Genomic DNA, 1,153,433 nt, shown 5'->3' with positions numbered 1-1,153,433 from the left:
TCTTATGAAGTTTAAAACTGATGATATGACATGGGAGACACTGGCACAGGATTGCCCAGCATGGTGTGCCTTTATCAGAAAAAAGGTGCTGTGCTCTGTGAGCAAAACAGAATTAAATGAGCTCATAACAAACACAAGATGCTTGAAGTTAGAGAATCCACCCCAAATGTTCACATGAACTATTTATGTCCAACCTGTGACAGATTATTCCTAACTTGTATTGGTCTGATCAATCACATTTAGACATACTAGCTTGACTGTGATGGTGTAGTCAGTTTGGTTCTCTTTGAGAACAAAGGACAACCAGCCAACCAACCAAGTAGAAATTGTCCTTATTCATAGCATGCTTGTATCTGAGGCAGAGCCCTAAATTGCAGTTTTGTACCTGGATCTATTAACATAATATGTGCCCTCAAAACAACTCTTTAAGTCAAGTCATTTAGCCAGAATATTGAGTATTGGAAACCAGTTAGGGAGAAGCTCATCTGTAGTTACTGTGACAATTAGAGGAGTCTAGATATACAACAGAAAAGAGTTGGAAAGGAGCTTTTTGTCTTTGTCTCTATTTCTCTCTTAAAAGACCTAATTAGGATCATACAAGTGTCCAAGATCAAATTCTAATTCAGATCTTATTGACTCCAGATGCAGTTTTGCTTTTTTATTTGAATTTCCCTCACCTATCTTCCTCTGAATAAAAAGTTTCATACAGAAAGTCATTCTAGAATTATTTTGAAGGAAAAGAGGGATTAAAAAAAAAAAACAAGATGAAAATAAAATGCATTATGGGGATAGGGGAAACTCAAAGCAAAGTCATAGTGATAAGAACATAAGAAAGTATATATAATTGCAATAAGACTCATGGGCAACTAAGTGCCCACTAACAATAGACATTTAAAGGCTTATTGACTCACTGAATGTTCCCTCATTTTCCTAGTTTGCATTCAATGAAGTGTCAGGAATATATGGGCCATATCATCCCATCTTTCTTCTTTTTTTTTCCAAATTTAACATATGACCTAGTTATAGGATTCTTTCTTTTCCTTCCTTCCAATATTTATCTTACCAATATTTTTAACAACTTGAAGAGTGGGAGCAGGAGAATAGATCATTTCCACTGTATTTGCTATGTAAAAGCAGATTCTCATTAAGAAAAATGTATATTAAATAGACTGTGGTACTTGGTTCAAATAGAATGTCATATCATGTGCAATAATGAAATGAATAATTTTATTTTATTTATTTTTATTTTTGAAATGAATAATTTTAGAAGGGAAAGTGAGAACACTTTATACACAGGTATAGAGATACAAAGAGAAGTAGGAGAAAAATTAATAAAATAATAGCATCATAGAGAAAAGTAACTCTAAAAGGATATTAGAACTCTTATCTTTGCAATAATAAACCAGGAGTCTAAAAGGTTGAAGATGAAACACTTAACATACCTTCTAATGGAGAAATAGTGAACTTAAAATGCAAAAGAGGCAGAGGTTCACGTTGATAGTAAACAATTTATTCTTTAGATTTGTTTTACTTTATGGGGAAGAATTAGTAAGAGGAGCAAATAAATAATAAAATAAGTTTTACTTGAAAAAGAAAGAAAAAATCAGATCAGAAAGCAAAGGGAGGGGGTATATCATAAATGAGACACATTCTGGAATAGAAGTGTCCTGCAGAAAATAGTCTGATTTGCTAAATTAGATAAACACACAGGAAAAAAGGTATGGGAACATGAAGGTCTTTGAGACAGGTGACTAACTTGATGTCAATGTTATACCATAAGTAGAGAGTGCTAAGAACCAACAACAAGGTTGTAGCTTGGTAAGTGGAAAGAAAGGGACATATATAATAGAGTGAATGGAGATAGAACTGGCAACAGATTTGATATGTCGTAAAAATTATAGAGAAAAATCCAAGATAAACTCAAGATTGCAAATTTGACTGAGAAACAAAAGTGACTGAGAGGCTTATGATGACCTGGACAATAATAGATTTTGAAAGAGAGGAGTGTTTAAGGCAAATGATGATGAATTTTGTTTTGAACATTTGAAGTTTGAGATGTCTGTAAGATATTCAGTTCTAGGTAGGCAGGGGATAGTATGTGATGTGAAACTAGAGCTAAGAAACAGGTTTTTATACCTCAAAAATGCCTGAATGAAAACAAATATATATATATATTCAATTTTTAGTTCTCAAGTGACATCTATTGGTACGTTCTTTGAAAATTAACTTGGGAAGACCAGAGGAATAAGAAAATCCTATGATATGAGGGATATGATATATATCATGTTCTAGTAAGGGTTTGCAAAAGCCTAGATAACCTTATTACTAATAGGAAAATCAAATGAAAAACAAAAAAATTCAAAGCATGACTATATGATTGCCTTATGGGTATCCAGTGATGTTTGCCAATGAGAAAAATGTTTTCCATAGCATGGAATCCCTCTTCCTATTCACTTAGTGACTTTTTTTTCTTCCTGATTGAGCTTAAGGACCGCCTCCATAAGTCTTCCTTGAACAAAAGAAAAATTATATTATTATTATTAAGAAATTGAAAGAACATACAAGAGATGGTATGGTATGGAAAACAGACAAATCAAATGAAAATGGTAAGTCCTAGACTATCCCCAACTAAAATGGAACTTTATCACCTTAAATTTTTCTAAAAGCTTCTGAATTTTTGCTTTGTTCTTACAAAATTTTGTATTATGTCAGACTAATACATATACATGTACATAGAGTTTGAGTGATTTTAGGTCTGAATGTTAAAGAAATAAAAAGTCAGAAATGAAAGGACAAGAGACCAAGAAGTCCAAAGCTAAGTCAACTCTAGTGAAGCTAGCTAGCTATCTTATATAACTAGCTATTATTATAACTAGATATAGACTAGCTATATCTAGGAAAACAATATAAGGACTTGGCACCAGAATGGAAAAAAAAATTAACAATGACCAAGGCATTAGAAAGATCTAAGGTGAATATTCCTTAATGAAAGACACAAGTTTAACTAGGGTCACTCTTTACATTTTAAATAAAATGTCATCAAATAAAAATGAAGTCACTGAGACACATGCATTCATTGGAAACTTAGGAGATGAAAATCAGTTTCTAACTGCATCAGGTTTTACCAAAGTACCTGATAAAACAGAAGGAATTTGTTAGATGTTTGTTGAACTGAATCAGAAACACGAGATTTTTTCCTCCAAATGTAGACATTTTCTTTCTTTAATAACCTAATTATAATTGAAAATATTTTTGTTTGTTGAAACACACATAACAACAACAACAACAACAACAATAATAATAATAACAAAAACAAATAAAACTTTGGTCATTCTTTCCCAGATTATGAATATTTCTTTAAAAAAAGATTTTGGCTATTAACTTCCTGATCTATATATGAGTTTTGCACATTGACATAACAACGTAGTCTATTATTTTTTGTTTGGAAACCCATTATTTTAGAACTAAAATGCTTACAAATTCAAAAACACATATGCTTGTTTTGTTCAAATAATTGTATGTGTTTGTTGCTAACAAAAAACATTCTGCATGCACAGGCTTGATGTAGGTGAAGAAAACAATATAAACATCTGTTGTTTTTTGTTTTGTTTTGTTTTGTTTTTTGCAAAATTAATGCTCAGTACCAAATGTTAACTATATCCGTATATACTTTTGAATTACAATAATGGCTCATCTTTGCTGATTTGGTTAAATATTTGTTTGTTAGCTTTAGTAAATGATTTTTTCTAATATGCATAGTTAATCTAAAATTTCTAAATATATCAGTTCTTTAAAATTGTCATACATTTCTTAAAAATAAATCCAAAATATGTACTTGATATGAAAAAAATAACAGTTAAACTTTTTAACAAGGAAGAATTTCTTTTTTTCCCTTTTGTCCAATTCATGTCCAACTCTTCAAAACCTGATTTGGGGTTCTCTTGTAAAAAATATTGGAGTATTTTTCCATTTTCTTCTTCAGCTCATTTTCACAATGATGAAACTCTGGCAAATAAGATCAATTCATTTTCTGAGTATATGAGTAGTATATGTATATAGTATATGAGGCCAGATTTGTACTCAAGAATATGTCTTCCTGACTTTGGCCTAACATTCTATTCACTGTGCCATCAACCTGCCCTCATGTTATTTTTTTACTTAGGAAATACAATAATTGAGTGGCTAATATTTTAAGAAGTGTTTTGAAATAATATGCATTCATTCAAATTGAATTTGAAACTCATGTTTCTATTTGTTTATTTCACCTTAATTTTCCTTTTTGTAGTCTATAAACCAGGCAGGAAATTTTGCTTAACCAATCAAGCAATTAATAAACTTTTTTTTTAATTCCCACAATGCAACAAGCACTGTTTAAATTGTTAGAGATATAAAGGAATTTTGAATCATTAATAAAAATAGCAAATATGAAAAATTACCTAAACTATCTTTAAAATAAATTTGTCAGGTAAGATAATACATGAGCATGTACATTTTAAAATATGTTCAGATTAAATATAAAGTAATTGAATTGTGGGAAATCAGAAGGAAGAAACCAACAAAAACTGAGCAAATAAAGTCAAGTCAAAACTAAACTAAACTAAACTGGGAATTAGGGGACCTATAGTTTAACCTTACTTAATTCTGCCATTAATGATGTGATCTTTATGAAACTTCTTATCTCAGTCCTCTTTTAGCTGTTATTGCTTTAATAAATTGTCTCTTGTCTCTCAAGACACAGCCGATACTATTTTCTGTGAAGTCCTTTGTAGTTGATTATTCTTGATATTTTCACACTTCTTCCTTAAAGAAAACTATCATTGTATGTGTGGATAAGATTTCTAAAGACTATTTGTCTTTGATTTCTTTCATTTTTGAAGCCTACACTATCTTTTCCAATCCAGATGTTGTTAGTCTATGCTTTTCTGATCTGTTATTTTAAATTTTAAGTTATTTTTTTTCATTGTATTGTTGACTCTTATAGAACCTGAGGTCAGTTAGGATTCTAAAAGTTCAACAAGTTCTACAATTTCATTTATAGATAAGGAAACTAGCAACTGGGTAAATCAAATTACTTCTCCAAATTCCTTTTCTCACAGGTAATAACTGACAAAGCTAAGATTTCAGTTTAGGTTTTAGTCTAATTTTATCTTATTTTCAATGTACTTCCTTGCCTCCCAGGCAACTGAACAGCAAACAAACTATTATCAAAGTACTTTTCCACTAACTGCTAATCCATGAAAGACTCAGACATTCTTAAAGAAATGATATTGATGTTTGGAAAAATAATACAGTTTTTTTCTTTTTAACTATATAAGACTGTCATTTCGTACTTCATCAATCCATGAAAAGAGTACTTATTACTAAGAGTAGTTCTGCCACCAAAGTAGCTTATGCTCCAACATGGATTGTTGCTATTTCTGCACTGCTATGAGTAAAAATAATAAACTCCTACAAAATTAGCTAAATTGATTCTGAGACATTAGTTATAATATCTGTCACCAGGACAATAAATAAAATCTTCATAACATAAAGAAAAAGGCTTTTACCTTCAAAGACATCTCAGAATGACCCATTATGATAAAAGTTTCAAAAGAAATAATATAGTTTAAATACTTGAAAAACTTTAAAGTATTATATCCATTATTATTATTATGGCACAGTGGGGAAGAATTTGCACTTAGCTTTAGAAAGAACTGAATTAAATCTGTTTTCACTTTTTTTTGACTATTGTGAACCTGAGCAAGTGGTTTATTCTAAGCCTCAGTGTTTCTATCTGTAAAACTGGGATTATTACAGGCCCTACCTTATAGGAATGCTTGCAGGATCACATATGAATCAAATAAAATATGTAACATGATTTATAAATTTTAAAGTTATATAGAAACGTTAGCTGTTATTATTTAAAGATATGGACTTTGTCTAGATTTCTAAATCTAACTAAATCATGATAAAAATCCACTTTAGCTTTAGAAATGTCAATATGTAGAAATACACAAATGTACATATGTGTAAATGTACACATATGTGTAATCATCATTACATATGTATTTATATACCCAAACTTGTGTTTTCATTTTTATATGCAAAATTTTAACCATATGTTGAAACATTAACACATATTTGATATCAACTATGGATTTTGATTATTAATATTGTTAGTACCAGTGATGAAATAATGAAAGGAAGTCACTGATATACACTTCTAAGAGTGTTATGTTATTGTTTTTTGGGCGATTACAAATGGTAAGATTAAAAGATTTTTCTTACAAAGCAATACTCTAGCAATTGAGTGCTATTGTTTCAAAATAAATTAAAACAAAACAATGATGCTCAATCATCTCTCAATGATATTTTTAAGGACTTAAATACACAAAAAAACCTCCACTTTTTCTTCAGAATTGTGGTTCTAAATAAAGCAATATTCAGAGTTGTAATTTAGCCCACTAGATTGTCATCCTTTATGTTGTGAAGTCATTTGTGTCTCCTTCAATGTCTTCCCTAAGCTTCACTGCTGATACTGTATTTAATACAGAACTTTTGCAATCAAATTACTTCAACAATTGCAATATCCATTTCTGTGAGAAGGTGTAAATGGAGTGTATAAGATTAGAATTGGGACTAGATTTAAAATTTCATTGGAATTAAGAAACTATATGCTGATGGGGAAAGTTCATATTTCAATGCTGACACATCTTTAGCAATATATTTTGACTGAGGCATGTAAGAGTTTAAATGATATACCCAAGGTCATATAATAAATATTCTCCTGAAGAACTTGAAATCAAGTCTTACTGGTTGTGAGATTGCTCTCTATTCATTATACCATATTGTCTCTCCATATAATTAATTAATAACCCAGTAATAAAGGTTCTATATAATCAAAATAAAATTTTTGATGTAATTATATATTTACATACACACATTTATACATGCATGCATATGCATTACATCTCTCTATAACAACATGTATATGTATGTATTATGCATATTTTGTGTACATGCAAATGCCAAACTATACTGCCTGGCACATAATAGATACTTAATACATTTTTTTGTGAAATTATTGATTGATCCAAAATAAAAATATGCTTAATATGCTCAAATGCATCTGTGATCTCAGCAAAAGAATTCCTTCCAATGATATAAACTAAAGTAACAAACAAATAGAAATGGGGATGAGAAGCCCTAAAATAAAAAGAAGGATCCTGTAGGTTGCATATTGATTTAGTTATAAAATATGTTATCTATTTTATTATATTTTGTAGCATATATATTTAACTGACCACATTTTTGACAGCCCTGATATAGATCACTACTCATTCACTCCTGTTTATCCTATATAACTTTTGTCCAAGTTTGCCTAGAGTCATAATATGGAATCTAACCAGAGACCTTTATTTTCTCCCAATAACAAGAGAATTATACTAACTGTTCTCTTATATTATGTTGCCCCTGGGCAGCCTCCTCTTTCCTGTCACACAGTTGCTTCATGGCACCTTTTTCTCCTAGTCTTTTTTTAAGTCCCTGTTTGGTTGTATCAGCTCACATTCATCCTGTGTTTTCTCCATTGCCCTTTATGTGATATTCATCTTTAGTTATTTGGAGGGAATGATATTCCATTTCACATTGCTATATACTAATACAAGTAAAATGTTAAAAATAAACTTTTTCTGTCATGGGAAATGGGGATTTTAATGGGAGCTTTTTAATTTCTGAAATACAGTTGGCTGTCCTTTTCTTTTTCAGCTCTGAGCCTAGTTTATTCTCCTTCCATACCATTTTCTCCATATGTATCTATGATACATGTGTATACTTATGTATGTGCATATAAAGAAAATATTTCCCAACATTCTAGAAAGAGAGAGAGAGAGAGAGAGAGAGAGAAAGAAGAAAGAAAGAAAGAAAAAAAGAAAGAAAGAAAGAAAGAAAGAAAGAAAGAAAGAAAGAAAGAAAGAGGGAGGGAGGAAGGAAGTGGAGAAAGAAAGAGATAAAGAAAGAAAGAAAGAAAGAAAAGGAAGGAAGGAAGGAAAAAAGGAAGGAAGAAGGAAGGAAGGAAGAGAAGGAGGGAGGGAGGGAGGAAGGAAGTAAGAAAGAAAGAAAGAGAGAAAGAGAGAGAGGGGGAGGGAGGGAAGGAGAGGAAAAAAGAAAGAAAGAAAAAAGAAAGGAAGGAAGAAAGAAAGGAAGGAAGGAAGAGAAGGAAGGAATGGAGAAAGAAAGAAAGAAAGAATGAAAGAGAAGGAAGGAAGAAAGAAAGGAAGGAAGGAAGGAGAGAGAGAGAGGAAAGGAACAGAGAAGGAGGGAGGGAGGGAGAGAGAAAAGGAAAGGAAGAAAAAAAGATAGATACTTCTTGTCAAGAATAGTACCATCCTTCTGTCACCTGGGTTCACAATTTCAATGGGTTTGACTCTTCACTTCACTCACCCTACTTATCCAGGCAGATGCTAAATTTTGCCATTATCAACTTCTCCCTAAAGATTCCTTATATATTTATATTTCCATTCACTTAATCATTACCCTAGCTTAGGACTTCATGCAGTCTTAAAATTGATCTATTAGAATAGAATCATGATTCATATTTCTGCCTTATGCATAATTCTACCCACTTCAATCTCTCTTAGATGCAGTTGTCAAAGTGATTTTCCTAAAGCATATGTCTATGTTGTTTCTTTACTCAATAAACTTTATAGGTTCCCTATTACTTATAGGATCAAATAAAAACTTATTCTGTTTCACTTTTGTCTTCATATCTTGGGGCCAATTACTTTGCCTGGAACACTGAAGGCACTGATAAATACTTATTTCATTAAGGAATTCATGTTGACATAATTTAGCTTATGCTTAAATACCTAATCAATAACTTACATCACTTTCCAAACATAGATATTCTTATTCCTTGTAGGAACACCAAAAATTCATGCTAGGTAGCATCTTGAGATTGACATCACCTCAAACTGATAACTACCCTTGAAATATTTAGGCTAAGCTTCAAAATCTAACACTTGAGTAACATGTTCTTCTGTCTTTAATGAGAGATATAAATCAAATTGTCTCTGCCATTAATGGGTATTTCAAGTATGAATCTGATTTGCATAAATCTGAACATGCTCTTTCTGTTGTCCATTATCTACATAAGAAGATAAAATCAGTAGGCTAGATGGACTCATGGCTTGATTTAGTAAATGAGAAAAGCTAAACAGCATATTTGAGCCAGATTTGAGCTCCAAAATGGACACCAAGGCAAAGATATTTGTCAAGTTATAGTTCATCATTCTTGGGACTTCATGCATTCAAAAACTACCTTCACAATATGAATCATGATATAGGGTGTTCTACATGTGAATATGGGGACATAGAGGGAAAAATAGAATAATTATTTATTCCGCATCTGATATGTGCCAAACACTGTGTTAAGAACTTTACAAATATTACACTTGTAATTTGTAATTTACATTTGTAAAATTACATTACATATTTAAAACATGGGTGAAAAGAACATGAACATGTTGTGGCTTATTCCTTTTTTATTTATTTTTTATTCCTGTTAATTTCTTATTACATGATTTTTATAAAATATTAAATAGTTTAATGACTTTCACTACTTTTGTGAAATGTCCTTCAATTAATAATAAAATACTTTACTTATCTGTGGAAGAAATTTGAAAGAATCAATGGCTTTTTAATATTGATTTTATTAAAATATTTCTGAAATAAGCTTTAAAATATTTTAGGAGGAAAAAGTAAGAATTTATTTGCAAAGTAATAGGCAATTTAATTTTATATCTCTGTAAGTGATATAAAATGTAAGATTTACCTTTTGCTTATACATGAGCAAAACTAAGTATGAGGAGGGAAATTATTACAGAGATATATACTTTAGAAATTGGACTCAATTGACAGATATGATATGGTATCATATGATTTTGGCAATTCTCAATAAATATTTGTTAAGAGCAATGCCAAAGACAGGAAATTTTAACATAAAATGAAGATAATATAATTTTTTAATTTATATACAACAGAGTGAGGATCATTCAAAATTCTTAGATTCAATTTATCCCAGAAGGAAGTAGACAAAGGAAGAAAAAATTCATGTATAAGACTTCATTTTAAATGTATAAGTTTGGTCAAAGACTAAGGGGGGAGAGCCAAGATGGCAAAGAGTAGACACTTTCTATCTAAACTTTTTGAGCTTCCCTCAAATCAACAGAAGCTTAAACTTCTGAACTGTTTTTGAAGTGACAAAATTCAAATATCAAGGAGCCACAATCAGATTCACCCAGTACCTAATAGCTTCCATCTTAAAGGATCAAAGAGCGTGGAATCTAATATTCTGAAAGACAAAGGAACTTGAATTGCAGGCTAGAATCAAATATCCAGCTAAATTGAGTATTATCTTTCAGAGAAGAAGATGAACATTCAATGATACAAGTGAATTTCATTTATTTCTGAAGAAAAGATCAGAGCTGAATAAAAAATTTGACCTCCAAATATAGAACTCAAGAGAAGCATAAAAAGGAAAGAACTCTTGAGAACTATAACTCTTTTATGGGTATGCTTAGAGAGTGTGGATATAATTTCATTTTAATGTGATAATATGAAAAAGAAAGTAGAAGTGGAAAGGGGATTGTATTGGGAAAAGAGGAAAATGGAGGTAAAATGAGGGAAATTACATCTCATGAAGAGGCAAAGAAGACCTATTATAATTAAGGGAGGGAAATGAACATTGTGTGAATCTTACTTTCATCAGATTTGACTCAAAGAGAAAAAATATAGACTTAATTTTTTTTTTCACAGAGAAACTTGTCTTACCCTTATAAGGGAAGTAGGAAGGGAAAAGGGAAAGGAAAGGGGGAGGTTAATAGATGGGAAAACAGAAGTGGTAGGGGAAGTTATAAGAAAGGGGGAAGGGCTATAAAGAAGAAGGGCTGATGGGAGATGGTGGTCAGAAGTAAAATACTTGGGAGGAGGGAAAGAGAAAAAAGAAAGAGAAAAAGTTAACTTGGGTTAAATAACATGGTGGCTTGAATTGATATTGCTTCATTATCTATGTACCCTTTAGTAAGACATAGTTTTCTTCCTTATCTATTTTAATTAGATCTAATTTTTCTTTTGCTTGATCTAAGATCAGGATGGCTACCCCTGCTTTTTTTTTTTTTTTTTACTTCACTTGAAGCATAATAGATTCTGCTCCAGCCTTTTATCTTTATTCTGTATGTATCACCCTGTTTTAAATGTGTTTCTTGTAAACAACATCTTGTAGGATTCTGACTTTTAATCCAGTTTGCCATCCCCTTCTTTTTTATGAGAGAGTTCATCCCATTAAAAGTTCACAATTAAAATGACTAAATCTATATGTCCTGACAGGATAATACAACCTGATTTATCAGGATTTACACCAGGAATGCATGGCTGGTTCAATATTAGAAAAACTATTAGCATAATTGACTATATCAATAACCAAACAAACAAAATTACACGATTATCTCAATAGAGGCAGAAAAACCATTTGATAAAATTCAACACCCCTTACTATTAAAAACACTAAAGAATAGGAATAAATGGAGTTTTCTTTAAAATGATCAACAGCATCTATTTAAAACTATTTTCAAGCATCATATGTAATGGGGACAAACTAGAACCATCCCCAATAAGATTGGGGGTGAAACAAGGTTGCCCACTATCACCATTAGTATTTGATATTATATTAGAAATGCTAGCTTTGGTAATAAGAGAAAAAAAAGAGATTGAAGGAATTACAATAGATGATGAGGAAACCAGATTATCACTCTTTGTAGATGATATGATGGTATAGTTAGAGAATCCTAGAAAATCAACTAAAATTACTAGAAACAATTCACAACTTTAGCAAAGTTGCAGGATACAAAAAAATTCACATAAATCAACATCTTTATAAATTACCAACAAAGTACAGCAACAAGAGACACAAAGAGAAATTCCATTTAATATTAGTGTTGATAATATAAATATTTGGGGGTCTATCTGCCAAAGCAAAGTCAGGAACTATATGAACACAACTACAAAATGCTTTCCACACAAATAAAGTCAGATCTAATCAATTGGAAAAATGCCAAGTGCTCTTGGATGGGTTGAGTGAATATAATAAAAATGACAATACTACCTAAATTAATCTATTTAGTACCATACCAATAAAACTCCCAAGTAATTATGTTATAGATCTAGAAAAAATAATCACAAAGTTCATCTGAAAGAACAAAAGGTCAATAATTTCAAGGGAATTAAAGAAAAAATGCAAATAACTGAGTTTTGTTTAAAATAATTACCTCTCCTTTCACAAATTTAGCAGTTATAATTTTTTTTTTGTTACTTTGAACTTGGCAAATATCAGGAAATGAGAATTTATATATATATATGAAAAAGAACAGAAAAAAATTGATTGTACATTATACCATAAATCTCCATTAAAAACAGCTTGTTTTTTTTCTAGATATAAAATACATTTAGCACAGTAGCAGCAAAAATGTCCTTTTGTTTGTGTTTCTCTGGGAACTTCCACTTTCAAAAAATACTTAATGTTCATATCATTATTATTTTTTCACTTTAATTCACTATCCCAATACTTTTTTTAAAAAAAAATTCATGTTCTCTAATGAATATAGTCAAGAAAAACACATACATCAGCTATTTCTGAAAATGTATGTCTCATTCTTAACCTCTAGAACATCAGCTCTTTGGAAGGGCATTGACCCAGTCTTTCTAAGTAATTTTCCTTCTCAGTTATGGTTTTTGCACAAATCATTCTTCTAGTTCTGCTCATCTTACTCTTCATCAATTCATAAAAGTGTATCTCCCCATTTTATGGAAGGGATTAGTTTCTTTGCTTATTATATACAAATATAATAATATTTCATTATATACATTTTTTCTAGTAAATTTACTTATAATATGCATTGTGTTATGAAGCATGTTGGGAGAGGAAATCAGAAAAAGAATCAAAAGGGAAAAACCATGGGAGCATTAAAAAAAAAAAACAACAGAAAAAAGAAAGTGAACATAATATGTACTGATCTACATTCAGTCTCCTTAGTTCTTTTTCTACATGCAGATGTCATTTTCTAAGTCTATTGGGATTAAATACTGAACCATTGAAAAGATCCAAGTTTTTTATAATTGATCATCATACATTCTTGCTGTTATTGTGTACAATGTATTCTTGGTTCTGCTTATTTCATTCAGTATCAGTTCATATAAAACTTTACAGGCCTTTCTAAAATCATGTTGTTCATAATTTTTATAGAACAATAATACTCCATTACCTTAATATACCACAACTTGTTCAGCTATGCCCCAGTTGATGGGCATGTACTCATTTTGCAATTCTTTGCTAACACAAAAAAGCTGCTACAAACATTTTTACATGTGTTGGTCCTTTTCCTTTCTTTATGATTTCCTTGGGATACAGTAGTGGCATTGCTGGTGCAACTTGTATGCACAGTTTGATAGCCCTTTGGGAATAATTCCAAATTGCTCTCCAGTCATTATATAATTTTATTACCATAGTTTGCTCATCAATCATCTGATAGTCACTAGTTTTCAGCTGTTGGTTATAGCTAAAAGTGTTGCTTTAAGCTTCTTTATACACACACACATACACATATCCTTTCCCTCTTTGCTATACAAATTCAGCTAATTATGGTATCATTAGAACAACAATATGTATACTTAAAGAGATTTTGGTGACATAATTCTAAATTACCTTCCAGAATAGCTATAAAAGTTCACAACTCTATCAATATTGTTTTGAGTATGACTATTCTCCTGTGTTTCTCCAATAATCATCATTAAAACTAATTATAATCTTTGGCGATTTAAAGCACCACCATATATTTGGAAAACTCTAGAAGATAGTAATGTTTAACAGCCTACCAAAATAAGTCAGTCAAATCTAGAATATTTCAGATATTTAATTCTCCAATTTCATAAACATAATATCTCCAAATAGTCAAATATTGAAAGAAGAGATTAAGGCTTCAAAAGTCAAATTATATTAACCCTGAAACTACATAAAACACTATAATCAAAATAATACATTCCTGATTTTCCTCAAGATGCTTTCAGTTTCCACATGATCAGTCTGCATAAAGAGAGTTAACATAAATAAGAAACCTAACACTCATTTCTTCTTTATAGATAGGTGAGAATGGTGTAAAGTTGTAGGGCAAAAAAAAGGCAGAAAGGTAATATCAGAAGAAATAAGGAGTAGAGACAGCAAAGTCATTCACGCACAAATATGGACACCTTGGACATGAAAACTGATTTGTCATGCCATTCTTCTAGAGCACTATTTGTCCCACCTAAAATCCTGTTCAATTGATACACTTTCATTGCTCTGCCAAATTCTATGTATCTGAATGATATCTGTTTCGAAAAATAGACATTACCATTGTAGAGTTTTTCATATAAATCTATATTTCCAGCACTGAGATTGAACTTCATATAACTTGCGACAGCACTACCATATTATTCCTTGACTTAGAGTGAAAACTATTCGTGTTTTTGATATGTTATGTTTTTACAGGCTAACTTTCTATAGAAATAATTCCATTCATCTTGGTACACAGGATACCAGCATTTGTTGTGAGATGAGTAAACCTGAAGGATAAATTTTGGTCCATAGAGGCAAACATGATGGTTCTCATCTTTACCACTGGGAAAATGTGACACTCTATCATACCAATTAGTTGAATCTATGCAAATACCTGAGAACATTATATTTCAGAAGTTGGATGACTATATTTCACAAACTTCCAAAAGAGAGAATTATAATCACAGTGTCAATTAGCATTGGGCCAGTGCTATTTTTTTTTTTTGGCCCTTTAAGTAAAAAAATAGCCCAGCTGAAGATTTTGTTTTATAAATGGACTACTATTGGTGTTGAAGAATGAGTAAGAACTTTTGGGGTGTACTATGGTATGCTGAAGGACAATATAGAGTTTAGTGATAATACATAAGCATTAGTATTCACAAGGTATCCTGGAGAATAGTTTTCCAATTAAAAACATGTTTCATAATCCAAATGACAGTGAACCTAATTAAAAGGCATTTTTGTTTTAACAGCAACAGTATCAGAAAAAAATAAAATATTTGGAGAATTCCGTATCAATAGTATCTTCATTCACTTGTATTTTTCTCACACACACACACACACACACAAAAACAACTCAACCAGAATCTCTAGTTTTTACTCTCTGTACAAATCCAGAATTAACAAATAAGCTTTATTTTTTTTAAGTAGAATGAGGAGATTCTATGTGGCTTCTACACTGTCCTTAATAAATGCTCACAGAATCATCTCTTGAGAACAGGCAGTTTTTTAAAATTTTTCTTTGTATCACCAACATAACACAATGATTGGCACATAGTTGGCATTAAAGAAATAGAGTGGTTTGCTCAAGATCCCACAATAAGTAAACAAGTCAGTAATTGAATACAAGAGTTCATAAACTTTCTCATAGAAATGTGTCTTTTTTATTTGTCTTTTTTATTGATTTCAATACAAGGGAACTAAAAGCTATTCAGGAAAATTATCTGGAAATTTTAGTGGACTGCACTCTCACTATGAGTCAGCAATATGATTCAGCAGCCAAAAAGCTAAAGCAATCTTGGGCTGCTTTAAAAGGGATCTGGCTTCCAGGAACAAGTCAGTGGGTATTCTGCCCTAAGGAAACACCATTAAGAACCTTGTGTTTCTGCTTAGGACACCAAAGTTTAAAAAGAACATTGTTTAGATGGAAAGAGTACAGGGAAAATGAAGAACTAGAAATTCATGTAAAGTGGAGATTAATTGAAGGAAATGGAATCTTTACGTTGGAGAAGACACAATGGAGAACGTAACAACTGTCTTCAAGTATTTGAAAAGCTATTATAGGCAAGAAGAATGTAGGCTTATTTCATTTGACCTCAGAAGGCAGAATTTAGGCTTGATATAAAGACAAACTGCATAAGCATTAGAGGTATTTAAAAGTAGAATTGGCTGTCTAGAGAAATGATGTCTCAGACTGTCCCACTTCAAGTACAGTTTAACAAGTACTTGCCAGGTACTTTTATAAAGGTGATTCCTTTCATATTTAAACATCAGACTAAGTGTCTACTAAGGTGTCAGGTAACTCTCAAAGTTGGTGATTTTGATTCTATTATTGAATTATGTCTACACACAAAGTGAAAGAGTAAGAGAAGATTTCAACCATTTAAGTCTTTTGGCTCTTTTCCTTTCAATGGTTTGCTTCATTTAGCCTAAGGTTTGTATTAATTGCTTCAGTTCTCACTTTATATATGTAGAAAAAGCAATGATCATTTTACTCTAAGTCTTTGTGTTCTGCCAAATTTTACAATAGCTACCTATTCTATCATTCTGTGCTTTAATTACCAGAAAAATGCTTTCACAATAATTAATACAACTATAATTTGAATAATTCCTTTAATTCTCTTAGAGTGACTAGTGATAAAAACTGCAGTGCAAGAGAAAGGACATTAGAATTAAATCTGAAAAACCTATTTTCCAGTCATAGTTTTTACATTTATCATATTTGCTCTGGTGATTTTGATGGTCTTTGCCTAATTTTTCTCATCTGAAAAGACAGAAATAACTATATTTTACTAGTTCATAAAAGCTGAAATTTATATAGTTTATATAGTGTTTTAAGGTTCACAAATTACAATGGTTCATCTCATTTAATCTTCCAAACCATCACATAGAATGATGTTTAAAAATATATAATTATCTCTATTATACAGGTGAGGGAAATGGAGAACAATAAAGTTAAATGATTTGCCCAAGATCACATGGCTACTAAGTGGAGAGAATGTGATTCAAACCTAGATTTTCCTAATCCCAAATCCAATATTCTTCCTACTATAGGCTGACTTCTTTTAGGAATATTTTATATAAAATATCTTAATAAAAATCAATATTCATATCCAAATTAAATTGGCACAAAGTAGGTATCTTTGAGCTCAATTAATTCTTGAAGAAATTCTATTGTCAAATATATATCTATATTTTTTTAGATATATAAATATAGATTTGTATATATGGCCCAGAAAGTACTATGAACATCAATAAAATCACTTTAAAATGTTATTATGAAAGAATGAGTAATTTATATTTTTGAGTCATAATAATGGTAAACTCAGTTGAAAAATCTCTCTCAATCAAGCATGTTATTTAAAGCCAAATTTATGAACTTTAAACCTTTAGGTTACTTAATCATTTTTAAATGTAGTATTGTTACTATGATTTTGATGAGTTTTAGAATCACATCAAAGCCAGCAGATGTATTTAGAAAAGAGAAAGTTGAATTTACATAAATTTTATGTACTAATGTACTTTTAAATTTCACTGGCTTCTCTTTTATTTTCCATTTTTGTCAGCATTTTCTCAGCACTGTATAAAAATATATATCTGGGCACAGATGTTTCAACTGTGCAGAAATCCTAATATTTAAATAAACAGATGGTGTGCAGCAGTTGGAATAGATGTGATCATTTACAATATGTATAACTAGCTTATCTGTAAACTACCATTACTCAGCAGCACACATACTTTATTCTAAAGAAAAAAAAATAGTTTTCAAAATTAGTAGTTTTCTTATAAATACAGGAGACCTTTCACATTTAGAGAATACATTATGGAGCTCAACATAAATATGAAAATACCTGAATATCATATTTCACTAATAGTAAAGGAGAAGGAATACAGTGTATGTATGTGGGGGGGCTCATATGCACGTTTATATATATGTTTTTTGTTTTTTTAAGGAGGTGAAAAAAACACCAAGGAAACTAGTGGAATGAAATGAGTATTCCTGTTTTCTTTTTCCATTTCTTTCTTCTACACTAGTTTTCCCAGAGTGATGTGGAAAGAATGTCATGATACCATAGCATTTAGAACCAGAAGGTACCTTATGGATGACATAGTCCAATCCCTCCTTCCACTTTCCATTTTACAGATGAGGAAACTAAAGTTCAGGGATGTTAAGAGACTTATTAACTGCCAAATAGGTAGCAAATAGTAGAGATAGTGTTGAAACATTTAAATATTGAAGCAATAATTTGGACAGAGGAAAGAAAGAGCACATTAGGGAAAGAAGAAAATTGAAGGGACTTTAGGTTAAAAAGTGAAGATGAAGTAAAAGTTTTGGGGATGGGGTAAAGGAAGAGATGGAAAGGATAGAAATTTTAATAAGAGGAAACCTTCAAAACCACAAAGACACTGAATTCCTGAAGTAACTGAAAAAGTTAATATATTAAGGGAAGAGGGACGTGAATTAGATGATAAAGCCAGAAGAGGTGAATCTAAAGAAGAGAGAAAAGTTTTTTTTTTATATACATTTACTATTATGTATTTAATATACATTTACTACTATATATATATATTACTTAATATACATATACTATGTAAATATCAGTGAATAATAAGGAATAAACCAACTTTTTTTTTCTTCTTTAGAGGTTTGTTATTGAGTAGTTTTTCAGTCATGACTTACTATTCCTAATTCCATTGAGGGTTTTCTTGGTAAAAAAAAAAAAATACAATAATAATAATGATGTGGTTTGCCATTTCCTCTCCAACTCATTTTACAGATGAGAAAACTGAGGTGAACAGTGCTAAATGACTTGCCTAGTTCACACAGTAAGTGTATGATGTCACATTTGAACTTCTGTCTTCCAGACTCAGTCCTTGAGCTTCATCAGCTGTACCACATATCTGCTCATGCACATAAAACAATGGAACCAATTCAGACAGGGTGGTAATATTTGAGGAATCTACTGGATAAAGCTAAGATTCTGATCTAGCAGAAGAAAAGAAATATTGTAAGAGGAAAACATAGAAGTGAACTCATTAGTACCTGAACTGGTTCCAGAGTGCACAATATAAAAGGGCAAAGGATGGTGAAAATTGTAAGAGAAAATTTATTTATGGCTTACCTGGAATTCAAACACTTATAAGCATTAACAAAGCAAAGCATGTTTTTACCTCCACAAACAGTGATTAAAAAAATGAGTGGACTTGCAGTCATGTGGGTTAGAGCCACTATCAGAAATGTCCTATATATAGGACCCTAAATAAGTTACATCCTCTCTGAACCTCAGTCTTCTCAAATATAAAATAATAATGGAGTTTATAATAGCTAAATGGAAGATTTCTTTGTCTAGAAAATATAGAAATTTGAGATATTGTTGCCATTTAGGGCCAAATATACAACTCCTTGAGATAAATCTCTGTTACTTGAAAAGGTGAAGGAGGCTTAGAATCCAAGATGACTAATTTGTCAGGATATTCATAGGGTGACATTTGGGCTTTGATTTTATAGTATAGTCTTCAAAACACACAGAAGTTGTCAGTTTTTATCTCCTATCTACCTAACAATTGGTTCTAGGCAAATGTTCTATTTCAGGCTATACACAATGCTATTCTATGTCTTCTGGTTCTGATTCATACCAGACAAACCAAAGTGTCTTATGAGAAATGGTGACAGAAAATGGGTCAGATATTAATGATAGTCATCAGGACTCAATTATGAAGTCCTCTAATTCAAGAAAAAGTAGAGGATTTTTTCCCCTTTCTCTAGTGTGTGTGTCCCTTAATCTCCCATTTGTCTGGAAAAGGTAGATAAAACTTAATAGGGAAAAATCCATTTTGAAATAATTTAAAAACTTTAATATCAATTTCTAATTGTAGAAATAGAAAGACTTTTTTCTTAAAAAAGCATAGTGGGATTCAGCCTTTATTTCTTATTGAAATACTGGTGAAAACACTGGACTTGAAGTCAAGCAGATCTGGGTTCAAATATCTCTTTAGAAACTTCTATTGCAAAATTAGATAAGTAATTTATTTTATTAAATATTTCTTCAATTATGTTTTTATACTTATTGGTCTTCAAGGAGGAATGAAAAAATTGCAAAGTGACACTCAGATTCTATTTTGATATCTCTGAGAAGGGACAAGTTAACAGCTAGGAATAAGCTGGCAAGAAATTATAGAATTTTTGATTACTAAAATTGAAAGGCATCGTAAAGGCCAACTATTCCAATCCCTATCTGAATGAATTCCTGTTGTCCCTGGCAGGTGATCATATAGTGTCTAATGAAAGAATTCCAATGACAAACCATCACATAAATCAGGTTATTTATTTTTGAAAGGCTTTATTGTGGTTTGCCATTTCCTTTCCAGTGGATCAAGGCAACCAGAAGTTTTCCTGAAATCTTATCTGCTCATCATTTTTTATTGCACAATAGTATTTCATAGTATTCTTATAACATAACTTGCTTAGGGCAAATGTCTACGTCCAGATTTGAACTCAGGTCTATCCTAACTCTAAAGCTCAGCTCTCTATCTATTGAGTTAGGTACCCTCTAGTTTCTTGTACAATTCCTTAAATAATATGTTTTTTAATCATTTCCCTATTTTATCTTCCTCTTTGCCTAAATCATTGGGGAATACTAGTAAATGTTTAACTATGGGTTCTTCAAACAACATGTATTCAAATTTAACCTGACTTATTAATATTTTCTTAATAATTTCTTAAATTGACTTAAGGCAGGGGGGTTCCAAGATGGCAGAGAACAGATATGGCTTTCTGTGACCTCCTCCAAACTTTTCTCAAACCTCTAGTAGTAGATTAAGCCTCTAAACTGGTTATGTACAATGAATTTCCAGAAGAAGGTACTGTGAAAGAGCTTCAGCAAAGGTCTGCTTCAATTAGGCAGGGGAGAGACTGTTGAGCTCAGACTCCATATAACTGGGCAGGAAGCCAGGGTGAATGCTGCAATCACACACTGTGAGGCTCTTAGATTACTCTGTTTTGGTTGCAAACAGGTAGTTTATTAGATTTGCTATGGAACACCTAGAAGCCAATAAAAAAGGCAAATTGAGGTGTGGAGGAACATAGGACTGGCCATACTTAACCTGCCCCAGGGCAAAATAAAGCAGCTATTACCCCTTTGCCTTAAGAGCAGACCTCAACCTTAAAAAATGAGTAAAAAAGCAAAAAAGAACTGTGACCATAGACAACTTTTATGGTGAAAGAAAAGAACAGACCTCAAACCCTGATATCCTAAAGGTAAGCCAGCTCCAGATGAAGCCTCAAAGGTTTATATGAGTTGGTCCCCATTTCATAAGGCTCTCTTGGAAGAATTCAAAAAAATTCTTACAAGAGAGTTAGAAGAAAAATGGGAAAAGATAATAAGAGTGTATGGAAAAGGAAAATCAAAAATTATTTGGAGAAAACTCCTTAAAAACATACTTGAAATGGAAAAAATATATAACTTCTTACAAAATAGATATGATAAAGAAACCAATTTATTGGGGAAAAAAATGGAAAATGGAAAAATAGCAATGAGCAAAACACTCCATTCAATTGGCCAAATGCAAAAGGACATCAAAAAGCTAACTGAAGAAAATAATTCATTATAATTGAACAAATGGAAGTGAATAAATCAATGAAACTTCAAGAATCAATCAAACAAAACAAAATAAAACAAAACAAAAAGAAAGAAAGAAAGAAAGAAAAGAAAAGAAAATGTAAAATACCTTATTGGAAAATCAATTGGTATGAAAAATAGTTGTAGAAGAGCTAATGTAAGGATTATTAAACTTCCTTTGAAAACCATAATTTAAAAAAATCTTTCAGGAAATGATCAAGGAAAACTGTCCTGATGCCTAGGACCAGAAGGTAAAATAGCCATTAAAAGAATTAACTAATCACCTCCTGAAAGAGACCCAAAATGAAAACTCCAAAGAACATTGTAGCCAAATTTCAGAATTATCAAGTCAAGGAGAAAATATTGCAAGTAGCCAGAAGAAAATAATTGAAATATCAAGGAGCTACAATCAGGATTACCCAGGACCTAGCAAATTCCCTTTTAAAAGACTAAAGGGCATAGAATCTAATATTTCAAAAGGCAAAGGAACTCGAATTATACCCAAAAATCAATTATCCAGCAAAATTGAACATTTTCTTTCAGGGGAAAAGATGGATGTTCAATGAAACAGATGAATTTTATCTATTTCTGAGGAGAAGACTAGAACTGAATAGAAAATTTGATCTTCAAATACAGAACGCAAGAGAAGCATAAAAAAGTAAAAAGGAAAGGAAAAATAACTTTTCTTTAAAAGTTAAAAAGCTGGCAAGGAAGAGACAAATTGGCTGAAAGAAGATAAGCCTTTTTCAGAGCTATCACCATGACCCTCAAACTAACAGTAAATCCAGCCTCTGAACTGGTTTTGGACTGACAGAAACCATAAATACTGGGAGTGTAACAAATAACTAGCAGAAGATAATTTTGATGATCTCCAGAAAAGGTCTGTTTCTGTTGGCCACAAAGGGAGCTGGGCCAAACACAAGCAGGCTGAGTACAGATACCAAGTGCAGAGCACACAGTCCCAGGGTGGTGCAGACTCAGCATGCTGGAGAATGTACTGGAAGAAAGCTAACCCAGTATTGGCTACTCTGCCCTGGTTTCAAGATAGAAGATCAGCAGACTAGTTATGACATTCATCACAAATACAAAAGGGAAATAGTTAACCCCAAAATGCCAGAATTTCATGGTATCTGGCATGCCCACCCAGCATTGAAAGTCAGTTAGCACTATCTTAGCAGGCCACTGTTGCTTGTATAGAAAGCTTGGAGAATTCCCCCCTTACCTTAAAAAAGTAAGCAAAAAAGCAAAAAGAACTTTGACCATAGATAGTTTTTTTGTTTGTTTGTTTGTTTGTTTGTTTGTTTTTTGTGGTGAAAGAGAAGAACAGACTTCAAACCCTGAGGTCACTAAAAGAAGATCATCTCCAGATGAAGCCCCAAAGGGTGATATAAATTGATCCTATCTCACAAAAATTTCTTGGAAGAAATTAAAAAGGATCTTAAAAGAGAGATAGAAGAAAAATGGGGAAAGGAAATGAAGGAAACACAGAAGTTATTGGAAGAAAACTCCTTACAAAATAGATTTAGTGAAATGGAAAAAAAACAACTTCCTGAAAAGCAGAATTTGTGAAATGGAAAAAAAAATCCATAGAACAAAACAACTCATTTTAAAATTCAATTGGCCAGATATAAAAATAATTTTAAAAGGTAAATAAAGAAAATAATTCATTAAAGATCAGAACTACATATCCAACATATAAAGGACTGCTTGCTCCCCTATCTAGGGGAGGGGGTGGAGGGAGGGAGGGAAAAAAAAATCGGAACAGAAACGAGTGTTAATATAAAGTAATTATTAAATAAAAATAATAAAAAAAAAAACTGAAAAAAAAAAAAGATCAGAACTGAAAAAATGGAAATGAATGAATCAATGAGATATACCTATTTGGAAAAGCAACTGACCTGGAAAATAGATCTAAAAAGTTACAATCTAAGAATTATTGGACTTCCTGAAAGCCATGATGAAAAAAAAAAAGAATCTTGACATTATCTTTAAGGAAATAATAAAAGAAAATTGCCTTTATATCCTAGAATCAGAAAATAAAATTACCATTAAAAGAATTCACTGATCACTTCTGAAAGGTACCACAAAATGAAAACTCTAAGAAATATCGTGGCTAAATTTCAGAGCCATCAGATCAAGAAAAAAATATTGTAAACAGCCAGAATGAAATAATTCACATACCAAAGAGCTACAATAAGGATTACTCAGGACGTAGTAGCTTCCACCTTAAAGGATCAAAGGACTTGCAATCTGATATTCCTAAATTCAAAGGAACTTGAAATGCAGCCAAGAATGAACTATACAGCTGAACTGAGCATTTTCTTTCAGGGAAGATGGATATTCAATGATACAGGTGAACTTCATCTATTTCTGATGAAAAGACCAGAGCAGAACAAAAAAATTTGACCTCCAAATAAAGAACTCAGGAGAAGCATAAAAAGCTAAAAAGGAAAGAACTCTTGAGAACTATATCTCTGTTATGGATGTACATAGAGAATTCAAAAATAATTTGATCTTATATATAATATAATGATATAAATATACAAATATAATATATATTTATTCTATAATATAATTATTAATATAACATAATATACTATAAATATAAAATATAATGTAACATAAAATATGAATACAATCATCATAAATCAAATATAAATTTATAATAAAAATAATATGAAATATATTATGATATAACAATATAATAACAATGCAATATAAATATTATATAAATGTAATGCAATATGATATAACTAATATATATGTAAAGGAATATTAATATTGTAATAAAAATAATATAAAATATAATATAAATTATATGTAGTATAAATAATTGATAATATAATATAAACACAATATAAAAAAAGAAACTAGAGATAGAAAGGGCATTATACTGGAAAAAATGGAAAAATGGAGGTAAAATTAAGTAAATTATGTTTCATGAAGAAGAAAAAAAACTATTATAATTGAGGGAAAGAAGGGAAGGGGATGAACATTGTGTGAATCTTACACTCATCAGATTTGGCACAAAAAGAGAATATTAGACATATTTTGTTTCACAGAGAAACTTGTCTTACCTTTTAGGGAAGTAGAAGGGGATAGGGGAAAAAAAATGGAGGCTGATAGAAAGGAAAGTAGAAATGGCAGGGGAAAGGTATAATAAAGGGGGAGGGCTGCTTGAGGGAAGTGGTGGTCAGAAGCAAATAATGGTGAGGAAGGGAAGGAGGAGAGGAAAGAGACATAATTTGGGCTAAATAAAATGGGAGAAATACAGAATTAGTCATTTTAACTGTGAATTTAAATGGAGTAAACTCCCTCATAAAATGAAAATAGATAAAAGATTATAAATCTTATAAATTATAATCTCATAAAAATTAAAGTATTAAAAGTCAGAATCCTACAATATGTTGTTTACATGAAATACATTTAAAGCTGAGTGATACATACAGAGTAAAGGTTAAAAAGCTGGAGGAGAATCTATTATGTTTCAAGTGAAGTTAAAAAAGCTTAGATAGTAATCCTGATCTCAGTTTAGGCAAAAGCAAAATTAGATCTAATTAAAAGAAATAAGAGAGGTAACTATATCTTGCTAAAAGATACCATAGATATTTCCAGCCAAGATGGCGGAGAGGATGTACACAGCTGCATAAGCTCCGCATTTTCTCTCAGAATGCATTTCGTGACAAGCCTCTGAATTAATGCTTGACTGAAAAAAAAAAAAACAAAACAAAACCACAAATAGTTACCAAGAGAAGACATCCTTGAAATTCGCCAGGAAAGGTCTGTATTGGGAGATATCAACCTTGCACTCTCAGAATTAGATAAATCAAACCACAAAATAAATAAGAAAGACGTCAAAGAGGTAAATAGGATACTAGAAAAGTTAGATATGATAGATCTCTGGAGAAAATGAAATGGAGACAGAAAGGAGTTCACTTTCTTTTCAGCAGTTCATGGAACCTATACAAAAATTGACCATATGTTAGGACATAAAAACCTCAAACTCAAATGCAGTAAGGCAGAAATAGTAAATGTATCCTTTTCAGACCACAATACAATGAAAATTACACTCAACAAAAAGCCAGGGAAAAGTAGACCAAAAAATAATTGGAAACTAAATAATCTCATACTAAAGAATGATTGGGTGAAACAGCAAATCATACACATAATTAATAACTTCACCCAAGAAAATGACAATAATGAGATGCCATACCAAAATGTGTGGGATGAGCCAAAGCAGTAATAAGGGGAAATTTCATATTTCTAGAGATCTATTTGCATAAAATAGAGAAAGAGAAGGTTAATGAACTGGGCTTGCAACTAAAAATGCTAGCAAAGGAACAAATTAAAAACCCCTAGTCAAATACTAACCTTGAAATTCTAAAAATGAAAGGAGAGATCAATAAAATTGAAAGTAAAAAAAAAAAAAAAACTATTGAATTAATTACTAAAACTAAGAGTTGGTTCCATGAAAAAAAAAAAATAGACAAACCCTTAGTAAATCTGATTTAAAAAAAGGAAAGAGTAAAATCAAATTGTTAGTCTTAAAAATGAAAAGGGAGAACTTGCCACTAATGAAGAGGAAATTAGAGCAATAAGTAGGAGTTATTTTGGCCAACTTTATGCCAATAAATTCAACAACTTAAATGAAATGGAAGAATAACTTCAAAAATATAGCTTGCCCAGATTAACAGAGGAAGAAGTAAATGAACTAAACACTCTCATTTTAGAAAAAGAAACAGAACAAGCTATTAATCAAATCCCTAAGAAAAAAATCCCCAGGCCCAGAACAATTAACTCCAATGCTATATAAATCATTTGAAAAAATAGGGATTGAAGGAGCCCTACCAAATTCCTTTTTCAACACAGACATGGTACTGATACCTAAATCAGGTAGTTTGAAAACAGAGAAAGAAAATTATACATCAATCTCCCTAATGAATATTGATGCTAAAATCTTAAATAAAATACTAGCAAAAAGATTACAGGAAATCATCCCCAGGATAATACACTATGACCAAGCAGGATTTATACCAGGAATGCAGGGCTGGTTCGATATTAGGAAAACTATTAGCAAAATTGACTCTCTATAACCAAACTAACAAAAATTCTATGATTATATCAATAGATGTTGAAAAAGCACTTGATAAAATCCAACATTCATTTTTTAATTAAAAACAGTAGAGAGCATGAGAATAAATGAACTTTTCCTTAAAATGATCAAAAGTATCCATTTTAAACCACCAGCAAGAATTATATGTAATGGGGCAAAGTAGAACCATTCCTAATAAGATCAAGGGGTGAAACAAGATTGCCTGCTATCACCATTAGTATTCAATATTATATTAAAAATGTTAGTTTTGGAAATGAGAAGAATGAGAGATTAAAGGAATTACAGTAAGTAATGAGGAAACCAGATTATTACTCTTTACAGATTTATGATGATATAGGTAGAGAAGCCTAGAGAATCAATTTTAAAATGACTACAAACAATCCACAACTTTAGCAAAGTTACAGAACATAAAATAAATCCACAGAAATTGTAATGTTTAGGCTAACTTTCTGGAGGTTCTCTAGAAGGGCCTTGGTCTCAACAGTATAGACACCAAGAGAATAGTCAAGAATAGAGTGTAGATTCTTTATTCTGGCCCAGTCTTCATCTTAATGCAGGAGGCAGGAGAGCTACCAGGAGAATGTCTATCTTCTAGTCCTTCTTAGCCCTTATATACCTTATTGTAATTACATCGTTACAGCATACTGATTATGTGTGAACTAGAGAAACATTATATCATCATACTAAGTACTAAGTATATATGTGAAGTAGAGAACCATTATTTCATCAATTCCACTGAGTTAACACCTTATTTCAAGTATACTTGTCCAGAGTTCCAGTTTTCTACAAGAAATTATTATCACTTTTTAATATAAATAACAAACCCCAGCAGCAAGAGATAGAAAGAGAAATTTAATTTAAAATAACTGTTGATAATATAAAATATTTGGGAGTCTACCTGCCAAGGCAAAGTCAGGAATTATATGAACACAACTACAAGTACTTTCTACACAAATAAAGTCAGATCTAAACAATTAGAAAAATATCAAATGCTCTTGGGCAGTCCATGGGAATATAATACAAATGACTATACTATTTAAATTAATCTACTTATTTAGTGCCATGCCAATCAAACTCCCAAGAAATTATTTTAGATCTAGAAAAAATAATACCAAAGTTTGTATAGAAGAAAAGGTCAAGAATTTCAAGGAAATTAATGAAAAAAATGCAAATGAATGTGGCCTTGCTGTAACAGATCTAAAAGTATATTATAAAGCAGAAGTCATCAAAACATTTGGTACTGGCTGAGAAATAAAGTAGTCAATTAGTGGAATAGGTTGTGTTTACAAGACAAAATAGTCAACGATTACAGTAATCTTGTGTTTGGAAAACCCAAAGATTCCAATTTTAGGGATAAGAATTCAGTATTTGAAAAAAAAATCTGTTGGAAAAATTGGAAACAAGCATGGCAAAAACTAAGCATTGACCCACAATTGACACTGTAGACCAAGATAACGTTTAAATGGGTACATGATTTAGACATAAAGAGTGATGTGATAAACAAATTAGAAGAACATAGAATTGTTTACTTCTCAGATTTGTGAAGGAGGAAGGAATTTGTAACCAATGAAGAACTAGAGATCATTGTTGATGATGAAATAAATAATTTTGATTATATTAAGTTAAAAAGATTTTGAACACAAAAAAACTAATGCAGACAAGATCAGAAAGGAAGCAATAAACTGGGAAAACATTTTTACATTCAAGTGTTCTGATAAAGGCCTCATTTCTAAAGTTTATAGAGAATTGACTCATATAAGAATTTAAGCCATTTTCCAATTGATAAATGATCAAAGGATATGAACAGACAATTTTTAGATTAAGAAATTGAAATCATTTTTAGTCATATGAAAAACTGCTCTTAATCATTATTGATCAGAGAAATGCAAATTCATATATAAGTGTATTGAATAGTATTTTTAAAAATCCTTTAAAAAAATTTCCCCAAATTACATATCAAGACAACTTTTACCATGCATTTTTATAAGTCTTTGATTTTCATAATTCTTTCCTCTATTGCCCCCCTTCTTAAAATGTTGGGTAATTTGATTAAAATTTTATATCTATACATATATCTATACATATATATATATATATATATATATATATATATATATATATATATATGCTATCATGAAAACATACTTCCATGTTAATCAGATATGAAAGAAGAAACATATTGAAAGGAAAAATAAAAAACATTAACAAGAAGAAAATAATTGAATAGAGTATGATTTATTCTGCATTCAGAGTCTATTAGTTCTTTAACTGAATATGTTTATAATTTCCCTTCGTGAGTCCATTGTACTTCTACTACTGAGAAGAGTTGAGTCATTATAGTTGATCATGGCACACTGGTTGATAAGTAATTGATACACTATTTTACTCATTTCACTTTGCACCAATTTGTACAAATCTAAGTTTTTTTTTTTTTTTTTTTTCTGAAATCTGCTAGGTCATCATTTCTCATTACACAATTTTATTGCATTGCATTCATATTTTCCAACTTGTTCTGCCATTACCCAATTGATGGTCATTCTCTTGATTTCCAATATTTTCTCATTACAATGAGGGTTGCTATAAATATTTTTGCACATGTAGTTCTTTTTAATATAATTTAGAGAATTCTTTCTATACATGTAGATGGCTTTGATATCTTCATCAGAAAAATTGCCTGTTCATATACTTTGAAAATTTATCAAATGGGGAACAAAATTTGATTCAGTTCTCTATATATGTAAAAAAATAAGGAGAAGCTTGTCCTTATTTTTCGCTTATATAAAGAACTGAATCAAATAGTTTTTGATCCACTCTGATATCCTCTTCCATTTTATGAGAGAGTTCATCCCATTTACATTTGCAATTATGATTAACAACTGTGTATTTCCCTATATTGTATCTTTCTTACTGTTTGCCCTTTCTCCCCCTTCAAGCCTTACCTCTGCAACATTTTGCTGCTCTCTTTCATCTCCTGGAGTCTGTCCTCTCTTTTATCAGTCCTCTCCTTTACATAACTTCCTCCCCTTTTATTTTCCTATTGGATAACATAGATTTCTATAATCACTTGACTGTGTATATTATTCCTTCTTTGATCCAATATTGTGGAAAGTAAAATTCAAGAGATACCATTGCTCAGCCTTCCATCTTCCCACCTTCATTGAAAAGTGTTTCAACAGAAAAGATACCAGACAGTGAGAACTTCTCTAGAACTTAACTGCCAAACATTCAAACTTTATCTCAGAGAGCATAACTCTAATATGCTGTCCATGTAGTTTGCATGCCAAATATAGGAACTTCTGACATCAGTGGACTAATCAGTCATGCTTAAATCTTATATGCCCTGACTTCAACATTGTGATGTCATTGGTCTTCTTTGAAAAAAAGGAAAGAACAAGATGTACAAAAACAAAAGTCTGAGTCTCTTTAAAGCTCAGTTGTTAGGAATCAGGTTACAATGATGGTGATTGTCTATTAAAAAAGATTTACCTTAAATTCTAACTTAAGACTATTCCCTGATATACTGTATCATAATTTTGCAATGTAGCTCTAAGGTTATCAAAAGTTTTGAGTTTATCTCTGACTTTGTTCTGCAACTTTTAAAAAAGTATGTTAAGAAGAGAGAAATTGTGTTGTATTATCAAAGGACATTTTGTGTGTGTGTGTGTGTGTGTGTGTGTGTGTGTGTGTGTGTGTGTTTAATGGGGGTTTTCTGTATGGGGAAAAAGATGTATTAGGTTAAGAAGAGTTGAGAACTGCTCTCCTACCACAAGTTTCAAAAAAGTATGAGAGAATATTTACTTTCTTCACAAAAATCTCCAGGGCTAGATGCATTTACATTGAATTCTACCAAACATTTAAATTACTACTAATTCCAAATTTATAGAAACTTTTTGAAAAATAGGGAAAGAAAGACTTTTACCAAATTTCTTTTATGGCACAGACATATTACTGATATCTAAACAAGATAGGATGAAAACAGAGAAAGAAAACCATAGACCAATTTCCCTAATGAATATTGAAGTCAAAATCTTAAATAAAATATTAGCAATGAGATTAAAGAAAGTAAAAAATATACCATGTCTAAGTAAGATTTATACCAGGAATGCAGGGCTGGTTCAATATTAGGAAAACTATTAGCAAAATTGACTCTCTATAACCAAACTAACAAAAATTCTATGATTATATCAATAGATGTTGAAAAAGCACTTGATAAAATCCAACATTCATTTTTTTATTAAAAACAGTAGAGAGCATGAGAATAAATGAACTTTTCCTTAAAATGATCAAAAGTATCCATTTTAAACCACCAGCAAGAATTATATGTAATGGGGCAAAGTAGAACCATTCCTAATAAGATCAAGGGGTGAAACAAGATTGCCTGCTATCACCATTAGTATTCAATATTATATTAAAAATGTTAGTTTTGGAAATGAGAAGAATGAGAGATTAAAGGAATTACAGTAAGTAATGAGGAAACCAGATTATTACTCTTTACAGATTTATGATGATATAGGTAGAGAAGCCTAGAGAATCAATTTTAAAATGACTACAAACAATCCACAACTTTAGCAAAGTTACAGAACATAAAATAAATCCACAGAAATTGTAATGTTTAGGCTAACTTTCTGGAAGTTCTCTAGAAGGGCCTTGGTCTCAACAGTATAGACACCAAGAGAATAGTCAAGAATAGAGTGTAGATTTTTTATTCTGGCGCAGTCTTCATCTTAATGCAGGAGGCAGGAGAGCTACCAGGAGAATGTCTTTCTTCTAGTCCTTCTTAGCCCTTATATACCTTATTGTAATTACATCGTTACAGCATACTGATTACGTGTGAACTAGAGAAACATTATATCATCATACTAAGTACTAAGTATATATGTGAAGTAGAGAACCATTATCTCATCAATTCCACTGAGTTAACACCTTATTTCAAGTATACTTGTCCAGAGTTCCAGTTCTCTACAAGAAATTATTATCATTTTTAATATAAATAACAAACCCCAGCAGCAAGAGATAGAAAGAGAAGTTTAATTTAAAATAACTGTTGATAATATAAAATATTTGGGAGTCTACCTGCCAAGGCAAAGTCAGGAATTATATGAACACAACTACAAATACTTTCTACACAAATAAAGTCAGATCTAAACAATTAGAAAAATATCAAATGCTCTTGGGCAGTCCATGGGAATATAATACAAATGACTATACTATTTAAATTAATCTATTTATTTAGTGCCATGCCAATCAAACTCCCAAGAAATTATTTTAGATCTAGAAAAAATAATACCAAAGTTTGTATAGAAGAAAAGGTCAAGAATTTCAAGGAAATTAATGAAAAAATGCAAATGAATGTGGCCTTGCTGTAACAGATCTAAAAGTATATTATAAAGCAGAAGTCATCAAAACCATTTGGTACTGGCTCAGAAATAAAGTAGTCAATTAGTGGAATAGGTTGTGTTTACAAGACAAAATAGTCAACGATTACAGTAATCTTGTGTTTGGAAAACCCAAAGATTCCAATTTTAGGGATAAGAATTCAGTATTTGAAAAAAAAAATCTGTTGGAAAAATTGGAAACAAGCATGGCAAAAACTAAGCATTGACCCACAATTGACACTGTAGACCAAGATAACGTTTAAATGGGTACATGATGTAGGCATAAAGAGTGATGTGATAAACAAATTAGAAGAACATAGAATTGTTTACTTCTCAGATTTGTGAAGGAGGAAGGAATTTGTAACCAATGAAGAACTAGAGATCATTGTTGATGATGAAATAAATAATTTTGATTATATTAAGTTAAAAAGATTTTGAACACAAAAAAACTAATGCAGACAAGATCAGAAAGGAAGCAATAAACTGGGAAAACATTTTTACATTCAAGTGTTCTGATAAAGGCCTCATTTCTAAAGTTTATAGAGAATTAACTCATATAAGAATTTAAGCCATTTTCCAATTGATAAATGATCAAAGGATATGAACAGACAATTTTTAGATGAAGAAATTGAAATCATTTTTAGTCATATGAAAAACTGCTCTTAATCATTATTGATCAGAGAAATGCAAATTCATATATAAGTGTATTGAATAGTATTTTAAAAAATCCTTTAAAAAAATTTCCCCAAATTACATATCAAGACAACTTTTACCATGCATTTTTATAAGTCTTTGATTTTCATAATTCTTTCCTCTATTGCCCCCCTTCTTAAAATGTTGGGTAATTTGATTAAAATTTTATATCTATACATATATCTATATCTATATCTATATCTATATCTATATATCTATATCTATATCTATATATATGCTATCATGAAAACATACTTCCATGTTAATCAGATATGAAAGAAGAAACATATTGAAAGGAAAAATAAAAAACATTAACAAGAAGAAAATAATTGAATAGAGTATGATTTATTCTGCATTCAGAGTCTATTAGTTCTTTAACTGAATATGTTTATAATTTCCCTTCATGAGTCCATTGTACTTCTACTACTGAGAAGAGTTGAGTCATTATAGTTGATCATGGCACACTGGTTGATAAGTAATTGATACACTATTTTACTCATTTCACTTTGCACCAATTTGTACAAATCTAAGTTTTTTTTTTTTTTTTTTTTTCTGAAATCTGCTAGGTCATCATTTCTCATTACACAATTTTATTGCATTGCATTCATATTTTCCAACTTGTTCTGCCATTACCCAATTGATGGTCATTCTCTTGATTTCCAATATTTTCTCATTACAATGAGGGTTGCTATAAGTATTTTTGCACATGTAGTTCTTTTTAATATAATTTAGAGAATTCTTTCTATACATGTAGATGGCTTTGATATCTTCATCAGAAAAATTGCCTGTTCATATACTTTGAAAATTTATCAAATGGGGAACAAAATTTGATTCAGTTCTCTATATATGTAAAAAAATAAGGAGAAGCTTGTCCTTATTTTTCGCTTATATAAAGAACTGAATCAAATAGTTTTTGATCCACTCTGATATCCTCTTCCATTTTATGAGAGAGTTCATCCCATTTACATTTGCAATTATGATTAACAACTGTGTATTTCCCTATATTGTATCTTTCTTACTGTTTGCCCTTTCTCCCCCTTCAAGCCTTACCTCTGCAACATTTTGCTGCTCTCTTTCATCTCCTGGAGTCTGTCCTCTCTTTTATCAGTCCTCTCCTTTACATAACTTCCTCCCCTTTTATTTTCCTATTGGATAACATAGATTTCTATAATCACTTGACTGTGTATATTATTCCTTCTTTGATCCAATATTGTGGAAAGTAAAATTCAAGAGATACCATTGCTCAGCCTTCCATCTTCCCACCTTCATTGAAAAGTGTTTCAACAGAAAAGATACCAGACAGTGAGAACTTCTCTAGAACTTAACTGCCAAACATTCAAACTTTATCTCAGAGAGCATAACTCTAATATGCTGTCCATGTAGTTTGCATGCCAAATATAGGAACTTCTGACATCAGTGGACTAATCAGTCATGCTTAAATTTTATATGCCCTGACTTCAACATTGTGATGTCATTGGTCTTCTTTGAAAAAAAGGAAAGAACAAGATGTACAAAAACAAAAGTCTGAGTCTCTTTAAAGCTCAGTTGTTAGGAATCAGGTTACAATGATGGTGATTGTCTATTAAAAAAGATTTACCTTAAATTCTAACTTAAGACTATTCCCTGATATACTGTATCATAATTTTGCAATGTAGCTCTAAGGTTATCAAAAGTTTTGAGTTTATCTCTGACTTTGTTCTGCAACTTTTAAAAAAGTATGTTAAGAAGAGAGAAATTGTGTTGTATTATCAAAGGACATTTTGTGTGTGTGTGTGTGTGTGTGTGTGTGTGTGTGTGTGTGTGTGTTTAATGGGGGTTTTCTGTATGGGGAAAAAGATGTATTAGGTTAAGAAGAGTTGAGAACTGCTCTCCTACCACAAGTTTCAAAAAAGTATGAGAGAATATTTACTTTCTTCATCAGGAGAAAGGAAGTAGGATCTTCTTGAAATTCATAATTAGTTACACTCATTGTTGAATATTGGAACATTGTTGAAACATTCTAGAGAATAGAGAAGCAGTAGAACAGAAAAGATTTTGAAAACCAAAATTGAAATTTTACAAAATAGTTCCTCACCCAAAAGAAGCAAAACCTGACTAAAAACAGTTTCCTGAAAGAAAAATTAAAACTATTTGAAGCTTGATTTGGTCAAGCACTTTTGTCATAAAAATTTAAAAAAAATACCCAAATAAATAACTAAATGAACTTAACACATAATGATAATGACTAAACTTCTGCTAAGAAAAGGTGTGAGTGAATTAATGCTCCCCTCAAAGCACACACACATATACGCACACACAAAAACAATCAATCTTTGCAAAGAGAATGGAATATATATATCCTAATAGGCTTCAATGATCCTTTAGCTATTTTTCTTTGTTTTTTTTCTTTTATATATTTGTATATGTATGAAATGTATATGGAAATCTAAATATGCTAAAAAGAAATGAGATGGCAATAATATTTTAAGGAGAAAAGAACTTATATGTTAATAAAGCATCAGTTAGAGGATGTTTAATGTGTTAAGGTATGTTGGTGTATGCAATGGTTTTGTTGTATTTGTTATTATTATTATTAAATTCTCTTGATAAGTTTTCATCAACTGAATTCTTATAATCACATTATATTACAAGTGTTTGAATTTAATATATTATTCCCCCTATTATGGTATGCCAGAGTTATCACTTCTTGTCTATGTAAATGATAACCAATTAGTAATAATTAATAACTTATGGTTCCATTACACAAGATCACTCACTAAACACAAATTCATTTGATGAGTGATTGTAAGGTAACTTCTCTCTAACAATGGAAGGTATCTTTTAGATATTCCAGCTTCACTAATGGAATCTAATACATGATGAGGACATTGCTGCTTTCAGTCTAAAGTTGGGTCATTTCTTTCAACATTCTCATTTTGTCCATTTCTTGGAATAGGTGACAGGACTATGGAATCACATGGTAAATTGATTTCACTATGAAACCACCTAATGGTGCCACCTAGTGACTGAATCAATTCTGATTAGTAATCCATCATCACCAAAGCTTGTGAAATTAAGTATTAATGAGGTCATTTCAAATCTTCTAATATGAATGCTATTCTATAGTGCTCAAGAAGACAGAAAACAACTGTTCTAATATTTTGAGTAACATGTTCAATTCTTGTTTCTACAATTTAAAAAAAAACACTAACAAATACAATGCCATGAATTAAAAGTACTTGGAAAAAAAAGAGAATGTTGACTAACCAAATCTATGAAATACTTAGGAGGGCAGTTGTCATTAGAGAAATTCCATTAGAGAAATACACCTTCATTTGAGGACACCAATTGCATTTTTGTGTTTCATCTCAATGATTTATTCTGGGAGATATAAGTAACATACTATCTGACAAAAATGATTCAAAAAGAATAAACTGGTTTGCAATAAGGAAGAGCTTACAAGATGAGATTTAAAAGAAAGAAATATTTAAACATTTACTTTGTTCTAAAATACCAGTTTTATTAAAACTATAGAAAGGATACACATATGCAAAATTTAACTTTTAAAAAAAATTAGCAAAATCAATAAAATTTAAACTGATAAAAAGTGGAAAATAAATTAACAAAATAAGGATAAATAAGAATTCACAATAAATACAGAAATTAAAATCTTAAGTCACCCAATCTCAGAAAGTGATATTTACCAACCCTAAAGGAATGAAGTTACTTAAATGACTCTCTGATTTCATTTAATATTGAAAATAATAATCCAGGCATAACTTAGGGGCTCTCTGTTAGCATCCAATGTGTCTAATCAAATCCAAGAATTGGCAAAGCTTGTTGCTGACATTATTGTATTAGCAAAAAATTGTAGCTTACTAGATGATGCTTCTCATGATCTTATTGATTGGATATATCACCATACTATGCCAATACCCTTATGATTGCCTCATATTTTATTATTGATCACCTTTTATTGTAGATATTGCTTTTACCTTGTGTCTTTCAATGCTTTCTCTCTCTCTCTTATCACAGTCTCTTGCAGGACTGGTAGCCAAGTGGCACCCCTTTCATAGAAAACAAAAAGGGGGAGATGCTAGAGAACCTAGCAACAAGAATGCTAGGGAACAGAATAACAACAGTCTGCATTAGTCTTGAGACCCTTCATCATGTACCTTGCACATAATGCCCCGTTTGTATAGGCAACAAGTCTGTGCAAAGACAAGTCTTGTGAAAACTTGACCTTTGTGGTCTTTGGCTGGTTGGATCTCAATCAGCTCACTCTTGGCAATGGATGTTAAGGGCTCGAGTGTATGTTCTGCCTCACTGACATGCACTCACTGACATCGAGCATGCACCATCTCGAGATAGCCCCCACCATCTCAGAAGTTGGACTCCTGGATACACAAGCTAAACACTTATTTATTGTTGGGGCACATTGGCAAGGGAGATGAGAGGGGTATAAGTATAGTCCAGAAGAGGGAGAGAAAGTTAGGAGAAATAAGATGATATAACCAAGCAATAAAGCTTCTCTAACTGCATAAGGGTGTCAGACTGCTCTGTCATATCCGGAGATGTCCAAAGGTTGTGGAAGCAATGATAATTGGGTAAGTGCTCAGACACCAGCTGGTGTCAGCAGGTCTGCATTAGCTGAGGACCCCAACAAGTGCCCATCCAATGGGACTTCTGTCCATTCACTCCATAACATAGACATAAACAATGATATAGTTTCCATCACTTTTTCTTTACATAAAAAAAATTTAGAAATATTTTTCTAAATGTGTAAATTTTAAAAATATCTTTATGTTAAATCTATGATTATTGGATTTCTTATAATTACAGGTTCATTCTCTTCCTATACAATTATCGATTTAACCTTCTAACATATACTGAATATTCCTCCTATATAAACATATCCCATGGTGAATTATGGTACCTCTACTATACTTATTTGCAAATAGTTTTTGTTCCAAAATATTTGTATCTTTTTAAATTTTTCTTTATTATTCTATCACTTTCATCTTCAAATGCATTTTAAAACTTTTTTTTTTATGTGCTTCCTTCATATTGATTTTATCCATCACTAATTTTCTTTGTTTTATGAAATGATGTGTATAGAGATCTTCCTTCCATTGTCCTCCTTGAAAATATTTTATGAAGTAGTTTATGTTCTAAAAATTATATTGGCAGTGCTTGTAATATTTAAGTGTTTTTTCATTAAAGAACTTTTTTGTAAACTGTAACAGCCCTTTGTTCTGATAATTGATTTATAATGCTATTATGTATATATGCATGAAATTATTATAATAAATGTAGTTTGTGTAAATGTCCTTACTATTATTGCTTATGGATTTTTCTATATAAAAAGTTTTTATTGGTTGCTTTAGTTTCCTAACACATTTCTGCCTAATTTCTTCTTTTTTTTCAAAATTTGTACTAATTTTGATCTTTTTTCTCCAATAATTTGGAAGACCAATTGGTTTCAAACAATGAACAAAGAGTAACTCCCCAAACAGATAAAAGTTCTTTCCTTTAAGATTAAATAAAATGTTTCATTTGTGTGTGAGTGATAATTTATTTTTTCACTGAATGCCATGCCTAATGATTCTTTTGAAAAGAGTTTTTGTAATATATAGGTATGCAGCTTCTATTAGTCTAAAAGGCTTTGGACTCCAACTTTTTATTCATGATCCTTGTTTTCTGATGTGTGTTTTACTATCCTAGCAATTTTCAACCTTTTGCTTACATCACTGAGTGTCAGCACATTTATTAATTTAATTTGTAAAGTTATCAAAAATTTCAAAAATTCCCCTAATTCTTGATCATCTACAAGAGACATAGGTACAGATTATTTTCATGTTGGTCATTACTACTAATACTTTTCAGGAACACAGCACTTAGCACATGGTTTATTAGGTATTTATCAAGTGATTAATTGATAAGCATCATAATACTCCAAAGGCTACATGAAATGTCATTTCTTTTTATTTTGGAGTACATGACAAATACAACTTCTTTATTTCCCTAAAAAGGACCTATGAATTATCTTTCCATTTAGCTATATTTTTCTTTTTTTCCCTTTTCTTTCATTTGCAGTGAGAATGCCAGTATTGATTTGATTCAATTCCTTCAGTTCTATGTGATGTCTACAGTACCAGTGACTAAGTTAAAGGGTATTTATAGTTTGTTATATATATAATATATATATGTTTAATCAGTACCAGTGACTAAGTTAAAGGGTATTTATAGTTTGAGATATATATATATATATATATATATATATCTCAAACTATAAATACAAATACTTGTAAATAAAAAGCTATTAAACATATATATATGTTTAATAGCTTTTTATTTACAAGTTATATGTATGGGTAATTTTACAGCATTGACAATTGCCAAACCTCTTGTTCAAATTTTCCCCCTCCTTTCCCTCATCCCCTCCCCTAGATGGCAGGATGACCAGTAGATGTTAAATATATTAAAGTATAAATTAAATACAAAATAAGTATACATGACCAAACCGTTATTTTGCTGTACAAAAAGAATCAGACTCTGAAATATTGTACAGTTAGCCTATGAAAGAAATCCAAAATGCAGGCAGGCAAAAATATAGGGATTGGGAATTCAATGTAATGGTTCTTAGTCATCTCCCAGAGTTCTTTCGCTGGGTGTAGCTGGTTTACTTCATTACTGCTCCATTGGAAATGATTTGGTTCACCTCATTGCTGAAGATGGCCAGGTCCATCAGAATTGATCATCATATAGTATTGTTGTTGAAGTATATAATGATCTCCTGGCCCTGCTCGTTTCACTCAGCATCAGTTCATGTAAGTCTCTCCAGCCTTTCTGAAATCATCCTATTGGTCATTTCTTACTGAACAATAATATTCCATAACATTCATATACCACAATTTATTCAGTCATTCTCCAATTGATGGGCACCTACTCAGTTTCAAGTTTCTGACCACTACAAACAGGGCTGCCACAAACATTCTTGCACATATAGGTCCCTGTCCCTTCTTTATGATCTCTTTGGGATATAAGCCCAGTAGTAACACTGCTGGATCAAAGGGTCTGCACAGTTTGATAATTTTTTGAGCATAGTTCCAAATTGCTCTCCAGAATGGCTGGATGTATTCACAATTCCACCAACAATGTATCAGTGTCCCTGTTTTCCCACATCCCCTCCAACATTCTGCATTATCTTTCCCTGTCATTCTAGCCAGTCTGACAGGTGTGTAATGGTATCTCAGAGTTGTCTTAATTTGCATTTCTCTGATTAATAATGATTTGGAGCATCTTTTCATATGGCTAGAAATAGTTTCAATTTCTTCATCTGAGAATTGTCTCTTCATATCCTTTGACCATTTATCAATTAAGAATGGCTTGATTTCTTATAAATTAGAGTCAATTCTCTATATATTTTAGAAATGAGTCCTTTATCAGAACCTTTGACTGTAAAAATGTTTTCCCTGTTTATTGCTTCCCTTCCAATCTTGTCTGCATTAGTTTTGTTTGTACAAAAACTTTTCAATTTAATTTAATCAAAATTTTCTATTTTGTGATCAGTAATGATCTCTAGTTCTTCTTTGGTCATGAATTCCTTCTTCTTCCACAGATCTGAGAGGTAAACTATCCTGTATTCCTCTAATTTATTTATAATCTCATTCTTTATGCCTACCTAAGTCATGAACCCATTTTGACCTTATCTTGGTGTACAGTGTTAAGTGTGGGCCTATGCCTAGTTTCTGCCATACTAGTTTCCAATTTTCCCAGCAATTTTTGTCAAACAGTGAGCTCTTATACCAAAATCTGGGGTCTCTGGGTTTGTCAAACACTAGAATGTTAAGGTTATTGATTGTTTTGTCCTTTGAGCCTAACTTATTCCACTGATCAACTAATCTATTTCTTAGCCAAGTGTATTAATAGTTTAAAATTCATTCTTTACAATTTCTAACCCCTTCTCTGTTAATCTGAAATTTTCTCTTCAGAAATGTTTTTTTTTTTTTGGGGGGGGGGAGCAGCTATTGAGATTGAAAACATTTTTTGTGTGTTTTTGTTTCACAGACTACCATCGTCAATTAATCATCAAATGGCCTGCCTACTGACATTTAACCTGTCTACAATATACTAGGTTAGTATTTGAGAAAATATATTTGTGATAGTGATTATCTTTGAAGTCTTTTCAACAGAATACAACTTACAGCTTCCATTCTACTGCCATTGCAGTATCAATAATTAGTAAAATACACATAATCAAATTCATTTTAAGAGACAATTATTATTCTGTTATCTAAGGCAGAAAAGACAGAGGGAAAAATGTAGATCAATATTTCTAGCAGAGAAAAAATAAATATTCTAGCACACTGTCACAAAAATTTTATCATAAATAAAATTTGGACATAAAGAATTGTTCAACATTGGGAAACACATTACAAATAATCATTTAAAAAGAAACCCACTCAAGGGAGAATAGGGACATCATGATTCAGTAGAAAGAGCATTGAATTTGGAGTTAAAATGACCTAGAATCAAATCCTAGTTCTGGTCTTTCTAAACTTGAAAAAGTCATAAAACAGATAGGGTTTATATAATGCTTTAACATGTATAAAGTAATTTAGATATGTTATTTCATTTGATCTCACAATGACTGGAGATTTGATGTGAAGTAGATGCTTTGGTATCTACCATTTTACTGATAAGAACATTAAGGCTGAAAGAGGTTAAATGATTTACACATATTATATACTTAATAAGTGTCTAAGGAAGAATTTGAACTCCAAACTTTTTAATTCCAAGTCCAGCGTTCTTTTTACTTTGTCATCTTTGTCATCTAGATTTTAATTTTCCTATATTTAAAATGGGGCAGTTGGACCAGATGGCCTATGAAGTTTCTTCTGTCTCTAGTTATGATGCTGAAATAGTATCTCCTTTTTTGCCCTATCCTATATTGATTATGTATCTTCTGGAATAACGTGTCTAACTTATGTTATCTCTTCTTAGAAATTATATTGTTAAACTGAAGAGCATATAGTGGTGAGTGTAGTGAAAATATTCAATATGAGAAAGATGATGAGGAGACTTGAGATTATTCACTAAAATGATTGGGTAAAGGAACTGGATCACTTAGCTTGGGGATGGGAATAGTTGGAACATTCACAAAAGAATACATTTTCAAGGAAGTGAAGGGCTGTCATTTGTAAGACTGATTATGATTCTGTATGATATTAACAGAAGGAATAGCATCAAAGATGGAAGTTACCAGGAGATACAATTCAGCTGATCATTACAGAAATTTCCAGATAATTTGAATTATGTCCACAATTAAATAGATTTATTTCTTTTCTTTTTTGGGGGGGAAGGAGGGAGTGTATTGCATCTTCTGAGACCATAGATATTCATGTATCACCTTTACAAACACACTTTCTAATGATGTTAAAAATAGGATTCATGCCTAGCATGTAGTGGGTATTTCATAAATGCTAATTGGCTAAATTAGCTAGGGGTTTATACTAGATAACTTCTGAGATTTTTATCCCCTTCTAATTTTAAGTATTAATATATTTGATAAATAAAGAAAAATGTATAATTGTATTCTTCATCAGCAATTGTATCTGCTTAATAGTCAAAAGTTTCATATGAATTTAGACAAAGGAACCTAAATCCCATTTTTCTTTCATCTAAAATGAACTTAAAATCCAGGATCTCATCCAATTTTAAACACTGATCATTGTAGGATTGTAGGAGTGTAGGTAAAGGATAACAGGAAAGATATATAAAGAAGAAAAGTTAATCATAACTGACAGAGAGCATAAGTGAATTGGTGATAACATTTTCCAAAAAGATCTCACAAAGTATCTATATAGGTGGCCAACTATAAGCATTCTAGAAATGAACATGCTGATTGGGGCCATTATATATTCATATTTTTTTCAATGCAGTTAATTCTGTCTTCACTATTGCTTTGAGAATGTTCATCTCTTTGTTCATATCTTATCAACTTTTTATTCTTTTCCCCTAAATGAATGTTTCATATTTCTTCCCTTCACCTAAAACTCCAGCAGTTCTTTTGATACATTCCCATTTCATGAAATTCTTTTGAAGTATAGATCACATGTAAATCTCTTCACTGCTTTCATGGAATTCACAGAAAGTCTGAAAAGAACACAGTGGCTATTTCTAAGTCTCTTCATTTTCCATGGTTCCTTTAATAATTATAAATTATAATTGTAATAATTCATTTATGGCTGCTCAAATTTCATTGAATCCCTGTCTCTAAGCTTTTCCATTTTATCCATACAATGCAAGATTAACCAAGCATGGGAGATTAGACATAGAAAAATACTTTATAGATCAGGTGGTTGAACCCATTTGCATAATATATGAGGAAAATGGTGTTCAGATAAATTAATTTGATTAAATTATAAGGTAGTTTTGGAAAGTAACCTTTTAGAAGATTACTACAACATATTTCATATATTCAATACAATACATTGAAAAACTGTTAAAGACCTATGGACTCTCTGGAATAGGTTAGAAGAGATGAGTCAATTAGATTTGCTAGATTTCTTACATTTTACATGACAGAACATGTTCAATGACATGAGAATCATAGGGGATATAGCATTTCAATATTTACTTTTATTCAGATTCATCTGAGGATTTTAGTAATTAAATATTTAATTAACATATCTTAACTCTCAGGTGTTTTCAGGGAATCATGAATAAGATACAATGTTTAGAAAAGATATAATCACTATTCTCAAAACAAATCAAAATCTACCTGTTATATATATTTATATATATAGATATATGTATATATAAACATCACATCCAACAAATATTCCATTAAATTAGGACTCATGTACTATACTATACAACATGATTGCTATGAGCACCAGAAAGTTGCAAACCAAAGGGCTATTTGAGGTCTGAAAAGACATGAAGAACATTTCTAAGAAGATTATATTTCAGTTACCAAAAGGGAGGGAAGAAATTCAGCTGTGAGAGAGAATATAGGTCTGGGTAAATTATTGAATGTCAAGAATGAGTAAGAAAGAAAAGTAAAAAAAAAATCCATGGTTTCAAACAAAATAAATATAGACATATTCTATTGTTCTGTCTAAAATGACACTTTTTGGTTGTCTTTATTGCAAGAGTTAATATCTATTATGAATTATAATCAGATTTTTATAATTGAAACCATCATATCTGTGTCACCCAAGATTCAGAGTACAGATAGGGAATTATGTAATGCCATTTTAGTCAACGTGAAAAGTCCAAGTTTACTGACAAGAGTGTGAGATTCAGAATGTTTCTTCCAATCATCTGGTTATAATATAAGGAATCAATAATTCTTCTACAAGTGCAACAAATTTGCTAAAGTGAAAGTACTTCATTTCTATTCCCACAATTACAATAAAAATAATACTGATGATATTATTTTATTATAATTTAATGTTCAATATTTTTGCTTTTTTTTATTTGATCCTTACAGCAGTCTAAGAAAGTAGTGTTATTACCCCATTTTACAAATGAGAAAACTGAGAAAGAGAAAGATACACATCATGTGACTTTCCCATGGTAACAGTAAGAGTTTAAGGAAGGCTTTGAACTCAGGTTTTCCTGATCCAAGTGCAACACTTTATATGTAATATCACTAATGGAAGTATGGATATTATCAAACCAAATTTTGCTCTTTAAAGGTTTAACGGGAGGAGAGGGAAACCCTGATGAGTAGAAATCAGTATTGGTACTGTCATTTCCAGAATAAAGTGAATGAGTGATATTCCTTAGAAGAGTCATGATCTTATATAATAAAAGTTCTTTAGAAAATTTTGGAGTATATACCAACATTCTGTAACTGGTTCCAGCCAGATAATGACCTGATAAGAAGATTTTGCTGATTGTCTGCCTGCCTCAGAATTGAGATGCATTAAAATGACACTGCCCCACACTGTTAGTTTTGACATGATTCCTTCCTAATTGCCTGAATTTTGGTGAGAGAAGAAACAGTGGTATAAAGGGAAAGACCTCAAATCCTTCCCATCTGAGAGCAACTTGAGGATTATAAATTCAGGTTTCAGTTATTTTCCTTCATATTTGTTATTTTTTATCCAATAACGCAGCCATGAAAAGTGTTTTCTATGAGTAAAGCTCAGTCTGAGTTTTGCAGACAGGCACTTATGCCCTTAAAAGTGAAGAGTGACCTTCAAGATACCAGATTATGCTGGAATGGGAATTTATGTTGAGTAGCTTTAGAGAAAAAAATAACCCTACTGCTCACAGGGAGATGGTGCCAGGTTTTAACAGGAAGAGTGAGGTGAGAGCAATTATTACAATGGATTGTGTCACTTAAGGAAGAGAGAAAGCTAAAGAGAAGTTAGATGACAGAGTTGTAGTACAATATTAACTCTTTGTGTAAGTGTATGAGTGTTTTTCATTCCTTTTCAGTTTATGTGTCCTTTTGAGTTCCTATAAATTCATACTGCAGGGCATATAAAATAATGTTAGCTCATAGTAATTTTTACAACTACAAGATAATGTTATGTTAAATTTTAATTGTTCTTTGGAATTGGAATCAGAAAACCTGAATTTAAACACCAATTATGTTAATATTCAAATGATCCTGGGTATTTTTCTTACTCCCTCTGGATTGCATTTTTAACACTATGGAATATTTGACAAATGGAAATTGTGTTGCTTATTATATTCATGACTTGGGATGCAGTGGATGACCTTGGCATCTTCAGTGTCTGAGTAAGCTCTAATTCTAAGAGTTCCATCGCACCTGCGATGACCATTGGAAGAAGTTGTTCTTGTTCAAAGAACATTCTTTCTTCTTGGAAGAAGTATCCAAATGCTTAAACTAGACATCCTTCTAATTTACCAACAGGTTTGAGACCTGTGGATTATCGCCAACCTGATTTAGCCATCTGCTGAGACTATTTCACTGAGATGTGGCCACTGTATATGCTTCAGATTTGAGGAGCCACAGGTAAGAGTTGGGTAGAGATGGATACCAAAGGTGAATGAGCAGCCCTCAAAGGGGCTTAGTAAACCCCACACCTCCAGTGTTAATCCTCCTTGAGCACCTGAAACACCCCTGTTGCTTGTGGCCCAGTAATCTGGTCACCTGTACTTAGGGAAGGCATTCCAAGGTAAGAAATAATTATATGCTTTGTAGAAAGAAAAGAACACATTGAACAGAAGTAGCAGTTGTATGACTAGATCTAAGAATGCAGTGGAATCGCAGTTTCAGTTCCTTGTCCAATTTGAAGCCTTTAGAAGAATAGCTAGAGCAGAAATTCCAGATTAAAGAGGAAGATGAAGTTCGGTTAGTCTGAATCAACAGAGGTTTCTAGTTGATTGACATTGGCTGACCCAAGCAGTTAGTCTTTTTAACTTCCAATTAAAGGCAAGTCCAAAAATATGTTGGTTAGGCCCAAATCCCACCCATTTTGAGAGCACTGAAAGCTTACAGTTTCCTATAATGAAATGATCCTGAGATCCTGGAATAGCACAACACTTTTTTTTAGTTTCATGTTGTTTTGTTTTCAATTTCCTAAATGATTCTTTTCATTTCTCAGGGTGTTGATGTGTGACCAGCTGCAAAATGTAGCATGAACTTTGCTCTTACAACTCTTTTTTTTAAGTTGTTTTAAACAAATAAACAAATAAAAACAAAACAAAAACAAAAGAACAAATGTATAAACTTGGAAATCAGGATGTAGGCTAAAAAATTAACAAACAGACAAAACAAAATCCCATTGTAAAAGATGTTATGGTTACTAGAATCTTGGAGACACAAACCAGAAATAGAGAATGACCTCTTCTATGCTGGCTTTCATTTTTCATTGGTGAGGTTTTTCCTTATGTTTCATGTTGGGGCATGACTAGGAGCCAGTCAAGTCCAATTTCTCTCCAGACCATGTTTTTAGTCTCATTTTATATGTCTTTACCCACGGGATGCAAGTTCCTCAAAGACAAGGAATATCAATCTTTATGCTTGTATATGCAACCCTTTTATTTAGCATAGTTCTCACACAAAATTGTAAATGATTTTTAAAAAATTTATCTGCCTCTCTTAGTTTTCCTTAAATAAAAAAAAAGACAAACCATTTATGCTGGAGACAGGGATTCTACCAGAAGTTATTGAACATAGAAAGAGATACTTATTTTTCACACAAAGATATTCCAATATATGGAGTACCAGAGGGTGTGTGTGTGTGTGTGTGTGTGTGTGTGTGTGTGTGTGTGTCAAAGAATATGAGAGTGACCAAGGGGCCTCCTTCACTCTGTTGGTGACTGAGAAAGAAGGAGAGCATTGTCTTTCATTCAGAACCCATTATGAAACTTGTGTACAATACTAATAAGTAGTACAACCAAACTTCACCAAGATCATTCATATCTCCTTTTGACAGACAATATCAAATGCCTTGATTAGATTGATGAACATTGTTTATAGACATCTTTTCTGTTCCTGGCATTTATCCTGAAATTGTTGGCTAGCAAAAATAATGGTGACCATTCAGACATTCTTTCTGAAATGACTTTGACTCTCAAAGAGGTGACAATCTTCCAGAAGAAAGATCAGTGATTAAAAAAAGATTCTAATAAAAGTCTTGGCAGCCAAGTTTAGAGAGAGTTCTTCTTATAATTATCTTGGGACAGAATGCTTCCTTTTCCTTTATAGAGAAGTACAATGGAGACATCTTTAATTCCCAGGGAGTGACATCCCATTGCCATATAATCAAAAAAACATTCAGCCATCTTTTGTATGAGCCCCTGCATTGTATATCTATACTGGCATGGAATTAGTACTTGGCACTTTATCACTCAAGAGAAATTTGAAGCCACTCAGTACCTTTTTTCAATTGGAGGTTCAGCTAAAGAGGAGCTGATTACAACTTAAGTCATATGGTCTTCAGCACTGATTGAAGACAGTCTGTTAAGAACATCCAGAAGTATTCAGGATCATGTCTTTGTCACAGTGTGTTTCCATCAGTGATGAGTAGTTGAGATGAGGCAGAGGTCCATGGTTCAGATAAAGTCATCAAGGCATCATACAAGCATGTTGGATTAGTGCTGTCATCTCTCTAGGAATGGTACCTAATGGCTGAGTAATTATAATCCAATGTTTAAGGGAGATGATTGATAAAAGAGTTGGAGAAATATCTATTAATAGTCAACATTTTTGCACATTTATTATTTTTCTCATTTTTATGTTGGTTATAGATCTAATTTGAATAAGTCAATGATTGCATAAAAAGAGCTGAATTCATAACCATTCTCACATTAATAAGGAAACATTCCTATAGATTAAAATAGTCAATTTAATGGATTTGGAAGGGTAATTTTGTTTGCTTCAGACCATAATTGTAGACATCTGAATTTCTTCTTAAAGAAAATATGTTTTTATATCTAACATATATAGGACTGCTTGCCATCTAGGGGAGGGGGTGGAGGAAGGGAGGGGAAAAATCGAAACAGAAGCAAGTGCAAGGGATAATGTTGTAAAAAAAATTACTCTGCCATGGATTCTGTCAATATAAAGTTATTATTAAATAAAATAAAATTTAAAAAAAGAAAATATGTTTTTAATACATTCATTTTAATACACTCCTTTATGAATCATGTTGGGAGAAAAAAAAACAGAGCAAAAGAGAAAAACTGTGGGACAGAAAAAAAAACAGTGATTAAAAAAAGATTCTAATAAAAGTCTTGGCAGCCAAGTTTAGAGAGAGTTCTTCTTATAATTATCTTGGGACAGAATGCTTCCTTTTCCTTTATAGAGAAGTACAATGGAGACATCTTTAATTCCCAGGGAGTGACATCCCATTGCCATATAATCAAAAAAACATTCAGCCATCTTTTGTATGAGCCCCTGCATTGTATATCTATACTGGCATGGAATTAGTACTTGGCACTTTATCACTCAAGAGAAATTTGAAGCCACTCAGTACCTTTTTTCAATTGGAGGTTCAGCTAAAGAGGAGCTGATTACAACTTAAGTCATATGGTCTTCAGCACTGATTGAAGACAGTCTGTTAAGAACATCCAGAAGTATTCAGGATCATGTCTTTGTCACAGTGTGTTTCCATCAGTGATGAGTAGTTGAGATGAGGCAGAGGTCCATGGTTCAGATAAAGTCATCAAGGCATCATACAAGCATGTTGGATTAGTGCTGTCATCTCTCTAGGAATGGTACCTAATGGCTGAGTAATTATAATCCAATGTTTAAGGGAGATGATTGATAAAAGAATTGGAGAAATATCTATTAATAGTCAACATTTTTGCACATTTATTATTTTTCTCATTTTTATGTTGGTTATAGATCTAATTTGAATAAGTCAATGATTGCATAAAAAGAGCTGAATTCATAACCATTCTCACATTAATAAGGAAACATTCCTATAGATTAAAATAGTCAATTTAATGGATTTGGAAGGGTAATTTTGTTTGCTTCAGACCATAATTGTAGACATCTGAATTTCTTCTTAAAGAAAATATGTTTTTATATCTAACATATATAGGACTGCTTGCCATCTAGGGGAGGGGGTGGAGGAAGGGAGGGGAAAAATCGAAACAGAAGCAAGTGCAAGGGATAATGTTGTAAAAAAAATTACTCTGCCATGGATTCTGTCAATATAAAGTTATTATTAAATAAAATAAAATTTAAAAAAAGAAAATATGTTTTTAATACATTCATTTTAATACACTCCTTTATGAATCATGTTGGGAGAAAAAAAAACAGAGCAAAAGAGAAAAACTGTGGGACAGAAAAAAAAACAGAAAAAAAAGTGAATATAGCATGTGTTGATTACAGTCTTTATAATTCTTTTTCTGGATGCAGATAGCTTTTTCTGTCCAAAGTCTATTGGGATTACTTTGGATCATTGAACTACTGAGAAGAGCCAAGTCTTTCACAGTTGATCATCACATATTTTTGCTGTTATTGTATACAATGTATTTCTGGTTCTGCTTGTTTCATTCAGCATCAATTCATATTAATATTTCCAGGCTTTTCTAAAATCAGCTTGTTCATCATTTTTATAGAATATTAATATGTCATTACCTTTGTATACTACAACTTATTCAGCCATTCCCCAATTGATGGGCATCTACTGATTTTACAATTCTTTACTACCCCAAAAAGAATTGCTTCAAACATTTTTACACATGTGAATTCTTGTCCTTTCTTTAAGATTTTCTAAAAAAAAAAATTTCCTTAGAATACAGATCCAGTAGTAGTTGGGTCAAAGGATAGGTATTCAGTATGATAACCCAAAGGGCTATCAGAAACTTGTCATATTATTTTCCAGTTTTCCCAGCAAATTTTAACAAATAATGAGTTCCTATTCCAGAAGCTGGAATTTGGGGGTTTAGAAAATATTTGATTGCTATAAGCCTTGATTATTATGTGCTATTTTCTAATTTGTTCCACTGATTCACTACTCAATTTCTTAGCCAGTACCAAGTGGTTTTGATGACTGCTGCTTTATAATATAGTTTTAGATTTGGTATTGCTAAGCCACCATGCTTTGTATTTCTTTTTCAATATTTGATTTTTTTCTAGTTCTGTAAAACAATTTTTGGCAGTTAGATTGATATGGAACCAATTTAGGCAGAATTGCCATTTTTATTATATTAGCTCAATCTATCCTGGAGTAATTGATATTTTTCCAGTTGTTTGGATCTCATTTTATTTGTATTAGAAGTATTTTGTAATTGTGTTCATATAATTCTTCAGTTTGTGTTGGCAGGTAGACACTCTCCTCCTCCCCCCGACCCAGCATTTTATTTTGTCTCCAGTAATTTTAAATGGAAGTTTTCTTTCTATCTCTTGCTGATGTGCTATGTTAGTACTATGTAGAAATGGTGATAATTTTTGTGGGTTTATTTTATATCCTACAACTTTGCTAAAACTGTGAATTGTTTTCAATAGGTTTTTGGATTTTTTTTAAAAGATTCTCTAGATATATCATCATATCATCTGCAAAGAGTGATAGTTTTATTTCCTTATTGGCTTTCTAATTCTTTTAATTTATTTTTTCTTTTATTTTTAATTGCTGAAGCCAACATTTCTAGTACAATGTTGAATAATAGTGGTGGTTATGGGCAGCTTTATTTCACCCCTTATCTTATAGGGATTGTATCCAGTTTTCTTCATAATAAATAATGCTTCCTATTGGTTTTAGATACATATTGCTTATTATTTTAAGGAATAAATCTCTTTATTCCTATGCTCTATAGTGTTATTAATAGGAATGGGGCTGTATTTGATCAAAAGCTTTTTCTACATCTATTGAGATTATCATATGATTTCTCTTGGTTTTGATATTGATATGATCAATTACGGTAATACTTTTCCTGATACTGAACCAGCCCTACAATTCTTCTACAAATCACACTTGGTCATAATCCATTTTTCTCATGACAAGTTGTTGTAATCTCTTTGATCATGTTTTACTTAAAATTTTTGCATCAATATCCATTAGATAGCTTGGTGTGTAGTTCTCTCTTTTGGTTCTTTTGAGTTTAGGTTATTAATACTATATTTGTGTCATAGAAGGAATTTGGCCAGACTCCTTTACCTATTTTTCCAATCAATTTATATAGTGTTGAAATTAATTATTCTGCAAATGTTTGGTAGAATTCACTTGTAAATTCATCTGGCTCTGGAGATTTTTTCTTAGGGAGTTCACTAATGGCTTGTTCAATTATCTTTTCTTTTTTATTTATTAAAGCTTTTTATTTTCAATACATATGCATATGTAGTGTTCGGGCTAGCTTTCTGGAGGGCCTTAGGACCAGCCTTGGTTTCAGCAGAATAATCACTACAAGAATAGTATAGAATAAAGCCCAAAATCTTTATTGTCTCCTTTAGCCTCCCAGTCTGAACCAGTCTGCTCCACAGTCTCAGACAGTCTTGACTCACAGTCTGACCGTCTGACCCAGTCTCTTCCAGCAGTCTGTCAATCTACCAGTCTCCCCCATAGTGCAGAAGGCAGGAGAACCACCACGAGAATGGTGAAAGATAGAATGTCTATGGCTGACTTTGTTCTCAGTTTAAATATCCTACTACAATTACATCATTACAGCATACTGAATATGTGTGAACTAGAGAACTATTACATCACTATGCTAAGTACTAAGTATAGCATAGTGATGTAATAGTTCTCTAATACTAAGTACTAAGTATAGGTAAACTAGATAACCATTGTCTCATCAATTCCTCTCAGTTAACACCTTGTTTCAAGTATACTTCTTTCAAGTATACTTCTCCAGAATTCTGGCTCTCTCATAGATAATTTTCAAAGTTAATCCTTGCAAAACCTTGTGTTGCAAAAATTTCCCCTGCCTTCCTTTAGTCCTGACCCCTAGATGACAAATAATTCAACATATTTTAAATGTGCAATTTTTCTTTACATATATCCAAAATTATCATGCTGCACAAGAAAAATCAGATCAAAAAGGAAAAATAATGAGAACAAAAGCAAAATGCAAGTACCTAATAACAACAAAAGTGAAAATACTGTGTTGTGATCCAGACTCACTCCTCACAGTTCTCTCTCTGGGTACAGATGGCTCTCTTCATCACAAGACCATTGGAACTGGCCTAAATCACCTGATTATTAAAAAAAAACAAAAAAAACAAAAAAACAACCTACACCCATCAGACTTGAACATCGAATAATCTTCCTGTGTTCTACTGGGTCTACTCACTTTACTTAGTATCAGTTTGTATAACTATCCTGAAATCATCCTGATGATTATTTCTTATAGAACAAAAATATTCCATAACATTCATATATCATAACTTATTCAGCCATTTTCTAACTGATGGGCATCCTTCAATTTATTTTTCTAAAATGGAAAATTTAAGTAATTTATTTCCTCTTCTGTTATTCTGGGAAAATTATGTTTTTATAAATATTGATCCATTTTGTTTGTTTGTCATATTTACTGCCATAGAGTTGGGCAATATAGCTTCTAACTATTGCTTTAATTTCTTTTTCATTAGTGGTAGGTTCAGCCTTTTCATTTGTGATGATGGTGATTTTTTTTTTTATTTTTCTAATCAAATTAACTTATCTATTTTGTTGATTTTTTTTCATAAGACCAATTCTTAGTTTTATTAGTTCAAAAGTTTTCTTAGTTTCAATTTTATTAGTCTCTCCTTTGAGTTTTAGAATTTCTAATTTGGTGTTTAATTGGCAGTTTTTGGTTTATTTTATTTCTAGCTTTTAATTACATGCTGAATTGTAAGCAACTTATTGTACTACTGCTTTTTTAATCTTGTTATTCAATTCTATTTTATGGAAGTTTATCTCATTCACCATTCATCTTCACATTCACCGTCTGTATTTCCTTCCATCCTATTTTCTCCCCTGTAGATACTTTTGTTCTCTCAGTACATCTTTACTTAATAGTGTTTATTTAATCCACTCCATCCACTACCATATTGCTTATCACCCTTTCTCCCTTTCTCTTATTTTCCCCTAGTATTTCTGCCCTCCCTTCTATACTGCCCCCTCCCTTTTCTTTTCTCTTTCTCCTCCTACTTCCTTATAGGATTAGAAAAAAATTCTATATTGCACTGAATGATTAAATTATTTCCTCTTGGAGCCAAAACTGATTAAATTCACCTTCAGACACTATCATTTTCTTCCCTTCTTTCCCTAGAATTGTAATACGTAATTTTGCTTTTTCATGTGATCTAATTTGTTCCATTATATTTCCCCTTCCCTTTTTTTCCAGAAAAATTCTTTTTCCATCTCTCTGTCTTTTTTCTTTGATATCATCATACCTGAGTCAATTCAGAACCATACTCTCCATCCATGTGATGCCCCCTTCTGTCTGTTTGAGTGACAAATAAATACAGTTCTCAACAATTATAAATATTGTTTTCCCATCTAGGGATGTAAGCTGTTTAACCTTTAAATAATATATATTTTTTCCTTTTTACCTTTCTATACTTTTCTTGAGTCCTGTGTTTCTTGATTAAGTTTTATGTTTAGTTCTGGGTTTTTTCAATAGGAATGATTGAAAGTATCTTATTTTATTGAAGATCTTTCACCTCTCTAGAAAGGTGATGCTAAGTCTTGTTTAGTGGTAAATTCTTGGTTATAACACTCTGTCGTTTGCTTTCTGGAATATGGTATTTCAGGCCCTCTTATCCTTTATTGTAGAATCTGCCAGATCCTGGGTAACCCTGACTGTTGTCCCTTGATATCTGAATTGCTTTTGTCTGGCAGCTTGCAGTAGTTTTACTTGAAACTGTGATTCTGAATTTTCACAACAATGTTGCTTGGGATTTTTCTTGTGGGATCTCTTTCTAAAGGTGATCCATGGAATATTTCAATGAGTATTTCTCTGTTTCTGGTGTATTGAGGCAGTTTTCTTTAATGATCTCTCAAAAAATGCTATCCAGGCTCTTTTTTGGTCATGGTCTTCAGGTAGGACAACAATTTTTAAATTGTCTCTTCTGGATCTATTTTCCAGGTCTGCTGTCTTTCCAATGAGGTATTTCACATTTTCTTCCTTTTTTAAAATTCTTTTTAGCTTGTTTCACTGATTCTTGCTGTCTTATAAAGTCATTAGTTTCTATTTACCCCCTTCTAGTTTTTAATATGTAATTTTCTTCAGTTAATTTTTGTATGTCTTTTTCCATTTGGTTGATTCTACTTTTGAAGATGTTTCTTTCCTCAGTGGATTTTTTTTTTGTTTGTTTGTTTTTGACCAAGTGTATTTTTAAAAGAATTGTTTTCTTTAGTCAAATTTTTTCCCCTTCCTTATCCAAGTCATTGACTCTCTCTTGCATAGCTCTCATTTTTTTCTCATTTTTTTCCTCTATCTCTCTGACTTGCCTTTTAATGTTTTTTTTTTTTTTTTTTTTTTATGAGCTCACACAAATGATGCCCCATTGAATGCAGACTTAGTATTGGCCTTAACCCATCTGCAGTTCAGAAGACAAGATCTCAGGTAATATATCAGCCAAGTAACAAGGATAATAGGCATGTGTCAAAATGTCCAAATGTCCTGTATTTCCCTCATATCTTTCACCCTTCTCCCATGAATACTGTATTGTATCAAAGTCACCAACTATCAAAGCATATGCTGATTAACTTCAAAGAATCTTGAAAAACTTCATTCTTTTGTGTATTTCATCCTATGCAATAGATGATCTGAAAGCTGCAATTATCTACCTAATACTCTGTGTGTATTCATCAAGTATATTAAAATATTAGATGTCCAAAGAGCTCACTTATGTGTTTTTCTTGTCTGTCTTCATGCCACGAAACTAAGTCTGCTAAATTCTTTGTCTCTTAAAGAATCTATGTGCCAATTTTTCATTGACTTGCAATTTTAGGTCACAGGACCTTATTTAGAGAAGGAATGCAAATATGATTAGAGCATTTCCTTTAAAATATTATAATTATTTTTATTGAAATTAACTTGCATAATTAAAATTGGATTAAGGTTTTAATACAAACTTCTTATATATATGGGACAATATGTAATCCTGTATATATTTATGTATGTATATATACACACAATCATACAGACACACACACACGCGTGTCTATGTTTATATGTCTACAAAACATGGATATTTATCTATACATGTATGCATGTGTGTGTATTCTATGGCTTTGAAAAATTATGAAAATCCTTTTTTCTTTTTTTTTTTTAGGGATCAGTGATTCCTGAAAAAAATTCATTCTGAGAACCAATTATCATTTTCAATGATGTTGATAAACATCTAGCAATGCCCATAAGATTAATAATTATCTCATTATTAATTCTATGATAACTATAGCATGGAAGTACAAAAAATATGCTAGATTTAATCTTAAAGAATCCAAGCTTAATTTGGGCAAATCACTTCATCTGTTTGGTTTTCACTTTTCTCAAGAGTAAAATGAAAAGATCGTTCTAGATGACTTTGGAAACTTTACATTTTAAATGACTCTTGAAATTTTCAACTTTGCCTTCTCATGATTCTGTGATCATAAATCTAACTCATTTCTACAAATGATAATCTTGTCATTGGGGGAGAATAGTTTAATTCATGCAGTGTCAATGTTTCCATGTAGAATTCTGGAATAAATAAGCTAATTGGTTGCTTCAGTTTGATATGGTTATGCCAATTTAGGCAGATTTCAAAATTCACGAAATAATATAGAAAAACTGAGCAGTTTATCTCAGTGTGGTTCAGAACTCCCAAACACAAGCTGTGTACCAGCCTCAATCTTTCCCAGCAGAAGGAATTACCAGTGTGCATCATTATACTTAACTGCTTCTCCTTAATAAAGTGTAAAATTCTAAAATACAGGGCCAACTTAATTTTTATTTTTGTATGATCAGTGCCTAGGTCAATGTCTAATACTTAACCCCTTAATAAAGTTTTCTTATATGAATGAATAAGCATCATTACATTCAAGCTGATATTATAGTTTGATCATAATGTACTTATAGAAAGAGAAAGTTCAAGGGTAAAAATGAATTGCTCCTCATATCCAGAAACAGCTTATAAAAATCATATGAAGACACAAGAGAAAACTCAAGGACTACATATAAAACACTTTCACCCCCTCCACATGATCCCTCTACTAACCTTCTACCCAAAATTAACACTTGTTAATTTTCTGTTAATTAAAGAACTCTGTTCATAAAGTCCATGCCATTAAATAATATTTGGCCCAAAACTCCACCAAATCATTCATTTAATAGGACATTTTTCTTTGGAGGTCAGAAAAGATGGCTTCCAAAATCCTTTTCAATTGAAACCTACAGCCTTATGATCTTCTGAAGTGAAGGCCTAACACTTCTTATTATCCCCTCCCAAAATATGGATATTTTGCCTTACTTCTTATTTTTTTCCAATTGTGAAAAATTTGGAGGAGCCTTCTGCTCTCCATCCCTTCTTATCTTTTTCATGATCTTTGAGACTCAATTCTTAATAATAGTTATAATATATATTTTAATCTCAAAGTCTGAAATTTAGTGATATATATTTTTGTACAATCTCCTTATCCCAATCTTTATCTTTTTTTTTTAATTTAAAAGAGAAAAGGAATTTGGAGATTCCCAAAGAAGGAGAAAATTGATGAAAAATATTAAACCCATTTTATTACAGGATGTTTGTTAATAATTTATGGGGTCATGATCAAAGAGAAGAGAAGAGAACAGGGAAAGAAAAAAGAAATAAATCTATCTTAGTATAAATATCACCTGAAAGATAAGGATCTCTGAGGAGAGAGGAAATATAGGGTCCTTGATTAAATATGACAATCCTCAGTTTTATCAGGAGAAGGAAGAAAATCCAGAAAAAAGGTGCCCTATTGACAAAGAGCTCAGTATATAATAACCTATTGATCACACAGTCAAGTGAAATGGACAGAAGTTGATTAGGAAGGGACAAGAATTCCCCGTGGTATTTTTAAATGAGTTTCCATCCTTGATGTCATAGACTGAGAGGTGCTTATAAACAAAATGCTAGAAATTTCTAGTTTGAAAGTTAGTCTAGAAAGTTAGTCCACATATGGAAAGAGTCTAGAATTGGCATACCAACCAAGAAGAGGAGGTATGTGTAGCATAGAAATAATCTATTGGAGATATCCTTTGCCCAGGAAATCAGAGTTTTTTGAGTAACTACAAACCCCCCATGTCCACAAATACCTTAGTTTCTTTGTACTATCTGCAGCTCCTTTATCTCTGTCTTCAAAGGGGCCACTAACAGCATGAATCACTCAAGAGTCACAAATACCTGTTCAGGGTAAAGACAGGCCAATGGTAAATTGCCTAATTACCTAATTAGGCAAATCACCTAAAATCTATATGTAAAAAAAAAAAAAAAAAAAACTACTTAGTTTTTTTTAACAAAATGTGGAAAACTACAATCTTTACTATTCATGCTCTATAGCACTTTCCTTGAGAAAAAGTTTTCACCCATAATCTTTTTATATATATATATATATAATTGATTACTATTAATACTGATTTAGCAAGGTCAGTCTAAAGGAAGCCAAGTCCATTCCTATGACTATAATAAGAGTATAAATTGAGAAGCATTAACCTTAAAAGTACTCCTGAGATATCATTGTTTTCATAGTGGAGTTTGTAATTTTGCCTCAGAGCAGCACTTAATTTACTCTCTCCAACAATTTAAATAGCCTTTAATTTCCATTAAGTCCAGCAAATCCATAAAATAAAATTTAAATAGGTAAGCTGCTTTCCAAAGTGTGAATTGTTAGTTTAGCACTCTCAAGATATTTGACTATGAAATTAAATAAAAAGTGTTTCCACCCATGACATTCATTTCAGTTTAGGGTGGAGAGGGCACCATCCAAGTTAACTGTCCTTTACAGAGTATTTAAAAGAAAACCTTTGGACTTTTCATACTTACTTTCTGAGAAATAATTTAAAAAATTGTTTAAAATCCAAGGATATGATTAAAAGGATTTCTTTTCCAAAAAGTCAAGTTTATTTTGTAAATAAAAATAGTAAGATTCTATAAATTGGGTATGTCTCACATAAGTCCTACTAACTGCTTGTACTAAACAAAAGTCAATAGCTGGCACCTCCTTGATCTATAATGTCCTGTTTCCTTGTCCTGAATTCTGCCAGGCACCAGAATGTCTAATCTCCGAGTCCTTCCCACACTCCTTCCAATAGGCCTTTGCCTCATTTTGCAATGCCTTTAGGAATGATGTTCCCCACATGCTACTTAAGAAAATTCTTGGTATTGCCCCTATTCATCCCCATGGGCCTCAACACGGAACCATGGTAACTAGTATAAGAAAAACCCTGGGATGCCTCTATCTAGTAACAAACATAGCATTTTCTTTGATTTGTATACATTTGATGTTTTTAAAAATGGCTGCATCCCTAAAGAAAACTTCTCATATACAGCTTTGATTGCTTACAAAGCTTCCCTTTATAAATTATTTTCTTGTTTAGTCTCAATCTACTAAGGAAAAAAAAAATCAAACCCATGATATTGAGGAAGTTACAGAGCCTTTTATGTAATAAACAATGTAATTCATTTTTAAATATTAGATTTTGCATAACATTTGTGTAGGAAACTGAGATGTCAAGATAGTTTCATACCAAGCTTTCTGCCTAAAGCAATGGGGATTTGAAACAACAACCATCAAAACAAGGGTTTATAACAGAAATTAACATTGAATTGTAACAATGAAAATTTCATTGGCATTGTGAAAGAACATGAATTAAATATAATAACTGTAAATTGTCAAGTTTTAATCCATGTGAGTGTCTTTAAAATGATATTTTATTATCATTTTAAAGCAATAATGCACTATCTACATTCTGTTTTGCAATATTTAAAGTATAAGTGGATAAACTAAATTTCACTGAGCTTTCTGAAAATTCTAATTGTGTGATGGGATCATGTTCATATTGGTGACTCCATTCTACCCTTTTTATTTTCAACTTTATCTTTTTGCAGATAGATGATTTATTTAAACAACAATAGAACCAAGAACATTATCATTCTGAAGATAGAGAATAAATGGTAAGCTTGAAAACTTTAGTATAATACTCAACAAAATTTACCTTTTCTTAAATAGCCTAACAACTCCTGATTCACATTCCAATAAATGAAGATCTGAGAACAATTTTGTTTTATTTTTTCTTCATCTTTTTTTTTTAATACCAATTAAAACACATCAGTTGGGAATTTGCTTAGTTGATTGTTGTCTTTCATTCACAAAGAGCACCAAAATGATCTCACTATTTTTGATTCAGATTACAGTGTGTCCAATTGTGGTTGATTAGACCAATATGCACTCAGAATGCTTTATCATAGATTGTACACAAATAATGAGCTACTTAATCCTGCTTTGTTCACAGAGAAGAGCATATAAGAACACACCATGCTGGATGGTCCTATGACATTGTCTCCCCTGTCACATAACCAATTCCAAAATTCTTGAGAGACCTTGAGAATGTCCTTATATAACTTTTTCTGACCACCTAAGTGCTTGCTCTGTGTGAGTTTTCCATAAAACAATCTTTTAGACAAGTATATATTTGGCATTCAAACAATGTAGCCAGCCCAACAAAGTTTCACTCTCAGCAATAGAGTTGGAATGCTTGGCAGTTCAGTTAAAGAAAGGATCTCAGTATCTGGTATTTTAGCCTGCCAGGTCTTCCAAAGAAAATTCAAATGCAAGTGATTCAGTTTCCTGTCATGATGCTGGGTATACTATTCAGGTTTCACAGACATACAACAATAAAGTCAGCACAATGGTTTGTAGACCTTTGATTTGATAGTCAGTCTAATACATCTCCTCTCTCATACTTTCATTTGGAGCCTCTCAAACACTGATCTTCCTCTGGCAATCCATATGTCAACCTCATTATCAATGTATACATCCCTAGAAAATATGCTGCCAAAGTAAATGAACTTGTCCACAGTATACAAAACTTCTCTATTTGTTGTAAGCAATGATTACACATATGAATAGTGTGGTGCTGATTGATGGAGCGTAAAATAAACTTTCTTGTTAATTGTTAGCCAAAATTAGCAACTAGCACAGAATCAGTCCAAACTTTGTTTCATCTCATCCTCAAAGGCTGCATTGAATGCACAATCTCTACAAACAAACAAAACATGCACCAACACTCCCTCTGCTTACTTTTGACTTGCAGCCTTTCAAGTTGAAGAATTTAGCATCAGTGTGTTAGCTGACCTTGATGCCACATTTGTCCTTATTGAAGGCTTTTGACAACAGAGTTGAAATTATCAAGCTAAAAAGCACAGACACAAGGACACAGCCTTGTTTTACTCCATCTGTGACTGGGAAAGCAGGAGGGCATCGTCCATTATCCAGAGTCCAAGCAAGCCTCTTGTCATGAAATTGACATACAATACTGATGAAATTTTCTGGGCAACCAAATTTGACATAATTTTCCACATGGTCTCATAACTTAACAGTATCAAAGGACTTGATCAGACCTACAAACTTTGTATACAGACCTTTGTTCTATATCTGTCATTTCTCCTGGAGTCATAAGGCAGCAAAAAGCATAACAATTACTCCTTGGTTCTTTCTGATGCTACACTGGCTCTCAGGTAGATGACCATCTTCCTGGTGAAGGATCAGCTTATTAAGGAAGACTTTGGCAAGAATCTTGTCAGTTTTGACTAAGAAAGTAACTCTTGTGATTGTCCCAGAACAATCTATTCCCATTTTTCTTTATAGAGATGAACAACAGAAGTATCCTTGAACGTCTTCAGGAGAACCTCTTCTTGCCATATAATCAGGAAAATTTCAGTCAGGTTTTGTATGAGCAATGAATCCTTCTCCTTGTAAATTTCAGCTGGAATAGAATCATCATCACATGCTTTGTTACATGAAAGGAAACTAATGGTATTCAAAACCTTTTTTGTTCATTTTTTCCAGTTAGGGAGAAATTGATTTCAACTGGAGGTAAATGGTCAATGGCTTCATCATTGTTGACATTCTGTTGAGTCTGCTGAAAACATTATGGATGTGCTCAGTCCATTTCTCTAGCATCATATCCTTATCACTAATCAATGTGGCTCAATCAGCACCAAGTAGTTAAGATGCATCATAGGTCTTTGGCCCATAAATAACCTCAGGGCATCATAAAAGTGCTTTGGATTGTCACTCTCAGCACACAACTGAATTTCATCTGCTTTCTTACTAAGCCAAAAATCCTGCATCTCTCTAAGCTTCACTTATGCTTTACTTTTGATGGAGTTAAATGCTGCTTTCTTAGAGTTGGATAAGCTATCCTGCTGGCACACCTTGTGGAGTTCTTCTCTTTTTACTTAGCAACTTCTGATTTTCCCCATCATTTTTATCGACCTAGTTGATGTTTATGAGTGTACTGACCCAGAGAAGAAAATGCAGTTATATATACCAAATCTCTGAAAGCTGTCTACTTTTTTTCTACTCTAGTTGCCAACTGTGTGTTGACTCAACTTTCCCTTCAAATTAGCAATAAAATATTCCTGCTCAGAGAAGCACTTAAATCTGTTGATATTATTTTTTTCTGATATTCATTTTATCTTGGAGTCAATATTTTTAAAATGTGAATATTTAGCTTGGAGACAATAAGTCTATGATCAATCCGGCACTCTGTGTCACCATTTGACACTCTCACATTATATCTGCTCTTATAATCATATAGTCTTTTAAATACCTAAGTTTGCTACAAGGGTGCATCCACAAAGTTTTATTGCATTTAGGGAAACAGGAAATACTTTTGGTGTTATGGTCATGAGATGAACTAGTCTTCAATAGTAAGGACCGTTGCTGTTAGTAATTCTAAATCTATTTCTTCCAAACACTGCCTGCCATATTTAGTTGTATGAGCCTACTCTAGTATTAAAGTCACTAGAATTATAAGTTTGTCCTCTTTTTGTACATTGATAATAAGTGTGTCTAGGTCTTCATAAAATTTTTCTTTAACTTCATCAGGTTCATCATGGTAAGAACATAGGTACTGATGATAGCTATATGGCATTGCAAGTAGCAATTGTATGTCATAAGTCTGTCACTGACTCTTTTTGATAGGCGTACAAGCTTGATGACATTAGTTTTGATTTCAAAATCTACACCAACTTCACAGAACTCATCATGCTTGTAGTCACTACAGAAACACTTTTAATCCAGCTCTGCCTTCATTAAGGCCATTAGGACTGCCCTTCCTTTGCCAGTCTTTTTTCACTCAGGGCTGCCATTTGGATGCAATACTTATAGAGTTCTTTATAATAAGAGTGATTTGTTCATCTTTCAGGTCTATTGGATTCTGGATTTTCTATAAGTGTGTGCACATTCCATGTACCAATGGTGAGTAGAATTATCTTTGCTGAAATTTGCATACTTTTTAATGTATTTCAACCTGAAAATGAGATTTCTGCTGCAGTAATCAAACCAGACAAGGTGGGTAAAGCAGACAACTTTTAGAGCTCCTTTTCTAGTCCTTTTCTCACACCAGAAAGTGAGCAACACAATCCCTAAATAAAAGGTTGCTCAGTGTCCCAAGAGGCTGCCAAATTCCACTGCTGCTTCTAATGAGAGGATGACACTATGGCCCAGGATGGTTGTGTGCAGCACTGTGAATATAGTTCACTTTGTATCTATACCTGCTGCTTCATCACTTGCCTATCTCCATAGGACTTTTGAGATAAGTAGAAATGGTAAAAAGACATGAGTGATGCCTTTTGATTCATATGTAAATTGGATTTAAGTGAGGCAACATGAAATCATCAGCTTCACTTTCTCTTTCAGTGTCATCATGGTCCAGTGGGAGGACTGAGTCAAGACAACTAGTGATAACTTGAGAAGCAACAGATAATCTTAGAATCTGTTATGTCTAACCAAGGTCTCAGCACCTGTTTCAGCTACCTTCACAACTGTTGGAACAAATTGTTCTTCTTTACTCATTGCTTCGTGGAAAATCTTCACATCCTTGAGCTTTCCTATCTTACTCATCAATTGGCTTGAGACCTTTAAGTTATCCTCAAAATTCACCATCCACCAAAATTGTGTGGATGATATGAAAGCTAGAGATTCTTATAGATGTTAGTGGGCAGTTAGGTGGATCAGGTAGATGCTGAAGGTGAAAACTAGTTCTGAAAAGAACTTTCTCAGTGGTCTCATATCAAAGGTAATAGTCTTCTCTAAATACACCAGTTATGTGACAACAAACCTAAAGATGATTCTGTAGACTTCACAGATCTACAAAGAAGTATCATTGGGATTCAGGAAGATTGGGTTTCTTGTTTGGTTTGTTTTTCTTTTTTAATTCCCATGAGACCTATTATATAGAAAGGCAGAGCAATTTATGGATTTTTTGGAAAGTTCAAATCCACAAATGAAGAATATTTCAATACTAAAAGAAATGATAAAAATTCTTGAAAGATAAATTCTAGGATTTTGTGAAAGTTATCATCCTTCTCTATATGTTGCTAAGTAATGTAGATTCCTGGTGTAGTCCCATTTTGATGGGTACACTTTTACTATCATATCTACCTACCCATCCAAATTCTCCTCCTGTTTCAAAGCTTAGTTTATATCTTTCCTATTAAACTAGACTTGACCACCCCAGATAGAAACTAGTTATCTTGAATCCTCAAATCATTTGCCATGAGTTTCATTTATCTGCCATGTATTAAAAGAGATCATCATCCTAAATTTCATGAGACAGATCACACTAGGCCCACCATATTTATAGATGACAAGGAAAGAAAATGTCACAGAGGCAAATTGTCTAATTTGTATATTTACTGAGTTCTAGATTAAAAGCTAATTAGTCAGCTTTTTGGAATCTCTTATTGAAAACCCATGAATCATCAACTCTTCTATATCTGCAGCCAATTAAGGGATGCTTTCTCATCATACCACACAAAGCTCTCAATTACTGATAGCCAGAAATATGCCCCCAAAGATACATATAATAGATTGGAATAAAGTAGTGTGCAGTCAGTCACTTGTGCAGAATCAGTTTGAATATCCCCATGTTTAAAACCTTAAATTTTATATATAGCCAGCCTATAGAACATTATGTGCCAGGAATAATCTTGTTCACAAGCACTAATTCCATCTCTTTATAATATTGTAAATAGGAGAAGAGTAGCATTTATCCCATTTCCTCATGATCATGTTCAACAAAAGGAGTACAGGATATTTAAGGACCCCTTTTCAGTGCTTTAGAAACATTTGGTTTCTACCTTTCACCCAAGTCTCACCCTGGTTTCAAGAAGTTGTAGCATGTGCAGTGGCTACACTCTGATAAAACAATCTGAACAGATGGGCTAAATTGAGTTGAAGGTAACTCACAGGCCTGAAGCCCCTCACTGACTTAGTAGTGTCTCTCCTAAATATGTGAAAGTTTTCCCCAGTGGAATGAGTGGATTTATTACAATGATCATAAAGGTGATCAAAAAAAGCACTGTGGTATGCCTTGGTCAGACATTGAAGACACCAAGGTCATCCACTGCATCCCAGATCATTTCCTGTCATCTTGATTTTTATCTTGTCATTGGACTTTGATGACTCTGGAAAGGAGTGAGGTTAACAAATTTGTGCACTACGCCTTACTCAAATCCAATTCAAGCATGTCAAAATATCATCACCCTGTGATGTCACTGGTCTTCTTGGAAAACAAAGAACAAAACAAAAAATGGCCAACAAGCAGCATACTTTTATTCTTATATGGAAGTTGTTTTCTTCTTTCTAAAATCCAGAGACATTTTGAAATCCATATCATTGCTTTGGAACTCTATCAAAATAATTTTACCTTTCTTTTTCTTGTGTTTGCCTTATTGACCAGGTGAAGGTCAAAACTAAGATTTTAAGAAAGAAAATTTCTATATATGCTCCAAAAAAGGGCATTTGGGGCAGTATTCTCATCTGAATAATTATCAAACAGAGAAGTTAGTTATAATTAAAGCAATCATGTTGTTTAATTTTGAGATTATTGCTCTGGCCTCATGGTCATTTCAGTCCACCATATTTTCTTCTTTCTCTGATGTCTAACAAAACTATTTTCTAAAATAAATACTTTAGTTGTTGAATAGGAATATAAGACATTTCATGATTAATTGTTTAATTTGTGTTGTCTTTTATCTTTCCAGATAGAGGGTGAAAGCCTGAAAGTGTGATCTATATCTTATCTAACAGCATCTAGCATAGTGATAAGCTTCTAACAGAAAGTCAACAAATATGTATTTGACTCAAAACTTCTAATTTAATTGTTTTTAATCAAATGATTTGTAAAAGAGGACAGTATATCCCGTAGATGGTAAAATAATGTGCCCAATCTGTAATTTTGAAGGTTGCTTGGTAATCAACAAAATTAACTGATTTGTATGGGAGAATAATACTAATTGATTTTTCCTCAATATTGAACATGAGAAGTTTCCAAATTAATCATAGGACCCTTTCATCTTCATAGCTAATTTCATTTTGTATTGTGTTCTATTTTCTTTGAAATACCTACATAATTTGAACCTCATTTTTAAGGTATAACAAGTGAGAAGAGAATGGAATGGAGGGGGAAAAAGAAGGTTAAAGAGGAAAAATGATCAAGAAAAAGAAAAAGAGAGAAAGAAAGACTGCTGAGATGAGCTGGGCAAGATCAGGGTTGGTGGTTTAAGAGAAAGTTTAAAAGAAATTATACATAGGGGGAAATTTTTTCCAAAGTAAAATTAGTTTGGAATGTTAAGCACTGTAGCCCAGAAGAAAAGAAGGGAACAGAACTCTGACACACTTATTTAAAAAGGAAGAAATTAAAGTCAAGATTTTAATCAGGCACATTTTATATGCACAAACCCCAGCCTACAAATCAGAGCCAGAATGGGGGAAGAGAGAGAGAGAGAGAGAGAGAGAGAGAGAGAGAGAGAGAGAGAGAGAAAGAAAGACAGAGACAGAAATAGAAACAAAAAGAAAGACACAAATGAATTCCACCAAACATATAAAGAACAATTAATCATAATACTATGCCAACTATTTGGAAATATAGAAGAAGAAGAAATATAGATGAATAAATATTTGGAAATATGCCAAATTCCTTCTATGATAAAAATTATGAGACTGATATCTAAACCAAAAAGAGCCAAAACAGAGAAAGAAAATTATAGACCAATCTCCTAATGAATACTGACATAAAAATTTTAAACAAAATATTAGCAAAGAGGTTATAGCAATTTATTAGCAGGATAATACAGTATGGACAAATGGGATTTATACAGGGAATAGGTTTGCTTCAATATCAGGAAAAGTATTACTATAATTCAACCATGTCAATAACAAAACTGGAAGAAATCATATGATAATCTCAATAAATGCAGAAAAAGCTTTGACAAAATATAGCACCCATTAATATTACAAAACACTAGAGAGCATAGGGATAAAGGAGATTTTCCTTAAAATAATAAGCAGTATCAATCTAAAACCAACAGCAAGCATTATTGTAATGTAAAGAAGCTGGATGCATTCTCAATAAGATCATGGGTGAAATAATGATGCACATTTATCACCACTATTATTCAACATTACACAAGAAATGTTGGCTTTAGCAATAAGAAAAGAAAAAGAAATTAGATGAATTAGAATAGGCAATAAGCAGATAAAACTATCACTCTTTGAAGATGATATACTTAGAGAATCATAGAAAATCATCCAAAAACCTACTTGAAATGGTTCACAGCTTTAGCAAAGTTGCATGATATAAAGTAAATAGATAAATCTTTAGATTTCTTTACATTACTGACAAAGACCATTAGCAAGATATCACAAGAGAAATTCCATTTAAAATGACTGTAGACAAATTAAAATACTTGGGTTGGGGAGGGGAGTCTACCTGCCAAGGCAAACCCAAGAACTTAGTGAACATAACTAAAAACACTTTTAATACATATGCAGTCGAATGTAAACAATTGGAAAAATATCAATTGCTCATGAGTAGGCCAAGCAAATATAATAAAAATGACAATTCTGCCTAAAATTCAGTGCCGTAACAATCAAACAGGTAAAAATTATTTATAGAATTAGGAACAATAAATAATAAAATTCATCTGGAAAAACAAAATGTCAAGGATATCAAGGGAATTAATGAAAAAATATAATGGGGTGCAAATAGTTTAGAAGAAACACAACACACAATAATCAAGTCCTGTTAACAATCTAATATTTGATAAATCCCCAAACTCCAGCTTCTAGAATAAGAACTCATTATCCAGCTAAAATTCCTGGGAAAAATACAAATTAATATATCAGAAAGTTGGCATAGACCTCCATCTCACTTCCCATACTAAAATAAAGTCAAAATGTATAAATTATTTGGGCATAAAGAATGATACCATAAACAAATTAGGAGAACAAGGTATAATTTACCTATCATGTCTTTGGAGAAGGGAGGAATTTATGGACAAAGAAAAAATAGAGAATGTTATGAAAGACAAAACAGACAACTTTGATTACATTAATTTTAAAAGGTTCTGCGCCAACAAAACCAACAGAACCAAGATTAAAAGGGGTGTACAAAACTGAGAAAAAAAATTACATGCAGTATTTCTGATAAAGATCTCATTTCTAAAATATGTAAAGAACTGTGTCAAATGTATAAGAACACAATTCATTCCCCAATTGATAACTAGGTAAAAGATATGAACTGACAATTTTCACATGATAAAATTAAAAACTTTTATTATTATATGAAAAATGCTCTAAATCACTATTGACTAGAGAAATGCAAATGGAAACAACTCTGAGGTACCACCTCACACTCTCAGATTGGTGAAGATGACAGGAAAAGATAATGATAAATGTTGGAGAGAATGTGGAAAAACTGTGACACTAATGCATTGTTGGTGGAGTTGTGAAATGATACAACCATTCTGGAAACAATTTGGAACTATATCCAAGGGGCTATAAAACTGTGCATACCCTTCAGCCCAACAGCACTACTACTGGATCTATATCCCAAAGACATCATAAAGAAAGGAAAAGAATCCACATATGCAAAATGTTTGTAACAGATCTTTTTGTGGTAGCAAATAATTGGAAAATGAGTATATGCTCATCAATTGGGGAATGGCTGAACAAGTTCTGGTATTTGAAGATAATAGAATATTATTGTTCTGTAAAAAGTGATAAGCAAGGTGATTTTTAAAATGCCAGGAAATATTTACATGAACTGATGCTGAACAAAAGATTGATACATTGATACATTGTACACAATAACAACAAGAATGGGCAATGATCAACTATAAAAGACTTGGTTCTTCCCAGTGGATGAGTAATCCAAAACAGCCCCAATAGACATTGGACAGAAAATGAGATCTGCATCCAGAAAAAGAACAAAAACAAATCAATACCTGCTATATTTACTTATTTTTTCTGTTTTTTTTTTAATCTCTCCCATGGTTTTCCTCTTTTGCTCTGATTTTTCTCTCCCTACATGATTCAAAAAGCAATGTGTATTAAAAGTAAATAAATAAATTTTATCATATCTGAGATCCTCAAAAAAAGAAAATATCCAGAATTGAGAGACTGGAAAGTCTTGTTCATGAAAGAGATAGGAGGCTAGGGGAGCTGGTTCAAAATTGCATGTATAGATATAATGAGTAAGAATGTTGGAATGATGGGGATAAATGGACAAAATATAGAAGATTTTGAATGTAAAAAATAGATTTTCTATTTTATCCTTGTATTCATAGATAATTACTGCAGTTTATTGAGTGGGGGAATCAAATGGTTAGACTTGGATTTTAACGAAGATCATTTTGACAATTGGATAAAGGAGGATAAGTATGTGAGAAGACTGATGATGAGGAAACATCCAGCAAGGCAGACAAAGCATAAGGTAATGAGGAGCTAGCAAAAGAGTACTTACAGTTTTCAATAAGGGAAGGGAGCTTATGTGAAAAATGTTACAAAGTAAAATCAATAAGACTAGATAATAGAGGAGGAGGAGTATACCGGAAGAGGATTCAAGAACTCCTTACAACTCTTACTTTGTAATCCAGGGAATGCCTGGGATCATGGTGGTACTTTCAATTCTAATAAGAAAATTCAAAAGGTAGTGTTTATTAAGGTGGAATGAAATTGAATGAAGTTGAATCCTAAGTAATGAGTTCAATCATCCAGATTATAATATCTACAGAATATCCAATATGAGATATATAATCCTCATTTGGAAGTATGAAACTAGAGAACAGCCTAAATTGAGCCCAAATAATCAAATTTGAGAATCATCAGCATAGAGGTAATTTAATCCATGTAAAGTGAAGAGACCAACAAGTGAATTAGTATAGAGGGAATAAAGAAAAAAAAGATGAGTAGAGAAATCTGTGGATATCTAACTTTATGAGAGTAGAAGATATAGTAGATGAAGTAAATGAAAATACAATAAAGCGTAAAAAATGTCAAACCAGTAAGAAGAGAACCAGAAGGAAATAGTGTAAAAACACCTAGAGAGAGAATCAAAGAAAAGAGTGTGATCAATAATGTCAAATACTATAGAGAAATCAAGAAGTGTGATATTATATTTGGTAATTAAGAAGTCATTAGTAACTTTGGAGAAAATAATTTCAGGTGATGAGATAAAAAGCCAGATTATAAAGAGTAAAGACTAGAGTGAGAAAAACAAAGGAGATACCTGATTGTACATGACTGTTTCAGGGAGTTTATCCATGAAAGACAAAATAGATATAAGACAATACTTAGCAGGGATGGAAGGATTGGGTTAATCAAGGTAGTCAATAAACACTTATTAAATAGTTAAACAGTCCCAGATATTCTACTACAAAGAAAGGCAAAAGACCTTGCCTGTCCTTGCAAAGCACATAATCCAAGAGAAACAATATTCAAACAACTATGTATATAGAAAATATGTACAACATCAATAGGGATAAAAAGTGCTAGAATTGAGAGGACTTGGGGAAAGCTTATTTTAGAAGGAAAGATGTACCTCAAATAAGAAATTTTGAAAATGTGTGAGAAAGAAATATTTGCAGCCTATAAGGAAGCCTCACTAGATAGGGAGAAAGTATAATTTAGTGAGAAAATGAGAATGATAAAGGAGTCAATCCCCTAGAAAACAGGATTAGAATGAGATCACTTGTTTATGTATAAAGGTTTCTTGTGGCAAGAAGGGCCACTTTTTCATATGAAATAGAAATAGTAGCAAATAATATCTGGGTAATGTAAGATGGGGGGGGAAGGGAAAAGTGAGCTCTTGGTAAATGTTTTCATTTGTTTAGCAAAAATACAAGGAAAGTTTCTTGACTAGAAGGATGGGGTTGGAGAGAGAATCATGGCAGGTTTAAGGAAGAATGAAACCATTTTAAGAGCTAGCCACTTTGGTCAGTAGAATAGAGACTAAGAAATCCAGTTGAGTTTATATAACATAAATGTAGTGGACTCAGTCAATAATTTGATGTCAAGAATGAATCATTGGCTATTGATCAAATTACATTTTGGACAGGGTTTCCTGAAAATGGTTGTTTTGAAAAAAAAAAGTTATATACATACATAAATAAAAAGTAACCTACTTATCAGACCTTTTAGTTCTCTCTTTATAACTCTAATCATTGTATTTTTCATTATTTTCGTATTTATCAAGTCTTCCTTAATAGTTTGTTATTTGTGTTTATTTTTGTCTTGTTCCTATTACTGGCTATTGAAGTCAATCACTGTTACTGCTTTGTTTTCTTGTTGTTTTGTTTGGTTTTGAAGTTTTGTTTTTTTTTTTTTCCCCCTAAATTATTTTGTTGTTGTTTACTTTTTTAAAAGAGCGCATATTATGTGGACCACAATATTGGTGCTGGCTTTAGTGTGAACAGTCAGATTTAGCCCATTGCTTCTCAAAATTCCTCACCTTGTTTTCTTTGACAGACAGAATTTCATATGTATTCCCATTCTCAAATAGATATGTTGTTAATCAAGTTTAAGTTACTATTGTTTTGACATGCTTAAGTGTTTATATTGAATAGTATAAATACTTTTGCTTTTATTTGTTTTTCTTTGTTAATGTTTCACTTCTGCTCCAACTTAGCACTAGGTCCAGCTGAACTGATTTGGGTTTTTATTCTAATTTACTGTAATTAACAATAAATAATTTTCCAGCTATTTTTATTGTTCTTTATTTAAGCTTTGAAGTATTTTTGAACCATATATTTGTGTGCTTGTTTATAAATTTATATATACGGATATACATATATACATATTCATTTTAATACAAGATTGTTCTTAAAAAATGTGGTAGTTTACAGAATTTTATGATGATATATCTGGGCAAATTAAATTTAAGATATAGCATAGATGACATCCTTTGAATGAAATTGATTGAATGTCTCTTGTTTTCAATAACTTGGTATGCTTTCTTTTTTAAAACATGAAAATAACTGTATTTTTACATTTTTAAGAGTCCAGTAAATCAAGATTTTGTAAATTCTATGCACTATTTCTGTCACCTTTGATATGAAGTTATCCTTTTTTCTAGTTTTACTTATTTTTCAATTTATTTTACTAATTATTTTAGCAGTTCTGACATCTCTCCAAGAAGAATTCTACAATATTCCTCAATCAATTTGTATTTTATGCATATGATATATCAATAATTACAATTTGTTGATCGATATTATTATCTTGGCTTGTTCCTTTAAAAATTATTTTAAACAAATGTCTTTTTTTTTCTGGTAGCAACAGAAATTTATTTCTTATTAGTAATGATGATGTTAGACTTATTAGTAATGATGATGAATCTCATTATACACCCAGCTTTGTTTCAGGAAATATTATTGATGACAATTCATTATTTTGGGTCTTCCATCCCCCTTTTTAAATATCTTCTCTTCCATTTATTTAAATTTATTATATTTTCTCACTGTTAGAATTTTGTTTTGTTTTTAAATATGTGCTCTTTGATCACTCTATTTCTTACAAGTGTTTTTCTTTTAAGGTTTTTAAAAACATTTTTCTTTTATGATGCATATATTTCTAGTATTTTTATCTCATTTGATATATGTGCAGGATATTGTGTAGTTTTTTTTTTCTTTTTTAGAAATTATAATTTTATATGTTTCCCACAAGTCCTACATTTTGGAAGATTTTCTAACAATGATTAGAATAAAACAGTTCCTTTTTAAAACAGAAAATCAAACAAAGCAAAAGAATGCATTCCCTCATCATTATAGATAAAGAAGATATTCCTTTATCCAAAGTGTATGACTGTGCTTATTGAGGAGGCACTCTTTTTGTTCTTTGTCTTACCCTTATTTAATTTTATTTTACTGAACAAAATAAAACATTTATATAATGTTTGAAGTAAACAATGTTTCAAACTGTCACTTTTTTAATAAAGCAACACAAATGAAATTAACATGTTTTTAGTTAAAAACAATTCAAAAAATTTAGAGGTATGATTATGGCAAATAAATAGGAGGACAAAAGAGAAAGAAGTAGATGACACAACATGATGATGATGTCTACACAAACATTTCTTCTGGATCAGTGGTTAACAATCTTTTTTTAAGAATTATACTTACATTTAATTGCTTTTATTTGTTTTACTGTGCATTGTTTTGCATGAATTTAAAATATTATTCTTCATACAGGACTTTTGGCCTGATCGTGTCGGGGTCTATGACACAAAAGTTTAAGCATGCCTATTCAAATGTAATATATTTGTCCTGATTCAAAAAGAGGAAAAGGATATGTCTGAAGACAAACAAACATTTATAAAGACTGAGGTAAGCACAGAGCTGTATCCACATTATTATTTCATCCTGGGGGTGAGACAAGAGGAAGCAAGACATATGCAGAAAATAAATGGGGCATATAATCCAACCTTGAATAGCTTGTCTGCATATAGTATGCAGTCTGATCCTTATGCATGAAGGTGTTTATAGAAAAGGTGACCATGGGTAAAGGATTAATAATGACTAAATTCTAACTCTGGTTACAAATCCACATAACAATAAAAGCTGATAGATAATTCTATGCGAAGACATGAGAATGGGAAATATCTGGGTAGAAAATAGGTCACATCTAAATCTAGGGGAAAAACCCTTTCATTTCAAGCTTATTATGGCTTTAATTGGGTACCTTTTCTTAAATATTAGGTAAATATATGAATTTAATTTGCAAACTTTTTCAGTTTAATTTTTTTCTTTAGATACACTGAATGTTTCTTATGAGCTTATTGAGTCATTGGCAGATATAATGAGTCGAGTACTTTGAAGGAAGAAACTGATTCCTGTTGGATCAATGTTTATGATTGCTTTATACTGCTATACTGGCAAACTGTGAGGGATACAAATATATGACCATTTATTTGCCAGGTTTTCACAGTTTAGGAACTCTGAGGTGACAGCTTGTTTAACACAAGTCCATCTCCTAAATTCCCCTAGGCAAGATGGTCTTTCATCATCATCATTAACCACTCTTGCCAATTAGGTGAGTGTCCAGAAAGTGTTTAAATGAAAATCTGTCCAATTTTTACCCATGACAGAGTTAAGAAAAGATAATTTGAGGTTAGGCCAGGATTAAGCTCTTGACGTGTATCTAGTTTCAAGATTTATCTTGTGATCACACCTGGGCTTTAAAATGTGATATAGTAAATGGAAATGGCATGTTTGTCACAGATCAAATACTAATCTTCCAACTAAAAAGCTTTCTATTTTTTCATTGTACAGTTGGTTTAGAAGACTTGACCGAGACCAATTGGTGTGGTTTTTATTGGCTGAGGAAATTATTCCCAAGGCAAAGGGCATTTAATACCACAGCTATTTTTTGTTAAATTTTCATTATGAACTTCAGAGTTAGAAATTCACTACATGTAAATTAAAATCCTCTAGTAAATTGTTTTTACTAGTCTTCTAGATCTTTTTCTAATAAATTCATAAGTATAGTAATTTAGGGATTTGTATATTTATATATTGAAACACAGAGATAGAGACAGAGAGAGACAAAGAGACTGATAAATTTCAGAAAGGAAGAGACAAATGTTTCAAAGAAGGAAGAGACGGATATATAATTATAGTAATGAGGATAATATTTAGGAAATGTAAGGAAAAAAATCCAGCTACATTATACAAAGGTACATGTTTGCCCTTGGTTACTTGTTTCTTGGTTACCTTCTTGTTGCTATATTTGACACAGAAACCACAGATTCTCATTTCACATCTTCCCACACTCATTGCCAGCTTAAAAAATGAATTAGTTTATAAAAGATGACTCTTTGGCCAGAGGGGTAGAAATTCAAGGAGAAATGTAGACAATGTAAAAACAAATATATATATATCCATAAAATATATATTTTAAGTGAATTGGTGGGAACTCTGCTAGAAGATGATCTAAGCATTCAGCTTCTTTAGAATGAGGTGAATTACTTGCTGAGAGGTTTCAGCAGAAGGATATGTACTATACTTTTTCATATAGTTTTCATTAGCTGCTAGATTATTTTTGATTCTCAGCTCAAAATATTATAATTTATGCTTGCTTTATAATATTGTATTACTAAAATGGAGTATGTTACATATATAGTATTATAGAGATTATGAACATCTGTAATAATTTTGTTCTGTGTTTCACAAAGACAGATTTGAGATGGCTATAGAGTACAGTAGATAGAATGTTGGAATCTTTAAGTTTAAACCCTACTTCAGATATTTTTTGGCTGTGTGACCAAATTCCTTAAACATGAAGTTTCTGTTTCCTCATCTGTAAGATGGATATAATAAAACATATCTCATAGGATTGTTGTATTGAACAAAGATCTACACACCTGAAATATTTTTTAAACTATAAAATGCTATATAAATGCTTGTTATTTTTTTTATTTTTATCTCTCATCTCCAAATTCAGATTTTATTGTGGCTAACTAGATATTTCTGTTATAAGTTTTAAATAATTATTTTCCAAATGAAGATGTCATAAGAAAAAAAATATTGTCAAATATTTTTATATCATATGATATTGGTACTTTCAAAAATTCACAAAACATGACTTTAATAGATATGGCATAAAAATTGAAATTCTTCTTTCTGTTGTCTTGCCCTAGACTACCTCAAGAACTTTATCTCCCATTACTCCCCAATATTTTTCATGTTACAGAGTTATCAATTAGGTAGCTAGGGAGGGAGGGAGGAAGGAAAAAAAGGAAGGAAAGGAGAGAGGGAGGGAGAAAAAAAGCACCTACTCAAATAACATTTTAGATCAAAAGACATATAAAAGTATTTCCAAAATGAAATAGCCAACTATTACAAGCACATGGTAAATGGTTATTACTGATATAAATCAATAAGAAGATGATTTGAATGTAAATACATTTACATTGGTGAATTGTATCATTTCTTTTAAATACAGAACCCCATTCAAAAGCAATACAATAAAAAGAAGGGGGGAAAAAGATCAAACAGAAGTTTCTATGACTCATTAGAAACAATTCTTCCTTTAAGCACATTTATCAGATTTGAGAACAGTTCATGAACTTCTAATGAATTGACAGATTTTAGCTCATAAATAAGGACAATTTTTATGAAATATATTTTCTTTGAATAGCCTTCCCCACTATAGTGTACCCCATTGTCAGCTTTTGACCTCTGGGCTTACATAAATCACAGCCTATCTCTATGCTACTCATTACTGTAAGCTCCCCCCTATTACCCTTAGATGCCTCAGGGTTATTTTAAAATACAGTTGGATAATAGCTCGTTTTTGTTTTTCTCATATGTGGGAAAAAGACTACCCATATCCAATAGAAGCTCTCAGGTAAGAATAGCTTCATCATGTACTAGATGGCCTTTATTCTACCCCATGGAAAATGTAGAAAATACATAAAAGATTCACAGTAACTCATAAACTATCAAAGCAATTATTTTCCCTTTTTGGTCTTCCAGATTTATAGCACCATTTTGTGGTTTGGATTCTTCTTAGAAAAAATGAATTCGGTTTTCTTGGATATGTGAGCTTTCTGATTTTTATGCCTTTACCTACTGAAAAGCATACAAATTTTGTTTTTTTGATACTAACATTAGATTCCTTCAGAATAAAAACATATTCAGAATTGAAAAATTGGAACACACACAGAGGTGAGGAGGGAAGGAGAAAGGGAGAGAGAAGTGAAATTCCCTTTCCTAATAACTCATAGAAAATATAAGAAGCAAAGTCTGGTTCTTTAATTCCTATGTTTTGGCTCTAAGTCCTTGTTTTTTTAGCTGCAGGATTATTCATAAATTTGATCATTTTCTCTTTCCAAATGCATGATTCTGTCCAACAACTTTCTATTCATAAAAGGAAGAATTCCAGAACTTTCAAACTTAGGGACCCTAAGAGGCAGCCCTGAGATTGAAGCAACCCACTCAACACACAACTAATCAATCACAGTCATCCACATGAAGTTGAGAATGGTGAAATGACATGCCTACACCTTTTATTATGAAATGAGATAAAGTTCAAGTACACAATTCTATAAACTCATCAAATCAAAAAAGGAAATTTACTTGATAAACTCCTTAAATCAGCAATGTAAATACTAAATTATCAACCTAATAGGACAGAAAAAAACTTAATGAGTCCCATTTCCTTTATACCCACTAGGTACTTTGCCTTTTCCCTTAAATATCTTTTTCTTTTAAAATTTTCTTTGTGTTTATTTATTACTGAGGGAAAGATGCTTTTTCAAGTATATCTCTGTAAATATTCATATACTTCAATACTCTATCCCCAAAGATCTGCAAAAGTATAAGAATTTGTTTGATTTGCCTTGCTTTTTGTCTTGGTCATCTCAGATAAAACTGATTCGACTAAGTGCTTAAACTTCTCTCTCTGGAAGTGCTTTTCCAATCCCATTTTAGATCAATGTTGCATCAGGGATTAATAAAATACTCCTTGAAATTACTTTGAATTGATTGTGTGTTGGTTTACATTTACATATATACATATATAATCTGCTGTCTTTCCCATTGGAATATAAGTTACTTGAGGGCAGACACTTTCACTTTTGTCTTTATATTCTGAGTGATAAGCAAATATAAATATATTAGGAATTTAATACATGTTTGTTAGTTGATTGAGTGATAAGAACATTTGGCGGTTTTCCATATATACTCAGTGTTAACAGGTTCTTTTACACATGACCCAAGAAGCTTCCCGTTTTTCTTGTTTCACCTATAATGAAGCATGAAATGTCAGCAGAGTTTCTGAAATAATAAATAAAAAACTGAAACAAATCACAGAGATCCTCTTGTCTCACTCCTTCATTTGTACAGATGATGAAAGTGAAGTCCAAAAAGGTGAGATGGATTGCCCAAGATCATACAGGCACTCAGTGGCAAAGTTACAATTTGTACCATTCTGTTTTGACCTTGAAATCCACCTAACTAGGCAATGCTAATAAATCATATTTCTATAATATATTAAGGCATATTAAGGCATCTAAAACACTTTGAGTAGAGCAGTCTATTAAGTTATGTAACATAAGTAATATTAATTCCATTTTAAAGAATAGGAGACAGATTCACAGAGATTAGATGCCTTTTCTATGGCCATATTGCAAATATAAATAATAGTAGGTACTCCCATAGCTTTATAAAGCTGGTTACATTCATTATTTTATTTATTCCTTATAAGGATCTTATTAGTGATATTACATATATTTTCCATTTTATAAATATCACATATATCTTAAAGAACCTCAATTACATGTAAACTACAGTCAACTCAAACTTGCTCTTAAGAGCCAATTATTAAATATTGAATATAAGAATTTACACTTTGGAACTCAGAAAACACTAAAAATTTAGGCATGATTTACTATTTTTGTTGATTTCTACATTTAAGAAGGTGGGGGGAGTGGAATCAAGTTGGCCCAGTAAAGGCAGGAACTTGCCGACGCTCCCCAAACTGCTCTGGATTCTTTTAAATAAATTTAAATAAGCAATTTAGAGTATCAGGACACCCCAAAAGATGGAACAGAACATTTTCTAGCCATAGGCAACAGAAACTCAACAGAAAAAGTCTGTGAGAATCCAGCCTTCAGTCCAGATGCAGAACATGCTGGTGTAACTCTGGACCTAGCCCCAGGTCAGCTTGGACTGATCTCAATCAACAGTAGAACTGATGGCTTCTAGACCTCTGAAACCAGAGACACTAAACAGGACCTGGAAGATCATCAGAAAAGAGCTGTGAAACCAGAGTGAAACCCCAGTGGACAAACCCAGAGCAGCCCCTCTCTGGCCCCAGCTCCAGCCCTGACCCCAGCGTCAGCCATGAGAGACCTCTAAATCAACAGTAGAGCTGGAGGGTTCTGGACCTCTTAGCCCAGGACACCAGGGAGGTTTTCTAAGTGGAGAAGGTCTGTGGCAAGGAGGTGGGAGGCTGGTGTGCAGTCCCAGTGCAACAGGATTCAGCAGAGCCCCAGGCCCAGCCAGCACAGTAGAACTTACAGCTACAGTGGAGTGGGGACACACCTAAAAGCTCCAGGGCAGAAGAGTGCTTGTGGTCAAATTCCTAGAAGGATTTCTGAAAACAGTTGCACAAAACCCCTAAAGCTTGAGACAATGCACCCTCCACCCTAGAAACAAAAGCCAATTTTAACAATTAAAAGCAGAGTAATAGACTAGGAAAATAAGCATACAGCAAAAAAAGTTTTTGATCATTGAAAGTTATGATGACGAGGAGGCTCAAACACATGCTCAGAAGATGATAACAAAGTCAAAGTTCCTACATCCAAAACCTCCAAGAAAAGTAAGAATTAGGCCACTGAAGAGCTCAAAAAGGGATTTTGAAAATCAAGTAAGAGAGATAGAAGGAAAAAAATTAAGAAGTTGCTGCAGAAAATGCTAATAGTGTAGATAAAACTAAGTATATTCTCTGTCAAAATTTTATTTTTTTGTTAAACATTTATTGGCACATCCATATCTGTTCCCCTATATTTTAGTAAGTATTAGAGGCAAGATGTGAGCTTTAGTGTTGATCTAATTAGAACATTCATTTATAATATGCTCTCATGCTAAATACTTGTATAATCATAATCCCATTTGGTACAACATGCTTTTCATATCACAAACTTGGCATAATAAAAGTAGTATTTAATTTGCCAGCAGTGGACATAGATTTAAATCCTGTCTCTGCTGATTATAATTGGTGTTATCTTAGGTAATTAATTAATCAACCTTTATTAAGTGTTCACTATGTGCTGAAAACTTTGATAGGCACTGAGAATATAAACACAAAACCATCAATTGGCTGACAAACACAAGATTGATAATTCACAGATTGTATAGTGTAGCAAATAGAGATCCATATATGTATGTATATATTTGTATGTGTGAATGTACATACATATGTATGTGTAGATAGATAAGGTAGAAATATTTATGTGGGCATGTATGTATATACATACAACATATATAATATAACCATACATTTATACAAACATATATACACATATGCACAAATATATACATATATTGTATATAGTATATAACCATATTTATGTGAGTGTGTATGTGTTCATCCATCTGCCTTCAGAGACAGAAAAGAAGAAGGAGAATATCTCTTAAATAAGGGACAAACAGGAAAAAGACAGAGATAAGAAATGAAGGCCCTTCTGTAAATTTGCATGAACGCTAAGTCAGTTCATATATCTGAGCCACAGTTTCCTCATTTTTATATGACAGTTGGATGAGATAATTTCCCCTTTAGTTTTAATTCTATGATTCTCAATTATGTTCTTTTGTTTTCTGCATTTTTTTATTGGATTTAAATCATTACCATTGTAGAATACATTCCCTTTCATTGAAATATTAATTCATATTTTAAATACTTAAATTAGAAAGTGAAAATATCTCTCCCCTTCCAACCCCTTCTCCTCCCCCCCAAAAAATGTTCCCTTCCTCATCTAAACTTTAAGCAATGACAATGCTGGTTATAACACATCAACAATATGAAATATGTATGCATAGTATTCAGGTACCACATAAACACCTCCATAAATAAATCAAAAGTTTTAAAGTGACCTGCATAATAAATAGAGTGCTTATAAATGTATAGTCATTTTGCAGGTACAGAGATACCTCTGATGTTTGACCATCTGGCATTTTGGAAAGGAAATGTCCTTGAGGCAGCTGAGCATGTGAAATGCTAAAAAGTTTCCTTCCAACTGTTGGTGGAAAGAATATGTTGAGGAAAACTACACCTTTTATGATGAGACTTCTTAAGAAGCTTATTTTCTTTGTGCCTGGGGTCCATTTTACCTTTCCAGAAAGCAATACCTTCATGAACAAATTAAGTGATAGCTGAAACCATTTATCTTTATCTTATTGGACTATATCTTCAAGGAGCTTTAGGCCACATTTTCCTATTCACTGAGGTGAATACTCTCGATGGGGAAGGAGGTGAAGAGTGACAAACATAGCGCCTTTGGATGACTCTAACAGATATATGAGAGCTGAATTTGGGGAGTATTCAAATGCTACTGTCTCCTGAATTCAAGAGATTATTCAGAGAGTACATTCAAATGATAACTGTTTATAAAGTTGTTTATGTAGTCTCAGAATATATGACCAACAGAAAATTCAAATATCACAAATTTTTCTAGGACTGGATTAGATGTTGCATTTAGTAAAACAGAGTAGAGAATGCTAGAGAATAAGCATTGGATTCAGAGTCCTAACACTACACACATGGTCTGGGGCAAGCCATTTAATCTTCCTGAGACTATAAAATATAATTTTCTTGGTAATATTTATTACATATGTATAATATTTGTTGGGACATGAATCAAATGCAATAATTCATGTAAAACACATTAGAACCCCTATAGATTTATGTAATGATGAACTGTTTTATTAGGCCTTCTACAATTCAATAATGAGAAACCAATGAGCAAATAATCATATGTTGATATTTTTAGTCAGTCACTCAGTGAGCTTTTTATTAGACACTATGTACCTGTGTTGCCATACTAAGGATTGAAGACACAAAGAAAAGCCCAAAAGAGTAATTAATCGATTAATTAAATTTTGTTTTCTCATGGAGCTCATAGTCATTCCTTATTGTATATCTACTATATCATTATTATTTTAATGACAATATGTTACTGACATTTATGAATCTTGATGATGTCTAAATACTGTGCTTGCAATTGATAAGTTCTCATATGAATTATTCTTTAAAAATATCACTAATCTAATGTCACCTATGCCTTTATGAATCATTTTTTCAATGGTAATTTGAAATAAACTTTCCATGAGCTTTCTTCCTATTGAGAATAGCTTCTTATTTTTCATCCTACTGTTCTCTGCTATATGAAACAATACACATTTTTTGAATCAGATGGCTCATTGAATCAGATGGCTAAGGCTTGCTTGATTTGCAATTCCATAGAAGTATAAAATGTAAGCCATTATTGATGTTTTTTACATGTCGACCTAAAATAAAGAGACCATCAAAGTCACTACAAAGGTTATTGATGAAGGTAAGGAAATTGCAATATGTAACACCAAAAGTTGTGGAGTGCCCAGTAGGAAAAGGATCAGGGTTTAAATAGGTTTCAATGCAGAAGAGTACTCAGGAGGAGTGACAATAGTGTCATTAAGTTATTTTATAAAGTATTCAAAAGCTGATGAAGCTTGGGAATGATAACAACTAGTTAGAATAATGGATTCCAATGCTGTAATCTGTCATTTCCAGAGAAGTCTCAAGACCAGCTTCAATTAGTTTGAAAGATTTTGATCAAGGGATCAGAATCCAGCAGCCCTTTTGATGGCATTTAACAAATACTACTTTAGCAAAATATATTACTTTACTTTTTTCAATTATTATTATTATTATTTATTTTTATTAAGTGAGTTGAGAAAATTATTATTAAATACATTTTTTAAATGTCTTAGTGTATTGCCTATAATAAAAATGAGAAATCAATAAAAAAAGTATGATAGTAATCTCAAATATTAACTGAACAAAAGAAAAAAAACTTCAGAGCATGGGGTTACTAGGAAGGATTGATGAAAGAAATAGACAAAAATTGTATAAGATGAAAACAGAAGCTGTAATCTTTAGACAGAGTAACTATATGACTAAAATTATGTATCCATAAAAGTACCAAAGAGATGTTAGTGTCCATAAAATTTGTATCTTACATATGCCCAAACATCATGTCCGAGATACTATTTTTAAGAAAATCTTTACCATCAGCAAGAGATAGAAAAAGAAATCCCATTTAAGATTATTGTAGAGAAAATACCTGCCAAGACAAACCCAAGAACTACCGTGTTTCCCCGATAATAAGACACTGTCATTATTTTTTTGGACAGAAAAACACCAGAGGGCTTATTTTCAGGGGAGGGCTTATTTTAATGAACATTGACAGCAATTTTAATAAACAGGTAAATGTGAACAAAAAAAAGTACCTTTATTCAATAATGGTCATGTCATCTTCTTCAACAACATTGTCATAAGTGTCCATACCCTGAATTCCATCCTGGATGTCTTGCGCCTCTATTTCCTTCAGAAGAAGTGGACCCAATCTATCATGTCCAGCAATATAGCTCTCTTTAAATGAACATGTCTTGTCCAGGTAACCTGCTCGTAGTGCCTTGGCAACACAGCTGTCAGGAATTTTATCCCATGACTTCTTCACCCAAGTCACGACTTCTTGCAGACAGGGCTTCACAAAGTTTCCACGCTGATTTCTTTCCATTCTATTTTCAATGTAGTCATTGACTTCCATGCGCAAATGGTCCTTGAATGGCTTGTTTATTACAATATCAAGGGTCTGGAGATAGGCAGTCATTCCTGCAGGAATCATTACTTGATCTATTCTTCTCTCTGCAAGGAAGTTCTTCATTTCTTTAGCATAGTGAGTGCTGGCTGAGTTCTTCTTTTATCCTCCATCATGCCCCCTGAGTTCTTCTTTTAATCCTCCATCATGCCCCTTTTATCCTCCATCATGCCCCCTGAGTTCTTCTTTTATCCTCCATCATGCCCCCTCACTCCCACTTACATATCGGGTTTTTATGTTGTCCTGCCTCAGCTCTCCTTCACGGCACTGCTCTCAATGGCGCCAGCAAGCAAATCACTGGGGAAGAACAGGATGACGTGCTCACTGCTGCAGCTCTGATTGGATGCAGCTCGGAGTGCAGCGTGCATTTCACCCGGGGGGGGAAGGAAGGGGGGAGAGGGGACAGTGTACATAGAGGGTACCATAATGTAGTGTGTAGCACAGGGGAGCACCTTCACTACAGTAGCAATCTCAATAAGGCTTATTTTCAGGGGAGGGCTTATTTTAGAGGAATCTTACACAGTAAGGGGAGGACTTATTTTCAGGATAGGTCTTATTATCGGGGAAACACGGTAACTGTACAAGAACAATTGCAAAACACTTCTCACACAAATAAAATCAGATCTAAAAAGTTATAAAAATATCAATTGTTAATGGCTAAACAAAGCTAATATAATAAAAATGATCATTCTGCCTAAATTGGTCTACTTGTTAAGTGTCATACAAATCAAACTGCCAAAATATTATTTTATAGAACTAAAAACAAAATAATAACAAAATTCATCTGGAAGAACAAAAGGTCAAGAATACAAAGGGAATTATTAAAAAAAATTATATACATATATACTGTTCTACAGTATCAAACCTAAAACTCTCTTATAAAGTGTTGTGTGAGTCAGAAACCATTAATAAAACAACTGGAGAGATCTCTAGAAGCAAAGCAAAGTTTATTATACGTTCTCGAGAATGGGCATCCCACCCATTGAGCAGACAATCTAAGGGAGGAAGCACCATAGCGGGCAGGGTCAATGCTTTTAATCCTTAACACAAATTCCTCTCCCACCACTGATCCTCATCCTTATTGGCTGAGGATCTTACATTCTAAACGCAGGAACTATACAAGAAATTGAACTTGACCAATAAGTACATAGGTGCCCATATTTGGCTGAAATAGGGAGGATAACAAGAAGGGGACTTAAGTATGCCCTTAGGGGGATAACAGGGAGGGAATAGCAGGGAGGAGGCTTTAAGTATGTCCTTGACTTAATACTTAAAGTCCTTCAGGCCTACTCAAATTTTGAAATAGATGAAGCCTTACTCGATTTTCACAACTCTCTTGAAAGATCTCACTTTACCTTGTTCAGTGGCAATCATCAAAACTATTTGGTACTGCTAAGAAATAGTATAGTGGATCAGTGGAATAGATTAGATATACATAACACAATTATCAAGGCCTATAGCAATCTAGTATTTGATAAGCCCCCAAACTCGAACTTCTGGAATAAGAACTCATACTTTGACAAAAATTGCTGGGAAAACCAGAACAAACATCAGAAATTCAGCAGACCTACATCTCACACCCCATACCAAAATAAGATCAAAATGTGCACATGATTTTGACATAAAGGATTAGGAAAACAAGGGATTATTTACCTATCAGATGTTTAGAAAAGGGAGGAATTTTTAACCAAAGAAGAACTAGAGAACATTATGAAAGACAAAATACACAACTTTGATTACATTAAATTTAAAAGGTTTTGCACTAACAAAACCAACAGAAGCAAGATTAAAAGGGAAGTACAAAGCCAGGAAAATATCTTTACAGCCAATATTTCTGATAAAGGTCTCATTTATAAAATATATAAACAACTATGTCAAATTTCTAAGTATACAAGTTATCAAATTTATAAGAATACAAGTTATTCTTCAGTTACTAAATGGTCAAAGGATATGAACAAACAAGTTTCAGATGACAGAATTAAAGCCATTTATAGTTATATAAAAAATGTTCTAAATCACTATTGATTAGAGAAATGCAAATTAAAACAATTCTGAGGTACCACCTTGTACCTCTTAGATTGGCTAAAGTGACAGGAAAAGATAATGATAAATGTTAAAGGGGGACTGTGACACTGATGCATTGTTGGTGGAATTGTGAAATGATTTAACCATTCTGGAGAGCAATCTGGAACTATGTACAAAGGGCTATTAAACTGTGCCTACCCTTTGACCCAACAGTGTCATTACTGGGTCTCCATTCCAAAGAGATCATAAAAGAGGGAAAAGGACCCACATGAACAAAAAGATTTGTAATAGCTCTTTTTGTAGGAGCAAAGCATTGGAAAAGGAGTGGATTCCTATCACTTGGGGAATGCCTGAACAAGCTGTGGTTGTATGAAGGTAATGGAATATTACTGTCCTATAAAAAATGATGAAAATGTTGTTTATACAAAGGCCTGGAAATATTTACATGAACTGATACTGAGTAAAACAACAGAAGCAGGAATACACTGTACACATTCAGTACAAGAATGTGCAATGATATACTATGAAAAACTTAGTTATTCTCACTGGTTCAGTGATTGAAAGCAATCCCAAAAAGCTTTCGACAGAAAATGACATATGCATCCAGAAAAAAAAAAAAAAATGGAAGGAGAGTTAATGTAATCAAGGCATGCTATGTTCACTTCTTTTTTCTGTTTCTTTTTTTCCTCTTCCATGGCTTTTTTCCCCCTTTTGTTCTGATTTTTCTCTCCCAACATGATTCATAAAGCAATGTATATTAAAAAGAGATAAGCTTATTACAATAAAAAAAGAAAGAAATTCTTTATTCTGGCATAAATGGTTGATTTCATTATTAGTGAAATAATCACTTTTATTCTTTGCACAGTTTGTTCCAATTCTTGTGTTTTCTAGTAGCCGATCCAAACAGTCTCTGAATAAATTAACCATCATTAAAACAATCATCCAAGGGGTATTACTTAAGTAACTGCTATCTGCCAGGCACTGAACTAAGTGCTAGGGTTATAAGTGAAGGGAGTGGCAGGGACTGTCCATTGTCCCAAGCTCACTCTAATGGAAGAAACAATATTCAAACAACTACAAATAAAGTGCTGAAATTAAGGGGAATTAAGAAAATCTTCTTAGAGAAGATGGGAATTTAGCTGAGATTGAAAGATGCTGGAGACATCAAGGGACCAGAGAGAGAATTTTAACTATGGGGGATAGTTAATGAAAATGCTCAGTCAGAAGTTGGAGTGTAAGAAACAAGGAACCCAGTATTACTGGGTCAAAGAGTAAGTGAGATGAAGTATGGTTGAGGAATGGAGTGGAATAAGGTTAAAAAACTAGAAAATGGAAGTGGCAAGGTTGGCTTTAAGAGTCAAACAGAGAATTTTATATTTGATCCATAGGACAAAATGTGTATTCTAATTTCTGAAGATTATTGACATAGTCAAACCTTTGTTTTTGTAAGACTAATTTGATACGTGAGTCTCAGGGAATAGAATGGAATAAAGAGAAATCTGAGGCAAGGAAGTCAATCATCAGGCTATTTAAACATTTTAAATATGAGTTGATGAGCTCTTGCACCAATATGGTGGCACTATCAAAGTAGAAGAGAGAATATATAGAAAAGATAAAAATAAAAATGATAGTATCATTTCCTTCAAAGAGCTTACATTCTACTCAATAAACACCTACAGAATAGCTCTAAGCTTATTTCAGGAAAGAAATTATCAACTATTAGGAGAAATAATCCTTGTGCAAACAAAGATCTTCAGAATAAAAAAGGAAATGGAAAAGGAAAGTGACATTAAAATAAGAGAAGTAACATCCAACTCACACAGATAGAGAGGGTCAGATGTGAGAGGGGTAGCCAGGTTTTCAGAGAACAAAGCAAATGTTCTTTTTAATGCAGCACTGGTAAAATACTAGTTGAAGTGAAACAACTATAAACAGCAGCATCTAACTTAAAAACACAATAGAAACAAAGTTACTTCAAAATATTCTTTTTTGAATTAATGATTAAAGGGAGCCTTTATTTCTTTTTGCTTTTAATTTATTAATTGTCTTATTTTTTTCATCTCATACATTCTATATTAACTTTTAAAAAAATATACATTTCTTTATGAATTATGGTAGGAGAGAAAAATCAGATCAAAATGGGAAAACTATGAGAAAAAATAAAGCAGAAAAAAAGAAGTGAACCTAGTATGTGTTGATTTACATTCAATAGCCATAGTTCTTTTTTCTGGATGCAGATGACGTTTTCTATCCAAAGTTTATTGGGATTGCCTTGGATCACTGAAACACTGAGAAGAATAGCTCTTCATCACATAATTTTGCTGTTACTCTGTATAGCGCATTTCTGGCTTTGCTTGTTTTGCTCAACATCAGTTCATGTAAATCTTTCCAGATCATTCTAAAATCAGCTTGTTCATCACTTTTTATAAAACAATAATATATCACCTTCATATAACACAGCTTATTCAGCCATTTCCCAACTGATGGACATCCAATCATTTTCCAATTCTTTGGTACCACAAAAAGAGGCATTACAAACATTTTTGCACATGTGGGTTTCCTTGGGATACATAATCAATAGTAGTAGCAAGGCTGGATCACAGAGTATGCACACTTTTATAGCTCTTTGGACATCATTCCAAATTGCTCTCCAGAATGGGGAATCATTTCACAACTCCAACAACACTGCATTAGTTTCCCAGTTCACTCACATCCCTTCCAACATCTATCATTATCTTTTCCTGTCATTTTAGCCAATCTGAGAGGGATGAAGTGGTACCTCAGAGTTGTTTTCATTTGCATTTCTTTAATCAATAGTGATCTAGAATATTTATATGATTATAGATGGCTTTAATTTCATAATCTGAATATTGTTCATATCATTTGACTGTTTATCAACTGGGAATGACTTGTATTCTTACAAATTTGACACAGTTCTTTATATATTTTAGAAATGAAACTTTTATCAGAAACAGTGGCTGCAAATTTTTTCCCCATCTTTGTACTTCCCTTTTAATCTTGTTTCTGTTGGTTTTGTTGGTGCAAAAACTTTTAAATTTAACATAATCAAAATTGTGCACTTTGCATTTCATAATTTTCCCTAGTTCTTTGGCAAAAAGTTCCTCCCTTCTTCAAAGCTTTGATAGGTAAACTATCCCTTGTCCTAATTTGCTTATGGTATCAACCTTTATGCCCAAATCATGTACCATTTTAACTTTATTTTGGGGTGTGAGTTGTAAGTCTATGCTGAGTTTCTGACATTATTTTTCCAGTTTTCCCAGCATTTTTTGTGAAATAATGAGTTCTTATCCAAGAGGCTAGAGGTTGGGGGTTTACAAATACTAAATTGCTATAATCATTGATTATTGTGTCATGTGTATGCAATGTATTCCACTGATCCAACACTCTGTTTCTTAGCCAGTACCAAATGATTTTGATGACTACTGCTTTATAATAGAGTTTTAGATCTGGTACTGCTAGACCACGATTCTTGGCATTTTTTTTTTTTTTTATCCCTTGATATCCTTGATCTTTTGTCTTCCAGATGAATTTTGCTGTTATGTTTTCTAGCTCTATAAAATAATTATTTGGCAGTTTCATTGATTTAAAACTGAAAAAGCATTTCAATCTAGGTAGAATTGTCATTTTTATTATATTAGCCCATGAGTAATTGATATTTTTCCAGATATTTAGATATCACTTTATTTGATGAGAAGCATTTTGTAACCACAGTATAACTTCTGAGTTTGCCTTAACAAGTAGACACCTAAATATTTTATTTTGACCACAGTTATTTTAAATGAAAGTTTTCTTTCTATTTCTTGGTGCAGCTCTGCCTGGTTTCAGTATCTAGAACAAGATGATCCATTCCAAAAAAAAAAAAAAAAAAACAATCACTTCTTATCTAAATACCATGCTGCTGTCTCAAGCCCAGGAAATCATTTTTGCCAGTCTTCCCTCCCTCTAATTAAAGGACTAGAAGGTAGAGAACTGAACTTCTAAAATTCTCTCTTTTTTTTAAAGTTCTTACATGTCTAAACTCCATTGAGCAAGATGCTCCCATGCAGTGAACACCTATCATGTCTTCTCTCCTTTTATGTTTTTTTTTTTTTTTTTTTTTTTTTTTGCTGAGGCAATTGAGGTTAAATAACTTGTCCAGGATCAAACAGCCAGGAAATATTAAGTTTCTGAGAGCAGATTTAAACTCATTCCTCCTGACTTCAGGGCTAGTGCTCTATCCACTGTGCCACCTAGCTGCCCCTGTCTTTTTCTTAATTTTATCTTCAGAGCTTAGTTTAGAGCACATCTAGGTAATAGGTACTTAATAAATCTTTTTTTGATTGAATTGAGTTGTACTAATCAGAAATAAAGACAATGATTTTTAATGAGGTTATTCTATAAACTATGATCCTGAAGTGCATGCTATTTATCATGGGAAAATCATCATTTATTATATGGTTTCAATATATAACATTCTTGTGTGGTTGCTATTGCTGTTTAGTCATGTCTGATTCTTCATGACTCCATTTAGGGTTTGCTTTTTAAAAAAATATTCTTTTTACATTTTTTTAAATTTAAATTTTTTTAATAGTTTAATATACATTACTTCATTAATCACATTGGGAGAGAAAAATCAGGGCAAAAGGGAAAAACATGGGAGAGATTAAACAGAAAAAAGAAGTGAGCATAGCATGTGTTGATTTACATTCAGTCTCTTTAGTTCTTTTTCTGGATGCAGATGGCATTTTCTGTCCAAAGGCTTTTGAGAATGCTTTGGATCACTGAACAACTGAGAAGAATCATGTCTTTCATAGTTGATCATCACATATTCTTGCTGTTATTACATATAATATATTTCTGATTCTACTTGTTTCGCATCAGTTCATGTAAATCTTTCCAGGCCTTTCTAAAATTATATGGTTTACCAATACCTTCATATACCACAACTTTTTTAGCCATTCTCCAACTGATGGGCATCTATTCATTTTCTAATTCTTTGCTATCACAAAAAGAGCTGCTACAAACAATATTGCACATATAGGTCCTTTCCCTTACTTTATGATTTCTTTTGGATATAGACCCAGTAATGCCACTGACTGGGTCAAATGGTATACACAGATTTATTGCCATGTGGGCATAGTTACAAATTGCTTTTCAAAATGGTTGGATCATTTCACAACTATACCAACAATGCATTAGTGTCCAAATTTTCCCACATCCAATCCAATATTTATCATTATCTTTTCCTGTCATCTTAGCCAGTCTGAGAGGTGTGAGGTGGTACCTCAGAGTTACAGTTGAAGTTTTCTTTCTTTTTTTCTTTTTTTCCCCTTTTTATTGAAGCTTTTTATTTTCAAAACATATGCAAGGATAATGTTTTACCACTGATCCTTGGAAAACCTTTTTTTTTTTTTTTTTTCCATTTTTTCCCTCTGCACCCCCCCCCATCCCATCCCCAGATGGCAAGTAATTCTATATATGTTTAACATGGTAAATATATATGTAAATCCAATATAGAAATATACATTTATACAATTAACTTGCTGCTGAAGAAAAGTAAGATCAAAAAGGAAAAAAATGAGAAAGAAAATAAAATTCAAGGAAACAAAAACAAAAGAAGTGAAAATGCTATGTTGTTGTAATATCCAGGCTACCTTTCTGGACGATCTCTGGATGGGCCTATTTTGTCCTGTGAACCTAATCTATTCCACTGACTACTCTATTTCTTAATCAATATCAAATAATTTTGATGACTGATGCTTTATAATATAGTTTTAGGTATGGCACAGCTAGGTCATCTTCATTGGCATTTTTTTTTCCCATTAATTCCCTTCAAATTCTTGACCTTTCCTCCTCCCAGATGAACTTTGTTATTATTTTTTCTAGATCTATAAAATAATTTCTTGGGAGTTTGATTGGTATGGCCCTAAATAAGAAGATCAATTTAGAAAGTATTGTTATTTTTATTATATTTGCTCGGCTTACCCATCAGCACTTGATATTTTTCCAACTGATTAGATCTGACTTTATTTGTGTGGAAAGGGTTTTTAGTTATGTTCATATAATTTTTGACTTTCTTTTGGCAGATAGATTCTCAAATATTTTATACTAATGACTTTTATTTTAAATGGAATTTCTCTTTATATTACTTGCTGCTGGACTTTGTGTGTGATGTATAAAAATGATGATGGTGTATATGGATTTATTTTATACCCTGAAACTTTGCTAAAGTTGTAGATTATTTCTAATAGTTTTTTAGTTAATTCTCTAGAGTTCTCTAAGAATAACATTATATCATCTAATTATTTTGTTTTCCTAATTACCTACTCTAATTCTGTTAATTTCATTTTCTTCTCCTATTGCCAAAGCTAACATTTCTAATACAATATTGAATAGTAATGGTGATAGTGGGCAACTTTGTTTCACTCATCTTTTTTAGTTTATTTTTAGTTTGTCCCCATTTCATATGATGATATGTCAATATCGGGACCACAAATAGCAACAGATTAGGCAAGAAACATGGTTTGGATGAAATAAAGTTTATTGAATTCAAAAGCAGAGAAGTTTCACATGACAAGGTAAAGACTCTCTGACTAAAAAGTACACAACATTTATATAGATTTCAGTGAATGGGAACAGGATAAGAGACAAGACAAAAGTTCATTAGTCATGGTCTCTGTGGCTGGAGCTCAAATCTGATATGGTACAATAATTCTTTTATACAACTTCCCGGTTAAAAGTTTCTGTCAGTATGTAGTGTTGAATAACTAAACTTTATCAGAGTTACCAGGCTAGATAGGTTTTTGGGTTACTTGAATTGAAAGTACAGATGGGAGAGTATAGATATTTAAACAAAAGGAATACTTCAAAATGAAGTAGCTCTGCACTCACATTAGACATTAAATATGTGGCCATCCTAATTAATCATTCCTCTGAAAAAATCCTTTCCCAGCCAGGCTATAATCATTCTCTCTTAATGTTTGATGAGATAAAAGTCTTACATCTTTAGGCTATAATCATTCCTTCTTAATGTTTGATGGGATAAAGATCTATCCATTTTAGACATCATTAGAATATCAGTAACCTCTCCAATACCTCCCTCCATTATGTCATCCTAGGTGCCTCCCGCCAGTAGGTCATCTCCATCCAGGTACCTCCTCCATTATGTCATTGTTTTTGTTATCATATAAAAGAGTCTTGTATCTGATATTCAGGACTGGATACTTGGAGAGGAGAGTCTGATCCAATCAACTGATTTACTCTCCAATAAATTAATAATCAAATTGTTCTCTAATCTCTATCCTGTCTCAGTTTCTCCGGCATTACAAGATCATTTTAATCTTAGTGGCTCTCTTTTGAGATTTTCTCCAATTTGCCCTGTATGTATCTTGTTCGAACACAATCCTTTACATGTTTTCTTCTCTATTAAATTGTAAGGTGCTTGGAAATAGCTTGGAATAGAATCTTCTATGTTAAGCATATTGCTGACACATAATAAGTCCTTAATAAATATTTGTTGATTGACTTGATCTAAGCTAAAAAAAAGTACATTCTGCTTAGGTTCAAGAGGATCATCTTGGTGTATGTGTATATATATATATATATATAAAGTATCATAATTTATGAAGTTATGATACTTCATATATATATATATGAAGTATCATAACTTCATAAATTATGATACTTAATATATCATAAATTATGATATATTAAGAGAATACCAAGTTCTTTTGTGGGAGAACATGATGGTTCAATTTATGAAACAATCATGCAAGAGATATTCATCACAGGTCACCAAGGTTGCCATTTATTGCATTATATGGCTTACAGGCTTAACTTAATTTGACTTAAGCAGGACAGAATCATATATAATTAAACAACCGTGTTTCTGGATTGGGAGACTTGTAAAGTCTTAGAGAGGAAGAGTAAGGATGGCATCCTAGGAGTAATAGAAGGAATTAGGGAGAAATTTGGAATAGTTAGGGAGAAGGCAGGGAAGCGCTGAGGAGGAGCCAAGTGAAGTCTACCAGTCCCAAGACTTATCTTAAGGCATATTAATCAAGACAGTCTCTGGAGTTGGTCCATTTATATATAGCAATGGAAAAAGGATGGTGGATTAAATTTACTGATAAGGTTCTACATCATAGCTACAAAGAGTGAAAAGTTCTAGGGGGGAAATGTGATGTGGATAATGTAGCAAATGGTAGGAGTTCAATCATGTGAAGAATTCACAATGGCCATTTTCTTCAGCAAAAGGTAGGTTTCTTTAGGAGAAGAGGTTACCAAAGAAATACAGTAGACATCAGGAGTGGTAAACATGAAATATATTTGGGAGAGCACATAGCAAGGAAAAAAGATTTTAATAATTAATGATGGAAAAGAATAGTTCCTTAGTGGAACTCACAATTAGCCAGGAGAAAAGAAACTTTGGAATTTTCATGATGTTGGAGTATGCCTTTGTCTTATAATATTCTAAAGTAGTTAGTTATAGGAAGAAGAAAGATATCATAAAGTATGGTGGATGTTGAAAGAGACACCACATAGCATGAGGGAGAGGTTAGGGGAAAGATATCATTATAGGGTGACCTAAAGGGGACTCAGCAAAAATGGTGTGGGCCATAGGCAGATTTATAGAGGAAATTTAACCTCAGAAACATGGATGAGGTCATGATTTTTTTTTTTTTTAGAAGAGAAAAAAAGCTAAAGAGTTGATACCTGAGGCAATTAGGGAAAAGGCACTGATAGATAGCAGTTTAGTTTCATGGTCCCACACTCTGGGGAAGTCTTCTAGCCTGAAATGCAAATTATATCAAACCCTGAGACTCCTTCCCTCTGTAGAGGTCTCACTTCACCATGTCCTGTCAGAATTCCAAGTCATGTCCCTACAAAATCTACTTATGGGCATATCCCATGGCTGCTGTCCTCCTTTGAGTCAGTCTGCCATGGCATTCTGCCTCACAGTGTGTTTCCCCTTCTACTTCCCTCATGCCAAATGATATCTCTCCCAATTTCACTATGCTTCTCCACCCCACTTCTCCTCATTATAGCTAGCTAACTAGCTCTTTTGGGATGCTATATCCTTTTAAAGAAGTTGTCTTTCATATGTCTCTATAATATTCCTTCATTTTTTCTGTAACCTATTCCCCTAAAAAAGTTTACCTTTTGCCAAAGAGAATGGCCAATGTAAATTCATCACATGACCAAACCTCAACTTTTGGTGCTTACTATAATCTGGTGTCTACATCACCCACATCATGTTGGTCCTCAAAACGCACCAGCTGGACTGTAATTTCTTGGCTGGACACAGCAGGATGAGACTGCCCAAGATCCCTAGACAGGGTGAACTTCAGGTGTTTAACATAACTTGGATTTCTGACTGGAAGACCTCCTGAGATGGTGGAAGGGAAAAATTCCATCAATGCTCCAGTCTCTCTCTGCCAACATTACCCAGTTACTGAGGGCCTCATCAGTCTTTTTTGAGGGGACAGTTAGATGGCACAGTTGAAAGAGTACCAATCTAAAAGTCAGGAAGACTTATCTTCCTGAATTTAAATCAGGTTGTAGCCATTTATTAGCTTTCAACTCTAGGCAATTCACTTACCCCTGTCTGCCTCAGCACCTACTCTGTAAAGTGAATTGGAGAATGAAATAATAACAACTCCAAATCATTCCAGTATTTTTGCCAAGAAAACTCCAAATGGGATCATAAGAGTTAGGTACAGCTGAAACAATTCAATAACAACAGCACTTTTCTATGGGATGAGGCAATTGGAAGTCCTGATAATTGTTCACAGTTTCAGATTTAGTGGTAGAAAGACTTGAGTTCAAGTCCTGTTCAGTTAAATTTTATGAACCTGTTTCCTCATTTGTAAAAGTGAGACAGCAATAGTTCCTAGCTCAAGGTGTTGTGGTGATCAAATGAGACACTAATGTAAAATACTATATCAATGTATACAACTTTTGTGAAAAGAAAAATTTTCTTTCTGTACAATGGAATATCTATTTTTCAGTAAACTACCTTTCATCTTATTATGCTTATTGTCAACTAGACATAAATGCACTTAATAGAGATCACCAGGCAACATCTTCTCTAACCAGCAAAATAGCTAACACTTTTAGAGCACTTTGAGCTTTCCAAAGCACTTTACACATATTATTTCCTTTGAACTTTACTAGCTAGAGTTGAATGACATTCTAGAAAGGTCACCTCATGATTTTTTTTTTTTTTTTCTCTTCCAAGTTAAGGCATTGTTTAGTTCTGGGAAAACAAAGCTTTTTCCAAAGTCCTCTAAAAGGACTTAAAAGTAACAAAACCCATGTGTAGTTTGCTGCACATGCACCAACTGAACTAGTCCACCTGAGGTAATTGATGAAGTCCTCCCAGAAGTGACTATATTTCCTTCAATTATTCAAATGGAGAAGCTATAAAATTAAGAGGATGTCAGATCATAGAGGAGAAATTTAAATAGGCACACATCATTAAAAGAACAAAGAAAAGCAGAGAATAACCACCAACCTCTAAATACCCTCAGAAGTTAATTTAAGAAATGCCCTAGGACACTAAGTTAATATAGATTCTACTTGATGCTGTGGAGCACCAAGTTATGAATCTTTTCACTGAATTGTTTCTACAAAATGATCACCAGAAATGAAGAAAATAAGTGGGAGAGCTCATTATAGAGTTCACAAAAATTCATTCTCATGTCATTTTAACATCAATAGATGTGACTAATCCTTTATTGATCAAAACCATAACTGACTAAAGCTAGCAGGAACTTAAGCTGCTTTCTTTGTTCCACTTATTTTGAACAATGAGTCATCAGGCAAAAATAGGTACAATGTTGTAGTCATCTAGCAAAGTGAACTTTTAAATATGTATTGAAACAATTTAAAAATCAACCTTTCAAAAATTCTGTCAAACTTGCTATTTGGTGTCACAAGAGAAGTGGGGAGACAACTTTTTTATTTGAAATCCAAGAGGATACAAAAAATCTTGTATCTGTAACTATTTATATTCTTGTTTGATCATATGCATACAAACTTATGTTTCTGTGTAATTTATTAAATTTTATACTAGAATCTACTCAAAAGCAAAGTGCTTAGAGCAAAGTTTCCAGGATTCTTAGCACAGAGTCTCTATGTGGAGAATTGATGGAAAGACAAGAATCACTGACAATGAGACGACTTGAACTGTTTATAATCTGTACTGGTACATGTAGTAGCCTTGTTGACTAGATCAAAGATTCATTTAAGTTGATGTTAATGTTCTAAAGATTAATGTTTCAAAAGTTAGTACTGATGAAGGTAGAATCCCATATTTTAGTTCATAAGATGTCAGGAAGTGGAATTATTGGGAGAAAATCTAAATTTTACAGCCTAAACTGTTCCCTGACGCAGACAGGAAGGAACATTGAATACCTTGACCTTTTTAATTTAATTGGGTCTTTCTGTTCTTTAAGTAGGTCCTTACAGTGCCACACCCTTGGTTGAAGTCTCTGGTAGGATTCTTAGCTCATTTTTTTGCTTTGACAAAACCATCATAAATCCACCATTACTATATTCAATCAAAAAGCTAAGATATGATGCCATCTCTGAGGGGAGATTTCTCCTATAGAAGGACTTTTTTAAAAAAAGGATTACTTTGAACAACCTTTTGAGATATTGATTTGTATATCTTTAGACAAGTCTGAGACCTGATCATCTATGTATTCCATCTAGCTCCTCTTAAATCCCCACCTTTGAGCTCCTTGCCACTTCATCTCCTTCTTGATGCCTCTCTCTGAGTTTCCACCTGATTTCCCTGAGAAATCCTCGGTGTTGTTTTGCCCCTCTAAAAAGATCTAGTTATGAGGAAGAGCTTTGCTAAGTTTTTTCAGGATTAAGCCTACAATGAGATTACTTTCTTTCTCTCTTTATAGTGCTTTCCCTCTAATGGCATCTACTTACTACATATAATTTGTTAGTCTGCTAAATTCCTCTATGGATTTAATCTGCTAAAAAATGGATTTTTTGCCAAAGAGAATGACATTGTGGATTTGTCACATGTTTATTTCAAACTAGAAATTGCTTGGCTGATGTCTTCATGTATAAGATAATTCAAAACCTCTCAGAATTTTCTCATATTTTCCTCTATATATTCTACATTCTAATGAAATGATTGTTCACTATCCTACAATGTGTTTCTCCCTTTCCTGTCCACATGACTTTATTTATAGGGCCCATTATATTATTAATGAATTCTCAAGATTCTCTCACACCTACTCAACATTGACTGCTAAAATTAATTCCATAGTTGAAAACTAAATGTAAGCATATACATAATAGGGCTTCCTCACTCCTCTCCACTCTCAAGAATGCATATATGTGTTGTGCCACAGTTCCCTTTTGATGTCCTGACCTAGTTTCCCTAATTGTCCTATTTAATTACTCTGCCCAGGTTATAACCTTTCCCTCTTAATATTTGATGAGATAAAGGTCTACCTCAGTTACTCTGCCCCAAAACTCCAGGCTATAATCATTCCCTCTTAAATGGTTGATGAGATAAAAGTTTTATATCTTTAGGTTATAGACATTTCTTCTTAATGTTTGACAGAATAAAGGTCTATCCATTTTAGACATCATTAGAATATCAGTAACTTCTCCAGTACTTCCCTCCATTGTGTCATCCTAGGTGCCTCCCCCCATTAAGTTATCCCCATCCAGGTACCTCCCCCATTATGTCATTGTTCTTGTTATCCTATAAAAAAGCTTACTGTCTGATACTTAGTGCTGGATTCTGTGAGATGATAGTCTCGTCCAGCCCTGGGACCACATGGATCCATTTGGTCCCAGTATATCTCTCCATTTAATAAATTATTAAATTGCTCTCTAATCTCTGTCTTGCTCAATTTCTCCAGCATTACATAAGTTCAAAATATTATTATTTATCTCAGTAACTACATCAATCTCTTTTTGAATAAATTATTTAACTTTGATTCTATATCCTGCTAGCTCTTTCCCCTTGTAGTCAAAGTATCTTATTCCTGCACATTGTAGTTCTAGGTACCCATCTTATTTTGCCATCCATCTCCTTCATCCCCATTCCATGGCAATCCCATCTGTGCCTATAAGAATACATCTCCCAGGGGCTTCTTCAGGAGATTTCTATTGGCTGACAATATACCTTCTGATCACTAGGACTACATTTTGTGGTTTACCTATTTACCAGAAACTCTCAATTGGATATCATCTTGCCCTACCTGATAACATATGAGTAGGCATTACTAAGGGAAAAATATTCTAGATAACAACACTTTTGACCTGATCAAGATACCTAATTCAAATGTTACTTTCTTTTTAAGATCTTTCCTGATTATACCTATTGTACTACATAGTCAGAGCAAGTAATAACCACTCTGTTTTGCATTTGGGAGTGTTCTTTAATGATTATGATACATATTTCAATTTTTATAGTAATTAATATAGCTATTAATCCTGCTTGATTTTAAACTCCTTTAGGGAAGGCTATGTGTTCATAATTTGTTCATAAGTTTATACATTTAAGCCTGAAAGTCACTTTGACCTCATCTTGTTGAGCATCCTTATATTGTAGATGAGAAACTTAGGATGAAAGAATGGCATATTATTATTTTTATTACTACTGATAAAAATGACAATAATTCAGCATCATGGCTTCTACATTTCTCCTAAAGTTAAGGTATTTTATTCCAGAATAATTAACTTCTAGGTTCCTCAGCAATGACATCTATACCTGAATTCCTGTTGTTTGTTTCTTCTCCTTCTTCTCTTCTTTATCCTTCTTCTTCTCTTTCTCCTTCTCTTTTTTCTCCTCCTCCTCTGCCTTTTCCTCCTCCTCCCTTTTCCTCCTTCTTCCTCCTCTTTCTTCTTCTTCTTCCTCTTTTCTTCTTCATCTTCTTTTCTTCTTCTTCTTCTTTGTCTTCCTTTCCTTAGTCTTTTCTTCTTCTTCTTTCTTCATTTATATAGTGATTTAAGCTTTACAAAGGGCAATACCATTATATTATTTTGCCCTCCAGCTACTTAGGAGCTAGGAGCTATTACATTCTGCATTTTATAAATGAGGAAACTCAAGCAGATTAAAGAAAAAAAATCAATGATTTGCTCATGGTTACATAGCCTATAAGAACATTTGGATTTAAGTCCAGGTCTTCTTAACTCCATTTCCAACATTTTCTCTATTGACTGAGATAATTAGCTATCCAAGATCAAACATATGAAAAAGTAGGAATGGAATATGAATTCAGGTCTTCTAGCTTTGTATTGCATGTTCTTTTCCAATTTGTTTTGGCATCTCTCATAACTATATTGGAGGCACTCAGAGTATTATCTTCTTAATACTAGATACTTTAAAATATATTAATTAAATGCATGGGGTAAACCTCAAATAAATGGCAATAAAAAGCTTCTATCTAGAACAGGAGCATTTTCTATTTATGCAAAACATTTAAAGTCATTTTCCTCCTTTCCTATGAAATAACTAAAAATCAATACTTGATCCGGACTTGTTCTTATGACAGAAGGATGTGAGAGGAGAGAATTATTATTCAAAGCAACATGGGAATTTTTTTCTCAACTCTACAAAAATCTTTCTTTTCTTTTTTTCTTTTTTTTGAAAATGACACAGTGAGAAAAACAGCAAAGGTCTACAAAAGAAAATAAAACAACACAAAAGAGAACATTGTCATGTGCCCAGCAGAACATCAGGAAGGATTCAAAATATATAACAATTAATTACTAAATCAAAAAAGTATATGTATTATTAGAAGACATTATATTCATGTATGTCATTTTTTTTCTTTACTTGCTTATAAATTGTTTGTTGGTTTCCTGCATTTATTTTATTCTTTCTTCCCCTTCTTATCCCTTCCACCATCCTCAAGCAAGCCATGTTTAAGAAAAGATATGTTTATTATATAAATGTATAATGTATAAACATATACATTCACACATTCACAATAAACACATATTGCACATATACATACATATCTTTCTTATCCCTGCTAACTCTTTAATTAAATTCTGCTTCCTAACTTGCCTTCCTATTACTTATCCTCTCCCCTCCCAAGGACTTTTCTCTTCTTTTTCCCTTTCCTTTTGCTTCCCCATCTGCCCATCCCTCTCCCTTATTTTTTAAAATAAATTTTGGAGGGTACTATATCCTTTATGGAATATATGTAGTGTTGAATACATTCCCAGTCTGAGTAGGTTTTCAGAACTATGATCCCTCCTGCCTCCTATAATGACTTTTTGTGTATTCTTCCTCTGCAACACGTTCGTATGACATTATTACTATTTTTACTTTAACTCTACCCCAATCTTTCCTTTGAGCTGCCCTATTGTTAATGCCAATCTTAAACACATGCTGTATATTTCCCATGTTTAAAAAAAAAACATAAAAAAATTTGTTCATGGCAAATTCCTTGAAATTGCTCTTTTTTATTTACTTTTATATGTTAAGTTTTGTGTTAAGTTTGGGTTTGGTTGATAGAAAATCCTGCAACTTTGCAAGTTCATTGAAGGTCTATTTTTTCTCATTCAAAATTATATATAAATTTGCTAGCTATGATAATTTTGGCCACAGGTCTAGTTCTTTTGGTTGTCAGTAGATATGATTCCAGAACCCACAGTCTTTTATTGTAGTTGCTGCTAAGTCTTGTACAATTTTAATTGTAGCTCCAGAACATTTGAATTGCTTTTATCTTGTTTGTTGCAAAATGTTCTCTTTGATCTGGGATTTCAAAATTTGGCAATAATACTTCTGTTTTCCACAAAGGATCTCTTTGAGGTAGTAATCAGTGAATTTTTTCTATTTTTATTTTCCCCTCATATTTTATCACTCCAGGACAATTTTCTTGGATTATTTTCTGCATTATTGTGTCAAAGTTCTCTTTTTGTTCACAATTTTCTGGCAATAAAATTATTCTTATATTTTATCTTTTCAATCTGTTCTCCAGATCTGTCATTTTTCTTATAAGATATATCATATTCTGTTCTATTTTTTCATTCTTTATAATTTGTTTTGTTATTTCTTGATCTCTCTCACCTTCACTGTCTTCCCCTTACCCAATTGTAATTGTCAAAGAGTTATTTGGATCTTTGAGACTCTGTACCTTTTTTCCTAGTTAGTTAAATTTTTTTCACAATCTTCTTGTTTTTCTTGGATTTTTTTTTTTTTTTTTTTTTTTTTAGTTTTTCCTAAATATCTTGCATTTAATTTAAATTTTTTTTTGAGTTCTTTTATAAATTCTCTCTGGGCAAGCGCAATTTCAAATTATGCTTTGGAGTAGAAGCTTTTTTTTTTCTTTTTTCTTTTCTTTTTTTTTTTTTTTAACTATCCTCATTTGGAGATAAACCCCAGTCTTCCTTGTTCACATAACATTTCAGTGGTGGGGTAGGAATTTTTTTTTTTTAAATAACAATAATAGCTTTTTATTTTTCAAAATACATGCAAAGATAGTTTTCAACATTCACCCATGCAAAACTTTGTGTTCCATTTTTCCTCTACTTTTTCCTCCCAATCCAGACAGCAAGTAATCTACTGTAGATTAAATAAAGAACGTGCTTACTAAAAGATACTTGGATATGTTTTATGGTCTTTTGTGATGAATGTACATGGTGACATGATTGATGAAACAAGAGATTTTTAAAATTCAGCTTTGTAGATCACATAGATTACAGCTGGTATATGACAATTCAAATATGAGCACCCTAATTTATTCGTTTGTTTTTTATTAGATAGAATTAGTTCATTGCAAAAGCAATACATTTCTTCCATCTTCCAAATAAGACTATTTTTTTGAATGATCTAAAATACTGACAAATCTTTTTTTTTTTTTTACTTTCAAATTAGATTTGTTTTTATTTTCAAAAAGGTATTTATTTTTAATGCACTTTGCTTTATGAATCATGTTGGGAGAGAAAAAAAATCACAACAAAAGGAAAAACAATGGGAAAGAAAGAAAAAGAAAAAAGAAGTGAACATTGCATGTGTTGATTTACATTGAATCTCCATAGTTTTTGTTTTGTTTTGTTTTGGTTTTGGTTTTTTGGTTGCAGATGGTATTTCCTGTCAAAAGTCTATTGGGAGTGCTATTTGGATCACTGAACTGCTGAAAAGTAGCAAGTCTTTCATAGTTGACCATTGTATATTGCTGTGTGCAATGTATTCCTGGATCTGCTTATTTTGCTTAACATCATCAATTCATGCAAATCTTTCCATGCCTTTTTATAGTCAACTTGTTCATCATTTGTGACAACTGTGCTAGCACCCCAGATACCTCAGAATCAGCCGGAGTCAGGATAAGCAAAAGTCCTTAGTCTTTATTCTTGGTCTTAGATGCAGGATTGAACAGGATGGAAGCAGAATCTACTCAACAGCCTTCTCCTTCGTCTACTGCCAAGAGTGACCCTGGCTAGTCTTACTCCACCCCTTGTCCCTCCTACAATCCTCTATACACCAATCATTGAGCCAGCGCATATAATGGAAAGGACCATTTTCCAAGCATATGCCCATAGAGTATAGTCCAATTGATAGTTAGCCTCAAGTGCTCGGCAGTCCTGACCTCAGTGCATCGACTCAATAGTTTCAGCCCTCTACAATAATTTATTATAGAATGATAATGATCCATTATCTTCATATACACAATTTGTTTTTACATTCCCCAATTGTGGGATATCTACTCATTCCACTTCTTCCCACAAAAATAGTTGCTGCAAACATTTTTTCATATGTAAGTGCTTTTCCCTCCTTTAAGATTTCCTTGAGATAATAGACCCAGTAGTGACATTGCAGGGTCAAAATATACACACAATTTGATAGCCCTTTGGACATAGTTCCAGATTGTTCTCCAGAATATTGAATAATTTTACAACTCCACCCACAATACATTAGGGTCCCAGTTTTCTCACAACCTCTCCAACATTTATCATTATCTTTTCCTGTCATCTTATCCAATCTTAAAGTTATGAGGGGGTAACTCAAAGTTGTTTTAATTTGCATTTCTCTAATCAATAATGATTTAGAGTATTTTTCATATAATTATAGATGGCTGTAATTTCATCATCTGAAGCTTGTTTAATCATATCCTTTGACCCATTTATCAATTGGGGAATGATTTGTATTCTTATAAATTTGACACAGTTTTTATACATTTTAGAAGTGAGACCTTTGTCATAAACACTAGTTGTAAAGATTTTTTTTTTAATCTTTGTACTTCCCTTTTATTCTTCTTTTGGTTGGTTTGTGTTTCTGCAAAATCTTTTTTAAATTTAATGTAATCAAAGTTGTCCATTTTGCCTTTCATAATGTTCTCTAATTCTGCTTTGGTCATAATTTCCTTCTTTCTCCATATATCTGAATGATAAATTATCCTTTGGTCCCCTAATTTGTTTTTGGTATTATTATTTATGTCCAAACCATGTCTTTATTTTGTCCTTATTTTGGTATGAGGTGTGAGATGTAAGGCGATGCTGAGTTTATGAAATATTATTTTCCAGTTTTCCCAATAATTTTTGACAAGTAGTGAATTCTTATTACAGAAGTTGGAATTGAGTGTTTATCAAATACTAGACTACTATAGATCTTTTTTATTGTGTTGTGTATATCTAAACTATTCCACTGATTCACTACTCTATTTCTTAGCCAATACCAAATAATTTTGATGACTGTTGATTTCTTTTATATCTTCATCTTCTTCCAGTACAATCCTTTTTTTTATTGTATATCACCACATCAGAGTTCATTCACAACACATCCTCTATCTATGTGATGCCCCCTCTGTCTGCCCCCAAAACTGACACAAAAAGTTACAGATATTGTTTTCTCATCTAGGGATATAAACAGTTTAACTTTTACATACTATATATTTTCTCCTTGTTTCCCATTCTATGCTTCTCTTGAGTCCTGTGTTTGTAGATTAAACTTTATGTTTAGTTAGGGTTTTTTTTTTTTTTTTTTTCCATAGAAATGATTGAAAGTCTCTTACTTCATTGAAGATCCATCACTTCCCCTGAAAGATGATGCTCAGTCACACTGGGTAGTTAATTCTTTGTTGTAAAGCTAGTTCCTATGCCTTCCATAGAATGATATTCTTGGCCCTCTTACTTACCCTTTATTGTAGAAGCTTGCAGTTCTTGAGTAATCCTGACTGTTTCACTTTTGATATTTGAATTGTTCTTCTCTGGCAGTTTTCAGGAATTTTTCCTTGAGGTTATAGTGTTGGAGTTTTGCAACAATATGTTTTCCTTATAAGATATCTTTCCAAAAGTGATTGGTTTATTCTTTCAATGACTATGTCCCCCTCTGCTTCTAGAATATCAGGGGAGTTTTTCTTTATTCTCTTGAAGAATTTATCCAGGCTCTTTTTTTGGTCATGAGCTTCAGGGAGACTAATAATTTTTAAATTGGCTCTTCTGGGCCTATTTTACAGGTAGGTTGTTTTTCCAATGAGGTATGTCACATTTTCTTCCTTTTTTTCCCGTTCTTTTAGCTTGTTTGATTGATTCTTCATGTCTCAGAGTCATTAGCTTTCATTTGTTTCATTTTAGTTTTTAATGTGTGATTTTTTTCAGTTAGCTTTTCCATCTCTTTTTCCACTTTGCTAATTCTAATATTGAAGTTGTTTCTTCAGTTAATTTTTTTTTTTTTTTTGCATTTTGTTAATTGTACTTTTTAAGGATTTGCCTTCCTTTTCCAAGCTATAGACGCTCTCTTTTCTCATTTCTTTTCTCATTTTTTTTTCTTTTACATTTCTTATTTTCCTTTTAAATTCTTTTATGAACACTTTCAAGAAGCCTCTTTGGGCTTAAGACCTGCTCTTGTCTGAGTTAAGTGTTTTGATCTTCCCTGTCAGCAAAGTACTTTTCTATGGTCAATGTTCTTTTCTGTTTCTTGCTCATTTTCTTTCTTTTTATTTTGATATTTACTCTTTTGTTACATTTATGGTTGAATTTTGGTCCTGTGGTAAAGGGCCTCCTGTTGCAAGTTTCCTGTGCAGCTCTAAACCTTGGCTTTAAGCTAAGGGCCTCATATGTTTTAAGGTGAGGCTTTGCTTGCTCTTTCCATGAAACAGTCTGGTTTCCCAGAGTTTATCTTCTGAGATGGGACTAGAGACTAGAGAGCCCCACTAATCTGCCCTCTACTGAGCCAGGACTGAGGGTTTCAGTTGCTGAATTACTGTAATTAAGACCCTCTCAGTGACTTTCCCAGAGTGTGTCTAAGTTGAACTGAGCATCCTTTTCATTCCAGTGATATTGACCTTTCTTTCTTTCTTTCTTTTTTTTTTTTTAATAACTTTTTATTGATAAAACCCATGCCAGGGTAATTTTTTACAGCATTATCCCTTGCACTCACTTCTGTTCCGATTTTTCCCCTCCTTCCCTCCCCCAGATGGCAAGCAGTCCTTTACATGTTGAATAGGTTACAGTATATCCTAGATACAATATATGTGTGCAGAACCAAACAGTTTTCTTGTTGCACAGGGAGAATTGGATTCAGAAGGTATAAATAATCCAGGAAGAAAAACAAAAATGCAAGCAGTTTATATTCATTTCCCAGTGTTCTTTCTTTGGGTGTAGCTGCTTCTGTCCATCCTTGATCACTTGAAACTGAACCTAGCTCTCTTTATCGAAGTAATCCACTTCCATCAGAATACATCCTCAAACAGTACCGTTCTTGAGGTATATAATGATCTCCTGGTTCTGCTCATTACACTTAGCATCAGTTCATGTAAGTCTCGCCAGTCCTCTCTGTATTCATCCTGCTGGTCATTCCTTACAGAACAATAATATTCCATAACATTCATATACCACAATTTATTCAACCATTCTCCAATTGATGGGATATCCATTCATTTTCCAGTTTCTAGCCACTACAAACAGGGCTGCCACAAACATTTTGGCACATACAGGTCCCTTTCCCTTCTTTAGTATCTATTTGGGGTATAAGCCCAGTAGAAACACTGCTGGATCAAAGGGTATGCACAGTTTGGATATTGACCTTTCTTGAAGTTTTTCTAATCTACTTTGAACTGGAGAGTGGTTTCATTCTATCAGACTCTATTCAGAGACATAGTTTCATTCATTTTTGAAGGAAACTGGCAGAGCTTGAATAGCTTCCTGGCTTCACTTTATCATTTTGGCTCCACCCCTGAAATCTCTGATAAATCATCTTAATTGTACTATAGGTATTATGATCAAAGATGACAATTATTCTCAGTTCCTGATTGTTATATGTGAAACAAAGAACTGGATTATTTCTATTTCTAGATATAGAATAGCTATATTTTAAAATTTTGTTTTGTTTTGTTTTGATTTGTTTTTTGTTGGTATTTCTTTTCTGGTATTCTCATCATCTCACATATACACATTTTCCTCTTACATGAACATCAAAAGATAAGAAAAAAGTGAATAGCTCTAGCAATAATTTTTCAGTTGCTAAGCTCTTATGAATGAGTCCCTTCTTCAAAAATTGTGGCAAAGAGAATACATACACCAATACAAAGCAGTAAGAGGAGAATACATATACTGATACAGAGAAGTAAAAAATATATTTAGAGAGCAAACATGCTTTCTTAAAGTATGAGTTATACTCTGATGGCTTTTTTTTTACATGAGTTACCTTAAAGAGAACTTCTCCACTTCACTATGTAGCATGAATAATAATCCATCTAGTCAATTCAATTCAACACACATCTATTATCTACATTGTGCAAGGCATTGTGTTAGACACTAGCCATATGAATAAAAACAGGAAAATAGTTCCTCTTCTCAAAAAAAATTATATTTAAGGTCCATTTTTCTCTACTACCATTTTTCATCTTCATCTTCAGTATCTCATTTCCTGTTGATTCCTTTACTTGGCATAGCATAAAACATTATAGCTAGAAAGAACCATCATTTAGAAAGTTGGCAGGATTTGGTGTTCTAAGGAACCAAACAAAAGCAAAAGAAAAAGACAGTCATCACTCTTAAATCTTTATAATGGGAATGTGGTTGTGATTATTCTGGCCTAATCTTACATTGTTTACATTTAGGAATGAACATCTCTTTTAATCACCCTTATTCTGTAAAGAATTTTTGGGAACAAACAATAGAGAAAGGGAGTATGTATTTATTATTTGCTTACTACATGTGTGAAACTTACTTAAGTTTCTTAAGTTACGTAAACTCTTCCTCAGTTCCTAAATGACACATCTGCAGGGTTGTTTAAATATCAAATTAAATATTTGTAAAAGACTTATCAAAGTGGCTGGCACATGTTAAGTGCTTTATATATGCTTAATACTTTCATTCTTCCACCTATATTGCCTCAGTCTCTGGTGGGGAGGAGAATTATGTTTATAGTTTAACTCAGTTTTTACATAGCAATTTTCCTATCAAGTTCATATATAAAACTCCAAATCTCTAATCGTTTCTTTTTGGCTATATATCCAGGCCATGCTCCTCAAGGTACTGATGGTGGCTAGCTAACGTCAGAGCTGGCTGATACATATTGTTTGGGTTCTGGGACTCCTTATCGATATCCCCTTAGCTCAAAGATTCCACTTCATTCACTTAGGATGAAAAAAAGAAAGTATGTAAAAGCAAAATGGCAGATCCATTTTTTAGGTGCCTTATGGCCTGGGGAATAGTTGGAGAGAAGACATCATACTCTTTCACTTACAGACTCTGGGTGAAAGAGTTACCTCACTCCCTTACATGTAAATGATTCACATCCTTTTGAAGACACAGTTCTGACTACATAGTCATGAAAATGACTGGAAAAGGGCTTTTTTAAGCCTTATGATAGGCTATATTGAAGCAATTCTACATGTTCTGATCTGTACAATTCTCCTAGAAGCAACTGCCTAGAAATTTCCATATGGTTCACCCTATTTTAGCAATTCCAAGGATTTGACATATTCACCAGATTCTCATTGCATATAGATGAAGAAACAAAGGTCCAAAAAAGTTAATTGACTTGCCTTTTACAATGACCCTTTAGTAGTAGGTTTTCAAGAAAATGGCAGGGGAGAAAGAAAAGCAGGAAAGAAATAAGGAAGGAAAGAAAGGAAAGAAGGAAGAAAAGAGGAAGAAAAGAGGGAAGGAGGAAGAGAAAAAGGAAAGAAGGGAAGAACAGAAGGAGGAAGGGAGGAAGGAAGAAAAGAAGGAGGGGAAGAAGAAAGGAGGGAAAGGAGAAAGGAGAAAAGGAAGGAAGAAGGGAAGGAAAGAAGGAAGGAAGAAAAGAGGGAAGGAAGAAAAGAAGGAAGGAAGGAACAAAGGAAGGAAAAAAAGGAGGAAGGGGAAAAAGAGAGGAAGGAAACAAATACAAAACTGAATTGAATGATATTACTTCCCAGAGTCTCCAGACAGGAAACATGCTGGCTTTGTCCTATTGCTTTATATGTTTAACCATTCTTACAATTAGTGAGATCCTTCAGATTATATTGCAATGCACATGTTGTTGTTGTTGTTTTCACTTAACAAACAAAACCTTTAATACATAAGAATCCATATTTATAATTTTTTTTGGGTGTCTGTGTGTGTGTGTGTGTGTGTGTGTGTGTGTCGGGGAGAGGAAATTAGGACATTATTTTTATTTAAAATAAACAGGAAATTTTCTCAGCAAATCCAAATAAACAGAATAATCAATAAACATTTCTTAAGTATTAATCATGCTCCAGGCAGGTCCTTATGTGCCTGTCACTGAGAATACAAATACAAGCAGAAAGAAAAACGCTCCTTGACTTCAAAGAGCGTATATTCCAAAAGGAAAGACAATGTATTAAAGGAAGAGGGTGGGCACGGAAGAGAAAGTCTGCAGGACAGCCTAGAGAAGAATAAGGTATAGTTGACTTGGATATTCTCCAAAGACTATGGGAAGAAACATCCAGTCAGAGAGACCTTAGCAACTGAACGAATTTTCAATATGTGAAGTCCATAGCTGCTGGGAAGTTTCAGAATGAAGTGGTTTCTGTGGTAATAGATTCCAGAATACAACCTAAAGAAAAATGAAGAATGAATGCAGACTGCTGATTTTTACACCTAGTAAAATCATAACTATATCTTGATTGAGAAAATAATAACAACCTGAAAAAATAATAACAATTTTACTTTTGAATAAACTTGTTTTAAATAGCAAATAACCTTGTATTTCCAATGATTATATTTTTATGCATTTGTTAAATCTTTTGCAGCAATGTTCCTATGGGGTTTTCCTTGTGGAGTCTCTTTCCAAAAGTGATAGATGGATTTTTTAAATGAATATTTTCCTCTCTGTTGCTAGAATAATAGAGCAGTTTTCCTTAATGATCTCTTGAAGATTGATATCCAGGCTCTTTCTTTGATTATGGCTTCAGGTAGCCCAATACTTTTTAAACTGTCTTTTCTGGATCTATTTTTCAGGTCTGCTGTTTTTTCAATGAATATTTCACATATTCTTTCATTTCCTTATTCTTTTTAGTTTGTGTCATTGATTCTTGGTGTCTCACAAAGTCATTAGCTTCCATTTGCCATGTTCTTGTTTTTAATGTGTGATTTTCTTCAGTAATCTTCTGTATCTTTTTCTCCATTTGGTTTAATCGACTAAGAAATAGTTTTCATCATTTTTCCCCCTTCTTTTTCCAAACTGTTCACTCTCTCATGCATACATTTCATTTCTTTTCTCATTTTTGTTTTTTTAATCTCTCTCATTTGCTTTAATCTTTTATGAGCATTTCCAAGAAGCCACTTTGAACTTGAGACCAATTTATCTCACTCTGGGATTTTCTCTGTGGATATTCTGTCCTCCTCTTAGTTTGTATTTTGGCCTGCCCTGTCATTATAGTAGCTTTCTATGCCCAAGATTCTTTTCTGTTTCTTGCTCATTTACTTTCCTTGTCTTTGGGTATTTCCTCTTTTTTTTTTTTTTTTTAACTTTTAAAGTGTAGCTCTGCCCCTAGGGTAAAGATGGCTCTGTCCCAAGTTTCCTGTGTAGTTCTGACTCTTCACATTGAGCAAAGGGACCCTTTGTGTTTACAGAGGGGGTAGCTTTGCCTGATCATTTGGTGATAATGGTGCAATCTTTTTGCTGATATTTTATTTAAGATTTTTGTACCAATGTTCATTAAGGAAATTGGTCTGTAATTTTCTTTCTCTATTTTGATCTTACTTGGCTTAGATATCTGTGCCATATCTGTGTCATAAAAAGAATTTTGTAGGACTCCTTTCCCTGTTTTTCTAGTAGTTTGCATAGAATTGGAATACATTATTCTTTGAATATTTGGTACAATTCACTGGTAAATCCATCTGGCCCTGGAAATTTTTATTTAGGAATATGATTAATAGCTTGTTCAATTTCTTTTTCTAAAATGGGACTATTTAAGTAACTTATTTCCTTCTATGTTAATCTGGCCAATATATAGTTTTGTAAGTATTCATCCATTTCACCTATATTATCAGATTTATTGGCATACTGTTGGGCAAAATAGTTCCTCACTATTGATCTAATTTCTTCTTCATGGGTAGAAAATTCACCTTTTTCATTTTTGATACTAACAATTTGATTTTCTTCTTTCCTTTTCCTATACAAATTAATTACATATCTATTTTATTGTTTTTTTTTTCATAAAATCGAATGTTAGTTTTGATTATTAGTTCAATAGTTTATTACTTTCAATTTTATTGTTCTCCCCTTTTATTTTCAGAATTTCAAAATTGCTATTGAAATGAGGGTTTTTAATGTGTTCTTTTTCTAGCTTTTTTCATTGCTTGCCCAATTCATTGATCTTGTCTTTCTCTGCTTTATGCAAATAAGCATCTAGAGATATAAAACTTCCCTCAAAAACTTCTATGGTTGTTTCTCATAAATATTGATATGTTGTCTCATTATTGTCATTCTCTTAAATGATTATCAGTTGTTTCTCTGATTTTTTGTTTCACCCACTAATTCTTTAGAATTAGATTATTTAGTTTCCAATTAACTTTTTGTCTATTTTTCCTGGCCCTTTATTATACATAATTTTTATTACATCATGATTTGATACATTTACTATCTCTGCCTTTCTGTATTGGATTGTAAGGCTGTTATGCCCTAATACATGGCTAATTTTTGTTTAGGTTCCAAATACTACCAAGAGGAAAAAGTGTATTCCTTTCTGTCTCCATTCATTTTTCTTCAAAAGTATATTGTATAATATTTCTCTAAAATTCTATTTACCACTAATTTCTTTTTCAATTGCCAAATTAATTTCATTTCATTTTATGGTTCAATTAATATAATTCTAATAGAGTGAGGTTGAAATATCTCACTTGTATAATTTTGCTGTACATTTCTTTTTGCAGTTCTCTTAATTTCTCTTATAGTAATTTGGATGCTATTTACTTGGTGCATGTATGTTTATTATTAATATTACTTCATTATTTATGGCATTCTTTAGCAAATTGTAGATTCCTGCCTTATCTCTTTTAATTAGATCTATTTTTGCTTTTGCTTGACCTGAGATCAGGGACTCCTGATTTTTTTACTTCTGATGAAACACAATAGATTCTACTCCAACCTTTTACCTTTACTCTGTATGTAGCATTCTGCTTTAAATGTGCTTCTTATAAACAACATATTGTAGGATTCTGGCTTTTAATCCCATTTCTATTTATTTTCATTTTATGGGAGAATTCATCCCATTCATATTCACAGTTAAAATAGATAACTATTTCCTGCAATTTTGTTTCTCAAAAGTTATATTTTTCTCTTTCCTTTCTCCCTTTTCCTCCTCCCCATTGTTTTGATTATGATCACCACCTCCCTCAAACAGCCATCCTTTTTTACAGATCCTTTCCCTTTGTTGTCCCTTTCCCCTTTTACTTCTTGTCTCCTTTCTATTAAACCTCTCCCTTTTCTTTCCCCTGTTCCTTCTTACTTCCCTATAGGGTGAGACAAGATTCTCTATGAAACCAAACATTTTTTGATATTCTCTCTTTGAGCCAAATCAAATGAAATTAAGGTTCACACAATGTTCATCTTCGTTTATTCTTTCCTTCAATTGTACTAGGTCTTTTTTGCCTCTTCATATTATGTAATTTTCCCCTTTATACATACCCTTCCTTTTTTCAATACAATTCCTTTCTACCCCTAATTTCTTTCTTATATCTTTGCAATAAAGTCAAATTATACCTACACTCCTTAAGTTTGCCCCTAATAAAGATACAGTTCTCAAGAATTAAACATATCGTCTTCTCATATAGGGATGTAAACTTTTTAAACTTTGTTTTAATTTTTTTTTTCTTTCCTGTTTATCTCTTCATGCTTTGCTTTGATTTCTGTGTTTGAAGATCTAATTTTCTATTCAGCTCTGGTCTTTTTTCAAAAATAAATGAAATTCACCTATTTTATTGAATGTCTATTTTTTCCTCTGAAACATAAAATTCCTTTATCCTTTGAAAAATGATATTTCAGGCCTTTCATTCCTTTAAAGTGGACACTGTTATGTTCTGGCTAATCCTGATTGTAGCTCCTTGATATTTGAATTGTTTCTTTCTAGCTACTGAACTTTTTTAAAGTAAAATATTAGGTTTTATATTTATTACTGTTAAATTATATACTTTTAAAATTCAGGCCAGTTCTAGTCTAATAAGTAATTCTTTCAATTCCAAGTATATATCAAGTATATGTCTCAATTTTGTGTTATCTCTAAGGAGAATTATATTTATGATTTTATTCAATATATTGATTTAAAAATATTGCTTAGCATTTGTTTGGAGATCTCTTTTAAGTCAGTACCCAATATAAACAATAATTCTGAATCCAGTCAGTCAGTCTGTTCTGCATATTATCTTCTAATTGTGTGAGAGAATTCATCAAAAAAAATTTTATATAAAATGTATCAAAGTTTTTGTCCTAATTTAGAGTCCTTGTTTAATATATATACATAAATTAATTAATTAAATTAATCTGGTTTGACCTGCTCATAGTGAAGACAATCAGCCCTTATATTCACTGTTTTGCTTTTTTTCCCCTACATGTTTACTACTGTTTATATTTAACATTGTGGTCACAAATTCAAGGATTTTGCCAAAATTAAAGTTGAGTTTCCCATACTGAAGCTTTTAGATTTTTTTATGCTTCCCTTTTGAAAAGTAGGATATTGTCCTGATTTTAATATTAAAATATCTTTTCTGTTCTTCTTGATCTTTTAATTATATCACTTGCAGTGACATCCATAATATTTGACAGTTATTTTAGTACCTAAAGCTATAGTCCAGGAGAAATAATCTCATTGAAGGGAAACTGAGTTCCCTTACTATCTTTTCACTTTAAGTATCAACTCCTTACCTATTATCTACATTTTCCTAAAATTATTATTTTTATAAAAAAAAAGTCAGAATCAAATTCGCAGTTGGGTACTCCTTATCACTGCTAAAGGGAAATGTTCTAGAACCCTGTTGGTATTCTCAGAATCCAATATAGTTTTGTCTATCATTTTGCCTTATAAATTGGTATAACGGAGGTTGAATAAGGAAGACATCACATTTCAAAAAGAATCATTTCAGTAGAATACAGTGCAGAGATAGGGCATAATGGCAGCTAAGTTTCAAGGTTTCATCATATCATTCTCAGGGCTACATTTGATGCTAATAGCTTTTTAAATAAATGTACTTCTAAAACAAAGGGAAAGAATGAAATAGAGATATCAATGAAGGCAGAATTAAAATCCAACCTAATACAATAAAAAAATTTCATCCTCTGAAATCCTGAAATGCAAGTTCCGGAGTCTTTTTTTATATGATGAGTCTGTGTTCTGAAATTGTGGGAAGTACCTACAAAAACAAAAACATTATCTAGTTCTTTGTACACAGTACACAGAAGAATTGGACAAGGAAAGAGTAGAATTTTGTTCTCTCATATGTGTGTCAATTACTCTTAATTTTAATATAATTTTATGGAAATTGATGTAATTGCTACTATATTTGAACTTAACTGTGGAACAATGGATAGAGCAATGCTAGACCCAAAAAGAAAGCAATATGAACAATAGATGAAGGATAGCCTATGAATTACATGCCAGGTTTGATATTTTGGGTCATAAATTTAGAGTGCAAATGAACTTTGATTTCAGATCTCATTTGACAGAGGAGGAAACTTAACTCCAGAGAAATAAACGTACTTTTCCAAGGTCATAGAGAGAATATCAAAGGTGGAATTTAGGGACAGCACCTCTGAATCTCAAGCCAACTTTCCACTGTATTGTAGCAAAAAATCAGATATATAGGGAAAAAGAAAGCAATCAATAATTAATGTTCTATAGCTAACTATTTTAGGGTGTTGATTGTAGACAAAACTACTGTATTACCACTCTACCACATTATCATTCTATTTATCTGTAGCACTGGGCTTAATTATTTATCTTCCTATTTTTCCCAATATAGCTCTTTTATTAATTTTTTTTTTCCTTAGACTTCTTTACAAGATTTAGTTTCTATTGAGATTTTGCATTTTTATGCTTTTAAGAAAAATCTCAAAAAGATTGGAACCAAGGACCTTACTTTCACTGAAGAAATCTCTGGTGACCAGGAAACTAGGTGAGTATTTTAATAGAAAAAGGGAACTTACTTTGTTAAGAGCTAAACTAATAACCTTTTCTGGCTGAAATGAGGCAGATGTTAGGAAAAGATTCTCCTCCATCTCCAGCCCCATGTTGGGCGCCAAATGTGATGACTATGTTAGCACCCTGGATATTTTAGAATCAGCCAGAGTCAGGATAAGCAATCTTTGTTCTTTTTTGAAGCCAGAGGAGAGAGTGTGGACACAGAAATATCCTCTTTCTTCTCCCACTCCAAGCCACCTTGCTTGTCCTACTTCACCCTCTAAATCCTGCTTCAATCTCTCTATACCTAACAGATCAAACCTGCACACAGTAGTGGGTAGAGCCATTCTTTCTCCAAGCACATGCTAATAGAGTATTGTCCAATTAGTAATTAGCCTCATGTGCTCAGACCTCAGTGCATCAGCTCAGTTTCAGCCCATTACAGAGTGGAAACAAAAAAGAGAATCCATCAAATGAGGCATGGCTAAAAATATTAATTTTAATATAATTTAAAATTGTTTAAATAAATTATTGTAGATAAATAAAGCAGAATATTTGTTGTTGTTCAGTTGTTCAATCACATCTGATTCTTCATGACTCATAAAGCATAATATATAAGTCCTTCTATCCTTCACTATGTCCCAAGATTTGTCTAAGTTCAATTTGCACTGCTTATATATCCCCAGTCCTTTCTTCTTTTGATTTCAAACTGTCCCAACATTTTAGGATCTTTCCCAATGAGTCCTGTCTTCACGAAGTATTGACTGATTTGACTTCTTTGCTGTTCAGGATAGTCTCAAGTCTTCTTCAGCATTACACTTTCAAAGTGTGGATTTTGCCTCAGATTTCATCATAGTCCATCTCTCACAGCTATACATTACACCTGGGAAAAACAACAAACAAAAATAGTTCTGATTATACAGACCTTTGTCAGCAAAATGTTGTCTCTACTTTTTGGTATGTAGTTTATATTTGTCATAGTTTTTCTTCCAAAGAACAAGCATTTATTTTAAAAAATTCATGGCTGCAGTCTCCATCTGCTGTGATCTTTAAGCCCAAGAATATGAAATCTGACCCTTTTTTCATTTCTTCTCCCTCTATTTGTCAGGAAGTGATGGGACTAATTGTCAATGCTTGTTTATTTTGTTTGTTTGTTTTTAATGTCAAACTTCAAGTCAGATTTTACACTCTTTTCTTTCACCATCATGAAGAAGCTTCTTAATTCCTCACTTGTTCCCATCACTATACAAATTATAAAAGTGACAGATTTAAAGAAGGCTACAAACAAATAAAACAAAACAAAACAACAACAACAACAACAAAAATGAGCAAGGTGGCTCGAAGTAAGAGAAGAAAGAGGAGACTCCTATGTCCACACTCTCTCCTCTGGCTTCGAAAAAGAATAATTGCATAGAGAAGTGAACAAAACATAACAAAAATGCAATGATTGAAATGATGTAAAAGAAAACATAGCTGAGAAGACATGTAAGATTAATCCAGGCATTTCATTGCTAAGCATCCATTGCAAAAATAAATTGAAAAAATGGTGTTTCTTGCTTTCTTTTTACAATTAAAAATAAAATATTGTTCATTCAACTTTGGGCACACCAATGAGATTTAAGGATTGAATATATTTCACTAATCATTTTATGATAAAAATGTTTATGTTTTATTTTGTTTTGTCATCAAAATCAGAGGGAAAATGGGATAATGGTACTTCTCTTTTGAAAACACACTATTTTATATGCCCTATGGAAACTTTTTAGTTCTAGAAAGTTCAATGCATCAATAAGAGCAAAAAAGAATGAAGTGTAATGAGTGCAAGCACAAGGACTGACTCAGAAAAAGTGCCATTTCAGTTGTGCCTAACAGTCATAAATTTTTCATGAGTTTAGCTGGTACATGTTATTTATTTATTTAGTTTTTGCAAAAGTAACCTGGAAAAAGATAGTACATTATTTATTCCCTTATTGGATTCTTCTTTTTTTTTTTTCTTTTTTGGGTCAGACTTGTGATTTCATCTCTGTGGTGTTCTCCCTGTGTAGAATTTCTTAACATAGTTACAGATCAGCAACTAGTCTGTAACTTGTAGAGTTTATGTTTTTTATAAAATTAAAAAAAAATCTAGATTTATTGGCTATCTCTCACGTACCTCTTTCACAACTATACATATTCCAATACTGACATATACATATAGGAACATATGAAGTATCTCTAATTTCATCAACAAAAAGAAGCACTCCCCATGTGAGGACTACCTCCATCAAGTCAGATGATTTTTACTCTTCAATGACTAATTACACAAATCCTAAGGAGATGTCAGATATATATGCAGATTAATTAATTTGCTCAGAGTCACACAGATAATAGTGTAGGATACTGAATCTGACAGAATGTTAGGCTCATGGATCAAAAGCTAAAAGAGATCTTAGAGGCTATCTAGTCCTATTCTCACATTTTGTGGAAAAATCAACTGATAATCAACAATTTTTTACGAAAGTCCCACAGGTAATAAGCATCAGAAGCAGAATTTGAGCCCAGGTTCTCTGACCAGACTTTCTTGATTTTAAGTCCAAATCTTTATTCACAGCATCAATGATTGCATTTGAATTTTCAACAAGGGTAAACTGGAAAATGTTTAACAACAGACTCTGGAAGTGGCAAAGGGAAAATTTCATAGGACCCTTTTAAGTATCATTTTCATTATTGACATTTTCCATTATTTTCTTAGATATATGCAATTGACAAAATAATAAGGCCCTGGCTTGTAACACTTACTGATTCCTAACATATAATATTCACACTGAAAATTTAAACATCCAATCTGAAGAATTGATCTGATATACACATATGCATATATATTTATATATAATATATATGTATTATATATAGATATATACGTGTGTGTGTATATTATAATATGTATGTAGGCATATAATATATTAAAATCCCTTTAAAGTATCACAGTATTATATTATGTTGTATATAACATTATATTTACATTAAAATAAGGAAACATCTATTTATTAAATACTTAAAATATACCATTAAATTGTAAACTCTTTAATTAGATTAATGATCCTTGAGGAAAAGACTGCCTCTTTTTCATATCATTATAAATTTTTAATATCGTAGAAAGGTATATTGTTATTACTGTCTCCATTTCATAATTGAAGAAATTGAAGCAAATATGTTCAATGACTTGTCCAGGATCACATAGACAGTGGTAAGTATCTGAGGCCAGTCTTGAACTCAGGTTATTACTGACTCTAGGGCCAACCTTAATATATTTTTCTAAACTGGAAAAAAGTTTTTGTTTATTTGTTTTCTGAGTTTGATTTAGATTTAGAAAAAATAAGCCCATGATTCTTCAAAGAATTTGTTTTTCACATTATTGGACAGATATATACTGAAACAACTGATTATAAAGTATATCATACTTTATATTTGTGTTTTTAAAACAAAGGCAAAATATCTTAACATATTAATGTGAAAACTTTTAATAATAAATATTATCATGGTAGAAAATTTAATATTTTAATTTGCATTTTTCATACATCAAAATATATTTCATTTCTTAAGTCCTTTTTAAATGACTTAACCATTTTAAGTTAATCACATTGAGCAAGTGATTTCAACTGTCTGGAACTCTTATTTTATTTGATTTGATAAATCCTCTTCTAGTTCTTAAAAAATGATCAACTACATTGATACATTAGCTTTTTCTTCAAGATATTAAAAATATCACTTTATATTCTTTTATCTGGAAATGTATGATTGAGAAAGAAGTTGAACTTTCTACTACTAGGCACAATCTTACTGATTGTGCACACAATAAAGACTGTGAGACTGAGATGCAACAAAATGTATTCTGCTTTATTGCCACTTGTATTACTTTTGGCCTAAAATTAACCCCAAGAAAACAGAGATTCTCCATTAGCCAGCACTGCACCATTTATACACAGTATCATTGGTTACAACAAAAGAAGAAATTTTGAATGCTGTGTATAAGTTTACTTACCATGGAAGTTTATACTTTCTAAGAATGTACACATAGATGATAAGGCTAATATAAATATTGCTAGAGCTAGCTGATTGCTTAGGAAGCCCTGAAGGAACCTATGGGAGAGAAGAGGTATTAGACTTCCTACCATACTTAAACTCTATCTATTGTGTAGACCTTATAGGGCTTTGGTACTGACCTCATTGTTGATTGCCTAAGAAACCTGCACAATCTACTGACCCATAAAATTGAACCATTCTATTTGAATTGTCTTAGGTAGATCCTGAAGATCACCTGGCAAGATAAGATACTAGACAGTGATGTCCTTTCTTGAATTGAATTACCAAGTATTTAATCTCTACTGCTTAGGGTGACTCTGATGGGCTGACCATGTTGTTTGAATACCAAACACATATTAGCCTAAAAGACTATTTTACAGAGAAATCACATGGTGATCAGAAGAAATGATACAAAATATTATTGAGGTCTCTCTAAAGAACCTTGGTATCATCACCTGTGAGACATGGGAGAAAATGGTACAGAATCATCTTAGCATGGTGTACCCTCATCAAAGAGGTTCTCTGTGCTTCATGAGTAAAGAAGAATTGTGTTAGCTCAAAACCAACCAAACACACTACAATAACCATAAAAACATGACAAGAAAAAATTTAGATTGATGTCCTTCCCAGATGGTTATGTGAAGTATATGTATCTGACTTGTAATAGAGCCTTCTGAGCTCTTATTGGTATGATCAACTACAGCAGAACACTGTACATAGTCCATAAAATTGTGACACCATTTTGGTCCTTTTTAAACAAAAAACAAACAGCAATACTCATCTGTTCATGTGAAAATTCCTTAAGTTTGAAGCTTTAGATTCCATAAAAATTAATTACTTCCCTACATTATCAGTACTTCTCCAAAATTTTATATTTCAGGATTACTAATAATTAGATATATCTTATTAAAACAGTCCTTTAGGCAAAAAATGTAAAAACCTAACACTATATCATGAAAAAAAAAAGAGCTAGTAAAAATTTAAGGTATCCAGAGTCTAAATAATTTAAAGACCATAATTACAGAATCAGAGCTGGAAATAGTCTAAACCATAATCATATTTTCCCTTATTTTTACATAGGCAGAAAATGCGTGTTCAGAATAATTTTAAGCTTTTGAAGCTCAGGTCACATGTAGCCTCTTACATGTTTCTTTTCCTGATCACCCCTGATGCTAGTTTTCTCTTCATCCCCTCCAAAACTATAATTTATACTTGTTTTCACATAATTTGTGTATTCTTATATCTGTTTATGTGATTTCTTTTTAAAGTGTATAAACTCTTTGAACACAAGAATTGTTTGATTTTTGTCTCCATATTGTTATTTTCTAGAAGAGTGCTTAGCACAAAGTAGGTACTTACTTAATAAATGCTTCTTGAAAGATTGAGCCATTGCCCCAAATCACACAATGAATAGTGAATAAATCTTGAATAAAGTCATAAAGTATGTCCTAGAAGAAGCAATATAGCACAGAACAAGGAATGAAAAGAGACTAGAACAAGGAAGAATGAGAACAATGAGAATAAAATAGAAGCTCTTATTTATCAATTTTTTTCTTGCATTCTCAGCACTAAATAGAGGAAGCATTAATCTCAATAGATATTTGTTGAATGATTTGCCTAGAGTAGGGACATCAATACCCAAGGAAAGTCAGTGCAAGTCTGTGGATGGAATTGTGACAGGAAGGAGTTGAAGGACATGCGCAGAGCAAAAACTGGAGAAAGAGAGTGCATCAAAATAGGCAACCATTCAAAGTCTCAAATCACACATATAAGAAATGATTATTCAAGCCAACAGATCAAAAGTCAGAGCTAGGTAGAATAGCAAGCAGATAGAGTTAAATTTGGAGTTGGGAACATTTCAATCTGTATCTTTCTTAAAATATATACTAGAGATGTGACTCCTGTTAAGTACTCTGGTTAGGTCATTATACCTCTCTCAAACTCTGTTTCTTCAAACATAAAAGGGGGTTAATAATATGCCATATATATAATTGAGTGTGTGTGTGTGTGTGTGTGTGAATAGAGACAGAGAAAGAGTGAGAGAGAAGAAAGGAAAGGAAAGGTGTTGGAATCCTTACTAACTGCTAACTAATTAGAGTTGATCTAATCTTACAAGAAGATGTTTTGGCCAGAACCTGAAACAAGGTACTAAGTAGAACTAATCAAGACAAGGCTTGTGTTCCCACCTTTACTCATTGGAGTCCACAAATATGCCAGCTTCACAAAGTAGACTTTCTACTTTCAGGGAGTCCACACCTCCCTTAAAGCTCATTGGGCCAGAGAGCACTATGGGAGAAAACCCATAATCCCATTCTCTCAGAAGAGGCAGATAAAAGGCCAGCGATGAGGGATCTATGGCAGAATACATTTTTTCCTCTTGGCTGGCTGATCGCACTGGACTCGAGAGGAACGACTCTGGTGCAGAGAACACTTTGACGGATTTCAGTGGAGCTACGCCAGAAGCCCTCTCTCCATGGCAAGTTGGTGACTGGGCTCCCCAGAAGGAGATAAGAGAGACCTTCCATCTCTGTCTTGGTTGGAGGCAGAAGAAAGCAGAGGCAGAGGCTGAAGGACAGAACCTCTGGATTTGGAGACATCCGAAGGGCTCCAAGCCTCTAAACCGGCTTTGCCTTGAGAAGAACAGGAACTCCAACATTTGAACTCTAACAGAAAGGAAAGGAAAGGTGTTGGAATCCTTACTAACTGCTAACTAATTAGAGTTGATCTAATCTTACAAGAAGATGTTTTGGCCAGAACCTGAAACAAGGTACTAAGTAGAACTAATCAAGACAAGGCTTGTGTTCCCACCTTTACTCATTGGAGTCCACAAATATGCCAGCTTCACAAAGTAGACTTTCTACTTTCAGGGAGTCCACACCTCCCTTAAAGCTCATTGGGCCAGAGAGCACTATGGGAGAAAACCCATAATCCCATTCTCTCAGAAGAGGCAGATAAAAGGCCAGCGATGAGGGATCTATGGCAGAATACATTTTTTCCTCTTGGCTGGCTGATCGCACTGGACTCGAGAGGAACGACTCTGGTGCAGAGAACACTTTGACGGATTTCAGTGGAGCTACGCCAGAAGCCCTCTCTCCATGGCAAGTTGCCCAAAAAATTATCAAAATGTGCATATCCTTTGATCCAGCAGTGTTTCTATTGGGCTTATATCCCAAAGAAATACTAAAGAAGGGAAAGGGACCTGTATGTGCCAAAATGTTTGTAGCAGCCCTGTTTGTAGTGGCTAGAAACTGGAAAATGAATGGATGCCCATCAATTGGAGAATGGCTGGGTAAATTGTGGTATATGAATGTTATGGAATATTATTGTTCTGTAAGAAATGACCAGCAGGATGAATACAGAGAGGCTTGGAGAGACCTACATGAACTGATGCTAAGTGAAATGAGCAGAACCAGGAGATCATTATACACTTCGACAACGATATTGTATGAGGACATATTTTGATGGAAGTGGATTTCTTTGACAAAGAGACCTGAGTTTCAATTGATAAATGACGGACAAAAGCAGCTACACCCAAAGAAAGAACACTGGGAAACGAATGTGAACTATCTGCATTTTTGTTTTTCTTCCCGATTATTTATACCTTCTGAATCCAATTCTCCCTGTGCAACAAGAGAACTGTTCGGTTCTGCAAACATATATTGTATCTAGGATATACTGCAACATATCCAAAATATAAAGGACTGCTTGCCATCTAGGGGAGGGGGTGGAGGGAGGGAGGGGAAAAAAAAATCGGAACAGAAATGAGTGTAAATATAATGTAATTATTAAATAAAAAAATTTAAAATAAAAAAAAAAGAAACTATATAGGTATGGAACTATATTATATTTGAACAAGCAATACATTGTGTTTGCCCTTTGGGAACTTGCTAAGTGAACATAAAAATACAATAGAACTTACACAGAAGAAAACATATTAACAGGAAAACCACTAATACATGTTAGAATAGTCTTAATTGGGAAAGTTAGGATTTTTTCCTACTAAATAAACATTCTATTAAATAAACATTTCTACAAAATAAACATTTAAAAAAAACAACAAAAAAAAACATATCCAACATATAAAGGACTGCTTGCCATCTAGGGGAGGGGGTGGAGGGAGGGAGGGGAAAAAAAAATCGGAACAGAAACGAGTGTCAATATAAAGTAATTATTAAATAAAAAATTAAAAAAAAAAGACTCTTTTACAGAGAAATCACATGGTGATCAGAAGAAATGATACAAAATATTATTGAGGTCTCTCTAAAGAACCTTGGTATCATCACCTGTGAGACATGGGAGAAAATGGTACAGAATCATCTTAGCATGGTGTACCCTCATCAAAGAGGTTCTCTGTGCTTCATGAGTAATGAAGAATTGTGTTAGCTCAAAACCAACCAAACACACTACAATAACCATAAAAACATGACAAGAAAAAATTTAGATTGATGTCCTTCCCAGATGGTTATGTGAACTATATGTATCTGACTTGTAATAGAGCCTTCTGAGCTCTTATTGGTATGATCAACTACAGCAGAACATAAAATTGTGACACCATTTTGGTCCTTTTTAAACAAAAAACAAACAGCAATACTCATCTGTTCATGTGAAAATTCCTTAAGTTTGAAGCTTTAGATTCCATAAAAATTAATTACTTCCCTACATTATCAGTACTTCTCCAAAATTTTATATTTCAGGATTACTAATAATTAGATATATCTTATTAAAACAGTCCTTTAGGCAAAAAATGTAAAAACCTAACATTATATCATGAAAAAAAAAAGAGCTAGTAAAAATTTAAGGTATCCAGAGTCTAAATAATTTAAAGACCATAATTACAGAATCAGAGCTGGAAATAGTCTAAACCATAATCATATTTTCCCTTATTTTTACATAGGCCGAAAATGCGTGTTCAGAATAATTTTAAGCTTTTGAAGCTCAGGTCACATGTAGCCTCTTACATGTTTCTTTTCCTGATCACCCCTGATGCTAGTTTTCTCTTCATCCCCTCCAAAACTATAATTTATACTTGTTTTCACATAATTTGTGTATTCTTATATCTGTTCATGTGATTTCTTTTTAAAGTGTATAAACTCTTTGAACACAAGAATTGTTTGATTTTTGCCTCCATGTTGTTATTTTCTAGAAGAGTGCTTAGCACAAAGTAGGTACTTACTTAATAAATGCTTCTTGAAAGATTGAGCCATTGCCCCAAATCACACAATGAATAGTGAATGAATCTTGAATAAAGTCATAAAGTATGTCCTAGAAGAAGCAATATAGCACAGAACAAGGAATGAAAAGAGACTAGAACAAGGAAGAATGAGAACAATGAGAATAAAATAGAAGCTCTAATTTATCAATTTTTTTTCTTGCATTCTCAGCACTAAATAGAGGAAGCATTAATCTCAATAGATATTTGTTGAATGATTTGCCTAGAGTAGGGACATCAATACCCAAGGAAAGTCAGTGCAAGTCTGTGGATGGAATTGTGACAGGAAGGAGTTGAAGGACATGCGCAGAGCAAAAATTGGAGAAAGAGAGTGCATCAAAATAGGCAACCATTCAAAGTCTCAAATCACACATATAAGAAATGATTATTCAAGCCAACAGATCAAAAGTCAGAGCTAGGTAGAATAGCAAGCAGATAGAGTTAAATTTGGAGTTGGGAACATTTCAATCTGTATCTTTCTTAAAATATATACTAGAGATGTGACTCCTGTTAAGTACTCTGGTTAGGTCATTATACCTCTCTCAAACTCTGTTTCTTCAAACATAAAAGGGGATTAATAATATGCCATATATATAATTGAGTGTGTGTGTGTGTGTGTGTGTGTGTGTGTGTGTGTGTGTGAATAGAGACAGAGAAAGAGTGAGAGAGAAGAAAGGAAAGGAAAGGTGTTGGAATCCTTACTAACTGCTAACTAATTAGAGTTGATCTAATCTTACAAGAAGATGTTTTGGCCAGAACCTGAAACAAGGTACTAAGTAGAACTAATCAAGACAAGGCTTGTGTTCCCACCTTTACTCATTGGAGTCCACAAGTATGCCAGCTTCACAAAGTAGACTTTCTACTTTCAGGGAGTCCACACCTCCCTTAAAGCTCATTGGGCCAGAGAGCACTATGGGAGAAAACCCATAATCCCATTCTCTCAGAAGAGGCAGATAAAAGGCCAGCGATGAGGGATCTATGGCAGAATACATTTTTTCCTCTTGGCTGGCTGATCGCACTGGACTCGAGAGGAACGACTCTGGTGCAGAGAACACTTTGACGGATTTCAGTGGAGCTACGCCAGAAGCCCTCTCTCCATGGCAAGTTGGTGACTGGGCTCCCCAGAAGGAGATAAGAGAGACCTTCCATCTCTGTCTTGGTTGGAGGCAGAAGAAAGCAGAGGCAGAGGCTGAAGGACAGAACCTCTGGATTTGGAGACATCCGAAGGGCTCCAAGCCTCTAAACCGGCTTTGCCTTGAGAAGAACAGGAACTCCAACATTTGAACTCTAACAGAAAGGAAAGGAAGAAAGGAAGGAAGGAAAGAAAGGAAGGAAGGAAAGAAAGAAGGAAGGAAGGAAGGAAGAAAGAAGGAAAGAAAGAAGGAAAGAAGGAAGCAAGGAAGGAAGGAAAGAAGGAAAGAAAGAATAGCTTGTGGCAAGCATTAAAATGTGACTGTAAGCATATAGGGAATATAGAAAAATGAAATACTTGCTATTATTGTTGCCAAGGAAAGTAGTAGAAAAGTTGGGCAGATAATCAGATTCCAGGCAATCTGCATTAACCATATGATTAAGTAAAGTAATGGCTGTAACTGAGGCCTGAGGTGCTGTTGCTTCTTCACTGGTTCAATGAAGTAGAATCAAAGAGGTAGTGTCTGAACATTAACCTGCAGGCTTCCAAGCTCAGTCTTTTCCTTGGCACTCAATGAAAAAAAAATATTCTGGAAAAGAACAGCAGAAATGTAACATCCAATAGTCCTCCAGCAATGAAGCTACCAATCCCATCACTAAAAGGGGTCAGGCTTAGAACTCCATTCTCATAGGATCATGACTAGAGCTATAAAGAGGAGGCCTGAAGCAAGAGACTTAAAGTCAGTGGAGTGCTTCATTGGCTAAAACAGAAAACATTATAGTGATGATACAGGCCACAGTAAGTACAGATTCCAGGTATGACAATAGCTTTGAGATACTGCATTCTGAGTAAACAGACTTACAGAAATAGGGTTGTTCCTTTTTAGGAGCCAAAGAACAAGTGACCATGTTCTTATCTTTTCTAGAAAATGTTGTTGCAGAGACATTAAAGAAAGATTTCAATATCAGGATAAGGAATTTGTATTTTATTTTATTAGTAATAAAGAGTCATAAGAGGTTTGTTTTTATTTTTTGTTTCTTTGTTTTTAATCATGGAATTGATATAGTTAAACCTTTGTATTAGGGAATTAATTTGACAAATCTGAAGAACAGATACATAATTGAATAGTCTAGAAGCAAAGAATGCAGTGAATCAAGTTTAGAGGTGCAAGGATAGGAGTCAACCTAATCTAGATATTTTCCTCTACCCAATTAAAGTGTACAGATACAAAGGCAATTATTAATTAATCATATTAATTAAATTATACAAAATTTATATAGTTGCAATATCAACATATTAACATATTATGTGCACATATATTTTATGTGTATACATCTATCTAATCTATGTTTATTCCTCCCTTCCCAACTTCACTCACTTTTCTTGTCAGATGCTTTTTAGAAGTAGATTTATTAATCATTAAAAAAGTACTTGAGATAATTGAGAGTGTTGTAAGAGATAAGGTCCAGATAAGGAGAATTAGGAAATATGCAAACTTGAGAGGCAGTGAAGAAGAATTAGCATCAAAGCCGAATGAGAACTGGTCAAAAATGATATCGGAAAATAAGGAAATTCAGTATTACTACCTACATATTTTGGCATTTGCGATCTCTTTGTTCATTAAGTCTTACTTTTCCAAAGATCTGCTGGGTTCTTAATATATACTTGCTGAAAAGGAATAAAATGATGATTTAATATTTGTTGCTGAAGCGAGCACTGGCTTGAAATCTTACCTCTGACTTTAGCTGTGCAACCTTGGAGAAAATTCACTAAATCTTGTTGGGTAGCACGTTCCTCATTCGTGGACTAAATGGACATTGTGATTCCTTCTAGCTGGAGATCTACTACCTAATAATTTTATTCATGATCAGTTTTTAATTACTGGCTCCCTTGTTTATTAGTTTTAAACTCTAAGGCTCAGTTTCCATCCTTTGTAAAATGGAGCATATACCACCTGTTTCACAAGATTGTTGTGAAGATTAAATGCTAGAGAATGTGTGTAACACTTTACAGACCATAAAATGCTACATAAATGTCACCTAATGTTATTATAGTAAGTATATTTCTATATTTTTATTACTAGCTAAACCATCTGGATGGCCTTCAAAGTTGTATGAAGTAGAAGGCATTTCTCATTATTGAACAGGAAAGCACCCAAAGGAATAAGAAAAATGTGCTAATATTTTAATCCATAGCAAAATCTTAGTCAAATGTTGAAGAAGACTGCTATGACAACTAACATCTCTGAGTAATTCTAATATTAATAACATTAAAAAAAATAATACACAGTATCATTAACAAAATAAAGGTTTCTCAAATTCATGTCTAATGACATTGAAAAATATAATCAAGTAAGAAACACAAAATGGACTTAGCCAAAAAAAAAAAAGACTGAACCAGAATGTTAAAAAAAGAACTGAACCAGGGTATAATTACATTTAAAAAATCTATAATCAATCTCTTTAGTCTTTAAAAAAAAAGCAAATCAAATTCAAATTAGAAATTCAATCACTGCAAATGAAAAAAAAAATCAGTGATAGGTAGTCACTTCAGACAAAACACTGATTCTATGTAGACAGACTTTTACTGAAAAGTTTTTGTGTATTAAAATGCCTAATAGCACCATAAGTCTTCCTAGCAGCTATTAATCAGTAAGTCCATTTCTTTCTAACTTCCTCGTAACTTTACCAGCAACACTGTCTTCCCAGTTACCCATACTTGCAACTTCTTTCATTATTTAATACTACTGAATATTTCTTTCTTTTTTTTTTACTCTGACATCTGTTTTTTTCTCTTTTTGATAACTAATTTAGTTTAATTGATTTCATTAGTTATTCTATATATTTTATTATATGGAATTAAAAAAGAATAAACAATTTTTTTTTCTCCCTAGGTAATTTTTCACAGTCTTTTCCAGAGTGCCTGAGGAGTCCATGACACAGATGAGATTAAGAGCAAGGGTTTATACACATATCTTCTTACCTTCCTTTCCATTCTGATAACCACAGTTTGGCAAAGGACTTGCTGTCAAGTCAGGTCAAGAGAGGTCTAGTCAACAAGCATTTATTACATATTATGCATTGTCGCAAAGAGTTCATTCTATTGGTGAAGTCAATAAACAAACAACAGTCTACTTTTAAAATGAATCTCAACTATTACAGAAAATATACAATGTAAATAGGAAGTATTCTCAGAGGAATTATCTGGTGGGACCAGGGAAAGACTCTTGATATAGGTAGGATTTCAATTGTTTTTAAGATCTCATTGGTAAATTGAAAATAATAACAAATTCTACCACAATGGACTATTAACATTAAAAAAAGATAATACATATTATCATTGCAACAAGAGTTCAGTAGATCATTTTTTATTATAGCTTTTTATTTACAAGATATGTGCATGGATAATTTTTCAGCATTGACAATTGCAAAACCTTTTGTTCCAATTTTTCCCCTCCTTTCCCCCATCCCCTCTCCCAGATGGCAGGTAAACCAATACATGTTAAATATGTTAAAGTATATGTTAAATACAATGATACATATATGTCCATGCAATTATTTTGCTGCACAAGAAGAATCAGACTTTGAAATAATGTACAATTAACCTTTGAAGGAAGTAAAAAATGCAAACGGACAAAAATAGAGGGATTGGGAATTCTATGTACTCATCTCCCAGAGCACTTTTCACTACCTGGTTCTATTCATTACTGCACTATTGGAACTGATTTGTTTCATCTCATTGTTGAAGAGGGCCACTTCCATCAGAATTGATTATCATATAGTATTGTTGTTGAAATATATAATGATCTCCTGGTCCTGCTCATTTCATTCAGCATCAGTTCATGTAAATCTCTCCAGGCCTTTTTGAAATCGTCCTGCTAGTCAATTCTTACAGAATAATAATATTCCATAATATTCATATACCACAATTCAGCCATTCTTCAATTGATGGGCATCCACAGTAAATCATATTTTAATTGGCAGAGATACTTTGGATGATGCTAACTCACATTGTCATTAATATATACAGAGAATTGTGGGGAAAAAAATCACAGAATAATAGGAATATTATTCTATTATTAATGTGTTTTTTTTTTAGAATTGTGATACCAGATTTCTTTGTATATAACCATGGTTGTTTATAGAATGAAGGTAAAAATAGCAATAATTAATCATCAAAATTACAATCCATTGAGAGACAGTGCAATATAAAGGATACATCATTAAAAATAATAATATAGTTCTTTGTTTTTGTTTTTGCTTTTCCCAACCCCTATGACTTGTTGCTGTTTAATCATGCCTTTTTCTTCATGATCTCATGTACCATAAAATACTAATGTTGTCCATGGTGTTTTTCTTGGCAAAGATTTCTTTCTCCAGCTGATTTTTACAGATGAGATAAACAGAGTTAAGTGACTTGCGCAATGTCACACACACACACACACACACACACACACACACACACACGTATAATTGAGACTCAATTTGGATTTGCATCTTCCTGACTCCAGGCCAGCTGGTTTATCCACTGTGCCACCTAGTTCCCCATAACAAATATGAGGTCTTTTATCAACCTGCTACTAAGTTGAAAATGATAAAAGGTCATAGGATGACAAATCTTCAGCCATATAGAAACTCAGACACCATATTGTCTTACCTTCTAATTTTACAGATGAGGATACTGAGAATCACAGAACTTGAATAAGGTCTCCAAGGTCACACAATTAATAAGAGCAAGTCCAGGTTAGGTTCCCACCTATTGCTTAAACATATTATTGGGTATCATGAAGACAAAAATAAACTAGTTTGTAATGACTTTCAAATTCCAACTAATGGATGTATAATGAGTAGCAAACTAAAATATATTGTATAACACTTTCAACTTAAAGGCCATTGTACTGACATGATCTCTCGTCAGTTATACAACTTTTTGGAGGCAGCTGGTACAACTATTATTATCATGCTCATTTTATAGAAGAAGATTTTGAGGCCCAGAGAGATCAATTGACTTGCCTAAGAATAGATGCCTAGTAAATGTTAAAAATAAAATTTAAAATCAAATCTTGTCTGCAAATCCAATACCTTATGCTGCATGCAATGTTTCTTCCCTGAAAGTGTCCAAAGCAGGCATTTCTTAACCTGGGGTCTGTAATTAATAACCCCTTGGAGTTCTGAAATAAATTTCAGAAAATCCATGAACTTGAATGTGAAAAAAATAAATTATCTTTCTTTTCACTAACCTCTAAGTATAATGAGTGTTTCACATGATTTTTTAAGATATTTCTGAGTGGCCCATAAACTTCACTTTTCAAAGGAGTCTAATAAAACAATAAAGGTAAGAATCCCTGATATAAAAGCATGATTTCTAAAATGCTATGTTGCCTACATGTTCAAGATATCACACTTTTAGTTCAAAATGTTAAATGACTAATGTTGGAATCCTTACTAGCTGCTAACTAATTAGAGTTGATCTAATCTTACAAGAAGATTTTGGCCAGAACCTGAAACAAGGTACTAAGTAGAACTAATTAATACAAGGCTTGTGTTCACATCTTTACTCATTGGAGTTCACAAGTATGCCAGCTTCATAAAGTAAACTTTCTAACTTCAAGGGAGTCCACACCTCCCTTAAAGCTCTTTGGGCCAGAGAGCACTATGGGAGAAAACCCATAATCCCATTCTCTCAGAAGATTCACATATAAGGCGAGACAGCCATTCCAGAACACATTTTTTTCCACTTGGCTGGCTGGTCGCAGAGAAGAGCTTTCAGAGGATAAAGCTACGAGTGAGAGTTCAGTGGACAACCAGATTCATCTTCATCTCAGACCACTGTAGTTGGTGGCTGGGCTCCCCAGAAGGAGACAAGAGAGACATTCCATCTCTGTGTTGGTTGGAGGCTGAAGAAAGCAGAGGCAGAGGCTGAAGGACAGAACCTTATGATTTGGAGATATTCAGAGGGCTCTAAGCCTCTAAGCCCTGTGTTTTGAGAAGAACAAGAACGCCAACATTTGAACTCTAACATTTTGGCGCCCAAGCGTGGGAACCAAGGACCCTACTTTCACTGAAGAAGTCTCCAGTGACCAGGAACTGAGTGAGTACAACCTTTTTTGGCTGAAATGGGACAGATCCTAGGTAAAGATTCTCCATCCCCCACCCCAACCCCCCCAACCCCAGCCCCACCCAGGAGTGGTGCTATAGAAAGCCTGCTTAAGCTGATAGAAGATCAAGGGCTACTTGTAACTTGGGGACAGGCAGCTAGACTTCTGGCTACATTAAAACGCACCTCCCCTTGGTTCTTAGAGGAAAAGCCCTCCGAATATCTCCAAATCCAAAAGTTCTGTCCTTCAGCCTCTGCCTCTGCTTTCTTCAGCCTCCAACCAACACAGAGATGGAATGTCTCTCTTGTCTCCTTCTGGGGAGCCCAGCCACCAACTACAGTGGTGTGAGATGAAGATGAATCTGGTTGTCCACTGAACTCTCACTCGTAGCTTTATCCTCTGAAAGCTCTTCTCTGCCACCAGCCAGCCAAGTGGAAAAAATGTATTCTGGAATGGCTGTCTCGCCTTATATATGAATCTTCTGAGAGAATGGGATTATGGGTTTTCTCCCATAGTGCTCTCTGGCCCAAAGAGCTTTAAGGGAGGTGTGGACTCCCTTGAAGTTAGAAAGTTTACTTTATGAAGCTGGCATACTTGTGAACTCCAATGAGTAAAGGTGTGAACACAAGCCTTGTATTAATTAGTTCTACTTAGTACCTTGTTTCAGGTTCTGGCCAAAATCTTCTTGTAAGATTAGATCAACTCTAACTAGTTAGCAGTTAGTAAGGATTCCAACAGACTAATACTAAATTCTGCCTAATATTGAAGTTGGACAGGACAATCTGACAAATATTCATCCTGTCCTAGAATAAAGAATTAATTCAAACATGGGAGACAGGATCAGAAAAAGAGTTTGCAATTTCTTAAGTCTACAATTAGCAGCTAGAAAGATATACAGTGGAAACAGATGGAAAATAGCTGTCTCAATCTAAACTTTTAATAACTTTATTTTTTTCCTTTTATGGATGAAAATTTTCTGTGTAATTAGGTCCAAAATAAAGACCATACCCACAATTTTATTTTTTTCTTTCTTTAGAATTTTAGCATTTCAAAACATTTTAAAGAGAGAGGCCTAATATATAAGTACCCAATACCTTTATATTATAACAATGGAATTGACAGATTGTTTTGAAATAAATAGGAAACACCTGTGGCCTTAGAAAGTATATTGAATTCGGAATTAATAGACTGGGATGCAAAGCACTTGGAAACCAGCCTAGAAATTGGCAAATGTATAAAAAAGAAGCAAATCAGGTCTTGTGTCATAGTTTTGTTGATCAACTACCTTAAGAAAATAATACTAATATTAGCTATTAGTGTCTGTGACCACAATTTTCCACCTTGATTAAAAAGAGGAGAAAGTAATATCCCTACCCCATGTCAAATAATTGATATAAGGGGCAAATGAAAGGAGAAAATGTAAATTTTTCTGGTTATTCATTTTTATTATTGATGATTGTGTGATGTTGATAATAATGATTAAGGTAGAAAATGATAGCATTTAGAACAGATGGAAAAACTCTGATTTGTAAAGATTTATGTTTTTTTGCTAATGCCTAAGTTTTCTAAAAATTATTGAGTTACCTAGAAAAGAAGGAAATGTCATTTTTTTACATTTTTAAAAAATGTGTCCCTAAAAAGATTAATGGGATTGAAACAAAAATGTTCTATATTTTTAGGTGGTTTCTCTGCAGGAAATCAAGTCATCCATTGAAGTCATTGTAGCCTGAAGAAAATTTCAAGTATTAATAATTTAGAATAAAGCCTAGTCTTTGAGGAACTGCAAAAGTCAAACTGAAAGTTAATGGAAAAATTATTTGGATCATAATTAGAATTAGTCAGAAAGAAAAAAAAATACATATTATAATAGAGTAAGCTGGCAAAAATTGCTTTAATTAATAAGTGTAGAGATGAAAGAAAAGGATACTCAAATAAAAGGTTTCAAGTTAATCAATGGGCCTATGTTACTGAATATAATTCTATGAATCAATTATTCTTTAAAATGAATTAATATAGAATGAAAGATGCCTGATGAGTCACACCTGGAATACTTTTAAATTTGGCAGGAGGCCAATGGTTCATAGAATATCTCTTGATTCCTAAAGACTGGAAAGAGGCCTAAGGAGTCTGCACTTTATTTTGATGTATTACACAATAGTATTCATCAATTTATCAGCTTAACACCAAAATCTAATGCGTATATGTATGAATAAAAATGATCATTATTTTAAAACAAGTTTAAATCATGATTCTGTTGCTTGTTACCTTTCAAATAATTTATCTTCCATAGACTTTAGTTATTTCCTTTGTAAAATAAAGGAGTAAGACTATATGACCTCTGGTATTGCTTCAATCTCTAGATCAATCTTGTGATCCCATTAGGTAATAAGAAATAGGGGTACTTGATATTAAGTTCTCTTAAAATATTCAAACATGACATAATGTTTTGAAATAAATAGGAAACACCTGTGGCCTTAGAAAGTATATTGAATTCGGAATTAATAGACTGGGATGCAAAGCACTTGGAAACCAGCCTAGAAATTGGCAAATGTATAAAAAAGAAGCAAATCAGGTCTTGTGTCATAGTTTTGTTGATCAACTACCTTAAGAAAATAATATTAATATTAGCTATTAGTGTCTGTGACCACGATTTTCCACCTTGATTAAAAAGAGGAGAAAGTAATATCCCTACCCCATGTCAAATAATTGATATAAGGGGCAAATGAAAGGAGAAAATGTAAATTTTTCTGGTTATTCATTTTTATTATTGATGATTGTGTGATGTTGATAATAATGATTAAGGTAGAAAATGATAGCATTTAGAACAGATGGAAAAACTCTGATTTGTAAAGATTTAGGTTTTTTTGCTAATGCCTAAGTTTTCTAAAAATTATTGAGTTACCTAGAAAAGAAGGAAATGTCATTTTTTTACATTTTTAAAAAATGTGTCCCTAAAAAGATTAATGGGATTGAAACAAAAATGTTCTATATTTTTAGGTGGTTTCTCTGCAGGAAATCAAGTCATCCATTGAAGTCATTGTAGCCTGAAGAAAATTTCAAGTATTAATAATTTAGAATAAGGCCTAGTCTTTGAGGAACTGCAAAAGTCAAACTGAAAGTTAATGGAAAAATTATTTGGATCATAATTAGAATTAGTCAGAAAGAAAAAAAAATACATATTATAATAGAGTAAGCTGGCAAAAATTGCTTTAATTAATAAGTGTAGAGATGAAAGAAAAGGATACTCAAATAAAAGGTTTCAAGTTAATCAATGGGCCTATGTTACTGAATATAATTCTATGAATCAATTATTCTTTAAAATGAATTAATATAGAATGAAAGATGCCTGATGAGTCACACCTGGAATACTTTTAAATTTGGCAGGAGGCCAATGGTTCATAGAATATCTCTTGATTCCTAAAGACTGGAAAGAGGCCTAAGGAGTCTGCACTTTATTTTGATGTATTACACAATAGTATTCATCAATTTATCAGCTTAACACCAAAATCTAATGCGTATATGTATGAATAAAAATGATCATTATTTTAAAACAAGTTTAAATCATGATTCTGTTGCTTGTTACCTTTCAAATAATTTATCTTCCATAGACTTTAGTTATTTCCTTTGTAAAATAAAGGAGTAAGACTATATGACCTCTGGTATTGCTTCAATCTCTAGATCAATCTTGTGATCCCATTAGGTAATAAGAAATAGGGGTACTTGATATTAAGTTCTCTTAAAATATTCAAACATGACATAATGTTTTTAGTGTTGGGTTCAGTATAAGAAAGGATTTCATTCAAATTTCACCTTTAGCACTGATTAACTGCGCAATCAAGCAGAAATTACTTAACCTTTCTCTGAGCTAGTTTCCTTATCTGTATAATGGAGATAATAATCAATTCATCAATATTCAACCTATATTTACTTGGGTGTACAGGTGCCAGAGACTGCATTAGTAGAACAAATAAAAATGGTACAGTCCCTGTATTCAAGAAGTGCTTCTCTTCCAAGGATATCATTAGATTAAAATAAAATCAAGTACATAAAGTGCCTTGAAAACTTAAAATTACCATATAAATATCTGTTAATATTTTTGGAGAAAAGGTTTTCTCAAGTGATAAGATTCTTTGAAGCACTTTAGAAATTTCATCTGTTACTTAGTGATATATGAATTTAACCAGGTCCTTTTTCTTTAATATTCATCATCCTCAAAAGATTTATAGACAGTGTTGGTTTAAAATTTCCCAAAAAGCTTTACATAAACGAATGAATAATTATACAAGCCTAAAAATTAAGTGAGGCAAATAGGTCAGAGAGAGGAAATACTTTAATCATGTTCACACAGCTAGAATCAGATATGGTACTGAATCTCAGATCTCACCAGTATCTAAACCAATCTTACTTGTTTATCTATTCCCATTGTTGTTATAATCTAAAACCTCTGTCTATCTTCCTTTAAAAAGGGTAAGGCCACAACTCCTCCACATTTACTACTGATAACCCAATTCAGTTATTGACTAAGATAGGCAATCTAGTATAAACTAGCCCTACTGTAGTCCTCTTAACTTCTTAGTGTTGTCACATATTCCTTTTCATTCTTCTGATCAAATAAAATATTTTACTTCTCACTATTTCTAGCCTTACTTTGACCTTTGATTCTACTGTCTCATAATCCTTCAGGACCTCACTATAGTCATCAATCTCCCAATCATTGATATTCAATAGCTCTCTTGTCAATATCTTTTTCATATTTCCTGTGATTGTTCTTGGGCCTCCAAAATTCTTAAAGATTCCTTCTTTTTTTTTTTTTTTAAACTATCTATATAGGGATACATCTTCTTTCTATGCTTCAATGATTAATTTCCTAAAAAAGTTACCTATATATACATTGAAGTCAATTTTCTCCTTGTTTTACTCTGTCATGTAGCTTTTGCAAATAAACTTGTGCAAGACAACTCTTTAAATGAATATCTAAAAAGTCAAAATGACCTTTTAAAATTTATATTTAATGGCCTTTTAATATGTTTAATTAAGAAAAATATCTCCTCTCCCTCTTATTTATTTCACTGGTAAAAGAAAAAGAAAAAAAGTTATAACAAATATTGCATAGTCAAGCAAAATAATTGCTGCAGTGACTATTTAAAATGAATTTATTACCAAGCATATTTATTGTTTATTAATTATTTTTAATATTTATTTTTATTTTTTTAAATTTGTTTTATTAAATATTTTCCAGTTACATGTAAAACATTTAACACTCAATTTTTAAAATGTGAGTTTTAAATTCTCCCTAACTTCTTCCTGCCTCTTTTTTTTCTTTGAGAAGGAAAACCCTTTGATGTCTATTTATACATTTGAAGTCATGCAAAATATATTTTCATATCAATCATATTACTAAAAATGACAAACAAAATAAAACAGTAACAATAAGAAAATTAGAAAAAACATTAATGCTTCACTATATATAGAGAGAGAATTCATAAGTTCTCTCCCTGGAGGTAAAGAACATCTTTTATCATGCACTCTTTGGAATAGTTTTTGATTATTGTTTTGATTATGTTAGCTAAGTCTTTCACAGTTGTTTATCCTTACAATATTGCTTACAATATGATTAGAGGATCTAGAGGAAAGAAAAGTCTTAAAGTCACATATAGATATTAAGTGTCCCCAGCTCAGCCTTTTTAGGGTTACAGAGATAGAAATCAAGATTGTGCACACTGAATTGCCAAATTTGGGGGGCTGTGTTTTTACTATAAGATTTCTATCTGAGAAACTTCTAACTGAAACTTGTATCCAAAAGATAAAGACATTCTACATTTACTAACTTTCTAGGACATAAGCAATTTCAGTGAAATTGATCCTTTGATTTTGTCCAAAAAAAAAAAAATTTGCCCAGCATCCAAATGAGAAAAGTATGTTAGACTTGGAAATAAAGGTCATCTGGTAAATTGATACTGAAGAATCCTTTAGGTAGCATCCCTGATAAGTACACTTGTATTTAAATGTTGCTAATGAAGAAGAGCTCAACACATCTCAGGACAGCCTATTCCTGTCTTGGCTAGCTAGGTGTATTAGAAAATTTTCAAAAAGGCCAGAGTTTAACTACATCTCAGATACTTACTAGCTGGGTAACCCTGAGCAAGCCACTTAACCCTTTTTACTTCAATATCCTCATTTGTAAAATTGAGCTGGTGAAGTTAATTGTAAGCCATTCCAGTATCTTTGCCAAGAAAACTTCAAAAGAGGTCATAAAGAATCAGACATAACTGAATAACAGTAACATAAGGTGTAGTGAAAAAACTCAATATTTTCACCCAAGATCTAGTTCCCACTACAATGCTAGCTAGCTCTTTGACATTGGAGAAATCATTGAATTCTTTAGTACTTCTGTTCTTTTATCTGTAGGAAAAAAAAAAAAAACAGAATGCACCAATGAAAAAAGCCTGAGATAAGAATAAAAATTGAAAGTCATTATAAATGTAATAAGTAAAGAAGAAGTAGAACATAAAAAAAAATAAGAAAAACAATACTATATTATGGTCACATAGAAATGTCAGTTTTTTTTTTTTTTTTTTTTTAAATCAGGGAAGAAGAATACATGTGGAGCTTGGTGACATCCAGGCTTTGACTATCTCTGTGTATACCTGATAGGGTGTAAAAGTAGACTAAAGAAAAATAAATTAGACTGTTTCAAATAGTATCAACATAAATGTTGAAGACTACAGGGGTCCTCAAACTACAGCCCGCAGGCCAGATGTGGCAGCTGAGGACGTTTATTCCCCTCACTCAGGGCTATGAAGTTTCTTTATTTAAAGGCCCCCAAAACAAAAGTTTTGTTTTTTACTATAGTACAGCCCTCCAACAGTCTGAGGAACAGTGAACTGGCCCCCTATTTTAAAAGTTTGAGGACCCCTGCTAAGGGAATAAATTTTGAGAGGAGGAAGAAAATAATGCATATATAAAACTTTTATGAGGTAGAATAAAGCGGGGGTCAATAGACAATAATCAACATGGTTTATATAGTATGAAAAATTATGTAGGATGAAATGGAAATGAAGAAATTTTGCTGATTGCAGATAGTCAGTGAAAGTCTCTTTAAATTCCCCTTATGTTGTAATTAGTGTTTACTCTCTTTTTCTGCTTGATATTTTTCTCTTTTGCCTTTTTAATAAAAAGACCCCCCCTTTCCAGGTTCTTCATATTATTCATTCATGTCAGTCTTAATTGAATTACAGTATTCTATTACATCATTATACCACAATGAATTTAATCATTCCATTGTTGTTGTACATTTATAAATTTCCTGGGTTTTCAATTCATTTTATAGCTATGTAAAATACTTCTAAGAAAATCCTTGAACATATAATACTTTTTTGTTATTATTTCTGCTAATATTTTCAGATTATATTGCTAACAATGGAATCCTGGGACTAAGTCTTTTAAATGACATTCTTTCAATTATTTTTTTAAATATCATGACTTAAGACAGACTTCTTTTGAAATGAGAACTTCTTTGTATTAATTTTTCTCTTGAAGAGCTGACAACTTTCTGTGATTTCACTGGGACCATAGGAAATGCTAATTTCTAAAGGTTTATCCAATTGAAGGTAAGCCAGAGAACCAGATTTTCTCATAAGGCCAAAATCAGAAGGACACTTTCTTCTCTAGAATTCCTTCTATTCTATTGATGAATATCTCATGTGATTCATTATATCTAGAAGCCATCACCAACCATTCCTGACTATCTTGCCATCTTCACTGTGCATGTATCTTAGTCCCATGTTTTCAATCCTGAAACCTTAATCAAATTACTATTTGGTTAATTTGCCATTGGTACTGATAAGTTTCATTAAATCCACTTCTCTATGACTTCATTTACTATTCCATTTACTATTCAATAGTACTATTGGAAGTACTATTACTTTCAAACAAACAAAAAAATAGCACTTTTTGATCATAAATTCCTTATATACTTTGTCACTGCCATTATAATATAAAATCCTTAGGTTAAAGACAGCCTATGTTCTTATGTATATTCTTAGCATTTACCAGAGTGGTTAGCACAAGATCAAAATTCAGCAAATTGTTTTGATTGATTTTATTCATTTGTTTAGAATACAAAAGATCCATTTCTTTCAGAACTTCATGAAATCTGGAGTTCTGTTTCCAGAAGCATCAACAAAATAACCCTAAAGAGAAAATCACCCATCTCATCTATTTTTTCTGTCAAACTTGAATACCAGCTTTTTGCTTAATTCAGTACTGGATATCATGTATTTAAGCACATTGCCCCAAATAACTAAAATACACTCATTTTTCATTTTCACATTTCAGGATATTTATCTCCCTTCGTGGCTCAAAACTCTTGCTAATTTTTTTCATTTGAACTTCCTTGTTCTATGCAACAAAACCTTATCCTCTAGTGACAGTTTTCATTCTTTTCAAATATATTATTTAAGAATTTTGTGCCCATCATTCTCTTCTTTTCATCATACTTATTCTATCATATCCCTTTTCAATAGAATGTAAATGTTTTGAGTGAAGCGATTATTATTATTGTTAGTCATTAAATGTCTAGTGCCTTGGACATAGAAGATATTTAATAAAGGTTTGTTTAATTGAATTGTCATGATCTGGCTCCCCTAAATATCAACAATGTCCCTTTTCAAAGGTAACAGGGCAGTTTTTTTAATAACTTCCTGAAATATGATGTCTAGGTTATTTTTTAATCCTAGCTTTTTTCTTTAACTTTCTAGGAATTCTTGCTGGGATTTTGTCTTTGATACTTTAGTTGTATTTGTTTTTAACTTTGTTGTCTACATCTGCGTTTTGATTTTGGCTATCCTTGTCACCATTTTTCCTTCCATGACATGTCTTCATAAATATTATTTATTTTATTTTATTTTATTTTTAGGTATTTTTAAGTGTTGTTGCTCTCTCTATTTCTTTCTCTCTCTCTCTCTTGTGAAGTATGGGCTAACTCCCCGGAGGGCTTTGGGTTCAGCCAGAGTCAGGATAAATCAAAGTCCTTGGTCTTTAGGGGATGAAGAGAAGGAGGCAGTCAAGCCGCCATGAGGCTTGCCAAAGATCTCTCCTGGATTTTGGAGTACTGAGTCACCAGCCTCTCTCCTCCTGCCACCAAGTGCTTCTGACTCTCTCTCTCTCTCTCTCCCTCCAATCCTTGCCTATGATTATCTCACTACCAAACATTCAGCAAGCACCAATGGTGAGGAGAGCCATTATCCAAATATATGCGTAATAGAGCCACTGCCTCACATCAAATAGGCAGCCTTAAGTGCTCTCATGTTTGATTCAGAGTTTCAGTCCTCTATACTCTCTCTCTCTCTCTCTCTCTCTCTCTCTCGATGTACAGGTGTTTAAGAAAGTCTATTACTTCTGGTGTGAGGACTGTCAGGTCATTTTTAAAGTTGTTTTCTATTTCTGGTGTCCATCTATATCCCAAATATCACATGCCTACAAGAAGCTATAGCATGTGCATTGACAACATTCCAGAAAACTGTTTCAGTTGATGTGAATAAACCAGGTTGAAAGTAAGAGAAAGGTTTCAACTCAGTCAGTGAGTTGTTACTTCTTTTTTGGAGGGGAGATTGTTGACTCCATATATGTAAAGACTTTTCTTATAGAATAGGTAAATGAGAACAATTTGTTCCAAAGGCCATAAGGATAGCTGAAACAGGCATGGTGCAGCTCTCAGAGCTTGGTTAGACATCAAGGATGGTCATCCACTGCATCCTGAGCCATCACCATCCACTTCATTTTTGTCTTACCACTGAACTCTAATAACTATGGAAAAGAAAGTACAGTTCTGCATAATTTAAAACTAATTTGTGTTTGAGTCAAATGTACTGACAGTTGCAGCATTTTTACCCATTTCGAAGACCCAGGATATATGGGCACATAAGTAATCATCAGGTATTATTGGGAACTCTAGTCAGAACCTTATATCCAGGCAGTTTAGGCAAGTGGGATGTCTTCTTACTAGATTGAAGTATTAGTGGAATTTAGCACCCTTCTGAGTGTCTAAGAAGTCTTTCTTAAAAGACTGTGACCATCTGCACCTAAGAGAGAACAGTGGGAACTGAATGTAGACCACAACACAGTATTTTCACTCTTTTGTTATTGTTTTCTGGTATTTTGTTTTCTTTCTCATTTTTTTTTCTTTTTTGATCTGACTTTTCTTGTGCAGCATGGTCTTTGTGGAAGTATGTAAAGAAGAATTGCACATGTAACATGTTTAACATATTGGATCACTTGCCATCTAGGTAAGGGATTAGGAAGAAGGAACAGAAAAATATTAGATCACAGGATTTTGGAAGGGTGAATGTTGAAAATTATCCATGTATATATTATGAAAATTATGAAAAAGCTTTAATTAAAAAAACCCTGTGCTTTTCACCTCCTGGCATAAGGAAGGAGAAAAAAGGTGATTTAAAAACATTTGCTTCAAAAATTGGAAATTGAGTGGATGCCCATCAACTTGAATGGCTGAATAAATTGTGGTATATGATTATGGAAGAATATTATTATTCTATGGGAAATTATCAGAAAAATCTGCAAAGTCCTTCATGAACTCAAGCAAAGTGAAATGCACTGTGTATAATAACAATATTGTAGGATGATCAGCATTGAATGATTTTGTTATTCTCGGCAATATAACTGATCCATGACTACTCTCAAGGACTTATGATAAAAAATGTTGTCCAAACCCAAAGAAAAAACTGATTGTGTCTAAAAGGAGTGCAAATGGAAGCATACTTTAAAAAAAATTTAAATATCATTTTTCTTGAGGGATTTGTTTTGGGGGGAGGGTGAAGATCCATGTTTTCTTTCATAATGTTTTGTATAACTTCACATGTGCCTTCTTAATAGAATATGGCAGGAGTAAGTAAGAGAATCTGGAACTCAAAGTTTTAAAAACAAATATTAAAAATCTTTTCAATATATCTGATGCAAATAAAAATATAAAATCTATCTCATTCCAAGTGGCTGATATCACAAATCAAGCTAGCCTTGGAATCAGGAATAACCTATTTTATAAAATACAACAAACAAACAAACAAGACAAAACAAAACAAACAAACAAAAAAAACTATTTACTTTACTTAACCTGACTTTGGCTTACTTACTATTGCAGATAAAAATCTTATTCTATGGTCAAAACACAGACACACACACACACACACACACACACACACAGAGAGAGAGAGAGAGAGAGAGAGAGAGAGAGAGAGAGAGAAATATATATATATATAGAGAGAGAGAAAAATATAGAGAGAAAGTCAGAGACAGACAGAGATAGACAGACACACAGAGAGAGAATCAAAGAGATAGAGACAGAGACCGAGAGATAGACAAAGAAAGAAAGAGAGACAGAGACAGAGAGAGACAAAGACAGAGACAGAGAGCAAGAGAGACAAAGACAGACAGTAACAGAGGCAGACAGAGACAATCAAATACAGACAAAGTAAAACAGAAAGACAGAGGGACAGAGACAGAGAAACAGAGAGGCAGAGAGAGAAAAAAGAAGGGATGGAAATAGAGAAATCATAATCTACAAACCAAAATTTTTAACTGAGTCGGAGGGAAAGTTGAGCCATCACAGTTTTTTATAACTGTGAAGCAAAAAAGAAGTGAGCAGCTTTTAAAAGTTTAGCATTTAGAGCCCACATTGACTCACAGCATTCACAAGCATCAAAGTTAAGTTGGTAGAAATGACGGAAAATTTCAGAAACTGATAAACAAAACAAAACAAAAAACTCAGAACTCTACAGAGTTTAATAACAAGATAGTTCATCCATCTCTAAGAAGACAACATTTAACTCCATCAAAAGTAAAGTCCAAACAAACTTTAGAGAGATGCAGGATTCACAGCTCAATAAGAACAATAAATGCACTTTTATGCTGCAGGTAACAATCTAAAGATAAGCTTTTTAAATTGAGGGTAACATCATTAATGGATTCATGTAACTGAATGTGGGGGTCATTACTATGACTTATAATCAGTAAATGTTATCAGTAAATATCATATATATATATATATAATAGGTACACAAATCAAACATATATATTTATATATGTATGTTGTGGAAAATTTCTGAAATAAAAAGAGATCACAAGTGGAAAAAGTTTAAGAAGATTTGAATTAAGACAGCTTTATGATGTCCTGAAGATTATTTATGAGCCAAAGATTTATGATACATCTCAACCACTCATGCTGATTGAATGTCATAGATAAATAATAAAGCTATGATCCTGGGAAGAGAGACTGAACACATCCATAATCTTCTCTATAGATGGTACTTAACCAATGTTGAATTGACCATATACCTCAGGTTAAGGTCCATCCTTCTCTAGTTGAACTTTTAACTGAAGAAAGGCTTTGAATACCATTAAACTCTTCTATGGCAAAAAGCCTGGTGCTAATTTTATACCAACTGAGACTTATAAGACAGTTGTCCACTCATAAAAAAACTGACAGAAATCTTCTGGATCATATGAGAAGAGGAATTTATCACCTACATATTTAAGAGAAATATCTCTCTAAAGGAGGAGGAAACAGGTAGTCTTGTGACAATCACAGAAGGGTCTTTTTTTCTTTCTTTCTGTCACCTACCTTTGGATGTCTCTGGAACATAGTAGGCTATATATAATGCTATGTATAAATGCTAGCTGACTAACTATTCTCCTCTAGAAAGTATTGAGTAAAAGTCTAGTGATTTCCATTGATGCCATTCTATTAGTCTTTTATTACTTCTTTCAATTAAAGACACAAATGGAAACACACTCTACACAAGCTCTGTAGAGTATAGCTCTCTCCTAAAGGAGAAAGCTTTAATAGCTTAAGAGTCCTAGAAAACCCTCCTCTAAAAAGCTGGATTTAAATTGAGTTTTGAGAAACTAGAACCTGGAGTTAAGGTGGCCAAGCATTTCAGATTTTGGTGGATAGCTAGTCCAAACATGCAGTAGCTAGGTAGTCTGGTGAGTTGAGTGCTATGCCTGAAGTCAGGAAAACTCACCTATATGAGTTCAAATCTGGCTTACTTACTTACTGCATGTATAACCCTCTTTGCCTCCATTTCCTCATATATAAAATGACTTGGAAAAGAAAATGACAAGCCACTCCAGAATCTTCACTAAGAAAATCCCAAATGGGTAGTCACAAGATTACCTATTTCCTTTTTCCTTTAAACACCTAGGGGATAAACTCTTCTTGTCATATGACCCAGAAGATTTCTATCAATTTTTGTATGAGTGGACCACTGCCTCGTAAATCTCAGCTGGAATAGAATTAGCACCAGGCTTTTTTGCCATAGAAGATTTTAATGATATTCAAAACCTCTTCTTCAGTTGAAAGTTCAATGAGAGAAGAATTATCTTAACCTATGGTATACTGCCATGAATGAAAAGAAACCAGAATATTAGCAAAAGTTCAGAGACAGAGAAAACACGGGAGATGGATTCGAGTTCAAAGGATATGAAAATGTCCAATGTTACTAGAATGTTGAATTCATGGCAGAGTATAAGAAACTTGGACAGATGGCAAATGACCAAATCATTGAGTACTTTGCATGCCAATTGATCTATAAGGATATTCACGGTAGCCCTTGTCTTATCCCTGTGATGACTCCAATTCATCAATCTACCATGCCTTTTGTACTTTCTGTTACTTGACAACTCCCAGATCTTTCATTTCCATATCACACCCTCTCTCCTCATCTGCTTGTTATCTTTCTTCCATCTTTACCACTCTACTGAAATTGCTTCCTTAAAAAGTCATGAAGAATCAATTAATTAAAATTATGAATTATTATTTTAATTAAACAAAATTAAAATTAAGAATTAGTCAATTAGAATTATCTCTGAAGTTAGAGTTGACAGAACCTTAGAGAAGTTTGTTATATATCATGACCACTTAATTTTAAAGATGAGAAAATTGAAGTCTCAATAATTTTTCTTTTTCAAAATCTCATTCTCTTTCACTTTTGTGGTAATTTATACTCTAATAACTCTTTGTGAATACTATTCATTCCTCGGCTTCAAAAATATCAAATTTTTAGGTCTTCTAATTCTTTAATTGCTCATTTTCTGTGTCCATTGCTAGATTCCACTCTACTATGTCATTCCTTAAAGTATATTTCTCTTTAAGTTAGTTTAGTTTAGTTCAGATACCTTCTAATTAAAGAGTCCAACAAATATTATTAAACACTCAAAAGCTTTCCAGGTCCCTATATCAATTAATATCTTTCCCCTCTCAAGAGAAAATTCCAAATATATTGAACATAGCTTGAATAAAATGTACATATAAGTGCATGTGTGTGTATGTGTAACATATGGCAACTTGGGCTATGTGCAAAGCTCTGTTATAGCTAGACAATATGAGTATAAACATGAAAAATGATAAATATTCTTCCTCTATTAAAGCTTAATTCATATGCCACTTCTACAAGGACATCAACCATAAATCCCCCAATTAATAAAACATTTTTCACCTTGAACTTTATTTGTTTTACCAGCACATTTTACATATTATTCACGGATAGTTTCATATTTTCCAGCAAGGTCCTGACTCAAAATTAAGGCATGAAAGTAGACTGATTAGCAAATTCTCTTTTGACTGGAAAATTACCTGCCAATCCCAGTCCTAAAATCTTTGAATATGGACTTAGGTACAAACTGAATGTCTGCAATTGGAAATTAGCCTATTTGAATTCAAAGACTTGTCACTGAGCTGGCTAGTGAGATCAAATGATGTTATAGTATAGTATAAGCTACCCCCTTGAAGGGGTTTATCTATGTTCACAGTATCACTCATCTTTGAATTTTGAAATGAGTACTTGCAAGTTAACTTCTTTTTCTAGACTCCATGTTCTTTCATTGAAAATAATGTTTCTTGTCTAACCAACATTTATTTCAGGAGTTAGCAAATCACTCTTCACAATAGTACTAAATTAGTAATACACACACATACACACACACACACACATATGTACATTATATGTATGAGATATATATTATGTACATATACATCATGTACATACATGCATTAAATATATGTGTGTATATAGATATACATGTAGAATTAAATGAAATCAAAATCTAGAAAACTCAAACCTAAATTTTAATTTGTATATAAGAAAAAAACATATATATGGTAGTAATGACTCATTACATTCAATATAGTTCATAAAAAACATAACATTTAGAAATTTAAGTGAATTCTCCAACAAGTTATAGAAAAATGAATAATAATAGTTTTCATTAATGTTATGACACTTCAATTTTTACCCTTATAGTTCTTCCTTATGGCATTATCTCAGTGGACCCTCTTTTATTATCTCTACTTTGCATATGAGGAAATCTAATGTCAGAGGATTTGATTGAAGTATCCAGGACCATATTAATAATGGGTATATGAAGAGAAATTTTAATTCAAGTCTTCTTTTTAACAGATTTGGAATTGTGTAATACCTTGATACAATCTTGAATAGTCATCTAGTCTATTCCCTTATCTTCAGAAATATAAATGATACTTTTATAGAGAATATCTGCATATGTATATATGCATGCATGCATGTATGTGTGTATATTTTTTGCTTGAAAAGTCTATATTAAAAAACCGAAATACTATAGATATTTATGGAACACATGTCAAGATCTCCCTTTTGAAAATTTATCATAAACAAAGAATTGCTGAATCAAATAACATTTTAAGTTGCATTATTTATCCTGTTCTGTGCATGAACTAAAAAAATGCCCATAAAAACAAACAAACAAAAACATTCCTCTTAACGAGCATTCTTATAAGGTAAATGATGAAAAGGAAATTTTATACTCTTTCCAATATATATGCTAGGACATTGTAATGTAATATGCAAAGACAACAGTGTGTTGCTTACATGAAACTTACGTTTTTCTTTTTGTTAAGCAGAGAACTGTAGCAATACTGGCAAGATATGGCAGGAATATAGACTTGTAAAAAGGTTAAATATATAACTAAATTATTATAAAATGTAATTAACATGTAATTTTAGTTATAATTCCTCATTATGAATGATCACATTAGTGATTTTCAATAAAATTGAGTTTATCTAAATGGATTACTTACATCTGTGGATGCATCAGTATTGGGTTTGTGAATATTTATCTCCTACTGTATATTAATTGTATAGGATATAATGTATTTGTGTCCTACTGGGAAATTAATATTCCTGAGTTTCTTTAAAATCTTTCTAAATTTGTTGAAGGCATTTGTAAGTAATTCACAGTTAATAGGGCCCGTGAGACAGCTCCAGAAATTTTGACCTAAAACTAATCAGAATTCACACTTTGATCTATTTAAAAATACCTGACATATATTGACTTATTATCTAAAGTCAGTGTAAAGATCTAATTTCTTTCTTCAGTCTGAAATGAATTGATATTTTCTGAGTTAAAATTAAAATGATTTTATTTCCATTACTTGATGTTTTTGCCTGATACTGTTTATTTTCTAAATCTCACCATACAATTACTCTATTAAAAACATTTTTAATATCTTTTTAAAAAATCTTCTTTTCAAAATCTTTTATTTTCTTAAGGCCGCCTAAATTTTTTTAAAAGAATTTCTTCTTTTCTATTATTCTTTGATATATATATATATATATATGTATATATGCATGCATGCATGCATGTGTGTATATTTTTTGCTTGAAAAGTCTATGTTAAAAAACCGAAATACTATAGATATTTATGGAACACATGTCAAGATCTCCCTTTTGAAAATTTATCATAAACAAAGAATTGCTGAATCAAATAACATTTTAAGTTGTATTATTTATCCTGTTCTGTGCATGAACTAAAAAAATGCCCATAAAAACAAACAAACAAAAACATTCCTCTTAACGAGCATTCTTATAAGGTAAATGATGAAAAGGAAATTTTATACTCTTTCCAATATATATGCTAGGACATTGTAATGTAATATGCAAAGACAACAGTGTGTTGCTTACATGAAACTTACATTTTTCTTTTTGTTAAGCAGAGAACTGTAGCAATACTGACAAGATATGGCAGGAATATAGACTTGTAAAAAGGTTAAATATATAACTAAATTATTGTAAAATGTAATTAACATGTAATTTTAGTTGTAATTCCTCATTATGAATGATCACATTAGTGATTTTCAATAAAATTGAGTTTATCTAAATGGATTACTTACATCTGTGGATGCATCAGTATTGGGTTTGTGAATATTTATCTCCTACTGTATATTAATTGCATAGGATATAATGTATTTGTGTCCTACTGGGAAATTAATATTCCTGAGTTTCTTTAAAATCTTTCTAAATTTGTTGAAGGCATTTGTAAGTAATTCACAGTTAATAGGGCCCGTGAGACAGCTCCAGAAATTTTGACCTAAAACTAATCAGAATTCACACTTTGATCTATTTAAAAATACCTGACATATATTGACTTATTATCTAAAGTCAGTGTAAAGATCTAATTTCTTTCTTCAGTCTGAAATGAATTGATATTTTCTGAGTTAAAATTAAAATGATTTTATTTCCATTACTTGATGTTTTTGCCTGATACTGTTTATTTTCTAAATCTCACTATACAATTACTCTATTAAAAACATTTTTAATATCTTTTTAAAAAATCTTCTTTTCAAAATCTTTTATTTTCTTAAGGCCGCCTAAATTTTTTTAAAAGAATTTCTTCTTTTCTATTATTCTTTGATATATATATATATATATATGTATATATATATATATATATATATATATATATACACACATACATATATATGTATATGTATATTATATATTTATATATGTATGTATATTATATATATGCATAATCTTAAGAATTTGGAAATGTATTTGAATTTTTAAAAGGTATTTTCCCCCTGCTTTTACATAAGTTCAGAATGTTTTAAATAGATTTTTTTATTCCCTTTTATTATTAGTCTACTTTGTATATAATACAAATATATACAAATATTTTGTATGTAATACAAAATAATAAATTATTATTTAGTCTGTATTATAATGGTGAGATAATAATTTTGGACAAGGAAAATTTTTGATGTGATTTAATTTTGCCAGATCAAGAGTTGTGTGTATGTCTTTACTACTGAAACTAAAGAAACTTCTACTGCATATTTTTTAAAAAGCCTTTTACTTATAAACTAAAGATGATATTATATTCCTTTATTCCCTGCTGCTAAGCAGACCGAGGATAATAGATTCCTTGAATTTAGGCATTGTTATCTACAATGTGGTTAAAGCCCTCTAATATCTCCTCCAATAAATTGAGTCCCAGTTGTCCCAGATAGGGAAGGTTAACCAGCCTGTTTCAGAAGAAGCAAACTGTTGCAGATCACAAAAACAGAGGAGTTTAAATCTTCTGTTGCAATAAATATTGGGATCTGGTCTTTGTGTGGCTGCTGCAATTATAATTTGGATGTAAGAAGAGTTTGAAAAAATATTTATAAGGCTTATTAAATGCTAATTAATTTAATAATTTTACTTTTTTCTATTTAATTTTCTATTTAAAAGGTTATAATTTCCAAGAAATATGCTCAATTTAACAATTTAATTGAGAAACAAATATTATGAGTGTTCAGCAGAAAGACCTTCACATCCAAAAGAAAGGAAATTCAAGTAAAAAAGGCTATTCTACACCCACCAGAAAATTCAAGAGGAAATGAGACAATGTCTTTTTAGAACCATGGTGCTCAGAGTGCAAGCCAGGGTATCCTATAATGCAAATATGAAATTTATCTGAAATGAAGGGGAAAAATGGATATTCAAAAATAAAAAGCTTTGAAAAAAATCTAGAAAGAAAACTAGATTTAAAGAGGTTATCAACTTCCTGAAAATTCTAGATAATAGAAGTTCTGAAAAGATGAGCAAATGCAACAGTAAACATCAACAGACTGACTTCCAGATAACTAGTAAAACTTTTTCTTTAAATACACACAAGGAGAGAGAGTTGAATGAAAGTGAATGTCCAAAGGAGGTATGTAGTGTTCTGGTAGGTTTTCTGGAGGTCTCTGGATCAGCCTTCATTTCAGCAGAATAATCACCACAAGAACAGCCAGTCCAAATTCTTTATTTTCTTCTTTACAGTCTAGTTTTCTTGCCTGGGGCCCAGGCTAGCTTCCTTCAGAATGTGTCTTGGTTTCTGTGGGGTAGGCAGGAGGACCACCATGACAGTCTCTATGTCTTGAGGTCTGTCTCAGTCCATGAGCTTGTGCTCCTGCCTCCAGCCACTGTCTTCCCCCTGTCCATTCCAGTCCCCTTCTGAGTCTGTCCTTGGCTCTGAGACCTTATGCTCCAGCCTCTAGCCACCACAAAGGTAAGAGATGAAATGAATTTCTCTGGCTGAGTTTATCTCAGCTTATATGTAGTACACTGAGTATAAACCAACCATTATATTATGAGGGAACCATTATTTGTTGTAAGATTAAATCAATAATACTGAATTAGAGAACTATTAATCACCATACTAAACTAGATAACAATTGTCTCATCAATTCCACTGAGTTAGCACCTTGTAAGAATGCTTGTTTCATTTTTGCAGTCAAAGGTTCTGATAAAGGCATCATATCCAAAATATATAGAGAATTAACTCTAATTTATTTTTTAAAAAAGCCATTCTTCAATTGATAAATGGTCAAAGGATATGAACAGACAATTCTCAGACGAAGAAATTAAAACTATTTCTAGCCATATGAAAAGATGCTCCAAGTCATTATCAATCAGAGAAATGCAAATTAAGACAACTTTGAGATACCACTACACATCTGTCAGACTGGCTAGAATCACAGGGAAAGATAATGCAGAATGTTGGAGGGGATGTGGGAAAACAGGGACACTAATACATTGTTGGTGGAATTGTGAATACTTCCAGCCATTCTGGAGAGAAATTTGGAATTATGCTCAAAAAGTTATGAAACTAGGCATACTCTTTGTTCCAGCAGTGTTTCTACTGGGCTTATATCCCAAAGAGAACTTAAAGAAGGGAAAGAGACCTGTATGTGCAAGAATGTTTGTGGCAGCCCTGTTTGTAGTGGCTAGAAGCTGGAAAATTAATGGATGCCCATCAATTGGAGAATGGCTGAATAAATTGTGGTATATGAATATTATGGAATATCATTGTTCGTTAAGAAATGACCAACAGGATGGTTTCAGAAAGGCCTGGAGAGACTTACACAAACTGATGCTGAGCGAAATGAGCAGGACCAGGAGATCATTATATACTTCAACAACAATACTATATGATGATCAATTCTGATGGACCTGGCCATCTTCAGCAATGAGATGAATCAAATCAGTTCTAATGGAGCAGTAATGAACTGAACCAGCTTCACCCAGTGAAAGAACTCTGGGAGATGACTAAGAACTATTACATTGAATCCCAATCCCTATATTTTTGTCTGCCTGCATTTTTGATTCCTTCACAGGCTAACTGTACAATATTTCAGAGTCTGATTCTTTTTGTACAGCAAAATAACGGTTTGGTCATGTATACTTATTTTGTATCTAATTTATACTTTAATATATTCATCTACTGGTCATCTTGCCATCTGGGGAGGGAATGGGGGGAAGGAGGGGAAAAATTGGAACAAAAGGTTTGGCAATTTTCAATCCTGTAAAATTATCCATCCATATAAATTGTAAATAAAAAGCTATTAAATTTTTCAAAAAAAGAATCCTTGTTTCAAGTACAGAGTTCTGGCCTATAACAGAAGTAGAGACAAGTCTGGAACATAATGGACATAAACTGGTGATGAGTCTTTTCTGATTTCTGATTTCTTTTTTTTTTTTGTAAGGGACTATATATATATTCTCAAGTGAGAATATATAAAAGGAGCTAAGGAATCAAGGGAAAAGAGGTGAGTATATAATCTGCATCAAATTGAGGGACAGCAATGAGAGAAAAGAGACCCTCTGTGTTCTCAAGCAGATAAAATGTACAATGCAGTGGGTTTTGAGGGATGAAGAAAGGTTTAAAAGGGTTAAAAAATTAGAGTTTCTTTCTTGTTGGAAAAGAATTTCAAATTTTACACAATAATATATGTGTAGAGAGCAAGAAAGATGAAGATATTATGTTAGGCCTGTAGGATTTGGTACTTATGATAATTAAAATTACTACTCATCCTACCTCAGGGACAGAGGGTGGATGATGGTGGTTGGAGATCTTGGTGACAATAGATAAATCCTGGGGTGAGTGGGAGGGCATGGATTCAGGGGAGAGATTTTGGGCCATGTGAAAATGAAGGCAATCAGATGGTATGTATGAATAAGTGTCAGTCTACATATACAGAGATGTAATAGTGATGGGGTAGTATAGAGCAGTATCCTCTGTTATCCAAGTAATTAATATTGTTTAAGATATGAAGCATGGTTTAGGAAAAGTAAATCTATAGGGCAATCTAAATACAGAAATGAAAAACACTCCCTAGAAGGGAGAACCAAAGATGGAAATTTCAGAAGAGGAATACAAAGAACAGAGTAGATAATTACAAAGATAGTGAATCCCAAAATGAGTTGTACATTAGATATAAAGAAAATGACTAATAAAGACTAAGAGAAAAATCCCTTCTGTAAAGTCTAATATTGGCATAACAATGGACCCCAAGAAAACACAGGTTCTCCATTGGCCAGCACCACACCATCCAACCATGGAACCATTGGTTACAGTAAATGGAGAAATATAGAATGCTGTGGCGACTTCTGGTTAAGATGGCAGAGAGGAGGCTCACAGTTGCATAAGCTCCGCGCTTTCTCTCACTATCCACTTCATTACAAGCCTCTGAATCAATGCTTGACTGAAAAAAACCCACAAATAGTTACCAAGAGAAGCCATCCTTGAGATCCGGCAAGAAAGGTCTGTCTTTACTGGAGGGCTGGGGCGGTTTTAGATCGGGCGCAGGCTGAGGGCAGCGGCAGTGAGAGCACGGAGCAGAGCTGAGAGGGGGTGGGGAGTGATCGTAGCCGTCTCTGCGGGGAGAGCTTCGCTACAGGTTTGGAACCTGCAGCAAGTCAGCAGCCCAGCAGAGAAGCTAAAAACACCGGGGCTGAAGAACACAACCGCAAACAGCTGGAGTCTCTCAGGACCTGGCTGCCCTCCCCTCCTTCCCCCCCCCCCCCCCCCACAGTGACTCAGCACGCTTTGGGATCTCAGAGCGCAGGCGCAGCACAGTCCTGCTAGTGCCTCACTGCTGCCACCTGCAGTCTGTAGAGGAAGCTCGATAACACACCCAGCCCCCCCCCAAAGAAAGACTCCAGTTTTTTCTGTTTTTCTTTGGTAGTTTGTCTCTGATTAATAGACAGAATGAGCAAGAAGCTGAAGAGAACTTTAACCCTTGACAGCTTCTATACAGATAGAGAGCAGACTCTAAATCCTGAGGAGACTAAAAACAGGCAGTCCCCAGGTGATTCCCCAAAGGAGGAGATCGTCTGCTCTTCAGCACAGATGAACCTCATAGAAGTGATTAAAAAGGCTCTCACAAGGGAGCTAGAAGAAAAATGGGAAAAGAGTCTGGAGAAAGTTAAAGAGAGAGTGGATAAAGAAGTAAAATCCTTGAAAAATAGGATTAGTGAACTGGAAACAGAAAACAGCTCTCTAAAAAACAAAATTGGCGAAATGGAAAAAAATTCCACAGAACAAAAGAACTCAATTGGACAATTAGAAAAAGATTTTAAAAAAGTGAGTGAAGAGAATACTTCACTGAAAATCAGAATTGAACAAGTGGAATTGAATGACTCGAGGAGACAAGAAGAATCAGTCAAGCAAATCCAAAAAAATCAAACAATGGAGAAAAATGTGAAATACCTTCTGGGGAAGACAACAGACCTGGAAAACAGATCCAGGAGAGACAATCTGAGAATCATTGGACTCCCAGAAAAACATGATGAAAAAAAGAGCCTGGACACCGTCTTCCAGGAAATTATCAAAGAGAACTGCCCAGAAGTCATAGGAACAGAGGAAAAAATAAACATTGAAAGGATTCATCGATCACCCACTGAAAGGGATCCTAAAATCAAAACACCAAGGAATATAGTGGCCAAATGCCAGAACCCTCAGGTGAAAGAAAAAATATTGCAAGCGGCTAGAAAAACCCAATTCAAGTATCAAGGAGCCACAATAAGGATCACCCAGGATCTGGCAGCATCCACATTAAAAGATCGAAGGGCCTGGAATATGATATTCCGAAAGGCTAAGGAACTTGGTATGCAACCAAAAATAACTTACCCAGCGAGAATGAGCATCTTTTTCCAGGGAAGAAGATGGACATTCAACGAAGTAAGCGAATTTCATCTATTTCTGATGAAAAAACCAGAACTTAACAAAAAGTTTGATCTACAAATATAGAACTCAAGAGAAATCTAAAAAGGTAAAGATTAATCTTGGGAACTATATTTTGACTATATAGATGTATAAAGAATACATGTATACCTTGTTCTAGAAATTGATGTGGAAAGGACATTGTACCAGAAAAAGGGTAAAGTGGGGATAGTACATCTCATGAAGAGGCATAGGAAACCTATTATATCTGAGAGAAAGAATGGAGGGGGATGAATATAGTGGGTATCTTACTGCCTTCAGAATTGGCTTTAAGTGAAAAATCTTAAGACATATTCAATCTAAGGTGAAACTTCTCCCATCTCATTGAAAAGTGAGAAGGGAAAAGTGGAAAGGGAAGGAATAAGCTAAGCGGAAGGGAATACGGGAACTGGGAGGGAAAGGGGTAAGATAGGGGGAGGAACTCTAAGGCGGGGGGAGGGACACTAAAAAGGGAGGGCTGTGAGAAGCAAGGGGTGCTCACAAGCTTAATACTTGGAAGGGGGGGAAAGGGAAAGAAGGGAGGAAAGCATAAACCGGGGTTAACAAGATGGCAAGTAATACAGAATTGGTCATTCTAACCATAAACGTGAACGGGGTAAACTCCCCCATAAAGAGGAAGCGGTTAGCAGAATGGATTAAAAGCCAGAATCCTACAATATGTTGTTTACAGGAAACACACCTGAAGCGGGGAGATACATGCAGGTTAAAGGTAAAAGGTTGGAGCAAAATCTACTATGCTTCAGGTGAAGTCAAAAAAGCAGGGGTAGCCATCCTGATCTCAGATCAAGCTAAAGCAAAAATTGACCTAATTAAAAGAGATAAGGAAGGACACTATATCTTGCTAAAGGGTAGCATGGATAATGAAGCACTATCTATATTAAACATATATGCACCAAGTGGAGTAGCATCTAAATTCTTAAAAGAGAAACTAAGAGAGCTGCAAGAAGAAATAGACAGTAAAACTATAATAGTGGGAGATCTTAACATTGCACTCTCAGAATTAGATAAATCAAACCAGAAAATAAATAAGAAAGAAGTCAAAGAGGTAAACAGAATACTAGAAAAGCTAGATATGATAGATCTCTGGAGAAAATGTAATGGAGACAGAAAGGAATACACTTTCTTTTCAGCAGTTCATGGAACCTACACAAAAATTGACCATATATTAGGACATAAAAACCTCAAACTCAAATGTAGTAAGGCAGAAATAGTAAATGCATCCTTTTCAGACCACGATGCAATGAAAATTACATTCAACAAAAAACCAGGGGAAGTAGACCAAAAAATAATTGGAAACTAAATAATCTCATACTAAAGAATGATTGGGTAAAACAGCAAATCATAGACATAATTAATAACTTCACCCAAGAAAACGATAATAATGAGACATCATACCAAAATGTATGGGATGCAGCCAAAGCGGTAATAAGGGGAAATTTCATATCTCTAGAGGCCTATTTGTATAAAATAGAGAAAGAGAAGGTCAATGAATTGGGTTTGCAATTAAAAATGCTAGAAAAGGAACAAATTAAAAACCCCCAGTCAAACACTAAACTTGAAATTCTAAAAGTAAAAGGTGAGATCAATAAAATTGAAAGTAAAAAAACTATTGAATTGATTAATAAAACTAAGAGTTGGTTCTATGAAAAAACCAACAAAATAGACAAACCCTTAGTAAATCTGATTAAAAAAAGGAAAGAGGAAAATCAAATTGTTAGTCTTAAAAATGAAAAGGGAGAACTCACCACTAACGAAGAGGAAATTAGAGCAATAATTAGGAGTTACTTTGCCCAACTTTATGCCAATAAATTCGACAACTTAAATGAAATAGAAAAATACCTCCAAAAATACAGCTTGCCCAAACTAACAGAGGAAGAAGTAAATATCCTAAACAGTCCCATCTCAGAAAAAGAAATAGAACAAACTATCAATCAGCTCCCTAAGAAAAAATCCCCAGGACCAGATGGATTTACATGTGAATTCTACCAAACATTTAAAGAACAATTAACTCCAATGTTATATAAACTATTTGAAAAAATAGGGATTGAAGGAGTCCTACCAAACTCCTTTTATGACACAGATATGGTACTGATACCTAAACCAGGTAGGCTGAAAACAGAGAAAGAAAATTATAGACCAATCTCCCTAATGAATATTGATGCTAAAATCTTAAATAGAATATTAGCAAAAAGATTACAGAAAATTGTCACCAGGATAATACACTATGACCAAGTAGGATTTATACCAGGAATGCAGGGCTGGTTCAATATTAGGAAAACTATTAGCATAATTGACTATATCAATAACCAAACAAACAAAAACCACATGATCATCTCAATAGATGCAGAAAAAGCATTTGATAAAATCCAACATCCATTCCTAATAAAAACACTTGAGAGCATAGGAATAAATGGACTTTTCCTTAAAATAGTCAGGAGCATATATTTAAAACCATCAGTAAGCATCATATGCAATGGGGAAAAACTGGAACCTTTCCCAGTAAGATCTGGAGTGAAGCAAGGTTGCCCACTATCACCATTATTATTTAATATCGTATTAGAAACACTAGCCTCGGCAATAAGAGTCGAGAAAGATATAAAAGGAATTAGAGTAGGCAATGAGGAAACCAAACTATCACTCTTTGCAGATGATATGATGGTATACCTAGAGAACCCCAGAGATTCTACCAAAAAGCTATTGGAAATAATTCATAATTTTAGCAAAGTAGCTGGCTACAAAATAAATCCCCATAAATCCTCAGCATTTTTATACATCACCAACAAAACCCAACAGCAAGAGATACAAAGAGAAATTCCATTCAGAATAACTGTTGATACCATAAAATATTTGGGAATCTATCTACCAAAGGAAAGTCAGGAATTATATGAGCAAAATTATAAAAAAGTCTCCACACAAATAAAGTCAGACTTAAATAATTGGAAAAATATTAAGTGCTCTTGGATCGGCCGAGCGAACATAATAAAGATGACAATACTCCCTAAACTAATCTATTTATTTAGTGCTATACCAATCAGACTTCCAAGAAAATATTTTATTGATCTAGAAAAAATAACAACAAAATTCATATGGAACAATAAAAAGTCGAGAATCTCAAGGGAATTAATGAAAAAAAAATCAAATGAAGGTGGCCTAGCTGTACCTGATCTAAAATTATATTATAAAGCAGCAGTCACCAGAACCATTTGGTATTGGCTAAGAAATAGATTAGTGGATCAGTGGAAAAGGCTAGGCTCACAAGACAGAATAGTCAATTATAGCAATCTAGTGTTTGACAAACCCAAAGCCCCTAACTTCTGGGAAAAGAATTCATTATTTGATAAAAACTGCTGGGATAATTGGAAATTAGTATGGCAGAAATTAGGCATGGACCCACACTTAACACCATATACCAAGATAAGATCAAAATGGGTCTATGACCTAGGCATAAAGAACGAGATTATAAATAAATTAGAGGAACATAGAATAGTTTATCTCTCAGACTTGTGGAGGAGAAAGAAATTTGTGACCAAAGATGAATTAGAGACCATTACTGATCACAGAATAGAAAATTTCGATTACATCAAATTAAAAAGCCTTTGTACAAATAAAACTAATGCAAACAAGATTAGAAGGGAAGCAACAAATTGGGAAAACATTTTCACAGTTAAAGGTTCTGATAAAGGCCTCATTTCCAAAATATATAGAGAACTGACTCAAATTTATAAGAAATCAAGCCATTCTCCAATTGATAAATGGTCAAAGGATATGAACAGACAATTTTCAGAGGATGAGATTGAAACTATTACCACTCATATGAAAGAGTGTTCCAAATCATTATTGATCAGAGAAATGCAAATTAAGACAACTCTGAGATACCACTACACACCTGTCAGATTGGCTAAGATGACAGGAAAAAATAATGATGAATGTTGGAGGGGATGTGGGAAAACTGGGACACTAATGCATTGTTGGTGGAGTTGTGAACGAATCCAACCATTCTGGAGAGCAATCTGGAATTATGCCCAAAAAATTATCAAAATGTGCATATCCTTTGATCCAGCAGTGTTTCTATTGGGCTTATATCCCAAAGAAATACTAAAGAAGGGAAAGGGACCTGTATGTGCCAAAATGTTTGTAGCAGCCCTGTTTGTAGTGGCTAGAAACTGGAAAATGAATGGATGCCCATCAATTGGAGAATGGCTGGGTAAATTGTGGTATATGAATGTTATGGAATATTATTGTTCTGTAAGAAATGACCAGCAGGATGAATACAGAGAGGCTTGGAGAGACCTACATGAACTGATGCTAAGTGAAATGAGCAGAACCAGGAGATCATTATACACTTCGACAACGATATTGTATGAGGACATATTTTGATGGAAGTGGATTTCTTTGACAAAGAGACCTGAGTTTCAATTGATAAATGACGGACAAAAGCAGCTACACCCAAAGAAAGAACACTGGGAAACGAATGTGAACTATCTGCATTTTTGTTTTTCTTCCCGGATTATTTATACCTTCCGAATCCAATTCTCCCTACGCAACAAGAGAACTGTTCGGTTCTGCAAACATATATTGTATCTAGGATATACTGCAACATATCCAACATATAAAGGACTGCTTGCCATCTAGGGGAGGGGGTGGAGGGAGGGAGGGGAAAAAAAATCGGAACAGAAATGAGTGTCAATATAATGTAATTATTAAATAAAAAATTAAAAAAAAAATATAGAATGCTGTGGATAAGTTCACTTATGTTGGTAGTATACTACCAGACATATATGTTAGACATAGATAATGAGGTTGATGAACACATTGCCAGACCTAACTCTGGCAACTGGAAAGCTCCAAAGAAAATTGTGGGAGCAAAGAAGTATTAGGTTTCCCATCAAACAAGTACTACAGAATCATTGTGCTGACCTTATTGTTGTGTTCTTGTGAAACCTGGAAAATCTACAAGTGTCACGCTAGTAAATTGAATTACTTCCATTTGAATTGTTTTAGGAAGATTCTGAAGATCACTTGACAAGATCAAGTACAAGACACTGAGTTCCAAGCATTAAAACTGGATTGTAGAGAGGGTAATTATGATGGGCTGGCCACATGGTTCAAATGTCAAATGCAAAATTAAAGATTTATATACGGAAAATTCACACAAGTGACTCATGGAGGTCAGAAGAAGTTATACAAGGTCTTTCTGAAGAACTTTGGAATTGATTGTGTGACACCATAGATATTGACAAATAACACATTGCTCTTGAGCAAAACAGAATTTCAGTAGATCAAAAGATTATATAATTTGTAAATTTAGAAACATTCCCACTCCAAATGTTAATTTGAACTATATGTGCCAAATTTGTTGTAGAGCCTTCCAAATTTGTATTAGTTTGATCATTCACAGTTGGACACAGTATATCTTCACTCCAAACTAGTGATGTCATTTTTCTTCTACAATGACAAAGATGTCATTCTTCTACAAGAATGAAAAATAACAATCAACTCAATAAACGGAAATTTATTTTTATTTTTATTTTTTGCTGAGGCAATTGAGGTTAAGTGATTTGCTCAGGGTCACACAGCTAGGAAATGTTTAGTATCTGAGGTCAGATTTGAACTCAGGTCCTCCTGACTTCAAGACTGATTCTCTATCCACTGACAAAAAAGAAAGAAAGAAAAAAGAATATAACTATTTGAAGGGGTGGAGAGAAAAAGATCTATTTGAATGAGAAGGGAAGGAGGGGAGAGATAATTACATAACCAGATAAAAACAGAGTGGAAAAATGAATTAATAATCCAATCTTCAAAAGAAAAAAAGTAACAAACACAAAGGGAAGATCAGCTATGAGTAGATGGTATCCACTTGGAATACACTATATTTTAAAAGAATAATCTAAAAGAAATAAAAGGAAATAGTACTGCATTTATAACAGAAGAGAAGAAAAAATTAAAAACAAATGAAGGAAAATGTAATCTTAACTCTAAAACTTTAAATATGAATGGATTAAAGACTAATAATGAAAAAGTTATCTCGAGAGACAGAGCTGATAACCTCTGGTTATAGATTCAAGTGTACTTTTTAAACTTTAATCTTCCTCTTTTTTTTTTATGTTTCTTTTGCAATATGGCCAAAATAGAAGTAAGTTTTGTATGACTTCACATATATAAATAAATATTAAATTGCATGCCTTCTCAAGAAGGAGGATGAAAGAGAAACAATTTATAGTTCAAAATTCTTTAAAATTAATGGTAAAATGTTTATATGCAATTAAGACATAGTTAATAAAATAAAATATATTTTAAAATGTGATTGGGTTAAAACACAAAAGAAATAGAAGAATAGAGAACTTAAATTACAAACTCTAAAAAGAAATTAGGTGCAGGTATAAAGAAATTAACAAAAGGAAGAAGGAAAAAAAAAAACTCCTGGCCTTGATGTAATTAATAATTCTGTGAAGTTTTAAAAGAAAAATGTTTCACAATTATTCATAAAAATTGAGAAAGAAATCATTCTTTTAAAAAAAAATTTTAATAGCTTTTTATTTACAATTTATATGGATGGGTAATTTTACAGGATTGAAAATTGTTCCTCTCCAGCCTATGGATCCCTTACCTCCAGGCACAGTACGCTTGACCATTTCACCTCCTTGTATGTACAAAACAGTGTCCATCCACACACTGATGTGGGAAACTGGGGAATGTGTAGATAATATCCCAGTCACTAAAGATGCTCCAAGTCATTATTAATCAGAGAAATGCCAATTAAGACAACTCTGAGATAACACTACACACCTTGGCTTATACCCCAAAGAGATCTTAAAGAAGGGAAAGGGACCTGTATGTACAAGAATGTTTGTGGCAGCCCTCTTTGTACTGGCCAGAAACTGGAAACTGAGTGGATGCCCATCAATTGGAGCATAGCTGAATAAATTGTGGTATATGAATGTTATGGAATATTATTGTTTTGTAAGAAATGACCAGCAGGATGATTTCAGAAAGGTCTGGAAAGACTTATACGAACTGATGCTGAGTAAAATGAGCAGGGCCAGGAGATCATTATATACCTCAACAACAATACTATATAATGATCAATTCTGATGGACCTTGCCATCTTCAGCAATGAGATGAACCAAATCAGTTCCAATGGAGCAGTAATGAACTGAAACAGCTTCGCCCAGCGAAAGAACTCTGGGAGATGACTAAGAACCATTACATTGAATTCCCAATCCCTATATTTTTCCCTGCCAGCGTTTTGCATTTCCTTCACAGGTATAATATTTCATAATCTGATTCTTTTTGTACAGCAAAATAACGGTTTCGTCATGTATACTTATTGTGTATCTGATTTATACTTTAGTATATTTAACATCTACTGGTCATCCTGCTATCTAGGGGAGGGGGTGGATGTGATACCATTTGATGCATATTTATTTAATATTGATATTACTTCATTATCTTTGTACCTTTAGCAAGATAGAGTTTCCTTCCCTTTCTCTTTTAATTAGATTTCACTTGATCTGAGATGAGGATACTACCACTGCCTTTTTTTCTTTTTCACTTAAAGCATAATAATTTCTACTCCAGTCCTTTGCCTTCACTTGGTATGCATCATTCTGCTTTAAATGTATTTCTTGTAAACAACATATTATAGGGTTCTGTCTTTTAATCCAGTCTGCTATCTGCTTCTGTCTTATGGAAGAGTTCATCCCATTCACATTCACAGTTAAAATAATTAATTTTGTATTTGCTGCCATCTTATTTACTCTAAGTTATGCTAATCTGTTTCCCTTTCTCCTTCTTTCCTCCCAAGTATTTTGCTTTTGATCACCACCTCCCTTCAACAGCCTCCCCCTTTAGAGTATCTCCACTTTCTTATACCTTTCCCTAACTACTTCTATTTTCCCTTCTATTAGCCTTCTCCTTTCTTTTCCCCTTCCCCCCACCCCCCACTTTCCTATAAGGTGAAAAAAGTTTCTCTGTGAAACCAAATATGTCTGATATTCTCTCTTTGAGCAAATCTGATGGCAGTAAGATTCACACAATGCCCACCCCCTTCCCTTCTTTCTCTCAATTATAACAGATCTTCTTTGCCTCTTTGAACAATGTAATTTCCCTTAATTTACCTCCTCTTCCCTCTTTTTCCAAAACAATCCCTTCTCCACTCCTAGTTTCTTTTTCTTATTATCATAATAAAATCAAATCATACCCGCACTCTCTAAGTAAACCCATAAGAGAAATATAGTTCTGAAGAGTTCTTTCTTTTTTAAAAAAATTATGCTGCTTTTGAATTCTGTGTTTGGAGATCATTTTTTTTTTTTTGGTACAGCTGTAACCTTTTTATCAGAAATAGATGAAATTCACCTTTCCTTTGAACGTCCATTCTCTTTCCTCAAATATCATTCTCATTTTAGCTGGATAGATTGTTGTTGGCTATAATACAAGTTCCTTTGCCTTTCAGAATGTCAGATTCTAAGCCTTGGATTCTTCAAGGTGGAAGCTGCTAGGTTCTCTGTAATCCTAATTGTGGCTCCTTGATATTTAAATTTGTTTCTTTCTGACAGCTTGCAATATTTTTTCCTTGGCCTGATAGTTCTGAAATTTAGCCACATTATTCCTTGGAGTTTTCATTTTAGGTTCTTTTTCAGGAGGTGATTGGTGAATTCTTTCAACTGTTATTTTTACCTTTCAATTCTAGGACATCAGGGCAATTTTATTTTATGATTCTCTATAAGATAATGTCTAGGTTCTTTTTTTTATCATGGCTTTCAGGAAGTCCAATAATTCTTAGATTGTCTTTCCTAGATCTATTTTTCATGTCAGTTTTTTCCCTAGGAGTTATTTCATATTTTCTTGTATTTTTTTTCATTTCTTTGGTTTTATTTGACTGATTCTTGAAGTCTTATTGAGTCATTCACTTCCATTTATTCAATTTTTAGTGTATTATTTTCTTCAGTTACCTTTTTAGCTCCTTTTGCATGGCCAATTGAATTGTTGTGTTAATTGTATTTTTTTTTTTTTACATTTTACAAATTCTGTTTTTCACAAGTTGTTATCTTTTTCATATCTATTTTGTACAGAGTTATATGCTCTTCCTGTTTCATCAAATCTATTTTGTAGGGAATTATATGCTTTTCCCATTTCATCAAATATTTAAAAAGTTTACTTCAGATAATTTCTCTTTTTTTCCTTTTCCGTACCTCTTGCAAAAATCTTATTTCTTTTCCCCATTTTTCTTCTAGCTCTCTTTTAAGATCCTATTTTAATCTTCCAAGAAAGCCTTGTGAAATTGGGACCAGATCATATCTGCTTTTGGGACTTCATCTGGAGTTGATTAGCCTTTAGGAACCTCAGGGTTTGAGGTCTGTTCTCTCTCTTCATGAATGTTGTTTATGGTCAGATTTCCTTTTGCTTTTTTGTTCATTTTTTAAAGGTTATTATCTGTTCTTAAGGCAAAGGAGAGACAGCTGCTTTAGTTTATCCTGGGGCTGGTGTTTCGACTGACTTCCAGTGCTAGGTAATTGTGGCCAAGTGCTGTTTTCTTCTGGGGTTCAGCAGCTTACAATTTGCCTTTTGTATGTGCTTTTGGGTGTTTCACAGCAAACCTGCTAACATCTGCTTCTGACCAGGAAAAACTGACATAAGAGGCTCACAGAAAATTTCCAGGTATGTTGAAGCTACAATGTTCTGGCTCAAGGTCCCTGTGCAGTGATCTGTGCTTGGCAGACTGTTCCCCTACACATGTGAAATATACTTTTTTTGAAGTTCTTCCAAGGTATCTTTTTTTGAGAAGGTGTTGTACTCCAAATATTTGTGGGTTCTTTGACTCCAAAACTAGTTTAAAGGCTTAATCTACTGTGGGTTTGAGAGCAGATTAGAGGAGGTCACAGAAAAATAGTGTCTGCTCTCCATCATCTTAGCTCTGTTCCCTCCCCATCCAGTGTAATTTTTCCTTCTCATTCACACATATCTTATCAGCTGAAAATTATTGAAATATTTTGTGTGTCTCACAATGTACTCATCTTTTCTCTTATCCAGTCACTGCTTTCTAATATACTGAGGTCAACAAGTATTTATAAGCAACTCTTTTTCCAGGAATTGTACTAAGCTTTTTGAATACAAAGAATAAATAATCCCTCTCTCATAGAGTTTAGAATCCAGTGGATCTCATCATTTCTTTCACAGATGGTTGCATGTGATAAACAGCTATCTGGTTATGGATGGGTTAAATGACTTTACCAAGCTCATAGAAGTAACTTATGAAAGAAAGGGTAGTTAAACTCACATTTCCTAACTCCAAACATAATGTTAAACAATAATTTCAGGAGGCAGCTCAAATCAGCTTAAGACAATCAATCATTGAATTTTCATTGTGAGCATTTGGGTCTCAGAAATCAACAAATGCTATAAATCAATTCGTTATTTGTTGTTTTGTTGATTATTTAGACTTAAAAGAGAAATGGAAAAAAGTCATAATGATGAAGATTAAACTTGAAAGTTTGTCATATATATGTTTTATGTAGAAACTGTTATAAAATATCATTAGCATAACTTTCACTTTAAATCCATCATGTTACATTGCCTCAAATTGGGGATGATATAGGAAACAATAGAAGATATGAATCTGAAATTGTACTGTAAAATTCATATCCTTGTAATATGTTTTATAGCATTTGAGAGTTAATAATAAGCTAATTTACTTCATTATAATATCGTGGAGAATGTGTTTGAAGTACTTTAAAATCTTCCTTGTAATTTTAACTATTATCCTTCTTAACATCTAATCTTAACTAATAAAAAAATCAGACTAGTTCAATTGATAATTTTATTTATAATTTTTCTGGAAGAAATATTGCAACTTTTGTTATTTTATTTCACTAAATATGCATGAAATGAGGACATTATTGTTAAGAAAACATGCACAATGAATCATTTATTTAATATTTCACATATTCTATACTAAAATAATCTGCTGTTATTGTCCTTCTCTGTTTCTCTCCATGCCTGCTCAGATCATTTTCTTTTCTTATCATACTTGTCATTGGTAACATATTATGTTACCAATAACATAACAATAAAATAACAAATTAATAATTTGTTAAGATTAATTCATCTTTGATAATATACTGTAACTTACTTTCATTTACCAGAATCCTGTCTTGAATTGTTTCTTGAGACAATTATGCTTAGGCATTTTATATTATATATCATTTGTTAAGACTGATTCATCACCCCACCATGTAACTAATATTAATTTAATCAACTTTATTTAGACAAGGAATGAAAAAATCTCATTTTCACAATTAGTTTAGTAAACTGCTACTTGTCCCTATACACAAAATTAACAAGCTTTCTTAATCACAAAACCATGTTATTGATAAGAGGGGAGGAGGGATAGATTGCAGTTTGGGCCATGTAGTAATTGATGGATCTCTAAGTACCTTCTTTTCACTCAGTCCATATGAACTCACTTTATAATAATTATGAGATAAAAGGCCAGAGACCTGAGCTCTAGACTTTAGAAAAGGATAGACATTCTATTAAAAGGTCATTCCAACATCTGGTACTTCAGTCTCATGGGCAAACAAAGATTTATTAAGCATACATAATTTTCTTCATACCAATATATTGCAGTTTTCACACATGTAAATCTATATGAAACCAAAATAGAGCCAGAAAAAATATTTTCCTAGAAAATATTTATGAAAATATTTTTCAAGAGCCTGTTTTGACTAAAGAAGAGTTTCAGATTGATGAAAACTCTCAACATGAGAAAGAGATGGAAAAGTAAAAAAGATATAAATATATAATTTCACACACACACACATATACATATATGTGTGTGTGTGTATTCATACATACATGTGAACAACCATAGAGGGTTTCTCAAAGTGGATGGAAGCAATAGTCATTTAAAAAATACATTTCACAATATCATAGAAACCAGTTTCTATTACAGTTAAAGCCATCTATTTCAAATACACATGACTTTTCTATGACAGTGTTAGCAAATGATCATCCCATCAAATATAGGAATGCAAGACACAAATGTGTGTGGTTGAATGAAGATCTTTAGAGCGAGAGGGAAGAGGGAACTAGTAATAACTTCCCTCCCCCCCCCCAAAAAAAAAAAACTGAAGGAGAAGGTAGAGACAGAGACAGAAATAGAGAGTGACACACAGAGAGAAAGAGACAGAAAAGAGAAGAGAGACAGAGACAAAGAGGGACAAAAGTTTTATTGAAGCACTTGGAGAAAACTGACAAGGAGAACTATTTTGAATCTAATATTTAAAATTTTAGATTTAATACAGTGGAGCCAAGTTGGTGGTAACAGTGCACATTTCTCACTCCCCTTCTCTACAACCCTCAGAATAATTAGCAAATCCAGCCTCTGAATTAGCTCTGCACCTGGAGAACCCACAAATATTGGGAGTGCAACATATTATGCGCAGAAGATTATTTCAAAAATTTCCAGAAAAGGTCTGTTTCAATTGGAAACGGGAAGGAGACAGGCAGTGCAAGCAGTTGAATACAAAAGCTAGCACACATAGCTCAGAATCCTGGTATGGTGCAGACTCCAAGGCTGTGTGAACTGTTTGGGGCAGTCTCCATGTGGCAGAGAATCTAGGGGGAGGAATCTACAGCAGTGTTGGCCACTCTGCCTGGTTGCAAACCAGTAGATCAGCAAAGAAGTTATAAAACATCCAACACAAACACACACACACAAAAATCAATAGTAAACTCCAAAAAGCCAAAATCTCACAGGACCTGGTCATGCTTACTGAACACCAGGAATGAATCAGCACTGACCTAGTACAGTCACAGCTACTTATACAGGAAGTCCCTGCTTGTAGAGAAAGCTTGAAAAACCTCCCCTGCCCTAAAAGCAGAAACATTTTTTTTAAATGTGTAAAAAAGTAAAGAGGACTCTGATGATAGACAGCTTTTATGGTGAAAGAGAAAAACAGATTTCAGATCCTGAGGAGATGAAGGATTTAGTCTCCAAATGAAGCCCCCAAAGATGATACAATATTGTCCCCATCAAAAAAGACTCTCCTAGAAGAATTTTTTTTTTTAAGTATTTCAAAAAAGAGCTAGAGGAAAAATGGGGAAAGGAAATGAAAACTTTGCAACAGAGTTTGGAAAAGTCACATACCTCATTAAAACATAGGTTTGATAAAGTGGAAAAAGAAAGCAACTCCCATAAAAACAGAATTTTTGAAACAGAAAAAGAAAATAACTACATAAAAACAAATTTTGTGAAATAGAAAGAAAATAACTCCTTAAAAAACAGAATTTGTGAAATGGAAAAAAGAATCATAGAACAAAACAACTCATTTAAAATTAAATTGGACAAATACAAAAGGAAGTAAAAGTAAATAAAGAAAATAATTCACTAAAATTCAGAACTGAACAAACAGAAATGAATGTCTCTTTGAGACAACAAGAATTAGTCAAGCAAAGCCAAAAAGAAAAAAAGAAAAAATAGAAAGAAAATAGAAAATACCCAATTGGGAAAACAACTGACCTGAAAAATAGATCCAGGAGAGACAATCTAAGGATTATTGGACTCCCTGAAAAAAAGAGCCTAGACACTCTCAAGAAATTATCAAAGAGAACTGCCTGTGTATCATAAAATTAGAAGGTAAAATGAAAATTGTAAGAATTTACCGACCACCCCCTGAAAGAGACCCCAAAATAAAAACCTGAAGGAATATCAGTGCTAAATTTCAGAATTATTGGACCAAGGAAAAAGTATTGCAAGCAAGCAGAAAGAAACAATTCGAATACTGAGGAGCCACAATAAGTATTACTCAGGACCTAGCAGCGATCACTCTAAAGGATCAAAGGATATGGAATCTGATATTCTGAAAAGTGTAGAAAGTTGAAATACAGCCAAGAATAAATTACCCTGCTAAACTGAACATTTTCTTTCAGGGAAGAAGATGGACATTGAATGAAACTTGTGAATTATATTTATTTTTAATGAAAAGACCAGATCAAAATAAAAAAAATTGACCTCCAAAGAGAGAACTCAAGACAAGGATAAAAAGTAAAAAAATAAAAACAAACACAAAAACTCTTAAGAACCATATTTCTGTTATGGGTATACATAAAGAGTACACGTATAATCTGATTTTACTCTAGATGTAAAGGTGATTGTAACAGAAAAAAAAGGGGAAAGTTGAGTAAAATTAGGGAAATTACATCTCAGGAAGAGGCAAAGAAAACCTATTATAATTTAGGGAAAGAAGGGAGAGTGGCAAATAGTGTGTGAATCTTACTCTCATCAGATTTGGCTCAAAGAAAGAATATTAGATATGTTTGGTTGAACCAAGCAACATATCTCACCTTTTATAGAAAAGTGGAAGGGGAAAGGGGTAAAGGGAAGTGGTAGGCTAAATAGAAGGCAAAACAGAAATAATAGGGGCAAGGTATAAGAAAGGGGGAAGGACTCCAAAGGGAGACGATTGCTTGAGGAAAGTAGTACCCATAAGTGAACTACAGGGGAGGAGGATAAGGGGAAAAGGAAAGAGAAAAGTATAATTTGGGGATAATAAGATGGCAGGAAATAGAGAATTAGTAGTTTTAACTGTAAATGTGAATGGGGTGAACTCTGCCATAAAGTGGAGGTGGATAGCAGACTAGATAAAAAGCCAGAATCCTACAATATGTTGTTTATAGGAAACACTTTTAAAGCAGAGTGATACATACAGAATAAAGGTAAAAGGCTGGAGCAAAATCTATTATTCTTCAGAATGAGAAAAAAAAAAAAAACAGGAGTAGCCATCGTGATCTCAGATCAAGCAAAGGTAAAAATTAATCTAATTAAAAGAGATAAGGAAGGAAACTATATCTTGCTAAAGGATATATGAAGCACAGATAATGAAGCAATATCAATATTAAACATATGCAGCAAGTGGTATGACATCTAAATTCCTAAAAGAGAAGTTAAGAAGTTAAGAGAAGTAAGAAGAGATAGACAGCAAAACTTTAGTAGTGGAAGATCTCAACCTTATTCTCTCAGAACTAGATAAATCAAACCACAAAATAAATAAGAAAGCAGTTAATTAGGTAAATAGAATACTAGAAAAACAAGATAGATCTTTGGAGAAAATAAAATGGATACAGAAAGGAGTACACTTTCTTCTCGGCAATTCATGGAATCTATACAAAAATTGACAATATATTAGGATATAAAGACCTCCAAATCAATTGCAGAAAGGCAGAAATAGTAAATACATTTTTTTCAGATCATAATGCAATAAAAACTACATTCAGTAAAATGCCAGGACTAAATAGACCAAAAAGTATTGGGAAATTAAATAAGTTGATCCTAAAGAATGAATGAGTGGTCTCCCAGTTAAGATGGTGGAGAGGAGACACATAGCTGTGTAGCTCCGCGTTTTCTCTCACTATCCATTTCATTACAAGCCTCTGAATTAATGCTTGACTGAAAAAACCCACAAATAGTTACCAAGAGAAGCCATCCTTGAGATTCACCAAGAAAGGTCTGTTTTTACTGGAGGGCTGGGACAGTTTTAGATCGGGCGCAGGCGGGCGGGCAGTGGCAGTGAGAGCACGGGAGCAGACTGGAGAGGGGGTGGGGAGGGATCTCAGCCGTCTCTGTGGGGAGAGCTTCGCTACAGGATTAGATACTTTGCTCTGGCAGCAAGTCAGCAGCCCAGCAGAGAAGCTAAAAACACCGGGAGTGAAGAATACAACCCCAAACAGCTGGAGTCTTTCGGGACCTGGCCACCCTCTCCCCCTACCTCCCCCCACCCCCCCACAGTGACTCAGCACGCTATGGGATTTCAGAGCGCAGGCATAGCACAGTAGGGCTAGTGCCTCACTGCTGTCCCCCGCAGTCTGTAGAGGAAGCTCGGTAACACCACCCAGCCCCTCCCCCAAAGAAAGACTCCAGTTTTTTTCTTTTTTTCTTTGCTAGTTTGTCTTTGATTATTAGACAGAATGAGCAAGAAACTGAAGAGGACTTTAACCCTTGACAGCTTCTATACAGATAGAGAGCAGACTCTAAATCCTGAGAAGACTAAAAACAGAGTCTCCAGATGAATCCCCAAAGGAGGAGATCATCTGTTCCTTAGCACAGATGAACCTCATGGAGGAAATTAAAAAGGCTCTCACAAGGGAGCTAGAAGAAAAATGGGAAAAGGAGAGGGAGGCTTGGCAAAAGAGCCTGGAGAAGTCAGTTAAAGAGAGAGTGGATAAAGAAATAAAATCCTTGAAAAATAGGATTGGTGAACTGGAAACAGAAAATAGCTCTCTAAAAAACAAAATTGGCGAAATGGAAAGAAATTCCACAGAACAAAAGAACTAAATGGGACAATTAAAAAAAGATTTTAAAAGAGTGAGTGAAGAAAATACTTCACTGAAAATCAGAATTGAACAATTGGAATTGAATGACTTGAGGAGACAAGAAGAATCAGTCAAGCAAATCCAAAAAAATCAAATAATGGAAAAGAATGTGAAATACCTTCTGGGGAAGACAACAGACCTGGAAAACAGATCCAGGAGAGACAATCTGAGAATCATTGTACTCCCAGAAAAGCATGATGAAAAAAAGAGCCTGGACACTATATTCCAGGAAATTATCAAAGAGAACTGCCCAGAAGTCATAGGAACAAAGGATAAAATAGACATTGAAAGAATTCATCGATCACCCACTGAAAGAGATCCTAAAATCAAACACCAAGGAATATAGTGGCCAAATGCCAGAACCCTCAGACGAAGGAAAAAATATTGCAAGCGGCTAGAAAAACCCAATTCAAGTATCAAGGAGCCACAATAAGGATCACCCTGGATCTGGCAGCATCCACACTAAAAGATCGAAGGGCCTGGAATATTATATTCTGAAAGGCTAAGGAACTTGGTATGCAACCAAAAATAACTTACCCAGCTAGAATGAGCATCTTTTTCCAGGGAAGAAGATGGACATTCAACGAAGTAAGCGAATTTCACCTATTTTTGATGAAAAAGCCAGAACTTAACAAAAAATTTGATCTACAAATATAGAACTCAAGAGAAATCTAAAAAAGGTAAAGATTAATGTTGGGAACTATATTTCGGCTATAAAGATGTATAAAGAATACATGTATACCTTGTTCTAAAAACTGATGTGGAAAGGACATTGTACCAGAAAAAGGGTAAAGTGGGGGTAGTACATCTCATGAAGAGGCATAGGAAACCTATTATATCTGAGAGAAAGAATGGAGAGGGATGAATATAGTGGGTATCTTACTGCCTTCAGAAGTGGCTTTAAGAGAAAAATTTTAGACATATTCAATCTATGGTAAAACTTTTCCCACCTCATTGAAAAGTGAGAAGGGAAAAGTGAAAAGGGAAAGAATAAGCTAAGCGGAAGGGAATATGGAAACTGGGAGGGAAAGGGGTAAGATAGGGGGAGGAACTCTAAGGCGGGGGGAGGGATACTAAAAAGGGAGGGCTGTGAGAAGCAAGTGGTGCTCACAAGCTTAATACTGGGAAGGGGGGGAAAGGGGAAAGAAGGGAGAAAAGCATAAACCGGGGTTAACAAGATGGCAAGTAATACAGAATTGGTCACTCTAACCATAAATGTGAACGGGGTAAACTCCCCCATAAAGAGGAAGCGGTTAGCAGAATGGATTAAAAGCCAGAATCCTACAATATGTTGTTTACAGGAAACACACCTGAAGCAGGGAGATACATGCAGGTTAAAGGTAAAAGGTTGGAGCAAAATCTACTATGCTTCAGGTGAAATCAAAAAAGCAGGGGTAGCCATCCTGATCTCAGATCAAGCTAAAGCAAAAATTGATCTAATTAAAAGAGATAAGGAAGGGCACTATATCTTGCTAAAGGGTAGCATGGATAATGAAGCACTATCTATATTAAACATATATGCACCAAGTGGTGTAGCATCTAAATTCTTAAAAGAGAAATTAACAGAGCTGCAAGAAGAAATAGACAGTAAAACTATAATAGTGGGAGATCTTAACCTTGCACTCTCAGAATTAGATAAATCAAACCACAAAATAAATAAGAAAGAAGTCAAAGAGGTAAATAGAATACTAGAAAAGTAGATATGATAGATCTCTGGAGAAAATGTAATGGAGACAGAAAGGAATACACTTTCTTTTCAGCAGTTCATGGAACTTATACAAAAATTGACCATATATTAGGACATAAAAACCTCAAACTCAAATGCAGTAAGGCAGAAATAGTAAATGCATCCTTTTCAGACCATGATGCAATGAAAATTACATTCAACAAAAAGCCAGGGGGAAGTAGACCAAAAAATAATTGGAAACTAAATAATCTCACACTAAAGAATGATTGGGTGAAACAGCAAATCATAGACATAATTAATAACTTCACCCAAGAAAACGATAATAATGAGACATCATACCAAAATGTATGTGATGCAGCCAAAGCGGTAATAAGGGGAAATTTCATATCTCTAGAGGCCTATTTGTATAAAATAGAGAAAGAGAAGGTCAATGAATTGGGCTTTCAACTAAAAATGCTAGAAAAGGAACAAATTAAAAACCCCCAGTCAAACACTAAACTTGAAATTCTAAAAATAAAAGGAGAGATCAATAAAATTGAAAGTTAAAAAAAAAAAACTATTGAATTAATTAATTAATAAAACTAAGAGTTGGTTCTATGAAAAAACCAACAAAATAGACAAACCCTTAGTAAATCTGATTAAAAAAAGGAAAGAGGAAAATCAAATTGTTAGCCTTAAAAATGAAAAGGGAGAACTTGCCACTAACGAAGAGGAAATTAGAGTAATAATTAGGAGTTACTTTGCCCAACTTTATGCCAATAAATTCGACAACTTAAATGAAATAGAAAAATACCTCCAAAAATATAGCTTGCCCAAACTAACAGAGGAAGAAGTAAATATCCTAAACAGTCCCATCTCAGAAAAAGAAATAGAACAAACTATCAATCAACTCCCTAAGAAAAAATCCCCAGGACCAGATGTGTTGGAATCCTTACTAACTCCTAACTAATTAGAGTTGATCTAATCTTACAAGAAGATTTTGGCCAAAAACTGAAACAAGGTACTAAGTAGAATTAATTAATACAAGGCTTGTGTTCACACCTTTACTCATTGGAGTTCACAAGTATGCCAGCTTCACAAAGTAAACTTTCTAACTTCAAGGGAGTTCACACCTCCCTTAAAGCTCTTTGGGCCAGAGAGCACTATGGGAGAAAACCCATAATCCCATTCTCTCAGAAGAGTCAGATATAAGGCCAGTGATGAGAGATCTATTCCAGAATACATTTTTCCTCTTGGCTGGCTGGTCGCAGAGGAGAGTTCAGCTGGACTCGAGAGGAGCGACTCTGGTGCAGAGAGCACTTTGACAGATTTCAGCGGAATTACGCCAGAAGCCCTCTTTCCGAGGCAAGGCAGAATATATTCCACTTGGCTGGCTGGTGGCAGAAGAAGAGTTTTCAGAGGATAAAGCTACGAGTGGAGAGTTCAGTGAACAACCAGATTCATCTTCATCTCACATCACTGTAGCTGGTGGCTAGGCCCCTGCACGCCCCCCACTGAGACCAAGCTGATCTGAAAGACTCACCAGAAAGCTAGCCGAGCCCCAAGTGAAGGAGACAAGAGATTCATTCCATCTGTGTGTTGGTCGGAGGCTGAAGAAAGCAGAGGCAGAGGCTGAAGGACAGAACCTTTGGATTTGGAGACATCCGGAGGGCTCTAAGCTAAACCGGCTGTGTTTTGAGAAGAACAAGAACTCCAACATTTGAACTCATAACACAGAGGAATTTTCATGTGAATTCTACCAAACATTTAAACAACAATTAATTCCAATGCTAAATAAACTATTTGAAAAAATAGGGATTGAAGGAGTCCTACCAAACTCCTTTTATGACACAGACATGGTACTGATATCTAAACCAGGTAGGCTGAAAACAGAGAAAGAAAATTATAGACCAATTTCCCTAATGAATATTGATGCTAAAATCTTAAATAAAATATTAGCAAAAAGATTACAGAAAATCATCCCCAGGATAATACACCATGACCAAGTAAGATTTATACCAGGAATGCAGGGCTGGTTCAATATTAGGAAAACTATTAGCGTAATTGACTATATCAATAACCAACCAAACAAAAAACATATGATCATCTCAATAGATGCAGAAAAAGCATTTGATGAAAATCCAACATCCATTCCTAATACAAACACTTGAGAGCATAGGAATAAATGGACTTTTCCTTAAAATAGTCAGGAGCAGATATTTAAAACCATCAGTAAGCATCATATGCAATGGGGAAAAACTGGAACCTTTCCCAGTAAGATCTGGAGTGAAGCAAGGTTGCCCACTATCACCATTATTATTTAATATCGTATTAGAAACACTAGCCTCGGCAATAAGAGTCAAGAAAGAGATTAAAGGAATTAGAGTAGGCAATGAGGAAACCAAACTATCACTCTTTGCAGATGATATGATGGTATACCTAGAGAACCCCAGAGATTCTACTAAAAAGCTATTAGAAATAATTCATAATTTTAGCAAAGTAGCTGGATACAAAATAAATCCCTATAAATCCTCAGTATTTTTATACATCACCAACAAAACCCAACAGCAAGAGATGCAAAGAGAAATTCCATTCAGAATAACTGTTGATACCATAAAATATTTGGGAATCTATCTACCAAAGGAAAGTCAGGAATTATATGAGCAAAATTATAAAAAAAGTCTCCACACAAATAAAGTCAGACTTAAATAATTGGAAAAATATTAAGTGCTCTTGGATTGGCTGAGCGAACATAATAAAGATGACAATACTCCCTAAACTAATCTATTTATTTAGTGCTATACCAATCAGACTTCCAAGAAAATATTTTAATGATCTAGAAAAAATAACACAAAGAGAAATTCCATTCAGAATAACTGTTTATACCATAAAATATTTGGGATTTGGGACTACCAAAGGAAAGTCAGGAATTATATGAGCAAAATTATAAAAAAAGTCTCCACACAAATAAAGTCAGACTTAAATAATTGGAAAAATATTAAGTGCTCTTGGATTGGCTGAGCGAACATAATAAAGATGACAATACTCCCTAAACTAATCTATTTATTTAGTGCTATACCAATCAGACTTCCAAGAAAATATTTTATTGATCTAGAAAAAATAACAACAAAATTCATATGGAACAATAAAAAATCGAGAATCTCAAGGGAATTAATGAAAAAAAAATCAAATGAAGATGGCCTAGCTGTACCTGATCTAAAATTATATTATAAAGCAGCAGTCACCAAAACCATTTGGTATTGGCTAAGAAATAGATTAGTGGATCAGTGGAAAAGGCTAGGTTCACAAGACAGAATAGTCAATTATAGCAATCTAGTGTTTGACAAACCCAAAGCCCCTAACTTCTGGGAAAAGAATTCATTATTTGATAAAAACTGCTGGGATAATTGGAAATTAGTATGGCAGAAATTAGGCATGGACCCACACTTAACACCATATACCAAGATAAGATCAAAATGGGTCAATGACCTAGGCATAAAGAACGAGATTATAAATAAATTAGAGGAACATAGAATAGTTTATCTCTCAGACTTGTGGAGGAGAAAGAAATTTGTGACCAAAGATGAACTAGAGACCATTACTGATCACAAAATAGAAAATTTTGATTACATCAAATTAAAAAGCCTTTGTACAAATAAAACTAATGCAAACAAGATTAGAAGGGAAGCAACAAACTGGAAAACATTTTCACAGTTAAAGGTTCTGATAAAGGCCTCATTTCCAAAATATATAGAGAACTGACTCAAATTTATAAGAAATCAAGCCATTCTCCAATTGATAAATGGTCAAAGGATATGAACAGACAATTTTCAGAGGATGAAATTGAAACTATTACCACTCATATGAAAGAGTGTTCCAAATCATTATTGATCAGAGAAATGCAAATTAAGACAACTCTGAGATACCACTACACACCTGTCTGATTGGCTAAAATGACAGGAAAAAATAATGATGAATGTTGGAGGGGATGCAGGAAAACTGGGACACTGATGCATTGTTGGTGGAGTTGTGAACGAATCCAACCATTCTGGAGAGCAATCTGGAATTATGCCCAAAAAGTTATCAAATTGTGCATACCCTTTGATCCAGCAGTGTTTCTATTGGGCTTATATCCCAAAGAAATACTAAAGAAGGGAAAGGGACTTGTATGTGCCAAAATGTTTTAGCAGCCCTGTTTGTAGTGGCTAGAAACTGGAAAATGAATGGATGCCCATCAATTGGAGAATGGCTGGGTAAATTGTGGTATATGAATGTTATGGAATATTATTGTTCTGTAAGAAATGACCAGCAGGATGAATACAGAGAGGACTGGCGAGACTTACATGAATTGATGCTAAGTGAAATGAGCAGAACCAGGAGATCATTATACACTTCGACAATGATATTGTATGAGGACATATTTTGATGGAAGTGGATTTCTTTGACAAAGAAACCTAACTGAGTTTCAATTGATAAATGATGGACAGAAGCAGATACACCCAAAGAAAGAACACTGGGAAACGAATATGAACTATCTGCATTTTTGTTTTTCTTCCCGGGTTATTTATACCTTCTGAATCCAATTCTCCTTGTGCAACAAGAGAACTGTTCAGTTCTGCAAACATATATTGTATCTAGGATATACTGCAACATATCTAACATATATAGGACTGCTTGCCATCTAGGGGAGGGGGTGGAGGGAGGAAGGGGAAAAATCGGAACAGAAATGAGTGCAAGGGATAAAGTTGTAAAAAAATTACCCTGGCATGGATTCTGTCAATATAAAGTAATTATTAAATAAAAATTAAAAAAAAAAAGAATCAATGAGTGAAGCAGCAAATCATAGATACAATCAATAATTTCATCCAAGAGAATGATAATAATGAGACAACATACCAAAATTTGTGGGATGCAGCCAAAGTGGTAATAAGGGAAATTTTTTATCTTTAGATGTTTACTTACATAAAATAGAGAAAGAGAAGATCAATGAATTGGGAATGCAACTAAAAAAGCTAGAAAAAATACAAATTAAAAACCCTAATTAAATACCAAACTTGAAATTCAAAAAAATTAAAGGAGTGATGAATAAAATTGAAACTAAAAACAAAACCTATTGAATTAATAAATAAAATTGAGTTGATTTTATGAAAAAACCAACAAAATAGATAAATCTTCAGTTAATTTGATTAGAAAAAAGAAAATCAAATTGTTAGAATCAAAAATGAAAAGGGAGAACTATCCACAAATGAAGAGGAAATTAGAGCAATTAGTAGGAATTACTTTGCCCAATTTTATGCCAATAAATTTGAGAACCTAAGTGAAATGGAGAAATACCTATAAAAATATAGATTTCCCAGACATAAGAGGAAATAAATTCCTTAAATAATCCCATTTTAGAAATATAACTAGAACAAGCTATTAATCAAGTCTCTAAGAAAAAATTCCCAGGGACCAGTTGGATTTACATGTGAATTCTAGGAAAACATTTAAAGAACAATTAACTCCAATACTATATAAACTATTTGAAAAAATAGGGAATGAAGAACTCCTATCAAATTCCTTATATGACATAGATATGTTGCTGATACCTGAACCAGGTAAGATGAAAACAGAGAAAGAAAACTATAGACCAATCTCCCTAATGAATATTGATGCAAAAATCTTAAAGAAAATATTAGCAAAGGGATTACAGAAAATCATCCCCAGGATAATACACCAAAATAAAGTAGGATTTAGGGCTGGTTCCAAATTGGGAAAACTATTAGAATTATTGGCTATGTTAATCACCAAATTAACAAAAAACATGATTATCTCAATAGATGCAAGAAAAGCATTTGATAAAATCCAACACCTATTAGTAATTAAAAGCACTAGAAAGTATAGAAATAATGGACTTTTCCTTAAAACAGTCAGTACCATCTATTCAAAGGCATCAGCAAACATTATATGTAATAGAGAGACACTAGAATCATTCCTAATAAGATTAAGGGTGAAAAAAGGTTGTCCACTATTACCATTACTATTCAATATTGTATTGGAAACGCTAGCTTTGCAAATTAGAGAAGAAAAAGAGATTAAAGGAATTAGAATAGGTAATGAAGAAATCAAATTACCACTCTGCAGATGATATGATGGGATACTTAGAGAACCCCAGAGAATCAACTAAAATCTATTAGAAATAATTCACAACTTTAGCAAAGTTGCAGTATACAAAATAAATCCACACAAATCATCAGCATTCTTATACATCACTAATAAAATGCAATAGCAAAGAGATATCAAAGCGAAATTCCATTTAAAATAACTGTTGATAATATAAAATATTTGGGAATTTATCTGCCAAGGAAAAGTCAGTAACTACATAAACAAAACTACAAATCACTTTCCACACAAATAAAGTCAGATCTAAGAAACTGGAAAAGTGCTCTTGGATAGGTCGAGCAAATATAATAAAGATGGCAATACTATCTAAACTTATAATTATTTAATGTTATACCAATTTCACTCCCAAGAAACTTTTACTGACCTAGAAAAAATAACAAGAAAATTCACCTGGAAGAACAAAAGATCAAGAAATTCAAAGGAATTAATGAAGAGAAAAGCAAATAAAGGTGGCCTAGATGTACCAGATATAAAACTATATTATAAAGCAGTGGTCATCAAAACCATTTGGTACTGGCTAAAAAATAGAGAAGTTGATCAGTGGAACAGGTTAGATTCACAGAACAAAATAGTCAATGACTATAACAATCTAGTAATTGACAAAACCAAAGACCCCAGCTTGGAATAAGAATTCAGTTATTTGTGGTAGGAAAATTGGAAACTAATATGGTAGAAAGTAGCCATAGATCCAAGATAACCAAGATATACCAAGATAAGTTTGAAGTGGGATCATGATCTAGACAAAAAGAATGATATTATAAACAAATTAGAAGAACATAGGATAGTTTACCTCTCAGATCTGTGGAGGAGGAAGGAATTTGTTATCAAAGAAGAACTAGAGATCATTATTAATCACAAAATACATAATTTTGATTATATTAAGTTAAAAAGTTTTTGTACAAACAAAATTAATGCAGACAAGATTATAAGGCAAGAAATAAACTGGAAAGGCATTTTAATATCCAAAGAATCTTATAAAGGTCTCATTTCTAAAATATATAGAGAATTGACTCAAATTTATAATTGTTTAAACCATTGACTCAAATTTGTAATTGTTTAAACCATTCTCCAATTAATAAATGGTCAAAAGATATGAACAGACAATTTTCAGATGAAGAAATTGAAACTATTTTTAGCCTCATGAAAAGGTGCTTCAAAGCACTATAAATCAGAGAAAAGCAAATTAAAACAACTCTGAGATACCACTACACTCCTGTCAAATTGGCTAAGATGACAGGAAAAGATAATCATGAATGTTGGAGGGAATGTAGGAAAACCTGGACACTGATACATTGTTGGTGGAATTGTGAATGAATCCAACCATTATGGGGAGCAGTTTGGAATTATACTCAAAAAGTTATCAAATTGTCATACCCATTGATCCAGCAGTGTTTCTACTAGGATTATATCCCAACTAGATCTTAAAGGAGGGAAAGAGACCCACATGTTCAGAGATGTTTGTGGCAGGCATTTTTGTAGTAGCAAGGGATTGAAAACTGAGTAGATGCCCATCAATTGGAGAATGGCTGAATAAAATATTCATATGCATGCTATTATTCTTTAAGAAATGACCAGCACAAGTGAAATGAGCAGAACCAGGAGATCATTATACACCTCGACAACGATATTGTATGAGGACATATTTTGATGGAAGTGGATTTCTTTGACAAAGAGACCTGAGTTTCAATTGATAAATGACGGACAAAAGCAGCTACACCCAAAGAAAGAACACTGGGAAACGAATGTAAACTATCTGCATTTTTGTTTTTCTTCCCGGATTATTTATACCTTCTGAATCCAATTCTCCCTACGCAACAAGAGAACTGTTCGGTTCTGCAAACATATATTGTATCTAGGATATACTGCAACATATCCAACATATAAAGGACTGCTTGCCATCTAGGGGAGGGGGTGGAGGGAGGGAGGGGGAAAAAAATCGGAACAGAAACGAGTGTCAATATAATGTAATTATTAAATAAAAAAAAAATAAAAAAAATAAAAAAAAATAAAATAAAAATAAATTCCTCAAAAAAAAAAAGAAAAAGAAATGACCAGCAGGATGATTTCAGAGAGGCTTGTAGAGACCTACATGAACTGATGCTAAGTGAATTGAACAGAACCAGGAGATCATAATGTACGGCAACAAGAAGACTGCAATGATGAATTCTGATTGACATGGCTCTCTTCAACATTGAGATGATTCAAACCAATTCCACTTGTGCAATGAAGAGAGCCATCTTCTCCCAGAGACAGAACTATGGGAACAGAGTGTGAAACTCAACATACTGTCTTTGTTGTTATTTGCTTGCATTTTGTTTTCTTTCTCAGTTTTTCTTTTTCTTCCTTCTTGAGCTGATTTTTCTTGTGCATCAAGATAATTATAAATATGTATACATATATTGGATCTAACATGTATTTCAATTTTTTTTTCATGTATTGGACTACTGCTATAGCTGTCCAAAACTCTGGAAAGGTATATTTGAATTAACGACAGCAGGGTGCCTATAGTTAAGCATTTACTCGGTGTGATTGATGGGATAAAGATTCTCTAGTTACATAATGTGATGTAATGATGTGAAGAAGTAGAGGGGAATGTAAATGCTGATAAGTCTCTCCTAGCTGTAAATGCTCAGTTGCTGTAGTGATATAATCATACTGAAGTATTTAAGGGCTGAGAGCACTAGGATCAGAGAGTCTTAGACATAGACACAGAGACGATGCCAGACTCCAGACTCCATCTTTGAACAGCCTCATGGTGGCTCTCCTGCCTTCATCACTTCTCCACCTAAAGGCCAAGGCCCATTCAGAGTACCTTCAGAAAGCTAGTTCGGACATTACAACCTGCCAGCTAGGGGAGGGGATGGCAGGAAGGAGGAGAAAATTTTGATCAAAAGGTTTTACAAAGGTCAATGTTGGAAAAATTACCCATGCATATACTTTGTAAATAAAAAAAAGCTTTAATAAAGTATTTAAATTTTTATGTACATTTTACAACAAGATTTGACTAATTGAGATGCAGTTTTAAAAATAATGATTTTAAATTCTCTACTTTGTATGTGAAAATATTGCTTCAGAATGTTTTAAAGGAAAACAACAGAAAAAGAAGAAAATTCACAATCTCACAGTGCAGTCTACTTTTGGATAGTTCTAACTATCTGGAACATTTAGTTGGCATCAAGCCCCTATTTTGTTGTTGAAATGTCACTAATGCTGCTTTTGGGGCCAAAGAATTGCCCTATATTTGACAAAACTGTCTTTCAAGTATTTTATCCCTAATTATTTTATTTTATTTTCTAGATAAAGCTTCTAAAATTCCTTCAACTGATTCTTGTGAGACAAGTTGCCAAATTTCTTGAGTATCAGATTTAGAGTTAAAAGATTGAAGTTCATATGTTGACTGCCTTTTGCTATCGTCATAACTCGGGATTCCTCATTTGAAACTTCATGAACTAAGATTCCTCATTTATAAACTGAGGGGTTTATAAATTCACACTAAATCTATGTTATCATAGTTTGTGAATTAACATCTATTTCTTTAAAAATAAAAAATGTTTCAGAGGTCTTGGTATCATTATCATTCACTACAATGTGTAAAAAATAATAGACTATGGCTTGGCAATGAGTTCTGTGAAACTGTCAGTGTGATTTTCAATGCCTTATGGTGTAGTTCATCCATGTCTGCTGACTTCAACTTATGAGGCATGACCTTCATTCTCTAAAAAATCTTCAGAAATTTTTTCACTACATAAAATCTATTAAAAATCTAATCTCCTCAGCCTGGCATTTAAATCTCCTTCAAAATCTGACTCTTACTAACCTTTTCAGTATTATCTCAATAGGTGAAAATCATTATATTTCCTTTCACAAACTCTCCACTCTCCATTTCAGATAAACTAGAAGAATGGCTTTTCAATGAAATTAACTCCAACAACTGCCTCTGAATTTGCAGAACATACTTCCTGAAGTCTGATAAAAAAAACTAGTTCAGCATTCTACATTTTAGTATCCTCAATTGGAACTCCTCTAACTCCTTCCTAGTTAACATTTTCTCTCTTAATTCCTGTTAAATATATATATATATATATATATTATATATATATATATATATATATATATATATATGTATATATATATATACATATATATATATATATATATATTATATATATATATATATATATATATATATATGTAAATGATTGATTGAATGAAAAAGCTTTACTAAACACTTACAGTGTGCCAAGCTTTATACTAAAATCTGGGAATATAAGTGAAAAAGTAAATGCAATATCTGCCCTTAGTGGCTCTATATTGTAACTGAGAGAAAATGCACATAAAGAGGAGTGGTAAAGTTCTCAAGATGATGAGTATTGACATAAAGAAAGGAAGAAAGTGAATAAGCATTTATTAAGTTTCTACTATGGACTAAACATTGTTTCAAATGCTTGAAAAGTATTATCTAACCTAATTTTTAATAACAACCTGTTAGAGTTCAAATGTTGGAGTTCTTATTCTTCTCAAAGCACAGCTGGTTTAGAGGCTTGGAGCCCTTCGGATGTCTCCAAATCCAAAGGTTCTGTCCTTTAGCCTCTGCCTCTGCTTTCTTCAGCCTCCAACCAACACAGAGATGGAATGTCTCTCTTGTCTCCTTCTGGGGAGCCCAGCCACCAACTACAGTGGTATGAGGTGAAGATGAATCTGGTTGTCCACTGAACTCTCCACTCGTAGCTGTATCCTCTGAAAACCCTTCATCTCCCACCAGAGTTGCTTCTCTCGAGTCCAACTGAACTCTCTTCTGCGACCAGCCAGCCAAGAGGAAAAAATGTCTTCTGGAATGGCTGTCTCGCCTTATATGTGAATCTTCTGAGAGAATGGGATTATGGGTTTTCTCCCATAGTGCTCTCTGGCCCAAAGAGCTTTAAGGGAAGTGTGGACTCCTTTGAAGTTAGAAAGTGTACTTTGTGAAGCTAGCATACTTGTGGACTCCAATGAGTAAAGGTGTGAACACAAGCCTTGTATTAATTAGTTCTACTTAGTACCTTCTTTCAGGTTCTGGCCAAAATCTTCTTGTAAGATTAGATCAACTCTAATTAGTTAGCAGTTAGTAAGGATTCCAACAACAACCCTGAACTATTTCAATATCCAACTGCTCAGTGTATAATAATAGTTTTAAAATACCATTATTATTAATATTAAAATAATAACTAATATTTTATGTTGATTAGTATATGCCAGATACTTTATTAAGCACTTCACAAATTAATTATGTTTCAGATGAAATAATAAAAGCAGGAATAGAATTCTGATTTCAGATAATGCAAAAGTAAAAATATATCTTATTAAAGGAAATAATGAATGAAAGTATATCTTGAAAAAGGGTGCTATAAGTAATGAAGTAATAGCTATACTAAATGTATATTTACCTAGTGGTAGAGCAGGCAAATTCCTAGAGAAGATTTTAAGCCAGTTACAGGAAAAAATAGATGGCAAAACTTTTCTAGTAGGGGATTTCAATCTTCTCTGAGAATCAGACAAATCTAATGATAAAGTAAAAAGAGGTTAATGGAATCTTAGAAAATCTAGTTATGGTTTATAGATCTCTGCAGAAAACTGAATAGGGATAGAAAAGAATGCACTTTTTTCTTGGCAGGATACGACACCTACACAAACACTGACCATGTATTAGATCATAAAATCTTACAATCAAATGCAAAAAAAGGCAGAAATAATGTTTCCTTTTCATGCCACAATGAAAAAAAATTAATACTCAATAAAGAACCAGAGAAAGATAGAATTTAAAAAATTGGAATATAAATAATCTAATTCTAAAGAATTGATTTGGTAAAATAATCACAGAAACAATCCATAATTTCATGCAAGAAAAATGACATTAATGAGACAACATACCAAAATTCATGGGATACAACCAAAGTGGTTGTTCAGGAAAAATTTTTTTTAATCTCCAAATAGCTACATAAATAAAATACAGAAAGAGAAGATTAATGAGTTAGACGTGTGACTAAAAAAAGTTAGAAAAAAAGAATGAATGAAAAACTCCCAATTAAACATCAAATTTGAAAATTTGAAACCCAAATGATAGGTTAATAAACTATAAACTAAACAAAAATATTGAATTGATAAATAAAACTAAAAGTTGGCTTAATGAAAACACTAACAACAGACAAACCTTGGGTTAATCTAATCAGAAAAAGAAAAGAAAAAATCACCAATATCAAAAATTAAAGGGGTTAATTTAGCACCAATGAAAAAGAAATTAAAGCAGTAATTACGAACTAATTCTATGCCAGCAAGTCTGACAATCTAACTGAAATAGAAGAATATTTACAAAAATAAACTAACAGAAGAGGAAACAAAATACTTAAATTGTCCCATTTTAGACAAAGAAATAGATCAAGTTATTAATGAATTCCCCAAAAACCCCAAGGGGCAGATGAATTGACAAGTGGGTTCTACCATACATTTAAATAACATGTAAATTACATGGAAAAATTAGAAAAGAAAAAGTACAGACAAATTTCTTTTATGAAACAGATATGGCACTGCTACTTAAATCAGGAAGACCCAAAACAGAGAAAGAAAATTACAGACCAAGCTACCTAATGAATATTTATGCAAAAAATTAAATAAAATATTAGCAGAGATTACAGCAACTTATCCACAGTATACTACACTATGACTAATTAGGATTTTTATGAGGAATATAAGGCTGGTCCAATATCAGAAAAAACTATTACCACAATTGACCATATCAATTATAAAACCAACAGAAATCATATATTATCAATAGATGCAGAAAAAGCTGTTGGTAAAAATACAGCACTCATTCCTATTAAAAACACTAGAGAATATAGGGATAAAGGGATCTTTCCTTAAAATAATAACCAATATCTAACTACAATCAAAAGCAAGATCTCTCTCTAAGGGAGAAAAGCAGGAAGCATTCCCAATAAAATCAGGGTTGAAACAAGGATGCCCCCTATCCAATTATTATTTAAAATTGTACTAGAAATGATGGCTTCAGCAATAAGAAAAGAAAAAGAAATTAAAGGAATTAGAATAGGCAATGAGTAAACAAAACTATAACTCTGCAGTTGATATGATGATATACTTAGGGAGAATCATAAACAACCTAGTAGAAGCAATTCACAGCTTTGGCAAAGTTGCAGAATATAAAGTAAACCCACACAAATCAATAGCATTTCAATGTATTTTTGACAAAGTCCATCAGCAAGAGATAAGAGAAATTTAATTTAAAATCATTATAGAAAAAAAAAAATACTTAGGGGTCTTCCTGCCAGGATAAACCCAAGAACTATATGTACAAAATTACAAAAAACTTCTTTCAGAAATAAAATGAGATCTAAACAATTAGAAATTATCTATTATTCATGGCTAGGCTAGCAAAATAAAAATGACAATTATGTTCAAATAGTTCTACTTGTTCAACTCCATAGCATTCAAACTGCCAAATAATTATTTTATAGAATTAGAAAACAATACAAAATTCATTTAAAGGGAAGAAAAGATCAAGAATATTAAAGGAATTAATAAAAAACAAAATATAAAAGATGGTGGTCTAGCAATAGCAAACCTAAAACTATTTTAAAGCAGCATTCATGAAAACCATTTGATATGTGCTAAGAATTAGAGTTGTGGGTCAGTGGAATAGATTAGATGGACACAACACAATAATAAAATCCTATAGCAATTTAGTATTTGATAACCTCCCCCCCCCACCACCACCACCACCTCACACTTCTGGAATAAGAACTCACTATTTGACAAAAATTGCTGAGTAAACTAAAAAAAAAAAAATATGTCAGAAACTCGGCATAAACTTACAGCTCACATCCCATACCAAAATAAGGTGAAATGGACACATGATTGGGGCATAAAGAATGACACCATAAACAAATTAGGAAAGCAAGTAATAATTTACATATGAGATCTTTGGAGAAGGGAGAAATTTATGACCAAAGAATAAATAGAGAAAATTATGAAAGACAAAATGAGCAACTCTGATAACATTAAATTAATTTTTTTCACCCCAACAAAACCAACAGAAACAAGATTAAAAAGTAACTACAAAGCTGGGGAAAATCTTTACAAGCAGTGTTTCTGCTAAAGGTCTCATTTCTAAAATATATAAAGAATTCTGTAAAATGTATAAGAATATAATTCATTCCTCAGTTGATAAATGTCAAAGGATATGAACAGACAAATTTCAGATGACAAAATTAAAGCCATTTATAGTTATAAGAAAAAATGTTCTGAATCACTATTGATTAGAGGTATGCAAACTAAACAACTCTGAGTTACCACCTCACACTTCTCAGATTAGCTAACATCACAGGAAAAGAACATTATAAAAGTTGGAGGGATGTGGAAAAACTGGGACACCACTGCATTGTTGGTGGAGTTGCGAAATAATCCCACTGTTCTGAAGAGCAATCTGAGGCTATGCCCAAAGATGGTATCCCAAGGAAATCATAAAGGAGGTAAAAGGATCCACATGTGCAAAAATGTTTGTAGCAATTCTTTTGGTGGTAGCAAAGACCTGAAAAATTAGTAAATTCATCAATTTAGTAATGGCTGAAGAAGTTATGGGCATGAAAGTAATGGAATGTTATTGTTCTATAAAAATGATGAAAAAGTTGATTATAAAAAGCCCTGAAAAGATTTACATGAACTGATACTTAGCAAAAGAAGCAGAAACAGAAATACTTTGTACACAATAAAAGCAAGAATATCTAATGATTAGTTATGAAAGGCTTCTTTTTTTCAGTGGTGCAGTGATCCAAAGCATTACCAATGTACTATGTACAGAAAATACTATCTACATCCAGGAAAAACAAAACAAAACAAAACAAAATAACAACAACAAAAACAAAAAAAAAAAAAATTAAGGAGGCTAAATGTAAATCAACATATGCTATGTTCATTTCTTTTTCTGTTTTTTACTTCTCCCATGGTTTTTCCATTCTGCTCTGAATTTTCTCTTCCAACATGATGCATAAAGTAATATGTATTAAAAATAAATAAGATTACTACAATAAAAAAGAAAGATCAATCTCACTGAGGTGAAAGGAGTTTTTAGCACAGTTCAAATGGAGTCAGGAGAAGCCAGTAAGAGAGTCTTTTTATAATGAAATTTTTTTTTATTTTCAAAATATATGCCTTGGTGATTTTTGACATTCCCTGCTATAAAACCCTGTGTTCTTTTTTTTTTTTTCTTTCCTTTCCCACCTCTTCCCCCCAGGTTGGCAAGTGATCCAGTATATGTTGAACATGTTCAATTCCTATAAACATATTTCCATAACTGTCGTGCTGTTCCAGAAAAATCAGATCAAAAAAGAAAAAAAAATGAAAGCAAACAATAATAAAAAGAGTGGAAATATTATGTTGTGGTCCACATTCAGCTCCCACTATCTCTCTCTTATGGTGTCCATAAGAACTGATCATCACATAATCTTGCTGTTTCTGTATATAATGATTTTCTGGTTCTTCTCATTTCACTTGCTTCTTTATGTAAGTTTCTCCAGGCTTCTCTGAAATCATCCTGCTGATCAATTATTATAGAACAATAATATGCTATAACATTCATATGCCATAACTTATTTAGTCATTCAACAATGATGGTCATCCACTTAATTTCCAGTTTCTTTCCATTACAAAAATGGCTGCCAAAAACATTTTAGGATATTTGGGTGCCTTTCCTTCCTTTATGATTTCTTTAGGATATAAGCCCAGTAGAAACACTGCTGGATGAAAGGGTATGCACAGTTTGATAATTTTTTGGACAAATTACTTTCCAGGATGGTTGGTTCAGTTCACAATTCCACCAACAATGTATTAGTGACCCAGTTTTCCCACATCCCCTCCAACATAGGTCATTACCTTTTCCTATCATCTTAGCCAATCTGAGAGGTTTGTAGTGGTATCCCAGAGTTGTCTTAATTTGTATTTCTCTGATCAATAATAATTTAGAGCACCTTTTTCATATTACTAGAAATGGCTTCAATTCTTTCACCTGAAAATTGTCTGTTCATATCCTTTGCATATTTATCAATTGAATTCTTATAAATTTGAGTCAGTTCTCTATTATTTTCTAGCTTTGTGAATTAATTTCTTAGGGGTTTGATTAGTATGACAGTGAACAAGTAGATTAATTTAGGTAATATTGTCTTTTTTATTTTATTAGCTCAACCTAAGTACAAGCATTTGATATTTTTTTCCCAAGAGATTAGATCCAACTTTATTTGTGTGGACAGTATTTTGTAAGTGTGTTCATATAGATCTTGATTTTTCCTTGGCAGGTAGATTCCCAAATATTTTATATTATCTAAATCTATTTTAATTTTCCTTTGTATCTCTTGCTGCTGGATTTTGTTGTTAATATATAAACATGCTGATGATCTATGTGAATTTATTTTGTATCCTGGAACTTTGCAAAATTTGTGAATTGTTCATAGTAGTTTTTTCCTTGATTCTCTAGGGTTCTCTAAGTATAACATCATATCTTCTACAAAGAGTGATAATTTGGTTTCCTCCTTACATATTCTATTTCCTTTCATTGCCTTTTCTTCTCTAACTGCCAAAGCTAACATTTCTAACATAATGTTGAAAAGTAATGGTGATAGTAGGCAACCTTGTTTCATCCCTGATCCACAGGGAATGGTTCTAGTTTATTTTCATTACATCTGATTATTGCTGATGATTTAAATATGTGCTACCAATCATTTTAAGAAAAACACCATTGATTTCTATACTCTCCGATGTTTTTAATAGGAATGAGTGTTAGTTGCAAATGCTTTTTTTTTGCATCTATTGAGATAATCATATGATTTTTGTTAGTTTGGCTATTGAAATAATAAATTATGCTAATAGTTTTCTTAATGTTGCACCAGTCCTGCTTTTCTGGTATAAATGCTACTTGATCATGGTGTATTATCCTGGGGATAACTTGCTGTAATCTCTTTGATAATGCTTTATTTAAAAGTTTTGCATCAATAATCATTAGGGAAAGTGGTTTATAATTTTCTTTAACTGTTCTGATGCAACCTGATTTGGATAGCAGCACCATATCTGTGTCATAATTTTTTTTTTTATAGAATTCCTTATTTCCCTAATTTTTTTCCCAAACAATTTGCATAGTATCAGAATCAATTGTTCTTTAAATGTTTGGTGGAATTCACATGTGAATCCATCTGGCACTGTAGATTTTTTCAAAAGGAGTTGATTAATACTTTGTTCAATTTCTTTTTCTAACTTTTTCAAATTTCTATTTATCTCCTGAATTTCTTTCTTATTTTGTTGTTCAATTTATCTAATTCTGAGAAAGCATGGTTGAAATCCCCCATTAGTATAGTTTTACTGTCTATTTTTCCTAGAAGCTCCCTTAACTTCTTCTCTAGGAATTTGAAAGCTATACCACTTGGCAATATATGTTTAGTATTGATATTACTTCATTATTTTTGTACCTTTTGCAAGATATAGTTTGCTTCTTTATCTCTTTTTATTAGATCTATTTTTGCTTTTGCTTTATCTGACATCAGAATCCCTTTTTTTTTTTAACTTCATCTGAAGCATTATAGATTCTGCTTCGGTTCTTTACCTTTACTCTGTATGTATCACTCTGCTTTAAATTTGTTTCTTGTAAACAACATATTGTAGGATTCTGGCTTTTAATGCACTCTGTTATCCATTTCTGTTTTATGGGAGAGTTCATCTCATTCACATTTACAGTTAAAATGACTAATTCTGTTTTCCCTGCCATCTTATTTACCTCAAATTATGCTTTTCTCTTTCCTTGCCTCCTTTCCCTCTATGCCAAGTATTTTGTTTCTGACCACTACTTCTCGCAAACACTCTAACCTCTTTACAACTTCCCTCCCTCCCTCCCCCCACCCCCACCCCACTTTTTATATCTTTCCTCTACTACTGCTATTTTCCCTTTTATTACTCTCTCCTTTTCCTTTTCTTTATTCCCCTCCCACTTCCCTATAGGGTCAAAGAAGTTTCTCTGTGAAGCGAAATATATCTGATATTCTCTCTTTGAGTCAAATCTGATGAAAGTAAGATTCACACAATGTTCATCCCCCTCACTTAATTATAATAGGTCATCTTTGTGATATCATGAGAGGTAATTGCCCTCATTCATGTCCATTTTCCTCTTTCTCCAGTACAATTCCCTTTTCACCTCTAGTTTCTCTTTTATGTGATCAGAGTAAAATCCAATTATACCTGCACTCTCTAGTTATATCCATAACAGAGATATAGTTGTCAAGAGTTCTCTCCTTTTTACCTTTTTATGCTTCTCTTGAGTTCTATATTTAAAGATTAAATTTTTTATTCAGCTCTGCTTTTTTCATCAGAAATAAATAAAATTCACCTGTATCATTAAATGTCCATCTTCTTCCCTGAAAGGTAAGTCTCAGTTTTGCTGGTTAGTTGATTTTTGGATGCAATTTAAGCTCCTTTGCCTTTCAGAATATCAGATTCTAGGCCCTTCAAATTCAAATTCAAATGGAAGCTGCTAGGTCTTGGATAATCCTGATTGTGACTTCTTGATATTCAAAGTGTTTCCTTCTGGCTGCTTACAATATTTTTTCCCTTGATCTGATAATTCTGAAATTTAGCTGCAATATTCCTTGGAGTTTTCATTTTGGTATCTTTTTCAGGAGATGATAGGTGAATTCTTTCAATAGGTATTTTACTTTCTGGTTCAAGGGCCTCAGGGCAGTATTCCTTGATAATTTCCTTAAAGATGATATCTAAGCTCTTTTTTTAATCATGGTTTTCAGTATATCCAAAAATCTTTATACTGTCTCTCTTATATCTATTTTCTAGATCAGTTGTTTTTTTTTTTAATTTGATATTTTACATTTTCTTCTATTTTGTCTTTTGTCTTTTTTTGGTTTTGTTTGACTGATTCTTGATGCCTCATTGTGTCATTCATTTCCATTTATTTAAATTTTTAATGAACTATATATTTTTTAGTTATCTTTGTTAGTTTCTTTTTTATTTGGCATATAGAAATTTTAAATGAGGTGTTTTGTTCAATGGATTTTTTTCCCCATTTCATAAATTCTGTTTTTCAAGGAATTGCTTTCTTTTTCAATTTTGTCATATCTATTTTGTAAGAATTATATGCTTTTCCCACTTCACTAAGTCTATTTTAGGGAGCTTTCTTCAGATAATTTCTGTTTTTCCTTTTCCACACCTTCTTGCAAAGTTCTCCTTTCCTTTTCCCATTTTTCTTCGAACTCTCTTTTAGACACTTTTTGAATCCTTCAAAGAGAAAGTTGATAAGTAGGGACCAATTCATATTTCCCCCTCAAGCTTCATCTGGAGATGATCTACTTTTAATGTCCTCAGGGTTTGAAATCTATTCTTCTGTTTCTCCATAAAAATTATGATCAGCGTTCTTTTTTTTCTTTTATTTTCAAAAAGTTGAGGTGTGCTTTTAGAGCAAAGGGGTGATTGTCCAAGTTTCCTCTATAGGTGACAGAGGTTGTGTGGTGTCAGTGCTGACTAACTTCCATGTGCTATGTGGATGTGGCCAGTTCCTATTATTCTGGGGTTCATGGTTTCACTATCTTCTGTATTTGTGTTGGATTTCTTACAGCTAATCTGCTGATATACTGGCTTGCATGCAAAACACTGCTGTAGATTCCTCTTTTTGATTCCCAAGCACACAGGATGCCACACTACCATGAGTCTGCACTGTACCTGTACCTGGCCCCTGACTCCGTGCCTGATTGAAACAGGCATTTTCTAAAGTTCTTCCAAAATATCTTATGCTTAAAATTTGTTATACTCCAAATATTTTGGGGTTCTGTCACTCCAAAATCAGTTCAGAGGTTTGATTTGGTTTTGATCTGAGGGATATAGGGGAGAGTTCAGATAAAGATGTGTGTTCTTCTGCACCATATTGACTCCATCCCAAGAACGTCTTAACCACAGTATATCAGTGATTGAGATCATCAGTTCTGACTCAGTGTATAATCATACCAGTCATAATTCAGAAGGCAAACTCTGGGAAACAAGACTGCTTCCTGGTACAAGTAAAACTACTGCATGTTGTGAGCAAAGCATCAAACACAAGCTCAAAACTAAGGCTCAAAACTGTAGGGCAAGCTTGGAACAATAACTGATTTACTCCAGGATCAGAGCTCATCAATAGAAGTAAAGTAAAAAAAAAAAAAAAAGGAAGTACTAAAGAGAAGGTAAGAAAATGGTCAAGAAACAGAAAAGAACCTTAACCAGAGAAAGCTGCTTTGATGAAAGGGAAGAAAGACCAAAACACCAACTCAAATATGGACAAAATGCCCATAGAAGAAATCTCAAAGAGTTAACTGAGCTTAAAGATGCTTGTTGGAATTGTTTAGAAAAGATTTTAAAAGGCAAATAAGACAGGAAGAATAAAAAATAAAAACAGAAATAAGAGATATGCAAGAGAGTCAACAGTTTGGAAAATAAAAGGAAAAAATTGACTGAAGAAAACAACTTTAAAAAAAAATACACTTGCCCAAATGCAAAAACAATTTACAGAAGAAATCAATTCCTTAAAAAAACAGAATATGCCAAATGAAAAAAAAAATCCATTGAATTAAACACTTTGAAAAAAAATTAATCAAATGGGAAAAAGAGATACAAAAGTTTACTGAAAACAAAATTACACATTAAAACATAGAACTGGGCAAATGAAAGCTAGTAACACTATGAAACATCAAAAATCAGTCAAATAAAGTAAAAAGAATGAATAATAGAAGGAGATGTGAAATACCTCATCCAGCAAACCTGGAAAAGAGATACAGGAGAGACAATTTAAATACTAGTGGTCTACGTGAAGGACATGACTCCAAAAAAGAGCCAAAATAGCTTTCTTCAAGAGATTATTGAGGGAAATTGCCCAGATATACTAGAACCAGAAGGAGAAATTGAAAGAATCCATCAAGCATCTTCCAGGAAGAAAACCCAAAGAAACATTGTTGCAAAACTTCATAACTATATTCTCAAGGTAAAAATAATGCAAGCTGCAAGACAAAAACAATTCAAGTGTCAAAGAACAATAGTCATGATTATCCAGGATTTAGCAGCATCTAAAATAAAGGATTGGAGGTCCTGAAATACCATATCTTGGAAGACATACTACCTGAGGATAAAATAAAGAATTAAATACCCAATGAAAGTGAGCATCAACTTTCTTTTTTTTTTTTTAACATCTCATTTAAAACTTTATTTTTTTCCCTAATTACACATAAAAACCAATTTTGATATTCTTTTTTATTTTTTTTTTCTGATTGATATAGCACTAGATAAATAAATTAGTTTAGGTAGTGTTGTCATCTTTATTATATTCGCTCAGCCTATCCAAGAGCATTTAATATTTTTCCAATTGGTTAGATCTGACTTTCATGGGAGGAGATGGAACTTCAATGAAACAAAAAACTTTCAATAATTTCTATTGAAAAAAGTAAAATTAACAGAAAATTTGATTTTTCAAACAAAGGACTCGAGAGAAGCAAAGAAAGATAAATGGGGATATATATATATATATATTTGTACTACTGGGAGCCACCTGACAATGGCTGCTGGAGGTCCAACCCAGATCTTCAGAATGGATCTCTTCATGTTGAGAGGATGATTCAAGGAGACTGAGGCTGTTGCATTGTCTGATCTCTCTCCTCTTCTCTCTGCCTCCAATTTACTTCCTTCCCAGTCCACAAACAACATCTGTCTCAGTAAAAGCTGCCCCAGCAACTCCCTCAAGTGTCATAATCCACAACTGCAGAATCTCTCAAAGAATTGACCTGACCTGGAGAAGAGGACAGGGCAAGTATAATGGGACAAATTAGATCACATGAAGAGGCATAAAAGATCTATCACAAAATAGGAAAGTAAGGGAGGGGGATCAGCATAATCTGATGTTTAATCTGTTTTGGCTCAAAGAGGAAATAACTTAATCACTCAATTGGATATAGTAATTTATCTCACTCTAAAAAGAAGTAGAAGGAGAAAGGGGAATGAAAAGGGAGGGGCTGGATAGAAGGGACAAAAGGTTATAGAAGGTAAGAAATGTAGCGGGCAGGATGGGTAAGAAACAAAACACTAGGGGGCAGCATTAACCCTGAAGTCAGGAGGACCTGAGTTCAAATCTGGTCTCAGATATTTAACACTTCCTAGTTGTGTGACCCTGAGCAAGTTACTTAACCCCAAATGCCTCAGGGGAAAAAAAAAACACTATTAAGGAGGGACAGGGTAGAAAGAGAGAACAAAAGTATATACAGAGGAGAAAATAGGATAGAAGGAAATACGGAGCTGATAATCATAACTGAATATGAAATTGAAGCTAGTAGGAAAATGGTTCAAAAACCAGAATCATACAATATGTTGTTGACAAGAAACACGTTTGAAACAAGGAGATACGGGAGCAGAGCCAAGATGGCAGAAAAGACACACACAACTCTCTATGCTCTCTCATACCCTCATGACCAATTATTAAATTCAACCTCAAAAATAGCGCTTGACTGGTAAAATCCACGAAGACTAGAAGTACAACAACTTACCAGACAAAGATAATCTGGAATTTCATCAGAAAAGGTTTGTTCTTAGGGGCCAGGGAGAAGATCAGAGCAAGCAAGGAGAAAACTAGAGGCTATCATATCGTGCAGACTAAGCAGAAGTGGTCTCTGTGGTTAGAAAAATTACTGATATGACACTGGCATAGACTGATTAATCTACCCTGCTTGCAAAACAGTAGATCAACAGAGAAATCAAAGCCACTCTAAAAAATGCCAGAACCTAACAGGATCTGGCTTTACCCATTCAAAACCAGAAGTGATTCAGCACAGATCACAGCACAACTGTGCGGCCCCAACCTGCAGTACGGGACTTTTCCTTGGGGCAGTTATGAACCTGCACGGCAAGGGGGCACAGCCTGGAGCAGCCTCTTATCAGCACAGTGGGAGAGATGGCCTGGGGCAATACAAATGCCTTAGGGAGACTTGCTTCTGGGGCAGAGACACTTCCAGTCTATGCAGGGCCATTCGCTGGTCAGCTGCTAATATCCACAGCCCCAGTGGGGGCTTGGGCCTGGGATAGTGACATTTTCACTGCTTAGTCTCTAGCCTTAGGGCAGTTGCTAAACCACACAGTGGAGTTCTCCCCTGGGTGCTGAATCACTTCCCATTGGGAGGAGATGGATTTTATCTAAGAGCACTCCCATACCTTGCTGCTTGCAGCCTGTTTATGCCTTTCCCTGCTTTGCAGAGGAAGCTGGTAACCCTCTTGCTCTGAAGGGAGACCCTAAAGGCTTTTAAAAATGAGTAAAAAAAAAAATCAAAGGGACAATCTATAGCTTCTATACAAAAAAAGAGCAGGTTTGCAACCCCAAGGACACTAATAGCAAACAGTCTTCAGACAATACCCCAAAGGGGAATGTTACCTGGCCCCCTGTGCATAACACTCTCCTAGAAGAGACCATTAAAAGTCTCAAAAGAGAGTTAGAAGAAAAATGAAGACAGGAAAGAGAAGCTTTGCAAGAAAGTAACAACTTCCTGAAATATGAATTCAAAAAATGAAAAGGTAAAAAATTCCCAGGAAATGCAGGTAAACAGAATTTGTGAATTGAAAAAGGTAAAAAAAAAAAAAATCCCAGGAAAGTAGGATTTGTGAATTGGAAAAAGAAAATAATTCACTAAAAAAAAAAATTAGTGAAATGGAAAAAAATTCCATAAAGCAAAACAACTCATTTAAAACCTCAATTGGACATAAACAAAAAGCTAATGAAGAAAATAACTCATTATAAATTAGAACTGAACAAATAGAAATCAATGATTCATTGAAACATCAAGAATCAGTCAAGCAAGATCAAAAAAGCATGAAAAATTAGAGAAAAGCATCAAATATCTAATTGGAAAAACAACAGGCCTGGAAAACAGATCTAAGAGAGATAATCTGAGGATTATTGGACTTTCTGAAAATTATGACAAAAAAAGAGCCTAGATACTATTTTACAGGAAATCATCAAAGAGAACTGTCCAGATGTTATAGAATCAGAATAAAAGAGGCATTGAAAAAATTCATCGAACACCTTCTGAAAAAGACCCTAAAATAAAAACTCCAAGGAATATTGTGGCCAAATTTCAGAACTATCAGATTAAGGAAAAAATATTACAAGCATCCAGGAAAAAAAAAAACCAAACAAATAATGAGGTGCCACAATAAGGATCACCCAAGATCTGGCTGCCTCCATATTAAAGGATTGAAGGGTTCTGAAAGGCAAAAGAACTTGGAATGCAGCCAAGAATAAACTACCCAACCAATCTGAGCATTTTCTTCCAAGGAAGAAGATGTACATTTAATGAAACAGATGAATTCCATTTGTTTCTAAGGAAAAAACTAGAACTAAACAAAAATTTTGATCTCCAACCATATTACTCAAGAGAAGCAGAAAAGGTAAAAGGCACTCTTGAGAATTGTATTTCTATTGTGGATATACAAAAAGACTACATGTATAATTTGATTTTACTGATAAAATATAAAAAAAGGAAGTAGAAATGGAAAGGGGATAGTGTCAGAAAAGGGGGAAAGGGAAGATAAAAAGAGGGAAACTACATCCCACAAAGAAGCAAAGGAAACATCATATCTGAGGGAACTTAGAGAAGGGGAAGAACATTGTATGAATCTTACTCTCATCAGAGTTGGCTCAAAGAGAAAATAATTGGCATACTTGTTTTACAGAAAATCTTCTCTCACCTCATTAAAAAGGGGGAGAGGAAAAGAGAAAAGGAAAAGAGTAATAAGGGAAGGGTACAAGAAAAGGGAAGAGATTCAAAGGGCAGAGAGAGGGATCTTAAAGAGGGTGAGCAGCGTGATACAAGTGAGGCACATAAGTTTAAAATTGGGAAGGAGAATTAAGGGGGGCAAGAAAAAGAAAATCATAATCTGGGGGTAATAAGATGGTAGGAAATAGAGAATTAGTAATTGTAACCGTAAATATGAATGGGATGAACTCTCCCATAAAGCTGAGGCAGATAGCAGACTGGATAAAAAGTCAGAACTCTACAATGTGTTGTTTACAGGAAACACATTTAAAGCAGGGAGATATAAACAGAGTAAAGGTAAAAGGCTGGAGGAGAATCTATTATACTTCAGGTAAAGTCAAAAAAGCAGGAGTAGCCATCCTTATCTCAGATCAAGCAAAAGCAAAAATTGATCTAATTAAAAGAGATAAGGAAGGAAACTATATCTTGCTAAAGGATAGCATAGGCAATGAATCAATATCAATACTAAACATATATGCACCAAGTGGTATAGCATCTAATTTCCTAAAGGAGAAGTTTAGAGAGTTGCAAGAAGAAATAGACAGCAAAACTGTTATACTGGGAGATCTCAAACTTGCACTCTCACAATTAGATACTTCAAACCACAAAATAAATAAGAAAGAAATTAAAGAGGTAAATATAATATTAGAAAAATTAGGCATGATAGATCTTTGGAGAAAACTGAATGGGACATAAAGGGATATACTTTCTTCTCAGAAGTTTATGGAATTTATACAAAAATTCACCATATATTAGGACATAAAGACCTCAAAATGAAAGGCAGGAAGGCAGAAATAGTAAATGCTTTCTTTTCAGATCATGATGCAATATACACTACATTCAACAAAAAGTTAAGGGTAAATAGACCAAAAACTAAATATTCTCATCTTAAAGAATGATTGGGTGAAACAGCAAATTATAGACACAATTAATAATTTTACTCAAGATAATGACAATGATGAGACATTATACCAAAATTTGTGGAATGCAGCCAAAGTAGTAATAAGGGGAAATTTTATATTCTTAAAGGCTTACTTGAATAAAATAGAGAAAGAAAAAATCAATGAATTAGGCTTGCAACTTAAAAAGCTAGAAAAAGACCAAATTAACCCCCCCAATCAAATACTAAACTTGAAATTCTAAAATTAAAAGGAGAAAATAATGATATTGAAAGTAAAAAAAAAAAAAACTATTGAATTAATAAATAAAACTAAGAGTTGGTTTTATGATAAAACCAATAAAATGATAAGCCTTTGTAAATCTGATTAGAAAAAAGAGAGAGGAAAATCAAATTAGTAGTCTTAAAAATGAAAAGGGAGAACTTTCCACCAATGAAGAGGAAATTAGAGAAATAATAAGGAGTTACTTTGCTCAACTTTATGCCAATAAATTTGATAACCTAAGTGAAATGGATTACTATCTCCAAAAATATAGGCTTCCCAGATTAACAGAGGAGGAAGTAAATTGCTTGAATAGTCCCATTTAAGAAAAAGAAATAGAATTCCTTAAGAAAAAATCCCCAGGACCAGATGGATTTATATGTGAATTCTACCAAACATTTAAAGAACAATTAGCCCCATTGCTGTATAAACTATTTGAAAAAATAGGGAATGAAGGAGACTTACCAAATTCCTTTTATGACACAGACATGGTACTGATATCTAAACCAGAAAACAGAGAAAGAAAATTATAGACCAATCTCCCTAGTGAATATTGATGCTAAATTCTTAAATAAGATATTAGCAAAAAGACTACAGAAAATCATCCCCAGGATAATACATTATGATCAAATATGACTTATACCAGGAATGCAGAGCTGGTCCAATATTAGGAAAATTATCAGTATAATTGGCCATATTGATAACCAAATTAACAAAAACCATATGATTATCTCAATAGATGCAGAAAAAGCATTTGATAAAATCCAACATCCATTCCTATTAAAAACACTTGAGAGTATAGGAATAAATAGACTTTTCCTTAAAATAATCAGTAGCATCTATTTAAAACCAGCAGTAAGCATCATATGTAATGGGGACAAACTGCAACCATTCCCAATAAGAACAGGAGTGAAACAAGGTTGCCCACTATTACCATTACTATTCAATATTTTATTAGAAATGCTAGCTTTGGCAATAAGAGTTGAGAAAGAAATTAAAGGAATTAGAGTAGATAATGAAAAAACCAAATTATCACTCTTTGCTGATGATATAATGCTATACTTAGAGAACTCTAGAGATTCTACTAAAAAGTTATTAGAAATAAACACAACTTTAGCAAAATTGCAGGATACAAAATAAACCCACATAAATCATCAGCATTCTTATATATCACCAACAAAATCCAACAGTCAAAGTTACAAAGAGAAATTCCATTTAAAGTAAATACTGATAGTATAAAATACTTAGGGATCTATCTTCCAAGGGAAAATCAGAAACTTTATGAGCAAAACTTAAAAATTCTTTCCACAGAAATTGTCTGATCTAACCAATTGGAAAAATATTAAATCTCTTGGATAGGGTGAGCAAATATAATAAAGATGACAATACTACCTAAACTAATTTATTTGTTTAGTGTTATACCAATCAGACTAGCAGGAGAATTTCAGAAAGGCCTGAAGAGACTTACAGGAACTGATGTGGAATGAAATGAGCAGGACCAGGAGATCATTATATACTTCAACAACAATACTATATGATGATGAATTCTGATGGACCTGGTCATCTTCAGCAATGAGATGAACCAAATTAGTTCCAATGGAGTAGTAATGAACTGAACCAGCTATACCTAGTGAAAGAATTCTGGGAGATGACTAAGAACCATTACATAGAATTCCCAATCCATATATTTTTGTCAGCCTGCATTTTTTATTTCTTTCACAGGCTAATTGTACACTATTTCAGAGTCCTATTCTTTTTGTACAGCAAAATAACGGTTTGGACAGGTATATTTATTTTGTATTCAATTTATACTTTAGCGTATTTAACATGTATTGGTCATCCTGCCATCTAGGGGAGGGGGTGGGGGGAAGAAGGGGAAAAATTGGAACAAAAGGTTTGGCAATTGTCAATGATATAAAATTACCCATGAATATAACTTGTAAATAAAAAGCTATTAAAAAAAAAAACAAGGAGATACATATTGAGTATGTAAAGGATGGAATTGAATTATTATGCTTCAGCTCAAACAAACAAACAAACAAAGCAGAGTTAGCAATTCTAGCCTCAGAAAAAGCAAAAATAAAAATAGATCTAATTTAAAAAAAAAAGGAAGAAGCTACATCTGATTAAGGGGCACTGTAATATTAAATGTATATGCACCAACTGCTTCAGCATTCAAAGTCTTAGAGAAGATATTAAACTTGTTACAGGAAGAAATAGTTAGTAAAACTATATTATGGGGGACCTTAACCTTTTCTGCTTAGAATCAGACAAATCTAAGAAATTAGGGGGGGTTAATAAAATCCTAGAAAACTTAAATATGTTAGATGTCTTGAGAAAATTGAATAGGGACAGAAATAAATTCACCTTTTTCTCAAAAATACATAAATCCTATACAAAGATTGACCTTGTATTAGTGCATCACAAACAAATGCAGAAAGGCAGAAATGCTGAATGCTTCCATTTCACATCATGATGCAATAAAAATTGTATTCAATAAAAAGCGGGGAAAGATAGGCAAAAATAAATGGAAATTACATAATCTAATTTTAAATATGTGTTGGCCAAACCATATCACAGAAATAATTCATAATTTCAATGATAATAATGTGACAGCATGACAAAACCTATGGGATTCAGCCAAAGAAGTTCTTAAAGGAAATTTTATATCTATTAATAGTTTCATGAATAAAGTAGAGAAAGAGTTGATCAAAAAGTTGTAAAAAAAAAAACAGGAAAAAAAAACAAATTAAAAAACTGAATTAAATACCAATTTAATACCACTACTAATTCTGAAACCCAAAGGACAAATTAATAAAATTGTAACTAAGAACTATGGAACTAATTAAGAAAGCTAAGAGTTTATTTTATGAAAAAATCCAACAAAATAGATAAAACTGTTCAATTTGATTAGAAAAAAAGGGAATGGAAAAGAAATTATCAGCATCAAAAATGAAAAGGGTGAATTTCCCACCAATGAAAAAGAAATTAAAGAATAATTAGAAGCAATTTTGCCCAATTGTATGCCACCAAGTCTTGACAATCTAATCAAAATGAAAGATTATTTACACAAATATAAATTGATCAGATTAACAAAAGAGGAAAAATCACTTAAATAATCTCATTTTATAAAAAGAAATTGAATAAATCATCAATGCACTCCCTAAAAAAAAACAAAAAACAAACAACAACAACAAAAAAAAAACAGTCTGTAGGGCCAGATGGATTTACAAATGAATTCTACCAAATAATTAAAGAATAATCATTTCAGTATATGTAAACTATTTAGGAAAATAGGGAAAGAAGGAGTTCTATGAAATTCCTTCTATGACACAAATATGGCATTGGTACCTCAACAAGGAAGATCCACAACAGAAAAAGAAAATTACAGAGAAATCTTCCTTATTAATACTGATGTAAAAATTTAAGTAAAATATTAGCAAAAAAGATTTCACCAACTTAATAATAAACTACAGCAAAGTGGGATTTACACCGGGAGTGCAGGGCTGGTTCAGTATCAGGAAAACTATTTCTACAATTAACCGTATCAATTACAAAACAAAAGAAATCATACAATAATCTCAGTAGATACAGCACCTATTCTATCAAAAACAGTAGTGAGTGTAGGGTAAAGGGAGCTTCCTTTTAAGCATCATTTATATAAAATCATCAGCAAGCATGATTTGTAATGGAGAGGAACTGGACACATTTCTTATCTATCAGGGGTATAACAAGAATGGGCTTTATCACCACTATTATTTCATATTGTATTAGAAATATTGGGGTTAGAAATAAGAACAGAAAAAAGAAAGTAAAGGAATGGAATAGGCAATGAGAAAATAAAACTATCACTCTTTGTAGATAATGTGATGATCTGCTTAGAGAATTTTACAAAATCATCCAAAAATCTACTCAAAACAATTCACAGCCTTAGCAAATTTGTAGGATATAATATAAACACACACAAATCATAAGTATTTCTATATATTACTGACAAAGCCCATCAGCAAGAGATAGAAAGAGAAATTCCATTTAAAATAACTACACAAAAATAAAATATTTGGGTGTTTAGCTGCCAACACAAACCCAGGAATTATATGAATACAATCACACATGAAACAATAATCAATGACTAAAGTAATCTAATATTTTATAAACCCCCAAATTCCAGCTTCTCAGTAGCACTCAGCATTTCACAAAAATTTCTGGGATATTCAAAAATAATAGGTGAGAAATTCAGCATAGTTTCATATCTCACACCACATACCAAAATAAATTCAAAATGTATACACAATTTAGGCATAACAGGTGATCTAAAATGTATAAATATCTGTTTCAAATTTATCAAAATACAAGTTATTTCCCAGCAAAAGTATATGAACAGATAATTTTCATTTGAAGAAATTAAAACCATCTATAGTCATGTGAAAAAATGTGCTAAATCACTATTGGTTAGAGAAATGCAAATTAAAAAAACTCTGATATCACTTCACACACCTCAAATTGGATAAGATGACAGGAAAATGTAATGATAAATTTTGGAGAAGATGTGGGGAAACTGGGACACTAATGCATTGCTGAAGTTGTGAAATGATCCAACCATTCTGGAGAGCAATTTGAAACTTTGTCCAAAGGTGTTATTATACTGTTGGACATTCAAAGCCCTTTACAACGTTTCCTTGTCCTACTTTTCCAGACTTCTCACATTTTACATATCCTTAAATATTAATTTATCTATCCAACAACACCAGTGTCTTTGTTCTTCTAAGCACAAGACAAATTCTATTATGGGAAATTTCTCTGCTGTTGAAATGCCTAGACTGCTCTCCCTCCCTTTCTTCTCCTACTGACTTCCCTGACTTCCTTTAAGTACAAGAAAAATTCCCACTCTCTGCAGAAAACATTTCCCATTCCTGACTAATATAAGTTCTTTCCTATTATTTCATATTTTTGCTATATATAACTTGTGTATATTAGTTTGCTTTTCTTGACTCTGCCTGGATTGTGTGCTCTTTAAAAGAAAGGTCTTTTATCTTTATCTTTCCAGTGCTTAAGACAGTCCTTGACACAAAATAAATATTTAATAAATTATTTTTAACTAACTGACATGAAAAGTAGGTTCTAGTTTTATAATCCCCATTTTACATTTTAAGAAACTGAAGCAGAAGACAGTAGTTAATTTACTTGCTCAAAGACATGTCATTAGTGTCTAAAGATAGATTTGAATGGGGCAGCTAGATGGTACAGGGGATAGAACACTAGTCCTGAAGTCAGGAAGACCTGAGTTCAAATCTGATCTCTCAGACACTTAACACTTCCTAGTTGTGTGACCCTGGGCAAGTCACTTAACCCCAATTATCACGGCAAAAAAAAAAAATAGAAAAGATAAATTTTAACCCAGTTATTAACAGAGTATATTGACATAGCTTTAAGTTAAAAAGGGCAATATTGACTTAAATATGTTTCCAAAATTCAGAAAAAAGGGAAGGTAGGAGAATAAAATAACAAGGATTCTATGAAAAAGTGACTGCCAGATTGACCAGGGAATAAAAATGTACAACTAGGAACTAGTTTAGATATAATAGGCCATAGAAGTACTTATTAAAGTAGTCCATGGATGGAATTCTGGAGATGAAAGGGTTAAATGATTTAAAGTATGGAATCTAGTCCTAGAGGTAAGGCAGTTGTTGAGAAGAAGGAGGAGATGAATGAGGAGCCTAGGACTCATTCTATAATAGCTGAGGTCTACAAAGGAGGGCCTCACACAAAAACTTACAGAAATTTTATATGACAAAGTATATATGGCAAGAAGAGTTTATCCACAGGAGTTCAAGGATGCCTCCACTGTCCATCTTCATAAAAGAAAAAAAAAAAAACTTGTCTAATGGCAATCACAGAGGCCTCTCTTATTCATAGTTGTTAAAATTCTTGCCAGAGTACTTCATAATAGGCTTATCTTTCACCTGGAAGATGGTCATCTACCTAAAAGCCAATGTGACTTAAGAAAAGGGCAATGAATGGATGATGTGGTGTTTTCTGCCTGACAACAATAGGACAAATGCCAAGAGCAGGACAAAGTTCTGTACACAATGTTCATCAATCTGACCATGCCCTTTGATATTGTCAGTCATTCGGATTTATGAGAAATCATGGCAAAATGTAGTTGCACAGAGAAGTTTATCAGTATGAATTTTCTTAGGAAGACTCTGAAGATCACTGATGAAATTGAATACTGAACATTGAGTTCTTTCTGGAAATGAATTGTCAGGCATCCAAACTCCATTTCAGAGACTGCAATACTGATGAGCTAGCTAATTTATTCAAATGTCAAACGCATGTTTGCCTAAAAGTCTATTATGTAGAAAAGCCACACAAAGCAACTATTCACATGGAGATCAGAAGAAGCAATACAAGAACTTTTCAAGGTTTCTCTAAAGAATTGTGAAAATTATTGCCAAACATGGAAGATACTGGCATGGGACTGACCAGCATGCTGTGCCTACATCAAAGAAGGTGCTTTATTAGTAAAGTAGATTTGCAATAGTCAAAAGAAACATGAAATGTATAAATTTAGAGTCTTCTCAAATCCAAATATTTATATGGATTATCTGAGCTGGATTTGTATGTAATAGATTCTCTTGATCTTGTATTAATCTTATCAGCTCCAGTTGAATAAATGTACCTTGACCCCAACAGAAGTGGTTTCATTTTAATCCTTTTTGAACATAGAACACATCAACCAAGCTACCATATCAAATGATATGGCTGACACTCTTTAATCCAAGACATAATGACCTGTCTGAACTTTCTTCCTCCCACCTATCCTACTCTTTTTATTCTCTTTTTAAAGGTTTTTAATAGAGATTTCGGCAGGTAGGTTGCTTAGTAGATAGAGATCTAATTAGGAATCAGGAAGATCTGAGTTTAAATCTAATTTCAGGCACTTAATAGCTGTGTGACCCTGGACAAGTCATCTAACCTCTTTGCCTTAATCCCTTGGAGAAGGAAATGACAAACCAATTTATTATATTCACCAAGAAAATCCCATGCATATTATGGTCCATGGAGTCTTATAGAGTCAGACATAACTGGATGATCAAGAACAATAAAATGGAAATTCATGCCTCATAACTCTTTCATGAGCTTTATTCTTGTCTTTTTATATTACAAACTACAATAAATTAAAATATTATTGCTATGCAGATTTCTCAGATCTCTATCCTACAATCTCATCTCACTCCTGGAAGTTTGTCATGGATCTCTAACTGCTTATCAAATATTTGGAGTTGAATGTCCTAAAGTCTTCCAAACATGGCTTTTCAAAATTGAAACCCCCAAATTTTCCCTCTGAGTCACAACTTCTGAACTTCTCCATTGCTGTTGAGTATGCAACCATTCTTCCAGTAACTAAGACTTTCATCTTCAAAATTATCTTTCACTCTTTCCTCTTCCTCAATCCACATGCCAATCTGTTGCTAACCCTCATTGCTTCTCTCCTTAACATATATTGTGCATCTGTTTCCTTATTTACAATCATGTGCCCCTGAGCTTGCTCAAGCTCTCATCTCTTCAACAAAGGCTTTTGGAATAACCTTCTTTGTGTTTTAAATTGCTCTTCAGATTGAGAGGGACTTCCGGTTAAGATGGCGGAGAGGAGGCTCACAGTTGCATAAGCTCCGCACTTTCTCTCACTATCCACTTCATTACAAGCCTCTGAATCAATGCTTGACTGAAAAAAACCCACAAATAGTTACCAAGAGAAGCCATCCTTGAGATCCGCTAAGAAAGGTCTGTCTTTACTGGAGGGCTGGGGCGGTTTTAGATCGGGCGCAGGCGGCGGGCAGCGGCAGTGAGGGCACGGGAGCAGACTGGAGAGGGGGTGGAGAGTGATCGCAGCTGTCTCTGCGGGGAGAGCTTCGCTACAGGTTTGGAACCTGCAGCAAGTCAACAGCCCAGCAGAGAAGCTAAAAACACCGGGGCTGAAGAATACAACCGCAAACAGCTGGAGTCTCTCAGGACCTGGCCGCCCCCCCCTTCCCCCCCCTCAGTGACTCAGCACGCTCTGGGATCTCAGAGCGCAGGCGCAGCACAGTCCTGCTAGTGCCTCACTGCTGCCCCCTGCAGTCTGTAGAGGAAGCTCGATAACACACCCAGCCCCCCCCCAAAGAAAGACTCCAGTTTTTTCTGTTTTTCTTTGCTAGTTTGTCTCTGATTAATAGACAGAATGAGCAAGAAGCTGAAGAGGACTTTAACCCTTGACAGCTTCTATACAGATAGAGAGCAGACTCTAAATCCTGAGGAGACTAAAAACAGACAGTCCCCAGGTGATTCCCCAAAGGAGGAGAGCGTCTGTTCCTCAGCACAGATGAACCTCATAGAAGTGATTAAAAAGGCTCTCACAAGGGAGCTAGAAGAAAAGTGGGAAAAGAGCCTGGAGAAGTCAGTTAAAGAGAGAGTGGATAAAGAAGTAAAATCCTTGAAAAATAGGATTAGTGAACTGGAAACAGAAAACAGCTCTCTAAAAAACAAAATTGGCGAAATGGAAAAAAATTCCACAGAACAAAAGAACTCAATTGGACAATTAGAGAAAGATTTTAAAAAAGTGAGTGAAGAGAATACTTCACTGAAAATCAGAATTGAACAAGTGGAATTGAATGACTCGAGGAGACAAGAAGAATCAGTCAAGCAAATCCAAAAAAATCAAACAATGGAGAAAAATGTGAAATACCTTCTGGGGAAGACAACAGACCTGGAAAACAGATCCAGGAGAGACAATCTGAGAATCATTGGACTCCCAGAAAAACATGATGAAAAAAAGAGCCTGGACATTGTCTTCCAGGAAATTATCAAAGAGAACTGCCCAGAAGTCATAGGAACAGAGGAAAAAATAAACATTGAAAGGATTCATCGATCACCCACTGAAAGGGATCCTAAAATCAAAACACCAAGGAATATAGTGGCCAAATGCCAGAACCCTCAGATGAAAGAAAAAATATTGCAAGCGGCTAGAAAAACCCAATTCAAGTATCAAGGAGCCACGATAAGGATCACCCAGGATCTGGCAGCATCCACATTAAAAGATCGAAGGGCCTGGAATATGATATTCCGAAAGGCTAAGGAACTTGGTATGCAACCAAAAATAACTTACCCAGCGAGAATGAGCATCTTTTTCCAGGGAAGAAGATGGACATTCAACGAAGTAAGCGAATTTCATCTATTTCTGATGAAAAAACCAGAACTTAACAAAAAGTTTGATCTACAAATATAGAACTCAAGAGAAATCTAAAAAGGTAAAGATTAATCTTGGGAACTATATTTTGACTATATAGATGTATAAAGAATACATGTATACCTTGTTCTAGAAATTGATGTGGAAAGGACACTGTACCAGAAAAAGGGTAAAGTGGGGGTACTACATCACATGAAGAGGCATAGGAAACCTATTATATCTGAGAGAAAGAATGGAGGGGGATGAATATAGTGGGTATCTTACTGCCTTCAGAATTGGCTTTAAGTGAAAAATCTTAAGACATATTCAATCTATGGTGAAACTTCTCCCATCTCATTGAAAAGTGAGAAGGGAAAAGTGGAAAGGGAAGGAATAAGCTAAGCGGAAGGGAATACGGGAACTGGGAGGGAAAGGGGTAAGATAGGGGGAGGAACTCTAAGGCGGGGGGAGGGACACTAAAAAGGGAGGGCTGTGAGAAGCAAGGGGTGCTCACAAGCTTAATACTTGGAAGGGGGGAAAGGGGAAAGAAGGGAGGAAAGCATAAATCGGGGTTAACAAGATGGCAAGTAATACAGAATTGGTCATTCTAACCATAAATGTGAACGGGGTAAACTCCCCCATAAAGAGGAAGCGGTTAGCAGAATGGATTAAAAGCCAGAATCCTACAATATGTTGTTTACAGGAAACACACCTGAAGCGGGGAGATACATGCAGGTTAAAGGTAAAAGGTTGGAGCAAAATTTACTATGCTTCAGGTGAAGTCAAAAAAGCAGGGGTAGCCATCCTGATCTCAGATCAAGCTAAAGCAAAAATTGACCTAATTAAAAGAGATAAGGAAGGACACTACATCTTGCTAAAGGGTAGCATGGATAATGAAGCACTATCTATATTAAACATATATGCACCAAGTGGGGTAGCATCTAAATTCTTAAAAGAGAAACTAAGAGAGCTGCAAGAAGAAATAGACAGTAAAACTATAATAGTGGGAGATCTTAACCTTGCACTCTCAGAATTAGATAAATCAAACCAGAAAATAAATAAGAAAGAAGTCAAAGAGGTAAACAGAATACTAGAAAAGCTAGATATGATAGATCTCTGGAGAAAATGTAATGGAGACAGAAAGGAATACACTTTCTTCTCAGCAGTTCATGGAACCTATACAAAAATTGACCATATATTAGGGCATAAAAACCTCAAACTCAAATGCAGTAAGGCAGAAATAGTAAATGCATCCTTTTCAGACCACGATGCAATGAAAATTACATTCAACAAAAAACCAGGAGGAAGTAGACCAAAAAATAATTGGAAACTAAATAATCTCATACTAAAGAATGATTGGGTAAAACAGCAAATCATAGACATAATTAATAACTTCACCCAAGAAAACGATAATAATGAGACATCATACCAAAATGTATGGGATGCAGCCAAAGCGGTAATAAGGGGAAATTTCATATCTCTAGAGGCCTATTTGTATAAAATAGAGAAAGAGAAGGTCAATGAATTGGGTTTGCAATTAAAAAGGCTAGAAAAGGAACAAATTAAAAACCCCCAGTCAAACACTAAACTTGAAATTCTAAAAGTAAAAGGTGAGATCAATAAAATTGAAAGTAAAAAAACTATTGAATTGATTAATAAAACTAAGAGTTGGTTCTATGAAAAAACCAACAAAATAGACAAACCCTTAGTAAATCTGATTAAAAAAAGGAAAGAGGAAAATCAAATTGTTAGTCTTAAAAATGAAAAGGGAGAACTCACCACTAACGAAGAGGAAATTAGAGCAATAATTAGGAGTTACTTTGCCCAACTTTATGCCAATAAATTCGACAACTTAAATGAAATAGAAAAATACCTCCAAAAATACAGCTTGCCCAAACTAACAGAGGAAGAAGTAAATATCCTAAACAGTCCCATCTCAGAAAAAGAAATAGAACAAACTATCAATCAACTCCCTAAGAAAAAATCCCCAGGACCAGATGGATTTACATGTGAATTCTACCAAACATTTAAAGAACAATTAACTCCAATGTTATATAAACTATTTGAAAAAATAGGGATTGAAGGAGTCCTACCAAACTCCTTTTATGACACAGATATGGTACTGATACCTAAACCAGGTAGGCTGAAAACAGAGAAAGAAAATTATAGACCAATCTCCCTAATGAATATTGATGCTAAAATCTTAAATAAAATATTAGCAAAAAGATTACAGAAAATTGTCACCAGGATAATACACTATGACCAAGTAGGATTTATACCAGGAATGCAGGGCTGGTTCAATATTAGGAAAACTATTAGCATAATTGACTATATCAATAACCAAACAAACAAAAACCACATGATCATCTCAATAGATGCAGAAAAAGCATTTGATAAAATCCAACATCCATTCCTAATAAAAACACTTGAGAGCATAGGAATAAATGGACTTTTCCTTAAAATAGTCAGGAGCATATATTTAAAACCATCAGTAAGCATCATATGCAATGGGGAAAAACTGGAACCTTTCCCAGTAAGATCTGGAGTGAAGCAAGGTTGCCCACTATCACCATTATTATTTAATATCGTATTAGAAACACTAGCCTCGGCAATAAGAGTCGAGAAAGATATAAAAGGAATTAGAGTAGGCAATGAGGAAACCAAACTATCACTCTTTGCAGATGATATGATGGTATACCTAGAGAACCCCAGAGATTCTACCAAAAAGCTATTGGAAATAATTCATAATTTTAGCAAAGTAGCTGGCTACAAAATAAATCCCCATAAATCCTCAGCATTTTTATACATCACCAACAAAACCCAACAGCAAGAGATACAAAGAGAAATTCCATTCAGAATAACTGTTGATACCATAAAATATTTGGGAATCTATCTACCAAAGGAAAGTCAGGAATTATATGAGCAAAATTATAAAAAAGTCTCCACACAAATAAAGTCAGACTTAAATAATTGGAAAAATATTAAGTGCTCTTGGATTGGCCGAGCGAACATAATAAAGATGACAATACTCCCTAAACTAATCTATTTATTTAGTGCTATACCAATCAGACTTCCAAGAAAATATTTTATTGATCTAGAAAAAATAACAACAAAATTCATATGGAACAATAAAAAGTCGAGAATCTCAAGGGAACTAATGAAAAAAAAATCAAATGAAGGTGGCCTAGCTGTACCTGATCTAAAATTATATTATAAAGCAGCAGTCACCAAAACCATTTGGTATTGGCTAAGAAATAGATTAGTGGATCAGTGGAAAAGGCTAGGCTCACAAGACAGAATAGTCAATTATAGCAATCTAGTGTTTGACAAACCCAAAGCCCCTAACTTCTGGGAAAAGAATTCATTATTTGATAAAAACTGCTGGGATAATTGGAAATTAGTATGGCAGAAATTAGGCATGGACCCACACTTAACACCATATACCAAGATAAGATCAAAATGGGTCTATGACCTAGGCATAAAGAACGAGATTATAAATAAATTAGAGGAACATAGAATAGTTTATCTCTCAGACTTGTGGAGGAGAAAGAAATTTGTGACCAAAGATGAACTAGAGACCATTACTGATCACAGAATAGAAAATTTCGATTACATCAAATTAAAAAGCCTTTGTACAAATAAAACTAATGCAAACAAGATTAGAAGGGAAGCAACAAACTGGGAAAACATTTTCACAGTTAAAGGTTCTGATAAAGGCCTCATTTCCAAAATATATAGAGAACTGACTCAAATTTATAAGAAATCAAGCCATTCTCCAATTGATAAATGGTCAAAGGATATGAACAGACAATTTTCAGAGGATGAGATTGAAACTATTACCACTCATATGAAAGAGTGTTCCAAATCATTATTGATCAGAGAAATGCAAATTAAGACAACTCTGAGATATCACTACACACCTGTCAGATTGGCTAAGATGACAGGAAAAAATAATGATGAATGTTGGAGGGGATGCGGGAAAACTGGGACACTAATGCATTGTTGGTGGAGTTGTGAACGAATCCAACCATTCTGGAGAGCAATCTGGAATTATGCCCAAAAAATTATCAAAATGTGCATATCCTTTGATCCAGCAGTGTTTCTATTGGGTTTATATCCCAAAGAAATACTAAAGAAGGGAAAGGGACCTGTATGTGCCAAAATGTTTGTAGCAGCCCTGTTTGTAGTGGCTAGAAACTGGAAAATGAATGGATGCCCATCAATTGGAGAATGGCTGGGTAAATTGTGGTATATGAATGTTATGGAATATTATTGTTCTGTAAGAAATGACCAGCAGGATGAATACAGAGAGGCTTGGAGAGACCTACATGAACTGATGCTAAGTGAAATGAGCAGAACCAGGAGATCATTATACACTTCGACAACGATATTGTATGAGGACATATTTTGATGGAAGTGGATTTCTTTGACAAAGAGACCTGAGTTTCAATTGATAAATGATGGACAAAAGCAGCTACACCCAAAGAAAGAACACTGGGAAACGAATGTGAACTATCTGCATTTTTGTTTTTCTTCCCGGATTATTTATACCTTCTGAATCCAATTCTCCCTACGCAACAAGAGAACTGTTCGGTTCTGCAAACATATATTGTATCTAGGATATACTGCAACATATCCAACATATAAAGGACTGCTTGCCATCTAGGGGAGGGGGTGGAGGGAGGGAGGGGAAAAAAAAATCGGAACAGAAATGAGTGTCAATATAATGTAATTATTAAATAAAAAATTAAAAAAAAAAAATAAATTGCTCTTCACTCCAATTTATCTTCCACAGAACTATTTAACTGATTTTGTTAAAGTTCAGGTGTGACTATACTCTATAAATTTCACTGGCAGCCTGTTAGTTCAAGAATCAAATACATGCAACCTAAGCCAAAAGTTCTTTCGTGTGGGACTCTAATCATTGTTGAAGATCAATGCCTTACTCCTATATATGGGAGAAAGGATGGAGTTTGTAAAAGTAGCAGAAAAGAAAAATCAATTTTCTTCAGTCTCTTTTTGCTTCCAGTATTAAGAAAAAAAGATTCTCAGTATTCTAATGTCTCTTTAAGGTTACTAAAGGAGAAAATCTGGGATGGAATTGACATATATAATGTAATCATATTCCTGTCTCCAGACTGATACACTAGACTTTGAAACATTTTTCCTTTTGGGTGAAATCAGAAACTTTCTCTCTTCCTTGAGCTATTATCACAATTCCAGAAAGAAAGTTCCTTTAAGGTATCATGTACCATACATATTATTGTATGCACAATTTTCTCTGATTTCTGTTTTGTTATTATCTGGGATAGGTAATTTTCTTTGCTTTTGGCTAGGCTTGTTCCCTGTGGAACTTGAATGTGGTATAAAAAAGTTATGCCTTAGATATAAAATTTGTCATCCTCTTTTCAAATTAAGAAATATTGATCAGGAGCTTATTTTGAATTTCAAAATCCTTTGCCCAGTTAATAATATCTTAAAGAGGAGATAGATATAATTCTAATTTGGTACCCCACATATCTGAAGAGAGCAGAGTGGCCAAACTTTTGGTTCCCCTTCCCTTTTTCTCTTTATGGCAATAATCAAAGCCTTGTTTTGAGCAGGTGGGAATAAAAGGCACTAGAAATACAAACACACACACACACACACACACACACACATATAAAATTTCTTCTTCACAATTTTGACTGGAGACCTTTTGAGAAAATTTTCAATATGAAATTATTTGAAACTGTAAATGTTATACTAATAATAATAGCAACAACAATAACAATAGAATATTATCATATAATATGTTTATAAGTTACAAGTTATATAGAATGAAAATGTTTCAAAAAACTTTCTAGCAAATTAGATCAAAATCATGTGAGAAAAGGATTAACTACATATTGTTCTAATATAAAGAGAGTGGGATGATATTAGAAAACTTTTCTTCTATAAATCTCCAATGTAAAATTTTATAGGAGATTAAATATATAAGAAAAATGGTAGGATAAGAATCATTCCATCTTCATGCCATTTAAAATATAGAAAAGAAGATGACATTGACAATATTTCACATTTGTATAGAATGCTAAAGTTTGCAATGATATTTACTCACAAAAACCTTGAGAGGTAGGTATTAAAAGTTCCATCCCATATATTCTGCTGGGCACTTGACAGTTTCCCCCCTTTTTCTCTTTTTTCTAATTTTGTATTTAAGTTTTTAATAAATTTTTAAGTTTTACTAACTCCACTTAATAGAAGAGAAAAAAATGAGGTGAAAAAGGTTAATTTACTTTCAGAGATAATACAGATATGAAAGTTTTAAAGTATGCAAGGTATCCTGGAAAGATTCATGTTCCATTCTTCTGTATTTCCTCTGTCCTAAAACAGGAACTATTTCAATCACTTTTGCCTCTTGTGATTAGCATAATAACTATCCCCTTGAACAAGTTCTTATGATCTATTGACTTCATTGAAAAAGAAAGAAAATGATGATATGCCAATAGAATGGAGTAGGGGAAAAAAGAATAATAAAAGCTGTAGAATTGATAGGAAAGCATAAAATAAACATGATCTGGGCATCTTTGTGTATAGTCAGTAATAAATTATGAGAATAAGGGCAGAAGACATCTTTCCCTTGAGAATTTCAAGGGAAAGAAAGTTATCTTTTATATTTCTTTTTGTATTGTTCTAGATATAGCTATTCTATTACATATCTATATTTTTATGTATCCTAATATATACTTATATTTTATTGAATGTTTATCATTTTTTACAATTTTAAAATAATCAATTCCAAATGCTTATGTAAAATTTTATTTGATTTTATAAATTATATCCATTAATCATAAAATCCCAAAGTTGGAAAGAGCTTAGAAATCCCCTATATGACACATTTGATGAAGTCACTAGAGTAGTCCTCTGTAAGTTGGAGAATCATGATTAATAAGAGTAGCTGGCATATTTATAATCCTTAAATATTTGCAAAGTTTTTAAAATTTGTTGACTCATTTTGATTCTCATAAAGGCCCATGGAAGTAAGTGCTATTATTAACTCCAGTTAACAGATGATGATACAGATGATATAATAGATAACACTGATAAAGTGCTCTATTAAGTGCCAGACACTAAGCTAAGCACTTTATCTCATTTGATCCTTCTAACAGCCCTGGAAGGAAGGTGCCCTTATTGACTCCAATTTAAATGAGGAAACTTGTCTTGTTCAAGTGAGTCTTTCCAGCTTGTCTCCTCTAAAAGATTGCTCCTTCCGTCAACCCTACTCTCATTTATACCTACAAATATATCAATGTTTCTTCTATCCTGAAAAAACAAACTTTAACTTGATCCCTATATTCCTGATAATGATATTATATATCTGCCCTTTATACCTAAATTCCTTGTGTATAGTAAATGTCTTTAGTTTTTCTCCTCTAAGTTTCTTCTTAGTCCTTAAAATCTGGGCTTCGAATTTTGTCATTTCAATGAAACCACTCTCACCAAAGTTACAAATTATGTATTAGTTGCCAAATCAAATTGAGTTTTTTTTTAATTCTTTTTGCCCCTGACCATTATGCAGCCTTTGAAACTGTTGATTACTCTTTCCTCCTTGATATTCTCTTCTTTATAGATATTCAGGGTATTATTTTCATGATTTCTTTCTACCTATCTTATTGATATTCTTTATTTCATTTACTGTGTTTTCTTACAGATCAGATGATTTTCCTACCACTGATTTTTCTTGGTGTTCTACTCTGGAGCCTCTTTTGTTCTACCTTTATATTTCTTCACTTGATGAAATATTTAGCACAATGCCTTGTATATCAAGGATACTTAATAAATATTTGTGGTTTTTAATACTGATTGGTTGATGATAATTTCAATAGCTCCCATGAATTTAATTATCATCTCTCTTTTGATCTTCTGAAATCTATGTATCCTAGCCCAAACTAACTGCTGACCTCCAGTCTTACATCTCTAAATACTTTCTCAGGTATCTATGTTCAGTGTCAGGTAGAGATATTAAATTCATTATGTTATAAATGGGACTCATGTGCCTTTTCCCTAAATCCTGCCTCTTCCTGACTTTCCTATTACTGTAAAGGACAACATTTTCTTCCCAATCCCTCAGGCTCATAACCTCACTATCTGATTTCTCACTATCTGCATCTAATCTATTGGCAAAGTGTCTGAGGTTGAGTTTGAATGCAGGTCCTCTTTACTATAAGACCAGGGATCTGTGTATCATATCATCTAACTTCCCCAACTATGCTTATTTATATTTTTCCTTATATCTTCTTTCTTTTCCTTTAATAGGAGTTTTGTAAAAATATTTCCTTTTCTTGTAATTAATAAAGGGAGGAGCATACAAACTCTATAGTTATCTCTATATTTCTCCTTTTTTGGACTAAGCTCCAGGCTAACCTGAGGTTTAGAGTTGTATGTAACTTTGATCATCTCCTAAGACAACCATCCTAACAACAGCCTAATATTACAAAGCTATGGGCACTCTGACCAGAACTTTCTATAACAGAAGAAAATATTATTAAATAATGTTCTAATGAAAAGACAGAAATAATTATTACATGTGATCTTTACAAAATATTTACATTCTTTATAACAGTAGAATTATTACAGATTATTGGTGCTATTTATATAAATTACAACTGAGGCAAGCTCAATTCTATTTTTTGGATATCTATTACCTCTCCCTTTCTTTCCTTGTTATAAAGCTCATACCTGTCATCATGCTATTTATACTTCTTGGAGAATAATACAATTATTATTTTAATAAGATAGTGCAGGATATATCTCATGGAACATTTTCTAGTTCTTTTCCAACCAAATATCTTGCTAACTCAGTAATGTTAATTAAATGATAAGCTACAATAGCTAGATGTTGATGATAAAATATTAACCTAAATGAAGCACAAATAATAGTTTTTAGGATGACTTAACCATGAATGGAAAGGCTGTCTTGCCAATAAGAATCTGCTTAAACCCATTTCAGAATATTATAAAATAAATCTATTTTTAAAGACCTCCAAAACAGGAGAGATTTCACCTACCTCAGCTACTTGTTCAAGATTTCACAACTCTCATTGTCAGGAATTTATTTCTCTTATCTAACCTAAATCTTTCATATTACTATTTAAGTACATTACTTCAAGTTTTTTTTTTCTTTTTTCCTAGTAGAAATTGAGACTAGCTGAGATAGGAGAGAATTTTGATTGAGAAGAATTAAATGCTGTATCCTAGGGTTATTATCTCTCAGAGAAGAAGTTTCTAAAGATGAAAGATAAAAGGATAATTTGAGTAACTTAAACACAATGAATGCCAATAGCATATGGTGCTTCTCCAAGAGGACTTTGAGAATTAAATGAAGAAATGGTAAAGATAATGATAAAAATGCTACAGTAATGCTACAATGCTACAAAAATGCTCTAAAAACAATTGAAAATAATTGTATGCATCTTGGCACTATATATTCTTAAATTTCTTTTTTAATATCGTTGGGCTTAACTTTTCATTGGAATAACTGAAATTATTCAGGAAATGAGTATTATAATTCTCACTGAAATTAATAAAAGTTATGGAGTGAGTATGACTTTTTTCAAATCAGAGGCATAGTTAACAATGGGAATATGAAGTTATAAAAATACAAGGCTGAGTTTTCCTGAAGGTTTTACAAAACAAGATATGATACCTCCAAATATTCCTTTAATTTTGGTGTTTCTTGATGTTTTGATCAATAGCTCTATGTCTCTATGAACTTTAGCTATTTCAAGGTTGGAGAGATTCTTAAGGACAGTTTCCTCTAGCATTACTATCACTGACTGTTGCAAAGATCAATCTCTGTGGTTGATGAAAGGATACTCAACATCTTCTTGGTTAATGAGCCTGTGATAACCAGAATCTGTTGAGAACCAGCACTCTAAGGATTTTCCTAGGCATAAGCCAATGGAAAAACTAATGAGGTGAATCCCACTAAATAAGCACACAGTTTTGTAAAGAATTTGATGGAGACATTTCAGCAAGTAGAATATCACAGAAAATACTTGTCAGTACAATAAAGAAATGTTTCAAAAATAACTCATTAATAAGACTAGACCCTACTAAAGAGGCATTAAAAATATAAGGTATGCAATTATTTCTGGAGAAAAAATATGTCAGGATAACTGTCCTGGACAATTAGGACATATCTTTTCACAAGGTAAACGGGTCTGCCAACTCTACCAAAAAATATACAGTGAAGTAGAAAGAAAAGACACTTGTACCTTCTCTGCCCGGAAAAGAGTAACATTCTAGCACAGAAATTGGAGATGAGACATACATAGGTATGTAATAAAGGTGAGAGTTAAAATCTGAATTTAAACACTTTCTAGCTGGGTCACCTTGAGTAAATTACTTAATCATTGCTTGTTTAAGCTTCCCCAATAAGAAAATGAGGATAATAGCATGAGTTTTTGTGAGTTGCAAGTGAGATAATATTTGTAAAGTATTTAGCACAGCTTCTGCCACTTAGTAGGTGCTATATAAATACTTATTTTCCTCTCTTTCCCCTTACCAAAAGTGAGGAAAATTGAGTATTTATCTTTGAATTCCATCTTCCAGAGAAGAAGAGAGAAGTCCAAATGGAATCAAATTTTTGGTTTTCTGATTTTTAAACAAATAGAATAGAGTGAGGGAAACTGAAGCATCCAAGGCTCCTCTGATCAAAGAAAAGTGGAAGAGAAAGAAAAAAAAATAAGCCTCTATGTGTAAGTCACTTACTATAGAAGAAAAGAGAAGACAGGTACAGAGAATTCAGAAGACCTGTATCATTAAACTTCACCCACTATATCTCTTCTAATCATGTCAGGTCACATGATTCTAGCCAGAATCTTTCTTACCTTTGCTTCAGATATTCCTTCCAAAAGATTAGATGCAAAATCTTATCCTTTGTGACCTAACATCCCCTAATTCTAAAGTGAGAAAAAAATTCTTCCAGGTGAGTTATTTTTTAATCAAAGGGTTTCTACCCTTTCAAAAAATAATTGTGTGTGTGAAAATCAGATAGCCCTTAATTATAACTGAAAAAAAAATTAATAAAAAACCTATCTCCTATATCCAGTAAACATGACCATTAGTGGTGAATTTTCTGGCTTGTGTTGATTTTGTGAAGAGCAAGATATTGTTATGTACTTGATTCCAAGCAACTAAAAGTTAAATAGACATGAAAAGTTAATTATAGGGGCAGCTAGATAATGCAGGACAGAGTTCAAGCCCTGATGTCAGAAGGACTGGCATTCATATTCTACCTTGGACATTTAATATTTATGAGAGAGACAGAGAAAGGGGGGGGGCAGGTAATTGAGATTATGATCTTTCCAAGAATGGTCCTTTAGATAGGTTCCTAAATTACTTTCTCACATGAAATTGGTATATTGATTGTATAGATCATCATTATAGAAGCATCATGGATAAGTAGGCAACATCCTATCACTAGAATCCCTAGAAAGCAACTAATTGACTAATGCTATGGTTATAGGCTAATTACAAATTTTCATTTTGAGATTTTCTCAATTTACCAGATTTTACACATACACACACAGACACACACATACATATGTATATGTGTATATGTATGTATGTATGTGTGTATATATATATGTATATATATATGTATATATATATATACATATATATATACACAATATATATGAATATACATATTTGGATTTCTTTATACACACATACATACACATACATATATACGCCTGTTTATATGTGCATACTCACATGCTATATATGTATATACATCTGTCTTTCTATTTAAATTTTGTATGTACACAATAATTTACATATTTCCTTAATTAAATATGAGCTTCTTGAGGGGAGGAACTATGCTTTTGACATTTATTTTCTATGCCTAAGTATTCCTTAGTGCCCAGCACATAAGTATTTGTTAATTTGACTTTGCTTGATTACCAAAAGGAAAAAAAAATGTTGAGAAATAGCTTGGGGTAATAGAAAAAGAATCGATTTTACAATTGTGATGACCTAGGTTTGATTCATGTCTCAGGCACTTATTAGCTTGAGATTATCCATCTCAAGTCATTCTCAACCTTACTCAAAGGTAAATGAATAACAACGTGTAATAATAGCATCTGTCTCCCAAAGTGGTTCTAAGGATCACATGAGATAATTGCTAAAAAGTACTTTATACAATGCAGAAATTCTGCATGCATGTTCCATGTTGTTATTTTAATTACATTTTTTCTTACTAATATCATTACTACTATGGTCTAAGTACCATAGAAGTTAACTGTATTGCAAAAAAATTCCTTAAACTTAAATTCAGTAAAGACATTAAAAATTAAAGAAGGAAGAAAAAATATAATTTTTCAAAGATTTTACAGGTTAAGTAACATCAGTTTATGAGGCTGGTAGCATTCTAAATCAGTTACTTTTGACATGACTTTGAGGTTAAAATGTTGATTTAAAAAAGCTTTCTTTACATTTAATTGTAATATATAATAAAAACCCTAAAATTTGTTTATATTACAAACTAGCTTCATGACCTGTTTCTTCCATTGAATTGTTTAATATATAACCAGGCAGTTTTTAACCTAAAATAAATTTGAATGTTTGACTGTTATGATTTTCATTCTTCTTCCATAAAGCCTAAATAAAAAGATAGATATAACTTGCCCTTGCGAAGTAATTTCTACTCCTTGACATTCTAAGACTTCCTATAAGGTAAATTAATTTCAGATATTATAACTAGGAAAAGGTCATTTACTCTTTAGTGTTGGGTCCCTAAATATCATGAATTTTATAGCTCAATATTGTAGAATTTGTCTTTGAAAACATTACAACTTCATGTTTAGATTCAGGATATTTGAGGATGAAATTCAGTTCTGCTTGTCTTTTGGCTAATATAACCTTGAACAAGTCATATAATTTTATTGGTTTTCAGTCTCTTGATCTATACGAAAAGGTTCGTAAAACATAATCAATCAGAAGAAATAATTTCAAATTGTTAATTCTGTGAAAACTGTCCCAACTGGTTAATATTAGAGAAATACAATTAAGTCAAAAACAACAAAATATCTCCAAATTTCTGAGGTTTTACCTCGGACCTAGCAAATTACCTTATGATAAAAATGAAAATTAAAAGTTGAATTTATAACAAATAAAGAAGAAACAAAGGAAATATTAATAGCTGTTTTGTCCAAATACATGGCAATAATTAATACAGACTAATAGAATAAGAAATAGAAGAGTTACAAATAAATAATCCAATATATCTTTTAAAATTGAACTACCATGAATAAATTCCCAAATTAAACACACACACACACACACACACACACACACACCACAAGAACTTATGAAGAAATAGATTTAAATAAAAACAAATTGAAGAAAAATCAAAAGAATTTTTTTCAACTTATTTAAAAAAATAGGAAATAGAGTTCAATCCAAATTGGAAAGGAGAAAAAAAGAAATGTAGATGACTTGCTATTCATCAAACTCCTGTAAACAGACATAAAAAATGAGCCAGATCTAATCCTGATAGGGAAATCCTGAAAAAGTTAGAGCAAATCCTTTTGTCTGGTCAGCATAGAGAAAGACTGATAGTTGTACTATTGTGTCAATGTGCCAATACCCCACCTTTGAGCACTCAAGAATCCAAGAAGAGGTTACACACAGAGAAGATCCCAAACCCATACTGGATCCATAAAGGGTGATAATATAAGCAAATTAGGAGACTAAGGGATGGTTTACTTATCAATTTTTTGGAGTACGGAGGAATTTATGGTCAAAGAACTAGAGAACATTATGAAATGCAAAATGGACCCTACTTTGACCCATACCAAGGATACTGATATGGGAAAAAATACTTAATGGGAGCTTTGCCACCTATTACTCAGTTCTCACTACTCTATTACATCAGGTTCAGATTGAGAAAGAGATCTGCACACAGAGGTTGCCTTCCCTTTAGAGAGACTGAATTGTGTACCAAGAAAGGAGAAAGTATAGTAGGAAGGAGCAGCATTTTGGTTCAGACATCAGAATCAGAAAAGGATCTCAGAGCATCTAGCATCGATTGCAGAAGAATAACAGGTAAAAATCCCAGACCAAAGAAAAGAATACATTTCTGTAAATCTGAAGCAACAGGACTTGTTAAGTAGCTGATAGATACTGAGTCCAGAAACATTCTATTGTTGCCCTGACTGAAATCCCAGTCATGAACTTGACAAGCTCAAAACATGGAAGCAACAATTTTCCCCTGAATTATGACACTTTAGAAGCAATGAAAGCTTGTATGTCCTCAGTCTGCCCTTGATATCCTAGAGAAAAACAATAACACTAAATACTTCTTAAAAAAACAGAAATAGGACCAGTTTCCACTTTCCCTCAAAAAGTGTCAATAGCTTGACCATAACATCAAGTGAAAAATCATAAATTCATGAAAAATGAGCAAACAACAAAAGAAGTCCATCATAATGAGCATTTATGAGCTAAAGACACAAATGTATGAGAATGATTCCAAAATATCTGTAGGCAATGCCTCAGAGAAAAAAAACAGATTATACATAATTCAACTAGAAATCCTGGAAGAGATGAAGCAAAACCTTAAAAAAATTAAGCAAATGAAGTGAGAGTATTTGAGAGAAAAATTTAAAAGTAAGGACAATTTTGGAAGAAAGCACATTAGAAAATGTATCAATAATTTATTTTTCATGATAAAGAATGTATTTAAAAATGAATAGCAACCATTACAAATAAGCAATAACATAGAGGCTTTTCCAAGGAGATTCTGAATGAATCAAAAATAAATCACTTATAATTTATATAGTGTTAGAAATACTAGCTATAAGAATGACAAGCCAAAGAATTAGAGGGAACAAGCATAGAAAAATCTGAAAAAATATATTTTTTACAGATGTTATAATAGTTATTTATAAAAACCAAAAGCCAAACTATCATTGAATTGAAAAAAATAAAATTCCAGCAAAGTTTTTTAACATATGGAATGAATCTACTTGAATTAGGCTTTTTATATTACCAAAAAATATATATTCTAGCAGGAAAAAAATAGAAATAAAAAAGATATTCCAATTATAAGAAGTAATGGAAGTATAAAACATTTGGGCAACAATTTATTGAGATATATACAAGAATGGCATGAATACTGAAAAAATTAATTTTTATTGCATCTTTATCTGAAAAGGAAACATTTACTATTTCTGGTTTTCTGCATTTAAGTGTTAGGTTTTTATGCCCTAATATGTGCTCAGTTTTTGTGTAGGTGTCATGTACTGCTGATGGACTTGGCTATTTTCAAGAATGTGAGAGTTATCTGCATCCAGAAAGAAGACTGTGGGGACTGACTGTGGATTCCAACATAATATTTTCACCTTTTTGTTGTTTATTTGATTTTTTAATTTCTTTCTCTTTTTTTCCTTTTTGTTCTGATTTTTCTTGTGCAGCATGATAAATGTTCAAATATGTATATAAGAATGGAAAATGTTTAACATATATTGTATCACTTGCTATCAAGGGGAAGCGGATGGGTAGAAGAGGATTGAAAAACATGGAATTCAGGTTTTTGCAAGGGTGGATGGCGAATGCTAAAAACTATCTTTGCACATATTTTGAAAATAATAGCTATTATTAAGAAAAAAAATTTGTACAGCAAAATAACGGTTTGGTTGTATATACTTATTGTGTATCTAATTTATACTTTAATATATTTAACATCTACTGGTCATCCTGCCATCCAGGGGAGAGGGTGGGGGGAAGGAAGGGAAGAATTGGAACAAAAGTTTGGCAATTGTCAATGCTGTAAAATTACCCATACATATAACTTGTAAATAAAAGGCTATTTAAAAAATAAATAAATTAGGTTCACTTGAAAAAAAAAGAAATAAAAATTTTACAAAAAGCAATTGTTTTCCTTTTCCAAGTTCTCGACCTTCTTTTGCATTGTTTTAGCTTCTTTTCTCAATTTTCTTCTACCTCTCTTATTTGTCTTATGAGAGCTCCAAGAATCCTCTTTGGTCTTGAGGACAATTCATATCATATTCTATGATTTCCCATGTGGACATACTGTACTTGTCTGAGTTTGTTTTGGTCTTCCCTATCACTGTAATAACTTTCTTTTCATTTTCTTGCTCACTTCTTTCTTTCTTATTAGTTTTTTTTTTTTTTAATAACTTTTTGTTGACAGAACCCATGCCTGGGTAATTTTTTTACAACATTATCCCTTGCACTCACTTCTGTTCTGACTTTTCCCCTTCCTCCCTTCACTTCCTCCCCGATATGGCAAGCAGTCCTATACATGTTGAATATGTCACCGTATAACCGAACAGTTTTCTTGTTGCACAGTAATAATTGGATTCAGAAGGTAAAAAATAACCCAGGAAGAAAAACAATAATGCAAACAGTTTACATTCATTTCCCAGTGTTCTTTCTTTGGGTGTAGCTGCTTCTGTCCATCCTTGATCAATTGAAATTGAGTTAGATCTTCTCTTTGTCGAAGAAATCCACTTCCTGGATCTCTTCGATAAAGAAAGCCTTAATTGATCAAAGATGGACAGAAGCAGTTACACCCAGAGAAAGAACACTGGGAAATGAATATAAACTGCTTGAATTTTTGTTTTTCTTCCAGGGTTATTTATACCTTCTGAATTCAATTCTCCCTGTGCAACAAGAAAACTGTTCGGTTCTGCACACATATATTGTATCTAGGATATACCGCAATCCATTCAATATGTAAAGGACTGCTTGCCATCTGGGGGAGGGAGTGGAAGGAGGGAGGGGAAAAATCGGAACAGAAGTGAATGCAAGGGATAATGCTGTAAAAAATTACCCTGGCATACATTCTATCAATAAAAAGTTATTAAAAAAAAAAAGAAATCCACTTCCATCAGAATACATCATCATACAGTATCATTGTTGAAATGTATAATGATCTCCTGGTTCTGTTCATTTCATTTAGCATCAATTCATGTAAGTCTCTCCAATCCTCTATGTATTCATCCTGCTGGTCATTTCTTACAGAACAATAATATTCCATAACGTTCATATACCACAATTTACTCAACCATTGTCCAATTGATGGGCACCCATTCATTTTCCATTTTCTAGCCACTACAAACAGGGCTGCCACAAACATTTTGGCACATACAGGTCCCTTTCCCTTCTTTAATAACTCTTTGGGATATAAGCCCAGTAGCAGCACTGCTGGATCAAGGGGTATGCACAATTTGATAACTTTTTGAGCATAGTTCCAAATTGCTCTCCAGAATGGCTGGATGTATTCACAATTCCACCAACAATGTATCAGTGTCCCTGTTTTCCCACATCCCCTCCAACATTCCACATTACCTTTCCCTGTCATTCTAGCCAATCTGACAGGTGTGTAGTGGTATCTCAGAGTTATCTTAATTTGAATTTCTCTGATTAATAATGACTTGGAGCATCTTTTCATATGGCTAGAAATAGTTTCAATTTCTTTGTCTGAGAATTGTCTGTTCATATCCTTTGACCATTTATCAATTGGAGAATGGCTGCTTGTTTTCTTTCTTGCTTGCTCACTTTCTTTCTTGGTTGCTCTCTTTCTTTCTTTCTTTTTTTTTCCTTCCTATACAAAAGCTTTTTTTTTCCTGCTCTGAGTCTTGGATTTGAGTCCATGGGCCCCTTGAGATTAGTGTCTTGCTCACAGCAGGAGGTGGTCATACTTCTTCTGTTCAGAAAACAACATGCTTACCTGGACTGGCAACCTTCTGTGCTAGTTCTGAAAGCTGTCCCACTTGACCTGCTCTGCAATTGAACTAGGATGAAAGTTTCCAATTGCTGATCTTTTGTGATTAAGACCCTCTCACTGGCTTTTCTGAAAACTGTATGAACACAATTTTCACACTTTTCAAATATCAAGCTGACCTTTCTTGAAGTCTTTCTGATCTACTTGAGCTGGAGAGTAGTTTCATTCTGTCAAACTCTATTCAGAGATGGGGTTTCATGTGGATTTTGAAGGATGCTTAGAAAGCTTATGTAACATCCTGTCTTCACTCCACCATCTTGGTTCTGCTCCCCCAACTCTTTTCACTCCTTTTTGCTAGAAAAAATTTTATGTAACCTTGGGAACACAAGTATATAAAATCAAACATTTACTGATAAGATATCATAATTTCATGACTTGTATTCAGTTACATGAGCAAAATATAAGTTTGTGACCAACAGCGTAAGATGCTTTGCTAAAGAGAACTAGGAAAAAATAATAAAATTTAATCAGAGCAACAAAATGTCAAGCTTCTCAAATGAAATAATAATAATAAGCATTTTGGCAAAAAAGAGAATTTATTAGTATTTGGCTTTAAACTACACTATGAATTAGTAATCCTCACTATTATATGACATTAGAAAACAAAGAGGTCACTGAGTAGAATAAACTGAATACATAATATAGAGAAGAAAATAAGTAGTATTTTATTTTTCTGATAAAGTCAAACATTACCTCTTTGGGAGTAAAATTCACTATTTGACAAAAACTTTTGGAAAAAAATAGAAAACAATCCCCTGGCAAATAGGTATAGATTAACATCTCACACTATATACCAACACACACACACACACACACACACACACACACACACGTACTTGCAGAAACAAAACATGTATTCTTAAAATTAGAAGCAAAGCACATAAAGGAAAGGAAATTTTTTGCGCTAAATTTTTCTGACAAAAATCTTATTTCCAAAAAATATGGAGAATCGATTCAAATTGACAAGAATAAGAAACATTTCTCAGTTGATAAATATTCAAAGGATATGAATACATTCTTTTCAGAGTATTTCATGTACATATACCTTTTGTAATTTATCACCTTTAGTTCTGCATTAGAGATCTTTGTGTTTTTTTAAAAGATATATTTTATTTTTTATGATTTTATTTCCTAGGAAATGGGTGTCATGCTGAGAGCACAACTTCATTAACTCACAAAATAGTTTACCTAAATAAGTGAGTGATGAGTATGTGCAGTAAATGAGTTTATTGATTACCTGAAATGGCAGATATAGCAGTCTCAGTTTGTACAACTACCAAAAATAAAATCCTTGAGTCTTGTGGTTCCCTAAAAACAAAGGATGTAGTAAACTGTGAAACCCTATGTTGAGCTGTATGAATAGTTATTCAATTTCCTTGTTTATACACTTTTCTACATGGTAGTCATTAGTATGTCTTGGCTCATATATTTTTAGTGAGTTTTTGAGGATTTATTCAATTATTTAGTTAAGAAGAATAATGTCCAGGACACAATCTTCACCAAGGACAACTAGTGTGATCCTTAATACAAAAGTAATGGAAATAAATAGAAAATGTATAAAAGCTAAATGTTACCAAACATTTAAAGAACAAGTATTTCCAATACTATGTAAGTTATTTAGGAAAAAAATAAGTAAAAAATGAGTCCTGCCAAATTCCTTCTGTGACAGAAATATGGTACTAATACCTAAACCAGGAAGAGCCAAAACATTGAAAGAAAATTAGAGTTCAATCTTCTTAATGAATATTGCTGTAAAAATTTTAATTAAAATATTAGCAAAGAAATTACAGCAAATTATCAGTAGGATATTCCACTATGACCAAGTGAGATTTATACCAGGAATGCATGGTTAGTTCAATAAAAGGAAAACTATTACCATAATCAACCATATCAATAGCAAAACTAACAGAAATCATGTGGTAATCTCAATAGATACAGGCAAATCTTTTGACAAAATATAGCACCCATTCCTATTAAAAACAATAGAGAACATAGGTCTAGAAGGAGCTTTCCTTAAAATAATAAGCAGTATCTAATTAAAACAAACAGTAAGCATTATTTGTATTGGAGAGAAGCTAGACACATTCCCAATAAGATCAGGGGCAAAACAAGGATGCCCATTATCACCACTATTATTCAACATTTCAATAAAAATGTTGGCTTAGCAATTAGAAAAGAATATGTGTATATATATATATATATATATATATTTAGAATAGGCAGTGAGCAAATAAAACTATTACTCTTTGCAGATGATATGATGATATAGGTAGAGAATCCTAGAAAATCATCCCAAAACCTACTGGAAACAATTCACAACTTTAGAAAAGTTGTAGTATATAAAATAAACTCCCCCAAATCATCAGCATTTCTATATATTACTGACAAAGCCCATCAACAAGAGATAGAAAGAGAAATTCCATTTAATAAATATTATTCAGGAATCTGTCAGGATAAACCTAAGAACTATATGAACACATTTACAAAACATTCCTTACACAAAACAAGTGGGAAAATATCAATTGTTCATGGTTAGGCCAAGTTAATATAATAAAAATGACTATTTTGCTTAAATTGGTCTACTTGTTCAGTGTCATACCAATGAAATTACCAAAAAAAATTTTATAAAACTAGAAAAAATAATAACAAAATTCATCTGGAAAACAAAAGGTCAAGAATATCAAGGAAATTAATGAAAAAAATACAAGGGTTGGTGACAGCATTATCAAATCTAAAACTATATTATAAAGCAGCGGTTATCAAAACCATTTGGTACTAGCTAAGAAATAGAGTGGTGGATCAACAGAATAGACTAGACACATATAACACAATAATCAGTGCCTATAAAAATCTTGTATTTGATAAATCCCCAAACTCTAGCTTCTGGAATAAGAACTCTCTACTTGACAAAAATTGCTGGAAAAACTGGAAAATATGTCAGAAACTTGGTATAGATCTACAACTCATACCCCATACCAAAATAAGGTCAAAATGGGTACATGATTTGGGCATAAAGGATAATAGCATAAATAATTTAAGAGAGCAAGGAATAAGTTATCTATCAGATTTTTGGAGAAGAGAGGAAATTAAGAACAAAGTAGAACTAGAGAATATTATGAAAGACAAAATGGACAACTTTTATTGCATTAAATTAAAAAAAAAGTTTTTGCACCAACAGAACCAACAGAAGCATGATGAACAAGGAAGTACAAAGCTAGGAAAAAAGTCTTTACAGCCAATGTTTATGAAAAAAGTCTCATTTCTGGGGCAGCTAGGTGATTCAGTGAATAGAGCACCAGCCCTGACGTTAGGAGGAGCTGAGTTCAAATATGACCTCAGACACTTAACACTTCCTAGCTGTGTGACCTTGGGCAAGTCACTTAACCCCAATTGCCTCAGAGAAAAAAGTCTCATTTCTAAAATATATAACTATTTTTCAAATTTATAAGACTACAAGCCATTTGCCAATTGATAAATGGTCAGAGCATATAAACATAATTTTCAGATGAAGAAATTAAAACCATCTGTAGTTATATGAAAAAAATGCTCTGAATCACTATTGATTTAGAGATATGCAAAACAACTCTGAGGTACCATGTCAAACATCTCAGATTGACTAAGATGACAGGAAAATATAATGATAAATGTTGGAGGGGATGTGGGAAAACTGATGCACTACAGCATGCACTGTACCTCCAGGGTACTATTTTTAAAAATAAATTTTATATAGTCACAGGTCATCCCTCATTCTCTGGATATCTCCAATCTCTGCCTCTCACTGAAACACTTGTTCCATTAGTAGATTCCACTACTGTAGTGACCACGTATTTAAAATCAGCCGGAGTCAGGAATTCAGGTTAAGGGAAAAATCTTCAATATTTATTGAAGTGAAGAGGTGAATAAAGATTGCGATAGCAAATATAGGCAAGAAAGATTGCGATAGCAATATGGGCAGTTGCAACAGGAAGCCAGCTAACAGAGAGAGATGTGAGCTGAGCCAACCGTGGCAATGGCAATCCCAAAAGTCTCTCCTTCCCCTTCCTTTTCCACTCCCCTACTTCCACCCACCAAAATTGTCATTTCCTGTACAACACATCAGGACTTTCACAAAGAGTGGGCAGGGGCCATTCTTTCTCCAAGCTTATATATTAATAGAGTATGGTCCAATTACTATTTAGCCTCATGTGCTTGGGACCTCAGTGCATCAACTCAAGCCTCAGCCCATTACACACTATTATCCAGATGGAGTGGGCTTCAGATATACACATATGCCTACCTTCCCAGCACAGAAACACACACACACACACACACACACACACACACACACACACACACTGAAACTTCTAAATATCACATTCTTCTCTGGCCATAAAAAGCACTAGAAAAAAATAATGAAACTGTTAAGACATCTAGAAAATCTTTTCCTATGTACTTTTGCCTAAAGAAATAAAAGGGAATTTTGGGGAAGGAATAATGAAAGTCTATTTGAAGTAAGTGCTTAAATTTTCATGTTTACACCCCTGAAAAATCAGACTCTGTTTACACAACAGCCAAAAATAAAAGTTGTTGAGCCTTATGATTCCCTAAAAACAGTGGATATAGTTAATGAGAAACCCTATATTGAGTTATATGGATATAGACAATTTCCTTGTTTAGGCTCTTTTTTATACTATACTCATTAGTATGTGTCACATATTTTTGTGAGTTTTTTTTTTTTTTTTTTTTTTTTTTTTTTTTTTTTTAGTTTTGGAAAGAATTTTACTAGGTCACTTTTACAGCTTTTTATTTACAAAACATATGCATGGGTAATTTATCAACACTGACCCTTGCAAAACCTTCTGTTCCAACTTTCCCTTTTTCCACCCACCCCCTCCCCTACATGGCAGATAGTCCAATACATGTTAAATATGTTAAAATATATGTTAAATCCAATATACATATACATATTTGTACAGTTATCTCATTGCACAAGAAAAATCAGATCTAGAAAGAAAGAAAAACTTGAGAAGGAAAACAAAAATGCAAGGGAACAATAACAGAAAGAGTGTAAATGTTATATTGTGGTCAACATTCATTTCCCATAGTTCTCTCTATGGGTGTAGCTGATTCTCTTCATTAATGAATAATTGGAACTGGCTTGAATCATCTCATTGTTGAAGAGAGTACATCCATTACAGTTGATCATCTTATAATCTTGTTGTTGCCATGTATAATAATCTGGTTCTTTGCATTTCACTCAGCATCAATTCATATAAATCTCTCCAGACCTCTCTGAAATCATCCTCCTGGTCATTTCTGACAGAACACTAATATTCCATTCATAAACCATATTTTATTCAGCCATTCACCAATAATGGATATCCATTCAATTTCCAGTTTCTAGCAACTACAAAAAAGCCCTCACACAAAGATTTTTGCACATGTGGGTCCCTTTCCCTTCTTTAAGATCTCTTTGGGATATAAGCCCAGTAGTTAACACTGCTGGATCAAAGGGTGTGCACAGTTTGACAACTTTTTTAGCATAGTTACAAACTGCTCTCCAGAATGGTTGGATTCATTCATAATTCCACCAACAATGTATCAGTGTATCAGTGTCACAGTTTTCCCACATCCCCTCCAACATTTGTCATTATCTTTTCCTGTCATCTTAGACAATCTGAGAGGTATTTAGTGGTATCTCAGAGTTGTCTTAATTTGTATTTCCCTGAGTAATAATGATTTGGAGCACCTTTTCATATAACTAGAAAAAGTTTCAATTCCATTATCTGAAAATTGTTCATATCCTTTGACTATTTATCAATTGGAGAATGGCTTGATTTTTTATACATTAGAGTCAAGTTTCTATATATTTTGGAAATGAGACCTTTAACAGAACCTTTGAATGTAAAAACATTTTCCAAGTTTACTGCTTCCCTTCTAATCTTGTCTGATTTAGTTTTGCTTGTACAAAAACTTTTTGACTTACTATAACCAAAATTTTCTATTTTGTGATCAATAATGATCTCTGGTTCTTTGGCAACAAATCCCTTCCTCCTCCACAGGTCTGAGAGATAAACTATCCTAATATTTTATGTATCTAATTTATTTACAATCTCATTCTTTATATTTAGATCATGGACCCATTTTGCCCTTATCTTTGGTGTACTGTATTAAGTGTGGGTCAATCCTAGTTTCTCCCATACTAATTTCCAATTTTCCCAATAGTTTTTTGTCAAACAGTGAATTCTTATCTCAAAAGCTAGGACCTTTGGGTGTGTAAAACAAGAGATTGCTATAGTTGTTGACTATTTTGTCCTGTGAACCTAAGCTATTCCAATGAGGAACTAGTCTATTTCTTAGCCAGTAGCATATGATTTTGATGATCACTGTTTTATAATATACTTTTAGATCTGGTACAGCTAGGCCACCTTCATCTGATTTTTTTTTCATTAGTTCCCTTGAAAGTCTTGACCCTTTGTTCTTCCAGATAAATTTTGTTATCATTTTTTCTAGGTCAGTAAGATATTTTTATGGGAGTTTGATTGGTATAGCACTAAATAAATAGATTAGTTTAACTAGTGTTGTCATCTTTATTATATTTGCTCAAACTATCCACAAGCACTTTTCATTTTTAAGACTAACAATTTGATTTTCCTCTTTCCTTTTTCTAATCAAATTTACCAAAGTTTTATCTATTTTATTTTTTTCATAAAACCAACTCTTAGTTTTATTTATTATTCAATAGATTTTTACTTCCAATCTTATTAATCTTTTCTTTTTAGAATTTCAAGTTTAGTATTTGATTGGGGATTTTTAATTTGCTCTTTTTCTAGGTGTTTTTAGTTGCAAGCTCGATTCAATTATCTTCACTTTCTCTATTTTATGCAAGTAGAGGTGTAAAAATTTCTCCTTACTCCTGCTTTGGCTGCATCCCACAAATTTGGTATATTGTCTCATTATTGTCATTCTCTTGGATGAAATTATTTATTGTGTCTATGATTTGCTGTTTCACTCACTCATTCTTTAGGATGAGATTATTTAGTTTCCAATTACTTTTTGATCTATTTAGCCCTGGCATTTTAATGAATGTACTTTTATTGCATTGTGATCTCAAAAGAATGCATTTACTGTATCTGTCTTTCTGCAATTGGTTTTGATTTTTTTATGTCCTAATACAGGGGTCCTCAAACTTTTAAAATAGGGAGCCAGTTCACTGTCCCTCAGACTGTTAGAGGGCTGGATTATAGTAAAAACAAAAACTATGAACAAATTTCTATGGATGCTGCATATATCTTATTTTGAAGTGAAGAAACAAAATGGGAACAAATACAATATTTAAAATGAAATAAAGTTAAATCAACAAACTTACCAGTATTTCAATGGGAACAATGGGCCTGCTTTTGGCTAATGAGATGATCAATGTCTGGTTCCATATTTGTCACTGATAATCGTAACAAGTGATGCAAGTGTGCATCTGTTAGTCTTGATCTGGTTGGAGATTTCAAATGTTTCATTCTAGAAAAAGTATGTTCACAGACATAAGTGCTGCCAAAGATGGTTGCCATTTTGAGTGCATGGTTCCTGAGATGAGAATATGTTTCAGAGGGGAGAGATGCATAGAGATTATGAAGGCTGCTTGACTTGAATGCATCTTTCAGAGAGTCACAATTCTGCAGTTCAGCCAGTTCCATTTGGTAAATTGCATCCACATTTTCAATGTCAGTAGAAAATGGGTTATGGAAAAGCTGTATGTCCTATTCATGGAGATGAAGCTCTTTAAATCAAAATTGGAACTCCTTTTGCAATTTTTCCAATGAATACATACATGTTTTGTTTGGGAATGCAATCAGTGGTTTTTCCGCTAACAGATTTTGAGTTGTGGGGAGATGGCAGAAGTTTTCCTGCTTCACTTGTTTGATGAGGAGGCCTAATTTTCCTTCAAATGTTTTGACATGTGATTGCATATCACAGATGAGCTTCCCCTTTACTTGAAGTTGCATATTGAAATTGTTGAGTAGCTCTGTTACATCTGTCAGAAAGGCAAGGTGCCATTTCAATTCTGCATCACGGAGCTCTGGTACTTCTTTGTTTTTTGAAAGCAGAAAAGTTGTAATCTGTGGAAATGTCATAGAAACATTTCAAAACTCTCCCTTGCCTCAGCCAATGGACTTCTGTGTGATATAGAACATCTTCATACTCAACATTTAGCTCAGACAGAAATTCCTGAAATTGTATGTGATTTAGTACATTAGCTGTAATGAAGTTAACACAGATACCACAATTTTCATAAGAGTCCCACTTCAGTGATTTACACAGCACTTGTTGGTAGATGAGACAGTGTATGGCTATTGGATGAGAATGGTTATGTTTGTCCATCTCTTGGTTAATGCAAGCAATTACTCCTTTCTTAGACCCCACCATGCTAGGAGCACCATCAGTTGTCATGCTGGCTAGCTTAGACCCATCCAGCTCCAAACCATTCATAGTTTGGCAAACCTTTTCATAGATATCCTCTCCTGTCGTTCCTTTGATGCTTTGCAGTGCAGCAAGCTCTTCTATGACTTCAAAATAATGATTCATCCCACGAATAAAAATTAGAAGTTGTGCAGAATCACAAACATCATTGCTTTCATCTATGCCAAGGAAAAATATGAATTTTTTTAATGGAGTTTTACAAATGCTGATGCAAATTGTCTCCCATTTCTTCAATTCTCCATGTACTTGTAGGTCCTGAAAGACTCACTTTACTAAATAAATCAGACTTCTCTGGACACATCTCTTTGGCAACAGAAAGAAGGCATACTTTAACAAATTTTCCTTCCACGAATGATCTGCCAGTGTGTGCTATTAGCTTGGCAATTTGAAAACTTGCTCACAGTGATGAAATATTTAGCTGCTTCTGCTTCACAAAAGTATTTTGCTGAGTTGTCAATGTATTTTTCAGTTTTAATATTTTATCTTTTCTCACTTCTCCAACCAAACAATCATATTTATCTTTGTGTTGAGTTTCATAATGTCAACGCAAATTATATTCTTTGAACACAGATACTATATTCTGACATATCAGACAAAGAGCTCTTTCCTTGTACTGCATGAAAAAGTAATCATAAGTCCACTGTTCTTTGAATATCCTACATTCTGAGTCAATTTTTTTTTAAATCTTGACATCATTATATCTTGGGATTCCAAATTGCTATTAGTAAAATACTAATTTAAATTAGTATTTAAATAGTAATTTTAAATTAAATTTAAATTAGTAAAATACTAATACAGCACTACAAAAACAATATACCAGCAATAACTTTGCCCACACAGAGACATACAGACTGTAATGTCCAACTTCCTCCAAGCTGCCTCTGCACTGTGATGCTTCCGTTTCCCACATTCTCTCTCCCATTCTTCACGTTCCCGCTTCTGACCTTCACTGCTGTAGTGAATTCCCTCTGCAGTGGCCGTGACATGTGCAGCATGCACTGCACATCCCCCGTGCCTGTCTGTTATGGTGGCTGCCATTACTGTACAAGAACACGGGCTGTCAGTTCTCCGTCTTCTGCATCTCTCTCCCTTCCCCACAACACACAGCCCGGCCTGGGAACTCACCCCACCTCGGTATCACCTCACACTCTGTCTCCACCACCTCAGCCCAGTGCCGGAAGTGTGCATTGCTAACGCGAGTTTAGGTAGAACATCACTTCCGGTCTGATTTTGCTATAACCCAGTGGGCCACATAAATGTCCTCACAGGGCCACATCTGGCCCACGGGCCGTAGTTTGAGGACCCCTGTCCTAATATATGGTCAATTTTTGTATAGGTTCCACGAACTGCTGAGAAGAAAGTGTAATCCTTCCTGTCTCCATTCAGGTTTCTCCAAGGATTTGTCATAAAACTTTTATAATATTCTATTTACCTCTTTAACTTCTTATTTATTTTGTGGTTTGACATATCTAGTTCTGAGAGTGCAAGGTTGAGCTCTCCCACTATTATAATTTTGCTGTCTATTTCTTCTTGCAGCTTTCTTAACGTCTCTTTTAGAAATTTAGATGCTTTACCACTTGGTGCATATATGTTTATTACTGATATTGCTTCATTATCTATGGTACCCTTTAGCAAGATATAATTTCCTTCCTTATCTCTTAATTAGATCAGTTTTTGCTTTTGCTTGATCTGAGTCAGGATGCCAACCCCTTCTTTTTTTTACTTCACTTGAAGCATAATAGATTCTGCTCCAGGCCTTTCTCCTTTACTCTGTATGTATCACCCTGCTTTAAATGTGTTTCCTATAAACAACATATTATAGGATTCTGCCTTTTTATTCAGTCTGTTATCTGCCTCCACTTTATGGGAGAATTCACCTTATTCACATTTACAGTTAAAACTACTAATTCTCTTGCATGTGTTTAACATATATTGGATTATTTGCTGTCTAGGGGAGGAGGTGGGGGGAAAGGAGAGAGAATAAACTTGGAACACAAGATTTTGTAAAAGTGAATGTTGAAAACTTATCTTTTATATTTTTACTTTATATTTTAAAAATTAAAAAAAAACCTATTAGCCACAATATTCCTTGGAGTTTAAATTTTGGGGTCTCTTTTAGTAGGTGTTCAGTGAATTATTTCAATGGCTTTTTACCTTCTGATTCTATGACATCCAGGCAGTTCTCTTTGATGATTCCCTCAGAAATGGTATCTAGGCTTTTTTTTTAATCATGGTTTTCAGGAAGTCCAATAACCCTTAAATTGTCTCTCCTAGATCTATTTTCCAGATCAATTGTTTTCCCAAGTTGGGAATTTACATATTTTTAATTTTTTTTAATTTTTTTTATTTTGCTTTACTGATTCTTGATGTCTCATTGAAACATTCATTTCCATTTATTCAGTTCAGATATTTTTTTTATTTACTTTTTTTTAGTTCTTCTTATATTTGTCCAATTGAATTTTCAACTGAGTTGTTTTGTTCTATGATTTTTTTTTCATTTCACCACTTCTTTTTTTTTAAGGAATTATTTTCTTTTTCCATTTCACAAATTCTTTTTTTTTTCCTGGGAGCTATTTTCCTTTTCCATTTCACAAATTCTGTTTTGTTTTTCTTTTCAGGGAATTGTTTTCTTTTTCCATTTTGACTACTCTATTTATTTAGGAGTTACATGTTTCCATTTCACTAAGTCTATTTTGTAGTGAATTGTCTTTGGGTAATTTCTGTGCTTTCTTTTCCAAATTCTCTTGTAAATTTCTCATTTTTTTCCATACTTTTCTTCCAGCTCTCTTTTAAGATCTTTTATAATTTCTTCTAGGAGAGTGTTGTGAGATGGGGACCAATTTATATCTTTCTTTGGAGTTTCATCTGGAAATGATTGTCTATTAGTCTCCTCAGGGTTTGAAATCTGTTCTTCTCTTTCACCATAAAAACTATCTATGGTCAGAGCTATTTTTGCTTTTTTATGCTTTTTTTTCAATTGAGATCTGCTTTTATAACAAGGGAAGTTGTCCAAGCTTTCTCTACAAGTGGCAACTACTGCACTTAGTCCGTGCTGACTCATTTCCGGTTCTGGGTGGGTGGGGCCAGGTATTATGAAATTCTTGTGTTTCAGAGTTTACTGTTTACCTTTTGTGTTTGTATTGCATGTTTTATAACTTCTCTGCTGTTCTACTGGCTTGTATACAGGGCAGAGTAGCCAAGTCAGCTGTAGGTTCCTTCCCAGAGGTTCTCTGACATGGAGCACCCCCATCACCCCTGATCTGCACAGCCTGCACTAGTGTCTGTGTTTGGCCTGCTTGTGCTTGGCCATTTCCCTCTGTGCCTGATTGAAACAGACCTTTTCTGGCAATCTTTGAAATTATCTTCTGCTGGTAATGTGTTACACTCTCAATATTTGTGGATTCTGCCAGTCCAGAATTAATTCAAGGCTGGATTTGAAAATTAGTATGAGGGTTGTTGGAGATAGTCAAAAAGAATAGTGTGTTTTCTCCACCATCTTGGCTCCACCCACCCCTCACCCACCCCCACACACACTGCACCCTGCACTGCAATCTTAAATGACTATTAATCAATTGCACTCTTCTAATAATCCTGTAAACATTTATTACACACCTACTTTGTTCAGGCATGGTGCTAAACAACAGAGTTAATGAGAAAAGTTCTTGCCTGGGTAAAATACATACAAAAGAAAACTGGAAAGAGAAAAACACTATGGGGTACCCAGAGAGGACATCTTGTTCCATGGAATTTAAACAGCTTGCAAAGTGGAATAAGATGAGAATCACTTCCTTCACTTCATAAAGTAAATCACTGGGTCAGTTTTATTATTCTACTCTCCAGTCCTCCAATCAGAGGGGAGAAGTGTTTAAGGGAGATGTTGTCAATCAAAACTTGAGATATCAGCATAGTGATGAGATTAAAAGTGATGAATTTATCCTAGGAAGAGTATTTCCCTGGAGTTTGAAGCAAGCAGATCAACATATACAAAATGAATTGTTACCTCAACTATTTTTCATTTGCTTTGTGTACATTTTGTAGTTACAAGCTATTACCCCCATTTTTACACATGTCTGTTTTCTCCCATTCCCTCCCTAGAAGTTATAAGCTCTTTAAGGGTTAAGACTGTTTTTTTTTCCTTTTTTGTTGTTGCTGTCATTGTATCCCTAACAGCATTATTAGCATTTGTAAGATACTACCTGATGCACTGATAGAAAAGTTTAAGGAATGGCAACAAATCCATTTCTATTTAAATATAGAACACAAATATGAAATGCAAGCAGTGAAAAATTTTATGTTATTATATATCTATATTTAGATATAGATATAGATATATAGAGAGAGGATGTGCATTGTATATGAAGGGATAATATATTTTTTAAAATGATGAAATTAAAGGATGAGAGAGGAATGTACTGGGAAAAAGGGAAAGGGAGAAGTGGAATGGTGCAAATTACCTGCCATAAAAAAGAGACAAGAAAAAGCTTTTACAATGAAAGGGAGTGAGAGGAGAGGAAGAGTGAGATCAACATTGGCTCAAATGAGAAATAACACACATAATCAAAAGGGGTATAGAACTTTGTCTTTCCTACAGGAAATTAGTAGAGGAATGGGATGTGGGAATGGAGGAAAGTGATAAAAGAGAGGACATATTGGGGTAGGGGGTAGGATAGCAAAACACTTCTGAGGAAAGACAGGGTGAAACAAGAGAAAACAATAAATGGAGGGAAATGCATTTAACAATAGTAATTATAAAGAAAGTTTTAAAGCAAGTTTCTCTGATGGAATGATATTGTTTTCTGGGAAATGATGAGCCAGATACTCCCAGAAAAAAAAAAAAAACCTGGAAAATCATCCATAAACAGAGTGAAATATATTGTATACAAAGTAATAGCTAAGTTCTGGGATGACCAACTGTAAATGACATTGTTATTCTCAGTGGTACATAAATCTACAGGTACTGAAGGACTTATTGATGAAAAATCCTATCCATACTCAGAGAAGGAACTGATTGTCTCTGAATAGAAGCATTCTTTATTTTTCCCCATATCTCTGTCTTTATTTTTAACATTTTTTCTTGAGGGTTTTTATTTTCATTAGGGTTGAAAATCTATGCTTTCTTTCACAACTTGACTTTTATGGAAATGTTTTCCTAATTGACATTATCTGTTTTCTTGATTGAGTTTAAGGATAAGGAAAAGAATCTAGAACTCAAAAATCTTTTAAAAATGTAAAAAAAAATTGTCTTGAAATTAGCTGGGGAAAATATCAAACTAACTAATTAATTAAAAATATTGACCTTGAGGAAAATCATGTGTTGTGTAACAGTGAAGATTTGTGGTAAAAATTCTATTAACATGTCTTTAAACTTAATTGCTTAAAAAAAAAAAACTTGAGGATATTAGATCTGAACAGTATCACAAAGATAATTGTTTATTTTTATTATTATTTCATTATTTTAAGAAAACAAAAAAAAATTGTTAAAAGAAAATAGTACCCCATCAAAGATGAAGTGAGGAACAAAAGAAATAATATTTGCTAGTATGGCAGAAATTAAGCATGGATCCACACTTAACACTGTATACCAAGATAAGATCAAAATGAGTCCATGATTTAGGCATAAAGAACAAGATTATAAATAAATTAGAGGAACATAGGATAGTTTACCTCTCAGACTTGTGGAGGAGGAAGAAATTTGTGATCAAAGGTGAACTAGAGATCATTATTGATCACAAAATAGAAAAATTTGATTATGTCAAACTAAAAAGCCTTTGTATAAACAAAACTAATGCAAACAAGATTAGAAGGAAAGAAACAAACTGAGAAAACATTTTCACAGTTAAAAGTTCTGATAAAGGCCTCATTTCCAAAAACATAGAGAACTGACTCTAATTTATAAGAAATCAAGCCATTCTCCAATTGATAAATGGTCAAAGAATATGAACAATTTTCAGATGATGGAATTGAAACTATTTCCACTTGCATGAAAGAGTGTTATCACTATTGATTAATGAAATGCAAATTAAGACAACTCTGAGATACCAATACACACCTATTAGATTGGCTAAGATGACAGGGAAAGGTAATGAGGAATGTTGGAGGGGATGTGGGAAAACAGGGACATTAACACATTGTTGGTGGAATTGTGAATACATCCAACCATTCTGGAGAACAATTTGGAACTATACTCAAAAAGTTATCAAACTGTGTATACCCTTTGATCCAGCAATGTTTCTATTGGGCTTATACCCAAAGAGATACTAAAGAAGGGAAAGGGACCTGTATTTGCCAAAATGTTTGTGATAGCCCTGTTTGTAGTGGTTAGAAAGTGGAAAATGAATGGATGCCCATCAATTGGAGAATGGTTGAGTAAATTGTGGTATATGAACGTTATGGAATATTATTGTTCTGTAAGAAATGACCAGCAGGATGAATACAGGGAGGACTGGAGAGACTTACATGAATTGATGCTAAGTGAAATGAGCAGAACCAGGAGATCATTATACACTTCAGCAACGATACTGTATGACGATGTATTCTGATGGAAGTGGATTTCTTCAACAAAGAGAAGATCTAACTCAGTTTCAATTGATCTAGGATGGACAGAAGCAGCTACACCCAAAGAAAGAACACTGGGAAATGAATGTAAACTGCTTGCATTTTTGTTTTTCTTCCCAGGTTATTTATACCTTCTGAATCCAATTCTCCCTGTGCAACAAGAGAACTTTTCGGTTCTGCACACATATATTGTATCTAGGATATACTGTGATGTAGTTAACATGCATAGGACTGCTTGCCATCTGGGGGAGGGTGTGGAGGGAGGGAGGGGAAAAGTCAGAATAGAAGTGAGTGCAAGGGATAATGTTGTAAAAAATTACCCAGGCATGGGTTCTGTCAATAAAAAGTTATAATTATTAAAAAAAATAATAATATTTGCAAAGCACTTGCCACACTGGCACATAATAGATGCCTCCATTTTATTTCTAGTGTATTTTCCTTTTTTGTCTCTATCCAATTTTCTCCAAAGTAAACCTCCTTAAATTCTTTCTAATTTATTTTTTGGTTCGATTTATCTAGTTCTGAGAGAGCAAGGTTGAGATCCCCTACTAATATAATTTAGCAGAATATTTCTTCATAAATCTCTCTTAACTTTTCTAGGAATTTGGATGCTATACCACTTTGTGCAAATACTTTAGTAATAGTATTTCTTCATTATCCATGGTACCCTTTAATAAAATATAATTTTTTTCCTTATCTCTTTTAATTAGATCTGTTTGCTTTTACTTGATCTGACATCAGGATTGCTATACATGCTTTTCTTATTTCCCCTGAAGCATAACAGATACTGCTTCAGCCCTTTACCTTCACTTTGTATATATAATTCTGCTTTAAATGTGTTTCTTGTAAACAACATATTGTAGGATTCAGGCTTTTAAATCAGTCTACTATTTGCTTCCCTTTTATGGCAGAGTTCATCACATTCACATTCACAGTTAAAATAACTAATTCTCTATTTCCTGTCATCTTATTTATCCTGTTATGCTTTTCTCTTTCCTTTCCTCATTCTTTCCTCTCCAGTATTTTGCTTCTGATGATTACCTCCCTCAAACCTCCAGCCCTCTTTATAGCTGTTCCGCCTTTTTCACACCTTTCCTCTAATATTTCTGTTTTTCCTTTTATTAATCTTTTCCTTTCTTTTCCCCTTTCCCATACACTTCTCTATAAGGTGAAATGAGTTTCTCTGTTGAACCAAATATGTCTGATATTCTCTCTTAGAACCAAATCTAATGGTAGTAAGATTAACACACAATGCTCATTCCCCTCCCTTTTTCCCCTCAATTGTAATAGACCTCCTTTGCCTTTTTTGTACAATTTAACTTCCCTCATTTTACCTCCTTTTCCTCTCTTTTCCCAGTACAATCTCCTTTTCCCCTCTATTTTTTTTTTATTTTATCATAATAAAATCAAATTAAATACACTCTCTTTAAATATACCCACAACAGAAAGATAGTTCTCAAGAGTTCTTTCCTTTTTACTTTTTTATGCTTCTTGAGTTCTGTATTTGGAGATCAAATTTTCATTCAGTTCTGGTCTTTTCAATAGAAATAGATGAAATTCAACTATATCTTTTTATTATTATATCTTTTTATTTACAAAACATGTGCATGGGTAATTTTTCAACATTGATCCTTGCAAAACTGTTTCAACTTTTCCCTTCTTTCCCCCCACTGCCTCCCCTACATGGCAGATAGTCCAATACATTATAAATGTGTTAAAGTATATTTTAATCCAATATAAATATACATACTTATATAGTTACCTCATTGCACAAGAAAAAATCAGATCTAGAAAGAAAGAAAAAAACTTCAGAAGGAAAACAAAAATGCAAGGAAACAATAACAGAAAGAGTGTAAATGTTATATTATGGTCCACATTCATTTCCCATAGTTCTCTCTATGGGTATAGCTGATTATCTTCATTAATGAATAATTGGAACTGGCTTGAATCATCTCATTGTTGAAGAGAGTACATCCATTAGAATTGATCATCTTATAATCTTGTTGTTGACATGTATAATGATCTCCTGGTTCTTCTCATTTCACTTAACACAATTCATGTAAGTCTCTCCAGAACTCTCTGAAATCATCCTTCTGGTCATTTCTTACAGAACAGTAATATTCAATAACATTCATATACCACAATTTATTTAGCCATTCTCCAATTGATGGGCATCTACTCAGTTTCCATTTTCTAGCCACTACAAAAAGGGCTGCCACAAACATTTTTGCGGGGGACTTCTGGGGCGGAGCCAAGATGGCGGAGAAGGCAGACACGACTCTCTAAGCTCCTCTCATTCCCCTCATAACCAACTATTTAATCCAGCCTCAAAATAGCTCTTCACTGCTTAAATTCATGAAGATTAGAAGCACTACAATTTACCAGCCAAAGTCAATCTGGAAGATCGCCAGGAAAGGTTTGTCCTGAGGGGCCAGGAACAGACTAGCACAGGTAGTGAGAGGCTAGTGTCCTGAGCAGACCAGGGGCAGGGTGATCTCTGTGGCTAGAGAACTTATAGAGATGACTCTGCTATAGGCTAACTGCTCTGACTTGACTACAAAGCAGTAAACTGGCAGAGAAATTAAAGCCTAAAACAGAGGGTACTCTACACAATGACAGAACCTAACAAGATCTGGCTGTAACCCCTCAAACCTGGAAGTGACGCAGGCAGACTTTAATGCAGTCCTACAGCCACATCCCGCAGTTCCAGGCTTTTGCGGGGGCAGTTACTAATCTACACAGCAGGAGGGCACAGCCTGGGTAGTCTCTAACTCGAAGAGTGTGGGGCTCAGCCCGGGGCAATAGAACCTCCTCAGCTAACTGTGCTTCCTGGGCAAACACTTCTGGTTCCTGCAAATCCATTCACTGCTCTGTTGCTAACACCCACAGCCCCAGGACAGGCTTTTGGGATTGTGAAGTGAAAATTGGGAATTGGGAAGTGAAACTCTCACTGCTCAGTGTCTAGCCACAGGGCAGTTGTTATCTCACACAGCCGGGGTTCTTTGCAGGGCACTTTCCCAACCCAGCCCTGCAGGCCTGAGTTACTCCCGGGTGGAGAACTCTTTCCCAGAGCATTCCAGTACCTCTCTGCTTTTTGTAGCTGGCTAGCAGGACAGTTACCGATCCATACACCTTTCACTGCTCTACAGAGGAAGCTGGTAAACTCCTGGCTCTGAAGGCAGACCTTACAGGCTTTAACAAAATGAGTAAAAAAATCAAAAGAATGATTGATAGTTTTTATACAGAAAGAGAACAACTTTTCAACCCTGAAGAGACTAATAGCAGACAGTCTCCAGACAATTGTTGGTCTCCAATACAAAAGGCTCTCCCAGAAGAGACTAATAAAAACCTTAAAAGAGAACTAGAAGAAAAATGGGGAAAGGAAAGAGAAGCTATGCAAGCGAGCAACAACTTCCTAAAATGTGAAAAGATTAAAAAGATAAAAAACTCCCAATTAATCAATCAAATTAACAAATTAATAATTAATTTATTTAATTTATTAATTAATAATCAAATTAACAAAAACCATATGATCATCTCAATAGATGCAGAAAAAGCATTTGATAAAATCCAACATCCATTCCTATTAAAAACTCTTAAGAGTATAGGAATAAATGGACTTTTCCTTAAAATAATCAGTAGCATCTATTTAAAACCAGCAGTAAGCATCATATGTAATGGGGACAAATTGCAACCATTCCCAATAAGATCAGGAGTAAAACAAGGTTGCCCACTATCACCGTTACTACTTAATATTGTATTAGAAATGCTAGCTTTGGCAATAAGAATTGAGAAAGAGATTAAAGGAATACGAATAGGCAATGAGAAAACCAAATTATCACTCTTTGCTGATGATATGATGGTATACTTAGAGAACCCCAGAGACTCTACTAAAAAATTATTAGAAACAATCCACACTTTCAGCAAAGTTGCAGGATACAAAATAAACCCACATAAGTCATCAGCATTCTTATGTATCACTAACAAAAACCAACAGTTAGAGTTACAAAGAGAAATTCCATTTAAAGTAACTACTGATTGTATAAAATATTTAGGAATCTATCTGCAAAGGGAAAATCAGAAATTTTATGAGCAAAATGACAAAACACTTTCCACACTAATTAAATCTGATCTAATCAACTGGAAAAATATTAAATGCTCTTGGATTGAGCGAGCAAATATAATCAAGATGACAATACTATCTAAACTAATCTGTTTATTTAGCGCTATACCAATCAGACTCCCAAATAACTACTTTGATGACCTAGAAAAAATAACAATAAAGTTCATATGGAAAAACAAAAGGTCAAGAATTTCAAGGGAATTAATGAAAAAAAATATCAAAAGGAAGGTTGCCTAGCTGTACTAGATCTAAAATTATATTATAAAGCAGCAATTACTAAAACCATCTGGTATTGGCTAAGAAATAGACTAGTTGATCAATGGAATAGGTTAGGTTCAAAGGACAAAACAGCCAATAACTTTAATAATATAGTGTCTGACAAACCCAAAGACCCTAGTTTTTGGGATAAGAATGCATTATTTGACAAAAATTGCTGGGACAATTGGAAATTAGTATGGCAGAAACTGGGCATTGACCCACACTTAACACTGAACACCAAGATAAGGTCAAAATGGGTTCATATCCTAGGCATAAAGAATGAGATTATAAATAACTTGGAAGAACAGAGGATAGTTTACCTCTCAGACATGTGGAAGAGGGAGGGATTTATGACCAAAGAAGAAGAAAATTTTGATTATAACAAATTGAAAAGTTTTTGTACAAACAAAACAAATGCAGACAAGATTAGAAGGGAAACAATAAACTGGGAAAACATTTTTACAGTCAAAGGTTCTGATAAAGGTCTCATTTCCAAAATATAAAGAGAATTGACTCTAATTTATAAGAAATCAAACCATTCTCCAATTGATAAATGGTCAAAGGATATGAACAGACAATTCTCAGATAAAGAAATTGAAACTATTTATAGACACATGAAAATATGCTCCAAATCATTATTAATCAGAGAAATGCAAATTAAGACAACTCTGAGATACCACTACACACCTGTCAGATTGGCTAGAGTGACAGGGAAAGATAACGCAGAATGTTGGAGGGGATGTGGGAAAACAGGGACACTTGATACACTGTTGGTGGAATTGTGAACACATCCAGCCATTCTGGAGAGCAATTTGGAACTATGTTCAAAAAGTTATCAAACTGTACATACCCTTTGATGCAGCAGTGTTTCTACTGGGCTTATACCCCAAAGAGATACTAAAGAAGAGAAAGGGACCTGTATGTGCCAAAATGTTTGTGGCAGCCCTGTTTGTAGTGGCTAGAAAATGGAAAATGAATGGGTGCCCATCAATTGGAGAATGGTTGAGTAAATTGTGGTGTATGAATGTTATGGAATATTATTGTTCTGTAATGAATGACCAGCAGGATGAATACAGAGAGGACTGGCGAGACTTACATGAACTGATGCTAAGTGAAATGAGCAGAACCAGGAGATCATTATATACCTCAACAATGATACTGTTTGAGGATGTATTCTGATGGAAGTGGATCTCTTCGATAAAGAGAGCTAATTCAGTTTCAATTGATCAAGGACGGTCAGAAACAGCTACTCCCAAAGAAAGAACACTGGGAAATGAATATAAACTGCTTGCATTTTTGTAATTCTTCCCAGGTTATTTATACCTTCTGAATCCAATTCTCCCTGTGCAATAAGAAAACTGTTTGGTTCTGCACACATATATTTTATCTCGGATATACTGTAACCTATTCAACATGTAAAGGACTGCTTGCCATCTGGGGGAGGGGGTGGAGAGAGGGAGGGGGAAAAATTGGAACAGAAGTGAGTACAAAGGATAATGCTGTAAAAAATTACCCTGGCAGGGTTCTGTCAATAAAAAGTTATTAAGAAAAAAACATTTTTTGCATATGCAGGATACTTTTTTCAACTATATCATTGAATGCCCATCTTCTTCCCTGAAAGATAATGCTCATTTTTGCTGGATAGCTTATTCTGGCTGCACTCCAAGTTCCTTTGCCTTTCAGAATATCAGATTCCAGGCCCTTTGGTCCTTTAAAGTAGAAGCTGCTATATCAGTAATCCTCACTGTGGCTCCTTGTTATTTAAATTGTTTCTGGCTACTTGTAATACCTTTTTCTTGTTGTGATAATTCTGAAATTTATTCATTATATTCCTTGGAATTTTAATTTTTGGGTCTCTTTCAAGAGATGATTCAGTGGCTATTTTATCTTCTGATTCTGAGACATAAAGGCAGTTTTTCTTAATGATTTCCTGTAAGATAATATCTACATTCTTTTTTTCATCATGGCTTTCAGGAAGTCCAATAATTCTTAGATTTTCTCTCCTAGATCCATTTTCCAGGTCAATTGTTTTTCCTAGGAGGTATTTCATATTTTCTTCTATTTTTTTTTCATTTTGTTTGTTTGACTGATTCTTGAAGTGTTATTGAGTCATTCACTTCCATTTTTTCAATTCTAATTTTTATTGTATTATTTTCTTCAGTTACCTTTTTTGGCTCCTTTTGTATTTGGCCAATTGAATTGTTTTGTTCATTGAATTTTTTCCATTTCACAAATTTTGTTTTCCAATGAATTAGTATCTTTTTCTTTTTTATTTTGTGAGGAGTTATATACTTTTTTCCATTTCATCAAATTTATTTTGTATGGAGTTATATGCTTTTCCCATTCCTTCTTGCAAATATTTCATTCCCTTTTCCCAGTTTTCTTCTCTCTTTTAAGATCCTTTATCAAATCTTTCAAGAAAGCCTTGTGAAATGGGAATCACTTTATATTTCCCTATGTACTTTAGCTGGAGTTGATTTGCCTTTAGGAACCTCAGGATTTGAGATTTGTTCTTCCCTCTATCTCTTCATAAAACCTGTCTATGGTGAGAGTTCTTTTTGTTTTATTGCTCATTTTTTAGGGCTTGAGGTATGATCTTGACAAAAAGGAGTAACAGTTTCTTTACTTTGCCCTGGGGCAGTTCTGCTAATTGACTTCTGATGCTGGGTAATGGCTGCTAAGTCCTGAGTTTTTGCAAGGCTCAGTGGTTTACAAGTTTCCTTTTAAAGTGAATCTGTCAAACCACCTGGTTTCAAGCAGTACAGATTAGCCTAAGAGGCTCACAGAAGATTCCCCTAACTCCTTTGTCCTGGTCTCCCTGTGCTGCAGTTTGGGTCTCGGCAAACTGTCTCCCTGACCATTTGAAAAAAACCTGTTCTGAAGTTCTTCCAAGGTGTCATTTTCTGAAAATGTGTTGTACTCCAAATATTTGTGAGTTTTTTTTTACTCCAAAAGCAGTTTAGAGGCTTAATCTACTGTTAGTTTGAAAGAAGGTGAGAGAAAGTCACAGAAAGTTGTGTTTGCTCTCTGCCATCTTGACTCTGCTGACAAGATAATTTTTCTAGCCTTTACTCTATTATCCAATATACTAGATAGCTCTTCCAGTTTTTGTCATCTTTAAATTTAATAAGAATAACACCCACACATTAATCCAAAGCACTGATAAAAATATTAAACAGCAATATATGAAGTACTACTTTTCAAGGTGGCATTGTCACTTTTTGGCTTCAATAGCTACACAAATATTGAAGCTATGTTATATAACTGTGGTAGTTTCTTATTTATTTATATCTTTCCATCTTGTCAAAAGTTTAGCATGACTCCAAGCCTGGCAGTATGCCACTTAGCAATCCTTGTTAAATTTATAAGGGCAGTAAATATCTCAGTTATAAGAAGTGGTTAAAGAGCAGAAGACAGGCTTCACTAAAAAATGCCTATCTAATCTTAACTTCCTTTGCTACAGGAATAATATAAAGATAGATCTGCAAATAATGTTTATATAATCTATCTTGATTTGTCATGTATGACTTCTTGGCAAGATACCGGGGTGATTTATCACTTTTTTCATCATCTCATTTTACAGATGAAGAAACTGAGATAAAAACGGTTAAGTGATTTTCACAAGGTGATGCAGTTAGTAAGTGTCTATAACTGGATTTCAACTTTGATCTTCCTAACTCCAGGCTCAGCACTTCCATCTACTATGTCACCTAGCTTCCCCATTTCCCTCAAAGAATGTGCTATTCCCAAATTCTCTATTTTTGAAGAAACTTTGAAGGACCCTTTAATGTTAGTATATTTCCTCTGAGATAATATTCAATCTAATACACATCCATACCCACATATTACCACATGTTATATAGTATTTATTTTATTCTTATGTATATGTGTATATATACATAGATATACATATATGTATATATACACATATACATATTATTTATATATAATATTTATATCCTTGTTGTCTTGCTTGCTTGCTTATCTACTCTATTTAGAGAAGTAAAATTAGAGGAGATATTGTAGCTGCTTTGGTATTCTGGCAAACTGGCTCAAATTTTGTATTATTATGACCTCCATTCTGATTGAATAATTTAATATCTGGGTTAGTGAATATTTCTTTGGCTGTTCTGATTATTTCAGATTTAAACAACTTGAAAAGCTTTGCAGATCTCTGACTGAAAGAGAACTGCTGTTCACATTAGGAGCTACCACTTTCTAAATGCCCTTTTAAGGGTGATGGCCAATTAAAGAACTTATGAGTGCTATGTTCTAGCAGTCAGCTGAATATGAATTGGATAAAATCTAGCTCATTTCAACCTTTTAATGAAGAGATAAAAACAGAAACAATTTAAATAAATTACTGTATTTTGTTACACAAAATATTTCTCTGTTTGTAAAAGGAGAGAAAAAGGTTTTCTTCTTCTACTGTACAATAACATATTTAAGCTGATCCATGTCCTAATTGTAAAAATTAGAATTCTTTAAACAATAGCTGATTTCAATGCTTTACATGTCTAGGCTATAACAGAATTGTGGAAAACCTTTCGTTAGATACTATTTGTCAGAAAGTTCTTTAGGATGTGTATCTACTTCATCATATCAAGTTTTTTTTTTGTTTGTTTGTTTGTTTTTGCTGAGGCAATTGTTAAGCATTAAGTGACTTGTCCAGGGTCACATAGCCAGGAAGTGTTAAGTGTCTGAGGCCAGATTTGAACTCAGGTCCTCCTGACTTCAGGACCTGTGCTCTATCCACCATACCAACTAGCTACTCCTAAATCATTGGGGATTTTCTTTTGGATAGTTAGCTTCTAAATTTTATTTTTCTTACAAGAAATATCATTTAGAGTGTGAACCACTACATAGAATTCCTAATCCCTTTATTTTTGTCCACCTGCATTTTTTATATCCTTCACAGGTTAATTGTACACTATTTCAAAGTCTGTCTTATGCAGCAAAATAATTGTATGGACATGTATACATATATTGTATTTAACATATTTTAACATATTTAAGTATACCTGCCATCTGGGGAAGGGGATGAGGGGAAGGAGGGGAAAAATTGGAACAAAAGGTTTTGCAACTGTCAATGCTGAAAAATTACCCATGCATGTATCTTGTAAATAAAAAACTATAATAAAAAAAGGGGGGGGGGGGAAGAAATATCATTTAAAAGTGAAACTAACTGAAAGATTAGTAAAAAAAAAAATTGGTGATGAAAGTAAGGCAACACAGCAGAAAAGGTTTAACAGTAATTATCCTGAAATAAATAGTTTTGGTTATAAATATGTTAGAGGATGGGATAGTATGTAGAGCTAGCTTTGTAACGAAGCATTTAAGTGAAAAACAAACTGGAACTGTTAGTCTTAACCTTGTGTCTTACTGTTGAATGCTGTCAACTTAACTCTTATGTAATATTTTTGGCCACTCAAAATTTTCTGTAAATACAAAACAAAACAAAACAAAACCTAACATGTAATGGGCTGAAAACTCTGAGCAGATGCAATGAGGTCAGAGCACTTAAAGCCAATTACCAATTGGACAATACTCTATCAATATATGCTTGGAGAAAGAATGGCCCTACCCACTATGCTGCAGGCTTTATCTGTTGTATAGGAGATAGGTTGGAGGAGTTGGTGAGGGGGGTGAGAAAACCAGAGTCACTGGTGGCCAGATTCAATTGCTCTCACTTCCTATCTCCATTCTGTTCATCTCCACAAAGAATAAAGACTAAGGACTTTTGCTTATCCTGACTCTGGCTGATTCTAAAGTATCCAGTGTGCTAATGCGGTCATCACATTTAGCGCCCATTGTGGAACCAAGGACCCTACTTTCACTGAAGAAGTCTCTGGTGACCAGGAAATTCGGTGAGTATTTTAATAGACAAATAGGGAACTTACTTTATTAAGGGCTAACCTAGTAACCTTTTCTGGCTGAAATGGGGCAGATGTTAGGAAAAGATTCTCCTCCATCCCCACCCCCACCCCTACCCCCACCCTTCAGGGCCCTATAAAAAACATGCTTAATTTGATCAAGGGACAAGGCATGCTTATAACTTGGAGCAGATCGCTAAACTCTTGGGTACATTAGAACTCACATCCCCTTGGTTCTTAGAGGAAGAACAAATCTCGCCAGACAATTGGAAATTGGTGGGACAGCAACTCTCTGAGTACTACAATGAAAAGGATCCTCATTCAATTTCCATTGAAGCATTCTATGTATAAAAGATAATACAGTTAGCCTTAAAGAATCCTGCAAGTTATAGAAAAAAGAAAAGTTCTAGGAATAGCAAGATGAAGAAGTGTGAGGAAAATGAGGAACACAATGAACAGATTAATGACCATATCCCCACAGGGCATGGAGATTAATATGAGGTTCAAAGGTGTGGTGACTTTACATCTCACAAGGAAGTTTCAACCTATGGAGCCTATGGAGCAGATAAATGACCCTCCTCCATCAACTCCACCTTCCAGGATGGAGGGAGGAGGAGTAGTGGGAGGGGCAGTGATGCCACTAACACCTCCCCCTCAGCAATCACCCTCTGCTATGAGTAGATTGTAAAAGGCAGTACTTAAGGCCACTGGGGAAGGGAAGGATATAACTGAGTTAAGACTACAAATTTATCCTGTGATTCAACAGTTTAACTCTTCAGGTCAAGAAAGTAGAAGATACACACTTCTTTTGATATAGAAATCCTCAAAGACCTGAAAAGAGGCTTGCACTTTTTATTGGGCTACATCATCTTATGTTAAGATGTTATTACAGAATTTGGCTTATGAAGTCTTAACCCCTAGTGATTAGAAATCTATAGCAATGGTATGCTTAGAAACTGGACAAAACTTGTTGTGGCTTTCTGAATATAGTGAGCTCTGTAGGATACAAGCCCAACAAAATAGTCAAAGTGGAGTTCCTACTTCAATTATCTGTGACCAACTAACAGGTGTAGGTTCTTATGCAGACATGCATACAGATTAAATTACTCCAAAGCAGCATATGCGCAAATTGCTCCTGCTGCTATCAAAGCATGGGCTTCCCTCCATAATAAAAATGACAAGGGTGGAGCATTCACAAAGATAACACAAGGGCCAAATGAACCCTTTGCTGATTTTGTGATACCCCCTAGAGAAGTGAAATCTGTTCCTCTCCACCTATAGATCCCTTGCCTGCAGGAGCAGTAGGCTTGACCATTTCACCTTCTGAGTGTACTTACAAAACAGCATCCATCCATAGACTGATGTGGGAAACTGGGGAATGTGTAGATAATATCCCAGTCACTAATACAGGGAGACAATGTGTGACTTATCACCCAGAAGAAGTAGTAGCATCAGGTTTACTGATACAGACTCCTAATAAGCAATCTGGTGATAGTCGCCCAGATTCTGACTCCAAGCAACAAAATCCAGGAATATACCGGACAGCAGCTATGACAGCAGACCAATATATGCTCACTATCTATATAAATGGTATACCATTAGAAGGACTGGTAGACACAGCTGCAGATTGTACAGTCATTAGAGGTACCAGCTGGCCCAGTCACTGGCCAAAGTTTAAAGCAGATACCTACATGTCTGGTGTAGAAGGATCAATAGCAGCTGAAGTTAGGGCTGCCCCTATGAGGTGAACTTTTGAAGGCAAAAGGGGAGTTTTTATTCCTTTTATAGTTGAAAAAATCCCCATCAATCTGTGGGGAAGAGACATTTTACAACAATTAGGGTTAAAAATGAGTACTTGGTTTTTTTCACTTTCACTTTTCACTTTCACTTGTTCCTATCCAATGGATAGGATCCAATGGAAAACTGATACACCAGTGTGGATAGAACAGTGGCCCTTAGATAGCAATAAAATTCAGGCTTTATTAGATATAGTACAAGAGCAACTTGACCAAAGACACTTACAACCTTCTCTAAGTCCTTGGGATTCCCCAGTATTTGTTGTAAAAATGGGAGATGACTAAGTACTATTACATTGAATTCCCAATCCCTATATTTTTGCCTGCCTGCATTTTGGATTCCCTTCACAGGCTAATGAAGCAATATTTCAGAGTCTGATTCTTTTTGTACAGCAAAATAATGGTTTGGTAATATATAATTATTGTGTATCTAATTTATACTTTAATATATTTAACATCTACTGGTCATCCTGCCATCTATGGGTGGGGGTGGGAGGAAGGAAAGGGAAAATTGAAACAAAAGGTTTGGCAATTGTCAATGCTGTAAAATTACCCATGCATATAACTTGTAAATTAAAAGTTATTTTAAAAAAGAGTCACTCAAAAAGCTTTGGAAATATCAGTTTTTGCTACACAACAGGCACCCACAGCCGTCCTTCATCAAGCAGATAGTGAATAGAGTGGATGAACCTCCTAGGGCAACCAAAACAAATCCTTACTCCTTAGCCAGTACTTGTGGCTAGAATTTTATTAAAGGCCATTAAGTGAGCAGTACAATCATCTGGGAAAGACCTGACAAGATATACACATTTTATACTAATTCACAAATTAATGTGTGCTGTGAAACCATCCCAGAATGGCAAATTTTATTAGCCATGGCTCCAAATTTTACATACAGGTCTCCATTAAAGATAACCAGACTATTACATAATTGGTGATGGATTCTTGAAGAAAAGGTTTCTAAAGTTCCTCTTAAAGGACCAACTATCTTTACAGATGCATCCAAACATAATATTTGCACTGTATAATCTCATGACTTAACTATAAAGAGAGCAATCAGAACTGCTTTTAAGTCCACTCAGCAGAATGAATTGTATGCAATCATGCTAGCTCTTACTTATCATCCAGGAGATATATATATAATATATGATCCAGCCTATTCAGTAGATGTGGTACAAAGAATTGTCACAGCCCAAACAAAATTTGTAGCCTCTAATATATATCATCTCTTCAAGAAACTTCAAGAGTAAGTGAGAAAGCATCCAGGTAAGAGTTGTATTTTGCATGTCCACTCTCATAGTGGACTTCCAGGTCCTATTTTTGATGGTAATTCAAAGGCAAAGAGCCTTTTAACTATGTTGGTCAATACTCCTTTATTTGAAGAAGCTGGGAATCTCATTCTAAATATCATCAGCCTGCTCGAGCTTTACATTTATAAGTTGGGATAAGAAGAAGTTCACCTCCACAAAGAACAAAGATCAAGGACTTTCACTTATCCTGACTCTGGCTGATTCTAAAGTATCCAGTGTGCTAATGCAGTTATCACACAACACAATGGACTAAATCTTCTTCATCATAAAGTCAAATTTTATAACTTAAAGTATACTATAACCATTTAACCACCAAATCATCTTTCATGAAATACATTTAACATAACAATCACTGCAACTTTTGGGTGATACTTCATAGACATCTTGCCCTGAGCTGGATTTTTCTTTTTTTGGTGTGTGTGTGTGTGTGTGTGTAAACATGGACAACTTCTCCATATTTGCTACATTATTCAATCATATCATTCTTTTATTAAATTAATTTCTGTGAAATTAAACTTCCTCTTCAGTATTTTTCATTTGGGACATAGACTAAAGAGCATTTTCTACATAGTACCTTTCCTGGTTCCTTAAATGATAATTCCCTTTGTTACTAACTACATTTTACTTCTTTTCCTCTTATTTATTCTATATATGTAGACATGTATGATTATACATACAAGAATATATGTTCATTTATCCATATGCACACACACGTATATATGTCGATAAATATATTCTGTGTGACCGAATTTGTATGTGGATGGATTTATGTAAGTATGAATAAGTGAACATTTTTCTCTTTTAAAAGACAATAAGGTTATAATAATACAATAAGGTTTTTTTATATTATATTATATATTTTATATTTATATTATAGGAAACAAATTGTATTTAACAGATATTTCTTCATTGTTTGGTACATGAATAATACCATGTATTACTCAACAAATTATGGAGACAGAGGTTTACATTTGCTGACCTCTTCTTCAAATTGAAAATTAGTTATTACATTCATGTACCAGTCACTTTTTGTCATTGCATTGTTTCATAATGTTATTTTATTGCTCATTTCCTTTAGAATTTTAACTTCTAAAGTATAGCATTCACTTTTTGACATGAGCTCATAAAAAGTCTTTCTTTGTTCTATCTTATTCTTATTAATTTTTTTCTTTATATTGATATAATACTCTATCACATTCATGAAATAAATGTGTTTAGTCATTACACTGCTGATGAATATTGAATAGTCTCTAGTACTTTGTTATTAAAAAAATCTGCCATAATGTTTTTGGTATATATTGGATCTTTCTGTCTTTAATTTGCTTTCAGTATATGCTTAGAAGCAGATCTCTAGCTGAAAATTTACATGTATTTTTGTTATTTTCTTAACATAATTTCAAATTACTTTCTAGAATAAGTGGACCAAATCACAATTCCAAGAAAAGTGTAATAGTGTGACTGTATTCTCACAGCCATACCAACACTTACTTTTCCCATTTTTGTCACTGTTATCATTTTGTAGGTTGGAAATTAAATTTCAAATGGATTTTATTTGAATCTTCATTTTTATGGATATTGAATACTATTTCATATGTTTTTAATATTATACATTTTTAAACTTTCACAAATCCTTTGACTTCTTATTCATTGTGGAATGGAAGATAGTGGTGTATAAGTGTGTGTGTGTGTGTGTATTATATATGTAATATATTCATATTACATATGTATATATGTATATGTATACATATATACATATTACATAGTAAATTCTCTAATTATCTTAGTAATTAGACTCTTATCAGATACATTTGATATTTTTTCTCAATTTACAACATTTCTTCTTAGCTGTGTTTATTTTGTCTGTGCAATGGATTTTCAAAGTTATCAAAATTACCTATGTTAACTTGTGATCACTTCTATCCTATATTTGATAGAATTTTTCCTCTAATTATATAAGTATATTGATATGGATATGTAACATACACACACACACACACACACACATTTATATATATATATCTGTGTATGGATGACAGGTATATATCTGTGTATGGATGACAGGTATTCATGATATGCACATGCAATGATTATATTTGTATGTGTGCATATACATGTTATATACAATTATATTAATTTATATGTCTGTATGTGATGTTGTGATCTTTAGTGTTTGTATTGAATATCTATTTTTATTTAATTATTCTTTGTGGTTTCACTTGTTTGTTTTTACCTATTTTTTTTCAAATTGTTTTCCCATTTTGTCTATATTGTTAAAATGAGAATTATATCCCAAATAGTATGTGCTTTTAAAAAATAAAGAATTATTGACTTCAATTATTTTTATATTCTCATGCAGTTTGTTTTAATCATTTACTTATGCATCTTATTAAAACCATATCATAGAATTTTGATGATTAGTACTTTATGTTATAAATTGAGTTCTGATAGCATTGTGTTTCCTTTATTTTTATTTTATAAATGTTTCCTGTGAGTTTCTATACCTTTTATAACTTCAGTGATTACTTTTCTTATGGGATTTTAGTCCCTGGAAACTTTTCTATAATTTGAAATCTGATCTGTTCAATTTGAACATAAATGTCAAGAAATTCCCTGCCACGACTCCCTTTGGACTTCTGAAACCTTTCAATCTGCCTCCCAGGTGAACCCTCTCATGACTCAATTCCCCAATTGGAAGGATGACTGCTAAGAGTAGGGATTTGCCTTGTTTTTTTCCATTTTTATCAAAAGAACTTAATACAATATCTAACACATAATGAATGCTTAAGGAAAATTTTTTTCTTCCATTCATTCTTAATTCAACTTTCAGAGTTTACCATTCTTTACCTCTTTCATTTTGTTTGTCACAGTAGTATGTAATGAGCCTCATGACCACACTATTTCTATTTTTGTCTCTGTTAATCTTTATCCAAATTCTATTTACTTTGCTTTATTATTCTGGCTATGGGATTTGTTCTTAATAGGTGATGTTAATTTATGGCCTTTAATCTTTCTTATTCCTTTTGAATATGTGATGAGCTTTAAGAATCATGTCCAGGTCTTGGTTCTTAACATATAAGATTTCAGGAATGCCATGGAGGTAAGATTTTCCTCATTTTGTGACTTTTTTAGTTATTATGATGTTGCTTTTTGCTCTGAGAATTTGTATATGAACATACTTATATTTGTATATGAAGGAATGAGTTTTATTCCTGGTTCTTCTCCCACCACTAGAATCAAACATTTATTTATAAAGAGTGGGACAGTCAAATAGGCATATTTGAGAAAGGCAAGAATATCAGAAAGGCTTCCCAGGAGATATAACAAGGGATCTTATTCTTTAAGGGTGATAAAGATTTTAAAAGATGAATCTGAGAAAGGAGCAATCTATTTCAAAATGTGTATTTTGTATTTTGAACAGAAAAACTGTTTCTATTGTTAGATATAAGAAGTCTTTGATAGAATATACTCAGATAAATATATAAAATCAAACCGGGATAAATATTCATCATAATTTATTAGATCATGGCACAGTGATCACATTAGAACCCACTTCTACATCCCTTTTACCACAGAGAACTATAAGAGAACAAAAATGTTATCCAAGGAATTTTGCTCTTTAGTAGAGAGAATCAAAACATTCTTACCATTGTCCAAATTGCAAATCCAAACTTTTAGCAATAAGAAAAGGTGCCCATCCAAACCTAAACTCTTCTGGATATATTTTCTCTCAGCTTTATGTTCATCTTCTCCTGTTTCCATATGGGAAGGCAAACTTCTTTGTGATTTAGCAGCAAGCCTGACACATGGTATATATGTGGAGTTTCAAAGCTGTTTCCAAATTCCATATCTGTTCTTGGGCATGGGAATCTCTTCTGCAATTAGCCTCAAATAAGACAGAATTCACTGGTGTTGACTTATATGTCTTTATGCAAGTCATTTATTAAGTTTATGAGTAGAAAAAACCAAAGTATTAATTTTATAGTATCACATTCCTTGTGACCAACAATATCCTTGGCTATGGTTTTTAAACCAGCTAAGAAACAACCTAGGTATATTTACATTAAACTACATTTTTTTCATTTACCAACAAAACTATCATGAGTATCTTTGTCAAATATGTTGATAATTTGCTATGCCAATACATCTGTCAAAATATAATTATCTAATGTTTCTGTGATTTATTTTATAATATCCAGGAAAGCAGAGAAGTCGTCTAATTAAAATACTATCCCAACAGCATAGTGGCTGTTATATAATAGAACAGGTGTTTTTTTTTTTAACATTTTTGTCTTTGATAGTCTGATGAAGCTTATGGGTCCTTTCTCAGAATAATTATAATAAATGAATAACATAAAGCAAAGTTGTTTTTTTTTTAAATAAAACTTCATATTAAAAAAGTTATTTAAAGCTTTTGGATCTCAAGTTAAACATTCCTATAATAGGCACTTAATTAATATTCATTAACTTCATTGTATTTTCTCTGTGACCTATAAAATTACCACATTTTAAAGCCTTTCAAATGTTTTTATATCTTTCAGGAATTAGCAAACTATGCTTATCTTACAGGAATTTTATAGGATGATTGATCATCTGGACCAATTTTTAACCCATGTTTAAAAGGATAGATAAGGTTGTATAAGAATGCGATGCTATACCCCATGAAAGAATAGTAAAGAGACTGCATGACTGGACTCATTTGATGGGGGATTAAGCAACCAGCAGCTAAGCATAAGAAAAGTAGTACAACTCTTTTATGTGTCATATCATTTTTTTAATATAGCATCAAAAAGGAAGCAAGAAAGTTAACTGAAATAATCACTCAAAATATTAATAAATCCAATGGGATTAGCCTTGAGTTTTCATCCCCAGAAATAATGAATCAAACCTCTTCTCTTTGAAGTTCTTGGCAGGTCAAAAACTCTTTTTACAATGAAAAAGATATGGGGCCATATTACTGAATGCCTTTGATACTCTGCCTCAAAAAATTTGTCCTTGTGGATGACATGAAACACTACATGGAATCAGTAAGTTAGAATCCTATCCTTACACACACACACACACACACACACACACACACACACACACACATAAAGTTCAAGAAGAATTTTTTGAAATGGAGAGATGTTAAAGAGGATAACATTTTAAAAAGTTAGTGGTATTCTTTCTACCTATAAAAAAGAAAACATCAAAAAGAGGTGAGAAAGTGATGAGAATGGTTTCAATGTACTTCAGAAGACATCACTTGTAATTGTCTGTCATAACAAATCAATATATGAGATAAATTAAAGGTCATTTAACTTTATTAACCACCAAAACAGTTATCAAATTATCAAGAGAGTTTCATGAAATCTAGATAATTTTTAATATAGTGAAATTGCCTCTGATATCTTTATGATAAAATATGTTTATTAGACTATGTGGTGGAAAAGAATGAAAGAAAGATAGAATTATGGACTGGAAGTGGAAGAAAATATTATTCAAATTATCTTTTGAGCAGAGTATATTAGTGTATAATAATGGAAATATGGTCCTCTGATCCTTTGTCTTCTTACTCAGAAAGTAGTATTTGCGAAATAACTCCCAATTCTATTCTTGGTATCCTGGTAAGTTGAAATCACCCAAAAATTAGTCTTTTCCAATATACAAGGCCTTCTATCAGGGTCAGAATAACCTTGGTCCTTTTCTTTCCTCCCAACCCTCCTTGGTCCTTTTCTGAGAAATAGTCTACATGCTGTGATTTTTCATACAACAATAGTCTCTCAAATAGTATTCCATTGTGAGTTATATGATCTTCTACAGGTCACGGGATATCTGACCCTCCAGTAATTTTTGGTTCTTAAAATTATTCCCCAAAATATAGTGTAGTGAAAAGAATATCATATCAGGAGTTGAGAAGCCTGGTTTAGAATACTATGTAACCATGTCTGTTACAAAGTGAGCTTTAAGTGATCTTTGTCAAGTACTTTTTTCTCTATAAACCATAGTTTCTTTACAACATGAAACAATTGGACTAATAGCACTTTTTCTAACTTCTCTATTACTGTGGAGAATTCCATCATCTTTTCAATCATTCATACTCAAAACCTATGTTTTGCCTCAGTCTTGATCATCCACCCAACCTTATCCAATTTATTGTCAAGGTCAGTCAATTTTACTCAATTTTATTTATTATCTCTGGCACATGTGCTCCCTATTCTCTTTCATTACCCACCAAAATGCAGATTCTCATGTCACATCAGATCTATTGAAAAAACTTACTAGTTCCACTCCTTGTCCTAAGTTTTTCCATCATTCATTCATCTGTCAAAATGACCTTCTTAAAGAGTAGGGCTGATTATGGATCCTCTCTAGTCAATAAACAATAATGGTTCCCTATTTCCTCTGGTATCAAATATAGCATCTTCTGTTTAGTATTCAAAGCATTTTATAATTTGTTCCTTTCTAATTTGCTTTTAACTTATACTTCTCCAATCCAAGCATTATAAAATCTAATGACACTGGTCTTAAATGTTCCTTCCACAAGACAGTCCAACTTCTGCCACCAGAAATTCATTGACTGTCCCCTTGCCTGAAATCCTCTCCTTTCATCAACATTTCCTGACTTCCTAGGCTTTCTTCAAGTTCTTGCTAAAATCCTACCTTTTATAAAAAATCCAGTGTCTTTCTTATGTTAATCGTTTGTAATTTATTCTTTATATTGTTGTTTGCACATCATTATTTTTTATAATGACCTCCCCATTAGTCTTTGAGCCCTCTAAGATATGGATTATCTTTTGCCTATCTTTTTAATCCTGTTTATTTAGCACAACGATTAGGATATAGGAGGAACTTAATAAATATGAATTGACTGAGTGACTAACTGAATATGTTCCTTTTCATTTTTATAGTTGTAGTTCCATGATTCATAAGAAAACTTTTCCTCTTTCAGAAAAGAAACTATTACAATGGATAGAGTTCTTGGATTGGAGTTAAGAATTCAAATCCATCCCTGAACACTAGACACTAGTCATTCTAGGCAAATCATTTATATTTTTGCCTCATTTGTCTCAACTATAAAATGGGGATAATAATATGATTTCAATCATCAAATTAGGGCACATAGTAGGGCATGATTTAATTATTAACTATTATTATCATCATTGTTATTATTTCCTTTGAAGATATTTGTCTTCTTTTCTAAACTTATTCTATGTCAATGAGTAAAATTTCAAATTTTGAAAATTATGAGTATACCACATTTAATCCTGAAGCAGGCAGATACAGAATTTTTTATTGGATAATATTTTCCCCCATTTCATCCATATATAAACTTCAATGAACAAACGCAGAGACAATATGTTCCTAATATACTCTATGAAAACAGCAAATCTTGTGGCCATTAAATCAAAAGTTACCACAACTTCTTTGTTATTAGTGACAAGTGTTATATACTTTCTTATTTTTCATTCTTTACATCCATTAGATCTTGCAAGTAATGATAAATTCCAATTACAAGGCCCTTTATTCATAATTCCCATGCTCATTAAGTAACGTGCTTGTTTAATAAAATGTATGCTATAAATTTTCCTTCCTTTCAAAAACATTATAAATAAATTAACAACCATTTACCTGGCTACATAACAAATTATACTCTACAACAGAGAAACCACATACATTCAAGGATTTAAGAAGTACTATGGAGAAATGAGAAGGGATAACCATAGTCTAGAAATGAACATATTCTGGTATTCAAGTTACATGCTTACTTTAGCAAAATCTGAGTAATTTTAATCTTTTTTTTTATTTGTTTTCCTTTGGTAGAGATTTTTTTAATTACAAATTTGTAAACTATGCCTATTTCAGAATTCATGGTTTATCATCATATGTGAGTAATCCTAATATTTTAACAGTATTCCCAATGAAACACCAAATCTGAAGGACTTATCAAACTCAAATTGCATTTTGTACAAGCCAAGTGATAGCATATATCCATGTGATGGATTGTTGTCTGAGAAGACTAACTGTCTCAAATGTAACTCATCATCATAGGGTTGGAACCAAAACAAAGAATTTCTGAAGACAGAATAACTCACAAACCCATATATGATGACTTGAAAAGGCTCACAGTACTTTTTGATGTAGACAGTGCCCACACAGAAAAAGTATTACTCATCATTTTGGTGTGGAAGTAAGATATGCATGCATTTCCTTTTTTAAAAAAATAGCTTTTTATTTACAAGATATATGCATGGGTAATTTTTCAGCATTGACAGTTGCAAAACCTTTTGTTCCAACTTTTCCCCTCCTTCCCTCTATCCCCAATCCCAGATGGCAGGTTGACCAATACATGTTAAATATGTTAAAGTATAAGTTAAATACAATATATGCATACATATCCTAACAGTTATTTTGCTGTATAAAAAGAATTGAAATAGTGTACAATTAGCCTGTGAAGGAAATAAAAAATGCAAGCAGAAAAAAAAATAGAGGGATTGGGAATTCTATGTAGTGGTTCATAGTCATCTGCCAGAGTTCTTTTGCTGGGTGTAGCTGGTTCAATTACTGCTCTATTGGAACTGATTTGGTTCATCTCATTGTTGGAGATGGCCACGTCCATCAGAATTGATCATCATGTAGTATTGTTGTTGAAGTATATAATGATCTCCTGGTTCTGCTCATTTCACTCAGCATCAGTTCACGTAAGTCCCTCCAGGCCTTTCTGAAATCATCCTGCTGGTCATTTCTTACAGAACAATAATATTATATAATATTAATATACCACAATTTATTCAGCCATTCTCCAATTGATGGACATCCACTTAGTTTCCAGTTTCTGGTCACTACAAAGAGGGCTGCCACAAACATTCTTGCACATACAGGTCGCTTTCTCTTCTTCAAGATCTCTTTGGGATATAAGCTCAGTAGTAACACTGCTGGATCAAAGGGGATATGCATGGATTTGCTAAATGATTTAAACTCTTTCACCACCATATAACTTCCTATCAAAAGAAAAAAGAGAAAATAAAGAAAAGAAGAGTAATAAAAGAGACGGATAATCTCATAGGGTAATCAAGTAGAAAAGCTATAACAAAAATTGTATATATATATAACATAAATTATGTTTTAAGAAGCTGAATGTTAGAGAAAAATTTACCTAGAAAGCAGGGAGATCAGTAAACATGTTTAAAAGTAGGATTATAAATGAATATTTCATAGACATTTTGAACCTCATATGGCCAATGTTTATGTAAATTTCTTTGATAGGAGGAAGGTTATTTGAGAGCAAGTTTAGTTTCATTTTTGTCTTTCTATTTCCACCATGTATTATATTATACACACAATATGCACACAATATAGGTGCCTATTATATTATAAGCATCTAATCAAAGTTTACTTAGTGATTGATACAAATTTATTGACTGATCTAAATTAGCCAAGTCATTTCATAAAAACCTTTGTTTGAGAATAGCAACATTGTGAGGATGGCAATTCCTTCACAAACCCCATACCATGAAATGTAATAAAGTTTGAATTTTCCTCCTGCTCTATCTCACTGTCCACTACCTCCTAACAGATGTACTCACCTGAATCACCCCAAGATCTGCTTACATATACCTGTACAAATTAATTTACACCAGGAATCTGAACTCTTACTATATCTTTGTCAATTATGAATAATAATACTAAAGAAAATTTATAAAATTTTGAAAGTATTTTTCCTACATATTATTGTCATCTGTCTAATATTTTCTTCATGACAAGCTTTTAATAAATCCTATTCTTTTTTATATTATTCTCACGGAACATTATGATTAGATACAAAAAACCAGTATAATTTGCAATAAGTCAATAATGATTTTTAAAAATTATTTTTCAATTCAGTTCAGAAAGCATTTATCAGGTGAATATTGTGCACCTGTCAGACTTTGTACAGGGAATACAAATAAGAAAATGAGAAAATCTTTGCCCTCAAGAAACATAAACTAGAATAGAATAATATTAAAAAAAAAAAAAGAAACTGAAAGGAGGGATAGAGGATTATCATGATTGCCTACTTCTGTGGCATGTAATTTCCTGAAGTCAGATCTAAGAAGAGCAACTGAGGCTAAACTGGAGTTACCAGGAAGTTTGTGAGTCTTCTGCAATGGATGCCTTTAGGAAGATTTTAGTATTTCTTCTTCCAGTGTTCCAATCAGAGAGACAAAGAACTGAATGTGAGCAGAGAAAGTATAGTATTCGAAGTCTGAGTCATTCTTCTTGCAGACAAAATTTTAGGTAGTTTATATATCCTGAATGGGAAAGACATATTGTTTCAGGTGAAACCAATTGGAAAAACTGATGGAAACAAAGGCATAATTTATTTTAACTAAAGTATAAATCAAAAATATACAAGTGTCTTTACAGGGGATAAACACAACAAAAATCAGTCACAGTGGTGTTAAGTTTTAACCAGAAATTGTCTATGTGTACCATGTTTTAATATACAATATCTCTTGTATGTGAAATATATGGATTCACAGTCCTCTGAGCTACATCAATATTAAATTGATTTTTCTCTACTGTATTTATGAAAGTTATCATGTCTAATATATTAACAATTAACAAAAAGAAAAAAAAATATCTTGCATGTTCCAAGTTGACAAAGAAATTAAAAACTCCTTTTGCTGCTGATATCCAGAGCTTTAATTGATGATTAGTTATTATTGTGATAATAAGTCACAATCAAGCTGTTTCTAGCCAATCTTAACAAATATATTCCCCTTCACATATTCTATGTTCTAGCCAAAATGGCAGTTCTTAATAGTGTATATCCAATCTCCTGACTTCATTCCATTGTACAAGCTACCTTCTTCTTTGAAATGCATATTTACCTTACTATCAACTTTTCTAAACTTTTATTTCTTTCAAGACTCTGTAGAGTGTAATAGTCCCATGGTCTTGAACATCTAGAAAATTTAAGGGCTAGGTGATGATTCTGGACCATGAGACCAGTCAGAACTGTCCTTGATAGCACTATTTTCTTGTCCTTGAGTCATATCAGTATAAAATTTCACAAGACATTGAAAGTAACACAAATATACAGTATTTATAATAATTGTAGCAATAGTCATTGCAGTAGTAGTAGTTGTAATGGTAATAGTAGGCAGCATCAGTAGGTTGTAGTAATGGTAGTGGTGGTGGTGGCAATTAAAGTGGAAATAGTAATGATCATTATTATTATTATTTATATTTAATACCTGCATGACCCTTAAAGGAATTTATTACTGCTCTTATTATCTCTACTTTACAAGTAAAGAAATTAAGGCTGGGCAAAGTTGTCACTTTTTTAAGGTAACATAGCTAGTAATTTTGGAAAGCATAGTTACAAAATCAAACTTTTTCTTACTCTAAGTCCTCCAAGTTTAAATCTAGTCACTAATCACTTGTTATAATATGTTCTAAGCAGATGATCCCATAGTTATCTTTAAAAGAGTTCTAATACAACCATATACCTTAATAAAATTGGGCAACAGTCAGAAATGAATAAATGATTTTTTGTATAGTATCAGTACTCTTGCAGTATTAACAGAAGTTTTCTTTAGAACCACTTTATTTAGTTATAGTATTAGCATCCAGAATTAAATGGCAATCAAACTACACTTTTTAAAGCCTTATTTTTCTAAATCAATTTTGTCAGTTGAAATTATATGAAACATCAGATAGAGCCTGAGGATATAGGAGATTACAAAGTAAACTTATTTATTCAATAGTTTCTCTCAGTTGTGTTAAAGATATTATGGGAATTGAAAAAAAAAGGAAAATTAGAAAAAGAGCTACAAAATGAACAACTTCTTATAATAGAAGCCAGTGAGTAGTTTAGGATGAATACCATATTAAAAAATAATGAGGTGTCTTCTAATGATGTGCTTATCACTTTTACTGTCAATCTACAAATTCTTCATCTGCTCAAAAAAGTTAATCTATAATAGATATTAAAAATTAGACTCTATTAATACTTTTAGTTGGATCAATTAAAAGATCATTACACATGGAAAATAAATGCAAATTTGGCCTCAAAGATTTACTAGTTGTGTGACTCTGGTCAAGTTATTGAACTTTAGTTTGCTTAAAGTTCACAATTTGTCACCTTTGTCTTAAGAGCAGATCTCAATCCTTAAAAATGAGCAAAAAAGTAAAAAGAACTCTCACAATAGACAACTTTTTTATGGAGAGAGAGAATAGACCTCAACCTGAGTCTCCCTGACTCAGTTTCCCTGAGTTTCCCAAAGGCAAATCAACTCCAGTTGAAATGCCAAAGGGAGAGATAAACAGGTTGCCATTTCACAAGACCTTGGAAGATCTCAAAAAAAATATTAAAAGAGAGTCCAAATAAAAATTGGGAAAGGAAAGAATATATTTGCAAGAGGGTATAGAAAAGAAGAAATATCACTAGAGAGAAAGAACTATGAGTAGAAGGAAAGAGAATAACCTCACAGTAGGCTTGGTCCTGAAAAAAATTTAGCAAAGATCTTCATCACAAGCATATCTTTTATAGGGAAAATGTAGCTTTGGAGGTCTCTCAGGGAAACCAGGGAAGTAAAGATAGGAACTCAAAGAGAGAGATCCAGGAGCCAGATGAAATGCATCTGGCAGACTTAGTCCCAGACTTGTCTAAGGTTATGCTAATCAATATCTCAAAAGTTGTTAAAAGACACAGAGTTTGGGGTATAGAAAATGGAAGTTCATCATTCTTACAATCATTCTCTACAAACACAATAGTCTGGGAATTGGTTATAACTTATAACAGCCAGATGAGCTTCTTTCTGACAGGAAAAAAAAATTTCTGAAACTATTTCCTGCTTTGAATGGGTATAGAGCTGGTAGAAGATTGACCAAAGCTGAGAAGAAAACAAACCTTCTATGTCAGAAATGCTGAGGAGTTGCATCAAAGATGTTGAGGTACTAGCATAAACTCTAGAAGAATCCATCTTTGAAAATGTCACTTTAGTCAGGACAAAATTCACAAGTATCTCTAAAGGAGAGAAGCATGGGAAACCCCACAGAGAAGTAGTTTACCCTAAAATATACCCAAATGATTTTAGGAGTGTCTGAAACTTTTATAATGTTTTTTCCTCTGCTGCTTTTCTGCTGCCTTAGGTTTTAAACCTGCAGGTTTTAATTATGTTAATGGACTTACTTAAAACACAATAGGCCAAATAGCTGAGAAGAGACAAGAGACAGATATACTCAGAGAGAGGAGAAGGGAGGGAGGGAGAGAAATAGGCAGAGACAGAGACAGAGAGGCAGAAACAGAGGCAGAAAAGGGGAAGGAAAGAGAGAAAGAAAGGGGGAGAGAGAGAGAAAGAGGGAGGGGGAGAAAGAGAAAGAGGGAGGGGGAGAGAGAGAGAGAAAGAGAGAGAGAGAGAGAGAGACAGAGAGACAGAGAGACAGAGACAGAGAGACAGAGAGACAGACAGAGACAGAGAGAAAGAGAGAGAGGGAGGACAGAAACACAGAGAGACAGAGAGACAGAGAAACAGGGAGACAGAGAGAAACAGACAGAGAGATGAAACAAAAAAAAATACAAAGAAATTGAGAGCAGGAAAACAAACACACATGTTTTAAAACTTAAATGGCTAGATGTTGAAAGAGTTCTATTTTTTCAATGTTTGGGGACTGAAAACACCCCAGAAAACTAAAAGCACAATCCTATATTCAACTGACTTTGCACACTCCTATTCCATTCTCAAAGTCAATGCTCACAGATCCAGCATCAGAAAATTGGGTTCCACCAGAAATGGCAAAACAACTTGATTCAGGGAGTTCTCCAAATAAGTTGGATCCCACAGTCTCCAGTTATGCTAAGTGACTGGTGAGTCTTATAGAAAACAAAGCACAAAAACATAACTAAACAAACAAACAAAAATGTGACAATTGGGAATTCACCAAGGACTCTGTTGTAGTAAGGAATGAAACTTCAAATGTCAGGGGATAGGCTGGGTTCTGAATCACATCCCACCTTAGATTAATATGACAAAAAGAAATAATGTTGGGATGTGCATTTCTTGCTTTTGGCAAAGAGAAAAACATGGGTATTGAACACCAAATGATGAGATAGGGGTAGCAACTCTTAATTAGAAATAAACATATGATCAATTGTTTCCCAAAAGATAGGTTTATTTAAAAGAAGACAATATAAACAAAATAAGAGATAAGATAGACACCAGGAGTGGCAAAGAAGAAATAGAGTTGATAGGACATATAGTTGGTAAGTTCCCAAAGGGAACTAACAATAGAAATGAAATATTCTGTGAGATGGAGTAAGACATTGACTGGCAGCTTAGATCCATAGAGGAGTCTGGCAGACAAGTCAGAGTTAGCTAGTAAAAGAAGGACACTATTAGAGGGAAAGCACTATGAGGAGGAAGAGAGAGAATAATCTCATAGTGGGTTTAGTTTTTAAAAGAACTTAGCCACAAGCACTGTTTTTCAATAAAAATAATTATAAGATCATAAATTAAATTTTAAGGTACCTTGGAAACAATCTAGTTCAATAACCTCTTTAAATTTGTATATCAGGAAAGTAAGACCCAGGGAAATAAAATTATTTTTCTAGGAATCATCTAAAGCAAAAGTCCCTGTATATACTTATATAGAAAGTTACAGTAGTGCTATATCTACTACTGTGGCACTGAATTTTATGCTTTGGACTTAGTTTCAGTTATACTTCTGAATCATTTGATCTCTCTCATTAAAAAGTGGGTATAATGATAAATGAACAACATATTTCCTAGAGTTATTATGAATAAAGTAATTCAAGATTGAAATTTTCCTAATAAATATGAATTACTATTATTTTGAGAGTTAATGTTAACACCATTAGGAAGGCAATGAAAAAAATGTTATGGGAGCAAGAAGATATAAAGTCCTGTCCATAACCTTAATGAGACTATCAACATCTGACTCACTCTGGGTTTTTTTTTTTTAAAGACAATTTAAGGGAGACTTCTGGATATCTATTCCAAAAATGAAACAATGGTTGATAAACTGATTGTCTTCACAGAAGATAGAAAGCCAATGAAATGAGACTTCTTAATTAAAGTTTTTTTCCCCCTCCATATAAGTATTATACTTCCTAATTAGTTCTTCTCTGAATCTTTATCTTTTCTCCTATGTTTTGTTCGATGGGTCTATCTCAAGGAACATTTTAGTTATGCTATAGTAGCTTTTTCTTACAAGGTTAATGATAGTTGTGTTCTTGACAATACCTTTCCTATTCTCTAAAGCATACCTTTACTAAATATCATAGGACCCTGGGAGTAACATAAATGTTAATGATTTTCACTCCCCAAACCTCCAATAATTGAAAGTGTCTCCCTTCATCAACTCCTAGAAGTATACAAAGTATGATAGCTATTAAACTTCATCTGAAAGACCGCAACCAATGACAAAACATGTGTAAGGTATGGTTGTTTATCTTGTGATGCAGTAAGAGGACAACTTTGTATAGATGACCAGTGTGGCTCACAGTACCACAGACTAAGACAACACTGTCATGGATTACCTTGGGTTTGTTTCACAGATAAAATACATTGATCTTCCTTGATCATGTTAATTTTTAATATCTATCTCAAAACTGTTTTTCAATAAATCTTATTATGCTTAATTTTTTTATTCCAATTGAGAACCATGATTTCAGTGCCTGATGAATGATATAACATTTTTCTTACACAAACATATTCCTTAATGTGTGTTCAACCATGTACATTATATAGACATATGTGAATCTCCATATGATCCTTGGAAATATGTGTTCCCTGCAAGTGTTCCCTTCTCCATTTAGAATATAGTAGCCAAAAAGAGGTTGTGCCATTGAATAGATAGGGCAATCATCTCTTTGCTTATTTTGTTAGGTTATCTTTCTTTTGCTTTGATATAATGTGCTCTCTCTTAAAGGCTTATGATGGATCTATATAGGAGCCCTAACTGAATGTGTAACTGAAAACATTTTTAAATTTTAGTTTTTTTTTTTTTACTCTGATCAACTTTTACTTTTTACTCCTATACAAGAAGTAAATATGAGATTACCTTTAATTTAAAAAAAATCTTTATAATGAGATTGTTCCAAAGACTCACCACAGGCAGGATCTCTCAAAAATTGTCCATCCTGAAAAAGTCAGAAACTATCAAAATACTTTAACTTTGCATGGCATCTATAGAACTTAAAATTAATATGCTATTTAATTTTGTCCTCAGAATAACTCTGTAAAGTATATTGTACAAATTTTCCATTTTATAGATGAACAAAGTGAGGCTTAAATAAGCATTATATAAAAGTAAGGGCAGATAATATGATAGCATGAGGATGGAAAATTTTTTTTCTTTATTCAAGAGCAGTTTAATGTCCAGTTATTTTAGTGTTGTTTTTCTAATATTGTAGAAGCTGCTGGCTACTGCCAAACTCTGAAAAAAGTGAAATGAGAATATCCCTGATGTTTTATACCCAGCTCCAAGTATTACATAGACTTGGAAGATTCAGTTCCTGTAAAGGGCTGAAAACTCTGAAAAGGTGTGCTTGAATCAGACAGCAGAACACTTAAGGCTAATTACTTATTCAATGTGAGATAATGCCTCTATATACATATACTTAGATGATATGGTGATGTGACAGCTCTCCTCATCACTGGTGCTTGCTGAATGTTTAGTGATGAGGTAATCATAGGCAAGGATTGGAGGTCAGAGTCACTTGGCTACAAGATGAGGAGGAGAGAGGCTGGAGACTCCGGACTCCAGAATCCAGGATACATCTTTGGCAAGCTATGTGGCAGCTTGCCTGCCTCCTTCACTTCTCCCCCTAAAGACAAAGAACTTTGATTTATCCTGACTCTGACTGACTCTGAGGCCCTCCAGGGACCTATCCCAGACATTATATTTGGCTCCCCCACATGGACTAAGGACCTGCGTGAAACTTAATCGTAATTTCAATGAAGAAGTCCCTGTGACCAGGAAATAAAGTATGAAAATAGACAAGCAGGAAACTTTGTTAAGGGCTGAAATGGTGCAGATACTAGGAAAAGAACTTCCCCCACCACCACACCCACTCCTAAAGAACTCTATAGAAAGCATACTTAGGTTAATAAAGAAACAAGATTTGCTTGTAACTTGGGAGCAGATTGGGGGACTCAAAAAAATTAGAATGCATGTCCCCTTGGTTCTTCAAGGAAGAAGAAATAAAGGCAGATATTTGGAAAATAGTAGGAGACCAACTAAGTGAATATTACAATGATAATGGTCCTGATTCAGTTTCTAAGGAAACATTCTATATGTACAACTTAATACAATTGGCCTTAAAGAATCCCACAAGTTCTAGAAAAAAAGAAAAGTTTTAAGGAGAACAGCCAGACAAGGAAGCATTAGAAGAAAGCGGAAAAGGGGAGGGTAATGAAAAAATCAATGAAAGACATGGGGAGTTGAGTTAAATGAAGGGTGTAGTGCTTCTCACTCTCACAACCCAGTTTTACCTCCACTTAAACCTGAACAGGCTCTTGACCCTCCCCCATCAACTTCATCTTCCTGGGTGGAGGGAGGAGGAGTAGTGGGAAGGGCAGGGATACCATCGGCATCCCCCCCCCCCAGAAACTACCCCCCACCCATGACCCTATTGCAAAAGGCACTATTTAAAGCTAAAGAAGAAGGCAGAATTCAGCTGATTTGAGAATAGAAATGTATCCTGTGCTTGAACAGCTTATCTCTTCAGGCCAAGAAAAAAGAAGATACACTCTTTTTAAACTAAAAAATTTCAAAGATCTTAAAAAGGCTTGCATACTTTATGGATCTATATCATCTTAGATTAAGATGTTATTACAGAATTTGGCTTATGAAATTTTAACGCCTGGTGATTGGACATGTTTAGCAAGGACATGTTTAGAATCTGGACAAAACTTGTGGCTTTCTGAATATAGTAAACTCTGTAGGATACAAGCCCAGTGAAATAGACAACCTGGAGTTGGAGTTAATACACCAATCACCTGTGACCAACTAACAGGTATAGTCCTTATGCAGACACTTCAGCACAGATTAATATGAACAAATTGCTTCTGCTGCTATCAAAGAATGGGGCACCCTTCAGGAAGGCAAGATAGAGGAGAAACCTTCACGAAAATAGAGCAAAGTTGAAATGAACCCTTTGCTGAATTTGTGAACTGTCATATAAACTATTGGTGAAAATTTAGCAACAGAAATTATGATAAGACAACTTGCTAACAGAAATGTGAATGAGGTTTTTAGAATAATTATATTAGGACTACACAAAAATAATCCTTTAGAGAAGATTGTAAGAAGTGGTGCACAAATACCTTTTATACCCAGGCTATGATGCAGACTTCCCAAGATCTGAACATGGGAAGACAGGGTCCCTTTTGGCAAGGGACTTCCAGAAAGACTTGTCAATGCTTCCAATGTGGTAAAGTAGGACATCTGAAAGCTCAATGTTGGCATAGAGACAGAGTGAGAAAACAAGATCCCAAACCAGATGTCTAAAATGCAACAGAGGCTTCCATTGGGCATCAAAATGTAGATTGATTCAGGGAAATGGGATGAAGTTCCCAACCCCAGGGCCCAAGGCAAAATATACTTAGGGCATGATGGCAGCTGATGATACACCCAGAGAGTCTTTAGAAGTTCAGTACTCAGACGTGAGCAATCAGCCAAGAAGCAATTTGATGGGAGAAAGGGATTATATAATCAACCAGCCAGGAAGCAACCTGATGGGAGAAAAGAGATTACAACTGGGGAGAATACAGTTGTATGCATCTGGGACTACTGAGATATATATCCACTGGAGAGGTGTAATCTGTTCCTCTCTACCTTATAGATCCTTTGCCTCCAGATACAGTAGGCTTGACCATTTCACCTCCTGAGAGTACTTACAAAACAATGCTCATCCAAACAGATGTAGGAAACTGGGAAATGTGTAGATAATATTCCAGTCACTAATAGAGGGAGACTATGTGTGACTTATCAATCAGGAGACGTAGTAGAATCAGGTTTACTGATACAGACTACTAATAGGCAATCTGATGATAGTTGTCCAGATTCTAACTCCCAGCAACAGACTTCAGGAATATTCTGGACAACAACTGTTACAGCTGATCAACCTATGCTCACTATATAAATGGCATACCATTCAAAGGATTGGTAGACACAGCTGCAAATTGTACAGTCATTAGAGGTGCCAGCTGGCCCAATCACCTGCTAAAGATTAAGGCAGACATTTGTATGTCTGGCATAAGAAGATCAATAGTAGCTGAAGTTAGTGCTACACCTATGAGATGGACATTAGAAGGTGAAACAGGAGTTATTACTACTTTTATACTTGAAAAAATCCCCATCAATCTGTGGAGAAGAGACATTTTAAAACAGTTAGGATTACAAATGGGTACTTTGTTTTTTTAGGCAGGGGTGCTATTGAAGGCCTGCCAACACTCTCATTTGTTCCTCTTCAGTGGAAAACTGATACAACAGTGTAAATAGAATGGTGACCCTTAGCTAGTGATAAAATGCAGGCCTTATTAGATATTGTACAGGAGGAACTTGACCAAGGACACTTACAATCTTCTCCAAGTCCTTGGAATTCCCCAGTATTTGTTGTAAGAAAGAAATCTGGAAAATGGAGGATGTTGACTGATTTAAGAAAAGTAAATGAACAGATGGAAACTATGGGAACTCTTCAGCCTGGAATTCCATCTCTTACTCAATTGCCTAGAGAATGGCCTCTTTGGGTTACAGACATTAAGGATTGTTTCTATTCTATCCCTCTAGATAAGGAGGATATGAAAAGATTTGCCTTTTCAGTGCTCTGGAGAGATGAAATCTGTTCCTTTCTACTTAGCTGAGCCTTATAAAAGATATGAATGGACAGTTTTGCCATAGGGAATGACAAATAGCCCTACTATGTGCCAAATGTATGTTGCTCCTGCTTTTACTCCAGTAAGAAAAGCATTTCCAAAAGTAATGTTATTACATTACATTACATTGGATGCTATATTGAGATGCACACCTGAGGAGCAAATGTAAAAAGCATGTTTACAAAAGACCATAAAACACTAAGGAACTACAAATTGCATATAGCTCTAGAAAAAAAAATTCAAAGATGTGCTCCTTTTCAATATTTAGGATATGAAGTACACCCTAAGATGCTTATAGTACAAAAACTTTCCTTAAGAATAGAGAAGCTAAACACCTTAAATGACTTTCAGAAATTGATTGGAGATATCCAATGCATGCAGTCAATGTTAGGCTTGACCACCTATCAATTACACCCATTATATGACATTTTTAAGGGGAGACAGTACTTTAAACTCACCATGCCAGCTTACAAAAGAAGCTCAAGAGGCTTTGAGAGAAGTTGAACTGGCTTTATCCAATGTGGTTGAAAGAATCACTCAAAAACCCTTGGAAATATCAGTTTTTGCTACAAAAGAAGCACCCATTGCAGTTCTTCATCAAGGAGACAGTGTTATAGAGTGGTTAAAAACTTCCAGCACAACTAGAACAAAGCTTTATTCCTTACCCAGTGCTTATGGCTAGCATTTTATTAAAGGCCATAAAGCGAGCAATACAACTATCTGGGCAAAGACTTGACATGATATGCACCATTTATACCAATGCACAAATTAATGTATACTGTGAAACCATTCAAAAGTGGCAAATTTTATTGGCTACAGCTCCAAATTTTACACACGGGTCTCCATTCAAGATAACCTGACTATTACATAATTGGCAATGTATTCTTGAAGAAAAGGTTTCTAAAGGACCAGCTATCTTTACAGAGTCATGCAAACATAACGTTTGTGTTCCATACACTTGTGAGTTAACTACAAAAAGAGTAGTCAGAAGTTGTTTTCAGTACACTCAGCAAAATGAATTGTATGTAGTCATTTTAGATCTTATTATCCAGGAGATATAAACATAATATATAATTCAGTCTATTCAGTAGGTGTGGTACAAAGAATTGCCACAGCCCAAATAAAATTTGTAGCTTCTAATATATATCAGCTCTTTAAGGAACTTCAAGAGCAAGTGAGAAAGCATCCAGGTAAGATTTATATCTTGCATGTCCACTCTCATAGTGGACTTCCAGGTCCTATTTTTAATGATAATTCAAAGGCAGATAGCCTGCAATCCCTGTTAGCCAATACTCCTTTATTTCAGGCAGCTGGAGAATCTCGTTCTAAATATCATCAGGCTGCTTGAGCTTTACATTTGCAATTTGAGATAACAAAAGAGGAAGCTAGGAGCATAGTAAAAGCCCATACAGCTTGCCTTCCTTTCCATGCTCCTACACTCCCTTCAGGGAAGAAACCTCATGATTTGAGACCTAATAAAATTTGGCAAATGGGTGTGACCCATTATAAATCTTTTGGTCATCTGTCTTTTATGCATGTTGTATTAGACACCTTTTCAGGATTTGCTTTTTCAATACCAGCAGCAAAAGAGACAGTCCTAGTGGTGACTGAATTATATAAGGATATAAGCTTTTGCAATTATGAGTGTGCCCCAAGCAATAAAAACAGATAATGGACCTACATATCCTTCTAAACATTTTGTACACTTTTGTGCACAGTTTAAGATTTTACACACCACTAACATAACTTTTAATCTTAAAGGACAGGCAATAGTAGAGAGGAGAAACAGAGACATCAAGACACTCCTTCAAAAACAAAAGAAAGGGGGAGCCACAAGTAACCCTAGAGAACTTATAAATTTAGCTCTTTATATTATTAATTTTTTGATTTTTGATAAAGATGCACTGGCTCTGGCAGACAGGTTTAATAACTCAGCAAAAGAGCACTCCACTATCTTTAGATAATTGCCAAATGATGTGGAGAGATCCAGAAAGTGATGAATGGAAGGGACCAGATAAATTAACTGCTTGGGGGAGAGGGTTTGCTTGTATCTCTACAGATGGAGAAGAAATCAGATGTGTGTCAATGAGCCGTATTTACCTTTTCCATTGGAGAGAGATGGAACAGACCCTTGAAACAAAGGAGAAGACACAAAAAACATTGGGTGGTTCCATCGCTGATTGGGCCCACCACTAAAAGAGCATGGCAGTTATGGCAATTGACTCATGGACATCAAAAATTGTTAATGAGACTGATGCAGGACTTCCAAACCCTCAGTTATCATTGGAATCCCTGAGACATGATAAGATTGTTGTAGGACTTGAAAACCCTCAGGAATCATTAGATTCCCTGACACATAAAGTAATAGACAATAGACTGGTTTTAGACTATATCTTGGCTGCTGAAGGAGACATGTGTGATTGTTATTTATATACACTCTTTCTAAGACTTATGGACATTTTTTACAATAACATGTCAATTCATATTTTTTGTTATATCTTTTTTTATATTTTGTTATATAAAAAAAAATTTCTTATATGGTATATTTGCATGTACAATTCATGATTGTTACACTACATTAAGCCTGCACTGCTTGTGAGGAGAGTCATCACTACTTGCCTGTGCTTGTGTAATACCTCCCATGTGGATGGGTTGTATATACTTGTTTCTAGTAAGACCCTTCAGCCCAGAAACCCCACTAACAAACATCTCCCTTTTGCTGTTATCACTTCCTTTCCTTAGAAGTCAGGGAGGATGTGATCACCTGTGTTCTAAAACAAGAGAAAGCTGGAGATGGAGAGGGCTGAAACTCTTGTTTGTGCTTGAATCAACAGCAGAGCACTTAAGGCTAAATACCTATTCAATGTGAGATAATGGATATATATATATATATATTTAGATGTGATGGCTCTCCTTACCATTGGTGCTTGCTGATGTTTGGTGGGGAGGTAATCATAGGCAAGGGTTGGAGGTCTGAGGAAGAGAAGTCAGGGTCACTTGCTTACAGAATGAGGAGGAGAGAGGCTGGAGACTTTGGACTCAAGAATCCAAGATACCTCTTTGGCAAATTGCGTGGCAGCTTGCCTTCCTTCTTCCCTTCTCCTCTAAAGACTAAGGACTTTGATTGATCCTTACTCTGACTGATCCTGAAGCCCTCCAGGGAGCTAGCCCAAACATTATAAGTTCCCTATCCAAGATCTCAATTTCTATCCTTCAGCCATTCCAATCTCTCCAATGAGCTCTGCATGAGGTGTAGTAATCCCCAAAATCCCAGAGAAACATCTAAAGAGGAACTAATGAAAGTAACACAAATGGCTTCTATTCTATGGGGAGTTCTTTAGGGATGCTCAAGCAAATATTGATGGAGCAGATGATGAGCGATTACAACATACAAAAATATATGGGACCACTTCTTACTGTCTAAGTTCCCTGAGGAAGTCACAAATGACAATCTGTACAGAAATCACTGGCACAGTACAATAACATACATAAGCTTGAAACTAGAACAATATCAAATAAAATATTCCAAGCATTGTAGTAGAGTTAATCAGGGAACCCTTTATTTGCTGGACAGATGCTACTTCATGCATCTGAAAGCATAATATGCTCTGCCCTTGTACTTAGAGAAATTCAATTTATTTAAATAATACAGCACTTGTCCAGTTCCATAGAAAATGCCTCAGCCTAATATAGCAATAATTTTCTTAATTAGTGTTGCTATAGCAAAACATGTTATGAGAATATTCCAAGTTAACAACAAATATAATAAATAAATAACAATAAAATTTTTTTAAGAAAGAAAGAGATGAATTAAGGAAATGTTAATATATTAAAGATATAGCATAAGAAAGTCATTTACTAAGAGTAAGGCATAAAGTGCTCCATTTCTATGTAATGGCAGGAGATGAAGAATAAAATTTCCAACAAATAGGGGAGATACCTGGGGTTAATTTATAGGAAGTTGTGAATGAGAATTTTAGAAAATGAAAAGTCATGGATGGGTTTACAACCTGTATTATGTGTACCCACATGGAAGAGATCACAGAACCATCAGCTATAGTATTGTTCAGTTTGAAGCAGAATCCATTTTAAAGACAATCCAATACAATTTTCTTTGTAGAGAAGCAGTAATGAGGGATAATTTTATATCTTTTGACACATACTTGCATAAAATAGAGAAAGCAAATATCAATGAATTGGGTAAAAAAACTAGGGAAAAAAACAAATTAAAAACTCCCAATCAAATACCAAATTTGAAATTCCAAAAATACGAGAGATTAATAAAATTGAAAATAAAAACTATTGAATTAATAAATAAAACTCAGAGTTGGTCTTATGAAAAAAAAAAGATAAACCTTTAGTTAATTTGATCAGAAAAAGAAAACAGAAAATTCAATTTGTTTCTCTCAAAAATGAAAAAGGAGTACTTTCCATCAAGAAAGAGGAAATTAGAGCAATCATTAGGCGTTACTTTGCCCAACTTTATGTCAATAAGCTTAATAACATAAGCAAAGAATATCTACAAAAATATGGATTGCCCAGATTAAAAGAAGAGAAAATAAATTACTTAAGTATTCCCATTTTAGAACAAGAAATAGAACAAGCTATTAATCAACTCCCTAAGAAAAAATCTTCAAGTCCAGATGGATTTAAATGTGAATTCTATCAAATATTTAAAGAACAATTCACTCCAATACTATAAAAAATATTTGAAAAAAATAGAGAAAGAAGGACTCCTATTAAATTCCTTTTATGACAAAGACATGGCACTGATACCTAAAGCTGGTAGGATGAAAACAGAGAAAGAAAATTATAGACCAATTTCTCTAATGAGTGTTGATGCAAAATCTTAAATAAAACATTAGTAAAAAGATTACAGAAAGTCATTCCCAGAATAATGCACCATGACCAAGAACTATTTATACCAGGCAGGCAGGGCTGGTTCAATATCAGCAAAACTATTAGCATAACTGACTATATCAATAACCAAACTAATAAAAAAACATATGGTTATCTCAATAGATGCAGGAAAAGCATTTGATAAAATCCAATACTTGTTCCTATTAAAACTACAGGAATAAATGAAGTTTTCCTTAAAATGATCAGTAGCATTAATTTAAAACCATCATCAAGTACCATATGTAATGAGGATAAATTAGAACTAATCCCAATAAGATAAGGGTGAAACAAGTTTGCCTACTACCACCATTACTATTTCATATTGTATTAGAAATGTTAGCTTTGGTAAAAATAGAAGAAAAAGATATTAAAGGAATTAGAGTAGGTAATGAGCAAACCAAATTATCACTCTTTGCAGACAATATGATGCTATACTTAGAGAACCCTAAAGAATCAACTAAAAACTACAAGAAAAAATCCACAAATTTAACAAAGTTGCAGGATAAAATAAATCCACAAAAATCATAAGCATTCTTATGTTTCACCAACAAAGTCCAGCAGCACGAGATACAAAGGGAAATTCCATTTAAAAATTACTGTGGATAATATAAAATATTTGGGAGTCTACCTGTCAATCTAAAGTCAGGAAATATATGAACACAACTACAAAAGACTTTCAACAAAAAGTCAGATCTAAACAGAAAAATATGAAGTGCTCTTAGGTCGAGCGAATATAATTAAAATGACAATACTACCTAAATTAATCTAAATTATTTAGTGTTATACCAACCAAACATCCAAGAAATAATTTTACAGATCTAGAAATAATAATAACAACATTCATCTGGAAGAACAAAAGGTCAAGAATTTTTTTTTTTATTAAAGCTTTTTATTTACAAAACATAAGCTGACCCTTGCAAAGCCTTATGTTCCAAATTAACCTTTCCTTCCCCCCACCCCCTGCAAATAATCCAATACAGGTTAAATATGTTAAAATATATGTTGAATCCTATATATATATATATATATATGTATATATATATATATATATATATATATATATATATATATATATATATATATATATATATGCATTTATCTGGCTGTACAAGAAAAATCTAATAAAAAAAAAAACCTGTGAAAGAAAACAAAATACAAGCAAACAATGACAGAAAGAGTTAGAATGCTATGTTGTGTTCCACACTCAGTTCCTATGGTCCTGTCTTTAGGTGTAGATGGCTCTCTTTAGCACTGAACAATTGGAATTGGTTTGAACCATCTCATTGTTGAAGAGAGCCATGTCCATTAGAATTGATCATGGTATATTGTTGTAGTGTATAATGATATCCTGGTTTGGCTCGTTTCACTTAGCATCAGTTCATGTAAGTCTCTCCAGGCCTCTCTGAAATCATCCTGCTGGTTGTTTCTTACAGAATAATATTCCATAACATTCTTATACTATAACGTATCCAGCCATTCTATAATTGATGTGCATGCATTCAGTTTCAAGTTTCTTGCCACTACAAAAGGGGCTGCCACAAACATTTTTGCACATGGGTGTTCCTTTCTCTCCCTTAACATCTTTCGGATATAGGCCCAGTAGAATCACTACTGGATCAAAAAGGATGTACAATTAGATAACTTTTTTTAGCAGAATTCAGATTGCTCTCAACAATGGTTGAATCCGTTCACAGTTCCACCCACAATATTATTACAAATAGTTTCAGTTTCTACATCTGAAAATTGTTGTTCATATCCTTTAAGCATTTATCAAGAAAAGAATGGCATGAATTCTTATAAATTTGAGTCAATTCTCTATATATTTTAGAATTGAGGCCTTTATCAGATCCTTTGGATGTAAAAATGTTTCCCAGTTTAGAACTTCCCTTTTATTTTGTCTGAATTAGTTTTTTTTTTTTTTTTTTTTTTGCAAAAAACTTTTTAACTTAATATGATCAAAATTATCTATTTTGTGATCAATAATGATCACTAATTCTTCTTTGGTCACAAATTACTTCCTCCTCCATAAATCTGAGAGGTAAATTATATTATGTTCTTCTAATTTATTCATAATATCAATCTTTATGTCTAGATCATGAACCCATTTCAACCTTATCTTAGTATACAGTTATGTGTGGGTCAGTGCTTAGTTTCTGCCTTATTAGTTTCCAATTTTCCCAGCACTTTTGTCAAATAGTGAATTCTTATCTCAAAAACTGGGATCTTTGGGTTTGTCAAATGATAGATTGCTATAGTCATTGACTATTTTGTCCTGTGAACCTAACCTATTCCATTTATCAACTCATCTATTTCTTAGGCAATACAAAATGACTTCAATGACCATTGCTGTATAATATAATTTTAGATCTGATGCAGCTAGGTCACCTTCATTTGTTTTATTTTATTAATTCCCTTGAAATTCTTGACCTTTTGTTCTACTAGATGAATTTTGTTGGTGTTAAGTCTAGATCAGTAACAAAGATTCTACTTTTTTTTTGTTATACCTTTTTATTGACAAATTATATCCATGGGTAATTTTACAGCACTGACAATTGCCAAACCTTTTGTTTCAATATTTCCCTACATTCCCTCCCATCCCTTCCCCCAGATAGCAGGTTGATAAATACATGTTAAATGTTAAAGTATAAATTAAATACAATATAAGTATACATGTCCTAATGGTTATTTTGCTCTACAAAAAGAATGGAACTTTGAAATAGTGTACAATTAGCTTGTGAAGGAAATCAAAAATGCAGGCAGACAAAAATATATGGATTAGGAATTCTATGTAATGGTTCATAGTCATCTCCAAGAGTTCTTTCACTGGGTGTAGCTGGTTCAATTCATTACTGCTTTATTGGAACTGATTTGGTACATCTCATTGCTGGAGATGGCCATGTCCATCAGAATTGATCAACATATAGTATTGTTGTTGAAGAATATAATGATCTCCTGGTCCTGCTCATTTCACTCAGCATCAGTTCATGTAAGTCTCTCCAGGACTTTCTGAAATCATCCTGCTGGTCATTTCTTACCAAAAAATAATATTCCATAATATTCATATGCCACAATTTATTCAGACATTCTCCAATTGATGGGCATCCACTCAGTTTCCAGTTTCTGGGGACTACAAAGATGGCTGCCACAAACATTCTTGCACATACAGGTCCCTTTCCCTACTTTAAGATTTCTTTGGGATATAAGCCCAGTAGAAACACAACTGGATCAAAGGGTATGTACAGTTTGATAACTTTTTGAGCATAGTTCCAAATTGCTCTCCAGAATGGCTGGGTGTATTCACAAGTCCACCAACAATGTGTTAGTGTCCCTGTTTTCCCACATCCCCTCCAGCATTCCACATTATCTTTCCCTAAAATTCTAGCCAATCTGACAGGTATGTAGTGATATCTCAGAGTTGTCTTAATTTGCATTTCTCTGATTAATAATGTCTTGGAGCATCTTTTCCTATGGCTAAAAATAGTTTCCATTTCTTTGTCTGAGAATTATCTGTTCATATCCTTTGATCCTTTTTCAATTGGAGGATGGCTTGATTTCTTATAAAGTCAATTCTCTATATATTTTGGAAATGAGGCCTTTATCAGAACCTTTGACTGTAAAAATGCTTTCCCAGTTTATTGCTTCCCTTCTAATCTTGTCTGCATTAGTTTTGTTTGTACAAAAACTTTTCAATTTGATATAATCAAAATTTTCTATTTTGTGATCAATAATGATCTCTAGTTCTTCTTTGGTCATAAATTCCTTCCTCTTCCACAGGTCTGAGTGGTACACTATCCTATGCTCTTCCAATTTATTTATATTCTCATTCTTTATGCCTAGGTCATGAACCCATTTTGACTTTATCTTGGTGTACACTGTTAAGTGTGGGTCGATGCCTAGTTTCTGCCATATTAGTTTTCAATTTTCCCGGCAATTTTTGTCAAACAATAAGTTTTTATCCCAAAAGCTGGGGTCTCTGGGTTTGTCAAATACTAGATTGCTATAGTTATTGACTGTTTTGTCCTTTGAACCTAACCTGTTGCACTGATCAACTAATCTATTCCTAAGCCAATACCAAATGGTTTTGGTGACTGTTGCTTTATAATATAATTTTAGATCTGGTACAGCTAGGACATCTTCATTTGATTTTTTTCCCCTTAATTCCCTTGAAATTCAATTCTTGACCTTTTGTTTTTCCATATGAACTTTGTTATTATTTTTTCTAGGTCATTAAAATAGTTTTTTTGGAATTCTGATTGGTATAGCACTAAGTAAGTAGATTAGTTTAGGTAGTATTTCCATCTTTATTTTATTTGCTCACCCAATACAAGAGGATTTAATATTTTTCCAGTTGTTTAGACTTAATTAGTGTGGAAAGTGTTTTGTAGTTTTGCTCATAATGTTTCTGATTTTCCCTTGGCAGATGGATTCTTAAATATTTTATATTATCAGTAGTTACTTTAAATGGAATTTCTCTTTATAACTCTGACTGTTCGATTTTGTTAGTGATATATATGAATGCTGATGACTTATGTGGGTTTATTTTGTAACCTGCAACTTTACTAAAGGTATGGATTATTTCTAATAACTTTTTAGTAGAATCTCTGGGGTCTCTAAGTATACCATGATATCATCAGCAAAGAGTGATAATTTGGTTTCCTCATTGCCTACTCTAATTCCTTTCATCTCTTTCTCAACTCTTATTGCAAACAACTGCATTTCTAATACAATATTGAATAGTAATGCTGATATTGGGCAACCTTGTTTCACTCCTGATCTTATTGGGAATAATTTCAGTTTGTCCGATTACATATGATACTTACTTTAAATATATGCTCCTGACTATTTTAAGGAAAAGTTCATTTATTCCTATACACTCAAGTGTTTTTTAATAGGAATGGATGCTGGATTTTAACAAATGCTTTTTCTGCATCTATTGAGGTGATCGTATGGTTTTTGCTAATTTGGTTATTAATATGGCCAATTATACTGAGAGTTTTCCTAATATGGAATCAACCCTGCATTCCTGGTATAAATACTGTGTGATTGTGGTGTATTATGCTGGGAATGATTTTCTGTAGTCTCTTTGCTAATATATTATTTAAGATTTTAGCATCAATATTCATTAGGGAGATTGGTCTATAATTTTCTTTCTCTGTTTTCAGCCTACCTGGTTTAGGTATCAGTATCATGTCTGTGTCACAAAAGGAATTTGGTAGGACTTCTTCATTCCCTATTTTTTTCAAACACTTTCTATAGAATTGGAGCTAATTGTTCTTTAAATATTTGATAGAATTCACATGCAAATACATCTGGTCCTGGGGATTTTTATTTTTTTATTTTTTAGGGAGTTGATTAATAGTTTGTTCTATTTCTTTTTCTGAAATGGGAGTATTTAAGCAATTTACTTCCTCCTCTGTTAATCTGGGAAGCCTATATTTTTGGAAATAGTCATCCATTTCACTTAGGTTATCAATTCTTTGGCATAAAGTTGGGCAAAGTAACTCCTTATTATGTCTTTAATTTCCTCTTCATTGGTGGAAAGTTCTCCCTTTTCATTTGGAAGACTACTAATTTGATTTTCCTCTCTCCTTTTTCTATTCAGATTTACTAAAGATTTATCAATTTTATTGTTTTTTTCCTAAAACCACCTCTTAGTTTTATTTATAAGTTCCATACTTTTTTACTTTCAATATTATTAATTTCTCCTTTTAATTTTAGAATTTCAAGTTTAGTAATTGATTGGGGGTTTTTAATTTGATCTTTTCCTACCTTTTATAGTTGCAAGCCTAATTCATTGATCTTCTCTTTCTCTATTTTATTCAAGTAAGCCTCTAAGGATATAAAATTTCTCCTTATTACCACTTTGGCTGCATCCCACAAATTTTGGTATGATGCTTCATTGTTGTCATTATCTTGAATGAAATTATTAATTGTGTGTATAATTTGCTCTTTTATCCAATCATTCTTTAAGATGAGATTATTTAGTTTCTAATTACTTTTTGTTCTATTTACCCCTAACTTTTTGCTGAATGTACTTTTTATTGCATCGTGATCTGAAAAGAAAGCATTTAGTATTTCTGCCTTCCTTCCTTTCATTTTGAGATCTTTATGTCCTAATATGTGACCAATTTTTGTGTGGGTTTCATGATCTGTTGAGAAGAAAGTATACTCCTTTCTGTCATCATTCAGTTTTCTCCAAAGATCTATCATACCTAATTTTTCTAATATTCTATTTACCTCTTTAATTTGCTTCTTATTTGTTTTGTGATTTGATTTATCTAAATCTGAGAGTGCAAGATTGAAATCTCCCACTATTATAGTTTTGCTATCTATTTCTTCTTGCAACTCTCTTAACTTCTCCTTTAGGAAATTAGATGCTATACCACTTGGTGCATATATGTTTAGTATTGATATTGCTTTATTGTCTATAGTACCCTTTGGCAAGATATAGTTTCCTTCCTTATCTCTTTTAATTAGATAAAATTTTGCTTTTGCTTGATCTGAGATAAGGATGGCTACCCCTGCTTTTTTGACTTCACCTGAAGCATAATAGATTCTGCTCCAGCCTTTTAACTTTACTCTGTATGCATCTCCCTGTTTTAAATGTGTCTCCTGTAAACAACATATTGTAGGGTTCTGACTTTTGTTCCAGTCTGCTAGATGCCTCTGTTTTATGGGAGAGTTCATCCCATTCACATTTCTGGTTAAAATTACTAATTATGTATTTCTTGCCATCATAATATCCCCAGATTGTGCTTTTCTTTTTTTTGTCCACCTTCCCCCCCTTCCCTGGTATTAAACTTATGGGTCCCGCTTGTATCATGCTGCTCATGAGCATGCCCTCTTTAGGATCCTTCCCTCCTCCCTTTGAATCCCTTTCCCTTTCTTGTACACTTCTCTTATTACTATTTTTCCTTTTTCCTTTTCCTCTCCCACTTTTTAATGAGGCAAGAGAAGATTCTCTGTAAAATAAATATGTCAATTATTTTCTCTTTGAGCCAACTCTGATGAGAGTAAGATTCACACAATGTTCCTCCCCCTCTCTAAGTTCCCTCAAATATGATAGGTTTCCTTTGCCTCATTGTGGGGTGTAGTTTCCCTCTTTTTATCTCCCCTTTTCCCTTTTTCTGGCACTATCCCCTTTCCATTTCTACTTCCTTTTTTTATGTTATATCAGTAAAATCAAATTATACATGTAATTTTTATGTATATCCACAACAGTACTACAGTTCTCAAGAGTTCGTTTTATTTATTTATTTATTTTTGCTTCTCTTGAGTCCTATGGTTGGAGATACATTTTTTTATTTAGATCTGATTTTTTTTTTTTTTAGAAACAAATGGAATTCCTCTGTTTCATTAAATTCCATCTTCTTCCATGGGGAAAAAATGCTCAGCTTAGCTAGGTAGTTTATTCTTGGCTGCGTTCCAAGTTATTCTGCCTTTTGGAATATCAGATTTCAGGCCCTTTGATCCTTTAATGTTGAGGCAGCCAGATCTTGAGTGACCTTATAGTGGCACCTCGGTATTTGAATTGATGTTTTCCTGGCTGCTTGTAATATTTTTTCTTTAGTCTGATAGTTCTGAAATTTGACCACAATAATCCTTGGAGTTTTTATTTTAGGGTTTTTTTCAGAAGGTGTTTGATGAATTCTTTCAATGCATATTTTACCTTCTTGTTCTTTTACTTTGGGCAGTTCTCTTTGATGATTTCCAGTAAAATAGTATCTAGGTTTTTTTTTTTTTTCATCATAATTTTCGGGAAGTCCAATGATCCTCAGGTTATCTTTCCTAGATCTATTTTCCAGGTCTGTTGTTTTTCCAAGTAAATATTTGACGTTTTTTCCTAATCTTTCATTTTTTTTGGTTTTGCTTGACTGATTCTTGATTCTCAGTGAATCAGTCATGTCTATTTGTTCACTTTTGATTTTTTGATTTTTATTGAGTTATTTTCTTCATTAGCTTTTTTTTTTTTTTTTACTTCTTTTTGTATATGTCCAATTGAGGTTTTAAATGAGTTGTTTTGCTCTTTGGAAGTTTTTTCCATTTCACTAAATTTTTTTTAGTGAGTTATTTTCTTTTTACAATTCATAAATCCTACTTTCTTGGGAATTCTTTACCTTTTTCAATTCATAAATTTTGTTTTCCTGCACTTCTTGGAAGTTTTTTACCTTTTCCAATTCACATTTCAGCAAGTTGTTTTTCTCTTGCATAGCTTCTCTTTCTTTTCCCCATTTTTCCTCTAGCTCTCTTTTAAGATTTTTAATAGTCTCTTCTAGGAGAGCCTTTTGTGTTGGGGACCAACAATTGTCTGGAAACTGTTTGCTATTAGTCTCCTCAGAGTTGAAAAGCTGCTCTCTTTCTCCAGAGAAGCTATAGATCATCTTTTTGATTTTTTTTACTCATTTTGTTAAAGCCTGTAAGGTCTGCCTTCAGGGCCAGGAGGTTACCAGCTTCCTCTGCAGATCAAGGATAGGTATATGGATGGGTAGTGTCATGCCCACCTGCTATAAAGAGCAGCAAGGTATGAGAATGCTCTGGGAAAGAGTTCCCCCTAGAAGTAGCTCAGGGCCGCTCTGCAAAACTTTGAAAGTGCCTTGCAATGAACCCTGCTGTGCAAGTTAAGAACTGTCCTGGAGCTAGAAGCTGGGCAGTGAGAGTGCCACTACCCCAGGCCAAAACCTGCCCTGTGGGTATTAGCAGCTGACCAATGAACAGTCCTGCAGGGACTGGAAGTGTCACAGGCTGAATTTAATAGTTGGTCACGAGGGCATGAGAGGAGCTTAGAAAACCACATGTGCCTTCTCTGCCATCTGTGTCGATCTGATTTTATTTGAATAAAAAGTGTTTTGTACTTTTGCTCATATAATTCCTGACTTTCCTTTGGCAGGTAGATTCCCAAATATTTTATTCTAACAATAGTTATTTCAAATGGAATTTCTGTTTGTATCTCTTGCTTTTGAGTTTTGTTAGTAATGTATAAAAAGGCTGATGATTCAGGTGGATTTATTTTGTATCCTGCAAATTTATTAATATTGTGAATTATTTCTAATAGTTTTTAGTTGATTCTCTAGGGTTCTTAAGTATAACATCATATGATCTACAGAGTGATACTCGGGTTTCCTCATTACCTACTTTAATTCCTTTAATCTTGTTTTCTTCTCACCAAAGCTAACATTTCTAGTACAATATTGAATAGTAATGGTGATAGTGGTCAATCTTCTTTTACCCCTGATCTTTCAGGAATGGTTCCAATTTATGCCCATTACATATGGTGCTTGCTGATAGTTTTAAATAGATGCTATGGAGTATTTTAAAGAAAAGTCTATTTATTCTTATACTTTCTAGGATTTTTAATAGGAATGGGTGTTGGATTTTATCAAATGCTTTTTTCTGTATCTCTTGAGATAATCATATTTTTTGTTAATTCAGTTAGTAATAAAGTCAATTATGCCAACAGCTGTCCTAATATGGGGCCAGCCCTGAATTCCTGGTAGAAATCCTACATGGTGATGGTGTATTATCCTGGGGATGAGTTTCTGTAATTTCTTTTCTAATATTTTATTTTAGATTTTTGCATCAATATTCATTAGAGAGATTGTTTTATAATTTTATTTCTCTGTTTTCATCCTACCTGGTTTAGGTATCAGTATCATGTCTGTATCATGAAAGGAATAAGGTAGGAGTCTTTCCTTCCTTATTTTTTCAAAAAGTTTATTGGAATTAATTGTTCTTTAAATGTTTGGTAGAATTCACACATAAATCCATCTGGTCCTGAAGATTTTTTCTTAGTTAGTTGATTAATAGCTTGTTCTATTCCTTTTTTCTAAAATAGGACTATTTAAGTAATTTATTTCCTCTTCTGTTAATCTGTGCAATCTATATTTTTGTAGGTATTCCTCCATTTAATTTAGATTATAAAATTTATTGGAATAAAGTTGGCCAAACTAACTCCTAATTATTGTTCTAATTTCCTTTTCATTGGTAGAAAGTTCTCTCATTTCATTTTTGAGACTAACAATTTGATTTTCCTCTTTCCTTTTTCTAATCAAATCAACTAAAGGCTGTAATGGGCTGAAGCTGAGCAGATGCACTGAGGTTCAGTCTGAGCATTTATGGCTAATTACTAATTGGACTCTACTCTATTAACATATGCTTGGAAAAAGAATGGCCCTGCTCACTCTCTGGGCAAGTTTGATGTGTTTTATAAGAGATTAGGTGGAGGTGTTGGTGGGGAGAGTGAGAAAGCCAGAGTCACTCCTGGCCGGATTCGTGTTGTGATTGCTCTCACTTCATATTGCCATTTCCGTTCATCTCCACAAAGAATAAAGATCAAGGACTTCTGCTTATCCTGACTCTGGCTGATTTTAAAATACCCTGGGGTGCTAAACGTGGTCATCACAAAGGCTTATCTATTTTTTTTTTCATAAAACCAACTCTTAGTCTTATTTATTAAATTATTATTATTATATTTTAAACTTTCAATTTAATTAATCTCTCCTTTTATTTTTAGAATTTCAAGTTTGGAATTTGATTGGGGGTTTTTAATTTGTTCTAACTTTTTTAGTTGCAAGCCCAATTCATTGATCTTCTCTTTCTCTATTTTACCTAAGAAAGCATTTAAAGATGTAAAATATTTCCTTATTACTGCTTTGGCTGCATCCCACAAATTTTGGTATGTTGTTTCATTATTGTCATTCTCTTGGATGAAATTATTGATTGTGTCTATGATTTGCTGTTTCACACATTCAATTTAGTATGAGATTATTTAGTTTCCAATTATTTTTTGGCCTATTTTCCCCTGGCTTTTTATTGAAAACAATTTTTATTGTATCATGATCTTAAAAATGCACTTAATATTTCTGCCTCTCTGCATTTGATTTTGAGATCTTTATGTCCTAATATGTGATCATTGTTTGTATAGGTTTCATGAACTGCTGATAAAGTGTACTCCTTTCTGTCGCCATTCAATTTTCTCCAAAGATCGATCATATCTAGCTTTTCTAGTATTCTATTTACCTCTTTAACTTCTTTCTTATTTATTTTGTGGTTTGATTTATCTAATTCTGAGAGAGCAAAGTTGAGATCTCCTGCTTTTATAGTTTTGTTGTCCATTTCTTCTTGCAGCTCTCTTAACTTGTCTTTTAGGAATTTAGATGTTACACCACTTGGTGCATATATGTTTAATATTGATGTTGCTTTGTTACTTATGGTACCCTTTAGCAAGATAGTTTCCTTATCTCTTTTAATTAGATCAATTTTTGCTTTTGCTTGATTTGAGATCAGGATGACTAACCCCTGCTTAGTTTTTTTTTTTTGTTTTTTTTGTTACCTTACCTGAAGCATAATAGATTCTGCTCCATCCTTTTATCTTTACTCTGGATATATTGCTCTGCTTTAAATGAGTTTCTTGTAGGATTCTGGCTTTTAATCTAGTCTTCTATTTGCTTATACTTTATGGGAGAGTTCACCCCATTCACATTTACTATTAAAACTATTAAATCTCTATTTCCTGCCATCTTATTAACCCCAAATTATGTTTTTCTCTTTTCTTTTCCCCTTTCCTCCCCAGTATTTTGCTTGTGAACACTACTTATCTTAAGCACTCCACCCCCTTTAGAGCCCCTCCATCTTCCTAATTTCTTTCCCCTAATATTTCTGTTTTCCCTTCTATTTATCCTACCTCTTCCCTTTTCCCTTTTCCCCTCCCAGTTTTACATAAGGTGAGAGAAGTTTCTCAGTGAAACCAAATATGTATAATATTCTTTATTTGAGCCAAATCTGAATAGAGTAAGATTCATGCATTGTTCATCATTGTCCCTTCTTTCCCTCAGTTATAATAGGTTTTCTTTGCCTCTTCCTGAGATGTAATTTCCTGCATTTTACCTCCACTTTCACCTTTTTTTTTCTGATACAATCCCCATTCCACCTCTAGTTTCTTTTTTATAATAGTAAAATCAAATTATACATTCACTCTATATATATATATATATATATATATACCCATAACAGAAATCCAGTTCTCAAGAGTTCTTTTCTTTTTACCTTTCCATGCTTCTCTTCAGTTTTATAGTTAGAGGTCATTTTTTTTTTTTTGTGTAAGGCTCCAGTCTTTGCATCAGAAATAAATGGAATTTACCAGTTTCATTGAATGTCCATCTTATTCCCTGAAAGAAACTGTTCACTTTAGCAGGGTAATTTATTCTTGGCTGTATTTCATTCTTTCACATTTTGGAATATCAAATTCCAGGCCCTTTATAGTGGAAACTGCTAGATCCTAGGTAATCTTTATTGTGGCTCCTTCGTATTTGAATTGTTTCTTTCTGGCTCCTATTAATATTTTTTTCTTTGCTCAAATAATCAATTCTTCTCTTTTACTATAAAAACTGTCTATGGTCAAAGCTCTCTTTGCTTTTGTACTCATTTCATAAAATGTTAAGGTCTATTTTTAGGGCAGGGGAAGGCAAGCTTCCTTTACAAGCAGCAGGTTTTCTCTACAAGCAGTAGCAGCTGTGCTGCGCCAGTGCTGACTTTTTCTTCATTCTTGGATGGGTTTGGCCAGGTCCCATGTGATTCTGGCATTTTGGGGTTTACAATTTACCTTTTCTGTTTGTTTTGAATGTTTTATGACTTCTTTACTGATCTACTGGCTTGCAACCAGGGCACAGTAGCCAGCACTGCTGTAGATTCTTCCCCTGAAGATTCTCTGCCAAATGGAACTCCCACTACCCTGTGAAACTCCCACTCCAAGACTCTGTGCTGTGCTTGCTGATTGAAACAGACCCTTTCTGGTGATCTTTGAACTTATATTCTTCTCGTAATTTGTTTCTCTCCCAATATTCATGGATTCTGCCAGTTCAGAACTAATTCAGAAGCTGGATTTGCTAATTAGCCTGAAGACTGTAGGAAAATGTCAGAAAAAAAAAGTGTGTCCTATCCACCATCTTGGCTTGCCCCTGGAAGTCTTCATGGTCAAAAATTTCAAGGGAATTAATGAAAAGAAGTACAAATGAAGGTCGCCTAACTGTATCAGATCTAACACTATATTATAAAGCAGCAATTATCAAAACCATTTGGTACTGGCTAAGAAATAGAGTAAGTGATTAACAGAATACATTAAGTTTACAGGATAACATAGTCAATGACCATTGTAGTTTAGTGTTTGAAAAACCCAAAGACCCCAACTTTTGGGATAAGAACTAATTATTTGACAAAAACAGCTTGGAAAATTGGAAACTAGTATGGTAGAAACTAGCATTGACCCACACTTAACACCATATATCAAAATAAGGTAAAAATTAGTTCATTGTTCTAGACATAAAAATGATATTATAAACAAATTAGAAGAACATAGGAAGGAATTTGTGACTAAAGAACTGGAGATAATTATGGATCACAAAACAGATAATTTTGAGCATATTAAGTTAAAAAGTTTTTGTACAAACAAAATTAATACAGGCAAGATTAGAAAGGAAGCTATAAACTGGGAAAACTTTTTTACATTCAAAGGTTCTCATAAAGATTTAATTTATAAAATATCCAGAGAATTGACTCAAATTTATAGGAAGTCAAGTCATTGTCTAGTTGATAAATGGTCAAAGGATGTGAACACACAATTTCCAGATGAAGAAATTGAAAACATTTCTATTTATATGAAAAGGTGCTCTAAATCATTATTAATAGGAAAAATGAAAATTAAAACAACTCTGAGATACCACTACACACTTCTCTAATTAGCTAAGATGATAGGAAAAGATAATGATGACTGTTGGAGGCATATGGGAAAACTGGGGCACTAATACATTGTTGGTGGAATTGTGAATAGATCCAACTGTTCTGGAAAACAGTTTTTAACTATGCCCAAAGAGTTATCAAATTGTGCATACCCTTTCATCCAGCAGAGTTTCTAGTATGCTTATGTCCCAAAGAAATTTTAAAGGAGGAAACAGGACATACATGTGCAAAAATGTTTGTGGCAGCCCTTTTGTATTGTCAAGGAACTAGAAACTGAGTGGATGCCCATCAATTGAAGAATGGCTGAGTAAGTTATGGTTTATGAATATTATAGAATATTACTTTCTATAAAAAGTGATCATCAGGATGATTTCAGAGAGGCCTGAAGACACTTACAATTAACTGATACTAAGTGAAATAAGCAGAATTGGGAGATTTTTATACATGGCAACAAGATTATGTGATAATTAATTCTAATGGATGTATCTATCTTCAAGAATGAGATGATTCAGATCAATTCCAATGATGTTGTGATGAAAAGACTCATCTGCATCCAGAGAGAAGACTATGGGAACTGAGTATGGTTCACAATATTATTGCTCTTTTTGTTGTTGTTTGCTTGCATCTTATTTTCTTTCTCATTTTTTCTTGTCTGATTTGACTTTTTTTGTTCAGCAAGATAATTGTATAAATAGGTAGACATATTTTAGATTTAACATATACTTTGGCCATGTTTAACAAATATTAGACTAATTGTCATCTAGGAGAGGGATGTGGGAAGAGGGGGAAACTGGAACACAAGGTTTTGCAAGGATTAATGATGAAGAATTATCCATACCTATGTATTGAAAAATAATAAAAAGGCTTTAATTAAAAAAAAAAAGAAGACAAAAGGAATAGTAGGCTGTTGTGATTTGTAGATCAAGCCAGTGAGAATGGGAACTAGGAAAATAAACAAGAGGCAGTGTGACCAGTGTATACATTTGAATTTTTTTTCCATTAAACATATAGGTAGAATTCCATTGCTTTCATGAAACCTTCCCTCATTCACCTAGCTATTGTCTTATAAATCTTGTATAACTTCTTATTCATACTATCTGTATTTCTGTTTATTTATTTTATGATTAGATAGAGGTATATCAACTGGGGTAATACTTTTGCAGGCATAGTTATGCCACAAATATGTGGCACTTTCTTTGCCACCTAAAAGCTTAGCAAGCTCCAAGGGCCATTGAGATAGGAAGTGTCAGAAGTGGGATTTGAATACAAGTATAAGGGATATATACAGTATATATGGGATAAGAATTCACTATTTGACAAAAGCTGCTGGAAAATTAGAAATTAGTATGGCAGAAACTAGGCATAGACCCGCACATAACACCATATATACCAAGATAAGATCAAAATGGGGCATAAAGGACAAGATTATAAACAAATTAGAAGAACATAAGATAGTTTACCTCTAAGACTTGTGGAGGAGGAAGGAATTTGTGACCAAAGAAGAACTAGAGATCATTATTGATTACAAAATATAAAATTTTGATTAAAAAGCTTTTGTACAAACAAAATTAATGCAGACAAGATTAGAAGGGAAGCAATAAACTGGGAAAACATTTTTACACTTAAAGGTTTTGATAAAGGCCTTATTTCCAAAATATATAGAGAACTGACTCTAATTTATAGGAAATCAAGCCATTCTCCAGTTGATAAATGATCAAAGAATATGAACAAACAATTTTCTGATAATGAAATTGAAACTATTTTTACTCATATGAAAGGGTATTTCAAATCATTATTGATTAGAAAAATGCAAATTAAGACAATTCTGAGATACCACTATACACCTGCCAGATTGGCTAAGATGACAGGAAAAGATAATGATGAATGTGGGAGGGGATGCGGGAAAACTAGGACACTGATGCATTGTTGGTGGATCTAACCATTCTGGAGAGCAATTTGGAACTATGCTTAAAAAGTTATCAAAGTATGCATACCCTTTGAACCAGCAGTATTATTACTGGGCTTATATCTCAAAGAGATATTAAAGAAGGGAAAGGGACCTGTATATCCAAAATGTTTGTGGCAGTCCTTTTCATAGTGGCTAGAAACTGGAAATTGAATGGATGCCCATAAATTGGAGATTGGCTGAGTAAATTATGGTATATGAATGTTATTGGATCTTATTTTTCTGTAAGAAATGACCAGCAGGATGAATATAGAGAGACTTGCAGAAACTTACATGAACTGATGCTAAGTGAAAAGTGCAGAACAAGGAGATCATTATACACTTCAACAATAATACTATATGAGGATCAATTCTGATGGAAGTGGCTATCTTCAGCAATGAGAGGATGCAATTCAGTTCCAATTGATCAGTGATGAACAGAACTAGCTATACCCCCAGCCAAAGAACCCTGGGAAGCAAGTGTGGACTGCTTGCATTTTTGTTTTTCTTTCCAGATTATTTTTACCTTTCTAAATCTGATTTTTCTTGTACAACAAGAGAACTATATAAATATGTACACATATACTGTATTTAAGATATACTTTAGCATGTTTAATATGTCTGAGGTTGCCTGCCATCTAGGGAAAGAGGTGGAGGGAAGTAAGGGAAAAGTTGGAAGAAAAGTGTTTGCTTGAAAAATTACCCATGCATATGTTCTGTCAATAAAAAGATATAATAATTAAAAAAAAGAAAGCCCACAGTCTTGGATTGATACAATCACTAATTAAGGGCAAAGGTTTTGATCTAGAAGGAACTTAGAAACAATTTAGTTTAATCTTATTGTTCTACAGTGAAGCACATTGATGCCCTATTCTTTTTTGCATCATCTATGAAAACTACTAATACTTCTTGATTATTTAAAAGCATTAAGAATAAGATTTCAAAAGAAAAACAACTACACTGAATTTAATATCAAAATATTAATGACCCCCCACTCAGTTTACAAATTTCAGTTTCAGAAGATTCGTAGTTTAATCAGAATAGTAAAAGAATTCCTTGCCATAGAAGGATGCTTTGAGGACCAAAGGAATTTTAATGTTGAGAAGAGATGACATAATAGTATTCAAATACTGAATAATATTTTAAGTATTTGAAAAATTGTGATATTAAAGGAAGATTACTTTTGTTATTCTCATCCCACATTGTGAAACTTAGACCATCAAATAAAAATGGCAAAGATATAAATTTCTAATGGATATAAGGAAAAAACTCAAAGCTGTAATGTTCTCTGTTTTGGTTTTCTTGGGGTCTCTGGAGCAGCCTTAGTTCCAGTTCAGTAATCTCCACACAGGTAGCCAGGTGTTAAAGTCCAAATCCTTTACTGTCTCCTTCAAAGTCTTGTCTCTTTTCCTGGGGCCTGGTTAGCTTTCTTAGAGGCCTATCTCTCTCCTTGGTTCCAAGAACTTGAGCTCCTGCCTTTCTTCTCTGGCTTCTGAATCTCCCCAAATCCAAAGGTTTGTGCTTCAGCCTCCAGCCACCACAAAGAAATGATTCTGTATCAGTTTCCAAGAACTTCTAATGGGCTTGTCTTTTCTGTCCCTGAATGCTTCTAGCTTATATGCTCCACACTGAGTATACACTAATCGCTATATCACTATGAAACCATTATTTGTTGTAGGATTAAATCAATGCTAAACTAGATTTTACCATTGTCTCCAAAGCAATCAGAACTACCCCAAAATGGAAAATGCTGGTTTTGGAGAATAGTGAATGAATAATAATCTTATTTTCCGTGTCTCTAGTATGTGTGTTTCCTGAAAGAGCAGAGCTACTAGATTTTTTTTATACTGCGGCATGTATTGAATAAGAGACAGGTACTGAGCATACTGATATTTCTAGTGTTCTTAAGAAAGAGTTGTTGACTTCTCCATGGAAACTTAAGTGTTGGGGATGCAAAGAAAGAATAGACTGCTATAATTTTGGTAAAAGAGAAAAGTCATATCGGTGGTTCCAAGCAAATGACAATTTTTCTGATATTCAAACTGAAAAAGCTGGGTTTAAACTTGATGGCTTTTGGTCCCTTCTAGTTATCAGTCTATGATAACATTAATTAGTAGTTAGTTTGATACATCTGACACATGCAAAATCTTCTGTCTCTGTCTCAGGACACATTATTAGATCTTCAAGGTAATGGTAGATGGACACTTTTCAAGTATCATTAAGATTTTCCTTCAAATATAGATTAGACAAGATATTCCCTAAGGTATTTTCTAGGTATGAGATTCTAATTCTGATGCTTTCTAAGTTAGATAATGTTCTTCACATTAGCTCAGTGTAGTAGGAGTCCACTTTCAAAACCAGGAAACTATTAGTCCATTATTATATAGAACTCAAGCTCATTCCAACTGAGTGTCCCTGATGTTAGTTTGGTTACTCACTTACTTTATTAATCACTCATTTCTTACAACTTCTTTCATTTTCCTTTTCTTTTCTTAGAATGTCACATCTCAGGTATAGGTTGAATGCTTATTAAAAGATCAGGATGTAATGAGTCCATCCAGTCTTCTCCTTTAGCTATACTTTCAACTTAAAATTACCTTTCTTGCAAACACAGAACCAGCTCTTCCCACCCTAGTTCAGCTACAAGTTAGCACAACCCTACTCTGATTTGTTCCTTAATAATGTAGAAAAAAGGAAGAAACTGGATTATGCCCAGTTTGAGCCACTGAATACATGAAAACATATGCCAGTGAAGATTTCACTTTCACTAGGAGTAATTAAAATTGTTACTCTAAAAAATAGCCTAAGAAATTAGGAAACTCAAAATGAATAGTACCAGATTGTAAAGCAAAAATTTTATTAGAGGATAGGGAAAGGAGAAAAGTGAGAATTAATTATTAAACACCCAAACTTAATATAATATTCAAGAAATTATTAAACCTATAATGATAAATTAAAGTTTGCAAATTTCAAGACCCTTTGCTAGCCTTTCTAATTTTCCTCAAATCCCAAGGGCTTTTTAGCTGACCAAAGCAGAACAACAATAACTCATCATAGTACAAAGAACTCATCATCAAATCCTTAAAAATGGCCATCATCAGTAATCTTTATAGGCAGATTATAAATGAGTCTAGAGAGATTATTACTAGTTTGATAAGGATATTAATAAATAGAAACCTCATATCAACCAAAAGCATCTAAAGATTTTAAAAAGACAACATGGTTTGATTTTTTTTCCACTTCTTTGCCAAGGAACAACAATGTCTGGTTTATTTTTATCTATATGATTTTATATCTGTAAGGAACTTCTAAGGAAGAAAGTGTTAGAAAGGTATCATTGTAATAATAACTGATATTTAAATAGTGCTTCAAACTTTACAAAGCACTTTGCATTAAAAAAACCTCATTCTATCATTACAGAAATTATCTAAAGTATTGTGAATCAATATCAACTTCTTTGCAATTATGAGGCAAGGGAGAAAGTCTGGTAGGAAAAAAATGGAGTTGTTCTTTTTTATGAAATTTAAAGTTGATATAAATACTGGACCCAGATTACACAGTAATTTGAGAGCCACTGCTTCAATATTACTCTGCAATTTAGTCAGACTCCAAAAGCAATAAACAAGAAGAGATGAAATTTGCTGTTGTTTTAAATACATCAAATAAAATGAAATGTAGGTAAATAATATCACATTATCCATAATATTAGGTAGTTTTATTTAACTGATTTTTTTTCCAGATTTGCTTTGTTGGGGTAAAATGTTGTTAAGTATCTATATGGGAAAAATGTGTGATTTTTCAAAAAACTTGGTTCCATAATTTTCATCCTATAAGTAGAGATTCTACTCAGGTGCTCAATCTTATCTATCATAAAAGGAATTTTGATATCCATTTATTATATTGGCCACTTTGTCACCCAATGGCCCATCTTCTCCCAGCGGTTTACCACACTGATGCTGAATTTATGCACATGTCCTATTGTCTTGGCAAACTCTAGCTCAAGAAATATAATATCAGCCTGCTGAATATAGAAGTTGCTGATGTGTATAGATGTATAGATATTTTTTGGGGAAAATGGACTTCAGCAAGTAAGTTAGAAATAATATTAGATTGTCAGACTAAAAGTCTAAGTTATAGTATGGAGTATAAATAATTAGTTATGTGACATTGGTTAAATCTTCTAATATTTATGGGGCCTTAGATCCTTCCATCATACCCTTTGATCCAGCAATTTCTACTAGGGCTTATATCCCAAAGAAGTCTTAAAGGAGGGAAAGCAACCCACACGTGCAAAAGTGTTTGTGGCAGCCCTTTTTTTTTTTTTTTTGTAGTGGCAAGAAACTGGAAATTGAATGGATGCCCATCTGTTGGGAAATGGCTGAATAAATTATGGTATATGAATGTTATGGAATATTATTGTTATATAAAAAAAGATCAGCAGGATGATTTCAGAGAAGTATGGTGAGACTTCCATGAACTGATGTTAAGTGAAATGAGCAGAATCAGAAGATCATTGTATAGAACAATAAGATTATATGATGATCAATTCTGATAGATGTGGCTCTTTTCAACAACGAGATGATTTAGGCCAGTTCCAATGATCTTGTGATGAAAAGAGTCAATTGAACTCAGAGAGAGAGCTGTGGGAACTGAGTATGGTTCACCCTCATAGCATTTTCACTCTTTTTATTGTCACATACATTTTGTGTTCTTTCTCTTTTTTTTTCCAGTTTGATTTGATTTTGTGTGTGTGTGTGTGCAGCAAGATAATAGTATAAATATGTATCATTTATTGGATTTAACATATATTTCTACCATGTTTAAAATATATTGGACTACTTGCCGTCTAGGAGAGGGGGTAGAGAAAGGGGCAGGGGAAATTGGAATACAATGTTCTGCAAGGGTTAATGTTGAAGAATTATCCATGCATATGTTTTGAAAAATAAGAAGCTTTAATTAAAAAAAAAGATCTTACTAGCTTTAAAATTAAGGAAATATATACTAATAAGAAAAAAGATATACTAAATGGGAAAGATATACTAAGACATAAATAGAATCCACGAAATATCTAAAAATGCTAAGATACTAATTTACATTTTTAAAAAGCAACAGAGATGTCAATTCAAATATTGCCTTAAGGCATATTAAATCTTAAGATAATAGCCTGCTTTAGGTATTCATGCAGAGTTCAATTAGAGAAAAAATCAAATTGTCATGATATTAATAGAAATAAGTATATCAATGAATTGTGAACACTGTGTGCAATTAAACTACCACAAGTTATAATATTCACACATACACACACAGACACACACAGGCAGACACACACATACTCACACACATACATCAATATGTACACTTACCTGGAAGAGGTGATTCCATGATCACAAAGATGATTTCCCCAAGGCAAGGCTTATCCATTGTACTCTGGATGGGCTGACTCTTGCCATTTCCCCAAATGCAGGAAACTTGACTGCATAATTTGATATAAATATAATATAAATTATATGCATAACATCCATGTAAATCAAAATGTATAGGTATATATGTATATGTATATATGTATACATATATATATATATATATGCACAATATCTTTATGTAATTTTTCCTGTTTTAAGAAACATACAACAAAGAAGAAAAAGGATATAAAATTATGTTTTTGGTGGAGCTATCAACTGATTAAACCATTCTGGAAATATATTTGTAATTATGTTAAAATATGATCAAAATATTAATACCCATTAACTCAGAGCCTTTACTATTAAATATATGATGCAGGAATGTCAATAATAAAAAAAGAAAAGTTTCATAATTTTAGGAAGGAAAAAGAAAAAAAAAGAAGGAAAGAAGGAAGGACAGAAGGAAGAATGAGAAAAATAAAAGGCTATACCATTTGAATTTTATCCTTTACAAAAGAGGATATTAGAAAAATTTGGGTAGTGTACAGTGAAAAGAAAATTCATGAAAGATAGATTTTTAATGTTTAATATTATCATTACTGTCAAAAAATAATCAATTCAAAATAACCTCCTTTTAAAAAAAATATAGAAGACACAGTTAGAGGGAGAAACACTCATACTGACAGCTTAAATCTATTCATGCATTGCAAAACTTGATTGAATAAGGAACATTACAAATGCTTCAGGAGATGCTCTTGGCAGAGTAAGCCAAGATCTACCTTAACTTTAAATATCCTGAATAAGACAAATTATTCTATTATCAAAAATATACAATGAGAACAAAAAGAAAGAAAAAGAAAATGAAATAAATGTGTCCAACTCTAAAAGGAGATATGGGGTAGAGAGGAAAAGGGAAGTATGAAAAATAATAAACTAAATGTAATGTACCATTAAGGGGAAAAAAAGGGAAACATTTCTTCCTAGGAATACAACAAGGTCAGATCTCTAAGGAGAGACAGAGCTAAGATATCAGATTAAAGGCAGCAATCCCACCAAACCATCCCAATATTCCCTTCTAAACAACTTGAAAAGAATGTCTCATTGAATTTTGCTGTGACAGAGGAAAAGGATCAAAGTGAGATTTTCTTTGAACTCAAGATAATATATAGATTGGCAGAAGGAATCTGTTTCAAAACAGTGAGTATCAGAGCAATGGAAGCAGCACCAGGTATTGAAGGTGCCTGTGAGAGCAATAGCCTTGGTTTTAGGAGACCTCAGGCAAAGATAATAAGGAAGCTGGATAAGTGATTAGAAAGAACAGACAAGAAATCCTTTGCTGGCACAAGATGTAGCTGGTACTGATTGGTAATTCTATTGCCCTTGTGCAATGCAATTCCGGATTGCAGTTCCAGGGTAGAAAAAAGAACCTGTGGTCAGTCAGAAGGGAACAAGGGCCCTGGTCAAGGTTCTAAAGGAAAGAAAATCATTAGCATTTATGGATATAGCAGAATAGGCAACCTTGTCACAATTCCAGGATTGAAAAGACATAAACATCTATAGATATAGAAGATCAGATATACTGCCTAGTTAGAGACAAGAGCCAAAAGATCAATGAAAACACTGCTAAAAATCTGACTATATTGGAAGCATGGAAAAATGTCCATACTTTCAGAACCACCTCTGAAAATAGCAACACAAAAATAGTCTCAAGGTTGGGGCAATGTCTTTCCATACTCAGGTAAGCAGAGACCAATTTTAAAATAAAGTTCTAAGTCAAAAATAAGATGTAAAAGTAAGTTTTTTTCACACACACACACACACACACACACACACACACACACACACACACAAAACCTGATCATTAGAATCTATTATGGTGACATGTCAAATCTAGACAAACTCAAAAGACAATAATTTAAAAACATCTACAATCAAAGCCTCAAAGAAAATGGCTAATTAAACCAAAGACTAACAAGAATTCTTGGAATACTAAAAACTATGGCTGTGAGTGACTAAAGTTGAAAAAAATGTTATGCTCAAAAATTATAAAAAGAAAATTTAAAACATGATAAAAGAAGGAAAATAGCACTTTAAAAAACTTGATTGGCCTAATAGTATAAAAATCATAGAAATTCACTAAAGAAAATACCTTAGTAAAAAGAATAGGCCACAGAGAAAAGAAGCATCTTGGACTAGTAGGATCTATCCATGAAATAAAACACCCAGAAACAATAAAAATCAATTCAAAACATTAAAAAACAGTTTTTAACAATCTATTTTTTAAAAAAATTTGACTTTTAAATTTGCTCTTTCTCTATTTCAATTTTGCTCCCTATGATGACAAACAATTTGATATAGGTTATGAATGTTCAATTATGTAAAATATAATTCTATATTAGTAATATTGTGAAAGAAGAAATAGACCAAAATTTTAATATAAGAGAAATAAATTGAAAAATAGTCTACTTCAATTTGCCTTCAAACTGCATAAGTTATTTCTCTGGATGTGTGTGTGTGTGTGTGTGTGTGTGTGTGTGTGTGTGTGTGTGTGTCTGTGTGTATCATGAGTAAGTTAGGATTGTCTTGGATCACTGTAATTGTGAGAAGAAAACTAAATCATTCACAGTTGATTATTGTACACCATTGCTGTTACTCTGTCCAGTGTTTATCTGTTTCTGCTTGCTTCACATTTCATCAGTTCATGTAAGTCTTGCCTATTCATCATATTTTTGTATGACAAAAGTGTTCCATGCTTTCAAAAATGTTTGGATCAGTTCACATTTCAACCAACAATATATTCATATCTCAATTTTCTTTACAATCCTTTCAACATTTATCTTTTTTTTTTCTGTCATTAACAAATTTGAGTTGTGGTGACTAAGAGTTCTTTTAATTTGATTTTCCACAATCAATGGTAATTAGAGCATTTTGTCATGTAGATAGATTTGATTGCTTCATCTGAAAACTGCCTGTTCATATCCTTTGACCATTTTTCATTTGATAAAAGACACAAGTTGGAAGTTCCAGGTGTAGAGCCAAGATGGAGGAAGGAAGGTGGAAAGCTGCTTGAGCTCTCCCAATTTCCCTCAAAAGCACAAGAAACCAAGTCTCTGAAAAGAATCTGACAGAATGAAATCATTCTCCAGCTCAAGATAGATTGGAAGGATTTCAAGAAAGGTCAGTCTTACTAAGATGAAAAGGATATTTAGCCCAAATCAAACAGTATCTGACAAAACTATTGAGAAGGTTTTAAACATTATAGATCAGCAATTGAAACCCTCAGTCCCAACTACATAGTATAGCAGACTAGTGAAGCAGCCTCTACATCCAGCAGAGAAGGCAAATTCTGGGAAAACTGACTGTTTCCTGGAAATAATAGGTAAAGCTACCCACTATGATGACCAAGATACAAAAAACAAGGGATTCTTGTGCTCCAAATCAAGACTCAAAACTGCATGGGAAGCTTGAGACAGATCTACTTTATCTCAGGAGCAGAGGACAGCCACAAAAGTCACAAAAGAGAAAAAGAAAGAAAATGAGCAAGAAACAAAGAAGAAGCAAGTATAGACAGCTACTATGGTCACAGGAAAGTTCAAAATACCACTTAAGATGAGAGTAAAATGCTCTCAGTATTAGGATTCTTACAAGGTGCCAAGAAATGTGGAATTGATGAGATAATGATTCTCTAATTTACATGCACTTACTACTTACTATAATTCCACAAGATTCAACCTTTAAGAGAGCATATATAAGGAGAAGCTCTCAGAGCCCAAGAACAGAAGCCCACTAGAAGCTTTGAGCCTCAGCCAAGATTCAGTCGAGGAGATTCACAAGCCAGAGAAGGCATCTTAAGCTCTCAGAACCAAGGAGAGAAATAAGCCTCTATTAAAGCTAACTGGACCCCAGGAAAAGAGACAAGACTTTGAAATAGAAAATAAAGGATTTTGACTTTAATTCCTAGCTGTATTTGGGGTGATTACTCTGAACTGAAATGAAGGCTGCTTCCCAGAGAACATTATATTTTAGAGAATAATATTACATTTTGGTGCCCAACCTGGGGCAGATATGATCCTGATTTCAGTGGAAAAGTCTTCTTGACCCAGAAATTAGGGTGAGTACAACAAGGAAAGTTTGTTAAGGGCTAAAATAGTATTTTGTCTAAAATGGGACAGATGTTTAGAAAACAGCCTTCTTTTCCTCTTCAAGGAAAATGTGTAGAAAGCTTGGTCAGACTGATAAAAATCAAGGTTTAATCGTAACTTGGCAGCAGATCATTGATCTTCTAAAAACTGTACAGTACATATCTCCTTGGTTCTCTAAGGAAAAAGAATTGGATCCAAACCAGTGGAAACTAGTAGGAGAGCAACTATGTCAATTCTACAATAAAATGGACCTGACTCAATTTCCAAAGACACACTTAATGCATATAATTTAATACAACTAGTTTTCAGAAATTATATAAATGTTAGAATAAGGAAAAAGAAGAAAGAGTGGGGGAAGGGGAGTGTCAACTAAACTAGGTGAAAAGGATGAAGAATAAGATAAGAATGGAGTTAAGTATAATTTTTAGTGTGAAGCTTCACAGCAGAAGAAAATAGGTCATTTCCCATACCCTGACCTATCTCCCTCAATTAACCCTTCATTGGTGGAGGGAGAAGGAGGAGGGGGAGAGGCAGTGACACATTAAGCATCTCCTATGAAGCAGCCTATGATGAGATAAAAAGAAAGGTTAAGGCTAAGAGAGAACAACAGGATATATCTGATTTAAAAATAAATGCATTCCCTGTGATTGACGAGCTTGACTCTTCAAAAAAGGAGAAGATACACTCCTTTTGATTTGGAAAAAATCAAGGATTTGAAAAAAAAGGTTGCACTCTTTATGGGGCTACATTGTCTTATATTAAGATGTTACTAGATAGTTTGGCTTATGAAATCCTAACCCCCTAGTGATTGGAAATCCATAGCAAGGACATGTTTAGAACCTGGACAAAACTTGTTGTGCCTATCAGAGTCTCATGAATTATGTAGGATTCAAGCCCAATAAAATAAGCAAACTAGAGTTAACATGCAAATCACCTTTGACAAACTAACAAGTGAAGGTTAGTATACAGAGAATTCAGCACAGATTAATTACCCCATAACAGCTTATGAACAAATTGCTACTGCTGCAACAAAAGCTTGGGGTTCCCTTCCAGGGAAAGATCGAGGGGAAGCCTTCACAAAAATAGAGCAAGATTCCAATGAACCCTTTGCGGATTTTGTAGGACATTTGCAAACAGCTTTCACAAGAACTATTGGAGAAAATGCAGCTACAAGAATAATGATCAGAATTCTGGCTAAGGAAAATGCTAATGAGGTTTGCAAAATAATTATATGAGGACTATACAAAGATACTCCTTTAGAGGAGATCATAAGACACTGTGGCACAGTAGACACAAATGCTTATTATACCTAGGCTATTATGAACATGGGAAGAGAGGGTCCCTCTTGGCAAGGGACTTCTAGAGAAACTCATTGATATTTTCAGCGAGGAAAAATTGGTCATATCAGAAATGACCACTTTTTTTTTTACAGTGAGCCCACTGTAAGTACAGAGAGAGAGTAAGAAGACAGGATGAGAGAAGACCTAAACCCCTATGTCCAAAATGCCACAAGGGCTTCCACTGGACCTCAGAATGTAGGTTGACCCTGGAAATGAGAGACAGGATCCAGCCCCAAGATATACAAAAGATAGATGGGGCATGATGGTAGCTGAGTTTACACCCAGAGAGTCTTTAGAAGGTCAGGACTTTGATGTGATCTATCAGCCAAAAAGCAATCAGATGGCAGAACGGGATTACATGATCAGTTATCCAAAAAGCAATCAGATGGCAGAAAGGGATTACAATTGAAGAGAATACAGGCTTTTTAACCCAACAGACGGGCAGTGTCTGGTGGGAGCAGCTCCAATGTAAATTGCCAGGTGATGAGGTGGTAAATAAAAGGGAATTAGATAGGTTAACTGCCTGTGAGAGAGGGTTTGCTTGTATTTCTACAGATAGAGAAGGAATTAGATGGGCACCAATGAGTCGTATTTGCCTTGTCCATCAGAAAGAGACAGAAAAAGGGAGAAACCTTGAAACAAAGGAGAAGACCTAAGAACAAAATCTGCAGGAATCATTAGATTCCCTAATACAAGATAAGACTGTTGTAGGACTTGAAACCAGCAGGAATCAGTGGATTCCTTGAGATGAAAAATTATTGATGAGACTATTGCAGGACTTCAAAACTTGCAGGAATTATTAGATTCCTGGCACATGAAGTAATGGAAAATAGATTCCTTTTGGACTATTTCTAGGACTTAGGGACATGTATAAATCCTCATTTTGATTCATGTTATTAGTTACATCACTACTAGCCTGTGTTACTATGTGCTTATGTAACTTATGTAATTATGTGTAATACCTCCCATATTGATGGATTTATGTATGCCTATTTTAAGGCTAAGCCCCTTCAGAAACCTGTTAATATGATTTGATTTCCCATTTCCTTTGGTGCTTTCATCTCCCTTCCTGAGCAGTCAGGGTGGGCGTGCTCACTTCTTTTTATGGTATTTTCACTCCTTTTTTGAGCAGTCAGGGAAAGCATGATCACCATCTTTTTTGGGGTTCTCATCTCCTTGAGAAGTCAGGGAGGTCATGACCACCTATGTTGTAAGTCAAAAGAAAGCAGGAAAAAAAGGAAATACAAACAGAAAAAGAAAGAAAATGAGCAAGAAACAAAGACGAAACTTGAGTATAGACAGCTACTATGGTCACAAGAAAGTTCAAAATACTACCTAAGATGAGAGTAAAATGTCCCCAGAGGAAATGTCAAAGAGTGATATGAATTGGTCTCAAGCCCAAAGAGGCTTCCTGGAAGAGGTTATAAAAGATTTTAAAAGACAAATAAGAAAGGTAGAAGAAAAAATGTGAGAAAATAAATAAGAGATATGCAAGAGAAAGTCAATCTTTGGAAAAATAAAGCAATTCCTTAAAAAATACAATAGGTCTATTTTTTTTTTAATTCCAGTAAAGAAAACAACACTTTGAAAAGAAAATTAATCAAATAGAATAAGAGATACAAAAGATAACTAAAGAAAATCACAAATCATAAACTAGAGAGGGGCAAATGGAAGCTATTATGAAATATCAAGAAACAGTCAAACAAACTAAAAAAAAATGAAAAACTGGAAGAAAATGTAAAATTCCTCATTGGAAAAACAGTCCACTTGAAAAATAGATCCAGGAAAGACTTAAAAATTATTGGTTTACTTGAAGGTCATGACCAAAAACAGATCTTCAAGAAATATACAAGGGATATTTCCCTGATATATTGGACTCAAAGGAGGAATAGTTATTGAAAAAATCCATCAATCACCTTCAGAAAGAGATCTCACAAGGAAACACCCAGGGATTATTGTTCTAAAACTCCAGAACTAAATCTTAAGGAAAAAAAAATACTGCAAGCTTGCAAACAAAAACAATTCAAATATCAAGCAGGAAAAGTCTAGGTTCTGGCCTTTATAATTAAAGATAAAAGGGCATGGAATATGATATTCTGAAAGGAAAAGGACCTGGTATTACAACCAGTTTTTTTTTTTTTTTAAATTAGGAATGGGTGTTAGATTTTATCAAATGCTTTTTCTGTGTCTATTGAGATAATCATGTTTTTTTGTTAATTTGGTTACAGAGATAGTCAATTATGCTAATACTTTTCCTAATATTGAACCTCCTCAGCATTGCTGGTATAAATCCTATTTGGTCATGGTGTATTATCCTGGGGATGACTTTCTGTAATCTCTTTTCTAATATTTTATTCTAATATTTATTTATTTATTTAATATTTTTGCATCAATATTCAGTAGAGAAATTGGTCTATAATTTTCTTTCTCTATTTTCATCCTACCTTATTTAGATATCAGTACTATGTCTGTGTCATAAAAGAAATTTGGCAGGTGTTTGTATTTTCCTATTTTTTCACATTGTTTACATAGTATTGGAGTTCATAATTCTTTAAATGTTTGGAAAATTTTATATGTAAATCCATCTGATCCTGGAGATTTATTCTTAGGGAGTTGATTATTTCTTTTTCTAAAATGGGACTATGTAGGTCATTTATTTACTCTTCTGTTAATCTGGGCAATCTATATTTTTGTAGGTGTTCCTCCATTTCACTTACACTATCAAATTCATTTGCATAAAGTTAGGCAAAATAACTCCTAATTATTATTTTAATTTCCTCTTCATTGGTGAAAAGTTTTCCCTTTTAATTTTAATGAATAAGAATTTGATTTTCCTCTTTCCTCTTTCTAATCAAATTTACTAAAGGTTTATCTACTTTGTTGATTTTTTTCATAAAACTACCTCTTGGTTTTATTTATTAATTCAATAGCATTCTTTAATTTAAATTTCATTAATCTCTCCTTTTTCTTTTAGAATTTTAAGTTTGATATTTGGGGTTTTTAATTTGTCCTTTTTCTAGCTTTTTTAGTTGCAAGAAAAATTCATTTTACTTCTCTTTCTCTATTTTATGCAAGTAAGCATCTAGAAATAAAAAATTTTCCCTTATTACCACTTTAGCTGCATCCCACAAATTTTGGTATGTTGTCTTATTTTGTGGGTTCAGTTGTTGATTGTATCTGTGATTTGTTGTTTCACCCATTTAGTTTTTAGGATGAGAGTATTTAGTTTCCTATTACTTTTTCATCTATTCCCCCTCCCCCCCTCCCCCTGCCTTTTATTTGATATAATTTTTCTTGCAACATGATCTGAAAGAAATGCATTTACTATTTCTACCTTTCTGCATTTAAGTTTGAGGTCTTTATGTACTAATATATAATTAATTTTTGTATAGGTTTGATGAACTGCCAAGAAGAAAGCATACTCCTGTGAAGTCCGGGTTAGCTCCCTGGAGACTTAAGAATCAGCAGAAGTCAAGACAAGCAAAAGTCCTTGGTCTTTAGGGGGAGAAGGAAATGGGATCAACGAAAACTGCCACATGCTCTCCACCAACCAACCTCCCTTTTCCTCTTCCTCCTTCAAAGTGACTCTGGCTTGTCTTACTCCATCCCCTAATCCCTCCTATGATTATCTGTATACACCAAAAGATCGAACCAGCACAGAATGGTGAAAAGGGCCATTTTTTTCCAAGCATATGCTAATAGAGTATTGTCCTATAAGTAGCTTTAAGTGCTCCATTGTCTGATTCCAGTGCACCTATTCAAAGTTTCAGCTCTTTACATCTCCCACTTTCTTTTGTTTTAGAACATAGGTGGCCATACCATCCCTGAATTCTCAGGGAAGTGAGAACCCCAAAAAGGAGGTGATCACACCCTCCCTGACTTCTCGGAAGAGAGAGGAAAAACATCAAAGGGAAGTGGGGAGTCAAGCCAGCTATTGTTAGCGGGTTTCTGGGCTTACTAGAAACAGGTATGCACAAACCCATCAGCATGGGAGGTATTACACAAGCAATAAAGCACAGGCTATTAGTGATGGCTCTCCCCACAGCTGGTGCAGGCTCAATGTGGTGTAACAAATATGAATTGTACATGCAAGTAATGATATAACAAACAATATAAATTAACATGGTATTGTAAAAGTTTTCCAGAAGTCCTAGAAGGAGGGTATGGAAACAACAATCACACATATGCCTCCTTTAGCAGCCAAGAGATAGTCCAAAGCCATTCTATTGTCCATTGTTTCATGTGTCAGGGAATCCAATGATCCCTGCAAGTTTTTGAAGTCCTGCAACAATCATTTCATGTGTTAGGGAATCCAATGATTCCTGCAAATTTTGAAGCCCTGCAACAGTCTTATCATTTATCAGAAAATCCAATGATGCTTGAGGGTTTTCAGATCCTACAACAGTCTTATCATGTCTCAGAGAATCCAATGATTCCTAAGGGTTTTCAAGTCCTACAACAGTCTTATCATTTCTCAGGAAATCCAATGATTCCTGAGCATTTTCAATAACTACAACAATCTTCTCATGTTTCAGGGATTCCAATAATTCCTGAGGGTTTTTAAATCCAACAGTTTTTGATGCCCATGAGTCAAAGGCCAAAGAGCATGGCTCTTTCAGTGGTGGACACAGTGATGGAACCGCCCAATCTTTCTTGGATCTTCTCCTTTGTTTCAAGGATCTGCTCCATCTCTCTCCACTGGACAAGGCGAATACAGCTTATTAGCACCCATCTGATTTTTTCTCCTTCTGTAGAAATACAAGCAAACCCTCTCCCCCAAGCAGTTAAACTAGCTGGTCTCTTCCATTTATTACTTTCTGGGTCTCTCCACATCACCTGGTGATTATCTAAAGATAGTGGAGCTCCTAGCACTGGACACTGCCCTTCCAGTGGGTTATAAAACCTGTCCGCCAGAACCAGTGCATCTTTGTCAAAAATCAATAAGTTAATAGTATAAAGAGCTAAATCTAGAAGTTCTCTAGGGTTATTTGAGGCTTCCTCTTTCTTTTGTTTTTGGAGGAGCATCTTAATGTCTGTTTTTCCTCTCTATAATTGCCTGTCCTTGAGGATTAAAGGGTATGCCAGTAGTGTGTAAAAGCTTATACTGTGCACAAAAGTGTGCAAAATGTTTAATAGACCTATTATGTGTTTTTATTGCTTGTGGCCCACCCATAATTTCAAATGCTTCTGTATAAGGAATTCAGTGACCACTCAGGCTGTCTCTTTTGCTGCTAATATTGCAAAAGTGAATCCTGAAAAGGTGTCTACCATAACATGGATAAAAGACAGACGACCAAAAGATTTATAATGGGTCACATCCATTTGCCAAATTTCATTGGGTCTCAAACCACAAGGGTTCTTCCCTGGAGAGGGTAGGAGCATGGAAAGGAAGGCAAGCTGTACAGGCTTTTACTATGCTCCTAGCTTCCTCTCTTGTTATTCCAAATTCTAAATGTAAATCTCAAGCAGCCTGATGATATTTAGAATGAGATTCTTGAGCTTCCTGAAATAAAGGAGTATTGGCCAACATTGTTTAGAAGGCTATCTGCCTTTAAATTACTATCAAAAGTAGGACCTGGAAGTCCACAGTGAGAAAGGAAATGCAAGATATAAATCTTACCTTAATGCTTTCTCACTTGCTCTTGAAGTATAAAGTGCTGATAGATATTAGAGGCTACAAATTTTATCTGGGCTGTGGCAATTCTTTGTACTACACCTACTGAATAGGCCAAATCAGATATTATCTTTATATCTCCTGGATAATAAATAAGAGCTAGAATGATTGCTAACAATTCATTCTGCTGAGTGGACTGAAAAGTTCTGACTACTCTTTTTATAGTTACATCACAAGAGTATACAACACAAATATTATGTTTGGATGCATTTGTAAAGATAGTTAGTCCTTTAAGAGGGAGTTTAGAAACCTTTTCTTCTAGAATCTATGACCAATTATGTAATAGTCTGGTTATCTTTAATGGAGACCTGTGTGTAAAATTTGGATCTGTGGTTAATAAAATTTGCCACTCTGGGATGGTTTCGCACATACATTAATTTGTACATTAGTATAAAAGGTGTATATCTTGTCAGGTCTTATTCCGATAATTGTACTGCTCTCACCTCTCCAGCCGATATATATCTCAGTAGTCCCAGATGCATACAACTCTATACTCCCCAGTTGTAATCCCTTTTCTCCCATCAGGTTGCTTCCTGGCTGATTGGTCATATCTAGGTATTGAACTTCTAAAGGCTTTCTGGGTGTAGTGTTGGCTGCCATCATGCCCCAAGTATTTTTTGTCTTGGGCCCTGGGGCTGTTTCCCTGAATCAGTCGGCATTCTGATGCCTAATGGAAGCCTCTGATGTATTTTGGACATGAGGTTTTGGGTCTTGTTCTCCCAAACCTGTTTTCTCACTCTGTCTCTATGCCAACATTGGGTTTTCAGATGCCCTACTTTACCACATTGAAAGCATTGATGAGTCTCTCTGAAAGTCCCTTGCCAAAAGGGATCCTGTCTTCCCATGTTCAGATCTTGGGAAGTCTGCATCATAGCCTGCCTATAAAAGGTATTTGTGCCCACTGTGGCACTGCGTTTTATGATTTCCTCTAAAGGAGCATCCTTGTGTAGTCCTAGTATAATTTTTCTACAAACCGCAGTAACATTTTCTTTAGCAAGTTGCCTTATCATAAATTCTGCTGCTGAATTTTTACCATAGTTTGTATGACAACTGTCTGCAAATGTCCTACAAAAATAGCAAAGGGTTCATTTGGCCCTTGTGCTATTTTTGTGAAGGCCTCTTCCTTGTCCTGTTTATCTGGAATTAAAAAAAAAAAAAACATGCTTTGATAGCAGCAGAAGCAATTTGCTCACATGCTGCTATGAGGTAATTAATCTGTACTGAAATGTCTGCATAAGAACCTACACCTTTTAGTTGGTCATAGGTGACTGGAATATTAACTCCACTTTGACTATTTCATTGGGCTTGTATCCTACAGAGCTCAGTATATTCAGAAAGCCACAACAAGTTTTGTCCAGGTTCTAAGCATGTCCTTGCTATATATTTTCAGTCACTAGGGGTTGAGACTTCATAAGCCAAATTCTGTAATAACATCTTAACATAAGATATTGTAGCCCCATAAAGAGTGCAAGCCTTTTCAGGTCTTTGAGGATTTCTAGATCAAAAGGAGTGTATCTTTTACTTTCTTGACTTGAAGAGTTAAACTGTTGAATCACAGGATACATTTCTATTCTCAAATCAGCTGTATTCTGCTCTTCTGTGACTTTATATACTGCCTTTTGCAATCTAGTCATAGGAGAGGGTGATTGCTGAGAGGGAGGTGCTGGTGATATCACTGCCTCTCCCAGTCCTCCTCCTCTCTCCATTCCAGAAGATGAAGTTGATGGGGGTATGTCAATGATCTACTTTTGTGTAGGGGGAGGCTGAAGCTGGACTGTGAGAGTGAGAATCACCAGCCCTTCAAGTTCACATAACTCCTCATGCCTTCTGCCGATATTGCCATTAATTTGTCCTTTGCCTTCCTCTTTTTCCTCACATTTCCTCATCTGGCTATTCTTAAAACTTTTCTTTCTTTTTATAACTTACAAGATTCTTTAAGGCCAATTGTATATATAGAATGTTTCCTTAGAAATTGAATCAGGACCTTTATCATTGTAGTATTCACATAGTTGATCTTCTACTAATTTCCAATTATCTGCCTCTATATCTTCTTCCATTAAGAACCAAGGGGATGTGTATTCTAATGTATCCAAGAGTCCACATATCTGCTCCCAAGTTACAAGTAAACCTTGTCTCTTGATCAACTTAAGTATGCTTTCTATAGTGCTCTCTTGGTGTGGGGGTGGGGGTGGAGTTGGGGGTTGGGGAGAATTTTTTCCTAATATCTGTGCCATTTCAGTTAGAAAAGGTTACTAGTTTAGCCCTTAACAAAGTAATTTCCCTGTTTGTCTATTAAATACTCACCCTATTTCCTGGTCACCAGGGACTTCTTCAGTGAAATTAAGTCCTTGGTTCACATGTTGGATGCCAAAATGTGAAGTCTGGATTAGCTCTCTAGAGGCATCAGAATCAGCTGGAGTCAGGATAAGCAAAAGTTCTTGATCTTTAGGGGGAGAACTGAGGGGAATGGACAAAACTGCCACATGCTCTCCACCAACCAACCTCCTTTCTCCTCTTCCTCCTCTAAAGTGATTCTGGCTTGTCTTACCCCACCTCCTATGATTATCTGTATATACCAAAAGATCGAGCCAGCACAGAATAGTGAGAAGGGCCATTTTTCCAAGCATATGTTAATAGAGTATTGTCCAATAGGTAATTAATGTTAAGTGTTTGGTTTTCTGATTCCAGTGTACCCTTTACATACTCTTTTCTGTGACCATTCATTTTTCTCCAAAGATCTATCATATCTAACTTTTCTAGTATTTTATTTACCTTCTTAACTTCTATCTTATTTATTTTGTGGTTCAATTTATCTAGTTCTGAGAGAGCAAGGTTGAGATCTCCCATCATTATAGTTTTGCTGTCTATTTCTTCTTGTAGCTTTCTTAACTGCTCCTTTAGGAATTTAGATGCTATACTACATGGTGCATATATGTTTAGTATTAATATTGCTTACTTACCTAGGATACTCTTTAGCAAGATATAGTTTCCTTCCTTTACTCTTTTAATTAGATTTTTTTTTATTTTGCTTGATCTGAGATCAGGATGGCTACCCTTATTATTTTTTTTTATTTCACCTAATGCATAATAGATTCTGCTTCTGTGTTTTACCTTTACTCCATATGTACCACTTTTCTTTGAATGTGTTTCTTGTAAACAACATATTGTAGTGTTCTAGCTTTTAATCAGTCTGCTATCTGCTTCCACTTCATGAAAGAGTTCACCCCATTCACATTTATAGTTAAAACTACTAATTCTGTATTTTCTGCCATTTTATTTACCCTAAATTATACTTTTCTTTTTCTTTTTCCCCTTTTCCCCCTCCCTAGTAATTTAGTTATGAGCACTACTTGCCTCAAGTAATCCTTCTTCTATAGAACACTTCTGCTTTCTTATACCTTTCCCCTACTGTTTCTGTTTTCCCTTGTATTAGTCTACTCATTCCCTTTCCCCCTTTCCTCTCCCACTTTCCTATAAGGTGAGAAAAGTTTCTCTGTGAAACCAAATATGTCTAATATTCTTTCTTTGAGCTAAATCCTATGAAAGTATGATTCACACAATGTTCATACCCCTTGCTTCTTTCCCTCAATTATAAAAGTTTTTCTTTCCCTTTCCACGAGATTTAATTTCTCTCATTTTACCTCCTCTTTCCGCTTTTTCTGGTACAATTCTCTTTTCACCTCTAGTTTCTTTTATATATTTTAAAAGTAAAACCAAATTACTAATGCACTTTCTATGCATATCCATAAGAGAGATACAAGTCTCAATAGTCCTTTTCTTTTTATCTTTTTATGCTTCTCTTGAGTTCTATATTTGAAAATCAATTTTTTTCAGATCTGTTTTTTTTTTCATCAAATCACCTGTTTTGTTGAATGTCCATCTTCTCTGAAAGAAGTTTAGCAAAGTTATTTATTCTTGGCTGCATTTCAAGTTCCTTTGCCTTTCAGGAATATCAGATTCCAAGTCCTTTGATCCTTTAAGGTGAAAATGCTAAGTCCTGGGTAATACTTATTATGGCTCCTCAGTATTTAATTTTTTTCTTCCTGGCTGCTTGCAATATTTTTTCCTTAATCTGATAGTACTGAAATTTAGTCACAATATTCCTTGGAGTTTTACTTCTGCAAGTCTCTTTCATGGGGTGTTTGGTGAATTATTTCAATAACTTTCTGATTCTAGAATATAAAGACAGTTCTCTTTGATTATTTTCTGAAAAATAATTTCTAGTCTCTTTTTTTCATCATCATCCAGGAAGTCCAATAATCCTTAGATTGCCTCTCCTACATCTATTTTCCAGATCAGTTGTTTTCCCAAATAAGTATCTTACATTTTCTTTTCTTTTTTCTTTTCTTTTCTTTCTTTCTTTCTTTTTTTTTTGGTTTTACTTGAGTGATTCTTAATGTCTCATTGAGTCATTCATTTCCATTTGTTCAGTTCTGAATTTTAATAATTTTTTTCATTTACTTTTTTTAGTTGTTTTTATATTTGTCCAATTGAATTTTTAAATGAGTTGTTTTGTTCTATGGGTTTTTTCCCCACACTGTTTTTCAAGGAGTCTTTTTTTCCCCATTTTGTCAAATCTATTTTTAAAGGAATAATATATATATTTTCCATTTCACTAAATCTATTTTGTAATGAATTTTTTTCAGAAAATTTGTTTCCTTTCCCAAACCCTCTTGCAAAGTTCTCACTTTCTTTTCCCATTTTTCTTCTAGCTCTCTTTTAAGATCCTTTTTCATGATATATGGACTTTGGCCAAGATGGCAGAGAGGATGCATACATCTACTTAAGCTGTGTGTTTTCTCTCAGAATAATTTATTTCATGACAAGCCTCAGAATTAGTGCTTGACTGAAAAAAAAAAAAAAAACAACAAATAATTACCAAGAGAAGATATCCTCAAAATTCGCCAGAAAAGGTCTGTTTTTGCTCACAGGTGGGGACGGTCAGATCTGGTGTAGACTGAAATCAGGCAGCAGCAGCACCGCAGACAGAGTAAGGCAGGCAGCTCACAGCTGAGCACACTGGAGGTGGATGGGGTGTGATCTCAGCCATTTCTGTGGAGAGAGCTTTAACACAGTGTTGGCTACTTTGACCTGGCAGCGAGCCAGTAGACATGCAGAGAAGCTAAAAACACAGGGGGTGAAGACTATAACCCTGAAAAGCTAGGGTCTCTTGAACATGGTCACACCCACTCAAGTGTCTCAGCCAGCTTTCAGAGTCTTAGAACACAAACTCAGTGCAGCCATTGCTGTCCTGCTAGTGCCTCAGTGCTGCCCCTGCAGTCTCTAGAGGAAGCTCAGTAATATCATCCAGCCCCCTCCCCCACCAAAAAGCAGACCATTTGGTTTTCTTCTTAGTTTGTTTTCTTTGACCCTTCTTTGACAAAAGGAGCGAAAAATTAAAGCACACTCTAACTATTGATAGCTTCTATATGGATATAGAGGAGACTTTAAACTCTGAGGAGACTAAAAACAGACTGTCTCCAGATGAATTCCCAAAGGGAGATATGATCTGGTCCTCAACACACAAGACTCTCATAGAAGAAATTTAAAAGGCTCTCACAAGAGAGCTAGAAGAAAAATGGGGAAAGGAAAGGGAAGCTTGGCAAGAGAGTCTGGATTAGTCATCCCACTCATTTAAAGATAGAGTGGATAAAGAAATCAAATCATTGAAAAACAGAATTAGTGAGTTGGAAAAAGAAAATAGCTCTCTAAAAAATAAAATTGGCAAAGTGGAAAAAATTCCATAGAACAAAACAACTCACTTAAAAACTCATTTGGACAATTAGAAAAAGATATAAAAAAAATGAGTGAACAAAATACTTCATTAAAAATCAGAATTGAACAAATGGAATTGAATGACTCGAGAAGATACCAAGAATCAGTCAAGCAAAACCAAAAAAAAAAAAAAAAAAAAAAAGAAAAAGAAAAAAAGAAAAAGAAAAAGAAAAAAAGTCAAATATCTTCTGAAAACAACAGACCTGGAAAATAGATCTAGGAGAGGCAATCTGAGAACTATTGGACTCCCTGAAAAATATGATGGAAAAAAAAAAAAGATCCTGGACACCATTTTCCAGGAAATCATCTAAGAGAACTGTCCAGAAGTTTATAGAAACAGAGGGTAAAATAGAAATTGAAAGAATTCATCACCTACTGAAAGGGACTAGATCAAAACATCAAGAAATATAGTGGCCAAATTCCAGAACCCTCAGACGAAGGAAAAAAATACTGCAAGCTGCTAGAAAAAATCAATTCAAATATAGAGGAGCCACAATAAGGAATACCCAGGATTTAGCAGCATCCAAACTAAAGAATAGATGGACCTGGTATCCTGAAAGGCTAAGGAACTTGATATGCAGTCAAAAATCACTTACCCAACCAAAATGACCATCATTTTCCAGGGTAGAAGATGGACATTCAACAAAATAAGTGAATTTCATCTATTTTTTATGAAAAAGCCAGAACTAAACAAAAAGTTTGATCTACAAATATAGAACTCAAGAGAAACCTAAAAAGGTAAAAATAAATCTTGGGAACTATATTTCTGCTATAAAGATATATAAAGAACACATGTATACTTTGTGCTAGAAACTAGAGATGGAAAGGGAATTGTATCCAGAAAAGAGTAAAGCGGGGGTACTACATCTCATGAAGAGGCAAAGGAAACCTATTATATCTGAGAGAAAGAATGGAGGGTGATAAACATAGTGTGTATCTTATTACCATCTAAATCGGCTTAAAGATAAAAATATTAGACATGTTCCATTTATGGTGAAACTTCTCTCACCTCATTGAAAAGTGGGAGGGGAAAAGTGAAAAGGGAAGGAGTAAGCTAAGTGGAAAGGAATACAGAAATTGTGAGGAAAGGAGCTAAGATAGGGGGAAGAACTCTAAGATGGGGGAGGAATACTAAAAAGGGAAGCTGTGAGAAGCAAGTGGTGCTCATAAGTTTAATACTGGGGAGGGGGATAAGAAGGAAAGAAAGGAGAAAAGCATAAGCAGGGGTTAACAAGATGCAAGTAATACAGAATTGGTAATTTGAAGCATAAATGTGAATGGGGTAATCTTCCCCATAAAGAGGAAGCAGTTAGCAGAATGAATTAAAAGTCATAATCCTACAATATGTTGTTTACAGGAAACACACTTGAAGCAGATCAGTGCATACAAAGTAAAGGTAAAAGGTTGAAGGAGAACCTACTATGCTTCAGGTAAAGTCAAAAAGACAGGGGTAGCCATTCTGATCTCAGATCAAGCAAAAGCAAAAATTGATCTAATTAAAAGAGATAAGGAAGGGCACTATATCTTGCTTAAGGGTAGCACAGATAATGAAGCAATATCAACATTAAAATATATGTACCAAGTGGTGTAGCATCTAAATTCTTAAAAGAGAAATTAAGAGAGCTGCAAGAAGAAGTAGATGGCGAAACTATAATAGTGGGAGATCTCAACCTTGCACTCAGAATTAGATACTTTTAATCTTAATATAATCAAAATTATCTCTTTTGTGATCAATAATGATTTCCAGTTCTTTGGTTGCAAATTCCTTCTCCCTCCACAGATCTGAGAAATAAATTATACTATGTTCTCCTAATCTGATTATAATATCACTGTTTATGTCTAGATCATGAAACCATTTTTTACCTTATCTTGGTATATGGTGTTGGGTATGGATCAATGCTTTGTTTCTGCCATACTAATTTCCAATTGTCCAAGCATTTTTTGTCAAATAGTGAGTTTTTATCATAAAAGCTGGGATTTCAGGTTTCTAAAACATTAGATTACTATGGTCATTGACTATTTTGTCTTGTGAGTTTAACCGGTTCCACTGATCCACTTCTCTATTTCTTAAGTAGTACCAAGTGATTTTGATGAATAATGCTTTATAGTATAATTTTATAATTGGCACAGCTAAGCTATATTCATTTGCATTTTTACACCAATTCCCTTGAAATTCTTGATCTTTTGTTCTTCCATATGAACTTTATTATTATTTTTTTCTAGATCTATAAAATTATTTCTTGGGAGCTTAATTGGTATGATATCAAATAAGTAGATTAATTTAGGAAGTATTGCCTTTTTTTTTTTTTTATATTCGCTCAACCTACCCAAAAGTACTTGATATTTTTCTAATTGTTTATATCTGACAATATTTGTGTGGAAAGTGTTATGTAATTATGTTCATATAGTTCCTGACTTGCCTTGGCAGGTAGACTCCCAAATATTTTATATTATTGACAGTTATTTTAAATGGAATTTCTCTTTGTATCTCTTGCTGGTGGATTTTGTTGTTAAAATATAAAAATGCTGATGATTTCTCAGGATTTATTTTGTATCCTGCAACTTTGCTAAAGTTATAGATTGTTTCTAGCATATTTTTAGTTGATTCTTTAGGGTTCTTTAAGTATAACAACATATCATCTGCAAAGAGTGCTAATTGGTTTTTGCGTTACCTACTCTAACTCCTTTAATCTCTTTTTCTTCTCTTATTGACAAAGCTGACATTTCTAATACAATATTGAATAGTAATGGTGGTAGTAGGAACCTTGTTTCATCCCAGATTGTCTTAGGAAAGGTTCTTGTTTGTCCCCATTATATATGATGCTTGCTTTTGGTTTTTAATAGATACTACTGATCATTTTAAGGAAAATTCTATGTATTCCTATACTCTCAAGTGTTTGAAATAGGAATGAATGTTGGATTTTATCAAATGCTTTTTCTGAATCTATTGAGATAATCATGTTTTTTATTAATTTGGTTATTGATATAGTCAATTATACTAATAATTTTTCTAATTTTGAACCAGCCTTACATTCCTGATATAAATTCTTCTTGATCATGGTGTATTATCCTGGGAATGACTTCTTATAATATCTTTGATAATATTTTATTAAAGAGTTTTGCTTCAATATTTTTGAGGGAAATTGGTCTATAATTTTCTTTCTCTGTTTTCCTCCAACCTGGTTTAGATATCAGTGTCATATCTGCATCATAAAATAAATTCAGTAGAAGTGCTTCATTCCCTAGTTTTTTTTTAGTATTAGACTTAATTGTTTTTTAAATTTTTGGTGTAATTCACATGTAAATCCATCTGTCCCTAGAATTTTTTTCCTTGGGTAATTGAGTAATAGCTTGTTCTATTTTTTTTTCTATTTTGGGACTTTTCAAGTAATATATTTCCTCTTCTGTTATTCTTAGCAATGTATATTTTTGTGGATATTCCTTCATTTCACATAGATTATGAAATGTGTTGACATAAAGTTGTGCTAAATAATTCTTAAATTTTGCTCTAATCTCCTCTTCATTGGTGTAAAGTTTTCCCTTTTCATATATGAGAATAACAACATGATTTTATTCTTTTCTTTTTTTAATCAAATTGACTAAAGCTTTATCTATTTTGTCTCTTTTTTAAATAAAATTGACACAACTTTGTTGATAAATTCAATAATTTTCTTACTTTCAATTTTATTAATCTCCCTTGTTATTTTTAGAATTTCACATGTGTTATTTAATTGAGGTTTTTTAATTTGTTCTTTTTTCTAGCTTTTTAAATTGCAAGTCTAATTCATTTAACATCTCTTTCTCCATTCTATGCAAGTAAGCATCTAGAGATATAAATTTTTCCCAAATTTCCATGTTGGCTGCATTCCACAAATTTTGGTATGTTGTCTCATTATTGTCATTTTCTTGCATAAAATTATTGATTATGTTTATGGTTTGTTGTTTCACTGAGTAATTATGATTAGATTGTTTAGTTTCCAATTAATGTTTGTATATATTCCCCTGGACTTTTATTGAATGTAATTTTATTGCATCCTGAGCTAGAAATAATGCATTTCCTCTTTCTGCTTTTCTGCATTTGATTTTAAGATATTTATGCTCGAATATATGGTCAATTTTTCTATAAGTTCCATGAACCGCCAAGAAAAAAAAGTGTACTTCTTTCTGTCTCCATTCAATTTTCTCCAAAGATCTATTATACCTAATTTTTCTAAAATTCTATTTATCTCCTTATCTTCTTTCTTTTTTTTTTATTTTGTAGTTTGATTTATCTAGTTCTGAGACAGCAAGGTTGACATCCCTGACTATTATACTTTTGCTGTCTACTTCTTTTTGCAACTCTTATAAAGTCTCCTTTAGGAATTTAGATGCTATACCACTTGATGCATATATGTTTAGTATTGATATTACTTTATTATCTGTGGTACCCTTTAGCAAGACACAATTTCCTTCCTCATCTCCTTTAATTAGAGCAATTTTTTTTTGCTTTTGTTTGATCTAAGATCAAGATTGCTATTCCTGCTTTTTTTTATGTCACCTGAAGCATAATAGATTCTGCTCTAGCCTTTTATCTGTACTCTGAATGTATCACTCTGCTATGAATGTGTTTCTTATAAACAACATAATGTAGGATTCTGACTTTTAATTCAATGTGCTATCTGCTTCTGTTTTATGGGAGAGTCACACCATTCACATTCACAATTAAAATGACTGATTCTGTATTTCCCACCATATTATTTACCCCAAATTATGTTTTTTTCTTTCCTTTTCCCCTTTTCCCTCCACCCCAGTATTTTAATTATGAGCACCACTTACCTCAAGCAGCCTTCCTCCTTTAGATCCCATTTCCCTTTCTTATACCTTTTCCCTACTACTTCTTTTTTCCCTTCTATCAGTCTTCCTCTTTTCTTTTCCCTTCCCCTTCTCACTTTCTTGTAAGATGAGAAAAGTTTTTCCATGAAAACAAATTGTCTAATATTCTCTCTTTGAGCTGAATATTATGAGAATAAGATTCACACAATGTTCATCTTTCTCTCTTCTTTCCCTCAATTATTATAGGTCTTCTTTGCCTCTTCATATATTGTAATTTCCTTCATTTTGCCTCCATTTTCCTTTTTCCTCTTTTTTTCCAGTACATTTCCCATTCCACCTCCACTTTCTTTTTTATATTATACCTAAACTATCTATGTATAACCATAGCAGAGATGTATTTCTCAAGAATTCTTTCCTTTTTACCCTTTTATCCATTTCTTGAGTTCTATATTTGGAGGTGAAATTTTTTGCTCAGCTCTGGTCTTTTCATCAGAAATAAATGAAATTCATCTACATCATTGAATATTCTTCTTTCCTGAAAGATAATGCTTAATTTTGCTGGGTAGTTGATTCTTGGCTGCAATTCAAGTTTTTTCCCTTTCAGAATATCAGATTCCAGGCCTTTCTATCCTTTAATGTGGAAGCTGCTAGATCCTGGGTAATCCTGTTTGTGACTCCTCAGTATTTGATTGTTTCTGGCTGCTTGCAATATTTTACCTTGATTTGATAATTCTAAAATTTAGCTATTATATTTCTTGGAATTTTGATTTTAAGGTCTCTTTCTGGAGCTGACTGGTGAATTCTTTCAATGGCTATTTTACCTTCTGATTCCCCGGACATCAGGGAAGCTATACTTAATGATTTCCTGAAAGATAATGTCTAGGATATTTTCTTCATCATGATTTTCAGGAAATCCAATAATCCTTAGAATGTCTCTCCTAGATCTATTTTCCAGGTCAGTTGTTTTTCCAATGAGGTATTTTACATTTTATTTTATTTTTTCATTTTTTAAAAATTTTGCTTGACTTATCTTGATGTCTCATTGAGTCATTTATTTCCATTGGTTCAGTTCCAATTTTTAGTGAATTATTTTCTTCAATTATCTTTTGTAATTGTTTTTATATTTGGCCAATTAAAATTTTGATTGAGTTTTGTTCAGTGGATTTTTTCCCCATTTCACAATTTCTGATTTTAAAGAAGTTATTTTCTTTTTCCATTTCACACATTCTGTTTTTCAGGGAGTTAATTTCTTTTTTCCAATTTGTCAAATCTGTTTTTAAAGGGTTATATATATATTTTTCCATTTCACTAAATCTATTTTGTAAGGAATTTTCTTCAGATAATTTCTGTTTCCTCTTCTAAACCCATTTGCAAAGTTTTCATTTCCTATCCCCATTTTTCTTCAAACTCTTTTAGGATTTTAAAATTCTTACAAGATAGTCTTGTGAGATGGGGACCAATTTATATAACCCTTTGCATGATCATTTTCTGGGGACAATCTGTTTTTAGTGACCTCAGGGTTTGAAATCTGTTTTTTCTTTCTCCATAGGAACTATCTAAGATTAGAGTTCTTTTGCATTTTTGCTCATTAAAAGAAAAAAAAATAAGTTGACATCTGCTTTTAGAGCAAAGAGTAGATTGTCCAAGCTTCCTCTACAGGTGACAGTGGCTGAGTTGGGTCAGTGCTGACCAATTTCTCATGCTGGGTGGGCATGGCCAGGCTCTGTGAAATTGTGGTGTTTAGGGGCTCACTATTTGTCTTTTGTATTTGTGTTGTATGTATTATAACTAGTCTGTTGACCTACTGGCTTGCAACCAGAGGAGAATAGCCAACACTGCTGTAGATTCCTTCTGGTAGATTCTCTGGCATACAGAGCTCACACCACTCTGGGACTGTGTGCTGCCTGCAGTTGGTCTAACCCCTCTGTGCCCAATTGAAACAGATATTTGGTGAAAATCTTAGAGATTGTCTTCTACTGGGAATTTGTTACACCCCCCAATATTTGGGGGGTTACACCCCAATATTTGGGGGTTCTGTCACTTCAAAACCAGTACAGTAGCTGGATTTGCTGTTAGTTGGAGGGACATGGAGAGAGCTCAGAAAAATGTGTGTCTCCTCTCCACCATTTTGGCTTCATCCCTTTCTTTCCTTTTCTTTTGGTATTTCCTCTTATTTTACTTTTATGCTTGAGCTCTGATCCTAAGGCAAAGAGGGTACTATACCAACCTTTCTGTGCAGCTCTGAGTCTTGGCTTCAAGCATAAGAGCCTCTTGTGTTTGCAGAAGTTAGCTTTACCTGCTCTATTCAGAAAACAGCCTTTTTTTCCCTAAGAGTTTGTCTTCTGAGATGTAACTAAAGGCTGACCCAGTGACCTGATCCTCTACTGAACAAAGAATGAGTGCCTTAGTTGCTGATTTACTATGATTGAAGACCCTCTGACCAGCTTTCCCAGAGCTTACTTGAGCACCATTTTCACCCCAGTGAGACTGAACTGTCTTGAAGTTTTTTTCAGTATATCTTGAGCTAGAGACTGCTTTTATTCCCTAAGACTCTGTTCAAAGGCTTGGTTTCATGTGATTGTTCAGAACATGTGATTTTTGAAAGAAACTGAGAGATTTACAGCAGCTTTATGCCTTTACTATCTTGGCTCTACCTTTGGAACTCTCTTTTAAGATCCTTTTTGAGTTCTTCCAAGAGAACTATAGAATATGGAAACCAACTCAGATCACCCTTTGAGGCTTCATCTGGAGACATTTTGCCTTCAATGTTTTCAGAGATTGAGGTCTGAAATTATCTATATTCATAGATCTTTTTTGCTTTTTTTTAAACATAGGTGTCTGCTCTTAGGGCTAAGGGGAAATTGTCCCAAGCTTTCTCTGTGGGGAAAGCTTGGGGTTACATTAGCTTCATATTGCCCTTGGGCTGGTGCTGCCAGATTTCATCCTCTTCTGTGTGGGTATGAACAAGTCCTGTATTATTCTGGGTTTCAGCAGCTCACTATTTGCTTTCTGCAATTGCATTGGATGTCTCATAGCTAGTATGTTGATCCACTGGCTTCTGAATCACGACAGAGTAACCAAATGCTACTGTTTGACTAAGAGTCTCCTGGCATATTCCCTCAGTGCACAGAGACCACTCCACCCTGAGTCTCTGCACTGTATCTGCATTGGGTCATAAACCTTTGTGCCACATTAATACAGAACTTTCCTGAGATTCTTCCAAAATATCTTCTACTGGAATTTTTTTACACTCCAAATATTTATGTGTTCTGTCACATTAGAACCAGTTCAAAGGGTTGATATGGTGTTGATGTGAGGGAAACCAGCAGGAGGTCAGACAAAGACTTATCAATTTTATAGGATATTATATCTGCCCCCTCATGTTATCAATATTGAAATGTCTTTTTATTGTAAAGTTATATATATATATAACTTTACAATATATACAATATACTATATATATATATATGTATATATATATATACACACATACACACACACACACACCACAAGCCACACATATGCATACATATACATATATATATACTGCATCATTTTGGCAAGAATTTAATTTTCAATGTTTGAATTCATAATTATTAATTATTTTGGCCTATATTTATTTGTTTGTTTGTTTGTTTGTTTGTTTATTACTGTAGCTTTCCCTAGTTTAAACTGTAGAATTAGATTTGTTTCAAAAAAGAAGTATTGGTAGTGGTGAATTTTTCAACTTGAAAAGGCAACAAGCCAAAACTAAAATGGAGGAAATATTGGTTCAAGATTTTTTATTTACAGATCACTGTATACTCAATGCAACCTCTGAGGATGAAATACAACAAAGTATAGATCAATTCTCTGCTACTTGTGCTAATTTTAGCCTATCAACTAATAGCAAGAAAACACAGGCACTCCATTAACTAGCACCATACTATGCATATGTAAAACTATCAGTTACAGCAAATGGTGAAGTTTTAAATGTTGTGGATAAGTTCACCTACTTTGGCAGATACTTTCCAGTGATGTCTACACTGATAATAATGTTGACACATGTCAAAGTTAGCTTAGTGTTTGAGAGGCTTTGAAAGCAAGTATGATAGAGGACAAGTATTATACTGACTGAAGGTTTACAAGGCAATTGTGTTGACCTCATTGTTGTAAGCCTGTAAAACCTGGAGAGTATACCATTGCCATGCCAAGAAACTGAATTGCATCCATTTGAATTGTCTTTAACAAATTCTGTAGATTACTGGCAGGATAAAATAACACATACTGCAGTCCTTTCTCAAACTGAACTGCCAAGCATCTCTACTACAAAGAGCCCAATGCCATTGGACTGGCCAGATTCTTCAAATGCCAAATGTACACTTGCAAAATAATTATTTTTTGTACAACTCACATAGGGAAAACATTCAAAGAATTCATAAAAAGCTATACAAGGAAACTCTCAAGGTCTCTCTTAAGAACTTTAGAACTCATTAAATGCCATGGGAAACACCCAAGTTTCTGAAATAGAACTCAGGAACACCCAAGTATGGCATGCTCTTATCAGAGAAGGTCCTGTGTTCTATGAGAACAGCAGATTTAAATTACCTCAGAAAGAATGTGAGATGCACAAAGTTAGAGAAGCCAACCCAAATGTACAGAAAGACTATTTGTGTCTGATCTGCTGATGTGATCAGTCACAGCTAAATACTCTGTAACTTGATTCTCATATAGGGATGTTATTTTGGTTCTCTTTGAGAATGAAGGACAACAGCTAATCAACCAACACTGCCTCAAATGCAATAAGCGCTCTCCCTATCCATTTTGGGATATTTCAAAAGTGCGCCCAAGTTTCAAATTCCTTTGAGTCCCTGGTCAAGTCACAGTAGACAATAATTTTGAGCTAATCTCAGATAACTGTCCCAGTTTGATCTGCTCTAACCAGGATGGAAAACAATTCTTCTAGATAGTTATGGAAATGGTAACAGAAATTTTAGTTGGATCTCTAGATGCTTATTTGCATAAAATATAGAAAGAGAATATCAATGAATTGGGCTTGCAACTAAAAAACTAGAAAAAGAGCAAATTAAAACCTCCAATCAAATACCAAACTTGAAATTCTAAAAATAAGAGGAAAGATTAATAAAATTGAAAGTAAAAAAAAAAAAAACTATCATATTAATAAATAAAACTGAGTTGGTTTTATGAAAACTCCAACAAAATAGATAAAACTTTAGATAATTTGATTAGAAAAAGGAAAGAGGAAAATCAAATTGTTAGTCTTAAAAATTAATAGGGAGAACTTTCCACAAATAAAGAGGAAATTAGAACAATAATTAAGAGTTACTTTGTCCAATGTTATGCCAATAAATTTGATAACCTGAGTGAAATGGAGTAATATCTACAATAATATAAATTGCCAAGATTGACAAAGAAGGAAGTAAATTGCTTAAATAGTTTTATTTCAGAAAAAAGAAATAGAACAACCTATTAATCAACTAAATCTCTAAGAAAAAATCTCCAGGACCAAATGGGTCTACCAAAAGTATTAGAAAAGTTAGCTTTAGCAATAAGAGATGAAAAAGAGATTAAAGAAATTAGAGTAAGTAATGAGGAAACAAAATTATCATTCTATGCAGATGATATAATGGTATACTTAGAGAACCCCAGAGAATCACTAAAAAGCTATTAGAAATAATCCACAACATTAGCAAAGTTGCAGGATACAAAATAAATCATCAGCATTTTTATACATCACTAACAAAATCCATTAACAAGAGACACAAAGAAATTCCATTTAAAATAACTGTCCATAGTGTAAAATATTTAAGAATCTTATCTGCTAAGGGAAAGTTAGGAACTCTATGAGCAAAACTACAAAACACTTTCCACACAACTAAAGTCAGATCTAAACAACTGGAAAAGTATCAAATGATCTTGGATAGGTTAAATGAATATAATAAAAAGGACAACGCTACCTAAACTAATCTATTTATTTAGTATTATACCAATCAAACTCCCAAGAAACTATTTTACAGACCTAGAAAAAAAGAGCAAAATTCATCTGGAAGAAGAAAAGGTCGACAATTTCAAAGGAACTAATGGGGGAAAAAAATCAAATGAAAGTGCCTAGCTGTACCAAATCTAAAACTATATTATAAAGCAGAGATCATCAAAACTATTTGCTACTGGCTAAGAAATAGACTGCTTGATCAGTGGAATAAGCTAGGTTCACAGGACAACATAGTTGATAACTATAGCACTCTAGTGTTTGAGAAACCCAGTGACCCAGCTTTTGGGATAGGAATTCACTTTTTGACAAAAGCTGATGGGAAAATTGGAAACTAATATGGCTGAAACTAGGCATTGACCCACACAATACCGTACACCAAGATAAGGCCAAAATGGGTTCATGATCTATATATAAAGAATGAGATTATAAATAAATTAGAAAAACATCAGATAGTTTACCTCTCAGACCTGTGGAGGAGGAAGAAATTTGTGATCAAAGAAGAACTAGAAATCATTATTGATCACAAAATAGAAAATTTTGATTACATTACATTAAAGTTTTTTTAAAAAACAAAACTTATGTAGGTAAAGTTTTTTAAAAAAACAAAACTTATGCAGACAAGATTAGAAGGAAAGCAATAAACTGCAAAAACATTTTTATATTCAATAGTTCTGATAATGGCCTCATTTCCAAAATATATAGAGAACTGACTCAAATTAATAAGAAACCAAGCCATTCTCTAATTCATAAATGGTCAAAGGATAAAAACAGACAATTTTCAGATGAAGAATTGAAACTATTTTTACTCATATGAAAAGGTGCTCCAAATCACTATTTATCAGAGAAATGCAAATTAAGACAATTTTGAGATAACACTATACAATTCTCAGATTGGCTAGGATGACAAGAAAAGATGAATGCTGGAGGGCATGTGGGAACATGGATATATTGTTGGTATAACTGTGAATAAAACCAACAATTCTGAAGAGCAATTTGGAATTATGCTCAAAAAGTGATCAAACTGTGCATACCCTTTGATCCAGCAGTGTTTCTACTGGGCTTATATCCCAAAGAGATCTTTTTTTTTTTTCCCCCCCACGGTGGCCTTTTTTTTTTAAATTTTATTTAATAATAACTTTGTATTGACAGAATTCATGCCAGGATAATTTTTGTACAACATTATCCCTTGCAATCGCTTATGTTTCATTTTTTTCCCCTCCCTCCCTCCACCCCCGCCCAAGATGGCAAGCAGTCCTATATATGTTAAATATGTTGCAGTATATCCTAGATACAATACATATTTGCAGAACCGAACAGTTCTCCCGCTGCACAGGGAGAATTGGATTCAGAAGGTAAAAATAACTCGGGAAGAAAATCAAAAATGCAAATAGTTCACATTCATTTCCCAGTATTCCTTCTTTGGGTGTAACTGTTTCTGTCCATCATTTATCCATTGAAACTCAGTTAAGTCTCTTTGTCATAGAAATCCACTTCCATCAGAATACATCCTCATACAATATCGTTGTCGAAGTGTATAATGATCTCCTGGTTCTGCTCATCTCACTTAGCATCAGTCCATGTAGGTCTCTCCAAGCCTCTCTGTATTCATCCTGCTGGTCATTCCTTACAGAGCAATAATATTCCATAACATTCATATACCACAATTTACCCAGCCATTCTCCAATTGATGGGCATCCATTCATTTTCCAGTTTCTAGCCACTACAAACAGGGCTGCTACAAACATTTTGGCACATACAGGTCCCTTTCCCTTTTTTAGTATCTCTTTGGGGTATAAGCCCAATAGAAACACTGCTGGATCAAAGGGTATGCACAGTTTGATAACTTTTTGGGCATAATTCCAGATTGCTCTCCAGAATGGCTGGATTCGTTCACAACTCCACCAACAATGCATCAGTGTCCCCGTTTTCCCGCATCCCCTCCAACATTCATCATTATTTTTTCCTGTCATCTTAGCCAATCTGACAGGTGTGTAGTGATATCTCAGAGTTGTCTTAATTTGCATTTCTCTGATCAATAGTGATTTGGAACACTCTTTCATGTGAGTGGTAATAGTTTCAATTTCTTCATCTGAAAATTATCTGTTCATATCCTTTGACCATTTATCAATTGGAGAATGGCTTGATTTCTTATAAATTTGAGTCAGTTCTCTATATATTTTGGAAATGAGGCCTTTATCAGAACCTTTAACTGTAAAGATGTTTTCCCAGTTTGTTGCTTCCCTACTAATCTTGTTTGCATTCGTTCTGTTTGTACAAAGGCTTTTTAATTTGATATAATCAAAATTTTCTATTTTGTGATCGATAATGGTCTCTAGTTCATCTTTGGTCACAAATTTCTTTCTCCTCCACAAGTCTGAGAGATAAACTATCCTATGTTCCTCTAATTTATTTATAATCTCGTTCTCTAAGCCTAGGTCATGGACCCATTTTGATCTTATCTTGGTATGTGATGTTAAGTGTGGGTCCTTGCCTAATTTCTGCCATACTAATTTCCAGTTATCCCAGCAGTTTTTATCAAATAATGAAATCTTATCCCAAAAGTTAGAATCTTTGGGTTTGTCAAACACTAGATTGCTATAGTTGACTATTCTGTCTTGTGAACCTAACCTTTTCCACTGATCAACTAATCTATTTCTTAGCCAATACCAAATGGTTTTGGTGACTGCTGCTTTATAATATAATTTTAGATCAGGTACAGCTAGACCACCTTCATTTGATTTTTTTTTTCATTAATTCCCTTGAGATTCTCGACTTTTTATTGTTCCATATGAATTTTGTTATTTTTTCTAGATCATTAAAATATTTTCTTGGAAGTCTGATTGGTATAGCACTAAATAAATAGATTAGTTTAGGGAGTATTGTCATCTTTATTATATTCGCTCGGCCTATCCAAGAGCACTTAATATTTTTCCAATTATTTAAGTCTGACTTTATTTGTGTGGAAGCTTTTTTGTAATTTTGCTCAAATAATTCCTGACTTTCCTTTGGTAGGTAGATTCCCAAATATTTTATGCTATCAACAGTTATTTTGAATGGAATTTCTCTTTGTATCTCTTGCTCTTGGATTTTGTTGGTGGTGTCCAAAGAGATCTTAAAAGAGGAAAGGGACCCACATATGCAAAAAAAAAAAAAAATGTTTGTAGCAGCCCTTTTTATAGTGGCAAGAAACTGGAATTCTCAATTGGAGAATTGCTGAATAAATTATGATATACGGATGTCATGAAATATTATGATCAGCAGAATGATTTCAAATAGGCCTGGAGAGAATTACATGAACTGATGCTCATTGAAACAAGCAGAACCTGGAGATCATTGTACATAGCAACAAATGACTATATGATGATCAATTTTGATGGACATGGCTCTCTTCTACAATGAGATGATTCAAACCAGTTCCACTTGTTCAGTAATGAAGAGAGCCATCTAAAAACAGGGAAAGGAGTGTGGGAACTGAATATGGACTACAATATAGCATTTTCAGTCTTTCTGTTGTTTGCTTGTATTTTTGTTTTCCTTTCAGGTTTGTTTGTTTGTTTGTTTTTCTTCATAGATCTAACTTTTCTTGTGCAGCAAGATAACTCTATGGATATGTATACATAATTTAGATTTAACATATTTAAACATGTATTGGAATTAACATGGTCTGGGGAAGGAGGAGAAAATTTGGAAGAGAAGATTTTGCAAGGGTCAGTGTTGAAAAATTACCTATGCATATGTTTTGTAAATAAAAAGCTATAATTTAAAAATAAATAAATAAATATTAAAAAAATTAAAAAATAAAAAATAAATTTTGTTTCATTTTAGGAGTTTTTTATTACCATTATTCCTCTGATCTCTCTCTCTCTCCCCCCTCCCTCCCTCTTTTTTTCTCTCTCTTTTTCTTAATGAACCATCCCAAATAAAAAGCATTATTTAAAAAAAAAATTTAAAAAAACAAATTGATCAATATATCAAAGTCTGTAAATATATAAAATTAATAATACCTATGGAATCCTACATTTACAAAGTGTGAAGTGGAGGTGTCTTCTTAAATTTGTTATTTGGAGCAATTCTTATTTATATTTATATTATATTATATTTATATAATTATATTATATTCATTTTGTAATGCAATTTGTTTTAGTTATTGTGGATTTTATTTTAGTTCTCCTTAACTCTTCAGTATATCACATTCTTCAATGTATCCATGCATTTTTCATAATAATTATTTATTCATATAGTAGTTTCATATTGTGCCATTATCCAATGAATAGGCATCAGTTAATTTTTTTGATATTATAAAAATATATAAATATATATTATATATAAGCTTTCTTATTATTATTTATCTTTATTAAATAATAAAATTTAATTTTATTAAAAATTATTTTTGCAATTTTACCCTTTAAAATTCTCTCTAATTCTTGATCCTGAGAGTTGTTTGGTTCAAATGTTCTCTTCACTAATGCAAATAGTGACCTTTTAATGACCTTATCAATGGTCTTCCGGAGTTTCTGTGGCCAAAATCTTATCATCTTTCTTCAGTCTGGTGAAGAATCACTCTAAATTTAGTTATTCTGAAATTTGTTGTACTTCTACACAGGTATATACTATTTTTGATGAATCTATGAAAAAGAATGAAAGTATTTCCTTCATGGTCCCTTTTATTATATTGGAAGTCTATTTTGTCTATATATATATATATGTATATGTATGTATACATATACATATATATATATATAAACACTTCAATAATGTGAATGTTTCAAATAAAAAACATTTTGAAATAGTTATTTTTTTTTATTATCATATTCAGGAAATTCAATAAGCCTTTTAAAAGTATTACTATTCATTTTGGAGAGATATATTTCTGTAAAGTGAAACTGAAAAAAAAAATCATGCTATACTGAGCCAAACTGAGAGAATAAGAGATACTTTTTATTCTCTTGACATCCCGAGTATGCCAAGAATATAATGGTAATACCTATCTTTTAGAAGCTATCTTCAAATGAAAAGGCCAAAGAGAAATGGATGTTGGCAGCATAATGCTTAAGGTTCTTTATATTGTCTCGTCTCTTTTGCAGATAATTGTGTTTAGTTTAAAATGATTTTGTGCAGTTCTAATGCTGCTTTTAAAACTATTTTTCAAAAGATGATTTTGCTATTTGTACCAGGGATAAAATATCTTTGCATGTGATTTATTTTACTAGGTTGATCATGTTATGATCATTCTGCCCATTTAATTTTTTTCCATCATGTCATGGCAATTATTTAAGGTAGTGAATATAAAATATGTATACATATGTACATACATATAATATAGCTAATATATTATTCACATATACTTATACTCTTGCAATATAAAAAGATCACTTTGTAATGCAAAAAAAAAAAAAAAAGAGGCATCAAGTTGAAATCCACTGCATCATTTTGGGTGGGCAAAAGAGTGAGCTCAAAAAGCCTATGAAAAATTAAATCTAAGTGTAGATATGTACTTCTTAGGTAGCCTCCATGGTGCACTGATAAACATTAAAATGTAGCAAAATATACAGAATATCTATTTACTTATGGAAATAGATCTTATGAAATGCCAACCGGGTGACTTTCAGTAACATAAAAATTCATAGTGGTTGGGGATTAAATGCCTGTTTTCTCAGATAGACACTTCATATAGCAAATATAGAAGAGGTACCGTTGTTTCCAAAAGTTTTATTATGAATAGAAGAGGAAATTTACAAACTAGATCCTAAAATGTATTCTCCAAATGGTTTATTCAATGATATCTTTCATCTAAACTTTCTCAAGTAATTTGTCCATAAGAGGAACTTTGAAAATATTGGTTAAATGAAATTTAGCCAAGCCTATTCCTGATCACAATGAAATTGATTGGTATGCAATTATAACTGAATTTTTTTCAAAGGAGATATGCGATATTGATAATTTCAACTTTTTACCAATTTTTGTTTTCCTTTTGAGAACATTCCTGCAGTTGCCCCAATATTACTTTGCATGAATCACTGAGAGGACTTTGGAAATGTATATGGATTAAGAATAGGTGGGACCTGAAGTTCAGAATAATATCAGAGTTTGTATATCTAGGGTACTTACAAATGAGAATAAAAAAACTCATAAAACATGTACCTTGCCTAAGAAAGGTACTGGTTGGTACCCATATCTCAAAACTTCTGTCACAGAGTGAAGTAAATATGTGAGTTTCAAGTAATAGATTATGAGTATTATGATTTTAAAACACTTTGCTTTCTTTCCAATTAGTCATACTATGACTCAAACCTTAATTCATTAAATAAATGAGATGTATGTAATTTAACCTTTTCTTCAAGATAAAATAAATATACAGATAGAGAGATAATTGCAATATGTGTGTACATAAAGAGCTGAAGTCTATTTCATAAATAACTATAATATTTTCCATGGTGTGGGTCATTTCATTGCTGTAGATATAGTTTACACAGACCCAGGTTGTAACACATCTTTGTTTTAGTAGAAGTTCTTCAGGAACTCTTATAAAAATTCATCACAAAACTGAAGAAGGAAGCTCAGAGACCATCAGTCCAATACTTCATGAAGAAATCTTCACTATAACATATCCAACAAGTGATTACCCAGACTCACATTGAACACTTACAAGAAAGGTGAATTAATCATCTCTTAAATTAAGTCATTTTAGTTGTGGACAAGTCCTGTTTATTAAAATCACCTTGTAGAAATTCTGGTTTTTGAGTTGAAATTAGGCTGTAACATTGTATACAAAGGACTTATCTCAAGCTTATCTGAAGCATTTTCATCTTGAAAGGTGCCAAAACTTAGGTTTACTGGCATAATATGTGAGAAATATAGACTATTCCAGGTCACAATTAGGCATCACAGTAATACTTTTAAAGGGAATCTGAACAATATAAAGGAAAAATCATAAATTATTGATAGTGGAAAGTATTTTATTTGCTTAAAACAAGAAGAGATGCCTTCATTAGAACCTTGAACACATAAAAGTGTTAAATGTGCCTCCTTAGTATAAGATAAAATGCAAGCATATTTGTGAATTATAAATCTAAATTTTAAGTTAGATGTATGCATTTTAGCAATTAACATTTAGAATTCGCACAATGTTTTTTTCTTTCCATTTTTTTTCTATTTTGTGAATAATTATCCAGGACATAATTAAGAATAACCTGTGTCAAACATAGAGGATTATTGACAAAATTATAATCATATAAATAAAAACTGAAATTAGAGACAACTATATTGTTTTGCCAAATGCACATATTGCTAAAAGTGTCTACCTTAACTATTCAATATATCATAATTCATATTTGAGTCCCTGTCTTTTATATTGAGAGGTATACATACTGATAATACTTATTCAATTATGAGCAAATAGTATAAAATTTTTATTTATGTGTTTTCATACAACTCTGGTTATATTGTAAAACCACAGCAAATCATTGTGTAATACTATTATTGTTTTTAGGATTTGAAAAACAATATACAAGTAGGTGAAAATACCAAGCTGTGAGCTCACATTTTTTAGGGTTTCAGAAATAATTTTAATATTATCATAATGACAGAGGAAGGAACAACTATCATACTTGTTTTCGTCCTTTAAATGTGTCAAAGAAAAATTGTTACAATTTTTGAAATTTTTCTGTCAATTCCCTAATGAAAGTTAAACGTCTCTTCAGTATCAAAGAATGTAAAATGATATAGCATGCAATCAAAGGAGTCAGTTTGTTATTCATGTCCAAATGATATCTATTTACTTTCCTACCTATGATATGGTATATAAGTGTATGTATTTCTCTATTTTTCCTTCTATTACTGCCCATATCTTCTATTCTCTATGTTTAGATTTGTGGAAAGTTATCTTTCGGAGGGGCAGAGCCAAGATGGCAGAGAAGGCACAAGCGACTTTCTAAGCTCTCTGATACCCTCATGACCAACATTAAATTTAGCCTCAAAAATAGCACTTGACTGGTAAAACCCACGAAAACTAGAAGTACAACAACTCACCAGCCAAAGATAAACTAGAATTTCGTCAGAAAAGGTTTGTCCTGAGGGGCTGGGGAGATCAGGGCAAGCAGGGAGAGAACTAGAGGCTAACATATTGTACAGATGTGTGGGGGTGGTCTCTGTGGTTAGAAAATTACAGAGATGACACTGGCATAGACTGATTGCTCTGAAAAACAGTAGATCAGCAGAGAAATCAAAGCCACTCTTAAAAATGCCAGAAACTAACAGGATCTGGCTTTACCCACCCAAAACCGGAAGTAACTCAGTATAGATCACAGCACAACTGTGTAGCCCGAACCTGCAGTACAGGGCTTTTCCTTGGGGCAGTTACAAACCTGCACAGCAGTGGGGAACAGCCCAGGGCAGCCTCTAATCTGCACAGTACAGGGCTTGGCCTGGGGCAATAGAATTGCCACAGCCCTATTTGCTTTGGGACAGAGACACTTCTGGTCTGAGCAGGACTATTCAGTGGTCAGCTGCTAATACCCACAGCCCCATTGGGGGCTTTGGTCTTAGGTAGTAACACTTTCACTGCTTAGTCTCTAGCCTTAGGGCAGTCACTAAGCCACACAGCTGGGTTCTCCACTAGGCACTTCCATAGATCGGCTGTGCTGAATCATTTCGCATTGGGGAGGGGGGGACTTTTGCCCAGAGCACTCCCACACCTCCCTGCCTGAAGCCTGTTTACATCTTTCCCTGCTTTGCAGAGAAAGCTGGTACCCCTCTTGCACTGAAAGCAGACCCTAAAGGCTTTTAAAAATGAGTTAAAAAATCAAAAGGACTATTAATAGCTTCTACACAGAAATACAGCAGGTTTGCAACCCAGAGGAGATTAATAGTAAACAGTCCCCAGACAATACCCCAAAGGGGAATGTTACCTGGCTCTCTTTATATAACTCTCTCCTAGAAGAGACCATTAAAAGTCTCAAAAGAGAATTAGAAGAAAAATGGGGAAAGGAAAGAGAAGCTTTGCAAGAAAATAACAACTTCTTGAAATATGAATTGGAAAAGGTAAAAATTCCCAGCAAGTGCTGGGAAACAGAATTTGTGAATTGGAAAAGGTAAAAAAAAACTCAGGAAAGTAAGATCTGTGAATTGGAAAAGATAAAGAATTTGCAAGAAAGTAGGATTTGTGAATTGGAAAAAATGAAGAATTTGCAAGAAAGTAGGATTTGTGAATTGGAAAAAGGAAATAATTCACTAAAAAAAATTAGTGAAATGGAAAAAAATTCCATAGAGCAAAACAAGTCATTTAAAAACTCAATTTGACATATACAAAAAGAAGTGAAAAAAGCTAAAAAAGAAAATAACTCATTAAAAATCAGAACTGAATAGATAGAAACCAATGATTCATTGAGACAGCAAGAATCAGTCTAGCAAAACCAAAAAAAATGATAAATTGGAAAAAAAAACATGAAATATCTACTTAGAAAAACTACAGCTCTGGAAAATAGATCTACGAGAGATAATGTGAGAATTATTGGACTTTCTGAAAATTATGATGAAAAAGAGAGCCTACATACTATTTTACACGAAATCATCAAAGAAAACTGTCCAGAGGTAACAGAATCAGAAGGTAAAATAGGCATCGAAAGAATTCATCAAACATCTTTTGAAAAAGACCCTAAAATAAAAACTTCAGGGTATATTGTGGCCAAATTTCAGAACTATCAGATTAAGGGGAAAAAAATATTACAAGCATTCAGAAAAAAAAATTCAAATACCAAGGTGCCACAATAAGGATCACGCAAGATCTGGCTGTCTCCACATTAAAGGATCGAAGAGCCTGAACGTGTTATTCCAAAAGGCAAAAGAACTTGGAATGCAGCCAAGAATAAACTACCCAGCCAAGCTGAGCATTTTCTTCCAATGAAGAAGATGGACATTTAATGAAACAGATGAATTCCATTTGTTTCTAAGGAAAAAAAAAAGCAGAACTAAACAAAAAATTTCATCTCTAACCATAGGGCTCAAGAGAAGCAGAAAAGGTAAAAGGAACTCTTGAGAATTGTATTTCTGTTGTGGATATACAAAAAAATGACATGTATAATTTAATTTTACTGATATAACATAAAAAAGGGAAGTAGAAATGGAATGGGGATAGTGTCAGAAAAGGGGAGAAAGTGGGATAAAAAGAGGGAAACTACATCCCACGAAGAGGCAAAGAAAACTTATCATATCTGAGGGAATTTAGAGAGGGGGAGGAATACTGTGTGAATCTAATTCTCATCAGAGTTGGCTTAAAGAGAAAATAATTGACATAATTGTTTTACATAAAATCTTCTCTCACCTCAATTGAAAGGGAGAAAGGAAAAGAGAAAAGGAAAAGACTAATAAGGAAAGGGTACAAGAAAGGCAAGAGATTCAAAGGGAGGAGGCAGGGATTCTAAAGAGGGTGAGCAGTGTGATACAAGTGGGACACATAAGTTTAAAACTGGGAAAGAGAGCTAGGGGGGGAAAGTAAAAAAGTAAAAAAAAAAAAAAAGAAAAAAAAACATAATCTGGGGATAATAAGATGGCAGGAAATACAGAATTAGTCATTTTAACCATAAATGTGAATGGGGTGAACTCTCCCATAAAGAGGAAGAGGATAGCAGACTGGATCAAAAGTCAGAATCCTACAATGTGTTGTTTAAAGGAGACACATTTAAAGCAGGGAGATACATACGGAGTAAAGGTAAAAGGCTGGAGCAAAATCTATTATGCTTCAAGTGAAGTCAAAAAAGCAGGGGTAGCCATCCTTATCTCAGATCAAGCAAAATCAAAAACTGATCTAATCAAAAGAGATAAGGAAGGAAACTATGCCTTGCTAAATGATAGCATAGATAACAAAACAATATCAATACTAAACATATGTGCACCAAATGGTATAGAATCTAACTTCATAAAGCAAAAATTAAGAGAGTTGCAAGAAGAAATAGACAGCAAAAATGTAATAGTGGGAGATCTCAACCTTGCACTCTCAGAATTAGACAAATCAAATAAGAAAGAAATTAAAGAGGTAAAAAGAATATTAGAAAAATTAGATATGATAGATCTTTGGAGAAAACTGAATGGAGAAAGAAAGGAATATACTTTCTTCTCAGCAGTTCATGGAATGTATACAAAAATTGACCATATATTAGGACATAAAGACCTCAAAATGAAATTCAGGAAGCCAGAAATATTAAATGCTTTGTTTTAAGATCACGATGCAATAAAAACTACATTCAACAAAAAGTTAGGTGTAAATAGACCAAAAACTAATTGGAAACTAAATAGTCTCATCTTAAAGAATGCTTGGGTGAAACAGCAAATTATAGATACAATTAATAATTTCACTCAAGATAATGACAATGATGAGACATCATACCAAAATTTGTGGGATGCAGCCAAAGTGATAATAAGAGGAAATTTTATATCCTTACAGACTTACTTGAATAAAATAGAGAAAAAGAAGATCAATGAATTGGGCTTGCAACTTAAAAAGCTAGAAAAAGACCAAATTAAAAGCCCCCAATCAAATACTAAATTTGAAATTCTAAAATTAAAAAAAGAAAATAATAATATTGAAAGTAAAAAAAAAATTGAACTAATAAATAAAACTAAGAGTTGGTTTTATGGAAAAACCAATAAAATAGATAAGCCTTTGGTAAATCTGATTAGAAAAAGGAGAGAGGAAAATCAAATTAGTAGTCTTAAAAATGAAAAGGGAGAACTTCCCAGCAATGAAGAAGAAATTAGAGAAATAATAATGAGTTATTTTGCCCAACTTTATGCCAATAAATTTGATGAAATGGATGATTACCTCCAAAATTCTTGACCTTTTGTTTTTCCAGATTAACAGAGGAGGAAGTAAATTACTTGAACAGTCCCATTTCAGAAAAAGAAATAGAACAAGCTATTAATTAATCCCCTAAATAAAAAACCCCAGGACAAGATGGATTTACATGTGAATTCTACCAAACATTTAAAGAACAATTAGCCCCAATGCTGTAAAAACTATTTGAAAAAATAGGGAATGAAGGAGTCCTACCAAATTCCTTTTATGACATGGACATGGTACTGACAACTTAACCAGGTAGGTTGAAAACAGAGAAAGAAAATTATAGACCAATCTCCCTAAGGAATATTGATGCTAAATTCTTAAACAAGATATTAGCAAAAAGACTGCAGAAAATCAACCCCAGGATAATACACCATGATCAAGTAGAATTTATACCAGGAATGCAGAGCTGGTTCAATATTAGGAAAACTATCAGTATAATTGGCCATATTAATAACCAAATTAACAAAACACATATGATCATCTCAATAGATGTAGAAAACACATTTGATAAAATCCAACATCCATTCCTATTAAAAACACTTAAGAGTATAGGAATAAATGGACTTCTCCTTAAAATAATCAGTAGCATCTATTTAAAACCAGCAGTAAGCATCATGTGTAATGGGAACAAACTTCAACCATTCCCAATAAGATCAGGAGTGAAACAAGGTTGCCTACTATCATCATTACTATTCAATATTTTATTAGAAATGCTGGCTGTGGCAATAAGAGTTGAGAAAGAGACTAAAGGAATTAGAGTAGGTAATGAGGAAACCAAATCATCACTCTTTGCCTGATAATATGATAGTAAACTTAGAAAACCCCAGAGATTCTACTAAAAAGTTATTAGAAATAATCCACACCTTTAGCAAAGTTGCAGGATACAAAATAAACCCACATAAGTCATCAGCATTCTTATAGATCACTAACAAAATCCAACAGTCAGAGTTACAAAGAGAAATTCCATTTAAAGTAACTACTGATAGTATAAAACACTTAGAATTCTATCTGCTAAGAGAAAATCAGAAACTTTATGAGCACAACTACAAAACTATTTCCACACAAACTAAGTCTGATCTAACCAATTGGAAAAATATTAAATGCTCTTGGATAAGGTGAGCAAATATAATAAAGATGATAATACTACGTAAAATAATCTACTTATTTAGCGCTATACCAATCAGATTCCCAAAAAACTATTTTAATGACCTAGGAAAAATAACAACAAAGTTCATATGCAAAAGCAAAAGGTCAAGAATTTCAAGGGAATTAATGAAAAAAAAATCAAATGAAGGTGGCCTAGCTGTACCAAATCTAAAATTATATTATATAAAGCAGCAGTTACCAAAACCATTTGGTATTGGCTAAGAAATAGATTAGGTGATCAGTGGAATAGGTTAGGTTCAAAGGACAAAACAGTCAATAACTTTAATATTCTAGTGTTTGACAAATCTAAAAACCTCAGCTTTTGGGATAAAAGCTCACTGTTTGACAAAAATTCCTGGGAAAATTGGAAATCAGTATGGCAGAAACTAGGCATGGACCCACACTTAACACCATACACCAAGATAAGGTCAAAATGGGTTCATGATGTAGGCATAAAGAATGAGATTATTAATAAATTAGAGTAACACAGGATAGTTTACCTCTCAGACCTGTGGAAGAGGAAGGAATTTATGACCAAAGAAGAACTAGAGGTCATAACTGATCACAAAATAGAAAATTTTGATTATATCAAATTGAAAATTTTTGTACAAACAAAACTAATGCAGACAAGATTGGAAGGGAAGCAATAAACTGGGAAAATATTTTTACAGTCAAGGGTTCTGATAAAGGCCTCATTTCCAAAATAGAGAATTGATTGTAATTTATAAGAAATCAAGCCATTCTCCAATAGATAAATGGTCAAAGGATAAGAACAGACAATTCTCAGATGAAGAAATTGAAACTATTTCTAGCCATATGAAAAGATGCCCCAAGTCATTATTAATCAGAGAAATGCAAATTAAGACAACTCTGAGATACCACTACATACCTGTCAGATTGGCTAGAATGACAGGGAAAGATAATGTGGAATGTTGGAGGGGATGTGGGAAAACAGAGACACTAACACATTGTTGGTGGAATTGTGAACACATCCAAATATTCTGGAGAGCAATTTGGAACTATGCTCAAAAAGTTATCAAACTCTGCATACCCTTTGATCCAGCAGTCTTATTACTGGGCTTATATCCCAAAGAGATCATAAAGAAGGGAAAAGGACCTGTATGTGCACGAATGTTTGTGGCATCCCTTTTTGAAGTGGCCAGAAACTGGAAACTGAGTAGATGCCCATCAATTGGAGCATGGCTGAATGAATTGTGGTATATGAATATTATGGAATATTATTGTTCTGTAAGAAATGACCAGCAGGATGATTTCAGAAAGGCCTTGAGAGACTTACATGAACTGTGTGAAACAAGCAGGGCCAGGAGATCATTATATACTTCAACAACAATACTATATGATGATCAATTCTGATGGCCCTGGCCATCCTCAGCAATGAAATGAACCAAATCAGTTCCAATGGAGCAGTAATGAACTGAACCAGCTACACCCAGTGAAAGAACTCTTGGAGATGACTAAGAACGATTACAATGAATTCCCAATCCCCATATTTTTGCCTGCCTGCATTTTTGATTTCCTTCACAGGCTAATTGTATAATATTTCAGAGTTTGATTCTTTTTGTACAGCAAAATAATGGTTTGGACATGTATACTTATTTTGTATTTAATTTATACTTCAACATATTTAACATATATTGGTCATCTTGCCATCTAGGGGAGAAGGGGGGGGGAAGGAGGGGAAAAAATGGAATAAAAGATTTGGCAATTGACAATGCTGTAAAATTACCTATGCATATAACTTGTAAATAAAAAGGAAAATTTCAAGGAAAAAAAAAAGTCAATCAGTTTATAACATCATTCACCATATCTGTAATTTCCTATCCCACCTTAGCTACTAGTGTTCCATTATTAGAAAATGTCCCAAGCTATGAAATTAATTATCTCATTTGTGGAACAGCAAGGATACCAATGTTATTGGATAAAAGAGTAAGTGGTTGAAAGGAAGGTATAAGAAGACCAGAAAGTGATCATGATAAGTTTTGAAGAGATTTGAATACCAAATAGAAAATTTTGTATTTTATCCTGGATATGTGATGAAGACAATAGAGTTAACTTTGTGTGTGTGTGTGTGTGTGTGTGTGTGTGTGTGTGTATGTGTGTGTGAAAGAGAGAGACAAAAAGACTCCAAAAATAGATAAACTTCTTTAATAAAAATTACTTTGGTTGATGAATGAATGCAGGATGAATCTGAGTGGGGAGATATTTGACACAAGTAGATCCACCATCAGGCTATTGAAATAACACAAACAAAATTGTGAGCTGTTTAAGGCCTGAAGTAGGGTGACAGCAGTATATGAAGGGAAAAGAGGACATATTTGGAAGATGATGCAGAAGAAGCATTAAAAGATTTTGCCAATAGACTGGATATTTCAGTTGAGACAGTGAATAGTTAACGATGACACTTAGGTGTCTGAGTGAACCTGGGTGACCAGGAGAATGGTGTTGCCCTCAACAGTAATAGTGTAACTAGGGGTCAGGAAGGATTTTAGGAGAAAACTAATTAATTCAGTTTTCAACATGTTGAGTTCTAAAATGTCCATTATACTTCCAGTGTAAGCTATCTGAAAAACAGTTGGGGAGACATCAGCAGAGGTGTTAGGATTGGGCAGGTGAATTTGATCTGCAGATCAGCACAGGAATGGTAATTAAATCCATAGTAGTAGTCAGTAGAAAGCCTTAAAATATATTAGTAATAATATTCAATATTGAAATGGATCTGTAGTCTCACCTATTTGGAAATTTCCTTGAAACATGAATATCAAATTTCATACATTCTTGCTCATCTTTGGACACTCACCCATTTCTTTCCATAAATTAGTAACAATGAGTCATCTTCAACTATACATTGCTCAAGATATTGTAGTCCTTTCCTGATTTTCTGTGCCATAACATTTTTATTATGACAAAATCAAGGGTAGTTAATAGGAAAAAGTTTTTTTTTTTAATCCTGTATCTCTTAATTTAGTGTATAACTTAAGAGTAATAGTCATGAATCAAACAAATTAGGCCCCAAATATGCAATTATATGAAATATCATAAAATGCTAAAAATTAGTGAGAGGAAAAATACATGTTATTAAAACTTCTTTGTCCTATTAGCTTCCTTTGATTGTATAATATCAAAAGGACTCTGGATTGACTCATAGTGATGAGTAAATCAAGAAATCAAGGGGCATAAATAAGGCCAAATCTAAAACAAGTTTGTCAATGTTATTTCACCAACCCCTTCAGTATTGTTCCACTTTTCTCAGAGTAGATAACACTTAGCCAAGTGGGCATGTGGATCCCTCAGGGCAGAGACAATAGCGTATATAATAATAATGAAACCAAAGTAGATATTTAGGCAAATTTCCACCATTACTTCTTCCCAGAATCCACAACCAGAGAATAAATATTTGAGAAAAAAATTAAAGGATAGATTATCATAACATTATCTTAAAAACAACAATAACAACAACCACCACCACCTATTTCTGAACTTCCCAATTTCATTTGGAGATTACCCAAGAAAAAAAGACAAGTCAACAGATGACGTAGTAGAAAGGAATCTTGATCTTATAGGTATCTCAAGGCAGAAGAATCTGAATTAGTGAAAGTTCTAAGAAAAGGTTAGAGTCTTCTTCTACCTTCTCCCGATATCTATAATATATATCTATAGACAGTATAGTATAATCTGTAATTTCATAAACCAAAAAATTAAATTCAGCTTCACCATCAAAGAAATCAAGTATTAACTAGAAATAGATATAAATGTAAAATTAAACAGAGTCCAATTCCCTCTTTGAAGACAGGAATTTTCCCCAGAGATCACTTTAAATTGTAACCAAACTCCTAACTTTTTGTTTAATATAAATTTCCAAAGACAAACATAATGGAATCATAATGGATAAAATTATAATCCTTAATAGTCTTTATTTTTTAATTTTTTTAATTTTAATTTTATTTAATAATAACTTTGTATTGACAGAATCCATGCCAGGGTAATTTTTTACAACATTATCCCTTGCACTCGCTTATGTTTCGATTTTTCCCCTCCCTCCCTCCACCCGCCCCAAGATGGCAAGCAGTCCTATATATGTTAAATATGTTGCAGTATATCTTAGATACAATACATATTTGCAGAACCGAACAGTCCTCCCGCTGCACAGGGAGAATTGGATTCAGAAGGTAAAAATAACTCAGGAAGAAAATCAAAAATGCAAATACTTCACATTCGTTTCCCAGTGTTCCTTCTTTGGGTGTAGCTGTTTCTGTCCATCATTTATCCATTGAAACTCAGGTCTCTTTGTCATAGAAATCCACTTCCATCAGAATACATCCTCATACAATATCGTTGTCGAAGTGTATAATGATCTCCTGGTTCTGATCATCTCACTTAGCATCAGTCCATGTAGGTCTCTCCAAGCCTCTCTGTATTCATCCTGCTGGTCATTCCTTACAGAGCAATAATATTCCATAACATTCATATGCCATAATTTACCCAGCCATTCTCCAATTGATGGGCATCCATTCAATTTCCAGTTTCTAGCCACTACAAACAGGGCTGCTACAAACATTTTGGCACATACAGGTCCCTTTCCCTTTTTTAGTATCTCTTTGGGGTATAAGCCCAATAGAAACACTGCTGGATCAAAGGGTATGCACATTTTGATAACTTTTTGGGCATAATTCTAGATTGCTCTCCAGAATGGTTGGGTTCATTCACAACTCCACCAACAATGCATCAGTGTCCCCGTTTTCCCGCATCCCCTCCAACATTCATCATTATTTTTTCCTGTCATCTTAGCCAATCTGACAGGTGTGTAGTGATATCTCAGAGTTGTCTTAATTTGCATTTCTCTGATCAATAGTGATTTGGAACACTCTTTCATGTGAGTGGTAATAGTTTCAATTTCATCATCTGAAAATTGTCTGTTCATATCCTTTGACCATTTATCAATTGGAGAATGGCTTTATTTCTTATAAATTTGAGTCAGTTCTCTATATATTTTGGAAATGAGGCCTTTATCAGAACCTTTAACTGTAAAGATGTTTTCCCAGTTTGTTGCTTCCCTACTAATCTTGTTTGCATTTGTTCTGTTTGTACAAAGGCTTTTTAATTTGATATAATCAAAATTTTCTATTTTGTGATCAGTAATGGTCTTTAGTTCATCTTTGGTCACAAATTTCTTTTTCCTCCACAAGTCTGAGAGATAAACTATCCTATGTTCCTCTAATTTATTTATAATCTCATTCTTTATGCCTAGGTCATGACCCATTTTGATCTTATCTTGGTATATGGTGTTAAGTATGGGTCCTTGCCTAATTTCTGCCATACTAATTTCCAGTTATCCCAGCAGTTTTTATCAAATAATGAATTCTTATCCCAAAAGTTAGAATCTTTGGGTTTGTCAAACATTAGATTGCTATAGTTGACTATTCTGTCTTGTGAACCTCACCTTTTCCACTGATCAACTAATCTATTTCTTAGCCAATACCAAATGGTTTTGGTGACTGCTGCTTTATAATATAATTTTAGATCAGGTACAGCTAAACCATCTTCATTTGATTTTTTTTTTCATTAATTCCCTTGAGATTCTCGACTTTTTATTATTCCATATGAATTTTGCTGTTATTTTTTCTAGATCATTAAAATATTTTCTTGGAAGTCTGATTGGTATAGCACTAAATAAATAGATTAGTTTAGGGAGTATTGTCATCTTTATTATATTCGCTTGGCCTATCCAAGAGCACTTAATATTTTTCCAATTATTTAAGTCGGACTTTATTTGTGTGGAAGCTTTTTTGTAATTTTGCTCAAATAATTCCTGACTTTCCTTTGGTAGGTAGATTCCCAAATATTTTATGCTATCAACAGTTATTTTGAATGGAATTTCTCTTTGTATCTCTTGCTCTTGGATTTTGTTGGTGGTGTATAAAAAAGCTGAGGATTTATGGGGATTTATTTTGTATCTCCTTAATAGTCTTTAAATAACCTAATAATTACAATGCAGTTTTACACATGGTTTTAACATTTGTCTCAAATATACTTTTTTTTATCTCACTTAAAATTATTTAATGATAAGCACCAAATATATATTGCAATGTCCAGTAAACATTCTAATGCATAGCAGGTAATAGATATTTAATTGCATATTATTATGTATTAGAGTTATCTGTATACATGGCTTATCCTAATAAAATGGAAGATCCATGACAACAGAATCATTATCTTAATAAATTCTCTATTTTTCCACATGTGATTGACTGCCTGAATAAGAGATGAATGAATGAGTGAATTAGTGAATAAATGAATGGATTAACACTTATTAAGGGTCAGGCATTGTGCTATTACAGTAGGGGAACAAATGCAAAATAAAAAAACAAAACAGCATTTGCCCTGAAGGATGTTATGTTCCTTTTTTAAAAAATCTTTTTAAAGATGAATATAATTCAATTAATTTTTGCATCTAATAATTTTATTTATTTTTATTACACATTACTCTATGAATTGTGTTGGGAGAAAAAAAAACAGAGCAAAGAGAGAAAACCATGGGAGAGATAAAGAAAAAAAAAGTGAACATTGATGTATTTATTCTGTCCTGGTTGCAAGCAGGTGATTTGACAAATTTGCTGCAAAAGCAAATTGTAAACATTGAAACCCAGGAGAATTCAGCACTGAGCTACCATTATCCAGCAGTAGAAGTCAATCAACAGAACTCCCCCAGGGCAAAATAAAGGAGCTGTTGCTGCTTTTCTTTGAGAGCAGGCCTCAAGCCTCAAATAAGTGAGCAAAAACAAGCAAAAAAGATTTCTTACCATGGACAGCTTTTATGGAGAGAGAGAGAAGAACAGACATCAAATCCTTAAGTTCCTAAAAGCAAATCAACTCCACATGAAATTGCAAAGGGAGATATGATCTGGTCCCCATTTCACAAAGCTTTCTTGGGAGATTTCATAAAGGATCTTAAAAAGGAGTTGGAAGAAAAAAATGGAAAGGGAAATGAGATCTTTGCAAGAAAGAATGGAAAAAGCATTTAATTTCCTACAAAATAAATTTGATAAACTGGAAAAAGCATATAACTTCTTACAAAATAGATATAAAAAAGATGCCAACTAAAGGAAAAACAAAATTTGTGAAATGGAAAAAAAAAAAAAAAGATGGAATGAACAAAACAATTTAATTGGCCACAGACAAAAGAAGCAAAAAAAAAAAAAAAAAAAAAAAAGGTAATTGAAGAAAATAATACACTAAAAATTAGAACTGAACAAATGGAAGTATCTGACTCAAGATTTCAAGAATCAGGCAAACAAAAAAAAATTAAAAATAGAAGAAAATATGAAAAACCTCACAGGAAAATTGACTTAGGAGAGACAATCTAAGAATTAGTGTGCTTCCTCAAAGCCATGACTAAAAAAAAAAAAAACCCTGGATATTATCTTACACAAAATCATAAAGAAAAACTGCCATGATAGCTTAGAATCAGAAGGTAAAATAGCAATTGACAGAATTCACTGATTACCTTCTGAATGAGACCACAAAAGTAAAACCCCAAGCAATATCATGACTATATTTCAGAACATTCATACCAAGGAAAAGATATTGCAAGCAGCCAGAGGAAAAAAAAAATAATGGGGAGCCATTATTGGGATTACCCAGGATATAAACGATTTCACTTTAAAGGATCAAAGGGCCTGGAATCTGATATTCCAAAAGGAAAAATTATATTACAGCCAAGAATAAGCTATCCAGGGGGTGGAGCAATGATGTTGGGGAGGACATACTTTCTTTCTGACCTTCTCCTACAACTCTCAGACTAATTAGCAAATCTAGCCTCTGAATTGGCTCTGTACCAGCTGTATCTATTGATATTGAGAGTGCAACAAATTGCAAGCAGAAGATAATTTTGAAGGTTGCCAGAAAAGGTCTGTTTCAATTGCAAGTAGGATGGAGGCACCCAAGTGCAAGCAGGCTGAGTACAGACTCCAGTACAGACAGCTCAGAGTCCCAGAAGGTGAGGATTTCACAGGGTGGTGCCAACTTGGCATGGCAGAAAATCTATGGGGAGGAATCTACAGCAGTGTTGGCCACTCTGCCCTGGTTGCAAGACAGTAGATCAACAGAGAAGTTAGAAAACATCCAACACAAACATAAAAGGTAAATAGTGAAACCTAAAACATCAGAATCTCAGTGATTCAGCACTGATCCAGCATAGTCCATGATACTTATAAAGGAAGCTGATACTTGTAGAGAAAGCTTAGAAAACCTCCATGCCCTAAAAGCAGACTTTAACTTTTTTTTTCAAAAATGAATAAAAAAGTAAAAAGAACACTGACCATAGTGTATATGGTGAAAGAAAAGAACAGATTTCAAACCCTAAGGAAATTAAAAGTAGATTGTCTTTAGATTAAGCTCCAAAAGGTGATATAACCTGATCCTCACCACACAAGGCTCTCTTAGAAGAAATTTAAAAGGATATTAAAAGACAGCTAGAATAAAAATGGGGAAAGGACATGAAAACTTTGCAAGAGGGTTTGAAAAAGGCACATAACTTTTTAAAAGATAGATCTGATAGCTACACCCAAAGAAAGAACAGTGGGAAATGAATGTAAACTATTTGCATTTTTGTTTTTCTTCTTGGGTTATTTTTACCTTCTGAATCCAATTCTCCCTGTTCAACAAGAGAACTGTTCAGTTCTGCAAACATATATTGTATCTAGGATATACTGCAACATATTTAACATATATAGGACTGCTTGCCATTTAGGGGAGGGGATGGAGGAAGGGAGGGGAAAAAAATCAGAACAGAAGCGAGTGCAAGGGATAATGTTGTAAAAAAAATTACCCTGGCATGGGTTCTGTCAATAAAAAGTTATTATAAAATAAAAAAAGATAGATCTGATAAAATAGAAGAAGAAAACAACTCTCAGAAAAACAGAATTTGTGAAACAGAAAATAACTCCTTAAAAAATAGAAGTTGTGAAATGGAAAAAAAAAGAATTCCATAGAACAAAACAATTCATTTAAAAATTCAATTGGACAAATAGAAAATGAAGTAAAAAAGTGAATGAAGAAAATAATTCACTAAAATTCACAACTAAACAAATGGAAATGAATTATTCAATGAGAAAACAAGAATCAGTCAAGCAAAACAAAAAAAAATGAAAAAAATTAGAAAAAAGTAGAAAACGTCTAATTGGGAAAATAACTGACCTGGAAAATAGATCTAGGATAGACAGTCTAAGGTTTATTGGACTCCCTGAAAAACACAATGAAAAAATGAGCCTAGACATTATTTTTCAAGAAATCATCAAAGAGAACTGTCCAGATGTCATAGAATCAGAAGATGAAATAACCATTGAAAGAGTTCACCAAACACCTCTTGAAAGGCACCCCAAAATTAAAACTCCAAGGAGTATCATGGCTAAATTTCAGGACTATTGGAAGAAGGAAAAAATATCACAAGCAGTCAGAAAGAAATAATTCAAATACTGAGGAGCCACAATAAGGATTACTCAGGACCTAGCAGGTTCTACTTTAAAGGATCAAAGGGCCTAGAATCTGATGCTCCAAAAGGTGAAGAAACTTGGAATAAAACCAAGAATAAGTTACCCAACTAACTGAGCATTTTCTTTCAGGGAAAAAGATAGACAGTCAATGAAACTGATGAATTACATTTATTCTTGATGAAAAGACCAGAGCCAAACAAAAAGTTTGACCTCTAAATCTAGAACTCAAGAGAATCTTTTAAAAAAAAGTAAAAAAAAAAAAAAAAAAAACAACAACAACAACAAAAAAAAAAAACACTTGAGAACTGTATTTCTGTTATGGGTATACATGGGGAGTTCATTTATAATCTGATTTAACTGCAATATAGAAAAAAAATAAACAGAAATGGAAATGGATTGTATCAGAAAGAAAGGGGAAAGTGCAGGAAAAATGAGGGAAATTACATCTCATGAAGAAGCAAAGAGAAGGGAGGATGATGAATATTGTGTGAACCTTACTCTCATCAGATTTGGCTCAAAAAAAGATTTAATATATTTGGTTTCACCAAGAAACTGCTCTCACCTTACAGAAAAGGAGGAGGAGAAAAGGAAAAAGAGAAGGAGTAGGCTAAATATAATGCAAAACAGAAATTGTAGGGGAAAGTTATAAAAAAGGGGAGGAAGGCCTCTAAAGTGGGAAGACTGCTTGAGGCAAGTAGTGCTCATAAGCAAAATACTGGGGGAGGCAAGGGAAATGGGATAAGGAATGAGAAAATATAATTTGGGATTAATAAAATGGCAGGAAATACAGAATTAGTAGTTTTAACTGTAAATGTGAATGAGGTGAACTCTCCCATAAAATGGAATTAGAAAGCATACTGGATTAAAAGCCAGAACCTTACATTATGTTGTTTACAAAAAACACATTTAAGCAGAGTGATACATATAAAGTAAAAGTAAAAGGCTGGAGCAGAATCTATTATGATTCAGGTGAACTAAAAAAAGGAGGGTTAGCCATCCTGATCCCAGATCAGACAAAAGCAAAAACTGACCTAATTAAGCAAGATAAGGAAAGGCATTATATCTTGCTAAAGGGTACCATAGATAATGAAGCAATATCAATATTAAACAGATATGCACCAAGTAGTGTAGCATCTAAATTCCTAAAGGAGAAGTTAAGAGAGTTGCAAGAAGAAATAGACAACAAAACTATAACAGTGGGAGATCTCAACCTTGCTCTCGCAGAACTAGATAAATCAAACCACAAAATAAATAAGAAAGAAGTTAAAGAAATAAATAGAATACTAGAAAAGTTAGATATGATAGATCTTTGGAGAAAATTGAATGGTGACAGAAAAAAGTAAACTTTTTTCTCAAAAGTTCATGGACCATGTACAAAAATGAACTATATATTAGGACATAAAGACCACAAAATCAAATGCAGAAAGGCAGAAATTGTAAATGCATTTTCCCCCAATCATAATAAATAAAAATTACATTCAATAAAAGGCCAGAGATAAATGACCAAAAAGTAATTGGAAACTAAAATCTAACACCCAGTCCTATAATAAACATTGGAGAGTATAGGAATAAATGGAATTTTCCTTAAAACAGTTAGTAGCATCTATTTAAAACCATCAGCAAGTATTATATATAATGGGGATAAACTGGAACCATTCCCAATAAGATCAGGGTAAAACAAGGTTGCCCACTATCACCATTACTATTCAATATTGTATTAGAAAAGCTAGATTTGGCAATAAGAGAAGAAAAAGAGATTAAGAATTAGAGTAGGTAATGAGGAAACCAAATTAACACTCTTTCAGATGAAATGATGGTATGCTTAGAGAATCCCAAGCTAATATTTAAAATAATTATACAGTATAAGGTTTAATATTTCTTTGGTGTAGGAAATGATGATTGGGAATTAAAAAATAAGGAAAGACTTGGATTTATAAAAGACGTTATCTACCTTCAGAGAAAAAGAGGAGAAATAAGCATAGTATAGTTTTACATTGATTGCTTATGAATATATATGTGTATAATTATATATATATATATATATTTGGATGTATATGTATAAAGTAGACAAGAAAAGAACAAACAAACAAACAAACCAAAAAAAACCTATCCAGAAGCAAATCTGGACAGTTTTAAACACAATGTATAATATTTATCTATAAACTTCCTTGAAATAGAATTTTATTGCTTTATATTTTAATCCTCTTTTTTGAAAATGTTTTTTTCTTTCCTATTTTTATTTAAGTTTAAAATAAATAAATGAATATGTTTTAAAATAGTCTTCCAAAAGGAAGAAAAAGGTCACTGTTTTTTTTTTTTTAACATGTTTCATCTTTTAAAATGTACTGTGGTGACATTCTAATCTATCAGTTACTATCAACATAAGAATTAATTTGTCATAGGATTAGATAGTAGATTGCATTTAGCCAAGGAAAATTTTCTGAAGTATAAATTAATATTGTGACATTGTTCCTTTACTACCCACTTCCAAATCCCCCATAACACTAATATAATTACCAATATCATAAAATCATAGGAATGATCCTGGAAGAGATTTGAGAAATCATCTAGTCTAACCTCCTCATTTTACTATTGAAAAAATTTAGACTTAAAAGGGTTATGTGATTTGGCTGTCATTATGCAGTTAATAAGGGACTGAGCTAAGATAAGAATTTAGGTCCTGTTGCTTCAAATTCCCCTGATTATAGCATATTACTTCCACATTTATATTTTAAACTATTATTATTTTATTTTAGTGATATGAATAATATTCTCAAAATCACAAATTTATACCTACATCAAGCAGACTCCCTAATCAACTACATTGCTTGGCACTAAGAAAACCATATTTTAATTTGGAGTGAAACTTTATGTACCCTTTCCTTCTAACAGGATAAAGGAGTACCAAAAATGCATGGAAGAAGTAGGGAATAAGAAAAAAAATTGTTTATTTCAAATTTTGCCTATGCAATTTAGCAACAAGTAAAGAATGAAAAACAAACAAAAAAAGAAATGATGATGGATTGCATCCTGAAACTGATAAAAATTATAATGATATTTGAGGTACCTTTGACAATTTAAGGTCTACCAAGTATCTTGTATCATAATTCCCTTGTATTTATAATTCCATTCTCATGTCAACCCAGTGAAGCAGGTAAATAAGTATTGTTATTCTCTTTACATAGGAAAAATTGTGGTTCAGAAATATTAAATGTCCTTCCTAAGTATCAAAAACAAAGTCATTAAAGTAATATAATAGATATCTATGTGATACATTTAAGTTGACAAAAATCTTCATAGACATTATTTCATTTGAAGCCAGGTATGCAAGTTCACTATTCTTCCTGCTTCATAACTCTGTTCTCCACCAAGAAGGCAGGTTCTAAGACCAGGACAAACAAAACATTATGCAATTTATAAAGGAAAGAAGCAGTAGCTTAGTTTTTCAATGGAAAATGTTTTTAAATAGTGTTATTGTTTTCAGAATAGATAAAACCAGCTTTGTAATTTCAGAGCAAATTATGATTATCTTTGCCTAATTGTTCTCATGCCATTTTAAATAAATCTTTTAAAATGCTTTCTAAAATTATTCATTTTTAGTGTAATTGATATTGCTTCCACAGTGCCAAATGTTTCTTTGTTTATAAAGCCCTATTGATTTCAAAGGTCATTATGCAGAGAAGAAAGATATATATCTACAGAACTTGTAGAATTAAGCTCCTCACTATTATTTTTCATATTTAAGCTGTGTTTGCACAATGTCAAAATAGTTGGTTGAAAAAGTGAAAAAGTTGGGCAATGAACCAGGTTTATGCTTTAGTAATCACAAATAATTTAGTAGCTTTTCTCTCTCTTTTTTCAATAGGATTATTGTTTTACTGGAAAGAATATTTCAAAGAATTATTTTTAATATTATGTAGATCTATTCTAGTTTGATGGATTAGGAACTGGTGTCAAAAGAATGAGGAAAAATATTGTAATCATTCAAAAAAACACTATCATCATTTTTAAAGAAAGATAAAAAAGTAAATAGTTTGATTTCATTTTTCACTTTTGAAACCCTTTTTTAAACTAGTTCCTAAATATCCTCCATTTTTATATGAATTATAAACTATTTCATATGATTTCATGATTAATTCAAGAGTAATAGCAAGACATTATGGTACATCTTAAGTAATTTCAATGACTCATTATTCATTGAATCATAGATTCAAAAATTAGTGACATTTTTGTCTCCTTCATTTCATTTTTTCTCTCTACCAGCACACATTTGTTCTAGTTTTACTGATTTGATTCCCAGAAAATTTCTTGTTGACTTTTTCCTTCTCATTCTTACTGAATTAAAGAATTATGGAGATGCATAGTTTGAAGTAATCTTACAGTTTACTTAGGTCAATTAATATCTATTCAATATCTTATATTTTAAAAAATTCAAAAACAGTCTTTCAGACTCCACTAACAAGAAGGAAACTCATCCGTCTTTGAAGGCATTTCATTCTCTATGTGTATCAAAAATGATAGCTTTTTTTTTTTTTTTTACCTTGAGCCAAAATCTACCTTTTGACATGTTTGATTCATTATTAAACATTCCCTTTGGACTCAAGCAAGATAAATTTTCTCTCTCTTCTCTTAAAAATCATCAAAGATTTAATGATGATTATGATATTCCCCCCCCTAAACCTGGCTAAACGTCTCCAGTTGTTTCAATTAATGCTGGTATGACATAAACTCAAGATCTTTCAGAATTTTGACTGTCAAGTGGATAGTGTTGGGTTAGTAATATCTTTCCTAATTGTCAGCACCCTTAATGGAAAAATAAACCTGACTTGTACTAACCAAACAAAGCAAAGTACAGTAGAGTCACTATTTCTCTCCAGATCCCCAGGTCTATAAAATCTGATTTTTTAGAGATGGATCACTTTTAAATTAACAAGTCATAGCTGATATTGAGTTTATTATCAACTGATGTTCCAATACCTTTTGCAGATAAATAAATGTTGATTTATTCTCCTAATTTGTGAAGCTGAGTTTTTTTTAAAAAACGTGTAGGATTTTTGTGGCTGTTTAGTCATTTCATTCATGTTCAATTCTTCATGATTCTGGATTAATTTATCATTTCCTTCTCCAGTGTATTTTATAGGTAAATAAACTGAAGCCACTAGGAATGTGTAATTTTCTCAGTCTGTGTCTGAAATTAGATTTGAACTCAAATCTGCTTCCTAACTCCAGACCTAGTCTCTCACTATTCATACTTACTTGTCCTTTGTAGGACTTATCCTTATTCAATATGTCACAAGAATCAGATGAACTTTTATTTTGCTATCTAGATATAGTGAGATCTTTTTTTTTAATCATCCAAGATATTAATTATGCTTCTTAGCTTTGGGTCATCTGAGTATTTGATGAACAGGCAATATATATTTTATCCACATAATTTATTAAGATGTTGAAAAACACAGTATCAGTGACAGTTCCCTGGTGCCCTCCTGGGGACATCTTCTGGAAGTTTCACTAAGAATTTATATCAATGCATTAATGATTACTCTTTGTATCTTATCATTCCCAAATCTTCCTAACTTCATTCTTGAGTAGCCTCTATCTGTACAACTTGTCTGTATGAATTTTTTTTGGCAACTATTTCAAATGTTTTCTTGAAATTGAAATAAATAAATTCTACAGAATTATTCTATTTTATCTAGCCTGTCCTATTAAACCTACTCCTTTCAGTGATACAGGTATTGGAATCCTCAATATTTTCTCACAAAATCTTAGAGTTGAATATAATTTTGGAAGAAATATATTGAACTGAGAAAGAATTATTTCTAAATAATCTTCAAAATTAATCTCTTTTTTTCAGGAAGTTTTGTTCACATCTTTTCTTAATTTCTTCTTGGTAGCTTTTATTTTGTGTTTAATATCTCTGCATTGTTTATTTCCTTTGATCTGATAACCTATTGATCTGATATATTTTCACTCTTATATTTTCTTATGAATTTCTTATTACATTTCTCATATGCAAGCCATTAATCAATATTCTACTGTCTAGCTGACTATCATTCCACTATTGCATTATTCTTTGGGTTGTTTATAATTAGATTCCTCTGGAGTCATGAGTTTCAGCCACATGACCCCATTAGAAGAATCATGCAACTAACTAATGCAGTGCATAGTGCTGATCTTGAAGACAGGGAGGCCTGAGTTTAAATTCAACTTCTGACACTTCTGATCTTGGACAAGTCACTTAATCTTTGTTTGCATCACTTTTCTCAACTCTATATAAAGATAATAATAGCAACAATCTCCCAAGATTTTTGTGAGGATCAAAAGAGATCATAATTTTAAGGGGTCTAGCACAGTGATGACATATAGTAAGCACTGTATAAATGAATTGTGATGTTGATGATGATGGCGATGATGATGGTGATTGTGGTGGTGATGGTGTCAGACTATGGTGAGACAGCAATTTAAAGTACCTATCATATTAAGTGATTTATAATTCTTATTAAAACAAAAAGTGTAGCCTATATCAAATAGATTGCTATCTTAGGGAAGGGGAGGAGAGAAAGGAGGGAAAAAAAAAGAAATCAAAATCTTATAAAAGTAAATGTTTATAAACTAATAAATACATTTTAAAAATCAAAACAAATAAAAACTAAGTAATTGATTTTCCCAATAGAAAAAAGACATATATATTGATCTTCCATTCAATTCTAGATCCAGGTTTTTCTTTGACTTTTATGATTTATATAAAGGATAAAGACTAGACATGTGATTTTACTAGTATTCAAATTAGTTCCTTCTTTGTAATTGATAATCTTAAAAGAATTGCCTTTAACACTGAGAGTTTAAGTTATTGTCAAGTGTTACAGTGTTAGTGTTTATCAGACATGGAATTTGAACCCAGATCTTTCTTGGTTAGACTGTCTCTTCAGTACTTAGATAGTTTTAGGTTAGAATTATATGTCATAGTCTAGGAAATATGCATTTTAGTCACTTTATTTTTCCAGTGAATAATTTTTTATATTTGTTTATATTTACTCTCAACTGAGAAGAATTTTTTTTATTATAGCTTTTTATTTACAAGATATATGCATGGGCAATTTTTCAGCATTGACAATTGCAAAACTTTTTGTTCCAACTTTTCCCCTCCTTCCTCTGACCCCTTGACCCCACCCCTTCCCCCAGATGGTAGGTTGATTAATACATATTAAATATGTTAAAGTATAAATTAAACACTATATATATACACTTCCAAACAGTTATTTTGCTGTACAAAAAGAATGGAACTTTGAAAAAGTGTAGTATTAGCCTGCGAAGGAAATCAAAAATGCAGGCGGACAAAAATATATGGATTAGGAATTCTATGTAATGGTTCATAGTCATCAACTAGAGTTCTTTCACTGGGTGTAGCTGATTCAATTTATTACTGCTTGATTCGAACTGATTTGGTTCATCTCATTGTTGAAGATGGCCACGTCCATCAGAAATGATCATCATATAGTATTGTTGTTGAAGTATATAATGATCTCCTAGTCCTGCTCATTTCACTCAGCATCAGTTCATCTAAGTCTCTCCAGGACTTTTGGAAATCATTCTGCTGGTCATTTCTTACAGAAAAATAATATTCCATAATATTAATATACCACAATTTATTCAGCCATTCTCCAATTGAAGGGCATCCACTCAGTTTCCAGTTTCTGGTCACTACAAAGAGGGCTGCCACAAACATTCTCGCACATACTCTTTCCCTTCTTTAAAATCTCTTTGGGATATAAGCCCAGAAATAACACTGCTGAATCAAAGGGTATGCACAGTTTGATAACTTTTTGAGAAGAGTTCCAAATTGCTCTCCAGAATGTCTGGATGTATTCACAATTCCACCAATAATGTAAAAAGTCCAGAATTGATGCAAGTATAAGTAAAACTTTTGGCTGTGAGTAGCGATTTGGGTGGAACTTTATCATTATTGCAATGGTTATAATAAATTTGGAGTTCAAAGGATCTTTAGATATCATTCAGCCCCAAAATCAAGAGATATTGTCACACAGCAGCAGAATCAGGATTTGATTTGACTATAAGTAATGGAGTACATAAGAGCTAGAAGATATATTGTATATGCTCTAGTACAACCCTCCTCGTTTCTTAAAAAAACAAAAAAAACAAAAAAAAAAAAAAAACAAAACAAAACAAAAAAAAAAAAAAAACTGAGACCCAAAGAAATTATTTCTCCAACACAGCAAAGATAGCAAATGGAAGAGTTAAAATTTAAAGCCAAGCCCTATGACTTCAAAAGTAATTTGCTTCCCATACTATCATGATATTAAGAATTTCCACATTCTATATTTATTATTTTAAGCTCTCTGCACCAACATATATTTTCCTGCCAAGCTATAACTATTTTAAACTAGGGGTTAGATTGTTGAAAGTACTTCCAATGATATAGGACTTTGTGGCAATATGTATTCTTCATATTATTAAGCATTATACATTTTATACATTTTAAATCAAAGTACAATGAAAAATTATTGGACTTGAAATCATATAAACTAGGATCAAATCATAGGTATGCTGAAGTCATTTGCTTTTGTTTTTGTTTTTGTTTTTTTTTTTTTTGCTGAGGCATTTGGGGTTAAGTGACTTGCCCAGAGTCACATAGCTTGGAAGTGCTAAATGTCTGAGAAGAAATTTGAACTCAGGTCCTCCTGACTTCAGGGCTGGTGCTTTATCCACTGAGCCATCTAACTGCCCATGAAGTTATCTCTTAACATCTCAAGAAAACTGTTAATTTCAGGGTATGAGCATTTTAGGTTCAGAAATGAGGAAGGGTTGTAGATCATGGCTTGATTTCTTGTATTAATTATTGTCTAGACTAAAAGAATAATGATGAAAATATGAATAATTTAACTTAATTGTTAAAATATGCTGTGCTTGCAATTTATTAAGCATTTACCAGCAAACCACATCCTGGTATACTTTCAGGTACCAAGTTTTGTCAATTTTAGCATCGCTTGAATTCATTCACCTTTTTCCACTTGCACAGCCTCCTTCCTCCTTCAAATATACATTGTCTTTCTCCTGACCTATTGCAATATCCTCTTTCTGCTTCAAATATCTTTTCTAATCCATCCTTCAGAGATCTGTTCAATCAATATTCCTTAAGTATAGAACTCACTGTATAACTCCCCTATTAATACAATCAAGTGGCCTGCTAAAATATTATTTCACCAGTGTATCATTCTTTTAAATTTCTGTTTCTATTAAACTTTGGTGTATATATATATATATATTTTTAATAATTCAGTAGTACATTATAACATGTGTTAGGAAAACTATGGTACAGTACTACTAGTTTCCAAGCCAATCATGATCACTACTGCTTCTCCAACCTTTTCCAACTTGCTCCGAAATGAGTATCTCTCTTCATATTTCCAGCTTTCTAGCTCCTTTTTGGGTATTGTATTTCCAAATAAGAATGTAAGCTATTTTAGGGCAAGGGTTTTCTTTCTTTTTGCTTGTGTTTGTTTCCTCAATGTTTGCGCATAGTGCCTGGAACATAAAAAGTATTAAATAAAGGCTCTCTTTATCTATCTGTCACATGCCTTGCTAGCATCTATATATCTAACATACTTATCTATTTATCTAATCTTTTATCAGCTTATTCTTTGATGTTGTATGGTCACCAACTCTCCACTGAGAGACATGACCGCAGAATCTCAGGACTTTGAAAGTTATCTCCATAGCTACAGCTATTTGATGTTTATGTTTATTATCGGTATAGAGGAGACAGTGTTAGAGCATAAAAGTCTTCACATAAAAGTTCTCAGCAGGTTTAGATGCTTGCAGGTAAAATGAGATGAATTTTTATTTTGTTTTATTGTTTGAAAGGGTGCATGATATCAAAAGTTAATTTGACTATATGCTTATTCACATACAACTATAGAAATAAATATAAGTATTTTATTTTCCTCCTCATTCTAAGAAGGGAAATTAATAATTATGTTACAGTGCAGAATAGAAAGCAGAATGGCCTGGGTTCAAGTTTCCACTCTGTGACTAAAGTAGTACATGTCCCTGATTACTTAACTGGCTGATAAAATCATATACTTCCCAACTTATTTTATTAAATTATTCAAGTGAAAATGTAAAAGTCATAAAATTTCAATAAAACATGACTAAGTACACAGATAGGGACAATATATTCATGTTCTTTGAACATGAAAATTTCACACAGTATATGCTTATGATATACCTATCCTCTGAAAATAAATTGTATGTATACATATATTACATTTAATACGATCTTAGAGGGGAAAATATTTACTAGATGTTACATATTTATGAATGTGTATGATCCTGCACACACAATGCATACATGTATGTACATTCATCTAAATATATATTTCTGTATGTTTGTGGTTAACTAGGTGGTATGGTAGATAGAGCATTATCCTTGGAGTCAACAGGACTTGGGTTTCAGATAATTACTAGCTACATGACTCTGAGCAACTCATTTAACCTATATGGCCTTCAAAAAAAAAATTTAAAGAATATTTTCAAAATTATTGTTTGATACATGTCAAGTAGAATGAAGGAGAGAGATAGAAAAAGAGAGACAGAGAATAAAAGACAGAGAGAGAAAGAGACAGAGAGAGACAAACAGAAAAAGAGAGCAAAGTTTTACTTTGTTGAAATTTCATTTTTTTCTTACTGATGAATTGCTGCATTAGAAATACAAACAATAAAATTTACAAATGTAAAGCTTATGAAAAAAGCAAATATAGTACAATGCTAAATAAAATATAAGCAGACTAACTTTCATGAAAATTACATGTGCAAAACTGGACAAAGTTTCCACAGTAGTACAATTATTATTTTTTTTCTTTTTAAGTTAATATTTTATTTTCCTCAATTATATTTTAAAAAACAATTTTTAACATTCATTTTAAAAGTTTGAATTTGTTTTCTCTTTGTGAATGTTAACATCTTTAGACTGACTGTGGATCTCCTAAACCAGATTTGCTAATATAGTTCTCAAACTTTTGTTCTTAGTACCTTCATACTATTTTTTAAATTATAACTTTTTATTGACAGAACATATTCCTGGGTAATTTTTTACATTATCCCTTGCATTCACTACTGTTCTGACCTTTCTCTTCCCTCTCTTCACTCTCTCCCCTAGATAGTAAGTAGTATTATACATGATAAATATGTTATAGTATATCCTAGATACAACATATGTGTTCAAAACCGAACAGTTTGCTTGTTGCACAAGAAGAATTGGATTCAGAAGGTAAAAATAACCTGAGAAGAAAAGCAAAACTGCAAACAGTTTAAACTCATTTCCTAGTGTTCCTTCTCTGGGTATAGCTAATTCTGTCTATCACTGATCAATTGGAACTAAATTAGATGTTTTCTTTGTCGAAGGTATACACTTCCATCAGAATACATCCTCATACAGTATGATTGCTGAAGTGTATAATGATCTCCTGGTTCTGCTCATTTCACTCAGCATCAGTTGATGTCTTTCCAAGCCTCTCTGCTTTCATCTTGCTGGTCATTTCTTACAGAACAATAATATTCCATAACATTCAAATTCATCCAACCATTCTCCAATTGATAGGCATCCGTTCATTTTCCGGTTTCTAGCCACTACAAAAAGGGCTGCCACAAACATTTTGGCACATACAGGTCCCTTATCCTTCTTTAGTATCTCTTTGAGATCTAAGCCCAGTAGTAGCACTGTATACACAGTTTCATAACTTTTTGGGTATAATTCCAGATTGCTCTCCAGAATGGTTGGATTTGTTCACAACTCTACCAACAATGCATCAGTGTCCCAGTTTTTCCACATCCCCTCCAACATTCATCATTATTTTTTCCTGTCATCTTTGCCAATCTCACAGGTGTGCAGTGGTATCTCAGAGTTGTCTTAATTTGCATTTCTCTGATCAATAGTGATTTGGAACACTTTCATAAGAATGCAAATAGTTTCAACTTCATCACCTGAAAATTGTTTATTCGTATCCTTTGCCATTTACCAAATGGAGAATGGCTTGATTTCTTATAAATTAGAGCTAATTCTCTATATATTTTGAAGATGAGGCCTCTATCAGAACCTTTAAGTGTAAAAATGTTTTCCCAGTTTGTTGCTTCCCTTCTAATCTTGTTTGCATTAGTTTTGTTTGTACAAAGGCTTTTTTAATTTGATATAATCAAAATTTTCTATTTTGTGATCAGTAATGATCTCTAGTTAATCTTTGGTCACAAATTCCTTCCTCCTCCACAGGTCTGAGAGACAATTTATTTATAATCTCATTCTTTATGCCTAAATCATGACTTCATTTTGATCTTATCTTGGTGTATGGTGTTAAGTGTGGGTCCATGCCTCATTTCTGCCATTTTCCAGTTTTTCCAGCAGTTTTTGTCAAATAATGAATTCTTATTCCAAAAGTTGGGATCTTTGGGTTTGTCAAACACTAGATTGCTATAGTTATCAATCATTTTGTCTTGTGAACCTAACCTTTTCCACTGATCAACTAATCTATTTCTTAGCCAATACCAAATGGTTTTGGTGACTGCTGCTTTATAATATAATTTTAGATCAGCTACAGCTAGGCCACCTTCATTTGATTTTTTTTTTCATTAATTCCCCTGAGATTCTCCACTTTTTATTGTTCCATATGAATTTTGTTGTTATTTTTTCTAGATCATTAAAATATTTTCTTGGAAGTCTGATTGGTATAGCACTAAATAAATAGATTAGTTTAGGGAGTATTGTCATCTTTATTATATTCACTCGGCTTATCCAGGAGCAATTATTTAAGTCTGACTTTATTTGTGTGGAGACTTTTTGTAATTTTGCTCATATAATTCCTGACTTTCCGTTGGTAGATAGATTGCCAAATATTTTATACTATCAACAGTTATTCGGAATGGAATTTCTCTTTGTATCTCTTGCTGTTGGGTTTTGTTGGTGATATATAAAAATACTGAGGATTTCTGGGGATTTATTTTCTATCCAGCTACTTTGCTAAAATTATGAATTATTTCTAATAGCTTTTTAGTAGAATCTCTGGGGTTCTCTAGGTATACCATCATATCATCTGCAAAGAGTGATAGTTTGATTTCCTCATTGCCTACTCTAATTCCTTTAATCCCTTTCTCGACTCATTGCTGAGGCTAGTGTTTCTAATAAGATATTAAATAATAATGGTGATAGTGGGCAACCTTGCTTCACTCCAGATCTTACTGGGAAAGGTTCCAGTTTTTCCCCATTGCATATGATGCTTACTGATGGTTTTAAGTATATGCTCCTGACTATTTTAAGGAAAAGTCCATTTATTCCTATGCTCTCAAGTGTTTTTATTAGGAATGGATATTGGATTTTATCAAATGCTTTTTCTGCATCTATTGAGATGATCATATGGTTTTTGTTTGGTTGGTTATTGATATAGTCAATTATGCTAATAGTTTTCCTAATACTGAACCAGCCCTGCATTCCTGATATAAATCCTACTTGGTCATAGTGTATTATCCTGGGGATGATTTTCTGTAATCTTTTTGCTAATATTTTATTTAAGATTTTAGCATCAATATTCATTAGGGAGATTGGTCTATAATTTTCTTTCTCTGTTTTCAGCCTACCTGGTTTAGGTATCAGTATCATGTCTGTGTCGGAAAACGAGATTGGTTGGACTCCTTCAATCCCTATTTTTTCAAATAGTTTATTTAGCATTGGAGTTAATTGTTCTTTAAATGTTTGGTAGAATTCACATGTAAATCCATCTGGTCCTGGGGATTTTTTCTTCGGGAGCTGATTGATAGTTTGTTCTATTTCTTTTTCTGAGATGGGACTGTTTAGGATATTTACTTCTTCCTCTGTTAGTTTGGGCAAGCTATATTTTTGGAGGTATTTTTCTATTTCATTTAAGTTGTCGAATTTATTGGCATAAAGTTGGGCAAAGTAACTCCTAATTATTGCTCTAATTTCCTCTTCCTTAGTGGTGAGTTCTCCCTTTTCATTTTTAAGACTAACAATTTGATTTTCCTCTTTCCTTTTTTTAAACAGATTTACTAAGGGTTTGTCTATTTTGTTGGTTTTTTCATAGAACCAACTCTTAGTTTTATTAATTAATTCAATAGCTTTTTTACTTTCAATTTTATTGATCTCTCCTTTTATTTTTAGAATTTCAAGTTTAGTGTTTGACTGGAGGTTTTTAATTTGTTCCTTTTCTAGCATTTTTAGTTGCAAGCCCAATTCATTGACCTTCTCTTTCTCTATTTTATACAAATAGGCCTCTAGAGATATGAAATTTCCCCTTATTACCACTTTGGCTGCATCCCATACATTTTGGTATGATGTCTCATTATTATCATTTTCTTAGGTGAAGTTATTAATTATGTCTATGATTTGCTGTTTCACCCAATCATTCTTTAGTATGAGATTATTTAGTTTCCAATTATTTTTTGGTCTACTTTCCCCTGGCTTTTTGTTGAATGTAATTTTCATTGCATCGTGGTCTGAAAAGGATGCATTTACTATTTCTGCCTTACTTCACTTGAGTTTGAGGTTTTTATGTCCTAATATATGGTCAGTTTTTGTATAGATTCCATGAACTGCTGAAAAGAAAGTGTACTCCTTTCTGTCTCCATTTTCTCCAGAGAGCTATCATATCTAACTTTTCTAGTATTCTATTTACCTCTTTGACTTCTTTCTTATTTATTTTGTGGTTTGATTTATCTAATTCTGAGAGTGCAAGGTTGAGATCTCCCACTATTATAGGTTTGCTGTCTATTTCTTCTTGCAGCTCTCTTAATTTCTCTTTTAAGAATTTAGATGCTACACCACTTGGTGCATATATGTTTAATATAGATAGTGCTTCATTATCCATGCTACCCTTTAGCAAGAGATAGTGCCCTTCCTTATCTCTTTTAATTAGATCAATTTTTCCTTTAGCTTGATCTGAGATCAGGATGGCTACCCCTGCTTTTTTGACTTCACCTGAAGCATAGTAGATTTTGCTCCAACCTTTTACCTTTAACCTGCATGTATCTCCCCGCTTCAGGTGTGTTTCCTGTAAACAACATATTGTAGGATTCTGGTTTTTAATCCATTCTGCTAACTGCTTCCTCTTTATGGGGGAGTTTATCCCGTTGAGCAATTCTGTATTACTTGCCATCTTGTTAATCCCGGTTAATGCTTTTCTCCCTTCTTTCCCCTTACCCCCCTTCCCAGTATTAAGCTTGTGATCACCACTTGCTTCTCACAACCCTCCCTTTTTAGTATCCCTCCCCCTGCCTTAGATTTCCTCCCCCTATCTTACCCTTTTCCCTCCCAGTTTCCATATTCCCTTCCACTTAGCTTATTCCTTCTCTTTTCACTTTTCCCTTCTCACTTTTCAATGAGGTGGGAGAAGTTTCACCATAGATTGAATGTGCCTAAAATTTTTCTCTTAAAGCCAATTCTGAAGGCAGTAAGATACCCACTATATTCATCCCCCTCCATTCTTTCTCTCAAATATAATAGGTCTCCTTTGCCTCTTCATGAGATGTAGTACCCCCACTTTACCCCTTTTCTGGTACAATGTCCTTTCCACATCAGTTTCTAGAACAAGGTATACATGTATTCTTTATACATCTTTATAGCCAAAATATAGTTCCCAAGATTAATCTTTACTTTTTTAGATTTCTCTTGAGTTCTATATTTGTAGATCAAACTTTTTGTTAAGTTCTTGCTTTTTCATCAAAAGTGGGTGAAATTCGCTTACTTCGTTGAATGTCCATCTTCTTCCCTGGAAAAAGATGCTCATTCTCACTGGGTAAGTTATTTTTGGTTGCATACCAAGTTCCTTAGCCTTTTGGAATATCATATTCCAGGCCCTTGATCCTTTAGTGTGGATGCTGCTAGATCTTGGGTGATCCTTATTGTGGCTCCTTGATACTTGAATTGGGTTTTTCTAGCCGCTTGGAGTATTTTTCCTTCGTCTGAAGGTTCTGGCATTTGGCCACTATATTTCCTGGTGTTTTGATTTTAGGATCCCTTTAGTAGGTGATCGATGAATTCTTTCAATGTCTATTTTACCCTCTGTTTCTATGACTTCTGGGCAGTTCTCTTTGATAATTTCCTGGAAAATAGTGTCCAGGCTCTTTTTTTTTATCATGCTTTTCTGGGAGTCCAATAATTCTCAGATTGTCTCTCCTGGATCTGTTTTCCAGGTCTGTTGTCTTCCCCAGAAGGTATTTCACATTCTTTTCCATTGTTTGATTTTTTTGGATTTGCTTGACAGATTCTTCTTGTCTCCTCGAGTCATTCAATTCCAATTGTTCAATTCTGATTTTCAGTGAAGTATTTTCTTCACTCACTTTTTAAAAATCTTTTTCTAATTGTCCAATTGAATTCTTTTGTTCTGTGGAATTTTTTTCTATTTCACCAATTTTGTTTTTTAGAGAGGTGTTTTCTGATTCCAGTTCACTAATCCTATTTTTCAAGGATTTTATTTCTTTATCCAGTCTCTCTTTAAATGAGTGGGATGACTTCTCCAGGCTCTTTTGCCAAACCTCCCTCTCCTTTTCCCATTTTTCTTCTAGCTCTCTTGTGAGAGCCTTTTTAATTTCCTCCATGAGATTCATCTGTGCTGAGGAACAGATGATCTCCTCCTTTGGGGATTCACCTGGAGACAGTCTGTTTTTAGTCTCCTCAGGGTTTAGAGTCTGCTCTCTATCTGTATAGAAGCTGTCAAGGGTTAAAGTCCTCTTCAATTTTTTGCTCATTTTGTCAAAGAATCAAAGACAAACTCACAAAGAAAAAAAGAAAAAAAAAAAACAAAACAAAAACCTAAATAGAGACTGCTTTCTTTGAGAGAGGGACTGGGTGGTGTTACCAAGCTTCCTCTACAGACTGCGGGGGCAGCAGTGAGGCATTAGCAGGACTGTGCTGCGCCTGTGCTCTGAGACTCCGAGAGTTTGCTGAGACACTGTGGGGGAGTGGTGGCCTGGTCCAGAGATACTCCAGTTGTTTAAGGTTGTATTCTTCACCCCCCACCCCGCCCCGGTGTTTTTAGCTTCTCTGCTGGGCTGCTGACTTACTGCCAGGGCAAAGTATCCAATCCTGTAGCAAAGCTCTCCCCGCAGAGATGGCTGCGATCACACCCCACCCCTTCTCCAGTCTGCTTTCATGCTCTCACTGTCGCTATCCTCAGTCTGCGCCCAATCTAAAACTGTCCCCACCCTCCTTTCCTGGCAAATCTCAAGGATGGCTTCTCTTGGTAACTATTTGTAGGTTTTTTTCAGTCAAGCATTAATTCAGAGGCTTTTAATGAAATGGATAGTGAGAGAAAACGTGGAGCTACACAGCTATGTGCCTCCTCTCCGCCATCTTGGCCGGCGAGTAGCAGAATCCTCCAATTCTGATTTTCAATGAAGTGTTTTCTTTACTCACTTTTTTATATCTTTTTCTAATTGTCCAATTAAGTTTTTAAGTGAGTTATTTTGTTCTATGGAATTTTTTTCCATTTCACCAATTTTATTTTTTAGAGAGCTATTTTCTTTTTCCAGTTTACTAATTTTGTTTTCAAGTATTTGATTTCTTTATCCACTCTGTCTTTAAATGAGTGGGATGACTTATCCAGACTCTCTTGCCAAACTTCCCTTTTCTTTTCCCATTTTTCTTCTAGCTCTCTTGTGAGAGTCTTTTTATTTTCTTCTATGAGAGTCTTATGTGTTGAGGACCAGTTCATATCCCCCTTTGGGGATTCATCTGGAGACAGTCTGTTTTTAGTCTCATTCAGGGTTTAAAGTCTCCTCTCTATCCATATAGAAGCTATCAATGGTTAAAGTCCATTTAAATTTTTTTGCTCATTTTGTCAGAGAAGAATCAAAGAAGACAAACTAACAACAACAACAACAAAATGCAGTTTGCTTTCTTTTTTTTTTTTGGTGGGGGGGGTCCTGGATGGTATTACTGAGATTCCTCTACAGACTGTGGGGGGATGGAGGGGAGCAGCAGCAAGGCACTGGTTAGAACAGCAATGGCTGCACTGCCTTTGCGCTCTGAGACTCTGAGAATGTGCTGAGATACTGTGGGTGGGTGTGGCCAGATCTGAAAGATGCTAGCTTTTTGGGGCTATAGTTTTTACCCCCTGTGTTTTTAGTTTCTCTTTTTGTCTGCTGGCTTGCTGCCAGGGCAAAGTAGCCAATACTGTAGTAAAGCTCTCCCCACAGAGATGGCTGAGATCACACCCCAACCCCTTCCAGTCTGTTCAGTGTGAACTGCCTGCCTTTCTCTCACTGCTGCTGCTTGCCCTCAGCCTGTGCCCAGTCTAACCATTGCCACCCTCGAGCAAAAACAGACCTTTTCTGCCGAATTTCAAGGATGTCTTCTGTTGGTGATTATTTGTGGGGTCTTTTTTCAGTCAAGCACTAATTCTGGGGCTTGTCTTGAAATAAATTCTGAGAGAAAACATAGAGATTAAGTAGATGTGTGCATCCTCCCTGCCATCTTGGCCTGAAGTAGACTATTATTATTTTTTAAAAGGGGCAATATATTCCAGGGGAATAGAGTTATTATGCAAACCAGAAGACTTAGATTCTATTCTTGTCTCTCCTAAGTTGTACAGCCTCTTGATCTTTAGCTGAGTCTCATATTCTTCATTTGTAAAATAAACCTAATACAGCTTCTGCTCTTTCTCTCTCATTGCATTAAAGTTTTATAGGAACCTCCATGACTTTTAGCACTTAATTAAACCTCCTTGACGATAGGTTTCTTCATCTATTAAGTGAATGAATTGGATTCCATGGCTTTTAAAGTCTCCTCCAACCTTAGAGCTATGATCACATGTAATAGAAAGGATTTCCCAAATAAATAATGGGCTACATGAATAATGACAAAATGATTGATAGGAAATACCTTAAATACATCCCAAATATTTGTACTTTATTAATGCAATTATTTCATGCTTTAATAGATGATTTAAGAAGATATTTTATCCAATCAAAATAATCACTTGATAATCAACATTCAGGTAACAATCTATATTGAAATATGTACATCTGAATATATGTGTGTGCCACCAAACATGAAAATTTGGTAATTATCAGCTGTATCTAAAGTGAATACTCCCTTCAACAATGTAAGTAGTCACTAGACTGACATAGCAAATAATGCTATAGATCTTCTAGAGACACAAAAAGATAAAATAACTTGACCAACATTAATAGATGTCAGAAGCTAGAGTTGAATCCAGCTCTACCTGACTTTGAACCCAGTAATCTAACCATTATATACCATAGTATGTCAAAATGTTGTTTAGTATATACATGCTTACAAAACATTTTTGATAATTTTTTGACTTTTCCACCATATTTCACCAATGGTATCTCCCCTTTTCAGTTTTCATTTGTGTGTTGTCTTTCTTCCCTATGGCTGTAAGAATTGTCTTTTTTTATATTTATACCCTCAACACATAAAAAAATTCCTGACACATAGTATGTGCTATGTGTGTGTGTGTGTGTGTGTGTGTGTGTGTGTGTGTGTGTGTGTAATCAGCAATAAGAAAAAGGCAGAACTGTGGTAAGTAGGCAGAAAATCTGTAAAGATAGGGATTACTATAGGGTTACTATAAAATGAGGATATAAATAATATATGATACCAGATTGTGAAGAATCTTGATGATCAATCAATGGAGTTTCAACTCTACTTTTCAGGCAACAAGTGGTCACTGATTTCAGTGGTCACTGAGTTAAAGAGCAATAAGAATAAATCAATTTGGTATAGAAAGTATAGGAAGATAGCCTAGAACACCCTGTGGATAATGTTTTTGGAGAATGGATTGGACTAGATGACCATGTCAGTGTATCCCAACTCTACTGTAGCTGTAAATTCTAATGTACTTGTACTCCTCTTCATCCTGGGTTTGCCACCCTGGACAGCAACCTTAATCTGAGAATAGGCAAAGAAACAGAATCCTCTAGCTGTGTGACCCTGGGCAAGTTAGTTAACTCCAATTGCTTCAGGAAAAAAAAGAAAGAAAAAGAAAAAAGAAAAAGAATACTGCCTTAGGGCTAGAAAAGAGATCTCCTGTAATCTTCTGACTAGTTGTTCAACCCTCTTACAGTCTGTGGGGTGAAATTTTCAGAAGCAGCTACAGTCATTAACACTGCTAATTCAGTTGCTCTCAAGACCTGACTCTGGTTTTCTGGAGCCTGGAATATGCTGGTATGGTCTGTATTCATTTGTGCTCCAATGTCACCCAAATGTGACAGACCATTCCTTTATACCTTCTAAATCGTTTTGGGCTGGTAAATTGTTTCAATCTATTTTTTGGGGGGGTTCTACCACTCTAGAATTAGTTTAGAGTCATTTTAAGGGTATTTTGAGAAGTTTGGGGTAGATCTCAGATAAATTACTAACTCTACTCCTCTACTCTGCCATCTTGGTTGTATCTTGTTTCTTGTATAATTCTAAGCTAACTTAATTTGTATCCCTTATACCGTATGTATGTACATCTTTACATATGCTATCTGTACATTGAAATACATATATCTATGTATTTATATATGTGTTATTTAGTATATACATGCTTACAAAACATTTTTGATAATTCTTTGACTTTTCCATCATATTTCACCAATAGTATCTCCCCTTTTCAGTTTTCATTCGTGTGTTGTCTTTCTTCCCTATGGTTGTCAGAATTGTCTTTTTTTATATTTATATGTAAATAATTGTATATGTGTGTATATGTGTAAATAATTATAGGAACATAGATGATAGATAGATTTTAGAGGCATTAACATATAGAGACCAAGGTGGATAATCTCATAATGTAATGTGGGTAATAAATCTTTCCCATGCATTTAATTTTTCATGGGTAAATGGTTAGGCCAAATGCTTCCAACTTATTATAGTTCTATCCAAAAACTCACTTTAATGTTTCAGAGCTTAGAGTTATCATCACAGTGTCAGCCACAGATAGAAGCATATGTATATCCCATTCTTTTAAAGAAAATTATGTTTTTTTTTTTGTCTCAAACCTAAATTTGCTTCTTTACAACTTCTATCTGTTGTTAGTCATGTCATTTCCTTGTTTGAATATGGCCTTCAATTAGGTGTTTGCTCAAAAATTGTCCACATATATATCTCTAAAAGTTAGTAAACATTGTTGGATCAACTTCTACCAATCATGCCATTGTAAAGATATAATATGCTATAGACTACCCTTTGAGAAAATTTGACTGTTCTCTATTAATTCTCTGAGAATACCTAACTGCCTGTATCTTTGGACCTAATTTTCATAATAATTTAATAAATATGTGCAAACCAACATAGATCCATACATGCTACTCACTTAGTTTTTTCACTTAGATTCCCTTAGATTATTTGCTAAGTCTTAGATCAAATGGAAACTTAGATAGCCTCATATACTTTTGTTATCTTTCCTTCCTTCAGATACATTGTGAACTGATCAATCTTTTGTTCTCTTTGGAAAGATATGTGCTTTATATTAATTTAACTCGAATTAAATTGGTACAATTGATATTATTGTCCTTTCTAGTGTTTATTAGTAATAGTCATTAACAATAACTCATTTAATCAGAAAAGGGTTAAGCAAAAAAGAGAGTTCCACCAAATTTCTTTTACAACATAAATATGATATTGATGCCTTACCAGGAAGAGAAAAATCAAGAAAATTACAAACTGATTTCTCTAATGAACAATATGAGATTTCCCCCAGGAATGCATGATATAAATGGATGAATAGAATGATAGAATGATTTCTCTACTAAAAACTATTTATTCAGTGTCATATCGGTCAGACTACCAAACATATTTCATAAAGTTACAAAAAAGTCCCACTTCATCTGGGAAAATAAAAAAGTCAAAAGAATCAATGAAAAACAAAAATGAATGAAGGTAACTTAGTTGTACCAGATCTCAAACTGAATTATAAAACAGTATTCATTAAAATAATCAAATATTGGCTAAGAAATAGAGTGGTGGGTAAGTGGAACAAATTTGGCACATGATACACAGTAGTGAAAGACCACAGTAATCTACTGTTTGACAAACATAGAGATCCAAGATTTGGGGGTAAAATGTGTCCACATTTGACAATTTTTTTTAGGAAAACCAAAAAGTAGCTGAGAGAAATTAGGTATAGATCCAAATCTCATACTGTATATGTTCAAAATTGATACATAATTTAGCCATAAAGGGTGATTTCATAAACAAATTAAGGAAATAATAGGGGAGAATTAATGACCAAACAAGAGATTAAAGCAGTATAGACTGTAAATTAAATACTTTTGATTATATAAAATTTAAAAGGTTTTGCACAAACAAAACATGCAGTCAGGATTAGGAAGAAAACAAGAAACTGGAGAAAAATACATCAGGTTTTTCTGACAAAGGCCTCATTTTTCAAAAATATAGACAACTGAATCAAATGTAATGTCATTTCCCAATTGATAAATGTTCAAATGATATAAATAGTTTTCAAAAGAAAAAAAAATTAAAACTATTCATAGTCATATAAAATGTTTTAAATCACTATTGATTAGAGAAATGCAAATTAAAACATAACTCAGGAAATATCTCCTAGCCTGCAGATTGTCTGATGTGAAAGAAAAGGAAAATGATAAATGTTGGAGAGGATATAGGTAAATTGAAAAATGAATGTGCTACTAATGGAGTTGTGATCTCATCCAAAACTAATTCAAACAATTTGGATATATATACCCAAAGGGTAATAAAATTGCATATACTATTTGATCCAGCAATACTACCCCAAAGAGATCAAAAGAAAAGGACTTATATTTACAAATACACATATAGACGTACACATGTATATAAATTTCACATATATGCACTCTTTTTTATGGTGATAAAGAATTTCAAGTTAAGGGATGCCAATCAATTGGGGAATGGCTGGATTTGTGGTATGTGATTATGATCAATATCTGTTGTGCTATAAGAATGATAACAAAGATGGTTTCAGAAAAACCTCTGAATACTTACATGTACTGATGCTGAGTAAAATGAGCAGATCCAGAACATTGTATACAGTACCAATAATATTGTTATAATGATCAATTGTTAATGACAGCTATTCTCAGAAATTGAATAATATGAGACATTTCAAAGGACATAAGAAAAAAGATGCTATATATCTCCAAAGAAAGAACTGGTGGAGTCTGAATGCAGATTGAAGCATATTACTTTAATAAAAACTTTATTATTCTTGTTTTATTGAAATGCGAAGCAGTCTACATTTTCTTTTGCAACATGACTAATATAGATATGTTTTACATGACTGCACATATATAATCTATATCAAATCACTTGCTTCTCCAGGAGAAAGGGAAAGAATTTGAAACTCACATTTTTAAATGAATGTTAAAAATTGATGTCTAGATTTAATTGATAAAAAAATTTTAAAAAGTTTAGATATAAAAAATTAACAGGTCAGGGTTGAGTCGATTCATTGGCATCATATAATTTTTCATTACATTTTTTTTCTATTTTTTTAAATTAATTTTGATCTTTGTGCTAACAAATGTTATCTAACACTATTCAAGTCACAGTTTAGGACAGATTCCTAATCATCAAAATAACATTTCCTTTGTGCTAAAATAAAACCATTTAAATTTTTATGATGTTATTTGATTGTTATCCTAATTAGTGTCTGTGTACTCTCTTCTCTGAGATAATAATTATGGGAGACATCCAGGGGTATGTTAGTAAATAATTAACAATTGCCTCAATAAAAAACAAAATATATGTACCACTTTTTAAATTTAATCTGCATTATTAATATTTCCTCCATCATTTTCTCAAGTCTAAACAACCAACAAAATAATAAATGAAACCCTTATTTTTAGCATTTGCTGGCTTTTGAGGAGTAAAGGCTCACACTAAGAATTTACCAATCGCATCTCCAGAGTTCCTGAGAACTGGAACTAGAACATCTTTGACATCTTCTATTGAAATGATCATGGAGGTTACAAAAGTTAACAATGAAGCCAAGAGAGAGTTGAGAAGAAAAGAAGAAGGTCAGGGATAGAGCCATTAAAATAATGACATTAATTTGTGAGTAAAAGGATAAGACACTAAGAAAGAAATCATGAAAGACAAGTACTTAGAGAGTTTCTGAAGGATTACATATTCCAACTCTGAATCAAAGCTATCCAAAAATCCCTACATATGAACAATATTGCTTCAGAATTATAATTTCAGAAATATTATTAATGCACATGTATTTAGAATTGTAAATTACTTTTAAAAACCTTCAAACAAGCCCTAAAAATTAAAAAGTACAAATATTATTATTCCAATTTTCACAAGAAAAGAGAAACTGGCCCAAATCACAGGTCTAATAAATAATTGAGGAAGGACTCAGATGAACATCTCCTGACTCTAAATTTAGATCTCTCTCCACTATTTTTCTATCATTTTACCAAAGTTCTAGATGCCAAGTCAAGATTCAAGCTATACTAAGAAGAGATATATTTTTGTTTTCAGACAGAGAAATATAAAAAAATAGATATAGATCACATTTATATAGATAGCACTTTAAAGGTTGCGCTGTGCTGAAAACCTCCTGAAAAAATTCCCAAAATGCAAATTAATTGGACTACCATAGCCAAATTTTAGAGTTCCCAAGTCAAGAAGAAAATACCACAAGAAGTCAGAAACAATTTAATTAGCTGGACTCACAGCTAATCACACTAGGATCACACAAGATTTAATAATTTCCATATTAGAGGAATGCAGGGCTTAGAATATATTACCAAAGGCAAAGGTATTAGGATTATAACTTAAAATAAACTACCTAGAAAAATGAACTGAAATCTTTCAGAGAAAAAAAAAAGATATTTAATGAAATAGGGAACTTTTAAGCTTTCCTGATAAAAAGAATAGAGATGAAGAGAAAATTTGTCATTAAAGCACAAAATGCAAAGTAAGCATAAAAAGTTGATTTTTTTTTCTTTTTTTGCTTCAGCTGAAGTTAAAAAGGAAGGTATAGCACTCGTGATCTCAGAACAAAAGTAAAAATGGATCTAATTCAAAGAAACAATCAGGGAAATTATATTTTACTACAAAAGTATCATTACTTTTAAAATGAAGTATATTTTATTTTTAATTATAGCAAGTCTCTCTAATAAAGACCTGATATCTCAAATATAGAGGGAACTGAGTCAAATTTATAAAAATAACAGCCATTCCCTAATTGACACATGGTCAAAAGATATGAATAGGTGGTTGTTAGAAAAAGAAATCAAAGCTATCTGGTCCTATGGGGAAAATTACTCTACACCAGTATTTATTAGAGAAATGTAGATTTTGAAAATTCTGAGATGGAATTTCATATCTATCAGAAATGCTAGAGGGCATGAAGGAAAAAAGTAGGTACACTAGTGAAATATTGGTAGAATTGAAAACTGGTTCAACAATTCTGGAGCACAATTTGGAATTTTCCCAAAGGACTATAAAACTTCATATCTTTTGAACAGAAATATCACTATTATTCTTTAGTCATTTCTGATTCTTTGTGGCATTATGAACCATATTGTCCATGGGGTTTTCTTAGCAAAGATACTGGAGTGGTCTACTATTTCCTTCCCCAGTGAATTAAGGCAAACAGGGGAACCCCCTCCTGGCATTCTAGTCTCTATCTTGCCAATTTTTTCATCTTTTAAGTTTTATTTGACTGATTATTAATGTCTCATTGAGTCATTCACTTCCATTTGTTTAATTCTAACTTTCTTCCCTAGAAAAGAGTGTAAAATATCTCACTGCAAAAAAAAAAAAAAAAAAAAAAAAACCTGACCAGGAAAATAGATCTAAGAGAGACAATTTAAGAATTATTGAACTACCTAAAAACTATGATGAAAAAACTAGATAACATTTTGCAAGAAGTCACCAAGGACAGTTGCCCAGATGCCCTAGAACCAGAGGATAAAATAGCCATTGAAAGAAGCCTACGATCACCTCTTCAAAGAAACCCTAAAATGAAAACTTCAAGTGATATTGCAGTTCAATTTCAAAATTATCAGATCAAGGAGAAAATACTGCAAATAGCCAGAAAGAAACAATTCAAATATCAAGAAGCCACAATCAGGATTGCCTAGCACCTAGCATCTTCTACTTTAAAGGACTGAAATGGCTGGGAATATAATATTCAAAGGGCAAAAGTATTTGGACTGCAGCCAAGAATCAACTATCCCAATTAAGCATTATCTTTCAGATGAACATTGAGTGAAACAGGGAAAATTCATTTATTTTTAATAAAAAGAACAGAGTTGAACAGAAAATTTGATCTTCAAATACAGAACTCAAGAGAAGCATAAAGAGGTTTAAAAAAAGGAAGAAAAATTATTTTTGAAGGTTAAAAAGTTTATATCCCTATGTGGGAAGATAGTATGTTTAACTCTTGAGAACAATATCTTTGTTAGTGTATATTTAGAGAGTGTAGATATAATTTGACTTCATTTTAATGATATTAAAAAAAAAAAAAAACTAGGGATAGAAAACGGATTGTACTGGAGAAAGAGGGAAGCAGAGTGAAAATGGGATAAATTACATCACAGGAAGAGGCAAAAAGGATCCATTACAATTGAAGGAAAGAAGGGAGAGGGATGATTGTGTGGTCATCAATCTCATTGAATTTGGCTCAAAGAAAAAATATCAAACCTTTTTTTATTTTTCATAGAGAACCACACTATAGGGAAGTAGGAGGGAAAAAGGGAAAGAAAATAAGGATGTTAATACAAGGAAGAACAGAAGTAGAAGAGGAAATTAATAAGAAAGAGGAAGGAGCTGTATGTATAAGGAGAAGGCAATTTGAAGGGGAGGGGCGGCGTTAGAAACAAAACATTGGGGAAAAGAGAAGAGGGAAAAAGGTATAACTTGGGGAAAACAAGATATCAGAAAATACATAGTAAATTTAACTGTGAATATGAATGGGCTGAATATGATGAGGTTTAGAGTGGTCTAGATTCCTGGTGGTCTAGAGGTTAGTGGCTATAAGAGAGTTATTAAGGGCCCATTAAATGGGCCACAAGTTTTAGGAGTGAAAGAATTCACTCATTCCTGAATATTAATTGCAAAAAGAAAGTTTATTGTTAAATTGAAATCGGTTTAACCAAAGACTGACTTCTATAGTGACAGATCTATGGAAAATAGAATTTTGCACTGAGAATGAACTCCTCAGTAGACAGAAAGTCCTGGCAGCTGAGTGAGCCACTGAGGTCCATCTGCAAAGACTTTAGTTGATGGAAACTTATTATACTGGGTGTCTTGGTGGGGTTGGGAAGCTGGAGCAGATAAGAATCAGTGGGGGCTGGGACAAACCCTTATCTCCTACTGGAATTCAAAGGGATGCTTTTTGACCAGGATTTGTGAATCAAAGGCTCTGGCATACAGGAAAGACACCATATCTGGCAAGGATATGCTTTAGCCAGAAGGGGCTGGGAATCTGAAAGGAATCACAGAACAATAGGACATACAGTTTCTTAAAGGGACCACAACCCACTTCAAATTTACTCATAAAAAGGTACCAGATAGTTGACTAAATTAAAATGTAGAATTTTCCAATATGTTGTTTACAAGAAACACATTCAAAGCAGAGTAATCCATACAGACTAAAGGTAAAAGGCTGGAGCAGAAAATAAAGTGCTTCAGCTGAAGTTAAAAAAAAACAAACAACAACAACAACAACAACAAACAAACAAACAAAAAAAAAAAAACAAAAAACAGGGGTAATGATCCTGATCTCAGATGAAGCAAAAGCAAAAATAAATCTATGAAAAGAAATAAGGAAGAAAACTACATTTTGCTAAAGGGTACCATAGATAATAAAATAATATCAATACTGAACATATCCATCCAAATTCTACGAAGAGAAGTTAAGAGAGCTTCAAGAAGAAATATCTAGCAAAACTATAATACTGGGGTATCTCAACCTTGTTCTATCAGAATTAGATAAATCAAACCACAAAATAAATAAGAAGTAAAGGTGACAAACAGAATTTTAGAAAAGTTAGGGGACATTTGGACAATTGGAGAAAATTGAATGGGGACAGAAAGGTATATATTAGGGCATAAAAACCTCAAAATCAAATGTAGAAAGGCAGAAATAATAATTTTTTTTCAGATCATGATGAAATGAAAATCATATGTAATAAAGGATCAGGGAAAAATAAATCAAAATGAATTAGAAATTAAATAATCAAATCCTAAAAATGAGCAGGTGAAACAACAAATCATAGAACAATTGATAATTTCATCCAAGAGAATGACAATAATGAGACAACATACCAAAATTTATGATATGCAGCTACAGCTGTTCTTAGGGGAAGTTTTATATCTATAGATACTTGCTAACATAAAATTGAAAAAGAAAAAATTAGGCATGCAAACTAAAAAAGCCAAACAAAGAACAAATCTAAAACCCACCATTAAATACTAAATTTGAAATTCTAAAAATAAAAGGGGAGATTAATAGAATTGAAAGTTAAAAAAAAAAAAAAAAAAAAACTATTGAACTTTTTTTTTTTCCTGAGGCATTTGGACTTAAGTAATTTGCTCATTGTGTTAAGTCTGAGACCAGATTTAAATTCAGGTCCTCCTGAGTACTTTATGCATTGCACCACCTAGCTGCCCTTAATAGTCCCATTTTAGAAAACTTACTAATCAGCTCTCAAAGAAGAAATCTCCAGGGCCAAATAGACTTACAGGTGAATTCTACCAAACATTTAAAGAACAATTACTTCCAATAGTACGCAAAATAATTGGATAAATAGGGAAAGAAGTCCAACCAAATTTCTTCTATGATGCAGATATAGTACTGATATCCAAAACAGGTAGGATCAAAACAAAGAAACAAAATTATAGATCAATTACCCCAATGCATATTGCTGCAAAAAATCTTGATAAAATATTGGTAATGAGATTAGAGCAAGTTATCACCAGGAGAATACACCATGACCAAATAGGATATATACCAGTAATGTAGGGCTGATTCAATATTAGGCAAATCATAACTGACTATATCAATAACAAATCATATAATTATCTTAATAAATGAAGAAAAAGCATTTGAAAAATTCATATTAAATTCATATTAAAAACACTAGAGAACATAAGAATAAATGGAGTTTTCCTTAAATTGATCAGTAGCATTAATTTAAAACCATCAACAAGCATCAAAGGTAATGGGGATAAACTGGAGCCATTCTCAAAGAGATCAGGGGGTAAAACAAAATTGCTCACTATCACTATTATTATTCAATATTATACTAGAAATGTTAGTTTCAACAATAAGAGAAGAAAAAATAAGGTAATTAGACTAGGTAATGAGGAAATCAAATTATCACTCTTTATAGATGATATGATGAGATACTTAGAGAATGCTAGAGAATTAACTAAAAAGCTACTAGAAGTTGCAGGATACAAAATAAATCTACATAAATCATCAGCATTTCTATGTGACCAACAAATTCCAAAAGCAAGAGATATAAGAGAAATTCCATTTGAAAATGCCTGTAGATAATTTAAAATATTTGAGAATCTACCTGCCAAGACAAAATCAAGGAACTATATGAACACAATTACAAAATGCTTTTTATGCAAATAAAATCAAATCTAAATAATTGTAAAACTACCAAGTGCTCATGGAGTGGCCAAACTAATATAATTAAAATGACAACTTTACTTAAATTAATCTATTTATTCAGTGCCACACCAGTACACCTGCCAAGAAGTGACTTTATAGAGATAAAAAAATATAATAACAAAGTTCATCTGGAAGAAAAAAAGTTCAAGGATTTCAAGGGAATTAATGGGAAAAAATGAAAAGGAAGATTGCCTAGTTATCAAAACCATTTTGGTACAGGCTGAAAAACAGATCTGAGAAATAGAACTTAGTATTTGACAAAAATTGTTGGAAAAATTGAAAAAAATCATATGGTAAAAACTAGGCACTAATCAACCTCTAATACCTTATAACAATACAAGGTCAAAATGAGTTCATGATTTAGACATGAAGAGTGATATTATAAACAAATTAGAAGAACAAAGGAGAGCTTACCTCTCAGATTTGTGGAGAAGGAAGGAATGTGTGGCCAAAGAAGAACTTGAGTACATTATTGAATGCAAAATAAATAATTTTGATTTTATTAAATTAAAAATGTTTTTGTACAAACAAAACCACTGCAGACAAAATTAGAAAGAAAGCAATAAACTGGGGAAAGACTTTAACAATAAAGGGTTATGACAAGGACCTCATTTCTAAAATATACAGATAATTGATTCAAATTTATAAGAATTCAAGCCATTCTTCAATTGATAGAAGTGAAAGAATTTGAACAGACAGTTTTTAGATAAAGAAATTGGAACCATTTCTATTTATATGAAAAAAATGCTCTAAATCATATTGATCAGAAAAATATAAATTAAGACAACTCTGAGGTATTACTACATACCTCTACGATTGGCTAGGATGACAGGAAAAGATACTGATAAAGGTTGGAGGTAATGTGAGAAAACTGGAAAACTAATACATTAGTAGTAGAGTTGTGAAATGATCCAACTGTTATGGAGAGCAATATAGAACTATGTCCAAAGGGCTATCAAACTGTGCATACCCTTTGATCCAGCAGTGTCTTTACTGGAACTGTATCCCAAAGAGATCATAAAAAAAGGGGAAAAGATGCATAGGTGCAAAAATATTTGTGGCAATCCTTTTTGTAGTGCCAAGGAACTGAAAACTGAGTGGATGCCCTTCAATTGTAGAATGACTGAATACCTTATGTTATATGAATCTCATAAAATATCATTTTTATAAAATAAATGATCATCAGGATGATTTCAAAAAGGCCTGGAGAGACTTACATCAACTGATGATAAATTAAGTGAGTAAAACGAAAAAGAACATTGTACATAGCAACAGCAAGACTATGCGATGATCAATTCTGATGGACATGGCTCTTTTCAACATTGAGGTGATTCAGGCCAGTTCCAAAAGATTTCTGATGGAGAGAGTCATCTGCATCCAGAAAGAGGACTCTGGGGACTGAATGTGGAACACAACATAGTATTTTTATATTTTTTTGTTGTTGATTTGCTTTCGGTTTTCTTCTCATTTTTTTTTTCTTTTTGATCTGATTTTTCTTGTGCAACATGGTAATTATAGAAACTTGTATAGAAAAATTGCACAAGTTTAACCTATAATGGATTACTTCCTTCTAAGGGAGGGAGTGAGGAGAAAGGAGGAAACAAATTTGAAATACAAAGTTTTGCAAGGGTTATGTAATACAATGATCAATTCTGTTGCATATGACTCTTTTTCAACAATGAGATGATTCAGGACAGTTCCAAAGGTTTTGTGATGAAGAGAGCCATCTGTACCCAGAGGGAGGACTGTGGATATTAAGGGTGGATCAAAACATACTATTTTCATTCTTTCTATTGTTGTTTGCTTGAATTTTGTTTTCTTTCTCATTTTTCCCTATTTTATCTGATTTTTGTTGTACAGAATAATAATTGTAGAAATATATATATATATATATATATATATATATATATATATAATATATATATATATATATATATATATGGAAGAATTGCACATATTTAATACATATTGGATTATTTGTCATCTAGGGAAGGAGGTTAGGGAATAGAAGGGAAAAAATAGGAACACAAAATTTTGCAAGGCCAAATGTTGAAAATTATTTGTGCATATGTTTGAAAATTTATGCATATGTTTTGAAAATAAAAAGCTTTAATAAAAAATCAAGTAATACATTTGGAAAATTAGCAAACAACAGAAAAAATTCTGACTATAGAAAATTATGATGACAAGTAAAATCAAAACACACACTCAGAAAAAAATCACAAAGTCACATTCTACATTCAGAGCACCCAGGAAAAAAATATGAATTCTTTCCAAGACATGAAAGAACACAAAAATGATTTTGAAAATCAAATAAGGAGATATAGAAGAAAATTGGAAAGAGAAATGAGAGTAATGCAAGAAAACATGAAAAATCAATAGCTTTGTAAAGGAGACATCAACAACCAAAAGAAAATAAAGAAACTTATACTTTAAAAAACAGACTAGGCCAAGTGGTAAAGCAGATGCAAAAAGTCAATGAGAAAGAGGATGCCTTAAAAAGCAGAATGGGTCAAATGAAAAAGGAGGCATTGAAGGGAAAAAAACTCCCTAAAAAGTATAATTGGTCAAAAGGAAAGAAGGTACAATTCACTGAAGAAAATAATTCCTTAAAATTTAGAATAGAAAAAATGGAAGCTGATGACTTTATTAAATCCAGAAACAATAAAGGAAAACTAAAAGAATAAAAAACAGATGCAGCTAGATGGCACAGTTGATAGAGCAGTGACCCTGAAGTCAGGAGAAGCTGAGTTCAAATTTGACCTTAGACACAATACTTCCCAACTTGTATGATCTTCGGCAAGTCACTTAACCCCAATTGCTTTAGCAAAAATAAAATTAAAAAAAAAAGACAATTTGAAATATTTCATTGAAAGAACATCTGACCTAGAAAATAAATCCAGAAGAGATAATTTAAAAATGATTGGATTATCTGAAAGCCATGATAAAAACATATATATATATACACAAACATATCATATCATCTTTCAAGTATTATCAAGGAAAACAGCCACCATAATATTCCATCAGATAATAAAGGTGAAATAGAAATTGAAAGAATCCACTGATCATCTTTTGAAAGAGATCCAAAAATAAATATTCTCAGGAATACTATAGCTATATTCCAGAGCTCCCAGATCAAGGAAAAAATATTACAGCAACTAGAAGGAAACAATTTAAGTATGTCATGGAAGTACAGTCAGGATAACACAAAATTTAGCAGCTTCTTCATTAAAGGATTGAAGTGCTTGAGATATGATGTTCTGGAAGGCAAAGACCTAGAATTACAAGCAAGAATCACCAACTAGCAAAAAACTGAGAATAATCATTCATGGGGATATGCAATGAAATAAAGGACTTTCAAGCATTCTTGATGAAAAGACCAGAGTTGAATAGAAATTTTAACTTTCAAATATAAGACTCAAGAGAAGCACAAAATGGTCAATAGATAAGGGAAATCATAAAGGAATTAGTAAGGTTAAACAAAATTAAAATGCAAATTAAAACAATTCTGAATTACTATCTTATGCCAATTATATTGGCTAATAGGACAGAAAAGGAAAATGAGAAGTTGTGGAGGTATTGTGTGAAAAATGAGACATTGATGCTTTGTTGGTAGGGTTGTGAACTGATTCACCCATTTGGGAAAACAATTTGAAACTATGCCCAAAGGGCTATAAAATCATGCATAGCCTTTGATCTAGCAATACAACTACTAGGGCTTTTCCCAGAAGAGATAAAAAACAAAAAAGAAAAGGACCTGTATATACAAAAATATTTAATGCAGCAAAGTTTGGAACTATGGAAATTCAGTTTAATGACTACAAGGTAAAATTAACAATGGAATAAAATGATACAATAAAACAAACGTGTTTAATGATGCTAATGCTCCTTATTTTTTCTCTGCCACTCTTGCATTTGTTTGATATACATTTTCTTTATGACTTTACCATTTCTTCATTTTGGTTAATAATGTTTTTATTGAATTCTGAAGGATTTTGTCTCCATATAGATAATGCAATATAGTAGGATGAGTTTACAGGTAATGATCTTTCACATCTACTATTTTATTGTTTTAACATAACAAGTGAATTACATTCACTTATTTCATTTGTAGCTAAAAACTAAAAATAACAAAAAATATTTGTGACTTCACCATTAATGAAACTAACAACTAAATCAAGGCAGAGAGGGAATGAATACCTGATAAGATTTTTAAAGGTACAAATTAGAAATATGATCCCATTTATCAAATTATTTCTTGGTGAATATCAGGGTTGCTAGACTGTCACAGTTATTATTATGTCCTTTAAATATTATATTAAAATGTTTTTTATGAGGGGCAGCTAGGTGGCATAGTAGATAGAGCACCAGCCCTGACTTCAGGAGGACCCGAGTTCAAATGTGACCTCAGACACTTAATACTTCCTAGCTCGATGACCCTAGGCAAGTCACTTAATCCCAATTGCCTCAGGGGAAAAAAAAACTTTTTAATGAAAGCCTAGTTGCTTTTATTTTACTTTTAAATTAAAAATATAAAGGGTTTATTAGAAACAAAAGATATATAGAGAGTTAAATCAAAAATCTCTCACTATTACAGGTTAAGTTTTTCCTTTTCTTTTTTTCTCACATGTAAAAAGAAGTTGAGTTTCACATTCTCTCCTTTCTCTCCCCAACCCCTTTTTAAAAAGGGAAGAAATTTGCTATATATTATACCTATGTAGTCATGAAAAACATATTTCCATTTTAGCTATGTTGCAAAAGTAAACAGACGAAAAGAGAAAAATAAAGATTTACAAGTATGATGTGATCCATCTGCATTCAGATTCTATCAGTTCTTTCTCTGGAGGTAATTAGCATTTTTTCATTATAAATCCTTAGGAATTCTCTTGAATCATTGTATAAATAGCAGTCATTTAGAGATGATCGACATAAAATATTATGTTACTGTGTATGATGTTCTGTTGGTTCTGTTTACTTCACTTTGCATCAGTTCATTTTTCTTATTAGGTTTTTTTATGAAAATGTCCTGATCATTATTTCTTAGGAAACAACAGTATTCATCAAAGTCACATATCACAAGTTTATAGATTAAATATTGAAGTTCAAGTGGATTCAATTTCTTACAGGTGTAGAGCAAGGTTGGAAAATGAAGCTATTTCTGGTTTAGGGATAAAGAGAAAGATTTTTTTAATCAGATTTTTTTTTTTATCTCTTTAGCTGCAAATGCAGATGAGAATGTCTGCATGTATGTTTATTTGGTGGTGAAGGTGGTGGTGGTGGTAGAGTCTTTTGTAGTTATATAGGTGTTCTAAGTTATTAACATTTAAATTAGTACTCTAAAACTAAATATAAACAAAATACTTTGTTATATGCTTACTATATATGCTTACTAACAAACCACTACTTAATCTATAGGTCTTCATTGAAAAAATAATATTCACAATAAACCATAAATGACTTGCTGCATTTTAAAATTATGAATAACTTGCAGCCCTTGCTGCATTGTAAACAACACAATCATTGCACTTTAGTGTTTACTCTGTAAAGATATATTCTTTTTCTTAAAATAAAAAAAAAATCCTATCTACTTTTAAAATTGATCTAAGAAGTTGTTCTTCACATTATGCTCATTTTCTTTACTCAAATTGTTGTGCTACTATTTCTGAATGCTGATGAGACAAAAAAATTGGAATCACATTAGACAGGTTTTGGAAGGGGTAAAATACCTGCATTGCCCACTATTGTTTTGTTTTTAGGTCTACTGGTGGCTTAGAGTACACCATCTAGAACTTTCAATTTTGAATATTAATCTATTTTAAACTAAATTGAAGAACTCTTGACAATATGTCATCATCATGATTGACTTAAGGATCCTTGCCAAGTCATTTTCATCTTTGAACTATATGCAAAAGATCAATAGACTGGAGTGTGCCAGAAAGAAAAGGAGAGGGGAAGAGTGGAACAGACAGATAGACAAATACAGAAATAGACAGACAGAAGGACACAGAAACAGACAAAGAAAGCAAGAGAAAAACAGACAAAATAGGCATAGAGAAAAATAAAGACAGAGACAAGAGAGACAGACATTGACAGAGACAGTGATAAGGAAGAAAGAGAGAGAGAGAGAGAGAGAGAGAGAGAGAGAGAGAGAGAGAGAGAGAGAGAGAGAGAAACTTAAAGGGAAAGGCAAGGAGGAAGGAAGGAAGGAAGCAAGGAAGGAGGAAAGATGGAATTTTGCTGAGATGTATGTGTAGGCTATACTCATAACCCCTTATTTAAACTTTTTCTATAAGGTCATGAGATAAAATTATAATTTGTATTATTTCACTATTTCTATTATCAGTAACATAGAAAACATTTACTGGTATTTCCCATTACTTTCTTTCAATTGTATATTTCCCCACACAATTCTAGATATCAATTTGTCACCCTTGGGAGATAGCATTCATCCAGAAACCCTTTTTCCTAGTTGGTGTTAACATATTTCTAGAATAACTTCTGAGATCTTCTCAGCAGAGTAGAATCTTTAGCATGATAGACAGAGTGTGAGCCAGCAGTTAGCACATAGGACGAAATGTCACCACTCCTAGGGTTTTCTTCTCAGCCCTGTTGGTGAACCTTGTATGTGACACTATATCTCACCATGCCTTAATTTTCCCATCTGTAAAATATGAAGAATTCATCGTTAACTGTTCTGACAGCAGGGGTGTTAGGTAAAGGGGGAAATTGTGAAGTACTTATCATTCTAGAAATTATTTAGAAAGTCTAATGATTTCTGGAAAATCTTAATGACATTTTCATTGAAGATACAGGCAGCAACATTTAAAGAAAGCATATAGATAAATAGATAACGGAGAAACAATGCTGTATCAGAAAACCTCTTCCTGAGTTTGGCCTCAGTTTGTCACTAATTGTGTGACCCTAGGCAAGTCACCTAGCCCTGCTTGCTTCAGTTACTTCATCTGTAAAGTGATTTGGAGAAGGAAACAGCAAACTACTCCAATATCTTTTCCAAGAAAACCCCAAATGATTTTATGAAGACACAATCAAAACCGAAAAACCAGTCAACAACAATAAATGTAATCTCACTTTTAAAATATAAATAAAGAGACTCTTAACTGTTTTTGTACACCTTTGGCAATCTGCTGAAGCCTATTAAATATTTCTCATACTTCATATAAGCCTACTCTCATAATTGAAGGAAATGCCACATTTCAGTTAGAAGTTAACACAAATAAAGATATATATATATATATTTCTCATCCAACTTCTCAGACCTCCTGAAATTTATCCTTGGACACCTTTGGATTCCTGGATTACAGGTAAATAAGAGAGGCTAGGGGAGGGGTTTTGCTGTTACTTAGAATAGCTTTAATTTTTGTGGCAAGCTAATGTTTTCCCTCTTACCATTTGGTCTATAAATATAAGTTTTAAAATGTGAAATTTAAAAAACAAGAGAAAAAATTCAGGAGCTCATTTTCTTTTTATTAAGCTCTTCAGTAATATGACTGACCTCTCCATCTCATGGTGAAGACGACTCTCTGGAACTTTTTCATTAGGTTTAAGTACCTGTTTGAATTTTACTTTTTTTTTTTTTTGACCTCAAGAACAGCAACCCACGTTTACACCTGCTGAAATCCCTTACTCTCTGCTGAGGTTCCTTAGTACCTAATGACGTTTTCAGTGTTGATTCTCTCTATCTCATTCGGTCCCAACCTTGTGATCCTGGTAAATCTGCATACGCCGACAGTAAAATAGAATATTGATGGCAAGAAACAAATTTCACTACCAATAATCCCTGAAGGTGTCTGAATGTATTTAATGAGGTCATTTAGTAGTATCCTGCTTCTGCTGCTGCTACAGCTGCCTGAAATGGGGGTGGGAGAGAGAGCAAGGAAGAGCCATCTCTGCCCCAAATATGTATGGTTATTGCACATAAACTGCACAAACACAAACACATTCACAGGCATGGAAATTTACACTTTCTTCTTTTTCTAGAAATAATCTCTCTCTCTCTCTCTCTCTCTCTCTCTCTCTCTCTCTCTCTCTCTCTCTCTCTCTCTCTCTCTTTCTCTCTCTCTCTCTCTCTCCCCTCTTACTCTCCTTCCCTCTCTCCCCGTCTCTCTCTCCCTCTCTCCACCCCTTCCACCCTCCTTGTCTGCATCACACAATACAAATACTGGAAAGGCACAATACCTACCCTATTACCCGCAATATCGAATCAAGCACGCTCTTTCTACACATATACACAGACCTCTTTGTATCATGCCGTTATAATATACACAGTGTGCATCTCTTGCAGAACAGAAATCCCTCCAGACTCTATCCCCTATTACCCTCTTAGCAATCAACCTCATACAGAGCCCAGGCACACGAGCTGTTGGGAGTCTCAGAAAGTATGGGACAGGAACACAACGATTGAGGACAATGTCCGTGATCCACAAACTCCACAAGAACGACCCCTCCTTTGCTATACACCTTCGGTAATTCCCAAGCACATGCTTCATCATTCGAATCGCGGCAGAAGCTAATGCATTTACCTATTCCAGGCAAAGGAACTGCAGTTCTCTTCACCTTCCCCTAGTAGATAAGAATTCCCATAAAGGTCTATCGCTCCCTAGCCTACTGTAAGGTGTAGCCTCATTGTTGGGAAAGTGGCGGGTGGCTTTCAGAAGCATATTTAGGCACTGACATAGTAGAGCAAAAATTCCACTCCCAGGGACGATGCTACCCTACAGTATTAAGGGGGAAGGAAAGAAAATGGGGTTCCACTTAGAAATAGAATTGAATCGATGGTCTCGCAGGATCCAGTAGATGGCGCAAGAGCTCTTCCCTTTCAGGGCGTTAACCCTTAGGTCTGAGCTATGAAGCAGCTGAATGTAGATGCATAGATGCATACATTTTTCGTTTTGAAAGAATTTCCCTTAATTTACATATTTGAGAGTACTTCAGAATTGATACAAATGAGATGGCTCTCTCTTACTATCTCAAATTATTCTTTATTTGAAGCACACTATAGGGGATAAAAAATAACGTGAAGGGGCAAGTATTTGAGAAAATGACTTTTTCCCCCCCTGCCCATCCTGTAATGAAATTGGGCCACATATAAGAATATGGATGTATGGGTAAACATACACCTACCTAATGCATACAAGGCTTTGTTCAAAGGCAGTCTTTTGTAATCTCTATTTCTAATCAATTCAAAGAATAATGAATGCAAGCAGTCTTCCTTAAATATACTGCCAGTGGAATAGTGGCATAGGCTATATTAACGATGGGGGCATCGAAATATAGAAATAGACATAGAGGACCCTATGTATCTTGGGGACAATTTCTCAAAGATCAAACTCATCCCTCTAATAAAGTATCTCTTTAATCCTTTCTAGCATTAGCTTCTAGATTTTCTATCAGGCTGCAATAGAAATCGCATTATTTCTTGGGCTGTTTTTACAGACAGAATTGATCTTCTCTGGAAGAAAAAAAAAACAAGCCCCTTAATATCAAATATTGTTTGGAGTTTATTAGAGAGCGTCGCTGGTCTTCAAGATGCTCTCTGTTGGTTTCTGGCAGTTGCTATAACAAGTGAGAATTGTGGTAGATTTGGGTTGAGGGGAAAAATGCATAAGAAAAGACAAAATCCAGAGTAGCTGAGACTCTGTGCCCCCGTTGGAGAGATGGTTGAGTCCTCGTCAAGGTTGCTGTGGTATCCCAGAAACACCATTCACTCTGAGCTGTGACCGCGCACCAACAACAGCAACAACTCTACTGCGCCTGGCCAAGGAATAGGAATTAGGAGCTCACGAATAATATGAAAGGGATCTGCAAAGGGGAAATCCGTGCAAAGGAATCAAAATCGGGGGACTTTGGGAAAAGAGGATGTATTAAATGCGGCCGACTTGACTTCATTCTGGTGAAGAAAATGGGGATTAAAAGTGGATTTACGTTTTGGAACCTCGTCTTTTTATTGATGATTTCATGTGTGAAAGGTAGGTTTGATTTCAGGGGTCTCCTCTTTTGATCTGAGGTGTTCTGAGTTGTCGCCTGGAAATAGGTCTGCATATTACTTTGCCGTTCGGACTAATAATGATGATGATAATAATGGTGATACTAACAATAAAAATAATAAAGAACGGGTTGATTCACGGCTCTATTCTCAGATAGGAAATGCATTTGCTTGCCAGGCTTGGCGTTCAATGCAGTGATTGAGCCCGAGCTCAATAAATATTCTTGCAGTATGCTCAAACGAATACGTGAGTTGATTCGTATAGCTTCTAACTAGTGGATATTCAAGCAGAATTCGACTGCAAGACTTTTTTTAGGGAGGAAGATACCTTTTTTTTTTTTTTTTTTTTCCTAGTCATATAGGTGGATATTCTAACCCTGGTAGAATATTGGTACTAAAGACACTACTGTAATTCCTGTAACCCGTTCAGTGGGGAAAGTTAGGGGAGGTGCACTGTATGTACACTATATGTTCTAAAAGGCTTTAGGGAGCTATGACTCACAACTCAGGAAGATTTCTCCTAGTGGGAGAGGTAGGTAGGTAGATAGGAAGATAGGTAGGTAGGTAGGTAGGTAGATAGATAGATAGATAGATAGATGTATTTGCATGCATCTGTGCATTCTTATATATGTGTGTGTCTATGGATGAATGGAAGGGTGTAGAAAAGCTGCACTGGGACCTTGCACAAGGGTTGGGCAAAGATAAATCTTTTAAAAGCATGAAATGCCTTGGAGTGCAGAGATCGATCCTTTGACAAAGAATAAAGGTAAAAAGTCATTATCTAAAGACCAAAATAAATAAATGAAAGACCTCCAGAAAGTCTCCTGTTCAGACAGGTAGAAGTGAATGTCACATGTACATTGGGGAGGTGGAAATGTAAAATGTCATGTAAAGCAGCAGGGATGCAGGGAGCATTGGGGAGCATGGGAAAGGGATTTCCATGAAACAGGCAGGAGAGGAAAAGAGCCCAAAAGCCTCATTCTACAACTTCACACGCACCCTGCTGTCTATTAATTGCTGTAAGAAATACTCTTGAGGTGTTTATGACTAATGATGAATTTTGGATAGATTGACTCCTCCTCCTCCTCCTCCTCTCTCTTCTCCTCCTCATCCGTATCCTCCTCTTCCTCCTCCTCCTTTCTTCCTCCTCCTTCACGGGGCAGCTCGAATAGATACTTTTGATCTCAGGTTTTGTATATGTTGATGGGGGGGGGGGGGGAGTGTTGGACCCAGTTTTAAATCTCGGTTTTTGCATAGGCACACAGAGGTTGTCAACACAAACTGCATGTTTCTTCCGTTTTAAAAGGGGTGACTCTCTGAACTGCAATCTGGCTCCGTCTTTATGAAACAGTTTATTGTACAGCTTGCAGCTGGTTGTCTTCACACAGAAAGCAGTGCATTTGCATTCCGTGGAAATAATAATTCATTTTTCAAGGGACTGGGAGGGATACGTTGAGATATTTTATCTTGACATTATGTTCAATAGATAATACAATTAGTTTTTTTTTTTAACATCCTTAATGCAACGGAGCTTTTTCTGTCCGTATGTGCAAGCAAAATGTTAATTCTCAGCTTGCATTAAAGCATATTTTGTCAAGAATCTTTCTTTCAGATCCAAACCAAAACAAAGAGAACAGCCTCATCTCTTTAGAAGTCTACTTTTCTACATAAAACATGTTTCTAGTTGTACCGGACCGTGTCACAGTTATCTGCTCGACGTATTAAATCTTAGTATTAATGTGCAGTTTGCCTGCCACAAGACTACTTTAATAGATGGCTCAGAAGCTCCTTAGGAGACGGGTGTTTTCTAAGTAGGAGTCGCGTGGAGGCAGCATCCTATAGAATTAAAGAACTAGAGTGCCTCTCCTTGGGAAAAGATGACCACGGGTTAACTGCAAGTTTTGTGGTACCTGTTGAGTGAAAAACATTTTGGGGGCGGAAGAATGGGGAGGTGGGGCGGGGGAGTATCGGAGCGGGAAGCGCAGGCAAGCCTGACAGGATACCAAGCTGCGCTGACTGCAATTATAGTATTGTAACCCGCACTTACCGTATGTTCTGAATGAGGCGCGCCAGAAAATTGAATGGAGTGTTAATTTGCTGTAAATGACATGAACAATCTGACCCTTCCTGACTCTAGACATTTTATGGATTTTTTTTTTTTGAGGGGTGGAGTGGTTTGTTTAGACGAGATAAGCTCCAGTCTATTTTCATTAAAAACATTCCATTCCATTCTTGAAGGGGCTTGGATTGTGTAGAGTTACTCTGTCCTTTGCTCCCTTCTATAAAGGATGTTCTACTGTTCACGGAAGGTATTTTTTAAGTGCTCTGTTTTCGGTAATAGAGATCACTTTCAAGGCCACTTGAAGTTTTACCTGCCTCGAAAATAGTCCTCGGATTTATACATTTATTTATTTTTCTTTTTAAGGAAGTGTCTGTGTGCTCCAGTTCCTTTTCCTTAGTGACAAACTCTTAAGGTACTTTCAAGGCCCTGATTTTTTTTTTTTTTTTTAAGGCCCTGATGATTTTTTCTGCTTTCTTTGGGGGGGCATCGTTTTCAAGGATTTCCCTTGCTAGTCTCGAAACCTAGAATATCAGATTGGATTGAGCCTTACTTTTCCTCTCTCTGTCTCTGTCTCTCTCTCTCTCTCTCTCTCTCTCTCTCTCTCTCTCTCTCTCTCTCTCTCTTTCTGTGTGTGTGTGTGTGTGTGTGTGTGTGTGTGTTAATTCAGCTAGACCATTTCCATTTGGCCTTAGGCCTGTAGATAGGCTATTGAAGACACTCTTATCGTCCCTGGATATTTTCATGTATAATAAGCTTCTAAGATCTAAAAACCCTCCTAAGAGCTGAAAGAAAATTACCTGACATTTGAAAAACAAGCTTCCCAGTAATTTCTTAGCTACACAATTTTATATTCTCAAATGTACATTACACAGCTATTTCAGAGACATGCAAAACACCATCACCTGCAAGATAGAATTGTGATCAATATCAATCCTACTGGGGAAAGAGTAAAATGAGCAGACACTAAGATAAAGTCTATCTCTTATAAGAGTGAACATAGAATAAAATGAATAGAATAAATAGATATACATAGATTCTACATGTATGTACAAGTATTTGTATGATTTTAATAGGTTTATGATGTGTTTTACTGAACTGCCAACCAGGTCTTACTTCTTGAACAGTTAATCAGGGGACTGAAGGAAGGGGTGGGGGGGAAATCATGGGAGAAGGAGGAGATATTTGGACTCAGCAAACCCTTTGAGCCACTGCTGCCCAAGGAGGCTGCAGCATATCTGTCTCATCTAGAAAAGAGCTGTGCTTCTATCTTAGAGGTACCACTACCTACATTAGGTCTCTCACTCTCTCTCCCTCTCCTTTCCTCTCCTCTCCTCTCCTCTCCTTTCCTCTCCTTTCCTCTCCTTTTCTCTCCTCTCTCTCTCTCTCTCTCTCTCTCTCTCTCTCTCTCTCTCTCTCTCTCTCTCTCTCTCTCTCTCTCTCTCTCTCTCTCTCTTTCTATATATATATATATATATATATATATATATATATATGTATGTATGTATGTATGTATGCATATACATACATACAAAAGGCTTGCTTTCCCACGCTCCTTCCCTTGGGATATGAACGAAAAGAAAGTGTCGCCGAGCTGGGAAAGATACAAACAATCCGAGTATAGTGGGAGGTGAGAAGAAAAGAAAAAATGTCTCCCTCCTTTCCCGTCTTAGCTCCATTTCCCCAGCTGAGTGGCTGGTTAGTGCACACGCCCCAGGCTTCGCTGAGTCGGAGGGTGTCTCTGTTGCTCAGACCATGCTGCCTGAAGTATGCACACTGCTCTCTTGAACTGCAAGGCTATGACATTCTTGGGAACCCAGGCCACCAGCAGCGAGGGACCTACCACAACTAGTCACTCCATCTCCTAACTCTCCAACCTCTCCTTATCAAATCGGAAAGGGAGAGGTAGGGGGGAGGGGGCATCTCTGAAGTGCTCGAAGCCACTGCAGTCATTAGCACATCTTTACAAATCACAACAGTTATCTCTTCCCAGGGAGTTCCTCTTGGGGCTGGTGGTGTGGCCGCGTGCTCTCAGAGACCCAGGCTTGCACGTGCACGCACACTGGCGCACCACGACTTCTAGTCAAATTGGTGAATAGAAAGATTTCGATTTTTGAGTACAAGGTCCCAAGTTCGAATTCTTCCCCTGCTGGTCTCCACGCATGATCTTGTACAAGTTACCTAACCCCTTAAATTTCATTTTTCCATTTTATATAACGACAGCTTAAATAAAATGTCTTTGAGATCTTTTCCATTTCTAGATATGTGATTGATAGAACGAACTGAAGCGTGGGTTTAGAGCTAAAAAGTGCTTTAGAAGGAATTTAGTCTTAATAGCCTCATTTTATAGATGAAGAAATTGAAACTCAGAAAGATTGACTAGCCTGTCCTTGATCATATAATAAGGAGATGTTAGAGGTAGGAGTGGAACTCACTATCCCTGATTCCGTGTACAATCTGTGCACTTCTTTACGACACATCACTGGAGGTAAAGGGGAACAGAAAAAAAAAATGTATTCACAAAGAAGCATGAATGTATACACTTATTCACACACACATGTGCATGCTTAAAATTGATATTCCGATTTGGACACTAACATGGGTCTGTGCTAACATGGTCATTATATGTTGGAAACCAGGATTCGTCTTCATTGTTCCTCCAGCTTAAAAAATATATATGTTTTGCATAATTAAAAATAAATCTCTCCTAGGACATATATTCATTTATTCACAAAGCATCTCTGTCTGAACTTTAATCGATTGACTCTAGGGTTAAACTGATGGAGGACACCGCCTCTGCTGATGTCTCTGTAGGGGAGCGGAGGTTAGGATGAATTGACACTGAAGAGCCTCTGAAAGAAGCAAGTGTGTGCATGTGTGCGCCCCTGAGGCGGAAGCGGTTAGGCGGGTAACAGTAGGTTAATGTTTCTCCGAAGTCCAGATGGTCACTGTTACTGTTGCCGCCGCTGCCACAGTATCTAGTGAAGGCTTTTAGAAAGAGAAGGACCGTCCTCAGAACTCCCATCATCTTCTCACCCAGACAACCTCCCCCCCCCCCCCATGTATACCGTTATAACCACGGGATGCTCTGGAACTTTGAAAACGTATCTAGGAAGTGAGGGAGAGAACAGGAAACTAGGGGAAAGGAGTGAGACAGAAGCCTTGGACCACCTCTTTCAACTCATTTTGTCAAAATGGGAAAGTAGAATGTCCCTATTGAATATATTAGGATCCTTCTGGGAAGGATGAGGAGAAAATCAAACATCAGAGTGTGTTCTAAAGCTCCTGGAGAGGGCCTCTCCAGGCGAGTAGCAGCTGCTGTCTGAAAGTGATACCCTCACTGGGATTGCAGCGAGTTACAGAATAATAACAAAGTACAACTATTCAAATTTAATAATTTGATAATAACAACAATAATTACATCCTCTCCTCCTTCTTATTATTAGAGATGAGATTTTTTCTTCTATAAGAGTAATGTTTCCTTGGAGGGGAGGGATATTTTTGTGGTTGGCAGGTCTTTCAAAGTAGCAAGTTATGAAAATAAGTTCGTGGAAAAGTTGATCCTTACTAACTAGTGGCTGATACTCCCAGTGCTAGTGCTTTAGCAGTGGGACAGGTGGAGATTTCTGTCTATTAATCTACTATTATAAATGGACTTTTTTAGAACTCATTTTCCTGAAATTATGAATTCCTTAACGAAATTAACAGCAACCTTTGCAAAAATACCTGAACAGAAATGTTGGATAGTAATTTCAGTATCTTATCATTATACTTTCGATAATGAGAACCAAAAAAACTCAAGTATTAAGAAGATGGGAAAGAGCAATGTTTTGGGGAATCAATAAATCAAGATTCCCATGCATGTATGTGTATATGTATGCATAGCTCAAGCTCAATATACACATAAAAATATATCACACACATACATACATATGTCCCCCATGTGTCAATAAAGTTGTTGTTTTGTTTTACCAAACTGCCTGTGGGTTTGCAGTATGTTTGCATTTTCACAGTTGTGCTCATTAGTCCAGAATTGAACATTTTCTCTTTTACACAAAATGAGTGTAATTGTGTTGGTAGATACTTTCAAATATCAGAAGTGGCTTGCTTGGCTGATTGTTCATTGGCCTCTCCATAAAGGAAAACAGAGATATCTGATTTATGTTGTTTCTTTCCCCAAAAATCCTTTATAAAGAAGGTAAGGATATTTGTCAATACTCTTGGCAAGGCACATGTTCTTTTGAAAATTCATTATATTATTGACAAGAAAGTGTCCCCATTCTTTATTTTCAAGCATACATATGCAATAGATGAAAATGTCTGGCCTAGCAATGAAATTAAAGCATCAGACAATGTCATATATCATTTAAATTATATTATTTTTTTCTCTGTGTACAATGTTTTTTGATGACCTGAGGCCAGAGATTTTACTAATTAATTGTATTATATGATTGTTATTCTCTACTTTTATCTAAAACTTTATTAGGTAACCACTAATAATGGATAGTATACTAAATCTCTATCTTTGTGGATTAAATTGGAATAACATATTTTACACACATGGCCTTATGAATATCTTCTTAACATTTGAAGGAACATTCAAGATCATGTAGTCCACCCAGAGCATGTGAAAGATAAAGGAAATAGGACTCAGGAAATGTTTATCTTGGAGTGATATTGATAAATGATAGTGTTCAAGGAAAGAAAACAAGGAGTTTGAAAAGTTCTGGCTTTGCTCCAGATAATGATGACTTAAAAGGAACTATGTTATTTAATTTGGAGAAGAGGAAGCTTAGAAGTTAAAGGATAGCTGTCTTCAAATATAAAAATGACTATCATATGGAAAGATTAATCTTATTTAATTTGCTTAGTCCCAGAGGATAGAACTAGTAATACTAAGTAGAAGTTTCATAGAAGCAAATTTAGGCTTGATGCCAAGGACAATTCATTAATGCTTGATGCTATCCATAATTAAAAAAGACTTCCTTTGACAGATAGTATCTCCCTGCTGCCACTCCCTCATATGTCTTTAAGAAGAAACTAGTTGAGCATTTGTTGAGGGAATTGTAGAGAGATTCTTATTTAGATATTAGCTGGAATACATGATCTCTGAGGTCCTTTGCATCTCTGTCATTTTGTAAGTGAATTCTCCAATGCCAGAGAAATACTTTAAATCCCAGCAGTTCTGGGTTCACCAAAGAGTAATTCTAATTTTCAGTCTACTGAGACTTTCCTATCCCTCTAGAACCTACTGAACTTTACTCTAGGTCCAAACTTCTTTCAATTATATCACATTAACTTTACCAACAGATTTTTAAAAAATACTAGTATGAAAAATTCCAGTTACAAAAGTGGTATATTGAATAATATTCATAATCACCTTTATATAAACTGTCTAACAATATTTGTTTATTCAATAAAAATGGAAAATAATAATTTCATTTATTTACTAAGGCAAGAATGACTAAGAAAAAAGATTTTTAATGAAATTGTGAAATGTTTAATTCTCTGAAGTCTATTATAAAAATAAGCTACTGCTGATCTCCAGTGAATAAAAATCTCTTTCTTTGATTCCTTATTTTTTCATGTAGGCAATATCATTATAATATTGAGATTTCCTATAAAACATTATAAGGATCATATTAGAGAACTGAGATAATTCAGTTAAATATATTTTGTGGTTTTATGCTTCCTTTTCAATTATATGTTAGTTTATGCATATTTTATTCATACATATTTTCCAGTTAAATTCTAAGAAATTTTATGTCATTTGTTCTTTCTAGTTCAGTGTTATTTTTAATTGTAATAATGAGTCTACTGGAAAAATATAAATTTTATATACCTTCTATAAAAATTTTTCCATGGGCTCCACAGTCTCATAATATTCTCATCATATAATATCATAAGAATGCAGTAACACATTAAAGGGGAGATAATAGTTCAACAAAATACGTTGCTTTAAGATTAAATTCAATTTCAATTAAGCATTAATGCTTTTTAGAATCCCTGTAAGACATTTCATTGAAGGTTTCAAAGTGAACATAGAATAATGTATTTAATGGAAAGGAATTGTAGTATTTTACAATATAATAAAATGCTTGCCAATATACTAAAATATCTTTCTCACTACTGGGTGAATTTGAAATGAGACAATTATTTTAGAACATAAACTCTTGGAGGTCAGAAGCATGTTGTCTTTTATTATATTCTGGTGGAAGTGGGGTATTTATTTGGGGAAAAAAAACATTCAAGTTTTCAACACTATAAAATCAACAAAAGACAAGTACTCAATATTTGAATTTTGCCATTAAAAATAATGCCCCTGTGCATGGGAAACTACAACTGAATATTGATTTTGCAAGACTATTTGTGTAGTCACATGACAGGGATTAGCCTTGAAGTCAAGAAGGCAATGGATTTAGGTCTTTTGAAGACACTTGCTAGTCTTCATTTGTGGAAGGTAACTCCTGAGAGTTACCTATACTTATGAAATCAGAGCACTAGATTATATAGATTTGCTTAATCATATGAATATATATTTATATGTATAAACATGTTTTTCTATTCCTACATGCATGTAATTGATAGATCAGTGATACAATGGTGATTGATATCTTTTACATTATATATTATTTCATATTAAGAATGAAATCCTTATCCACTAATTTTTTTTTTCACATATAAAAATCAGATGCCTATCAAAGTTCAAGTTCCCTCTGATATTTATTTAACAGAATTAATGGGGAGAAGAAGCAGCACTAGAAGTCTTCTGTAACACAGAAAGAAAGGAAGAAAGAAAATTTTAAATTGCCACTAATTTTTAAAATGAAATACACAGAAGAAAAAAGAGTAAAAGCCAAAAGTCATCATAGTCACATAAGAAAGCTTTATTTTGAATTTATTTAATACTTTAAAAGGAAAGCACATCATAAGTAAGAGGGATTAAAAGTTCCTTCACAATGAAATTTTTTTTTAGTCCTACTTTACATATGAGAATGATCATTTTATTTGTCTGTTAATTTAAAAAATAAAATCACCAAAATTAGAATAATATAAATTTAAACTTGGATGACACCCAAATATCCTTAACCCTGGTTATTTTACTTAATACTCTGAAAATATTGACTGGAAAACTGGTATAGAATTTGTTCAGCACAAATCAGAATCTCAAAGGATGGACCCTTATAGAACGGTCATAATCTGCATTTGAGAAGAAAATATCCATATAGACCATAGTTATAGAGATGGACAGATGATATTACAGAACTACTGCAGTATCAAGAATGCTATCTCTCTAAGAAATGTTTACCAGAAAACCAACTTAATTTCCAAAATGACCCAATAGCTGCATATCTATTTTTAGTGAGTATACAATTTCATAAGATTTCAGGAAAAGATAGTCAATACCATAAGAAATCTGAATCTATAATAAGGAAAGGTTTTACTAACCACAATTTTTTCTACCATGGAATCTATATATCATAGATCATATGTGAAATTGCACACATGTCCAATAGAAGAATTAATAAGTCCTACTCAAAATTAAATACAGACTTACATATGCACAATACATTTATATCAATTGAAAGCTGAAGTATATAAAATTTGCAAAAGATTTATTAATAATACAAATACTAAATTAATGGAATAAGCAGAATACAATAGAATGCCAGTTAAAAAGTAGTTTGTGACATTTAGTCTTTTCTTCTTTGGGAGAAAAAAGGGGAAAAAAATGTTGACCTAGTTTCCAGCAGACAAGAATTTGATATTTTACTTAGATGAGGTCAGAGCTAATTGCCTTAATGATATTTAATAGCTTTTTTTTTTTTACAGTTTGGACAAATATAGATATTTATTTTTTGTATGTGTATCTTCAATTATATAGTTTACTGAATGTAACTTGTACCATTTTCATATCTAGACAAAAAGAACTATCTTTCTACTTTCTTAGACTAGTGACATTTTTAATGGCATCAAAGAACCATCATTTCTTAAAAGATTATTCAGCACTATTCCCTAATTTGGGGATAATTAGGTAGCACAATAGATCAAGTGCTTGGCATGGAGACAGAAAGGCCTGAGTTCATGTCCATCCTCATTGAATTGCTAGCTGTGTTATTTTAGGCAAATCTCTTAAATCTGTTTGTCTCAGTTTCCTCAGCTGTAAAATATTCCGGGAAAGGAAACAGCAAAACATTGCAGTGTCTTTTTTAAGAAAACCTTGCAAGGGGTCATGAAGAGTTAGACACAACTGAAACCAACTAGCCAAGAATACCAATAGTTTTATTATGAGGCAAGAGTTGTTTTATTTTTTTTTTCTGCTATGGGTGGTACCATAGCTTCTTTCTTTATGATCTTTGGAGTACATGCCTAACAGAGTTAACACTGGGTTAAAGAGTACAAATAATTAATTAAGGGTATTGTTCCAAATTGCAAAAACTACCACTTAATTAGAAAGAGAATTATTTTCTTTAGAATTCTTAGGCACTTGATGAAAAAAAAATTTCAAAAAGAGGAAAGTTTTAAATTGAAAATAGTGAAAAATTTATCCAGGATTTTCAGTTATTTAATATATAATAGATTATCTAATCTAATGATCTACAAATAAAAAAAAAAAAAAAACCTCATCCCTAGGAATTTTAAATGAATTCCCCAAAGCCTCATAGAGGATACAAAACAAAGCTGTGATTTTGAACTCAGGTCATATCTCTTTAAATACAGTGAGGTTCCTCCTCATCCACCACAGTTCCATGATTCTTCAAATACCCTGTAATATAGATATCATCACATTTATAAATATCACCAATTGGCATGAAAAAACTGAGACTCAGATATGACAAGTGAGTTTCCCACAATCCCTTAGATGGTAAATCTCAAAATTATGTTCTCGAATCTAGTTCTCTCTTTATTACAACTTCAACACTCATAGAATTTTTTGAATTGGAACTGTCTAAAAATAGAGTACTCTGTAATCATTCTAAGGCCATGAGTAGCCACTGAGGCAACAGGCTATAATATTTCCAGAACTAGTGCACTGAATTGGTGTTCACACTTGACTGAAATATATATAAAATACTTTCTGTATTTTGCTGTAACAAATAGACTAATAAAAATGATAGAATATTGAATTCATCCATAGGGCATTCACTTCATGATTATGTCCTACAAGTTCCTGATGGATAGAATTCACATTGTTATCTTTGTATTTCTAGTACCAACAGTGTGCCTGGTTTATAGTTGATGTCTGATAAATGCTTGTTAAATTTAAGTGAATTGAATTTTTGCTTAAGTAGAAAGTCTTTATGAGTTGATGGGGTTATAACCAATTATTTATCTCCTGGTCAACCTTCTAGTTCTAAAATGAAATGAGTGACTACATGACCAATAGATACATAATCCATGTTCAAGGCTTTTTCTTTTTAGCAATGACCTGCCATTAGGATGTTTTTTTATGAACCCACAACCACTTCCACACCGTAAAGAAACAAAAAAATAAGATTTTAATAGTGGGTCCAGTTTGTGAAATTGCAATTGTAATAGCAGCATAAATTATATACCTATATATAAGATTTTTAAGCACTTAGAATAGTGCCAAATACATAATAAATAATTAATATCTCTTGCCATCATAAACATACATATATAAGCATATATATATGCCTTTTACTTTACACACACACACATACACACACATATTTCTATGCATTTATTGTTTCTGTACTTATATCTGCATTACTAGTATTTAGCACAGATACTGGCACATAGAAAATATTTAATAAATAGTTTTATATTCATTTATATATATATATATGTAAGTATATGTATATTTGAAAGAATGAATGAATTAATTCATTTACATATTTATGATGGAACTATGGTTTCACTGAGGAAATGAAATCATTAGGGAAAAAATGCAACATCTTAACCAATTCAAATTTTCAGCTGTTTTGTAATTATATATTTTTAGAAATTTGATAGGAGCATTAAGAATTTATTTGCCTTTCAGTTTCATGCAACTGGCAGGATAGAATTTGACTTTCATGATTGTTTTGCTTTGACAATGACAATAATAAATGTATTTATTTACCTTAAAATTATTTAAATAAATAAGTATTTAATTATTTATTAATATTTAATAAAATAAATATTAAATACTATTTACTTATTAATTACTAGTTAATTACTTAATTATTAATTAGATTATTAAGTATTTAAATACTTATTTAAATTTAATTTAATTTAATTTAAATAAGTATTTAAAAACTTAAAATAAAAGTTCTTTTTCATATGTTTTAATTATTTTATATTCATTAGTGTAGATATGCTTAGGCTGGAGCATAATTTAAAATAATTTCAAAGAGACAGAGTGAGCCACCTATTCAAGGTTCTACAAGTAGTGAATGTGCACAGAATATTTAAGAAAAACTTCTCCCTAACTTTTAGATCACTGTTTTTTTCATTCTAAATACTAAAAAATATGCCTTCCATTCATAGTAACCTGTGGGGCTATTTGTTGTTTGATTTTCGTGAGTAGAAGGCACTTTGGTTACCCCATCACATGGAGGACCCAGATTGTTGAATTGCATAATTTTGGAATTAGCAAAAGAATGAGTTCCTCTCCTCCACCTCCTTTAATTAATGAATGAGGAAATAAAAACTCAGAAGTTAAATGACTTCTCCAAGATTATGGACATACGGGACTTTAATACTACATACTAAGTCTCAACATTGTCATATACACATGTCATATATATTCCTTGTTTATATCATTTTCAATGTTCCTCCTGCTACATGCTGGCTATTTTGATAGTTGTATCATAAAATCACAGATTTTTTACATTTTCCTAATATCCCCTAACACTTAGAATCTGATGTACCATAGGTTATGTCACGTGTTTATATTTATTTTTAAAAATTATTATCAATGGATTTGAAAAAGATAATAATCAATATGTATTAATATATAATATATATATATGCAATTTCTATATTATAATTTAATACAAAATCTTTATTTTAAATATAAAAAAATTGAATCCCAAAGATCTGGACAATGACAGAATCAACTCTTTTGACTTTTATACATATGCATTACTTTTTAAAGGATTGTACTGCTCTGTAATTATTTCATATTTTATTGCTTTATGTGTACAGTATCTTAGAGAAGACTCATAAAAATACAGCTGGCAATTTGCATATCATTTTATTGCATTTACAGTACTTTATGAACAATATTGGATTTCATCCTATATGAATAAACAACTGAGGAATACTAATATATCAAGGAATTCTGCTTTGTATACAGTAGAAACTTCTATCAACCTATTACTAAGATAAATCAATAACAATTTACTTCAGTCTCAGCCTTAGTCATATAGCTTATAATTTTCAGATGTGCAAATTGAATCCAAATCTTCCTTAATTAAAATCCATCCCTCTGTCTATTATGTATTATGTTGCTTTTTTTAAAACCAAAATTTTGCAGAGAAGGAAATTGATGATCAAATAGAGTTGTAAGTTAGGCAAAGTAACACGAAAAGAATCTCAATTGGAACTCACACATAATTCTATTTTCCCCATGTTTCTTGCTATTTCTATTGTATCATAGCCTTCTATCATTTTATATACATAAACCCACCATGATCAAAAGTGTTTTGTATATGTGATGGGTATTAAATTGAATAGATTGTATATAAGTGATGTGGGGGAAAATTCATGGGAGAAAGGGACAAATACTAGGTTTAAAGGAGATACAAATATATTAAAATAATCAAAAGGAAACTGCATCTCATAGTCTAAAGAGTTAATTGTAAAAATAAAGCACTGAATTATATATATATATATATATATAAACACATGGGTATTAAAAAAAGGTTAAAAAAAACAAAAACAAATTTTTCCTAAATATTCTAAAAATAGCCATCACATGTTTGTGAAAAAGGTGAGAAAATTCATTTTAATATCAAGTTTTTAATTACACTTTCTGAGCCTCCTGTTTAGAAAATCACTGCCAATGGAAAATCATGCAGCTATACATAATAAATTACATATATGTGTGTATATATGTGCATCATACATATACAGGTATATATATAGATACATATATGCATATGTATATATCCATATATATAACTCACATTGCAGATGCTTTCCTGTAAACACACTTTCTTTTTTTAAATTTTATTTGTTTGTTTGTTTATTATCATTTTTAACATACATGCTTTATCAATTATGTTGGGTGAGAAAAAGCAGAACAAAAGAGAAAAAAGTCCTTAGGAAAGATAAACAAACAAACAAAAAAAAAAAAAAACATAAAAAAAGAGTGATCATAGCATGTGTTGATTTACATTCAATCTCCTTAGTTCTTTTTCTGGATACAGGTAGTCTCTGAACATATTTTCAAGAAATATTCTTTTTAAGTCCCCCTTTAGTGACTGTGCAAGAAAATCTTTCCATTACCAAAATACTATTTCATGTGGGGTTCAATTGATGTCACTTAATCTATAAAACATAGATGAAGCAAAGAATCATTTTCATTTTTCCAATGATAACTTAAGTCATTGATAAAGATAATGTTCCATAATCATTTCTACAATTCCTTTTTCCAGAATTTTAACAAATATTTTAGAAAGACTCAAATACTCAGATTGAACTGTGAGGATATTTTTTCTAGCCATGCAATAACAAACCATATATATTTGAGCACTCTATGCCTTTGATCCATGCTTTCCCATAAGTTCATCACAAAGGTTCCATCCTACAAGGTAGATGCATTCCTTCCCCACTCCTACCCTGCAACTTCATGAAAAGACAAGTAGAAAAAAAATTCAAGATATTCACTACATATTCCTTGTTCTTAACCTATTATCATTCTATCTTCATTCATTAGCATATTTTTCCCTGATACTAAACTGTACTTCACTTCTTTCTTTGAAGCTCCCTTGTTTTTTTGTACATTATAAGCTGCTCACACCTCCTTCTCCATGAAATACATTTTTAATTCTTTAAGACTGTGACTTGAAAACATGAGTACTAAAAAATACTGTTATTAAAAAGATAGTGGTATTTTCTGTGGAAATTTAGGAGTCTTAAAACTCTGCAGATTTCCAAAGGCAATCTCAACTGTCCTTTTCCTGGGCCCAAATAATTGTCCAATTGTAGTACTGTTCAAAATATGTGTGTTTTCATACAGCAGCAACAACAAAAGCAATCAGGTGGCTAAAGAATGCTCTTTTTTGCAGATTTAGACATATGAGTAGACTCTCAATATATATTGGAAAAATATGTAGAAAATGGCAAAAAAGAATGAATAACATATTTTTTAAAAACCATATAAAAAGAATCAGAGAGAAGTTGGTTCAGTTTTTTTTTTCTATTTAATTAGACTTCTACAAATAGAAAAAAAAACAAATATAACAAAACTATCATTCAGAAATAAATTGGAAAGCTAGGAAGAAATTTTTTCTCAATATGTAAAATTTGTCCATCTTTATCTTTCCCAATTTCTTCATTGATTTCACTAAGAATCTAATGTATGTTGCTTTATTTTGGAGGGGTTCATTAAGTTCTTAATATAACTTTTTAGTATAGATAAGCTGATATTAGCATGTAAACTACAAATTGAATTTGACTTTTTATGTTTTTTAAAATAATGATCATCACTGTTGCAATATCAATCAGCTGACCAAATGTGTCCGTTTCTTGTTATTTTTGGTAGATAATAGCACCAGTTTATTCACTCCTTTATTTATGTCACTGAGAGGAACTTGGGAACCATCCTTCCACTTTGCACATGGAATTAATAAGACTTGATTACCCAGTGGAATATCAAGTTGTTGGCCAATGGATAGTTACATGATGTTTATTGCACCAACTTCTAATTTATATGTTGTGGAGGCACCAAAAATTTTTTTCTTATTAACTTCTTCCCCTTTCCTCCTCTTTTCCACAGCCATTGGAAAAGCAAAAGGGGATAACGCAGAACTGAGGATCAATTTGTATTTGATCTTGTTGTAATAATCAAACTATGCTTCCTCAAGTTTCCAGCCTGCTGGTGATTATCTTTTCTGCCCTTATATCTGATGGTCTTTGCAATGCAGAATCTGCCCAATACCACAAATACACATAAAGTTTTTTTTTTTTTTCCAGCTTGGTAGATCCTGCCAGACCTTGTTGGTATATTCTTCAGGACACTTCCATAACTTAAAGAGGCAATAGAACAGCATTTTTTTTTTTTTTTGGTGGAGGAAAACAATCTTCCAACTTTTGCAATTTATTTTTGATAGATTTGCTATATTTGTTTTTTTTTTCTATTTGTAGAACTCTAATATTTAATAATCCTTTTACCACCCCCCCAAAAAAAACCTTTAGAACCAATTGCTCTCTGATTCTGTTTATATAGTCTTTAAAAAAAAGAAGGTATTCATTCTTATCTGCCACTTTCTACTTATTTTTTCATTGGGGGATTTTCAGTTGCCTTCTATTACCATTTTACATGAACGTCAGCACATTATTAATCCTTAGTATATTTACTGATTGGCATTTTAATTATCAGAAGATTCCTTAAAGTCAATGATAGGGACATTTCATTTTTAACCTTAAAGGATACCCATCTTGGAAAATATGGAAAAAAAAGTTTTAAATTTTTCTATTTATGCTACAATACTACTTTATTTTACATTTTATTTACCTCTAAATCAAGTTATGTGTTACAAGACTTCAAAACAGTCATTTGAGTCAATGATTTTTAAAAAATGGATATTAATCAAAAGACAGATTTAATTAATCTTCCTTTGGTGTGACAAGCATAGTCAAGAAGATTACAAAGTAATTTCCCTTGGATAGATAAATAAATAGTATGATATTATTTGAAATTAATAGTTCTAAACAACAGGTGATTTTGAGAAATTACATCAGAGGATCTATGATTTCATCATTGTAGATATTCTCTCCCATAATTCAGATCATAACCTTCACATAACTGTCCATACTACATGAGTTTTTACCATATTCATCTATAAATATGCCAATGTAGATCTTCCCATCATGCTTCTTTTAGAAGTTTTCAAAACTGTATTGACTACACAACAAACATATTTGTTGTTTTTTCTTATCATAAATAAGATTTATTTGACAAGTAATCCTACTTGTCTGTTCTTTGTTGTAGCCTATATCACTCCTGTCATGTGAATATTACTCAACTTCAGTTCTTTAGACATAGTATCTTATGTCACCTAGTTATAATCCAATATGGATAATTATTGATAGTAAAATGGACTTTGGATTCCAGGAAGAGTTTAAGGAATTTAAGGTCATTTTTTTCTTTAAAATATCTAAAAATAGGTTTTCATACAGAAACATGTTCTATAGAACATTACCAAGCCTTTTTTTTTTCCTTAGTGGTAAACTTTTTTTTTTTTTTTTTACAAACATTCCCTAATTAATGTTGTACATTCATTTATGGCCAATGATGTCCATTTGTGAAATAAGTAATTATATTTAGAAATACAGCATGTAAACATTAAACAGGGTGATAAAATTGATAGCAAACACCTTGGCTTTATTAGCCCTTTACTTTAAATAACTAAACTAAGAAGTCCCAGTCAATATTTGCAATAACATTTCAATGTTTGAAAGTGGTTACTTTACACTCATATGGTGTGACTTTATTTCTTTGACTAGAGAATTTCTAAATAATTATTTTTTTTGAATTGAGAAATCCTAGGAGTTTAAGGTTTCATTGATCTCTAAATCAAAAGAGCTGAACTGATTTAAATATTTTGTGTAAACAAATTTGCATTCAGGCTGTTAAGCTCTGTGCCAAATTCTAGCTTTATATATTTTTGAAATGATAGGGATACTAAATCTCATGAAATAGAGATTTACAGGGCAGCTAGGTAGAGCAGTAGATAGAATGTCAGGGCTCTAATCAGGAAAACTAATTTTTGTGCATCCAAATTGGATTTAGACACTTATTAGTTATGTGATTCTGAGAGTTACTTAATCCTGTTTGCTTCAGTTCCTCATCAGGAAAAATGAGTTAGAGAAGGAACTACTCCAGTATCTTGTCAAGAAAATCCCAAATGGGATCATGAAGCATTAGAGATGATGGAATCACAAAATTGTGGAATAACAAAAAGTTGTCTAATTCCGTATCTTTCTTAGTCTCTATCATTAGCCACCCTGAACATCTCAAGTGTTTGTCTCATATTTTAAAATAAATTGTTATAGAAATCTCAAAAAATCAATTTAGTATGGAATTAATAAATTTTAAATTACTATAATGTCTTGTCAGAGAACATTAACTCTTTTTGATTCTCTGATTGTTAGTTCCAAGATAATGATTTTCCCAGAATATAAGATCTTAGAAATATAGAGTTGAAATTGAAATTGAAAATGTTCAATGACTCCAAGTTAATAATTTAATTTCACATGTATATTTCATATAGTTTGTTGAAAAACCAATATAGGTAAAGAGGCTTGGTTTCCTTTTTATGAAAAACTCTGAGGTCCTTCATAGAATAAGATGATGGCGTACAATTTCTCAATTATTTTACCTTAAACTAACTGTCAATTAGCTCACAATTTAAGCATTTTCACTGATATCTACTTGTGGTGATCCTTTTCTTCTCAAAAAGCAGCCAGGTGATAAAAGTTCAGATCTTTTATTATTTCCAATATAGCCCGGTTAGCTTAGAGGCCTATCTCTCTGCTTGGTTCCAAGAGCTCTCTCCGAATGTCTTTAAATCCAAAGGTCTGGTCCTTCAGCCTCCAGCCAGCTCCAGTCTTCATGTCATTCCGGTGAAATCTCGACTCGTAGTGTCTTCCTCTCTCAAGAACACTTCTGCCACCAGCCAGCCAAGTGGAAAATATTCTGCCTTGCCTTGGAGAGAGGGCTTCTGGCGTAACTCTACTGAAATCTGACCGAGAGCTTCTGTCTGTTTCTTTTATCCAAGAGGGAGGAATTGTGGGATACGAGAGAGAGGGATTATGGGTTTTCTCCCATAGTGCTCTCTGGCCCAACGAGCTTCAAGGGAGGTGTGAACTCATTGAACTTAGTTCTACTTAGTACCTTGTTTCAGGTTCTGCCCAAAACATCTTCTTGTAAGATTAGATCAACTCTAATTAGTTAGCAGTTAGTAAGGATTCCAACATCTCCCCTTTCTTTTGTTTTAAAACATAGGGGGTTTCTGAAGGGGTACACATAAATCCATCAATATGGGCCAGAACTTTGTAACAGATATACATGGTATACATAAATCCATCAATATGGGAGGCATTATACATAATTTACAAAAGCACACAGCAATATAACACAGGCTAGTGGTAATGTAACAAATAACATGAATCAACATGAAAATTTAACTACTGCAAAAGTCTCATCAACAATCTTTCATCTCAAGAAATCCAATGATTCTTGCAATTGCTTAAAATACATAAGCACATAGTAATATAACACAGGCTAGTAGTAATGTAACAACATAAATCGACCTGAAAATTTACAAATGTCCATAAGTCCTAGAAATAGTCGATAAGGAATCCATTGTCCATTAGTTCATGCACCAGGAATCTAATAATTCCTGTAAGCTCTGAAGTACTGCAAAAAGTCTCATCAACAATTTTTCATCTCAGGGAATCCAGTGATTCTTGCTGGTTTTTCAGGAACTGAAAGCTGAAGATTTTAAAGTTCTTTTGACAGTCTCATTGTTAGCTTTTCCACCTGTGGAAATATAAGCAGATCCTCTTCCCCAAGCAACAGTTAATCTAATTCCCTTCTATTTACCAAATTTGGGATTTCTCCTCATCATCTGGTAATTACATTGGAGCTGTTTGCATTGGATATTGTCTTGTTGCCTTAAAAGGCCTGTATTCTTCCCAACTGTAATCCTGATTGCTTTTCTGTTGGTTGATGACATCAGAGTTCTGAATTTCTAAAGTCTCTCTGGGTGTAACCTCAGCTGCTATCATGCCCCACCTGTCCTTTGATTGATACTTTGGAGCTGGGTCCTGCCTCTCATTCCTCTGGGTCAATATACATTTAGAGGCCCAGTGAAAGCCTTGATTACATTTTGGACATGGAGTTTTGGGTTTTCTCTCACCCTGTCTTCTCGCTCTATCTCCATTTCTACATTGAGCTCTCAAATGTCCAATTTTTCTGCACTGAAAACATCGACGAGTTTCTCTAGAATTCCTCTGCCAAGAAGGACCTTGTCTTTCCATGTTCATCATAGTCTGGGCATAATAAGCATTCGTGTCCACTGTGGCACAGCGTCTTATGATTTCCTCTAAAGGAGCATCTTTGTCTAGCCCCCGTATAATTGTTTTGCAAACCTCATTGGCATTTTCCTTAGCCAAATGTTTAGTCATTATTTCTGTTGCTGCATTGTCTCCAATGGTTCTTATTACAGCTGTTTGTAAACGTCCCACAAAATCTGCAAAAGGTTCATTGGGACCTTGCTCTATTTTTGTGAAAGCATTATTTCCATCTTTCTGTCCAGGGAGAGAATTCCAAGCTTTTATTGCAGCCTTAGAAATTTGCTCATATACTGTTATGGGATAATAAATCTGTTCTGAACTCTCTGCATACTGACCTTCACCAGCTAGTTGGTCAAAAGTGATTTGTACAACAGCTCCTTTTTGCCTATTGTGTCCAAATTAAAAGGAGTGTATTTTCTCTCTTTTTGACCTGAGGAGTTGAGCTCTTCAATCACAGGATATGCATTTATAAAATCAGATATATCTTCTCCTTCATTTTTTGCCTTAATTAATGCTTTTTCTAATCTCGTCAAATTCTGCTTTACAGGAGAAGCTGACTGTGTTTCTGTCTCTCTCCCTCCCCCTTGTTCCACCCATGAAGGGTTAATTGCGGGGGGAGGGTCATGAGATGTAGAATCACCTAATTCCTCCTGCTGTGAAGTATCATACTCAGAATTGTAATTAACTCCATTCTCATCTGATTCGTCCTCCTTTTCACCTAGTAAAGTTGGCAATTCTTCCTCCTGTACTTTCCTTTTCATCATTCTATCACTTAAATAACTTCTTATAGCCAATTGTATTACATTATATGTATTAATTATTGAGTTAGGCCCATTTTTATCATAGAATTGACAAAGATCCTCTCCAACCAATTTCCATTCATTTAGATCTAATTCCTTATCAAGAGAGAAACAAGGACATATGTCCTTTACAGTTTGTAAAAATTCAGTGATTTGCTGTAAACTTATAATTAAACCTTGGCTTTCCATAACTTTGACAATGCTCTCTAAACATTTTCCTTGAACAGAAACAGGCTGTTTTCTAAATATCTGTCCCATCTTAGCTGAAATTCTACTTTAACTCTCCTAACAAAATTTCTTTGTTGCACTCACCCTAATTTCTGGGTTGAAGTCTTTTCCACTGGATCAGGATCAGAGCCTTTTCCACTTGAATCAGGATCGGAGCTTTTCCACTGAAATCCACTGAGGGGTCTGTTTGTCCCACGTTCAGGGCGCCAAAATGTTGTGAGCTTTTTCTTCTCAAAACACTGCCAGGTGATGAAAGTTCAGATCTTTTATTATTTCCAATATAGCCCGGTTAGCTTAGAGGCCTATCTCTCTGCTTGGTTCCAAGAGCTCTCTCCGAATGTCTTTAAATCCAAAGGTCTGGTCCTTCAGCCTCCAGCCAGCTCCAGTCTTCATGTCATTCCGGTGAAATCTCGACTCGTAGTGTCTTCCTCTCCCAGAACACTTCTGCCACCAGCCAGCCAAGTGGAAAATATTCTGCCTTGCCTTGGAGAGAGGGCTTCTGGCGTAACTCTACTGAAATCTGACCGAGAGCTTCTGTCTGTTTCTTTTATCCAAGAGGGAGGAATTGTGGGATACGAGAGAGAGGGATTATGGGTTTTCTCCCATAGTGCTCTCTGGCCCAACGAGCTTCAAGGGAGGTGTGAACTCATTGAACTTAGTTCTACTTAGTACCTTGTTTCAGGTTCTGCCCAAAACATCTTCTTGTAAGATTAGATCAACTCTAATTAGTTAGCAGTTAGTAAGGATTCCAACATCTACTAGTTATCTACTATTTACACATTAATAGAGAATTAATTTAATATGAGGGTTCTGGACCTATTGTGAATATTGTGACACTGATAAAAAAAGAGATCTAAAACTTTTTTTTTATAAAAATAGCCAGTGATTTTGTGAGACAGTCATCCATCCTAAAGTACCAGTTATGTTTATGTAATGGAAAAATAATATGTTGAAAGTGAATTGTTTAATGAACTATTCAGATGTGTTTCATATCATGTAGATATAGTTATATTCAATGACTATTATTTAGACACAGATCTTCATATTTCAATATTTTGAAAAATGTGATTTTATCAGTGTGGATATGCAAGATTGACAAACATGGAAGTCACTCCACATTCAATAGGAATGTCTATATATTGTTGTGCATGCTTCCCTCCAAAAAGAAAAAAAAAAAATACGTACTCTTCAAGCTGATTAGCTATTTAGAATTTAACTAGGCTATTCCTTGTGTGATATTACATCTTTAGAATTATATTCAAAGACTTTCTAGCTTGATACAATCCTTTAAAGCTACAGTTACATTTTCATAAATCATACTATTCCACAAAAAGACTATGAAGTAGGAAATAAAGTATCAGAATAAGGTTAAAAGCATCTAATAATTCTATATCTTATATTCATTCAATATGAAAATGATACAGGGTTCCCTCTGCTTCTTTCCAGTATAAGTTATCACTTTTATGGTCTGCTTTAATGTGATTTTTCCCTTGTAATTTTCAAATTAAAATGTTTATTGACTTCCATCTGTTCAATCAACTGTTATTAACCAGTTTACCTAGTATTAATGGAGTTCCCACATGAATTTCTGCAATGGTCCTTGTACAGTTATATAATAGTTTGTGATCAGCAAATTATGCTTTATACCTATCACTTTTAATGTTATTTCCTTTCTTGGAACTTTCTCACCCTCCAATGTCTTTCACAATCAAATTCAAAGTTCTGCTCCTTAATTTTATGGCAACCATGAAAATAAGCCTTGACTTATTTAATCAATGTTCATAAAAATACAAAAAAGGTTATGTGACAAAATGAAAAATGGACAGCCAGACAACCTATTCTTTTGGCCTCTCATATTTCTGATTTTCATAAAAAACTTGTGATCCTACAGGAGTACTATTTTTCTATACAGCAAATGTCAGTGTTCTCTTAAATTAGTGATATAAGAAGATATAGGAGGTAAGAATATTCAAAAAGAAGAAAAAGTTAACACCAAGTTCATGCAAATTTTGTTAAATAAGAGTCTAGTAGATCAACATATTTTTGCAAGAATTATTTTTAAGACATGCATCCATTTTGTACTTTTGCATTTTCATTACTTTGTCACTTGCTATTACTTATAGACTTAAGGAAACCCTACTGTCAATATATTTTTAATCCCACTTCTGCCTGTGTGCTTTTCACCATGCTTTCAATCAAAAATCTAGGACAGAGTACAGTGGGATTATCACCATATCACATGGGATACTATTAGTCTTTTAATTCAGGAAAAGTCATTTTTTAAAAAAAATTAGATACATAATTTTTTACTTAATTTGTAACTCCATTAAATTTCATAAAATTTCTCTCATCATTTACATTTGTCTTTAATTTAATATCCTAGAGGTAAAAAGCCACAAAATATGGCTAGAAGTATAAAAAGATAGATAGATAGATAAATGGCACAGTGTATTGATTTCCAGAACTGGAGTCAGAGAATTCAAATCTAGCTTCAGATACTTACCAGGGCATGGTTTCAAGTCACTTAAACCTCCTTGCTTCAGTTTTCTTATCTCTAGAATCAGCTGGAGAAGGAAATGGCAAACCACTCCAAAATTTTTACCAACAAAACCCCAAATGAGGTCACAAAGAGTTCATGACTGAACAACAATTATACCCACACAAGCACACACCACACACACACACACACACACACACACACACACACACACAATCTTTCTGAATAGTTTGTAGAAAACATTTTGGGGGAATAGGGATCTGGTATGTGATTGGATCGTATCAAATACTTGTTAATATTAAAAATCATGATCAAAATTATTTTGATGTTTAAGATATATTTGAAGGAAAGTCCTCAAATCTGTTTATATTTTTCCTATTTTTTCCAAACTTTATAATTTGAATCTTGCTTTTCTAATGCATTTTCTAATCTCTCTCTCTCTCTCTCTCTCTCTCTCTCTCTCTCTCTCTCTCTCTCTCTCTTTCTCTCTCTCTCTCTCTCTCTCTCTCTCTCTCTCTCTCTCTCTCTCTAAATTCCAGATTGTTTGGATGATAAAATCAGCCCCCTGTGATTGATCTTGTGAATGGGTTTTAAATTTAACTATTTTAGAATTTCTCAATAATTTTTGGATTCTAATCATTAAGAAGTTTTCCCCCCAAAACCTAAACTTGTTTCTTTGTATTTTTCATATATTACTTATGGTTTGCCCTTCTGAGATAAAAAAGAAATTCAAATAACAATCCTTCAATATTTGAAAATAGCTCTCATGTCCCTTTCTAGTATCTTCTCCATTCTAGTTAGCAAAGTCCTTCAAAGTCCCAATTACTTTCTTCTGGATATTCTCCTTCATATTAGTGTTCTTTCTGGAATTGTGGCATATAAAATTGAACAGAGTATGGGTTCTGGCTAGAGTATAGAAGTGCTATCCCCTTTTTATTCCTGAAAATTGTGCCACTTAATTCAGGTCAAGATCACATTAGTTTTGTTGTTGTTGTTGTTGTTGTTGTTGTTTGTTTGCTTGTTTGTTATCACAGAATTTTTTTTTTTTGGTTATCACAGAATGATGACTCATTCTGAATATATAGTTTCCCAAGACTTCCAGAAATTGGCTTTTTTGTTTTTCTTTTTTGTTTTCAGAACGTGAGTGCTTATTATATTCTGTTATTTGGAAGACAACATTTATCCTTATTTAATTTCATAACAATAATAACTAATATGCAACTGTGATATGCAAAACATTTTAGAAATATTGTTTCATTTTATCCTCACAACAACTCTTGGAATCAAATGACATTATTATCCCCATTTTGCACATGAGGAAAATAAGACAAGCAGAGTTTAAGTGATTTTCCTAGCCTCACACAACTATTAAACAGATGAAGCTGGATTTGAATATAGGCTTTCCTGAAGTCAAATCCAGCGCTCTATTGCTATACCACATAACTGCCAATTTTATGTCCTCTTATTCAGCTCACTATTCTATGCTGTCAATTTTTTTCCTAACACTTTTATCCATTGTAACCATTCAAAGCTTGTATCATCAGCAAATGTGATCAGCATGTTGTTTATACTTCTATCCCAGTCAATGCTAAAAATATTAAACAGCATAGAATCAAATACAAATTCCTTGGACACTCCACTAAGGACTTCCTGCCATGATAACAGTGAATGATTAACCACTATATTTTGAATCTTACATATTAAATTATTTCTCAAAATAGATTTTGTCATAAATTATTGGAATCTGCAGAATCATAGCATTTTAGACTTGGAAAGGAGGTCAGTCCAAACCATACTTTTAAAGGAACCCCCCTCCAATATACTTACCTCTTTTGTCACCATCATATTTTGCTTGGAATCCTTCCATCAAGAGGAACTAAATTTTTTCAAGATAGTTCTATAGAAATTTTGAATAAGTCTAACTTGAGTTAGTATTTACATCCAGAAACTGCAGGTGTAATGAAGGATATATGAAACAAAGGAACACATCTAAAAGAGTTTTATCATAGAATGGCTAAAGAACATCATTCCATAAGAACAATTAGCCCCACTGCTATATAAACTATTTGAAAAAATAGAGAATGAAGGACTCCTACCAAATTCCTTTTATGACACAGACATGGTACTGATACCTAAACGAGGTAGGTTGAAAATAGAGAAAGAAAATTATAGACTAATCTCCCTAATGAATATTAATGCTAAAATCTTAAATAAGATATTAGCAAAAAGACTACAGAAAATCATCCCCAGGCTAATACACCATGATCAAATAGGATTTATACCAGGAATGCAGAGATGGTTCAATATTAGGAAAACTATCAATATAATTGGCCATATTAAAAACCAAATTACCAAAAAACATGATCATTTCAAAGATGCAGTAAAAGCATTTGATAAAATCCAACATCCAGTCCTATTAAAAACACTTAAAAATATAGGAATAAATGGACTTATCCTTAAAACAAATCAGTAGCATTTATTTAAAACCATCAGTAAGCATCATAGTAATGGAGATAAACTGCAACCATTCCCATTAAGGAGTGAAACAAAGTTGCCCACTATCACCATTATTATTCAATATTGTATTAGAAATGCTAACTTTGGCAATAAGAGCTGAGAAAGAGATTAAAGGAATTAGAGTAGGTAATGAGGAAACCAAACTATCACTCTTTGCTGATGATATGATGGTATACTTAGAGAACTACAGAGATTCTACTAAAAAGCTATTAGAAATAATCCACACCTTTAGCAAAGTTGCAGGATACAAAATAAACCCACATAAATCATCAGCATTCTTATATATCACTCACAAAATCCAACAGTCAGAGTTACAAAGAGAAATTCCATTTAAAGTAACTACTGACAGTAAAAAATATTTAGGAATCTATCTGCCAAAGGAAAATCAGAAATAGGTTAGGTTCAAAAGACAAAACAGTCAATAACTTTAATAATCTAGTGTTTGACAAACCCAAGACCCCAGCTTTTGGGATAAAAACTCACTGTTTGACAAAAATTGCTGGGAAAATTGGAAATTATTATGGCAGAAATTAGGCATAGTTTCTTATGCCTATTTAACACCATACACCAAGATAAGGTCAAAATGGGTTCATGACCTAAGCATAAAGAATGAGATTACAAAAAAATTGGAAAAGCATAAGATAGTTTAACTCTCAGACCTGTGGAAGAGGAAGAATTTATGACCAAAGAAGAATTAGAGATCATTATCGATCACAAAATAAAAAATTTGATTATATCAAATTGAAAAGTTTTTGTACAAACAAAACTAAGGCAGATAAGATTAGAAGGGAAGCAATAAACTGGGAAAACATTTTTACAGTCAAAGGTTCTGATAAAGGCCTCATTTCCAAAATATATAGAAAATTGACTCTAATTTATAAGAAATCAAGCCTTTCTTCAATTGATAAATGGTCAAAGGATATGAACAGACAATTCTCAGATGAAGAATTTGAAACTATTTCTAGCCATATGAAAAGATGCTCCAAGTCATTATTAATCTGAGAAATGCAAATTAAGACAACTCTGAGATACCACTACATACCTGTTAGATTGGCTAGAATGACAGGGAAAGGTAATGTGGAACATTGGAGGGGATGTGGGAAAACAGGGACACTAATATATTGTTGGTAGAATTGTGAATACATCCAGCCATTATGGAAAGCAATTTGGAACTATGCTCAAAAAGTTATCAAACTGTGCATACCTTTTGATCCAGCAGTGTTACTACTGGGCTTATATCCCAAAGAGAACTTAAAGAAGGGAAAGGGACCTGTACGTGCCAAAATGTTTGTGGCAGCCCTGCTTGTAGTGGCTAGAAGCTGGAAAATGAATGGATGCCCATCAATTGGAGAATGGTTGAGTAAATTGTGGTATATGAACGTTATGGAATATTATTATTCTGTAAGGAATGACAATAAGATGATTTCAGAAAGTCCTGGAGAGACTTACATGAACTGATGCTGAGTGAAATGAACAGGACCAGGAGATCATTATATTTTTCAACAACAGTACTATATGATGATCATCTTCAACAATGAGATGAACCAAATCAGTTCCAATAGAGCAGTAATGAACTGAACCAGTTACACCCAAGGAAAGAACTCTGGGAGATGACTATGGACCACTACATAGAATTCCCAATCCCTCTATTGTTGTGAGCTTTTTCTTCTTCAAAATACAGCCAGGTGATCAAAGATCAGATCTTTTATTATGTCCAATATAGCCCGGTTAGCTTAGAGGCCTATCTCTCTGCTTGGTTCCAAGAGCTCTCTCCGAATGTCGCCAAATCCAAAGGTCTGGTCCTTCAGCCTCTGCCTCTGCTTTCTTCTGCCTCCAGCCAGCTCCAGTCTTCATGTCATTCCAGTGAAATCTCGACTTGTAGCGTCTTCCTCTCTAGAACTCCTTCGACTGGCCCATTGGCCTATTTATGCTCCTTCCAGAGAGAGGGATTATGGGTAGTTCTACTTAGTACCTTGTTTCAGGTTCTGCCCAAAACATCTTCTTGTAAGATTAGATCAACTCTAATTACTTAGCAGTTAGTAAGGATTCCAACATCTCCCCCTTTCTTTTGTTTTAAAACATAGGGGGTTTCTGAGGGGGTACACATAAATCCATCAATATGGGCCAGAACTTTGTAACAGATATACATGGTATACATAAATCCATCAATATGGGAGGCAGTATACATAATTTACAAAAGCATACAGCAATATAACACAGGCTAGTAGTAATGTAACAAATAACATGAATCAACATGAAAATTTAACTACTGCAAAAGTCTCATCAACAATCTTTCATCTCAAGAAATCCAATGATTCTTGCAATTGCTTAAAATACATAAGCACATAGTAATATAACACAGGCTAGTAGTAATGTAACAACATAAATCGACCTGAAAATTTACAAATGTCCATAAGTCCTAGAAATAGTCCATAAGGAATCCATTGTCCATTAGTTCATGTGCCAGGAATCTAATAATTCCTGTAAGCTCTGAAGTACTGCAAAAAGTCTCATCAACAATTTTTCATCTTAAGGAACCCAATGATTCTTGCTGGTTTTTCAGGAACTGAAATAGTTTCATCTTGTGTTAGGAAATTCAAAGATTTCTGAAGATTTTAAGAGTCCTTTTGACAGTCTCATTGTCAGCCATCTGATTCTTTCTTCATCAGTGGAAATATAAGCAGATCCTCTTCCCAAGCAGTTAATCTAATTCCCTTCTATTTACCAAATTTGGCATTTCTCCTCATCATCTGGTAATTACATTGGAGCTGTTTGCATTGGATATTGTCTTGTTGTCTTAAAAGGCCTGTATTCTTCCCAACTGTAATCCTGATTGCTTTTCTGTTGGTTGATGACATCAGAGTTCTGAATTTCTAAAGTCTCTCTGGGTGTAACCTCAGCTGCTATCATGCCCCACCTGTCCTTTGATTGATACTTTAGAGCTGGCCCTGCCTCTCATTCCTCTGGGTCAATATACATTTAGAGGCCCAGTGAAAGCCTCCGTTACATTTTGGACATGGGGTTTTGGGTTTTCTCTCACCCTGTCTTCTCACTCTATCTCCATATCTACAATGAGCTCTCAAATGTCCAATTTTTCCGCACTGAAAACATCGACGAGTTTCTCTAGAATTCCTCTGCCAAGAAGGACCTTGTCTTTCCATGTTCATCATAGTTTGGGCATAATAAGCATTTATGTCCACTGTGGCACAGCGTCTAATGATTTCTTCTAAAGGAGCATTTTTGTCTAGCCCCCATATAATTCTCTTGCAAATCTCATTGGCATTTTCCTTAGCCAAATGTCTAGTCATTATTTCTGTTGCTGCATTGTCTCCAATGGTTCTTATTACAGCTGTTTGTAAACGTCCCACAAAATCTGCAAAAGGTTCATTGGGACCTTGCTCTATTTTTGTGAAAGCATTATTTCCATCTTTCTGTCCAGGGAGAGAATTCCAAGCTTTTATTGCAGCCTTAGAAATTTGCTCATATACTGTTATGGGATAATAAATCTGTTCTGAGCTCTCTGCATACTGACCTTCACCAGCTAGTTGGTCAAAAGCAACTTGTACAATAGCTCCTGTTTGCCTATTGTGTTGGGCTTGAATCCTACATAATTCATGAAACTCCGAAAGCCACAATAAATTTTGTCCCGGTTCTAGACAAGTTTCCACTATGGATTTCCAGTCATTCGGGGTTAGGATTTCATAAGACAAATTATCTAGTAACATCTTCACATAAGATGATGTAGCCCCATAAAGAGTGCAACCCTTTTTCAAATCTTTAATTTTTCCCAAATTAAAAGCAGTGTATTTTCTCTCTTTTTGACCTGAGGAGTTGAGCTCTTCAATCACAGGATATGCATTTATAAAATCAGATATATCTTCTTCTTCATTTTTTGCCTTAATTAACGCTTTTTCTAATCTTGTTAAATTCTGCTTTACAGGAGAAGCTGACTGTGTTTCTGTCTCTCTCCCTCCCCCTTGTTCCACCCATGAAGGGTTAATTGCGGAGGGAGGGTCATGAGATGTGGAATCACCTAATTCCTCCTGCTGTGAAGTATCATACTCAGAATTGTAATTAACTCCATTCTCATCTGATTCATCCTCCTTTTCACCTAGTAAAGTTGGCATTTCTTCCTCCTGTACTTTCCTTTTCATCATTCTATCACTTAAATAACTTCTTATAGCCAATTGTATTACATTATATGTATTAATTATTGAGTTAGGCCCATTTTTATCATAGAATTGACAAAGATCCTCTCCAACCAATTTCCATTCATTTAGATCTAATTCCTTATCAAGAGAGAAACAAGGGCATATGTCCTTTATAGTTTGTAAAAGTTCAGTGATTTGCTGTAAACTTATAATTAAACCTTGGCTTTCCATAACTTTGACAATACTCTCTAAACATTTTCCTTGAACAGAAACAGGCTGTTTTCTAAATATCTGTCCCATCTTAGCTGAAATTCTACTTTAACTCTTCTAACAAAATTTCTTTGTTGTACTCACTCTAATTTTTGGGTCAAGAAGACTTTTCCACTGGATCAGGATCAGAGGCTTTTCCACTTGAATCAGGATCGGAGCTTTTCCACTTGAATCAGGATCGGAGCTTTTCCACTGAAATCCACTGAGGGGGGTCTGTTTGTCCCACGTTCAGGGCGCCAAAATGTTGTGAGCTTTTTCTTCTTCAAAATACAGCCAGGTGATCAAAGATCAGATCTTTTATTATGTCCAATATAGCCCGGTTAGCTTAGAGGCCTATCTCTCTGCTTGGTTCCAAGAGCTCTCTCCGAATGTCGCCAAATCCAAAGGTCTGGTCCTTCAGCCTCTGCCTCTGCTTTCTTCTGCCTCCAGCCAGCTCCAGTCTTCATGTCATTCCAGTGAAATCTCGATTTGTAGCGTCTTCCTCTCTAGAACTCCTTCGACTGGCCCATTGGCCTATTTATGCTCCTTCCAGAGAGAGGGATTATGGGTAGTTCTACTTAGTACCTTGTTTCAGGTTCTGCCCAAAACATCTTCTTGTAAGATTAGATCAACTCTAATTACTTAGCAGTTAGTAAGGATTCCAACACTCTATTTTTGACTGCCTGCATTTTTTATTTCCTTCATAGGCTAATTGTACAGTATTTCAAAGTCCGACTTTTTTTATAAAGCAAAATAACTGTTTGGACATGTGTATATATATATGTGTGTGTATATATATATATATATTATGTAACTTATACTTTAACATATTTAACATGTATTGGTCAACCTGCCATCTGGGGGAAGGGATAAAGGGAAGGAGGGAAAAAAATTGGAACAAAAGGATTTGCAACTGTCAATGCTGAAAAATTACCTATACATATATGTGTAAATAAAAAGCTATTTAAAATATATATATCATTCCATGGAGAAAAAAAAATAAAAACTATTTAGATGAGAAAGGGTCTTCAGCCAATGTGCAAATTGGAATTGTTGAAAAAGGCAAACTCTAATACAGAAAGTTAGGATAAATATAATTTTTGTAATAGATTCTTTCTATTCTTGAGCCTGGCAATAGATAATACTATTAATTATATATGTGTGTGTGTGTGTGTGTGTGTACATGCATATATATTATATATATGTGTGTGTGTGTGTGTATACTTCATTGAGTTGATTTTACTCAAATACACACACATGTATAACATTTGAATATGTGAAGATATATTTGGCATTGCAAATGAAGATGAGCCACTTTAGTTAACTGATCCACTGTATTTTATGTCTACTGAACACAGTACAAAAACTAAATAGAAAGTAGATAGCAATATCTAAATTTGTAAGACAAGTTCTTAGGGTTTTTGCCTAGGATACAAATAATTGGAATACAATAGCATAAGGAGCTCTCATATCTCATTTGTGCATGAAAACATAGTGTTTAAATTGTAATTCCCTATAAAAGATGCATCTCATGTTGACACAAGTTTACATATGAACAACTGAATTTCAAAACTGTTTGTTTGGGGATGATAATTTACATTCCAAAAGGAATATACTTTGTAAGACAGTCCAATTTACCATTTTCTAAATAAAATTTTTAATAATAATATCAAACATTTATATACTTGCAAAGCTCTTTACAAATATTATCTCATTTTATCCTTATAACAATCCCAGGTATTAAGTTCTTTTATTCTCTACATTATATGGTTAAAAAAAGAGGTAGAAAGAAGCCAAATGTTTTGCACAGAATAGGAAACTGAGAATAAATTTGAACTAAAGTCTTCCTTAATGTAAATACAGAGCTTTCCACTGTGTCTCTTAGGTGCTTTTAGGTAACTGGAGTTAAATTTATTATTTATTACTGTTTCATAAAGTGACATAAAATGAATAAGCAGACACAGCATGGCATAATTCAGCTCTTCTGTGGACTGACTTCAAATAAGGAAGACCAAAACTCAATTGTGTTCTTCTTAGACATGATCTATCCATGTCATTGTGAGCAAGTCACTTAGTTTCTATTGGTCTCAGTTTCCAAATCTATAAAATGGAGATAAAAGTACTCCCTATTTCACAAGATCTCTGGGAGGATCAAATTTTATAGATAGATAAATATTTGTATATGTATGTTTGTAATATATACACATACATATTTAAGTAAACATGTATGCATGCCTTTGCTAGTTTTAAAAAAATTATATAAATGATAGAAATTACAATTATTATGTAGCAACATAACAACTTTCACATATAATAATGTCCAAGTTCCATCGGATCCTGTGTCTTTTATCTGTAAACCAACTAAACTAAGCATGGAAAAATTTAGAACTTTTTTGACTTGAGTGATGACTTTTGTTTTACACCACGATTCTTAAGGAAGAACAAAGTTATAGAGGAGATGTGGTAACATCAAAGGAGGGTATTGATCCTTGACATATTTATTTGGTTATAGATAATAAAGTGTTGTGATCTAGTTCAGATGGATCTGAATCAGTCCCTGTTCGGGCGCCAAAATGTTGGTGAGCTTTTTCTTCTCAAAACACAGCCAGGTGATAAAAGTTCAGATCTTTTATTATCTCTAGTATAGCCCAGTTAGCTTAGAGGCCTATCTCTCTGCTTGGTTCCAAGAGCTCTCTCCGAATGTCTTTAAATCCAAAGGTCTGGTCCTACAGCCTCTGCATCTGCTTTCTTCAGCCTCCAGCCAGCTCCAGTCTTCATGTCATTCCAGTGAAATCTCGACTTGTAGCATCTTCACTCTCTAGCTCTCTCCAACTGGCCCATTGGCCTATTTATGCTCCTTCCAGAGAGAGGGATTATGGGTAGTTCTACTTAGTACCTTGTTTCAGGTTCTGCCCAAAACATCTTTTTGTAAGATTAGATCAACTCTAACTACTTAGCAGTTAGTAAGGATTCCAACATCTCCCCCTTTCTTTTGTTTTAAAACATAGGGGGTTCCTGAGGGGGTACACATAAATCCATCAATATGGGCCAGAACTTTGTAACAGATATACATGGTATACATAAATCCATCAATATGGGAGGCATTATACATAATTTACAAAAGCACACAGCAATATAACACAGGCTAGTGGTAATGTAACAAATAACATGAATCAACATGAAAATTTAACTACTGCAAAAGTCTCATCAACAATCTTTCATCTCAAGAAATCCAATGATTCTTGCAATTGCTTAAAATACATAAGCACATAGTAATATAACACAGGCTAGTAGTAATGTAACAACATAAATCGACCTGAAAATTTACAAATGTCCATAAGTCCTAGAAATAGTCCATAAGGAATCCATTGTTCATTAGTTCATGCGCCAGGAATCTAATAATTCCTGTAAGCTCTGAAGTACTGCAAAAAGTCTCATCAACAATTTTTCATCTCAGGGAACCCAATGATTCTTGCTGTTTTTTCAAGAAGTAAAACAGTTTCATCTTGTGTTAGGAAATCCAATGATTCCTGAAGCTTTTAAAAATCTTTTTAGGAAATTCAAAGATTTCTGAAGATTTTAAGAGTCCTTTTGACAGTCTCATTGTCAGCCATCTGATTCTTTCTTCATCAGTGGAAATATAAGCAGATCCTCTTCTCCAAGCAGTTAATCTAATTCCCTTCTATTTACCAAATTTGGGATTTCTCCTAATCATCTGGTAATTACATTGGAGCTGTTTGCATTGGATATTGTCTTGTTGTCTTAAAAGGCCTGTATTCTTCCCAACTGTAATCCTGATTGCTTTTCTGTTGGTTGATGACATCAGAGTTCTGAATTTCTAAAGTCTCTCTGGGTGTAACCTCAGCTGCTATCATGCCCCACCTGTCCTTTGATTGATACTTTAGAGCTGGGCCCTGCCTCTCATTCCTCTGGGTCAATATACATTTAGAGGCCCAATGAAAACCTCGGTTACATTTTGGACATGGGGTTTTGGGTTTTCTCTCACCCTGTCTTCTCACTCTATCTCCATTTCTACATTGGGCTCTCAAATGTCCAACTTTTCCGCAATGAAAACATCGACGAGTTTCTCTAGAATTCCTCTGCCAAGAAGGACCTTGTCTTTCCATGTTCATCATAGTCTGGGCATAATAAGCATTTGTGCCCACTGTGGCACAGCGTCTAATGATCTCCTCTAAAGAAGCATTTTTGTCTAGCCCCCATATAATTCTCTTGCAAACCTCATTGGCATTTTCCTTAGCCAAATGTCTAGTCATTATTTCTGTGGCAGCATTATCTCCAATGGTTCTTATTACAGCTGTTTGTAAACGTCCCATAAAATCTGCAAAAGGTTCATTGGGACCTTGCTCTATTTTTGTGAAAACATTATTTCCATCTTTCTGTCCAGGGAGAGAATTCCAAGCTTTTATTGCAGCCTTAGAAATTTGCTCATACACTGTTGTGGGATAATAAATCTGTTCTGAACTCTCTACATACTGACCTTCACCAGCTAGTTGGTCAAAAGCAACTTGTACAATAGCTCCTGTTTGCCTATTGCGTTGGGCTTGAATCCTACATAATTCATGAAACTGCGAAAGCCACAATAAATTTTGTCCCGGTTCTAGACAAGTTTTCGTTATGGATTTCCAGTCATTCGGGGTTAGGATTTCATAAGATAAATTATCCAGTAACATCTTCACATAAGATGATGTAGCCCCATAAAGAGTGCAACCCTTTTTCAAATCTTTAATTTTTTCCAAATTAAAAGGAGTGTATCTTCTCCCTTTCTGACCTGAGGAGTGGAGCTCTTCAATCACAGGATATGCATTTATAAAATCAGATATATCTTCTCCTTCATTTTTTGCCTTAATTAATGCTTTTTCTAATCTTGTTAAATTCTGCTTTATAGGAGAAGCTGACTGTGTTTCTGTCTCTCTCCCTCCCCCTTGTTCCACCCATGAAGGGTTCATTGTGGGGGGAGGGTCATGAGATGTGGAATCACCTAATTCCTCCTGCTGTGAAGTATCATACTCAGAATTGTAATTAACTCCATTCTCATCTGATTCGTCCTCCTTTTCACCTAGTAAAGGTGGCATTTCTTCCTCCTGTACTTTCCTTTTCATCATTCTATCACTTAAATAACTTCTTATAGCCAATTGTATTACATTATATGTATTAATTATTGAGTTAGGCCCATTTTTATCATAGAATTGACAAAGATCCTCTCCAACCAATTTCCATTCATTTAGATCTAATTCCTTATCAAGAGAGAAACAAGGACATATGTCCTTTACAGTTTGTAAAAGTTCAGTGATTTGCTGTAAACTTATAATTAAACCTTGGCTTTCCATAACTTTGATAATGCTCTCTAAACATTTTCCTTGAACAGAAACAGGCTGTTTTCTAAATATCTGTCCCATCTTTAACTCTTCTAACAAAATTTCTTTGTTGCACTCACCCTAATTTCTGGGTTGAAGTCTTTTCCACTGGATCAGGATCAGAGGCTTTTCCACTTGAATCAGGATCGGAGCTTTTCCACTGAAATCCACTGAGGGGTCTGTTAACCCCACGTTGGGCGCCAAAATGTTGTGATCTAGTTCAGATGGATCTGAATCAGTCCCTGTTCGGGCGCCAAAATGTTGGTGAGCTTTTTCTTCTCAAAACACAGCCAGGTGATAAAAGTTCAGATCTTTTATTATCTCTAGTATAGCCCAGTTAGCTTAGAGGCCTATCTCTCTGCTTGGTTCCAAGAGCTCTCTCCGAATGTCTTTAAATCCAAAGGTCTGGTCCTACAGCCTCTGCATCTGCTTTCTTCAGCCTCCAGCCAGCTCCAGTCTTCATGTCATTCCAGTGAAATCTCGACTTGTAGCATCTTCACTCTCTAGCTCTCTCCAACTGGCCCATTGGCCTATTTATGCTCCTTCCAGAGAGAGGGATTATGGGTAGTTCTACTTAGTACCTTGTTTCAGGTTCTGCCCAAAACATCTTTTTGTAAGATTAGATCAACTCTAACTACTTAGCAGTTAGTAAGGATTCCAACAATAAAGCATGATCTTCAGGGTCAATATGAGCTTAGTATAACTTATATATTAAGGTTTTATTTTGCTTCAGTTTGATTTATTTTTATTCTTTGGAATAGTATCCAATTTCTGTATTTTTTAGGAGAAAGGAGATTTGTGGTAAGGATAGTTTGTTTTTCTTTAACTCTGCAGAGATCTGGGAATCTAGCCTCTATCAATGAGATTGAAAAGGCAAGTCATTTCTTATGGGAATAAAATACAAGAATAGACTATAAGAAGAAATTTCAGATACCTCTACCACTCTTTCCTTCTCTACTCTTCTTCCCCCTTCCCCTCCTCACATTACTTTCTTCCTCTTCTGTCTCCAGATCCCTATCTCCTTCTTCTTTCTCCTTATCTTTTTCCATTTCTTTCACTTTCTTCCTCTTCTGTCTCCAGATCCCTATCTCCTTCTTCTTTCTCCTTATCTTTTTCCATTTCTTTCACTTTCTTCCTCTTTTTTTTATGCTCTCATTTGTCTCTTTCTTTCTGATTCTCTTATCTTCTCTCTTCTTCTTTTTCTGCTTTTTTCTCTCTCTATGTCTGCTTCCATCTCTGTCTCTATCTCTTTCTGACTCTGTTTCTGTCTGTCTCTTTGTCTCTCTCCATTTCTCTTTCTCTTACTCCCCTCTCCTGATCCTCATTATAAATTGTTACTCTTTCTTCTCCTCAATATATCATCTGATTCTTTTTGGGACAGTCTATGTTATTTCCCCCACTTCCTTCTTCCCAGTTCTACAGAAGAGCAATGGCATCAGGTTAATGCCTAGAAAGAGATGTTCTCTGATGTTATATTAGATCTCATACTCATACATGTACTCATTGAAATTACTTTTTGATGTAATCTTTTTTCAGGCAACAGGAATATCAAGAACATAACTAAGTTTTAAGTATGCTGGATCTATGCTTTAGATAGGAACTTTTAGATCTGTCTTTTTCCCCACTTTCACTCAGTATCTATTCATTTCTCAAACATTTGCAATCTGTTTTCCAAACTTAAAATATTATTGACTGCTCCAAAAAGTTCCTAATTGTCAAATGCAATTTTAATGCTTATCTTTCTCTGAATTATTTCTCTTTGATGAGTTTTCCTTCATTTTATAGCCTGTCCTCTTTTCATATATAAAACAATTTCCTGGTTCCCCTTCTAACTCTGTTGCTACCATACCCGGTCTTCTTCTTTGGCTCTTTTTTCTGCTTCTGAAAAATAAGCATTCTTCAAAATTCCATTATTGGCCTTTTCACTTAAATTAATTCAGGGTAACAGTCCGAAGAGACTTTGGAAGGCATTTAGTTCATTTTGTAATGAAACAGAAATCCACTCTGCACCCTCAGTAACTGGTCACCTTACCTTTGTTAGAAGACTTCTAAGCGGGGAATGAAATAGTAGGTGGTGCAGTGTATGAAGTTTTTTTCCTACAGCCTAATTTTTCAGCCACATTTCATTATTATTTTTAATATAGCCCAATCAAGCTCCATTATTCATTATTTTATTACCATACAGTATCTCTGCTTTTGCTGGCTCTATACCTCAAATATTATGCCCTGTCCATATTTTCATCTGTCAAAATCCTGTCAGTCTTTCAAGTTTGAGGTCAAATGATACCTCCCTCAAGAAGCTAATGTAGTTTTCCAAACTGCAAATAAATTCTCCCTTCACTAAATATTCATGGCAATTTCTTGGCACATTCTTAGAATTTATCAGATTTTACTTTGCATTATGCTAATTTCCATACATATCTTATCTTCACTTCTGAGAATCCTTAGCTTCCTTCAAAACTCAGCTCATACCGGCTTCCTGTGTCCTTTCCTGATTGCCCCAGCTGATGAGATACCTTGTACCTCAAGTATATAGATATATAAACTTCTAGTTATATAAATATTTGCAGCATTTTCACACATTTTGTATGAGAGGCACGTGTAATATTTATATTTAATCAGTCAGACAACAACTAATTATTTAAATACCTACTATATGCCAGAAACATAGTAGTGGTAAGCACTGGGGATATAAGGAAGGCAAAAGACAGTCTCTGCTCTCAGAGTTCACAGCCTAATGAGAAAACAACAGGAAAAAAAGTAGGTACAAACAAGACACACTGAGGTTAAATTGGAGGTAATCTCAGAGGAAAGGCACTAAGATTCGGGAGGACTAGAAAAGGCAGAAAATGGCACTTTAGCTACCACTTGAAGAAAGTTTTAGGTGCATGAGAGACTGCCAGTGAAAATGCAAGGAGTCAGGAGATGGAGTAAGAGAAACAAGGAAGTCAGGGTCATTACATTTCAGAATACGGTATTAGGAGAGGCCACTTGACATGAGATATAAAGAACTAGTTAAGAAGACCTGGGTTCAAATATCATCTTTGTCACATCCTAGCTTCCCTAAGAATTTTATTGTCTCCAATCAACATGATAAGATAATAAATTCTACAGAAAACTCTTTTCTACTTTGGTAAAGTGAGATCTTACCATTTGCTACCCATACCAATTAAATCACAGGTATTTAAAAAAAAATTTTTTAATTGTTTTGTTTAGGGTTAGTATCCATTGTGTGTGGGCTTCCCAAGCCCTTTTCAAGGCTACTCATCCATTTTTAGTGTCCATCTAACACCCAGTTCCTACCTGTGACTTCAAGAATAGTGGATACACTCCAATACAACCATCTTGACAATGACTTAACTAGGCTGAAGGTACCTAACAGGCTTCAAAGCCTTCAGTGATCTGAAGGATATGAAGCATGTGAAGACAGCCCAAAGGGTAGATGTAAACAATTTGTTCCAATTACCATAAGGGAGGCTGGAACAGGTCCTGTAGATTGTTTAGATTTTGGCCAGTCTACTTGACATTCTTCCTGCCATGAACTTTGATGACTCCAGAATTTGTACAACTCTGTCTCACTTAAATTCTCTTAAATACAAAATTAAATCCAAAGTGCAATCAAGATACCACCTAATTATGTCATTGGTCCTCTCAAGAATGAACAAAACATTTACATATTTTATACAAGACGTTTGTTTTCTTTAGGGAATATAAGTTCTTTAAAGGCAGGAACTGTTTTATTTAGTATTTGGGTCTGAACCCCTAACATAGTCAAGCCTTTGTTGGTGTTGTTGTTGTTGAGTCATTTCAATAATGTCCATCTATCTGTGACCCCATTAGGAGTTTTCTTGGAAAAGATACTGGAATGGTATGTAATTTCTTCTCCAGCTCATTTTATAGATGAAAAACTCAGTATTAAATGACTTTCCCAGGGTTATAGTGTTAGTGAGTATCCGAGATTATTTGAACTCATGTTCTGACTTTAAGTTTGGTACCTCTATCCATTGTACCACTAAGCATTAGTGGATTCTTAATAGAAGCTTATTGATCTTTCCTACTAGAATCCAAGTTTTTTTTTATAGCAAGGTCTTTACCTGGTTTATCTTTGTAATCTACAGAATTTAGTAAATTGTCTTTCAAACAAAAGGTATTCAATAAATGTATTTTGAATAGATTTTAATTTGAATGGCACAAGGTAGGGTAGAGATATGGACTGTGATGTACACAAGAGGAGATCTCTTTAAAAATTCTTTTTAATTGTCTTGCTGTTTGAATAGTACCAAAAATGTACAAATGGGAGGTCTCTATCCTCAAATGCTCAAGAAGTCCTGCTTTGAATAAGAAGAATAAAATTAGTAGGCCTTTGAATTATAGTTCTTTTCCATCTCTCCCACTCCTGGAGTCAAGCCTATTATAATTTGCTGCCTAAAGCTACTAAGGTTTGCATTTTGTTTCTAATTAGTGTAGTGAAGTGAATTTTTAAAGGTACCCATGGCCTCAACTACTATTGTTACCTTCTATACAGAAATCAGCAGGTAGAAAATTGGTGTGATTTTTCCCCTTTTGCTCCTTTTGCCTCTTTTGCTTATTGGCCTTATTTCTGGTCTCCAAAATGCCAGACAGGAAAGAGGCATAGGGGTGGTAAGTTTATTTTATCTTTTTTAAACGCAGAATCCCTCTGCATTGCACATTTACTATATATGTATATATATATTTGTAATAATAATAATAAATCATTACAACATGAACATTTTACAATAGTCTAGTCATATAGCTAAAAATTTGAATCTTGTTCATTTGATCTTTCTGCCCCTCACATATTCTGTGTTGGCTTACTTCTTGGTTAGATGGGATTAAGAGTGCAAAAACAACAATAACAGCAACAAGAAGTAACTAATGTTTACACCTGCAATCACTTTGCTCATATGTATCCCATATTATCATAGTATCAGCATAGACAAGCAATTCCTGAAGTCCAAAACAATAACAACAAAACAAAAACCAAACAAACAAAAACCTCCTCATAGTCTTTGGCATTTTCTATCAGTTAATTGAGCTGTTTTTTTTTTTTTTTTTAATTTTTTTTTAGAATTTGGGAATTTGACAATTACAGCTGCCAACCATCTAACTTAGAATTAGATAGGATATCTTTTGTTATTGAAACCTATGTTGTGTTATTTTAACTGGCACTTGGATATGATAGTTAGAGAAAATGTATAGCATAGATCCATTGCAATTTGCACCAATACCAGGAACAGGATTCAAGAGTATTTTTTTTTAAATTAAGGTTCTAAAGTGATAATATTTACACCATGTAGTCAAATATTGGAAACAGACAGAAATGCTAGACATTCTTGAGCAGTGTCTTATGTATGGGAAACTTGTATTCCACCACTGAAGAAAATAAGGAAAGCAACAATTTACCAGAATAACATCTACTGTAAATTGATGGTAAAGGACTTATTATCTTTAAGCACTAGTAGTTTAATGAAAAATGCTTTTAAATGAGATCTTTTTTAAAAATTTATTTTAATAATAACCTAGTTAGGTCAAAATAAAAATAATATTTCAGTAATTTTTTATTCCCTTTTGTTTCATATTATAATGCTGGAGAAACTGAAGCAAGATAGAGATTAGAGAATTAAAATATTTTATTTGAAAGGGAGAGATTTACTGGGACCAAATGGATTTATCGTTTGGTCCCAGGGCTGAATGAGACTATCATCTCCAAAAATGCAGCAGTGTGAGTTCTCAAAGACATATATACAGGTAGCTCAGATACGGGGGTAGACAGAGGCAGCGGTGGAGTCAGAGTGCTAAGAACTGGAACAGGATTCTGACATAATGGGGGCAGGCACAAGAGATGGGAAGAGACATTTGATAAAATGATATCTGATAATATGATAGATTGGGATGAGGAGAGGCATTCTGATATTCTAAAATATAAGATGTTTTATTCTTATCAAATATTCTGATGATTAAAAGGGTTTTGCAGGATTGAGCAGAACAATTAGAAACTGAGGCAGAACAATTCAGGGAGACTTAGGCAAGACAATTTAAGGAAACTGAGTCAGGACAATTAGGGAAATTGAGTCAGGACATTAAAAGAGAACTGTGGCACAACATTATGGGATAAGATAAAATTGCAAATATCCCATCAATGGAAAATGGTTGGAAAAATATAAAGCTCTGAGGAAAAATCTTACTATGTTACTTTGAAGAAGTTAAAATAATAAGTATTTTAAGAAAAAAATAAGAATAAGAAGTAATCCAGTACTGGAGATGAGCAAATGTATCTATTTCTGAAAAAAAAAAAAAAAGAGTAAGATCTTCATGTTTCAGGGCAGAACATTGATAATGAATACTGATAAAATTCTTGGTTAGATATATTATTTTGATTTATAAGAAAGGGAAGTAGCACTCAGTAAGAACCATCATTCATTTTATAGGTTGTACCACTAGCCCATCCATTCTGGGGTTCTCTGGAGGTAGAAATAAGAGTCTAGAACTTTCATTATTCAAATCCTTCCTCATTACCTCAGAATTTTGTACTTAATATATCAAGATCCAGTCTTTCACTCCTTTATGATCAATCATCTAATCTAATCTCAGTGGGCTGATTTGGTATCAGACCTTGACCATACCCAACTTCTTGATTAATGGTTAGGTAGAGAGGAGGCTACTCTAACCCTACTTTAGACCTTTTGCAGTCTCCAGTTTGGCTATATATCTGGTGTTTCTTTCCTCTAGAGAAAGATCAATTTAGATAACATGTTGTCCCTTACTTTGTGTGAGCTATTTCTAGCTATGAATATATTCTGAAAGAACTTGCTTATTTCACCTGCTTTTCACCTACATGATTATTGATATATCCTAGGCATCTCACAAGAAATTGCTTAGACATACCTGATCTCTTTCATCAGGATGTCTTAAGTTCACACAGGGGTCTACAATTCCCAGCAGCCACACCTACTCCCAAAATTGAGGAATGTAAAAAGCAATGACTGAGAGAATAAATCCAGGGTCCCAAAAGGAGAAACTCCCTCTTTCCATAACTCATTTCTCTACCGTGACAAGGGCCTTGTTTTCAACCACCCCCATCCTCATAAGCAGAACCAGTAAAAGCAGGGATGGAAAATCATTTTTCATTTTCTGTTTTGCAAGCTTAGTCAATCAGCAATATGTTATAATTTTTAATTTACACATGAATTTCAGGAAACCACTTAGCAATATCTCTCATGCTAATCTTGTAGACAAGATAGATATGAATTAGCTCATAGTTTAGCTTGATGAATTTAGAACTGAGCGAATGACCTGGCCAAAAGAATAATCATTAATGGGCTAATGCCAATTCAAAACAAGAGCAACTTGGCCTTGTGCCTTTCAATATTCAGTCAGTGATTTAGATAAAGGTATAAATGGCATGTTTATCATACTTTAACATGAACTGAATCTTAAAGGGATAGTTAACATGGCCAAAGAAAATAGTATCGCCTTGAAAGATGAGCAAAATCAAATAAGATACAGCATCATAAGGATCAATGTCAAGTTCACAAGTAAAGATAGGAAAATAATTCAATAACCAATCATCTGAAACATTTGAGTATTTTACAGAACTGCAAATTTAAAAATTTCACTACTTTTTATTTTTAAAAGATTTGACTAATTTTATAGTGGCATACATAGTTTCAGATTGCAAAGTGTTCTTTTTCAATGGAAGCCTTTAACAGAAGCTAGATGGCTATTTGCAGTGTATTTTGTATGGGAATTTTTTTTCATCTGAATTAAATCAAATGATCACGAAGATACTGCCAACTCTTAGATTTTAGCTTGGGTTGTTGTTTGTTGTTGTTGTTTTGATTTTAATTGTGTACTTGAAAAGAAATTATAAAAGAACTTTTAGGGATTACTTATAAGCATTAGGGGGAAGTTTGTTTAGCTTATTTTAGACAAATTTATTAACTATTTAATGATGGAGATAATAAATATGTATATAAAGTTAATGAATTTTGGTTTTTAGAGTGAATTATTTTATGTATTTAAAATTTATTATCATAACTAGTGTTTATTTTATCTTTTTATGATTGGTAAAATATTATAAACTATGTTTGTATAACATAGCATTTAGGAATTTTCATTCATTGATGCAATACTTAAAGACTACATTTGTTAAAAATTTCCCTTTAAAAAGCATAAAGAGAAAAGTTTGAATTCTTTTCTAAGGCCCTGGAAGAGTATTTTTAAAACTACAACTCTAGAACTCAAAAATTGCTATTTCTTCATATTATTGATCTTTCAAACATCAATTACCATTAGTAAATTAAAATGTTGGTTTGCCATTGTATGCTCTCTAATAAACTATACACAAACTTGCTCCAGGGAATACATTTAATAAGCATGAAAAGTCTTTTCTAGCCTACTAAGACAGAGAGAGTCATAATAACTCATTATTCTTTCTGTCTTGTATTTATTGTTTAATGCCTAGTAATTAAGGCAGCATTAGAACTTTTTTCTATTTCCTCTACTGTTTAACATTGCTCTCATTTTTATGGAACTGAGATATAGATATGTTGCCATATTCTCTTCCCAGATTTACCATGTTTAATATAGATGTTTATGATGGTGGCATCAATGCAGTAAACTTTTCTAGTCATTTTCAGATATCTACATATTTATCAGTTTGGTACCTATTTTCTCAGTATTCCTAGATCATTTAGCAGTGCTCTCTCTGATCAGTTCTCTCTCTTTAAGAATTCAGACTTAGGCCTTGATTAATTTTGAAAATTAAAAAGCCCACAAACAAAATGAACAACTGTCCAAACAGACAAAAAAGAACAATAATCAAGATTAAGAATGATATTCAAAGAGCAATTTTTTTTTCACATGCAGGTCTTTCAAGGATAAATACAGTATGATGCAATGGAAAGACATACTCATGAGGACTTGAATTCAAATTCTATCTCTGACCATCAGTAGTTGTATGACTTTGGGCAATTTTATTTCCATTTATGACACTCAATTTCAAAATAGGGGTAATAGCACCTCTTTCATGTGATTGTTGCTATTTATAAACACTTACAAAGAATTCAATAGCATATTATTAAAAATAGAAAATATGCTCAACATCCCTAGAACAAGTCTATATGATGTTGGTTTTTTGATTTTTTTTTTTTTTAGAATCAGAAGCATTTGGGAGCTAAGGAAAGAATAAAAGCTAAAACTGTGTGGATTTTGAAATATCAGCCTTACCCTAAAGGCTGAATGTATTAAGTTTGCCTTAGAAAAGGAATAGAAAATTTAGCCCTAACTAGGTTCTACTTGGCAAGAGGATTTCTTTTCAACAAATTAGGAAGCCAAAAGAACATGACCCAGTCATTCTTTATCAAAAGAATGTAGGAGGTTTGAAATTGGCAACAGGAACAATAAACTTCAGTGTTAGGGACAAAATTTAAAAAAAAAAAAAAAGACAGTCATACATCAAGTGCTGAAAGCACATCTGGAGATTCTAATGTGGTTTTTGGATAGCTTTTAAAAACTGTTTTTGCTTTGAATTGTTACTTTTTTTCAAAGCATTCAATGTCAGTGGAGTATTTTCTTACTATAAAACAATGGGATGGGATAGAACAATTTCAGAATATTCAGAGCTATTTCAAAATATTATCTTTTTAGATGATTACATGGAAACTCTCATTGCACTCATTTCTAAAAGTAAAAATAAAGAAATAAGGATATTTTGATGTAGATTCTGGTAATTTAAAACTGACTGTTTTATTTAAATATATTGGAATGCATTCTTGAAATTTAAAATGGAAAGATTAGAAAAATAATTGTAGCAATGCATTTAAGCATGAGGTTAAATATATTCTGTGTAATTATTCTCACCCAAATACATGGAAATTTTGTATCATCCTGAAGAGCTAGCCAAAATGTAGAGGGAAAGGCAAACCTTTGCCCCCACAGTTTTGATATGAAATCTGAAAATAAAAATCTTGTATTTCCCTTAGATGTTTTGCACAAACCAATTATCGTCAAGAAAATTAGCATTTAACCAATTATAGGCAAATTAAGAAGCAAAGATTATAAGAAGATAATAACAATGGTTTTAAAGCATTTAGGAAATATCTGCTATATTCAGACAAAAATGAATCAGTATTTGCCCTCATGGTCTTTATATTCCAATGTTTTTCTTCTATATTTTTAAAGTAAACTTTAAGATTTTGTGTAGACATTAGAATCATGGAATTCTTGTAAAATCCTGGAATATTGGAGCTAGATTATGTTTTACAAATCACTTAACCCATTAGCTACACATTATAAGGAAGAGGAAATCAAGACCAAAAGATATAAATAATGTGCCTAAAATTAAAGTTAGTGACAGACACAACACTAAAATCCAAATATCCTGAGATCCAAACCAAGATTCTTCCTCATATCCTATGGACTAACTGAAATGATCCAAACATCTTGAATTGAACCAAGTATAGAAAAGGGATGTAGAGTCATGTGGAACTCTATAAGAAATAAGATGAGGTTTCTTTTTATTTTCTTTTTGTTGTTGTTGTTGTTGTTGTTTGTTTGTTTTCAAATGGCTTGGGTCTTATGGTAATTTTAGCTTCTGAAGAAAAGGAGAACATTAGCTGCTAGCTTCAAGGGACAAATCTAGGGAAAATATTAAGAGGCAGAAAGGGGGAACTAAAGTAAATTATTGAGAATATTTGAGAAAAATATCAGAGGAGGCAGAATTGTAGATAGTGAATATTTAAAAAAAACATATATTGGGATGGGGAGCATCATCTCATGCAGCTCTCCATCTATAATAAGGCTTCCATGTAGCTACATCCAGGAAATGCAAAGCCCATTATTATTTCCACAGAATTTTTGTTAATAATACTCATGGAAAAAATGGAAAAGAGGTTTTTAAGCACATTCCTACATTTCATTGAAGCATAGAATAGTGACTTTACTTGTATTTCTGGGAATTTTAATATTTCTTGAAAATAATAGAGAGTAGTACATCAAATGAATATTTTAAAGCAATAATATTGACATGGCTGATGAAGATACCAGATGATGGTAGGCACCAAAAATTGGGGTTAAGTCATGTGATGAATTCACAATGACCATTCTCTTTGATAAAATGTAGATTTATTTACTGCAACAGGTTATAGACAAAGTGAAAGGATATAGTAGACACCAGGAATGCTAAAAATGTAATAAAATGGGAGAACATATAAACTCAGTGGAATTCATAATTACCCGGCAGAAAGGGAACACCCCATGAGTTTGGGTAATGACATAAGCTGTCAAACTAAATCCTGAAATATATTTAGCACCCTAAAAGAGTTATCTATAAGGAGGTAAAGTGAGGTTGAGAAGCATAGTGGAGTTAGGAGAGATGTGGCATGGGGGAGGGGTAAGAAAAAAGACACCAACCAAAAAGAGCACAGTTAATGTCGCATGGCCATAAGTAGATTTTATAGGGAAAATCTATTCTCAGAGACATAATTGGGATTTCTGATAGGACTTGGAAAAGTGAGCCTGCCCAAGACCCCTTCAGAGGGTGGTCCTCAGTGATTTGATATTTATATGAGACTCTCCTTCTTAATGAAAATTGATTACTCAATGATCCATAACTATAAGATGTGGTGGATAGGGTTGGAGTTGACAAGACCTTGGCAGAGGAAAGATCTTTGTTTTCTGAGTTCCAATTTCTAAAAGCTGTGTTTCTGTATTATCATCAAGGAGAAGTCCCTGAAAAGAGTGAAAAATTATGTAAAGAGGTGAACAGCTTCTCTATCTCAGCTTCTTCTGAGAATTTTTCACTTCCTTCTGGAACTTCTTTCTAAAGACAATCTGTAACCCAGAAAATAAGATCTCTCTTCTTCTATATCTTATCATTTTTACTCTTGGTATCAGCATAGAACACTGAACAATTTTTCCAATTATAAGGCAAATCTCATATAAATAGGATTTAAACATTTCTTCAATATTATATGTACATATAGATTAACTTAATTATTCACTTTTTACAGGTTTTATTATTTCATCATAACTTTATTGCTCTATTATGATAAATGTATAAAACTGTAAGCCTCATGAGGAAAGGGCATACTTTTTATCTAAAGATTCTGTTTTCTCCAGCCCCATAACAGTTTGATGAACAAGTTTATTTACATTTATGTCTTCCTAACTCCAGAATTGGTCCTTTATCTACTGAACCATTTCCCTGTCCCTCATTTTCAGAAAAGTCTACCACAGAATTGTGAGTGTAAATAGCCAATAAAATATTGGATTTTACACTGTGGAGTTGCCATTCAAATTTTTATATAAAAACCAGAGAAGTTACAGTTAAAGATTCTGATAAAGGTCTCATTTCCAAAATATATAGAGAATTGACTCTAATTTATAAGAAATCAAACCATTCTCCAATTGATAAATGGTCAAAGGATATGGACAGACAATTCTCAGATGAAGAAATTAAAACTATTTATAGCCATATGAAAATATGCTCCAAATCATTATTAATCAGAGAAATGCAAATTAAGACAACTCTGAGATACCACTACACACCTGTCAGATTGGCTAGAGTGACAGGGAAAGATAATGTGGAATGTTGGAAGGGATGTGGGAAAACAGGGACACTGCTACATTGTTGGTGAAATTGTGAACACATCCAGCCATTCTGGAGAGCAATTTGGAACTATACTCAAAAAGTTATCAAACTGTGCATACCCTTTGACCCAGCAGTATTTCTACTGGGCTTATACCCCAAAGAGATACTAAAGAAGGGAAAGGGACCTGTATCTGCCAAAATGTTTGTGGCAGCCCTGTTTGTAGTGGCTAGAAGCTGGAAAATGAATGGATGCCCATCAATTGGAGAATTGTTGGGTAAATTGTGGTATATGAATGTTATGGAATATTATTGTTCTGTAAGGAACGACCAGCAGGATGAATACAGAGAGGACTGGCGAGACTTACATGAACTGATGCTAAGTGAAATAAGCAGAACCAGGAGATCATTATATACCTCAACAATGATACTGTATGAAGATATTTTCTGATGGAAGTGGATCTCTTCGATAAAGAGAGCTAATTCAGTTTCAATTGATCAAGGATGGACAGAAGCAGCTACACCCAAAGAAAGAACACTGGGAAATGAATATAAACTGCTTGCATTTTTGTTTTTCTTCCCGGGTTATTTATGCCTTCTGAATCCAATTCTCCCTGTGCAACAAAAGAACTGTTTGGTTCTGCACACATATATTGTATCTAGGATATACTGTAACCTATTTAAATGTAAAGGACTGTTTGCTATCTGGCAGAGGAGGTGGAGGGAGAGAGGGGAAAAATCGGAAGAGAAGTGAGTACAAGGGATAATGTTGTAAAAAATTACCCTGGCATGGGTTCTGTCAATAAAAAGTTATTTAAAAAAAAAAAAAGGATGCATAGTCTTGAGGTGTTCAATATTTCAAAACTCTCTAATAGTAAAAGCAACCTGAAAATATTTTTGCACTATATTTCACAAGGTCATATCAGTGAACATGTTGATTCCTTTTGACATGTTTTAAACAAAGTAGATACCTTGTTTATAGTAAAACTAATGTATTAAAAATAGTGTATTAAAACATCAAAGGATTCTTATATTACCCAGAAACATAAAATAGTTAATAAAAATATGAATTCTTAGATGCTGCACTGAGTTCTCTAATTCTTTGGCCAATAATATGGCAATTTATGTAAAAAAAGATAAAAACTGATCTAAAACTGTCACTTTTATAATATTCAATGACAATTTATTAAATTTATTATAAGTAAAAATGCACTAACAAAAATTTGCTATTTAAAGGAAATATGTTATTGTACTTTTCACATTCCTTAATATGTTCCAGTGCAATTTAATTTCAAGTTCCAAGCAATTTTATGATGGCCACTAAGAAATCTACAAAAGTCCTGTTGGATTACTACTTAAAATGGTGACTTCTAAAACACTTAAAATCATTTAGCACAAATAGATCCAAAAGCAATCCGCTACTAATTTAATAACTTTTTGCCTCTTTTGTGGAAGATGAACTTAACACAAAATTCAAAAGCAGAATTCCAGATTGACAAAACCATAATTCTAATGTTTCTATTTGAGTATGACATGCTCATTTCATTGAAAATTAAAGATTACAAATATCTTCAGTGAAATCCAAAACTTTGATAGGATAACTACTCATAAATAAAAAAGAAATTGAATCAAAAGACATATTGCCTCAAATATTAACATTCAACTAATTCATCCATTATTTTGTATATTAAGACAAGTATTGCATTTAGACAATGGATTGAGCCAATAACTAGTTGGAGGATATTGATTTGAATCATATAGAAAATGTATATTTTATTTTCAATGATGTCAAATGTCTTGGTGGTGTTAACTACTCTTTCCTCAATATTTATTTTGAGATCTGTAGAACATATATACTTATGTCTTTATAAACCACAAAAAGATAAAGATAATAGTTGTAATACATTGGCTTCAATATATTACATGGTAATTTATGCATAAAAATTGGTATAGAAGGAAGCATGGAGATCAACATGAGTTAATCATGAAGTAATACTAGGGATAATAGATAGTCCAAATGTTGTAATAGTATTCATAAAATATTAAAAAGGAATATAGACATCTACTTTTTAACTGAGTAGATATTTTTGGATGTGTGTGTGTGTGTGTGTGTGTATCTATAAACAGGACACAATTACATAAGATTAGAAAGCAGAGTCAAAATTTACATTGTATCATTCCCACAATATGAGTAATCATATTGACAAAATCACAGATCCACCAAAGGACCTATTTTGTAAAAGAATGAATCATAGAGTTTCAAAATTAGAAGATATCAAAGGCAATTTAATCTAATCCATTCTTTTTTAGGAATCTGCTTTGTAACATATTCAGTAAATGATTTACTAGACTCTGCTAATCCAATTCTAGTGATGGGAAAGTCAACTACTTTCTAAGCTACCTAACATTGCATTTGGATACCTTTAAGTGTTAGGCATTTTCTCCTAATTTTTGAATTTTTGATATTCATTTTTCCATATTTATAAAATTAATCAGTCTGCCCAATAATTTCCATTGATTATTAAATAATGGTGCATTCATTAAATATATATTTATGATTATTAATGGTAGACATTCTGCACAGCAAACTTACTGTTCTTAGTTCTTATATTGTGCAATCTTGATTTGTAATAATTTAATTCAAATATTTTGATTTAATATCTATTACTATCTCACATTTAAATTGGATTTTATGGTTTAAAAATAACTTTCCTCAAATTATTTTGTGAAATACCTAGTATTACTTTTATCTTGCTTTTATAAATGAAGAAATTGATGTTCTTAAAGGTTAAATGAGTTCCATATTCTTGAAGTGAGTAAAGTGTCTGGTACCATATCCCTCTCATCTATCAACTAAATTTCACTTCACTGCCTTTCTATTAATGAAGAGCTGCTCATAAATATTAACGGCATAGTAGAAATAACACTAAATTTGGAGCTGGATAACCCATATTCTTCACTCTTTCTATAATTTCTGTTTTGGAAATCTTCTTCATTAGTTTCAACTATCATCTATACATAGATAAATTCCAAATCTATTAGTAAAGTAACATGTTCCAGTGAAACAAAAATTGGATAGTTGACACAAAGGCACATCTTCGTTTATTACGTGGAATTTTGTAATTATTGTATCACAATATATGCCTGGGGTAAGATAGTCAAAATTATCTTTTAGATCAATTTTCTGAAACATATTCAACTGAGTGTAGAAGAGAGAAACACTTGGAAGATCTTAGAGAATTTAAAACTCTGGGATACCATCCCTTTAAGAAGAGACATTGGTACTGCATAATGCTATACAGATCTATGAGGATAAAGTAGGTTCTGGAGAAAGACTTTAGTTAGGCTTCAGGTAGGTGGAAGGAAGAGGGAGCAACCCATCTGGTAGATCCTCATGTTAAGTAATTAGCTTAACTAACTAAAAGACTAGAAAACCATGAAACAATCATTGTTTTCATTCAATGTGGGGAATGTGATTAAAATTTCAGAGAAAAATGTCCATGGTTGATATTTGTTAAAAATTTGACATCTATTAAGCATTTTATATTAAAGTTAAATAAATATAACATTGATTCATATTTCATTTCTATAAATTCATATCTCTGAGTTTTCTTTTTGAGAGAATTATTTCAAATTTTGAATAAATCCTATGAGGAAACAGTCAATTTGTATAGGAAATCATGTGGAATAAAATGGTATTTCTCTGTAAAACTGAAAGCTCATTAAAACCCAAAACACTTTAAAAATAATCATTTTAACTGTGTTTTTGTCTTAAGGAATCCATTTACTAAGGAAGGATAGCTAGAAACAACACAGTGGCAGAGGTTAATTTCAGATCCATTTATAAATAAAGGAAAATTAGATAATCTTTGGGTAAATATAGTTCTAAATGAGAGCAATTTTCTCTTGTGGTTGGAAGGGTAGAAGTGTACTTTAATCAACCAAGCTTCATTGACTACTGGCTATATAAAAGCCATAGTTGTTTCTTTACAGTTAACTTCCTTTGGATGATTTATTCTACACTGTTTCTTACATGACATGGAGATTATGATTGTTAACTATTTCATGATTTTTATTCATATTCAAATCAATTGTCATTAAAAGAAAAGTAATTGTCTCCTCAATTGATTGTAGTGCAATTGTTTGAATTAAACAGAGTTCAGTCACAGCTAAGATATTCAGGCTCAAAATCTTAATATTGTTTGTCATTCCTCCATCTCCCTAGTCAAACCATATTTACTTAGTAACCAAATCCTCTTAATTCTTTTTTTATTTCTTTATTTTTTTTATAAATACATGGAATTTTATAATTATTGTATCACAATATATGCCTGGGGCAAAATAGTTTTTGTAATGTTGTATATCATGTGAAAGATTTTAAGGTGAACAAGTTAGCAAATCAAATTAATGATAAGTAAGAATTGATATGAGGAGGAAACTGATAACTCCATGGAAGCATATTTAAATATTTTAAATTTCTTTAATTTTTGTTTTAAATGAATTACTCATTTACCCCAAGCTTTCATTGTTTAGTGAGGCATTTGTACCCTGGTAAAACCTTATAAAAGAGTCTGGTGCTGAAGAAACATATTATGTTATTCTTTATTGATATAAATTTATTTATTATCATCCATAGAATACTAAATAGCAGTAAGAACTACTAGATTGATAGGTGTGATTATAATCTATAAATATCCTTCATAATTTTCTTTCTTTTTCTTTTGTATTTTGCTTTTGCTTTCCCCCCCTCCTTCTTCCCATTCTACATACTCTAAAAGATTTGATCTTTTGGTTTTCTTTTTTTATGCTCATTTTCCAGGAAAATATACCAACTCACATATTTCAACAAATTACTTTTATGCTAATGATTTCAAAATTTCTCTCCTCAAAATTCTCCCAAGTTCCAGTTTTACATCTCTAAATTCTTAATATTTTCCAGATTGATATCCCATTATTACTTCAAATTAAGTATATCTCTGTCAAACTGAAGAGTAAATTTTATGCCAAAATTGTATCATTTTCTTTCCCATTTTAGTTCTTATTTATTTATTTATTCATTCATTCATTTATCTATTTATTTATTATTTATTTTCTTATTTTTACTTATTTGTCTTTATTTTATAAATAATAAATATTTAAATATTTATTATTTATTTGTTTAGTTTTTTATTTTTAGTTAATTTCAGTTAGTTTTTAGCTAGTTTTTTTTATTTTTAGCTTTTTTATAGCTTATTTTAGTTTTATCATTTATTTATTTTTATAAATAATAAATATTTAAATATTTGTTATTTAGTTAGTTTAGTTAGTTAGACTTTAGTAACCCCCCCCTTTATTCCTTTGTTTTCCTGACTATACAATATCCACTCAGTTACAAATTCCTAACAACTATTTTTAAAATTATTTGAAATCTAAATAATGACTTTACCAATATTCAACTAACATTTGAATATACACCAAATTTTTAAATTCCCTAAAATCACCCTTTCGTTTTAATAATTCTTATCACATGAAACCTGAGCCTTTTCCTATTTAAAAAAAAAAAAACTATAACTTTACACTTTTTACTTGGTACATATTCACAGTCTTCTGATTAATATAGCTGATCATAGTCCCTTATTTCTCCATTCTATTCCACATATGACCTTATGTGGAATTTATCTTCCTTAATATGACCCTGAGAGCATAGAGTAATAAAGTAGATAATAGAACAACTAGGACTTCATTCCTGCCTCAAACACTTACCAGCTATGAACCTGAGCAAATCAAGTGAACTCCAAGACTCTGTTCCATTGTCATAAACAATCCTATAATAATTATTATTATTCTAAAATTATTAATATATAATACTATAATAATTATTATTACAAAAATCAAGAGTATTAAAAAAAACCTTTCCAACAACGAAAGCAATCAAAAGAACAATGTCCTATCTTAGGAAAGATTTCAATGAAGTTCACATACCTGTTGAGCATATTATATACTAGATAGTTCAGAGACCCTTTCTAATTATGAGACTAGTAGTTCTATGATTTTATTCTTCAAAATATTTTTCTAGCTTTCCATTGCCTACCAGATGTTTTCTAAATTTTTCTTCTACTTTTTACCAAGAAGGACCTTCCCCTCCAGTACAGATAACCTCTTTACTGTTCCCTAAATAAACCTCAGTTGTTTTCACATTGGCCTTTTCCTTCTGACTGGAACATTCTTTCCACTTTTGTCTTTCTCTCCAAAATCTTCATCACTTAGTTTAAGCTCTACTTTTTTCCTTAAAACTTCTTGGATTCCTGTGATTTCCAAAGATCTTTTCTCCCTCTGAATTCTTATGGCATTTTTTTTTTTTTTTTTTTTACTGTAAACTCACTATATAAAGCTATCTGTTTTGTATTTGGCATTTCAAATTTCTTATTATACTTATCCAAATTAGTCTGTTCCTGGAAGTAGTGACTTTTTCTGTACTTGAGGTCTTTAAACAAAAGATTATTGACCGTTCTCAGGTATATTATACAAATGATAACTTTTCAAGAATGAGCTGGAATTGGTGGCATCTATTGTTCTTTCCTATTTTGATATTTCATGATTCAGATGTTTAGCTTTTCATGTGTGCATTCCTAACCTTTCTAAATCAAATGATTGATATTCTTCTTTGTAGGTTCCACTTTGCAAAAATTCAAGATTATATGCATAGTTGTCATTCAATTAATATTTGTAGAATAAATTAAGCTGCTGACACTCTTCAAATGATCACTAATATAAAAACTCTGTATGATATAGATCACATTATGCTTCTAATTTTCATTGTGAATAACTATAGCAGATGCCAAAAATGATAACTGATACTTTTTATTTGTGTCTGATAGAGGTTACATTCCATTGCACAATCTTCAAAAAACAAAACTTACCTCTCTATTTCTCTTAAACATTGGAAGAAGATTTCAATGAAGAATAGCTATTAACAGGTAAAGAGAAATAAAAGGCAGCTAGATAGCCCAGTGGATACTGCACAGGGGTTGGAATTAGGAAGATCTGAGTTTAAATCCAGCCTCAGACATTTACTAGATGTATACTCCTGGGTAAATCTCTTTACCCTTGATTTCATTAAGGAAGTGGCAAATGACTCCAGTATCTTTGCCAAGAAAACCCTATGAACATTATTGGTATACTACTTGTACATGGGGTCATGAAGGGTTAGGCACAACTGAATGATTAGACAACAAAGAGACAAAAAAGATGAAAAATCTAATTGATAAACACTTATCTTAAATAAGTTAGTTACAAGAATTTTAGCCTAGGGTATCTCCATTTGTTTGCATTGAAATTTGCACTATATAAATATATATATATATATATAATATATATATATATATATATAGTTTGTTTTGTTTACTGGTCAATTTCTGGTCAAGATATCATAATATTTTGAACTTATTTCTAAGTATTAATTACAGCTTAAGTTTTCTTTATTTAACAAGCTGGTTAGTTTCTTGAGGATAAAGATTGCACCATATACTTTTTTGTTATCCTTGAAATCATGTTGCACCATTCTACACAAATAGTAACTTCAGTAAATACTTATAGGATGACAAAATTTAGGGTATAAATTATCTAATCTGGATGCCTCACTTTACTAAGTTAACTAAATGCTAGAGAGTTTGTGTAACTTATCCAAGAAGGAAAAATCTGTTAATATCTGATTGGAACGCAGATCATTTGACTCCAAACTTAATAGATTTCAGGGAAAAAATAAAATAAAAAGTCTTTAAGTGAGTCTCCTGGAGTTAAAAAGGTAGGAAGTGTCAAATTCAGGAACCAGAATTAGGCCTTCTGAATCCAATTTAAATTACCTCTCATTTGCTGATTTGTAGTACCAGAATAAATTTCTAATTTATTAGGTGTTATGGTCTTTATACCATACTAGATGCAAGAGCAGTATCAAAAGTTTTATTTTATCCTCAATAAATAATGGAAAGGAGATTTTCTAATAGATAGTGCAGTAGACTTGGTATTAAGAAGACCTGATTTCAAATCTTACTTCTGCTGTTTGTTACCTATCTGACTCTGGACAAATAACTTAACCTCTCTGTGTCTATAAAATAATTGGGTTGGTCTTGATGGCTTTGAAGGTCTCCTCCAGATCTAAACCTATATCCTTTGGTCCTAAAGAATAAAGATGAGGTTGGAATTAGGGAGTGAAGATTGTGTGTTTTTCTGACATTTGTAAAACATCAAATAGGTACTTATAAATACATATTTATATGTATTATAAAGCACTTGGTGCTTTATATATACATATACATATATATAAAACTATTATTATTATTAATAGGCTTTGCTCTGGTTAGGATTAACCCCTCTTTGGAAGAATTAGATTGATTCTCATTTTCTGTTTTGTTTTCCCCATTTTTTCATTACAATCATATGTGCCTTAAAATGATATGATTTCTATAATTCCATGTGCATATTGAATTATTCTTCTGCTATACTCTTCTATCTATGACACATACTCATATTGTATGACACATACAAACTCAAATTAGTTTAACAAAAGATTTTCCTGTCCAGAAGCTCATACTTTCATAGTGGGTAGATTTGCAGGCCCATAAAATTGTTGTATAAAAGAAACCTGGATATAATAGTTTCTTATTTCTTATAATATTTCTTATAATTCTTTTCTTTTCTTATTTATTTCTTATTTCTTATAAGAATTTATATTTCTTATAATTTCTTATAACATTAAACTTCAGAATTCTCAAAATTGTGACAGTTACTTAGGATCTTATTTAGCATGACAATATCTTGTCAGAATGCATAGGAGAAAACATATAATGATTCAGTAACTCTTTTGAATGATCATCCATATTAATAATCACTCTTAAAAATGTCTAATCTTAACTACCATGTTCAGAGTCTTAAAAACATGTCATATGGATGAAAAGAAGAGAAAAAATAAAATCTCACCAAAGAACATGACTTGAAAAATAGAAAAACACAAACACATTTTTCAATGAGATTTTCATTTACCTTATGCTATTTGAAAGATTTTAGCATACAGATAATTTTGGCAGATATATCTGATGGTAGATGCTTAACTCCATTGAGTCAATAATGCCAATAGGACATAAAATTCTGAGATTGTTTAAAAAAATAAAAATTAAAACAAAGGACTACCTCAATAAAATAAACAAATCAAGACATCATACATTTATTGAACATTTACTGTGTGCCAAGCACTTTTGCAAACACTAGGGATAAAAATAAAAATTAAAAAAAAAAAAAACAGTCCCTCTGCTCAATGAATTCATGGTCGAATGGGAAAAACAAAATGCAAATTACTACAAACCAACCTGTTATGTACAGGATAAATTGAAACCAATCTCAGAGGGAAGATTGATATTAAAGAAGACCTGTGATAGCTCTTGGAAGAAAGGAGTCTCTAGATAAAAACTCATTGAAGTCAGAAAGCACAAATAATGATGGAGAGGGATCTAGCCATGGGAGACAGCCAGCAAAGATATTCAGTCAGGTGATAGAATGTTATTTGGAGGAATAACAAGGAATAACATCTTTGGATGGCAGAATACTCAGAGAAGTACAAATATAAAAATACTGTAAAGGTGGAAAGGGGCCTGGTTATAAAGGGCCAAGCAGAGGATTTTATATTTCATCTTGGTTGTAAGAAGGAGTCAATCAGATTTATTGAGGGAGTGATGGGAAGAGGAAACAAAGTCAGACCTGGGCTGTAGGATGACTATTTTGACAGATAAGTGAATGATAAACTAGAGGGAATCCAACTAACAGGCTATTGCAGTGATGCGGGCCTCTACAAAAGTAGGAATGTTAGAAGAGAGAAGAGAACATAGACGACATGTTACAGAGATAGAAATGAAAAAAAACTTTACAAATGATTAGATATAAGGCAGTTATAGATTTAAGAGCTGAGGATGACCTTGTGACATTGAGAAGATCACTGGGAAGATAGTGGTAGTCTAGGAATTAAGAAGAAAGTTAGATGGGAAAGGAGGATTTAAGGGGGAAATATGAGATCAGTTTTAAGGCATATCCAAACTTAAGGCATTTATAAGATATTCAATTTGAAGTGACCAATAAGCACTAGTTTTGCAATGCTAAATGGATCAGGGCTATATAGTTTGAGAATCTTATACATAAAGATAGTATTTGAATACATGGGAGCTGTTGAGATCACCAATAAATGCAATATTTGGTAATAATAGGATGATATGTTTTTGAACTTTGGAATATTTTTGTTTGTTTGTTTTTAGGATCAGATTTTATGATATCTGAGATTTCTTCAAATGCCACAATCTAGGCAAAAGGTTCAATCTTGAACGTCATTATTTAGAGGAAAGAAATATGAAGAAATATGCCATTGTGTGACAAAGTATAAAATTAGAAAGGAGAGAACACTATTGCAACAATACAAGAAAACTCTCCAATTGGAATTGTATATTGCTGCCTACAAAGATAGTGCTCTATCCATGTAAATGTCCCACACTTGCAATTTTTGGCATCCTTGTTTTTTTTTTTCCTCTCTTGGTGGGACACCCAGAAGTCTTCTTTATTTCTTTCATTTCATTATTTGATAATCCCATTTTAATATGAAATAATGTTAGTTAACTCATTACCTCTTCCAAAGTTATTTACATAATGATATTTTTCTGAGTTAAGATATCATAGAATCACATTTCTTCTCTGCCTTACCCTTCATAATTCTTTTCCTTCCTGATTCCCTGGGCCATGGATAAACTGGGAATAGACCCAAATGCAGTTTTTGAAGAGTCTAAGCTCTATAAGGTTTTTTTTTTTCATCCTGTAATGATATCAGGGCCTGAAATTACTCCCATTTCAGAACATATTCATCTTTCATGTTCACCCTTCCTCTTTTCTCCATCACTTCTGGCTTTTAGCCTTTCCTTGATCCTAGCACATGCCCCTGATTTCTAACTGTTCCATCTTGATTTTACCCTTCCCTTTGTTATCCATTTCTAAACCTCTGGGTTCATTTCAATCTTACTTGTTCCCTGCCCTCTTCACTTCTAATTCAATATTGCTAGACATTGATGATACAGAGCCCAATTTCAGGGTATTATCTTCCTTCTTGCTAATGTTATCATCCCCCCTTTATCTATCTTACATTTAATGTGGCTATAGTATATCTCTGCACTCAATTTCCACTGGATCTTTGAGATTCTTGGTGTTTAGAACAATTCTTCTGGGTATGAGCTCACCATACCTAGTCTTCTGGTTGCTAAATACCATTAATATGCTAACTGACTATGTTAATCTTGAGTTTAAAATGATCAAGGAGAACTAAAGATACAGAACATTGTAATGTTCTGACCCCCAAGATACTGAATGGAATCTGATTGACTCTCACTGCTTCAACTATCACTTCTACATAGATGATGTCTATGCTCAGCCTTTGTCTCTCTCTGAATTCAGACTCACATCTATAATGGCCTATGTGATAACTGTAACTGTCCAACTAGCACCTCAACTTTAAAATGAGCAAGATAAAATTTAACCTCATTTTCAAAAAAAAAAAAATTACCATACTTTATAACTTTACTATTTCTTTCAGTGATGGGTGCCACATTTTTTCTAAATTGTAGCTACTATTTTTCCCCCTCTTTTCTTAAAAGTATAGACTCCAAAAGGTGACTCAGTAAATAAAATTTTGAAACTGGAGTCAAGAACACCTTAGTTCAAATTCTGTATCAAATAAGTTGCTAGCTGACTTTCAACATATCATTTAACCTCTACTTCATCTGTAAATTAAAATAGTACCAACCTTCCAGGATTGTTATAAGGAAAAATAATTTGAGATAAAATTTCTAAATGTCTCTACAAACCTTAATATACTATTTTAATACTTGTCATAAGGGTTGGCTATTGCTCTTCATTATGAATAAGTCCAAAATGACATTACTATGTTGGAGTCAAGTTACAATGTGTCTAACTGTGAGTTGATATTTGCATTATAAATTCAGAATGCTCTGCCACAGATTAAGCACAAAGAGTCCATGTGAACATTTAGGGTAAATTCTCCAATTTTGCATATTTCCCATTTCTTCTGAACTACTTCAGATTTCTTTTGTTCATAGAGCACAGCACCTTCTTTGATAAAAGAATAGTCCTGTGCCACTGTCTTCCATGTCCTACAATCAATTCTAAAGTTCTTAGGAAAGAACTTGAGTTTTCTTGTATTACTTTTCTTCAGCCTATCTTCCTCACTATATATCTATGTATATGTTATACATATGTATGTCTTATACATATGTGTATTATACATATTTGTGCATATATACATACACATATACAAATATATGTTTAGTTGTTTGGTTATTTTTTTAACTTAACTACCTGGTTGTATAACTGTTCAGAGAAAAAATATAGCCTGACTGTTAATACAGTAGTATGTAAAAAATCAGTGTTAATGACTAGTTAGGCACAGGAAGAAACTCAAATAAAAAGAGAATTAGACTCGATGTCAGAAGATCTTGATTCTGCAAGGTAGCGAGCATGTTGTGGTTGAAAGGATGTTAGACTTGGAACTATGGTTCAATGAAATGAAACTCATTTGCCTTCAACTACTGAGATTTATTAGTTGTATGACTACGGTCAAGACTTCTGATCTCCATGAACTTCAGGCTCTTCGTTTTTAAAAATGTAGAAAAATAAGCTTACAGCATCTACCACATAGGATTGCTCATATGAGATAATGTCTGCAAACAGTTTTGGGAACATTAAAACCCATATAACTAACAGCTATCAAAATATGTTTACAGGGAAAATATATTTACAATGGTTCATGTTATTGAAGAATTTTTAAAAATGAAACTGTAAAAATAGATTTTAAAAGTCATGTTAAATGGAGATATTTACATAAATTGTTTGCCTTTTATGTTTGCTTAGCACATAGAGTAAAAAAATGCAAGCATAAATCAGAATTTTAAAATAACAATACTCAAAAATATTTTCATATCTATTTAATCTTTTCATTTCTTGCTTACATAATTCAGGCTTCTGTTCCTAGCTTAAAGAAATAGAAAAATAAACTACTTTGTAATATGCCATGTCATATTTAATACTCTTGGACAAAAATGAGATTTTCAGAAGAAAAATGTAGTTTATGAGATAACTATTTGAATACTTTGAGCTAATCCAAATTTTAATGTATGAATTATAGTCATTTAAAATTTGCCAGTATTTTGTAATCTGTACCTTTCTTGCACTAAGTTTAATCTTTGAAAATATTTTTCTGCATCTAGTTTTCTTACCCTTATTTATAAAAAAAACTCTCAAAAATATAAAAAACACTTATGTATGATTGTATCACAAGTAATTCCTTAACCATGCACACAAATCTACATGCACAATATTAACTGCTCTGTTTCTCATGATTATAAAGAAGCCAGTATGGTTCTTTGTACCATTCAGGACTAAAATCTATTTCAAGCCACAAATGTTCATAGAAAAATTGTCATGATTGGCAAGATAGACATTTTATCATTATAATATTTTAAAAAGAGCTGTCTACTTTGACTTCACTACTTCTGAATTTAAAAACAGCTGTTGCTGGATGTTTCTGAGAAAGAATGGGAAGAATTCATACAGTTAATGTGAAAATTGCCTTCCCTTTAGAACTTCATAGCCATAGGAAGCAATCATGTTTTGTTAAGGCTCTTCCTTTTGTACTAGCTTTGGAAAAAATGGAGGTGGGAAGAAGACAAGAGATGATCCCCTACTTCTCAGCTTGGGGCCATTGACAGGTTTCCTATATTTAGCTGGCTATTTTTCTGGACTCTTTATAATTTTGCTTGAAGTGATATACCCAGAGGATCCTGTTATTCTACTCAAGAAGCCCAAATAAGAGGGGAATAGAGAAGAGAAAACAGGATTTCAAAATCATATAAAATATCAGATTATTCAGGAAAAATTCACCATCTCCAAATGCATATTCTTTATGATGCTAGGGATCATTTCCTTTCATGAAATGGAGCCTAAAGAATTAGTCACATTTTGGTTTAATTATTCATTATTTTTGCATTATAGAGCATTAGTTTTTCATTAGTAAAAACACAAAATCTAACATGAAGCCTCAATAAAAAGCAATACAAAAAAATGGACACAGCTGTGGGTTTATTAAATCCAATTCAGTCCTTATTTAGTCAGAACTCCCACTGATTCTAAAGATAGTTTTGCCTGAGTAAGGACTGACAAATTGGTCTTTATATTCAGAGGGTGCAATTGTATTTAATGCTTGGATAGTTATTCTATTCTGTCTTGAAAGTCAATAGTGCACCTGGTTTATAACTTAATTTTGAGAACAAAAATATGTTAGTGTTTTTTAAGGTAAGTGATAAAAAAAGAATTACCAAAATAATGGTCTCTATTTTATAGGAAATGATCCATTCTGGCATAGCTTTTTTCTTTTCTAATGAACACTTCAGTGGTATAAAAAAATCTTAGTATTAATAGATAATAGCTTTTTTTCTTCCATTGTGATTTACTTATATATTATATCCATTATGTTTGTATATACACTGTCCTTTCAATTTTGTAGGGTAGAAATATCATATTCAGAAAAACTACATTGTGGTGAGCCTAAGCAAGCTTCAAATCATTTTCTTCTCCCTCCTCCAGCTTTTATTTATCTGACCACTAGTAAGCATTTATTAAGAATTTGTTTTTTGTTATTTGTATTTAAGAAAATGTAATCAAATGCATTTTAGATGTAAAAATAGTCCCTTGAAATTCCTAAGTAATTCACACTTAAAAAAAAAAAATGTCTGCACTTTTTATTTCATCCCTGAAAGTAACTCGCTCCATGGAAATTTCTTCCACTGAAACAGACCAAAACTGATTTGAAACTTACCATAGGAACATACATTTAGAAACTCTCAAAAGAGAAAACCTAGTGATATTTGAAGCATTCTATCTCCTCTCTCATTTTACAGATGAAGAAATAGAAGCAAAGAAGTATGAAGTGATTTTCCCAGTGAGTGTCAGAAGCACTATTTAAACTTAGGTTTTCCTGAATCCAAATCTTGCTTCTGATTCACTATGCCTCACTTATGCTAATAAAGAATTCCTTGGGAATACAAAGAAATTAAATGACCTGTTTACGGACTTACTTCTGTGTTTTAGGTGCAGGTCTTGAACTTTTATGAGATAAGCTCTCTATCTACTATATTTAATTATGTGTGATTATATGTTATACTTGGTTTATTTGTTTTTAGAACTGTCTATCCTTTTATCTAATATTTATTCTCCACTGTTATGCATTTCCATCTATATTGTATCATCCAGGTATTATATCTTTAATAATTTTAGATTCTCATCATTACACCTACCATTTTGCCTTCCACTTAGGAAGCATTAAAATGTTACTGAATGATCATGAGTCAGATTCTCCAGTGCATCAATGACTCCCTAGGAAAAATTAAATTCTTTACTGAACTCAGCTTACTCTAAAACTAATGAGAGGCTATGGTTTTGATATATTTAATTGCTGTTGCTTACTCTATCAGGAATATTTATTATGCCAGATTTCCAAGAAAACAACATCATTTTAGTATAGTAGTTTCATGGCATGTCCATCTACATTTTAGCATCTATACCTCTCTCACACTTTAGAGGCTGGCCTAATCTATCCAACTTGCTTGAACAGAGATCGTTGATATAATGTTACACTCTAATTCTCTCAGGGTTTTTAGAATAGTTCTGTATGAGTGGGTATATTCACCTTAATTAGTACTTTAGATTCTAAGTCCCTACATATTTCCATTTACAGAAGTCATTCATTCACTATGATGTTGCTTTTAAATCATAGAGGATAATAAGAAAAAAAGAAAAATAACACCCTGGGTATCTATATATTAAAACAAATGTAGGAATAATAAAGTAGACTGAAATACATTCATATACCTAAGTCATATTCTTACACTAATATGCTTGAAATCTGTGTGATGGAATGGATACGCACTGATTTACTAGTACATTTAATAGTAGAGTAAAAAAAAAAGAGATCAAAATAATTCACAATTCTGGAATTATAAATTTAAGTACCACCTTTTGGTCTTGGAATTATCCATAAGAGTTCCTTAATTAAGGCAGTTTCTGTGTTGAGCAAATGATATGGCTCCTAAACTCATACTGTATTTTCTATTACCTTGGGATAGTACAAAATCTTAATCAAACTTGTTGATCTTGATGACTTTTCTGATGCTCTGCTTATAAAGTGTTTTACTACTTAATTACACTCCTCAACAACAATTGCAGTTTCCCTAATATAGTTTCAAATTTAACTGATGTAGTTATTAAATGGATTTTTAACCCCTTTTTCTGGATTTAGAATTGGAATCTTCTCTGAAAATTATCCTATCATAGTTTTTGGATAATCACATTTTGAGGTTCTTTGATCAGTTAAATTATATTTGTTTCATAACATAGAATGGTATTGATGTCACTATTTCATCATGCTATAATTATTGGAACATTTTAAATGAGCAACAGTCTTAGAATTGTAAAAAAAAAATAATAGTTCCTCTTAAGAACCCAGATAATTCTTATAATTCCCCCCCAAAATCAATTGTATAAAGCAGATTAAATGTAGCAGTAAACTAATACTTGTGAAATGTAAATACTTTACAGAAATAATACTTTACACCTAGGGAAAGCTAAGTTAGAGTGCTGAGTTTTAAGTCAAGAAGAATTATCACGAGTTTAAATCCAACGTCATACATTTACTAGCTGCATGAGCCTGGCAAGTAATTTAAATCTATTTGAAGAATCTATCAATTCCTTATCTGTAAAATGGTTTGGAGAAGGAAATGAAAAATCACTCCAGTATTTTTTTCCAAGAAAACACAAAATAGTAACACAAAGAATTGAAACAACAAATAACAATCTTTCATTGGAGAAAAGGAACAAGAATTGGACAATAGTCAAATTGATATTTTCTGAACTTTATGACAGAAATTGCAAAGAAGTTTTTGCTAATTTTGCCTTAAGTCAGAAAATAAAACTCAGGCAAAATAATTCAATTGATTTTCCTTTAACTAATAAAGAGTCAACAAATTCTAGTCATATTCTGAGGAATCAGCAGTGATATTTAAAGTTAAATATGTGAGGCCTTCTCTCTCTTGGTGTAATTTCCTCCAAAATTATCAGATGCTACACATTTTAGTGAACCAGGTTTAAGTTGCTTTTAGAAAAGCATATTACTAAGGTGATATAGTAAGAACAAATGTTTACCCAAAAGTTTGTTCATTTAATGATTTTACATATGTAATCTGTGATTTCATTCATGTTGCCTTAGCAATCTTTCATCAAGATTAATTTATTTTAATTATACTTAATATATGTTACTTATATTCTTATAATTGCCTCTGTGTGTCTTACCCACAAAACAGACTTTGGGGAACTTTCTTTTCTGCAAGATATTGGACCCACTGTCTTGGCTGACCTATCTTGATCTCAGTGGTAGAACTCATTCACTCTATATATTACTTGGCATATATGTTCCTCTAAATACCTTCTTTGATTTCTATTTTCTTTTAGCTTGGATAAATAGGTTTATTTGCTAAAAGAAAAAAAAGAGAATTTTCTAAAATAATCTCTCTTCGGAAAGGGTCTACTATTGATTCTATGATGTTCAATAGTTTTAGTAATGATTTGGATTAAGAAAGAGATGGAATATTTATCAACTGTGCAGTTGACACAAAACTAAGAAGGATACTTGCATAACAGTAAATATTCCAAAAGATCTCAAGAGACTAAAATCATGGGCCATAGAAAATGGAAGGAATAGAATAGAGAAAAGTTTTACACTTATTATGTAATAAATAATTACATGGTATATATAAATATATCTATTATGTTATAATTACATAAGTATATAATAATAAGAATATAATATTCAAGAAATAGATTTCACAATTTCAAGATGGGAGTAATATGCCCAGACAACAGTTCATTAGAAAAAAAGACTTGGTTTTTTTAGGGGAATACAAGCTCACTATGAGTAGAACATGTAAATAAATTTTACAAAATTATTAATGTGATAGTAGATCACATTAAGTAAGGCATCATTTCCAAGGATATGAAACTCTGTTTCATTCTGTCTTCATTACTTCATATTTTGAATACTATATTCTATTCAGGGTATCACATTTTAAGCAAAGAATAAAAAAAAAAGATGAAAGCCTTTAAAGGATGTCAACTAGAAGTGTCAAAAATATTTAAAGAAATTTAGCATATTTATCCTAGAATGAAGTATGCTTTATATACTTTTCCCAGTAGAGAATTTATGATAGCTTTATCCATGTGTTTGAAGAATATTCTTTAGGGAGAAGGTTAGACTTGTTCTGCTTGCCCCCAGAGAACAGAACTGAGAGCAATGGGTGAAAATTTGGAAAGGCAGATTTACCTTGAAGAAAAAAAAAAAAACTTCTTAATGATTAGAACTGTGAAAGGGGGCAATGCATTGGGACAGCTTTGTCAAATGTGAAACTCAAATGGAAATGGGAGCCACTAAATTTTACAGAAGGTTCCCTGACAGCTGCATGTTGACTTTGAATATCACATGTTAAAATTATATTGTGTTCCATTTTATTTTTATTTTATTATAGATTTTTCAACTGCATTTTAATTTAGTTCTGGTGTCTCTTAGGAGTGCTTTAGCCTCTTATTTGACACCTCTACATTTAGGAGATGTTGGACCATGTGTCCCAATCTCTTCATTTTACAAATGTGGAAATAGATGCCAAATATAACTGAATAGCATTTGTGGTGAGCTTTTTCTTCTCCTCTTCCCCAAGCAGTTATCAAATGTTGGAGTTTGTTCTCAGAGCACAGCCGGTTTAGAGGCTTAGAGCCCTTCGGATGTCTCCAAATCCAAAGGTTCTGTCCTTCAGCCTCTGCCTCTGCTTTCTTCTGCCTCCAACAGAGATGGAAGATCTCTCTTATCTCCTTCTGGGGAGCCCAGCCACACTTGCCGCGGAGAGAGGGCTTCTGGCGTAGCTCCACTGAAATCCCAAAAGTGTTCTCTGCAGCAGAGTCGTTTCTCTCGAGTCTAGCGCGATCAGCCAGCCAAGAGGAAAAAATGTGTATTCTGCCATAGATTCTTCATAGCTGGCTTTTTATCTGCCTCTTCTGAGAGAATGGGATTATGGGTTTTCTCCCATAGTGCTCTCTGGCCCAATGACTTTAAGGGAGGTGTGAACTCTCTTGAAGTTAGAAAGTGTACTTTGTGAAGCTAGCATACTTGTGGAGTCCAATGAGTAAAGGTGGGAACACAAACCTTGTCTTGATTAGTTCTACTTAGTACCTTGTTTCAGGTTCTGGCCAAAACAACTTCTTGTAAGATTAGATCAACTCTAATTACTTAGCAGTTAGTAAGGATTCCAACAAGCATTCTTAAAGTCTCACAGGTAGATAGCCATTAGTTAAATATACTAGTGATTTGTTGTTATTATTCAAACATTTTTCAGTCATATTCGACTCTTCAAGATCCCATTTAGGGTTTTCTTGTCAAAGATACTGGAGTGGCTTGACATTCATATTAGAGAAACAAATTCTGAAAACATAACTTGAACTAGATGGATTACTTCTCTAAGTTTGTGTTATTATAATATTTTCTTATTATATTTAGGTTTCCATTATTTCTGCTTTTTTTGTTAACTATATAATCCTTATTTTTCAACATGGCAATTGCAAACAACCTGTACAATACCTTTATTCATTAATGCAGATTATGTTTACCTGGCTTCCAGGAAGCAATTAAAGTACTTCAATATCCTGCGAGTATCAATATTTCCATTTGCTCTTCATTGCCTTGTAGTACAAAATCTAAAATCTTTAGTGCTTTATAAAATTTGGATTCCTCCTTTCTTCCTAATCACATAATCTATTATTTCCCTACATTTGTCATCTACTATACTTAAACTAGAATAATCACTGCCCCAAAATGAAAGTTGTGCATTCTTACCTTTGTTGAGTCCACTCTCTTTCTAGTTTTTCATCCTTCATTTCTAAGCTACATTTTCACCTTTTCCATAAAGTTTCTCTGACCACTCTAACTGGATATTATTTCCTCTAATAAAAAAACCTATAAAAACTCAAAAGCCTTAGAGTTGGGATTTCTGATTTCTAATCCTGGATTTTTCCCTAATTAAATGTATAACCTTGTAATCTGTATCTCCTAGTCTTCAATTTTTATCTCTAAAATAAGGAATCTACATTAAATCATATTTAAGATCCTTTTTTGGTCCTAAAATTTTGTATTTTTAAAATTGTTTAAGTTTGCCTAGTACCTTACTCTGCAAGTTATAAGAACCCCATTTAGAGCTAAATAGGTCTTTTGATACTGATTATTGAAATTCTATAAATATTCTAAAAATACCTACTCAGTATAGCTAATTCTTTTATTTTTCACCTAGGTAAACCATTAAAAGAAGAGAAGAAATATTAGTAAGCATCCTATAGACAGGTAGAATAAATGAAATCCTATTTAAAGCAAAAATTTAAATAAGCTTAAGCCAAAACCTTTTGAGACATCCTAAATTTGTTTCTCCTGTTTCTTTTATTTATTTATTTATTTTTTACTATCAATTGCTGTTTACTTTGATCTAGGGTATTAAACAAGTAAACCCTTCTTTTCCTATTTAAAGATTTGGTAGTTATCAAATTCCTTGGTAGTTCTCTGCTTAACTTATTCCTCAAATGACTGGTACCTTCCTTTGTTGTCATTAACGGTATTTTTTTTTTTTAATGAAAAACCTTTCCTGAGAAAAAAAGATAGACCCTAGATTTCCTCCTCCATCTGATTAGACTCAGAAGTACAAAGTGTTCCTGAATTTTTTCCCATACTTTCCCCTGCAGAAAGAATCAAAGTTTTTTTGGCTGCTCTCAGTGTGATTTCTCTGAACTGCACTTTTAGAAATTGTTCTTACAATAAGATGCAGGAACCTTCCTTGCTGTTTCCATGATAGTATTTTCCCTGGTCATTGAGAGAGAAGTAGGGGTTTTCTGCTTTCTCTTCTATGTCCTCTAGCTCTCTGTTATATGATCTATAATTTCCTTCTTGTTCTGGAAAGTTATATTCATTTTAAAAAGCAAGGGAGCCCAAGGACTCAATAGCTTTACATTTTTTCTTAGTCTGGCCTTTTGTTGAAAGCTTGCTTGTTATTTTTTGAAAGATGTCAAGTTTTTTTTGCACAAGCTAAATCTAAATTGGAACATACCTAAAGTATGTACTTAGTAAATGGTCTATAGCAAGTGTTTAATAAATTCTTTTTGGTAATATTGGTTACGCGGTATTTTCGATACAATCCTTGTGCTATTCCTCTGGGCTTAATCATTTACTGACAAGTCACATATCAACTAGCATCCTTTAGTATATGCACGCTGAATAGAGTTTTTAGAATGAGGAAGATTGGTGTTCAAATCCAAAAATTAAGGCTAATAAACTGTGTGGCTCTGGACAAGTCAGTCACTCGATTTCTATTTTTACTACTGTCAGTTTCCTGGGATTTATCTACTAAGGGATAGGTTGTAATCTGACATGGTAATTTGTAATCTGACTTCTAAATTCCCAAATACAAAACAGATAATAAATTATTGTCACAAAGAAGGAAGAAAGCATAGCTACAATATTATAATTAATGAAAAGATATAATAAATAAAGTGACACATGTGTTGAAGACGATTCCTCTGGTTAAATTCATAAAGTTAGGACTGAGAGAATCATAAAATCACACAATATGTAGAACTGAAAGGAACCTTAAATGGCTTTAGTCCAATCAATAACACCAATTGAATCCATACTATATAGCACCTAAAAACTTGCTTTGCTATAGGAAGGAAGTAATTCAGAGATGTAGATGAAAAGTTAAGAAAGAATACCAGAAGTTATTTTAGTCTGTGGAAAGGGATTGGGGTAATGAGAAAAACATCAGCCCAACAATCACACATAAAGTGATTACTTCAGCTAAATTTATAATTGCTATGACTTTCCTTTTTTTTCCACATCTAATTAATACTGATCATAAATAATAAGAGAATGTGTTCAGTTTTGGGTGCATTTGTACATTGTCAGCAAAAGTCTTCTACAGTTTTAATTTTAAGTTAATGTTTTATCTTATTGAATATTTTTGATTCATTCAAAATTATCAGCTTAAGAAATCCATGTGTTCATTGGGATTGTACAAATGAGACTTTTAATCAAAGAGACAGTCTAAATATTGACCTATATGATTTTGTCTAGAAAGCAAAGAAGCTACAAAAAAGTAATGATTAATAAACTGCCTTTTTAAATAACATATCAGCTTCCATGTGTAGTTTCAAAACTTTGAATTATAGGAAAACTAAAACATAATCTACATTTTCCTCTGTTTCTGTTCAGTCTTAATTTCAACATTTCCTTTGCATTGCTCTATAATTTACATATAGCGTCAATTCATGACTTTGTTAGTAAGATAATTTTTCTTCTTCTGAGTTACAATTAAATTCTAATTATATCTCTTCACACTACTACCATCATGTCTATTAATTTTCTTTGATGTTCTGTCTCACTACTTTTTAGGTTTGTTTTATTTCATGCTTGTCTGTTCAAAAACTCTTGCCAAATAGGATAAAGAGATTACAGTACCCACTACTGTGATACAAGTTGCTTTTTCTGACTCAAATTATCATTGTATATATCTTTGAGTTCATTCCTTAGTTGTCCCAGTGGAAAATGATGACCTCATAGGTGTGATCAACACTATTTTGTCACTTTTTTTTACAAAGTATTTTTCCTCATTCTCTTATTTACTTTGAAAATTAGAGAAAATGTAGTATGCTCATTATTAGGACAGTTAGGGAACGAGTTGCTGGGTGTTACGGGGAGCCAGCTGCTAGTGATTGCTGGGACTCTAATTCTGACCAGCAAAATAGATCCCTTCATGTGAGAGGAGGATAACAATATAAGGAGACTGAGAGACAGTTACATTCTCTGACCTCTCTTCTTTTTCCTCCTGCCTCTGATTTATTTCATTCCCAATCCACAAATAACATCTACATCAGTAAAGACTGCTTTGCAATTCCTTCAGGTGTGTTATAATTCACAGCTGTGGGGGCTTTTCAGAGAATCAACCTGCCCCTTCACACTTAGGCATGATCCTTAACAATGTACCATTGTGAGCCATATTTAGATCCATATGAAAAAAAAAATGCTATATAATACATAGCACACATATACAAAAACACACACATACCATCCATGAGGATATTTTGAACAGTAAATATAAGCATGTATCTTCTTGGAATGTAGCAGAGAGAGAAAAATTGCCCTTCACTCATGTTATCTTATAATCTAAGTCCCTAGCATTAATAGAATGAAAGAGAGATGTATTACCCACACATAAATTGTTTTGATGTAGCTAGAATATTTTTTAAAATGCCCAAAGCTTAAAGGGGTGGAAGATCTGTTTTTATTGTGAAACCAACCAAGTAACAGATCTAAGTATAAAAATAATTCAGTACATATCACAGTGACTCACCCATAAAATTCTTATTCACCTGAAATTGTTCTTGCTCTCAAAAAGTTTACACTCTTTAAAGATTTGCAGACATAGAATATATTCAATTTAAAGTAGAAGGTTTCAATTTAAAGAGAGGTATGATCTTCAGGCCAAATGTGATCTCTCTTAAAAGGAGTTTCAGCTTTGGGCTTATACAAATTCAGTCGATTCTGTAGTAGCCTGACAACAAAATGGAGAAAATTGTCCTACAGTTGGGCTTTCGCCTCCATCAAGAGTAACTTTGATAAATATTTGCAACAAAATTTAGAGTATGACACTTTTTATGCTTTTCCTAACATGTGGTTAATAGGACCATATTTTAAAAAGTAAAATTAAATGAGTATTCTGTATACAATATGGATATCAGGCAAAGTATGCTGGTTTATGTCCTCCATCAGGGAAAATATTTAGAAAACAAAAAATACATAAGTGTGCATTTTAAGACAGCAACTTAAAATAACCTGCCATACTCATAATCTTCTTAGAGGTAAAAATGACTATGTGGAATGACAGGACACAAATTTCACTCATATTAATTATTCAAATAACTCAAAAAGTCTTGCTTTCCTGGCCAGTTAGGATATAGCATAGTCTTCCTGCTGCAGAATTAACTGGAAGTGGTGATTTTCTCTGAAAAGTAGTACTGTTGTGGAAATAATCTCCTACTGAGCAGCTAACACCTGACTCAAAAACTCTTGAATTCTCATTATCTCCAGAAATGAAAACGTCTGTTTTTCAGGATCTATTTGTTGCTAACTTGTACTTGGGGAAGAAAACAGGGAGCATAAATCATATAAAGAGGGACCTGATTGACCTGAAAAAGTTCATGTTCTTATTGTCATGTGCTTATAGTTGCCATCACCTTTAGGAATAGAGGAGGTACAGAAACTTTCCCAAAACATACACATTCATAATTTGCTGAAAAGTCCAAAAGATAGAAAGTAGTGCAAGACTACCAAAAGTTAGATTTTTTTTTACCTTCTTTTCCTCTGGGAGCCTTCAATGGGCTTCCTGATTCTGTTGCCAATTGAGTATAAAAAGGAGAGAAAAATAAAGAAAAATTGTGGTAAAAACATGTAGGCTTTTAATAAGTTTATTCTATAATATAATTTCATTCTAATCAATATTTTTTCAGCAAGTCACCTACTTGGGCACTTATTTTGCCTCTGATGCTGACAAAATGTGAGAAAATTATTTAAATTCCTTGGTCCTCAAATTGTTCAGGGGTTGTACTACATGATCTCTGAAGTCCATTCCTATTCTAGATCCATGATGGTATGATATGCCTGATGACTATGTTCTCCCTTTGCCTCCATAAGAGAAACAGCTAAAGTGGGGGCACCATTTTAAATTTCCTTCATTTAGTAACTTTCTGATAAGTTTTCCTAATTTTCATATGAAGCCACATGATCTTTTTTTTCTAGTCAGAAGCCTGAGAAAGTTAAATATCACTATAACTTTCTATTTCAAAATAGCTTTAAGTGATTTTATTTTGGAGAGGTCTAAATGAAATAGGCCTAGATCATAAGCCATGTTCTCTTACTTTACATTCATTCTTTATATTAATATAAAAATGTGTACATTTTCCTAGTTTGATATTTTAAGGAAGACTTTTTTAGTCTTCTACTCATTATTATTCTAGTTTATGCCTCATTCTCTCATCCCAAACCAGGTAGAATAAGGAACAATGGGTATACATCATCATGAGACACATTTTATTTTAAGATCAGGAAAAAAACAAACTTCTTAACAATTAAAGCTGTCTACAAATGAATGAACCACTTTAAGAGTTAGAGGTTTTCACATCAGTAGAGATCTTTAAGCATAAACTGAATAGCCATTTGACAGGAACGTTAGACTGAGATTCTTTTCATATATGAGCTACGTTAGATAGCCATTGTATGCATGAAAGTGTCAACTTGTATGTTTTCATCATTGATATGATAATTCGACTTTGATATCTCCTGAATGAACTAAAAAAATCAATCCATAAAATTTCAATTTTTATCCTCAATCATTCAATTATTTTCATAAAAGAACATGATATTCATTTCTCATTGGATTATTTTTCCTGTCCTCCCCCCATTTATTTCTCACATTCACCTCATTTGGTTCTGGTCTACTAACATTACTATGTACATTCTAGCTTTTGATAGCTTGAGGATCTAATTGTGGAAATTATTCACAAATGTACAAATTAGAAAATAATAGAGTAGTATGAAATCATAATTTTGAAAACATAATTTTTTCAAGACTTTGGCAGGGCAAATTGTTTTTTGAAGACCAAAGAAGAAAAATTGGTTGTTTTGGTTTTTAATTATAGGGACTTTTTAAAACAGGATTTTGTAAAGGTACAATTTGATGTGGAGAATAAGCATGTAAATTTAACTTGTCAATTTCCACACTGTTTTGGAATTGGAAAGAATAAAATTACTTAATAACTACTACTATTTGGGGGACTATGGAGTGAAAGATTCATTTTCCTTATTTATAAAATGAAGAGTTTGAATTAAGTGGTCTCTAAATAAGAGCTTACTAAATCCATGATCCTGTAATTTGGTGTAATGCTTCATTCTTTGAAAGTTCAGGATGGCATAATGGAAAAAGTTCACTACTTGAAATTAGAAACTGTGGATTTGATGATTAGCTTTGATTTTCATGACATTGTTTTTCCTTCCATTTGATTGTTCCATCTCATCTCCTGTACACAAATCTCTTACATGGATGTAATCCAGGATTTTGCCCTATGTAAATCTCTGTCTTTATCATTTCATAATTTTTTCTCTTCTTTTTTCCAATCTCTCTTCTTCTATATCTGTCTCTCTCTACTTCTCTCTTTCTATCTCTTTCTCTGCCTGTCTGTTTCTTTCTCCTTTTCTCCCTCTATCTCTTTTCTTTCTGTGTATCTTTTCTATACCTGTGATCTCATTAGCTCTCATGAGTTAGCTTATTATCTTTATGTAGAAAATTCCCAAATCTTCATATCTAGAGCTTATATACTCATCTCTCTCCAGACATCGAGTTCTGCATCACCAATTCCCTATTAGACATCTCCATCTAGATGCTCTGTAGACATCTCAAACTCCACATATTCAATACAAGACTTGTTACCTTTGTAAAGCTATCCCTCCTTCTAATTTTCCTATTTCTAGGAGTACTTTGAGATTTAGGTGAAACAATAGATACAAAGCACTTTGCAAATCATAAAGTGGTATAAATATCAATTATTAGTATTTGTCTATAGTTACTAAACTTCTTGTCTGGTCTTCATATCATTTTCTAAACTTTTTATTGATATTTCTATTATATTCAAGCATGTTTATAGAACAATACAGGCATGGACTGATAAATGTTTAACAACTAGTGGGAGGTTATGAATATTCAAAAACTTTTAATTTGTATTATTAATATTTTATTTTTGAGGTGTGTGATAGTGTAATGGATGTAGTCTGGATCTGGATTTAGGAAGACCAACATTTCTAGCTGTATGACTCTTGACAAGTTATTTAGTCTCTTTTTGCCTCAGTTTCCTCAACTCAAAATGAAGATAATAGTAACACGTACTTCACGTGTTGTGAAAAGCAAATGAGATATTTTTTATGAGAAAAAATGTACCTAGCATAGTGCTACACATAAGAGATGCAATATAAATGTTTATTGCCCTATTTCCTTTCTGAAAGTTAAACTAAAAAAACCCTACTAAAACATTTTGATGTATAAACTTGTCAGTTTCAGAGATGCAAATATTCAATGACACTGAAAATTAAACAACTAGTCTTCAAACCAGTTAGCACTGACTTTAGTACACTCTTGCTTATCCCTTGATATTGTAGCTATTTGGATATAAAACTTTAACTTTATTTGCTAGAGTCTTCTCATATCTGTTTGTTTTATTTTCTATTTTGTTGATTTTATATCCACAACATCTTTGGCATCTGTCCCTCTTCTCTCTTAACATACTCTCACCCCCCTAGTTCAGAACCTCACCACCTATTTTGGGTTATTGCTATAATTTCTTAATTAGACTTTTTGTCTCTTATTTTTCCTTTATTTGAATCCATGCTACATACAACTACCAAACTGAAATTTGTAAAACTCAGGTCCTACCATGCAATTTTCATTTCCTTCCTAAAGAAAGTTTAGAGACTTCTTATTGCTTCTAGAAGAAAATACAGACATTTTTGTTTGTCTTCACCATTTATTTCCAGGCTAATTTTGATATTTTGTGTTCTAGCTAAATGGAACTATTTGGCTTTAGATGAAGCTTACCTTTCTTCACCTGTGACTCCACAGTCTCTTCTCTGTGCTTAGCATGCTTCTTCCCACTCATTTCCATTGCTCAGAATCCTGAAATCCTTTTGAGATTTAGCTCAAATGACATTTCCACCTTGTAGGCTTTCCTGATCCCTCCAATTGTAAATACTTTTCCTTCTTCCTCACCTGCAATTGCTTTATAAATATCATGCATTTACTATGTGGTATACAAGTTCCATCTCCCAGTGGGATGTAAGCTTAAGTGTAAACAGTGTTACTTTTTGTTTTTTGTGTTTCCAGAGTATAACATTGTGCTTGGAAGGTACATAATCAATAGTTGCTAAGTGAATAATGTGATAAAGATGAGAAAAGGGTAGAGTGCTAAATTTAGTACACTGCTATTTTTACCAATACAGTTATAATAGTCCAAGTGAAAAATCCTGACAGCCTAAAACTAAGGTGACCATCATGTGACTGGAGAGAATATATTCAAGATGAATTGTGGTAATGATATTAATTGCTCCTAATCTATATCTATCCATATAATATATATAAACATGTATGTATATATGTGTCTATATATGCATGTATGTATTATGTATATATTCCTATAAATGGCAAAATTGTTCTCAGTATAAAAGAGTGGCAAAAATTTGAATTGGCATTATATGCCACTTTAGCCAAAATAAAAACATAAGGAAATACAAAGATACATACATACATACACACATTTATATATATATATATATACCTAAAAATATCAATTGCTAGAGGAAAATGTAGGGATCAGATTGTTGGCATTTTTATTTCCTTGCTGCTTGGTTGAAGTTAATGTTGTCATGGAGTTTAGGCCTTAGACATTTCTGACTTCAGGTAGATTTGTGCATAAATCTGTTTAATATGCTTTTATTTGTCCTCCAGAACACAGCATACAGTAGGCACTTAATAAAATATGTATTGATGGAATAATTTCTCTGTTCATCAGTTTTTTTTTTCAATTCAAAATGGAAAATTAAATGGAACAAACTCTAAAATTATATTATTTTGGTCATTTGCAAATAAGGGATATTTCCAGTTCCTAATTCAAAGATGTTATAGTGAAAAAATATCATGCATCTTAATTCATTATATGTTTCCACTGAAGTTCAGTTGTTCATTCATGCTGACACTTTGACTCAGTGGACCATACCATTTATGGGGTTTTCTTAACAAGGATATTGGAATAATTTACCATTTCCTTAGCCATTGGTTCAAGACAAACAGAAATAAAGTGATTTGCTAACGTCACACAGGTATTATCTGAGGCCAGATTTGAACTTAGTTTTTCTTGACTATGCCCACAATTCTGAGTCATCTAGCTTCCTTAAGTCATTATATACCTATACATTATTAGGCAACTAAATGCACTAGAGAGAGGGAGAGAGGAAGGGAGCTGCATTGCCTGAAAGGAACTGGCCAGTTAGATTTCCAGTGAGATAGCTATTACTTCTCACAGCTTGTTATTTGTCCTTTGTTATTGAGGAGAACCTGACATCAGAAAGGTGATAGATACCATGACTTGCAAGGGAATTGAATTTAAGTGAGTGGTGATTGCACAAAGTTACCAGCTTCACTATTCAATCCACAGACATCTGGGTCCAGTGGAAAGATGTAGATCACCATAACTACAAATGGTCCCTGATGTCAGTAGACGAGTTAATTTTGTATTCACTATTCCAGTTAGCTGAACTCCAAGGTTCCAATGCTGAGTGGATTAATGGTTATAGCAATTTGAAAATTAGTTAATGAATGGGAGAACTAAGATTAGAACAGGAATCATAATTAGGTTTTCTGATTCTTAATTCAATTTCCTTTCCTCAATGCTTAGATACTACATACCTACTTAGCTGGTTCTGGCATCCCTTTCCTGTGAGATTACTTCCTATTTATATGTATTTAGTCATTTGCATTTTGCCTCTGCCATTAGAATGTGTACTTTTTGAATACAGGCATCATATTTTTTGTTTTGTTTTTATTCTCAGATTTCATCACAGTGCCTGCCATACAATAAGAGCTGAATAAATAATTTTTATTGTTGTTGATGATGATGGTGGACATACTGTAACTATAATCTGCCATGATGGCAACCAAGGTGGTAGTGTTTAATCCTTCCAGCAGAGCCAATTATTACCTTTCTTTGTTTTTTTCTCATTTTGTGTGATTCTTTTGTGTGATCCATATCTTTAAATTATCCATAGAGAATTCAATTCATCAGTAGCCTTCTTATTTTTCTTTTAATAACTTTGAAGTAGCAATGTAGCACTTAAGTTATCTCTTTATTTTTTCCCATTCTCCTGGTAAGAACAATGAACTATCTTTCTCAGTTATACTTATTCTTAATAATGGCTTTGATAACAGTCCTCTATCAAAAACCAATGTTGGTAACAAACTGCAGCCTAATTACTGCCAACAAACATTTTCCAACTGTTCTTTGGATTGCATGTGATTTTTATTTTTTTCTAAATCCTGAGAGTACATGATTCACAAGTTCATAAAATTACCAGGAGAATATTAGTGTTTAAAAGATGCACTTTTGCAACTGTGAGTAGTTTGAAAATACCCCAATATCACAAGATATTCCCCTTTCAGACAGGTATTGGGATATTCGCAAAATAGTTTTGAAACATTGTGTGTTTTTGAAATATATAATAGGTTGATCTCAAACTACTCATGGTTGCAAAAGTGCATCAATTTTGAAATATTTGTTGACCAAATAATATATAGCATGGGAATCATAATCAGCCAACAAGGCTGGGAGGCAGCGTGTAAGAAAGCAAAAAGATGGGAGAGTGCCATTTATGTGATAGCAAGAAGGCTAATATAAGAAGTATAATGATATAGTTCTTGCCCTCGAAGGGGATTGTGACTTGAGACATCACAAGTTTAAGAGTATGAGGAGTGAATAATAAGTCATATGTATATAGTGAATTGAAGTTCATACTGTTTTTCACAATAGCCACTTTGAAATAGATGATGGAAAATCACTATTTTATAATAAGGAAAACTGAAGTTTAAAAGGGTAGATTGCTTTTCCAATGTCACATTACTCAGAAGTGTCAGAACAGGGTTTCTGTGTCAGATTATCATGGAATTTAGAGGATTTGTTTGTTTCATTTTTAAAGAATCATACAGACCAATTGTGCATAAAGCAATAAACCTTTATTATGATATGCTTCAAATTACCTAAGAGAAAGCATAAAATCTAAAAAGAGCCACTTAGCATGCCCACATCTCTGACAATAGTATAAAGGAATAATTATCAAAACTATTTAACAATCATTAAAATAAAAGCCAAAAAGTCAGTGGAGCATACAGAAAAAGCAAACCTAGAGGCAAAGGAACACAATAGACCAATTCTGAAAAACCCAAAGGATACACGATACTTGGGGAAGGATTCCCTTTTGGATAAGAAGCACTAAAAACAAGTCCAGAAAGTTTCACAGAAATTAGATTTAGCTCTACAACTATACCCCAGATTATAATAAACTCCAAATTTATAAATGAATTAAATGATAAAAATCTCTCAATAGACAAACTTGAGAAAAGTAAGATGGCATGTTTCAGAATTATTATTTGAAGATAAATCCATAAGTAAAGAGGAAATCATTAAAATTTTTAAAAAATCAATTACATACATTTTAAGTGTTTTAAGTGCTTTCACAAGAGCAAAAGATACACAACCAGAGGGAAATATATTGTGATATATTGGGAAATATATATATATTGGGAAAATATATATGGGAAAAAATGTTTGCATTTAACATCTCTGAATAAAATCTAATATTTAAGATTAATGAGTAATAATCTCAAGTATATGACCAAACATAATTCACTAATCAATAACTGGTTAAATAATATGTAAAAATAATTTTCAAAAGAAAAAATGAGATCTATCAGCAAATATATGTAAAAATTCTTCAAATCCTTCATAATTAGAAACAGTAATAATTAAAATTACTTCTGGAAAGAACATATTTTATATCCCGAGCCACCTTTTGTTAAGGATGATAAAAATTTTTCACTATTCCCAAGCCACCTTTTGTTAAGGATGATAAAAAATTTTCACTATTTTCACTATTAGATAATATATATGAAGTTATGGGATTTTATAATTGCTAGAGTCATGAACTGGTTCACTCATTCTGTAAAATAATTAGGAAAATAGGAGAAAAACTATTCTACCACATAACCTTTTAGTTATTCTTCTACTGGTAATAACCCCCCCCAAAAAAAAATCAATGATATTATAATTCCTACTTTGGGTAGGGATACTTGATATCCCTTTAGGATATTTCTTTAGGTGGTGGCAATTGAACTCAGAATTTACTAGATTATACTGTGGAAACTTATTACTAAACCTATAGAATGTAAGCCTCTTAGTGTAGTCTCCTATTAATAATCAGTCAATAGACATAATTAGTTTTTAGAAAAGTAATTTCCTTACAAAGCATAGAAAGTACTGTGGCTACAAAATATTTCTCCCATAATTCTGCTTTATATTTGTCCACAAAGGCCATGGAAAGAGTGAGAGACAAATTTAAATGATAATGACATATATATGTAGTAAATATATGTGAACAAGATAACTCATAACACTGGGACTACAGGGCTTCATTTTTTTTAATCTTTATAGAATTTTCATGCATTTATTGCTTTTATACAGAAATTCAACTTATAGGGAGGTTGGTTTATTTATGCTTCTAGATTCTACTTGTATCTTCAGTTCAATTATCAGCATTCAAGGCTAATACTTAATTAAGTCTATAGCCATAGTTCTCTTTTCTGATGCCAAAATACGAGCTTTTTGGAGCTATTTCTAATGTTAAATGGTCCTTTTTTTGTCTGGGTCTGCCTACTTCTGTTCATGTCTACCCCTTACTGGATCAAATGTCTACTATTGAATAGCTCCATTTCAATGTCATATGGATGATTGGAGGAATGAGAAAGAATCAGTCAACAAATAAATATTAAGTATCTATTAAGTTCCAGACATTGAATTTCTACCTTCCTCATAAGCAGTTCTTTCTCAGAGCCATATTATTCCTTTATAATTGTCACAAATGAAGAAACTAGATGTATGGTTAACAACTGAGCCTTTGAAGAGTTCTTGGAACATGTTTTTTGCTTTTGTTTTTGTTTTTTCTTTTCTATTTTTGCTCTTGATACCCAGGGACAGATCTTTCTAAAAAAATCATTGTGTATTAATACATTGTTAATCTCATTAACACCTCTTACCTCTGTTACCTTCTTTACCTTCACTAATTTTATCAACTATTGGGAATAGAGAAGCAAAGAATAAAATCCCCTATCCTCCCTTACAAAATAAATAAGAAGGCACATGCACCAAATTATACATATTTTTGAAGAAACATACAATGTGTATGTCCATTGATTGGAGAATGACTAGACAAAGCATGATATGTAAATGGAATAATGTATATGAGAAAGAAAGAAAAACTGTAAGACTTGGATGAATTGATGTAAAATAGAGAAAACATAGAACTATAAACACATTAACTATAATCATTTCAATTATAGACAGAAACCCTCATCCAATATAAAAATGATCAGTAGTAATATCTATCTATATCTATTTATCTATCTATCTGTACACATATATATGTAAAATGATATATAATTGAAAACAGCGATGCATTTCCTCTTTGGAGGAGGCGGGGGGAAACAGAGAAACATATAGGCAGAAACAGGCACAGACACAGAGACAGACAGAGACAGAAACAGAGAGACAGGGAGAGAATGTTAGTGCTTACCATGTGAAAAGACCCATGTTAAGGCATTAGATTACAGGTGATAAACATTAAATAATAATCCCATTATTTTGTTTTGATTAACTGTTTCTTTTTATTGCAATGGAAGTTTTGCAGGGAGAAGAAGTTACTGTGATATAACTATCATGGAGGCAGGAGGTGGCAAGCTTCACCAAAACAAATTGAAAAGGGAGAATAATATGACATAGGACTAATTAAAAAGCAGATTTGAATATGCCAACAAAAGTATAATTGAATTTAGTAAAATCAGAAAAGACCTGGAAAGTAAAAAATGGTGAATTAGGAGCAATGAAAAGATTTGTCATTACTAACTCAATGTTTGTGACTGAAGTGTACAAAGTACTTTTATATATACATCTTCCTTTTTTTTCCCCCTGAGGCAACTGGGTTAAATAACTTGCCCAGGGTCACACAGCAAGGAAGTGTTAAATGTCTGAGGTCAGATTTGAACTGAGGTCCTCCTGACTTCAGGGCTGTGCTCTATCCACTGAGTCACCTAGTTTCCCTCTCCTATTTCTTAAATAGAAGAAATTTAGTTAACTACTGATGCTCATTGGCATCTCCTAATTAGTTGCCTTTCATTCTAAATGTGCAGAAATGAAAGGAATTATAAATTGAACAACTGCTCAGTTTTCCTTATTCAAATTAGTTACTATTCCTTAAAGTTGTGTACTCATTTTTATATTCATAGTTTTCAGTGGTAATTGGATTTTAGAAGAAACTTGAGCTTTGAAAGTCCTTTAGTAGAAGCCTTTCTTTTGTGTGAGATTTATGGAGGATCATTCTACAATAGGTGTTCCTGGTCTCTATTCTAAATACATGTAAGTATCTTTATACATACCTACAAAGATGCTTATGAGAATTCTTGGGGATGGTAGAATGATTATAGCATATAATTCCAGATTTTCTTAGAATTACAATGTCCCTTTTTTACATATCATATACCTCACCCCTTTTATTTTGCAAGTGAAAAATCAATCTTTCAGAAATTAAATGTTTTATCAAAGATCAGATAACTGTATAAAGGGTAGAATCAGTATAAGGAGCAGGGGAGTGCTAGTATCACCTCAAACTGGTTTTTGAAATATGATTATGAAATTTTCCATGTGAACATTTATCCATCAAAAATTACAAATGCTAAAAATTAGAGTTTGAATTGTTGCTTTGTCAATTATTTGTATTTTTAAAAGTAGAGGCATGAAATTTTAAAAATGCAGATTAAATTTAAAAGTGTGACATGAGTAATTTTTTTTCAGATGGGGAGCAAGTTGTTAAACATTTGCAAGGATACTCCTGAGAAGATATCACTTCTTCATAGAATCTTTTCTTATAAAGTTTCATGATTGTGTCTCTCATTAATATTTTGTGACAAAACTATCATTCCAAAGTTGGAATTTCATTTACCAAGTTCACATTTGGTAATTGATTTTAAAATTTAAATATTGTATCAGTATAGCATTCTTAACCATAAATCATTCGTGATCAAAGAATATCATTTATTTTTCAACTTAGGAATGTTTACTCAGATCAACCATACAGTTTACTCTATTCACCATAAGGTCTTACTCTTTCCCAATTCAGTTTGTATCCTTTGAGCCAAAGGAAATTTTCCTGTGAATTTATTATTTAGCTGTTTTCCCTTTGCTGATACATAAATAACTCTGTTCATTCTGACCTGGGAAAAGTATATTATTTCCTCAAAACTGTTAAAAATAGAATTTGGGGAATCTTCTTTTAATAATATTCTTTAAGGCTCCTCTAGTGATGACCTGAATTACAGATTTTTAAAAAAAAAAACCATCCATTCACGTATGAGTTAAACATACAAAATGTCAGTTAAGTACATCCAATGACTCATTTTAATATGCTGGGAATTGTGGCTCCATTTTTCAATAGAAGGCCTTTGAGTGCCAATATTAGTCTGAACACTGCACAAAGAACTATGAAAAAAGATGTCTCTGACAATAGGCCTTTTTAAGAAAAGCAAATGTACTAGATAAAAATCAACAAGAGTTTATTGAATGCCTACTATATGCATCATACTTTGCACCAAAGAAATATAAGACATGATGCCTACTGTCAGGATTTTATAACATAGATTTAAGAGGGAAGTCAAATACTCATGAAAAAAAGAATATCCAAGACAATTTAAAATATAACCACATTAAAGACTGCTATTATTAAATGTTAAAATATGTGGTTACTAACATTAAAAGGAAAATCAGGTACCTAAGAGATCAATGTGGAATAGCTAGTATCAGCAGACAAGACAAACTCCTGAGAATATATTGAAAGAGGATTAGGATGTAATAGTAATAGTAAGAAGAAGAGAACAAGGAGGAAGAGTACAAAGAAGAGCAACAAAAACAAAAACAATAGTAAATATTTTATATATTGCTTTAAAATTTACAAAGAGATTTATAAATATCTCCTTAGATGCTTAAAACAGCCCTGATGAATAGGTGGTATAATTATCCCAATTTTACAAATGGCAGAAGTAATGTAGGCAGAGGTTAAATGTCTTTCTCTGAATTACATATTTAATATGTAACTGAAGCTGTATTTGAACTCAGATCTTTCTGACTCTAGGTCTAGTATTCTATCCACTGTGCCACTTAAATGCCAGGTAGGCATTAATGAGATTTAAGTTACTTGATGATGTGGATTCTTTTTATTCATTTCCTTTATAGTTTCAGAACATTTTATACATAACAGGTATTTAATAAAGGCTTATTGAAGTTAATGACTTCAATGGAGAAAGGAAAGTGAAGTTAAAGAGACTTTTTAAGTGTTTGCTATATACTAAGTACTGTGCTAAGGATTTTACAATTATCATCTTATTTGATTCTCACAATAACTCTGGGAGGTAGACACTATACTTTAGGACCAATTTTCTATCTATTTCACCAATTAGTTGTTACTTCTTGTTGAATTTAGCCATCCCATAAATCAGCTGAACTTTGGAGGAGGGCACCATAGTAGTATCAAACACAAGGAATAGGGCAAGCAGTGATATGGAAGCATATTGGTGATACCCAAGGTATATTGGGTTCACATGGTAAAGAAATTTCAAATATTATTTAGTGGAGACAAGTATTGTAAAGTTAACAGAAGTCCCTGTCCCATCTTCTGATATCATATAATTTCCCCTACTCTCCTGTGAGTAAGATCAATATCTGTAAACATACACATGTACACTTGAAAATATAGATACAGTCACACTCACAGATTGTGCCAATTATCTAAATAGATGGTTGAGTTTAAAAAATTCGGGCCAGAATTTTTCATTTCTATGCAAATTAGTCAAGGGCATAGATGTACTTTTTTGCAGTAAGGCAAAATAAATTGAAGCAGTGTTTTCCAAAATGTTTTCTCAAATGCCAACATTTCTGCACCAATAATTTTCAGATCAGTGTGTGTGTGGGGGGAAGCAGTGTGTATGCTTAAATGCCAAAGTCACTAGGCAATATTTGAATGAAAGGGATCCAGAATATTAAATTATCAGTATTCTTTTTTCTCCTATCTGGCCAATGTCAGTAGAATGGGAAACTCATAAATCATTTATTGTAGAGCTGGACTACTTCGACAGCTAAGGAGTCAAATTCTTATGGCATTCCTGAATAAAAACACTGGGATATATTTCTGTGGAGAACAGATTATTTTAGAGGGTACTTGTTTTTTTATTTTTTTTTTATTTTCCCTTTTCTAAAAAGTACAGAGAAATGGAAATTATTCACCATTTTCCTATCAATTTAATTCAGGAGACATTTAAAGTCTTCTCTTACTGGCACTAGGCCTTCTTACTGCTTTCTATAGTGTCTTAACAATGTCATCTTCAATGTTGAAAGAATCCCTTTCTGTTCTGTTTCCTGCCATGTAAGATCCTTGAGGGACAGACTGTCTAGTTTGCTTGCATTTGTATCCTCCCAGAATATCTGTCAAAAAAATTCTTATTAAATGCTTTATCTAAATATCAATTAGATATTTTCACTTGCGTGAAAGGCCCTTCACCAGGCAGGGGATGTTGCCATTTTCTTTGTTGTTTAGTCATTCCAGTCATGTTCTACTCTTTGTGAACTCATTTGGAATTTTCTTGGGAAAGATACAGGAGTGGTTTGTCAGTTAGACATAATATGTCTGAATCTCTATTTTGGGTCTTGAGAAATGTCACAAAAATCATCACTTTTTAAAAATTTTATTTTTATTTATTTTTTGCTGAGGCAATTGGGGTTAAGTGATTTGCCCAGGGTCACACAGCCAGGAAGTGTTAAATGTCTGAGGCCAGATTTGGATTCAGGTTCTCCTGACTTCAGGGTTGTTGCTCTATCTATTTTACCAACTGACTGCCCCAAGAATCATCACTAGTTGTATTAGCTTTTCCTTTTTGAATCTCACAATTCTCATCTCTAAAACAGACTGATGGCCTCAAGATACTATTTCACTCTAAATCTCAGATCTTATGAGTGTATCACATATGAATTTGTTTATATCATGAGTCTTCAAGTAGTCTAAAATGTGAAATTTTGGATTTCTGTAAAAACTGTCTTTTTGCTTGTTTCTTCCAGTGTAGGATATTAATTGAATTTCTTTAGAAAAGTTTAATGACAAGTTCCATTTAGAATCTTCAAGAAATAAAAGGTTCAAGTCACAATGATTAGAATATTAGTATGCATACTATATAATATATACTCACATACTAATAGTATACATATTACATAATACCTATTCACATATAGGTATATTTACTAATCATTGCTCATTAGAAAAACGGTATCATCATATCAGAATAGCTATTTTTGAAATGCATTTGTCACTTCGGATTTCTGTCAATAACAGTTTTCTTCTGAGTATATTTAAAACTGATTTCCGCAAGAAAAAAAAATTCTCTTGTGTATGACTTTTTTATTGTTGATGAAAAATTGATAATTATATAACACTTTAAAGTTTGCAAAGCTCTTTCCACTAATTGCCTTGTTTGAGCCACACAATGCTACAGATATTATCCCTTTTTTCCAGGTGGAAAAACTGAATGTCAGATAAGTTAAATGATATGCTTGAGGTAGAGGAAAGATGAGGTTTATCTAACTCTTAGTAGTTTGCCTTCATTTCCACTAAGTGATAATGCTTTGACAACTAATTAAAAATTTTTTTAATGTAAGAAATATTTCTTTCAACTTCTTATTTTCTTAAATAAAAGTAAGATAATATATATAAAGCACTTGGAAAACCTTAGATTGCCATATAAATCCTAAGTGACGATGGTAATGGTACTAGGGGAAGAGAGGATATAATTCTTAACTCACAATGTCATTGTATTAAACTTTTTCTCCCAAAGATCTTCATGGTGGCAGAGTTTAAAATTTGTAAATGAACAACAGCTTTGACTCTGGTTACAGAATTTCCCATCTGCTCCATTAGTGAGCCTGGCCCTATTGTCAGATCTTGAACATTTTGATTTCTGACCGCAGAATGATAATTTCACAATTTTTATATCTATATACAATTAAGTAGATAATTGAAAACCAAGAAAATGAGAAACATAGTCCTATGTTTCAATAATAAATGAATTGTTTTTAAAATTGATTTGTGTAATGTGTAGAAAGATACATACTTACAGATGTATATTAGCAAGTGTTTAATATAACATGTTATGAAAATTTGCATTTCTCATAAACAATGCTTGATGTTTCATTGCAAAAAAAAATTCTCATTATATTCTATTAAACTTTCTTTTTTGATGCATATGCATACTTTTACATGCATAAACATACTATATGTATGTATGTATGCATGTATATGGAGGAATACTTAACTTGTTATACTTCAGTCCAAATGTAGGCACTTTGTCACAGAATCATAATCATCAGAGCTCAAAGTAACCTTTGATATCATAGTACCATTGATATAGGTTTGGAAGGGCACTAGAGGTTATTTAATTTATTATGGAAAAAAAACTGTCCTGAAGAGATTATTCTTTTCAGATTTCTATAGTATAGCTTCTTTTTTAAGGCTATCTTCTAAAAGCTCAATATTTATCTTGTATACACTATTTCTTGCAGCTTTAATTTCCTCCATTAATAGGTAAGTTCCTTATGGGAGCGGGTTATTTTTACATTCTTTTGGTATCCCCAACTCCTTAGCACTAAAGATGGAACATAGTGACTGCTTAATTGTAAGTGCATGTTGACTAATTGATTGCTCAAGGTGAAAGAGTAGTATGAGAGATGTATTTGGACTAAATATGGTTTAATCATTAGAGCAGTGATTCTCAAAGTTATGGACTCCAGTAATAATACTGTGAGATTATTTGTCTATTGAAGTACTCTTCTATTTTCTAACTACATATCATTTGTTATGTCCATATGTTACAATCCAATCAATATATCATGACAGATTGAATGAAGAAATACATATGAGACTTTACCTGTCTTCTGTTAAGTTAGACATTATCAAATTTGCAAAAATATAAAAAATAATTCTCATAAAAGTTTTGTTGTTTTGGAAAATGAAGTTATTTGTTATAAAATTGTGTTTGTATTAAAATGTGAAAGGTTTATTTTAGTCATATTTTCATCTTATACTTGGCAATTACTACAAAGAATGGCTTGATTCATTGTTTTGTTGATTTTTGACTTAATGAATAAATGGATTTTTTTAACTAGTTTCTTAAAATCCATAAACTGCTGTTTCCTCTTCTGCTAAACAAGGGGAGAGGAAGAGTTAAACTAGATGTTTCCTTGCAGTTATAGGGTCCTCTGCTCTCTGAATACAGATGAAAGGTCAGATTTTAGCACCAAAAACTTTTAGCATATCAGAGCTGAAAGGGTTGACTAACACTTCTGTTCAAGTTCAATTCTAGTTCCTAATGGTGTGGCCTAAGATAGATCATTTCATTTTTCTGGGTTTTAGCTGTGTAAAATGAAGTGTTTCAACTAGATCAGCCTTCTTCATTTGCAAACCTTTTTTTCTCCTAATAAATTTTTGTGTGATTCTAGGTAGATAGGCATATAAAATAGGTATGTAGATAAAACATTTACTGGTAATAAATCATAATTTCACAACTCCCATGTTAAGTTACAAGACCCAATATGGGGTCATGAATCACAGTTTAAGAAACTGAAAACCAGATGTTCCTTAAGAATTTTTCAAATCCAGAACAATAAGCCATATCTGAAACATCATTCCCTACTAGATCATCCCCAGTGACCACCACTTTTTATTTTCTCAAACTGACCCTGCTAGATAGAGATTGGACTCAGATAAGATTCTAGATGTAAATGTCTTTTTAGTCATGAGGCACATTACTAATATTAATATTAACTTTGGTTCCAGGGACAACATTATGATAGGATTTTACTGCAATAATACTTTCTTTGTGATAGAATAAGCAGAGAAGTGACTTGAAGGCAATATTAACAGAGCTGCATAAGAAAAAAACATACTTAAACCAGAAGAAATTCCTTTAAAGATAATTGTAAATATGTGAAAATGACTTTTCTAGAACCATATTACCACCTGCTAACTAGAATACAACTTAGTCAGTCTTTTAGGAATTTTTAGAATATCCAATTAAGTATAAAATGAATCATTCAATTAAGCATCTAGCATTTATTAAGTGACTACCATGTACAATGTATGTGTGTATGCTTTCTTCTTCAGAGTCATCTGGGTCCAGTGGTAAGATATAGATCAATATAACAGGAGATGACCCTGTATGAGAAAGGAGACCTTGTTCTTTTTAAGCCAAGGTCTTTAATAGGTCTCAGTTTGACTAAGGCCATAGCCATTCAGTGATTAAGAAGTATCTCCTCTTTCACCAAGTCCAAAAAAACCTAAATGAATGAATGAAGGAATGAATGAATCTGGCATGGGAAGACCCTCAGAATTTCTATCCAAAGTCAATCTGAGTCAATAAGGCCCAAACAATGCATGTATATTTGTATACATATAGGTTAAACATATACCATGCACATATTCACATGCATAACTTTAATGTATATATTTTGCATATGCCTAAAATATGTGTATTTCTATGCATATGTGTACACATAAGTAGCATATATATGTATAATTATCACATACACATACATACCTTGTGATTGAGGCAAAAGAAAAGGATCTAACTTGTTCTAGTAAGTGTTCTCCACACACACACACACACACACACACACACACACACACACAGAGTCTATATATGAGATCTTATCCTATTTTCCCATGTGCTATATGAGACATTTTAGCTTAGAATTTTTTTTCTTTTCCCACAATTCTTAGCAAAATAATCTAGACATTATAATTTTTTTCAAATGATCTCAGTGGATAATTTTTAGGCACTTTTAAAATTGTATAGTTCAATGCATGAAATTTTTTAAAATTCATAATTTCTGATTCTCCATTAAAAATGTTCTTTCCTTATTTTAGGATCTTGTTTTTATTAAACTGAAAATCAAATTTATTGTGTACCATTGTTTAATAATTATAGTAGCCTGAAACCTAGACATAATTTCTCACGGTTATACAATACCATGCTTTGTAACAATTATGCCATTAGATTTCCAGTGCACATAATTACTTCTAATACCATAGTATTCTGTGAGGAATTTATTCAAGGTCTCATGCAGAAACTAATTACCCCTTGTTGCTATGATGGGATACTGACTGGAACATTTATAAGAATGTGAATTGCTTTTCAAATGCTTCCACAGAAAAGTCCTCCCCAGTGTCCTCAAAGAGGTGATCCTGAGTTCTTAAAGGTTATGTTCAGGCATTTTTCTCAAACTGGAAATATTTTAGATAATGTTATCTCAATAAATTGTGCCATAAGGATCTTAGACAGTGTCTGCATCTTTTATCTCATTTTTCTGAATGAAGATTCTTAATCACAGAAAATGAAATAGCTTGTCCAAAGTCACATAAGATAATGAATATCAAAGCTAAGCTTTGAATTTACATCTTCTGATTAAAAATATAAAAAGCTTTTCTTTACATCATGCTTACTCAATTCACTTAGTTTTTTTTTCTTTTCTCATAATTCTTAGCAGAGCAATCTACAAACCAATTCTTGTTCTACTACATTGTATAGCAGTGTGTAGATACACACATAATTATTCATATAAATATGTATATGCACATAGACACATCACAATACAGATATGTTCAATTGTTATATATATATATGCACATACACATATATATATAAAATGATATGTAGTTATTTACATATCTCTCAACTAATTTATAGCAATAGATAAGATAATTAGTGCTATATAAGTTAATATCATATAAATCCTGATTGATTAATAAAAAGAAAGAGAGACTGTTTTGTAATGTATAAAGTTTGGAATCATTTTAATTAAACTTCATCTTTTCTTACAAATACCAGTTATTCAATTTGTGGCATAGATCATCCATTTTCATTGCTTATCTGATATATCTATAAATACATATATTATATTATATAAAATTATTATATTGTTATATATCATATCATATTATATTATATATCAAATAGGGATTACCTGTGTGGGAAAAACCTCCAATCCATTAAATGAATCCCTTTGTAGTGAAATTATAGGAGGAATAGACACAATTCTTATAAAATTGATTGAATATGTATTGATTGCTATCTACATAATTGAAAAGAACTTCCAAATTAATGAGATCATAAATCTATATGCATATCTTAGTATTTGAGTATGTATAAACATATGCACACTTTTAATGTATAAATGGATCGATGCAATATACTTCATGTCCAATTACATCTTGTTATTTAGATAATATTATATTTTTCATTTACTTTTTCATTTCCCATAGCATGAGTGATTGGAACATTCTATTTTTTACAATGCTATAGATTTTAATTATGGTGTGAACAAATCATTTAGAGAACCTTTACATCAATATGGAATCATAAAATTACATTCTGCAAAGATCATCTTAACATATATAAGAATATTCTAAATGAACATATATTTTCCCAATTTACACCTTAATATTGATTTCAGTATTTAATAAGATCAAGCACTTATATCCTTATTTACATATGCCATTATCTTGGATAATTTCATACAATGAAGACATTTTGTGTGAGAATAGTCTTCAAAATTGCATATATTTGCCTGAGAAAATTTCATTAAAATTATAAACACTAGAAAGTAGTACTTTTATCAGATTAATGACCATAAATATGTGGTCTGCTATGGAAAACAATTATCAAAGACATTCTATTCCCTTCTCATGTTTTCATTATTGACATCCTCAAAGCAAGTATAAAAAATTTTCAAAGATTCTTACAGAATTTGTTAAGTTTATTATTTTGGAGTATTTGAGATTTAGCGAAATCAGACTCTAAGTACCTGTAAGATTGTTTCTTTTTTATGTACCTAGGTCCAGTCACACTTTTCGACATCATTGTTTTAAAGTGTGGGTTGTCACTATTTCACATGATATATTAAGTGCTTAGGTACATAAGTTACTTTACATCATGAATTAGCTATGCTAAATAAGAGGTTCAACTATCACTGCTGATAAAAAATAATAGGCATTTTAAAATGATCTCATGATATTATGGAAAACGAAATTACTAGTCTGTAATGTTCAGCAAATTACACTGTATTCCAAACAGCATTACTCAAAGCAACTTTATAAAGTTTGGCTAATGATCAACTTATCTGAAAGAAAGGCATGCTGAAAAAACTTACCAGGAATAGAATGTTTTATGCCAATGGGATTACAGGGGAAAGAGATGCATCAGAAACATATTTAGTTTGATTATGCTGAAAAATATACCACTCTGAGCAGGCTAGTAAACTTGTATAGTAGGATATAGAGTGTTAAAGGGCATGTAACCCTTTCCAATTAGCTTTAAATACATAAGTAAATATGTACAGAAGTACAAAAATATAAATACAAAACTCAAAAGGGCCAGATTATTATTATCATAGTTAATTAATTTATAAGCACTTATTAATTAAGCACATTCTAGGAATTAAGCAAGGCACTGAGATTAAAGACAAAATTAAACTATTCCTACCCTCAAGAAAAGTATGTTTTATTGGAAGAATACTGCATATGAATTTAAAAGCATATACAGTATAAATACCAAATAAATACAAGGTAGTTTGTAAGGAAGGGGATGCTTAGAGATTGCAGGTACTTAACCTGCCCATGATAACATAAGAGATTATTTGTGTTAGCAGGAGATAATGCAGGGGAAATGATCACTGCAAGAGCATGGAGAAAATTGATAATATTGTTGCATGTGACCTAAGAGCAAGAAGGTTAGTTGGGTTGGACTGTGGGGTATGGGAAAGGAAAGGTAGGTTAGTACCAGATTGGGAAGAGCTTTCTAAATAAAACAGGAGAGCTTAATTTAATCACAGAGGAAATCGAGAGCCACCAGAACTAATTGAGTAGGGGAGCAATTTTGTCACACTTCTGCTTAAGGAATATCACTTTGGCAGCTGTGTGGGGAATGGATTGAAGTGAAGAGAGGTTTGAGATAGGAAGATCAATTAAGAGCTTATTCAATTGTCCAATAAAGATGTGATAAGAGCCTGAACTAATGTAGTGGTCATGTGAGTAGAGAGAGAAGCATGGATATGATAGATGTCATGGAGACAGAATTTATAAAATCTGACAACTGAGTAAATATGCAGAGTAAGAGAGAGAGGAATTGATATGGCAAATTTGAAAGACGCTAAGATATTGGAACTCAACAAAAACATAAAAGAGTTTGGGAAAGAGGTGAAATGAGAGTTAAATATAATGAATTCTATCAGATAATCACCTTGTAATAAAGTGCAATGGTATAATGCTATCATTATAATTGGAACAATTCACAAAGGTCATACCTATAGCTATTTGCATTTAAGAAGAAAAACATTCCCCACTTGTACCTAGTTCATACTTTACTTGTTTGCAATAAATATAATACTCTGGTGGGAATAATCAAACAAATCTTCTATTTTGAGTCAGAAAAGACTTTGCTTCAAGCCTTGGATCTGAAGTATGCTAATTTTGTGACAGAGCAACTAGGTGATACAGGGAATAGAGTGCTTAGCCTGGAGGCAAGAAGGCCTGAATTCAAATTTGGCCTCAGACACTTATTAATTATATGACCCTGAGCAAGTCACTTAATAATCTTTACCTCAGTTTCCTCATGTATCAAATGAAGTGAAGGAAAAAAAAAAAAGATTAAACTATTCCAGTATCTTTGTCAAGAAAACCCCAAAGGGGATCAGGAAGTCAGATATAACTGAAAATAACTAAATTACAACAAAAATTCTCTGACACTAAGCTAGTTCCTTAGACTCATTGAAAATCGGTTTTCTTTTTTTTTAATAAAATGATAATAAAAACACTCTCATTACTTGCTTTTAATTTAGTCTATTAAACATTTCATAAATCTTTAAAGTCCTATGCAAATGTGATGTTTAAAAATCATATTATGATTCCTTTTATAGGATTTCTATATTTCTGGTCTCCATCATTGTCAGAAAAGTTGTCAATATTTTTTCTGATTCATTCATATTTTTAAAAGGTATAGTAGAGGTTAACATAAATGTTCTTCTTGATATTAAAAATAGTGGTTTTGATGACAGGTTAAAAACAACAATAACATCATGTCACAGGCATCTTGATTATCTGTATTTGATTTGTTTTGATCATGCTTTATTTTATATCATATGATTAATTTTTAAGTATCTTAAATATTTTGAAATAAGATTCAAGAAAGAAGCCTTTAATGTAGCCTCAAAATCAAATTGAGATAGAAATCTGTGCTTGCATATCTTTGCTTCCCATTGTGTAGACATAAAGATTACTGAATCAGTGTTTATTTTAACTTCTCTTGCAGTATTTATTGTCTTTTTAATGATAATTTGGAAAGTCTCATATTGTCCCATTCAAGAGAACATAAAAACAGCCTTGTCTTTCTAAAGACCTTAAAAAAATACAATCCCACTAATTTTTTTAAATAGTTGTTTTCAATTAGAACTTTATAGTTTTAATAGAATCTAGTGAGAAAATAAATAAAAGATTTTCTGTACCTGATTCCTCCATATATTAGCAAAATTTGATATTCATTTGTAACAGTCTTGATTTTTTTAACTTTGATACAGTAAGCTTCCATTTTACTTCCATTTTGACTTATTTTCATAAATATGTACACAGTAAAGAGGCGTAGGAAGAATTACAGAATATAAAGAAAAGACTGTGTGCTTGAAGACAGCTGCATCTCCAAATGCATTCACAGCTTATGCATTCATGCTGTAATTATTTTCCATGGTGCTTTAGTAGTTCATGATAAACAGGTATCTTATTTGATTACTAAATATGTCAGTAGCTAATATCAATTTGTACTAAAAATAACAGTGGAAATGGAAGTTGTTGAAGCTAAAATTAGTGAAGAGAGCAATTCAAATGTCTGAAGATGCATTTTTTTTCTGTTGAATATACATGGCACAAATTTATAAAATTCTAATTATGGAAACATTATGTTGGAAGGCAAGGCATTGCTCTTCATTGAAATTTTAATGCCCAGAAAGATAATACTAATTCTATCCAGGAAAAGTTTGGCACCCTCTTGAAAAATATGTTGCAATCCATTGTCAGTGCCATTTCAGTTTCTAACATTTCTCCTGACCCTTTTCTTTCTTTATGACAAGACTTCAACCTATTTTACTGCACAGGTTATACCCAAAAGGGTTTTCATGCTTTTTGCATTTTATTATGGAGCAAGCATTATGAATTAGAAATAATATCATTCTTCAAGGTTAAATTTATCTTCCTTTCCTGGACAACAGTAGTAATAAATAATCTTTTTCATAGAATGTAATACCCAAGAAACAAAATCTGTAATGGTATGTGAGATCTAAGACAGCTAGTTAGTGTTCCAAAATCTACACAGGTACATAAGCATTTGCTGAATCCTTTGTGCTTCTTTTCATTGCCTATCCCCTAACATACAAATTAAATTTGAGATCAATACTTCGCTAAATATTATGCAAAACATTTTTGATATAGAATTTTTGTTTACCATTTGGCCAAAATGGTCCCTTAGTATGTTTTATTTTTTAATTTTGAATATATTTGTTGATATCTTGATTAATATCTTATGTAAATTTTTGCTTCATCTATATTTCCCTGTTTCCTTTACCTTCCCATCTCTCAGAAAGCCAAACTATATAACAAGGCATATTTCTAAAAAGGAAGAAAAAAAAAGACCACAAATCTGATCAACCCATAGAAAAAAATGCACTGGGTTATAATCATGGACCTTGATCTCTGAAAAGAAATGGTAGAAAGTTACTTTTAATATTTTTTTCAAGTATATAGGTGCACAGTGAATAGAATGTGACACCTGAAATGAGGAAATGTTGCATGTAAATATGGTCATTTATTTGTTGGTAACTCTATGCAAATTGCTTAACATCTACTTATCTTACTTTCCTCTACTGCAAAATGGAATATTAGTATTTATGTTCCAGAGTTGTGAGAATAAAATGAGATAATATTTTTATGGAATGTATAGTGCGTGGTACATAATAGGTGCTTTATATATGCTTTTTCCTTTCTCCTTCCTCATATCATAGAAAAGTATGATAAAATCTATGAATGTCTAATTAGTGTAATATTTTAAAAGTAAAATAGAGGTCTACAAAAAAGTTATATTGAAATACAGTTGTCATTTTTTTAAAAAAAATATAGAGCACACATTAAGAAGTTTTCTTCAAGTATATCTTTTTTCTATGGGAATCACTTAACCTCTCCATATCTTACTTTATTCATCTGTAAAATAGGAATTATAATACCTATGCTGACTACTTGATAGAGTTATTATGAGAGTCAAATTAGTAATTGTGACAATGATTTGTCAGTTATAAAGTCCTGCACAATTATGAGTTGTTTATGATAAAATGAAAAGGATTATTAGTGTGATCTAAGTAGACAGAACTTCATATCAGAGAACAATTCATATATCTGAAAATGCCTATTTTTAATAAATATTAGGAGTCCATCTTATTTGCTGAAGTTCTTCTGTTCTTATTCCAGATATCACAATTTTATGAGAAATCTTTTTCTATCAATAATTTCTTTGATAATACTTTTTTCTAATCCTTTTTTTGGTTTATTTTTTATTTGTTGTATATTATAGCTTATTAAGTTGGGAAGGGGGATGGAATGAAAAGAGTATGTTCTTATTTGAAATTAGGAAACCAATAGAATGCTGACTAAATCATAGATTTATTTCCTTATGGTTGAATTATTTCAAATCTTTATTAACTTCTTTGAAAGAAATGAAATCTTTGATGTTGCTTCTTTATTTGAAAATGGAAGAGACAGCTATTTACTACAGAAAAATAAGGAATTTGTCATTTCAGGCTTTGCTTCTAACTTTCACACAAATTATATTTAATAATGTTATGCCTTCACATGTCAGTATTCTTGTCACATTAAATACATATGTATCTACACATATATATATTCCCTATTTGCTAAATCATATTATAGAATAAGTTTTGAAAAATATCTTTAATTGTTATTTAGAATTGAATTCTAATAAATTACAGTGTTTATTTTCCCATATATCTTATCATTTTTTTAAAGATGGCTTAACTAAATTTTTAATTTACCCATGAAAATTATATGCTAATTCAACCAGTCAGCAAAAATTTATTAAAGCCCTGCTCTATGGTAGGAAACATGCTAGGTGCTAAGGATGCAAAATTTTAAAATGAAATAGTCTTTGCCTTCAAGAAGACTGCATTCAATTGGGAAAGATGGTAGTAGCAGTAGTAGTAGTAGTAGTAGTAGTAGTAGTAGCAGCAGCAGCAGCAGCAGCAGTAGTAGCAGTAGTAGTAGTAACAGTAGTAGTAGAAATAGTAGTAGTAAAGAAGTAGTAGTAGTAGTAATAGTTGCCATCATCATCTTTGTTGTCATTGTCTAGCCACAGTTGTAGTTGTAGTCATAATAGTTAGCATTTATATAACACTTACTATGAGCCAGGAATTGCACTATATTAAGTACTTTCTGATTATCTCATTTTATTCTCACAACAACCCCGGAAGGTAAATGTTAGTATTATGCCCATTTTACAAATGAAAAATTGAGGCAAACATAGCTTCAAATGACTTGCCCAGGATCACATAGCTGTTAAGCATTTGAGGACAGATTTGTATTTATATATCCAAGTAACATTTCCCTCTGTGATATGAAATTTATCTTTGATGCAACATGTATATTCACTTAATTCTGTCCTCTGGCATCAAACAAATCAAAGCTAATCTTGCTTTCAAACTAGAACCCTTTAAATTCTTCAAGCTAGCTATTATGGGTGCCTCCCTACAACACTCATAAGTATCTTCTCTTCTCCAGACTAAAATCCCTAGTTTCTTCAACGCAACCTCAAATATAACTTCCTAGTTTTTTGACTATGGGCAATTAATTTTATTTTTTATTTTAATATTATTTCATTTTTCCAAATATATGTAAAGTTTCGACATTTATCTTTGCAAAATCTTGTGTTCCAAATTTTCCTTCCTTCTCACCAAAGACTGCAAGCAACCTGGTGTAGGTTAAACATGAGCAATTCTTCTAAACATATTCCCATATTCATCATGGTGTGCAAAAAAAAAAAAAAAAATCAGATCAAAAGGGGGAAAAACAAGCAAACAAACTACAATAACAAAAAAGTGAAAATACTGTGCTTTGATGCCTATTGAGTCTTCATAGTTCTCTCTTTGGATATGACGGGCACTTTTCATCACAAACAAAAAAATCAGCTCCTACTTTCAAGGAGTTCACAGTCTAAGGGGTGGTGAGGGAGCATATACAGTTGAAATAAGAGATTATAATTCAAACCACAAAGAGTTAAGAAGAAAGTGAGAGTAAGGAAGAGGAGACACTGATTTTAGATGGCCTTCTTAAGTTTTGTCAACTATTCTTTATATATGTTCAGTATTATCTCTACAGATATATTAACGTCTTCATACGGGTATTTCCCCATGCGAGATTCATCATAAAGTTATTAGTATTTCTTTATGGGAAATGATATTAATATAATATTATTTTATGAATGTTTATGGAAATGTTTATAGAAATTGTTTATGAACTTGTTTTATTATATGCTTGTTTTTAATTTCCTGATGAAAAATATAAATGCTCAATATGTTCAGGTATTTTATGTAAATAAAATATGTATTTCAAGTTTATGTCTGATTCAGAAAGCAATTTTTAGAATATTTGAAATTGATTAATTAGTAGCCAAAAAATAATAAAAATACTTTTCACCTCCAGTTATTATAAACAGGCAATTTGACAGTGCAATGGAGTGTGATGAACCCTACATTTGGAATAGAAATCTGAGTTCTATCTAGTCTAAATCTTGTCACCAATCACCTGTGTAGCATTAGTTGAATCACTTATTTTCATTGTGCCTCAATTTTCTCATCAATAAAATTTTCATTGGATTATTAAGAGTACTTAGGTGGGACACATAAACTTTGTATTTTGTATATTTACTATATTTTGCTGATTTTATTGCAAGGTATTAGTTTCCTTTATAATCTACATGTCTTGCTTTATGTAGTTAAAATATTATTCTGATACATCCATCATCTTCACCAGACTGTCAAAACCAAAGGTTAAACACCTTTGGACTCAATTGCTATTTAATATTTTCCCATAGAAAACTTAATTCTCAGATTTTATCAATATTTCAACTATAGCTCATTTTAATATTAACAATGAAGAACCTAAAGAACTTTAACATCATATCATAGCATTACAGAATTTGTGAAATATAAAAAACTTCAGAAGCTGTCTTCTCCAGTCTATTCACAGAAGGAATATTGACATATAAAACTCTATGAACTGCTGCTTCTCTGCTTCAAGACTGAGTAAATCCTTTCTTAGTAAAAAGTGTCATTAAACTTATTGTCACACACACATACACACACTCACACACACACAGAGCCAGAATATTCTATAGCGTATGTGTACAATCTTTTTTTCTTTTAAGAATTTTCATTCATTCATTTGTAGCACTAAAGAACTGGCCTCCAAAATATCCTTTCCATATTCTAGGTAATTGGAGATATGCTGGAGCTGGCTCATGAGACACAATTATTAAATTTCCAGTAGGATAATTTGCACCTCAAAAATTGACAGTTGATTCTCTAGATTTAAGAATCTGTCAGAAAAAAATGAATAATATATATTGGATATTTACACATGCATACATATGTGTGTGTACACACACACATCTATACATATATCATGCATACATTTTTTCTTAAAGTGATAGTTGCTAAACATTTATTAGAATACTCTTGCCTATTAGTCTAAATCTAGTCAATCAGTCAATCAACAAGTTTGTATTAAACACTTATTTTATGCTGGGATTTTTGCTAAGCACTGGGAATGCAAATACTATGGCCCATGAAATCATATGACTATACTTACTTTTTTTATCACCTAGATGACACAATTCAGTTAATGCTATTTAATTTATTATATATTTATTAATTATTTAAGTTAGTTAATTAATTTCATTTATTTGTGATTAAATGTTAATAATTTGTTAAGTTATTTAATGAAAAAGAATTGAAAATAGCAATCAAACATCCCCTTCCACATATCTGGTGCTTTTTGCATCTTGACAAAAATGCAAATTTCACTAGTGGGCAGAGTGGCCAGTGTATGAGGTAAAATCATGCATGAGATGATAAAAATATAAAGAACTGTGACCAAAGTGCACATCTAGAAGAGTATGCATATTTCTGATGCTATGGATCTGGCAATTTTTTTCTGGTTATGACATTATGGCACTCTCTCTTGTGTCATTGTGGCTCTATTCCCTGCTAGACTATACTGTTTGTTGAGCCTGTACCAATAATGTCCCACTGTATTACTGTGCTCTCCCAGAGAGTTTTCAATTTCTATTGTGCTATTCCTTTCCTCTTCCTGGTCCTCTCCAAAGTCCAGCAGGTACATCACTTTGTTAATTTTGTGCTCTTGACACAAACCCAGGTTAAGATGAAATCTTTTATTAACATTGTAGTAGGGCTAAGATCACAGTCTGTCATCTCAGACAACTTTCTAACTCATGTTTAGAAATCTTCTTTGTCTTCCCATGAAAATGAAATTGAGTCAGAACAAGGGGTAATTTAAAAAGGCAGAATTATTCTTTACCCACTTGACCTTAATCTGTTCTTTATCAAAGGTTTTTGTAATGAAAATCCCTTTAGTTATCAAAAGGCTTGTTGTCTACTTGCATATTTTCCATTATTAAATATTATAAAATAAAGCTTAATGCCTGCTTATATGCATATTATTAAAAATAATGTATACTTATTAGAAATATGTGCAAGTCAGAATAACTAATTTTGCTTTTTAACTAAAAAAAGCAATCCACTCCCAACCCATAAAATACTTTTACTTAATCGTATATAGTGTCTATGTGATGTTTCCTTTAGCTCTTAATGTTTATTTTACTTTGAAAGTCAAATTAGCTTACATTTATATAACAGTTCATCTGGGAAAACAAAAAGATTTGAGTGGACTGCAAACTCGAAGTGATTCAACAGTATGTTACTGCCAAAAGGTTACTGAGACTGTTTGATGTACTTAGGAGAGGTGCATATGGAGAAAATCTGTCCAATTTTAGGCACAATTATTTAGAAAAGTCATTGAAAAATGGGAAAGCAAAAAGAGAAGGAAAAACAATGAGGATCAAGAGCACAGTATTTGTATCTATAAGCTTTAATGTAAGGAATTAGTGATGTTTTGCTTGGAGAAGAGAAATCTGAGTTACAAAGGAGTTGCCCTCAAGTATTTGAATCAGTGACATGTGGAAGAAGATTTAGGCTTATTCGAATGTCCTCCAGGATTGGAATAAAATTTGTATACACACACACACACACACACACACACACACACACACACACAGAGTAAAGTTTGGCTTGATATTAGGATAGAAAAGGTAACCATTAAAACTGTGCAAACATGAAATAGGTTGCTTCAAGAGATAGTGGTTTCCCTTTCCATTGCTGGATGGATACTCCTTTGGTTTGTCCTAATTCTATGGTTTTAAGTTACAGCCTCCAAATTTCCTTTCAACTCTGAAAATTCTGAGCTTCTAAAATTTCAATAGCTTATGCCTTCAGATGATATTCTAATGTTTATAGAAAAAACCCCCTTTCTAATATCATAGATTTGTCATTATTAAACTTTTTACTACAAAACTTGCATTATTTAGAAATTACATCTTTCACACTGCTCTCTTGTTCCCATCTCTTTGCCATTTAGGAAATCATTTTAGTTTGTCTGTAAATGGAAATGTAATACCATTGGTGTCAAGTGAAAGGAAATTCTGCTGAAATAATTTGACAACTCTCTTGAACTAAAATTTTTATTTTGATTAAAAAAAAAACATTGAGGGAAGTTGGTATTTTATATATGGAAGACAGTGAATATCTCTATAACTGAGAAAGCTAACTGCCTCGAAAAGGCCTAAGGGGAGAAAATGAGGAGTTTTCTTCTTAGTTTTGTGTATTTGGTTTTTTAATATTTTTGGTAATGTTTTTCTTATTCAGATTGAAACAAGTTTTTAAGAGTATCTCTTTTTGGCTTCATTTCTTATTGAGCAAAGTGTTTTGTTTAGGAGCAACTGACATTAAAGGCAACATTCCAGTACAAAAGTGTTGTCTGTGGAAAAATGAAAGGGGCTTCATTTGATATTTCATAAACAACTCCAAGAAATAACTGGGCTATCAACACGTTTGGTACAATCATGAAGATAAATAACTTTTAAAATAAGGTATTGGTTTTTTGCAAGGTTTTTGTTTGAAAGCCTTTACTGAAGAACCAGATGAGATTTTCATAGGCCTGTATTTCTTTGTTTCTTTTGCTTGATTCCCTATATCAAGTCCTGGTAGTTTAGCTCACGATATTTCTGATTTGAACAATCCTAAGAAGATCAGATGGACCTAGAAATTCATTTCAATTTTAAATTTAAACAGAAACCTTTCCATTGCTGCAAATATTCATCCTTTCTGCATCATTCCACAATTGAAAGTTGTATTATTTTTTCAAAAAAAAATTTCATTCATTTTTTTTCAGGTGAACAAATACATGCGTGGGATGGGAAACTCCTAAATTTCATTGAAGAGAACTGGAAATCTCAATTCCCATTTAATTTACATGCTATTTATCCAAGTTCTCCAATGTACAAAGTCATAATTTAAAAATATATATATATATTTGAATATGATGACTTTTTGGTATGTATCCTGTAAAATCACCCTATTATCCTTTACCTTAAGACATTGGAAATATATGTGTATGCTTCCAACTAATTTTGAATCGAGTAACAATTATTTTGAATATCATGGGGGAAAAAGCATTAGAATACATTATACCACATAAGAACAAAAGGATAGGAAATTGAAAATCTAAATTGTCTATTACATTTCATATTTGTACTTTTACATCTACCAAAGGAGTATAACAAGATTTGACATCTTCCTGACAACAGTAATGCTGAAAGGATAATATAAAATAACTATGTGAAGCTGATTACTAAGAGTTGATTACTAATTACTAATAAAATGGAATTTTAACAATGATATTTTTAATTTATTCATATAGTTAAAATCTTAGGGTTACAAATGACTTCAAGAGTTCTACAGGACAGGTATAATACAATCCTGTTAATCTGAAAAATAAGGATATCTAAGCAAAAGGAGATTAAATCATTTAAGTATTTCAAACAACTACTTAGATACTTAGACTGGAAAGTGAAACTAGAAGTTATAGTTTACTTCCAGGATAGAGTATTAATCATTCTAGCTGATATACTGCCTCTGAAAAAGGAAGTTCTAAATTAATATTTTTGTATCACTGACTTTAAATATGTTAAGATGTTCATAGCCTTATTACATACCTATTTAAGTAAAATCATATAATCTTAGATTTAGATCTAGTGAGGAATTTAGAGGTGATTGAGCTTATCATTTTATAGATGGAAAACTTTTTCTGTTAAATAAGCATTTATTGTTTGTTTGTTTGTTTTTTTATTATGATAGACCATTGTGATAAGAGTTCATACAAGTCTTTCCAGGCTTTTTGGAAATTTGCCTGTTCATCATTTCATTTTGTTAAATGATGTTTTGGGGGTTTTTTCTTAGTTATATGTCAAGAAAAATTTTAGCAGTCACTTTTACAAGATTTTTACTTTTAAATTTTTCTCCCTCCATTCCCTCCCCTCTTCCAAAGATGGTAGGCAATTAGATGTAGTTTATACATGTCCTATCATATAAAACAAGTTTCCTTATTAGTCACAGTTGTGAAAGAAGAAACAGATCAAACGGTCCCCTCTTCTGTTAGTCTCCTTCCCCCTTCTAGTTGCTACCATCCCCATTTGTGTTAAGATCTTTGCAAATTTCTCATTTGATCCTTTCAAAACTCCATGAGGAAGATGCTATCATTATTTCCATTTATAAATGAGGCATCTGAGACAGACAGATAAATCAGCTTGCCCAAGTTTACACAACTAGTTAATGTCAGCTACCTAGTCAGATCTGAACTCAGATCTTTCTGACTCCAAGTCCAGAGTTCTATCCCTTATGATACTAATCGACTCTTATATGAAACTTATTATGTCTACTAGTTATTTCACTTGGTCTAAAGGTATACACATATTAATAATTTTTTCTGCCTACTTCCAATTTGTTTTTTTTTCAAAATGTTTTAATTCACATCTCTACCAATAATGTTTTAATGTATCTGTTTCCTTATAGCCCCTTCAAGCATTTTTTTTTAAATTTTAAATCAACTTTGCCAATCTGGGTAGAGAGGGGGTAACCTAAATTGGATGATCAGAATTGCATAAATTTTCATTTCTCTAATTATTAATGATATGGATAAATATGGATAAGGATAAATGTGAGATATATAAATTTAGAGACCTCTCCCTCCCACATGTCATATAGATTATCTGTGCCCTATCTATTCTAAAGCTGTCTGAGCTTGTATTAATATGATCAGACATTATGATATCATTTTGACCCTCTTTAAGCATGAAGGACAAACAATTATTTGGAGCATTTTTTCCCCAAAATGACTAATGATAGCTTGAATTTGTTCCTTAGAAAACTGCCTTTTGATATCCTTTAACTACTGATCAATTGGGAAATAGATCTTCTTATTATTAATTTGAATCACATGAGTTTATATGTTTATTTGTGTATGTATATGTGATATAATAAATATAAACTCATCTATTATTTATCTATCAATATCTGTAATATATATGTGGATTTATCTATTATCCATCCATCTATTCCTCTATCTATCTGTCTATCTATCTACTTATCCATCTAATATCTTGAAAATGGGAACCTTATCAGAGCAACTTGTTTCAAAGGTTCCCCTCCTCTTCTGTTTTAGTAAGATTTCACTATTTCTATAACGTCCTACAAGACAATAGTTTCAAAGTTGGAGAGACCTTAGAGTTTTGTTTCTTAGTCTTATAAATTTTACTCTTTTCTAGAAAAGAGATAAAAAGTAATATTTTAAAATTCAATAATCTACATTTTTCTGTATTGATTAAAAGAAAACAATACAATCTTATTTGCATTTAACCATTGAATTGAGTTATTCATTCTAAATTGAGAATTGCTTAATTAAATCAATCTTCCAAAAAATCTCCCCTGATTAGTTTATTTTCAAAATAACCATGAATAAGTTGTTTTTAAGATACTTCCATATCTCTGTAGGTATAATTAATTACCAACTCCAGTGTTTCTTCTGATTTTGCTATTGGGTTACACTACACTAAAGGTACTATTGTCCAATTTAATTAAGAATATCTCACACACACACACACACACGAGAGAGAGAGAGAGAGAGAGAGAGAGAGAGACAGAGACAGAGAGAAAGAGAGAGAGAGAAAGAGATACAGAGACACACAGAGAGAGAATTTGCATTCCAAACTACAACCATTAAATTGAAAAGTGCTCAAGGATTTCCTTATACAAAATACTTATGATCTTTACCATTCATCCATGGGGCAGGTTGATTTCTTTAGAACCATTTTTTAAGAGAGGCTGAAAGATGAAGAAATGGTGATAAATTGAGGAAACCTGCCTCATTTCCCTCCCACTTCTGGTTAGTCAGGAAAAATAAAATAAAATGTATTTGGCCAAGTTATCTATCATAGTTGGCCCCCTACACACACACACACACACACACACACACACACACACACACACACACACAATGGAGAGAGGATAAGGGAGGGAGGGAAATGGGAAAAGAGACAGACAGACACACACAGAGGGGAGAGAGAGAGATAGAGATAGAGAGAGAGAGAGAGAGATGATGATGATGATGATGATGATCATGATCATGATCATGATGATCATGATAATGATATCAAGGTTAAAATGGAAGTGCTTTATGCCATTACTGGGTCTGTATCCCAAGAAAATCATGAAGGAGAGAAAAAGGTCCACATGTACAAAAATGCTTGTAGCAGCTCTATTTGTGGTAGCAAAGAATTGGAAAAGGAGTAGATGCCTCTCAGTTGGAGAATGACTAAACAAGTTGTGCTACATGAAAGCAATAGAATATTATTGTTATTTAAATAATGATGAACAAGCTGATTATAAAAAAGCCTTGAAAGATTTGTATGAACTGATGCTGAGCAAAACAAGCAAAATCAGGAATACATGTACACAATAATAGTAACAATGTGCAATGATTAACTATGAAAGGCTTGGTTCTTCTCAGTGGTTTAGTGATCCAAAGCAATCCCAATAGACTTTTTTGGGCAGAAAATGTCATCTGCATCCAGAAAAAAAAATTAAGGATACTGAATGTAAATCAATACTTGCTATGTTCACTCTTTTTTCTGTTTTTTAATCTCTCCTATTTGCTCTGATTTTTCTCTCTCAACATGAATCATAAAGCAATGTGTACAAAAATAAATAAACAGTACAATTAAAAAATAAAAATAAAATTAAAAAATGGAAGTACTTTAGATAAGCTTCATTGAACAAGTATTCATTAAGTATCTTCTATTGTCAGGAACTCTGCTAGGTTCTGGGGCATACAGAGAGTAAACAAGAAAAAAACAACCCTTATCTTTTAAAAGCTTATATCATATTGGCTACGGGCAGGGATGATAATATGGACACACATGTTTAAAAAAACATAGACAAGATAAATACAAGTTGATTATGTATAACTATATACATATGCACAGATATATTCATATAGTAAATAAAAATATTTTTTGGAGGAGACACTAAAATGAAGGAAGAAGAAGACTGATGAAGCTGGACAGGTTTAAGCAATCCAACAGATCATTAAGTTTTTGCAGTGTGCATATATCCTATAAATCAGGGCTTGATTTATTGTTTTGCTGATTGTCTAGACTTTAAAAAGTAATAGAGAAAATATTAATAATGCAGATTAAATTTAAAAGTGTGTTGTTCTTATGCCCTCTGCCCCAAGGCAGTTATTAAACATTTACCAGCACACCAGTAAATAGCTAAATGGAAAATCTCAAGTCATTCTATCCATAAAGGATGACTATAACTTGAAATCCTCTGCTTTCTCTTCTTACTCCCCTGATATTCATTGAAGGAAAAAAATAGACTCCAGGGAGCAGATGGGTCATAAGGACAATTGAGATACTCCCTAATGAATAGAAGACTTGACATTTCTCAGCTGGACAGTGTAGATAATAAGATCTGAAATTCTGTAATTAAAAGTTTCTCTCCTCCAAAATATATCTCTTTCTAGGTTTGCACTAAGTCTCATTATTTTTACCTTTAGAAATCCATTCCTATGTGTTATATTCTCCAGGTGTCCACTTTTAAAATGCAAGTATCTCTGAGGGAGAGCAAATAGGTTAAACCATTAATACTTAATGGTGAGTAGGCTGATCAGGGATTAACAAATTAGTGGTCTGGAAAGTCCCTAAAGAGATCAGATGCATAAAACTTAATTTTGATTGGGAGCCTGGAAACTCTCAATTTGAGAGTACAAAAAGAAGACAATACAAATTCGTATTTCATAATCCTGTCTAGGGCAAGTCTAAATTAGCTAAATCAGACCAAAAATTAGTTTGAACTTTTTCAATTGTTGAAAAAAAATATAATCCCCATGGGTTTCAGTAAAACAACAAAAACATTTAAGGTATGTCTTGATGGTGTCAGGTTTGTCATAGCTTGCCCATGATAAACATGAAGACTTTTTAATGAACATTTAGATTTATTTAGAAGATTCTTTATAGCATATTAATTTAAAAACATTGCATCATTCAAAAAAGTATTTTAATCACTTTCTGATTAAATAACTTACCAAGTTTTTTCTTTTTTTGTAATTATTTTTTAGACTTTTCACATTTCATAAATTTAACATTTAAAAAGTATCAGCTAATAAGATAAAGAATATAGACTTGTCCTATGATTTCGTTGTTATAGGGAATTTCTACCAATGTGAGGTGGTACCTTCTCTATAATTTATAGATTGAGAAAAATGCCTAGAACATAGAGATGTTTTGCCTGGGCCCAAGCCATTTATCTAAATAAGAACTTGAATTCAGATTTTCTTGGCTCCAAGATCATTTTTCTATCTATTTTTCATCATAGTCTTAATAAACTAATAGAGGAAAAAATATAAAAGTAATGTTTATGGCATATATATATATATATATATATAAACAATTGGTAAAAAATGAATAATCACTAATACTTTGCTGCATTGTCTTTCTAAAACTACTTAGCCATGTCTCTGTAATGATTTGAAAACTACTATTCTGGAGAAGATATCTTGATAAGCAAAAATCATTGTGCATCTTAACAAAATTTGAAATCCTTGTTGAATGTTATCCTTAGGAACAAGATAGAGAAAGATTTATTGGACAATTAGATATACTGGTTAAATGACTTAGCCTAAATATTAACTATTAATGAATTGAAATTAATCATTCAACAAATATTTAGAAGGATCTGCTATTTCTCAGACACTCTACAAGGTACTAGTGATACACAGGGGAAAAAGAAAATGAAAATTCTTGTTTTTAGGGAATTTCCAATCTATATGGAGAGATAGGAACAGATAAAATGACTGCAGACTATTTTCTGGAGATTTTTCAGATTACAATGCAATAAAAAATATATTTAATAAGAGACCATGGAAATAGATTTAAAATAACTAGAGATTAAAAAACTTAATCTTAAAAAATGAGTAGGCTAAAGAAGAATCATAGAAATAATCAATACTTTCATTAGAGAGAATGACAATAATGAGACAACATACCAAACCTATGGGATGCAGCAAAATAACCCTAGATACAAGGTACATAAAGAATGTATTTCCAGGAAGCCAATACAAAGACACAGACAAGAGAGTTTCAACTTATACTGAATAACTGTTTTGTTTTCACTATAGAATATAGAAAAGTAAATAATATATTTTAAGTCTTGAAACACAGGTAGTGATCAGTATTTCATTTAGCCCTATTTAATTTTTTTCTCAACTACTTGAACTTATAGGCATATGTGGCTCAACTAAATTTGTAGATTACAGAGGCTGAGAGGAAGGAGGAAAAAAATAGGCATTTATTTAGTTCTGTCTATGAACTCAAACACTCTACAAATGCTGGTTCATTTGATTTTCTCAGAAATCAATGGAGGTAAATGCTAAGGTGTCTCAGGAGATAAAATGTTGGGCCTATAGTCAGGAAGATCTAAGTTCAAATCTGGCCTCAGAGACTTGCTAGTGGTATGACTCTGGACCAGTCACTTAGTATCTCTTTGTTTTAATCGCTCAGAGAAAGAAATGGCAAACAATTCCACTCTCTTTGCCAAGAAATCCATGGACAGTATTGATTGCTTTGGGCTATGGTGTCACAGAATGAAATGTGACCGAACAACAACAAAGATCTATATGGGACAAAATATTAGACTTCATTGAAGAAAATTTTCTAAGATGAATATAAAAAAATCTTAATTTTGATTTCAAAGATTCACCCTAACAATTTAAATGATGGTGGAGATATGAATGGATATTAGTTCCTTTGAATAGGATTCAGTGGTTTTGGCTAATAGCAAATTTAATGAGTCAACAATGTGATTTGGAAGACAAAGTAAATGATCTCTTAATCTTCACTGTGAAAGTTGTGTAATGTCCAGAAGTAGAGACATTGAGAAGTAGAAAATAATGCTGTTCTCTGATCTGGTCTGACCATACATAGTAGCTTCTCATTAGAAGATTTAGAATAAAAGTAAGATTAGTAGTAAGATGTGGATATCTTAGAGAAGATTTCACCCACATGGGACTGGATAGGAGAGAAAAACAAAACAAAACAAAACAAAAAAAAGAATAAACTATTTTTATAGCTATTTCAAGTTTGCAAAGCATTTGACATCCAAATTCACTCCTTAAGGCATTCTTTGATGTCCCCTTATATCCTTCTGTGCCCTGAGGTACATACAGAAAAAGAAAACTTTTCTAGAGTTGATTTAGTTATTATGCAATCCACCACCAATTTAGAGGTAAATAGATTAAAGCCCAGAGAGATTTATACAAGTAGGTGGCACAATGGAGAGTGTTGGATTCAGTCTCAGGAAGATCTAAATTCAAATACTGATTCAGATATTTACTTAATTAAATTATCCAGGATGAGATACTTAACCACTCTGTGATTTGGTTTTCTCATCTGTAAAATGGAGATAATAATAGGACCTTTCTCATAAGAGAATTGTGAGGATGGAATAAGAAAACATATACCAAGAAAGGAATTTGGAAACATTAAAGCACTTTATCAGGACTAACCTAATGTACCAAGGCAACAAAAAGGTTTTGGTAGTTAAGCTTTCATTGTTATTGCTGATAGATACTATCTACAATGAACTTCTGATTCTGTTCACTTCACTTTGAATCAGTTCATTTAAGTCCCATTTTTTTTCCCTAAAGCCAAACCCCTTATCATTTCTCATAGTGCACAATAATACTACATTATAATCATATGCTGTAACTTATTCATTTTTTTTATGACTTTAGATAAAGGTCCAAATGATTTTCCAGAATAGTTAGATTAGTTTACAACTCTACCAGCATTTCACTAATGCACCTCTCTTTCCTCATCCAGCATTCCTGACAGGTGTGACCTGATAGCTCAGACTTATTTTAATTTATGTCTCTCAATTCAGTAATGATTTATAGCAATTGATATCACTATATATAGCTTTGATTTCTTCTTCCATGCTGTTCATATGCTTTTACCATTTATTAATTAGATAATGACTCTTATTTTTATAACTTTGGTTCAATTTCATTTTTTTTTTTTTAGAAATGAGGTCTTTGTCAGAGAAATTTAAAAAAAACTGATATCATTTCATTATCTATGGTATCTTTTAGCAAAATGTATTTTCTATTATTTTCTCTCTTAATTAACTTCATTTTGCTTTTGATTTGTTTAAGATCATGATTGTTACCCAAAATTTCTTAATCCAATTAAAACAATAGATTCTAAGCCAACCCCTTATTATAAATGCATGTATTGCTCTTTCAAGTCTTTGTCTATTGTAAATAATGTATTCTTGAATTCTAGTTTCTTATCTATTCTGCTATCTGCTTCCACTTTATGGGTGAACCCATCCCATTCACATTTATAGTTATGGTTACTAATAGTATTTTCCTTTATCTCATTTTCTTCTGTTTATTCTTGTTTCTCTGTTTTTATCCTGTCCCTCTTTAAAAGTATATTTTGCTTTTTAACATTGCAATACTTCATCCACTTTTTAAAAATTATTCCCTCTCTCCCCTTTTTAAATTATTTCCCTCCTATTTTACTTTTGGGTAAGATAGATTTCTATACTTAACTAAGTGTATACACACACACACACACACACACACACACACACACACATGAAATAATTTTCCTCATTCTACCTCTCCCTTTCCCTTTCTCCCAGTGATTCCCTCTTTCTCACCTCTTCATCTTTTAAAGATAACTCCAAAATAATTGACTCATATCCATGCCCTCTATTAATGCTGACTCCTTCTAATTGTCCTATTAATGATGAAGTTCTTGGGGATTTTATGTAGTCTCTTCTCATGAAGGTATATTATGTGTGTATATAAAATTTTGGTGGGGGTATTATGATTTCATCAATTCTTTCCTTTTACAGATTTTATGTATATATGTATATATGACTATGTATACTATATACATATACATATATATGTATATATGTATGTATATGAAAGTTAAAGATATATCCGTGTATTTTTGTGTGGATGGTGTTTCTAAAAAGGCAGGTGGGAGCCAGTCCATAAGAATTTGGATCAAAATTCCATTTCTAAAGAATATGGGCTATGCCATTCAAGACAAATCATTTAGCATCTCAGTGCCCCAGGCAATAACTCTGGAAGCCTATAGGCTTAAAGATGAACTGCATTGGTAATGGGACTATACTTACCAGGAATCTCTATTATCAGCAAAATCATAATTCTAGTTCCATCTTATGACATGCATAATATGTGCAAAAATCCACACACATAGTCTTAACTGGATTATTATAAATTATTTGGTCATAAGAATTCTCAAAAAGCTTTTACTCTGTCACACAGGAATTGAAATCTAAATCAGTGGAGGATGAATCCACAATGAAATTATGTCATTATAATATTGCAATAAATAATTTTTAGAAATGTGATATATGAAAATAAAGCATTTTGTTGGTGAATTACTCACCTATTGCATATACAACTTAAAGCATATTTATATTTCATTGCCTCCAAAATATAAGCTTCATCAGCTCTTTCTTCTTCCAAGGAATCAATAGAGGAAAAGATTTTGGAGAGTAAGCTAGAGTGAAAATTACCAGCAGGTGTTATGTATGTTTGAAGGCATTGGATATAGTAATACCATCTGTTCCTGTCTAATCCCCGCCAATATCTTTTTCTCCACTGTTATGAAAAGATTGGAGGATTTGATATAATTTCAAAGTAACTATTATAAGTATTAGCTAATTTTGATGGAGATGAAATGAAAATGCTAATTTTAAATAATTAAAAATATATGTCTGTATATATTACCTTGGGAATAAGTTTTTCATAGTATGTAATTCTAAATGTTTCATTTTATTTTTAACTATTGGATATTTGCTTCCCTATATTTGGAAGGTAGTCTGCAAAAGTATAGTTTTGGTATTCATAATTGAGTGCCAGTATTTAGGAAATAGTAGTTATGGGAATTAAGACTGGGGTTCTCTCTATTGGTTAGATGGCTATTTCTATTGTATTAAAGTATCCATTGTGTGAATAAAAATGGAATTTATATGGTTATATTCATTTAAAATTTTATGCCTACCTATAGAGGTATCTGTATTAGACAGTTTAGTTTAGCTACTCAGAATAGCCCTTAAAATCAGTATATGAAATCACTATATATGTATATATAAAATCCAGGTCTTGCTTTGTATAGGGGAGAAAGTTTTTTTTGCTACCAAAAAATCTGTAATAGGAGATGGTTTCTTTTATTATGTGAATCTCCATTATTCTGTGAAGTCACTTAATCCATTAATATAAAATTCTTCATCTATAAAATAGAGGGGATAATACTTGTACTACCAATTTCAAAGGATTGTTCTCAGGAATTAGCCTTGTGAGTTATAAAGAAATTGTAAGTGTTATATGTTAGTATAGGTAGATATAATCTATGATTTTCATCCAGCTAATTTTAAAGAACCACTTTAGAAATGAATACAAGTTCCTGAGAAACTAGTTGAAAATCATGTAAGAAATATTGGAGAAACACATCATAGACATGTCACTTGCAATGCATAGTAATCCAAGAATCCTAAAGAAGAAGTATTATAAAGGATAGACTCAAAGAACTGTATGTCTGAAAAAGAAGATTGACTGATCATGTGGTGAGGAGAAGGAATAAACCTAGAACCCACATGTTCCATAGAATATCTATGATGGTGATGATGGCCCTAGCATATCAGATGGATTCTTTGGAAGGAAACAAAAAAGTGAAGCATTTATCAACTTCTTGCTCTGTGCAAAACAATGTGCTAAATTCTGGGAACACAAAAAATGGAGGAAAATAAAATATAGAAGATTCATGCTACAAATTAGAAGGAAGAGTCCTATGGTCCTTAGTTACAGTGGCAAAGCAGGTATCATTTATTTTTCTTTAATGTTATTTCCATGAATAAAATCATAATATTTTCTAATGTTGAATCATTTAACCAATGTCTTTGTAAGAACTTTCTTTTCTGGTTGTTCAGTAACTCTGGCTATAATATCTACAGAAGAAATTGAGAATCTATATCTACAGAGGTGTTGTTTCCCCAGAGGATGTCTGAGAGCACTGAAAGGGAAGCATTGATATATATAAGGCTTTTGGTTTCAATATTCTGGGTAGTCTCCATTAAGCTCTGAGGGAAGATAGCGGGTAGGAAGTAATGACAGATTGAGGTGTCTGACACATACTGCCTCCTTGCTCTCCCTCAGGTTGCCTTGCTGCTTCAACAAGGCAGGCTTGCCTGCTTTGTGTGTGGTCATTGACTGACAATTGCTGGAACTGGCTGGCCTCATCTCTATAGAAATTATTTCCCCCAGATGATGGCTGTGAGAGCTAGGCTAGAAGAAGAAATGATGGTCTGGGGGTATTTCCATTCCTATGGCTACTATGTCCATTTGCTCTTTTATGACAGTGAATTAACATTTATTGTGGGTAGTGATGAGCATGATATCCCCCTGCCCTCTACTATTGAACAGGATGGGTAGGCAGGGATGAATTGCAACCTGAGCCATTGACTATAACATTAAAAAGAACATAAAGCTCTTAGAAATTTGGAGTACTGATTGTGCCTCTTCCAAAAGTAGTGATAGTATCAAAAAAGTCTTGGGCGGGGGAGTTGGGGGGGGCAGTTAGAGAAATGAAATACCCACAGCTAAAACATTTCAGAGGTAATTGTAGGGCATGAAATCAATAACATCAAGATTCAATGTTTTCCTCTAAAACACTATACTACTTTTTCTATACAACATACATAAACTTACAAATACACATATTCATGCACTTACTCAACCATCATCTCCCACAAACACACATGCATATGTGCATGTACTCTCACAGATTTAGTCAGTCACTGGAGGCACTGAGATATTAACCAGTTTGATGATGATAGTAGAGTCAGTATATGACGAGGCAGGAATTAAAATCAAGTCTTCCTTACTCTGAAGTTTGTTCTTTATGATGCCACCCATCACTATATATCATTATTATTATTATTTAGCTTAATTCTATAGAAACTTTACATAGCATGTTTCAGGTGTGTTTGGGCAAAAAAGAGAAATAATGGAAGATAACATTTCTTAATAAATCTATAGATAACACCATTTGGAATTTAAAAATATTTCAGCAAAATAATGTCCATCACTAGAATTTGTATGGTTAAGTGATTATGAATTCTTCTCTCTCTCGTTGCTAATTAATGCCTTTTCCTTTGAAATTATTTTTTATATCCCAAGGTACTTTCGTTGTTTTCTCACTGATGAACAAGTGTGAGTTCCTCAAAAGTGGGATTTTTGTATTTCTTTATATCTCTGGATTTTACCACAGCCCCTGGCATATATGAAATATTTAATATAAAATGTTGTACCTAGTAACTGAGTTAAGTATAACATTCAGGTAACTTTTATAGAGAAAATAATTGTTTTATTTTTATAAAGTTATGTTTTTGAACAAATGACCTGAGGGTCTCAGGGGTTTTACCAGTTTTTCCTCTCACACCTCCCGCCACAGTAAATTGATTCTTATTTGACAGAATTTACTGAATCAGCCTTCTGTTTTGTATGTTTTTGCTCCAGTTATATAAGATAGAAAGGCAATTTGTCAACATAACAAATAACTCTCTCTCTCTCTCACACACACACACACATACATACACACACACATATATACACACATACACATATATGTATGTACCTATATACATATATATTTATACATGCACACACACACACACACACACACACACACACACACACACACACATTTGTGTTGCACTGGACCTAAATGGTAGAAAGTAAAACCCAAGAGATCTTGTTTTAGAAGAAGTTACAAAATATCATCAGGCAATATACTAGAGTAATGCCTATGAGGCAACACAAATGATATTGTGTCAAGTTTGTAAACTCCATGTATAAAGCATTCATATTTTGTCCTTTGAGAAAAAATTGTTTTTAAGAAGAGGAGAGCTTCAGAATTCACAGGGGAGTCATCTACAACTCTACAGGCTCATCAGATGCAAGGATGAGCAAACTTGTATTTTAAAATAAAGAGGAAACAACAACTTTTTACCTCAGTACTGAATGTTACAGTGATTTTATAAAATATGCTATTAAGCCAAGGGTACTCCATAGAAAATAGTTTTATCTTTTTAAAATTTTCAGATTTTTTAATGAAACAAAACACAAAAGACAATTTTAAAATTTTCTAGATCAATGTAGAATAAAGCTGTTTCTGATCTGTCATGATATTAGGATTTTAGAATATAGTGAATTTTAATGTATAGTCTACTTCAATGAGGAATATGACCAAAATAAGACACAGAGACATGTTCTGAAGAGGTAGGATATTACTTTCAAAATCAAATACTTTATCATGAAAGGATACCACTTATAATAGTTTAAGTTATCTGAGTAGGTAATGAATTGATGGGTTCATGGCATTTCCTAAAATATATTATTTTGGTAGCAAGTTCTATAAATTTTTTTCTGTAGATATGAACTATTTTCTATGTATTTTGTGTGAAGGATTTTGTGGAATCCCAAGTTTATATAATATGACCAAAGCATCCTGGAATGTTTATTTTTGGAGTGTTATTCCTACATTCCAGTTCCGACTAATCTCAAAACAAAAAGGAACCATAAGTCAAATTTCAAGGTATTTAAGTCAGAATTTTGTTTTTGTTGAGTAATCTTCATGACCCCATTTTGGGCTTTTCTTAACAAAGACATTAAAGTGGTTTGTTTTTCCCTAGCTCGTTTCATAGATATGGAACTGAAGCATATAGTTAAGTGACTTGCCAAGAGTTACCCAGCTAGTAAGTGTTTGAAGCTAGTTTTGACCTCCAAAAATATCAGATTTTTGACTTTCTGATTCTAAGGTAAGTGTACTACGCACTGTACCACTTAGCTACCCCCTAACTAAAACAGAAAAACATATAAAGAATATAATCTTTATGACACACACATCGTCCCCATTTACAAATGAGTATCACTTAACAGAAACTCATTACACAGTAACTAATAGCATAGCACCTTCTTCATAAGAAAGCCCCTGGAAACTCATTGCCTGAAGCAAGGAAGAGGTTTAGACTTCAGTGTTATTTGTCTTGCATGACTTTTTTCTGATTGAGTCTACAAGGTCCCATATCCTAATAATTGACAATGACTATGACCTTGCTACATCACCACTTTTTCCCCAAAGCTCCTTGATTAAGCAAGTACTTACTGTAGCCATCTTGCCTATTCACTCATAAAAAGGAGTAGAAACTCTTCATCCTTCTGTCCCCACTACACTTTAACTCTGTTGCAGTTATTTGCTGATGTTCTATGACTATTTCTGGGGCCTTTAAAACTGCAACTTCAAAAAATGCCATTGGTCTTGTAGGAGATTGCCTTTACCACATTTCAGTTTAATTTTTAGCCTTTCACTTCAGCCTGTCACTTCACAAAAGAATGACTAATGAGGCATCTGTAATACCCCTCATTCAATTGTCCTTTGCAATCAAGGGTCCCCAGCCTTTACTCCTAGCTAAGTCAGGGTGACTGAATTCCATTTCCTTCTTCCTCATCTCAGATACAGACAATATTCCTTATAAATTGCCAGAACTTCCTCTTACATGCTTCTACAGTTGGGTTTTACAATCCTTTCCTTTTACAATTCTGACCATGCACTAACTCATACAAATCACTTTGCTTTTTGACATTAGAAGTCAAAAAGCACTGGAAAGAGAATTTCAAAAGCTAATATTCTCTCTATTATTGTCCTGGTGTATCTCCACATGAACCTAAAATTTGTATTACTAATCACAATTAGAACACATTGTTATTAAAAGAGGATATACTCATTTTGATGTATTTTAAGCCATTTTTTAAATCATTGGACCATTTGGAGGCTATGCCTATTTTTAGTTTTTTGTTGTTACTCAGTGGTTTCAGTCATGTTTGAATCTTATATGGCCTCATTTGAAATTTTCTTGGCAAAGTTTTTAGAATCATTTGTCACTTCTTTCTCCAACTCATTTTACAAATAAGGAAATTGAAGGGTAGAATGACTTGCCTAGGGTAATATAGCTAGTAAATGTCTGAGGTCAGATTTGAACCAAGATCTTCCTGATTCTTCCACTGTACCACTTTGCGATTCTAAATCTTTATACAATTAGTCCATTCATCTTTATATAATTCCAAATCATTTTCCAATTACATCAAAAATGCAATAATGTATGTATCCATAGTTCCTCAACCCTTCCAATATTGGCTATTCTCAATTTTAGTTACTATTGTCAATATGCTAGGTATGGTGAAACCTCAGAATTACTGTGATTTAAATTTATTTAAATATTAGTCATTTGAAGCACTTTTCTGTATGATCATTAAGAGTTTGCAAGTCTTTTGATAACTTTTAAAAAATATCCTTGAAAGGCTTACCTATTGGGGTCTTGCATTTTGGTCTTGTATATTTTTATTGTTGTTTCTCTCCCTCTCCCATTCTCCCTTCCTCTCTTCCTACCCCCTCTCTGTTTTTCTGCCTCTGTTTCTCTATTTTTGTTTCTCTCTCTCTCTCTCTCTCTCTCNTCTCTCTCTCTCTCTCTCTCTCTCTCTCTCTTTCTCTCTCTCTCTCCCCCCTGCCTCTAAGTAGAGGTATTTGATAGAAAAAAAAAAAACTTTCATAATCAAATGTTTTTCCTTTTCCTAATTGTATTAGTTTTGTTTATTCAGAAGCTTTCAATTTTATAGTAAAAACCCAAATAGTTGGGATCTATTTGAATAATCAAATAAACTGTACAACTATAGATCTACTTCAGTATCTTCTGAGAATGACTTTAATATGATCTACTTGATCAGATAATCTAGACATTGTCATTTTTGAATTCTTAATAGTAAGTACTTTCATTTATTTCATTTTAAAATTTTTTTTCTTTCACCTTCAGTCTCTCTTAACTAAGCCCTTGTATTCTACTTATAAACATGCGTAGCCAGCCAAATTTTAAAGTATAAAGAAATAAACATTCCCTAACCCTTTATGGAATTAAACTATGTGTACAACTGGACATATTCTAACCCCTAACAATTAGCAGCAGTGTTTTCTAGGAAGGTAGCCATTTGTGCTGACATAATCTAGTGACTATTTTAAAATCTTGTTTAAAATCAGGCAGCCTATAAGAGAAGGTGGTTGCATGATGACATAATAAGAGGACTGAGACAATGCTAGCCCATCTCCATTTAAAAGCATGCACCTCTCAGAATCTTCTTACTATTATTATAAAAGTTGTCTATAAAAACAGTGAGCAGTTTGAAGTTGTTCTCCAGTGGCACACAACAGGATTTTACCCGAGTACTACAATAAACTTATTTTTTTCTTATTTTCCTGAAGTCCTAACCAAAAAAAAAAAAAAAAAAAAAATTAACAGTAGCCATAAGAAAGTCTCTTAAAATCTCTAATTCTCATATCTCATATTTATAAAAACATATTAATAGTACCTATATTTCCTTCCTTATGTTTTTTGGAAACTCAAGATGACAGAGTTCTTTGGACACTTTAAAGTAATAAACACATATATGGATGTGTGTATATGTGTATGTATTTATGTGTACATATGTGTGCATATTAGTATTAATTATTATTTTAACCAAGCATCTAAATTCACTCTTTCTTTTGTCCTTCATGTCATATCTTGCCTGATAAAGAAGTCCCATTTTGGAGGATCCACTTCCCAGTCATCCACTGTCTCTTTAAAATGTTAAATAATAGAATTTCACAGCACCTACTTAGAAACAATAAGATAATGGTAATTCTAGAAAATGGAAAGAATTATGAATCACCAAATGTGAATTCAATGATTGTTACCCATTTGTTTATATCTTCAAGCACAACAAAATAATTGTTACCTAAGAGAAAAGGATTTATATAGTAATACAGTATAGATTTATATAGTAATACAGTAATAGTATATAGTAAGAAAGTAAATATTATTTAATAATAAAAATATAGTAATATAGTAATACAGAACAGCCTATAACTGAAAAAGAATCTCTTCTATAGTGAATGAAAACTTCTAGTGGAGGGGAACTACCTCTAGAAATAACCCTATCCCTGTCAGGATATCTCAGATTGTCAGGATGTTTTTCCTTTATATCAAACATAATTTTTTGTTTCCTGTTTATAACTTCCTCTTTTGTTTTCTAGGCCCAAAATAAACAAACAAAAACAAATCCAATTTTCTTAAAGAAAAATCTTTCCATACTTTAACATGTTTAACATGTATGAGACTGCCTGACATCTAAGGGACAGGGTGGAGGGAAGGAAGGGAAAAGTTGGAACAGAAGTGATTGTAAGGGTCAATGTTGAAAAATTACCCATGCATATGTTCTGTCAATAAAAAGCTATAATAAAAAAAGAAAAATCTTTCAATTACTTGCAAATGGCTATCATGTTCCAACTGACTTATCTCTAGTACAAAACACTTCTAATTCATTCAAGTAATTTACAAATGGTACAAAGTCAAGAAACGTCACTTTGTTAATTTTTCTTCTCCAAAGGCTCTCTGCTTTATCAGTGACTGTCTTAAAATGTGATGTGTTAAATTGGACCAAGTACTCTAAATATGATCTGATTAGGATAGACTATACTAAGACAATTAATTTATAGCTACCTTAAAATTTTGTCTCCTATTCCCACTAGAATTTACACTCTGGTTCTTTGGACCCTGGGGTTGAGAGGTAAAATTTTATCTTATATTCCCTCAAATCAGTCAACTGTACCATTTTCCAGATATCTCTGAACCATGCTGAAACACAGATACTTCATATCTCTCCCTTTTAAACTCTATGTGTCCCAAATGAGTTGTTCCCCATTCCCTGTCTCCTCCTCCATTAGAACATAAATTCTTTAAGGAAAAGCACTGTCTTGTTTGTTATTCCTTGTGCCCTCAGAACTTAGTATAATTCTTGGAACATATTTAATAAGTGATTTTTGATCCATATATTTCTTATTCCTGTGATCTCTGCCTTTCTTAATGAATACGATTCTATTAGCTCAACCTCTTACACTCTAGCTTCCTTCCTATCCTTCCCACTTAAATAGTCCCTTCAGAAATCGTGAATGACCTTCTCATATCCAAGTCTATTGACTTTTAGTCAGTTCTCATCCTCCTTGACTACTCTGTCACTGCTGACATTATTAAATGCACCATTCTTTGGTATCCAAGGGAGAAAATCTCCTTTCAATTGAGACAACACATTCTCATGATTCACCTCATACTCCAATAACTGATCCTTCTTAATCCCATCTACTGGACTTAAGCTTTCCAAGTTCCAATTTCTTCCAGTGTCTAACTGAAGCTTTTAATACATGCTTATGGGAATTTAATTTCTCTAAAGCCACTTACTCTAAGGCTAAGCTAAAATAGTTGCTTAAATTTAAATGCTCTGTCCACAAGCTTATTTTCCTTATCACTTCCAATTCGATGATCTGCTTCACAGTAGACTACTAACAACTGCAAGAATTACCTGGTTGGAAGGTATACCAAAGAACAAAAACACAAACAAAGGCTACTTTGTTAACTAATCTATGGTAGTATCAGATTTTTTCATCACTTAGGTAACATCAGTCTTGAGACCAGAAGTGATCTCAGTGAAGCAATTGATAATATCTTTAATGTTTTACACACATAATCACAGACACACACACACATATTTCAATTGATGTGAAAATACTAGCACTGAGACCCTGTTAATTCTTATTATCAATGTCATTTGACATATTGAAACTGAAAAGATAGATAGAAAAGTCCTATGCAACCTTGCCATTTACCCACTTTGGTCTTCAGTTCCTGATCTGTAAAATGAGTGGTGGGATGAATGCTTTCTATCTCTAAACTTATCATTTTTTGATTCCTTCATTTCCGCCATGACTTGCATCCAGGGTGATTTCTTTTAACTCTTTGTTAACAATTCAGATAATAGTAATAAGGCATAGTAATAATAATGGTAATAATGGTGGCAACAGGAAGAGGAAGAAGAAGTGAAGGAAGAAGAGGAAAAGGAGCAAGAGGGAGAGGAGGACAATAACAAGAAGAAATTAATTATCATCATCAACATCATAATAGCTTGTATTTATATAGTACTATATGACAGACACTGTTTAACCACTTTAAAATATATTATCTTATTTTATCCTCACAACAAACTTGGAAGGTATTATTAGCCTCATTTTATAATTGGGCATATTGAAGCAGACAGAAATTAAGTTACTTGTCCAAAGTCATGCAGCTGGTAGTGTCTCTCTGACCCCAAGTCTAGAGTTCTATCCATTATGCCAATAGCTGCTCTTTTGTACTATATGTATTGATTGCTATTGACACCATATTCATTAATCAGATCAAGAATTAGCATAAACAAAACAAAACAAAGCACTTTTTAATTTAAATTATACATTCCTGAGACAAAAGTCAACAATTAACATTTTACCACACCATCTTTTCACAACCCCATAGGTACTTTCTCACTTTTTTCCCAGAAAGAAAAACAAATAGCAGTTGGTGGAAGCTACAGACTTGAAGATTTTGACTCAATGGAAGAAAAACTTAAAAATGAGAACTACCCAATCAATGAATTAGTTGCCCTAGGAAGTAGAGAGTTTCCCCTCATATATTTTCTTTAATCAAAGCCTGAATACCTATTAGGCATACTGTAGTATATTTTCTTTGTCTGGTAACAGAACTGCATGGCCACTATAGTCCCTCCCAATTCTAAAGTTTGATAGGAGTAAAGAAAACAAAATAAAGCCATACTCAACACTTCTAGATTAACTCCTTCACTAAAAATGCATAAGAGAATTATCTTTTTGTTTGTAAGGTTTCTTATTGTTTTGGATGGACATATCTTTCTGTTTTGCAATAATTACATTATAAATTATTCAAAGTCAGACTAGGAACAAGGTTGTAGTAAAAAGAGCACACATTTCAGGATAAAACAAACAAAAAAACCCCACTAATATTCCTGGCTCCTTCATTAACTCTCTGTGATATCTTGCTCAAGTCATATCTTCTCTGGAACAGCTTCTTCCTTGTTAAATGAAGTTGGATTAAATGTTCTCTAAGATGTCATCCAGCTCTACGAGCCTATGTCTGTGAATTATTCTATATTTTTCACTCCAGAAATTAATACAATGTCATGTGCATGATATACATAATAAATATTAGTTCTTAATGATGGTGATTAAGGATGTACATTTGTCCTGTTTGAATTATATATGTTCTTAAATATCTAATACATTTCCTCATTTAACTCTTATGAAGAATTATATAAAATAAATCTTTATATATGGCATAAAATATTATTTCTCACGATAGATATTATTCACACGATAGTGTTTTAAAAAATAAAAAGACTTCCTTTCCATGGTTTCTGAGATATGGAAGCTCAAAAAAAATATTTCTTCTGTATATTTGTACAGATCTTGACTGAGGAGAGCTTATAGTCCCAAAAGGAATGTGTGTGTGCATATTTAATCTGCACTGATTCATATACTGTGCTAATAGGAATAAGATAAAAGGTTAATTAGTACTCCCAATGAAATTCAATCGCACAGAATGAGTGTCTCATGAATCAAGAACTTTCCAACTGTATTGCTAAGATGTGCACTAGAGCTGCAAAATTGCTCAAATTTCATTAATGTGGGCTTCTTCTATTTAAAATTTAGAGCCACAGGAGCATAATAGCATTAATCTTCAATACAGCACCTACATTTTAGTGCTTTTATTTTTGGCTGGCATAAGCACATGGATGCAATTATACAAGCACAGCAAAACTATAGTTTTGCAGTAAACAAACTTCAGGTACCTTGGCCATCATGGTCACTGGAAACTGGGACTCTGAAAATGGGGTAAAATGCCTCATGAAAATCACTTAATAGAGTTCTTGTTTCAGAGAAATCATGGGAATACTCATATATGTATATCTGTGTAATGGAACTAATAAAATCATCATCCATGATGACTGATACTCTACTAAGGGTACAGATATGTAGGATAACTGGGGCCCAGAAATAGATATGAGATATATATAAAACCTTGTAATTGGAGTGGGGATTATTTTTATGTAGGGCCTGGATATTGTCAAATTGTATAATGTCCCCAATGACATGATATAATAATGACACTTTAAATATTATGTAGCATAAAGAGATCAGAAAAAATTGCTCAATCTATTTAATATTCTATGCTCATATCTATGTAAAAATTGAAATATGGGCAGAAGGAATGAAGGGAGTATGTGGACAACTTAGCACTGTGTGTGACATATAAGTACTTACTAGATGTTTATTGACTGTCTCCAGGACTCTCTGAAATCATCCTGCTGATCATTTCTTATAGAACAATAATATACCATTCATTCATATACCATAACTTATTCAGCCATTGTCCAACTGATGGTCATCCACTCAGTTTCCAGTTTCTTGCCACTACAAAAAGGGCTACCACAAACATTTTTGCACATATCATTTATTTTCAGTCTCTCCATATCTCTGGCTGCTTTCATACTGCATGTAAATATGTATACCCTATTCTTAAAAAAAAAATTAACTTAATCTTTCCATCCCTGAAAACTGTCTAAATTTCTTTTGTTCTTTGTGGCTAAACTTGAAAAACTCATCTACAATAGTTGCCTTTATCTTCTCTTCTCTCACTCTCTTTACACTATGGCTTTCAATTTTATCATTCCACCAAAACTGCTCTCAAACATTACCAATGACCTCTTAGTTGGCAAATCCAAAGATTTTTTTTCTCAATCATCCTTTTTCCTATCCTTGGTGTAGACTCTGTATAACCTCTTCTACTCTGAAATTCCTCTCTAGGTTTTTAGGAGACTACTCTTTCCTGACTGACTATCCATTTGTCTACTCTTTTTCAGTCACCTTTGTTGGATATTCATCCAGATCATGATCTCTAATTGGAGGACTACCAATGTTCTAGGTCTTTCAATCTTTTCTTCTATATAAATGTACTTAGTGACTTCATCAATTCCTAAGGATTCAATTATTGTCTCAATATTGATGATTTTCAAGTTTAGCTGTCTTATACTGATTTCTTTTTTGATCTCTAATCTTGCATCTCCAATTTTAATTGGGGGACCATTAGACATCTTAAACAAAATATGTCCAAAATAGAACTCTTTCTTTCTCCCTAAACCTTCTCCCCTCTTAGCTTCTGTATTATTGTTGAGTAATACAATAATATGATCCCTTTAAAAAAATCAATCCCTAGATACAAGTAAAGCTTTACAGTAATTTATTAGTATGGCTTATTAGTAAGGTCTGAGATTAAAATTGAAATTTTCATCTATTCTAGTCATTGATGTTAATAGAGTTTCCCTGGTTGGAAACATTTTGAACTCTACCTATGCAAGCAGTTCAGGTTTCAGAATAGATGCCTGGAACAGTGCTGGTTCAGCTTCAGTAATAACCTTTGAAATTTGCATTAGTTTCTAACCAGAAAAAAAAATCCTAGGCTAAACAAAGAAATACTAAAGAACTCTCTGGAGCATCTGTCCACATAGATGTGACTAGAAGAGCATATATTGATATACATGTTAAAGCCTTCCTCAAGTTCTCTCCTGTGAAAACTGCCTAATCCTTATGCAAATATCTATGCCCAAATACAAAGACAGAACAAAATTGAGCATGCTTTGAAATGATCAGTTAGACATGAAGATTTGCTTGATAGAAGTAGTATTTAATGAACTCAGAATCCTACTTTTAGTTCACATAAGTTATATTCATCTGTGTAGTTCTTGGTAATTTATACAATGGTATAGTTATAATGTATGTGCTATAAATGTTCAGTTGTTATTTCTATTTTTTTCATAAAAATATATTTGAAATCAGACTTTACTGTTGTCAAAGAAAGTTGAACATCTGTCTGTCTATCGCAAATCCAAAGATTTGCTTTCAAGACCACTATTAAGAGGAAAAGTAGATTTCTGCCTTTTTAGCAAAAGAAACCCTCAGATAGACTGACCTTGCAGTCAAAGTCTTGGTTGAAGTCCTACCCCTAGAAAGATATATGCTATGTGAAGAGAGAGGCAAATCATTTAACCTCTGAAAGTTCCACGTCACTCTCTAGTAACAACCTTTGTAACAACTTTCAAATATGTTCCCTTTTCTTCTGATATTGCAACCACACTGTACAAAAACTGTTTAACTTAATATAATCAAAATTACCTATTTTGCAATCAATAATGATTTCTAGTTCTTTGGTCACAAATTCCTTCCTCCTCCACAGATCTGAGAGGTAAACTATCCTGTGTTCTTCTCATTTATTTATAATATTCTTTATGCCAAGATCGTGAACCCATTTTGACCTTATATTTGTATATATATGCTAGGTGTGGGTCTATGCCTACTTTCTGTCATACTAGTTTCTAATTTTCCCAGAAGTTTTTGTCAAATAGTGAATTCTTATCCTAAAAGCTGGGGTCTTTGGGTCTATCAAATATCAGATTTTTATAGTCATTGACTATTTTGTTCTGGAAACCTAACTTATTCCACCGATCAACTTTTTTATTTCTTAGCCAGTACCAAATGGTTTTGATGACTGCCGCTTTATTATAAATTTTAGATTTGGTACAGCTGGGCCACCTTCATTTGTTTTTCTTTTCATTAATTTCTTTGAATTTCTTGACCTTTTGTTCTTCCAGATGAATTTTGTTGTTGTTTTTTTTTTTTTCTACATCAGTAAGATAGGTTTTTTTTGGAAGTTTGGTATAGCACTAAATAAATAGATTAGTTTAAGTAGTATTGTCATCTTTATTATATTCATTCGACCTATCCAAGAAGACTTGATATTTTTCCAAGTGCTTAGATCTGACTTTATTTGTGTGGAAAGTGTTTTGTGGTTTTGTTCATATAGCTCCTGACACTTACTTGGCAGATAGATTCCTCAATATTTTATCCTTTCGACACTTATTTTAAAATGAATTTATATTTATATCTCTTCTGTTGGATTTTGTTAGTGATGTATAAGAATAATTTATGTATAATGCATGTAGTGATGTATAAGCTGATGATGTATGTGGATTTATTTTGTATCCTGCAACTTTGCTAAAGTTTTGCATTACTTCTACTAGTTTTCAAGTTGATTCTCTAAGTTTCTTTAAATATACCATCATATCATCTGCAAAGAGTGATAAATTGGTTTCCTCATTTCTTACTCTAATTCTCTTAAACACTCTTGATACTAAAGCAGTAAACTCAGGGGTTATAATAATGATAAGAGTTTTAAAAATATACATATAATGGTACCAGAGGCAAAGCTAAAATGCAGCTGTTTATAGAAAACCACAAAGCTCTTATTCTTTCCTCTTCCTACCATACCCCTAGTTTTGAATTCATTAGCTTACAGGTTATATTGTAGAATGTATGATCGGTATGAAATATATAAGATCAGTTTACAATAATTGAAGGGATAATTATACTTGGATTAGCCAGTAAAGAATAAGAATTAGCATGCTAAAAATTTAATTAGAAATTAATAGGGAAATATTGAGTTTTGCAGTGCACCTCAAGGCCAGTAGATGGAGCTTTTCAGCTTTTACTCCTGTTATTAAAGTTGTTATCTTAAAGGTATAAGAATTCTAAAAAGAGTATCTTATCCAAGTAATGTTGATCCTTACCTCCTCTATCTATATATATTTAGAATCCTGCCCCTTGTATCTTCCTACTCTTACTTTGGATAAATAAGTAGCTGCCATCGATTGTCTCCCTCACTTCTGCAATGGTGAGGTAGGAAAAAAAAAAATTAAAGACATTTTATCATTCTTGATGTACATTGTGTACTCAGATGTCAGATGTCAGTGAAAATGTTAAAAGAAAGTTCATCATTTTGTTAAACGTTTTTTGATATCAGATAAATTGGTACAAAACTTTTGCTAGGAGATACTCCTAATTTTATAGCAGAGAAATCTTTCCTTTTAAATTCACATATACAAAGTTTCATTATTTGTCCCCTGTGTCCTCTATTTTCATATGTCTGTTAATATTCTTGATTTTTAAATTCTTATTCTATATTTATGCTTTAAATTATCAAACACCATTAAAAGTTCTAGGCCATGTGTTAGAAACTAAAATCTGCCAGTTGGAAAATAAACTGGGGGAAAAAAGAAATGTTTTTTGTAGTTTTCAGAAGTAGGGCCTTAAAGGGACCTAAGAATTCAAGGAATCAAAGGTGAGGAAAAAGAGAAGGTTAGTGAAGGAGACCATCTGTATAATTACAAGTGGGAAATAGAGCATCTTATAAGAGGAACAAGTAGACTTTGGCTAGGACACCGAGTATAAAAGTACATTCTGAGATGTCTGAACTATTTTCACATACAATATGTATAAAAAACTGTAATTGATTTTGGCTCTTTCTACAAAGATTTTACTATTCCCCTCAAGGAATTTTCAAATGGGTTGTATTTATGGAGAAATGTAAATTAAGCCAGAATATTTCAGATTTCATAAAATATTATATCTGGAAGGAATCTGAGATTATATTGTTAAATAAGCTCATTTTACAGATAGTATAGTATCAGTATAGTACCAGTATAGCAGACAAATATTTTATTGCTACATGTTGGTTACATACTCTATGAAAAATACATAGAATGACAAGGCTGAATATCTCATGTGATGAGAAGACATAACTGACTTGGTTTATACTAGGTGGGGCAGAATGAAGGGGCTATTCCTTATTGAAAAAAAAAATAATAAAGGAATTGTTTCCTCAAATGTGTTGTAAAAGAATGTATAAACTAATGTAAACTATACTTTGATTGACTCTTCTAGGCCATATTTTCTGGGCTATATTGATCCAAGGATTTCTGGGGAAAAAATTGGGTTTTAATGATTTAAAAATCATTAAATATTCATTATTATAATTAATAATTCATTATTAATAAATAAATATGTATAGATTTATTTTGGATCAGATGTTAATTATTGATAAAGGAAATTCTAGTTAATGAATCTCTTACTAATTCTGATTTGAATTTGCACTGCAATTTATTGTCTTGAAGAATTGTGTGGAACATCAAAAAATCAGGTGACTTTCTCAGGGTCAAACTGGATAAGTAAGCATCAGAATTGGAACTTGAATCCAAATGCCAGTAAATTAAAGATGGAATGCAGGTAATGTTCTCTGAACAGTCCAAAATAATGGTAGCAATATTTTCATAATTAAAGGCTCTCTATATATCTATATCTATATCTAAAGACTATAGCTAATTTAAGCTATAGCATTTATAACTTTGGTTCGGAATGTAGAAAATGTCCATAGATAGAATGAAAATAGAACATTGGATTTGAATTCAGATTCTATTTTAGGAACTTATTAGCTATGTGACCCTGGGCAAGTCATTTACTCTCTCACAGCTTCAGTTTCCTCATCTAAAAAATGAGAATAATAATATTTTCACTATTCATCTGATAAGGTTATGAGTAGATGGGAAATGTGAACCATTTTTTTTTTTTTGTTAAGCAATTGTCACTTATTTAAAAATAGTTGAGTAAAGAATTCTACATACTAAAATCATGATGAAATAAGTCAGACAAGGTAATGATGACTCTGAAATTCTCTTTTTATACAAATAGTAACATGGAGACACCCTGATGTATCAAAAATTATGTGTACCAATAGGGCATAATCTCTGCCAAGTACTACTAAGCTGGAAAAGTTTCAAGTAAGACCTGGTGACAGATTGTATGTCTGTCGACTGAGAATAAGCCCTGCTAAATTCAGAGAGGCCTCATCAGCACAAGGTTGGCCATTAGGAAATTGTGTGTGTGTGTGTGTGTGTGTGTGTGTGTGTGTGTGTGTGTGTGTTTGTGTGTGTGTGTGTGTACGCGCACGGGCGCATTTGGTGAAAATCATTGCAATCTGTATCAGTTATGAAAATACCTATCTTTGCTTTGGAAGCAGAAGAATGTTTATTCTCCTTAAAATCCACCTTAATGTGTTAAATTTATGTTTGAATTCAGCTCTATTTTGTTAAGGATTAATTTTGTGACATATAATAAGAATTTTTTTAAATTTCACATTTATACATCATTTTGTAGGTTACAAAGAACTTCCCTACTCCTAATTATTTGACATGGATAGTATATAATTTGTCAGGCGTAGAAATTGGGGGTGAGAGAACTTGTGATTTTCTCAGCATATGGAGCTCCTGGCATAGGATTTTCTCTATCAATGTACATTGATTCTCTTCCATTTATAATCTAGGGAGCAACAAACTGGGAAAACATCTTCACAGTTAAAGGTTCTGATAAAGGCCTCATTTCCAAAATATATAGAGAATTGACTCTAATTTATAAGAAATCAAGCCATTCTCCAGTTGATAAATGGTCAAAGAATATGAACAGACAATTTTCAGATGATTAAATTGAAACTATTTTCACTCATATGAAAGAGTGTTGCAAATCACTGTTGATCAGAGAAATGCAAATGAAGACTAACTCTGAGATACTACTACAAAACTGTCAGATTGGCTAAGATGACAGGAAAAAATAATGATGAATGTTGGATGGGATGCGGGAAAACTGGAACACTGATGGATTGTTGGTGGAGTTGTGAACGAATCCAACCATTCTGGAAAGCAATCTGGAATTATGCCCAAAAAGTTATCAAACTGTGCATACCCTTTGATCCAACAGTGCTACTACTGGGCTTATACCCCAAAGAGATACTAAAGAAAGGAAAGGGACCTGTATGTGCCAAAATGTTTGTGGCAGCCCTGTTTGTAGTGGCTAGAAACTGGAAAATGAATGGATGCTCATTAATTGTCCAATGGTTGGGTAAATTGTGGTATATGAAGGTTGTGGAATATTATTGTTCTGTAAGAAATGACCAGCAGGATGAATACAGAGAGAACTGGAGAGACTTACATGAACTGATGCTATGATGATCATTATTTACTTTAATAACAATATTGTATGAAGATGTATTCTGATGGAAGTGGATTTCTTTGACAAAGAGAAGATCTAATTCAGGTCCAATTGATCAATGATGGACAGAAGCAGCTACACCCAAAGAAAGAACACTGGGAAATGAATGTAAACTGTTTACATTTTTGTTTTTCTTCCCGGGTTATTTTTACCTTCTGAATCCAATTCTTCCTGTGCAGCAAGAAAACTGTTCAGTTCTGCACAATATATTGTATCTAGGATATACTGTGACACATTTAACGTGTATAGGATTGCTTGCCGTCTGGGGGAGGGGGTAAAGGGAGGGAGGGGAATATCAGAACAGAAGTGAGTGCAAGGGATAATGTTGTAAAAAAATTACCCTGGAATGGGTTCTGTCAATAAAAAGTTATAATTATTTTTTTAAAAAATTATAATCTAGGGGATCTAGATAACTAGAACACCAAGAGGTTACATTATTTGCTCTGAGTCATTCAGCCAGTTGTATCAGGAATGAAAGACTTGAGTGCAGATTGCACATCACTCAGAAGGTAGTGAACTCTAATGCCATTTATAGACAAAGAAATTTAGAGAATTTAAGATTGGAAAAACTTAAAATGACATGATCAAGATCACAACATTAAATGCAGGAGCCAGATTTAGAAACTAAGACTTCTAACTCCAAGACAAATCTATAGAAATAAAAATATATTTTAAAATACATTACATTGCTTCACCAACTTTTACCTAAACTCTTCTTGAATGTTATAAGACTATTTTCCCCAGGAGTAGAGTAGAAATTTTGGTAAAAACTTATGTAGGGCAAGTGATTACAAGAACAACTTTCTACAAATACCTTTTACCCTAATATATGCAAACAAGCTGCTAAGCTTCATTCATTAACCCTAGGATCAATTTGAAAGACAAAGGATAACACACTTTTGATTATGAACCAGTACTGAGATGATTAAACAAAAGAGAAATATGTATTTATCCGGACTTTCCTATTTTTGCAAAGGATGACACTATCCCAGTGATCCCATCCAGTTATTGACTTAAAGGGATGACTATTTGCTCCCTCTCAGCCCCCAAATACAATCATTAGCTAATGTTGATCTATTTATCCATATTCTTCACATCCATTCCATCCTCATATAACTACTACCTTTATTCAGGCACTAATCATATGTCATCTGAACTATAGAAATAACTTCCCTACCTCGCTTCCCCTTCTTCATTCCATTCTCCATACAACTGCCACTCAGATATTTATAAAGCAAAAGTTTCACCATGTCACACATCTACTCAGTAAACTCCAGTGACCATGTATTGTACCTGGGATATTATACAAAAGCATTGATTGTTTCCATCCACCTTTCAAAGACATTATTCTCTTTCTTACATTACAATCCATCCAAACTGACATTATTACTGTTTCTCACATGCAATGTTCTATTTTTGGCATCCATGCTTTTACAAAAACTGTCCCTCTGTGCTTGGATTATGTTCCCTCCTCACCTTTACCTTGTAAAATAGATAATTCATATTTACATATCATCCCTTACATGAAACTTTTCCTAAGGACTTTAAGAATTGGTATCTTTTAAAAATTTGCATTGCATGTACTTTGCATTTATATATATATATTTAGTATCTATTAATAAGTGTACAAAGTATGTACACTTGTCTCAATATACACATTTGTGTGTCACCCACTCCAATACAAACACTTAAATGCAAAGTACAAATTCCTTAAGGAACTATCTATTTTTTCTTAATATTTCCAGTATCACCCCAATTTCTGGCACATAACAAATTGATTAATTGAGGATAAGAAAAAGACAAATCTAGCCACCATATATTTCATGAGTAGAAATCCACATGTGAAAGATTCAAATATAAGCTTTCTAGTATTCCCTCCTTTGGAAAACACTATTATGCAAATGATTCCTCACTGAAGATGGAAAGGAGCCAGGTCAAAAATAATCTCTGTCAACATCCCAGTACATTCTTATGTGAGGGGCAGCTCCCATACAAGAATGGCTGATGCTTTAATAGGGAAGAAAGCTCACAAATACAATGATCATGATCTAGCACAAGGGAATATCTCTGCCATTGTGGAACAAGGCTGTGGGTGTTACGAATCATTGTTGCATAGAATCCCAGAGTCTTAGCCTTGGAAGGGACTTGAGAGGCTGAATCCAAACATATCTGAATTGGAACCATTTTTCACAAAATCTCAGAACTGGAAGATACCACCGAGTCCATCTGGTCCAAAATGTGTCAGATTGAGAATCCCCTGCACAATGAACAATGAAGGTTTATTGTACTTTTGCTCGAAAATTTCCAATTAGGACAAAGTCACACTTAAAGTACTATAGTCCACATGTATTTTATTTTATTTTATCTTCTTTTCATTTTTTTTTAACAGAGGATGATAATAGTGGCAGTGGTGAGGCTTCTAATCTCCATGTAAGAAAAGTTATCCTTTTGCATAGTTCTAATTTCTAGGAGGTTTATGAAGACCATTTTTTCCATGTAAATTCTAGTCTTTGCTCCTAATGATATCCCCTAGAGTTAAGAATAAGATAAAAGATTCATATTTAGAGGGATAAGAAGTCATAAAAATCATCTTGTCCAACCTCCTTCATATTATAGAAGATGAAAATAAGATTCAGAGAAGTCACATAATTTCATAGGTAATAAAAATAGCAATTATATTTCATTTTAAGGTTGATAAAGTACTTATAAGTATTATTTCATGTAATCCAGACAACAATCCTGGGAGGTCAGCACTATTATTTTGCAGATGAGGAAAGTGAGATAGATAGGTTAAGTGTCCCACAGCTAATATCACAACAAATTCGGTTGTCCTGATTCCAAGTCCAGCCCTCTATTCTCTGTGCCATATAGTTGTCCAACAGAGAGTAAGTGGTATAGTCATTAATTCACTTTGATTGTTACCCATTCTTTTGGTACCCTGTATTCCTATATATTCCCTCTGCTTCCCTTCCTTTTCTTTCCTTTCCCTTCCCTTCTCTTCCCTTCCCTCCACTTCCCTTCTGCTTCCTCTTCCCTTCCCTTCTCTTCCGATTCCCCTTCCCTTCCATTCCCTTCTCCTTCACTTCCCTTTCTTTCTTCCTTTTTTTTTTCCCTCTGTAAACTTCTCTTTTGTTTTGAAATCCTTGTGTACAACTGGATATAGTGATGAAAACAGCACCTTTGCCTTTATGTGTCTTTCCCTCCTCTAACCTTTGCAATCTTTAGAAATGCTTTGTAAATTCCTTTCTGAGTTTCATTTGTGATCATGTGAGTCACCACAATTGGTAATAGTCATTTGGTTGACAAGTTATTTTGGGAAGAGATCTTCTGTCACAAATTAAATATATGCTGTTCACAAATAGCTAGGTCATATCATTCAGCAGGGAATTACTAACTAGAATCATACTACTTCATTTGACCCCACTGGATAATCTTTCCCCTGATAGTCTGTGTAGATCTACATAATTATTCATGACAGAACAAGCAACCAGCAGCTTTCTCTTAACAATATACTAGGGTTTTTGTTTGTTTTTGTTGTTGTTATTTGTTTGTTTTTTGGGGGGAATAATTCTATATCTTTTCACTCTAATTTTCTATGTATCATTTGTCTGTGTTATATTCTTCTAATTTCCAACTTCCTGTTATGTCAAACTTTTTCAGTACTCTCTTATCTCCCTTTTATATTTTGTATTCTGAATGAATCCCTTCTTGTTTTTTTTTTTTTTTAATAAAGATTCTCAACTGACCCAGATAAACAGAAGAATGAAGATGAAATTTTCAAGTTTCTTTATCTTCTCATCTTGGAAAGAGACCAGCATGTACTGTTATTATAGATAACAAATACACAAACATTACTCACTCTCCAGGGGTGACTAGGAAATCTGTTTTCCATATTGAATGGAAATAAAATTCTCAGTCCCTAACTATTCTTGCTAATTGCTTCCCTGCTGTGGCAAACTGTAGGAGTTTTCAACTATGGAATTGAGAGTTTCTCATCTCTTTAGAAATGTGTATTATTATCTTTTTTTTCCAACTTTTCTTTCTGTCCTAGTAGTCTCCTGCTCCTTCTCCTTTATGTCAGCGTAGCAAAGCATATAATGGTACTTAGAGTTCATGTGTTTCTTTTTCCTTAGGGAAAAAAAATAAACTTATGGGGTCATTCAAAAATACTTTAAGACTCTATTTGAGAAAACTCCTGACATCTAGGCCCAAATTGAAGCTCTATGTCTTATGTTAACTTCATATACATATGTTTAATTCAAACAAAGATTTTTCTCCTAACTCCTCCCTTCTCACTCCACTACAAAGGGAGGGGAGGGAATATTAAACAAAAAAGTAACAATAATGAAAGAAGAAAGAAAGAAGGAAAGAAGGAAGGAAGGAAAGAAAGAAAGAAAAAAAGAAAGAAAGAAAGAAAGAAAGAAAAAAGAAAGAAAGAAAGAAAGAAAGAAAGAAAGAAAGAAAGAAAGAAAGAAAGAAAGAAAGAAAGAAAGAAAGAAGAAAGAAAGAAGAAAGAAAGAAAAAAAAAGAAAGAAAGAAAAAAAGAAAGAAAAGTAACAGAAAGAAAGAGAAAAAGAAAGAAAATAGAGAAAGAAAGAAAAAAGAAAGAAAGAAAAAAGAAAGAAAGAAAGAAAGAAAGAAAGAAAGAAAGAAAGAAACAAAGAAACAAAGAAAGAAAGAAAAAGAAACAAAGAAAGGAGGAAGGAAGGAAGGAAAGAAGGAAGGAAAAAAAAGAAAAGAAAGAAACATCTGTTAGAAACTATGTAATCAAGTAAAACAGAAATCTACATTGGCCATCTTGGACAGGTTTCATTAATGGGAAGATTTTGATTGCCTCTGGCCAAAATCTATCTCTCTTTAGCAACCATCTATTGCTTTCATTCTGTCTTCTATAGTTAAGAAAAGGGAGGCGGGGGGGAGACCAAAAAAACATGTTTAGAGGAAGAAAGTTGTTCTGTATTTGCTTCTCAAGTATTTGAAAGATCATCATATAGAATAGGTTTTTAACTTAGTATTTTCATAATTTTTAAGGTATGGCAATGTCTACTTCCTTTAAGTGATCATTGTATGTCCCAATTTCCAATCTTCTAATGCTTCTCATTTTATTGCTTTGGTTATAAACCAGCATGTTCATCATTTTCCTAATATATGGCATCCAGAACTTAAAAAAAAATACTCCAAAGGAAGGCTAACCATGGGATATACTTTAATACCAATTAGGTGATACAGTGGATAGAGTGCTATACCTGGAAACAGGAAGACCTGTGTTGAAATGAAGCTCAGACAATTACTAACTGTGTTACCATGAAAAAGTCACTAAACTATCTGCCTCAGTATCCTTGTCTACAAATTGAGAATACTAATGGAACATATGTCTCAGAGTTCTTATGAGAATAAAACAAAATATTCACAAAGTAGTTTGCAAATCTTAAAGAGCTGTAGAGATATATTTATCATCACTAATATTATGAAGCTACATTTAACTATATTCAAAATTCATGTTTGTTTTTATCATTGCAAGAAATTATCAGATTATTTTTATATATTCTACTAAAACTCTCATATCACTTCTTTTGAACTTTTATTAAAAACTTCTTCCCTAAACATTTTTACAGTTAAAGATTCTGATAAAGGCCTCATTTCCAAAATATATAGAGAATTGAGTCTAATTTATAAAATATCAAACCATTCTCCAATTGATAAATGGTCAAAGGATATGAACAGACAATTTTCAGATGATGAAATTGAAACTATTTCCACTCATATGAAAGTGTTCCAAAACACTATTGATCAGAGAAATGCAAATTAAGACAACTTTGAGATACCACTACACACCTGTCAGATTGGCTAAGATGACAAGAAAAAATAATGATAAATGTTGGAGAGAATGGGGGGAAAACTGGGACAGTGATGCATTGTTGGTGGAGTTGTGAACGAATCCAACCATTCTGGAGAGCAATCTGGAATTATGCCCAAAGAGTTATCAAACTGTGCATACCCTTTGATCCAGCAGTGTTACTTCTGGGCTTATACCCCAAAGAGATACTAAAGAAGGGAAAGGGACCTGTATGTGCCAATGTTTGTGGCAGACCTGTTTGTAGTGGCTAGAAACTGGAAAATGAATGGATGCCCATCAATTGGAGAATGGCTGGGTAAATTGTGGTATATGAACGTTGTGGAATCTTATTGTTCTGTAAGAAATGACCAGCAGGATGAATACAGAGAGAACTGGAGAGACTTACATGAACTGATGCTAAGTGAAATGAGCAGAACCAGGAGATCATTATTTACTTTAATAACAATATTGTATGAAGATGTATTCTGATGGTAGTGGATTTCTTTGACAAAGAGAAGATCTAATTCAGTTCCAATTGATCAATGATGGACAGAAGCAGCTACACCCAAAGAAAGAACACTGGGAAATGAATGTAAACTATTTGCATTTTTGTTTTTCTTCCCGGGTTATTTTTACCTTCTGAATCCATTCTCCTTGTGCAACAAGAGAACTGTTTGGTTCTGCACCCATATATTGTATCTAAGATATACAACATATTTAACATGTAAAGGACTGCTTGCCATCTCGGGGAGGGGGTGGAGGGAGGGAATGGAAAAGTAAAAACAGAAGTGAGTGCAAGGAATAGTGTAAAAAATTACCCGGCATATATTCTGTCAATAAAAAGTCACAATTAAAAAAAATAACTTCTTCTCTAATCTATATTCATGAAGCTAATTTTAATATATTTATCTCATTGTTTCATTTTATTAAATTTTAGTTTTGTCATTCTACTCTATAAAAATCTTTTCCATTGTGACTCTTACATCCAACAGGTTTCATTTGCCTTCCCAAATTTGATTATCATGCTATCTGTGGCTTAATTCCAATAACTGATGAACATACTAACTAGCCCAAGGTCAAATATAATTCTTCAGAGCAATCTAATACAGTATTCAGTCCAAAATGACATCATCTCCATAATAATCTTCAAAATCATTCCTACAAATTTTTCTTAGGTCAACTCATTCTGCTATTTTATAATTCATGTCTTTCTGCAAACATAATGTTCAAAGATACCACGAGAAACTTTGTCAATTGTGTAACTAGAGTCCAGGAATGTGTCATGTCTAAGGCATTTCTTGTTGCATGAATCTAGTAACCAGTTTTAAAAAGAAAATGAGAAAAGTTTAGGTTGATTAACTTTAAGAAGTGATATACTACAGTGGAAAGAGCATTAACTTTCATTTTAGAGGACATGGGTTCCATTCTTGGCTCTACAAATTCCAATTGTATGCTAAACTTCTCTGAGTTTCTGTTCTAATCAGCAAGATGATGATTTGGTCAGCTGAGCATCAAGGGCCTTTGCCTCCTCTAAAACTATGATGCTAATTTTTTTCAAGATTTACAATGAAGTACTTATTTCTTCTTACTTACTTGTTGAAAAGTTGCATGACATAATAATGGATAGAGAACCAGAATCTGAGTAAGAAAAGATGTAAAATAATATACATATATTTGTGTGTGTGTGTGTGTGTGTTAACAAACTATAAAGGTAATATTGATACTCTATTATTGTTTTATTGTGTTGTTGCTATATCATTCCCTTACCAATTAAGTTCTTTTATTTCAAAATTTTCAAAAGTCATCCTTCATAGGAAAGAATGAGAATCATTTTAGCTAAATCACTTTCATATAAATACATTGTTTATTTTGGGGAAAAAACAATCTTATATGCACAACACTCATTCATTGGAACAGTGTGATATCATAAAAAGAACAATGGATTTGGAGTTAGAGGAACTGGATTATATCCTCCATGTGTGATCTTTGGTAAGTTACTCAATATCCATGAAATTGGGTTTCTTCATTAGTAAAGTGAGGGACTTGGAGGTCCTACAAGATCATTTCCAGTTTGTTTATTAACTTTATTTTCTCTTTCCTCCTTTATATTTTAATTACATTGCTCTTTCCATATATTGTTCAATGATTTTTCATTAAGTTAAGCAGAAAATTCACACTTGTGGAAAGGATGGTCCTAAGATAGTTGTGACTTTGCATTTATTTAAGTAACATCTTTAAAAATAGAATGGTGGCTTAAGTTGAAGAAAAAAATGTTTTACTGGAATGCCATGCTAAAAAGAAAGGAGATGACAAAAGAAAGCCAAAAGGGGAAAGAAATAACTGGAAAAATGGTTTACTAATAGATAAACTAGGCCAGTGATGCAAGCAGACAAAAAACCTGAAAAATAATGAAAAAAAAAGATGAATTAAATTTTGAAGGATAGACTCTTTTTAGTTGCTTTTCTTCTTTTTTTTTTTAAGAGAAAAGCATAGTTCTCAAAATCGCAGGTTATTTTTAGAGAGAAACATTGCATGACTATAAAAAAAAAGTTTTCCAGAGTGTGCAAACCTGATAAGAAAACCTATCTACAGGCTTAATTCACTATGTAATTATCAACATAAGGTTATTTTGTGGAAGTGATGAAGAAAGCAAAAATATTTTATGAGAATGAAATAGTAACAATCATTAATTAAATAATGATATATATAATTATATACTTTTAAAATACTTATATACAGCCATATAAAATAAATGCATAAAGTCATCTTGAAGGTCCTATAACATATAAAGGCATTGTAAGGTGAAAAACTGAAGCAGAATAACTAGGTTTTTCAAGGTTGCCTGTAAATGCTTTTCAAATGTTATCAAATGAATACAAATTATAAATTAGTTTTATGAAGTAGAGGACTGATGAGAAAAGATTTTCTCTCTCCTCTAACATACAAACACACACAAATACACATTTGCTTTATTGAACAAATAGACCATTTTTTTAAAATAGTGAAAATTCAATGTACTCCTGGTTCTGCTTGTTTCACTCAGCATCGGTTTGTGTAAATCTTTCCAGGCCTTTCTAAAATCAGCTTGTTCATTTTTTTATACAGCAATAATATTCCATTATCTTCATATGCCTTATATTCACAACTAACAATTCATATACATTAAACATAACAATATATTTGGGCGCTTTTTGAAAAGTTCGATCTCCAGGATCAGATGCAGATTTTTTGTTATATAGATAAAATCACCTATATTTCTTCCAAATCTGATCATAGATACCCAAGATATACTCTTGTTTTCACCAAGCAAACATTTATTGAAAAACTATGATATTCAAGGTATACAGCTCCACTGAAAAATAAAATGTGCCAAATCTATAAGACATGTACATTATATATGAACAAAGTCAAAGGAAATCAGAGAAAATTGAGATAATTTCTGTTTATAATGTATTGTTGGTGGAGTTGTGAAATGATTCAACCATTCTGGAGAGCAATATGAAACTATGTCCAAAGGAATATCAAACTGTGAATATCTTTTGATCTAGCAATGCCATTTGGTGGGTCTGTATCCCAAGAAAATCATGAAGAAGGGAAAAGGACCCACCTGTGCAAAAATATTGTAGCAGCTCTTTTTGTGGTAGTAAAGAATTGAAATATGAGTAGATGACCATCAGTCAGAAAATCGCTAATTAAGTTGTGAATATAAGGCATATGAAGATAATGGAATATTATTGCTGTATAAAAAAATGAACAAGCTGATTTTAGAAAGGCCTGGAAAGATTTACACAAACCGATGCTGAGTGAAACAAGCAGAACCAGGAGTACATTTTACACAATAACAGCAAGAATGTGCAATGATCAACTATTAAAGACTTGGTTCTTCTCAGTGGTTCAGTGATCCAAAGCAATCCCAATAGACTTTGGACAGAAAATGCCATCTGTATTCAGAAAAAAAACAACAAACTATGGGGGTTGAATGCAAATCAACACGTGCTATGTTCACTTCTTTTTGCTGTTTTTTTTCTCTCTTTTTGTTCTTTCTTTTCTCTTCCAACATGATTCATAAAGCAATGTGTATTAAAAATAAATAAAATTTTAAAAATCTTTTAAAAAGGTAATTTTAGAGAACAAGCAAAACAAAACAAGGAAGACTTTATAGACCAGGTAAATTTGCCTTCGATTTTGAACTATTTCACCTAAATTTCTTGATGTACGTGTCTGTGTGTGTGTGTATGTGCGTGTGTGTGTGTGTATACATATGTAAAACCATTCTATAAATTGATTTATCAGTTTTTTCTCTGCTTAGGGTTATCATCTTCCTTCATGTCCTTTGTAATTAATCAAGGATAAATACATCACATTTTAATTGTTCCACATAGAAGCTATTTTTCATGCATTTAACCATTTTCACTCATTTGTAATTTTCTCTTTTTTGAAGTATCATAACCAAAATTGGATACATTAAACTAGTAATCTTCTGACTAACACAAAGTTTAGTTCTATTCAATAAATATTAAGTTCTTACCATGGGCAAGAAATAGACCTAGATAGAAGGGATTTGAAGATAAAAATGACACTGTCACTATTCTTGATGGACTGTCATAGGGTGTCCCCAAAGACTTAGTGTTGTTTGTAAGCTTTAATAAATTGTATACTCATCTTAGATTGGCTCCACATATACATAAATAGGCACATAAGAAAGCCTACAGTGTAGGGACTAGAACATTTGAACTTGGATTTAAGAAAACCCGAATCCTTATCTTGATTTACACACTTAAAATTGCTGTAAGCCTAACTTGTCACTTATTCTCTTATTCTCATTTTATTCACCTGTGAAATGCTGATAATAATATTGATTACCTCTCAATATTAGTCTCAACTAGTCTCAAAGCCTCAAAAAATAAAATATAGTAAATTGATGCTACAGTGAATAAACTCAGTCTATAAGTATTTATTTAGCAACTATTATGTACTAGTCAGTATTCTAAGTTCTAAGGAAACAAATAACTAAAGAAAAAAGCAAGATTGTTCCTTTTCTCAAGGATATCACAGTCAAATGGGAGAAATAGCATGTAAATAACCACGCACAGATAAATTATTTATATAAATTTGAGATAATCAACATAGGGAAGCCACTAGCATTTTGGGGGACTGCAAAGCTGGGCTTTTAATTGGGACTTGAAGAAAGCCAGGAAAACCAAGGGCTAAAGTATGAGGGATCTGGAATGAAAATGTCTAGAGATTGAATGTTTTATTTGAGTAATACTAGGAGACTACTTGGTTCATCAGGTACATAGGGATAAGGATTTTGAATATCAAATATAGAATTTTACATTTAATCTGAAAGCAGTAGGAAGTCACTGAAACTTATTGAATGGGTATAGGTATGAAATAACATGGTCAAACTTGAGCTTTAATAATTTGATGGGATAGTAGAGGATTTATTGAACAGGGAGAGACTTGACAAAGAACTGAAATTAGGAATATTTGATTCAAAAAACTGCCTCATACATTAATGGTTGTGTGACCATAGAAAAGTCTCTTAATCTCTCTCAGCTCTTCTTTTCTTTCTTCATTTTTTTTCCGGTGGTGTTAAGAGACGTGGCCAGATTCACATAGCTAGGAAATGTCTGAGACAGGATTTGAACTCAGATCTTTCTAACTCCAGAGCTGATGATCTACCCACTATTCCACCTAGCTGACCCTCTTAACCTCTCTCAAAATATTTCTTAATCTGCAAAATTAAAGGTAATTATAGCAATTATCTCACTGGATTGTTGTGAAGATCAAAAGCCATAACAGGTAAAAAGTTTCACAAATCTCAATTTTCTATATGCTTAGCTATTATTATTATTAATAATCTAAGGTTGATGTGTTATAGTTAAAATTAAAAAAAAAAAATCTGCTAGCAGTAAATTGAAGAGCATATTGCCTGGGAAAATACTTGCCTGCTTGCTTACTTTATTGATTGATAAAGCAATTGATAAAGCAAAAAAATAAAATAAAATTTGTGGGACAATTTGAATTGAGAGTTTTACTATCAGTTTGAGGAATTGGATAAAGCATCAATCTTGAAAGAGAAAGTAACAGCTAGAATTTTAAGAGGGATTTAATTGGGAAAATAAGAAATGTGCATGTGAACATCAGAATTCAGAGATGACTTTTTCAGGGGAAGTTAGGTAGCTATAGTTTGAGATGAGGAATTAGCCAGAAGCTCAGTTTGATTGGGAAGAAGTATTTCACAAAATATGTATGAAATAAGTCTAGACAATTAGCTTGGAACCATACTAAAAAAAAAAAAAAAAAAAGACGTTTTTTAAACGTCATTTAAAGGAATGTAGATTTTGTCCTGTAGGCCAAAAACAAAAACAAACGGAACTTTATATTTTCCAAAGAGTAATGTGCTTGAATCTGAAGATTTGGCTTTCAAATCTGAATCTGCTACTTATTACCTGTGTAATTATGATTAAGTAACTGAAATTGAACTTCATTTTCCTCATCTATAAAAGTTCCAGATAAACATTACTAATAATAATAGTAACAAAATAATGACTTTTATGTAATATTTACCATATCCCATCTATTGTGCTAAGTACAATAATATACATACCTATACATACATATATTTATATGTGTTTATGTATGTGTGTTTTTGTCTTTGTATGTAATTTGAACCAAATAAAAACCCTGGGAGGCAGGTAATTCATTATTATTATTATCTCCATTTTATAGATAAGAAAAGTGAGGCCAATAGAAGTTAAATGAGCTAGTAAATGTTTACAGTTAAATTTGAACTCATAATTAAGGTTGAAATTTCCTGACTCTAGGTCCAATAGTCTATACACAACTCTACCTTACTACCAATTATCTGAAATAATCTGTAAGGTCTAAAATGTTCTTAAAGCTCTTTTAAGATCTGAATCAACAAGGAGCCCTTGAAGATTTTAGTCAAAATGATTTAGTTAAACCTCATAAACAAAAATTTTTCAGTAATCTGAATATGCTCCCCTAGCAACTTTTAGCATTGTATTGACTTTAAAAATTTTGACATTTTACAAAATTACATCAGTGTTTTATATTTACTTTGTGGCCTATGATGACCTTTAATTTTTTTTTCTGACTTTGTATACACAATATTTACTGAGAGAAATCCTTCCCACCAATAGAGCTTCTTTCACTTGTCCAGTAACTTTTTTAAAATCAGTGATACCATTCTAATAACAAAAGATATGTGAAAGAGAAGATAAAGAAAATCAAAATACAACTATAAAAACTACAGGTAAGAGGTATCATTGAGAAATTATTTTCCTTTCCTTTACTGCAAGAGATCTCTGAGACAAAGAGTTTAGAAAGTTTTAAAGAACAACTAGAAATTAAATAAATGTATTGTCTACAGTTGCAGTAGCTGCTATAAAAATTCTATAGACAATGAAGCCTTTAATATGTTGCATAGTCTGCTCTTCACAGGAAAAAAACAAAGTCTCTTGCTAGGGATATTATTTCACAATTAGACACCTTAAAGATGGTAATTTATGTGTCCCTTCAGGTTAATATGCTATTTGCCAGAATTAGAAATAAGTATGACAGACTAGATAAAAGATAAGGATTAAAAAATAGTAGTGAGAGAAGATGAGAATAGTGTTTAGCAAGGCCAAGAATATTATTTCCCAGATGTATGTGTTTGCCATGGATTCATTAACTAAATGGTCTTTTTAAATGGCAAATTTAAGATCCTTTTTAAGGCGTAAATAGTGGATGTAGTGCTAAATTTAGAACCAGAAAGACTTTAGTTCTGTTTTATTTGTTGTGTGATCTATCCTAAGTCCTTTAGCTTCCATGAGTCTCTTTTTCCTTCTTTAAAGGTGTAGATTAATAATAATGGTAAATAATACTAATATAGTATGTAGCTCATAGAGTTATAAAATAACAATGGAACAATATGTATCAAGGACTTTGCCAATTGTCTTCTTTTGTATTTGTAATGCAGTGCCTGGTACATTGTAAGTATTATTAAAAACTAAGTTTATTAAACAAAAACTTGTTACTTTGTAGCTTATTATTATTATTATTATTATTATTATTATTGCTTTGGAATCTTCAGAGTATTTCTTAAACCTATCTTTTTAAAAACTTTTTCATTGTAAAATTTCAATGACTTTTTGTGTGCTAAGATTAGTTTTAAAGAATTTTTTCAAATTGGTCACTTGGTATTTGTAATTAAGAGATCAAGATTTGTACCCATTCTATTGGTTTTATTTTTTAAAAATTGTTTAATATGAAAATGATTGTTTATTATTACTACTATTATTACTACTTTCCCTTCATTTTCTTGCAAGCAATAGAACAAGAGAACAAGGATAGGCACTGAGTTTATGAGAAGACTGTAGGGAACTATTTGTCTTCCTTAATTCCCTTTATCTGGAAAGGTTTTTACTCTTCTTCTGTCTCTTTTGGTAAATAGTCTCAGCTTTATAACTTCCCCTTTACTTAAGGTTTTCTTTTTCTTTGTATTTTTTTTTCTTTAAAATATCTTTGATTTTTTGTACAGAGCTGTCTCTCTCTTGCAAAGTTCAATCCTTTGCTTGGGGGCCTTGCTTAATTGTAAAATATAACTTTTCTATATTTTTCATCCTTTCTTCAAATGTTCTCTCTCTTAAAAAAAAAAAAAAAGACATGTTGTTTGGTTTCCATGAAAGTCCATATCTTGACAATAATGCTCAAATATCTATTTTTGTAGACACCCTCATGCCTATGGGTTACAGCTGGACTGTCACCATCATTAAATTCCAATACCCCTGCCATTCTGTGAAAATGATTCAATGACATCTTATCTTTTGCCTCCCTTTATTCCTTTGATACTACATGACTCATTGAATTCCTCTTCTAAATGGTAATGTTATCTTCACTGTCACTCACTCTATTCTTTTCTAAACAGCCTTGGGAAGGAAACTTGTATGTGAAATATCTTATGAATTTTCCCAGTGTTGCTTTGTCCACTGTATCATAATAGGATTGATTTTGCACCTTTGGGTTCCTTTCAATAGTAGCATAATTCATTCCCTAACCTATAAATTCCAAATAGGAACCTTTATTGGAAGAAAAACTCATGAAGGTATGGGTTTAGAGAATTTTTTTCTGTTTACTGTTAGAACTTTGTTAAGATTCTGACTGTAGCCATAAAGGGGAAGGTAGAGTAAAATCCTATTTTTGCCACTACACTGAAAAAACAAGTATTTTTTAAAGTAAAGTTGGAAACTAGATCTATGAAATCCTTTTAGTTGTTTTTGTAGATATAGGAATCTTGTCTTTCCCCTTTTCAGGTAAATGCTTGAAAAGATTTAATGATAACAATGACAAAAATAAGGAATGATCAAGTAATAAGATATGGCAGGAAGCACATATCTTTAGAGGGTTATTAGGCTATTTTAGATATTATAAGACATGGCACTGAAAGGTGATTGAATTAAGATGCCCCAAAATACAGTAATCTGCAGAAGAATGCTGCCTTGAATATCTTTATTCTGTCATGAAATAGAAATGATTAAAAAAAAAAAAAACAAGTTAAATGTCACAAGCTACAAACTCTTAATATTCTTCCCTCTGGAACTACAAGACTAATGTTAACAGAGAGAAAAGACTCCATTAGTGTCCAGAGCATGGCAGGGCAAAAATTTGTCAAGAAAACAGTATTCATAGTTTCATTTTATTTAGCACTTATATTTAGAAAATGTTTAATGATGATTTATTTGCATATGTGTTCTCTCAATTTTCATACAGTGATTGTAGTTCACAGAGAGAAATCCTGACTGATTTTGAGTGGTATCATCATTAGAAGAAACTAGTTCAAAAGGCAGGATATAGTTAGAAGCTAGCAATAATATTGTTGTGCTCTGAACTTTACTATTTCTTTTTTCCTGGAACCTCTTTATGTGCAGTCACTCATTGAAAATATAAACTGCTTATCATTTAGGGTCCAGCTTCTGACACAATTGATAGAAGTGCAATTTTTATAAGTCCTTTATAGATAACTTATAGTTAGTGCCCCTGTATATAGCTTGATTTGGTCTCCTCAAAAGGGCTTTCAATTTTCTGATAGCATTCAGACTAACAAGATTTTTGATGTAAAATAATTTAACATTAGAGTAAATGCAGAATATGCATGTATGTACATATACACACACACACATATATATACACAATATAGGTATATGTGTGAATAATACACTTATGTATACACAAACATTTATGGTTAAAGACAGTAGAAAAGAGGAAAACAAGTATTATGTTTGCACTGTGCTTTACAAATAATATTTCATTTAATCCTCATAACAACCCTAGTAGTAGATGCTATTATTATCACCCCATTTTTTCAGAAAAAAGTCACAAAGCATTTAAGTGATTTGTCCAGAGTCATACGACTGTATATATTTGCCACTGGAGTTGAACTCAAGTTTTCTGATTATCCCCGTTCTCTACTGTATTACATAGCAAGATTGTTAAGAAAATTTTACCTTCTTTTAGTAGAAAATCATGTGGTCCTTTCAATTCTTAATATATATATATATATATATATTTGCCTTGGAGTTTAGGATCATTTTATTTCGATTCCTTCCTAATTGGAACTTAAATCCATTAAAGATTTTATTTTTCTCCCTGGACATGCAAAGGTCACACAATTCACAGTATTATCAAAGCATGAGGTCCAAGATTTCTCTTCTACATCATGCCTCTGTATTACATTGTTCCTTGTTTCCTTTGGTCCCTGGGTGTTATTTTTTGCCTGTATTCCCATCCCTCCCCATTTTGCAATTATCCTCATCAAGACTGTGTTTCTTGCTTATTGTTCTCATCTATATTCCATCTATCAAGTTTCTGTGCCATATAGCCTATGAGTCTCCCCATCCTCCCACTGTGATGCATTGTTGCCTCCATTCTCTAATCCTGTAATACTGCAGGATTTCATTACTCTATTTCTCTCACTATCCTAGTTCCATTTGGCATCATATACTTCCTATTTATGTAGCTACATTGATATGAACTTCATATAATTTATGTCTCTTCTATGAAGTTCATGGCTCTCTTCTCAAGAAAGAAGCAAATCTCTTCTTGTGCCTTTTTTGGGGGAGGGGGAGGTGAGAAAGAAGGCTTCTCCATTAAAAATGAATGAGATAAGGACAGCTAGGTGGTGCAATAGATAGAGCACCAGTCCTGAAGTCAAGAGGACCTGAGTTCAAATCTGATCTCAAAAACTTAATATTTCCTAGCTGTGTGACCCTGGGCATGTCACTTAACCCCAACTGCTTCAGAAAAAATTAATGGGATAAGCTTTGGCAATGGCAGTGTCATAGCCAATAAGGTTTAACCAAGGTTTGAGATCCCATTCAACTAATTATTAATTGAAAAATGAATGGGGTAAAAAGGAGTCTATTTAAATGGTGTTTTATCTTTTTTGATCAGAGCAACCTTAAGAAATAAATATGTCAGACATATTTTTCCCCTATTTTTATAGATGAGAAAATGAAACAGTCAGGAAGTGTTAGAATCAAGTATTAAGTCAAGGTCTCTTCTTATTCTGGTGTTTGTCACATATTTCACATGGCCACAGTTCAGCAAAGAAACTCAATTCAATGAATGTGTATTGTATTTATTTATATTTCAGATGTAGAAGATGTAAAGAAAAACTAATAATTAAAATGCAAAAGTAGAACCCATGTTCTAAGAGCATTTGGAGTCAGAAAAATTTGGTTAAATCCTCTTTGTTATGCATACAATTTTTATGACCATGGACAGTCACTTAAAATCTGTGAAATTCACATCTGAGTAATAATAATAATAATATAATACTGATAATAATATCCATAGAACCTATTTCATAAGGTTACTATAAGGATAAAAATATGTGTAGCAATTTTGGGAAACAAAATACTACATAAATATCAGCTATTTTTGTCATTACTATGGTATGAGATCCAATAAAGAAAAAGGTCACTGCTAATTGATGGTATTACAACATACTTCATTGATGAGGAAGTATATAAGCTGAGTCTTGAAACATGAATTGGATTTTAGGAGGGAGAAATAGGGAGAAAATATTTCAGGAGCAGAAAAAGGAAACTACAAAAGGTGAAAGACAACATGTTTTTGAAGAACAATGAGAAGTTATGTTGGTTGAATCAGAATTTGTGATGGGAGAGAAGAATAAGATGTGAAAAAGTATAATGCAGGGTTTTAAAGGTCTACATAAGGCACTTACAATTTTTCTAATAGGTTACATGAAAATGTTCCAGGGTTTTGAGAAGAGTGACTAACATCTTATTTGTGTTTGTTCAATCATTTAATTTTCTGTTTTTTGGTAATCCATTTGGGGTTTTCTTGCCAAAGATACTGGAATAGTTTGTAATCTCCGTCTCCAGTGGATTAGGCAAACAGAAATTTTTTTTCTTTTTATTTATTTATTTATTTTTAAAAATAACTTTTTATTGACAGAACCCATGCCAGGGTAATTTTTTACAGCATTATCCCTTGCACTCACTTCTGTTCCGATTTTTCCCCTCCCTTCCTCTACCCCCTTCCCCAGATGGCAAGAAGTCCTTTACATGTTAAATAGGTTACAGTAGACCCTAGATACAATATATGTGTGTAGAACCGAATAGTTTTCTTGTTGCACAGGGAGAATTGGATTCAGAAGGTATAAATAACCCGGGAAGAAAAACAAAAATGCAAGCAGTTTATATTCATTTCCCAGTGTTCTTTCTTTGGGTATAGCTGCTTCTGTCCATCATTTATCAATTGAAACAGAGTTAGGTCTCTTTGTCAAAGAAATCCACTTCCATCAGAATACATCCTCATACAGTATCGTTGTTGAAGTGTATAATGATCTCCTGGTTCTGCTCATTTCACTTAGCATCAGTTCATGTAAGTCTCTCCAAGCCTCCCTGTATTCATCCTGCTGGTCATTTCTTACAGAACAATAATATTCCACAACATTCATATACCACAATTTACCCAGCCATTCTCCAAATGATGGGCATCCATTCATTTTTCAGTTTCTAGCCACTACAAACAGGTCTGCCACAAACATTTTGGCACATACAGGTCCCTTCCCCTTCTTTAGTATCTCTTTGGGGTATAAGTCCAGAAGTAACACTGCTGGATCAAAGGATATGCACAGTTTGATAACTTTTTGAGCATAGTTCCAAATTGCTCTCCCAAATGGCTGGATGTGTTCACAATTCCACCAACAATGTATCAGTGTCCCTGTTTTCCCACATCCCCTCCAACATTCCGCATTATCTTTCCCTGTCACTCTAGCTAATCTGACAGGTGTGTAGTGGTATCTCAGAGTTGTCTTAATTTGCATTTCTCTGATTAACAATGATTTGGAGCATATTTTCATATGACTATAAATAGTTTCAATTTCTTTGTCTGAGAATTGTCTGTTCATATCCTTTGATCATTTATCATAGGCTAACAGAAATTAAATTACTTGCACAGGGGCATCACATAGCTACTTAATGTTTGAACCTAAATTAGAATTTAGGTCTTCCTTATTCTAAATCCCAAACTCTTATTACTGAGCTACCTAGAAGTCTAAGATTCCTATATAAAAAGAAGAGTCCTATGTCATCTGTGGAACAAATGGCATATTGTAGTGAGCAATATAAGGTTCTACAAAGAATAAGAGCCAATTTGTGTTCTGCTTATTTACTTATTTGTTTGTTTATAATATTTGATTTAATTAATTATTTCTCAATTACATTAAGAAAACATTTTGTCATTAATTTTTTTCCCAAATTCTCTCCTTCCATACCATTCTCCCCGAAACCTTGCAATCAGTATACTACTTAAAGAAAAATGGGAGCTTTGCTTAAGTAAAAATGATGATGATGATGATAGTGGTAATAATAACTTCTATGGTGCTTTATGATTTGCAAAGAAAAATTACACATGTTATAAGGAGCAAAGGAATGACTAAAAATCAGTGTTTGCTCTCTAATCTTTTACAAATTAGTTCTCCTCTCTTTTAAATGTTGTACTATATAAATGTCATAATAATCCTTAATATTGCAGAAATAAAAAAGGGGAAGAGTTCGATAATTTAAAAAAAAACCTAAATTATGGAAGAGGATACTGGAAATTTTTATGAAAACAAATATAAGAAAGAAGAAATGCCTTTTGATTTTTATGGAGAGAGCTTTTTTTGTTTTAAATAAGGACTAATCCATTTGAAAATATCAGGAAGAAAGTATACAAAGAACTCAAAGAGGCAGTTGGTGGTGCAGTGGATAGAGCACCAGCCCTAAAATTAGGAGTTCCTGAGTTCAAATCTAATCTCAGACACTTAACATTTCCTAGCTATATGACCCTGGCCAAGTCACTTAACCCCAATTGCCTCAGTGGGGAAAAAATAACTCAAAGACATTTAAAAAGAAAATTTTCAGTACTTGTCCAACAACCCATCTTGAGGTTTTTCTGGTTATTTCCTTTCCTTTCCCCTGAAGTAAAAAAAAAAAAAAAAAAAAAAAAAGAGGTACTTTGTAGGTTATAGGAAAAAAGCTTATTTACATGGGGAAAAGCAACAAAGGGGTTGAGTGCTGAAGAATGGAATTTCCTGTGTAAAGAACAGCAAGAAGGTCACACTATACCTAGATCATAGAGAATCTGGAAGAGAAGGAAGTGAAACCAAAATGGAAAGATGGAAAATGGCCAGCTTGTGAAAAGTTTTAAAAGTCATGATTGTTATATTTGATGCTAGAGATAATATGACAGAAGAAAGAGAAATTAGGGAAGGAAAAAAGAATACACATGTATGAGGTATCTACTATGAATCATGAACTGGTTCATAGTAGCTCATTAACAACAGTAACAATAATAATAACTTACATTTGTATAGTACTATGTTCCATTCACTGTACTAAGTAAATTACAAATATTTTAATTATAAAATATTAATTAAGAACTATTTTAATGAAGATCATTTGACCTTCATAGCAACTCTGTGAGGTAGGTACTGCTACTATTCTTATTTTATAGTTGGGAAAAGTGAGAGAAACAGCAATTAACTTACTTGCCAAGGGTCATTCAGTAAGTGAGACCAAATTTGAATGTAGATCTTTCTGACTCTAGACCAATATACTATAAACTGTCTTACTTATCTGCTTGCAGCTTCTAGTTGAAATATCAGAGAAGACTTCAGACAGAAGTTACATGTAAGTTAAACACTGAAGTTAATAGTTAAATCAATGTCTTCTGGAGGTAAGGTGAAGGACCTTTCCAGATACAGCTCAGGGAAAAACATAGCCAGTAGGTAAGAAAGCAATAGAGAACAATGAAAAATCTAATTTTTCTAAAGAACAGAGTCCATGACAGGAAGAAATGGAAGAAAAAGCAAAGAAAGTAGGTTTAGACATTTAGAAGTAAGCCTTTTAATTAGATTCTCTGCTTCAAGCCTCTCCTCATTCTAATCAATCCTCCACATAGTTACATCAGGTTTTCCTAAAATCGCAGGTCTAACACTGTCACCTTTCTATTCAATAAACTTTAAAGGCATCCTGCTTGACCTCCAAGATCTGATATAAACTCTTATGTTTTACATTTAAAGTTCTCTATAACCAGTCACTTTGTACCTATCCAGTCTTGTTACATGAATATTAGCCTCTTCCACATTCTACAATCTAGTCACACTGGCTATCTTATGGTTCCTTACACATGATATTCCATTTTCCTTTTCTGTGACTCTGCACTGGCTGAATTTTTTTTTTTTTTTGTAATGATCTCTTTCTTCACTTCTTCCTCTCACAATCTCTGGCTTGTTTCAAAAGTCAATTCAAGCAACACTTTTTTCAAGAGGCTATTAGCAGTGTTCCAACCTTGCAGTTCTTTCCCTTTTACAGCTACCTTCCCTCTCCTTTGTCTGTATCTTGAATACACTTATTTATATACTGGTTGCCTCTCCTTTAAAGATAAACTCTTTGGTGATAATTACTATTTTTCTCCTTTTTTGACTTTTTTTCTATAACCCTAACACCTAGGATGGTGCCCAACAAATAGTAAACAGTTAATAAAAGCTTGTTTTCAGGTGATTATATTTCTATTTGGGATGTTAATGAGTCTAAAACATAACCAAATGCATTTTAAAATTCAGACAGAATTTTCATTCAGAAAATAAAAAGTCTACTTTGAACAATTATAGCTGAACAATTTGAACAATTATAAATTATAGATTTAAAGTAAATTGGTTAAGGAAGTATTTATTAACCATCTACATATGACAACTGGCAAGTTCTGTGGTTGGTAAACAAAGAGATAACTTTTGAATGAGGAAGACTAAGGGTCAAATCATGCCTATGACTTACTGCTGTCTGTTTGACTATGGATAAGTCACTTAGTGCTCTCAAAAAATTTATACATTGTTGAATATTGGCCAGTTTGTATTGGAAATGGGAGTTGATTTATTTAAAGTTATTAACACCAATGAAACCACAAATTAAAAAAAGAAACAAACTACATCATCTCTTCCCCATACAATGAAGGAAATGTACTAAGTACTAGAAACTCAAAGGCAAAAATAAGTCCCTTTCACCAGGGTATTTTCAGAACACACTTTTAATTTCAATAATTAAATAATTTAAAACTTCCTTCATATTAGTACACTTATCACTGACACAGACTGGAATCTTTTTTATAACCCAAAACATTTGAGAACCCTATAGATAAAAAAAAAAAAAAAAAAATTCATCACCTGTACACAACCTCGTAATGAGTGTGAACTTCACTGGTCTAGTCATCAAGTGACAGGCACATATAGTCTGTTATTCAACCCCAATCAATGTCTTTCCAGAGTTTTCTAGACCCTGAGCTACATTGATATAACTTTTGAGAATTGACTACCCTCTCCATGTTAAAAGAAAATATTAAAGTAAGAATAGAATATACTTTTGGTAGAAAAACTTTCTGAATGTTCTTCAGGTAAAGACATTTTTTTTTTCCTGCAACATAAAATGCTTCTGACTGTTTACAATTACTACTAATGTCTTATTACTAATTCAATATACTTCTGGTCTTTTTATAATTGAGTTTAAATTATGATAATAATTCATATTATTTCAGGAGGGAGGGGATACATATTTATATAATGCCTCCTGTGTGCCAAGCACAGTGCTAAGTCCTTTAAATTTTCTCATTTCATCTTCATGACAACACTGAAAGGTAGCTCCTATTATTATCCCCATCTCATAGAGAAAATTGGAGAAAACTGGATATGTGACTTGCCCAAGATCACAGTTTTTAAGTTTCCGGAAGAAATATTTGAATTCAGGGCTTTCTGAATAAATGCGTGAAAGAATTTGAATTTAAAAACATGTATTCAGCACTTGGCAGCTAGGTGGTGCAGTGGTATAGTGTTGGTCCTGGAGTAAAATTCCTTTTTCCTAATTTCAAATGTGTCCTCAGACATTTATTATGTGACCCTTAGCAAATCACTTAACCCTGTTTACCTCATTTCCTGTAAAATTAGCTAGAAAAGAGATGACAAAGCATTACAACATTTTTATCAAGAAAACTCCAAATTGAATCACAATAAGTGAAACATGATAAATATAACTGAATAACAACAAAATTCAGCACTCAATGCTTGAAAGGATCGGCATGACTTACTAAATATAGAGTTGACCTTGAAGCCAAGAAGAGCTAAATTCAAGCTCTGCCTTTGACACAAACTGAATTTGTGACCGTAGGCAATTAATTTAACTTCTTACTGATATAAAATACTTTCTTAGACTTTATTTATCAAGAATTTTCCTGAAAGTAGAATGTGATACAGTTCAGACAAGTGATATTACTTCTGTTTTACAAATGATAGGATTAAAAAATGACTGATTTGCCCATGGTCGATTGACATGTAAAAAATGGTGCCAGCCTTCAAGTTTGCTGCTCATTCAAAGGTAAACCCTGCACTTCTCTGAAATTATATATCCATCCATGCAAAAGAAAATGTTCTGTAAAAAGTACCTGGTATAAATTTATATATGTTTAAGAACATATGATCAACTTCAAAGATTCTCCAATAACGATATGAAAAGTTGTTGATGTTTATAGAGCATGACAAAGTATACATATTAACTATCAAAATGATGCTGGAAAAATGATATTATTCAAAAAAAGAAGCATAGCTGAAATTAAGCCTACCCAACTGGGCTTATTACACTCACATTGGTAAATTTACCTCTAGATTTATACCATGCATTCACCTACTTAAGAAGATTTTGTTGAATTGAATCAAATCAAACAATATGATACAGGGCAAATAACACTGAACTTGGTATCAGAGGACATGGGTTCAAATTTTTTCTCTGACATTACTACCTTTATGACTTTGAAAGTCACTTAATTTCTCTGGACTTCAGTTTACTTATCTACATAATAAAGATACTATACTGTATTACTCCTAAAGTTCCTTCCAAATCTGTATAGATGACCATATGATCTCAGTAAATTTAAGTGAATTTCTCTTTTTTCTCCTCCTGACATAGTATACTATCTCATCAGACTTTTATGTATCCACTGATCATTGAACTACCAATTTTGCTCTGCATACAGGCAACATTGGAATACAAATCAACACATGGTATAAAAACCTAGATGACTTAAAAATAATAAAGAAATACTTATGTGGCAAAATATTATAGATGAGTTTTATTGTATATTTAAAACTCTCTGCCTTGGAGAATTCTGCATACCCTCCAAATCTCTTATTTTTTTCAATGCCCTTTCAGACACAGCTCAATTTCTCCAAAAGCATTTTGGATAATTTTCATTGGCCTAGGATGCTATAAGTGAAACCATAATATAAACAAATAAACATGAGTCAGAGGAGCTTATCACAAAGATCATAAGAAAAATAACATGGAAATATTAAAGAATTAATGTTAACTTTAAATTGGTAGAAATTATAAATATGGGACATATTTATACACATTAATAAATAAAAAGACTCAGAATTTTCAGCAAGATCTAAAATGATTGCTTTTATAATACTTTAAGATAAGAACATTTTTAACTCTTAAAAAAAAATGGCACTGGCATTTTTTTCTTTTTTTATCCATTAGAAATCTACAATCTCCTTAGTGTAGTGTTTGCTTATTTTGCATCTCCTAATCTTAGAAAATTTCTTGATAATGAAGCTATGAATAAACTCAGGTTTGCCTAACTATTATGTCTCAAAGACAAAACTTCAATTCAGACCTTCCTGTTAACAGAGTAATTATGCCATTATGCCAAGATGTTTTACCTATTGAGTTACCTGAGATTCAATCCTAAGATCCATTCTCTACTCAGAAAATATGTCTCATTATTAGAAATAACTAACTTAGAATTTAGCAAGTCATCAAACATAAGGATATTAAGAATATGAAAATTACAGATATCGAAAATGATAGCTTTTACAAGTAGATTTAAAAAGCAGTTAAATATTTTATAAAGGATCTTAAGTTTTCATTGTAAAATTATATTTAGTTTAGCTTTAGTACAAAATTTTGTATTCCAATTGAAAATTGTATAAAGGTTACTAATAAAGATTCTTAATTATCTCCTCAATCAACTATTCAACAAATATTTATTGAGTATTCACTGTGTGCAGAGCCCTATGTAATTGCCATGGGGATAAAGAGAAAAAAAATGGGATTTTTGAGCTATTAAATGCTTGTGAACATTGAAACAATTAAGTATGAGTTATATCCTTTCAAAAAACAAGCAGTTACAACTTATATTGGGGAAAAACATTTAAAATGTATGTGGGGCTACTAGGAAAATTGAAAGAGATGTTTAGATAATCAGTTGTAAATCAATTGATGCAATTGGTGTGTGAAATTTAATGGGGGAAGAAGGGTTGTACTTCTGTTAAAAGTCAAATTACAGTGTTTGCAACCGTGGCTGATCAGAACAATATGAGGTCAGAATGCTATACCACAGATCAGCTACAAATTGTCCATTTGAAGATTTGGGATGTATTCTCTAACTGTATTTCTTCTGAGCTACTTCATTCTATTTTGTTCACACAGTACCGCACCTTTCTATTGAGGGCATGACATGCTTGGTAGTCCTGTGTCAGTGTCTCCCATGTTACGCAATCAATTCCAAGTTCATAAAAAAGATTTTATGAGTGTCCTTATATCACTTTTTCTGAACACCTTATGAGTGCTTGCTCTCACGCCAGATGATCTTCAGAATCTTCCTAAGACAATTCAAATGGAAGTGATTCAGTTTCCTGGCATGTAACTGGTATATTGTCCAGTTTCACAGGCATATAACAATGAAGTCACCACATTGGGTCTGTAGACCTTCAGTTTAGCAGGGAGCCTAATACCTCCTCTATCACACTTTCTTTTGGAGCCTTCCACACACTGAGCTAGCCCTGGCAATGAGTGTGAACCACTTTTATCAATGTGTACATTTCTAAAATGTATACTGCCAAGCTTGGTAAGTGACGTTATCCACAGTATTCAGAATTTCTCCATTTGCTGTAACTAATAGTTCCACATATGGATGGGGACTGATGGAGGGTACCTATGTATTCTTGGTGTTAATTATTAATCCAAAATTAGCACAAGCAGCAGAGAATCAGTCCATCATTTGTTGGAGACTGCATTGAGTATACAATCATTGCAAACAAAAAAACATGCACCAACATTTTCTCCATTTTAGTCTTAGCTTGTAATCTTTTCAAAATGAAGAATTTCCCATGTGATGGTAGTTGACCTTGATGCAATGTTCTTCCTCATTGAAGGCATTTGAAAACATGTCTGAAAACATCATTCTGAGAACAAGCACACAGCCTTGTTTCAACTCCATTGGTGACTGGGAAAGAGTAAGAACACGGTCCATTATCCAGAATCTGGGAAAGCATGCTATTGTGAAATTGACATACAATATTGATGAACTTTTCTAGGCAACCATATTTTAACAATTTTTCATCGGCTCTTGTGACTGGCAGTATCAAAGACCTTGGTTATATCTACAAATGTTGTGTGCAGATCTCTGTTCTATTCTGGTATTTCTCCTGGAGTTGTTGGAGCAGCAAACACTATATTGACTTTTTCCCAGCCATTTTTGAAGCCACATTGACTCTCAGGTAAATGGCTATTTTCCAAGGGAAAGATGAGCTGGTTAAGAAAGACTGTCAAGAATCTTGCCAGTAATGACTAAGAGAGGAATCCCACCCTCCTGCCCCTGCCCCATGATCATCACAGCACAATCTTTTTCCTTTACCTTTATTAACATGGACAGTGGAAGTATCCTTGAATTTATGGGGAATAACCTTCTTTTGTCAGATAGCCGAGAAAATTTCAATCAGCTTTTGTGTGAGCAACGGATTGCTCACCTTGTAAATACCAGCTGGAATAGAATCAGCACTAGGTACTTTTCTACATTAAGGAGTTTAATGGCATTCAAAACCTTTTCTTCAGTTGGAATTTCAGTTAGGAAGGGCTCTCAACCTGAGATAAATAGTCAACGGCTTCATCATTAACTGATGATGGTCTGTTAAGAACACTATGAAAGAAGTCAGCACATCTCTCTAGGATTATGCCCTCATCACTAATCAATGTGGAGCCATCAGTGCTGAGTAACTGAGATGCAACATAGGTCTTTGACCTATAAATAGTTTTCAGGGCAACATAAAAATACTTAAGATTGTTTTCAATTTCAGCATAAAATTGAATTTCATCTGCCTTTTTACTGAACCAAGAATCTTACTTCTCTCCAAGCTTCACTTGTATTTTATTTTTGATGGAATTAAAAGCTGCCTGCTTAGAAATGGATGCAGTATCCTGCTGATAAACTCTTTGGAGTTCTCATTTCTTCATTTAGCAGCTGCTGAATTTCCCCATTATTTTTCTCAAACCAGTCTTGAAATCTGCAAGTGTTCTGACCCAGATGAGCAAATACATTACTGTATACCAAGTCTCTGAAAGCTGCCCACTTCTTTTAAGTTCCATTGTTGTTAACTATATTTTAGCTTAAACTTTCCCTCCAACTTAGCTACAAAGTATTCCAGTGCAGAGAAGTGCTCTAACCTGTTGACATTAATTCTTCTGGCTCATTTTGTTTTAGGGCTGCTGCTTTTGTTAAATGTGAATATTTAATTTGGAGAGGTTAAGTCTGTGATCAGTCCAGCACTCTGTCTACACATAACATTCATCACTTTCACACACTGACTCTTCTCCTTATAATCACATGATCTATTAAATGTCAATGTTTACTGGAAGGGTGCATACACAAAGTTTTGTTGCCTTTAGGTAAATGGAAGACAATATTGATGAAATAAGTTTATGAGATGCATAACTCTTCTGTAGCAAGTGACAGTTGGTTATTTCCAACTCCATTCCTCCCAGGGACTTCCTGATATGACTGGTAATCTGAGCTACACTAGCATTAAAGTCATCCAGAATTATAAGCTTATCCTCTTTTGGCACATTGTGTCTCCAGGTCTTCATAAAATCTTTCTTTGACCTCATTAGAGTTTATCATGCTGGGAACATAAGTCCTGATATTGGTAGTGTGCTATTTTCAGACAACTGGCAATTGCATTGTCATGAATATGTCATTTGTTTCTTTCAGTTGCCATATAAGCTTGTTGACTAGATTAGTTTTGTTTTTTTTTAATTATTACTTTTTCCAGGCAATTGTGGTTAAGTGACTTGCCTAGGATCATACAGGTAATAAATTCTATGTATCTGATCCTGGATTTGAATTCAGATCCTCCTGATTCCAGGACCATTTCTCTATCCACTATGATATCCAGCTGCTTCTGACTAGATTAATTTTGATTACAAAACCTATACCAGCTTCATGGCATTCTTTTTCCTGAGGACACTCCTCATGTATCCAGTTTCAACATCAGTAAACTGGCCTTCATTTGCCAGCCTTGTTTCCTTCAGGACTTCTCTTTGGATGAAATATCTACTAAGTTCTCTCACAATGAGAGCTGTTCATCTTTCAGGTCTACAGGATTTTGTGTTGTTTATAAATGTGAACAAATTCCATGTTCCAATGATAGAGAAACATTTTTGTAGAAGTTTTGTAATTGTGTGTGTGTATATATTTTTCAGCCACAAGTTAGAATCCCCTCTTGCAGTAATCATACCAAGATTGGATAAGTGGATGGTTTTTAGGACACCTTTCCTAGCCTCTTTATCACATCAGGAGGTGAGCAATGCAGTTTTCAAAAGGTTACTCATACATTCAGGGAACTGCTGAATCCCATTGTTCCTTACAATGAAAAGACAACCATATGATCTGGACTGCTTGTATGCAAGGTTGTGACTATAGCTTCTAGTGTATCCACATTTGTTGCTTCATTACTTGTCTGTCATCACAGAACTTTGAAAGAAGTAAGAATGGTAAAGTAAAATGGGTGATGTCTTTTGATTCATGTATAAATTGGATTTATGTGAGGCAGAGTTGTGCAAAGTTGTTGGTCTTACTCTTGCAGAGTTGTCACAGTCCTTTGGCAGGACAGCAGCAATACTACTAGTGATAGCTTGAGACAGTGAATGATATTGACATCTTCAATGTCTAAACAAACCCTACTCTTCCCACAACACCTATTTCAGCTACTTTCACAGTATCTGAAACAAATTGTTCTAATCTACCCATTCTACCAGGAAAAGTCTTCACATGCTTGGAGTAGATATTCTCCTGACTCACCAACCAGTTTGAGACTCCTTAGTTTCCTCCAACATGGTTTCATCCATCTGCCAAAACAATTTATTGGATTGTGGATGCTACAGCTTCTTGGAACCACAGGTGACGATGAGGTGGACCAAGTGGACACTAACGGTGGAAATTAACCTTGAAAAGGGCTTGACAGCCCTCATCCTAGAAGTACTAGTCTTACCTGGAACATATCTTACAATATAAATATAAAGGTCAATATATAGAAAAAAAATTCTACTGGAAGGGGAAAATGAAACAGAGAAGGGCATGAAAACTTTTCAGACCTTCAGTTTTCTAATCTATAAAGTCCATAAAATATTCAATTCATAGAATTCTTGGGGGGAGACATATTTGTTACCGTTAACGTGCCATATAAATATAAGCTCACAAGATCTTAATCTTAGAGGTGAAAAGAATCTTTGAAGCTATCTAGTTCAACTCCCTCAGTTATGGAAGTTAGAGGGCGGCACCAAGGTCCCACAGGTACTAAAATATAGAAATCCTTAAAATGTGGGTCTTCTGACTCCAAATGTAGCATTCTTTCCACCATATCACCTATCAATTGCCTATGTATTTTTAGATTTACATATGTATTTGACAAGTATGTATATACTTGCATATTTGTAATCTATTACAATATAAAATTATATATCCAAAAATAATTATATACATTCTTACATATATTTGAGTGTTCAGTAACCATTTTTATTTTTCATTATGTTCAATGTTTTTAAGAAAATGTCTCAGAGGTTCAATAGGAATAAAAGAACAAAAACCAACTATCATCTTTAATTTGAAGGCTTCCAGTAGCCATCTAGCCCTCCCTGCAATGTTTAGAAATTCAATCAATTTGGATTTATACACTTTATTTTAATATTTATTTATTTACAAATAAATTTTATTTATTTATATTTATATAAATATTATAATTTACTTATTTTTCATATTTGTATGAAATAAATTTCTATTTATATAAAATATAAATTTTATATATATATTATATAATATATTTATATTATTTATATAAATTAGATGATTTATATCAATTGTAGAAAATGATTATTTTGATAGAAATATTTCTATTATTCTCATGTTTATAAAGAGACCAAAAGTTATTCATTTAATCTGTGATATATAACAATTCCCCACCTCAGTTGGGGTATCTCAGTTCTTTTACCATGACTGACAAATGCTCCAGTATGAAAAACAGTGTCTTCCTGGATTTGAAATGCCTTTTTTTTTTTTAATATTCAAGATTCTAGGATATTAAAGTTTATAACTACATGTTTGTTTTTGCTTTTGTTTCTCTCAAGTAGCATCATAAAAGTGAGAAGGAAAGTTGCAGAAATTCCCAATTATAAAATTTTCTTTCCTGTTTGGATTAATTAATTTTTTTTTACTAGTATAAAGAATATACAATTAGAAAGCTCCTTCACCAGTGACATATGCTCTTTAATTAAATCTTAGAGATCTGCCTGTAGCACAGCAGATCTTTTACTTATAATAATTAACATTTTGATATATACATCACACCAAAACCATAGAGTTATAAGATTTAGAGTTACAAAGAACATTAGAAATGATCTGGCCTAACCCTCAAATTTTACAGAAGAAACTAAAAACAATTGAGGTGAAATAATTTGCCTTGAGGTAGTTTCCAAAAGTAATTCCTTTGATTTCTAAGTACATTTTTTTCCCATTTCACAAGTATGTATCTTAAGAAATGCTCGATTTTTCTTCAATGATTCAAAGCATCTGTGATTTCCCTCTACCAAACAGATTGCAATATCTTGATGTCTTAGATTGAGGTCATTCTATATAAGATATGCAAAAGGATATTCTGTTGTAGACAATTAACTCTATTTTAAAATCTGTTAACATGCTGATTGGAAATGAAAGAGCATATTCGGGACTAGGGTTAATAAAAGGGGTATGGGAACAGCTAGAACTCTTCAGCTGTGTTTGGCACTAAAATATTTGAAAACAGCTGTCAGATTAATATTCTTATTTCAATGATGCTTGGTGTAGTGAATAGAGTGTTATACTTTAAGTCAGAAAAACTTGGGTCCAAATATTTTCTGTGACATTTGCTAGTTGTTTTGCCATGGGCCAGATATGAGTCCTCTCTGAAACTCAGGCAATTCTCTAAGCCTGTAAATTACAAATGGGATATGTTTTTTTGAGGATGGAGAAGTATCTCATACTACAAAAACCAGAGTTCCTTGGCTTATTATATGTGTAGTCACAGAGTTAAATATTATCTAGAAGACAATAGACAAAGATTATATAATTAACATCATGCTTGTCATTATATACTTTTGAAGATTACTCAAATAAATAATATCTTGCTCTGAACAGACTTAATTTTATATTTCTAGTATTTAGCAAAAGTTCTATAGACATATGGTATGCATACATATATATGCATATTCTACATATATATATGTATGTATATGTATCTATAGAGAGAGACACACACCATATGTCAGTGCTACACATTATAAGGTTAAATTAAATTAAATTAAATATTGTCTAGAAGACAACAGCAAACTATTACATAATAAATACGATCTTGGTTAGTATGTATGTGCATGTATAAAAAATATATGTACATATATAGATATATATGGAGAGAGTCACAGTTTTAAACATTTTCTAGAGATAATAGCAAAATATTACAGAGATAATAGAATGTTTATCAGTATCTACTTGAGGGAATTTAATGAAACATATAATATGCTAGTATGCACAGAAATAATTTTCTATTTCTGGTATTTAGCAGACAGTGCTCCATGTTCACGATCTTTGTTTTTGTGTGTACATTCACATATAGATTTACATATAGACACATATATATGTTTGTGTATACTTTTATTCCAAAAGATCTAATGAATTATAAGAATCTATACTAGATGGAATGCCAAAGAAAGAGTATATATGTTATAGCTTAAAGATTTTTACCATTTGTTAAGGAAAAACATTGTGAATTTAAAATTTTGTAAAAGTAATAGAAACCAACATATCTTCAAGTGTTATGTAGTGTATTATGGAAAGAGTAATGGATTAGAAATCTTTAGTGGTATAGTTATGGTTGCAGTTTTTTTTTTCTCATTTTATTCTTCCACTTTCACGATTTTTTTTCTTCATTTTTGTTTTCCCATATTATTTAACTGAGTCACTTTTTCATAGTTTTCTTTCTTTTAATCAGTTTCTTTAATATGTTTTCTATTTGATGTTTTATTTCCCTTTTCCTTTTTTCCCCAAGAAGTGAAGGGAGAATGTATTGCTCCTTAATGTAATTTTGTCCAATTGTAGCTGTTCTGACTACATGAAGTGAAACTAGGTTGAGTCATAATTACTTATAGTCATTTTACCCTTAATTGTTTCCTGACAATAGATTGATATTCATCCTATACAAAATAGCACACCTGAAGTCCACAAGATATAATCAGGTACAATTTGCATTCATGTCAATGCTATGTGTCAAATGAAAATTATTGTCTTAATGAAAGGCAAATATATCACCCTGGAAAAACATCATGTTTAATTATATGACCCTGAAAAAATATCATTATATTAGATCAATATCTCAAGATGGAAAACATGTCTAATACTATAAATATTTATTTATGATTCCATTAAAATCCTTCTCTAATGCTTCATGGTGCTGTGGAGGTGACCCTGAGTTCTCAAAGGACGTGCCAGTAACACAAAATTTTTCAAGTCCAGAAAAGCTGGTAAAACTTTGAGTTATGAGTTCAATAATGAATTGAGTGTTTATTTATGGTCCAACCTTGTTAAGCTCAGTGAGGCTTATAAAGTTGGCTTTCAGGTAATATTTTTGCTTTGTTTTGTTTTGTCAGCAAATAATAATAATAATAAAACATATTAAGATATGGGTTTGGGACACTGACATTTGAACTAATGGAGGATGTTTGAATATAATGAAACTAATCATTTCAAAAATATTTCTTAAGAATACACAATGTGTTCGAGAGAATACAAAGTCAAAAGTGCCTATCATCTGAGTGCTGCTGAGGAAGACCAAGATCCTGGCTCCTTTGGTGTCCATCATAGACCCTCCAGGTCCTTCCATCCTAATTAGGTCATGTCTCTATTCCTATGGCCACTATATTTCATTGTCATTTTAAAAATAATTTTTATTTTCTTTCTTTTGGATTTCATTTATTTTCTTCCTGCATTCAAAGGAGGCAGTAGGATTCCAGATCAAGTATAGGAAGATATTTCCTAGAATATTGACTGCAGTAAATTTTGAGATCCCAACCTTAGGCAATCAGGGTTTTGTTTTTGTTTTTTTCTGTCAGATTATCTAGCTTTTCTTTACAAGTTTTCTAATGGTCACAATCATATCTTCTCATCACTAAGATACTTAATCTTCTCAATAGATATTTCTCCCTCTTCTGGACAAATCCATATTGCGCTCCCAGTAATGTTGCTTTTGTGGGAAGGCAGGCTGAGGTTTTTGTTTTGGCTTGTTGCTTTTTTTTGCCCTGATATTCATTTAAAGTTCTGTTCTTCCACAACCACCAATTCCACTCAATTTTAGATTTGGTCACGGTCTTATACTTGGTCTTCACCTTGAATCTCATTAGACTGTGAAGGAAGTCAAGGTAAACTTGCTTTAAAGACTGTCATGTGAAGTAAAATGCTGTCAAACAGTTTGCAATCTCTCTGGGGGAGGCAACTTCTTTGCATGTAGGCACACAAAAAAATTGATTTAAGATTATTAAAATAGGAGGATTCTAGTAGTCTAAGGGGATCAGCAAAGGTCTCACTCATATATATAGTGGATCCTGAGTTGAATTTCTTTATAATACAGAGATTCTAGAGTCAGATGAGTAAAATGCTTTGCTTACTAGAAAGCACAATATAAATGGTAGCTAGCTAGTTATGTAGAAATGAAGGGAGAAGAAATCTTAGACATGAGGAACAGTCAGTGCAAAGGAATGGGAATGGGAAATGAAACAGTAAAGAGGCCAGTTTGGCAGGACTAAACTGCCAAAGGGGAGTAATGTGAAATAAGTCTAAATAGGCATATATAATGAGGCTAAGTGGTGCTATGTTACATTGGGAAATCACTTAATCTTTTTTTGCCTCAATTTCCTCATTTATAAAATGATCTGGAAAAGGAAGGGGCAAACCATCTAGTGTCCTTGCCAATAAAATCAGAAATGAGGTCACAAAGAGTCAGAAATGATTGAATAGCAACAACAATAATAGTCAGATTTATACAAGAAATTTAAAATTCAAGACCTAAAATCATAAATCATAGTAAAGTAATATATTCTGGTTAAAGTCTGAAGAAACCATGCTATCTAAAAAATTAGTATCTAGTACATTGTTATATGTTTCAATTTCAATAATATTATGTCTTGTATGTTACTGAGGAAATAATACTCTGTCTTATTACACTTAATTATCTGATTCAATATTTATGTTATTAAGTGGATGATTAGATTTAGTTAATTTAGAAATTATTTCACTTAAATAGTATTGGCTTGATTTCATGACATTTTTATTTTAATAGTTTAATTATCATGTGTGCTTATGTTCTGATTCTTTCAACAGACTTGTCTTTATTATCTACTTGCATTTTTTTTCTTAGAATCAATGTTTCAAAGAAATGAAATTAGAAATCAACAAATGTCTATTCTCTTAATTTTGCCAATACAAATTTCTGTTGGAAAGATTCCTAAAGATACTTGACTGACCAAATATAATTTGCTTGATTGGTACTATTTCTTCTGTCATCTAATAATTTTCCATTTCAATAATTGCATCTTGTTATGGAATTGGAACTATTATTCCTAAATAAATTAATGTCTTTCTTTGTGTTGATACTTCTGTAAGTTCTTAATCTTATATCTGTGGCTGATTGTAGTAAAGAATATATTAGGCCAAAATTCAGCAAATGATAATAAAGAAAGGGAGAAATACAGAGGCAGAGACAGAGAAAGACAGAGACAAAAAAGAATGAATAGAAAAAAGAAAAAAGAAAGGAAGGAAGGTAAAAAGGAAGGAAGGAAGAGAGGAAGGAAAAAAGAAAAATAAAAAGAGACAGAGGGAGGGAGGGAGAGAGAAAGGAAGGAAGAAAGAGGAGGGAGAGAAGGAGGGAAGGAAGGAAGGAAGAAAGGAAAGATGGAAGGAAGGAAGAAAAAAGAAAAGAGAGGGAGCAAAAAAGGGAGAGAAAAAAGAGAAAGAGAGAGAGAGAGAGAGAGAGAGAGAGAGAGAGAGAGAGAGAAAGAGAAGGAAGGAGGGAGGGAGGGAAAGAAAGGTCTCTCCCTTGAAATATTTTATCACTTACCAAAAATTTATTGCATTTTATGTTGAGTTTAACTCAAGAGAGATTAAGGGCAGCAAGACATTTTTATATCAATATGACCAGCTGGAAAATAAAATGCCAAATATCTAAGTTGACTAAGATTTTGTGGAAATTTAATAAATAAATTCTCTGTACTAGCAACAGAGCAGAAAGAGGAGAAAAATAAGAGTTTAAAAAAGACAAAGTATCTACCTTCAAACATTATTCATTAGAAGAATTGGACATATTTGAACATAATATATAACGCAGGGCAAGAGCATAGGAAAAGTTCAAGCAAAGTGTTTATATAAAATCCAAGGGGAGAAAGGTTGTTACTAATAGGGGAAGGAAACTGTTCAGAAAAGGCTTTGGAATAAAATGGAATTTAGATAAGATTTGAATGATTGTTCACTTGTCTTATTTGGTCTCATCATTTGTAACTGATATTATTGTTTGGACATAGACTTGATAGAAATGTGAAAAGCAGAGCACTGTGTGGGGGAAAAAATGAACACAGCAAAAAACTAATACTATAGAGAGATTAGTGAATAGAATAAGGTAGAAAGGAAAATCGAAAAATATTGAAAATAAGAATTTAGAGTATGAGGAATAAATAATATTGTTACTTTTCCAAGGTCATGGCAAAGAGATTTAGGAAGTGGTCTAAGGTTGATATATAGAAATCATATTCAAATTTAGGCATGATATTGGAGACAAGGAAAGTGCCCTCAAGACTATTCAAATTTTCATCTGAATTGTACAAGACTCCCTCCATAAACATTAACCAGAGCCTCAAACTCAGAGCATTGACAAAACATATTGCCTTACAATTCTCTCTCACAGACCCTTTAAAAATTGGCAAAAAGATTGATTTTAGTCATCAGAAAGAAAATATGCTTTGTTAACTTAAGGAAATTTTAACTCAAATTAAAATAATGCAGAGCAGTATTTAACAAAATGTTTATTTTCTCAATTAATTGTATCTCTGTCTGTCTTTCTGTTTCTCTCTGTGTCTCTCTCTCTCTCTTTCTCCCTCTCTTCTTTATCATTTGTTCAATTTTGACCTGATACATTCTTTACCACATTGATCACAGATGAAAGATTAAGAATTTACATAGGTGTGAACACAAAGACATTAATATAAAATAATTAAGGATGATAGTTCAGATTCCATGACAAGATGCAATTGTTGCAAGGGAAAAATCATTAGATGACAGAAGAGATAGTATTAATCAAATTCATCTTTAAATTGTTTCTTTTTAAACATTAACACGTACAAACTAACACAATATAAGCAAACATGAAGACAGAAGGGAAGTGACCAATGTTAAAATTTACAAGAGAGAAAATATAAGTACATTAAAAAAAAATTGGAAACAGAATCATAGATTGCAACTTGCAGAGGAAGAAATAAAATTTAATCATAATCAAATAGCACATTAAGATTAACCTGCTCTTTTCTTATTCTAGCTTAATTAAGGATAATTATACCCAATTTACAAATAAGGAAATTGAGAATCAGAGACTTGCATAAAGTCACATAGCTAGGAAGTGTCTTAAGCAGAAAACAGAACTGAAAAGTTGAGATTCTAAATTTGGAACATGATTATTTCTTAATATGTAGCAAGGAAAAAGACTATGTGACTGGGAGGCATCACAAAACAAATGCCTTCCAGCTATATCTCACTCTTTTCACTTGAAATAGAATTTATGAGTGCCATCATCCAGTAGCTGTTAAAGAGTTTCAGCAGCTATTGGCTGTACTTTGTTAGAGTTCTCCTATGATGATGTCTTGAGTATCTGGAACTTCAGCTGAAGTTGGAGAGTTATAAGCAATTGTAATAGATAAAAGCCCTTCAGGAAGAATAAATGAGATCTTTGTACCACATTATTTTAGATTCAGAGAAGGAAGCTGAACACATGAGGATTAATCAGCAAGAAAAGCTAATCATCCACAAGAACTCAATCAGCATTAGAAATCTAATTTGCAATTTCAACCTATTACCAATTCCTGCCCATTTCTCATACCCTTTCTTCCATTTCCCATTGCTTCCAGCACACTGTGAAACTAAGCAAGGGAAAATGGCTTACAACAATTATTCTTATGATGAGATAAGTATCAAATTTATTAAGTTGAATTCTTAAAAACTATTCAATATGTGTTAGAAAATTTGTGTTCAAATTGTGGTATTTTTAATCTAATGTCCTCAGGAAAATCACAGTTTTCTCAGCTATTTTCTTTGTTTTTAATACACAAAATCCCAATAATCATAGTTGTATTACTTAACTCCAAAGTTGCACCCAGATTAAAGGCTATCTGATAAAACCCTACCTATGCATGAATCCCTTCTACAGTATTTCCACAAATGGACATTCATCCTAGGAAGTCAGTGGAAGATATAGTCCATTACTATCAATAATTGATATGTTTTTGCTGACATCAGGCTTAAGCGGTTTGTGCAATACCCAGTGCCTTGTCCAGTTCTGCCCATAGTATTAAAACAAATTTCTTTTTTCTTCCATATTACAAAGCTTCAAGCTAAATATCCTTGGTTTCTTCAATTCATCTTTATATGGCATTATCTCTAATCCTCTGACTCTCTTGGTTGCCTTCTAAAAACAAGCCACTAAAAATTCTGCAGAAGCACCATTAAAAACAATTCTTTATGAACAAACCTTCCATTCTGGAAACCAATTTTCTTGCATTCTCTTCCTCATTGCTCTCCTTTTTTTTCCCTCTTTAGCTCTTATGTTCTCTAATTTCTTCTTCTAATAATGTTCTCTGATTTCTTTTACTTTTTGCTGATCAATATCCCTAGTAATATGCAAAAGTCAGAAATTCTAGCACACTTTTAAAAGTTTTCTAAAATATGTTTTTTTTCCAATGCTAATACTTCTAAGTTCTTTAGTCTTATGTTTTTGTAATTCCTTAGAGTGACTTATTCCTATTTTCCTGCCCTCAATAAAAAGTTTAAATCATTTTAACCCTCATTTAATCAATAAAAGGCATTTTAAATGACTTCATTTGTGTGACACACACACAGAGGCTTTTTCAGTGTTGTAAAATATTTGAGAATAAAATACACATTTTTTCCAATTTATTTTATGGATAAATATTTCTGAAATTAGTTTTTTTTCAAATTTATTTTCTTATTCTTTTATTTCTTTGGACTAAATATAACCATTTATCAATGCTGTAGTTGCTATGACCACTTTTAGAAAATTCTAAAAAAAAAAAAAAAGTTGTGAAGCACTAGAGATCTATATTTATTAAAAAAAAAATTTCTCATTGCAAGTTTGCAATACTAGTGAAATCTAGTCCGGTCTGGTAGTTTTTTTTTTTTTGTTTGTTTGTTTTTTTAATACATGAGAAAAATGAAGAACTCTTAGAGACTGTGAATGTCTAATATATCTAAAGTTCTCTGATGTTCTAACTCCAAGTTCAGCATTCTAGCTACCATTCCATGCTACCTCTTCTCTTTGTTAAATGGATATTATAGTGTGAGAGTCAACAGATTAAAACTAAGAAAATTTGTCATTTGATTTGATATAAGCGAACCACCTTGTATTGAATAAACACAAAAAAGGGCTCAATCAGCTTCTGATAATATATAAGAAATTAAGATCCTTTAGTTGAAATTCTCCTGTACCCTTTCACCATGTAGAAATGAAGTCATCAGAAGTAGCTCATTCTCCATGCTGAATATGTTTTGTCCTTGGTACTGAAAGACAGAGTTCTTGTTGACCTGGACATCCCAGTATCTAATAACCTATACTCTGTGAACAGAGGCAGACACTTTAGCAAAAGTAGTTTTTAATAAAATGTTACTAATAGTTCTATCATCTTTTGTGGTCAAAATGTTCCTTGCTCTCTTCCAAAAACAAGTGAAATTAAGTGTTTCTGAAAATAATACAAATGCTGTATTTGGATAAAAGCCAGGAAATTATGTACTTGGTAACATTTTCTTTTATCCACTTTTATACTTTTGTTAATTAAACTTGAAACTTCCTCATCTGCATATGTAAATTTGTCTTTTCCAGATCAAAAACTGAAACTTGTAACTGTTATAAAATTGAACCTTAAACCTAATAAATAAGATATAACATTCAATAGACATAATGAATACAATTTAAAAATCTAGGTAAGAAAGCAGAATAAATATATGTCTAAATATTGGAGAATAAAGGGTATTTTATCAGGAACACAATAGTAATAATAATTTTCATTTTTGTCTTTTTAAATATGAATCTTTTGGTCCTTATAGCTATATTGCAAATATTATCAATATCTGAAAAATAAGGAAACTTGTCTGCAGAGAAAATTAACATTTTGATTATCTCATACAGTTAGTAAGGTTCCTGCACTATATAGCTCTCACAATGACTGACTGGTATAAAACTTACCCTTTCTTAAATGTCTTAATGTGTTGCTTAATACAGATAGAATATACCTTATCAATAAGAAAACAATATTTCCAAATAATTGCATTGCTTAAAAATATTAATGTATAATATATGGATTATTAGCATATAAAAATGTGATGGATATGCACTAATTAGCACTTAACCTATTATCATGTATGCCAGTTCTCCTTGACAAAATAAAACTCAATTTGATAGTACAAGTACAAGTATTTCTTTGATTATATATGGTTTTTCTATTTCTTAGTTTGTGTTTTTTACTAATACAAATACATATGTCAATGAGAAAAAATGAGAAGTTCTTTGCAAAAAGCCTAAAGAAGAAAAATTCAATTAATCAGAAATTTAAAAAGCTGGAATGACTTCATTCAATGACTATTTACAGTAGATTATATAACTAGCACTTCAGTTGTGAATTGGGACATCCTTTCAAGTTGACATCAACCTTGACTAGAAACAAAAGTCTCCTATTATATATGTTTTAATAGATTTATAACAAGTACAATGCAAAATAGATTACATTAAATTTTTTCTCCAGATTTCATAGAATTTAAGAGGTGGAACATTATTATCCCTCCTCAAACTTCCTATGGCATTCCCATCCTCCCCTCTGTAATTTTTCAAATGAGATTCTTGCCTCATACTTAAATGAAAAATTTAAATCCCTGCTCCCTCTTCTCCCTTCTTCATCTTATATAACTCAAAAACCTTCCCTGACTACCACTCCCTTTACTTCAGTCTCATATATGGTGACATCCCTCCTCCTTGCCAAGGCCAACCATTCTACACCTATCCTTGATCCTATTTATCCCATATTTCTCGGAAATTACCCTTCCATGATTCCTCTCTCACTAATCTCCAATTTCTCCTTGTCTTCCCAGATGCCTACAAACAGTCTTATACCTTGCCCTATTCTCAATAAAACCTTTACTTGATCTCTCTACTTATTCTTCTCTCACTGTATTCTAAACTCTTCATACATTGACTTTGATTATCATCATTTAACTGAAACTTCTCCAAAATTGACAAGAGTAACTTAATTATCTAATCTAATCAGCTTTTCTCAATCCTTATCTTTCTTGACCTTTTAAGCCTTTGACATTTTCAATCACCCCTTCCTGGACACTCTTTCTTTTTAAGGTTTTGTTGACATTGCTTTTTCCTAGTTTGTCTGTTTTTCCCCAGGATTTTACAAACTGAATGAATGTTCCATATATATCTTAAACTCAACATATCTGACATTGAATTCATTACCTTCCCCTAATCCCACCTTATTAGCAAGTATTTCTCTCCTGTCAAAAGTACCATAATCTCCCCAGTTACCTAGGCTTACAATTTAGGTATTATCCTCAATTTCTCATCCTCTTTTATCACTCCTACACAATACATTGCTCTGTTCTTTCCTTCCTGCTTTTGAAACTTCTTGTAGACATCAAAAACAAATGCAGAACCTGGCCACCTCACAACTACAATATAATTACTTCCTGGTTGATGTGTTGACCTAAAGTCTTTCTCCATTCCAGTCCCTTCCTAGTTTTTTAGTCTTCTAGGACTTTAATCCCCTTCATGTATGCAGCAATTTGACCTTCTTCTTATTTTTTGCATATGACTCTGCATGTCTTTTCTTCCTGTCTTTTTATTGATTGTCCCTCACGCTTGGAATACTTTCTTTCTTCATCTCATTTCTTGCTTTCTTCATTTAAAACTCAGGTTAAATCTTACTCTTTTCAGGATACTTTAACCAATACTTTCCCTTCCCCCTCCCCACAGTGCTCTAGCATCTTCCCAATAAGATTACCACTCATTTAGACTGTATACATCATATATGAACATAATTGTTTTCTTATTGTTTTCCCTATTAGAATTTGAGTTCCTTGAGGTTAGAGATTAGGGACTATTTTTTTTTCTTTTCTTTGTATTCGTATTCCTTAGTTTAGTGTGAGTATGACTCACTTCCACATAGTAGATGTTTATGAATGTTTATTGACTTAATGCCATAGATTTCATCTAATTCAATCTGAACCTAAGCAAAAATCCTCTCAACAATATTCCTGACAAGAAATAATCCATCTTCCATTTGAAATCTTCAGTAATGGGAAAATCCTTAACTTTCAAGGAAGCACATTTTACTTACAAGCATATTTAGTTGTCTTTCCCTGAAATAGAACAGTTCTTTTTAATTTATAGAAATTGTTCTTAGCACTCCCATTTAGAGGTGAATAAAATTAGTGACATGCTCTTTTTCACATGGCAATTGTTTAAATAGATAAATCAACAAACATTTGAAAATAATTATTTCCCCTCAAAATTTATGGACATTTTTATAGCCATTATTGTTTTCTTTTTTGTTTGTTTTTCACCAAAACTAAATTAAACTTTTTCTGCTTTCTTCAACTGACCTTTTAATGGCATAATTTCCAGACCTATCTTAGTTATACCACTATACCACTCTAGAAATGTTACAGCTAATCTATAATCTTCTTAAAACAAAGATTCCAGGCTAGTTTGCTTTTTTTTTTTTTTTTTTTTTTTTTTTTTTTTTTTTTTAATTTTACTGTCAGATGAAGCCTTTGGGCTTTTGCTCTCTCTGCATGTATGAGGAAACACCAACCCAGGATCAACTAATGGAGGAATTTATTCTATCTTTCTGGTTGCTGAGAAGATGAGCATACTCATAAACATAAATGATGAAAAATATTCTTTGCAGTTTTCAGTGGGAAGAACCATTCACCAGTAAAACTGATATGGTATAACCTATGGGTCATGGAACAAAGAAATTTCTACAAGTAAAAGAGGACCAAACTGAGTAATTGAAAGAAAGAAGATAAAGGAAATTATGAAGAATCACAATTTTTGTGGGAAAAGAATGGGATAAAAAAGTGAGTGATGATCAGGCAAAGAAGACAAACGTGAGAAAGAATAAGAAGTCTGAGGAAAAGCCAGAAATAGAAAATGTGAGACCCAATGAGACAGAAGAAAAGAAAGATGGTGATAAGAAGAAAAAGAAGAGCTTAACAAAACAAAGTCAATTTGGAGCAGAAATCCTTATGATATTGATGTGGTAGATTCTATAAGAAAGTGACAAATGACTAGAAAAATCATTTAGCTATGAAACACTTCTCAGTGAAAAGACATTGAAAATTCTGAGTCTTTCTCTTTGTTCTGGGATGTGTCACCTTTAACTTATATGAAAAGAGAAAAAAAGAATGACATTAAATTGTTATATGCACAAAGTTTTGTCATGGATAACTGTAAAGAGCTGTTCTCTATCTGAATTTCATCAGAGATGCAGTGATTCTGAATATCTTTCTCTAAATATTTCATGTGAAATGCTGCAACAAAGCAAGATTCAAAGGAAAAAATGGTCAAAAAGTTCTTGAAACTCTTTACTGAACTAACAGAGAATAAAGATAATTACAAAAAGTTTTATGAGTAGTTTTCTAAAAACATAAAGTTTTGTATAATACATGAAGACTCCCAGAACTGAATGAAACTTTCAGAATTGCTGAGATGTTATACTTCTGCTTCTCATAGTTAGGTCACTTCTCTTAAGGACTTTTGCATGCAGGTGAAGGAAAATCAGAAACTTATCTGTTGTATTATTACAGGGAAAACCAAGAATCAAGCGGCCAATCCAGCTTTTGTTGAGAATCTTCAGAAGCATGATTTAGAAGTGATATATATATATATATATATATGTATATATATACATATACATACACACACACACATATGGTAAAAATTTTTGATTAGTATTGTATACAACAGCTAAAGAAATTTGAGGGCAAATGTCTGTAACCAAAGAGGCTTTGGAATTCATGGAAGATAAAGATGAAATAAACAGGAACCAAAAAAAAAAAAAAAAAAAAAAAGGAAAGTTTGAAAGCTTTTGTAAAATTATAGATAGTCTTTAAAAAGTCTGGTTATCTTATTGTATGAAACTGCATTCATGTTTTTTTGGTTCAGTTTTGAATTGGCTCTATAGGATCATCTAATTCAGTATTGGAATTGCTGAAGGTGATTCAACTATCAAGAAACACAGCTTTAATTGAGGAAATACCATCTTCTGAAAGAGATGATGACACATCATGTAAGGAAAAAGTGGACTAAAGCATTCCAATAACTATAGCATCTTTCCTAGACTAGGAGGAACAAGTTATTTTGTATAAGTTGTTGGGAAAATAATTATATCTACATTGCCTCTTATGTGTATTTTCAGATATGTTCTCTTTATTTTTGTTAAATCGCTTCAAAAAAATTTGGTATGAACATGCTTCTAAGAGGAAATTTAGTTTTCTTATCTCTTCTAAGTATAATCAATACCTTAGACATTAAAGCAAGAACTAGTAATCATTATAATTTACTTTGGTTTTATTTTAGGGAGATAGAAGAAATATCCTTAATATACAACCAAATACTGTATCCTAATGTTAGCTCTTGTGAGATAATAACAATAAGTAGTTATGAGAAAGCTGAATAATGGAGATGAATTACTCCTTAGTCTCTAAAATACACTATTTTGAGGTATCTTAAAATGTTTATAAAACTGTCTTTTATACATTTAAAGGAATTGAGTTACATTCTATTCCACTGATTTTTTACATGCATAAATCCTGAATTCTAGGAAAAATAAAAGTGTTAACACCAAGGGAAGAAAAAAAAAATACCAGTACTCTCAGAACTAAACTCTTCATATGCTCTGGTCTGAACCTAACACACAAAGACTCATTTTCCTTTCAGGGTAGACACAATAATGTTTGAAACCTCTGACCTAATCAGCATGCAGATTGTAACTCAGCTACACCATTTCTTCCCTCCAAATTTATAAACTCCAACTTAACTTTACTTACCTCTCTCTCCCTCCCTCACTCTCCTTCCTTCCTTTTCTTTCCCCCCTCCTCCCTCTCTCTCTCTCTCTCTCTCTCTCTCTCTCTCTCTCTCTCTCTCTCTCTCTCATATATCTAATTCCTCCTGTGGATGTTCCCTCCACAGGGGAACTTCAATGTATTATGGCTCTTTCTCTAGTATCTTTTGACATTGCATTGATACCATTGGAGCATACAGGCTGCCCATCAACTGTTGTTTTTTGTTTTTTTTTCAGTTTGACTGGCCCTACTTTTTCTGGTTATACAGCTTTCCTGTCATATTCCTTGCATTTAATTTGCTACATAATATTTAATCTGCAACACAATACATATTGCATATTTCTTATGCCTAATACATCTCTCTATTGCCATTTGGGTGGCCCACAATTGTTATAGTTTGGAGATGTGATATTCCATGATTCACAGTTATATAGCATTAATTATTGAAGGTTGCTGTTCAAATGATGGTCCTTTGTTTTAGGAATACATCTAGACTAATTAAGTTGATTATGTGATTCTTTAAACGTAATATAGACAACTCTTCTTTTAAAATTCTGGGTTTATTTCTTGTCTTGTTGCAGAATCTGTCCAATATGGATGCACTAATGGACCAGCATAGGTTATGTATCCAACAGAATGTAATAGTCCAGACAAGTATTTTTTATCCATTTGAATTATTTATTTGTATATGTGTGTGTGTATATCATTAGTCTGATCAATTTTGAGTGATTATATATCTCATTTAGTATATTCTACTTCTATTAGTACAGACTAACATCTCATTAACTTTTTGTGCTAATATGTCACACTTTTTAAATCTAGTAAAAGCTCTAGAGTTTTTCATGTCAAGTATCCTTTAGTGGTTCTTCTACTTATGCATTTGAATTTTTTAAACTAGAAATATAGGACTGATTTTATATTTATATTTGTTAAATTACATTTTATTAAATGCATACCATTATTCTAGCTTGTCAAGATCTTTTTGTTGATGATTTTGTCATTCAACATATTACACATTTCTCCCAGTTTCCTTTGATCTCTGAAATTGATAAGCATGATTTCTATGTCTTTATCCAATTCATCATTGAGTGAAAAAAGCATTGTGTTTTACTGTAGAAGTCCTGAATTTAGATCTTACTGATACTTATTTAGTATGTGACCATATAGAAGTCATTTAATATCTCTGGACATCAGTTTTCTCATCTGTTCAGTAAAGGTTTTGGACTAGTGTTCATAGAGGTCACTTTGAAAATCAAGCAAAGCTGGTGACAAGTCCCTAGCATACTTCCACATGCATAATTCCACATGCTACTTCTTGCATAATAAAAATAGATCCTATGGTTCTGGCAATTCAACTAATCATTAATATACTGATTGCTAACATTCAGCTTATAGACACACATTTTTTAATAAGGATCAATTGAGAAAATTTGTAAAATATCTTCATGAAATCTAGTCAGACAATTTTTATGTGATTTGCTTGATCTATATACTTGGTAAGTTATCATTTCAGCATCAAAGACTCTACAATCTTCTCAATATGAGTACTCCTTGAACTGGTGCAAATTACAAGTTGTTCATGACTTTTTTCTTAGGCAACTTTTCAATGTTAGGCCTTCTGTAAATCCTCTCAAGTATAATTGCCTAGAATGCTGGGAACCTTGTATTTCTTTCAATAATTCATTAATTAAAGTGAAATACTTAGACTGTATATCTGCTATTGCTTCATCTATTTTTCCAATCATGCATATTCTTGATAATTTATTTTATAATACTCAGTTAATTTAAATATTACTGATAATGTGTTGTAGCCTTTTTATTGCTCATCACAAATATTTTCTGCCCTTTGGGCAATTGTGCATTCTGCAATTGTGATTCTTCTGAGCTCATGTTTTTCCATAATTTAAAGCTTTATGGCATCACTAAGAGAATACTTTTGTTAAAAAGTTGAATTTTTACAGCAATGAAGATATCATGATCATGATCATTCAAAATGCATAATAATTTCTCAAATGCAATCTAGGTCTATTCCTTTTTTCCAGTCAAGATCTAACTAGTCTATTGACTATCCAAAGGATGTGTGTAAGTTTATATATACTAAGTGTTTATAAACTATTTCTTGAATTATATTATATATGTATATGGATATTAAATAACAATTTCTGACCTATATTTTGAAGACTCATTCATTATAATTTTGAAAATAAAAGGACACTCTTTTCTCTAATTCAGTGGTTCTCAAACCTTTGTTCTCAGTATCTTCATGTTGTTAAAAAAAACTATCGAGGATCTGTTCAAAGAGTTTTTGTTCACATGGGTTATATTTATAACTATTTACTATATTAGAAATAAAAAATAATTTTGACTTTGTAGACCCTCTGAAAGGGTTTCAGAGACCCCAACAATTCTTTGGACTACACTTTGAGGACTAATGCTCTAATTCAATATCAACTTAATGCTTTCTCCATAATTGCTGTTTTTGCTTTTAGAGAATAGCAAGAGATCTGTTTCAGTATCTTTGACTATGTTGCCCTTATGAACTGTGGTCATGGAAATTAGCTAGGTATATGTGCTCTTAGTACCTCCCCATTTTTTTTGCCTTTCAATTGTGTGATAACAAGTTTTGTTGTGTATTATATTCTGACAGTCACTTTCCTTAAGCAATCAAGGAAGTAAAATGGGAATTTAGAAGTCTCATCTTTTCTCAGTCATTTAGTATCAGTGGAGTCAGAGTAATAAAGTAGAAAGGGGATTAATTTGAGGTCAAATGCACTGAGTTTGAATCTTGTCTTTGCCACTTAGTTACTGAACAATCTGAAGCAATTCCTATATCTGGGCTTTAGTTTTCTCAAATATAATAATGAGGATTGAGCTAATTAAAGTTGAAAATCCTTTTCAAATCTAAATCTTTGATCAAAGTCTTGAGCTTCAGCTCATCCATTACTCTTCTTCCCCCTGTCCCCCCCCCATTTTATTTTTGTTTAATTCATCAGGATTTTTCTCCAGAAACACAGCAACAGAAAATGCCTTAAAATCTGGAAGTTAAAGAAATGAATGTTTAAAATATAAATTAAAACCTGTCCCAAGTCAAGAAAAGTTCACTATCACTCATATGAGTCATTTTATTAAAATAGTATGAGGAGGTTCCTGATTACCTAAGTTTGAATAAATTATGGTACCAGGGGAACAGTTGCTTAACATTTTCTTCACAATAATTAAGCAATCTAAATTGTTGAGAATTAAATGACTGAAATCACTCCTATGTAACAATATCCTCTATTAATAAGAGGGTTACCACTATCCTCCTAGAATCTTTTAGGATTCCAACCTAAGTGTAATTCTCAACTTCATTAGCTCTCACTCGCCTCTATCCAATCTATTGCCAATAACCACAATGCCATTAATGCAACAATCTATAAACATTCCATTTTCTCTTTTCTGACGCTGCTACCAGTCTCATACAGGCCTTCCTAACCTTATTTCTGGACTATTGTAAGAGCTGCTGGTGAGCCTTTCTGCCACAATTCTACCTCTACTTCAATCAATCTTCCATTCATCTGCCAAAGTGATTTTCCTAAATTGCAGGTCCAATCATGTCATCCACTCCACACCTTTCCACACCACCTCCTACCTCTGCCAATCAATAAATTCACATGACTCTATCCTTTGTAGGTCCAAATATAAAATCTTCTGTTTAGAATTCAAGGCACTTCATATCCTGGAAACTTCTACCCTTCTATCTTTAGAGTATTCTTACATGTTACTTTCTGATATATAATCTTCAACTCAATGACACTGATCTTTTTGCTGTTTCATAGACGAGACATTTCATATCTCTATTCCTATCCTTTATGCCTGGAATGCTCTCCTTCTCATCTCTACCTCCTGGCTTCTCTGACTTCCTTCAGGTTCCAAAGAAAACCCTGTCTTCTACAGAAGGTCTTTCCTACACTCTTACTTTTAGTGCCTTTCTTCTGTTAATTATTTCCTATTTTATTTTATATAGCTTGCTTGTACCTATTTGTTTAGATATTGTCTTCCCCATTAGATAGTAAACTTTTTGAATAAAGGGACCATATTTTGTTTTTGTATCCTCAGTATTTAGCATAGTGCCTGAAGCATAACCAGCACTTATTAAAGAATACTTGTTAACTAATTGAAATGACAGTTCAAAAGTATAGCATCTGTATTCTGGATTGTATTCTCTGGTATATCTATATATGTATTTGCAATAGAGCAGTCTATCTATAGAGATCTATTAGTAAGAAATATATGTGTGTGTGTGTGTGTGTGTGTGTGTGTGTGTGTGTGTGTGTGTGTAAAGACATAGAAACAGAACTATAGATTTAGATTATGTGTTTCTACTAATAACTTTATAAATGCTTTTTATTCACAAAAGGGAATTGACTATTTGAATTTTTTCAATTATTTAATTTTGTTTGACACAATTTGTCAAATATTGTTTTAATTTTTCAAATCCATATAGAATTTAATTACATTTCTGGTACATTTACACTAAAAGTATAAAAATATTTTTAAAAGCAATCTAAAATACAAAACGGATTTTTTTCTCTTAGTAGGTATGAATGAGCCTTATAGTCTTTAAATATTATCTAAGGGGAAATTGTTTTGTTTTGTCCAGCTATGTAATTTCATTGATGTAGGGAACTCTGGGTAAAAATAAACAAACAAAACTTGGATCTATAACTGTTTGCTTACAAATTGCCTCTGACACTAAGAAGTCAGGTGACTTGTTCAGGGCTTCATAGCCTCAACTGAGGTCTTCTTGACTCCAAAGTCTGTCTCTTTTTCTGAAACCTCTTTATATTTGGTCTTTTGAGAATGCATGACTCAAGTCAGTGCTCAAATTCAGTTAAATAAAAGTAAGCCATTTGTGGGTCATTCAACAGTTTGGAAAAAAGAAGTTAAATAAATCATAACACTGAAAGGATATTCATTCAACAAGGTACTACCCCCCCCCCCCCGACACACACACACACATGCACACTCATCATCATATGGAAATGGTCTTATTTGCAGAATTTAGATCAACAGGTTGAATAGGCTTGTGATCTTTGTCAAGTCTGAAGGGTCCCTGGTTCCAATGAATGGGCCTCTCCATCCCACCAACCTTAGGTGAACAGAAGCTACTGGAAATTGTATGCAATTGCAAATTGTATACATTTTGAGCCATAGCTACCTGCAGCAATCAAGTTCTAGAAACAGTTTGGTCATTTTTCAGAGAAAAACTGGAAAACCCAATGGGAATGGTTTATAATGTAAGATAATAGTTACAAATAGTTAACTGGCTCAAATATCAAAAGATTTGAAAGTACTTGAGTCGGATATTAAATAATATTTGTAATCATTTGGCAAAGTGTTAAATAAATATCAACTATTAGTATCATTAAATAATAATTTTGCAATATCATATCTGTGTATATGCAATGGGTTATATCCTCCTTGTCAAAAGGATCTTCTAACTATTTCTATTTAAAAAAGGACTTCTAGGATTAGACTTCAGAAGAAACCAATAATTATTGGTTTTATTATTACATAATGTGAGTGAATAGAAGAAAGTAAATTTAAAATACAAATATTAATATCTCAGGCTTTCAAGAAAGAAAAGTAACATTGAATAGAAAAAAGGCAAATTTAGTTTTAAATAAATTAATCTTGAAGCAAGGAATAGAAATAATGGTATAAAAATCTTGATGCTTTGAACTGTGATATATCTTACATGACACTGCTCCTCCTCAAACTCCTGCTTCTAGGAATGTGACAGACTGTTGTAGCAATAAACACTGAGCCAGGAGAATTAGGTAATACCAAGTCTGCAACGGGATTTTTCTGTTAAAGGATTGTAAACTATAACCCTGAAACTGCCTGCTTTTGTATTGTCTGTGAGCTAAGAATGGTCTCTACATTTTAAAATAAAATTTTATTTTATTTAAAAATGTTTTTAAAGCATTCTTAACTCTGGCATAGAAAAGCAAATCACAGGTTGGCAATTTTAACTTGCTGACTTCTGTTTTATATTATCCTGCGTAAGCCAACTGACACTTTCTCCCTCAATTTTATTATCTAATATCTTATTTCATAAAACTTTTATAGGGATCAAATGAGATCATATTCATAAAAAAGTTCTTTGAGGGCAGAAAAATACAAAGGAGTACATAATCAAAGAATTATTGTTTTTATTCTTGTTTGTATGTTTGCTTTGCTAGGATAAAATATCAATTAATGTTTACAATTCTTTTGTGAAATTGCTTAATTCCTATTGGAACTGATATCATGGCAAAGAGAGAATCTTAGCAAAGACTTTCTTCAAGAGAATGTTATGTACATAAAAGATTATTTAAATGAATTTTTTTCAACTTTGTTTCCCTCCTACTCCATTTTGCCATTCTGTCCATTGAAATCTGCCAAGCCTCTACATTTCAGCTTAAACATAACATTCCCTAATGACCTTTCTCAGTATTGACCTTGCACCTTGTGCTTTACAAGGAACTTTGCTGTTCTCATTTGCATTTATCATAGCTATTCATTTAAAGGCTCATTGGCAAACACTGCTTCAGTTGTCTGAGGACCAGCCTACCTAAGTTGGTAGAGATTCATCTTTAAGTTGGGTATAGAATTTTTCAACTTCAGTCAGTTAATTAGCATTTATTAGGATTCTACTCTATATCAGACATATGCCAACTGCTGAGGAAAGTAACAAATAGCAAAGACAGTTCATGCTTTCAAGGAGCTCACAGTATATAGGAAAAGTAACCTCAGCAATTCTCACAGACCATTTACTTTAGAGTCAAATCTCTGACTAGGAAATTTTACACTGGAGAAGCACCATAAATTGTGCCTGAGGAAAAAGACCATCAGTTAGAGGGGGAAGGGAGATAACACACTATGTAGGAAATCAGAGAACTTAGGCACCCCCTCCTTACCAAAAAACCCCTGGGATACAGGGAGGTCACTAGTGGTGCCCATGTAGAAGAGAAGCATGACATCTGAGAGTTTCACAATTTTAACTATTTTAATTTTTCCTTAGGGGAGAATAAATGTTTCCTGTGCTTTCTAAATTGCTTACTTCCAATAATCTGAATTGTCAGGCCTGAAGGAAACAGACATCCATTCAATCTCAGGTCACTGATGTACCTAACTATAGTTATTTGTGTATATGTCATATCTATCTATATACTAGGCTACTAACTGCATAAAGGCAGCGTCTTTGGCTTACTTTAACTTAGTATGATTTTGCGCACAATGTGGTCTTAAGAGATATTTGATGAATCTAATTCAATTGAACTTACTTCAACTTTTGTTTCTGAGGAAAATTTATTAGACCAAAGCTTTATGACAGGTTGTCCATGAATAATTCAGCCTACTAAATTAAAATCTCCTGATCCAGCTGCTAGATAATCCACTTCATACTCTTGACACATCTTTAACAGTTTACACATACACACACATATATTTAAAAACAAATACTAAAATATGAACAAATTTTGTTAGATAAGTACCTGACATATATTGGGTGCCCCATAAATATCTTATTCTTTTTTAATGTGACTGATACTTCATTATATCCTGAAGCATAAAAAGGACTTCATGATACGAAATGTGTAAAATGAAAAAAAAAGTATTTCTATGTACATTTAATGCTTAAAAATTAATCCAACTATTGAAATTGTACACATGAATATATAGAGAAGTTGCATTTTTGTCAGCAAGAATAATTCTGTTATGGGTTTTCTCCACATCAAAGCAGATTTCAACCTATGTTAATGGTTCAGTTGATTAAATCAATTTTCTGAAGGCTCAGAAAGATCAAGGTAATTTGTTTAGGGTCACATAGCTAGTACTTGGTAAAACCAGTATTTGAACCCATTTTTCACTATGCTAAGGCCAGAATGCTTGTGTTACAAAACTTCTTCCTTGTACTATTTCTTTTTCATTATTGAAAATTAATATAACTTAATGGGTTGCTGATATCATAGATTAGGAATAGGAAGCAGCCCGATATAATGGTAAAAGCCTTAAATTTAGAATCACAATATTTGGATTGGAATTCAGATTCTCCTCTTTTTTTTTTTTTTTTTTTTTTTTTTTGTTTTGTCCTACAAGATCCATTTTCTTGTCTGTAAAATAGGATTAAAAATAATGATGTAATCTAATTTGCAAGCTTATTGTACTAGCATAGTATCATAGAGAAAATAGATTTAGGGCCAGAAGGAACACTTGCATCATGATTTTTTTTTTTTAATGTGGAAACAGGCAAATAAGTTAAATGATATGGAGGAAATAACTTCTCTTTGAGTTCATGTGGTGGGTAACTACTGTTGAAATATATAAACCACAATAAAAAAATACAGAGGTAATAAATTAGGTTTTATTATACTTGTACTAAAGTACAAGTTTCAATTTCAGATGAAAAAACAAACTCAAAATCCTGAACCAAAATTAGGATTCTGCCAAGCTTTCTTATAGAAAAAATTACATCAGAATGTGAGGGAAATGAGTCATTTATATATTACCATCTTGTAAATTCCTCATAAACCATTAAGTTAAAGAAAGAACAGACTTGGTATACCAAGCTCCCTTCAATGTCTCAAAATTTGAACAAATTTATCTAAAATGTCATAATCTGGCACATTCCCTAAGGAAATAAACATAGTTAAAGAGACTCCATAGGTAAACTAAATTATAGATTATACTTCATTTAGAGAGTTCACAATGAATTGATTGAGGGAGAAGTGATTTAAATGTCTCCAAGGAATTGGGAATTTAGTATTCTTCCTCCAGCTCCTTATCTTACAGAGGTTCTTGTTATGTGTCCTTCCTTTTTAAAGAGAACTATGACATAAGAGAGGTGATGCCATGACATGCAAATGAATTGAATTTAAGTGAGGGAGAGCTGTATAAAGCAATCTGCCTCACTTTCTCATCCAGAACCACTGGGTCCAGGGGCAAAATATAAATCAAGACAACTGGAGATATGAAACGGGAGACTTTGGTCTTTTTCTAAGTAATGATTTGGCCTTCATTTTCAAATCCCATGGAACAGATTTTAGTCAACTCAATAACTTCTTACAAAGGGCTCTGACCTCCCCCAAATAATGAGAACTATAAAAATTATAAAATTATAAAAATTATAAAAAGGAAAGAAAAAATGTCCATAAAAATGATATGATGAAAGTCATCATTTCGAACATTCAAGATTTGTGCTGTATAGTTTCAGGTAATATAGGAAAAGATTTTATAATTGGGGGTATAATTATAAGCAAAATTATTTTATCAGTTAGCAAAATTGTTAAATGTTTTTTTTTTTTTGAAACCGCTCTAACAAAATGATCCTTAGTCCACAATGAAATTTTCTCTCAGACTATTCCTGTATTTTCATTGGTATAAGGAAATCCCTTTATCTAAGAATTAGCACCTGTTATGTAATTGTAGTTTTTGAGCAGGAATTCTTATTTTTTTTTTATGGAATCATTTGTTGTGTTTTGTTTGTTGCTTAGCTTTAAAATTAAGGAAATTGATGGAGCCAGTTGGTATAGTGGATAGCACACCAGCCCTGAAGTCAGGAGGACCTGAGTTCAAATATGGCCTCAGATACTTAACACTTCCTAGATGTGTGATCCTGGGCAAAGTTACTTAACCTCAATTGTCTCAGCAAAAACATAAAAATAAGTGAAAAAGGAAATTTACTATTGCTTAGCACAATTATAGGAACATCATAGGTGTATAATAAATATTTCTTGATTGGCCAAAATTTCATTTAGACAATTATAATAAACATATATATTTTCCCTTTCAAGATTGTAAATCCCAACATATCATAGGTATTATAGGGTTGATCTTGCATCAAAAAAATTAGTGTTCATACTCTACCTCAGGCTGTTAATTGTACATAAGAATGAGAAAATCATTTAATTTTCTGGATGTGTTCCCTCTTTTTTTTTTTTTTTTTTTTTGAGAAATGAGGCTGTATTTCCCCCGTTTATTTCATTTTTTCTCTTTTCACCTTTCTCTTTCTCAAAGATGTTTTATTTCTAGCTATCCTCTTCCTCAATCTGTCCTCCATTCTATCTCTTGTGTTTTGTTTGTTGCTTAGCTTTAAAATTAAGGTTCATTAACACATATATAGATAAACCTTTCTTTTATCCCCTTCCTCTCCTACTTTCCTATAGGTAAGATAGATTTATGCAACAATTAAATGTGTACATTATTCCCTTTTTGAGCCAATTCTGATGAGGCTAACATTCATTCACTCCCCCTCTTTCCATTTTCCCTCCATTGTAAAAGCTTTTTCCTTGCCCCTTTTATGTGACATAATTTATCACAGTCTACCTCTTTCTTTCCCTATCTCCAAGTACATTCCTCTCTCACTCCTTAATTTCACCTTTTTTAGATGTCATCCTTTCTCATTCAACTCACATTTATGCACTCTCTCTATACTCCCTCTAACTGCCCTATTAACAACCACATCTAAGTCCAAAAGCCCCCATAGCTGTGAATCATAACACTTGAAGGAATTTTAAATCAGCCTGTACTGATGCAGATGTTGCTTGTGAATTGGGAATGAAATAAATTGGAGGCAAGCAGGAACAGAGGACAGAGGTCAGAGAATACAACTGCTACTCAGTTTCCTTGTATTGTTATCATCTTCTCACATGAAGGATTCTATTCTGCTGGTCAGAATTAGATCCCTAGTAGCTACTAGCAGGTGGCTCCCAGTAACACTCAGCAGCTGGCTCCTATAACACTGCCCCAATAATGGAAAAAAGCTCTTATGAGTTACAAGTGTCATCTTCTCATATAGGAATGCAAATAGTCCAACTTCATTAAGTTCCTTATGATTTCCTTTTCCTGCTTACCTTTTTGTGCTTTTCTAGAGTATTTTATTTGAAAGTCAAATTTTCTATTTAGTTTTAATCTTGTTCTCAATAATTCTTGAAAGTTCTTTATTTCATTGAATATTTATTTTTTCCCCTAAAGGATTGTATTCAGTTTTTCTGGGTAGGAGATTTTTGGTTGGATAGCTCCATTGCCTTCTGAAATATGATATTCCAAGCCTTCTGATTCTTTAATGTAGAAGCTGCTAATTTTTGTATTATCCTGACTGTCTCCATCATACTTTAATGGGTTTGTTTTGTTTTGTTTTTCTATATGATTACAATCTTTCCTCCTTGACCTGAAAGTTCTAGAATTTGGCTCAAATAATCCTAGAAGTTTTCATTTGGGGATGTCTTCTAGGAAGTGATGAAAGGATTCTTTCAATTTCTATTTTACCCTTTGGTTCTAGAATATCAGGAATTTTCTTTGACAATTTCTTGCAAGATGATGCCAAAGCTCTTTTTGTGATATTGCTCCTCATCAGCATAGCATAATTACTATTTTTATCTTTTCCTAGACAATTTTGCATTTTAGAATCAGATTATAACTCGACTCTGCCCCAGTCTTTCTTTTCAAATACCCAATTGTTGATTTCAATCTTAAACATATGATTCACATTTCCAAGTAAAAAACATAAAAACTTTGTCCTTGTTGAGTTTCTTGAAATTAATTGTTGATGTTAGCTCTCAAATGTTAAATTTTATATTGAGTTCCAATTTGGTTGAGACAAAGTCCTAAAAATCCACGTTATGTGAATGTCCATTTATTTTTGTTCAATATTATGTTATTTTTGCTGGAGATGATATTTTTGGCCATAATATTTTGACCTACTTCTTGAATGTTGAGATATATACAATTTCAGGATCTAGTCTTTTACTGTAGTAGCTGGTAAATTCCATACAATTCTAATTGTAGCTCCAATATATTTAAATTATTTTTTGTTTTGTTTTATTTAGTTTCTTGTAAATTTTTCTCTTTGATCTGGGGGTTTCAAAATTTAGCAATAATATTACTATTTATTTTCCTTGAAGGGTTTCTTTGAGGTAGTTAGTGATGGATTTTTTTTTTTTTTTTCCTACTTTCTACTCTAACACTCCAGGAAAATTTTCTTTGATTTTTTTTTTTTTTATATTATTAGATCAAAGTTCTTTATTTGGTCATAGCTTTCAAATAGTCCAATTATACTTGTGTTTTCTCTTCTTTATTTGTTCTCCAAATCTCTTGCTTTTCTTATGTTTTCATTCTCTTTTTTCATTTTTCACATTTTGTTATTTTTTGGTCTCTTGTAGCTGCACTGACTTCCCTTGCACTATTCTAATTTTCAAAGAATTTTTTTTTTTCTTTAAGATTTCATGTCTTCTTTACTGGTGAGGTTAACTTTTTTGTTTTATACTAATTTTCTTGGGGTTTTTTGATGGTTCTTTTTTTTAAAGTTTTTCCTTTATATCTCTCATCTGAATTTTTAAAGTCTATTTTTTGAATTTTATAAATTCTTTCTGGGTAGGAAACTATTTAATGTTAGTCTTTGTGGTAGAAGAGGCTTTTTTTTTTTTTTTACCTCACTCTTCTTCTGTGAAGATGAACCCTTTATACTAAATTTCTAGGGTTGGGTTCTTTCTTTTTTGTTCATTTTTTTTTTCATGAGAACTAACAGTTTAAGCATCTCTAATTCAGGGGTTGGGGGCATGGTGCTCTGGGTTCATGTCAAACCTCCAAACTAACTACTCCATCCTCCTAAGCAGCAGCATCCCTGTCCCACTGATTCTGCACTAGGTGTGCTGATTCCCTCTCATTCAGAAGATATACTTCACATAGGTTAAATCTCCAATCTTGGGTCTTTCTTCTGATCTTCTCAGATTGTCTCAGGAGGACCCCTGTTCTGCCCCAAGTCTTATTTGTTTTTCACTGATTTACGTTTCCTCTGGGGTGCAATTTTTATTTGTTTGTTTGGGTGGAAATCTGGACAGCTTGGAATTTTCTGACCTACACCACCTTCTGAATTTTTTTTGATGAAAGTGAATATAATCTTGTTGGAATCTTTACAAACTGCTAACTCATTAGAGTTGATAGATTATTGATATGATCTTACAAGATGTTTTGGGCCAGAACCTGAAACAAGGTACTAAGTAGAACTAATTTGTACAATGCTTGTGTTTACACCTTTACTCATCGGAGTTCACAAGTATGACAGATTCACAAAGTAAACTTTGTAACTTTGTGAATTCACACCTCCCTTAAAGCTCTTAGGGCCAGAGAGCACTATGGGAGAAAACCCATAATCCCATTCTCTTAGAAGAGTCTTATATAAGGCCAGTGAAGAGAGATCTATTCCAGAATATTTTCCACTTGGCTGGCTGGTGGCAGAAGAGAGCTCAGCTGAATTGGAGAGGAGCACTCTGGTGCAGACACAGAGCACTTTGGGAGATTGAGAGCCAGAAGCCCTCTCTCGGAGGCAAGGCAGATTCAACTTGGAGCTGGATTGGAGGCTGAAGAAAGCAGAGGCAGAAGCAAAGGAGAAAACTGCAAGAGCTCTTGGAACCAAGCAGAGAGATAGACCTCTAAGCTAACCGGGCTATATTGGAGATAATAAAGATCTGAACTTTTATCACCTAGCTGCGTTTTGGTTGATTATTACTTTCAACTGCAATTAAGACTGCCTCCAAGAAAAACCTTCCCTGAGAAATCTACCTTCTCCCCCAGAGAGAACTATTCTACTTATTTTAAAAGAAGAAGATCACCACATAATCTAAAGAACATTTGAGAAATATATAGAGTATGTGTAGGCTATAATACATACATTATAAGGAAGAAATTAGGAAGAATTATAATAAATTTATAAAACAAGTACATAAAAGATAAAGGATTGGCTGGTCACATGACGAGTGGACTTAATCCAATAGGCAGATCTCTATCTTCTATTGGCATAATCTAAATTTCAAGGAATTTTGAGGAAAGTACTCAGGATATTGAGTAGATCACCTATGGAAACCTCAGAAGAGAATTTATTATAAATGTAGCAGAAAAGGGACCTCTGTGAATGGACTGCAATCTATATTTTTGGTGGAGTATTTAAATCAATGAATTTATAGATATGCTAAATATATATATGTGTGTGTATAGATACACACACATACACACACATAAATATAGGGAATTTTGAATTTTGAGACAATATTGAATAACATTTCTAAACTTATTGTTCCCTTAAGGAAAATAACTGATATCAATGAGAAAAATTATTCTTTCTGAGGAGTAGTAACCAAAGACCTGAAAATTATTTTCCTAAATAAAGATGAGTAATGATAAAATGAAATTGCCCAAAAACTATATAGCAGTTAAAAGTCCCCATAATCTAATTCCTATATTAATTGCCTTTTTACATTCATAGTTACTGTCAAAATAGTAGACATTGATTATCCCTAACAGTCTGTCTCTAGATGCCATATCTGAACCAGGTATTTGGAATTGGTTATCCTCACACTTCTGTCAACTAGTATCCTTTTTTTTATGTTTATAACCCCCAAATGAATCTTTTTTTTGTAAAAAAAAAAAAAAAAAAAAAAAAAAAGAAAGAAAAAGAAAAAAGTTTATATGCTATTCTCTATAAGACCTTTCCTGCCCTGTCAGGAATTTTCTCCACATGTCAATATTCTCTCCTCTTGAGATTCATTTGAATGTACTTTGTATGTATTTATAATATATAGTGACTATAATATGAGGCACCTCAGTATCACAGTGAATAAAGAACAGGTCTGGTGTCAGGAAAACTTGAATTAAAATCAAACTTTAGGAACTAGTTAGGTGACACCAAGCCAATCATTAACCTTGCTCTCCAATTTCCTCATGTGTGAAGTGGTAATAAAGATAATTTTTAACCCTCTTGTGTTGGGAGCAAGCATCAAATTGGATAATACTTGTGAAATGTTTTAACACACTGCTTGGCACATAGTATCTGCTATATAAATGCTATTGTTATTGTTAAATGTACATTAACCCTAAGTTATTTGCAGGTTAAAAAAAACAAAATTTCATGTTTTATCTTACTATTTTCATTTCTAAGTATCTTCCACTTAGTAGGTGTTTAATGAGAATTAAATTCAATTGATTTAAACAACAACAAATAAAAATGCTTGAATCTTATATTTACCTTTAAAATATCAAGATGCATGAATTGGCATCTATGAATAATTAATGTATTAACATGAGCATGTTATTTTAGGACATATATTCTTTTTGCTAAAATCATCAGGGTTATGGGGCTTGGAAATCTATAAAACAGTCCATAGATCAGATTGTAGCTGAAGGGACTCATGCTTGTATTTAAATCTGAGGCTCAAATTGGAAGCTGTTCAGGCAGAAAACTAATAGAAATGGGTGATAGCTAATTAACCTAAAGCTTCAAAGTAATTGCTCTTCAAGAAGTAATTTAAATAGGCCTGTTCATTTATTTTTATTTTTGCATTTCATAAAAAATAATGTTATTTTTATTGCATAAATAAAAATACATTAATACATATATGATTTTAATGTATGCTATATATAATTTACTACTGACATAAAAATTCTATTCACATATTTTGGCCATTTTTTTTCATCTTTTTTTTTTTCCTCCATATTTCTCTCCTCTTCTCTTTTCAAAGAGGCATCATTTAGATATATATTAAAAAATAAATGTCTAGAAGAATAGATGATAGGTAGACAGATAAATAGATGGATAGATAGAAGGATGGATAGATAGATATAGATAGATCAGAAGAAAAAAAGAAAATCAATGATTACTAATCAGGAAGGAACAGATTTTTGTTCTATGTAATGATTCCAATTTGTGCTTCCCAGGTTTTGCCCCTCCCTACCCCCCCCAAAAAAAAAAAAAAAAAGATGAGGGGGAGCATTCTCATATCTCTTCTTTGAGTACAATTAACAAGCTGGTTCTTTATTTGTTTATTTCATGTTGTTATTGTCAATGTGCATATTGTTTCCTGGATCTGCTTACTTTGCATCATCATTAAAATGTTTTCAGGCTTCTCTGCATTCAAAATTTTTTTCATTTCTTATAAGTAATATTCCATCACATTCACAGATCTCAATTTGTTTAGACATTTCTCAATCAACAGACAGCTACTTTGTTTCCAGTTCTTTGCTACCACCCCCAAAAAGTGTTATTATGCATATTCTGATTTGCATGGAGCTTTTGTTTTTGTCAATGACCTCCATGGTGTATAAGCAGTGGAATTTCTGGATTGGAAGGAATTGCTGTTTTAGGCATATTATGCAATTCAAAGTTGCGTTCCAAAATGATTGTGCCAATTTATAGTTCCAATAACAAAAGCACTATTATACCTGTTTCCACAGCATTTTCAGTATTGAATTTTCCTATCTTTAGTTATCTTTTTTTTCAATTTGTTGAGTGTGAAGTAAACCTCAATGTTGTTTCAGCTTACATTTATATTACTATTAATTATTTGAAGCATTCTTTCATATTTGTTAATAGTGTATAATTCTTTTGAGAATTGTTTATTCATCACTTCTTAATTGTAAAATGATGTGTTTAATATTTAAAGTCATACAAAATTTAGTTCTATTCTCTTTCCAGGCTGATTACAAATTATTTCTCCTTAAGTACTCTATGCTCCAGCCAAGTTTGCCTACTTGCTATACTCTACACAAAACATTCTTTCTCCTTTCTGAATGCTTTTACAGCATCTATACTCCTATGACTAAAATGCTTGTTCTTATTTTTGCTTTGAGAAACCCTTATCTTCTCTTAAGTTTCAAATTTGGTTCCCTCTCTATCAAGAAATTTTTTATGATTTCTTTAATTGTGAGTAGTATCATCCCACCCTCCTCCTCTCCAAAATAATTGATATTTATAAGTGTAACAATAGATAAAGTGTCCTACTTGGTATTGGGAAAATCTGAATTCAAATCCTATTACAGAACCTGGACAAATCATTGTTTCTCTTTGAAAGTTTCTTCATCAGTAAGATGGGGAAGTACCTCTTGTACAGGATTTTTGTGAGGAATATATATATGATGTAAAACACTTTGTAAAATTTAAAACTCGACATAAATGTTAGCTTTCAGCTTATCTCTCTCTCTCTCTCTCTCTTCCAACATATACATATGTGTGTGTACGTAATTCATTGACTGTGTTTTTATCCCAGTAATTAGATGTTAGAATCTTGATATCAGACATTGTTTCATTTTTACAAGTGAAATCCTATTGCGTAGCATAATACTTGACATATATTGCAGGAAATACATGATGTTCCCTAAATGATTGATATTTATATAACCATATTCATATTTTCCCTTAGATTGCCTTGGTGAATTTAAAGTAGAGGAGGAATTTAACACAACTATTGGTACATATGTCTTGGAATATAGGTCATACCTGACATAGTGATATCCTAGCAAATGTAGATGGTCTCAGGAACCCTGGATTGAATCACATTTCTGATACTAGATGTGGTCAAGTAACTTGAGCAAATCATATAAAACTATAAGCATTAGTTGACTGATCTAATGCATAGAAGTAATAACATTTGTACCATCAAGCTCACAAGATTTTTTTCAGGAAAAAGATAATCTTTAAAATGCTGTGTTATGATGAGCTATCATGGGTTCAAAGATGAATTTTACATTGAATCCTATGTGCAGCAGAGTGAATAGTTAGAACAAAATTCTGATCTAATTTGGAGCCTATCTATGCTTTCACACTAGGATTATAGTTTCCTTCATCATACTTTCTGGATTTCTATGAAAATATTCACTACTTTATTACATCCATACTGTATCTGACAGCATAGTCTTTCACTTTAATGTAGAAAAAGATATCTCCTGCAATATTTTTAAATGATGTCCTCATCCTAGTGTCTTGATTTTTATTGGTGTTAGTAAATATTGATTCTTTATTAAGCAGTTTCCAACTCCTTAAGAAAAATGAAGGTGTAATTAATTAAAACCACTTAGAAACATCTATTGCATATTTTTATTTTAGCACCAATGTTTTTGGAGTGATTTTGATTACTTCAATTCATAGGAAACCTTAAAGTTGAGTTTATCCTGGGAAATATTAAAATAGCTACTGATCTAAAATGTGGTAGAAAGGTAGGAATGACAACTTTAAGGATATCATCAAGGAGGACTTTAACGAAGAAATAACATAAAAGACCTCATCAAAGCCAAATATATTAATAGAAATAAGGAGAGGACTAGTGAAATAGCAAAGAGAAGATAAAGTAGGAAAAGATAAAAGACTCAGAGGAAGTCTTGGCTCACTCAGTTTGAAACCATAATTGTCTGGATATCTTTTTATATTATTATTTACAGACAAATATTTAATGTAAATATACCTCAGTATAACTGAATGAAAAAAAATTAATGAAGTTGCTTTTTAATTTCATGGAATTGCTGTTCCTACTAATGTGATTACTTAAATCATTCCACAACTGAGGCTGTTATCTAAACATCTAATTATTAGATTTTAAACTCCTGGAAAGTAGGAGAGCAGCACAATACTTCTAGTCACACAAGTTCACATTATCAACAATTCTCTTTCCCTCCCTCCCTCCCTCCTTCTTTCCTTTCCTTTCTTTCTACAATATCATCTGAATCCATCCCTTTTCTCCACTCACACAAATCACCAGCATAGTCCAGGCTCTTATTAGTTCTCACTTGGACTATTAGAGTAGCCTTCTAATAGATATCATTTCTTAAGTCTTTTAGCTCTATCCTCTACTCAGCTGCCAGAGTGATTTTCCTAAAGCACAAGTCTGACCATATCATACTCCTTTTACAAAGTTTAGTAGCTCCTTTATTTTCCTATATATAATTTTTTCATATATATAAATTATCATATAAATACATTATTTTATAATATAAAAATGTTTTACTTAGCTTTTAAAGCTCTTTATAACCTTGTCCTTCTCTATTTGTTTAATCTTCTTAAATTTCAATCCCTTATGCACAAAGATTTAGTTCCTTTAACATTATGAGTGTATGTATATATATATGTATGTATGTATGTACATATATATGTATATATATATGAGTGTGTGTATGACATCTCAGTCTCAATGCCTTTATATCTCATTTATATCTTAAACTTGAGATGCTTCCCCTTTCAACCTCTGACTCTGAATTCCTAGCTTCCTTTGAGACCTAATTTACTCTTACCTTCTCAGAAAGACCTTTCCTGATCAGCACAGAAGCTAGTGCCATTCCCTTTAAGGTTACCAACCATTTACTTTGATTTATTGTATATGCTCCTATTTGCATATTTTTATCTCTCATTATAATTTATGTTATTTAAGGATAAACACTGGGGTTGTTTTTGCTCTTTCTTCATATTTCCAGTGTTAGGGCAGTTTCTGGTTTTAAAAAAATTATCAATTGTTCAATAAATGCTTGTTGATTGACTATGCCCCCAGCTTGAAAGAAACAAGTCTTTATTAAATAACTATATATGTGATAAGCTCTTTGCCAATGTTTTGCAAATATTATCTCATTTGATGTAGCAATGGTATAATATAGATGATGTTGTTACCCCCATTTTATAGTTGAGGAAACTGAGACAGAGAGAGATTAAGTGACTTGCCCCTATGTCAGAGAGATGGACCAGTGTCTGAGGCTGGATTTCACCTCAGGTCTTCCTGAATACAAGTGCAGTTCTCTAGCCACTGCTTTATAAATACTAATGAAATTCAGATTTAATTTAGTGATTATTTTTTTAAATGATGACACATTTCAATGAAAAGAAATCATTTGAAATTAAAGGACCTATATCACATAAGGCAGAGTGTCACATAGAGAAAGTGACTTCAACTTTCTGGAATATAGACTATAAAATAAAAAAGTTAGACTAGGTAACTTCTAAGATCTAGTTCTAAATCTATAATTGTTTGATAATCATATGTTTCATTTTTAATTTAATTCTTGACTTCATAATTGATTTTCCTGTATTGTCTGTTGCAGGATTTATTTATACATGTGGTGGAACATTAAAAGGACTCAATGGCACTATAGAGAGCCCTGGCTTCCCATACGGCTATCCAAATGGTGCAAACTGTACATGGGTAATAATAGCAGAAGAACGGAACAGAATACAAATCGTCTTCCAGTCATTTGCTCTAGAAGAGGAGTATGACTACTTATCGTTATATGATGGACATCCTCATCCTACAAACTTTAGGACAAGGTTGGTCTGTTTTGATATGAAGGGAAAAATCCAGTAACAATATTGTATTTTAACTATGTAGGCTGCTTTTTAAAAATGCTCTAAATTATATGATGTACATTTAACTTGGTTGTTGTCTTTCATCCTTGAGAGAACCGAAATGACTATCTTAGAGTAGATGAGAATGTGTCCAACTATGGCTGATCAGATCAATATGATCTTGGAGTTCTGTGCCATAGGTTGGACACAAATAGTCCCTATGAACATTTGGAGTAGACGCTCTAACTTTGTACAACTTGCATTTCTTTTGAGCTAATTCATTTCTGCTTCACACAGCACCTTCCCTGATGAGGGCATTTCATGCTGAACAGTCCTGTGCCAGTGTCTCCCATGTCATACCATAAATTCTAAAGTTCTTAAGAGAAATCTTGAGAATGCCTTGTATCATTTTTTTCTGACTAACTTGTGAGAGCTTGCCCTGTGTGAATTCTCCATAAAATAATCTTTTTAGTAATTTGAACAATGTGGCTAGGCCAATGGAGTTGTGTTTTTTGAAATAGTTTAATTCAAGACTTGGCAATTTAGTTCAAGAAAGGACCTCAATGTCTGGTATCTGAATCCCTTCCATTTGGATTGTTTTAGGAAGAATCTGAAGATCACATTCAAAGGTGGCTCTATTACCTGAGAATATGAATAACCTTATCCCTCAAAGATAGATTGAAATTGGTTGATGATTCTTTTCTCCCAAGTTAATTTAAAATTACCAGCTGCACATATCCCTGAAAGTTTCATGAAAGCTTAATTTTTGTAAATTAAATCATATTTAAAATTCTCATAAGTCCTTCTAAAGGAATATTATGGTGATTTTTTTTTCCTAAGTTAATTATACCTTTTGCACAAATCAACAAAAATCATACTTAAAATTATTATATATATTATATACATATACATATATATGTATAATGTATTATAGGACACATCATTTTAAAGTTGTACATACATTTTATATAATCGAGGAAAAACCTGTAGTATTCAAATATCTGTTCATATCAAAGAAAATTATTTCTATCATGATGCCCATTAATGAAATAAAATGAATTTTCATTGCTTCCTTGACTTTCCAAGTGTTAAAATCAGTTTTCGGTGGTAAGGATAGCTGAAAATCCGAAACCTTTTTTTTTTTTCTTGAAGCAAACTCATTCATCAAAAATCAGTTCTTGTCAAATTTTCAGGGAAACCTGGCCATTCAGCAGATAGAGTACTGAGCCTTGAATCAGGCAGACATGAGTTCAAATTTGGTCTCAGATACTTACTGTGTGTCCTTGGGCAAGTCACTTAACCCTGCTTGCTTCAGTTTCCTTAATTCTAAAATGAGCTTCAGAAAAGAAGGGCAAACCACTCCAGTATCTCTGCTAAGAAAACTCAAAATGGATGACAAATGGGTGGGCATGGCTGAAACAAATAAGCAACAAAATTCAACTTGCAAGATCAAAATGTTGGTCTCTTCACATATAAATTCAGTCTGTGATTTTTCCAAATATTTCTTCTTTTTTTAATCTGAATTTTACCTTTCAGTTTAAAATATAGCAAAAATAATTTATTTAGATCAAATTTGGAGACAGCTTTAAAAAAAATTGTTCTAGCCCTTTCCTCACAACAGGTCTGTGAAATAGGCCCTAAAATAATTAATAACTCCATTTTTTATGGAACATCTCTACAGAAAATAATTGACTTTAAACCTTCCCCATAACTTGAAAGCATTGATAACAGGCTTAGAGCCAAAGTAATCTAACTATATAGTCAATATGATGCCAAATATATTATGATAAATCAAAAATAATGGAAGTACATTGTCTTAAAAAAAAGACACCTTAAGGTGCTATATAGATTGTAAATGTTAAATCCTCTTAAGTGATTTAAATTTTGATTTTTGTACTCTTTTGCCATTCCTCTTTTACATATCTTTCTTCTCTGAGCATTTTATAAAAATCTGTTTGTCTTTTGATTAAAATTTTAACACTGACCTACAGAAACTGAGTACTGCTTCCTCCTGCCATCTTTGAAAATTTGACAAATATTCATTAATCATTCATTATATGACAAGTAATGTACTTGAACAAGATTTACATTTACTATGCAGATAACATCAGAATACAGATTAAGTTTAGTAATGGAAATAGGAAAAAAGGGGGGGAAAGAAGGATTTAATTTAGCACCTTCAACGGGCAAACTTTAGGCTAAATGTTCAGAATGTAAAAACAAACAAATAATCCTCTATACTCCAGGGCTTTACATTCTACTTAGTTAGAGATCAGATTAAAAACTTTAAAGATAGTAGAGGAGGGACAGGTGCATCAAAGGAGATTCCACCAAGGACTTGCCAGGTAAGCTGAATTTTGAAGGAAAATGAAGATTCTGAAAATTGATATACATTCTGAAGAGGAAGATAACTTGGACAGAAACATAGTGATGCACCTTGATTGGAACATAGAGTGTAAAGAGGGACCATGTAAACTAAGGATGGAAATAGAGATTAGAATATGATTTTGAAGGCTTAAAATATCCAACTAAGGAGTTTATATTTTATTCTAGAGGTTTTGGCTTCTCAAGGAATTCACTGAAAGCTTTTTGAGCAAAAGAGGATCCTGGGTACACCTACACATTAGGAATAATATTTTGAAAGCCACTTAAGTATTCTATATTCCAATAGAAGTAGAATATAAGGTTCTTGAAGGTAAATACCTTCCTTCCTTTCTTCTAAAAACATTTTTGTTCCCTCCTTCCTTCCTTCCTTCCTTCCTCCCTTCTTTCCTTTCTTTTTTCTTTTCCTTCTTTCTTTCTTTTCTTCTTTCTTTCTTTCTTTTCTTTCTTTCTTTCCTTCCTTCTTTCTTTCTTTCTTTCTTTCTTTCTTTCTTTCTTTCTTTCTTTCTTTCTTTTCTTCTTTCTTTCTTTCTTTCTTTCTTTCTTTCTTTCTTTCCTTCTTTCTTTCTTTCTCTCTCTCTTCTTCTCTTCCTTCTTTTCCCCCACCCCTCCTTCTCTCTCTCTCTCTCTCTCTCTCTCCTCTCTCTCTCTCTCTCTCTCTCTCTCTCTCTCTCTTTCTCTCTCTCTCTCTCCTTCCTTACCTCCTCCTCCTTTCTTTCATCTCCCCTTGCATTGCACAGTCTTTAGACCATAATGGGGACTTAAGGAATGCTCACTTAATTGACACTGATAATTGACATTATTAATTGACACTCATTAATTGACAAGATGTTTTCTCATATTATGCTATGTTAAAAGAAACTTTATATGTTTAATTCACCAATTCAGTATGCAGTATTTAATAATGACCATGTCTTAGATATTATTAGTTATCTTTCTGGGGGTGATTGGTATATAGAGACAAAATAGAGGAATCTTTCAGTTCCTATATCATTTCACTTTCAAATTATGAACTTGTATCCTTCAAGTAGTTCACATAGTTCTTCCTTTTTGAAAAAAATAAATAAGTACACATACTTACATTCTACTAAGACTGTCTATGTGATTGTTTCAAAGCAGGTTGCTTCTAAACATGTTTGACTAAGGAAATATAACAAGACTGATTACCAATAAAGTTTTATGTGATTTTTTTCTTCACCATATTCCTCTACTGAGAAACTCCTCTTTCCATTTTCTGCTTCACTGAATGAATGAATAAATATGAGTGAAAGAATGAATAAAACATTTATTAAGAACTTGCACTATGTAAAGCACTCTCCTGAGCACTAAAGATACAAATGGAAAAGTGAGTCAGTCATAGATTTCAAGGAGCTCATATTCTAACGTGGGAGACAGCACATATGGAATGTTTTAGAAACAAGTCAAATGGAAAATTTCTGTAGTCCTCAGCTTCCAAGGGCCCACCAGATTGTAATGTCTGTTCTTTAATGTCATTTCCATTGATAAAATCGTAACAGTTTCTGATATTGAACCATTTGAAAACATTAAGATTTTAGAGGCAAGATCTTTCTTTTTAGGTCTTTAGTATATGTGACTATAGTGCCTGTAAGAGTGGTTGTTGTTCAGTTGTTTCAGTCATATCTGAGTTCTTGTGACCCCCTTTGGTTTAGCAAAGATAATGGGGTGGTTTCCTACTTCAGCTCATTTTATAGGTGAGAAAACTGAGGCAAGCAGGATTAAGTGATTTACCCAGGGTCACACAACTAGTAAATGTCTCAGATTGGATTTGAACTTCTTCACTCATGCTCTATCTACCACACTGAACCTTCTAGTTACTTCATAGGAGCAGTTACCAGTCTGTATCTTCCCAGAATGATGTCAGCTGGGACTGGGCAGAAAACATTGATGTTATAAAAGTCACTGTGTTCATGGACCTGAGGTCTCATTTGAGTATGAGGAGAGATGGTAATAGTGTCAAGGTGATCGTTATGGTTCAACTTAACTGACACATTGCCTTTTACTTCTTCTTCAGAGTGCCCTATTGCTTTAATCTGTGTGTTAGAACTGGAAGGTGGCTAGTATATATGATTGGTTCCACAGCATTTTCTTCCTCTAATGATAGTTACAAGGGCTCAGCTGGAAACAAGACTGGTGGTGTACAGGGGATTGGCAAGAAGGAGTATTATTCCCAGAGCTCTTAGGCATGTTTTACTACTCTAACATCTTTTCTTTGGGGAAAAGATAAGACTAGGGCAGATTTCCTTTGGTCCTGCTATTTCAATACCATCATAGTTGTCAAATCCCCTAGATGTATGTTTAATAAGCACTTGTTTGAAGAAACAGATCAAAATACATGAGGTGTATTCTATTAATGACAAAGTATCAGGTTTGTGATAGGAATCCCGTTTCTGATTTGTATTTGTATTTATGAACTAGAAGAAAAAGAAAGGGTATATTGTCATTTCTGACACTTTCTAATATTTTAAATGATGATCAGAAAAGCGAAGCAATAAAATTCTATAAGATTCTGTTGAGGGAAAAATGTCTAAAATAAAATGTGTAAGCTTTCTCAAATATATATGATATTTTCCTGGACAGATAATATTAATACTATATTCCTCACAAAATTGTTGATTAATTGATAATAATAACTAATATTTGTATGATCTTTTACCATGTGCAACAAGTTTATGACGTAGATATGGTGATTACTTTATTTACATTGTACAGATGAGAAATTGAGTCTCAGGTAAATGGGTCATGCAACTAGTAAGCATCAGAAATGAAATTCAAAAGCAAAATTCTCCTGATTCTTTTTTATTATTCCATAATGCTATTCAATTCTTTGGCAATTGTGCTTATGCACCAAAGTAATTTAATTTATGGCATACAAACAGGAAAAACCCACTATATGATCTCTTCTATAGTCTGTATACTTTAGAAGTGTACAGCTCACTTTAGTAGCTTAATGCATATATTGGCCTTTATACTTAAAAAATGAGCCTGCTGCTGCTGTTACAAGTGGTGTTTGTTGGGGAGTCTGAAAAAGATCCAATGTGTAAGCTACAGACCCTGCCAGATTCTCTCTGTGTATATAAAGTCTGTCCTTTGATTAGAAGTCAAAACTGCTGTTGGCAGTGCTTAATTCTGTTTGCTTCCCAGTCTCTTTGAGTCACTGCATTTTGTCTAATGTTGGGCCACATTTCTTCACTTTTACATGACTCTATGGTACTGCTGCTTTCTTCCTTTATTAATCATAATGTCATAGAGGTAGAAAGGGATATCCAAGGTGCTAAGTGACTTGGCCAACATCACCCAGGTGATATACAACAGAAGAGATATTTGAATCCATATCATCTGCATACAAAGCAAATGTTCTTTCTCCTTTATAGATATATTTATTTTACTACTTTAAAGTGTTCTCCATTACTGTTCTGGAATGTTTTAATACTCTTCATTATATTTATTTTAGTTTTTACATTACTTGAATTTTCCCTTTTATTCCTCTCAGTATTTTCTCTCTGGGAGTTATCTCCTTATAATATTAATGAAAAGAGAAACAAAAAAGAGGGAAGAAAAAAATAAAAAATAAAAAGTGATTAATAAATTGAATAAATTTATGATTATCTGCAATGTTCCATCCCACCCACTCCTACCTCCTCATGGACTCTGACCTCCCAAGCTTGTGCTATATAATTTGACTTTAAGTTTCAATTTGTTGTTCTTTCCATTTAAATTATCGAGTTATTGAGTTATATATATATATATATATATATATATATATATATATAATATATATATGCATATATATAATATATATATATATAATATATATATATATATATATATATATGTATATATATATATATATATGTTTCTGTACCTGCTTTCTTTACTTTGAATAAGTTAATGTAAAGCTTTCTACACTTCTCCTATTAATTGTTATTTTCTCTAATATAGTAACATCTAATTATATAAATGCATCAGAATTTGTTTAACCATTTTCCCATTGAAGAATATCTACTTTGTCTCCAATTCTTTGCTACTCCTGTCCACCTTCACAAACAAACAAATAAAAATGTTCCCTTAAATGTGTTGGTGTTTATGGAATCTCTGAAATATATTTCCTCTCTAATTGTCACTTCTCAGAAGATTTTTTAATCATCCTTCTTTTGATATCAACTCAAAGAAACTGACTTGATTGTATCTCTCCTTGGCATTTCATTTTTGTCTGCTTTCTATTATCTGATAAATACTTTTTATTGCTGTTGTTGAATTATTTCACTTGTGTTCTACTCTTCATGACCCTATTTGAAGTTTTCTTGGCAAAGATTCTAGAGTGAATTGTCATTTCCTTCTTCAGCTCTTCTAACAGATGAAGAAACTATGACAAACAGGTTGAAGTGATTTCTACTAAGTATCTGAAATCATATTTGAACTCAGATCCTCCTAAATCCAGGGCTATTAGCTTATCCACTATATCAAGATAGTTTGCCATTTGTATGCCATAAATTAAAGTTATCTTTATAAAAGGTAACAAATTTACTATAGATAGTCTTTATGATAGTCACGGGAATATTATCATATAAAATAAAAGTCAATTCTTACATGTGGCAAGGGTATCAACTTCAGTGTATTTCAAATAAACCTACAGAGGAAACCATAAAGTTGGTCCATCAGTACTGCTTTCTCTCCAAAGATCAAAAAGGGAAGTATTTTGAAAATTGAAACAAAAATAGGGTTGTTAATCATTCAATACATATTTATTAAGGTTTGGGGAATACAAATACAGTGATTGAGACAATTCCTATCCCAAGAAGCTTACATTCCAATAAGGGGAAAAAAAAAAAAGCAATGTATAAATATAAATATAGAGAAAACAAAACAGAGACCATTTCTTTGATTAGAAAACTGGGGCAAAGAAGATTTAAATATGAGACCCAACATCAAAAAAGTGACTGAGAGATCTGTTTTTTTTTTTTTTCAAGGAAAATGAAGACAAAATATGTCATAATAAAAAATCTTCAATAAAGAGAAACTGAGGCACATATTTCTATGTATGACTAATTTATTATTAAAGCAAATAATTGCCAATTAAAGAGATCCATGGCTCTTCAGTAGCTAAAAAAGCAAATGAAAGTTTCACAGGAAGCATTTTTATAGTCAACAAAGAGGAAGTATTTAAAATACATATTTATGAATTAATGCATATTCATGATCTGAATGCATATTGGTAAGAATTGCAGGAATATAAGAATATAACAAAAATAGAGAAATAAGTTGATTCATGCCATTAAGACTGTAGATATTCCTGATTCCATATGACTTTAATTAAATCAAACTTTAGCTTTCTCCTTGGCTCAGTTTATTGAAAATAACTAATTGATATACTATGACAGCATTAACTTATACAAAAAAAATGGGAAGTCTTACAAAACAAAGAATTTAAGACTCATAAAAGTACAGAAGTTAAAAATTTAACTTACCAATAAAAACTAGATTAATTTAAGTTTAATTCATAATCAACCTTAGCTAAAATTCAGGTTTGATTGTATTGCTTGAACACTTTCAAATTTGAATTTCTAAGATGCACCTATTAGTGTTTAGCATCCCAGGAGCAGAACCAAGGATCAAGTGGTTAGAGGATGAGTAAGATAAAGAGAATGGCCAATGTGTAGATAGTATCATTTGGAAATGACCTGGATGTGATTGAGGCTTGATTCTAGACAAGAGGAGGTAAAAACTCACATCATCTATAATTCTATCCATTTCAGGAACAGGAGTTGAGAGTTAGGTAATTTATAAAAAAAAATATATCTATTATGAATAATAGAACTCCAGAATTGAATAAGACCATCAAGGTCCTTTGGGACAATTCTCTAATTGAAGTATAAATCCCTTTGAAAAGCTCAACTTCAGGAAAAATCATAATGTCACAAGAAAGATCACTTTACTTCTGGAATATTTAAGTATAAGGAAGAGTTTGGGTTTTATTTTCTATTTTGCCCTTTTTTTTGTTTGTTTGTTTGTTTTCCCTGTATTAAGGTAAAATTTGTCTTAGAAGGGTGCCTCTGAATGGGTACTAGGTATGCTTTCTGGGCCAATTGGATTGCCATTTTTCCCCTATAAGACAACTTTTAAAATATTTATTTGTCAATATATTTTAATATTTCATTTTCCCCCTAATTCATGAAAAACAATTTTAACATTCACTTTCTAAAAGTTTTTAGTTCCAAATTTTATCTCTCTTTCCCTTTCCTTTCCCCTCCCTGAAACAGTAAGCAATCTGATTTAGCCTATACACAATCAATCATGTAAAACATTTCTATTTTAATCAGTTTGTGCAAGAAGACAGAAAGGAAGGGAGGAAGGAAGGGAGGGGGAAAAGGAGGTGAGGAAGGAAGGAAGGAAGAAAGGAAGGAAGGAAGGAAGTGAGAGAGGGAGGGAGGGAGAGAGGGAGGAAGGAAGGAAGGGAGGGAAAGAGGAAGGAAAGAAGGAGGGAGGAAGGAAAGAGAAAGGAAGGAAGGAAAGAGGAAGGAAGGAGGGAAAAGGGAGGAAAGAAGGAAGGAGGAAGGAAAGAAGGAAGGAAGGAGGGAAGGAAGGGAAGGAGGGAGACAGGAAGGGAGGAAGGAAGGAAGGGAAGGAGGGAGACTGGGAGGGAGGAAGGAAAGAAGGAAGGAGGAAGGAAAGAAGGAAGGAAGGGAGGAAGGGAGGGAAAGAGGAAGGAAGGAAGGAAAGAAAGTGGGAAGGAAGGAGGAAAGGAAGGAAGGGAGGAAGGCAGGGAAGAGGGAGGAAGGAAGAGAGAGAGGGAGGAAGGGAGGAAGGGAGGGAAAAACTGTTTCAATTTGTATTCAGACAATATCAGTTTTTTTTCTAAAGAATCATGCCCTATTTAAATTTTCTCTTCTACTAATTTTGTCCTGGTATGTAGAATAAGTAAAGGCCTCTTTTAACTTTCAGCTGTATCCAGTGCCATAAATACCAACCCTTTCCAAATGTAACCATACTCAAGAATTATTAGGGAAATAAAATTATTTCAAGATTGTATTGAACAGTATTTTATGTAAAATCTTCACAAATTCATTTTAGAATCTTCCCCTACTTGAGAAGTATCTCTATCAAACTTCTAACTTCCCTTCCTACTCATCTAAGCCTTGTCATTCAGAACTTCTACCTATTTTGAACAAATATCATTTTCTTTTGCTATATTTCCCTGTATTCTCATACCTATCTGATTATGTTTTATCTTACTTTAGACCTCACTTTCTACAGCGATAACATAGATCTGTCATTTAGAAGTATCAATTTTGATAGATTCTATAGGATGAGTTGGAGAAAAGAGACATAGAGGCAGTTTGAAGATTTTTGTAACATTCTGGAAAGAGGTAAATCATGATGATGGTGATGATGATGTCCTTTATCTAGTGCTTTAAAGTTTGCAAAACAGTCCATATGTTATTTCCTTTGATCTCCATAACAATCTTATAATGTAAGTAGTATTTTCTCCATCTTATAGATAAGTACATTTGAGCTGAGAAAGGTTAACTGATTTGACCAGGATCACATAACTAGGGAATGACAGGCAAATTCTTTCTAACTGCACATCTGGTTGTCTCTCTCTCTGTTTTGCCAATTACCTTCTTACTTATCTTTCCTCAGTAGGGTGGTTGCTCTCTAAATGAGAGAAGAAAACAGATGCAAGAGATGTTAAGGAGGCAAAATCAATAAGACCTGGCATCTAATAGGCTGTGGAGAGGTTAGAGAGGATATTGCTTAATGTATCTATATCAGCCTAAAGAACAATCTATGAAATATCCCAGAGCTTTGTCTCTGGTCCTGAGCTATTCAATATATTTATTAGTGACTTAGAAGAAATTTAAAATGACGTAACTATCAAATTTCTGATGATATGAATCTTGAAATGTTAGCTAATGAATCATATGATTCAAATTGGAATGGAATTAAAAAAAAACTGAAATATTAGTTCCTACCTAATAAGATGAACTTTAATAAGAATGTATTTGTAGAAGTAATTCTGAGTGAAGCAAGTAGAATCAGGAAAGCAATGTGCATAGTAACAACAAGATTGCATGATGTTCAAATTTGATAAGCTTTTTCAGCAATTCAGTGATCCAAGGAAATTCCAATAAACTTTGGATAGAAAATGCCATCTGTATCTAGAGAGAACTGTGAAGACTGAAGGTAAAACACAATATTCTAATTTCACCTTTTTTTCCTTTTGTTTTGTTTTCTCTCATGTTTTTCCTTATTGTTCTCCCAATCTGTTTCATAAGGAAATATGTAATATATGTATATACATATATAACAAAAACAAACAAAAAGAATATTTGTGTATAGATTGGGTCTTAGGTTCAATAATATAATCACACTCCTTTAGAATGACAATGCATGAGTAGAGTATATATGGTCCTATTTTAAGAGTACTATAGAATTTGATGAAATTGAAGTTCAAAAAGTATCAAGTGTGAGAGAACTATGATATCTGAAACCATATTAATTGAATCATATTATCCAGAAATCAAAAGGTGATAGTCCTAATATACTGTGTGTTGACTTGAGCATAAATCATACCTTTAATAATATATTTTATGTATAATATTAAATAATATATTTATATAAAAACAATACATGTATTTAATAATATCATAATAATATATACTTTTCCTCTTTGGGGGGAAGATGGAATTTACTTTTCTCAACTCTTTTTTTCATAATACTTTCAGATACATTTTATTCAATCTTCATAGTCACTAAGTCAAGAATTCTAGCTAGTTGATCTTACTACCTTATCCTCATTTTCATGTAGATTAAATTGTCAGTTGCAACAAAGTTAGGTAATGATAGATTTAGGTCTATTAATTAATAACCCAGTATTCTTTCCACCTGTAAATATTATCACTAAAGGGGAACCTGCTTATTTTTAGGCAGAGTATGAACTCTGAAGTAGCTTTCAATGAAGGGGACAACAACTTTAATTCCTCAACTGGAGATTCTATAGAACATTTTGCACTTCTGATGTGATGGGTTTTTTTTTAAAATGTAAAGACTTTTCATATCGCCTTTGGGTATAAAGATAAATTAAAAACAAAATCAATTAAGAATGTAATGTACTTTAGGCAGTTAATGACTATACTTGGTTTTGTATAACATTTTCCACTTTGGAAACTTCAAATTAATCTTTAGGGTAGAACTCAAGGACAGAAATAAGGCTTAAAACTTTGCTTCAATAAATGCAATTTCTTTTAGACTTGTGGAAGCTGTGAATTCGAGTATAAAACTTCTGCATCCTAGATTTTTATTTTATTCAATTTATTTTGTTAGGTCAATTCAAGTAACCAAGTATAGTAAGTTTTTTTTAAACATTGAGTACTCTTTTAATATTTGATATACATTGGTTTTTATGAATTCTCTAGATGAAAAAGATTTCACAGATCATCTAGATCAACACTAATGTTTTATTTATTCAGATTCAATCTTGTGCAAAAGTCTGAGATATGGATACAGGTTGAAGTTTAAGTACCTCAATATTATGTATTTATATGTCCTTATAAAGTATTATGGAAAATGAAGTTAGTTGGAAAGTTATGAGAGCTCTGTAAAGAAAAGAACTTGAGTAGAGTTTATTAAAGCATACTACAGTCCTGAAATCAAAGGGAGGCAACTGAAACATGTATCTAAAAACTGGGACAGTTTTCTGAAACTCAATTGCCAAATTCATTTTCCATTAATTGCTCTGTTTGGTTTTAGATCCACATAAACCTAATGTTCTATTTTCTTTAAAAATAAATCATTACATTTGATCCTAACTCAAGCAAGTCACTTAGATACTTCTTAATACCTTCTAACTCCCATATTTAAATGTGTGCTGATTTTTTATGTGTGTGTGGGAGAACAATTGTTAAATTGCTAAATGGTCAAAATGATTTAATTTTAACTAACCTTGCCCAAAAATTGATAAAGTTAAAAATAAAAGCAATTTTCAAGAATTTTCAAAAACAATGGACAAGCTGATAAAAATAGTACAGATAACAAAATGTGATCAGTGTCTAGATTAAAGATAGCAGGAATAAAAGTAGAAAAATTATTGGAGAAACAAAGGTAACTATTTCCTAAATTATCAACGGTAAAGAAGCAAGGTAATAAAAGAAAAGAAAAAATCCGTATCACAACAGTCTAATGTCAGAATAAAGTAAGTGAAAGGAAAGAGATTCTTTTGTTTAGTGGGGAACATGTATTTTAAGTAATGCATTATTTTTGGAATGGGAGGGATGATTTCAAGTAGCACCTTATTATTGGAGTTTTGTTCCTAACCATAAGTAGACTAATTTTAAAAAGCACACTTTATCATGCTTCATATAAAGTCTTTTGAATGATATTTTATAGAGTAATATGTATTTTTTAAATACTCCACAAGATAATTTTATTATTAAATTGGTGTCCTTATGGAATATTTCGGCAGCTAAATCATTCTAAAAATTGTAACAGGTTTGAGATATATGGTATATCCAAAGGTACTGTTATCATCCCTTAGGATCCTTAATCCTCAATTCATCCTCACCCTATTGTTGTACCATATTTTCAGGAGAGATTGTTTACATTTAGTTTACCTTTTCTAAAAGTATAACAAAGCCATCAAGGTACCTTTGGTTAAAAACTAATTTTTGTATACTATCTAATTTTGTTATCATAAAGAAATTAAGATATTTGCATTTTGCATGTTTCATTTACCCTGGTTTTCACTATATAGTGAAAACACTAATCATTATGGTATGAATATGAGAACCTTTCCTCAGTTCAGGGCATTTATTCAGTTTAGCCTTGAGAAAACTCTATAACTGTCTAGGAAAGTTATTTGAAGCTTACTTGCAAAGCTCTTCACAAAATTATAGAGCAAAAGAGAATACAGTACACATTTGATCTTCCACCCATTGCTCTTAGTTGTGATTTCTAATAATAGTAAAAATTTAATCCCTTTTCCATATGCCAAGCCTTTGTATACTTAACTGGTCCAAACTCCCTAATCATTTCAATGATGCTAATATATAAATATTGATAAGAAGTAAATTTAGCTTTACTCCAAGGAAAGGGGAGTGGGAAGTAAAATTTCTTAACAATTAGAGCTATGTAAAAGGATTTAGTTACCTCAGGAATTAGCGAGTTTCACTGTTAGGATTTCTTCAAGTAGAAGATGAATGATCACTTCTCAGAACTATTATAGAGAAAAATTCTTTTTTAAAGAATATGTAGTATTATTTCTTTTCAACCTTGAGCTTCTGTAAAGCTGTGATCCTAGTAAAAGCTAATTTTATAAGTAAGTTGCTCCCTTCGGAACAACATTCAAAATTAAATGAATCTGTATTAATTTATCAGTCTAGCTGTCTAGTTTACATACTAGACATTCTCTAATATTTATCTCAAACTATTGACAAAATACATTATCACTTAAAATATCAAGGACAACTAGATAGATTTGAGGAAGGATACCAATCTTGTAAATTTCCTTTTTTTTTTTCCTGATAAAAAGTTCTTCATAGATTTAACTTATATTCTTATTTTAAATGGAGAGAAGGAGAGATACTTTTTACATTTCTGTCATGAGATCTAATTAATTTTACTTCCCCAATTGAGACTAGGAAATAATTAAATATCAGATTTGAAATAAACACTAGAAGTCACAGATTCTCAGTGTTTTTCAGGCTATAATGGTAAATTCCTATATTTGAACTCAGGATTTTTGAGCTGCAAGACTAAAGCTTGGTATTCACTTTAACTCTAGCACAAATACAATAAAATTCTGAGAATAGGGGCCACTAAATTGTCTAAGAGAGTTTAAAGCCCATCCTAGATATAAAACATCAAGTGAAAGCTTCTGACCTCAATAGCCAAGGGTTCTGTCCAGTAAATGATCACAACATTTTCAGCCTGGACACAATAGGTGACCCAATCTGAAAATAAAGAAAAAACAAGGAAATAAATGAAAGAATCAATCTAAATTTAAAAAACAAATCCTTAATCCATCCTTAAAATGTTAGAGTAATAGGAAGTATAGTCTAGCTCCTTCAGCACATTTCCTCCACAAATCTCTAGGAAATGCATTAAGAAAAGACTTATTCAGAAAATCTAAGAAAGAACAACAGTGACCCATTTTTTTCAGCTCATTTTGGGAAGAGAAAACATATGGGGAGGTTCGTGGATACTGGAAATAGTCTGGTCAGAGATGTGTTGTGTAAAGCATTCTAGTACTTAGGAAATGGAAAAAGAATTAAGACAGTAAATCGAGAGAGACTCTAAATTGTGGAGATTGTGGGAACAAGTGTTAACTATCAGCTTTGCTATTAACTACTAAGTTCGGGATCAGGTCCACTGTAAAATGAGGAGGGGGCCTGTACTTAGGGATGATGCTCTGATATGAAGAGTTATTATGGCTCTTTGGATGTTTACTGTGCAAGGAAGAGGTTCAGAATCTAATAAGTGTGTGGCTCTGACTCCAGGATGAGAATGAGGATTCATTTCTAGACCCCAGTCTAGTAGCCTACAGTGGAGTAAGCAGGAAAGATATCTTAGTCCAAAAACATCAGAAGTTCTGTCATTCCGAACATGCAGTATTTCCGGTGGACTAATGCTGGTGAGACTAGTAGCAGCAGACCAGACAAGCCATTAATCATGATGGTCACACTCACAACATAGCTCAAGAATTTTCAGAGCTTAGACAAAGAAAATGGTAAACAGACTTTTCCCTGAATTGTATAACTTTGGAAGCACTGAAAACTTGTAGGAAGCTAGCCTGGACTATATATAAGATTCTGGAATGATACAACAGAAAATACACAGAGAATGCAGCAGGAAGATCCAATAGAACCAAAACTTAACTGAGACAGACCACTCTAAATATATACAGAGATCCAAATCAGATAACAGCTTGAAAGAATGGGGAGGGAGTAATAAACAAAATTAAATCCCACCATAAAGACCAATTATGGTGAGAAGGATACTCAAAACCCAGAAAAGAATATTGCCTAAAATATTCCATAAGCAAACCTCAAAGAAAAAAAAAAAACATAATTTAGCCATGTGTTTAACCAAAAATCCTGGAAAAAATGAGGCTACAGTTTTCAAAAAAGAGCTATAAAACTTCACCAAAGGAGAAAATAAACTAGAACTGAAAATTATAATTGACCAAAGAGAAGCTAAAGACTAAATAAGACATCCAGAATAATTAAAACCAGGTCAAAAACTAGGGGAGGAAAGACATGTGATGTTTCTCATAGCAAAAAAATATTTTTATAGGAAAAAACGAAAGATTGAAGTGGAAAGATTTAAGAACCACTAGACCAATCAAAAGTTATGACCAACAAAGAGCCTAGATAGACATCATATTTCAAGACATTTTAAAAGATAGCTGCCCTTATTTTTTAGAAGCCAAGAGCAAAGTAGAAATAGAAATAATATACTTTACTTTCAGAAAGAAATGCCAAAATGAAAACTTTTAGGATGAAATAATAACCAGAATTCTGAATTTCCAGATAAAAAAAAAAAATCCTACAAACATCCAGAACAGAAGAATTCAGACATAGAGGGCCCACAATCAGTTTTTAATCCATACTTACACATTAATACTCTCTGTATCATTTCTCCCAAATTCCAGTTCACATTTGACTGCATCCAGTGCTTGGATATGTTCTACAACCTGAGGCTGTGTCATTATACTTTTGAAAAGGACTAATCATTATGAAATTAAATATTGAGCCAAAATCTGCCTTTCTGTAACTTTGCCTATTTCATCTTGATATGCCTTATTAGGACAACAAAAAGTATAGATTTATTTGATCTGCTATGTACTGAAAAATACCTATCCTGTCTATTAATGTCTATTCTTTTCTAAAATATACAGCCCCATTTTCTTTAAATAATATTCTTATGGAATGATTTATACCACTCTCAGCATTTTAGAAACCTGCTACTGGACATGCTCCAATCTGTCAGTATATATATATTTTTTTAATGTGATTGCCAGAATTAAACACAACTTTCCCAGTTTGGTTTGTACATGACATTGCCAACAATTGAGAATTTCAATTGATCTATGATCATTATGATGTGAATAAGTCCTCCTCTGTTAAAAATAGCAACCCATCGAAAACATTTTTATAGCTAAAGTTTGTGATAAAGGCCTCATTTCCAACATATATAGAAAATTGACTCTAATTTATTTGAAATCAAGCCAGTCTCCAATTGATAAATGGTCAAAGGATATGAACAGACAATTTTCAGATGATGAAATTGAAACTATTTCTACTCATATGAAAAGGTGTTCCAAATCATTATTTATCAGAGAAATGCAAATTAAGACAACTCTGAAATACCACTATACACCTGTCAGATTGTCTAAGGACACTGATGCATTGTTGGTGAAATTGTGAATACATCCAACCATTCCGGAGAGCAATTTGGAAGTATGCTCAAAAAGTTATCAAACTGTGCATATCCTTTGATCTATCAGTGTTACTACTAAGTTTACATCCCAAAGAGATATTAAAGAAGGGAAAGAGACCTGTATGTGCAAAAATGTTTGTGGCAGCCTTTTTCATAGTGCTTAGAAACTAGAAATTGAATGGATGCCCATCAATTGGAGAATGGCTGAGTAAATTATGGTATATGAATGTTATGGAATATTATTGCTCTGTAAGAAATGACCAGCAGGATGAATAGAGAGGCTTGGAGAAACTTATATGAACTGATGCTAAGAGAAATGAGCAGAACCAGGAGATCATTGTACACTTCAACAACAATACTGTATGAGGATCAATTCTGATGGATGTGGCTCTCTTCAATAATGAGAGAATCCAAATCAGTTACAATTGATCAGTGATGAACAGAACTAACTACATCCAGCAAGAAAACACTGAGAAATGAGTATGGACCACAACATAGCATTCGCACTCTTTCTGTTGTTCTTTGCTTGCATTTATCTTCTTTCTAAATCCAATTTTTCTTGTGCAACGAGATAACTGTATAAATATGTAGACATATATTTAACATATACTTTAACATATTTAACATGTATGGGACTGCCTGCCATCTAGGGGAGAGGGTGAAGAGAAAGAGAGGGAAAGTTGAAACAGAGTATTTGCAAGGGTCAATATTGAAAAATTACCCATGCATATGTTTTGCCAATAAAAAGCCATAATAATAATAAAAAAATACCAAATCATCCATAAGTTATTCTATGTAATTTATTCTATATCTTTCCACAAACATAAACTTGCTTTGTGTTTGAAAGTTAATTGATATAGTAGTTAGAATATTAACCCTGGAGTGAGAAAGACCTGAGTTCAAACTCATTCTCAGACATTTAGCTGTGTGACCCTGGGCAAGTCAGTTGCCTTCTATATTTCTCAGTATCTTTAAATGCAAAATGGAAGTATGTTCTCAAGTATGAATTTTTGAGCCAAACTTGCTTTGTAGTTGTATATTTTATCAAAGTTCATATGATGCTTGAGAGACTCTTATTGGATATCCTTTAAGGATGAATTTTCCTCTATCAATTACAAAATTGTTGATTTCGTTGATGTTAGTTATGAATAAATAAATAATATTGTCTTGTATTCTCTACACATTTTCATTAATTGTATAATGGTGATTTGGCTTTGCTTCAGAAGATTGTTTCTGAAATTTTGTCAATTACTTTCCTATAAATTAACTTAGATTTTTTTAAAACATATTAATAGGTTTTCTTGATTTTTTTTCTTTTTTTCCTATTTTTAATTTTTTTTCTAAATAATTAGTAGTTCTCTAAAAAGGGAAGGAAGGCATATAAAAATAAATTTAATCTATGTTAAAAAGAAAAATGTGGATAAAGTGGATTTTAAACACATATTTATGTGTAGCACATATAAGCATGTACATGTGTATGTGTTTATAAACATACACGTTATTTTTGTGGATGTGTAGATGTGTATTTTGCATGTTTGCTAGTTTGAAGATGAAGCTAATCTTATTGGCATTCATAGGTCATAGAAAAACGAGTTGTCAGTATTTCGAAGTAGAAAAAAATTACTAACAATTAGAGTTTATCAAAACATAGAATGAACAGCCTTGAAAAAAGATAGGCTCATCCTCATTAAAAGTCTTCAAGCAAAGGATGAAAAACTACTTATTAGAGGATAAATAGTGAAGAAAAGATTGTTGCTCTCTTTGTTGTATTAAACCTTAAACTGCTTCCATTCATCATCCTGGTCTTTTTTTTTTTTTTTGCTTTAATCTATATTCAGTCACAATCAGTTTTTTTTTTTTTTCTCTATGTATAGAAAGGATTTTTTGCCATAAGTCCTTCAGAGTAGTCATGGATTTTTGTATTGCCAAGCATAGCAAAGTCATTTTATAACTGGTAGTCCTAGAATAGTGGTATTACTTTGTATACAATACATTTCACTTTGCTTGAATTCATAGAGGTTTAATTATTCATTCAGGTTTATTTTTTTTTCTGAGAGCATCATGCTTATTATTTCCCATAAAACAATAATGTTCCATGACAAACTCATACCACAATTTATTTAGCCAAATCTCAATTGATAAGAGAGCTGCTACAAATAATTCTTGTACATATAGGTTCTTTTCCTTAAAAAAAAAAATCTTTTGGTATTCATGCCTATTAATGGTATTGTTAGGTCAAAGGATATGCATGAATTTATACCCCTTTGGGCATAGAACATATATTGTGATTATTTGTCAATTGGGGCACAGATTTTTTTTTTTAAATAGATTTGATGTGGTTCCCTCCGTTTGAGAAATGAGGCCTTATCAGAAAAACTTGCCTCTAAAACATTTTTACAATTACTATTGTTAACTGTGTCTGCCCTTGCCCATTTATTCTTTCTTTCCTTTCACCCTATCCTTCATTAAGTGTTTTAGTACTGACCATTCCCTCCCCAATATGCCCTCTCTTTTATCATCTTTCTCCCTTCCCATATTACATTCCCCTCCTATTTTCCTACAGGGTAAATTAGATTTCTATATCATGTTGTATGATATTTTCTCTTTGAAACATTTCTGCTGAGAATAAGGTAAACTCACTCACTCTCTCCTTCTCCTGGACTTCTCCACTGTAAAAGCTTTTTCTTGCTTCTTTTTAAATGAATTTACACCATTCCACTTCTCTCCCTTTCACTTTCTCCTAGTACATTCCTTGCTCATTACTTAATTTCATCATTTTTTAGCTATTACCCCTTCATATTCAACTCAGACATGTGCCCTCTGTCCATATATACTATTTCTAACTCCCATAAAAATGAGACAGTTCTAAGTCTCATAATATATATGAGTTATATCTTACCATGTAGGAATATAAACAGATAAACCTTATTAAAGCCCTTATGATGTCACTTTCCTGATTACTTTCTTATGCTTCTCCTGAGTTCTGTATTTTAAAATCAAATTTTCCATTCGATGCTGGTTTTTTCATCATGAATGCTTGAAAATCCTCTGTTTCATTGAATGACCAGCTATTCCTCTGAAGGATTATACTCAGTTTTGGGAGGTAGGTGATTTCTGGTTATAATCCTAGCTCCATTTGCTTTCCAGAATATCATATTCCAAGCCCTTCAGTCCTTCAGTGTAGGAACTGCTGAATCTTGACTGTGACTTTAATATAATTAAATTATTTCTTTCTGGATGCTTGCAATATTTTCTCCTTGACCTGGGTGTTATGGAATTTGGCTATAATATTCCTTGGAGTTTTTATCTTAGGATCTCTTTCAGGAGGTGATAGGTGGATTCTTTCTCTACTTTACCCTCTGGCTCTAGAATATCAGGTAGTTTTCTTTGATAATTTATTGAAAGATGATGTCCAGGCTCAAATTTTGATCATGACTTTCAGGAAGACTAATAATTTTTAAATTAGCTCTCAAGAATCCATTTTCCAGGTCTTTATTATATCTTGAGTTCTCATAAAGTCATTAGCTCAGTTCCAAGTTTTAAGAAATTATTTTCCTCAGTAAGCTCTTTTTCCTCTTTTCCCATTGGCTAATTTTGCTTTTTAAGGCACTCTTCTCCTTGTTAGCTTTTTTTTTTTCTTTAGAAAAGGTAACCACAAAAATTTATTTGATTAAATGAATTGGGGAGATTACATTATAGATATTTCAATAGTCTTTTTGTGAAAAATGAATATTTTTAAACAACTTTTATCAACAAAATAAAAAAGAGCAGTTTGATAGATAAGGCATGCAACTAAAAAAAAAAAAAAAAAACCTTAAAAAATCACATAATCAAAAACCCCAAAGAAACACCAAAATAAACATACTGAAAATCAATGAACAGATTGACAAAATTGAAAATAAAACTATATCGAAGGAAGTTCTCTATACCATTATTTTTTTTATTTTGATAAAGATACACAAAGACAGGTTTTATAACCCACCAGAAGAGCAGTGTCCAGTACAAGCAGCTCCACTATCTTTAGATAATCACTAGTGATGTGGAGAGATCCAGAAAGTGGTGAATGGAAGGGACCAGATAGGTTAACTGTTTGGTTCCAAGAGCTCTTACAGTTGTCCTTTGCCTTTGCTTTCTTCAGCCTCCAGCCAGCCCCAAGGTGAAAGTTGGAATGAATCTGTCTCTGCCTCTGAGAGTGGGCTTCTGTGTCTCCCAGAGTGCTCCTGACTCTCAATATCCCAGAATGCTCTGTGTCTGGCTCTGAGAGCTTCTTGCTTATATGCTGTTCACTTGAGTACACACCAATCATTATATCACTGGGAAACCATTATTTGTTGTATGATTAAATCAATGCTAAACTAGATTTAAACACTGTCTCCTCAATTCCACCTTGTTTCTTCTGGCCGATAACATCTCCTTGTAAGATCAGATCAATCATACTGAACCATGCTAAATTAGATAATTATTGTCTCTATCAACTCTAATGAGTTAACACTTTGTAAGGATTCCAACAGAAGGACAAATTCAATATTTTGGCATAACAAAGGAAAAATAAAGTACATAAGTCTTTAAATAATCTGTTTTAAAAGAGAAGAAAAAATTTTCAGTATCAACAATGAAAAAGAAGAAATGATAACAAAAAGAGAAATAAAGGAAATTTTTAGAAATTCCTTTCTTTAATTACAAAACAAAAAGACTGATACTTTAAATAAAGTGAATTTATATGTACAAAAATGTAAAATACCCAGAATGGCAGAACAAGGAATTGAGAATGTAAATAACTGAATCTCAAAAAAAAAAAAAAAAAAAAAAAATTGAAAAAGCCACAAATGAATAAATGAATTTTAAATAAAAACTCTAAGAGCTAAATGAATTTGTAAGGACTCATTTGGAATCCTAAGCCCTTTTTACTAGTAGCTCTGGTCTTTTCTATTCTAAGATCTATATCCCTAGGTATCCAACTATTTTCTGTTTGTTGCCTCAAAATCTCCTACTTTCTGAACAAAAATTTCTCCCAGATAAAATATGCTTTCCAAAATTCAATATGGGAACATGTGTTAACAACACAGTTATTACCCCTTTCAAATTGTATCTTTCAGCTACCCTGGCAATGCAGAGTAATAAATTATCTAATTTATGCTATACTGCAATGTGCAATACAATTAACAATAATGTATTTAATACCTACTATGTACCAAGCTCTAGCTTGGATTATAAAGTACTATAATCTTTGTACTCAAAATGCTTATATTCTGCCAAAATTGTTATTATCATATTATTTCCATATTTATTAGCATTCATATTTGTATGTATATTGTATGTTTTCATAACAGTGATCCTGTTCAATAGACTTTGAAAATATTAATATTCCCATTTTAAAGATGAGGACACTGAGGCTCTGAGATTCTAAGTGGCTTACTCTTGTTTACATTACTATAAGTGAGGCAGATGCAGTGTAATACAGTGAATCAGTGACTAGAGTATTGGATTTAAAATCCCCACTGTAACACATGTGGGATCCTGAATAAACCTTTTGACTTCTCTATGACTTACGCAATTCCCAAAGACTTTTACATTAAGTCATAGTCCCAATTTCCCTTCCTGTTGTTTCTTCAGGAGCTGTATCTGAGGCCCTACTCCTGATTCTAAGCTCTTTCCAATTCTGTGCTGTTTTTACCCGAGGCATTAACTTTCTCAGAATAATTAAAAATGTTCCATGTATTAAGGAAGTAAAAAAAAAGAAAAAACCTTCAAATCATTTACAACTTTGGTTGACCTTCCCCAATCTTAGATGTTTGTCTTTTTTTTTTTTTTTTAATTTTTCCCACAGTTGTTTTTCAGATCCATTTTATGATTCTTATTTTTCCAAAGGTCATTTTCTCTGATTCAATTTAATTGAGCAAGCATTTATGGAGTAGCAATTTGTTCAAAGCGCTATACTAAACACTCAAGGATATGTAATGATTACTAAGATGGGGCTTCACCTTCAAGGAGTTTAAATAATAATATGCCCCAACATTGTTATCTTTGCCAGTGAAGATGCAAATTGCTACTTTCATTTTGGTTATATGATAAAAATTAATTTTCTTTTTTTGGAAATTAGTCATATAATCTAAAAGTATGTATATATAATATCGGGGAGCCCAATCAATATAAAAACTATTGCTTTTGTGTTCAAATTAATTGACATGTTGTAAGCCATTTTTACTATCCAATAGGAATTTTTAAGAGATTTAATAATAAGAGATTTAATCACGATGTCCTAAATTAATTATATTTTTTCATAAAACTATGTAATGGCTGTGTAAGCTACACACAAATAATTTCTGATCTTGAACCTGATTTGCTAATTTAATCTTTGATTTGCTAATTAATTTATGAAAATATTAAAAGGGGAAGATACATTCAATTCTTTGCATACTTTCTATGTAATATTATGATGGCTGCAAGAAGTGAGGCTATGATAACATTTTAAAAAGACACAAAGAGTGTCTTTTACATCTAGGATCCTACAATCAAGATTGCATTAACATTGCATCTTGTTTTGGTCTCCCTTTCTAATCACTATTATAAATTTATAAGTAACCAGAATAAAATATCAATAGTAAAAGTAAGATTGCTAAGGAGAATCTTTGAGAGGTTAACCATATTTAAAATCAAAGAAATATAATTTACAAATTCTATCCTATATTAATAGGAATAAAAGGAAATAGCACAGAAAATACATAAATAAATAGTGAAAAGGGATACAAAGGCAGACGATAGAGACAGAGAACGGCATAGTGAAGAAAGAAAGGCATCATTAGAAAAGTGGATAAGGAATGACAGGAAGACAGATTACAGTTAGGACTACTCAACCATATAAACTGAATAGAGATGGAAAATTTTTGTAAGGTAGCAGCTTGAAGATCTCATTTTTTATAGGTTTTCTGAGGAGAACAGATTAGCTTATCCACGGCATTTTTCAGGATAGTTTATTAACATATCCAAATCATCTCAAAGGTATAAATAACATTTGATGTTCTGCTGCTTTTACTTCAGATGTTTGAAACTTGTCTGAGATCTACACATCACAGAACTAAAAGACTTAGATAGCTAAGCCTAGGTGACTTCTCCTGATTCAGCACATATTACTAGGATGTGAATTTTTTTATTAATATAGGATAGAATTTGTAAATTATATTTCTTTGATTTTAAATATGGTTAACCTCTCAAAGATTCTCCTTAGCAATCTTACTTTTACTATTGATATTTTATTCTGGTTACTTATAAATTTATAATAGTGATTAGAAAGGGAGACCAAAACAAGATGCAATGTTAATGCAATCTTGATTGTAGGATCCTAGATGTAAAGTTCAAGGGAATATAGATTTTCCCCTTTCCCTCTTCATTTTTTTGTTGTTATACATGATAGTGTTGAATCTAGGGTCCGTGAAATTTTGTGTGTAAACACAAACATGCATACACACACACACACACACACACACACACACACAAAACACACACATGATTAGTTCCCTTTGCAGTCCTATATATTTTTATGCATTTAAATTATTCTGAAAAGGATCAACAGGCTTTACCAAACTGCCAAAGGTGTACACATCAATAAAAAGTTTAAAAACCCCTATTCTAAAGAAATATTTAGAAGAGAAAGGGGAAAATCTAAGACATTTTCTGACTGAATACTGAAAAAAACGTATTCATGATTCTTTAGTAAAGTGACATACACAGATTAAATAGAAATTCTGGAAAACCCCTTAAATATGATAAATAAATCATGTTAGTTTCTTCTCTATTGCTTTTTCTCCATCTACTTTTCCACCTCTCTTTTTCATTATACTGTCAAAATTTTATGTGATTCCTTATGACAATCTAGTTATTTAGTTTTATCTAAATATGCATGCCCTTCTCTATCATCTGAATTTATCTCAGTGCCTGTAGTCAATAAAACATTTCTCACCTTTTACTGAATTGATGCTCCCATAATCAACAGATTTCATCTTTGAATCCATAGCAAATTATCATAAATTTATCTATAATTCCACCATATCTAGAATTAGGAAAGATTTTTATTGTTGCTGTTGTTGAATCATTTCAGCCAAATATAACTCTTCATTGCCCTATTTGTTGTTGTTGTTGTTGTTGTTGTTGTTTCCAAGAGAATGGAGTCATTTGCCATTTCCTTTTCCAGCTCACTTTACAGATTTGGAAACTGAGACAAACAGGGTTAAGTGACTTCAGAGTCACACAGCTAATGTCTAAGACCTGATTTGAACTTAGATCTTCATGATTCCAAACTGGCACTCTATCCATTGCTCTATCTCATTTTCCTGCCTATATATATAGTTATATTACACATAAAAATATTAGATTAAAGGTAATTTTATCTCATTTACAAGCAAAAATTACCGATATATTCTCACTGGGATAGATTTACAATCAAGTTTGAGATATGTAAAGATTTCATAAATCCAATCTCTTCAATTTTTATAATAGTTTGATTTCACAATGGCCTGTGTTGTAGATATTACTATTTTATGGATCAGAAAACTGGGACTAAAATAAGTTAAATGATTTATTTAGGATTACAGAAATAGGCCTGAATGCTTATAGAATTTGAATCTCAGGTCTTTCTAATTTTAAGTATGTCATTCTATTTATTATAGCCCTCAATAGTAACTTTTCTCTTCTCATTATGCTTTATTGAAATCACAGTATTTTACCTTTGATTTATCATTAGTTAGATTGGTTGACTAATTCTAAATCACCTTCCTTCCTGTAATAAGTTACCTTTTCTGGGTATTATCAGGAGAATCAATTCCTAACTCTAACTATCTATCAAAATGCAAATTGATTAAGTAACTTCATATATTTCATTTAAAAAATATCTTTAGTTTTGAAACAATTCAAAGAGAATATTCTCCTGGTAGCAGAACATGAAATAATGATTTCTTCTTAATCAAAGACAGCATCTTTGATCACTGTTACTGCACTAAATTTGTTCTTTCTTACTTTATTTATTAGGAATAGAAAAGACCAAATATAGTCTGACTCAACACGTCTTCCAGTTTTGTTCTTTCCTCTCTAACAATGCTATGATTAATGAGTATTAATATACTCATTAGCATTTTTCACTTTTCATTCTCTCCTCAATTGATCTTTCTTAATATAATAACCAAGATTTATTAATATCCATTTCAAAGATTCATACTCTCTAATCCCTTTAGCTAAATAAAATTTGATGTGCATATATGTATAATTAAAAACATACATATATGTAACATATGTATATATATGTTAATGTATACACATACACATATCTTTCCATCTAGAAGGGGTTAGATCAGATAACATCTAAGGTCTCTTCCAACCCTAAGACTATGGTCCTGTAATTCTTAGTCCTTTATTCTTTATCTATTAAATCAAATTGTATTCTTCCAAACTATATGTGCTTTCCTAATCACTTTCATTTTTTTACTTGGAATCTTTTCTTTGACCTTCACTTTTCTCTAACTACAGAGAAATTTTTTTTTTTTTTCACTTTGAAAGAAAAGAAATTACTTTCTCGGGAGATCTTTCAGTCTAACTCCCCTTGTTTTATTTATCCATTCATTTGGGAATTCTTTATTTGGTTCACTCACATTTCTTGCTACCCTTTTAATCTTCCACTTTTGTAGATTCTTTCTACCTTGACTTGACTTTTAAGTTTTTAATGAAATAGATTTTTTGTGATTGTTAATAGCTAAGTTTAAATCTATTTTTGTCCATTCTCTTTCCATGATACACATACAAAAATATCTACCTATATATCTTTCCATCTTGACATTTTTGATAACCTTTTTTATTTAAGACATCTCCTCTTAACTTTTCCATGAATTTTTTTTTTTTTAATGGTGAGAAGTGCCTCTTCATTAGACTACTTTCCTGTCCTTTAGGATTTAATTTCATATCATTCACTTTACCCTAAACTCCCTTTAATGTACTTTATGCATTTATACATTTTAGCCAAAAAAAAAAAAAATCTTTCAGATCTAATATCAGTAACATTTCTTCAGAAAAAAAAAAAAAAGGTTCTACTTTTGTCTTTAATTGTTCTATAGACTGAATAATTTTGCTTTCTTTTTTTGACAGGAAATTTTTTCTACTCCATTTTATTTTATGCCATATAATCTCATATACAGTATTCTTCTAGAATTTCCATGTACTTGGGATTATCTACTAAGGAAAATTTTAAAGGGACAAACTTAATTTTCAAGTAAGAAAAGTCTTTTAATAATTAGAACTATCCAAAAGTGGAAAGTAGTGTATATCCTATCACAAGAGGTCTCAAAATGATGACTCAGTATCATTTGTTAAAGATGTTTCAAAGAGTCTTGTTTGAGAGAGAAATACGGAAGCTGAAGTATGTACTTTTATAATGTACTTGAAAGCAACAAGAAACATTTAAAAATAAAGCATTATTTCATGGAATTTTTAGCTACTTCACATTATAAAACTTTTGCAAAAGATTTGCAAAGAGACCATTATGAAAATAAATGTAGCTTCTGCAACAATATAAGTTGTCTAAGATAAAGAAGTAGAGAGTTGCTATGAAGAATTACATTAAAAATCTTCAATTTATTTTATTTTTTTTAATCTTGAAGTTGACTGACTGTATACTTTTAGACTCAGTGACTTAAAAGGAACAGTGAGAAGAGCTAAAGTTATATGATATTCTATTTCCTCCCTTTAATAACTCCTTCAAATGAACTTTGTTTTGTTTTGATTTGTTTTTTTTTTTTTAACTTAGAGTTTGGCTTTCCTGAAAACTTTCCATCCTAGAAAAATAACTGAACATTAAGAATTTACCATAGTGCTTTATGATTCTAAAGCATGCTATATACTTTCCCCTTGTCTCCCCCCCCCATCTTTTAACAACACTGTGAATGAGGGAGTGAAAGTGTCCATTATTTTAATTTTCCCAGATGAGAAAACTGTTTAGAATAATTAAAAATTACTAATTGAGGTCACACAAATAACAAACTTCAGAACTATAATTTAAACACAATTCTTTGGACTACAAGTCCAGTGCCACTTCTGCAGCACAAATTAAGTCAATAACCATTTATTAAGGATGCACTGTCAGGTACTGCTAAATGAATATAAAGAAAGGCAAAAATAGCTCCTGCTTCCAAGGACCTTACATTTTAATGGGAGAGACAACATAACTACAGTTATGTATTTTCAAGATATAAAAAAGATAAATTGGAGATAATCTCATTGGGAAGGCACTCATATTAAGAATTTGTAGATAGCACAACACTATCTAAATCAGTGAGGAATAATCTTAATTTTGGTGTGATATCCTCATCTGATTTTTATGAATACATTTCATCAATTTATATGGGTTTATCCTTTCTATTAAAACAAGAAATTAGATCTACCCAAATATTTGATAGAACAGATAGAAAACTTTTGATTACTCTTTCATCTATTTTAATGTATTTATTAAATTAATTCTTCTTTAGGGGGTTGGTTTTTGTTTGTTGATGTGTGTGTGTGTGTGTGTGTGTGTGTGTGTGTGGTGTATGTGTGTGAGTTGCTTTCTACAAGGTAGCAGGAATACAAATGTATGATAGTGGTATTTCTTCACAAGTTTCAAGTATTCCACTAAGAAAGAAACATCTAGAATAATAATAAAAAATATTTCTTGCTATTTCTTTAAGTAAGCCACATGTTTAATTTCTTGATGGAGATATTAAAAACTAGGCAAGCCTTTCAGCTCATTCACCTCATTTTTGACACTTGATATACATTAAACTTGAATAAAAGGGACAGCATGATATAATTAGAGGAATCATAGATTTGAAGTCATGAATCCCCCCTTCAGTTTACTGATCAGATCCTTGCTATTAACTATGTAATTACAAGCAAACCACTTAAATCTTCTGTACATAATAAATAACACATGGATATCAAAATACATGTTTTTTGTTACTTCATAGGGTTGTAAAGAAAGGGCTTTGTATACAGGAAAGCCTACATAAGTATATATAAATGTATAGTAAACACATGTAAATATATATGACTCTATACATATAAATATGTTTTATATTTTATATGTTATATATTATATATTTTATGTGTTAATATAAAAATTTAAGTATAATTTTAAAATGATGAATATTAATTAACAAAATTCATTTCAACATTGGGCTTTGTCCATAAAAGTGTCTTGAGTCTTGTCTATAAACACAGTATATTTTGGTGAATTCTGTTGTGTTTTCCTTTTTTAAAAAAAATCAATAAAATTCATTATTTTCCTGCATTGAACATTAAAAAAAAAAATTAAATTGAATAAGCCTAATAGTTTAAAAAATTCAATTTGGAAACAATTGAATCAAACATTCAGTTTTTTGGTTTTTTTCTGTAGGCAGGCTTAATTTTTAGTGGCATAAAGTGTTACTATTTCACTTGCTTTTGTTTATGAAAAGTGATATACTCTGGCTTCATTTTCAGGGCTAGGCAGTCTACATTTGTCTCTCAAGGTTCTAAGTTTCATGAAGGTAAAATTTGCTTTCTTTTTAAAGATGCATACAGCTAAATGGTCCTGAGATCTACCTCGTATTAAATAAACCTTTTTAATATCCTGAAAAAAATAAAAACACTGAAGGATTAGGATGTCAGTTGTCTCTACAATTGGCTTTAGCCTCCACTAGATGTATCCTCACTCCATTGTTAGAGGCTACTATATCACATCAGTTATGTTTATTAAACAGTAGGTGGTTTTAAGAAAGGATATTTATTTCAATCACATAGGAACATGTGGACAAACATTTCCCCTAACATAATCTCCCCTCTACCATCTTAGTATCTTTGAGAAATTAGGTTCACAAAGTAATCAGTTCTTGCTTGTCCTTGATTTTATCAAGATATATCCTGATTATCGGATTGGTTTTTTCAATGAAGTGATTTTCTGAAAGTCACTTCTAAAGATCACTCCTGATTCTTTCTTGGGTATTAAAACTAAGTTAGCTAGAATATCCAGTCTGTATTCTGACTGCTTGAGTATTGTAACTTGCATTTTCAGCTAAGATCAGAGACTGATCCCTACATCTAGAATAGAAAAGAAAAAATTAAAGAGGCACAGACCAAGATTCATTTCTGTGTAGTTGTTGTTCTTGTTCAGTCATGTCTGACTCTTTATGACGCCATTTACAATTTCCTTGGCAAAGATATTGGAATGGTTTGCCATTTCCTTTTCCAGTTCATTTTACAAATGAATAAAATGAGATCAAAAGGGTTAACTGACTTGCTCAGAGTCATACAGCTAGTACGTGTCTGTGGTCAGATTTGGACTCACAAAAATGAGTCTTCCTGATTCCAGAGCTGGCACATTTCCACTATCCTACCTAGCTCCCCTCTCAGAGTAGAAGTCTCTAAATGTTTTCCCCTCACTACATGGTCTCTCACTTGGTACCATGTGCTCCTGCAGAAGCAGATGAAGCAAAGACGTGGTCAAAGCTAACAAAGGCTTTTTCGAAAATCTTGGCAGTTTCAGTTATGCAGTCAACCAAAAAGAAGCTACTCCAACCACATGGTAGACCAAGTAGAACCAGTTACAGAATATCTTTAAATGCTCCAGAAACTCTACAAGGCACTTTCTTTACATATCACCACAGTTCTCAGAGAAGCAGCTCCCTAGCCATATGGAGAAAAGCCATCTGTTTCTTGGCTTATTCCAGGAGAAGCCATCTGAAGTACTCTGAAAATGTGTTATATCCCATTACTTTTAGAATCAAATTAATTTATTAAAATTAACAACTTTTGTTATATTCACAGTACGAGGATATGACTAATACTTCATTAGACTGATATGAATTAAGATAGGAAATAAAACAAATGTCAAATTGATGATATATAATTTTGACTCCTAATTAAATCAAGATAAAAGTGGGTTAGTTCCTTTTTCCCATTGAAAAGTTCATTAAAGAATTATTTAGATGACCACCAATGTACACTTTAATTTCTTGAGTGAAATGTGCTATATCTATTTATTTGTACCTTTTTTCCTTTCCATGTTTTCTCCTCATTATTCTGGGAAGAAAATTATTTTCTCCACATCCTACACTCCCTTCTTTTCCTCTTTTTTTTTTTTTTTTTTTCCCCATCAATGCTATCAGAAAAGCACAGGGGATTATTATCAGCAGAAGTTTTTAAAAACTGGAATGAATCCACTTTATCCTTGGCAAAATAGACAGAAGATTAACATAAAGGAACATCACAGACTCTCAAAGATTGAAGACATCTCAGAGAATTTTTAGTTTAATCCATAACTAAATAAAAATTCTCTGCAAAGTTCATTTGTTTTTGTTAGAAAATCTGTTATGTTAAAAGACCTCCGGAAATAGTCCATTCAAACATGGGTTAGATCTAGCTGTTGTGAAATTGTTTTTCTTTAGATTAAGCCTGAATCTATATCTTTAAATTTCCAGCCAATACTCTTGGTTCAGTGTTCTGGAATCAAGTGGAAAAATTGTATAGCAAGGGCTGTCTCCCACAGGTTGTTGATGTTGTCCAGTCATGTCCAACTCTTTGTGACCCTATTTGGGGTTTTATTGGAAAAGATACTGGAGTGGTTTGCCATTTTCTTCTCTTTTTTACTGATGAGGCAAACAGAGTTAAGTGACTTGCCTAGGGTCACATAGCTAGTTAGTGTCTGAAGCTGAGGTCTTCCTGACTTCAGGTCTAGCACTCTATTTGTTGCATCCCTAGCCAGGCAAGTAGCATGGGAAAAGGTACTGCTTGCTTTTTCTCTCTCCAATCTTCTTTGGTAGAGACTTTAATCCCTTCAAAAAAAGACAGAGCAGGAGTTTAGGATCAGAAAGTTGACAATTCTGCTTTCCCCAAGGAGAGGGGGTACCAGGCTAGAATTATACATGTCTGCTTCCTTAAATATTATTAGTCTAGGGGATATGGTTTTAAGGTTTAAGCTAAACTTCTTACTACTGTTTATTAACTAAAGGGAAAGGAGGATTCCAAGCTCTACATACAAGGCTTAACCTCTTTCATAAAAAATAACTTCCATAAAAATACATATAAAACAAGTAGCCAAGAAACCTACTTAATTCAAATCAGAAATTAGATAAAGCATACCTAGGACAAGATAAATCATATAATATAGAATAAAGGAGCTTTCTAATAGGGAATGATGCGAAAGAGAAAAAGACCCCCAGATATCACCCAAAGGGAAAATTCCCTGAAGTCTCTGGTGTACCAACCTAGGAATAAAGATGTGATAGAGATTGCCAACTCCTTTATTTACTCTCTTATCAATTCTGCTCCACTCCATGTACAGCTTCGGGGCGCTTATTTCCTTAGACAAGGAGAATTTTATACCAATGAAGCTTAGAAATTAATTTATATTTGAAATCTCTTTTCCTCCACACAGTCTTTTAATTCCTTGAAGATTGCTATTAAGTCTGCTTTGCCATATTCATTCCCTATCCCAGTCAACAATTTTCTTTTTAAGATTAAACAAACCCAGTTTCCGTCAATTTTCATATAGTACATATTTAAAACCCTTTACCATTGTAGAGGTTCTCTGAACTCATTCTAATTTATTATTATCCTTCCTAATCAGTCAATCAATCAAATGTTTACAGTTTATCAGGCTCTATGCTAGATGTGATGCCTGGAACAAGGCATATATGGACTTCCTGAAGCAAAATAGAGAAGAAATATCACTATCTATGCCTTGAAGCTATGCTTTTCTTAATGCAGTAGAGTAATACATTAACTTTTCATACTTTACTGTTGACTCAGCTGTCAAATTAATCTTCCTTAATCTTCCAGAACCTCATATGTCACTGTCACTCCTATTTAAAAAAAAAAAAAAAAAGAGCAAAACTCCAATAACTTCTTATCACCTCTAGTATCAGATATAAAATTCTTTATTTGATGTTCAAAGCTTTTTACAATCTGATCCCCTTCTATCTTTCTAGTCTTAATTTGCTTTACTCCCCACAAAGTACTCTATGGTACAAGTGACACTGGCCTTCATGCTGTTCTTTGCACAAGTCATTCCATCTCCAGGCTCTGGACATTTTTTTTCCCATTGCCCTTCAGGCCTGAAATACTCTTCCTCCTCTCTATCTTATGGCTTTGTTTGTTTCTTTGAAGTCTACTTAACATCCTACTACCTATGAAAATAAGTCTTCCTTATTCCAGCACTCTGGTCCACTAAATCATCTAACTGCTCAGAGATATAGATATATATGAATATATGGGTACATATCTATAGATTTTTTTTATATACACATCTATACATACATGTGTATATATACATATATATGTGTGTTGTATATATACATACATATGTATTGGGTATGGGGGGTGTGTGTGTGTGTGTGTGTGTGTGTTTTATGTTCTTATTATCTGTGGTCAAGTAGATTAATTATCCCTCCAACTTTGTGATATTCTCAAATTTGATATAGTTCCCGTGCTTTCTTGCAAGTTACTGAGAGGAAGTCACTAATACTTTTATCTTCATCCTAGCTCATCTGCCTCTCAACCTTACTTTTTATCTTTATTTTCTACTTCCTCTAAACTGAAAAAGTAAAGCCATCAGCATTATTATGTATCTTCTATTAACTATATCCCAATGAAATTCAGGATCTACTTACATATGTCAAACAGTGCAGTGGCTAAAGAGCCAGATCTGGAGTCAAAATTTCCAAGTTACTTGACTAGGGAAATTAACTAAATTTCTATCTTAGTTTCCTTAATTGCAAAATGGGAGTAATAGTAGCATGTATCACATGTTGTAAGAATAAAATGAGTTAATATTTTTAAAATGCTTCTCACAACTTAAAAGTGCTATGTAAATGGTAGAATAATAATGATGATGTTTCTCATGAGGATATCAGTCAAAAAGCTTTTATTATGCACTTATTCTATGCCAGGAATGACATTAAACTCAATCAGGTACCTGCTGAGTGATTTTTTATAAATTTTTGAAGATATTATTCCATAATATTTTTGGATAGTGACTGTGGCCATTTTTTTTCTTTGTACATCCATGTAACTACAGTTTTGCTCTGTTTTAGGTCTGCGGATTGTTTTTAGTAATTTTTTTTTTTTGAGATGAAATGAGTTTTTTGTTATTGTTTTTTGGTGAGGCAATTGGAGTTAAGTGACTTGTCCAGGATCACACAAGTAGGAAGTATTAAATATCTAAGGTAGGATTTGAACTCAGATTCTCCTGACTTCAGGATTAGTGGTCTATCCACAGAACCATCTAGCTGCCCCATATTTTTTTTTTTTTTAATTTTAGGAAATTTGTAGAAAACCAATTTCATATGTTACATATTACTACTTTCAATCTTCAAAACTTCAGTTCATCTTAGAGAGGGATGTAAATTTTAAAATGGAATATCCAGATTAATCAATAATTTGTCACATTATATCTTGTTCTTCTAGATCTTGTTTTGAATGCTATAGTTAGAATTTGTAGATTTGTATATTTCAATAAATTATAAAATAATTTTATATCATAAATTTTAAAAAATCTAATTGTAGAAAGACCATAACATAATATTTTAGTCAGTTATAAATAATTTATTTTTAAATGACAAAAACATCAAAAGGCTATTTTATTAATAAGTTGAAATAAATTATACTTCATCATTTGGGGCCACATTTGGATTTCTGAAAATAAATATCTTTATAGCTTAAAACAAACAACAAAAAGAATATGCCATAAAGTTTAATTCTAGCAATAACCCATAGATATATGATAGTAGTCACACTCAAATTATTTAGAAAAAAAGATATTAAAAAAAATTGGAGATCTATGTCATTTATTTAATTCATTGTTAATGTTTGATGAGTTTAACCAATTATTTCCTCAGTTGTCAAGTGAAGAATCCTATGAATTTCCTCTTGAAGAATCAGTATATGTACACACACACACATACACAAGCACACACACACACACACACACACACACACACACACACATTTAGTTATGCTTCCTGGAGAGAAAAACTGATTATAGCATAGTCTGACAATTAATTGATTGTTTAGGGTACACCAGCCATTCAATTAAATGGTGTTTGGATTTGCCCTATAATAATTATTTTAAAATAATGGATTAATCAACTGAACAATTTTGTGTTTTGACACAAAGAACAATCATTAACAAAATTAAATTAGTTCGATAAATCATCCCAACTTGATGATTAATATGACAAAATGAACTCTTAAGATAATGTATTTTGTATGTAAGTAAAAAAAAAAAAACTTATTACATCCTTTGATGACCATTTTTAAAAATTCAATGATAAAAATAAACTAAATTTTGTTCAAAAGAAAGAAGATATAATTTTTATTATATTGTTTCTAATATGTATATAAGCATATGTGCATTTTATATTATATAATGAATACATTTTATATTAATACAGGTTTCTTCCATCCCTTATCTGTTCTAGTAAATTGTTTTAAGTACAAATGTGAAAGGGACATCAGTAGGATCAATTCATTTGAAAACTGGAGAATTGGTTGAAAGTAATTAAGGGGAATATTTGTCAATTTTTCTAGTTAAGAAAGATATATAACTGCTAATCCTTCCAAAAAAAAAGTCAGTTCACAAATAATACATCCCAAAAATTCAATAACTTTTCACTAAACACCTAATGTAGGAGATCACTAAAGTATATTCTGGGAAAGATATAAAGTTTAGATAATCTAGAAATTCCTTATATGGCATCTTGAAAAAGGATATAGATTTTGCTTGAATTATTCTATGATGGGGATTTCATCATTTCATAAGGCAATCCACAGGATGTTTAGTTCACAGCTTTGATCAGTTAAATTTTTCTCTATATTCATCCTAAATGAGACTCTCTTCAGCTTCTATTTATTGTTCTTGGAAAGGAATAGACCTGACATTAGAAAGAAATTAAGTTCAAATCCAGATTCAGTTAATTATTATTGTACAAGTCCTTTAACCCAACCTCCTTCTGATTCAGTTTTCTCCCTTGTAAAATGGGGACAATAACATTGTCTAGATACTAGCATTATTGTCCTGATAATATGTATATATATAAAGTAGATAAGATATATAAAGTAATTTATAAGTTAAGATATATAAAGTAATTTGCAATACTTAAAAGCATTATATAAATGCTAGCTATAATTTTTATTATCATCACTCTGGGGTCAAGCAGAATAAATTTCAGCTCTCTTCCATGTGAAATTCTATCAGAAAGTTGATAACTTTTAGTAGGTTCTGACTATGTATATTTTGGGCCTAATAATTCCAGTTCTTTTATCACATATGACCTATACTTGAAACCCTCCTATGTGCTTTCCTCTCATTCCATTTGTTGGCCACTTCTTAGAACCAAACTTGATACTTCCAAGGTCTGATCCAGAGAGAGAGGCTTCTGATTTTATATACTATCTTCCTGCCACCCAAGAATAACTAGATCTACCAGGCACTCACATTGGAAGTCAGTGTGGACAAATAGCCTTTTGATAACACTTGATCTGCCCTACATCAACATAGCTAAAAACCCAAAGATAGAAAGAACCACTCACTCATAAATATATATACACACATATATATGTGTATACACACACACACACACACACACACACGAATAATTTTACAATTACTGGTCACTATCCTAAAGTATCTCACATGCTACACCCTTAGAAACCCCCAACATATAAATATTCAACTCTGGGTAGCTCCAAGTATTTAATTTCTGTTTTCCTGATCCCAGATTCCTAAACAATGCTAAACTAATCTCAAAATTGAACTGATTTCAATTATTTTTAAATGGAAGTCAATAAAGAACCTGGCTTAGTGTCAGAAAAACTTGAGTTAGAGTCTCACTTTTAACACATTCTGGATGGATAATCCTAGACAAGTCATCGATTATCTTCTTTTTTTAGACAACTAAAATTTTAAGTTACAAGACAAAAGCTAGTCTAAATTATAGAGGAAACTTCCTGAACTAAAACTTTTTATGCAAATAAAATTATAAACTGGACAAAGTGGGGAAAATGAGATGTGGCATAAGTAGTAGATCACTGAATGGGAATGAGAAGGAAAGAGTCTGTTTCCTAACTCAGAAATATACCACTTATTGTGATTGTGATTGTGATTAATTCTTCTTAAAACAGCATAAGGTTTTGGTTTCTGTAAAACGGAAATATTGATGTTTGAAATATATATTACAGGTCTATTAGGAGGGAAAATACTTTGCAAACCTTAAAATGTTATATAATTGTAAATTATACCCAGTTTTTACCCATTCAACATCTTAGAATATTGCTGTTGTTTGTACAACTTTACTATCTTTTTTCTTTCAAAGGTAACTCCTAATCCCTAATCTAAGAGCATTTTTAAAATCCTCATTTACTTTTGAACTCTGTATGATTTGACATTTTTACTAACTTTTTTTCCATCTCTCATATTTTTTTTCTTTTGGACAAAAAGAAAAAAAATTTTATGGGACACATAAATTTGCGAGAATGAGATGTCAAACATTCATTATGTAATATATCTAATGATTTATAAAGATAAGAATTTCCTAGGATTTCAGTGGTATAGAAAAATCCTGAATATGGAAATTTCTGTTTCCAACAGCAGTTGGTCACTTCTCTAGAACTTTGAATTTCATAATCACAATGAACCTCAGCTGACCTCTAGTCTCACAGTATTTAAAATGAATTCTCAAGATAAATAACATGCAAATGGTCACTAAACTCCTCTTTAAAGACTTTCAAGGAGATAAAGTGTTTTGTTCTCTGTCCTATACTTATCATTTGGATAATCTTGTTAAGAAAAAATTTTTTATTACTTTGAAAAGTGCCCCCAGCTGAAGGCCTTTACTTCATCTGTACTTGGTTACATTGTCCTTCCTCCACTTCAATCAGAGAGCTCAAATGATATAGTTTCCAAAAAGAAAGAAAGAAAGAAAAATGGATTTGAGATTCAGACACCCTAGTCTGAATGTAGGCTTACCTACTTAGTCTGTGTAAAACCTAATTTCTTCTTTTTTAGCATCAGCTGATTCAGTTGTAAAAGGAGAACAGACAAAATCAGAGAGTTTACTTAGTTTATCCCGAAATTAGAACATGAGGTTCCCATTTTGGTCACCGGACTTGGTCCACGAATTTGAATGGAAAACAAACAAACAAACTTTATGCAATGCTGGAGAAACTGAGCAAGATAGAGATTAGAGAACAATTTAATAATTTATTAATGTAATGCCGGAGAAACTGAGGCAGGAGAGAGATTAGAGAGTTTTTAATATTATATTAATGGGAGAATAAAATTGACTGGACAGGACTCTCATCTCAAATTATCCAGTCAGACAGAGATAAAGATATATTGGGACCAAGGAATCCATGTTGGTCCCAGGGCTGGAGGAGACTGTCATCTCATAGAATCCAGCATGCAGCATCCAGCCTCTAGCCGCCAGCCTCTAGCCTCCAGCCTCCAGCCTCCAGCAATGAATAGAGGAACCCCATCTTCTTAAATATCTTTTCTCTAAATAAAGGAAGGGGTAAGAAGCAGGGGAAAACTTCTGTCAGGATGGGGGACGCCATAAATCCTAAAAACCCAGAAACAGGATGTCTGAATACACAGAGATAAAGATGTCAATGAGATATCTTGGAATATTTTAGAGGGATATTGTAAATTCTTGAGGACAGAAAAGATTCAGGAGGTCTACTCTCTTGTTTATCTTGCTAGCAATTTATAACCTTAGAGCAAATGGTCCTCAATCTTAATGGACCAGAGTGGGAGTTTACAGCTTAGGAGATTGAGACAGAACAGTTAAAGAAACTGAGACAAGGGAAACTAGTGCAGGGAAACTGAGTCAGGACAATTAAAGAAAACTGTGGCATAACATTAAATGGGAGAGATTTACTGGGACCAATGGATCCATGGTTTGGTTCCAGGGCTGAATGAGACAATTGTCTCAAAGAATCCATCCGTGAATGTCAGATACAAGATTCTTTTATAGGGCAAGAAGAACAATGACATAATGGCAGAGGTACCTGCATGGGGATGACCTAATGGAATGTTCTGGAGAGGCTCCTGATATTCTAAGAATACCTAAAATGGATAAAGGTCTTTATACCATTAAACATTAAGAGGGAATAAGTATAGCCTAAGGTCTAAGATATAAGACCTTTATCCTTTATCAAACATTAAGAGGGAATGGTTATAACCTGAGGCAGAGTAACTGAATAGGACAATTAGGGAAACTGGGTCAGGACATTAAAAGAGAACTGTGGCACAACATTTATTTTCACTAACTTCTAATTGAATCAATTTAGAATTCCATTCATTTATGAATACTAAATATTAAGTATTTATTTAAAATGGTATTCTGTAAAGAGTACCAGAGGCTTCACCAGACTGCTAAAGGATTTCATCACACACACACACATACACACACACAAAACATGACATGGTTAGAAGCCACTTAACTGTGTTCTTTCCTTTTGAGTTCTAACATTCTTTTTTTTTTTTTTTTTTTAGAAAATTCCTGCCTTTTTTCCAACTCCTGCAAATTCTGGCCCAAATTTGTACCTAATTTAATTTGCCAGAATTCTTAAAAGAATATTGTTTGTTTGTTTGTTTGTTTTGGGGGGGAGGATGAAGAAAAGAAAATTATAAGAAACAGAATTGTCTGAATGAATCATTATTAATACACAAAAATACAGGGTTTCATAACTGGAAGTTACTGTTTATCTAGTCTAAGGTATACCCCAAAGAATAATCACTAGAACATACTTAAGAAGTGATTATCAACCATTTGCTTGAAGATCTTGAATGTAAAGAACCTCACTATATTCCAAGGCAATCCATTTAACATTTGAAAAACTCTATTTTAAGAAGTCTTTCCTAACATTAAGTCTGAATTTAAAATATCTGCTAATTGCTTTGAAGTCAGCTCCCTTGAGGACAAATGGAATATTTCTCATTTCTCTACCACAGAGCAGCTCTCAGAATATTTGAAGATAGATATTGTGTCCTTTTCTTCTCCAGGCAAAATCTCTCTAATTCCTTCAAACAATCTTCCCATGGTACAAAACCCTGGACATATCCTTTTCCAGAGATTTTCCAGCTTATCACTCATTGCTTACCTGACAGTCATTCAGCAAGAAATTATTAATTGCTTACAGGCACTGTGATAAGCAAAGAGGGAAAAATAATGCTAATTCTTAAGGAACTCACATTCTAATTGGGGAAACTATGCAACTGTGTATATACAAGAAATCTACAGAACAACAGACTATATAGAAGTTAGCTTTTTGTACAAAGTAAAATTTAATATCATTCTTGAAGGAAGTCAGTGAAGCTAGGCACAGGTAAGGGAGTATTGGTGATGACGCATGACCGAACACACTGTTACAGATGTGTTCTTCTAATATAAAGGTGTCAAATTCCCAATACATTGGCCATATCAAGCAAGCAAAACTCCCATGGCACCTGAATCAGGTCAAATGTAGCTGGGGAAGGTTTAATAAAGTAAAATACATACCAACATAGGTAATGTAAATTTGTGTTTTTCTAATTCAATATACAATTCAGAGATTTGTTTCTATTTGAATTTGATATTATTGTTGTAAGAAAACAATGATATGTCAATATTATTATGATTTCCTTAGAATCATTTAATTCTATTCAATTCATCTTTCATTAAGAACCTATTATAAGCAGAGCACTGTGGTTAGTCAAAGATTTGGTTGTCAATTTACTTTTATCATTTCTGTGTATAGTTGTAAATTTTGTTCATTGACATTCAAATGAAAATTTCAGCTGAATTTTCTTATTCAGACATTTTCTCTTATCATTTTTTTTATGTTTTTCTTATATCATTCATGTCATCATCATTGATTTAGTTGCTATTCTTTATCATGCCCTTCATACTGTTATCAATAGTTTATGCATGCATTAATTCTCATCATTGAACAAATATTTTAAATATTAACCTGTTTCTGTGTTTTTCTTTTAGCTTTCTGAGAATTAAATACATTTCTGTCTCAGAAAAGACATTTAAGTATACTAGATAAACTACATTTCAAAACAAAATATGATATAGTCCCAAAACTCTAAACTAAAAATAAATTAAAGAAAAATGCATAGTAATATTCCTCTTGTCAGCAAAGAACAACCTCTGTGAAACTGCTGATGCAGAAATATATTTTCCTTGGTAGTAATGAGTTATTTTATTCTGCTACTAATTAATGATATGACATTAATATAGTTTTTTTTTCTTTCCTGTGCTTAAATTTCTTACCTTCAGTCCTTCCTTACATGTTAACACTTTTCTACTACCTGCTGACATATTTGAGTCATCCCTATCCATGAGAAAACTTGTTTTCAGGCTTGTATGTTATTCAGATCTATTACTCTACACACTTGCTCAGCTAAACTTAAAGAAAAAGTGATCTTCTTTCATGGCTTCCATTTTCTTTCCAACTACCCCTAACTTGTTGGAATTAGACTTTCTATTGCACCAGTCTATTTAAACTGCTCTCTCTAATGTTCTTCATAATCTGTTTATTGCTTTATCTCATATTTTGTCCCAGTCCATTTACTCCTAGGTCATTTTGTAGTTTTTAAAAAGTTTGATTCCCTATTTTTCCCAGAACATAACTAGGAATATTGATCCATATCTATGCCTAGCACAAGGTGTATTACATAGTCACTTAATTGAGCCCTTTCTGAAAGGCTGTTACTTTGGTATGGGGATGAAGGAAACAGTTCAGGGTTTTGAAGGGGCTTATTCTACCCATGTTCATAAACCTCATATTTTAAATAATTCATTTTGTCAAATAGGGTGCTCTGCTCCATTGCTTCTCATAAAAAAAATCATAAGGTCATAGACTTAGAGTTGGGAGGGTAAATGTTACTAAGTCCATACCACCAGCATCCCTTATTTTGTAAATATAAAGTAAAGTGATTTTCCAAGGTTATATGGATAATGTGGCAGCGCTGGCATTTGAATCAGTTGCTTGGACTCAAAGCCATTACTACTATTCTATTACCCTATAAATGTACTACAAAAGCCACCAGAATCTTTTAAAGGATGTAAATATTTCCTTTTCAATTTGTCCTTAACCACAATATCCAGATCTTCCATTTACCTCATCACTGCAGGACTTTTATTATATTCATCTATATACTCATTATATTCTCCACATATCTCAATCAAGTATGAGCTCATTGACAGCAAGACCTATGAGAAGTCTTATGTATTCATATCCCTAGTATCTGTTATAAGATGTTGCATCGTATAGTTGCGCAATACTTTTGAATGGATAAATTAATACATAACATTGTTGTGCCACAGTTGCCTTTTAATGTCCTTACCCAGTTTCTCCAATTGTCCTATTTAGTTACTCTGCCTCAGGTTATAACCTTTCCCTCTTAATGTTTGATGAGATAAAGGTTTTATATCTTTAGGCTATAATCATTCCTTCTTAATGTTTGACAGGACAGAGGTCTATCCATTTTAAACATCATTAGAATAAAAGTAACCTAACCAGTACCTCCTTCCATTGTTTCATCCTAGGTGCCTTCTCTCCCCCCACCTCCCCCTGCCCCCCCATAATTAGGTTATCCCCATCCAGGTACCTCCCCCATTATGTCATTGTTCTTGTTTTCCTATAAAGAATCTTGCTGTCCCTATATTCAGGACTGGATTCTTTGAGACAATAGTCTTGTTCAGCCCTAGGGGGCTGGATTCTTTGAGACAATAGTCTTGTTCAGCCCTGGGACCAAACATGGATCATTTGGTCCCAGAAAACTTCTCCTTTAAATTGTTCTCTAATCTCTTTCTTGCTCAGTTTCTCTGGCATTACAACATAATGGGATTTAGATTGTCTCTATTGTTTTAAATTTCATAACTTTAAGAAAATAACTGCTACAATTCTGTTTGATATTGTTATAATGTTGACAATTGATGTTAAAGAAAGAATCAGAATCACAGTAGATATGCAGGGGGATTCATGGACTATCTAATTTAATTCCCTTATTTAATAGATTAATTAATCGAATCATTCAAAATTATTATAGATCTACCTTAGTAAACAGGGTAACAACTAAATAAGTCAGAAAGGTGGTACAGTGGATAAAGTGCTAAGCCTGAAGTCAGGAAGACTTATCAGCCTGAATTCAAATCTGGATTTAGACACCTAAATTATGATTTTAGACAAAATCACTTAATCCTGTTTGGAAACCTCAAATGATGTTACAAAGAGCATGAGAATTAGAGCTCATTAGAGAATAATGGAGTCAATAGAGAAATCCAGCTATAGTGTTCTAAGAAGAATAGAGAAAGTGCCCCAAAAATCATACCAGGTGGATCACAAACAATGAGTATGACTTCTGATGTCTCCTTATTGGATATTTAATTAAATTCAAATTTATTTGATTGGCATTGACATTCTCTCTGATGACACTCTGTCTTTGCACCTTTTTCTCATGGTATTTCAATTCATGTAGTCTAGACTGTAGCTAAACTGGCCTTCTCATGATTTCACACACAAAAAAATCCACATGCTCAGCAGAACACAGAACTGAAATAGATCTTTGAGGTGATCAAGTTCAATCTCTTTATTTCACAGATGAGACTACTTAGGTTCTGAGAAGGTAAGTGATTTGCCTAAGGTTACACAGTTACCAAGTGTCTGAGGCCAGATTTGAACTCAGGAAGATGAGTCTGATTCTAAGCTCAGTGCTCTAACCACTGAATCACCTAGTTGTCCACGTGGTAAATAATTTCAACTTTGATAAAAGTTTGCTATTCTTTGGTTGAGTTGGATTATCTTCAAAAACTTCATGTCCAATTCCTTTTTTGGCCCTTGAATGCTTTTCCCCACTTGGAATATGTTCCTTTCTACCCCATTTATGCTGACTCAGACTTGATCAATATTCAAGAGTTTTATCTAATCTCATAAAGCTTTCCTTCTTCATGCTACTGTAAAGTACTTTTTTTTTTTCTGTATTGTAAATATCTATAGAATTTTCAGTATGCATCATTCATAGAGAACTGTTTGAATTTTGATTAGTGTAAAGTTATAATATACCTACAATCTTATCCTAGCTGCTATATGAATTGTTCTTTGTCTTAGACAAAGTGTGATTATTAATTAATCATTATGTACTAAATGCTCTTTAGGGAGTCAGGCATACAAAGAAAAATTTGAAAATCTTTGCCCTAAAGGAACCAATATTATATTCTTTAAGTAAGAAGATTGGCTTTCTTATTTGACTCATGGTAAAAACACCATAGTTGTATGATCATTTGTTAACACCTACAGTTTTCTTTTTCTCAATAATGCTCTAATTCGCCAAAGTGAAGTCAATAAGCAGAAATGTTTACTGTGTATAATAAGCATTGCAAGTTCTATTTTTAAAAATCATTGTCTATGACTCATTTTAAGGTACTTTGATGCATTCAAAAAATTTTGAAATTGAATGGAACTCATCATGTTTTATATGTATTTTTTTTTTGCTATGCTGAAAAATTTTAGCAATGCCATAAAAGCAAATGATCCACATTTTAAAAATTAACTTTTCTCATTTAAGCATTACTATTTAAAATTCAATTTGGGCAATAAGCAGAATATTAAGTCATTTCTAATTCTACCAATTTGTAAAGAATGATTTATTCAGAGTGTACTTTAGCTTGAAGCTTAAGTGGTATTAATCACATTCTAACAAAAAAACCGCAATGTACTTAGTCTTCTCTGTGTGGTCCACACCTCAGACTCTCCTCTCATCCTCCCACCTTTTTTTAAATGTAGTCGCCTACTTCATAATACTACAAAGCAGTCATTTTATATTTTGGATTTTCTTCTGTTCTAAGCCAAGAAGAAATTGAAAGAAAAATAAACTACCCAATCACTTATATCATAACAATAAAGTATATGATAATAATAGCTCACATTTATATCCTGCTTTCTTTAAAAAGCAATTTTGTGTACAATGAAACATTGCATTGTGTGCAATGACAATTGCAAATCAGGCAGTTTATACATAATTGTCAAAATTGTATCAAGGAAGGAACCAAGATTCAGTGATAACAAGAGCATAGATTTAGATTTTGAGAGGACCGTAGAAAATATCTATGTGAACATCTTCATTTTAGAGTTGAGGAAACTGAAGCTCATAAATGCAAAATGATTCCAAACGCTACAGAGGTAGCAGTTTCCAGAGATCAGATGCCAGCTCAGGCTCCCTGACTCCTTCTATTCCTAATGCTTCTTCTATAATACCAAGCATGTAATTTAACCTAGAATTATACATTTAGTAAGTGAATTCTCTCCAGGTCCTCTGTTTTTTAAGTCTACTGACCTGTTAACTGCTGCCTCAGTATCTTGTAGTGATAATATCTGACCTATCTATGTATACTTCACATTTTAAGAACTTCCCACTTAAAAAAAAAAAAAAAATCTTCCTTAGTGGAATAGAAAATTGTATCAGTGCTTTTACTTTAGTAACATATATCACTAGGTATCCTCTGTCCTATTTCATATCATTTCATTTTAAACTTGATTCAGATGATAAATCAATATTGGTAGTAACATGAATGGTATCGATATTTATAGTCCCAGAAGGTGAATGGGTTTCTCCTTCCTAGTCTATATGGATCAGTTCTGAAATTGAAAAGCTAGAGAAAATACAAATAAAGATTTACTAAAAGAATGAAGGATGAGGATCTTTCTCTGTGGAAGTCCACAGAGAAAATTACCTGTTTTCAGTTTAATCTTCCTATATGAGCAGTTCCTCTCCTTTTCTAATAATACCTTTGAAATCATCTTTTATATCACCATGCACCTTTCTTCTGTGTTACATGTCATTCTAATTCATTTACAGCCATATTATCTCATGACCCATAGTTATATAGCATCATGGCTCCATAAACAAAAATATTAATGATAAGGAAATAAACAAAATAACAGTTGATATCATATGAAATCCTTGCACAAATTTTTAAATGATGTTTATACTTCCTGCCCGTCTCCCTCCTCAAAATAAATTTCTATTATTTTAGCTCATGAAACAATCATTCAACATGCTAAATATATGAATGGAACATAATAACTCAATATTAATACAAATGTGTATAGCTGCTTGTTTCAAATAAGCTGTTCAATTTTAAGATTTTTGGGGCAATTAAACATCTAGGGAATCTGTATAGCATTGGTAAATACAACAGGCTTTTGAAAAACATCTAATAAAATACCTATTAAAGATTCAAGCTGTGGTAAGTTCAGTTAAATTATAGTTTATTATAGTTATATGTATAACTTCATATTTGATAACATGTTTTTAATGGAAATTAGGGATATCAATGGTATGTCCTTAACCTTTGAGTGAGATGACATGTTGGGAAACTATCATGAATTTTCAAAGGGGCAAATAGTGAATACTGCTTATGTTATATAGTTATTATGACTGTAAGAGAAAGACTTTCATTATGATATAATTGTAACATAACTATTGTGATATATTTAAATGAATCCACTTAATAAGTATTTGTTGAACATCTACTATGTCCAAAACATTGTGCTATGCACCCTATGAACTCTGTGGAAAAAATAGAAGTAATAGCAAATGTACCTGTGATTACATTAGTATAGGTATTTTCCAAATAAGGAAATTTCCCTTATTAATGTAGATTGACATTTTCTCTGAAACTTATAATTGTAAAGAGTTATCTATATAACTGAGAGGATAATTGATATTCTCAAGAATACAATGCTAGTGAGTATAGAACTTAAATCCACATATTCCTGGCTATGATGGCTATTTTCTATCCACAATAAAATGCTGCTTTTCAGAAGTCATGATGAAGGTAATACTCACAATTGCAAAGTGATTTAAGGTTTATACAATGCATCACTCACACTTAGTTAATATTATTATTGCCATCTCCATTTTACAATGAGAAGACAGAACAACTTGTTCTTGATAATCAAACAATTCTTCATTGTCATTTAATCCTATTTTAATTTTGCCTCCCCTTTTTTAAATAGATATCATGCTATCTCTGAAATAACACTCACCACCACTATTACTACTACTACTACTACTACTACTAATAATAATAATAATAATGTTCAGTCAGTAAATATTTATTAAGCACCCACTATGTTCCAGGTATTGTGCTAAGGACCAATGATACAAATAGATGCAAAAAATGGTTCCTGCTTTCAAGGAGCTCATATGGGAAAGAAAAGTAAGCAAAAAGTTATATACAGGATAAATAGGAAATGAGAGGGAAGGCATTAGAGTTAAGAGTGTTTGGGAAAGGCTTCCTATGGAATTAAGAGTGAAAGGAAGCTAGAGAAGAAAGAGGCATTCCAGAAAATGACTAATTATAATAAAAAATGAGAGACAATTTGGTACATAAGACAGCTCTGCCTCGTGGAGTTTATAATATTATTAAAGGAAGAATACCAATAAGTCAATAGCATGTGTTAAATTCTCAATGTATACAAACCAATAAAACAATAAGAGTTGATAATAAGGTCAGAGATAAGACCTAATATGGACCACTGAAAAGTGGTAAAATGAGAACCAAAAGAGAACAGTATTATGAAAATTTAAAGAGTAGAAAATATCCAATAAAGAGAATGATCAACAATATCATGTGCTGCAAGAAAGTCAAAAGAGATAAAGGCTAAGAAAAACATCAGATTTGGAAATTAAGAGATTTTTGGATTCTTTGAAGAGAGTAGTTTCACCTGAATAAAGAGATTAAACTATACATTATCAAGGGTTAGAAAATAAATTAGAGAAATCCAGGCAATGAGGGGTTATTGTTCAGCTATTTTTAGTCATGCCCTATTCTCCATGACCCCTTCTTGGGATTTTTCTTGAAAATGATACTGGAGTAATTTGCCACTTCCTTCTCCAGTTCATTTTACTGTTGAAGAATCTGAATTGAACAGAATGAAGTGACTTGGACAGTGTCACACAGCTAGTGAGTATCTGAAGTCAGATTTGAACTCAGGAAAATGATTCCAAGCATTGTGGCCAATCCATTGCGCTACCTTGCTGGAAGGGGAAGGTAGGAAGTGAAGAGGTGGAGACAGCTTTTTCTAGTTTATGAAAAGGAGAGAAGTAGAGGATATCTTGAAGCAATAGTTAGATCTAATTAGATTTTTTTTCCCCAGAAGAGTGAGATTTCAACATGTTTATAAATTATGAAAGTTGATGAATTGAGGAACTTCTAACTTGTAAGAAGTAAGAAGACTTTTAATGGAAGTATAGTGCTTGAGATGGAAGAAAATTAGTTAAGTCAAATACCGAACTCTGAAAAAAATATAAAAAATATTCTGGGGTTAATAGATAGCTACTAATACACTCTAGAATGAGTAAATTTGAATAGCATGAAATTGAAAGTAGGGGAGATTTTTGAGTAATGGTAACAAAAGCAGAATCATATACCTATGGCTAATGGAAAGAGGTGAAAACATAACTAGTACTAGAGAGAATCTAGGGTATAATGGTATCTGTCTGGGGAGTGGAAAGTTCTGTGTAAATAGAAAGAACCAGATAGGAAAGAGGCTTAAATGAAAGGAAGCTCATTAATTATGGAATGAGTTACATAAGAGGCAGAGGAAGGGAAGAGCTGGAATGGGATAAGAGAGGAATAGATTTGAGGAGAATGAGAATGAGAAAATGAAAAGCTGTGGAATTTGACAAAGGGAAAGTAGATTATACTTAGAGAGCAAGTATTTTATTATCACCAGTATTAGTAAACACTGATAGGGCAGAGGGGAAAGAAAGAAGGAGGGAGAGGGAACAAATTTGTTAATCCAAATAGTTGAGCCTAGGAGTCTCTAACCATAAAGAAAGGGATTGTGTCAAGTTTCACCATCCCTTGGTGGTCTAGTCATGTAAATCACTGTAGGAAAAAAAAAATACTATAGGTCTGTAAATCACTGTAGGAAATGCTGTCAAGGATATACAATTGAAAGAAAAAATAGCTTTTAAACTAGTCAAAAACTTTTCTCTAGCCATCCCAGAGATACAAAGCATGATGCTAGAGCAATTAAATTCTTTGAAAAGTAAACATACAGTAAGGCTTTGGTTCACACTGTCTCTGTGACTGAAATGTTCTTCTTTAGCTGATAAATTCCTCCGTATGCTTTAAAGCTTGACTCAAATGGCACTTCTTTCAGGAAGCCTTTCCTTTTGTCACTAATGCATTTATCTTGTAATATTGTACATCATTACTGAGTTAGTACATTAGTGAGTTAGTTCACTATTAGGCTGCAAACTCTGAGGAGAAGGAAGAACTCTTTTATAAACTTTTTTTAATCTACTCTTAACATTTCCAGATAATATTCACTTAATAAGAAGCTTATTTTTTTATCACATTAGTTGAAAATCTTAGTTCATGGAGTTTAAATTGATCTCTTTTCCAGAGCTCTTTCAATTAAATTATATAGTTAGGATTTCAGATAGCCTTTGTGTTCCTAAAAAAATTATGTAATAAACACATTTTATAGTAAATGTTGTCCCTAAATTATTGGAGAAATCAACTTGCCCTCATATAGATGTGATGCTAGTATCAGTGGGCCCAGATTTAGAATTTATCATTACTTAGATATAAACAAAGCAGAATTTTATCTTGGAATTTTGAACAGAAAGTTTGTTAAGCAAGATTGACAGTGAAATGTTTCTTCTACTAAACTCAATTTTTCAAACACATTAAGATTTATTTGCATATCATATAATGTACCAATGCCAAATGGTTCTTATCTCTTCATTAAATTGGCTTTTGAAATAAGCTTATTGGCAAAAATAACTGTCAATACAGAGACATTGACTCAATTTTGTTTATTAAAAGAAATGTGCTTATTCTCCTCCCACCAGTCACTCCCTAATAGCAATAGCAAAATACTTAAAAGATTGTTAAATATTTCTATGGGTGAACCTTTCTAGAAAACTTACATAATGGACCTGCTTATCATGTTGCAATTACTTTTTGAAGCCAGAGTATATTATTATCGTAAGAACTGTATGTTTTAATACAGGTAGACTAAACACTGTATTTAGGTATCTGGAAGCTTTTTGTACCAAGAACTATACATGTAGGTTTGTATCCCTTTTGTATTCATGTTCTTCAACCCAGTAGCCAATCAGGTAAAACCTGGAGGGTAAGCCAGCAAAAGAAAAATGGAAGGAAATGAGTTTTATGTGAAAAATGGATTTTACTGAAGATGAACTTGAATATGTGGGGTTTGTGGGAGGAAAGAATCAAAATCAGCCTTTTAAAATGTTAGTGAGTTTTGTGTAGACATATCATTTTGTTGTGGTTGTGTTTTATTATCAGAATGCAATGCAATTACCTTTCTTGGAAAATATCTTCAAATTTCTAGGCCCTCTCTCAAAATATTTCAAATTACTGAGGGCTCAATGCAAAAATTTAAAACTCAGATATGCCATCTAATTAATTCCAACTCACACTCATTCTTGTTGATCCTTGAATCTGCAAGTATAAAGTGAATGTTACATTATAAACTCTTAGTGATCACAAAATTATCTGTGAAAACATAACATTGGCTACTATGAAACTGAAGGGCTGATTTATGATTGCTGTCATTAGATAAATATGGCTTCAATTTTTAAATATATAAAAATTGCTCATCTGAACAATTATTTTCATTCTAAGTTTTTTTTTCTGAATTTCTTTAAATAATAATAATGCTAACTAGTTTTATGTAAGTACCTACTCAGATACTATGATAAGCTTTAACACATTTATCTTAATTTGTTCCTCAAAACAACCCTGGGAGGTAGGCATCGTGAATATTCCTATTTTTTTTTACTGAGGAAAAAGAGGTAAATAATAGTTAAGTGATTTATCCAGAGTCATAAAGCTAGTAAGCTTGTAAGACCGAATTTATTTTCTTCCTGATTCTAGACCAAAAATCATTTATGGTTGTTGAATGGTTTTCAGACTTTGTAACAAAAAATATTTTTATATTTGTCTATTTACCCTTTTATTCATACATGTGTTCTGTCTGTGTGAGAGGCAGCATGGAATAATGGATAAAGAGTTTCCTTTCCAGTTAGAAAAACCTGCATTCAGATCTTTCCTCTAACAGAAAAAAGAAAGTATTAAGGGCAAAGTGTTTAATTCTTAGTGCTTCAAGCAGTTCTCTTATTACAATAAATCCAGTAAAAGTGTCTACCTACATTAACAAAGGAAATTATCAAGGATTACTCCTTAAACTAATGAAATCATATATTTGGTCTCTCCTTCCCCACAGAATAAAAAGGCTTTATGAATAATCTCTGATCATTTGCATTGACAAATGTTCACTCTTCTTTCCTCACTTTTCCCCTTATATCCCCAATGATATTATATGGTGAATTGTAGTCACATTTTTAAAATCACTAGAATTTTATCTAACATAACTTTGAATTTGATAGTGTGGGAGGTAGTTTAGGGAAGACATTGTCTTTTCAAAAGAATATTTTTTGTACTGGAAAAAGCAGACACTAAATGTTAAAATGTATGTCATAAATTTCTGCTTCTTTTCCTCTGTATAGCTTTGGTGTTAAATTGTATAAGCTCACTTGAACTAAGAGCTGGCAGTATAATCATGTTGTTGGCTCCTTTACAACAATATTTTCTGTTGTCAACAGTTTATGGAGATGCATTTTGGCATGACAGAACAGGACTATTTCCATCAGCTTAAGTTAGAAGTTTAAAAGAGATTGCTCTAATTTAATTCTATGGCTGGAAGAACATCGATCTTCATAACTTTGACTTCCTCTTTCTTAGACAAATGCTTATTTGGTTTGCAGTTAAAGGTTGATTGTCACATCTTTCACAAAAGCAACCTTTATGTCTTTTGAGATATCACCAATTTTCTCCAATACCATAATAGCAAATCAACATTCCCTTGCCTGGTAGGCCTATTGTTACTTATTTGTGCCTCTAAAATTTTTACACAGGAGATTGTTGAAATGACTAATCAAGAAACATGTTTTAATTTTCTAAAAGATCAATATACATTATATATTGTTCTTATCACATCATTCTTAGGTTCAAAAAGCTTTAGTTGTTTCCTATTGCCATTAGGATAAAATACATCTTCCTTTGTTTGACACTTAGGTCTTTCATAGTCTTTCCCCAGCTAACCTTTACAGACTTATTTTATTTTACTTCCCTTCACCTAACCTTCTACAAAAACAACTTGCCTCTTTATATTCCCCAAACCTATATGCTATCGCTCACCTCTTTACTTTTGTCCAGAATTTCTCTTCTTCAACTCTTAATTCTCATGACCTATTCCTCTTTACTTCAATCTCTTGAAATACCAAGCTTCCTTAAGCTTTGTTCTACCTCCTATAGGCAGTTTCTTTATCTGCCTAGAGTTAACTAGATCTGATTGATATTTTATTAATTAATTAATTAATGGCAGTAATTTCTGTTTTGACCAGAAACTCTGAGTATCTTTCCCTCCCAGATAGATTTTTTTTTTTTTTTGACTAGATAAAAGAGGCCTATTATCTGCCTCATTTCTTACCTAGTCTTAATCACTGACTGGGTTTTCTCTCAGTCAAATTGACTATTGGAGACCTTAGCTTTTAAAAACATAAGTTTTTCCACTGTTTCAAGGCCATTTCCATTTGCCTTAATCTATATCTTGCCACTGAATTGAGATAAGAAAGAGAAAAATGAGACTGGTGACTTTGTACAGCCCTCTCTTACTTAAATCCAATTGACTTGCATGTCATGGAATCACCTCTCTGATGTCATAATCCTTTTTGAGAATGAAGGACAAACAACAACAACAATTTATCTAGAGAAGGTTGACATAATATCAATCTCAATCCTCACTGTAGTGAGCTCATTTCTCTTTGTAAAGTACACCTCTCATTAGTTGTTTGCCATTAACCTATCTAATTCCCTTCTATTTACCACTTTTGGGATTTCTCCTTATCATTTGGAACTGTTTTGCACTGGACACTGCCCTATTGGGTTAAAAAACCTGTATTCTCCCCAACTGTAATCCTGATTGCTTTTCTGTTGGCTGATGACATCAGAGTCCTGACTTTAAAGACTCTCTGGGTATATAACCTCAGCTGCCAATATGCTTCATCTGTCTTTTGATTGATATCTTGGAGCTGGGCCCTGCCTCTCATTTCTCTGTGTCTTTGTAAAGTACACCTCTCAGAGATGTTTGCCATCTTTCGAAAAACTCCTCATTCAAAAGACCATATGAGCTATGAGCCTGGTGTCATCATTGCCTTTGGCATTTGAGAGTGTCTCTGATCCTTTTATTAAAAATGCTGGCATTATTAACAAAATCATTAAATTACCCAGAAATTATGTCTTTTAGATTTTTAAAAAGCCACATGTACAAAACATAGAGGTTAAAAAATTTAAAACATCTCTATTCTCAAGGGGGCATTGGTTCAACTGATGAACAATAATATATAAGTATGTATATACACACACACACACACACACACACACACACAAACACACACACACAAAGTATATAATAATTATATTATATGACTTTTAAGTCAAATATTAGAACCATTTCCTTTTTGCTTTGCAAAGACCTCCCCTCTCCCCAATTTCATTATACCAATGAAATAGATAGATAGATAGATAGTAAAAGTTGTATATTTGTAAACATGAACTATTTATGTTATCTGGTTCTGAATATTGGAACAATTTATGGCTGATCAAAAAGGTGAAGAAAAGATTCATAAATAAGCTTTAGTGGGAAACAAACTAAATTTAGATAAAATTATATTGAGGCCTATCTAAGACATGTTGAATTTGATATATTTATGGCATATCCAGGTGGTACTAAAATTTTGGTGAGAGATTGGGATGACATACCTGGGAATCTAAAATATAGAGATTCCAGAATTGCAGGATTTTAAAGTTAGAATCTTCTAAATCATCTCTGAAAACTACTCTTCATAACCTTTCATATAACTTGCCACAAAATCTCTATTTAAAGATCTACAATGACAAGAAAATCATTACCTCTTAAAGCATTCTATCACACTTGTTCATAGTTCAAACGTTACCAACATCAAACCTTAAGTTTGCCTCCACCCTTTTCTCTTAGTTCTGTTTTCTGGGATCAGCGTTTTAATCCCTTTTTCACATGGCACATGGTAGCCATTTACCATTCCCCTTCTGTCCAGTCTTCTCTGGGTTAATTATCTGTAATTCTTTTATCTGATCCTCCTATTTCATAATCTCAAGGCCCTACTTTATCCTAGTTATCCTACTCTATCAATGCCACTTTTAGATTATAGTACCAAAAATTGAACAGAATATTCTGTGATCTGAAGAGAGTAAAGAGCAGAATACTATCTCCTCAATTACTTGAAGCTAACTATGTCTTTCAAAATGTAGAACAAAATTACATTATGAACATGTCATCTATACCTTTATCCACTTCATTAATTTAACAACAAAATATAGTAAAGGGCAAGCATAGTTCCCAAGCTCCTTGGATTCCTGGAGGATAATGGAGTTCACGTGTAAATTTGACACTAGAGCATTAAAAACTACTCTTTGTATCTGGCCATTCAATAAATAATTGGTCCTTCTATTTTTATTATTATCAAAACTACAGCACTCTATGTTTTTCCCCCAATAATAGTTTGAGATATTTTATTAGATCCCTTGCAGAAAACCAGGTAAATTACATTTGTCACATTTCCTTCTTCTATAAGTTCAGTATCACAATCCAAAGAAATTAAAAAGGGAAATGATTTTAGACTGATATGACCTATTCTTAATGAGGCTATTGTAGGGAGCAAAAACAATTATGGATTAAATTCCACTATATTCCCAAAGTTTTAATGGGGCTCCAACAAAGAAAGTATGGAGTAGACATGGGTCAGTTTGAGTTATCTTTATTATCATATATATTAATCTGGTACACATGAGGCAATGAGGATATAAAGTTAGTTTTAGAGACTGGTACAGAGTTCCTGAATCTGCAAAGTCTCTCAATTCTTTCTTTTAACCTTTTGTCTAGTGCTTTTTACCTATATTTACCTTCCTATGAATGAGTTTTTAATTAGGGTGGTGGATGATTTTTCTTGGGGTATTAATTATTCACTGTATATATTTTCCCTCTCATATGTGGTATCTCAAGAAAAGGTAGCCAGGATATTTGATTACACTCTGAAGTTTTCATTTTTCATGTGTGTGTGCATGTACACATGCACATGTACACATGTATTAGAGGTATGATTTTTTACTAGTGAGCCAGAAGACAAAATTAGTTCAAAATAAAGGCATTCAATAAAATAGCAAAATACTACTTCCTTCATTGATGTAGGGTATGCTTTTTTTTTAATTGCAAACACTATCAATGGGAAGACTAAACATACCTAGAGAACTTGTGTGGTTGGGAACGTATGTGGCCTTAATTATACATATTTAATTATTCTTTTTTAGTCATTTTAATTATAAATCTATCTATATCTTTATCTATAAATGCTACCCATATTACTAATAAAAATGATGTATGATCCAAAAATATTAGAAAAAGAAAGTAAGCCTAAATTCAGGTAAAATTAGGGAAGAGATTGCATATGAAGCAAGTGATAAAAGATGGATAAGATTTTTAATGGAAAAAATAGGAAAAGGATATTTATTAGCACAGATAATGCTTGACAAGGGCATGGAAACAGCATGCTATAGAATATGGACCATGTGTGACAAGTAAGTAATTCAGTATTTGAGTATAGTATATCTGAAAATCATATTTTATATAATTTAATAATAAAAGACACCCTTCCATTTTAAAATCTAACACAGTGCTCTATAAACAAAAGCATTCAATATATATTTCATTAATGATTAAGTGACTTGAGAAACCTTCTATCTTTAAGATTCTATTATGCCATCTAAAATAAAATATTCTAGGATTGCTTTAAATATGTAGCAAAATGACTAATAAAATCAGCTTTTTTCAAAATTAATTAATGGGATGATTTTAAAGTTATTGGATGCACATAAAGTAAAGATTTAGTAGATATTAACTTTATTATTATGAGTCAATTATGCTTCCATCAGAATACTACTGAGACCACTGGCATACTTAATATCATTTGAACTCAATGGTATCATCTAATGTTATTCAGTGTCTTTTTTCATTTCATGCAAAGAATTAACTGTTTGTTTTATTCAAATGTTTTTAACAATCATAATTTTAATACCAAGATTATTGATCACTACTTCTAAATGTTAATACCATGAGCAGCAGCTAAAGTTGACAAAATTATTTTATTTTTCTCATTCTCTTTAGACAGTACTTGTTTGGCTAAAAATTACATTCTCTTATGTAATTTTTCTTGATTTTGTTGATGCATTTATGGCAAATTAGTTTTATTCTAGTCAAAAGAGTATGTTTTTTATATGGAAGGGGGAAAAGGGCACTTTCAGGACTTAGTTAATATAAATGCAAACTACTAAGTGCAATTTCATTTAATCATCCCTTCAGATAATGATAATGATCGTACTATTACTACTATATATAATATCCCAAAGACATCTAAGTGGTAAAGTAGATAGAGCACTGAACTTAGAATCAGAAACACTTATCTTTATGAATTAAAATCCAGTCTCAGACATTAATTAGCTTTGTGATTCTGAATAAATCACTTAAACTTGTTTGCCATAGTTTGTCATCTGTAAAACAAACTGAAGAAGAAACTGGAAAACATCTAGTGTCTTTGTCATGAAAACCCCAAGTGGAATCATGAAGAGTCAGACATGATTAAAATTTAAAACACAGTAGAAAAAAAAAAAGTGCATGAAGTACAAAGGGACAGTTTAGATTTAGACCTGGGAGGAAACAAGTTAGGAAAAGTTTTCATAATGAAGTGATTCTTTAGCTGGACCTTGACTGAAGGACAAGATTCTAAAAAATAGAAATGATAAGAGAATACACTCTAGGCATAAGAAAAATTTTATGAGAATACAAGAGGTAGGAGATTGAATACTGAATTTTGGGAAAAGAGGTTAGTTTATTTGACTGCAACTTACAGCAAATGAAAGGGAATAATATTAAATAAGACTGGAAAAATCAACTGATTAGAATCTCATCAGACACTGTGAACTCAGTAAATTGGAGGAATTGTTTTGATATAATAAGGATGGAAGTTTAGATAGGAAATCTAGGGTTTCTTTTTATATTCAACATTTTATAGTGTATAGCATACTGGATTTTTAATCAGGGAATAATTGAGTCAGTCACATCTTAGATGCTAATTATCCCTATAATCCTTAGCAAAAAAAAAAAAAAAAAAAAAAATCCTTCTCTAGGTCTCATTTTAAAGTTAAATTGAGCCTCCTCTCCACAATCGAGGGGAGAAAGGGGAATCTGCTATAAAAAATGTATAATCAAACAAAGTAAATTTCTACAGTGTCCTTATCCATGAAAATATGTATCATGTTGCACTTTTTATTGTTTACTTTTATATTAGGAGGTGGGTAACGTGTTCATCATTAGTGTTCTGGAATTGTGTTTTATATTATGTTAATCAGAATTTCTAATTCTTTCTAAGTTGTTGTTTTTTGCCATTGTATAAATCATTTTCTTAGTTCTGTTTCCTTCCTTCTGTATCATCAGTTCTTAATCAAGAGGATAAAATAACATGATAAAAACCTATCCCTTGGGAAACCTGCTGTATAATAAACAGTCATCATGAATTGTAGAAGCAAAAAAATATTCATCAACAACCGGCCAACTAGAATGGTTCTTTCAGAACCATTATAGAAACAAATTATTTCTAATGTTCAGAATTTACTCTTTTTCATCTTTGCCTTTTAGAATTCCTATTTTCAAAGAGAGCTCAATTCATACAACATCTCATAAAATCCTTTTTCTGATCCCCCTAATTATTAATGTTTTCTTTTTCCTTAAAAGATTCCTTATATTCTTATCTAATTTATACAGCTTATTCCTCTTATAGACATGTAAGTTCTTTGATGGTAGGAACTGCTCTTGTTTTAATTTGTGATGTGTTGTTTTGGTTTTGTACTTATACTGCCAGCATCTGATGAAGCAACTTGGAACATACAATGAACAAAGCAAATGCTTTATTAACTTGAATTAAATTTATTAGATTAGCTTGGGTTGGAAAATGAGGCTCTGTAAATATAGCTAGACTTGTTTTAGATGAAAGGAATAACGTATAAAGAAAGTATGGGAGGGCTCACGATGGCTGGCAGGCTGGCAATTGAACCAAGGAGACAGGGTCTTTTGCCATTCTTTGCCATTCTCTTTGCCATTCATTCTATAGTTATTCTCTAGCTTGTCAGCCAGTGTCAGTTGTAGACTACAATTCAGTGTCCAGAATTGAACATAGTATTTCAGTTGTAAGCTGATAATGACAGAGGACAGCAGGATTATTTCATGTTCCTGGAAGCTAGGCCTCTCTTAATATGGCATAAGATCATATTATCTTTTTGGATGACTGAAGTTAAGAGGGCAAGGTTGCCATGTACTGATGGGTGTTGGCAGGGAGAGGAAACAGTAACTTTTCAGGCCACTAGGATATCATTTAGTGCACTGCACCAGTAATGCATAAAATAAATTGTCCTATCATCTCAGGGTTAATGAGTGTCCTAAAAGTGCCAGTCTTACACCCAGGATAAAACTTAATGATAGTCTGGTTCAATGAATGCTAAGTATGTCCTCAGTGCTATAATAGGTATTGTCCTTATAATGCTGACTTGCACAATTGTGCCCTTTAAAAATACATGCAGGTTTGTGATTCTGAGAACTGTAGATTTACATGGTAATAAAAGAATGATATTGAACCCTTTTAATAACAAGGGGAAATTTGTTAACATTGTCTTAAAAATCACACAGTGTTTATATATATAAACTATCAAAAAATAATATATTTGGATGTTTTTTTTTCTATTCTAGTAAGACCAGATGTGTTTGAAATATTTTGTACAATCATTAGCTAAAAGAAAATCCAACATTATTTTTTTCTATTTCATCACCAATATCTGGTTCCTTCACTTTGCCAAAAACAAACAAAATAACATCTACCATTTCCCCCTCATTCATTTTAACTTTTGTTAACAAATATTTAATTCTATAATTATTTTACTAATGATCAAATTGCCAATGAGTAAGCACCCTGAGGACAGAGACAACCTTTCATTTTTGTTTTTGTATCCCTGAAAAATGAGTGCTTATTAATTTAGAATGAATTGGATTGTGACTACTAAATGCAAAACAAGCTTATAAAATGCAAAAGAAAAACTCTTTTGAATATAAAAAGAAACCCTAGATTTCCTATACAAACATCCATACTTATTATATCAAAACAATCCCTCCAATTTACTGAATTCAGTGTCTGATGAGATCTAATCAGCTGATGAATGGTTTGATTAAATTTGATAAATAACTCACATCTAGTTTGCCTGAATTATTACTGTAGTCTTTTAAATAGTACCCCAATTTCTACTTTTCTTCTCCATTCCCTCTTCTAATCCATCATAAATTGTCATTTGAATTAAAGATGAAAAAAATTATGCTAAAAGAGGATAAATAATCCGTGGAAGTGTTGGAGACATTGGCAAAACTTGACAAATATGTTCAGAATATTATACATAAGCCATAACACAGTCCTACTAAAAACACCATCGGACATGTTTTCCCAGAAAAAGTAGTGCTCTTTTAAGGATACAGAGAATCAAACAATGGAGGATCTAGAGATCACTTTTGGCACTTAAGTGCCAAAGTTTTTTGGATTACTTAATAACTTTTGACTATATTTATAAAGTGTTTAACACAAATTTCAATTACTTTTCTTAGGTTAACAGGATTCCATCTGCCTCCACCTGTGACAAGTACCAAGTCTGTCTTCTCACTACGCTTGACCAGTGATTTTGCAGTGAGTGCCCATGGGTTTAAAGTATATTATGAAGGTAAGTGATGATCCTCACTTTCCAGAAAGTTATTTGAAAGTTAGCTCTAGAATTTAATGGTAACAAAAACATGTTAGAAAAATTAATTTAATTACAGAATAAAAGTTATGTTTTGTTTCTTCCATTTACATTGAATGTACTTTGTATGTACATTGTTATTTGTATGTGGTCTCTTCCATGACATATGAGCTATTTGAAGACAAATAATATATAGTATTTTTTTCCCTTTTTTAATCTTAATGTTTAGAACAGTGTCTGGCACATAGTAGGTACTTGATAAATTATATTTGACTATCAGACTGTTTTATGGGCAAATATTTCCTATAGTTGTACTTCTTAACATTTGATAAAATGTCCTTTTAAAAATTTAAATATATTTTGCCTTAATAATAGTAGAGATGGTCATTTCTGAGCTTTGTTTTCTTCTTGGGGGTTTGTGAAAAGGAGTCACTATTAAAAAATAATCTGTTTTTAACCTACAAAGAATTACAAATGGTTCCCAGTATTCTCCTATCCAAAACTATTTTCTTATCCAATATAAAAAGAAATTAATTTTAACTAAATTTTAAACTATGCTACATATACATTTATGAAATAAATATTAGTTTTCATAAAGGAAACTTCATAAAATGTTTTAGTGTTATAAAAGTATTAAGTGTAAAAAATTAATTTTAGTAAATTTTAAAATATAGTTAAAGTCAATTCTCTCTGTGTCATCACCAATATCTGGTTCCTTCACTTTGCCAAAAACAAACAAAATAACATCTACCATTTCCCCCTCATTCATTTTAACTTTTGTTAACAAATATTTAATTCTATAATTATTTTACTAATGATCAAATTGCCAATGAGTAAGCACCCTGAGGACAGAGACAACCTTTCATTTTTGTTTTTGTATCCCTGAAAAATGAGTGCTTATTAATTTAGAATGAATTGGATTGTGACTACTAAATGCAAAACAAGCTTATAAAATGCAAAAGAAAAACTCTTTTGAATATAAAAAGAAACCCTAGATTTCCTATACAAACATCCATACTTATTATATCAAAACAATCCCTCCAATTTACTGAATTCAGTGTCTGATGAGATCTAATCAGCTGATGAATGGTTTGATTAAATTTGATAAATAACTCACATCTAGTTTGCCTGAATTATTACTGTAGTCTTTTAAATAGTACCCCAATTTCTACTTTTCTTCTCCATTCCCTCTTCTAATCCATCATAAATTGTCATTTGAATTAAAGATGAAAAAAATTATGCTAAAAGAGGATAAATAATCCGTGGAAGTGTTGGAGACATTGGCAAAACTTGACAAATATGTTCAGAATATTATACATAAGCCATAACACAGTCCTACTAAAAACACCATCGGACATGTTTTCCCAGAAAAAGTAGTGCTCTTTTAAGGATACAGAGAATCAAACAATGGAGGATCTAGAGATCACTTTTGGCACTTAAGTGCCAAAGTTTTTTGGATTACTTAATAACTTTTGACTATATTTATAAAGTGTTTAACACAAATTTCAATTACTTTTCTTAGGTTAACAGGATTCCATCTGCCTCCACCTGTGACAAGTACCAAGTCTGTCTTCTCACTACGCTTGACCAGTGATTTTGCAGTGAGTGCCCATGGGTTTAAAGTATATTATGAAGGTAAGTGATGATCCTCACTTTCCAGAAAGTTATTTGAAAGTTAGCTCTAGAATTTAATGGTAACAAAAACATGTTAGAAAAATTAATTTAATTACAGAATAAAAGTTATGTTTTGTTTCTTCCATTTACATTGAATGTACTTTGTATGTACATTGTTATTTGTATGTGGTCTCTTCCATGACATATGAGCTATTTGAAGACAAATAATATATAGTATTTTTTTCCCTTTTTTAATCTTAATGTTTAGAACAGTGTCTGGCACATAGTAGGTACTTGATAAATTATATTTGACTATCAGACTGTTTTATGGGCAAATATTTCCTATAGTTGTACTTCTTAACATTTGATAAAATGTCCTTTTAAAAATTTAAATATATTTTGCCTTAATAATAGTAGAGATGGTCATTTCTGAGCTTTGTTTTCTTCTTGGGGGTTTGTGAAAAGGAGTCACTATTAAAAAATAATCTGTTTTTAACCTACAAAGAATTACAAATGGTTCCCAGTATTCTCCTATCCAAAACTATTTTCTTATCCAATATAAAAAGAAATTAATTTTAACTAAATTTTAAACTATGCTACATATACATTTATGAAATAAATATTAGTTTTCATAAAGGAAACTTCATAAAATGTTTTAGTGTTATAAAAGTATTAAGTGTAAAAAATTAATTTTAGTAAATTTTAAAATATAGTTAAAGTCAATTCTCTCTGTGTCACCTTAACACATTTCAGATATTCCCTTAAAGTACATATATCTCAACATTTAAGTGCATTGCAGTATTTAAGACATTTTCTTTTATTATTTTATCAGCTTTGTTCCCATATTTTCCATCTAAGTTAATTTCTCAAATACTTTAAAAATCTTCTGCTTTCCTGTTTGCAATTTATTTTGAGTATCACAATATGCATACCTATCAAATCCTATCTTTCCTTTGAATTTAATTTATGATGGAAAAAATGTACATTAAAACAAAACTTAATTATTTTCGGTAAGAAAAGTGACCATGACAAACATGTTTTGTATATAGTTGAGGTCTGTTTATCCTCTCAGTAAGTGATTTGGGTTCCCATTTCAAGAAATGTTAAATTATAACAGATTAAATGTGATCCTTACACTTTATGGGAGTTTAGTTACCAGGCCCCATCACCATGAAGGAAATGCAGATGGATATGCATCAAGGTAGGTATTGTTATCTATAACTATGGCAAAGATGTCTGTGCTTCATTATTGTTCTTATGACATTATGTAACTTCCATTATGGAGTGAAATATTCACCTCATGAAGAGGACATTTACCTCAAAGAGGTTAACATTTATAACTAAGTTGATGAATATTTAATACCATTATCAGAGTTGACCTAATATTATGCTTCATATTTTAAACTAGGACATGAATAGCTCTAAAATAGGCAGTTCTGACCTTATGTCTGGGCAGAGTAGACAGTTTTGTATTTGACTTGACAGAGCTGGACAGGTCCCCTTTCTATAAAACCATTCCTCTTAGGCCTACTATGCTGCTTAAAATGTCTACATATTATTTCCTTAGGGATTAATTTTCTGTTATAAAGCAAAGAAACATTTTCAATTACTACTCCCTTATTACTTTACTCACCTAAAAAATACTGAGGAAATGAGAACTGTTATTGGTTAAATTTTGATTGTAAAACTGAGAAAAGTCTGGGACTGTTGGCCATTTGGGTAGTATAGTCAAATAAGAACCTTCTGATATTAGAGGGCAATAGTTACTAGGAAAGAGCATTAAAAAGGATAAATGGAAAATATAGGGAGGGAAGCCAAGATTTAAAAAAATATATTTTAACTGAATACATAGTAGGTCTTCTATTTAAAAATGCAAAGAATCCATTCATTCATTTATCAATTTATTTATTCTATATCACTGTCTATCATTTATCTGTCTATTTGTCTGTCTATCAATATTAGGTCTCATCTCATTTAGACTCAAATTGTGGGATCCACTTCACTAAATGGTCTGATTTCAGTGATCATCAACACTGAAACATTAATATACTACATTTTTGACAAGTTGGTTTATCCTTCCTAGGGCAGCTCAATAGCACTCCATGCTAAGGGCTCACTATATTGGTCCCAGATGTAGGAAAGATATCCGATTTGCTTTATTCCTCCTACAGCTCAGAACTGTTTATTTGAAGAAATATATTAGCTTCTGCCTACACAGTGGAGGTTATACATGTGCTTTACAAGATCAAACCTATTAATTCATTTTTTGTTCTTTATCACATTGTCAAACTCTCTCTATTATACTCAAAATCTCAATCCTCTCCCTTCTTATTTAATTTCAATAAATCTCATTATTGAATACTGTTCTTCTAATCTAAATCCATCATTTTACAGAGAATCATTTCCCTTAGAGAAGAAGTAACCTGGCCTACAGTCAAAACTAATATGTAATAGATTTGCATCCAGATCCTTCATTTCCAAATTCATTTTTATTTCTACTATAACAAATGATTCATCTTTCATATCAATAAAAATTCAAGGTTATTTATCATGAGCTCATTTGATTTTTCTCCTCTCCAACCCACTAGTTCTCTTTTCTCCTCTGGCCTTTCTACTTCTGAGAAAACAGAACCTTTCTTCCTCACCAAAGTCAAGTTCCAATCCCATCCACAATTATATTCCAACCATCCTCTTCTTTCTGTTCTGCATTTCCAGCTTTTTTTCCTCTATCAGAACCTATCCTTCAGACAATAAATATACTCAAATATTCCTACTTTTAAAAAATACAACTGTTAATCTTAAAAACTATTACTTTCCTCCCCCTTATATTCATAGGTCAACTTCTTGAAAGAGTACCCATTCACTTTAACCTCTTCCAATATGACTTCCTTTCAAATTATATGACTGAAATAATACTACTAAAAAGCATCAATAACATCCCCTGCCTTCAGTTAACTGATCTGGTATTTTTCTTTATTCTTTACCATTTTTTTACTTCTTTGTAGGATATGATGAAGTTGACCACAATTTCCTTCCTTGACTTTTATAGCTATAAAATCCTGACTAGATATCAACTTCTGTGATCATTCTTTCCATTAACTTAGATATTTTTCTTTCTCCTTATCCTGAACTATAAATTCCAGCATCCTCCTACCCCAACCAGCCTTCTTATGCTTTACTCTTTTTTTCCTTTTCTCTTTATACCCTCCATAAAGCATCTAGATGGCATAATAGATAAACTGTTGAGCATACTGTCAGTAAGAACTGATATCAAATATGTCTCATACATGCACAGTTATGTGACCTTAGGAACATCACTTAAATTCTATTTGCCTCAGTTTGCTACTTCCAGAAATATTGTAAGGATCAAATGAGATAACATTTGTAAAGTCCTTAGTTCAGACCCTGGTACATAGTATATAAATACTAGCTATTATTATATCTTCCAGTGATTATAATTTCTATGCAAACTTAACTATAATCTCTATTCAAGATGACTCTCAAATTAAATCTATAGCTCCAACTCCTCTCCTAAGATTTTGATCCATATTTCCAACTGTCTGCTGTTTTTTTTTATTTAACTATCCCAACAATCTTTCAATTATTCATTTCTCAAAGTAAATCTATCAATTTCCACTACAAAAAAAAAATTAAAAAATATTTCTTTTTTTTAGTACCTCTGTTCTCATATAGACTATGCTTTAAATATTGGACACATTTTAAAATCTTACCCTTCCCCTCATTTTCTATAATTACAAAATTAAATCTCATTAATTGTTTCATTATCCAGAATAGCAATCTATTTCCTTTGGTAGTATTCTACTTCAGATCCGATTCCTGATTATATTTTCTTCAATGCTAGTTTTTTTTTTTTTTTCCCTCTAAACTATGCTGCATAAACCATTCAGATAAATCTATATAATGTACAAATATACATAGTTTCTATCAGAGTAATAGCTTATCCAAGAAGTGATTGTCTACAAATTAAGTCCTACAATTTAAATCTAGTAATTTAATTGTAATATCTTTAAAGGTTTTGTCAGGAGTAATGCATTATGATAAATACTATTGGGAACAACAAGGTCAAAAATAACAAAATATTTGGCTTGAAGATGTTTACATTCTAATGCTACCATGTAACATTCATGGCAAAGGATAGTATGTTACAAAGTATATTTGATAGGAGGAATAAAGATTTAAATGAGATTCTGGAAAAATTTAAGGCTTTCTTTCAATTTAGTTGATCAGGAGAAACTTCAAAGGGAGCTTGCATTTGATCTGGATATTGAAGAGAACTTCAGCACTTGAAAATGTGGTTGGTCCTATCTTTGTAGGGTGTAGTGCACATACCTTCACCCAACCTGTGCTCCAAATAAACTCACCTACATGATCTTCCCTATAAATCACATTCCACTTTCCATCTACTCACATTTGCACAAGCTAGTCCCTTTCTGGGAATGTTTTCCCTCATCACTTTTATAATTGGTAACCTTAGACCTTTACCAAGACTCAACTTAAATGATACCCTATGCAATAACCCATTCTGATTCTCTAGTTATTAGTGCCTCTCTGAAGTATTTACTATTTATTTTACACACATTTTAAATCTATTTACCTGTGCATGTGTTTTTCACTACAACATGATGTCATAATGCAGAAATACTGTAGCTACTTTCTATGAATGTAAGATCAAAGGAAAAATTATTTCCTAGTTTGGTTATATTAAAAAAGATACTGAATGAAATTAGAAAACTAGGTAGATCTTGGCAAGGGGCAGATGAGGAAACTCACACTGATGCAGATTAAGTTATACTTGTGAATTTATTGTAAATGCCAAATGTATCCAAATATAGCACACATGTATTTGCATAAACTTAGAAGAAAGAACATCCAAAAATAAGTGATTTTATTTAGTTCTACTCTGATATAAACTTTGCCCATTCTCACTACACCTCAATAGCTTAGATCAAGGCAATGAATTAATGGAAGCCTGGGTCAAAGAATTAAGAGGACTTAATTTTTTAATCACAGTGCTTCCTTGAAATTAACTGTTCAAAAGGATGATATACAGCACTACCTTCTTTACAGAACCTTTTCCTTTGGATGAATGTTCAAAGGTCATGAAAAAGCAACTCAAAAGAAAAATAAAACATCAAGACAAAACAAGGACATTAAAAAAAAAAAGATCCAAATTACTAGTAACAATAGAAATGGAAATGAAAGTAAATCTGCTATCCTGCTTTATACCCATCACATCCACAAAGATAACAAAAAAAAAAAGAAAGAAAAAAAAAGAAAAGAACAACTACTAGAAGATATGTGAAAAAGGTGCACTAATGCAAGGCTTCTGAAATTTCCACTCTTGACCCCTTTTTGCCTGAGAAATTTTTACACAACCCTGGGCACATACATATATAAAAGAGGCATACATATCATTTACTGATAATAGATCTTAAATATATTTATTTTAAAATAATTATTTCATATAAATATAAATTTACCATTTATTGAAAATAAAAGCAAATTTACATACTAATGAGATGGATGTGCTTATTTATTTTTACATAAAGAATTAAATCTTAGTAAGATCTGGAGTGAAGCAAGGTTGCCCACTATCACCATTATTATTCAATATTGTATTAGAAACACTAGCCTCTGCAATAAGAGTCGAGAAAGAGATTAAAGGAATTAGAGTAGGCAATGAGGAAACCATACTATCACTCTTTGCAGATGATATAATGGTATACCTAGAGAACCCCAGAGATTCTACTAAAAAACTATTAGAAATAATTCATAATTTTAGCAAAGTAACAGGATACAAAATAAATCCCCATAAATCCTCAGCATTTTTATACATCACCAACAAAATTTAACAGCAAGAGATACAAAGAGAAATTCCATTAAAAATAACTGTTGATAGCATAAAATATTTGGGAATCTATCTACCAAAGGAAAATCAGGAATTATATGAGCAAAATTGCAAAAAGTTTCCACACAAATAAAGTCAGACTTAAATAATTGGAAAAATATTAAGTGCTCTTGGATCGGCCAAGCGTATATAATAAAGGTGACAATACTCCCTAAACTAATCTATTTATTTAGTGCTATACCAATCAGACTTCCAAGAAAATATTTTAATGATCTAGAAAAAATAACAACAAAATTTATATGGAACAATAAAAAGTTGAGAATCTCAAGGGAATTAATGAAAAAAAAAATCAAATGAAGGTGGCCTAGCTGTACCAGATCTAAAATTATATTATAAAGCAGGAGTTACTAAAACCATTTGGTATTGGCTAAGAAATAGATTAGTTGATCAGTGGAAAAGGTTAGGTTCACAAGACAGAATTGTCAACTATAGCAATCTAGTGTTTGACAAACCCAAAGATCCTAAATTTTGGGAAAAGAATTCATTATTTGATAAAAACTGCTGGGATAACTGGAAATTAGTATGGCAGAAATTAGGCATGGACCCACACTTAACACCATATACCAAGATAAGATCAAAATGGGTCCATGACCTAGGCATAAAGAACGAGATTATAAATAAATTAGAGGAACATAGGATAGTTTATCTCTCAGACTTGTGGAGGAGAAAGAAATTTGTGACCAAAGATGAACTAGAGACCATTACCGATCACAAAATAGAAAATTTTGATTATATCAAATTAAAAAGCCTTTGTACAAACAGAACGAATGCAAACAAGATTAGTAGGGAAGCAACAAACTGGGAAAACATCTTTACAATTAAAGGTTCTGATAAAGGCCTCATTTCCAAAATATATAGAGAACTGACTCAAATTTATAAAAAATCAAGCCCTTCTCCAATTGATAAATGGTCAAAGGATATGAACAGACAATTTTCAGATGAAGAAATTGACTATTACCACTCACATGAAAGAGTGTTCCAAATCACTATTGATCAGAGAAATGCAAATTAAGACAACTCTGAGCTATCACTACACACCTGTCAGATTGGCTAAGATGACAGGAAAAAATAATGATGAATGTTGGAGGGGATGCGGGAAAACGGGGACACTGATGCATTGTTGGTGGAGTTGTGAACAAATCCAGCCATTCTGGAGAGCAATCTGGAATTATGCCCCAAAAGTTATCAAACTGTGCATACCCTTTGATCCAGCAGTGTTTCTATTGGGCTTATACCCCAAAGAGATACTAAAAAAGGGAAAGGGACCTGTATGTGCCAAAATGTTTGTGGCAGCCCTGTTTGTAGTGGCTAGAAACTGGAAAATGAATGGATGCCCATCAATTGGAGAATGGCTGGGTAAATTGTGGTATATGAATGTTATGGAATATTATTACTCTGTAAGGAATGACCAGCAGGATGAATACAGAGAGGCTTGGAGAGACCTACATGGACTGATGCAAAGTGAGATGAGCAGAACCAGGAGATCATTATACACTTCGACAACGATATTGTATGAGGATGTATTCTGATGGAAGTGGATTTCTATGACAAAGAGACTTAACTGAGTTTCAATGGATAAATGATGGACAGAAACAGCTACACCCAAAGAAGGAACACTGGGAAATGAATGTGAACTATTTGCATTTTTGATTTTCTTCCCGAGTTATTTTTACCTTCTGAATCCAATTCTCCCTGTGCAGCGGGAGAACTGTTCAGTTCTGCAAATATGTATTGTATCTAGGATATACTGCAACATATTTAACATATATAGGACTGCTTGCCATCTTGGGGGGGGAGGGGTGGAGGGAGGGAGGAGAAAAAACGAAACATAAGCGAGTGCAAGGGATAATGTTGTAAAAAAATTACCCTGGCATGGATTCTGTCAATACAAAGTTATTATTAAATAAAATAAAATTTAAATTAAAAAAAAAAAAAGAATTAAATTTTGGCCAAACATTTGATACCTTTTCCTGTTACCAATTTTTTTATGACCTCCACATTCAGTTATGTGACCCCATATGGGGTTGTGATCTAAAGTTTAAGAAGCTTTGCACTAATGCACCATTGATGGAGTTGTAAATTGTTCCAAACATTCTTGGAAGCAATTTGATGTTGTACTCAAAAGGTCAAAAAAATTATGGAAAAAACTACCAGGAATCATACAAACCAAGGAAAGAGGAAAATATTCCATATGTGGAAAAGAATTTATACCTTTGTTGTAGTAAAGAATTGCAAATTAAGGGGAGCATCAATCGACAAACAGCTAAACAAATTATGCATGTGATGTAATGGTTTATTATTGCACTATAAGAAAAAATAGAGGGAATGGATTCAGGAAAGCTTAGTAAGACTTAATGAACTAGTGAAAAATGAGGTGAGCAGAAGTAGGAGATTATGTTGTTTTTTTTTTTTTAAATGACCACAACATGGTAAAAACAATACAACTTTAGAATAATCCTGAATGATCAATTCAACTTCAAAGGGCAAATACTTGTCAATTTTTAACACTAATAGACTGCACGTACAGAAAAACGCATATTTTTAAAGATATGGCCAATGTGTAAATTTGTTTTAATTATGTTTACTTATTTAGTGGTTTTTTGTGTTGTTATTTGGAGTGGAGAATTTTAGGGTGAAGGAGAAAGTGAAAGTTATTTCCCCCAAATAACAAAAAAAGAAGAAAAGAAAGAAATGAATATTTTTAAACCAATCCTTTAAAGGACCAGACAGTAAGAATTTTTGGAATGTTATATTGTGTTATATGTTAAATATTATTTATGCTAATTATATATTAATTAATATGTTTTTATATATACATACATATACATGAAGTTATAGATAATAAGAAATTTTAGCCTTAGACATAATCCTTTTTTTATTCTTTGTATATAAAAATTGTCATGTTTATCAAATACAGAATAAAAAAAATTAAAATTCTATAATATTTATCAAAAGTCATTGTTTACTGTTCCACATCCAATTAGAAGAAATTGAGTTCTTCTATATCTTCTCTTAAAATGATATGTCATGCTATTAATAGCTTTTTCTTTGCCTTTTAAAGTTAAGAATGACTTCATGAACTTCATTGAATAACAGAACAAATGCAGACTGGAAAATGAAATAACTTATTCTTACTAATACTCCTTAAATTTCATTAGGGACCTTTTTTGACATTTTGTTTTCCATAATTACACTATAAAACATTATATATATTGTATATATAAAGTTTTAAGTTCCAAATTCTCTTTCCATTCTTTCTTCCCTCCCTGAGACAATAAGCAATCTTATATAGATGTATGTCGAATCCCTAGATATGATGTTGCTGCTGCTCATTATTTTACTTTTCCAATTTACTATTGTGAATATTTAAAAAGTTGAAATATGGAATGCTAATATCTTTGAAATGCTGTTTTCTGATATTTCAGAAAAGTGAGAGATTCCCAATTGTTTCTATTTGTTTCCCATTGATGCCTGCCATGTCAAAAATCAAGCAACATGGAAGGTCATAACTCCGGTTATATATGTGTGCTTTGTCCTTAGTTTTTACCTCTTTTTACATTTTAAGTCTGGCTCCTTTTTTCAAAATCTTTTTGCTTGTGCCATTTGCAGTAAAATAAATTCTTCTATCTTAATTTTTTTTCTATTATTCCATAGAATCTTTTATAAAAAACACTTTTCCTCAAAAATTTCTCATACATTATCTTGTGTAAGTGTCAACTCATAACTGAAAAGAGGTAACATAAAATGAAGAGTTAGATTCAATTCCTATCTTTGACATACACTAGCAAACTAACCTTAGGCTTGAGCCCCCATGTAACTACAAGTTTACAATTTACAGAATAAATTCAGATATGCTTTCTTTAGTACATGAAATTTTTCTGTCTAGAAATTCCTTATACTATTCATATTACTGGTTACAAAATTACAGAAAGAAGTCCTCATCCCTACACTTTTTCTATTGTTTTTATTCTTAATAAAAAAAAACAAAAGAACTGGACTAATCTCATCAAAAATTATTATAGGTTTCTTTAAGCTTTCCATTTTTTCATATTTTATTGATGTTTATTTTATTATATTATGTTTGTTTTTGGGTTAAGAAAGATATAGATTTTAATTCCAGCTCTAAAATTCCCTAACTTTGTGATTTGGGACAAAGTATTTCACCTCTGTGAGTCTCTGCTTCCTGTTCTTAAAAATGAGTATAATAATATTTTTAGCACATGTATCATAGTTGTTATGAGAGTTAAATGAGATAATATATATTAATGCTTTACAAACCACAAGTGGTATACATAACACATCATAGGCATTTCTATGTCATAGGCACTTAATAAATGAATTATTTTTGTTCTAGCCAGGAATTCTGAAGGTCTGCCCCTCTCAGTTGATTATTTTGTAAAGGCACACTAGGGTCATCTTTTGCCTCAATTTTTACTTAGTCTTTAACTACTGAAAGTACATTGCCTCAGACAAACTGAGACCTGGGAAAGACTTTAGTTTAAAAAGGCCAAGGTTTCTTACTGCATCCTGGGCCATTGCCACTTATCTTGACCTATGTCTTAACCACTGGACTCTGATGGCTCTGAAGGAAAGACTGAAGCTAATGAATTTGCACAAGTCTATCTCTTTTAAATGTAATTTACTTTCAACTCAAAACATCACCCTGATAATGTCACTGATCCTTTTCAATCAAGAATGAAATCAATAAATGCCTGTTTAATTGAATTAGACTGACTATATAACAGGTGGAATTATGAAGAATTAAGATATTTCATTAAAAGATTTTTTAAAGTTTGCATATATCCTTAGGAAATAATTTCTTTTTGATATTTCTTGGTGTCAGAAGGTGGTAACATTTTAAAGATGATCTATTATCTTCATTTTAGCTATTTCATTTTTAAAAGATGATAAAGGTGGGGGTGGGAAGAGATAAGATAATTCATAGGGACATAATTATGTTCTATGAAATTCTTAAATTGAAATCTTTCAAATCACTATTTCTACCAGCCTTTTTCTATTCTCAATCAGTAAATGTTAATCTGGATTGTTTCACAATATGGGATAAATGATGCTAATTCAATACATTTTGCTCTTATACAATGGCAGGGATGGTTATCAAATCAGGGTCAATTTTATTTTTTTCCTCTCTTGAATACTGGATAATGATAGCATGGAATAATAAGCTTATTCTGTTTTCCCCCTATAATTATCTTTAGTCAAATGGAAAGATGAATCAAAATTTCTAGTGTTAGCCATGATCTGCCATGATCTTTATTTGCAAGGAATCTATGTAGGATATGAAAAGAGCTAAATGAAAAAAATGCAATATGTCATTCCAGAAGACAGAGCAATTTTGATGCTATTACCTATACTTTGAAAGACATTCAAGTTTAAGGTATGTGAATCTAGTATATATCTTGGATATTATCTATCTATCTAATCTATGTATTATGAGAATTAATAATACTTCCCTATGGAACTATAGGAACTTGTTGGTGACATAGAAATATACCAAAATAAGGTAGATAATAAATAATTTAAATCTTGGAAGAATTAATCATTGGCACTTAAAGTCCTTCAAAATCCTGTTTTAGCTTATTTTCCCAGGTTTGTTATCCATCCTTTCAAATACAGTTTATTCCAATTGAAGTGATTGAGTTACTATTTTCTTGTAGCATTCCATCTTTTAAGACATATAGATTCTTTTTACATTGTAAACTAAATGATCACTGACAAACTTAAAAATTTTAACATACTAAACACAAAAAAAGCTTATACAGCAAAATATGAACTGTCGTGTAGTTTTTTACACATTTTGCATGTGTTTGAACAATTTTTGTGTATAATTGTAAGATCTATCATACTAATAAATTCTCTTAAAGCCTTGTTGAGGCAACTCCATGATATCTAGAAGGATAGTGTCTGTCCTGGTATTAGAAAAATCTTAATTTAAATATGAAGCCAGCTACTTAGGTATGACTTTGAACAAATCACTTTAACCCTGTTGGCCTCCAGCAGCACCAGTCACCTCCAGCCCCACTTCCTTACATACATTGGTTTCCTCCCTCCTCAACTTTATCCAATTTGTTTTAAAACAACAACAACAACAAAAAATATTTATGAATTGTCATAATTTTTATGAGCACTCATTAGGGAAAATTCCTAACATTTATTCTCTACTTAAGTTTACATTTATTTCCATCTGTAATAATGCCCTGGTCTCTGTGTTAGTGAAACTAAATCTAGTTTTCTGGAAACATTTGCAGAAAGAAGCAACAGAATTATTACAGTTTGTATTGATCAAGGTATCAAGGTTTGTATTGCAAGAAAAGTTGTGGGACAAAGTTAATCTTTCCTTTTGACTTTCCTCAGCCTAGATTTTCTGCTCTAAGATGCCTAAGGAGCCAATCAAGGGGATAGAACAGAAGAAGAATTGATTAATCACCTTCAATGTGTCAAGTATTTTGCTAAGCATTTTATAAATATTATCTTATTGGATCCTCTCCTCTGTATCTTTCTTCAGTACTTCCCAAATGGCTGATATGCTACATCTGCTGCAATATCAATCCATTCTCAACTCACTTGAAAATTTAAAGAAAATACTTTGAGTGTGATCAGGTTTCTTCTATCTGTTTGAACACTATTGAGACTTCTCCACTTAGGCAAAGGACTTAGAGTAATTGATGGGTTAATAAACTGGTTAACTATTACTTACTTTGAATAGGGAAATCTCTCCTATGAAACAAGGAAGTAAGGGGGGAGGAGATTAAGTTGTTAAAGAGGTAGGTCTAAATATATATATATATTTGGTTTTTAGAATGGATATTCCTTATTGCAATTTGAAAGTAAAGTAGCCACTCAAAGGATCAATTCTATTCTTAATCAACAGTTTCCCCCTCCTGAACAACCCTATTAACCCTTGTTTATAGAGTCCTATCATTGCTGGCAGACATAGTACAGAAATAACTTAATTCATTTCAGCTTCTGAATTCAAAGGACCCATTAGCCTTAACTTTTCTTGAAGAAGGTCTGTACTACCACACTTTGCATTGTAAAATGAAGAACATGACAAAGACTTAGGCCTAGTATTAAGTAGCTTTTCAGGTATTTTATTAAACTTGTGAAGGCCATCTTGGAATTTGGAAATCCTCTTATATTTTTCACTTGAAATTCCTTTTATATATTATAGAGATTCACTCAATCAATTTTGTAACCCTTGTTATAATTCCTAAGACCTCATAAAGAATGGTCTTAGTTTTTTCAGCAAAGTATAATGCAAGTTCTTCTGTTAACAAAAAAGAGAAAAGCAAATAGTTTGGCACAGGTATCATGGGATCAGGAAAATCAGGAAATAGTTTCATATAGGAGGTAGCTCTTGACAGACACCAGGATTCACAAGAAAGCAGTATGTGAAAGTGACTTCCAGGCATATGGGTTGTGGATAAGGAAACCATTGCCAAGTTATGAGGAGTTAAGAATTCAACACATTTCTACCTTAAATGATTCAGTTGCCAACTGAAAATATCATTATTGACAGGATAGAACCTGAAAAAACTATGCAGAAATAATCATTGGCAGCAACATTAAGAACAGCTGTTACCAACAAGTAGCTCCACCATCCTTTGTATTAAAGGATGTGACTCTTCAGGCCAGCTGTTCTTTCAGCTAAAGCATATGCAGAACTTATCTGCCTCCTCCTACTCTCTTTCCTCATGGCAGAGTTTATCATTGCAAAACACTTTTCTTTATTCGTATTTAGTTACTTATTTTTTAAATTAAACTAGACCTGGATCAACTTGTTCCATAATGCATTAATTGTATAAACCAAACTCTATGTAAAAATCTCTAACCTTAAGCCTGAGGGGAAACTAAAAGTTCTAAACCTGCCACAAAATCTGTTAATTATTAGGACTGATAAAGAGCCATCCAAATAAAGTCTAACAACATCTAGCAAAGAAAATTCTACAAACAATAAAGAAATGGTAAATGAAAATTCAGGAAAAACAACAATAGCAATAATAATAGCTAGCTTTTACATAGTGCTGTAAGAGTATAAAGTATCTCATAATCTATTTTTTTGATTCTCACAACAATTCTAGGAAGTTGGTGAAATTATTGTTTTGATCTACATAAAAGGAAACTAAGGCAAACAGAATATAAAAGATTTTCCAGGGCCACACTTCTGAGGCTGGATTCAAACTCAGGTCTTCTTGACGCCAATATTCTAACACTGCACCAAACAGAGGAACTAGTGCAACTTTAACATGGAACAAATCATACCAGGCTATCCTCATTTCTTATACCCGCAGAATATTAAACTGAAAGGTCAACAGAATGTAGTAAAATTTATCTCGATTTCATCAAAGAATTTGATAAAAATATTTTATTCCAAACTTGCGACAAGATGAGAACTGGATAATAGTATAATTAGACAAGTCAGCAATCATCTATTGATTGCTTAATATGTGGCAGGCCTTGTGATAAGAAATGGGGAAACACAGGTAGTCTTCTGGTATAAAGAATATTTTAAGCTAATAAACAATCTAATTCAATTAAATGTATGATAAGAATCCAAAAGCAATTGTAAATGCTTTGATTTAAATGTGGTAACAGAGTTCCAGTGGAGCAGTCCCAGAGATTTGTGATTAAACCTGTGCTTTTAACATTTTAATCAATAATATGGAAAAAAAAGCATAGATGGAATTTTCATCAGATGATGTCAAGCTGGGAGACAGCCAATTTACTGGAAAATAAGAGTCAGAACCCAAGAAGATCTTGATAGATTAGAGTCTCAGGAAGGATCTAATAACTTGAAATTCCATTGGGTTACCAATTACACTTGGATTCACTAATTGAAATTTGGAGGTATGAAATAAGGGAGAGAGGGTGAGGTAGTGCTTGTTTGTTTGTTTGTTTGTTTGCTTTACCAAAGGCCTCTTTATGTATATCCTGGACTATATTAAGAGAGGTACAGCTTCCAGTAAATAAAAAAATAAAAAAAAAGGTTATAGTCTCTATATATTTTGACCTAGTCAGACTACAATTGGAGTTTGGTGCTTAGTTTTAGACAACATAGTTGTCATTTAGCAATGACAAGAAAAACAAGACAGTATCCAAAATATGGCAGCCAGAATGAGTATAAGTTTAAAGTTACTTTGGGGGTTGTTTAACCTGGACAAGAGAAGAATGAATTGGAAGCATTATATTAGTCTTCAAGAATTTGAAGTACTGTCCTATAGAAAAGAGATTTGTCAGGATTAGCTCTAGCAGGAAAAATTCGGAGCAAAAAATTGAAGTTGAAGAGAAAAATTTAGGCTTAGCTCAGAAGTCTTAAATGTAAGATGAATGACAATGTGTCATGTAGAATTTAGTGAGGTTTTTTTGGGGATATAGATTAAACTAAATGGTTGGTGAGGTTTTTTCAAACTCCAATTCTGTGATTTTGCAAGTCTATGGCCCCAGTTTTGATATTTACCTAAGATTTCCTATTCTCTTACAATTTAACAGACCCATTGACCTTTTAGCTGCTCTTTCTATATATCATACTCCATCTGCTGACAACATTTTCACCAACTCTTGCTTATGCCTGGAGGACCAACTTTTCTCATGTCTGCTCTTTGGCTTCCTTCAAGTCTCACCTTGTGAAAGAAGGTTTTCTACATCCTCCATTATCTTAATGCCTACCCTCAACTTATTTATTCTGTGGACACAAATCTTGTGTTTACACACCTTTATGCATGTTGTTTCCCCCATTAGATGGCAAGCTCCATGAGAGCAGTAATTATTTTTTACTTTTCTTTGTATCCTTAACACTTAACACAATGTCTGGGTCATAGTAAAATACTTAATAACTGCTAATTGACAACAATGACGCAACAAGAAAAAAAAACCTCTTAAAAACTTTTAATAACAAGAAAATATTATGTGTAAATACCTCTAAAACATGATTTTACAGAATTAGGTATATACATCAACTACCATTTCATGATAAATAAGTGAGAGTGAAATGCATTGTGATTATATGGATTTATGATTTCATAAAATACACACATATATATTTCTCTTATCTCCTCAAATTAGTTTATTAGATCTTTTTTTTTCCTAGAACACTTTGGTTTTTCTCCTTTTCTATCACTGCTCCCTACATGGTGTTATGTTCTTATACAATATTTCTCATATTTCTTGATAACCCATATCCCAAAGAGAATATAAGATGCTTGAGGATTGTGTTGTTCTTTTTCATTGTATCTCCAGCACTTACCATTTATAAATACATTTCACATAGCAAATACTAGCAAAATAAAAATATTTGTTAATTTCAGTTGAATTTCATAGCAATATGGATCAATAAAAGGGCAATATATTGTAGTAGATGCAAGTAGCCTGGAGTCATGAAGACTTGAATTTCAGCCCTGCTTCTGACATATACAACCTGTGTCACCTTTGCGAAGTCACTTAATCTTTCAGTGTTCAAAAAACTTAAGATCTCTAAAAGAGTATAGAGAGAGTACTAGCCTGATTGGATAGTAGTTTTCCTTATCCACAAATTCCTTCTCACTGAAATAAAATCTAAATTATCCACATGCCTTTGGAACAAACAAGTTGCTTTGTAAAAAGAACTGGGAACTTGCAAGGACTTAAATTGCACCTACCCAGCAATTCATGAACCTTATAATCTTCATGCACATGTATAAATGGTAATACTAATAATAGCATTTAAATAGTACTTACTGTGTGCTAGGCATTGTGCTAAGGACTTTATAAATATTGTATCTATTGATACCTACAGTAACCCTGAAAGATAAGTTGCTTTATAGTCCCCATTTTGCAGATAAAGAAATTGAGATAAACATTAGTTGAGTTGCCATGGGTCACAAAACTAGTAATATCTGAGATCAGATTTAAACTCAGATATTTCTAACTCTAAGCTGAGTGCTCTGCCTAGTACATATCCTAGATGCTAGTGGTAAAGACTTACAGATAATAAGGAAAGAAGGAAAAAAAGCTTAATTCAGTGTTGTTATTGTAACCAGCAAAAATAGATTGCTTTTTAAGGATTTATCCTAAATACTGAAGTATTAATTATGAAATACTCAATATTCATTTTCAAGTCAAGTCAATAACCACTTATTAAACACCTGCTATATGGCCAAATGCTGTGCTAAGTACTGAGAATACAAAACTGTTATGGGCCAGAACTTGAAACAAGGTGCTAAGTCACTGGAATTGATAGAGACAATGCTTATGTACTTAGTTTACACCTTTCGAGTTCACACTTTAGAGAGCATATATAAGCTGGGAGCCTCAACTAGGATTGACTTCAGGAGATTCACAAATCAGAAACCCACAAGCCCACTCTCTGGGTGGCAGAGTCAGATTCATTGCCACTTCATCTTTGTGTTGGCTGGAGACATTGGGAGGACGAGAGGCTGAAGCTGGCAGAGGCAAAGGACTAGTGGCAAGAGCTCTTGGAACCAAGGAGAGAGACAGGCCTCTAAGAAAGCCAACTGGGCTATTGTGAAGGAAACAATAAAAGATCTAGACTTTAACTCCTGGCTGCTTTTGAGGTGACCATTATACAGAACTGAAACAAAGGCTGCTTTCCAGAAGCCCCCCCAAGAAATCTGCTCCCAGAGAACATTATATTTTAGAGAAGAGAATATTACACAAAACATTTTCAAAAGATTTCTTAGTGTTTTAAGAAAGTACTTTTAACAACTATCATGTACTTAGCAGAGTCAACATTTTTAAGAGTTTATAACATTTATTAGGTATGTTATTTAGGGCAGGTAACTTAGTATCCATTTACCTCAGTTTTCTAAATTGTAAATAGCTTCTACCTCACAGGATTATTGTTAAGACCAAATGACATAAAATTTGTAAAGTAGTTAGACAATTAATGCCCTTCCTTCCTCATTTCCTTCCCTTACTTTTATCCTTCCCTTCCCTTCCTCCTTTCATTCTTCCTTCCATTCCTCTTTCCCTTCCCTACTCTTCCCTTCCCTTCCTTTCCTTTCCCTTCCTTTTCTTCCTTCTTTTCTTCCTTCCTTTTCTTCCTTCCTTTTCCCTGCCTTTCTTTCCTTTTCCTTCCTTCTTCATTTTTTCCTTCCTTCCTTCTTTTCTTTTTTCCTTTCTTCCTTCTTTCCTTTCTTCCTTCCTTCCTTCCTCCATTCTAGAGAATTAAGAATTTCTGAGGGGTTGAACAAACCCATCAACCACTAACTCCATATGAATTAGACAGTATTAATGTGACTTGATAAGACACTTGATATTAATGAGTCTCAGTTTCTTTACTTGCAAAATTAAGAAAATAAGCAACTAATTCACAATGATGTTGGGGAGGATCAAATGAGATATTATGAAATAATTTTGCAACTTAACAGACCTATGTGAATATCAGTTCATAATAATAATACTGCTACCATAAATTGACACTTTTAACATCTAACTAGATTCAAGACATGTCTTTCAATATTTCACAATATTGAAATTCCACTCTGGATTTTAAGAATTTCTTTGATAATTTGGAATCCTTTTTAAGATAGTATTTTAAATATACTGTTTTCCTGTTTTTGTTCCTGAAAAAAAAAATGGTATTAAAATTTCCTTTGTTCCATAAGCACTTGCCTTAGCTAGCTTGTTCTATTAACCCTTGTGTTTGGTAAGCATTATTTGGACTAACAGGACTAAAAATATTGGTCAGTGGCCAGATCTCTAGCAACATCATTTACAAGCTTTCATAACATCTCCATACTGAAACATCAAAAGAGGAACATTCTCTCCTTCCTTATCTTCATTCCTCCCCCTCCCCCCCAGGGAGATTTGGAAAAAAAAATACTGTCTGGTAATTTCTTTCTATTTATGAAAAAAAGCTAACCTAATATGCAAGACCAAATAAAAAACGTTTAATTTATTCATCTGATTTTTTTTTCCCTTTCAATGTCAAAGCATAACATTTATTGCAAATGAAATCCCATTCATTTCTCTAAGAAGTCTATACCAAAAGTATGTAGAAATGGCTTCCAGGAATCTGTACCTATTCACAATATCTATCAATATGGGTTTGATGGGAGTCTGAGAGTTATTTGAAGCATAGGGTATTTCTGCAACAACACATGGTGAATGAAGTAAAGCAACCCCCCATCCCACTTTTAGTACTAAAGATAGATTGCCCTTTAAGGGCAGCTCTCCTTAAAGAGAATTGCAAACATGAAGAAAACTGAGAAAAGTACTACTTAACTAATTAGTACTTCTAATATGATTTCCCTAACATATTTTTCAGTTTGTTGGAGCATAAAATATTATAGATTATTCAATTCAATTGAAAAGAAAATATTCAGGGAGGAAAAAAAAAAGTTCTGCTCTTACAATCATATTATTATTGAATAGATAGCAGATCAAAAGAACACAATACATTAAATTTTCTTTTACATTTCTGGTTTACATGCATATTATTTAAAACTATGTTATTTGGACATCCATAAAGTAAATTATTTGGGACTACATATCTGAATCAAAATATATGTTAAATATTCAACAATTAAAATAGAAGTAACATAGAGTGGAAGGTTCTTGTATTTGAAATAAGAAAGTTCTGGGTTCAAATCCTTCTGACTACTTATTTAATTGATTAATAATGATGATAATGATAAAAATAACTACAATTTTCATAGCTCTTTAAGGACTTCATAGTAGTCTATGTATCTTCATTCATTTAATCATCATTTTATAGTTAAAGAAAATAAATCACAGTAGTTAAATGATTTGCCCAGAGTCATATGACTAGAAAATATATTAGCAAATCACTTTTCCTCTATGTGCCTCAGCCATATAGGGCTCAAAATTTAATGATTGAAGTAATTCCCATAGTTTTGATTACATATACAGAGGGAGTCACACATCCTTCACATATTTGCAAATTCACTTTAAAAAAAAATAAGTCACATCCAAATATTAATCTCTTAAATTTCCAAAAAGATTCTTTTTCATGGCCAAAGTAAACATCCTATATTAGTAAGCATATGTCTCATATTCAATATGACAAAGAATTGTAATATCCATTTTATAGTCACACAATTATGAACAATCAATGGTAAAGGTAGTGAATTATTGAAGCATGTCAGTATAATTAAAATGTGTTATGATACAGGAGCTAAAGGCAATTCTGACAGTTTTAAAATTAATATACTATGACAAATGGAATAAAACTCTGAATGACTATGTCAGAAATGGAAATGTTATTTTATTAATGATGCAAATTTGACTCTAACAGCTCATCACAGAATATTATTCTGTAGTTAACGTCAATCAGTAATGAAAATTATTTGTTGGCTCCTTCTTTATTAACACTATTCAACCTGGACTATATATTGCTGCAATGTATCCTACAAGGTAAATAAAGACATTCTAATCATTAATTATTATAAACACAGAAGCCTATTAAAATCAAGAAGAGAGTCAAAGCCATCATGTATCTCTACATATAGTTTGCTTCAAGAAATGGTAATTTAGAAAACTTAAAAAACTCCTAGGATTTAGCTACATCAGTAACATCTCTAGAGGAAGTCAGAGCTAAATTCCTTAGAGCTCCAAAGAAATCTCAGTAGTAGAACCAACACAACTATATAGAGTACTAATTATAATAAACACATTCTAAACTAAGAAATTATGTTGAAGATATCCTCCAAATATAAGTAGAATGATTTAAATAATAAAGTTGTTAAAAGATTCAGATTTTCTTAAATAATAAATCAAAAGATTATTATCAGAAAAAAAAAGATAAACTTGTTATTATTTTATTTTATTTTATTTTTATTTTATTATTAACAATGTCATTTCATAACATCCCAACATTTCAGAATGTAAAGGGATCTTGTTAAGACTTCTTCTCTGAGTTGACTTTAGCAGTCAATTAATCCAACTTGAAATTTAGTTGGCATTCTTTCTACTACATTCCATGAAAAAACATTCCATGTTTTTTGAGACCCTAAATACCTCTTTCTGATAGAAGTAAAAAGCAGTCAAAATGTAGAAAGAATTTGAAATCAGAGGACTTGGACTTAATTTTCAACTCTAACACTTATGTGTCCTTTAGCAAGTCATTTATTTCTAAGGCTGATTTGCCTAAACCATCCAGGAAGAAATATAAACAATAAGATTGAGGAGAATAGCCTGTCTATAACTCAAAACTATTGGGGAGATAAAATGACAATGTATGATTATCTATAAGGAAAACACCTGTTCATAGTATTATTTCAACCAACCAAAGATATAGCTAGTCACTGGCAAACATAGATGTGCCCTATCTAGCATATAGTAGGAATGGCCTACTGCTGATGCTACCTTTATAAAAGGTTGTATTTGATCTTCTAGTAGTTGGACTTTCAGACTTCCTGTCATTTAGAGAGGTCTGTAACAATAGCCTTCTTGCAGGAAAGTCCAGATTACCTCTTTTCAGGGACTCTCTGACAATGTAGGTAATTTCAATGGATAACCCACAAGGAATGACAAGCCCCCCAATAAATGAAACTATCTATAAATCAAACCACAGAATAATTCAGAATTGAATGTCTAAATCCTCAGAAGCAAACAGTAGAAAGTCAGTGTTCTTTTCATGGAAGACACCATTAAGCCCAGGCTCAGCACGTCCTTGTGCCCTACACATTTTAGTGAATTTCTGTTTTCTACAAGAACATCAGTCTCAGTAATATGCCCATGGATCTAGTGATGTTGATGTTGATGTCAATAGCATGGGATAGTTTAGGAAAAGTAATGAGTTTTTGGCAAACTTTCTCTACTATTATGGACTAAGGTAAGGAAACAACAAATCAGCTGGCACCCTCTCCACAAACTCAATAAATCCTTCCCCACTATTAATTCAAGTACACTGCTGGTTATCTTTCTATCATTATTTGGAGAATATTCTTAATTCTCCTTGCAGAGACTCTCCTTAACCAACCATAACTGTCTATGTTCTATGTGTCTAACTCTAGTTGAATCCACACAGATAAATTTCCACTGACTAAATTTGTCTAGGAAACCCTCACAAGTCTGAGACTCACCTTCCACTCATTAAATCACCACTTGCACATTGGATCTCTCATCAGCTTTTGTGATTATGAAAAGAACTAAATGAGTTGGGATCTTGGTCAAAACCCTGACAAGATTTAATAAAAAAAATTAAGATCAGGAGAAAAGAGAGGTGGTGGAAATTGAGCATGTTCTGGGACCAAAATTTTTAATGCCTCCTTTTACCCCGTCAGTGGCTATTTTTTTCTAACCAGATTATCAATCTTCTTTTCATCCCCTTGCTTTAAAAACCAATTCAAACTAAGTCCCCTGAAGCCAATTCTTTTTTAAGTAGGCCATTGGAGAGGGCAAAATTACTTGAATGTGCTTAACATAAGAAGTTAATTCTTCATTTAAATTTCTAAAGGTGTCTAATTTCAGAACGAGAAACATGAGAAAGCCCAGAGTAAGCATATTCCTCAAAGCTTAGTTCTAATGACAAAAGTAATAAAAGAGAAAGTATCAAAAAAAAAAGGGGGGGGGGGGGAATGAGCAAGAATCGTGATCATAGAAAGTTAGTATGATGATAGGGGAAGGTTAAAACACAAACTCAGAAGATGACAAAGTGTCCACAGAGGAAATCTCAAAGAGTGATTTGAGTTGGTCTCAATCCCAAAAAGGCTTCTTGGAAGTTTTAATAAAAGACTTCAAAAGGGAAATAAGAGAAGTAAAAGAAAAAAAAAAAAAAAAAAGGAGAAAAGAAATGAGAAGTATGCAAGAGAGTCAACAGCTTGAAAAAGGAAAGTAATTCCTTTAAAAATGTAATTGGCCAAATGCCCAAAAAAAAAAAAAAAAAAAAATCCACTAAAGAATACAACACCTTCAAGAATAGAGTCAATCAAATGGAAAAAGAGATACAAAAACTATCTGAAGAAAATCACCCATTAAAAACTAGAATAGGACAAATTGAAGCTAATGACTCTATGAGCTATCAAGAATCAGTCAAACAAATTAAAAAGTGTAGAAAATGTATAATACCTCATTGAGAAAACAGCTGAACTAGAAAATAGATCAGAAGAGTTAATTTAAAAAAATATTGGCCGACCTGAAGGCCATGACCCAAAAAACGGCCTAGATAGCATTCTTCAAGAGATCATCAAGGAAAACTGCCTCAATATTCTAGAAACAGAGAGGGACATAGCCATTGAAAGAATCCATCAATCACCTTTGGAAAGAGATCCCACAATGAGAACACAAATGAATATTGTTTGCAAAACTCCAGAACTACAATCTGAAGGAAAAAAATACTGCAAGCTGACAGACAAAACCAATTCAGATATCAAGGAGCAACAGTCAGGATTACCCAAGATCTAGCAGCTTCTACAATAAAAAAGTGGAAGGCCTGGAATACCATATTCTGGAAGGCAAAGGACACCTAGGGTTACAACCAAGAATTATTTGCCCTGCAAGACTGAGTATCATCTTTCAGAAGAGGAGATATATCTTCAATGAAGGAAGAGATTTGCTATCATTTCTTTTGAAAAAATCATAACTAAATATAAAAATTTAATCTACAAACACAAGACCCCAAAGAAGCATAAACAAGTAAATGGGGAGAAATATACATTATTTAAAGGTTAAACTTTATATCCCTAGATGGAAAAATGCTAAGGCATAGTTGTGAATGGTCTCTGATGATATGAAGGAAAAAAATACATTAATGGGTAGGTAAAGGTCTGTGCTGAAAGAAGAGGAAAGGGAAAATATAATGGGACAAATTAGATCACGTGAAGAGGAACAAAAAAACCTATTAGAATCTAGGGAAAAAAGGGATGGGTATAGACATTGTTTAAAGCTTGATCTCATTAGTTTGGCTCAAAGAGGGAATAACAATCATTCAGTTGGGTATAGACATTTATCTAACCTTATAAACAAATAGGAAAAGAAAGAGGAAAGAAAAGGGAGGCACAGGATAGAAGGGAGAACAGAAACACTAGGAAAAAAAAGACAAGGGAAGGAGGGAGGAGTGGTGGAAGATAAGGTAGTGAGTGGGATGGGTCAATAAAGCAAAACAAAACAAAATACTACTAAGGACAGGGTGGAAAGAGAGAACAAAAGTATATACAGGTGAGAAAATAGGATAAAGGGAAATAGTTGATAATCTTAATTGTGAAAGTGAATGGGATGAACTCTCCCATAAAACAGAAGTGAATAGCAGAGTGGATTAAAAACAGATATTTCAATATGTTGTTTACAAAAAACACATTGGACACATACATATGTATACAGAGTAAAGGTAAAAGTCTAATTTATTTTGCTTCAGCTGAAGCAAAAAAAGCAGAAATAGCAATTTTGATATCAGATAAAGCAAAAGTAAAAAGAGATCTAATTAAAATGATAAGGAAAGAAAATATATCTAGATAAAGTATACCATAAATAATAAAGTTTTGTTGTACATGCACCAAGTGATGGAACATATAAATTTTTATGGGAAATTTTATATCTCTTAATAGCTACATGGGATCAGCTGGAAGATTAGAGAATCAGCCCTGAAGTCAGGAGGACCCTAATTCAAATCTTGTCTCAGACATTTAACATTTCCTAGCTGTATGACCCTGGGCAAGTCACTTAACCTCACTTGCCTCAAAAAAAAAAAAAAGCTACATAAATAAAATAAAGAGATCAATGTATTGGTCACACACACACACAAAAAAAAAAAAAAAGTAGAAAAAGAACAAATTAAAAACCACTAATTAAATACCAAATTAGAAATTCTGAAATTCAAAGGAGAGATTTATAAAACTGAGACTTAAAAAAAAAAAAAAACTATTGAACTAATAAACAGTTTTTTTTCTATAAAACCAGCAAAAAAAAAAAAAAAAAAAAAAAAAAAAGCTTTGTTTAATTTGATCAGATAAAGGAAAGGAAAAAACAAAATCACCAGCATCAAAAATGAAAAGGGTGAACTTGCTACAAATGAAAAAGAAATTAAAGCAATAAATAAGAGTGATTTTTGCCTACCTGTATATACGGCAGCAAATACAACAATCTAACCAAAATGGATGAGTTTATAAAAATATAAAGTGTTCAGCTTAACAGAATAATAAATAAATTACTTAAATAGTCCCATTTTAGAAAAAAAAAATTGGCAAGCCATTAATGAACTCTCTAATAAAAAAATCCTCAGGACCAGATGGATTCACAAGTGAATACTACCATACATTTAAAGAAAAATTAATTCCCATACTTTGTAAACTATTTGGAAAAATAGTTAAAGAAAGAATCTTGCCACATCCCTTCTGTGACACAAATAAAATTATATAGAATTATAGCATAATTAGATCCAAATATCTATGTGAAAGTGAAGTTGTGTATTTTTTATTCCTTATGTTTATTAAAGTTTACAGAGAATTATTACCCAGTTTAAGAATCATTTTTTCTGTTTCATCCCATGAACACCAGAAAATCTATGTTAGACTATTTATAATAATTATATGATCATTTTTCATTTCATATTTCATGTGTTGGTGGTAGAGATTCTAATAGCTATTGTTATGTAAAAAATTTTAAAATATAAAATTTTGTAAATATTAAAAAAATAAAATAGATATATAAGGAGATTGAAAATGGAAAAAAAAAAGTTTAAGTCAAAGCAGTTGCCTAATACCTATATATATTTTACTTGGGGAAGTTATAGTGGTATTAAATAGTTTATTGTCTATTCTTAGAATGGTATGATTGAAACTTAGTATTGTATTTCCATATCACATCAAATTTCCTTCTTTCTCAGTGTTGTTAAATATGTCATATTTGTTACCTGCTGCAATTTATCATTTTGCTTTTAGTTCTACAAAGCAGTCTAATTGAGACAGTGATTAATTTGAAATCCTAATTATATGTCAACCCTATTTTTGTATTTCTGACACATCCAAATGTCATATGTTGTGATAAATTATTGTAATTGATGGAGCACAGTTAGTGGTTTCAAAAGAATTTCTTCCATGTGGCTTATTTTTTCAGAAAGAGTTTGGCATCTCAGAGTTTCTGATTTATCACACTTACCCCATAAACCCAATAAAACATATTTTGTAGGTTTAAAAAAGCAGAAAAACAGTGAATTTAACCCAATATGTATGATGACTCTAAGTCTTAGGATGAATGATAGTATTAAAGTTGTATAGTTTCCTTTACCTTGTACTATGCATGTGATTGTGTAAATCTCTCTCTCTCTCTCTCTCTCTCTCTCTCTCTCTCTCTCTCTATATATATATATATATATATATATATATATATATATATATATATATATATATGCATACAGACACATAAACACATACAGAGACACATACACACACACACACACAGCCTATATCTGTATTCTAAAGTGAGCCCTCCATTAATGAAAGAATTAAATTTTAAGATTACTTCATGCAAGCTATATATTACAAGAGTAGTCTTTCAGACAATAAACATCTGCAATTCTTCAGTAGTCTGTCAGTATGAACCATGAAAAATCTTTACTTTCCTGCATAAAGAAGTGACCTAGCCAAATTCAATTTTCTGTCTTTGACATGTAACTATAAGTTTAATGCATATCCTTTGATGAATTCTTGCAGTAGCAAATAAGGAAACCATGTTATAGATTTTAATTTCCTAGAACAATTGAAAAAGGAAAAAATGTTCTTCCCCTGTAGTGTTATGATACTTTTTCTGGAATGCTCACTGGCCTTTTCCTATTGCAATCAATCATATCTGTAATCACAATGCTTTTTAAAACATAATTTGTTATTTTCCTGATGATGGTAAAAAAAAAAAAAGTAATAAAAAAACTAATAAGTAATATTAAAGGTATCTACATATTTAATATTTAAGATATGATGGTGCAAAGAATTCTTGAATGAAAGTCAAGAAATTTAAATTCAAGCCCTCTAGTTGAGCAGGGAAAATCCATCCTATCCCTTATTTATCTAGTGCCTCAGACAAAGTTACCTAAATTTCAAGATATTCTTAAGGTTCACACCCTCATAGTGCTCAATCTATGACCAAAGTGCTTCCTTGTTTTCTAGTTAGATAGTAAAACTGACTCAAAGCAAAGGTATTTAAAGAAAATTTGCAACAATTATTCTTCCCATAAAAGTGTGATATATTCTTCCACAACTAGGGCACATGTGTGAAGAAAAACATACAAAGAGAATGCTTAGGTAAATGGATGAGAGATAATTTATAATTCCAACAATACATTCATTGCATTTCCCATCCATTTATGCTCCTTTGGAAAAATCTTATCATGACAGATCACTTCAGCCCTGTAATTCACACTTCCTAATAGCTCTCTGTCCTGGGAGCCCGTGACTGAAAAGCAAAGAGTTGCTTGAACTTCCTTATAAGAAAATTTTCCTGGTCAACCACTAAGTGATACTTCTTGCTCTTGCTCTAGCCTCAGGGTACCTTCTCTCTCAACACTACTTTCCTCCACTTTCCCCCTTTCTTTTGTATTTTGCCTTCCCCCATTAGAATGTAAGCTCCCAAAAGCAGGACTATCTTTTTTCTTTTCTTTGTACTTCTAGTATTTAGTCCAGTGCCTGGCACATAGTAGGTGTTTTATGTTTATTAACTTACTGACCAATTGGAATCAATAAAATGCTCTTACTAATATATGATGACATGTAAACTCTGTTAAACATGAAGGAATAAATCTGATTATCTCCTAGGAATAGCGCTCAAATCTTGGGTGGCTGAGGTTTTACAATTATTATCTCATTTATTCCTCACAATAACCCTGCAAGGTAGGGAAAAGTTTTATTTATCACACTTGACGATCTTAGGGGTCAAGTTCCATTAACTTATGGAAAGAAGTTGGAAATCATTCCCTGAATAAAGAGAATATAGGAATAAAGAGAATTGATTTCTTTCTTTCTAGTCACATTCCTGTTTTTAATATGTACATGCTTCTAGCAACAAGTTATCTTCTATAGTTAACTGTTTTGTGCCTTTGAAAAGCAGTTTCTTCCAGAACATAAAGTACTGAACCTATGATTTGGAGATTTTAGTCTTCAATATGCTGACCTCATTACCATTTAGAAAAGAACATAAACATGATAAATGTGGAAATATGTTTAGAAGAATTGCACACATTTAAGCTATATTGGATTACTTGCTGTCTAGGGGAGAGGGAAGGCAAGGAGAGAGGGAAGGAGAAAACTTTGGAACACATTTATTTATTTATTGAGGGCATATAAGAAAAATTATGGAGAACCAAACACATGCTGAGAAATTCAAATATTCTAGAACCTCTGCATATATAGTGACCATTTTGCTGTTTTTCCCATTAAACTTTGTTTCCTAACTCCAAGCATTTTTTTCCTTCCTTCCTTCCTTCCTTCTTTTCTTCCTTCCTTCCTTCCTTCCTTCCTTCTTTCTTTCTTTCTTTCTTTCTTTCTTTCTTTCTTTCTTTCTTTCTTTCTTTCTTTCTTTCTTTCTTACACATGTAGTTTTATGAATCATGTTGGAAGAGAAAAATCAGAGCAAAAGGGAAAAACCATGGAAGAGTTTAAAAAAAAAAAAACAGAAATAAGATGTGAACATAGCATGTATTGATTTACACTCAGTCTCTTTAATTCTTTTTCTGCATGCAGATGGCATTTTTTGTCCCAAGTCAATTGAGATAGCTTTGAATCACTGAACCACTGAGAAGAACTAAGTGTTTCATAATTGATCATTGCATATTCTTGCTGTGGTTATTTACAGTGTATTCATATTTCTGCTTGTTTCTCTCAGCATCACTTCATGTAAATCTTTTCAGGACTTTCTTAATTCATTATTTTTTATAAAACAATAATATCCTATTACCTTCATATACCACAACTTGTTCAGTCAAACCTCAATTGATGGGCATCTATTCCTTTTACAATTCTTTGCTACTACAAAGAGAACTGCTACAGCCATTTTTGCACATGGGGGTCCTTTCCCCTTCTTTTTGATTTCCTTGGGATACAGATCCAGTAATGGCACAGCTGGTTCAAAGGGGATGCATGTTTGATAGCCCTCTTTGAGCATAGTTCCAAATTGCTCTCCAGAATGGTTGGATCATTTCACAACTCCAACAACAATGCATTAGTGTTGCAGTTTTCCCATATCCCCTCCAACTCTGTTATCTTAGCCAATCTGAAAGATATGAGATGGTATCTTAGACTTGTTTGAATTTGCATTTCTATAATAAAGTAGTGAATTAGAACATTTTTTTATATGACACTAGATGGTTTTAATTTCATATCTGAAAATTGCTCATATCCTTTGACCATTTATCAATTGAGGAATGTTTTATATTTCTATAAGTTTGATACAGTTCTTTATATACTCCATGCATATATATATTTGCTGAGACAATTGGGGTTAAGTGACTTGCCTAGGGTCACACAGCTAGGAAGCTTAAGTGCCTGAGGCTAGATTTTAACTTCAGGGCTGATGCTTTATCCACTGTGTCACCTAGCTGTCCCTATTCCATTCATTTTCAATGATCATTTCTTATTCTTGGAATGTGCTCCTTTTTCAGCAGTAACTCTTGTACCCCCTAGCTTTCTTCAGGCTTAAATCCTATCTTCAAAGGGCTGGCCTTCTCTCTTACTCAACCCTCACTCCCATCATTACCCTTTCTACCCCAGTGCTAAAGGATTACCTCATATTTGCATTATAAATACCTCTTATGTACATAGTCATTTACATATTGATACCACTTTTATCATTAGAGGTCTCTGAGAGCAGGAATCATGTATTTGCTTTAAAAAAAATTCCAATACTGAATATAGTGTTTCTCATACTAATGCTTGTTGACTGAATGAGAACATTGGAAGATTTATGGAAAGGTAAAATCAAAATATTCCTGTATGAAGAATCATGGAGTAGATGAAAGTTATCCTGACTTAGAGGGAGTGAATATATCATCAAAAGTATGGCTCCATCATGACATATTCTAATTTGAAAAAGTTTTAAGATTATTATTATTATTATTATTATTATAGTGATTTTCTTTCCCAAGAGAGCTTAAGGTTTTCTGTCTTATGACATTTCTGTTAAGTAAGATTTATATTTACCCTAAAAATTAAAATTTAAAAAAAGCCAACACATAAACCCAAATGTACAAGTAGTGCTGTATATTTAAACAAAGATATTAAGATGTGCTTTTATATATACATTGATCATGTATGATTTCATGTTTCTTATAAATCTGGGCATTTCTATGTTGAATTCCTCTTAGGTTGGTCTACTTTTTGTTCTTCTAAACTCCTAGCATTATTAACCTAATTTAAGGGATGAACCTGAAATAATGCCAATTTAAATTTCAATTATCTTTGAGTTTCTTCAACCATACTTCCTTGTAATTTCATTTTGCTCTCCTGAGTCAAATTGATTTAATTCTCCATATAATGGGAAATTGGACAATATGCCAACAATGTCAACAGTTCAGATCTTAATTTATCTGAGTGAATCAAGTACACCAATATCCCAAGTAGTTCTGCATGAATAAGCTCAAGTGCTTTTAGCAGGTGAACCAAATTCCTATATGCTTACCTTGTATTTACTTAGCTTCATAAAATCTATTTAAAAAAAAATCTCCATCTCTTTCTTTCCCCATCCCCTAAGTGAGTTTCTTCAGGACAAGGACTCTTATTCATTTCTAGTTCTATATAGGAAGAATCTCAGAGAATGCCTTGATTATAGGAATCACTTAAGGCATGCTTGCTGAATTGAACTGAAACAAGTTTGGCAAAGGGACAAAAGAAAACCACAGGTTAAATTGATTGGGTATTTGAAATATTGTTCTAGATCTATTTTATACTGTAGGGAGGTAGATAAGAGTTTATCTAAAACTGTGAAACAAAAAGGGCAGTAATGTACCATGATATAGTAAAATCTAAATTCTTGTGGTCTAAATGAAAGTCAAATTTTAATCTATAGAATAAGAAACTGAAATCACCAAACATCTGGTGAAAATTTAATCTGAAAAAACATGAGAGTGGGAGTATATTCCTATAATCTCTGCTTTTGTAGAGTGTGAGGCTGAGCTCAAGTTGAGCTCCGGGTTCAACAGGGCTAATGTCAATTGGGAGTTTGCACTAAATATGAGAACATTATAATGAGTAGGTATATCAGGCTCTCCCAGGACAGTAAAGCCTCCCAAGTCAGAAACCAAGTAAGTGAAAGGTTGTTCCTACTAGCAGTAAGACTGTCAGTGTGAATACTGTTGCATTTACATTGTAAATAAGATAGGGAGATCTACCAAAATAAAAATCGATCAATAAACAACAACAAAACTTGAGAATTTCAAACAACTGCATTTTTGCTCCATGAGATACCAGGATATTTAAGGTTTACCTCGACACTGGTTGTGATTCACATTGAGAAATATGTGGTGTAGTCATTTGTCTAGATTTTTTTATGAACTTCCCTATTTGAAGATAAACATTCTTCATGTTAAAAAATGTCCTCTTATTGTAATGCTGGAGAAACTGAGCAAGATAGAGATTAGAGAACAATTTAATAATTTATTAAAAGGAGAGATTTAAATGGATCTGTGGTTTGGTCCCAGGACTGAATGAAACTATTGTCTCAAAGAATCCAGCAGTGAATGTCAGATACAAGATTCTTTTATAGGGTAACAAGAACAATGACATAGGGGGAGGTACCTGGATGGGAATGATCTGATGCAGGGAGGCATCTAGGATGACATAGTGGGAGGTACTGGAGAGGCTCCTGATATTTTAATGACATCTAAAATGGATAAAGACCTTTATCCTATTAAACATTAAGAGGGAATGATTATAGCCTAAGGTCTAATTACAGGGGTTCGCAAACTTTTTAAATAGGGGGCCAGTTCACTGTCCCTCAGACTGTTGGCGGGCCTCACTATAGTTAAAACAAAAACTTTGTTTTGTGGGCCTTTAAATAAAGAAACTTCATAGCCCTGGGTGAGGGGGATAAACGTCCTCAGCTGCTGCATCTGGCCCATGGGTGGTAGTTTGAGGATCCCTAGGACTCTAAGATATAAGACCTTTAACCTAACATTAAGAGGGAATGGTTTTAACCTGAGGCAGAGTAATTGAATAGGACAACTAGGGAAACTGAGTCAGGACATTAAAAGAGAACTGTGGCACAACATTATAACAGAGTTATTAATTTGTAGTCTGCATTGCTTATTCCATTTTCGAGATGCTTCGGAATGAGATCCAAGATTGCACAATATTTTCTTTAGCATTTAGTACAACATAATGGCAATTTACTTGAAGATTTTCATGATTTTTCAGATCATAGAAAAAAAATGAAATATGCTTTAGATGTGAGATATTTTAAGGTATGAAATATAACCAAAAACTTCTCTTTCTGCCAGATAGCAATCAGATTTTCCTACCAATTGGCATTTTGCTTCCATATTTGATAACAATTACTGTTTTTTTATCCGTGACAAGCAGCAGTGAAAGCTAGAAAAAAAAAAAAAAAAAAGACATGGTGTTTTACCACATTCAAATTATTTTAAAAGCCATTAATACTTGTGTGAGTTAGAGAAAAATAAAGTATGCATGAGATGCAGAAGAATATAAACTTCTTGGCAGTGAATGATGACTTCATTTCTTATTTGTATATTGCCAGCATCCAGCACAGTGCCTGGCATATAGAAGGTATGTGTTAAATGTTTCTAGATAAAAAGAAAGCTTATATCCTAATTAAACATAGGCTATAAATAGTTCTTGGTAATTAACATCAATGGATTGCACACCAAGTAGAAGCACAGACTACTCAGATAATCAGTAATCCATGAACACCCATACTTCTCTAGCTGCTGTCCCAAACCCCCAGTAGTTTTGACACACTGACTACATCTCCACTACCTATTGCCTACTCTTCTTTTTGATGATTTTTTTTACTTAGAAAAACCTTTTGGAGGAAATACCTTTACTATACATGATCACTTTAAACCCATCTCAGGCCACACTTCTGGGACTATTCATCTTGTTCTTCTTTCATAATGTATTAAATTCCCTATTGAAACGTAAGTCCTTTGAGGGAAAGGACTACATTTGTGTTTGTGTTTATATTCCCAAGGCTTAATTTCTTAATAAATGCTTTACCTATATATATTTTCTTTCTAGAATTTGTTTTAATATACAGACTTGGCATTTCAATGTTTCTAAAGTTTTGACAATTCATAATAGTTAAAATTGAATTTTGAAACCAGATTAGGCAGATCTGGATCAGGAAGAGTGTAAAGGGCTGAAACTCTTGAGTTGATGAACTTAGGTCCGATAACCGAGCACTTAAGACTAACGACCAATTGACCAATACTCTATTAGCACATGCTTGGAAAATGGCTCTTCCCACTATTCTGTGCTGATTCAATCTTTTGGTATATACAGAGAATTGTGAGAAGGATTAGGGGGTGGAGTAAGACAAGCCAGAATGACTTGGGCAGTGGAGGTGGTAAAGGAAGGTCATGGAGATCCTGTGTCCATTCCCTTCACTTCTACCCCTAAAGACCAAGAACTTTTGCTTATGCTGACTCTGGCTGATTCTAAGGTATCCAGGGTGCTAACTTGGTCTTCACAGAGGAGAAAAAAAAATCAGTCCAACTTCTCTTGAACCAACATTTCTATTAAAATCTCTTTCCTTACCCTCATATCATTATGTCAATTTATTGACATTAAGATAAATGTTCTTTGAATTTTGAATACTAAGCTTGATTTTGGGAATTCAAAATATTTCCTCTGTTTTGTATTACTAATATGTTTATAAAGTATATAGTTGGATGGAATGGTATCAGAAACTTTGTTTCCTCATTATATTTATACTAACTTGAAAACAATACTTTTCTAAAGAGCACAGTACATTTAAAATAATTTATTAACCTATGTATTTAATGAATTTTATTAGATACTTGGGGAGATACCCAAATAAACACAACACATATCTACAAAGGGTTTATAGTATACAAAGTCCATAATGTAAATAATTATTTTGAAAAACTGGGTTGCATAAATCTGAAAATAACATTGAAATGGAGTAGTGATACTAAAGGTTATGCATAAAATTGGGTAATAGTCTCCCTCTAAATATAGATAAATACATAAACATATATATAGTTGCTCACATTAAATACTTGAGGAAATAAGCATTCAGATTTGGAAATTAGTGCCCAATTTTATATATTCTAACATTGTCTTATGATCATTATTTTTTCTATGAAAATAGTCACTGAGAATATACATTCTTATGATTTTGTGGCCCTTTGAGATCAGAGTGACAGTCACTAGAAATAGAGGCTTGGACATCTGGTTTTAAATTCTACATCCGACACAACCTAACTATGTGACTGTGGAAATGTCTTTAGTTTCTCAGTGGCTTCAGAAAACTATTTGAGGCTATCATTTATATGGTAATTGCTGATTGATGTTGGTTAAGGGAATTTTGGGAATAAAAATTCTTCTTTAAAAAATATTAATGTTTCACATTTATAAAATGTTTCAAAATAAAGTTTGCAATATATTTTTAAAAGCAAATAAATATTAAAAATATAATATAAATCTGAATTTCAATGTTCAATTAATTTTTCATTATTAGAATTCAAAAATAATGTTAAAATATGTGCCACTGAAATTTTGAATCAAATTCTTTCTAGTATTAGTAGTAGTTGAAATATTAGCAGCAATTCATATTTACCTGGGATGTGTCTCCATAGTCCCCTACAGGAGTGGGAAAGCTTTTTCCTGCCAAGGGACATTTGTATATTTATAACATGATTTGAGGGCTACACAAAATTATCAACTTAAAAGCTCAAGTATTACCTATCTTTCAACTCATCATTGCTTGCAGTTGCGTTGTCATGGCCAAATCAAATGATTTTGTGAGCCTTATACAACCTGTGAGTCAGATGTTCCCCATCCCTAGTCTAGAGGGACTTTTGAGGTCCAACATTTAATTCTTTTTTTTAATTAAAGGTTTTTTTTTTTTTTAATTTTCAAAACACACGCAAAAATAATTTTTCAACATTAACCTTTGAAAAATCTTGTGTTTCAATTTTTCCCCCATTCCTACCATCCCTACCTATATGGCAAGTAATCCAATATATGTTAAACATGGTAAAATATATGTTAAATCCAATATAGTCACACATATTTTTACAATTATTTTGTTGCACAAGAAAAATCAAATCAAAAAGGAAAAAAAAAAGAGAAAGAAAATAAAATCAAGCAAGTCATGATACAAAAAAAAAAAAAAGATGGAAAACACTATGTTGTGATCCACCCTCAATTCTTAAAACCCTCTCTCTGAGTGTAGATGGCTCTCATCATCACAAGATCATTGGAACTGGCCTAAATCATTTCATTGTTGAAAAGAGCCATGTCCATCAGAATTGATCATCATATAATCCTATTGTTGTTGTGTACAATGATCTGGTTCTGCTCATTTCACTTAGCATCAATTCATGTAAGTCCCTTCAGGACTCTCTGCAATCATCCTGCTGATTGTTTCTTATAGAACAATAATATTCCATAATATTCATATACCATAACTTATTTAGCCATTCTCCAATGGGCATTAACTCAGTTTCCAGTTTCTTGACACTACAAAAAGAGCTGCCACAAATATTTTTGCACATGTGGGTCCTTTTCCCTTCTTTAAGATCTCTTTGGAATTTAAGCTCAGTAGTAACACTGCTGGGTCAAAGGATATGCACATTTTGATAACCTTTGGACATAATTTCAAATTGGTCTCTAAAATGGTTGAATCCCTGCACAGTTACACCAATAATGTATCAGTGTCCCAGTTTTCCCACATCTCCTCCAATATTCGTCCTTATTTTTTCCTGTCATCTTAGCCAATCTGAGAGATGTGTAGTGGTATCTCAGAGTTGTTTTAATTTGCATTTTTCTGATCAATAATGATTTAGAGCACCTTTTCATATGACTAGAAATGGTTTCAATTTCTTCATCTGAAAACTGTTCATATCCTCTGATCATTGATCAGTTGGAGAATGGCTTGAATTCTTATAAATTTGAGTCAATTTTCTAAATATTATAGAAATGAGGCCTTTATCAGAACCCTCGAAGGTAAAAATATTTTCCCAGTTTGCTTCCCTTCTAGTCTTGTCTAGCATTAGTTTTGTTTGCACAAAACCTTTTTAAATTAATATAATATCAAAATAATCTATTTGGTGTTCAATAATGATCTCTAGTTCTTCTTTGGTCATAAATTCCTTCCTCCTCTACAGGTCTGAGAGGTAAACTATCCCATGTTCTTCTATTTGTTTATAATATCATTCTTTATATCTAGATCATGAACCCATTTTGATCTTGTCTTAGTATATGGTGTTAGGTGTGGGTCAATGGCTAGTTTCTGCCTTACTAAGTCTCCAATTTTCCCAGCAGTTTTTGTCAAATAGCAAGTTCTTATCCCAAAAACTGGGGTCTTTAGGTTTGTCAGACACTAGATTGCTATAGTTTTGACTATTTTGTCCTGTGAACTTAACCCATTTTCTTTCTAAGCCAGTACAAAATGGTTTTGATGACCATTGCTTTATAATATACTTTTACATCTGATACAGCTAGGCCATCTTCATTTGCATTACTTTCATTAATTCTCTTGAAATTCTTGACTCTTTGTTCTTCCAGATGAATTTTGTTATTTTTTTCTATGTCAGTAAAATAGTTTCTTCAGAGTTTGATTGGTATAACACTAAATAAGTAGATTAGTTTAGGTAGGATTGTCATTTTTATTATATTCACTTGACTTATCCAAAAGCACTTGATATTTATCCAGTTGTATAGATATGACTTTATTTGTGTGGAAAGCGTTTTGTAGTTTTGATCATATGGTTCATGACTTTCCCTTGGCAGATAGAATCCCAAATATTTTATACTATCAATAATTATTTTAAATGGAATTTCTCTTTGTATCTCTTGCTGTTGAATTTTGTTAGTGATATATAAGAATGCTGATGATTTATGTAGATTTATTTTGTATCCTGCAACTTTGCTAAAGTTGTGAATTGTTTTTAGTAGTTTTTTAATTGATTCTCTGGGATTCTCCAAGTATACTATCATATCATCTGTAAAAAGTGTTAATTTGGTTTCCTTCTTACCTATTCTATTTCCTTTAATCTCTTTTTTCTTTTCTTATTGCCAAAGCTAACATTTCTAATACAATATTTAAGAGTAATGGTGAGAGTAGGCAACTTTGTTTCACCCTTGATATTATTGAGAATGATTCTAGTTTGTCTCCATTACATATCTTGCTTGCTGATGGTTTTAAACAAGTACTAATGATAATTTAAAGGAAAAATCAATTTATTCCTATACTCTGTAGTGTTTTTAATAGGAATGGGTGCTGGATTTTATCAAAGGCTTTTTCTGCAACTATTGAGATAATCATATTTTTGTTAGTTTGGTTACTGATATAGTCAATTATGTTAATCATTTTCCTAACCAGCCCTGCATTCCTGTCATAAATTCTACTTGGTCATGGTATATTATCCTGGAGATGACTTTCTTCCATCTCTTTGTTAATATTTTATTTAAGATTTTTGCATCAATATTCATTAGGGAAATTGGTCTATAATTTTTTCTCTCTGTTTTCACCCCATCTGATTTAGATATCAGTAGCATATCTATGTCATAAAAGGAATTTGGTAGGAGTCCTTCTTTCCCTATTTTTTCATATAATTTGCATAGTATCAGAATTAATTGTTTTTTAAATGTTTGGTAGAATTCACATGTAAATTAATCTGGTCCTGTAGATTTTTTCTTAGGGAGTTGATTAAAAACTTGTTTTTTTTCTTTTTCTAAAATGGGGCTATTTAAGTAATTTATTTCCTCTTCTACTAATCTAGACAATCTGTATTTTTGTAGATATTCTTCCATTTCACTTATATTATCACATTTATTGACACAAAGTTGGGCAAAATAACTCCTAATTATGACTCTAATTTCCTGTTCATTGGTGGAAAAATTACCCCTTTTCATTTTTGAGACTAACAATTTGATTTTCTTTTTTCCTTTTTCTATCAAATTAACTAAAGGTTTGTCTATTTTATTTTCATAAAACCAGCTCTGAATTTTATTTATTAATTCAATAGTTTTCTTACTTTCAATTTTATTAACCTCCCCTTTTATTTTCAGAATTTCAAATTTGATATTTAATTGGGGGGTTTTAATTTGTTCTTTTTCTAACTTTTTTAGTTGCAAGCTCAATTCACTGATCTTCTCTTTCTCTGTCTTATTCAAGTAAGCATCTAAAGATATAAAATTTCCCCTAATAACTTCTTTGGCTGAATCTCACAAATTTTGGTACTCTCATCATTATCATTCTCTTGGATAAAGTTATTGATTGTGCCTATGATTTGTTGATTCACTCATTCATTCTTTAGGATTAAATAATTTAGCTTAAAATTAATGTTTGGCCTATTTTCCTGTGGCCTTTTATTGAATGTAAATTTTTTTGCATCATGATCTGAAGAAAATGCATTTACTTTTTCTACCTTTCTGCATTTGATTTTAAAGTTTTTATGCCCTAATACATAGCCAATTTTTGCACAGGCTCCATAGTTGATACTGAGAAAAAAAGTATATTCTTTTCTCCATTCAATTTTCTTCAAAGAACTATCATATCTAACTTTTTTCTAAAATTCTATTTACCTCTTTTACTTCTTTCTTATTTATTTTGTGGTTTGATTTATCTAGTTATGAGAGAGCAAAATTGACATCCTCCACTAGGATAGTTTTGTTGTCTATTTCTCTTTGTAGCTCTCTTAACTTTCCTCTAGGAATCTGGATGCTATTCCACTTGGTGCACATACATTTAGAATTGATATTGTTTCATTATCTATGGTGCCCTGTAGCAAGATATATTTTCATTCCTCATCTCTCTTTATTTGATCTATTTCTGCTTTTGCTTGATCTAAGATCTAAGATCTGTTTTGTTTTGTTTTTTAATTCAGCTGAAATATAATAGATTCTGCTCCAGCCTTTTACTATGGTTTAAATGTGTTTCTTGTAAACAACATATTGTAGGAGTCTGAGTTTTAATCCAGTCTTCTGTCCACTTCCATTTTATTGGAAAGTTCATCCCATTCACATTCACAGTTAAAATGACATTCTGTATTTCCTGCCATCTTATTTACCCCATTATGCTTTTCTCTTTCCTTTTCTTCTTTCCATGCTGTCCAGTATTTTGCTCCTGACCACTACATCCCTCAAAGTGCCCTTCCTCTTTCCTATCCCTTTCCCCTACTACTTCTCTTTTCCCTTCTATTAACCTTCATCTTTCTTTTCTCCTTTCTCCTCCTACTTCCTTATAAGGTGAGTTAAGTTTCTCTGTGAACCCAAATATGTCTATTATTCTCTCTTTGAGTCACATCTGATGAGAGAAGGATTCACACAATGTTCATCCCCTTCTTTTCCTTTCCTCTTTTGCCTCTTCATGAAATGTAATTTCCCTCATTTTACCTCTGTTTTTTTTCTTTTTCCAGTACAATCTCTTTTCCATTTTTAATTTCTTTTTTCATATTATCACAATAAAATCAAATTATACCCACTCTTTCTAAGTATACCCATAATAGAGATATGGTTCTCAAGAGTTCTGTCCTTTTTACCTTTTTATGGTTCTCTTGTGTTCTATATTTGGAGATCAATTTTTGTTGTTGTTGTTGAACTCTGGTCTTTTCATTAGAAATAAGTAAAATTCACCTGTATCATTTAATGTTGATCTTCTTTCCTGAAAGATAATTCTCAGTTTAACTGGATACTTGATTTTTGGTTGCAGTCCAAATTCCTTTGCCTTTTAAAATATCAGACTCTAGACCCTCTGATCCTTTAAGATGGAGGCTGCTAGGTCCTGAGTAATTCTGATTGTGACTCCTCAATATTTGAATTATTTCTTTCTGGTTGCTTGCAATATTTTTTTCCTTGATCCTGTAATTCTGAGTTAGTACTATATATACATATATTCCTTGGAGTTTTCATTTTGGGTTCTCCTGAGTTAGTAATATATATATATATATATATATATATATATATATATATATATATACACATATATTCCTTGGAGTTTTCATTTTGGGTTGTCCTTCAGGAGTTGATTTGTTAATTCTGTCAATGGCTATTTTGTCTTCTGGTTTTAGGGCCTCAGGGAAGTTTTCCTTAATGATTTCCTGAAAGATGTCTAAATTCTTTTTTTTTTCATCATGGTTTTCAGGAAGTTCATTAGATCATTTCTCCTAGATCTATTTTCCAGGTTAGTTGTTTTTCCACTGAGATATTTTACATTTTCTTCTATTTTTTTTCTTCTTTTTTTTTTTTTTGGTTTTGTTTGATTCTTGATATCTCATTGAGTCATTTACTTCCATTTGTTCAATTCTGATTTTAGTGAATTATTTTCTTCAGTTATCTTTTTTTTGATCCTTTTGCATTTGGCCAATTTAATACTTAAATGAGTTGTTTTGTTCAATGGATTTTTTTTTCCCCATTTCACATATTCTGTTTTTAAAGGATTTGTTTTCTTTTTCCATTTTATTAAATCTATTTTGTAAGGATTTATATGCTTTTTTCCATTTCACTAAATCTATTTTATAAGGCATTTTCTTCAGATAATTTCTGCATTTTTTTCCAAACTTTCTTGCAAAGTTTTCATTTCCTTTCCTCGTTTTTCTCCTAACTCTCTTTTTTGAATTTTTTGAATTCTTCCAAGAGTGATTGGGACTATTTATATCACCCTTTGGGGCTTCATTTGGAAGTGCTCTCCTTTTAGTGTTCTCAGGGTTTGAAATCTGTTCTTTTTCTCCATAAAAACAGTCAATGGTGAAAAGGTGTTTCTTTCTTTCTTTCTTTCTTTCTTTCTTTCTTTCTTTTTTTTTTTTTTTAAAGGTTGAGGTCTGCTTTTAGGCCAAAGGGGAGACTGTCCAAGCTTCCTCTACAAGTGACAGTGGCTGTGCTGACTAACTTCTGGTACTGGGTGGGCATGGCCAGGTCCTGCCATATTCTGGAATTTAGAGGCTCACTATTTACCTTTTGTATTTGTTTTGGATATCTTATAGTTAATTTGCTGATCCATTGACTTGTAATCAGGACAAATGAGTAGCCAATACTGCTGTAGATTCCTCCTAATAGATTCCCCAGCAGGGGAACCCCTATCACTGTGGGTCTCAATACTGCCTGCATTTGATCTGCCTCACTCCATGCCTGATTGAAACAGGCATTTTCTGAAGTTTTTCCAAAATATCTTCTGATGGAAAGGTGTTGCACTTCAAATATTTGTTGGTTCTGTCACTGTAATACATGTTCACAGGCTTGATTTGCTGTTAATTTGAGGGACATCTAGGAGAGTTCAGATAAAGTCATGTCTCCCCTGCGCCATTTTGGCTGTCTCCATTTGCAAAGTACTTTATATATGCCATTTCATTTACTCCTCATTAGAACTCTTGGAGGCATGTATTATTATTATTCTCATTTTAGAGGTGAAGAAAATAAGATTTGGAGAAGTTAAGGGACTTATTTATAGATACACACCAATTAAAGTGGCTAAGGCAGGATTTGATTCAACTCCCAGTTTTCATCTCTGTGTAGATGATACTCAGATCTAATTTTCTAGTCCTAATCTTTATCTTGACTTCATTCTCACATTTCTCATTGACTCTTGGGCAACTCACATGTGATGTCTCATAGACATCTTAATGGAACGCATCATCTTTGCTTCCAAAAACAACAACAATAAACACCCTTCTCCTATCCTCATAACTTGCATATTACTATCAAGGCACCACCATTTTTCCAATCACACAAGTTTACTGCTTATATGTCATCTCTATTTCCTGACTCTTACTACCCATATCTAATCTATTACCAAGGCCTATAGTTTCCACCTTTGCAACCTCTCACATGTGCCCCCTTCTAATTGCCACCATATTTATCCTTAAAGTTCTCTTCACCTTGCTCCTGTACTATTGTAATAAGCCAATTGATCTCTTGATCTTCTTGAAGCACACTTTGGACCAATGCATGATCCTCATTCAGTCAACTCCATTGGCTCCCTCTTCTCTTCAGGATCAAAAATAAAATCCTTCAGCCATCAAAATGTGGTCCCTATCTACTTTTCTATCCTTCTTAGACCTTCCATGTGCTTTGCAATCCATTGACTTATTTGCTGTTCTTTGCACATATGATTCTCCATCTTCACACTTAGAATTTTTACTGGCTGTCCTCTTGCCTAGAACTCTCCTCTTAACCTCTGTTTCCTAATTTCTCTTATTTTCTTCAAGTCTGAACCAAAGGCTTCTGTAAGAAATCTTTACAAATCCTCCTTTATCTTAGTGCCTTTCCTCTGAGAATATCGCTAATTTATCCTGTGCTTATCTTTTTTGTTTCCAGTTTTCTCCTCACTTTGAGATCCTTGAGAGCAGGGAGATTTTATTTTTAAACCTTTCTTTGTATATCCAGAACTTAGCACAGTGCCTGGCACAGAGTAGGCATTTAATGCATGAGTGTTAATTTATGACTTACTTAAGTTGAGCGTAAGTCTTTTGACCTCAGATTCAGAACTCTATCCACTAAGCAGATTAATTATGGAATAACTGCTCCAAAGCATTGCTATCTCTGGTATTACAAGTTTTATTCTTAGGCCAAGGAAACTTTTTTTCATTTTTCCTATAAGTTAGGGTTTGTCATAATTTCAGTGATGATAACACAAAATAATAAAAGTTTTTAAGTGAACAGATTGTGAGATGACAAGTTGCACATTATATCACCTTTAATTATAGTGATGACATTAATTAATTTATCATTTGTCATTAGCTCTGGATTTAGGGGAAATAACAAGTTAGTTGTTTTGATGAGAATCATGCAACACTTTGCATTTCAGTTATATAAATCTTATCTATCACTAAAGCCTTTAGAAGTCATTTTAAAAGTTTGTTGTACATATCTTACAGGAAAAAAAAAGATATAAATTATGTTCATGTTGTTGCTTCCATTGTAAGATATTAATTGATGCTTGTGAGTATAGATAATTTGAAATCTTCAATAATTGGCAGAAAATTCAGTTCTGTTTCATTCCTATTTTAAAGGTTAATCCTTTATTTTTGATCCCATCATTCTCCAACAATTGCTTCTCTTAAAATCTCATTTTCCCTCCAGTCACTAATAGTGTGGAGGACTCCCCTGTGTGACCTGCTTTGCTTTTCTCTCTCTGGAGATCTCTCTTGATAAACTAATGTACTATGGGAAAATAATACCAAATTAACATTAGATTAGGAAATAAAGACCTAAATAATGGCATAGGATATGCAGAATTAAGTCACTTCATCAGTTTCTTCTTTAATTGAATGTCCAATTTATAACTGACTCACTTGAAAATACATGCAGAAAGAAAAACAATTTAAAGCTTGGGTTTTGGAGTACAATATCCTGTTAATGCATGAGCCAATTGCTGTATGTTCTTATGAGAATTAAGAATCATTTGGAAGCTAATTGTTTTACTTCAAAGGACAAGAACTAGATGTGTACATGAGAAAAAAAAGTCACTAACAGGGAAAAGAGAAGGAAAAGGATTTTAGAATAAAAGAGACTTCAGACCACGAGTCTAATTTGGCTATAGTGAGTGGGAGGGGGGAGAAAGAGAGGAGAAGAGAAGGGTTTTCTTCATCAATTCATAAGGAATTTTATTGAATCAAGAATGAGAGTAGAGTATGATGTCCACAGCAGAAAGAAAACCCCATTAACAGAAGGAACAAGTACAGTGTTTTCAGCATCAGTTGAAAAAAAAGTCAAAGGAAAAATCTATTATTTTCCTCTTAGGCACAAAAAGAATATAAAACATCCTCACTATGGTCCCAGGACCAGACAGGACTTAGATGTCCTGCAGGGATGAGAACATAATGAAGGTAAAATATGAGGATCTAATTTCAGTTGTATGTAGCCTGCTATTTAGTGCAGCTACTCCCAAGCACACACCAGTATCTCTCATTAACAGTTATGTCATTTTAGCAGTCAACATCAAGAATCAATGCCAGTTCTGGTGCTGTTTAAATCAGTCATTTGATTCTGGGAGAGATATGGCATTGTTGCCCTTCCTCAGCAGTATATTTAGAACTTGGGAATTTAGAGCAAGTGATGAATCCCCAGGGAATTCTTATACCAGTGGTGGATTCTGAATAGCATCCTTCCCTTTCTTGTGTGTCAGTTATCATAACTCATTTTAAGATTTACTTCAGTATGATCTGAAGCACTAGGAATTAGGCCTTTGGGCTTATGTTGGAGAAAAAACCTGGAATAAGATACTTGTTCTGTATTTTGTGTCTATGAGTTGTGGGAATGAGAGAGAGTATGAATCAGCCTGGTCAGTATCACAGAGGAAAAGAAGACTGCAATGGAAATTATCTCTGAATTAATGTGTGCTCAAGACATGTTGGATCTCATATCCTATACCCAGATAAAGTTGAACTGGATACATGATTTAAACATAAAGGGTAATACAATAAGCATAATAGGAGAGCAAGTAATAGTTTACCTGTCAAATCAGGTGACAAGAAATAGAAAATATTATGAAATGCAAAATGGTTAATTTTGATTACAGTAAATTAAAAAGGTTTTACACAAACAAAATCAATACAGTCAAGATTAGGAGGAAAATAGAAAGCTGAGAAACAATTTTTACAGCAAGTATTTCTGATAAGGCCCTTCTTTCTAAAATATGGAGAGAATTGACTCAAATTTATTATGAATACAAGTCATTCCCAAATTGATAAAAAAATATGAAAAGAATTTTCTGATGAATAACTTAAAATCATCTGTAGTCATATGAAAAAATGCTCTAAACCACTATTTATTAAAGTAATGTTTAAATTAAAACAAGTCTGGGGTATCACCTCATGCTTATCAGATTGGCTAAGATGATAAGAAATGATAAATGTTGGAGGGGATGTGGGGCAATTAGCACACTAATGCATTTTTGTTGGAATTCTGAATTGATCCAGCCAATCTGGAGAACAATTTGGAACTATGTCTAAAGGGTTATCCAGCAATTTCACTGCTGGGACTACATCCCAAAGAAATCATAAAAGAGGGGAAAAGGACTCAGATGCAAAAATGTTTGTAACAACTCTTTTTGTTGTATCAAGGAATTGGAAATTGAGTGAATGCCCATCAATTGGGAAATGAATGAATAAGTTATATATAGTTTATGGATCTAATGCAATACTATTGTTCTATAAGAAATAATGAGCAGACTGATAAATATAAATATATATATATATATTTTTTTATTTATTATTTTTTTTTTTGCTGAGGCAATTGGGGTTAAGGGACTTGCCCAGGATTACACAGCAAGGAGGTGCTAAGTGACTGAGAACAGATTTGAACTCATATCCTCCTGACTTTAGGGCTGTGCTCTATCCACTGCACCACCTAGCTGCCTCAGCAGACTGATTTTTAGAAAAACTTGAAAAAATTTACATGAAGTACTGCTTACTGAAATAAGCAGAACCAAGAAAATATTGTACATAGTAATGGCAAAATTGTATGATCATCAACTATGGCAGACTTAGTTTTTCTCAGCAGCATATTGATCTAATACAATTTCAATAGACTTAGCATGGAAAATGCCATCTGCAGGAGAATAAAAAAATATGGAGATCAAAAACATATCAAAGAATACTATTTTCATTTTTTTAAAAATTATTTTGTTTTTTTTCTTTCTCAAGGTTTTTTCCTTTTGTTCCAATTTTTCTTCTCAGCATGACTCATATGGAATATTAAAAAAAATTGATTGCATATGTATAACTTCTATCAAATTGTTTTCTGTCTGGGAAGGAGGAAAGTAAAGAGAGAGAAACAAAAAAAAAATGGAACTCAAAATCTTACAAAAATTAATGTTGAAAACAATTTTACTTGTAATTGGAAAAATAATGTACCATTAAGATTACTTTTTTAAAAGATCTCTGTGTTATAGACTTTCTTTTTCATCATCATAAAAAGCAATAGTGAATCAAAAAAGTAATTTTGGTGACAATTTTTTCTTTTTTTACTTTTTCTCAGGAACAATATGTAAAGAGCACCTTTAATGAGCCTTGTAATTTTAAGATATATATAAATGTGTATGTATTCACACATATATGCATATGTATGTGTGTGTGCATTGTGCATACAAGTGTATTTATACATATATGTGAGTGGGTTTGTGTCCTTGACTAGACTGTTTGTATGTCCAGAGAGAGTGCTTCCTTAAGGCAATTAGATAGTAATAGGAAAAGGATTACACCTTCATCCCAACCTGATGTATGGAAGTTGATTAGATAATTTTTAAAAAGTAATTTTCACTTTGAATCATGGTTTATGTATGTTTGTAAGGGACCTGTAATTACTTAAATATTTTTCTTTATGTAGTTGAAGATAAAATTGTTACGATTTTGAAATGTCAGAAAACATCAGAAATCTTTTGACTGGAGTCATATTGCTGCTTCTATTTATTCTGTGACCTTGGAGGACAAGCATTTGCTGAAGATAGAAATAAAGTTAAACAACAATCCCAGGCTTTATCCATAATACCTCTCCCTGTTCCCCAAACTACATGTGCTGGGACACTAAGATAAATATGGCCTCTGCTGCTGCAATTGAAAGAGAATCAGCTGGAAGAAAAATTGAAGCCAAATGATTACCAATTTAATTTCATTTTAAAATCTTTTCTTTTAAAAATATTGAAAATATTGTTAGAGTTTTAAATAAAAAAAGTTCAATTATATTTCTCTGTTGCTGGCTATGTGATAGGCTATATTATTTAAAGTTGAAAGAGTATCTAAAGTCATATTTAAAGCTCTTGGCAGAGCTTTATAGCTTTTCCCAAGGCCAAATTCATTTTTATGTTAATGGGGCATTTTGTTGCAACTAATGGAGCATTAGTCTCCAATGAATAGAAGGTTCTGGTAGCAGCTTTCACAAATGGTTTGAATTGAGGTGCAGTGTTTGAATGTTATAAGCTGTATTTATGACACCTTTAATAAATTATGTAGTAAATTAAGTATGGAGTGCCAAGACAGATGTACTCTGGGAACATTTTCAATACATCTATAGCTAGAGTATTTTTTTTAAACAATTTTCTTTAATCCTTGGGAAATTGCTTTCTTTTTTTTTTTTTTTAACCTTCATGGAGAAAATGAAAGGATTACAAAATCTTTCCTACTTTTAATCTTTAATCCTTCAATGTGTCTGAAAAATCTCTGAAAATTCTAGAAGGTAGAAAAGATGAAAGGTCTAGGAATTAATTTTTTTTTCTTTATGAGAAAAATAGTGTCATAGGACAGTTTAAAGGAACATTTCTTCTACTTGATTGTTATAAAAACTACAGAAGGGTTGTTTGCCTTTTTTTTTTAATTGCTATATATTATAGATATTATTTTAGTATCCCTTTTTTAGTATCCCTTGGATCCTCCAAAGGTAATTTCTAGGGAGAAGAAAAAGGACGGTGTTGAAGTAGAATGGGTGAGGGAGGGACTTATTGCTGTACTTGTTTGTTCTTTAATACTTCAAATACATTCCTTTAGTGTCACATAAGACCCAAGTAAATTACATTCTCTCTCTGAGTCTTAATTTCTTCATCTGTGAAAGGAAGGATTGGATTTTAAATGATATTTGAGGTCTCTTCAGACAATAAAACTCTTGATTCTTTTCTACTCTTTTGGGGATTACTCTACAGGAATAAACAGGTTTCTGCAGATGGATGGGTACGTTGTAGAATCTTCATGTGATTAACAGAAAGAGGGAAGAGTGAGTGAGAGTGAGGAATCTTTGGCTTGACATGAGCATGCAGACCAAATATAGCATGAAATGAACATTTAGAGATTTAATGAAATTAGTGAAGAATATATTAAAGATTACCATGAAAAGGATGCTTTTTATTTGGAGAATGATAAGGAAAAATTAGGAAAGTGTCCTCACTTGACTGCCTCTGAGCTTTAGGGGACTCTCTCATGTGATATCAGTCAATAAACATTTACTAAAAGTCTATGATGTACCAGGACAAGTGTTAAGCACTGGCATTTAGAAATGTATTACAATTTGCCTCAGACTAATCAACACCCTAATTCTTCAATTGATCCATGACTTCATCAATGGGAAGACTGGATCCAATGATAAGGGTGACAATCCATTCATGCTGTCTCTTCCTTTGTGATTCTTAGTCATGTTTTCTCACAAATCCTCCACAGGGAGTTCACTCAGAATATCCAGAAAAACATTTCATATGTATTCATTGAATGAAGGAATAAAAGTAGATATGTATATGTAACTATTAATTAGAGAGGCAATGAGTTATTGGAAAAAGTTCTACATTTGGAGAAGACATATTCAGATTCTGAATTTCTCTTCTATCAATTCTTTGACTTTGGACTTCTCTCTGAGACTCAGTTTCTTCATCTATAACAATAAGGATAAGACTATTTGGATAAAACCATCCTAGAAAGGTATTATAAAAACAAGAATTTGTAAACTTTAAGCATTATTAAAATATGAATGATTTTCCCTCATTTATAACTGTATGAAATATATTTTCTACTAAAGTTGTGAAGAAAATGAAATATTTGCAATATGCTTTGTAAATGTGAACTATTCACTAGTATTTACATCATCTTAGAAGCAAGACACTCCCACTCATTCACCAATTTTTGTAATGACACTAAATCAAAAATATCTAAAACCCAGCATACCTTCAAGCCACCCAGCAAGAGTTCATAGATCAGCAAACATTTGTTGTTCCTAGTGACAATAGCAGGCTGACAGATAGCAATCAGAATATTCCTTTTGACTACTGATTTCTACCACATGAGGTGTTTTTTTTCCCCTCAGATTGATGAACAACCTCAGTCACTCTGACAGCTGCCCAGATTTTTCTAGTCATTCATTGTAAATGGCTGCCCTACCTTGTCACACAGATAACATGTGGTTGGCATATTGGATTGTAATAAATTGAAAACATGAAATGCTTCTTCTACTTCTGAATTTATATTATGATTGCCTTTTGAGAGGCAATAAACCCAAATTAAATTGATGCTTAATATCATCATCAAATTGAAATGTGGATGATGAAGTGTTTATATCCAAAGTATAAGATTTACTTTAAAAGATTTTTCTTCCTTTTTCTATAAGACCAATTTAGATATAGAGAACTACAAATACCTAAAAAATTTCACCAAAGTCCTTCATCTGCTTTCAGTATTTTTAATCTTCTCCTTAGTTTAAGAGCCATTTATTACATTTTCCTGATAGGAGACATCTATTTTATTTGTTTGTTTATTTTGCTGTAGTGGCCATTGCTATTATTATTAAAGTACATACTTTGCCTGCCAAAAATGATGTATTTTGTTTTAGTCATTTTGCCCATAGTCATTTTGCCTTCAAGCACTGATATTCAGCCTATATCAGTACCTATTCAAAAAAAGAAAAAGGCTTTCTTTCTCTCTATAGGTTTTGGCAATTTTCTGAGAAAAAAATCAAAGTGTTAGAAGACAGGATTGACTCCTCTTAAATGAAACTCTCCATCTACCCCTCCCAGCCTTTTTAAATGACATCTATTCTATAAAATTTTCAATGCTTGGTGCTTTAATTTCAGAGAAATATTTTAAAGAACGTTTAGCTTTGTTTTTCCTCATCTTTATCTCCCCATTTCTACTCTGAAATTCTCTTTTAGAATTGAGAACTGATATTTTTATCTTCTTTCAAAATCAGATCTTTCTTGTGCAATAAGATTACTATATAAATATGTATACATATATTGCATTTAACATATACTTTAACATATCTAATATGTATGGGACTACCTGCCATCTGGGGAAGAGGGTGGAGGTAAGGAGGGGAAAAGTTGAAACAGAAGGTTTTTCAATGGTCAGTGTTGAAAAATTACCCATGCATATGTTTTGTATATAAAAAGCTATTAAAAAAAAAAAAAACCTTAAAAAAAAAAAAGAAATTGAGAACTGAATTAGAGAGATAGCTACAAAGAATATCCATAATTAAGGTTGAAATTATTTTGTATGATACAACATTTCAGATTCCAAACCAATTTGCTATCTGAAAACATCATTAAATAACGATCCTGACAGGGTAGTACCATGAAAGAATAAAGAAAATATTTTAGAAATCACAACTTAAGTTCTGCTTTTGAAATCATTGCTGATATAAATTAAATCTTTGCCTATCTCATCAAGCTAAGTTTCATTATTTTAAAAAGGAATTTATTTGACATATGTATCTAAAATTGATATATGATTTATTGAAAATTTATGCTTATTTAAAATGTGAATTTTCATTGAACCAAAAATCAGTAGGCTTAGTTCACAACAGATGCAGAAGAAAGGAAGGAAAGAAGGAAGGAAGGAAGGAAGGAAGGAAGGAAAGAAGGAGGGAAAGATAGGAGGTAGTGTGAGAAGGAGGGAGGGAAGGAAGGAAGGAGGGAAGAAACTACTATGTAACAATCTCTGACTAAGCATTTTACAGATATCTCATTTGATCTTACCAACAATCTTGTGAAGAAGGTATCATTGCTATTCCCATTTTAAAAGGAGGAAACTGAGGTATAAAGAGGTTAAGTGATTACCTCCAGTTCACACGCAGGGAATATATATGAGATCAAGGTACTTGGCTGGAGGGAAATTTATGTCTTTGATACTGCAAATCTCCTAATCACTGTTACAGCTGATGTCCTTGTGCTGTTCTTTGTTAGTTCTAATCTTGTCAAGTACTTTCTCTATTAATCCCCACCAAAGAGTATATCTCACTTGATTCTCATTGAAACTACATTTACTCTCCATTGGTCAAATCTGTTGCTCCAGCTGCTTGTCAGCTCATAAATATGAGTATTCTATGATATGAATTAGTGCTTTCTCATTTCTCAAATTATAATGCATATATTCAACTACTTAAATGTCCTATCTACACAATAGCATGTAAACATCTTGAGAAAAGGGATGTAATTTTTATTTCTCTTTCAATCCTCAGTACCTCACATATAATATATGCTTAATAAATGTTCATTGAGTCAGCAAATGGATGGCCACTTAATGATGCTGTAGAGCAGAGTCATATTGAGACATTTTTGAGGCATAGACTAGATTAAATGTCTTCTGAGTCCTTAGATTTCTGACACATTGTTTCTATGATCCAATTTGTCTATTTCAATTGCTAATGATGTCCTTTTTGACTTTTAGTGTCTATGTTTTCTTATCCTTAACTTTACATGACTTTTTTCACTGTGAAGGAGGTATATTAATATGCTAGAAACTAAATATTCTACCTACATAAAAGAATAATGTTATGAAACATTAAATTTGTCTCAGATGGAAATACACTTGTGGGAGGAAATCTTGAGTCTATTTCCTTATTTTAGTTTAGGTAGAATTTTATGAGGGTAATGTTCATGGAAGAGCCAATGAGCCAATAAATAGCTCTTCTGTGTGATCACACACTGTAGTGAATCTCAGCTATTTGATTACCATAAAAGCTGTACTCTATACCATGGACATCACTCCTAATGTAAGAGTTGACATAGATTTAGTGACAGTCATTATAAGGTTTTCTTTCTCATATAAAGAACTGAAAAATCCAAGTTCCCACCTTCCAAAATGGTTAGTAATGACTATATAAATATTTTAGGAAAGAAATAAGTTTAAAAGTAGGAAAAAATGTTGTAAATTTTTTAGTTCAAACAATCTTTTTCAGTTAAGAAAATTAAACTGCTGAAAATTTTAATGACTTGCCTATATTTAAGGGGAAAAAAATAGAATTAGGATTTTAATTTAGGACCGTTAGTTACAGATGCCTATAACCATTCTGCTGAACTACACTGCTCATTGAATACTACATACATCAAGACATGTATGAAAAAATGACTGTAACCATTAGTGAAAATAGAATTTTTTTCCCTCAAAAACCCAACACCTGTAAATATTCTCTTGAATTTTTATGACCATGGGTGTTATAGTTTCATATTTTAGTTTGCTAGTAAACATTGCAAAATCAGGGAAAGCATATTTTCTTCTTTTTCTTTAATTAATGAATACTAATCCTGTAACACTATACATTTTAAAGATATAAAGACCTAAAGAAAAGACCTGCTGAACATATGCATCAAATGAATAAAAAGTCAAGAATTGGTCCTGTTAATTGTCTAAACTTAAGACAATTATGGGGGAAAATAATATGCATTATTAAGTGCATATTAAATTTAAAGTGTGTCATGTACACATTTTTCATCCAGAGAGCTGGTTGTTAAATATTTACCAGCACATACGTGAAATGAGGTATTTCTTTACTTTGCTTTTGGAGCAAGAAAATCTGTAGTTCTTCTAAAGGCCATCGCATAATCCAAGAGTTAGACACATTTTGTTTTGCCTGACAAAGAAATGAATAGAAACTACAGATAAGATATCAGTTCAAAATTAAGAACATTTGCCTAATGATTAAAGTTGCTTTTGATCCCATCGTTGGAGGCCTTTTAGAACCAGTTGTCAAACATGATCTACTGGCAAAACTCCCAAGTGTGACCAAAACTAGATTAAAATGTAATTAGGAAATATTGACCAAAACAAATAAAAATGTAATTAAACATAGATAACATTACATTTTAAAACTAAATCAATATGTGCCACATTGGGATCCTTATGTATGGCTTAAGAGCCCATTTCTATTTGAGTTTGATATCACTATTTGAAAAGAATTTTTTTTAAAAATTAAAAAAAAAATTATAAAAATATCACTTGTTCTCACCCACTATCGTTACATTCTGGTTTTGACAGCCTTCCATCCATTAGTGAAACAATTAAATAACTAGCTATTGCACAACTTATTTCTTGATAATACTTTCCATTTATCACTCCATCAATCACACTTAAAGGGTATATCATAAAGAAAGTTTATAATTTATTTGGTTTGTGTTAGACTCTCAGTTTTTTTTCGCTTTTTAAGTTTTAAGTTCTTTTTCTTTTTTTCTACAAAATAGAACTGACCCAAATAAGTACCTGATTAGAAAAGTACTGATAATATTTAATTTTATTGAAAGCTAATTAGAAATTAGTGTAAACTTTAAAAATTAGGTTATAAATGAAGAGCTAATTTATATATATTCAATACATCCTTAATATTAAGAAATATGTCTATAGCATAACAATCTTGTCAATGTGGCTTTTTTGATTTGCCTACAATGCTGTGTAACAATTTTTTCTTACCTTAAATTTATTTTGACCTTCAATATCACTGAACCTCTTTCTACATGAAAATACAAAATCAATTGATGAAATTTGGATGATATAGAATAGAGTTAAATTGAAATGCCTGACATTATTCAATTACCTTCTTGAGCTGCAAACATTTGCTGTGTGAGATAATGGATAGAGTTCCAGGTCTAGAATCAGGAAAACCTGAGTTCAAATGTGATTTCTACTTTACTAGTTGTGTGACACTGCAAAAGTCATTTAATCTCTATTTGCCTCAATTTCCTGAACTATGAAATAGCAAATATAGGATTGCTGTGTGGATTGAATATTGTTGAATGTTGAAGTGCTTAGCACAGAGCCTAGCACCTTGAATATAGTTAAAATGCTTGTTCTCTTTCCTTTTCTCAAATTTGTTCTAATCTAAGGGGAAATTTCTCCTCTTACTAGATACCAGCAATTAGTAGGCCCAAATGAATCCTAATATTTCCATTTCTGTAATGAAAAAGAGAAGTGATCATTTTTCTTCCTGACTTTATCCAAGAAATGTCTAACCAAAAGGAGTACCATGACAAAGTTATCATGGCAATGTTAAATAAGTAATAGAAATAAAAGTATGGTAGTACTTTTATGTATGATAGTATAGTAGATAAAAAGATAAATAAATATGGTAAATTATTGCACATGATATATATAACCTTTATAGTGGGATTACAAAAATAGAAATTTCCATTAATATCTGTATTACTTGTCTCAATTGATATGATTGTTTCTATATCATATAAATATGAAGGATCTTCTAATCCAGAAATCAGTAACTCCAGCTATTCTAAAATGTGAAAAGACCCAAGGGAACATCTGTCAACTACCAAAGTAATTTATTACCTCTCTTGAGTATTGGATTTTAATTCTTGCCAAACAATTGTTTTCCTAATTTATCCTGCATGCATATAATTTTTTCATTATTGGTACAATGTGTTAAAATAGCAAAGGTAAAACTTTTATAAAATAAAAAGTACAAGCCAATTAGCTTCTCAATATTTTTTTTTCAAAGTTTTCAGGCCAGATAGTCTTCAGAAAAAACACATTACTCAGTTTTCCCCAATAACAATTTGAATGGGATCAGCAGGATGATTTCAGAGAGGTCTGGAGAAACTTACAAGAACTGATACTAAGTGAAATGAACAGAATCAGGAGATCATTGTACATGGCAACAACCAGATTATAGGATGATCGATTTTGATGGATGTGGCTCTTTTCTTTTTTTTTTTTTTACTTTTTTAATTTTAATTTTATTTTATTTAATAATAACTTTGTATTGACAGAATCCATGCCAGGGTAATTTTTTTACAACATTATCCCTTGCACTCGCTTATGTTTCATTTTTTCCCCTCCCTCCCTCCAGCCCCCCCCCCCCAAGATGGCAAGCAGTCCTATATATGTTAAATATGTTGCAGTATATCCTAGATACAATACATATTTGCAGAACCGAACAGTTCTCCTGTTGCACAGGGAGAATTGGATTCAGAAGGTAAAAATAACTCGGGAAGAAAAACAAAAATGCAGATAGTTCACATTCGTTTCCCAGTGTTCCTTCTTTGGGTGTAGCTGTTTCTGTCCATCATTTATCCATTGAAACTCAGTTAGGTCTCTTTGTCATAGAAATCCACTTCCATCAGAATACATCCTCATACAATATCGTTGTCGAAGTGTATAATGATCTCCTGGTTCTGCTCATCTCACTTAGCATCAGTCCATGTAGGTCTCTCCAAGTCTCTCTGTATTCATCCTGCTGGTCATTCCTTACAGAGCAATAATATTTCATAACATTCATATACCACAATTTACCCAGCCATTCTCCAATTGATGGGCATCCATTCATTTTCCAGTTTCTAGCCATTACAAACAGGGCTGCTACAAACATTTTGGCACATACAGGTCCCTTTCCCTTTTTTAGTATCTCTTTGGGGTATAAGCCCAATAGAAACACTGCTGGATCAAAGGGTATGCACATTTTGATAACTTTTTGGGGATGTGGCTCTTTTCAACAATGAGATGATCCAAGCCAATTCCAATGATCTTGTGAGAAAGAGAACATTTTCACTCTTTTTGTTATTGTTTGCTTGTATTTTATTTATTCTTTTTTTTCCCTTTTGATTTGATTTTTCTTGTGCCGCAAGATCATTGTATAAATATGTATGCATATATTAGATTTAACATCTATTTTTACCATGGTTAACATGTATTAGATTACTTGCCATTTAGGGGAGGAGGTCAGAAGAAGTCAGGGAAAAATTGGAATGCAAGGTTTTGCAAGGATTAATGTTGAAAAGTTATCCATGCATATGTTTTGAAAATTAAAAATCTTTAATAAAAAATAATAATTTGAATGGTGAACAAGGATTCTGGTATATTTCTTTCACTACTAATCACAATTATGAACTCTTCTTAAAAAATAAGTATTAAGAAAATATTTAAAATCTCCTCTAGATTATTCACAGTTTTCATTGATCTATCATCAATATATATTTCAGTATATAGGAACTACCTGTGGTCTACACCATGGAACATTGATAAAGATACTAGATTGGTGAAGTTCCTTTCAAGATTGATTCTATATGACTTTGCTAAAATCATTATCAGAAATCTAAGTCTCATGACAGATGCCATTTGAAAAGTCAATGATATCAAACAGGAATATATCCCTGCTCTCCTTTGTAATCAAAAACTAAATTGTTTGATGGAACTATTAAGTACATTATATATATATACATATATGTTCAGGTGTGTATGTGTATAGGTATATGCATGTGTTTGTGTATGTATGTCTATATTTCCCTATAATAAATAGGGATTTCATGAGATGTGATACTATCACATGGTAGAAAAGGATTCAGAGAGGGAGATTTTCTCATAAAATATTGAAAATATGGAATAAATCAATAGGCACATATAATACAAAGACACTATTCTTCGATAGATAAGTGGTTCAAGAATGTAAACAAGCATATATCAATACAATTCCATATTTTCTATTATAAAAATGGGGGTAAGGAAAGACAGAACTATTGGATTTTGGAAAGGGACTGAAAGCATATAAATGCATTAATATTATGTTACAGAGAAATAAATGCATCCCCAAATCCTAAAAAAAAAAAAGCAAAAACAGGGGAATTATGAGGGAAAATGAAAAAAATAAAACTTCTAAATTATTCATAATCTGTGATCCACAGATCCCATTTCAGGTCATATATGCCAAGCAAGTGAAAACATAATGAGGTGCCCATAAATGGCCAAATATTTCTAGTAGCACTTTTTTGTGTGCAGGTGACAAATAAATAAAAATACAGTGGGTGCCGTAGCTGATTGAAAAATAATTATCAAAGCTTATACTATGTTAAGGTAATAGAACATATTGTGCCATTAGAAATGATGAATATAAAAATTCAGAAATTTCAGGTATGAACTGAAACAAAGAGAAGCAAACTGAATAATTTAAAAATGTAATACTGATACCAACAAAAAGAGAAGATGAAGCGATATTCAGAATAAGGGAAATCTCAACATAGCAATTTGGATAAGGGTTACATAAATATATTCTGGGAGTGAGTGGTGGGGTGGGGAAATCCATAGAAAAGATTGAAGATTCAATCAAGAGATTGAAAATGGATTTCCAAGTGGATCAGTATCCATTAAGTAGAAAGGAGACTTAACTGCTAATTATATTTATCAAGGAATATTTAAATAAAGGTTACATGACACCCAAGAAAGACTGTTGTCCTTTAAGCCTATGTGTAGATTTGAGTACTAATATAGAAATTCCCAAGATGAGTTCCCTTTGGTACAGGAAAAGACCAATTTTTGATATGTGAAAGATGTTCCTTTAAATTGAGTGAAGAGAAGGGCATTACAAATCTGGTTACCTATTATTTTATTTGTATTTCCAATCTTAGTTTCAAATTTTGGATCATATAATTGTCTGAGGGGGCATATATGGTAAAAAATAAAATATAAAGTGAAGTGGGGAGAGAATGTGATTAATCCTATGGCTGACTTTAGGGTAACTAGATGATTCATTAGATAGAATGCAAGATCTGGAGTCAGGAAGATTTATCTTCCTGAGTTCAAAATCTGTCCCCAGATGCTTATTGACCATGTAGCCTTCGGAAGTCATTTAACTCTGTTTGCCTCAGTTATCTTATTTGTAAAATGAGCCGGAGAATAAAATGGAAAACCATTCCATTATCTTTTCCAAGAAATTTTCAAATGGAATCACAAGGAATTGGACACAACTGAAAACAACTGAATAAACACAACATGTCTGAATTTGAACTTATTCTTAAAGGTTGTACTTTTGAAAAACTCTACTTTATACAAAGAGTCACAAGGACATACCCAAAATAAAGTTTTGCTCATGGTTGGAATTTCTATTTCTACATTGAGCTCTCTTTTGCCAGATTCCTGTCTCTAATTCACACCACAATTATAGTGAACTGGGCTTTTTGTTTAGTACTTCAAGTTTGGGGATGTTTTTTATTTATGCAATGAGCTCATTCATTCAGGGCTTTTTGTTTAGTCCTTCAAGTTTTGGAATGTTTTATATTTATACAATAGGCCAATAGACAATTGTTATGGGTGGGATAGATCCTACCACAGATATTGTATAATTACAATGGCTTGTTTTGGCCCTGGAGAAGAGAAGAAATGTGTTTCTCATCTTTCCTTAGAGAGGTGAAATTTAGAAAAGTATATACTGTGTCAAATGCAATTACTATATACATACACTTTACTAAACTATTTTTCTGGGGGCAGAGCCAAGATGATGGAGAGTAGACAGAGAATTGGTGCAATGGAAAAAGAGAATAGCTCCTTAAAAAATAGAATTGGTGAAATGGAAAAAAAAATTTCAACTGCCAAATGCAAAAGGGATAAAAAAACTAACTGAAGAAAATAATTCATTAAAAATTATAATTGGACAAATGGAAGTGACTGACTCAACGAGACATCAAGAATCAGTCAAACAAAATAAAAAAAAATTAAAACATAGAAGAAAATGTTGGGGCACAGTAGCCCTGAAGTCAGAAGGACCTGAGTTCAAATCTGGCCTCAGGCACTTAACACTTCATAGCTATGTGACCCTGGGCAAGTCACTTAATCCCAATTGCCTCAGGGGAAAAAAAAGAAAAGAAAATGTTATCTTATTAGAAAAACAACTGACCTAGAAAATAGATTCAGGAAAGACAGACTTACTGGACTATATGAAAACCACAAAGAAAAAAAGAGCCTGGACAACATCTTTCAAGAAATCAAGGGAAACTGCCCTGATATCTTAGAACCAGGGGATAAAATAGCCATTGAAAGAATCCACTGATCACCTCCTGAAAGAGACCCCAAGATGAAAACTCTAAGGAAAAATATTGTGGCTAAATTCCAGAATTATCAGATCAAGGAGAAAATACTGTAAGGGGCCAGAAAAAAAAAAAAAAAAAAAAACACAATTCAAATATCAAACTGCCATAATCAGGATTACCCAAGACCTACAAGCTTCAATCCTTTAAGGCCTGAAATTGTATATTACAAAAAGCAAAGGAACTTGGACTGCATCCAGGAATGACTTACCCAGCCAAATTTAGCATAATCTTTTAGGGGGAAAAGATGGACATTCAATGAAATAGTGCATTTTCAACTTTTTTTTGATAAAAAAGACCAGAGCTGAACAAAAAATTTGATCTTCAAATATAGAACTCAAGAGAAGCATAGAAAGGTTAAATGAGAAAGGAAAAAAAAAGCTATGCTTTTTAAAGGTTAAAATGTGTAATTTTTTATAACTGTATCTTTGTTAGAGGTATACTTAGTGAATGTAGGTGCAAGTTGACTTTAATGTGATGATATAAAAAAAGACACTAGGTTGGAAAAGGAATTGTACTGGAAGAAGAGGAAAGAGGAGGAAAAAGGGACCTATTATTGTTGAAGGAAGGGGATGAGCATTGTTTGAACTTTAATTTCATCCAATTTGGCTCAAAGATGCAATAGTATACATATATTGTTTGATACAGAAACTTGCCTCATCTAGAGAGAAGAAAAGAAAAAGGAAAAGGGGAGGCTAATAGAAGGGAGAAGAGAAATAGAATGGGAAATGCATAAGAAAAGGGGGAGAGCTTGAAAAAATGAAGGAAAGATTGGGGGAGGTAGTGCTCAAAACACTGGGGAGAAGAGAAAAGGGGAAAGGAAAGAGAAAAGTATAACTTGGAGAAAATAGGATGACAGGAAATACAAAGTTAGCAATTTTAATTATTAATGTGAATGGGATGAACTCTCCCATAAAATGAAAGTGAATAGCAGACTGGATTAAAAGCAATTATCCTACAATTTGTTATTTATGAGAAACACATTTGAAGCAGAGAGATACATACAGAGTAAACATAAAAGCCTGGAACAGAATCTATTATGCTTTAGTTGAAGTGGGCGGGGGGGGGGAAACTGGGGTGGCAATCCTGATCTCAAATCAAGCAAAAGAAAAATAGGTGTATTTAAAAAGAATTGACAGTTGTACTTGATACTTCTGAGAAACTCATTATTGATCACTATTGATAAAAGAAATGCAAGTTAAGACAACTCTAAGGTATCACTACATGCCTCTCATATTGGCTAAGATGACAGGAAAAGATAATGATAAATGTTGGAAGGATATGTAACAGCTGGGACACTAATATGGTGTTGGTAGAGTTGTGAGTTTATCCAACCATTCTAGAATACAATTTGGAATTGTGCCCAAAGGATTATCATACTATGCATCATTCTTTAATCCAGTATTGTCTCTACTGAGTTGTGTCCCAAAGAGATCTTAAAAGAGGGAAAGGGACCCACATGTGCAAAAATGTTTGTGGCAGCCCTTTTTGTAGTGGCAAGAAACTGGAAACTGAGTGAATGCCCATCAGTTGGGAAATGGCTAAATACATTATGGTATATGAATGTTGCAGAATATTATTGTATTATTAAAAAAAAAATCAGCAGGCTGATTACAAAAATGCCTGGAGAGATCTACATAAACTGATGCTAAGTGAGTAGAACCAAGAGAACATTGTACATGGCAAGAACAATATTATGTGATGATCAACTATGATGGACTCCGCTTTTTTCAACAATGAAATGATTCAGGCCATTTCCAATAGACTTGTGATGGAGAGAGCCATCTGCATCCAGAAAGAGTATTATGAAGAATGAATATGGATTACAACATGGTATTTTCATTGGTATTTGTTGTTTTTTTTTATTTTTCCTGTTTCATTTTTTTTCCCTTTTTGAACCTGATTTTTCTTGTGCAGCATTCTAAATGTGGTAATGTATCTAGAAGAATGGCACATGTTTAACTTATACTGGAATACTTGCTGTTTAGGGAAAGATGATGGAGGAAAGGAAGAGAGAAAATTTTGGAACAAAAAGTTTTGCAAGAGTGAATGTAGCATATATTTTGAAAATAAAAAAAGTTATTAAAAAAATTAAAAATAACTTTTTCTTTATTATAAGAGAAGACTTACTGGGATAGAAGAAATATATCTGTAAATGATTCCAAGTTTATGTGAAAACAAAAGACATTAATAAAATTTAAAGAAAAGAGAAAGAAAATAAAGATCCTTCTTTCCACTTATGACTTGAATATTGATTATGTTTTCAGAGATCATATATTTTGTCTCATTTTTACTAAAAGAGGAAACTCATCTATGAATTACACCACAACAAAATATCCATTTTCCTACAATTGCCCAACTTTAAATAATCCAGTCCAATGAACTTTTTTTTTAACTGCTTAGGGAAGGATTTTTTTTTAGCTAATTCGTTCTGATGATGCAACTTCAGGATGCAGTTTTAAAAACTAAATCATGGTATCATAGATTTAGAAGTAGAATGAAAGAATGAAAAGTGTTTATTAATTATTCACCATGTAATATATATTAAGTGCTAATCTGCCCTCATTGGAGGGAATAGGAGATTGCTCTCTCTCTCTCTCTTTTTAATCCCCAGTTTTTAGCACAGTGCCTACCATTTAGTAGATGCTTAATAAATGCTTGTTGAATAATTCAGTATTCCTTTTGCAAAAATCTTCAAACTTGTGGGGCTTTTTTGATTGCTTAGAATTTGTGATGGGGAAGGAATCTAATTGTCTTGGTTCATTAATTTTCAGGGAGAGATCTAGGCACATATTGTAAGAGGGAAAGAACCAAAAAAAATCAAAGAAGCTTCTCTAGGGACAAGAATAAACCATAGTTCCCTTGGACCTCCCTAGAAAAGCTATCTTCTACTTGGGGATAAAAAATTAAATTTCTCTCCAGGGGGTTTCAATCTCTAATCTAATTCTGGAAAAAAGATTTACATGGGCCTACAGGAATGCAAATTACTAGGATGGCCCTGATTTCTTCTGAAGCTTGGGTACTTTTGAAGTTTGAGAGTCTCCATTGAGTATAGTAATTATGCTCACAGGGGAGCTAAAGTCTCATTTACCCATATATATCTTTTCCATATGATTATCTAAAATTCTAACTATTAGTTGTTCCTCTCAGTTTTTGATGTCTCAAATATCATCAAAAAGGGTTGGGAGGAGAAAGAGTATAAATGTAGCTAAAGCTGAGGCCTTGGAGGAAGAGGAATAGTGTTAGCAACACAATTAGTACACAAAACAGTAAAATTTTGATTACCTTAATTTTGTGTCTAAGAAAAATAAGGCTCAGAATGGATGAGGGAATTAAACATTTATTGTTTGCTACTTACAAGGCATTGTGCAAAGTACTGATGATAGGATTATAAATACACAAGACAGTTTCTTTCTTTAAGGAGCTTATATTCTTAAAGGACAAGACAACTTGCAAAGGGGAGTCAGAATTAGGTGACAGGAGGAGGAGAAAGATATCTCTAATGGGCTGAAACTGAGTTGATGCACTGAGGTCCGAGCACTTAAGGCTGATTACCAATTGGACAATATTTTATTAGCATATTCTTGGAGAAAGAATGGCCTTACCCACTACTCTGTGCAGGTTGATCTGTTGGCTTATGGAGAGATTGAGGAGGATTTAGAGGGTAGAGTAGGACAAGCGAGGCTGCGGGAGAAGAAAGAAGAGATTCATGTGTTCAGGAGCTCTCCTCTCCCTTCAATAAAGAATAAAAATCAAGGACTTTCACTTATCCTGACTCCGGCTGATTTTAAAGTATCCAGTGTGCTAAAGTGGTCTTCACAGATATCTAATGTTATGCATGTAGTAGCAGTATTTGAAAATGGCTAGAAAGTAATATCATGGTCTAGCTTGGGGCAACATAAAAAGAAAACTTGCTTGAGTCCAAAGAACCAGAGTTGAGAGTCTAAGTTACGGTGAAAGCAATATCTTATAGAAAGTATGATTTATAAGTGACTTAGAAAATAGATATTTCCTGTTTGCCAACCAGGTAGTACAGAATGGATATTTAAATCCAGGTTGTGTGTCTACATGTCTAATAGATTGATCTATAATTAAACTGCCATTGTGGACAGAGAAATGAGCAATTTTATATTTGACTTCCTGACCTAATTTTTGTATCATAGAAAATCAGATCTGGAGAGAACTTTAGAAGTTATCTATTCGAACGCTCTTCAACATGTGTATGTGTGTATGTGTACATACATACATATACATATATGTATATATAAGTATGTATGCATGCACACACATATATGTATGTGTGTATACATATATACATGTATGCACACACACATAAATTTCCAAGATCTTTGGACATAGGTAGATAATCATTAATCATTTAAATAATTGTTACTTAACATATGAGGTAGACAGGAAATGTCTTAGGCTTTGAAAAATATCATTTAAATTGATTCTTCAGTCTTGCTTTGACAAATTTAAGTGACTTTACTACTTTTCAATAAATAATAATTTTTTTATCAGATTTTCAGAAAATTGCATAATTAAATGTATTTATGGAATTGAAAGTATAACTTTTACTCACCTTTGGAAAGCTGAAATGCATTGTTCCACATAAAGCTTTATGTTAAGCAGAAAAGTAATTTAAAACAACATAGGTAGACTTGATATATATGCCTATAGTTCCTGTTGCTAGGAAGACTGAGGTTGATAAATCATTTAAGTGAGGGTTCTGAGCTTTCAGTGTTGCTGCTCAGTTATTTCAGTTGTGTCTGATTTATTGTGGCCCATTTGGGATTTTCTTGATAAAAATACATAAGTGATTTGCCATTTTTTTCACCAGCTCATTTTAACAAATAAAGAAACTGAGGCAAACAAAGTTAAGTGACTTGCCCAGAGTCATACAGCTAGTAAGTACTTGAGGTCAGAATTTAAACTCAAGTAGATAAGTCTTCCTGGCATCAGGCCCTATATTCTAGGCACTATTCTGAGCTATATACAGTAGGACTAAAGTCAATCAGATATCTATACCAAGTCTGGCACCACTATGGTGAGCCTCCAAGGATGGAGTTAAAGTATGCCTAAGGAAGTATAAATTGGCTTAGTGAGAGAAAAATACAACAGGTCAAAGCTTTTTGCCAAACAGTACTGCAATTAGACCATGAGTGATAGTCTTTGTATTTCCAGGCTCAGCAAGATAAAGAGACTCCTAAAACAAATAAACATATGTCACCTTAATTTCAATGCCATTGTTTTCCTATCATCTACATAGTTTGACTAATATAAATTGAAAGACCAGATCACCAGGGTTCTGAAATGTAGATAGCTCACTGATGTTCAAGGAACTTTCTGCAACATCATGTAAAATGAAAATAAGTTTGAATTATATTACTATTAAGAGAGGATTTAATTTGGTTCTATTCCTTTTGAATAGTATTTATTCCATCCCTTATGCTTTGGTAGCTTTGACCATTTTTTCCACATTGTTTCCTCCTTTATTTTCCTTTCTCTCTTCCTATGCTTTTATTGTATATTTTTATCTATGTTTATGAAAGGTTATTACAAAGTGCTAGTGGGAAGAGGATATGAATTTAGTGAGAAAAGAGAAATTAGGATTGGTATATGGTAAATAAATAGTAAAGGTAGAAAGTAGGTCTACTACTATGGCTACTATGTGTTTTTGTTTTTGTTCATTCAAGCACAGTTTTCATGAAGAAGTCTACTTAGATATAGAGAAATTATTATGTTGCCACTGGAGCTAGTTCCTAAACTGATAAAGTAATAGATTCCTGAAATATAAGTGTAGAATGGAAAAAAAAAAAAGGTAAAAGAATAGTACATTTCATTTTTTCTTAAAATCCATTTGTCTTCTATTGAATTGTATATCCTTAAGTGCTTTAAAAATATGCATTTTTTTTTGTCTCTGTGGATAATCCTTCCACCAAGGTATATTTTCACTTGTTTCATGAACATTTATATACTCCCCAATAACAAATGATGGCTAACTCTTTTAAGTTTAGCTTCTTCATACTTAGTCTGACCCTTACATAAGAGACAATTTTCACTAGTTTCTTACTCAAAGTCTTTCTCCATATACCAGTAGATCCTACAAGAGCTTTTCATCTATTTAAGTCAGTTAGATTTACTCTATTCAGCCCAGTGATTAGGTTGAGTATATTGCTTAGTGGATGATCTGGGTCATATTTATATTTTGTTTTGTTTGTCAACAAATCTTTGATTTCATTGGTGTATAGTACTGCTGTTGAGGAAACTCCTATCACAGCAGATCAGTAATTACCCTGCAACTTGTAAGTATATATTAAAGAGTTGCCTGACACTGAGAAGTTAAGGGATTTGTGTGGGGTCACAAAGTCAATATATGAGAGAGGTAAAAATTAAACACATGCTTCTTACTCTGAAACTGGCTCTCTATCCACTATTTCATTATGTTTTTTCCTGGGTTGTATCTTATGGATGTTTAATAAATGTTTGTTAAATGAATAAATGAATTAATAGTTTACACTTAGGACCTCTACATTATTGCATGCTGACCTGGCGTATATCAACTCTAGATAATATTGTATGAATTTTATAGCTTAAGGATGAGGTATAACAAATTTAACAAAATGGTCTTTATGCAGAGAAATGAGAACAGATTTCCCCTGCCTGGCAAGCAGGCGTTAGGTAGTTAATTGTTGAGCAGTCATTGTATAGCCTAAGAGACTGAACTACAAGAGTAATAGAATCTACCAAGATCAGTCAGACAGAGAAACTAACCAGAGTACAGACCATATGTGTGGGAAAAAAGACTGGAGGTCAAACATCTGCCTTTTCAGTTATATACATAAACGCCATCTGTGGACTTGTCTTTTGAATTGCATCAGTAAGAATGCACATGCATTTATCCTTGCATACTTTTCTATATAGAGAACATTATGTATTTAAATGCTATTATGACCACACTTTTCCCCTGTGTTTTAATTTTTACTGCCAGTGAAATGTAAATGGAATTTAATTTAGGGGACATTCATTTGGAGATAGTTCTTGCCAACACATTATTACATACTCTGAGGGCTGTCTCTTTAATGTTATTATTCCATTCTAGATATATTGTTGTTTTCATCTGTCTAAATCATGTAACCAATAGTGTCAAAGAAATCTATTGTAGGAAATTGCCTTAAATAGCTATAGACAGAAATATTTACCATTCTGAGGGATATAAAACAAAGCTTTGATTTAGTTTTTTAATTAGATACTGAAATCAAAGTATATAAGAGGGCTTGCAGACCCCTTGGAGGCAGGAGAAGGCAGAAGGGTAGTAGAATAAATTTTATAAAGATAAAGGATAGTACTAAATAATCTCTGAAAAACTAGGAGAATACTAGAAAATAGTGTAAAAGTGTAACCAACTAAATTGAGTTCATTGAGTAGAAATAGATCCTCTGGCTGTTTTTTATATATGTATATTTATGTATATGTGTATGTGTGTGTGTGTGTACACACATATTGTATACATACATTGTATGTACATATATATGTGTATGTATATTTGTGTAGTTATATACATATACAGACACACACACACACAAACATATATAATTTTCCTGCTGTTCCCTTCTTATTTTAGAGATGCTTTGGAAACTATAAGAAATTAAATGCTAGATATGTTTATATAGCGTAGAAATGGCCTTCCAATAGCAATTATACTTTAGATATAAATTTAATATAAAATTATTTCAACATATTTTAAACCTAGGGGAGAAAATAGAGAATCTTAGCATTTGTATTTTCAAAGTACATCTTAGATTGGAATGTGTAAAATTTTGAAATTAAATTTGTTTAACATAGACATCCATGGATCTTTAATATATTTCAAAAGTATCTATATCAAAAGTTATTTTTAATGGAGAGGTCAAATAGATGTTTTTTAACCTTGTACTTTAAGTCAAATATTAATTTATTGAACAATAACCAGTTTTTCAGTTATAGTCAGTTTCCTAGCATTGAAACCAGCCCTATTGTAACAGCACTCTATAGTCTTGAGTATATAGTGAATGTTTTACCAGTTACCCTGACCACTTTTGAGACATGACTGAATAGGAGGCAAAACAAAATTTCATTTCATAATAAAACACTATTTCCCATGTTGTCATATAGTTGTAGAAAGAGAAAAACAACATTTTCCATTGTACAACCATGGAACTATGTAAAGTATATTTTAAGCAAAAGGTCCTACCTAGATGTATAAAAAACAAGACTCTGAAAGCAAAGTGGCTTTAAATGTAACTATTCTTTACAAATGTTCAATATAAAAGAGTATTCAAGGTATATTTGTGTGGGTCTACCAATGAAGAAGGATGTAGTGAATAGAGTACTGGTCTCAGAGTAAAGAAAAAACAAATTCAAATGCTGCCATTAACAGATACTTTACTCTGTTATCCTGACAAGTCACTTGATCTCTCAATGCTTCAGGCAGCTTATTAAACGTACAAATTATGCAGTAGACACTAGATTTCTACATACACCAATAGCTAATTAAGGGAGGCATCAAGGAGTTTGAAGTGTAGATATTGTTGCCTACCTTTGTTCCAAATTTCAGTGAACAAGCAAGTCAACTTTAATAGTAGTTATTGCCTCTATAGACTCAAAGACAACAGATTTAGAACTGAAAGGGATACAAGTTTTAAACACTGGTGCTCTAAAATCAGAGGCAGTACTCATTATTATAACATATAACTATAATCTGTTCCAATGAAATCACAAGTTAAAACTAAACATGTCTAACCATATTCTTGAACATGGTAATAATACTTTCAAAAATTTAACCAATAATAATGACATAATATGGAGAAAATATGTGATGTAGTGGACAGACTGCTGCAAGTGGAGTTGGAGTGATAATGGTTCAAGTTTCAATAATTAAAACAGCTTAAATTCCAAAGATTTGTTGAGTGTGATGCCATCCATATGTAATTCCTGCTACTGGGGAGACTGAGGTTGATGGATTTCTTGAGTTTGGGAGTTCTAAGCTATAGAAGGGCTGTCAGCTTGAAGTAAGGAGGATTATCAAAGGACCGACAATAAATGTCTTTAATTGAAGCCAGGAAATTACATTTTAGGACACTGCACAGCAGAAAAATACTCAAATACTTAGAAGGGGCAGAAGGGGTGGGTTTTAAATTACAAATGAAGTTTCCTGGAAGACACAGACTCATGCATTTGTTTACATAATTTGTTTTGCATAACAACTGAAAGACAATAGACAAGGCTAGGGAGTTTGGGGAAAGAATGACATCTGGTCAGAACAGTGGGTTCCAGGTGCATCAGATTGCTGGTATGAAGGATAGGGAAAAGGGGAGTCCAGAGAGACCATAACATTGGCCAACTGGTTTAAATGGAGTCATGTAGAGGGCCACAGATAGTGGGGAAACTCTGAGTGAGATATAAGACCCTTTGGCCGAGGAGCCATGGTCAGGAAGTCTTTTCTGATGGCTACATTCCACATTCCCCCCATTTTAGTAAAGATGAATGCTGTAGTTGACCAAGAGAGGCATCAGAGTTTGATGTGCTGCTGGAACATGATAATGTTAGGTACTTTAGCCCTAAGTTTCACTGAAAAAAGCAAAAAAAGTCTGAAAAAGAGAAACAGAGAAATGATAATAAGGAAAATGGTCAGGAAGACTTGTAATACTGTTCCCAAGGAGGGAAGCCAGGCCTACAGAGAGCCAACTGAAAGGTCAAAATCTACCAAGGGTGGATTACTTAATTATTTCCACAATATTTTGAATAATTTAAGGACCTTATATTATATTATAAATGTGTAGATAACTATAAAGAGGAAGATGACTAGACAAAATACTCATTGACTTAGTTGTTCAAGGTTATGTAAAAGATTATAATCTTGAATTGAAAATGTCGAAATCTTATATACCTTATTTTATGCTAAAGTTAAAAAAAAATACAATTTAATTTTGTCTTGGTTATAGTTTTTCTGTGAGAGGTAGAAGCAGGGAAATGGGCATAAAAATGTCAAATCTGAGCTTCAGATTTTAAACACAAGACACAGAATGATTCAACATATAATAGCATTAATTTTATATGATTTCAGGTAAGAATAGACTAAGCAGGCAACTCCCTCTCATTTTCATGATATCATAACTAGATTCAAAATCAACCAGGTAGAAAGATTTCTTGAAACTGATTCAAGAGAATCCTACTTTAGCATTTCCAACGTTATTCCATGCCAACAATTTTACCAATGATTAGATATGCATTGGCCAAAGGTCACAGACCTCACTCCCATTGAGGTGTTGCCATTTTCCCTGAAGCCTGAAACAATGGCTCAAAGACACAAAAAACCTGAAAATGAAGCTCAAAAAGGAAAGTTGCAACTCACAAGGTATTACCTCAATCAGCAAAATCTCAGTGATTACAGTAGGATTGGATATAACTTTTGTCAACACTCTCAAGTTATTACAGTAAATTAGTTAGCAAATAAGTTATCAAACCTTCTAAAAAAGCATTCAAAATATTGTCTGTAACATTATTTTCTTCTAATTTTCTCTTTTCTCAGATATGACTTATAATTCAATCTGATATAGAAAGACAATTATTGTATAAAGTAATTGTATCCTACATTCACATAGATGGTGAATATGTGATAGTTTACTATCTCTTTAAAGCAAAAATATATGTCTCAGACTGTAGTCCATTAAAGATCAAGCTGTTTAAGATGTAACAACAGTACAGATTTTTCCAGATGTAACTTCATAATTCATAACAAAGAGTCCAAGTCTATAAGCAAATTTCCAATTACCTCCCCCCTCCCATTAAAGAGTATTTGCAGAGAGGTTGAGAATTGAGTTTTCTAAATAGAAAAATGGCCAAATTCTTTAATCTAGCAACATACAGATTAGAAAAGAAGCTAGATTTCTAAAAGGCTATCTGAAAAGCAGTTTACCGAATTTCACAATACTAGATGATACTAATTTAGTTAGGTATATTTCTCAATTACTTACATAGAAAATCATTCACTCTATCTGTAAAGCAATTAAATAAATTTAGGTAAAAGTTGCTTCCTTAACATAAGCTGATTTATATTACAAAATTATAATTTTTCCCACTTTAGCTAGGAGTAAAGCTAGCTCTTCTATCTCCAGAATTCTAGTTCTCAGCTTTTAATATTATAGAGTTTATACCATGTCACCAGTAGAGCTGAAACAAACTTATAAGCACATCAAATAATATCAAGTCTGAAAGATCTTATCAACTAAATGAACAAAGAAAATTTTGAAACCATTACTATAATCTTAATAAAATAATATACATTCAACAAAAAGTTAGCAAATTTTAGATAATTCTATAACAACTGAGTTTATAACCTTAAAGTTTCTAAATTACAAGAAAAGTCATTTTTTCTGTATAGATGTTGCTAATTTTCACAATTTAATCCTATGTTTAATTTTACATTAATAGTACTAAAACAATATACATACAGTTTCACCAGTTTGAATTCATAACTGTTTTCATTGTTAGCTTACAGTATGCTGGACTCAGTATATTATAGGACTGATTTTTGTCCCAGAAAAAAAAAAAAATAAGGTATTTAAACTGAAGTGACAAGTTCTTAAAAGTTTTCACAGAAAAGAGTTAATCTCTATTCATATGCTATACAGAAAAATTATAGTTATATAATTTTATATATATATATATATATATACACATATATATAAAATATGTTACAATTACATCACAATTATGTAATAATTGTAACTAAAACAAAATAGGTCACTGAAAATCATAATAGCCAAATAATGCTTGATGTATAAGATGGGTAAGAGTGGATATTAAGTACTATATGAAGAGCTTCTTACAAATCACCCTGAAAGGTAGCTGGACACCACTATAAAATGCTTATTTTACCTTATATGTAGCATACTAAAGTTAAAGCTTAAAAAAATTCTTAAGGCAGTATTGTATAATGGGCAGGGGAATAAACTAAATCTTCATCTTTCATAATTTCTACTTCTCAGTTAAAATTAAATTACTGTACTTAAGCATCACACTATATTCGAGTGTCAGTCTGCTGCCAAAGTCCAGCACACAGCACCATTTCACAAACTTAATTACTTCAAATTGCTACCAGAGTTGGTAAGATCCTAAAATACTTAATTATATGGACAACAATATCTTAAAGAAATTCCTGTTATATCAAATTCACAGTAAAAATTACATTTATAAGTGAACAGTTTGAAATTTGCAGCATCACTCTTTTAACAATTTAATCTATAACACAAAAGAATACTGATCTAAAAAGAATTTATTCTTTTACTAATAATCCTAATATTGTAATGCCGGACTGAGCAAGTCAGAAATTAGAAAACAATTTAATAATTTATTAAATGGAGAGATGTACTGGGACCAAATGGATCCATGGTTGGTCCCCAGGCTGAATGAGACTATCTTCTTAAAGGATCCAGCCCTGAGTAACAGGACAGCAAGATTTTTTATAGGATAACAAGAACAATGACATAATGGGGGAGGTACCTGGATGGGGATAACCTAATGGAGGGAGTCACCTAGGATGTCACAATGGAGGGAGGTACTGGAGAAGTTACTGATACTCTAATGATGTCTAAAATGGATCGACCTTTATCCTGTCAAACGTTAAGAAGGAATGATTATAGCCTAAAGATATAAAACTTTTATCTCATCAAACATTAAGAGGGAAAGGTTATAACTTGAGGCAGAATAACTAAATAGGACAATTAGGGAAATTAGGTCAGGACATCAAAAGGGAACTGTGGCACAACAATACAATGAATTATGAGATTAACGTGAATTATTGTCTTTTTTTTTTTTTACATATTATATATTGGTAATTTGAGGTAATTTGTTTTAAGATCACAGAGTTAACAAATTTCCAGATGCATGCATTTTTTCAGCATTTTGTCTTAATGCCAAATAGTACAATAAATTCTGACTTATCAAAATTATCTTATTAGAAAAAAATATTTCAGTTATTCAGTTATTGTTGGCCCTGCAGAAGCCAGCTTTCCTAGGAAAACAGACTTCTGAGTGACAAAGTCCTGGCAGAGAAATAACAAAAGGTTTTCAATGAGAAGAGGATCTCTTTACAGCAGGCCGGAGTCCTGGCAGGCAGCTATGTCAAGGAAAGCTCCTTGACAAGGCATCATTCTGCTTCAGACATTTTGCAAGAAAATGAGTTTCAAATTGCCCTTTTTATAAGAGATCAATTAAATGAGATTCCATCAACGTTGTCACTGCCCCCAAAACTTAGATTTCCATTTGAATGAGACTTCTTAAATTCAAGCTAAGTAGGAGTGGTCCTTGCCTAATTTTCAACTCAACAGAGGATGCAGCTACTGTAGTCACCTGCAAGATAACAGAATGAAGGCACTTATCTTGATTCCCTGAGGTGGGTCTCTCCCAGAGGAGAGTTTCTCAGAGTTCGCCCCAAGGCTTCTCCCCATGGTCAGGGAAGACAGTTTCAGGGTTCCCCCCATCAGTATCATACAGAATTTCAAATCATATTTTCAATTATTTAGTTGTATATGTTTCACAAGGGTCATTTATTCAAAGCATTTTATATTATGAGGCACACCATTTCCAGTTAATCTACTGCCAAAAATTTTAAAAGTGAAAATGTGATGTTAAATTTTAATCTACCCCTGAAATAGCCCAGGCAATAAAATTCAAGACAGCCACAATAAGGAAGACTTAGGATTTATTTGGTCCCGAGCTCCGGACAGAATGGTCAAAATTCCATCCCCCCACAACACTAAGGACAGCTTTTATATAAGTTTTTTTCTTTGTTCAGCTATTATTCCATTGGAATCTGTGATTAGCATTTTACAACGGGGTGGGAGTAGGTATTCTGTTGCATAAATAGACCACCCACCTGGAACAGATAACCTTAAGGGCATTGTTGACCTGGTCTTTTGAAATACAAAAGAGATCCCCAATCTAACTAAGCAAACTTTCTTCTGCTGGCCTGAGGCGGAAAGGATGGATTTGTCCATTTCACTCCAATCATTTCATTTAAATAACAGTTTAATTTAGTCCAAAACTAGGTTTTAAAATTACAAAAGGTTATGTTTAAAATTTCAAAAAGAATCCATTGCTTTTTGTTTACTTATAGCTTTTTATAACTCTTCTTTAGTTACTTTCATATCAAACAGCAATTATTATTGCTAGTTTCCATAAAATGACTATATGAAGTCTCAAATAATCTTCCCAGTTAAAGCCAAAACTTTTCTCAAACCTTTCTTTGAACGTACTCAAAACTTCTTTTCCTGCTTATCTCTCCCATGGCCTGAAAACCTACACTGTCCTTTTTTTTTCATATCTAATAATATTTCAATCATTATTTTCTAATCTTTATTGAATTGCTACTTTAAAATTTAGTACGCATTGTTATTAAACAAAACCAAAAACATTAAAGAATTATGACTTTATTGATAAGCATCAAAATACTAATCAAAATCAAAAAATAAATTTCTTTTGAATTGTTCTTTATAAGTTTCTACTGACATAGGCAGTATTGTAAGGTATTTAGATAACTAACTTTTGAGTTAGAAAAGCCCAGAGGTCAAGTTCCATCTCTGAAACATATTTACTGAACAATCCTAGGAAATTCATTTAGCCTCACAGTGCCCCAAGGCAATGCTTTTAAGACTATAAATTATGGAGCACGGGCCAGTCTGCTTTGGTAAGGGAAGTTTTCTTATCAGTACTTTTCCATGCCAATAAAATTACGGCTGACTTTAAAAAAAAAAGATACAATACTTTGATCCTATTTTATCTATTTTATTTTTTGGCACCAAAAAGTTCTACTTATTTAGTCTACCTTGACAATATTTATAAAAGGAATATATTGAGCTAAAATGCTTTTCAAGGTCTCTTCCAGAAGTAACATTTCATAAATCTACTTTTTTTTGTGAGTTTCCACTTAAAGAATTACTCTTATCTGTTCTTAAAGTGGTTAGATAAGGGGAATAAAAAATAGCACAATAGAAAAGAGAATGAGACCTTCAGAAACCCACTCAGCCTAATTGTCAAACTCTCAATCAGAGATCTATTTGAAACTTTGCAAGGACTTGTATTTTTTTTTTTTTTCACATCTCAAATCTCCTTAGTCTGGACTAAAAGGTCCTTCATCTTTCATTGTTACTTAGTCAGCCTCATTTTACCCCATTCTACAATGTTCCTTCTCTACTTCTTTTTGGCTGATTTTTTTTTGTTGTTGTTCTTTTAACATTTCATGGATATTCCTGATTTCCTGATTTTACTCACTCACATGTATTTTTCCTCCTCCCATCTAAGAATCCTATTCTGTTGTGCCACAGTTCTCTTTTAATGTCCTGACCCAATTTCCCTAATTGTTCTATGCAGTTACTCTGCCTCAGGTTATAACCATTCTCTCTTAATGTTTGATAGAATAAAGATCTTATACCTTAGACTTCAGGCTATATTTATCTATTTTAGATGTCATTAGAATATCAGGAGCCTCTCCAGTACCTCCCATTATGTCATCCTAGGTGCCTCCCCCCATTAGGTCATCCCCATCCAGGTACCTCTCCCATTATGTCATTGTACTTGTTACCCTATAAAAGAATCTTGTATTTGGCATTCGCTGCTAGATTCTTTGAGATGGTAGTATCATTCAGCCCTAGGACCAATCCATAGATCTATTTGGTCTCAGTAAATCTCTCCATTAATTAAATTATTAAATTGTTCCCTAATCTCTATCTTGCTCAGTTTCTCTGGCATTACAATTCAACTTTCTCAGTCCCAATATCTTTTATTTGGTCTTCAAGTCTGAAGACTTGTTGTTTTAAGTTCTAAAAAGTTCATGTTTTTTTTTTTTTTAATGTTTTTTTGCCTCTTATTTAATGGAGAAATTTTCTTGAAAAAGGTCAAGTTCTATATTTCTAAATTTCAAGTCTTGAATACCCATTTGATGTTTTTCTTTCTTTCTTTTTTATTATTATAGCTTTTTATTGACAAAATATATGAATGAATTTTTTTCAACACTGATCCTTGCAAAAACTTCTGTTCCAACTTTTCCCCTCCTTCCCTCCACCCTCTCCCCTAGATGGCAGGTAGTGCCATACGTGTTAAATATCTTAAAGTATATATTAAGTACAATATATGTATACATATTTATACAGTTATCTTGCTGCACAAGAAAAATCGGATTTAGAAAGAAGGTGAAAATAACATGAGAAGAAAAACAAAAATGCAAGCAAACAATGACAGAAAGAGTGTAAATGCTATGTTGTGGTCCACACTCATTTCCCAGTATTCTTTCACTGGGTGTAGCTGGTTCTGTTTATGTTCATCTTCTATTAAACAGCAAATAGTCCATTATATATAGCCTCATACTGTCTATTGTGTCACTCAATATGTTTACAAACTAGGGTATAAAGCCTTGAAAATCATTTATGAAAACTAAATGACTTCTGTAGAATGAATTTTTTTTTTCAAAAGAACTAAGGACAATTGCAAAGGTTACCTTAGCTATTGTGGACCAAAAAATGAAAACAATGAGTTTGAGATATTCATTTATAATTAAATGAAAACTCTTCAATTTGGCATTTAAAGATTCTCACAATCTTAAGTCAATACAATAAAGGGTTATTAAACAACTATTAATATTATAAGGATTTATTAAGGTATTTATTAATTAGCTGTTCAGTACTCCATGGCAGAAATTGTATTAAATACTGGGAATACTAAGAAAGACAAAAAGTGAACAAAACAAAAAAGTGACAAATAGGGGTAGGTGGAAGAGGAGCAGTGCTTCCTATCACAGAATTCATGAGCTTTCATTTCAGGCTTTTTTCATACGACTTCACTTCCAGTACTGTACCTTTCAGCCTACTTGCCTTTTCTTAAATTTGCTCTTGCCTGTTTATAAGGACTATACCTGAAATACTCACCTTCCTCACTTCTACATCTTAGAATCTCTAACCTCAGGTCTTAAGACAAGTTACCACCTCCTATCAGAAACAGTTGTTGGTCCTAGATGCTAATACTTTCTTTTACACACATGAATATACAATTATGTTTTCCACTTTCTGGAAGTTGGGGGTGGAGAATTCCACAATCTGGAAAAACTGAGGAAATTTTTTTTTTCACTTTTCCTTTGTACAAGAGAAGTCTATTTTTTTTTTCTTTTTCCTTTTTCCTTTATGGAGTGTTTACAATACTGCCTTATAAAATTTAGGTTGATATTATACAATACTTTGCATACACATTTATGCATTTTTAAATATCTAAGCTTTTTATATCATCTGCTGGTCTTGTGTGTCATCTGTAACTTCCACAAAACTCCCCTCAAATTCCCATTTAATATTTTTTAATGCAAATGCACAATATATCAAAATCATGATGGGGAGAGTAACAATGTGGAGGGAAATAACTGTATCTGCCTATTTACTATTTGTACCATGCCCCAACTCAATGCCACCTTATAGGAGAATTTAAGGTCCTAAAGGAGAGAAGTTCATTTTAGTTTTGCTTTGTATACTCAGCATTTAACATACTGACTTAGAGTGGGCCCTTGCTAAATGCATGCTGAATTAGATTTGAAATCTAAGCATATATTTTTATTATTAACATTATCTTGAAATCTTAAATTTTGTTGATTAAGAATCTAATTTGTGTGAAAGAGAATAACCAATCACACATTTCCTAGTGAATAATTACCTGGGACTGAGAGTCCCCAGTTTCAACACCTAGTTAAAAATTCAAATATGTCCAAAAGAATCTTGTCTATAAATGCTTGTATGCTTAGTATATAATGGTATCTATTTCAAGGTCAGCTACAATTAATGTGAAGATATTTTCAGCCTGATTAGCAATTTTACTGACCTCTTGAACAACTAATGTTCTACTAACTTGAGAAGTTAAATAGAAAAAATCTAGTATGTTCCAAGGAAAAATATGTATCTTCATTAAGAATTATGAATCTCCTTCTTTCTTTGCACAGAAGTCTAGAGAAGTATTTTAAAAAATGAACTTTTTTGGAAATTTACCTTTCAGAATTTCATCTTAAAGCTACCTTTTGATCAATCAGATCATGTTCAAGTTTCTTGTTCCTTGAAACTCAAAACTAAGGTCATAAAATTTAGCTGTCACAACGAGGAGAAAAGTCAATCTGTCAAACAGCTCAGATCTTTGTGCTTCTCCTAATATTCATCTAAAAAACTCTAAAGCTGACATGTTAAAGGGACTTTTAGTAATTTATAATTTTAGTCTTAGGATACTAGTAAGGAAAATGTGATAATTTGTTTCCTTTACCCTCCCCAAAGATGCATAAATTAAATAGTTGATAGAATGTCCTTTTTTAGTTTTGTGATATGTTCTTAATTATCTTGTTAAAAATAGATTATCAATGATTCAGTGATTCAGGAATTCTGAATAGTCAAGAAATCCATATTTCCCTTAATCATTTCAGCTGAATCATCTCTAAGTGAAACTGAAATTATGAAATAGCACTTGATAATTACCTGTGCCAATCATGGCCTGAACCTCAGAGACACAAGCATCCCTAAGGAAAAAAAAAAAAAAAAAGATATATATGTTAAACAACAAAATAGCCACATGAAATATCCTGCATTTCAATGATTAACTTTTCAAGTACTGGAATATTACTTCATTTGGCAGAAGGGAGAAGTGTCCTTACCTAGTTTACCCTTTAGCCAAGTTTTGTTTCTGAAAAGCCTGTAACTGACTAAAGATAAATCCCTGGAAAAAGTCAGTCTAGAGATTGATATAATTTAAGAAATGCCCAGTAAAAATTGATTTCAAGGATAAAAGCATCTAAAATAAGAAACAGTGATAGAAGAAGTGTTACACTGGACAGAGGAAAGAATTGCTTGTCTACTTTAAGTGAAAAAGAAGGAAAGTATATGTCAAAGAAATAAATGTTTTAGCTAGGATCAGACTTGTGAAGCCTTTGAAATTAAACTTGAGGAAGCATACTACTGTGGAAGAGTTGATAATATTCTACAAAGACAAGGATGGGGTAGAAATTCTAAAGAGTTATGCATCCATAAACTTTTATGTTAAATCCACAATCTTTTTCAAGAACCAAAAAACCTTATTCAAGGGAGAGAATTCTGATTCTGCCTGGCATGGTCAGAAGATAAATTATTAAATACAAGATATAATACAGGCAACTTTGTTTTAGATCTGGACTACAAAAAAGGGCAGAATTTATTGTTATACAAGAAATTTGATACACTTTGATAAGTGTACAGAACTTAGAATGGAAAGAAAAAGATAGGAGCAAATCAAATTGTCTCCAAGAAGTGTTGGGAAAAGGGAAAAGATGGATGTTATGTGCTCTGGAGAATCTGAGTAGTAGAAAAGTAATAACAAAGACATGCTTTGTTTTGTTCTTGTGTTCTGTGCCAGAAAAAGGATCTTGTAAGCTCCCAGTTCTGTCTGCAATTCTTCATAGCCCCAAGGACCAAATAGCATGTTAGATCCTTCCATCATCTGCCACCTCTCAAAGTCTGTTCAAGTTCATGTTCTCATCCTCTGCTGTCTCCTTCTCTTTTCCAACACCAGAGTCTTTTCCATTGAGTTTCATCTTCTCATTATGTTGCCAAAGTATTTAACCTTCAGCTTCAGTATTTAAACTTCAATTGAATATCCTGATTTAATTTCTTTAAGTATTGACTGATTTGTCCTCCTTGATATCCAAAAGACTTTTAAAAGTCGTAATTTAAAGTATCATTTCTGAGGAACTCAGTTTTCCTTATAATCAAACTTTTACAGTCATATATACCTCTTAGTAGTTCTATAATGCTACTCAGTTTTATACTCTACTATATTGTTTTGTTTTGTTTTTTCCTCTAAGAGGTAAATTAGATTTTTAAAAAATTTATAACCAAATCATTTATTTAGTATAATCATTTATTTAGTATTTAATAATTAAAAGTCCCAGGGCTAATAAATGAAAATATAAAGACAAAAGTGAAACAAACTTTGTCCACCAAGAATTTACAATCAAATGAGACAAAATGTACACATAATAAATAGATGGAATATATACAAAAGGAACACAGGATCCTTTGGGGAGGAATCCAACCAGGAGATCATGGTGATTGTCTTAAAATATTGGAGATATCTTGAAATAAACAAGGGATTCCAAAAGGCAAATGGGAAGAGAAACCATTTCAGATATGGAGGACATGGAACAAGGAGTTGGCATATCTTGTAGTGGTTATTATTATTCAATAGAAGCATTGTTCTCTAAAATGCAGACATATTCACACAGTATTTTTTTTTAATGTTTTCCCTCAATTGATAAATATTTGTTGACTAGGGACATAGAACTACATTCTCAGTGGTTATTTTGTTTTTCTTTCTATACTGAAAAAATTCTATGTCTCATTCCCACACTTACTAATTCTTTGAATGTTCAAATTCTCATCCTGTTTTGATCTCTTATTTGCAGTCTAATAGATATATCAACTTTAATACTTTGTTAGTAGTTCTGGGTGATGCAGAATTGTTGACTCTAAATTATTATTAGTTGGACTGGAATTGAAGTAGGGGGCTAAGATACTAGCTGCAGGATACTAGAGAATTAAAAGGAATCCTTTGTATTACAAATTCCATCCTGTGGTCAGACTATGCTTCCCATGTTTTATGGCCCTGTCATGTTCATTTATCATATATGAAATGATATTCACTAAAACTAATTTTATTTCTTCACCCACATTAACTATCCATATTTATAATGATATGTTAATAAAAGATGTATATCCATTTTAGTTCATAATCTTTTAGATTATGTAGTTCTATGTCCCTAGTCAACAAACACTTATATTTCCAACACCTAACACAATGATTTACACATTTTTAATATGTTTTAAAATGTTTGTTGAATTAATGATTCCTATGGAATGGGTTTATGTTTAATTTTTAGATCCAAATATTGTAAGAAGTTAATGTGAGAGATAGCGAGGTGGTGAAATAAATAAAGCACTAGCTCTCAAGTCAGAAGGACCTGAGTTTAAATCAAGTCTCTGACACAAACTGTAGGAGACCCTGGGCAAGTCACTTAACTCTTATTGCCTTCCAAATAAAGAAAAAAAAATTATGTGCATTTTATTATTCAAATCATAAGTAAAATGTATTGTTCACCTATGACTAAATAGTTTATTAACTTTTAAGTATCTTTTTAAATGTGCTTACCAGAATTATTTCCATATTCAATGTAATTTTTTTTTTTCCCCCAAGGCAATTGGGATTAAATGACTTGCCCAGGGTCCCACAGCTAGTAAGTGTTAAGTATCTGAAATCAGATTTGAACTCAGGACCTCCTGACTTCAGGGTGGTGCTCTATCTACTGCCCCACCTAGCTATCCCCTAATACTCTTTTTTAAACAGGTAAACTTAGATAATAGCCACATTTGGCACTATCAAATTTTTGAAATGAAATTTGCTTTTAAAGAATTATTATTTGAATAAGTAAATATTTAAAATAGGGTTAAGTGACTTGCCCAGGCTCACACAACTAATTTGTATCTGAAGCTAGACTCTAGGCTCATCCTTCTATCCACTGCATGGTTACCTAGCCTTATTCTGGTATCTTAGATTAGTAGCATGGTACTTTTAAGATGAAAATGCATCTTCTAGGATTGTCTGGCTTAGGCCAGAGAGTAGCTAAAACATAAGAAACTCTGGCTCATTACATAGGTTTTACAGTTGATAAAGTTATATTCAATATCTTGGTGCCTTATAGACTATATTCAACTCAGATAAAATTCTTTTGTAATCAACAAATGAGAAGCAGATTGAAATTCAATATTCTTAGCATTTAGTCTATTAGCTGACTGAAGGAATGGACTTAACATACTTAACAAAATGGGAATCAATTCAACTAACAAACCTTTTAGAAGAAATAAGCCACAATTTTATAATGTGAAGATCAACAGTCCATAGCACAAAATCTTTTGAGAGAAATAAAGCCAGAAACTAACATTTCACTAAAGCTGTCTGCTCAAGGTCATGTTGAAACCATTAGTTAAGAACTGAAGCTCGGCAATTGGATTACATCTCAAACATAAGCAATTAAATAATTTTCTGCTTGACTAGGAGTACATTTTTATGCAAAAAAATATAAAGAATGTAAATTTACCTTATTATTCAACATATAGGGTAGTGGTTAATATAGATCTCTAAAATTATTACTCTTTTGATAAAAAGAAAATAAAGTTATACAGGGCACTTAAAACTATACTGACTTATGACATATTCTTGTGATATAGAATTATACTATAATAGACCACATTTCTATTTTATACCAAAAATATTAGGGGAGAATATGTGACCAATACAGTAAAAATGATGAGTATAATAGTGAAAGTTCTTGTTAGAATTCAGAACAAATATATGATAAACATTGCTCATGAGCTTTTATGCTTTACAAAATGGATCTTCTTAACTGAAAAATGTTAACTTGGCAGAGAGATGACTTAATGAATAGAAAAAGGAAGAAAGGAAGGAAAGATGGAAGGAAGGAAAATAAGAGTGAAGGAAAGTAGGAAAAAATAAGAGAAGAGAAAAAAGAAAGAAAAGAAAAGGACAGAAAAGGAAAGGAAAGAAAGGAGAGAGGAGAAAGAAGAAAGGAGAGAGGAGAGAGGAGGGAAGAAAGGAGAAAGAGTGGGAAGGAGGAAAGGATGGAGGGAATACATACATTATATAAGCTTGAAGTATATGTGTGTGCATGTGTATATGTAATATATGTATATTGTATGTGCGTATATTATGTGTATTTTATATACTATATGTATATTGTTTTTATATAGTATATATGTGAGCAGGTGTGCACATATACACATAAACACATATACATAGAATGTCCCCAAAATCTTGGTGCCATTTTGAGTTATTAATGCTTTTCCATCTGTCTATTGATCTTTCTATGTATTTATCTATCTGCATACCTCTTTCTGTATATATGTATGTTTCTGTGTATAGTCTATTATAATATATACACACTTTATATGTTCTTTAATAACCAAGCTTCTCTAAGAATTTTGGACACCCTATAAATGGTCATCTATATTCCTTCCTCCCCTTCCCCACTTTCACTCAAATTAACATAAGTAGAGGAGGCCAAGAATCCAAGATATTTGTGGTTCAGTTATGTCCAACTTTTCATGACCCATTTGGGGTTTTCTTGGCAATGGCACATGACTGGTTTGCCATTCTTCTCTAGCTCATTGTAGAGATGAGAAAACTAAAGCCAATGAGGTTAAATGATTTGTCCAGTGTCACATCACTAATAAGTGAATGAGGCCGTGTTTGAATTCAGACTATCCTGATTCTAGGCATAGCTCATCTTTAAAAAGCACCATGATATCATGGAGGTGATACAATGACACATAAATGAACTAAATTTAAGTGAAGAAGGGCTGTGCAAGGTCATTTGCCTCACTTTCTCCTCTATAGCCATCTGGGGCCAGTGGCAAGATACAGATTAGGATGAATGGAGATGATCTTGGATGAAATGGGCCTTTACCTTTGGTCTTTATCAGGTCACATTTTGACTGAGGCCATGTCTATATAGTGTTTAAGGCTGGGTAAGAATTGAAGGAAAGAATAGCTTCTTTTATGTAGTGGGGGGGAATCAATCTGGTAGGGGAAGATCCTTAGGATTTCTGGCCAAAAAAGAAAGGAGTTACTATTTACATTCACTCTGAGCCAGTCTGAGCTTAAACAAAAACTGCCTGGGATTTGGCTTGGGGCCTGTTGTTGATCAATCAATGAAAGCCATCATGATTTATATTTAAGGCCTGGTCCTTAAAAAAGAAGTCCTCCAGTAAAAAAATGCAGATAAGGTATGAACTTCATGTGAATAAAAACAAGGGAAAGAAAGCAAAGCAAAGAAAGGAAAGCTAAAAAGGGAAAGGAAAAGAGAAAAGAAAAAACAAACAAATAGAAAGGCAAAGGAAAAAAGTAAAAGGGAAAAGGAGAAAAAGAAAAAAAAAAAAAAAGCTGAGTTGCTTGACTGATTAGGAAAACTCTACTCAGTTATTTGTCCTTTGTTTGCAGAGAACCATGATATCACGAAGGTGATACCATGATATGCAAAGGATTTAGTTTTAAATAAGATTTTGAGGATAGGTTCTTCAAAGTCATCAGCTTCACTTGCCTTCAAGCCTTCTGAGTCTAATGGCAACATATAGATCCAGATGATAGGAGATGGCCTTGGTAATCACTGCAGTACCTAGATGCTCTAAGGATACTAGATTAAATCAATTAATCAAAAGTACAAATTAAAACTCTTAAGAGCTAGCTATCTGCTGAGACAATCAATCAATCAAAGGTATAAAAAAGATTTTAATCAGTTTGGGAGGAGTCACTTAGGAAACTAAATGATGCTACATAGGATCTAGTTAAAAGAATTAGACACTTCTCTGGGCCTATATATACCAGAGAAGGTGTTCCATTATTGAGAAAATGAAACTTTAATGACACTTTGAGGACTAGTCCTTGAGACAATAATCAAAGAGCATCAAAAAATTTATTAATGAAAGAGAACATTACCAGGGTCTAAATTAAAAAGATAATAAAGAGATCCCATCATATAAATTGCTTGTTAGATATTATTTTGTTTTAAATTATCATACTAAAAATGATCAATTGTCTATATTTAGAAAGGATATTGTAAATTCAACTTATTACTTTCTGTTTCCTTCTAAACTACATTCAACACTGTTCCTAATACTTTAAATGGAATTTCATTGGTTTTTTCCTTTTATTTTTCTTTTTAACTTTCTTTTCCTCTTTCTCCCTCCATTCCTTCCTTCATCCTTCCCTCGTTTCCTTATTTCCTTCTTCCCTCCCTCTCTGTATTATTTTGTCCCTATCACTGTCTCTCCCTCTGTCTGTCTCTGTCTTTCTGTCTCTTTCTCTGTCTGTCCCTCTGTCTCTGGCTCTCTGTATTTTTGTCTTTTTGTCTGTCTCTGTCTCTCTCTTACTTTCACTTTCTTTTAATTACCTCCAATTCAGAAATGCAAAATTACAAATAAAAAAAAAAACTTTGTAATGAGCATACTCATTAAAACAAATCTATCTTTTGAATACTATTGTTGACGATTGTTTTTATCAGTCAAAGTCTTTCAAGGATGTTTTTCTTTGCAATATTTTGTTACTGTGCTAATTTACTCTGTATCAATAACTATCTCAAAGGATTCTCTAAAATCATCTTTTCTTAAAAGCAATAATATCCTATTATATTCATATACCACAGTATGTTTAAACATTCTTTCAATTGATGGAAACCCTCTTAGTTCCTAATTTTTTTTTCTTTGTTTTCATTTTAATTCTTTCTTTTGGATCATCATCATCATCATAACAATTGACATAAAACATATGTGCTAGGCACTGTGTTAAGTACTTTACAATTTTTATCTCATTTAATCCTCACAACTTTGTAAGATAGGTGTGAATATTTCCCCACTCACAGATAATGAAAACTAGGTGAGATACATAGGGTCACATACGTGGTAAATGTCTGAGGTTGTGTTTGATTTCAGAACCTTTTGACACCAGGCTCAATATCTCTATCCAATTGATTGATTTGGGTATAATATTGTTTTGCTATATCTTGGAGTCATTGATTCTTATTTCATGTATTCCAATTTTTAGGGAAATCACCAGTTGGGTAAAGCTTACTACATTCATTTCTAAGATATTTTTCCTCTTACTTTTTTTTTTCAAAATTTTTATTTCATCTTTTATCTCTTGTTTCATTTCTTCAAGGAATTTGGATAGTCTTTGCAGAAAATTGATTTTTCTGCTTTAAGTTTTAGCTTCCAGGATGTTTTTCTCTTGACTAGGTTAGATTTTAGAATACCTTTGAGATCTCTTTTAATTCTTTATGATTGTATGTACTTTACTTATATCTTTATAATTAGTTCCTAAACTAGGGCTTTGTGCCAGAACAACTCTCTAAACTCTATTGCTTTTTTAAAAGCTTTATATTTATCTGGGTCACTCTTATGGTTGTCTGCTGACCTTTCTAAGGCTGCAATAAAAGCCTGGAATTCTCTCCCTGGACAGAAAGATGGAAATAATGCTTTCACAAAAATAGAGCAAGGTCCCAACGAACCTTTTGCAGATTTTGTGGGACGTTTACAAACAGCTGTAATAAGAACCATTGGAGACAATGCAGCAACAGAAATAATGACTAAACATTTGGCTAAGGAAAATGCCAATGAGGTTTGCAAAAGAATTATATGGGGGCTAGACAAAGATGCTCCTTTAGAAGAAATCATAAGACGCTGTGCCACAGTGGGCACAAATGCTTATTATGCCCAGACTATGATGAACAAGGAAAGACAAGGTCCTTCTTGGCAGAGGAATTCTAGAGAAACTCGTCGATGTTTTCAGTGCAGAAAAATTGGACATTTGAGAGCTCATTGTAGATATGGAGATAGAGTGAGAAGACAGGGTGAGAGAAAACCCAAAACCCCATGTCCAAAATGTAACCGAGGCTTTCACTGGGCCTCTAAATGTATATTGACCCAGAGGAATGAGAGGCAGGGCCCAGCTCTAAAGTATCAATCAAAGGACAGGTGGGGCATGATAGCAGCTGAGATTACACCCAGAGAGACTTTAGAAATTCAGGATTCTGATGTCATCAACCAACAGAAAAGCAATCAGGATTACAGTTGGGAAGAATACAGGCCTTTTAAGACAACAAGACAATATCCAATGCAAACAGCTCCAATGTAATTACCAGATGATGAGGAGAAATCCCAAAAGTGGTAAATAGAAGAGAATTAGATAGGTTAACTGCTTGGGGAAGAGGATCTGCTTATATTTCCACAGGTGGAAAAGGAATCAGATGGCTAACAATGAGACTGTCAAAAGAACTTTAAAATCTTCAGTTTTCAGTTCCTGAAAAACCAGCAAGAATCACTGGATTCCCTGAGATGAAAAATTGTTGATGAGACCTTTTGCAGTACTTCAGAGCTTACAGGAATTATTAGATTCCTGGCACATGAACTAATGGACAATGGATTCCTTATGGACTATTTCTAGGACTTATGGACATTTGTAAATTTTCAGGTCGATTTATGTTGTTACATTACTACTAGCCTGTGTTATATTACTATGTGCTTATGTATTTTAAGCAATTGCAAGAATCATTGGATTTCTTGAGATGAAAGATTGTTGATGAGACTTTTGCAGTAGTTAAATTTTCATGTTGATTCATGTTATTTGTTACATTACCACTAGCCTGTGTTATATTGCTGTGTGCTTTTGTAAATTATGTATAATGCCTCCCATATTGATGGATTTATGTATACCATGTATATCTGTTACAAAGTTCTGGCCCATATTGATGGATTTATGTGTACCCCTTCAGAAACCCCCTATGTTTTAAAACAAAAGAAAGGGGGAGATGTTGGAATCCTTACTAACTGTTAACGAATTAGAGTTGATCTAATCTTACAAGAAGATGTTTTGGGCAGAACCTGAAACAAGGTACTAAGTAGAACTAATTAATACAAGGCTTGTGTCCACACCTTTACTCATTGGAGTTCAATGAGTTCACACCTCCCTTGAAGTTCTTTGGGCCAGAGAGCACTATGGGAGAAAACCCATAATCCCTCTCTCTCGTATCCCACAATTCCTCCCTCTTGTATAAAAGAAACAGACACAGAGCACTTTGGGGGATTTTCACCGGAATGGCATGAAGACTGGAGCTGGCTGGAGGTTGAAGAAAGTAGAGGCAGAGGCTGAAGGACCAGACCTTTGGATTTAAAGACATTTGGAGAGAGCTCTTGGAACCAAGCAGAGAGATAGGCCTCTAAGCTAACCGGGCTATATTGGGATAATAAAAGATCTGAACTTTTATCACCTGGCTGCTTTTTGAGAAGAAAAAGCTCACTACAACTTTATACCTCTCAGATTGACTAAGATGACAGGAAAAGATAATGATAATTGTTGGAGGGGATGTGGGAAAACTGGGACACTAATGTTAAATATTATTATTGTTTGTTGTCCTTTGTCAAAGTGTACCATGGCTTTAGGAAGGTGATGCCATCTCATGCAAGTAAATTGGATTTAAGTGAGGGAAGACTGTCTTTTGGGGCTTTTCTGAAATCAACCTGTTTTGCATGTCTTATAGAACAATAATATTACATTACATTCATAGACCATAACTTATTCAGCCATTTTCCATCTAAAGGGCGTCCACTCAATTTCCGGTTCCTTGCCATTACAAAAGTTACTGTTAAAACCTTTTTTTGCACATGAGTTCTTTTTCCTTTTTTTATGATCTCTTTGGTATACAGATTCAGTAGAGATAGTATTGGATTTAAAGGTATTCACAGTTCTATAGCTGTTTGTACATATTTCCAAATTACTCTCCAGAATTGTTGGATTACCTCACAACTCCACTAACCATTGATTGGAATGATGGCTTTTCACAATTGGGGAATGGCTTATAAAAATACCACTTAAGAAAAAAAAAAATAGAATGAGATTCAATTCCTTTTCAAAACTCTGGCTAGAAGACAACTTTTAAAAAGTTATAAAGAGTTTTTACTTATCCATCAATTTTGAATATATATGTAGAGTGTGTGTATATATATAATATACATACGTATTTATGAATTTCTATATGTAAATTAGAATTCAAAAAGAGCATTGTATATAAGAAGCTATAACTTTTTTACAGCTTTTTAAAAGTACATAATAAATTCAACCTATTACTTGTTGGAATCCTTACTAACTGCTAACTAATTAGAGTTGATCTAATCTTACAAGAAGATGTTTTGGGCAGAACCTGAAACAAGGTACTAAGTAGAACTAATTAATACAAGGATTGTGTTCACACCTTTACTCATTGGAGCTCAATGAGTTCACACCTCCCTTGAAGCTTTTTGGGCCAGAGAGCACTATGGGAGAAAACTCACAATCCCTCTCTTGAGCATAAATAGAGCTTCAATGGGCCAGTCGAGGGAGTTCTTCAGAGTGAAGAAGCTACAAGTCGAGATTTCAGAGATTCATTCCATCTCTGTGCTGGTTGGAGGCAGAAGAAAGCAGAGGCAGAGGCTGAAGGACCAGACCTTTGGATTTGGCGACATTCGGAGGGAGCTCTTGGAACCAAGCAGAGAGACAGGCCTCTAAGCTAACCGGGCTATATTGGAGATAATAAAAGATCTGAACTTTGATCACCTGGCTGCGTTTTGAGAAGAAGAAGATCACAACATTTTGGCGCCCAACGTGGGGCGATATATATGGTATACAATTACTTTCAAACTATTGATAAGTTGGAAATAACAGAAAAGTGGCACAATTATTCAGGAAAATTAGGAAAGGCTATGGGTGGTAAGATTTTGCTTCAAATTCAGTCTCACGTATTTACTAAATGGACGAGATAATATTTAAAATGCTTAGCACAATGCTTTGTATAAAAAGGCATATAAATAATTTCTTCTTTTCCCTTCCTTATCCTCGATACAAAAATATTTATAGCAATACAATTACTTATACACCAAAGAATTTAAAACAAAGTGGTTGTCCATAGATTAGGAAATAGCAGGAGAAAAAACTGTCATGTGTATGTATTAAAATATTATTATTTGTTATGCAATGACAAATAAGAGGAATTTAGTGACAATTTATTATATCTATATGAATTGATACAAGGAAAAATGAGAAAAGCAAAAAATACAATCTTTAGAATTAATAATAATGCAAAAATCAATAAAATAAAGTGCTAAGGAAAAAAACAAAATCAAAATGTAATGAAATAAACATCATATGGGACATTTTCCATAGAACATCTTCCATTGTATACATAATTAGATACAATCTATATAAGAATTTTTTTTTTTCATAAGGGAGGGTTCATACTGGAGTATGAGCAAGAAATGACTGATTTAAAAACAAAGAGCACTGATAAAACTTTTTTCAGTAATAAATAGCTTCCCTAGAACCACACAGGTGATTAGTAACACGGATGGAACTAGAGCTTTATTTTTTTTAAATTAGAATCCCGTTTCTGAAAAACAAAACCAAAAAATTAAAAGTAACAAATTATTTTATCCCATCACTAGACATTGGTTCTAAAATTAGTAATGTAGAATAGGGAGGATTAAAGCTACAAATATAATACATTTGTAGTTTTTCAAATACTTTGAATTTTATCAATTACTTTTCACTGAAATAATGAATGAGACTTTGGGATAGTAAATACTTCACAAATTCATTTCACAATCTTGTTTAGATTTATACATTTTATAGATAGCACTATCATGCTAGATATACACATGATACTATATATATATTTCAGATTTTTTTAAAGGGAAAAGTTATTTTTATTTGATGCCATCCCATAAATCAGTAGAAAACAAGCTGCCTGATATTGTGTGTGCTCTGATATAATGCCAAACACTGAAACAAATGCCTGAGTGAGTGGTATGTTGATTCTAAGGGCTGATTTAATTTAGCCTCATTCTTGTATGTCTGATTTGATTTTATACACTGAAGTCCTCTCTTATGACACTGGAGTAGATCCAGACCTTTGGGCAAGTAACAGAATAAGTGCAGCCTCTCATAGAGCCTCTATTTTGAGAACAACTAGGGGCTAGACCAGATTTTCTGGGATTGATCCGGATCAGAACTGATATTCTGTTCCAGTGATGATCCAAACTTGGGCCTGAACCAGTCTGGCCTCTGGGAATGAGCAATTGCCAAGGTAACATCTAGCCAAATAATAGTTTCAAATCTGTGAGTCTTCAAACAAACTGAAGCCAATGTTTAAATAGAAAATTTCCCCAAAAATATGTAGATATTTTCTAAGAATACTTTGGCCTTCCTCAGTTTGAATTAACATTATTTGGAATTGGTGTTAATCTGTATTGAGAAAGTCTCTAACACTAAAATATATGCTTTGGCTGAAATTCTTCATATTAATAAAATATCCTATGCCCTGAAAATATAGGGGACTATTAAACCAACTTTGCTGAACTGCTAGGCAATTTTAAAATTCAGCAAATTTAAAATTCATCTCTTTGCCATTCTCTTCTTCTTTTTCTCTTACTCCTGATAATGATTAGACTTAGTGAAATGATTGATTTCACTTGTTAATTTTTTTCTTTGTCCTAATTTGGAAATAAATTTGTGATAAGTTTTTCTTATTGTCCTTGGATGCCATATCTTTTCACTTGGGAAATAGATCAGGTTTTGTTTATTTGTTAGTTTGTTTTGCTGAAGTGTTTACTAAATTGTTTTGTTTTCCATTTTTGGATAGTAGCTTAACTTCTATAAGATAAGGTATTAATTCCACTAAATATTTATTAATTGGATGTTTTATTAATACACTGTGATAGATGAAGAAGATTCAAATATTTAAAACATATTTTAAAAGCTGTCCTGTATTTAAAGAGCCATCATTAGACAGATAATCCATGGAAATTCGTTGATCTGTCTATAGTTGCACACACACACACACACACACACACACACACAGACACATACCAAATGGGAGTAAGCTGTGCCCAGAATTGAACAGGAGGAAGAGAGGAAAGAGTGCATTTTGTCTAAAATTTGGGAGAAAATATGGATAAACATTAATCATCAAGATGAGAATATATATATATATATATTTAAATTGTCATCTTTATGACTGTAGGAGTATTTACTTTCATCTCATGTATATACCCCATTCTCTTCTCTGACACCACTGTAGCATAAGCCCTCATCACCTCATACCTAGATTATAGCTATCACGGCCTTCTAGTAAGTTTGCCTGCTTCAAGTCTCTCCCTGCTCCATTCAGACATTAAAATGTTTTTCTAAGCATAGGTCCAATCATATTATCCCCTACTCAATAAATTCTAGTGATTCCATATAACCTCCATGATCAAATTAAAATACTTTGTTTGGCATTCAAAGACACACACACACAAACACACACACACGCACACACACACACACATATATATAAATCTAGCTTCTTCTACCTTTCCAGTGTTTTTACTCATTTTTTTGACATGTACTCTTTAATCCAGTAATGATGACATCCTGGTTATTACACAAACAAGATATTCCATCTCTCCTCTCTGAGAAGTTCTTTAGTTGTCCTCCAAACCTACAACACACTCCTTCCTAAACTCTATTGTTCTCAGTAGCTTTGTTTATATCCTAACTAAAATTCTAATGTCCACAAGAAGCCTTCCCCAAATCCTTCTTAATTCTGGTGCCTTTCTTCTATTATTATTTTTTTCCCCTCATTTGCTGCCTGTGTGACTCTTGAACATATTATTTAACCTTATTTTTAAAATACATATATATAAGAATTTCTCTCTATTGGTTTTAAAATAGACATGTTTATTTTTAGATTTAATCTAATGAGCTTAAATTCTGACTGTTACCTGATATGTTAGCTATTCCACTCAGCTTCTTGTTATCTGTAAATCTGATTATTTAAGACAATAATCAAAAGTAGCACAAGACCAAGCGATGGGTTCTGATTACAATGTTGGACCATTAAATCATTTCTTTGAAGTGGGAGATTGAGAAGACATAGGGTAGGGCATTACAGAGGCAGAGAGTTGTATAGTGGATAGAGTCCCTGGTATTCAATCCAGAAAATCTGAGTATAAATCCTATCTTAGACACTTAATAGCTATATAACCCTAGTCAAGTTATAAACTCTGCCTCAGATTCAGCTATTAAATAAGGGTAACAGCCCCTACCTTTAAGGGTTGATGTGAGGATCAAATAATATAATAATGGTGAAAAAAATTAGCTTCAGTCTGGTATTATAATTCCCTCCTCTTTTATCATTCATTGAACTAGTTCTTATTCCTCTTAACTATCCATCCATCTAACCCATATCTTTCCATATTTTCCACAAGAATAAAATGAGAGACTTTGCTATATATTTTATTAAAATCTAATATATGCATATATTATATGAATATATACATCATATGTATATATGTATATAGCCAAAATGAAAATAAATTATGTAAAGTACTAAAGTCTAACATAATAGCTTATGATCAGTAATCAACTTTGTGAGAGTACTACAATTAAAATTGTCAGTTTACTGTAAAAAACATTTTTAAAACAAAATAGCATAATTTTTTGTTTTGAGCCTATGACTCTTCACATAAATAAAACATGCTGGTCCTGGTTTCCTCATGTTATCCAAAACTGAAAGAAAAAAAAAAAGAGCATTTGTTTACAAATGAAAGCTTTGTGTTCAACTTTATTTTTTTCCCCTCATTTGCTGCCTGTGTGACTCTTGAACATATTATTTAACCTTATTTGTTCTTATATTCCTCCTTGTTAAACATACTATATGGCCTTTTAGTTTACTTCAAGTACTAAATTTATGAGCCTATAATTTGATAACTTATTCAGATTGAAGGTAACTGATGTAGCTTATTCAATGATGGGCAAGGTTAGGCTACAAAAGAATTCTAACACTCATATTACTATGAGCTTATTTAATAGCAAAACTGGCATCAGTCAGAAGATAACTGATGTTCTCTCTGTGTATCTCTCTGGCTTTAATCTGTCTCTGTCTGTCTGTCTTTGTCTCTATGTATCTTCTCTGCCTGTGTTTGTGTATGTGTGTGTGTGTGTGTGTGTGTGTGTGTGTGTATGTCTCTCTCTACTTCTGTCTCTGCCTCTAAACGTAAAGGGAAAATTAGGTATGTTCAATTTTCTGATTCATTGTTATAGCAAAGCAAATTCTGAAGCAGCAATATCTATGGGTTTCTGGGGAAAGAAGAATGCTGCTGCTTTTCTTTTCTTTTTTCTTTTTCTTTTTTTAAACTAAGGGTCAAAACAGTTAATATAAAAGTTTCTTACATGCTCCGAACATGCTTAAATACTCAAATGAATCTATGATATCATCACTATGAATATTTCTTCCAAAAGCAAGATATCTATCCATATTTGTCCATCTTATGCTATTTACTCTTGTCCATACCTTGTTATCCACTATAGCCCAGCAAACCTACTCAACTTTGCTTCTCTTTGTCTCAATTTCATGAGCAGAACATCAAAATTCAGGAATTAGTGAACATTTGTTCCTCTCCTTAAGCAGACAAATATTTTATCTTCTTTTAAATTTTTATTTATTTAATAACATCATTTATTCTGTTCCTATTTTGTAATTTCTTGTTTATATACATGTATTTCTGTATATGACATGCATACACATATGTAATGATTATCACTTTAGGATGTTTGAGTGAATAATAAATGTCTGCCTTCATATGAAGAAATCAAACTATTTCCCAGGTATCTTGGGAAGTTGAACAAAATTAAATGGTTTTAAATTTGGATAAGAGTGATTTTTATTTGCCATAAGATCATATACGTAAAATTAGAAGGAACCCCAAGGGCCATTTTTCTATCCCTGCCTCTCATTTCAGAAATGAAAAACTGAGGTCCATGGAGAATAAATGATTTTACTAAGGTCATAGAAGATGCAATCTTAGGATGTGATATGAAATATAAACCTTCAATTAAATTTCTATTAAAAATTCTACTCAGATATTACTTTGTAATAACACTGAACTATACAAATGTGACCTTGATTCTCCAAAACTGTGCCATTGAGACAGACTCATGTGATAGTAGATCCAACCAATCTTGAAAGATTTAGAATATCTGCGTGTCTATCAACCAAGAATAAGTTTCATCCAAGCTTGGAAAGGCTCATCACTTCTCAATCTTACCTAAGATGATGATTTCAAAAAAGTCACTTCTGAACTTGTCAACTAAGGCACAGATCAGGTTGTGATTTTGGTCTTCAGATATATTGTCCTCATTGGTGAAATCATAGCTAATGTTTATATTATGCCTTAACATTTGAAAAGTGCTATATATATATATATATATATATAATATATATATATATATATTTGACTTATTTGATATAATAAAACTTTAAAGTAGATGTTGCACACATGAAAAACAGAAGCTGATAGAGATTAATGACTTTTTCAGGGTCACACATATAGTACATATGTCTAGTAGTGTTTTAACTTAGGACTTTATAAATTGAATACTAATGCTCTAAACACTATATGGCCTTTTTATTGTTCAGTCATTTCAGTTATAGTTGCCTCTTTGTTACCGTATTTGGGGGTTTTTGGAAGAGATACTAGGATAGTTTGTCATTTTCTTCTCAACCTCACTTTACAAATGAGAAAACTCAGGCAAACAGCTTTCAATGACTTGTCCAGGATGAGACAAATAATAAGCATCTGAGACCAGATTTGAACTCAGTCTTTCTGACTCCAGGCCCAGCACTCTATTTCCATCATCACTTTAAATCAGAGAAATTAGGAGAAAATTAAAGTGTAAAAAACATATTCCCCATTAGCATTTTTCTGTTATAAGTATGTGAGTGATTAACTCAGTCAAGATAAAATTTTGGGCACATTCTGCAATTTTCCCTAATAGACTAAAAAAAAATATTAGATGGGTTAATTGTATGATTGCTCCTTTGTAGAAGAATTTAGCTAAGACTAATAAAAAAGAGCACTAGATTTGGAATCAGAAAACTTGGCCTAAAATTCTGGTTCTTCTGCTTATGACATCTATGGACAAATAATTCAATTTCCATGGTCTTTATTTGTAACATTAGGAGATATTCCTTTTTATTTACTAGCAAATCCTGTGAAATGTCAGAAACATTCTGTCATCACATTTCATTATTCACTCCTGTGAGATAGGGAGTCAGAAGGAGGAAGAGAGATTGATGTCATGATAGTATGATATAATATTTCATGATGGAAGAAGATATATCATCCTTTATGTTTACCAGATGCACAAAGAGACCTCATCCCTGCCATGGATATATGTAAAATCTAATAAGTGATGTGATGTGCATAGGAATGACTTTTATACAAAATAAAATGCAGTCAATGCATCAACAACACATGAAAAAATGTTGTAGAAGTTCAAAGGACAAAGGAAACACTTCAACACATGAAAGAGGTATGGGTAATACAGAGCACTTTATGTAAGACCATGATCTCAAAATTACCATCATGATTTTGTACAATTGAAGCTTCCTTCCTTATTCTAACAGCTAGAGAGTGTTAAAGACAAAACAAGAACCTAAGAACTTCATAGGGAAGCTGGTTTCCAAACAAAATTAGAAACTTAACCAAAGGGAAGTGACATTTCCTAGGTTTTGTTGTTGTTGTTTAAAGTTTATTTTTAATAAACATTGCTTTATGAATCATGTTGGGAGAGAAAAATCAGAGCAAAAAAGAAAAGCTATGGGAGAGACAGAAAAAAAGAAGTGAATATAGCATGTGTTGATTTATATTTAGTCTCCTGTCCAAAGCTTCAGAATTGGATTGTTTTGGATCACTGAACCCACTGAGAAGAAGCAAGCCTTTTATAGTTGATCATTACACATTCTTGCTGTTATTATGTATAATGTATTCCTGCTTCTGCTCGTTTCACTCAGCATCAGTTCATATAAATCTTTTCAGGCCTTTGTAAAATCTGCTTGTTCATCATTTTTTTAATTAACAATGATATTCCATTACCTTCATGCACCACAATTTATTTGACTATTCCACAAATCATGGGCATCTATTCATTTTCCAGTTCTTTGCTACCACAAAAAGTTAGTACAAACAGTTTTGCACATATGGATCCTTTTCATTTCTTTATGACTTCCTTGGGATACAAATCCAGTAATAGCATTGCTATGTCAAAGGGAATGAACAGTATGATAGCCCTTTGGACATAGTTCCAGAGTGCTCTCCAGAGTGGTTGGATCAGTTCACAATCCTACCAACAATGCATTAGTGTCCCAATTTTCCCCAATTTCCCTCCAAATTTTGTCATTATCTTTTCCTGTATATCTTAGGCAATCTGAGAAGTGTGAGATGATACCTAAGAGTTGTTTTAATTTGAATTTCTCTGATTTAGTGATTTAGAGCATTTTTTCATATAACTATAAATGGCTTTAATTTTGTCATCTAAAAATTGTCCTTTGATCATTTATCATTTGGGAAATGACTTGTATTCTCATAAATTTGACACAGTAATTTATATATGTTAGAAATGAGACCTCTATCAGAAATACTTGGTGGGAAGATTTTTTCCCCAGCTTTCTACTTCCCTTTTTAATTTTGTGTCTGTTGGTTTTCTTTATGCAAAAAGTTTTTAATTTAATGAAATCAAAATTGTCCATTTTGCCTTTCATAATGTTCTTTCCTTCTTTGGTCATAAATTCCTGCCTTCTCCAAAGATCTGATGGGTAAATAACTTCTTGTTTTCCAAATTTGTTTATGGTATTATCCTTTATTCTCAAATCATATATCCGTTTTGACCTTATTTTGGTATGGGGTGTGAAATATAAGTCTATGCCAGTTTTCTGACATATTATTTTCCAATTTTTCCAGCAATTTTTGTCAAATAGAGAGTTCTTTTTCTAGAAGTTGGAGTTTGGGGACTTATCAAATACTAGATTGCTATAGGCCTTGATTATTGTGTCATTTGTATCTTATCTATTCCACTGGTCCACTGTTAGAGACTTTCCTTCTGAGAATTGCCATGTATGCCATGTCAGCTGACAGGGTGGACCCAGAAGGCAGAAAGGGGCTTGTCCTCTGAGGCAGAAGGTTGTGTCTTACAGGTGTTAGATCTTTTCTTAGGACACAGTACTAACTCCAGATGTCTCTCTCCTGCTGATCTACTCTAGGCAATTCTGAGTGGGCTAGGCAGAAGGTAATCAATCACAGAGGAGAGTAGATATAAATGGCCATAGGCGAAAGAGAAGGATGAGGAGAGAATTAGAGAGGCAGAAACATAGAGAGATTCAGGGATGCAGCGAGAGAGATTCATAAAGAAAGGCTGTTTGGCATTTTAACATCAGTCTTATCTCCATGTCTATTGGGGAAAATTGATATGTATGACCCTGGAAATCAGTAGCTCGGTGTGGGAGGTTACAATTCACCACTCTATTTTTAAGCCAGTACCAAATGGTTTTGATGACTACTGCTTTATAATATAGTTTTAGGTTTGGCACTGCTAAGGCACAATTCTTTGTGTTTTTTTTTTTTTTTCATTAATTCCCTTGATATTCTTGACCTTTTGTTCTTCCAAATGAATTTTGTTATTATTTTTTCTAGTTCTATAAAATAATGTTTTGGCATATTGATTGGTATGGCACTGAACAAGTAGACCAATTTAGGCAGAATTGTTATTTTTATTGTATTAGCTTGGCCTAGCCATGAACAATTGACATTTTTCAGTTGTGTAGATCTGATTTTACTTGTGTGAAAAGTATTTTGTAATTGTCTTCATATAGTACTTGGGTTTGTTTTATCAGATAGACCCCCCAAGTATTTTATTTTGCCTACAGTAATTTTAAATGGAATTTCTCTTTATAGCTCTTGTTGTTGGGCTTTCTTCGTAATATACAGTGATTCTGATGATTTGTGTGGGTTTATTTTACATCCTGCAGCTTTGCTAAAGCTGTGAATTCTTTCCAGTACATTTTTGGATGATTTTTTTAGCATTTTCTAAGTATATCATCCTATCTTCTGCAAATAGTAATAGTTTTATTTCTTCATTGCCTATGCTAATTCCTTTAATTTCTTTTTCTTTTCTTATTGCTAAAGCCAACACTTCTAGTACAATGTTAGATAATAGTGGTGATAATGGACATCCTTTTTTTTTCACTCCCCAAAATTATTGGGAAAGCATCCAGGTTCTCTCCATTACAAATAATGCTTACTGTTGGTTTTAGATGAATATTGCTGATTACTTTAAAGAAAGCTCTCTTTATCACTATGCTCTCTAGTATTTTTAATAGGGATGGGTGTTGTATTTTGTCAAAAGCTTTTTCTGCATCTATTGAGATTATCATATGATTTCTGTTGGCTTTATTATTGATATGGCTGATTATGATAATAGCTTTCCTGATATTGAACTAGCCCAGCATTCCATAAATCTCACTTGGTCATAATGAATTATCCTACTGATTAGTTGCTGTAATCTCTTTGCTAATTTTTTATTTAAAATTTTTGTATCAATATTCATTAGGGAGATTGCTCTATAATTTTTTTTCTTTCTGTTTTGGCTGTTCCTGCTTCTTTAAATGTTTGGTAGAATTCACTTATGAATCCATCTGGCCCTGGAGATTTTTCCTTAGGGAGTTCCTTAATAAATTGTCCAATTTCTTTTTCTAAAATGGTACTATTTAAGTAATTTATTTCCTCTTCTGTTAATCTGAGCAATTTATATTTTTGTAACTCTTCATCCATTTCAATTAAATTATCAGACTTGCTGCCATAGAGTTGGGCAAAATGGCTCCTAATTATTGCTTTAATTCTTTTTTCATTGGTGGTGAGTTCACCCATTTTATTTTTGATGCTGGTGAATGGTTTTTTACCTTTCCTTTTTTTCTGATCAATTTAAGCAAAGATTTTCATAAAACCAAATCTTACTTTTGTTTATTACTGCAATAATTCTCTTAGCCTCTACTTTATTAATCTCTCCTTTGAGTTTTAAAATTTCTAATTTGGTATTTAATTGAAGATTTTTAATTTGCACTTTTTCTAGCTTTTTTAGTTGCATGCCTAATTGGATCTCCTCTTTCCCTATTTTATTTATCTTGATTTTTAGAAATATAAAATTTCCCCTAAGAACTGCTTTGGCTGTATTCCATAGGTTTTGAAATGTTGTCTCCTTTTTGTCATTTTCTTGGACAATATTATGAATTATTTCTGTGATTTGTTGTTTGATCCATTCATTCTTTAGAATTAGATTATTTAATTTCCAATTGATTTTTAATCTATCTTTCCCTGGCCCTTTATTGAATATAATTTTTATTTCTTTGTGTTCTGAAAAGAAAGCATTTACTATTTCTGTGTTTTGAAATTTGATTGTGAAGTTATTTTTGTGTAAGTTCCATGTACTGCTGAGAAAAAATGTACATCATTTCTGTCTCTATTGAGTTTGTTTTTTTCTTTTTTCCCAGAGGTCTATCATATCTAGGTTTTTTATGATCCTATTAACCTCCCTTGTTTCTTTCTTGTTTATTTTGTGGTTTTATTTGTCTGATTCTGAAAGTTGATATTCCCACTAGAATAGTTTTGCTGTCTATTTCTTCCTATAACTGGCTTAAAGTCTTTTCTACCATTTGGTACATACACATTCAGTATTGTTACTACTTCATTATTTATGGTACCCTTTATCAAGATGTACTTTCCCTCATTTCTTTTATCAAGATCTATTTTTACTTTTGTGTTACCTGAGATCAGAATTGTTACTCTTGCTTTGTTTACTTCAGCTGAAGCAAAATAATTTCTGTTCCAGCCTTTTTCCTTTACTCTATATATGTCTCTCTTGATCAAATATGTTTCTTCTAAACAACATATTGTAGAATTCTGCTTTTTAATTCACTCTGCTATTAGCTTCTGTTTTATGGGAGAATTCATCCTATTCACCTTGACAGTTATGATTACCAACTCTGTATTTCCTGCCATTCTATTTTCTCCCCTCTATATAGTTTTGTCCTTTCCACCCTGTCCTTAGTTTTTTTTTTTTTTTTTTTTTACTCACCCCACCCACTACTTTGTCTTTTATCATCCCTCTCCTCCTTCTCTTGTCTTTTTCCCTAGTGTTTCTACCATCCCTTCTATCCTGTTCCTTTTTCTTCTTTTCCTCTTTCTCCTCCTACTTCTTTATAGGGTTAGATAAATTTCTATACTCAACTGAATGATTAAGTTATTTACTTTTAGAGCCCAAACTGATGAGGTCAAGCTTCAGACAATGCTCATTCTGTTCCTTTTTTCCTTGTATTGTATTAGAGCTTTTGCATCTCTTCATGTGAACTAATTTTCCTCTTATACCTCCTCTTTCTTCTTTTTCCAGTACAGATTTTTTTCTATCCCTTAATGTCTTTTTCTTTGATGTCATAACACCAGAATCCATTCACAACTATATCTTCAGGCCATATGATGCCCCACTCTATCTACCCCAGTGACTGATACAGTTTTCAAGAGTTACAGATATGATTTTCCTATCTAGGGATGTAAACAGTTTGACCCTTAAATATATATTTCCCCCTGTTTACCTTTATATGGTTCTCTTGACTCCTGTGTTTGTAGATAAAATTTTCTTGTAATTCTGTATTTTCAATAGAAATGGCTGAAAGTCTCTTATTTCATTGAAGCTCCATCTCCTCCCATGAAAGATGATACCTCAGGTCTTTTGTCGTCTGGAATATGGTATTCCAGGCCTTCTGATTCATTATTGGAAAAACTGCCAGATCCAAGGTAATCCTGACTGTTGCTCCTTGATATTTTAATTGTTTTTGTCTGTCAGTTTGCAGTATTTTTTACTTGAGATTATAATTTTGGAGTTTCACAACTACTTGCCTTGAGATTTTTCCTTGTGGAATCTCTTTCCAGAGATGACCTATGGATTCTTTCAATGGGTATTTCCTACTCTGGGCACTTTTCCTTATTGATCTCTTATAGAATGCTATCCAGGCTTTTTTTTTTTTTTTTTTTTTTTTTTTTTTGATCATAGCTTTCAGATAGGCCAAAAATTTTCATATAGTCTCTTCTGAATCTGTTTTCCAAGTTGGCTTTTTTTTTTGCCAATGAGGTATTTCACATTTTCTTCCATTTTTTCATTTTTTTTTTTTAGCTTGTTTGACTGATTCTTGCTTTCTCACAAAGTGATTGGCTTCCATTTGCCCTTTTCTAAATTAGTGTGTCATTTTCTTCAGTCATCTTTTGTATCTCTTTCTCCATTTGGCTTATACTACTGTTTAAGTAATTGTTTTCTTCAATTTGTTTCCTTCCTTTTCCTAACTGTTGACTCTCTCATACATACCTCTGATTTCTTTTCTCATTTTTTCTTCTACCATTCTTATTTGCCTTTTGAAATCTTTTATGAACATTTCCAAGAAGCATTTTTGGGCTTGAGACTAATTTATCTCACTCTGAGATTTCTTCTGTGGACATTCTGTTCTCATTTGAGTTTGTGTTTTGGTTAACCCCGTCACCATAGTAGCTTTCTATGATCAAGGTTCTTTTCTGTTTCTTGCTCATTTTCTTTTCTCTTTGGTATTTCCTATTGTTTTACTTTTAAGGTGGAGCTCTGTTCCTGACATAAAGTGGGTGAGGTCCCAAGCTTCCTGAGCAGCTCTGAGTCTTGGCTTTGAGCACAGGGATTCTCTCTGTTCAGGAAACAGCCTGGTTTCCCAGAATTTGCCTTCTTTTTTTTTTTTTTTTTAATTTTTATTTAATGATTACTTTATATTGACAACATTATCCCTTGCACTCGTTTCTTTTCCGATTTTTTTTTCCCTCCCTCCCTCCACCCCCTCCCCTAGATGGCAAGCAGTCCTTTATATGTTGGATATGTTGCAGTATATCCTAGATACAATATATGTTTGCAGAACCGAACAGTTCTCTTGTTGCATAGGGAGAATTGGTTTCAGAAGGTATAAATAACCCGGGAAGAAAAACAAAAATGCAGATAGTTCACATTCGTTTCCCAGTGTTCGTTCTTTGGGTGTAGCTGCTTTTGTCCATCATTTATCAATTGAAACTTAGGTCTCTTTGTCAAAGAAATCCATTTCCATCAAAATATGTCCTCATACAATATCGTTGTCGAAGTGTATAATGATCTCCTGGTTCTGCTCATTTCACTTAGCATCAGTTCATCAGAATTTGCCTTCTGAGCCTGATTTGCTCCTCTATTGAGCCAGGACTAAGGGTCTTAGTTGCTTCTTTGCTGTGATTGAGACCCTATCACAGGTTTTCCCAGAGTCTATTTGAGCTGAACTGAACACCCTTTTCACTCCAGTGAGACTGACCTTTCTTGAAGTTTTTCCTGTATATTTTGATCTGGAGAGTGGTTTCATTTTATCAGACTCTATTTAGAGGCTTGGTTTAATGTACTTTTCTCCCAGGGGAACTGGGAGAGTTGAGAAGCTTCCTGATTTATCATCTTGGCTGCACCCCTAGAATGATCATTAGCTATTCAACATTTCCTATGTTAAAACTTGCATCTCTCCAATGGGCTTTAGACCGTTCTCAGCTAATAGTATCATTTTGCTAACTTGTCCATAGAGCCCTTTTATTTGAGCAATTTGACCCTGGTTATGTAGTATAAAACAGGTATAAAGATGAAACATTTACTGATAATAAATCATAATTTTACAATTTACATATTTAATTACAAAACCTCCTATGGATCTCAAACCACAATTTTAGAAGTGGGGATCTAGACTGTGCTTTATTTTACATTCAAATAATAGAAGTGTATGGACAAATGACTTAACTGAACAACATTTGAGGTGGCATATAAACCTGACTTTAGAGGGACAGAAAATATTGATTAATAATTGTGGTGTTTTCTTCTTTTATATAATATAATGGTTCTCTCTGGGATCACGTTTCTTGGGGAGGTTTTCTGGAGGTAGCCTTAGTTTCAGTTTCAAGTAATAATCACCCCAAATGCAGCCAGCTGATAAAATGCAAACATTTATTTTCTCCTTCCAAAATAGCCCGGTTAGTTTTTCTTAGAGGTCTATCTTTCTGCTTGGTTTCAAGAGCTCTTGCAGTTTTCCTTTCCTCTGCTTTCTTCAGCTTTCAGCCAGCACAAAGGTGGAAGATGGACTGAATCTCTCTTGCCTCTGAGAGAGGGTTTTTGGCTGAACTGACCAACACTCCCCTCTCAATCTTTTCAACTGAATTCCCTTGACTAGCTCACTGAAGCTCTATTTATGCTCCTTCTCTGAGAGAGTGGGATTATAAATTTCCTCTCAGAGTGCTCTCTGGCCCTAAGAGCTTCTTGCTTATATGAGCTCTCTAAAAGTGTGAACACAAGTATTGTTTTTTATCAGTTCTACTTAGTACCTCGTTTCTTCTGGCCCATAACATTTCCTTGTAAGATCAGATCAATCATACTGAACCATGCTAAATTAGATAATTATTGTCTCTATCAACTCTAATGACTTAACACTTTGTAAGGATTCCAACAAATAATCAGTTAGTTACCAAGGAAAATAGTAGTAAAAATACTACCTCTTGAATAGGTTTCCCATCCAATCAATATTGTTTCCATTTTTAATAATTTCAGGCTTGCACTACTGTAATAGCCTCTCATACTTTATTTATTTGCTTCAATTGATCTCCTTCACTATTCTTCATTTTCCTAAAATGAAGATGTCACATCAACAACACAAGAAAGCAGGATGTTCTATGAGGACCAATTCAACATTCCAGAAAGTTTAATTTATAGAATGCTAAACACTTCTCCTCCCATTATCTTTCTCCTTTTTTGAGCACTTCAAGTAAAAGCTAGATAAATTTGGCCAGATGAGTTTGTTGTAAGAATTTTTACCCCCAGGAAGCAAAACATACCTTCTACCTCTGACATTCTGTGACTCTCATTGAATAGTACTGATTATACCATTTTCAAGGTAAAAGTTTTCAGTAACTCTCAATTACTTACCAAGTACAATCTAAATCCTTTAATCTGACATTGAAACACCTCTACAGTAAGATCTCCATCTATCTTTCTAACCTAATCTTACGCTACATGTCCTATATTATAACTAAACTGGGCTCCTAAGCATTCTCTGAACAAATCCCATCATTTTTTTCTTTTGCATATGTTAATCTGCTTTGACTGAAATGAAGAGGCAATTTCTGCCTGTTGAACCGCTGTTCATTCCTTAATGTGTCATTCAAATACTTTTTCTAGGTGAAGGTGTAAGAATTCCCAAAGTCCAGTCAAAAGGCCTGGTTTTAGTTCGTCTTTGGCCACTGTCAATTTGTGACTATAGACACAAATTGTGACGCTTTCCCTCAGTTTTTGCTGCTATAAAATCAGTGGATTAAACTAAATGGTACTGATTGTTTAATATTCCATACAACTTTAGCAATTTATAACATTTCATCATCATAAAACATTCACTGAATTTCCTTAACCAAGAGAATGTCTCCCTCCTCTGAACTCCCTTGAAGTTTTGTGTATCTTAAATGCACTGCTCACTTTCAACCTTGCATTGATGTAATTTGCATGCATATTTTATCCCTTATTAAATTGTAATCATCTCAATATGGCAGGAATCATCTTATTCATTTTTATCTTTCCCAACAACACATGCCATAATGCCCTGCATATAGTAGTTACTCAATAAAAATTTGTTGAATGAATAAATGATTTCAATAAATTCTTGTTAAATGCCTAAACAAGACAATTAGTGTTATTAAATAATTACTATATGCCAAACACTATGAGGATTCAAATATAAGCAAAAAGAAAGGCAGTTTTTTCTCTCAAGGAAGTAATCTAATATAAGAAAACAACACAAAAGGAAGCTGAAAAGGAGAATTTGGTGCTGTTCAGTTATGTCTACCTTTTTGAGACTTGTTATGAACTTTTTTTGACACACATACTGATTTGGCATTTTCTTCTCCAAATTATTTTATAGATAAAGAAATTGAGGAAATTGGGTTAAGTGACTTATAGCTAGTGTCTAAGGCCAGATTTGTACTCTGAAAGAAGAGTCTTCCTGATTCTAGCCCTGACACATTATCCACTATTACCAAAGACCTGCCCAGTAAAAAAAGAGGAAGAGTAGAATAAAAATGAAGGTAGCAATGTAGAGGATAGTGTTAGAGTCCAGAAAGTAAGAAGTATGTCTGAAAGGGAAGTGAAGGTATGCTGTTCTGAGCCTTTACCTAAAATAGAAAGAATCAGGAAGATCTCACCAGTGAAAAAACAAAACCAGCATGACAAAGATATTTCAGAGTTAGAAGGCTGTAGGGTTGGGATAGATGTTTCAAGCTGAGGAGGCCCTAGACATTGAGAAAGGTATGAAGGAATGTCAAGCTAAGTCTTTGTATATACTACCTACACCTAAAACGGAAAGGTAGATTTAATATTTGTAATAATTGTTCTTTTTGTTTTAATGAGGCTCACAGCAAAAACTTAGATATTTCAATACAAAAAAAAAAGTCAACAACAACAAAAATGACAGTTTCTTCCTTGAGTTGCTGTTAGAGTAAGAGAAATGAATTAATATATTTTGGGTTGTATGAGAGAGAGAGTGGGCATAGTTGATAGAAAGATAGAAAACTGATCTCAAAATAAAGATTTGTGTTCAAATACTACCTTTGATATGGTCTAGTCATACCATTCTCAGTGAATCATTTAATGTCTCAAAGTCTCAGCCAACTCTCTAAAACTAAGATGTGAAGAATATCAAGGACAAGATTTTGTTTTTGATCCTGATGGTGATAGGGGCACACTAAAATTTACTGGGGTTGCAAGGCCAAGGGAGAGGCTGACAAAATTGGGCTCATGCTTTAGGAAAATCACTGTAGTGATTAAAAGAAGGATGAATTCAAAGGCAGAGAGACTTGAGGAAGGTGGACCTACCTGCAGGCTAATTTAGATCATTAATTTTGTGAAGTTTTGGAAATACCTTATAAATATAGGCCACTAGCAAATGTCCAACATGTCATAAAATAATAGTAATTCCATAGTCTGTTTGCCAGTATCAAACTGGTCTATAAGTAGCTTACATGTGTTACCTTTGCTGCAAACCTGACCCCAAATGCTTGGAAGTACTGTTGAACATGTGGAATAGCCTTGATATTTAAAAGCAAGATGAGTGTGATATGAAAAATCCTTTCAATGCTTATGTGGTCTTCCATTTTATTTTCTTAACTCACCAAATCTACAGTTAAACATTGAGAAAACAGAATCCACTAAAAGTAAGGGATTTTACTGCATACTCTTTGAAACCAAACAAAAAGGAAATAGAAAAGAGGGATCATCAATAATTCAACTTTTTTTTTTTTTTTTTCTGTCTGAGTTCATTACAGCCTGCTCTTATTTCTTTTAGGGACTGGCTATCTAAAACAGTTGAAATTTTGTGATTGGCTTTTATGCTGCAAGAATCCATTTCATTAATGGTTTCATTATTCAGAACTCACTTATTGTCATTCGGAAGTAGTTTAGAGATATATGTCATTATATAGTTTGCATGCATAAATAAGCATATTATTAATAATCAATGGTAATTAGCACACAATGCACTTCCTGTTAAATTTAATTAAATGCTTGATTAAAAGTGTTTAGGCTACTTAATTAAAGTGAGAAAGTCCAAGGGTACTTAATTCTCACTTATATTCACATTACAATCCTAATAACTACAGTCTCCACTCAATTCATGCAGAACTTCTATTAATTTTAATCAGAGGTATGCATGTTCACTGAACACAGTCCTAAATGCAGTTGGCTAAGGTCACATCTGAGAAAGCTGTCTGCTTTCCGCCAGTATTGGATGAAAGAAGACTCCAGTGCGCACAATTGAGCAGAGAGATAATTGTCATAATTGCTTTCAATTAGTTTTTCATAGCTCTTGTGAAGTAATGTCTATTGTATTATACCATGAGCTAGAACTAGCAACAAAACTGGTTAGTCTGATTAGTAGGTATCAGTACCAAAGATGGCAAAATCCATCCTAAATTGGAAAGCTTCAGTGAAGGTAAATGAGCCAAAATGAAAATGTAAAGGTATTGTGTGGAAACATTTGCCAATGTTAAATGATCTGTAGTTTGGGTAAAGGGCAAATAAATGGTAATCTGATGTATTAAATTAATTCTATTTTCATAAATATACATTTGCTAACATGGCTCTTTTCATGTGCATGTTTCCTAATGGAAAAGCCATGGTTTTTCTATACTTTAAATAGTAGCTAGCATGCTAGGGATCATTAAATATTCATTTGCTATTATTAGGGTGTGGTTTTTCTAGAATAATTTTGTAATAATATGGCATTTGAGATAATAAATAATGCTAAGCTCAGAATCAGGAAAACCAGATTCACAGGTTTTTTATGATGATTTTTATGCCAATTATCAATTATGTTGCCATTAAATCAATTCTAAGGCACTTAACTTTTCTAAGCCTCGGTTTCTTCATCTACAAAGTGAGAATAATAGTGTCTACATTGTAGTACTTAAAGCACTATGCCCGATTCTTTTTTTTTTTTTTTTTAATTCTTTCATTTCTCACTGCCCTGATATCTTGGTAACTAATTCTGCTACCCCCTCCTTTCCCTTCTTTTCCCAGTTGCCATATTGAATTCTTTATTATTCAGTTACAGTTCCAAATAAATCAAAATACTTCAAATTATTTGGCTTCCTTACGATCAGAAATTCTTGACATTAAATTTAGATTTAAAGTTTGGAAAGAATATTAAAAGTCATTGAGTCGAAATCCCTCATTTTATAAATGAGAAAATAAGGTTCAGAGTTTAGGCTTAGAGTTTGAATGGAATCATGTAGTCATTGTCTGAGATGGGAATTGAAACAAGTCTTTTCTGACTTCAAAGACAGCAATCCTTTACTGTAGCACACTATGCAAAAAAAACAAAAAAAACCAAAACCTTTTACATTTCATCTTCCTTGGTTTCTCTTATATAATACACTTCATATAACTCCTGTTCAAATCATACTCATTCTTCAAGTACCAAATAGCAACCCAAAGGAGTTTCAGAGTCAGAGGAAACCATAGTTTCCATATTGACAAACCTATTCCTGGGGGGAAAAAAATTCTACACCATATTTGATAGGTAGCCTTACAATATGAACTAAAATAAAATTCTCTATCTCTTCAGACAGTCAATTCTATTTGGAGATACCTTTAATTTTTGAGAAAAAGTTTCCTGATTGCTCCTAAATTTGTGTCTTTATAGATTCTTCCACTCATTGTCCCTAGTTCTCAGGTACAAGTTGAATCATTCTAATTCCTCTTTCACATAATATCCATTCATATACTTGCAGAAATCTGTGATGTATATTTGGAATGCTCTCTTTTCTTGGGCAAACAGCAGTTCTTTCTTTAGCCTAACCTTATATGGACATTTATGACTCTTGTTTCTCTCTCCTCTGGTTACTTTTCCCAGTCCCTTAGTTAGGACATATCCTTTCTAAATTATAATGATCAGAAATGAACATAGTATCTCAGATGTGAACTTACCAAAGCAGAGTGTAATGGACCTATCACCTATTTATCCTCTGTATCAGTGGTAACAAACTACAGATCCCTATATAAGCCACATATTCACTTACAAAATGATGAATGTTATCTACGTTTTATAGTATTTTTTATTTATTTATGTTAAACATTTCTTAATTATTCTTGTTCAGGCAGTCATGAGTTTGGTAGCCCATATGTTGGGCCAGGAATTTGATACTTCTGTAGATTTTAACTCTCTTAAAGTATTGCAAATTTACATCACCAGTTCTATTTTTTATATCACTCTATTGACCTACATTGAACTCTGAGGTACTAAATCCAAATAAAATCTTCATCAAGCCTTCCTTGATTATTCTAAAGACCTCATGGCATTCTTTTCTCTAAATATCTATAAAACATATGACTTTCAACATTCATTTGCACTATTCATACTTTTTCTTCGGTATCAGTTCTTCAAATATATGTGGAGCCATATTTAGTTTAATATACAGAGCACTGAACATAGAATCAAGAAAACCTGTGCACCAAATATACTTTAGACATTTGTTGGCTATAAAGACAAAATGGCACATGTCTCACATAATTGTTACTTCAAATGAAAATAACATATCTAAATATACCTTTGATATGTTTTTAGTATAGAAATTTGACTGTAAAGTAATAAAACTAATGCTTATGAAGAAATTGGTTTGTATTTTTTGGTTATACTGAATGTATAATTTCCTTGATCAGATTGTAGATTACTCACTTGAGTGAAGGAAATGATCCTATACCTGTTTGCATGTCTCTCAATACCTAGAACTGTCTATAAAGATATAGACGCCCAATAACTATTTGCTAATTGATTTGTTGGCACTAAAGAATAAATACTTTTTTTTTTCTTGTCAGTGTTAGGATATTGTTTAGTTGTCTGCATATGTACACAAATGGATACCTGAATATATTAATATGCCTTTTTTTTCTTGGATTTAAATGGATTTCCTCTCTCTTCATTCCTACTGCAGATCTGTGTCCCAATTCTGTCATAGGACAGGTTTTTCATGCATCTAATATTCTAAATCAAGCTATCATATGCTGTCATACCAGATGCAGCATTATGCTACTTTTGGAAACTTCAAAGTGAGGATTACATCTGATATGCCACCTTTCTGACTTTTTATTCCTTTTGAGGAGATGATACTCTGACAGCTATGACATTATTTCTAGGATTCAGTTATGTTCATTTGATCATAAGAGTTTTCTTTTTTTCCCCTTATTTTCATCCCGCCTTTTTCTTGCATGTGATATGTAAACATTTTTAAAAAACTATACTATGTTTTGTCAGAAATGTTTTATTACCCCAAAAAGTAATTTTGAAAAGAAAAATTTTGTTGATTTAGTACTAGAAATTGCATTTAATTTTCCAACTATTTTCAAGTCTTTTTAAGTTGTTTAATGTTTAATATAGATATCCCAAGTAACAGTAATAAGGAATGCTATTTAATTATGACATTTAATATGACATGTTTATGTAGATGCAATCAATGTATACCATAAGTTTCCAGGTTTGATTTTTAAGGGTGATGTAAAATTTCTGTTTCTTGATATGAAACACTGATATGTATGATTTCAAGTATCTTTGAATTTTTTTCATTTATTCATATCCATGGACAGCTTAAGCTTCTGATCCTGCTATGGTACCTGAGTCACCATCTGGTGTTGGTGAATAAAAGAAAAGTGAAGATCTGAGGAGTTTTATAAATATATGTTCTAGATCTTCAACCCTGTGGCAGTAATCAGAAAGCCAAGTAGAAGATTGAGCTTTAGTAATTAAATTTTATTTGTGATATGTCAACTATCAGTTAGTTATAATAACAAGGCATAATCATCCAGAGATGTTACTTCAAGATATTTTATATGTACAATGTGCAATAGTTAACACCTTAATGGCAACATCTTAGTACATGCATCAAGAAACAAAGTCACTTCCTAAGATCTGAAGTCACTTCAGTAGTATTTTATTTTTTTATTCAGTGTTAAAATATCCAGGCAGAAACTTGTTTATCATTTGAGTATTTTGAATGTTTTCTTTTCAAGTAGTTGTTCTCTAAATTTCCTTTCCACTGTGAAATTTTATGATTTTAACATAATACTATAAAATATTGTGATACTAAAATGAGAAAACATCATAAGAACATATGATATAGAGATATATAGTTGACTGTTGCCTAATAATTTGATTATAGGCACTATATAAATAGACTTTTTTTTTTCCACTTAATTACAGAACATCAAAGTTTTGAAGAACAGTTCCAATCTTAAGTAATGAATACCTCTAGGAGGCAATGTTAACCACTTTTTCTTATCAGAGCTGTTTCTCAGTTCTGTATATCTGAGAGTTGTGTTAATTATCTATTATAGTCTGATTTAATTTATTTCTTGTTAGAAAAAAGGAATCCAATCCTAAAATTCTTGGATTACAAGATTCTCTTACCTTTCTTTTGTTTCTTCTCCCCCCCACTCCCGATTCTTTAGAGTGTGAATTAAAAAAAAAACAACAAAAAAAAAGTTACCATTTATTACTTTGTCTTGTGACCAAATTTAAAATTTCTAAATATATATCAATTCAGTTCAGAACAACGAGCATTTATCAAGAACTTGCTATATAAATATTAATCTTCTGACCAAGACAAGGTGGAGATGTGATGAATTAGGGAATACAAAGTCAATTATTAAAATGTTACCAGAGCCACCTGCTAGTGGCTGCTGGGGATCTAATTCTGACCAGCAGAATAAAGCGTGTTTTTATTTGACTTCTAACCTCTTTTCTCTATTTTATTTCATTCCCTATACATTATATATATTTTCTAAGCACAGTAAGGTTATTATTGTTTAAAGCAAAGAATATATATATATATATATATATATATATATATATTTTGGAAAGCATGATCTGTGTCAGTAAATTTGTTTTATGACCTCCAGAGAGATATCTCTGACTCTCTGAGTTATGTCTGTCTTTCCTTGAGCTTGTCAGCTCTACTCAGGGAAAGACAAAAATGGTAATAACAAAATGTTCCTTTAGTTTCTCTAGTATGCTGTGATTCACAGCTGTGGAGGGTGGGATGCTTTGTGGGGACTTTGGAGAGCCACCCTTATGATGTAATCCCCTTTAACCTTTTTTTACAGCCTTTCTGGGTACCACACTTAAGTGAGGTCCTCAACATTAAAAAGTCTGACTTCAGGACCATACATGTTTTCTTTGAGGATGAAGCATAAACACAAGGAAATACAAAATACAAAATACATGCAAGTGAGAATTTGTGTAACAAAGTGGGTCTCAGAGAACTGATTACAAATCTGAGTTCAAGTTTTGACTCTGATACAAACTGTCTAGCTTTAAGCAAGCCTCATGGCTTGTTAATAATAATCTGATAATGAAACTAGTTGGAGCATTAGGTAGTGTGCTAGTCCTGGAATAAGGAAGACCTGAGTTCAGGCACTTGAGAGCTATGTGACCCTGGAAAAATCACTTGTTTTCCTCAGTTTCCCTATCTGTACAATGAGCTGGAGAAAGAAATGTCAAACTCCTCCAGTATCTTTGCCAAGGAAATACCAAGTGGGTGTCACAAAAAGTTACTTTCTACTGAACAGCAACAACAAACAACTCTTTAAATCTTTAAATTTCAGAATGCTTGATGAATGAGATGTATTGATAGGAATAGTTCAACTATACACGTCCAGTTTTAAGTGTATACTGTGTTTGTCCATGGATTAATATAATTTCAGCCGGTGAGAGAGTTCTGAAAATTAATGGATAGGAAAAACTAGTTTAGAAGTCTACACTCAAATTGTTCTTTGAAGGAAGCTGAGTTATCTGAGGAAGTGAATTCCAAACAAAGACCATTTTATATAAAAAGTGGTGAATTAGGAAATGGAAAACAATTTAGGCAACAGTGGGCCAATATGATATCAGGAGAGCATAAAAAAAATATTAATTAGTGTGAGAAAGGGAAGTGGAATATAATTTGGGAAACAAAATTTAAATGTCAGACTGATTCTATATTTTATCCTAGAGAGGCAATAGGGAACAAGCAAAGACTTCTGAGTAAAGTTATGGCCCAGTCGAATCTGTATTTCATAAATTCCAGTTTAATACATAAATTCCAGTTTAATAAGTATGTGGAGGATGAAATGTTTGAGAAGACTGGAGTAAGGAAGAATATTGCAATATTCCAGGTAAGAGGTGATTAGAATCTGCAGTAGGGTACAGGACACTTCTCAATAGAAAATTGAAATCTAGCTATGTCTATGCTTAAATTATTCTCATTTGCTGTTATATTTACTTGAGTACTAAATTGTTGTTGTTGTTTGTCCTTTGTTCTCTAAGAGGGCCATGATCACATGAGAGAGATGATGGCATGACATCCAAGTGAATTGCATTTAAATGAGGGAAGACTGTGTAAGGTCACCTGCCTCACTTTCCCCTCCAGAGTTATCTGGATATTAAATAATATTAGGTCATACACTTCCCCTAATTGATGATTAATAAGCTCAGGATAAAATTATTTGCGATTGGGCAAGATCAGGAGTTTTTAGTGTGATATATGTAAACTTCTTTCTTCTAAAATTTTTTTGACAAACATATTTTAAAATAATTGATATTATATTGTATGCTTTTAAAAAAATTATTCCAAAGTATTCATAAAAACAGGACCATGATACAAAAAAGGTAAAGAAATCCTAGATTAGATAATGCTTAATATCCTTCTCTGAAATATAATTAAGGTTCTAAGTACATTTCCCCCTCCTAAACCCAGGAAATATATATCAAATCTTTTGCCTTTTTTGTTGTTCATTTTTTTTTTCTTGAACCTAATTGAACAAGTGAAGTTCTTCTAAAAGATTCAAAAGTGAAATTTTCACAGGCAGATTATTTGAAAGTTCCTAGATTTGCCCTGACATACCCTTCTAAAGTAGGTGACATCTTTCCCCCCACAGGGAGTTCTCTTCAACTGAGTAAAAAGTTTAAACTGGTTCTGAAATGTTGCCTGGAGCTCCAAAACGGCATTCACAAGGCAAGGCAAAAAGCAAGATGTATTTCTTTCCCTAAGGTCTCTGTGGCTGGCCTGCTTAGAAGCAGTCATATATACTGCTTCTATATACTGTTTATATACTGTGGCTGGCCTGCTTGGAAGCAGTCATGCACTTGGAAACTGTTAAAAAAAAAAAAAAAAAAAGATTTGAACCTAGATCCATCCTCTCTACATTTTTTTTCTGAGGATGGTTCAGAATTCTGGTTATTAATATACTTTTATAGATTTAGAAGGGAATGAAACTCAAAACTTGAAAATCATATATTCCATTCCCCTCGTTTAACAAATTAGAAATTTAGACTTAACAGAGTAGAAATCACTTGCCTAAAATCACATGGGTAAGAAGAAATAGAGTAAAATTTGAACCTAGGTTCTTTCACTTCATAGCCAGTATTGTTTCCACTACACCTCTCTGCCACCTGTGAGTGTAAAGTTATAAGAATACTAATATCTGCCCTTGTTTTATATTGACAGCTAATAGTAATTGTAGAACTAGAGATATTGTATATACTGATTTTACATATGATCAGAAAAGTTAAAAGACTTATCTATATAGTCACATATCCAACAAATGTAATAGGCAGGATTTAAACTGAAGTGATACTGTTTGTTATTCAAACACTCCCGCCACAGTCTTATATCATATTCTTAGTGAAATGCTTTGAGATCTTAAGATACTGAGTGAAAAATACCACTGTTAAACTAGTTGTCATGTCCTCTGGGTTGTTGTATTCATTTGGAAAATATAATATTGTGATAAAGTTGCTGAAAGCTATACATATAACTTTAGTTTTAATTTCACATCTTATGGACTTTTATAACGTCTTAAAAAATCCTTGATTTATTTCAGCAAGATCACTTTTCATCATTTGAATATATTTTGTTTCTCTCATTTAAGTTTTACAAATTCTTTTCTCCAAGATAAGTTTAATTTAAGATGTGTCAGTTTTATAAAAATCCTCTCACTATTATTATTTTAAAAAAATTGTCTCCCTTTAGAACTATTAGAACTAGACAAATTGAGTTTGTTATTATTATCTATTTAAAACCTCTGCACTTCCAGTAAAAATGCTATGTAATATAATTTCTGGCCATTTGACACTTTAAACCTTGTTGATAGAGGTGTCTATTATAGGAATATTTGCTTGCTTAAGAATTGGAGTCAAATGTGAATTTTGAAAGTGGCACAGTAAAAAGAGCACAGTCTCTGGAGTCAAGAAGACCTGAGTTCAAATATAGATCCAGATACTCATCAGTTTTATGACTTTGGGCAATTTATAACCTCTCTCAGCTTCATTTTCCTTATCTGTAAAAGAGTGATAATAATAGCATCTGCCCACAAAGTTTTGTAAGAATCAAATAAGACTTTGCAAGCTTTAAAGCAGTTATTAAATAAGTAGAATAATTGTAATAAATAGCCAGTATCTACAGATGATAGTTATTATTATTATTCTATAAGTGATCCAAGAGATAAGATAAGATCTATGAATATCTAAGTGATACAAGGACACTCTTAAGAACTTTGAAATCTATTATATGACATGGGATGTCAATATGACAATGAGCATAGGACTGCCCAGGATGGCATGCCCTCATCAGAGAAGGTGCTGTGCTCTATTAGCAAAGCAGAATTGAATTAGCCTGAAGGAAAAGTGAAATACTCAAAATTAGAAAAGCTATCTCAAATGTTCATATGGACTATTTGTGTTCAACCTGTGGCAGAACATTCTGAGCACATATTGGTCTGATAGGTCACAGTCAGATACACTATATACCTCGATTCTAATAGTGACATCATTTTACTCATCCTCAAAAATGAAGGACAATAATGATGATAGCTATTATGATTTTATTTTAATGTATTATTATACTATTAATCTATTTATCTGTATAAATGTTTATTATTATTTAATTTTTATTTAATAAAATAAGTGTTTTGTTAATGTTTTACATCACTGTGACTTCCCAATGAGTCATTCTACTTGTCTATAAAACCCTTTCTTTCAACAAATAAACAAAGCAAAATCAACATATTTTTCATATCTTATGTCTTATTCTTCACTTCTCAGCCACCACTTCAAATGATTTGCTTTGACAGTCCTTTGATCAGATGTGAGTTTTTAAATGTTTGGACTCTTTCTTTTGAAAACAGAGGAATATATACATATATAAATATATGTGTGTACATATTTATAAATGTATATGAATATGTAGTTGAATGTTTAGAAATATGTAAGAAAGATATTGGATATAGATTGAATATAGATAATGGATTCCCTACTGGGGAAAAATCATTTGGCTATTACCAAGAAAACATGGAATTTAGCTCATGATCTCTCATGTAAAATTAGATGAAGCACTTGACACATCTGAGTTTTATTTTCCATATCTCTAAAATAATAATTAGAAACTCTTCTTTCCAAGGCATTAGAAAGATCAAGTAAAATAAGATATGTGTAAGCCTTGAAGACTAGAATGGATTATATAAATGCTAGGCATTATTATGTTAAATGTTGTTATTGTTTGTTCTCCTTTGTCAAAGTGGATCATGGTTTTAGGGAGGTGATGCCATGACATGCAAGAAAATTGGATTTAAATGAGGGAAGACTATACAAAGTCATCATGTTCTCTTCCAGAGCCAGGAGTTTAAGAGGTTCCAGGGGCAAGATAAAGATCAGGATGACTAGAGATGGCCCTGGATGCAGTGGGAGACCTTGGTCTTTTTAAGTTAAGATCTTTTAACAAGTTTATTTGACTTCAGCAACCACATATTTGGTGATTAAGGCTAGATAACAACCCAAGTGGATAAATGCCATCATTATGCCTATTTCTAAAAGTGAGGAAATTGAAGTAAAGAAATTAAATGACTTGTGCAGGGTCACATAGCTAGTGAGTATCTGGGACCAGATGTGAATTCAAGTCTTCTTTCTTTAAAAAAAAAAAAAAAAATCAAATTTATTTATTTATTTTTTTGCACATTGCTTTATGAATGATATTAGAAGAGAAAGATCAGTGCAAAAAGGAAAAACCATTGGAGAGATTAAAAAAAAAAACACAGAAAAAAAGAAGTGAACATAGCATGTATTGATTTATATTCAGTTCCAGTCTTTTTTTTGGGTTAGATAGCATTTTCTGTCCAAAATCAATTGGGATTGCATTGAATCACTGAGCCACTGGAAAAAACCCAAGTCTTTCATTGTTGACCATCACATATTTTTGCTATTAATGTGTACAATGTATTTCATGTTGTCATTGTTTCGCTTAGCGTTGGTTCATGTAAATCTTTCCAAGCCTTTCTAAAATCAACTTGTTTGTCATTTTTTATAGAACAATAATAATCCATTATCTTCTTATACCACAACTTGTTCAGCCATTCCCCAATTGAAGAGCATCTATTCCTTTTTCAATTCTTTGCTACTACAAAGAGAGCTACTACAAACATTTTTGTACATGGGGGTCCCTTTCCCTCCTTTATGATTTCCTTGGGATACAGAATCAGTAGTGTCACTGCTGGATCAAACAGAAGGCACAATTTGATAATCCTTTGAGCATAGTTCCAAATTGCTCTCCAGAATGGTTAGCATTTCACAACTCCATCAACAATGCATTAGTGTCCCATTTTCCTCACATCCTCTCCAACATTTTTCTTTATCTTTTCCTGTTATCTTAGCCAATCTGAGAGGTGTGAGATGGTACCTCAGAGTTGTTTTAATTTGGATTACTCTAATCAATAGTAATGGTCTTCTTTCCTTGAGGTCCAGCACTATCTATTAAGCTACATACCTATTCACAGGTAGAATCCTGAAACTTTTCTTCTGATTAGTTGGGAAAAAAAAAAAAAAAAAGAATATTGGTGCCCATGGCACACCAAGAGCATGTCACTTAGAAACAAAAAAGCAATCATGCAGTTAATTCATGTGCCAAGGAATTAATTCTTTATGGTACAAGAGGTGATAATTTGTCATTCAGGGCATATAAGATAGAAAAAAGAACAATTGAATGCACTCTCATTTTCCGCTCATTAATTGCTCATGAACTAGATAATTATAATTAGGACTAAAAACATAGGGGCTTTTTATGGGAATGGGAAACTCAAAGTAGAGTCTAGAAGGTCAAGAAATTAGAAGGGGGGCATCTGCTTTTATTTTCCTTTATCATGTCATTACTTGTCAATTTCTTCTTTACTTCTATTGCAATAACGGTGAATTCAAAGTTATGTCAATTATTGATCAATACAAAATCTAATCAATGAAGAACTAAATCCAAACTAATAACTATATAACTATATTTTGGTTTATTAAATATATTTATATATGTGTATTTCATGTTTGATACATTGATGATGAGGAAAAATGGTGATAAAATGATCTAGGAACTGAATAATTCTAAATATCATTATCATCTTTAAAAATAAAAAGTTTCTTTTCCTAATCCATGTTTCTTTTTTTTTTTTTTTGCTCTTTTTTTGTAATTATATGTCAATATTCATTGGAAAGATTTAAAATCTATCCATGACAATTTTCTTCATTTTCCTCTTCTTTCACCTTAATCTCTTCTCTCCCCTCTTCTTTGGTACTTCAGTTCCTTTTTCTCTCAACCCTGCTTCCATTTTTCCTTATCACTTTTTCTTTTTTTTTTTAAAACAGGGCTTGAATTAGATTGGTGTCTATCAAGAGTAAGAAAGTAATTGGTCTTATAGTCAGGTATAAGTGATATTAACCAGAGATTTTTTTTTTTTTAATGGTGTTTTTCCATCGTGAAACAGGAAGAGAAGGAGCAAATACAATGCTTCCTACAAAAAGAACAGAGCATTGAACTTAAAATAAGGAAGCCCTGCATCAAACATATTCTATGACCTTGTTTTTTTTAAGTTTTAAAAACTCTTAGTTTCAGTTTTCTAGTCTTCAAAATGGGCATAATAATGCTCTAACACCACCTATGAAATAATGTCAAGTTGGGGCAGCAAGAAGGCAACAGGATAGAGCACTGACCCTGAAGTCAGGAGGACCTGAATTCAAATCCTGCCTCGAACATTTAACACACTTACTTACTGTGTGAACCTGGGAAAGTCACTAAATTGCCATGCCAAAAAAATAAAGAAAATAAAAATGTCAGCCTGTCATGATATAATAAATTTAATCAAACATTTATTGAGTGTCTGCTATGTGTCAAACACTGTGTTGTATTGTGGATATAAAAAGAGATAAAAGCTTTTTATGGAAGATGGAATTTTGGTTAGAACTTAAAGCCAAAGGTCAAGTAGTTAGAGTAGGTCAGTAGTTAGAGCAGAGGAGAGAGAACATACCAGGTATATATTGTGTAAATGTCAATATTATTATTTGACTAATTTCTTGCAATTTTTAGTAATCTCTCTGGGTTTAAACTGATCTCTCTTTAATCTGTATTCACCATTCTTTTTCATATTCCTATCCCTATTTTCTCTTGCTCTTTTTTTTTTCCTGAGGCATTTGGGGTTAAATGATTTGCCTAGGGTCATACAGTTAGGACTTGTTAAGTGTCTAAGGTCAAATTTGAACTCGGGTCTTCCTAACTTCAGGGTTGGTGCTCTATCCACTGTGCAACCTAGCTGCCTCTCCCCCCCCTTCTATTTTCATATATATATATATATATATGTCCCAGGAAATTGGCTATATCCGCCCAGGAACTAGATAACGAGTATGCCCCATGATGTCAGCCACACCTGTGGTCTGACATTCTTCCCTTTACATTGCAACCCCCCACCCAGAAAACGCAGGCAGTCAAACCATATATAATTAAGCACCTTTGTTCAATAAATGAGACTCTTTTCATGTTCTTCTTGGCTCTTTGTTTCCTGTCTCCAACATATATATATATATATATACATACATACACACACAATACACACACACACACACACACACACACACACACACACTTTACAAAGTATTTTACATCTCTTATCCTAGTAGATCCTTACAATCATCCAATGAGATAAGTGAGATGATTATCCCCATTTTACAGATAATTAAACTGATGAGAGAGGTTAAGTGAGTTGCCAAGAGCCACACTAATAATAAGTGTAGGAGACAGGATTTGAACTCAGGAATCCATAACTCTAAATTCAATGATCTATTTCTGTCCAAAGACCTACATGTACCTCTTAAACATTTACATTTGCCTTTCTTGGAATTTATACAATGTCAACCCATGACCATGTAACTTCTCTAAGTTTCAGTCTCCTCCTCTATAAAAAGGGGATAAAAATGCCTTCATGATGTTTAAAAAGATCAACCGACGTAGTTTATGGGTTATCGATCATTTTGTTAATTATGCTAGCACATTACCAATAAAATGGATTAGTGACACTTTTAAATGTCAAAGAAAAATCTTGGACTTGGTTTCACAATTTATATGCCTTTAGAAGAGTGGGTGTTCCTGAGGATGGCAATCAAATCTGATTGATTAATAATTTATGAAAAGGAAAGACCTGAATTCAAATTGATATTTAGTAGTTGTGTGATCCAGGGCAACTCACTTAACCCTGATTGCCAGAAAGAAGGAAGGAAAGAGAGAGAGAGAGAAAGAGAGAGGGGGGGGGCAAGAGAGGGGGGAAGAGGTGGAGAGGGAGGAGGAGAGAAGGGGAGAGGCAGGACTATTACAATGAGAAGAGGACCTCTTCTTATGAGGGACTGAGGGATCTGTACTTCTAATTGCAGAGCTTTGTGCTAACTAATCAAACAATTTCCTCCTAAATCTGTGTAAGGGTCTGAATGAGAATCCGGGCTTTAATTCAATCGATTATTAATATGAGATAGAAATGATCATTTCTCTCAATTGCCTGCTCCAAAGGATTGTTGTAAAGTTCAGAAGAAATCATAAGAGAATCATAGAATCACGGCTTAAAGGGTCTTCTTGGCAAAGATACTGGAGTGGTGTGCCATTTCCTTATTTAGCTCATTTTATATATAAGGAAATTGAGGCAAATAGGATTACTTGACTTGCCCAGAGTCGCACAATTAATATGTATCTGAGATCAAATTTGAACTCAAAAAGTTGAATTTTCCTGACTCCAAGCCAAATCATCTATCCATTTCACTATTTTGAGGCCCTGCTCCTATGAAGATTTTGTTAATTGATAGAGAGAAAAATATTTCTCTGGTCAATTCCACACAAAGTAACTTCTCCTCACCTTACCTTCATTGCACAATTTGCATATAACCATTTCTCTTCTTCCTTCTGTCTCTGTCTCTTTGTCTCTTTGTCTCTCTGTCTCTTTGTCTCTTTATCTCTCTGTCTCTCTGTCTCTGTCTCTCTCTTTGTCTCTCTGTCTCTCTGTCTCTCTATCTCTCTGTCTCTCTGTCTATCTCTCTGTCTCTCTGTCTCTCTCCCTCTCTGTCTCTATCTCTGTCTCTGTATTATATTGTCAAATATAACTTTTATACTCTCCTTAGGCTTAAGAAGGACTGCCACCTGGTGGTAGAATGTTAACTGTGGGCTATACAGTGGTTACACAATACAGAAAAAAATGGTTATACAATAAAGAAATGATCCATTTATTTTGTCATTCTGCCTAGTTCATGCTGTTTCCAGGAAAATATTGTAGTGAAGAACAAAGACTGCCAATATTACATAACTGGAATAATGGTCACAATTTTCTATTTCCCAGTTGTTCATGACTGTTCAAAACAAATTGATAGTGGTTAAGCAGGCTCATTAGGTAATTCCCTTATCTTAATTGCTTATCATTACATTCTTTGGCTTGTTTACAATCTACTTTTTCTTATTACATTGTTCCCTTACTTCCATTCTATCAACTATTCTATCAATGTTATTTTCAATTGTTTAGATGCTTTGCTTATATATTTCAAAGAATACAATTTGTGAAAATGTCCATTGTAGTTATTTGGGAATGAACAAATGGGATTTGCTTATTAACAAGCTAATAAAATGTCTTTTCATTTATTTGTTTTCCCTCACATAGTTCAGTCATATAGTGTTTGGAAAATAAAAGAAATAAAACAAGACTAATAAATGCATTTGCCAAAAAAGAATATACAGCTTGTCAGATCTGTGAAGTCTAATTCTTCCATTTTGTTTAAAAGTTGTCAAATTATAATATAACTTATCTACTCTTCCCTATAATGATCATGAATAACTTGGACTGACATCCCAGAAGTGAAACAAATTAAAAGGTTAGAAAGGGTTAGAAAATAGAACCTATGTGTAAAAGCTGAAGAACTAAATAATTTATTCTGGGCATCTTAATAGCTATCTTCAAGAGTTTTCTATATAGAGAATGATGAGTAGATGTTTTCCTTTTCCATTGGGAAAAAAACAAACAAACAAACAAATAACAATAGCAGCCATTTCTAGAGAGTGAGGACGAGATACATTTCGAAAAGATTTCTCTTGAATTGATTTTAAAAACAGCACAAATTATCGATCTAGCTAATTTAGGGATGGGACCACCTGAAGGTAGGGCAATATATTAGCTATTCTGTTAAAATCCTTGCCAGTCTTATTATTCAAAGAAATGTGGGAGTTTTTTTTTTTTTTTTTTTTTCCTTGCCTCAAGTCTTTTCCCTGGAGAATACTTCTTTTCTCATACAAATGCAACTACTCTAACTAAGCAATTATTTGGATATTTTCACTTTTTTGCCTTTTTTGAATAGCTCCTTGTGAAATTAGTCTTAATGTGTTTTTCCTCCTTGGATATTCAGTTTCATAAAAAACATAAAAATTGTTCTCTTGACCTCAGTTATTTCTTTTATTACTAGGTTTATTTTCATGTTGACTAGTTGCAATTTCTTTAGTTTTTCAATGTTTTTGTGTGAATTTAATCTTTATTATTTAATTTTATTAACCCTTAAAATTTTAATATTAAATATACATATATATGTAAATGTGTATATGATTGTGTATATGTATAACAAGGTCAGATTACCTTCCTTGGAAATTTTTAAATTTTATTTTATATTAAACATCTAAGTTTGACCAAAAAAAAGGATTAAACTGTTATAGTTTAGAGCTTTTTTTTTTTTTTTTTTTTTTTTTTTTTTTTTTTTTGCTTCTAAAAAACATTATGTATCTGTCTCTGTGTTAGAGGTTTAGAGGTTTACAAATCACTTATATAATTTTCCAGTCACTAATAATACCAAAATTTTCAAATATTATTTTATTTTAATTGTCTGGACATATAGATCATTGATAATAACAAACATTTATATATCATTTTAAGAGCAAAACACTTTCCGCATGTTATTTCATTTTGTCCTCAAAAACAACCCTGCAAGTTAGCTGGTGCTATTATTACCCTTATTTTACAGATGAAGAAACCAAGGAAAATAGAGTTTAAATTATTTGCCCAGTTTCACACAACAAATGAGTTTCTGAGATTGGATTTCAATTCAGATCTTCCTGACTTTAGGTTTAATATTGTACCAATGAGTTACTTCTAAATGAACAATAAAAAAAAAGCCAAAACAAGGTGAAATTCATAAATACACAAATAGCCCAAGCCTTAAAATAATTTATATCTTTATTCTTTCAAATATTTTTCAAGGTCTTTCATTTCCTATATGTACTTTTGATAAATATTAGACTGATTATCTGAATTTATTTCTCCAAATCTTTTCTGTATGTTTAAAAAGCAATTTATTGACATTCTTGATCATTCTTTTAAAGATAGTCATTAAATAGGTAGGTTTGTATAATATTCTAATTGCAAATCCCAAATTTATTTCAATCCAAAAAACCACCAGGTTGCTGCCACAGCAGCAGCAACAGCAAAACTTTTAATTTCATTGGTGTGAACTGCTCCCGCTATGGTTATAGATCATAACCTCTTCAAATTTTTGGTTAATATGTTTCAATAATAATAATCTAGCATTTATATAGCGCTTTAATCTTACAATAGCCCTTGAAGTTTTGGTGCCATTATTTTAACCATTTTTTATAGATGAAGAAGCTGAGGTAGATAGCAATTTATATGACTTGCCTAGGATCACATGCATAATTAGTGTTTATGGCTGTATTTGAACTCAATCAATAAGAACTGGCAAATAAATAATAAAATAAAAATAAATAATAAGTAATAAAATAAAAATTAAAAAAATAAATATTTAATCAAATTCAACTAGATTGCAGGCATTGTTTTATGCATTGTACAAAGAAACAAAAGATAGTTCCTGCCTTGTCAGAAGCTGCAATCTAATGGGGAGAGACAATATATATACAAAGAAAGCCACATGTAGGATAAAAGGGAAATAATAACAGGGAAAATTCCAGAATTAATGGGAGTTGAGGAAGGCTTCCTATAAAAGATGCAATGTTAAATGGGACGTAAAGGAAGCCAAAGGCAGGACTTAGGAGGAAGAGCATTCTGTCTTCTTGACTCCAGGTTCAAGGTTCTATCTACTGCATCACCTAGCTACCTGGGACAAAAACATTAGTGGCCAATATTCTGATGATGTCTTTTTATGTTTAACTTGATGCATCTTAATTGTTCCTTAAATGACAGACACATAGTTTCTTGGGCCATTACTCAAATTGTCTCTATCTTAAAAAAAAAATCATAAGCATTTATTAAGCAACTGTTGTATGCCAGACACTGTGTGCTAGGGGAAGAATACAAAGATAAAATTGAAAACAGGCTCGGACTTCAAGAAGCTTTCATTTCCTCTGATATAAAGCAATATGTATACATATAAATATTTATGTATGTGTTTATAGATATGTATCTATGTATTGATACATACACACATAAATATATACAATGATTCCAGATTGGTGGTATGGAGAGGGGAATTGATAATAGCTGATGTACTCAGAAAAGATTTGACCTGAGCTTCAAATGGAACCAAGGATTTCTAAAAAAAGAAGTGAGAAGAGAAAACATTAGAAGCATAGGAACAGGATATACAAATGTACAGAGGTAGGAGATGAAGGGTCGTACCTGGAGTATTGCAAGCAAACCAATTTTATGTTGTATATGACTAAGCTTATCTTTGTCTGACATAATATTTGAAAATTTTATTTCTAAAATATGAAGAAATGTGAAAATATTTTTGTCAAATTGCAGTCAACTAATAGTAATGAATCTTCTCCCCAAACATACATTTATATAACATGACTTTCATGAATGTATGTATGTATAGAAGTAATTATAAGAAAATTTCATTCTTTCAACTTCTAGACAAATAGATTAATGAATGTGGAGGGGCTATTTTCTCCACATCTTACTTCTGCAGATATTAAGCAAGATTTAAAAAAAAAACTTATTTTAAGTTTAATAAAGTCAATTTATCCATTTAATGTGAATCTTCCCTAAATCTACTGTTTCACTTTTTTTAATTTTTTTTAGAATTGCAAAGTAGTTCTTGTGGGAATCCAGGTGTTCCACCCAAAGGTGTCTTATATGGCACTCGGTTTGATGTTGGTGATAAAATCCGCTACAGCTGTGTGACTGGCTATATTCTGGATGGTCATCCTCAACTAACCTGCATAGCCAATTCTGTCAATACAGCATCATGGGATTTTCCAGTTCCCATCTGCAGAGGTAAGACTACATTCTGTGTAATATTTTTTAATGTAGAGGTCATTTTTATGTTAGCTTTTATTAGTAGCTTATTAAAAATAGGTTATATTAACACCTCTTTTGTCCTAGCAATTTGTATACCATTTAATTCAATATTTTATTTAAGTTAGTATAGTAAAACCAGCTTTTTATATCTGACAATTCAATTCTCAAAAGATGTCAAAATAGTGCTCCAATATATTATATATGTATATATACATGCATACATCTTTAAAGAAAAATAAAAGAAGATGGGCAGAGAGAGAGAAGAGAGAGAGGCAAAAGGAAGTGGAAGGGAACAGCATTCAAGAGCCTATGCATTTAAGGATTTTAAAATATTTCTAAATGCAATCAGCCATTTGTGAACTTGCTTTTAATGTTATTATCCTTGGCAAAGGAACATTAAAAAAAATTTCTAACAGTAAATTTCAACAGTAGTTGATGTAATAAAATGAATGTGTAATAGCACACAGGCTCTAACATCCATATATACACATATGAGTATACATACTCACCACATTAAAATTCCCACTGAGGTAACCATTTTTTATTTAATCTCTAAAAATTCTTGTTCTAAAGAAAAGTCATGAACTCCACCAGTGGTAACCAATATGTACTTTTGTGCTTACTCTGAGCATAGAAATGTTGATAGAATGCCTGACCAAGGCAGAGAATAATATGAATTTTCATTCACATTTGTTTATGAAGATTATAGAATATAGAGACTTTATAGTGAGTTTTGCATTCCATAGAAAGAATAGCATTTATCATCAAGGTGGGATCAATAAGAATTTAAGCAGTTTTTAAAAAGGCAATTGACTCAGGAAAAGACCATTTTGCCTGCCCATTATTTTTTCTAGCCTTTTCTTCTCATTTCAGTTTCACTAGAACATCATTATCATATAGTTTCCCAAATTGAATTTCTTTTTAAGTTCCCACTACCTCTTATTTTTTTTTTAAATTCCTACTTGCCATTCCTAAATCCTATATGCTTTTCCACAAAAAAGTTTTGTTTTTGTTTTTGTTTTTGTTTTTGTTTTTGAGGAAAGGAGCAGTTACTGAGTTCTTGCAGATTTTTTTTTTATTTGTATAACTGCATTTTCAAATGGTGATCACATGCATTTGAATCTTATAACAACTCTGCAAAAAAAAGAAAAACAGATATTATTGTCCTTACTTTCCAGATGACAAAATTGCAACTCAGTCAAGTTCCATAACTTGTCTAAGGGCATGAATCTAGTAAAAGGGAGTCAGAATTAAAGCATAGGTCCTCACTCAGTCTTCTCTCTGTTATGTCACATGACTGTGATGGTGAGTCTGTTGGGCATCTATTATCTAAAGGTGACCATGATTTAACATGTCACAAAGTGAATTCCAAATCTTTCCCCCTAAAATATGTTGATTTTCTCAACTTCCTTAATTTTGTTGCTAGCATACAAGCTTCTCATAATAGACTAAAAATTTTAAAGTCATATTTTATCCTTCTACTTCCTAACTTCCTTAAATCTAGCTGTGGCTAAGCTTGTCAACAGGAACTCAGTTATACAATAAGTATTTATGAAGCATCTATTATTTTCCAGTGACCCATTCTGGGGATACAAATATAAAAACAGTAAATATAAAATAAATGAATGAGTGAGAAAACACAAATTATTTATGTTTTAATTTTATGCCAAGAACAATAGCATATTATCTTTTTGTTATATCTTTTTGTTAACTGTTGAATGTTGTGTCTCATTTTGTTTCAGTATCAAAGCTAAGCTACTGGAGGATTAGCCTGAGACAGGTCCAGACCAACATAATTGGTCAAGTAATGCGGGCCTGAAAACAAAATGATCTTATAATGTGGATAATGGGCAGTATAAAGGATGTTGCATCAGCATTTATCTTTATGCTCTGTGTCCTTAAGAACTGTACATTTCAGAAAATGTCTATAAAGTTTGTTTTTATGCCCTCCAACAGGAAGGAGCAGTCTCTTCAAGACTCAGTTTACTTTCAAAGCCGTTTAGAGGAATCATCTAGATTACCTTTTTTAGTGGAAAGAAGATTTCTTCCCTCATTAGAAAAGACAAATTCAGATTAATGAGGTCTACTCTACCTTTGCTGGTATAAGTAGTTGAATAGAATAAAGACATAGAAATTTCTCTAGAATAGAAATAGAAATAGAGAGACCTTGGAGGAAATAACACACATAAAAGAAATGATCTTCAGAGCAGATGAAAAGTCCCAGTAAAATGAAAATAAAAAACAAAAAAACAAAGGAAATTTTGGTGCTATGTGGTGCTAGTGACACAAAGGAGAGTTAGAGTAACTGAAGAGATACAAATAGTCTTTATATGGGAAGTGGTAATTGAAACAGATCTTATGATTATACCTGGGGTCTGAGTTCTGCTAGGGAGTATTAGTGGGAAAGAGAAAGAATATACAGACACAGAAAGACAAAGACACAAAGACAGCATGTCTAAAAGTGAAAATAAAAGCTTTTCTTTAAACTGATAATACAGCCTTTCTTGTCCTCAGAAAATTGACAGGGGTCCAATTGACACATTTATCTATATCCTTAATTCCAGAAGTATTAACAGTGCCCTTTCAAGTGCCTCCCCTAAAGGCTCTCCCTAAAGATAACAACATAATCTATATAACAAATTTTTAGCTGATCTCTCCCCCCCAAAATTTTAAAAATAAACTAAAAACTCAGTTTCTTCAGCACAATTGTTAGACAATTCTAAAAATCCAAAGATGTATTTGGTTTTCATTCTCTCATCATTGTGAACCTACTTTGGCACACTACAATGACTGGCTGTGACCATATATAATTAAAGAACTGAGGACTGCTGGTTCACCTGCAGTGTCATTTTCCTCCCAAAACAGTCATTCAAAATTAAACAGTCATTTCCCTATCCACACAAAAACTGAGTGGGCCCTTCATTTAGTGGCTCAATTCCAGGTATTAGGTTTACAAAGATACTCTATCCCAGTAAAGGCAGTGCAGAATTCATTAATCTGAATTTGTCCTTTCTAATGAGGGAAGAAATCTCCTTTCATCCACCAAAAAAAGTATTCTAAATGATTTCTCTAAACTGCTTTGAACTAAACTGAGTCTTGAAGAGACTGGCTCTTTCTGTTGGAGGGCATAAAAACACACTTTATAGACATTATCTGGAATATACAGTTCTTAAAGGCACAGAGCATAAAGGTTAATGCTGGTACAACATCCTCTATACTGCCCATTTTGTTTGAGGCCTGAATGACTTGGCCCATTATTTTAGACTGGACCTATCTCAGGCTAATCCTCCAATAACTTAGCTTTGATATTGAAACAAAATGAGACACAACATTCAACAGTTAACAAAAAAGATATACCTATTTTCAACAAATGTAAATATTGAAAACACCTCCAGCAAATTCATCTGAATAAAGTTCCTTTCCCTGGATTACCATCATTTTTCAACAGCCAAGAATCAGAGTGTTCCTGGAATTCTTTATGAAGGTAGGTAATGTGGTATATAGAATACTGAACCTGGACTCGGGAATTCACAATTTAAATCTAGTCTCTGATAACTTCATAGGAGAGTGATTCTGGGCTAATCACTTAAATTAACAATTTCTCTAACTGTAAAATGGGGCTAATAAAGCATTTACTTTCAGGGTTGTTATTAGAATCAAATGAGAAAATATTTATAAAATGCTTAGCATAATGTCTGACACAAAGTAGTCTCTCAATAAAAGCTTTTTCCCTTTCCTTTCCCTTCCCCATCCTTCTTTGTGTATGTCTTCTACTCTGGTATCGAGAAAATAATGTCAATTGTTGTGGCCTTTAGTCTCTTAAGTGAGCTAAGACTCCAGTATTGTCTCCATGCCATTTTAAGGGAAAAAAACAAAAACAGTCAAACTTACATAGGGGAGATCTTAAGATAGTTGGTCCTACTGCAGGATAATTTAATTTCCTCTACAACATTCATAATAAATATTCACCCAGATTCTACCTGCAAACTTAGTGGAGAAATCCTTTATCCTTTTGATCGTCCCAATTTTCAGGAAAGACTTCAGATAACTTGAACTAAATTTTGCCTCTATATATTTTCTAACTACTTCATAATTCCAAGTTCTGGGGCCAAGTAGAACAGGTTTAATCCTCTTTCACAGGTTGTAGGGTATAGGCTATCCCTCTGGAGGGCCTTGGCTCGGGGTCAGCCAGAGTCAGGATAAATTAAAGTCCTTGGTCTTTAGGGGGAGAAGTGAAAGGGGTAGGCAAGCAGAATCCTGGATTCGGGAATCCAGAGCCACCAACTTCTCTCTTCCCTGTCCTGTGGCCAAATGCCTCTCTGGCCCCTTTGGCCTCTTATACTTGCCTATCATTTTCTTAACCATCATTTAGCAAGCACCAATGCTGAGAAGAGCCATTTATCCAAACATATGCAAATAGAGTCATTGTCTCACATGAATAGGTAATTAGCTTTAATTTCAGCCCTCTACAACAGGAGAATTATTCAATTATTTGAGAATATGGTCATACTATCCCTTAAATATTCTCTACTCTACAAGTAAAATTTAAGTCATCTTCCTGTGGATGCTGTATAGGTATCAATGAATCTTCTGCATTATCTCCACAATTAGATATTAGACTCTAAAGTCCTGGAGAATATGGAATGGTTTTGACTTTCTTTGACTCAGAAGTTTTTGCACAGACTGATATGTACTAGGCAATTAATATATGCTTGTTGAAAGAATACAATTTTACTACCTTTTCCCATTTGCTTTGGATAGTTTATTTCAGTTATAGTAGCCAAATATCCCAAATATTTTTTTTTTGATTGTCACAGAGAATCTGCCCAGATTTTTCACTCACTTGTTTTAGCCAACACTCAGGCACCTAGATTCTTATGGTCTGAAGAGGGTTCAAAAAGAACAAATAGCTTAAAGGATAGTATTTCTCTGTCTGAATTGACTAGGTCCCATAAAGTTTCAAATGTTCCCTCCAAGCTAGATGCTGATCACTCTCCCTCCTTCTCCTCTCCCTCCTCTTCCCCAGTCCAATCCAGCTGGAAATAAATGAGATCCCAGTTCTGTTTGCTTGGGACAATTCCTAATTTCCTTGAGATATACTTGGAGATTATATATATCACTTGGTTAAGTAAGAAATTATCAGCTAAAATGTTTTTGGTAAGATAGTGGTCCATTAGTTTTATAATCTATCATGACCTTACTTTTGAAAGTCACTGTGCTTTATCATCCTCTCTTCTGGTTTGGTCTTCATGGCCAATGGTCATTGCAATTTTGCCTTCCATTGAACCATAAGCTCTGGGAGAGCAGTCTTCAGGGACTGCTTGTCCCATCTGCTCTTTCAAGGTATCACTAAAGCATATTTACTGGGTCCACTGAAAATTTATCCACACAATCTCACTGGCTACTCATTTCAGTGAGGCAGTTCTTTTATACATCCTAATTCCTTTGTCCTCCAACAGGGTCTGGGGTTCTCCAACCAAGGGAACTCCAAGCCTCTCCCCATTCCCAACCAAGGGCACCTGTCTATCAAAGGGGCAAATTGATATTAAAGAAAGAGGCTGAGAGCTGTGGTATGATTACAAAAGGTTTTTGTTTTTTTTTCTTTTTTAAAAATAATCATCTAGGTTACTTATTTAGGAGGCAGCTGCCAGACAGGTCAATGGATTTCTGATTTTCACCAAGCAGTCTAGACCAGCAACTACACTATTCAGTATGCAAAGATCATGAAAAATTCCTATGGCAATTATAGAAATTAAACAAAGGGGGGAGGTGCTTTAAAGAGTCATGCATATATTAGTACAGTTTGCCTAATGTTTTGCTTTATTGCTTGAGAACTAGGCTTGATTTCTAGAACCTGAGTACAAGACCAATGCAGATGGTTAAATGTGTAGGCAACCAAAACCATGTGCTAGTCATTTTGAGTAAGTTCTCAGATAGATCAATAGTTATTTGCTGGACACAGTTTCCTTGTAATGTTTTTCATCCCCTTTGATATGGCTTTCACCCCCTTTGCTATGGCTTTTACCCCAATAGGAAGCCTATATTCTACCCCTGAAGCACTTATTATGGCCTTCAATAAATAGTACCTCCCAGAGGTTATTTCAGATCATTTCAAATCTCCCGATTTTCATAACATTGAGTTTCTCGACTAAGAAAGATGTCTTGTACTTTACAAAAGAAGCCATTTGATGAGAATCTATTATCTTACATAATTCATATGATTTCTCTATTATCTATTCTTTCCTCACTCTTACACAAAGAGATGGCCCTTCTCCTTGCCAAAAGCTAATCTTTCTACACGTACCTTCTATTCCAGTTTTCTAAAACTACTTTACTTCTGCTTCTTCCTTTTTGCTTTAAAAAAAAAAAAAATGCTTATTTGATTTGATCAGCCCCACTAGTTAACATCCTGTGCCTTTTTTTTCCCTTCAAAGCTAGACTCCTTGAGAAAGCTGTCTTCTTTTGGAGCCAGCCTCCACTTCTGTTCCCATCACTCTTAACCTCTCTGTAATATAAACTCCATCATCTAACTGAAACTACTCTTTCCAAAGTTACCAAAGCTATCTAACTGCTTTTTCTCAATCCTTATTTTTCTTGACCTCTTTGAAATTTTTTACATTATTAATCATGTACTTCTGGATATTCTCTTCTTTTACCAAGTTTTTGCAATATTTTTCTCTCCTAGTTCTTACCTTATATGTTTTCAGTCAAAATTGTCAGATTTTCATCCCAGTCACAAAAATCTATTCTATGCCCTCTTTTCTTCTTCCTCTATACTATTTCTCTTGACATCCCTATCAGCTTCTATGGAATCAATTATCATCAGTCCATATAGAGGATTCCCAGAATTATATACTTACCCTTAATCTCTCTCCTGAATTCTAATCTTGCATTACCAACTGTCATTTGGACATTTTATGCTGAATAAACCATAGGCATTTCAAACTTAATATGTTCAAAAAAAAACTTATTTTCTTCCCCCAAACCCTGCCCAAAACACCTTCTCTCTTATAAATGCCTTATTTAAGTTAAACTGTCATATTTCTTTTTATTCAGATCTGAAATTACTAAATTATCATTACTTCCTCATTCACATACACTTTATAATCAATAACCTTTACCCTTATAACATCTCTGTCCTCTCACAAAATAAGTTATACTTTGCTATCTCACTTCTGGAATATTATAATATACCAGAAAATTAAAAAAAAAAAGTAAAACTTTTTTTTTCCCCCTGAAGTGTATTTCTAATCATGTCATGCTTCTACTCAATAAATTCCAGTGACTTCTTATTACTTATAGGATCAATTATAAAATCCCTTGTCTGACTTCCTAGTTCTTTCTTACCTTTCTAGTCTTCTTGCTTTATTTCCTTCACATGCATTACAATTTAGCAGTCTGGATCTGCTTGCTAAGAGACCTTCATGTGCCATTTTTCAACTTTATGCCTTTCTCCACTCATTTCCATTTCCTGGCCTTCTTGACTCCCTTGACTTAAAATTCACCTCATTTTATGCAAGATGACTACTGGTTTCCCTTCCCCTATGTTCCATTTTCTATGTATTTTCCTGGGATTAGTTCCCATGCACAATTTACTACAAATTGTATTCTCCTTACAATGAAAGCTCCTTTAAAGAAAAGAACAGGTTTTTACTTTTCCTTTTATACACAGTGCTTACCAAATCATAACTATTTAATAAATGTTTGTTGATTGACTTATTCATTAATTTTCCATCTGCATTATTGTAAGTGGACCCCCAAGTAGAATGTGAGTTCCTTATGAACAGGGAGAAATAGTCTTGCCTTTCTATTTATTTTCCCAAGACTTACAGTACATGTAATACAGTAAATGCTTAAGAAATGATTTTATATTACATTCTTATTCCATCCCATATTGTTGACTCACTGTACTTACCTTCCACTAAAATTTTTAGGTCTTTTCTTTTTAAATTTTTTTTCACATGGATAGTTTCCTGCTGTTTCCCTGATTCTGTACTTAAGCATCTGACTTATGGAATCTGTGTATTAATATTTATTTCTATTGAATCTAATCATATTAGCCTCAAGATCTTAACAGACACTGTTTCATGCCACCAGAAGAGGGAGGAATTCAAAAATAGAATTTATTACTTTCATGATAAGTATCAAACAGTAAACAAATTGGATTTATAACATTTTCTTGTGATAACTTTATCTCCCACTAATGAATTATTTATTGAAATAAAAGTAGTTAACAAAGTAAAATTATACCTGATATCTTTGTGGTTCTATATGAGAAGGAAAAGATAACAGATACTACTTGGCCTATAGGTTTATTCCTCTGCTTTTTCTTTCTTACAATTGTTTGCCAATTATTTTATTTATAATTTGTAGGAGATTGATAAATGCTTTACTCTTTTTTTTTAATAATTTTTTATTGATAGAACGCATGACAGGGTAATTTTTTACAGCATTATCCCTTGCATTCATTTCTGTTCCGATTTTTCCCCTCCCTCCCTCCACCCCTTCCTCCAGATGGCAAGAGTCCTTTACATGTTGAATGGGTTACAGTATATCCTAGATACAATATATGTGTGCAGAACCGAACAGTTTTCTTGTTGCACAGGGAGAATTGAATTCAGAAGGTATAAATAACCCAGGAGGAAAAACATAAATGCAAGCAGTTTATATTCATTTCCAGTGTTCTTTCTCTGGGTGTAGCTGCTTCTGTCCATCTTTGATCAATTAAGGCTCTCTTTATCAAAGAGGTCCACTTCCATCAGAATACATCCTCAAACAGTATCATTGTTGAGGTATATAATGATCTCCTGGTTCTGCTCATTTCACTCAGCATCAGTTCATGTAAGTCTCACCAGTCCTCTCTGTATTCCTCCTGCTGGTCGTTCCTTACAGAACAATAATATTCCATAACGTTCATATACCACAATTTACTCAATCATTCTCCAATTGATGGACATCCTTTCATTTTCCAGCTTCTAGCCACTACAAACAGGGCTGCCACAAACATTTTGGCACATAATGATTTACTCTTAATGAATTTTTTTATTGCTCTCCCAGAATTTTACTTAAAATATCTCCTCACTGGATTCTTTGAGCTATAGATATTTCTGAAATCTTACCTACTACAACACTCCTAGTAGAAGATAAGCTTCTTGAGGAGCAAAGATTATTGCCATTGTTTGGGATGTAAAAGACATTCAATTAAAATTTATAGAATTGAATTTTATTAAATTCCTTAAAATAATATTTAAAATTATAGTGTATATGTGTGTATGTATGCCACATTAACTTTGAGTTGGCACTTATACATGTGTGTACACATAAGTGTATATATTAAGGAAAATGGCTTATCAATAATAGAGATTTCCATTTTTCAATCATTTCAGTCTCTACATTATTGGCCAACCCTTTATGATTGAATTTGTTGTATTCTTAGCAAAAGTATCAGAATCCTTCTTCTGCTCTTTTTATAGATGAGGAAACTGAGGCAAATATAATTAAGAGCTTGACCTGCAAATCACCCAATTAGTAAAAGTCTTAATCCAGATTTGAATTCAGGAAGATGAGTTTTCCTGACTTCAGGCCTAACACTATCTACTATTTAGCTGCTCCACACTATAAATTAGTCTAAATTAAAGGCATAGGCTTATTTATGTTATCAACTTATGTTAACCAAAAACAAAATCATAAGTTTATGAAGCAGTATGTTGCAACTGTATTTACTACCAGAGAAATGTGCGATGTAGAACCCTAACCCAGAGCAAAGAGCTCACAGTCTATACAGAAGTTTGCATATTTACAATAGTACAAAAGAAAGGGGAGGTGCCAGAATTTTTCTCCTAAAGGGAAGTGTCATAGGAAAAGGAAAGGTACAGTAAATGTAGGAAAAGCCCAAAACCCTTTTTAAATGTGAAGAAGAAAGTGATGGAAAAAGCAGCATTCTTTTCCCTGAGAAAGTATTCGACCACGAAAATATGAGGATCTGCTGATTTACAAGGGTACCGACTTCATAAGCAATTCTCCAGTATTTAGACTGACTGGCACCTGTCTTGACTTCCAAGGACAAACAAGAAATCCAGCTTGGAGCACAAATAACATGATGTCAACTGGTGTTAGGAAGGGGCTTCATTTTTGACATATTCAAAATGTCCTACATGCTCTGGGAAATGTGGTGACTCAAAAAGACAAGTTCAGGAACCCCCTTAGCATTCTTTAATAGGCAGAATCTACTCCACCCAGTTTAAAAATTTTCTCTCATCCTTTTGGGTCAAAATAGTAATGTCATTCATATTTCAGTATTTATGGGTTTAGGTATTATAAAATGCACAGACTGAAATTGTTAGGCTGTTTTTATAGTTTTAAAAATATCATTTAACTTCCATTTCATTTGAGAAGGCATATTGGCATGAAGGTAATTCAAGGTTATATTAAAGTTTTTTGTTTTTTTTTCAACATGTTATATTTAACATATGAAATCCATCTTAGTTATGGTTTGCTATCAAATGAAAAATATCTTTGGGTTTACTTGAATGAGATATAAGATAGTGTTGACTGATGAACTTTAAGGCTATAAATAAGGATTTTGATTTTTATGGTTAGTTCAGGAAATATCCTAATTAGTGGGGTTGTCAGAGGAATCAGTGAAGATACTTTAAATTTAACCATGGGGAGAATGGATTGTCAGTGAGAAGGATGTTTTAGTAACCCTTAGTAGTCAGAATATGGCTTACTCTAAATATTTTACTAAATAAGAACATTTGTGATAATAATGATAGTAATAATAATTATGATGATAAAAGCTACCTAGTGGTTTTATGGCATTTCTAAAGATTTGCAAAACATTTTATATATGTTATTTCATTTAACCTTTCAACTAATCTGGGCATTAAATACTATTATTTCATTTTGACAAATAAGGAAACTGAAACTGAGACTGAGAAAGCCCAGCTAATAAAAATCTGAGGCAAGTTTTTAATTCAAGTCTTCTTGATTCCAAGTCTAGCATTCTTTCTATTGAAACAGCTAGTATAGCCTATCTTCAAGAGACCAAATTAAATAGATCTTCTATATGTGTGTGTGTGTGTGTGTGTGTGTGTGTGTGTGTGTAAATCCTGAGATGTGATATTTAAAATATATAAAAGTATGGTTTGAATAATCAAACATGATTATTGGTAACAAATAAAGGATAGCTAAGAGACCTGAAAATCTCAGAATGATCTCAGAGTTAGAAGAGTTAAAAGTTAGATCTCAGAGTTAGAAGTCATCTAGCCAAATTCATATAACAAGAATATTCCTACAACATACAAACACCATTGGTATCCAGCTTTTGCATCAATAAGGAATGAAAAAAATAACTTATTTCCTACTACAGTAGTCCATTCTATTACTGTGATGCTATAATGGTTATGGTTTTCCATTAACATCACATTTATCCTTGTCCTTGTCCTTCTGTTTCTCCTTTTTTCTCTTCTTCTCCTCTTCTTTCTCCTCCTCCTAATTCTCTTCCTTTCATTCTAGATCTACAGTTGTAGGGATTCATATTACAGAGTGAATAATGCTAGAATTTTTGTGCCTCAGTTTCCCTGAACTGTTTTGCCTCAGTTCCTTGAATTGTTCTGCCTCAATCCCCCTGGTTACAACCCTTCTTCCTGAGCATTAGGACTGAGATAATTAGGGCTGTAGAGATCTGGCATTTTAAAAGATAAAACTCCAGATGTCCTATCTCAAATACCTAATTAATATCCTCTATCTCTAAATTCCAAACTTCCTGTCTGTAGCTGGACATCTCTTTCACTCCCAGTGAAAACTCCCAGTTTATCAGAATTTATGGTTCTACTCGCAACCTGTCAGAACTGGATTGATGGTCCATTTCTGGAAATTCCCAGGCTTACTAGAATTTGGACTCCATCCCCCTCCCCTGCCTTTGTCTACTCAATCTCCGAGTCACATGTATATATTTCATTGGAATATCACATTCCTTGCTGATGCTAAGGTTGATGCTAAAGTTGATACTAAGGCTGCTGCTGAAGCTGCTGCTGCTGATAATGCTTTGAGATATCAGCCCTGGGACCAAAATGGATCACAGAAAATCTTTGGTCCCAGAAAATCTCTCCCTCTCAGAAATCCAAATAAAATATTAAAAACTCTAATTTCTATCTTGTTTTTACTTTTTCTGACATTACAACATATCTATCCATTTATTTCCTAAACTCTGAATAATCCATAACAGGGAAAATTATAATGAGCTTTCCTCATACTTCTTCCCTACATTTCATTTAAGGGTAAATAAAATATTGGCTTTCCAAACTTAATCAGAAAGAATCATATATATTGTAAAATGTTACATGAAGATTAAAAAAATAAGTGAGAAAATAAATTGCAAGCAAAAACAAGTGTTTTAAAGGTTTATCCCAGAGTTATCTGTTTTAATCATTTTGGTTGGTTTTTAAATGATGTTGTTTTAATTATGAGTATTATGTAATAAATTGTTTTGGACTTTTTCTTACTTATTTAAACACTCATCCCAATTTTAAAGTTTCTTTTCCCCCTTCAATTGGTAAAATGCATCAACATGTAGAATACATGTTGTTGTTTTCTATTTGGTAGAAACTGATTCTATCATTTCCTTAATATTAAAAACTCTTAGCGAATCTCCCTCTTCCAATGTAGATCAACAGCCTTTCTTTAATTTGAAATCTTAGAGAACTGCAGGAGTACTGAAATGCTAAATGACTTCTCACATAGTCAGCCATCCAATATGTTAGAATCAAGACTTGAATCCACATCTTCCAGGCTCCAAGACTAGCTCTTAACAACAAGTTGCCAATCAACGCATGTCAGGCAGATTTATAAGATGCTAAGTAATAATGAATAAGTTTTGGGCATTTTCAGACAGCCCATTTCTTGTTTTCTTAATTTTGCCTGGAAAAGCTTCTCTTGTCATATTAAGTCGCAGGCCTATACTACTTATTTAGCTTAAAATGCTACTTGGATAAGTATAGTTGTATGGCCAAATAAATGAAATGTTTTATTAACATATTTATTCAAAACTTTTAAGTGATGATATTGATAAAACTGACATTAAAGTGAATGTATTATTTTTAAATGTATTTTATTATTATAAAATTCCTACTTTTATGGCAAAAAAATTCATGTAGCTATAATAATACTACTATTCAATATCTATAGTGTTTTGTATATTATATGTGTGATATGTTATTTTAGAGTGATTTACATGTATTGCATATTTTTTGTCTTTTAAATACATTTTTATTCATATCTTTTATTTCTGTGTCATTTATATTTCTTTCTGTATGCCTTCTCTTTCTCTGAGAGCCTTCAACTCTCATAAGAGTAAAAAAAAAAAGTTGCATAGTACTAAATTACATTTAAAAAATATTACATATGCAGTATTCTGTACCCATTGTCCTCTACTTCTGCAAAGGAGTGGGGAATATCTCATATCTTGTCTTTGGACCAAGCTACTTTTTATTAATTTATTTATTTTATTAGAGCTTTTTATTTTCAAAACATATGCATAGGTAATATTTTAACACTGACTCTTGCAAAACCTTGTATTCCAAATTTCTCCCCCTGCCTCCTACTCTCTCCCTTAACTGACAAGTAATCCAATATGTGTTAAATATGCTAAAAATATATGTTAAATCCAATATATGTATATGTATATATATTTATATTTATATATTTATCTTGCTGCACAAGAAAAATCAGATCACAAAGGAAAAAATGAGAAAGAAAACAAAATGCAAGGAAACAACATCAAAAAGAGTAAAAATGATATGTTCCACACTCAGTTCTCACAGTCCTTTCTCTGAGTGTAGACGGCTCTCTTCATCACAAAATTATTGGAATCAGCCTCAATCATCTCATTGTTGAAAAGAGCCATGTTCACCAGAATTGATCATTGTATAATCTTGTTGTTGTGTAAAATGATAACCTAGTTTTACTCATTTCACTTAGCACCAATTCATGTAAGTCTCTCCAGGACTCTCTTAAATCATCCTGCTGCTCATTTCTTATAGAAATGTATTTCATAATTTGACCTTCACAAAACTTTGGGAGCCTAGCACTATAATAATAACATTCCATTTGACAATTGAGGAAATTGAAATTTTGCATTTTAGATACAAAGTGTTTTCAAATGAAGCATTTAAAATCAACTATTCCTGACTCCAATGTAATACTCTAATATGCCAAATTATGTCCATGATTTACTAGCATTTCACAAATCAAATAAAATGTTAAATTCTATATTTATCAATCAATTAATCTCAGTTTTAGAAAAATTTAGTTTTAGTGTTTACTCTATCACACTGCATAGCATAGTGAATAGGGAGTCAGTTTCAAAATTAAAAAGATCTCCATTCAAATTTCATCTTAGAAACACACTGTCTGTGTGACCCTGAGGAAGTCACTGAATTTCTTTTCATTTTAGGTCATTCTAACATTCTATAATATATGGAAAAAGATACTGAAATCTTGGTTTAAAAAGTTTTTGCATCTGGGAGATTCATATAAGAATGAAGTCTAGTACCTGTCATCTATATACAATACAGTATAAAATAAAAAGATATTAAGACAGCTGCTTCTTGGCTATGACAGTGCCTCATCCATAGCAAGTGCTTAATAAATGACTAAAAAAGGAATAAATGAATAAATGAAGGAATGAATATCATTTCTACATGCATCTGGGGTGCAATATTCAGATACTTTTGAATTTGACAGTAGCCTAGAGACATGGTTCTAGGTAGGAACTCAACTCTGTACATTTTTTTTTTCCTGAAAACTTTCCAAATTCTTAAAGTCCCCTTTACATTATGTAGCCCAGAATTAAACACTCTACTAAGTAACAGATAAGTAAATTATCTATGACAGCTGAGAATAATGAGAAGATGACCTCTCATTTTCTATTTCTTTATTATTATCATTACTTTTTTTCATTTAGTTCAGTCAGGGTTATAGTCTGGCAATTTAATTAGAATAAAATGGAAGGACTTAGTTTCACAAAATTGACTGGTAGTGGGACTAAAAAGCTATTGATCCTCAGGATAACCAAGGGCAAAGAAAGGTGGTACCACTCAAAGAGGTTGAAAAGATGGGTGTTTAGATGCTCAGATAGGAGTTCTAAGTTGAAAAAGAACCAAAGATAATAAGTTAAAGCTGTATTCTTTAAAATGTTTGAAGAGATCAAAGGTGGGAAGCCTGTATATCTTGGAAGATCAGAGTTATTCAGTGAATCTTCTATGCGATCAGAGCACATATGAACCTGCATATCCGAGTATTCACTTTGAAAAGCAAGAATAAAGAAGGATTTATAAGTAACTATGTAATTACCCATATGATATATTTAGGACCCTCTACTATTATCATCATCATTATTATTAAATCTAACATTTGCATAGCACTTCAAGTTAGCAAAACACTCTATGTATGTTAGCTCATCTAATCCTTGTAACTCTAGAAGGGAAGCAATATTATTAATATTTTGATTTTAGAGATAAAAAAACAGAGACTGAGAATCGGACTCATTATTCTTAATATGAGATTGTAGAATTGTGATTCTTACCATGAGATTGTAGAATAATAGATTTAGAACTGAAAGGCACCTTAATGTTCATCAAGTTCAGTCCCCTTATTTCAATGATAAGGAAACCAGGGCTTAGACTTGTTTTGGTGGGTGACTTGTTGGGGGTGACACAGCTTGTAAATTGCCAGGTCAGACCTCAAATACAGGTTCTCTATCCCCAGTATTTTTTTTTTAATCATATCATGATGTCTTGTATGCTATTTCAGTGCCTCTATTGAGCAAATCTTTGAACTATAATGAGAGGATTACCTCTTGTTTTTTCCCCACCTAGTATTTATGTGATTGTATTTTTTCTCATTCAAAATTTTGATCCTTTGCTTCTTTATATCAATAATTAGTGCAGTCTCTGATTTCATTTCATACTGGTTAAAACAAAAGTCATCAAAGTCTTGGCATTTTAAGTATTATGACATCTTTAATAGTGATGATATCTCTACCTAATTCAAGGAATGCTTTATAAATTGTTCCTAATTCCCTTGATAGAGCTAAGATTCTTAGTCAGCTTCTTCTCCCTTTTTGCACTTCCTAGGGAGATGCCAACAATGTGTCTTTTTACTACCAAGAAAAAGACCAATGAATCCTTTGTGGAAACCAGGCCTAATCCTTTCTGCTTATTTCATCCAACCTTTGAGCCTTGTATTTCTATGTTGGTTTTATTTGACAAGTAAGACTTTTAGAATCCATTTGTTCTAACCTATGTGAAGCAAAATGCCAGGTCCTTTCACTGCTAGTAATATTAATGTGTTCACAGGAATATAGAATAGTTTGTGTGATTCCAAATACAAGTTTAGCCATTTCAGAAACATTAATATACACACTCACACATATTTCTGTATTCAAAACCTTCCCTTCCAAAAAATAAGATGTTAAAATAATGAAAAAATGCTATCATTTTTTTCATTCCAGAAAGGCACTTATAGGATTATATCTGCCCATTATTTTTAAAAATGATGGAATGTGGATTAGCCAAAACGTATTGACAGCTTCAAAGTCTCCTGTGGTGAAAGAGATTGTTCAGGGCATGATAAGAGCCTTGAAAAGCAATCATCCTACTTCCTGCCAGCATACAAGCTCACTGATCCACAGCAATGACCATCTGCTGTTCTCTAGGACTCTGCAAAGCTACCACTTTCAGTTCAGTATGGGAACAGAAGCATTTGTAATATGTGTGAGAGAGGGAGTGAAGGAAGAGAAGCAGAGTGATTGGGTTAGTTGAATGCAGAGTTTTCCCAGCACTCCCCATGCCATGTGGCATGTTTTTTAGTTGACCAAACCCATCTATAAAAAGATTCTGACTGTGTGCCAGGGAAGTAAGGGATAAGGCAATGTTCCAAGATTATTACCAGAGGGTACCTTTTATATTTCTGGTCATGGGCTTCCCCATGTTGTCCAATCAAAATAAATTTGGACTGGCCTGATTATCAAGCATTCCATATGCCAGCATTATAAATCAAAGGTACATAAAAACTTCAATTTTAATCTCAGGATCTTTAAGGATTCTTACTCCAAGACTCAGTGAATATGATGAAATCAGATATGCTTACTTTCTTTTTGTTTTTAAAGCTATTAACAACTTGAAATTACTTACAATTAAGAAACAAAAACAACAGAAACATTAATTTTGCTTTTTTTTTTTAGACATTTGTTACATGTACAGCATGCTAATCTTTCAAACCTGAAAAGCATGTAGAAATGAAAATCTTAGGAGAGTAAGTAATCTGACTATACATAAATGAAGTATAATAGTGAAGAGAATTAAGAGTTCTTTTTTCCTTAGTGATTCTAAACTTTCTAAAATTGAGTTGAATTTTCATTGTGATTTAAGAAGCATGGGAAAGAGAAAAAAAAAATAGTGCAATTTAAATCTCAGTACTTTGCAGTTAACCTCAAGTGATTGGATTATGTTAAATCTTAAATCCTGGACTGGAGCAGTTTTAACTAAAAGAGAGAGTGCCTTTTAGATCAGGGATTTTCTTGTCCCTAGCTTTACATTTTATCAGAAGAAGAAAAAGAATGAATCATTGTCTGCTTTATGGCTACTTTAGGACATGTAGCTATTATAGAAAATATTGCAAAATCAAGAATATGACTTGTTTACGTTGGAAGAAATACACTAAATCCACTCAATGAATTTACCCTCAAAATATGGTAGTTTTCTCTTATGAATTTAAATTCTGAATCTTAATAAATACATATGTATATATATTATATGTGTATATAAACATATATGCTTGGGACTAAAACTATCAAAGAGCTATATGTAAAATTAAAAACTTAATGGGTACAATACTCAATTCCCTTCAATATATCTATGATTTCAGAAGTGTGGGTATTCCCTCCACCAAGATAGATTGCAATGCCTCTGTTTTTGTAATGAGTGATCTTTGAAAATCTTTGGTCTAAAAAGTTCACCATGCTATGGCAAATTTGCTAATGAGCTTTTATAAAATTAACTATATACTATGCTAGTATAGATAATAGTACTAGACTCAAAGTCAAGAAGACCTGAATTTAAATCTATCCTTTGATATTAACTTTATGACTCTGGAGAAGTCATTCAATCATGATTTGCCTATTTCTTCACCTGTAAAGTTGGGATAATATTAACACCTGTCTCTCAGGAGTTTTATGAGAATATTTGTAGAGTGCTTAACATAATTAGCAGTAAGAGGTTATTGTTATGTTATTCTTAGTTATATTATTCTATTGTTAACTATTGTTATGTTATTCTTAGATTGCTGAAACAAATATGATCTAGACCAGTGATATCATCACTCTAGGAAACTTTGGGTATAGGAACTCCCTCCACTGGACATAAAGTTGCTGATTTGGATATGAAGAATTTGAATGATTTGCCCCAGTTCATATAAACTAATTTGTATGTATCAAACACAATTTTCCCTAATCAAATCTCTCTTCTACCAGTCTCAAAAAAAAAAAAAATCTGTCAAGTAGGAAATGAAATAATGCTATTATCTTTTAATGCACAAACGTGATCGCATAATTATGTATATATACCAGGTTTCCTAACTGAAAGAAAAAACAATTGGTCATTTTCTTTCTTAGGATCACAAATTTAGGTTAAGAAGGTATTTTAGTATCACTCCCTCATTTTGAAATAAATAAACTGAGCCTTAGAAGTGATCTTACCAAAATCTCATGTATAATAAGTTGGAAGAGGTAGGATTTGAAAACAACTCTGATTCTAAGTCCAGAGCCCTTTCTAGTTGTCATTGTTCAGTCATCTTTAAATTGTGTACAACTCCTTGTGACTCCATCTGAGGTTTTCCTGTCAAAGATACTGGAGTAATTTGCCATTTCCTTCTCCAATTCGTTTTACAGATGAGTAAACTGAGGCAAACAGGATTAAGTGACTTATCTGAGATCAAAATTAAACTCAAGTCCTCATATTTCCAGAGTTAGAACTCTAGTCATTGCACCATTTAGCTATCCTGCCCTTTCCAGAGTATCCAACTAATGTGTGTTCTAAGTTTAAAAACAATTTTTAGAAATATAGTCAATATGGCAAGCTTAATAGTAAGTTTATGGATAAAAATTCTTTTAATTTTCAGTGAAATTATAAATATTCCTCTTCCTTTGATGGAAAGTCATTATAATACCTTGATATTTGCTTTTATGATGACATTGGCAAATGATAATAACTTTGATGTAATACAAACCTTAATGAAATACCAACTGTTACCAATTCTTTAACTCTATTACCAAAAATATGACTTTAAGTGGTAAAGAGGCAGTTATTGGAAGAGGTAATTAAATATTTGGATTAGAGTTTTGTTATAATGAAATTTGAGCAAGAAAAATAATTTTGATCATTTAATAACTATATTAAAATGTTATTATAGGTAATTATTATAGAATCCAGTATTCCAAAAGCCCTCAGAGCTCTTTGAAATAAGGATTGTCTCTTGTTTCTTTTTATATCTTCAGCTTTTAGTATAGTACCTGACATATAATATGTGCTTAATTGATTGATTGATTAATCAATTGATTGATTAATGAGAAAACTGAGGGGAAGAGAGATCAAAAAACTTTTCAAAAATTCACATGTAACAACTAGCAAAGCTATAATTTAAGCCCAGGCCCTTTTACCCAAGTTAATTGTTGTTTCCATCATTGCACAGTATTCAGAGACATCATAACAAGAGTTACAAAGTAATGTTATGATGCTAATGATGAAATTGAAATGTTAAATCCCATTATTGGCTTTTAGCTGAAAAAAATTGGTAAGGGAAGAGTTGCATCTATTAATCTATTAAGGTGAATACTTAGTGGAAAGATATGATGTAAAAAAAAAAAGAGTAACTATAGAAACTAGACAATTCATACTAAGCAAATTCCAAGGAAGAAATGAATGGGCAAAACAAACAAAAACCTCAAATAAACAATTATCCAAAGCTCCAGCTGTATAAATATCAATATTTGAAATATGTGCCATAACAAGGTAAATTAGGAATCGTAATACATGGAGGCTAATTTGACTCCTGAATTAACAGAGACATGGTGAGATAGAATTCATGATTGAAATATGGCTCTGAAACAGTTTAATGATTCGAAAAGAAATAGAAATAGATTATAACATAGCCATGATCAGAAGTTTCAATTACATGGACATCTACTATTCTATCTTCCCCAAACTAATAATTCTTTAGCTACCTGTAAGGAGGAGAAATGGAGTTGGGAAACATAGTGGAGTTAGGAGAGATACCACGGGGTATGAAGGATTAAGAGAGCAAGGAAGAAGACACCAAGACAGAGTGCTGGACTGACCTGAAGGAAGGCAGCAGCCATGGAATGGCCCATAAATAGATTTTATAGGGAACATTTCTGGACTGGGATTTCTCACAGGGCATGACAAAGTGGGACTGCTCCAGCCCTCTAGAGAGAATGGGTCTGCTCCAGACCTCTACAGAAAGAGGGTTTCAGGTGTTTGACATAATTTGGATTTATACTGGAGACATCCCTAGAGGGTGGGACTAGAGCTATACTGATCTCTCTCAGAGCCTTCTCCCTGTCTGCTTCAAGGATTCATTTTTATCAATTCTTCTGTTAACCATACCTAACATTGAAGACCTCATTTTCTTTTTCTGGTTAATTATGAGTCTCCTTGAGGAACTTGTCTTTTTCTTGCTTCTAAATCTCTTTTCATGTTTACCATTCTTGGTATCTATTGTATCTCTTCATTTTGTCTGTAACCTCTTCTCCTAAATAAATCTACCTTTTGCCCAAGAGAATGGACATTGTGATTCTTTACATTACCAAACTTCAACATTTGGTGCCAAATACCAACATCTAGTGCCTGAACCTCAATCATATCAGTATGAGTTGTATACATGATTTTTTCCTTCCACCTTCCCCATGTCTCTGACATGTGGCACTATCATAATTAAGGATGAGTTACTTACTTTAACCTCTCAGTGCACCATATAAATTTTTGATAGTAGAAATTACATATGAGTTGCCAGGTTGCACTGATAAAAGGAATTTCTACAACTGGAAGTCACCTATATGAATAAAATCATAGCTTTAGACCAAAAACCAAATGAAAATCTGGCAGAATTAATATTGGAAATGGAGGCAGATGGTACATAACAGTTCTCATCAATGTTCCTATCTAAGTATATACCAACCCAATCAGACCTCACAATCTGATTTACATGAACTGATCCTGACCTTTTTGATGCTCATCATTAATGAGAATACTGAATAGTTTTCTGTGGCTTTCCTGGATGCTTTTGGCACAGGATGCTGGCAGCCTAATGAACTCCCTTTTATTATAGCAGCTTGCTAATTCTCAAACTTATTTTCATTGTAAAAGCTGTCACTAAAATGTATTTGGGGAAAAAAATTGGAATGTATGCCCCTGGGCACCCAGAGAAAGAAAAAAAAAATTATTCCACTGTTTTTCTTTTTCAAGAAATACAAAGCATGACTTTTTACTTGTAAATATTTGCAGAGCAAAATTATCCCTTATGTGTGTTTGACCTTTGGAAAATCCACATTTCTCTGAGCACCAACAGATAGTAAATTTTTTTTCTACCCATAGATAATATCTAATTCATAACTAATCATGAAGCAACTTAATAGCTAAGGGGAACATTTAGCAGTGACCACTCCCATTGTTTGCCTCTCATTTGAACACTGATATAATCAATTTATTTCCCATAATGTTAAATAAATGACCTTTAAGTGCATTTTCTATTATTATATTGGAATGAATTGATGGATAAAAGTAGCCTAATCATATAATGGGAACTTCATTTTTGAATTTTTTTTTCCCATTCATTTGCCTTAAGAAAATGTCATTAGTTTAACTCTTTCTGTTCCCAATAAAATAAGCTGCTAAAAAAATGATGCATTTATCTTGTTCTATAATTTTTAATGTTTAGTGAAAGTTTGTTTCTCTTTTCTTCTCCTCCTTCTATCCAGGGAGTTGTCTCTTTTAACAAAAAGTAAAAAAGATAAAGAAGAAAAACACTAAGGTAGTTTAGCAAAACTAACAACTGAGGTTAACACTATATATTTTGTCCCATAACTGTACATCCCCACCCCATCTCTGCAGAGAAGGTGCATTTTTTTCACCTCTTCTTGAGGACCATGCTTAGTCATTAAAATTTAACAATAGATAATTACATAATAACTAGTAATAAAAATGAGCATTCATATAAATCTTTGAAGTATGCAAAATGTATTATATTTTTCACTGACTCCTCGCAATAATTCTGTTAAATTTAAGAAAACTGAGATTGAGAAAGAAAGTTTAAGTGACTTATGGTTACTCTTCTGATAAGTATGTGAAGCAATATTTGAATTCAGTCCTTCCTGATTACAATTAAATTTAGGAAGAAGAAAGCAAAAATACAATGTTTTGATGATTTTTCCAGGCTACAGGTTCCAAAAATGCTTAATTTTGTAGCCTTTTTGCACCAATGAGTATTCCTGAAATTTCTAATTAAAACACTTATTTTCTTCAGTCAAAACATAAGCATCACCATTGGAAAACTGCTTAAGAGAATGCATCCCTCATTCAGAGACCAAAAATGAGATTCCCTTGTGATACTGTTCTATTCAATTCAGTTCACTAAGTATTTATTAAACAATTATTTATTTGCTATGTTCCAGTCTTCCCTCAAGGAATTTCCGTTCTTATATTTTATTTAATGATAGTGATAGTTGTGTGTGTGTGTGTGTGTGTGTGTGTGTGTGTGTGTGTGTGTTGGAGAGGATGATAAAATATAAATACCCCAATATAGATACACAGTAATTAGAGTATGAGCATCTGGAATTAAGGCAATAGGACAGAAATCTCAAATATAAGGTATCCTTTGATTTGAGCCTTAAACAGAGCAAGGAATTCCAAGAGGCAGAATGGAGGTGGGCAACATTCAAGCAATAGGATACAGTCTATGCAAAATCACAGAAGCCAGAGATGGAGCACAGGGAACCCCAATTGTACTAGACTTTATAAATAGAGGAGTCAATGTGGAAAGCAACAGAAAGAACCAGATAGCGAATGCTTTAAATGCACCTTCTTAAAATTGTCTTGCATAAAGATCAATGTTGTAAGTACTTTAGCCTTAATCTCTCTTTTCCTGTTTTACTTTCTTCATTGTCCTATTGCCACCTGAAAGCAGAAATCAAGACTATAAGCACTGTTTCAAAATACCAGATGTACCCACAAAACCCTTTTTAAAAAAATCAGTTATTTCCACCTAAAAGAAGGCCAAAAGGATCATATAAAATAATGAGCAGAAAATGTTTTAGAATGGTAATAATTTAACCTCACTGTCCATTGAGTGTGAATCATACATGTTTCTAAGAATAAGTTTGCATCTTAACCCAGAGGATAGTTAATTTTTCAAAGCAGTAATAGGGATATTATAATAACTTTTTCAGTGAATAAAATGTACATTATTATTTAGTGAATAAATAGAAATTTTTTGTTTGAAGGAATGATAAACAGTTGAATCATCTTTTATAGATATCCTTTTATTACTTGCTAAAAGCATACTACCAAATGGACTAACAATACCTTGTGCAGCATGGTGTTAGGATAGAAAGCTAGCCTGTGTGGCTGAAAAAAAAAATAGCTTCTGGAAAAAAAATGCTTCTGAAATATGCTAGCAGTGGGAAAATAAGGAAAGCACTTACTTTCTCATGGTGAAGAGCCTCAAGCAACTCCCTAAAACTGTTACCTATAGAGAAGATACTAATCTGCATTAGCTGGAAGTTTCTTTATTCTTCATTTCTTCATCATATCTTTCAGTCCTTTATCCCAATGAAATCGGAACCAAAATGTATATGTACATCTATCAAACACCAATAATTTATTATTAAACATCTCTCTATTTAATTTGCTATCAATCACTTATCTATTAATATAACTATCATTATATATCATCATCTTTCTATTTTATCATCTATTCAAACATCTATCCATCCATTCATTTATCCATCATTCTCTATATGTCATTTCAAAACATTTTCCTATTCATAAGCTTATTTCATATTCAAGATGACTCTCTATTGTAATTTTCCCCCTTTCACAAATAAAACAACTGGCTCAAAAAGATTGAGTGAAATTTCTTTTCTTTATTCAAATATTCCTCTCTTTTTGAAAACTATTCTCATTTATATTACACTGAACTGTCTAAACTCTTTCTTTACCTTTCTCAGGTATGTGTGACTTATTTCATCTACGTATCGGTAACAAATAACATGGTTGCTTTGTATAGAGTAGGTGTTTATTTGGGTTATTATCCACATAATTACTTGAGGTCTGTTGGTTCTACTTACCTGAAAAACTATGATATTAAAATATCTGATTTTTGAAATTTTCACGTTTTAAATTGATTTATATACATTCTACAAATAGGGTAAAATTTTATCATTATGTAAAATCATTACAGAACTTATGCCCATTTTAAAGACACAGTCTCTAAGGGATGTAAAGTAATTTGGCTATAGTCACAAAGCTTAGCAAGGAGTGGAGACATCTTTCCAAGACTTCATTCTTTCACTGATTTTTAAAAAGGAAATGAAATAAATTGAATGTATTTGGATGTTTTGTCTGCAATCGTCTTTTTATAGCTTTAACAAAATGAGATTTACATTCAGTGTAAAGAGGTAATATGTTCACAGACCACCTGCACTTACAAAGTACATTTATCCCCCTGAAAAGTCTATCTACCTTTTCATTTTCGTGTGAAAACAAAAACAAAGAAACATAAAACTAGGAATGGTGAGTGAAGCGCTAATTTAGTGAAATGACACAATCTTTTCAGAAACAATTCCATAAATAAAGAAAAAAATATATGTGAAATATTGGATTATATTAAAAATGCAATTGTTTTCTATTTTGTCCTAATCCAAGACTCAAATATTTGAAACTGTCCTTTTGTGGATCTATGATCCCATCAATATGGATACTTTCCAAGACAATGTAGATCATATCACATCCCCACTAGCTTATTCCACACAAGTCTTATGTGCAGTTTCCCATATGCTTGCCAGTGTGGTCCAGCCAATATGATGGGGACATTACTTACTTTACACATTATTTATCTGCCAAAAAAAAAAAAAAGAGAGAGACATTGTGACTATCAACAAAGTAGTTTGTGTTGGAATCTGAAAATCCAAGACTGAGCACTGAATCTTTACCCTGTAGAAATCTGGAACTCTGGAGAAGTTAACTCTAATTAAATTGAGTTAATTCACTCAATTTTGAAACTTCTACCCTGGGACTAAGCTGTCCTTATTGGTGAATAAGTGAATAAAAATTCACATAACCAACTTTAAGTAACATGCAGAAGAAGTCATGCTTCACATTTAATCTATTCGATCATTCAGGCTATCTTTTTGCCATATGCTCTGCTCTCATTCATATGTATTTCTTTCCCCCTCCTTTCTCTCCATATCTTGCTTTTGTTATAGAAATCAAATCAATATAATTGTTTCTAGAAAGTTTATGTCACTTAATTGAGTACTCCTATCACACCATTGTCACTTCTCAGACCAAAACACTCAGACTACCATTCTGCATACACATGTGTGCAAGTATTTAATATGCATTGGGTATATGTGTATATATATATATATATATATATATATATATATATTATATATATATATATACATACACACATATAAAATTTGTCTCTGCTTCTGTCTGTTTACCATGTCTAGTTTTAGCTCCATCACTCCTACCTTTATCTCTAACTCTATCCTTATCAAAACCCATATCTATAATTTCATTTATCTTTTTGTGTATATCTGTGTGTGTGTATATATATATATATATATATATATATATATATATATTACATATACTCAATGTACTATAGTATATAATATTCATATAGATCATTCATTAAAATGTAAGATCCCTCATGGTAGAGATAACTTTTCTTACTTGAATTTATGTCCCCAGATCTTAATATTATGTCTAGCACATCCTAAGAGTAACAGATATTATTTTTTGTTTGTTTTTTTGTTTTCATTAGTACACACATTCATATACCAGCTTTGTGACCTTAGACAAGCCATTTAATTTCTCAGTGACCCAAGTAAGTAACTCTCTAAGAAAAACTACAGGAGAGATATTAATTATGACACCAGAAATTTTCCTACTCTGATGAGAATACATCTGAATCAAAATGCCCTACAACTTGACCAAGTAATAATATATTAAACTTTCACATATCATAACAAATTATTTCAGTACACAATTCTCTAATACTCAATGAAATGTTTCTGGATATTTAGTTAATTTGTTTTTGACTGCAGAAATGTATAAGTGAAGGATAACAAAAATCTGCCTTCTTTTTTGGCTTGGAAATTTGTATGTCAAATAAAAGGAAAATATTGTTTTAAAGATGCATTTATAATGACATCTAACTATACCCTTCCCAAAGACTGTTATTTTCTTTTCCTTCTTCACATTAGTTAGATTTAAATATCTCAGTGCCTAAAAGCTATAATCCAAGCTGTTTTCACAGCCATTTTCTATATTATTAAGTGCAATTGTTGTCAGTATGTTTGTGCTTATTAAATTCTGATTTCATAAAAGATATGAAAAAAGAAATTCCTAAAATACTTTTAAATGCTTGCTGTTGACTTCCTCATTTCCTTAAACACTCCATCACTCTAAAATAGGATAGGAAAATCGATTTGGTAAAATATTTTGTAGTAATGTAACATTTGGGATAGGAAAATGTATTTAGAAATACTTTCCTTCTTGACTTAAAAAATCCAAGTTATTTCCAGATTCATTTGCACCAAACACATCAAAATGCAATTTCAAAAATCTGATGCATGTTCCAACCTTTAATATGCCTACTACATATTTTTACTCCCTTCAAATATAATCACAAGGAAATTTTGTGCTGCATACATTTAGGAGATGGAAAAAGTTAGAACAAGTTTCTCAGCTTAACTATTGAAATTAAAATATTCTCTAACTTCAGCAAAACCCATTCTATTGAATGGAATCTTTTTGGTGACTTGTCAAACAGCATCCCCTTGATATAAGTGTTTTACGATTGGAAATTATTATATAAATGCTAACTTGTATCATTAGCAAGTATTAGAAGGCTTGACTTGGAGTCGGGAAGACCTGGGTTCAAGGGTAGACTCATGTCTGTATGTCTTGTCTGTCTATAAAGGCTACCTGAACTTAGCCAAATCATTCAACTTCTCAGTGCCCCAGACAACTCTCCTAAGCTATTAATTATAGAGAAGCTTCCAACATAGGTGAAGAAATTTCCATACTAGGAGTTCCCAGTGCTGATATGATACCAAAGATTTCCTACTTTCCCCTTATTCCCTTTCTAGAAGTTGTTTTGTTTATCTAGCCTGAATTTGTGTAAAATGAATAAATCATTTCTCAAACAGTTTTGGAATATTTGCACCACAAAGGTCATTCTTTTCAAATTATTCATCTTATAGCTAAGGAAACTAAAATCCAAAGAAGTCAATATTTCATTTTATTCACACAACAGTCTTGGGAGATAGATGCTTTTGTTAACTCATTTTTATATAGACATTAAACAATATGTCTGTGATGATGTTGGAGAAACTGATCCAGTTTTAAACAGGTTTTCCTGACTCCATATGCATATTTCTACCCACTGCACCTCCAAGATACCTCTAGAAAAACAAGATAATTTTTTCTTACTTAAATTTAATCCAATAAATATTAAGTGCCTAATATATGCTAGGTATTATGCCAAGCATCAGGGAAACCAAAAGTCAGAAAACAGTTCCAGCCCTCAAGGAGCTTACAGTCTAATTGGGGTAGGGAGAAGAAGATGAAAATAAATATATAGAAAGCAAACTATATATTATAGGATAAATAGGAAATAATTAAAAGAATAAGGCCCTGCAATTGAGAGGGCTTGGATAGAGGTAGTTTATCATCTGGGACTTGAAGAAAGGCAGTTACCTAGAAATCTGTAATGCCAGTCCAAATTTTTCTGTAACAAAATTTTTCAGATAATTGATAATGAGGCTTTGAAATGTGTATTTCACAGATTTTATGCCTCTTATCAGTCCTTATGTATTCCCTCATTGACTTGGACAACAAACATTTACTGAATGTCTTTTACATGTAAATGTAACTGTAATGAAAAAATCAATTAAATTAATAATAATTTATACATGTTATAGATAGCACTGTACTAAACTAAGCAATCTCTTATTATTCTAATTCCATGTGTGTGACAATTGAAATTTAGAGCAAGATCCATAAATTTTATCAAGGTCAAAATCTTTCCCAAAACAAATTAGGAACAGAGAAGGCATAACAAACATGTAAAATGACTTCAATAAGAAATATTTAATATATAACAAATGAAATAAAAGATAATATTAGCTGACATCAATGTCATGTTTTTCATTTCTTTTGTCATTTGATTCTACTTAGGTTTTGGTTACAAAACTACATGGTGCAGTAGATAGAACACTAGACATGGAGTGAAAGAAAATCTCAGTTTAATCCTGGCCTCTGGTATATACTAGTATCATCTTCAAATTGCTAGTTTCCTCAATTATAAAAATGGGGAAAAAAGCAATCCCCCTATCAATATGAGGATCAAATGAGATATCATTGGAAAAATGTTCAATACATTTCCTTTCATATAACAGGTAACTAATAAATGTTCTTCTCTTCCCACTAGGGAGAAATAGCATAATACAAAATGAATAGTTTTGTATTTGGTGTCAGGATCGATTTTCAATCAATGATCACATGATCTTTGACAAATCCCAGTTTCTTCATCTATATAGAGGATACCTTTTGAACTTATGACCTTATAACCCAACAATTCAATTTCAGGTAATAAAATGGACCTTAGAGATTTGAAACAACTAAAGTAGTCAAAAATTGTTAAATATTGGAAGTATTATTTATATTCCTCTACAGAACCTCACGGCTACACCATGACAGTGGGTAAAACATATCACATAGCATGTCCAAGTCAAACAACAGGACAAGGGTTAACAAAATTATCTACCAGATTCCCTACTATTAATTAATAAAGATCTGTAATGGGCTGAAACTGAGTTAATGCACTGAGGACCCAGCACTTAAGGCTAATTACCAATTGGACAATACTCTATTAGCATATACTTGAGAAAGAACGGGCCTGCCCACTACTCTATGCAGGCTTGATCTGTTGGAGTATAGAGAGATTGGGTGGAGGATTTAGAGGGTGGAGTGAGAAAGCCAGAGTCACTCCTGGCCGGATTCCTGTCACAGTTCCTCTCACTTTGTATTGCTGTTCCATTCACATCCACAAAGAATAAAGATCAAGGACTTTTGCTGATCCTGACTCAGGCTGATTTCTAAAGTATCCAGGGTGCTAATGTGGTCATCACAAAGATTAATCTGTCTCATTCTTTTCCACCCCTACCTCTTTCTTGTTATTCAATTGTGTCTGACTCTTCAAGACCCCATGTGGAGTTTTCTTGGCAAAGTTGAGAGTAGCTTAGCATTTCCTTCTACAGCTCATTTTATAGAAGAGGGAACTGAGACAAACAGGGTCAAATGACTTGCCCAAAGTCACACAGATAATGAGTCTGAGACTCTATTTGAGAAATAGGGTCCTCCCTCAGCAACTTCTGACTCCAGGACTGACACTATCCATTGTACCACCTAACTGCCATTTCTACCCCAACCCACAATTTATTTGCCATGTAATAATGATCTTGGGCAAATAAATTAAACTCTTTTTGTTTTCTGTTTCCTCATCTGCACAATTTAAAGAGTGGAAAAGGTGATCTTTTAGTTCTTTTTCATCCATACATTTATAATCATAAGACCTTAGGTGATGATACTGAGTTAATTTTGTTGTTCTAGATTTTTCATCTAGGACAGTTGTTATTTCTTTCCATCACTCTTGATACCTGAATAAAGAGTTAATCAATACAGTTTGGTTTCTTCAAATGTTCATAAAGTAAATTCCTTTTCCTTTTCAATTCTGTGATTTAATTTCCCACCTTAGGTCGCACTTAAATTTTATATCTTGTGATGCTGATTGCTGGCCCGCTGACAATTACAGAATGACTTGATGACAGGAAACAAATGAACAAACAAAATATATCAGGAAAATGAATGATCCCATATAACCTTGATTCTGGAGTAGCTAATTTTTCACCCTGGGAAGAAATGAATCTTTCAGACTTCTTTATAAAATACAGGAGATCCCAGAGATCTATTCTCTCCCCTTTCAGCACCAAATGAAACTAAAAAATTTGCCCTTCAAAAACCATCAAAATATTAAACTGAGGGTAGAAGTATCATTTTAAATATCAGTAAATTCCTATTCATGTTTTTACTTCATATGATGTGTCATAAGTGGATCATACATGATTAGAACATTTATTAGTCACCTATTATTGCCAGGAACTATGCTGAGCACTTTGTAAATAATGACTCAAATGATCCTTATAACAACCTTGAGAGGGAGGTGTTATTAACATCCCATTTATAGATGAGGAAATTGTGGCAGATCAGGGTTAAGTGACTTGTCCAAGGCTAGCACTTAGTCACATATTGAGTCAATAAATGCTTGTTAATTAATTGTGTGATAGTAATTTTAAGGATCAAAGATGATACATTAATTTTTTTAAAATAAATTTTTATTAACAGAACCCATGCCAGGGTAATTTTTTACAACGTTATCCCTTGCACTCACTTCTGTTCCGATTTTTCCCCTCCCTCCCTCCATCCCCTCCCCCAGACAGCAAGCAGTCCTTTACATGTTAAATAGGTTACAGTATATCCTAGATACAATATATGTATGCGGAACCAAACAGTTCTCTTGTTGCAACGGGAGAATTGGATTCAGAAGGTATAAATAAGCTAGGAAGAAAAACAAAAATGCAAACAGTTTACATTCATTTCCCAATGTTCTTTCTTTGAGTGTAGCTGCTTCTGTCCATCCTTGATCAATTGAAACTGAATTAGCTCTCTTTATCGAAGAGATCCACTTCCATCAGAATACATCCTCAAACAGTATCGTTGTTGAGGCATATAATGATCTCCTGGTTCTGCTCATTTCACTTAGCATCAGTTCATGTAAGTCTCATCAGTCCTCTCTGTATTCATCCTGCTGGTCATTTCTTACAGAACAATAATATTCCATAACATTCATATACCACAATTTACTCAACCATTCTCCAATTGATGGGCATCCATTCATTTTCCAGCTTCTAGCCACTATAAACAGGGCTGCCACAAACATTTTGGCACATACAGGTCCCTTTCCCTTCTTTAGTATCTCTTTGGAGTATAAGCCCAGTAGTAACATTGCTGGATCAAAGGGTATGCACAGTTTGATAACTTTTTGAGCATAGTTCCAAATTGCTCTCCAGAATGGCTGGATGTGTTCACAATTCCACTAACAATATAAAAGATTAGCATTTAGCAAGTCTTCCTTACCTTATTAACCAAAAACAACTATGTGATTCAGTATATAAAACACAAAACCTGGAGTCCAGAAAGCTTCAATTCAAATCCAGTTCACAGGTTGTTATGAAGATCAAATAGGAAAATTGTAAAATGTTTAGCATAGTGCCTGATACATACTAGGTCCTCAATGCCAACTATTTTTTTTTGTGGAATTAATATTTATATTCTCCCAAAGCAAAAATTCCAGGGAAGAAGGGGGAACACACCCAACATACTAGGATTTTTCTTCTTGATCTTTTAACAGTTCATTCATATTGGTAAACTGTAGGGTACCCAACTGTTTTTCTCACTCTTCCTATATGATTGAGCATCCTCTCTTTCTGTTACTACATCTAGTTGATGTTATCATTTTTACCAATCTGTGAGCACAATTCATCATCATAAATATATTTTAGCCTATTTTGCCTCTTCATTTTCCCTTCAATGTCTTTTTTTTTAATTTAGAGATTACAGTATTTTTAATTCATGAATAAATAGCATCACCAAAAAAACACTGATATTCAAAAGAGAGGTGGAATTTTGGTTTAGGGTAAATCTTGGACTCATCAAAAGTACTGTACAGTTTTTCAGAAATGCTTAAGCCGAGTTTTTTTTTTTTTAATTCAAGATGTGTGTCTAAGATATATTTACTGATGCAGTATCTATGATGTACAATTTATCCAGCTACAAATGTATTCTAATCTGGACAATAAGCATTTTCCAACTACATTTTTTCTCACATATGAATTATATCACACTATACATGTAAAGCTGGAAGAAACCTCAGTTCATTTAATCCAACTCTCAAATTTTAGATGTAAAGAAACATATTTGATATTTTATATATAAGGAAAGTTAGATCCCCAAAGTTAATCAACTAACTTGTCTAAGATTACACACATACTAAGTAGTACTGCAAAGATATGAACTTATGTACGCTGAAGCCAAATTCAATATTCTTTCCCCTGTGTCATATTGACACATAGATAGGTTGAAAGATTTTGACAATTATTAATCTCATTTAGCAGAGTCTGCAATAATTCCCTGGGTTGTGATAAGCCACAGAATGCCAATTGTATAAAAGAATAATTGAAAGACCTCTTCATCTACAAAGAAACCTTCTTCCATCTGTACTTTGTCTTTGAAGACAGTGATAATCTTTGACAAGCTAATATCTCACTAGCTTATGACCATTTTCTTTTCTTTTCTTTTCTTTTTTTTTCAAAATCTGAGAATGATTAAACTACTTTAAGTTTTTTTTTTTTCTCAATCAGGAATACTAGTATGATTTTAACATTCACATGGGAGACATTGTTGAGGAGAACCTTTGATATCATATTTAGTTCCATCAGTCAAATACTTTTAGAAAAAAATAAAATAATCTGCTAAGAATATCATATGCAAAAGTCTTCTGTTTCCAAAGATTCTCTTAAATCTGCCACTTAAGTTGATTTCCCTGTTGACTCAACTATTTAATTTCTCAGTTTCCCATAATGAATATTTTGAAGGGCAAGATAAATGTTTATGGCACATGGTGATAGCTTTCTTGCCTTATCTAAATTTCCCTCCTCTTGTTTCCATAAAGCATTGTTTGAATATTGATATTCCAGTGGAAAAAAGAGGAAGATGTAGAGGATTATCTAGATATTCTGACCTCCCTAAAATAATCTTCTTCTCTTTCAATTATATAATATTTATATTCATAAACACATGCATAATCAACCTCCCAGGGAGAAACAAGGATGAGGGTAAATTACTTTGCAAATACCATAAAATGTTTCATAATAAGGAGGAAGGGAAATGCCATATTAAATGTTTACCTTTCTCTTCCAATTTGTAGCTGGAAGAAGTTCCCCAAATCCCCTCTCCACAAATATGAATTTAAATATTTCAGTAATTCATTCATCGATTATTATGTTTCCATCTTATTTGGTTTTAGATCAGGATCAAGCAAAGTTGTAAAGTTAGCTAAAATTGTCTTTGTTTTCCTTTTTTAATCAGTTCATACACATACGCCTAAAATTATATGTATGATCCATCATTTAAGCCTTATGTTCCCATCTATTGAAACGTACCTCACCTAAAGTTTATTCATTTGATCTCAGACAGGCCAAAGCTATTAAATTAGTGGACTAAATTTTCATTGTGGTGAGAGAGAGTAGAGCCTAATGGATAAACAAGTCAGAAAGATCTAGATTCAAATAATGCCTCTGACACATAATGACTGTGTGACCATGAACAAGACACTTGGTTTTTTATTGTTCAAGGAAACTTCCAGGCTATAAGTTAGAGAAGTTATTTACTTGGAAGCTCCATGTAACATTGAAATCACAGGTTCAGTTTCTATTCCAATACCTTATCATCATGGTAAAGGTACAACACATACAAACACATAGACACATGCATACATATACACAATTTACTGTGGCATTATGGAGAAAATATTTTACCATTTTTAGTGGGATTGGAAGTTATTTAGGACCTCATATCAGGAAGGTGAATTGAAGTGAGTCCATTATAGTTTCACCATGAAAGGAACAGGTATTTTTAACATCTAGTGGCTGTTTGCCCATTTTCTTTTACCTATAATCTCCAGCATGGTGCTCTTGAAAAGAATATCCATCTTAGAGGATCTAAGTTCAAGTCTTATGTCTCTATCATGTGATACTGTATTGTCTCATTTTTTATTGCTAATGGTTGTAAGATTATCTTGAATAATATCTCTCTTCCTCTGTGTGTGTATGTGTTTGTCTCTCTTTCTCTCGTGTATATGTAGTGTATGTACACACACACACACACATACATCTACTATATATGTGTGTATGTATAAATGCATTACACATAATTGCCATAATTAATATCAATGATTCATTCATAATTGTCTTTAGGAGTATAATGGACTCCTCTCACTATATTATTAAATACTTTAGAATTCCATTTTATGGTTCAACATGCTCTGATGCATATAAGCCATTTATTTGCAGCCAGATTTATAGACCATATTCATTTTCTTTAAGCTAATTGTCAGACTAGTTCTTGGGCAATTTGCATCAAATAATCTTTCTTCAGTTATATCCATCAACAAGCATGTGTGACATATTACATAACTATTTTATCATCTTTGGGTGATTTCCCTTCACTGCCCTCCTCACATTTCTAAGTATTTTCTTTATTGAATTTAAGCAAGAAATGATTTTTAAAATAAGATTTCAAGCAATGTTTCATTTAGTGACACTTAGGTGTTTTGACTTTATTTACCTTCCTCAAACCATTTAGGTTTTGAATTGTGACATTCCCAGGGTAATTTGCTTTTTAAAAGCATTTGATCAGCTATGAGAAGATGTGTTAATTCTTTTTGTGTGTGTGTGTATATAGAATTGACTAAAAGAACAGAAGTCATAGCCTAAAGAAATAAAGAATGTATTTCAGAAAATTAGAAAGTAGATATATTTTTTCATGAATGGATGACTAAATGAAGCATTTGTTAAACACATTATATATAAAGCAGAGTACAAAGTATTGTGGATAAAAATATAAAAACAGAACAATACCTCTTCTCAAGGAGCTTACATTCTAATGTGGGTGATATCAATTCAAAAAAGATTAAAAGGTTTCACCAAGTCAGATGGAAAGGTACAATAGGAAATTGAAGCACAGCATATACTAATGCCTCTTTTAAAATACTGATAAAATGTTATCAATTTCTTTTGTTGAACTATTTGACAATGCTAAGGAATTTAGTGTCTAAAACCTTCTGAGTCTTCAACTCAGTCTCTTAATTGTCAGAATGATGTCTGGAATCTGGCCACCAGAAAAAATTGCTATTCCATATTCCCATAGGTTCATGGTCCTGGGCTGTCTCTACAAGAGCAAAGGGGCTATGGTGATCAAGGGAATCATTGTAAACTGAAGTGTCAGGCACATGCTTATTCTTGTCATCCCCTGAAGATTCTTTGTAGTTTCATCTAGACTTATTATACCCTGACCTTTGGACAGTAATTAGTCCCTGATCCAATGGAGTTGGTTTCCCAGATGATGGTTGGAAAGTCTAGGTTGGGAACAGACCAAGTGCAAAACAAGCTGCCACTCTCAGGGGCATTAAATTTTTTTCTTATATTTTCTAAATCCTAAAGTTTAGAAAGCAGGACAAACAAGTATAGATGGGTGCATAAATTGATAGACAAGAAGGAAGGAAGGAAGGAAGGAAGGAAAGGAGGATGGGAGGAAAGAAGGAAGAAAAAAAAGGAAGGAAAAGGAGGGAGGGAAGAAGTAAGGAAATGAAAGGAGTGAAGGAAGTAAGGAAACAAGGGAAGAAGAGAGGAAAGAAGGGAAGAGGGAAAGAGGGAAGGAAAGAAGGAAAGAAGAAGGAAGGAAAGAAAGAAAGAGGGGAGGAAAGATGGAAGGAGAAGAGGAAGCATGGAAGGAGGGGAAAAAGGAAAGAAGAAAAAAAGGAACATAGGATGGGAGGGAGGGAGGAATGGAGGGAAGAAGGGAAGAAGAGAGGGAGAGAGGAAGGGAGGAAATAGGAAAGGAAGGCGGGAGAGAAGGATGGACAGAGAAAAGAAGGAAAGAAGAAAGGAAGAAGAGGAAGGAGGAAGGAAGAAAGGAGAAAGGAAAGAAGGAGGGAGAGAAGGAAAGAAAGAAGGAAGGAAGAAAGGGAGGAGGAAAGGAAGGAAAGAAGGAAAGAAAGAAAAGGAAGGAAGGAAAGAAAGGAAGAAGCAAGAAAAGAAACAAAAAGGAAGGAAGGATGGAAGAAAGGAAGAGAGGGAAGAAAAGACAAAGAAAGGGTGGAAGGGAAGAAGGAAGGGAAAGAGGAAGGAAGGAAGGAAGAAAAGAAGGAAGAAAAGAAGGAAGAAAAGAAGGAAGGAAGGAAAGAAAGGAGGGGAGGAAGGAAGGAGGGAAGAAACATAAAAAGAAATAATATAGGATGGAAGAGAAGAGGAGAGGGAAGAAAAGAGAGAGTGAGGAAGAGAAGAAAAAGGAAGGAAGGAGGGAGAGAGGGACAGATAGAGAAATAAAGGAAACAAAAAAGTAAGAAGAGAAAGGAGGGAGGGAGAGAGGAATAAAAAGAGGGAGGGATGAAGGGAGGAAAAAAGAAGGAAGGAGGGACAGGGATGGACAGAGAAAAGAAGGAAAGAAAAAAGGAAAGCGTGGAAAGAGGGAGAGAGGGAGAAAGGAAGAAAGGAAGGAGAGGAAGGGAAGGACAAAAGAAGGAATGAAGAGGACAGTCTGGCTTTCTACAGTCTATTTCAATTACAACTATTGCCTCAAAAGATACCAGTGATCTCTTAATGGTCAAAGCCTAATGGCCTTTTCTCAACTTATAGCTTTCTTGACCTCTCTTTGGCATTAGATGCTATCTATTACCCTCATCTTATTAATACTATTCTTCTCTCTAAACATTGTCCTCTCTTGACACTGCTCTTGCCCATTTCTCATTTTCTTTTGCTGGATCTCCATTCTAGTCATGGCTACTAAAAATGCGTGTCCCCCAAAGCTCTAGATTAAATCTTTTCTCCTTTTATGCTATTTTAAATACTTTATTATTTCATCAGCTCCTAAATAGTCAATTATCATGTCTATGAAGATGATTCTCAGATCTACTTATCTAGCCCTAACCTTTGTCCTAAGCTTCATTCTGATTCTCTAGTTTACTATGAAACATTTCAAATTGGATGTGTTGTAGACATCTTAAATCTAACATGTCCAAAACAGAACTTAATTTCTTTTCTCCAAACTTTCTCTCTTCCTAATTCACCTTTATTTCAAGGATAAACCATTTTCATAGTTATACACACTCATATCCTACGTGTCATAATGGAATCCTCACATATTAAATCCTATGAATTCTATCTTTGCAAACTTTATTGTATATATTCCATTATCTTCTCTGATATAGCTGCCTGATGATAGAATTCCTCACCATTTCTTCCCTGCATTATTACAGTAAGCTTCTAGTTGGCTTCTTTGCCTTAAGCTTTTCACCATTCTAGTTCATCATCTATTAATCTTCCTAAATCACAGATCTGATTATCCATACACAGTCAATTCCAATGGTTACATATTACTTGCAGAAACAAATATAAAGCCCTTTGATTAGCTTTTAAAGCCTATCACATGTTGATATCTTTGCAAATTCCCAGTTTTTCTGCCTTCCATATATTCTAAAATCTATCAACATTGAACTCCTTGCAGTTCCTCACACAGGCTACTCCATCTCACATCTTTTCTAAATGCAATTTTTCACAGGCTGTCAAATAAAATACCATCTTCTGCAACAATCCTTTTTTGGTACCTCTAAATGGTATGACTTCCTTTTTTTTTTTTTTTTTTTTTAAATTACCTTCCATTTACACTTTATACATCTTGTATATACAAATTGTTTCCCCTGTGGTCTTCCACATGAGAATGTGATGCCCTTGAGAGAAGAGACTGCTTTTTTGGGTTTTTATTTATATCCCAATATAAGGCAGAGTCTGTCAAAAACTATAATGTAGAAGCATGTAGTTAACGGAGTAGATATAGTCTTAGGACAAGAGACAAGAGAATGAGTTCAAATATGGCCTTAGACACAACTTTCTTTCTAAACCAGGACAAGTCAGATAACTCCTGTTTGTTTCATTTTCCTCAACTGTAAAATGGACATTGTAATAGCATATTTCTCTCAGGGCTATTGTGAGGGTAAAATAAGATAATATTTGTAAATCATTTAGTATAGTATTTGGAATATAGTATGTGCTGAATACTATGTATTCATAGTATTGATACATTATTTCTTTCATTTCCTTTTTTGTAATAACTTGATAAATGCTTTTTGGATTTTTTTCTTTTGCTTGTTTTGTTTTGTTTCGCATATTTTTTTAGTTTTATCATTGACTTTTAGAATAACATCTTATTTTTTTATTCTAGATTTCTCTGAAATACAATACTTGCCTTTATCTCTTCTTTGAATTTCCTTTTTATATGTTACAGCCTGGTTATATTAAACATATTAAGCTTTACAAAGCATTTTACATAAATAAGCTCATTCAAAATTTCTGAGTCTTAGAGTATAAAGGGATTCCTAATACCATCTATTTTAATTCTTTCCAAAGAAATTCTTTTCCAAGAAAAAACAAAGATCTTCTCTAAAAGACACCCAGTAATTGATATTATAGACTTGCTTGAAGAAATCCACTGAAGTGATCTTCTGAAGAAAACTAAACTGGTTGTTCATATTCATACAGCTCTCATTAATATATTTAGGAAATTCTCAAATTTACTTCCTTTCAATTTAAATCCATTGCTGTAAGTTTTGTCTTCTGGGGACAATTGGATAATAAATTGGAATCCCTCTTTTGTCTACTAAATTTGTATATAATTTCACCTTATTAGATTCAGTCCACTCTTTGAGCTTGTGAGCATCTTTTTGACTCATGACTATTAATGCTATTAATTGTGTTAGCTATATCTCCTAACTTTGTATCATGTGTAAATTTAGTAAATATGCCAACTGTAGCTTTTTTAATACTATTGAACCAATGAAATATAGTAGAAGGTAAATCAGAGAGCTGTATCGCACTCCACTGGAGGCCTCTTTCCAAAGCAATAAAACAATGAATAATATTTTAGGTGCAACTTTTAGATGAGTTTTGAGTGCATTTAACTGTACTACCTGTCTACATCATTTCTGCAAGAATAGCATGAGATACACATTCTAATGCTTTCACAAGATCTTGAGATAATATATCTATATATCTTCAGCATATACCTGATCTGAAGTCTAATAAACTTATTGTTGTTAGCTATCCAAAAAAAAAAAAAAAAAAAAAAAAAAAAGCAAATCATAATATTAGATGAAAGCATGAAAGACTCCTTGTCAATTTCAATGTGCCAAATCTAGAGTTAAAACTAGGGGTCCAAAGATTAAAAAAAAAATCCCAAGTTTGAGAAGTTTACATTCTAATCAGGAAAGAAAACATAAATTTGGGGGTTTTGCCTGGGGAAGAATTAGGGAGAGAGAAATTAATAAGCATTTGCCAGGAATAGTATTAACTTGATTTCTGTTCTTAGAGTAATAGCTATGAAGAGAATAAGGGAAGCTGGGAATGGTATGTTTAAAACAGCCTATCAGGAATATGGCCTTGAATTAATATATAATACAGATGCCTATACTGCTTGCTGCAAATCACTTCTGGAACAAAAATTATTCCTAAAAACTGTTAAGTTCATGGCTTTCAGGAGACACGATGTCAATCAAGTTGCAAAGACTCATGATTTAAGTCAAATGATCTTTTGTGAGTTTTTGTTTCATGCACTCAATGGCAATTTGTATTCAGAAGTTGCTTCCTTTTTTGGCTATTTGTGCTTTGTGCGGGCTGATCTGTTTTGAGCACATGAGAAACTTCTCTGTCCTCACTACTTACTCCATGAATGTGATAATGCATAAGTCAGTTGTGCAATAATAGTCTTATATAAGGAATTTGCTAGAAGTGGTGCTGTCTATTCCAGTCAAAATATTGCCTCATTTTTTCTATGCTGACTTAAAAATGATGTTAAAAAATCCTCAAATATGACATGATGAAAACTTACCATATCTATTTCCTTGTTGCTATATTTCAATAACTTCCATTCAGGTTCTCAAGCTTTCATCCTATGACTAAACTCCTCTTGTATGCTAAGCCTAAGGTTTGACCAAGGTCTTCCTCATAAGGAGGAGGATTGACATAACACATGAGTAATGAAAGCCACATGGAAACTGAGGTAGTCCAACTTCTTTGACAGAACAGTATCTACTAATAAATATACATGCATGGATATGGATATGGAAAAAAAATGCATGCAGGAATAGGGTATGGTAAGCTGATTCCAATTATGGCCTTTGTGTGAATATATAAATCAAAAAAAATTGTTAAAATTTAAGGTAAAAAATTGTTTAAAAAAACATTCTAACTACTGCCAATTGTGCTTATCACAGTTGATGGCATTCTGTAGGACCAAAGAATACTATTTTATTACTAGAGTATATACTAAATGGAAAACAGGAAGAAGCAGAGTCATAGTATAATAATTGATTTATAAATAGATATAAATGGTGTCTCATTTAATATTTGTAATAACCTGATAAGATAGGTGTTATTATTCCCATTTTACAGATGAACAAATTGTTCTTTCTCATATAACATTAAATATTTTTATCAACAAAGATTCAAATAAAACTACTGTTAAAAAACTACTTTAATTCAATTCAACCTAATAAACATTTATTAAGTTCCTACTATGTGTCAGAGACTGTATTAGATATCATCTATAAAACATACACACAAGATGTATATGTGTGTGTGAACCACATATAACTATACATATGTGCGTGTTCATATGTGTGTATGAAATAATCCCTTGAAGAGTTCATATTAAACAAGGGAAAACAAAAACAGACACAAAGGTGGGGAAAATATATACTGTAGACACAAATTAAGTGATGTTCATGAAAATGGGAAAAAACCTAGTCACTGATTATGGAACCAGCTCTTGAACACAGCAAAAAGTCAGATTACTCTTAGATGGAGAAAGATGAGTGAGCCTTCAATTTGGCTACTTGACATAACTATTTACCAAGGAGAAATCTCCTTTGGAACTGATAAAATTTCCACATATGTTATCCCTCAAAGACTCTTTGGAGTCTCCAAGGTATAACAGCTGTGAAGCCATCTGTAAGCTGAATCCAGTCTCCAAAGAAAACTGTGACTATTACTACAACATTGAAGTCAAATAGTCAGCGATAGTTGCAAGTATGTCTTGTGTCAGGAATATTTAATATCAAATCATTATCTTAAAATCAAGTAAAATTTTATTAAGATAAAATATAAATATAAATTTGTGAAAGAACAGTTCCTTAGTCACAGATGTAAGATAGTAAGAATTTTAAGTTTTAGAGCTGTAAAGGATTTAACGATTGTATTTTTGAAATTTAGGGACATTATAAATGAATTACCAAATTCCTCTCTAGTTCCAGATCCCATGATTCTACTTTTAAAATCTATTTAATATTTCTCATTTCTCATATTCCTTTTATGTGTTAGATATCAGCTTAGCTCCTGGATAAAGATAGGAATAAAATTGCTACTGTGAAGGAGCTAATATTCTACTGAGAGAATACTGATATTACTGGCTCAAGCCCTGTATTCTTTTATGTTTTTTCCATGATTACCTGTGGAGAATTAGAGACCAATGTCCATTTAACAACTAGATTTTACAAAGAGGTACTTATTGTTTATGTTTATTTAGAGAAAATACAGAAGTTATACAAATCTATAATTTCTTAGGTTTACTCTCTTTTCCATCTTGGTCCCTAGGAAATTGAGCTGATAATCAGTCCCTACAATGGTAGGAAGACTGATTCACATCTTGCTTCTGGCACTCTACCTGTGTAATTATGGTCATACCTAGTCATTTAATCAAATATCTATGCCATAAATATATGTGTGTGTATGCCTTTATGCATATATATCTATATATCTATATGTACACACACACATATATAGACATAATATTTGTATGAATATATTAACAGTTATAGCAATAGCTATTTAGAAAATAATTTTTAGCCTAACATACTGTGCTATAAGTCCTTGAGTTTTATATTTTACATTCCTCAATAAAACTGTAGGATTTTATACTGTATATCCCTCAATAAAACTGAAAGACTTATTCAAGTCCTTATTACCATTCACATAAAATATTGCACTAGTCTCCTAACTGGTATTCATGTCTCTCTGTTCTTTGCCATTTGATGTTAGTAAGCAAATCTTTTTTTTTTTTTTAAGTGTTTCTTATATCAAATACTATATTAAGCCTTGAGGTATAAAGGCAAAACATGGTGCCTATCATAAAGGTCCTAACATTATATTAGGGAAAATAACATGTATAACTCTGTAAATATAAGACATATATTTTAAATAGAAGGTAATCTTAGAGGGAAGGCACTAGCAATGGGGCAGAGGGTATAGAGGACAGATAGGGTTAAATCCTTTTGTAGAAAGTAAGATATTAACTGAGTCTTAAAAGATGCTACAAGCTCAGAATTGATGGAGGAGAAAGAGAGCATTCTAGGCAAGGGGGGCAGTTAATGAAAATATATAGAATTAGGAGATGAAATGTCCTGTGTGAGAAATAAAAGGAAGACAATGCTACTGGATCTTAAAACATACATAAAAGGGCATGAAGTATAAGAAATCTGACAAGGTAGAAGGATCAGATTGTGAAGAGCTTTAAAAAGCAATCAGAACATTTACATTTTATTCTGGAGAATCTGAGGATAAATAGAAATGCATGTGGTTTGAGGAGAGAATTACAAGGAATTTATAATTTAGGAATTTCATTTTATCAATTGAATCGAGAATGGACCACAGTGAAAAGACTTTGAGGTAAGATAACCAACCAAAAGACTATTTCAATAATTCATGTATGAGGTGATAAAAAGCTGTGTGCCAACCTATCCAAATGTTTACTCTGAACATTATATGTTTATTATATCTACATATTAGACACATGTATATGGTTAGATAAATAAATTATAGATGTATGTAAAAATCACTATGCTCAGAAATTTTTAATAGTGTCACATAAGCTGCAATTTAAAAAATAGATTCCTTATCATTGTCTAAAAGCCTTTTCTTCAAAAATCAGTTCCAGTTCCCCTTTTCCATTCATTTTATTTCACTATTTTTTTGTGCAAACTACTGGTCTCTAACCCCATTTTCTATCCTGTCTTTTCCTATTTCCATGTTCTTGCTGCATGCCATTCATAAAATGGCATCCCAACCTTCTTCTATATTTGAAGCTCCTCTCTATTTTCAAAGGCCATCTTGTGTCACCTGCTGAATGATGCTTTCCTTGAGAGAAATCATATTCTCCTCATATTTCTGATTATTTAAGCCAGAATAGAGCCTTTTCATTTATTGGTACTCCTTTCCAATATTTTTAGATTTTGTAGTTTTCATTTTATTAGATTGTAAGCTGCTGACAACAAGGTATATGTTGTATTCATCTTTGTATCCCAATTTCTTGTTGCATTTTGCTTATAGCACTCATGCACGGATTATAGTCTCATATATGCATATATATATATATATATATATACTTATAGTCATAGTTATTGGTTATTGCTATTCTGGTCATTCACCTAGACTTCCCGTTGGGGAGAGAGAGAGAGAGAGAGAGAGAAAGAGAGAGAGAGAGAGAGAGAGAGAGAGCTTTTTCTTATTTATTTTTGGTACATGTCTATGTTTTATTCACCAGTGTTTAGAATAATACTTTGTATATGCGAATTAATGAAAACAATCTGAGTTTTCTCGGGGTAAGATATTCCCACAATGAGAATTCACTTTACCAATAAATCAGATACTAATCTGACTGTGGCTTAATATGTAAATTCTAGGAAACTGTATTAGGAACATAGAGGTGACATAGGCCACTCAGGTTTTAATTCTCAGAGCCAGGATTCAACACTAGGACTTTATGAATCCAAGCCCAGTATACTATACAGTAAGCCACATTATTTCTACCTTAATAGTTTAGGTGTTATTAAATGTTTTTTGAATTGAATTAGAATAAATCTTTTGAGAGTTGAAAGTATAGCTATTGCTCATGCATCATATTTGATTAATTCATCTGCTTACCTTAATTATTTCTGTACTTTTAACTAAGTATTCATAATAAAAAATGACTTCTAATACCATACTTTATGTAACATTTCTTTTCTATGACTTTAGAGACTGCAATAGTATGCTGACCAAATGCTAGCTAGTTGTAATCTTTTAATAGAGTAACTCCAATTGAGGTGACAATTAATTTTTACTTCTATAGTGATTCAATCCCTGACTGGTTTTATTATCCATGAAATGTCTTTTTAACACCTGACAGGGAGACTTTTTTTACTCTTTTAATAAGCTTAGCATTTCCAAAAACTTGTAGGCCATTATTTATTTATTTATTTATTAGATCCTATTCTTATCTCGAGTAATATTTCAAAGTTTTTAAGATTATAGATAACCTCATGAAGAGCAGTCTAATCACACAGCCAATGAAATGTTAATTTGCTTAAGGGAAATCTTTTAGCACTTAGCTTTTTTTATTCTTGATAACCCATTGCTATACTCATTTATAGAGCTTCAGAAGAAAGAGTTAGAAGCAATTAGATGAACCTTCCATGCAGACAGATTCAGATTTCAGATTACTGAGTTGAAGAACTTTCTAATAATGAACGCTATTTAACAATGAAATGAGAGATAGTATATCAGTAGCTAGATAGGCTACCCTTGGTGTCACAGAAACCTGTATTCAAGTCTAGCTTCTGACCCATACAAACAAGACTAACTAATCCTGAACAAAACTAATTGGTCCTTTTGTCTGATATATATTTATATTATTTGACATTTAGGGCAGCTAGAAGTAGATATAATAATAGTCCAGGCATCTAGATGACCTGAGTTCAAATGTGACTTTAAACAATAACTGATTGTGTGACCCGAGGCAAGTCACTTAACCCTGTTTGCCTTAATTTTTTCATCTACAAAATGACCTGGAAAAAAAAAAAAAGTAGTAAACTACTCTAGTGTCTCTGAAAAAAAAAAAAAAAAAAACACCAAATGAAATCATGAAGAGTTGGGCACAGTGGAATATCAAAAACAAAGAAGTAGGGACAACTGAAAATAACTGAACAACAATGACAATGTATAAAATATTGTACTGTTGAGAATATGAAGATGAATGACATGTAGTCCTTTGACTTCAAGAACTTAAAATCTACTTGGGAATGGGGCATGTTAAGCATACTATAATTTATTTTCAAAACCTTATGACTAGCCTAAAACTGCCTTCTATTTGATCTCCTAAGTTTAACTCTTTCCCTTCTTCAACAACCAAGCACTCCTAAAGTACAGATATGAACTGGTTATTTCCATACTCAATAAACTCCAATGCCTCTCTATCACATCTAGAATTAAATAGAAACTTTTCTCTTTGGTACCTAAAGCCGTTCACAATAGGTTCCAACCTATCTTCTCAGATTTGTACTTTATGTCTGTGGTCTAACAAAACTAACTTTCTTGCTATTTCTTATATACTACATTCCAACTTCTATTTTCATTCCTTTACCAAATTATCCTTATGTGACTGAATGCACTCCTCTTTCTTTGCTTCTTTGAATCCCTAGATTTTTTGAAAGCTCAACTCAAAAGACAACTCTTACATTAGCCTTACTGGTTCAGTATAGCTACAATTTCATCAAATTGATCTCATACTTATTTTTTATGTACATACATGTATATGTATTGTCCTCAGAAGAATGTCCTCAGAAGAAATTCAGTGTAAGGAATATTGTTTAAGTTTACCATTGTATTCCTAATGCCTGTTATATAGAAGAAACTCAAAAATGCTTGTTTATTAATCTATTAACAGATTAATAGATTAATAGTATTTCGAGATTTGAAAAGCATGCTATAAATGTTATTGCATTTGATCCTAATAACAGCCCTGTGAGGTAGAAACTTTTTTTTACAGATAAAGGAACTGATGCACAGAGTGATTAAAATGCTTACCAAAGTATTTTTTTTTTTTCAAGTTGGATATGAACTTGGTGATCCTGAGTTCTGAGTCAGTGTACCATTCTTTCACAAGTCTGAAAAAAGCATGTTTTGCCTCCTGAGTTCTCATAATAAAACTGTGAATAAAATCATGTGAATGATTATGGTTCCTTCCTTTATATCCTCCATTTATTCTTTCCTCTTTCCCTTCCTTCCTTCTTTCTTTCCTTTCTTGCTATCTTTTTCTCTTATTTCTTTCCTCCTTCCTTCCTTTTCTCCATTTTTTCTTTTCTTTCATCCATTCCTTGTTTTCTCTCTTTTTTCTTCCTCCCTTCTTTCATCCCTTCCTTCTTTCACTCTATTTTATGTTCTAACCACATTTAGACAATACTTTGTCCATTTCATATTTTAGGAAGTTCACTGATAACCTGGAGAAAATCAGAAGATAGCAAGTAGGTTAATAATAGGTCTAATTCATGCAATAAAAGTTATATTTTGGAAAATTTAAACTGAAGATTGACATTTCTCATGTCTTCAAATATCTGATAGTCTCTAATATGAAACAGGTATTAGATTTTTTTTCTGCTTTCCCCAAAATACCCTAGAGAGAAGTAATGGGTGGAAGTTATAGAATTAGACTTCAGCTGAATATAAGAAGAAACTTCTTAATAACTAGAACACACTGAATGTGCAATAAACTTTCTCAAGATCTAGCAAATTCCTGATCATTATAGTTCTTCAAATAAGTAATAAATGACTTGTTTGAGATTTTGTTTAGAGGAATGATAACCACTTATGTACAGGTTAGATTTAATAGCCTCTGAGATCTCTTGCTCTTCAGATTCTGTGATGCCTCATTTTTCTATCTCTCTTCCATAAATCTATCAGGTAATATTTTAATATATAGGTGATTCATTCACCTATAAATATTCTTATAAGCATACATACTCAAAATTAATTTTTTCTTAATAATGTAACTTATTTTAAGTGGCCCCTTTAAATATGGATTATGTTTTCAGGGAATGATCACAACATGAATTGCATGTCAGGCCTGACTGAGTAAAATATGATCTTCTTGTGATATTTGATTAGCTCTTTATGAGTTCTGATCAGTGAAATGCTGTCTCAAGGATGTTTCAATTGACTTTACTCTCAATGGGATGAGGACCTTGGTAAATATCAGTAATATTTTGGCCCAGGCAGCCTTAGAGTTTGAAATCAATTCAAGTGGTAAATATTTTAGAGTAAGCGATTAATCGTTAACATGGTGTAATTGCTTTTGGAAATCTAGAGCAAAGCAATTAAAATGGATAATAAACTGGAGTCCTGAATTTGATAACTGCATGTGCTATAACTTCTTTTTTCCCCCTCACTGAAATCCCACCCAGGCTTTTGACACATAGAGCTCACGTGCCTGATTGACACGATAAACCATAATAATACGAAGGGGCCATTAAGATCTTCCAGGTCAACGATGTATGAAATAAGAAAGATTTACATGATAGACCTTAATGATACTACATGACACAAAATTTCCATGTTTAAAGGACTTTCTAAATTTGAAGTGATGAATGAAACCACTGGGGCAAAAATTAAATTTAAATAAAGCTAAATTTGTACCAAAAACCAGTAGTAGGAAAGTATATGAAGCTGAAACTACTCCCTTTTTTCAATCAGCAAATATTTATTAAGCACTCACCTTGTGCCATACACAATTCTATGTCCTGGGCATATGAAGAAAATGCAAAATCAGTCCCTTCCTTCAAGAAACATATATTCACTAAATAATTAGGCCACTGAAATCTCTACTAACTTAAATAATGTAATCTTGGGATTCTTTTGAGAGAAGTGGGAAATGTGGCAGAATCGGCAAAGCATAAGAGATGATTAAAATCTATTTGACTTATAGAATAACCAATAGTCTATGACAGCTGTCTATTAAAACATGGCTATGCTACAATTGTTGCAATCTATATTGTTAGAAGAAATACATCAGTTAAACATAGTTCATTTAAGTTTGCAAGTTACAACACTGATGTACATGTTGTCTGATAGAAATATTCCTTTAAATGAATATAATTATTTTGGCCTAGTTTTCAAAGTCACTGAATGAGGCTGGACCAAAATTATTTAAGAGACTGACTTTTTTTTTTCTTTTCAATGAACTTGAATTACAGAGGGAAACAATAGAGTACACTCTTATACTCACCATGAAAAACAAGAAAACTTTTTGTAATATACCTAATTATCCAAGGTCAATTTTCACAAGTTTTCCATAGAGTCCTTGTAAGGGATTCTTTACCTTTGCTTCATCTGTCTTATATCTCTAAAGACCAAATAAATGACTAGAAAAAGCAATTAATTCTGAATCTATTTCTGAAATATGATATACAACTTGCATCCTACAAAGTAAACTAGATTGTATATATGATAAAAAGCTTAAAAGTTTCATCCAATTGCTTATTCTCATTTCAGAAGACTATACTTTTATGGTGCCAATTGCCTGGAAGCAGTTCAATAAATATTTATTGATATTGCCATATTGGAAGGGAGATTCTTACTAAAGCAACTTAAATTGTCAATGCAGTTGTTCTTGAAATTGAATTGTAACCCCCCCACCCCCAGAAGACTATTTGAGACTTTTCTACATGCATAAAATGAATATTATCTTTTCCCCATCTCTAAGGATAATTATCCTTTGTGTCCTGATTGGAAATGATACTCATACTTCTGAAAAGTATACAAAAACAAAACAATCAATGTGAAAATTATAACATTTCACATTTAAAGATTCAGTGTAAACATTAATAAGGCAATTTTTTCAGAATACTATGAAATTCATGATTTTGGGGTTCTGATAACTTTATATGTGTGCTATGGCTCAGAATAAATGTGCAGTTTGAACTAATAAAATCATATAGAGAGCAACTTTCTAGCTGTGTGATCTTTGCTGTCATTTACCATCTTCAAGGCTCATCTTCGTTATTTGAATAGCAGATATAAATAATACCTGCAGCATCTACTTCTTAGTTTTGTTGTAAAGCTCAAATGTGATCACATATGTAAAACAATTGGTAAGCCTTTCAATACCCTATAAATACCATCTATTATTGAAATAGAAATTTTCTGGAGATGGGTGACATTGTAAGTTATTACTAGTCACTTATGCATACATATGATTATTTTTTTCTTACCTCTTTCCATCTAATGGAATAGTGTTAAGAGCACTTGAGGATAATGGACACCTGAGCTAGAATGCTAGGGACATATCAAAAGAGAAGAAGGAGAGAAAAGGGGAAGGGAAATACTGAATAGTAGTCTTTACAGATCAGTGAATTTGGAAAGTTATAGGTGCCAGATTTAAAATTTTCTATTTAAGATTGTAAGCAATAGGAAGCCACTGAAGCTTATTGATTAGGGAAGTAATATCAATATTGTTTTATTTGCTTTGATTTTTTTTTTCAATGAAGATATCACTATGGTGTTAGGAGAGAAATACAATTTACAAGTTCAACATTTGCTGGTTTGGTTGCTTCTGTTGCCTAATCTTTTTCAATCATCTTATTTTCCTTTGGGTTTAGCTCACCACCCTACTATCTACTATACAACTGTTAGGTTTCTAAAAGAATGGAACAGTCTTTTATCACTCAGATAATAAAAAAAAAAGAAGAAAAAACTGATAAGATTGAATTGCTTAGAATATTTGAAAAAATAAAAATGAACTTTTTTTTTTTTTACAGGAGTTAAGGGGGAAACTTTTCATCTGATTTTTTTCATTAGGTTTAGTGAAAGAAGATGCATAGACTACATAGCAGCTCCATTCTACATATCAAAGAATATTATAACCACTAAATATAATAAACACTAAATATCACAAAAATCAAATCAACCTAATCACCATTACCCCATTTGGAATTTTCTTGATGAAGATCCAGGAGTGATTTGCTATTTCTTCTCCATCACCTTTTACAAATGAGGAACTGAAACTATAAGGATTATGTTACTTGCCCAAGGTTACCTAGCCAGGGTCTGAGGCCAGATTTGAACTAATGAAAATGACTTTTCCTGATTCCAAGCCCAGTGCTCTCTGCATTGTATCACCTAATTGCCCTAAGCAGGAAGATCTGAGTTCAAATATTTCTTCTCCTATATGACCTTTAGCAACTTAATTATTCTCTGTCTGCCTCAGTACCCTCATCTATAAAATAAAGGTACTATTAGAATAATTTTACAGCCTTACTGTGATGATTAAATGAGATATTATTAGGAAAGTATTTTGCAAACCTTAAAGCACTATACAAATGCTAGCTATTTTTCCTAATAACAAGACTAGCATTTATTTTTATGGTTGCTTATGGATGACAAATAATTTCCTCATGTAATTCCTATGAGATAGATGAAACAAAAATTATCAGGCTTATTTTATAACTGAAGAAGAAAGCTCAGAAATTAACACAGGCAGTTACACAGGCAGGAAATGAAAGAAGCAGAATTTTAACATGTCTTATGAGATCATATGCATTATGTAGCTATCAACCTCTGTTTTCTAGTCATTGATTATAATTCTTCAAATTCCCAGGAATCATCTGGGTTTCAGTCCTCTATTCCAGTAAGATGATAACATATAGTGCATCATCTTCTACATCCTGACGTGAAAAATTTAAATGATTGTTAAATACTTCAGAAAAATTATGACAAGAAGTCAATTTGATGAAATAATAGAATATTTCATACTTTTTATAAGTGGCTTTGCCTATCTCTGAAGCCTGGTTCTGTTATCTCATCCTAGAACAGAAAAAATAAAAATGCCTCTAAGGTCTTTAATTCTGCATGCCTCTAAGGTTTTGAATTCTGTATCAGTGAAGTATAGTGCTCTACTGGTGTCTATTTACCTAGAAAATTGGAAAGAATAGTGATTTATAAAAATCTTATTTTTTATTGATTATAATAAGTAAATAGCAAAGAAGTCATAAAAAATACATTAGAAAATAGCCATAACTAAGAAACAAGCAAAAATTAAGCAACTAATGCATCAGGTACTGTGTTAAGCATTTTACAAATATTATCTTACTTGATCCTTATAATAACATTAGGACATAGATGATATTATACAAATTTTACAGTTGAGAAAGCTGAGGCAGTGGTTGGGGGAATTGCCAAGGGTTCTCCAACTATTGTGTCAAAAGCCAAATTTGAACTTGGGTCACTTCAGATCTAGTTCTCTGTCTAAGATGCTTTGAGCTTCTCTAGAGAGGGCATCCAACGCTTATTAATGGCTTTATAAATAGAAAGAGAAATGTAAAATAGTCATTTTTTTTGGTTGCTTATTTGTTTGTTTGTTTGTTGGGTGATGATTCTATTGAGTATTTTATTTTCCCCAGTTACATGTAAAAACGTGTAACTTTTAACATTCTTTTTTTTTAAACTTTGAATTCCAGATTCTTTCCCTCCACCCCACTGAGAATGTAATAAATTCAATATAAGTCATACATGTATAGTCATTCAAAACATTTCCATAACAGTCATGTTGTAAAAGACAACATAGATAAAAAACTTCTAGAAAAATAAAGTTTAAAAAAAAGTGTCTCAATCTTTTTTCAGACACCCTCAGTGCTGTTATTTGGTATGAAAAGCATTTTTCATCATAAGTCTTTCAGAATTGTCTTGGATTATTGTGTTGCTGATAGCAAATTGGATCACTGTTAACATAATGATAGCTATTCATAGTTGATCATCTTACAATATTAATGTTAACTTTGTACACAGTACATTTTACTTTGCATCAGTTTACAAAAGTCTTTCAAGGTTTTTCTAGAGCATCAGGCCCATTATTTCTTATGGCACAATAGTATCCCATCATAATCACATACTACAATTTGTTCAGCTATTCTTCAATTGATGGACATGTCCTCAGCATCTAATTCTTTGCTCCAGAAAAGAGTATCTATAAAAATTTTTGTACATATAGGTACTTTCCTTTATTTTTTTTTTAATCTCTTTTAGGACACAGACCTAGAAATAGTATTGCTAAATCAAAGGGTTTGAATGGCTTTATAGGCCTTTGGACATGGTTTCAAATTATTTTATAAAAAGGTTGGATGAGTTACAATTCAATGAACAGTGCTTTAATATCTCATTTTCCCCACAACACATCATTTTCTTTAATAGTAGCAGTACCTCAGAATTATTTTAATTTGCATTTCTCCAATCAACAGTGAGTTAGAGAATTTTTTCTTATGACTATATATAGCTTTGATTATTTCATAACAAAACTGTTCATATCTTTTGGTCATTTATCAATTGGGGAATGGCTCTTATTTTTATAAATTTGAATTAGTTCTCTATATGTTTGAGAAATGAGAACTTTATCAGAGAAACTTGCTTGAGGGTTTTCTTTTTTTTCCACAGTTACTCTTGCTAACTGTATCCCTATCCCTGTTTTTTTTTTTTTTCCATTCCTTTCACTCTGTCTATTCTCAAAAGTGTTTTGCTCTAGCTAGCCCTCCCCAAATTGGCCCTCCCTTCCATCACAGCTACCACCCTTCTCTTACATTCTTACCCTTCTTTCCTGTAGGGTAAGATAGATTTCTATACCCATATTGAATGCATATGTTGTTCCCTCTTTGAGCTAATTCTGATAATAGTAAATTTTACTCACTCCCCTTTACCTTTTCTCCTTCCCCTCCATTTTTTTTCTTGCCTCTTTTATGTGTGATAATTTGTCCTATTATACATATCTCTTTTCTTTTATCTCAATAGATTCTTCTCTTACCCTTTAATTTTATTGTTTTGGATGTCATCCCTTCATATTGAACACTTGTGTCCTCTATATAAATACTGTCCTAATAAATGAGAAAGTTCTAAGTTCAAATATCATCTTCCCATAACGTAATGGAAATCATTTAATCTTATTAAGTCCCTTATGATTTCACTTTCCTGTTTATCTTTTTTATGCTTCTCTGGAGTCTTGTATTTGAAAGTCAATTATTCAGTGTTTTCATGAAGAATGCTTGAAAGTCCTTTATTTCACTGAATTTCCATCTTTTTTTTTTCTTTCCAGAAGGTTGATGCTTAGTTTTGCTGGATAGGTGACACCTGGCTGTAATCCTAGTTCCTTTGCCCTCTGGAACATCACCTTCCAAGCTCTCTGATAAGATAGAAACTGCTAAATCTTGTGTTATCCTGACAGTGGTTCCATCATTCTTGAATTGTTTCTTCTGACTGCTTATAATATTTTCTCCTTCACCTAGAAGTTCTGAATTTGGCTCACATATTACTGGGAGTTTTCATTTGGGGATCTCATTTAAGAAATGATTAGTAGTTTCTTGCAGTTTCTATTTTATCTTCTAGTTCTAGAATATCAGGTCAATTTTCCTTGATTGTTTCTTGAAAGATGATATCTTTGCTATGTTTTTGAGAGTTTTAGGGTTTTAGATGGTCCAATAATGTGTAAACATTTTTTTTGGATCTATTTTCCAGGTTAATTGTTTTTCCAATGAGATATTTTATATGGAGTTTTTTTTAATTATTATTATTCTTTTGGTTTTGTTTTATTGTTTCTTGATTTCTCTTTACTATGAAACTGTCACCCAGGACTGCAACCTGAATTTAAGTATGAATAAAACAGCAGAGTCCTGCCTAAGTGCTGACAAAAGGGACCCTTGTAATCTTATGATAGTCATTCAACTCTCTTACTACCTGTGGAGTGAGAGCTCCAGAAGCAATTACTGCTACTACTCCCAAGGCTGTTCCTATTTGCTGGGGCCCAAACTGTTCTGGCTCACTCTTCATCTGATTGTGCTCCATTTTTACTCAGGTGTACCACACCTTTCTAGACAAACTTCTAAGTTGTCTTGGATTGGAAAATTGTTTTATTCTATCTTTTGGTAGGTTCTGCTGCTTTAGAATTTGTTTAGTTATTATTTAAAAGTTTTGGAAGGGATTTGGGGGTGGAGCTCAGACAAGTCCCTGCCTTTACACCATCTTGGCTCTACCCCCCAAGATTTTCTCTTTAGAAGAGTACAATATTTAAATGTGTAATAATATATAAATATTTGTACACATATGCATGAATATATATGTGTGTGTATTGCCATTTATATATGTTTATTTACATACCATCAGTCAATTAATAATCATTTATTAAGTGCCTATTACATATAAGTATTTATTTCTAGTTATTAACATATATATTAGTATCCTTTTTTTTTTTTTTTTTTGCATGTTCACTCCTTCAGAAACTAGTTGCAAAACTAATTAAAGCAATTAAAGTATGCTATTAGATATCATATGGGCAACTAGATGACAAAGTAGATAGAGTGTTTGGCCTAGAATCGAAAGACCTAAATTCAAATCTGGCCTCAGATATTTAGTAACTGTGTGATCCTGGACAAGTCACGTAACTCTTTTTGCTTTAGTTTCCTCAATTATAAAATCAGCTGGAGAAGGAAATGTCAAGCTACTCTAGTATTTCTGTCAAGAAAACCTCAAAAGGTTCATGAAGAGTTGGACATAAATGAAAAGTGACTAAACAACAAATCAGAAGTCACATTCCTTCCTGTGGCTATATATACTGATCATTCAGAGTCTCTTTCTCCATATGAGATATCTCACTATCATTTCCATGGTCCTGGGTTAGGGGATCCAAGATGGATTTGAGAAGCTTTTTAGTATTCCTTGATTCAGGCAGCATTTCTTTTTTACTTGCCCCAGGTATTAATATTGAGAATTATGGATCCAATAGCAATAAACTTAATTGTGATCATAAGCCTTATGTTCTGAATGTATGAATTTTCAATTTAACTTATATTTCAGAGAAAAAAATGTAGTACATCTTTTCATGATTTATCTATTCATTAATTTGCCAACTTCATCAAAGAACTTTTACTCTGTTAAGAAAGAAATGCATAATGTTTTTTTTTTAATTTAATTTAATTTTATAATAACTTTTTATTGACAGAACCCATGCCAGGGTAATTTTTTTTACATTATCCCTTGCACTCGCTTCGGTTCCTATTTTTCCCCTCCTTCCCTCCACCCCCTCCCCTAGATGGTAAGCAGTCCTATATATGTTAAATATGTTGCAGTATATCCTAGATACAATATATGTTTGCAGAACCGAACAGTTCTCTTGTTGCACAGGGGAAATTGGATTCAGAAAGTAAAAATAACCCGGGAAGAAAAACAAAAATGCAAATAGTTTACATTCATTTCCCAGTGTTCTTTCTTTGGGTGTAGCTGTTTTTGTCCATCCTTGATCAACTGGAACTGAATTAGATCTTCTCTTTGTCAAAGAAATCCACTTCCATCAGAATACATCCTCATACAATATTGTTATTGAAGTAAATAATGATCTCCTGGTTCTGCTCATTTCACTTAGCATCAGTTCATGTAAGTCTCTCCAAGCCTCTCTCTATTCATCCTGCTGGTCATTTCTTACAGAACAATAATATTCCATAACATTCACATGCCACAATTTATTCAGCCATTCTCCAATTGATGGGCATCCATTCAATTTCCAGTTTCTAGCCACTACAAACAGGGCTGCCACAAACATTTTGGCACATACAGGTTCCTTTCTCTCCTTTAAGATCTTTTTGGGATATAGCCCAGTAGTAACACTGCTGGATCAAAGGGTATGCACAGTTTGATAACTTTTTGGGCATAATTCCAGATTGCTCTCCAGAATGGTTGGATTGGTTCACAACTCCACCAACAATGCATCAGTGTCCCAGTTTTCCCACATCCCCTCCAACATTCATCATTATTTTTTCCTGTCATCTTAGCCAAACTGACAGGTGTGTAGTGGTATCTCAAGAGTTGTCTTAATTTGCATTTCTCTGATCAATACTGATTTGGAACACTTTCATATGAGTGGTAATAGTTTCAATTTCATCATCTGAAAATTGTCTGTTCATATCCTTTGACCATTTATCAATTGGAGAATGGCTTGAAGAAATGCATAATGTTAAAGTGAAAATGAATACTTTATTCTATTGAAAAATGATTCTGGTATTCACATATTACAACATTATGCTCTATGTAAACGTTCAGTGGTGAGAAGTGATATATAATAATGGAAGGAGTGTTAACCATTCAATCAGGAAGACCTAAGTTCAAATTCTACCTCATATGTTTACTGTATATTTGGTTATGGTTAAATCATACAACTTGTCTAGACATCAGTTTCCTCAGTTGTAAAATGAGGGGATTGTACTTGAACATTTTTCAGGTCCCTTCTAGCTCTAAATCTCTAATTTCATGACCTTCAGAAATTTAGAATATTATTTTTTAATTCATAATGTAATAATATCTAGAATAAGCCCCTATTTTTTATTGATGAGGAAACAAGAAAGATAAAGTGACTTAGTCCATACACAAATATTTGAAGATACCTCTCATTCCACATCTATTATTTTTTGACTCGAAGCTAAATCTTCCCAAATGTAGCCCATATAACAAAGTACAGTTACTTGAAAATCACTTTTAAGTCTTTTCTCACCATCTTCACAATCTGAACAAAAAATTCTATTTATTAAAAGATTTTTATTTATTTATCTACTTATTTCTAAGCCAAAGAGAAATGGCAAGGCTTAGTGTAATTTTTAACTTTTTTTGTGTCATGGACAATTTAATAAAATCTAGAATAAATAGAATATTTTTAAATGCATAAAATAAAATAGGGTTACAAAGACACCAATTATATTGAAATATAGATTATAGACAGTGAGAAAGCAAACATTGGGGACCCAGGGAAAGCTCTAAGAACCCCAATAATTTTGACATAGCAATGAGTATATATTTTAAGCTATAAATCACAAATGTAATATGATATGAAGATTTCTATTGGTAACAAAATCAGAGGTTTAGTTAATACTGATATAGTCTATGACTTACACTTCCTTAGAAAATGAAAAATTTGAATTGGACCATAGTGAAATAAGGCCCTATTCTTTTTTTCATCCAATTTCATGGACTCAGTAAATTATGATTCAATGTGGGTACACAAATACAAGTTTAACAATTTCTAGCTTTAGTAGATAGTGTTGGAGTAATAGAGGCCTTCCATTAAATAGTGTATTTAAACCCCCTGAAATTTAGGTTATTCTTTGAGACTACAGAATGAGGGGATCTTAAACAAAGGGCAGCTGGTGATACAGTGAATAGAGTGCTGGGTCTGGATTCAGAAAGACTGACATCTGCCTGAGTTCAATCTAATCCCAAATGCACTTACTAGCTGTATGGCTTGACAAGTCATTTAATCCTATTTGGTTCATTTCCTCATTAGTAAAAATCAGCTGGAAAAGAAAATAGCAAACAATGCCAGTGTCTTTGCCAAGAAAATACCAAATGATGTCAAAAAGAGTCAGACACAAATGAAGTGTTCTTAACTGTTCTTAATAGGTGTTTTTTTTTTTAATCATAGAGAACATTTTTTTATCTATCTATATATAGATATCTACATAGAGATGGTTATACATATATGTGTGTATATATATATATACATGCTTTTGTATAGGTGTGTTTGTACCTATGTATACACATATGCACACATATATGTGATATGCATATGTACCTATGGGTATATACACATGCATAGACTTGAATTAAAATCCAACCTCAGATGAAGTTATTCTGTGTATGCATATAAATTTATGGGTATATTTATGTAGTGTGTAAATATATTTCTTGCGTCACCCTCCACCCAAAATCACTCCAGATCCCATATTGGAGATCATATAACATAATAGAGATGCTCATTTTAATGGGAACAGTCCTGGATCTGGAAGTAGAAAATATTGATTTGAATCTCAGCTCTATCACATATCAGCTGTGTTATACTAACTCTTTTGTGAGCCATAAAGGGTTTTCTAAGCAAAGATAATACAGTGGTTTGCTATTTTTTTTTTCTCCACTTCATTAAGGCTAGTATTTGAGGCTAAATTTGAACTCAGATCTTCCTGACTCTGGGCCCTAATTTCTCAGTAATTCAGGTCCCTCATGACTTAAGTAGGGAATTTGAATGTATTTCTTGGGGTGGATATGACCCCCAAATGACATAATGTACATAAAATATTTTGTAAACCATAAATCACTCTATACATATGCCCTGATCACAAAGAAGCACTATTGTATAGTGGTTATGGAGAGGATGTTAGAATCATAAAGACCTAGATTTAAGTTATCATACATCTTCTTATATGACTTTAGGTAAGTCATTTAAACCTCTTAGAATGCTGAACATCTAAGTCTTTAAGTTGAAGGTGTAATGTGTTTTGGTAGAGGGAATTTCCTCATATGGAATATGGAAATTCCACATCTCAATGAGAACACAGATTCATTTTTATTCCCTAGGATGAAACAATGAAGATCTTCCAAAGAGAAATATATAAACTATACCAATTTTTACAGCAATCCTTTACATTTTATGCTAAGATCAATGTCATCTAATATCTACCAATTGCTTTTCCCATCTTTCTTAAGAATTTTTTAAGTTAGATGAGAGAGAATACAACCAGCTAGAAGATACTCCTTTTTCTATGCACATAGTTTCATTGAGTTTTTATCATCCTAAAGGATTGTCTCTTGGTCTTTTATTTTGACATTTCTGATAACAACTCCTTCAGGACAAAGGATTTTTGCATTTACTTTTGAAAATTTCTCATCCATAGAAAAGCCTCCTAAATTAGGCATAGAGACTGAGTTACTCTTTTCTTTTGGGACAAAACTCTGAATAGGGCCAAGGAGTTAAGCAGTAATTCAGCACTGATACTAAATCTTGCTTACCTTATTAGTAACATTTAAAGTGCCTGAGGTAGTTGATAATAGTCCTAACAAAACCAACTTTTAGCAGAGTGAGTCCATATTCTTTGTATATGACATGATAATTTATAACTCCCATCACAATATATAGTGGAAATCTTAACTATCTGTCAACTGATATCCTTAGGCTGAAGACATAAGAAGCAAATGGGTTTTTCCCATTTGTGTTTAGCAAAGTAGATTGTGCATGACTAATCTTGTCAGGTGTCAGTCTTTTACTTTTCAAAAAGTCTTCTTTTGGGGATTTCAGTGAATAGATGATGGACTAAGCATTCTTCTTTTTCTTTAGAATTGTGTTAAAAATTCATATATTAAATTCAATAGATTATGAAACAATATATTCAAAATTCAGCTTCTATGTAAATCTGAAAATTTGATAAAGAAAGCCTTTCATTTTTATTGAAAGTTAACCTTTAACTCAGTAATTGGCTCACTGAGGTTATGATGGTTTTCCGATAAATCATTTGGATAAAGTTGCATTTTTTTCCCCTTTTTAATTGCTTTTTCCAGGGGACAGTGGAAACTGTAATGCCTTCCAATACTCATATCACCTTTTGCTCAATTTCAGGGCCAATTCCTGATAAATAATGCCAAGGGAAGGATTATCCAAACTGGCAGATTACCCCCAAATCACTTATTTGGCTTTGGATTTCTTTCCCTTGTTATATTTGGCTTCAGCCTATATTAAAATTAGTTTGTGCTCAGTAAGCATATGGTCACAGACAACAGGGAGAAGGTGACCCAGATAAGTACTGGGGGACAGAGAAGTCAGTTCTGAATGAATAATATGTCACTTGTAATCCATAAAGTGGATTATTTGCACATGGATAATCAAAAGTTAATTACATTAAAATAAACAAATAAAACAATTACCAGCAATTATTTATTGACTAATGGAATTTCATTAACTAGATGCATGAACTTTTTTTTCAATTAAAAAAAATATTTTTTTAATCCTGTCAAAAAAGGACAGTTGATATTTAGGACATATATACCAAAAGCCACTACAGACAATTTTATTTTTGTTAATTTTTTTTTTTTTTTTTGAAGCTAGATATTTCTACCTTTCCCAAATGGAAGCTCTGTGGCCAATCACAGGCCTGATTCCTTCTACTTCTTATAATGGAAACTTTGACTTCTCTCTATCTGACTTGAGTTCATCCTTCCTTTGGTGGTCTGTCTGTTCTCTGCTCCAAGGGACTCTAGATATTGGTGCCAAATTCAACATGGACATCTCATTAACTTAAGCAAGCTCAAACAATCAACTATTTTCAACTTTACTGGCAGCAGGGATAATGGCCATACATCATGCAAATATTAAGGAACTTTAAAAATATATAGCTGTAAAAAATGTCATTTGAAACAAATTATCTCTAAGATCTCTTGAAAAACACTTGCTATATGAATTATGCTTTTGCAATATCATATTAAGCAATGCATACTAGGGAGGAAAAAAAAAAAACTGCACCAGAAATCAATCTGATTTCAAATTCTGACTCAGCTTCTTGCTGCTTGTTATAGTTCCTCAGTACAATATATAGCTCCATTCATCACTTATGATTATGTTCTCATGAAGTGTGGAGGATTAAACATTTTATTACCTAGGGATCAAACTTCTATTTTCATAGGAATGACATTCCTGATCACAGTATTGTATAATCCTTAGTTCAGCATGACAGTTTCAAAACACCTAAATATGTATATGTGAACAAGTTGTAGTGTTACATTATAATATAATTCATTTTTAAAGCAGAGAATTAATCTGAAGAATGAATCTTCATACCCAAAACATATTGCAGAATCAAATTTAGTTTCCCTAATTTGAATTCATAAGGCTCAGAGTATTATGCTTTGTTTAGGCGGTTTTGTTTTTTTTTTTAGATTTGTACTTGTGTTTCACCTTATTTTGCCATATTACAGTCTCAGCATTTCACTTTTATTTGCCTTTGTAAATTAGAATTAACGTTCTCCCTGTTGTGCATTTTTTAAAAAGTCGTTACATATAAAGATAGGAAAGTATATTCATGTAGTGCATGCAAAAACTCAACTTGAATTATTCACATATTAATTTAAATAAAAGCCTAACAGCTTACTTAAATTCATTTTTATGCAAATAAGGAATAAACATTCTAGATAATAATACCAACAAGTAGTAGAAATATCATAATTGTTATTGACAGCTTTGTTTTTCTAAGCCAGGTTAATCCCATGATTACAACATAGAAATGGAAAACCCCCTAGTTGCTGAATGTACTTTCTGTGCTCTAGCTAATTTAACTATGAAGTGAGTTCCTCTAATGTTTAACTTCATTTTCGTATTGATTTTCATTCAGAGATGAAGGATAGTGAGCAGAGTTACAATAGAGAATCTCCAGCCTTGAATTTTCGCACTCTATATTGTTAACTACTGTCATGAATAAAATGGCAGAACTAAAGTTTCTAGAGAGAAAATGTGAAAAAAGAGACCTAAATTGCCTAAAGTGTGCCTTCTTTACATTTGATATTTCCCCTGCAAAATCTATTGCCCTCATGTCTTTAACTGCCTATGGCCTCCTTTACTGTCTCCTAGCCAGTTCCTTGTACCCTTGATCTTTTTATTTCTCCCTCCACATTGTAACTCATCTATCTCTTGTCAGATTTCCTCAGTGTTCAGTGGAACTGAGCATAAATAAGTAGAATTCAGAAATCAACAATAGGGATTTTAGGCACTTCACTAGAGAACTTTTTTCTGCATATTAGACTTATGGTATAGGTACAAAACCCCAGAATCTAAATCTCAGGAGATACTTTAGAAACCATCTCATTCAAAATATAACTTAATAGGGAAGAAGAGTGGCAAAGTAGAACAAAAACTAGATTCTTGACTCACACTGTTTGGGTTCAAATAATATCGTGAGGCTTTTGGACTGTACTTAATTAATTCTTTTTCATGAATTTTTAACTTACTAGCTCAGCGGCTTTGGGGAAATCAATTTCTTTCTTTTGAACCTCTGTTTTCATAACTGTGATGTCACCTCATATGATTATTCTAAAGAAAGTGCTTAAAATAGATATGTGAGCTAATACTAGCAATCTTGTCATTTTCTTCTTTTTGTTGTTAATCTTTATCTTTTCTGACACATGACAGGCCAGATGATGTCAAAGATAGAGACCCCTAGGTTTCTCCTAAGCAGGAAAATTTGCATTTAAGTCTTATCTCTGCTTTGTTTTTGTTAATTCCATTTGGTGGTTTCTTGGAAAAGATAATGGAATGATCTGCCCTTTCCTTCTCCAGCTCATTTTACAATTAAGGAAACTGAGGCAAATTGGGTTAAGTGGCTTGCCTCAAGTTCACACAATTAATAAGTATCTGAAGCCACACTTAAACTCAGGTAGATGATTTCCTGATTTCTGGTCCAACATTCTATCCACCTAGTTTTCCTGAACATGGAAATATGCAACTTGAATTAGAAACCCAAGTTTTCTCTGTGCTGCCTGTGTAACCTCAAATAAATCATTTGTCTCACTAGATCTCAGTTTCCTCATTTGTACCATAAAAGTAAAGGATTGAATTAGATGGCCTATCAAATTTGAGATTACCCCTTCAAACAATATTCATGGACTTATGATAGTGCTATAAAATCCCCAATTAATGGCCATCCTACCTCCACTTAAAAATATTCATTTAAGGTGGAGAAAACTCATTACTTCCCAATTTGTCCTACTTTATCTTTTTATGGCTCTAATTTTTTGAAGACAAGACCTGCATCATGCTTCAAATAAGTTGTTGTTTAGTCATTCAGTTGTATCTGACTCTTTGTGACCCCTTGACCCTAGCACATCAATACTCTCCTTGGGTTTTTAACAAAGATAAAGGAGTGATTTACCATTTTCTTCTCCAGAGGATTAAAGTTAAGTGATTTGCCCAGTTTCACCCAGCTAGTAAGTGTTTGAGACTGGATTTGAACACAACTTGAAAATGTAACATTTCACAATTGATGTCTGGGGCCAAGCAAAACAAGTTGTAAATCAAGAATTCTTATAAATTTTAAAGTTTTATGAACTAGATGGGAAGGGGGTGGTGAAGATTTTCCTTTCATTTTAAGTGAATTTAGCATTTCTTTTGGTTATTTTTTTTTTAAAAAGTATTCTAAAATGTGTTTTTAGTTCTCCCAGATTGTCCCAAAGACATTTATAACAAAAAAAGGTGAGGGATCAGTTCCTCATCCTTTCTAAATCCTCTTTCTTATGGCAATGAAACATGAAGCAAGCTACAATGAATTTCATAATACAGTCGTGTTTTCTCCAAACTAATCAACCCCAGGGTTTATTTCCTTGAAAGTTGAATTGTAGGCAGCAATCTACTTTGCTTTATAGTGCCAGCCATTAAGGGGCTGTAATTCTTAATTTCTAACAAACTTCATGGTTTACAGTGGAAAGTGAAACACAATAAGCAGTTGTGAACCCATCACTAACTTGGTGTAAGAGGAAAGAGAAAAACAAATGACTGGGTTCCTATATTTACCTGGTTGCACCAATGTCAGGCAAATGATGTCTGACATGTGAAGTTTATAAAAAAAACAATTCTTTACCATTATGTTATGACAGTAAAATTTTTTGTGAATCTTCTTTATTTGCTCCTAATGTCATCAGATCTATATAACCCGTGTTTTTATACCCTTTTATACTTTGTTGATTTTTTTCAATCTCATCTATGTAAAAGTTTATAATTTTCTAATAAGGTCTTGGTGAAATGTTTATATATTCATAAAGAATGTCAGCATTCAATAAAAAAAAAACTTTGCAAATTCACAAAAAAACTGAGAAAATTTACATTAAATATAAAACAAAAACAAAAACAAAAGCCTCAATTGGCCTCAATTGTTGTCACCAGACTTAAAACTTCACTCTTGAGTGAAAAAAAAGATGAGAGACTCAGGTCCATAGCTCAGAGCTATAGTCCCAGGATCCCATAATACTCTTTCAGTGTGTTTTGATTCTGTAGCACCTATAACACCCTACCAGAGCATGTGGTTATCATTGGTACATCTTTTCCATGTATTTATCATGGCCCTCAAAGTTATACTTACTCTGTTTCCTAAACTTAAAAAAAAAAAAAAAATGAGGAAAATAATAGCACTTATCTGCCAGGATTGCTGTGAAGATCCAATAAGAAAATGATTTGAAAGTATTTAACACAGTGCCTAATGATGAGTTCCTGAATGGGGTATTGTCAGAACGAAATTAAAGAAAAGGTCCAAAGCAGGCAGGGAGAAAGCACTGATAGAGTTCAGTTTAGCTCCATGGTCCTACCTTCTGGAGAAATTGTCCAATCAGAAATCCAAGTTATGTCAAACTTTTGAGACCCAACCCACCCACTGTAGGGGTCTCAAGTAGTCTCATTTTGACTTGTCAGCAATCCCAGTCATGTCTCTGAAGTTAAATTTTTCCCATAAAATCTACTTATGAACTATTCCATGGCTGCTGCCTTCCTTTGGGTCAGTCCAACACAACACTATGCCTTGGGTCTTTGGTATCTCCTCTAACTCCACTATGCTTCTCAGCCCAATTTCTCTTCCTTACAGCTTATTAACTTTCTTGTAGTGCTAAGTCCCTTTCAGTATTTAGCCTCCAGTTAAAGGCATGCCCTGACCTCATGGGGTGCTCCTTTTGTACTGGGTAATTGTGAGTTCCATTGAGGAACTTGTTTTTCATATGCACTCCCACTCTATTTCATATTTACCATTCTTGGTGTCTATTGATTTCCCTTCATTTTTTCATAACCTAAATAAATCTACCTTTTGCCAAAGAGAATGGCTACTGTGAATTCTTCACATGACAGAACCCCAACTTTTGGTATCTACCATCACCTGGTGTCTACATCATTTGGCACATAATAAGCACTGCATGAAAGTTAACTGTGGTTAACAGGACACTTAGAGATTGTCAATGGGCTTTTGAAAATGAAGGACTGGAATCATGGGAATGTAGCTTTGGAAACAAATTGTCTTGATGCATTAAGGAAAGCCATTGAAATGAATGAGATTAAGTTAAGGGAGAAACTTAAGCTAAATACAGAGAGATGTGGGACTACCATGGGGTGCTGGAGGCAACTCAAATGGCCTAGAGGGAGTTAATTGTTAATTTTCTATGTAAACATTGATCTTTGGGGATATTAGCAAATGCTATAAATCAGGCTTGATTTATTATCTTATTAAATTGTTAGAATTTAAAAAGTGTTCTAGATAATGTTAACAATGAAAATTAAAATTTAAAATGCATCAATCCTTTTTTTTCCCCTACATGGGAATTAATTGTTAAACATTTATTGGTTCCCTGATGGCAGGTACCAACATTTAAGTTAGGACATGGGAAGTAAAACACGGTGACAGAGAAGAAATAGAGAGTGAAAAAGAACCATAAGAATAGAGTTCACAGAAATCAAGGGAGAATAATTACAAACCTATATTTTCAAAAATAATTCTTAGGAACTTACTCAGTAATGTGACTCATTTCTGAAATATCATTTTCCCTGCATTTATTTGTAGAATATGAATTGAATTGTTTGGACTTTAAATTTAAAATTTATTTATTTTTAAACATTCTTTTTACAGCAAAATTTAGGGTTCCAAATCCCTTCCCTCCCTCTAGCTTCTCAGTCCAATCATTGAGAAGGAAGGCAATATAGTGTTAATTATACACATAATTATGATATAATTATGTAAAAGATATTTATATATTTGTTAATTATGTAACAAAAAGAAAGAAAAATACAGGCGGAAATTATACTCCAATTTATATCCAGAGGTTCATTAGTTTTCTCTCGGGAAGTAGATAACATTTTTCATCATGAATGTTTTGAAATTATCTTGGATCATTGTGTTTATTAGAATAGCCAAAACTTTCATAGTTGTCCATGGTTACAATATTGCTATATTATGTACAATGATCTGCTGGATCTGCTATCAATTCACATACATCTTTCCAAACTTTTTCCAAAACTATGCCCCTCATCATTTTTTGCAACACAATAGTATTCCATGACAATCACACACCACAACTTGTTCATTCATTCCCCAGTTGATGAGTATTTCCTCAACTTCAATATCTTTGTCTCTATAAAAAGAGCTGCTATAAATATTTTTGTCCTTATAGTTTTGTGTGTGTGTGTGTGTGTGTGTGTGTGTGTATGTGTTCTCTTTGTGATTTAGACCTACAAGTGGTATTGCTGGCTCATCTACATAGTTTTATAGTACATTGGGAGTAGTTCCGAATTGTTTTCCAAAAAGGTTGGATCAGTTCACAATTCCAACAACAGTACATGAGTGGCCCAATTTTTCCACATTCTCTTTCATTGTCATCTTTCTTTTCTGTCATTTTACCCAACCTGATAGGTGTAAGGTTGTATCTCAAAATTATTTTAATTTATATTTCTCCAGCAAATAATTATTTCTGGCATTTTTTCAGATGATCAAAGATAGCTCTGACATCTTCTAAAAACTTTCTATTTATATCCATTAACCATTTATCAATGAGATATGACTCTGTTCCATATGTAAATTTGACAAATCTTTGAGAAATGAGGCCTTTATCAGTGAAACTTGCTTTATCTTTTCTTTCATCTGTTTTGGTATTAATGTAGCAGGAATGATAAATGAAATAAGAGAAAGCCTTTTTATTCTCCTTTTCTTGCTGATAAATAAGAATACATCTCTTCCTGCAAATTAAAACAATTCTAAGGTACCATCTCATACTTATCAGATTAACTGTGATAAAAAAGGGAAATGATAAATGTTGACTAGGGTAGGGAAGAATTGGGACATTAATGCACTGTTAGTGTAGCTGTGAACTGATCTAACAATTCTGAATTCATAGAATTTATTTTTCCAATTACATGTAAAGATAGTTTTCAACATTCCTTTTTGTAATATTTTGAGTGACCGAATTTTTTTCTCCCTTCCTCTTTTGCCTCTCCTCTTCTCAAGAGAGCAAGTAATCTGATATAGGTTATACATGCACAATCATTTCATTATGAAAGAAAAATCAGAACAAAAGGAAAAAAACACAAAAAAAGCAAAAAACAAACAAACAAATATTGTAAAAATAGTATGCTATGATCCTCGTTTAGTCTCCATAGTTCTCCCTTGATGTAGATGACTTTTTTTTTCATCCCAAATCCATTGGAATTGTCTTGGATCATTATATTTCTCAGAAGAGCTAAGTCTACCCTAGTTGATCATCACATAATCTTGCTGTTATTCTATACAATGTTCTCCTACTTTTGCTCATTTCACTCAGCATCAGTTCATATAAATCTTTCTAGACTTTTCTGAAATTAGTCTGCTTATCATTTCTGATAGAACAATAATATTCATTATAACCATATACCAGAACTTATTCAACCATTCCCCAACTGATAGGCATCCACACATTTTCCAATTTTTACCAACACAAAAGAGCTGCTGCAAACAATTTTTGCACATGTAGGTCCTTTTCTCCCTTTTATGATCTTCTTTTGAATACAGACCCAGTACTGACACTGCTGAATCGAAGGGTATACATAGTTTTATAGCCTTTTGATTTAACAATTCTCGAACTATATCTAAAGGTCTACCAAATTGTGTATACCTTTTTGATTCACAAAATCATCCTAAAAAGAGAAAAGGATCTACATGGGTAAAAATATTTATATCAGCCCTTTTTGTGTGGGTAAAATATTGGAAATTGAGGGCATGTTTATCAATTGGAAATGGCTGAACAACTTATATATAGTATGTGATGTATGGATGGAACACTATTATATACTAAAAAATGAACAGCCAGATTTGAGAAAAAACCTGGAAAGAAATATAGAAACTGATGCAAAGTGAAATGAGAAGAATCAGAAATCCATTTGTAAAGTATCAACAACATTGTGTGATGATCAACTATTAATTATTCAACTCTTCACAGCACCAAAAGTACAAAGCTATACACATCCAGCTCAATAACTGAAGGACTCAATATAGACCAAAGAATAATTATTTCACTTTTTTTATGTTTTTTAATCAATGTCTTCTTTCATAATTATGACCAATATGGAAATATATATTTTACATAATGGTACATATAATAATAATAGTTATGATATATATAGGTATATATATATATAATGGTATATATAATATTAAAGGAATATTGTAAATCTTTTAGAAAGGAATATTAAATTGTCTTGATATGTAATTTGAAAAATAGAATATTATTTAAAATATATTAAAATTATTTCTTCTTTTCTTGATATTTCAAGTCATTTTCTGCCTTCTGACAAGACATAAAACATTGAATAGGACTAGTAGAATGAGAAAAGGATTGTTAAACAACAAGCTCATTTAATTTCCTTCCCTGTGTGAAAATGGTGACTTTGTGCTTGAGACACAAGGAAGCACAAGGCAAATTTAGTTAAGTATAAACATGAGCAGACATAATAACTTGGTGGGCTCTGTGTGGTTGGTTGTATAATGGCTAATTGAGAAGAGAACAGTATTTAAAAGATTTGTGTCTAATTAAGAGCCAGGCAACTGATGATGCCTGACTTAGGGAAGAAAAACTCAGCTCACAAATCAGTTTTACTTCAGTGCTAATGTGGAAGGTAGACATTTAACAAAGGAAATTTAGGCAGAATTAAATAATGTAATAGAATTTGGAATTGTATTGATCACATCACATCTGGAATAGGCCCAAAGCATTCCAATTCCAGGAAATGCTTGTCTTTTTCCTTTGACAATAGATTGTTTAGTTTTCTATATATTATTTCATTAAGTGACTGGTAAACAAAGCACTAAGTAGAATCCAGAATTTGAAAAGACATGCTACAAGTAAGTATTTTAGATTGTTTGTCTCCATCTGTGGTTAGTTGGCTGTGTTTTGAGTATTTGTACACAGTGCACAGCAAAAAATAAGTGATGATAAAATGCTAGTTGATTGATAGACTCAATGGTAGAATCTAGAATGGGAACAAATGAAAGCTTACTTAGGCACAGGGCAACTCCAAGGTACACTTGGGGAAGAAGTGAAATCTCTTTGTGTTATAGTTATATGATCAAAACTTACTTTTTGATTAATGCTTGTTCTCTTTCTGGTGGTGGTTGTTTTTGGTAGGATTTCTTATTAACTACAACTTAAAGATTTTATCATGTAACTATAGCACCCAGACACCCCCACCCCCCAAATCTGCTAACATATATAGATAGATCTTCAGAAAAAATTTCAAATTTGAGGATTTTGTGGGTCAAATTTTGCTTTTCTCTTAGAAGCATGGGTCACAATTGCACCCAGACATATATTTGATTAGATAAATGAAAAAACACATTAGTTCAATTAAAATGGAAATGGTTGAACTTGGGATAAAAAGATTCCTGTCATCCATCCTATAATGCTCTTGCTTGCCATTGTAAAGTCAAAAAATAAATATTGTATATGTCAGTCATTATATCAAGTGTGGATGATATGAATTCCAAAATGAAACATCGTCCTCAAGGAAATGGCACTCTATTGGTATATATTAACACATAAAAATATTTGCAAAATTAATATAAGACAGGGAAAGAACTAATAACTATTGGGATCAGGAAAGGCTTCATGTAGAAAATGTTGCTTGAGTTAAGTTTAGAAGGTAGCTGGATTCTAAAAGGAGGAAGTAATAAGTGAATATAGTTGAGGTTATGGAGAACAGCAACTGCAAAGTTATGGAGATAGGAAATGCAATGTCACATGTGAATAACAGCAACAATGTCAGTTTGTCTGTTTTTTAAAGTTCATGAAGAGGAATAATATAAACTGAAGCCTGGACATGTAAATTGAATCCAAAGATGGAGATTGAATCCAGATTAAAAGGGACTTTTATTTCTAAGCAGAGGAGATTGTGTTTAATTTTTAAGTTAATCAAGAAGCTCTAGATTTTATTAAGTAGGGGAATGACTTGACGAGACCTGGTTTTTAGGAAAAATACTTTAATCTCAGTAAAAAATGGATTAATAAGAGAGAAACATGAAGCATAGAGACAATTGTAAAATCTACTAAAAAAATGACACAAAGTGAAAAAGTTCTTTGCCTTTCTTTATATTATCAATGCAAATCTTTTCACTCCTTATTGAAATATTTGGATTTTTAAATTGGAGAAATTGCTGATTTAGCTAATTTATTCTGATTCTCCTGATTTTGTCGAGATTATTAGAAATTTCTGAGAATACTATGGAAAAAATATGTTTAGTTTTTAGAGAAGTATCACATTACTTCAACATAAAATTAGATGGTGTTCTCAGGGAAAATAGCTTTGTCCAGAAAAAAATAATCATTTCCTAATTTCCTTGAAAGATTTTTAAAATGTCTAGTTTTCATTTAAACACACCACAAATTTTCTCTAACACCAGAATATAAACTCCTTGAGAACAAGAACCATATTATTGTTTTCTTGAATTTACCTCATAATACTTCATAAGCTATTCAGTGATTTAATATTCTTAGCACAGTTTTCAGCTCTTCAAACTGTTTAAGTTTGTAAAGTGTAAAACTATGATGATTTTTCAGATTTGCTGTATTTAGTCCTCAGTGGATACTTATTTGCTTTAATGTATTAAATAATAAAAAGAAATCTAAAATAAATCTTCCTTGGATGTTTGAAAGAGTTTGTGGATTAAGCACCAAAGTATATCGCTTCAAGATGGCTTTATCTTGAAAGGAATAGTATTTAAGGAACATATTGCTATAGTATTAATTGGTTGAGATACCAGATTATACAATAGAGAATACTGGATTTTTAAAAAGAAAATTAGGTGCTTGGCTAGTTAATATCTTTGTGATACAGAGTAAAGCAATCTCCTGGACTTCAAGTTCCTTATCTGTGAAGTGAGGAGATTAAACTAGATAAGCTCCATCTCTAAACATATAACCTATGATTATAGAGATCAAAGGCTTTGAGAATCACCAGGCTTTGAATTAATTAAAACAATATAATTGGTATATAGTAATTTCATACTGTTTATAAACTTTCCTATAACAAGAATAATTACAGTTCCTATTTCTTTACTGTGTGTGTGTGTGTGTGTGTGTGTGTGTGTGTGTGAAAATGATATCACTTGACAACATGCAGCCCATTTAGTTCAGGGAATATGAAGTTAAACAGCCTTTTCATCATCTTCTGTATTTCCTATTTATCAAGTTGTCATGTCCTAAAACTCATAAATTCCGGGTGAGTTAAAAGAAGGAAGTGTATGAGATATGTTCCCAGTTGAGAGAACTACTATCCAGTAGATTTATATTTCAATTATTATTATTATTATTTATTATTATTATTATTTTGCTAACTGGAAGCTAAGCTCTGTTGGTTATTTTTTCAAAAAAAAAACCCTCCAAATTCTGTTTACATTCTTTAAATTCTTCATTTTGAAACAAAGACACATATTACCCCCATTATAATTGTAGCTGAAATTACCTGACATTGATTTGAACTTTTATTAAATTTTTCAGACTGAATATAAAATGTGATACTGAGGAGAAAATTTTAAAGTGAGAACTATTCCCGAATTTTCTATTCAAATAAAAGATGAACTTTTATTAAGTGCCTATTATATGATGAACATTGGAGATAAAAAAAGATAAAAGCAAAAGAGAGAATACAAAGTAAAAATGCAAAATGATTTTACTTTATTAAAGGAAACAATATATACATATACAATTGGAAGTAATGCAGTCTTTATCACTTGATGCCTTAATTATTGCAGGAACTTGCAAGTAGGTCTGCCTACATTATCTTTCCCCATTCCAATTAATTCTCCAAGTAACCACTAAAGCTAAATGGATTTTCCTAAATGTAGGACCAATCATGTCACCTCCAATTCAATAAATTCTGGCACCTCCCTATATCATCCTGAAAAAATATAAAATAGTCCATTTCACATCCAAAGTCTTTCATAATCTAGTCCCCACTTATATTTTCAATCTTTTTACATCTTAATCCCCAACATGAAGATTTAGGGATACTGAACTACTAGTGAAGCATCATCTCCCTGATATCATAGTTCTCTTTGAGAATGAAGGACAAAAAACAGCTATAAACAAAAAAGCTATATATTGTTATCTCTCTAGATAGATAGATAGATAGATAGATCTTTAATATAAACCTAGCTCTTAGCATGATACCTGTCTCATAGAAAGCACTTAAATCTGTACTTGTCTATTCAACAACTGAGGAAGGAAGCAGGAAAGAACTTTTCAAAATAATGCTTAAGTTGAGTTTTACAGAATAAAAATTCTGTAATTCAGTCTCCCATCTCCTGGTATTCTCTCTGCCTTTCCCATATGCTGCAATGCTCTTTCTATATCACTTCTACTATTGACCTCCCTGCTAAAATAACAACTTCAATAAGACTTTCCCTAGCAGCTCTTGCTTGATTCTAGTGCCTTTCCTCTGTTACTTATTTTCTATCTTTTTTCCTATATATTCTTGCTTTGTACACATACTTTTGCATGCTATTTTCTCTATTAGATTTATGTTTTTCAAGGGTAGAGAATATTTTTGTCTCTTTTTGTTTCCTCAGTGTTTAGCACAATGTCACATATTAGGCATAAGTGTTTATTGATTGGTTGAAACAAAACGTGATTTTTAAAAATAATAAGTTTGAGTGAGGAGGCACTAATAATTCTCCAAAATGGTGAATCTCTCTGGGACCTCTATTACTTGAGTAGTCCTATGCATCCTGTACACTTTACTTCCAGCTGAACACTCTGGTTATCACCCAAATGTCTTATCTTCACATAGATACCCTATCCTCCCTGCCTAAATTCCAGATTTCTACTATATATTGGCTTTTGATAGAATGATATAAACCTAGCTCTTAGCATGGTATCTATCTCATAGAAAACTTTCAAATCTGTACTTGTCTATTCAACAATTGAGGAAGGAAGCAGGAAAGACCTTTTCATAATATAAACAATAATGCTTAAGTTGAATTTTACACAATAAAAATTCTTAGAACCAAAAGTTGAATACCGAATGCTAAACATAGGTGACAATCCGTTTAAAAGCAAGGAAACGAGTGCCAAATATGAGTAATGCTAAAAAGATTCAGTTTGCCTTGCAGATAAGGCACAAGGAAATAATACTTACTATATCTAGTATTACCACTAATTCACCATGCAGTTTTGAGCAAGTCATGTTGAGCATTAATATTCAATTTTGAATCAAGGAATAGAGTCACATTCTCTCATGTCCCTAAATTAGGTACTACATTTATTTTATTTTAAACTTTCTCACTTTGAAAAAAAAATCTATGCATTCCCCAGGCAACAGGATATGGAGAAACTAAAGAGGGAACAAGAGACAAAAAATGTTTTTGACTAATAGGAAAAAGAGATATATGAAAAATCACCTTGTTCATAATTTTACCTATCCTGACTCTACATGATTGGTACAGAAGTTTTTTCCTAACATATCTTACAAAAATAATCATCTTGTCTAATTGAAAATTTCTGTTGACAAGAAACCCATTACTATTTAGGCTATTAAAAAAAAACATTTGGGACTTTTACCTATAAAAAGTAAAATTTGAAAGATGAAATATTAGCAGCTCCATACATTTTGGGACAGTGAAAAATCATTAAGAAATATAAGGGATTGAACCCTTAACATTATTGACTTAGATTCCCAGGATACCTGGTCTTCCTTTTAACTGGCCTAGATGTTAATGGTCTTTGAACTTGATTTTCTCCAACACTAATTTCTAAATCTTCTAAAAATAGTGCAGTTGCCATAAAATCATGAAATGCCACAAGAGAAAGAAACCTAAGTGGAAGACTAACATACCTTGTAACTAAGAAAGCACTAACTCAACAATATCTCTTAAAAATGATCATCAAATCTCCATTTGAATATGTCCAAGGTCAGGGAATCCATAAAATCATAAGGTAGTTATTCATATTTTGTCATGATTATTATTGTTAAGATGTCTCTCTTCCTCTGACTACATTATCCTTGCCCTTTATATTGAACTTATGTTCAATTTATATGCTTTCTACACATTATTCCTATTCTGTACTCCATGGTCACAAAGATAAATGTTTACTCTTTCCTTCCCATAACAACCCACTACATATCTTAAGGTAGTGATCATGTCCTCCTGACATCTTTTTTTTTCCCAAATAAAATGATCTCACTTTCTCTTGCATAGTTTGGTATATATGCTTTCTTTTTTATTCTCTCTAAATTGTCCAAAATGACTAAACTGAATAGAATTCTCTAAATAGGATGTGACCAGGGTAAATTATAGTGAGAAAGTAACTTTACTTATTCAAAATTCTATGGTCCTTTTAATGACTCATATTGATCTTTTAGTTGACTAACACTCCATATCTTTTCCATATAAATTGTTATCTAGCTATGTCTTGTTGATCTTTATTTGTGGAGTGCATTTATTTTTTTTTAAATTATAATGGAGGACTTTACATTATTCTCTTTTGAATATTATTGACCTTGATTTTCTCCAACACTAATTTCAAATCTGTACTTGTTTATTCAACAATTGAGGAAGGAAGCAGGAAAGACCTTTTTGTCTAATTTTGTAAATCCCACTTCTTTCTTTTGAAATATGAGACATCACTTTGAGCTTATGTTCTTGAAATTTGGTAAATGTTCTTAGGATGCCTTCATTATTTATTTTTTAAAAAAGTGAACAAAAAAGAACTAAGGATAGACTCTTATAATAGGTGACTGCAATGCTCCTTACTTACTATCATAATCTTCTTTATTAATCAATATTTCTAGGTTTTCTCCCCTAACACCTGAAATGAAACATTTACAAACTTTGTAAACTATACTAGGTTCTCTTTTAGCTCAGCCACTAATCATTACATTTTGTTTAGCATTATTCAATCACAATATATTTAATATACCAAATGATACTTTTATTCAGCTCAGATACTTCTCTGCCTTTCCAGATGTTATCATGAAACATCAATTGCTTAGCTAAAATGTGGTATATAACATTGCCAGTATTCCATTGAATCTAACACAGCTTTTTTTTTCCTAGAAAGTGTTCAAAATCATACATTCATATAATCTCCAAGTTGGAGCATTCTATATGTTAGAAACCCTTTCCTTGTCCCAAGTGTAAATTTGTCTCTTTGCAGATCCTATTCATTACTTTTGGTTTTACCAAAGGGCCAAAAAAAATAAGTCTAATTCCTCTTCCACATGACAGCCTTTTAGGTGCTCAAAATATCTATCATGCTATCCTCAGCCTTATTTTTTCTAAGCTGAACATTTCCATTTTTTTAAACTGGAAAAGACTCTAGGCCCTTAACTATTCTTATTGCCCTTCAGTTTATCAACATCTTTCCTAAAATGTCATGCTCAGATCAGAATCCATTATCCAGATGTGGTCTCACCAGGAGAGAAAGTACTGAGACTATCTTACTATTTTGGGAAGCTATGCCTTTCTTAATTGAGCTTAACATCATTAAAATAGTATTGCCTATTTACCTGTATCAGTCTTGAAACATCAAAGATAAAACAAATCTACCGCTCATTTTTAGACAACTATTCCTGCTTTCACCATGTGCTGGTAAAGTTTATTTCTTGATCCCAAGTGCAAGAATTTATATTAATCCTTAATATGCTTCTTATTAGATACAATTACACTTTTAATAATAAATACTCAAATTATTTTTCATCATTATGCATTTAAATGCTTTGCTTTCATCATCGTTTTAAATGGGGGGGGGGAACTAATCAATGCCTTATCTCCAGATTTTTGATACTTCTCCCATTTACCAGTTTGTCAAAATTTAGTAGTAGTTTCTTAATGATATCTATAAGTATTTTCAAAACCTCAAAATTTAATTTATCCAGATTCAGTCCCTTGATTTCATTGAATGAAAGTTGGTGGTTTTTTTTTTCATGTTTTCATTGGCATCTTTTACCAAATCAGGCTTAGATTATTAGTTGTCACAATGGGATCATTATCTAGCAAGTAGAGATATACCAGAAAGGTACAGGAACTCTTGTATCAGGCAGAATAAGGAAGATTGGTGGTGCACATCTCCTTGGGATTTCTTCCTCCTTATCAAAGTTGCCCTGGCTAGTCACCAATTTGATTGAGACCTTTCTATTATAATTTTAAAAAATAATTATTATATTTCTGTAAAATTATTATAATGCATTAATTAGTCTTTTACAGTCTATCCCATCTTTAAATATACATACGATTCCCTATGCCTGTCACTACATTTCAATTTCAAAACAGAAATCACACTAATATAATTATTAGCAATTCATCATTAAGAATCAAACTTTTTATTTTCCTAATGTACTTCAAAATAAAATTACTATTCTAAAGCAAAATAAAAACAAAAGTTTCCAATATCTGTGTCTAATTTTTTATGCCTCAATTTTCTCATCTACAAATTGTAGGATTGTATGTGGTTTAGATAACCTCTAAACTTCATAAAATCTGGAGTTAAAAATCTGGTCTCAGACACCTACAAGCCATGTGACATGGGAAAAGTCACTTAATTTTGTCTCAGTTTCCTCACCTGTAAAATGAGTAGAGAAGGAAATGGCAAATAGTTGCACCTTCTCTGTCAAGAAAATCCCAAATGGGGACATTGAAGAGTTGGACATGTGTGAAAAAATAACCGAAGCAAAGGTCCATAACAATTTTAAATTCATGATCATGTATCCTACACTCTTTTTATTCTACAATTCAATTTAACAATTATTTATTAAGTGACTTCTTTATATGGGGCACTATGCAGGGTTCAGGCAATAGAAAAACAAAAATAAATTAGTCCTTGTCTTCAAGTAATTTACCCTTCAGGCATTTATTCACCACCTACAATACATTAAACAAAATATTTCTAATGTTTTTCAATAAAGTGACTATTCTAAGAATTGCAGGCAGACAATAAATTTTTCATCATTTCCTTTTTAATAACAATACTATAGCAGAAATGAGTGAGAAGTCAAACATTTTGTGAATTTATCATAAGATCACAAGTAGTGCTCATGAATATTTGGATTTCTATTCTGCTATTTTGATTCTAAGGTTCATAGGATCTTATCAAAATTAATGGAATAAGCATGAAATCCAATTAATTAAGTAAAAAAATGTACTGTGTCCAAATAACTACAATATCTCCAAGACTATTTCATTAGTTTTAGAGACCAACACTTTTTCACTCCTTACCAATCACAGACATAAGTAGACTGACCTTAGCATTTCAGACCCACAGAAATTTGAAAGTCTGATTTTGTGCTTGTAGATTTGCCCATTATGTTAGATAATCATGGATAATTTTAAAGCCAGATTCTTCTTCAAAGTGCCTTCCTGAGGTGCCCAGAAAGGCATATAATTCTTTCATACCATTTTGTTTCCCTAATGCCTCGCTATCGTGGTGACCCATTAGCTCTTCTAGTTTAAGTACAATCCCCAAAAAGAGCCAAGCCATGCATGCCAGCCAATTAACTTTGTTCTAGGTATGGACTCAGATCAGGCTGCATACTTAACTCTAGCCAGTTATTTTAGAGTCATATGTTAATAATAACAAGAAGACTGGGTGAGAATTTGAGTGGAGCAGGGAAAATTTACCACTGCTACTGAAGGAAACAAGTTGAATATTATGGCCTAATGGAGGCAAGGCAGTAGGAGCACCTGTGTCCAGAAAGGTCAGTAATACCATAGGGTCTGAGAAGATGCATTGTCTGCATCCTAAATCTACCATTACTCAGTTTAACCGTGGCAGGATGTAAGTTGAGGGAAATGAAGATGATTTTGAGTTCAATATTCCATTGCTTTTCTCCAATTATAGTTCAAAGCAGACTTTCAGATGTATGAACAATGTTTGTTGGTTCAGAAAAAAAAATATATATATTTTGACAGTCATTGAAATTTGAACTTGCCCAGAGTACTTTGTTTACTCAAATAGTACTTTGTATTTATTTTGCATATGCTTTTTATTTAATTACAGACAGTTCTTACTTTACTTCATTATTTCACACAAAGAATTCTGAAATAAATCAATATTCCAGTAAAACAACCATGTTACCCATAGTTCTATGTAATCCCTCTCTGCCATTTCACTAGGAGCTCTGTAGCTGCCCAGTATCTGATCAAAAAGTATGTAAAAAGCAACAACAACAAAATAAAATACACAAAAGGTGGAGGTTTTCCTTTTTGTCTTTTTATTCCAAATTCTTGATGACATTTTATACAGAGTAAGCACTTATTTAATTATATAAACAATAGATGCAACCAGGTGGCAAAGTAGGTAGGAAAGTACTTGGAATCAAAAAAAAAAATCTGAGTTTGTATCCCACCTTAAAATAGCTATAGAATTACCTATAATCCCTGGATTTTCTTTTACTGTTTTCAAATTTCTTATAAATGGCTCAGACTTCACTTTTCTTATGAATATAATACTGTAAGACCCTTGGGCATCCCAGTCTTTAGACTGTTTATCTGAAAATGTTAAGGAGGGTTTGCTTTGATTGTATTTCATATAACAAACTTCTAAGTAAACATTTTTTCATTATTTTTAACAGCTGAAGATGCCTGTGGAGGCACAATGAGAGGATCCAGTGGCATAATTTCCAGTCCGAGTTTTCCTAATGAATATCATAACAATGCTGACTGCACATGGACAATTGTAGCTGAGCCAGGGGACACCATTTCACTCATATTTACAGATTTTCAAATGGAAGAGAAATATGATTACTTGGAAATAGAAGGTTCTGAGCCACCAACAATATGGTAAGTAAATACTGGCTGGTAATTGATACAAAGCACGAGTAAGGTCAGTGATAGGAGTATAAGTGCAATGGCAGTGAGTAGCTATAAAAGGACTAATGGTCAGGATTCTAGCTGCCATGATTCTTGAAATGTTATTAATGATAATTGGTGGAACACAGTGATATGAGTGAAGAATCAGGCCTAAAACTGACCTCATTCCTATGAAGACTGTAAAAAACAAATATATGTCTCTCTACTGGTTTTTATCACTTAAAGAAATTGTAATTATGTGTGCAATGACAGATATGGTTCTGATTATATGTGCTTGTGTTCATCAATTTTAATCCTTTCTCCACGGAAGCATGATAAAACACTGTAGAAGTTGTCCATACAAATGTTCTCATCGGACTGATAATGCAACAATTTTATCCTAATGAACTTATGTAAACATAAGGTCAGTCATTATTCTTGGGGTAGGGACTCTTTTTATCTCTTTTTATATCCCCAGCACTTAGCACAGTGCCTGATGCAGAGTAGACACTTAATATATGTTCACTGATCGTAAGGCCAAAGCAGATGTCATAGGGGAAGAATAAGATTATATTTGTTCCGGAGACAAGATAGAATCATAGCATACTCATGATATTTTTTCTTTCATGAATTTGAGGATGAAAATATATAGTTATATATATATATAGTTTGTATATTATATAGTTTTATAACTTTCTTTTTTATTGTAATAAGTTTATTTTTACTGCACATTATTTTATGAATCATATTGAGGGAGAAAATCAGAAGAAAAGGGAAAAAACATGGGAGAGATAAAAAAAATAGAAAAAAGAAGTGAAATAGCACATATTCATTTACATACAGTCTCTTTAGTTCTTTTTCTGGATGCAGATGACATTTTCTGTCCAAAGTCTATTGGGATTGCTTTGGATCACTGAATCACTGAGAAGAACCAAGTCTTTCATAGTTGATCATCACACATTCTTGCTGATATTCTTAATTTTGTTTGTTTGGCTCAGCATCAGTTCATGCAAATCATTCCAGGCCTTTCTAAAATCAGTTTGTTCATCATTTTTTATAGAACAATAATGTTCCATTATCTTCATATACCACAATTTATTCAGCCATTCCCCAATCGATGGGCATCCACTCATTTTCCAATTCTTTGCTACCAGAAAAGAGCTTTCACAAACATTTTTTGCATATGAGTTGCTTTTTCCTTCCTTTATGATTTTTTTGGCATACAGATCCAGTAGTGTGACTGCTGGGTCAAAGGATATGGAGTTTTAAAGCCCTTTGGGTACAGTTCCAGATTGCTCTCCAGAATGATTAGATCATTTCATAACTCCACCAACAATGGATTAGTGTGCCAATTTCCCCACATCCCCTCCAACATTTATCATTATCTTTTCTTGTCATCTTAGCCAATCTGAGAGGTGTGAGGTACTAACTCAGAGTTGTTTTAATTTGCACTTCTCTCAATATGATTTAGAGCATTTTTTCATATAACTATAGATGGCTTTAATTTCATCATCTGAAAATTGTCTGTTCATGTCCTTTGACCAAAATTAATTGGGGAATGACTTGTATATTCTTATAAATTTGAAACAGTTGTTTATATATTTTAGAAATGAGCCCTCTATCAGAAATCCTGATTGGGAAGATTTTTTTCCCTTGTACTTCCCTTTTAATTTTGTTTTTGTTGGTTTTTATTTCTGCAAAACCTTTTTAATTTCCTCTTGTTGCATTGAAGTCCCTCTTAGCCCTTGAGGCTAATTAGCAATTGGACAATACTCCATTAATATATGCTTGGAGAAAGAATGGCCCCGCCCACTTTCTGTGCAAGTTTGATGTGTTGTATAGAAAATTGAGTAGACGATTTGGTGGGTGGAATGAGAGAGGCAGAGGCACTGCTGGGCAGATTCATGTCGCGATTGCTCTCACTTCGTGTTGCCATTCCCCTTCACCTCTGCAAAGAATAAAGATCAAGCATTTTCCCTTATTCTGACTCCGGCTGATTCTAATATACTCTGGGTACTAAACGCAGTCATCACATTTGGCGCCCAACGTGGGGCTAAGGACCCTATTTTCACTGAAGAAGTCTCCAGTGACCAGGAAATTAAGTGAGTATTTTAACAGAGAAACAGGGAACTTACTTTGTTAAGGGCTAAACTAGTAACCTTTTCTGATTGAAATGGTCAAGCCTACTGTGCCTGGAGGCAAGGGATCCATAGGCTGGAGAGGAACAGATTTCACTTCTCCAGTGGGTATCTCAGTTGTCCCAGCTACATATAACTCTCTTCTACCCAATTGTAATCCCTTTCTTCCATCAGGTTGGTTCCTGGCTGATTGATTGTGTAATTCCCTTCTCCCATCAGATGGCTTCCTGGCTGATTGGTCATGTCTGGGTACTGGACTTCTAGGCACTCTCTGGGTGCACCATTGGCTGCCATCATGCCCAAAGTACTTTTTGCCTTGGGTCCTGGGGCTGGGCCTCTCATCCCATTTCTCTGAATCAGTCTACATTCTGATGCCCAATGAAAGCCTCTGTTGCATTTTGGACATGGGGTATTGGGTCTTGTTCTCCCACTCTGTTTTCTCATTCTGTCTCTATGCCAACATTGAGCTTTCAGATGTCCTACTTTACCACATTGAAAACATTGATGAATCTCCCTGGAAGTCCCTTGCCAAAAGGAACCCTGTCTTCCCATGTTGGGATCTTGGGACGTCTTCATCATAGCCTGGCTATAAAAGGCATTTGTGCCCATTTTGGCATAGTATCTTATGATTTCCTCTAAAGGAGCATCCTTGTGCAGTCCTGGTGTAATTCTTCTACAAACCTCATTAGCATTTTCCTTAGCAAGTTGCCTTATCAGATGTCTGTTACTGCATTTTCACCATTAGTTCACGTGACAGCTGTCTGCAAATGTCCCATAAAATCAGCAAAGGGTTCATTTGGCCCTTGTGTTATTTTTATGAAGGCCTTACTCTTGTAGTTTTTATTAGGGAGAAAGGCTCACGCTTTGGTAGCAGCAGCAGCAATTTGCTCATATGCTGCTATGGAGTAATGAATCTGTACTGTGATGTCTGCATAAGAACCTACACCTGTTAGTTGGTCATACGTGATTGGAACATGAACTCCACTTTGACTATTTTGTTGGTCTTGCATCCTACAGAACTCACTATATTCAGAGAGCCACAACAAGTTTTGTCCAGGTTCTAAGCATACCCTTGCTATAGATTTCCAGTCATTAAGGGTTAAGATTTCAAAAGCCAAATTCTGTAATAACATCTTAACATAAGCCAATGTAGCCCCATAAAGAGTGCAAGCCTTTTTCAGGTCTTTGAGGATTTCTATATCAAAAGGAGCATATTTTCTACTTTCTTGACCTGAAGAGTTAAATTGTTGAATCACAGGAAAAATGTGTGGTCTTAACTCATTTACATCTTTCCCTTCCTCAGTGGCTTTGAGTAGTGCCTTTTGTGATCTACTCAAAGGAGCAGTTGGATGCTGTGGGGGAGGTGCTGGTGATGTCACTGCCCCTTCCCCTACTCCTCCTCCCTCCATACTGGAAGATGGAGTTGATGGAGGAGAGTCAATTACCTGCTTTGTAGGCTGTGTTGAAGCTGCCTCCTGCAATGGAAATTCACTACACCCTTGAGCCTCACTTAAATCTCCATGTCCTTTATATATATATATGTTATATATATACATAATGTTCTGTAGTTCTTCTTTGGTCATAAAAACTCCTCTCTTCTCCAAAGATCTGATAGGTAAATTATCCCTTGTTTTCCTAATTTATTTATGGTATCCTCCTTTTTGCTCAAATCATGTATCCATTTTAACCTTATTTTGGTATGGGGTGTGAGTTATAGAGTTTCTGATATTATTTTCCAGTGTTCCCAACAATTTTTGTCAAATAGTGAGTTTTTATTCCAGAAGCTGAAGTTTGGAGGTTTATCAAATACTAGATTGCTATAGGCTTTACTGATTGTGTCATGCATATCTAATCATTTCCATTTATCCACCAATCTATTTCTTAGCCAGTACCAAATGGTTTTGATAACTGCTGCTTTATAATATAGTTATGTTTGGTATTGCTAAGCCACCATCCTTTGTATTTTTTTCATTAATTTCCTTGATATTCTTGGATATAAAACATTATTTTATAGAACTAGGAAAAAATAGCAAAATTTATCTGGAAGAACAAAAGGTCTTGATATTCTTGACCTTTTGTTCTTCCAGATAAATTTTGCTATTTTTTCCTAGTTCTATAAAATAATGTTTTGGCAGTTTGATTGGTATGGAATTGAACAAGTAGACCAAATTAGGCAGAATTGTCATTTTTATTACATTAGCTCTCCCTAGCCATGAACAATTGATATTTTCCCAATTGTTTAGATCTGACTTTATCTGTGTTAGGAGTGTGTTATACTTTAATAATCTAGTGTTGGACAAATCCAAAGACCCCAGTTTTTGGGACAAGAACGCAGTATTTGACAAAAATTGCTGGAAAAATTGGAAATTAGTATGGCAGAAATTAGGCATTGACTCACACTTAACACCGTACACCAAGATAAGTCAAAATGGGTTCATGACCTAGGCATAAAGAATGAGATTATAAATAAATTGGAAAAGCATAGGATAGTTTACCTCTCAAGCCTGTGGAAGAGGAAGGAATTTATGACCAAAAAAGAACTACAGATCACTATTGACTACAAAATAGAAAAAAAAAAAATAAATGAAAAGGAGTGTGTAATATAGTTCTTGGGTTTCTCTTGGCAGGTAGATCCCAAAATATTTTATTATGTCTACAGTAATTTTGAATAGATGCTGATGGGCTTTGTCAGACATATATAGAAATACTGATGATTTGTGTGGGTTAATTTTATAACTTTCTTAAATGAATTTACTAATGATTTACATACTGACATACTATAATTCCTTAATAATACAATGATTAACTCATTATTTTTAACTCTACTATTTTATTTCAAAGGTGGGAGCTGAAAAACATATTCATAGAGCATTTTAGATAACATCTGAATGCCTAAAATTTATTTTATTTACCTTTATTTCATATTCTTAATTGATTAGTTTAGAAACATCTGTCCTACACTTGAACAATATTCTGGATGAAAACTTCTATCACATTACTTAATTAAAGTCTTGATAATCATTAGACATGTGTATAATTAATGATGAAAACTAATAAATAATTATAAATGTTTTGGTTAATATAATTAGTGAACAGGCATAATAGATTTTCTATTGAAGCAAATGAATGTAGAGATTTTTACAGCAGTATCTGTCACTGAAATAATTTTATTAAAAAATTAAAAAAAAAACATTTAATATAGTTCCTATACCAAGCATACTTATTTTTGTCTATGGAACCAAATTTTTTCCAGTTTTTTTACATTTCTAATCCTTAATATCTTACTCTACCTCCTTTGCCATAGCCAATCAGCTCCAAATCTTGCTATTTCTATTTATGTTATCTTAATTCAGAACCTCAAACCACCTTTTACCTGAATTAATGCAAAAGTCTCCTAACTGGTCTACTTTCCTCCTGTATCTTTTTACTCAAATCCATCTTCCATTCATCTCCACCCTCATTAAGCCCCCTCCCCCCTCAAAAGTAACTTTACTTAAGCATAGATCTACCCATGAAAATCTCCTTCATAAATAAAACCCAAAGTTTCCTTATTGCTTCTAGAATCAAATATGAATTAATTTGTGTTTGTTTTAAAAATCTTTACTACTTTGCCCACCTTGTCTTTCTGTCCTCATTATTCATCACTTTATTTTACACACATTAAGGTCCCAAGACTCAGGTCTTCTTTCTGTTCCACAGGTCACTCTTTGTTTTTCATTAGTTCTCCCTAATTTGGAAAATGCTTTCCTTTCTCAGCAGTTCAAGCACCACTTTCAGGAAGATATTTTTCCTAATTTCTCTCAATTATTAATACCCGTTTTCACTAATTAACATTTTTACTACCTTATATTTACTTTGTATTTATCCTTCATATAAGGTTGAATATAAGCTCCTTAAGAATAGATGTTGCATTTTTGTCATTGTGCCATAGGATTAGTTCAGTGTCTGGCACACAGTATTTGTTGGATAAATCAAAGCTATAATTCTTCACCATTTCACAGGGAAATATCTAATGCTACTGCTGCTGCTGCTGATAATGATGATGGTCATAGAAATTATATAGTAATAAACTCCAGAAATATCTGTATCTCCATAACAATTACTTTGTATAATTACTAAATTGAAATTTTGTTCATTATTCAATAGATGGATTTGAACTATGTTAAATATAATCTTTCTTTTTCTTTCTTTTTCTTTTTCTTTTTTTTTTTTTTTAATAATTTCATTGAGGTAGGCAAAGTGTTAACTTCTTTATTCAGGTTCCTTGCTCTCTTGATTCAGAATTAAAGTTAATATGGAAATTATAGAATGAAATGGTAACAATTTTCCCCTCCCCACTCAACCATCATTTTCTTTGAATATCCTTAAATGACATATCACTCATTATATGAGCTGAGTCACTTATATTAATATATTAATGAACCATTAAATAAAATAACACATTAAAATGCTAATTGAATAATTGCCAATTTAAAGGAACAATTTTAGGGAACATTCTTCTGAGAATGTCAATCACTTTTGTTGAATAGATTGATGCAATGGTTATAGAAAAAAATACCATCCTGTTCTAGGAAAAGCAGATTTGAAAAATTAAATTCAAGCTTTTAAGGTATATTAATGTTTAATATGTAATATTCCCTTGGAAGAGTGATTGAATTTGAATTCCTGTTATCAGGATTGGACAGTCATGCATTGGATTTCCTATGTTTGATCAAAAAAAGGACTTTATATCTTAGCATTTCATAAATAAATACCAAATATATAAATACTAGAAATATTTATGGTGTTATCAGCTTATGAACTCACAAAATGAGAAATTGCTCTGCTATGAATATCTCAGATTGTGATTGTTCAATCTATCTGTAATTTAAAAGATGAAACTTTTGAAGTTTCTTCAAGTTTACAGAGATTAACTAATATATCCATGTTTCTAAGTATCAGAAGTAGACTCTGAACTCAAGTCTTCCTGACAATAAGCCAAGATATTGATTAACTATCTCATGCTATCTCTTGAATAGTATGTAAATAGGCATGAAATCATTATTAAGTTATATCAATGTTACCTAGAATAAAAAGCAAATAGCAACTTTGTACAAATTAGCCTTAAGACCCTATTTGAATTATATCCTTTGGATCCAATGTCCAAGGGATTGAAATTTTTGAAAATTTCCTATTGTTTTGACATTTTTTTTCCTTGTGGAGAATAATAAGGTAGCAAGAGGTTCTTGAACACACTAGAAACTTTATTTTTCAACCCTATTCACTAATTTTCTTTTTTTCTTTTGAATGAATTTTCTACATTATTTTCAATTTTTGGAATGCACATTCTGTATAATCTGATTATGTACTATATTTTTTTATAATTTTAATAGATATATTTTTTTAAATGAGGCTTTTGATAGTATGGTACCTTTCAGCAAGATGTAGTTTCCCTGATTATGTCTTTTCATTAGATCTAATTTCACTTTTGTTTTGTCTGAGATCATCAGCTGAAGTATATTAAATTCTGTTCTAGCCCTTTATTTTAACTCTGTGCATGTCTTTTTGTTTCAAAGTATATCTCTTCTAAAAAGCATATTTTTGGATTCTGGTTTCTAATCCTTTCTGTCTCCATCCACCTTAGGAGTAAGCTCATCCCATTGAAATTCACAGTCATAGTTTATGTTTATCTTTCTCTATTTTAATCAAGTCCCACCTCAAAAATCTGTTTTACTTCTTATCAGTGCCTCTCTTATTCTTTTATGCCTTTGATTTTCACCCTTCCCCTCTTTCCATCATTTTCTTCCCCCCCCCCCCCCGATTTCTGTGTTTCTATACTCAGATGAACATATTTTTTGTGTATATACATATGTGTGTATATTCTTTGAACCAATACCAAAGAAAGTGACTATCATTCAATGATACCCTACCCACACTTTCTCCTTCTACAGTAAAAGCTCATTCTTATATACTTCTTTCACATGAAATAAGGAATTTAAATTTTCCCCATTTTTCCTTTCTCATTGTGCATCCCTTTTTTCACTGTTGCATTTCTTTTAGATCATTCTAAAATAATCAACTCACATGTATGTCCTCTGTTTAGGTAAACCCTTTCTAACAGTACTCCAAATGATATTGTTAGAAATTATATATACAGATATAAATAGGTAGACGATACTGATGATGATGATGATAGATAGATGAAAATGATTTTTCCATATAAAAATATAAGCAGTTTTAACTTAAGACCCTTGTGATATGATTTCTCTTTATACTCACCTTTTTGTGCTTCTTTTGAATATTGTATTTGAATGTCTAGTCTTTTTAATCAGTAATGCTAGAAAGTTCCCTATTTCATTACATAGGCATTTTCTCCCTGAAGGATTATAATCAGTTTTGCTGGGTAGATTATTCTTGGTTATAATCCCCAATTAATCTAAGCTCTTCTTTTCTTTAATGTGTAAAATTCTTATGTATGATCATGAATATTGCTCCAAAATATTTGAATGTTTACTTTCAGCTGATGTCAGTTTTTCTACTTAATCTGAGAATTCTGGAGGTTGGCTACAATATTTTTAAGAGTTTTCATTTTGGATTTTCTTTCAGGAAGTGATTTGTGGATTCTCTCAATTTTTACTCCACCATTTTAATTTAAGACAGAATAGTTTTTCCCATATAATTTCTTTAAATATTATGTCAAGGTTCTTTTATTTTTATTCTGGTTTTCAGATTGTCTGTTAATTATTAAATTATATTCGTCACTCTGTTTTCCAGTTCATTTATTTTTTTAATGAGATATTTCACATTGTCTACTATTTTTTTCATTCTTTTGAATTTGTTTCATTGTTTCTTGACTCTCATGGAATCATTGCCTTTCACTTGCCTATTTTTATTTTTTAGTGAGCTTTCCCTATTTATATTCTTTACCTATTTGTTCATTTCTGCTTTTTAAGGCACTAATTTTCTTCAGTATATTTATGCCTCTTTTACCAAGCTGTTAATTCTATTTTCACAATTTTCTTGAATCTCTCACATTTCTTTTTCCCATTTTTTTCCCCTACCACTTTTTTCCCCCCTTAATTCTTCCAGTAATCCCTTGGGCCTTTTATCCAATTAAGATTTTCCTTTGAGGTTTTGTTTGTGGCTGTTTTCATGGTGTTATTTTTCTCTGAGTTTGTCTTGATCTTCCCTTCTACCATAGTAGTTTTTCATGGTCAGTTTTTTTTTGCTCATTTTTCTTGTCTGTTTCTTGAGTATGAACTTTATGTTCAAACCATGGCCCTTGTCTTTTATGATGACTACAAGAACTCTTCTCTGACCTAGAAATATGAATCAGAATTGTGGGCAATAAAATTGTCATACTGCATCAAGTCCTGTACCTAGTGTCAGCTCAAGGTTCTCTTTAATTTCTTTCTGACAGTTCTCTGATATCCTTACCACCTCTGGACTATACTACTAAAGCTATTGATATTTCTGTCACAACCCATAATCTGATATCAACAGACTTCTCTTGTTTACATCCTTAGCGATCTTGGCCATAATTTTTTTTTATCTTGATATCTTTGGCTATATTACTCAAAAATTATTTGATGAATTATTTTAACGTTGTTTTGGAGGAGAATGTTAGAAATATTCTCCTGAGTTCTTGCCTCTATTTCAACATCTTAATTCTTTCTTCCATTCACTACTTTGCTAATCATAAGTGCTTGGACTAAGATCCTAAATATGAGAAAGTTTAGGCACAGAAAGCTTTACTCATGTTTACACAGATGTAAATCATTTAAGATATGACCAAAACTATTTTTGAATATACTGTCCAGATTTCCTTCCGTCACTGTACCCTGTATGAGCTGATCATATTTCTAGTAATATAGTCAGCTCTAAGCATTATATTTTAGAATGGATCTTGACATTGCTACCAGTAATCTAGTGTTTTAAATTTGTGAAGTTTTTTCACAGATTATTTCACTAATTTTTATAACAACCCTGTAAGAGAGGTGTCATTATTAAATCCATTTTACAGATGAGGAACCTTAAAGTGGCATCTGAGATAGAACATGAGTGCAGGTATTACTGACTCTAAGGCAACTAACATTATACTGTCTCATTATTCTCTTTCTCAAAAACTCATAAATTCCATAGAAGCAGCAGGATGGAGTAAAAATAATACTGAATTTGGAGATAAAATACTAGAGTTTAAATTCAAACTCTGGTACCTCATATCTTTCTGAATTAGACTGACTGATGATGGCCTGAGATGCAGTGGACAATCTTGGCATCTTCAGTTTCTGACCAAAATCTAAGTGCCCTGACAGTCATCTTGACTTTTGTCTTGCCACTAGACTTCAATGACTCTGAAAGAGAGAATGAAGTTGATGACTTTGTGTAATTCTGCCTCACTTAAATCCAATTCACCTACAAGTGAAGACATTAGTCTTTTTTTTGAAAATGAAGGATATCCACTATTTTAGAAAAGTTTGTATTTTGACTATTTACTCATTTTTTCCTGACCTTTTTCTTGGCTTTGAACTTTATATTAAAGTTGGGCTTTATTCACATGTGGATGGGATGTCACTGTCCCAAGCTTTATGCTTTTTCATATTGCTGTTTTCAGAGCTTGCTCTAAAGTTTTTCAAGTTTTTGATGCTTCTAATGTAGGATGATCATTGGGCATGTAGGGTCTCTGTTCTTCTGATTTGTGTTATGGTTTTTAACCCGTAAGGATGCTTGCTTCTCTGCAGCCACAAGCATTAGCAATTTTTTTTTTTTTTTTTTTTTTTGCTTTATAACTGTGACCAGAACCCTGTCCCCTTATATCTTACCCCTAGTGTTTTTTTCTGAACTGCATGTAAATAATAAAGTTGTCAATCAGTGCCAGCTGTACATAGTGTTAGCAAAGGGTCTTCTGCAATCACTTTCTAACCACTTGCTCAATATCTCACCATCTCTAGTTTTAGAGCTCCTCTAGCTATTGTTGCTAGCTGCAGGAATTGCTGAATAATTGAGAAAAGCCAAGTCACATAGAAGAGCAATACATTCTTGCTATTATTGTGTACAATGTATTCCAGGTATTCCTTGTTTTGCTCAGCATCAGTTCTAGGCTTTTATATAAACAACTTGCTCATTATTTTTGAATAGAACAATAATATTCCATTTTCTTCATATTTTTTCATAATTTTAAAATTTTTCTTGTATTGCTCTTATTTTTTTCAGCTTTTTTCTCCAATCTCTCCTATTTGATGTTTAAAGTCCTTTTAAAGTTCTTCCAAGAATTATTTTTGTGTGGATTCCCAATCTCTGCTACTTCATTCACAGGTGTATCCTAATTCCTTCTTCAAGAACCACAGTCCATTTTCTGTCTGGTTAACATATCTCTCCTTGGTTGGCATCCTTCAAAAGTAAAAGGTCCTTCAGTTTCTCCTCCTCAGCCGTCAGATATTCACACTGTATGCAAAATGAAAGTTTTTAAGACTGAGGCTGCCTCTCAATCCAGCTATTCCAAAGACAAGTTTGTTGATTTTGCAAAATTGATCTGGAGATGTTTATACTTCATTCAGGTCAAACTTCTGCCCCAGTGATCCAGTATTTCCTGGGATCTTCTCAAATAGTTTGAGGAGGATGACTGCTTTACCCTATGCTTATTTCTGTTGCTCTGAGATGTTCTGTTTCTTATTTTTCTTTGGAAATTTGGAGAATCAAAAGTTTTCTGACCTACTGTGACATCTTCCTGGAATCTTCATCCCAAAAGGTGTTTTCTCTATATTTGCAAGGCTATTTTCTCAAAATAAACTTAAGTTTAGTAAAAAATAATCTATTTTCTTATCAATCTGAAGGAAGAGCAGTTTAACTCAATTCCATTAGAGACATTTATTCCCACAAGTCATTTTTCTCTCTATTTTCTCTCCAAGGCTACACTGTGCATCTTGATTTATACCTCACTTTTTTTGTTCTCCATCAGAAGAAGAAAAAAAAAAACAATCAGAGTACTTTAGTTGTTCTAGTGCCTGTTTGAAAGGTATGGTAAATATTTACAACAGAACATGTTCCTTTTTCTGTTTATAGAACAGAGGAATGTTAGATCATTCAGTATGAGATAAAATACATGCAAATAGTAGAGGCAAAAGTGAAATTTCTTCACATGTGTCTCTATAAATCTCACTAGTTAATAATGATAATGACAGGTTTACTTATTAATTCACTTACTTTTCTATTCATCTGGTTTATCACCCATTCATCTATCTGTCTGATTTCATAGATTTGATTAGCTCCTAATGAGGAAGCTCCCTCAACTAATTAGGATTAACATTTTATGTGCTAAGTCTTAGTTACCTGGGTCACTGAGAGTTTACTTGACTTGGTTAGGGTCACACTAACTTACTAATCAGTAAGAGTCAAAGGTGGTACTTAAATTCATTTTTTTCCTGACTCTGAGGCCAACTTTCTAGTCTACACTTCACAATGCCAACTGTAATTGATTGCCATGGAAATATTTTAAAATAACTTTTCTAATGACATCATATAATTGAAATTCCAAATGCTAAAAAAAAAAAATTGATTTGCTGTATGATAGAAAGTAGAAAATCTGATGAAGTTACATTCATCTATAAGTAGTTTGGTCTTCAAATTTTCATTTATTGAGATGATATTTCAGATCCAAAAAGTGTATAGAACAATTAAAAAATGAGTCTGGAGGCAGAGTCATTAATTTTTGGCTTCTGCCACTATCTTCTATTGTCTTCACTTCTATGGACCTCTTTTTTTTTTTTTTTTTCATCACTGAATGAAAGGATCATATTAGCCTTTAAATTTTCTTCTCTTAATTTACCATTTGGCAAAAAGAGATGATAATACTTAATTGTCAAATATTAATCTACATTAGCAGATTTATGGGTATTTCTGAGTAATGAGGCTCTATGATATATAAGAAAACAACTTTAAAAACACATTTTATTCTTAGAAAAAACTGCATTGTTTTACTTCATTTATCCATTGTTAGGATAACATGGCAGAGAGTAGGCACTAACTACATAATTTTATATTCCTAGAATTTAAAGTTAACCTCTTCAAGAATCAAAACATTTTAAAAATTACATTTATGATGTAAATCATTCATATTTGCCAAACATCTCCCTGCTTTCTAAAACAGAATATACTGACCATAATTTAATCTATATTTGATTGCTCAGTGTTATCTTCAAGAAAATCAATTATTTTACTGTGCTGTTAAAGTGATGTCTTCAGGGCTTGTCTCCTATTTTATATGGCCTGAAATGATTATTCTTTTGGACTATTAATGGTTTTATTTTTCCCCCATTTCCTATTTTTGATGTCAGACTCTCATTTGTCACTTGTTGGTGTGATGATTGTTGTAGTTAGAAGTTCATTTCCCTTTTTCTTCTCCCCACCCCTATTGCATGCTCCCCAGCCTTTTTACCTGCTATTTCTAATCTAATATGCTGAGGGAAAAAGAAAACCAAATTTGTCAGAATTGTGTCAATAAGAAGAGTAACTAAGTGGTTAGAAGGGACATTAGAGTATCTTCCATAAATAAAGTAACACCCATTAAGATTACTCTGATACCATTTCTGATTATTTTTGAGTTCTTGGCAGTATTTTGTAAAATTGGTATTGCCCCATAAATAAGTGGCTTCCAGATATATAATGTGTTATGACATAATGTTATAGACACCATTATGTGTCTATTATTTTACATATTTCCCATGAACAACCTTTAATATAATTTATATTTATATTTTTATTTGTATGTTGTTTCCTCTGGGAGGGAAAAAAAAAAGATAAGCTTTTTGAGGACAGGAATTGCTTCATTTTTTGTTATTGTATCCCTAATGTCTAGCACAGCACCTGACACACATTTAATATGCATAAGGACAAAGAATTCCCACTTCCCAAATTTTCTAAGTTTTTTTTTTTTTTTTCTGACTTGTCATAATAGGCCTTGGCAGAAGAATTTCCCCCTCTCTCCCCCATGGGGCTAGTTCAAAATAATCTAATTGTACTAAAAAGACAGATGAACAAAGGAAGTAATAAATAAGTTCTAGACAAATAAAGATGATGGGCAGAAAAAATTCATAGGATCAATTTAGGAACTTAATTTTGAACTAGAAGGGACCTTTTAAGACAGTGAATATAACTACCTTATTTAATAGTTTAGGAAATTGAGGTACAATGACTTGCTTTGGGTCATCTAGCTGATAATTGTCTGAGGTATGATTTTAAACTCAGGACTTCCCAATTCCCAAATCCAGTGTTCTACCACTATTCCATGCATCTCTTCCTAGTAGATGGATCCTATGTTGTTGCCTATGGAACAAAGAGATTAAGAGACTCATCCAGAGTTATATATCTAGAAAGTATTAGAGATAGGATTTGAACATGAGTGAGTACTTACGCTAATCTTAGCACTCATATACACTCCACTCCACTGTCTGTAAGAAGGCTACAGTCCAGTTGATTTGTTCCACTACTGGGATTTCTTTACTACATAGAATTTATTGTGCCATAATGACTTTCACAATTGTACAGCACATGAACCTGATGGGAATTGCTAAAACAAGGGGTGAAAGAAATACTTTCAACTGTTTCTGAGAGGCTATGGAAGTTAAAAATAAATAAAAGCCCATTTTAAATAGCAAGGCACCTTTCAAGTCATTTTTCCCAAGGTAGTCAAGCAGAAACCTCTTAGGTTTATAGATTATGATCTCTCTGTTTCCGTCCTGCCTTCCCTCCTTTCTTCTCTCTCTGTCTCTGTCTCTCTCTCTCTCTTTTTCTCTCTTTCTCTCTCTCTCTCACACTCTCTCTGTCTCTGTCTGTCTGTCTCTCTGTTTCTATTTAATTCTAATTATACTTGTAGTTACTTATTTAAATCATAGAGACAATTTTGAGAATTCTTCATCTCTGAGATTTCTCAGGATTTCCTCTGTGTAGATATCTTGAACTGAATTTGTTGTCTATATGAAGAGAATGATATAATATTAAAATTAGACAAGGGTCTTACTTTTTAATGATCATTTCCTAACAGTTTCATATTTCACCTTTATGTAAAAACTTATTTATCTTCACAAGTACTATGATGTTATTATTAGTCTCATTTTATAGGCAAGAAACTGAGGGCATCTACTCCTTTTCCAATTCTTTACTACCAAAAAAAGAGCTGCTGTCTTTTCTCCTCTTTTATGATTTCCTTGGAATATAGACCTAGTAATGCCATTGCTGGGTCAAAAGGAGTGCACAGTCTGATAACCCTTTGGGCATAGTTCTAGATTGTTCTCCAGAATGGTTGGAAAAGTTCATAACTCCACTAGCAGTGCATTAGTGTCCCAGTTTTCCCACATCCTCTCCAACATTTATCATTATCTTTTACTGTCATCTTAGCCAATCTGAGAGGTGTGGGGTAGTATCTCATACTTATTTTAATTTGCATATCTCTAATCAATAGTGATTTAGAGTGTTTTTTCATATAACTATAGATGGCTTTAATTTTATCATCTGAAAATTGTCTCTTCATAGCCTTTGACCATTTATCAATTGGGGAATAGTTCCTATTCTTATAAATTAGACATAATTCTTTACATATTTTAGAAATGAGACCTTTATTAGAAATTCTGGCTGGGAAGATTTCCCCCCAGATTTGTACTTCCCTTTCAATCTTGTTTTTGTTGGTTTTGTTTGTGTAAAAACTTCTTAGTTGATTTAATCAAAGTTGCCTATTTTACCTTTCTTAATGTTCTCTAGTTCTTCTTTGGTCATAAAGTCCTCCTTTCCCCAAACAGCTCACAGGTGAATTATTTCATTATCCTAATTCATTTATGATATAATTCTTTATGCACAAATCACATATACATTGTGACCTTATTTTGGTATGAGGTTAGAAAAGTATTTCTTTTGAGAAAAAGGGTAAAATAAAGCCATAGTCTACTTCAAATGGACACAAAACTTTCCCAATTTAGTTATTAAATCTATTAAGATTTTTTACAGACTATGTCATACAAAAGAACCATGTCTATAAATAAATTATTTATCTAGGTAGCGTTCTTATTCACTTTGAATTCTATCATATCACACATTCCTCTTAGCATTTACTTGTTGTCTCTTGACTGATAGACTATCTAGTCATCTCCTTTTTTTCTGAAGCATGAAGAAACCCACAAACTCATTTGGGAACAACAGTGGAATTTATATACCTATTGTCTTCCATAAAGTGCTTTAATTTTTTCCCTTAAGGAAACTTATGTGAAAATGCAAATCAGAGTTGACAATATATAGTGTATCTATCCAGAAAGCAACTATATGATATTTCCAGCGAGTGTTAAATACTTGCTCATGTACACACATATGTATGCACACACACATACATATACATGCCCTTAAAGGAAATATTACTAAAACATATTACGGCATCATTTTCAAATATTTCTAACTTATCCAGTCTCATTTAATTGCCAAATACTTCACATTTGAATTTTTTCTAGCTGCCTAATATTAATTACTGACAACTGTGAAAGTGAATGTGGCATAAGAAATTCCACATGATGTTGCACAATTCACTTTTGAAAGCTCCTTTCTAATTATTGCTGTTTTGGTAACCTCCTAGCCATACTTTCACATTGTTCTTTTAAATTCTAGTTCTTATATTCTACATTTGCATTGCATTCAAACTCCCACCTGAGACAATGGATTCCTGCAGTCTTTGCTAAGTTAAAACAAGTAATTGACCTCTTTAAAATGTAATCTTGGTTAGAGAAGAAATTATTCATTCAAAACCTGTTTACATTTCAAAGAGAAAAGAATGCCTATAGTGTCTTTGTCTTATACAGTGAGATTCTCCATATGACTGTGCCCACACTAAAATGTCAAAGTAAAACTTCACTGTCCTTGATACATTCAGTGGGTAGAGGACTAATCCCAGCAGAAGAAACCTTGAAAGGTACTCTTACTGATGAAGAGAATCCCATTTAGATAAAATGAAAAGCTCTTATATTTTTCTATGAAAAATTTACAAAAACATAATTCTCTGAAGCATAAGACAGAAGCCATAGGGGAAAAATAAAGCAACAAAAATAACCATTATTTTATTACAAATGGAAAGCATTGAATCATCTCCTTTGTTTCCCCAATGGATAATTATCAAAGCCAAAAATATAATATAAAATGTGAAACTGAAGTTTTGAAATGCTAATATACTCAAATGGAATATAGACATCTAAAGAGTTGTAATGAAGATGAAAAATTTAGAAAATTCTTCTCAAATCTTCTCCAAATTCTGTACTTTTTTTTTTTTTTTTTAAGATTTAGAAACATTTCAGCATTAGTTACAATAGAATCTTTTTATAATATGTTTTCATATTTGGAATATAGTACAGATTTTAAATTAAGGTATTTTATTTCCAGAGGATGTAAGCCTCATAAAAGTCATGGCTACCTCTGAAGAGCTAGTAATTTTGTCTCCATTATAATAGCATTTTTTCCTCCTAAAGTAAATGAGGTTAAGTGACTTGCCCAGAGTCACACAGCTAGGACATGTTAAGTATCTGAGGCCAAATTTGAACTCAGGTCCAATGCTCTATCCACTGTGCCACTTAGCTGCCCCTATAATAGCATCAAAAAAAAAAAGTTTTCCTTTAAAAAGAAAAGAACTTGTATATTCTAAACTATTTATAGCTATGATAAAGAACTGGAAATTGTGATTATGCATGTCAATTAGGGAAGAAGTTTTTTCTATGATCATGATGAAATACTATTGTGGTATAAGAAATGATGAATTTCATCTCTTTAATCAATATGGAATCTCAAAAGTCTATACAAAAATGTATACAATTCTATAATAGATAAATATTTTTTTCAGGACCAATTGAGAGCCAGTATTGTCTTGTAGTCAGGAAAAACTGGTTTGTAATCTATCTCTATGACTGTTAGCAAGTGATATGATTATAAAAAAAGGGACCTCAAAATTTATTTTTCCAATTCCTTTATCTAAGGTCTAGAGATATTAAATAAATTGACTAAATTGTCATAAGTAAAAGAGCCTATATTTGAACTGAAGTCCTCTGATTCCAAATTTCACTACAGTGAAAAAGCTTTTGCAATACTGTATTTAGTTATCAAAAAACAAAACAAAACAAAAATAGTCCTCTACTCTTAAATGTAGTTTTCCCAAAGAAACTCTTTGTACCTATAAAAAAAAAAAATCTATTGAAGTATTTACTGGCATTTTTCATTTTCATGTAGGAGTAGAGATAACAGTAAGTGGTTACAGGTAGCAGAAAAAAACTTTTATAGTTTTACCAAACTTGAAAGGATAGCCCAAGTGACTATCATCTGGAAAACATCCTAGGTAAGTCAACAACTTCAACAGCTTGACCACAGAGCAGTTATTTCTTTCTTTAATTTTTCCCCTCAGTCACAGAATATGTATAAAGAACATTGTCCAAAGTATTGAGTTGTAATCTGTAGTAGTGGCAGGAATATGCACATAAATGGAACCTGATTCTTCAAGTTCTGAAATAGTACATAGAGGAGTAATCAAGTTGATTTTAAGACTAGAGCAAAAATAGTTAAATAGATAAAAATTGGAATTTAAGGGCAAATGGAATGAAATCCACTTCCCTATGGAAGCCGTTTGAGAGTAATCATAGTTTTAATATTAATTTTTATATTTCTAGGCCTCAGCACTTTTTTTTGTTTCTTTTTTCTTCCATTTTCCCTCCTTTCTTCTTTCCTTCCCTCCCTCACCTTTCCTTTCCTTTTTTCCTTTCTTTCTTTTCTCTCTTTCTTTTCATTCTCTCTTTATACCTATCTTTCTTTTCTCTGCCTTTCTTTCTTTAAATATGAAATTATTAAATATGGAATAATATGAAATTAAATATGATTAAATATGATAACTCTCTAACATTCAAGGATTTTGATAAATTAATTCCATTGACTCTTTATTTAGTGAATTACCAAACTTTGGAAATATTCAAGTGGATTTAAAAATTTTTTCTTCTAAGGATATGGTAGAAAGGTAGGTGGTTTAATTGAACAGTTTTCTTTTTCGATTCTAATACTCTGTGCTTTCTTATTTTCATTCGTTGTACCAAAGACAATATTAAAACTGGAGAGGCACCTTAGAGAATGTGTTATCCTAAGCTTTCATTTCATAGTGAAGAAAATGAAGATGGTCTAGCTAAGTGATTTGACCAAAGTTACATTCTCATTGGTAATTGGGCAAGGAATCAATCATATTTCATGACTTCCAAACATGTACCCTTTCCACCATACTGTGATTACTCTTTCCTTCTCTTGTTAGCAGTTCTTCCTTCTATTGTACTATAAAATCAATCTTAAAATCTCACAATTGTAAAGCAAGTCAGAAATTACTTGTTCTAAACCCCACCTAAAATATAAATTACTATAATATCAAACAATAATCATTTATGAATGACTATAATGTGCCGGTTACTGTGGTAGCCCTAGAAATACAAATACTGTAAATGAAATCAATCAATAAGCATTTATTAAGCTGCAATTATGTGCAAGGCACCATGCTAAGCAATAAAATGGGGTAATCATATTGGAAGGAATTTGTGTTCTAATGGGCACTTTACATTCTAGTATTTCCAACAAGAAATCATAAGGTCTATTCTTAAAAATCTTAAGTGGAAAAGAACTTAACCTTTGTAAAGTAACATATTTCACTTTAGACATCTTGTTTTTATGAACATTTCTCTTGGGGGAAACTGAAATCTTAAAAACCTCTACTTCCCACATCCTTGTTCTTCTGTAGGACAGATGTTCCCAAACTTTTAGATGTCACATGACCTATGGGGTTTCAGTTTTTTTTTTATGGTCCCTTAAATAAAAATATTTATACTTAACCATTTTGGTTTTTTAGTAGTTCACTACAAACAATTTAATATTTATGTCCTAGCAATTTAGCAACCATTAAAAATAATGCATACAAAGTGAAAGAAAAATATTTTTATTTCATTCTTAAATAATCACAATTTCTAATTGGATATGATTGTCTATTAGAGATTCTTATATCTTGGTATTAGAATGGATATTCCCAACCTTACTCCCTGTTCCACATTGATTTTTGCATGATACTTGCATTTTATCATAGTAATCACTAAAAATTCAGCTTAACAAATATTTTACTATTTTTGTTCAATTGTTTCAGTCATGTCTGACTCTTTGTGACCTCTTTTGGGATTTTCTTGGCCAAGGTATTGGATGATGTGCCATTACCTTATCCAGCTTATTTTACAGATGAGAAAACAGGAAAACAGGGTTTTCCTTGGAGCAGGATGGCAACTAGTGACTGAGGCCAGACTTGAACTCAGAGAGAAGAGTCTTCTTGACTCCAAGATCAACAGGCATGGCACATATATTTCACATGTGTGGAACATATATGTGGCATATATGATGACATATATGGCATGTACTGTGCCATATAACTGCCTCTAAAGATATTAGTTAACAAATAAAAAATTCAAGAATTTACAGGCATAACCAAATGTATAAATAAACAAAATATTCTCAAATATTTGAGAATGTTGTTGTGATATGAGAGTCACCTACCAGTGGTTGCTGGAGGTCTAACTCTGACCTGTAGAATGGATCTCTTCATGTCAGAGGATAATATAAGGAGACTGAGAGGCAGTGAATGTCATCTAAAGAAATGTAGTATTATATAAAGTTTAACTGTGGTTTCCATTAAACTAGTATTTTTGCTACATCAGAGATGTAGAGTCTCAATGTATTTCTCTTAACATTTCAAAGTATCTAGAGCGATCCTGTGAGTTCACTGGGCATAAGTACATAATTTGGGAAGGACAACTCTAGACCAATCAGAGCACCTATACTGCCTCTCCCATAGGATAGTTACTGAAATATTTATGTACAACTAACATGTACCTCCTCTATCATCTCTTCTCCAAGCTAAACATCAGACTTCCCTTCAATAAATGCTGATAGGACATAGTTTCAAGTCCCTAATAGATCCTATTCATCTTCCTCTTGATTTCTAGCTTATTAATGTCCCTTTCAGAATATGATGCTCTTAATGAAATATGATGCCAACTTCCATTCTCTGGACATTAGAAAAAGCATAGCAATTAATTTATATTATAGGATTTTTTAACACAGATTTTTAAATGAGATTACATGCTAAAAATTAATTAGTATGTTCTATTCCCCTCAATCCAAAGGATAGTGGTTAAGATAAGTAAATCTAATTTTGACTTTATTTAAAAGAATTAGTTGGTATGAAAATCAATATTATTTTGAATATTGTTTATGACTTCAAATTCCACAGGGAGTTTACCAACTTGTTTTTAAAGAAATTTACATTATACTCCAAATGAAGATCAGTAACTTACTTTGTAGTAACAGAACAAAAGGATACCTGCCTTAAATCTGAAAAAGATTTCAATTTAACATAAATACTTCTGTTCCAGTAAAGCTTTTGGGTAAAGGGTGACTATTTCCCCTTCTCATTCAGCAGTTCTCAGAACCTCTGTTGCAAGTGACTAAGAGAAAACTAGGATTAGCAAATCCCATGCAATAAATGTATAACTTCACTGAAGAAGAAGAGGCATATAATAAGAACTTTTAATAAAGTAATACATTTTCATGCATGTTGGCATAAAAGAAGTTTCTGGCTACTATTCCAAATATATATATATATATATATAGATATATAAATATATCTATATATATATATACACACACACATTATATATAATAATGAAAACTTATCAGCCATACCAGGAGATAAAAATTTTATTTTTTTCAAACAAAACTCCAAAAAAATTATTCTAACACTCTATTTAGAATACACACACATACACACACACACACACACACACACACACATATTATATTATATTATGTTGTATTATATTGTGGATATATAACATATAATAACGTTCCAAATAATATATACCTAAAATCGAAAGCCAGCCTTTCTATATATTTATGGGATAAAAAATAATATTTTCCTAAAATATCAGGAGTGAAATAAGGGTGTCCATTGTCACCATGTCTATTTGACATAGTACAAGAAATGCTGGTAAGGACTTCCGGCCAAGATGGCGGAGAGGAAATACACTTCTGTGTAATCTCCGTGTTTTTCTCTCACTATTCATTTCATTTCATGCCTCTGAATTAATGCTCGACTGAAAAAAAAAAACCATACAATTACTTACCAAGAGAAACCATCCTTGAGACTCTTCAAGAAAGGTCTGTTTTTGCGCGAGGGCGGGGACGGTATTTGGAAGCAGTCTGCGGGCAGCAGCGGCAACCAGAGCACAGATAGCAGCTCAGAACCGGGTGGAGCGGAGAGGGGGTAGGACGCGATTGCAGCCGTCTCTGCGGTGAGAGCTTTGCTATAGGAGCAAGTCAGCAGCCCAGCAGAGAAGCTAAAAACACCGGGGGTGAAGAATACAATCCCAAACAGCTGGAGTTTCTCGGGACCTGGCCACCCCTCCCCCACAGTGTCTTAGCCCGCTCGGATCTCAGAGCGCTCGGATCTCAGTGCGCAGGCGCCATAGCACAGTAGGACCTGTGCCTCACGAATACCCTGCCCCTCCCCCAAAGAAAGCAGCCTCCATTCAAGGGTTTTTTTTTCCTTCTGTTTCTTTGATAGTTTGTCTTTGATAAATAGACAGAATGAGCAAGAAACTGAAAAAGAATTTAACCCTGGACAGCTTTTATACAGATAAAGAGCAGACTCCAAACCCTGAGGAGACTAAAAACAAACAGTCCCCAGGTGAATCCCCGAAGGAAGAGACCTTATGTCCCTCAGCACAGATGAATCTCATGGAGGAAATTAAAAAGGCTCTCACAAGGGAGCTAGAAGAAAAATGGGAAAAGGAGAGGGAGGCTCTGCAAAAGGAGAGGGAGGCTTGGCAAAAGAGCCTGGAGAAGTCAGTTAAAGAGAGAGTGGATAAAGAAACCAAATCCTTGAAAAATAGGATTAGTGAACTGGAAACAGAAAACAGCTCTCTAAAAAACAAAATTGGCGAAATGGAAAAAAATTCCACAGAACAAAAGAACTCAATTGGACAATTAGAAAAAGATCTTAAAAAAGTGAGTGAAGAAAATACCTCACTGAAAATCAGGGTCGAACAATTGGAATTGAATGACTCGAGGAGACAAGAAGAATCAGTCAAGCAAATCCAAAAAAATCAAACAATGGAAAAGGATGTGAAATACCTTCTGGGGAAGACAACAGACCTGGAAAACAGATCCAGGAGAGACAACCTGAGAATCATCGGACTTCCAGAAAAGTATGATGAAAAAAAAAGCCTGAACACTATCTTCCAGGAAATTATCAAAGAGAACTGCCCAGAAGTCATAGAAACAGAAGGTAAAATAGACATTGAAAGAATTCATCGATCCCCTACTGAAAGGGATCCTAAAATCAAAACACCAAGGAATATAGTGGCCAAATGCCAGAACCCTCAGGCAAAGGAAAAAATACTGCAAGCGGCTAGAAAAACCCAATTCAAGTATCAAGGAGCCACAATAAGGATCACCCAGGATCTGGCAACATCCACATTAAAGGATCGAAGGGCCTGGAATATGATATTCCGAAAGGCTAAGGAACTTGGTATGCAACCAAAAATAACTTACCCAGCGAGATTGAGCATCTTTTTCCAGGGAAGAAGATGGACATTCAACGAAATAAGCGAATTTCATCTATTTCTGATGAAAAAGCCAGAACTTAACAAAAAATTTGATCTACAAGCACAGAACTCAAGAGAAATCTAAAAAGGTAAAGATTAATCTTGGGAACTATATTTCGGCTGTAAAGATGTATAAAGAATACATGTATACCTTGTTCTAGAAACTAGTTGTGGAAAGGACATTGTACTAGAAAAAAGGGAAAGTGGGGGTACTACATTTCATGAAGAGGCAAAGAAAACCTAGTAAATCTGAGAGAAAGAATGGAGAGGAATGAAAATAGTGAGTATTTTACTGCTTTCAGAATTGGCAGTAAGAGAAGAATTTTAGACATATTCAATCTATGGTGAAACTTCTCCCACCTCATTGAAAAGTGAGAAGGGAAAAGTGAAAAAGGAAGGAATAAGCTAAGTGGAAGGGAATACGGTAACTGGGAGGGAAAGGGGTAAGTTGGGGGGGGGGAACTCTAAGGGGGGGGAGGGATACTGAAAAAGGGAGGGCTGTGAGAAGCAAGGGGAGCTCACAAGCTTAATACTGGGAAGGGGGGTAAGGGAGGGGGTAAGGGAGTAAGAAGGGAGAAAAGCATAAACCGGGGTTAACAAGATGGCAAGTAATACAGAATTGGTCATTTTAACCATAAATGTGAACGGGGTAAACTCCTCTATAAAGAGGAAGCGGTTAGCAGAATGGATTAAAAGCCAGAATCCTACAATATGTTGTATACAGGAAACACACCTGAAGCGGGGTGATACATGCAGGTTAAAGGTAAAAGGTTGGAGCAAAATCTACTATGCTTCAGGTGAAGCCAAAAAAGCAGGGGTAGCCATCCTGATCTCAGATCAAGCTAAAGCAAAAATTGATCTAATCAAAAGAGATAAGGAAGGGCACTATATCTTGCTAAAGGGTAGAATGAATAATGAAGAAGTATCTATATTAAATATATATGCACCAAGTAGTGTAGCATCTAAATTCCTAAAAGAGAAATTAAGAGAGCTGCAAGAAGAAATAGACAGTAAAACTATAATAGTGGGAGATCTCAACCTTGCACTCTCAGAATTAGATAAATCAAACCACAAAATAAATAAGAAAGAAGTCAAAGAGATAAATAGAATACTAGAAAAATTAAATATGATAGATCTCTGGAGAAAATGTAATGGGGACAGAAAGGAGTACACCTTCTTTTCAGCAGTTCATGGAACTTATACAAAAATTGATCATATATTAGGACATAAAAACCTCAAACTCAAATGCAGTAAGGCAGAAATAGTGAATGCATCCTTTTCAGACCATGATGCATTGAAAATTACATTCAATAAAAAGCCACAGGAAAGTAGACCAAAAAATAATTGGAAACTAAATAATCTCATACTAAAGAATGATTGGGTGAAACAGCAAATTATAGACATAATTAATAACTTCATCCAAGAAAATGATAATAATGAGACATCATACCAAAATGTATGGGATGCAGCCAAAGCGGTAATAAGGGGAAATCTCATATCTCTAGAGGCCTATTTGTATAAAATAGAGAAAGAGAAGGTCAATGAATTGGGCTTGCAACTAAAAATGCTAGAAAAGGAACAAATTAAAAACCCCCAATCAAACACTAAACTTGAAATTCAAAAAATAAAAGGAGAGATCAATAAAATTGAAAGTAAAAAAACTATTGAATTGATTAATAAAACTAAGAGTTGGTTCTATGAAAAAACCAACAAAATAGACAAACCCTTAGTAAATCTGATTAAAAAAAGGAAAGAGGAAAATCAAATTGTTAGTCTTAAAAATGAAAAGGGAGAACTCACCACTAACGAAGAGGAAATTAGAACAATAATTAGGAGTTACTTTGCCCAACTTTACGCCAATAAATTCGACAACTTAAATGAAATAGAAGAATACCTCCAAAAATATAGCTTACCTAAACTAACAGAGGAAGAAGTAAATATCCTAAACACTCCTATCTCAGAAAAAGAAATAGAACAAACTATCAATCAACTCCCTAAGAAAAAAACCCCAGGACCAGATGGATTTACATCTGAATTCTATCAAACATTTAAAGATCAATTAACTCCAATGCTAAATAAACTATTTGAAGAAGTAGGGATTGAAGGAGTCCTACCAAACTCCTTTTATGACACAGATATGGTACTGATACCTAAACCAGGTAGGCTGAAAACAGAGAAAGAAAATTATAGACCAATCTCCCTAATGAATATTGATGCTAAAATCTTAAATAAAATATTAGCAAAAAGATTACAGAAAATCATCCCCAGGATAATACACTATGACCAAGTAGGATTTATACCAGGAATGCAGGGCTGGTTCAATATTAGGAAAACTATTAACATAATTGACTATATCAACAACCAACCAAACAAAAACCATATGATCATTTCAATAGATGCAGAAAAAGCATTTGATAAAATCCAACAGCCATTCCTAATAAAAACACTTGAGAGCATAGGAATAAAAGGACTTTTCCTTAAAATAGTTAGGAGCATATATTTTAAACCTTCAGTAAGCATCATATGCAATGGGGAAAAACTGGAACCTTTCCCGGTAAGATCTGGAGTGAAGCAAGGTTGCCCACTATCACCATTATTATTCAATATTGTATTAGAAACACTGGCCTCTGCAATAAGAGTCGAGAAAGAGATTAAAGGAATTAGAGTAGGCAATGAGGAAACCAAACTATCACTCTTTGCAGATGATATGATGGTATACCTAGAAAACCCCAGAGATTCTACTAAAAAGCTATTAGAAATAATTCATAATTTTAGCAAAGTAGCAGGATACAAAATAAATCCCCATAAATCCTCAGCATTCTTATACACCACCAACAAAATCCAAGAGCAAGAGATACAAAGAGAAATTCCATTCAAAATAACTGTTGATAGCATAAAATATTTGGGAATCTACCTACCAAAGGAAAGTCAGGAATTATATGAGCAAAATTACAAAAAAGTTTTCACACAAATAAAGTCAGACTTAAATAATTGGAAAAATATTAAGTGCTCTTGGATAGGCCGAGCAAATATAATAAAGATGACAATACTCCCTAAACTAATCTATTTATTTAGTGCTATACCAATCAGACTTCCAAGAAAATATTTTAATGATTTAGAAAAAATAACAACAAAATTCATATGGAACAATAAAAAGTCGAGAATCTCAAGGGAATTAATGAAAAAAAAATCAAATGAAGGTGGTCTAGCTGTACCTGATCTAAAATTATATTATAAAGCAGCAGTCACCAAAACCATCTGGTATTGGCTTAGAAATAGATTAGTTGATCAGTGGAAAAGGTTAGGTTCACAAGACAGAATAGTCAACTATAGCAATCTAGTGTTTGACAAACCCAAAGATTCTAAATTTTGGGATAAGATTTCATTATTTGATAAAAACTGCTGGGATAACTGGAAATTAGTATGGCAGAAATTAGGCAAGGACCCACACTTAACACCACATACCAAGATAAGATCAAAATGGGTCCATGACCTAGGCATAAAGAACGAGATTATAAATAAATTAGAGGAACATAGGATAGTTTATCTCTCAGACTTGTGGAGGAGAAAGAAATTTGTGACCAAAGATGAACTAGAGACCATTACCAATCACAAAATAGAAAATTTTGATTATATCAAATTAAAAAGCCTTTGTACAAACAGAACGAATGCAAACAAGATTAGTAGGGAAGTAACTAACTGGGAAAACATCTTTACAATTAAAGGTTCTGATAAAGGCCTCATTTCCAAAATATATAGAGAACTGACTCAAATTTATAAAAAATCAAGCCATTCTCCAATTGATAAATGGTCAAAGGATATGAACAGACAATTTTCAGATGAAGAAATTGAAACTATTACCACTCACATGAAAGAGTGTTCCAAATCACTATTGATCAGAGAAATGCAAATTAAGACAACTCTGAGATATCACTACACTCCTGTCAGATTGGCTAAGATGACAGGAAAAAACAATGATGAATGTTGGAGGGGATGCGGGAAAACGGGGACATTGATGCATTGTTGGTGGAGTTGTGAACGAATCCAGCCATTCTGGAGAGCGATCTGGAATTATGCCCAAAAAGTTATCAAACTGTGCATACCCTTTGATCCAACAGTGTTTCTATTGGGCTTATACCCCAAAGAGATACTAAAAAAGGGAAGGGGACCTGTATGTGCCAAAATGTTTGTAGCAGCCCTGTTTGTAGTGGCTAGAAACTGGAAAATGAATGGATGCCCATCAATTGGAGAATGGCTGGGTAAATTGTGGTATATGAATGTTATGGAATATTATTGCTCTGTAAGGAATGACCAGCAGGATGAATACAGAGAGGCTTGGAGAGACCTACATGGACTGATGCTAAGTGAGATGAGCAGAACCAGGAGATCATTATACACTTCGACAACGATATTGTATGAGGATGTATTCTGATGGAAGTGGATTTCTCTGACAAAGAGACTTAACTGAGTTTCATTGGAGAAATGATGGACAGAAACAGGTACACCCAAAGAAGGAATACTGGGAAATGAATGTGAACTATTTGCATTTTTGATTTTCTTCCCGAGTTATTTTTACCTTCTGAATCCAATTCTCCCTGTGCAACAAGAGAACTGTTTGGTTCTGCAAATATGTATTGTATCTAGGATATACTGCAACATGTTTAGCATATATAGGACTGCTTGCCATCCTGGGGGGGGGGGGGAGGAGGGAGGGAGGGGGAAAAAACGAAACATAAGTGATTGCAAGGGATAATGTCGTGTAGAAATTATCCTGGCATGGATTCTGTCAATGCGAAGTTATTATTAAATAAAATAAAATTTATTATAAAAAAAAAAAAAAAAAAAAAGAAATGCTGGTAAAAAACCATATATCAAGAAAAAAAATTGAAGGAAGAAGTAGAAAGAAAAAATTCAATTATTATTTTTGCAGAACCTATAATTTACTTAAAGAACCTTAGAGAGCTAAAATTTACCTGAAACAATAACTTTAGCAAAGGTATAATATATAAAGTGAATCCACATTTTTTATCCACATATTTACTAAGTATTTCTTTCTCAAAAAATAATAACAGAAAGAAAGAGAAAGAGTTGTTTCACTTAAAATAATTATAGAATGTATAAAATATTTCAGAGTCTGGCTCCCAATATGCAACCAAGAAATCTATAAGTATAACTACAAATATCTCTTTACAGAAATAGATATATGCCTAATGCAATACAAAATGGCAATACTGCATAAATTAGTTATTAATTAAGAATATACCAAATTACAAAATATTTTTATACCACATAAAGATTAATTTATAAAGAGGCAAAAAATATCAAGAAACAAAGGAAAATAATGAAAATACCATAGGAACAAAAGATTATTCATGGCATCTGGTCTCAAATGTACTACAAAGTAATATTTCTCAAAATAATTTGATACTGATTAAAAATAGAGAGAAAAATCAGTGGAACAAATTAGTGACATAGCATACAGAATCAAATGACCCAAATAATCTAGTATTTCATAAATAGACACAGACACTGTCTACTAGGGGTTTTATGGGGGAAATATTGAGGAAATCAAGTATAAAAGAAATTTAGTTCAGACTAATCTTACAGTATTCCAACATCAGTTCCAGACATAAGCATCATCTCATGGTCATATATATATGAATACTTGATCACATCATACACAAATTAAAGAAACAAAGAAAAAAATTATCAATCAAATCTAATTATAAGAGTTCATAATCAACAAAAGACAGAGAGGTCACAGATAATTTTGATTACATGTTTTTAATTCTACAAATGAATTCCATTAAGTTAAGATTAGAAGGAGATAAAATGAGAGGAAAAAACAATCTTTGATGCAAGTTTCTGATAAAAGTTTTGATTCCAGGATATAAAATGAATGGACTCTAATTTATATTAATCAGGAACATTTCCCAACTATAAAGAATATAAATATGCAATTCTCAAGGAATGAAATCTCAACCATATACAACAATATGAAAAAGACATGGCAAATCCTTAGGTAAAATTAGAGAAATATAAATTAAAGCAATTCTGAGATTCTTTCTCACATCAATTAGAATACCAAAGATAACCAAAAAAAGATCTCTTTACCCACTTATATTATTGCTAGATTTTTATCCAAAAAGATCATAAAAAAAATATTCCGTATACATGTGCAAAAAAATTTATAGCAAGTCTTTTTGTGATGACAGAATCAAATACCAGGAAACTAAAAGATGCTCATCAAATGCATAATGGTTAAACAAATTGTTAAATATGAATATAATGGAATACTAATGTGTAAAAAATAAGGAAAAGATGGAAAAGATGATTTTGAGAAAATGTGGAAAGATTGGTATAAACTGATATAGATTAGTGAATTAAATAATTACAAGAATAATTTATTATAATTTTAGTATTATAAAAATTAACATTTAGTATTATAAAACTAACATTTTTATCAGCCATTTGGTAGGATTGATAAAGAATACTCCCAATCTCATGATAAAGAGATGGTCCACTAATATGATGAAGAAGAAAACACAATTTTGGATTTAACCAATATAGGAATATAGTTTGTTTGAATGTGCTTATGTCTAAGAAAATTATATATTTCTGCCTTTTTTCTCCTTATAGTTGAAGGGATTTAGGGGGTGGGTGGGGAAAATAAATTAAATATTGGAACACAACATTTGGAAATAAATTCAATGTATTAAAAAATTAGTAAAAGCCCGGAGCTCTTTCATTTTAAATTTCACTATAATTTAAAAAATGGAATGAAGAAAAGTATAAGTTATTGATATTTGTTTTAAGAATCAAAATGATGAATGAGATAAAAAATATTATTAAATTATTTTTGCCAGACTGGAGCTAAAGCTCTGAAAAGATATGTAAAACAGAGGCACCAATGGTGAATTGAGAAGTCCAAAAGTGTTCTTTTTGAGCAATCTTTTTAAGTATACTAATAACCATGATTTTAATTAATTATCCTAACAGTTTTGGTTGTGTAATACAGATGATTCATAATTCTAAAAAGATAATCAGTTAAATTTAATGGTGCCATTCATTAATCCATACTTATTGAATGATTATGATATATGAGACACTCTACTGGTAATGCTGGGAAATATCAAAGGGTATCTGTTGGAATCCTTACTAACTGCTAACTAATTAGAGTTGATCTAATCTTACAAGAAGATGTTTTGGGCAGAACCTGAAACAAGGTACTAAGTAGAACTAATTAATACAAGGCTTGTGTTCACACCTTTACTCATTGGAGTTTAATGAGTTCACACCTCCCTTGAAGCTCTTTGGGCCAGAGAGCACTATGGGAGAAAACCCACAATAAATAGAGCTTCAATGGGCCAGTCAAAGAAGTTCTTCAGAGTAAGAAGCTACAAGTCGAGATTTCACCGGAATGACATGAAGAGTTGGAGCTGGCTGGAGGCTGAAGAAAGCAGAGGCAGAGGCTGAAAGACCAGACCTTTGGATTTGGCAACATTCGGAGAGAGCTCTTGGAACCAAGCAGAGAGATAGGCCTCTAAGCTAACCGGGCTATATTGGAGATAATAAAAGATCTGAACTTTTATCACCTGGCTGCGTTTTGAGAAGAAAAAGCTCACCACATTTTGGCGCCCGAACAGGGACCGACAAAATCCTGATTCCAGGGAAGGCACCCAGAGAGAACTCCAACATTTGAACTCCTAACATCTGAACTAGATCACAACATTTTGGCGCCCTGAACGTGGGGCTAATAGAACCCCTCAGTGGATTTCAGTGGAAAAGCTACGATCCTGATTCAAGTGGAAAAGCCTCTGATCCTGATCCAGTGGAAAAGACTCTTCAACCCAGAAATTAGGGTGAGTGCAACAAAGAAATTTTGTTAGAAGAGTTAAAGTAGAATTTCAGCTAAGATGGGACAGATATTTAGAAAACAGCCTGTTTCTGTTCAAGGAAAATGTTTAGAGAGCATTGTCAAAATTATGGAAAGCCAAGGTTTAATTATAAGTTTACAGCAAATCACTGAATTTTTACAAACTGTAAAGGTCATATGTCCTTGTTTCTCTCTTGATAAGGAATTAGATCTAAATGAATGGAAATTGGTTGGAGAGGATCTTTGTCAATTCTATGATAAAAATGGGCCTAACTCAATAATTAATACATATAATGTAATACAATTGGCTATAAGAAGTTATTTAAGTGATAGAATGATGAAAAGGAAAGTACAGGAGGAAGAAGTGCCAGCTTTACTAGGTGAAAAGGAGGACGAATCAGAAGAGAATGGAGTTAATTACAATTCTGAGTATGATACTTCACAGCAGGAGGAATTAGGTGATTCCACATCTCATGACTCTCCCCCCAAAATTAACCCTTCATGGGTGGAACAAGGGGGAGGGAGAGAGACAGAAACACAGTCAGCTTCGCCTGTAAAGCAGAATTTGACAAGATTAGAAAAAGCATTAATTAAAGCAAAACATGAAGGAGAAGATATATCTGATTTTATAAATGCATATTCTGTGACTGAAGAGCTCAACTCCTCAGGTCAAAAAGAGAGAAAATATACTCCTTTTAATTTGGGAAAAATTAAAGATTTGAAAAAGGGTTGCACTCTTTATGGGGCTACATCCTCTTATGTGAAGATGTTACTGGATAATTTGTCATATGAAATCTTAACCCCGAATGACTGGAAATCCATCGCTGAAACATGTCTTGAACCAGGACAAAATTTATTGTGGCTTTCAGAGTTCCATGAATTATGTAGGATTCAAGCCCAACACAATAGGCAAACAGGACAAATCACTTTTGACCAACTAGTTGGTCAAGGTCAGTATGCAGAGAGTTCAGAACAGATTTATTATCCCACAACAGTGTATGAGCAAATTTCTAAGGCTACAATAAAAGCTTGGAATTCTCTCCCTGGACAGAAAGATGGAAATAATGCTTTCACAAAAATAGAGCAAGGTCCCAATGAACCTTTTGCAGATTTTGTGGGACGTTTACAAACAGCTGTAATAAGAACCATTGGAGATAATGCAGCAACAGAAATAATGACTAGACATTTGGCTAAGGAAAATGCCAATGAGGTTTGCAAAAGAATTATATGGGGGCTAAACAAAGATGCTCCTTTGGAGGAGATCATAAGACGCTGTGCCACAGTGGGCACAAATGCTTATTATGCCCAAACTATGATGAACATGGAAAGACAAGGTCCTTCTTGGCAGAGGAATTCTAGAGAAACTCGTCGATGTTTTCATTGTGGAAAAGTTGGACATTTGAGAGCTCAATGTAGAAATGGAGATAGAGTGAGAAGACAGGGTGAGAGAAAACCCAAAACCCCATGTCCAAAATGTAACCGAGGCTTTCATTGGGCCTCTAAATGTATATTGACCCAGAGAAAGGAGAGGCAAGGCCCAGCTCCAAAGTATCAATCAAAGGACAGGTGGGGCATGATAGCAGCTGAGGTTACACCCAGAGAGACTTTAGAAATTCAGAACTCTGATGTCATCAACCAACAGAAAAGCAATCAGGATTACAATTGGGAAGAATACAGGCCTTTTAAGACAACAAGGCAATATCCAGTGCAAACAGCTCCAATGTAATTACCAGGTGATGAGGAGAAATCCCAAACTTGGTAAATAGAAGGGAATTAGATTAACTGCTTGGGGAAGAGGATCTGCTTATATTTCTACAGATGGAGAAAGAATCAAATGGCTGACAAGGAGACTGTTAAAAAGACTTTTTAAAATCTTCAGGAATCATTGGATTTCCTAACACAAGATGAAACTGTTTTAGTTCTTGAAAAACCAGCAAGAATCATTGGGTTCCCTGAGATGAAAAATTGTTGATGAGACCTTTTGCAGTACTTCAGAGCTTACAAGAATTATTAGATTCCTGGCACGTGAACTAATGGACAATGGATTGCTTATGGACTATTTCTAGGACTTATGGGCATGTGTAAATCTTCAGGTTGATTCATGTTGTTACATTACTACTAGCCTGTGTTATATTGCTATGTGCTTATGTAAATTATGTATAATGCCTCCCATATTGATGGATTTATGTACACCATGTATATCAGTTACAAAGTTCTGGTCCATATTGATGGATTTATGTGTATCCCTTCAGAAACCCATTAATCTGATTAGATTTCCTATTTCCTTTGGTGTTTTCACCTAACAAAAGAAAGGGGGAGATGTTGGAATCCTTACTAACTGCTAACTAATTAGAGTTGATCTAATCTTACAAGAAGATGTTTTGGGCAGAACCTGAAACAAGGTACTAAGTAGAACTAATTAATACAAGGCTTGTGTTCACACCTTTACTCATTGGAATTTAATGAGTTCACACCTACCTTGAAGCTCTTTGGGCCAGAGAGCACTATGGGAGAAAACCCACAATAAATAGAGCTTCAATGGGCCAGTCAAAGAAGTTCTTCAGAGTAAGAAGCTGCAAGTCGAGATTTCACCGGAATGACATGAAGAGTTGGAGCTGGCTGGAGGCTGAAGAAAGCAGAGGCAGAGGCTGAAAGACCAGACCTTTGGATTTGGCAACATTCAGAGAGAGCTCTTGGAACCAAGCAGAGAGATAGGCCTCTAAGCTAACCGGGCTATATTGGAGATAATAAAAGATCTGAACTTTTATCACCTGGCTGCGTTTTGAGAAGAAAAAGCTCACCACATTTTGGCGCCCGAACAGGGACCGACAAAATCCTGATTCCAGGGAAGGCACCCAGAGAGAACTCCAACATTTGAACTCCTAACATCTGAACTAGATCACAACAGGTATCATTCCTAGTTTCTGATTTCAGAGAAATTGTTGCAGTTACAGACAACAATTAAATAGATGGAAAGACAATTCACTTAAACCAATATTCAACAATCATCTACTCATGTAAAGCATTGTGCTATACAATAGGAGATATGTGGTGAGTGAAGCACTTTTGTCAACTGTGGAGGAGCACATAGCTTATTAAGAGTAATAAAAATGTACAAAGGTATTTAAAATACAATTAGAATGTGATAAATATTTAAAGAGGGCAACTAGCTGTCATTGTGGATAGAATGAGGGTCTTAGAATCAGGAGACTCATCTTCTTGAATTCAAATCTGGCCTCAGATACTTACTATCTGTGTGATCCTGGGCAAGTCACTCAACCCTGTTTGCCTCAGTTCATATGTAAAATGAAATGGAAAAAGAAATAACAAATCACTCTAGTATTTTTGCCAAGGAAACCCCAAAAGAGGTCACAAAGACTTGAACATAACTAAACAACAAAGAGTTTTAGAGGAGTAATAAACAAAGCATTCAGAAAAGAAAAAGTTAGCTCTGTTTGGGAACATCAAAGAAGTTTACATGGAAGAAGTGATATTGAATTGGACTATGAAGAATTTCAACAAGTGGTGTTAAGAGAAAATAGGAGTATGTATACATATATTGTATTTAACATTTACTTTAACATATTTAACATGAATTAGTCTACCTGTCATCTAGGGAAGGGGGTAGGGGAAAGGAGGGAAAACGTTGGAACAGAAGGTTTTGCATGGGTCAATGCTGAAAAATTACCCCTGCATATGTCTTGTAAATAAAAAACTTAAAACACACACACACACACACACACACACACACACACACACACACACGAGAAAATAGGAGGGCATTTGAGTTATATAAAATGATGTGAACAAATGGGAGACAAAGTATCCAAATTGTCAAATTTAATGGAGATGTAGGATAAGGTCTGGGACCTTGACTAAAATGACAGTTAGATGATATGATGGATAGAGTACTTGAATTGGAGTCAGGAAGACCTGAATCTAAGGCAATTTACCAGATGTTTGACCCTTGATAAATTGATTAATGTCTTCAGTTTCTTTTTTTTTTTTTCCTTCTTCAAAATGGGGATTAAATAGCCTGCAATGGGCAGGTAAATTGGACAGCAGATAGAGCATCAAGCCTGGAGTCACAAAGATTTGACTTTAAATCTAGCTTCAGACATTTGCTAGCTATTCAATTCTGAACAAGTCATTTTACTTTATTTGTTTCAGTTTTTCATCTTTAAAGTGAGCTGGAAAAGGACATGGCAAACCTCTCTAGTTTCCTGAACAACAACAACCAAAAAAACCCAAATGGGATCATAAAGAGTCAGGAAAGAATGAAACAACTGAACAACAATAACACATGCTTCTCAAAACAATTCATAATCTTTATTAAAAGAATGAAATTAGAAAGGATGTGAAAGACTTTGAATTCCAGGTGAAAGTGCTCAAATTTCATTCAATAGGTTATGAGAAATCATTGAAAATTTTTAGGTAGGACCATAACAATAGGAGGCAAGGTGCAGGAACATTTCTGTAGTGTATGTGTGCCATAGAAAAATAAAACTAAAAATATAGAATTAAGTCAAGTAATGAATGATAAATATGAATTTGATCTTATGGATAATATGTTAAAATTCAGAAGAAAAATTAATTGTGAATAGGATGAGTTAGTCAAAGAAGGTTTATTAGAACCAGATTCAATAATTCAAATCTCCTTACTCTAAGCTTAATGCTTATTGCAATTTTCTAAATCCATGAATATACACCTGTTCAATTATTTAAGAATCAATAAACTGAGGTTTTAATTAATCTCTATGCATAGATGATTCTAAGATTCATATCTGTATGTCTTTGTTGAAGTAAAGATAACTATAGATAGTAATGAAAGAGAGATGTCCTTAGTCTCTTTTTTCTGTTTTCTCTCCAACTGAGTATCTCGCATGTATCTCAAACTCAATTTGTACCATACTGAACTCATCATCTTTCCCCTAAATCCATTCTTTTTACGGACTTCCTTCCTTCTCTTGAGGTTACTATGATCTTCCTAGGATCTTTTTGCTAGGGAATGCCATTGTGGATTCTTCACTCTTCCCTGTCCTGTATATTAGTTGTCAATTTTATTTGCATATCCTTTCACTTGATATGTCTCCTCTCTTCAAAAACAAACAAACAAAAGAACTTTCATAGTTGATGTCTTCGTCTGACCTATTGCAAAAGCCATCTTGATCTTTTGGAATCCAGTTTCTCTGCTCTCTAATCTTTCTATCACACAGGTATTAAAGTGATATTTTGATTAAAGAGGATAATATTTCAAAGCATTTAGCACAATTCATGACATATATGTAATAACTACTTACTGTTTCCTTTCTCTACACCTAAAGTATATGTATGTCACTTCCCTATTCATCTCTTTTAGAAAAAAAAAAAAAAAAACTAGATAATAAGATAATTGAGTTTATTCTGTTTTATTCACTAATCATCATCTTGTTTCTATTTTTTCCTCTCTCTCTCTCTCACTCTTTCTCTCTCTCTCTCTTTCTTTGTCTTTCTATCTCTTTCACCATACACACATAAATGGGCGCACATACACATGTACATAACACAAATATGTATACATTCATATGTATGTATGGTCTATATAAATCCATATACATACATATACACAAGCATAGAATTAATAATAAGGTAAAAATGTCACAAATTAATTTTTATTAGGTTGGAATCCATTAACTTTCCCTGAAAGAAAAGATTTAGATAAAAACATTCTTTTTTTTTTTTCTGCATCATGAAACATTTTGGTGAAATAGTAAAGATTATGGACCCCTTATTGTTTTATATGCACAAAATAAAACCTTTACAATTACAAAGAAAACCATAATGCTGAGATGCAGATATTTAAAAATAAGCTACATAGTACTAAGTATATAGGAAGCTGTTACTAAATATTTATTAACTGAAAAAAAAATTCATGGAATCCAGATTAAAAATGGCTGATTTAGAGGGAAGAAGAGGGAAGGGGAGAAGGAGGAAAAGTTTACATAAGCTTGTTGTGTATTTCAAAGGAATAGCAAGTTATATGTTAGATTTGCATAATTTTATTATATATTTAAAAGGAAAAGCAAGTTGTATATAGTAGCTTTGCAACTTTGTATGCAATCATATTTTTATCATACTGTATTTTGAAAATGCTTGTGTTATTTCATAAATTAAAAAATAAAATATTTTTAAAAATGCTTGATTTAATGTCCAGATTAAGAATTCCAGATTGTATTGAATATTGTAGAGAGGTTTTATATGAGTAGTCCATATTATTTGAATGTTATAATTCAACAAGTTTTTCATTGTATTGACTCAAACTAGAGAAATAATATACTACAATGGAATACCACTAGATTTGGAATTAGAAGATGACATTTTGACTCTTACAGTTATGCCCAATTCACTTAACATCTATGGTTTGTTCTGAGCTTTATATCTACGGTCCTTTGATTTTCACATAACAAAAATATACTATTTTATTGCTCTACTTTTCATAGCACATCTTCCCATTCTCAAATTATAAATGTCTTGCCGTGAAGACTATGTCTTCAAGTTCTATTTTCAGACTTTGTGTTCTTAATAGTCTTCACTGATAAGCAAACACCCCTTAATAAAACATCCCATAAATAGGAGGCATTATTTTTCATAAATATTATTGGGGTGATAGGAAAAATCTGGTTCTTAGAAAACAAGGTACTGCTGAAAGGAGAGCAATGATAATATCAATCCATAACCTATTTTCCCCATAGGACTAACACTGTTGATATAAAAGCAAGCAGCCTTTTTCTTTCGGTGTCAGAAATGTTGAAATGTTAACATATGACTAGCCCTTATGTCTTAAAATCACTAAAAAAGAAAAATGCTAGGGATCATTCATATCACTAGTTTCTATTTGGAAATGAACGATCATTAGAAGACCAAATTAAATTTAGTTAAGATAAAAATACTTGCAATTTTGAAAGTCATGAAAGTTTCATTTTAATTACTTTATTTTTATGGTATATGAAAATTGCGTGACATTGAGAATGAAGTTCTTTAGGTTTTTTTTGTTTGTTTGTTTTTTTATTTTTGGTTTACTGTTCTTTCATTCAGAATGTTGCATTTTACACTAAAAGGAAATATCTTTATTAATGTTTGCTGAAATGTTTTGTTAAAATCATTGTGCATAAATGTGTATGTGTGTGTACTATTTTATGAAAGTTTATTAAAATTTTGAAACTGTAGTCAATTTCTGAGAGAGAAAAGTTATTACAATATAAAATAGAATAAATTTACTGTCAATTCAATTTATTTCAAAAATATTCCATTTGGTTGTTAAGACCAATGATATTTTTTTTGTCAGCAATATAACTTCAAGAGAAATCACAGTCTCCAATTTTCAGAGAGGAACTAGGTTTTCTGAAGGCCTTGATGCAATATATTTATGAATCTTCAAAAGAAAGCAAACAAGAAAAAAAGATTCTAAAGAATTATAAAGTCAATAAATACTTGCAGACTTCTTTGTTTTCCTAACATATTGTGCAGTGGTAACGTTGTTAGATGCTTTTTTTTAAAGATTAAGTTCAAGTCATAGAAATTAGTTTTCCATAATTAATAACCTAAACATTTCCCTCCCTCTAAAAAAAGAAACTTTTACCTCTATAAATGCAGTTTATTCTATACCACTTGCTAAATTCTCTTTTAAAACTTAGTCTATTATTAACAGTGTAATAAGATCTCTTGAATTAGAAGTGGTCCAAGCCCACAAATTCTTTTGAGAAAGACACCTAAGAACACTAGCCTAGAACCCCAATTTTGGGGTTCAGTTTCTAAACACCAACAGTAGTGTGGATTAACAAATATTGACAGATTAGATCTATTATTCTAAAGTTTAAGTTTATGCTGGATACTTAAAACAAGCCTGTGCATTGTGGTCCAATTTTTACTACTGTATTTGTTCCCATTGATTTCTACTTGTGAATATAATTATTTTATTCACTGATATCAAGAGTGTGCTTTTTTCCTAAAAGAAGTATGTTTGAGAAGAAAATGAAAGCTGAGATAAATGGGAAGAAAAAATTATTATATCTGGGGAATGAGCAGAGCTCTTAGGAACAGAGCTCTAGGATTTTCTGTTTGTAGGAATTAGTAAGCTAAAATTTCACGAAAATACCTTTTAGTTATGATTACAAAAAGTCTAAAATGTGTATAAACTGTATATAAGAGACTGAGTCATTCTTGGTATTCTTATATTCCCAGTATTAAAATATTCCAACTGGAATTGTTTTCTTATCAATTAGGTTATTTTCCCTAGTGATGTAGATTACAAACCATGCATGACTGCTCATTGAGTAGAAAGAACACTTATCTTGGAGTCAGAGTTCCTGGGTTCAAATCTATGTTTTATTACTTCCTACACATGTAATCTTAGGCCAATTAATTCACTTCTTTAGGCCTTGGTTTTCTTCTCTATTTAACAAGAGGTTTGTAGTACTTCATCTTTGAAGTCATTTCCTGCTTTAAATATATCATTCTGTGATACTTGTCCATGTTTTCCAATAAATACATTATTTAACATTTATGGAGAGGAGAGTGAAGAGGAACAGTTCAGTTGACATATTAAAGTTAACCAAAAGGAACGTAGAGTGTTCACCCCATCTGGCAAAAAAGAAAGAAAGAAGAAAATAAAGGAAGGAAGGAAGGAAGGAAGGAAAGAAGAAAGGCAGAGAGGGTGGGAAAGAAGGAGGGAGGCAAGGAGAGAAGGAGGGAGGGAGGGAGGGACCCTGAAACTCTAAAACTCCTTGAAGGACAAGTTCTCCTTGAATCCTGCCACTGTGGGGACCCCACCCGAGGATAAGCAGCTTCATTCTGTAACTTAGGTGGGGCTGGTTGAGTTCAGAGCTGGAGCTACCAATCCTATTGAGTTAAAGAGACTCATCCAATTCTATTCAAATTTAGCTCAAGCTGAAACCCAGCTTGTAGATAAAAAGCGCCAACTTGGAACTCCACCTGCTAGCCCCCACTAGCCACCTTTAGCTTGTAGCCAAGGCTTATAAAAACTGGAACTTGCAACAACTCTGCAGAGAACCTAAGATGCCAAGGAATCTCTCTTCCTGGCGTAGCAAGCTTCTGCCCACTGGAATAATATTCTCTTCCAGTGCTACCCTCTCTTTATCCTCACCCATTTCTCTAACAAGATGTTATGCCTCTCTGTCAGGATTTCTCTAAACTTTACTTCTCTGCCAAAACTCCTCCACTGAGGAATTCAACCTTTCTATTCTTTCATAGTAAAGGCTGACTTCCCAATGCCAAGAATAAACCTCTTTTATAAGTCTAGCCTTTTCGGATCTGTAAATTCCTTCATAGAGAATCCCTGTGCCACCAGCAGGGGGTTCCCCGAAACTCTCTACCTTGTGCCAAATCCCAACTGGGTGAAGGGGAGCCAAACCTCTCCATTTGGTTCCCCGAACCCTGAACCTGCCACTAGACCTTATCATTTAACTCCCTGACCACCAGGAACCCTAATCTAATTTTTGTTCCCTAAATCTAGAACTCATCATTTAGTTCCCTGACAAAAGGGAACCCCAAAACCTAAACCTCATCATATTGAAGGAAGGAAGAAAGGAAGGAAGCAATAAGGAAGGAAGGAAAGAAGAAAGGGAGAGAGGGAAGAAGGAAGAAAGGGAGGAAGAAAGAAGGAAACAAAGAAAGAAGGAAAGAAACACAGAAAAAAGAAGAAAATCAAAAAGAAAGAAAGAAAGAAAAAAGAAAAAGAAAAAATCTAAACCACAGGGACAAAATACACTGAATGCCTGACAACATTTTTATATTGCTACTACTTTTTGAAAAAATATCATGTCAATAATGTTAGTTGTTATCAAACTTGAAAATCTTTAGAACTTTCTCAACTACTGTTCATGTTTAATAACTAACTCTGATGGCCATTTTGAGGAAATCAAAGTTGCTTCTGGTTTTCATGGATGAACAGACACTCCTGCTTAATAGATGGATAAATAATAAAAGCTTACATTCAAATACATTTTCTTTTTTCCTGGAGCTGTGCAGCCAAGCAGTTTTAATTAACCCACTTGTAGAACCAGCATTTCCTTGAGGCCAAAGAATATGAAGCCCAGAAAACAAAAGGATTATTTAATGGACCCTGGTTCAACCATCTGGAATGCATTCAGAAAAGTAAAACTTACAGACAAAATAGGACTTGAATAAGAATATTTTCCTCCAGTTCTTAGTGTCTTTGCTCCTTTTCATACATTTAAATAGTACTATTCAAACCTGTGTTAAATGGGCAGTTTTTTTTTTTTTTCTGCATTTACATGTAAATAGGATTCTGCCTAGTCAATTCCCTTACAATAAGAAAAGAATATGCATTGTTTTAGTTAGAATATGATATCTCTGTATTAGGGGATTTTTTGGAGAGATGTACATCTTACTACTAGGACTTTTAACTATATTGAATGTTAAAATGAGCATCTAAAAATTAACCAAATTCAGCCTATTAAAAATCCTTCAAGTATTCATAAAGGTTAAAAAAAAATGTTAGTTAAAAGCTAAAATTTCTAGATAATCTTTCCAAAGACCTAATGTCATTTTGTTTGGCTTAACTCTAAAAAGGGATAACTCTAAAAAATAAATTGTTAAACGTTTTAAATTGTCATTTTTTATTTCATATAAGAATCAGCTAATGTTCATAATGTTCTGAGTTTAAAAATACTAAATATCAAAATGTGATTTATATAACAAAATACAATAGATCTATATTTAATCTTAATTCTATTACATCTATGCCATGGTTTCTGTTTCCTTTATATTATTGACTTCTCTGAATGTAATTTTATATATATGTATATATACATATACAGTGTGTGTGTGTGTGTATAATTTTAATGTCCTTCCAATAATTAAATTGTATAGAACTGAATTCAATATTAGAGAAATAGTATTTTTAGATAGATTTTGTCCAAGGTAGAATACTATCTCCTTTTTTCATTCTGAGTGCTCTGCTGCTATTAATGTTACCAAAGATTACTTCAGCTTTTTGAAATCATTACTGTATTGCTTACCTCATTTGCATTTGAAATATCCTGAAACCTCAATGTATTTTTCACTATTATCAATTAGTGTTTCATTTATCTTTTACTGGTAGAAATACATTTTTTAAAAATTACAATAAACTTCATGTCATTAGATATGTCATGTTTCTACCTGCTGTTATTATTATTATTATTATTATTATTATTATTATTATTATTTTGGGATCTGGGTTCTGCCATTCAGATAATTATTTCCAACTTATAATATGATGTCAGAGAAAGTATCCTAGCCAGGTCCTGGTCAAGAGACATTTAGATTGATATGTTAGTTTGAGTACTTCATTTCTGTGGCTATGGAAGAAAAGGGGAAAAGAATCAGTGTGTCTCTCTTACCTAAGATTTCGGGATTTTTTATTTGATCAATCAGTTTTTCTATTGAGCCAATACTGAACATATATATGTTCATTGATAATGGCCATAATGAAGTGAACTTCATAAACTAAGTCATTAAAGCTATTATAGCTTTTAGTATAATTAGTATACAAATCAGATAAAGTTATCTTAGTGTTCTGTGATGAAGCTTTTCAGTGGAAGGCAAGCAAATGTTTTTTCTTTTCATAAAACTTTTATACCATTTTTTTTTTCTTGGAAGAAATTTTATATTGGAAAAGGAAAATAAGCTTTTAGTAAGAGGATGGAAAAAACATGTGATTAAATCACAAAGAAAAATAGTTATTTAAGTCCTACTATACACTTGGGGAAAATGTTTTCTATAATTAAGTAACTTTCCAGAAAAAGCATCTTCTTTTTTTTTTTTTTTTTTGTGATTTTTCTTATATCCTTGGATGTTTCCTTGACACAATATTTACATTCTACCACCTGTAAGGGATCTTCTCCTCCAAAAGAATGTAAGCCAGTTGAAAACAGGGTTTGTTCATTTTTCATTTTCATTTTTTTGTAATCTCCACTGCCTGGCATATAATAGGCACTTTGAATTCCTGTGAAATGAATGAACATGATCCAAGTATAATTTTGAGAAGTACTACATAAATATTATCTTTTTTCAACTTGTACCCAATATCAGTTAAAATACTGTTACTCCAGTTTTACAGTTGAGAAAATGAGGCAAATTGATGTTACATGACTTAGCCAGGGTCAAACAGCTAGTAAGTGTCTGAAGTCTGATTTGAATTCAGATTTTCCCGATTTCAGGTCCACAGTACTAAATCCGCTATACTTTCTGCTGTGGGCTAGTGATTTCATGGCAGTGTGTGTAATACGACCACAACAATGCCTATAGTAGTAATAACTTACAGTAAAATAACACAGTAATTAACAGTAAGTTAATTAACTTGCAGTAATTAACTTTAACAATAAATAATTAACTTATTGTAAAAATGAAATTAGATCATCTTAGGTACTTCACAAGCATTAAATCTGTTTAAACCTTCACTCATTTACTCACACCTTCCCTATGGTGAGTGATCCCTACAACTTTTTTTTTTCTTTTTCATTTCTGCACATGCTACAATCACTATTAAAATGAAAGCTATTTGAAAGCTGCTATCAATATGTTTGTGTCTTTATATTTCCAATATTAGCACAAGAAATTGTGGATTGAATTGTATCAAAAAAGCAAACCTTATATCAGTTTACTGGTAAAAATGTTAAATGAAGGAGGTTCAATGACTGAGTCCCATGTTTTTTCCACTACAGATATCCTTCTTGGTTGATACAAATCCCTTTAATTTTGTTCTTAGGTTTTACTCATTGTTTCACACATATTCTTCATGCTGATGATAAAATTATTACAAGAATTTGTTATGTCTAATTAGAATCCAGATATATAATATCTCTTACACACACATTCACCAATAATATTGATCTCCTTGCTATTCCTTACACAAAACAATATATCTCCCAATATGGGGCATTTTCACTGACTTTTCTCCAATTATTTTCCTTACACCATAATGATATAAGGATATAAGGAGCACAAAAGAAATGTCATGTTACTTTATGGTGCAATATTATATCTCTGTCAGGTTTAGCTATGGGAGTTTTGTGGAAGAACAAGATTGCAAGACAATAGCTTCAAATAGACCAAAATATTTCTAAACACTTTCATTGCCAGGGGGCATAAACATGTTCAATGTTTCCAAATGTGCATTTTATGTGCACACAATCTTAGCATAGATTAGTTTAATTGTCCCAAAAAATATAGGAATCTCTTGAGATAGAGAAGCTATTAAATTAGCCAAAGCAGATTTCAGGTTCATTATCATATCCCCCAAGAATGTCCAACATTCATCAAATTGAACTTAATTAATTACTTAAATCTACTTCACAGTCCTAGTGGAAATGGATCATATGAACCACCTTTAGTTCTGATGATTATGTCTAAGACGTATATACATGATATATGACATCTCTAGTTAAGCTAACATTTTCATCAACATTATCTTCAAGGCACATTTAACATTACATGGCAAGGAAGAATTGCCAACAAGTAGATAACAAAATGTAATTCATCTAGTTACAAAGAAGAACAAGCTTACTGGATATCTTGTATATCTTCTTTATTCATAAGTGAAGATCAAACAAATGATATTTAAGTTCTTCACTGTAATGCAAGAGGGCTGGACCTAGAACCAAGAGACCAAGTTTAAATCCTGTCTTACTAGTGTGCAACCCAGAGAAGTTGTTTTGCCATTTTTAGTCTTAATTTCTTCATCTGTAAAATGGGGACAATGCTACTACTTTTGCTATCTAGTCACAAGATATCTAAGGAAAATGTTTATGAAACTTAAAGCATTATAGGTATATTGATTCTTATTATTCACACTATTTCTAGATCTAAAATTATATAAATCTCTGAGTTTCTGAGCATCAGAAGCAGATAGCACATATACTAAATAAGACTTTTGCCATATACATTCTAAGTATACTAATTGTATCTACTGTTTCTATTTGCCAATATTGACAATCAGTTAAATGTCTTCATAATTTCTGTAGTTCTTACATAATAAAAATATTGTTTCTGATAAATGATGGTGTTACAGAACACACAAAGTATATGTATTTGCAATTGTGTGTGTGTGTGTTTTTACACTAATGGTGATTGAAACTTCTCAAAAGGACGATCTTGTTAACTTTTTTTTTTTCATACAGTAAGTTGTACAGATGTGAACACTTGCAGGACATGCAGTTGCACAACTGTTTCTGAAAAATTGAAATTAGTCATCATATAAAGGATAATGGAATCATGAGACATGAAGCAATCCATTATGAAGAAAGAATTATGCAGGCAAAACCGGTATAAAAGATGGCAAAAAATGTATAACTAAAAAAAAAAAAAAAAAAAAAAAAAAAAGATGAGACACGTAGGTGGTAATATCAAAGGATAATTGATGGACAATTCACATGCTTAGCTCTATTCCTAGTCTTAGTATCAACAGAATACAAGGAAAGCTCCCAGCATGATGTATAAATCCCCTATGATGAATTTCTAGGACGTGGCAAGGATAGATGGGTTGCATGAAGGGAGAGAATGGAGATTACAGTGGAAGACTAGAGACTGGTAATAGTGCTATGTTCTGTTATACCTTATAACTATCCTAAATTTTAAGGCACATTTATAAATTTTAAATCATCAAGAGAGCAACACTGATATAAAGAGGATATAAAGAGATGCAAAAGCCATCCAAGAATTAGGGGAAGGAATTAATTATGTTTAATCTGGTGATATGTGTATCCTAAAGTTTCAAATGGTTATCATATGAAATGAAGAATTAGACTTATTGTAGTTGATCCCCGAGGGCAGAATTAAGATCAATGTATAGAATTAATAAGTGACAATATTTCAGCCTAACACAATAAAAAACAATTATGATTGTTGCCAAATTGAACTTGTCATTGTTGATGAGATTCATTCTTTGGGGAGGGATTGAGTTAGATGAGCCCAGATGTCCATTCTAACCTTGCCATTCTAGGATTCTTAAATTCTATGAGGGTGATGGGTAAATTATATAGTGTGTGACCATGACAAAAAAGGAAACTTAATGACTTACAAAAAGATGAAATCTCTGACCTTAACCTCTTTATTATAGTGTACCAGCCAAGTGAGCTAGCCAGAATAAGATTATCTGAGATAAAATTTCACTTTTAATTCCCTGACTGCCAAAATGCAAAAATTGCCTCTTTCCACCTTGCTACTAAGCATAGCTTCTGTGAGACATTGCTGAGATTATCATGCTTAAAACCTGGATGGAGAGAGCTGCTTTAAGGTTGTACCTCCTCTTCTAGATACTATTCAGTTTCCAAATTGAAATAAGTTAATTACATTCTCTAGGGATCCATTTCCAGAACAGGTGCAGCTGTTGCATTTTCTTTTTTAGAAAGACAATTATAATTACAGGCAACTTGCTTAAGAAGTTGGAATTAATAATGCATTACAGTTTTGAAGTGATGGTAATAATAAAGCAAAGAGAAAGTGAGAGAAAGAGAAAGAGAGAACCAGAAAGAGAGAGACCCAGAGAGACGGTCACAGATGAAACAAAGAACAATAAGGGAAATCCATTTTATTTTCAGAAATTTTTAAATTTACAATTACAATTACAAATTTTCACTTGCAAACACATCTCTATCTTAGGATAGATCATATGTAATGTGTCCAAAATCAGAATAAGCTATCTTAATAGATGAGTTCCTTGTGCCTGGTTGCCTGAGCAAAAGCTAGATGCTTATCTTGTTATGAATGCTATAAAGGGAGTGTTGATTTAGAGTGGAATGAGCTTAGATAACTTCTTAAAATGCTGCGATTCAAGCTATTATTAAATATCAATATTAAAGATACTTTGAAATGATCTATGAAAACTAAGCTCTTCTTTCACTGTCCTATAGAAAATTGACTAATGAAATCACACAGTTCTAGAAGCATCCTAAATATTGTGTGAATTTGCACTTATTCATTCACTTTTTCATGCCATTTTCCTGGACTTCCTATGATCAGAAGTTATTCTTCTTTACAGTAATTATTCACGTTCATAATACTTCATAAGAATAAGCTGGATAAATATTCATAATATACATTAGTTTTGAGTGAGTAGTAATTCTGATAATTCTGATTGTCTTTAACAACACAAAATTTTGTGTTCAATTTTGTTTCAATTACACAAAATAATCTAATTTTTGCTATATTAATATTGTGTGTGTATGTAGTTTTGATTTGATCATTTTTTTAGGTAGACCAATCTTTGTGTTATCTAAAATAATTCTCCACATTTTCTTTCTGTTATCCTTTTTTTCTCCCTCTTCATTTAATTCAATAAGAATTTATTAAGTACTTATCATGTGTTTCTTACCTGTGCTGAAGCATGAGGTACAAGAACATATATGAGAAAAAGTTTCTACCTTAAAGAAGTGTACATTTTATTAAAGGAGGTAGCAATCTATCATGAGAGAGAATGAGATTCAAATTCTATTTCACAAACATTCATGTTAATTAACCTCTTTGTGCCTTAGTATCCTCATCTTTAAAGTGAAGGACTTCATCTAAATGACCTTTGTATTTGACCTAGATCTGTGAGCTTTGCACACATGTAAGTATATTCCAAATGGTATATTTTTGAAGCACTAAAAGCCACAGAGATCAGGGAAAAAGCTTCATGTCTTTTTCAATTTATTCCATTATCTATTACTTTTCTACTAATGGACATCTCTGTTCTTTCAACATGTCCATCTTAAGAGATAATGCTTTAGAGTAACAAATAGCTTCTGCAGTAGTTGAAAAAAATCCACCTCAAAATCCCAGATCACTTTATTGTGATAATGTTTATTTTATGCTATAAGTCACTATAATAATTTCTCTGTCTAATGGAACTCATATGAACTCTCTCATAAAGTTGATTTTAAAACACTGAAACAGAATATTGAACAATGATACAAGTTAAGTACCTAACAAAGTTCCTCCCTGATAGTCAATTAGGTGCTTAAAGCCTTATATTGATTCTTTAGGCCACATGGGAACTATTTCATCTCCTCTAAGCAGTAAATGGTACCCTAGTGACTAAGAATAGTAAAATGGAGAATTACTTAGGCCACTTCCTTCTTATTATTAAGTTAGTTAAAGAGGCGTCAATTCTTAAAAGTCATTAAGGTACTAAACACTTTAGTGGTTTGATATGAACATTATACCTAATTCCATAAGAATTATTGTCATTGTTTGAGGTCTGATTGAGTTTGTAATATCAAATAAACTATCAAGACAGAGATTAGTTTTTAATCTTTTAATGTGGAGAATTTTTGGCTAGCTGACCAGATGGGACTCATGTCCAAAAATCACTCCAGCCCCAAAGAACTGAGGCAGGGAACTTATATAGGGTTTTAGTTAACTAGGGTCTAACAAAGGCAGATAAAGGGGAGGGGATAGTAAGGATTCTGGGTGGCCGAAAAACCCATAATTCCAGGAAAGGATCATCACTTAATTCTGACAGAATAGGGGTCAAGATAAGAAGGCTGAGGATAGGAGACAGCAAGGCCAGGGAAAATAAAATAAGAGGAGAGGGAATTATCCCAGAAAGGATTGGCATGATGCACCTGGAGTTTATGACACAATGGTATGTAAAGTGATCAGAGCTTCAAGGTTTTTTCCTGACTCAATTCTTTCCTTTTTAATGGCAAGGAAAGGGGGGGTGGCCATAATAATTTTATTCAGGGCATAACAATTAGGACATAACAAGTTAGAGTGAATGCAAGTAGTAATTGTTTCTGTTTTCACCAGAAACTCTGAGGGTATTCCCCTCTCAGACTAGATTTTTAAAATTAGGCAAAAGAAGCTATTTTTACCTTAAATCTCACCTATCTTTAATCACTGAATGGACATTGCCTTAGTTGGACTGATACCTATTAAAGATCTTAGTCTATTATATCGGGGCCATCTCCTATGGTCAGATCAATATGTTTCCATTGAACGCAGATGCTTTTGGAGGAGAAAGTGAAGCTGACTTTGCCCAGCCCTACCTCACTTAAATTCAGTTCACCAGAATGTTATCAATAGTTGAGATCTAGATTTGAGGTACCTAAATGAAATTAGGTTTTAGTTGAGGTTTAGTGGTAGGTTTGTGGATCAGGGAGTCAAATAGAGCTCCCCTGCAACCCTCTTGGATTCGGTGCAAGGATACGGGGTAAATGAGGTCTAGTAGCAGCGTGAGTCCTCAATAAAGGCATTTATTGGCCCAAGAGCTAGATTGATAAAAGAGTTTTATTATTGGGTTTGAAAGTAAGGAGATAGGTGAAGGTAGAGATAAGGAGGGCACCAGACAGAGGGTCCAGTGGACAGAGGCTCCCCACATGGCTAGCATGTTTGGAATCTCTGCAAAGAGGGGGTCCCAGCTTCTCGTCTCCCTTATATAATGGAAGATTTAGCTCGAGGGGGTTTTGGGTGTAGCCCCAAAGTTGGCTCAGATCTGGGTAGGGCTGGGACAGGTCTGGATCTTCTATTGGAATTCAAAGGGACCAGGATTTGTTAGTCAAAGGGTAATTACATTAACTGGGGTGGGAGGTAGAGAGGGTGAGGTTGGGAATCAAAGATAGGAATCTATCACCTCCTTGATATCATGGTACTTTTCAAGAATAAAGGACAAACAAAAGTGCCCTAATAATGACAATATATCAATTTTGGCTTTTAAAATAGGTCCTCGGTCTTTTCTCTTCTTCCTCCTTACCAAGAAGGGAAACCTGCATTCCTTGAATTATTTAGCCTCTTATATACTTAATCGACCAAACAAGCATTTATCAAGTAGTAACTGTGTATCAGTCACAAAAAGAGGGAAAAAAAAAGCAGATACTTTATATTAATGAGATTTACATTATAATGGAGGAGACAGCATGTGAATAAAAAAAGTACATACAGGATCCATATGGAGTAGATAGCAGGGGACCTGAGGGGGGAAAAAAGGCAATCTAGCAGCTAGGTAGGGAGTAGTGGGGGTGGACAGAGATCCCAGAAAAGCCTCCTACTGAAGGTGTCCTTTGAGTTGGTTTAAAAGGTAGAAATAAGGAGAAAGGGAATAGCAGGTATTGGAGAAATTAATAATTTCCTATTTTCTTATGGTTACTTGACATAGACTGCCCCTAGAAAATCTAAGTTCTTTGGCATTATTTTTCTATCTTCAGTGCCTAGCTCATTGTTTTAAACATCATTGAGTCTCAGCTTCCTCATCTATAAAAAGAGAGTGGTTAGATTAGTTGACCTCTGAGGTCCCTTCCAGTTCTAAATTTATGATACTGTGAACTCAGCACATATTGATTGTCACGTTTTTTTAAAGTTTAGGATGAAGATAATTTTGTCATGAAAACAGGAAGAAAGGAATAAAATGTGGTTTTATTATATTATTTTCATTAATATTTTGGATGTTTTGTATCCTGAAGAAGAAAAGTCTAAGAGAATATTTAGTTATAATCTTCAAATAGTCAAAGAGTTCTTAAGAAAAAATGACAACCAGTTATTCTCAGTCTCTGCTGAGAACAGAACAAAAGGGAATGAGCTGAAATGACAAAATGGGAATTTAGATTAGATAAAAGGAAGAATTTCTTGGCAATGAGAGTTAATATTGGTATGTTACTGAAGAACTGCAGAATTTCCTTAAGTAGGAACCTTAAAAAATAACATAATTTATTTTTGTGAGAGAGGTTGTTCATTTCTGTTGGAAACCAATAGAATGAACCAGATGACCTTAAACAATGCTTTCCTGCTCTAAAGTTCCAAGATCATTAGTTGCAAATATTTGGATGCCCCATATGAATGAAAAGAGGCTAATGCCCTCAAAGAAAATTCAAATATTCAAATGAATCTGTCATCCAATTGGTGTGGATACTACCAGAAATAAATTAAGAGGAAGAAAGCTGAAAGGATTGCCTTTAGGAAAGTACAAAGTTCTGCTAATGACCTCAGACTTCTTCTTGAAATGAATATCTATTTTAAATATAACACCATTATTCCTCTGATTTTATTATATAGCTTCAGATAATGGAACACTGTTGTCAATGACGGATTAAAAATAAGAATCACCTAAAGAGCATGATGAATGCTATGACACACTACAAATAAAGGGTTGGCAAGACATAGAATAAGAAATTCCATTCAACAAGTATTTGTTTGAGGGGGGGAAAAGATGAGCTTTTCAATGGATAAATATAACCAGTGTAGCAAAGGACAGTCAATATGTTCCAATATGCATCATTTTGCTGTTAAAGTAATGGGAGGAAAGCACACATACCATCAGAGGAACCATTGTGATGGACTTGTAGAAGAGCATTGATTAGAGTTACATGATAAGGGCATACATTAAGAAGAGTGCATTATTTAAAATAAAAGAAGAAAAGGTCTTTTTGTTTGGAATATGTGTGTCTGTATGTGGGTCTCTCTCTCTCTCTGTAAATGTGTGTTTGTCCCTAATAGTTTGTTGCAATAATATTTAGTCAGCAAAACTTTATTAAACATACTTGTGTACAAAGAACAAAATGAAATGCTCAACATTATAGCACCTTGTATTCTATAAAAAAGAAAACATAATTTCAAATAAAATATTCTATAAGATGCAAGGCTTCATGATTTGCAGGACACATAAATAATGCTGCCATAATCTTTGATTGAAAGTGCTAATGCCTGAAAGTTGAAATAGAATTTATTTTAATCCAGGCAGATGAAAAGAATTCTTTAAAAAATATGATGGATTTGATGGTGATATGCCTACTTGAATATAAAAGAAAAATTATTTAGACATTGGATAGGATAAAGTATAAAAGAAAACTATGGAGGGATCATAAGTTGAATATGACAAGCTTCAGATTGCATCTATCTTAATACTTATGTGTTTTATGGGAAATTAGGTTGGGAAATTTCAGATAAAAACAAAAATAAATGAGAAATTTGTAAAGATTTCTGAGGAAATAATCAATTAACAAGGATATATCAAGTGCCTACAATTAGCCATACACTGGAAATATAATTAAAAAGAATGAAACAATCAATACTTAACAATGACTTTAATTATACTGGAAGAAATAATACAAATGAGAACACACATACAAATACATCATGCACATAATATTATATATATATGTATATATATAATATGAACTAGAAACACATTTACATACGCACAAAATAGTTAAATGAGGTAGTTTGAAGGAAGGATAGTTGTTTTGGGGGAAAGAGGGATCAGAAAAGGCTTCTAGTAGAAGACAGTACCTCAGCTACCTCTAAATGAAACTCTATGAGATGAAGATAGAGAAAGAGGTATAGAGGACTGTTACTAAATTATGGAATTGGAAGATGAAATGACATGTGTGAGGAATAGATAGTTCAATGGATCATGGAGTGAAGGAATGAAAGAAATGACTGATGGGGCTATGCAGACAAATTGGGACCAGATTAGAAAGGATTTTAGAAACTAAGTGGGGGACTTTATATTTTATGTTCAAAGTAATAGAAAATCACTAGTTACTTAAATATCAGCAAAAGGCACTAAATATATCTAGTCAGATTAAACTAATGAAAAACTAGTAATTTTCTTAAAAGGTATGAGGATATATAAAAGAAAAAGAACACATTTCATCTTTAGTCTGGGCAACAGATAATAGGAGATAATAGTACAAGTCTCTTTGAATAGATATGGAAAAAATTAGTAGTAGAGGTAAATGAACATTTGGAAAAACTCATGAGTAAGGTTAAATATCTCCAGGCAATTAAAATTTGGCTAAACAAGCTTCTATTTTTGATATCATAAATTTTAATTTACCTAAATATCAGGATCAGATCCCATGACCTGTTAGAGTCCAAAGGTGTAAAGGAATTTTGATACTTCTAAAAACCAACAAACTTCCAAATGATACCTGGTAGTACTGAGGCTAGAGTGTTGAAATTAGAATCAGGAAGATCTGAGTTCAACTTCAGGCTTAGATATTTGGCTGTAACACCCTGGGTAAGTCACAATATTTCTCAGCCTTAGTTTCCTTATTTATAAAAATAGAGGTAATTAAAATTCAACTGCCCCACAGGTTATTGTGAAAAACATATGGGGTAACAAATAGAAAGCATTTTGTGATTCTAAAGTTCTATAACAGTGATATAAATTTTAGCTATTATTAAAAAAAAAAAAACCTACTTCCCTACTAGCTTGTTTGTTTGGAATATATTAAGTAGATTAAGCACTGAACAGAATAAGAGGGAGAGGATTATTTAAATTCTTTTCTTTGGTGTAATTAACAAAAGCAAAGCTTTAATAGTGCTTTATAGTTTTATTTATAAGGTTATATTTAATTGAATCTATCAGTTTAAAAAAAACTATATCAGCTTAAATTATTACCTATGATACTTCAAGAATCTCTGAAGGTGAAGAAGATGAGACAAATACTATAATAGGAAATTATATAAAATTATTTTTGAAATATACTGATTACTCATAACTCTGAGCCATTGTAATGAGTCTTAATAATATGCCCAAACAATGAATTTTCGACACACCTCTTTAAGACATTGTAAAATTTAGTCACATTCAAGAGTCTCTTACTGAAACATCTTTAACCTATAATTTTCACATGATTAAATTTATATATATTCTTTCTTAAAAAAAAAAAAATTGGCATCCATCTCACAAGAAACAAGGTGTGTTTTGTTAGATAGACTCAAATGAAAATGTCTAGTTTGTAGAAATTTGGTTCCCCAAAATTGGAAGGTTAAAATATTGTGACATGGATCAGTAGTTTGCAGTCTGATTTATTAGGGACAGCAGGTGGTTAACAACCAAACTCCTAAGATTGTGTCCCTGAACACTTTGCTTGTTTTCTAGGTCAGGCTTTTAATTTTCAAAGGAAACCAAGTGTATAAAGGGTGGACCTAATATAAGTTGGATAGTTGTTTTATCAGCAGATTAAACAGAAACAGAGAAAAACAATCTAGTTCTATTGATATAATAGGCCAGGCTTCCACATACAAGGAAAACCCCATTTTATGATAAAATACGGATCATTTGTTACTTTTAGGTAGGAACCTAAAATATATGTTTCAACTCCACATTAACATCAAATGAATCAATATACCATGAGAATTTTTTTTTTCTTTCTAGTGGCCTCTTATCAGAAAGTGATTGAATTCAGTCCAACAAATATTTTGTCAATTCAATTTGATAACAATTTATTAAGTGCCTATTGTGCTTCAGATGCTATACCAGGAAACAGAAAAGATATAATCATCCTGGATTTTATAGGGCTCATAATTTACTGTGGAAAAGAAATGTAAATGGATAATTAAATACAAAATAAATAGAAGATAATTTCAAAAATGGGAAGGGAAGCACAGACAACTTCAGAAATGTGTGTGTGGGGCCATTTGTTAATAATAATAATGATCATAGCATTTATTTACCATCTGTTGCGTCTCCTCCTAATCCCATGCAGTTGAGCAGAGCTGATAAAATCATATAACTATGGTAACTATCCTTTACAAATTTTTGTTGCTTGATCTCAACTGGGACTTCATTAAGCAACACAATATATTTGCATCTCAATTATCTATTTGCCCAAAAAAATCTATTCCATCCTGCAATCCCTCCCAACTCCTTAAGGAGGCCATATAGAATTATGCCTATCCTTCCTTTACTTTCATTCTCTTAACTCTCTATAATTCAACTTTCAACCTTATCATTTAACTGAAGCTGGTCTTTCCAAAGTTACCAATAATTCAGTTGTCAAATGTTATTGTCTTGTCTCAATTTTCAAACTTCTTGACCAATCTGCCATTTTTGACACCATAAATTGCCTTTTTCTCTTTGATAACCCTTTTCTCTCTAGATTTCTGTGGCACAGCTTTCTGCTGGTTCTCTTCTTACCTCTTTGACACAATTCTCTTTTCTGAAACTTCATCCAGATCACACTTGGCACTGTGGATATCTCTGAAAACTATATATTGGCATTCTTTACTTATTCTCTGCTATTTTACTTGGAAATCTCATTAAATCCCACAGATTCAACCATTGTCTCCATGCAGATAGTTTTTTCCTCTATTTGTCTGGTCCTAACCTCTTTACTACCCCTTAGTCTCATATCTCCAATTGTCTATTTTACATCTAGAATTAGATATCCTATAATCATTTTAAATTCAACATACCTAAATCTGAATTCATTGTTTCATTGTATTCTTCGTTCTTCCTGTTTTCCCTCTTTTTTTTTTTTTTAATCAAAGACACAGTTTTCTTCATCAAGTTTCACAACCAAGGTATTATTCTTATTCTTAACTCCTTTTGCTTTATATCTCTGTCTCTGGGTTTATCTGTCTTTCTCTCTCTCTCTCTCTCTCTCTCTCTCTCTCTCTCTCTCTCTCTCTCTCTCTCTCTTCTCTCCCTCCCTCTCTTTCTCTCTCTCTCCTCCCCACTCTCTCCTCCTCTGTCTCTATCTCCGGTTATGATCTTCACTCAAATTAGCTAGTCTAGTCTTTATAAAATAAACTCCTAATCTGTCCTTGGAACACTTTCACTTTTTAAGAATTTATTTTTTGCTCTCTTAAGCTAAAATTTCAGGATCCAGAATACCCTCAGAGACATAGTGAGGTACTGAAGGAAGAATTCAGTAGAACCCATTAATGTGCATTTTTTTTAACATTTACACATTTAATTCATAATTATATATACTGAGAAGAATTAAGGTGTGTCCCTCTGTTCAAATTACATAATTACACATTTTTGCAAAATGCATTTCTATACTTTGTATAGAGATGCATTATTAAAATAATGAACTAATAAAAAGATAGTTTTGACACACAAATAATACAGTTTTATTGTGAAGTTTTTTTTTCAATTGCATTTGCACTATGAATAATTTCCATACAACTGGAAACATCATTTACTCAATATACTTAAAACATATACCCTAGGAAATGTTGTTCTATATTGGACTTTATAAATTTAAAGATTAACCTGAGTGCTTCTTACTCCATTCATTAAAACTGATCTTAATTTCTTGTTCTTGTTATTATTGAAGTATTTTTAATGAATATATCCACCCAGCAAAATAGAAAGTTCCTCTGCTTGGAGTCACAAAATTTCAGAGAATCCAAATATTCTTTCCAATATATATTAACTCTGCGCCAGTTAATTGCTCTAAATACGATATCACCATCTATGTGATGATAATAATGATAATAACAATAACACAATATGCCCCCAAGGAGTTATGAGGAAAATATTGTGCAAAGTAAATGGGATATATTATAATTGTATTGAAGTTCACATCATCTACTTCTCTTTAATATAATTTTGTTTTATTTCCTATTTCTACAAAATTTCTTTTCTCAGCAGGTTACTAGCAACTTCAAGTAGGAAGTTGCTTGAAGACAGTTTACCAGAAATTATTCCAAAATAATTTTTTGAAAAGAGCAATTTGATTTGAAATATCTTGGCAAAATCTTAGTATCTTGATCTAAACATGCATCATGGTAGTACAGAAGAGATTAATTAGGAGTGAAGAGTTCAGAATTTTGAATATAATCTACTAAACTTAAACACTATTGTTAATAACCAATCAGAATATAAATTGCAGTAAAAAACATTTTTATTTAGTAAAGTTTATGTTGTTTATTTATGAAATTATTGATACTATGTTTTCATTCCATATCAAAAATTCAAGCGATTCTCTACTCTTATTTGAAAAAAAAAAGTTGTTTTAGGAATTACTCTACTACTGCAGAGTTTTTGTGTACTTTTGCTATGGACAGGTTATCTAAGAAGAAAGATTTTACATTTGATATATTTTGTTTGAGATTACAGATAGTCAAAATGAAGTAATGCTGAGTGCATAAGCTATTGTAGATTTCATAGGATTTTGAGCTGAAAGAGACTAGAGAAATCAATGAGTTTATCCTCTTAATTTTACAGATGAGCAAACTGTGAACTAGAGTGAAGGTCACACTGATAGTAAGTAGACAAGCCAAGATACAAACACAAGTCTAGTATCTTCATATTCTGTGCTTTTTTCAGGTGGCAGATGGGTTTTTGAGTTCTCATTCAACCATGAATTTTCCACTCATGGTAAGGAGTTTGAAAGTTTTTTGGAAAAAAATAAAAGTCATATTTTTAAAAGCAGAAAAATGAATCTGATAATTGTTTTCAGAATGGAGCAGAACAGAGAACAGATCTGAAAGTGGGGAGGTCAATTAAAATAAATTTTAATATTCCATAAAGATCATAATAATGGTTGAAAAAGTGAAAATAACTGTGTAAATACAAAGGAGAGAATAGACACAAAATACTGTGGAGAATAAACTGACAGGGACTAGATAAAATGCTTAGACATTGAAAATCAGGGGAAAATCAGAAAATTTCTTGGAGATTTAAGCCTTGTATATTAAGTAATGGGGTAGTGATTTATCAAAAATAGGTAAATTAAGAAAAAGTGTTTCTATGCTAATTATGATGATAAGCTCAATTTTGTGCATCTTGAATTTGAGATATTGTCATATGGTTTCAAAAAAACATAACTATCTGAAAAATTGAAAATGGAAAAACATGTGATAGTCATAAGCAGGCTACAACATTTTTAAAATGAGAAACTTTGGACAAGAATAAATGAGGACATCCAGCCATTCTGGAGAGCAATTTGGAACTATGCTCAAAAAGTTATCAAACTGTGCATACCCTTTGATCCAGCAGTGTTTCTATTGGGTTTATACCCCAAAGAGATACTAAAGAAGGGAAAGGGACCTGTAAGTGCCAAAATGTTTGTGGCAGCCCTGTTTGTAGTGGCTAGAAATTGAAAAATGAATGGATGCCCATCAATTGGAGAATGGTTGAGTAAATTGTGGTATATGAATGTTATGGAATATGATTGTTCTGTAAGAAATGACCAGCAGGATGAATACAGAGAGGCTTGGAGAGACTTACATGAACTGATGCTAAGTGAAATGAGCAGAGCCAGGAGATCATTATATACCTCAACAACAATACTGTATGAAAATGTATTCTGATGGAAGTGGCTTTCTTCGACAAAAGATCTAACTCAGTTTCAATTGATCAAGGATGGACAGAAGCAGCTACACCCAAAGAAAGGACACTGGGAAATGAATATAAACTGCTTGCATTTTTGTTTTTCTTCCCAGGTTATTTATACCTTCTGAATCCAATTCTCCCTGTGCAACAAGAGAACTGTTCAGTTCTGCAAACATATATTGTATCTAGGATATACTATAACCTATTTAACATATATAGGACTGCTTGCCATCTGGGGGAGGGGGTGGAGGGAGGGAGGGGAAAAATCGGAACAGAAGAGAGTGCAAGGGATAATGTTGTAAAAAATTACCCTGGCATGGGTTTTGTCAATAAAAAGTTATTAAAAAAAAAAGAATAAGTGAGAGGTTGTAATTGATTCATGCTTTAAAATAAATGATTATCATGTAGCAAGTAATGACATTTGTTTTAGTGGTCTGCTCTATCTCTCTCAGATGGACAAGGTGAATGCGGCTCGTTGGCACCTATCTGATTCCTTCTCCATCTGTAGAGATAAAAGCAAACCCTCTCCCCCAAGCAGTTAAACTATCTGGTCCCTTCCATTCACCATTTTCTGGATGTGTCCACATCTTCTGGCAATCATCTAAAAATAGTGTAGCTGCTCACACTGGATACTACCCTTTCAGTAGGTTATAAAACCTGTTTGCCAGAGCCAGAGCATCTTTATCAAAAAATCAAAAAAACTAATAGTATAAAGAGCTAAATTTAAAAGTTCTCTAGGGTTACCTATGGATCCCCCTTTCTTTTGTGTTTGGAGGAGTATCTTGATGTCTGTTTCTCCTCTCTATTATTGCTTGTCCTTGAGGATTAAAAGGTATGTCCGTGGTGTGTAAAATCTGATACTGTTCACAAAAGTGTGCAAAATGTTTAGAAGTATATGCAAGTCCATTATCTGTTTTATTGCTTGTGGCACACTCATAATTGCAAAAGCTTGTATGAGGAATTCAGTGACCACTCAGGCTGTCTCTTTTGCTGCTGGTATTTCAAAAGTAAATCCTGAAAACGTGTCTATTGCAACATGAATAAAAGACAAATGACAAAAAGATTTATAATGGGTCACATCCATTTGTCAAATTTCACTGGGTCTCAAACCACAAGGGTTCTTCCCTGGAGGGAATGTAGAAGAATGGAAAGGAAGGCAAATTGTACAGGCTTTTATTGTGTTCCTATCTTCTTCTTTTGTTATACCAAATTGCAAATTTAAAGATGGAACAGCCTGATGATATTTAGAATGAGATTCTTGGGCTGCTTGAAATAAAGGAGTATTGGCTAACATATTTAGAAGGCATTCTGCCTTTGAATTACCATAAATTCCATTAAAAATAGGACCTGAAAATCTACTATGAGAGTGGACATGCAAGATATAAAGCTTACCTGGATGCTTTCTCACTTGCTTTTGAAGTTCCTTAAAGAGCTGATATATATTAGAAACTACAAATTTTATTTGGGCTGTGGCAATTCTTTGTACCACATCTACTGAATAAGCTGAATCAGATATTATTTACATCTCCTGGATAATAAGTTAGAGATAGCATGATTGCATACAATTCATTCTGCTGAGTAGACTGAAAAGGAGTTCTGACAGCTCTCTTCATGATTATGTCATAAGGGTATACAACACAAATATGTTTGGATGCATCTGTAAAAAAAAAGTTGGTCCTTTAGGAGGAACCTTAGAAACTTTTTCTTCAAAAGTCCATTGCCAATTATATGATAGCCTGATTATCTTTAATGGAGACCTGTGTGTAAAATTTGGAGCTGTGGCCAATAAAATTTGCCACTCTGGGATAGTTTCACAGCATACATTAATTTGTGCATTACTATAAAAGGTGTCAAGTATTATCCCAGATAATTATACTACTCGCTTATTAGCCGTTAATTAAGATTCTAGCCACAAGCACTGGATAAAGAGTAAGATATTGGTCTGGTTGTGCTGGGAGGGTTACCTATTCTATCACATTGTGTCCTTGATGAAGGACTGCTGTGGGTGCCTCTTTTATAGCAAAAAACTGATATTTCCAAGGGTTTTTGAGTAACTCTTTTAACCACATTGGATAAAACGAGTTCAAATTCTCTCAAAGCATTTTGAATTTCTTTTGTAAGCTTGGGTGGTGAGTTTAAAGCAATGTCTCTCTTTAAAATGTCACATAATGGTTATAATTGATAGGTAATTAAGCCTAACACTGGACACATCCATTGGATATCTCCTATCAATTTTTGAAAGTCATCAAAGATGTTCAATTTTTCTGTTCTTAAAAAAAGCCTTTCTACTGTAAGCATCTTAGGATATACTTCGTATCCTAAATGTTGAAAAGGAGTGTACCTTTGAATTTTTTCTGGAGCTATATGCAATTTATAGTTTTTTAGTGTTTCTATGGTCTTTTGTAGACATTCTTGTAACATTTGTTCCTCAGGTGCACACCCCAAGATATCATCCATGTAATGTAACAACATAATTTTTGGAAATGCTTTTCTTACAGGAGTAAGAGCAGCAGCCACATACATTTGACACATAGTAGGACTATTTTTCATTCCTTGTGGCAAAACTGTTTATTCATATATTTTATAAGGTTCAACTAAATTAACATTGGGTACTGAAAAGGCATATCCTCCTCATCTAGAGGGATAGAATAGAAACAATCCTTAATGTCTATAACCCAAAGAGGCCATTCTATAGGCAACTGAGTAGAAGATGGAAGTCCAGGTTGAAGAGTTCCCCTACTTTCCATCTATTCATTTACTTTTCTCAACTCAGTCAACATCCTCCATTTTCAACAAAATACAGGGGAATTCCAAGGACTTAGAAAAGGTTATAAGTGTCCTTGGTCTAGTTGCTCTTGTACTATATCTAATAAGGCCTGAATTTTATTAGTTGCTAAGGGTCACTATTCCACCCACACTGGTGTATCAGTTTTCCATTGAGTGGGCACAGGTGAGAGTGCAGGCAGGTCTTCAACAGCAGTCCTGCCTAAAAAGCCAAAGTACTCAATTGTAATCCTAACTGTTGTAAGATGTCTCTTCACCACAGATTGATGGGGATATGTTTTTAATTACAAAAAGAGTAACAACTGTTTCAACTTCAAATTTCCATCTAAAAGGAGTAGCACTAATTTCAGCTGCTATTGATCCTCCTATGCCAGACATATGGGTGTCTGCTGTAATCTTTGGCCAATGATGGACCAACTGGCACCCCTAATGACTGTACGATCTGCACCTGTGTCTATCAACCCTTCCAATGGTATGCCATTTACATAGATAGTGAACATAGGAAGGTCAGCTGTAATGGCTGTGGTCTAGAATATTCCTGGATTATGTTGCTGGGAGTCAAAATCTGGATAAATATCACCAAGTTGCCTATCAGGAGTGTGTATCAGTAAATCTGATGTTAATAATTCTCCTGGGTGACAAGTCACACGTAGTCTACCTGTATTAGTGACTGGGATTTTAGCTACATATTCCTCAGTTTCCCAAGGCAGTGTATAGATAAACACTATCTTGTAAGTACTCCCAGGAAGTGAAATGGTCAAACCTGCTGTGCCTGGAGTCAAAGGATCTATAGGCCAGACAGGGACAGATTTCACCTCTCAGGGGATATCTCAGTAGTCCCAGCTGTATACAGGTTTTATAAGGTTCAGCTAAATTAACATTGCGTGCTGAAAAGGCATATCCTTCTCATCTAGAGAGATAGAATAGAAACAATCCTTAATGTCTATAACCCAAAGAGGACTTTCTATAGGCACTGAGTAGAAGATGGAAGTCCAGGCTGAAGAGTTCTATTCTCCCCAATTGTAATCTCTTTTTCCCATCAGATTGCTTCTTGGCTGGTTGATCATGTTGAAATACTGAACTTTTGAAGACTCTCTAGGTGTAACAATTGCTGTCATCATGCCCCAAGTGTTTTTTGCCTGGGGCCCTGGAACCAAGCCCCCCTTCCCTTTTCCCTGAATCAATCTACATTTTGATGCCAATGGAAGCCTCTATTGCATTTTGGACATGGGGTTGTGGGTCTTGTTCTCCCACCCTGTTTTTTCACTTTATCTTTATGCCAACATTGAGCTTTCAAATGTCCTACTTTACCATATTGAAAGCATTGATGAGTCTCTCTGGAAGTCCCCTGCCAAAAGGAATCCTGCCTTTCCATGTTCATTTCTTGAAAAGTCTGTCTCATAACCTGGGTATAAAAGGTATTTGTGCCCACTGTGGCACAGCATCTTATTATCTCCTCTAAAAGAGCATTCTTGTGTAGTCCTAATATAATTCTTCTACACTCCTCATTAGCATTTTCTCTAGCAAGTTGTCTTATCATAATTTATGTTGCTGCATTTTAACCAATAGTTTGTGTGACAGCTGTCTGTAAACATTACATGAAATCAGCAAAGGATTCATTTGGACCTTGCACTATTTTCATGAAGGCTTCTCCTCTGTCTTGTCTTTCTGGTACGGTGCTCCATGCTTTGATAGGAACAGAAGCAATTTGCTCACATGCTGCTATAGGGTAATTAATCTGTGCTAAAATGTCTGCATAAGGACCTATACCTGCTAGTTGATTAAAGCTGACTGGTATATTAGCTCCAGGTTGCCTATTTCATTGGGCTTATATTCTACAGAGTTCACTCTACTCAGAAAGTCACAATAAGTTTTGTCCAGCTTCTAAAAATGTCTTTGCAATAGATTTCCAATCACTAGGGGTTAAAATTTCATAATCCAAGTTTTCTAATACCATCTTAGCATATGACAATGTAGACTCATAAAGAGTGCAAGTCTTTTTTCAGATCTTTAATAATTTCCAGATTAAAAGGAATGCATATTCTTCTATCTTGACCTGTAGAGTCAAACTCTTCAATCACAGGATATGCTTCTATTCCCAAATTAATGTATCCTGTCCCTCCTCTTTAGCTTTAACTAATGCCTTTTGTAATCATATCACCACGGGTAGACAAAACTGCTGCATGGATGGTACTGATGGTGTCATTGACCTTCCCACTCCTCCTCTTCCCTTTGCCCACAAAGGTGAAATTGAGGTAGGAGGGTCAGGAGATGGGGTACCTGCTCAGTTGTAGGTGGAAGTGAAATTGAGCTGTTAAAGTGATAATTACCACACTCTTTAAACTCATCAGCACTCTACTTAAGGTACTTAATTGCTTTCTTGCCCAATTCTCCATGCCTTTCAACTGCATTGTCAATACCATCCCCTTCCTGCTCTTTCTCCTCACACTTCCTTGTCTGGCTATCCACATTTCCTTATTTTAAAACTTGTGGGATTCTTTAAAGCCAATTGTATTATATCATACATAAGGAATGTTTTCTCAGGAATTGAATCAGGACCCAAAGTTTTGTAATATTCAATTAGTTACTTTCCCACTATTTTCCATATCTCTGACTCTAATTTTCCTTCCTTAGAGAGCCAAGGAGACATTCACTCTAATATATTTAAGAGCCCAGTGATTTGCTTCTGAGTTACCAACAAACCTTGCTTCTCTGTTAACCTAACTACACATGTTTCATACTTCCCTTGGGATAGGGGAGGCTTTTTTCTTAGTATTTGCCCCATTTTGGCTGAAAAACAAAAGTGACTAATTTAGTCCTTACCAAAGGTAAGTCCAGAGCCTCATGTCTAGGACCTCATGTTTGGGTGCCAAAATATAATGTCCAGACTAGCTCTCTGGAGGATCTCTGGATAAGCTTTGGTCTTAGATGGAGGAGTGATGAAGGCAGGAGACCCACCAGAAGGATCTCTGTTTCTGTCTCTATCTTCTGTGTCTCCTCTGTGTCTATGTCTGAGTCTGAGATCAAGCTCTCATCTATAAGCACCCTGCTGTAAATGTCCTTCCTTCAAGTAGAACACAAGTGGTCATGCCCTCACTGACTTCTCAGGGGGAAGGTGAGAAATTCCCAAAGGAACATGGGGAGCCAAACCAGATATTTTTAGCAGGTTTCCTCTGAGCTGAAGGATTTTATACCTCACTCAGAGTTCCTTCACTATCTGCAGTCCTCTACAGGGTATTATCTGCACTATTGAAAAGTACATTCTAATTGTTATCAATAAATCCCTGAGAGATAAGATTTCCAAATTTTATAATCATTTTATTAATGAGGCTATTCAATATCAATAAATTTATGGTCAGTGGTTTCTCAAGAAGGATCTGAAACACCTTAAATCAGTTGTACATCTCTCTCTCTTTTTTTAAAATAGCTTTTTATCGACAGAACCCATGCCAGGGTAATTTTTTACAAGATTATCCCTTGCACTCTCTTCTGTTCGATTTTTCCCTTCCCTTCCTCCATCCCCTCCCCCAGATGGCAAGCAGTCCTATATATGTTAAATAGGTTACAGTATATCCTAGATACAATATATGTGTGCAGAACCGAACAGTTCTCTTGTTGCACAGAGAGAATTGGATAAAGAAGGTATAAATAATCCAGGAAGAAAAACAAAAATGCAAGCAGTTTATATTCATTTCCCAGTGTCTTTTCTTTGGGTGTAGCTGCTTCTGTTCATCTTTGATCAATTGAAACTGAGTTAGATCTCTTTGTCAAAGAAATCCACTTCCATCAGAATATATCCTCATACAGTGTCGTTGCTGAGGTATATAATGCTCTCCTGGTTCTGCTCATTTCACTTAGTATCAGTTCATGTAAGTCTCACCAGTCCTCTCTGTATTCATCCTGCTGGTCATTTCTTACAGAACAATAATATTCCATAACATTCATATTCAGGTGTACATCTCATTATAAACTAACTCCTCAGACAAGTGAAGCTCAATCCTGATTGGTGGATATTTAGTGAGGAGGTACACTAAAATCTTTCAACTTTTATTACTAATAATATGGCTTCATCATGAGATTCAGCATCTCAGTGCTGATCAGTGATCAAAACATCTGAGCACCCAACCAAAATTTTTCTGGCTTGGTTTCTCACCTTAAAATCCATTTAGGGAATTAAGGACAGGGTTCTTTTCCCCAGAGAAAGAACACATCCAGACTGGATTCTAAACAGAAATCAGGTTTACCACTTGGAAGTTAGGCGTAATTATATCACTCAGTCATGCCTTTCAGAGATAGAATAAAATCTTAACTAAAATAGGAGGAAAAGAGTGAATCACAAATTAATAGTTATTAACATTATAGTACAATATTAATTTCCCCCAAAATTGATTAGATCATAGCTCCATTTGTGTTTGGGTTACTAATAAAATCTGTTTATATTGAAATGAAGCAGTCCATTATGAGTTCTGAATCTCAGGAAAAGGGATATACTTTAAAATGCACATTTAATAGACATCCCCTCAATAGATATAGTTGAAAATATAGGATTAGATAGAATAATAAAGGGAAAAAAATGTAATGCATAGGAAGAAAAGGATTAAGGGTCAAGTACCAAACCTTATGTTACATCAGTACTTAAGGGAAAAGAAAACAAAAGAAATCAATTTAAAAAATAGAAAAGGACTCCCCTGAAATATAGGAGGAAACTCAGAAGAGAACCATAAACATGGAAGCCAAAGATGTTTTAATAAAAAGAGAATGGCCACATATAAGGTAAAAATGATAATAGTTCATCTTTCTATAACATTTTACAGTTGTAACAATCTATATTATCTGATCCTTGGAACAATCCCATTAAGTAAGTACTAAATACATTTCATATACATTTTGCTGATGAGAACACTATAGTTAAAGAATTTAAGAAACGAATACAAAATTTGTATTTATATCTCAGATTTGAAATCACATATCTGCTTATGATAAACCTAGAATGATTTATTTTAGATTATAAGTAAATATTAGAATGTAAAAAAAGTCATTTAATTTAGTGATTAGGAAGTAATTAGTGGAAACTTTGAGTACACGTGAGTCACAATCGCAACAAGATGGCAGACCATCTATCTTCTTCAATTTCTAAAGATTTAAGAACCTTTCCAAAACAGAAATTATGTACCAAACAAGGATTAGATTAAAACTAAATCAAAACCCCATCACTTCCTCCCTCTTTCCAGTGCTTTTTAACCCCAATCCAGGTTGTGGAAGTTTTCTCTGGCCCCAAAATCCACTTTTTCCACAGTCATTCACGAGCAGAAACCTGGTAGGAGATGTAATCCAAAAAAAATATCAATATTTCAACCAGGGAAAGCAATTTTTGACAGTGGCAAGAAAAGATGTTCTGAACTACTGGTGTGTGAGACCAGAGAAATGAAGAATAGAAGTGAGACAGATCACCAGAACAAGTCACTGGGCATCTGAGGAGCTGTGTAGCAATTCATCCAACCAAGGGGAAGAGCCCAGTAATCCAGTTGGAGCCAGTTCTGACCATCCAAAAGTCAGTTGGGGCACACCTAAGCTGGTGAACCAAGAATTACTCAGTGTGAGAGAAGGCTAAGAGACCCTGAGAGCCAATTCCCAAACAAACTATTCTGAGGGTAAAGGGTCAAAAGTAAGCAATAAGGACAATAAGAGAGAGTGGAAGAAGAAAAGATGAAAAGCAATACAAATTTTAGGAAAAAGAGATCTTCAAGATCTAACATAAATAGAACATAAGTAAATATTTCAACAGGAGGAAAAAAGGATCAACAAAAGAAAAAAATGGCCTCTAAATCTAGTAAACAAGTGAGCCATCTATGAATAATTTCTTCAAAATGAAGAAAAATGATCAAGTATATAGAGAAGACTGGAATTTAAAGACAATAAGCAACCACATACAGTTACTGAGTTGTTGGAAAGAGAAATGAGATCAATAAGAGCTGAATTTATATTCTGAACAACAGTGATGAATAAAATAGAAAAAAAAAAAAAAAGCTTGAATCCTTGAAGGGAAACCTCACCAAAGAAACCAAGTGAGTTTCAAATACCCAGAAGTGAAAGACAATTGTAAAAAAGAAGAAAAAGAAAAAAAAAAGAAGAGATAAAAAAGAAACAAAGCAAGTGTGCTCATTAATACAAAAATATCAACAAATAAAATATGTAGATCTCAAAAATAGGATGCTTAGAGACAACCTAAGGATCATAGGATTTCCAAAAGAATATAACAGAAACAAAACTTTTACACCACAGTGAAGAAAATAATAGAAAGCAGCTACGTAGAATTTCTGACCATAGAAAATGAAATTCCAATTGAAAAAAAAACCAAAAACTTCATAGACTTCCAAAAGCCAACTTCAAGATTCCAAGAGGTTACATTTAGCAATTTAACAATTCAATTCAGAAACTACAACTTCTATAAACCATCAGGATAAAGCCTTTCAAGATAAAGAAAAGGGCATTAAAATAATGCAAAAGTTTTCTTTACCTCCTAAAACAAAAAGAAGAAAATGAAATAAAATGTTCAGAAGAGCACTAGAAATCAGGATGTAGCCCAGGTGATTTAACCTGTAAATCTGTGCTTATAAATATGGGACAAAAGATGAGCATTAAGTAATAAAGAGTAATTCCAACTATTTTGGGAAAGTTATTAGCCACCTTGGGAAGGAAAATTTCAGTAACATCATGGAACAAAAACTAGATTGAAAGAAAATGAAAGCATGTGTAATGTAACTGTTAATTACTGTGATGATACTATTTATATGATAAAGTTAAATTTATCCATTTTTTCAAATAAGCTCATTTAAACATACTTGTGGCACTGGTTACTCATGGGAAATAAGAAAAAAAAGGTAAAATAGTGCTTTAAATCTTGGGAAGAAATTTGAATATCTTATTTGATTCTTATAACTACTCTGTAAAGTAGAAAATACCATTATGCTTATTTCACAGATGATTGAATTGCAACCTCAGAAAACTTTAATGTGTTGCCAAGAGTCACAGAGACAGTAAATTCCTACAATATCAGGATCTGAATCTAGGTCTTTGTGATCTTAAGAACAGCATCCTATCAACTATACCATGTGTTCTCTTTAAAATGTCTTTAATCATTCAGGATAGTGTTGTATAATTGAAAAACTACCAGATTAGGGGTTAAGAAATTTGGATTTAAGAGAATGTTGTATACAGTAATGAGTTTATGTGATGATCAGCTATGATAGATTTGACTCTTTGACTTCACTAAAGTAATTCAGGCTTATTACAATAAACTTGTGATAAAGAGAGCATCTGCATCCAGAAAGAGAACTGTGGGGATGGAATATGGATAATAACAGAATATTTTGTCTTTTTTTGTTGTTTAGCTTGCTTTTTTATTTCTCACTTTTCTTTCCTTATTGATTTGATTTTTTTTTTTTTTTTGTGCAGCATGATAAATGTGAAAATATATTTAAAAGAATTGCACATGTTTAACCTATATTAGATTACTTGCTGTCTGGAGGAGAGGGATTGAGGAGGAGGGAGGGAAAATTTTGGAACACAAAATTTTGCAAGGGTGAATGTTGAAAACTATCTTTGCATGTATTTTGAAAATAAAGAGCTATTATTAAATTTTTTAAAAAAGAAACTTGGATTCCAGTTCTACTTTTGCCAGGAATTCACTGGGTCACCTATATATGCCTTGGGTTTTTTATTTGTAAAATGAGCATTTAGGGCTAGGAAATGTATAAGTTGCCTAACAATCTGGGTCAATTGATATGTAGGACACTAATGAAGTACTTATTATGTTCTGGCTACCTCTGCAGAGAAATGAGTATAAGCAAAATATACAAAACCTATTCACTAAAAGCTTACATTCTAATGGTGAAAGATGCACAAGGCTGATGGGGAGGGAGTGAGTTGTGGATCTGGGATTAAAGAGAACATGGTCTGGTGACCTCAAAATAATAAAAAAAAAACTAGCATTTATTTAGCATTTTTAGTTTTGCAAATTGCTTTACAATATTATATCATTTCATTCTAACAACAAACTTGATATATTAGGGAAATTATTTGCCCCATTTTAAAGATAATGAAATTGAGGTAAACAGAGTTCAAATATCTTGTCCAAGATTTCACAGCTAATAAGTATCTGAGGCAGAATCTAAACTAAGGTCTTCCTCATTTTGGATCCAGAACTCTATCCACTGTGCCACCAACTGCCTGAATGGTTCCCCAAAATGGTGGTCCAGAGTAAGAAGTCACCATTCAGAGGAAAAAGCTACAGGCATTTACAGGGTGAAAAGCCTGCTGGCAAGAGGACAATTGATATTTTTTCTATGAATGAGTGACAAAGAGGAAAAAGGAGTGAGCTGAAACAACTTACTTCCTTGAGATATTAGGCAATGAAGGCATAGAGAGAACTATGAAATGCTATAGGAAGGAGTGTTTTTCTTTATTTGGATAGGGGAACTTACACATGTGTACGGGCAATGTATAAGGAAACAATAGAAAAAAGAAATTGAAAGTAAAAAAAGAAAAATAATATATATAAAAAGTAAAATTGCAGAGAATATAGCAAAAATACATGTGGAAAGATAAAGCATAGAATGAAGAAAGGACATTTTAGAAGCAAATTGGAGATAGAGAGAAATTCTGAGTTACAGAGAAGGACAGATGAGAGAGTTAATATTAGATGGCCTGTATCATTTGGAAAGATTAGCAAAATGAGATATGAGACTACAGGTTGAGAGTGGAAAGAAGAAAGATGAAGTAAAAGTTGGAGCAGCTTCAGTGGTGAATCAACAAGAAAACTCCATGCAGTTTTGAGGATCCAGATGAAATTAGAATATAGGAATCTGTAGTGGACTGAAGAAAATGGTTTTATAACTTTCTCTAAAAAGGATTAGCAACACAGGACCAAGAATGCAGAAAGCAAATAATGACAGTTAACTAATATTAAGGACTGGTAAAGCAAGAATAATGAAAGTTCAAAGGAATGAAAGATTCAACATGCTACTTCCATAAATTCAGTTATCATTATTCTAGCTCTTTTATTTTGTGTAAAGCTCATGTTAGTAGAGAAAGCAAGTCCACTGTGTGGATAAATGCTAACAAGTGAATGGTTCAATAAATTCTGCTTTATCATACCATCTTTAATTTCACTCTGTGCTGGAGCTGTAGGTAGTCATCCAAGCTGGAGTAAATCAGGGCTTGTATGGAAGGAAAAGCAGTCTTCTTTATCCAATGCAGTATTAAAGGCAAGAGTTAGTCAGCCTTTGGAGATAGGAAATGTCATTTATTTAAGTTATTTGATGCTAAATCGAGAACACAAATAGTATTGAAACATTCTAATTTAAGTGGTCAAGAGCTAGAAAAAAATTTAAAATAATGTATAGGACCTATAGGAATATATTATCTATTATCCTATAATACTCATTTAGAAATATAATATATTTCTATAGTCCTTTATAAATGAGGAAAAGGGGTGGAGAGAAAGAGATGCTAGGTTGTTTTTATATTGTTCATTTTTGTTTTACAACATTCATTTGTTCAAATCTACATTTAACAATATCTTAATAACAAGCCCTTCTCTAAAACAGATCTTTATGCCTTAGAAAATATTGTTAAAACCTTTTAAAAGTTTCTGGTAAAATGTCAGTGCAAGACATTTTCTTTCTTCATAGAGACATTATTTAATATCAAAATGTGTATACAATTGTAAATTTTTGACATAAATCATCTTCAGATCTCATATGAAAACTTTTTGGATGGTCTCCAATGATTTTCTGCCTTTTAAACACCCTCACAGTATTCAAAGTTTGAAAAGTAAAGAAGGAGAAAAATCAAATTTCCTTACAACAGAAAATGATGCATCTAATGTAACTCTACTAAAATAAAAAAAAATTAATGTCTCCTTTTGCATTAACAATATGAAATCTCTTGAAGATTCTATTTTTGTTTTAGAAAAAATGCAAAATTGTAAATACTCATAAATATTATCTTTTAATTTTTTATATGATATAATTATTTACCAATTGTTTGCCATGTTATCATGGTTGAAATAGCAAATGTTATTAAAATGTTAAAATAAAACCTGCAAAAATCTAAGTATCTCTAAAATAATAGTTGTCATTCAGACATTTCACTGCTGCCTGACACTTTCTGACTTCTTTGGGGTTTTCTTGGCAGGGATACTACAGTATTTTGCCATTTCCTTCTCTATCTCAGTTTACAGATGAGAAAACTAGGGGAAAAAGATTAAATAACTTGCCCAGAGTCATATACCTAGGAAGTATCTTAAGCCAGATTTAAACTCAGCTATATGTATCTTCCTGATCTCAAGGGCTGTATTTTATTATACCATCTAGCTACTCTAGCATGATAGGCATTTTCTAATTAAATATAATGGATCATTTTTTTGTATTGTGATGAAGTTCATCTTTTTAATAGTTTTTTTAACCATTAGTTTTTTTTGCTGTAATCATTTTCATTAAATTTGTATTTATCAATTGATGAACATTTATTAATTGCCTACTAAGTTCCAGGCACAGCGCAAAGCACTGATACAAAAGGTTACATTTACAACCTGTTCATGAGAGATAGTCTTAAATAATTAAGATTTCTTTATTTAGAATTAGTTAGAGCCAAGTTCAAATTCTTTCTTATGACACTCTCTGATTTTGTAAACTTTAATCACCCTTCATTTCAGTTTACTCATAAAAATTTAGGGAAATAGTGTTGGATCAGATGTCTTCTGAGATCTCTCCTACATGTAGATCGATAATTCCCTACTATAAAGTGCACACGATAATACTTAGATTCATAATCAAGCAGATAGGCACCAAACATTTGCTAAGAATTTATGTGCCATACTCTGCACTATGCCTGGGCATAAAAATACAATAACAACAAAAAAGAAGACAAGTCCTGATTCAAGGAAGTTACATTCTAATGGGTAAAATCAACATATAAATGGATGATAAAAACAAAAGAATATTTAGAGAGTCAGAAACAGGGACAAAATAATGATAAAGAATAATTATTCTTGACCTATGGAGACTCTGGAAGGAACTCATTCATCAGAAAAGGAGATAAACATGGTAGAGAGATTTAATGAATTAATGTGTATAAAACATTTTGCTTACTTAAAAGTGTTAAATAAATGCCATATATATATGTAATAAAAACAAACTATGATTACAGAATCAGAATCTAAGAAGTGGAAGGGACACTGTCAAAATATCTCAATCAATAAGATAAGCTATATAATATGCTCTACAAACCTGAAAGCTTTATGGAAAAAACAAATTATTTTTCTTGTTTCTTCATTATGATTGATATATAATTTGATTGAATTTTATGATAACTTAAGGAATGGGTCTCTAGATTCTTTATGTCAAGATTTCAAAAGAAATGCCTAACACAAAGTGGGTGCTTATTAAATGTTTACTCACTATCAACTAATATGGAAAAAAATGTCCTTATTGATGCTTAATAGGATTTTATTTTAAAAGATCCCCATGGGTTAGGCATAATATAAAATAACTTTCTACTTCTGTTTTAGAGATTATCAAAAATCATAGAAATTTATTTGTAAATTAGGAATAAAATATATGATTATCTGGAATGATTCTTAAGAATCTTTTGTTTTCTCATACAAATTCAGGGGCCCCTTGAAATATAGTCATGGATATTTTGGTGATCTGTGGACTCTAGGGTAAGAATCTTTGGTCTACAAATAGAAACTTGTTTTTCTCTAGTCACATAAGGTAAAAGTATACTATATGCTCATGGAATCTTTGAGACATATAAACAAAAAGACAACTTGACTTCCTGATATCTTCAATAATCATCATTGCTTCAACACAATTAAAATGAATGTATTATAACTTTAGCATGTGTTATTTTTAAGTTTCTGGAAGAGAAAGCCAATTCTTGAATGTTGTTTCTTTATTTCAAAGGTGGCTTTTTTGTCTCTGAAAAATTACTCCTGAACACACTGGCATGCTTATAAATCAGATCACCAACCATAAATAATTTATTTCAGTAGGAAGTGGGTTTTGTTGCATAGAATACAGATTCATTTTAAACAATCTATTCCTCATATTTTAGCAATTTTCAAACTCATATGATGCACATAGATTTTCTTGTTTATACCTGTCTTCCAAATCAATTATATGATAAATGTATTCATGGAAGTCATATACATACACTCTATGCCAAATATACTAGTTTATATTTGTTAAGCATAGAGATAGTGTGGATTGTGATTTCATTCAAATAAAGAACATGCAGATGGAAACATTCTCTACCAATGCCAATCAGCATTTTTGTAGTAATTTATAAGCTTAATGTATATTAAGAATTTACTTGATTTTCCTCAGGGTCATGTAAACATTATATGTCATAGGCAAGACTTGAATATATATATATATATATTTGTTATAAGACTAATTCTTTATAATATTTCAAAGAAACATTTTCCTTCCATTAAAACTGGGGACATTTATATGATGAGCTATAACCATTTAACAGATTTCTCAATGTATAATATGGGCTCAATAAAATGGATTTTTATCATGTGTCGATTAAATCTTTATTTTAGAAAATAATGGGTTTTTTTTTAGTCTGATGATGAGACAGAGTTTTTATATCTTACATTAAAAAGCATAGTGATTTTGAACAAAAATATGTACCATAAGTTTGTGTGCTTTGGGCAGCCATTGAGAAACTTATAGTTGCCTCTGATTTATCAATATATTGCATATCCTGGGTTACTTTTTTTTTTATAGCTTTTTATTTACAAGTTATATGCATGGGTAATTTTACAGCATTGACAATTGCCAAACCTTTTGTTCCAATTTTTCCCCTCCTTCTTCCCTCCCTCTCTCCCAGATGGCAGGTTGACCAATATGTGTTAAATATGTTAAAGTATAAATTAAATACAATATAAGTATACATGTCCAAACAGTTATTTTGCTGTACAAAAAGAATCAGCCTTTGAAATAGTGTACAATTAACCTATGAAGGAAATAAAAAATGCAGATAGACTCAAATAGAAGGATTGGGAATTCTATGGAGTAGTTCATAGTCATCTTCCAGAGTTCTTTCATTGGGTGTAGCTGGTTCAATTCATTACTGCTCTATTGGAACTGATTTGGTTCATCTCATTGCTGGAGATAGCCACATCCATCAGAATTGATCATTGTACAGTATTGTTGTTGAGGTATATAATGACCTTCTGGTCCTGCTCATTTCACTCAGCATCAGTTCATGTAAGTCTCTCCAGGCTTTTCTGAAATCATCCTGCTGGTCATTTCTTACTAAACAATAATATTCCATAATATTCATATACCACAATTTATTCAGCCATTCTCCAATTGATGGGCATCCACTCAGTTTCCAGTTTCTGGCCACTGAGTTACTTATTCTTGAAGCATTTTCATTTTTATATTAACTGTGTATTTAATCTGGTTGTTTTAAAGAAATCCACAAATAAAAATATAAATAAAACAAGTGGTCTGTCGTTTGTCTTTTAAAAATACTTAATTGTTGACAAAGTTTGTGATTTTTTTATCTTAAAAAAACAGCCACTTTTTTATTGACTGTTTGTTTACATTTTTAATGAAGCATCTATTTCCTTCAGAAGGGGAACATCCCAGTAGAAGTCATTCATATAAGTTAACTGTCTTATTAGGAAACTTAGCTACTTTCCATTCCTTGCACACATAAAGCTGAAAAGATTAGTATAAATTATGATTTGGAGGCCATAAAGAACAGAATAAAAACCACTAATGAGAAATCAAAATCAAGGCAGAAGAATAAGAAGCTATAATTTTTATTTTTGATGAATTCATTTTATCAGGATCTGAAGAGAGTAGGAAATTTAAAGAACTTGTAGTTGTTTTAGTGAAGCCTGTACTAATGTTTTCTGAAAGGAAAAAAAAGTGGGCAATAGAAAACCCACTGTGGGACTAGAAAGAAGGACAAATGCTCCTATTTTCAAAAAATGAAATAGAATGAAACTTAAAAAATTACAAGGCAGAAAGTTTGACTATTATTTATTATAAAACTATAGAACATATCAATGGGATGATAGAGATTATCCTATAAAAAGGAAGCAAAATCTCACAAATGCTGCAAAGTTTTATCAAGAACAATTCTTATAATTTTCCTACTTAATATTTTAAAACGGCTTGTGTGAAAAGAAAAAAAAGAAAAGAAAGGAAGGAAAGAAAGAAAAGGGAAAAGATCCATAAAGCTAGGATAACAAGAAATCTGTCAATTTGGAAAATATTGACTTTAAAATTTTTGGATAAAAGTGAGAAATATAAGACATTTGGAGTACTACAAGTACATAAGAACAAGATTCATTGCCCAATATATTAAAAAGGATAGAAATACATAGTTGTCAAATATTGTAAGCTGTAAAAAATGTTCTAAACATTGTATTCATTTTAATATTTCTTTAGCTTAATATTTTCTTAGTAAATATTGAAAGGAATATAAATTAAAGTAATTTGATAGTTATACCTAGAAAATTGGAAAATATGACAAGAAATTGCAATAGTCAAAGTTGTGGGTTGTAGGAAGACAACCAAACTAAATATTGTGTTAGAATTGCTATTAACTGTTTTAGCCTTTAACAAAACAATTTAGTTTATGTATGATAACAGTCCCTGAAGTATTTATACTCTTTGATCCAGAGATCTCTATGCTGCTCATTTAACCCCTAGCAAGATCAAAAAGCAAAAAAAAAAAAAAAAAAAAAAAAAAAAGTCCCATATATACCAGGGTTTTTCATAGCAGAATTTTTTGTTGTTATAGCAAATAATTGAAAATCAAGTAGATGTCAATCAATTTGGGCATGGCTGAATGAACTATGTGTGGTAAAATGGAATATGTGACAAAAGACAGATAGGAATGCATAGATATATAGGAAGATTTGTATGTTATAATTTGGATTAAAGTAACTAAAAATAAGAGACAAGTTCATCAATCAATTATTTTAAAAAGAACACTTAAAGAAACTGAATATTATGTAATTATAGTGACAAATTTTACCTGTGAAGAGGAAACAGAAACATTTTTTTCTTTTCCTTGGCAAGACAGGGTTTGTGAGTCTTGGGAGAGAAGCAGAAAAGAACGAATTATGACTATATAATGTTACTTATATTGCCAGATATAATTACTTTATTAGTTTTTTAAAATTAGTTTTTTAAATTATTCTTTTCATTTTTTAATAAAAAAATATGTATATATGGTGGGGAGAATAAATGGAAATTAATTTGATGTCAAAAAATCATCAGTAAAACTTAAAAAAAAATAAGTCAGATCATAACTGTCTCTGTCTGACTAATTCCTTCTCCTTTTCTTTTTCCCTTTCTTTCTTCCTTTCTCTCTCCTTCTCTCTTTTCCTCTCCCTCTCACCATTCTTAACAGACTGATAGAATTAGGAAGTACTGTAGACTGGATTGGTCAGGATTTAAATGTTAGGTTTAATAAAGTCACTCTTGTTATTATAAATACGAGACATGATTCAGGTTTGGAACTCTGAGATTAGTTATTATTTGTTCAATATCTATTTGGACGATGTTTAATAGTGTCTTACAGATCTGAACTTGACTCTTGGCTCTGTTTTTATTAATTCAGTATCTTTGAAAAAGATGTAGAGACATGCTTGTTAAATTACAAATAACACAATGCTAGGATATATAGCTAAAATATTGGATGCCAAATTTTGGATTCAAAGAACTCTCCACAGGCTAGAACATTGAGCCAAATCTGATAACATGAACTTTAATTAGGACAAAAAAGGAAGTTCCAAAATCTGTGCACAAGTGTAAAATCTTGTCTGCATGTGCTACCCTAAGAAGCTATTCGACCATGCCCCAGGTGTTGCAGAAACCCTTTTCAGCCATCTATAGCTTCACAGCCTTGTTTCCTCCCCTCCCCTTTCCAGTCATACATAAATATCTGATACCTGGGAAAACTCTTTGTGAAGCAGAATCTATCCTAAGAGCTTTGATAATCTATTTGAATTCTTTCCTCAATGGTTAACATCCTTCTCCCCTATCATAGCCATCCCATTCCAATAACTCTTATCCCTCAATTGCTGTCAAACTCTGTTCTCCATCTCCCAGACTGTACACTTATTTCCATCATCCTTAAAAAAATTCCCTTCAATGATACACATTAAATCTACTTATCCTTTCCATTATGCTCTCTGAAATTCCATAAATAACAAACTGCATTTTATTTTAAACTTTTTTTTTTCCTTCTTTATCTCTCCAATCTTCTTTCACTCACTGAGACCTGGCTCCCTTTTGATGATTGAGCTTCTCTACCTAACTTTTTAAACACTATTTGAACTTTCACTCATAAACCTGGCTTGCTAGTCATGGTGAGGAGTTGGAATATTCCTTGTCCCCCTTTTTCACTTCAATGGTTTCCTACCAGGGACTCATTATCCTTCAGTAACATATCCTCCTTTGATATTTATTCAATCCATACTTACAATCCCATTCAGATTCTAGTCGTTATTGTTTATAGACAATAGATGAGAGTTTATAGTATTTTCTGAGGAGAGAAGACAGAGAAATGTTAAAGGCAGTAGGGAAACAGTAGACAGAGAGATATTTATGATAAGTGAGAGAGGGAGAATTACATAAAGGTCAATGTGTTAGAGAATATGGAATCACCTATGCATCTAGAGAGATTTGTCTTCTTGAGAAATAAGAATGAAAGAGAGAAGACAAGTGATATGAGAGGAGAAGAACATAGAAGAGATAGCTCTCCATGAAGGACCTCAGTTACTTCAAGGAAATAGAAAACACTCTGGCCTTACAGGTAACTATGGGAATTTCAAGGAAGGTTCAAATGGTATGGAAAAGTCAATGTGGTAGTTGCAGAATGAATTAATTAAGGAAATATAAAAAGATTACCTTGCCATAGTGAAGGCCAAGTGGAGATGTACCATAAATTTGTAGTAGATCCAGTCAGTATATTTTCATGATTTTCTTAGTTTTTTTCAGTAGCACATGAGTAGGAGTAAAATATCCCAATGCTGGATTTGGCAATGTCTGGGCATATAATATATTTTAAAATGGTTTATCTAATCTTTGCTTGAAAATCTTTAATGAGAAAGAACTCATTAGCTCCCAAGGCACTCCATGCTACTCTTAAGAAGTTACTAGGAAGTATTTTATTACATCGAGCCTAAAGGCTCTTCCTTGTGCTATTATTGTTGTTCAGTTGCTTTAATTATGTTCTACTCTTTGTGACCTCATTTTATGTTTTTTTGGGTAGAGATAGTAGAGTGATTTGCTATTTGCTTCTTTATCTCATTTTACAGATGAGGAAACTGAGGCAAATAAGGTTAAATTACTTGCTCAGGGTTACACAGTTAGTCTTAGGTCAGATTTGAATTCAGCTCTTTCTGTCTTCAGGCCTGGTTCTTTACTCACAGTGCCACATAACTGCCCATACCTTGCACATAGTAACCTCTTTTTTTCTATTTTATTTTACTATATAATTTTGCAAGTCATTTGGAGTAAAGTGACTTGCCCAGGGTCACACAGCTAGCATACGTTAAGTGTCTAAGGCCAAATTTGAACTCAGCTCCTACTGATTCTAGGTCCAGAACTCTATCCACTGTGTCATATAGCTATTCCACATAATAAGTTCTTAATAAATGCTAGTTGACTGATTAATTAATGGTTGTTTTAGTGAATAGGAAACATAATAATGTAATAAGGGAAAAAAGAAATCTTTTTTGATTTTGTGATTCTACAGCATGCAAGAACTCCATGGGTCTTTATGCAAAATCTCATTCTCACTAGTGAATCAGATATTCAGAAAATGAATAGCTACAGAGTCTGGGAATTGTAATCTTAAATGTCACTCAGTCATTAACAATTATTAGGTTACCAGAGCAAGATTATGCCTCCCCAAAGTTTCATAAAACTATATTTGAAGGAATTAGGACATCTTTGTTAAGTTATTGATTTGAACCCTCATTCTAGTGTGTTCTGCCCAAAATGAATCACTAATTATAATTAATGTCTCCCCTATATCATTACTGGACCTGGTATTTAGCATCCTAGGAGAAGTGAACTCATTAATATCAATTACCATTTACAAAAGGAACATTATTGATTTCATATTGCAAAAATAGATGTACATATATATGTCCCTCAACTACATTCAGATTTTTCCCTTACGTACTACCTTAATTCCTAAGGTAAGAGTATCTAAATTCTAAGTGTTCATTATAAAGCATTTACCCCACCAATTAACTTCTAATTATTGTATGGCTTCTGAATGAGTTACTGTTTTTATGCAGAACATGGTGACTTTTTTCTCTGAGATACATAGCTATGAGTTAAATCAGATTAATACTTAAGCAGTTAAGAATTTAATTCTTTACTCAGCTTAGTTGCCATTAGACTTTCAAGTATTCCCATTGCTAGATATTCACTCTTCCACTGTTCATAAGTTTCATATTAAGGTCCCATATTAAAGGAAAAGTTACAAACAGCAGACATATTTATAAGTATTGGACTCTTCTTGGCCATGCTCTTGTAATACCTTCTCATCTCCTCATTCTTCCCTCACCTTATTTTTCAGCTTTCTTTTATGTTTCTTTTTTAATGTTCCACATTAGAAATAAACTCAAGAGCAAACAATATTTTTTCTACTTATATTTGTATTTTCAGAGCTTAACACAGAACCTACCATATGATAAAGGCTTAATAAATACTTGTATTGCCTGTCTATACTTCATTAACAAAGAAATAAGCAGGTGATAAGAACTCAGGACTCTGTCCTGGTGAGAACACATTTAGAATTTTATGTTGATTTATAAGAGCCACATATTTAGAAGACTATGGATAAGCTTAGAAGAAAACAGAGAAATGTGAGTGGAATGGTATACTTTTATATAATGAGGCAGATGACCAAAGTTTATTTAGCTCACAAAATTTGTAAAATAGTGGAAGGGGAGTGTGATGAGCTGGGATGAGAGAATGATAGTCTTCCAATCTCTGAAGGATTGGACATATGACAGGGACATTAGACAGAGGCCCTGGATGTTAGCACTAGGAGCACAAGAAAACGTACTTATAAGCACTTTTAGGCTTAATGTAATAAAATACATCTTAATTACTTTCTCAAAGGTGGCATGGACTGCCTTAGGAGCCAATGGATTCTTCTTCACTTCAGATTTTCAAACAAAAATAAGTAAACCATTTTTAAATATATTAAATATATTACATGCTCAGATATTGGTTGGACAACAAAGTTATTGAGGATACTTACAACTCTGCTATTTTGTGATTCTTTATTTCTATATTAAGCTCATTACCAAAACCATTGACTAATGACAATTTAATAGGTCTCTTCATGAATTGGACGCATAAGCAAAAAGGACCTCAAGAGAATAACATGATATATTTATATTTATAAGAGTATTTATAGATTATCATGAAAAGTCATATAGTTCTACAATGTCAACTCTATTAATAATGGCTTCCAAGGGGCAGCTAGTTGGCACTGTGGGTAGAGCACTAGACCTGAAGTCAGGAGGACCTGAGTTCAAATCTGGCCTCAGATACTTAACACTTCCTGGCTATGTGATTCTGGGCAAGTCACTTAACCCCAACTGCCTCAGCAAAAATAAACAAACAAATAAATAAATAAAATATTTGATCTCCATAACAGTGGTAGGTACGAAGCTCATGAATATTGTTATTTTTAATTAATGAATGAGAACTCTAAAACAAAGAAACATTACTTATCTATGATAACATTATTAAAGCATAGCAAAATAAGCTCTTCCAATTTCAAACTTAGTTCTCATAATGGGTAACATGCTGTCTAACAGATTAAAATGGAATCTATTAAACTGACCAGAGAGATCTTTTTGAAATTAATCATGTTTTTTTTTTTTTAAGTCATTAAATTGTTATCGAAATTAGAGTTCGAAAGAATATTAGAAATGTTCTAGTCTAATGGTTTCAAGCTCTAGTAGAAATTTATTGGACAATAAATCCTAAAGAAGGATACCTGTAACTCCATATTAAACTGAGGAATTTACAAATTAATATTATCTCTATTTTTTTTCACAATTACATTTTTTATGAAAGCTTTTTATTTACAAGATATATGCATGGATAATTTTTCAGCACTGACAACTGCAAAACCATTTTTTCCAACTTTTCCCTTCCTTCCCCCATCCCTTCCCCCAGATGGCATGTTGACCAATACATCACAATTACATTTTAAAACAAATGCATTATTTATTGTTATTTTAAAATTTTGAGTTCTAAATTCCCTCCTTTCCCCCAGCCATCCTACTCTCACTGAGAAGGCAAGCACAATGATATCAATTATACATCTGAAGTCACACACAAAACATATTTCTATATTAATCATATTACCTATAAAGCAAAAAATAAGCTGAGAAAGATATGCTTTAATTTCCACTCAGAGTTCATTAATTCACTCCTTGGATGTGGATAAGCATTTTTAAAAATTATGTGTTTTTTTTTTTAATTATCTTGGATCATTGTATTAATCAGAGTGGCTACATCTTTCATGGTTACTTATCATTACAACATTGTTGTTACTATGCAAAATGATCTTACAGTTCTCACTTCACTTTGCATCAGTTTATATAGATGCTGCCTTTGTTTTGAAACCCTACCTCTTGTCATTTCTTATAGCACAATGGTACTTCATCACAATCATGTGTTACTACTTGTTTAGCCTTTCCTCAATTGATAAGTATCCCTCAGGTTCGCGGTTCTTTGCTGCTATAAAAAGAACTATATAAATGTTTTCGTACATATAGGCCCTTTTCTATTTTACTTGATATCTTTGAGGTAGAGATTTAGGAGTGGTATTGCTGGATTAAAAATATGCACAGTTTTATAGCCCTTTGGGTGTAGTTGCACTTAACTGAGTATATATACATAGTCTTCACTATTTGAATCAATTCATAGGATAGTGAGGTCCAAGCATAGCCATTTTCCCTTCAACTGTTAAAAATCCTCCTTGTTTGTTTCTTTTTTTAAAAAATAATTTCCCCATTCTACTATTTCCTTTGTTCTCCCAATGCATTCTTCTTTCTTACTCTTTCAAGTTATTAAATCATCCCAACATAATCCATTCAAACTCATCTGTCTATTAGACTCCTTTTAACTGCCCTAATAATGATAATCAACTAGAGTTACATTTATCATCTTCACATAAAGCAATGTAAATGGTTTAAGTTTATTGAATCCCTTAGGACTATTCTTTCATTTCTTTTATACTTTTTTCAAGTCTTGTGTTTGAATGTCAAATTTCCTATTAAGCTCTGGTCTTTTCATCAGAGATGCTTGGACTTCTCTATTTTATTAAGTGTTCATTTTGTTTCTTTTAAAAGAGTATACTCAGTTTTGTTGAATATGTTATTCTTGGACATTTTAAAGGTTTTAAGAAGAGAAACTATAATAATTCCATTACTATTAACCATACTTAAAATGAATTTTCTTTTAGCAAGCCAATTCTACATTCACATTTTTAATTAATATAAATTTTTATCCTGATATATATTAAAGAACTGAAAATCCTTCTGAAAATCTAGAATCAGTCAAATTAAAATGTTTCTATAATCTAAAACACTACTAAGTTATTCTTGAGAAACTTTCAAGATTGAACCTGTGGCTTTTTGTTTTTATACCTGGAACACAAGTTAATAAAGAGGACTTGAGACATGATATCAGACAAACAAGCTGTTATACAACATGAGGTGTATATATGTACAAAAAATAATTATATCAAAAAAGTTTGTAATCCAAGGGGCAATGGAAAGAAGCATAATGGGTATAAAAAAGATACAATATATTTCCACAAGGACCTCTTTCTCTGTGCTCCCAAGTTTCAACTCATTGGTTATTGATTTTCATAGATGGTTTTGCTATACACTTATTACCAATACTTTCCATTTTTGATCTGAATAATTTGAAATCTTTTTTACTTTGTAAGTTTGTTCCATAGCACCATCTCCATATACTGAGTTAATTTTTTTTTGAAAGCCCTAGCCTTCTTTTGGAATAAGAGATACTACTTAGTACCAAGTAAAAATTCTCTCTTAAATTTTATATTGAATCTATCTTCTTTTGTTTGTTTCTACCGATGTTTGCAATGCTTAATTCTCTGTTTAAATAGAGAAAACACATTTGTATGGTTACAGTGATTTTCTTCATAACCTCATCAGCCTCCAGTCATGTCAGATTGTGTTTATTTCTGGATTATTATTATATATTTTTTTTACTCTGCATAGGAATTCTTCATCTTCTCTAATAAGAAAGAGTATAGTGGTATGTTTTTAAAGAATTTTCACTTTTTTATAGGCAAGAGAGGAGCTTGCCTTTATAGTATATAAAAATTGGCCACTATCTCAAACAGAAAACACAAAAATAGCTCATGCCCTATAGATTATGAAACATTTATCTGTTTGGATTTAAAATTTAACTGAAGCTAATTTTGGCTCCTCTTTAAGCTATTCTTACAAATTACTGTTGGGATTTGTCTACTTTTGAGGGCTTATTTATTAACTAGTCTTGTTTTCATTATTGTTTCTAGACATCTTAAGCCTATAGAACAACTCCACTACACTATTGTTAAACTTCTTTAGTTGGTTAGTGATTAATTTTATTAGTTAGCATTGATTCTTGGGGCCTAGATTTTATTTTATTTTACTTTATTACCATTTTTCATTGTTTTATTAAGTGAGCACTTCATAATTATGCATCCTCCTTCTAAGATTTATAGATATAGATATGGATATGGATGCATAATTAAGTATGTATATATACATATATATATATATGTACAAACAAGTTTATATTCTAATTCTACATTAGTTTTGGATACTATTTGTTTTATTATAGCCTTTTATTTACAAGATATATACATGGTAATTTTTCAGTATTGACAATTGTAAAACCTTTTGTTCTAACTTTTCCCCTCCTTCCCCTCATCCCTTCCCCCAGATAACAGGTTGATCAATACATGTTAAATATGTTAAAGTATAAGTTAAATGCAATATATGTATACATGTCCATACAGTTATTTTGCTGTACAAAAAGAATCGGATTTTGAAATAGTATATAATTGGCCTGTGAAGGAAATAAAAAATGCAGGCAGACAAAAATATAGGGATTGGGAATTCAATGTAGTGGTTCATAGTCATTTCCCAGAGTTCGTTCCCTGAATGTAGCTGGTTCAATTCATTACTGCTCTATTGGAACAGATTTGGTTCATCTCATTGCTGGAGATAGCCATGTCCATCAGAATTGATCATCATACAGTATTGTTGTTGAAGTATATAATGATCTTCTGGTCCTGCTCATTTCACTCAGCATCAGTTCATGTAAGTCTCTCCAGTACTTTCTGAAATCATCCTGCTGGTCATTTCTTACCGAACAATAATATTCCATAATATTCATATACCACAATTTATTCAGCCATTCTCCAGTTGATGGGCATCTACTCAGTTTCCAGTTTCTGGGCACTACAAACAGGGCTGCCACAAACATTCTTGCACATACAGGTCCCTTTCCCTTCTTTAGTATTTCTTTGGGATATAAGCCCAGTAGAAACATTGCTGGATCAAAGGGTATGCACAGTCTGATAACTTTTTGAGCATAGTTCCAAATTGCTCTCCAGAATGGGTGCCTAGATTTTAGGCCCAGAATCTTCCAGTAACACCTTTGACATAGTGACTTTACATATTCCTGTAGAGCTAAAATATATAACAGGAAATATTGTGCTTACCACTTTTATATCTCTTTTGCCATAACTCTGGTTTCTTAGTAACTTGTAGAAAACCAATTTTCATCTGATTATACTCTTCTTCCCTTCCCTTCTGAAATCCCCTACTTGGCTGGGTATTCGACTATTATTATTCGACTATTTACTTAGCACCAACAATATGCAACGTAATATGATAGTCACAAGAGATAACTACCAAAAGGAAACAATCCCTGATCTTACATAGTTTACTTTCAACTGGGATCTGACATTATCTCAGTAATATGCTCAACATACTGGGGCTTTGTAAAAGTATTTACAAAGAGGACCACTTTAGGCTAAGTTGGAGTGTTTTGTAGTTGTTGTCACTCAGAGATTAGATGTAATATTAAAGATTCATGCTTTGAGGAATTATGTAAAATAGTTAGGTTATAACATACAGATGGGAACTGCTTTCACAGCTATTACTTATACTTCTCAAGTCTGATAAAGTCATAAATAGGATTTATTTCCTCTAGAATAAGGTATAGTAAAAGAAATCAATAAATATATTTAAACATCTATTAAATGTGTGAGTGATTTTTTTATATTTAAAATTCAGAAAAGGAGAGGAAAGGTGAAAGATTTAAACATACAATTTGATTTCAAAGACAAAAACTAGAAATGTTCATATAGTCTGATTGAAATTTTGTCAATGCAAGCATTAATAGCATAATATAGCATATAAATGCTCAGCACATGAAATTTAAATTGTCTATAAAGTAAAATGAAAGGAAAAGAATATAGTAGAATAATATTATAAGACCCAAGTCTGGAAACAACTATGAAAATAATTTAGCCTTTTAATCATATATAATTTTTTTTTATTATTTGAAGTTGCTATAAAACTTAGAAATGAATTTTTTATCATTAAATAAATCAATAATTGTATGTTTAGTACTAACAACACTGGTCTATATTCTTTAGAACTTGTAATTACTATGAGACATAATTCACAGAGCTCTTAAAAGCTATTTAGGCATAAAAGGCAGAAACACTTCAAAAGTTTATTCCTCTCATTTAAAATTTATCATTCAATTTTTAATAAAATATTGTATAGCTTTGAGGAAAATATTTTATATTACATCAAAAAACTTTTTTTTTTTTCGGGAAATAAAGTTCATTATCATATTCTTTTTGAGCAAATGTTCTATTATAGGCAGGTAGGTAGTACAGTGGCTATTGTACCTAGAGTCAGGGAAATCTGGATTCAAATCCACTCTAAGACATTGACTCACCTTGTGATCCTGAATTAGTGGATAACCTTGGTCTGTCTCATTTTTCTTACATGTAAAATTTAGATAATAATAGTATCTATCTGTTATGACTTGTGAAGATAAAATGAGATTATTTATAAAAACCCTTTAGAAACTTTAAATTGCTATATAAATGTTACCAGTTACAATGTGTGTGTATGTGTGTGTGTATGTATGTGTGTGTACTTATAAAATTTCTAAAGAATGTTGAACATTTCTAATATAAGATATATATATATATATATATATATCTTAAGATAAGATAAGATAATAAATTTGAGAAAAGACAATCTTTGTGATTCTATGGCATGAAGTCCAAAACAATAGCAAAACATGCAAAAAAATACATTATATTACATGTTATTAAAGGACAATAGAAAAAATTGCTGTGTAAAGTCTGAGCAGGAAGATTATAGGATCAAGGAAAACTTCAATTTTTTCATCTAGAAAATTATTGAGTTAGACTAAGGATTGTAAAAACCCTTCTAGATTTAAATTTATCATATTCTCATTCTTTATGTCATTTGGGGAGGTTAACTTAAGTAACACTTTAAAAAATAGGAATTTAGCATGTGAATGAGACAGTCCATTAAGAATAAGATAGAAGAACAAGTTGGAAAGGACAAGTAATCCTAGGTTTAGAGGTGAGTATGATGTGCCTCTAAAAAGCAAAACTATCTGGGAAAAAATTAAAATAGTAATTATATTATATAAATGTGATGCAAGAGTAAGAACCAACCCAGAGGAATTAGATGGAAGAGAAGGGCTGGTAATTCTGAAAATCTACTCAAAACTAGAATGAATTAAAGAAGAAATATACATACATAAATACATGCATACATGCATGCATATCCATATATATATATATATATACACTAGGATAAGATGGGGTATAGAAAGGTTTGTAGATTAATGGGTGTAGGATACACTGTGTATATTAATGGTAAAGAGATGAAGAGGGAAGGAAATTGGGCATTGAAGAAGGAGTAGTACACAACATTGTTTAGATTAATAGGATTGGGATAAGATATGTAGATTAATAGGAATGGGATAAAGAGAGAGAAAAGATGGAGGGAGAATATAAGAGAAAGATTCATTTGGACTTTAAGCAATAAGGCAAGTTCATGGATAGAAGTAACGTAGAGGAGTTAGCAGGGATGTGTGTTTATGTATGTATATATATATATATATATATATATATATATATATATATATATATGTATATATATATATATATTTATATATTTATATGTTGCATATAAATAATATGAATATATCCATGTTTCATTGTAGTCTATTAGGGGAGGCGGAGGGAAGGGAGAAAAAGATAAAAAAAGACTAATATAAAAATTGCAAAAACTAATATAAAATTGTAAAGAAAAAAATTATGAATACAATGACCTATTATATATGCTTTCTTAAAATAGAAATTCATTTATTTACATATTAAATCTTCTTGATGTTCTGCTGGACACATGACAATTTTGTTGTTGTTTTCTTTTTCTGACTTACTTTTTCAATTTTATTTTTTTCTTATTTTTGCATTTAAGTTTTTTGGTGAGTAATTTACAATTTTATTAATAATTCTCTCATTCTGTTTTTTGAAATTTATTTATGTATTTTAATACACATTGCTTTATGATGCAGATGGCATTTTCTGTTCAAAGTCTATTGGGATTCCTTTGGATAACTGAACCACTGAGAACCCAATCTTTCAAACTTAATCATGGCACATTCTTGCTGTTAGTATGTACAGTGTATCCCTAGTTCTGCTTGTTTTGCTCGGCATCAGTTCATATAAATCTTTCCAGGCTTTCTAAAATCAGCTTAGTTATCATTTTTATGGAATCATAACACATCAACTAGATAGCTAGAAATTCAGTTTTTGAATGGGAGAATCCCTTAAGAAGAAGACAGAAGATAAACTTGAAACTGATAAGTAGTCCAAAATCATGAAAAGTCAGTCAATGAGAAAGTGATGAAGACTTTTAAACAAAGAAGGACTATAGCTTTAAATATAAGAAAGAATATTCTTTCAGTTGTAAGAAGGATTCATTTGGTTTGAAAGTTGGAAAAGAGACAAGAAAACATATTAGGAAGCTAATACAATTAAACGACAGAGCAATATGGAGCACACCTATGATTTGATAGCTTTACAGAGAGAAGACAAATGACAAATGTTGAAAAATGTCTGTTTATTATAGATAACACTTTAATGTTTTCAAAGTGCTTTATGTATGCTATCTTATTTGAGCCTCACAACAAAACTATGAATTAGGGGCACTATCATTCCCACATGAGGAAACTAAGTTTGAGAGAAGCTTAAATGTCTTCCCAAGTATCGCACAATTCAAGTCTTCCTGAATGTAAATACAAAAAATACACCAAAAATTTGAACTTTATAACTGAAATTCTTTTAAATGATATTGAAAGAACTCTTATTAAATATTATCAAATTATTCCCTATTCTGGTAAAAGTTCACTAAATCACCTCTGAGTTTTCTTTCAACTCTGAGATTGTGTAATTCTGTTAATGTGATGCCAGAGACTAGTAAGAGTTTATGCCACAGGCAGAAATAATGAGATAAAAATGAGGTACAAGAAATAAATCAACCAAAATAATTTATTAATTGTTCAACAATGTCCCAGACAAAATTCTAGGCACTGAGGTTACAAGAACAAAAAAGTGAAATTAAATTTATATGTAAACACAAAATAAAGTCATTTTTGGGAGGAATGATATTAGAATTAGATTGGAAGTTGAGATTGAAGTACCAGTTCAGCAACTATGTGGATACATGAATTAGAAACCTGGGTCTGGCACTAAAAAAATCAGATTTATACTTAAGATGAAGATCTAATAATTCTTACCATTAAGGTGTTGATTAATGTGAAAGCAATGATTTGAAAAAAAGAGAAGGTGCAAGGAGAGAGGAAGGGAGACAATAAAATATCTTCATGAAACATGCATATTAATATTTTTTTGAAGAGGATGAAGGGAGAAAGTGAACAATTAGAAGGATAGGAGAAAAAGCATTATAACATATCTCTGAACCAAAGAGAATCAATAAGTTAACATTAGGAGAGAGTGCCAAATGCTAAATAGACATGAAGGAAGATATGGAATAATTAAAAAAAAATGTCACAATTGGACAGCTAGGAGGAGCAGTGGACAGAGTACCAGACCTGGAATCAGGAAGACTCATCTTTACTGAATTCAAATCTGGCCTCAGATACTTATTAGCAGTGTAGCTCAAGACAAACTATTTAATCTTATTTGCCTCAGTTTCCTTATCTGTATAATGAGGTGGAAAAAGAAATGGCAAACTGCTCCAAATATCTTTTCTCCATGAGTATCAAATGTAGTGAGGAAAAGTTGTATAGAACTGAAAAATGACTAAATGACAATGTTACTTTTGGGAGATCATTAGCAACTTTAGAGATCAAAGCTTCCATGGTGGGAAGTAGTTAATCAATAAAGATTATTTGGCTCCTATGTTCTATTAATAACTGTGATAAGCCCTGGGAAAACAAAATAAAAGACAGTCTCTGTTTTCAAGCTCACAGTTTGCAAGGGATTGAAACAATCTTGGAGGTTGGAGAAAGTTGTTAATAAATTTAAGATTTTTTTCCTCCACTAAGGTTATTAGTGAGGTATAGATGAAAGATAGAATAATAGCTTAAATTAATATAGGTTTAGGCAAATATTTAATGGAAGTATGTTTATTTTCCATAGGTTAAGAACATATCATGAATATGCACAATCTTATAATAAACCTTAATTTTAGAAAGAAACTTAGAGAGTACCTCACTATAGCCATATTAATTGCATAAAAGCAGTATATTTCTGTTTTGTTATCACCAAACTCAGATTTTATGGATTTATCAGTTTTCCTACATATTAAAGATTCATCTTAAATATTCATCTTATATAAAGTCCACATAACACATGGGCTTTCAATTATTGACTACTTTAATTTAATCATTTGCAAACAAGACCAAAATAGACCATATAAAAATGTTGGCTCCATTGTATACAGACCTCAAAACGAGGTCTTTTTTATTTTTGTAATTGTCAAATAAATAAATATTTGTCATATCTCTTGTTCTGTTTGGGTTTCTAAGCAAAAACACAAAATACAAAGCATGATATTCATATTAAATCCTTAAAATCTAAAAGAAAGAGGAAAAGCACATTTGTGTCTATATATCCATACCTATACCACTTTTTCTCAATGTATTCATATCATACTGATATCAGCTATCTATCTATCTATTTATTTATCATATTATATGAATTAAACTAAGGAAAAAATCCCAAATCTCTACTGGGAACTTTCCATATTCCTATGAGGATGTGATCCAGTCAGAACAATGTTAGAAATAAAATGTAACAAGATTGATGACTTTTCCCAGGTTGCTACAGTCTCATAATAATAAGGCAACTTGGATCACAACAGTGGGCAATACACTTAAATAAACTTCAAGTTTTTGCTATTGTGTTAGTTTTATTCTTTAGTTTTTGATCATTTTTCACTGTTCTAGAACATGTTGCTTGTATAGCATAATTTAATGGTGATTGATTTATTCTATTAATGATGGCTTTGAGGTATATAAAGGTCCAGGTTTTATCTCAAATGTGATTTTAAGTATATGCACGTATGTTACTTTTCCCAATAGGAAAATATTTAATGAGAAAAAATGTCATAATGCTGGATTGGTCAGAAATATCTGGATTAAAATTCCACATCAGATAATGAGTCTTTCTATTGCCCTGTATATCTCAGGCAGTTTCTTTCTAGTTACCAAGTAAGCCATGGACAAGTTTAACCTGTGTTATTGAAAATAAATCTCTACACCTAGAATCACAACAATTCTTAAATCAGGGGTGGTGTTATGTCTGTTATATTCTGGTATATTCTTAAAATACACCACTAGGATGATGCTTTTGTCTTTCACATAAGCATCATATAAAATTCTGATGAAGCAATTTTTAAAAATTAATTTAATATTTCATTTTTTGCAAGCATATGTAAAGAAACTTTTTAACATTTGTTTTTTAAAACATTAACTTTCAGATTCTTTCATTTCTCCCCTCCCCAGCTCACCCTTTTCCGCTGTATGAGAAGATATCATGAGAGGATATGCAAAATATTTCCATAAAAAGTCATGTTACAAAAGAAAACAGAGATCTCCCCACCTCCAAAAAAAAACAAAACAACTTAAGACAATTAATATTTTTAAAGTATGTTTCAATCTATATTCAAACACAACCAGTTTCTTCCCTGTTTATAAATGGCACTTTTCATCATCATTCTACTTCTCCCTTTTCCTTTCTCATGATACATTCCTTCATCAACTCTTAATTTTTTTTAAAGTTATTATCCTTTCTTATTCAACTCAGACCTGTGATCTCTCTCTCTCTCTCTCTCTCTCTCTCTCTCTCTCTGTATATTTCTTTATATATTTATATATTCCTTCTCCCATAACAATGAGAAAATTCTTATGAGCTACAAGTATCATCCTCACATGTAAAAATATAAATAGACTAAACTTATTAAGTCCCTTATGATTTCCCTTTCCTAATTACCAGCCCCCTTTTCCCCCATTTGCTTCTCCCAAGACCTATACTGGCAAGTTGAATCTATTCAGCTCTGGGTTTTTCATTATGAATGCTTGAAAAGTCTTTATTTCACTCAATATCCACCTTTTATTCATATATGGTTATATTCAGTTTTGCTGGGTAGGTGATTCTTGTTTGTAATTGTAGTTCCATTGGTTTCTGAAATATCATATCCCAAGACCTCCTATTTTTTAATGTAAAAGCTGCTAAACCTTATCCTAACTGTGGCTTCATTTTTTTTTTAATTTTTTGATTGAAATTTTTATTGTTTTAAGTTTATTTTTAATACACATTGCTTTACGAATCATGTTGGGACAGAAAAATCAGAGTAAAGGGGGAAAAAAAATTATGGGAGAGAAAAAAAAAACAATAAAAAAAGCAAATATATTGTGTGTTAATATACATCCAGTCTCCATAGATCTTTTTCTGGATGCAGATGGCATCTTCTGTCCAAAGTCTATTGAAATTGCTTTGGATCACTGAACTTCATATAAGAATCAAGCCTTTCAAAGTAGATCATCACACATTTTTGCTCTTCTTGTGTATTGTATTCCTGGTTCTGCTTATTTTGCTCAGCATCAGTTCATGTAAATCTTTCCAGATCTTTCTGGAGTCAACTTCTCCATCACTTTTATAGAACATTAATTTCATGTACCACAGCTTGCTCAGCCATTCTCTACTGATGGACATTCACCTTTTCCAATTCTTTGCTACCACAAAAAATTTGTTGCACATATGGGTCTTTTCGAATTTTTATGATTTCTTTGGGATACAGACCCAATAATGCCACAGCTGGGCAAAAAGTTATGCACAGTTTTATAGCCCTTTGAGCATAGTTCCAGATTGCTCTCCAGAATGGTTGGATCAATTCATAACTCCATCAAGAGTGCATTCCTGTGCCAGTTTTTCCACATCCCCTACAACACTTATCATTCTCTTTTCCTATCAAGTTAGCCAATCTGAGAGGTGCAGGGTGGTATCTCAAGAGTTGTTTTAATTTGTATTTCTCTAATAGTTAATGATTTAGAGCATTTATTCATATAGCTGTAAATGACTTTAATTTCATCATCTCAAAATTGTCTGTTTTGACCATTTATCAATTTGGGAATGACTTGTATTCTTGTAAATTTGACTCAGTACTTTATATATTTCAGAAATGAGACTTTTATCAGAAATGCTAGCTAAAAAGACCTTTTCCCAGCTTTATATTTACCTTTGAATCTTGTTTCTATTGATTTTGTTTGTCAAATCTATTGATTTTGTTTTTTTAATTTCATGTAATCAGAGTTGTCCATTTTGCCTTTCATAATGTTCTGTAGTTCTTCTTTGGTCACAAATTCCTCCCTTCTCCAAAGATTTGGTAGGTAAATTATCACTTGTTCTGTTAATTTGTTTATGGTATCATCCTTTATGCCCAAGTTATGTATCTATTTTGGTATGGGATGTGAGATTTGGTCTTTGTCAAGTTCTGACACATTATTTTCCAGTTTTCCTAGAAATTTTTTTTTTTTTTTATCAAATAGTGAATTCTTATTCCTGAACCTGGAGTTTGGGGGGTTATCAAATACTAGATGGCTAAGGGCTTTGATGATTATATCATGTGTATCTAATCTATTCCACTGATCCACTCAATTTCTTAGGCAGTAAAAAATGGTTTGGATGACTGCTGCTTCATAATATAGTTTTAGGTTTGGTACTGGTGGTCTACCACCATCTTTTGTATTTTTTTTCATTAATTCCTATGATATTCTTGACCTTTTATTCTTCTATATGAATTTTATTGTTATTATTTTTTCTAGTTCCATAAAATAATCTTTTGGCAGTTTGATCTGTATGGCATCAAACAAGTAGATTAATTTAGGCAAAATTGTAATTTTTATTGTATTAGCTTGGCATGATCATGAACAATCAATATTTTTCCAATTATTTAGAACTGATTTCATTTGTGAGAGAAATGTTTTGAAATTATGTTCATACACTTCTTGGGTTTGTCTTGGCAGGTAGACCTCCAAGTATTTTATTTTGTTTGCAATAACTTTAAATGTAATTTCTCCTTCTTCTTTTTTTTTTTTTTTTTGCTAATGGTTTTTGTCAGTAATAGACAAAAATGCTGATGATTTTTTGTGAGATTTTTTAATATTCTGCAACTTTGGTAAAGCTGTGAATTGTTTGCAGTTGGTATTTGGATGATTTTCTAGGATTCTCTAAGTATGTCATCATATCATCAGCAAACAGTGATAGTTTTATTTCCTTAATACCGATTCTGATTCCTTTAATTTCTTTTTTTCTTTTCTTATTGCTATAGCCAACATTTCTTTCTTCCTTTTTTTTTTTAAATAACTTTTTATTGATAAAACTCATGCCAGGGTGATTTTTTACAACATTATCCCTTGCACTCACTTCTGTTCCGATTTTTCCCCTCCCTCCCTCCACCCCCTCCCCCAGATGGCAAGCAATCCTTTACATGTTGAATAGGTTACAGTATATCCTGGATACAATATACGTGTGCAGAACTGAACAGTTTTCTTGTTGCACAGGGAGAATTGAATTCAGAAGGTATAAATAACCTGGGAAGAAAAACAAAAATGCAAGCAGTTTATATTCATCTCCCAGTGTTCTTTCTTTGGGTGTCGCTGCCTCTGCCCATCTTTGATCAATTAAAACTGAATTAGCTCTCTTTATCGAAGAGATCCACTTCCATCAGAATACATCCTCAAACAGTATCATTGTTGAGGTATATAATGATCTCCTGGTTCTGCTCATTTCACTTAGCATCAGTTCATGTAAGTCTCGCTAGTCCTCTCTGTATTCACCCTACTGGTCATTCCTTACAGAACAATAATATTCCATAACGTTCATATACCACAATTTACTCAACCATTCTCCAATTGATGGGCATCCATTCATTTTCCAGCTTCTAGCCACTACAAACAGGGCTGCCACAAATATTTTATAGCCAACATTTCTAATGCAATGTTGAATAATAGTGGTGATAATGGGCATCCTTATTTCCCCTCTGATCTTAATGGAAATGTGTTCAGCTACTCTCCATTACAAATAATACTTGCTGTACGTTTTAAATAGGTTTAGATAGATACTGCTTATTACATTAAGGAAAACTTCCTTTATCCCTATACTCTCTAGCATTTTTAATAGGAATGGGTGCTGTATTTCATGAAAAGCTTTTTCTGCATTTGGGAGGTTATCATATGTTTTGTTGCTTTCATTATTGATATAATCAATTATGGTAATAGTTGTCCTGATCTTGAACCAGGTCTGCATTCCTGAATTAAATCATATTAACTCATAGTGCATTATCCTGTTGATAAATTATAGTAATCTCTTTGCTGATATTTTATTTAATTTTTTTTCATCAGTATTTATCAGTGAGATTGGTGTGTAATTTCCTTTCTCTGTTTTGGCCCTTTCTTCTTTAGGTATCAGTACCATAATTTGTCATAGAAGGAATTAGGCAGTACTTCTTTATCTATTTTTCCAAATAGTTTACATACTATTGGAATTAATTGTTCTTTAAATGTTTGGTAGAATTCAGTTGTGAATCCATCTAGCCCTGGAATTTTTTTCTTGGGGAGGTTATTAATAAGTTGTTTAATTTCTTTTTCTAAAATGGGACTGTTTAAGTATTTTATTTCCTTCTCTGTTAGCCTGAGCAATTTATATTTTGTAAATATTCATCAATTTGGGTTAGATTGTCAGAATTGCTGTCATAGAATTGGGCAAAATAACTCCAAATTAATTTCTTTTTTCATTAGTGGTAGGTTTACCCCTTTCTATTTTGATGCTGGTACTTTTTTTTCCCTTTCCTTTTTCTGAACAAATTATCTAAAGGCTTATCTGTTTTGTTAGTTTTTTCATAAAATCAGCTCCCAATTTGGTTTATCAGTTCAATAGTTTTCTTTGTCTCTAATTTATTAATCTCTCCTTTTATTTTCAAAATTTCTAATTTGGATTTTTAATTTGTCTTTTTCTCTAGGTTTTTTTTTTTTTTTTTTTTTTTTTTTTACTTGCATGGCTAATTCATGGATCTCCTCTTTCTCTATTTTATTTATGTACCTATTTAGAGATATAAAGTTTCTCCTAGGAAGTGTTTTGGCTACATCCCATATATTTTGGTATGTTGTGTCATTATTGTAATTTTCTTCAATATAATTATGGATTGTTTTTGTCATTTGTTCTTTGACCTACTCATTCCTTAGAATTAGATTATTTAGAAAAAATCCATCTGCACCCAGAGAGAAGATAGTAGGGAACTGAATGTGAATACAACATAGTATTTCCCTCTTTTTGTTGTTGTTTACTTGTATTTTGCTTCCTTTCTATTTTTCTTCTTTTTGATATGATTTGCAACATGATATTTGTGAAAATATGTATAGAAGAATTGCACATGTTTACATCACTTGGATTCTAGTGAAGAGGGAAGGGAGAAGGGAGAGAAAATTAGAACAATGTTTCAAAAGAGTGCATGTTGAAAATTATCCTTTTTTAAATTTTGAAAATTAAATCTTTAAATAAAAAATAGATTATTCAATTTCCAATTGATTTTTGTTTATTTTACCCTGGCCCTTTATTGAATGTAATTTTTATTGTATTGTAGTTTGAAAAGAAAGCATTTACTATTTCTGCCTTTTGGAATTTGATTGTGAGGTTTTTAATGCCCTAATACATAGTCAGTTTTTGTGTAGATGCCAGAAAAAGGTGTTCTCCTTTCTGTCCCTATTTAATTTTCTCCAGAGGTCTATCATATCTAGGTTTTCTAGGATCCTATTAAACTCTCTAGTTTCTTTTTGTTTATTTTGTAGTAAGATTTTTCTTATTCGGTGTGGAAAGAAGGTTGAAATCCTCCTTTAGAATAGTTTTGCTATCTCTCTCTGTAACTGACTTAAAATCTTCTCCAGGATTTTGCCTGCTATGCCACTTGGTAAATACACATTTAGTATCCTTACTATTTCATTATTTACTGTACCCTATTTCAAAATGTTCTTTCCCTCCTTATCTCTTTTAATAAGATTTATCTTTATCTGAGATCAGATTGCTACCCCTACTTTTTTTTTTTTTACTTCAGTTTGTAATGCCAGAGAAACTTGAGGCAAGATAGAGATTAGAGAGTATTTAATAATTTATTAAATGGGAGAGATTTATTGGGACCAAATGGATTAATGGTTTGGTCCAAGGGCTGAAAGAAACTATTGTCTCCAAGAATCCAGCAAACAATGTGAGTTCTCAATGACCTATATACACATGGCTCAGATTCAGGTGGTAGATTGAGACAGGGACAGGGGCAGGATGCTGAGAGCTGGAATCTGACAGGGTAGGGTGAGCCACTGGAGATGAGATGACATCTTGATAAGATGGTATCTGACATTCCCATAGCTTGGGAGGGGAGAGGCATTCTTATATTCTAAAACATAAGATCTTTTATCCTTATCAATTATTCTGATAAAGAAGGAGGGGAGGTTTTGCAGGACTGAGCTTTGAAAAGCAGAGAAACTGAGTCAGGACTGGATCAGGATAATTAAGGAAATTATGGCATAACAAGTTGAAACACAATAAATTGTGTTCCAGCCTTTTACCTTTACTCTGTTGGTGTTTCTTGTAAACAACTTATTATAGGATTCTGTTTGCTTGTTTGTTTGTTTGTTTTTTAAAATTTACTCACTATTAGCTTCTGTTTTATGGGAAAGTTCATCTCATTCACATTGGCAGCTCCTGTTTCCCTCCATTCTATTTTTCCCTTTACACGCACTTTTCTTCTCTCTTTTCACCCTTTTCTTAGTGATGTTGTTGTTGTTTACCTACCACACCTACTACCTTATCTCCCATCACGCCTCCTCCTTCTCTTACTAGGTTTTTTTAATCCACCCTACCCAGTATCTTATCTTCTATCACTCTTCTCTCTTCACTTAGTAGCTTGAATTTTACCTTTCTATGGTTCTCTTGAGTCCTGTGTTTGTAGATTAAATTTTCTTTTTCATTCTAGTTTTTTTTTTTTTTAATAGACATGATTGACAATCTTTTACTTCAATGAAGTTCCATCTCCTCACCTGAAAGATGATGCTGAATTTCTCTGAACAGTTAATTCTTGGTCCTAATCCCAAATTCTTTGCCTTCTGGAATATGGCATTCCAGGTTCTCCAATCCTTTATTGTAGAAACAGCAAGATGCTAGGTAATCCTGACTGTTGCTACTTGATATCTGAATTATTTTTGTCTGGCAAATTGAAGTATTTTTTTCCTTGAGATTATAATTTTGGAGTTTCACAACAGTGTTCCTTGGGATTTCCTTGTGGGATCTCTTTCCAAAGGTGAAAGATGGATTGTTTCAATGAGCATTTCCCCTCTTTTCCTAGAATATTGAGACACTTTTCCTTAATGACTTCTTGCAGAATGATATCCAGGCCCCTTTTTGGTCCTGGCCTTCAAGTAGGCCAATAATTTTTAAATTCTGAATCTCTTCTGCATCTATTTTCCATTCTTTCCTTCTCTGAGTTGGCATTTTATTCTGCTCATAATAGCTTTCTATAGTTAAGATTCTTTTCTGTTTCTTGCTCATTTTCTTTTGGTATTTCCCCTTTTTTTCTACTTATAATGTGGAACTCTGCTTTTTGGGTAAAGGTGACACTGTCCCAAGGTTGTAATATTTTTTCCTTGACCTGGGAGTTATGAAAATTTGGCTATAAAATGCCTGGGAATTTTCATTTTGGGATCTCTTTTAGGAGATGATTGGTGGATTCTTTCAATTTCAATTCTATTCTTTGGTTCTAGAATATCAGGACAATTTTCCTTATTAATTTCTTGCAAGATGATGTTTGGTCTTTTTTGATCATGGATTTCAGAAAAAAAACAATAAATATTAAAATGATTTCTTTTGGATCTATTTTCCATGCCAGTTTTTCTAATGAGATATTTCACATTTTTTCTATTTTTTTATTTCTTTGCTTTTGTTTTATTGTTGTTTGATTTCTCATAAAGTCATTAACTTCTATTTACTCAATTATAATTTTTAAGGAATTATTTTCTCAGGGAAATTTTGAATCTCCTTTCCCATTTGGCCAGTTTTGCTTTTTAAGGAATTTTTCTCCTCATTAGTTTTTTTTTTTTTTTTCTTATTTCCTTTTGCATCACTCTCATTTCTTTTCCCAATTTTTCTCTACCTTTCTTGATTTTCAAAATACCTTTTGATTTCTTCAATGGCCTGAAACTAATTTTTATTTTTCTTGGAGGTTTTAGCTGTAGGATTGTTAACTTTGTTATCTTCTGAGTTTGTGTTCTGATGTTCATTATTACCATTAGTAACGTTCTGTAGTAAGGATCTTTTTCTGGTCTTTGCTTATTTTAAGTCTATTACTTGGCTTTTACTCTTTGTTAAAGTAAGGCTGTGTTCCTAGGGTGGAGGATGCAATGAACCAAGATTACAGGCTTTTGTGCAGCTGTTTTCAGAAATCTTTCTTGGGACCTGTAAGTTTTACAAGGTTCTTCTAAGGTGGTATGATCCAAGAAGAAGTAAGTTCACTGCACTTCTTTACATATGATCTGGTATAAAGCACTCTTTGCTGCCCTGAAACCATGAGTTCTAGTATATAAGTGCTCCTTCTTGCCCTGGGTTTGTGAACCAGAATTATATCTCAGGTCTGAATATGGGAAAAGTAATAGAGTCCTTGTTCAGTGCTAGTAAAGACACCTTCTTATGACCCTCTTATTATCTGTGAGTTGACACCTTCAGAAGCCATGATTAGTGTTACTGTCTGTGTCATTGTCATTACTGCTACTGCTACCACTGCTGGCAATTTAGTGGTTCCCAAGGCCCACTACTGGTTTGCTGGCTTTCTAAGGCCTTCTCACTTTAATGAGACAAATCTGTCTTGCCCACCTTTTAAGTCATCTTTGGTGTCTATGGTCTGAGATGTCTGTAACCCTCAGTGCCACCACTGATTGAGAGGTCTTAAGGCCTGCTCTTTGTTTGCTGAGTGCAAGGGTGGTTCTGAAATGCCCTGATCCAGGGCTGTACTATTTTACCCTACCTTGGTGGAAGAGAACTTTCCTGTTGACCTTTTAAGTTTTCTTTGGCTAGAAAATTGTTCCACTGTATCTTTTTGGGAATTGTGATGCTATAAAATTTGTTTAGTTATTATTTAAATGTATTTGGAGGGCTTTTGGAGGAGAGGTCAGGGAAGTTCTTGCCTTTACTCTAGATCTTGGCTCTACCTCCTGACTCTATTCTCATTAGTTATTTTTGAAAAATCTTTTCTTCAGAGACTCAAACTTCAAGAAAACACTAACATTCTGCTAATTAGGAGTAGTTACTAAGCATTACTACAATATACTAAATAGCAAAAAAATGAGCAAATAATTATATACACATTAATTACCCTCTGCAGTCCTGTTCATTAATGTACAAGTAAGAGGCAAACATTCATTAGGAAAATTTCTTCCCCAGAAACCTATACAATACTCTGGGGCCTCCTTGGAATTAAAAAGATCAAAGTCAAATCTTGAAACTTCTACTTCAGAATCAGATTATCCAAGTATCAGAAGAAATTTCAAAGGTCATCTGTTATAATCAAGTCTGAATTATCCATTTCAAAACTTTCATTTAAGCATAGTGCCCAGAGCAATCATGTAGCTCTCTTTACTTCTTACTTTCAGACTTGTCCCTATCATGCCCCTAACATGGATACTTTTTTCCTCATCCATTTTCCCTTTTTCATCGTCCATCTATTTCTTGTTTTCCCTTATAGAATGTATCACATTGAGAGAAGGAACTGTCTTTCTGCCAGTGTTTGTATTCCCACCTCTTAGCATAGTTCCTAGCACATCATAAGTGCTTAATTTAAGCTTATTAATTTGAGTTGTTGACTTGAATAAGAATCTACTCTCCAACATGCCACCTAAGCAGAAATTCTGATTTTGTTTGAACATCTCTATTGATTATGATACTTTTACTATAAAGAGCTCTAAGTGAGAGGATGGAATTTTTCATTACATGAAGAAAACCTCTTTTTCTCTGGACCTTCTTCCTTATGTGCCTTGTTTTGCCCTTTGGGGCTATCTTAGTTATAATTCCAAATCTGGCAGAGTAAATCATTCAGTGCGTAAAGGTTGATATGTACTATCAAACAACAACAACAACAACAACAACAACAACAACAACAACAAAACTTATATTTACAATATCCCCAGGAAGGAAGACAAAAGCAGTCAACAATATGAAAATAAATAAAAACAGATCATCAGCAATTCTATATATTGCTGATAAAGCCATCAGCAAGAATAGACAGAGAAATTTCCTTTAAAATTACTGTAGATAAAATAAAATACTTGAGGGTCTGCTTACCAAACAAACCCAAGAACTATATGAGCACAGCTATAAAACACTTCTCTCACAAATAAAATCAAATCTAAACAATTGGAAAAATAGCAATTGTTCATAGGTAGACTGGGCTAATATAATAAAAATAACAATTCTGCCTAAGTTGGTCTACTTGTTCAGTGCCATACCAGTCAAATAGCCAATGCATTATTGGAATAGCCAAATAGGTTAAAACTGGAAAAAATCCAAACAAAATTCATTTGGAAGAAAAAAAAGTAAAAAATATCAAGGGAATTAATGGAAAACAAACAAACAAGGATGGTAGCTTAGCAGTAACTGACCAAAAATTATATTATACAACAGCAGTCATCCATACCATTTGGAACTATCTAAAAATAGAGTGGTGGATCAGTAGAATAGATTAGATACACATGACATACTCATCCATACCTATAGCCATCTAGTATTTGGTAAAACCCCAAAATCCAGCTTCTGGAATAAGAACTTACTATTTGACAAAAATTTCTGGGAAAACTGGAAAATAATGTGTCAGAAACTTGACAAAGACCTAAATCTCTCATTCCATACCAAAATAAGATCAAAATGGATATATAACTTGGGCATAAAGGATGACACCATAAACAAATTAGGAGAACAAATGATAATTTACCTATCAAATCTTTGAAGAAGGGAGGAATTTAGGGCCAAAAAAGAACTACAGAATGTTATGAAAGGAAAAAATGTACCACTTTGAGTATATTAAATTAAAAAGATTTTACACAAACAAAATCAACAGAAACAAGATTCAAAGGGAAATATAAAGGGAACAAATGAGGCCTTTATTAGATTGGTAAAGATTTTTTTTTTTACTTTTTTTTCTTCCAAATGAATTTTGTTTGGATTTTTTCCAGTTTTAACCTATTTGGCTATTCCAATAATGCATTGGCTATTTGATTGGTATGGCACTGAACAAGTAGACCAACTTAGGCAGAATTGTTATTTTTATTATATTAGCCCAGTCTACCTATGAACAATTGCTATTTTTCCAATTGTTTATCAGTATTTCTGATAAAGTCCTCATTTCTAAAATATTTAAAGAATAGTGTCAAACTTATAAGAATACGTGTTATTCCCCAATTGATAAATGGTCAAAATATTGGAATTATTTTGAGATGATGAAATTAAAGCCATTTATAGCTATATGAATAAATGCTACAAATCTCCACCAAAATCAAAACAACTCTATGGTACCACCCCATACTTCTTATATTGGCTAAGATGACAGAAAAAGAAAAAGATAAATGTTGGAGGGGATATGGGAACACTGGCACACGAATGAATTGTTGATAGAGTTGTGAAATGATCCAACCATTCTGGTAAGCAATCCAGAACTATGCCCAAAGGGCTATAAAACTGTGCATACCCTTTGACTCAGCAGTAACTGTATTACTGGCTGTGTAGCTCAAGGAAATCATAAAGTAGGGGAAAGGACCCACATAAGCAAAAATGGTTATAGCAGCTCTTTTTGTGGTAGCAAAGAATTGGGAAAGGAATGGATGTTTGTTAATTGGAGAATGACTGAACAAGTTGTGGTACATGAAGTTAATGGTATATTATTGCTCTATAAAAAAAAAAAAATGAACAAACTAATTATAGAAAGGCCTGGAAAGATTTACATGTGGAGAGAAACAAACAGAACCAGGAATACACTGTATATAATATCAGTAGGAATGTGCTATGATCAACTATGAAAGGCTTGGTTCTTCTCAGCAATTTGGTGATCCACAGCTATCCCAATAGACTTTGGACAGAAAATGCATCCTCTTCCATAAAAAAGAATTAAGCAGATTGAATGTAAATCAACCCATGTTATGTTTACTTCTTTTTTCTATTTTTTAAATCTCTCTCATGGTTTTTCCCTTTTATTCTAATTTTTCTTTCCCAACATGTTTTATAAAGCAGCATATATTAAAAATTAATAAATTCACTACAATAAAACATTTTAAATATATTCTATGAAATTAAAATAAATATACAAAGAAACCTCTTTGGGTCTGAGGATCTTCCCAGAGAAATGTGGAACTATTTTTAAATATCCTTTATTTAATTCTCCACAGCTAGGTTCTATAACAATGAACCTGTTAAGAAAGTCAACTCAGGTAGTCTTAGATCTGTTTCATATCACTATAATATCTCCTATTGATATTGTGGGATTGTAAGTACTGACTCAAACGACTTCTTTTCTATTAATGTTATGGACAACATGGGGGATTAAAGCACATTTCTAACCTGGTTTTCAGAATGACAACGCTCTAAATATCTGCTATATATCTATTAATTTTCCCTATGTCTTCACTTCTTCAAACTAAATATATTCTGATTCCTTCAAATGATTCTCTTATAGCATAATCACAAGGCCATTCACCATGGTATATGCCATTTCCTTGGTTACTTCCCATTTATCATTCTGAAAAATTGATTAGTATTAGATTATCAAAGACTTTAAATAGCAAAATAAAATGTGTATTTTATTCTAAAGTTAATAAAAATTTATTGAGATTTCATTAAAGGGAGAATAACAATGTATTTTAGCAATATCAATTTGGGAGATGTTGGGATTAAAAGTTGTTGTGGTGGTAGTGGTGGTTATTTATCCTTCATTCTGGAAGAGGACCATGACATGAAAAAGGTGATGCCATAATATGTAAATGAATTGGATTTAAGTTAGGAAGGGCTGTTCAAGGAAGCTTGCTTCATTTTCTCCTCCAGTGCCATTAAGTCCAGTGACTTTGGGTCCACTGAACAGATAGAGATCAGGATGGTTAGAGATGGCCATGGATTTAGTAGAAGACCTTGGCCTTTTAAAGCTAAGGTTTTTAACAGGCCTTAGTTTGACTGAGACCACATTCATTCAGTGATTAAGGCAAGATAGCAATTGAAGCAAAGAATGGCTTCTTTCACCTACTCCTCAAAAAGCCCCAATAAATAAATAAGTAAATGTGGGAGAGGAAGACCCTCAGGATCTTTGATTGACTCAAAATGAATATAAAACCAATTAGAAAGTTATTGGAATAATCCTTTGAAAATGACTATCTCTTGGTACCTCTTAGACGTCACATTATACATTATTGTAACTACCATAGAAACTTAGTTTGAATACCTTGTTTTATTAGCTGTGGAATAAATTTATCTTTTGTCTAAGTATAAGTTATGTATGCAATATTTTATATACATATATGTATATGTATAAGCTATAAGTAACATAAAAATAGCAGTAGAGATAAAAAACAATTGTAGTTCAAAATGTTCTTCACTTATTTTATCTTAATACTACTTGGATATATATATATACACACATATATATGAGTAAGTTGGTTAATTCAATTTTTGGAATCAATATTTGATAATCTTACAAAATTCTTCTTAGACAAGGAATCCTGATATACATAAACATGAAAGATGACTAGAGTTAGGAAGAGAATAGACTCAGAATGCCTTTTTTTTTTTTTTTTTTTTTTTGACATGTCATTTGGGACTAAGTGACTTGCCCAGGAACACCACTAAACTTGCTTTTTTATTTTTAAGTGGGGAATAGCATAAAAATTTTCAGATATTATAAATTGATACATGGAAAAAGTGGAGAAAACAATATGAAATAACAGGCAATAATACTCTATTCCTAAATGCTACAAAGCCTGTTAGTCTGGAAACCTATTCAGGTGGGAGAGTCCCATAAATTAAGTATAGAAATCAGACTTAGAAAAGTGTAAAGTTTGCCTAAAATCTATTAAAATAACCATGAGTTTAATTAGAGTGTTCTTATCAATAGTCCCCAGCTGTTAAATAATTATTGACAGATAAGTGTGACAAGCTTAGACAGACATTGGCATTTATGATCCTAACTTGTATTTTTACATATCATTTGTAAAGAGATACTGACATTTTATAAATTTACAGAAAAAGCATTGAAAAGTCTTTTTTTTTCTTTGACATGTTCTTAAGTTTTTATATATTTCCAAACTCAAAAATTCCTCTGTTCTTTCTAATACACTATTTTGCAAACTGTACCATTAGGGCTAAAGTGGGATTTTTATATGTAAGCATTTTTTTTCAAATCATAAAATACTAAGTAAATGTCAGTGATTGCTATTATCATTATTGTTATAATTTATACCTGCAAGATTATAGAATTAATATTTATTCAAAATATGCTTTTATATTATTATTATTATTTTATGCAATATAAATCTGGCTATATTTTCCTAATGATGAATAATACCTATTTCTAACTTTCAAATGCTACTAATTGTTCCAGGCATTTATCCTATGTAAATAAGAAAAATAAGAGAGGGGAGGGAGACAGACAAACAGACAGACAGAGAGATAGAAAAAAACTCAGAGAGAGCCAGAGCCCAAGAGAGACAAAGAGAGAGACAGATTATATTGTTTATTAAGCACGTAATATGTGTCAGTCACCCTGCTAAATTCCTGAGAAAAAGATGCAAGTAAGCAGACAATTCCTGGTAGTCAGAGATTTACAATCTAAAGGGGGCAAAATAACAAAAAAAATACAAAAATTGAATGGTAGGAATGGAGTGAGGAGGAACATAATCTAATGCAACATAGTAAAGATATATCCTGCAACTATTATGGAAAAACTGGCCCCAGTAAATCTAAGTTGAAAAGTTACCTATCAGAGCCAGAATCCAGGAATGGACCATAAATTTCTATTGAGGATGGAGATGGATAACAGAAAGGTTATTATACAGAGATGGCCAGGATGTAGTATGGACCACCAAAGCTTGTCAGAATATAAGTGCTCACCATCAAGGCTTTGAGACTCAGAAAGTGAAGTGCAAATTTTCAGTCAGTTTCAGATAGTTGGAAAGTAGGTCTATCCTGAAAAGACAACTAGGAAATGAAGCATGAAACTTCCCCTGAACAACCTTTGGCTCTCAGCTAAAAGTAATCTCTCCTCTAAGCTTTTATGTTTTACAATTCCCTCATTTTACCTTGATTCATATTAATTATCTGATCTTTGATGTTATAAGGTCTTTGAAAGCAGCGACCTTGTCTCATTCATTTTTGTATCTTTTGTGGTGTCTAGCAGAGCCTCTCCCTTGCATTGATTAATAGAGCCGTAATTAGGGTTTCGCCATCAGGGCTTTAACCCTATGGCAATGAAAATTAATGCTGACTAATGTTCACTGACAGCAGGTTTTATCAAGCATCTGTACTTATTCAACAATGTGGAAACAAGTTGTCTTCATACCTACTTAGCAAGAATAATTTGGGGAAATAGGAAGTTACCAGATGGTGAACTCAGCTACTCCTTTTTTCCCTACTACCCAAGTTCTTAACCCAAGTAAGATCAGTCCTGCTTTTCCTTGCCATAATTGTCAAGGTAGCTTTCCTAGCATCAACTTCATTGTATCCTAAAGTCTCCTTTGTAATGTAAGGAGATGTTTTCCAATTTATTTCATTTCCACCTCTCAATTCAATTTGTCTTTAAGTTGATTTTCTGCTTGCTTGAATATTTCTAGTAAATGTCTAATTAATATTGGATAAGTTGAATCTAAACAAAGTGAAGTGAATCAATGCACCTTTTGGAGTTCCACCAAATTCTTTTTTGAAGATGACATTGTTTTTCACTATATCTTTTCTCATACCTTATAATCTTTACCCATATTCTTTATCCTCACCACAACTTCCATTTCTGATATCCCTTATTTCTTACCCAAAGCAGCTCCCATGCATTAGCTAAACTGATAAGTATAACTACCAGTCTCTCATTCTTGATGACACAATTTAATTTTTTACTACTCTTTCCTAATTTATTTTGTTACCTCCGTTTAATATTTTAGACAGAGCTTCTTAAACACCATCCTGTACTACTTTTACCTGTAATGGGCTGAGGCTTGAGTTGATGCACTGAGGTCCCAAGCACATGAGGCTAAATAGTAATTGGACCATACTCTATTAATAGATAAGCTTGGAGAGAGAATGGCCCCCACCCACTCTTTGTGCAAGTCCTGATGTGTTGTATAGGAAATGACGATTTTGGTGGGTGGAGGCAGGGGAGTGGAGAAGGAAGGGGAGGAGAGACCTTTGGGACGGCCATTGCCACAGTTGCCGACACAGTTGCCTCCATGGTTGCCTCGGCTCGCGTCGCTCTCTCTTAGCTGGCTTTCTGTCGCAACTGCCTATATTTGCTATCGCAATCTTTCTTACCTATATTTGCTATAGCAATCTTTATTCACCTCTTCGCTTCAATAAATATTGAAGATTTTCCCCTTAACCTGAATTCCTGACTCCGGCTGACTTTAAATACGCGGTCATTACATTTGGCGCCCAAGCGTGGGAACCAAGGACCCTACTTTCACTGAAGAAGTCTCCAGTGACCAGGAATTTAGGTGAGTATAAGACAAACAGGGAACTTATTTTCTTAAAGACGAAAGCAGTAACTTTTTGGCTGAAATGGGACAGATCCTAGGTAAAGATTCTCCATCCCCCACCCCAAACCCCCCAACCCCTGCCCCACCCAGGAGTGGTGTTATAAAAAGCCTGCGTGACCTGATAGAAGAGGAAGGGCTAGTTGTATCTTGGGAAGACGCAGCTAAACTTTTGAGTACATTAAAACTTACCTCCCCTGGGTTCTTAGAGGAAGAGCAAATCTCTCTGGGTAACTGGGCATTGGTTGGTCAACAGATCTCTGATTATAACATTGACAACCCTCAGTCAGTTCCCTTCGAGGCATTCTATTTATACAATACGATACAGATGGCCTTAAAATACCGTACTTGTTTTAGGAGAAAAGGAAAAAACTCTAAGAATGGCCAAATGCGGAAGCCTGAGGTAAAGGAGGAAGACAAAGAACAGATTAATGGCCATATCCCCACAGGGCATGAAGACTTAAGTGAGGCTCAAGGGCGGGGTGAATCTGAGGCAGCTTTAGCCCCACCTGAGGAGCAGGTAATTGACTCTCCTCCATCAACTCCACCCTCTGGGATGGAGGGAGGAGGGTAGTGGGGGCGGCAGTGACAGCACCAGCACCTCCCCCCCAGCATCCAGCACCTCCCCCACAGCGTCCAGCACCTCCCCCACAGCGTCCAGCTGCTCCTTTGAGTAGATTGCAAAAGGCACTAATTAAGGCCAAAGAAGAAGGGAGAAATGTATTGGAAATCCAACACCACATTTTTCCAGTTATTCAACAGTTTGATTCTTCAGGTCAAGAAAGTAGAAGATACTCTCCTTTTGATATAGATATCCTCAAAGACCTGAAAAAAGCTTGCACTCTTTATGGGGCTACATCAGCTTATGTTAAGATGCTATTACAAAATTTGTCTTTTGAAATCTTGACCCCTGATGACTGGAAATCTATAGCAAAGATATGCCTAGAACCTGGACAAAACTACTTGTGGCTTTCTGAATATAGTGAGCTCTGTAGGATACAAGCCCAACAAAATAGTCAAAGTGGAGTTCATGCTGCAATCACCTATGACCTACTTACAGGTACAGGTCCTTATGCAAATGTCGCAGCACAAATTAATTATTCTGTAGCAGCATATGAGCAAATTGCTGTTAATGCTATCAAAGCGTGGGCTTCCCTCCACAGTAAAGACGACAAGAGGGGGGCCTTCACAAAAATAACACAAGGGCCAAATGAACCCTTTGCTGACTTTGTGGGACGTTTGCAGACAGCTATCACAAGAACAAATGGAGAAAATCCAATAACAGACGTTTTGATAAGGCAACTTGCTAAGGAAAATGCTAATGAGGTTTGCAGAAGAATTATACTAGGACTGCGCAGGGATGCTCCTTTAGAGGAGATCATAAGACGCTGTGCCACAGTGGACACAGGTGCCTTTTATACCCAGGCTATGGTGCAGACTTCCCAAAATTCAAACATGGGAAGACAGAATCCCTCTTGGCAAGGGACTTCCAGAGAGACTCGTAGATGCTTTCAGTGTGGAAAAGTAGGGCATCTGAAAGCTCAATGTTGGTATAGAGATAGAATGGGAAAACAAGGTGGGAGAACAAGACCCCAAACCCCATGTCCAAAATGCAACAGAGGCTTCCATTGGGCCTCAGAATGCAGACAGATTCAGGGAAACGGGATGAGGGGCCCAGCCCCAGGGCCCAAGGCAAAAAACACTTGGGGCATGATGGCAGCCAATGGTGCACCCAGGGAGGGCCTAGAAGTCCAGTATCCAGACATGACCAATCAACCAGAAAGCCATATGATGGGAGAAGGGGATTACACAGTCAACCAGCCAGGAAGCAACCTGATGGCAGAAGGGAATTACAATTGGGGAGAATAGAGCTGTATGCAGCTGGGACAACTGAGATACCCCCTGGAAAGGTGAAATCTGTTCCTCTCCAGCCTATGGATCCCTTACCTCCAGGCACAGTAGGCTTGACCATTTCACCTCCTTTTTGTACGTACAAAACAGTGTCCATCCACACACTGATGTGGGAAACTGGGGAATGTGTAGATAATATCCCAGTCACTAATACAGGTAGACAATGTGTGACTTATCACCCAGGAGACGTAGTAGCATCAGGTTTACTCATACAGAATCCTAATAAGCAACCTGGTGATAGTCACCCAGGTTCTGACTCCAGACCACAAAATCCAGGAATTTACTGGACAGCAGCTGTAACAGCTGACCGACCTATGCTCACGATCTATATAAATGGCCTACCATTGGAAGGATTGGTAGACACAGGTGCAGATCGTACAGTTATTAGAGGTGCCAATTGGCCCAGTCACTGGCCAAAGATTAAAGCAGACACCTATATGTCTGGAGTAGGAGGATCAATAGCAGCTGAAGTTAGTGCTGCCCCTATGAGATGGACTTTTGAAGGCAAAACAGGAGTTTTTACTCCTTTTATAGTTGAAAAACTCCCCATCAATCTGTGGGGAAGAGATGTTTTACAACAATTAGGGTTAAAAATGAGTACTTCGGTTTTTTAAGCAGGGCTGCTGTTGAAGGCCTGCCAACACTTTCACCTGTTCCTATCCAATGGAAAACTGATACACCAGTGTGGATAGAACAGTGGCCCTTGGGTAGTGATAAAATTCAGGCCTTATTAGATATAGTACAGGAACAGCTTGAACAAGGACATTTACAACCTTCTCTAAGTCCTTGGAATTCCCCAGTGTTCGTTGTAAAAAAGAAATCAGGAAAATGGAGGATGCTCACTGATTTAAGAAAAGTAAATGAACAGATGGAAACTATGGGAACTCTTCAGCCTGGACTTCCATCTCCTACTCAATTGCCTAGAGAGTGGCCTCTTTGGGTCATCGATATTAAGGATTGTTTCTATTCTATCCCTCTGGATAAGGAGGATATGAAAAGATTTGCCTTTTCAGTGCCCAGCGTTAACTTAGCTGAGCCTTATAAAAGATATGAATGGACAGTTTTGCCACAGGGAATGAAAAACAGCCCCACTATGTGTCAAATGTATGTTGCTGCTGCTCTTGCTCCAATAAGAAAAGCATTTCCAAAAGTAATACTATTACATTATATGGATGATATATTGGGATGTGCACCTGAGGAACAAATGCTAGAAGCATGTCTGCAAAAGACCATAGAAACACTAAGATACTACAAATTATACATAGCTGAAGAGAAAATTCAAAGACATGCTCCTTTTCAATATTTAGGATATGAAGTATACCCTAAGGTGCTTACAGTACAAAAACTGTCCTTAAGAACAGAGAAGCTAAACACCTTAAATGATTTTCAGAAATTGATAGGAGATATCCAATGGATGCGACCAGTGTTAGGCTTGACTACCTATCAGTTACAACCATTATATGATATTTTAAGGGGAGACAGTGCTTTAAATTCACCACGCCAGCTTACAAAAGAAGCTCAAGAGGCTTTGAGAGAAGTTGAACTGGCTTTATCCAATGTGGTTGAGAGAGTCACTCAAAAACCCTTGGAAATAACAGTTTTTGCCACACAAGAGGCACCCACAGCAGTCCTTCATCAAGGAGACAGTGTGATAGAGTGGGTGAACCTCCCGGCACAACCAGAACAAAGCCTTACTCCTTACCCAGTGCTTGTGGCTAGAATTTTGTTAAAGGCCATTAAGCGAGCAGTACAATTATCTGGGGCAAGACCTGATAAGATATACACCTTTTACACCAATACACAAATTAATGTGTGTTGTGAGACCATCCCAGAGTGGCAAATTTTATTAGCCATGGCTCCTAATTTTATACATGGGTCTCCATTAAAGATAACCAGACTTTTACATAATTGGCGATGGATTCTTGAAGAAAAAGTTTCTAAAGTTCCTCTTAAAGGACCAACTATCTTTACAGATGCATCCAAACACAATATTTGTGCTGTATACTCTCATGATTTAACCATAAAGAGAGTAGTCAGAACTCCTTTTCAGTCCACTCAGCAGAACGAATTGTATGCAATCATGTTAGCTCTCACTTATTACCCAGGAGACATAAATATAATATCTGATTCAGCCTATTCAGTAGGTGTGGTACAAAGAATTGCCACAGCCCAAATAAAATTTGCAGCTTCTAATATATATCAGCTCTTTAAGGAACTTCAGGAGCAAGTGAGAAAACATCCAGGTAAGATTTATATCTTGCATGTCCACTCACATAGTGGACTCCCAGGCCCTATTTTTGATGGGAACTCAAAGGCAGATAGCCTTTTAACTATGTTAGCCAGTACACCTTTATTTCAGGAGGCCCAGGAATCCCATTCTAAGTACCATCAGGCTGCTCGAGCTTTGCGTTTACAATTTGGGATTACAAAAGAGGAAGCTAGGAGCATAGTAAAAAGCTGTACAGCTTGCCTTCCTTTCCATGCTCCTACACTGCCTCCAGGAAGAACCCTCGTGGTTTGAGACCCAATGAAATCTGGCAAATGGATGTGACCCATTATAAATCTTTCGGTCGTCTGTCTTTTATCCATGTTGTGGTAGACACCTTTTCAGGATTCACTTTTGCCATACCAGCAGCAAAAGAGACAGCCCGAGTGGTCACTGAATTCCTCATGCAAGCATTTGCCATTATGGGTGTGCCACAAGCAATAAAAACAGACAATGGTCCTGCATACACCTCCAAACATTTTGCACACTTTTGTGCACAGTATAAGATTTTACACACCACTGGCATACCCTTTAATCCTCAAGGACAGGCAATAGTAGAGAGGAGAAACAGAGACATTAAGACGCTCCTCCAAAAACAAAAGAAAGGGGGAGCCACAGGTAACCCTAGAGAACTACTAAATCTAGCACTTTATACTATTAACTTCTTGATTTTTGACAAAGATGCACTGGCTCCGGCAGACAGGTTTTATAACCCACCGGAAGGGCAATGTCCAGTGCGAGCAGCTCCACTATCTTTAGATAATCGCCAGGTGATGTGGAGAGACCCAGAAAGTGGTGAATGGAAGGGACCAGATAGGCTAACTGCTTGGGGGAGAGGGTTTGCTTGTATCTCTACAGGTGGAGAAGGAATCAGATGGGTGCCAACGAGCCGTATTCGCCTTGTCCATCGCAGAGAGACGGAGCAGACCCTTGAAACGAAGGAGAAGACCCAAGAAACATCGGGTGGTTCTGTTGCTGATTGTGCTCACCATTGAAAGAGTGTGGCAGTTATGGCGTTTGACTCATGGACATAGAAAATCATTGGACTTCAAAACCCTCAGAAATCATTGGATTCTCTGAGACATAAGATTGTTGTAGGACTTTAAAGCCCTCAGGAATCATTGGATTTTCTGAGAAATGATAAGACTGTTACAGGACTTCAAAATCTGCTGGAATCATTGGATTCCCTAAGACATAAAAAGACTTTTGCTGGACTTCAAAAATTTGGGGGGATCATTGGATTCCCTGATATGTGAAGCAATGGACAATAGACTGGTTTTGGACTATCTCTTGGCTGCTGAAGAGGTGTATGTGTGACTGCTGTTTACATACTCTCCTTCTAGGACTTCTGGCAATCTTTTACATCATACTGTTGATTTATATTGTTTGTTATACCGTTACTTGGGTGCATAATTCATGTTTGTTACACCACATCAAGCCTGCACTGACTGTGGGGAGAGTCATCACTAATAGTCTCTGCGTTGTTGCTATGTGCTATGTGTTCCCATGCTGATGGGTTTGTGCATAATAAGACCCTTGAGCCCAGAAACCTGCTAGCAACCCCCACTTCCCTTTGGTGCTTTTCATCTCCCTTCCTGAGATGTCAGGGAGGGCGTGATTATCTCCTTTTTAGTGCTTTCACCTCCCTTCCTGAGAAGTCAGGGGGGTCGTGATCACTTCCTTTTCGGTGCTTTCACCTCCTTTCCTGAGAAATCAGGGAGGGTGTGATCACCTCCCCTTGGGGGCTCTGACCTCCCTGAAGAGTCAGGGATGGCATGATCACCTGTGTTCTAAAACAAAAGAAAGCGGGAGATGTAATGGCTGAGGCTTGAGTTGATGCACTGAGGTCCCAAGCACATGAGGCTAAATAGTAATTGGACCATACTCTATTAATAGATAAGCTTGGAGAGAGAATGGCCCCCACCCACTCTTTGTGCAAGTCCTGATGTGTTGTATAGGAAATGACGATTTTGGTGGGTGGAGGCAGGGGAGTGGAGAAGGAAGGGGAGGAGAGACCTTTGGGACGGCCATTGCCACAGTTGCCGACACAGTTGCCTCCATGGTTGCCTCGGCTCGCGTCGCTCTCTCTTAGCTGGCTTTCTGTCGCAACTGCCTATATTTGCTATCGCAATCTTTCTTACCTATATTTGCTATAGCAATCTTTATTCACCTCTTCGCTTCAATAAATATTGAAGATTTTCCCCTTAACCTGAATTCCTGACTCCGGCTGACTTTAAATACGCGGTCATTACATTTACCATCTAAGACCTATTTATGTGTTACTGAAAAAAGCTGGAGGAAATTAAAAATGAAACAAAGCAAAATAATTCCAATTTAGCCCACTACAAATTCATGTAATCTCAAATGGGCTTCACTTCATCTTGACATTCTACTCATTCCTAATCTATTGATTATGCTACTTTCCAGAGCAGCTGTTCTGAATCTTTTTAATCTCTTTGCAAGCCTCCTACAATACCCCTCTATATTCATTATTTTTGCGGAGGACATGTGGACAAATTCAAAATATCCAAAACCAGAATTCATTATCTTTCTCCAAAAAAACTTCCCCCCCTTTTTTTCCAACTTTTTTTAGTTCATGGTACTAATATCCTCCAAATCATGCAGGCTCACAATCTCACTTTCACTCATCCTACATATTCCAACAATGAGAAAATAATTTTGATTCACTCTTCAAGTATGTATTCTCTCTCTTCTCACACTGTAACAACTTTAATTCAATTTATCATCATTTTTTATGGGTATTATTGCAATAACTTTCTAATTGGTTTCCCTGCTTCAAATCTTTTCCAATTCAAACTTCATTTAGTTACCAAAGTGATTTTTTTCCATAATGAATAGGTCTGATAGCCTCGACATTATATACTACCATAAAGCAAAGAAATATATTATTAAATAACATATGATTAAGCATGTTAGAGTAATTGTCAGAATTCATTTTAAAACAATTCAAGTAAGAAAAAGTAAAAACAGTAGGGAATTCAAGAATTCAATCACTTTCAGCAGGTCTTCTGAGTTCTAATCTATCTGTTTATACAGTTATAAGGAGACAAGGAAATGGAATTTCTTGAATTGAAATCCTAAGGAATCATGAGGAATTATTTAAGTCTTTCTTTGGTGATATATTTCAGTTAAGAAGGGGGAGAAATAACTTCAGCACTGCTATTTTGTGACAGATAAATCTTTAGGCCTTTAATATAGCGTCATGTAATAGTGTTGGATGAGATTTTAAATATATGTTAATGATTTATTTTGTTATTATATATACACAAAGGCAATATCTTAAAGAAGGTTGGGAGTGGTATAAGGCTATCAGTAAAATTTTCCTCTACTGGAGAATACCTTTTAAGAGAACACTAAAGAATGAGAAAAAGTTCAGACCATTTGTCCATCAAGGCCCAGATTTTTTTTAGAGTAATCCTTTTTCACAATCAAATTTAAAATTTCAAAAGTATATGAAAATTTTTAAATTCTATCTTATACAGCTAGTATTCATTCAAATCTAAATTACAATTAAATCTAAACTCTTTGGACAAATTGATTGCTTTCTTTTTGTCTTTGTGTCTGCTCTGATTATCACAGGCCATTACATACAACAGTTTCTTAATTGATGATTTATGAATGATTAATTGTATTGCTTCAAGATTAATAAAATAGTACACTGTTTCCCTAGAGACTATCATAAAGGAGAGAGTACATAAAAATACACATGGCAGCACTAATTAGATGACCCCGAGGAAAGTGCAGAGTAAGAATTGAATTCAAATTTAACATCAGATACTAGTTCTATGATGCTGGGGAAAACATACAATTTGTCTCTTGCTTAGTTTCCTCATCTATAAAATGGGAATAATAACCTATCTCTTGGGGTTGTTGTTCAAATAAAATGATATTATATTTGTAAAGATCCTGAGACTTTATATAAGCTATGACTATTGTTATTAACATTATTGTAATACTATTACATCAGTAATGTTTTCTGCCTATAGCTTCATCTATGGTAATAAATGGTCATAGTTCCTTAACTTACATATATATAAGTACTATTTATTAGTTCTCAAAATAATTTCTACCTATATCTTTAGGTATGATAATATTTATTAAGCACCTACTGTGTGAAAAATATGCTAAAGATTATGGGGCACAGCAATAACAACAATAACAAGAACAAAACATCCCCATCTCTCAGAAGTTTACCTTATATTGGATAAATATAGCATGTGAATCACTGGTTCATTCAGTTGTTCAATAAATACATATCACACATGTTTTGAGCAATGCATTTTGTTAGTTACTTAATATAAAAGATAAAACAGAAAATAGTTTCTGCCTTCAAGGAACTTTCATTTTATCAGAATCAAATATTGCAAACACAGATAAATGTATAAAAAACCCTTAAAGAAAATACAAAATTACTTTCATAGGGAGAAGCATAAGCAAAAGTAGGAATCATAGCAGATATCATTTAGACAACAATACTAGATCTAAACATTCAATGAAGGTTGGGATGAACAGAGACTTCATTCTAGTCTTGGAGAATTTGTTGTCTCTGAGAAGGCAGGGAGATAAATAATGGAATATCACATATGGGGAACAGATTAGTAAATAAATAATGATGAAGTGGAACAGCATAAAATCTATAAAATCTTGAAATGAATATTGGATCAGTTATTTAAAAGAGGATAAGTCTTTGGATTTCATCCAGTCCTCTCATTTTACAAATAAGAAAATTGAAGTGTCAAGATATTAAGTGCTTTATGCCACAAAGCAAGTTAGTGAAAAGGCTGAGATTTGAACTGAGTGTATATAGATACTCTGACTTCAAATCTAGAGATCTTTTTTTTTTTAGTAGAATCAGATTGACATCCCATAAAGGGGGTGAAATTCTAAACTCACTATGATTTCATTTCATATTGATTTTGCATGTCTCTCAATTTTGTCTTTATTAAATCATGCTATCATTTCTTCTTCTTCTTCTTTTTATTATGACTTTTTATTTACAAATTATATGCATGGGTAATTTTACAGCATTGACAATTGCCAAACCCTTTTTTTTCCAATTTTCCCCTCCTTCCCCCCACCTCTCCCCCAGATGGCAGGTTGACCAATACATGTTAAATATGTTAAAGTATAAATTAAATGCAATATAAGTCTACATGTCCAAACAGTTATTTTGCTGTACAAAAAGAATTGGATTTTGACATAGTGTACAATTAACCTGTGAAAGAAATCAAAAATGCAGGCTGACAAAAATAGAGGCACTGGGAATTCTATATAATGGTTCAGAGTCATCTCCTAGAGTTCTTTCCCTGGATGTAGCTGGTTCAATTCATTATTGCTCTGTTAAAACTGATTTGGTTCATCTCATTGCTGGAGATGGCTATGTCCATCAGAATTGATCATCATATAGTATTGTTGTTGAAGTATATAATGATCTCCTGGTCTTGCTCATTTCACTCAGCATCAATTCATGTAAGTCTCTCCAGGCCTTTCTGAAATCCTCCTGTTGGTCATTTCTTACCAAACAATAATATTCCATAATATTCATATACCACAATTTATTCAGCCATTCTCCAATTGATGGGCATCCACTCAGTTTCCATTTTCTCGCCACTACAAACAGGGCTGCCACAAACATTTTTGCATATACAGGTCCCTTTCTCTTCTTTAAAATCTCTTTGGGGTATAAGCTCAGTAGTAGCACTGCTGGATCAAAGGGTATGCACAGTTTGATAACTTTATGAGCATAGTTCCAAATTGTTCTCCAGAATGGCTGGATGTATTCACAATTCCACCAACAATGTATCAGTGTCTCTGTTTTCCCACATCCCCTCCAACAGTCCGCATTATCTTTCCCTTTCATTCTAGCCAATCTGACTGGTGTGTAGTGGTATCTCAGAGTTGTCTTACTTTGCATTTCTCTGATTAGCAATCATTCTATCATTTCAATGTGTAGATTTGTATTTGGGCTTTAGCAACAATCAGGATTCAGATCCTTATTTAGGATTCACTTTAAATGTAATTTCATTGCCTACTCTGTTTTATATCAGGGAATTCATTAAAGAATGAATGTTAATATATCTCCAGAAATTTTTTTGTGATCAACATTAAGTTTTACATTAAATAGGTTAAGATTCAATGTTATTAGAGTACAATGTTTTAAACTTATCTGAGCTACCAGTGAAGAACTCTTTCAGTTAATATAGATAATCATGTGCTTTGCCATCTATTGTCTAAAATTCTTTCATGAGCCAAAAGCTATCCAACAAACCATTCATGTATATATTTAGCCCAGACTTCAATTCAGGTTTTCCTGAGTCAGATGCTAGTATTCTCTCCTTTGTCATATTGTAAATCAATTTGAAATTAAAGATAAAGAATACACATTTGATTTTGTGTGTTTAAGGAGCTCCAGAGTAGGTAAATTCCCTCCATCAAGACAGATTAGCATTTTCTCTAAATCTTACAGTCTTACAGAGGTGCCCAGAACAATAAGTGTTTAAATAATTTGCTCAGGATCAGTTTATGTATCAGTTGAACTCTGTTCTTCTTGGCCACAAAATAAGATTTTTATTCATTATGCCAAAATTTCTCTCATTTATAATTAGAATATCTTGAATTTTCCCCCTTTTTTTTCCAAATTTCTTTTTTTTCTTTAAAATTAGGGAGAAAAGTAGACAGCCTTGTGATTGTCAGACTAGAAAACATTTTATCACTACCTATGCCAAAGAGTCTTTAAGCTTTATGTACTTTTTTTAAAAATTGAGACTTAAATTAACACAGTACAGGGTTAGTTGCTATTTCATATGCTTTTCATAAACAGGAGACAAATCTGTTTATCATGAGCAGATGGTCATTTATCCAATAAACACAAACTTTCCAAGGAGTAAAAATCAATATAGTCGTTTAGTTATGTAATTCTACTAAAAATAGTGTGATCATATAAAGGACAGCCATAAGTGTTTTAGAACACTTTCTTAGAGCACTGTCTCTGGAATCAAAGGGCTTTGGGGTCAAATTTTGCCTAATTTAATATCTGTGTGATCCTTGATAAGTAACTTAATTCCTCCATCCCTATTCCCACACTTACTTCTCTGTCCTAATTTTAAAATGAGTGGGGTTAGTATAATATTTTGCTAGAAAGTGACTTACTTATTAGAAAATTCTAAGGTTGATGTCCTCTCTCTGTTTTTTTGATGAAAGATGAAATCAACTATTGCTTTGATTGATTCACATTATAAAGTCAAATAAAACATCTTTATTGTTCCATTTCTCCCATATAAATACAGCATCTTTATAAAGATTTAAACACTTTATTTACATTTTTGTTATTCACTATCAAAAGATGATATGCCCAAACATATGACAGATACAGAGTTTTCTCCTATACTACCCTCACCAGGACTAGCCCTATTCCTCTCAATGCTTAGGATTTCTACTAATCAGGTCATTCATCTGAACTCCTTGGGAGCACTTCTCTCAAAATTTTATGAGTGGAGATAATAGTTATTTTGAATTCATAAAGCTTTTCTAGTTTTGTGCCTTGACCTTAGGGAACTGCCTCCCATTAAATAGGGTATCCCCTATTGAATATCTCCAATGCAAGATTCTTTGAGGAAATATGGATGAGGGAGAAAAGAGGAGAGAGAAATCTTCTACACCCATCTTTAAGAGGCAAGATCTGGTCCTTATATTCATCCATAACAAGCTGTGTTTTTAACTTAAAAGACATATTCCTCAGATTTGTCTCTGACATGGTTTCTCTTAGAGAGTAACTTTCCTTTTAAATACACCAAACCCAAGGCTTTCTTTTGCCTGTCTAGCGTATAATCTCTAATTTCATCAAGCTTTACTTCTTCATGCCTTCTCAAGAGGTAAAGGATTGTAGAACATGTCTTTGCACTTCATTTATGTCTTGTCTCTTTCCAGTCTCCTTAAAGTGTGTAATTTAATCAACACTGGGGGAAACCAATTGATCAGGGATTCCCTGATCAATCTCCTTCACCACACTTTCTTAATTAGGGGCTGATTCAAGCTGACAATGCTGATTACATAGCACTATGAATGCTAAACCCTGGAATTCCTGCATATACAGCAGGAATTGTATTCCTGGTCCTGTTTGTTGTTGTATTTCTTTTATGGAAGAATGAAAAATCTTATCCCAAGATCTTTTGCTATCCATCAATTTATGATAAACAATTCTCTTATTGAAAAAAAAGCACAAAAGAGATAACATAGGTATTGGTAATGAAAAAGTATTTATATACATATATTTTTCAGTTATAGTGATCACAATGCAAAAAGCAAAACATTTCATTGTGAAAACTTTGAATTTGAGACATTCTATTCTCCTACAAGAAAGACTAGATTTTATTTTTTAAAAAGTTTTAAAATATATTGATTCAACTTTTTTTTCTTTTGGAGTCATTTGCTTTTCACAGCCTGAATGTACTAAATTATATATTGTAGCATTCAATGAAAGTTCAATAATTTAATTATGCATGTATACAAACAATAATCGAATATTTGTTTGTTTATATATTTTTATAAATAAAATTGAGCATCAATAAAAACAAAATAGCTAACAAATATTTTGAATTGTGCAAAAAAGATAACAATAAGTTATCTATTTTGGAAAGTATTTAAAGGTTTTAAAAACCTCTGAATCAGAATCTCCAAGGAAAATACTAAGACTAAAGCAGACTGTGAGAATCTAGAAGAAAAGAACATCAATACATATACAGATAAACAGAGAGATACTTATCTCTGTGTATTAACATAGTTATATTGTGTGTGTATATATATATATATATATGTGTGTGTGTGTGTGTGTGTGTGTGTGTGTGTGTGTACAGACATGTATTCAATTTTACAATTATTTCTTAAGCTCTGGCTCTCTGCAAGACATGATTATATGTTTGGAGGATAGAAAACTGAAGATTAATACTATTTTTGACCATAAGAAATTTATGATTTACTAAAGAAGATATGTATGATAAAAATGATGAGTAAACCAAAGTAAAGAGTTGTCCCAAAAATGGAGTGCTTTTTTTAGTTCAGGGAAGGACTGAAAGGGATAGCATCAGGAAAGGTATCAGAAAAAGATGAAACATCAGCTGAGCCTTGAGATAAAAGAGTTTGCTAGGTCAGCAGTATTGAAGAAATATCACTCAAGCATGGGAAACAGATCCCCAAAATGTGCAGAGGAAAAAGTCATTAGGTTAAGGTTAAGCAATAATCAATAGCCCAGTACTTATTAAAACTCAGAGAATGTAAAGTACAGCAATGAATCAAATTATGCTGGAAAGATAAGTTGTAGTCATTTTACAATATGAGAAAGGAGCATCAATTCCATATTATGGAATTTATATCCTAATATTAGACTATAAAAATAAATGAAAACAGAAATGGAAAGATATAATAGGTGAATAACTAAGACTTCTCTTTGGTTAGTATATAGAATACAAGAAAGATAAAGGCATGATTTAAGAGTTATATTGAATCAGATTGTGTATGGCCTTTAATATTAGCTTAATTCTTTGATATTTTATCCTAGCAATAAAGGCAGGGGTGGGGTCCTCTGGACTCTCAGATAAAATACAAAATTCTTAACCTGGTATTTGAAGTCATAAAAGTATAGCTGCTACTGAATTTTCCAGTTATTTCTAATACAATCAACCAAAACCACATTTATCTATCTATCTATCTATCTATCTATCTATCTATCTATCTATTCATTCATTCATTCATTTATTTATCTATTTATTTATTTATTTATTTATTCATTCATTCATTCATTCATTCATTTATTTATTTATTTGTTTGTTTGTCTGTTTATTTATTTATTTATTTATTTATTTATTTATTTATTTATTTATTTAATGGCTTTTTATTGATAGAACTCATGCCAGGGTAATTTTTTACAACATTATCCCTTGCATTCACTTCTGTTCCGATTTTTCCCCTCTCTCCACCCTCTCCCCCAGATGGCAAGCAATCCTTTACATGTTGAATAGGTTACAGTATATCCTGGATACAATATACGTGTGCAGAACCGAACAATTTTCTTGTTGCACAAAAACACATTTATTAAGCTTTTTTACTGTGTCAGGTATTGAGCCTTTCAAACCAATGTATTAGCCATTTCTGCTGAATGATATTGTAACTTCTCACACTTTGTCTTTTGCACATATGATCACACATGTTTTAAATATCCTTCCTCCTCATGTCTAATTCTTGAATTCTCAATTCCCTTCAAAGTATATAGCAAAGGGCCACATACTATGAAAAGTGTTTCATGATTTCTTGAGTAGTAAGATGTATACAGGACATCCAGATTTTGAATCAGAGAGACGTGGGTTCCAATTTATCTGTTACTTCCTAACTATTTGACACTGGATAAATTATTCTGATATTCTGTGCCTCTGTTTCTTTATCCATAAAATGAGAAGATAAATGTGACAATCTTTAAAGTACTTTCTGCTTCTAAAACTAGATTCTGTTAACTTGTAAGTCCTTTCTCCTTTTTAAAACAACATTTTATATTTCTTATGTTTATTTCTACATATAAATGGTTTCCCAATCCTTGGGAACGTAATTTTTTTTTTCTTTTAGAGTGCATATTCTCAGAAATATATACAACATCTTATGCATTTTTAGCTAGATAAATGTTTTCTGACTTGCATTGAGTTAATGTAGGCTTTTATCATATGGCTGAAATAGATCTCTGTATTACAAAGCATTTTCAGTTGGAATGAAGAAGTGATTCACTAGAATCTGGGACATGATTGTTAAAATAATCTTTATTGGAATAATTTTCAAATTTACTTATTGGACCAATAGATGTGTGGTATTTGAATATACTGGGTATTGATTAATTATAGGCAGAAGGAAGGAGAAAGGGAAAAAATATAAGTGGAAATATTATCATTATCACTATTATCAATAATATCATTGGGAAGTATCTTCTAAAGAAATAGAAAACTTAGAGGAGGGAATGTTTTTTTTTTTTTTTCTTCCCCTGAGGCAATTGGGGTTAAGTGACTTGTCCAGGGTCACACATTTAGGAAGTGTTAAGTGTTTGAGGCCAGATTTGAACTCAGGTCCTCCTGACTTTAGGGCTGGTACTCTATCCACTGTGCCACCTACCTGCCCCAAGGGAAATAATTTTAAGAGCAATAAGTTATGGTGGGAAGTTTTAGATAATCAGCCCCTTTTCCAGCATGGTCCCAAACAGCCAACACCAGTGTTAGCATTCCTTGTAGTGAAGGGGTCATTCATTCCCCACATCAGCCACCAGTCAACTGGAAACCACTGGGAATTTAAACCTGAGAACCTTGGAGATAACAGTGCCATTCAGATTACTAGATCTTCCAGATAAATCCTTGCAGCCAACATTCAGGAGAGCCAACCATGTGAATTAAAAAAGAAATCAACTACCTTCACATCTGTCTCCTTAGCAACTTTAGGTATTGAAGGCCTGAAAGCTAAAATTCTCAACAATTGTATCAATGGAAATTATATTTAAGGAAAATGCTTTACCATCTGTTTCATCATTGTAATCTTAAGTTTTTGGGGGTCTTTCCACATAATTACATCTAAAATCTCCTCTATGTATCATCTACTACATGTGAGCTACTTGTGATTAGAAAGCATCTTAGTTTTAATTGATATCCCAAATATTTTTCATGGCACATTACAAGTACTTCATGAAGCCTTTCTTCATTCATATATTAATGCTATATGCTCTCAAAAATGCATTAATAGAATTCTGATTCTGTAATACGGATGGGTTATCTAGAGGGATGCTCATACACAGCTGGATATATGACAGTGAAAACAAGGAAGATTTTGGAGACAAGTATATAGACATAGAAATTGTGACCATAGAAGTGGTCATGGAAACCATTAAGATAGATGAATCTTACAAGGGGAGTCTGTTGGTAAAAATACACTTTGCAAGATTAAAAAAGAATTTAGACTAAAAAGGAAATTTCATAGATGATTAGAAGCAAGAAATATCATTCTTCAGGAAAATTAGTGGAGGAAAAATACAGAGAAAAAAGAAAGTTCATTGTAATCAAATGTTGTAAATTCTAGGATCATAGCTTCTTAGGTAAAAGAAACTTTATAAAGGTAACATGGGAAGTATCCAGAATTTAAATCAAGACATTTTAAGCACTACCTCTGATGTTTACTATTGGTGTCATATTGTGCAAGTCTCTTAATCATTTTTATTATCTGAAAAAAAAAAAAAACACTGAAAAACAAAAACTCGAGAGAGAAAATTGAGTTGCCTCCTAAGCAGATAGGGAAGGTAGGGGGCACAGTGCATAGAGTGCCTGGCTTGGGAATGAGGAAAAGTCATCTGCATGAGGTCAATACTGCCTTTAGACATTTGCTACCTCTGTGACCAGGAGCAAGTCACTTAACCCTATTTAACTCATTTTCTTCATGAATTGGAGAAGGAAATGGCAGAAAACTCCAGTACCTTTGTCAAAAAAAAAAAAAAAAAATCCCAAATGAAGACATGAAATGTTAGACACATCTGAAAAATGATTGAACAACTGAATCCAAGTAGATAATTTGACAATGAAATAAAGACAATTTTAAACAAAATAAAAATTTTAAAAGGCCATTGTATCTTAATCAATTACACAAAATGAGTCCTAAGAACTTCCAGTAAAAAGATTTCTACAAATTCTATGTAAATAATGAAATAACAGTAAGAAACTTCAGAGTGATCAAAAGATAGATTAAAAAACATAATGAATGTAAGTACTTAAATTAGATGGGAGAAATTTCAAAGAAAAATTAACAAAGGCCAACAACAAAGTAAATGCCAAATAAATGATGGAAAATTTTGTAATGTTATAAAGATACAGATTAATCTATTTATCAGTAAGAAGAATGAATTTTCAACAAGGTGCACTCTTATTTGAAGTAATTTTTAAGTCAAAGAACTAAGAACAGACACAGAGAACATTCAACATTTCAAATAAGAAAAACATAAGAAAGGCAAATGAGTGAAATTGTAAAGAAAAGATTAAGAAATTAAATGTCCCTATATTTTTCAGCTAATGTTTAAAAATGAACTGTACTTATTGGTTAAAAGGCAAGAATAAGGATAGCCATCAAAAATTAAAATGGATTTAAGCATATTTTGAAATAAATCAGAATAAAGGAAAAAAAACAAATTGAATTAGTATTCCATAGATTGAATCTCTTTTATAAAATATAGATCTTTTTAAAAGAATAATATATGTTATGGCATATGGCTCTCATTTTATCATGTATAAAATTTATTTGGGGAATTAGGGTTTTATGCTTTTAAGTAGATTTCTTTAAAAAGGTTACCAATGAAACTTTAGTGCCTCAAAAATGTATGAATTGATTGAATGAAATGTATGGATGAAATGAAATGAATAAACATGATCTCCATATGTTTTTACTTATGAAAATATATGTACAAAACGAGTCTCAATTATTAAAATGTGAAGGCAAATGTGAAATACATGATTGATGCAAAATAATGAGTAATATTTGAAATTGTGTACCTAGAAATGTAGAAAATATGATTGAAGCTTATTAGGAAGTTGATTTTGGGAGATCACAATATCATCAGCTTTCTAAGTTTCTTTGTTGTAAAAAAACATGCACTCTTTCTTCATGTGGATAAAGTGATTTGACTTTAGTTATCTACTCTAATTACAATGGGTGGTATAGTGAGTAGAGGGCTCCCCATTCATTCTCAAAATGAAATGCAAGTACAAGTTTTGCCTGTAACACATATTAACTATGAGATCTTGGACAAATTCATTAACTTCTCTATTCCTTCAGGCAATTCCACAAATATTAAGTTGTAGAGCAGTGGTCATTCTGAACTGGTGCAAAAAATTTCCTAAGTTGGACTTCCCTATACTAATAAAACCACAGGCCCAGTAAAAACAAACAAAAATGCTCTATAGAGAGATATTTTTTCATTGATTTTTTTCTCTACTTAAAAAAGAACACATGTTGCTTTATTTATGTCTATTTATCATTATTAAAAGTGAGCACACATTGACATTAAAAAATTTTTACAATTGGAATGATTTTCTATTTTCTGGATTTCACAGTAATCCTGTGCACCTAATTTGTAATGTTACTTTTTCATTAGAAACATTCATCTGAATGTTGTAAAGCATTATTTTTGAATGTTGAAACTTGAGTTTCATGGATCATATATTATAGTAGGCTGGGACACTTGATTGAATGGTATTACAAAGGAACAGTGATACAGAATGACAATTTTCATTTTTTGTCATCTTTCCTAATTTAGGTTATCTGGAATGAATATACCGCCACCAATTATCAGCAATAAAAACTGGCTGCGGCTGCACTTTGTCACAGACAGCAACCACCGCTACCGTGGATTTAGTGCCCCATATCAAGGTATACTTAATGAAAGGACTTCTTTTCTCTAGTGTTTTAAAAAAGATTTTTGGTAAATACAACTGCTTGTCCTGATAGAGGAGAAATGTTGTTATCTTTTAAAGAGGGGTAATTTGAACATGCTGCAGTGATCATTTTCCTGCTAAGGGAGCCACATGATGATTATTAAATTACACAATAGGTTCTAGCAGATTTTTATAACTCAATATGGAGGATAGAGAAAGTTGAATTTGAATTTTGAAAGATAAAAAGTAGTTGATGGAGTAGCTATACTTCTTTATTAGTATTTCAGAGATGAGACAATAAAACTCTTTCATAAAGTAACATAATATAAAATTGATTTCTTTAAATCAATTACAATTGCTTTTCATATGTATTCTTTATTATTAGTTTAATTAACCTCATTAGTAGTCTTATTTACCATTTTTTATTAACAGGCATAATTTTGAGTAAATAGAATAAAAAACATCCAAGACATTAGCTTGGAAATCAAACTATTTGGAATAAGATCATTATGAAGATTAAATACTAATGAAAATAGCTTCCATTATGTTCAGTATTACTATGTTTGTTTAGTCTATTTTATCTACCAATTATTAATGTAAATAATACATTTCATTTTCAGTAATCCACCAGCTATTCTTTAGGGGATTGTAAACTTTGTCAGAGTTACATTTACCTGGTTTTAAAGGCAACTTACAGGTCTCTAATAACTTTTTTATTGCAATATATTTGCAATTTTAATATAGTGGATTTAGGTAGCTCTTCTTTTTAGTCAATAAAATGAAATTAGATTAAATGTTTTCCTGGAATTCAGGTTATGTAAAATGGATTTATAATTTAAAATTTGATCCCCTCTCTTTAGCTTGCTTAGTAATGTATCTTTGCTTACTGTGCCTTTACTTAAAAACAGAAATCATTAAATGTAATTTATAAGTTAGCACCTCCTCCTATGAAACACACTGTACAGGGCTACTATACAAGTAGAAGATCATGATCCTAGAGGAAAAAAAAAAACTTATATAGAGAACAAAAAGTAACTACAGTCAGACAATGAAATTAAGCAAAATTCTTGCAAGAATTCAGGATTTAAATATATATATATATATATATATATATATATATATATATATATATATATATAATTTGAAGAAATTATCTGTGAAATATTTTCAATATTCTACAAAAAGGATTTTGAAAATATTAGAAAATGTTTATTTTAAAGTAATTTTCCATTTAACATTATAAGGAACTTAATCCAGTTTTATAATCCTAGATTTCCACATTAAAACTCATTGGCCTAGCCCATTCTAATTTGAAATTGGTAGTTAATTTCATAATACACCTAAGTTCCATTAAATGTCACCTCTACTCAGTTTCTAATAGAATAGTTTCATCACTTTTGTGTAGTACAGAAACTAGGTCAATCTACTACTCTGAGACTGGGGAATTGGGATAAAGAATGTATCAAATGTTCTGCTTGAGGTGGGTCAGTGCTCAGAGAGGTGGGATTTATTTGATTGAAAGATGGCATGACCCCAGTAGTTCCCTTCATGCTCTAAGTAGAAGAATGAGTGGTGGAAAAGTCCACAAGTTGCTGGCCCTGCATTTCTCAGGACAATTTTTTGCTTACTTTGGGAATTGATCACTTGGAATTTTTCAATTGGAATCATTCCATTCTGCTCCTGAATATTGATCTACTTTCCATCGCTAAAAGGACAACGAAAAAGAACATTAAAAAAAAGAAAAATTACCACACATGTGCTTATCAGCTCAACAAATAAAGTACATATACAAATCCAGAATTATTTGCTTTTTATAGCTAAGGTGTAGTGCCAAAATTAGTGGAAAAACATCTTAGATTATACATTACACTAAATCATAAAATATAGTATAATGAAACTAAAATATTTAGGTATATGTATCCATTATTTTAATTAAAAATTTAAATGATCATGTCTTTATTCTCAACATACAAGTTAAACTTATTAAAAGCAAATAGTCAGAATTTCAATCAATTTATGAAAATAAATATTTTGCTGGCTGCTAAGAGTTATGAAAATAGTTCATTAAATTGAGTAGTTCTAGTGCCAGTGTGATATGTAAGCAATATAATTATTTGTACCTTATAAAAATTATCATTGAAATAGAAGAGACAAAAATCATTTTAAAAAATCAGAGGATAATAGTTAATGATACAGTCAAGAAAAAGATACAAACTGAAATAATGCTTTTTTTTTTTTAGTCATTTCTCTTTTTTAAAAACCATGTTTACAAATGATATCTAAACTTTCTTCCCAAAAGTCATCCTTATTCAATGTGATTTTTTAGAAAAGTTCTTTCAGGAGCTTATTTCGCAGGTCTGCCAAATCCAAACAAGACTGTACATAGGCAACATCATCCCATTTGACAGCATTTCTTGAAAATGTAAGCAATCTGTCATTTGTATCAAGTTTCCAATAAGTCAACTTGTTTGGCAAGAAGAGAATAGACTAAGTAAGCCTATATTAATAGAGTCAGACACTTTAAATGGGGATATGACAAATATTCTCTGTGCTTTCCAAAACAACTCTATTTTAGGGATAGTAGAAACTAAAAATAGTGAAAAATAGCAAATATTGGAAAATGCCATTATAATAGACACTGTATAATAAAATCACATGCTGATTTTGTAGCAAATAAAAAGAGAGAGGAATGAATACGAGTTTCCTAATATTATAAATGTTCACTCTTAAGTTTTGGCTTGATCATTGCTTTGTCTAGCAAGTTTCATAAGTAGGAAAACCTATGGTTTCTTAATATGTCCTCCATTTCTTCTTTTATTTTTTCCCCAATCTAAAATATGCTCAAAAGGAGGATTATGCCAAAAATAGAGAATAAGCTACTAGTTATAGTTTGGTCAGAGACAGCAGATATATGGGTTTTCCAGTAGAAAATATTTCCAAATGAGATTATGAGGTACATTTAGCAGATGTAATAGAACAGCTTCCTAATATAATTTTCAAGCATATTGATTTTAATCTGCATTAAATGGTTCCTCATGTTAGCAATCTAATGCCTCCAACATGATCAAGAATACTTATCACACATATATTCTTGCTTCTACAAGTCATCTTCTGTTAAATAAACATAAAACATTTCTCCCAGCTTTATGTTTATCTAGATGAATGCTATCTGTGCCCCACATCCAATACACACAGATAATAATAATTTCTGTTGCTGAATCCAACCAGAAGAATTTTAATTTTAAAATAATATTTCGATGAAGAGAGTTGACTTTTCACAAGTCCCATACTTTCTTATTTCCTCATTATATTGTATTTTTCGATCTTTTTCTTACATCTTTTTGTAATATTGTCTTATTATGGCTTCTTATATCCACATGTGACATATGATTCCTATGTCCGCATGTCATTTTCACAATACCATTTCTCATATAGCATCAACTTTCTGCTATCAACCAACATATAACAACATCTTGTTATTCTCATTGTTAACACCTGTGCTGAATATGTTGCTTTGACTATTTCTTATATCATTATTTGCAACATTAAAATTTTTCTACAAATTTTTTCACAACTTGATCACATTTTCTCCAATTGTAAGCAAGCAGGGGATATTTCAGAAACAAATCAGTAATCTAGGATTGTGTCTATAGATAAAATACCTTTAAATATTTCCTCCTGTTGGAGCATAAGTTCCAATCATTCAACTATGAAAGAATATGACAAATTTTTACATAGAAGTTACTCAGTATTGCAGAATAATTTATAAGTATATGAATCAGCAATGCAGTTACACATCTATCTACCTTTGGTGTGTTTATTTAGAAAATATGCCATCTAAATCACTATCAAGTATTCATATACATATGGATACTTTAAAAAAATAGAATTATATTTTTAGTCTCTTCATAATACACCTAAGTTCCATTAAATTTCATTTCTACTCAGTTTCCAATAGAATAATTTCATCACTTTTGGGTACTACAGAAACTGGGTCAATCTACTACTCTGAAACTGGGGGATTGGGATCAATAGTATATCAAATGTCCCGCTTGAGGTGAGTCATATTTCATTCACCTGTTTTCAATTTTATATCCATATTTTTTGTTCATCTTGTTCTTTGTTGAACATAAATGCACATGCATCACATATACATTAAGATTTTCAATGGGACAGTGTGTCAGTGCTTTGCCAATCATGATAAGGCTTTTAAACTATATTTATGAAAAACATAAAGTTCATATACTTCAAAAAAAAAAAGGCTTACAGAATAATCTTTACTACTACCTTAAAGCAAATAAACTTTAAAAAAAATAGGAAAGAGCAAAAATTAGAAAATAAAAATGGAATTTTTTTTTAAAAAGCCTTTACACATATAAAAAGTCTGTGCACATAAGGATTCATTAATTTAAAGTATAAAACAATCATTTTGAAGTTTATTCATCTAATGATAATATTGTCTTTCTCCCAATTACATCTTGAAATTTCCCATTATTTTGATTTTGGTTCCCTATTTTATTTTTATTATCTCTCAGAAATCCAATTCATTATGACAAATTCAGATATGAGAAGACAATGCTGTCTTGTGGAAAGAAAACAATGAAGGCAGAAAAGTAGTAGTTTCAAAGGCCTAGACTACATACACTCACACATACTTTTAGTTAAATTTAGACCCACTTTACCTTTCTCGACCTCAGTTTTCTCTTCCATAAAATAAATGAACTGAATAATCAACATCTCGTCTACCTCAAAATATTATGAATCAATAATTACTTTTCTTGAGATGACTCTTAAATCATTCTATTTCTAAATCCAGATATATTTCTTGGATAAAGCCTTGGTACTCAACCAGTAAAACAACAACAACAACAACAACAACAACAACAACAACAACAACACAACTTCTTAAATTCTTTACCTTCCTACCAATTTTCAGTTAATGTAGGTCATAATAGCACTCATTTGGCCTCCTCATTACAAAACACTTATGGCATCTCTATCTCCTTCTATTAGATAAAAGTTACTGTGTGATTTCCTTCCATACTTTCTTTCTACAAATACCTATTCTCACCCTCATAAATGTATATTATTCCTTGCTGGAACTTTTATGATAGACTTTTGACTGGTCCATCTTCCTTGAGTCTCTTTGAACTAAAATCCCAAAATCTATATTATGCACTGCTGGTAAATTAATTTTCCTTCTCTGATCATGCCACATAGAAGAATGTTAAAACTTCCAGTGGCTTTCCACTATGTCTTAAATTAAGTTCTGTGTTTTCCTTATTTTTGAGGGTGTTCTTGAATTTTCAAAAAAAAATAACTATAATTTGTTTTCTTAACATTTCACATACTATTTTTCATTTAAGTTCAGTCCAAAATGACAATATTTGCTATTCTTTAAAGGTATTACATGCCTTCCCATCTCTACTCCCTAGATTATTCTATTTCCTATTTCTAGAATAGACTTCTCTACCAGGTCTATATCAATTTCTTACTCATCATATTTCAGTTTAAATGCCAACTCATTTGATAAAATGTTCCCTATTCCCTCTAATTCATAGTAATTCTTCTATCCACTGCATTAGGATAAGAATTTGTATTTGTCTCATTATTTTTACATATAATATACTATAGTTATATTTCAATTTTGATTAAATTAAAAATTATTAATCATCTATTAGCTGTTAACTAATCACCTATTAGCTAATCATTGTTAGTTTCTTGGCACTGAAAGACAGAATTAAAGTGATCCTTACTTTTGGATAGCTTATATTGTACTACAAGGGAAGTAAAATGCATATGACTAGTAGAAGGAAAATTGAGGTGAAACAGATAACTAATAATTAGGAATATGTGGTAAGGAGGAGATAAACCATGAATTGATCCTTGGAGAAAAATAAGGATTCTAAGTGATATAGAAAAGTAGGAAATGAATTCAAGCATGAAAAATAACTTGTGTAAATATAATGATACAGATCAAATTTTGAGAACAAGAGATAGCACATTATAGGGACCAGTGTGAAACTGTAGAGCTAATGGAAGAGTTTTGAGCAGGGAGATAATGTTGTCAGATATATATCTTTTAATACACATCTTCCAGCTATAACATAAATTCCATATGTCAAGGATAATTTCTTTTTTTATTTGTTTTTCTTCTATCACTTGGCAAGCGATTGGCACTTCCTAAACTATTTCTTGAAATTCTATTATTGATATATAATACCTAAATTTTTTGCATATTCTATAGCTAAGAAGATTATAGAGTGCCTGAATTGCTGGTTTATTTTCAACTATCAGCTTGTCCATCTGAAACTTGGGAAATTTTAATCATATAGTCTCAGTAGATTTATCAAATGACTATTTCTATATTAAATCAATAACATTTGGCACTTTAGATGAATTATGCATATGTAATATATGTGTGAATGTGTGAAGTGTGTGGATGTGCATGTTTGTAATTAATTGGAGTTATATGTGTATTTATTTGTTATATTGTATGAATACATAGGTGGATATATAAACAGAGGAATAGACTGACAGACAGATAGATAAAGAGACAGACAGGCAGCCAGCCAGCCAGATAGATAGATAGATATAAATATATGAAAGCTATAGTTCTCAGATGAGAAATAATATATAGTCCAGCTTATCTGGACTATAGTGTACATGAAGGAGAATAATGTGAAATAGGCTGGAATGTGTTTTGAATAAGTTGAAGTTTAAGTAAGACAGTGATATGATCTGACTTGTACTTTAGCAAAATATCTTTCAAAGCTTTATAAAGGATGGTTTGGATAGTGGGGAGACTTAGAGTATGAAGAGCAATTAAGAAACTATCATAGTATTCTAGGAGTTTGTTGATGAATACCTAATCTAGTGTGGTGGTTGTGTGAGTGGAAAGAAAGAGATGAATATATGAGAGGTTATGGAATAAGAGATACTTTGAAAATTGATTATATACATTGAATTGGAGATGACATAAAAATTGTAAACCAAGATTAAATGAAAGATGCTAGTATTCTCAACAGAAATGAAGCAATTCAGAAGATAAATTTAAGGAAAGAGATAATAAGTTGAGGTTTTAGCAATGTTGAGTTTCATGTGTCTTTGAAACATCTAGTTTATATTACCTAAGAAGCAGTTAATGATGTAGAATTGGAACACCAGAGAGAGACTGTCTGAGAATAAGGATCTGAGTCCATGGTATAAAAATGGTATGAAAATCAAGGTATATAATATATTCAATCTAAAAATGTCTAAAGAAAAAGATTTTCTTTACAAAGATATGAAGTCTAGAGTGGAGTTCGTTGTTGGCATCCTTCAATCAAACACATCCCTACACAACAAGTACGTGCCAAGTGCCTATATTTATGTAGTTAGGTTTATTACTTCACTTTCTAATTGCTCTACCTAATTGAACTTTTGACAAAGAATATGTTTTATTCTTTTTTAAGAGGACTCTGTTGTACATGCGTAGATGCACTACATCATTAAGTCATCTTTGAAATTATTCAGGCAAATTAACCATATTAACTTTGGAAAGCAAAATAATCCGAAATCTAATAGTGTCTACTCCCAGAGAAAAAGAATAGAAAAAGGAATGTTGTTTCAAGATAATATTTTTTCTTCCTTTCATCATAAACTCAAAGATGTAATCTCTTCTGAACACTATTGTGTCATAGAGTGAATAGTAATGTTCAACAGCCATGTCAGTTTTTGCCTGTGAGTGTTTTTGTGTTTATGTATCATGAAAATGATATTCTACTTTTTATAACATGAAACTATGTGCTTCATATAACTCATTAACTCCATTTGATAGTAGCAACACATATGACAGAAACAGTCAAATCAATTACTTCTCAACACACACATACATGTGTGTATGTATATATGTAACTCAGTTGGTATGCTTTTCCATAATGAGAAATCCATAATACCTCAGAGGTAATACAGTAAAATATTTACGATGCCCATGAAAGCATAAAGGCCTTAAATACTTGCTGATTGATCTATTTGAACCAGTTCTCCAGGAGCTAACCTGGATTAGTAAGTATGACAGAGCTCATCATCAGAAGACTGATCAATTGATGCTATATTTTTTGCTAATAGTTACCCATAAGATATGTGCATGCGTATACACACACACACACACACACACACACACACACTCTGTTAGAGAATAAATTATATGAAACAACTTGAGATCTTGAGATTTCCTAGTCCTAGGACAAAAGCTTATGCCTTTCAATTTCATTTTATAATTAACTAACATAAGTAATTCTGATTTGTCTTTTTTTCTACCACCTACCATCTAATTCTCTATTTCCAATTTTGGAATCTTCCAGATATTATCTTTGATTCTTCATTTATTTATAATTTCAGCAGTGTGGCCATTACCTACACCAATTGCAAATTTTCCATGATTTAATACATGGTCTTTGAGATTTGTTTCAATGAAGGTGTTTTTTTTTTTTTTTTATTATAACAGTAAGAATATGTGAAAAATAGAAATGTTATTGTTATGAAAAAACACTTGAGCAATCTCCAATTTATCATCATGTCAAGAATGAAGTACCATGAATGTCCTTACAAAAATTTTCTTGGTACAATTCCAGGTCTATCAATTTATTTGCCAAAACTCACAATTTTGCTTTTCATGCCCAGAATTTGCTTCCAAAAGTAAGGGTCAGTAGGGTAAAAGAAAGCTAATTAGCAACCCATTTCCAAATTGTTTGGGATGTATGCAAAATCTGAAATCTTTCAGGTTTTAAATCCTATATAACAATTTCACAGATATTAGACAGCAGTGTCAGTCATTCTCCTGTCACTAACTGGCCTATACAAATTAAATGACCTTGTACAAATTTATTAATCTCATTGACTTTTAGCATCATTATTTGTGCCATATGGCTAGTAAAATAAGGATATATGAATGAAGCAAAAGTTTAAATGTTGCTTGATAATTTTAACATTTGTAGTGGGATTCTTTCTGTCTTTTGCATCTGTTCCTCCCAGACCATTTGATTGATAGTAGATAGAATTTTGGACAAGGGCAAACTTGGAAAGACTTGTTTCAAGAAGATTGCAAAATGAGCTCTTTGAAAGAAGATAATAATGAGTTTCTGAAGAAAGGAATTACAAGTTGGAAATAGTGGAACCCATTACAATTGAAAATATATTTACATAGAAAAAGGTGAATAGGGACTAAATATACTGTGGATTACATAGAGCATGCAAAGTCAGCTAGGATTAATAAAGACATGGGTTCATTATCACAGTTTCTACACAGACAGGCTACGTGATCCTAGTCATGGCATTTCACATATCAGTGCTCTTAGGGATATTTCTAATATTTGAAGTCACATATTTGCAGTACTAGAAGGAGTTCCCTCACTGGCAATGTCCTACAACATTAAAATCATAGAAACATTAATGCATTCACACACTCAGACTTAGTATAATGGAATTCATCACCAGAAGAATGACCAGCTGGTAATATATATATTTTTTGTCATTGAGTCATTGAGGTGAATAAACACATTTGCATACACTCAGAATTATTGTTATGTGTGCATACACATATGTATGCACACATATATAAATATGTCATCTATTATTCATCCATGTATTTGCTATTATATTTCAGTCATTTCAGTTGTGTCTGACTCTTTGGCATTCTATTGCGGTTTATTGGCAAAAATGCTGGAGTGGTTTGACATTTCCTTCTGTGGACTATTTTACACCTGAGGAAATTAAGGCAAACAGGATTAAATGACTTGTTCAGGGTCACAGTGTCTGAGACTAAATTTGAACTCAGAAGATGTCTTCCTCACTCCAAGCTTTGCACTCTATCCCGTGTACTACCTAGTTACCACATACATATTAACATTGTATTTATAAATATATATGTATATATTTATGTACATAAATACATGATTCATGATATGATATAAAATAGTGTGATATGATATGATCAAGGTATAACTAGGCACAGAGCCAAGATGTTCTATGCTCAAGAGGCACTTCTGGTAATAGAGTTATATAACTCTGGGCAAACCTCTTGGCCTTTCATTGCTCCAGGTAATCCTGTAAGAATCTAAGTTTCAAGAAAGTGCTATCCACCACTTTTAGTTAAAGTCCCTTCATCAAAAATGTTGCTATATAAATATATTCACTAGATATACAATTGCATTGATATGCAGATTACAAATTTCTCTGCAACTTACATTTTTTACAGATGAGCCTAAAGCAGTGAAAAGCTAAGCATCCCACTTGCCCAGGGAAACTATCACAATTTGGTAGTGGTGGATCTTAAACTCAAGACCTCCTGGGTATCATGTTGTTTGCCTGTCAGTCAATAAAAGTTTATTTTAAAATATAAATACTGTTATACCTTCCCCCCCAAAAAAGGGCAAAGACAGTTCCTATCTTCAAGGAGCTCACAATCTAATGGGGGAGGAAGAGGGCACAATAAGCTAACAAATATATACAAAAAAGCCACACACAGAATAAATAGTAAATAATTAAGAGAGGAAAATTATTAGATTTCAGAAGGGTTTAGAAAGGCTTGCTATAGATGATGAAAATTTAGTTGGGACTTGAAGGAAACCAGAGAAGCCAGGAGATGGATAAAAGGAGGAAAAACATTCGAAACATGAAGGATATGGAGAGAAACTTTGGAGATGGAATGTCATAGTTGTATAACACAAAGGATGTCAGTGCCTCTAGATCAAAGAATATATGGCAGAGAGTAGAGTATAAAAAAGGAAAGGTGGTGAAAGTTACATTTTATGCTGCCCTTCATTTCATTTTAATATCATTATATATTTAATATCATTCTTTAAATATGAATGAAATACATGTATTTCAGTGTTCTAAAAGCCTTGCTTTTTAAAAGATGTTCAAGTTAATTAAAATTTAAAATGGTACTAGACTTTTTGAGATACTGTTCATAGCATACAAAACACGTGTATGTAGATTGCATAGTTTCATATATATATGTTTTATATATTATCTATATGCACATATATGGATATATTCACATGCTATTATTTCTTTTCACACATATTCCCTGCATTTAGATGAACAGATTTGCTTTCCCTTGTTATTCTCTTAGATCTGTAATATAATTTACATGAGCATTTCCTCTATTGTTGTAGAGTTCAAACCATGTAAACCTTCTTATTGTGAGATGATTCTTACTGTGCTTTCTTAAATTCAGAAAAGTAGACCTGTTCAGTGTATTAACAGCCTGATTCTACATTGTTTAATATTTCATGATACCAATGTAACATTTGTGTGATCTGACCATCTGTTAGTCATTTTCGGTACATAAAAATCCCACCTCTTTACTGATTATGCATACCTTTGATGCTAATTTACTATGATGTCTGAATATCTAGTTATGCTGATAAATTTGATCAATAAGTAGGGTTTAACTTGGCTACATAGATGATAAAACATAGATCTAGATAACTTATGTGTATGTGTGTTTGTGTGTATATATATATCTATATATATCTATATGTATCTTTATGACATATTGCATGTACATGAAAAGGAAGACAGAGAAAAAGAGGGAGGGAGAGAGGAAGGGAGTTGGAGGAAATGGGAGACCCACAGAGAGAAAATTAAAGAACAGCTTTACAACCATTTTTTTCCCTCTCTCTAATCCATCTGACTTAGCTGTCATATCTTTATTTCTAAAGTACGTTTCTGGATAGTATTCTTTACTCAAAAAGTTCAGGGTTTTTCCTCTGTCTTTACTTTAAAATGTAGACATCTTTTACCAGCAATTATAAAACCTTTCCAAGGTCTGCCTTGCCTATCTTTCTAGAATGAATATCTCATTCCCTCTTACATACTTTACCCACCAACTAAAATGTTTTGGTTGCTGTTCCCATTGTATCGAATTCTTTATCTACTTCTGTTCCCTTAATACAGGCTATGTCACCTACTTGGAATGAGTTTGATTCTTACCACTGCCCCTCAAAAATTCTGGCTCCCTTCAAGCCTCAGCTCTAGTGCCATATCTTTTTAATATGCTTTTCCTAATTCCACTAATTATTAGAGCCTTATTTCAAATAGTGGTGCATTTATATTTATATACATATATAAATTTATAGATATGTAATTTTGTGCATACAGACATGTATGTATATACAATATAGTTGATAAATATGTTATATTTATCTTTTAATATAATGCATACTTTAATTAGTCAGTCATTTGACTTAAGGCAAGCAGGGTTAAGCGAATTGCCCATGTTCACATAGTTAGTGAAATCTGAGGCCAGATTTGAGTTCAGATTTTCCTGACTTTAAGTGCAACTCTCTATGCACTCTGCCACCTCACTGCTAATTATATTCTTTTAGTAGCATTTAATTCCTTGAGGATAAAGTCTCTTACTTTTTTTATTTGCTTCCTAAGTAGGCTCTTAAAAATGCTTGATATTTATTTGTTTGTTTATTTATTTATTTTTAGCTGAGGCAATTGGGGTTAAGTGACCTGCCCAGAATCACACAGCTAGGAAGTGATAAATGTCTGAGGCCAGATTTGAACTCAGGTCCTCCTGACTTCAGAACTGTTGCTCTATCTACTGTGCCACCTAGCTGCCCCCAAATGCTTGTTATTTATTGAATCCAGTTATGCAATCATTCCTTTTAATCATATCTGACTCTTTGTGACCCCCCAAATACTGGAATGGCTAATCATTTCCTCATCCAACTAATTTTACAAATGAGGAAAATGAAGCCAGATTTTATCTCAAGGATAGTCTTCCTGGGCACTCTATCCAATGTGTCACATAGATGTCCCAGAGTCACTAAAAATGAACCATGAAGAAAAGGAAAAATGTTTACTCCTCATATGAGAAATTCTTGTCCAATATTAGATTATAAAACAACAATAGTGAAAATATTGAAGTCCAGTTTTGATTGCAACCCTTATTATAAAAAAGGGAGTAGAGCATGAAATATATCTGCAACAATTTATGCTAAAGGTGTTTTGTGTAAGTTTCTGCTAAAATATTTCAATCCAACCACCACATGTCTAAATCAATCAGTCAATAGGTTCTTAATAGCTCAAGCACTGTGTACTTGCTAGTCACTTGGAATCCAAGGGGAGTAAATGATGCAATCCCTCTTCAGAAGGTTACACTCCAATTCTCTAATGAAGAAGACAAGAAGTATATGTGTGTGTGTGTATATAAATAAATAAGATGGATAAAATATGTATGTAGACAAATGCATTAATATATCCATATTGTGTGTATTCTATATATACATATATGTGTGTGCATGTGAGTGTGTATATGTGTGTGTATATGTAGCCTTTCCCATTAGAGTATAAAGTATAGGTTCTGGTGGAGTATGGATTGTTTAATCATTGTTTTTGTATCCCTAGCACCCAGCACAGTACCTAACATATATTGCTTGGGCTTAAAATTGCTAAATTTTAAATTTAGCAGGCTAAATAAATAAATATTGACTATTTCTAAATATGTATATCTATTAGTCTATCTATCTATCCTACCATATCTATCTATGTATCTATGTGTATGTATATACAGACATATCCATGTATACATGTACATATATATGGATATGTGTGTACTAATATATTTTTTCTTTTATTTATTTATTACAAAAATATACCAAGTATTGCAGTACAAGAAAATTTGAGAAGGAAAGCACTTAGCAGTTATGCAAAGTCAGGGAAGACCTCTTGTAGAAATTGGAATTTCAGATGATCCTTGAAAGAAACTAGAGATTTTAAATGTTCAAGGGGATGAAGAGGTGAATTGTAGGCTTAGAGAAAGACTCAGTGCAATGGCACAAACAGAAAACAATGTTTTCTATAAGAAAAAGTGGATAGGTTTTATCCACTTATATTGCTGCTAATGAAATATAAGTAGTATACTGTAGTATACAAGAAAGGAAGGAAGATGTAAAAAGATGGGAAAAGCAGACTGGATTCCTCTGGTTGTTGAATCATCATTCTATAAGTGATTGGCTGACACATCCATTATATTATAAGCTTCTTGAAGGCAGTTACTAGCTTTTGCATTTTTTAAAATCTCCAATATTTTGCAAGGTATTTCACAGATACCAGACACTTAACAATTATTTATTTACTGAATGAATAGGTGAACAGGCAAACAACTAGCATTTACTAAGCCCTTCTTATGTGTTGGCACTGTGCTACATACCAGATATAAAAATCTGCAACAAGAAAGGCCATCTCTGCCTTCAAGGATATTACACTTTAATATTATCAGTCAATAAACATTTATTAATCACTTACTCTGTTCTACTTACTGTGGTAAATTTCAGAGACAACAAAATAAATAGTAGGAAAAAGGGAATATAGTCTCAAAATCCAAAAAGTGAGAAGCAGAGGCTACAGTAGAATGGATAGTGCTTGACCAAGGCCCTGCCCCAAAATGGAGGCCCGGGATGAACTCAACAAATATGATAGAGAGACATGCCAGGATAAATGGGTCACATGAATAGTTCCAGAATAAGAGGGTAGACTGAATCATGGTGACATGACTATAGTCATAGTCAAAAGCAAAACATGAAGAGTTTAAAGGTTGTGTAGTCTGGGCCTAACCAAAATGGAGGTTTCAGTAAAAACTCATCAATATGAGAATGATGTTGACACAGAGGAGAGATATTGCAAAGAAAGATCACAAGTTGTTCCAGGTTGAAGAATGTCCAGACACTGAAGGGGATTTTGGGCTTGGGCCGTAGTTGAGGCATGTTGAAAAGGTATTGTTGTCAAAACCTAATTTTTAGAAATGGACAGAGCTAAAAGCTAGCATTGAGGAGAGGAGACTATTTGAATAATTCAATGATCAGCTCCATCAATAATTTTTGTGTTATCTGATTTTTTACTTCTCTATTCAAGCTCATAAGGAATAGTATGTTGTACTGAATATAGAATTAGTACTGGTGTCAGGAAGCCCCAGTTTCAAGTCTGACTCTGGCACATATTTTTCTGAATAGTCCTAGGCAAGTTATTAGGCTCTCATCAACACAGGTAACTCTCTAAGTCGGTATTTTATCCATCTTCATTAGCAACAATATAAATGAAATAGAGGATTAGACTAAAACAAAATTCAAACTTTTTAGTGTGAGGATTCAGACAATGAAAATATAATAATAAAGGATGGCAATGTTAAACATTGTAGTTCTATATCTTCAGTCAGGAAAAAGTAGGGAAAAACAATCCAGATGAAGAATTGGCAAAGTATCTATGTGTGCGTGCGTGTGCGTGTGTGTGTGTGCGAGTGCACACGTGTGTGTTTATGTATCCATTGTAATAGATTTCATTTCCCTGAACTCTCAGAGTTTTCATCCTACATATCTAATCTCCCTTTATTTCTCTACTTTTCTGGCTTAGCCTCCTCTTATATTTTCATGAGAATTTTTCCTGAGTCAAAAACCCTATATCAGACTACATTATCTGCCCTAGTGACTTTATTCACTTCATGTCATCCATTATCATCTCTATATTTCTATTTTCTTGTTTGTACCATACCCTCCCAATTAGTTGGTTATAATCTTGGAATCATTTTTGATTCTTCCCTTCATCTCCTCCTTCCCTTATATAGGCAATTTATAAGTTTTATCAATTTTATCTAGATAATACTTCTAATATTTATTGTTTTTTTGCCATTCCTACTGCAACCATTTCAGAACATACATTCATTATTTTCAGGTAAGGCTGTTATAATAGCATCATAATTGAACTTCTCATCTCTACCTTTTCTTTTCTAACTCTTCCTTTAGCACTATACCTATGTTATTCTTTTATTCAAAAACATTCAGTAGCTTGTCAGTTACATATCAATTACAAAACAAAATCTTTCTCTTATGTCATGTCTCATGAGAATCTGATTCTTTTACTGTCCCTTCCCTTCTCTATCACTTTGCTAATATTGTTTCCTGTACATGGAATGGGGAACTTCCTATGGGTAGGAATGACAATTCATCCTCCAGGAGCAATTCAGATGTCATCTATTTTATGAATCAATCAACCACCCATCAACATCATTTTTTAGTGCTTCCTATGAAGCAGGCATCTTTCTTTGTGCTAATAATATAGAAATATTTGCCTTCAAGGAAATTGCACATTATCAAAATAAATAGTAGGTATATAAATAAGGCAGCTGAGTGATTTAGGGGTTATAGGGATGGATCTTGAAGCAGGAAGAACTGTGTTCAAATCCTGACAAACACAACAACTATGTGTTTCTGTTCAAGTCACTTGGCCCCTTTTAACCTAAGATTAATCACCTATGAAAATGCCTGTTTCCTGACCTACCTCACAGGATTATTATGAATCAAATGAGACAAGCTACAGAAAGTGCTTTGAAAATGCTGTATCAAAAGGTGTATAGAATATTTGCACAACAAATACCAGTTTATTTTAAAAGGCAGCATATCAGAAAAGGTTAAACTTAAAAAGCTGTACTTCAGTTGAGTCTTGAAGGTAAAAAAAAAAAAAAAAAATGAAAAGGCCAGAGCAAAGAAAAAGAAATTCCAAGCATTGGAGAGAGCCATTGCAAAAGGACTGAGACAAAAATAGAGTATTATATACAAGAAACAATAAAATAGGCTACTTTTTCTGGACCCCAAAGTGTAAGGAGCAAAGGAGTAAATAATAAGGTAGGGAAAATAGGTTTAGGCCAAATTATGAAATGTCTTAAATGCCAAGAAGAGGAATTTAGATTTGATCCCTTTATGCAAAAAAAAAAAAAAAAGTGTCATTGAAATTCATTGAATAAAGAGTAACCATGTCAAATTTGTGCTTTAGGAAAATTACTTTGGCAGAGGTATAGAGGACTGAGAGGGCATAATCATGAAATAAGGAAATCAATTAGGAGGCTCTAGCAATAACTAGGTGTTGGTATGTGACTAGAAAGAATACAGAAAAGCATGGTGTGAAATGACAAGATTTAGAAGACAAATGGCTATATTGGGTGAAGAGGAAAGAATGACAAGGATGTACATCTGGGAAACTAAAAGGATGGTAGTATTACTAAACAATGAAGGGAAAATTCTGAAAAAGGGTGATTTTATTGGGAAACATAAAATGTTTAGTTTTAAATAAGATTAATTGGAGATGTCAATTCTGTATCCAGTCTGTAATATTTAAAAGACAATTGATGATGTGGGAGCAGAACTCAGGAGAGGGAAAATGTTTCATCCAAAGAAAATCCTGTACATAGAGTTGATAAATAAACATGAAAATGAGGTGGCATAGCAGGTAGAGTGTTGCTTCTGCTGTCAGGAAGCTCCGAGTTCAGATGTGGCCTCAAGCACTTAGTAGCTGTGTGGCCCTAGTCAAATCTCTTAACTTCTCTCTGTCTTAGTTTTCTTCTATATAAAATTGGTATAATATTAGCAATTCTAATTCTCTAGAATTACTGTGAGAATAAGATAATTTTTTAAAATTAAAATTTAAATGTATTTAAAAAATAATAGCTTTTAAAAAACAGTTTTATACAAAACAATAGCTTTTAATTTTCAAAATACATGGAAAGATAGTTTTCAGCATTTACCCCTGTAAAATCTTGTGTTCCAAATTTTATTCCATTAGTCCTCACCTCTCCCCTCCCCTAAACAAGTATTCCAATATAAATTAAACAATTCTTATAAACATTTTCCCACATTTATCCTGCCACAGAAGAAAAATCAGATCAATGGGAAAACAAATGAAAAAGAAAAAAAAAAGCAAGCAAACAACAACAAATAAGGTGAAAATACTATGTTCTGATCTACATTCAGTTTCCAGTCTTCTTTCTGAATGCAAATGGCTCTGTCCATCACAAGACTATTGGAATTGGCATGACTCACCTTATTTTTGAAAAGTCCACCACAACTGATCATCATATAATCTTGTTGCCATGTATAATGATCTGTTTCTGCTCATTTCACTTAGCATCAGCTCAAATAAGTCTCTCCAGGCCTTTCTGAAATCATCCTGCTGATCATTTCTTACATAACAATAATATTCCATAACATCCATATGTCATAACTTATTCAGCCATTCCCAAAAAGACGGGCATCCACTCAGTTTCCAGTTCCTTGCCACTTCAAAAAGGGTTGCTACAAACATTTTTGCACATGTGAGTTTTCTCTTTTTTATGATCTCTTTGGGATACACCCAATAGAGACACTCCTGGATCTAAAGATATACACAGTTTGATCCCTCTTTGAATATAGTTCCAAATTGCTCTCCAGAATGTTTGAATCAGTTCACAACTCCACCAGCAATGTATTTATGTCCCAGTTTTCACACCTCTTCCAACATTTATCATTATCTTTTCCTGTCATCTTACCCAATCAGAGATATGTGAAGTAGTACCTCAGGTTTTCTTAATTTGCATTTCTCTAATCAATAGCTTTTTAAAGCACATTTAGTATATATATATATATATACATATATATATATATAATAGCTTTTTATTTACAATATATATGCATGGGTAATTTTTCAGCATTGACAGTTGCAAAACCTCTTGTTCCAATTTTTCCCCTCCTTCTGCCCACCTCCTCCCCCAGATGGCAGGTAGACCAATACATGTTAAATATGTTAAAGTATATGTTAAATACAACATATGTACACATGTCCATACAGGTATTTTGGTGCACAAAAAGAACCAGACTTTGAAATAGTGTACAATTAACCTGTGAAGGAAATCAAAAATGGAAGTGGACAAAAACAGAGAGATTGGGACAAAAATGGAGGGACTGGGAATTCTATGTGGTGGTTCACACTCATTTCACTGAGTTCTTTCGCTGGGTATAATTGGTTCAATTAATTACTGTTCTATTGGAGCTGATTTGTTTCATCTGATTGTTGAAGAGGGCCACATCCATTAGAATTGATCATCATATAGTGTTGTTGTTGAAGTATATAATGATCTCCTGGTCCTGCTCATTTCACTCAACATCAGTTCACGTAAGTCTCTCCAGGCCTTTCTGAAATCATCCTGCTGGTCATTTCTTACAGAACAGTAATATTCCATAACATTCATATACCACAATTTATTCAGCCATTCTCCAATTGAAAAACATCCACTCAGTTTCCAGTTTCTGGCCACTACAAATAGGGCTGCTACAAACATTCATGCACATACCGGTTTTTTCCCCTTCTTTAAGATCTTTTTGGGACAAAGCCCAGTAGTAACACTGCTGGATCAAAGGGCATGCACAGTTTTTTGAGCATAGTTCCAATTGCTCTCCATAATGGCTGGATGTGTCCACAATTCCACCAACAATGTATCAGTGTCCCAGTTTTCCCACATCCTCTTCAACATTCCGCATTATCTTTCCCTGTTATTCTAGCCAATCTGACAGGTGTGTAGTGGTATCTCAGAGTTATCTTAATTTGCATTTTTCTGATTAATAATGACTTGGAGCATCTTTTCATATGGCTAGAAATAGTTTCAATTTCTTTGAGAATTGTCTGTTCATATCCTTTGACCATTTATCAATTGGAAAATGTCTTGATTTCTTACAAATTAGAGTCAATTCTCTATATATTTTGGAAATGAGGACTTTATCAGAACCTTTGACTGTAAAAGTGTTTTCCCTGTTTATTGCTTCCCTTCTAATCTTGTCTGCATTAGTTTTGTTTGTACAATATCTTTTCAATTTGATATAATCAAAATTTTCTATTTTGTGATCAGTAATGATCTCTAGTTCTTCTTTGGTCATAAATTCTTTCTTCCTCCAGAGGTCTGAGAGGTAAACTATCCTATGTTCTTCTAATTTATTCATAATCTCATTCTTTATGCCTAGGTCATGAACTCATTTTAACCTTATCTTGGTGTACGCTGTTAAGTGTGGGTCAATGCCTAGTTTCTGCCATACGAATTTCCAATTTTCCCAGCAGGTTTTGTCAAACATTGAGTTCTTATCCCAAAAATTAGGGTCTTTGGGTTTGTCAAAGACCAGATTATTAAAGTTATTGATTATTTTGTCCTGTGAATCCAACCTATTCCACTGATCAACTAGTCTATTTCTTAGCCAATATCAAATGGTTTTGGTAACCTCTGCTTTATAATATAATTTTAGATCTGGTACAACTAGGCCACCTTCATTTGATTTTTTTTTTTCATTAGTTCCCTGGAAATTCTTGACCTTTTGTTTTTCCATATGAACTTTGTTGTTATTTTTTTCTAGGTCATTACAATAGTTTTTGGGAGTCTGATTGGTATACCACTAAATAAATAGATTAGTTTAGTTCATATTGTCATCTTTATTATATGGGCTTGCCCTGTCCAAGAGCATTTAATATTTTTCCAATTGGTTAGATCTAACTTTGTGTGGAAAGTGTTTTGTAGTTTTGCTCATATAGTTCCTGATTTTCCCTTGACACATAGATTTCCAAATATTTTATACTGTCAGTAGTTATTTTAAATGGAATTTCTCTCTGTAACTCTAACTGTTGGAATTTTTTAGTGATTTATGACTCCTGATGACTTATGTGGGTTTATTTTCTATCCTGCAACTTTGCTAAAAGGTGTGGATTACTTTTAGTAGCTTTTTAGTAGAATCTCTGGGGTTCTCTAAGTATCCCATCATTTAATCAGCAAAGAGTGATAATTTGGTTTCCTCTTTACCTACTTAATTTCTTTAATCTCGTTCTCAACTCTTATTGCCGAAGCTAGCATTTCTAATACAATATTGAATAGTAATGGTGATAGTGGGCAAACTTGTTGCACTCCTCATCTTATTGGTAATGGTTCCAGTTTATCCTCATTACATATGATGCTTACTGATGGTTTTATATAGATGCTAATGATTACTTTAAGGAAAAGTCCATTTATTCCCATACTTTCAAGTGTTTTTAATAGGAATGGATGTTGGATTTTATCAAATGCTTTTTCTGCATCTATTGAGATAATCACATTTTTTGTTAATATAGTTATTGATGTATTAAAAGCATATTGATGGAATGATATTCATAAAGTGCTTTTCAAAACATAAAGTGATATTTAAATGCTAGGTCTTATTAGTATTATTATAAATTATATTCATGGTGACTGAAAAATAATATAAAGAGAGAAGAAATTAGAATATAAGACAAAATCTAGTAATATTGCCACAGTTAGGGGATGTGATATGCTTGTTAAAAAAGCAGAAGATATTAAGGAGGACTTAGAAATGAATGAAGAGAACAAAAAGGTAGAAAATGCAGAGCGACTATCAAGAACAATATGATGGATAATAGTAGTGAATCTTACAAAAAAAAAGAAGCATAAGAATGTTAAAAAAAAAAAAAACACATAATATTGACTTTCTTGAAGTTCTCTCACATGACACTATCCCTTCCCCATGTGATCGCTTCCTCTTCTCCTTGGTTAAGGCATTTAACCAAAAGGCATTTATATCTCATGCTTAATTATATTATAGTTATTTGTTTACATGTTTTTCCCTTATTTACTAAATTATAGCTTCTTACTAGACTAATGCCTAACTATTATTATATTCCCAGCTTCTAGCAAAAGAAAAATAAATAGAAAATCATTACATGTATTAAGTGCTTACTGAATACAAAGAATATACTCATTACTTTTTTAAAGCTCCTGAAATTTGAAATTTCTTATTTTTACTTCATTTCATTCTTCCTCAATACACTTCTGTTGAGAATATATACGAATATGTTATGACACATGAATGTGGCAAAGATGAATTACATTAGATGATAGCCTTTTAGACTGATATGGACCTTGCCAGAGTCTGGATTTTATTTTTAGAGAAATCCTGCCTAGAGGAAAAGTCATCTATCATACTCAATAATAAAAATCATTAGGGTCTGTATTGAGATCCCCATATATGAGACAGACTTGTTAATCTTTTGGAGTATCTTTTCAGGGAAAATTGTCCATCCAAAGCAAGGTTAATCAATGCTACTTTCCCCATACACTAAACAGTTATTCTGTGCCATACCCAAGTTTTGATATAAACAAGACTTTCTTGAGAGCTTGAAAGCTATGATTATTGCTCCCATCTAGCAATTTCCTGTTTCAATGAATCAACTTCCAAATAGTGGGTATCTTTCCTAGTTTCAGCTTACAGTCTGTAGCAACATTTTTGGTTGATAAATATACTTTTTATCAGGCACTTCAATTTCATGTAAAGTATTTAGTGATAATTTCTGCAGCTCTAGTCTATATTTCACATGCATAAAGATCTATTTATATTAGATGTAAGACCCCTGAGTGCTTTTGGAAGCCAGTGATGATCATTTTTCTTTTAAGGATCTCTCCTTGTAAGTAAGCAAACAAGTTAATAAATAAATAGAGAAATAGATAGCTAAAAAAATTCCTTCCCTCAGTCACTATAGTCCTAACAGAGTACACTGTGAACAGCAAACTACTGAATGTTAATTTATGAAGATGACATTTGACAAATTCAATGTAAGATAAAGAATACTATAAATTCTCTTTTTATACAATATTTACCAAGCAAATGAAATTTTGCCTTTAAGAGCATTCCATAATATTGTTTCAAAAAAGACACCTTCATAGTGGCATTTGATCAGATAAAAGCAGTTTCTCAGAATTTAGGATAGCTACTTACTACAAAGGGCTGGTATAAAATGGACACCAATGACCTCTAGTCCTGTATGTTTCATCTTAATTTTTCTTAAAATAGAATTAGACTTATAGAAAGAATTTTCAAAATGATATCTTGGGATATAATCATCTAAACCTTCTGAAGTGATTTTGGAACACCTAATATGTGCCAGGCACTGTGCCTTTCAGTGCTATCAATTCCAGGAAAGTCATAAGATAATCTTTGCTCTCAAAAAACTTACCATCTAATGGTGGAAACAACACATAAAAATAAAATAAAAACTGGGTTGGGACATGGGTTATAAGAGCAGGAAGGATGAGGAAGTTATACAGCTGGGTGAGAAATAATTTGAGGATGTATGAGACACTTCTAATCTAATGAAGAAGGTAACATGAACATGACAACATTCAAAATTATGCTACATATATGTGTGTGTGTGAGTATAGTATTTGAAATATATTATATATATGCATACAATAAGAACAAGATATAGTCAGAATAAATTAGAAATAATTTCAAAGGAAGGATGGTTCTATTAAATGTGGGGTGGAAAAACCTTCTTGTAGAAAGTTGAATTTTAACTATGTCTTGAAAAAAAGTTAACAGAGATAAGAAGGAAAAACATTCCTGGAAGATGGGACAACTAGGTTAAGTGTATTGTAAGGAAACGATGTCTTCTTGGAGATACACCACTTACAATATCTATTGTTCCAGAATTATAACATATTTAGAGTACGTTTTAAGTTGTAGGAACATTGCAAAGATAAGAAAGAGGCAAGTTATAAAATGTTTTAAAAACAAAAACAAAGGAGCCAAGATGTTGGAGACAACACACATTTCTCTCTGATCTTCTCTATAATCCTCACACTAATTATGAAATCCAGCATTTGAATTAGCTCTGGACCAGCACCATCCATTAATATTGGGAGTACAACAAATTATCAGAGAATACAGTTTTGAAGATCGCCAGAAAAGGTCTATTTCAATTTGAAATGGGAGGGAGATAGCCAGTGCAAGCAGCTGAATACAAATTATAGTGCCAACAGTGCTTAGTCCCGGGGTGGTGCAGTCTCCATGGGTGGTGTGGACTCCACATGGTGGAGAATCTATGGGGAAGAAACAGACCAGAAAAGGTGTATTTCAATCAGAATCAGGAGCAAACATCACTACATAAAGTGCAGAGTCCTGGGGTGGTGCAGACTCCACATGGTGGAGAATATAGGGAGGAATCTACAGGAATCTTCAGCAGTGTTGGCCACTCTGCTCTGGCTGCAAGCCAGTAGATCAACAGAGAAGTTATAAAACATCCAACACAAACACAAAAGATCAATAGTGAACCAGGAAACACCAGAATCTCACAAGATCTAGCCTCCATCCCTGCCTCTCCTCCTCCCCTTCCCCCACCCCCCCAGCATTAGGAATGAATTGTCACTGACCCAGCACAGCTGCTTGGAAAACCACCCCCACGCTAAAGGCAGATCTTAACTTTTTAAAAAATAAAAATGAGTAAAAAAGTAAAGAGGATTCTGACTATAGACAGCTTATATGGTGAAAGAGAAGAACAGATTTCAAACCCTGAGGAACTAACAGCAGATTGTTTCAATATGAAGCCCCAAAAGGTGATATAATCTGGTCCCCATCACACAAGGCTCTCCTAAAAGAAATTAAAAAGGATCTTATAAGAGAGCTAGAAGAAAAATGGGGAAAGGAAATGAAAAATTTGCAAGAGCATTTGGAAAAGTCAACACAGAAACTATCTGAAGAAAATTCACTACAAAATAGACTTAGTGAAATGGACATAGCATATAACTCATTAAAAGATAGATTTGATAAAATGGAAAAAGAAAGCAATTTCCAGAAAAACAGAATTTGTGAAACAGAAAAAGAAAATAACTTCTTAAAAAACACAATTTATGAAATGAAAAAAAAAAATTCCATGGAACAAAACAACTCATTTAAAAATTTAATTGGACAAATACAAAAATAAGTTCAAAAAAAAGTAAATGAAGAAAATAATTCAGTAAAATTCAGAACTTAACAAATGAAAATAAAAGACTCAATGAAATAATAAGAATCAGTCAAGGAAAACCAAAAAAAAAAAATGAAAAAAATAGAAAAAAATGTAAAATACTTAATTGGGAAAACAACCGACCTGGAAAATACATCTAGGAGAGACAACCTAAGGATTTTTTGACTCCTTGAAATACATGATGGAAAAAGAGCCTAGACAGTATCTTTCAGGAAATCATCAAAGAGAACTGTCCGGACATCATAGAATCAGAAGGTAAAATGACCATTGAAATAATTCACCAAACACCTCCTGAAAGAGACCCCAAAATTAAAACCCCAAGGAATATCATGATTAAATTTGAGAACTATCAGACCAAGGAAAACTATTACAAGCAACCAGAAAGAAAGAAATCATATACCGAGGAATCACAATAAGGATTACTCAGGACCTAGCAGTTTCTACTTTAAAGGATCAAAAGGCCTGGAATCTGATATTCTGAAAGGTGAAGGAACTTGGAATACAGCCAATAATAAATTGTCCTGCTAAACTGAGCATTTTCTTTCAGGGGAAAAGATGGACATTCAATGAAACTGGTGAATTCCATTTATTTTTGATGAAAAGACCAGAGCTAAAAAAAAAAATAATAATCTCCAAATATAGAACTCAAGACAAGCATAAAAAGGTAAAAAGAAAAAAAAATACCTCTTGAGAACTGTATTTCTATTATGAGTATACATTGAGAGTACATGTATAAACCAAATTTACTGTTATAATATAAAAAAGAAACCAGAGATGGAAAGGAGATTGTGACAGGAAAAAAAAGGGAAGGTGGAGGTAAAATGAGGAAAGTTACATCTCAGAAAGAGGCAAAGAAAACATTATAATTAAGGGAAAGAACGGAGGGTGAGGAATATTGTGTGACTCTTATTCTCATCACATTTGGCCCAAAGAAAGAATATTAGATATATTAGAGTTCCCCGAAAAAACATCTCTCATCTTATACAAAAGTGGGAAAGGAAAGGGGATAAGAGAAGGGGTAGGCTAAATAGAAAGGAAAAGAGAAATAGTAGGGAAAAGATAAGAGATGGGAAGGGTCTCTAAAGGGGGAGAATTGCTTGAGGAAAGTAGTGCTCATAAGTAAAATACTGGGGAGGAGGGAAAGGGGAAAAGTAAAGAGAAAAGTATAATTTGGAGTAAATAAGATGGCAAGAAATACAGAATTAGTAGTTTTTACTGAAAATATAAATGGGGTTAAGTCTCTGATAAAACATAAGCAGATAGCAGACTGGATTAAAAGCCAGAATCCAACACTATGTTGTTTACAAGAAGCACATTTAAAGCAGAGTGATATATACAGAGTAAATGTAAAAAGCTGGAGTAGAATCTGTTATGTTTCAAATGAAGTAAAAAAGCAGGGGTAGCCATCCTGATCTCAGATCAAGCAAAAACAAAAATTGATCTAATTAAAAGAGATAAGGAAGCAAACTATATCTTGCTAAAGGGTGCCATAGATAATGAAGCAATATCAACATTAAACATATATGTACCAAGTGGTGTAGGATCTAAATTTCTAAAGGAGAAATTAAGATAGTTGCAAGAAGAAATTATAATACTGGGAGATCTCAACCTTGCTCTCTTAGAACTAGATATATCAAACCACAAAATAAATTAGAAAGAAGTTAAAGAGGTAAAGAGAATTCTAGAAAAAAACTAGATATGATAGATCTTTGGAGAAAATTGAATGGAGACAGAAAGGAGTACACTTTCCTCTTGGCAATACATGGAAGCTATAGAAAAATTGACCATGTATTAATACATAAAGACCTCAAAATCAAATGCAGAAAGACAGAAATTGTAAATGCATTTTTTCCAGATCACAATGCAATAAAAATTACATTCAATAAAGGGCCAGGGGAAAAGACACCAAAAAGAAATTGGAAATTAAATAATCTCATCCTAAAGAATGGTTGGGTGAAACAGCAAATCATAGAAACAATCAATAATTTGATCCTATAGAATGATGATAATGAGACAATATACTGCAGCCAAAGTGGGTAATAAAGGGAAATTTTATATCTCTAGATACTTACTTGCATAAAATAGAGAAAGAGAAGATCAATAAATTGGGCTTGCAACTCAAAAAGCTAGGGAAAGAACAAATTAACCCTCTCCAATCAAATATCAAACTTGAATTTCTAAAAATAAAAGAAGAGATCAATAAAATTGAAACTAAAAGAAAACTATTGAATTAATAAATAAAACTAAGAGTTTGTTCTATGAATAAAAGAGCAAAATAGATAAACCTTTAGTTAATTTGATTAGAAAAAGGAAAGCAGAAAATCAAATTGTTATTCTCAAAAATGAATAGGGAGAACTATCCACCAATGAAGAGGCAATTAAAGCAATTATCAGGAGTTACTTTGCCCAACTTTATGCCAATAAATTTGACAATCTAAGTGAAATGGAGGAATACCTACAGAAATATAGATTGCCCAGATTAACAGAAGAGGAAATAAATTTCTTAAATAGTATCATTTTAGAAAAAGAAATAGAACAAACTATTAATCAAGTCCCTAAGAAAAAATCCCCAGGATCAGATGGATTTACATGTGAATTCTACCAGACATTTAAAGAACAATTACTCCAATACTATATAAACTATTTGGAAAAATAGGGAATGAAGGACTCCTACCAAATTCCTTTTATGACACAGCCATGGTGCTGATACCTAAACCAGGAAGATGAAAACAAAGAAAGAAAATTATCTCCTGAATGAATATTGATGCAAATATCTTAAATAAAATATTACCAATGAGATTACAGACAATCATGACCATGATAATACATTCTGACCAAGTAGAATTTATACCAGGAATGCAGGGCTGTTTCCTTACTAGGAAAACTATTAACATAATTGATTATATCAATAACCAAATTAACAAAAAAAATATGATTATCTCAATAGATGTAGAAAAAGCATTTGATAAAATCCAACACCATTCCTATTAAAAACATTACAGAGTATAGGAACAAATGGACTTTTCCTTAAAATAGTCGGTAACTTCTATTTAAAGCAAGCATCATATGTAATGGGAATAAAATAGAACCATTCTCAATAAAATCAGGTGTGAAACAAGGTTGCCCACTATTACCATTATTATTCAATATTGTATTAGAAATGCTAGCCTTGGCAATAAGAGAAGAAAAGTATTGTAACTCTTTGCAAATGATATGATGGTATACTTAGAGAACCCCAAAGATTCTACTAAAAAGCTATTAGAAATAATCCACAACTTTAGAAAAGTTAGAGGATACAAAATAAACACACATAAGTCATCAGAAGTCTTATACATCACTAACAAAATCCAATAGCAAGAGATACAAAGAGAAATTCCACTTATAATAACTGTCCATAATATAAAATAGTTGGGAATTTATCTGCCAAGGGAAAGCAAAACTACAAAACCCTTCCCATACAAATAAAGTCAATTCTAAGCAATTGGAAAAATACCAGGTGCTCATGGATAGGTCAAGCAAATATAATAAATATGATAATACTACCTAAATTAATCTATTTATTTAGTGGTATATCAATCAAACTCCCAAGAAACTATTTTACTGACTTACAAGAAATAACAACAAAATTCATCTGGAAGAATAAAAAGGCAAGAATTTCAAAGGAATTCATGAAGAGAAAAGCAAATAAAGGTGGCCTAAGTGTACCAGATCTAAAACTATATTATAAAGCAGCTGTCATCAAAACCATTTGGTACTGGCTAAGAAATAGAGAAGTTTATCAGTGGAGTAGATTAGATTCACAAAACAAAGTAGCCAATGACTATAACAATCTCAGTATTTGACAAACCCAAAGGCCCCAGCTTCTGGGATGAGAATTCACTATTTGACAAAAAAAACTGCTGGAAAAATTGGAAATTAGTTTGGCATAAAGTAGGCACAGACTCATACCTAACACCATATACCAAGATAAGGTCGAAATGGGTTCATGATCACATAAAGAATGATATAATAAACAAATTAGAAGAACATAGTATAGGTTACCTCTCAGATTTGCAGAGGATGGAGGAATTTTTGATGAAAGAAGAACTAGAGATCATTACTGATCACAAAATAGATAATTTTGATTATATTAAGTCAAAAAGTTTTTGAATAAATAAAACGAATGCAAACAAGATTAGAAAGGAAGCAATAAATTGGAAAAAATATTTTTACATCCAAAGGATCTGATAAAGGCTTCATTTCTAAAATATATAGAGAATTAACTCAAATTTATAATAGTTCAAGCCATTCTCCAATTGATAAATGGTCAAAGGATGTGAACAGCCAATTTTCAGATGAAGAAATTAAAACTTTATAGCCACATGAAAATATGCTCCAAAATCATTATTGATCAGAGCAATGCAAATTAAGACAACTCTGAAATACCATTACATACTTGTCAGAATGGCTAAGATGCCAGGAAAAAATAATGAATGTTGTAGGGTATGTGGGAAAACTATAACACTGATACATTGTTAGTGGACTTGTGAATGGATTCAACCATTCTGGAGAGCAGTTTGGAACTATGCCCCAAAAGTTATGAAACTGTGCATACCCTTTGATCCAGCAGTGTTATCTACTGAGATTATATCACAAAGAGATCTTAAAGGAGGAAAAGAGACCTGCATGTGCAAAAAAGTTTGTGGCAGCCCTCTGTGTAGTGGCAAGAAACTGAAAACTGACTGGATGCCCATGAATTGGAGAATGGCTGAATAAATTATTGTATGTGAATGCTATGGAATATTATTATTCTTTAAGAAACACAAGCAGGATAATTTCAGAGAGGCGTGGTAAGGTCTACATGAACTGATGCTAAGTGGAATGAACAAAACCAGAAGACCATTGTATATAGAAACAACAAAACTATATGATGATTACTTCTGATGGAAATGGCTCTCTTCAATAATGAGAGGATTCAACCCAGTTCTACTTGTGCTGTGATGAAAGAGCCATCTACACCCAGAGAGAGAACCCTGGGAATAGAGTGTGGAACACAACATAGCATCTTCACTCTCTCTTATTATTTGCTTGCAATTTGTTTTCTTAGTTTTTTCTTTTCCTTCCTTCATGATCTAATTTTTCTTGCACAAGATAAGTGTATAAATATGTATACATATATTTCATGTATTTCAACATATTTAGCATATATTGGACTACCTGTCAGCTAGGAAAGGGGATGGGAGGAAGGAGAGGAAAATTTGGAACAAATGATTATGCAAGGGTCGATGTTGCAAAAATTACCCATGCATATGCTTTGTAAGTTAAAAGCTTTAATAAAAAAAAAAAGCAATAGAAAATCATTATATTATATTGTATAGGGAAATTACATGATTAGATCTGTACTTTAGGATTATCTTTTCACAAGTCATTAGAGAATGGACTGGAGAAAGAGCAACTGGAAGACTAATTCACTAATCTAGATCAGCAACCTTATTATTGTTGATTTGTGAATACAACCAATCATTAAAAATAGTTAAACTATTGTCTACTAGGGTTGTATTGTACTAATTGTACTGTTCCTTTGTACTAACACACCCAAAGCTTTGTGTTCAGTTCTGCCTTAAAAAAATACCAATAAGTTGGAAAACATCCAAAGGAAGGCAATCAGGATGGTTGAGCACCTTTGCTCATGTCATATGAAGATCAATTGAAGGAAAAGAGAGAAGTTTAGTCTGTGGAACAGATTAGTTGAGATATGGTTAGGAGTTTAAAACTAGTTAAAGAGTTAGTACATGGAAGAATAATGAGATTTGTTCTGCTTGGCTCTACAGTGGAAAAAGAAGACAACAGAGAAATGAGTGAATATTGTAAAAAAAAAAAAGTATATTTAAATTTGAGTCAAGAAATAACTTTTTGACAATAAAAATAATAGGGAGGTAATGAATTTCTTCAAGAATAAATAAGATGACTACTCACTTATTCAGTACAATGCAGATTGAACTTTTATGTGTAAGTTGAACTAGACACATCTAAAAGAACAAAAAGTCAAAATTTTCCAGGGAACCAAATAAAATGCAAATGAAGTTGGTGCAACTGTACTAGAAATAAAACTATATTAATAAAGCACCAGTCATCACAAACATAGAAAATAGCAGATCATTGGAATAGGTTAGGTTCACAAGACATAATAGTCAATGATTATAGTAATCTAATGTTTGTTTTATAAACCCAAGGACCCCATCCTTTGTGATAAGAACTCACTATCTGGCAAAAATTGCTGGGAAATTAACAAATTAGTATGGCAGAAACTAGGTATTGATCCAAATCTATATCAAGATAAAGTCAAAATGGAGTCAAAAAGAGACATTTCACATTAGAGGATTAAAGAATTGTCTATTTATCAGATAAGTGGAGAGGGAAGGAATTTGTGGCCAAAAAAGAACTAGAATAAATTATGGAATGCAAAATGGATAATTTTGTTTATATTAAGTTAAAGAAGTATTTATATAAACAAAATTAATGAAGTCAAGATTAGAAGGAAGCAATAAAATGAGAAAATTACATCTAAGAGTTCTGATAAAGGTCTCATTTCCAAAATATATAGAGAATTGACTCAGATTTATAAGAATTCAAGCCGTTCTCCAACTGATAAATGGTCAAAGGATATGAACAGACAATTTTCAGATGAAGAAATTAAAACCATTGTTAGTCATATGAAAAAATGCTCTAAATCACTATTGATCAGAGAAATGCAAATTAAGACAACTCTGGGTATTACTACCCACCTCTCAGTTTGGCTAAGCTGACAAGAAAAGATAAAGATAAATGTTGGAGGGGGTATTGAAAAACTGGGACACTTTACTTTGTTGGTAGAGTTATGAACAGAGCCAATCATTCTGGAGAGTAATAGGGAACTGTGCTCAAAGGGCTATCAAATCAAATTAAAAACAACAACAACAACAACAACTATAACTATTACTAAAACTATTGCTTTCCTAAAAAATATTATTTTAATTTTTTCCCTTTTTATTATGAATTTAGCAGATTTCAACAAGCGTTAACAAATTTATCTTTACATATTTCTTGTTTATTACTGCTGTACGAAAAGGACTTCAAAGCATCTACTAAGACCCCATCAGTATCATCATATCATATTTTAAATGTGCTTACTTGCTTTTTAGCATGCCACATCTTTAAAACAATTTCCCCTGAAACATATCAATACCACTGGATGCTTGGGTTCTGCCAATTTAACAGTAGTTCTCCAAACAAATATTAGGGGAGGTCCTAAGTTACATACTATGAACGTATTATTTTCCTCTATTATAAATCTTTCCCAACAGAAATTCAGATGTAAATTATATGTAGAACCAGAAAACCCTTTGATCCAGCAATATCTCTACTCAGCCTATATCTCAAAGAGATCATAAAAAAGGGAAAAGGACTTACATGTGCAAAAATGTTTGTGACAGTAAAAATGTTACTGGCAAAAAAAATGGAAACTGAGTGAATGCCCATGAGTTGGAGAGTGGCTGAATAAGTTATGTTATGTGAATGCTATGCAGTATTATTGTCCTATAAGAAAGGATCATCAGGATGATTTTAGCGAAACCTGGAGACACTTACATGAACTGATGTTAAGTGAAATGAACAGAACCAGTATTATACACAGCAACAGTAAGATTATATGATGATCAATTCTGATGGACAAGGCTCTCATCAACAACGCATTGCTTCAGACTAGTTCCAATGGTCTTGTGATGAGGAAAGCCATCTGCACCCAGAGAGATGACAGTGGGAACTGTGCATGTATCACAACATAGTATTTTTACTTTTTTTGTTGTTTGCTTGTATTTTGTTTTATTTTTCATTTTTTCCTTTTTTGATCTGATTTGTCTCGTGCAGCATTATAATTGTGTAAATATGTATAGAAAATTACACATGTTTAACATATATTGAATTACTTGCCATTTAGGGAAGAGGAGTAAGGAGAAGTATTGGGATTTTTACAAATTGTTAAGTCATTAGAATTGATAGAGACAATAATTATCTAATTTAGCATGTTTCAGTATCCTTGATCTAATCTTATAAAGAGATGTTTTGGGCCGGAACCTGAAATAAGGTACTAAGTAGAACTAATTGATACAATGCTTGTGTTCACACCTTTACTCATTGCAGTTCACACGTTTGGGAGATTTCAGGATTTAGTATGAGATATCTGAATTCACACCTCCCTTGAAGCTCTTAGGGCCAGAGAGCACTCTGGGAGAAAACCCATAATCCCATTCTCTCAGAAGAGTCATATATAAACCCAGTCAAGAGAGTTCAGCTGGATTAGAAGCTGAAGAAAGCAGAGGCAGAGGCAAAGGACAAAGCTGCAGGAGTTCAGCTGAATTTAGATTGAGAGGGGAGCATCAAGTGAGTTCAGCCAGAAGCCCTCTCTGAATAAAGAATTTTACTTTGGAACATTGACTGGGGTCGGAGAGGAGCACTCTGGGAGATTGAGAGCCAGAAGCCTCTCTCAGAGGCAAGACAGATTCACCTGTGTGCTGTCTGGAGGCTGAAGGACAAACCTTTGGATTTGGAGACATTTGGAGGGAGCTCTTGCAACCAAGCAGAAAGATAGGCTTCTAAGAAAAAGTAACGAGTCTATTTTGGAAGGAGAAAATAAACGTCTGAACTTTTATCATCTGGCTGCATTTAGGGTAATTATTGATCTGAACTGATACTAAGGCTGCGTCCAGAAAACCTCCCTGAGAAACCTGCTTTCTCCCAGAGAGAACCTTTATATTATTTTAAAGAAGAACAAAAACTCCCACACTTTTAGATGGTACAATGGAAAGAGATCCATTTGAAGTCAGAGAAACCCGAGTTCAAATCTAGCTTCAGACACGTATGAGTTGTGTGCTGCTGTGTAACTCATTTAACTTTTCTCAATCTGATTTCTTTATCTGTAAAATGGGGATGATGCTGTTAGCATCTACTTCATAAAGTTCATTGGGAATCTCAAATCAAATAAATATGCAGAGAAGGAAAGGAAATTTTGGAACACAAGGTTTTGCAAGGGTTAATGTTGAAAATTATCTATGCATATGTTTTGAAAATAAAAAACTTTAAAAAAAAACTTAAATTCTCTTTCGAGTGAAAAAAAGTTAAATTAGGCACCTGAGGTTCCTTTTGATGAGAGATATTTTGATTCTGCTTGGCAATTAATATATGAAAACTTGAAGAGAATTGTATAGATGATAAAATATTTGTTTATAACAAAAATAATTAAAGTTACATCTCATCATGAATTCTCCCCTTTAAAGTAATAACTTTTTAATAATCTAAAGATTATTTTTAATGATGCCATTATTGTTTCAAATGTTTGCATAGTTTTCCTTATCAATGGCTTTCATAATCTGCAGCATGTATCCTTTTGAGAAAATTAAATAAAGACACATGTTCAAATTTTCAGTTTGAGTTTGATTTTTATAAATAGCCAAGAAATGTCTAAACCTCAGTGCTGTAAAAAAAAAAAAAAGTGTTGATTCATTTAGATAATAAGCATTTAATTTAAAAAAGGAAGAATATGAAGTCACTGGATCAGTTTTGTCATGTCTCCTAATCTGTTTCTAACAGCTTTGACAAAAATTGTATTGAATATGTTTATGCATGTGTATCAACTGTCCCAATGACCTACTTAAAAGGGTCCCTGCATTTAAAGTTTGTTTTGATATGTTTATGGAAAAATCAGATTCATTGCTTTATATATCGTCATATATCTTCTTCACATATCTTCATATATCTACTTAACAGGAATAGGCCTAGCCTAAAAATTTGAGAAATTATGAATTGAGTATTTTTGAATTATTAATAAAATGACAAGTAAGGTTAAACCACTATAGAAGACTTTTTTCAATCAAATTTATTGTGAACAAACAGCATTTATGTATAGAAACAAATTATATGAAGTGAGGAATAATTATCTTTTTGTTGGAAATCATAACTGGTAACTTTTTCCCATTTGACTCTCTTTTAAGTGGAAATTATGAAAAACACTGTTGCAGGTATTGAGTCACTGTATTAATAAAAATAGTCTTGACCTTATAAAGATACTGGGAGATCTCAAGGAAAGGGTTTAATTATAATATAGACACAATTTAATGAAAGAAAATATATGAGGAAAACTAATCAAAAATGAAAGATAATTATGCATAAGAAGAATAGGGCAAAACATCTACAATAGTTTGTTATAAAACCCAAGAAAAAAATTACTAATACCAAAAAATATGTACAAACTCATAGACCACACCAGTGTCTAGCACAAAATTACAGGTAAATAAATGCTTGTTGATTGATTCATTCATTAGAGAAGTCATTCATTCATTCATCCATAAAGTCGAATTGAGTTTTTGTCACTTTTAGTACTTGAGTTTTATTAAATTAAATTAAAAAAAACTTATTAGGTTTTAATCAAACATCTTTTGAAATATATCCAACTCACATTACAGTTTGCCATTTAAGACAATGAAGAATAAAACAGTTAAGCATATTTATTGTATAGTGCACTTTTATGTATCATGAAAAAATATAAAACTGATAGAATATAATTTATAATCTATGAGAAAAATGCAAAAAGAAAAAAAAAGTAAGCATTGATACAAATGCAATTATATGTATCATTGTAATTAGAGCCATAAATTCTATTTAATGCATTGAATAGATGAACAGAAAATAGAGTGCCAGAAAAATTGACTAAAAAGTAAATATAAAACAAGCATAAGAAAAAAAGCATCAGACCATCATTAGTCCTGAGAAAGTAAGAAGAATCTTTCGAATGTATTTTCAACTCCCTCTTTTGAGGGTAGAGACACTTTTGTATTTTTATTTCTGATAGCATCATTATGTACAAAGTAGTTTGCATATAATGTATGTCCTGTAATTATTTGTTGAATGAAGGAATGGACAATTAGATCCTCAGCTTTGAGATATCACTGCTTACAATCAGAAGGTTTTGAAAAAGAAAGATACAAAAAATATGTGACTATTAATCAACTATTAATCGATCTAAAAGTATTCATTAATACTTTGCGATATACTAGGGATACAATTAGAAAGAATGAAACAACTACTTAGAATGAGGTTATATTCCAATGGGGGAGACAATAAATGCATATAAAATAATTTAAATTTAAATATAAAATTAATATAAAATGTTAAACTAGGTCAATACAAAGTTGTTTGGAAAAAAAGATACTGGCTATTGAGGGGATCAGGAAAGATTTCATGCTTAAAATTTGTATATATTGAGGATAGGATCCTGTTGTTTACACATATTGAGCAATTTCTCCTACAAACCCCACAGAAAGCACAGAGACTGACAGTTAATAAAGATGATGAAAATGAGAAAAGTAGAAATAAATATAAAAACAAATAAACCCATAAGCCTGGAATGGTGTAGTATGGTAGTATAAAATGTGGATCCAAATGCTGCCTGAGATATTTATGAGTTACATGATCAAGCAAGTATCTTTTACCTCCCTGAACCTCATTTTCCTCATCTGTAAAATGGGTACTTATTATAACTACCTATTAAGGTTATTATCAAGCTCAAATATGATAACATATGTTAAATTCTTTGCAAAAAGTAAAGTGCAACATACATTTCAAATATCTTTATTTTCCTTACATTGTTATTCTTAGGTGTAATGGATTTTTTTTTCTAACCAGTGTTATGCTCTGAAATCAATAGCCAGATCAATAGTTTTTTCTCTTTACCAGGAGATGCCACTGCAACATTTTTTGCCTTTCCATAAAGCATACTAGCCAGTGACCTAATTGTATAGCTAATGAATTCAACAATTTGAGAGTTATTTATTAAACATATATTATGTATAAGACCTTGACTTATTCCTCCAAAGACAAAAAGATGAATAAGAGATACACACCTGTTTAGTGAGAGAAAGGATAAGGAAGGCAATGATTAATCATTTATTAGGCACAAACCATGGATCAATCAATCTGCTAAATTCTGGGGACACAAAAAGTGATTAATTTTTTTTTTTTTTCTTTTCACTGAGGCAATTGGGGTTAAGTGACTTGCCCAGGGCCACACAGCTAGGACGTGTTAAGTATCTGAGACCAGATTTGAACTCAGGTCCTCCTGACTTCAGGGCTGATGCTCTATCCATTACACCAACTAGCTGCCCCCAAAAGTGATTAATTTTAATAAAAATATATAATCCAGCCTTTCAAGGTACTAACAATATAATTAACAAAATTACAATAAAATGGATTTATATAAATCAAGTTAAATGTGAAGGAAATAGGAAATAATTAAAATAGTCACTGGAATTTAGATGAACTGGGAAAAGCTTGCAGTAGAAAGTAGAATTTTATTTGGGATTTAAAGGAAGGCAGACAGGTCAGTAGTCAGAATGAAGGAAAGAAAGCATTCCAGGAATTGGAGAGAGCCAGAAAAAATGACTGAAGCTGAGAGATGAAGTGCCTTTTTCAGGAACAACAAGAAGATCAATATTACCAAATCAGAGAGTACCTGTCAGGGAATAGGTGTAAGATAACTGGAAAGATAGGAAGACAATAGTTTATGAAAGGTATTGACTGCCAATTAGAGCAATTTGTACTGATCATAGAAGCAATAGGAAGCCAATGAGGTTTATTGAATGTGTGTGGATTTAGGAGGATGGGAGAGAATATGAACAGAACTATGCTTTAGGAAAAAACACTTTAGTAACTGAATAGAGGATACTTTAGAAAGGAGAGAGAAGTGAGGAATGTAGACATACCATAAGAGTCTATACTAGAGTAATGGCAAGGAGAGGAGGAGAGGAAGGGGGATATTGTGAAGATGCTGTCGAGGTGTAAACAATAGATACTGCCTACAGATTGGAAATGAAAAATGATAGATAATGAGGAATACAGGATCACTCCCACACTGCAAGATTGTGGGACTGAAAGGAAAGTGTTGCTCTCTAGAATAGTAAGGAAGATAGAGGCAGAATGACTCAGAGAAAAATAATCACAAGTTTCATTTTGAACTCTTTAAATTTAAGACTGGACAATTAGTTTGAGATATTTGAAAAGCAGATAGAGATGTGAGATTAGAGGTCAGCAGAGTTTGGGACAGGAAAGGTAGATTATTAAGAATTATCAGAATAAAAATGTTAAATTCATGGACGCTAATGAGATCAAGTGAAGTAATATAGAAAGGAAAAAAGGGTCCAACACAAAACCCTGAGATATAACTACAGTTAAAACACATAATATGGAAGAGAATGATACAAAGAAGTAAGAAAATGAGTAGTCAGATTGATGGAAGAAAACCAGGAGAGTGTGGTGTTCCAAAAACACAGAAAAAAGAATATCTAATAGGAGAGAATGAATAAAATGTCAAAGACTATAGAGAGGTTAAGAAGAATGAAGATTGAGAAAAAGGCCATGGGATTTGGTAACAAATAAATCATTAATAAATTTGGAGATTTCAATTTCTATGAAATGCTAAAATCAAAAGCCAGAATGAAAGAGGTTAAGAAAAGACTAAGGTGAGAGAACTGTTGGAGGCACTTATTGTGCATGGTCTTTTTGAAGAGTTGAGTTGCACGTCTTGGAAGAAATACAGGATAATATCTAGTGCTGAAATGATCAAATGTTTTTTTTTGTTTTTTTTGTTTTTTTTTTTTTTTCCAGAATGTGGGAGACAGGGAAGTGTTTGTAGATAGTAAATGATCCAGTAGACAAGGAAAGTTTGAAAATAAGTGAAAGATCCCCAACTGATAAGAGGTAAAGGATACGAACAGACAATTTTCAGATGACAAAATTAAAACCATTTATAATTATATGAAAAACTGCTCTAAATTACTATTCAACAGAAAAATGCAAATAAACCTAATTCTGAAGTACCACCAAATAATTTCCAGATTGACTAAGATGACAGGAAAAGATAATGATAAATGTTGGAGAGGATGTGGGAAAACTGGGACACTAATGCATTGTTGGTGGAGTTATGAAATGATTCAACCATTCTAGAGAGCAATTTGGAACTAATAATAAATAATAAAGCAATGTGTCTTAAAAATAAATAAATTAATTTTAAAAAAGAAAATAAAAATAAAAGAGTGAAGACAAAAGAAGGGGCAGTCTTTTGGAAGAGATAAGATGGAATTGGATTGTTTGCATCTATATATACATATAAAGTACAATTAGTCCTTAATTTCTGCAGAAATAATGTTCCTAGAAAGTAGTGTAAAAGTCAAAATACAGATGTTAATATACTGAATCTATGGTAAATAGGCAGCTAATTTCCCCAAACCACCAATAACTGTGATCTCCTGCTGGAAATAAATTTTTCTTCATCCAATCTTTAGAACAAAACATTTTTCTTACTAGTAATTCTCTGGAATTCTGACCTTTTCTGCTAATGTCTCAATGAAAAAAAAATATAGAAAATATTCACTTTTCATAATACACGAAATACACAATACCATAAATAATTTTCCTTGTCTGTAAATATAACAAACTGTCAATTAGTTAACACAAAAATTGAGGCTGACAATGATTGTAGATATTCTGGCATGAAATTTATCTAACACGTTTATTTTCTCCCTAAGCTACATCACTGACTTTGTAGTCAGTCTAGACTTTGTAGGCTTAGAGTTCAGAGGATTTGAACGAGGATTTTGAGGTATTGTTTCAACATGAAACTTGAGTTTTTTTAAACAATAGATTATTATGTACACAATTATGCAATGATATTTTTCAATATTTACCCTTGTAAAACCTTGTGCTTCCCCTCTCTTTCCTCTATCTCCTCCTCTAGAAAGTAAGCAATTCAATATATGTTAACATGTGTAGTTCTTCTATACATATTTCCACATTTATCATGCTGCACAAGAAAAAAAATAGATTTAAAAAGGAAAAAAAAATTAGAAAGAAAAAAACAAGCAAGCAAACCACAACAAATAAGATGAAGGTACTATGTTATGACACACATTTAGTTCCCACAGTCCTCTTTCTGTATGAAAATGGCTCTCTCCATCACAAGTCTATTGGAATTGAGCTGATTCACCTTGGAAAGTTGGAAAGTCCATCATAATTGATCATCATATCATCTTGTTGCTATATACAATGTTCTCTTGGTTTTACTCACTTCAGTCAGCATCAGTTCATGTAAGATTCTATAGGCTTTTCTGAAAATATCCTGCTGATCATTTCTTATAAGAACAATAATATTCCATAACATTCATATGCCATAACTTATTCAGCCATTCCCTAACTGATAAGTATCCATTTAGTAGGTTTCTAGTGTTCCACAAACTTGTTTGTTCTACAACACTCATTTATTTTGCTATTGTACATAAGCACACACGTGTATGGTTGTTATGCAAAGCAAAAATGAAGATAATCATAAAGTAACATGAATTACTTTAAGTCATAGAAGTTAAACATGGAATGTTGACTATACACATTTATCGATAAAAAAATAGCATAATTTAGTTGGATGGAGGAACATTAAAATCTCAACTAATATAGAAAGACTACATATGTAAGATGTAGTCTACATTTTGGAGAGAGCTAGGGATTCCAAAAGGCAGAGAAGGAGATGGTCTTTGCAAAGGCATCAGATGAGAACTGATTTAGAGAATAAAGGAAAAAGTAGATTGGAAATTCAAAAACTTGGATTTTAATCTCAGATCTGCTCTTTATTATCTAGATGACACCTTATGCAAGTTACTTAATCCATTTGGACCCCTTTTTTATCTATTGAAGTAAGTTGGACTAGAAGACATCTAAAAATTTCTTCTAGCTAAAGACTACATAATAAGTATAACTCATTTATCTTCACATAAACTTTAAGTTCCATAAATTAATTCTCTCACAATTTCACAAGGTATATATTTTGCATATGAAAAAAATTAAAGCAAGAAGTCAAAGCATCAAATACCTTATCATGATAAGAATTGAGATGTGATGATTCTCACATAAGAAGATAAAAAATCATTGTCTGATGTAGAACATAAAAAATATATTAAAATTGTAAGCCAATTAAGAAAAGGGGGAAAATCAGATTATTTCAAGAAATCATGTAGAGCTTCATGAAGGATGTGATGATTGAGATTCTCAAAAATAAATGTTTTGACAATATAGCTCATTTCAAATAAAAGAAACAACCTGACAAAGACACAAAGGTACAGATGTTGGACTGAAGAATCTGAACTTTATTATGCAGAAAAATGGAATCGTAGAAATTTTGGTGAAATCTTCTATTTTTGGTAAAATTCATCTTTTGTTGAAGTCAAAATATGGTAAATTATTAGAGATTTCTTGAACAGAAGAATGATATTGTTGGAAGTATATTTTAAGAAGATTCACCTGGCAACAGTATGCAAAATAAATAGGATTGTAAAAAATTGAAGTTGAGTATACTTAGGAAACTTATAATAAACAAGTTAGATAGTAGGAGATGGTAACAAAGGAAAGGAGTGTACAAATGAAGAAATTTTAAGAAATCAGATTTTACAAGAAAATGACAGTTACACTTCACTCCAATATTTTGAGGCTTAACTAAATAATAAAAATTTTTACAACCAGAATACCTTTGAAAGAAGGCATAAGACGTCATTTTGGGCAATAAGATCACAGGATGATCATAGAAGATCTGCATGGGATCTTAAATATTGTTTGGCTAAGTCTCCATTTTATAGCTTCAGAAAATGAGGTCTATAAAAGAAATACTTTTCTCAAGCTTATATAAGAAGAAATTGACACAACCAGGACTCAAATCCAAATTTCATTTATTTATTTATTTATTTACAAAGCATATGCATGGGTAATTTTTCCAACTTGACTTTTGCATAAGCATTTGTTCCAAATTTCCCATTCCTTCCCCCACCCCCACCCCCAGCTGGCAGGTAGTTCAATACATGTTAAATATGTTGAAATACAAGTTAAATCCAATATAGGTACATATGTTTATACAATTATCTTGTTGCACAAGAAAAATCAGATCAAGAAGGAAGGAAAAGAAAAACTGAGAAAGAAAATAAAAGGCAAGCAAAGAACAACACGGAGTGTGAGAACGCTAAGTTGTGTTCCACACTGTTTCCATGGTTCTCTTTCTGGGTGTAGATGGCTCTCTTTATTACTGAACTATTGGAGCTGGTTTGAATCCTCTCATTGTTAAAGAGAGCCATGTCCATCAGAACTGATCATTGTATAGTCTTGTTGTTGCCTTGTATAATGATCTCCTAGTTCAGCTCATTTCACTTAGCATCAGTTCATGTAGCCCTCTCCAAGCCACTTTGAAATCATCCTGCTGGTCGTTTCTTAAAGAACAATACTATTCCATAGTCTTCATATACCATAATTTATTCAGCCAGTTTCCAAATGATGGGTATCCACTTAGTTTCCAGTTTCTTGCCACTACAAAGAGGGCTGCCACAAACATTTTTGCACATATGGGTCCCTTTCCTTCCTTTAAGATCTCTTTCTGATATATTCCCAGTAGAAACACTGCTGGATCAAAGGGTATGAATAGTTTGATAACTTTTTGAGCAAAGATCCAAATTGCTCTTTAGAATGGTTGGATCAGTTCACAGTTCTACCAACAATACATCAGTGTCCCAATTTTCCCACATCCCCTCCAACTTTTGTTGTTACCTTTACAAGTCATCTTAGCCTATCTGACAGGTATGTAGTGCTTTCTCAAAGTTGTCTTAATTCACATTTTTCTGATCAATAGTTATTTGGAGCACCTTTTCATATGACAAAAATTAGTTTCAATTTCTTCATCTGAAAATGTCTTTTCATATCCTTTGACCATTTATCAATTGGAGAATGGCTTGAATTCTTATAAATTTGAGTCAATTCTCTATATATTTTGGAAATGAGACCTTTATCAGAACCCTTAGATGTAATTTTCTCATTTTATTGTTTCTCTTCTAATCTTGTCTTCATTAATTTTGTTTATATAAATACTTTTTAAACTTAATATAATCAAAGTTATCTATTTTGTGATAAATAATGTTCTCTCATTCTTCTTATTTTTGTCAAAGAGTGAATTCTTAGCCCAAAAGCTGGGCCTTTGGATTTGTCAAATACTGAGATTTTTATAGTCATTGGCTACTTTGTTCTGTAAACCTAACCTATTCCAGTGATCAACTTCTCTATTTCTTAGTCAATACCAAATGATTTTGATGACTGCTGCTTTATAATATTGTTTTAGATCTGGTACACCTAGGTCATCTTCATTTGCTTTTCTCTTAATTAATTCCTTTGAAATTCTTGCCTTTTTGTTCTTCCAGATGAACTTTGGAGTTATTTCTTCTAGGTCAGTAAAATAGTTTCTTGGGAGTTTGATTGGTATAGCACAAATAACTAGATTAGTTTAGGGAGTATTGTCATCTTTGTTATAATTGCTTGACTTATCCAAGAGCACTTGATATTTTTCCAATTGCTTAGAATTGACTTTATTTGTGTGGAAAATGTTTTATACTTTTGCTCATATAGTTCCTGACTTTTCCTTGGCAGATAGATTCCCAATGGACAGTTGGGACAGTTATTTTATGGACAGTTATTTTAAATGGAATTTCTCTTTGTATTTTTTGCTGTTGGCAAATCCAAACTTTATAATACATATCCAGTAATTTCCACCCTATACCACAGGTTTCCAATCACAGATATTGAATTCTGAGGGGCCATGTAAATTAACTTCCTTATTTTGCAGATAAGGAGATTGAGGCACATGGAGGTTGTGACTTTTCTAACATCATACAGATAATAAATATTAAACATTATATTTGAAATTAGGTCATCTGATTTAAAAGTCAATAATATTTCCATTGTTCTATACTTGTTCTACAATTTGTAAAAATTTGAGTATGAGAAGTTATGATATTTAGAAGGAAAATGTTAATACATGGCTTAAATTGTATGTGTTTATCTAGGAAATGATTGGTATTATCTTCGTAAAGAGGAGAGCTAAAGCCACTGGAATAGATAATTTCAGTTTGGAATTTAGATTAAAAAAAAGAAAAGGGTTGAATTTAGAATGAGAAAAAGAATGAGAGGTTGAAGAGAAACATGTGAGGGAGCAGAGGAATGATCAGAAAAATAGTAAGAAAACTCTGGGTAGTGCTTGGTCATTGAACAATCCTTCTCAAAGAAGGAAACTAATCATCTTTCTTTACCTCTATAGAGTCCCCTGTCGATTTTTTTGTTGAGTAGGAGGCTGGACAAGACTTGATTTTTTTTATTATTTCTGAATCTTAAATGTTATAAAGTCACTGAGGAGAAAATTTCATAGTGAAAGAGACTCAATGGTATCAACTATCCAAGAGATTAGAGAAAATGAAGAATAAAAATTTTCTGTTGGAATTAGCCATTTTCACACTATCCCTGGACACATCCAAGATAGTCATTTGAGTGAAATAGTCAGTGTATGCAGAACATAACAAATGGAATAGTAAATGCTTAGAAAAGAAGAGATGAACATGAAAACCTAAATACTGTCATTTTTCAGTACTTGATATAAAACTTCAAATTACATCTATGTTTGTCTTTCTTTTTTCCCTTCATACTCATTTCTGAATTAAAACTCTTGCCTTCTGTATAACATTAAATAGTAGAACCCAATTCAGTCCAAATGGAGCATAGTTAATAAATAACTGGGACATTCAGAATAACACACACACACACACACACACACACACACACACACACACACACACACATATAATTTCAATTAAATCATGAGAAAAGAAAGAAAATGAATGAAAAAAAATGTTACATTAGAAAGAATACACGATGGGAATCACCTTGATTCTGATTTTAGCTCTGCCACTAATTTACTTTAGGTAAATCAAACAGCTTTCCTAGAAATCTGTTTTTTTAATCTGAAAAATGTTGAGGTTAGATAAAATGACCTCTAATGTTCCTTTCTGTTTTAGTATTCTTTTCTTCTAAATAATAATAATAATAATAATTATAGCTATTATTATTATTATTATATAGGTTTTAAGGTTTGCAAAGTACTTTACTGTTGGATGCTGGGGGGGAGGTGCTGGTGCTGTCACTGCCCCCCCCCCCCCCCCCCCACTACCCCTCCTCCCTCCATCCCGTAGGGTGGAGTTGATGGAGGGGAGTCAATTACCTGCTCCTCAGGTGAGGCTGAAGCTACCTCAGATTCACCCCGCCCTTGAGCCTCACTTAAGTCTCCCTGCCCTGTGGGGATATGGCCATTAATCTGTTCTTTGTCTTCCTCCTTTATCTCAGGCTTCCCCCTTTGGCTATTCCTAGAGTTTTTTCCTTTTCTCCTAGAACAAGTACGGTATTTTAAGGCCATCTGTATCGCATTGTATAAATAAAATACTTCAATGGAAACTGAACAAGGACCGTTTTCATTGTTATATTCGGAGATCTGTTGACCAACCAATGCCCAGTTTTTTAGAGAGATTTGCTCTTCCTCTAAGAACCAAGGGGAGGTGCGTTTTAATGTAGCCAGAAGTCTAGCTGTCTGTTCCCAAGTTACAAGTAGCCCTTGATCTTCTATCAGCTTAAGCAGGCTTTCTATAGCACCACTCCTGGGTGGGGCTGGGGTTTGTGGGGTTGGGGTGGGGGATGGAGAATCTTTACCTAAGACTTTACAGCTATTATCCTATTTTATCCTCACAATAATCCTGGAAGACAGGAGTTATTATTACATCTATTTAGAGACATGAAAACTGAGGCACAGAGAGGTTCTCTCAAGATTACATAACAGTGAGTGAATGCAGATCTTTCTAGCTCCAAGGCTAATGCTTTATTCATGCCAAATAGGTGACTAAGTCCAAATACATGTTATCTGTTAGAAATAGATTTCTTTTAAAGTGTTGTTTAAATTATGCTGGAAATGAATACATAATACTCATGAAGCTATCTAATATATTCATATTTTAGTGTAAGAAGAGATAATATGTATGGGTTTTCATATCTATATAAATGTTTCAGTAAATACCTTAAACTTGCATGCCATCATGGGTCTATTTCCCCACTAATACAGATAATAATTCTTTCATACTTTAGTAAATGGTTGTTGAACATATTTTGATCAAAATATTCAGTAACTCGAGCAACATTTTGATAATGGAACTCTCTGAGCTTAGTTGATTGATTATGCCCAACCACAGGCCCTAGTCAATAGTCAAATCCACACCGCAAACTGTTACAATTTGATAGTAATTATTTGAATTGGTTCTTTATTAGAATAGCCTTTGATAAACAGATACCAATTTTACAACATGCAATACAATTTATACACATACACACACACACACATATGAATACATAAATATGTATATATGTGTGTATATATTATTGCACATATATCCTACATAAATATATTGTCTTTTAGGATGTTCAAAATATTGTCACTCAGAATGGAGAATATGTATATTGGACATGTACTGAAATTGGCCTGGTTCAAATTCTTACACCACCACTTGTATGAACCTTAACAAGTTATTTATGATATCTGAGCCTGTCTTCCAATCTATAATAAAATGGATTTGACAAAATCAGTTTCTCATTCTAAATTTCTAGTTGTATGACTAATGCAAATGAAAGAGAAGTAATTGATTCCTATGAAGTTTCATTTAAAATGTTTATTTCTTCCTCCTCACATATTCAAACATTCTACTTCATTCACCCTTCACTGTAACCAATAAATTCTATGTGCATATGACCCTAAGAATACTAAATTTTGTTAATATGAACAGAGAGGCTCCTTGCTTTTTTTAGGTGGTGGATGAATTCCTGAGGAATTAAATTAATAGTTTTGTCTTTCTTGACATAAATGTGGTCACAGTAAGTTAACTTCTAATTAGATAATTTGTGGCAACCTTTGCTATTAGATATGACTTGAGTAGGCCTTTATGCACCTTGAAAATTTTCATATAAATGGTTTAAAAATGGAAAATGCAAAATAATCACCTGAATAATTCATCCTATTCTTAAAAGATTCTGTATAAAAATGCTAAAGTAAACAAATTCAAAGCAGATAACTGGCAGAACTGAAAAACTTGAACATTTTAGATGTTCATTTTAGACATTTTAAATGTAATGACATTTTAAAATTTAATATTTTAACAAAATTTTAACCATTGAGATAACTAGAAAATTACCTAGTTAATCCAGAGATTTTAAATTAGAGTTGTTTAAAAAAAAGTAAAACAAACATTCATTAAGTACCTACTTTGTATCAAATATTGTGTTAAGTGCTTTACAAATAGTATCTTGAATTTTGGTTTGTTTTTGACAGGCAATTGGGGTTGGACTTGCCCATTCTTATACACCCAGAAAGTGTTTAAGTATATGAGGCCAGATTACACATATTATCTTAATAAATTTCCTATACAATATACAGATAGATCCATGATCTCATCAATTTGATATTCTGTTTAATAATACAGATCACATAACACATCTATGCATATCCATGCCTATTCAGAAGATCTTGGCAATTGTGTTGTGTGTTTTTGTTGTGATCTTTTTCTTCTCAAAAACGCAGCCAGGTGATAAAAGTTCAGATCTTTTATTATTTCCAATATAGCCCGGTTAGCTTAGAGGCCTATTTCTCTGCTTGGTTCCAAGAGCTCTCTCCGAATGTCTTTAAATCCAAAGGTCTGGTCCTTCAGCCTCCAGCCAGCTCCAACTCTTCATGCCATTCCGGTGAAAATCCCCCAAAGTGCTCTGTGTCTGTTTCTTTTATACAAGAGGGAGGAATTGTGGGATACGAGAGAGAGGGATTATGGGTTTTCTCCCATAGTGCTCTCTGGCCCAAAGAACTTCAAGGGAGGTGTGAACTCATTGAACTCCAATGAGTAAAGGTGTGGACACAAGCCTTGTATTAATTAGTTCTACTTAGTACCTTGTTTCAGGTTCTGCCCAAAACATCTTCTTGTAAGATTAGATCAACTCTAATTCGTTAACAGTTAGTAAGGATTCCAACATCTCCCCCTTTCTTTTGTTTTAAAACATAGGGGGTTTCTGAGGGGGTACACATAAAGCCATCAATATGGGCCAGAACTTTGTAACAGATATATATGGTATACATAAATCCATCAATATGGGAGGGATTATACATAATTTACATAAGCACATAGCAATATAACACAGGCTAGTAGTAATGTAACAAATAACATGAATCATCCTGAAAATTTACACATGTCCATAAGTCCTAGAAACAGTCCAATAGGATTCCATTGTCCATTAGTTCATGTGCCAGGAATCTAATAATTCCTGTAAGCTCTGAAGTACTGCAAAAGGTCTCATCAACAATTTTTCATCTCAGGGAATCCAGTGATTCTTGCTGGTTTTTCAGGAACTGAAAGCTGAAGATTTTAAAGTTCTTTTGACAGTCTCATTGTTAGCCTTTTCCACCTGTGGAAATATAAGCAGATCCTCTTCCCCAAGCAATTAACCTAATTCCCTTCTATTTACCAAATTTGGGATTTCTTCTCATCATCTGGTAATTACATTGGAGTTGTTTGCATTGGATATTGTCTTGTTGTCTTAAAAGGCCTGTATTCTCCCCAACTGTAATCCTGATTGCTTTTCTGTTGGTTGATGACATCAGAGTACTGAATTTCTAAAGTCTCTCTGGGTGTAACCTCAGCTGCTATCATGCCCCACCTGTCCTTTGATTGATACTTTAGAGCTGGGCCCTGCCTCTCATTCCTCTGGGTCAATATACATTTAGAGGCCCAGTGAAAGCCTCGGTTACATTTTGGACATGGGGTTTTGGGTTTTCTCTCACCCTGTCTTCTCACTCTATCTCCATATCTACAATGAGCTCTCAAATGTCCAACTTTTCCACAATGAAAACATCGACGAGTTTCTCTAGAATTCCTCTGCCAAGAAGGACCTTGTCTTTCCATGTTCATCATAGTCTGGGCATAATAAGCATTTGTGCCCACTGTGGCACAGCGTCTAATGATTTCTTCTAAAGGAGCATTTTTGTCTAGCCCCCATATAATTCTCTTGCAAATCTCATTGGCATTTTCCTTAGCCAAATGTCTAGTCATTATTTCTGTTGCTGCATTGTCTCCAATGGTTCTTATTACAGCTGTTTGTAAACGTCTCACAAAATCTGCAAAAGGTTCATTGGGACCTTGCTCTATTTTTGTGAAAACATTATTTCCATCTTTCTGTCCAGGAAGAGAATTCCAAGCTTTTATTGCAGCCTTAGAAATTTGCTCATACACTGTTATGGGATAATAAATCTGTTCTAAGCTCTCTGCATACTGACCTTCACCAGCTAGTTGGTCAAAAGCAACTTGTACAATAGCTCCTGTTTGCCTATTGCGTTGGGCTTGAATCCTACATAATTCACGAAACTCCGAAAGCCACAATAAATTTTGTCCCGGTTCTAGACAAGTTTTCGTTATGGATTTCCAGTCATTCGGGGTTAGGATTTCATAAGATAAATTATCCAGTAACATCTTCACATAAGATGATGTAGCCCCATAAAGAGTGCAACCCTTTTTCAAATCTTTAATTTTTTCCAAATTAAAAGGAGTGTATCTTCTCCTTTTTTGACCTGAGGAGTTGAGCTCTTCAATCACAGGATATGCATTTATAAAATCAGATATATCTTCTCCTTCATTTTTTGCTTTAATTAATGCTTTTTCTAATCTTGTCAAATTCTGCTTTACAGGAGAAGCTGACTGTGTTTCTGTCTCTCTCCCTCCCCCTTGTTCTACCCATGAAGGGTTAATTGCGGGGGGAGGGTCATGAGATGTGGAATCACCTAATTCCTCCTTCTGTGAAGTATCATACTCAGAATTGTAATTAACTCCATTCTCATCTGATTTGTCCTCCTTTTCACCTAGTAAAGTTGGCACTTCCTCCTGTACTTTCCTTTTCATCATTCTATCACTTAAATAACTTCTTATAGCCAATTGTATTACATTATATGTATTAATTATTGAGTTAGGCCCATTTTTATCATAGAATTGACAAAGATCCTCTCCAACCAATTTCCATTCATTTAGATCTAATTCCTTATCAAGAGAGAAACAAGGACATATGTCCTTTACAGTTTGTAAAAGTTCAGTGATTTGCTGTAAACTAATAATTAAACCTTGGCTTTCCATAATTTTGACAATGCTCTCTAAACATTTTCCTTGAACAGAAACAGACTGTTTTCTAAATATCTGTCCCATCTTAGCTGAAATTCTACTTTAACTCTTCTAACAAAATTTCTTTGTTGCACTCACCCTAATTTCTGGGTTGAAGTGTCTTTTCCACTGGATCAGGATCAGAGGCTTTTCCACTTGAATCAGGATCGTAGCTTTTCCACTGAAATCCACTGAGGGGTCTGTTAGCCCCACGTTGGGCGCCAAAATGTTGTGATCTTTTTCTTCTCAAAAACGCAGCCAGGTGATAAAAGTTCAGATCTTTTATTATTTCCAATATAGCCCGGTTAGCTTAGAGGCCTATTTCTCTGCTTGGTTCCAAGAGCTCTCTCCGAATGTCTTTAAATCCAAAGGTCTGGTCCTTCAGCCTCCAGCCAGCTCCAACTCTTCATGCCATTCCGGTGAAAATCCCCCAAAGTGCTCTGTGTCTGTTTCTTTTATACAAGAGGGAGGAATTGTGGGATACGAGAGAGAGGGATTATGGGTTTTCTCCCATAGTGCTCTCTGGCCCAAAGAACTTCAAGGGAGGTGTGAACTCATTGAACTCCAATGAGTAAAGGTGTGGACACAAGCCTTGTATTAATTAGTTCTACTTAGTACCTTGTTTCAGGTTCTGCCCAAAACATCTTCTTGTAAGATTAGATCAACTCTAATTCGTTAACAGTTAGTAAGGATTCCAACATGTTTTCTATTTATTTATTTTTTTAACTTTTTTCTTCTTGGCAGACCTATAATCTTTGAGTTATTTCTACATAAAGTGTCTTCAAAATTATTATTTTGTTTATATCAAAATAATATTTTCTTTCATGTTAGTGCTTTTTGTTTCTGTTTTTCCAGTTTTCATCACTCTTGTATTTTTAGTAGCCAATCAATTATCTTCTCTATTGTTTCTTGGGTAAGATTTGCCACCACAGATTCAAGTTTTTCAGTTCTGCCAGTTATCTGCTTTGCATGTCATAATTATTCTTCCACAAATCTTATTTCTCTTTTAAATCATTCAGGAAGAGTATACTGTGCATCATTCTCTCCTTTAAATCCACAGGTCTCCTTTGCATCGTTAGATCTTGAATCATCCTTTGTTTTGCAGTATTTATTAAAAGATGTCTGAACTATATTTGGAAGTCTTATTTCATCCTGATGTTAATTTCTTTTCTGTTAGTTCTCTGTAAAAATTCTGTCAATTTCCCTCCTCCTGACATCTTTGGTATATTGTCCTTTTTTCATCCATTGTTTTTCCTTATTGCTCACTTGCTGAATCCCTCCCCTCAGATGCTAGTTTACCTGAGGAACAGATCTTAAAGATTCAGCTTCCTACTATTATTTTGAGCAATTCATAATAAGCCAGTGTAGGTCTTTTCCCTGTAGCGATTTCTGAGGGAAAGAACTGGCCCCAGCTATTTCTCTCAAATGTAAAGGAATGCCAAAAAGCACACACATGCACATGCACATACACCATCCCTCCGCGCCCCTTCCCCCTTTCCCTCCACCCCCCCACTTCTTGCTCTGTTTCCCTTGTTCTGAAGCTCTTTGGACTAACAGCCAAGCATTAGCACACCAATATTGGAAGGAAGAGATCATTGAGGTATAAAGTTCAGCCCTGTAACAAGACAATAAAAATTCCCTGCTTCATTTCTTCTGTTTCTAAGCTTTCTGGAAGAATCCTGTTATGTCACAGAATATTGCCATTTTTATTGCACCCTGAATATTCTTGTGCAATTTGAAGTTTGGATCTCTGTGTGATTAGAAGGATGTTTGGAAGTGGAGTGAGAGTACCTGGAGTTGAATTCTCTTGCAAGATCTGTTAGTTTGTATTGCACTGCTATCCAGAGGGTAGTAGAATACAAGGGAATGGATGTTGAGTGATTTCTCTTTAGAATTTATAAAACATAGATCTCTTATTAGTTCTTTGGGTTTTTACCTAATTTGCATTTTAGGTACTCAAAACCATGGGGACAAGTAAAATCACTTTTTCTCTGATGCAAATTCCATTTTGAGAAGTTTGAGAGCTTTTAAAGATATGAAAACATGTGTTGTCCTTTCTCCTCTTGAAGTTTCAAAATATATTATTGGATCAAAAAGAGGTATCTCACTCTCACTACATTAAGAACGTATATGATTTCATTGCTATAGAATATTAAACTATATCTATCATTATATGTTGGCACATTGTACATAATAGTCTTTAGGAATTGTTTACTATAATATAAATTAACAATAATAACCATATCATAATTACACTATTGCATATAGTACAATAAAATATGTCAGTATTATAATTATAATATAATGGTTTAAATATTACAAAGTGTTTCCATAGGTTATTTCATTTGTTTGTCACAATAATCTTGTGAGATGAGATTATTAGATATATAAATGAAAATATTCCCATTGTATAGCTAAGTAAAAAGACTGAGAGAGATTTAAAGATATTTAAAAGGTCACACAGCTGTATTCTTAAGCTGATTTTGAACTCATTTCTTCCATATTCCAAATCCTGCATCTTATCCATTGTGCAGCATTAACATTAAGAGATCAAATGGCTTGCCTAAGATCACACATTCAAAATATGTTAGAGCTAGGACTTGAACCTGTGATGACTGCGTATTTAAAATCAGCCGGAGTCAGGAATTCAGGTTAAGGGAAAAATCTTCAATCTTTATTGAAGTGAAGAGGTGAAGAATGATTGCCATAGGAATATGGGCAAACAGGAAGCCAGCTAGCAGAGGGGGATTGGAGGTGAAGGACAGTTGCAATAGCAATGCATGCAGCTGTGACAGGACACCAGCCTGCAGTTTCTCTTTCCACTTCCCTTTCCATTCTCTTGCCTCCACCCACCAAAATCAGCATTTCCTATACAACACATCAGGACTTGCACAAAAAGTGGGCGGGGTCATTCTTTCTCCAAGCATATATATTAATAGAGTATGGTCCAATTACTATTTAACCTCACATGCTTGGGACCTCAATGCATCAACTCAAGCCTCTGCCCATTAAAAGAACCCGAGGTTTTCATGCCTCTCTCTGGCCATTATGTCATGCAGCTTCTCATTATAAGAGATATGCAGTTAAATATTATTCAAGAATCTTGTACCAGAGAAGAGGACTCACCAACATTTTCATCTTTGCTGAACCCTAAAATACAGTTGATTTATTTTGATTTTTTAACAGCTAAATCAAGTCATTGACCTAGTAAGTTTTGGAAAAGCAATTTTATGCTATTAATATGGGAATGAAAATTGGCACCTTCCATGAGACTTAGTCTAAGAGAATTTAATGGGGAGGAAATGAGATGTTATATGTCTTGTCTACAGACACATTGAATGTAGGTGCAGGGAGGAGTCTAGAACCCGGTTTCCTTACTCCAAGGCTATTCATTTATCCACTAAACCATTCTTATCTTCCTTGCACACTTTGAAAGTAATAAATGGAATGAAAAAGAAAGAAAATTGATCTTTAACCACTAAGTACAGTGATTTCTCCAATTTTTTGTTATGGAGGAATATGAGATATGAAGAAATTATATACCTTTGTAATCAGGTGAACCTTTGACACTTTCTTTCTTATAAAGGTTCTTTCGGAGTCATTTAAAATGTGTTTTCTATGCCAGACTTTGTTTCTTTTGCTTTACAACTTCGTTAATAGTTCTGCATCATGCGTTCTCATTTAATTAAATGATAAGTAGGGCTGTAGGCCAAAATCAATCTGAATCCAAATGCTACCAATTTATTTTTTACTGTGCAAGAGTGTTTTTATTTCCTCAGTGTTTTGATTGAGAGGCAAAAGAGTGGAATAACAGATTTTTGCTTAGGATGGGCCTGGCTTTCCATCTTTGAATTTAGTATGGAATGATATAATGGGAGCTTTCTTATAGGATTTTTTCCCTTCATTAAAATAGTAGCCTAAAGCTAGAAAAATCACAATCCAAATTAATATTCTATTAATAATAATTTAAGTTTACTTTTGACTTGTAACTTTCAGAGAGATGTTAGAGTAGATGCTTTATAAGGCTTTGTCTGGTTTTGAATTGATTGTAAATGTCGTTCCACACAAATCCATCACTATGTATATTCTTGCACTGATCAGATTCTCATTCTGACACTATAAAGTCCATGTAGTTCTATTAGAATTAACCTAACCAAAAGTAAAATAAGTTTTGCTTTGTAGTCTGACTTGATGGACAACGGATTTATATTAATACATACATTTCTTTCCTTGCCTGAAATCTTTGTTATAGTCAGTTCTTCACCTTAAGATATTTGATGCTTTATATTTAGATTACTTGCTGTCTAGGAGAGAGGGTGAGGGAAAGGGAGGGAGAAAAATTTGGAACACAAAGTTTTTCAAAGATGATTATTGAAAACTATGTTTGCAAATATTTTGAAAATAAAAGCTATTATTAAAAAGATATTTTATGCTTTTTAAATAGCAACATTATCTGAGAAATGTATCCCATTATAACATTTTCAATTCATTACGATACAATTTTATATGACTTCATCTACTTGATTTTCTAGAAAAGAGAAATTAATTTAAATAAATTTGTTAGTGTTAAGAAAAATCTGGAATATGAATGGTTTCTCAAAAGGGAAGGAAAGAAGATCTGGGAGATAAGGAACTCTTAAGTTAACACAAAAGCATTTTTTAAAAAGCCAAAAAGGAAGGAAATATACACCATGCTACACTACAGTATAATACTATTCACCCATCTTTCTCAATAATATACATGTGATATATATGTATATATAATATGTATATTGGAGAGACATAGAGAGAGGGAGAGGGAATGAGATAGAAAGAGAGAGAGAGAGAGAGAGAGACAGAGAGAGAGAGAGAGAGAGAGAGAGTTGAATGTGTTCTCTTGGTATTTTAAGAAGAAAAAATACTGGCTTTTATCAAATTAAAATGTTACTGTGAATACTGTTTTTACTACTGAATTGGAAATTTTTCACATAGAAGTTTATTTTTCCAAGAATACTTAATTGGTGTCGTCCTTCATTCTTGAAGAGGACCAAAATAAAATCACTATGTCAGCCAGACTGTGTCTAACTGTATGCCCGAGTATGACTGATCAAACCAATATGAGTTTGTGATGCTCTACCATAGATCAGATACAAATAGTCCCTAGGAACATTTAAGGTGAACTCTCTAACTTTGTACATCTCATGCTTCTTCAGAACCAATTCAATTGTGTTTTGCACATAGAACACTCTATCTTCTCTTATGCGGGCATGCCATGCCAGTCAGTCCTGTGCCAGTGTCTGCCATGCATTATAATAAATTCTAAAGATTTTAAGAATAAGCATAAGGCTTATGTTATATTTGTATTAAGAAAAAGCATATATTCACTTTGCTTATAATTTAGTTTTAATTTTAATTTGTTTTGTTAAAGTTGGGTCAGAATACTGGAATAACTATTTTCTACTTGGATAACATTGGACCAGTCTTTACCTTCTCTTCCTCTTTAGATGAAGTAATTGCATGTGATCTCTTCTAATTCTTATTCATATGATAGTAAGATTCATTACTGGTAGGCAGAATTGGACTAGAAAACTTGCTAAATCTTGTCTATACTTGCTTGATAGGCATTGACGTAAAGAGGTTCAAAATTAGAAGAGGAAAAAGCAGACTCTGGTATGATGGTTACTAAGGGTCATCATGAGTTGTTCCTTTTATTTTAATTTGGGAATGTTGAGTTAATTCTTAGCAAAGCTTTCAAGGCACCAGCTAAGAATATATGCACAGCCCTTGGATTTGTCTGCCACTAAGTGCTAACAGCTGTGATTGAGCAGCTTGGCCACTCCAGAATATTGAAGGATTTAAGGCTAGAAGGAACTTTAGAAATAATCTAAATCAATCTGTTCATTCCATGAGTGGGAACTGAGATCTATAGAGAGGGAGTAGCTTGCCCAAGACCATAAATTTATGAAAAAGTAAAATAATTTGGATTTAAACACATCTGACTATAGATATAATGCTTTCTTTATTATTCAGTACCATGTAGTAGTTAGCAAAATCTTTCAAGAAAAATTTAGAAGGCCATAGCAGTAGATATTGACATATGCTTAGAATTTTCAACACTTATTATGTGGGTGAGACTCAATCATACCACAAGGGGAAATAAAAGGATAAATAGATCTGTCCCTACCATCAAGTAGTAGGTTTTTGTTCAGTCATGTCCTTTCACCATAAGCTCTTTTGGGGTTTTCTTGCCTGGAGTGGTTGGCCATTTCTTCTCCAATTCATTTTATAGAGGAGAAATTGAGGCAAACAGGGTTAAATAGTTTGCCAAGGCTACTGAGCTAGTATCTTAGGCTAAACTTGAACTTAGGAAGACGAGTCTTCCTTAGGCCCTGTGCCACCTAGATTTCAAATTGAGTTTATAATCTAATAAATAAAATAGGACAAATATAAATCTGTAATATAATGGAAATGGATTCAAAAATCCTAAATAGGCACAAAAATGCCATACAAACAATGATTAAAAATTAAATGGTATTATAGAATCTCAGATACAAAGCTAGAAAGTATCTTAGATGCCATCTAATCTAGATTTTCTATTTATAGACAAAAGGTTGAAGTAAAGGTGATTCTAGATTCTAGAATGCTGTTTACATTATACTTTACTGGTGAAAATTTACTTTTTATTCCCTTGTGACATTACCTCTACAAGTTAATCTATAGATTAGTTGTCCCGCATTACATGCAGACTATACCACTGGAATTCTTTGCTCTTGCCTCATACACTAAAAGTACTAGTCATAGCATCATGATCTAGAATTAAGAAAGGACATTAAATGCCACTAGCCTATACATTCGGGAGAAGTTAGAAGGTATAGTAGACAGAATCTACTTTTCTTCTAGATCACCTTAATCTAGATGTCTTAATTTGAATTGAGAAATAAAATTACGATAGCATTTTGAAAGGCAGAGTCTAGAAAAAAATAAAATTACATGTGGAGAAATCATTCTGAAAAAAAATGCCCATAAATCAGAAGGGGAAAAAAAGAAACAATCATCTCTACTATCTGTCAGACACTTTATAAATATTATCTCATTTAATTAACACAATAACTCTATAGAAATTGAGATCAAGTGACTTACCCAGGGTCCCACAATTAGAAAGTGTTTGAGGCTGGATTTGAACTTAGATTTTTATGACTCCAGGGTCATACTTTTATTCACTATGGCACCCTGCTGCCTTTGACATCCTAGGATGAATTCAGGTCATAATGAATAGTAGAACTAGATAGAGCATTAAAGATAGAGTAACAAGTTTAAAGCCACAAAAAAAGTTAATTGTTTTTAATTGTTGAAGTATGTGAATGCCATATTAAAAACTTTGCGCTGGAGAAGGAAGTAATTTTAAGCAGGGGAGTGATTTTTTTAGAGCTTTTTCTTTAGAAAGTTATTCTTATGTCAATATATAAGACAAATTTCAGATGACACAGTTTGAGAAGAGGCTGTGAAGAAAATAAGTAGTCATACATTTGATAAGTATTTATTAAATACTAACAGTGTCAATCACTGTGCTAAATTCTGGGGATACAAAGAAAATCTAAAACTTCTTCCTCTTGGGGAGTTCATGGTCATAATCATAGTCCCTTGGGGAGGTAAGGGAATCATTTGCATATTTTGATGTCTTTCTTCTTCTTCTTCTTCTTCTTCTTCTTCTTCTTCTTCTTCTTCTTCTTCTTCTTCTTCTTCTTCTTCTTCTTCTTCTTCTTCTTCTTCTTCTTCTTCTTCTTCTTCTTCTTCTCCTCTTCCTCCTCCTCCTCCTCCTTTCTTCTTCTTCTTCTTCTTTTTCTTCTTCTTCTTCTTCTTCTTCTTCTTCTTCTTCTTCTTCTTCTTCTTCTCTCTCTCTCTCTCTCTCTCTCTCTCTCTCTTTCTCTCTCTCTCTATCATTGGCCATAAAAGAAGAAAGGCACTGGCATTAAGGAAGATCAAATAATACTTCTCATTGAAAAAGGAAGGTACAGTTAATTGAATTAGATAATTGACTTTACTGAACAAAGAAAATGGATATTTACAAAGTATGAAGTCAGGATGATGAGTATGTGCTATACACAGAACGAGAGAAATAGAGGAGGAATTTTTTTTGAAGCAGCTTAAAAAACACTGGACTTAGAAGAACTGGGTTCAAATTCTAGTTCTTCTTTTTTCCCATTTCTGATATGGCCCTATTCAAGGAATGAGTCATTTAAATTCACTATGTTTTCTATCTATAATATGAAAAGGGAAGGAGATTAAATGACCTCTGCAATGTATTCAAGTTCTGAATTTATGATCTTATGACAGGACTGGGCAGGGAGGTGTGGTTGATAACTTTGATTTTCAATTTTTTTTTTAAACTTAGGGCTTGGAATGTTAATCAGAGATATACAAAACATGTTTAGAATGCTGTTTACATTATACTTTACTGGTGAAAATTTACTTTTTATTCCCTTGTGACATTACCTCTACAAGTTAATCTATAGATTAGTTGTCCAGCATTACATGCAGACTATACCACTGGAATTCTTTGCTCTTGCCTCATACACTAAAAGTACTAGTCATAGCATCATGATCTAGAATTAAGAAAGGACATTAAATGCCACTAGCCTATACATTCGGGAGAAGTTAGAAGGTATAGTAGACAGAAGAGTGATCTTGAAGTGAGAAAGACTCATCTTCATGAGTTCAAATCTGGCTTCTGACATTCTTTCATTGTATGAACCCTGGGAAAGGATCTTAACCTTATTTGCCTCAGTTCCAAATGAGTTGGAGAGGGAAAAGGCAAGTCATTCTATTATTTGTGTCTAGAAAACCCAAATAGGGTCCTAATGAGTCTGAAATGACTGAATAACAATAATAGCCTATTCATTTAGTAGTTGAGGAAAATGGGGCCCACTTAACAATATGACTCAAGTAGTAATACTTAAGGTAGAATTTGAACCATGTTCTCTGATTCTAGAGTTAATGCTTTTTTCATAATGCTTGCCTTCTTAAATTTGCCCCAAAGAAAATCTGTTGGTGCATACTGGCTGAGCATGTCTGCCTTGCATGTCAGGCTGTCAGGGTCACAGGATCGCATTATTCATTGGCACGTCCCTACCAGTTGCATTTGCATCTCCCTGCTGCTCTCAGCAGCTGTTCCTTTCCGGCGTCTGTGCTCCTCAGCTTTTAGCATCCGTATCACGTGGCTAGTTATTGACTTGGTACATTGGTTTCAATTAGCTATTTGGCTCTTTTAAAAATCACAGCACTCCTTAGAATTTCCATAACTTTTCAGACAGTAACACATTCTGCATGGATCTAATTCTTGGTTTCTAGGACACCACAACCCCCATCCCTCAAACTGGGTAATTTTCCCAGACACCACAAAAAGATATTTTGATGAAGTTGATTTTTAAGGATGATTCTCAAACATATTGTTTATGAAATGGATTCACCTACCCTCTCAAATTTGCTTCAATGAACATAGGTCACAAAAACAACTATATAATTTGTCACATAATCTTTGGACCTCAGAATTTTTAAATGATGTGACCCTGGTCAAACAGCTATCAATCAGAGTTCAAATCCAGATTTTTGGATTCTGATTCTAATCTTTTTATTTTGTTATTATTGTTTTGAACACATCTATGATTCCTTTGTTGGAGTGTATTCTCACTGAGAAACTTTCTCAGTGTATATTGATAACTTTCCAATTTGTAGTGTTAGATATTTGTCTGGCACATTGAGAGAATAAGAGAATTTCAAAGGGTCAAATAGCTAGTATATGTCAGCAGTGGAACTTTAACTCTCCCTGTTCTAAGGGCCAACTCTCTTCAAGAAATCAAGCATCCTCTCATATTCAGAGACCAAAAAAATCTTGTCATTATTCCTCAAAAAAAAGTTTTGTATATTTTATTCTGTTCTCTTTCATTTTCTCTACCTCAGTAGAATATTTATTATTGCTATAATACTTAGAAAAGTACTTCCTTAAAAAACAAAAGTCATCTCTTTCATGAATCAATCAGCAATCATTTCTAAAGTACCTACTATGACCCATGTATTTTGCTAAGACTGGGGATACAAACATGAAAGATTTTGATCAATATTTCAATACAAATAAAATATTTATTGCAAGCTCTTTCAGCTAGATAAGATAACATGTAGTAATTTTTGAGAGTTTATATTATGGGAGAAAGGATAAGCTAAGGACATAAATAAGAACATTTTTTAAAAGAATAATGCCATATGGTCATCAGAAAATAAAAGTATATAAAGAATATATACACAAACTACAATAAGTAGTTTGGCGAAACAAGTGAAGCCAAGAGAATCAAGGAAATCAGGTGAAAAAAATGGCATGAGCTGAGTTTTGAAGAAAATCAGGCTTTCAAGAGATAAAAGCAAAAAGGAAGAAAAAACAAACAAACATTGGAAGGTATGTGCAAAGTGCAAAGCTATGGAAATAGGAGGAGAGTAATGCTGAGAAGCATCAAAAAGTCCAACATTGCAGGACCATAGAGTGTTTGGAGAGAAGGGCTATGTAAAAAGAATGAAGTCAGGAAGGCCAGCCTGTAAAGAGGGACATATTCCAGACAGACTGGGTTATATTTAATTCTAGCCCTAAAGTGAATTTGTTGGGTTGGAGGGTAACATGGATAGCCCTTTGTGTTAGGAAAAACACTTTGGTAGCTGGAAAGGAAAGGTATATTGGAGTGGAAAGGGACCTGAATCTTGAAATGTGAATGGACCTGAATCATGGGTACCAAACAAAAAAATATTGTAAGTGTCCAGGAAAAAATTAATAAGTATAACATGGATGGTGACTATGTGAGCATATATTCAAGAAATGTTATGGAAGCAAAAACTCTATCATTAGTTTCAGTATCACGAATACAAATTGCATTTTGAAAAATTCTTGTTTTTGCTGACTGTGGACACATCCATTACTCTCTTAATATATTATTTTCTTCATCAATAAAATGAGGGGGCTGAATTAGATAACTTTCAAGATGCTTTCCAACTCAAAGTTTAGGAGAAAATAGGAATTTAAGTGAAAAGATCAGAAAATAAATGTATAAATTACTTTGGCTATGTGTAAAAATTTGTTAAAATTTCAATAAAATATTCCTTTGTTATTATGTTTATATAAAGCAATCTCTTATCAGTGCATTAACAGGTATCTAGATAGTAAGTTGAATGGGATCTAATCAGGAAGACATGAATTCTGATTCTGCTTGAAGTGTTTATAGTTGCATTTAACCTTTTAGTTTAAGTTTCTTTATTTGTAAGGTGAAGATCACAGGATTATCATGAGAATCAAAGTATGATATGTAAAGAAATTAAGTGAAACTTAAAATAATTCTCATCTTTATATAAAATATATCTTCATTACACCATGCTCTGAGGCATAGACAGAGATTATTGGCATTGTCTTTCTAAGTATTTACAGTATAGACAGGAAAGGTAAATTTATAAAGATCAAATTTGATATAACAAGTATTCTTCAGTACATATAGGTGGGTCAAGTTTACAACTCTGATTTAGGAAAAAAAAAAAAAACAACATCAAAATACCATGCTTTTGTCCTCTGATAGAAAGATACCTAAAGAAATATATATCTAATTTAAAAATGCAAAAACAATAATCTGTAGTGAAAAAGACATGCTGACATTCCTCACAATAGAGACCCATCTTTCTCTTGATCTCTGATAAGAATGGCAAGTGTTCCTTGCTTAATAAATATTTGTCCAAGAATTCCAAAGAATTTATGATATAAAACACTATCCACCTCTAGAGAATAGAACTGATGGAGACTGAATACATATTGAAGTATAATATCTTTCACTTTATTTTTGTGGGAGGAGGGATAGGTGTTTTTATTCACAACACGATTAATATGGAAAAATGTTTTGTATAATTGCATATATATAACCTATACCAAATGGCTTACTATCTCAAAGAGAGATGTTAGGAAGAGAGGAGGAAAATTTAAAACTCATTTTAAATGAACATTAAAAATTATTTTATTTATAATTTTTAAAAATAAGATGTTTAAAACAAAATAAATGTTTATACAAATAACAAAGGAAGAAATCCAAATTTTAATCACTGAGAAGAAAAGTATTATTCTCAGTTATAGATCTGGTAATCCAATTCAACAAATATATATTGAAGATGCTTTAAATTGATAATGGAGATAATGGAGTATATAGGCATAATTCTTTAGGAAAGGTGATAGGAAAGAAGAAAATAAGAATTTAGATAGAACCTAAATGCCACGCACTATGTTGAGTACATTAAAAATGAGATGTATTATTAGGTTCTAAACATAGATGTGAATAATCTTTAAAAGTATAATGGTATATAAGCATGAGAAAGACCTGAATAAAGGAAAATTAGAGTTTGGAGAAGGGAGACTATTATTCTTTCTAGGATGATCTTGGAGTTTAGACTTTATGTGGTTGGCCAAATCAAGAAAGCAGTGTAAGTTAATGGTCAGTATAGTAACTTAATAAATAATGGAGTAAAGTAAAAACTGAGGTTGGAGGGAATGAAATAAATAAACGTCATGCCATCATTACCTTACTTATCATGACCTTTGTAACAAATGCTATTCTTGTTGCCCCATTTCTAGGCATATGAAAGAGAGGTACTTCAAAGATGAGGTTTCCTAAAATGATTGCGGTTAGCTTCTTCAAAACCTCTCAGCTGCATCACCCATTCTCTCCCATCTGACCATAAAAGAAAGCTAATGGCTCTATTTGTGCCCTTTGTCTCATTCTCTCCACTGGCAAAAACTATGTTTCAGGAGTCATCTTTTCTTTTTCATGTACCCTCTTGTTGCTCTACAGTTTCTTCTCATTAATCTAAAAACATACTTAGGCTTCCACAATTCTAAAACAAAACAAAACCTACCCTTGACCATTTTCCCCATCTAATTACCACAGGACCCGCTCCTCCTTTTATCAATTTCTTGAAAAACTTATTTACAATTGGAATTAACACTTTGACACTCTCCTACTTATTTTCTTTTCAATCATTTACAAGCTGTCTTTCATCACTCTACTCAAACTATTTTCACAAATATCAATAATGACTTTTAATTAATTAATTAATTAATTAAAATGACATTTTTTAAATTAAACCTTCATTTTCCTAGACCTCTGTGCACCTTGTGGCATTATTGACTATCTCTTCCTACTAAACAGTCAGTTGCTTCAGAAATACAAACTTTCTCTTTGTTTTTCCCTACCTCTCTAATAATTTTCTTCACCCTCTTTACATTTTTTTTCCTGAATAGCAATGTAGTTGTTTCCCAAAGATCACTAGATCACTAGGTAAAGCTGGCTTTTTTTTTTTTTTTTTTTTACAATCCCTGCTTTTATAATAACTATACTTTCCTAGAAAATGATTCTCAGATTTCCATCTATAATCCACTTTTCTCTTCTAAGAAAGCTATGTGGTACAGAGAATGAAGCACTGAACCTGGTGATAGGAAGACTTGAATATATGTGACTCTAGGTTAGCAATACTCTTTTTACCTCAGTTTTGTCAACTGTGGTAAATCCCTCAGGACCAAAGGTGATAATATTTATAAAGCTCCTAGCACTTAATAAATAAATTTAATTTATTCATGATTAATAAATGTTCCCCTCCTTTTCTTTCTTTCTTTTCTTTTTCTCTTCCTCCCTTTTTTTCTTTCCTCTCTTTTTCCTCCCTTTCAGATGAAAATTAAATTATCCAAAAAGGAAATCTGGATTAAAATCATAGCTATACCCAAGGAAACTTGAGTTGTTTACATAAGGCAAAAACCTATGTAAATAATGCATTCCAAAAAATATTTGTTTTGAGTATCTTTTGACTTTTCTTTCTGTTTTCCTATGCTATGCACACCCTCAATATCCTGTATTCTTTTTTCCTCCCTAAGGTATGCAATGTTTTCAAGATGTCCCATTTCTTCCTTTTTGAGAAGAAAAAAGACTTAAAATTTTAGGAATTTTTAGGAAAAAATTTTAGGAAAATTTTTGCAATGAGTCAAAATTATGATTAGAGCCCCAGGTTTGTGATTCCTAACCTGGCATTCTTTCCACTACACAACTTGCTATCTAATAAACAGATTCACATAATACCTTTAGTTATTTATCCATGTAGTCCTGTCTTAATAGAAGATCACCTAAAGCTGACAATGCTTGACCCAAAGGACAAAAGCTTTAATAGTGATGTATTAATGGTATACCTACTGTGGAGGAGAGTAAATTTATCAAGAGAAGTTGTCTTTCTTACTGGTTTGGAAATCATACAACATAAGTCAGCATCTACTCTGCCTTAAGGAAGAAGGAAGATAGCCATACACAGTTTCTGCTCGAAAAGATAAGGGTTCATTTGTAACATGTGAAAATATGACAATTTCTAACTCAAGGCAGATAAGGAAATAGAGGCAACAGAAGCTATAGCTAGTTTTATAAGGTAAATAAGACCTTGAAAAAATCATAAGAGCAAAGATATAACCTGTTTACATTCCTTGAGACAGTAGGTATATAGACTTGAGTCCAGATAACTTTATTCCAAAAAGGATTCTGTAAAGGAATGAATAAATAAACAAATTCTTCTACTATAGTAGAATATATATATTATATAGATAAATAGATAGATAGATATAGATAGATATAGCAATATAGCAAGTATTTTGTCCCATCCATTCATTTAATGATATTTCTTAAATGCCAATTGTGTATATAGTATGTATAGTTACATAATAGAGATGATTAAAATATATGATTGTAATATGTATACATATAGAGCCATGTGGAGATGCATGTATATGTATTTTGCATGCATATATACATATATGAGTGTGTATATATGTATATGTTTGCATAGGCATGGGCATCAATATGCATGCATTCTCTTATTTCATTATTAACTTAGAATTCTAAATAAGGAACTCTTTTCACTAAAGCAAAACCTTATCTACTCTATATTTTGTAGTGTTGCTTACCAAATTACTTGAGCTACTGAGTAGTTATGTGACTTACCTAGAATTACATGGCTAGTGTGTCTCAGGCTGACAACAACAAAGAGACTTATTCTCTATTAACTATACATCTTAGTTAAATATAAAGGACATAATGCATGGATCATAGGGGACAAAAAAAAAAAACCTACACAGGAATATCTCTGAATCTCTGAATTCTTAATAACTGAAAGGAAAAGGAATGTGATCCTACTACTTAAATAAAAACTACTGCTTAAATACACATATTTTAAAACAAAATAAAATAATGCTCCTCTAAAATGGAGATTGTCCCAAGGATCTCATCCCAAAGAATGAGAAAAACCACTGTTGTGCCTTTAGTCAATACTTGCAAAAATAAGAGGAGAAAGACCTTCAATGTTATTAAGCCAATAATAATGATCAAGAATTTCCTCCTCAAGTTAAATAATTGATCATGCAGTTTTTTTATGATTGTTAAAAACAAAACAAAACAAAACAAAACAAAAAACAAAAAATGGAAACCACAACCAACCCCAGAGATAGCTATTTCCACTTCTAGGAAGTTCTAATTATGAGGAAATTTATTAAGGTCACTAAGCTAAATTTCTTTCTTTGAAGTTTCTGCCCTGTTCCTAGTTCTGCTTTCTGATGCCAGCATAACCAGTTTAAACTCTCTTCTACATGATGATCCTTTCACATACATAAAGGACATGATCATGTTCTTTCCTTATTATCTCTCCAAATGTTCTGAGATCCTTTATTAGAGTCTTAAAAAACTTGATCTTTATGCCTATATGAAACTTAATTCTCTTCTCTAAAATGTCAGAATGATTCCCAACATTTCTGCTTAGAGCTAAATTGTTCATTACCTTGGCTACACAGAAAAATGAGTTCCACCTATGGAAATCATATAAGAAAAATAGAGTATTTTTCAGTAAAGGAATGATATGTGTCTCAATTCTAATCTATGTCCTCATGAGTTGCTGCAGCTTAAGTATTTTCATCTGGGAACATAAAAATCTTCTGTTTATGAGCTTCTCTAAACTTCATTTGTTAAACCAATCCTTATGCATGAAAACTATGGCTAACTGTTGAAGTTCACCCACTTTGATAGTCCTACCAGGGCTTGGGCTTCTTTCTTTTTTTATCATAGTAAGTTTATGTATTTTTAATACACATTGCTTTATGAATTATGTTGGGAGAGAAAAATAAGAGCAAAAGGGAAAAATCATGGGAGAGATTTAAAGAAAAAAAGTGAACATGTATTGATTCACATTCAGTCTCCATAGTTCCTTTTTTTACAGGCAAATAGCACTTTCTATCCCAAGACTATTGGGATTGCTTTGGATCCCTGAATTACTGAGAAGAAATAAGCCTTTCATAGTTGATCATATATTTTTGCTGTTATTGTGGATAAAGTATTCCTGGTTCTGCTTGTTTCTCTCAGCATCAGTTCATGCAAATCTTTCCAGGCCTTTCTAAAATCAGCTTGTTCATCATTTTTTTATAGAACAATAATATTCCACTATTTTCATGCAGCACAACTTATTCAGTCATTCCCCAATTGGTGGGCATCCACTCATTTTCCATTTCTTTGTTACTACAAAAAGAGATGCTAGAAACATTTTGCATATGTGGGCCCTTCTCCCTCCTTTATGATTTCCTTGAGATACAGATTCAGTAATGGCACTGCTGGATCAAAGGGTATTCACAGTTTTATGACCCTTTGGGCATAATTCCAAATTGCTCTCCAGAATGGTTGGATTATTTCACAACTCCACCAACAATGTATTAATGTCCTGATTTTTTGCACTTAACCTCAAAATTTGTCATTATCTTTTTCTGTCATCTTAGTCAATCTGAGAGGTGTGGAGTGATACCTCAGAATTGTTTTAATTTGCATTTCTCTCACAAATAATGATTTAGAACATTTTTTCACATAATTATAAATGAGTAATTTTGCCATCTGAAAATTATCTATTTATGTCCAGTTTGGGCTTCTTTCAAACAATTCTAAAGAACCAAGCATCATCTCCATGCCAACATGAAGCATTAGGAAAAGACTTTAATGGAGCATTTGTTCTTAACCAACATTAATTTTGACTGACAGAGAACAGGGCTTGAGGTTATTTACTCTTGTAAATACTCCATTTCCCATAGGCTGACTTTGTCAGCAAAAGAAAGCTGTTTTTATTTAATATATTCCCCATGGAGGTCCAAGAAGGAGAGCAAGCTATAAAACATTCCTGTGGGATGGAAAACTTTCAGTAATTATAAGCTCTTGTTTTAATACTAGTGTGCTTCAGCACTATATTAGGGTTATAGGAAATCTCTGCCTGTTGAGATTTTATCATAAATCTCTGAAGTTATGCATTATTTAATGGGGTAACTCTATACGCAGCTCAATAACATCAACATAACCATGGCTTTTTATGATTACATGTCATAGAAATGTTTATCATGGATTCTGATGCATTTAATTATTTAAAAAATTTATGTGCAAGGCATTCATTTATATTTATTTAAATTACAATTTCAGAACACAGAGGCATGTCTTGCATGTACACAACATGGCATTTGAAAACAATTTATTAGATATTTATTTAACATGATCAACAATTCTTTGGTATCAATATGAATTTTTAAAATTTGTGTTTATTTTATTAACATAACTTTATTGCTAAACCATATTTTAATTTCTGTCTAAAGATTGTTCATCAGTTGAAGATATTTTCTTTATTCTTTGCTTAATTTTGGGGGGAGGAAAGCAGGGCAATTGGAGTTAAGTAACTTGCTCAAGACCACCAAGCTAATAAGTGTTAAATGTCTCTATAAGGTCAATGCTCTATTCATGGCGCCATTTAGCTGTCCTGCAATATATATTTTCTTTAAGAAATTGCTAGGATTCCTTGGATGGTATAAACATGTTTTATCTAAAATGAATCAATATATATTTCATCTATATAATAGTTTGTATATGAAACTGTTAATTTCAAGAGGACAAGATCTCATGCCTTGCAATGGTCTGTCAGTTTACACATACATGAATAAAGATTCAGGTGAATTCTGACTTCAAAAAATTAAGCAATTTATTAATTTTCAATTCAATCATTCTGAGTAAATTCTATTTGAATATGGCATTTCAAAATGCTTGTATTGATGCATTTAATATTACCAATATGTTGATGCACTCAAATGATTATTTGCATAATAATCTAATTTTTCACAATTTGTTATTTTAAAATTCTGCTTGTTTTTGGCAGTTACTTCCATTCAACCAAAATGAATAAAATATGAAATATAACTCATAAAACAGTACTATGGCTTCCTAGAACTATTTTCTCTAGAGTTCTATATCATTAAACTTCAAGATATCCCTAATTATAATCCTTGAAAATATCATCTCAAATATTTAATAATAAACCATAGTTTTGCCTTGGTTGATTCAGGTGACAGTGACCTGAAGCAATTCTATTCATTTCTGTTCATCCAGTGATCCCATTAAATGTAATTCTCTCTCTTCCTCCCTCCCTTCCTCTCTCTCTTCCTCTATTTCTCCTTTCTCTCTCACTCTGACTCTGTTTCTCTCTCTCTCTCTCTCTCTTTCTCTGTATTTGTCTCTCTGTTTCCCTCTCTCCTTCCCTCCCTCCTTCCTTATTTCTCCCTCTCTCCTTCCCTTATACCATTCCTCCCCGCCTCTCTCTATCTCTCTCTCATTATATGAGGTATAATAATAATTGTACTGCTTACATAACAGGGCTATTATAATGAAAAGTTCTCCTCATGTTCCCAAAAATTAAGGGAAGTTGCAAAATGAGCCCATAATAAGAAAGGCACAGTTTTGAAGTATATAAGTCAGGGACAGAACCTAGAAGCGACTGTAAGAATCGCTCCCTCTCACTGTCTGTCTCTTGCTTACTCAATAAAAAATTGTTTCAAGTGAAATTAAGAGGAATAAATTAGACATTTGTATCAGTAAAGTCCTCTTGTAACAGGTGGCACCTACACTATTCTTTGAAGAAAGCTAGGAATTTTATGAAGAGGAGATAGTAGAGGTAATTAATTCCAGACCCAGGGCATCACTTTGCAAGGAAAAGTTTCCTTTTCAAAATTATGAGACCAGCTTAGTCATTTGCTCAGAAGTTCAATTAAAATTAGTGGAGGAAGGAAATGCATATATCTTAATTCAGGGTGGAAAAGGTTCTTCTTCTTCTCTCACTTTAGATATAATGTCTTAAAAGATTTTTAAAATCACTTGGCAGGATAAGAAACTAGACACTGAGATCCTTTCTCAAATTAAACTGAAGGGCATTCCAACTCTACTGCAGAGAGCACAACTCAGTTGGACTAACTATGTTGTTTGAATGCCAAATATATGTTTGCAAAAAAGATTATTTTACGGAGAATTCACACAGAGTAAATCCTCACAAGGTGGTCAAGAAAAAGTGATACTCTGAATACTTTTAGCATACTCTGCAGGTATTTTAAAAAAATTTTAAATCAACTGTATGACATGGGAGATGTTAGCATAGAACCACACAGCACGGTATGTCCTCAAGAAAGAAAATGCTGTGCTATATGAGCAAGATAGAATTGAATTAGTCCAAAAGAAATGCGAGATGCTTAAAATTAGAGAAGCTACTCCAAATGTTCACATGGACCATTTGTACCCAACCTGTGGCATAGCTTTCTGAGTTCCTATTGGTTTTATCAGTCACAGTTGGACACATTGTAAATTAACTTTTAATGTAGTGATGTCATTTTGGTCCTCTCATGGAACAAAGGACACCAACCAATTATACTTGAGACAATTAAATTAGTTTATATGAAATATATCATTATTGACATCTTTTCTATATTTGTATATGGAAAGGGCTACAATTCTCCCTTGAGAAAACTTAGGAACAAAGTGTTACATATCATGTATGCTAAAATAAGGCGTTTTCAGTAAATTTCTGCTGAACAATCATAATAATTTAATACTGTTAAGATGTGCTACTTTTGTCAACATTTTATACATTATTGAAGGGATGAATTAAGATAATCAGATAAAATGAGTTCCAAACATTAAAATTCTGGAAAAATTCTAGCTATTATCATTTCTTCATAAAGATCTTCATAATACATATATTTACCATCACTGTATATGGGATTTCCTATGGAAATTTTTTTCACCTGAAATAGTTTGCTAATTTCAATTTAATGATAATGGCCTTTGTAAAACATACCAAAATAAAATTAATTCCGAAGTAGTTCAAATAAAGGGGGTTGGGCTAGATAACCTGTAGTGTTCTTTTCAACTCTAAAACTATGATCCTACAATTTGACTATTTACATGTCTTAATTAATTAAATATTAAAAAGGAATCATACTTAGTTTTGCATTGAAAGCTGGTCTTTGAGTGATTGAAATCACTTGATTTCAAGTTCTTTCTCAGGCATCGTCTGGCTGTGTTGCTACAGTGAAATTTAACCTCATTGTGGCTAAGGTATCTTTTAGTAAAGTAAGCTTTGAAACAACTATCAATCTCTAATTGTAGTGGTGATTTCCTCAATAAAAGCCCTCATTAATTAAAATTTTCACAAGTATGTGCCAATATAAAGTAAATATATTTTCATGATTTTCTAAGTTTTTAACTTAGTTGGTGTATATATGCTCACTAATATTACAAATTAGAAAATACATTCATGGTAAATTGTTTTTTTGTTACCAGATTTTTAAATGGTAAAATGCAATGTTCTTACTAATCTAAATTTAATACTAATTCTAATTCATATATTTATTTATAATAATTAAGAAAAGATGCTATAGTGAATAATTAGCAGTGAATACCTTAAAATACAAAGAAATGTAGGATTTTAGCTATTTCAGAAGTAAGAAAAGTTTATTCCCACTGCTAAAATAAATATAATTCATTTTAATGATGCTCATTAGTAAAACCATTACAAAATGTTATTTTACATATAACTTAGAATAGCTGACCTTACTGTATTTTTATTGAAGTTATTATTTCCTACACTTCGTTTTCCTTACATGTACAAATTAAATTTACACAAAATCATACCTGAATACATATGTGTCAAAATAGCTAAATATCCTAAATTTTTCAGGCAAATGAGAAACATTCTTGTAATATCAGGTATCTTATTTACCAGAAATTAAATATATTTTTTAAAAATGATTACATCTATCTTTTTCTCTCATCAGGATTTCCCACGGAGAAATAAATAATTCCTTGAAAACAAAGTGCCAAGATGAAATAAATTATAGGAGGGTAGTTACATGCAAATGCATGCACACACATATTTATTCATAACACCATTATCATTTAAGTTTGTTTTAAAAAGGAATAGGGATTTCACCAATGTGGGTATTTTAATCACTTATTCTTACATCCACTCTATGTTCTCAGATGTTTCTTTTGACTTGTTGTGACTGAAAAAAATTAGTACCTCAGGGACAACCACAGAAACATAGAATTTGTAATATGGTAGAGTCTTCAATGGGCATCTCATCCAACATGTAGCCAAATGGACTAATGATCATCAGACTCTATTCGAAGCCCTTCTCTTCCTTATCTCTTAAGACAAACCATTCCACTTTTGATAGTTCTTAGTGTTAGGAAGGTTTTTGCTGTTTGTTTGTTTTAATGTTATTGAGCCTACATTGGCCTTTTTTCTACTACTACCCATTGTTCAAGATTTTGCCATTAGAGACCAAAAGTACAAGTTTAATCATATTCTTTTTGTTTGGCAAAGAAGTTGCAATACAGATTTGAAGTATTTAAAATGATGAAGATACTACTTGCTCTTTGGTAGAGCTGAACTTAAGAATTATGTTATTTCTACCAAAAGTAACTTTAACATCTCAGATGGGCCTGGAACTAGATCTATTTTTACTGAGGCTCTCAAGATGGCAAGTATTTCAGTAGCTGACCTATAGGCAAACTAGCTGCTTTACCATACTAGGAATCAAAGTAAATTTTACTGATCTGAATTTTTAAAAATTGGGTTTAAAGTGAATTGAATCATACTTGATTTACATAATGTCAATTCTTTCTCTCTTTTTTCATATTTGCAAGGGAGCACAACATAGGAGACTTCTTGACTTAGATTTAGGAAAAACTAGATTCAAATTCTTTTTCTGATATTTACTAGATGTATAATCATAGCAAACCATTTGGTTTCAATTTTCTTATCTGTAAAATGAGGGGGTGGAGGTGATGATCTCTACATTCTCTTATAGCTCATATTTTTGAATATTCCTTTTCTATGTATAACACAATTAATTTAAGGATTATAATTTATTTTTGAATAATTTATCTTATAGATATTTTCATATTCCTAATAGCAATATATGATCTGTATCAATATTGAGCTGATATGGAAAGACAAAGGAAATAAATATTTCCAGAGATCTTATGTTATCTTAAAATAAATGATTATACTTTTTAAAGAGAAAAAAAATTCTTTCCATGGTATTTTTATTGCAGATTGAATCAACATGCATGATTTCACTGTTGAAACATTATAGAAGTGAGTTTCCATTGTTGTATGTTTTTAATTTTTGGTGACATAAAATGTATTGCTAAAAATAGACAAGTCTTAAGAGAAAAGACCATAATAATCATCATCAGATTAAATAATTGTAATCTTGCAAATATTAAAATTCTAAGTAATTTTGTATCTCATAGTCATTCATATTTCACTTTTTTGAAGCATGATAATTTTTGTATCTTATTTTTAATAAGCATGCTTGGTACATGTCATTTTGGTTTCAATTTTATTTTGCAACAAGTTGTGCTTGTTAATTTTAAGAAAATACGTTTCATATGTGTTAAAACTGTAAATATCTTACTTTGAAAGATATTTGATTAATTGATTTGATAGCAGAAATATTTTAATTTTTATTAGACTGTAAATACTTTTGTATTTTATTTAATTTCAAATGAATATCAATGTATTGGAATGTAAATTTATCCTCCTTATATTTGAATTTGCCTCTTGTAGTGTGTGATTTTTTTTTTTTTTGGATGATGCTCTTATTATTGAAGTATGACTACAATTAACTGATGTTAAAGAATATTTAATTTTTTTAAATCAAGGATGAAAAATAAACTTAGTATTGATATACATATATTTAAAATTGTATAGCCATAGCAAATGCACAATAAAGCATAGATATTTTTGTGCAAAGATTAGAGTTGTTTCAAGATGCTAGGTAGACTTTTGTGAAAATATTAAAATTGTGATCTCACATTACCATTCATTACAATTTTTATAGCCTATCCAGTCAATGATGGAATTGTCATCCACTTTAGGGAAATTCTAGCAGTATATACCTCATTATACATACAAAGGAGAATTATGGTAGGATAGATAGAAAACTAAGTCATTCATGAAAATCTGGTTTTTTATCTTCTGTCATGTATTGGCTATGTAATTAGACCAGTCATTTAATCTTCCAGTGATGGATGCAAGTCTTGTTAAATTGGATACAAATTGTTAAGACTATAAGTTGTGGTATAGTTGCTGATCTACATTGGTAGAGAGAATTTCTACACTGCAATACTCCCTATGCCAGTGAAAGCATAGGGATGGATAAAAAAAGAAAAAAAAAAAAACCTCAAAGATCATATAGTAATGGAACTGCTTCCCATCAGGTACAATAAAAAGTAAACTAAATTGGCTTCATTTTGGCCATGTTAGTTGCATAATATCTACATTGCCCACATATAGATGTAATGCAAAATGTTTAAAAGAAAACATTCTAAAGCTATCTCTTCATTTATATAAAATTAATTTCTCAGCATGATTACTAAACCCTACATTTTAGAACCAATTAGAATAATAATTTTTTTTCTTATTTGGGGTGGCAGAAGCTAACATCAAATTTCATACTCCTTGAAAGGGATGTCTTTGAAAACATTCTTCAAAAATTATATTTTACATTGTTTAGTAGAATCTTTATTCTTTCATATCACTTTTTGAATGTTAGCTATTGTACATAATATAATTTATGGTCTTTTCATTTGGTAATTTCACTGTCTTATCAATAATCTAATATATAGAAAATTATACCTTGGAAAATGTTAAAGGAGGATTGGGATTTTCATGAAGGGCAAGTACCTTTTTTTTTTTTTAACTAAATGGTAAATTCAAGCATTATGTTGCAGTTACTGACTGAGTCCATGACACAACGCTGAATGATCTATTGAACATGGTTATAGGCAAGAAGGCAAGAGGAATTCATATTTTTGTTGGGAATTTGGATTTAAATTTTATTCCTTCCAAATCTGCAGTTCTGGATTTTTTCACAGCATTCCTAAATTTATATCATTTGCATCTAGAATTTTTGGACACTAAGTTTTGGTTAGTAGCAGATACTACTCTGCTTACCTGGTAGTGTCAACTAAAGAAGAAAGGTAACTCTCTTTGTTATCAGCTCTCTGATAGTCTAGACTTAAAGATTCATAAAGATTTTAAACCACTGTGGGTCAGACTTGGGTCTAATTTGGCAGGTCATAGTGCAGTGCTAAGACCTAAATCTGGGCTTAGAACTCAGTTCCTCAACTAAATATTAAGTCAGTAGATATTCTAAGGTTTCTGATGTAATACGAATGGCTTCAGAAATGCCAAAAACAACAACAACAACAACAAAAACCAAAACCTAAACAGCTGTTCAGTTTACTTATGTTGGCTCATTGAGGATTTGGAGTATATTAATGTTGACCAATGCCATGTCAGGGAAACTGCTTCAACTTCTCATGAGCTATGTTCTTAGCCACCTTATCCTCCCAAACAATATGATTTATTTAGTCATACATTTTAAAGATTCTCCCCCTTCTTCTTTCTGTAGACAATCTGAAATTAAGATGTCAACTTGTATGCCTTATCAGTCTTCAACATCTCTACATCTCCCCCACAATTGTGATAATGATAAGCCTCTAGGGGAGGGAAATATTGACAGAATATATTTTTACACTTATTTAACCTTTTCTGAAACCATTATACCAAGATTAACTTATCGTGCTTTAAATATAAATCAGTTCATTGGACTAGCAATATTAACATCCTAGCATGATAATATTCAAATTAATTTGTCAAGAATATATTAGACAAATTCTATAGCCCCACATCTGACATATATTGATTATGTGAACTTAAATAAGTCATTTAACTTCTTAGTGTACTTTTAGAAAATTCTCTGGCCTTTGATTTGTAGCATCTAACCTGTATTTTTTGATAGAAATTTTTCATACCAGAAAAACCATAAATTTAATCCCAAGAAATATGAATAAATAAATCTATGTGAATATACATTTTTACTGAATCTATGATTTCACTAATGGACACATATATAGGCATACTAGGCATGTCTATTTCATACATATTTAGAGCTAAAAGTGTTCTTAGCAGTCATCAACTACAATGTTCCAATTTACAAATGAGAATAAAGTATCAGAAGGGCTTATACATATCTGAATTTACTCAGATAACAAGGGTCAGTCAAGATTATCAGGTTTAAGGAGTAAAACCTTAGTAAAGTAAATTAGTTTCACATTTTCATAACATCTACCTAATCTTTGAGTTAAAAATAAATATTAAAGGAGTTGATTCTAATATTTACAAAATAATATAGGAAAATACCAATGTATTTAATTTGTTAGCACAAATTAAAGTAAAAGCATAACAGATTAAAGGTCTCTCTAACTTTTCAGGAAGACTAGGAAGTAAATAAGCTCTATTTTTATTCACGTCAAGCTGTTGAAATAACATTAGTCTTCAAAGATAGATGAGGGCTATTATTAAAAGTTTTGTTTTGTATTAAGAAATATTGCATTAAATTAAATTACTAGTAGATTACTAGAAGAGCAATAAAGAAAATCATAGGAAATGTACAAAGAGATAGATTAGTTTTATGATAAGGGTGAGGGATAACAAAAAAGATTCATTGCTATTTTGATATCCTCTCAATGAGGAAGGCTCTCCTGAATGTTGAGTGGATTCTCAGGAGCAAACTCATGGGATCACTTAAACAAGAATGGAATAAGATGAGTAGGTATGGATGAGTTGTAATCTATATCACTGAAGTAAATATCCAAATTGATGTGATCATGGATCCATTTGAGTATTAGTCAATTTAAGACATCACATATTATTATACACTGGGTTTGTGATGACAACAAACATTTACATACTGCTTTAAAATTTATAAGTTGTCATATATACTTTATCACATTTATTAATAGCAATGAACTTCACAGACCATTCTGTAATACAGATAGAAATATTTTTATCCCTATTTTACAGATTAGGAAACTCAGAAAGATTAAATAATTTGCTTGGGGTTATATAATTAATAAAGAACAAAGAAAGTATTTGAATCTGGGGCCTTTTTGATTTAAAGGTCAAATCTCTATTAACTGAATGATCCCATCATTGTGATTGTATCACAGCCCTCTAAAAATTACAATTCTTTAAGTTGAAATACACACACACACACACACACACACACAGACACACACACACACAAACAGACACACACACACACACACAGACACACACACACACACATTGTAATTTCAATTTCAAGCACTGAGGCCTATATGGTAACATGTGTCAAAGTTACTTGGGTTAATCTATTTCTCTCGGTGAGGGGAGTTTTGACACTAATGGGTGCACTTTCCTTTACAGGATGGCATGTATTTTTTTTTTTTTTTTGGTTTGATAGTTTTACAGCATCCAGCTATACCCCAGGACCCAAAATAGAGCAAGTTTTTCAGAACACTGCCAGATTATTTTCTAATATAGAATTTTTCTTCTAACTGAATGGTTAGAATACCCTGATGTCTCTTGGTCTAAAACATGTAATTACACACAGAGAAAAGAATTTTAAAAGACAGTTTATTGAGAAGGCAGGTATATAAAACATAGAACATTGGCTTAAAAATACTCAGAAATCTTCTGTCTCTGAACCAACTGTTGTACCTAATTAGTGGCTGCAGGTTAAAAATTCAATAATAGTTTTTCCTTGTTAAACATTTTAGCTGTCAAGATAATTTTAAACATATTCACATTCAGTTTTAAGATTCTATTAAAAACTACATTTTTTGTATTACATAAGAATTTGATTATCCACAATCAAGTACAGTTTTTAAGAGATTATTAAATAAAGGGGAGGGTAGAAAAGAAAAAAAAATCCTTGCCTTTGTCCTATGAATGAAAATTCAAAATTATATTGAATTCTTAAAAAGCTGAGGTATATGGATCAATTTGTTTCCTACTTAGCTACTTTGGAATATAGTTGAATCACTTGGAAGTTTCTTGATAATTTGTTATTAATCCATTTTTAACAATGAAACTTCTGGAATGGCCAAACTATGATTTGTTAGTGGTTTCAGAGCCTGAACAAATTAATATATTTTTGATGAAAAAGTTGAATAATCTGCCTTGGTCAAACCTTTCCGAAATAACTAATGAAATTATATACGTGAATACGAAAATCTATTCATGGATCTGGGATCCCAGAGATCTGGATATCCCTTCCAAAGGTTCAGCTCACATTCTAATTATGCCTACCTATCCTATGTTACTTCTGTCTATGTTCTCTCAAATATATCTGTTGTGAGTGCATGGTTTTTTATAACTCATTAAATGAAAACAGCACTAATTCAAAAACCTTCACTTCTACCACAATTTTTTTTTTCAGTATTCATTTTGTTCCCTAAATATGTATAGCATCAAGGGTGAGCTATTTATATAGTTCTATACCAATGACTTTATGAATATGGAAACATTGTAACTATTAAAGCAGGCATTCTCAGCAGTTTTTATTTCCTGTACCCTTTGCACCTAATAAAGTCTATACAGGCTTTTTTTTTAGAATGAAGACTTGAAAAGCATAAAATAAAGTATAAAATAAGTAAAAAGAAATTAATTATATTTAAATATTTTTACATCAAAGTATTAAAAGGAGAAAATATTATGGATACTATATGAAGAAATTCTTTCAGTTTCCTAGTTCAATGAGAATTAAGTGACATTCATGTTCAGTATTAATTCACGTCATTAATAGGACTTGAAATAAAGTTGTATGACTTCCAGGGCAGTCCTTTATTTACTATATGACTATTGCCTTCTATATATTTATAAAGCATGGTTATTTCAAAGTTGCTACCCTATTTGCATTTTCCCCATCATGTCTTCACTTTTTTTCTTGTTTAACACACACACAAAAGATGTTATGATTTTTTTTCAATAATTAAGGAGAGACATAGGATTTTCAAAACATATTTGAAGAAAAGTGTGGTATCATGATTGTTCTGTCAAAATTCTGCTTTTGATAGGTGTTGATTACTAAAAGAGTTTATTGGCAAAGAAGGAGGGGAAAAGTTTAGAGCTATTTTGAAAAAAAAATCATTGTTTTCTGTTCAGTATATTAAAATGTGGTGTATATATGTGTAATATCCATGAGTCTACTAACAACTTAACAAATCTGGTAATTTGTGCATTTTAATAAAGTGCCATTGTTTTGCCTCTCAATGTTGATTGTCCTTACGGTAATGGAAGGAGATTTAATCTATTAAACTGCTCAGAAATAAAAAAAAAATAAATTTAAAAGAAAAAGTTAGCATCTAGTGCTACTGTGTCCCACAGGTTCTTCTACCTTGACCCACACTTCCTCCACTGGTGAGTTAGAGGAGCATATTGCGACTGCCACTGATGCTATTGCTGTTGCTAGCACATCTGCAGATGTTACTGCATCCAATGTGACAGCTGTCACCATCCCTAGACTTTCTGAGGAACAGCGAGTGCAAGTGACAAGCCTCAGAAATACAGGTCTGGACCCCAACACATCCAAGGACGGGCTCTTTCTTCATCAAGCAGATACACAAAGTACAAGGAGAAGACCAAGAAATGCTGAGCAGATAGAAAGAACTAAAGAACATGCAGTTGTTACTCATAGAGGTATTGGATGTTATTTTACTTGTGCCCATTTAGTTATTAGCCAAAACTATGATTTTCTAATGATTCAAATTAGAGAATCAAGATCACAAAAGAGGGCTGAGATGAAGGAAGTTAAAGAAAGTGTACATCCAAAGTCTTACAAACAACAAGAGTAGAAAGCTATGGGAAAAAAAAACAAAAACAAAAACAAACATTTAATCAGAGATTAATGATAATTTAGGATCTACAATCTGATCACATATTTAAAAGTAGATAAGAGAGCCAGAGAAAAAGAACAACTTTTAAAAAGTAGTTAGCTTGTTGTCAAGTCCATCAAGTAACAATACTGTGTTATTTTTGTTTTTAACAATTGACCTACTGAAAACTAATTGTGACGAAATATTTCCCTAAGAGTAATGTTAAAATCATTTCTACTTGGAAGTCAAAGCTGGCTTACAAATATTTTCAGTTGTCATATTTTAAGGCAAGTTCAGTGTCTAGTACAAATGTTTTGACATTACATGACAAAAATATGTCAGAAGTGTCTCACACAGGCATCTTATTTTCTTCTGCTATATGAAAGCTACTTAAACAAATATAAAACAAAACTATAATTTAGTTGAAAATTTAATGAATCTAGATCCTGATGGTAGTTTTAACACACGTTTGAATTTTCTATCCAAATTTCTGCTTTCTTCTATCTACCATATATCATATTGAAAATAAAATCCTTTAGTTTGAAGAGACATTGTCCATTGTTTGTCCCTATAGTTCTTTAAAAATAACATTTATTAATTTTATAATTTCTTTTTATGGACCACAAATGCTTGAGAATTTTATTATAGAAAGTTTATATTGTTAATCTAAGTCAACTTTTTAAATTGACCACTTTAAAATAATTGTAAATAGATTAAAAAAACTATTATTATTTCACCTAAATTACACAAATAATATAGAAAATTAGAATAATGCCACATAGAAACATATATGTGTGTATAAAATTATCAATGGATGCATACCTAGAAATTTAATTGAAAAAAAAATTCTAGTTAAGAATGTCTATTTGTTTCCCAAATCACAATCATACTTAATGTTGAATCAGATAAATCTTCAGTTTTAGTACAGTTTCCATAATAAAGAATAATGTATAATTTTTGCATGTTACATGTGTATGCCATGCATAGATATCATGTATAGCTATATATTATTTTAAAGTAAGAACTAAGAAAGAAAAATATTTCTATAAGCCCATTGCAAATCATTTAGAAATATCTCAGAAACTCATTTCTATCCATAAATATTTGCAATAACATTTTATTTTTCAGCTCCTTTATGAGAAATTTTTTGCAAGGGCTCCATGCTAAGACATTCTAATATACTTTCTTTTCATTCTTTATTCTGTTCCCAACATATTTTTCTTTCCATCCAAATACATGGATATTTCAACATTTCAGATTTTTAAAAAATAAAATTACTTTGATTTGCTTTATATCAGAAGATTTTTAATAATGGTAGAAATCTAGGTTTAAATCATGATTTGTTTATGAAGGGAAAGCGTGGGACTTAGTTTAGATAGTTCTTGCTATTTATGGCCAATACAAAAATCATAACTGAAAAGTGACCATTTTTATTGTAAGTTTTTAACTTGGAAATTGAAGGTGATAAAGTACAAATTTTTTTAATGTGTTTCAGGCTAAATGAAAATATCAGAAAAAAATAAATTTTGTTGCTGCCTGGATTAGCTGCCATTTGATAAAATTTCCTATTTGAGAATACCAAAGAATGTCATTTTAGTTCATGTTGTGAGTGTTGTCATGATGGGGGTGGGGGAGAAAATATAGATTGAGAAAAAGGGAAAAAAATAGGTTTCATTTGCTAATTGGAAGAAGAAAGTTAAATCTGAGAAAACGTAAATAGATAAACATGAATATCAATTTAGCATATAGATTTATTGTCAACATAATTTCCAAGATTAGTCAAGTTTCCTCCTTAATTATATTCATCACCTCCTCAAATAATGTTAATTCATCTTCTGTATTGCAGTCTTTACCTTTTTCCAAAAATGTAATATTTTATTTTAACTTCCTTAGAAATAACTATCCTTTAGTCATTTAAGAAGTTACTATGTACATATTCCTTGAGATAATTTGAATACATTTTTATCTCTTTGAAAATAAAACAATTTAAAACTTATTATTGTGTTATTGATAAAAATGTTAAATGGTTTACTTTTTAAGCCTCTCAAAATGTACAGTTTTACAAACTAAATAACTTCAATTTTTCTTCTAACTGCTTGACAGGAATTTCTGGGTGACATAATTAGGATTAACTATAAAATTAATTTCAAGGAAACTATTTCTAAGTATAATTGAATTAAAGAAACCTCCCTTTTTGTGCCTACATGAAAAGAAAGCAATAGTTTGTTTTTTTTTTTTGGGGGGGGGGCAATGCAGAGTTTCTATTTCAGCAAGAAAACTCTTCATTTCCTCTTGACAGACATTAATTAAGGATCTATTATATGTAAAATATTGTAATAGAAATTTGGGATATAAAGACATACAAAAAGATACAGAGAGACAAAAAAGAGAGAGAAAGAAAAAGAGAGACAGAAATAGAGAAACAGAGACAAAGACAAAAACAGCGACAGAGAGACAGAAAGACAGATACTAATACAGAAAAAGACAAGCAGAGACAGAAAGAGAAGGTATAAAGGAGAGAGGGAAAGAGGGGGCAAGTGAATTGTTTAGTCAGAGATTTGTAAACACAAATGTCTACGGTATTTAAGACCAATTTAGATAGTGTAACATTTTAGCATAGAATTTTTCTAATAACATTGAATTTAAATAACAAGTAAAATATTTTGCAAACTTTAAAGAATTATGGTAATTTCAGCTGTTATTCCTATGTTTTTGTTATTTTGTTTAATAATTTTTTCAGTCATGTTTGACTCTTTTCTGGAAAAAAAATTGGAGTTGATTGTCATTTCCTTCTTCTATTCATTTTATAGATGAGGAAATGAGAAAATTGGGGTACAGTGATATGTCCATGGTTAGAAGTTGAGGTCAGATTTAAACTCAGAAAGACAAGTCTTTCTGACTCCAGGTTTAGCACTCTATTCACCGTGCAACTTTGCTGTCTCATTACTATGTTTGCACATGTCATCAAATATTTACTGATAACTTAATATCCACCTTAATAGAGAAATATATCTAAATAATAAACCTTATTCTTCCATATTTTGTAAATATCTAAGTATTATTGTAAATTCCTTAATTGTAAAAGTTCCTTAATTATTAATAAAAACTACCTTAGTTGATTGACCTTAAATTTGACATTAACTTCCATACTTGGACAAAGTAGCAACATATAGTTTATAGAATCCATGCTGTATCTGTGGCATTGAGATTTGATATGCTAGTCTCTTTTTAATCTGTCAGTATCCCAAGGAAATCTCGAAGATTATAAATTAAAAATTAGTTTCTATACAAGGAAAGTATAAAGAAGAATGCTTTGCAGTGATTTAATCAGTACTTTGTGGAGCTGGAAATTTCTACTTTCATGATGAAATACCTTTAGATCACCTCAGTGCAAAAAAAAAAAAATAGAAAGCATCTCCTTACTAATAGTTTGATAATATATGTATTTAAACTGAAATAGATTAGACAAAAGAGAGAGTATCTGCTATATCCTGAGAAAGCCCTCTTAGTTTATGAGAACATGCTAGAGCTTTCTTCTTTCTCAGTATGCATGGTTATATGACCATGGGGAAATAGAGTAGAGTTTTTGTAGAAAACTTTTGTAATTTTTAATAAAAACACATCTACTTAAACTTAAATTTGAACAATTCATTTTTGAAGACTATACTATTAGGTTTTTTTTTTCATTAACTAATTTGATAGTTGTTTTTCATAATGTGAATTTTTCCTACTTAGATGAACTCCTTTATATATTTCCACCTAAACAAATTCTAATATTCCATAAACTTTAAAAGTTATATTTCTTAATTGATATTTTATTTAATATTGGGTTTTTATTCAATGATAAGAAAGTTTGGTAATTTTTTCATGCCAAATTGCTGTTATTAATATTTATATGAATATTATTTTATATAATTTGGCTTATTTTTGGCAGCATAGCAATAGCTGATCACATCAATATGTTGTACCAGATTTTTTTTAAAATTGAATTTTGGGTTTTTAGAAGTATTTCTAATTAGGTGTTTAAAATAAATTTTATATTTTTTTCATTTTTGAGAAGAGTTATCTTCATTTATATACATATATATGAATGTTTATATGCTACTAGAAGCAAAAGGAAAGTTGAATATTTTTCTAAACATAGCTGTAGATATTTTCCCTTGAATTTGCTTTCTTACAAAAGGATATCAGGAAACAAATTGATTTCTCTTTTATGTTCCTATCTCTTAAAATAAGACAACCTAAGGTTTTTTGACTTTTTATGTTATAATAGAATCTCAACACTGGATCTCTAGCTCTATCTCAGAGGGTTGTTGTGAGAAAGGACTTTGTATATCATTGTTTTAAGTAGTTTGCAAAATGGAACAAATAGATGGTGTAATGAATAAGGTAGGGGCTCAGAAGGACATGAACTCAAATTTTACCTCAGACATTCCTTCTTGACCCCCCAAAAAACATGTAAAGAGATTATTTGTTTTTAATCTGATTTATGATACTGATAAACTTAAATGATAGCACATTAATATATTAAATATTTAGGTCTATAAGTTTGTTCAACTATTTTCACTATCAAGAGGCAACATAGTGTAATGAAATGAAAGTTGGCTTTGGAGTCAGGAATACTGCTTCAAGTCCTACTTTTGACCCTTGATATCAGTGCAAGTGAAAACAAATGCTTTAATCATCTGTAGTGATTAAAAAGAAAAATTTTGCTATCAAGTAAAAAGTTAATAATGGTTAAAATTACTATTTCAAGACCATTTTAGTATTATTCCTAGTAAGAACTATATGCATATAAAATCCAAAACATAAAAAACTCCATCATGATTGTCACTACTGTTAAAAGCTTTTACTAAGCTTTTACAGTGATAATTTTGTTGTTCTTGTTGCGACTGCTGCTGTTTCTGTTGTTGTCATTGTTGTCTTTGTTGTTGTCATTGTTGTTGCTGTTTTCTGTGGCATGTGTATGATAGTGTATTTAAACACATATGTAAAAAATTATGCAATCATTTATGTACTTAGCATTATATCTAATATTTATGATTAACCTAAAGTAAGTGTAAGACAAAGACATAGAATAATACATAGGCAAAGCCATAGATTATTTGTCTTTCTAAATCTGGTTTCCACACATTTTACTTAAATCTTTTGATCATACAAGTAATATTATTCCTACTTTGTTAATGCATTTTAGAAATGATATAGATTCCTCAAACATGGTTTTAGAATTTCAGTCTTTAGACTTCTAGTTTTGTGCTCTTTACCAAATATACTGGCTTCCCATCATTTCTTAAAAAGAATAGTTTGAAAGATAAATCAATCACCCACAAAATGGTCATGTTAACATCTATTATAACTTCAGTGGACTACAAAGAAGTCCCAGATAAATATGGATTTGAAATCTTTAGGAAATATGAAGTAATACGTTTTTAGTATTTTTTTATTGTTAGTATAGTATAGTAATACTAATCCCAGAAGTTTATATTTCTAATGTTGTTTTGAATCTAAAAGTGAAAACTGAAGATGTCCTGATATATTGCAAATAAAATGTCCTCATTTATTGCAAAATTAATATGTATTTATCCATAAAACCCAACATTTAAAAAATAACACATTTTAATACTTAATTAAATAACTTGATATTTAGTTAAATTCTAACACAATAACATTAATTGTGTATATTTATGTCTGTATATATTTGGGATAAGCAGTTTAAATCAATATGTAGAGTTACACAAGAAGAAATGTAAATGGGCTGTCCTTTTGTGCTTTACCCATAGTAGATACTTACTAAATGCCTATTAAATTGACTTTTTTTAAATTGCAACATTCTTTTAATGCTTTTTAACTTATAAGATAAATATTTGCTTTATAAAAATTCTAATATTCTAGTGTTACTGGTAAAAAGAAAGAGGGGAAAAGGGAGAATGAGGAGGACAGAGTTATGATCTCTGAAGAATAAACAAATATCCCTCAAGAAGCAGTAGAAAGGGCACAGTTGGTATAACCAGACGTAACATATACTGAATAAGAAATGCATGTATGTGTGTCTGTCTGTATGTATATATGCATACATATATATGATTTGTAGATATATTTTAACTTATTACATATATTAAATTCTATTTAGTCTACAAAATTATAACTTAAATATTTCCTAAATGGAAGAATCTTTTATTCATTGATGCAGATAGCAAATTCTATATATTATATATTAAGAGATGGCTTTTTTTGACTTGATTTGACTAAAATAATTACACACTGGAAACATTTGCCTTATGGAAGTTCTCATAATTTCACTCTAGAATTAACTAAAATGGTCCTCAGATTCCTGCTTCCATTAACAGGAAGATACTTGTAGATTTCCCTTTTTGATAGGATCAGCTTGGAAGAGTACATAATGTGTTCTATTAGTAGCCTTTTATTGTCTATGATAATTTTCATATCAAGGAATTGAGGTGGCACAGTTGATAGAGTGCTGGATCTGAACTCAGGAAAACCTGTTAAAATCCAGGCTTAAATACTCAATAGCTATGTGACCCCGGGGAAATCACTTAACTTTGCTTAACTCAATTCAATTTCTCCATTTGTAAAATGAGTTGGAGAAGGAAATGACAAGTCACTTCATTTTGTGAAGAAATCTCCAAATAACAAAGAGTCAGATATGAGTAAAATGATGTAGTAAGAATAAGCCTTCATATCAGAATGCATCATTTTAAATGGGTAGTTATAGGAAACAAAATCAACCACATTCTCCTGATACATGTTATCTAGGCTAATATGTTCTCATTCTATTAGGTGTATATCACTAAGTCACAGAAACAAAAGTATTCCGTCTGGCAAGTGTGTGTGTGTGTGTGTGTGTGTGTGTGTGTGTGTGTGTGTATGTACATAAATTTAAAAAAATGCAAAACCAAAAACAAATAACATCCAAGTTCACAATGTTGTATATAGACATTACAATAGGGTTCTTTTATTAAAAAAAAAAAAAGTATTCCCTAATAAAACAGGAACAGAACCAAGAGAAACTGCTCGCTGATTTATTTTACGGTAATTGTCTAATATACTATAAATAAGTCTAGGAGTGAGGCAGTGTTACTAAGGAGTGCTGACCTTGAAGTAAAGAAGAACCTAGGTTCATATAACACTCTGATATATACTAGTTATGTAAGTTATATAACTTTTCTAAGCTTTATTTTCTTCACTTGCATAATAGACAATACGGTTGACACCTTATACAGAATTATCAGGAGCAATTAAAACAATAGATAAAATACTTTGCAGAGTTTAAAGTTCCAATTACATGCCAATTAATAGAAATCATACTTATTGCCTTAGCTACTTAACAGATCAATCATTTGTGATAATTTTCAGAATTGTTATTAAAAATATTGACTTCCTATCCCCTACCCCCACTGTTTTTGTTCATATAAACCCAACAATCTACCTGACATAGATATAAAAATACTGCTTTTAAATTTCTTTTTAAAACTCTTGTAGCAGCCCAGCCAGAAGATCGCAACCATCCCTAGTTGTATATTATGACTCTTCTCTTGCCTTTTGTCTCCTTTCACATCAAAATGATCAGTCCTTTCAACAATATCCTTAGCACTAGCTATTACCAAAAGCAGTGATTTCAATGAAATGTTACTTTTAATGAAGTAGTTTCTTTTGTGTTCCAGCCTTGCTGAAGAATCTTCACTAAAGGCAATAGAAAGATAGGAAAGGTCACTTTTAAATCTTTTTTTTTAAACTAATAAAATAGCTTTAACTATATCCCTATTACCTTAAATCAAAACACTAAACTATTAAAATTACTACAAATAACAAGTTTTATTTCTATTTTATATATATATATATATGTCTACTAGTCTCTGGTGAAAGTGTTAGGCTAATAGTGTAGATGAGAAAATCAGCAAGGGCTGATTGTCCTATCAATTATTCATTGAAATTGTACAGCAGATATTTCCTTCTAAATTTAATATTCCAAAACACGTCTCAAGCCCACAGAAAAACAAACATATTACTTTGCCATTTGTATAATTAATATTTTGTTTTATTTTTAAGGACATCCAATTTATCCTTCATTTATCAATTAAGAATAGTCATCTTTTCAAAATTTAATATACAGAGTGAATACAAGGATCAAATTCCTAGAAAAAATGGTGGCTATTTTTCAAACCTCCAGATTAACAGATATCCAATTGCCTTTTATCACCTAAAACAAAAATGAAAATTTTGCATCTAAGGTCCATTTTGGCTTAAAGATGTAACATTAGTATATACAATAAAATTAATATTTTAAATCTCAAGTATCAATAGAATAGTGAATAAAAGTCATTTTTCTTTTTCAATGTTTTTAAAAGGTAAAATATGTAAGTACATTTAATAAGAAAGATGATCCTAAATGTGTATTTTATCAATATTGTTTCATTATTAGCTTTAAGTTTCAATAGTACTAAGGTAGTAGGTGGCTCTTGGATAGAGTAGTGGTCATGAAGTTAAAAAGATCTCAGTTCAAATCCAACCTCAGACCCTTGACACTTACTAGCAATGTGATCCTAGGCAAGTCACTTATTCCCAACTGCCTCACCAAAAAAAAAAAAAAAAAAAAAAAAAAAAGTTTCAATAATATACTTGTCAACAATGCATTATTTTAAGAAATTATTTTCAGCATATATATATACATATTTTATACATAATGTACAAATACATAAACTACATATTTTATCATACTGAAAAGACCAATTTGCTTCCTTACACTAATTTACCACAACTATACACAGATTTATCAAAGTAATACTCTTCATATTTTTCTTTTACTTAATATCTCTTTTGTTTGCCCTTTTTATATATTGTTTAGCCTAAGAGGAAAGCCAAAGTAGTAAAGATTAGAATTTTCCAGCTAAAATCTATGAAAAACAGAGTGCTTAACAGGATTTAAGCAGATGCAGTTTTAACCATCTGGTTCTTTTATGATAGTATTAATTCACTGAACTTTATTTCTCTTTTCCGATAAGAGCATATCTGGAATTTCAATAAGAATTCTAGCCAGGGTCAGGTAGGCTAGCAATATACTTAGAGTTCTTTGTATTATACTATATAGAACTAGTCACTAAACAAGGAAATTTCTCATAAGGGAAAATGCTTAGACTTTATAGTAAGCTTTCCAGGGCAAGGCTTTGAGGAATTTTTAAATTATTTTTATTATATGAAAGACTTCTGAAAAAAAGATAATTTCTTAAGTTATTCCATATCATGCCTATGTAGAGAAAAGTACAGGTTAGGAAAAAGTTCTACATTTGAGTCTGTCCTTTATCAGCTTAACTGTGTAGCCTTGGATGAGACATTGGATGTCTTCAAATCCAATTTGTAAAATAGTATTAATAATACTTAAACTACTTTCTATTGATTTGTTGTGGGAATCAAATGGAAAAAAAAAACTTTCTACTGATTTATTGTGAGAATCAAATAAAAAAAAATTTATAAATCATATAGTACTATGTTAATGTCAGATACTAAAAAAGAGTAAATATGGAGTAAAATACTGCTCTTACTAGACTTACCTAGATTTCTGCATTTTACTCTAAATTAATTTTTTCTTTAAATGTTTGATTCTTCCTTTTTAACAATTCAATATATTGCTGTTTTCATTTTTAGTTTTTGACTGGTCACTATGATTGCCTCGCTTTAAAAAAATCCATATTATCCTCACTCAATATTCCACAAGTAGTAAATGTGGTTATGGGGGGAGGAAGGTAATCATAAGTAATATTTCGTATACTTATATTCAATGTGCAAATTGATTATTATAAAACTACAGCTAAATGTTGTCACTACATTTACTATTTTTCACAAATAATGCTCAAATGCTCAAAGATCACTGTTCTGTTGATAAAAGGAATTTCGCTAATTTATCTTGTACTCCTAATTAGGAAAAAGACAAATAATCATATCTATTTTATTATATCATATATTCTTTTGAAAATCCTTATTGATTTTATGCTTCCTCACTAACTCTACTTTGTAACTACATTTTGGTTGAAGTGTTACATTAGGTTAAAGGCATTTATTACTTTCATACCTTTTGATGGAATTTTAGTACCTGCAAATAAGAAGGGTATGGGGGTACCTAGACTTATAAGTAGTGATGGAACTTACTTCCTACTGTAGCTCATTTTCTTTTGTCATTGGAAACAACAACAACAACAACAAATAAAAACCTTGGTGCTAGAGCAAGCCCTCGAGGCTTTGGGGATATGAAGAAATTCTGCAACACCTTAGATACTATTATCTTATTTGTGATTATTTTGGATGATTTTCATCAAATATTGAAAAAAAGGTGCTGCACTAGTATGTATACTTCAAAAGCATATGGCTTTCTTGCTGTGCACAAAATGGACACATACCATTAACCTGGGTGCTATTAGGAATTCCAGAAGAAGAATGAATGATGAAACAGTTTGTCATTGGCTATCTAGAAATAGAACCATTTTCATTATTACATACACTATATTCTGTCTTGGTTTTACGTCTGTTTGTAGCTTTAATGTTATAAATAATCTTTGGAGAATTCTTAGAGATGATATCAAATAAGTACAAGATTATAGAACATATATGAAATCTAATCTGTCCCTTTCCTTTTTTGCTTGATTTTCTCCTTCTTAAGAATTTAAGCCAATCAAATTATTCTGAACAAATAGAATAAATGATTTTTTGTTAGTCATTATAAATCTAGCAAAGTCATTAATTTCCTATATATCACTCATTCTATTGATTATCAAAATATTTTTAATTGAGTTTTAGATATCTAAGTAAAATTATTGAGATCTTTATTATATTTAAGTAATTCAATTAATCACAATGATTCTGATCAAGAATAATAGGCACTTTTTATGTGTCAATGCTATTTGGATACAGGAATTAGATATGGTTACAGACTTCATATAGCCAATTCTGGATATATATCTTCATTAATATTTTGATTTACTGTGTGAGCTCTTCACCAAATGAAATAATGAATGTAGGATATTTTTAAACAAACATTGAAGCACTACTTAAATTTCAGTAATAATCATGATAATGTTGCCAGTCACATTGGAGAAACTAAACCTATACATATTTTGAATAAAGAGATGTATTGAAGGGGTTAAAAAGTTGGTTTGGGCTTCTTTTTTGGCAGCTTTTATATTCTGCCATAGTAGGAGATTCTTCTACATAAAACATTTTTCTCAAACCTACAAAAATCTCATAAGAAGTAATGCAAATATGATAAAATTTTATCATAAAGAATTAGATAAGTTTTTGAAATAACTTGGTAGTAGAACCCAAACTGAACTCAAATTAAAACAGTATGCACATAAAATAGTATATTTTCATATATATTTTGTTCCATTATGATGTTCTGATTCATATTAGCCTCAAAACCCTTTGTTGATAAGGGCAGTTGGAATAATGCTGAACTTAGAATAAGAATAACTGGACACATGTCTTCTTACTATTGTTTTGATGTAATCTATCTCACTTTACCAGCTCTGGACCTCAAACTGCTCATCTATAAAATGAGTTCTATTAGAAAACCATTGAACTCCCTTTCATTTTTCTGGAACTCTATTTCTATGACCCCTCAGTTGTCACCTTGTTCTCTATTTATCATTTTTTTATCTAGTACTCTAAAACAGCAATAACAATTTACATATTACTTAATCTACACAGTATGGCCAAACAAATAAAAAGAGGGTGGGGCACTAAACTATACACAAAAATCTCCAAAAAAATTAGAAAACTATAAATTAACATTATCAAAATTCTATTGTATTTTTATTTATTTTGTTAAACATTTCCCAAGTACATTTTAATTTTTTTTGGGGGGAGGGTACACTAGAGAGTATTATTGGTCAAAAAGTAGCTTGTGAGCCTAAAGAGTTCAACTCTTCTGATAAACTCTATCTAATGTGGTTTATATTTCAAGAACCACTTATTAAACAAGGCATTAGATTAGGCACTATAGGAACTTACAAAAATACATACATATTCACACACATATACACTTACACTGTAGTATAGTTTCATATATATGTATATATATAAATATATACATGCATATGCATACAGACATGCACTCACATATTCTCTCTGACTTCAGAGAACTTATATTATTTTAGATATGATACAATTGATAAGTATAACATGATAATTTGTGGAAAGAAAGAACAATTATAACTATGGACATTAGGAAAACCTATCTTAGTCTTATTGGGATATTTACTTCAAACAAGCCTATTTCTGGTATGATGCCCTTCCAAATATTCCCCAGTAAGCAGATGAACAAAGATAATGCTTTAAATACAAGCCATTCTATAGCTCTAAATGTCAAATTATCTTTCTAGTCAAATTATCTGTCTCTAGAGAGACAGATAGATAAGAAGGAAGATAGAAAGATACATAGGTGGACAGAAATATAGCCGAATAACAAAACCAAGAAACAAGGGTGGGACAAAGTTGGGGAATAGGTCAAGAGAGATCCTACATTGAATTAAATTTTCCAGCAGATTGAGTTGATATTCTTGGCTTTCTTCACAGTCTAGCAAGTTAACAGATTGAATCTAATGTGCCCTGTGGGAATACTTTTATGCAGTATCAAAAATAGTACATTATGCAAGTATAGCCCAGATGATATAAAATCATAGAGTACTGTGGTCAAAAACTTGTGAGAACTTTAAAACGATTCAGTCAATACTTTGTGGCAAAGCCTATGAAAGTATGGTTAAGTGGTTTTAAATTATTTCTTAGTAATTTTGGATTAATACAAATGCATTAATTATTCTATTCTCTTTGATGTTGAAATATTGTTTTATGTTCTGGACAAATTAATTATGGTCACTTAGTTCCTTTCTTTCTGATAAAATAATTAGAACTTCTTAGTCCTTTTGGAGGCAAATGTCTATATGTGGGAGTGGGAGTGTGTGTGTGTGTGTGTGTGTGTGTGTGTGTGTGTGTGTGATGTATATAGTTGATATATCTTATGGTTGACATATATAGTTGATGTATCATATCAGATGATATATTTATTTATAATATATTTTATGATTGAAAAAGCAAATTAAAGTACAAAACTGCAAAATATAGATGCTTACAATACTTTAATGTAAATCAAAGGACTTGAAAAATTAAATTTTATAAATTCAAGCTATCCTGCTTGACCAAAGATAATATAAGAATTAGACATTAAATTTAAAACCAAATGTCAAAAGAATCTGAGGGTGGAGGCATAAATAATACTGAAAGAATTGAAATTGTTGGGCCTTATCAGTGGTAATTTTGATCATATGTTGACTTTTGTCAAATCAATTATAAAAATTCCCCATTTTTTTTTTGAAAATACTCTCACTATTTCCATGTAGTTGTGATATTTTCTGCTACACCATAACTGCAAGGTCTATGCAGCCAAGCAGACCTGGTACATCTGTTACATCAGCATATGTTTTGAAGTTTCCTGAATTCCTTCCATCTCTGTGATAGTACAAACTAAAATTATCCATATTGAGATGTTGGTGTCAGAATCCAATAATTAATTGCTTGATTGTGAGCCAATCATCTATCCTCATCATATTGTAAAATACAGATAAAAATAAAGTTTCAAAAGTCATTCTGTAAACATATAATTTCTTCTTCTTTTTCTAAATTAATGGTTTTGAATTTTTATATTTATTTCTCAAGATACTGCATGGAATTGTACAATTTTGCTATTTTTTTCATATAATCTTTAAAGTTGTTTTTTTTAATCTAAGGAGATAATACTAATTTTTTTTAAATGCATAATAAATGGATTTTCATAGAGTCACCAAGTCAAGCATTTTGGATTAAACATAGTTGGTTCTTTGATTAAAAAAATTCATGATGGTGACTTGATATGGAAAATGGCTGAATCAGTTTCTGCCTCTTAAGCAGGAGTACAAAATGGAGGTATTACTACAGAGATCTTTAAATATTAAGGCTTTTAAGTTTAACCAACTAAATGTATTATTTTACATAGGAATGAATTTTATTAACAAAGAACAGAAATTTAGGATTTAATTTGTATCAATCAAAAGCTTCAGGCACAAATTATTCACATGGTAAACAAGATAGTTTAGTGTACAAAAGAAATGGATTTTGCTGTCTTAACCACAATATTCATTTTATAGAAAATTTTTAAAGTAAAAATTAGTGTATTTATTAAAGGTAAAATTGGGTATTTGCAGCTTTTTAATATGTACCATTACTGATTCTACATTTTATTCCAAATTACTTTGATTCTGCTATGTATAAATCTCCAGTTATTTATATTATCAGAAATAAAATCAACTATGCTTTTCAACTTATCTTCTTCATATATATTCATCATTTACTTTCAAGCTCATTGTGAAATAGTTCTTTGTGTCAAAAATAATTCTCTTTGTATTATAAAAGAGTATATTTATATGATTTCTTTTATTTAACTTTCTATGTGTGACAATTCTGCTTTAAAGTTATAACTCACATTATGAGCCAAATCATTCTTATAAAATTGGCCTTGTAGTAATTAATTTATAGCATAGCTTTTCCATGAACTTCCAGTCCAGTTCCAAGTCTATCTTTCACATGCATTTTGATTATAAAGGGAAATTGATAAGCATGACAGTAGTCTGCTTTTTATTGTGAGAATTTTCAAGAATTAGGATTAATTATGTCCTATTTTCTTCCTTATAGTAATGATGGACAACATACTTTGGTTTTTCTCATTCAGAAAGGAATTTTGATGTTTCCTTATGAGAAGTCTAAAGTGGATGATTATTATAGAGATTGTAAATGATTCAACATTAATTTGGGTGTTTAGAATTAGTAAGAAGCACATTTTGCCAATATTCTCAGATAGCTATTATTGTTGATCTAATAAGGTTTTTTTTTTCTCCTATTTCCTTTATTCTTTTCTTCCTGGACATCTTATCAACCTCTCAATTTAAATGTTTTCAACACAGAATCCTCCCTCTTTATCTGGAGTCTTCATCTCTACCTGATTTCCCTTTTTCTGCTACAAGAACATATTTCTTCCAAACACACAATCCTTAAACCCACAAATCATTTTAACTCTTCCCTCAAACTTATTCTCAATTACTAGCAAACAGATAAGTGATATAATGGATAAGATACTGTGCCCTTTATGACTCATAACAAATCAATATATCTCTTTGGGCTTCATTTTTTCACATATATAAAATAAGGTTGATTTTACTAAAAATGAACTTTGAAGTTCCTTTTGCCTTAAAATGTATGATTTTATGAAAAAAAATCTTATTTACAAATCAATGTCTTTCTCTCGTGCTTTTTTTTTTTTTTCTATTTCTACTAAAATAGCCTAAGTCCTAGCTTCATTATGCCTTCTTAAGGGTATAACTTGCTCCTTAGAATATCTATCTCCCTGCTGTAATCAATACTAATATATTAAGTAGGAAATTTAATAGTGTGAAATTCAAATCATTTAACTCTACTAAATGAAAAACATGTAGAAATTTCCTATATATTGTTGAATAAAAGCCAGACTCCTTAAATAGGCATTTGAGACCTTCTTTATCACTTAATGATACTATTACTTAGAAAATGTTGTGCAAAGAACAATCATCTACTGATTTATACCAGACAGTTTTTTAAATCACATACTTCATTGAATGGGATAAAGAATACAAGACTTCAGTCTTTTAATGTTTATTACAATGAAATGTTTAACTCGCTAAACTAAAGCTCAGATCAAATTACTTTCCATATCTCACCCTCCAATTTATATGCACAAAACTGAAGCAAGGTTGGACCACAACTTGTACCTTCACAAATAAATTCCTACTTTTATACTTCTGTGCATTCTATTTGGAGTTATTATTTTTATATTCATCTTGTGGCTGATGGTGGCAGGGAGGGGATAATATCTATTCTTTTCTTAAAACAAATAATGTTATTTTAGAATAAGCTTCTGTACAGGGCAGATATATCAAATCATTATATTTTGCTTTTCTTTAGCCCAGTCCTTGTGGATCACAAGCTAAAAAAAAAAATCAATAAATTTCTCATGTCTCAAGTGCCTTCAAAGTAAGTCAATGACAAACTAGTAGATTAGAAAGACTCTTGTCTCTTTTCCTTGAAATTAAAAAAAAAAAAATCTTCCCCAGAAGCTAATGTCTGATTAGTTGTGAATCAACATGCTTCTGTATTCTTCCCACAATCAAGAGAAAATGACTTTAGCATAGAGAAGCCTGCTTGTACCATAAAGAAATAAATGCATTTTGGTTTGAACTGATGCTTCTTCCTGGTATGCATTGTAGCAATATATAGTATAAAATCTTTATTGACACTTAGCAAATTGTAATAAGATGAGTTTTCTTATCATGATAAAGAGATCAAATACTTCTGTATCAAAACCAAATGCCATAATCCCCTCAGTGAGATGAACTGTCTCACACACGGATTTGTTTGTACTTTTATTAATTCAGTTGGTGGCAGAAGTGGTTTTCAGGCATCCATTCTCTCAGTCCATTATTCTCATCTTCTTATGATGATGCCAACTTTTATTTTACTTTACTTCATTTGAGAATAGAGGTAGCTTGAGTACAGCCCTCACCTCAAGGTCAGGAAGATATTAATTCAAGCCCCACTTCTGACATCTATGGGAATTTCAACCCAGAACAAACCACTGAACATATCTCAGTGTATTAGGATTAAAATGTTACATCTCAGTGTAATACTATATAATATCTGCAGAGGTATGGACATGCATTGGTAGAACAACTTTCTTTATCAATGAAATTATAAGTCTAATATTAATCCCTACATTTTGAGAATATATATGAAACTAGAACAATAGGCTCTATGTTTCATGAAGATCATGTAAGTTTTTGCTTTAGGCAAGAAGTAACACTTGGAACAATTATAAATTATTTATTTATTTTTGTGTGTGTGTGTGTGTGTGTGTGTGTGTATGTATGTATTGGTTCATAGAATATCTTTTGCATTGCCAAAATGAGAAAAGTGTTGGCAAAAACTAGATTCCTGCTTTTTGGTTTAATATGTAACAATCAAACACACAAAAATCCCTTTAATTTCTGGGCACTAATGACTTACCTGAATGTGAAACATCTGACAATACAAATAAATCTGATACTTCAATCATAAACAAACTATAAACACACACACACACACATATATATGTGTCTTTATTTGTACATATATATAAGAAATATATACTTATGTATCTTAACTCAAAATAACATGAATATAATCATCACTAAAAGTGCTAATTTCTTTTTTTGATTGGGTTGTCATTTTGATTAGTATAACTAAATCTCAAAAGACTTAATTAAAATAAAAAATAATAGGTTATCTGGTTAGTAGATGGCAGAAAATGGAGTATCACCCAAATTTTTTGAATACTTATTCAGTGCTATTTCTAATACTACTTATAATAATAATAACACAAATAATAACTATAAACTACATAGTGCTTTTATATCTATTATTTCATTTAATCTTCACTATTACCATATAAATTAAGGACCATAAATATTGTTACCCCCCATTTTAGATTTCAAGAAGGTTTGTCTGTCTTAAAACAGTGTTAGAGCTATCTGATAGTACAGTTAAGTATTAGCCTGAATTACTGATTGAAAATTTGACATTCTTTCTCTTATGTCCTGCATTTTTATTATTTATATGAATCTGTTCTTTTAAAGACCCAATTTTTTACAAGCAGTACTTTTATCTTGAAGATAAAAGCAAACTATTCATGTAACAAAAAATCAGGGAATAATAAAACATATTACCTTGTTGAAATTTTGTGACAGGAAGATAAAAAGGAAAGAAAGTAATAAAGAAAATATTAAAGAAAGAAAGTACAGCTTTTCAAAATGTTTGAAGGCAAAATATACATGTGGAAAGAAATGGACATATGCGTCGCCTTACTCAATCATTTTCATTTCCTTGGGTCCTTTCTGGTGTTAATTTCAAACATAATTAAAAGATTTTACAAGCAAAAGTTGCCTTTATTTAACTGATCTAAAAACCAAATATTTTATTAGTATGAGCTTTCACATAATATATTGCTGCAATTTGTAGCAAATAATTTAAAAACAAAATATAATTTTATAATTACTATTGTTATTCATATATTACAGTTCTAATTTCCTCTGCAATGAATAAAGACATTTATCAAATGTCTACCTTTTATATATCAGGCTCTATGCTTGATGTTGGTGATAACAATGGCAAGAAATGAAAAAGTCACTGATTTCAAGTAGCTTCCAAAAATCAAGTTTAGTTCTACTAACCAACTATATCCCTTTTAATATAGGATGTAGGAGAAGGTAATAATCAATTAGGACTTTCATATGTGATGTCTAATTTTACAAAGAAATGCTGTAAAAAATTATTAATAATGATAAATCACTATTGTGTCCTCAGGTTTTAACATATCATATGTACAACATGCACATATAATACATCCTCTCTTCTGATGTCATTTTTATGTCTTTTATTTTGTAGCCTAATTTTATAAGTTTTGGTTTGGATTTTTGTTTATTTTGTTTTGATTTTGTTTCATAAATTATTTGATTTTGCTAGTTTTTTAATTGGATTGTGTTTTATTGGAAGATGGTTTTTTTCCCCTGCATTTGAACTTCAATTTTGAAATAGTCCCAAAGTTGTGATATCATATTTTTCCTTTCTTTTGACTGCTTAATCATTGGGATTTTAATTTGAATGTATTTAGTCCTCCAATTTAGTGTTTCTATCCCAAATAATACTTACATAATTCAATAGGAAAAGACAGAAAAGAGGTTAATATCTAAAACAGAGATGAACAACAAACACAATTATTGAATGCTATCCTGTTTACACTCTAAAGCATCATGATAACAACCTAGCCTATCTGCTGATATTATCTTAATTCCGACTTTATCAATTAGATAGTCTTATGTCAATATACTCACAAAGATTCTCTGCTCATTTATACAGATAAAGGCATCATTTCTTTGTTTTAAAAAAAATTCTTCTTCATGGCTGTCAAGTTATTATCTTAGGGAATTTTCTTCTTTGCTATTCTACTTTCTTCTTTATGCTTGCACTCCTTCAAGTTTTTTCTAATCCTCCCTTAAGAATTCCAAATATGTGTTAAAACTGCCATATATTCCCGAGTTGTTATTTAAAAGTCACAATCCATTATGAAAAAGAGAAATGTGGAGACTTTCCATATACCCATTATCTCTTTCAGAGATTGTAGGACAATTTACAATGCACATTTTTAAAAGCTGAATTGCTATGAAAAAAATATAATGGCACTACTTGTAAAAGAAAATTAAGCACATTTCAGACAATTTGATGATAAACTCTCACTTGGGGAACAAAAATTACTTTGGGAATATTCTACCAGTGAGCTTCTATCTATCTAGTTTACTGAATGTACATTAAATTCTAAGGATTTTAAGAGTGATGCCCTCTATCTCATTTAATATATGCAATAGAGAAGTGAAAGACAGGTAGAAGACTTGTAAAGTTTACATATTTGTAGTGTGTAGGAGAACACTCCTATCTTCTAATTGTCAGTCCAGTGTTCTTTCCACCAAACAGCACTACTCATTAGATAACCCAAATTTGCTTGTTTCTACCAATTTTCTTGACGTTTAGAAATATTATTTAAATGATATAACCTCACAATTACTCATCTGTCACTCCTTTGAAATTCATTAAACTCTCCTTAATTTTAATTAATTGGGCAGGAAGCCAAAATCAATTTTAGAATATTAGAAACAGATTTTCAAGGCTAAGGTAACTGTCAAGTTACCTGACCTCAGCAGAGTACTACTTTGTAGTGAATACAATTTGCATTTAAACAATCAATATTGAAAAAGGTTTAAATCTAGTTTATTTTTCTTTAACCATAAAGATTACTATTTTTCCCGTTACTTCTCCTTAATTGTTTCCACTTTTATTTTTAATAAAAATAACCAAAAAGTAGAAACATGTCATCACTGGGTTGATGTCTACAGGTAGGATAACTTCTGCAGGAGAAATAGAATGCTTTCTCTCAAAGTGTTTCTGTTTGTTCTTAGAAATACTATAATTTATGCATCTGTGTCAATAGGAATGATTGACTATAAATCTATAAAGCATTCCCAAGAAGATAATTACTTTAAAAAATAAATGTCAGCTGAATCTTTCTATCAGTAGTATTGTCATTGTGTGAAGTAAATCTAAAGTTTAATAATGGGAGAAATAAACATTGAAAATCATTCCTTTTTTAATATTTTCCCTAAAAATAGCTGCATAAAAATCCAATCATGTATTTCTCTTGTTTATTTTGATTCCACTAATTTGGACAGATTGTACTCCTAAATTAAAAACATAATTGTCATTATTTTCCCTTCAATACATCACCCAGCATAGTGCCAAACAAATTACTTCTATATAGGGACTTATTTTCATCCATATCATATTCACAATTCTGTTAGAATACATTTTTTTCCTCTAAAGGTCATTATTTTGCTACTTTTCCTGTGATGGACTATGCCAGAATTTTTTAAAGCAATCTCTTTAACTTGCATACTTCCATGCTAACAAAATTTGTTAACTTGAATTTCACCATTTAGAATGTATTTCCTGATACATGTTTTTGTTTGTTTTCTTAACTAGTGAAAAAGGCCATAGATTTTAAATCTAGAGGATTTAAATTGTTTCCAGGGAAAGACAACAGCAACAAGTTTTCTATCTGTGAGTGTACTTCTTTTTGTTACTTTCTCTGGTGCAAGAGTGGAGTCTGTGCTGTCTGTATTGTGTGTGTTTTGAACCGTGTGTGTATTTCAATATAACTCTATTAATTATCCTATAACATGCATGGCAAATACTAAATATGTGAATCATTGAACATTTTTTTTAAAATGTGGATTACATTTACTGAATTGGAGGAATATATTCATTCTGAGATGAGCCATTGTTTTTAGAATAAAAGAAAATGTGACTTGAGCCCCTCTCTTCTGAATCTGTAGCTGTATCATTAGATTCTGACTTAGGAATAGATAGATATATGGTAATTTTACTTAGAAATATTTTTATTCCATTTCCACCTACACTTTTGAAGTTTTCAAATTAAGAATTATATATTTCCAGGGGAAAACCCTTTAAATTAATGAAAACTTTCCACGAGAAGGAAAAAAATAAATTTTCATTGTTATTTAATGGATAATTTAAATTAATTTCCCTATAAAAATTATCAAATTCAATTCTGCAAACATGCATTTTGTATAACTTATGTGAAGTTATTAGCTAGGGATAGGTAATACAAAATAAAAAAAAATAGGAACTTACATTCTACTGGGGGATGGGGTAGTAGAACCCACATGCAGATATAAAAATAAATGACTTATACAAAGCAGTTTCAAGATGGGAAGCAGGATGGAAAAAGAAAACTAATCTCTGGATATGGATCTGGATTACACATTAGAAAAAGTCTTATATAGGAGATGCTACCTGTACAAATCAATTAATTACTTTGGGGGCTATGTATGTCATAGAATCTCAAAAATAGAGGGGAACTTCTTCCAAGGGAAAAGATCAGTTGGTCCAACTCTTATCTGAGGGTTAGATAGATGATAGGTATCTTAGTACCATTTAAAAAACTATAATAGCCACATAATATATGTATATATGTTAAAGGAAAAGTTTAAGAAACAACATTTAATTTGGTATATAAGGACAAAATTTAGCACATTAAAAAAAATTTATGAAAAAGGCAATGGAATTGTTATAGATAACAAACACCTCTCCTCTTTCATCAGACATTTCTGTTACTCATCATGACCATTTTCAATAGTGTCAAAATCATTCTGTTAAATTATATTGATAACTATGTTATCAGAGCATTTCAAGATATTTAGTGTGCAAATCCTTCGTGCTACATTATTTTCTTGCACATGCTAAAAAAATTCTCACTGATTTTTCTGCCAACACTTGGGTTATATAATGGTGTCAAATCCTTTGTGTCAATATAATTAAAATATTATTATGACATTAAAGTGTCTAACTTCAACTAGACTTGAAAATCTTAAACATGAAAAAAATTAGGACAATTGACTGATAAATGGCCATTTTGTTGGAAGGTAGCTACAGTTAACTCAACATAATTTAATAACAACTAAGTTTTCCTGTTATTGATTGAAATTAAAATACATATGTGAAAAACTGAACCGACATGATTTTCAATATTAAAAATAATTAGAATTATCATGCAATTAATTTGGACTTTATTCTTTCTTAAATGTCCTATTGATAGAGATAATTTCTCAACCACAATAAGCAATAAAATTTATGAATAGAATATCTGACTAAATGTTTCTTCCATGACATCTTTCAGTACAGTAATGTAGACAGAATCCAAAAAGCATTGATGTCAATTAAGCTTTTTGGGAGGAACTTCAATTAGCTCTTTGTAGTTAGATCTTATAGTATATGTACAGGAGTAATGTGAAAAGAAGATTGGAAAAATAGGAGGAGGTCAAGTAATGAAGGGATTTGATTATCAAATTTCACTTTTTATATTTGATACAAAATAGAATAGGGAATGACTGGAATTTACTGAGTTGAAAAATAATATGGTTAGACCCTTGCTTTCAGAAAAACATTTTGAAAGCTGAGTAGAAGGTGGATTATAGTAGAAAGAAATATGAGAAAGGGAAACTTACAAATAGCTATTGCAATAATCTAGAAATGTGGTGATGAGAATTGGTCTTAGGATCCTTTAAGGTATCAGAAAAGAAGATTTAAAGTGATAAAAGCAAACAGAATCATTTATGTTTTCTAGTGTAACTATCTTTTGGTACCAAACAGACACAGATTAAATAAAGATATTAAGTATAGCATATATTATATTGTAGCAAAGAAGTTCAGAAACAATACTACTGTTTTTAATTTATATCCCTAAGCAGGACCTTGCTATAAGATTTAGAAAAGGCTCCCAAAATCCCTTTAAAATATTGAAGACAAAAGATAGCTTTTTGGGGTCAGACACAGTTAGGAATATATCATAGTAAATGAAGACAATATAAAAACAAAAGTTGTCAATAAGCATTAAAATTTTATTAAAAAGAAAGCATAATTGATAATCCTTTAAATGTATCATGAAGGATATCCAGGTTACAAGACTATGCTTTTTCTCTCTGTTCCCACAATCCTCCATCCATACCTGTTTTAGTCATTTATCACATGTATCTTCAATGTGCTAATCATTATCTTTGTATTTTGAGGAACACTACAAATACACACAGATATTTATATATTGGTATACATATATATATGTACATACATATATGTATATCTATATCCATGTATGTATATGCGTGTGTGTGTGTATATATATATATATATATATATATATATATTTATAGGTCTCTTGCTTTCAAGAGAGGAACAATGACAAGGAGATAAAACAGAAAACAAATCATTCAACCATATAAGATGATTTTAATAAGTCACTTGAAATTGATCACTAAGAAATCACTAAATATACTTTAAAACACAGTGTTGTAAGAATTTTGAAGCAGATTAGAAAACGTTTAGGTGCTCTGCTAAATATCCTTGGAAGAAGTGGCATTTGAACTGGAATGTAAATTAATAGCATATAGTAGAAAATATAAAAAACATTTCATCAAGGGGATAAGGGAAATAAATAGAGGTCAAGTTAAATGAGGCATATTTATAAAAAAGTGAAGATGAACTTATTTATGTAGAATGAACCAGCACATTTGGGGAATTAGAAGGAATAAACATTGATGACCTATGTTCAGATCCTGCCTTAGACAAAAATTATCTGTATGATCCTGGACAACCTGGATAAGTCATTTAGTTTTTTCATCTGTTAAAAAAAAAAAAAGTAGGGCTAAATGGCTTCTAAAGTTCTTTCCATTTTAAAATATATGAGCCTATGATTTTATAAAACAAGATTATGGTGAGCTTTGAAAAATAAAATGAGGATGCAAAACTTGATAATTAGAGAATAATCACAGTGAATTTCAAAAAATGGATCAGACTAGGGTAAAAATCTTAACTTCCTTTTTACTCCCTATCTGTGTGATCTTGGGCAAGACATTTTACTTTTCTGGGTTTCATTTTCCTTATTTGTAATATCCAAAAGCAATATTTGAACTCTTAGATTCTGTGATTCTCAAATTCTAAACTGGGAGTTTTCAAAAAATCTTGAGAAGCAAAGTAAAGATGAAGGCAGGGTTTCAGAAAGATTAGTCTTGGAATAGAAGCTCTTACCATGACATTGGTTGTCTTTTTTTTTTTTTTTTTTTTTTTTTTACATTTTGATAGCTGTATATCAACATAATTGGGTTCCTTGCCAATCATCTATATTTTATTTTTATTATAATGATTGTTGATACTTTTATGCATTTAACAACATTCTGAGAAGGCATCCATAAACTTTAACATACTATCAAAACGGCAAAAATCCAGAGAAGATTAAGAATCTTGATCTTAGATGATGATGATAAATTGGAGTGGGCGACAGAATCATAGAATCATAAAAACAAAAAAGGGAAGGTGAAAAGGAGAAAGAAAGGAAAGAAGGAAGGAAAAAAGGAAAGAAAGAAGAAAAATAAAGGAAAGAAGAAAGGAAGGAACAAAGGAAGGAAGGAAGGAGAAAAATACTAAAGGAAAATAGATTATAGATAGATAATGAAATATTAAATACTGAGTGACAGTCACTTCTAATAATAAATTCATTTTCAAATATTTTAACATTTGATATAATGGAGGGATATCCAGTAGAAATGTTCACAAGGCAGTTTTGGATGTATGAAAAAAGGGTTGGAGATAGAGATTTTTGGGAAATACATGAACATAGTGATAATCATTTAATTTAAGAAAATGGATGAATTTTCTTTAGTATAAAACAGTAGAAGATCAAGAATTGAGTTATTCATCACATTCATATTCATCAACTTTACCTTAAAAAATATCTATCTTTTGCCAAGAATTATGATGTACCCTGAGTACACAACAATCAAAATGAGATGGTTGCTGTAAGAAGAAAATAGTTAAGACCTTGGAGAGAGCAATTCTAATCAAATTAGAACAAAATCAAAAAAAGAACAGAATGAGTTAAGAAGTATATGAGGAAGGAAAAAGTGGAGACAGTAGAGGTAAAAAGCTATTTTATTCCTAAGAAATAAATTTAGCTAGAAAACCCCAGCTCTTTTTAAGATACAATTTACTTGTCAACTAATTAAAGACCCTAAAGGGATAGTAGAGTCAATTAAGAATAATTTAAGTATGGGATGAAAGAGCATCTGGGTATGTTTGTAAGGAGCAAGAAGGTTTAGTAATGCCTATAAGGAGGATGATTGAAAAGACAAATTTTGAAAGTGATAGAGATCATGGACTCTGGGAAATAGAAGTATTGCCATTGGCAAATGAAAGGAGCACTTAATTTTCTAATAGAATAGAAGAGGGAAGAGGACCACAAGTTGATTCAAAATGTGGAACTGGGAAAAAGATCTCAAGACAGATATTTTAATGTTATTTTTGCAGAGAAAAATGAGAAGTCCTCTTCTAAGAAGGAGATAGGACAGGTGGTATAGATGATTTGAGAAGCAGTACTACATAACATATTAAATGAAGTCAGTCATAAAAATTGATGTAGAAGATGGAGGAGATAAAAATGGCACTAAGGAGAAAGACTTGTTAAGTCCTTTTGATTTTTTTTTGTGTGTGTGTGTGTGTGTGTGTGTGTGTGTGTGTGTGTGTAGTCATGAGAGGGAGTCACAGAGATATTGAGACAGAGAAATATAAAGAGATAGACAGACAGATTAGATTAACATCACAGGAATAGTGATTGATGTAGAAGAGAGTCTGGAAATGCCAGGAAGGAGAAAAGTCTGTTCCTACTCCTGACTCTCTCTGTGTGTGTGTGTGTGTGTGTGTGTGTGTGTGTGTGTGTGTGTGTGTGTCAGAGAGACAGAGACAATGAGACACACAAAACAGGGGAAGGGAAGGAAGGAGAGACAGAGAGAGAGAGACAGAGACAATGAGACACACAGAAACAGAGGGAGGGAAGGAGGGAGACAGAGATGGAGATTATGAATTTTGGGAGGTAGTGGTAAGTAAGATTACATTCTGTATTGTAGAGGATGTATAAAGATGTAGTGTTTTTTAGAGAGAGCTAAGTTTACACTATGGCTAGAAGCTATAAGGACCATGAGAAGAAATGTCTAATATTAAGGGAAATTTAAAAAAAATAAAAAGACAAATGAATTTCCAGAGAGCACAAGTAAAGAACTGGAGGGTATGCTTACAGGAAAGGTAAAATTGAAATGCTTGGGTATGAAGGAAAAATAGGTTAAAGTCAGGGAAAGTAACTCCCATTCAGCCTATTTATTTATTATTATAGTGTTATATTATTATTTAGCTGGAGTTCAGAGCTTGAAGAGGCATAATGATTGCACTCTTTTATTTCTTTAATTTGTTTTTGTTTGTTTGTCCATATACAAGGAAATTGAAACCCAAAGAGACATGATGCCTTTTCTCAAAAATCATACAGCAAAGACCACATGTACTACATTTATTATGACTCCCAATCCAGGGACCTTTCCACTAATCCACTCCATTTCTGTGGTTTCTTGTGTTCTGCATTTCAATCTTTACCTCATAAATCATGTAATTCTTATGTTAATTTGAATCATTGCTTTATCACTTACATTGACAGATCAGATGATTTGCTTTGGTGCTGTACTGAATAAAAAAAATCATAAGAACTTAAATAATATATTTTATGCTAATTATTATCTTGTGCCGCTTTGCCTACAAAGATGGAGATAGTGTAGCTTATTTAAAACTTTCAAAGAAGGTGGTAATGTCATTCTCTGCTGTCACTGATAAATGCATTGTTACTTGGAAAATGACCATTTGGGTGATGTAAGCATTTGGTAAAAAATTTACAAAATATAATCTGCCCATATGGTCATTTTTATCATGATTCAGTTAGTCTTATCAAGATAGAAACAATTTAGAAGAATATAAATTTTTTTTTTTGCCTTATATATAATCATTAAGTAAAACTTAATTGTGTAAACTATAATAATGCAGTCTCAATGAATGGATTATATTCAAATTGTATTGTCTTATAATAAAGTATACAGATATTTCCCCCTATAAATTTTCTAAACTGTTGTTTGATTTCCTAATCTTGTACCATTTTCTTTTGTTTCCTCTGTTTTGCAGTAAATGAGGGAGGTATTAAAACAGCATCGAACTTATGTCCAGATCCTGGAGAGCCAGAAAATGGAAAGAGAGTAGGCTCAGATTTCAGGTAATATTGGAAAATACTGACTAAATCATTTCTTCCTCTTTAGAAATCAGAATTTTATTTTTCCTAGCAAGAAGAATGGATACTCTATCAAGAACTGATTTCCTGGCTAAGTGTGCAACAAGGAAAATTCTCATATGGTGGGTTATTCCATCAAATTGTTTTGCTTGTAATTTATTTTACCCTTTTTCATATTTAATAGAATTTTTCTAATAATATTTAAAGAGTTGTGTTTTTAACAGCTTTTCCTTTAAAATATTTATTGTGATGCTTAAATTTTTCTTGCATTAACCTCAATATTGCAACTAGCTAGGTCCCAATTGGTTTTTTACTAGTTAGCAAATTTTTTTTTATGTCTTTTGTTTTTAATCTTTAATCAAATCACTTTAATGGTTTAACAAAGGATATATTCCAGTGGGGAAGTACTTGAGGTAATCAGACCTATCAATAGACAATTGGAAGAATCAGTGTGAGGTGATGAGGGCCTATAACAGATATGGCCATTTCAAAGGAAAGAAGGGGGTGTGTTTGAGAAATGCTAAAAAGGTAAACTCTCTAGGCCTTAGCAATAGTTTGGACATAGAAATTAAGAAATAGTTAGGAATTGAGGTTGAATCCTAGGCTGCAAACTCAACGGATTGAAAGAATGATGTTACCTTCTACAATAATAAGGAAGAAGGAAGGACTTTAAGGGAAAGATAACAAATTATACTTTGGGCATATTAAGTTTAAGATGTTATTTGGAAGTATATTTTGAAAGATTAAAAAGGCAGTTGGAGATGCAAGATTTGAGAATTGTAGAGGGCTGAAACTATAGAATTAATGCACTGAGGTCAGGACTGTTGAGCCCTTGAGGCTAATTTCTGATTGGACAATACTCTATGGGCAAATGTTTGGAAAATGGTCCTTTCCACTATCTGTGCCGGCTCAATGATTGGTGTACAGAAGATTGTAGCAGGGACTAGGGGATAGAGTAAAGCTAGCTGGAGACACACTCTCGGTGGTAGACAAGGGAGAAGGCACTTGCAGAGATTCTCTTCCATACCCTTCACTTCTACTCCTGGGAACTAAGAATAAAGATGGACTTTTGCTTATCCTGACTCCGGCTGATTTTGGGGTGTCCTGGGTGCTAGCACAGTCGTTACAGAGATCAACTTGGCTTTTGGAGTAGGATGGGTATATTTAAGAATCACCACCATAAAGGTAGTAATTAAATCCAATGATGAATTAACTAAGTGAAGTAGTATAGAAAGAGGATCAAAAGGCACAGGATAGAAATCTGTGGTATGTATGTGGCTAGATGAAGTGATCTGGAGAATGATTCAGCAGAGGTGACATAGAAGGAGTAGTAAGATAGATGAGAGAATATCCAAGGAGAGATTGAAAAAAAGTCAAAGAGGAGGGGAAATTGATAAGACAATGTGTTGAAGATGGATTGGAGAGGGATTACTTGAACAAGTATAAGGTGTAACTTTAATAAGGAGCAAGGCAACTATATCATGTGAAACAAATGTGAAAGAAGAGGAAGTGGAAGAAAGTATCTAAGGGACAGAAGATGAGGTAGAGAAGAAAAGAGGAAGTTCATAGTGATTGGCCTAATTGGCCAATATGAGTCAAGATTCTCAACTGAGAATAGAAGAAAGTGGGAGTCATAGGAGGTTTGAGGGAGGACAGAAAAATTTGAAAGATATATTAAGGAGAGTAGGATAGTAAGGTGATAAGGAATATTACTAGGGAAATTGCCTAGTAGCACTGAAGGCCTAGATAAGTACTGTCACTTAACTTTTAAATAAATCTTGGAAGCTTCTTAGAGAATAGAAGATAGGGACCTGATCTAGAATTAGCTTGGAGGCATTTATTGGCCTTTATTCTCATGTTAAGTATCTACTTGTTTGTAGGTACTCAGTATGCTTTTTATAATTTGAATAAATTAGAAATAGTCAACACATTCTTCAGACTATTGTCATTTATAGAGCAGATAAATGTTATTAATACTCATGAGTCTTATAACAGCTCTGCATGATAGCTAGGTAAGGCTATTTTACACTTTTTATATTTATTTTACACTGAGGCCCAAGGAATAAAAAAAGGTCTTGCTCAAGGTCATAAATCATTTGTCAAATCATATTTACCATTCTGCTTCCCTTGAATATAATCTACAGCCAAAACACCAAACAGGTAGCCTACTACACTTCAAAGTGAATCCTAAACTTCATTAAAATGTAATTGGAAAATACTTCAAATAATTTAAATTACAATAAAACAAATATTGCATTTTAAATTAACATACAGTCCTCACGGATCCTTATGAGCAGTTTAGTAATTCCCATTTCTATTTAAGTTTGATACCACTGGTCTAGAGCCATAGCTCTCAAGTATGTACCATGGAATCCTAAAAATCTTTTTTTGGAATTCAAAGATATGAAAACTCTCCTCATAATAATACTAAGATTTTTTTTTCTAATTTTGTAAATCATGATAGATTTAATGTATGTGAAAGTTATTTGTTTTTTAAAAGCATGTGAGCCAATTTTTAAGACTATGAGAGTTACTGAGAACAAAAACATTTGAGAAACATTGTTCCTAAAATGTCATTCAAATATGATTAAATTAGCAGGAAGGCCAGGGTTTCAGTCTTTTATCTTCCACTATCTGCTGCATGACCATGAAAATATTATTTATTTGCCTATTGTGAAGTTCAAGTTCTCATCTGCTAATTAAACTTTGGCATGTCATAATCTACAACTTCTTTTCTAATCCTAAAATTTTATAATTATTTAAGATAGCGATTGATTTAGCATTTTAAAAATTGTTTTATAATCTTTAAAGTTTATAAATAACAATCTTCCCTGGATTGGTAAATCTAAAAATAGTAAGAGTATATATCTTGAAAAAGCCTGAGTTGTTACATTTTGATATCTTTCCCAGTATTAAATATAATACATACTAAACAGATCATGAATTGTTTAGGGCCCTAAAACTGGGAGCCTTCTCAAATGTCTTAAAAGATTCTATATTTTCATATATTCATAAGAATTTGAATCTCAATAACTGAGCCTAGTTATATCATTCTACAACCTTTAAAAATTTTATGTATGTTCCCCCCAAAATTCTCTAAAGTGAAGATAATTAATTGAACTCTTATCTTCTCACTTGAACAAATGAGAGAAATATTTTTGACTTTGCTTTCTCTATAAGATTTTATGATTTCTTTTATTTCAACATCATAAGCAAATATTTATTGAGCTTCCAATGTGTGCAGAGCACTATTTTAGGGACCATCTGTCTCAACTACCTAGCCATGAACTAGTTTCAAGACTAAGAAAAACATGTAGAGACTTGAAGAAAAGTCAGTATATCTTTTTAAAAAGTGAAATAGTCTCTTTACAAGAAAGAGTTTCCTAAAAACCTAGATTTAGGAAGTAGGGTTAGGGCAGAAGCTGATTCATAGAGGGAAACAGAGAATGAAATAACTAAATGTTATTTCTTCATGATATTAAGACATTTCCTTTCAGTCTCTTTCTTGAGCCTGTTTCTTCAGTTACATTCCTGCTTAGCAGCCTATGGTAGGAAACTCCTGAATTTTTGAACCACTTTGTACCAAATGCTTTCTTCTCAGTCTGTGCAAACCATACCAGTCTTAAGTAGATGCTTAGCAACCAACAACATGATGAAAAAAAATTGAGTATTTTAAGGGATGGTAGGTTGCACCAATGTCATTCTTCAACCATTATTCCTATATCTTCTACTTTGCAAATACCTCTCCAAGAAGGAGATGTGTGCAAGGGGGATGTTCATCTGTCCTGAGTGGTTTAGACATTCTCCTGCATGAAGGAAAACACTAAATTTGAATAACTCCAAAAGGCCTATTATTTCTGCATAGTAGTGATCTTCTCTTGAGAAAACAGAGGAAGGTAAGGTTAGTGATGCAACCAGAACCATGCTTAGGAATAATAATCTTTCCCAAATGCAAAGGTTATTAAAGAGGACTAAGGTTCATGATGGGATATCAAGAAAGCTGCAGCAGTAGTTTACATGAAACATAATAAGATCTGAATGTGAAATATTGTAAAGATTAATAAAAAAGAGGATATGCATAAAATTGAAACATAATGGGATTTTTATTCAGGGTGTCTGGGTGGAAGATAATGCTATTATTTAAAAGAATTTAGCAATCAGAATAAGAGAATGGTTTATAGAAGAATTTATTGAATTCAGTTTAAAATATATGATCATAGCATAATAGATTTATAGAGGAGAATGAAATCAAAAGTCATCTACTTCAGCATTTACAGAAGAAAAAATTTAGAGAAGGTAAGCAACTTGCCCAGGATTGCATACTTGTAATAGGATTACAGGGTTTATCCTCAGGTGTTCTATCTTCAGATCCAACATTTTTCCCTTGCACCACCGTGAACTGCACAATTTCCTTGGAGACATACTGACCCATCATTTTGTAAGTTTGATACAATAGTATTAATATGTAATTGCACAAATGTATAAAGGGAAGAGAAAATGTTGTTTCTTTATTTACTGGAAGTCAAAATTGAACTACAGTGTTTGTATTTCTCCAACTAATTTTCAAGGCCACCAGAACCTATCTTAAGATATTTCATGTATATCAAAAAAATAAATGATTTATTAGTTGAACTGTTGAAGTAAGCCCATACATACAAACTTACAATAAAATTATTTTTCAATTCACTGAAGAAATCTACAAGCAAAATTCTTATACACATAACATATCCAATGGGACTTGCTGTATTATACTCACCATTTTTACTCTATTCTTTAAGGTGAGAGTCCCAGCAGCTGTGTTTTGAAGGCTTAAAAGCTTTGTTTCTAATTTGAAATGCCCATGGAGCATAACAGACTTTTATAGAGTGAAAGTCAGCCAGAAAGAATGTAAAGGCTGCCAATGATTCCTATCCTTAGAAAAGGCATTTAAAATTGGAAGTAAGCTTCTGGACAAGGACAACTTGTAGAATTTCACAGGGCCTCCACTTCAGTAACAAAGATGGTGTGTTATACTTGCTTGCCTTCTGAATGAGGAAGATACCATTCCCTTTAGTGTTTTTCATCACTCTCTGACCATTAAAAAGAACATATACCTAGACACATGAGTTCTTCTTGAAATAGCTCTCCAGGAAGTACAGACTTTATAGCAAAAATCAGATCATCATATGGAATTGCTAGAATGCTGGCTCATCTAAGCAATGAACCTGCAAGTGACTTCCTCCTCAGCTGTGTCAGTACAAAAACAGCAGCTGCATTCACGACACAAACCTATCACCAGGGTGTAACTAGGATAGGATAACCTTTCCCCAGGGAGCCAACATTTATTTGACTCTTAAGGTACTTGGAAATCAGCAGGTAGAAATTATTGAGTTTAACACCTAGTTAGCAAGAATCATTAGTTAAAAGAGAAAGGTAGCAGGTGGCAAGATCCTTAGCAGCAGATATGCTGTCCTGGCATCTATCCCCATGACTCATTTTGTGTTTCTTGTCCCAGAGGCTAGACTTACTAGTCCAGTCTGTTATTCTGTAAACCATGAGCCAACTCTTCAAACATGCCAATAAATGAATGGTTAAAGTCTACTGTTACTTGCTAATAGTTGTTGTTCAGTTGTTTTGGTCATGTCTGACTCTTTGTGATCCCATTTATGATTTTCTTGGCAAAGATACTAAAATGGTTTGCCATTTCCTTCTGCAGTTTATTTTATAGATGAGGAAACTGAGGTAAAGGGGGCTTGCTCAGGGAAGTGTCTGAGACCAGATTTGAACTCAGAGCTTCCTGAATCCAGGGTCAGTACTCTACCCAGCATGTAACCCTTCCTCCTTTCAGATGGGCATCTTCAAACTAGAGATATTAATAGAAGTAAGAAGTGTGAATCTTTTGAATCACAGGACTTTTATGGCTATTATTTTATTTGATGCTCCTATTATCTCTAAGAGGTAGACAGATACAATTAAGTTTTAAATGTAACATAATTAATGTTTAATCCTGAATTTTTTTAAAAAATATAATTAATACTTTTTATTTACAAAACATATGCATGTATAATTTTTTTCAATATTCACCCTTGCAAAACTTTCTATTCCAAATTTTTCCCTCCTTCCACCTATCCCCTTCTCTAGATATTGTAGTCCAATACATGTTAAAGATGTTAAAATATGTTAAATCCAATATATGTATACATATTTATACAGTTATCTTACTGCACAAGAAAAATTGGATCAAGAGGGGAAAAGAACCTGAGAAAGAGAACAAAATGCAGGAAAACATCAACAGAAAGAGTGAAAATGCTATGTTGTGGTCTTAATTCTGAGTTCTAATGACCTAAGGACATTCCTGCAACTTTTGGAAAAAAATATTTGAAGGCAATGAAGCAGTGGCCTCAAAGCCAAGAATAATGAGACATAAGTTTTCTGTTGCTTCTCTGGGCATAAATGTTTCTCATAGAATATTATGGTACAGAACACTAAAACTGTCTCCTTAGGAAAATCAGCCATTTTAAGAAGACTGAATAAATTTATGGAGAAATCAATAGAAATTAATACTAAAAAGCAACACAAGTTTATGCTGTTAGACCTGACAGGACATTAAAAAAAAAAATCATTGGTGGAATTAATCACACTGGTTGACCAATATAAAAGCATATGGTACATAGGGAATGAGAAAGAACCACTCAGTTTGTGCTTAATACAAAATGACAATATCTGTATTTGATATAGATATTTGATTGAACATCCCAGGTATATTATGAGATAGGATAAGAGCAAGTCATTTTTATGATATTATATGGAAATAAATAGCTATTCTGTGAGTACAAAGAACTCTATATACTCTGCTACTATTTTATTAATGCATAACCTTAAGTAATTATGGGTAAAATTCATCACATGTAACTTTTTATGATGATATTGGTGGACAAAACTAACTCACCTTAGGTTATTTTCTATTACACATTATTTTATCTTGATAGATATAGTCTCATTTATGGCTATGTGTTGGTAGCCAGTATTCTTCAAATTTCTGGGTGTAAGACAAGGAAGATATTCAAATACAGTTATATCAAGTACACAAGGCAAGAATATAGATGATTCCACTCCTGGTTACCTTAGTACCCAGTAGATTTGAATGATGAAGTAGTAAAATGTACTTGGGACATTTTTCAACAGGGCAATACCCAGCATAAGAATAACAGTCCAGGCTGAAGTGATCCTCAGAGTTTACTGCAGGCTGTTTATTAATATGATAATACCATCAATATTACATTAATTAGTTTAATTGATTAATTAATATGATAAATGATCCAATGGATTTGTTTCTTTTAATCTACTCCTGAGTATACTCAATGGGTATTAGCACTTTTCTTTGTTTACCTCCTTTCTCTCTGTGAACACAATTGCTATGATTTCAATTATTCCTTTTATAGTGATGACTCTCAAATCTATATATCCACACATTTCCCATTTATTATAGAAGATAATAAAATTTTCATTTAATGTGTATTTTTATTTGCAGTTTTTAGAATAAAAATAAGAGCTTTTCTGAGTTTAGATCTTATGGTATGAAATCACTGCCGAATCCATTTCCTTGTATATGTTATAGGTATCTAAAACTCAACATGTATGAAATAGAGCTCCTTGTCTCCTCCCTGAAACTGATCTTTCCCTTTAAATTCTCAGTTTCTGGAGAGGGCACCATCACCGTTATAGTTATTGAAATTTACCACCAAAGCCACCCTTATTACTTCACTTCCATCATGCCTCTTTTTTTTTTTTTTCAGTTACCACACCTTCATCAAATTCATAAACTAACATATATTCATTATCTATTATGTGCAAATACTGCCAAGTGCTAAAGATAAAGATAGAAATGCAACATAACCTGCTGTCAAAGAATTTATATTTTATTGGAGGAGACAAGTAATAAATACAAATTTGGAATAAATCCAATGTAAAGTCAAAATAGTACTAAAAGAGGAGGAACTCATAATGAAAAAGATTCAGGAAATTTTCATAAAGCAAGTGGGACTTGAACTAAGCCTTAAATGAAGATAATTAATAGTTATAATTATTGATGGAGTCCAGCTCCTGTAATGAGATGAAGGATGTGACAATAGACCGGGGCCAGTTAGAAAAGTCCTATTTATGGACCCTTCAAAGTTTATTGATCAGAGAGAAAAATATATATACCTCAAATGCTCATAGGTTTGATACAAAGCATACTCTTAAAATTCTTATCGCCTAACAAAATCTACTATGATATAAATGATTAAACCCCTTAAGCCTCTGGTTACTTAGACAAAGATATAAATAGTTGAGGTATGCATCAGAGTAAAGTTTTTCATATCATTATCTCAGGTAAAGTTTATCATACCATTTCTCCCAAATACCTTTAGTCTCCTTGTGGAATTCTTTCCTGTTCTAAATTCAAAAGTTTAGCTTTTAATCCAAAGAGTAGTGTTTGCATTTTGCTTCAGTCACTAGATTATTAATTTATTATATTGGCAAGCAGTCTCTGCTATTTCAATAAGGGAGTTTTGGTGAGCCAAGTAACAGTAAGGCTCAAAACCTGGAATGAAGTCTTACCTCCTGGTCCTCTACAAATTATGACATTTGTGTATCAGGTACTAAACTAAGCATTTATAATTATTAGCTCATTTGACTCTCACAATAATCCTGCAAATTAGGTGCTATGATTATCTTTATGTTACAGTTGAGGAAACTGAGGCAGACAGAGATCAAGTGACTTACCCAGGGTCACACTATTAATAAATGTCTGAGGCTAGATTTGAATTCAGATCTTTCTGACTTAGACCCAACACTATTCATTATACCATCTAGCAAGATAAGGAATTTTCCATTGCAGGAAATATATTCTAGGCACATGTTAATCAACTATATTGAGGGGAGAAAAGAAGAATTCCTAGCAGTCTAAATTGTCTGGTAAAAAATACTTCTTGCCAGTTCTTCTCCTAACTTTCCTTTTTGTTCTCCTCTCCATAATTGGAAGATCACATATGACTTAGATGTTGGAATCCCAAATGATACACAGTTCTTTCTCTAATATCAAAACCATGCATATGCCACATTGAGCCTCCATTTCTCCTATGGTAGATCTTCTAAATCTTACCTCCCCAATTTCCATTATATCTATGGATTTCTTTCTACCCCTATGGTCACCTCATTAGTTAATGACCTACTTTTTCTCCTCATGACATTACTAATGTACTGTAATTGAGTCCTTTTTGCAGTTTCTGCTCAATAATACATACACAGCATGTCTAACAAAGTAACATTTCTAAAACACAAGACTGAGCATGTCAGTTCTCATTCAGGAATCTTTAGGGACTACTTATTCCCTCTAGGATGAAATGCAACTTCTTCTGTTTAGCATTTAATCAATTCCATAATCTAGCTCACTAACTTTCTCCACATATCTCACACTATTCTCCCTTGCATAGTCTAAGTTCTAAACAAATAGCCTTTTTCCTTCCCATATAATTTACTATATGGGTAATCATGCAACTATGATCATTTTGTGGCTTCATTTATCTCATTTGTAAATCGAGTGATGAATGAATTAACTCTTTATTTCAATTTTAGATTGTGATCCTATGAAATTATTTCTCTTATATCTGTGCCTTACAGGGATGTTTAAAATGATATCAATTCTTACTTTTGCCATTTGGAATCTGTCAGCCACCTTCTAGGATTTAGCTTATATTCATCTCTATAAGAGGTCATTTTATAATTTACTTTAAGTCAACACTTAGCATAAACAATCAATAGATGTTTATTAAATGCCTAATATATGCCCAAAACTAGGCTAACTACTTAAGATCTAAAAAGAGGTATGAAAGGAAGGGAAATTCTTACTTCAAAAAGTTATAATCTAATGGAGGAGACAACATGCAAATGAATATGTAGAATCAAGTCATAAATGACACAAATAACATATAAATTAATAAAGGGAAGGAACTGAAATTAAGATTGTAAAGAAAGACTTCCTATAGAATATGGGATTTTATTTAGAATTCCTAGAATTCAAAAAGGCAGTGATGAGGGAGACCACTATAGGCATAACAGCTAGCCAGAGAAAATGCCCAAAGATAGCATATGGAATATTTTATCTAGGCCATACCTAGCAAATGGTAGGTACTTAATAAATGCTGGCTGACTGTGCAAATGATACTTCCATACACATTGATAGTATTCTTCCTCCAAATTATTTCAAGTTGTATATAGTTTGTCTTTGCTTATCTGTGTACATGCTTTATCCTGCAAGTAACTGCATGGGTGTTTGATGGCAGGGAATTTTATTTTATGCTTAATACGTGCATATTACGTGATACATAGTCATTTGGTAAATGTTTGTTGAATTGCATAGCATTTCATTGCATTTAGGCATTCCATAGTGTCAAGTATCACATTTTAGATTAAATATAGTCTGCTAGGAATTTTTCTTCTCTTTCCTCAATGCAGCTGACCACCACATGCCTAGAATATACTTCCTGCAATGGAAATTCCTTATCTTGCTAGATGATATAATGGACCTGAATTCAAATCTAGCCATAGACATTTACTAACTGTGTGATCACAGGCAAGTCACTTGATCTCTGTCAATTGGGCATCTAGGTGGCACAGTAGATAGAGTGCTATGGCCTAAAATCAGGAAGACCTGAATTAAAAAATGACATCAAAAGCTACCTAGCTATATGACCCTGAGCAAATCACTTAACACTGCTCCTGGAGAAGGAAATGTAAACCACTCCAGTATCTTTGCCAAGAAAAGCTTACATAGGGTCACAAAGTATCAGACACAAGTGATTCAACTGAACAACAATTACTCCAAGAAGTATCTGATTAGGATTCAAATAATCTTGTAATAAATTGTGGGGGAAAGTGCCAAGGGACCTTAAGGGCAAAGAACAACTCCAAGTCAAAAAATAGAGCAAGTCTTTCTTTGAACAAGTTCTATAACAAGCCTTGACAGATTAAGCTAGCTAAATCCTCTGGACTACTGCATCTGGTTATCTGAGATTGATTGATAAGATGACACAATTTGAAAAACAAAACAAAACAAAACAAAAAACACCAAACACTGTACTATGAATCATTAGATAACAAAGTCCAGTAACACAAACAACATTTAGATTTACTTTTAAAGGGCAGGTCTTAAGAATCCACTTTAGTGGTCCCAGCTCTAAAATTAATGACTCTCTTGAGTACATTCAGGATAAGACCAATCTCTGTAATAAGAGTCTGATTGATCACTATAAAACTAGTTAATATATATATATGTCTATCTCAGGCATACTCTTCCATAAGATATATGAATTTTTGGCCTTTTCCAGCTATAGAAAATGCTTATGGCAAAAGCACTTAGTGATTCCCACAAAGTAGAGAAAAGAAGATGGCATATTAATTATCCACACTTTCTGAAATACTCTCCTTTTCTGCAACAGAATTGAAAATGAGATAATTGGCTAGGATTCGAGGGTAAAGGGAGAGGGAGGGAGAAAGGATGAATCAGAAAATGGATTCAAAGGATAAGAGGTTAGAGACCAAGTTAGAGAAAGGATATGAAGATTAAGAAAAAAGGAAAGAAGGGAAGAAGGAAAAGAGCAGCAGTACAAAATGAAAAATCAGGATGATAAGAAAGGAAGGAGATGGTAACAAATTGGAGGACAAGGTAAAAGAAAAGAATAAATTAGTATTTAAGTTCAATACAAATTCTACTCCTTAATGCCTTTGTTCTCTTTGTGGTCCTGAATTTAAGAGGTTTAGGATGTGATTTTATAGCTGATTCACTGAAGTGATCTTATTGGATATATCACAGAACATAATCTTGAACTGCTCTCAGTGCTCAGAATTATCAGTTCAATAATGTCATTTCTTTAGCTGGAATTATATTTTAGTTAGTTCTTTCAATAAATTTTGCGTATATACTTGGCTGTTTTTGTCACTGTTTTCAAAGCACAGAATCCTAAGACTACCTAAAGGTTCATTAAAAAGCCACCATTCGTTCTTTACAAGTTTTATTATCATCATTATTATTATTGTGCATAGAGTTCTGGGATTTAATGGTGAATCAGTGTGAAATAGTAGGAAGAACCTAAACTCTCTATCAAAATGCTTAGGTTCACATCTCTTCACTTATGATCTATGTAATCTTGGGTAAGTTTTGCAATCTCTCTGGGCCTCAATTTTCTCATTTGTAAAATGTCCACCTCTACAAGGTGTTCTAATGATAAAACAACATGTATGAAAAGCATTTTAGATGGTAATATGCTACACAAATAAAAGGTGACATTCTGTTAAACTCTAGAAATTCTGTGGTTCAACCAATTGGCGTATAAATATGAGAAGCTATTTTCAACATTATATAAGATTTCCTCAGAGGAATATACTAGAAATCTAGGAAGGTAATACTTCTAAAAGAGTTAATAAACTGATTGGGGAGATAAAAACAAAATGTAAATCCAGAAGAGCTATTATTGCCTCAATTTGGTACAACAAATAGTGTTGGACCTGGAGTCAAGAATAACTGAGTTTAAATCCTGCCTCAAATTTTTAGTTGACTGTGTGATCCTAGCAAGTCAATTAACTTCTGTCTGCCTAAATTTCCTCATTTTGAAAATGGAGTTAATAATAGCACTTACCTCCTGCGATTGTTGTGAGGATAGAATGAAATTTTTGTAAAGCCCTTTGCACAATTTTAAACAATTTACAGCTATCATTTTTAACATCATCATGTGAACTCCTTTTACTGAGTTAGATCACTATTTACTCTATCCCTCTCTCTGACTTCATTCATTATATCATTGTCTCTCCAATACAGCCTATGCATCACTTTCAAAATGATTTTCCTAAAACATATATCTAATTATATCATTCTATAAATGCTATTCAATGAACACATATTTACCTTCACTTAGAGGATCAAATAAAAGCTTTTGTGTTGGGTTTTTAAAGCCTTCACATCTATCTATCCAACCTATCTCTTCAATCATATTACCAATCAATCCCCTTGCTCTGCATTCCACATTTACTTTATTATTGCTTCCACATAACATTCTATCTTCAGTCTTTGCACTAGCTATCCTTTATACTTGAGGTACATCCCATCCCTCATTTCTATCTCTTAAAAACTTTTTTTGGTTTTCAAAATTCTTCTTAATCTCATTTCTACAACAGTGGTATCCAATTCAAATAGAAATGATTCCATCAAATTCCATATCTATAATTACTAAATTTTGCTTTATTTGTTAACTACTTCAGTCTTTTTCTAAGCCACTCAGAAGTATTGCTGACTGCAATATGGGCTAAGAGCTGTTATTAATACCTTTCTTCTTTATTAATCCTTTCTTGATCCCCACCCCACCAACTCCAGTTTGCTACTACTCTGCCCTCTTCTAGTATTTCCTTTGGATTTCTTTTTATACATTTTGTATATGGTTGTAAGAGAACAGACATGCAGACCTTGACTTCCCCTTAAGGAATATTGCAAACTACCCCTCACCCTCTATATCTTGGTTCAACAACATGAACCAGCTTTAATGCCTAGATCCCTACAACCAGGTTCAGTTTCTGAAATAGACCCGGCCTGGAGCCATACCTGAAGCTAAATCTGGCACAGGATTCTGCTGCAGTGTGAGGAGTCAAATGTACATAATGCAAATTCATACAAAACAAGAACTGTTTCTATGCTATTTTCACATTCATGCTGTCTCCCTCAATAGAATATAAAATACTTAAAGGCACAGATTGTTTCATTTTGCATTTCTAAGCTCAGATCTGAGCACAGTAAGTAGCAAATAATTAGCTTATAAATGCTTGCATTTAAGTACACAGAGGTTAAGTGATTTGCCTAATAACATAATGCTAGTAAGAATCATCCTATATTTGAACTCAAGGCTTGCTATTGCAAAATCCATTATTACATAATGCTGCCCTAATTTAGATGCCTATATAATTGATAATCACGTCATTTTCATTATTAAAATGGCCTGGATTAGAAGTTCTCTGAATATGGAGAAAATAACATCTTTTTGTGATATGTTGGTTTCTTCATCTTCTAAGAAATTATCTCCAACTTCTTCAGCTATGGCTTCTGATTAGCCCATACTTTCCAGTACTTAGAGATTGAGATATACAACCAGTCCATTGTGGCTTTTCCATTTATTCCTATTAATGGAGTAATTTATGTCTCTTGCTCAGTCCTGAGCTAATCAAAATCCATTAATAATGCTAGTTTTGCACAAGAATTAAACAATTATATATACATATATATGCATATATACACACATATATATGTATATATATTAAAATACTTTCAGAAATATGTTTAGAAGAATTGTATGTGTTTGACTTATAATGGATTCTTGTTGTACAGGGGAGGGGTGAAGGGACAGGGAGGGAGAAAATTTTGGAACAGAAAATTTTGCAAAGGTGAATGTTGAAAATGATCTTTGCATATATTTGGAAAAATAAAAAGCTATTATAATTAAAAAAATAAAAATGCTTTCAGAATTGTATGTAGGGTCTCCATTAAGTGCTGGGTATACAAAGATAGAAAAGAAATACAGTTTAACTCTCAAGAAGCATCAGTGTAGCTGAGAACTAAGCTATGTATGCAAATAAGTATAAGTTGAAATTGGGGAAAAGCACAACAAGAAGTGAAAGAAGCCTGAATATTCTAGGGTTCTCTTTTAGTTGGAGAGAATCAGAGAAGACTTCATGGAGGAAGTGACATCCAACTTTTTGAGTAAATGATAGCTATCATAGCATCATATATCTCAAGGTGGAAGGAACATCAAAAACCTTAACTTCTTCTTAGCTTGATGCCTAGAACATACCTATTTAAGAAATACTTGTTGATTTGATCCAACACCTTTATTTTAAAGATGAAGAAATTGAACACCTGGGAGTTTAAATGATTTACTTTTGGTTACACAAGAAGGAAACATGAGATATGGGAGTAGAACCTTGGGGAAAGCTTTAAGATTTGCAGAGAACTTAATCCTCATGAAGTCTAAGCTTTTCCATGTTGCAGATTGGAAAATTTAGTCTCTTAGAAGTTATATAACTTGTTTTAATACTAAATCCATAGTATTTGAGTCAAAATTAGGATCAATGTTTCCTTGCTGGAAATCCAAAATTTATATCACACTGACTCTCTGATTTCAATAGGCTAAGATGTGCCAGGAGTCCATTCTAGGTTATGAAGGTAGGGATGATTAAATGCAATGAGGCAAGAGCAGACAAGTGGACTTTAAAAAATATCTTATTGTCTGATTTGATTGAATTGTGAACTATGAAAGGATTGATAATGGTAAATATGATTAGAAAAATTGTTATTTGTGCTCCATTACTAAAGAGGACATCGAAAGATGATGCCATGATATACAAGTGAATTTAGATTTATAAGTGAGGAAAGACTGTGCAAAGTCATCAGTCTCACTTTCTCCTCTGGAGTCATTTGAGTACAGTGGCAAGATTTAGATGCAGATGACTAGAAATGATCCTCATATACATTGTAATGGAAGACCTTGTTCTTTTAAAGCTAAGATCTTTACTAAGTCTCATTTTGATTGAGGCAGTGCCAGATAGCGGAAGGCCTTTAATAAGACAAACTGTAAATTCCATTGCTCTAGGTCACATAGAATTTGATCCCTAAGAGAACATTAATAACTTTTCAATGGAATGATGAGGTCAGAAAGCCAGTTTTTAAGCAGTTTAGAAGAGGAGAGGAGAGAAAGTAGAGATACCTATAATAGATGGCCTTTGCAAAAAAATTAGCTAGAAAGGGCAGATAGAAAAGTGAAACAGGATGAGAGTTAACAGAAGGGGCTTTTTTTTTTTTCAGGATAGGAGAGGTATGGGCATGTTTGTAGATAGTAGAAAATGAGTCAGTTAAAGAGAGATTGAATTTTGGTAAGGAATAAGGCCACTTTATTGTATGAAATATGGATGAAGAAGTAGAAAATGGCAGAAGAAGAATATCTGAGGTATAGGACATGAGGAAAAGGAGAGAAAAGGGAACTTGTGAATGGCTTCAATTTTTTTTTTTTTTCTGTAAAATATAGTCATGGTACCCAGCCGAGAAAGTAGAGTGGAACCATGAAAGGTCTGAAAAAAGATGAAACCATCTGGAAGAGCCATCATGGAGAGTGGGATAGTTAATTGACAAGGAAGTTTTAGTAAGATTGCCTAGCAACAAGGAGGGCTCAGTTGAGTTTAACTAATACACATTTGTAGTGGATCCAGTCAAGATGGTTGAGTGACTTTCAGCAGTACAGGCATAGGTATAAAGGTCATGAATCATGGGAATAATAAAAGACAGGCTTGGCTACCTATAATTGACAATATAATAAGAAAACTAGAGTTTCAGTAAAGGTCAGAATAAAGTTGAATTGATTCAACAAGGAGTAAAGATGGGGAGAAAAGGAAGGAGTGACTAGTGCTGAGATGACCTTGGAGAAAATTGAATAGTCAAAGAATTGGAGGTCATGAGGAAGATGAAAAGTAGGATTGTTTAAAGAAAGACAGAGGAAAAGAATAAAAACAATAGATTGTGGCTGGAAAAAGGGATTTCAAAATTATTAAACATGGAGATGGTATATTTGTGGGTACTGGCAAAATTGAGGCTATGACAATATTGGTATGTAGACAAGATTGGTGTGATAGTGTAATGTCCAGGCTAGCTTTCTGGAGGGCTTTGTGACCAGCCTTAGTCTCAGCAGAATAATCACCACAGCCATAGTCAGGAATAAAGTCCAAAGTCTTCATCATTCCCTTCACAGTCTGTGTCTGTCATAGTCTGACTCAGTCTCTTCCAACAGTCTGCCAATCTGCCTGTTTCACTTCTGTGCACAAGACATGAGAACTACCATTAGGTTGGTCAAAGACAGAATGTCTGTGGCTTTGTCCTCAGTTTAAATATACTATTACAATTACATCAACTGTAGAACTATTACATCACCATGCTAAGTACTAAGTATATGTAAACTAGATAATCATTGTCTCATCAGTTCCACTGAGTTAACACCTTGTTTCAAATATACTTCTCCAAAGTTCTGCCCTCTACAGATGAGTTTGGGCAGATTTGCTCATGAGAGGTGAGGAGATTGTGCAACTTAGTATTTATGGTTTTGAAGGAAAATCAGTATGTGTTTTGAAGTCCACTGGTATGAGGACAGGATTTGGGAAAGAGAGAAAAAGTATATGCCAAGTATTAACTTATTGAAGAAGGAAGGATATTGATGTAGGAGTTTATGGATAAAAACAACCAGGATTTTGTTATTGAGTAAAGAAGGAAAAGAGAGAATCTAGAAGTGACAATGAGGAACAGGAAGTATTCCACTCCCCAGCTATGACCAGTGTACATAAAAGGAGTGAAGATCAGTATTGGGAATGTGACTGAGAGAATGACAGAGCAGTTTGTCTCTGGGTTGTGAGACAGAATTCTCTCATAGTATTTTGTTGTATTACTTTTCAAATTGTTTTCTTTTCTTTCTTTTTTTTTTTTTGATGACATAAAAAAATCATCCACAATTTTATATATACATATAGACACATATGTATGTGTAGAATACACACACACATATATATAATTTCACTTAAATATATAATTAGAATTTCTGTATGATTATATAATGTCTCAATTACCTAAAATAAAGCATGGTCCTCATTCAGAATACCCTGTTAGACTGCAAATCCCATGAAGTTAGGGAATGTGTTTTGTTTCTACTTTATTTTTTTGCTATGACAATGTCATCAATAAGCATTTAGTGAATGTCTACTACATTCCAAACACTATATTAATTCACTTTGAGGTACTTCTCAGTTAAACCCTGAGCTATCCCAGCAAGAGTAGTAAGGACCAATTTCATAGAAGAGATCATGTCATTAAATGATAGATTACATTTGTATTTGGTGGGATAGGGCATTCCAGTTTAAGGAAAAAAAAAAAAAACATTCACTCACAATAAGAAAAGAAATCGAAGTGGAAAAGAATGTGATGTGCATGTGGAGAATAACCTGAACAAAGAATCATGTTGGAGAGAGTAGTGTTAATATTTACTGATGAATATGGAGGGACTAAGTCACAGAATCCTGCACTGTCAAGGAGAGATATTTAGATTTTGTGTTATATCACAATTAATGTAATAGAAAATTAGAAGTTAGTGACAATTTGAAAAGAAGAGTGAAAGTTCTAAGTGGTATTTCAGTAAGTCTGTCATAAACATTCTGCATGGACTAAGATGGAAAGACTAGATTTTGAGAGGCTCGCTCAGAGAAGATCTCAGTAATCTAATCATGAACGAATCAAGTTCAATCTTAGTCTTAGATTTGTTACAAATTTTAGAAGTCATCATAGTGCTAAGAGGTTTTTCCAGGAAAAAAATAGTATTTAATCACTGTGTATCAAAATGAAGTAAAAGACCAGATTAAAGATTCCGATCTAGCCACATGTTTAACTAGGGAATAAACTGACACAACACCAAGATATGTTTTAGTAAGCAAGAGAAGTGATGCTATTATATCTCTGAGGTTTTGAGTCATAGAAACCTAAGTGTGTTCCAGGTAAGAGAATTTAAAATAATTTGACTCTATAAACAATTGAGTATATTTTCTCATATTGATTTGATAGTTAACCAGATTGTTGAAATAACCTCTGCCATCATGATTTAATTGTCTGATTATAGGGGTAACTGGAGGAAATTTTTCTTTTTACCAAGCTTTGGGTAGAGATAGCTGAATTTTTATTTTGTATTTCAGCACTTACTATAGTGTTTTGCACTGTATTGGTGTATTTTTTAAAAACTGTTGATCAACTTTTGTAGTTTAAAATTATAGTCACAATAATTAGTACATGGATTGAGAAGCTTTAAATAAGAATTGTACTTGCAAGGAAGGCATGGATGATCAGAGATTTCTAAGCTTGGAGGGAATGGACAAATCACTGAATCCACAAATCCATTTGAGTAGTCATAATAGTGTCACAAATTTTGGTGCAGTTTTAAATTTTAATGACTTAAAAAAATTGACCATCAGTAGTTTAGGACCCTGTATCATAATGCATTTTATGTGTTCTACTAAAAAAAAAAAAAACTACATAAAGATTAAATCCAAAAATCAGTAACATCCCTAGTCCATACATAAAATGAACACATTACAACTAATATATGTATATATTTGTGAATTTGTAAATATGCACATAATATAGTACATATAAACTATTTTCTTAAATAACTATCACCTATTGGAGAATGAAATGATGAGTGATGTCTATAAGATGTATGGAATATAAATAGCAATAATTCATGTAAAATATACTAATTATTTAACTAAAAGTAAGAATATGTCTTATTAGGGAAAAGTGAAATAAAAAATGAACTTAAGCACTTTATTTAATGTGTGTGTTGTTATGCAATTAAGGTTTGTGATTTTATCAGGTGAAAGTTTCAGTGTAATAAATCACTCTACAAAATAGAAACCAACACCTACTCTGTCATTTATAATCATAGAGTTTTATCTGGGACATCGAAAGCTTAAGTTGATTATCCAGTTTTACACAAGTTGTAATTTCTCAGAAACCATGCCAAGCTGCTTTTATTAGCCATTATACTTTGTTGATTTTCTATAGTAGTATCCTTGAGATATTAAAAGGACAAGAAGAAAGTCTCCAGAGCAGTGATTTAATCATCCATGGATAATTAATGGAAAGGTATGAACAAATATCTCAAAAGATAAAATGAACAAAATATTTGCTATTTGCCCATTAAGGGGAACATTGACACCTATAGGATATGGAGACTTAGATTTTTAGAGTTCAAGATAATTTTGGAGTTAATTGATTGTTTGATTTAAAGATAGGGAATTGAGGTCCAGAAAGATAAGTGATTTTTCCTAATGGTTTTCTCAAACAAAAAAGACAAAACTCATTTTATTTTTAATCACTAGAATTACTATTTTTAACAATATCCAAAAAATTGAAAAAAAGTCAAAATTCTCTCATTTTGAAGATTTTGATAGAGACTCTCTTTGGAGCACCATTGATTCACTGAATAATTTAACATTGTGCTAGATACCGAAGATATAAAGTTTTTTTATTTTTATATTTTTGATAAAATAGTACTAGCCCTCAAGGGAATTTTTTTGTTTGTTTATAGGGAAGATTTCATAAACTCTCTTCCTTTAGCTATAGAATTAAGGGTTTTTTTGTTTGTTTGTTTTAATTTATCACATTAGGCACATATTGATTGATTTATTCCTGTCACTTACATATTTTGCCACATTGCCAGAGGAATCCATATCAAATAATCTCAGAGTTGAAAGGGAACTGAGACACCATCTAGACCAATCTATACCAAAGAAAAACACAAAAGCTGGGCCCCTAGATTTTGTTTAGATATATTCAACAGGGAAGACTGCAGTACCTTTGAAAGAAAACCATTATACTTTTTGTATAGCTCTAGCATTTCAAAACTTATCATTTTATCTCTCCTAAACTGGCCTTTATACATCTTCCATCCATTGCTCCTTTTTCTATTCTCTGAGGTCAAGCAGAAAAAGGCTAATAACTCTTCCACCTGACAGCTTTTCATATATTTGAAGACAGCTATCATGCTTCTGCTGTCATCCCTTCAATTTCCAAAAGAAAATTTGTGTTTAGGATTTTCAAGGATTCAAAAATTGTTATTCATTGACATACTGACTTAAAAAATAATAACTTTTTTGATGCACTTAAAATTGAACTTCAGAAAAACTATTGACTATGTTATCCATCACTTTTCTTCAACAATGTTTCATTTTTCTGTTATAAAATTTCATCTTTATATAATATTTATATACTTACAAGTGGATTTTTATGTGCTATATTTCTTGGATTCTTTCCAAAGATTGTAAAAGATGTATAAAAAGCCATAGTAAAGATCTGTTTTATTCACATATTACATAGAACATAGGAAAACATTCTAATAAGAACAAATGATTGTCTATTTAAAATGAATGATAAAATAAAGCATTTTAAAGTACTTATTATTTGCAAAGCATTGAGTGTGTGTGTGTGTGTGTGTGTGTGTGTGTGTGTGTATCAAACCATTCCCTATTTTCCAGGAACTTATATTCTTCTTTCTTTCTTTCTTTTTTTCTTTCTTTCTTTCTTTCTTTCTTTCTTTCTTTCTTTCTTTCTTTCTTTCTTTCTTTCTTTCTTTCTTTCTTTTTTTTTTTTTTACAAAGCATATGCATGGGTAATTTTTCCAACACTGACCTTTGCATAGCCTTTTGTTCCAAATTTTCCCCTTCTTCCCCCTACCCCTCACCTAGCTGGCAGGTAACCCAATACCTATTAAATATGTTGAAATACATGTTAAATACAATATATGTATACATGTTTATGCATTTATCTTGTTGCACAAGAAAAATCAGATCAAGAAGGAAGGAAAAGAAAAACTGAGAAAGGAAACAAAATGCCAATAAATAACAACAGAGAGAGTAAGAATACTATGTTGTGTTCCTCATTCAGTTGCCACAGTCCTTTCTCTGGGTATAGATGGCTCTCTTTATCACTGAACAAGGGGAACTGGTTTGAATTCTCTCATTATTGAAGAGAGCCAGGCAGGAACTCATATTCTAATTGAAAAACCTTGTAATACATGGAAGATTTTAGCTACAAGTCAGATGGAAAGATCACAATGGCCAATCAGTGGCAAAACAGATGGTTATCTTTTTTTCTACACTCAAATCCCTAAAATTCCCAGAATAGGTTTTATTTTATGTTTTTAAAGTTTTTTTTTTTTAATTTTCAAAATGTTTTCAATAGTTTTCAACATTCACCCTTGCAAAACCTTGTGTTCCTTTTTTTTTTTTTTTTTTTTCCCCTCTCATTCTCATTTGGCAAGTAATCTATGTCAAATGTGTTCAATTCTTTTATACATAGGTAATATTTCTTTCATGTCATTTTCACTGATAAAAATTATATCATTTTCTGATGTTGAACCATTTGGAAATGAGAACAAGTTTAGTGACAACAACTTTCTTTTTTGGTTCTTCAGACGCTGTGGCTATAGCACCCTCAGGAATAACTGTCAAGCTTCATCTCCACAGGCGTTGCATAGTGCTTGTAAGCACTGGAGTAGAAGCATTTTTATTCCCAAGATTTTTGGTTCAATTTTGAGATTTCTCTGGGGGTAATATTTTGCTCATGCTATTGGTGTTTTGACTTGTCTAGAACATGATCCCTCCTTTTATTCCCTTAAGATCCCTGTTTACAGAATACTTTAGCTAGTCTGAATTGCCTACCCTGTGTGAGTGGCTTTTGTTTGTTAGTTGATACAGATAGTTTCCTCTTTTGGCTTAGTTGCTACTTCCTTAGATGATAGTCATGAAGATTGGACTAGATGCAGTAAGGAGAGGAGGAGGGAAGAGTAAGGAAATATCATGAGAAGGGTGTACTTCTTATCCCAAATCTCTTATGCTTGTCTTTCATTTGTTGTCAGTTGACCCATAGCTGTGATGGTGGGGTAGAATATGGGCTAACTCTCCACCTTGAAAACAACTTTGCCCCAATGATTGTTTAATAAGTGCAATACTTTCTGACAAAATATTTTGTTCTGAATTTATTTACCTTCCCACCCAAAATACATTTTTCAGTCAAATAATTCATAATTAGCACCAAATATTTCCCACACTTTCACAATGAATATCATTCCTTCCAACTATAATGTCATACTTAACTCAACACTAACTAAAATCACACCAACACAATCTGCCAAAATTATATATCCTTCACAGTCTTGCTTGAAAGTACTTTTTGGAGCCTTTTCTGATCCAAGAAGGTAGATATAACCCTTACATACACACACCAGAAGCCATATGTTACTTTAAAAGAAATTATCTTGTGACATTTATAGTTTCTCATATAACTATGGAGCTACAGACTCTAAGGAACAAGGAATATTAGAATCCATTTAGATGACTTAATATTTGGCTGAAAATTATTTATATTACTTGCCCCAAAATTGTCTTGTATCTCCTTGAAGACCTCCAATGAAGAAAACTTGATTATAGGCTCTTTGTAAAGTTTTCTTCTTCTAAAGTCCCTAGTTATTTTTCACAGGAACTGTTGTTTTATCACACCTATTTTATTTTGGATTTGTGAAGCAGAATTTTGGGACCCTAGTGTACAGCTTTCTATTTATACGTATTACATTCCATGGCTTTTACCTGTCTTGCAGATGTGGGGGCTGCAGTAGCATGTACAAAGAAATAGAAAGTTAAATTAAGGAGATAATCTATCTCTCTCTATCTTGCCAACAAAATATGTGAGAAATTTTGTCAAATGATTTTTAAAAATTCAGTTATACTATATGGATTTTTTTTTTGCCATTAGTAAATTTATCAAAAAGGGAACCAGTGTAGTCTGGCATGGTCTGTACTTGATAAAGACCTGGACATTCTTAGTTCTCAGCTGTCCTTTCTAAATGCTTATATGTCATCTACTTCATTATTTTTCCAGGAAAAATGTCAAAATTCCCAGTTTATGTTTTTTCAAACTCTATCCACTTTTCTTAAAGTAATCCCAGTGCCCACCATCTTATCTAGGGCATTTCCCTTCTCTAATGCCAAGATGTGTCACTGGCAATGAATCACATCTGCCAGTTTGTCTTTTCATTTTTTCATAGTTTTGTATATAGTAATCTGGGTTTGGTGCTTTGAAGTCATAGAACACAGCTAGAAACTACATGATTTTGATGTCAGAGATTGAGGCAAAATAGAAATTGAGAGTTTTAATATTTTATTTGAGAGATTTACTGGGACCAAATGGATCCATGGTTTGGTCCCAGGGCTGAATGAGACTATCATCTCTAAGAACCCAGCATCCAGCAGCAAATTTAAGTTCTCAATGACATATTTACAGCTCTCAGCTCAGGTAGCTGAGAGGGGAGGAATGAGGGGAGATAGGAGAGGTGGAGTCCAAATTTTCCTTAGCATTAATCTCCAGACTGGGACCATCAATCCAGTTTTGACAGGTTGGGGGGTAGGACCATAAATTCTTGATGACTCAGGAGTTAGGAGCCAGGAGGTCTAAACTCCCCCTGATCTTGAGTTTACACATTTACAATTTATAACCTTAGAATAACGAGCCGTAAATTATATCAATCCTAATGATTGGGAGGGGATTGTAAACCAGGGGGATTAAGGTAGAACAATTCAAGGAAAGTGAGGCAGAACAATTGGGGAAACTGAGCAGAACAATTTAGGAAAACTGAGCAGAACAAATTAGGGAAACTGAGGCAGAACAATTTAGGGAAACTGAGGCAGGACAATTAAAGAAACTAAGTGAGGCAGAACAATTGGGGAAACTGAGCAGAACAATTTAGGGAAACTGAGCAGAACAAATTAAAGAAACTGAGGCAGAACAATTTAGGGAAACTGAGGTAGGACAATTAAAGAAACTGAGGCAGGACAATTAAAGAAACCGAGGCAGGACACTTAGGGAAACTGAGGCAGCATGATTTAAGGGAACTGTGGCACAACATGATCAGCTGATCTCTTAAATTGTATTTTCATTCTTAATACATTATTTCTATTCTATCTTTTCAAATCCAAAGTTCATCCTACTTGCAAAAGAAGTATAAAAAAATAGAAACATTATTTAGCTTTAACAATATCATTCTTTATATCAAATGAAATAAAATAATTACAGCACTTTGTAAACATTAAAACCCTATTTTAAGAATTATTACTATTATATCATATGTACCCCTTTTACTTCCCTGGAAATAGTCCTACCCATTCTTTCATCCTCTTATTACTCCATGCATCAAAGAGAAAAACAGAGAGGACAATGACTATCCTGACTCCTGAAGCCTTCAATACCTAAAGGCCAAATATGTTAATTTCACCCTTCTCTTAGGGTTTATCTGTACCCCTAGTGGAATTTTAAGGTATCCAATCTCTCTGCCATTGACTCTAGCCCCTACCTATTGACTTCCCTCACTTTCATGTGTCTCCTGAACTCTACTTCCATTTATCAATTTAACTATCAGATTAGCTTTTACAAAGATATGTTTATCTGAAAGGTAAAAATAAAGACAAACATATATGTTATTGTTTTCCCAATATTGGGGATCTAGGAAAAGGAACAATATTTCTTCCACTATTTTGATTACTTAGAAGATTGGCAGAATAGCTTACTTCCTATTTAACATAATCCCACCAAATTCCAAATCTATAGTTTTCCTTAAACTCAAATCTTAAAAAAAAAAAAAAATCTTTTTTTTGGGGCTTCCTGGATAGCTGGTAACAACATCCAGAAGAGAAAGAGTTCCAAAGGTCACTGTGGCTCTAGTTCCTGGGTCCCAGGGACTCCATTGCTTAAAACTAGGACTAAAAGGAATACATGAAACACAACAAAGCCCCAGACTTATATTTTGGTACTTAACAATGTTAAAAGGCTCAATTCAGGGTATCCAAACTATGATTAAACAGCACCTTTACCCTCTGGGACATAGCTACAAAGAGAGAGAAGTCTGATAATTTGAAAAATGTAACCTATTCCAACTGTGCAATGTGGAAAAAAGCTTGTCCCTATCTGTGTGTAAGGGAAATACAGATTAGGTTATCCCAGAAGTAGGAGATTTGAGCATGTTCAAAGTCCTGTTACACACACACACACACACACACACACATACACACACGCATATTGCATGCACACAAGCAAACACACACATACTACGCATATTAGCTTATAATATCTAACAGGAATTTCCACTTTCATTTCATTTTGTTTGTCAGTATTTTTGTCACGATACAAGATCATTACAGTAGTTTCTATTGCTAGTTTCTTGCTCTGTGATTCCATCTTCTATTATGTGTATTCATAAAGGCTGAATTTGTCTATAGAGTCTCTTTGCATCTATAAAAGTCTATTTAGAAGATTCTCTTTTCCCCTCAGTCAGAATATTCTTTGAAAATTTTAAATGTTTCTAGAATTAATTATTTTAAAAAGAACTTTCATATTTCTCTAAGTATTGTCAAAAGAATTTAAGTTTCCAAAAGATCAGCCTTGGTTATATCAAATGGATGAAAGGAGAAAATGAAAATAATCAAACCTATCTATTTTCAGCCTTCCTGATTTCCCTTACTTTTTCTTCACTATTATTGACCTCTGATGATAATGAAATGGACTTCGGACATATAGCATATATGGGACTATCTTACTGATAACTATCACTTATTTCCTCTATCAAAACATACTGGGTACAAAAAAAGTTGCATTTATGACACTGTTACTAATTATGTTAAGATTTATGAAAAATACAAAATACAAGCATTTTTAAAGTCAATTGCAAATAGGGAATTAAAAAGAAAAAATGTAATGACCATGCTAGCACCCAAGACACCCAGAATCAGCCGGAGTCAGGATGAGCAAAAGTACATCTTTATTGTTGGTCTTAGATGCAGGATTGAACAGGATGGAAGCAGAATCTCCATAATTGCCTTCTCCCTCATCTATCACCAAGAAGTGTATCTCACTCATCTTACTCCACCCCCTAGTGCCTCCTACAATCCTTTATACACCAATCATTGAGCCAGTACGGAAAGTGGAAAGGACCATTTTCCAAGCATATGCCCATAGAGTATTGTCCAATCAGTAGTTAGCCTAAAGCGCTTAGCAACCTTGGTACATCAACCCAATAGTTTCAGCCCTCTACAAAAAAACAGTTGGAAAAAGCTGAAAATCTGACATACTTTGGGATTAGGGAATGATTTTAAACAAAATTTCCACTACTTTCTAGGCACATTGAATCAATTTCAGAAAAGAGAAATAAGGGATAATTAATTTAATTTTGTTCTGATACTTTTTTTCATCATTCAATATTACACTTTTCTAGGTTGTAAATTGTATTATGGTCATTTTTCTACCCTCTCATTCTATAGTATAGAAACATAATCTCAGAATTGCTAATGTTCAATTATTCACTTTTGCAATTGTTAGTTTGCATACATTTGAAATAATCCAATTTTAAAGGATTCTACAATGGCTTTACTGAGGTCATTTTGGTGATACTTATTTTCTGTATATTGAGTATTTCCATTTTTCACTGCAGGCAGGGAATTCAGACTCTATGATTTTATGTAGTATCCTTCATGCTCAGTAATTTCTTCTCACACAATGCTAATTTAGAAAAATACACATCCCCTTTATTGTAAGATTAGTTCAGCCACTAGCAAGTTGTGTGGAATTTTATATCAAGTGTTAGAGCCAACTGAAGAATTTAAACATGCAGATTCACTTATTGGATAATGATGTTAATTCTTTATATCTGGTTTCTAATCTTAGATATTTAGTCTGTACTTTCTTCTTTCTAGAGATTTCTAAGTACATTTCATTTTCATTTTATTTGATTCTATTATATCTTTTTAATCAAGTTTTTTAGGTTAATACTCAAGACAATATAGCAGTAAAAATACTAATTTAAAATAGTTATATTAAAAAAAACACTTTTTTTAAAACCTTGCTTAACTTGAAATCACCATGTGCTTCTATGCTGATGAATATCACTTTGAAAAGATAGAAGTTATCCAACATGGCACAATGAAGGGGAATAGAGGATTTGTGATTGATGCTATTATATATTTTATGCTTTTTAGTCAATTAGATGACTTTCTTGGGCAGCTTAAATATGGGTTTTATGGCACTGGGTTTTATGGCACTAGCTAAATCTTGGAAAAGATTTTGGAAATCTTGGAAAAGTATTTTCAATAGATTAGTTTTTCTCATTAAGATAGAGGGCTTATCTTATTTGAAGGTTACAACAAGCCTATGAATAGGAAACAAGATATTCTAATACACATTTTTAGTTAAGGAAACAGACTAAAGAGATGAGTAATGACAAACATAAATGTATAATAAATCCTTGTTGAATTGGAATATGCTTCCATCATTCACAAAGATAACAAGAATATGAAATAGAATTTTACCTCAGATCTTTCTGTCTTCTAATTCAATACCATAGCCATTGACACAGCTAGATGGTTTAGTAAATAGAGCATGAGGCCTGTAGTCAAGAAGAACTGAGTTCAACTTTGACCTCAGATACTTTTTACCTCTTGGGCAAGCCAATTATCCTCTGTTTGCTTTATATTAGAAAAGGAAATGGCAAATCAGTCAAATATCTTTGCCAAGAAAACCTAATGAGCTGTATGATCCACCATCATGAAGATTCTTGCACAATTTCCAAAGCCAATATACCAGTTTACACGGAAAGGTTTTTCTTTTCCTTCCAGATATCCATGTTTTTGTTGTACAGACCTTTCTGTCACATTTTGACATGGAACATCTGGATAGATTTTGACTATAGGATGAGGTATAAATTTGAATAATCAATAAATATTGAGGAAGTAAATATTTATTAAGCATCTACTACATTGTAGGCACTGTGTTAAGAGCTAATGATACAAAGAAAAGCAAAAGAGAGCATTTGCCCTCAAAAAGTTCACATCTAATGAGGGAAGCAAGATGAAAACAACTGCATACAAACTAGTTGTGTAAGGGATAATTTGCAGATAATTTAGAGAGTAAAGGCATTAGAATTTTTTAAATTAATTAATTAATTAATTTTATAATAATTTTTTTTTATTGACAGAACCCATGCCAGGGTAATCTTTTACAACATTATCCCTCGCATTCACTTCTGTTCCGTTTTTCCCCTCCCTCCCTCCCTCCACCCCCTACCCCAGATGGCAAGCAGTCCTATATATGTTAAATATATTGCAGTATATCCTAGATACAATATATGTATGCAGAACCGAACAGTTCTCTTGTTGCACAGGGGGAATTGGATTCAGAAGGTAAAAATAACACAAGAAGAAAAACAAAAATGCAAATAGTTCACATTCATTTCCCAGTGTTCTTTCTTTCAGTGTAGCTGCTTTTGTCCATCATTGATCAATTGAAACTGAGTTAGGTCTCTTTGTCAAAGAAATCCACTTCCATCAGAATACATCCTCATACAGTATCATTGTAGAAGTATATAATGATCTCCTGGTTCTGCTCATTTCACTTAGCATCAGTTCATGTAAGTCTCTCCAAGCCTCTCTGTATTCATCCTGCTGGTATTTCTAAGAAGTCACTAGAATTAAGAAAGATTAAGACAAACTCCCTCTGGAAAGTGACACCATATCTGGTATTTGAAGAATACACTTTATCTGAAAGAAGCCAGGAGATAGATGAAAAAGATAATTCTATCAGGGACAGACAATAAATATGCTTGGATTTGAGAAAAGCAATATATTATTTGAAGTAAAGAAGTCAGTGTAACCAGACCAAAAAGTACATGGAGAGATGAAAGGGGGATTACAAAATATGGGGTTGTTGGAAAGGATTATGAAAACTTTAAGTGTTAAACAGAATATATAATATTTGATGCTATAAGTGATAGAAAGCCACTAGAGATTATCCCCTAACAAAGTTACATGCTCACACCTGAGCTTAAAGAAGAGTAGGAAGAGGCTTGTTTCAGGTACAGCAAGCCGCAGGCTATTGTTACAGTTTGGGTATGAGGTGATGAGAGACTATACCAAGGTGATAGCAATATAAGAGAACTAAAAAAAACAAAAAGCTATACATATATATATATATATATATATATATGAGATCTTATACAAATAAAACCAATAGATCTTATCAGCAGAGTAGATAAAGATGTTAAAAGATACTGAGGAGTTGAAGATGGCATCTTGATTATGAGTCTTAGGGACCAAGAAGATAGTGGTGCCCTCTATAGTGAAAGGGAAGTTCTCAGAAGATGAATTTTTTTGGGCAGAGATAATGGGTTGGGTTTTAGATGTGTTGGCTTTAAGGTGATAACTAGAAATCCACTTCAAGAAATCTAATAGAGTTAAAGATGTAAGGGAAGTTAGAACAAGGTAATTAGATTTGAGAACCATTAGCTCTGAGATAAAAAATAAATCCATGGAAGCTAATAAAATCATCAAATGAAATATTATGGAGGGATAAGAGAACACAGCATAGAACCCTAAGGAACACCCACTGTTAAGTGAACATGACCTGAATGAAAAGAAAAGGAGACTTTTGAAGTCATATACTTAGGAGAATCAGTAAAAAAAAAATACCTACAACCTTTAGAGAATAGAATATCAAGGAGGAAGGAGTGACTAGCAGCTTGTGTTTACAGAATGGTCAAGAATGAAGAATTTGGCAATTAAAGGTCAGCAGATAACACTGGAAAGAGCTCTTGCTGAATGACTTCAATTTTTTCCAGTAAAATATGAGGCAAGATTCTCAGCTGGGAAGATAGAGGGGTAAAGAGAGATATGACAGATTTGAGGAGGCATGAAAAAGTTTGGACAATCTGCTATAATAAGTAAAATAATAAATAAAATTTGCATTTGGTACAAAAATATTGTCTTGCATCACTGAGGGATCAGCTGAGGCTTTGCAATAAATTGGTAGACTCAATTAAGATAGTTTTGTGTTTTTTTTCCCCCCTACTTTGACTTAATAGAATGTGTATATGAAGATAGGTAGTTATCCAAGTATAAAATTTATAAAGGTAATATTCATGATATGATAAGAAAGAAAGAATTTTAAGAAAAGAGGACAGTGAGCTGGTTTACACAGAGATTAAAATGCAAAGCAAAGGAGAATATGGGTAATATAGAGTTGATGGCCCAAATGAGAACCTCCAGGAATGAACATACTGGATTGGATATAGAAAACAATTTTGAAAAAGCAAAGGAAGAGGTGATCAAATAAGAGAATTTCACAGCTTATGCATGGGCAAGAGATGCATTTGTGGGTGATGGAAAGATTAAGAACATGATTACTTTTGTCCATGTTTGAATTGGGTTACAGAAATGTCATGGGAAATGAATAAGTTGAGGAAAGAGGAGGTTAGCATGTTAGAGGGAATCTTTTTCTATCTCTCTCTCTTTGTAATACATACACACACACACACACACATATATGTGTGTGTGTGTATATATATATATATATATATATAGATAGATAGATAGATAGATAGATAGATAGATAGATATGATAGCTATTGAGACAGCTAGATGATAGATAGATAGGTAGATAGATAGATAGATAGATAGATAGATAGATAGATAGAGATAGTCACACTATTTAAAGATCAAAGGTGCTATAGTGGTCCCCTTATCTGATTACTTGATTTCTAGAAGAGGAACCTGAACTCCAGAGAAAAAATGTAACTTGTCTAACATCTAAAAGGTGTTGAGTAGCTAAGAAGGGAGTTTGCAGTCATGTCCTCTAACTTCAAATATACATTCTTCATATTATTTTATGCTTTTATGGATAGACATGAACAAATCATCTCTGAGTGTGTTTTTTATGAAGAATCTGAGAGATATATGTAAATACAATTGTTACATGAATATAAAGACAGAAATTTGAGGTTTAATTTCATGAAAGACACTAGATTAGCTTACAATAAATCATTAAACTTATCAAAACCTTCTTTTACCATTATGTATATATATATTTCCCTAGTCTCAGAATCATAGACTTATAAATCCGCTTAAATTAAAAATTAGCCACCTATAGTAAATGAGATAAAAGTGACACTTTTTTTGTCATAACAAATTTTACCCTAAGTAAAATGTGAAGTATATTAAAATGACTTTAAAATCTTTTCAGTGCTCTTCTTAAGCATTTTTTTAAAGCCTCCTTTTGCCACAAACCTCCCAAGGACTTAAATTTGTAGTGTATTCTTATTCCTAACTATCAATACTAGTGTTTCTGAATTATAATTTAAGTACTATGGTTTTTCCCAATAGGGACTTGGGGAGGATGCCAATCATAAAATCTATGTGAAAAATACGTTTATTATAAGAGAAATGAAGATGTCAAGCCCAAAGAGTTCACAATTCATACACAAGAAGAAGAAAATATAAATCTGCATTAAAATAAGTTTGGCACTAATTGGGAGAGAGATGCGTTAAAGATGGGGAAAAGACAAAAACCTTGATGGGGAGGAAGCGAGACAATGGAAAAAGCAGTATTCTTTTTCCTTGTGAACTGTTAGGCTATGAAGATATGATGGTCTGCTTATTTTCAATGGTCCCAGCTGTACAAACAATTTCTCAGCCTAGTGCCAATTGACTAGTGCCTGTCTTCAAGGGACTTTTGTATACTCTGGGTCTCATATTTCTGGGAAATAGGGTATCTCAAAATCACAAGTTCAAGGGAACTTTGCCCCTTGAAAAGGTACTGGACAAATTTTCCTTGTTAAGGGTTGCAAATGAAAATCCTCTAATACCTTTCCTCATATTCTACAACCCAGTCAAATTAGTCTTTTTATTGTTCACTAATTAATTACATACGACACTGTATTTTATAACTCTGTGATTTGTACTTGATATCTCTCATGTATAGATCATTCTTGCCTAACCTCTATCAGAATATCTTTATCAGATTTTCAGATGACATAAACCTGCAAGAATTAGCTAAAACAGAGGGAAAAAAAACAAACAATGCTCATGGAAGTCACCTACTAAGTGAAACTTTTTTTTCTGAAACCCTATTACCCCAGCTGCTAATGCTACTCACTCAGAACTTCACAATTTTGTCTATATTTTTTATATGCTCATAAATGATTTTTATAATATTTTCTCCCTCAAGAGAATGCAAAATCCTAGAAGAAAAGGATGTTTCATTTTTATTTTTGTATAGCCAGCTCTTAGTCAATTTTTTTTTCATAAAAGCTTGTTTATTGACTGAATTTTTTTCTTTTTTTTGTTTTTTGTTTTTTGTTTTTCCTTGTATGGTTGTTTCTTTTCTTTTCTTTTCTTTTTTTCCTAATACATGTATTTATTTTTAGTACACATTGCTTTGTGATTCATGTTGGGAGAGAAAAATCAGAGCAAAAAGGAAAAACGATGGAATAAATAAGCAAAAACAGAAAAAAAAAAGTGAACATGGCATGTGCTGATTTATATTAAATCTTCTTAATTCTTTTTTTCTGAATACAGATGGCATTTTCTATCCAAAGTCTATTGGAATTGCTTTGGATCACTGAACCACTGAGAAGAACTAAGTCTTTCATATTTTATCATCACACATTCTTGCTGTTTTTGTATCTAATGTATTCCTGATTCTACTTGTTTCGCTCAGCATCATTTTGTGTACATCTTTTCAGGAATTGTACATGTGATTTTTTGAATTCAAATATAATGCTTGATATTATATTTTGATCATAAATTGCAAGATGGGTAATGGTATTCAACAAAACTAGAAATACAGATTGGGGCCAGGCTGTGAAAGACTTCAAGAGTTAAACAGAAGAAATAATATTATATTCTACAAACAATAGGAAAAAATAGAGTTGTTTGAATAGAGGAGGCACATAATGAGAGTTACATTTAAGTAACATTAGTTTAGTAGCAATGTTTAGCATGTAACAGAATTCTGAAGGACTTAAACCAATGAAAACAACTAGAAAGCTGTTAAAACAATCTAGTTTAGATTTGCTGCTATATGAATGACAGAACTACTTGTGAAAGTCTAATTCTGAGTTGAAGACTATCAATTATCTATTTTAAATGACATTCAATTTTTATTTATCATTGTTGACTTTTAGCCTTGGAGCTACTGTGCAGTTCTCTTGTGATGAAGACTATGTTCTACAGGGTTCAAAAAGTATCACCTGTCAAAGGATAGCAGAAGTCTTTGCTGCTTGGAGTGACCACAGACCCGTATGTAAAGGTAAACCCAAGACTTTCCAATGTGTACCTCTTTATAGTAATATAATTATTTCTGACTCTTTTTCTTGAATATATTTTGCAATTTAGCACTTCTAGTTATACCTTATTGTAAACTTTGCTATAGAATAATTCTCTGGGTAGTTTTGCTTTTCATTATTATAAAAAGATTATAAAATTTCAGATTTTTTTAGCTTATGCTTCTTTGCCAAAATTTAGCACAAATTTAGTTCTAGAATTGATAATATTCATTTGCGAAAGTGTCCAATACTTGTAAAGGAAGGATTGGTCATACAAAATTTAACTAAATAAATAGAAGTCAGTGGTTGTAGTAATATTGGATTCCTCTAATAATTACGGATATGCATAATACATTTATTAATACAATATAGTCCAATATTATTCCACTTAGGGTAATAGAATGCTTTTTTTTTTTAACTGTGTAAATATTCCTCTGAGTTGGCTATATGAAATGCATTTGCATTTGCATAATTTTATGTCTATAAAGCCTATAAAGAGTGGCCTGAGGTACTATTTATATATTTGTATTTATTTAATTCAAATCTGTGATTTCATTCATGTGGATAAATTCCTAGGTGGAAATTAAGTTGAATGATGCAAAAGAGCAATTTGTCTCTTGTTACAACTTAAGACATCTTCCTGTGTTATGAACAGTTTTAAGGTATTTACCTGTGGCCAAATAATTAAAATATGTCAGGGTCAAGACAGGGCCCAGTCCCTTGTTCACTATGAAGCATTGTCTTCCTCTCTTTCCTCCTCTCATATAAGTTTGGCACTTGTATAAACAGGATAATAGAGGCAACATAGCTGAAACATTCATTTTAACTTTTCAACAAATTCCACTCAAGAGTTTAAGGAGGGAATCGATTGTATGTCTATTTCATAAGGGTTTTTTGATGGAAAAATACTTTCCTTTCAAGACAGAAGCACAAAGATCAAGTGTCAATTGTTTTACCCCTTAGACAGATTATTAATATAACTGCAGTTTGTCAAATGAATGGTTGAACAATCAAGAAATAATTTAAAGAGCACACAAAAGATTTTTAAAATACTAAACTGCAAATTTAAAAAGAAATTAATAATTCTTCAGAAATTTATAATACGTAAACTTAAACAAATATGGGTAGTGATTTCTTTTGAAGTAGTTTATGCTTTTAGGACATTATTTCTCCCTAATTTATTCTGTGCCTTAACTTACCACAATTTGTTCCAAATCTCCTCCTCTATTCTCAAATTTTTCACATTACCCTTCTTCTCTTTCCCAGCAAAATGTTTTATTTGTTATATTAGTTTGTAACAGTGACTATCCAGTACCCCACAGCTGAAAGGCTAAATATAATGGATTTCACTCTTTACCTGGATTCTCTAGTAACTTAAGAAGTTTTGAGGGATGGCTCAAATATTAACTGTCACCCCAATTTTAGGAGATACTGAACTCTATCCCACTTCCATTTAGCCACTTATCAGTCAGATTAGATTATCTGAAGGAATATTTACTTGAAAGTCATTTTAAGATTGAACATATAAAAACTTTCCAATCCTTAGGGGCCATAACTTCTTTTATACCAGGAAAGAGAGAAAATTGTGTCCATAGTTTAACTAAGTCCCTATTTAGAGAGCATAGATCCATGAAGTTTTGAGTCCAAAGAATTACTGGAATGACAGGCTGATCCCCTGCCTTTTCAGGGCTTCCTTCTGGACTAGCAGCAACATCAGGTCTGGAATATGTCTCTAAGGTTGCCACGGCTTGGGGCTCTGAGAACTGTACTATCTGTACTTATCTAAAGCAAACAAAAGAAATAGATCAAAATTCTAATCCCATTTCTTAAACCTGTGAAGACTAAAAAGGAGTGTGCAGGGAATGAAAGAAATTGCTCTTCTCCCATTCCAGCTTAATTCATGGTTCCTATACTGTGGACATTTTTATAAAATTATTATTTTTTAATTAAAATTATTTATAAAATTTACAAAATGTATTAACAAAACACCCAATACAGGCAAGCAGTGTTAAAGATTCAGTCCATTCCAGTGATATGACCAATAAGAAAAGATTGTTCTTATCCATGTAGTGAAGGAAATCAAGATACCTTCTCCTAGAAGTAGGTTTATGCCATCTCCCACATGTCTGACAATTTTTTGATAATCTAAACATGGACAAGGTCCCATTATAGTTTACTAAGTTATTAGAAGAGATTCACCAGGAGCCATCTTTTACATTCTTTTACATCTTAAGACCCTTTAATGTCATTCCCTCATTCTTTCCTGTTTTAATCTATTCTTTAATTAAGAGGTAGTCCTTCTCTTGACCAAGTCCAACTCCTATGCTTTTAATCCCATCCTTTTTTATCTATTCTAAAAAGTTACCTATATAATCATCCCCTCTCATATTCAACATCTTTAAACTTATGTGCTCCTTTCCCCCTACCTTATAGCATGGCCAGCTTTCACTTGTTCTTAAGAAAAAAACTTTCTTCTGACTCTACCTTCTCAACAACCTATTATCCTTTATTTCTCTTTTATACATACTCCAAGAAAACAAAATTATGTTAACTTGTTCCACTTCCTCTCCTGTCATTTATTCATCAACCTTTTGTGATCTATTTTCCAAATTCAACATTGACTTAACATTGTTATCTAGTATAGAGGGATGAAATTCTGAAAAGGTGTACTTGAATCCAGAACAGCAGAGTACTTAAGGGTAAGTACTTACTCAATGTGAGGTTTTATAAACATATACTTTAATGACATGATGATGTGATGGCTTTCCTCAGGATTGGCACCTGCTAAATGTGATGTGATGAGGTAATTGTAGGGAAGGATCTGGAGGGCTGAGGGAGAGAGTCAGAGTCTCTCTGTCCCAGCATGCTCAGCAGGGAAGACTTCAGGCTCCAGATTCCAGAGTCCAGGATCCATCTTTGATAAGCCACGTGTCAGCTTGCCTACCTCCTTCACTTCTCCTCGTAAAGACTAAGGACTTTGACTAATCCTGACTTTAACTGATCCTGAGGCCCTCCAGAGTGCTAGCATAGACATTATACGTAGGAAGTTAAAAGTGATCTAATGGATGATCTTTGCTTGACAATTATTTTTCTTTACCTCCACAGTTTATGGTGCTATTATTAAGTGCCTCTCATCCTGGGTACTCACTTCCCTCTGAGTTTGGAAGTCACATTCCTTTCCCTGCATTTATTTCTTTTCTGCAATCCCTTTTCTGAATACCCATTTATATCATATCTCCAAACTGTTAGATGGCCCATAGTCTCAGTCATGGACTATTTTTTGATCTCTCTTTCTATATGTTCTTTCTTTGTGATCAACCAGCTCCCATTATCTATATCTCCTTTACGTTTATATAATACTTGTCTCTCTTCTGTTCTTAATTCTTTTTGTCAGCAGCACTTTGGGCATTTTACATCCCCTGAACTAAACAAATTACAATTGTTGCTTCTTTCATTCCTTTTTGTTGTGATCTAGTTCAGACAGATCTGAATCGGTCCCTGTTCAGGCACCAAATTGTGGTGAGCTTTTTCTTCTCAAAACGCAGCCAGGTGATAAAAGTTCAGATCTTTTATTATCTCCAATATGGCCCAGCTAGCTCAGTCGGTAGAGCATGAGACTCTTAATCTCAGGGTCGTGGGTTCGGGCCCCACGTTGGGCGCCAAATGTGGTGAGCTTTTTCTTCTCAAAAAGCAGCCAGGTGATAAAAGTTCAGATCTTTTATTATCCCAATATAGCCCAGTTAGCTTAGAGGCCTATCTCTCTGCTTGGTTCCAAGAGCTCTCTCCAAATGTCTTTAAATCCAAAGGTCTGGTCCTTCAGTCTCTGCCTCTGCTTTCTTCAGCCTCCAGCCAGCTCCAGTCTTCATGTCATTCCAGTGAAATCTCGACTTGTAGCGTCTTCCTCTCTGAAGAACACTTCTGCCACCAGCCAGCCAAGTGGAAAATATTCTGCCTTGCCTCGGAGAGAGGGCTTCTGGCGTAACTCTACTGAAATCTCACCGAGAGCTTGTCTGTTTCTTTTATCCAAGAGGGAGGAATTGTGGGATACGAGAGAGAGGGATTATGGGTTTTCTCCCATAGTGCTCTCTGGCCCAACGAGCTTCAAGGGAGGTGTGAACTCATTGAACTTCAATGAGTAAAGGTGTGAACACAAGCCTTGTATTAATTAGTTCTACTTAGTACCTTGTTTCAGGTTCTGCCCAAAACATCTTCTTGTAAGATTAGATCAACTCTAATTAGTTAGCAGTTAGTAAGGATTCCAACACCTTTTTTTTTTTTTTTTTAATTTTCAGCAAGTTTTAAAAGTTGCTCTTTTAAAATGACTCTCTCATTAGCCTTTGATTTCCATTCTTATGTCCAGTCTTAAACCAAATCCTCAGCAACTTATATCTACATTATGGAAATTGTCTCATGACTAGCAAGTCACTTCAATTTTTCTGCTTCAATCAATGTATCTTTCAATTTTGTTTTCTAACTTGATCATTTATTATACCACTCTCATATTGTTTGTTCAACCAACTACACTGCTACCTCTCTTATATTATGTTTAGTTCCCAGTTTTATGTCCCATGGTCTCTTTAGAATCATGCCTCCTTATCCTTCTGTTTTCTTTCAGTAAGCTCCATTTGCATCATAAAATTTTGCTTCTAATGCTCAGGGATGCACACAAGCAGTAGCAAAATGGATCTTAGAGAGAAAGGAAGAGTGGGGTGGGGGGAACTAAGAACTAGATTGGTTTTCTGGAGATCTTTGGACCCACATTTTTTTCAGCAAAGTAATCACCATGAGAATAGCTTGGTCTCTATGCAGGAAGCAGGAGGACAGGCCAGTCACCACAGTGGTGTGAGATGGAGTGAATCCATCTCTGAGTTTGAGAATTTGTACTCCAGTCTCCAGCCACCACAAAGGTGGGATATGGAAGGAATGTGTCTCCTGAGTCCAATCGTGACTGACTTTGTCCCAGCTAATATGCTCTATTTCAGTTAAGTCCATTCATCATACTGAGTATAAGCCAATCATTATATCACTAAGGAACCATTATTTTTTGTAAGATTAAATCAATCTTACTGAACTAGAGAACTATTAATCACCATGTTAAACTAGATAACCATTGTCTCATCAATTCCACTGAGTCAGCACCTTGTAAGAATCCTTGTTCCTTTGGCTCCCATATAATGTCAAGATCCAGAAGAAAGTCTCTTAGCAAAAGAAAAACTCTTACTGGAAACTTTATATGAGAATATGATCTAAAGTTACAGATGGATGGATCATTAAAGGAAAGACCCTTAAAAATAAGATCACATGTCCATTAAAGGATAGAAAGATAATTGTGTCATATATATACTAATCTTATCTTCTCATGTAAAGTTTAAGTACCTGAAGGTCGAAGATCATGTCTTATATTTCTCTACTTTTTATAACATCTAGTAAAATTCCCAGAATAAGTTTTCAGTCAACACCAATTCATTGATTTAATTTCCACAATTATCTATTTTTTCATATTATGTGTCCTGAAACAAATTGTATATCTCCCTATGATTCAATAATCATAGAAATGTTTGTGGTGTTTATCTAATGCTTCCATGGATTCCATGTGTATTGGTTATGACTTTTTTGTTAGATATTGTTGTGTTTTTCTTCTTTAATATAATATAAGATGGTTTCTCAGGGGAGGTTTTCTGGAGGCCGCCTTAGTTTCAGTTGAAAGTAATAATCACCCAAAATGCAGCTAGGTGTTAAAAGTTCAGATCTTTTATGGCCGGTTAGCTTAGGCCTATCTCTCTGCTTGGTTCTTTGTCCTTTGCTTCTGCCTCTTGGTTCTAAGAGCTCCCTCCGAATGTCTCCAAATCCAAAGGTTTGTCCTTCAGCCCAGACAGCACAAAGGTGAATCTGTCTTGCCTCTGACAGAGGGCTTCTGGCTTTCAATCTCCCAGAGTGCTCCTCTCCCACCCCAGTCAATGTTCCAAAGTAAAACTCCTCACTCAGAGAGGGCTTCTGGCTGAACTCACTTGATATTCCCCTCTCAGTCTAAATTCAGCTCAACTCCCTCGAAGTAACTAACTCACCTGAAGCTAAGAGCCTCTTTATATATGATTTCCCAAAGGGTGACTCTTCCTTCTGGAGGCATATCCAAGGGAGGTGTGAATTCACAAAGTTACAAAGTTTACTTTGTGAATCTCCCATACTTGTGACTCTAGTGAGTAAAGGTGTGAACACAAGCATTGTATCAATTAGTTCTACTTAGTACCTTGTTTCTTCTGGCCCATAACATCTCCTTAAAGGATTAGATCAATCATACTGAACCATGCTAAATTAGATAATTATTGTCTCTATCAACTCTAATGACTTAACAATTTGTAAAGATTCCAACAGATATGACATACTGCCTCTGGAAGATAGTAATATATATGCAGGACTTGCATTCAACAAGTATTTACTAAGTTCCTATTATGTGAAAGGAATTGTAGAGTCACTAGTCATTTGCCATAATATGTTCAAGATGCTAATTATGCTATAGAGTTTGTCTCACAAAAAACATTGATTTTTTGAATATTCTAGAGATTAATTTAATGAAGGGTCCAATTTATATCTTTTCCTCACATACTAAACATTTCTTTTATGGATAATGAAGTAAAGCTTTCCTGTTTAGTCATGCATCTTTGAGTATATACTGGATGGGCATAAAAAAAAATGATTGTCAAAGTAATGGATAATTTGCTCAAATTAATGTGAATAATATAAAAAGAAGCAAAAAGAAGTTTCCAAGAGCTGTGATTTCTTTCATTTTTTCTGAACTGTATAAGTATGAAGCTTAAAAAATAAGTTGCTGTTTTTTTAAATTTAATTCAACTTTGTAACCTCCTGCACCCAGTACCTTATATAATATCTTGACCATCTAGATGTTCAGTAAAGCTCTATTAAATAAAGAGAATTTAGGAAAACAGAATTGAAGGGCAAAAATAGCTTTCATCATATATCTGTGCCTGGAGATATATGGCTATAGGAAGTCATGCAAAACCTAAACAAAATGGGAATGTTTACCCAAAAGCAAAAGTGCACCTGCTGAAATTTACCAGGCATGATAGCAGCATAGCTAGAGACAGAATATCAAGATGATTTCTTGAACATTTTGGTCTTTTTAGCACAATGGAAAACTGTTAGAGAGATGATGCATATTAAGAAAGTTATTAGCAATTAATAGAGTGACATATGGTAAAAAGACAAACAAACAGATGGCCTGGATATGGCATTTTGTCACAGTAAATGAGTAAATGTTTCTTTGTGGTCATTATTTTTGTTCAAAACACTACTTTGACATTTTATTATGTTGTATTCATTAATGAATGATTTTTACTAAGCTCTAAAATGAAGGAATATTTTAATATATAAATCACTGATGTTTTAAAATGTCATCTAAATATTAACTTGAAGGAATATTAGCAGTGATGGATTTATTTATTTTTATTAGGAAAGGTGGGAAAGGTAGTGCGACGTAGTAGATATTGAATCCTTATTTGGGTAAATATGGATTTTCTTCTTGCCTCTTATATTTACTAGCTTTGTGACCACAGGCAGAAAACTTCTCTTTATGATATTTAGAGAACTCTCTAAAAACATAAATTGTAGAGAGTTCCAATACTAATGAAATCAAAGTTGTTTCTGTTGTTTAAGTTTTTTTTTTTTAATGTGTTGAATATAATTGTTTTATTTATTTAGTCCAAACTAGGAATCTCATTAGGCTAGAAAACTGGCTGTATGATAACTCCCAGTTACTGAAGAACAGGGTATCATTGTAATTTATAGTCTTTAGAGACTTGGATATTTTAAATGACTTGTCTTCATGATGAAATACCCAGTGTATTCCAGTATTAGTATGTGAATCCAGATCTGATACCAAAGTGAACCTTCCATATAATGCATAATGATACCTTTAACTAGTAAAGTTAGGATGTAATATTGGTTAACTACTTTAAAGAATATTGGTTAACTACTTTAAGAATTAAAGAATTAAAGTTTAAGTTAGACAATTAATATATGTCCAATGTGAGTCCAAAAGACTTTGCAAATATCTTATTTATGTTAAATCACTCAAAAACTTGGGAAAAACTTGAATTTTTAAGGAGCATGAAGGCATTAGGAATCTTAGAAACTTCTAGTGATTATAAAGGTTATAAAAGAAGACAGTTTCTGTGATGACCGCGTATTTAAAATCAGCCAGAGTCAGGAATTCAGGTTAAGGGAAAAATCTTCAATCTTTATTGAAGTGAAGAGGTGAAAAAGGATTGCGATAGCAATATGGGCAGCTGTGACAGGAAGCCAGCTAGCAGAGGGAGATCTGAGCTGAAGGGCCATGGCAATGGCAATGCAAGCAGCTGTGTCAAGACGCCAGTCAGCAGTCTCTCCTTTCACTTCCCTTTCCACTCACTTGCCTCCACCCACCAAAAACGTCATTTCCTATACAACACATCAGGACTTGCACAAAGAATGGGCAGGGACCATTCTTTCTCCAAGCATATATATTAATAGAGTATGGTCCAATTACTATTTAGCCTCATGTGCTTGGAACCTCAGCGCATCAATTCGAGCCTCAGCCCATTACAAGTTTCTACTACAAAAGAGAGATAATATGCTATATTTGATTTAAGTAAGGATACATGTTCAAATTCTGCTTCTGTTACTTATTAACTGTGAAATGCTAAGTAAATTATTAAACTTTCCTGAGACTCAGTTTTTTTATCTATAAAATGAAAGAGTTGAACTAATTATTCTCTGGGGACTCTTAAAGCTCTGGATCTATGACCCTTGAGTGCTTTATGCCTTCCATTTGGTATAGATTCTACAATTCTATATAAATTCAAAGTAAATGAATGGAATAAGCATATGAAAAAATGTTCCTGATAACTTGAGAAAATAAGTTTATTTCATTTCTACTGGCCATGAAAATAAATCAGAAATACATCTTACAGAATTTCTCAGTTAATTGATTGCCACAAATACATTCCTTTCAGGCTCCTACCCAAACATTAAGCTCATTCTCATTCTTTTTTTCTTCTTATTCTTCTGAGAGTAAACAGGGTAGATGTGAAGATGTGAATAGAGCAGAAATTGGCAGCTGGTGACAAATAAACCAGGATCATAGTTTTCAGGAGCTTCCTTGAGGGCACTAGAGAATCATTTAACAGTTCATTATGGCACTAAACTGAAAATGAAGACTATGTTACTAAAGGAGGTAGAAGAAAACAAAGTAAAATGATTCTGGCATTTGCTAAAAATTTCCCTGGAATTAAGCAAGGCATCTTGTTTCTTTTTAAGTCATCTGGGAACAGTTGACAAAGGACTAAATAAGACTGTAGTGTTACTGAATGGTGCCTACTCTACTGTACCTCCAGGGAGTAATGTACTCATCACATACAAGTTATACATATGATATACATGTTTGACAGAATGTTAAAGTGCCCTTTAGGTACACGTTCATTTCACTAAAGGAAAACACCACCTCATCGGGCACTCTCACTGGGAGCATACAAAAAGACAGGAATACATTTTCACACTAGAAACAAGAGATGAACTCATTTTAGAAGTTGTCATGTACTGTCAGCTGGAAGTGTGTCAGAGTCACTCTAGAGATAAGTATTTCTCCAGGAGAAATGAAATAGGGTCACAAATGAGAGTGCTGACACTTCATTTACACTCCAGCTGTCCTCTGCAGCCACTCTGAGCTTATTTACCCAAAGGAAAACAAGATGAGACAAAAGTTATTTTGCAAAATGGAAAATAGTTTTTATATAAAATCAAATAGCAAATCAGGGCTTTAGAGGACATGAATTGTGTTTAAAGCTTGTCAAACCCAGATTACGATGGGTAAGCCACATCAAACTTTCTTTTCTCCAAGAAAAACTGTTGTGTGGCCAAAAGAACCCACTGTTATGTGACTTCCACTGGTTGAATGTTTTAATTACTTTTCCAATGAAAAGTTATATTTTTTTCCTGAAGCCTAAACCACAATGAAAGACAGTCTGTTGACTTCTTGCTGTTAACTGATTCATGTGCATAATATTAGAAATAATCACAGTTAACTAGATATTTTATGAATTTCTGGGGATTCCTTAGATCAAATCATGCTTTTTAAAGTACAGTAACATTTATTTTTTAAAGAAAAATATCAGACTTTTCAAAAAAATTTTTTTACATTACTTTTATTTCTTGCCTTTCTACCACCCAATTGTATCTTTCTTACAAGTTCAACAACAATTAAACATTTTTTGAACAAGGGAACTAGCACAACTAATCAATACATCAATCAGATCTATACTTTAAGTTCTGTTCCACACCACTCCAAAGAGAAAACACTGTTCCACAGTTTTATAAAGAAAAAAAGGGGAACAAACTCTGGTAATTCTTTTTGGGGGGCTTTTATTTTTTATTTCCTTTGCATTAACATCATTGTTTCAATTATACATATTTTTTCTGGTTTTGCTGACTTTACTTTCAATCAATTCATATGTCTTCCCATGCCTCCTTATATTCTTCATATTGATTGTTTTTTTATAGTAAGGCTACATTTTATCACATTTGCAGCTTCCTTGGTTTTAGTTCATTGATATAAAAATATGCTGCTTTGAATATTTGGGTGTGCCTGAAACTTTTTTCTATCTTTGATTTCCTTTGGTCATATTTTGAGTTCTGAGTCAAAAGTTATGGGCATTTTATTCATTTTAACAATTTTTTTTCTAGAATGTTTAAACCAATCCATACTTCCATGAATAAGTTTTTATATGTTTGTCTTTCCATAATCCTATACAAGATTAATTCCCATCTTTTATTTTCTTTATCAGTTTCATAGGAAATTGAAATGATACCCCGCCCTCTCACTTATTAGACCTTGCCACTATGAAGAAGCTGATAGGGTAAGAAGATTGATAATAATGGTTTCTTGCCTCCTGGAACAAGGACTAGTAGACATAAGACACTTATGGAATAATAAGGATGTCTGATTTTTTCCCAAAGTCTGTGACTACTGAAGCTCAATTAGCACCTAGATAACAAAATATTTTTGTTGTTCCTTTTGTTGTATAGGAAATTATCTTTCTATACTTTCCCAACCAAAGCTCCTAGAAAATGGCACTTTAAATTTTGTAAAACTTTACCTATGTTATTTCATATGAGATTCATAACAACCTCGTGAGGTAGATGATATTACTATTATTCCTATTTTACAGATAAGGAAAGTGAGATTAAGAACAGCATTGGAACTTACTTAAAGAAATACAGCTAATGTCTGAGAAAAAATATTGAAGCCAAAATTTTCCTGACTCCTAGGTCAAATATTTACCTAGCAGCACCTCTTCTCTCTCTCTCTCTCTCTCTCTCTCTCTCTCTCTCTCTCTGGTCTAGCACCTATACATTAAATCAACAAATCTGTATGCTCTCAGATCTGTAAATCTAGCCCTGATTTCTCCCCTGATCTATATTCTCAAGCCACAAACTGGTGGACATAGATTTTCTACAACTACCTCAAACTCAAAACAGGCAATGAGCAGATCATGATATTCCTTTACCCCTAAACTCATCCCTTTCCCCAAACTTTTCTATTTATACTGAATGAAACAACATCCTTCAAGTAACCAAGTTCTAAAACAACAAAATCATTTTAAAATATGCTGTCCGCAACTCCTGTATACAATAAAAATTTACAGATACTATCTTAACCTACTTCTTTCAGGCCTTTAGTTCTGATCTTTACCTTATCTGAACTATTACAATAGTCTGTTATTTGGATTTTGTTTCCAGGTTTTTCTATGTCCAATTTATCTTCCACAGAGTTTCCAAAATGATATTTCTATGGCATGTTTAAACATGCCCCTCCTTAGTCCTGATGATTTAACACTTTTAATATGACCTATTACCTCCTGAGTAAAACTCCTCAGCTTAATATTTAAATAAGCTTTTCATAAACATCTAGAGTTATGTAACCAGTATGATGGACAAATATATATTTTCCACTAACAAAAAATCCCTAAAAGAGAAGAAAATGTACTAGAGATATAGAAATTACAACTGAGACTATAAAATAAGAAAGAAGCTCAACAAGATAATCTCTGGGCTTATTCTATATTATACCTTGTTATGGCCAACACTGCTGAGAGGGTCCTCCTCTGATAATCATCTAGGAACATAAGTGGGAAAAGAAGTGGCAGAATTTGTATTAATGCCCCTTCATTTTGTAGAGAGAACTTGATTACTTTAATGAGTACATTGACTTGGAAAGCTTAAAAAGAACTCTGAATATGAAACAATGAGCTCTAAATGTAACCCCAAATTTATTTTTTCCTTCTCCATTCCATAATATTGTTTTAGACTTCCTAACTTTATTGTAACTCACTCTGGATATTAAGTAACAAGATAACTACAGTATATTATAAGAGATGAGAATGCTACAGAACTATTTTGTTAAGCTTCAGTTACTGCCTTCCCACTGTTTTCCAATTTTGGTCATTCACCAATTCTGCATTTAAGAGATGCATGTTGATTTCCCTGATGAAGAGAATGTAAAAGGATTTGTGAAATTTTATCTATGTACTTTTTTTTTGTTTGTTTTTTATTTTGCTTTGTTTAAAGAGAGAAAAGGAGTTTTGGGGATAAATAATCTAAAAAAAAAAGTCTGAAAGAAAATGATTCTGTGGAGGCAGAGATAAGAATGGCAGTATATATTAGTTAGAGAGAAGAAACCCTATCATTAAGGCTGTAAAATAGAAGACTAGAGAGTCAACTTGGGTCTTTCAAAGAAGACATATAATTCACATTTTTATAGATTTTTAAGACTTGTAAAACACTTTCCTCTTAACAACTCCATGAGGAAGATATTATTACTCTTTTGTAGATTACGGAACTAGGACTATTTGCCCATAATCATACAACTAGTTAGTAGTAGAGAGGGATTCAAAGTCAGTCTTACTAATTCTAAGTTCAGTATTAAATCTTCAAACATATTGTTTTTAATATGATAAAAGGCCTTTTGTGATTGAAATCTGAATGTTAACATTTATCTCACTCTTGGTCCTCCAAAATTCTTCTTCCAAAAATGGAAACATGGATTCTTAAGATCACAGTATTTCAGAGTTAGAATAGTTATTAAAATCAAAAATTTTTTAAATGAGGAAATAGATCCTTTGAGAAGTAATTTGGTCACACTATGAGTTATTTGCAATCCATATCAAGATTTCCACTATTTCTTGAAGAAATTATTTATGCTTTTTAGGTAGTTATAATAAATAGTAATTTTTCCTAATATCAAATCTAAATTTATTTCTTAGTACCTACTACTTATTTCTATTTGTGCAATTTTCATCCAAACAAAATGCAGGCTAATTCTTTTTCCAGGTCATAATAATTCTTCACATACTTGAACAAAACCATCATATCTTGCCCCACTCCTAGTGTCTTTTCTTCAGGTTAAACATCATCAGTTTCTTCAACTAGTCCTCATATAGCATGAGCTAATGACCCTTTTAACATTTTCTTGTTTAAAGCTATCTCTATCCTCTATTATTGTAATTATTTGAGAACTAAGAGAAGGAAAAATATGCAACAATCCAGAAAAGAGAAACTTTCTCTTTAGGCTATTCATAATTTATGAATTGTTTCTAAATTGTAAAGTATGGGCTAGCTCCCTGAGGACTTCAGGGTCAGTCAGAGTCAGGATAAATGAATATCCTTGGTTTTTAGGGGGAGAAGTGAAGGAGACAGGTAAGCTGCCACATGGCTTGCCAAAGATGTATCCTCGATACTGGAGTCTGGAGTCTTAAGCCTCTCTCCTCTTCATCCTGCCATGAAGTGACTCTGCTTCTTCCTTCCCCCTTCTCTCCCTCCCTCCCGCACCTTCCAATCCTTAACTATGATCATCTCAATACCAAACATTCAGCAAGCACCAATGGTGAGGGGAACCATCACATCACCATCTTATCAAAAAATGTATGTAGATTAATTGTCTCACATTGAATAGGTAATTAGCCCTAAGTGCTTGGTTGTCTGACTCAAGCATATCTTTTTGGAGTTTCAGCCCTCTACACTAAATCAAACTAAAAATTAGATGGGAAATTGATGAACTTTAGGTACCCATGTCAGAAATTGTATAAAACAGTTAACCAGAAAGATTTGCCTCATTAATAGTCATCTAAGACTTTCAATTTGCTAAGGAACAATGCTTTCCAGAACAAAGGCAAAATGAAAGTAGACCATCATTGTGGTGAAAAAAGTATATAACTGTGACTCTATAATAATTGAACAAAAATAAATGGAATTCATTTTGACAAATCTTAATTTTTGTACTTTGCCATTCATTTGTTTTCTTTATAATCAAATTTAACATGCCATTTATAATGCTGTCAGATTTTTTACTTATGTAAAATAGCACAATTATATTTTGATGAATGCATGAGTCCAGAACCTCTTTCATAAGGGCTTTTGTTTGGCTATTGCTGGAGTTTTTATTTTTCAATTTTTTATCACTCTACTTTAGCCCATCATTATATTTCAATACTTTATTCATTATAAATATTACTTTATATAGATATATGTGCATAAATCTATAATTATGTATTATACATAGAATATATAAATATGTATGTCTTTGTGAGTATACATAGATAAATTGAGTAAATATTTATTAAGCTATTCAATACTTCCTTGCTAAAACATTAAAAGAGTAAGAGAGTGTTACAAAGTAGGCAAAAATGTTCTTTACCCTCAACAAATCTGTGCTCTAATGGAAGAAACAAAATGTAAATAAATAGCGTGTGTGTGTGTGTGTGTGTGTGTGTGTGTGTGTGTGTGTATGTGTGTGTGTATCACTTGCGAAATGAGAGTGGGTGGAGAGAGAGAAAATACAAGAAAGTCTTCCTGTAGAAAGTGGCATTTAAGATAAATTTTGAAGAAAGCAAGTTATTCCAAGAGGTAAAAAATAAGGTGGGAGAATATTCTAAATAAGCAGAATAGCAAGTATCAATATAGAGATAGGAGGAAGAAGATAGTGGAAAGAAAGTACTCCACCACAGAGAATGACAGAGAAAGTATAAGAAATCAAGAAAGATAAAGGGAGACAGCTTGTGAAGAAGTTAAAATGCAAAGAAAAAAATAGAAAGAAAAGAAAGAGGAAAAAAGGAATTTTATCTTTTATCCTGGACATAATAGAGAATTATCAAAGTTAATTGAGTAGAAAGCTTGATATGGTAGGACCTGTGCATTAGCAAAATCACTTTGACAGCTAAGTGAAAAATGATTTGGCATAAGGAGTAACTTGATTGAAGCAGGCAGATCAATCAGCAGGCTTTTACAATATTATAGGCAAGAGGTGATGAATGTCTAGAGTATGGATGTAATTGTGAAAATGGAGAAAACAGAACATATATAAGATATAATAAGAAAGTAAAAATGACAAGATTTGATAATTGATTAACTAAATATGGGTGAATGAGAGCATAGTCAAGACTGATATTGGGGTTGTGAACTAGATGCCTGTTTGCCAAGATGATCCTTTGAGTATAAACAGAAAATTTAGAAGTAGGGAGAGTTTTGGGGGAATGATAATGATTTCTGGTTTGGTCATACTGTTTTTGAGATTCCTATTGGAGATGATGATGATGGTGGTGATAGTGGCAATGGTGGTCATGACATCTATCATATGATATTAATTTTGTTATACTTTATTTTATCAAGTCACTATTCTCTCTCGTTGTGTTATTTTAAGACTCTTTAAGCTTGAAGCTTTATTTCCTTATATCACATTTGTTAAATCATCTATTCACCTACTTTTAGGAAAAGCTTATTTAAGAGAAAGGTTAAATGTATTTCATTATATTTTATGTCAGATATCAAGAATTCAAAGTTGCTTCTGAGCTGAACAAAATCCCTATTCTCTGATTCTATCAGTAGCAACTTGTTAATGCTTGTATTGCTAAAAATAGATTAGGTCATTTTACCATAAAAGAATTGCCTTGATCATCAGGGGTGTCCTTGGTTCCTGAAGAGCCTTTGATCTCATTTGGTGGCAATTGCTAGCTTACTAATAAAGAGATTGTGTTCGCAATTTTGTTGCTAACACTCATATAGCCCAGTAAAATTTGCAAAGTGTTTTATCTTTAAAGGTATCTATTATGCTCCAAACAATAATCCTAGGATGTTTATATATTTATTATTCACCTTTTATAATTGAGGAAGGTGAGGCAAATAGAGGTTAAGTGACTTGCTCAGGGTCATAAAGCTGAGAAGTAGCAGAATTTAAACTCAGGTCTATTCATATATTATGAATACCCTACAGGCTAGTGGGTAGAGTTATATAAACATACATTTACAATGCTTTGGCTTATCTTAACATATTTGGAGCATTGTATTTCACGTTTTAGGGGCACTATGGAGGAATGCCTAGAGAAGATAGCTTTAAAGTTACAAATCTGAGAGGAAGAGAGAAAGACACACACACACACACACACACACACACACACACATACAGATAAAGAGAAACAAAGAGATTTATAGTCATATTTATATTTCCAGCAGAAAAACTTCTTATTTTAGAAATGAATTAGTATTTTTGAATGATTAATACCAACAGATGAATCGAGGCTAGAATATGCATTTTAAATATTTATAAAATTATATAAATGTTGTAAATTTATTGGCATATATTTAAATTATATACAATTTTAGATAACATATGTAAAATTATAAAAGTATTCATAAACACACTATACTGTGTGCAAACATTTCACATAGTCATGATTATTCCATTGTTGTGTGCCAGGACTGCATAGGACTCTTAGGAACAAATATACAAACAACTCTTCCTTTCCAAAAGTGCTGCTTTAAAGAAGTGCCACAGTATTTTTGAAAACATAGAACACTAAAAAATGAATTTGTTGTAAGTGGAGTAAAAAATAACTTTCTTGGGAAGCTGCTCCTTTACATAGCATTACAATAAAAGGGAGTTATTTTATAAGTTATAGTGTCTCTAGAAGAGGTGGCAGCTGCATCTTCAATTGCCCTATTTATTCTATACAAACTGACAATATTTCCAATATTGATAATTAAGCTCAACTATAGAAACCTCTGAACTCAAAGGCAATGGATTATATTTTCCTACATATACTGTTTTTATTTTCATTGTAGCAAGTTTTATTTTTCTTCTGATGCCAAACTTCTCAAATTCATGATAGAAATCCATTGTTTCCATTCATTGTCTCATAACCCATACATTCCATTAGAACCACCCAAGTCAAACTGTTTTTCATTGATTGGATAGCAAGAAGTCCCAGACAACCCTACTTAGTGTTTGTTGGCCCTGATTGCTTCAGAGTGAAGGCATATAACATTTGTTGTTGTTTTGGCCAGAAGCCCCTAAGAGTCTTTGTCTCTGGGATTGAGTTTTTTTTTTTTTTTTTTTTAACTATGTCAAAAAGACCATTCTTTTCTTAATTTTTTTTTCATAGTCTTAATCACTGAATAGATAGTTACTTCAGTAAAACTGAGCCCCATTTAAGACCTTAGCTTAAAAAGGACATGGTCTCCCACTGCACCCAAGGCCATCTTCAGTTGTCCTAATGTATATCTGGCCACTGGACCCAGAAGTCTCTGGAGAAGGTGAGGCTGAAAAAAGCTTTGCACACTCCTCTCTCACTTAAATACAATTACCTTGCAAGTCAATCAAGTGACATATATCTATAATGTCATAGTTGTCTTGGAGAAAGAAAAACAAACAACAATAATTATTTTACCAAAACAAAACAGAAATATCTAATGACTTAGTAATAAAATATAATTTCCTTTTCTTACTTTCCTGGCTTTTTTCCCCCTGAGTTTAAAATAGCTATTTTTTTCTTTTTTCTTTTCTACTGTGCTGGGATTAGAATAATATCTCTGACTACAATTTTAAATGAAAAAATAATAGAATAAAGAAAAACAAATGCATTTCATGTATGCATGATGGCCAAGTAGAGAGTGAATTCCAGAGTCCTCTGCCTCCCTCAAAATTATCACAGCAGTCTTAGATTTTCTGAAGGAGAGTCATTTTATTAATGTCACAATTCCATCTGTGTCACTAAAAAGTAAACTGACAGTAGGCAGAAAATACCTGAAGAAGCTCTGAAGGGAGAAGGCAAAGTATCCTTTTATGATGAATTTCCAGAAGAAAAATCACCAAATCTCCACATGGATATTTTGTATGCTCTAAGGACCAATCTACCCATTGCACCGGAATTCAGGAATATTCCAAATCTCCAGCCTGATTGTCTTCCAAAGCTCCATTCTACATCTTCTCTTGGACATTTCCATTTTAAGGTCTTAAAGGAACACCATGCTTAAGTGGATTTGATTTTCTGATTTTTATATTTCTATTAATGCTATTTTGAATTCCTCTTATATGTCCCAAGTATTTAAATCTTCAGCAAAATGATTAAAAATCACACACACACACACACACACACAGTGATTTGTATTCAGAGGACCTAGATCCAATTTCTATTGTACTACAAAACCTAAATTTCATGTTATTTTTCTGGTATACCATGCTTGCAGAAAGATATAGGAGTCAAGTAAATTCAAAACTGGTTTTGTGACCAGAAAATAAATAAAATACATTTTACATAAAAGTTAAAAGTTTATATATTATGTTTATGCACACATACGATACATATATATGTGTGTGTGTGTGTGTGTGTGTACATAGATATAGACATATATGCAGATTTAATCCTCACTCACAACTTTATGAAATACGTAAAATAGTATTATTGTCTTTATTTTCCAGATGAGGTAACAGATGAAACAATAACATGACTTGCCTATGGTTATAATGCAATGGAGTATCAACAATTAAATTAGAAGTCAGGTTTCCAGATACATGCACACTCTCTCAAATTCTCATTAATGAATCAATGTCACTTTGTAGAATGTTTTTTAATTGAAGGTCCTTTGTTAATGGATATGGTATAAATGATATTATTTAGACTTTTCACATTTACAACTTCAGCTCCAAAGAATTGCTAATATGTTATATAATAAAGCCAATATTTTTAAAAAATGTTGGCAGGCTGAAACATGAGCCACATCTGATAGAATATAATTTAATAGGGATAAATGTAAAGTTCTAAATTTGTGTTTAAGGAATAACTAGCCAAATTATGATTTGGGGGAAGAATGTATCAGTAACAGTGTATGGGAAAAAAAAAGTGGGATTCTAGTAGATTATTTATATATATTGAGGATCCTATATGTTACTGGATAATGATAAACGCATATACACACTTATATTCCTCTTATTTGATGTACAGAAAAGAAAAATTCCATAGAATCAAAAAGAAACAAGTTTTTAACCTAATATATATACACATATATATATTATATATATATATATATACTTCAAAATAAACTATATAACATCCATAGTTTTTCATATTTATTTTTATACTGAAATGCTTGATTATATATATATATATATATGTATATATATATATATTTATTTATTTATTTTACTCTGTATGTATGGTATATGTATATTTTGAAGATATCCCTTCAAGATTACAAGCATTCTTCATCCTGCCTTCATGGGACATGTAGGGAAAGTATAAATTACTTCTTGAATTTCCCTAAAATTTGTTCCTGAAGAGAAATGAAATTTTAGAGAAATTATTATCTAAGAAAGGGGAATTATAGTTACAGCTAGGATACTTTGAGAGAGCTGACCAAAGATATATATTGAAAGAAAAATGAAAGGTTAATGTATGGAAATTCTATGGTAAGTCTAGTGAAACTGCTGAATTAAGGCATAGAAGAGTTTTGGTCTGGAACCAAGAGCACAGACATAAAGGAAATGGCTTTCTTGGTGACTAAGGGATTTGGACTTATGTAAATATGATGAGCTTGGAACTGGGATCCTAATATCTATAGAAAAAGCAAATCTATCTGAGCAGTCTGACTAGATGAATAGATTTCCATGAGAATGTCCTTGTATCTTGCTTCATAATGTGTTTAAGCAAGTATCCACTGAACTTCCTGTAGCAAAGTAGTTCATGTGGTTTAAACATCTCACTATTCAGCATCTGATGTTGCAATTTCTCTTGTCAGTAAATTTCTCAGCAAAAACTTTCATATTCATCTCATTTGACCCTCACAACTACCATGCAATACCAGTAGTAGAAAGTTATTACTATTATTTTATAAATGAAAAAAAACTGAGACTAGTGATGAGGTAAATGGCTATATAGGGTCAGAATTCAAATATGTATAGTCTTTTTTAAAAAATTATTTAAAACAAATATAAATTAAGAGGAAAAATAGCAAAAGGAAAAGGAGAAAAACAACAACAAAAATTGTTATATGCTTAGCAGAACATCAGGGTGGATTCAAAATATGTAACAATGAATTTCCATTTCAAAAAAGCATATATAACATTAGAAGATATTGTATTCACAACTGTCCGTTTTTTCTTTGCTTCCTTGTAGGTTTTGTTCTCTGCTATGCACTTTTAACTTCATTTTTTTTTAAATTTTATCTTTATTTTTTCCCTTCCCCCCCCCACTTTATCAAGCAGGCTACAATTAAACATGGATATATTTATGTATACATATGTAAATACATACTCATGCACACAAAAGCACACACATATACATATACATATACACATCTACATGCATACAGACATATACACACATATGTACATAAGCATGTACAAATATGCACACAAACATCTAAAACAATATTAATACAGCTGACATAATAAAGATTTCTCTCTTGATTGAATCTTTTTTAAGTTTGACATTTTCAAAGATCAATGATTACTGCTCCTACTTTTTTTTTCCTAATACATTCTGTTTCTGCCAATTACTCTGTTTGTGTATATCTCTTATTTCCTAACCCTGCCAATTTTTCTACTTTACTTCTATCTGGTAACTTGCCTTGCTATTACTTAACCGCACCACCCTCACCCTACGGAACCCTTCCTTATTTTCTTCCCTCATTCTTTACTTGTCTTTATGCCTTATTAATCTATGCACCTTATTCCTATTCCTGTTGATTAACACACTCTTCTATACCCTCCCTTAACTCATTCCTTTTCTTATTTCTTTATAAATTTTGTGGGTGCCATACCTTTTTGGTGTGTGTGTGTGTGTGTGTGTGTGTGTGTGTATGTGTGTGTGTGTATGTGTGTGTATTTTTCCCATTTAACCCATTCCCAATGAGATTAGCTGTCTGCACTGCATTTGTATAGCAAAATTAGTATTTCTAACTTTTTTCTAAAGAGTTTTTTTTTTAAATAACATCATAGTCAGCTGTTCCAGTGTTTCTTTTGGACTACCAAATTGCTAATGACAGTCTTATACATATGGTTTACATTTCCACATATAAAACAAACACTTTGTGTTTATTGATTCCCTTGAAATTAGTTTTTGATGTTGGCTTTTATATGTTAAATCTTCCATTAGGTTCAGGTTTGTGTGAGACAGTGTTGTGCCTCAGTTCTCTTTTATTGTCCTGACTCAGTTTCCCTAATCGTCTTGACTCAGTTTCCCTAAATTGTCCTGCCTTGGTTTCCCTCAATTGTTTTGCTTCAGTTCCTAATTGTCCTTCAACACCATCCCTCTCTCCTAATCATGATGATCCAGATAAGGAGAAAGACCTTCTATCTTAGGCATCATAAGAATGTTGAGTGCCTTTCCCCATTCTGTAATCCTAATTATCATATGTCCTCCATGCCTCCCCCAACTTTGTCAGAACTCGATTTTTAGTCCCATGTTCCCACTCTCAGGGCTCTGACTCTGCCCCTACCTTGGTCTACCCCCTCTAGCTTGGAGTCTCATGCATATATATGTCATTGAGAACTCATATTGTTTGCTGGATGCTTGGAGACGATAGTCTCATTCAGCTCCAGGACAAAACCATGGATCCATTTGGTCACAGTAAATCTCTCCCTTTCCAATAAAATATTAAAAACTCTCTAATCTCTATCTTGCCTCAATTTCTCTGGCATTACAACAGAATCCTTAAAATCTGACAATTCATCAAATGTATGTTTTTTCCATTCAATATTATACTTAATGTTGCTGGATATAATATTTTTGGTTGCAACCCTCATTCTTTTGATTGTTATATATAGAAATTTAGGACTTGTGGTCTTTTATTTTAGTCACTATTAAAACACGTGGAATTCTTATTATTGTTCCAGGATATTTGAATTGTTTATTTATGTTGTTTTTCTTGTTGTTGCTTTTGAATGTTTCTCTTCTATCTGGGGGTTTTAAAACGTATCAATGATATGTCTATTTGTTTTCCTTATATGATCTCTTTGAGGTTGTGATTGTTGGATTTTTTTTTTCTATTTCTAATTTCTCTTGTTCTATCACTTGAGGATTTTTTTTTTGTTGTTGTTGTTAATTATTTCTTATGATATTTATCAAGTTTTTTTTTTTTTTTTTTTTTGGTCATAGCTTTCAGGTAATCCAATTATTCTTATGCTTTCTCAATCTTTTCTTCAGATCTGATGTTTTTCTCGTGTTTCATATTTTCTTCTATTGTTCATTCTTTATATTTTGCTTTTATTATTTCTTGATCTTTTATAACTTCACTGACTATCCCTTAACCAATTCCAAAATTCAAATTGTCATTTTCTTGGGAGCAGAGCCAAGATGGAGCAGTAAAGACAGGAACTATCCTGAACTTTCCCCCAAACACCTCTACATACCTTTAAGTAATGACTCTAAATAAATTTTAGAGCATCAGAACCCACAAAAAAGAAGTGGAATAATTTTACAGCCAAAACTAGTTTAGAAGATCAGTGAAAAAGATCTGTTGCACCAGAGTAAAACTGGAGCAAAATTTCTAAATAGCCTGAGCCTGCACAGCTTGTGCCCCAGAAATCCAGGAATAGTCCTTAGGACCTCTGAATCAATGGCAGCATTGGAGACTTCTAGGAATCCCAGACCAAAGACACTAAACACAACTTGGAAGCTTAACAGAAAAAGTTTGTCACATTGTAATGCGAGAGGAGTCCTAGAAAATCAGGAGTAGATATTGGAAGCCACTGAATTCAGAGTAGTGGCATCAGTGACATTAGTGAAAGTAGGAACTTTAAAAGGTCTCAGCATATAGGCAGTATAATGGGGTCAGCAGCAGGTCATAGGGAGATTGCATGGTTTTTTTGTTAGCATTGAGGCAGGAGTCTGTTGCTTTCTCATAATCAGATACAGTTTACAATGCTGACTCATAATCCCAGGATGAATAGGATCACTAGCACACTAGAAATTATATCCTGAGTGGATTGGGGACCGTCCTCACAGTTACAGAACAGAAATGAGTGCTTCTGGTTACCCATAGATCAAACCATGGGCTAGGAGAGTAGTAAACACTTTTCTTGGATCATATAATTATAAAAAAAAAAAAAAAAAAAAAAAAAAAAACAATCTGAAAACTTACAAGAGAGAGATCCCAAGAAGATCTCTGAAAAGAGCTGCACAAAAACCCTGAGAGTTGGAACATTATATTTTCCACTGTATAAACAAAACCCTACTTTAACAAAGAGTTAAAAGCCAAATAATAAGATGGGAAAATGAGCAAACAAAAGAAAATATTCTGGCCATAAAAATTTCATATAGTGACAAGGACATCAAAACACACAGAAGAAAACAAAGTCAAAATTCCAACAATGAAAGCTTCTAAAAAAAACAAGAATTGGTCTCAGTCATGAAAGAGCTCAAAGGAATTTTGAAAATCAATTAAGAGAAGTAGAAGAAAATTTAGGAAGAGAAATGAGAGTTATACAAAAGAAAATATAAAAAGCTAACAAGAAGAAGAATACCTTATAAAGCAAAATTGACCAAATGAAAAAGAAGTACAAAAGCTCACTGAGGAAAATAATTCGTTAAAAACTAGAATTAAGCAAATAAAAGGTAATAACTTTATGGGAAATCAAGAAAAAATAAAATCAAAAGAATGAAAACATAGAAAACAATGTGAAATCTTATTGGGAGAGATACTTTAAAAAAAATTATTAGTCTACCTGAAAGCCATAATGAAAAAAAAAAAAAAAAAAAAAAAAAAAAAAAAAAAAAAAAAAAAAAAGCCTTGACATCAGCTTTCAAGAATTGTCAAGGAAAACTGTCCTGATATTCTAGAACTAGAAAATAAAATAGAAATTGAAATAATTCACTGGTTACCTGTTGAAAAAATATGAAAACTCCCAGGAATTTTATACTCAAATTTTGGAACCGTCAGGTCAAGGAGAAAATATTGCAAATATCCAGAAAGAAAAAAATTCAGGTATAGTGGTAGCATATTCAGGATAACACAAGATTTAGCTGCTTCTACATTAAAGAATCAGAGGGCTTGGAATATGATATTGAAGCTAGGATTACAACCAGAATCACCTGCCTAGAAAAATTAAAACTAATTATTCAGGGTAAAAGGTAGAAATTCAATGAAATAGAAGACTTTCAAGAATTCATGATGAAAATACCAGAGCTGAATAGAAAAATTGACTTTCAAATACAGAACTCAGGAGTAGCATGAGGGAGTAAAATCATTATGAACTTAATGAGATTAAACTGCTTACATTCCTACATGGAAGGATGATACTTGTTAGTCATAAGAACTTCCTCATTTTATGGCAAGTAAAAAGAGTTAAAACATATATATATATATATATATATATATATATATATATATATATATATATATATGTATATATATATATATATATATTTACAGAGAGAGAGAGAAAGAATATGTAGGGATAACACCAAAAAGATAAAAAGATAAATTAAGGGGTGAGAGGTGGAATGGAATAAATTATCTTCCATAAAAGAGGCAAGAGGAACTTTTTACAGTAGAGAGAAGAGTGTGAGGATAGAGTGAGTGAATCTTACTCTCATCAGAATTGGTTCAAAGAAGAAACAACATACACATCCAACATGTGTATTGAAACCAATATTACCCTGCAGGAAAGCAGGAGAGGAAGGGGATATGAGAAGGGAAGAGGGTGATAAAATGAAGAGCATATTGGGGGTAGAGATGGTTAGAAGCAAATACTTTTTTTATTGTTTTAATAGTTTTTTATTTTTCCAAATACATGGAAAGATATTTTCAACATTCACCTCTACAACCAAATTTTCCAAATTTTTCTTCCTCTCTTCTTCCCCCCTCCCCTCTCCTAGACAGCAAGCAATTGCGCAAATCAGATCAAAAGGGAAAAAAAAAATTACTAGAAAAGGAAAAAAGCAAACAAACAATAACAACAACAAAAAGTTGAAAATTGTATGATTTGATTTACATTCAGTCACTATAATTCTCTCTGGTTGCAAATAACTCTTTTTATCCACAAGTCAATTAGAATTACCTTGAGTCATCTCATTGTTGAAAAGACCCAAATTTATCCATACGTGATCATTACATAATCTTGCTGTTGATGTATACAATGTTCTCTTTATTCTGCTCAATTCACTTAACATCAGTTCAGGTAATTCTTTTGAGGCTTTTCTGAAATTAGTTTGAGAAGCAAAACACTTTTGAAGAGATAGGGTGAAAGGAGAGAGAATGAAATTAACAGGAGTAAATGCAGTTTGCAATAGTAATTGTGAAAATAATTTTGAAGCAAGTTTCTCTGATGAAGGTTTCATTTCTCAAATTTAGAGGGAACTGAGTCAAATTTATGAAAAAAGACACATTCTCAAATTGATAAATGATCAAAAGATTTGAATTATGCTCAAAGGACTATAAAATCATGCATAGCTTTTGAGCTAACAATATATTATGCATATATACCAAAAGAGATTTTTTTAAAAAGCAAAAGACTTACAGGTACAAACATATTAATAGCTATTCTTCTAATAGCAAAGAATTGAAAAAGGAGGGTAGACTATCATTTGGGGAGGGGGTGCATAAATTGTGGTAGGTGATTATAATGGAATACTATTTTTCTATAAGCAACGATGAACAGAATGATTTCAGTAAAACTTCGAAATTCTTCCATAAGCTAATGCAAAATGAAATGTACTGTGCACAAAATGATAGCAAAGTTGGGAGATGATTAGCTTTGAATGATTTTGCTATGCTCAGCAATACAATGATCCAAAACTACTCTGATGGACTTCTGGTGAAAAATTCTATCCATGCCTTGAGAAAGAATTGATTATGCCTGAATATAGATTGAGGCATAATTTTTTCTATATATTTTGATGAGGTTTGGGATATACGTTTTCTTTCTCAACATGACTTTTATGGTGATGTTTTGCATAATTTTATAATAGATCATATGGGATGAGGAGGAAAGAAATGAAATAATCTGAAATTCAAAGCTTTAAAAGCAATTTTTTTTCATTTAACTAGGGAAAAATAAAATATTTTTTAAGTCACTTTTTTTTCTATAAGATTCTGGATCTTTTTTTCTAATTGATTGACTTTTTTTTTCATAGTTTTATTTTGCTTGGATGTTCCTTGTTTAGTTTTCCTTTGGTTTAAATATATATGATTTCATGACAACTCTGGGGCTCTTTCCATTTTTACTTACCACATCCTTTCTATTTGGGAGTTGACCTGGGCTTCAAAACATGAAGATATAGGCCTATCTTTGTCATACAGGAATGAAAAATAATAACCCAATACATTCCATATTATACCAACTTGGCTTACTTGTATGTAAGATACCACCATCCACTCCAGTGTCTTTGCAAGATCTACTTCTTATACCTGAAATGTTCTTCCTACTCACCTGAACATATTGGAATTTCTAGATGCCTTCAAAGCTCATTTTGGATGTCACCTTTTGAATGAGATATCCCCAGTTGTCAGAATTCCAACCCTTCACTAATAGAAAATATTTTCTATCCTTTTGTACATATTTTGTATTGATTCACCTCTATGTAAATTGTTTCTTCCCATAGGAATGTAAGCTTCTTTAACTTAAAAAAAATCTTACTTCCAGCACCTGTGATGAAACACCATAGTAAGTGCTCTCTAAATATCATTAAGATGTGGGATTGGATAAGCAATATTTTTAATATGCATTATTTGAAGTTTTTGTTGTTGTTATTTTTGTTGTTGTTTTGCCCTATGGTGAATAGTATTTATTCAGGAGCAAAATTATTTTCAAAAACAGTAAAAATAACTTAAATAATAAGGAAATATATTGGGGTCAGAGCTTAACATTTTTACATAATATTTTATGTAATATATAAAATTTACATAAAGGTTTGATCATTTTGTTCCTGACTTCATCTTATTGCATTTTGAATGTCTATATTTTTTCTTCTCACTTTTGCCTTAGTTCTCCCTTAACAAGGATGTTGTTAAATGTAGTGATTGTGATGGAACAGGAGAGAAAAAAAAATTAGTAGCATTAGGCATTTATTTTTTATAAATTTCAGCAGAATTACTGTGAATAGAACCTTTCAACAAATCATAAGAATGATGAATAATAAGCTATATGGCTATTCAAGTTTAGAACCTTTTTTTCCCCCTTTTTTCCTGTGAACTCTTTAGTTCACAGTCTTTTGGTGAATACTAGTCTAAAAAGCTAAAATTATTTTGAGGGGAGCAATTGAAAAAATTACTATTTCATTGATTTGTATTATACAAAGTGATTGTAGAAGTGCTTAATGAATACTCTAATCTTGTCAACAAAACTGGAAAAAATTTGCAGCAAAATAATGATTACATATTTGAAAATGTTTCCAGGACCACAACTGCTAAAATATGTTATGTGATAATCAATAACTATGAGAGATCATGACATTGAATTATATTATTTTTTACTACATAGAAAAAAACACCAAAAATAATTGTACCTCAATCAAAAGAGCCAATGTCTCTGAACTTAATTCTTTCTATATATCACTTATCTCTGTGTTGAATATATTTGATATTGTATTTTGATGCAATCAGAAAGAAGGCAGAAAAGTACTAATTTTCTTTTCAAATTGTAGATTGACTTTTAGGTTCACAGAAGTACTTAAGGAGGCCAAATAATTAAGGGATCTCCAAAAGTAAATAATTATTTGTCTCAGAGGATTTCTCTTGCAAAATTTACTTTGTGAATCTCCCATTCTTGTGAACTCCAATGAGTACTGGTGTGAACACAAGCATTGTATCAATTAATTCTACTTAGTATCTTGTTTCAGGTTCTGGCCCAAAACATCTCCTTGTAAGATCAGATCAATGATACTGAACCATGCTAAATTAGATAATTATTGTCTCTATCAACTCTAATGACTTAACAGTTTGTAAAGATTCCAACATCTCCCACTTTCTTTTGTTTTAGAACATAATATGGTCATGACCTCTCTGACTTCTCAAAGAGGTGAGAATCCCAAAAAAGGTGATCACGTCTTCCCTGATTGCTCAAAAAAAGGAGTGAAAACACCAAGAAAAGAAGGTGGTCACGCCCTCCCTGACATCTCAGGAAGGGAGAAGAAAACACCAAAGGAAATAGGAGATCAAATCAGATTAGCGAGTTTTTGAAGGGGCTCACTTGAAACCAGTATGAAACAAGGTGTACATAAATCCATCAATATGGGCCAGAACATCTCCTTGTAAGATCAGATCAATGATACTGAACCATGCTACATTAGATAATTATTGTCTCTGTCAACTCTAATGACTTAACAATTTGTAAAAATTCCAACATTCTTTAATATTCTTCTTTTCTAAAATATAATAGTTACTCTGCGAGCAGGCAGCCAGGAGTTAGAGTCCAGTCCTTTATTGTCTCTTCCAAAATAGCCCGGTTAGCTTTCTTAGAGATCTATCCCTCTCCTTGGTTCCAAGAGCTGTTGCCTCTAGTCTTTTGTCTCTGCCAGCTTCAGCTTCTAGCTTTCTCTGACTCCTTCCTTCTGCCCAACTGAATCCTTGCTTCTCAATCTCCCCGTGCTCCCAGTGGGCTTGTCCTTTTATATGCTCTTGTAGAGGTATGAACTCAAAGGTTGACTCCTCCTCCAAGAGTGGGACTGTGGGAGCTGTGACTTGTGAATCTACTCCACTGAACTTGCGAATCTCCTGGACTTGTGAATCTCCCAACTGAATCCTGACTTGTGAATCTCCCAGAGTGAATCCTGACTTGTGAATCTCCCAGAATGCCTATCAATTCCAGTGATTTAGCACCTTGTGAGAATCCTAACAGATTTCTGTGAGGAGCAAACTGAAAAAAATAAGAAACTAAAAATTTTGTCATTACAGTAAAAATATAAATATAATGATAAAAGCAATATAGGTACTACTACAATTATACCACTACCACCACCACTATCACTTCTACTGCTACTACTATTACTACTACAACTACTACTATTTCTAAATTAGGTTAAGATGATCTTAATGTTATGGTTAATCTGTAAAAAATTCTATGCCCAAAAGAATTTAATTTGTTTTAATAAAAAGGGGCATGATAAATTTATTGTACCTATGATAATTAAAAAATATGTTAACATCAATAATTAAAGGTTCTTAACCCAAAGGTAGAAATAAATCAAAACCATCGATTCTATAGACAAAATCAACTAACTTATGTAGTAACCCTATCATGAGATTGATTGCTTATTATATTAAAATCAATAGATCAAAAGATATTTACTAAGTAGATTTTTAATGCACAAAGTATAATAGATAGAAGTATTATAATTGGCTTCTGCCCTCAAAGAGATTACATCAAAGAAATAAAAAAAAATGAATATTTAATAATATATTTCAATAAGTTACAAGGTAGAATAGTGGATAGAAAGCTTGATAGATTCAATCAGCTAGCTTTTTTTTAGGTATATAGTCTCTGAGACTCAAAGCTTATCACTTGTTCTAGTCAACTTTCCAAGATTTTAAATTGCAGTGATGTTAAGTATGGGGAAGCTCTTTGGAAGCCTCAGAGTCAGCCAGAGTCAGGATAAATAAAGTCCTTGGTCTTTAGGGGGAGAAGTTTAGGTGACAGACAAACTACCAGAGGCTTGCCAAAGATGTATCTTTGATTCTCGAGTCCAAAGTCAACAACTTCTCTCCTCCTCATTCTGCCAGCAGAGTCTCTGGCCTCTGTCACCCCACTCTCTAATCCTTGCCTATGATTATCTTAACACCAAACATTCAGTCGGCACCAAACAGTCAGAAGAGCCATTTATCCAAAACATATGCTAATAGAGCCATTGTCAAATAGGTAATTAACTTTAAGTGTTTGGATGTCTGATTCAAGTGCACCTATTCATAGTTTTAGCCCTTTACAGAGAAAAGTAAAGGCTTTTTTGTTAGAAAGTTTCCTTACCTGGAAGTTCACTAAACCAAAGCAATTAAAAGTCCAGTTTCCCTCTCTCCATCTTTCTATGTAGCAGCATAAGAGGAGTACTAAACGAGAGGAACAAATAATAACACTAGGAATTCAGGGAAAGGAAGAATTACTTTCAATTCTAGGGTTAAAGGGAAACTTTGAACAAGAGACTAATAGGTTCATAAAATCATTGAATATTAGCATTAATAGCAACTTTATAATTCATCCAGTCCAATCTTGTATACTATAACCTCTTCTATATTCTTAGCAAGTGGTCATCTAGACTCTGATCAATGATCTTTAATGAAGAGATAGCTACTACATTATTAAGTAATCCACCACATTTTTTTAGCTTTTCTAATAACTATGAAGTTTTTTTTTTTCTTATATCAAGAATTAATGTCTCTCCAATGAGATAAAGTTCAACCTCTCTTTTGAAAGACAACTCTTCAAGTACTTGAAGATAAGTATATTTTCTCAAATCTTTGCTTCTGCAGGATAAGCATCCACATATTCTTCAACCAAATATCATAATAATGCATGGCTCAACAATCTTCATGATTCTAATTATCTTCTGTATGCTTTCTAACTTTTCAATGATCTAAATGAAATGTAGTATGGATAGAAACAGAATACTGCAGATAGTACCTGACAAAAGAATCACTTTTTTCACCACCTTTAAAGACATCAGGCTATTAAAGCAACTTAACATTTTATTAATCTTTGGGGGCTGAAATTCAATTGAATTAATATGTATTAATCACTTGCTATGTTCATGTCAAACGTCCTATGTTCTGAGGTTACAAAGACAAAAGAAGACCCCTTGACTTCATGGACTGCTTATTCAATGCTGTATCACATTCTTAAGTCATTCTGATCTTTTAATAAATATTTAGATAAATCAACATGTTGATCCTTTCAGAGAAGGCATCTTTCATTTTTTATTAAAATCTGCTACTTCTATCCAATGATGAGAAGGATGCTTTCATCATCAGTTTAATTTTTTAATCACTATTTTTTACTGTTTTTATTAGAGTTCTATAGACTTTCAAAGCACTTAAAAAAAATTGTTGTCATAGTAATCATGTAAATTATAAACACTTTTTCAATTGGTAGAAGAGCTGACAATAAATTATATAAAAAACCTGAGATTCAAAAGTCTGCTTTAATAAGACATGGATTCTCTTAAAATACTAAGTCTTGTTGTATGGAGAGACAGAGAAAGAGAAAGAGAAAGAGAGAAAAATGGGGGGAGAGAGGCAAGGAGGGAGAGAGGGAAAGAGAAGGAGGAAAGAAGAAAGGGAGGAAGAAATTTGTAGAGTAGTTGTTTGAATTTCCACCTGTTGAAGAGGTATCATTTCATAAAGCCACCTTTTTATATATGTGTTAGCAGATTTGTGTTTGTTTTTGCAAAGTCCATTTATTGTGTGTGCTATTGTGTGTTTTAGAAGATGTACCTTTGTGAATTAAAACAACAATAATTTTGCTTTACCCTGAATCAGAACTAGTTTTCAAAGGCACTGAAATGACCTATTCAATCCTGAGGATATTAAATGTTTCTTTAGCACCCCTGCCAGCTCCTCCTTGGAAGATCACAATCCCAACAGTTCTAAAGAGAATTGATTGTTTTTCCACCCTCAGGCTCAGAGGAGTGTTACTAACACAGTTATAGTGAATAAAACAATGTAGATCTCCTGACTGAAAGTGAGATGTTCTTGGGTAAGAGTTTACAGATAAGGGAAGTGCTTCTAGTAAGTAAAATCTTTAGTATGAAGTATTTAGATTTAAAAAGCCAAAAGGAAAACTCAACAAAATGAGGATCAAAAATTTTACAGCCTGTAGATGTTGTCTCTCTAAGAGTCAATATATTTGAGATAACATATCTTTAAAGGCACTTTGGATAATTCCAGTAGGAAGACAATTTTACACTTAAAATATTATGAAAGATATGTATTTATGTAGTTTACTGCATTATCATTCTTAGTTGGGAGATATTAGATAGACATGAAGTAATAGTGTATAATTGCTGATAGATGGTAGGTTATTCAAAGGTAAAAATGGTTAAAATGAGATAGAACTAACCATATTACTTCTTTGCTCCTCTAAGCAATAAATAGTCAACAATTTAATGTTTAGTGCTTGAGAGTATTGTTTAGAATGTAGCAATTTGAGGAAACAAAGGTAGAAACATACTAGTCAGATTTCTATATGGCATTTTGAGTTCCAACAATATTTTAAAGACAAAACTAAATGCTTGTTATAGTAAATGCAATTTTAAAGCAGTTGAAAATGGATGTCTTTTTGCACATGAATGTTAAGCACAGATAATTCATCTCATTTAATTAAAATAGGATCATGAATCTTTTATTAGTAGGATTTCTTAGGTAATAGAGGTCTGGGATTTTTGTTTGATCATTTATTTATTTATTTTTAAGGGGAATTCTGTTTTGTATTTTTTTTTAAATTAATTATTAGTACCTTGCCATATTCACTGAATTACAAGACAAAAAATCATGGAAATATAGAGACCCTTTAGTCCAAGTTAAAACTAAAGCAGAATCCTCTCTATAAGAGATTGACAAATAGTTATCCAAGTATAAATCGAAGATCTCATCTTAGAGGAAACTTCCTCAGAAAGTTAACAGCACTTTTTTATATCTCTTTTTGTGAGGAAATTTTTCCTCACCTAATTCTTCCAAAGAGAGGAGTAGTCTAGATTCACATGGACTGCTGAGCTTTTGAATTTTTGCTTACCTCCTGAGGTTATGTTGCATGGTTTAGGGAGGCAGGTGCTTAAGAAAGTGCTCCTACAAAACAGAGGAAACATCAAGAAAGGAAAGAGAAAGTGCTTTCTCTGCTATAATGGTAACCACAGAAGAAGATGTAAAAACACTTTTAAGAACAGTTTTAAAATAGTAATAGTGCCCCAGATGAGATGTAGTTTCCCTCTTCAATTCCCTGTCCCTACTTTCTCTACTCATGAAATGAAGAGAAATAAAAGATAAAGGGTCAAAAAATAAGGTATATGGCTTCTCTTTTTATTGTGACTATCCCATATGTGGACTGGGGGTAAATGCAGATAGGCCAGGAAATATGAAAGAATTGTGGGTACCATATGTTCTTCTCCTTCCCCTTCTTTAGCTGAGTGTGATCACTACCTGGATCTGAGCTCCTTCATTTAGTGTAATAAAACTTGCATTTTACTAATCTACTTTTATTTTCTGCAAACTGTAATGCTGGAGAAACTGAGGAACGAGAGATTAGAAAGTATTTAATATTTTATTTGAAAGGGAGAGATTTACTGGGACTAAATGCATCCATGGTTTGATCCCAGGGCTGAATGAGACTATTATTTCCAAGAATCCAACAAACAATGTGAGTTCTCAATGACATATATACACGTGACTCAGATACAGGGGGTAGACTGAGGCAGAGTGGAATCAGGGTGCTGAGAGTGGGAACATGGGACTAACAATCTGGTTCTGACAGGAAAAGGGGAGGCATGGGGACATTTGATAATTGGGATTACAGAATGTGGAGAGGTACCCAACATTCTGATATCTAAGATAGAAGGTCTTTCTCCTTATCTAGATCATCATGATAAGGAGGGAGGGGTGGTGTTACAGGATTGAACAGAACAATTCAGGGAAACTGGGACAGAACAATTTAGGGAACTGAATCAGGACAATTAGGGAAACTGAGTCAGGACAATACAAGAAAACTGTGGAACAACACAAATTACTGTATATGACTCAGATATGTGCATATCCTTTTGTCTTTTTTTTAGTGGTCTAAGTGTGTGTCAGGGACTTGGGTACATATAGTAGTATTAGTCAGACAGAAAAATCACTAGCTAGGAAGATTTTTCTTCCTGGTTCTAAACTGGGCACTTCAAACCTTGGTCATTATTAGAGAATCTTTTTTTTTTTTTTTCTTTTAACCAGGCAATATATTATAAACCATTTGTTCCACATTATAACCACTAGAAGCTCAAGAGTGCAATTTAAAAGAAAGATTGGGAACATTCACTTCTTAAATATCTATGAATTTCCATTCCATTGTGACCTGACTGTCTGGCCTAATAGTAGGACTCTGATGTGATATGGGGATAGAGATAGTAAGAGATTAGATGAATAGCTTCTCCGTGACTTAACAGGGAAAAAAATGGAGATTAAAGGAAGATACCCCTTACTTTAACATAGCTATTATGCCCTCCCTTAGTTTTGTTCTTCTTGAGAATTAATATCTCTATTTCCTTTAACCAGGTACCAAATAGAGTGGTTTGAAAGCCTCTAAGCATGCATAAATTCAGTCTAAAACCTGTGATTGATTGATTTATTCATTCATTGATCCCTTTTCACACTTAATCTAGACTTCTTATTGATTGTTCTCACATGACAAACATATGGTGCATATCTTGAAATGTTTAGGAGATAATTGATTGACTCATTCAATTCCTATCCATTTTAATAGGATCATAGCTTTAGACTAGAAGGGTCCTTTGAGCTCAATGTCTTGATTTAACAAGATGAGGGGATCCAGGTCCAAAGATGTTAAATGACAAATGTAGATTAGTAACAAGCATGAAGTGAAGGATTTGAATCTAGGTCCTTAAATCCATTGAATCTACATTAATTGACCTAACTTCAAATGGAATATTTTAGGGTTTTTCCTTGGTGATGCGGATTTTCAATGTTTTCCAACAATACTGATGGGAGCATGGTAAAGTATAATATTTTTTCTTCTAATGATGTTATGTGACATTCTCATATTTGAGCTAAATAAGCAAAATAGAATATGTGAATTATAATGGTAAATGTAAGTCATTCTTTTTTCTATCATCCAATATTCATTTCTGAAGCTTTTTTTAAATTTTTATGTTTTAAAAAAAATATCCTGAACCTTAAATCCAAGTGTACATCTCTATCTTTGCTCCATATGGAGGTATTAAAAGTGTCCAATGTAGTTAGTGGAATCAAGGCCCAGTATATATTTATGAATCGTATTGTTAGCTAAAGAGTCTTTGTAAGTATCATTCATGCAAAATAGAATTAGAAGGGAAGACATGCTAAATCAGCACATATCAACCTTGCAGGATTTTTCACTGCTAAGAAAAAAAATGAGCCTCCTCCCACACATATTTAACAAAAAGCTGTTTATTTACAGATTATCTTTAAATTAGGTTTGAAACTGTTGATAACAAATTGAAATTGCAGTGAGTGTTATGTAGTAAACTTTATTAATGCAAAGGCAACAGGAAGGCAATGCCATCAGCAGGCATAA

General features: G+C 32.7%; 1 protein-coding gene, 1 non-coding gene and 2 pseudogenes across 2 annotated transcripts; all 4 read left to right on the top strand.

Moving 5' to 3' along the window:
* The first annotated feature begins 299,746 nt into the window (after positions 1 to 299,746).
* Positions 299,747 to 299,900, top strand: LOC127546136 (uncharacterized; annotated as a pseudogene).
* An 89,527-nt stretch (positions 299,901 to 389,427) lies between these two features.
* On the top strand, positions 389,428 to 977,847 carry LOC127547630 (CUB and sushi domain-containing protein 3-like). Its single transcript, XM_051974567.1, has 6 exons — positions 389,428 to 389,677; positions 586,444 to 586,666; positions 646,394 to 646,506; positions 772,220 to 772,414; positions 850,951 to 851,158; positions 977,703 to 977,847. The coding sequence occupies exons 1-6, from the start codon at positions 389,500 to 389,502 to the stop codon at positions 977,845 to 977,847; spliced, it is 1,062 nt and encodes a 353-aa protein (XP_051830527.1). The 5' UTR covers positions 389,428 to 389,499.
* LOC127545965 (heat shock protein HSP 90-alpha-like) lies at positions 548,525 to 565,913 on the top strand (annotated as a pseudogene).
* A 143,609-nt stretch (positions 977,848 to 1,121,456) lies between the features above and the next one.
* TRNAK-CUU (transfer RNA lysine (anticodon CUU)) lies at positions 1,121,457 to 1,121,529 on the top strand. Its single transcript has one exon. It is a non-coding gene; the product is annotated as a tRNA-Lys (tRNA).
* The last annotated feature ends 31,904 nt before the right edge of the window (positions 1,121,530 to 1,153,433 follow it).

The sequence above is a fragment of the Antechinus flavipes genome, chromosome 1, assembly GCF_016432865.1.
Source record: "Antechinus flavipes isolate AdamAnt ecotype Samford, QLD, Australia chromosome 1, AdamAnt_v2, whole genome shotgun sequence".
NCBI lineage: Eukaryota > Metazoa > Chordata > Mammalia > Dasyuromorphia > Dasyuridae > Antechinus > Antechinus flavipes.
This window is presented reverse-complemented; position numbering and strand designations above follow the sequence as displayed.

Bases quoted from the DNA above. Each gene is read 5' to 3' on its own strand.
- LOC127547630 (XM_051974567.1), top strand. From the start codon at position 389,500: ATGAAAGGGATCTGCAAAGGGGAAATCCGTGCAAAGGAATCAAAATCG. The intron at 646,507-772,219 runs GTAAGTGATGAT...AATTTTTTTTAG, and splicing joins GTTTAAAGTATATTATGAAG to AATTGCAAAGTAGTTCTTGT. The intron at 851,159-977,702 runs GTAAGTAAATAC...TTCCTAATTTAG, and splicing joins TCTGAGCCACCAACAATATG to GTTATCTGGAATGAATATAC.